At 46.8% G+C, this 1,006,587-nt stretch overlaps 8 protein-coding genes, 3 long non-coding RNA genes, 1 other non-coding gene and 1 pseudogene across 115 annotated transcripts; 8 read left to right on the top strand and 5 right to left on the bottom strand.

The window, feature by feature from the left end:
• Positions 1-54,391: 54,391 nt before the first annotated feature.
• On the bottom strand, positions 54,392-643,605 carry SNX29 (sorting nexin 29). Of its 13 annotated transcripts, none has more exons than XM_005591284.5 (21): positions 642,896-643,605; positions 619,090-619,151; positions 615,369-615,421; positions 594,491-594,615; positions 576,151-576,331; positions 571,770-571,840; positions 569,632-569,880; positions 565,998-566,373; positions 556,882-557,000; positions 551,732-551,807; positions 548,074-548,156; positions 502,179-502,242; positions 498,413-498,541; positions 429,680-429,762; positions 350,931-351,037; positions 274,536-274,652; positions 231,668-231,723; positions 226,947-227,028; positions 151,900-152,040; positions 106,540-106,679; positions 54,392-60,491 (listed from the first exon to the last, which is right to left on the bottom strand). In XM_005591284.5, the coding sequence occupies exons 1-21, from the start codon at positions 643,443-643,445 to the stop codon at positions 60,362-60,364; spliced, it is 2,994 nt and encodes a 997-aa protein (XP_005591341.3). In that variant the 5' UTR covers positions 643,446-643,605; the 3' UTR covers positions 54,392-60,361. The 13 variants fall into 13 exon arrangements, 11 of the variants coding, with proteins under 11 accessions (XP_005591341.3, XP_045237372.3, XP_073883909.1 ...); XM_045381437.3 differs by having other exon boundaries at positions 551,738-551,807; XM_065537181.2 differs by lacking the exon at positions 54,392-60,491 and adding an exon at positions 104,310-104,862.
• Positions 334,089-334,215, top strand: LOC123570740 (small nucleolar RNA ACA64). The gene has a single exon (XR_006694987.1). It is a non-coding gene; the product is annotated as a small nucleolar RNA ACA64 (small nucleolar RNA).
• LOC135968954 (putative uncharacterized protein FLJ32790) lies at positions 529,222-539,022 on the top strand. The gene is given in 7 exon segments (XM_065537663.1): positions 529,222-529,225; positions 530,919-531,059; positions 534,967-535,014; positions 536,521-536,579; positions 536,918-537,096; positions 538,613-538,738; positions 538,740-539,022. Coding segments are annotated over 7 exon segments (840 nt in total).
• On the top strand, positions 643,064-720,449 carry LOC141409316 (uncharacterized). 38 transcript variants are annotated; one of them, XR_012429279.1, is made up of 10 exons: positions 643,064-643,599; positions 652,117-652,244; positions 655,363-655,815; positions 657,197-657,336; positions 659,750-659,824; positions 668,626-668,698; positions 671,611-671,712; positions 675,750-675,820; positions 678,852-678,941; positions 696,244-696,388. It is a non-coding gene; the product is annotated as an uncharacterized lncRNA (long non-coding RNA). The 38 variants fall into 38 exon arrangements; XR_012429300.1 differs by lacking the exon at positions 652,117-652,244; XR_012429294.1 differs by lacking the exon at positions 655,363-655,815 and having other exon boundaries at positions 675,750-675,815.
• TNFRSF17 (TNF receptor superfamily member 17) lies at positions 652,860-655,806 on the bottom strand. The gene is made up of 3 exons (XM_005591286.5): positions 655,465-655,806; positions 654,579-654,725; positions 652,860-653,358 (listed from the first exon to the last, which is right to left on the bottom strand). Exons 1-3 carry the CDS (start codon positions 655,589-655,591, stop codon positions 653,081-653,083), a joined length of 552 nt encoding a protein of 183 aa, XP_005591343.1. The 5' UTR covers positions 655,592-655,806; the 3' UTR covers positions 652,860-653,080.
• A 3,141-nt stretch (positions 720,450-723,590) lies between the features above and the next one.
• Positions 723,591-772,182, top strand: GSPT1 (G1 to S phase transition 1). Of its 4 annotated transcripts, none has more exons than XM_074027811.1 (15): positions 723,591-723,635; positions 742,004-742,045; positions 742,156-742,197; positions 743,248-743,472; positions 745,027-745,060; positions 747,387-747,464; positions 751,421-751,601; positions 752,229-752,383; positions 752,547-752,687; positions 754,562-754,655; positions 756,982-757,062; positions 762,464-762,637; positions 764,199-764,288; positions 764,445-764,613; positions 767,141-772,182. In XM_074027811.1, the coding sequence occupies exons 3-15, from the start codon at positions 742,176-742,178 to the stop codon at positions 767,191-767,193; spliced, it is 1,497 nt and encodes a 498-aa protein (XP_073883912.1). In that variant the 5' UTR covers positions 723,591-723,635; positions 742,004-742,045; positions 742,156-742,175; the 3' UTR covers positions 767,194-772,182. The 4 variants fall into 4 exon arrangements, with proteins under 4 accessions (XP_073883912.1, XP_045238500.1, XP_005591337.2 ...); XM_045382565.3 differs by having other exon boundaries at positions 743,245-743,472; XM_005591280.5 differs by lacking the exon at positions 723,591-723,635 and adding an exon at positions 723,727-724,317.
• LOC135968851 (cytochrome c oxidase subunit 6C-like) lies at positions 735,446-735,929 on the top strand (annotated as a pseudogene).
• On the bottom strand, positions 747,464-788,832 carry LOC135968852 (uncharacterized). Its single transcript, XR_012429307.1, has 2 exons — positions 788,744-788,832; positions 747,464-748,119 (listed from the first exon to the last, which is right to left on the bottom strand). It is a non-coding gene; the product is annotated as an uncharacterized lncRNA (long non-coding RNA).
• Positions 788,833-803,581, top strand: RSL1D1 (ribosomal L1 domain containing 1). Of its 2 annotated transcripts, XM_045382984.3 has the most exons (9): positions 788,937-789,071; positions 790,149-790,288; positions 793,478-793,616; positions 794,430-794,578; positions 794,669-794,770; positions 798,598-798,691; positions 798,814-798,939; positions 800,944-801,231; positions 802,811-803,581. In XM_045382984.3, exons 1-9 carry the CDS (start codon positions 788,967-788,969, stop codon positions 803,129-803,131), a joined length of 1,464 nt encoding a protein of 487 aa, XP_045238919.2. In that variant the 5' UTR covers positions 788,937-788,966; the 3' UTR covers positions 803,132-803,581. The 2 variants fall into 2 exon arrangements, with proteins under 2 accessions (XP_045238920.2, XP_045238919.2); XM_045382985.3 differs by lacking the exon at positions 790,149-790,288 and having other exon boundaries at positions 788,833-789,071.
• A 37,230-nt stretch (positions 803,582-840,811) lies between these two features.
• ZC3H7A (zinc finger CCCH-type containing 7A) lies at positions 840,812-888,066 on the top strand. Of its 11 annotated transcripts, none has more exons than XR_012429264.1 (23): positions 840,812-840,931; positions 856,350-856,451; positions 857,264-857,303; positions 859,346-859,543; positions 862,427-862,585; positions 862,806-862,886; positions 862,980-863,018; positions 864,340-864,373; positions 864,837-865,120; positions 868,341-868,545; positions 870,244-870,308; positions 870,843-871,029; positions 871,809-871,970; positions 873,677-873,873; positions 874,209-874,309; positions 875,612-875,793; positions 876,542-876,618; positions 877,262-877,395; positions 877,794-877,837; positions 880,761-880,869; positions 882,604-882,737; positions 885,824-885,987; positions 887,148-888,066. XR_012429264.1 is itself a non-coding variant. In XM_045381845.3 (23 exons), exons 2-23 carry the CDS (start codon positions 856,384-856,386, stop codon positions 887,335-887,337), a joined length of 2,916 nt encoding a protein of 971 aa, XP_045237780.2. In that variant the 5' UTR covers positions 840,812-840,931; positions 856,350-856,383; the 3' UTR covers positions 887,338-888,066. The 11 variants fall into 11 exon arrangements, 8 of the variants coding, with proteins under 8 accessions (XP_045237780.2, XP_005591335.2, XP_073883898.1 ...); XR_012429266.1 differs by having other exon boundaries at positions 857,264-857,320; XM_045381845.3 differs by having other exon boundaries at positions 877,794-877,899.
• Positions 888,067-895,717: 7,651 nt separating this feature from the next.
• TXNDC11 (thioredoxin domain containing 11) lies at positions 895,718-959,455 on the top strand. 27 transcript variants are annotated; one of them, XM_065537440.2, is made up of 13 exons: positions 895,740-896,118; positions 899,576-899,698; positions 902,312-902,528; positions 904,799-904,896; positions 908,395-908,524; positions 917,734-917,827; positions 938,745-938,857; positions 940,985-941,185; positions 947,113-947,905; positions 950,445-950,587; positions 950,924-951,033; positions 954,328-954,408; positions 958,697-959,455. In XM_065537440.2, the coding sequence occupies exons 1-13, from the start codon at positions 895,862-895,864 to the stop codon at positions 959,337-959,339; spliced, it is 3,003 nt and encodes a 1,000-aa protein (XP_065393512.1). In that variant the 5' UTR covers positions 895,740-895,861; the 3' UTR covers positions 959,340-959,455. The 27 variants fall into 27 exon arrangements, with proteins under 27 accessions (XP_065393517.1, XP_073883882.1, XP_073883883.1 ...); XM_074027775.1 differs by lacking the exon at positions 899,576-899,698 and adding an exon at positions 900,150-900,252 and having other exon boundaries at positions 895,807-896,118; XM_005591274.5 differs by lacking the exon at positions 899,576-899,698.
• LOC135968887 (uncharacterized) lies at positions 905,546-1,006,283 on the bottom strand. Its single transcript, XR_010583902.2, has 2 exons — positions 1,006,179-1,006,283; positions 905,546-905,709 (listed from the first exon to the last, which is right to left on the bottom strand). It is a non-coding gene; the product is annotated as an uncharacterized lncRNA (long non-coding RNA).
• Positions 959,382-970,006, bottom strand: SNN (stannin). 15 transcript variants are annotated; one of them, XM_074027802.1, is made up of 5 exons: positions 969,916-970,006; positions 964,806-964,919; positions 964,421-964,538; positions 964,199-964,303; positions 959,382-962,560 (listed from the first exon to the last, which is right to left on the bottom strand). In XM_074027802.1, the coding sequence occupies exons 2-5, from the start codon at positions 964,856-964,858 to the stop codon at positions 962,525-962,527; spliced, it is 312 nt and encodes a 103-aa protein (XP_073883903.1). In that variant the 5' UTR covers positions 964,859-964,919; positions 969,916-970,006; the 3' UTR covers positions 959,382-962,524. The 15 variants fall into 14 exon arrangements, with proteins under 15 accessions (XP_073883903.1, XP_073883906.1, XP_073883904.1 ...); XM_074027803.1 differs by having other exon boundaries at positions 964,421-964,453; XM_045381833.3 differs by lacking the exon at positions 964,199-964,303 and having other exon boundaries at positions 964,421-964,453; positions 964,806-964,991.
• Positions 1,006,284-1,006,587: the final 304 nt, after the last annotated feature.

The following is a 1,006,587-nucleotide window of genomic DNA, read 5'->3' as shown; positions in this document are numbered from 1 at the left end:
CACACCTTACAGGGTGTAACAGCAGGAGGTGGAGAACATTGGGTGCCGTCTTGGAGGCTGGTCCCACAGTGGGGGAGAAAGACAGTAATCAAACATCACACTAATGCACGTGTCATTGCAAACTGAGCTATGTGCTCTCAAAATACAGCCCATGGTCCTGTGAGAGCGAATAACAAGGGGTCCAACTTAGACATAGGTGGAAACCAGAGATGAAACTTTGACATTGCCTCTAAGGGATGAGTCAATAAGAGACGAAGAAAGGAAAAAGGGCATCCTAGGCCATTGGTTCACAACCTTGATTGCTCATTGGAGTCATCTGAGGAGATTTTAAAAATACTGTTGGCCGAGCATGGTGGCTGACACCTGTAATCCCAGCACTTTGAGAGGCTGAGGTAGGTGAATCACCTGAGGTCAGGAGTTTAAGACCAGCCTGGCCAAGATGGTGACACCCCGTCTCTACTAAAAATACAAAAACTAGTCGGGTGTGGTGGTGGACGCCTGTAATCCCAGCTACTCGGGAGGCTGAGGCAGGAGACTCACTCGAACCCAGGAGGTGGGGGTTGCGGTGAGCCGAGATCACGCCATTGCACTCTAGCCTGGGCAACAAGAGCGAAACTCTGTCTCAAAAAAGCAAAAAAATACTGTTGCCCAGACTGCCCCTCCAAAGACTCTGATCTAAATGGTCTGGGGTAACGCCTGGGCATTAGGATTTTTTCAAACTCCCAAGGCAATTCCAATGTGCAACCATGTTAGAGAACAATTGTTCTAGGATAGGGAACCACCTACACAAATGTCTGTTACCAGAGGGAGACTAACATGCTTGAGGAACTGAGGGCCAGGAGGGCTGGAGGGTGGAGAGTGCAGAAGAGGGATATAGAGTGGGGACAAGAGGTGGGCAGATGCTGGACCTGATGATGCACCTCAGAGGATGTGCTAGGGAGGCTGGGCTTGGAGGTACAAGGAGGGTAGAGGAGTGACATGATCCAATGGACATTTGCAAAAGATGCCTCTGGCTCAGGTTCATGAACAGATTGGAGGGGAGCCCAAGGGTGAGGGTGCCAGATCTGGAGTGACAGAACCTTGGTTCCAATGGTGACAGGCGATGAGGACTTGGACTAAGACAGTGACAGCAGGTGACAGCAATATGGTGGGCAGAGTCAAGAGTTCTATGTTGGCTGGGTGCAGTGGCTCATGCCTGTAATCCCACCACTTTGGGAGGCTGAGGTGGGCAGATTACAAGGTCAGGAGTTCGAGACCAGCCTGGCCAACATGGTGAAACCCCATCTCTACTAAAAACACAAAAATTATCTGGGAGTGGTGGTGGGCACCTGTAGTCCCCAGCTACTGGGGAGGCTAAGGCAGAAGAATTAGTTGAACCCGGGAGGCAGAGGTTGCAGTGAGCTAAGATCACGCCACTGCACTCCAGCCTGGGGGACAGAGCGAGACTCTGTCTCAAAAAAAAAATCCAATGTTACCAATTCTTATGATCCAATCAAAGCTTTTGATTTGACAAATGGGAAACTGAGGTCACAGAGATGACAGGGCTCATTCAAGATAATTCCATAATAGGATAAAGCGAAAGGAAAGAGAAACCAACTTGGCCCTAACAACCTGTGGTTTAAATGATAAACAAGACCAGAGGAGAAGAGAAAAGGAAATGAGGATGAGAGCAGCAGGCGAAGATGAAAGAAGACACATCTAACACACACACATACACACATGCTCACATGCTCACAAATGAGAAGACCAAAAGGTCACTGGCAAGTTGAAAAATGGATGGTGTAATTATAAAGCTGTCTGAAATGCCAGCCAGGGTCAGCCCTGTGACCCGTCCTTCCGTGCCTGGCAGGGACACTGGGGGAGGGCTGGGGAAAGCTGCCAACGTGCTTGACATTCAACTTCTATGGCGGGGGGTGGAGGAGTGTTCCACGCCATGCCTTGCCTCTGTTCTCCATGGCAGAATCTGTGACTTTCTCTCCAAGACAGCCCAAGCCTGTTGATAGCCTGTCCCAACTCTGTGGTCACATGGAGAAAGGTTATTTCCAGCACCCCACTTTTAGCCGCACATTAAACAGATGGGGTCCTTCCTTTTCTGTTGGTGATGATCCCCTGCCTCTAAAGAGGTGACTTTTTAGTGTCTTTCTTGAGAAAAGGAAATGGTGACTCACATCTCACCTGCCTGAAATAATTAGTTTCAGGCAAATGCATGTAGATATGGGTAAATACTTTAAAGTGAAGCCTTCTAATCAATAGTCTCTATGTTTATCAGGAAATGAGCAGATGGTGTGAGGTTTTCTAAAAAACACAGAGACCAGAAACAAATAATTCCATGACATCCTGGGTTAGACAGATCATTAATTGGGTACTAAATTCTACTGAAGGTTTAGGGAAGAATATATCATTCTGAAATGTTAGAGCTAGAAGAACCCTCTAAGAAAACGTAGTCTAGGGATGGCCAATAAATGGCACTCTCAGCATCACGTTCCCCCTCATACCCACACCAGACATTAATAATTCATCACAGTACTACTGACCTCTGAGTCCTCCTAAAGACAGTATTCCAGGCATGCATTATGAATCATGGTTATCACCCAAGATCTGCATTATCTTTATATAGTAAAATAAAATTTTAAAACTCAGTGCCTCAGTTACACTAGCCACCTTTCCAGTACTCAGTAGCCACATGTGGCTACTGGACAGCGCAGAATAGAACACTTCAATTATTGCAGAAAGTCCACCTGGACACCCCTAGAACCATATTTCCCAAATGGCAGTCATTTTTAATTTATATTTTTAATATATCATCTTCACACTTTTTGCCACATTGACTTGTTTTATTTGTTTATTTGTTTATTTATTTATTTATTTATTTATTTATTTATTATGAGACAGAGTATCGCTGTGTTGCCAGGCTGGAGTGCAGTTATGCAATCTCAGCTCACTACAACCTCCACCTCCCAGGTTCAAGCGATTCTCCTGCCTCAGCCTCTCAAGTAGCTGGGATTACAGGCACATGCCACCACACCCAGCCAATTTTTGTATTTTTAGTAGAGACGGGGTTTCACTGTGTTGGCCAGGATGATCTCTATCTCCTAACTTCATGATCTGCCTGCCTTGGCGTCCCGAAGTGCTGGATTACAGGCATGAGCCACTGCGCCCGGCCACACATTGACTCTTTTTTACAAAAAAATTATCTAATAAGGAAATGTTTAAAATTATCAATGGAAATGGAAAGCCAGTTTACTTTTTTTTTTTTTTTTTTTTTTTTGAGACCAAGTCTCACTTGTTTTATTTATTTATTTATTTATTTTGAGACAGAGTCTCACTCTGTTGCCAGGCTGGAGTGTAGTGATACAATCTTGGCTCACTACAACCTCTACCTCCTGGGTTCAAGTAATTCTCATGCCTCAGTTTCCTAAGAAGCTAGGATTACAGGTGTGTGCCACCACACCTGGCTAATTTTTGTATTTTTAGTAGAGATGGAGTTTCATCATGTTGCCCAGGCTGGTCTCGAACTCCTGACCTCAAGTGATCCACCCACCTGGGCCTCCCAAAGTGCTGGGATTACAGGCATGAGCCACCACACCCAGCTAAGCCTTTCTTATTGATTTCAAAGTACCATGAGTTGCACACTCTCATGATTAGCATGGATTGGAACAACCGTGAGAGGAAGAGGAGTTTGCTGAAGGTCACTAAACAGGAATGGTGAGAGGAAGGGGGATGGCACGTACACAGACACACACACACACACACACAAGCACACATGCTTGCAGAGGCATTGTAAACAGTGGTTATCAGTTGGGTTCAGGTCTAGGTTTCTCCAAGTTAGAAAATGTCTCTGAGCCTCAGTTGCTCCATCTGTAAATGGGGAAAGCGTGAAACAATCTTGAAGGATCCCCGAAAGTCAGATTTCTCAACCTCAGCAATGTCAACACTTTGGGCTAGATCATTCCTTGCTGTGGGGGCTGTCCCATGCACTGTAGGATGTTAGCAGCATCCTTGGCCTGTATTCACTGGATGCCAGTAGCACTACCCCTCCCCTGGCTGTAACAACCAAAAATGCTTCCAAACATCGCCCAGTGTCCACTGGGGGGCAAATTCACCCCTGGTGGAGAACCACTGCTGAAAGGATGAGAGATGATGTATGTAAAATAGCTCACAGTGCCTTCTACGTAGTAAGTGTTCAATTAATCGTCGCCATTGTTGTTGTTATTTGTATTCATATTTGCATTGGAGCGGGGTCTATCGTCCCCACTTTACAGGTTAGGAAACAAAGCCAGAGCCAGGCTTTGAGTAGAGTTTTGGGTGTTTCCAGCATCCACCTTCCCGCCACACTTCAGGCAGCCCTGCCTAAGCTCGCGTAATCTGGACTCCACTATATACCCCACATCAGCTCCGAAGGACCCAGATGGTCAGAACAGAGGTTTTTTGCATTCAAACTGGTTTTCTGTACTTCCAACCAGCCAGTGCATCAGACCAGGCTGATGCAGAGAGGCTCCCTGGAGCTCTCAAGAAATTTCTCAACAATGCCAGTGTTTGTCCTCCATCTTGAAGCTGAAGATGATGCCAAGAAAAGCACAGCTTCTGACCCACAGGAGATGACGTACTGAAGTCGTTTGGAAAATGTTTTAATGCCTTCAACTGCAATGAACTTATCTGACCTCTCAGTGCCTGTGAACAACATCCCTCTTTCGATGAGCTCATTGGGGGCCAGGATGGTGACTTCCACAGTCAGGGCAGGGCACCGGGGCTGCACTGTGAGGCTGCCTCTTCTCTGTTGATGTTGACTTCCAGAGCTCTATTTGCTCATCCCACAAAATCCACATTGCAACACCCGGTCATTTTCCCCCTCCACGCGCATCCCTTTTCACTTGGTTTTGGACCTATTGCTCTACACCGATGTTTTTGCCACAAGAAGCTCTTTGAGCAAAACAGCGTTAGTCTCTAAGTCAGGATGAGAAACACTATTCACTCCCTGCAGTCTTAGCAATTCACAGTGCACAATAGTTCACTAAAGGCCCTCAGATGTTCCACAGTAAGGTAATTCATCTGACTGGGTTTTTTTGTTTTGTTTTGTTTTGTCTTTTGGTTTTTGTTTTTGAGATGGGGTCTCATTCTGTTGCCCAGGCTAGAGTGCAGTGGCGTGATCACAGCTCACTGAAGCCTCAACATCCTGGGCTCAAGGATTCTCCTGCCTCAGCTTCCTAAGTAGCTGGGACTATAGGTGTGCGCTGCAACCCGCCTGGCTATTTTTTCATATTTCTTGTAGAGATGGGGTTTCACCATGTTGCCCAGGCTGGTCTCAAACTCCTGGGCTCAAGCAGTCCTCCCGTCTCAGTCTTCTAAAGGGCTGGGATTACAAGCATAAGCCACCACTCCCAGCCCCCATCTAACTGTTTTAAAAACAACTTTTCCTAAGTTGATTTCATCACAAACTCTTTTACACCGTGGTAGCAAAGACTGGCTAGCAGTTCACTCAGTCCACTTCCTTATTCCAGATACCCAGATAGACAGTCTGCCTTGCAGTTCCATCCAGCTACACGATGGAGTTCTAGCAAATGGGACAGGAGATGAAGTGACAGGCACCTCTTCCAGGCCTACCTCATACACACACCCCATACAATGCTTCACTCGCTTTCCCTGTCTGCCAGCGGAGTAGAGTGGACCCATGGGGATGAGGAAGTCAGAGCCACAGATGGAAAAAGCGTGAACCCTTGAAGCACTGTGTGGAAGGCTGCCTGTCACACACTTGCATGGAACTGTAATGTGTGCCATTGGTATGGTGGGATGTTTTATTACTGCAGCTGCCATTACTCATCCTGACTACTTGTGATGAACTGTTGGTTTCCCCCACCCAACTCATATATTAAAGCCCTAACCCCAATGTGGTTATGTTTGGAGATGGCGCCTCTAAGAAAGTAATTAAGGTTAATTGAGATCAAAAGGGTGGGGCCCTGATGTGACAGGATTTGTGTCCTTATAAGAAGAGACACCAGGTTGGGCTTGGTGGCTCACACCTGAAATCCAAGCACTTTGGGAGGCTGAGGTGGGCAGATGAAGAGGTCAGGAGTTTGAGACCAGCCTGGCTGACGTGGGGAAACCCCGTCTCTACTAAAAATACAAAAATTAGCCAGGCATGGTAGCAGGCGCCTGTAATCCCAAGCTACTGAGGAGGCTGAGGCAGGATGATTGCTTGAATCCAGGAGGCAGAGGCAGCAGTGAGCTGAGATCATGCCACTGCACTCCAGCCTGGGCAACAGAGTGGGACTTCATATCAAAGGAAAAAAAAAAAAAAGTGACACCAGGTTGGGCTTGGTGCCTCACACCTGAAATCCAAGTACTTTGGGAGGCCAAGGAAGGATGATCATTTGAGGCCAAAAGTTCTAGACCAGCCTAGGCAGCATAGCAAGGCCTCATCTCTAGCAAACAAAACAAAACAAAACAAAACAAAAAGTTAGTTAACTGGACATGGTGACATGCACCTGTAGTCCTAGCTACTCCGGAGCTTGAGGCAAGAGGATCACGTGAGCCCAGGAGGTTGAGGCTGCAATGAACTATGGTTGTATCACAATCTTGGGGCAACAGATCGCACCAATCTGCTGCTCCAGCCTGGGCAACAGAGCAATACCCTGTGTCTAAAAAGATTTTTAAAAAGCAGAGACCCCAGAGTGTTTGCTCGCTCTCTTTCTCTGCATGTGCACCAAGGAAAGACCAGGAGAGGCCATAGAAAGAAAGCAGCCATCTGCAAGCCAGGAAGAGATTAAGTGCCAGAAACTGAATTGGCCAGGACCTTGATCTTGGACTTCCAGCCTCCAGAACTGCAAGGAAAAAAAGTCTTTTGCATAAGCCACTTAGTCTACGATATCGTGTCATGGCAGTCAGAGCAACGAATGCACTACTACAACATGCGACACCAAAAAAAATCAGTGTGGTCAGTGTTTTCCAGCTCACACTTTAAGAATCTGTGCCTTACACAGTTTCCATCAAATTGAACATTCAGTGGTATTTGCATAGGCCCCGTAGGTAAATGTTCACAGAACCCCACACAGTGTCCAAAATGTAGCTGCACTATAGCTCCTTCGAGTAATGTACTATTTAAATGGGAATATTATTCAGCCTTTAAAAAGGACTTCCTACCATCTGTGGAATGGTACCTGGAGGACATTATGCCAAGTGAAATGAGCCAGACACAGAAACGAAAACACTGCGTGATCTCACGTATATGTGGAATTTTAGAAAGATAAATACATAGAAACAGAGAGTAAAACAGTGGTAGCCAGGGGTGGGAAAGTGGGGAGATGGTGGTCAAATAATGTAAAGCTGGAGTTATATGGGATGAATAGGTGTATATTCGTATGGTAATTTTTTTTTTTTTTTTTGAGATGAAGTTTCACTCTTGTTGCCCAGGCAGAAGTGCAATGGCACAATCTCGGCTCACTGCAACCTCCACCTCCCCGGTTCAAGCGATTCTCCTGCCTCAGCCTCCCGAGTTGCTGGGATTACAGGCATGCACCACCACACCCAGCCAATTTTGTGTTTTCTTAGTAGAGACGGGGTTTCACCACGTTGGTCAGGCTGGTCTTGAACTCCTGACCTCAGGTGATCCACCCTCCTGGGCCTCTGAAAGTGCTGGGATTACAGGTGTGAGCCACCACGTCCGGCCATTTTTTGCTTTTTTGAGATGAAGTCTCACTCTGTTGCCCAGGCTGAAGTGCCGCGGCATGATCTCGGCTCACTGCAGCTTCCACCTGCTGGATTCAAGCGATTCTTCTGCCTCAGCCTCCTGAGTAGCTGGGACTACAGGCACCCGTCAGCACACCTGGATAATAATAATAATAGTTATCATTATTATTGTTATTTTTAGTAGAAATGAGGTTTCACCATGTTGGCCAGGCTGTTCTCGAACTCCTGACCTCAAGTGATCCACCCGCCTTGGCCTCCCAAAATGCTGGAATCGCAAGCATGAGCCACCACGCCTGGTCTGATACAGTATTATAATGATAGTCCTCATGTTGTATATTACACCTCAAACAAACAAACAAAAGAAATAGAAATTTATTTTCTCACAGTTCTGGAGGCCAAAAATGTGAACTCAAGGTATGGGAAGGGTTTGGAAGGGTTCGTTTCTTCTAGGGGCACTGAGGGAGAATCTGTTCCATGCCTCTCTCCCAGCTGTTGGTGGTTGAAGCAATCTTTGGCGTTCCTCGGCTTATAAACTACCACTCCAGTCACTGCCTCCCTCTGCACATGAATTCACATGGCTTTCTCCCCCATGTCTGTGTATCTTAAATTTCCCACTGTTTGCTCTTATAAGGACACTAGATATTGGATTTACGACCCACTCAGATAATCCAGGATGCTTCCATCTTGAGATCCTTAACTTAATTGCATCTGCAAAGACTCTATTTCCAAATAAGAGTCCATTCCCACGTATCTGAGGTCAGGACGTGGACATATCTTTTTAGGGAACACTCTTTAGTGAATACACGAGAAATAGCAGCTCCATTCCCTCAGGGACATATTGGATAATTGTACTTTTATGTGAAAAGGCATTGAGAAGTGGCCAGGGTCATTTTAATTTTTTCTCTCTCATCTTCTTATTTTTCAAGGTAACATTTGTTGACCTAAATAAGACATTCTACATCACTGAAGTGTGTTGGAAATTACAGATTTAATGAAGAAAAGGCAAGCGTTTGGGGAAAAGCTTCAATTTCATTTTCTTCCAGAAGTCTTTTTCTGGACACCCCTTTTGCACCGTTTATTGAAATGTATTGTTTTTCTATACGTTCCCAGGGTGGACATAGCCACCCAGACCCTCCTGTTTGACAATTAGCTGCTCCACCAATGAGCAGGCTACTTGACTTTCTAGCCATAGCTGATTGGTCCAGAAGTAGATACATGGTCCAGCCTGGGCCAATCAGATTGTCTTTCCTTGGAGGAGTCCTGTTGCTATCTGGGCTGGTCTCCTCCATGGAGATGGTATGTATCTGAGTCAAGGATGGTCATTTTCTGCCCTGTGCTCTGAAAACAGATTGACGATGAAGAAAGAGGCAGATGCACAAATGGAGGCAATGATGAGAGAAGGAAGACAGGACTGGCTTAGATGCAGAAAATACTAACTTTGTCCTACTTCCTATTTTTTCTGGGGGAGGGCTAGCTACACTGTCTGCACTTTGATGACAGGCATTACATGAGGCCCCTGGATCCCTATGTCAAATTTCCTTTGTTTAAAAAAATTGCTTAAAGTAGCCTTGAAAGAGTGTGTTAACTGTCATCAGAGAACCCCAGAGAATTCTCTTCTCTGTTAGCCAATTAACTTCCTTTACCTTCCAGTCCACTGCTCCACTTTTCTCTGGACCTTAATTTCCTCATCTATAAAATACGAATAATAATAGCTACCTCAGAGGATTGTAATAAATAAGATAATAAATCTGGGAGAGTTTTTTTCCAGGATCGTTTTTTAAAAACTATTAATTTTATATATTACCCTTTTTCTGTTAGACGGTGCATTACTTAACAGCAAAAACCATGTCATTATTTTTTTCTTTTTTAGAGACAGGTCTTGCTCTGTCATCTAGGCTGGAGTGCAGTGGTGCAAACATATCTTACTGAAGCCTCGAACTCCTGGGCTCAAGTGAGCCTCCTGCCTCAGCCTTCTGAGTAGCTGGGACCACAGGCATGTGCCACCACACCTGCCTAATTTTAAAAAAAAATTTTTTTTTTTGTAGAGACAAGGGTCTCATGATGTTGCCCATGCTGGTCTCAAACTCCTGGGCTCAAGGGATTCCCCCACCTTGGCCTCCCAAAGTGCTAGGATTGCAGGCAGAAGCCACCTCGCCCCGCCCAGCCCTTTAAAAATTTTTTTTGGCCAGGTGTGGTGTCTCACACCTGTAATCTCAGCACTTTGGGAGGCTGAGGCAGGAGGATAACTTGAGGTCAGGAGTTCAAAACCAGCCTGGCCAACATGGTAAAACCTAATATTTTCTTTCATTTTGTCTCTACAAAAAAATACAAAAATTAGCCGGGCGTGGTGGCAAACACCTGTAATTCCAGCTACTCAGGAGGCTGAGTGACGAGAATTGCTTGAACTCCGGGGGGTGGAGGCTGCAATGAGCAGAGATCATGCCATTGCACTCTAGCCTGGGCAACAGAGCAAGACTTTGTCTCAATATATAATAAATAAATAATTTTTTAAATCTCCAGGTCCTAGCAAGGGATTTGACACCTACTAGTGTGCTTGATAAAGGTTCGTTAATGAAATAAATAATTGATATTTGATGAACTCTTCCTACAATGACCTTATTTAATTCTTACAGTCACTGGAGAGATAGATATTATTAACTCCATCTTACTAACGAGGAAACAAGGGCTCAGAAAATCTGGGTACAGTTCTCAAGGTTGCAGAGTAAGTAGTTGAAGCAGGGTTTTTATTATTATTATTATTTTTTTTTTTTTTTTAATTTGAGATGGAGTCTCAGTGTATTGTTCACGCTGGAGTGCAATGGCATGATCTTGGCTCACTGCAACCTCCGCCTCCCAGGTTCAAGCGATTCTTCTGCGTCAGTTCCTGAGTAGCTGGGATTACAGGCACCCGCCACCACGCCAGGCTAGTTTTTGTATTTTTTAGTAGAGATGGGGTTTCGCCATGTTGGCCAGGCTGGTCTCAAACTCCTAAGCTCAGGTGATCCGCCCGCCTAAGCCTCCCAAAGTGCTGGGATTACAGGCGTGAGCTACCGCGCCTGGCCTGAAGCAGGTCTCCAAGGTGCCTCTGCCCTCTGAGCCTACACTCATGACCATCACATTAGACGGCGCACAGGTGGGCTTCAAGGCTGGGGAGCCACTCCACGAACCTGGGAGGAGGCATTTACAGCACAGAAAGGGCAGGTGGGCTGCCCGGAAGCTGGAGGCTGAACACTCTGCCGCCCTTTGTCATAGGAAGAAGCCTAGTGAGCTGGGAGCTGATCTGGGAACGTGCGGTCTGAACTCCAGCTGCTCAGGCTGCAGGGCGGAGGCTCCGCATTCCCCACGCTCAGCACGCTAGCCTCCACCTGCGGCGGGGCCGGTGACAGGTGCCTTCCGAGAACCAGCAGACACTTCTGTGCTCACCCACTTTAATTAGGTGAAGGTGTCAAGACCCGATAGGATCACTTAGAAATACCGTGCCGGGCCTGTGCTCCACCCACATACGCTCCAAATCACTGCCTTCCGGCTGAAGCTACTGTTTCATTAGCATTTCTTTTTTGGTAGTTTTTAAAAAGTTTTTAAAAATCCTCGCACCCCAACCTCCTGAATAGCCTCACGATTAGATAATACAACCACATGGTAAAATTTTCAAACAGCACAAGAAGATACATTATAAAAATCAGCTGGGCATAGTAGCGCAAGCCGGCAATCCCAGCAGTTTGAAAGGCCGCGGAGGGAGGATCCCTTGAGCCTCGGAATTCAACACTAGCCCAGAGAAACATATAGAAACCTCGTGTCTATAAAAAATAAAAAATTAGCCGGGCAAGGTGGTGCACGCCTATAGTCCCAGCTACTTAGGAGGCTGAAGTGGGAGACTCACTTGAGCCTCAAAGTTGGAGGCTGCAATAAGTCATGATAGTGCCACTGCACTGCAGTGACAGAGCAAGACCCTGTCTCGAAAATAAATACAGAAGTAAATAAACAATCTTGCTGTAATCACCACGCCCAGCTTGGGTGACAGAGTGAGACTGTGTCTCAAACAAAAAAAAAGAAAAGAAAAAAGAATTTTTTTTTGGCATTGACATGGTACTATCATCTAATCTACGGATCAATTTTCCCAAGAATATATCTTATATCAAAATTTTAAGATTTTTTGTTGTTGTTGTTTCAGGATTCCATCCAGGATTATCCATTGCATTTAGTAGTCATGTCCCTTTAATCTCCTTTCACCTAGAATGTTCCTCAGCCTTTCATGACATTGACGGTTTTGAAGAGTACAAGCCGATTATTAGGTACATGTCCCTCGATGCTGTTTGCCTAGGGTGTTCTCGTTATTCAATTCAGGTTTTGCATCTTTGGCAAAATGATCACAGGCTGATTTCGTGTTTGCCTTCACATGCCAGGTGAAGCCCATTATGTTGGTTTGCGTTGCTCTGATGTTGTTAACTTTGATTACTCAATTAACAATCTTGCCAGCTTTCTGCAATGTAAAGTTGGTACTCTTTTCTTGGTAATCGACAAGTAATATGCAGGGAGATATTTTGAGATCATGTAAATATCCTGTTTCTCATTAAACTTCCATCCTTCAATTTTTGCTTCCATGAATGATTCTCCACTGGAAAAAAAGGTATTCTTAGGATGCTTGCAAAGTGTTATTGCATTCTTGAGAAGATTAAAAGCAAGCATGTGTCAAAGGACCTTTGACCTACTGGCTTTATTTCAAGGCGGTTATCTCCAGGAAACAATATGAGATGTGAGATTTAGATATAAAGAATTTCATTGCAACAGTGCTTATAAGAGCAAAACTTGGAAATAACCTAAGTTAAGCAATACAGTAAATTGATATCAAGAAATGTGAAGCAACGTTTAAAACAATGTTTTTGAAGAGATTTCCACCACATAATGCTTAGTAATTTGGTAAGTAATGGTAAGATATTAAACCACATTTGGCTAAATACAATATGAGATGCTGGATTGGAATGGTGGAACAGAAAAAGGACATCAGTGGAAAAGCTGATGAGATTCAAATAAAGCCCTTAGTTCGGTTAATAGTAATGTGCCAATATTAATTTATTGGGTTTTATTTAATAAATGTACCATAGGCATGTAAGATATTAATATTCGGGTGACTGAGACATAAAGGAGAATGGTCTCTACTATCTTTGCAAGTTTTCTGTAAACTTAGAATTATTCAAAAATAAAAATGTCATTATTTCCAACACCTAGAAGTGTTGGAAATGTTCATTATCTTTTTTTTTTTTTTTTTGAGGCGGAGTCTCGCTCTCACTCTGTCTACCAGGCTGGAGTGCATTGGTGCAATCTTGGCTCACTGCAACCTCTGCCTCGCAGGTTCAAGCGATTCTTCTACCTCAGCTTCCCAAGTAGCTGGGATTACAGGCACCTGCCACCACACCTGGCTAATTTGTTTACTTTTAGTAGAGATGGGGTTTCACCATGTTGGCCAGGCTGATCTCAAACTCCTGAGCTCAAGTGATTTGCGTGCCTCAGCCTCCCAAAGTACTGGGATTACAGGTGTGAGCCATTGTACCCAGCCATATTCATTATCTTGATTGTCATGGGTGTATACAAGTGTGAAAACATATTTTATTATACAGATGAAATATGTGCTGTTTAATTATGTCAATTATCCTTTTTAAGTCATTATACCTTAATAGGTCTTTTTTTAAAAAAGGAGAAAACTGCTGTATTTGGTAAGCTCCTAATTATGCTAAAGTATATGCATAGGAAATAGAAACTGGATGAAAAAATATCAAAGTGTTAATGGATGCTAGTGTCTGTGGCTAGTAGGATGTCAGGTGATTCTAATTCTTATTTTATTTTATTATTTATTTTTGTAGAGATAGAGTTTCTCGCTGCCAGTTAGGCTGGAGTGCAGTGGTACAATAATAGCTCACTATAGCCTTGAAGTCCTGGGCTCAAGTCATCCTGCTGTCCCAGCCTCCAGAGTAGCTGAGACTACAGGTGCATGTCACTACACCTGGCTAATTTTTTTTACATTTTATTTTTTGTAGAGATGGTGTTTTGCTATGTTGCCCAGGTCGGTCTCAAACTCCTGGTCTCAAGTGATCCTCTCACGTCAGCCTAATAAATTGGGATTACGGTCGTGAGCCAGCACACCTGGCCCCTATCATTCTTATTTTTATAATTGGCTGTAGTTTTCAAATTCCCCATAATGGGCATGGAAGACTTGAATACAGAGGGGAGCGGCTGTGTTCAAACGGCCTGATGAGGGATAATAAACCGTTTCTCTCCTGTACATGATGCGTCTGGCTTATGGTTGGAAGTGAGAACTGAGATCCTCCCTTGGTTTGTTAAGACAATGCGATAAAACACAAGGAAAGAAGAAAATCCCTCACAGCTGGGAGCTCTCTGATCTCCTGGTAATAAAGAGGTTGGAAGTAGACACACCAAGACCTGAATCCAGGAGGAGATGCTCTGTGTGTCGGGGTGGGAGGAGATGGTATTCGACGCTCCTGAAAACGCAGATTCCCAGGCCCCAGCAGCTGCAGCGCTGGCTCTGGGGTGGGGCCAGGAAGTGTCTCTTAAGCACCCTGGGCGAAGCCAACACAGGTGGTAGAGATCCAGGCTCTGCCCCGGGGCCCGAGTTTGCCACGGGCTTGCAGAAGGCTGGGGCAGGTATGGATTGTATTAACCAGCCCCTTATAAATCTTCCAGGCCCAAGCCTATCCGTACGTCTCTGAATTCACCACAGCCGGAGGAAGACATTCTCGGATGTCAGAAAGGTAAGTGGTCCTTTTTCTCCCTCTCCCTGCAGACCTCAGACAAGCCGTGTCCATTTCTTTAGTTAACGCAGCCCTGGAGAAGATTCCTGTCCTGCCACTCACTCTGGGGACTCAGTTGGACACTGAAGTTCAGGGAAGAGGAGTGAGGGGGTTGCTTGAGAAAAGCTTGGTGTGGCAGGAAGAGGTGGAGGTAGAAAGTCTGAGAGGACGAAGGCCAGCGGAATGCTGGATGGTCGTAGTCGCAGTGAGCACAGCAGGGCCAGAAGCCGCGATAAGGGCCGGAAGAAGCCCTTTTTTTTTTTTTTTTTTTTTTAGGACAGAGTCACACTGTCTCACCCAGGCTGGAGTGTAGTGGCGCTATCTCAGTATCCGCTGGCTGCAACCTCCGCCTCCCAGGTTCAAGCGGGTTTTCCTGTCTCAGCCTCCCGAGTAGCTGGGGTTACAGGGGCCTGCCGCCATGCCTGGCTAGTTTTTATGTTTTTAGTAGAGACAGGGTTTTGCCATGTTGACCAGGTTGATCTTGGGTGATCTACCTGCCTCGACTTCCCAAAATGCTGGGATGATAGGTCTGAGCTATCGCACCCAGCCTGAAAGAAGCCTTTTAAAAAGGGGGGCTACACATTTTGAGCACTGTCCGTGGAGACAGGGTGGGGGTGCAGAAAACAGCGACACCCCCTCTGTTCCTCCCCTTTGCAGGCAATGACTTAACTAGAAGGCGGTTTTAGAGACTGCTGCATCAGGGGAGTCCCCACCGCTTGCCAGGTCATCATCCCGGGAGAACCCAGAGTCTGTCCCGGTTCTGGCAGCGCCTGTTCCCCAACCGCCCCCGCCTCCCCCCCCCCCACCCCCCCCCCCCCCCCCCCGCTCTTCTCGCGCAGGCCGGCGCTGCTTTCTCCAGCCCAGTCTATAGGAAAACAGAGTGTGGCTTTGATGTAAAAACCTGTTTGGGAGTGGGGCTGGGCCCTGGCATGGGTAAGTCATCGCTGGAAGTAGAGGAGACGGGGCCCCGCTGTTCATGGGGATGGGGGGAGAGGGAGGGGGGGACACAATCAACTCTAGCTGAAATCACTGGTCGTCACGCAGCCCCTACCTCCCAGGCTCCAGCAATTCTCGCACCTTTACACACCCCGACTTCCCTACCAAGTACTTGGGACTGCAGGCACGCACCACCACACCCAGCTAATTTTTCTGCTTTTTAGTTAGAGACGGGGTTTTTCCATGTTGCCCAGGTTAGTCTGGAACTCCTGAGCTCAAGCGACCCGCCTGCCTGGGTCTCCGAAAGTGCTGGGATTACAGGCATGAGCACCACGCCAGCCAGCAGAGATCCTCCTGAGCCCTGAAGAGAAGTCATGTTCCTTGTCTGCTGAGAACCTTCCTAAGACACTCAGTTGTAACATCTGGGCCCTGAGCCTCTGAGTCATCTGCCAGCCCAACCCCCCACCCCTCCCCACCTTTCTTGCTGGTTCTCAAAGGCAGCAGGCATCCCAGCTTTGGGGACTGTGCCATTGTAGTTCCCTCTGAATGTCCTTGCTTGGATGTCCTTGTCACCTTTGCTTTGCCCTGCAAAGCAGGGCAAAAGGATCGTCAGTGCATAGTGGCTAATGGGGGAGAGACCTTTACTGGCTGATCTCCTAGTCACCATCCTATAGGCTTTTTTCTGAGTGTGTCTTTTGCTAGGATGTTTAAGTATTTAGGCCAGTGCTGGGCACATGGCAGAGTGTTTGACAAATGTTAACCTGCCATCATTACCTGCCAGATTTTAACTCTTTCCAATATTCTCCTTCCCCTGAAGACCAGATCAATCGGATCTCTGTTAAAATTTCTCACTGTGCTTTTTTTTTTTCCCCCTTTCTTTTGAATTACAGCTTTTTCAGGCAGGTGTGGTGGCTTATGCCGGTAATCTGAGCACCTAGGGAGCGCAAGGCAGGAGAATCACTTGAGCCCAAGAGTGTGAGACTAGCCTGGGCAACATAGTTGGACCGTGTCTCTACCCACTCCACCCTCCCCCAAAATAAAAATTAGGTGTGGTAGAGGCACACCCATGGTCCTAGGTATGTGGGAGGCTGAGGTGGTAGGATGGTTTGAGGCCGGGAGGTTGACGTTGCAGTGAGATACTACTGCACCACTGAACTCCAGCTTGGACCATAGAGGGAGACCTGTTACCAAAAAAAAGAGCTTTTAACTGTCTACAGTACCTCATAAGCTTATGTTTCACTGGCCTAATCAGAATATATTAGGCTATGCTGCAGTAAAACGGCAACATTCCAGTGAATTGACCCACCCAAGCCGCCTCTTGACTCTCAAAATCCACTGAGTATCTTGACTCTCAAAATCCACTGAGTACACAGACCTCCATGTGGTGACTCGGGATCCAGGCTGATTCTACCTGTGATGCCACCAGCTCAGTCTGTGGCCCCCAAGGAGGGGCCGAGAGTCATGCCTCAACCCGTAAGTGCTTCAACCTGGAGAAGACACCTGTCACTGCTGTTTGGGACTGAGCACATGATCACAGCTGATTACAAGGGGCCTGGGAAGTGGCAGGTGAGGGGGGCAGCACGTGGGAACTTAGTGATGGATGTTTCTACAGTCACCCACTGAGGACTTACCTTCTGGGAGTCAGAATTAACCCAAAAGGTTAAAATAACAGGCACTGTAGACATCAAACAAAATGAACTTTATTCTGAGCCAAGTTTGAGGACAATAGCCCAGGAACACAGACTTAGTGGAAACCGAGAAGCCTGGAGTAGGCAATGAAGAAAAGGTGATACTCTTACAGTTGTGATTGGAAAGGCGGGACAACGCAAAGCAGGGAGTAAGTTTCCAGGTCCTAGATAAGAGACAGTTGTGTTCTTGTTACTTTTTTTTTTTTTAAAGACTGTCACTTTGTTGCGCAGGCTGGAGTGCAGTGGTGCGATTTCGGTTCCCTGCAACCTCCACCTCCTGAGTTCAAGTGATGTTCCTGCCTCCACCTCCTGAGTAGCTGGGATTACAGGCACCTGCCAACGAACGCAGCTGATTTTTGTATTTTGGGTGTAGAGGGGGTGGTTTCACCGTGTTGGCCAGGCTGGTGTTGAACTCCTGACCTCACGTGAATCACCCACCTCGGCCTCCCACAAGTTCTGGGATTACAGGAATGAACCACTGTGCCGCCTGCTGGCTGCATTCTTGAGTTTCTGATAAGCCATTCCAAAAGAGGCAATCAGATACACATTTACCTCAGTGAGCAGAGGGATGACTTTGAATAGAATGGGAGGCAGGTTGGCCCTAAGGAGTTCCGAACTTGACTTTTACCTCTAGCTTAGTGATTTGGGGGCGCCAACATTTATTTTCCTTTCACAGTATTTCACAGTATATAGGGTAAAAAGTTAAGTACAAAGGCCTTTTAGAGTCTACAGAGGGAGGACTGAGTCTCTTGCCTTTGCACTTTATTTGGTAGGCACCTGCTGCACGGCAGTGAAATATCTGATTAACGCCAGCCTCACTGACCAGGGTTCAGTTTTCGTTCATAGGCTTAGTTCCTATTGTCTCTACGTCCAACCTACAGCCGTCTTGGGCTGCTTTTTAAGTAATCTTTCAGGTTTTTTTTTCTGACAGGTTCACATCTGTCTGATTTTTGTATCCCGGTTGCCTTAGCACACAGGAGGTGTCCAATAAATGGTGTTTGCCTGTAAGAATGAAGGAATAGGCCGGGAGTGGTGGCTCACACCTGTAATCCCAGCACTTTGGGAGGCCGAGGTGGGCAGATCACAAGGTCAAGAGTTCGAGACCAGCCTGGCCAATATGGTAAACCCCGTGTCTACTAAATACAAAAAATAGCCAGGCATGGTGGCAGGCACCTGCAGTCCCAGCTACTCGGAGGCTGAGGCAGGAGAATCACTTCAACCCGGGAGGTGGAGGTTTCAGTGAGTCGAGATCGCACCGCTGCACTCCAGCCTGCTGACAGAATGAGACTGCAGCTCAAAAAAAAAAAAGCCTCCAGCTTCAGGGTGTGGTTTAGTGCCTCAACTTTGCTGTTGACTTGTTTTATGGTTTTAGACTTGCCATGGTAATGTTGGTTATTGTTTTGTTCCTTGAAATGTAAATGATAGCACCTCAGCTATAGGCTTGTAAGAGACTTGCATGTGGAAATATAGGTGAATGCTTCATACACTGCTAGAGCAGTGTGAGGACCCAATGATCCCAACACAGTGGCTTCCAGAATGGCTCATCATGGGGCAAGTGCACGGTAATAAAAGGGCTCTTGGCTGGGCGCGGTGGCTCATGCCTGTAATCGCAGCGCTTTGGGAGGCTGAGGTGGGTGGATTACCTGAGGTCAGGAGTTTGAGACCAGCCTGGCCAACGTGGTGAAACCTTGTTTATACCAAAAATTAGCCAGGTGTGGTGGCAGGTGCCTGTAATCCTAGCTACTCAGGAGGCTGAGGCAGGAGAATTGCTTGAATCCAGGAGGCGGAGATTGCTATAAGCCAAGATCCTGCCACTGCACTCCAGCCTGGGCCAGAGTGAGACCGCATCTCAAAAACAAAACTGTTGCTTGACACATTGTGGACTCTGGTGGGACCACAGACCCTGGAGATAAGTACTGTGATCATCTGGGAAAAGATGGGGGCATGGGGTGAACCTTGCCTGGTGGGCTTCCCCCTGTATCCCCCATTTCCTGGGGAGGGAACAGTCCACCACCAAATCCCAGCCCCACAGCCTCCCAGCTGTTGGCCTTTGAGTGACTCACTTATCTGTAAAATGGTGATTACAGTTTTGACTTAATAAATAGCTGTAGAATTAAATGAGCATCTATGTAAGGCACCTAGCACAGTAGCTCATTACATAGAGAAGGGTAGGTTCCCATGTGGGGGTTTCCTTTGTGCCATCTTGGCCGAATGTCTGAAGAAGCAATGTCCCAGGCAGGGTCCCGCTGACCCCAATCAGCAAGGAGGGGTGGGAGTCACTGTTGATGACTGGGGGAGGGAGATTACATAATTAGGCCACAACCGTGAGGAAGTGGGGAGAGCATGGGGTTTGGTGCCCGTTAGCTCTGGTTGCAAGGACAAATTATGTCCTTGGCTCTTCACTTAATAATACTGAGGCCCTAATATGTCCTTTTCTAAGCTTCAGTTTCCCGAATAATTGGAAGGGGTACAGATGATAAAGGATGCAAAGCATTGAGGACACAGTCTACTTGATACAAGGAGTCTGTTGATTTCAGTATCATTTTTATACCCGTTATCTACAATTTACAGTGTGAGAACTCAAAAGGTGGCAATTGACTAAGGACTGGGCTGTGTGCCTCATGGCAAAGTTCCCAGAAAGAACAGGGAAGGACTAGAAGGCACCTGTGGATGAGGCCAGGAGGGGTGAGTCTGGAAATCCCCGGGGAATATTGATCAGCAGGCACTGTGATGTCAGGATTTGGGAAACTGGGGAAAGCTGTCTCCACCTGTAGCCGGGAGCTGGGTTGGGCAGGTGCACTTATTCTAGAACTGCAGCCTTCAGTATGGCAGCCACCAGCCACAGGTGGCTTTCATGCATTTGAAGAGTGGTCAAGGTGGGGTGTGGTGGCTCAAGCCTGTAATTCCAGCACTTTGGGAGGCTGAGCTGGGGGGATCACTTGAGCTCAGGAGTTTGAAACCAGTCTGGGCAACATGGCGAAACCCCATCTCCCAACAAAAATTAAAAAATCAGGTAAGCATGGTGGTGTATGCCTGTGGTCCCAGCTATTCCAAGAGGCGGAGGTGGGAGGATCATTTGAGTCTAGGAGGCGGATGCTGCAGTGAGCTGTGATCCCGCCACTACACTCCAGCCTGCGTGACAGGGTGAGACCCTGTCTTAAAAGTTGGTGCGACTGAGGAACTGAGGCTTGAATTAATTTTAACCACTCTTGAATACATCGTATAGACCTGTTACTCATTTCCTTATTGGGAAGCTTAAATATGTTTGAAACAACTTGACTATGTGAATGTTCTTTTCAATGGAAAATTTTACGAAACTTCCATTTGTAGTAAATTTTGCATCTGGATTGATACAGTAGCAGCGTAAGACACATGGCAAATTTCAAAGAATTAGTATCCCTCCAAAAAAGTGAATAGCTTGTAAATGTTTATAGTAACTCGAAATAGTACTTCTGATAGAGTATGTTAGATACAGTATTAAAATTGTACCTGTTTCTTTTTTGCAATGGGTTCTGGTAACCTTAAAAGTGGCATACGTAGTTTGTATCTATTTCCTTTGCACAGTACTCCTTGGAACGGTTCATCCTACTTTGTCAACATTAAGTATTTTATTTTTGATTTGGACCAGTTTGGTAGCCAAAAATAAATGGCCTGTCATTTAATTGCTCCTCGTGCAACCTGAGGTCAGACACGTTTTTTGGTCTATTGTTTTAATTCTGGAAATTGTGTGCCTACTGGATTATAGAATTTTTGGTCTTCTCTACCTTGGTTTGTGGAAAATCTTTATATTGCATATGTATTTTACATTTGTCTGTCTTTTGATTTTTGGCTTTTTTCATTTGATGTAAAGAAAAGGTTTTTATGCTTAAACAAAATATTTTCTCATATGTTCAGGAATCTTTTTTAATCCTTGCATTTTTACCACTTGGCTCATTTCATCTGGGCTTTTAGAATTTGGCGTAAAGTGAGTATCCAACTAATAGGAAATTTGGGAGGCAAAACAGCCTTCTGTTTTAAATGGGTTTTTAATTACTCAGTTTGTTCATCCTTTAGTCTTAGAAGCAATTTTAAAAATCAAGACAGTCTTCTGTTACCAGCAGCAAATCCATAAACATCTGCAGGAGATTTTTTTTTTGAGTCGGAGTAAAAGTCCAGCCTGCTGCCCACGCTGGAGTGCAGTGGTGTGATCTCAGCTCACTGCAACCTCCGTCTCCCCGGTTCAAGCGATTCTTCTGCCTCAGCAGTTGGGACTACAGGTGCATGCCACCATGACTGGCTAATTTTTTGTATTTTTAGTACAGACAGGGTTTCACCAGGTTGGCCAAGCTGGTCTCAAACTCCTGGCCTCAAGTGATCCACCCACCTATCAAAGTGCTGGGATTACAGGCTTGAGACACCGTACCTAGCCAGGAGAAAGAATTTGACCCAGGGGCATATGGTAGAAGGAGAGCCCAAGGGAAGTTTTAGAGCAGGAGTGAAAGTTTTTATTAAAAAGTTTTCGAGCAGGAATGAAAGGGAGGTAAAGTACACTTGGAAGGAGGCCAAGCAGGTGACTTCAGAGACCGAGGGCACGGGCTGAAATTTGACATGGGTTTGTATGTTGGCATGCTTCTACGGTCTTGGGTCTCTTCTTCCGGATTTTTCCCTTGGGATGGACTGTCTGCATGTAGAGGGCCTGCCAGCACTTGGGAGTGGAGCATGCGCTGAAGTGGAGTGTGCTTATTGAAGTTGTTACAAGCCCACTTTGAGGTGTTCTTCCCTTACCAATCGAGTGTTTAAAACTCCACTGTTCTGCCCCTCTGTGCATGCTTGAGCCCACTTGCCCAGCTCCTGAGATCTTACTGGGAATTTGCTGATCACCAGTTTAGGGTGCTTTTTTTTTTTTTTTTTTTTCTCTGAGATGAAGTCTTGCTCTGTTGCCCAGGCTGTAGTGCAGTGGCACAATGTCAGCTGCCCTCAACCTCTGCCTCCTGGGTTCAAGCGAGTCTCCTGCCTCAGCCTCCCAAGTAGTTGGGACTACAGGTGTGCACCACCATGCCCAGGTAATGTTTGTATTTTTGGCAGAGATGGGGTTTCACTATGTTGGCCAGTCTGTCTAGCTCCTGACATCGTGATCCACCCACCTCGGCCTCCCAAAGTGCTGGGATTACAAGCGTGAGCCACTGCGCTTGGCCTCAGGCATGTCTATCTGTTGTGAGGCTGTCTTGCCCTGGCACTGGCTATGACCTAGTCGTTAGGCCATTAACAACTGTCAGAACATCACCCGACAGTGGCCTGGCATTCCTGGTGGTGGTGCGGTGGGGGCTGCTTCTTCCTTGCTTGTGTCTGGCTAGCTACCCACTGTAATGTGACCACCTACCATGATTCCAGGACCTGGTCTCCTTTCTCTATTTTCTGAGGCTAATCTTGATGGGTTTCATATACACTTTTCCGGGCCCTTTCCTATACATGAACATCTATGCCTTCAGCAACTGTTAGGTATAAACTGTATCATGTACCTATCATTCAGCAACCTGGTTTTTTCACCACTTGTGTCTCGACTGTATCAGTATACCCAGACAAATTGCTTTTCTCTGAGTGGTATATTATGGTCCAAATATATGAAAGTTGACGCAACCATCCCATTAATTGGAGGTGATGTGGGTTGTTTACTGTTACTTCTTTCTTGAGCTACTGTACACAACTCAGGCCCCCCTGGCCAGGCCATCTTGTTGATGTTTGGGTAAATGCTTTTCAAGTGGAGATACTGATGGTGGCTCCATCCTGGGGCACACACATACTTTTTCATCAGAATTTTCTCCAAAATGGTTATAGCAGTTGGACCACAAGGGAGGTATGAGAACAGCTGATTAAGTTTTTGGTGATTTGATAGAAACAGTTCATTAACTTACAGCCCCCTGATGGCTGAGGTGGAACATCTTTTCATATGATCAGTGGGTATTTGTGTTTTCTGTGAATTGCTCATTGACACTCCCTTTCTTTTGGATTAGTATCCCATTTTCGTTTGAAATGGGGAGCCCTTGGGGGAAAGAAATACATTCTTTGTCTAAAATAAGTACATTGTAGATCAACAGTCCCCTAACTTTCTGGCGACAGGGACCAGTTGTGTGGAAGACAGTTTTTCCACAGATGGGGTTTGGTGGGAGATGATGGTTTGGGGATGATTCAGGCACCTTACATTTCTTGTGTACTTTTCCTTTTTTTTTTTTTTTTTTTTTCTTTTTGAGACGGAGTCTTGCTCTGTTGCCCAGCCTGGAGTGCAGTGGCGCGATCTCGGCTCACTGCAAGCTCCGCCACCTGAGTTAATGCCATTCTTCTGCCTCAGCCTTCCGGGTAGCTGGGACTACAGGTGCCCCCCACCAAGCCCAGCTAGTTTTTTGTATTTTTTTTTTAGTAGAGACGGGGTTTCACCGTGTTAGCCAGGATGGTCTCAATCTCCTGACCTCGTGATCCGCCTGTCTCGGCCTCCCAAAGCGCTGGGATTACAGGCTTGAGCCACCGCGCCCAGCCTCTTGTGTACTTTTTCTATAATTATTACATTACAATGAAATAACTACACAACTCACTATAATAATCAGTGGGAGCCTTGAGCTTGTTTTCCCAAAACTAGACGGCCCCATCTGGAGGTGATGGGAGACAGTGACAGATAATTCAGCATTAGCTAACGTTGTCACAAGGACACACAACCTAGATCCCTCGCATGGGCAGTTCACAATAGGGTGCATCCTCCTGTGAGAATGGAATGCTGCCACTGATCGGACAGGAGGCAGAGCTCAGTTGGTGTGATGTGAGCGATAGGGAGCAGCTGTAAATACAGATGCTTTGCTTGTTCCCCTGCTGCTCACCTTCTGCTGTGTCACCTGTTCCTAATAGGCCACGAACCTTTCTTGGTCTGTGGCCTGGGGTTTGGGGACCCTTGTCAATAACAATTTGTTGTAAGTTACAAGTATCTTCTGGGATGTTGGTTGTCTTACTTTGTTCATACTTTTGTTATACAGAACCTTGAAACTTTGCTGTGGTCAAGTTTATTGGTCATTTCTTCCATAGTTTTTGAAAAACTTCTTTGTAAACTTGTAAGTCTGTAATAGCGCAAAGTCCATAACTATTTCATTATATTAAAATAGCTTGAGGATTTCCTAAAGTTTACTTTTGTGTGTGATGAGTGTTCCAATGTACTGACTTTCTGGATATACAGGCAGTTGTCTTAAGACTATTGAAGAGTGTCTCTGCTCATGTGAAATACCCCCTTTAACATCTTTTAAACCTGTGTCTCTACCCGGGTTTACAATTTTTCATTGGTTTGTGTATTCCTGCCTTGGTTTCGTAGAGCTTTGTAATGTTTTCAGTGTCTAGTGGTTAAAGTTTTCCTTTTTCCTTCCCAAAATTGCCCTAGCTCTTCTGTATTTCGGAGTAAGTTTGTCAAATTCTACAAAGAATTGACATGGGACTAGGGTTGTGATGCATTAGATTCATAAAATTTGGGAAGAACTGACATCATTGAGTTTTTTTCATTCATGAGGATGGTATTATAAGTCTCTGGTCATTCAGTAAAGATTTACAGCTTTCTCTATATAGATCATTTTAAAGACTTAGCTTTGGGGCTATTGTTTTTCAAAAGCTTCCTATTATATCTTTGACTTGTTCATTTTTAGGTTGATACAGCATGGGGCTACACTGCTCAAAGTAAATTTGTCAGTTTATTTCCTGAGCATTTTCTAGCTTGGACAGTTACTATAAATAAGTACAATTTTGTATCTCCCTGCTACTTAAAATTCTTATCACATAAGCTACAACCTCAAGTGCAATTTTGAAAAGTAGCAATGGGGTAGGGTGCCGTGGTTGAGGCCTATAACCCCAGCACTTTGTAGGAGAGGATGGCTTGAGCCCAGGAGTTTGAGACCAGCCTTGTAGTCCCAGCTACTCAGGAGGCTGAGATAGGATCCCTCAAGCCTGGGGAGGAGGTCAAGGTAGGAGGATCCCTTGAGTTTGGGAGGTTGAGGCTGCAGTGAGTCATGATTGTGCCACTCCACTCCAGCCTGGGTAACAGAGGAGCTCCTATCTCCCCACCGTCCCCCACCCCCCAAAAAAAGGCAATGACAGCATGCATCTCTTTTTCTTTAAAAAAAAAAAAAAAAAAAAAAATTGGGGCCATCTTAAGGCTAATAATAGTTTCCATTAATCTGAGGGTTAATTCTCAGAGCAGTGTGATATTAGTATATCTATTCAAGCTTTAGGTTACATTTTAATATAAAGGGCTGAGTCAGTCAGTTTTCTCTTTATTGCCTTGTCTTATATCTTTTGAAAATATGAGAACAGTAGTTTGCTTTGGCATAAAATTGTTACGTCATGGCTTAATCCTTTAAATTTTATTCTATTCTGGATTTTTTTTTTTTTTTAAACTGCTGCCTTTTCTGGTTAACATTTTATTATCCTGGATATATGCAGGATTCGTCAGCCTTACAAGAACTTTGCCACGCTAGAGATCTCCTTTCCTTTCACCAGTTTTATCCTTTCTGATCCGTAAAATGAGTATTTTCAGCTCCAAATTTCTTCAGCTATATCCTTGTTAATTCTGTTTTAATTACTAGTGAAAGCTATTGCGGGATCTGGCCAGCAGCCCGCAATACAACGGGGCTCTCTTTAGTCCTGCCAGATAGGCAGGTCAAGAAATAATACACGCACACAAGATAGTGAAAGCTGGGTCCAGGGGGTCACTGCCTTCTGATCCCATGGTGCCAACAATGCACTGGATATGCCAGCATTAAGTTTAGTGAGACCGGGGTAGGTTAGTGAGGGATTTAGGGTCATTTGATTATGAGGTGAGATGGTCACATGGGGATGATTTCTTTAACATAACATCTGTATGCAGAAGTACAGTGTACAGAGAGAAGAATTTACGATGGTGTGTGCATCAGTAATTTCTAACAGCCTTAAAACAGGAACAGTCTTCCCATAACCTATGATAAGCAAGATATTAATCGGCAGTAACGGCTACAGCAAAGGGTGGTTACAAACAATTCATAGAAACAGGACGTGAAGTTAGACAACTGGTTAGACCAGAAATTCTCAGAAGGGAGTATGCCTTAACTCTAAAGAGGCCTAGGAGAGCTGTGGCAAGATGAGGTCATTTATAGCCGTATCTTATCCATATAGACAGGTGCCCCCCCATGAATCCATTTATAGGCTCTCCACGAGGGTCACTTTCCATTCCCAGAGCTATGAACATTTGATTTTCTGGGATAGGAATCTTGGTGATGAGAAACCTCCCTAACTGCACATCCATTCGTAGGCTCTCTGCAGGGGGAAGCACATCACGCGCTGTTGGCTCATTCTGGCAGTCCATCCTGGCATTGTCTTTACACAATCCTGCATGCAATTTTGTATTTACAATAATCGGGAGCATTTCATCTTTTATTCCATAGCAATAGTTTCAGGGCGTCTTCCTACAGAAAGCATTGGTTTCATGATTCACTCTTTCTTGTCCTTTGTATTCATTATTATCTTGCTGGTTCTTCTGCTTTCTGATGTTCTCTGGTCTTTGGCCCTTTCTTCTGCCTTTTGGGACAAATGGATCTTCTAACGTCATTTCTGTTCATTATCTCCAATGCGGAGTTACTCCCCGATCCCCATCTCCCCACTACCCCCCACCTTTTTTTTTTTTTTTTTTTTTTAAAAAAAAAAGAAGGATCTCGCCCTGTCTAGGCTGGAGTACGGTGATACAATCACAGCCTCGACCTCTACCTCCACCTCCTGGGTTCAATTAATCCTCCCAAGTATCTGGGGACTATTGGTGTATGCTACCACTCCTGGCTAATTTTTAAACTTCTGTAGAGACAGGGTCTTGATATATTGTCCAGGATGGTCTCAAACTCCTAAACTGGAGCAATCCTCCTGCCTTGGCCTCCCAAAGTGCTAGGATTTTAGGCATCAGCCACCAGGCCTGGCCTGACCCTCTCTTCATTGCAGTCACATCTTTTGTAAGAAGGTTTTCTTCTACTTTGGGGGATGGCTCTAGGCAAAAAACAAGATTTTTTAGTCTCTTCCAGTGATAAGAACTTCTTACAACTATATAATGGATTATATGTGCACATGACTCATGCTTTGATGTGCATCATTTGATTTGATTACCACAGTCATGCATTTAAAGAGATTAGTGTATCCTTTCAAAAAGGATACACTAAGAGGTGAAGTAAGGATGTTCTGGAGATACTCAATGTCATAACTTGTAAGAAATAGCAGAGAACCTGTGTTTTAACTCTCAGTGCGTGTATTGGCTGACCATTGAATCACCCGGGCGGCTTCCTAAATGCATTCTTGCCAGAGAACTACTCAGTAGATATGCCTACAGAAAGCACACACAGGTATCTGTGAAAGGCAGGGGCACCCAGGGGTCAAGAGCAAAGGCTCTAGACTCAGCACGTGGTGTACGTCTGCAAACCCTGAAAATTTGAGACAGGTCTCAGTTCATCTGGAAAGTTTATTTTGCCAAAGTTGAGGACACATACCCATGACACAGCCTCAGGAGGTCCTAGTGACATGTGCCCGAGGTGGTCAGAGCACAACTGGGTTGTATACAGGCTAGGGAGACACGAGATATCAACATGCAGGATGAACATCGGTTCACTCTGGAAAGGTGGGGCAGGTCTAGAAAAGCAAGGCAACCTGAAGCAAACGTGGGAAGACTCAATGCGGGAGGGGGCTTCCAGGTCCTGGGTAGATAAGAGACAAATGGTTACATTCTTTTGACTTTCTGATGAGCCTCTCCAAAGGAGGCAATAGAGTGTGCATTTATCTCAGTAAGCAGAGGGGGGTGACTTTGAATAGAATGGAAGGTAGGTTGGCCCTAAGCGGTTCCAAGCCTAACTTTTCCCGTCAGCTTAGATTTGGGGGCCCCAAGATAAATTTTCCTTTCACACATCGGAGATTTCCTACTGTGCAACTTGAGCCTTGGTTTCCACATCTGTAAAATGGATAATAGTACCCAGGGAGAGATAATTAGTAAGATAATCCATATAAATCATAATAACTAGTACACCATAGTGAAATTCTGGGTCTATAGCCATTACAGTTACTGCTGCTGTTCCAAAATCCTTTGGAACAGAAATAGGTCACATTTAGACCTTTGACCTCTTTGGCAGTCCTTTCCTTCCTCTCCATGGATTATCTCCCATTGGGTAATACTCATAGGTTTAAAAAGGTGGTTTTTGTTTTTTTTCTTTTTAGAGATGGGATCTTGCAGTGTTGTCCAGGCTGGTCTTGAACTCCTGGGCTCAAGAGATCTGGCCCACCTTGGCCTCCCAAAGTCCTGGGATTACAGGCATGAGCCACTGCGCCTGGCCAAGGTGTCTGTTTTTGTTTTTTGAGTGTAACTTATAATTTGTTAAAGACTTAAATTATGGTAATTCAGTTTATCAGCCTGAGTTCTAAGCCAATTTGGCTGACTATGAAAGGTGAGGTTATGTTCATGAGAGAACTGGGATTCACACATGAAGATTTTAGTATACATGGTTAAACACTCATTGTTACTGCAGAATGAACATTATTTCTCCATGATTTCCAGTTACAAACTGATAATGCATAACCTCGTCTAAAAACAGCCTATGTGCCCAAGGAGAGCAGGGATTCATGATTGCAGCTTTGGCCCTGAGCACCATGCTGCTGCTCTTTTTGGAGAGGGGATTCCAAACACAGTGGCTGTCAGAAAGCTGCTCATGGACCAAGATGTTATAAATCTCAGTGCCACAAAGAAATAGCACTTGAAAGTAAATTTAATTTTCTCAGCAAGGCAATTTTTACTTCTATAAAAGGGTACAATTCCTGGGTGGAGCAATGGTGAGGGCAGCCCTGAACAAAGGGAGGGGAAACGGTTTTTATTCGTGATGTGGGTACCACCTACTGCTGTGTCATTCCCCTATTGGCAAAGGTTGGACCGCACAGTCTAAGCTAATTTCGACTGGCTATTTTAAAGAGAGCAGGGATACAAGTCAGAGTGGTGGGGTGAGTAGCTTGGTGGGAAGGACAGTTACAGAACAGGTGACTCAGCATGAGTAAAGACAGCAGGTGACCAAGGGTGACTCAGGTTAAAGCAGGTGACCAGGGGAGCAGATGTGAACTACTGATTAGAACTGGTGGGAAAGTTGTTTACTGCAATTAGAGGACAGGGGATGAAGAAAACCATGAAAAACTTTAAAACGGAGAACAAAAATAAGACAGCTGAACATACTGATTCTTCGAAGAGAAACTTGGAGTTCACTATATTTAACAAAGAGGTGGAAGGCATGAAAAAATGAACAAGCATTCTGTCTTGGTCCCTGTCTGTCCCTCAGCCCTTGAGTTCAAAGGGCAGAGACATTCAAGTGTTCGTCGGGTTAATAAATGATATCTGCTGGTCTGCTGCCGTTCTCCCTGGGAGCATGGCCAAGGTCTGTATCCCTGATTCTTCCCCCTCTCTGGCTTTATCAGTGGTTTTCATCTAATTTGCAAAAATTTGCATAGAAATGACAGTCTCAAGGCTGAAAGAGACTTTAACCTCAAGTACCATGTAACCCACTGAATTTTTTGTTTTTTTTAGTGGGGGTGGGGGTTGAGGAGACAGGGAGAATGGGTAAGAAGCTTTTTGTGTCTGTGGTTATCAGAAGCATTGAAAGCAGAGCAACTCCATCCTGAGTGAGGACTAAGAAAATGAAAGTGGGTCTTGGCAGGCTGCATTCTGGACTGTTAGGTATTCCTGGCCTTTAGATGTTTGTTGTTTTAAGGGAACAGATTAATAACACCATTAAAAATTTTTGGTGCCACAAAAGAAATAGCACTTGAACATAAATTTGATATTCTCAGCAAGGCAATTTTACTTCTATAGAAGGGGGCAACTTGTGAGTGGAGCAATGGTGAGAGCACACCTGAACAACGGACGGGGTTCTTATTTCTGACGCAGGTAGCACCTACTGCTGTGTTATTCCCCTATTAGCTAGGGTTGGACCACACAGTCTAAGCTAGTTCCGACTGGCTATTTTAAAGAGCAGTGGTACGAGTCTGGTGGGGTGAGTAGTTTGGCAGGAAAGCCAGTTACAGAACAGGTGACTTCAGGACGGAGCAGGTGACCAGGGCAACAGATGTGAACTGCTGATTAGAACTGGCAGAAAAGGTTGTTTAGTCAAAGTAGGAACAAGGAGACCAGAATGAAGAAGTTAAACTTTAAATGGACAAATAACAGGAGAGCCAAACATACTGATACATTGGTTCTTTGGAGAGGATGTCAGAACTCATTGTACTTAACAATTTACAGCCTAAAATATTTGAAGAGGTATTATATCCTATAACACTTAGTAAAGAGACCCAGACTTGGGAGTGTTCTTTTATCCTGATATCTTGAACAGAAGCATTCCTAATTTTGCTTTAAAGATAATGATTCTTGCAACATATAGTAATTCAGAAAATTTATCACAAATCCTTACAGCAGAGCATGTCTCTCCCCATGATTTTTTTTTTTTTTTGTCTTGTAGTTTTGCTCTGTTGCCCAGGTTGGAGTGCAATGGTGCAATTGCTGCTCATTGCAACTGCTACTTCCTGGGTTCAAGCAATTCTCCTGCCTTAGCCTCCCAAGTTAACTGGGCTCACAGGCACACACCACCACCCCCCCTGGCTAATTTTTATATTTTTTAGCAGAGACTGTTTCACCATGTTGGCTAGGCTGGTCTCGAACTCCTGACCTCAAGTGATCCTCCCATCTCAGCCTCCCAAAGTGCTGGGATTACAGGTGTGAGCCGCCTCGCACCCGGCCCCTTACGATCTTTTTTATGCTGTATAAACTAGTATTATACCTAGGGTGGACGCATTCCCCCTCTTTTGGGAATGCCTTATTCTATGGATAACAGTACTTTCACTACTTCCTTAGTAAACTTTTGCTTTGCATTGTAGACTCGCCCTGAATTCTTTCATGAGATTCTAGAACCCTCTCTTAGGGTCTGGATTGGGACCTCTTGCCTGTAACATTGTTACCTCCCTTTCAACCAAAGCAGCCTCCCTTACCAGTTTATTCTGACTGCGTTTTGGTGTGGAGCCCCAAAACTAGTTGGTGTCTCTAGGTCCCCTAAAATCTAGGTAATATTTGGTGAATTTTTTAAAATCTCCCTTTTCATGGGTTTTTAGAAGTTGAAAGTACTCTCCAAGATTTTCCCAAATCCCAGGTGCTTCTAACATTATCGTTGTTAAAGGAACAGGTTCCTGATCCAGCCCTAAGAGGGTTCTTGGATCTTGCACAATAAAGAATTCAGAGTGAGTCTGGAATAAAGTGAAAGCAAGTTGATTAGGAAAGTCAAGGAATAAAGGAATACTCCATAGAGCAGCCCCGAGGGGTGCTAGTTGCCCGTTTTTATGGTTATTTCTTGATATGCTAAACAATGGGTGGATTATTCATGCCTCCCCTCTGTGCTTAAGCAATGGGTAGATTATTCATGCCTCTCCTCTTTAGACCACATAGAGCAACTCCCAGACGTTGCCATGGCATGTGTAAGCTGTCATGGACTGATGGGAGTGTAGCCATGAGGACGACCAGAGGTCACTCTTATCACCATCTTGGTTTTGGTGGGTTTTAGCCGGCTTCTTGACTGCAACCTGTTTTATCAGCAAAGACCTGTATCTTGTGCCGACATCCTACCTCATGCTGTGACGAAGAGTGTCTTAACGATCTGGGAATGCAGCACAGTAGTTTTAGCCTCATTTTACCCAGCTCCTATTCAAGGTGGAGTTGCTCTGGTTCAAACCCCTCTGACATCACCATGACAACATCTCTAATTTTCATGCTTGTGTGAAATTCTTACTTGGGCTGAAGTGGTCAGACAGTTGGGGCTACCTTGTGTCACCGTACTGTGCGGGGTGGAGGTTAATGCCTCTAGAAGACTGTCTATTGTGCCTTGAACATGCAACAGTGACTTTGCAGGGCCATCTCACTGGATAATATAACATGATACCATTACCCAAACAGGAGAATCGAGGTCAAGACTGGATCAGGCGCAGTGGAACATAGCGAAACAATAGGCTTTTGTATTAGAATCCTGGCTGTGTGATCTTCAGCAACTTTAACATCTCTGAGCCACTTCATTTATCTGGAGAATGGGGCTAAATCTTCCTCTTTGAGTTTTTTCTGAGGCTTACAGCCAATGAATGTAAGGCACCTGACACACAGTAAACAACTAAATCAAAGGTAAATACCATTATTCAGTCTTCAGCTTAGAATTTGTTCATTTTCGTACACCTCCCTCCCCCACTTTCTAAAGGACAGAAAAAGACAAACACCTCATTTTTTTTTTTTAAAGATCTAATATGCACCCCCATCCCCATGACTGGCTTTCGGTAGATTGATCATAGTGTGCAGAGGCCAGCAAACTTTGGCCCGCCTGTTTAGGAAATAAAGGTTAATTGGAACACAGCGTTGTGCACGCATCAGTTGAATAGTTGAAATGAGAATCTCATGGCCTGCGCCTACAGTATTTACTATTTGGCCTTTTACAGAAAGTCTGCTGTCCCCTGGCTTATAGTGGTTTTTTTCTTTTTTGCCTCCCCCAGAGCTAGGATTTGGGTTAGCCTCAGTTTGTCTAATCAGGTCTGGGGAAAGTGCATTCAGTTGATCAAATAAGCTAACAAGGGTTCGTTGCTATGGGGTCATGGTGTATTTGGAGATGGGGGTGTGTGTGGGTGTTCACAGAACCTTCACCCACAGCCCTGCTCCCAGGAAGCTTTCTGTCCACTTCTGTGGATAACCAAGGCATGTGTAGCTGGGCACAGTGGCTCACACCTATAATCCCTACACTTTGGGAGGCCGAGGCAAGAGTATCACTTGAGCTCAGGAGTTCAAAACCAGCCTGGGCAACATGGCAAAACCCTGTCTCCACTAAAAATACAAAAATGAACAGGGTATGATGGGGTGTGCCTGTAATCCCAACTAGGGAGGCTGAGGGAGGATTGCTTGAGCCCAGGAGGCAGAGGCTGGCGTGAGCTATGGTTGTGCCATTGCACTGCAGCCTGGGTAACAGCAAGACCCTGTCTCAAAAATAAAAACAAAAAAAGCCATGTGAGCCACAGGCCAGAACTTTAATCCAGACTAGTGTGTCAATTAGCTTTTAACCTTTTAATCTGTCTGGGCCTCAGTTTCCCCACCCATTAAATGGTCTGATAATAATAGGACCCACCCCTCCACCCCATACTGAATGAGTTATTTTTGTTCTAGAAATTCTTGATTTGAGCAGCATTTGGGGGATACATGATCTCTCACTTCCCAACTTTGCCTAGAAAATGTGTTTACCCCTAGAATGATGTGAGGGACCCCACTTCAGATCCATCTGTCCTGGTGCCAGCCTTCCTGCGTCAGTTCCTCCTCCCTCCCCAAACTGCGTGCTTTGGCCAACTCCTCATTGTCCCGTGACTGCCTCTGCCTGGAGAACTCCTCCCGCAGACCCCGGCGCTGACCAACTACAACGGGTGACCATGTTCTTAAGACCAAGAGCCCTTTTTTAGTTGGGAACTGTGGAAATGGCATCTGCCTGCTGAGGGTATCACCAAGGACACCTGGGCCCCTGCAGCCCAGACCTTGAGACGGTTGTACTTTAAACCAAATTGGGGTCACCGAGTCTACATCTGTCCTAGTCCCTCCCTTCCCCCAAAGCCTTGGAGCAGATGGTGGTCATCTTCCATTCCCCTCCAGCTCCCTCCTCATTAGCATGTGTCTTCCTCCGCCAGGGCCTCTCAGCAGATGGCAAATGACGACCCTGTTCCATGTTAAATGTTCCTCCAGGGACAGGAGGAACTTCTAAGGAGTGTCAGCAGTTTTTGGAGTCTGTTGATGGGAGAACGTGGTGGAAGGGATGTGCTACCCACATACCTTCTTCATCCTGCCCCTACCCTGAGTCTGAGGAGGGCAGCCACTGTGGGCATCCCGTTGAATCTGTCCATTGGTGCCTCTCCTCCATGGGAACCCTGGGCTGGGCTTCTAGCACCACCTGCGTGGATGTTGCAGAAGCCTCCCATTGGGGTTGCTTGCATCTGCTTTCATGCTCCAGTCAACCCCACAGCAGCAGCATGAACTTCATGGAAGGTGGCCTTGAGGAGGCCAAGCCCTGCTGCATCTGGTTGCTCCCGGTCCCTGGCACTGCTCACCATGTACCTCCCACCACCTGGAGGCAGCCAGGGCTGAGCAGCTCTCCCTGTGCCTTGTGTTACTGCCAAAGCCCCTCAGAGGTGTCTACCTCCTAATCTTTGGCACCTACGAGTGTTAACTTGTAGGATAAAAGGGATTTAGTTAGAAGCTGTGATTAAGGCATCTGAGATGGGGGAGGTTATTCTGAATTATCCAGGTCCATCCAATAGAATCACATAAGTTCTTTTTGGGTCTTGCTCTGTCATGAAAGCTGGAGTGCAGTGGTGTGAAGTTGGCTCACTGCAACTTCTGCCTCCCAGGTTCAAGCAATTCTCTTGCCTCAACGTCCTGAGTAGCTGGCATTATGGGTGTGCACCACCATGCTGGGCTAGTTTTTGCATTTTTACTAGAGATGGGGTTTTGCTATGTTGACCAGGCTGGTCTTGAGCTCCTGACCTCTGGTGATCTGGCCGCCTTGACTAATCCCGTAAGCTCTTAAAAGCAGAGAGCCTGTCTTGGCTGTGTTCAGAGAGATGCTACAAGGACCTGAGATGTGAAACTAAGCTGTGAGGACAGATTAGAGGTGAGAGGGGCTACTTTCATCTGGCTTTGGACATGAAAGAAAGGAGGCCACAGCCCAAGGAATGTTTTAAGCTGCTAACTCTGGTCACCTGTTACAGCAGCAATAGGCGTCTAACAGTGTTCTACCTAGGGATGGAGTCTTCGGAGAATAGGGCAACAGGGTGTATACATTTTCACTTTAGACAGGATCACATCAATCGCCCTCAGAAGTCTGATACGCGTCTCTGGATAAAATCAAGGTGTTGGCTGCATCCCTTTAGGAAGCTCTAGAGGAGACTGTTTCCTTTTTCCAGCTTCTGGAGGCCACCTGTGTTCCTTTGGCCTGTGGCCCCTTCCCTCTTCAGAGCATCTCTTGGCAGTGACCACCTCTGCCCTTCCCTTCTACATCTAATGGACCCCTGTGATGACACTGGGCACACTCAGCTAATCCAGGATAACCTTCCCATCACAGTCGGCTGGTTAGCAAGGTTGATCTCATCTGTATCCTTCATGCCCCCTTGCCATCGTCACAAGATCCTTAGGGTATTGCTTTGCCAGCTGGAAACCCCTGTGGCCAGTGGTGCCTTCTGCCTGAGCATTGTTTGCATCTGCTGGGCTCATTCTGCCCACCTAGCCCAGTAGGTTGCACTTGGCTCATGCCACTGGCCCAGATCCCCATACCTGCCAAGGGTGAGCCAGGCACAGAGCGGCGGTGGGCGTGTGGGTGAGCAAGTACAGGATCCCTTTACTGTGTATGGCCAGCTGTGCTGGGTGCTATAGCAGGGCAGGCAGCTCCGGGCGCTGGCACAGGTGCTAGCTCTGCAAGGCTGTGACTGGACCAGATGTACTACATGTGGCTTCTGCTTTGGGTACTTGTGTCTGAATGAGGGGCATGGGATGGCACCTGGAAGCTTGGAGATGTCAGGAACTGGTGAGCCCCAAAGAGGATATCACAGCCTCGGCATGGGGAGCCCCTAGATCTGGGCTCCCTGGAGGGCCACAGCTCTTCTCTCCTTCTCGTTGCCTGCAATGTGGCAAGTTGGTGTTGCAGCGGGGGCGTGTGTTTCAGCCCTGCTTGTGTTGCAAAGCTCTTTGAGGCCCACCATTTGGCGGGTCCCTAGTTCTTCTGCTTCCTGGAAGGATGAGGTACGTGGACAACTGGAGGGTAAGCAAGGTGGAGAAGAGCTTCATTGAGCGGCAGAACAGCTCTCAGGAGGCCCGCGGACGGTAGCTGCTTCCCAAAGCAGGTTGTCCTGATAAGTGTCCAGCGCTCAGTGGAGAGGAGACCTGAAGTGGGTAGTTTCCTCCCACAGCTGGTAGTCCCGACTGCTGTTAGTCTGGCTGAGTCTGGGGTTGTTGGACGCTCAGAAGGAAGGAAGTACGTGCTGACTGGTCCATGAGTGGGCCCAGTGAAAGCACTAAGTTCTTACTCCACCTAGGACAGCCAGCTTGGGCTTCAGGCCATCCCTGGCTTTGAAGGTGAGGTTTCACCAGGGACCTGCCCCTTTCTGTCCAGAAACGTGTCTGCCTCTTGCTATCAACATGCTGTTCTTGGCACCCAGGCTGTTTACGCCGAGGGGGTCTTGCAGGCCTATGTTGAGCTTCCCTCAGCCACCCCTGACCTCCTTCCCACACTTCCTGCCACCCGAAGTCTGGAGGGGGCCAAGGTAGTGGCGGGGGTGGTGGTGGTGTGTGTGCTGGTGTTTCGATGCCGCTCCAAGCACACGTACACCCAGGTGGGTTACAAAAGTGTCCAGGTTTGGCCACAACTTTGCTTTGAGATTGGAGTGGGCACCGGAAGTGGGGGGAGAGCGGGGAGTGGGAGCAGGCACTTTGGAGCCTGTGGGGGTGGGGAGGGGAGGCTTCTCAGGCCCTTCAGAGCACAGAGATGCCCAGGTCCAGAGCCACAGCTGGGTGGCTGCAACTATGCCAGGAGGGTGGGGCTCCTGCCTGTTCCTAGTTCTTGCTGGCTCTGGATTGCGCAACCTGGCCATGCCTCCCCTTTTGCAGCTGGCATCCCTGCAGTGGCGGCTCCAGATGGGCTGTTGCTGCCATCACTATGTCCCATGACAGGAGCCTGGGGAGGAGGAGATGGTCGCCTGCAGGGGGCCATTTTTCTGCCTACCACATGTATTAGGCTTTTACAGTTTTGCCAGCCTGGCATGCCTAAAATGAGAAATCACTGTGGTCTTAATTCAGATTCATCTGAGGTATGTTTTTGTATGAGGAACAGTATAGCGTCTTGAGGCTTAGAAGCGGTGATAAGCATTAACACACTCTTAAGTGTTACTGACGTTAGTATCTGCGGACTTTTCACCAAGGAGCGCTAGCTTGGGAGTTGGCTGCTCTGAGTGTGAGTCTGGGTTGCTCGCTCCTACTTGTGTGGTCTTGTTCTGGGTGTCACTTCCCACCTAACACGGTAGCTCTAAAATGTGTTAGTCACCTGTCCTTGTGAGTAATAGATGCTCGAAAAAATGACTCTTAATGAAAGCAGGGAAGATGAGCAGGATCAAGGTGGGATCTGCTATGTGAGGAGGAGGACAAAGGCTTTCAGAACTGTGTAGTCCTGAGTCTGAGAACCCAAGAAAACAAAGGCCCACTTGCATCTCCAGGCCTTCCCTTACCTTGACTATTTCCATTGCAATGGGATGAAGTTCCCCAGTTTCCAGACCCTGACTCTTCAAGCAATATTTATGTAATCTACACAGCAGCCAACCCTTAGCAAAGTGGATTCTTCATTCTTCAAACAGCATTGAGGTGTAAGAAGCTTTCTCACCATAGCTGAGCTCTGTGGGTGAGACCTTGTGATGCTTTTGGAGTGGAAGAAAGAGTTACAACTGCTTTTATTAACCCAACCTCAGTTGGAAATCCTGGACCTCTTTAAGGCTGCCATGTGCTGTTGAACAGGTCACACACAATTGCAGGATGTCCTTTGATGGAGCCAGTAGGAGTTGAAGCCTGACCTGTGCCCCACTCGCCAAACCTGTGAAATAAGTATAGGGCTACGTCTGCCTCGAGGAAGAAACCTTTCTTTCTCATTTGTGCAGAGGCAACTTAGGCGTTAACAGCAACTTTCTCCCTGGTGATATTCAACTGAAGCTCTCATGCATTTGGGGCAGTGAGAGGCGAGTTGTTCCAGATCTCCACCAGAAACCTAGAAATCAAGCTTGGGTTGTGTCTACACAAAGAAGGAGTTAACGCACCCTGGGTCTTATTTTTGGGCCCCATGTGGTAATGGACACACACTGATGGAATGTGCTGAAAAATGAAGGACTCCATTTGTCATTCATCTTTCCTAAGAGAAACAGAAAGCTTACATGTTGATGTCCTGGGACTCTAGGGTTCTCCTGCATTCCTTCCGCGACAGCCTGGAAAAGTTTCTTTGTGGACTGATTGGGAGGATGTGAGGGATACAGGAGATAGGCAAGGAAGACCTACTGTGACTGGGACGTTGCCAGAAATTAGTCCCACGGGCCAGGCCCGGTGGCTCATGCCTGTAATCCCAGCACTTCGGGAGGCCAATGCAGGTGGATTGTTTGAGGTCAGGAGTTTGAGACCAGCATGGCCAACATGGTGACGACCCCATCTCTACTAAAAGCACACAAAAAATTAGCTGGGTGTGGTTGGGGCATGCCTGTAATCCCAGGTACTTGGGAGGCTGAGGCAGGAGAATCACTTGAACCCAGAAGGTACAGGTTGCAGTGAGCTACGATCATATTACTGTACTCTCCAGCCTGGGTGACAGAGCAAGACTGTCTCAAAAAAAAAAAAAAAGTCTCATGGCCATTCTTCCAAGAGGCTGGGAACATAGTCTATATCCTGGGTGGTCACGTGTCCTGTTTGAAAACTACATGTTCTGTCCTTGTGGAAGGAAGAAGGAATGGATATTGGGGACTCCAGGGATGTCTACTACAGTGGCTTCCAGAAGTGCTCTGGCTACTGGGAAGGTTCTCACGATATGCATGCGGAATATTACGTACTTCCTCAGCCCAGCTGCACAGCCCAGCCCAATTCAGCAGTCTTCAATGGAAAGCTCTAGAAAGAGGTAGAAGAAATAGGACACGAAGCTGAAAGGATGGAAATGGCCCCAGGTGCCTTTTGTCCCATTCTCGTAGTCTGAGTCCCATGGCCCCTCCCTAGAGGAATGTGACTAGCGACTGCTGTGAAGATAATGACCGTCCTGGAACCAGACGTTTGGCTGCTGGACTTGAGTTCATTTTACCATTGTACTTACAGAACTGGTTGAGAAGAATCTTACAAAGTCCATCTAATGCCGAGATTGCTGCGATAGAGGGTCCTTGTGCCCCAGAGGACGCATAAGACATGTCGTTGGGTAGATGTATAAATCTAAAAGTCTACTTTTGAAAATCTCATATCAAAATTTTCCTTCGGGGTATGTGTTGTAATATAAATAGTATATTAGAATACATTTCATTACTGAACTGAAGAAATCTGTTAGGAGTTCATGCTCAAAATTTTTGCTGACAAGGGCATGTGACAAGAACATTTCAAAGCACTGCACCAAAGAGGTTACATCACAGCAGTCCCCTTCAAACGGAGTCCCCTTCTGGAGCTGCCATCTCCTATGCATCTGGACCAGCCCCCTTCCCTAAAACTCATGCATTGGAATCACAGCTGGGGGCGGTGGCTCAGCCTATAATCTCAGCCCTTTGGGAGGCCGAGGTGGCAGGATAGCTTGAGCCCAGGAGTTTGAGACCAGCCTGGACGATCTATAGTAAGACCTTATCTATACCATGGGGAAAAAAAAAAAAAATTAGCCAGGTGTGGTGGCATGTGCTTGTAATGAGTCCCAGCTACTTGGGAGGCTGAGGTGGGAGGATGGCTTAAGCCCAGGAGATTAAGGCTGCAGTGAATCGTGACTGTCACTGCACTCCAGCCTGGGTGACAGAGTTAGGACCCTGTCTCAAAAAAAAGGGGGGGGTACCTGTCATCCATGCTGAAGTTAACGTAGTACTGATTGTTTTTTAGTTCAAGGAGTCAAGGATTCACATTAGAAATGAACACATTTGTCTGGTCAAATCCCGTCATCTGGCACAAAGCAGCTTTGGAACTGTTGCAGGTTTTTCCATCTGAATATTGTCCTGTTCTGCTTCCTGAATGTGTGGGGTCTCTGCCTCCATGTTTTTATCCCATGCTTGTTTTATTGATTACAATGGTAAGCTGCCCTAAAGCTCAGACTTTTTGTTGAATAGCAACACGCTAGACCTTGAAGGCAAACTATTTACACATAAAAGGCCATTGAGAAGCCGGTCTTTCAAACGGTTGTCTATTGGTGCCTCTTCAACAGCAGTCTTACCTTTCAAGCTAATGTTCACAGCTGATAGAGAAGAGCGAAGTTGCTGACAGCGTCCAAAGACCTTGGTTATTATTTGCTCTCTGGTTGAGTCTGATATTCATCCATGCATCCACCCAACAAATGTTTGGGCACCTGCTGTTACACAGTCTGCCTTGCAAGAGGGCACATTCTAGTGAGTATGAGAGATGGGAACAAATTAATATGGGAAGTGTATGGTGGGTCTGACCATCATGGAGAAACAAAGGCAAGGATGCTGGGGTGGGCAGGGTGGGGGGGAAATGTACCACATCCAAAGGTCACTTAAGAACTTTAAATGAGCTGGGCATGGTGGCTCATGCTGTAACCCCAGCAGCTTGGGAGGCCAAGGTGAGCAGGTTGTCTGAGGTTGGGAGTTTGAGACGAGCTCTGGCAACATGGTGGAACCCTGTCTCTACTAAAATCACAAAAATGAGCCAGGCATGGTGGCGGGCACCTGTCATCCCAGCTACTCAGGAGGCTGAGGCAGGAGAATTGCTTGAACCCAGAAGACAGGTTGCAGTGAGCCAGGATTACACCACTGCCCTCCAGCCTGGGTGACAGGGTGAGGCTCCGTCTCAAAAACCAAACAGCCTTAAATGGGGTGAGTTAGCAAGGCCTCACTGGGCGAGTGACATTCCAGGAAAGACTTCAAACAGGTCAGTGAGGGAGCCGTGGTGACATGCAGGGTAGCTCTTTGATCCTCATCACCATGGGTGTTTCAAGCTGGATAATTCTCTGCCATGGGTGCCGCAGGATTTTTAAAGCAGCATTGTTGGCCTCTGCCCAGTGAATGTCAGCACCCCCACCGCCTGGTTGGATAAGTCCACCTCCAGGCATGACCACATGTCCACTGGGGAACTACATCGCCCTCCGAGCTGAGAACCACAGCTCTACGGGCAGAGGTTTTTAAGCAGTGGAGCAGCAAGTATGAAGTCCCTGAGGGAGGAGGGGAAGCAAAGAGAAGGGGGTGATGGAGTCACAGCAGCCGTGGAGAGCCGGGGTGTTATAAGGCATCGTGAATTATGCACATTTAAATATTCTTTAACCTGTGGTAAACTGTATTTTTTCAACTTTTCAGTTTTGGGGTACACATGCAGGATGCGCAGGTTTCCTACATGGGTAAACGTGCCATGGTGGTTTGCTGCACAGATCATCCCATCATCTAGGTATTAAGCCCAGCATCCATTAGTTGCTGCTTTTTTTTTTTTTTTTTTTCTGAGATAGTTTCACTGTCACCGAGGCTGGAGTGCAGTGGCATGATCTCGGCTCACTGCAACCTCTGCCTCCTGGGTTCAAGCAATTGTCCTGCCTCAGCCTCATGAGTAGTTGGGATTACAGGCACCTGTAACCACACCCACCTTATTTATGTATTTTTAATACAGACAGGGTTTCACCATGTTGCCCAGGCTGGTCTCAAACTCCCAATCTCGGGTGATCTGCCTGCCTTGGCCTCCCAGGGTGCTGGGATTCCAGGTGTGAGCCACTGCGCCTGGCCTGCATTACCTCTTCTTTCTGATGCTCTCCCTCCCCCACCCCCACCACAGGCCCCAAAGTAAGAGTTGTTCCTCCAGTGTGTCTATGTGTTCTCGTCGTTTAGTTTTCACTTATAAGGGAAGATAATGCGGTATTTGGTTCTCTGTTTCCATGTTAGTTTGCTGAGGATAAATGGCCCCAGCTCCATCCATGTCCCTGCAAAGGACATGATCTCGTTCCTTTTTATGACCGCATAGTATTGATGGTGTGTATGTACCATGTTTTCTTAGTCTGATTGATAGGCATTTTGCACATTTAAATATTCCTGTGGATATCTTGGATGTGTGAACTACTTTTGGAAGGTTAAACAGTGAGATTGCTGGATGGTAAGACAGGCATCTATTCAATCTTAGGAGATAGATCAGTCTTCCTAAGTATTTTTATCTATCTGATCTCCCACCAGGGGTGTATGAGAATTAGTTTCATTACATTAGGCCAAAACTTACTATTTCCTGCCTTTTTCATTTTAGGATTTCAATGAGTATGAAGTGCTGTTATAATTTGCATTTTCTTGATGACTAATGACTCAATGCTTTTTCACATCTTTGTTAGCCACTTTTTTTTTCCTTTTTTTTTTTTGAGATGGAGTCTCACTCTGTTGCTCAGGCTGGAGTGCAGTGGAACAATCTGAGCTCACTGCAGCCTCCGCCTCCCAAGCTCAAGTGATTGTCCTGCCTTAGCCTCCAATGTAGCTGGGACTGCAGGTGCCCACCACCACACACGGCTGATTTTTGTGCTTGACTTTAGTAGAGAAGGGGTTTCACTGTGTTGGCCAGGCTGGTCTTGAACTCCTGACTTCAAATGATCTACCTCCCTGGGCCTCTGAAAGTGCTGGGATTAAAGGCACGAGTTGTTACACCCGGCCTGTTAGCTATTTTTTAATGAAGTGTCTCTTTAGGTCTTTTGCTCACTTTTCTATCAGGTTGCCGTCCTCATTCCTTTGCAGGAGTTGTTTATTCCTGGATCTAAGTTGTTCTTGGGGTACGATATTGCAAATAAATTTCCCTGCCCTTGGGGCTTGAAGGTCATTGTATTAGCTTTCTGTTGCTGCATTAAGAATTACCACAAATGTAGCAGATTGAAACAGCCTACATGTATAGCTCACTTCTGTAGACTGAGTCTACCAGAGCATGGCTAGGTTCTCTGTTCAAGGTATAATAAAGCCGGACTGAATTCTCACCTGGAGGATGTGGAGAACAAACTTCGAAGCTCATTGTTTTGTTTTTTTTTTCTTTTTTGGAAGGAATCTCCCTTTGTTGCCCAGACTGGAGTACAGTGTCACAAGCTTGACTCATTGCAACCTCCACTTCACAGATTCAAGCGATTCTCCTGCCTCAGCCTCCTGAGTAGCTGAGATTAGAGATGTGCACCACTATACCTGGCAAATTTTTGTATTTTTAATAGAGATGGGGTTTCACCATCTTGGCCAGGCTGGTCTCAAACTTCTGGCCTCAAGTGATCTACTTTCCTTGGCCTCCCCAAGTGCTGGGATTACAGCCAAACTCATTCTTGTCACTGATAGGGTTCTGTGCCTTATAGCCATACGATCATGGTCCCTGTTGCCTTGTTGTCCATCAGTTGGGGCTGCCATTAGTGCCTTAAGGCTGCTCATGTTCCTTTCCACACAGCCCCCTCCATCTGCTAACCCAGCAATGGGACTTCAAATCTTTCCCATACTTTGACATTCTGGCCACTTCTATCTCTCCGCTCTTGATCCAGATTTAAAGGGCCTAGGCAATTAGGCTGCCCCCACCCCACATCATCTTTTGGATTAGCTCAAAGTCAACTGATTAGTAACCTTAATTACATCTGCAAAATCCCTTTTGCCTTCACATAAGATAGCATAATCACAGGAATCCCACTGGGTCCAGCTCACTCTAGAGCATCAGTAAAGCTGTCAATCCAGAAAAATGATACAGGATTCAATCATGCTAGGATAAGGATGTGAGCCCAGGAGATAAGTCTATGCCTTTCTCTGAAGATGATTTGGAAGGCTCCAAATTTAGAGAGGATATTGAGAAATACACAATTCTCATGTAAGAGTGGGGAAGGGAAAAAGTCATTCGTGCCCTTTGGCTCAGTGAATCTGCATTTTTTACATAAGGACAGATAAATGGGGCAGAGGAAAAATACAGGGAGTCTACATTTTTACATAAGATAACGGACAGAATGGGGCAGGGAACAATCAGATCCACATTTGTGCCTGGTGGGCCCTGGGTGACTGCAGTTCTAAAGATAAACTATCAATTTACATTGCCATGGTGACATTTTAACAGAAAGACCTTAGGGTTAAGGATCTTGGAGCTCACAATTTCTTCATGGGTAAAATACGGAAGAGGCTTGTAGCTCTTAATCTTGTTACCATCTTATTTAGGAATGAAAATGGGGAGGCAGGTTTGCGTGACACAGTTCCCAGCTTGAGTTTTCCCTTTGGCTGAATGAGTTTGGGGTCTCAAGATTGTCTATTTTTTTTTTTTTTGAGAGATGGGGTCTTGCTGTGTCACCCAGGCTGAAGTGCAATGGTGTAATCTTGGCTCACTACAACCTTCGCCTCCCAGGTTCAAGCAATTCTCCTGCCTCAGCTTCCCAAGTACCTATAAATACTGGCATGTGCCAACATGCCCAGCTAATTTTTGTATTTTTTTTTTTTTTTTTTTTTTTGTAGAGATGGGGTTTTACTGTATGTTGGCCAGGCTGATATTAAACTCCTGACTTCAGATGATCCTCTTTCCTCAGCCTCCCAAAGTGCTAGGATTATAGGCATGAGCCACCGCACCCCACCTTATGTTTAAGACAAGGTCCCACTCTGTCACACAGGCTGGAGTGCAGTGGCACAATCATAGCTCATTGCAGCATTAATCTCCTGGGCTAAAGCAGTCCTCTTGCTTCAGCCTCCCAGGTAACTACATAAGTGCAGGCCACCATGCCTGCTTAATGTAATTTTTAAAACCTTTTTGCAGAGAATGGGGTCTTGCTATATTGCTCAGGGTGGTATCAAACTCCAGGCCTCAAGTGGTCGTCCCATCTCAGACTCTCGAACTCTGGGATTACAGGCATGAGCTACCATGCCTGGCCGGATCTGGATGTATTTTGATAGGAATTGCTGACAAATCGGGTGTGTGAGGCGTGAAAGAAACGACTGAAAGCCAACTCTACAGTTTCTGGCTTACTGACTGCGGTTACTCAGGGACTCTGAGAGGGGAAGATTTGGAGGGTGGAACACGTTTGAGAGCAAAACCAGGAGCTCCCTTTTAGAAATACGAAATGTGAGAGGTTGATGAGATGCCAGGCAGCAGTGTCAAGCAAGCAATGAAAATATAGGTCTGTAGTTGTGGAGAACAGCAGGAATTACAGGTGTGAATTTGGGGGTCAATAGGATGTGGCCTCTAGTTAAAAGCAGGAGGCTGAAGCTGGGTGCAGTGGCTCATGCCTGTAATCCTAGCACTTTGGGAGGCCGAGGCAGGGGGATTGGTGGATTGCCTGAGCTCAGGAGTTGGAGACCAGCCTGGAGAACATGGTGTAAACCCTGTCTATACTAAAGATAAAAAATTAGGCATGGTGGTAGGCACCTATAATCCAAGTTTCTCAGGAGGCTGAGGATGGGACAATCATTTGAAGCCAGGAGGCAGAGGTTGCAGTGAGTCAAGATTGTACTCCAGCCTGGGTGACAGAGCAAGAATCCATCTAAAAAATTCAACGGTAAGAGGCTGAAGTGCCTAAAGAAGCAGAGAGAGAGGGGCCTGGTACTGAGCCCTGGGAGGCTGGGGAGATGAGGCTAAACCAGCAAGAGAAGGCTGGGCAGGAGTATTACAGGGTGGAAGGAAGCTGGGAGAGGGTGGTGTCCTGGAACCAGGCAAAGAAAGGTTCATGAGAAGGAGAGCATGAGTGGCCACGTCAGATGCTGGCCAAGTAACACAAGGACCAGAACTTAACCACTGGGCTTCACTCTGTTAGTCATTGGTGACCTTAACTTTACAAGAAGCAGTCTGGGTGCACTGGCCAGGCCAGCACAGGATCAGAGAGCATCTTAAGAGAGGCAGGTTGGGCATGGTGGCCCACACCTGTAATCCCAGCACTTTCGGAGGCTGGGGTGGGAGGATTGCCTGAGCTCAGGAGTTCGAGACCAGCGTGGCCAAGATGGTGAAACCTTGTCTCTGCTAAAATACACACCCATACAAAACGATTTGGGTGTGGTGGCCTGCACCCACAGCCCCAACTACTCCGTAGGCTGAGGCATGAGAATCGCTTGAACCCAGGAGGTGAAGGTTGTAGTGAGCTGAGATTGCATCACTGCACTGCAGTCTGGGCGACAGAGTGAGACTCGATCACCCCCTAGAGAAAAGAGGCAGGAGGGGAATGTGGAGGGTATGTGTGATAAAAACTGAGTTAGGATACTGTAGGTTATGCTGCCATAACACCCCCAAAAGGCACTGTCTTCACACAATAAATTGGCTCCTTGCTGGAGGTATCCATTCAATACAGGCCAGCCAGGGGCTTTGGGCATTGTGGCTCCCTTGGGAGGAGGCTGCTGGAGGGTCTCTCCACGTGAGCTTGGTGATCATCACCCACAGCAGAGAGAAGGGAAGGTAGATCCCACACCAGTCTTCTGAAGTCGCCCCTGGAATGGACACGGATCACTTCCTTTCAAATGTCATTGGCCAAACCAAGATGCGTGACTACTTCTAACCTCACAGGGTGCCTAGAAGAAGAGGACCAGGAGTATCAACAAAGGGCACTCGGGAATCATCCAAAAGGCATAACCTGTGCTTGAAGCCTTCTGCAGATGATTCACTCAAATATTTGAGGGTGAACTGCTCTGCCAGGAAGTTATTCTAGGGGTTGAGAGGACAGCAGAGAGTAAGGCAAAGTCCCCACTCCCACTTTGTTCTCTGGAACACAGCAGTGTGTTCAGTGCTGTTTCAGACAGAATGGCCAGGGAAAACCTCCCTGCGACTATGAGTTGAACAGGGTGAGGAGAATTCCATAGGCACAAGTGTTTGGGTCAGCCTCACCTTGAGCCTGGGACATGCTGGGCCCGGGGAGTTAGGAGATGGGCACGGTGGGCAGGAATCAGGGTCACTAACACCAGTGGGCTGCAGTGAGAGACTAATGTTTCAGTTCAAGCCCACGGGCAGCTGTGGATGAACTTTCAGTACGAGGGAATGACCTCTGATTCTATTTTACTCTTTTTTGAGATGGAGTCTTGCTGTTGCTCAGGCTGGTGTGCAGTGGCACCATCTTGGCTCACTGCAACCTCCTCCCACCATCTCCCAGGTTCTAGCAATTATTGTGTCCCAGCCTCCCAAGAAGCTGGGACTACAGTCATTGCCACGATACCTGGCTAGTTTATTTTTGGTAGAGACAGGGTTTCACCATGTTGGCCAGGCTGGTCTTGGAACTCATGACGTCAAGTGATCCACCTGCCTCAGCCTCCCAAAGTGCTGAGATGACAGGTGTGAGCCACTGCGCCCAACCTCTGATTTTATTTTACAAATATCACTGGCTGCAATGGAATAACTCCGTGATAAGAGAACGAATTATTGACACATACAGCACTGTGGATGAATTTCAAAAAGATGCTGAGTAAAAGAAGCCAGACGGGACTGTTTGCACACTTCAAGATGTGATTTACATGACATCCGGGAATAGGCCAACTCCTCTATGGTGACAGAAATCAGAAAGCGGCCGCCTGCTGAGTTCAGGGTGGGAATTAGCTGGAAAGAGGCGGAAGGGAACATTCTGGGTTGGAGGATGTATTTTGTGAGGAAGTCAAGCATGTGTTATGTATGTACATGTGACATACACATGTATACACCTGTTTAAAACACAGCTTATGGGGTGGGCACGTTGGCTCATGCCTGTAGTCCTAGCAGTTCAAGAGGCAGAGGTGGGAGGATTGTGTGAGCCCAGGAGCTCGAGACCAGCCTGGGCGACATGGCAAAACCCCGACTCCACTGAAAATACAAAAAATTAGTCTGGTGTGGTGATGCATGCCTGCAATCTTAGTTACTCAGGAGGCTGAGATAGGAGGATCGCTTGAGCCTGGAAGTTGACAGCACCACTGTACTCCAGCCTGGGCAACAGGAGTGATACCCTGTGTTAATACATACACACATACATAAACACACGTGTACACCTGTGTATATACATATAGCTTATGTGTTTACATCATATGGAGGCATACATGTGCATAAAAAATATTTGGTTTATTATGGAGGAAAAAGCGGGGGGGGCGGATAGGGCAGAGACCAGTGAAAGGCTTTCGGCGTGTCCCAGTAGGTGCTTATGGTGACCTAGGAGAGGGCATGGCAGCAGAGATGGAATGATGTAGATGGGCGTGGGTGGAGAGTGTGTTCCTTTTTTCTTCCTTGCAATAGAGTCTCATTGTGTCTCCCAGGCTGGAGTGCAGTGGCGCAATCTCAGCTCACTGCAACCTCTACCTCCCAGGTTCAAGCAATTCTGTCACCTCTGCTTCCCGAGTAGCTGAGATTACTGGCGTCCACCACCCCGCCTAGCTAATTCTTGTGTTTTTAGTAGAGATGGGGTTTCTCCATGTTGGCCAGGCTGGTTTCAAACTGCTGACCTCAGGTGATCCGCCTGTCTCGGCCTCCCAAAGTGCTGGGATTACAGGTGTGCGCCAGTGCGCCCGGCCAAGTTAGTTTCTTTCTAGGGCTGTTGTGATGTGTGACCATGAACTTGGTGGCTTTGTAGAAGTTCGTTCCCCAGCAATTCCGGAGGCGAGACGGCTGGAATCGCAGTGTTGGCGGGCCCCTCCTTTGTCTGAATGGCCCTTCTTTGGCTTCCTGTGGTTTCTGCCACTCCTGGGCATTTCTCAGTGCAAGGCTGTGTGACTCCAGGCTCTGTCTCCTCTTTACTGAACCTTTTCTTGGTCATCTCTATTTCTGTTTTCTCCCTTCTTAGAAGGGCTCCGGGCGTGAGATGGAGGATCCACTCTAATTTAGTATAACTTGAGCTTGATGTAACTAATTACATCTGCAAAGACCCTATTTTCAAATAAGGTCACATTCTGAGGTTCTGGGAGGACCTGGGTCTTATGGGGACATTCATCAACACATGACAGGTATTGAATGTGGAGCAGATGGGACTCGTTGATGTGCCTGGTATCGTGGGAAGTGGGTGAAGGCAGAAGACTCGGGTATAAGTCGGGTGTGAGCTTGAAATGCTGGGTGGAGGTGCCTGTTGTACCATCATGAGAGACTGAAGGGACAGGCTGGGGGAGGCCTCAGGGTTTGTGCTTGGGCCATGTAACATCTGAGATACCTACGAGATACCTCCATGGGAGAGTCACGAGTGTATGGACAGTGTTGAAAGCAGCAGATAATACTGGGAAAGGGTATAGACAGAAAGAGAAGGGGTCAAACACCCAGCCTTGAGCCCCTTAACCTTGAGAGGTTTCCAAATGGAGGGAGAGACTGAGGGGGTACAGCAGCTTTGGTGATTCTTCAAACACCTATTGCGGGGGGGAAGGGGGACGGGGGACCAAGTTGCTTCAGTAGCAACAGTCAAAGAAAAACAGATTAGGCCGGGTGTGGTGGCTCACGCCTGTAATCCCAGCACTTTGGGAGGCTGAGGTAGGTGGATCACCTGAGGTCAGGAGTTCAGGACCAGACTGGCCAACACGGCAAAACCGCGTCTTTACTAAAAACACAAAAATTAGCTAGGCATGGTGGCACGTGCCTGTAATCGGGAGGCTGAAGCACAAGAATCACTTGAACTGGGGAGGCGGAGGTTGCAGTGAGCTGAGATCACACCACTGCACTCCAGCATGGGTGACAGAGAGACTCAGTTTCAAAAAAAAAAGCAAATTAAGACATTGCAGTTGCACTGTAGAGAAATCAAAATTTTCCATGTGTTCATGTATGTTGAAGCAACCTCGTCAAATTCACCTAACTCATTTCATGCAGAACAGGGAAACACTTCCGGTTTTCAAAGAATGAAAAAGCTGTAATGGCTACTCAGGGACCGACGCAGGAGAATTGCTTGAACCCGGGAGGTGGAGGTTGCTGTGAGCCGAGATCGCTATAGTGCACTCCAGCCTGGGTGACAAGAGTGAGTGAGGCTCCGTCTGCAAAAAAAAAAAAAAAAAAAAAAAAGTCATAATATTTCATCCTCAGAACATCTCGAGCCTTGGGTGGAGTGGGATGTTGCTTGTGCTCTTCCTTGTCAGGGTTAAGTAACCGCAGGGAGGGACATTTAGGGAAAGCCCCTCTCCAGAGGACACAGGGAGTCCCCTGGCACAGGATACAGGGCGTCCTAGATTGCTGCTGCTATGAACCCTTGTCCTTGAAGGCAGTCAGTGGGATCCTTCTTAGGGATGAGGGCGAGCTGAGGTCTCATTATCCAAGGAAGCTTGCTTTTTTTTTTTTTTTTTTTTTTTGAGAGTCTTGCTCTGTCACACAGGCTGCAGTGCAGTGGCGTGATCATGGTTCACTGCAGCCTCAACCTCTCAGGGCTCAGGTAATCTTCCTAACTCAGCCTTGCAAGTAGCTGAGACTACAGGTATGTGCCACCACACCCAGCTATTTACTTATTTTGTAGAGATAAAGAGTCTTACTCTGTTGTCCAGGCTGGTCTGGAACTCCTGGGGTGAAGCGATCCTCCAGCCTTGGCCTCCTGAAGTGCTGGAATTACAGATGTGAGCCACTGCACCCTATCCCGCGGAGGCTTTTGAGGTCCAGATAAACCCCCATCCCCTGGTTTCAGTCGTGGTTCAGGGTTCGTAGCCACCTGAGCTGGGTTTGTCTACACATGGCACAGGCTTGGAAGGACCAACATCTCACGCCAATCCACAGAGTAGCTGCTCCGGTGCCAGACATGGGGCACATGCAGCCATTACTGAGACGCAGGTCAGAGCCTAGGGCCCAGTTGATGTCTTCACAGCCAGCCTTTCAGGGAAATCTTGTGGATGGTAGTGGGATAATTACGCCTTTTCACCAGGAGAGAGGGAGAGGAGCCAACAACGCAAGTGATCGTTAATTAGTTCATTCGCTGAATTATTCATTCACTTAAAACTAAGTGTCTATTGTGTTCCGGCAGTGGTGAATAAAATCAATGTGGTCCCCTCCTCTCCAGCCCTCTGGGTGATGCTGGGGTGTGCTCAAGTGTGCAGCCTGCTTAGGAACTCAGCTGGGTGGGTTTTTAGTGTCACTCCGGGGAGACCAGGAGCTGAGCAAGCAGACTGGCCAGGCTGAAGGCACGGTGCTGCTGCCACCCAGACATCCCCCCCCCCACCCCCGCCGGAGTTGGAGGAGGGTGGTGGAGGAACCCAGGGTTGTCAGCCTCTGCTGACTGGGCTTCACCACACTCAGTGCCTCTGTTACCCACGGTAATGATGCAGATGTTCCCGAGGCAGAAGGTGGCCTCCCTGAGCTGCAGGTCACACTCATGTCCTGGGGTGACAGTGTGGCAGGTCACTGCAGGGGGCCTGTCAAATTCCAGAGCCTGTGCAAACAGGACTCACCTTGCTGTTTCCCAGAACTCCTGGTTCCATAAAGAGCAAGAACACAGAGTGACAACGCTGTCACTTAGGAGAAAGTGAGGGTGGGAAATGCAGCACGCAGATTAGGCGGGCAGGCGGCTCATGGAGAAGTAAGGACGTCTGTGACTTAACAACATGGAATTAGAAGAAACCAGGTTTCTCCTTGGAAAAGGCTTTTTGTTTTTTGTTTTGTTAGAGATGGGGTCTTAATATGTTGTCTAGGCTGGTCTCTAACTCCTGAGCTCAAGTGATCCAACCCGCCGTGACCTCCAAAAGTGCTGGGATTGCAAGTGTGAGCCACGGCACCCAGCCAATACTACTTGTTTTGTTTTGAGACATTCTTGCTCTGTTGCCCAGGCTGGAGTGCAGTGGTGCAATCTCTGTTCACTGCAAGCTCTGCCTCCCGGGTTTACACCATTCTCCTGCCTCAGCCTCCCGAGTAGCTGGGACTACAGGTGCCCCCCACCATGCCCGGCCGATTTTTTTCTATTTTTAGTAGAGACGGGGTTTCATCATGTTAGCCAGGAGGGTCTCGATCTCCTGACTTCGTGATCTGCCCGCCTTCGCCTCCCAAAGTGTTGGGATTACAGGCGTGAGCCACTGTGCCCAACCCTGGCCAATACTTATTAAAGCATTGTCTGCCATGGGTCAGGTCACCTGAAGCAGAGCACGGCAGGGCAGAGCAGGCATCCTCCAGAGGGTTGTAATCAAGTGAGTGACCCAAACCAATGTTAAAGGTCACGGTGGGTGCTGCGTGGAGAGGAGCCTGAATGGCAGTGTGATGGCACCGGGGGGGTGACTGGGGAGGACAGTGCGGCACTCACATTGTGACAGGCAATGGCAGCTCTCAGCATGGTGGTGGTGAGGGGTGGAGGGTGCTGGAAGCCGTCAGATCCACATCTGTTTCAGGGGTGGAGCCGAGGGCAGTAGTGCACCTTACTTGTCTTGCTCACTGCTGTGTGCCTGGCAACTGGTATATACAGTAGGTGCCTGTTTCTTATGGGAGTGAATAAGTAGGAACCTGGTCAATTAGATGGGAGTTACGGGACGGGAAGAGGCAAGGACTGGTGGCCTCCACAGCTAAGATGGAGCCTCTACTTCCTCAGCTAGGGAAAGTCACGGGTAGGAGCAGTTTTAGGGCAGAAAACAAAGAGATGCCTTTTAGTTTGGTTTGAGATGGTCGTGAAGTGTTGCCGATGGAGTGTTGGTTAGACAGTGGGACATGAGGCTGACATAGCTTTGGGAGATGGTCCACAGAGCTCTGCTGCCCAATATAGGAGACACCAGTCATACAGGATACAGAGCACTTGAGATGCAGCTCGTCCAAGCTGAGCTGTGCAGTGCATAAAATAACACACCGGTTTGGTAGACTTGGTACCCCAAATGCAAAACACATCAACACGTTTCAAAAGATGGTATGCTGAAATGACAATGTCTTGGATGTAGTGGGTTAAATGAAATTATACTATTATAAGTTTCACCTGCATTTTAAAAGTATTTTTAATGGGGTTACTAGAATTTGTTTTTGTGAAACATGAACTCTGTCATCCAGGCCAGAATGCAGTGCTATGATCACTGCTCACTGCAGATTTGAACTCCTGGGCTCAGGTGATCTACCTGCCCTGGCCTGCTGAGGAGCTGGGAAGACAGGCACACACTACCATGTATAGCTAATTTAAAAAAAAACAAAAAACTTTGTTGAGACAGGGTTTTGCTATGCTGCCCAGGCTTGTCTTGAATGCCTGGCCTCAAGCTGTCTTTGTTTCAGCCTCCCAAAGTGCTGGGATTACGGGCTTGAGCCACTGTACCCAGCTGCAAATTTTAAATGGCACACATGGCTGACATGGCATTTCTGTTGGACAGCGCTGGTGGCGGTGGCATTGGGGGGTCACTTAGGATGGTGCAGGACAGGAGCAGCAACCTGAAGACTATGCCCTGAGCTCCCTCTGCATTCCCCTAAGTGCGGCTTCCTGACTTAATGTCCAGAGGAATGCACCTGTGGGGTGCCTGGCATGGTACTCATGTTACCCCCCTACCCCCCAGACAAAAATGGTTACATGCCGCCTCCATCTGTGTCAGCCCACAGCAGCCTTGGCCACCTGGGCTTTGAGAGCCACCTCTAACAGTGCCCTTCATGCGGCCCTGGTGGGAGCTGACCCTACGCCTGGATTGTCATCCCAGGAGCCTTTCTTTTCTCAGTTACCATAACTGGGTTAAAAATGTTGACTACCTTGTTGTAGGGTCTGAGTGTTTGAGCCAGTGTGAATTATTTGGGAGGTGCGGGGGCAGAGCAGAGTTTCTTCTCATTCTCTAGATCTCAGCTTAAAAGTCACTTTAGCCAGGCAGGTGCGGTGGCTGACACTTGTAATCCCAGTATTTTGGGAGGCTGAGGTCAGGAGTTCGAGACAAGCCTGACTGTCATGGAGAAACCCCATTTTGACTAAAAATACAAGAAAATTAGCCAGGTTTGGTGGTGCATGCCTGTAATCCCAGCTACTCGGGAGGCTGGAGCTGGAGAACTGCTTGAAACCCGCGAGGTGGAGGTTATGGTGAGCCGAGACCGCGCCATTGCACTCCAGCCTGGGCAATAAGAGTAAAACTGTCCCAAAAAACAAAAAAAACCCACTTGAGCCAAGAGGACCTCTTGGCCTTGGCCCCATGGCTCTCCACTGGCTCCCCTTCGCCCCAGGGGACCTCTGGCCATGTCTGGACATCTGTCTGTTACAACTCAAGGGGTGTCCCTGGCATCTAGCAGGTGGAAGCATCCTACGATGCATGGGACAGCCCCCCACAACAGAGAATCATCCAGTCCCCAATGTCAGCAGTGCCTAGGTTTTTTAACGTAGATTCTTGGTTGGGACCAAGGATCTCTGATCCCTGTCAGTCTTTTGCAATATTTACTGTGGTCTGAAATTATCCAGATGGTTGACTTCTTTAACAAAATGTGATCTGCCTGCCTTCATGTCCACTGTGACTCCCACAGTGCACCTTACCTGTCTTGCTTACTGCTGTATGCCCAGCACCTGGTATATACTAGGTACCTAATAATGCTCTGTTTCTTATAGGAGCGAATACATAAGTACCTGTAATGAGTGTTTTTTTTTCTGTATGAAATTTTAATGCTACATTGCCAGTTTATCCAGCTCTGCCTAATATAATTAAAACTTCACCTCAATCTCCGGTTGTTGAAAAAGAATTGAGACAGACTGTTCACTGAAGTACCTAATTTATAAAATGTCACCATTTTTATTTTGTCATTGTAAAGAGGTTTATCTCAACCAGGCTGTAACAAAATTTCCACAGCTTATTCCAAAAGAAAATTTTAATACAAGAGATCTTAAAAAATTAAACACATTTGTTTAAAAATCCTATTATGTGAACCTTAACATAAGAGGGTACTTAAGATAATACTACAGGTTTCAGGGCGTTTCTGCAGACTTTTAGACCTTACGTAGACACAGACTATCATAGACTCTAGATACACAGTCCTCTTACCCCTAAGACGGCTTACTGGGACCCGATTATGGGCCACCCCCCAGTGGGGTTACCATCGCTCCTCCACTCAAAAGACTCGCTTCTCTAAGAAGTCGGTGTCAGATGAGTAAGTGTTCTACCTGACGGCTAAGCCAGGGATGACATTCTTCTTACGATGAATCCTGGATAATAAAAACTCTAATTAGCTCTACCCCCGTTCCCTTCACTCCAGGAAATTCATGGTCTCTGGGGTCACTTATTGAGCGATTAGTTGCTCTGGGTGCAAATGTACGATCCACCATTGTGTGTGCTGCTGTCCTCGGTTCCGATTTTTGCAAGGACATCCTCTTTCCTACACTGACCATGAACGAGTGGTGGTTCCCCTTGCCGTTCATGGAGACCGGCGGCAGAGCTGAGCAGATTCGAGGGGAAGTGGGGGGCCTGGGTGAGTGGTTTTCCGGTTAGGATGGGAAAACATTTATGCACCAGTAAGAACTAAATCCCTGGGCCTTAAACCACCAGTGAATCTAGAATCTTCTGCCAGCAGGGCTGCTAGCTCAACCATCTTCTGAGGAAACCAGATTTCTTTTTCACTTCTCTATAGAAACTAGCTATAAGGAAGGATGTGCAACTTGGTTGCTGGGATTTAGAAACAAGTGTGTGCTCCATGACAGAATTCAGTTACCCAAATCAGGCCCATAAGATGGCAATGGTTCATGGCTAGAGTGAGGAATACCAGAGACGCGACTGATCCAGGGTGCATTTCAACAGCTGTGGGATGAACCGCGGGATCTGGTGTGCCTCGAGCCAGGAGACCCTGGATGCTACACCCTCATTCCTATTGACCCAGGAGCTGAAGCTTGATTTTAGAAACATAATCAACATTGTGTATTACAAAAACATGAAGATGAACTCTTTTGGCACAGAAATGTGAGAGAAAATATACAGTGCTACAACTGTGCAAAATTAGCACAGAAGCCAATCTGAAAACAGCAAATATTTAACGGTAGCTTTAATGAATTAATGCACAATATTTTGAAAAATGTTACCTTTGACCTTGCTCATAGCAGATGCCTGCCTTCCAGAAACACTCCATGTCTGCCGTGATTCTGAGCGAAACAGCAAGACAGAGTCAAGACAATCGCTGCCTTTGGGGTTGAAACCCAGGCACGAGGCTGCCCTTTGCGGGATTTCCGGAAGACTTCTAGACCTTACGTACATACAGACTATCATAGACTGTAGATATGCGGTCCTCTTACTCCTAAGATGGCTCCCAAATGGGGTTACCATTGGAGGCCGACTGGCGGCCTAGCCAGTGTGATGTATAGCGGGGAAGGAATGAGGTGTGGGGTCTTGCTCAGGTCCCAGGAGCTGAAAACCCAGCCCGCCCTTTGCCATCAGTTCTGTGCCAAGGTCAGAAGATGCTTCTGGAGTGCAGGGCCTCCCCAGCATGGGCGCTGCAGCTCACATAGGAGCTTGGCGGAGGAACGAAGTATGGATTCTGGGGGTGGCTTGGAGAGAGGAGGGGAAGAGAGAACACAGCTGGGCCTCCCTGTGAGGGGCCAGATGGAGTTGCAGCCCCATGGGGGCTTGAGCAAGTGGGGTGGGAAGGCCGAGGCCCAGAACCCCATGACTTGATCCTCAGGGTGGGCACACTGTCCCATGCAGAACCAAGAGAGGCAGCCACGTCTCACCTGGGCCACAAAGCCCTGGCTCAGGGTGTTAGGAAATAAGGCGCCTCCGGAAGGCAGAGCTGCAGCGCATCAATGAGGCAGGCTGGTGGGCTTCCCTCCCGTTTCCAACCCTGGGTTGTGATCACTGGCCCCAGTGCCTGTTTGTTGCATCAGCTACAGCCATGCTATCAATCTGCCTGGTGTAAATGACTTTTGGGCGACTCTGGTTTTAAAGCACAGTTACCTGCCATGGTTCTAAATAATTAAATGCTTATCAAAGAATTCACCTTAATAAGCTCCAAGGTATAAAGCAGGGCCAAGGGCTGTGATAGACCCAGTCCACATCCCTCCTCTTCCTCGATCTTGCAAGATGGCACCCTCCCTTACTCCACTGGATGATCCCTTTTGCAGCCAGCAGGTCCCTAGATGCAACTGGTGACTGGATGTGAGGATGGCTGCCGCCACCACGGCCTGTAAGAACTTCCGTCAAAGTGTCTTCCTCCACCAGGGCGTGCCAGTAGAGAAATGCTGGGGGCTTTGAACCCCAGCTCCACACTCTACAATGGCTTGCCAGCAACGTGAGTGGAGTATACTGCTAAGTGCGAATCAGAGAAGCTGGAATTTCAGAGTGATTCCAGGAAGAGTGGCGGAGAAGGTTCTGTCTCAGGTCAGGAGTGCAGGGCTGGGCTAGGTTTCTAGCAGCCTTTAACCTCCCTTTCTGCAAGCATTTGTTCTCTTTCAAGGAGGGAACCCAGTGATGCTCTGTTTGAGTCAGAACAGGCCATGGAGAGGAGGATTCGGCGAAGAGTCTTCCTCCCAGCAGAGGTGGTCCCAGAAATCCCTTGAGAGACAGGCAGGCCCCCTGGCTCCTCTCGGAATGCAGGAGGGGACTTCCTTTCTCAGGTGTTGACTTTGGAAACCCCCGAGTAATCTTCCTGGATGAAGGAGACAGACGTGAGTTGCGAGGGTTCCTTTCCGCAGGGGTGTCTTTGCCACTGATGGGCCATGGGCTGAGTCAGCCCTTGGAATTGAATCCTCGCTGAGAGGCAGGTGACGACACATTTAAAGGGCATGGAATTTGGGCACCAGGTTCCAGCCACAATCCTGCTAGCCCTGGGTGTTGCCACACCCCGTTTCTCCAGGAACAGGGAACCCTGCCCGTTGTCTCTGTTGCCTGAAGTTTATCCCACCACATTAGAGAGCAGGACAGGGGTCTTTTGAGCAGCAGGATGAACCCAATCATTGCAGAACATTTTACGGGATTCCAAAGGGAAGGGCTTCGAGGAGCTGCTACCATGCACCAGTCACTAGCATTTCTGAGCAAAAATGAGGGGAGATGGTCTGGATCTGGGAGATGACTCTAGGGTCAGTGCATGATCATGGGAGAGGCACCAGGAACAGGCAGGTGGGATGGTCCTCACGTGGCTCCCAGGAACATGCTCTCCACATTTGGGAGAGGAGAGCAGGTTTTCTGTGAATAATGAAGCTTTATAAAAGGGGGAGGCGGAGTTTCTGCCACCTATTCAATATCAGCTGAGAGCATACTTGTTTCTCATGGGTTAGTATCTGTCAGCTCTGGAGGACTGACTTTGCATTGTTTTTTGACATGTGCAGAATGTCCAAGGTGCTTCCTGGTGGGGTATCTGAAGAAGAGGGCAAGACCTGATTCACATGCTGTGTTTCGGGGGCAGGTGTCAGAAAAGGTGCGGGTCATAAGCCTGGGCCCAGGAGGATGGCGGAGATGGGAGGTTCTTTCTGTATCCAGCAGAGAACAGGGAGATAACCTCCAGGGCAAGTTCCCTGGCTTAGGGAGGCCCTCCTGAGACCGTGTCTGAGCTGGCGGCAAACACCTAGTTCAAAATGACAGATGTGGCATAAACCCAACCAGAGGGGCCATGACAGACGGCAGCTTGAGCCAGATGGCACCTTGAGCTTTTAGACAGTCCCTGCCTCAGTCTGTGAGGGCACTCTACTCAGACTCGCCAGCCACGTGGGCTGGTGTGCACTCCAGCCCTGGAATTTCCAATAAAGTATGTGTATTGGCCAGGCGTGGTAGCTGACGCCTGTAATCCCAGCAGTTTGGGAGGCCCAGGTGGATCACGAGGTCAGGAGATCCAGACCATCCTGGCAAACACGGTGACACCCCGTCTCTACTAAAAACACAAAAAAATTAGCCAGGTGAGGTGGTGGACGCCTATAGTCCCAGCTTCTCAGGAGGCAGAGGCAGGAGAATGGCATGGACCCGGGAGGCGACGGAGGTTGCAGTGAGCAGACATCGCACCCACTGCACTCCAGCCTGGGCAACAAAAACGAGACTCCGTCTCAAAAAAAAAAAAAAAATGTGTATTGCGGCAACGTTGGCAGGTGGGTGGGAGACAGGCCAGGTTGCCTTTCCGGGATGTCTCAGGTCCTCCAGACTTGCAAACTGACTGCAGGGTCCCCACTTCCGTGCACACTCCGGCTCACTGAGTCTCACCAGGGCATGGCTTACCTGGCCCAAGGTCCCCTAAGAAGTCAGGTAGGTCTCGGTTTCTCTGGGGGGCTGTGTGTGAGTGATCTCAGCCTTAAAGGCCATGAACAATCTTCTCCTTACTACGAGGGGAACGCACAGCATAAACCTTCCAGATGATTCTCCAGAGATTTCCTCGAGCCAGGAAATGCTCCATGCTCAGCTAGGCCGTACACATTTTAAGCCACTGAATTGAAGCAGTTCCAGGACAAGCCCATGCCTTGCCATCTAACTCGCCTTTCACCTGCTTCTGTCCTCAGGTTCCACTGCGTCTCTGCCTCAGCTTAAGGCGGAACGCACTGACTTATTGCATAGTGCATTTCACGACCACCTTCTTGGTTATTTTACCCCAGAAATCCAAACTGCCTCAATGGTGCTGAGCCTGTGAGGACAGCCCTCGTCCTGCGAGGGGCTCTGATGTGAGCTCACTGGAGGAGGAGACCCAGGGGCCACCCAGTTACTGGTCCCCATCCTCTGCTCCACCTGCCCAGGCTCCCTATACTCTGAGAGCCATCCTGGCATGTAAGGAACAAGAGGACTCCATCTTAGGGGAGGCAGAGTTCTGTTCCCACGGACAATGGTAGCTGGGCAGACGGGGGATGGAAAATGTCTTTAGGGGAGAGAAACATCTGTTCAGTGTCCATGCTGTGTCCAAGTTCACAGACATGGAGCCTGGTTTGAAAACCATGGAACCTTCTGCAGTGGTTTCCTGAGCCAAGTCTCTCATGACTGTGAGGCCAAGGCCACTTTGGACAAGCTGTATGACGCAAGGTTACCAAGCTGCTGCTGATGACTGGGTCAGATGTCCAAGTCCCCTTTCCAAGCCTGGTGAGGGCGTTACTGGCCTTAGGATCCCGAGGGCACACTGGTCCTTCCTGAAGCCAGCCATAGGGGGAGGTAGGAGAAGTTCTCCGAACTCAAATATCACTAATGGCTCCTTGCCAAGGCCACAGGAACATCCCTTGGGAAAAGTGAGCTGTGACACGGCTGGGTGTCTAATGACCATTGGTGGAGAATGCAGTGAATAGAACCAGATCCCCTCCCCCTTGCCAATCCCAGGCATCCCTAGCTTGGGCCAGGCAATAACCTGAAACAGCAAAAAGAGTCTAACAGTCATTCTAGGCCCCGTGTAGGAAAGAGTGGAGAGGCTGGCTCCACAGATACCTTCCTGCACAGGGGATAAGCTGTGCATCTCACCCAGCGGGCACCAAGCCTGACCTGGTGCCCAACCTCCTACCAGCCCTGAACTGCTGGGAGGTGAACGAACAGCCCCCGCAGCCCAGGGCAGACCCCAGGAGCAGAAGGACCGTGTGTTGCAGTCTGTGCAGCGAGGCACCACCTTGCTCTCTGGGGTCAGGGACCATGTGGCTCCAAGACTGACCAGTTTAATCAGGGTGTCGTTTAACTGGTGGGGATCGTGTGCTCTCAGGGTCACCGGGTGGACGTGGTCGTCACGCCGAGGTGAGGGGCCAGCGGCAGTGGCTGGGGTGGAGGCAGCTGGCGCGACGCGTAGGGCCTGTGGCTGGGGTTCCGTCGAGGTCAGAGGTCGCCGCTCTGAGGCTCCACGTTGCGCGTCTCCCGGGGCTGACCTCGGGACAGTTTGGGGAAGCGGGAAGCCGCTTTGGGCCGGCTGTTCTTGTTCCCAGGCTGTCCGGGCGGGGCGATGTCGCTGGAAGAGCAGAGAATCAGGTTAAGTCTGGGGGTTCAGACGCAAATGACCACGGGCCGGGAAGGGAGCCAGGTGTGTGGGCAGCGGGAGGGACGTGGCTGGGGACCGTGGGCCGGCTCATTGGAGCAGCCTCTGACTGGTAAGTGCTACCTGGAGAAACAAGAAACCCGTATTGTCACATACACTTTCTTTTAAAAGCACTCTGAGGCTACAACCAAGCTTGGCTGTGAGGCAGAGCTAGCTCATGGTACCACTGTTCCGGCTGCATTTTAAGGCTATGAAAGAATGTTCTAGGCATAGCTTTCTTCCCCCCGTTTTCCTTCATTTTCCAGCACAGATACAGTTCCGAGTCCAAGGCGACTTTGGAGAACACTGTAAAGTCATAAAAGATGTGTAGCAAAACACAGCAGAGGGACTTCCTGTGGAATTGATCCTAAGACAATAATCAGGCCCTAGGCCCTGGTCTAGTTATAAGGTCGTTGGGCATGGTACTGTGTTTAAGAGCCAGAAACAGCGGAAGATTCCACCAAGAGGGGTACACCGATCCTGGTTCTGAAGCAACACACAGCAGCACAGCATGTGTGGGTCCCAGGGCACGGGTCTGGTTTGGGAGGCCCTCAGCACACTTTTGAGGGGACAGGGTAGAGGCCGGGAGGCTGCACCCTGAGAGTGGAGGGGGCTCAGCAGGAAGTCCCGTGTTGCAGTTGCATTTTTAAACTATATTTTCTTGGGAGAGAGTCTCGACTCTGTTGCCCGGGTTAGAGTGCAATGGTGCAGGCATAACTCACTGCAGCCTTGACCTTCTGGGCTCAAGCGATCCTCCCACCTCAGCTGCCTGAGCAGCTGGGACTGTAGGTACTAGCCGCCATGCCTGGCTAATTTTTTAAGCTTTTTGTAGAGATGGGGTCTTGCTCTGTTGCTCGGGCTGGTCTCAAGTGATCCTCATGCTCAACCTCTCAAAGTGCTGGGATTACAGGTGTGAGCCACTGTGCCTGGCCGATCCTTAACCACACTTGTAAAGTCCCCTTTGCTAGCTAAGGGGACACGTAAAATCGGGGGCTGGGAATGTTCTGTCGACCGTAGGCTATTTGAATAGGAAGTAAACATCAACAGGACACAGCAGTTGATAAGAGTGATTTCTAAGTGTTAAGATTACAGATGTTAAAAAACAGATATAAGAAAAATTGTCTACAATAAATATCTCACTGGGACAAATTGCTTTAAAACAAGACAAAAACCTCGTAGGATCAGTGTTCACTCCTGCATCCTGAGCACCTCTGTGCTGTCGTAGCTTTCTGGACGTGAGCCCTCTGGCTCCTACGAGGGAAGATAGGACCCTGTCCACAGCTAGCTCTGCCCTATTTATGGCTCGGAGGACAAGAGCCACCTAGCGAGTGTCAGATCAGGATCATCCACCCCCAGGTGTCTCCAAGCTCAGTTTCACATACCACATGAGTTAAGGGGAGACTTCTGTTCATACAGAAATCCGAAATCCGTTCCCCCAGAGGGTCCCTGCAGGGTTCCCTGAAATAGCCCAATGTGTCTTCATTGCATCTCAGGAGTGATTCTCTTTACGATGATCTGGTTTGCATTGCACCATTCCAGGGACATAGCCACTGTGCGAGTGAAATGCCTCCTGTTTCAAGTTTGACACCCTGATAAGCTAACAAAATGAAGACCCCTTTTAATGATTGCCTTCTCATCCTGTAACTCAAGTTGGGCTTCGCCTTCAGTGCATGGATGAAAAAAACATTTGACCTTGAACAAAGCTGGAGATGCTCTGAATCATCTCTGAGCCCGTCCAGCCTGGTGTGTGCCGCCCGTTCCTCCTTTAGGTGGGCGTCTGGCTGCAGCCCCAAAGCAAACATGCCCCTCTTACTTCAAAGGCTGACCCGCCTTACCAGAAGCCTCTTTATCCATGGACCCTGCTGAGAGGACGCTTTGAAGATGCTGGAAGGAGGTCTTTGCTCACAGTGTACTCACAGTGTAGGGGGACCGATTCTTAGATACAGGAAGGCTTGGATGTCAATGTGAGTTTAAAGCGATGCCCTCACAATCCCCTCCTGTCACGCTGTTCAGATCCAGGGTCCGACCAGCCACTCCTTAGCCTGCACCTACGGCCATCAGCACAGCCAGGACGAACCTGGCCTGCAATGACCAGAGCCTGGGGAGAAGCCCTGGAAGTAATGGGCTCAGAGTGGTTGGGAGAGGCCAGTGCCTTGCCGGTTGTGAGAGAAGAGGTACCAGTTGGTGGGGCAAGGGTGCTTTTATAACGAACCGTACCTGCCATGCAGGGGTGGAGAGAGGGTGGGGCTCTGAGGCAGATGCCTTTGTTCAGTCCTGTTGTGGATGGTGCTGTCTGAGCCTTGGTTTCCTTGTCATTTGGTGATGCCTACCGTGAGCACATCCGAGTGCTGTGGTGGGGATTCGAGGGCTACCTGATGCCACCAACTAGCTGTGTTTGGGTAGGCAAATGCCTGCTGTCTGAGTCTTGGACAGAATAAAGGTGGGGTGGTTTTAAGCATCATGGGGATCCAGTGCCTAGAGTGACAATGACTAGGCAGCACTGAACATTCAAACACACATGGGCTGTGCCACCAGACACCATGCTGGGCACGAAGGGGTGCAGAAGTTGCTTTGGGCTTGGAGAGCCAGTCTCACTGAAAATGGTGAGGGCAGACCCTGGATAGATCGCTGTGGTAGAAGCATGGGGCGGGGGGAATGCCCCAGTGAGGGGGAACCAGGGTGGTTCGGAGCAGGGCACAGAGGGCTTCCTGGAGGAGGTAGAGGTGTGGAGGGTGAGGAGGAGTCAGCTGAGGATCACTGTCGGAAGGGGCCTCTAGCTGTGAAGATGAGCACAGGTGAAGTGGCGGGCCTGTGAGGAGGGGTAGACTTGTAACCTGGCAGACCTGGCCCAGCTGCTTCCTCTGCCTGGAAGGCAGGGTTAGCTCAGGGCATGCACTTGACGTGTCATGGGGCTGTGTTTGTCCTGATGTCCATACCTGGCAGCTGGGGACTCCCAGTGAGTGTTGGCTGCTGTGGTTGACAGTGGGCTCGTGTGACATGCGGACGGTACAATCCTCCAGGCCCTGTGGAACAGAGCCATGTCTTGGGACACAGGCTTGGTGGGTGGTGAGACGGGTGGACCCAGGTGGGCTGGAGGCAGGGCTGCTATGATGGCTCCTGAGACCCCCGGGTGAGGCTTCATTTGGGACAAGTTGAACGGATGATACCTGCAGAAATCTGCCTGGAACAGGGGCTTCAGTGAGCATGTGACGGACAGAAAACCCAGACTGCTGAGCACAGTGGGCTTGAGCGGAGAGTGCTGGCGGCAGCTGGCATATGAGGCTGAACCTCTTGCAACTGCTATCTTTGTAGGTCGAGAATAGCCTAATACTGATAATGCTGTCTGGCTGAACAGCAGGATCTGAAGGTGTGGGGTAGGTGCGACTAGGAGTGTATAAACAGGGGAAGGAAGCAGGATGATGTGGATAGAAGAGACAGGGCCAACAGCGAGAAGGGAAGGAGACCCCACATTCCCCCACTGGGTCCCTCCCCTACAGGGGAGATATGAGGCCAGTGCCATGCTCACTCCAGGACTGGCATCCAAAAGTAGAGATAGGGGCTGTAGTCAGACGGTTTCCAGGGAAGCTGAAAGGCCTTGCATTTACAATGGCAGCCTTAAAGAAGATCCATTGATTTTTTCCCCCCTTTAAAACCAAGGCTCCCTCCAGCTCCTGTTGCACATGCCTCCTCCCGACAGCATCCTCAGAGTGAAATTCTCATCCCTCATACCCCTTGTTAGCTGCCGACTTTTACCTACTGTACCACTAAGATTTCCAGAATGACAGCACCATTTCTTACCCGGCTCCACTGACAGAAGCCAGCCACCAAGAAGCAGACTGTCTCTTGTCTGGCATGACTGCATTTTTATAACAAAGTGGGCTTGCAGCTCCGGGGCCTAAGCGAGAGACAAATGCATGGACAAGTGATGTTCCGTTCCTGCTCCCCAGCAGGGACTCTGTTAATGCTGGGGCTAGATCTGTTTCAGTTTTGCAAACAAGAAAAAGGGAGTCTGGATGGCAATCCCTAAGAATGAATTGCCAAAGGCCTTAAATCCATATTCAGAGTCAGAAAACTTGGGTTCCTTTTGTTAGACACTATAGACCTTAGAGAAAGATCCATAACCTCTGCAAGACACAGCTTTCTGATGTGTGAAGTGAGGATAATAGTGCCAATCATACATCATTCAATGCATATGTATGCGGTTGGCAATAATTAGATATGGCTCTTTTGACATGCTGAAATAAGAGCATCAGTAAAGTCTGGCCAGCAAATTCATGGGAACTTCTACTGGTAAAAGCATCTAATACAGCAAAGGAACTGGGTATAGACTTTTTTTTTTTTCTCTTCTAGAGATGGGGGTCTCCCTGTGGGGCCCAGGATGGTCTCAAACTCCTGGGTTCAAGCAATCCTCTCATCTCAGCCTCCCAAGTGCTTGGGATTACAGGCGTGAGCCACCATACCCAGCCAAGGAGGCGTTTACAATCTCCCAAAATACAGCATACTTCCCAAACCCTCCTGTTCCCAGTGCAACCCCTCAACTCCCTGCCCTGGGGGAAGGGGCCTGGAGTGAGCAGACGGAACCTTCTCTGAACTGCCCATCCTCGTCTTTCTGGAACAAGATCAATGTCTAGGCATTGCAGGTCTTTTGCTGCCTGGTCCCGACACAGCAGAGGCCTTAGAGGGCTATGTAGATGGGGAGAGATGGGTATTCAGCAGGGATATTTACGGACAGCCTGAAGAAATAAAAGGCAGTGAGCAAATGGGTGGGGGTTCCAGTCTTGAGACAGCTCGGCAAATGAGGGTGGGGAAATCGTGGCCGTTCTGTAAAGAATGAGAGTGCCATCTCTGGCATTCTTCATGTTCCTCTTAGCTGGGACCAGAGCCCATCAGGGGCTCTGGAGAATTCAAGAGAAAAGACTCAGTTTCTACCTTCCAGGGGCCAGGACAGCCTGTGAGATGTGACAGACAAGGAGGCCTAACGAAGCCACCACCCGAGGGTGCAGACCCCTCAGCCAGTGGTGTTAGATGACTCAACATCTTTCAGACTTGGGGAGCAGTCTCCCCATTTTTTTGTTTTTGAGACGGAGTCTCACGCTGTTGCCCAGGCTGGAGTACAGTGGCAAAATTTCAGCTCACTGCAAGCTGCACCTCCCGGCTTCATGCCATTCTCCTGCCTCAGCCTCCCGAGTAGCTGGGACTACAGGCGCCCGCCACCATGCCCAGCTAATTTTTGTATTTTTAGTAGAGACGGGGTTTCACTGTGTTTGCCAGGATGGTCTCGATCTCCTGACCTCGTGATCTGCCTGTCTCAGCCTCCCAGAGTTCCCCCCATATATTGGCCCTATTCCTTGAGCCAGTTATGTTATTCACCCTATTAGGTTGCTAAATTTACTCACGAAGGACATACTACAAGGAACAAAATCCAGTCACCATCTATTTTCACCATTGTGGGTGAAATATCAATGTGGTGATAAAGGACTCAGGATAGCGGCCACTCCTCTACAGTGACTTTCTCCAGTCCACAAAGTGGACTTTCTGAGCCATGGATCCAGATCCCGACGCTCCTCTGGTACCTGGAGGGCGGGAATCGGGAGGCCACTTTGAGGGTGTGAGCCTCAGAATCCCAGCATCTTGATTGTGGGAAGTGACATCCCTGAGCCCAGAGTCACTCCACCTGGAGCTGGGATGAGGACAGGCCCCGCCCTTTCTCAGGCTCTGTTGTTACTGTCTTCTGTGCATCTCCTATATGACATTCAGTACCTTTATTTTTCGGTGACCTTGGCCTTTGCAACAATCTTCATGAACACGGTTTTAAAGGCACATTGAAGAATTTGAGAAGCTTTTCTTATGTACCAGCCCTCATTCCTTTGCTGCCCCTCGTATTGGGTGAATGTTTGCTGCTTACTATGCTGGTTTTTGCAATATGGACAAATCTCAAGTGCATTGTCAAATTCCCAGAGCTGCCCCACATCTGAGTCCATTCATAGGCCGCTCTGGAAAAGGCAAAGCTAGGAGCGACAGAGAACAGATTGGGGTTGCCAGGGATTAACTATAGAATAACGCTAGGGGATTTGGGGGGTAAAGGAGCTGTTCCATACCATGATGGTGGTGGTTACAGGACTCCATGTCTTTGTCAAAACTCAGCGAACTACGCCATAAAAACGAGAAATGGCACCATGATAGGCTTCAATCTCAAACTTGACTCCAAGAGGGCAGTATCTGTAAATCTAGACTTTTCCAGGGTGAAAGAGCCCGTCAGGGAAGACCCTGATAGCCTGAAGCTCTCGGGCCAGCGGCCTTTGTCCCTGTCTCTGGGTAGAAAGCAGGGGCCCTGGGGACAAAGTCCGAGATGATTCCCGGCCGTGTCATTCACCAGCAGGGGTACTTGGGCTGGTCAGGATGCTCTTCTTTAGGACTCAGATTCCTCACCTGTGAAGGGGGATCAAAGTCAAACTATCAAGCTGCGTGCACTTTAAATGTATGAACTGTATCGTGTGTTATCTGTATGTTGAACTGTGTTAAAAAATGGTGCAACCATACATGAAGGGGGAAATCACAGGATCTGCCTTGCAGGTTCTTAGGACAAAGCCGAGGATCTCGTTCGATGCTGGGATGGAGCGCGGGTCGTGGAGGTGCTGCTTGGTGAATGACCTCACCCTTCACTGCTGAACTTGGCTTTGGCCGCCTCCGGCAGGGTTCACTCCTCTGCGAACCCTGTGTTCAGCTCAGACCTCGATCTTATTTCTCAGACCTGGTATTGCCAGAGCCATTTTGGGATCACACAGGGAGGGAATGGACTTAGAAATGCAGTTCAAACTACTGAGCAGAAAACACAGGAAGGAAATGGCACAGAGGATTCATCCCCAAATCCACGAGGGGCTGGGCCCTCCTGGGTTGCAGGGTGTCCACTGCCACCAAACTGGGAAACTGGGGACATCACTTCCCCAGGGCTGCACCTTGCCCTGAGCTCATCTGGGAGGCAACTGGAGAAAATGGAGAAAGAACTCCTGGGATACCACGGTCACTCAGGAAACAGCCCATGCGTCCCCATGGCACTGCTGCCTCCCCTCCCAGGAGACGGATGTAAGCTGCGGTAATGAGCCCCCTGGCAGGCCACGCGTATTCCTGACACACGTGCTTGGTATTCGTTTCAGAAACTCCATCTCCATCCTCCCCACTGCTGACATCTACAGCAGCACCGGGGGAGTGGGGGTGAAGGGGGTCTGTGAGGGCACCCGCCGAGGGCCCCAGGGGTGGGTGTTCTTTTTAATAAGCCTCGGGGGTGCACTGCATGGTGCCCTGTCACCAGCATATGCGGCTGAAATTGATCCTCAACTGCTCATCAGTGAAAACGGCTGCAAGGAGAGACTAGCTTCTCATTTCGCTTCACCTGTGATCTGAGTTTAGGCGAGCTGGTCAATATTTCATTTACTAGGAGCTGCCTTCATAGGAAGGAGGGCCCAGTGTCTGCAACCCAGCTAGGACCAAGCTGTGTGTGCAGCAGGGATGTGGCCAACATCCTCCATGACCCAGCTCCCTGATAAGTCTGTGCGTGTACCAGTTTGAAAACCCAGTTCTGCCTCTGGGACGTGGAAACATGGAGAATGTGCTCCCTGCATCTTACTTAGGCCCTTGGATCTGTGGAGTGGGAGGCAGTGGCACTGCCCTGCCTTCTGTACCGTGTGGCCTATGTGGGTCCCGCTGGGTGGTGTCAGAGCATACCAGGCTGAACAGCCTTTGAGTTCGTTCCTGGGCAACACCTGGGCCTCAGGACTGCATGATGGGTGCCCCATGAAATCCAATTCCATTGTGAACTATGCTGACATCCATCAAGGCTTTTACCTCCTGCCTCTTGGTTTGAAATGGGTCTCCAAGACTTCCACCATCCACACAACCAACCCAGAAATGGCTCTGGCAGTACCAAGGGTTCCTTGAAGGCAGGTCTGGGTCTGGTTCTCTTTGGATCCCAACACCATAAGGCACTTGATTTAATTATTTTGAATAATTAAATCTTGAGCTAAAGTAATAACAGATTCTTATATCATCCTTAAGCTGGCCACGTGAAGGGGGTGCTGTAATTACCATCCTAATCTTGTGGGGGTGGAAAATAAAGCAGGGAGGGTAAATCGTATGGCTAATGAGGAGCAGAGGCTGGTATTGATCTCGAATGTGCGGTCTGACCCCAGAGTCCATGACTAGATGCAAATGCATCCAAGCTCAGTCCCCAAGATGCTACAGTTAGGTGGGGGCAGAAGTGGGTATGTGACAAGGCAGCTGTAGCTCACTGCTTTCAGAGGTACAGATGGACAGACCCTCGCGAGTTGCACTGAGCAAGGTTTCAACCATAGATAGAAATAGTCTGGAAGGTGGAGGCCAGGACAGGCGTGCCCAGAAAAGCAGGGAGGTACATGTGACTCCCAGGGAAGAACCCAAAAGACTCGAGGCAGGGGACAGGGATGCCTGCAGGACAGACACTGTGACTTTTGGGAACTAAACTCAAAATACTGAGGGCACAACCTGTTCCCAGATGAATGTAAATCCCCCATCCGACATTATTTTTTCGTGATGTTTTGAGAGTGCTTTCAATAACGCTGTGACACTGCTGCTAGGTTCCTGATATTTTTAAGCCTCAGGCTTTTCTTTTGCAAACTCTGGCTGTGTAGCTGCTCTTCTACAAGCATAAGTTAAATGGTGAAAGGGAAAGCAGTAAGAATCTAGAGAATCCTCTCATTTATACAGACTCATTGCTTGAAAACAAAAAACAGCTTGTCAACCCACACTTTGTGAATAACCACTGTTAGGACAGTAGTATACAGTTTTCTAGTCATCTTTCTATGTGTGTTTGTCATAGTACGTCTTCCAAAATGAAAGTAAAGTTGCTCTGAAATTTGGTATTGCTTTAAATCAAAGCATTCTGGCCTTGGATAAGCCAGAGACGATGGTGGAAATGGCATGGAAGATAGTAAAGACGAAGGTGCTGTGTAACTCGCGGAGTGACTGCTGGGAGGCTGGGTGTCACTATTTCATCTATTTCTTGCTGTCCTCACCATGGGAGATGGGAAGTTCAAGAAGTTACTGCCCCAGGCCCACATTAGAGAAGCAGAATGTGGCTTACATTTAGGTACAGGGCCATGCCCAAGGTCACGTGGCAGCACTCCCCAACCTTTTTGGCACCAGGGACCAGTTTGGTATAATTTTTCCATAGGCTCGGGGGGTGCGGATGGTTTTGAGATTAAGTACGTTACATTTGTACATTTTATTTCTATTACTACATTGCAATAAATAATGAAATAATTATACAACTCACCATAATGTAGAATCACTGGGAGCCCTGAGCTTGTTTTCCTGCAACTAGACAGTCCCTTCTGCGGGCGATGGGAGATGTTGAGAGATCAGGTATTAGATTCTCATAAGGAGCACGCAGCCTAGATCCCTCGTATGTGCAGTTTACAGTAGGCTTTGCACTCCTATGAATATCAAATGCCACTGCTGATCTGTCAGGAGGCGGAGCTCAGGCAGTGATGTGAGCGATGGGGAGTGGCTGTAAATACAGACGAAGCTCTGCTCACCTGCTGTGTAGCTCAGTTCCTAACAGGCTACAGATTGGGTACTGCTCCAGGGGTTGGGGACCCAAACCCGATCCGACCACTTCTTATCCTGGGCTAAGGAGCAGAGGACAGAGCGGTAGGCCTCGAGGTTTCTAGGAAGACGTTGCAGTGATGACCTGTGAATTTACTTTCTTAAAAGGAGTCTTTCTCTCTCTCTCCCCCAATATCTCTGTAAAGTCTCTTAATTCCTCTATTATCTGAAAAATGGGGCTGATATCAACCACCTATGAGATTAAACAGGACAAGGCATTTAGGGTGCGAAGCAAACTCGGGCACATTCTGCAAATGGGCTGCCTATGGCCCTGTTGCGGACCTGTCCCTAAGGAGCCCCATCAGGTGGATAAACGAGATGTACAACTTGTGAATATCACCCAAGGGGCCTGAGAAGTGTTGGGGACAAAGCTGATTCCGAGACAGGGAGCCTTGTGGTGAGGCAGGTACAGCACCCCCGTAGAAACGGAATGGGGGTGGATTCGGATCTCAGGCACAAGGACCAGTAGTAGGATGGGGGGATGGAGAACGGTTTTCTTTTGATATTGGGGCCTGGACTGTGGGAGCAGCTGGGGCAGACGGACAGGTGTATGGATCCACCATGGACGGGGTACTGAGAGGCATGGCACTGCGGGCTGCATGCATCCCCGGGTAAACAGTGCCCATTAAAAACTAGAGATCCAGTGTGTGTAACTTTCAAGGACAGCTTAAGTTCATTGAGCAGTCTACCAATGCTCTTTAGACGTCAGCTTTCACCATTTCAAGGCTAAAAGATCACTCTGGGTAAAATCCTGATCATGACCAATGGCTGTGATGCTGACGGCCTCTTTGTTGGTAGCCCCTGGTCACCTTAAGTGGGTACCTCAGGTTTCAGAGCTGGCTTGGGCTGACATTTCAGAAGGCCTCATAAATCATCTACTAGGGTAGGCTAAAGAGGCTGCGTGATGGTTCTGCTGGGTTAAACCGCCTCACTTTCCAAGGATGGAAAGGATTCTCCCTGAATCCTGCTGCTGTTCTAATTCTCAGTCGCCCCTGTCCCCACTTTCCATGGGATGCTCAGAGCATATCATGTCTCTGTTGTAACCCCAGTCACTTCCCTCGCAGTGATCTCCGCACCACAGCACCCAGCCCAACCAACCCTGGCCAAAAACTGAAACAGAAGACCCACAGGAAGACGGTGGTGAATGAAAAACGCAGCCTGCCTGCCCCGCCGACTTGAGAGTCCTCCAGTTCCCGTAAGATCATGATGGAGCTGAAAAATATGTCACTGACATCACAATGCACCACACTACTCCTGAGGTGAAGCTGGGGTCAAGCCTACTGCACTGCCAATCATGGAAAAGATTTTTTGGGCCGAGTGCGGTGGCTCACTTGAGGTCAGGAGTTTGAGATCAGACTGGCCAACATGGTGAAACCGTGTCTCTACTGAAAATGCAAAAATTCATTGGGTGCGGTGGCATGTTCTTGGAATCCCAGCTACTTGGGAGGCTGAGGAAGGAAAATCGCTTGAACTCAAGAGGTTTCAGTAAGCCGAGACCATGCCACTGCATCCCAGCCTGGGTGACAGAGCAAGATTCCACCTCAAAAAATTTAAACAATTTAAAGAGACACAACCTCACCAGTAGGGATATAAAGAAATATTTTTTACACTGCTGTATAATGTGTGTTATGAAAGTCAAGAAATTTTAAGAAAACTTTTTATAAAGTTCAAAAGTTATAAGCAAAGGCTAATTATTAAAGGAAAATATCTTATAAATTCAGTATAGCCTAGGGGTCCCACATGTGTAAAGTCCCCTAGTGCACGTGACGTCCTGAGCTTTCACCTCCCCCTAATACTCACCCACAACCACTTACAGTCCTACGGGCTCCACTCATGGGCAGGGCCCTAGGCAGGTGGCTCACTTTTCATCTCTTACCCTTGGTAGATACACGAATCCCGCTGTGTTGCAGGTGCCCATGGTATCCAGTATGCTCATGTATTGCATAGGTTTGTGTACATACGCACACTGAGCTTCACACACCACCGCAATCACCTAATGACCCCTCTCAGAATGTATCCCCATCACTAGGCGACGCGTGATTATTTTGCACTGTACACCCTGTGCTGGGCCCCAGCGGACCAAACCAAACTGGACTCACTCAAGCCCAATGCCACCTAGTTAATCTACAATGCTATGGAAGCAGGAAGGCCCCCACGCAGGCAATTGCAGTCTACCTGAGACAGCATAAGAAGGAAGCCCCTCTGTTTAACTCTTACCAAAAAAAGCAACCTGAGGTAGGTAACCTGATGTTAACCAATCCATCATTTGTCCCCACCTCACAAAACGTGTTCTGCCATTGACCAGTGGGAGCTCTCATCCTATTTTGTACAATGGAGGCTGCCTCAATTTGTGAATCACAAAAGCCAGTTGACTCTATATCTAAATTTACTGTAATTCTGTCTTTTGACACCATTCCCTGCGAAGGCATCAACGTACACCCACCCTCTGCTGCTCCTGACATAAGGACTGAAGAGCCCCGCTCCTGGGGAAGGCTCACCCCTCCATCGGGCTGTTCCCCAATAGCTTCCTCCAGGACTTTGCAACTCCACAACTCTCCTGTGGCCCCACCTGCAACGATGCCCTCTCTCCCTCGGCCTCCCAGCCCCTCTGGCCGGTATTGAGCTCTCCATCCCCCATCCCAGAAGAACTTAAAAGACTGCTGGGTAGCAATTGACTTCTTCCTCTCATCTCAACCCCACTACTCCACTTTTAAAGCTCTCAGGAAGGTCACCAGCGCCTACTGTGTTGAAGTCAACTGGCGGGCTGGGCACAGTGGCTCACACCTGTAATGCCAGCACTTTGGGAGGCCGAGGCAGGCGGATCACTTGAGGTCAGGAGTTTGAGACCAGTCTGGTCAACATGGTGAAACCCCATCTCTACTAAAAATACAAAAAATATCCGGGCGTGGTGGCAGGCACCTGTAATCCCAGCTACTCGGGAGGCTGAGGTAGCAGAGTTGTTTGAACCTCGGAGGCAGTTGCAGTGAGCCAAGATCACGCCACTACTCCAGCCTGGGTGACGAGCAAAACTCTCTCAAAAAACAACGGTGGCTTGTTCTAGTTACAAGTCCTCAACCATTCAGCATCTCCACCCTCTTCTGAGGTTCCTTCCATCTGTCTGAGGACTGCTTTGCCACTAAATCGTGGAGGGTCCTGGGTCTCTTCCGCCTGCACTCCCCACATGTGCTCTCGTCCATTCGGATGGCTCTCCATAGATCCAAATGGCAAAGCTTCCCAAATTCACTGTTGGCCCTGACTTCCCTCTGGAGCCCATGTATCTACCTTGAACATGGCCAAAATGGAAACTGTGGCCAGGTGCAGTGACTCATGCCTCTAATCTCAGCACTTTGGGAGGTAGAGGCAGCTGGACAGCTTGAGCTCGGAGGAGTCTGAGGCCACCCTGGGCCACATAGTGAGACCCCATGGCTACAAAAAAAAAAAGCCAGATGTGGTGGCGTGTGCCTGTAGTCCAGCTACTCAGGAGGCAGAGGTGGGAGGACTGCTTGAGCCTGAGAGGCAGAGGCTGTAGTGAGCCGAGATCACACCACTACACTCCAGGCTAGGTGACAGATTGAGACCCTATCTCAAAAGGAAATTCTGGTTTTTTCCCCCATTAAACTTCTGTTCCTCCTCTGGACTTCCATATTTTAGTAAATGGGGTAACTGCCAACTCCACTGCTCAAACCAGAACTCTGGGAAGCATCTTAATTTTTCCTTTTCTTGACATTCCATACCAAACCCAACACCCAATGGCCTGTGGCTTCTGCCTCCAGACACGTGTCCACTGCTACTTCTGTCTCTGCTGTGTCTCCTAAACCCAGACACCTTCCCTTCTCGCCTCGACCCTTCCTCAGACCAAACCCTTCCATGGCTACCCACTGCATTCAGAATCAAATGCAAGTGTTTCTGCCACGGCTGTAATTCCATCGTCACTTCCTCCAGCGACGCGGGGACTGCCCGTCATGCCCTAACTCCTCATACTTTTGGCCTTTGCCCAAAAGTCCCCTCTAGTCACCCACCACTGCATCGGTCCCTCGGAGTTTCTTCACAGCACCTGTCGCCGTCTGAAGCGTCATCTCCCCCGCTATATCCCCAGCGCCTAGAATTACATCCGGTGCACTCAACCAGGTGAGTGAAGTCAAAGTGGTCTGTCCTGGTCTAGCTCTACAGCAGACCACTGCCCGCTGGCCCCACGGCACCTTGGACTTGCCAGCTTAGGGAGGTGGGGTGTGATGCCACGACACCAACCTCGCAGTCAGCCCTGGGTTGGATTTCAGAATTCGGCAACATCTGGGACGTGTCATGGTGGCAAAGCTATTTAACTTCTCCAACCATCACCTTGAGAAAATAGTAATAACCCATACTCGTCTCTCTCATTGAAAGCAGAGATTGTTACTTTTATAAGACTTTTAACAACAAAAGCGCCCTCTAAGCCTCCCTCAGCACGATGCAAGATGGCGTGAGTCCAGAGGACAAGTGAGCAAAAAAAAAAAAAAAGACATTTGAAAATTGATAGCCAGGCAGGTGGCGTTACAAGTCAGTGTGATGTAAACATACCTGATACCACATGCAAAAACACGTAAGGGTCGAGACCGAGACTCCCTGTCATGAAAGACAGCCTGGGAGATGGCAGCTAGGGAAATGCCCTGCGGGCATCAGGGGCTCCCACAGAGCAACCCGAGGGGCCGGCAGTCCAGCAGACACGCAGGGAAAGGTAGTGAGTGCCTCGTGGAAGAAAGGCTGACCAACGTGTTTCTCAGTAATTCCAGTGACATCTGCTGCAACCCTTCCACGCGCCAAGCAGCACCGGGACTACAAGAGGGACTGAGCGGACAGCGCCCCTACTCTCTGGGAAGTCATACCCTGGGCTTGGGCACCCTCATCTCTCTCCATTTCTCCCTGTACCCAGCAGCTGCCTCCAATCCAGTCTCCACACCATACCTGAGTAACGCCACCGACGCCAGACCATGTCGCTCCTGCACCAAGTCTGTCTCGCAGAATAAGCCGAGATACTCTACGAGATCCTCCCTGAGCAGCAATTTCACCTTTCCGCCTCCTTCACTCCTCCCCATGACTCCAACCAGCCTCAAGGCTCCTCGGTGGCACCAGGTCCCTGCAAGACTGAGGCACACTCCTGCCTCCCTCTGCAAGAAAGAACGGCGCTCCCGCCGGCTGACCTGTCAGCACCTCCGTCACTTTCTCCGGAGGCCGTGCTTGCTGCCCTCCCCAGCTCCCCTCCTCTGCGCCGCCTCCCCTGTATGGCATGCTGATGTATCTTTGTTCTCTTCCCTGAGCACCCTGGCACCTACAGAGAGTGAGTGGCACAGAGCAGGTGCTCAATACAAATTTCTGGAATGAATGATTGCATTCTACAGGAGGAGAGGACACGTTCGAATACATTTATCATTATGACTCATCAGGAAAATGCAAACTGAAAAAGATTCAAAGATGGCTGTCACCAGGCATGGGCGGGGATGCTGAGAAATGGCACACCTGTGGTTAGCAGAGGCACACACTGGTGAAACCGGGGAAAACCGAGGCAGGTGTGTGCTGAGTGAGCTCCTCTGACTCGGGAGCTGCACGTCTTGGTGTCTGCTTTAAGAAACTGTTGAGCAAGTTCACAAAGACATGGGCGAGGATGTTCAGTGCAACGTCCTTCTGAGGAGGAAGCTTGGAAACCACCCCATGCCCGTGTGCAGGACCCACGGACCCGCGAGGTCAGGTGTGCAGAAGCAGCAGCACACGCTGCCGTTACAGAGGACGATGCACACCCGTGCACAGGGGCACGGGAACACCTTCAAGACACAGGTAAGGGAAAAGCTACAAAACAAGAGACATCTGGTCCCATTTTAGTTAAAACGGAAACCTCACATGAAGCAAGCACCCGTGTCTACACAGACGCGCCAGCAGGCACAGACAAGGATGCAGCCAAGGGAGATGTTCATGTTTTGCTCCATCTATGCTCATCATTCAAATGGTTTAAGCCAGAACTTATTCACACATTGCTCATTTAATTAAAAACAGTCAAGAACAAAGCATCCCGGCCGGGCATAGTGGCTCAGACCTGTAATCCCAGTGCTTTGGGAGGCCAAGGTAAGAGGATCACTTGAGGTCAGCAGTTAGAGACCAGCCTGGGCAACATGATAAAACCCAGTCTCTACTAAAAATACAAAAATTAGCCAGATGTGGTGGTGTATGCCTGTAGTCCCAGCTACTTGGGAGGCTGAGGCAGGAGAATCGCTTGAACCTGGAAGGCAGAGGTTGCATTGAGCTGAGATCGTGCCACTGCACTCCAGCCTGGGCAAAAGAGTTGAGACTCCATTTCCAATCCCAGCACTTTGGGAGGCCGAGGCAGGCAGATCACAAAGTCGAGAGCAGCCTGGTCAACATGGTGTAAACCCTGTCTGTACTAGAAAAAAATAAAAAACAAAAATTAGCTGGGCATGGTGGCACGTGCCTGTAATCCCAGCTACTCAGTAGGCTGAGGCAGAAGAATCACTTGAACCCAGGAGGCGGAGGTTGCATTGAGCCAAGATTGCGTCATTGCACTCCAGCCTGGGCAACAAAAGTGAGACTCCATCTTGGCGGGGTAGGGGGGAAGAACAAAGCATCTTGAGAAAGAGCCCACAGCTCCTGCTTAGCCCCCTGGAGTGCTCTGCTAGGCCCCTCCTGTGGCACTGTGATGGCAGATGTGCACCTGCCCTGCCTGGTCTAAGCAGCTGGGACTGGTCTCAGCTGGTCTACACCACGCTCAGCAGGTTGGAGTGTGTCAGATCCGGTTTTTGGCAACCAGAACTACTTACAATACATTCAACTTGTGAGCACGTCTGGCAAGCTCTGAGCAGACGAGCTTCCTTCTCTGCCTGCCTCGTCAGGGCATTTCCCAGGGCTAGGCAACCACTCATTTTCCCCTTCCACTGTGTGCCTGACGGGTGGCCCTAGGCGGCAGCGGCCTTGTACGATCTCCCTCTGTATTCCCGAGTCCCCATCTGCTAGCATGGTCACTGGAAATAACTGCAGCTGTATACTGACTTAAGGATCCAAACATCCCAGGAAGACCCCCGAGCTGTGAGCCAGATGCCCAAGGCCTCCCCAGCCTTCAAGCCCCAGGCCAAGCCTGAACTACATGGAGGTGAGCGTTGCTTTGCAGTTACTGTCTCTAATTAATGTCCACAGCCTCTTAAAGCTGACCGAATCCCACTCCTGACTTCAGGCCCTCAGACAGTGCCTGCTACACTCAATACAATCCATGCTCCTGATGATGTGGCAGATGAGGCCAGGCACAATCAACTCTGCCGCCCTTGCCTCTCTCCTGCCCCCGTGTCCACATCTCCCCAGGCCCTGCCATATGCCACCTGCCACGCCCTCTCCTCTCTGGCAGGTCAGGGCCTCACACTGCTGGTTGTTCCCTCCTCCAGGACAACTCAAATCCCAGAGCGGAGACAAATTCACATCTGAGCTCAGAAGTGACTTCACTGGAGATACCGTGTCTCTTATCAGTCCCCCACTCGAAATCTTCCCCCTGACCCTTGTAAATGCCCTTCATGGCCTTGTCTCCCACTGCAGTCCTTCCATCTGTTTGGTGTTTCATTTTTGCTTTTTCAGTCACCCCCATGAGAATGTAAACTCCATGAGGGCAGCAACTTGGCTGGCCTGTGTGCCAGTACTGGGGACATCATTGAGGAATGAAGGCCAATTTGGCAGGCTATTTTTGAGCACCATTCCTGAGGCCCGATGGTAGATGATGAGATGGACCGAGGTATTTCACTCCAGCTCTCGAGCCAGAAGAACCGACCGTGTCCTCACCACTGCTCCACGCCGGGCACCGTCCTTGCTGTCTTACAAGTATTGGCTTATTAAACCCTCACAGAAGCCAGGAGGGAGGTTCCGTTATCATCTCTTCTAGATGAGGAAACTGAGGCACAAAAGCTAACTGGCCCGGGCTTAGAAGCCCCGTAGGAGGCAGAGTAGGGGTGTGGAAGCAGGTGTCTAACTTTATGGCCCTCCCCTGCCTCATCTGCCATTTGTTTCCCTTTCTGCAGAATTTGCAGATTAAGCTGTACTGGAATGCAGCCTCACTCAGGCATTTCCATATCAGCCACGTTTGCACCCACTGAGATAGTACAGCTGAGTGGCTGAGACAGAGATTCAGTGCCCCAAAATCCTTCCCATCTGAGCCCGGACTTGCCACCTTTTTTAGAGATGGGGACCAGCAGGAGCTGCTGTCACATGGCACTGTGCTGGGCACAGCCTGGCTGAGGGATCTCACTGCATCCTCACAGCAGCTCTGTGTGGTTGAGTATAGCAGTCTCCACCTTACAGATGAGCAGACGGAGGCTCAGAAACATCATCTGCCCGGTCCTGTCTCCCTAGTAGCTACGCAGCAGAACTGAGACGGGGACACAGAAGTTTGACGCCCATGTGCTTCCGAAGCGGGCCCCCAGTTACGTGTACGAGGCAGCCAGGAAGTGATTATTTGTCAGCTGCTCCCTTCCAGAAGCTGGCTCACCACCTGAAAGGACGGTGGCACTTTTATCCTACCACACAGAAACGGAAACCAAAGCTCAGAGGAAACACTGGCTGAGTTGATGCCTCAGACTCAGATCTGATTCTAACGCCAGAATGTGTTCCAGCCTTTTGAAAGCAGGGCTTCTTAACTTTGGATGCACCTCAGAATTACCCGGGGAACTTTAAAAAAAATACTGATGCTCAGGGCCAAAGATTAATGTTGCATTAACCAGGCAGGGCCTGGCCTCTAGTTTTAAAAGCATGCCGGGAGATCTAACGTGCAAGCTGTGGTTGAGACCCCAACTTGAAAGCAATCGTACCATTAGGGAAGTTCTGCAAATGGAAAGACTAGCCCCCAAAAGAGTGATGCCACGTATCTCTGAGGTTACAGGTGGCTTTTTGGTGGGTTGAGAAACTGGTTAAACATTCAACGGTGTCTGAACCTCCCGGAGAAGTGAATTTTAGACTGTCCTCAGAACAGGGCAGATCTGAGCGCACTCTGTTCCGAAGGCTCACTGCAGGGAAGTCTGCACGATGGTGCCGAGGGTTTTCTGAGATTCTCCGGGCAGCTATGGACCGCTGTTTCATCATTTCAGACCAGATTTCATCCAAGGAAAGAGGATCAATGAAGATGAAAACTCCCCACTTCCTTCACCTGGATGGCACCTTGCTTAGGAGCCCATCACTTGGCCAGAGAATATTTATCACTTGACCAGAGAATATTTAGATCGAGAACACCTTTCCGCTGTGCCCTAAGCCATTCTACGTTTATGATTCAACTAAAAATTTATTTCCACTTAAACCAGCAATGCTGAGCTTCCCCTCCTCTCACAGGTTTCCTCCCAGAGTCTATCATGAAAATACCTCTCAAAAATCATCCGTAAAAAGGTAAATAAGGCAAAACACATTCTTTGCTCCATCTTCCTTATCTCAGTTCTTCAGCCTCAACATACTTTTTGAACTATTTTATTTCATCACCTTTTCTGAATAGGCAACACAGAAAGGAGGGCAGAATGAGGGGCTGAGTGCATGAAAAAGTGACTCTCCCCACCTTGGTCCTCCAGTAAGCCAGGGTTATATTTTAATGTATCTTCCTAGAGGTATCCATTACATATAGAAGCATGTATGTATGCACAGGTGTGAGCATATATATCCTATTTGCCTTTTTTTTTTTTTTTTTTTGGAGACTGAGTCTCACTCTCTCTCCCAGGCTGGAATGCAGTGACGCAATCTCAGCTCACTGCCACCTCCACCTCCAGGGTTCAAGTGATTCTCCTGCCTCAGCCTCCTGAGTAGCTGGGACTACAGGCATGCACCACCATGCCTGGATGATTTTTGTATTTTTGGTAGAGACAGGATTTCACCATGTTGGCCAGGCTGGTCTCAAACTCCTGACTTCAGGTGATCCATCCACTTAGGCCTCCCAAAGTGCTGGGATTACAGGCATGAGCCACTATGCCCAGCCCATATTTGCTATTTCTAAAAATAGAAAGGGATTATGTGTGGTACTCTTCTATGCTTTTTTCTCTTAGTGATTATGTCATGGAGATTTTTTCCATGTGGTATGAGGTGTACATCAGCCTCAGTATTCTAGCCCATAGGTTGGCAAACTTCCTATAAAGGGTGAGACTGTAAACACATTAGGCTCGGAGCCATTCCATCTTAGTTACAACTCTTCAACTTTGCCCTTATAGCAAGAAAGAAGCTATAGATGAAGTGTGAATGAATGGGCATGTTCCAATAAAGCTTTATTTACAAAAACAGGTAGAGGGTAGGATTTGGCCTGTGGGCTGTCATTTTCTGACCTCTGTTCTAGTCTGAACCATCTTTGGCTGTTTCACTACAGTCATATGGCCACACGGGGCCAAGAAGGCAAGGCCTGCTGGCACAGGGGACAGAAACCACGATGGGCCTTGGCTGCAAATGGAAATCACCTGTTCATTACCAACAGATCTCAAAGTAAATGCTGGAACAGACTTTGTATGGCGACTCTCCTGGCCCCGAGCAGCATCTGGGACATCAAGATGCCAGCTGCCTCAAGCTGGTTTTGGCAGCTATGCTTTCTTTCCAGAGATGGTGTAGAGGGTGAGGGCTCTGGAGTGGAAAAAGGCCTTAGGGCTGGGGTCCTAGGTTGGAAGCCCACTCCATCGCTTACTGGCTGTGTGAGATAGAGGATGAAAAATGACACGGGCATCTTTGTGTGTGTGTATTAAGATCTCCCTGTCGCCCAGGCTGGAGTACAGTGGTGCAGTGGTGTGATCTCGGTTCACTGCAACCTCCACCTCCCAGATTCAAGAGATCCTCCTGTCTCAGCCTCCCGAGTAGCTGGGACTACAGGTGCACACACCACCCCTGGCTAATTTTTGTATTTTTGGTAGAGACGGGGTTTCGCTGTGTTGGCCAGGCTGGTTTCCAACTCCTGACCCCAAGTGATCTGCCACCTCAGCCTCCCAAAGGGCTACGACTATAGGCATGAGACACCATGGCCAGCAGACACAAGCATCTTGAGGGGGCCCGGCCCATGCAGACACTCCATGAACAGCAAATGTGATCACGATGTTAATTGCTAAATCAAAGGTCAAAACTCTACCCCAGGATTTTCCAGCTGCTGTGTCCCCAAGAAATGACACCGTGGAACATAAAGCCGAACGCTACGATGTCTGTCCAGCTGCAAGAGTGGCCTCACCTTCTAAGATATTCCACAAGCTTTTTATGCTGCCTGCAAAGAACGCAAAACACGGGAGAGCAGGGACCTCGCTTGTCCTGCTGCTTGAGGGTTCCCCGAGCGCCGGGCCATAGCAGGTGCTGGAAAATACCTACAGCCCAAGTGAATGCCCGTAGGTCCAGGGTCCATACTAAGGGCCCTGGCTGCAGAGCTGGTGAGCTGAGAGCTAGACAGAGCTGGGCCTGCTGGGGGAAAACACCAGCCCAGCTCTGACCCAGAGCTGTGGGGGATGGGGGATGAACACAGAAAACACCGTGGAGCCTGGGACCTGCCCCTCCTACAGCAGCACAAAGCCCTGTGGTGCTCTGGGCTTTAAACTTCAGTTCCTGCTGAGTTGAGACCAAATGAGGTCCCTGAGGAGCCTCTTCCTCTGTGAGGCTTGCACAGAGGACCCCGGCCTGGAGTGGGACTTATGGGGAAGCCACCATCATGGAAAGGCCCCAGACAGAGGGAATTCCCAGAAGGTTCCACCCTCAAGGCATCTGGTTCAGACAAGACAACCATGACCACGCATCCTGAAAGCCCAGTGCTGTCCTAGAGACACAGATGCTACAGGGATGTGGCACAGTCTGGGGGGCCAAGGGTAGGTTACAAAGAAGGAGACCTTGGAAGGTGTGGGACTCCCTTCCACGTGGGTGCAGAGCCTGCACTGTCATCCCCATGGAGGCAACAAGCTGGGAGAGCAGGGCTCCAGGGACAGCAGCCTCCACCCTTCCCAGTCAGGTGGAAGGAAAGGTGACCTGACACCATGGCAAGATCCACTGTGACTGTGGGAGTCCCTGTGGGATGAGGAAGGGAGCGAGGGAGCGAGTGTATGTGGCCAGGATTAAGAATGAATAGGGATAGAGAACTCCTGCTGGACCCGATAAATGGACCTCAGTGTCCCTTAGCAACATATTTTTATGTCATGCCTGGCCCTGCCCATGCCAGGGGCGGTGCCTGCCTTCCTGTAAGCATGGGCAGTGCAAAAGTCCGGGATGCTGCCTTCACTCCAGACTGCTGGGCCACGCGGCTTCCCCCCAGCTCCCAACAGACTGTGAGCACCTCGGGGCAGGCCGAGGTTGAGGAGTCCCTGAACCCCTAGCACAGCCCCTGTGGAGCTCTAGAAATGCTACTGAAGGAAGTGGCTCATTTTGCTGGAAGCCCAGTTTGGAACTCGGGGCTCAGTAAGGCTGTCCCTGCAGCACATCCTTGTGCCCATCCTGCTTGGCCAGGCAAATGTGAGCAGCTGTAGCTTCACAGCAGGAGGCTTAGGCAGTGATGGGTGCCATGCTACACAGATCTCAGACATGAATTCGGGGGCCAGGTTTCATTACAAGAGATGGTGCCCAGGGCGGGAATTCTACCTCTGTCCCATGGGACAGCTTGGTGGTGCTGAGGCTGGCTCCGTTGGGGTGTATTTAACCCTCCTTGTGAGGTAAGGGGATGCTGTTAACCCCATCTCGGGACTCTGTTCTTTCAGTTCCTCACTCGTCTTTCTCTCACATCCTCATTCAAACCAGCAGCATGTACTGGTAGCTCTGCTTTGAGAATACCCCTCCCAGGCTGCCCGAGGCACCATCCCCTCTCCCCAGGGTGACTACATGGTCCCCTAACTGCCTGTTCCATCAGCCACAACAGAGCTCTACCCTCTGCTGGCTCCACATGGCAGCCAGAGTCCCCTTGGCTGCAAGGCCTCTGTGCCCAGGCTGCCCTGCCCTGGCTGCTTTGCTGTTTCTCCAGGGGGCCAAGTCCTTACAACCTCAGGACCTTTGCACCTGCTGTGTCCACTGCCTGGCTCACTGCCTGAGGTCTCCACTTCATGTCAGACTATCCTTCTGGTCTTCCTGGACCATAAACGGCACATCCCCAGCAGGTTTCTTTTCTTCCACAATGACTGTGATGTCCTTTCCTGTCTTCTCACTGGGAATCGCCACCCGACATACACATCTGCTTGGCTAGTCAATGCCTGTGTCCCCCATAAGGGCAGATGCTTTGTCTTGTCTGCTGTTGAACTATCAGGATCTGAAATGGTGCACAGTAAGTACTAATTGCAGGGATGGGTGGATGGAGGGGCAGGGAATTTACCTCCTCTTCATCCCTGCTTTCATCCTCCCTGGGCTGTACTGCCAGCCCAGCCCTGGGAAAACCAAACCAGCCTGATCTTACCTGTGACTGTTTAATCTTCATCCCTTTATTTTCATGTATTTTGAAAGCAATCCTAATCACTTGTTTTTAAAATTTCCTTTAATAAACGTTCTTGCAAGGAAGGTAGCTGCTTAAATGTCTCTGTAATTTTCTCATCATGTTTTCTTAGTTTTCTAGTCAAAATAACAGCTTTAATCACAGCAGTTCTAGATGGATTCAGAAATGAAGATTTTTCCCTCTTCTTGGTAATTGTTTAGAATTATCAGTAAATCAATCTGGCATTTATGCTCTACCCGTATTATCCTTCTTGGGTTGGTGATATGGTTTGGCTGTGTCCCCACCCAAATCTCATCTTCAATTCCCACGTGCCGTGGAAGGGACCCAGCGGGAGATAATTGAATCACAGGGGCAGGTCTTTCCTGTGCTGCTCTTGTGACAGTGAGTAAGTCTCATGAGATGCAATGGTTTCATAAGGGAGAGTTTGCCGGCACAAGCTCTCTCTTTGCCTGGTGCCATCCATGTAAGATATGACTTGCTCCTCCTTGTTTTCCACCATGATTGTGAGGCCTCCCCAGCCATGTGGAACTGTGAGTCCATTAAACCTTTCTTTCTTCTGTAAACTGCACAGTCTCCGGTATGTCTTTTTTTTTTTTTTTTTCTTTTTTTTTCGAGACAGAGTCTCGCTTAGTCGCCCAGGCTGGAGTGCAATGGCGCGATCTCGGCTCACTGCAAGCTCCGCCTCCCGGGTTCACGCCATTCTCCTGCCTCAGCCTCCCGTCCGGTATGTCTTTATCAGCAGTTTGAAAATGTACTAATACAGTTGTACCAAGGATGGAAAAGAGAGGTCAAGTTTTCCTCTACAGCAATGAGCACCTACTATATGCCTGGTTACTTTACATTCCCTGCATCAGCCCCCATTACGACGTTACCAGATGGAGGTTATTAGCTCTATTTTGTGGATGAGGAAATACAGGGTGTACAGGGGAGAATACATTGTATTCTCACAAAGTCACACAGCTAAGTGACAGACTGGGGACTCAAACCCAGGACTCCTTCACTCCCGTCATGTGAACTCAAGTGTGTTTTGTTTTGTTTTGTTTGCATCCACGCATTCAAACTATAGTCCCCACTGAAGCACACATCCTGCCCTTAGTTGTCAGAATAATACATAAATATTAATAGCCCCAAACACCTGGAATGCTCCGGGTACCCCACCCCAATGCCCATAGCTTAGGCTCTCCTTTCTCAAGGAGAGGTGGTCACTCCCCCAGGGGTCTGCAGAGTCACAGCAGGCAGGCCCCTGTGCCGGCTGAGTTGTTGGGGGCTGAGCGAGGCAGCAGGAGACCAGGCCCAGCATCTGCAGGGCCGGGCAGGCTCAGCTGAGGGTCATCTCTGCCCTACCCGCTGCAGCCCCCCCGAGTGGGCTCTGGGTGGAGGCTCGAAGGGCCCCTGTGTGCTCAGTGGTGAAAGGTGCTGTTTAAAGGCTGCCTCTCCATCTCAGATTAAAATCTGAAGGCTTCATGGTGACCTCGTCTCCTACCACCCACCTGGCACCAGTCACTCCCCTTAATCTGCAGTCTAGAGGCTGGGAAGGGCCATAGTCGAGACTCAGAGAACAGAAGGAAACAGCCAGACCCTTGCTTTCTGTATGTCTGGGTTCCAGAGGAAATGGGTTCCTCTGTCTATTCAAACGTTTCTCTGTAAGTCCTCTGCTGGCAAAGGCCCTGGTCACTCACTCCGACAGGACACACGGTCTCACCATGGCTGCAGGAGGAGGGTCACCAGCATCCTATCTGTCCACAAGCCCTGGAAGGAATAGTCCTGGGGGTGGGGACAGGCAGGAGCCGGCTGGGACTGTGCACCTGTTGTGTGACAATGGGTTGTTGCCATCTGTATGCACTGGAAGCATGTGACACCCTTGCTCTGTGGGGGGGGCAGGTCTTCCAAATGTAAAGAGGGCCACGTGGCAAACCAATTTCTCAATAGTACTCTTTGGAGTTGCTTGAGAGCAGAGGCCCTCTCCCTGTCATTGCCTGCCCCACCCCTTCCTTTTTTGTACTGATCATTTTTGCTCCTCTGAGGGCTGGCAGAGTGTCTGTACTTCATAGCTGTGCTAAGGAAATGGGGCCTCATAGAGATGGCTACCGCAGCCCAGGGCTGAGGGCTGGCACAGTGCATTTCGTGGCTGTGCTAGGGGTGTAGGGCCTCATAGAGCTGGCTACTGAAGCCCGGGTCTGCTGCTTCCTAGCTGTGCCACCTTGGACAAGTTACTCAACCTCTCTGAGCCTCAGTTTCCTCATCTGGAAATACAGTGAACAAGGGATGATGATGATAACATCTAATGATTATTGATTACTGGCCCATTGACCACAGGGCCATGGCCAGGATTGCTTTCAAAATACATGAAAATAAAGGGGTTAAGATTAAACAGTCACAGGTAAGATCAGGCTGGTTTGGTTTTCCCAGGGCTGGGCTGGGAGTACAACCCGAAGCGCTAGGAGGATGAGAGCAGGGATGAAGAGGAGGTAAATTCCCTGCCCCTCCATCCACCCATCCCTCCAATTAGTACTTACTGTGCACCATTTCAGATCCTGATAGTTCAACAGCAGATAAGACAAAACACACTTGAGTTCACATGACAGGAGTGAAACAGTCCTGGGTTTGAGTCCCCAGTCTGTCACTTAGCTGTGTGACTTTGGACAACGTATTCTTCCCTCTGCACCCTGTATTTCCTCATCCACAAAACAGAGCTAACAACCTCCACCTGGCCTGCATGTGGGCATTTCCCCAAGGAGTTCTTGCTGAGTAAGTCGGCATGAAGCAGTGGTCAAGTGCTTGGGTTCTAGAATCCTGGCTCTGCAGTTTACCAGCCATGGGACCCAGAGCAAGTCCCTTCACCTCCCTGGGTCGAAGTTTCCCCTCCTATTGAAGGGATGGTGGAGGGAGAGAATTCGAGTGACAGCTCTCTCAAAGGCTTCGTGAGAAGTAAATAGAACCTGGCATGAATCTGCTGATCACAAGGCCTGATGTGGAGTCAGGAATGACAACTCATTAAGAAATGCCTGCGGAACAATGAATCCCTCAGTGGAACATTCCGGAGAATATTCCTAGGCCACACAATTACCCACAGAAAAATGCCATCTAGACCCCCCCTAACCCCAATCACAAAATCAGCCTCTTCAGAATAAGACAGTGTAGAGAAAGAAACTTCCAAGTCTTCGCAGCTGACAGATACTTAACGTTTGAGCAGACATGCCCCATGACGCCTTCCACTCCCCAGCATCACTTCTCCTTTCCAACAGTACTGACTTTTGGTGCCTCGTGACTTCGGGGTCCACCTTCCCTGACCCTACCTGAGCATCAGGAGACAACTTTCCCATGTGGCCTGGAGGCCATTCTCAGAGTCTAAGGTCCTGAGTTGCAATCTGGGTGTGGTGAGGAACCGGCTGCCGTGGTTCTGGGCCCTTGGCTGATGTGCACAACACCCCTTCCCATCCACTGTGCTCTTAGGAATGATGCCAGTGAAGATGGTAGGATTACGGACTTCTTTACTATAACAGCCTTTCGCAACCAAATCTGCTGAAAGACCTTTGCCCCTGCAAATGTGATTCCTATGGCTTTGCAATGTGATGAGTCAACGGGGTCTAGAGTCCGGGGCCTTTGCATGTAACTAATGGCGTGACCTCTGCTAAGACCATTTCTCCCAGCAGATGGGCTCCTCGCTTAGAACAAGAGGGTGCTGGATTCCACCTTCAGCAATCCAGGATAAAGGAATACACAAGCTCTTGTAGTGTGGTAACAAGATGTTCCATCACTGGCTTCTCTTCCAAATATGAAGGTGTCCCTGTCTCATGGGCTGGGAGAAATCTCTAGAGCACCAGACACATCTTGGAAAATAAACTTGGAAAATCTCCCCCAATCAAACCCACTGCAACGCCAAAATTCATTAATTCCCGTGGTTAATATTTTCCAATACGACCGCCTTGTCGAATGCAGGCTGGAAGCGCGTCTGGAGACAGATGGCACCAGCTGCGGAGTGCTGGGGCACTGCCCACTCCATTGGGGAGGATGAACTGGGACGCGCCACAGAAGCGTGATCTCATGGCTCAGTGGGCGTGGAAGGCTGGGCCAAAGGTGTCACAAGCTTCTTACACAACGACTCGCCAGCACAGGTGGCTGTGGCTTTACTGACAGCTGTACACCAGACCCCGCAGCATGAACATATGTTTGCCCACCCACCTTCTCTCCTTTCGGGGAATCGTGCCCCCTCCTTCTGGAACGATTATATTCAGTCCATGAGCTTAGGTGGGCTGAATGCCCTGCCCCTCTGCCCCAGATTTGGCTAATCAAGGTGCTCCACTCCCCGGGCCACAGGCATGGACCCAGATGTGCTGATGACCCAAGGCTGCACCAGTCAGAATCTCTCTAGAATTTCTCCGGCAGCTCTCAGGAGCAACAGGATGAATGAGATTTTTCCTAGGACTTTTACAGGAGCTGGAGAGAACACTCATGTTTCAGGGCCTGGATCTAAACCATCCATAAGGTACGCAGCTGCCAGGATCCATCTTTCCACCACACAGAACAGGCTTGAGCGTGAAACCAGCAGGGTCCTGGTGACAGTACTGGAGCCTCTGGATCCAGCCACTCCTGAAGCTAGCCCTGTCCCTGGACTTCATAGTTACATGAGTAGTAAGTACTCCTTTTCTGCTTCAAGCTAATTTGAAGTGGGGCTCTACAGTTTTGCTAAGCAGAGTCCCTACTGACACACACCATGTTTCTGAGACCTCTGCAGAATCAGGCATGTAGCATTTCTGAGTATCTCTGATGGGTCCACACACCTTACTGGATGCTTTTACTTCCCTTACCTATTTAACTAATACTTTGTTTAAAAAAAAAAGAGAAAGAAAAAGAAAACAGGCAGCGATAGTCCAGGGCTTATCTGCACAGGATTGAACAGTAAAAGAGACTGGGACCCACACCAGCCTGGCCCCAAAGTCCACAGTCCCAACACTCTGCCTTCAAACAGAAATTTAAGTGTTAGACCCACACTGGGTGCGGCGGCTCACACCTGCAATCCCAGCACTTTGGGAGGCCGAGGCAGGTGGATCATTTGAGGTCAGGAGTTCGAGATCAGCCTGGTCAACATGGCGAAACCCCGGCTCTCCTAAAAAGATAAAAATTAGCTGGGCGTGGTGACAGGCCCCTGTAATCCCAGCTACTCAGGAGGCTGAGGGAGGAAAATTGCTTGAACCCGGGAGGCGGAGATTGCAGTGAGCTGAGATTGTGCCACTGTACTCCAGCCTGGGTGACAGAGCAAGAGACTGTCTCAAAAAAAAAAAAAAAAAAAAAAAAAAGTTAGACCCAAGTTCTAACAGCAGCTCTAAAACTTCCTAGCTGTGTGATCTTGGGCAAGGTCCTCCATTTCTCCATGCCTCAATTTCCTCATCTATAAAATGGAAATAACAATGGATCCTACCCCTCTTAGAGCTTCAGATTCCATGAGACCCTGCATGGAAAAGGCTTAGCGCAGGGCCTGACAACCAGCAGAAGCCCAGGCAGTGTGGGCTGAATTGGAAATGGTGGCTCAATTTAGGGATCCGTTGGGAAAAGACAATATGGCAGGATTTGGACTAACCGGCAACTAGGAATATCTTTGCCAAACTAATTAAAAAAAAAGAAAACAGAGCGGTGCCACAAACCTGAGCCCTTCTGGACTCATGAGACAAGCCAAGTCTCTGAAGTGCATCCAGCATCCTCCTGTGTGGGCCCAGGATGTACCGCAGGCAAAAAATCAGCGGAAAACAGCTGTTGCTTCATCATGATAAACATTTATCCAGCATCGACTGGTTTCCAGGCATGTGCTACAAAGCTGGGAGAAGAGGGGAAGAGGCGAGGTTCCTGCCCTCGGCACCTTTCCATCCCAGGGGGTGGGAAATGCAGGCCAGCACCAGGCACTGGCTGCCACAGTAGGGGAAAGACAGGAGGTGACAGGAATCCAGAACCCACTCCCCACCCAGGGTAGTGGTAAACGGGTGCGGAACGGCTGCGTAAGGAGCTGGCTGAAGGAAGATGCGGTGGAGCCCGATAGAGATGTGGCCCAGGGTGGGACCTCAGGGTCGAGGTCCGGAGTGGAGAGCGATTAGGCAGCCTGACAAGGGAGGCTGATGAACAACTACACGCTGGAATGGTTATGACCTGGGACTCGGATCACAGAGGTCTGGGTCTGAGATCCTGGCTCCATCACGCACTAAGTCTGGGTCCTTTGAGACGCTGATGACCCTACCTGAGCCTCAGTTTCTTTATCTGTACAGTGGGCCTGCATATGGTAACTGCCCTCACAGGGAATTCTGTGAAGATTAAAGAAGGTAATTCTGGCACTCAGAAGTGCTCCATCAGGGCTGACCATCCCCACAGTTAGCTGTATTCCCCTGCTCCTGTCATTCTCTCCCTGACGCGATACGATACATGGTTCCATAGTCCTTCTTTCCATGCACCCATATTCCATAATACTTCAGGACAGACAATGCTGAGGAAGGGGTTCCAGGTCTGGGTATGATGTAGTAAGGTCACCTCCCCCTGTGTCTCCCACCAAGTCAGCTTTCAAACCTGCAGCAGATGCACGAGGCAGCTAGTCAATGACTCAGGAAAGTGAACAGCAGCAGGCAGACTGCGGAGACGACCAGCTGTTGCTGTCCCATCAAACCTGCAGTGAGTTCACCATTTTTCCCCTCTAGCATCCTCCAGCCTAAACTGCAGACTGCTTGACCCCAAAAGTTGGGCAGGGGATGAACAGACAGGGCTCTCAGAGAAGCCCTCCAGCTCTGGCTCCAGGAGTGGAAAAGGGGACTCCTATGCTCAGAAAGGATGGAGGGGATCTCGTTTTTCTTTTTTTCTTTTCGCCCCTTCTCTCATGCCTCAGCCTGCAGCGGTCCTCAAGCACCTGACACTCTCGGGGAGGGGGCAGTAAGATCAGTGGTTCCTCAAGGATGCCCAGGTCTTCATCCCTGGAGCCTGTTCGTATGTCAGCTTCTATGACAAGAGGGACTGGCTGCTGTGGTTACATTCAGCCTTTTGACATGGGGAGATGATCCTGGACTCTTCAGGTGCACCCCGTGGAATCTCAGGGTCCCAGAGTAGTTGCTGGGAAGCAAGGAAGCGGCCATGGCATGGGCAGCTTCCAGGAAGCCGGGAAAGGGATTCTGCCCCACGGCCTCTGGAAGGCACCAGCCCCGCCGACACCTTGACTGCAGCCCAGTAAGACGGATCTTGGACTTCCGGCCTCTACAGTGGCTGGAGAATAAATCTGTGCAATTGTTAGCCACGAAGTTTGTGCTAATTTGTTATGGCAACAATAGGAAATTAACACAGGGGAAAACTTTCCTCTTTAATCAGAAGAGCTGTGGTCCCAAGAGAGTGGGGCCAACCCACAGTGCCTCTCTTTTGTCCTGTCCTCCTCCACTCGACCTTGGGTGGGGGGCGGTGGAGGGTTGGGAAGCGCTTAGCCATGGGAAGTAGGTTAACCTTGACCCAATCCTTGCACCTTAGACAAAAGTCCGCTCAAAATGAATCACAGATCTAAATGTAAAGCTATAAAACTTTTAAAGGAAAACCTAGGAGAAAATCTTTATGACCTGGGTTTAGGCTACCAGTTGATAGACATGACACCAAAAGTATGATCTCGGACACACACACAAAAAAATGAATTTCATCAAAATTAAGAAGTTGTCTCATGCAAAAGACACCGTTAAGACTGAAAACTGAAAAGACAAGCTGAAGACTAGAAGAAAATATGTACAAGTCACGTGTTCGACAAAGGTCTTGTATCCAACATATACAAAGAACTTCCAAAACTCAACCTTTGTAAAACCACAAACAGCCTAGTTTCTAAGAATAGGCAAAATACTTGAACACACACTTACTTCCCCAAAGAGGATGTGTGAAAGAAAAATATGCACGTGAAAAGATGCTCAACATCATCAGTCATTAGTGAAATGCAAATTAAGACCACGATGAGATATTCTGCATCCTTGTGAACAGCCACAGTAAAAAGTCATGACAGTATCAAATGCTGCCCAGGGTGCAGAGGAACTGGGCCTCTCGTACACTATGGGAATGCACAGTTTTTTACATTTAGCATAGGACCCAGTCATTCACTGTTAGGTATTTGCAGTAGAGAAATGAAAACTTTTGTTCACACAAAAAGCTGCACTTGAATGTTTCCACCAGCTCTATTCAAAATTGCCAACAACTGGAGACAACGCAAGTATCCTTTATGAACAGATGAAAAACCATGGTATATCCATTTAACCAAACACTGCTCAGTAATAAAAACAAACTGCTGACTCACCCAACAACTTGACAATTCTCAGACATGCTAAGTGAAAGACGCCAGCCTCAAGAGGTTGCTTACCGTATGATTCCATTTATATGACATTCCTGAAGGGACAAAACTAGAGGGGTAGGGACAAGGGCTTAGGGTTGGGGAAGGGTGCGGCTACAAAGGAAATGAGGGAAAAGCATGAAGAAGCTTTTTGGGGCGATGGAACTGGTCTATATCTTGATGGTGATGGTGGTTACTCAAATCTATACATGTGTTTAAATTCACAGACCTGAACAAGAACAACAAAAGTCAATTGCACTGTATGTTAATTTAAATTTCTTTTTGTGAAAGTCAAGGCAAGCAGGGCTCTGATCAATCTATTAAACTTCGCTCTATCCCAGAATACACAGAGTGATGTCTTTCTGGGCCCCATTGTGGATTCATGGAGGGTTTGGGCTCGATTTACCAGTCTGTGTTCCATCTTCTCCCTCCTTATAATATCACTTGCCTTAGCATTTCACAGCAGTGCTACACACCCAGAGACACCCTTTCTCCTGCCTAGAATAGGTCATTAATCTGTGCGAGTGCACAAATGGCTCCATCATCTACCCTTCTCTGTGCCCCTCCTTTGCCACGAGGCTTTGCAGTGCCCTCCCACTCTGACTCTGGTTTCTACCTTGTGACCCCCCTTGGCAATGGGACATCAGCCGATGTGACATGCTCAGAGCTTGGATGGTACCTGTATGGGTGGGCTTGCCCTGTCTGTGCTCCCTGCTGTACGTACCCAGGCTGGCCTGCTTGTCCTGGGAGGAGGATGAAAGATCTGTGGATCTTTCTGTTTCACAGCCCAGTTTTTCCATTCTTCCTAGTCAAGGCCATCCTGCATCCACAGCCACCTACTGATTCCCAGACACAGAAGCCAGCTCAGCCAAGACCAGCTAAGCCTCCTAGCCCATCACCTGATGCATAAGCAATATGTTATTATCACATACCAACTTGAAAGTATCATAGATGTTTGTTACACAGCATCAACATGGCAGGAGATAACTGATAACCAAATCAAGTAACCATTTTCAGTTATCACTCCCAGACATCATTTTAAAAGTGCAAGGGGAGGCCGGGCGCAGTGGCTCATGCCTGTAATCCCAGCACATTGGTAGGTCAAGGCAGGAGGATCACCTGAGGTCAGGAGTTCGGGACCAGCCTAGCCAATATGGTGAAACCCTGTGTCTACTAAAAATATAAAAATTAGCCAGGTGTGGTGGTGCAAGCCTGTAATCCCAGCTACTGGGGAGGCTGAAGCAGGAGAATTGCTTGAACCCGGGAAGCGGCGGTTGCAGTGAGCAAAGATCGCGCCACTGCCCTCCAGCCTGGGCAACAGACTGAGACTCCGTCTCAAAAATAAATAAATAAAACTAAAAAGTGCAAGGGGAAATGCAGAAAGCTATGAGTTTGCTTGACCTACTGAGAAGAAACCTCTCACCAAGATCAATTATACTTCAGCAGGATAGGACGATTTTGGTCTATAAATGGCAGACAATTTCCTTTTTCTTTTCTTTTTTTTTTTTTTTTTTTAAATGGAGTTTTGCTGCATTGCCCAGGCTGGAGGGCAGTGGCGTGATCTCCGCTCACTGCAACCTCCGCCTCCCAGGTTCCAGCGATTCTCCTGTCTTAGCCTCCCAAGTAGCTGGGACTACAGGCACGTGCCACCACACCTGTCTAATTTTTTTTTTTTCTATTTTTAGTAGAGATAGGGTTTCACCGTGTTAGCCAGGATAGTCTCAGTCCTGACCTCGTGATCCGCCCACCTCGGCCTCCCAAAGTGCTGGGATTACAGGCATGAGCCACCACGGCCGGCCACACAATTTTTGTATGCTGTGGACACACCTCTCTGATATAGGAGATATTTTATTACTTTTTTGTTTGTTTGCTTAAACAAACCCCACATAGGATGGAGGTCATTGTGCCAAAAATACCTAATCTGCTTCCCTTTTGCCGAAGTGAAGTTTCAGATGCTCCAATGTTTAAAAATAAAAGACATGAAGTAGGGCAAGCAATTGTAATAATGTCTAAGCTGCCAACTCAAATCATTTTGGGACTGAAGTGAGAGTTTGAACAAAGAAGTAAAACCACAGTCAAAATTGCTTCCCTTTGAGAAACTCCAAGTAGGTAATATTTCCTTTAAATCCTCTCAACGAGCCTGTGAGATCTCTGCCACTATCCCCATTTTATAGAGGGGGATGCTGAGGCAGAGGTCAGGTTCACAAGGCTGCTATGTAGTTGAGCTGGAATTGGAGCCCAGGTCTGTTTGGCTCAAAGTCTTGCTCTTTCTGTCACGTACCAAGCTGCTGCTGAACTCCTGTAAGAAATTACCAACAGCGCTTTGGCTTAGCCACTATACTGAAATCTGACCACGTACCATGCTAACCAGTTTACTGAGGTGAAAAGAAGGTCCATTATTTTAGGTGTGCCCGGCACCTTGCAGTGTGGTCTTTGGGCTCAGCAATTTCGGGCCTGGCCAGAGGGATGGCATCTTTATGCTAACAAGATCCCAGAGTCCCAGCCTCCGAGATCGACTTGACCAACACCTGGGAGGAAAGGGAGTGACCGTGGGTGGAGATACATGGATAAATCTACATTGTCTCCTAAATATGCTCAGTGAATGCGCCTGCTGTGTGCTCCCCCGGCCCCCAGGCCCTGATCAACTCTTTTTTTTTTTTTGAGATGGAGTCTCACTCTGTCGCCCAGGCTGGAGTGCCGTGGTGCGATCTTGGCTCACTGCAACCTCCACCTCCCAGGCTCAAGCGATTCTCTTATGTCAGCCTCCTGAGTAGCTGGGATTACAGGTGTGCGCCACCATGCCCGGCTAATTTTTGTAGTTTTAGTAGAGATGGGGTTTTATCATGTTGGCCAGGCTGGTCTGAAACTCCTGGCCACCTGATCTGCCTGCCTTGGCCTCCCAAAGTGCTGGGATTACAGGCGTGAGACACCGTGCCCAGCCCCCTGACACCTCTTAATACCAGCTCTGCCCTGGATCTAAGGAACCCAGAAATTAGCTGTGTACACTCCTGCTAGCAATGAAAGCGACCCCTGCTGCAGCCACAGCTAAACTAGTTAGTGTGTACTCTGTGCTAGGTATGAGTTCTTCAACTTTCCGGGATAGGGGCTATAATTAGTCCCATTTTACAGATGGAAAAATAGAAGCATGAAGTCCCTAAAGGTTCTAATCCAAGATCACTGATAAAGTAAATGGCATGGCCTCGCATCAAACCCAAGCCTGCACAACGGCCGCCCTCCTTCTCACTGATAAGGCCATGCTGCTTGTACCTTTGATGTGAAAGTAATAAACAAGCCTCGTCCCCAACCTGGACAGTACGGCTTGTTTCCTGTTGCATTAGTAATTTCTCAACCTGCCTTCCCAGAACAAGCGAGTGAGAAAAACATCCTCAACTCTGTCACAGCAAGTTCTCATGTATAAAAAAGAAAAATAAACACACGAAATCCTGTTCTTACTCAGCAAGCCGTAACCTGCTTTATCTTCTGAGTGACGCCTGCTAAGCCAGCAGATTGTGCGCTCACAGGCGAGTGCCAGGGCCAAAGCTGAGCTTTGTTCACCCTTCTCTCTGGTCCAGGCAAAACATCCTGGGTGTGTGACATGAATGAAGACAAGGGGCTTGGCTCATGGGCAAACAGGTTAGGAACGGGATGGCTCCAAGTGGATGTCCAACAGGTATCAAAGACCCCTTTTCTCAGCTGGGATCAAAGCTCTCAGAAGTTCCTTAATCCTCCCCAGCCCCATTTTCTAGCGCTTTCTACAATTAACCTCAAAGAAGGGGAGATGGGTAGGACCTTGGACAGCACCAATAGGCCTCCCATGGCCAATCTAAGCACCAAGAGGCCACAGCGGTGGCAGGGCTTATACAGTGGCTACGGCCTCTATACTCTGAGGACCTCCAGGGGAGACACGCAGTGGTGGAAGATGAGTGTGACCAAGCCTGACTTCATTTCCTAGGGGCATAGAGGACCCACAGTTAAAATGCAGGACCTGCAAATCCCCAGCCCTGAAGATATTCAGGAGTGCTCTTTAAGTGCTTCATTTTGGTGTGACGGTGACAAAGGGTAGAGGCTTGCCGATCGTGCACACCCAGCTCACACTCCCCACGCCGCCATATCCCAGCTGTGAGACGATGGCTTGGCCACGTCACTCTGTGAGGCTCCGTTTCCTCATCTGGAAAAAAGGGACAGTAACACCAACCTCAAAGAAAGGATGTGTGAACTTAATAAATGAAAAGCTGGCTGTGCATAGTGGCTCATGCCTGTAATCCCAGCAATTTGGGAGGCCGAGGTGGGTAAATCACTTGAGGCCAGGAGTTCGAGACCAGCCCGGCCAACACAATCAAACCCCATCTCTACTAAAAAAAAAAAAAAAAAACCCCAAAAATTAGCTGGGCATGGTGGCACATGCCTGTTATCCCAGCTACTTGGGAGGCTGAAGCACGAAAGTCGCTTGAGCCTGGGAGGCAGAGGTTGCAGTGAGCTGAGATCACACCACTGCAGTCCAGCCTGGGTGACAGAGTGAGACTGTCTCAAAAAATAAAGAAATGAAAAGCTCCTGGCCTAATACCTGGATCCTGACAGGTGCTAAACACACATTGGTTTCTCCTCCCTCTCTCTTTTTCTTGACTGTGGAGTCCCAGTGCTTTCTAGCTGGTTTTACAAGACCCAACGAGTGAGCTTCTCAGGCCAGGTCTGGGTTTCTCAACCTTGGCACTACTGACGTTCGGGTCAGATAACTCTGCTGTGCAGGGAGGAGGCTGTCCTGTGAGGTGTAGGATGCTCAGCACATCCCTCGCCTCTACCCACTAGATTCTGGTGGCACTGTCCCCCATGACTGGGACAACCAAAACTGTCTGCATTCATTCCCAGCTGTCCCTGGAATTGGGGAGTAAGGCAAAATTGCCCTTAGTTAAAAACCAGAGGGGTACAGGCATAAGGAAACCCACTGGGGTTTAGTAGGGCAGGGGGCAGTGAGTGACAGGGGAGTGGCAACCCAAGAAAAGCAGAATCAAAGGTCCTCTGACAGCCCCTCTGCAGGGAACTCCTTCAGGTGAATTTTACCCATGAACAGAATTTGGTGGAAGGCGACTATGACCAAGCCTGGCTTCATTTCCTAGGGGCACAGAGGACCCACAGTTAAAATGCAGGACCTGCAAATCTCCAGCCCTGAAGATATTCAGGAGTGCTCTTTAAGTGCACTTATTTGAATTTAACAGGTGAGAACACCAGACTTCCTTTTCAACCCTAATAACCTGTGACCGATTTCCCTAAACTGACACAACTGCCCTCCAGAGACCCACTTTTCTTGGTGAGCTGCTAAAAGCAAAACAAAAAAAAAAAAACCCAAAACAAAAACCAAACCCTCCATAATCACTGGCTGTGTTCTTTCTACAGGTAACCAAGTGCAGCCGCTGGCTACACAGAAAGGACAAGAAGCCAAAGGAGCTGCCATAGAGAAGCTGTGAGAAGCGCGGGACACCTCGCCGAAGAGCAAGACATTTGGCTGGGCACAGAGGCCCTCTTTGGGAACACGTCTTCCACATGGAGGAAGGGAGCAGGTGTGCCAGCGGTGCTTGGGCACTGAGCGGACATCTCTAGCCCGAGGATTATTCCAATGGACCCTTTTTTCATGGAGTCCAAACTCTTTTGAGGACCTCAGTCAGAACCGCAGGGGCCGCGTTGCCCCGAGGCCTGGTGTTGGAGCTGTCCTGGTCAGCACCTCGTCATAGTGATCCCCTGGGGTCAAGTGGGATCCCCTGCTGCCCTCATCCTGCACTCTTCACATGTTAAACAGCTTTATGCACCGAAGTCCCCTTTTGCCCTGGAAGGCTTTTGAGGTACAGTGGACCCCATGAGGCCCACAGATGTTTTAAGCAAACAAAGGAATTTCCAACCAACTTAAACATCAGACTTTATATCAAGATGTGCATTTCTGCCACCTCTTAAAAAGGTTAAGGACTTTTATCCAGCTAGCTGCAGTTCTATATAACAGCAATCAGCCAGGTAAGCAGTGGCCAATCCCTTTAGATGGGGTCTATGAGCTGCACTCCACACCACTCCCTGCTGACAACTTAATGGCTTAATTCACTTACATGACCCACCCAGACCTACAGGCACCTGAGTTTGCCACGACATCCCAGTCGACAGAGGTAAATTTGGGGTGCCTGTAGATACTGGAAGATCACAGAACCAAGGCACCAATTTGGGGTGTCAGTCCAGGTAGCAGGGTGTCTCCTCCCTCCAAATAATACATCTAGTTGATAATAATGAGGCTGAGAAAGTAAGAAATGAGGACAAAAGGCTGCAATGGCTGATGGGCTGCTCTCTGATGAGACAGGTCTGTCCAGGAGCCTCATTGCTGGGGATTGGGAGGGGGGTGCAACATTAGTGTGTCACCTCCTGTGGTGTGCAAATACGTATCAACACATCAGAAAAGGGGCCAAAGATTCCATGAGCCCAAACAGCCTCTTAGCATCTAAGCTATGCCAGGACCCACAGGGCCACAGGTACCAGCCCACAAACGGTGACCGGGGCTGACTTTCCAGGCAGCTGCTGCGGATTCTGCAAAGTGCTCCACATGAGAATAAGCTGCCCTTTGGGCAAAACAGCAGCAAAGTGTCCTCTCTGGCCTCAGATGGCCGCCGGTTCCAGAATCCAGTTTGTTCAGAGAGTCCCTGCCTGGCAAAGGTGGCCACGTTTCTAAGCAGAGCTGTTGAGTTGAACGTATCCCTCCCAGAGGTGTGATGTGGGCCGTGGCTTGCAAAGGCACCACCGTTTCCCCTTGCTGCCCTTGATAACTTGTTGGTGGCACTCTCCCATAGACGAGGGGCACAGGGATGCCACCACAGCCGCGCTGCGCCACCTGCTCCCTGGGTCCGCAGCCAACTTGGCAGCAGAGGAGGACAGCCTGCTATTTATTCTTAACACTCTGGGGCTAGATTTTGATTCTGCAGCCCTCTTATGCAGGCTTCTCTGGGAGACACTGATTCCCCTCACTAGGCTGACCAGGCTTTCTTCGGCTTTCGCACCTCCTCCCGCCTCTGCCCCGTGGGCTCCAGTCTCCTGCCCTGTCCCTAGCTTCCGTCCGAGGCCAGTACCTCTTCCTGCCCTCTCTTTCCCTGGGCACCTGACCCCGACCTTGTAACCTCTGCAATCCCCCATATGTCAAACAATTCTATGTTTAGGGAAATCGCAGCCCAAGAGTGTTTCCAAATTCTTGAGAGAGACTGGGATTTGAGATGGTGAAGTCAGAATTCCTGCAACTTCTTAGGAATTCTCCAAATTATAAGTTATTCTTAAACTATTACTAACATCCTTCCCACTACTTACTCATTATCCTAGAAATCTAAAACTGTTCGCTTAATAATATTGAGTTTAGTAGGATTTGTAAAACACGATAGCTTAGAATGAATCTCCAAACGCTGGGAAACACAAGTGAACGCTGTTGGGTGCTGCTGGGAGAATCACGCAACATGGGCACCTCCTAGCAGGGCTCATGGCGCTACAGAGTCTGGTGTCCAGAATGCCAATTTAAGGACTTACTGTGCTTCCAAAACTTGTAACTTCTTGGAATGCCACTCACAGAAAGTATACAATTCACATAAACATATTAGTATTTATTTGCAAGAATGATTCACTGTTTGCAGTAGACAGAGCCAGGAACACACAGTTGGAACATGGCGTCAGTACAAGGCAATCCTGACTAATGAGATCGTGACCATGTCTCTCCCATGTGTTCCTGTCCTGGTACCCGCAAACGCCGCCTCAGACCTGCAGCTCCGTGTGTTGATACCTCCTGCTCCTGCCTCGGCTCTGTGGCTGTGGATTCCTCCAAACTGTGATTGCTACACCTTAATTTTCAGTAGGACAATTATAACACACTTCTCCAATCTCTTGACTGGTTTTTCTTGTGATGTGAGATGGGAGAAGACTTACATTTCCGGAGGCATGCCTGGGAGGAGCTGCCTCCTGAAGCCAGCTCAGAGGCGGCCATCCTAGGAGACGTTTACTCTGCTCTCGCCTGGCTCCGGGCCTGCCTTCAGGATGCACGTAGACCAGTTTCCGACCCCAATGCTTCCTTTACGTCTCATCTGCTCCTAAGTGGGTTTCCCCTCCTTGTCCCCTTGACCTCTCTGCACCCAGATGTTCAGCCTCAAAAACTCGGCATCTGCTGCTGCTCTCCTTCCATTGCTCCAGCGGGAGGCCTAGTCACCTACTCAAGTCTCACCGTCCTCATCCCAGAGGGTGGCAATGCTCCTGCTGCCCTCTTGCCATGAGGACCATGGGGCAGATGCTGCTGCACACCTAAGACGTGGGGCCCCATGTCCCCTCTTGGTAGGGCCTTCCAAACCCACGTCCCCCTTTCCTATTGGCCATCTGGGTCAGGCCCTCCCCGCCTTCTGTCTGCAACATGATGAGGGCACCCTAGCCCATCTCCCAATCCATCCACTATACCCAGTCCTGGCGTGCTCTTTGGAAAGCACAGCCCTGAGCTCACACACCTGCAAGGGCTCCAGCCCCCAGAGACCAAGACCTCCATCCCAGGTCCCAGTGTGCCCTGACCATAGGGCCAAGTGCCCTGTTCTGCAGCTATAGGGGATGACTTGGGGTTCCCTGCCCCTTGCAAATGTTCTGCACCCCTGGAAAGAGTGGCTTCCCCTTCGATCCAGATCAAACCCTGCATATCAAATTGGTATAAGAGGGTGGACTTTAGTGATGTCGGGAAAAGTTTAAAATGTACATACCCTCTAAGCCAGAATGGCTTCTACACATCAAGCCTGTAGCTCTACCTGCCAAAATGTGTATGCATTGAGATGTTCCAGACTACAGTCTGAGGGAGAAAAATCTGGAAACCTCTTAACTGTTCAAGTAGAGCAATGGTGAAATAAATTAGGAAACAGCCATTACAGTGGATACTCATCAGCTTTCAGAAGGACTGAGCCAGTTTTATTAAATTAAGAAAAGCGGCCAGGCACGGTGGTTCACGCCTGTAATCCCAGCACTTCGGGAGGCCAAGGCGGGTGGATCACCTGACGTCAGAAGTTTGAGACAAGCCTGGCCAACATGGAGAAACCCCGTCTCTACTAAAAATAAAAAAATTAGCTGGGCGTGGGAGCGGGTGCTTGTAATTCTAGCGACTCGGGAGGCTGAGGCAGGGGAATCGCTTGAACCTGGAAGGCGGAAATTGCAGTGAGCCGAGATTGCACCACTGCACTCTAGCCTGGGCGACAAGAGTGAAACTGTTTCAAAAAAAAAAAAGAAAAAAGAAAAAAAAAATAGAAAGGCAAATTTCAGAACAGTTGAGTTTCTATTTGACTTACCTAAGTATTGATGATTTCTGCAAAGTTACACAAGAGACTTGACAGTGAGTGCGAGGGCAGGTGTGCACACGGGTGGGTGCTGTTTACTTCCTCATCTTCTTTCTGTGGTGTTTTAGGGTTTTTCCACACTAGAAGTTCATCACTTGCCCTAAAATATCTGCCCCCCATAATCTCTTTCCCCGAGGCTCCCTTTCTGTTGGTAGAAACAGTTACACACATACGGTGCTTACTATGTGTGATGCGCTGTTCTAAAAGCTTCTAAGAGACCACTTTCCTCCTTAGTAGAAGAGCCAAAGACTACCAGCGACTCCAAAATCAACACCACACTCTCCATGTGGCTACCAGGGGTCTCAACACACCTGCCTTAGAGGGCCAGGTGGCTGATGTAAGTCAGCAGAGCAGGCCAAGGGGGAAAGCAAGACGCAGTAGTTGGAACGATGCCGAACTGTGACATGCTCACCCAAGGAAAGTGAAGTGTGTGGACATTTTATTGAACACACACCTAACCAGCAGGCCCGCGGGTTTGAGATCTCTTGCACAGCATCGCCACTCCTTCCTGGCAACTGGGCAATGCTGAGGACTTTGGAGTCTGGAAGGTTCTGGTCAGTCCACAAAGCAAGAGAAGTCAAAAGTTGCTACTTCTTGTTAGCAGTGACTTGCAAAGCAGCTTAGGTTCAAGTGACCCCCGCAGTGCACAGGTCAGGGCGTGGCATCGCTGAGCTAAACGTAATCTGCTCACTGGGAGAACAAGGCAGCTCACATTTCAGCAAAACATGGATATATTTCACAATCCTAAGAGAGAATGCAGCAGCAAATGGGGGCGGGGGCAGGGGAAACCCAAACTGGGTTTTCTGCTGAAAATCCAGTTGGGAATTTCTGCTGTGACCTACATTACTCTGCCGCTTTCCAGCCCCCCAACTTTCTCTCTCCTCAAGGAGGAGCAGCAGAACATAACGTATTTCCCAAAGTTAAATTACTCTGCAGAGAACCATCTTAATAATGTGCTAAATGACAGCACAGCAAATCACTGAAGCTGTCACCGATTTGCAGTCCAGTTTCCCTGAGCAACTTCTCGGAGTCTGAGCCTCCCTCCACGAACGAACGGCACCTCACATCTCCCTGGGTATCTCCGCCATCTGCAAAGTGTCACGTCTCTCAGTAAGCACCCTTTCCCCAAATGTCAGACGACGAACACAGCACGGGGTTTCCAAAAGATGTGGGCGTTGGGAGGCTGGCACTCACTCATCTGTTCCTTGTGTTGGGGAGTAGACTCTGGTCCCCCTCTGGGCCACACTGATATACAGAGTTCAAAATAGAAAAGAAATGCCCCACTTCCCACCGGCCTACTTTCCAATTCAGAGCTGGCATTAACAAGGGAGGCAACGGGAGGCAGAGGGACTGGGAGGAAAAACTCAACCTCCCCATTCTTCAACTCAGATTTGTGCAGATGGCAGATTACTTAGAAGTCATGATGCCTCTTATGGAACACAGTGAAATATGGACTCGTAAAATGGAATTAAAAAATGGAAGAGTGTGTGTGAAAGCAGGTCCCATCTAATACTGGACTGAAACTTTTAAGTAGTTTTTGTGAGGAAAAACACAAGCAATTTCTACCCACTGGCTTTTATCTTTCCTGCCCACCTTCTGAGCTCCCAGACTGGAATGGGACGACCATTCCTGAAGCCGATCAGTGGCCCTGTTCATAGAACACACAGGGGCACAGTGTGCAAACCAAAAGCATCATGAGTAACGTGGAGTGTCCGCAGATTCAAATGGAGGGGCCTTGGGAGCAGTGGGGAAGAGCCAGGACTGCAAACTCCAGAGCCGTCATGCCGGTAAGTGGTCCACCCAAATATATGACATAACCAGGCAAACGGCAGGGCAGGGGAGGCTGGCTCAGTGCCCGGGAGACAACAGGAGTTGGGGGTTCAGTGGACACGGGGCACCCACGTGTGGGAGAGTGGGCGAATGGGGCTGTGACCAATTCTTCTGATTTTTCAAGAGAAGCTAGGCTGGGCATGGTGGCTCACACCTGTAATTGCAGCACTTTGGGAGGCTGAGGTGGGTGGATCACCTGAGGTCAGGAGTTCGAGACCAGCCTGGCCAACATGGCAAAACCCCATCTCTACTTAAAAAAATATATACAAAAATTAGCTGAGCATGGTGGCACGTGCCTGTAATCCCAGTTACTTAGAGGCTGAGGCAGGAGAATCGCCTGAACCCAGGAGGTGGAGGTTGCAGTGAGCCAAGATTATACCACTGCACTCCAGCCTGGGCAACAGAGTGAGAACTTGTCTCAAAAAAAAAGATGCTTGACATCTGGATTTTTTTTATCTGACACCTAATTTTTTGATGTTGACAAGTACTTGAATTAAGAAAAATAAATAACAAAACAAAACCCCACTATACTGGCTAAATAAAATAAGTTGGAGAATCAGGCTCAGTCCGCAGGCTGCAGGCTTCCCACCTACATCCCAAAAACATGGGCTATGGTGCCAAACACCCTAGGATCCCATTGTGCTGGGTGGGGACCCCGGGACCAGCCAGGTCACCCCTTTGAGCCTCACTTTCCTCATCACTATGAAATAGATTTCACTGGCTCTCCAGAAGACGAGATGAGATGGGTGCTGTGAAACGCGAGGCTGGCATCCACAGGAAGATGGGGGGCCCTCTCTTTAGCGAACAATCCAGTTACGTTCAGTAACTCAAATGGACTTTCCAGATCCTAAATCAACATTTGAAAGAACCAAGGAAAAAAATCCGTCAAGATGTATAAGAATCATAATGCTTTGGGGTTTATTTCCTTAGCCAGGAGATTTTTGTTTTGTTTTTTTTAACCAGGAATCTCTCAGGCTCGGCTTTCCAGCTGAGACAGCAGCCTCGCTGCTTTCTGTGGGCAGCACATGGAGAAAGGACACGATCACGTGGAGATTCGTCAGCACGGGCAAGGCTTGGCTGTGCCTCATCCATCATTGCCCCAAAATGAAACAATCCGTACATTCCGACCTGTAATCCCATCCTCCTCAAAAAAGAAGAAGAAGAAGGGAGCAGTGTGATTTGGAACAGTGAGGAACGCCAAAGAGCTTTTATTAAAAGAGCTGTTTAATTTCAACTGGGGTCTAGACCAACATGTAGTGAAAATTCCAGCATCGACACTGTGTCTTTTGCCACAGTCTCCCACTGAAATTCTTGTTCTGTAAAGTCCATACATTGAACCTTGTGTTCTGTGAGGTTTCTCTCTCAGCGCTGACTGATGGCAACCAGCGTGGCTGAGATTCACATCACGCCGAGAGGCTCGCATACACGTGCTGTTTTTACAATTCAGCACACGAATGTTTGGGAAACACTGGACCGGAGAGGCCTGGGCTGTGGAGCCCTGTGGGGGGTGGGGGACACTGGCTTGCAGATGGGGCAGTGTCTCCTGCTCACACTGTCAACATCAGGAGCATCTTAGGAGCAACTTGCTAACTCCGTTTTCACCGGGGAATTCAGCCGATGTGCAGTGACTCCGAGACACACCCCAGGCTGCCTGTAAGCGGATGCCTCTAAGAGAATGAGAACTCCTCACGTGAACTATCGCGGCCATTTCCAAATACTGAGATCAAGGCCCTGGCATCACAAATAAAAGGAGAAAAGGAAAATAAAGCGTTCTAGATACTGTCGTCTATTCAGGATAAAAAGGCACCTCTTATCAAAGGCAGCACGACACTATGATGTCTTCTCACAAAAACCCTGGAACAATGAGAAAATCTAAGCAACCATCTTGGAGACAATTTCAAAGGGCCTAGGCAGGGAAGACAGGCAGCTGCTCATGTCTACCTGGATGGTACTGCCGGGCACACCCCACAGACAGAAGCACAGCCCACAGAAGCCGGCTCCCAAAGGTGCACCCCACGGAGAGGAGCAGAAATCCACCCTCTGTTTTGAACCCAGCATCACCATCAGAACAACTGTTAAAGAGCTACTGTGACAGGAAACTCTTATTGTACCCCAGCAAATCATACAGATCACACCGAGCCAGAACAGTGCTTCTCCAATGAGTCCCGATCCCACAGGTCTTCTCTACGGACTTTCACGTTTCATGTTTCTATTACGATAAGATTTTAGAAATAATAGAATTACATTCTGTAGCATCTGAAGACTATAAAAACCAAGTTGGGCTTGATGATCTTGGTTCCCCTAATTCCAAGGATGTAAACGTCAGAGGTCCCAGGTTATGACAACAGAGTGGACTAATCAGTGGTAAGGCAGTGACATCAAAAGGACGGCCCGATGTTTCCTGGCAATGGGACCAGAGCAAAGGGGTGGATGAGGTCAGCATGCCTGGCATGTGGCAGGTGAAAAGAAGTCACTGCATGACATTTAGAGCCAAGATTAGCTTTCTTGAAAACAGTAGCATCCATTGGGTTAATTGACAATTTTGAAGTGTAACGATTTTTTTTTTTTTTTTGAGACGGAGTCTTGCTCTGTCCCCAGGCTGGAGTGCAGTGGCGCAATCTCAGCTCACCGCAACCTCTGCCTCCTGGGTTCAACCGATTGTCCTGCTTCAGCCTCCCAAGTAGCTGGGACTACAGGTGCCCGCCACCATGCCCAGCTAATTTTTGCATGCCCGGCTACTTTTTGTATTTTTAGTAGATATGGGATTTCACCATGTTGGCTAGGCTGGTCTCGAACTCCCGACCTCATTGATCCACCCACCTCGGCCTCCCAAAGTGCTGGGATTACAGGTGTGGGCCACCATGCCCAGCCTGAAACATAATGATTTTCTAAGTGCATAATATGTAAACTTTTTTTTTTTTTTTTACTTTTTCAAGAGAAGGTATTTAAATAATATTAATGTTCATTTTTAAGTAATACTCATATAAAAATAATTTAAGTTAATATGGTACGAGTCTGGGAGAACTTTTCCTTGGGTTCATCACCCAAGCTTCAGAAACACTGACACAATTTGTTTCAGTTTTGGAGCACCCAGTGGGCTGTGTAGAAAATGAATCTTTCCTTGATTGAAATGTGTCAAAGTATAAAATCACAGAGCCCTGAGTTTATTTGTGAGCCTGAAGTCAACAATGCTCATTTGCAGGCCTGCTCTCTTCCTATCCTTTAGAAGCTCCAAAGCACTGAGGCCCGGCCTCCATCGCGGCACCTGGAACAGGCCCTGGAGGTCGCCTGGGTCCCGTGGCGACCAGGGCATCACGGAGAGCCACTTTCCTCCCCAACCTTTATAAAACAACCAAGAACGAAGTGCTGGCAGGGCTGGCGGCGCGTGCCTGTGGGAGCAGTACTTACACAAAGAAGGGCATCAGCTGGATGAGGGTCTCCTTCTTGGGGCTGGCGGCGAACTCGGGGACCATCTGGATGACTTTGTTCATGACGCTGCGCAGGTAATTCTGGAGCTGCTTTCTTCGTTCCTCCACAAACTTGGCATCCTGAGGAAACACAAAACATCTTCGCTCAGATATGTGTTCCTCACCTGGTCAGAAACGACCCCATAGAACAGGCGATCACCCATCAGCGCCATCCCGGCAGCCAACACTGATTGAGCAACCGCCTTGTGTGACTGGTCCCTAAGCCCTTACACGTATCATCACATGGAATAACAAGAAAGATGCCCACGATATTATTATTAAGTGGAGGAAAAGCAGGTCCAAGACCTACATCTGGTGTGTTCCTATTCAAATGGGACGGTTATTTATGGGGCACCAAAACGTGCCGAATGTGGTGCTGGGGTCAGGGGTAGGACAATGAACGCGCTGCTGTGGCCTTCATGGAGTTCACGGGCCAGCGAGGGAGACACAAATCAATCCAGCGACCACACAGGTCAGCGGGTAATTATCAGTCACACCAAATGCCACTCCAGAGCACGGGCTTAATGTTGCCTTCAGAGGAGTTTCTCGAAATACAAATCAACCACCACTGATTAAGAAAGAGATTTTATTAATAAACAATTTCTGTGTTCTCTTGAAAAACTAGGATGCGTGGGACACAATGCCGAGGTGGGCGGATCACCTGACGTTGGGAGTTCGAGACCAGCCTAACTAACAAAGAGAAACCCCGTCTCTACTAAAAATACAAAATTAGCCGGGCATAGTGGCACATGCCTGTAATCGCAGCTACTCGGGAGGCTGAGGTAGGAGAACAGCTTGAACCCACGAGGCAGAGGTTGTGGTGAGCCAAGATGGCGCCATTGCACTCCAGCCTGGGTAACAAGAGCGAAACTCCATCTCACACACACACACACACACACACACACACACACACACACAAACCTAGGATGTATGGTAGCATGGCCCCACCCATAGGTCCATACCAGCCTGGGCTGTGCAGCGTGGCCCCAGAAGGCAGGCACAGGTTCCCAGGTCTGAGCAGTTTCCACCACTCAGGGATCAGGGACTCTGTGCTCCAGAACCCCCTCACTCATCGTGCAGCCCCCACCACCCCCGTGTCTGCTTGGTGTTTGTGGGCAGGGCCAGCTTGCTTGGTGTGCAACCCCAGCTGTCGCAGAGGGTCCACACTGGTGAGCTGCTGCCCACCTTGACATTCTCATTAATTTGGAACCAGGGGCTCCACACTGTCACGTTGGCCTGGGCCTCACACATTCCATAGCCAGTCCTGCTTTGTGCATCTTTGTTAATAGCCCCTGGCTTGTAACAAAAACATCCTGGGCAGTGAGCGTCAGGGCCGGGAAAGGCTTTCTCTGAGACAATCATGCTCCTTCTGGACTGAAGACCAAGCAAGGTGAAGAAACAAAGAGCTGAGAGAAGGCAGTGGAGGAACGGGGTCTTTCCAACCTCACAGAACACAAGGAGGAATGTTTTATGACGATTGCGTGAAACAGATCAGGAAACTGCAGTCTGCAGTGGGCCTTGGTACCTCACCCAGGAGGCCCATAGATCGGATGTGGCACTCGTCTCTTCTCTCCCTGTGCAGGCACAGAGCTGGCCCAAGGCAGGGGCTCAGTCACAATCTGTCAGCACCTCGAAAAACTGCCTAGCATCACGTGCCCTGGACCCCGGTGAAGAGTTCCCACAGGCCAGGTGTGGCGGCTCATGCCTATAATCCCAGCACCTTAGGAGGTTGAGGCAAGAGGATCACTTGAGCCCAGGAGTTTAAGACCAGCCTGGGTAACATAACAAGGCCCAATCTCTACAAAACATTGGAAAAAGTAGCCGGGCGTGGTGGTGTGCACCTGTAGTCCCAGCTACGTGGGTGGCTGCAGCAGGAGGATTGCTTAAGTCCTAGAGGTAGGGTGTACAGTGAGCTATGATCACACTACTGCACTCCAACCTGGGAGACAGTTAGACCCTGACTGTATTAGTCCATTCTCACACTGCTATAAAGAACTACCTACTGGGTAATTTATAAAGAAAAGAGGTTTAACTGGCTCATGGTTTCGCAGGCTGTACAGGAAACATGGTGGGGGAGGCCTCAGAAACTTACAACCATGGTGGAAGGCAAAGGGGACGCAGGCACGTCTTACGCGGCTGGAGCAGGAGGAAGAGAGGGAAGGGGGAGGTGCCACATACTTTTAAACAACCAGATCTCATGAGAACTCACTGTCATGAGAACAACAAGGAGGAAATCCACCCCCATGATCCAATCACCTCCCACCCAGCCCCACCTCCAACACTGCGGATTACAATTTGACAGGAGATCTGGGCAGGAACACAAATCCAAACCATATCACTGACTCTAAAAATCAAATCAGAATAAAAAGAAGAGAAGGGTCCCTACAAAGCCCTGCCAAGGCCCCGAGCATGGCAAGAAGAGTCTTTCTTAAGCGGCGCCTCTGAGCCAGGGTTGGCAGATTTAGCAAATGAGAATACACGGCACCCAGTGAAATTTGAACTTCAAATAAATAATGAGTAATTTTTCCGCAAAAAGTATGTTCTATGCAAGGAAACCTTTCCATGCACTATTTGCGATACACTTATACCACAAAATTATTGGTTTATGTGAACTTCCAATTTCACTAGGCATCCTTATATTTTCTCTGGCAAGCCTCTTGTGAGCACCAGGTGGGAGATGGAACCGTGGAGCATCTATGCCAGCAGGGGTCCCTCAGGGCCACTCCAAAGTCACAACAAAGTCTTCTCGTCCAAAGCCACCTCTGATGAGCGGCCTCAGTGGGGGACCTTTCTCCAGAGGGGTGGCAGCTCTCAAACACTGCTGAGAGCCACTCCAGTGTCACCATCAGTCCAGCTGGTGGCTACAATCTCACAGCCTGGCAGGAGGTGGGCTATGTACGAATGAGAGAAGACATTTAGACAACGTTGTCCCAGGATCCTACAACCCAAGCTGGGGCCTCTGCTCACCCAGTCTGAATGCTGGTTCTGCTCCTTGGAAGGCAAGTTTCAACCCACCATTAAACAATGAGATGCTTTTCCTTGGAAGGTGGTTAACATGCCAGGTTAGCGCCCAATGGAGCTCATGAAGCCTAGTTTTTCATCTGCACAAGAAACCCTCGAGGCAGCTTGGGAGACTCTACCACAGGAAGACAAGAAATGAGCTCATCAGCCCTGAAAGAACTTGTGAAGGTTTTTCTTTTTCTTTTTGGAAGGGAAATGCTCAAAACACTAAAGCAATGAGGAGCGATCAGAGATGGTCCTTCCTGCTGTATGTGGGGTGCTGCTACAGAGCCCAAGGAAGGTGACCCTCCCACCCCCAAAATGAAGGTTAGAGAATTCCATCCATGAGTCTGATCTGCCTCTCTCACCCGGGTCTCAGAGGCCCCTGGAGGAATCCCAAGTCCCTTCCAAGTGCTCACCCCTCACAATAGCCTCTCCCTGGAAACCTAAGCCAGGTTCTGCTCTAAGAACATCCAATATGGCAGCAACTGGAATTTTTTGAAAATCTGATTTATTTCAATAATTTTTGGGGGTACAGGTGATTTCTGGTTACATGAATGAGTTTTTTTGTTTTGTTTTTGTTTTTGTTTGAGACTGTGTCTCACTCTGTCGCCCAGGGTGGAGGGCAGTGGCATAGTCTCGGCTCACTGCATCCTGTGCCTCCCAGGTTCAAGCAATCCTCCTACCTCAGCCTCCCAAGTAGCTGGGATTACAGGCACACACATAGTCATGCCTGGCTAATTTTTGCATTTTTAGTAGTGACGACTGGTCTCGAACTCCTGACTTCAAGTGATCCGCCCACCTCAGCCTCCCAAAGTACTGGGATTACAGGCATAAGCTACTGCACCCGGCCTTGAACGAGTTCTTTAGTGGTGAATTCTGAAACTCTAGCGCCCCCTTCACCTGAGCAGTGTGCATTGTACTCAAATATGAGGTCATTTATCCCTCACCCCTTTCCCTACCTCCCCCACGCCTGAGTCCCCAAAGTCCACTATATCACTCTGTATGTATTTGCATGCCCGTAGCTTAGCTCCACTTATAAGTGAGAACACACGGGATTCGGTTTTCCATTCCTGAGTTACTTCACTTAGAATCATGGCCTTTGGCCCCATCCAAGTTGCTGCAAAAGACATGATTTCGTTCCTTTTTATGGCTGACAGTATTCCACGGTGTACATACACCACATTTTATTTATCCACTGACGTCTGTGACATCTTCACTCACACTCCGTTCTCAGAACTTCCCCTGCCCTGTGCCGCTACAGCACATCCAAGGCTGGTCACTGAATTTCAGAAAGGTGAGGCACTTGCACAAAGGGTCAAGACTAGCAGGTGGCTGAGCAGGCCCTTCCATCAGGCAGCCTCCCCCAGTACAGAAGACAACTTTCAGCCTTCCAAAGAAAAACCCATGGGTTCCTCTACACCAGGCTTCCCCAAAGCGAGGTTCACTTCTTTGAGATTCTACTTCTAGGCTGGCTTTAGCAGAAGCCGTTTGCCCTGTGAAAAGGAGGAAGCCTGACACCCGGGTGCAACGGCAGGCAGGGCTGCCTGACTCATTCTCCACCCCGGGCACTTTTCCCTCAGGTCTCACTCTGACCCTAGAGGTGCAGACACCTTGGCCTGAATTGCAGCACAGGACTCGGCAGAAGGTGACCTGAGAGGTGTGGAAGATCCAAGAATAATTCATGGAAGGCTATATTCTCGCCTGTGACTGTGTTTTGTTTTCTTACATTTATATTGTGAATGGTTTTTTTTTTTTTTTTTTTGCGGGGGGGACAGGGTCTCGCTCTGTCACCCAGACTGGAGTGCAGTGGTGCAATCCCTGGTTCAAGAGATTCTCCTGCCTCAGCCTCCCAAGTAGCTGGGACTACAGGTACGCTTCACCATACCTGGCTAATTTTTGTATTTTTAATAGAGACAGGTTTCGCCATGTCAGCCAGGCTGGTCTCGAACTCCTGACCTCAGGTGATCCACCTGCCTCGGCCTCCCAAAGTGCTGGGATTACAGGTGTAAGCCATCATGCCTCACTGAAAAAATTTAAATAAGGCAAAAAGCAGTGCAAATTTTAATGAATCCCCACAATACTTTGTCTGAAAAGTCTTAACTCTTTTCCGTATTTATGTCATCATTTTTATGTTCTCGCTAAGGTGTTTTAAGATAAATTATAGTCATGACATTTTACTCCTAAATACTTTGGTGTGTATTTCTGAAAAATTAACAACATTTTCCCATTTAAACGCAATGGCATAATCACCTCTAACAAAATTAATGATGACTCGTTGGTGCTATCTAAGACCTAGCCCGTGTTTACACGTGTCAGTTTTCACAAGTGCCTGCTGCTTCTGGAATTTTAACAGAGGAGTTACAGGGCACCTCTTTATCTATCCATTCTTTAAGAGGTTGAATGCAACACTGTTCAGACTGCATTTCCCCTGGGATCACCTGGGTTCTGACCTTTTGGGGGACATGGTGCCACCATTTTCACCACAAGCTGCTCACGGAGGTCCACAGACTAAATGTGACCCACAGGTATGTTTTGTATGGCCTGAGTAACGCTTTGAAACATTAAAACTAGGAGATTTCTGCATAAAACCCAGATTTCTGGCTTCCCTTTAAATAATGAGCAGCCCTGCCAGTGGGTACGGGCTAAGCCAGGAGTGCCTAATTAGCGGACCACACAGCACTGTCACTCTGCCCAGCCTGGTCCCCTGCCTGGTGGCCTCTGTGATCCAGTGCATTTGCAAGCCCTGGTTTATACCCCTTGCACAGGCAGTATGACCAGCCAAGGCCCTAGAAATGCATCCCAGAGGCTATACTGCATCTACTTCACATCATAAGTGACATTCCCTGGGACTGTCAGAGACCTGCGGTACCATTTACTGGCTCGGTGGGAATGCGTGGAAATCCCTTGGAATCTGTTTCTCATCTGCAGGATAGCGATGGGGTACGCCTACCCCACTGGTAATAACCCAGGCTCAGCACCTGGTAGCCGACATGGCCCATCAGGCCAGGTGCTGATGATCCACGGATGTTTAGCTGGGATCCTTTTCCTCCAGGAGTTGAAATGTGCAGGAGGGGGTGGGGACAGGCTGGGGCAAGTGCTGCAGTGGAACCCACTGGTGCTCAGGGAAGCTCGCAAGGAGGAGTGTCTATGTTTGCAGGAGGGCTGGAGGGACCGCTTCACTCGGGGGAAGCAGCCTTGGAAGCCGGTGCTTTAGCTCCTGGAGGAAAGACATGTGGCCATCAGGTGGTCAAGGTGGTGCCCTGGGGGTGGGGGAAGGGCACGCCAAGTGGAAAGAATAGCAAACGCAAAGAAGAAACGCCCAGGCAGAAGGAGCTTGGCTTGCTGGAACAGGAGGCAGCCCGCGTGGCTGGGTGTAGGAGCTCCAGAGCTGTAAGACTGCAGTGTCAGCAGTAAGACGGTGCAGAGCCATGGAGACCAGGCAACAAAGCCAGCGGGAGGTGGGAAGCAGGAGGTCAATGATCTGATAAACACTGAGAGGGAATGCTTGGGGACAGTAGGCTGTAGGCAGCTTAGGCAGAGAGAGCTCTCAAAACTCCATCACGACCCTTTGCTATTGGAATTCTTCAATGGCTCCCATGCACTTCGTCCATCTCCCAGGACACATGACTAAACTCCCAGCATGGCTTATGGGAACCTTGCCATGTGGCCCCAGCATGCCTTGCCAACCTCTCTTCATGTCACCTTCTCCCCAACGCCTCCCACGCCGACCCTCACCAACACCGTAATATGTTAGCAGCCCAGAGTTTCTTCTCATGTCCAGCATACAATCTCCTGATGTCTCCCATCTCTGTCTGGGATGTCCCCCTGGCCCAGAAGGCCTTGCCATTTTGGTCTTTGCTCCTGTGCCACCACCTCTGAGAGAACTCTTGGGACATGCCAGTGGAGGGGGCCCAGGCTCTCTCTGATCCAGTCCTCGTTCTCCCTTCTTCAAAGCACTCGGTGCTTCCTGGGATAGTCTCATTCCTTCACTGTGGGCCTCTTGCTCGCTCCTCCACCTCCCTTGCTAGACGGTAATTCCACCAAGGCAGGGACCTTATCTGTCCGGTTCATCCCTTTATCTCTGGAGCCTAACACAGTTCCTGGAGATCCCAAGAGGCTCCATACACATTTGTTGAAAGAACAAATACCTGTTGGGGATAAAATCAGGGAAGGCCAGGCAGGCCACAGGAAGAATGGCCTGGAGGGTGTTGCCAAAGTCCAGAGAGAGAGAACAAAGACGCCTGGTGGTGGAGTAGACAGACTGGTCTGGAAGGCAGCTCCCTGGTTCCAAAGAGAGCCGAACACCAGGGAGCAAGTGAGTGAAGGCGGGGAACTAGGCCTTCAGAGGCCCCCTCTGTCACATGGACCTCCCAGGAGGAGATGGGACATCCGGGAAGGGGCCCTGACCCCCTGAGGAGTGTCCAGCTCTTAAAGGGCCATGAGAGATCTGTGAGTTTTCTGGTTGGGCTCCTGGGGCCGCAGCCAAAATTCAGATGAGAAGCCACAGGACTGGAGGCAAGCCCAGCGCACGGAACCTGCCAGACTCCTCTGGGGGCTGCCTAATGAGTCCTCGCCGCCCTTGGCCCTGCTGTCACTCTGCGGCATTCCTATCGTAACACCATCGTCAATGATGCCTGAGAGCTATTCATACACGGCACTGGGAGTTGGGCCTCGCTTTCAAAAAGAACACTCAAGACGATTTTCATAGGAGTATTTTTCTTCCCTCCAAAAAAGGTTAATTTTATTTTGAGCTTCAAGAAGATAAAGATATCATCAAATGAAGAATAGCTATTTTTAAAACGATGGAATGCTGTGAACAAGACGACGAGGCTCCTGGAACCAATGCTCAGGCCCCGCCCCCTGTATTTCCCCGAATTTTGTTTCCTGGCTCGTTTCTGACAAGTGTGTCTTTGCAATGCGTGTCCCGCTCCCCAGCAGGCCCTTCCTCGGGAGCCGCACCTCATGTGAGCTATGGGACAGACAGAGGTGATTCTGCATTTCCAAAGTTCTTTTTCTTTTTATCAAGGAACATCAAGGTATTTTGTAAAATAAAAAGGTCTGGTCTATCGGGAGTAGCAGGCAGCTCAGCTCCCTTAAGAGATACCTGCTTTGGAGTCAGCTGATCTTGTAACTTGTCACTGGCTAGAGAATTCTAGAATATCGATGAGACTACCAAGGACCCCAGCAACAAGGCCTCCTGGCTATGAGATTCCATCCTGCACTTTTTTTTTTTTTTTTTTTTTCTGAGACAGGGTATCTCTCTGTTGCCAAGACTGAAGTGCAGTAGTACAATCATGGCTCACTGCAGCCCTGACCTCTAGAGCTCCAGCAATTCTCCTGCCTCAGCCTCTAGAGTACCTGGGGCTACAGGTGTACACCACCATGTCTGGCTAATTTTTAAAGTTTTTGTAGAGATGGGGTCTCGCTATATTGTCCAGGCTGGTCTTGAACTCTTGGGCTTAAGCAATCCTCCCTCCTCAGCCTCCTAGAGTGCTGGGATCACAGGTGTGAGCCACCACGCCTGGTCTCGCACCCATTCTGATGAGCCTGGCTCACCAACCACATTTCTTCTTTCTGGGCACAAAGACCGGGCTTCCCAGCATGCCTTGCAATTAGACGAGAGCCATAGGCTGACTTCTGGTTAATGTAAGGTAATGGGAGTTGGGGCAGGCCACGTCCAGGCCTAGCCGAAAAAAGGAAATTCCCTGCGATTCTCTCCTCCCCCGCTTCCCCTTCCCCTTCCTCTGGGAGTGTGTAGCCCACACGTGGAGAAAGGAGGGGCCGCCTGATCTACAGTGGACCGTGACATGAATGAGAAGTTAACTCGTGGTGTGCCATCGAGTTACAGATTTACGCCCATGCTGGTTACTGGCACCCGCATTAACTGTGCTAGCTTTTGCATGGCTAACTCAGTGACTCTCTGCTGCATGCCTGTGTGTGTCCAAGGTACTGTGCCTTGAAGGAACGTACTGGCAAATAGATGTGGCCCCTGCCCTCCGGAGCTTAGATCCAGTAGAGCCAACAAGCAGATACGTGAACACATCATAAAGAGAGCTGGGACAGAGATGGACTTGGCTTGGGTGGCTAGGACAGGAAGGCACCTGGGAGGAGGTGGCTTCGGAGACGAGACCTGAAGATTCAAAGGAAGCAATGCAGGAAGCAGAGAGGCCAGCAAGGATGCAGCCAGCCAGGCAGGACACGCTGGCAGCCGGGGAGGCAAGGAGAAGTGAATGGGTTTGAGTTCTATTTCAGAGCTCACTGATCTATTTCAGGAGTGACTTGCTGATGTGTTGCAATAATTCATTTGCTCATTTAGCTATCCAGTCACATATATTCATGTGTTGATTCATTCAGCATGCATTCTTTGGGGGTCTACTGTGAGCCAGACACTTCCAATAAAAAGACCAATGAGACCTGTGGATCCTGCCTTCATGGAACTTGCAGTCAGTTGGAAAAGACATCCAAAGTGATCATTACAAAACAGTGTGACAAAGCGACGACACACGCCTGATGAAGGGCTACACAAGGTAGCCCTTCTCTTCTCCCGTGGGGGAGAATGGTGTGAGGTGCCTGATCTGAATGGGGGTCAGGGAGCCCTCCCAAAGGGCTGTGGGACATAATAATGACTGCCGTCATTATTAGTAGCAGCAGCAGGAGGAGCTGTTACTAGCAACATTTTTCGAGTGCTTTCTCTGCCAGGCACTGGGCTAGGCACATCTATGCTTACACATCATTTCATTTATCCTCAGCAACCCATTGAGAGATGGCTTTCTTTTCTTTTCTTCTTTTTTTTTTTTTTTTTTTTTTTTGTAGTTTTACTCTGTTGCCCAGGCTGGAGTGCAGTGGCACAATCTCGGCTCACTGCAACCTCCGCCTCCCCAGTTCAAGTGATTCTCCTGCCTTAGCCTCCTGAGTAGGAGGGATTACAGGCGCATGCCACCACCCCCAGCTAATCTTTCTATTTTTACTAGAGACAGGGTTTCACCATGTTGGCCAGGCTGGTCTCGAACTCCTGGCCTCAAGTGATCCGCCCGTCTTGGCCTCCCAAAGTGCTGGAATGACAGATGTGAGCCACCGCGCCCGGCCAAGAGAGGGGCTTTTTCATGTTCCCATTTCAGAAGAAGGAAGCTGACACTCAGAGGCGCCCAGGTCCACAACTCCTTGAGTGGGTGGGTGGAGACAAGAATTGGCCCCAAGAGGCCTGATTCCAGAGCCAGTGCCCTTATATCCACTCTGCTCTAAGACAGTGGGAGAGAAAGGTGGCTCCAGGGCAGGGAGGAGCCTGAAGATGCCAAAGACAGTAGCTTAGAGGGACCACAAGATTCAGAAGCAGAGGGGCCTGGGGTACGGGGAGCTGAGGCAGCCCTGGGAAGCCACATGAGAGAATCTGGACTCTATCCAAGGAGTGACAAGCATTTTAAGCCAGAGTAAGAATCAGCTATTCCTGAGACTGAAAACAGCTCTGAGGCTTCAATTTTTAAAAACCACTCTGTTTTATCCCCGGAGCATTGAAAATCTGCCTTTCTTCCTTCAAGCATTAGCCAGCTGGGAGGAGTGGAGCTCATCTAAACCAAAGACCCAATTCTGCTACCCTGGGATGCAGGGAGCGAGCCGCAATCCACGGCAAATCCATGCCAACCTGTGAACTCTGCTTTATAACGGGGGGCGCCTGGGCTCCCAGCACCCAGGCCCGAGCAGTTGTTTCTGGGGAGTCCATTGCGCAGTTGCTAACTGGGAAGCTGACGAGGGAAAATCCTGTTATTGCCACTTTAAAAACTCTCGACAGAGACATCTGAGAGAAACAAATAGTCGGGCATGGTGACCCTCACAGCAGTGGCTTCCCAAACATCACGGAGCTCCTTTTATCAGCTGCTGACTGGGTGCTCTTAGTAAAGCTTCACGAAGTGGCCTCCCCTGATTAACTTGGGGAAAATAATACAATTACAGATTTTGAAAAGAAAACTGTTCTAATGTTTACAATGGGACTTGGCCCCAAATATTCATGAGGAAGGTCCTGAGGGTCCTATCTGGGCCAACCAGCGAGGTAGGGGCCTGGCTGAGGGGCTGGAACACGTCCTGCAGCTTGTTCACCAGGCCTTTTTCTAGGTGATCACTGCCTGGAATGTACCAGGCATGGACGGAAGAGGGGAGGGATGAGGTCATTATCTGAAGGCGTTTTGCAAGGGCAGGGAAGGGAAGGAGACAGCAGAGGAAGGCAGGGCAGGGAAGAAGAGAGGGGAGGAGGGAAGAGAAGTGAGTAGGGGGGAGGGAAGGGGAGGGGAGAGCAGGGCAGGGCAGAGGAAGGCTGAGGAGAAGAGAGCAGAGCAGCTCAGGGCAGGGCAGGCAGGGGAAGGGAGAGAAAGGGAGAGGAAGGCAGGGCAGGAGGGCTAGGGCGGGAGCACTGGGAAGGGGAGGGAGCACTGGGAAGGGGAGGGAGCACTGGCGAGGGGAGGGAAGAGGAGGGGAGAAAACAAAGCAGGCTAGGAGAAAGGCAGGCACAGTAGGGCAGGGCAAGGGAGAGGGAAGAAAGGTATGGGAGGGAGGGGAGAGGAGATCAGAGGAAGTGAGGATGAGGGAGGGCAGGGTCAGAGAGGAGAGGAGAGAACTGAGGAAGGGGCACGCAGGGCGGGATGCATGTCAAAGGCACCCTTGGTGGGACTCCCCTCCCATAAGCCTCTGCAGACACACTGCCTTGGAGGCCAGGGACACTGCTCCTCTGTGGGGACGAGGGAAGCGAGGCCCTATCGACTCTTTCACCCCAGCAGCTCTGCGCTGCCACCATGTCCCAAGCAAGTGCTTTTGTGACGGACTGCGAAGGAGGGAGGAGGGGAGGAAACAGGCCTCGCCCTGCAGAGGCCATCGCGCCTTCGCTCTCCGGACATTGATTGAGTCCATGGGATCAGATTCGGTCCTCCACCTAAGCAGACATCTCTTTGACTACCCTTCTGTGCGAGGCCCTGTGAGTAGAGGTGAACAGCACCTAGTTGTCCCCAAAGTCGTGAACGGTCTATGGTTCATGCACATACTCCAGCCTCCGTCAGGCACCCGTGGTAGAGAGAATCCATCAACCACCTTCATGTCCATGGGATGCCCACCTCCCTCCAGTACTGCTTGATGAGAAGGGGCTAGCCAAGGGAAGAAGTAATGGCAAACTCCGGAATGACCCCATGGGAGGCGGAAGGATCATTTGAGCCTGGGAGGTCAAGGCTGCAGTGAGCTGAGATCACATCACTGCACTCCAGCCTGGGCAACAGAGAGACCCCGTCTCAAAAACAAAAACCATCTGTCTATATATATATATTCCCTGGGCCTTCCATGATGGACGTAAACAGTGATGGGGAGATTCAAGCTCCCCGCACAGCACGCGAGGGCCCTCACCATCCAGCTCCCACCTGCCTCTCCAGCTGCACCCTCTCACCTGGCACAGCTCTACTCCCCGGGCACTCTCACACCAGTAAGGAGATGCTCACACCCCAAACTTAATCTTAGGGTCCAACGTAAATACCTGCCTACATCCCCTGGGATGTAGCTGGTTGCTGCCTCCTCATCTGTTGAAACATCCCTGACTCTTCCCCATCTGCTGCAAGGCCCTCCAGGGTCCTCCTCATGACTGTATCTATCTTCAGTGCCCAGCACAAGGCGAACACCCCTCAGTGACTGTTTACAGCTACTGTGAACCGAGTCGCTTCTATGCGGCCCAACCATTTCCTCTGCCCTTCCCAACACCGTCCAGTGGTTTCTTGGCCCACCTACAACAAACTCCCAAGTTCTTAAGTCCCACAGGAGGCTGTGGGAGAGCCCGAGGCTTTGAGCTCAGCCCCATCGCTTTCGAGATCTTACTCTAAAGTTGCAGGGGAGGGGGCATGACAGATCATAGCCCCAATCCTGGGGCAGCTCAAGAGGGGAATACCCATGAAAGAGCTCGGAGACTGCACCACGGCATTCACATGGTATCATTAAACTGTGCTAAATGTTAGAACAGAAAATAAAACCTGGTCCTGCATCTACAATGAGGATGTGCCCAAATCAAAACTTAACTGCAAGCACAGGAAGGAAAGCATGTCTCTATTTCAGAAAAGGAACAAGGGCTCCACATGGAGCTGAAGGCCCAGTTACACTCTTGTCACACGTGCTTCTCTTAACAATAATAGGCCCATTATCACCAGCTTCCTACATGCCAAGTGCGATGTGAAGTGTTTGCTTCCATTGTCTCAGCATACCCCTGCAACAGCTTTGGGAAAGAGTAATATCCCCATTTGGCAAATGAATAAACTGAGGCTCCAAGAGATCCAGTGGCTTCTCCAAGGTGACCCAGCTGAATTCAGAGCCACGTCTGCCTGAGTTCTGCACCTGAGCTCAGGAGTATGAGGCTGTCCTGCCTCTTAAGACCCATGCATTCATGACCACAGGAGACCTGCGGCTTTGCTAAAAACAGAAATTAAAAAATGACCTAGTCCTGCAGTTCACATAGGGTGAACCAAAATACCAAAGTTCTAAAAACTTACCTCCTGGCCCAGTGAGAAATACTTGTGGTTGGATGAAAACTCATCTTTATGTCTCAACAGAACCCCAGCCTTGAACCCAGGAGGCAGAGGTTGCATTGAGCCAAAATGGCACCACTGCATTCCATCCTGGGTGACAGAGTGAGACTGTCGGGGAGTGCTTTTGCTCAAGAAGGGCTGGATATGGCAGCCTGTCTCCCGACAGGCAGGAGCCCACCTGCGATGACTCTTCTACCCTCCATGGTGCTTGGCACAGGCTGGGCCCTCGGCAGGACACAACAAATGATTCCCATGGCAGGAAAGCTATGGGCTCTGTTGCAGCTAAAGCCTATTTTTTTCTTTGATTTTGACTTTGCAGCCAAGGCAGACTGCAGGCTGGACAGCTGGAGGATGGGGGAGGAGAGGAGGAAAAAGGCTAGTTCATGCTTGCTTTTTTTTTTTTTTTTTTTTGACAGAGTCTCACTCTGCCGCCCAGGCTGGAGTACAGTGGTGCCATCTCGGCTGACCGCAACCTCTGCCTCCCGGTTTCCAGTGATTCTCCTGCCTCAGCCTCCCAAGTAGCTGGGACTAAAGGCCAGCGCCATAATGCCTACCTAATTTTTGTCTTTTTAGTAGAGACGGGGTTTCACCATGTTGGTCAGGCTGGTCTCGAACTCCTGACCTCAAGTGATCCACCCATCTCAGCCTCCCAAAGTGCTGGTTTTGTAGGCCTGAGTCACCGTGGCCAGCCTCTTCCTTATGCAGTTTGGCCTCATCTGTTGAGACACCCCTGACTCTCACCCATCCGCTGCGAGGCCCTCCAGGGTCCACCTCATCCCTGTATCCATCTTCAGCACAAGGCACACAACCCTCAGTAAAACTACCATATTTTGGAGCAATCTATCAATATTTGGTCAAATTAGACACAGTAGAATACATAACCCTGTAATTCCACCTGGAGGATCTCTCCCAGAGGAATCCTTGTCCTGGGCCGTATGGGCTGCATCAAAGGAGACGCTGCCAATGCACACTCCAAAAATGGAATCAACAGTCCCAGAGGCAGAGTGCAGGTATGCACAGCCACATGGCTGCAGCTGCAATCTGGCACCGGGCGAACCAAGCCAAAGAATGAGGACCGAAGCACAATGCCACGGAAGGAAATGAAAAATACATGCAATGACCCAACATATTCTGGAAGGAAACAAATTTACAGATACACGCTGAGGCTACTGGAGTAGCTGCCTGTGGCAGGGAGAACAGGGACAAGAGGGGATAAATACAGGGCTCTAGAGTGACCAGTGAGGACAGCATGCCAGGAGCTAGGAACAGCATTCACTCATGTGGCAGAATGGAGGGGTGGATCTATTTATTCATTCGTTCATGGATTTTGAGAGGCAAGCTCTCACTATGGTGCTCAGATTGTCTCAAACTCCTGGGCTCAAGCAATCCTCCCACCTTGGCCTCCCAAAGCGCTGGGATTACAGGTGTAAGCCACTACACTTGGTTTCACTCACATTTTGGTATCTGAGGTCCAAAGAGAAAAAACAAAAAGGAAAGATATTTTCTTGTTCATACCTGTTTACTGCCAGGACCCCCCCCCCCCGCCTACCTCCAAGGGACCCAAAGATAGGATATGGGGTTCCAACATGTTCTGCCCTGAAAGAGCTCCCAAGGCCAATAATTCCAGAAGCGAAGACTGAGCTGTGGAATTCCACCCAGCAATTCCCAGTGCTCTCAGATACTCTACATTTCAGTCTTCCTGGGGATCCGCTCCCCGTGCCTCCCCAACCCTCTAAGCAATTGCCTGGGTGGTGTGGGCCCTGGACATCTGAGGGGCTGGCTGGGCTGAGAGATGGCATGCCTGGTGCCCTTCCCTTGCCATCACCGAGTGAATGCCCTCCCCATGCCCTGAATCCCTTCACACTCAATTCCAAGTGTGATGGTCACCCAGGGTCTGGGTTAGAGATTCTCAGAGACTTTAATGGAAGCGGTGGTGGCATTAGGTGGGACCATCTCTAACTGCCTTAATTGTAGCTTCTACAACTAGCATAAATTCTTCACTGCAGAGGCCACAGGCTGAAATGGCTGTGGGCAGAGAGACCATAATGGAGACAAAATGTTAGCACCAGCCAACGTGTGTTGGATGCCAGGAACTGAGTAGACGGACTTATGGACACTATCTCCAACCCGAACAACATTTCACAGATGAGGCTCAAAGGAGGTAAGTATCATGGCCAGGACCCCACAGTGAAGGGACTCCAGGGCCATGTTCTTTCCACTCCGCTTGGCCATTGTATGTCCCCAAGAAAGCTCCTTCAGGGTAGGACATGGCTAGGGAGGAACAAGTACCCTTCGAAGCCAGCCAGGAGAGAGAAGGTGGCGTGGCATTTGCACCCCTCCCTGGAGCTGATGGAGATAAAAGAAACCAGGAGTGAATCAGACACCCCAAAGACAATCCCATACTGCAATGGCCAGGCTGAAGGTATAAACTGCAGGAACAGAGGGTGCCAGGAACGCTGGTGAAGCGGGAGGGACGCTCTGGCGGACCACAGCCCTTTGAGAGCAGGAGCTCGCAGGGCCAGCTCTGTCTGCTTTTTAAGGGAAGCTGCAAATCTGGATCATTAGGCGAGATCTCTCCCTTCTCAGATCAGCTGGCAGCTAATTCAAATGCCTGAATATCACGGTACAGATCAAACAAAATATATCTGCAGGCCATCCAGAAGCAACAGAAAAAAGAAATCAATAGGCCATCAAAAACAGTCTGCAAGCTTGTTGCCGCCCCACTGCTACAGTTCATCGAGCTGTGCTACTGAGAGGTGACAGCGGTCCATGCTTCTGAAGGCCAAGCACCTATCTACAGAAACAATCCAGACATGCTGGGAAGGGTGGGGCCCAGCTCGCCCTCCGGAGCAGGGCCGGGGATGTGTGACGGTGAGGCTTCTCTGGACTCCTCCCTGTGACTGCAACGGCTACAGACAGAACAGCCACCCGCCACAGCCCACCAGGCGCCATTCAAAATACGGCATCTTCAAAAACACTCTTCCCAAGAAGGTAGCGGTACCTCCAGTTTACAGGTAAGAACACTGAAACTCACAGAGATGAATTAGCTTGCCCATGGCCATGTTAACTAGCACCAGAGCTGGGATTTGAACCCAGGTTCACACGGCTTCCAGGCCCAGCTACTCAGCTGTCCCATTTGCCCCTTTGTTGACACAGGAGAGATTTGCAAAAGCTCCACTCAATTAAAAGCCCTTGACTTGGCCTTGACCATGTGCCTGGTGCCATGCTGGGAACTGGAGAAAGGAGACAGCAGGGCACAGAAGCGCCACCTGTCAGGGCCTTTGAGTTTAATGCAAACCAAATGGATAAGGGGAGGGAGGGAAAGGAAAGGGGTTATTTTAATGTCCTACGTCAGAGCATTACATACCCTAGACAAAGGTTCTGGAGTTTTCTCATAAGAAGGAAAGTAAAAAATAAATCAGGGCCGAAAAAGGAATCATTCCAGCTGCAGTCAAGACATGTCCCAAGTCAGGTTCTTAGCTTAGTATCTGGCCCTTTGCAGAAAAAGGTTGTTAACTCTTACCCCAGGGGATGGTGAAGGCTCAGTATGGAAAGATCTGGGATCTACACACAAGCCACTCATCAACCACAAGCATCTAAACAATAACATCAACAAGAAACAGAGTCCGGCATTGCAATCTGTTACAGCAGCTAGCTCAATTCCAACAAGTATGGAAAACAGAACTGGGGAGGACGCAATTCTGCATTAGCCATTGACTGTCCAGATCTGGGACCACAGGGCTAGCACACAAATACCAGCAATGCCAGACAGGAGTCAAGCTTCTCCTTCTCTGACTATAAATAGCAGCTCGCATCTACTGAGGGCTTGCTCAATGCCAGGCACGGTGCAAAGTGCTTTGATGTGATGGGAAAGAACCTAGGCCGGGAGTCAGACCCTCTATATTTCAATCCTGACTCTGCCACTTACCAGGTCTACGGCCTCAGAAAGCATTTCAGTCTTATCGCCTCTGAAAGAGGGATGATGACAATAGTTGCAGTGCCTAACACAAAGTAAGCACTTAGCTCACCTTAGCTATCATCATCTTCGTCAGGCCATTTAATTCTCACAATAACCTACAGGTTCCGTACAATCATTTTCCCCACCAGCAGGTAAGCATACAAGACATGGTCTTTGCTCTGCAGTTCAGAGCTCTGTCAGACAAACGAATGCAAAAATGACTGATGATCAGAAAACAGATACACACTGTTACGGACAAGCCTCAGGAAAGAGATTTGAAGGATGAGAATGTTTCAGCTGGATTTGGTGGGTAGGTTGGGAGCAAAGTGTGGTTAGAATAACCTTTCCAGGCTGGGCAGACAGATTCCACCTCCTCAGCTGTCTTCTTCACCACCATTCCCTGACCATAGTTGACGTTCTTAAGCCTGACTTAAGCCCTTGATATGCTGCCTTTGCTGAACACGATTCTAAGAAATCACCTCTAGATAAAATGCTGGAAACCTCAGTGATTTCTTTCATCTTTCATTTCTTTCCTTTTGGGCAATCAAATAGCCAAAAGCCTTTTCAAGTCTGATTCTATTCCCTCCGTATCACGTGAGGTGCCTTTAATGAAGCTTAGGTGGTCAGAATTTATAATAGATAACTTTTCTTCTTCTAACTCTTGCCTGTCCAGCACACATCCCCTTCACGGCCCTGTTAGGAGCACTAGAATAATCCTTTCAAACATCTCCCACTTCTCATTTCCAGACGAAGTAGTTGGGGACAGACTACTCCTCCCTCCAGTTGCAGGGGCAGGCACAGGATTCAACCCAGCTTTTTTTTTAGGGTGTTCTGTCTCCCTGGACATAGTGATTGGCTCAAGAATGGACACACTGACCAGGCGCCGGTGGCTCACGCCTGTAATCCCAGACTTTGGGAGGCTGAGGCAGGTGGATCACCTGAGGTTAGAAGTTCGAGACCAGCCTGGTCAACATGGTGTAACTCCGTCTCTACTAAAAATACAAAAACTAGCCAGGTGTGGTGGCACACATGTGCAGTCCCAGCTACTCAGAAGGCCAAGGCATGAGAATCACCTGAGCCTGGGAGGCGGAGGTTGCAGTAAGCCGAGATCATACCACTGCACTCCAGCCTGGGTGACAGAGTGAGACTCTGTCTCAAACAAACAAACAAAAATTGAAACTTGCACTCTGAAAAACTACAAAATATGATCAAAAGAAATTAAAGAAGGCCTAAATAGAAAAAATTCCATGGTCATGGATGGGAAGACTTAATATTATGAAGATGGTGATACTCCTCAAATTGATTGGCAGATTCAACATCATTCCTTATCAAAACCCCAGTTGCCTTTTTTTTTTTCCAGAATCAATAAGCTGATCCAAAAATTCATATGAAAACTAAGGAATCCACAGAAGCCAAACTAATGTTGAAAAAGAACAAAGCTGGAGGACTCATACTTTTCAATTCCAAAAGCTACTACCTGTACAAAGCCACAGTCATCAAGGAACCATGTGAAATGATTACTATGCTAATTGCTTCACTAGAGTAACCATTTTCCTATCTCTATATATCCTATAGCATCATGTTGCAAACCTTGAATATACAAAATAGGATTTTTTTTTTAAAAAGGAACTGGCATAAAGATGTTTAGATCAATGAAAAAGAACTGACACTGTAGAATTGTGAGAAACTCTCACATTTATAGTCAATGGATTTTCCACGAGGATGCCAAGAAAATTCAATGTGGAAACAATAGTCTTTTTTCAAACAGGCCCTCACCAGACACCGAAATGCTAGCACCTTGATCTTGGACTTCCTAGCCTCCAAAAGAATGAGTTTCTTTTATTTAAAAACCACCCAGTTTGTGGTATTTTGTCACAGCAGCCTGAACAGACTGAGATACCACCTGACCTGGCGATTCCACTCCTAGATGGAATGAAATAAAGAAGATAAACATTTGTCCACCCGAAAACATTGAGTGGGAGTCTCTCTTTGTTTTTTCCTTTATATTTTTTTGTAGAGACAGAGTCTCACTATGTTGCCCAGGCTGGTCTTAAATTCCTGAGCTCAAGTGATCATCCTACCTTGGCCTCCCAAGGTCGCAGGAGTATGAGCCACTGTGGCTGGCCTAGGATTCTTCACAAAAGCCAAAAAATGGAAATAACTCTAATTGGTCTACCAACTGATGAATGAATAGGCAAAATATGGCATAGCCACACAATGAAATATTTGATGAGAAAAAGGAATGAAGTACAGCGTTCCTACTCATCCACAGGATACATTCCAAGACCCCTAGGGGATGTCTGAAACTGCAGATAGCACCAAACCTTATATATGTTATGTTTTCTCCTATACATACATACTTATGACAAAGTTTAACTTCTAAATAAGGCACTGTAAGAGATTAACAACAATAATCAAACAGAAGAGTTATATACTACAATAAAAGTAATGTGAATGTGGTCTCTCAAAATATCTGACTGTACTGTACTGTGGGTAACTGAAACTGCAGAAGGTAAAACCTTGGATGAGGGGGGTTACTGCACCGATACACGCCATGACACAGACAAACCTTGGGAACACGATCCTTCTGTGACTCACAAAAGACTTCATAGTGCATGATTCCACTGATATAACATTTCCAGAACAGGCAATCCTAGAGATACGGAAAGCAAGTGAGAGGTTGCCTAGGGCTGGGGGCTGGGGAGAAATGGGGAGAGGCTGTGTATGGATACAGAGTTTCTTTCTGGGTGATGAAAACATTCTAAAATTGCTCCTAGTGATAACTGCACGATTCTGGAAATATAGTAAAAGCCACTGAATTTGAGACTTTAAAGGGGTGAATTACCTGGTACATGAATTATATCTTTTAAAAAAGGAATGAAATTCTGTTATATGCTACAACAGGACTGAACCTTGAAAATACTATACTAAGAAGCCACTCGGGAAAGACTACGTATTATACTATTCCATTGATAGGAAATGTTCAGAATAGGCAGATCCACAGATGCAGAAAACAGATGAGTGGTTGCTAGGGGTTGAGGTCCGGGGTTTGGCAGGAGAGGATGTGGTGACTGCCAAGTGGTACAGGGTTTCTTCTGGCGGTGATAAAAATATTCTAAAACTTGGGGTGATGGTTGCACAACTCTGAATATACCAAGAGCCACTGAATTGTGCATTTTAAATGGTTAAATTGTATGGTATGTGAATTATATCTCAATAAAGCTGTTTAAAATAAAAAAGAATGGACACATGACTCAGACAAACAGAACAAATGGAATCTAATCCTAGGACTTTTCTGGGACTATTAGAAAGGAGAAGCTCTCTTTCTCAGCGAGTACTGCCAGGAGAAGTCTGGGCCTGCCAGAGGTTCTAGCTTGAAGAAAGCCTCTCTGACAATGAATCTTACACAGAAAAAAAAGCAGAGAGAAGGAAGGAGGGAAAGAATGAAGAGGAGGCCCCGTTCTGCTGAGATCGCTCCAGCCCTGTAGCCAGCTTTACCTGAAGCTGCACCATCTCTGGCTCTTTTCAATCACAGAAATCAAATTCCTCTCATGCCTTTGCTAGTCTAGAAGGAGTTTTCCTCAGCTTCTCACTGAAATGTTGACACTTCCTGGGCATCTCCCACTTATTGTTCTGGTCACAGACCTTCCTTCCCTGGGCTTCCCATTCTGGAGCCCCATCCTGCCCCTCAACACCCTGACTTCTCAGTGCATGGGCTTATCTGCAAAGCATCTTCCCACCACTCAGCAGCAGCCTCCCCTCAACCGCTTCCCCCACCTAGACTGCACCTGGAGCAGCTGCTTAAAAATAAACACGAGCGATGTTATTCTCTCCACAGTCTTCCCACCCTATTAATTATTTATCCAGCACCTGCTTCAAAAAAAGGAACTTAGCAGGGAAGGAACAGGAGGAGGAACTGAAAGGAGTGAGGCAGCTCAGAGCAGCAGTGGTGGGTGGCAGCACCCAGCAGGGTAGGGGCAGGGGGGTGTACAGTTGAGGCAACCCTGGGGGTGGGGGTGGTGGATGGGAGGGTCCTCTCTGTGGCAGTGGTGGAGCCCACTAGCTGTTTGTCAGAATGATGTTTTTAAGTTGACAAAATAAGACACACAGGATTAGGGAAAAAAGGCAGAAAAGCACATACTCTTAAACACAGGTATCAGAACTGTGATGCAGCAATGTGAGTGCTTCTTTGCAGATGCATTCAATAACAAGATCTACTGGCAGCTCTAATTGCTCCTGTAATTCTCAAGTAGTGACCCTTAACCATGAGCTTTAACGATGGCTGCAAACACGGCAGCAACTGCAATGTGATACGAAAATACATGTGATTGCTTTCTATTGGGGACAAAGAAGGAGGCACCATTACTGCTATTAGAATTTGTCATCTAAGTTCACATTTAAAGTCCATGCTTCACGTAGAGGGTAGTGAGAATAAAAGTGTAAATCTTTTCCACTGATCACTTGAATTTCTTCCTCAGACCCCAGGACAAGAATTCATGGGCTAGAAGATCGGGCTGAGCCCCACAGCGGGCCAGTCTGAACCTCAGTGAAGACACACTGAGGCACAGTAATGTGACAGGCTGGTCTACACTGGCGTCAAGATTCAAACCCAAGTACTCTGACCCCAGAACCCACGCCCTCCTCCACCGCCCCTCACTACCACTGTCCCAAGGGAAGTAAATGCCCAAAGGAGACCTCATCAGACCCTATTTTGAGTTGCAGCCTCGGTTCCAAGCCTCGCACATCTGGACAGACCATGTTGCTTGCCCGGCTCAGAGGCGGTCCTGAGCCTGGACACTAAGCAGGTCCTGTGTTCTCACCAAGAACTAAAACCTTTCTATTGCAGTGGCAGGAAAAGCTGCAGGAGTCAGACAGAGAAGGCCTTGACTCTGTATCTAGTGTTGGGCTGGTGCAGGCCTGCACGTCCCCTGGTACCCACTCTGCCTGTTGCTTCTTAGCTGAACTGGATCACAGCCTCCACATCTCAGTGTGAAGGTCCCTAACTGACCCTGGGACTAACTCATGTTATTTGCTTAATAAGTAAACAAACAAACCCGTAAAATTCTCTGCTAGGCTGAAAATTCCATGAGGGCAGGAACCATGTAGATCTTTTACCATTGCCTTTCTTTTTTTTTTTTTTTTGAGACAGTGTCTCGCTCTGTCGCCCAGGCTGGAGTAGTACAGTGATAGATCTCGGCCCACTGGAACCGCCACCTCTTGAGTTCAAGCGATTCTCCTGCCTCAGCCTCCCAAGTAGCTGGGACTACAGGCATGTGTCACCATGCTCAGCTAAATTTTGTATTTTAGTAGAGATGAGGTTTCATCATGTTGGCCAGGCTGGTCTTGAACTCCTGACCTCAGGTGATCCACCCGCCTCAGCCTCCCAAAGTGCTGGGATTACAGGTGTGAGGCACCGCGCCTGGCCTACCACTGTCTTAAACATAATTTGTTTGTTTTTAAAGAGACAGGGTTTCACTCTGTCACCCAGGCTGGAGTGTAGTGGTGCGACCCTAGCTCACTGAAGCCTTGAACTCCTGATCTCAAGCAATCCTCCTGCCTCAGCCTTCTAAGTAGCTGAACTTACAGGGGCACACCACCTGTAGCCAGGCATGGTGGTACATGCCTGTGGTCCCAGCGACTCAGGAGGCTGAGTTGGGAGAATCACCTGAGCACAGGGAGGTCAAGGCTGCAATTTTTGTATTTTTAATGTTTTTGTAGGGTTGGGGTGTCACTCTGTTGCCCAGGCTGGTTTTGAACTCTTAGCCTCTACCAATCCTCTTGTCTTGACCTCCCAAAGTGCTGGGGTTATAATTGAACAATCTGAATGAAGAGCCCACAAGAAGAGGTGGAAGCGGTGAGAGGCTTGAGACTTGCCTGCAGCTGGGAGCTTCCTGTTTCATCCTGAGAGAGCAACACAGCATATAGCCACACCCCGACAGGCCAACAGAACACACAGTCACTCTGCCCACAACAGGCGTAGCTCAAAGCCTGACAAGCAGACAAGTGAGCAACAGTTGCCCTCCACCGAGGGGGCCAAGGTGAGGCGGGGAGGAAGGAGACAGAAAAGGGTCTCATTGGAAGGGTCCAGTCTTCCAATAGCAACCACAACAATGACACAGGACGGTGCTTCTCAAACTTGCTTGTTTATGCAACCCACCTGGGGGCCTGTTAATGTGCAGATTCTCATTCAGCAGGTCTGCGATGAGGCCTGAAATCTGCACATCCAATAAGCTCTTGGATGAGTCTGAGGTCACTGGTAAACAGATCACATTTTAAGTTGTAAGATATTGAGAAAGAATAGACACGCGATAAAATTTTAGAATCATTCTTTGAGGTCTTATTTGATACTGTTCAACTCAAGCCACATTTTGGCTGGAAAGTCTGGCATCAACGCATGAAAATGTTCACCACTGTGTTCTTTGCTCATCCACATGACGGCATGAGGTTGACAGCAAAAGGAGCCAGTGAAGGTTACAGAAAAGTGGACTCCTGTCAGAAGTCCCAGCCCTGGCTTTCCGAGCACCTACGTACCTCACCGTGTACCTGGGGCCAGTTATTCCCTCCTCCTGGGTGATCCTCAGCCACTGGTCTGCAGGCAAGCTCCATCAGCATTATCTAAGGACCTTTCACAAATGCAGGGCCAGGAGCAGTGGCTCATGACTATAATGCTAGCACTTTGGTAGACTGAGGCACGAGGTTTGATTGAGTCCAGGAGTTCAAGACCAGCCTGTATAACACAGCCAGGTCTTGTCTCTGCATAAATTAAAAAACAAAAAATTAGCTGGGTGTAGTGGCATGTGCCTGTAGTCCCAGCTGCTCAGGAGGCTGAGGCAGGGGGATCCCTTAAGCCCAGGAGTTTGAGGCTGCAGTGTGCTATGATCATGCCACTGTACTCCAACCTGGGTGACAGAGCAAGATCCTATCTCTAAAAAGTTTAAAATTAAAATAAATGCAGGCTGGGCACAATGGCTCATACCTGTAATCCTAGCACTGTGCAAGACCGAGGCAGGTAGATCCCTTGAGCCCAGGAGTTTGAGACCAGCCTGGGCAACATAGCAAAGCCCTGTCTCTACAAAAAAAAAAAAAAAAAAAAAAAAAAAAATAGCCAGGCATGGTGGTGCACGCCTGTGGTCCCAGCTACTCAGGAGGCTGAGTCGGGAGAATCGCCTGAGCACAGGGAGGTCAAGGCTGCAAGAGAGCTGTGATTGTGCCACCGAACTCCAGCCTGGGTGAGAGTGAGATCCCATCTCTAAATAAATAAAGAAGTAAATAGATGCAGATTGTGGGGCTTCACTGTAGAGATTCTAATTCACCAGGTCTGGGGTGTGGTCTGATCATGTGAATATGCTTAAACCCCAGTGATTCAGATCACACCCAGAGTGGGAAACCATCAGGCAAATGACAGCTGCGGTGGACCTGTCCTTGGTGCTGACCAGTGGAGAGCTATGTGGCCTAAATACGGACTAAAGGAGGATCCCCTAGAGGCCGTCATTTTACCACTTGACTTGCGAATCTGGAAAAGATGCAGCTATGTCTTGCCCTGCTTGGGTGCTGGCATTACTGGAACCTCCGTCAGTCACCTGGAACTTAGCAGTGAAGCCTAACCCACCACAAAATGAACAACAATGATGTTCAATTACTTCCAGAATCAGTGCATTGGGGGCATCTGCGAGAGTCTCCAAAACAACGTAAAAGACGATGTATAGCTCTCCAGACCTGCCTGGTCATCAACGGTATTGCTGAGGGAAATGCCCCAGAGAGCGAACCCATCTTTTATTGGTTGTTCCAGTTTGAAGAATGCCTGTATAGAACTCTAACTTGTGCCTTCTGCCATGATTCCCCACTGCAGGAGGAGGGAACGAGTGGAGGGCATAAGGGGAAGGGATGAATGGTGGAAACGAGATTTAAGCAGAATGCCAAGTCTGCCTGGGTGGCTCATTTTTCCAGCCCCCTAAAAAGATTTCTGCAGCTGTCCAAAAGGAGCTATGGCTCCATTACCCAGCATGCAAAGCCCCTTCTGCTATCAAGTAGCAGATCAAACCTAGATGATAGTTCACTCCCAGCTTCTGAAAAACCTACCACCTCTCTACTTACAGCCTCATCTTTCAAGCAGAACTGAGTAATTTTACTTTAGTTGGCAACAGTGGCCAAAACATTTTTTAATTTGCAAATTGAAGAAATTCTACGCTGTTTGGTTTATAAGTTAAAGCCTCCTATGACCTGACTTAGAGACAGCTGCAGAGTTGAATCTCTTTTGTGCTATTCAGAGATGACTAGAGACTACCTACGTGTTTGTTTATGTGTGCATTATCTGTTCTCCTTCCCACTCAAAAATTGTAAGCCTATGCAAACAGGGCCCTTAACTGTTTAATTCCCCCACTGTATTTTCAGTGGCTGGCACATAGTAGGTGCTCATGAAAGATGTGTAGAATGGATGAATAAATGGTGTCCCCTTGATATGCACGCAGCCCTCTCTGTATTAACTAGCCCAGTGTCTCCTGCTACTGGTCATCCCCTACACTGCTTCCCAAGCAAGCATTTTTTTTTTAAATACAAAACCGTTTTAAAAACCATGCCACTTTTTTTGCTTTCCGAATAAAAGTCCAAACTCCTTAGCTAAGCATACAAGGTAACTGGCCCTGCCTGGCTGTTCTGCCTCACCTGCTAACGGGCAGATGCTCTGCCACGTGTACCTGCTGCTAGTGGGACATGCTGACTTCTCAGTAGGCCTCATGGGGCTAGACGAAGTTGCGCTGTTCCATAAACTTGGCTCTCAGAAGTGCTGTTTCCTCTGCCTGAAATTCATCCATCTCATTCAACAGCTGAATGCTGCTTCTCCCTCAAGACTCAAATCTGGTGGCACCTCAGTTTTCATGCTTCCCCAGTCTCTCTTTCCCTTCTCCCCACAGGCTGTCTCCTCTTGATATTTTGCCTGCTCACTACCCATTTCCTTTTATCCTGGTAACAGTGCTACAGCCTTTCCTTAGGGAATCAACCTTCTTGTCTGAGAGTGGACAGAAATTATCTACCCCTCCATCCAGGGCTGAACCAATGACCTGGCCAATCACGGTCACTGTGATTCGTCCTGGGACAGGCAGGAGACTCAAGCTAGGCCACTGAGCATCAGTGCTGAGACGGAAACTACTGGGAAAGCAATTTGCTCTTTCTGCCTGAGGCGCCTAGCGGATACAATGGAAGCCTCAGGCAGCCGATCATCTTTGTCATCAGAAAGGTGGCTGCCTAAGAAGTAAGCCAACTGAGAAAAAGCAGGCAGAGAGAAAAATAGGCACAGAGACAACGGGCAAGACTCAGTTTATTTCTCGTGTCAGCAAATACACGAGAAGGAGACTGGTCAAGATACAGATGTCTGATGATGCTGAGCTCCCGACTCCAGCCACTCCTGGAGCTTAGCATTCCTAAGCCTCTCGTTACACAAGCCAATACATGATCTTGTTGGATTAAAAATAGTTTGACTTTGGTATTGCCACTTGCCGTAGAAAGCATCCTCGATGATATACTCTCCCGTGTGCTCCCACATCCTAATTTAACCTCCCCCATAGCACTGACTTGGGGGGCCCTATGAGAACTCCCTGAGGGCAGGAAATGTGTCTTATTTGTCTCCAAGGTCACAAGACTTGGTGTATCATAGATATTCAATAAAGATTTGTGAAATAAAAAATGAAGGAATGTTTATATAGAAATTAATGGAGCTTTTCATTTACTGTTTTACTTTAGGGCCTTTCTGCCAAGAACTCTTAGACGCCTCGGGATCTTGGTTGCAGCCAGGTGGCTGTCCTCCCCAGAGCCCTTACTGTTCAGTCCTCTGAAGTCATCGGTCCTGGAGAAAACAGGAAGGGCAGGTCCAGGCTGCTGAGAAAGCGCCCATTAGCGTGCTACCTGCTCACCTGGGCTTCACTCAAGGGCACACTCATCTCCGGACCCCTTCCCAACACTGGTGAGGGGCAGGAGCATCTGGACATCAAGAATCGAGCGCATGCCTGAACCTGTCTGCTCCTCATACTTCTGCAGCTTTGCTCATGCTGTCCCCTCCCTCGAATGCTCTTCCCTTGTCTACTTAATTATTCAAAGCTCAGAGGAAAAAAAATCACCCGCTCCAAGAAGTCTTCCCCGAACCCTGCAGGGAACCAAATTCAAAAGCCGTCAGAAGGCCAAGGCGGGCAGATCACTTGAGGTCAGGAGTTCGAGACCGGCCTGGCCAACATGGTGAAACCCCGTCTCTACTAAAAATATAAAAATTAGCCAGGCATGGTGGCAGGTGCCTGTAATCCCAGCTACTTGGGAGGCTGAGGCAGGAGAATTGCTTGAACCTGGGAGGCAGAGTTGCAGTGAGCTGAGATCGCACCACTGCACTCTAGCCTGGGAAACAAAGCAAGACTAGGCTAGACAAAAAAAAAAAAAAAAAGCCATTAGGGCCACAGAAGTGAGAGAAGCAGGGCAGGCTGGTGACCTAGGACCATGCGCTCCAGTGAAGGGCCCAGCCTCCATTCAGTGCCTGACAATGGTTGCAACGAGGAAGTGTGAGATAAAGAGGAAGACCAGCCTCGCTTGCTGGGGAGGCCGTGTACCCTGAGCTGCAGGCATGGGTTTATCATACTTCTCATCACCACCACCGTGAAACACAAACCCTGACTTGGGCGGAATGTGACCTGTGGGCTGCCAGCTGACTACCCTGTGCTTCAACTTTGTCCAAGGCACGATTTTAGGGCCCTCTCACTGCATAGTATAGTCACCTACAAATGCGTGTGACCTTTCTGCGAGTCCCCATCTCTGCCAAGTCAGGCTCCAAGTCTCCATGTCTACTGATTCCTCTCTCAGTCCTCAATAGCTCTGCACTCACCGAAACCTGCAGACATTTCTTTTTTTTTTTTTTTCAGACAGAGTCTCATCCTGTCACCCGGGCTGGAGTGCAGTGGTGTGATCTCGGCTCACTAAAACCTTCGTCTCCAGAGTTCATGAGATTCTCCTGCCTCAGCCTCCCGAGTAGCTGGGATTATAGGCATCTGCCACCACATCTGACTAATGTTTGTATTTTTAGTAGAGACTGGTGTTTCACCATGTTGGCCAGGCCAGTCTTGAACTCCTGACCTCAGGTGATCCACCTGCCTTGGTCTCCCAAAGTGCTGGGATTCCAGGCGTGCGCCACCACGCCCAACACAGCTGCAGACATCCTGCCTCTCACATTCCCCTCTCATGAGACTCCCGGCCACACTGACCCCATCCAGCTGTCCTCTAGGGGTCAGTGACATCTCCAAAAATACAAACTGGATTTTGTCACTACCTGCTTAAACTCCTTCAATGGCTCCCCGGCCAGCACACAAACACATCTAACATGTTTAAGCAAATAACTATGTTCATAAAATGTGCTAATACTATAAAAGGAAAAAATAGGAGCAAAAAGAAAGCATGTAATAGAGGGAACTAACTTATTTTGGGTAGCTGGGAAACAGTTCTTCAAGGACACAGAATTCCAGATGAGGCCAAGTGCGATGGCTCACACCTGTAATCCCAGCACTTGGGGAAGTCAAGGGGGGCGGATCACTTGAGGTCAGGAGTTTGAGACCTGGACAACACGGTGAAACCCCATCTCTACTAAAAATACATAAACTAGCTGGATGTGGTGGTGCACGTCTATAATCCCAACTACTTGGGAGGCTGAGGCAGGAGGATTGCTTGAACCTGGGAGGTGGAAGGTGCAGTGAACTGAGGCTGTGCCACTGCACTCCAGGCCTGGGCAATAGAGCGAGACTCCAAAAAAAAAAAAAAAAAAAGAATTCCAGTTGAGACCTGCCAGAGGAATGTGGCCACAGGAAGGGTTGAGGGATGGAGTATCCTAAAGGAACTGTATGTGCAAAGGTCCTGAGGCAAGAAAGAGCTTGAAGGTTTGAGGGGTCACATGAGGTGAGGCGGGGATGCTAACTCCTTGGCCCCAGGGATGCTGAGGGGATTAAATGAGAATGTGCAGGCAGTCCTTGGCACCCTGCCTGGCATGCAGTTAGCACTCAATGAATAGCCACTATTCTTATTAAGATGGTGCCACTGATGTGAAGCAGGGCTTGTTTATTTCCTGCTGATAGGAAAAAGGCGGCCCAGTTCACCAGGGAGAGCTAAGAGCCAGCATCAAAGGCTCCTTTGTGACACAAAACAGTTCCCATTTTCACCGGCTTATGAGGATCAGGCACTTAACTCAAAAAAGCTTCAAAACTCATTACCAAAAGGAACTTCACTTTTCCCTTAGAAGGCAAAAGAGCTGAAAAATTAAATGATGAGAAAGTTCCAAGGGGGTGGTTAAGCTGAATGTGGTTGTGAGCCGGCAAGTGAGACTGGGCCCTGTACTGCCAGGACACTCAAAGCTTGCTGCGCCCCGATTTGGAGAGAGGAGCTTTGGAGCGGGTTTACTCTGGATCCACGTGAAAGAGTGTAATCTGCGGCCCAATGTTCCTTCATGCCAATACCCACAAATCCAGCCTCCACTGATGCAAGCAGCCATGCCTGTCTCTCAGTGAGCAGAGCCTAATGGGGAACTGCTCCCCCAGAAAACAAGTCCAGTGAGGAAGGAGACACTTAAACGAGTGTGTGCACCAAAGCTCTGGGGGCTGCAAAGGGAATAGGGGCCAGGCACGCAGGAGGCACAGGGAGGATGGAGAGATCGTGGGTTCTAGGGCAAATGGAGCCAGAGTTGCTACTCCAATGAGGTGACACCAAGAGTTCGTTGTTGTTGAGACAGGAACTCACTATCTTGCCCAGGCTGGTCTGGAACTCCGGGAATCAAGGGATCTTCCCACTTCAGCCTCGCATAGCACTGGGGGCTCTATCTTTGTAAAGACAAAGGATGGCATCCAGAAAACATAAAGGGATCCTAGAAACCAACAAAATACCCCAGAAGAAAAATAGCCAAAGGACACACAAAGGCAAGAAAGGGAAGAGGAAATCCAAATGACTGAAAATCACAAGCATTTCATCAGCCTTATCGGTAACTGGGAAAATGTGAATCAAAAACAAAACGAGGGCTGGGTGCGGTGGCTCACGCCTGTAACCCCAGCACTTTTGGAGGCCAAGGCAGGTGGATCATCTGAGGTCAGGAGTTTGTAACCAGCCTGGCCAACATGGTAAAACCCCATCTCTATTAAAAATACAAAAATTAGTTAGGCATGGTAGCATGCGCCTATAGTCCCAGCTACTTGGGAGGCTGAGGCGGAAGAATCGCTTGAACCCAGGAAGCGGAGGTTGCAGTGAGCCGAGGTGGTGCCACTACACTCCAGCCTGGGCAAGAGTGAGACCCTGTCTCAAAACAACAACAACAACAACAAAATGAGATACCATTTTGTACCCATTGTGTTGGCGAAATATAAACAAATTTTAAGTTGAACAAAGCCAAGTGTTGTTGCGAATGTGAGACAACGGGAATTCTCATCCATGATTGAAAGTGAACCACTGGTGCTACCATCTTGGAGAACAATGTGGCAAGAGCTAGGCAAGCTGATGACAAGCATACCTTACAAGCCAGCAACCCCATTCATGGGCAGACAACCTAGAGAAACCGAGTCTCAAACCTGTGTACCAAGACATGTGTACAAGGATGCTAATGCAACAATGCCTGAATAGGGAAAAATTGCAAACAACCTAAATGTCCATCAAAGACAGAGTACGTAAATGCAACACTGAGTAGTCATACCATAGACTATCAATAAGTGTAGCAGTTAACGAATTAGAATGCCCTGAGCCTAAATGAATAAATCTCAAAATATGTGATACTGGCGAAGAACGGTAGTTGTGAAAGGCTACCTAAAGAATAATATCAGGCTGGGCGCAGTGGCTCACACCTGTAATCCCAGCACTTTGGGAGGCCGAGGCAGGCGGATCACGAGGTTAGGAGATCGAGACCACGGTGAAACCCCATCTCTACTAAAAATACAAAAAAATTAGCCGGTCGCAGTGGCGGGCACCTGTAGTCCCAGCTACTCGGGAGGCTGAGGCAGGAGAATGGCGTGAACCCGGGAGGCGGAGGTTGCAGTGAGCCGAGATCGTGCCACTGCACTCCAGCCTGGACGACAAAGCAAGACTCCAGTTCAAAAAAAAAAAAAAAAAAAAGAAAGAAAGAAAGAAAGAATAATATCATTGATGTGAAGCAGTAAAAAGAAAACCCTCTCATAATCATATGTAATATAAGGACACAGAACGATTCTGCAGAGTGGTTCCCTTCTGGGACAAATGGTGCAACAAGGGTTTCGCTGTATTTATAGTGTTTAATTTCTGAATGTTAACATTTATTAATCTGGATGGTGACATGTGTGTTCATTACGTTTTCCTGTGTATTCCAGGACACATCTGAAACATTCCATAACAATTTTTTAGGAGCTTGGAAGCAAATATGATAAAATGTGGACAGCTGTTAAGTTTGTGTGGTGGGAATACAGGTGCCTGGTATCCTATCTATTGTATTATTTTTCCCTTTGTTTAAAAAATCATCACCATACGGCCGCTTTGGGACACTGTTTGGCAGTATCCACTACAGTGCAGTATAAACATACCCTGTGACCAGCAAGTCCATTCCTAAGGATCTTATCCCACAGAAATCAGGACTCAGAGCCAGCAGAAGACATATGGAAGAACTGCTAATCGCAGCACTATTTGTAACTGAGCCAGACCAGAAGCCACTGAACTATCCACTGACAGTAAAAGATAAATAAATTGTGGTGTAGTCATACAATGGAATATTACAGAGCAATGAAAATGAACCAACAACTGCTACTTGCAACAACATGGATGAAGCTCACAGGTGTGACGCTGAGAGAAAGAAGCCAGACACAAAGGAGTACACACAGGCAAAAGCACACTATGGTATCAGAAAGCAGCACAGTGGCCCTTTAAGAAGAGGCGGCTCTGGAGCTCTCATAATGGTCTATTTCTTGGTCTATTGCTGTTTGCCTAGGTGTGTTCATTTTGTGAAAATCCATCAAACTGTACCTTAAAATTGGAGGTATGCTATACCACAACTTAAAAAACAGCCAAAAAAGGCCTGGCATGGTGGCTCATGCCTGTAATCCCAGCACTGTGGGAGGCTGAGGTGGGCAGATCACTTGAGGCCAGGAGTTTGAGACCAGCCTGGCCAACGTGGCAAAACCCCATCTCTACTAAAAATACAGAAATTAGCCAAGCCTGGTGGTGCATGCCTATAGTCGCAGCTACTCAGGAGGCTGAGGCACAAGAATTGTTTGAACCCGGGAGGTGGAGGTTGTGGTGAGCCAAGATCGCACCACTGCATTCGAGCCTGGGTGACAGAGTGAGATGCTATCTCAAAAAACAAAAAAAGCCAAAACCCACAACACACCACAAGAAGAAGCAGAGAAGTGAAGAGGGGAGGAGGAAGAGAGAATGAAAGAAAGAAAAAGCGAGCATGCCTATGTGTGAGTTGTCACCAATCACAAAGGAAAGGAAATCAAATGAGTGCGTCCTCCCTGTAGACCTGGTTTTTACGCTGACATTTGAGGGCTAAGGACACACTACACCATGGGTAACAGCTGACTGGCATGACCTTGTTCACTCTCCACCAGAGCCCATGCTGTCAGAGTGCTCACCACCATGTGACAGCTGAGTGTCACAGAGGCTGAGGACTTGCCCAGGGTCACACAGCCAGTGTAGGCGGGGGCAGGATCTAGATCCACAGTCCAAACTCTTTCCCTCTGTATGGCCTGGTTTCTGAAGATGCAAGTGGCCCCTGACACTGTGGAGAAGGATGAGAGAAAGGGAGAGGCTTCCTCCAGCCTGGGGTTGTGAATTCCAAAAAGGTGGCTTCAGGAAATAACCAATTGGTGGCAACTTGAGAGGCTGAAATTTTTTTTTTTTTCCCCAGCGTGCTAGAGATGAACCAAGATTGCAATACACAGTTCTCAATTTGTTTTCTCCTTTGTGTTTTGCTGCTGTTTGAAGTTCTCAGATATTAATGAGAATACTGAAGGGAAAGGTAGCAATTAATCTCCAACTATTCAAAAGGGTAAAAGCCAAGAAATACTTCTAAGTTGTGATTTTAATCAGTTGTCTGAAAATGTGAGGAACAAAAGCAGATAGAATATGGGTTAAGTCTTTTCAGAAGGCTTTTAGAGCTGGAAGGAGAGATTCAATAATGATATACAGCCCCAGAAATATTTTGGCCAATGTTTAATGCCCAGCAGAGTCAAGCTGTCTTATAATTCACTCAATCACAAAGCCAGTCGGTTCTACCTAGAAATAGGGTCCTTGAACTCAGCCTGAAATGAGTGAAGTGGGGCAAGCTGGCCAATTCTAGTGGGTTCACTGGGAACACCAGACCCCAGAAGTGTCAAACAAATCTTCTGTGACACCAGGAACAACTAATGCAGAGTCTCCATGGAAACTCCTGCAAATATCAGCTGGTCAACGTCCAGCGGGCAGGTGAGAGGGCGCCATATGGCAACTGAGCATCTATGAACGACCATGAATGACAGTGTCCTGGAAGTGAAGGGACACAGGACGAGGGAGAAAGGAAATTAATGACCCGACAAAGCCGGGGCTATACAATGACTTCCACACAGCTTCAGTTCATTATTCAACAAACGGGTTCAACTCAGTACTCGGCGCTGTGACAGATCCTAAGAAGATGAAGACTCAAGTAAGACCAGGCTCTGCCCTCTAATTCTATGATGTAATGGGTGCGGGGATGGGGGGGGCGGGGGGACTACAGGAAGGAAGAACTGTAAATCTGGCAACCGTGATAAGATAGAGTAAGAGAAATGAACCCAGGGGACGGGCGGCTCGTGTCTTTGAAGTCAGGTAAGACTTCCTGGTGGAGGTATGAAGGCCACAGTGGAGGGTGGGACCAGCAAGTTCTACGACTTGAGTCCACCAAGAGGAGTCTCTTGAATTCTGCTTCTTCATGTGTTATACCTAGAAAATATGCAGGATGGGAACAGAACAGCAAATATGCTTTCAGTGGCTGGTTCTGGATTTTTTGTTTATAAATGACCTTGATTTTTTTTTAACTGGATTTTAATTTGATATTATAGAAAAGTCCTCCCAAGAAACCCCACTAATTAAACATATATATACCTATGCAAAGGCCTCCACAGACACATTCCGAGTCTGAAGCTCACCAAGGTCTCTCCCCTGAGATGCCTTTTCTGGCAAGATGACGTTAGTGGTTGCTCTCCTGGAAAATATCTTAAGAGGCTTTTACTGTATTAAAGAGAAACACAAATGTGTGATGTATAATGAGCCCAATTTCTCTCTTCTTCTTGATTAATACATTAAGTACTAGGAATATTTACATGGTGGTTGGCAGGGTGTCAAATGAGACACAGGCTTGAGTTGATGGCTTCATTCACTCGGAGCTGCTTTTTGCTCCCAAATTTCTCTGTGGGGCCCTAGCAGTTGCAGGGGATGGTGTGTGAGCTCCCTGCATCTCTGCTGCGAGCAGGTGGGGGAGTCACATCGTCTTCTCAATTGTCTTCACGTGATGAACTTTCTCGCTGAAACCTGTAGTAGGTGACTCTCTGTATCACCAGCTCCTAGATTTGGGTACAGACACGTGGGACTTACTTCTCCACGGAGGCCCCGGTGGTGCGGCCCTCTGCATCTGAAGAGTTCAGCTCAATTCCTGGCTCTGGCACTTACAAGCTATGGGAGTTCGGGCAGGATGCTTATTGCCCCTAATCCCCAGTTTCCTCATCTACAAAACACTTTATATGGAGCCCGATAAGAACTGCATGATGAGAAAATGAATACAAAGCTCCCAGTGTGCCTGGCAAGCCAGCCTATGGTGGCTGGTGTTAGTTTACATGGAGACGCCGGGTTTGAGGTTTCTGGCGGGACCGTCCATGTCAGGCTCACCCACTGCACAGGTTCGGTGTCCTGGCATTGCCGGGGATAAGAACGCACTTGTGTGTCTGCTCGCTCCACTTTGCTACCAGCCCAATGACCCTGACCTAACAAACCTGAAAACAGATCTTACCCTGGGCCAGACACTGTTCTGAGCACTTTACAGATGTAACTGCTTTCAATCCTCATAAAAACAATGCTAGAAGTGGCATGAGTATTCCTGGTATATGAAAGGGGAAACAGGCACAGAGAGGGCAAATAACGTGCCCGAGGCACATCAGTATACATGGAGCACAGTCTTAAGGATCCTTTTCTTTGTTTGTTTGACTCTCAGTGCTTATTACAGCCTCTTACTTATAGAGTTGGTAAAGTCCCACTGAAAGAATAAATGCATAAATGCATGAACGAGTAACTGTCTCCCCACAAGTTTAGGATTAACAGGGAAGTTCTTCCAAGCCTGTGGATGAACTATGAGGGCAGCACTCCCAATGGCCCCTAAGCAAGGGTGGAGCGGTGGGTGTGGGTGGAGAGAGAGGCCATCAGAGCCCCTCCTCACCTGCCCCCTGCTCTCCACAGCACTGAGGTTGACGAGTTCACTTAGGGAGTTAATGTGAATGTCCATCAAATAGGCAACGGCTGACTGATTCTGCCTGTACCGCCTCCAGGATCCTCTGCAGCCGACCTTCCTGTGGGATAGGCTGTGCTCACAGAGGCTGAAGGCAGAAGACCTGCCTGGGCCCAGATAGCAGCCTTGACGCTGCCAAGCAAGATGGTCCAGGCAGGTCACTTCACATCCCTGTGCCTCTGCTGCCCCATTTGTCAAGTGGGCTGACAGCAAGAATTCTCTACCCAGGGCAAGGAAGCAGGAAGAAGAGGTGTACAGGAGGCAGGATGAGGCCCATCCTCTCCCAAAGTGTCTATGCCTCAATCCCCAGAACCTGTGAATATGCCACTGTACAGGGGCCATTGCAGAGGAGGTAAAATTAAGGGCTCTGAGACAGGGAGATTACCCTGGATAAGCTGGGTGGGCCCAGTCTAATCACATTACTGAAAAGTGTAGAACCTTTCCCTGCTGTGGTCAGGGGAAGATCTGACAACAGAAGAATGGTGGGAGAGAGGCAACATGGAAGACAGAGGAAGGGGCCACGAGCCAAGAAATGCAGGCAGCTTCTAAGCTGGAAAAGGCCAGGATAATATTCTCCTCTGGAGTCTCTAGAAAGAAATGCAGCCTCGCTGACACCTTGATTTTAACCTGGTGAGGCTCGTTTGGAACATCTGACCTCCTGAACTGTACGAAAATAAATGTGTGTTGTTGTAAGCTACAGGAAACTGATCCGGGATGTACAGAAAGGACACCTGGCATTGATTCTGCTGGCCCACCTGTTCCTTCTCCTAGATTTCTGACTGGGAGCCCTGTGGCCCCTCAAGCATTTCACCTCCCGCAGGAAGACTTCTCTGCTTCTCTCTCCTCTGTCTGAAAATTGCACCAGGTTCCCTGCAGCTCACATAGCTCCTCTCTGATGACTCATTTACTTGTCATCCTCCCTACAAGACGGGCAGCTTCTTAAGGACAGAGACCAAACCTTAATCCGCCTTCGTTGCCCCTACACCCAGCACAACAGCCCTGCACTTGATACACATTTGCCTCTGGTTCCTGTATGAGGTCCACTCGCTCCCATCTCTGCGCCCACCCTGCCGTCTCCAGGGCTGCGTTTCCAATGGCACCTCCCAAGAAGCTGCAAAGGGTCTTCCCGTGGCTCAGCGAGTACTAGTTGGTTCCTCTACCACACACGGTGTATGTGTTTTTAATGAGGATTTTAATGCATAATTTCTCCAACAAGCTGAATTATCTGTGGCTCCAGGGAAAGTGATTTGCCTTGCCTTAATGCCAAATGAACTTTCAGAGACGGAATCTATTAGCCTAAGAAGGAATGACAGTCTCTCCATTCTCATTTGCTCCCTGAGCCATAATGCAGACTTTAGTAACATCATCAAGAACGAGTCCTTTACCTAAGCCTCATGCTGCTAAAGCCCATTTGGACAGGGAGCTCGCCGGTCAACTTCCTTGGACCATTAGAGAGCCACCTTTCCTGTCTCCAAAAGCCTGCTTGGCCTCACGCCCACTCTGCAAAAAATATTCAGCCAAAAGCAGGGTGAGAACAACCTCCCGAGTCACCTTGAAAGTTTATGTACTCGCTTTTGGAATTGAGATTTTTTGAACGTCTGCCAACACCCAGCAAAGCGAAGAAGAAAATAAAAGGGAAACTCTTCCAATGAATTTCTGTTTGTTTGTTCATTAATTTAGACCGCGAGTGTCTTGGTATGTCAGGTGCTATTCCAGGAGCTGGGGGACAGAGCAGTGAACAGAAACAGATTCCAGCCCTGGTTCATGAGCTTCCATGCTGGTGCAGAGAGGCAGATAATACGGAAGTGCACAAAGAAGTCATTTCCATTAATGATACACACTGCGAAGAAAATTAAAGCAGAGGAAAGGGCCACAGAGTGACTAAGGGCGGCAGAGGGAGGAGTGTCAGGAAAGGCCTGTGTCCAAGGAGGGCAAATCTGAACTGAGATCTGGTGAATGGGAGGAGGCGTCCATGCAGAAATCTGGGAACGGCCATTCCAGGTACAGGGTGTGAAAGGTGCAAAGGCCCTGAGGTGAGAACAGTGTAGATGTCTTAGGACACCACTGTGGCTGAGTGGAGAGGGCGGGGGCAGGGCATGAGATGAGGTAGGAGAGGGAGATGAGGGAGCTAGCAGGGGACACCTAAGGCCACAATAACGAGTCCCCATTATAAGTACCAGGGGTGTCACTGGAGGGTCTTAATCTACAGTTGACACAATCCGATTTATGTTGTACAAATCTAACTCTGGCTGCAGTGTGGAAAATAGGCTACAGGGAGGCAAAAGAGAAAAAGACACAGCCACTGCAGGTGTCCACACTGCGGTGACAGTGGCTTGGAGTTAGAATAATCTTAACAGGAGCCAGGGGCAGTGGTTCATGTCTGTAATGCCAGCACTTTGAGAGGCTGAGATGGAAGGATGGCTGGAGCCAGGGAGTTTGAGGCTGCAGTAAGCCATGATCGCACCACTACATTCCAGCCTGGGTGACAGAGACAGACCCTCTCTCAAGGAAAAAAGAGAGAGAGAGAAAGACAGAATGACTTAAGCAGGGATGCAGGAAGCAGGTGAACTGTGACTCTTTTGAAAGTGGAGCCCATGGGACGGGCATGTTAGTTTTGGATGGGTGAAGTTGTGCTCTTGCTCTCTCAGTCCCGCTGAATAATGTCATTCAGCAGAAATGTCACTCCAGCTTGCGTCATTAGAGCTGGTCATTAACATCTGGAGTGGACTCCTTTGCTCCCTGGCATTAGGCACAGCCAAGGAACTTGCTCTGGCCAATGAAATACAAGTAGAATTGCCATGTATCACTTCTGGGCAGCAACTTTAGAAGCCACTGCCTGACTTGCCCCTACTCCTTGTTCCTGTTGCCACATGCATGCAGATGGAGCCTCCAGCAGCCTGGAACCCAGCATTGTGAAGAGCAGAGCCCTGGGCCAACCCGCGATGGCAGAGAACATGAGCCAAAGATACACCCTTGTTGGCTTAAGTCACCAAGATCTTGGAATTGTTACCTTGGCCTAACCAAGCCCCACCCCAGTGATACATTAAACTTAATGGGCCAGGTGCAGTGGCTCACACCTGTAATACAGCACTTCGGGAGGCCGAGGCGGGTGGATCACCTGAGGTCATGAGTCCAAGACCAGCCTGACCAACATGGTGAAACCTCCTCTCTACCTAAAATACAAAAATTAGCCAGGTGTGGTGGCGCACACCTGTAATCCCAGCTACTCGGGAGGCTGAGGCAGGAGAATCGCATGGACCCAGGAGGTGGAGGTTGCAGTGAGCTGAGATCACACCACTGCACTCCAGCCTGGGTGACAGAGCAACACTCCGTCACAAAAAAAAAAAAAAAAAAAGTTAATGGCCAGGCATGGTGGCTCACACTTGTAATCTCAGCATTTTGGGAGGTCAAGGTGGGCGGATCACCTGAGGTCATGAGTCCAAGACCAGCCTGGCCAACATGGTGAAATGCCGTCTTCACAAAAACACATAAAAATTAGCCAGGCATGATGGCAGGTGCCTGTAATCCCAGCTACTCAGGAAGCTGAACCCGGGAGGCGGAGGTTGAAGTGAGTTAAGATCATGCAACTGCACTCTAGCCTGGGTGACAGAGCAAGACTCCATCTCCAAAAAAAAAAAAAGTTAATGAATAACTTCAATATATGTCTATTGTGGCTTGACTCAGCTATGAAAGAATAAACTTCATCGAATGGTGAACTGATATTCAGACCAACTATTTCAACATGATTTGAACTTGATATGGTACATGAAGGCATGGATACCTCCAGGGAGAGCTCTGGGTATCCTGTGAATATACAATTACACACATGCATGGCATATTAAGGCAACAGATTCTTTGGTAAAGAAAAATGCTGGGTCCACATACTATACAACATGCTAATCTTGTCAATTAAAAAAGATTCAAATTGGGATTAAGATGACTTTCAATTATAAAACTGTCAGACAATCACCAATGATGGCATTGTATGGGAAATATACAGAAATTCAGGCTACAAGGATACTCATCTGACAAATGAGAAAGGCTAAACTATGTTTGCTATTTCTTTGAATAACGTCTAGGTCTATGGCTGGATGTGGTGGCTCACGCCTGTAATCCTAGCACTTTGGGAGGCCGAGGATGGCAGATCATGAGGTCAGGAGATCGAGACCATCCTGGCTAACATGGTGAAACCCTGTCTCTACTAAAAAAAAAACAAAAAAGTAGCTGGGCATAGTGGCAGGCGCCTGTGGTCCCAGCTACTCGGGAGGCTGATGCAGGAGAATGGCGTAAATCCGGGAGGTGGAGCTTGCAGTAAGCCGAGATCGTGCCACTGCACTCCAGCCTGGGCGACAGAACGAGACTCCGTCAAAACAAAAACAAAAACAAAAACAAAAAAAACTTGTAATTTAAAAAAAAAATGTCTACGTCTGTGGATTCTGCAGTGAGTCATTTAATGGGTTTAAGGCTTAAGAGTAACAAGGCATGCAAAATTCAACCAACCCTGGTCGGGTGCGATGGCTTATGCCTGCAATGCCAGCACTTTGGGTGGCTGAGGTGGGAGGATCTCTTGAGCCCAGGAATTTGAGACCAGCTTGGCCAACATGGTGAAACCCTGTCCCTGCAAAAAATTGAAATATTAGGCAGGCGTGGTGGTATGTGCCTGTGGTCCCAGCTACTTGGGAGGCTGAAGCAAGGAGGGTCACTGGAACCCAGGAGTTTGAGGCTGCAGTGAGCTACAATTGCATCACAGAACTCTAGCCTGGGTGACAGAGCAAGACCCTGCGAAAGAAAAGAAAAGAAAAGAAAAGAGAAGAGAAGAGAAGAGAAGAGAAGAGAAGAGAAGAGAAGAGAAGAGAAGAGAAGAGAAGAGAAGAGAAGAGAAGAGAAGGAAAGGAAGAAAGGAAGAAAGGAAGAAAGGAAGAAAGAAAGAAAGAAAGAAAGAAAGAAAGAAGGAAAGAAGGAAAGAAGGAAAGAAGGAAGGAAAGAAGGAAAGAAAGAAAGAAAAGGGAGGGAGGGAGGGAGGGAGGAAGGAAGGAAGCAATGAAGGAAGGAAGGAAGGAAGGAAGGAAGGAAGGAAGGAAATGAAATTCTATCAACCCGAAGACGTCTTGTCTAGAGGTGTGCCATAATTCCAAGTAGACAAGTGAGTTATCCCTGAAGTAACCCAATCAAAGAAAAGATTCTGACATGGCGAGTTTTTCTGGGTCAATTTAGAATCAACACACTCCAGAGATTTTGCCCTTGGGATATTAAAGCAGGTGTCCTGAGTTATTAGGCCCAGTGGGACTAGTATAAGCTGGGCCTTGAAATAAATTCACCAATGGCCTCTGTTGGGTGTCGAAGGTTCTGCATCTTGACTCAATCCTCCTTTGGAAATGGGAAGAATCACTCAGATCTGTCCTGAGCAGCAGCTAAGGTGGATTTAAGGGAAGTGTGTATGTCTTAGCCAAATGCAGAGAAAAAGAAAAAAGGAATCAAAGACAATCACAGGGCCAGGTATGGCCCCTCCTGTTACTCACACCTGTAATCCCAGCACTTTGGGAGGCCAAGGCAGGTGGATCACTTGAGATCAGGAGTTTAAGACCAGCCTGGCCAACATGGCAAAACCCTGTCTTTACTAAAAATACAAAAATTAGCCAAGTGTGGTGGTGGGCACCTGTAGTCCCAGCTACTCAGGAGGCTGAGGCAGGAGAATCACTTGAACCCAGGAGACAGAGGTTGCTGTGAACTGAAATTGTGCCACTGCACTCCAGCCTGGGCAACAGAGCAAGATCCGGTATATATATATGTATGTATAAAAGACAATCATAGTTCAACCAGCTTATTAAAAACGAATTAAAAGTTAAAAGCAGCACAGGCTAGAAATGGAGCTGTGGCCCCAAGACTGCTCATGACCTGAGCGGTCAGATCCACCACCACCACGGGGAGCAGGACCATAAATCCGGTTAAGAGCCAGCTGGTGCACTCGTACCCGCTGGTCATTATTGGGCCAGGCCCACTAAGATGGTGTCTTTTATTCCCAAGCTTGTTTATGTGCAAACACGGTTATGTTGAGGGGAGAAAAGCACATTGCTCGGTGGACAGAGGCTTCACAGGAGAAAGGTCCACCGCTGTAAGGAGTCAGCCCTGGGATTAGCAGGGGCAGATCGTCTCTCCAGCCTGGGGATGAGGGTGGACAGCATGAAGCAGACCCAGTTCCCTGCTCCAGAAGCGGAGGTTGCGGTGAGTCGAGATCGCATCACTGCACTCCAGCCTGGGAACAGAGTGAGACCTTGCCTCCAAAAAACCAACCAAACAACAACAACACAGTTCCCAGCTCCTGCACAGAAGAGACCCACGACATCTTCATGCTCTCTTTCTACACGACCCAACTCCAGAAAAACCCTCCCACTCCTCAGGGCTCAGCCTCATCTCGCTAAACTCGAATCCAGTGTTTTCAGGACTGGTGAGATTTGCTTTGTCTTAAGTTTTGTGTAACTGGGGGGCTTGAGAAGGAAGGAGGTGGGAAAGGAGTCAAGGCTGCAGGGAAAGCATGGAGCAATGTCTAACATGTGGTGGGTGCAATAATGGCTCCCACAGACGTCCACACTCAAATCCCCAGAACCTGTCATGACCAAAGGGACTCAGCAGATGTGATTAAGTAAAGGATCTTGAAATAAAGGGGGATTATTTTGGATGATCTGGGTGAGCCCAATGTGATCAAAGGGGAATTCTAAGAGGAAGAGGGTCAGAACCAGAGAAAAATGTGACTGTGATGACGGAAGCAGAGGGCTGAGTGATGTCTTTGAAAACAGAAGGCCACAAGGCAAAAATGAGGGTGGCCTTGAGAAGCTGAAAAAGCAAGGAAGGAGTGAACTCTCTCCTGGGGCTCCGGAAGGAAGAGGCCTGGTTGATGCCGTGATTTTAGCTCAGTGATGCTCATTTTGGACATCTGACCTCTGGAATTGTAAGACAATAAATTTGTTCTAGGTCCCTACATTTGTGGTGATTTGTGACAGCAGCAAGAGGAAACTAACATAGCAAGTGTTGACTCAACATTGGTGATAGGTTCTTGGAAACTAAGACTTTAAGCTAAATACAGTACTTTATGCCCTAGGAACCGAAGTCTTGTTTGTATCAATTTGTCCATGCTAAAGTTCATTTCATAACACAATACGTCATATTGCTTAAAGCTGCAGTTCCCATGCACCCCTGGATAATGTTAAGTCAGGATTTACCCCTGGACAATGTTAAGTCAGGACAGTGTAAAACCACAACCTAAGACTTTTCCTCATCCAAATCCCCTCATTTCCACCTTGTGCTACAATGGCGTTCCCTTAGCACAAGACGCACGCAGGTTCTGCGAAGAAGCTGTCACGGAACGGCCACTCCAGGTTCGTGTTTCTTGCACATAAGAATGTCTTATAATTTGATAATACGCTGGTTAGCAGCATGTTGTTTTATGACATTTTAGGACATTCCGAATGAGTCCCAAGGTTTGTATGAGCCTACGGATCATTAGATTAAATCAATATATAATTTTCTCCTCTTTTCAAAAGAATTCTTATACTCCTTGCTACGAACAAGTATAGAGTTTCTGTCTGCCATGTGTAGCGGTTCAGCTCTACTTTTCCTCAACAGAAAAATGAAGGACAAATATATTCTGGGCCTGGGATAAACTTGCTTTGTAATTGTTTACGTTCAAATCGAGCAGACCTTGGCGTGGTCAGGTTTCAATCTGTTTTATACGTAGAAATCTACACACATGTAAACGTAACGGTCGGGAACAGATTGCCCTATGAAATTCCCAAGCGCCAGGAGTGGGTTATGGAAACTCTTGCTCTGTGTTTCTGTGATAAAGGTCAAGAAAATCCTAGCACGGTACCTCCTGAAGACAGAAACTAGGGATTCGCCCCATATGGCATCTGCCACATGGCTTTGTCAAAAGATAGAAGGGCAGTCCTCATACTTCCTCATGAACAGCATCACCTAGAGGGCTTGTTCAACCCAGACTGCAGGCTCTCAGCCCCAGAGCTTGTGAATCAGCAAGTCTAGGGTGAGCCCAAGAACGTGCATTTCTAACCAGCTCCCAGGGGCTGCTGCTGCTGCTGCTGCTGGCTGGGGCCACACTTTGAGAACAACCATGGCAGAGAGATAGATCATGCTCAATACAACGCCCGATGTCTTACACGTCCTGAGAAAGGTCATCGCTCTACCTCCCAACCAGATGGTCCCTGCCAAACTGTTGAACACATACCGAAATTGATGATGTGCCTCTGTCTCCTTCTTGACTCTAAGCCAAAGGTTCTCCAGTTTGGCCGCAGAGTGCAATCTATTAGACAACTATTCAATAGACAACTATTCAACCCCTCTACGCCCAGGCCTCACTTCAGATAAATCAGAATGGGGATGGAAGTGGGCCACAGGCAGTCCTCAGTGGTTTTCAAAGCTCCCCAGGGGATCCAAAGTGCAGCCATGACAGAGAACCGCTTCCCTAAGCAAACATGAGGAGTGACATCATGATGCCTCCTGGCTGAAGCTGACCATTTGACAGGGCTCCAAGCCAGGTCTAGACACGGGTCTGTCTTCTCCAGGGCTGGACCCAGCCCTTTGCACAATGACACACAATTGGTGCCCAATTAATGACTGCTGAGTAAATAATACTAATCAACCAACGAGCCTGCAGAGGGCTAGCACCTCCTTCCTCAAGAGTACCGGGATGAACACACAGAGGCAAACTGGGTCATCTTAAATCATTAGCCTTCACAACGCAAATAAACATACAACAACAACAACAACAACAACAAACTCCTCCGAGAAAGTTCGACTCCACAGTCACAGGTTGAAGTGAACATCATGACCACGATGGATGAAAACTAGAAAAGCATTTTTCGGTCCAGAACAGGGGCTGGCAAACTAACCTACAGGCCAAATCCAGCTGCTATCTATTCTTAAAAATAAAATGCTATTGGCATTCAGCCATGCTCATTTGTGTCTGCACTGTCTATGGGGGCTTACACAGGACCTCTGCAGAGGTGAGTATTTGCCTCTGAAATAGTATAGTCCCCAAAGCCAAACATATTTACTTTCTGGCCCTTTAAAGAAAATGTTTTCCAACTTCTTGCCCTAGAGAAATGAGAGGACATACACACACACACGACGTAATGATGACCGTCTTTAGGTGGTGGAATTATGAGTGGCTATTTCTTTTCTCTATTTTTTTCTTATATCCGCCAACTTTTCTTTAAGGAGCATGTGATTTTAAGTAACGGACTAAAGAAGAAGAATAAATAATCCATTTTAACGCAGGCAGTGACAAGTGAGCTTCCCGGCGTGGGACGGTACCTTGTTTCCGATGGCCTTTTTGGGTGGGAAGTTGTAGGCCCTCACTTGAGGGTACTTGTTTTGTAACTTGTGGTGCAAACTCCTGAACTCTGTATACCGGCGATAGATGTTCCATTCATCGTCTTTTATCCGGATGTAGACCTGTCAAGAAAGAGACAGAAAACGTAAATTCCTTTTAAAACCCTTATTATAAAGGAGTAGGATTTCGGCAATGCTTTCCCCAAGAAAACCAGTTGCAGCAGGAGTCACATCTGTGTTACACACCACTGGATGCCCAGTTCCTGGCATAGAGCAGGGACTCATTGGTGCCGGCTGAACAGATGGCCACAGGAAAGAATGACTAAATCAGGCAAGTTATGGGAACAACATACTGTATGCTATTTTCCCAATATCAACAGAGATCCACAGCCCAATTAATAGCAGAGATACATTTTCATGTTTCTGTCATGTGTGTATTGCAGCACTAACAGCTTGCCGGTGAGAGGCTAGTCAACCTTTCTGGCCACTTGTTTCCTCATCTGTAAAACAGAGCTGAAAGCAGCACCTCACTCCAAAGGTGGTTTGTAGAGCAATGCGCTGGTGCCTGGGACCACTCCGACCACCACAAAGACGAGGTGGAATTCAGTTTCAGAAAGAAGGGAGGGGGCCAGAGCTGAAATCTGCCCCACTACACAGAAGGCCATGTCCTGATGGGATAAGCATAACCGGGACATAGAATTTCTTCATTTTAATAAAGTTATGACTCCTTAGAGAATACTCTGGGGACACAAAATGTGAGGGCTGTTTCATCAGCTTTTTGCAGGCCTTAGCACCTTCCAGGGGCAAGTAGCGACTTCATCACAAGGAAAAATAGAGAAGGAGGAGAGACATCAATCCACTTTTTAAAATTACATGAGTTAAGAACAGCCCAGAGAGAAAAGTCCCCAAGGATAAAGGGCTATTGTAATTTATACTCCATGAATGTCAATACACATCTTTAAAACCTGTATGACCATGAACAGAGGCATCTCTAACGTGAGTGATAAATTCTGTTCCTACGTGAAGCCACCCATCAACTCCGAACACAGACATTATGTGTTCGAACTCTGGTATGGCGACCATAGAATGTCTCACATTATTCTCTGAACAGGAGGAAGGACTAGAGACTCAAATCACACCCAACGTTTCAATTAACGAATGGATAGATGTTTCTGATGGAGTGAGATGGAGAAACAGAATGCCTGTCAAGTTTACAGAAGTCCCGGGGTCTCTGATGACCTTAAGGAGCACTAATGTCATCCCATTATTGTCGACATCACATCACCAAACCTACAATCAGATCAGTTACTCAAGGCTTCTTCAACAAACAAGAAATATTCATCTCTAATTTGTTCAAGGTAATGTTTGAGGGGTCTTTGTATGAGCAGCTGAATGTAGTTCTCATCCTATATATCTTTTTTTTTTTTTTTTTTAAATGAGACAGTGTCTCACTCTGTTGCCCAGGCTGCAGTGCAGTGGCATGATCTCAGCAACCTCTGCTGTTAGTGCTGCAATACACACATGACAGAAACATGAAAATGCATCTCTGCTATTAACTGGGCTGCGGATCTCTGTTGATATTGGGGAAAATTGCATACAGCATGTTGTTCCCATAACTTGCCTGATTTAGTCATTGTTTCCTGTAGCCATCTGTTCAGGTTCAAGCAATTCTCCTGCCTCAGCCTCCCGAGTAGCTGGGATTACAGGTGCCCACCACCACACCTGGCTAATTTTTTGTATTTTTAGTAGAGACGAGGTTTCGCCACGTTGGTCAGGCTGGTTCTTAACTCCTGGCCTCAGATGATCTGCCTGCCTTGGCCTCCCAAAATGCTGGGATTATAGGCGTGACCCATCATGCCTGGCTGTCACCTTATATATCTTGAATGGCCCATACCTGCTTCTGATATATTCTTATAAAAGTCCAAACATCCCTTGGAGAGTGGCAAGTTCAATCACTTCTCTGGTCATCATACGTAATACTAATTTTCTAGATCAGGGTGGGCAAACTATGGCCCATGGGCCCAATGCAGCCACATTCATTTGTTTTGGCTGCTTTTGCAATACAGACAGTCCCTCACTTAGGATGGCAATTGTCTTGCAATTTTTCCAGTTTATAATGGTAAAAAGCAATAAGCATTCAGTAGAAACCACACTTCAAATTTTGACCTTTTTCTAGGCTAGTGATGTGCAGTATATTTTACATGAGTTGTTCAACACTTTATTATAAAGTAGGCTTTGTGTTAGATGATTGTGCCTAACTATAGGTGAATCTAAGTGTTCTAAGCGGCTGAAGGTGGACTAGCTACGTTGTTCACTACGTGAAGCGTATTAAATGCATTTTCAACTTACGATATTTTCAACTTACAATGCGCTTATCCGGACATAACTCCATCATAAGTCAAGGAGCTTCTGTACAGCAGAGTTAAGAAGCTGAAACAGACCATGCAGCCTGCAAGGCTAAAAGTATTTTTTCTGGCCCTTTACAGAAAAAGTTTGATAACCCCCAATCTAAACAATCAAGAACTCATTATTGTTATTTTTCCACCAACACATCCAAGATCTGGTGTGGCGAGGGGCAGTCCTTTCCAAATCTTACCAGCCACTGGGTGGGTTACATTAACAACCTGAGTGAGGCCCAGGAATCCCCAAAGCAACCAAAGCTTCTCCAGTGATTGACAAGTGGGCAATTTCAGGAACCCCAATGTAATGCACAAACTCACCCGTCAGACAAGTCATGCAACCTTTCTGGTCATTCATTTCCTCGTCTACAAAATGGAGCTGAGAACAGAATCTCCCACCCAAAATGAAATGGAAAGAATTCAGGTATACAAGCAGTGCAGCTATGCCCGGGATCACTCGGGCCCCCCTACAGACAGGGAGGAACTGGACTTGGGTTAGGAATGAGTAAAGATCTGGACTTGCAATTGTCAGCTCAACTGAACAAAAGGTCACATCCAGATGGGACAAGCACACGTGGGCGTACACCTTCTTTATTGCAACCAAGTAGAGAAAACACGAGCACTGCTTCACCAGCCTTTTACAGGCCCTAGCATCTTCCAAGGATATACAGCAACTGTAATACATCACAAGAGAAACTAGAGATGTGAGAGAAAGATCAATGCAATTTAAAAAATTACTGAGTTAAGAACAGCCTACAGGGTAAAGCCTCCAATGATGAATGGCCATTGTAATTTGCATCAGTGAATGTCAATACGCGTCTTTAAAACCTCTTTAACGTAATAATAAAAACAAGTCTCTCTCCTGTGAGTGATAAATTCTGACTCTACATTTTTCATAAAGGACATGCAAAAGCCCACTGGTTTTGCTCCCTGGAGGCCTGAGTCTCCCCCTTCTTCTCCAACTGCTCTCTCTCCGCCTTCCACATGGGCACCTCCTCTCCTGCCCACACCCTGCCTCTTCCTGGAACACACATGCGCACTCCCATGCCTGCACGTTTCATGTTTAGGCCAATGACTCCAAAATCTGTATCTCTAGTCTGGACCTCTGATACAAACTCCAGACCAGGTCGTGCTATCCCCTAGGTACCTAAAACTCATCAGGCCTAAATCTGCACCCAGGATCCGCCCACCTATTATGTGTTGAGTCCTATCCCAAGCACTTCACACAACTCACTGCCCAGCCTTTGTTATGTTAACCTGCAAGGCCGATGGTAGGAACACTCCCTTTTCAGATGAAGTAATGGGCTCAGAGAGGTCAGATCACTTGCCCAGGGTAGATGGGGAGATAAGGAATTTGAACCCTGCCCTCTGCCTCTAACACTTTCTATCACAGTGTTACTGGCCAGGGGTTCTGATCCAGACCCCAGAAGAAGGTTCTTGGATCTCAAGCAAGAAATAATTTAGGGCAAGACTGTAAAGTGAAAGTAAGTTGATTAGGAAAGTAAAGGAATAAAGAACCACTACTCCATAGACAGAGCAGCCCTGAGAGCTGCTGGTTACCCATTTTTATGGTTATTTCTTGATTATATGCTAAACAAGAAATGGATTATTCATGCCTCCCCTTTTTAGACCATATAGGGTAATTTCCTGCTGTTGCCATGGCATTGGTAAACTGTCATGGTACTGGTGGGAGTGTAGCAGTGAGGATGACCAGAAGTCACTCTCGTCGCCATCTTGGTTTTAGTGGGTTTTGGCCAGCTTCTTTACTGCAACCTGTTTAATCAGCAAGATCTTTATGACCTGTATTTTGTGCCAACTGCACATCTCATCCTGTGACTTAGAATGCCCAGCCATATGAAGATGAAGCCCAGTAGGTCTCAGCCTCATCTTATCCATCCCCTATTCAAGATGGAGCTGCTCTGGTTCAAGCATCTCTGACAACAGCAGTCTGCAGCAGTCACCCAGAATCCTGAAGGCACCAGGAACCCCAGGCCAGCAATGTGGGTAGCTGGAACCAGGAGCCCTTGCCTTGTTCTCCTGAAGCCCAGGCACCTCTTAGCAGACCCCGTGTTCTTGAAAAGGCCTCCTTGCTATCAGACGTTCCAGTCTCACCTCATTTATGCCTCTCCCTTTGGATCTAATCGAATCCAGTCTAATGCCATTAAAATTACCCGAAATTACACCAATGGCTGATCCACAACAACAATGCTCCAAACATCCAAAGTTAGGAAACCTGCTCTGCAAATTAACTTGTCCTTAAATTATATATACTTAACCAAATCACGGACTTATTTCACTAAGGATTTCAAAGGGCTTAGGCCCCAAATTGTTAAAAGTTTTTTGTTTTGTTTGTTATTTTAGAAGCCTCTCCCCTCCAAATTAAGTTTGATCAGCCCCAATTCCTTCCGCTTGAGCCGTAAAGATAATAATTCCTCGGAGGGATGAAAAGAGTTGACCTCTTCTGACACAACCAAGTTCCCTTTTAAAACAAGCAATAAAAAACCACTTTATGTCTGATCTCCTCGACTCAGCAAAAGATTAAATCGGAGGGTAATATCTGTAATCGGGCATCGGGGCAAACCCTCTCTTGTTCATTTTAGGAGGAAGTTCAAATCTGAAGATTTCTTTTCCACTGAGAAGAATTACCCTCACAATGTCTGGAATAACAGTGGAGGTAAAGGGAGGTTAAGAGGAGAAAAAAAATGCAAAAACTTCAGTCCATCAATGAACAGAATCCAGAACAAGCTCGAGCACAGATAAGGTCTCAAGGAAACGCTTTCTTTTTAGAAGATGAAGAGCGTCTACCAGAGTGTTCTTATGAGACTTTCCTGTGCCCTGTTCTAATCAATAGTGCTCTCCTGCAGTGCTAGGCACTATCCCCTAGATTTCTTCCTTTTTTTTTTTTTTTTTTTGAGATGGAGACTCATTCCGTCGCCCAGGATTAAGTGCAGTGGCGTGATCTTGGTTCACTGCAACCATCCATCGCCTCCCGGGTTCAAGTGATTCTCCTGCCTCAGCCTCCTGAGTAGCTGGGATTACAGGCGCCCACCACCACGCCCAGCTAATTTTTGTATTTTTGTAGAGACGGGGTTTCACCATGTTGGCCAGGCTGGTCTTGAACTCCTGACCTCAGGTGATCCACCCACCTCGGCCTCCCAAAGTGCTGGGATGACAGGCGTGAGCCACCGCACCCAGCCTTCCCCCTGTTTTTGAACTTGACCTAAATGGAATCAGTGTATGCTCCTCTGGGTCTAGTTTCTCTCACTCAGTACTGTGGACGTGAGATGCAGCTGTGTTGCTGTGTATGGCCCTCAAGTTCCTTTGCACTACTGCACAGTATTCCACTGCATGAATATTTCCCTGTTTGTATCTACCTGTTCTGCTGGGGTGGACATCGAGGTTGTTTCCAGCCGCGACTTTGATGAATAAAGCAACTATGACTATTCACATGTGTGGCTTTTGCACTTGTGTCTTTTGGGGTCATAGACTTCAGTGTGAAAAGTGAAATCATAAAGCGAGGAGGAGAAAACATGGCAGAATGTCTTCGTGACCTTGGGCGGGAGAAAGGATTCTTGTGCAGGGCACAAAGGAGCCTTCTGGGCGCTGGAAACATCCAGGATCTGTATCTGGGCAGTGGTTATGAATGTCTATACTAAAGTAAAATTAATTGAACTATAAACTTAAGATTTATACACCTGATCATATTTACGTTAATCCTGAATTTAAAAGCAAAAACACAACAAAGCCCTGCCTTCACTGTCCTCGGGAGAGTGAGCTTTCACCCTAACTCGTGGGGTGGGGAGGTCTAAGCCAGGCCGTAGATGGGGCAGGAGGCAGTGCCAAGGCTCTGTGGGTGCACCTCCAGGGGGACCTCACACATCGTCATATGTCAGCATCAGGAGGGAGCCCAGACAGTGGACTCTGGCCTGAGAGAGAAATGGGTTTGAATTCCAGCTCCACCCCTTGCCAGACAAGGGATCCTGGATAAGTTAATTTACCTCTTCGAGTCTCCATTTGGATAAATGAAGATAGTGCTAGAGGCTAAATCTTTGGGAGAGGAGGAGAACTGGGCAATTGTATTCGAGACAACATTTTGTACACATACTAAAACATCTAACAACGAAGCAGTCGACGTTCCAGGGTAAAATTTATCTCAGACACACACACACACGCACAAACATGCACTCCCATAGTGGGGTGGAAAAGAAGAAGTGGGGAGGGAGTCAGGCAGACAGAGAGAAAGAATGAAGATGTAAAAGCTTGCTTTAAGTGGTTGAAGCCCTCAATCTGGTTTGAGGGTGTGCCAAGCATAGGAATGGGCATCTTTAGCCCAAAGCATGTCAGATCTCAGGTGCTCCTGCAAGAGGCAGAATGGCAGCGTGAAAGGGCACAGCTGTGTAGGGTGGGAGGCCTGGGTTCACATCCTCACAATTCCCTTTTCAGCTGCTGTGACCCTGGGGATGACATCCCACCTTGAGACTCATCTTCTTCATCTGTTAGACAGGCCAGTGCAATGTCACTGGGTGGTTGTGAGGTATCGTGCCTCGCCCATGCCTGGCAGGCAATAAGCAATGGCAGCTGTTAATATTGTAACCCTTATCACCTTCATCATTGGCTGCCTTTGTGTACATGAACTTCCCTATTACAGAATTAGGGCTAATTATAGGATGTGCAATCATGAAATTAAAGCAGGTAATTACCATGCCTAATTAATTGTCAAATGCTAGGCAGGCGGGGAAACACAAACATAAAGCACGCTCTGTAGATTGGGCAGCTAAGCATCCCCTCTGCTTCCAGAAAACTCAACAGTAACAGCAGAGTTCAGGAAATGACCTTTTTGAGTGGGTTTCTGAGTGCTAAAACAAAACCCGGGAGGCGTCCCCCGCGCTTCTGACTCAGAACGAGCTCAGTGCACCTCTCTGCTGGCTGCAGGCCGGCCTGGGCATTTATCCAGCCCCTGCCACACAAGCCCTCAGGTTCCCGGGCAAGAGTGCTGTTTTAGGAGGAGGACCTTGTAGGAGATACTTGATGGATGTTGTAAACCCCTGCAAGGATCAGACCCCACAGAGAAACCCGCTGACATGAAGGCGGCGAGAACTCAGAAATAAAACAGTCACTGACACACAGCGAATGTGGAACCAACACGTCCGGCTTCCTGCAGCATCGACCAAATGCCTCCCTCTCCATTTCAAACTTCACGTAACTCCTTAACAATCCAAAGTCCTGCACCTCAAAACTAAATACTTTTTTCTGCATGTTGTAATATTCAAGAGTGAAAACTAGTATTAACTGCAACTTTCTTGGACATACGGAAAAAGTTGTACCATTTCACAACACCTGTCATGTGCCAGACATGTTACGCACAATGTTCACAAAAGCCCTGCGATTTATTTCTTTTTATTTTTTTTTTTTTGACATGGAGTTTTGCTCTTCTTGCCCAAGATGGAGTGCGATGGTGCGATCTCAGCTCACTGCAACCTCCGCCTCCCGGGTTCAAGTGATTCTCAGCCTGCCTCAGCCTCCTAGGTAGCTGGGATTACAGGCACAAGCCACCATACCTGGCTAATTTTGTATTTTTAGTAGAGATGGGGTTTCACCATGTTGGCCAGGCTGGTCTTGAACTCCTGACCTCAGGTGGTCCACCTGCCTTGGCCTCCAAAAGTGCTGGGATTACAGGCGTGAGCCACCCTGCACCGGGCTAGCCCTGCAACTTTGTATGCCTTAAAACAGACGTGGAGCAACTAAGAAATGCGCTCTCTATCCCCTAGGGAGTGAGCAGCGGAACTAGCACTGGGCCTTCAGTAATATGCTGCCCCCAAAGCCCATACCACATCTTCTCCATCTCAGAGAAAAACAAGTGCTATCAACTCTCTAAAACCCCGATCCCCTTTATGCAGATTGTTGAATGCAGAGAGAGTCAGACGACATGAGGATAACAACGATTTTTCAAAAAATGGTTTCAGGTTCCCAATTCATTTTGCTTCCTTAATAGCCAGGGAATGAAATGATTTGTGTTTTGGTTCAAGGCCTGTGTTAATGTATCCTAAAAAACTTTCCTTTTAATGAAATGGCTTCATGTGTTATTAACTATAAGTGTCCTCACTGCTAGAACAAAATCCCTGAATTACTGTATGGCCGTGCCGATAGAGGGATATTATTGCAGCCAAATGCCGAGAATAAGATGAATAACTCAGCCCAAGAAAAATGACTTCTCAGTTCACTGTGTTATGTAAATGAGACAGACGAGTGCAAGAGGAAATGCATTATTTACTAAGAATTGCCAGCACCATTCCACAGACCTTTGAAAGAAGGATGTAGCGTAAAGGTTTGGATGTGGCAGAGACCCAGCCAGTCTCTGCTTTACCTGGAACCAGTACAGTAATTGTAGCTGAAGAGCAGCCTCTGTGACTCGGAGAGAACTGAGGTGCACACATTATGTTCACTCCATTTCAGCCCATGCTCTACTGTCTCTGGACATTTGACTCAATGCTTCTGAAAGTGGCATGGCCGGAACTGCCCAAAGACCAGCTTTCCAAGCCCCCGACACTGCCTGCGCTGTTTATTAGTTTTGAGACATGATGAGAACTGGGCGCTAGGTTGAGGGTGTGTACTCCTCCTTCAAGACCCTCCTCAAACAGGTCTCTTGTCGCAATCCCCACTGTCCCCCAGGCAGAACCTCCGCAGTCACCACCAGGTAGCCTGTTGTATACCAAGCTCAGGGCTGGGCCCTGGGGCTATCATGGAGAACAAAACCAGGCAGGATCCCCACCTCCCAGGGCTCAGTCCTCGGGGACCTCAGCCGACAGGATGCCAATAATCACCCACAGGAATACAGGCTTTCAAAGGGAGATGAGGGCTGCGGGAGGGGGCCTGGTTCTGCCAGCGGCACCACGCCTGGGAGTGGGGCTGGGTTCGCTGAGCTTTGATGTTTGATCTGGAACCAAAATATTGAGTCAGAGGTTGGGCACGGTGGCTCACACCTGTAATCCCAGCACCTGTAATCCCAGGCTGAGGTGGGCAGATCACTTAAGGTCAGGAGTTCGAGACCAGTCTGGGCAACATGGTGAAACCCCGTCTCTACTAATAGTACAAAAATTAGCGGGGCATGGTGGCGGGCGCCTATAATCCCAGACACTCAGGAGGCTGAAGCATGAGAATCGCCTGAAACTGGGAGGTAGAGGTTACAGTGAGCTGAGATCACACCACTGCACTCCAGCCTGGGTGACGGAGTAAAACTCCATCTAAAAAAAAAAGAAAACAAAGGAGTCAGAATAGACAGTCCTGGAAGGGAAGCAGCTGTCGGGCAAAGGGCAGGGCAGAGGGGATATGTGGCAGAGGCTTGTGTAACAGGAGACAAGTGAAAGGAGGCTGGGGCAGCTGGAACAGGGAGAACGAGGGACCTAAGAGGATGCCAGAGGTGTCCAGGGCCCGGTCCGGGACGCTAGAGGATGATGAAGTGGGTGGAGCCACAGAGCCGGAGCCATAGCTGTTCCCTCTGTCTGGAATGCCCTGTCCCTGGAGAGACTCGATGCCTATCCCCACACTCCATGAGGCTTCTGGCTCAACTATCACGGCTGACCCCAGCACGGACCACCATGCGGCATGCTAGGTAGACCTGTTAGTTGTCTTTCTCCTCCAACCAGAGGATGAGCTCCATGAGGACACGAATCTCGTCAATTTTATCCAAAGGAAGTACAAAAGAAACACTCAGTATATATTCCCAGGACTAAATTTGTAAGAAGGACAGAATGAATGCATGAATGAAGGAAGGAATGGACAGGTCAGAGCGGATGCAGGCAGTGTATTTGCCTGTCCATGAGAGCACTGCCAGGGAGCGTCTGACAGGTTCTGTCCCTCTCAATCCCACAAAAGCAGGATGTCACCTGTGTGTCTGTGCGTGCGCCTCATAGATACATGTCAAATACACGGACCGGGGGCTGCTCAGAGCATGCGACTGTCATCTACAGTTCTTACGGATTTGGAAGAGGAAAATGAGAGCATGGATCTTTGCCCTAGTGAGCCACAGTCATTTATACACAAATGGGTTTTCTTTCACTCACTTTTAGATTACTGGACAGAGAACATAGATGTATGTCTCTAAGAGAAAAGGAAATATTTTTAGCACTACTGGCCATGGACCATGGTTGGCCCATTCATTTTTACTTGCCATAAGCCCTGATGGAGAGGAATTTGCCACTCTCCCTTACTGAGTCTGAGTCACCGGACTAGCACAGAGCTAGTTATTAGTGAAACAAGGACTGAAGCCCAGGTCTGCCTGACTTCATGGCCCACATCTTTGCATCACTGGCCACTGCCTTTTCCTTCACACCTAGGAAAGCTAGGGGAAAAGGTGGGCACTCTTGTTCCCATAACTCACTGAATTTCTGGTTCAGGTGCCCACCCGTTGACTCTAAAACAAAGTCTATGAGTAGATATGCCATGGACTGGACCATTTCCAACAAAGGAAGATGCAAACGGCCTCTGTTAGAGGACTCATGGAACAGTCTCCACTTTATGTCACCCTGCTAAGTTAATGGACTTGCCAATCCCCTCGGAACCCACCGAGGACCTCAGAGCCCAGGCAGCCAACTGCTATGGCCTCTTTCAGTCCCAACTGCTGCCAACACCAGTCCCTGCCAGAAAACTAAGGAGGAGACAACTTAAGCATGAAACTATCCATGCTTTGGTTCATGGCTGTTGGGCTAGCGCTCCAGGTAAATCATGGTGAGGCAGAAAGCTGACCTTTTCAAGGGAGTGGTGGACACGAGCAAGGCAGGAAGGCCCCTCTCAAAGATGCTCTGAAGACAGGGACTCCAGGAGGGGGTTGCCACATCTGAAGGCAGCTTCATCTGGTAGTAGCCATTAAAAGTTGTCCCCGCTGCCATATCTCTCTCCCATGATCCTTATGCTGCTGTATATACAGTTTTTTAAAAAGTTCTAGCCTGATGTTATTATAAATGGGACTTTTTTCAGATGGTTCATTGTTAGTGTATATAAACACACCAGATTCTGTATGTTGACTTTGCATCCGACAACTTTACTGGATTTACTTATTAGTTCTGGCAGTTGTGGGTTTGTTTTGTTTTGCTTTGGTGATCTCTTTAAGGTTTTCTATATGACATGATATCATCTGCACATAGAGATAATTTAACTTCTGCTTTTCCAATTTGGATGCCTTTTATTTCTCTTTCTTGTCTAATTGCTCTGAATGGGGCTTCCAGTACTATATTGAACAGAAGTGGCAGGAGTAGACATCGTTGTCTTGTTCGTCATCCTAGAGCAAACGCTTTCAGCTTTTTACTGTTAAGTATGATGTTAGCTGTAGGCCTGTCACATACGGTATTCTTATGCTGAGGTACATCCTTCTAACCTCATTTGTTGGGGGGTTATCATGAAAGGATGTTGAATTTTGTCAAATAAAATACTTAGGAATAAACTTAACTAAGGAAGTGAAAGATCTATATGCTTAAAAGTATCAGACATTGATGAAATAAACTGAAAAAAAAAAAACCTGCAAATAAATGGAACGATATCCCAAGTTTATGGACTAGAAGAAATAATATTGTTAAAATGTCAATACTATGTAATGTAATCTCCATCAAAATTCCAATGACAGTTCACATAAATAGAAAAACAACCTTAAAACTCATATGGAAACACAAAAGACCTTGAATAGCTAAAGCAATACTGAGAAAGAACAAAGCTGGAGGTACCACAGTCCCTGATTGCAAACTATATTACAAAACAACAGTAATCGTTTGGTACTGTCATTAAAAACAGACACATAGACCATCAGAACAGAACAAAGCACAGAAATAAATCCACACATATATGGTCAACTAACCTGTGACATAGCCACCAAGAAAACACAATGGGGAAAAGACTGTCTCTTCAACAACTGGTGTTGGGCAAAATGAATATCTGCCTTCAAAATAATGAAATTAAACTCTTGTCTTACACCATATAAAAATTATCATGAAATAGATTAAAGACTTAAGTGTAAGATCTGTTAAACTCCTAGAAGAAAATATAGGGAATGAGCTTTTAGACTCTGGTCTTGGCAGTGATTTTTTTGAATCTGTTGCCAAAGCACAGGCAAAGTAAGCAAAACAAAATAAGCTGGTCTACATCAAACTAAAGAGTTTCTGTGCAGCAAAGGAAACAACACAATGAGAAGAACCTATAAAGTAGAAAGTATTTGCAAACCACATATCTGATAAGGAGTTAATATCCAAAATATATACAGAAATCCCAAATAATCTGATTTTAAGATGGGCAAAGGACCTGAATAGATATTTTTCCAAAGAAGACATACATAGCCTACAGGTAGATGAAATGGTGTTCACCACTCATCGGAAAAGTGCAAATCAGAACCACAATGAGATATCACTGCACACCTGTTAAGATGGCCCTTCTCCAAAAGACGAGAAACAAGTGTTGGTGAGGGTATGGAGAAAAGGAAACTCTTGTACACTATTGGTGGCAATGTAAATCATGGCAAATAGTATGAAGGCTCCTCAAACAAATAAAAATAGCACTACCATACAGAATCCAGCAATCCTACTTCTGGATATATATCTAAAGTAAGGCAGGGTGTGATGGCTGAGGCCTATAATCCCAACTCTTTGGGAGGCTGAGGCGGGAGGATCCCTTGAGGCCAGGAGTTCAAGACCGACCTGGGCAACACAGTGAGACTCCGTCTTTACAAAAAATGTTTAAAAATTAGCCAGGTGTGGTGGTGCATGCCTGTAAGTCCCAGCTACTCAGGAGGCTAGGGTGGGAGGATTGCTTGAGCCCAGGAGGTGGAAGCTGCAGTGAGCTGTGATTGCATCACTCCAGCCAGGGTGTGAGAGCTGAGACCCTGTCTCAAATTAATTAATTGAAAAATAAAATGAAACTTTAAAATAAAAAATGAAATTAAATAAGTACCTTCAAGAGCTATCTGGACCCCCATACTTACTGCAGCATTATTCACAAGATATGGAAACAAACTAGGTGTCTGTCAACAGATGAATGGATAAAGAAAATGTGGTGTATGTGTATCTCTACATACACACACACATAAATATATTACATATGGAATATATGTGGTACACACACACATATATGCAGTGGAAAAATATTCAGCCATAAAAAAAGAAGGGAATTCTGCCATTTGTGACAACATGGATAAACCTGGAGGGGATTGTATTAAACCAGATAAGCCAGACACAGAAAGACAAATATTGCCTGACTTCCCTTACAGGCAGATGTGTGAGTGAAGTTCTATGGATAAACTCATAGAAGCACAGAATAGACGGGGGTTGCCAGGGGCTAGGGGGATGGATAGGGGAGATGGGTGATGCTGGTCAAAGGGTACATCTTATAACTTTCTTTTAGAAGACGAGTAAGTTCAGCAGATCTGATGACACCATGGGGATTCTGGCTAACAATACTATGGTACTGTTTACTTGAAATCTGATGAGAAAGCGGACTTTAAGTATCATCATCACACACACACACACACACGCTCTCTTGGGGAGGTAGTGGATATGTTAATCTGATTGTGGCAGTCATTATACAACGTATACGTACATCAAATCATCATGCCTTGAATATATACAATTTTTATTTGTCAACATTTAAAAATTTAAAAACAATTTAGCTCTGCATCCCCACCCAAATCTCATCCTGAATCGTAGCTCCCATAATTCCCACATGTTGTGGGAGGGGCCCAGTGGGAGATAATTGAATCACGGGGGCATGTCTTTCCCGTCCTATTCTCTTGTTAGTGAACAAGTCTCATGAGATCTGATGTCTTTATAAGGTGGAGTTTCCCTGTACAAGCTTTCTTTCCTTCCACCATCCATGTAAGATGTGACTTGCTCCTCCCTGCCTTCTGCCATGACTGTGAGGCCACCTCAGCCATGTGGAACGGAGTCCAATTAAAGCTCTTTCTTTTGTAAATTGCCCAGTCTCGGGTATGTCTCTATCAGCAGCATGAAAATGGACTAATACAGAGGTGATATGCAATGAAAAAGTTCTAGCCTGGCCTCAGTTGTGTTGTGTGGATATAAGGCACAGGCCCAGCTGTCACATCTGGGTTTGAGTAGCAATGCAGAGAAACTGCCTCCGCCCCCAACCCAAGTCAGAGCGACAATGACCGCTGGTGGGCAGCGGTGCCCAGGATCCCGGCGTCCTAACAAGTGGCGTCTTCAGCATGTGCAGCAGCAGCAGGGGCCACAGAGAAAATCACAAGGGTCAAGTCCCTGAGTCCACGTGAGGCGGCTCCTGGGAAACTCAGAAATAGCTGGAGCCACGGCGATGGGAGCTAATTTCCGGCAATCAAGCTGCTGGGGGCTCCAGCGATCATAGCAAGGGGATGTAAAAGGAAGTATGACTTCATCCTGCAGTCACATGTCGCAGTCTGGATATTTGAGTCATGCACATGATCCCCCCTTAGCCATGTGCATTGCTAAACTGGCTGCTCCATTTGCAGCACTGATATTCTGCAAAGAGCTTTCTATTTCCCTGGGAAGGTAGAACAGGCTTCTGCTTCTCTCTTCATAGATATAAATACCTGCCAAGTCTTCCTGGGATGGGGGGAGGCAGCAAGGAACAGAAGCTGGAACCCTGTTTATTCTGAAATCATGGACTTGAAATACTGCTTATGATATATTGATAAGTATGATTCTAGTCACGTGTGTGTATGTGTATAATTAAATCCCCAGAAATAAGACTGGGATACAAATTAAAACATTAACAGTGGCTGCTATTTCCGAATGGTGATAGATTTTTATTTTTCTTTATCTTTTTTCAAGATTTCAAAATTTTTTTCTTCTACTGAACAGACTTTGATAGCAGAAAAATTAAATTACTTATTTTTCAAGTAAGTGGGACTTCCGGTTGACACTGTGAAGACAACGCACTTCCAACCCTCCATCTTCTCCCCAAATGCAATCGGATAGAGGCTAAACTGCAGAGGTACTTGAAAAGGCATGGTCACCTCCGAAAATGAAAGGCACATCTCTGTCGTTCAGGAACAAAGAGGCAATGTACAAGAGCGAAGGGGGAAAGTGAAGCTGACCATGGAAGCAGGGTCCAGCGCAGGCTGCAGGGCCAGGGCTGAGAGCTCGCTGGGGACTAGACCCACGGCAAGAGATGGAGCCCAGCACCCAGAGCAAAGCCACAGCTGAGGCCCAGAGTGTTCAGGGTGTTTGAGATACTGATCTCCACATTGGCCTGAATATCTTCTCATATATAAGAGAGAGAGAATGTGTGTGCGCACATATATATTATTTTTTTTTTTTTTGACACCGAGTCTCACTCTGTCACCCAGGCTGGAGTGTAGTGGTGCAGTCTCGGCTCACTGCAACCTCCGCCTCCCAGGTTCAAGTGATTCTCCTGCCTCAGCCTCCAGAGTAGCTGGGATTACAGGCATCCGCCACTACGCCTGGCTAATTTTGTATTTTTAGTAGAGACGGGGTTTCACCATGTTAGCCACGCTGGTCTTGAACTTCTGACCTCAAGTGATCTGCTCGCCTCAGCCTCCCAAAGTGCTGGGATTACAGGTGTGAGCCACGACACCCGGCCAGCCTGAATATTTTCTATCATAAAAAATTTAAAGGAAAACTCCTCTTGGAAGATGTGATGCTTCAAATTGTTTTCCAATCCCAAGCAGAATTGCTGTGACAGATGGGAGGTTACTTTTCACCCTGCAGCCTCAGCACCAGAGCCTTTGAAAAAGCTTCTGATAGAGGAGACAAGTTTTAAGAACAGAGTAAGTTTCCATTTGTCTTGGAGAGAAGGAGAGAAGGGCTGCGGTGACAACTTGCTCTGACTGCAAAATTCCATGCGGGCAGGAGGCCAAACGTGCCTCTACCCCTCATCATAGTAATAGAAGCAGCAAAACCACCTCTGGAAATTCCTTCCAAGTCAGCCCAGCTGCACATTCACAGGTATCCAATCTCTTTAAGTTCACCCAACGTTTATTGAGCACCTACTAGTCACCAGACTTGCGGTGGCTCCAAGGAGAGATGCTGGGCTGAGTCAATAGTTCAGAGCAATGATTACGGGCACAATAAGATTAAGACTGCCTGGGACAGAATTTTGATTTCATATTCTCATTAGTGGTATGACCTTAAGTAATTTGCTAAACCTCTCCATACATGCTTCAATTTCCTAAAGTAAAATGTGGGCAATTACCACATCTACCTTCTAGGACTGTGTTTGAAAATCAACTACTTTGCTTAACACATAAATATTTAACAAAAGTTGGCTATTATTAGCAAAAGTAACGTGCCTGTTCTAAAGAAGTTCACACATTTGGCTGGGTGCGGTGGCTCACGCCTGTAATCTCAGCGCTTTGGAAGGCTGAGCTCAGGCGTTTGAGACCGGCCTGGCCAACATGGCAAAATTCTGTCTCTACTAGAAGTACAAAAATTAGCCGGGCACAGTGGCATGTGCCTGTAGTCCCAGCTACTTAGGAGGCTGAGGCTGGAGAACTGCTAGAACCTGGGAGGCAGAGAGGTTGCATTGAGCTGAGATCGCACCACTGCACTCCAGCCTTGGCAACAGAGTTAGACTCTGTCTCAAAAAAAAAAAAAGAGTTCACACATTTGTGAGGCAGCCAGCCAGCCAAAAAGTTATAGTCCAGTGGAATAAGTGTTATGGCAGAGAGACGCACAGGAGGCCAGAAGATAAGGAGAGGTGAAACAGAATGCAGTTTCCTGGAGGAGGTGATGTCTTGAAGGATGAAGAGGAGCTGGCAGGGGGAGGAGGAGGTAACAAGAGGGAAGTCCAGACTAAAAATATAGAAGGAGTTTCCTGCTTTGGTTTCACTAAGACCTTTCCAAATAAAATGTTCTTGACAATAAGAAATCAGTGAGAATATAATGGCCTTAAAAATGATCTTGGCATTTGAACAAGCAATACCCTCAACTCTGAAAATACTAAAGAAATCACGATGCCCAAAAGACAGTTTTACAGTTTCCCTCCCTAAAGGAAAGTTTCAGCCGCACTAGGCCTGTTCGGCTGCATCTGGCTGCGAGACGCGGTTGGGTGATGAAGTCTCATTCAGCCAAACAGCTCTTGTGTGAAGGAATGGGCTGGGGAGGCCGTGATTCAGCTAGAATGGCCGTTAGCATGGCACCGTCTGATGTGAGCATGAACGGCCCTCTCCCTCCTGCCACGGCTAACTGTGCTTTACAGAAATCAGGAGCTTCTCTGGCTGCATGGAAGCTGAGCCACGCTTCATCTCGCCGTGCTTCTGTTCCACATGCTCCCACCCACACCGGGAGCCGGGCCCTTCTCTCCTGGAGAGGAACTCTGTGAGCCAGGCCGACGGTGTCGCTGGTCTTTCTGTCTTCTTAAGTCACAGACTCTTCGATTACCAGGAAGAAAAGCCAGTTCACTATGGCTTTGGGGAAATGGGGTGTTACTGGAAGGGTACGAGGGTATCTCAAAAAACCAAGAGCCGGAAAGGCTGCTGGGCCTCCTGAGGGGCAGGACCAGCGACCAGAAAGCCACCCGAGTCCAAGGCTAGCTGCGAGGCCACACTGCTCTGCTCCTCTGCACGCCCAAGGGATCCTGCCTCCTTTCTGCAGGGTTGCTTTCTCCACCTCCTGAGCTCAGGGTCTAGACACGACGCTCCCTCAACCCAGCACCATGTGCAAGCAGACTGACCCAGGCTCTGGGGCATAATCCCGCACGGTCCAGGAAGAAGCCTCCGTGCGAACAGCGCTCGTCTTTCACTGCCTGCCATCCACTTCCTCTTCTTCAGTTCTCCTTTAGGGACCCACTCTCCACCCGGCCTGTCTCTGGGCTCCCTGTCGGTCCCGCTCTAGCTCTGAGCCTAGAGTAGGCATGAGATCAAGGCTGGGAGAATCAAAGTCCTGCATGTACCACCGTGAGGGTGTTCCGCCCCATCCAGGCCGATCAGGCGCCTGTATGACAGGGAGAGAGCTGAGGATTTTCATAGCCGTGTTTCTTGGCCTGTGAGGATCTAAGCTCAGAGCTGCTGGTGAGCCCTACAAGAGAGGAACTACCAGAGAACACACTACAGAGGGAGGCAGAACCTAAGGGGGAAACAGTGGGGAGAAGGATGGGGGAGCGGGGGAAGTGGAAAGGGGGAGGAGGGAGGAGTAAAATGGGGGAAGGAAGAGAGAGTGAAATGGTGGGAGGAGGGGGGAGAGAAACGGGGAGAAGGAGGTGGGGGAAGAAGACAGCAGGAGGGGGTGGAGGAGGAGGGAGGGAGAAAGGGAGGGGGAAGGAGAATAGCTGAGACCCTGGATCAAGCAGATGTGATCATGAACGGCCCTCTCCCTCCTGCCATGGCTAACGGTGCTTTACAGAAATCAGGAGCTTCTCTGGCTGCATGGAAGCTGAGCCACGCTTCAGCTTCCATGGTGACCTGCTAATGGTCGTCCTTATATTTTACTTATACAAGGCAAAACATTGTTTTGTTTTAGCCAGTTCAAGGTAAGATTTTGCCACTTGTAATGAAAAGACCTAAGACCAACGGGAATCTGATTGGGCCACTATCTGGTAGTTTTCTCCTGCGTGGGTGCTCACTCTGGGCCAATGAGCTGTGGCCGGAGCCTGCCTCTGTGCACGTGTGCAGTGTACACAGAAGGAGAAGGGGAGTGGATTGTGACACACTCCAAAGGCTACCTCCTCCTTGGTGCCCACAGCACTGCCCTTTCTGGGTTTAACTGGCCCTCTAACTTATCTACACAATTCAAAGCTCCCTCCTGTATCCTTCGCTGTGACTGGGAATTGTTGGCTAGGACAACCTTGCAGCCAACACCAAGTACAAATACTTCCTTTCTCCCTCTACACACAGGACCAGTGGTAACTTACTAACAACAAAAAGTGCATAATAAATACAAAACCTTGAAATGAGTACTAATCGGCTGGGTGCGGTGGCTCAAGCCTGTAATCCCAGCACTTTGGGAGGCCGAGACGGGCGGATCACGAGGTCAGCAGATCGAGACCATCCTGGCTAACACGGTGAAACCCCATCTCTACTAAAAAATACAAAAAACTAGCCGGGCGAGGTGGCGGGCGCCTGTAGTCCCAGCTACTCGGGAGGCTGAGGCAGGAGAATGGCGTAAACCCGGGAGGCGGAGCTTGCAGTGAGCTGAGATCCGGCCACTGCACTCCAGCCTGGGCGACAGAGCGAGACTCTGTCTCAAAAAAAAAAAAAAAAAAAAAAAAAATTGAGTATTGATCTTTAATCAAAGAGCTGCAACTTCTCAGGCAGCCGCAGAAGCGAGACCACTTAGTGTCTGGGTAGGGCTTGCGTTTGATGCTTCTTCCTCCTCTGCAACCAGGCAAGGTTTCTGTCTGGCTTTCTCCAGAAGACTCTGCCTCCCTGTCCCGGTGATATGGAGACCTGTCCCCCACCGAAATGCATTTAAGAGGCTTTAAATAATGCCAAGCAGATGGTGGTCAGCTCGGGGCAGATATGCTACAAAATGCCAACGAAAGGTCCCTCTGGGCTCACAGATGGAACATCCCACTTCCCAGTGGGCCTGAGGCTTCTCCATGTGCAGTGCAGAGCCCAAGGTGAAGCTGCTGAGGCTCTTCATCCATCTACAGATGCACAGGCTTTTTCGCACAGCTGCAAGACTGTGCTTATGGTCTTTAATCTTCCTCTGTGAAAAGCATCCAATTTAGGAATTTTTGCAGTAATCATTTCAGAGTAATGAAAAACAAACAGAACAATAGAACATTTCAGATGTGATAGGCGCACTCTTTGCACCTCTCTCTAATGTATGTTTAAAGAGACGTATTAGTCATCGCGAGGAACCCTCTTTTGTCTCCCCACGCAATCAAACTGCACCCGCATGCAGACCACAAACATCGTAATACAGTTAATTTACCCAATGTACTCATTTCTCTCTCATAACAATGCCTGTAAGACAGCACTCAATTTTGTTTTAAAATTTCCTCACATACAAGATGGGGCTGGGATGAACATTTTTCCATCTTGCTGGCTTGCAAAGCACCATGGTAGAGGCTAATGTGTGCCATTTTGCCTCGTCCAAGTCTTTTTATGGTGGGTGAATGAGGTGTGAACAGGGACTTACCCAAAGGCCCAGAGTGAGTGGTGTAGACGTGATTTGAACCTCTGTTTTTTCCAGTACCTAATCTGTGTTCTTCCTCCAGACCACCCTGTCCTTAAGCAGTAGAAAAAGAGCTCAGGCTGTAGACAAGGCATTGAGGCATTGTGAGGGCCATTCTTGAGACCTGCCATATCTCTGCAAAACACAGGCAGATGCCTCCTAATCACTAAGAGTGGGGAGGCCCCACTCCAGAGAACAGGTTAAGCGCAGGCTGCGGGAACTGCTGCCTCGATTAACCCTTGACTCCACCACCTGCCAGCTGGGTGACCCTGGCCAGCCCACCTAACCTTTCTGAGCCTCAGTTTTAGCATCTATAGAGCGGGGATACTATTAGCACCCATCTAAGAGGGTTGTGATGTAATGCATGCGTAATGCATGACCGGTGTCTATTGTACTGTTATTAGCAATTCTGGAAAGGGGTTGAACTCTTCTTAAATGCTACATGAACACACAACCTGACTTGACCTTCCCGGAATGTATTGCTACTCAGTACGGAGAAGAAAAGGGAAAAGGGGTCTGGTCTGATATCACAGCTTACTGCCCACTAAAAGAGGGTGGAATTATGGCAAAGGAGGCCTCAAGTGTCACAATCAACTCGGTCCATGCAATTCAAACACTGCTTTGGTCCTGAGATGCACAGTGTTCTCTCTGGCGGCCATCGGCAAGACAAGATGCTAATGTCCCGGGCCTTCTAGGAGTTCAGAGGGTGCTCCTGAACAGCTCCCATCAACCCAGATATGTCTCTATGAAGGCCAGGAGCTCAGAACCTTTCCACCTTTGGAAAAGCTCGTAATCCTGATGCATTCTCTCCCTGAAAGGAGGCAATTTCACACATCCTCCCAGGCACACATGCACATACCCCACCAGATACACATACATACACACGCTACCAGGTGCACACACTGTCAAGTACTCACACACATATCCCTTCAGACACACATACACACACCCCAGCAGATGCACACACACTAACAGGCGCACACATTACCAAGTACTCATACACTATCCCACCAGGTATACATCACTTCCACCAGATGCGCACACACACACGTGCACACATGCCACCCAGCATACACCCTTACCCCACCCCAAAACTATCCTCTACCATCATTCTCTCTCTGCTTCTTCACAGCGTTTGGCATAATGAGCAATTATCTTGCCTAGTTTTTTTCCAGTATCGTGCTGTATTTATTGATGCTGTAGGTTGACACTGTCTGTTTACAAGATGAATCATTTGAAATGGCAGGCAACCACAGCTGCTGACCTCAATCTATGATACATATTGAGCCTTTATTTATTGATGGCTCTCTGTCCTCTCTCCACTAGAATGTAAGCTCTGCACATTTTAAAAATTTATTCTTTTAATTGACAAATAGTAATTATCTTGGGGGTACATGGCCACAGTCTTATTCACTGTGCCCCAGTATCCAGACCAGTGCCTGGAAATAATGGATATTCAATACTACGAATGAATGAATGAATGAACAAATGAACAGATGAATAAATGAACATCACCTGAACATGTACTTGCAATTGTACCTTTACAAGTGTCCATCTTTACTATGCAATGAATTCTTTGAGGGCAAGAACCAAGATAGAAACCGCTAGAAGTCCCCAGTTCCTAGAGATGCTCAGTGGGTGCTAGATGGGTGGGTAGGTAGACGGATGGATAAATGGAAGGAAGAGAAGGAAACAAGAAGGCAGGCAAGAAAGAAGGAAGGAGGGAGGGCTTACCCTCCATACCAGGCCACCTACATCGCTATCTCTAATGCACATCTATCCTTGCTGATAAGCGTCTGGCAGTGGGCAAAGGATGGATGCGTTCGACAGTCAAGACCAAGGTCTGCGTATGCAAATCTCTGTGTGTGACACTGTGACACCTCCTCCGGTCTCCTACACAAATGAAGACTTTGCAAAGCCTACTGGATGAAGTTGCCCGACACTCAGAGCAGTGAAAACTGGAAAGCCAGAAAAGTCTCACCTAAGACAGAGGAAGAAACAGGTAGGACCCGGGATCCACAACTCAGGGAGGGAAGAGACAAGGAACACTGGCTAATGAGGAGAGAAAGAGGACTTCCTCCGCCAGGGCTCTGGGAGCCGGAGCGGTAGCAGGTGGCCACCGCCACCTAGAGGTCAGTTATAGCCACCGCGGGTGCTGGCCAAGCCGGTATGCAGGGCTTACCTGGTGTGTGCCTGACCAGGAATGCTGGAGGTTCTCAAAAAAAAGTCCTTGGTGGGGTAGACCCAGGGTCTGGAAGTCCCAGCCAAGAGGACCACAAGGTGTGGGGGCTTTAGAAATCCCAGGCGTAGACCAAGGTCTGACTTCCCACCCAAATCAGACTCGGTGAGGTTCTGCCAAGGAGAAGGGCATCTTGGAGCTGGCTAATAGACTCAGGTCTTCTAGAAGGAGGAGGAAACCCTTGTCAGGAGGGACAAAATCAGCTATCTTGCATCCGACTCCTTTTCCACACCACAGCCAGAGCAATGGTTCCCAAGTGTAAATTAAAGTCCTCCAATGGGCCAGGCGTGGTGGCTGATGCCTGTAATTCCAGCGCTTTGGGAGGCCGAGGCAGGTGGATCACTTAAGGTCAGGAGTTCGAGACCAGCTTGGCCAAATGGTGAAACCCTGTCTCTACTAAAAACACAAAAGAAGTAGCCAGGCATGGTGGTGCACGCCTATAGTCCCAGCTACTTGGGAGGCTAAGGCAGAAGTGCCTGAACCTGGGAGGCAGAGGTTGCAGTGAGTCAAGATTGCACCACTGCACTCCAGCCTGGGTGACAGGGTGAGACTCCATCTCAAAAAATAAAAATAAAAAAAAAAATAAATAAATAAATAAACAAATAAATTCCTCCAATGATGTGCCACTGCACTCAAGCTCAAGTCTAAATTCCTGGATGTGGCTTGCAGGGCCCTCACTTCTCTCTTCGGGTTATTTTCTATGTTTGCTCTTAAACTGAGCAACAAGTCACATTCCCCAGCAGCACCTGTGGCCCATGGAAACTCGTAACTAGCTGTTGACTACATGAGCTGAACTCCAAAGTCCCTAAACGCCATGTGCTATGTCACCTCTAGAGTTCTGGGCAGCAGTTCTCTCAGCCTCTATCAAAGAGCTCTTTGCATCAGTTAGGAATTGCATTTGGCTCCAAAATAGCAGAGGTCTAATCACTTGGGGCTCATTTTCTGATGGACACGCAGTGTGCAGGGAGGTAGTCCAGGATTGGGATGGCTGCCCCCTCAGTCATCAGGGACTGAGGTCGTCCATCTTTCTGCTCTGCTATCTTGGCTGCAGAGTTGCCATCCCCTAGGTTACCACATGGCCCAAGGTGGCTGCTGGAGTTCCAGCTATCATTTCTCAGTTCTAGGCAACAGGAAGGAGAAAGGCAAGGCATGTACCACCCAGATGAGATGTAAGCAGCCTTTCTGGGAAGCCACAACCAATACATCTACCTATATCTTAGTGGCCAGATCTTAGTTACATGGCCATATGTAGCTGCAAGGGAAGCTGAGAAATTTACTATTTTCTATGTGGGCATAATGCCCAGGGCTCTGTTACTAAGACATAAGGAAAAAAACCTCACAGCTATTTTCAGCAAGCAACTAGCAGTGTCTGCCACACTCCTATACATCCAATTATCACATCTTGATGGAAGGCCAGGGGACAAAAAAAATCCAAAGATACCTTCCCTGCAATCTAAATGCCTACAGTCTTACTGAGGACTCAAACAAATATAGCTGAAAATATAAATGACAATATCAAGCAGAATTAAATGAACCACAAGTCCCTCTGCAGTCTTTGAAGGGTAAATTTTATGCAAAAAGCAAGACAAGGAACAATTACTGAGGGCCAGCAAGGTGGCTCATGCCTGTAATCCCAGCAATTTGGGAGGCGGAGGCACAAGGACTGCTTGAGACCAGGAGTTCAAGACCAGCCTGGGCAACACAGTGAGACCTCATTTCTACAAAAGAAATTACTAAGCCCTTACTTCATGCTGGACTCTATGCCAGCTGCTTTCTATGTTTTCATTTCTCTTAGTTTTCACAACAACCTTGCGAAGTAGGCATTAGCATCTGCATTTTGCATAAGAGGAAATAAACTGGAGTTATATGACATGCCCAGGGTCACACCGCCAGTAATGATTTCCAGCAAGGATGGCAAATTGCCAAGTCTAGAGCTACCTGCCTACTCTAGTGTACAGTGGTGGCTGCCTGGGAAAGATGGTGGTCATGTGGAGGATGATTCTGAGAAGGCACCTGAGCTCACTGAGAATGTCTGTGATTGATTAGCCAGGTCTGCCATGGACAGGCGAATGGGGCAAAGTGGCACGAGAGCCATATATGTAACATTCCTGCTTCAGAGGCATACGGCAGTTGGTTCATCTGTGGAAATGCCACACTGGCACTCTGGTGTCTACGCCTGGGAGAACGAAGGGTGGGAGGGGAGGCACATGCTGCCACCAGGCGAGACAGCCCCAGGTCTTGCTGCTGGGGATTCTTTTTGCATCTAGGGCCCCCGTGCCTTGAGAAAGTGGGTGCTTAGCAACTAGCCAAGATGAAGGCCACCTCCAAGCTCTAAATTATTCCTCTTACTAACAGCCTCAGAAGTAACAAAAGAAATGACAGCTGCAGTCAGAACAAGGAGCAATTTTATTTTAAAACCCAACTTTAAAAGGACAGACCTGTGATCTCATGTCGGAGCAGAGGTGACAGTTCCTGTCCCACAGCACCATGCCTGCCAACACCTTCACTACCTGGCTCCTCTCCTCACACCCACGGGCCCATGTGACCTCACACTCGGAGGGGTCTGGCAGTCACAGATACAAGCAACCTCCTCCCCACACCAGTCCCCAGGGCTGGTGACCTCCCCTCACATCCACCAAAGAAGGAGAGAAAACGATTGGGGGCAACTTCCAGACTCAGCTCACATGCCCTCCCCATCCACAAAGCCATCCCTCACCCCTCACCCCGTCCTGCCTCCAGGCTGTATGAGGCAACTCTCCTCTGAGCGCCTTTGGTCTCTAAGCGTACTGTACTCAGCGATGGGCATCTGCCTCTGGTCTCTGACTTTCTGCATTTAGCACAGTCCCTGGCACAGAGCACCTACCATTTGACAGCTACCCGCTATTGAGAACACAGTCAGCTCCAGATATCACAGTCTTCTCTACATGAGGTTTTCTCAGTCACAGCACTACTGATGCTTGGGGCCAGGTAAGTCTTTCTTGTATGGGAGCTGTCCTGCGCATTGTGAGACATTCCACTGCATCCCTGGCCTCCACCCATGAGATGCCAGTAGCAGCCACCCCAGTTGTGACAATCAAAAATGCTTTCAGGCATTGCCAAATGTCCCCTGAGGGATAAAACAAAACCACCTCTGGTCGAGAATCACTGAAGGGCATTACCTCAGAGTTGCCCAGGGCCACTCAGCCAGAACTTGCACTGAGCACCCTACAGCTGTTCTATCTCACTTAAGCCTCATGATAATCCCTTGGGGTGGGTCCAGTGATCCTATCGCACGGATGACAGGACTGAGCTTTGGTGAGGCTCAATAATTTGCCCAAAGCTCAACAGCTGGGCACGGGCCCTTTCTAGAACTGAATCCAGAAGAACCACATGACTCAAGCTGCTTGTCCAGGCCAGAGACATCACTCCCTTATTTTAAGAAAGAAAGAATTGGAGGTACCCAGTAAGGCCAGTTTGGTTGGAAACCATCTGTTTGTTTGTTCATTTACTTATTTATTTTTGAGATGAAGTCTCACTTTGTCACCCAGGCTAGAGTGCAGTGGTATGATCTCGACTCACTGCAACCTCCGCCTTACACATTCAAGTGATTCTGCTACCTCAGCCTCCCAAGTAGCTGGGACAATAGGTGTGAGTCACCTTGCCCGGATAATTTTTTGTATTTTAGTAGAGACGGGGTTTCACCGTGTTAGCCAGGATAGTCTTGATCTCGTGACCTCATGATCCACCTGCCTCAGCCTCCCAAAGTGCTGGGATTATAGGTGTGAGCCATCACGCCCAACCCCATCCATTTCTTGAATGCAACCAGTGCATGGCAGCCTTTCCTATTTCTGTTAATGCTAAAAGGCTGCTACACGGAATCTCTTTTGTTGGTAAATAAAACAGAGCAGGTCACAGGTCATCCCACACACTGGGCAGTCACGGGATCATTAAACGGTTGGCAACAGGAGGAGGCTCCTACTCGGCAATCAGCCTCAAGTACTCCCAGCTCCAGGGACTCCTTTCTCTCCCCTACCAAGAATACTGCCATCCAAAGAGATGAAATGTAAACTTGGTAGAGCTGGCAGGGAAGAAGCTAATTTTCTATTACAGAGCATCTCCATTTTCGCACAGAGCCCTGAAATTGTGTTTATGAACCTAATGTGTACTTTAGAGGAATGTGGTTGGCAGTAATGAGCACATAACTCTCAGGAGTTTGGAGGCCACCGAGTAGCAGATTGTTGAATCAATAAAAATAGCAGTAAGTCAGTAAGTACCTCTGCAGCTCTTCTGTTCAAGGACAAAAGTGGCTACTTTGGGGGCAGCAGATGTACCTTCTCCCTTGCTTGTAGAAGGTGCATATTCTGTGCAAAGCCATGGTCAGAAGCCTTGTTATTCCCCAGCACTGGGTCCCCGACTCAACTGCTTGGCGGAGTTCATCTCGGTTTGCTTACTGGGTAAGCAGGGGGATGGTGTACCAAGTCCAAGCACTTCTACCTCCTCATGTGTTCTGGGTTTTCTCCACTCCTGCCCTCGGTCCTTCATCAGCTGTACTTGCCAGGACCTCCAAATGGTCCCTGATTGACCCTAGGTTCCCCAGTGCCACCACAATGACTGGCCTAAAGCTCTAATCATACCATTCACTCCTCCACTTAAAATTCTCTGGGTCAATGCCCAAGGTCCTCAGCAAGCAAAGCCCACCTGACTAGCTCATGCTTTGGGCCACCTGGTTCTGACTGCATCCTCTTTGGTAACTGTGGCCTGACCACTCTCCGGGAAGCCTCTGTCTTCCCTTCTCTCACACCATGGGCACTGGACAGAGCCTATGACTCAGGCTTCAGCCAATCAGAGCACCTCATTCCCTTGGCCACAGCAAGTGGTTCAGGAACCGGCACATCATCGCCTATGATTGGGTGAAGCTTTTCCAATTAATGGGATACAGAGCTGTACCCTTTTCTCACTGACTTGAAGTCAAGTTGATCCCATTTGGAGCTTCCCAGTTGACTCCTGCCCATGAGAAGAGAGGCTGTCGAGAAGAGAGGCTGTTGGAGAATGTGCCCAAAAAAAAGCTAGAACAGCCCCACCACTCAGAGAACCCTCCCTTCCCTGCACCCTGCCCCTCTCAACATACAACCGAGTGTCTCCATATATCATGGGAATTGTATTAGTCTGTTCTTACTGCTAATAAAGACATACTGAGACTGGGTAATTTATAAAGAAAAAGAGGTTTAATGGACTCACAGTTCCACATGGTTGGGGAGGCCTCAGAATCATGACGGAAGACAGAGGAAGAGCAAAGGCACATCTTACATGGTGGCAGGCAAGAGAGAACGAGAACCGAGCAAAAGGGGTTTTCCCTTATAAAACCATCAGGTCTCCTGAGACTTACTCACTACCATATCAACAGTATGGGGGAAACCGCCCCCCATGATTCAATTATCTACCACCAGGTCCCTCCCACAACATGTGGGAATTATGGGAGCTATAATCAAAGATGAGATTTGGGTGGGGACACAGCCAAACCATATCAGAAATCATGTAAAAACACTGTCAAATGTACAGCCGTTGTCTGCCCCTGTCACCACCATCTGTGACCAAACATAGGGATTTCAGCAATGGAATTTAGGGAAGTTCACTGGAGTTGCAGAGAAGAGAAGGGATAGTGGTCAGCAGGAAACCCACAGGGTTTGAAGTGAGACGGGACTGGATGCAACCTGTGTTACCTCAGACAAATAGCTTCTGAAGTGATTGTGACTTCTGAATGCAGAAAACAGAGTAGGGAGATGCAGAGCTCGGGGGGGGGGGGGGGGGGCGGTGCTGCATTCGAGCCCCTTATCAACTCATGCCTGCAGCCAGGTTACCCCAAGACTACTGATTTACAGGGAGCAACAAATTTCCTTTTTGGGTAAGGCAGTTTGGTTTGGGTTTTCTGCCACTTGTGAGTTAAGATGCCAAATACAAACATCATTACCTGCTTTGCACTGCATAATCCACCTAAACCAGCTCACACATATGCCAGGATCCCTGTCCTTGACATGCCTATTCTCATGCCTGTTCCCTCTGCTTATCCCCACTGTGCCTTCTTTGCCTGGCTAAGTCCTACTCATCCTGGAGGGCTTGCCTCCAGCGTCTTCACCCTGCAACATCCTTCTCTGGTCTCTTCTCCTTTCCTCAATTATACTCAACTTCTGTGTTCCCCCAATGCCCTAGACCAAGGTCTATTGCTGTCCCTCCTCCCTGTCCCCTGCTGCTGTGTGCCTGCCTTCCCTATCCACCCCAACTAGACTGAGCACCACCCAAGGGTAAGGAGCTATGTCTCATCTCTCTATCCCCAGTTTTGGGCATCATACCCAGCAGAAATTAGGTTGTGCAATACATGCATGTTGAAACTAAACTGAGGCTTGTTCCCGATGGCAAACCTTCCCTGCAGCCAGCATCTCTTCCCCTAGCTTGGATAGACAATCACTGGGAGTCAACCTGGTACCTATGGGTACAGCCTAGTGAATGCAAAAACCAAAGCAAATCACTACCGTCTAAAAGGCAAAGAGAGATGCTTAATTAGAGGAAAATGGGTAGAGCTGGATGCAAGGAGGTTTGATGCACCAGACCAGGACAGCGTGTTGTCTTGGAGAAAGACTGACAGACATGACTATGAACCAGACACTTCAGGGAAAGTCTCAGCTGTGTCTCTCAGCACTGGGCAGTCATTCCCATAATTAGCAGGGTGGAGTGGACTGATGTCTGGATGAATGAGATGAGGGCTTGAGATAAAGTTGGACTTTTCCAGCCAACAATGAGGGCAAGAGGATTTTCTGGGAAAAAAAAAAATTATCTGCTCTTTTCCCATCAACTTCTCAGAACCTTTAGTATGTCACCAGATGTTGGGTGGTACATAAGCAGGAGGTGTCACCACAGAATAACTGCAGTCAAACAGGATCACTGACTTGATGGTCTAAAAAAAAAAAAAAAAAAAAAAGAGTTCCCAATTGCCTTGAACGATTTAGTAATCTGCACTTTATGAAAAAGATGTTCACCAGCAACTGAAGACATGGAAATATATCATGGAAATCATGTAAAAACATGATCCGATACTCAGCTGGTGTCTGACACTGTCACCACCATCCTTGACCAAAGACAGGGATTTGAGGAATGGGATTCAGGGAAGTTCACTGCAGGTGCAAGGAGGAGAGGGAAAGGTGGTCAGCTGGAAACCCACAGGCTTTGAAGACAGACAGACCTGGATGTGAGTCTTGGTTTTGTCACTTATAAGCTACGTGTCCTTGGTCACCTTGCTTAAACCCTCTGAGCTTCAATGCTCATCTATAAATGGGGGATAATAATGTCATTCTTGCTGTTGCCCTGGTGGGGCCACTGCGAGACACAGGCCTTGTACATCCACAACCAGCACAATCCCAGGAACGCCATCATCGTCATCACTCCCGAGCCCCAATCCTAGGCCTTCCTGGAGCTAGATGTGAATGATCTCAGCTACCATCAGCTGATTTGGGGAGGTTTTTATCCCATTGGATAAAAGCCCTTCCCTAGTGTCTTCCTGACAACCGTGCCAGCAACAGAGACACTCAGATGTGTGTTGAGAGGGGCAGGGCACAGGGAAGAGAGGGCTCTCTGAGTGGTGGGGCTGTTCCTGCTTTTGTGTGGGCAAATGAAGCACTCTCGCCAAGTCACAAACACAATCTCAGGAGAGAGCTTTGAAAATAATGCATGAGCTGCCAATCTTGTCTGTTAACCTGCATCTCAATTCCAGCTAGGGAATTTTCAAAAGGCATCCAATTAGTCCCCTTGGCCAACTGGCTTCCACAATTCAGGTCTCACAGCAAGGGAATATTGATTTTGCTGTAAGCCCTAGGAGAGCAGGCTGCTGGTCTACACCACCTTCTTCCCATTTATGAAATCTTGGCTCTGCCCGGGTGGTTTCTCTGGACTTTTGTCACTACAGATTAAAAATGAGGTTTCGAAAAGGTGAAAATTGATCCAGAAAGTACTGATTGAGAGTCTTTGGGGGTATCCAGGATTAGGCTGGGCACCAGCAAAGTTTTTAGAATTGATTTTTAGAATTCCACTAACAACAAAAATCCGCCATGTATACTTCCGTTCATTTGCAGAAAAAGGCAAGGGAGAAAGGTGCTCAAAGTTCATGCTAAGCCGATGGGACTTCTTTAATTACCTGAATGCTTTAAGAATCACAGTTTTTATTTAAGAAGTGGTGCTGGTCTGTAGCATTTATTTTCCTTTTTTTTTTTTTTTTTTTTTTTTTTTTTGAGACGGAGTCTCCCTCTGTTGCCCAGGCTGGAGTGCAGCGTGGCACCATCTCGGCTCACTGAAACCTCCACCCACCAAATTCAAATGATTCTGCTGCCTCAGCCTCCAAGTAGCTGGGACTACAGGTATGTGCCACCATAACCTGCTAATTTTTTAATATTACAGTAGAGACAGGGTTTCACCATGTTGGTCAGGCTGGTCCTGAACACCTGACCTCAAATGTTCCCCACCTTCACCTCCCAAAGTTCTGGGATTACAGGTGTGAGTCACCATACCCGGCCCCTATTTTACATACTTCAATCCTGTCCTTAGAAAATAAAGAACGTAAGGCAGCTCTTTGGGATCCAGTTAACAAAACAGGTTAACAACAGCCACTTCACACTGAGAGCTTAATACATACCAGGACCGATTCCAAGTGTTTCCTATAGGTTAACGCATTTAATCCTCATCCATGTTAAGTGCTGAGTATACCTAATAAGGCACAGAGGAAAGTCAACAGGAGAGCCACTGCCATGAAACTTTACAAGGAATCCCCTCCACAGGGCCAACTCTTTCCAACCAGAACATCGATACTAACTCTTATTCCGAGCAATGTTCTTGATAAGCTCCTCTGCCTCCTCTCTGTTCACTGAGCACACGGCGGGTCCCTCTTGGAGTGCTAGATCAATCCTCAATTACCCATTCAATCAGTGGCAGTTACTACACTAAATAGTCCAGCAGATGATAAAGAACAATTACTGACTGTGCTGAGCTTTTAAGATTCTACGCAGAGACTCTGAAAAGAATTTCCTTGTCTCAAAAACAAATGAGGCCAGGTACGGTGGCTCACGCCCGTAATCCCAGCACTTTGGGAGGCCGAGGCGGGTGGATCGCTTGAGGTCAGGAGTTCGAGACCAGCCTGGCCAACATGGTGAAACCTTGTCTCTACTAAAAATACAAAAATTAGCCGGGCATGGTGGTGCACACCTCTAGTCCCAGCTACTCAGGAGGCACAGGCTGAAGAACCCAAGAAGTGGAGGCTGCAGTGAGCCGAGATTGCACTGCTGCACTCCAGCCTGGGTAACAGAGCAAGGCCTTGTCTCAAAAAAAAAAAAAAAAAAAAAAAAAAAAAAAAGAATGAGAAGCTACTATTTCAACTGCATGTCCAGGAGCTGCATGGGAGCAGGTGTGCAGCAGCAAAGTGTGGACTCAGGAACTCCACCTCCTGGGTTTGAATGCACTCCCTTCTCACATACACATTTACCAGCTGAGTGTCCTTGGGTAAGCAGCTTAGCCTCTCCAGTGCTCAATTTCCTTATCTGTAGAATGGGGGTAGCAGCAGTAGTTTCTTCCTAGGGTTGTCCCGAGGCTTGAATTTGTTAATATCCATGAAGCACTCAATCCAGGGCCTGGCATACAGGAGGCGCCATGTTGAGCGTCAGCCATTTTTATTGTTGATACCTACTTGTGAGGTTGGAGAGGAAGCTGATGGGCTGCAGAAAGAGAAGTTCTGAACCCACTGTACACTGAAGCTATTTTTTTTTGCAGGTGAAAAACCTTAGCTTTGGTTGACCTGGGAAGAACTCTATCTTGGTTTACTATATCATGTCTGTTTCATTCTTTCATTCATTCAGCCAGCCAGTCATCTATCACTTCATAGGTATTGAGCACCTGCTATGTGCCTGTGTTGTGAGCAAGGTGGGCATCTGGGATGACACAGCCCTACCCTCAGGGAGCCCCAGCCTCCTGGGGAGATGCACACAGGAGAGTTGCTCAGTGTACAGCATGAACAGCGTCGAATGGAGGACGGCTCAGCATACAGGAGCCCTGAAGCGGGGACATCTCGATAAGGGCTCAGCAGATGTCTTCTGTAGCCAGCCAGATGATAAATGTTTTAGGCTTTGTGGATCATACGGGCTCTGTCCTAAAGACTCATCTGTGTCTTTGTTGTATAAAAGCAGCCACAGACATCATATAAATAAATGGACATGGCTGCATTCCAATAAAATTTTATTAAAAAAAAAAAACTGTCAGCTGGGTGCAGTGGCTCAGTCCTACAATCCCAGCACTTTGAGAGGCCGAGGTGGGCAGATCACTTCAGGTCAGGAGTTCGAGACCAGCCTGGCCAACATGGTGAAACCCCATCTCTACTAAAAATACCAAAATTAGCCGGGCGTGGTGGCGGATATCTATAGTCCAGCTACTTGGGACGCTGAGGCAGGAGAACCCCTTGAACTTGGGAGGCAGAGGTTGCAGTGAGCTGAGGTCATGCCACTGCACTCGAGCCTGGATGACAGAGTGAGATTCCGTCTCAAAAAAATAAAATAAAATAAAATAAAAAAACTGTCAAGGGGACAATGTGGCCCACAAGCCATAGCTTGCTGACCCCTGATCTAGAGGAAGGGGTTCTGGAGATGTGATGGATATGACCTGTAGGGTGGGGTGGGGCCTATAAGGAAGACACAGAGGGAAGGGCCTGCAGCCTGGGGAGTGAGGCTTGGAGGCCATGCAGAAAAACACTCTCCCTCATTCAAAACGTCCAGGAAGATGACTCAGGTACCTGTGCCAGAAACACGCCACAAATGCTTACTCTGGTATGGAACAAGAATTCCTCCCAGACCCACTTGATCCAGCTCAGGCAAAAAAGAAAAGTCAACACCTACAATGTACCAGTATCTGGGGCCAGTACTTGAGTATCTGTGTTTATTCCTATGCTGCAGTTGAGGCTGCAGGCTCAGGGAACCACCACAGGCTGGACGCAGCCACCTGCATCTCCCTCAGTATCCAGTGCTATAAGGGATGCAGTGGGAACAAACAGCAGCACAGCGGCAAATAGCTTTGACTGAGAGCTTACTGCATGCTAGGTGCTATACTGAGTGCTTACGACATGGTAGGTGCTATACTGAGTGCTTACTATGTGCTAGGGTGCTATGCTGAGTGCTTACTACATGCTAGGTGCTATGCAAGTTTCGAACGCTCACATTCCCCAGTGAAGAAGGTACTCACTCATCCCATACCCTTTTTGCAAGTGAAGATACTGAGGCTCAGACTAACTTACCTGACCAAAGTCACATATGACAGCATCTGGCAGAGTTTGGACTGGCTTTAAAAGCTGTGCTTGACCGGGAGTGGTGGCTCACGCCTGTAATTCCAGCACTTTGGGAGGCCAAGACAGGTAGATTACCTGAGGTCGGGAGTTTGAGACCAGCCTGGTCAACATAGTGAAGCCCTGTCTCTACTAAAAACACAAAAATTAGCCAGGCGTGGTGGTCCATGTCTGTAGTCCCAGCTAATTGGGAGGCTGAGGCAGGAGAATCGCTTGAGGGGGAGGCAGAGATTATAGTGAGCCAAGATAGTACCAATGCACTCCAGTGTGGGCGACAGAGCAAGACCCTGTCAAAAAAAGAAAAAAAAAAGCCATGCTCTTCCTAGAAAGATTTAGAGCTGATGTTCTGGGGTGCAGTGAGGATTGTGTGTTTTTCCAGAAGAAAAGGTAAAACATGTGGCTGGCACCCATTGTGGTTTGATTTATCAGAGTATCTGCGGGAAGACTCTGCTGCCCTGGCCAGGGGTTGGTAGACTAATCAGGGAGGAACAGCGTGGCCCCCTCTGGCAGCACACAGGTGACCCCGCTCTGATGTCTCAGCACAGCAATGCCATGTCCCCAGCAGGATCTACTGAGCAGCTTCCATAGGGAAGAGCATGACAGAGAAAGCCCACGCAGGCCCTAGGCCCGGCAGGATTTAGGCAGATGCTCCATCTTCCTCCGACACACTGTTCCCTCCAGACGCATTCCTCTCAAACTGGGCTGGCCACCTGGCCTGCTGGCTGTTTTCATATGGCCCACAGACTAAGAATGGTTTTCACATTTTTAAATAGCTGGAAAAAAATCAAAAGGAAAGTAGTATTCTTTAGCATGGGCAAAGTACATGAAATTCAAAGTTCAGTGTCAAACAAGAAAAAAAAGGTTTCTTTGAACACAGCCAAGTATGGTGGCTAACACCTAAAATCCCAGCACTTGGGAGGCCGAGATGGGAGGATGGCTTGAGCCCGGGTGTTGGAGACCAGCCTGGGCAACATAGGGAGACCTGGTCTCTGCAAATAATAAAGAAAAAATTAGCCAGTTGTGGTGGCAAGTGCCTGTAGTCCCAGCTACTCGAGATGCTGAGGTGGGAGGATCACTTGAGTCCAGGTGGTAGCAGTTACAGTGAGCCATGATTGTGCCACTGCACTCCAGCCCAGGTCTGGGTGACAACCTGAGACCCTATCTCAAAAAAAAACAAAACAAAACACAAAAAAAACCAGTCACATCCATTCATTACATATAGCCTATGGTTGCTTTGGCTCTGTAAGAACAGAGTTGCATCTGAGATGGAGACTGCACGGCCTACAAAGACATAAAATATTTACTATCTAGCCCTTTAAAACAAACACTTGTAATCCCTTGCCCTAAAGATTGCATAAAAGATGAAGGGAAGAAGAGAGAAAAGAAGAAATGCGGTTAGAAGAGTGGAAAGACATTTCCTGATTCCAAGACATCCTAATAAGCCAGAGTAATCAAGACTGTGTGACACTGTCAGAAGGACAAGCATAGAGATGCATGGGACAGAGTCAAGAGTCCAGAAACAAACCCATTCATCTATGGTCAACTTATTTTTGGCAAGAGTGCCAAGATCATTCAGTGGGGAAAGAACTGTTTTTTCTAACAAATTGTGCTGGCACAACTGGGTATCCACAATAAAATGAAGCTGGATCGTTACCTCATACCATACATAAAAATTAAGTCAAGGCCAGGCGTGGTGGCTCACGCCTGTTATCCCAGCACTTTGGGAGGCCAAGGCGGGCAGATCACCTGAGGTCAGGAGTTCAAGACCAGCCTGGCCAACAAGGTGAAGCCCCATCTCTACAAAAATTAGCTAGGCATAATGGCAGGTGCCTTTAACTCCAGCTACTTGGGAGGCTGAGGCAGAAGAATAGCTTGAATCCAGGAGACGGAGGTTGCAGTGAGCCGAGATCGCGCCACTGCACTCCAGCCTGGGTGACAGAGTGAGTCTCTATCTCAAAAAAAAAAAAAAGTCAAAATGGATCAAAGAACTAAATGTAAGAGCTGAAACTATAAAACTCTCAGAAGAAAACACAGGGCTAAATCTGTGTGCCATCAAGTAGGCAAAGGATTCTTAGACATGATACCAGGAGCACAAGCAACAAAAGAAAAAACAGATAAATTGGACTTTATTGACATTAAAAACGTCTGTGCCTCAAAAGACACTATCAAAATGGAAGGACAACCACAAAACAGGAGAAGATACATTCAAATCCTGTGTGTAATAAGGGACTTGTATGTGGAATCTATAAAGAACTCTTACAACTCGAAAATTAAAAAACCTATGAGTTTTAAATAAAGGAATTGAACAGGTATTTCTCCAAAGAAGGTACACAAATAGCTAATAAGCACATGAAAAGATGCTCAATGTCATTAGCCATTAGAGAAATGCAACACAAGATACACTTTCAAAGCACAAGGATGGCTATAATCAAGAAAACTGACATGTGACCTGGCAATTCTGTTCTTGGGTAAATGCCCAAGAGAACTGAAAACAAATGTTTTCATACAGAGACTAATATAGGAAAGTTCAGAGCAACATAATTTGCAATAGCCAAAAACAGGAAACAACCCAAATGGCCATCGGTAGATGAATGGATAAGAAAAATATGGTCTATCCAAACAATGAAATATTATTCAGCCATAAGAAAGACTGAAGTAGGCCGGGCGCAGTGGTTCACATCTGTAATCCCAGCACTTGGGGAGGCCGAGGCGGGTGGATCCTGAGGTCAGGAGATGGAGACCATCCTGGGTAATGCAGTGAAACCCCCTCTCTACTAAAAATACAAAAAAAATTTAGCCGGGTGTGGTGGCGGGTGCCTGTAGTCCCAGCTACTCGGGAGGCTGAGGCAGGAGAATGGCATGGACCCAGGAGGTGGAGCTTGCAGTGAGCCAAGATAGCGCCACTGCAGTCCAGCCTGGGCGAAAGAGCAAGACACTGTCTCAAAAAGAAAAAAAAAAAAGGAATGAAGTAGTGATGCATGCTGCCACACAGAAGAAACCTGAGGATATTGTGCTAAGCGAAAGAAGCCAAGCATAGAAGGCCACATATTGTATGATGTCTACAATTCTAAGTCACAAAAGGCAGATCTAGAGAAAACTCTGCAGAGAAAAAGATAAATCATTCTATTACAAAGACTCATGCTTGCACACATTCACTGCAGTACTATTCACAACAGCAAAGACATGGAATCCACCTCAATGCCCATCGATGATAACACTGGATAAAGAAAATGCGATACATTTACACCATGGAATACTATGCAGCCAAAAACAGAATGAGATCATGTCCTTTGCAGGGACATGGATGGGACTGGAGGTCATTATCCTTAGCAAACTAACACAGAAACACAAAAGCAAGTAGTGCATGTTATCACTTATAAGTGGGAGCTAAAGGATGAGAACACATGGACACAGAGGGAAACACCACACACTGGGGCCTTCTGGTGGGTGGAGGGTGGGAGGAGGGTGGGAGGAGGGAGAGGATCAGGAAAAATAACTAACAAGTATGAGGCTTAATACCTGAGTGAAGAAATAACATTTACAACGAATCCCTATGGCACAAGTTCACCTACGTAACAAACCTGCACTTGTACTCCTGAACTTCAAATAAAAGTTAAATAAGAAAAGAAAAGAAAGTAGATTACTGGCTGCCAAGGGCTAGAAGGGGAAGGGGTGTGGGGGTGATGGAGAGTGCCTGCTAACAGCCACAGAGTTTCTCTAGGGAGATGAAAACCTTCTGGAATTAGAGAGTGGTGATGGTTGCGTAATCTTGTGAATATACTAAAAAGTGACTGAATCGTACACTTTGAAAAGGTGAGTTTTAAGGTGTGTGAATACCTCTTCTCTTTTGTTTTTAAGGACCAGGAGAGAGAGAGAAGGCTGAAGCTCAAGTCAAGGGGAGGGAGGATGTGACAGGTGCTGACTCCTGCTCTGGCCCGTGTTACAACTTATGCCCTTTGCGAGCACAGCTTCTTTCAGTCTCAAGTCAATCCAGTGGGGTGGGTGAAATTCCCATTTTATACATGAGACTCTAAGAGGCGAGGCTGGCCCAAGGCCACGCAATTCCAGGAGGCAGGGTTGGGCTGGATCCCCACGTCCCCTGTACCCACACACCAGCTGTACGGTTCGGCCGGCCAGCTGAACCCACCAGATACTCACGGAGAGCCAGGAAAATACAACTTGGCATACCCTGTACCAAGCATGTTAGTGCTCTTCCCCCACTGCAGGGGTGAAGGTGTACTACTGCCCTAGCAGAAAAGGGGGAAACTGAGGCTCAGAGAGGCAAAGTAGGTGGACCAAGGTCACATGGCTAGTACGTGGCTGATATGGTTTAGCTGTGATCCCCACCGAAATCTCATCTTGAATTGTAGCTCCCATAATTCCCTCATGTTGTGGGAGGGACCCAGATAACTGAGTCACGGGGGCAGTTTCCCCTGTACTGTTCTTGTGGTAGTGAGCAAGTATCACAAGATCTGATGGTTTTATCAGGGGAAATCCCTTCCTCTTGGCTCTCATTCTTCTCGTCTGCCACCACGTGAGACATGCCTTTCACCTTCCACCATGATTGTGAGGTCTCCCCAGCCACATGGAACTGTGAGTCCATTAAACCTCTTTCTTTTGTAAATTGCCTGGTCCCTGGTATGTCTTTATCACCAGCTTGGCTAAATCAGAAGCCAAGCCCCGAGTCCACCGGCAAATCAGGACCTGCTACTCCCCAGTGGCCTCTGTGGTGACTTCCAGTGGCTCTTAAGTGTCACTGTCACCAGGTCACGGCAGACATGCAGCTGCTGGCCCACCACCTGTCTCTCAGCTCTCTTCCCATCCCACAGAGGCTGCGTCCCATTGCAAGGCTGGCAAATGACACTTTCTCAGGTGCCCCTGCAACTAGGGCAAGAACAGGTGGAGGGCCTTTGGGAAAGACTGGCCTCACTGATGAGGGGGGCTGGGGAAGAGAAGCCTTGCTTCTCCCCTGCTCTGACCCCTGCCTTGGAAGCCCAGGCTGCCATGTGCAACCACGATGGAAGACAATGGTCTACATGACAGGTGGACGATCCCGTCCGGTGCCTTCCTCTCTACCCTCCCCTTATATCACTCTCCCCCTTCCCTGCTGTGTTTCCCTCTCTGCTACCAGGTAGATTTCCTTCCAGTTCCTCCAACAGGCCTGGCTCCTGCCCATCCCAGACCCTCAGCCCAGACCTTCCCTGAGTCTAGAACATTCCTTCCACCCCTACACCTGGTTAGCTCCAATTGAGTCATCAGATCTCAGTTCACGTGTGACCTCTTCTGATTTTAATGTGCTCAACAGCCCCTGGGCTTTCTGACTGTTCATTCATGATTGTGATCACTTCCTTGAACGACAAGCTCTTACCTCTGGGCTGAAGTTCTGAAAGTCTGTGAGTCGGGCTGTCCTTGCCACCACAGACCAGGCAGCCTCACTGCCTCTACCTGGCACCCGGCAAGGCGCAGCCTCACTGCTGGTCTGTGTTAAAAGAATGCCCAAATCTAGGCTGCTACCTTTTGCTGCTTGACAGAGGTTGAGATCAAACGATCACTAAAAAGACATGGTCTGCCAGAGTAAAGGGGTCCCGGGTTGGAGTGAGGGGGTTAATGAAGAAGGGGAGAGGTGAACTGGGAGGTAAGGAGGAAAGGAGAAGGACGACAGTAGAAAGAAAATAAAGGGAGCGGGAGAGCGCTGAACCCAGCCGAGCTCTGAAATTAGGTGAAAGTTTCCCAAGGAGGGCTGATGAATTGGCTGGAAACCGGGTGGGGCTGGGACGCCTGCAGTGAACCGCCTGCCTGCCTCGCAGGACTGGTGGCTGCCTGCAAGTCCCACCTGATGCATCAAGCAGGTCAGAATAAAGACAGCCCCGAGATGCCCCCCCACTCGTGCCCCCTGACCTCGCCACTCCTGCCCAAGCTAGGCCAAGAGGTGAATCTCCGAGGCTGCTTAGAAAGGTCAACAGGAAACTCTCCATAAGCCAGCAGCCCCCGGCCAAGAGTGAGCGTGTGCCCCCAAGTCCAAGGTTCTGCATCTGTGCCACACAGGGGTGGGGAGCCCATGCCAGGCAGGGCTGGGCCTGGCAGTGCAGATGGACTGCTGGGGCCCCGGAATGTGGGCAGCTGCAGCAAGCCCAGCATGAACATGCCAGGCAGTGGCCCTGGGATGGGGGAAGGGCGTGCCCCAGAGTGGTTCGGAAGGCCAGCCTTGCTTCACTGAGGGTGCAGCAGAAAAAGACATTAAGTGCTAGTAGCCACCATGCATTGTTGAGATTTCGCCTGAAGGAAGAAGGGGAAGATGGTGGAGATAAATCTGGGTGCTCGTGTGCTCCTGACCCCTCCCAGGGGCTTTGGGTCCTGGGGCTATGAAGGAGGAGGGGACAGCTATGAGTGGTGAAGGAACCAGGGTCAAGAGGGGAAAGGAATGAGACCAGCTAACCAGCAATTCGGGCAGACAGAGATGTTGTCTACCTGCCAGCTCCATTCTGTCCCTCGATCTATTTCATATGTATGGCCTGAGACTCAGTTCAGATGTCGCCTGTCCTCCACAAAGGCCACCATCTCCCATGCCTGGCACAACCAACCCTCCTCTCACACCACTCCCAACCCACTGCCTCACAGCGGTCTGAACACCTGAGTCTCTCCCCTATGGAGAGGCCATGCGGTGTGCAGGGACTCGGGCCCATCCACTGCATCCTGAGCATAGAGCACAGTGGGTGACACCTTGCCTTGCCGGGACTCAGGTTAAAGAGAGTGAGTGAGTGAGTGAGTGAGTGAGTGAGTGAGTGAGTGAAAAGAAACAGACTAAGAAAGGAAGAAAAGCAAAGCAAGAGAGAAAGAATGAAAAATAGGAGGAGAAGCAAAGAGAAAGAAACATACCGCATTCATTTGGGCTACGCTGAAAAATTACAGGATTTCACTAACAGTTATAAGTCCCCATGATGCTTTATGGACACGCTGTTGGCTTCTCTGTCTCTCTTTCTAAGCTGGAACACAAACTGTCTTTCAGAATCTCAGGTTTGCTCCTTTCCTTTCATATATTCAGAGATGTCAGGCCTGGACCGGGACATTGGAAATACCCTAGCGACCCCTCAAGTTCAAAGACAAGGGAAGAGGCCGGGCGCAGTGGCTCACACCTGTAATCCCAGCACTTTGGGTGGCTGAGGCAGGCAGAACACTTGAGGCCAGGAGTTCGAGACCAGCCTAGCCAATATGGCAACACCCCATTCCTACTAAAATACAAACATTAGCTGGGCAGGCACCTGTAATCCCAGCTACTTGGGAAGCTGAGGCGGGAGAATCGTTTAAACCCAGGAGGTGGAGGTTGCAGTGAACCACCGTACTCCAGCCTGGGCCACAGGGCAAGACTGTCTCAAAAGGATACAGCCAAAGTCCCCCAGTCAGAAAGTGCCTTAAGATGAAGGCCCTCATGGCAGGCCAGGGGCTAGGACCCTGCAGAGTCCTTCCAGGCACCGGGGGAGCTCAGAGAGGCCCCTCAGCCCTCCTGAATCCCAAGCCAGGCCACGCCTGAGCAGTCAGGGGTACGAATGCCTGAGCAACAAAGGCGATTTCCTGAAATGGCATCTGGCAGGGAGGAAAGCAGCCAGGTGCTTGCGCGCCACTCCACCAGGCAGCAGCACACCTTACACACGGAAATGTCACGCATCGCGCTGACGCCAAGCTGTTGCCGTCTTCTTGTACTAAAAACGGTGCTGTGTTCCTGTCTTCGTTCCATCCCCTCTCCGAATAGAAATGTCTGTGAGGTCCTAAAGCCACGACCTCTTGTGGAGAGCCAGCACCTGACGCCTGGGCCCAGGGAGGAAGCGTGGCCCTCACCTGTGCCAGTGCTGCTCCGGGGGCTGCAGCAGAGCATAGCAGGGGTCTCGGGCATCGCCAGGAAAAGAGCTTTAATCCCCTTTGGAAATCAACCCTCAGCGACTTCTGCATCACCAACATAAAACTCCTGGGGTGTGCAGGGCCCCAACTGAGTGCCACTGACACCCGCCCCCCCACCATTTGATCCTAGCAGCTGCCCCAGGAGCAACGCAGACCCAAAACCCAACCCCAAGGCCCAGACCCTGGGCCTACAGGATGTGACGTGCGGCACGTGTGTGGTGTCGCTGCTCCTACACATAGCGTGCTGTTCCCTGGCTCTGCTTCCTGCCGTTCCCTCTCTCAGGATGCCCTGTCCAGCTGGGACTACGCCCATCATTTCAACCTGCCTAAGGCCCAGAGGCCAGGGGAACCGACAAGATGTGTCCTCGCCATGGAGTAGCTGGTTCTGCCGCAAGGAGCTCCAGGGTCATGGGTGACAACATTCCAGCCGGGGCCTTCCAGGAGCAAAGCAAGAGAAACCTGCAAGGCTGAGGACCCAGACTGTGCTGCTGGATGCAGCCGCTGGGAAGAACTGTTTTCATCAGGGAGGAAATACATACCTAAACTGGTGTTTTCTAAACGGCGTCCTCTGGTGTTCTCTACACTGTGTCCTGAAACAGCTGTGTCCCAAGAGATGTCTAGGACTCAAAAAAATGGAAGTAGCCAAAGCCACGCTCAGGACCCCTCAAGCAGGGCAGGTTCTCAGAGCCTCAAGCAGGGCAGGTTCTCAGAGCCTTGCATCCGCCTTCCTGTGGCCTGAGTCTCCAAGACGGTGCCCTAAAAAGGAGCTGCTCCCTTCAACCAAATTACCTGACCGTCTCCTCGCTGGTCATCAGTTTAATAAATGGGATCTTTTTCTGATCTAGAGAACACTTCAGAATTTTAACAAACAGTTGTAAGGCAGAAGTACGTCCCTGCAAAATGCCTTTATTCTCAGTACTGGCTAAGACCAGATAGTTCCTATCAGCCGATGCTTGCACTGATTTCTTGGGATAGGAGAAATAGAGGGAAACAGGAGGAGACAGAGGAAGACAGACGGAGAGGGAGAGGGCAGCGCGGTGCACACATTCTCTGCAATTGAAGAACAGCTGCAAAGGGCAAAGTGATGTGATCCCCCCAACCCTCTCCTGGGCCTGAGGATGGGCAGACTGGCCCAAAGTCAAGCTCCTGGTATATGACCTGGCCACAGAGCACAGCTTCTTCCCCATGAAGAGATGACCAGCCCTACCCCCATCCCATAACCAACAGGACTGACACCAAAGACACCAAGTGCCAGCTCCCTTTTCTCTGGGGCCCCAGAAGGCTGAATTTATACTTTGTAACAGACGTTACAGAGTGGCAGCATGCGGGGACTTCCCACCACGATGCGAGATGTCAGGCCTGGCACCCGCCCTGTTCTAGCCTTTCCTTACAGGTTAACGTCAATGTGTTCGTGGGACTGGAGCAAAGGCCTGTCTGCCCTGTGCTGTCCTGGATGAGGTCAGCAGGGCCTTTGGTGTCAGATGCAGGAAGTCAAGAAAGCCCCCCGCCGTCGTGCAGAGGCGTTGGAGGGTCCCTAGCACTCGGAGGAACTGTCTGCGTGGGTCATGGGAAGGCCCTACTTTGCGGGTTGCAGGGTACACAAGGTGCAGCTGTTTCAGTACACAGTTTAGAAACCAGTGGTTTAGATACATATTACCCCCTTGACTAGCACTTCCCGGCATATCACTCTGGCTCTGAGACAGGACACACAAAAAATGAATGAACGTCGGCTCCCTCTCCCTGATCCCACTTCTGCTTCCACCCCACCAAACACCCTGCTTTGCAGTTCTCAGGGTACCGGGCTGTCCCCAGGGCCCAGGTTTCTGATCCTAGAACTCACAGATCAGCTACTTTCTATTTCAGGCAAACAGAGAAACAAAAACAGCCACTGAGAGCTTACTATGTTGTCAACACTCTGGTCAATAATTAGTATTATCTTACCGATTTGTTCCTGTTATAATATGATCCCCATTTCATAGAGAAGGCAACTGAGACTCGGAAAGGTCAAACAAGTTGCCTGAGGCCATGCAGGAGAAGTATGTTTCAATCCACCGTCCAGACTCTCCACCCCAGTATGTCAAATGGCATGAAATAAACACCACCCAGTAAACTTGCCCATCAGCCTTGATGTAGGGCTGGGCAAGAGAACAAGCATGGGAGGTTTTAAGAAGGATGCCCCATGTGAGGACCTCAAAACAGGGGGCAGGGGACAGATACTCTGGCCAGCAGGTGGAGCAGAGGAGACTGACCCTTGAGCAGCGGCACCAGCATCAGGAATGAAAACAGCTATGAACTGGAATGGGTCCAGAGAAAGCTGAACAGGGCCTCTCATCAATAGGTTTTTGGGGTTTTGTTTTGTTTTGAGACAGGGTCTCACTTTGTCACCTAGGCTGGAGTGGAGTGGCACAACCTCAGCTCACTGCAACCTCTGTCCCCCGGGTTCAAGCGATTCTTGTGCCTCAGCCTCCCAAGTACCTGGGATTACAGGCGTGCACCACCACGCCTGGCTAAGTTTGTTTTTTTCTTTCTTTTCTTTTTTTTTTTTTTTTTTGAGATGCAGTCTTGCTCTGTTGCCCAGGCTGGAGTGCAGTGGCACGACCTTGGCTCACTGCAACCTCCACCTCCTGGGTTCAAGCGATTCTTCTACCTCAGTCTCCCAAGTAGCTGGGACTACAGACATATGCCACCACACCAGGCTAATTTTTGTATTTTTAGTAGAGACGGGGTTTTACCATATTGGCCAGGCTGGTCTCAAACTCCTGCCCTCAGGTGGTCCATCCACCTCAGCCTCCTAAACTGCTGGGCTTACAGGCATGAGCCATCAAGCCCGGCCAGTTGATACAGTTCTTATGATCCTGTGAGCCGAGTTTCTAAAGGGGGTGTTCCAATCAGTGGACATTAAGGCAGAGGAAGAAGGCTCGTTAGGTCGACATTATCTCCCCTCAAGACATTTCTTTTCTCTGTTTTCAAGGTGACAAACGCTGCCCAGAACTGTGGCTAACCAGGATGTAGACAAACGTAATGACTCGTGGCGGGAGGGGACCTCCATAGGGTTGGAAAGCAATGGGACACACACAACTTTTCAGAAGCATGGGGTTGGTTTTGTTTCCCTGGGGCTCCTTCCACTCAGGAACCCGCTCCCCATTCCGCATATTCCTGGTGGCTCTGCCACAGGACCCACCTCTACCCATACCCTCACCCCTATGCCATGGCCCAGGCCCGGCTCGTCACAATATCCCTTGTACCAGGTCCGGTCCACCAAAGCCCTTCCCTGAGACCAATGCACAGTCAACACATGGGGAGAAGGCTTTCTGCCCCTGGCAGTTGCATAGTGGGGAGCCCTGCTCCCCGGCTGCAAGACCCAGCCTCTCACCCCCACTCTTCATTCTGTGAGCTGCCATGGAATTCTAGCAGAGTGAGCTCCTCTCCTCTCCTCAACCTTTTTTTCCTCCCAAATAAACTAGCCAAGCTCCTGTCACTGGCAAGTGAAGGCATGGACCTAGACAGCCCTGTACTTAGACGTCACAGTAAAGGCAGGGTCTGGCCCTGGGCCTACAGGAGGTGACGCGTAGCACATGTGCACTGTCGCTGCTCCTACGCATAGCGTGCTGTTCCCTGGCTCTGCTTCCTGCCGTCCCCTCTCTCAGGATGCCCTGCCCAGCCTTCTCTGCCTGATCCTCCTGCCACCAGCCCAGGCCACCTTTTCTCCAGAAGGTGTGTCTTCCTGAGCACTCCCCCGTGCCAGCCTGGGCTAAGTGTGCAAATCCTGGACTTCTACAGTCCTAGTGTGTGCCCCTTATTCATCACAAATATTTACAGTGACAGCATTGACCCCAAAAATGCATCGGTTTCCTCCACCACACCAAAAGGTTTCTCAAGGACCAGGGTCAAGTCTTAGAATACAAGATATACAAACAGCCGTGACTAACGGTAACTGGCAAATCTGTAAATGGGGAGGACTGATCTGCTCAGTCTGGGCTGCCAATAAACCCAAGGACTATTCCTGCCCCAATCAAGGAAGAAGGGCCTTCCCAGTAACTTAAAGTAAAGCAGCCTCTACCCCTGTGTCCTGGTCCCCTCCACCATCACCAGGTCTCATTTCCTTCCCAGCACTCATTGCTGAATAAAAGTAAAGTGCTATTTGCTGAACTGTTTATTAAGCCTGCACGCCTTGGGAGCAGCCACCTTATCTCTTTGGCCTCATGAGTATATCCCCAGGGCATAGAAGACAGCCTGCACGGAAGGTGCCCCATAAGTCTTTGTTGGTAGGTTCACCGGTGGGGTGGGAAGGAAGGAAGGAAGGAAGGAAGGGAGGGAGGAAGGGAGGGAGGGAGGGAGAGAGGGAGGGAGGGAGGAAGGAAGGGAGGGAGGGAGGAAGGGAGGGAGGGAGGGAGGGAGGGAGGGAGGGAGGGAAGGAGAGAGGGAGGGAGGGAGGGAGGGAAGGAAGGGAAGGAAGGAAGGAAGAAGGGAGAGAGGGAGGGAAGGAAGGAAGGAAGGAAGGAAGGGAGGGAGGGAGGGAGGGAGGGAGGGAAGGGAAGGAAGGAAGGAAGAAGGGAGTGAGGGAGGGAGGGAAGGAAGGAAGGCAGGGAGGGAGGGAGGGAGGGAAGGGAAGGAAGGAAGGAAGAAGGGAGGGAGGGAGGGAAGGAAGGAAGGAAGGAAGGAAGGAAGGAAGGAAGGGAGGGAGGGAGGGAGGGAGGGAGGGAGGAAGGGAATGAATGAACAAGACCTCAGAAAGCAGCTTGTGAGCTAAAGCTATGCCACGAGCAAGAGATGACCTCAGAGCACCAGCTGTGGGTTTAGGTTAACAGTTCAGAAGATGTCGTGACCAAGAGCAACACCCCTAAATTCTTGACACTCTGAAGCAGAAGTTTTTTACACGATCGTTTCCTGACTTCATTCAACTCAGAGAGAAAACTCACACTTTACATAACACAGATGGACCCATTTTCTGACACTTTTTGCAAAAGGTCAACTTTTTTTTAAATTTTTTTAAGGGAATGAGTTTATTTCACCTTTTGATGTGTTCCATCAGAGCTAACTTTTTTCATTAGAACACAGAGCGGGAGAGCATCATTCGTAAACTGTGGATCAATAAATTCCATGGTAAAAAAAAAAAAATAGAAGAAGAAAAAGCTCCAGCGCCTAAACGAAAAAGCAAAAGACATCACAATATAATAAATCTAATACTCTCCTCCTCACAAATCCCTGGGGCTCAGTTAATTGGAGCGATGTTCTCAGGATCTGCACTGATTCAACCCTCACAGCAGGGGGCCATTTCTCCTACCCACCCCTCATTTCACCCTTTGCCCAGACATCTCATCTTGGGGCCTGGGAGCTCACAGGACCCCCACCCCACTCACTCCCAACTCCCATTTAAGAGTGCCTCAGGCTGGGCGCCATGGCTCATGCCTATAATGCTAGCACTTTGGGAGGCCAGGATGGGTGGATCACCTGAGGCCAGGAGTTCGAGACCAGCCTGGCCAAAATGGCAAAACCCCATCTCTACTGAAAGTGCAAAAATAGCTGGGTGTGGGTGGCAGGTGCCTGTAATCCCACCTACTTGGGAGGCTGAGGCAGGAGAATCATTTGAACCCGGGAGGCAGAGGCTGCAGTGAGTCGACATCGCACCACTGCACTCCAGCCTGGGCGTGACAGACCGAGACTCCATCTCCAAAAAATATAAAAAAATAAAAAAAGACTGCATCAAGCATCACCCCCTCCTGGAAGCTTCTGTGACTATCACCACTTACACGTGAAGTAAGGTGTTTCTCCTTATTCTCCCACCACAGCTTCTCTACAGCCCACTGCCAGCACAGATAAGAACAATGAGGACGACAAAAGTAATAGTAACAGTCACAACAATAACGGCTGTCACATATTCAGTATGAGCTATATTACTGGGACTATATAAGTGCTTTACAAGTAATATCATTTTATTAATTTCATCTGATCCTAATAACTACTTTATGAGCTTTGATGCACTATACTCATTTTACAAATGAATGAACTGATGTTAAGAATGTTAACTTGCCCAAGGCTATAGATCTCTGAAGGCAGAGCTGAGATGCAAACTCAGGAATGACTGATTCCAAAGCAGGTGTGCCTGATCCCAAGGTCACTGCCCCTCAGGCCTGTTCTTGGAGCAGACAGCACAGCAACTGATGTAAGAGTCCCCCTCAAGGCCGGGAACCTCACAGTCATTATCCTTCACTTCACAACTACCCTGCAAGTTGGGTGGCATTGCCCCAGTGTGCAAAGAAAATAAAACAGCGGTTCCCAACCATTTTGGCACCAGGGACCGGTTTCGTGGAAGACTATTTTTCCAAGGACTGGGGCTGGGGGGGGAAACTGATGGTTTGGGGATGAAACTGTTTCCCCTCAGATCGTTGGACATTAGATTCTCATAAGGAGCATGCAACCTAGATCCCTTGTATGCGAAGTTCACAATGGGGTTTGTGCTCTATGAGAATCTGATGCTACTGCTGATCTGACAGGAGGCGGAGCTCAGGCAGTACTGCTCGCTGGCCCGCCGCTCACCTCCTGCTGTGTGGCCCTGTTCCTAACAGGCAACAGCCTGGTATCAGCTGGGGACCCCTGAATAAAGCACAGCAGTTCAGTAAGCTGCCTGTGGTCAGAGAGCAAGAAAACAACAGTCAAGATTGCAATTTGTATCCATCTACTAAGGAAGTCTATGCCCTTTCTAAGACAGCACACTGCTACCGGCTCCTCTCACCACAAACCTATTCAGGAAAAGAATCCGACATACAAAACAAGCCTGAAGAGCAACATGGCTCCCTACAACTGTTTGACAAGGAGAAATTAGAAAAAAACTTAAATGCTGAGCAAAAGGAACAATCAGAGAAATGATACGACCGCGTGATGGTGTCACCGGACACCGTGCACCGCAAGAGATGGTTCTGGTGTAAAGTGCGGAGTAACAGGAGAAAAATCTCACGTTAAATTAAAAAGCAGACGCAGGGCCAGGTACAGTGGCTCACATCTGTAATCCCAAGGCTTTGGGCAGCTTGAGCCCAAGCGTTTGAGGCTTCAGTGAGCTATGATCTTGCCATTGCGCTCCAGCCTGGGAGACAGAACTAGACACTATCTCTTAAAGAAAAAAAAAAAAAAAAGAAGCAGAACACAGACGTTTACATGTGACACGATTCCAACTAAAGAAAAAAATGGGCCAGGCACGGTGGCTCACGCCTGTAATCCCAGCACTCTGGGAGGCCGAGGGGGGAAGATCACGAGGTCAGGAGATCAAGACCATCCTGGCTAACACGGTGAAACCCCCATCTCTACTAAAAATACAAAAAATTAGCCAGGCATGGTGGGGGGCGCCTGTAGTCCCAGCTACTCGGGAGGCTGAGGCGGGAGAATGGTGTGAATCTGGGAGGCAGAGCTTGCAGTGAGCCAAGATTGTGCCACTGCACTCCAGCCTGGGTGACAGAGCAAGATTCCGTCTCAAAAAAAAAAAAAAAAAAGCACAGAGGAAAAGCTAGAAGGAGATATTAACTGCAATCGTATCTATGTGTTTGGATTAACTACAAGGAGATATTAACTGCAATTGTGTCTGTGTGGTGGGACTAACTAGAAGGAGATATTAACTGCAGTCATATCTGTGTGTTGTTACTAACTAGAAGGACATATTACTTGCAATCACATCTAAGTGGTGGGACTAACTAGGAGGAGATATTAACTGCAATCATATCTATGTGTTGGGATTAACTACGAGATATTAATTACCATCGTATCTGTGTGGTGAGACTAACTAGAAGGAAATATTAATTGCAATCATATATTATGTGTTGGGATTAACTAGAAGGAGATAATAATTGCCATCATATCTACGTATTGGGATTAACTAGAAGGAGATATTAATTGCAGTCGTACCTATGTGAGTCCTTTGTTTTCCTTCTAACTTTATTTTCTGAGTTTTCTATAATGAAGATGTACTACTTTTAGCATTTTTTAAAGTTTTGTTTTCTTTCTTTTTTTTTTTTTTTTTTTTAAGAAACTGGCTATTACCAGAGAAGACTGGTCTGACCTTACTTTAATCTTTGGAATGGACACCACTCTGAATTCTGATTAAGGATAATTCAAGCCATTCCAATGTCCAAATTGTCTCTGTTGATTTTTTTTTTTAAGGAGAATAATTACACTTTATACTAAACTTATTTGCAGTCCAAATGCAGCTTAAAGCCCTGTTTTGATTACTTGTTTAGGGAAAGAGTAACATTAGAAAATGCCTAAGAATCACATTTGCATGATGGGTGATGAGGCAGGGAATTACGGTTGGGGGAAAAAAATAAAATAAAATAAAACCCTGAATATTCAATAGCGTGTATTGAATCTAAGGCCTACTCTTACATTCACGTTCATATCCAACAAATTTTCTTTCTCTGCTTCATGCAATTTCCTGTGTCTTTAAAGGCAAAAGGCATATTTGGCAAATGAAGGCGCTGCAGGAAGCTGTGCTTCGGGTAATTGCTAAATTGGAGTTTAAGTGCTTTATCTGATCTTATTCAGCAACTGCTCTGGGAACTTGCCCTCAGAAGATTTCTCCTTTCTCCCACCAAGTCAGCTGGCATCTTCCCAGTCATGGGGTCATTTTCAACAAGACACACCAGGGCTCTGTGTCCACAGAAGCCAGCACAGAGAATCCTGATGTTCAAGGTCAGCAAGACATCAAGGATGACCTGTACCCTCTCCCCACTGTGACTTCCTCTTGGGGTTCAGCCTGTCCTGGCACAGGCATTGTCCCTGCCATTTATTAACCATCAAGCATGGCCAATGCTTTGGGTCACTATCGTTTGATTAAACACCAACAACCGAATACAGAATTACAAAGTCAAGAGCAATTCCTATACCTAAAGTTTTTTTTTTTTTTTTTTTTTTAAATCAGTTCCCCAATTACTATTTGTCAAAAGGAAATACCTGGCTTCAGGGTAAAGTGAGAAAATACAGACAAATAAAAAAAAAAGAAAAACAAAACACACAAAATCTCACTACCCAGAGAAAGTCACAGTTGGCTCCTAGCAGAGGTGGCAAACTCGTAATTCGCGCAGGTGAAAACATCTAATTGGTTCCCAACATTTAAAAATAACAGGTTTTAACATTGAAATCCAGATTTTCATCACAAAAAACAACAGCAACGACAGACAAACCTGGAAGATGAGGGAACACAGAGTCCGAAATGCCGCACGGTGACCGAGGGCTGGCACCGAGAAGTCATCCTGAGTCATTTCCCAGCTGGGCTCTGCAGACCCCAACGTGTGCTACATCTGGCCTAGATCTTTCCATTTCTTTTCCTATGCTAATACATACATTTTAATTATAATTTTTTTAAATGAGCCTGAACTATCCATTCTCGTTTGTTACCTGCTTCTCCCTCCCCCCATTCTGGCACATATAACAGCTTTCCAAACTGACATATTAGATCTATATCACCAGCCAGGCATGGTGGCTCACACCTGTAATCCCAGCACTCAGGAAGCTGAGGCAGGTGGATCACTTGAGGCCACAAGTTCAAGACCAGCCTGGCCAACATGGCAAAACCCCATCTCTACTAAAAACACAAAAATTAGCTAGGCATGGTAGCATGCACCTGTAATCCCAGCTACACACGTAGCCGAGGCACGAGAATTGCTTGAACCCGGGAGGCGGAGGCTGCAGTGAGCCAAGACTGCACCATTGCACTCCATCCTGGGCAACAGAGTGAGACTCTGTTTCACAAAAATAAGTAATTTTTAAAAACTGAGATACAATTCACATACCATAAAATTCACCTTTAAAAGAATTTTAAAATTAATCTACATCACCATTTTTAATGGCTACGTAACACATATCTATCCTTCCTGGGTTTTTCTATAATGAGTATTACTTGTAGAGGCACATTACATTTCTATTCTGCCCAATGTTCCCATCGTCCTCCTGCAGGGCTCCTCCCTGAGAGAGGATTATACCTTCCAGCTCATTATCATCAGGCCTGACCATGTGTTTTGAGGGAGTGATGTGTGTCGCTTCTGAGCAGAAGCTTTCAGGATCGGAGCAAGGCCTGCCATTGTCTCTTATCCCCATGTCAGGAGAGCTGCACGCCCCGGCGAAGGGCTGTTGATTCTTCCTGGATCCTGGCATGGAGACAGCGTGAGCACAGCCACAGCTAACCCACGATGGCGGTGTGGCATGAGTGGGAAACAGACGAATAATAAACTTACTGTTGTAAGCTGCCAAGGCTTGCGGACTGCTTGTCACAACAGTATAATTTAGCCCAAGCTACCTGATATACCAAAGCATTAAAATAGTAATGTATTTTTTTTTAAATAAGATAACTAAAAAGCTTTTTTTTTTTTCCCAATAAGCCTTTAGTACTCCTATAAAATAATTTTAAAAGGTCTCCAGCCAATGCCCAAGGCCTGCCCCTGAAGGTCTTGGCAGGCTGTGGCTGGTTGATGGTTCTGTCTGCCTGCAAGAGAGTCCAGGTGAGCCCTCCAGGAAACACACCAAGTTTTGTGGCTATGACAGAGATGGTTATTTGTGTCAACAGTGCCCAAGGGTAGAAGAAAGCAGCATGAAACAAACATGTAGCTCTCAGCACAAGATGCTTACGATAGGAGAGGAAATCAGAAATGACTTCCTGGCTGGTGAAGAACAGACCCTGGCCACCGAATCATCTGTGCAGACTCCAGGACACACGCTCTCTGAGGAGAACCGGCCCAGGCTGCCCTGGGATTTAAACCAGGCACGTCTGCCCGTCTTGTTGGGTTTTTTTCTCCTTGTCTCTATCTGCCTCTTTCTCTACTTCCCACCCTGCCTCCATTTTCTATTCCCTCTCCTTTTTGTTTTTCCTTTTTTGTGACTCTGGTCAGTTGAGAGGTGTGGACTTCACCAAACTGAATCAGTGTGCAGTGGAATTACTTGCGCAGCCAGGGCTCCTGAGCCTCCTTCTAAGATCTGTGCTCTCATGACTAAGTGATAAATACATGGGGATCATCCAGAAACCAGAGGCCTCAGGGGCACTCTGATCTTACGGCATCTGTTGAGCTAACGACCATCCACAGTTTCCATTTGCTTAACCTCCATGGAACCCGCCACACCCACATTGCCATCCTGGTTTCTTAGCATGTGCGGGGTGATCCAGTGTTCGGCTCTCTCCTGACCCCTCACTTTCACCCTGTGCCCTGAAAATCTGAGTGACCCACATCAGCCACGCTGCACCATACCCCCAGAGGACAACCACAACGGGTACCTCCAAGAGCACGCATTGGTCTCACCCGCTTTTGCATTTAGATTAATACAATCACCTGAGTGTGTTTTGGTTGTATCTGTTTGTACCTAGTTTCTTTCAGTCAACATTGTTTATGAGATCCAGCCATACTGTTGCCTGTAGTTACAGATCTTTAATCTCCTTGCAGCCCAAGGTTCCAATGTGTAAATGTATCCCAATTTATTTATCCATTTGTCTGTGGACGGGCATGTCATGGTTATCTTGCATTTACTAATGTGGTTGATTAGTATTAATTTTCTCCTCACTATAGACTGTAATTCCATGATGACAAGAAGCTAGTCTTCTCTCTCATTACTGTAATCTAATCCTTAACACAGTGCCTGATCCATAATAAATGAGGGAGGGAAGGGATAGAGAGGGGAGAGAGGGAGAAGAAGACACTGTTACAGGTATCCCCCAGATAGGACTCCACTCGGAACAACAAGGTCTATTTCAACAATCAAAGTAAATAATAGCCTGATTCCTGCTTGCCTTATTACCTACTTCTCTCCCTGCATATTTCACATTTAATTAAGCCCCTAGGCTCTTAAACTATTTCTGCCTCTTACAGTTAATAAACATATTTAGATGTTATTAGTAATAATTTGCAGGTATCAGCAGTCTCCAGCTCTCTCAAAGCAGACTGCTTACCAAGGCTCTAGTTTCCCAAGGAAGGGCTCTGAGACAGAATATTATCATCTCCACGTTATCAGCACATTCAAGAGATAAAACCTCCCTATTCAATTATCTCTTCAAATTTCCGTATAAAGTATGCAGTGGAAGAGAAAAGAAACAGCAAAATCAAAACTCTTATGCAAGACAAAGAACAGAAACTGACCACGGGGCCTCCTGGTCAAAGGCTCCCGCCTTGGGCAATGGCCACACCCTAGACGGACCCCACACTCTGCTCTGGAAGGGCTCTCATTTTACCTGTGATGGAGGCTGGCAAGAGAAAGTCGCTGCACTGCTACCTGGGAAGATAAATTGGCTTCTGAAATCTGAAAAGTACAAAGTCATCCTCTTAAAACTAAATCTTTCTGATCATGCCTCTGAGGCTCTAACATGGACATGTGCAAAGCTAAGGCTGCCAGTAACCCTGATTCCCTCCAGCCAACCAGCTCAGAATATGCTTAGAACTTCACTTCATGCACCTCACACTCTATGATGAGAAACCAGGACTATCCGTGACACCAGGCCCCTTGTCCACCTCAACAGCATCACCTTTTGGCCACATGCCCTGACGTGTACTCTTCTTACAAAAACTTGTAGGCTGGGCGTGGTGGCTCACACCTGTAATCCCAACATTTTGGGAAGCAGAGGCGGGTGGATCACTTCAGGTCAGGAATTCAAGACCAGCCCGGTCAACATAGCGAAACCCCATCTCTATTAAAAATACAAAAACTTAGCCAGGCTTGGAGGTGCGGGCCAGTAACCCCAGCTATTCGGGAGGCTGTGGCAGGAGAATCATTTGAACCTGGGAGAAGGAGGTTGCAGTGAGCAGAGATGGTGCCACTGCACTCCAGGCTGGGCAACAGAGCCAGACTCCATCTCAAGGGGAAGAAGGAAAAAAAAGCATGTCTCAAATGCACTTGGCACCTGTTACCCCATTTGGGTAACATTTGGACACAGTTATCTGCCTGTCCCTCTGTGCTCGTAGGGCTTGATGGAGCCCCAAAGCCCTGAGCTGGAGGGAGGCTCTGAGCTGAGTGACGCCGGCTGCAGCTTCCTCATCTGGAGGTGATGCCGCTGCTCATGCCCGATGTTCATCCCGAGGTTGACAGAAGGCAGAGGGTAGAGACAGTCTGCGAGCCATCAGGCAGCTGTTCAGTCATCAGCTCTTATGATCTATGTTTACGTGATGAATGTTTTCCTAGGGCCTGTGGCATGGGAATAATAACTATTTCTGTGTTTAAAAAAAACAACCCCGTGCATTGGCAACTAAATGCTTCTTTTAACTTTAGCGAGCCGAGGGTCCATCTTCGGAACTTGCATTGTGCCTGTAGCATGAAGGCTTGGTATCACCTTGTATTCACCTGAACTGCTGCATGAAACCATGAGGCTGGGTTTTTCTGTGTGTGTTTGTTTCTTCCTGAGCTGGGCTTTGAGAAGTGAGTCTTATAAGGAAGTAGATAGGGTGGGGTTGTTGCTTTAAGCTTCAGATGTTTCTTTCCTACCTGTTCCAGATACAGAAATGCATTTCCAGTCCAACCTTTAAAGCCTATCTCTCTACACCACCAGCAGCCTCATCCCGAGAGACTGTGAATCCCAGCTCCATGCCAGGCTTCACGAGAGTGAAATTGTCAGACTGCTCTGTCGGGGGCTGGAGGAAGCAGCTGAGCTGGCGGCCCTGTGGAGGCCGCTTCTCAGGGGCTGGGAGAGAGAGGTGTGTGAAAAAGTGTGTAGTTTGCTGGTTGGGTTCTCAGGAAGTCCCTGAGGATGGTATTAGGACCTTGAGAGCACAGGACAGTGGACATGGGATGAGGAATCTCAACTCTGCTACTAGACTGACTTGGCCCACACAACAGGAGGCAGGTGTTGGGGCAGGGAGCCCAGGGAAGACGTGGAGGGAAGCAAAGTTCAAGCACCTCACTTGCCAGAAGAAGCCAAAAGGGAAACGAGTGGCTTTTTGCAGCAGGGGATTTGGAAGAAGTTACTTGCTGGACTGTCAAAGTAACAGAGTTATGTTACCAAGTCTGCCCCTACCCCGCCTAATTTTGCATTAATTAAAAAGAGCAGAGGAAACAGACACACAAGGGCTGTGGTAACAATAAGCATGGCTATTTGCTGCGCCTTTCATATCACAACTCTGATCCTCTCCGCCACCTTATAAGGGGAGGTATTTTCATCTGTTTGCAGACGGGTAACCTGAGGCCCAACAGGTGCAATAACCTTCCCAAGGTCACACAGCCACTGAATGGCAGAGGAAGCTGCAAACCTAGGTCTAGACAGCCTGCTAGCTGTATGTTTTTAAGGAGAAAAATGCTGCCTCTTTCTTAAATGAGTTTCCCTAAGAAAGGAGAGAGAAGGTGAAATACTGATGGTGACAATGTTTGATGAAGGTGAGGATGATATGGATGATAGGTGATGATGCTATGGATGGCTGACGATGGTGATAGATGGCTGATGATGGTGATGGATGGATGACGATTGTGATGGGTGGATGATGGTGGTGATGGATGATGATGGTGATAGATGGTTGATGATGGTGATGGACGGTTGATGATGGTGATGGACGGTTGATGGTGGTGATGGATGGTTGATGATGGTGATGGATGGTTGATGATGGTGATGGATGGATGATGATTGTGATGGGTGGTTGATGATGGTGATGGATGATGATGATGGTGATGGATGGTTGATGATGGTAATGGATGGTTGATGATGGTGACGGATGATGGTGATGGATGGTTGATGATGGTGATGGATGGTTGATGATGGTGATGATAACTGGTAATGATGGTGATGATGATGATGATGGTGATGATTCTGATTAAGGAGGAAGGAGGAGGGGAACTAATGATGACAATGGTGATCATGGTTGATGACAGCAGTGGCAGCAGCTATAATGTTTCCTAAGCACTTCCCATGTGTTAGACATTGTGTCAAGTTCTCTCCATTCTTTACCTCCTTAAATCTAACAACACTGTGATAGGAAAATTCTAGTTACAGCTGCAGTTACAGAGTAAGAGGTCAGTGTTTTCCTTGAATATTCTATATGTGTTAAGGAAAATCAAATCAAGAAAGATCTAGGAATCTTTCCACTGTTTACAACACAGCTGGCTTTTAGTATTCATGGTCAACGGCCTGGCAGAGCCTGGGGAACTAAAGCCCCATTTGGTCTCCAAACCTCCTTCGAGACCTTGGTTTTTACTCTCTCCCTGGCTAAATCTTTGTCTGGACTTGTTAAAGGGCAGAGCAGCCTACTTTGAATTTCCACTTCCTTGGCTCTTAGGAGTAGCCTCCATCACTTTTGGCTTCTAGCTCTTAGCATGAAGAATAAAGCAGTGGCTGCTGGCTTGGCTTCTCAGTCTGTGTTTTCAATACCTTAGGTTTTGAAAGATTGTGGATCAGGGTGCAAAGCCCAGCTCTATTATTTCTCAACTATGACCTTAGGCAAGGCACTTAACCTTCCTGTGCCATAGTTTCCTTATCTGTAAAATGCAGCTACTGACCACCTCATGTCTCAGGCTGGCATGAGGATTAAGTGAGGTATCGTAGAAAAAGTACCCCGCATAGTACCTGGTACACAGGACTTGACAGACATTGTCTCATCTGTGTTCCCATCTTGCTGTCAAACTGCAGAGGAGACAAGGAGGTGGTGCTCTCAGCAGTGCTGGCGGCTCCCTCCTTCCCTTGCTCATCACTTTCCCCAGGGCAGGCATGGGGCCTCGTGGGTGAGACTATCAGTGTTCACCCTGAAGCATGAGCTTGGTGACTCATGCATCCATCATTTCCCTGAGGCTGCCTCTTCATCTCATCTCACCTTGACTGAACACTCAGTAGGGGCCAGTCCTACTAAGGCCCCTACTTTACCTCTTTCATAGAGGCTTTACCTCTATCATCTCGTTTAATCCCTACATCAAGTCTGTGAGGTCAGTGCTATGATTATCTCCTTGTATGGAGACAGAAACTGACATGCAGAGATGTTAAGAAACTTCACAGCACAGAGAGGTGTGAAGTCGGGTTTCGGTCAACTCAACGCCATGCTCCATCTTAAGAATTCACGTCAACCACCTGCCAACACCAGGGTGTGCCTCACTGCTGAGGTGTGATTCCTACAGCAGACCCACTGGCTTCCCACCCTCACCGCCCAGGCCTCTGGAGGAGAAGATGAAACACCCTGATTTTACTGATTCTGAGACAGGCATTATCTTCACATCTGACATCTCTGAAATCAGGATGGGTCTAACAGTTGATGGTGTCTTTGACTATGTGAAATAGTGGACAGTAATGGGCTATCAACTCATTCATTTCTTTATTCATTTCAGTTGTCTGTTCATCCGTAAGTATTAATATGAAACTTCACAAGAAGGCAGTTTTGCCTCCCAGGGGACATTTGGCAATGCTTGGAGACATCTTAGGTTGTCACAACTAGGGAGTGGGTGTGGGTGCTCTGGGTAGAGGCCAGGAGGCTGTTCAACATCCCGTAATGCACAGGGGACCCCTTGTAACACAGAGTGACCTGGCCCAAAATGTCAGCTGTGCTGCAGTTGAAAAACCCTGGTGTGGAGATGCACATATTTCACCAAATTGGCCTTAAGCTGAGCCTGAGCTGTGGGCAGCCTGCAGGCTTTAGTGGACGTGTGCTGATTTTGACCAGTTTAACACCATCTCCCTTCTGCTAGTCAGAGCACCCTCATTTTCCTTCAGGGAAAACATCTTTCTCCCACTGACCTATGGCTTTAGAAATAGGTACATGCCACCCACCCAGTATCACACCTACCCAGGCACTGGAGTCAGCAGACACGTGGTATGGCCTGGACCATTGAGAGTCAAAGAGAGTCAGTTCGAGGACTGTTGTCAGCCTCAGAAGAAATAGGGGCCTTTCCCCTGGGGACAGCATGGACATTTCCAAGATGATGTCAGCCTGGAGCTACCACCTGCCAACCCCCCCACCACAGCCTGGCTGTGAACCCAGCCAACACAGAGCAACACAAATTGACAGAAAGATGGGGGGCTGAGTCTGATGATTAAGCCCCTAAAATTCAAGCTCTGCCCTTGGTCTTTTCCATCAGGCAAGTCAATAAATGTCATCTGCTTCCTGTCAATCTGAGCTAGGTTTCCTCTCCTGAAACCAAGAGCATGCAGGTGACGATGCGGAACGAGTGTCTTGGTGAGAACGATGAGGTGGTCAGCTAGTCTCCCACACTATCCCCATTTGAGGAGCCCTGCCCTAAATAGGAGCAGGAATCACATTACAGGGGCAGGCCGGGTCCTGCTGAGGAGATGGCCGCATCCAGAGGATGCTGTCACGGAACTATCTGGGCATGAGCAGATTCAATCCCTACCACCAGCCCTCGGACCAAGATGCAGCTCCTCACATAAACCTGCCTACAAAGAAATAAGCACAAGGACTGGCAGAAACATCGGAAGTAAACAATGCTTACACTGTTTACTATAGACCAGGGTTTCTCAATGGTGGCGCCGTAGAAATTTTGGGATAGGTCATTCTCTGTTGTGGAGGGATGTCCTGTGCGCTGCAGGATGTTGAGCAGCACCCCGGCCCTGCCCACTAGATGCCAGTAGCCCCTTCTTTCCACCGAGTCTAGCAAGGGAGGCATCAGACAGGTTTAGGCAGATTTGTAACTACTGCTCCTGGCAAGGAGAGAAAGCTTCATGGAGAAGGGGACTTCTGAGCTGACTGTGCAGGAGACTCCAAGACAGGAACTGACACCAGGCATGTGAAGAAAACTTGGAAACATGGCCAGGAGCGATGGCTCATGCCTGTAATCCCAGCACTTTGGGAGGCCAGGGTGGGTGGATCACCTGAGGTCAGGAGGTCGAGACCAGCCTGGCCAATACGGCAAAACCCATCTCTACTAAAAATACAAAAATTAGCCAGGCATGGTGGTACGCGCCTGTAATCCCAGCTACTCAGGAGGCTGAGGCAGGAGAATCACTTGAATCCGACAGGTGGAGGTTGCAGTGAGCCGAGATCGTACCACCACACTCCAGCATGGGCAACAGAGTGAGACTCCATCCCAAAAACAAACAAACAAACAAAAAAAAAAACGAAGGGAAGGGGAGGGGAGGGGAGGGGAGGAGAGGGGAGGGGAGGGGAGGGGAGGGGAGGGGAAACCCAGAGGGACAGAAACTGGTGCCGATGACCACACCATGCCCAGAAACCCTAAGACCACAGTCAGACTGAACAGGTCCCTTTCCCCTTCTCACCCACTCCACTAGAAAAACAGCTTTCTAGCAAAAAATAAATACAATTCTCACTGTCAACCTGAATGTCCTACATCTGATGTGTGTTGTGTCTCCGGACTGGTTTCTCTCCTGATCAGGTTAATGTGGAGGAAGGACGCTGGCATGCGGTTTTGCAGCCATTGATGAAAAGTGGTATTTAGAGTTACGGCTGTCTTAACTATGAAATATCACCAGCCAATTAACATCACTTTTAATTTAAATCTGTACTACAACAATAATTGGTCATTAAAAGTTCCGGGTGAATACTATCAGGAGTGACTCGTAGTCACGCCAGGGACGCACTTTCCCGGCATGCGGGAATCCTCCAATGTAAAACAAATCCCACATGCATTTGCATGTGGTTCCGGCTCCCAGAGAAAAACGTGCCCTGCCGCTTTATCTGTTCCCTTCCCCTTCCCAGGAGCTCAGAAACTCAACGCTGCGGTCCAAGACAGACAGTGCGGAATACCAAGAAGCCATCCAATTACCGCAGGTAGAGAAAGTTCGCTCGCGGTCGGCCTACTGTGCTTCACTTCCCAGGGCTCAAGAAAAACAGGGAGAGGCAGGGAATTATGGATTTCGTCTCCACATCAAGGACTAAGGAGGGACAAAGAGAAAAAAGGAAAGGGGGAGGGAAAGGGTAAGGAGGGTGAGGAGACAAGAAGTGGGAGGAAGGAAAGAGAAGAGAGGAAACAGAACAGGAGAGAGGCAATAAGAGGAGGAAGAGAAGGGGGAAATGACAGGGAAAAGGAACGATGAGGAGGAGGGAAACAGAATGAGAAGGAGAAGGAAAGAGGAAGAGGAAAGAGGAAGAGGAAAGAGGGAAACAGAAAGAGAAAAGTTAAAGACCAGGGGAGAGATGGAGTGTGTGCAAAGCGGGGAGCAAAGAGAAGGAAGGAAAGGAGAACCGCCCATCCCCTCTGACCTGCTAGCTCCCTCCCTGACGTGCCAGACGAATGTCCTCATTGCCCCTGGCCCTCACAGACAGATGCGGGGAGACCAGGTGAGCTAGACAGCCCGAAACAAGGACAGACACGTGGACAGAGACAGCGTCCATGGAAGCTCACTTCTGGAATCAGGACCCTCTAGACACTGAACACAGGAAGCCCAGTGTGCCAAGACGTACACACAGCCTGGGCTACACGTAAGAAACACAAAGCATTTTCACTGCAGACTAGCCTGAGGGAAATGCAAGTTTCATAAACAGTAAGATACGGAGGGATTATGGAATAGAATGCAAACCGCCCCTGACTGTCTAACATGGAATGGCAGGCGCCCAAGAAGTACTGTGCCTGAGGTGGCTGGCATCCCGGCAGCGCCTGGGAGGCCCTTCCCCTTACTCGAGTGTATCTCACTGAGATCAGTGCCTGGCGTGCAGCAGGGGGTCCATAAATGTCTAGTTTTATTTTACTTCTAATTGGCACATAATAATTATACACAGTTGTGGGGTTGATATGTTTGTCCCCTCCAAATCATGTTGCAATGTGACTCCTGATGCTGGAGGTGAGCCTAGTGGGAGGTGTCGGGGGCATGAAGCAGACGCCTCATGAATGGCTTGGTGCCCTGCCCATGGGAATGAGTGTCTTCTTGTTCTGTTAGTTCATGTGAGAGCTGGTGGTTGGGGTAGAGTAACACCTCCTCCTCTCTTGCTCCTTCTCTTGCCATGTGACACGCCTGCTACCCCTGCACCTTCCGTCATGACTAAAAGCCTCCAAGGCCTCCCCAGAAGCCGAGCCAATGCTTCTTGTACAGCCTGCAGAACTGGGAGCCAAAGATACCTCTTCTCTTCATCAATTACCCAGCGCCAGGTGTTCCTTCACAGCCATGCAAAATAAACTAACTCAGGGGCAGGATGTGGTGTTTTGCTACATGTATCCATTTTGTAATGATCACATCAAGGTAATGAGCAGATCCATCACCTCAAATACTTCTCCTTTCTTTGTGGTGGACACATTCAGAATCCTCTCTTCTAGCTATTTTGAAATATTGTTATCCATAGTCATTGTTAACCCTGCTGTGCAAGAGATCACCAGAGCTTCTTCCTCCTGTCTAACTGTGACTCTGCAATGCCAGTGAGTGACTGGGCTGTGCCCCCAGCCAAGCCCCTGGGCTTTACTTGCTCTGTGCCAAGTGGACTTGAGGGGCAGTTTAAGAAAAGCTGAGAGGGACTCAGCGTTTAAGGAGGGCCCATGAGCAGTCTCTGGGGTCAGAAACTGAACAGAGCACAGCCTGCCCAGTTCTGGGTTCCTTACCTCCCACGGGCTGATGCAAAGGGGCTGCGGCTGTCTTTTTCAAACCAGAGGACAAGCCAGGCGGCCATCCTCAGAGCCTGTTTAACTCAGGCAGATGCATGTGTCCGAGAGTACGGCCCTGGCCACATTCAGAAGAGGGCCCCCGTTCCACCAATGCTCCCAGGATGAGCTGCACAGGGAAGACGTCCCGTCATTTCCTCCTGACAAGATGATCTCCCCAGGGGAGATGGGGTTTAAGAGATGTCCCTTTCCAACACCCCTAAAAATGAATCTAACTGCTTTGGGTGTAGGAGAGAGTGGGCATTCCCAGCCTGGGTTGGGGAGCACAGGGAGTGTGGTGTGGCACTGCAGGGCAGGTGCCATCTGTTCCCATGGAGACCCGCTGGGAAGGACAGTCCACCTACCTGTCAGCCCTGACCAAGTCCACTCACCAGGCCTCACTTCCTCCCCTGGATGCAGGAGGTAACATCCTAGGCCAGCCCCGATCATCAGGTGGGATGGAAGGTCTGACAGAGGCAGACGCTGGGCCTGGTATAGTGCAGGACCCCCAGACATCAATACCAACCCACCTGCGAGAAGACCTTCATGGGTGGATTAACTCATCTTAGAAAGTTTTTTAAGTTTATACTCTGTGTTCAGGCAGGAGATGAGGGCAAACGGACAACCTGTCCTTGCTGTGTAATTACAAGGCCTCATCCAAACACATTAGAGATGCTGTGTGTGAGTATGAAACTCAACGGTGCCAAAGGGAGCTGCTGAGTGCATCCTGATAGAGACTCCGAGGCAGCCCTGACTAGTGGGCAGCAAGGCCATCTCAGCCATTACTGGGGTCCTGCCCCCCCCCTGGCCTTCGGGACAGTGTGGTGCTTGTGCGGTGCCCTACACCTTGCAGAAGGGAGCTCCAACCTGCAGACAGTGGTCCACTCACCGCCAGCTTGCGGCTCCTGGTTTTCTGCTCCCAGGGCACACAAGCAAGCTGGAATTTTTGCCCAGACTTGGAGCCTCGCCTCCCTGGGAGGTCTCTCTTGTTCTGGGGCCTGTCATGGAGCCCTTATCCCCTACCTGTCTCCTCAAAGGAGTCTCTTTAAAAGACAAGAGGCCAGGTGCAGTGGCTCACGTCTGTAATTCCAGCACTTTGGGAGGCTGAGGCAGGTGGATCATTTGAGGTCAGGAGTTCGAGACCAGCCTGGCCAATATGGTGAAACCCCACCTCTACTACAAATACAAAAATTAGCCGGGCATGGTGGCGGGCACATGTAATCCCAGTTACTCAGGAGGCTCGGGTGGGAGAATCGCTTGAACCCGGAGGTGGAGGTTGCAATAAGCCAAGAGAGTGCCACTCCACTCCAGCCTGGGAGACAGAGAGAGACACTGCCTTTAAATACATACATACATACATATATACGAACGAACAAATAAACAAACAAAACCATCCCAAGCTTTTGAAAAACAACAGCTAGGCAGTAAAATGTCTTCGCAGGACTTCTACTTTTACCAGAAATCTCCCTTCAGGTGAGGGAGCAGAAAAGACCAGCTGGCTACACCCAGGGATCCTGGAAGAGGAAAGCGACCGGGAGAATCACAGGTCAACATCTTAGCAAGTTCCTCTTCTTCAGGTTTTTGTTTCTGAAACAATGGAGGTGAAGATGGGATATGGAGGCCACACTGACAAGGTGCCAGTTAAGCCATGGTTAATATGACCCGGTGAAAACAGGATGATTTCCAAACACTACTCTTACATCTCTACTCGTACTTTTAGAGTTGAGGTCTTGCCGTCACCCAAGCTGGAGTGCAGCGGCGTGATCATAGCTCACTGCAGTCTCAATCTCCTGGGCTCAAGCACTTCTCTTACCTCAGTCTGCTGAAGAGCTGTGTTTACACATGCAGGCCACCACACCTGGCTCAAACACCCCCTTACTTTTTAACACAGTCAGCACTCCCTATCAGTGGGTTCTGCATCCACAGATTCAACAGACAACAGATTACAAATACTCAAAAAAGTGCATCTCTACTGAATACGTACAGACTTTTGATCTTGTCATATTCCCTAAGCAATACCATATAACAACTATGTACATGGTATTTGCATTGTACTAGATATTGTAAGTAATCTAGAGATGATCCAGTGTCTACAGGAGGACGCACTTAGGTTATATGCAAACACTATGCCGTTTTATATCAGGGACTTGAGCATCCTCATATTTGGGTATCCATGAGGGGTCCTGGAACCAATCCCCCACATATAGCAAGGGATGACTGTATGGTAATTTATATCCCGCCTCATTTAGAACAATGGACAGCACCATTTAGGAGCGGTAAGTGAGTAAGGCCACTCTCAGCAAGGCGGCTCTGAAAGCAATAGGCTGATGCAGGAAGTGTGGGGCAGGGCACCTGGCGTGAGGACCGTCCAGTGCCTGTGTATGCTCAGCGTGCTGCCTGCCTCCAAGACGACTCAAAGGGAGACAGGATGAACAAGCTGTCTCCTCTGCACAGCAGGGCACCACTGAACACTCGCACTGCTTCCGAGGTGCCATTGTCTCGAGGGCCCTGTCACTTCCCACAGAGCCGCCACTCCATGTTCACACCTCAGCTTCCTTCTCCTCGGCATCCTTCCTGCTGTCTCCACCACCTCACCTGGCTCCCTTGTCTGCACCTTCAGGCCTCCTCTGAGAGATCACTGCACCCTGGCTGCCATTCAGTAAGTCAGAACCCTTTTATCCACTCCCACATCCACCCTGTACGCCCCCCTGCCGCCGCCACCTGCCTTTTCCCCAGAACTTTCATTTCCAAGGACATGCTGCGGTAGTCTGCTGCAGTTAGGGGGTCCTACCACCACGTCAGCAAGAGTGACCTGGCTATGCCCTTCACTGTTGTTATCTCCCCCTTTGAGACATTCCCCACACTTGTAATGATTACTTCACATTCCCCTTCTCCATTAGAACTTAGCTAATGAGATGAACCTTGCCCAGGCCCAACGCTCCCTTCCCAACAAAAAACAAAGAATCAGTGACAACTGTGGCCACAGAACGGAAACAAAAAAAAACCAAAGCTGCCAGTCTCCAAGACGAGCAAACGTGACAGCATGCTCCACCTCCCCAGCCCTTGCCTTATAAACACGCCGGGCAGCTCTCCAGAGGGGTCACTTCTGGGCACAGAAGGAGTCAGGAAAGGGAGAGAGAGCCAGGTAGCCCTGAGACACAGCAGAGTGTTGAGTGGCCAGAAAGCGGCCCCCGGTCCTCCACTTTGCTACTGAGGGTTTGATCTACTGCAAAACACTTGTTTTGATTTTCTCATATAAAAAGTAAATATAAACACTCAGACAGTACACCTGCCAAGAGGGTATGCCCACCTCTACCTATAGACTATTAACAAAACCCATGTCTTTAGCTTTCCAAGTAAAAAACTATAATCCTGAATGTACCTTTCAAAACACACACACACACACACAGACACGTGTGCACACACACAGGTGAGCTCTAAGTTTTCTTCAAAGCCTAATACGCAAAGACTTTATGCATATGAGGCTGCAAAGGTCTCCACCTTAACAGACTTCTCGCATTCCCAGGGACCCACCAATTCCACACTCTGGTCTTTGCAGTGCTCTCTCCCACGTGAGAGTATCACCAATATCAGTTGTCCATGGCAGCTGTGACAATGAGTGACGGGTCAGTGAGAGAGTGGCAGAATTCCTTGCAGGAAACATGTTATGGAAACAGGTTCATTTCACTGACACAAATTCGTGAAGCGCGTGCCTTGGTGGTTGGGTGAGGAGCAACATGGAGCAGACAGAGGCACAAGGCAGGATCTTGCGCACGACCCAGAGGGAGTTATTCAACCCAGAGTTCCAGCTGCTTCATCTATAAGATGAGGATCATGAAAACAGTGCCTACCCCATAGGTTGCTGAAAGAATTAAGCAGCAATGTGCATTAAAACAGCCTGCAGCAGAGGCTGGGTGGCTGCCTACCCAACGGCCGGCTCTCCCACCCCTCCGCAAAGCCTCATGTAGCCACCCTTGAACTTGGGTTGCTTTCGTGGAGGTCCTGTCTCCCCACCAGGTGCCAGATACCTTAGGAAAATGCTATCTTGCTCTTTGCAGCCCTTTTAAAGCCCTTGGTGAAGCAGATGCTCCATACAGTTTTTTTTGAACACAGGGACATGCCCAGAGACATTCGATTCAACAAGGGGAAAATCTTTCTACGTTTCCTTCCAAGTTTAATTGCTTATCACAAGTCAAGTGGTTATTAGATCACAAAGGTAATATTCACACAGTAGCTATGGGCCAAGCATTTCATATGTCATCACACATGGTCACATACGTGCTGTAAGGTGAGTGGTGTCCCGTCCCTCCTCCTTGTTCCTTTCTCTGCAGAGTGAGGCTACCTTTACCCCACACTAGTTTAGCAAGCCTGCATTCTTGCTAAGCTAGTGAGGCTGGTGAAGGTCAGCTCAATGTCAAGTTCGGCTCCCACTGGTTCTGCAGGTTTGGCACACGCTGGGCATATAGCAGACCCTTGATCAACAGCTTTGGGATGAATAAAGGCTTTATACTGGAAGGGAAATTTTTAAAATTCGTCCTATTTGGAAAGATAAAAGCAGAGAGAGGACAGCAGTGACACATATGTCCAGCAGGAAGGAGAGAGCATTTTGCCTTTTGCATTCTGTTTTCACCTACATCAGGCTTTCCTGGGAGCCCTAAGCATTCCAGGAATGGCCAGGGGTTCATGTGCTGTGATCCTCAGAATGCCAGGGTGGAAAGTTCTCGAGAGACAGCAAGAACAAGGGCAAGTGCTCCCTGGTCTGGCTTGACCTGCAACACAGGAGCCCACACTGGCTGGGATGAAACTCACAAATCAAACAGACAACGGCTGCCTCAGTCCACAGCCGGCTCTCCTGCCTACCTGGCATACAACAGGTGTGACAGGAAGGACCAGGTGTAAGCAAGAGAGAAATGCTTCAGCCTTAGAACGGGTCCTTGTCTCCCCTAAATTTGGAATGGTATCTGCGAAGGCGGAGGCTTCTTAGAGCCCACACCACTGCAGCTGCAGTTCCCATTTCTGTACTCGGCCCAACCATTTCATCTTTCTCTACTCAATGAATTCTTCCCTCTCTGCACAGCTACACAGGAAGCGAGCATAAAGACAGAGCTGTGGGTAAAAGAAAACTAGAGGGCCCAGGGGGTAAGCTATCTTAAGAGAACACTGATGAAAAGGAAGAGCTGAGAAACGCAAAGCCTGAAGTCCAAAAGCATCACCATCCTCCAAACCACCTGAAGCTCATGCAGCCCGCCAAGACGCTGTGATCTATTATTAATAGAAAAATAACACACTTTCCCTGCATTACATATATAAATATGCTTAGCTGGATTAAACCTTTAAAAGTCCCCAGAGGCCAGGCACAGTGGCTTGCACCTATAATCCCAGCACTTTGGGAGGCCCAAGAGGGAAGAACACTTGAGGCCAGGAGTTACAGAACAGCCTGGGCAGCATAGTGAGATCCTGTCTCTTCAAAAATATGGGCATTGTGGTACATGCCTATACTTCCAGATACTCAGGAGGCTGAGGCAGGAGGACTGCTTGAGCCTGGAAGTTCAAGGCTAAAGTGAGCCATGACTGTGCCACTGCACTCCAACCTGGGTGACAAAGCGAGACCCGTCTCCAACAAAGTAGTAATAATAACCGCTCAGGCTACGTGATTTTGTTCTGCAGGATAGGGGATGGGAAGAGTTTAAATACTGAACAAGTTTTCCTGGGATACCGTCATTCCCCAGGCCAAGACAACACCCTGTGGCCTCTAGGAAACAGAACTTATTCTAGAAGAAAAAAAAACGCGGCCGGGCACGGTGGCTCACGCCTGTAATCCCAGCGCTTTGGGAGGCCGAGGCGGGTGGATCACGAAGTCAGGAGATAGAGACCATCCTAGCTAACATGGTGAAACCCCGTCTCTACTAAAAATACAAAAAATTAGCCGGACATGGTGGTGGGCGCCTGTAGTCCCAGCTACTCGGGAGGCTGAGGCAGGAGAATCGCTTGAATCCAGGAGGCGGAGCTTGCAGTGAGCGGAGATAGCGCCCCTGCACTCCAGCCTGGGCGACAGAGTGAGACTTCCTCTCCCAAAAAAAAAAAAAAAAAAAGCTTTGCTGAAACAAAGCAACTCTCTTTACAAAGGAGATCTAATTGGTTCTGTTGTGCAAATGAAATACTGTACAACAGCCAGCGTTTGTGGTAGCTAGACGCAAAGGCTGAAATTTATCCCACATGGAAGACCGATTCCAAACACACTGAAGGTACTTTTCAAAGGGAAAGACCTAAGATCCCAGGTAAGTACACTGATGTATGACTTCATACCAATCTGGTGGCTTTAACAGTTGAAGAAAACAAGTAGGTGAACTTTTTTAAGACCTAACATACCTTTAGAGACACTTGAGTGGGCTATTCAGACACTGAATCTCAAACCTGTTTGGAAGTCAGGGTATTTGGGGAATAAGACCAAACATCTGCAAAGGTATAAACGAGAAATTAACTAACAACAAATTTAACTCTATCATATGGAAGTGCCAGAAAAATCAAACCAAAATGTGTGTTGAGAGAGAGAGAGAAAGAGAAAAACCCAGCAGAACAAGGTACTGGGTTGAGTTTAATTTTGTTTTCCATTTTATTTGACACTCCTTAATCATTTTTTCTCTGGCTAGTGCCTGCCAGCAGCCACGCATCAGCAGAGCATAATGTGTAAGAAGCACTCACGCATGAAAAACTTAAAATCAGGAACTCTTCAAATATTACTTTGTCCTGAAAAGTAATCAAATGCTGCCATTTCTTATTTTTAGTGGCAGAACACACCTCAGCTCCCTCTCAGGACATAGGAACACTAAACTTTTTCAATAATTTGCATTCAACCTTGACAATGCACAGCACTTCTTGCTAGAATCCTCTGTGCCAAATATAATTCCAGATTTTTCCACAATACAAGTAGTGGGGGCTCTGTGACTGCACACAGCAGGGGAATTACCTTAGTTTCTTTGGCATGTAGGAGGACATTTTATTTTCTTTGACACGAAGCTTTGCTCTTGTCGCCCAGGCTGGAGTGCAATGGCATGATCTCGGCTCACTGCAACCTCTGCCTCCCAGGTTCAAGAGATTCTCCTGCCTCAGTCTCTCGAGTGGCTAGGATTATAATGTGTGCCACCAAGTCCGGCTAATTTTGTATTTTTAGTAGAGACAGGGTTTCACCATGTTGGCCAGGCTGGTCTTGAACTCCTGACCTCAGGTGATCCACCCGCCTTGGCTTCCCAAAGTGCTGGGATTACAGGAGTGAGTCACCGTGCCCGGCCAGAGGATATTTTCAAGCAGCCACCCCAAGGCAGGTTCTGGGACCCTGACATTGCTCAAACGAGATGTCCTGAGATACTGGACGGCCAGACAAGTCACTGTGAACGAGCACCCGCTCTGACAACTTTCCAAAGCAAACCATCTCAGCATGGCTCTTGGATAGGGAAGGCTTTCTGGGTAATGTGTGCACCACAGTGGACCCAGAGAGGTCCTGTGGAAAAGTCCTGGCTTGGCTGCAGGCCTGCCCTTAGCACACCATCTCAGGGGTGCAGGTGGCTGTCCATGCAGGTGAGATCTTAGTTGAGCTGGGCCCCACCTTTTGGAATGAGGGTGACTCTCCCAGCTGCTTCTAGTTTTGTTTTTTTTTGTTTTGTTTTGTTTTGTTTGAGAAGGGTCCTGCTCTGTCACCCAGGCCACAGTGGCAGTGGCATTATAATAGCTCAGTGCAATCTCAAAATCCTGGGCTCAGGCAATCCTCCTGCCTCAGCCTCCCCAATAGCTGGGACTATAGGTATGCACCACCATGCCCGGTTAATTTTTACATTTCTTTCTTTCTTTCTTTCTTTCTTTATTTTTGAGACAGAGTCTCGCTTAGTCGCCCAGGCTGGAGTGCAATGGCGCGATCTCGGCTCACTGCAAGCTCCGCCTCCCGGGTTCACGCCATTCTCCTGCCTCAGCCTCCCGAGTAGCTGGGACTACAGGCGCCCGCCGCCTCGCCCGGCTAATTTTTTGCATTTTTAGTAGAGACGGGGTTTCACCGTGTTAGCCAGGATGGTCTCGATCTCCTGACCTCGTGATCCGCCCGCCTCGGCCTCCCAAAGTGCTGGGATTACAGGCGTGAGCCACCGCGCTCGGCCAATTTTTACATTTCTTTTGGCGAGACAGGGTCTCACTGTGTTGTGTAGGCTGAAATACAGGGGCTATTCACAGATGCGATCACAGCTCACTGCAGGCTCAAACTCCTGGGTTCAAGCAATTTTCCTACCTCAGCCTCTGGAGTTGCTGGGACTACAGGCACATGCCATCATGTGCAGCTGCTTTTAGGATTTTTAAAGAGCTTGATTCAGTAACATAGAATCTCTACAGACTGGGACCTTGTCAGAGACTGCTTTGGGGGCTAAAAACATGTCAGTAAATGAGATGCTTCCCTGTATCTTTGATTCTTCACCTATAAAATGGGGTAAGAGTTTCTTACCCCACAGAGTGGCTACAAGGGTTGAATGAGCTATTACACAACACACAAACCAGTGAGAGGTGGCTACTAGTTATTATACTGGTTTTTGTTAATCACAGTCTATCTGTTCCTTTATGTCGGTGTTACCCAAATATCAATCATTCACAGAGCATCATGCTAAACCTTGCACTGTTTTCACGATTGTTTGTTTAGTAGCTTTCTTTAAGCTGACTCATTTCCTTTCTACCTAAAATAATTTTAAAGGGGGACTGTACATCACCATGGTAAATGGAAAAATAGAATTCTGTGTCATAACTAGAAGGCAAATGTAAAAATGAATACAAAGAAAACAAATCTAATTAACCTCAAGTCTGTCGCCCGCCAAAGGCATTGACCCCAGCCTTGCTGCTTTTCCTAAGAAGAAAGATCAGAGGCACATGAGAGGTAAGAAAGTGACACAGAGACTTTCTCCTCCAAGGAGCTGGAAGCCATGAAGAGCTGAAAAGGGGAGGCCCTTCTCCCTGCATGATGTGCCCTTTCATGGCCAGTGTGGTCCTTCTAAATCCTGACTTGGCACAAAGACACCATCTTGCCGTCCCATACGCTGGGAGGGCTTGTTCCAAGGCAGCCGCCCTGCAGACCTCTGTGTACGGGATAAATGTTCCAGATCTGTGCTGTCCAGAACAGAAGCCACCAGCCATGTGTGGCTGCTCAGCATGTGAAATGTGGTGCAACTGACCAGTCAAATCTTTCGTTTTCTTTCTTTCTTTTTCTTTTTCTTTTAGACGGTCTCGCTCTGTCTCCCAGGCTGGAGTGCAGTGGCACGATCTCAGCTCACTGCAACCTCCGCCTCCCAGGTTCAAGCGATTGTCCTGCCTCAGCCTCCCAAGTAGCTGGGATTACAGGTACCCACCACCACACCTAGCTAATTTTTGTATTTTTAGTAGAGACGGGGTTTCACCATGTTGGCCAGGATGGTCTCGAACTCCTGACCTCGTGATCTGCCCTCCTTGACCTCCCAAAGTGCTGGCATTACAGGCGTGGCCATTTTAATTAATATAAATCTCATTTTAATTAATATAAATCTCAAGAGCCACACACGGCTAGGAGCTCTGGTACGGAGAGTGTAGCTCCAGTACCGGGGGGCAGAGCTCTACTGAGAAAGCTCTATGTCTTGGCTCTCCAGTCAAATTTATGCTCACTTTGGGGTTATGTCCTTGTTTTCGTTCAAGGGAAATCTTCCAAAACTAGACAGTGGCTGTCACGGGAATGTAGTTGGCAATTGTCTCCTCTATCCTTTTTTATTGTTTAATCTCAAACCTTGTGTGGAAATTTCTTTTAGAGCTTCTTTTGAAGAATTAACATTTTATGATCATTAGCAACAGAATTATCCAAATAACCACATTTCTCTCTCACACTGGCTGCCAGGAAGCCCACGGGAAGTTCATAAATCAATGAGCGCAACAGTGTAGAATCTCATGATACGTATATACACTTTCTGCTTTTTCCTTTTAAACTCTTAGTTTACATTTTCACTGATCCTGATGTGTGTTTTTTTTTTTACCTCTATCATTCTTTTTTAGATGTTTCTCTAGAAATTATCTCATATCTTTTTGAGGCAGAGTCTCATTCTTGTCACCCAGGTTGGAATGCGGTGGCGCAATCTTGGCTCACTACAACCTCTGCCTCCTGGGTTCAAGCGATTCTCCTGTCTCAGCCTCCCAAGTAGCTGGGATTACAGATGCCACCACCACGCTCGGCTAATTTTTGTATTTTTATTAGAGATGGGGTTTCACTAAGTTGGATAGGCTGGTCTCAAACTCCTGACCTCAGGTGATCTGCCCGCCTCAGCCTCCCAAACTGCTGGGATTACAGGCATGAGCCACCATGCACGGCCAGCATACTTTTTTAATTCTAAAATAAGTACTCTTCAACAGTACCAGTCTTTTAAATGAGTCACCTTTTATGCAATATCATTTATATAAAGTAAAAACATGGCAATAAAAGCTTTCTAAAATGCTTCCAAACAGATGCTCTGATTTTGCTCTGCAGGCACCAATCAGAAGCATCATTTGCTAAAAAGAGAAAAATAATTGCATGGAAGAGACGCCACTTCACACACCCCAGCACCAGGGAAGGCTACAGAAGGCCAGAGGCGTGGAATGAAGTTGCTCCCAGTGATGCGGAGCGGCCAGGCCTGGCACTGGCTGGAAGCAGGGCTGCGCCCATGAGAGCTTCACACAGCGAAGGACGGGGAGAGAGTGGCTTCACTGTCACGGTGGCCATTGCGGAAACCATCTCCCAGGCAACGGCATATTTGCTGAGGTCCCTCTCATTTCATAGCTGACTTTCAGGAGCTAAAAATTGCCAAGTTGCTTCATGGGGTGAGAGGAGGGAAAAGTCAGAACTGAAAGGTCAAGGAAACCTCTCAAGTGATAACATGCTTTAATTTTGTTCTAAAATAAAGCCATCTGCTGCACTGTTTTCATCCTCCAGGCTGCACCTTCCAGCTCTCGGATGACCACAAAGCAGAACTTGAAGCGTCAAATAAGACAGTTGGGTTTGGGGGGGATAAAAGGAGAAAGAGAGAGAAGAGGATTTTTGAAAATCTATAATATCTAATTCTCTCTTTAAACCGGAGCTGAGAACAACATAAACACTCAAGATTCTCCTACGACTGTTGCCCAGCTGAACGTGTCAACTAAAACAACCTTCTCATGCCAAAGTCTAGCTCATCTGTCCCTAAGAGTTCCAGTAAGATGTGCATACTATGTTTAGACCCGAGACCAAGCCCAGCGGTCATCTGGGAAGGGAGAAATGAATAGAGCGTTTACTGCACGCCAGGTATTTCTAATCTCCAAACAGTTTTACAAGATAGATTACTGTCTCCATTTTACAGCTGAAGAAACTAAGACTCATCTAAGGTCATAGTGTTAAACCAGGGATTCTGCTTTCAAGTTCAGCGTCCTTTCTTCAACACCCCACTCTTTGGGGAAAAAAATACCTTAATAGCCAAGAAAATTTCTTCAATAAGTCAATTACTCACTAAGAAAAATGGCTACAAAATCCAAGGCTTTGCAGAGAGCTCATGGGGAATAAAACAAAACCTAAAGACAATTATTTTAGCACAAGCAGACAGGAGAAGCAGGAAGCAGCTGGGGCTCAGTACCGAGAACAAAGCAGTCCCAGAACAAGGATGCACAAAAGCCTGGAAATCAGAGTTCATGGTAAGAGAGAGGAAGAGAAGGAAGACAGACATGCAGATGAGATGTGGGCAGGGCTAAAAGAAGCTTCAGAAAATCAGAGAGGAGATGGAGAACCGGAGTCCCCTTGATTGGGTAAAATCACCTCCTCAACAGACACACATCTCGCTGCCCCAGACACTCAATGCCCACCTGGGTGCGGCTATCGCTAACCCCAAGAAAGCAGAGGTGACGTTCACAGGTCCTGCTTGTCAAGCGTCGGTTGCCCCTTCTTTTGGAAAGAATTCTCTGGCTCTCATTTGGGGAATCTCCTCTCCCCACTCTCAGACATGTGGTCAGGTGAGGTAAACGTCCAGCCTGGGGCCAGTGGTGGTCACACGAACCAACCCAGGCCAGTCACAGAGTCCATCACCCAACCTCAAGGTGTAGGAAGAGGCTCAAGATCCAGGACAGACCAGTGAGACCCGCCCATCCAGACGGGCTGAGAACCTGGCGCTGCTGGGGTCATCCTGTCAACCCACAGACAGCTGGCCTGAGAGGGTCACCAAGCAGCAGATACAGGAGACGGCAGCAGATTCCTGGTGGCAGGTCCAGCCATGCCCAAGGCCCGACCTACCACTGGACTTTTCAGATGCAATACAAGCCAACACATCTCCGTTTGTGCTCATGCAGTCCGAGCTGAGATTCCACAGCAGCCACAATACGAGCCTGACTGGCATGAAGAGACCCACTGTATCCTCCTGCCCACAGAAAGCCACAGACTTCTTACATAAGGCCTCCGGGCAGTTACGATGTGGGTGTATGGAGGGCCATGGCTTCCTAATCATACTGTCCCACCACCAAGAGGCAAAGCACCACAGCATGACAAATGGGCGTCTTTCCACCCGGCTGTGATGTCCACCTGAAAACCAGGCACTCACCTGATACACGTGGAATGCATTTGCTGCCTTGCCCCGGAGAAACACGGAGGGGATCCAGACATTGATCAGCGCCCGGTTTGATCTATAACCAAAAGAGAGAGAGACCAACATTGGACATTTTAACTTACAAAACAATAACAAATACAAAAGAGGCAAGGAGACAATTTTCTCCTCTACGAGGTATTATGCACAAGCAATTTATGACAACTTAACATCACACCTGATGGCAAGATAAAGGACAAGTTTAAGTCTTATCACTGAGCCTGTGACTCTCCCTCTCCATATATACACATATATACACACACACACACACACACACACACCCCTCCCCCGTACTCTGGAATGAGAAAGATCTCCCTTCAGTTCTTACGGAGTGATCTGGCCCATAATGTATCTGAACCTCAGTCTCCACATCTGAAAATGAAGATAATAACCGGAAGCCCCAAGGACGCGATCACAGGAGGTCACACAGCAATGCTCAGCGTTTCTGGAGTAACCAGCAGTCACGCTGCCTCCTTACTGAGCTGACTTTAGACCCTGAGCCCATTTTAAGATCAGACTCCACAAATGAGCTCAGGAGACCAACACTCATGGCAACAAGGGTGACAGCTGTTTAGGATGGGAGGAAGGAGGAACGAGAGAAAATGACAAGTTAGAAAACCAGGCTGATGGGTACAAATACCTCTCTTTCAACTTTTCCAAAAACACTGTGTATATAGGTCCAGTACACCGAGGTTTAAAGTCAAATGCAAAATAATTTACTGAGTACCTGCCATGAACGGTTCCATACTTTTACCTATAGTAAAATCATTTATTTCTCACCTCACATGGGCTATTTGTAAGAGATACTTTGGTTTTGTGATTGTTTTGTCTTATGTGATGACTTTAAACTTAACTTGTAAGTCACTATCACATTTGTACCTGGCTGGATCCAAATTACACAGAGCTAATAAGCTGACTGTCCCTGAAACTTCAAGATCAATTGTAGTAATTATCAAAACGGCACTGCACCATTCTGGAAGGGCTGTAAGGTCCCAGCCTTCGCCTCTAATTAGAGCTGTTCCAGGGCTAAATGCTTTCTCCTGAGCTCTCCTTCTCTGTAAAGAGCAGCTCATAAAAACTCGCCAGCCTTCTGGGTTTGGAACACAATTTGAGACACCGGTGATGGAAGATTCCACGACTCAATGTTCTCACAACCTCTAGAGTAAAGACCATTTCATTTTCACAATGAAAATAACCCTTCAGGTAATGGGTCTCTCCTGAAACAGCATTTCTTCTCATCTCTGAGCTGAGAAGCCGACCTCCTTTGAGGGGTAAATTAAACCCCACTGACCACTTCCCCAGGGCTCAATGCAATTCGAACCTTGCAATTCTGAGCCATCAAAACTGGTTTGTGTATCTAATCACTTTCCTCCTGGAAAGGTCCCTGAAATTGTACTAGTGCCTAGAACATTCTCCTTTCATTTCTGTGTCAGGCTACAAAGGCAGAAATATAACTAGTACTCTGGTTTTTATTAACTTTTCTGGATTGGTGAGGACTGGACGACCTCCCAGGGTTAGAGCGAGGATACCCCAGTCTGGGTTAGATGGTTCTCTCTTTCAGTGCATTGACCACACTGTATCAGAATTGATTGTTTACGTGACCATCTCCCTCCTAGGTGTTAGTTCATTTGTTCATGCTTTTGTTCCTTCACTCATTCATTAAACAAGTATTTATTGAGAAGCTACTCTGGATACTGGAGATAGAGCAATAAAAAATGCAGACATAGCCCTTTCTTCATGGAGCATTCAGTTTTAACATGGGAGACAGACAAATCTCCATAAAATTTACTCTGTTGTGGGCTGGGTACAGGGGCTCACACCTGTAATCACAGCACTTTGGGAGGCTGAGGTAGGCAGATCATCTGAGGTCAAGAGTTCGAGACTAGACTGGTCAAGATGGTGAAACCCTATCTCTACTAAAAATACAAAAATTAGCTGGGCATGGTGGCACGTGCCTATAGTCCCAGCTACTTGTGAGGCTGAGGCAGGAGAATCACTTGAACCTGGAGGCAGAGGTTGCAGCGAGCCGAGATCACACAACTGCACTCCAGCCTGGGCAACAGAGTGAAACTCCATCTCAAAAAAAAAAAAAAATTTTTTTTTTTTAACTCTTTTGTGGTCAAGGAAGATACTTCGGATAATTTCAATTTTAAAAAATTTATTGAGACTGGTTTTGTGGCCTAACATATGGTCTTTCCTGGAAAGTTATGTGCACTTGAGAAGAATGTGCATTCCGCTATTTGGGGAATGTTCTATATAAGCCTGTTATATCTAATTGGTTTCTCATGTTGTTCAAATCCTCTATCCCCTTACTGATCTCCTATCTAGTTATCCTATCCATTACTAAAAGTGGGGTACTGAGTTCAACTCTTATTGTAGAGCTCTTTGTTTCTCCTTTAATTTCTGTTGATTTTTTTACATCATATGTTCTGAAGCTTTGTTGTCAGGTGTAGATATGCCAACAGCTGTTACAGATAAATTATTTATTATTATTGTAAGTGCCATCAAGGAACACTGGATCTAAGGAGAGTGACTTCCAGGGCCTGCTTTGATGTGGGACACCAGAGAAGGCTTCTTTGCAGAAGCAATGTTTGGGCCAGGCTTTAAGGGATAGTTAGACTTAGCCAAGTTGGGGAAGGGAGGTTGAGGATGAGAAATGGTGCTTCAGGCAGGAGAATGAACATTTGTGAAGAGCACTAAGTCTACACCAGCACTGCCTGGGTTTGAATCCCAGCTCAATTTCATCATCTGTGAGGTGATACCCATCTCTGAAGGTTGTTGTACGGACTGAGTGGGTTAGAACAGTGTCCAGCCCAGAGGCGATGCTGTGTACAAGTGGTTTAAGCGGGTAAAATAATAACCCTAAAGGGAGAAGACCAAGTGGGTTAGAGGAGTGGACCTGCCAGATTGGCTGATGCAGGGAGAGGAGTGGCAAAGGCCGGGGACGAAGCCAGAGATGAGTGAGGGCCTTCCTCGCAAGCTCCACGAAGGATTTCGGTCTCTATGATGAGAGGGGAATGGTGCCATTGCTCCCTCTGGATTTAGTGTAGATGAGTAAACTGGTTGGGGGAGGTTCCAAATCTCTGGGGAGAGACAACGTTGCCTGGATCAGGCAGAGACCACTTGAGGGCAGGGACCATGGTTAATTGATCCCCTCTATCAGGGACCTGCCTGGACACCTGCCTGCAGCAGGACCTGGGTGAATTCTTGCTTTAATAATGAGTGCTTCCAGCCTCGTGTCTGGGACTCCCCTCTGTGGCTCTCTCCTGTCTTCCCAGTTTCTTCCCACCGCTGCCCTCCACTGGACTGCCATTCCAGGAGCCTCTTCATGCTGTGCTCCCCCTGCCCACAAGCCCATGGCAGGCAAATTCACCTTTGATTTTCATTCGTCACCTCTCACCCAACCTCAGCCTCTCCACCCTATCAGCCTAACGGCCACCTCCACCCCCGAGCTCAGCAGATGCCCCATCACAAGTAGCCCTGTGATGCCCTCATGCCTTTCATAACCTCACTCTTACTGCCACCACAAGCCCTGCAAGGTTCGCATCAGGACCTTCACCTCACAGATTAGGAAAAGTGAGGCCCAGTGAGGTCAAATGGCTGGACTGATGCCTGAGATTTCAATGCAGGCCAGCCTGGTTCTGAAGAAATGCTCTTTCCAAGGCCCAGCCCTGCCTGCTCGAGAAGAGGCTTTTCTTCCCAAGGGGTGCTGAACCTTAAACTCACCAGAGCTGAATGAGAGAGGAGAGAACTTATCCCATTTCCTTTACCAGCCTAAAGGATCTATTTGTCCAAAGCCTAAGAAATCCTGAACAAAAATCAGCTGGGTGCAGTGGCTCCTGCCTGTAATCCCAGCACTTTGAGAGGCTGAGGTGGGTGGATCACCTGAGGTCAGGAGTTTGAGATGAGGCTGGTCAACAGGGTGAAACCCCATCTCTAGTAAAAAATACAAAAATTAGCCAGGTGTGGTGGTGTGTGCCTATAATCCCAGCTACTTGGAAGGCTGAGGCAGCAGAATCACTTGAACCTGGTGGGCAGAGGGTGCAATGAGCTGAGATCGTGCCACTGCACTCCAGCCTGGGCGACAGAGAGAGATTACATCTCAAAAAAAAAAATAGTCTGATGACCAACTAACCTCTCCCTAAGGGTGCTCAGTGGAGGTACCAAATTGAATCTAATCCAATCAAAAATCCAACCAAGGCACTGACTACTGTTGTTTCCAATAACCCAAGGGCCACACAGATAATACAACGAGTGAAGTCGGTCACTTCCAGGCAACAGCAAAGAGCGGGGACTGTGGTCAATTGGACAGCACATGCCCTGTGCAAAGGGGATAGCTTTTACTCAGCTCCAGCAGACTGTGGCCTCATAGGGACAAACGTCTAATTTTTAAAGAAAATAAAGGAATTTTGTATTTTTATGTGATAGCCTCCAGCTTCTAAAGGTCAGCCAGGAAAAAAAAAAAAAAGTTTTTAAATACCCAAGGGGGAGATAAAACACATCTGAGGGCCAGACTGAGGCTGCAGGAGAACGACTCCTACTAGCTCTACAAGAACCACATCAACCTGGTGTGGGTCTGAACAGTAATTTCTGTTTCCCTCTGTGGTCTTCTGGGACAGAAGCCAACAACAGAGTCCAGTTTCCAAAGGATCCCTTGTGAGCACAGGCTATGGACTTACATTTCAAAATCCGACAAACTCTGGTCTTCGGACGTTTGACTCAAATCTCCAGGCACCTACCATCAGGAGAAGGGGGAGAGGGGAGAGAAAATGCACAATGGTTACCACGGTTTGCATAATCACAGACTAATTCTGCCTCTCAGAGATCCCTGAGTATTTCCTGTTCAGAATGAAGTGTAAAAGCAGTCACTGGAAAACAGTAAGAGACTGCGTGGAGGGATGGTTGGAGAGGATGTTGCAGCAATAAAAATATGCCACCATGAGAGATCTCAATTATCTTTAGGGACTAGGATAATCCTATTGAGATAATCACAGGCATGTAAGAGCATGTAATTTTGGAGCGGTAAAGGCCTAATTAGGATCTGAGATGCAAGTTATCTGAGGTGCAATGCAAAAAACATCCATTGTCACCATGATGAACATCGCACACACAGACACACCCAGTAGGTAAACACAGAAGGCCAAAGTCACCCCCACAACGGCTCCATCCTTTCCCCTCGTAATGTATGAGCAATCTGAGGCAGCAGAATACGGCTTCTCCTTCTGACTCAGAAGGGCCATATGATGACTAGAGGAGAGAAACTAAACTGTGTGGCATGGTGGAGCCCACCAGCAGTACCGCTTAGGGGTCCTTACAACACACTGTGGAGGTGGGGGTGAGGGCAGGCAGGCATTCACAGGTACACGTGACCCCCAGTAAGCCACCCACCCTCAGCAACCCCTCAGATAGGAAACTGATTCTCACAGCTGTCACAATAATTGCAATTATTATGTAAAGCAGACAGCAAAATGCCCGGTAGTGGTAGACGTTCAATAAATGTTGATATTTTTCTCATACCCAGGGAATGAGCTTCTTTTTTTGATCTGCTAGAAATTAAACTGGCTAGAATTTTAAGAAGGAGGATCAAGACTAAGAGAAACCAAGTGGAACAGAGAAGGGTGAGGGGTAGTGAAGGGAAAAAAGAGGACACTGACTTCACGCCTTTCACCTCTCGGGGTTCCCACACTACCCGCAATCCCCAGCAAGCTTCACAGTGAACTTGAGGACAGGTACTATTCTCCCCACTTTACAGATGAGGAAACCGAGGCTCAGGGAGGCTGTAAAACTTGCCCAAGGTCACACATTTAGGAAATGGATCTGTCCAACTTCAAAGCTTTTCTGCTATAAACCCTCAGCAAACAGGAAAAGTCAGCTAAAAGGTGAAAAAAGAAAGTAACATTGAAGTAGTCTTGAAGGCTTCAAGAAGAAATGAAGAAACTGAAGGTTAGGACACATTAGAAGGCTCTCCTTCAGTCAGCAGTGGAGGCTGGGTGAAGTGGCTCATGCCTGTAACTCCAACACTTTGGGAGGCCGAGGTGGGCAGATCGCTTGAGCCCAGGAGTTCAAAACGAGCCTGGGCAACACAGCAAGACCGTGTCTCTCCTAAAAATAATGGAAAAATACATTAGCCAGGCATGGTGGCACAAGCCTGTAGTCCCACCTACTCCAGAGGCTGAGGTGGGAGCATCACTTGAGTCCTGCAGTTCAAGGCTGCAGTGACCTATGATCATACCACTGCACCCTAACCTGGGTGACAGAGCATGACCCTGTTTCAAAAAAAAAAATTAAGAGAATTTGTATTTTCTATTTTGAACTTTTCCGTACCTTCTACAATGAAGACATATTAACTGCATAATCATAAGCAGATATATATTAATTTAAGTGCATATCACATTATTAAGTAATCATATAACCTTTCCACCTCATCCCACTCCATGCGTGTCACTCAAATCCAGAAAGCAAGGTGGCAGAGACAGTGCCTTCCAAACAGTTATGCATCAGGGACGGAAAAGGGCAAAGAAAGGGTTCTAAAGCCATGTCACCTTCTAGACAACACCCATTCTCCCCTTTTACATCCATGTGGAGCCCAGTAGAAATGGCCAGGACACCAGGCGCAGTGGCTCAAGCCTGTAATTCCAGCACTTTGGGAGGCCGAGACGGGCAGATCACGAGGTCAGATCGAGACCATCCTGGCTAACACGGTGAAACCCCGTCTCTACTAAAAAAAAAAATACAAAAAACTAGCCAGGCGAGGTGGCAGGAGCCTGTAGTCCAGCTACTTGGGAGGCTGAGGCAGGAGAATGGTGTAAACTGGGGAGGCGGAGCTTGCAGTGAGCTGAGATCCGGCCACTGCACTCCAGCCTGGGCGACAGAGTGAGACTCCGTCTCAGAAAAAAAAAAAAAAAAAAATGGCCAGGACGCCAGCAGGTCACTCCTCTTCTCTGGGTTTCCCTCTCAGCACTGAGGCTGGGAAAGGCTCTTCTGGACATGCTATGGGGATCAAGTGAGCAGGCTGGAGGGGGACTCACAGGCCATCAGGACACCAGCTCCACTGCTACACACAATCGCCACCGCCTTTAAATGCAGCCTCATTTCCAAATGGAAGTGAACAGAGTTTGCACCCATGAAACTCAATCACAAGAGCGTCTTGCTGTATCTACCCCACAGAGCACAGGCAGAAGGCAACCAAAAGGACCAAGGTTAAACACAAGGCAGATTTTTTATGGACAGACATTAATCTACAATTATAGAAAACAAAGGGCTTCTTCAAAAATGACAAATTCTGGAACAAGGTATCTTTTGTGTAGGTAAAAGTTTCCCTTCAGGGGTGGTGATTTTCAGGGAACATTTTGAAGAGTGGATATGTGTACCCAGGAGTTGTTCAATCCTTCTGACTTAGAGGCTTTTCTTCTAATTACGTGGCATTATTGGGATCAGTAAACCAGGAGATTTTGTGTGCCTACATGAGTACCAGGGAGGCTGCTTGGAAAAAGAATTTGGGAACTTTCTAACCTCCATGGAACATAACTTGATAACAAGGCCAGGCACTGTAGCAAATGCATGATAATAATTAAAGGCCGAGCTTACTCAACATCAAATTTTGTCTTTTCTCACTGTTTTTCAAGACTGCAGCCAGATATTAGCTAGTCTTGACAGCAGCCCTTTAGAGAGCTGATTTTATTTTATATTCTGGCAATAAAGAGTGTGGAGAAGAGATTATTTTGTAAGAAAAATCAACTTTCTACTGATACTGGCCACAAACATCCCCTGTGACCTCCTGAAGTCTGGGGAATCTTGGAGAACACATCCCTGGGATGCAGGCTTCTCTTTAGTTTACCCTCGATAGGGGGCATAAAGCAGCCATCAGCAACATGGCTATCTCCATTCGCCTCTCCCTGACCCTGCAGAGAAGGCAGCTCACCCTGTGCCTGTGGTCTGGGCACTCACACGGCAGTCTTCAGGTGCAAGGAAAGGCAGATCCTGTTACTAGAGCAACAGAGCAGCCAGGATTCCTGAATCACGCCGGAGCAAACACCCTTGGTGCTGTACACACAAGGATGTGAAATGGTAGATGAGACCAACGGGGAATCCACTTCTGGGCTGCATCAGCAAAGAAGTTTCCATCATCTCCCCTGACTCAGGATTTCCTGGGTTGTTGGGGGAGGTGGGGAGCAGGTACAGGCCAGGACAACAGCTTTCTCCCTAGTCATGAAACTCTGACCCCAGTGCCATGTGGAACTCTGACACAGGTCCACCCTGCCACTTTGACTGGCCAGTCCTCAAACCTGGGAAGACACTAGAGGTTCCGCCAAAAAGAATGAAAAGTATCCATTATGTGCTGAATAAATATTTATTTAAATAAAAAGGAAAGACAGAAGAGGGAGAGAAAAAGAAAATCAGCCAATTTGCCAGAGCCATAGAAAAAAAATTACACCTCCTCCCATTAGCACAATAAGGGTCCGGGTAAGGGGGCACTGAAGATGAACAGGGAACCCTTTCATCGTTGCAGCTGCCCTCACTTCTAGTCCTGAGGGGTGTGCAAGAATGACACCGCCACCACCAGTATCATCAAAGGCTGCCCACTCCACAAAGCTCTTCCACAGTGGGTGGGGAGAGGTGTGCTCCCGATTTCATGGGCAAGGACAAGAGAGATCACTGTAAATAAACACAGAGGAAGTAAAGATGTCAGGAGCCCAAACCAAATCTCAGTCTACTCAGCAGCCTCTCAGTGACTTCAGGTGCTCAGGCTTTCTCCAGGTGGAGAAGCCATACGAGGTATTCTGATCAATAATCCCATCTGAGGTCCCGGTGGGCTGCCAGCACCAACTGCCAGACAAATGAGAGCGCTATCTTGGATGTCCAACTCAGTCAAGCCCTGGTCGACACCACATGATGCAGAAGAACCACCCAGCTGAGCTGAGTCAGCCCACAGAATCATGAGAGATTAAAAAATAGCCATTTTTTTAAAGCCATCAAGTTTTGGGGTAGTTTCACATACAGCAATATATACTCCATAAAAGTAACTTGCCCAAGGTCATTTGGCTAGTAAGTAGAATAGGTGGAGTTCAAATGCAGGTGGTCTGGCTCCAGAGCCTACACTTCTAACTGCTAAGCTATACTGCCTCCCACTACAAAGTCTCCGTTCTTCACATCTTGCCTCTGGGATGCCCAGAAAATGAAGTAACCCTATTCATACTCAAGAGCCTTAGCTGGTAAACGGACCTCTGATGGGTGAAGAAAGTCTGAAAGGGCTCAATAGCTCCAAAGCAGACATATACGATGTACAACTGGGTCTAAAACCTTGAGCCTCCTTAAAGCTTGGGGGTTTTCTGATTTTATTTTGCTGTTGCTGCTGCAGGATGACTTAGGAGGCTTTGTCCCTAGGAAGTCCCAGGTCCTTTTCCATCTCTGGGTACACAGGTCAGCCTCCAGACTCTGGGCCAAGTACCTAAGCTCTTAGGAACAGATGGAAATGCAGACGTTTTGCGTTCTAATCCTGGGTTTCCTCTGATGGTTTGAGAAGTCACTTGGCTTCCGTAAACCTTGATTTCTTCCTTATCTACCTCATGACAACCAGCCTCTGATTGCCCTATTCAAAAAAATCAGCAAAGGCAAGGGGAGTGGCCAGCATGTGTTGAACAATTATATGTGCCAAGGACTTCACGGTCTCACAGTAAATCCTCAAACAATCTGTGAAGCAAGTATTATTGTAAGCTACAGCTCCCTTCTCCTCTTCCTCAGCCTCTCTGTAAGGTTAGCTCTTCTCACCTGAGACTCAGCCAAAATATGAATTCCTAGGAGGCACCTTCCCAGACCACCAGAACTAAACAGTGTCTCCAATGCAACCCTCTACGTTTCACATTCCTCAGCCTGTAATGACTCCACGCTGGTTATCTGCAGATTGGAACTCTCCTTGTGAGCTCAGAGAGCTCTATATGTGCTTACCACACTCACCTGTTCACCATGACACACTGCAGCCTGGTCAAGAACCCAGCACATGTAGACACTGAATTAACACACTGAATGAATGAATGAATGAATGAATGAATGAATGAAAAAACGAAGCATAAGATACACTATGTTTCCACCCTGAGATGCCAACAGATTTTTAGACTGCTTTGTAGCAAATTCAAAATCTTGATGCATGGGAAGGATAAGATAGTTTGCAGACAAAAGAAAGAATCAAAGAAAGAGAATCTTATTTTCTTCCTTCTAATTACCAGGTTCTCAGATTCACTGCTCCAAAGAAAAGCAACAAGGAAGATGCTATGGAGCTAGCAAATCTTTGTTCCAATCATGAAGAGACAGCCATAATTTGTTTTCCAGAGTCGCTTTCTCACTCATTCCTGTTTTCAAATAGCCTGCCCTTATGCAATTAGCTCTCCCTTTTTACTGCCAAAAAAAATGACAACTTTTCCATTCCACCAATGAGCTTGCTTTCTCATCTCATCTTTTAATAAGGAACATAATGGGAAATGGCACAGCTCTGTCTCTCAGCTTGGTTGGTCAAGCCAAGCAACAGGCTCAGGCCTGATGATATGATCATAAAGTCGGCCTGAGCTATCCATGCCCTTCATGACAAAGCCAGCCCAGTTCTGGAGCACTTTCAGGGTTCTCTGTTAGTTTTTTCATTTGATTTACAAACATACAACTAGAGGTATCATATCTCGGTGGTTTTTGTTTTGTTGTTTTTGTTCTCTGTTCTCTGTGGTTTTTAAAAACACGAGGTCAAGGACTCTTTACTAGGAGTAAAAACTTGGCAAATAAGAGCTTTAAAGAGTTTTTATTTTATCCTCTGGGCAGCCCTGAAACCTCACACAAACATAGACTATCACACTTCTGTGAATTAGTTTTTGACATATTTGTTTTTCCCAAAAGATAATGGGGGTGTCGAGGACAATATTCTCAGAGTCCAAGGTGGTAGGCAGGCACATCTGACTGCTCAGTGAATGTTCCCATTGGATGGATAGACAGGCAGAGGTAAAAATGGACAGATGGATGAATGAATGGCTGGAGTAGGGAAGGGGTTGGAGGCAAAGGGCATGGGGAAATAATTGAACTTACTAATTCACTAAGAATGGACATCTACTTTCTTTCCAAGAAATAAAGAGTGATGGACAACATAAGCACAGAGATAAGGATACAAAGACATTTGTTGCAACATCACTTAGGGTAATAAAAGCCTGGAAACAAGGAATGAAATGGTGATATAAAATACAGCACAGTCACAGCCAGGCTGTGCAGTTACGAAAAGAACAGCAGTCATCCCCTCTAAGGAGGAGAAGATCTCTAAGATATAATGTCAAATTACAAAAGCTAGACACAAAACAATGTGTCAGGTGAACTACTATCCTCATGAAGAAGTAGCGTGTCGGGAGACACACGTGTCTATACGCAGGAACCATTTCTATAAAAACACTTAAGAACCTGCTAGCCATGGATGCCTTTGAGGGATGGCACTGAGAAGCAAGTGTCAGAGGAGAGAGGAGGATTTATTCCTATCTGTAAAACTTTAGACCTTATAAATTTTTACCACGTACATGACTTGTTAACCTTTCAAAAAATCAACATAACAATCACGCAATTTTAAATCAAAAGAAAGAAACTATCATGTCTGTGGTGGAAAGAAAATCAGAACAGTGAATGCCTCGGGGAGAGTGGAGTGGAGAACACCAGGAAATGGCATGAAGGGCCATTCTGGGGTGATGGCAAAGTTCTACGTGCATACTGAAGTATTTTGGAAGAAACATGTACCGATAGCAGCAATTTACTATGAAATGCATCCCAAAAAAGATAAAATGGACAGATGAATGAATGAATGGCTGGATGGATGCATGCATAGATGGATGGATAAAAAAACGATGATAAAGTACAGCAAACTGTTAATGGTAGACTCTAAGTGGTAGGTATACAGGTGTTCACTGTAAAATTCTTTCATATAATTGCTTTTAAAATTTCAAGCAAAACGCTGGAAAGTTTTTGTTCCACCATGCTGGAACAATGACTGAATTATCTTTCTACTCTCTGTACAGAAAATGATGTAACAGTACTGTCTTCTAAACAGGCTATCAGAGTATGCAGTTTAAAAATGTAGGAGAAAACGGATCAGAGAAATGTGCCTGATGGTTGATTAATTAAACTATGATATTTGTCTGGATTCTGTGGTATTTGTGGTATGTATCAGCTGTTTACCAACGATAATTTGTAAGGCTGGGCATGGTGGCTCATGCTTATAATCCCAGTAACTCAGGAGGCCAAGGCAGGAGGATTGCTTGAGCCCAGGAGACTAAGGCCAGTCTGGGCAACACAGGGAGACCCCATCTCTACAGAATATTTAAAAAGCAGCTGGACATGGTGGCATGCTCCTATAGTCCCAACTACTCATGAGGCTGAAGTGGAAGGATCGCCCGATCCCGGGAGGGAGAAGCTGCAGTGAGGCGTGACTGCGGCACTGCACCCCAGCCAGAGTGACAGAGTGAGACCCCATCTCTAAACAACAAATAAAGATAATCTGTTGTGATTTACTTCCTCATTCTAAATAAGTGTTTTCTTGTTGTTTTTTTTTTTACTTTAAAGACTGAACAAGACTTAGGTCTGCCGGGCCTGAGCTCTGACTCAGTTGTGTGGCCGAGAATAAACCACTCCTCTTCTCTGGGCCTTACTTCCCTCCTGGAAAATGGGGACAATAGAAGCTTCCCTGGGTGGGGCTGTTGGGAAGCTCCAATAGGATCCTGCAAGAACCGCCCCAGCCCAGTTCCTGGCGGAGAAACATTCTGGGCTCTGTGGAAACCCCACTGAGGGCACGGCGGTTTGGGTGTCGAGCAGCCCTCGCCCGGAGTGAGGGGCTGACTGCTCCATTCCACAAATGCACACTAGTTATGCCTATGTTTATTCCACAGATTTGCACTACATTCCACTCAGTAGTGAGACTCTTTGCAGGTGCCAGGGGGAGAGGAAGCCCCGGGGCTTGCGAAGCATACAATCCACCAGGAGAGACAGCCTCCACACAGCAGTCAGCACAATTCATTAGACAGTTAAGGCTGTGAAAAGTCCATGGAGGACAGGGATGGATGAGGCATTTGGGAGGAGCCTGAAGCATGAGGGAGATGAGAATGGCTTTGGTCTGTGCTCCAACGGGGGAAACCTCTGAGGGATTTAAGCAAGAGAGAGTCTGGTCCAGCTGGTCCAGCTCACACTTCAGTCAGTCACTCTGGCTGCAGAGCAGAGATGGGAGACAAGAGGTGAACTGCCAGGAGGCTGCGCGCACGTGCATACACACACACAGACACACACACACACACACACACACACACACCCCTGAACTGCACACAAGGGGTAACGTGCCAAACTCTCTGCCATCCCCTTTATATCAACAGACTTTTAAGAATCACCTATAAGAAAAGCACAGATCAACAACTGCCTAGAATCCCTCCAGGCTGAAGCTACCAATATAGAACTATTCTTAACTTTTGAGTTTTCAACCAGTTGGTGAAACACTCAGACTTACCGCATGAGTGGAGAGTATTCAGCTAACCCAAACTTGTTCCCACTTCAGATGAGGGGAACGGTCTGAAGAGTAAATGAGCAGCCTTACAGTGGCTGGGGCCCTGGGCTGCAGGCTTCTCCTGCTTTGCCCCACATCTGTGGTGTTTTTAGCCTCTCCTCCCAGGTCCCAGGGTTTCTAGGAGATGTTTCAAGGCTCAGTGGCCAGAGCCCTTCCTGTGCTCTCCCTATTGACCCATGCCCCCTACTGAGTTGCGAAGGATGAGTTGCTCTTAAAGGGTTACACAAACATGATTTTTTTTAAGTTCAGCAAACATGGAACAAATATTCTTGTATTAGTCTGTGCTCACACTGCTGATAAAGGTAATTATAAAAGAAAGAGTTTAACAGACTCACAGTTCCACATGGCTGGGGAGGCCGCACAATCATGGCAGAAAGAAAGAGCAAGTCACATCTTACATGGTGGCAGGCAGGGGAAGAACAAGAGCCAAGAGAAAGGGGAAACTCCTTATAAAACCCTCAGATCTCATGAGACTTAATCACTACCACGAGAACAGTACGGGAGAAACCGCCCCTGTGATTCCATTATCTCCCACCAGGTCCCTCCCACAACACGTGGGAACTATGGGGGCTACAATTCAAGATGAGATGTGGGTGGGGACACACCCAAATCATATCAGTTCTCATGCACTATTTCATCCTTAACTCCTATTGAACAGCCAGGGAAACTGAGGCACAGATCAACCAGATGATGCCAAAGAAAGGCAGCTGTGCAAAACCGAGAATCTGAACTGGCTCGTGCTACTGTTACAGTAACATGGGGAGTGGATGTAGGATTTCCGAAGACACACTACAATCCCAAGGAAAACTGTGATGTAAAAATTGGCCTGGGACCACCGAGCAGCATTTAACAGCACTGAGAGATATCAAGGATGTTTAAGCAGCAGGTCTGAGGAGCTCATCCTTACAGGCAGCAGCAGATTTAGATACACCTGGGTTGATCTGCTAGTGATGCCAGCCTGTAAGAACAACCAAAGGTACCTGCCTTTCCTGTTACCTTAAATGTCCTCTTGCAAAAAGAATATCCCTTACCAGCACTACATGCAAGTGTGTTACACAGAGAACCCTCCGGGGCAAGGACTCGTTCATTTCTGCATTTCTGGCACCTAAACCCAGTACCTCTCCAAACTCTACATCAGGGATCGGCAAACTATGGCTCCTGGGCCAAATCCAGCCTGTTTTTGTAAACAGAGTTTTATGGGAACACAGTCACACTCAACAGCCGGTTATGCATCATCTATGACCACTTTCAGGCTGCATCAGCAAAGCGGAGTCATGGCGAGAGAGACAGCATGACCCGCAGAGTCATGTACTATCTAGGCATTTACGGAAAATGTTTGCCAATTCCTAACTGATAGCTGGAAAGACGTAGAAAAATCATTTGTAATTTCAGGGAAATCTCATTTGTCTAGGTAGGGAGGAATAAATCTTTGATCTCCACAGCTTTATAAAATGTCAGGGACTTGAGAATCAAACAAGGCCCCTGGCTCCGATAGAGAAGGAATGTCAAGACGTTAAGGAGTCAGACATTTATTTGCACCCACTCATGTCATTCTTTGAGTAACCTGTTTCCCATATTCTACAGAGGCTCAGAGAGGCTAAGTGATGTGCCCACAGACACAGCAAGAATTCAAAGCCAACTGTGGCTCAATCCCAATTTGTGCTCCTTCTATAACACCTGCTGTCTCCCCTAGAAGAAACATGGGTGCAGAAAAAGAATCCAGGCTCACCTCCTCTGAAAGAAGGGAGCCCTAAAGCTCGGCACCTGCAAAAGGTGGTGCCTCGAAAGGAAAGTGAAGATGCTCTGGCAATCCCAGCATGTGTATGACTGGGTCATTTGCTGTTAACCACACACGTGGACTGTATTTTTAACATTATAAGCACAATGATGATATCTGTGGATGAAAAGGCTCTGTGTTTGCTGCTAATTTGCAGATAAAAGCAAAACAACTCTGGAATATTTCCTCCAGGGTTCTTCCTTAGAGTTTAATTTCCACCAGTCACAAGAAAGAATGCCACATCCCGGAGGCTGCTTTAGGCATGGAGGCATGAAGATAGGGGAAGAATGTTCTCATAAAGCTCTTCACTGATTAGTTTTGGCTACCAAGGTCTCCCGGAGAAGACACAGGGTCTTAACGTCAGATGGCTTAAGGTCAAGTAGACTCGGGCCTCAACACTTATTAACAGAAAATCTTGAACCTCAGTTTCCTCATCTGTAAAAGAGGGCCAGTACTCACCCACTTGCAACGTCCTATTTGTAAAACACCTGGCATCCTGCCGGGTCCACAATAATAAACACTCAATAAAACAGCCTTTCTCACCCTCCCTCCCCAGCCCCTCCCTTTCACATCCCTGCACTAAAAAGATAACAAATGGCAAGGGGAGTGTAGCCAGCTTTGACCTGAACCATCGTCCCCTCAGCTCAGCTTGGATGGGAACCTGTTCTCCACTTCTGAGACGCCAGCATTTCTCCTCATCGCTCTCCCAAGGCTCGAGTGCTATTCCAAGTAGACCGGTGCTGCAGCCCTGGGAAGAATGGGGCACCAGAGCAAGCTGCAGCCTTCTCTCTCGGCCTCTCCTAGGCCATTCGGTTGTGTGATGAGGAACAAAGAGAACTGCTGCAGCCAGCTTCCCTCCCAGTCAGTGCCGAGGCAGCAGGAATGGAATCGCTAACTCGGTTTTAATGGATCAGTAATGGGAATCTAGGTGTGGCTCTCTTTTTTTAATGAGACTGAGTCTCGCTCTGTCGCCCAGGCTGGAGTGCAGTGGCACAATCTCGACTCACGGCAGCCTCTGCATCCCGGGTTCAAGTGATTCTCCTGCCTTGGCCTCCAGAGTAGCTGGGATGACAGGCGTATGCCACCATGCCCAGCTAATTTTTGTATTTTTAGTACAGACAGGGGTTCACTATGTTGGCCAGGCTGGTCTCGAACTCCTGGCTTCAAGTGATCCGCTCACCTCGGCCTGCCAAAGTGCTGGCATTACAGGCATGAGCCACCACACCCGACCTAGGTGTGGCTCTCTCTTATTTGCTCTTTCCTGTCTTCTGGAAAAGAAGGCTTTTTTGTTTAATTTTTCACCCTTCAACCCTTTTCTGATTAACATGGAGCAGGCATAGTCGCTGCCACCTGTTTGGGAAAGATCCATCTCGCATTTGAAAAGCATCTATGGGTTTTCCATTCCCTGCAGTCTCAAGGTTTATTTATTTTTTTTTTTAAAGCAGATTCCTTCTCTTGAATGGCATCTTACCAAGAACCCTGTGCTACTGGCAAGAGTGTCACACTTGCTCTCTGGGACAGTGATCTGGTGGTCGGTGGACGGAGAGCAGGTGGGCAGAGCAGTGAAGGGCGTGCAGGCAGAATCAGCCACCCAGCTCACATTGGGAACTGCCTCCTCCTAGCTGTGAGCAGGGCAAGTGGCTCCACCTCTCCGCCCTTCGGCTTCCTCCTCCGTGGAATGAATATGGTAATTCCACCTCCCTCAGAGGTTTGCTCTAAGGACTCAATGAGATAATTTGCATAAAGTACTAAGAAGAGTGCCTGAATCACCGGAGCGCTCAGCAAGTGTGACCTTGGCTATCATTATCTGGAAGCCGCACCAGCACACAAGGAGCCAGGAAGAGTCCTTAGCTGGCTTAAGGGCTGATGAGAATGACCTTGGTCTTGGATCTCGGAGTTCAGAAATAGACCTGGATCAGGAGGTACTGGCTCAGAGAGCCTGAGGGTGAGGCAGGAAGATGTTTTGGTGCCCTGGAGACTCCCTGTGCAGCCAGTCCAAGAACAGAACTCCGCAGTGACGGGGACACCTGGCCAGCTGAGGCTGCCCCTGCCTGGGGACAAGGCCATGCACATTAAGCTGGGTTCGCAGACATCATCATCTGCTGTCAGGAGACGTGATGTGTCCCTCAGTCCTCATCCCCACCTTTGTTCTGGAGCTGGTGAGGCCGGAGCTCAGGAGGCTGCGCATCCCATTGGTCCTGGAGAACGCTGTCCATCTTGCTGCCCCATTTCCCAACAAAAAATTCCTTCTGTATCCGTTATGTGGGAAAATCCTACAGAGTTACTTGAAAAAGGAAGCCAAGTGGCATCTTGTCAGGTCTTTCTGTCACTCTATGCCTATTATTGTGAGTTGTCGACACAGCTAAGTGGCCTAGAACACACAGGCTTTTCCTTCGTTTGCATGTTTATTTGGGAAGTTTTGGGTACAGCTGATGGACACAGGGTGGGAGGTAACTACAGCCCCCTCAAACCACTCATTAGCTCCTGCAAATGTCACCTGGCAGAAAGCAGAGACTGTGGGGACACAGGCTGGGTGAGGGCCTGGAGTGCTGGCCTCCTCCTTCCTTCACTTCTCGCCTGCCTTGAGCCCTAGAGCCCTGCGGGACACAATGTGAATCCCACCGCCCCATGTGAGAAACTCCAACTCTTTAAGGATGACAATCAAGGTCCTCTAGGAACAACTTGACTCGGGATTCACTTCCTGCTGCAGGCAACATCCCTTCCGGGTTCTTTCCTTCCACAAGTCCCCAGATGTGGGTCTGCCAAGGTTTATTCTTTCAAAGCCTACAAAGCTTAGGTGTCCCCCAATAAGCAAATACTTTAGAACTGATAATCCCTTCTCCCCTGTGTCCCCACAGAACTTTTTTTTTTTCTTTTTTGAGACAGAGTTTCGCTCTTGTTGCCCAGGCTGGAGTTCAGTGGCGTGATCTCGGGCTCACTGCAACCTCTGCCTCCCAGGTTCAAGCAATTCTCCTGCCTCAGCTTCCCAAGTAGCTGGTACTATAGGCGTGCGCCGCCATGCCCCGCTACTTTTGTATTTTTAGTAGAGTTGGGGTTTCATCACGTTGGTCAGGCTGGTCTTCAACTCCTGACCTCAGGTGATCCACCTGCCTTGGCCTCCCAAAGTGCTGGAATTATGGGCATGAGCCACTGTGCCTGGCCTCCACAGCACTTTTTATATGTGTCCATTACACCACTGCCTACATTGCATGGAGATCATGGGTTTAATTCCTACTACCCCAGAAGTCTGTGGGTCACGGAGACTTTCTAAGAAAGTTACATAAACCCCAACAGGCAACCAAAGCAAAAATGGACAAATGGGATCACATCAAGTTCAAAAGCTTCTGCACAGCAAAGAAAACAATGAGCAAAGTGAAGAAACAACCCACAGAATGGGAGAAAATATCTGCAAACTACACATCTGGCAAGGAATTAATAAACAGACTGTACAAGGAACTCAAGCAACTCAACAGGAAAAAATCTAATAATCCAATTAAAAACTAGGCAAAAGATCTGAATAGACATGTCTCAAAAGAAGACATAAAAATGCAAACAGGTATATGAAAAGGTGCTCCAATCACTGATTACAGAAATGCAAAACAAAACTACAATGAGATATCGTGTCACCCCAGTTCAAATGGTTTGAATCCAAAAGACAGGCAATAATAAATGCTGGCGAGGATGTGGAAAAAAGGGAACCCTTGTACACTGTTGATGGGAAGGTAAATTCGTACAACCACTATGGAGGAAAGTTTGGAGGTTTCTCAGAAAACTAAAAATAGAGCTACCATATCATCCAGCAATCCCACTGCTGTGTATATACCCAAAAGAAAGAAAATCAGTATATTGAAGAGAGATCCACACTCCCGTGTTTACTGCAGCACTATTCGCAACAACCAAGATTTGGAAGCAACCTAAATGTCCACCAACAGATGAATGGGTAGAGAAAATGTGGTACATATACAAAATGGAGTACTATTCAGCCATTAACAAAAAATGAGCCTGTCATTTAGCAACAACGTGGATGGAACTGGAGGCCATTATGTTAAGTGAAATATGACAGGCACCGAAAGACAAACATCTCATGTTCTCACTTATTTGTGGGAGCTAAAAATGAAAACATTTGAACTCACGTAGACAGAAAGTAGAATGATAGTTACCAGAGCCTGGGAAGGGCAGTGGAGGGAGGAGGGGGGGAGGATGGTATGGCTAATGGGTACAAAAAATAGCAACAATGAATGAGATATGGTATTTGATACCAAAAAAAAAAAAAAAAGGAAAAGAAAGTTGGCATATCTTTTTTTTTTAAATGTTACTAAGAAAGTTACTCATTAGGCCGGGGCATGGTGGTTCACACCTATAATCCTAGCACTTTGGGAGGCTGACATGGGTAGATCACCTGAGGCCAGGAATTTGAGACCAGCCTGGCCAACATGGTGAAACCCCGTCTCTACTAAAAATACAAAACTTAGCCGGGCGTGGTGGTGGGCACCTGTAATCCCAGCTACTCGGGAGGCTGAGGCAGGAGAACAGCTTGAACCTGGGAGGCGGAGGTTGCAGTGAGCCAAGATCGCACCACTGCACTCCAGCCTGGGGGACAGAGCGAGACTCCATATCAAAAAAAAAAAAAAAAAAGAAAGTTACTCATCAGCTATGCTATTAACCTGAACTGTCACGTATGTAATGAAGTGTTTAAGATGCTTTTTCAAATGATGTTCTTATAATGCTGTGTCTTATCTCAGAATACACAAGACCTATCCCAGTGCTTGGCAACAGGACAATAATCCACGTATGTAAAGATGTCATGTATCTTTCTTTTTTTGTTTGTTTGTTTTTTATTTTTTGTTTTGTTTTTTTTTTTTTTTGAGATGGAGTCTCGCTCTGTCGCCCAGGCTGGAGTGCAGTGGCGCGATCTCGGCTCACTGCAAGCTCCGCCTCCTGGGTTTACGCCATTCTCTTGCCTCAGCCTCCTGAGTAGCTGGGACTACAGGCGCCCGCCACCGCGCCCGGCTAATTTTTTGTATTTTTAGTAGAGACGGGGTTTCACCGTGGTCTCGATCTCCTGACCTTGTGATCCGCCCGCCTCGGCCTCCCAAAGTGCTGGGATTACAGGCGTGAGCCACCGCGCCCGGCCAAGATGTCATGTATCTTTCTACCCCAATAGAAAGGTCTGGAAGGATAAGCTCCAAGCTCATCACGATGGTGACCCTCGGGTGATGCAAATGGAGGTGACAGTGGTGGCCAAAGAGATGTTTAACTTAATGTCTAAAGGTTTATACTGAGAATGTATTCATGTATTACTTGTATCTTCTAAACACATTTTTTAAATAATAGCAGCTGTGGTAAGTTGAATGGCGTCCTCCAAAAAGACACGTCCACATCCTAAGCCTCAGAACCTATAAATGTAACTTGTCAATGTGGAAAAAAGGGTCTTTGCAGATGTAATTCAGACTCTTGAGATGAGAACATTCTGGATTATCCAGGTGGGCCCTAAATCCCATGGCAGGTGTCCTTATAAGAGAGATACAGAGAGGCACCAGGGAGAAGCCAGGTGAAGACAGAGGCGGAGATCGGTGTGACACGGTCATAAACCAAGGGATGCCTGGAGCCATCCAAGGCTAGAAGAGACAGGGAAAGATCTTCCCTTAGAGCCTCCAGGGGGAACACAGCCCTGCCACTGCTGGCACCATGATTGCAGATTCTGGCCTCCAGAACTGCAAGCAAATAAACGTATGTTGTTTTAAGCCAGCACGTTTATGGTAATTGGTTACAGCAGCCCTAAGAAACTAACACTGGCAGCTAATGTCGGGTAATTGCATGCCCAGCACCAGGCCCCAGGTTAAGCATTTTTTTAAACATCATCCTCCCAAGGAATAGATATCATGATCATCCTCATTTTACTGATGGGTAAATAGACTCAGAGAGTTGACTTAACTTGCTGAAGGGCACAGAGTTCTAAGTGGCACAGTGAGGACTGGAAGCAGGCAGCGTGGGCTCCAGAGTCCACACACTAGGTTGAAACTCAACTCGCAAGACCATGGCTGTGGGGTCAGACGGAGTGAGGCTCACACCATGACTCTGCTATCTTAGAAAAGCACCTGACCTCTCTGACCTTCACTTTTCTCAGTTAGAAAGCAGGAAAATATTACTTCCCCGCATTCTGAGTTTGGTGTCGTCTATCTCAGGGCCTCACGGTGCTCAGCAAATACCTCCTGAGTGAATGAGAGGCAGAGGTCAGGGAGGGCTGCTGTCTCCCTTGATGTGGAACCCGAGTGTTATTCATTGGCACGGGTGGTCATTTCAGATGGCTGGGTTTTGGAAGCTGCTTGAAGACATATTCCTCATGATGAACGTGATGACTTTAGGTACAAATCATTTTCTAAATTCATTTGCACAGCCATATCCACTACTCTACAAGCTCTTAGAAATGCCGGATGGCTGGGTGGGGTGGGTAGATGGATGATAGGCGCAGGGGTGAATGGGAAGATGCATGATGGGTGGGTGGGTGAGTGGATGGATAATGGGTGAGTGGATGGATGATGGATGAGTGGATGGATGGATGACCGGTGGGTGGATGATGGGTGAGTTGGTGGCTGGGTGGATAGATGGATGGAAGATGGGTGGGGTGGGTGGCTGGGTGGATAGGTGGATGGATGATGGGTGGGGTGGGTGGCTGGGTGGATAGGTGGATGGATGATGGGTGTATGGATGGATGATGAGTGGGTGGGTGGATGATGGGTGGGTGGGTGGCTGGGTGGATAGGTGGATGGATGATGGGTGGATGGATGGATGATGGGTGGGTGGATAGCTGGATGGATGATGGGTGGGTGTATGGATGATGGGTGGGTGGATGGATGGGCGGATGGATGGATGATGGGTGGGTGAATAAGTGGATGGATGATGGGTGGGTGGATGGATGGTGGGTGGGTGGATGGATGATGGGTGGGTGGGTGGATGGATGATGGGTGGGTGGGTGGGTGGATGGATGGGTGGGTGGGTGGCTGGGTGGACAGGTGGATGGATGATGGGTGTATGGATGGATGATGGGTAGGGTGGGTGGCTGGGTAGATAGGTGGATGGATGATGGGTGGGTGGATCAATGATGGGTGGGTGGGTAGATGGATGATGGGTGGATGGATGATGAGTGGGTTGGTGGCTGATGGGTGGGTAGGTGGCTGGATGGATAGGTGGATGATGGGTGGGTGGGTGGGTGGATGGATGGGTGGGTGGGTGGCTGGGTGGACAGGTGGATGGATGATGGGTGTATGGATGGATGATGGGTAGGGTGGGTGGCTGGGTAGATAGGTGGATGGATGATGGGTGGGTGGATCAATGATGGGTGGGTGGGTAGATGGATGATGGGTGGATGGATGATGAGTGGGTTGGTGGCTGATGGGTGGGTAGGTGGCTGGATGGATAGGTGGATGATGGGTGGGTGAATGGTGGGTGGGTGGGTGGGTGGATGATGAGTGGGTGGGTGGATAGGTGGATGGATGATGGGTGAATAAGTGGATGGATGATGGGTCAGTGGGTGGGTGGATGGATGATGGGTGGATAGGTGGATGGATGATAGGCAGGTGGATGGATGATGGGTGGATGGATGATGGGTGGGTGAATGGACGATGAGTGGGTGGGTGGATGATGGGTGGGTAGGTGGCTGGGTGGATGGGTGGATAGGTGGATGGACGATGGGTGGTTGGATGAATGATGGCTGGATGAATGATGGGTAGGTAGGTGGCTGGGTGGATAGGTGAATGATGGCTGGGTGGATGAATGGTGGGTGGGTGGATGAATGGTGGGTGGGTGGGTGGGTGGATGAGTGGGTGGACAGGAGGATGGGTGGGTGAATGAATGGTGGGTGGGTGGCTGGGTGGATGACGGGTGGATGGATGACGGAGGATGGGTGGTAGGTGGGAGGATGGATGGTGGGTGGGTGAATGGGTAGGTGGGTGGATGGATGGATGGTGGGTGGGTGGATGGATGGTGGGTGGTAGGTGGTAGGTGGATAGGTGGATGGATGAGGGGTGGGTGGATGGGTGGATGAATGGTAGGTGGGTGGGTAGATGATGGGTGTGTGGATAGGTGGAGGGATGACAGGTGAAGGGATGGGTGGGTGGGTTGGGGGGAATGAATGGATGGATGATAGGTGGGTGGTTGGGTGGTGGGGGGGTAGATGAGAACAGTTTGGACATGTAAGTGGCCTTCCTCAACCTCAGATTCTCTAAGCCAGTACCCTCCTGATCCACTTATATTTCTGAACCCCTGGAACCAAGACCAAGGTCATTCTGATCAGCCCTTAGGCCAGCTAAGGACTCCTCCTGTGGTCTCATGTGCTGATGCAGCTTCCAGATAATTCCATTCTGCAAGGTTAAGAGATTAGGGTATTGGTAGCAGAAAGTAAGAGGGAATTCTTAGGAGTTCTGTCTTCAAACACCAAGAGGTCATATAGCAGAATCTGCCTCCTGGACAACTTGCTCTGTGACATTCAATATTGAAGCTAGCAGTAATTCCAAAAATGTACCTTCCAGAAATATTCATATGTAAAAGTTAACACATGCCCCCAGATACACACACCAGAGCCTCCCATCATCAGCTAAACAACAGTCTCATCACTGCTGGGCAGGCCCCACTCACCGGGATCGATGACTTAGGAAGCCAATCACCAAAACCCTCAATTAGAGCCCTGACCTGTTCCTCACAGAGATCAAACCCAGGCAGCAGCCCTGCCAGAGAGAAATCAGCCTCATTTCTCATCTTTTCTGTCAATAAGCAATAAATAACAAAGTTCTACTAATTGAAAATGCCAGGCATAGTGCAATTAACATCCCTTTTATAATCACCTCACTTTATTACTGCTTCCCCAATACCCTTTTGAAACTGATGACTCTTCGAGAAGATGTTTTTGGAACAGAGTCAATGCAGCAACAGGGCACCGTCCTGGACCCACGGCCTGCCCTACTTTTTTTTTTTTTTTTTTTTTTTGAGAGGGAGTCTCGTGCTGTTGCCCAGGCTGGAGTGCAGTGGCGGGATCTCAGCTCACTGCAAGCTCCGCCTCCCGGGTTTGCGCCATTCTCCTGCCTCAGCCTCCCGAGTAGCTGGGACTATAGGCGCCCGCCACCTCGCCCGGCTATTTTTTTGTATTTTTTTAGTAGAGACGGGGTTTCACTGTGTTAGCCAGGATGGTCTCGATCTCCTGACCTCGTGATCCACCCGTCTCGGCCTCCCAAAGTGCTGGGATTACAGGCTTGAGCCACCGCGCCCGGCCGGCCTGCCCTACTTCTAATAAGCTGAGTGGCAGCAGCCAAGTCTTTTCCCTGCTCTGAGCTTCAATTTCTTCCCTAAAGAAAGGAAAACGGCTGAGAGTAGTGGCTCATGCCTGTAATCCCAACACTTTAGGAGTCCGAGGCGGGTAGAGTGCTTGAGCCCAGGAGTTAAAGATCAACCTGGGCAACAAAGGGAGCCCCCATCTCTACAAAAAAAATTTTTTTAATTAGCCAGGCATGGTCACAGCTATTTGGGAGTCTGAGGTGGGAGGATAATTTTACTCCAGGAAGGTGAGGCTGTAGTGACTCACCACTGCACCCCTGCTTGAGAAACAAAGACCTTGTCTTAAAAACAAATAAGTTCATTATCTATTTTTTAAGAAAAGGAAGAAAAGAAGGGGCAGGAAAAGGAGGGGGACTATGGCTGTCTGCTGCCCCACATCCACTCTCCTGTTGGGAAACCATCCTTCCAAGAGATGTGATCCAAAGGTGAGCACTAACTGATTTCGGCCAATCAGTGTATCTTGTCCTTCTGGCCGTAGTGACTGGTTCAGGATGGGTCAATTACTCTCACATGGTTCAGAGTGAATCCGGGGGTTTCTGCTGGCAACCCTGGGCAGAGACTTGCTCTTTCTCTTGAGTCTAAACAGCCTAAGAACACTGCAGCTACTGCTGTTTCCTTGAGGGGACTGGGCTGGGGGAGTGAAAGGGAGCAGTGAGAACAGAATCAGGCAGAAATGGACCAGGTTTCCATGATATCCCAGGCCTCTGGGTCACCGTGAAGCTGACACTTGCTACTATGGTTGGCATGCCTGTCCCCTCCAAACCTCATGTTGAAATTCGTTCAATGTTAGAAGCGGGGCCTCATGAGCGGTATTTGGGTGCTGGGGACGAAGCCCTCTCGGCTCAATGCAACCTCCACCTCTCAGTTTCAAGTGATTCTCCTGCCTTAGCCTCACGAGTAGCTGAGACTACAAGCACACACCACCGCACCTGGCTAATTTTTGTATTTGTAGTAGAGACAAGGTTCACCATGTTGGCCAGGCTGGTCTCGAACTCCTGACCTCAAGTGGTCCGCCCACCTTGGCCTCCCCAAGTGCTGGGATTATAGGCTTGAGCCACCGCGCCCGGCCTCTATTAGTTTCTGCAAGAGCTGGTTGTTTAAAAGAGCCTGGCACCTCCCCACTCTCTTGCTTCCATTCTCACTGATGTGATCTCTGCACACAGCAACTCCCCTCCGCCTTCTGCCACGAGTGGAAACACCCTCACCAGATGCAGATACCCAATCTTGAACTTTGCAGTCATCAAAATCGTAAGCCAAATAAACCTTTTCCTCATAAATTACCCAGCACCAGGAATTCCTTTGTAGCAACACAAAATGCACTGAGGCACTCACCTACCTCTGGACTTTTTTAGTATCTAACATAATGAATTCCTTGCTTCGCAGAGGCCAGTTTGTACTGCGTTTTCTGTTTCTTCCATTGAAATCATCCTAACTAATACAAAAACCATGATCCCAAAGGTCTCATCCAGCTCCAGCATTTCTTTCATTTGTAAGATTTCCTAACCATGCCAAGGCCTGAAAAGGAAAACCCAAATGAAAACCCTCAATCCCTGTTGCCAAGGACAGACTGTGGGCTGTTCAAGACAACAGACCATGGCAGTCTTCTCTTTGATCCCGAGTTCAAAGCACAGTACCTACAACTCGGGACAGTGAAAAACTCAACACACATGGGCTAAATGAGTGGCTGAGTAAGACCAAGGTTTTGTAAACTGCAGGCCCGAGATAAGCTTTAGTTCTCTAATCAGCATCATTCCCATCACCCCCGTAACCACCATCAGCACCACTATCTGCTGAGTGCTTACTAGGTACCAGGCGCGCACAGCTCTGCATCTACGACCTGTCTGAAGCCTCATAACCCGCCAGTCGAGTGATCAGGACCACTCACAAGTAACTATGCTCTGTCTTTCCAGGAGCCTGGAAGACTGCCCCTCCCCACCCACTTACAGTTAGATGTATCTGTGGAACTTGCTTTACCACTGAAATAAGAGAAATGTTACATGTAATTTCTGGGTGGAAGCTTTCAGAGTCCGAGTGTGCTTGGCCAATGTCGCCTGCCTCTCTGCTACAACCTGGGTCTGTGGGTGAGGATGGTGACAACACAGAGGAGTGGCCCAGCCAACTTCACGAAGGACAAGTGACGTGAAAGAGACAGAAATCTATGTGTTTTCTGTTCATGACATTATGGGATTGTCATTGCAGTGTAACTCAACCTACATTGACTAATATACTACACCCTGGTTAACAGATGTGAAAACTGAGGCTCGGAGACATAAAGCTCCTTGCCTGAAACCACATAGTTACTGCAGCAGAAAGGCTTGTATAGGCCTGGAGAACACAGAAAGTCTGGCCATTGGTCCCCAGGTCCTTGATCCCGATCTTCACTCCGGCTGACTTGGGGCTTTCAATGGAAGCCTTGCCCACATTCTCCTGGTTAGAAAACTCCAGATCCAGAAAAACCTCCGGACCTCAGAAACCAACAGCCAAGACGGAGTAAAATTCACAGAAACCAAGTTCCCCAAACCAACCCTCAAGACATGAAATTACAGACATGTAAGAAAATATACAATGTAGGATAGAATGGGGCAAACAGACAGAATAAAGAGAAGGGAAATAAAGTACATTGTTGAAGAAAAGGCCAGAGTGAGTCAGTCTGCTGAAACTCCTGCCACAGAATTTCCTTCCTTCCTTCCTTCCTTCCTTCCTTCCTTCCTTCCTTCCTTCCTTCCTTCCTTCCTTCCTTCCTTCCTTCCTTCCTTCCTTCCTTCCTTCCTTCCTTCCCTCCCTCCCTCCCTCCCTCCCTCCCTCTCTTCCTTCCTTCCTTTCTTCTCTCTTTTTTTCTTTTTTTTTTTTTTTGACACAGAATCTTGCTTTGTTGCCCAGGCTGGAGTGCGGGGGTGCAATCTCAGCTCACTGCAACCTCCACCTCCCAGGTTCAAGCAGTTCTCCCTGCCTCAGCCTCCGGAGTAGCTGGGATTATAGGTGCTGGCCACCACGCCCAGCTAATTTTTGTATTTTTAGTAGAGATGGGGTTTCACCTTGTTGGCCAGGCTGGTCTCGAACTCCTGACCTCAAATGATCCACCTGCCTTGGCCTCCCAAAGTGCTGAGATTACAGGTATGAGCCACCATGCCTGGCCCCTACCATAGATTTTCAATACAACCAATCATTCCTATATAATCAATTGTAGGGAAACAGTAATTTTGGCTGAGATGATTTGTGACCAAAGTGGAGTGCAAAAACGGTTATAAGGCTCACTTTGTCCATAAAATAACTAGTGATTGCTCGGCTTCACCTGGCATTCAGCCTGTGAGAACTCGCTCCGGGGGGCCAGTAAAGATGCCAGGCATGTGGTGTGGGGGTTGTCTTCAGTGATATTCCTGTGGTGTGCAGCCTTCTAAAACAGACCCCAGTGGCTCTATTTCCTGGTCTTCACCTCCTGGGCAATCCCCTGAGTGTGGCTTGGCCCCAGTGACTTGCCTCTGCCCTAATGAACAGATTATAGTAGAATATTGTAGAAGTCATGGAATGCCACTTTTTTTGTTGTTGTTTTGTTTTTTTTGAGACAGGGTCTCACTCTGTCGCCCAAACTGGAGTACAGTGGCGCGATCTCAGCTCACTGCAACCTCTGCCTCCCGGGCTCAAGCGATTCTCCTGCCTCAGTCTCCCAAGTAGCTGGGATCACAGGTATGTGTTACTACCGCCTGGCTAATTTTTGTGTTTTTAGTAGAGAAGGGGTTTCACCATGTTGGCCAGGCTGGTCTCCAACTCCTGAGCTCAAATGCCCTGCACCTCAGCCTCCCAAAATGCTAGAATTACAGGCGTGAGCCACCGCTCCCGGCCAGAATGCTACTTCTGAAGCTTAGACTACAAAACATCCTGACTGCCATTTAGTTGGACTCTCTCTTTTGCTTTCTTTGGCCACGGTGAAGAGATCTGGGTAGGCAAGAAACCTGGGGTGGCCTCCAGCCAACAGCCTGACAGGAACTGAGGCCCTCAGTCCAAGAGCCCTTAAGAAACCGAATCCCGCCAACAACCACACGGGTTAGCTTGGACGCGGATCCTTCCCTAGGGGAGCCCTGAGGTGTCTGCAGTCGCCGGCTGAGGCTGCGGTTTGCAGCCTGAGAGAGACCCTGGAGAGAGAACCAGCTGAGTGGCACCGGGACTCCAGGCCCACATAAACTGTGAGATGGTAAATGTTGTCACTGTCAAATGTCGTTTTTCCTCTCAGTGTTGGGACAATTTGTTATGCGGAGAAAGACACAATCGCTAAATAGTGAGTTTCATTTAGCTATTTCTGGTGCTCGCACTTAATGAATCATTGGCATAATGCCAAATCATTCCCAATGAGTCTATGGGGGTCAAAATAATGGGGGCTAAAACTGCAATCCATAGATAAAATCTAGAGGAGGGTTCCCCAAACCCTGGTGCATCACAAAGCACCACCAGGATTCTTGCCACACTCGCCCCAACTTGCACTGTTGCTGAATAATTTTGCCTTTTCAATCCTCTCATTTTTTTTTTTTTTTCAAAGACAGGGTCTCACTATGTTGCCTAGGCTGGTCTCGAGCTCCTGGGCTCAAGTGATCCTCCTGAGCAGCTGGATTACACCATTTATCTTTTTTCACTTTTAACATTTACTTAAAAAGGCAAGTATATATCACTCTAGCAAATAGAAAGCCAGTATCACTAGAAGGCAACTGGATCTGATGAAAGCCAACTGTGATTAAATCCTAAGTGTTAGTGGTTCTCAACCCCAGGAGCATCGGAATCATGCAAAACAATGAGGGGTGCCCAGGTACAATCAAAGAGATTCTCCTGCAGTCGATCAGGGGTTGAGCCTTGGCATGAAGGTGTCTGGACGTTCTGAGCGGAGTCTACTGCAGCCGCGTCTGAGAGCTTGGAACTTCCCAGTGGCCAATGGCAACATGACCCAGAGGCCTAAACTCACTTTGTCAGGGTCTCCAGGAGTTAAAGCCGGACTAGCACCAAACTGAGACCACACCAGCATGGCCGAAAGGAAAACAAAAGGGAAACACCTTCCCTAGCAGCCCATATCATTCAGCACCTGACCCTGAGCCATCTAACATCACTCTACTATCACCAGGGCTACACGCCTCGCACTCTACAGACAGACCCGAGAGCTTGACAGATGCATCTCTTCGGACAATCCTCTGTGGAAGTGACTGACCAAAATAAAGAGATTCTGAGCGACAGACATTTGTAGGTTACAGAATCTGGTGAGGGACTGGATTCAGTCATCGTAGCTCAGCTCACATGGTGTCTCCTCCACCAGGCTGCAGACTGTGAGTCCGGGGGACAGTGACCAAGGCCTGCTCTCTACATCGCTGGTGCCTAGGTCAGTCCCTGGCATACGGAAGACACTATTAGCATCCAATGAATAAACAGATGAAGTGTCATCCAAACTGGATCTTCGGGAATGGGCTAGACACAGCCCACCATCCAGGGGAAGAAGTGGTATTCCAGAGGGGACCCAGAGGAGCAGGGACAAGCCTCTGCCAGCCAGCCCTTGCTCCTCCACCAATAGCTTCTCCAATTAAGCCCTGGCTTATTACAACACAGCCACTGCTAAAGGCACCCGTTCTCTTTGTGACTGATGGATAATTTCATACCCAAATTGGAAACCATTTAAATTGAGACATCAGGAAAATCAGAGGCGGGCAACATATGATACCTCTTTATATTTGACAGCAAGTAAAAAATGAAAACAGCAGTGTTGACCATCTTGAGACAAATAAACCCACAGTCCCTTGGTGGTTTGTGGGGCAGGCACAGAGTCCTTCATTTCAGTCAAATTCCCTCACGTGTGTTCTGGGCATCTGTAGTCAGGATGCTAAGGTGAGAAGTGGGAACTGAGGTTCACGCATTCGGCAAATGCTTTATACCCTGTATTCAGGTGCTGGGGACACAGTCATACATAAAATGGACAAACAAGAGAGCAAATAAACAACTCTATGCCAAGCAGTGTTAGTATTATGAAGAAAAATAGAGCAGCAGAATGCTATTTTAACCAAGTTTATGATATAAGCTGATATTTTACTCCCTACTTTGGATGATTTAGAGGCATTTACTGTTTAATGTAAACCTCATACAACTCTCTTTGGTGGGCATTCCTAGTCCCACTTCAAGATGAGGATATGGGCCAGGCATAGCAGCTCACACTTGTAATCCCAGCACTATGGGAGGCCGAGGCAGGAGGATCACTTGAGCCCAGGAGTTTGAGACCAGCCTGGGCAATATAGTGAAACCCCATCACTACAAAAATTTAAGAGTTAGCCAAGTGTAGTGGTGCATGCCTGTAATCCCAGCTACTCAGGAGGCTGAGGTTGGAGAACTGCTTGAGCCCACAAGTTGGAGGCTGCAGTGAGCTATGACTGCACCACTGCACTCCAGTCTGGGCAACAGAGCGAGACTGTCTCTTAAAAAAATTAAAAATACAAAGTGTAAAGAAATAAAGGGGAGGACATGAAGACTCTAAAAAGAGACTTATTAGCTCCATCTCCTACTAGTCCTGGGGACATGGAGACTTGGGGATGTTACCTATCTTATCTGTGCCTTAGTCTCCTCATCTCTAAAATCGAGACACGAGAACCCACATCACTGCTTGCTACTACATATAGAGCTCATGGAATACGATTTGGTACGTAATAAGTGCCGGTATACCTGTCTGCAGGTAAGAGTGTAAATGATACTCCCATTTATAAGAACTTCATTGTCTCATGGAGAAGCCAAAGGATACATACATGAAACTAGCAATAATATTTTGAACAAATCACGTTAATTCACACCACCATTTCCGCTGCCTAACAGGCCCATCTTCCTGATCAACTTCAACTCATCCTTAAAAACTCAAGTTAAACGTCTCCTCTTTAAAACCTTCCAAGACATACCCCAGCAGGTAATTAACCCCACCATTGTGCTATCATTATACTTGATACCTACATAATTCTATTTCTTACTCATTGCTCATTCTTTCATTCAACTACTGTGCATCAACAGCCTGCCATCTGCCACGCCCTCATCAACCTCCACGGCAAGGATGTTTAGTATGTCTGTGTCTTCCACTGGATGACAAACTTCTTGGGAGACAAATTGACTGGGTGTAGCTCAACAGAACTAATTAACTAATGAATAAACAAAGAACAACATAAGATTAGATAAAACGAGCGGTCCAGAGGGAAAAAGGATTACAGGAATTTAAAGAACAACGGAAACATACCTATCAAAACGCAGTATTGACAGGGCCACTAGGAGCTTTGTCAAAGAATGAACGAGACCTTGAAGGATGGGGAAGATTTGGAAGAGTGTGAAAAAGGAGGAAGTCGACATATATTCATGATTGAAGAATGCAAAGTCACAAAACAATCGGAACAGTATAAATGATCCGTTTTGTGTTAACAATAGATGTGTGTTGTGCATGTGTGTGTGTGTATATATATGCCTGCCTATATGCAAATGCATAAAAAATACCTGGAAGGGTATATACCAAATGCTTCATAGCAGGATCGCTAGGAGGGAACACTTGTCTTTTGTACTCTATATAGTTTTGCATTATTTATATTCTTTCAGAAATGTATTTTTATATTATTTATGTAACTTAGAAAAAATGTTAAAGCATGTCTTCCAAAAGACAAATGGTGAAAAGGCAGAGCGACGGAAGTAGAAGGAACAGGAAGAGCCAATGCTGAGGGACAGGACTCGGTGGAGAAACAGCAGACGGCAAGACATGAGGGCGAAGGCGAAAGTCAGGTCCTGCTTCACCATCTGCCATATTATTTTTAAAGCAAAGCTAAAAAATATCTGCGTTGCACTGCAGCACTGGGGGCAAGAGTTGGCTCTGAGCTTTGCTCTAACAGGACAGGGTGGCGATTCCCACAGGAGGCCCACACACTCAGGCTGGCATAGGCAGTGACACCCTGGACGGGAGAAATGAAAGGAAACCACTTTCCCAGAGCAGAAATAAAAATCTGGCTGGGTGCAGTGGCTCACGCCAGTAATCCCAGCACTTTGGGTGGCTGAGGCAGGACTGCTTGAGCCCAGAAGCTCGAGATCAGTATGGGCAACATAGAAAGACCCTGTCTCTACAAAAAAATTTTAAAAACAACAAAATTAGCCAGGCATGGTGGTATGCACCTATAGTGCCAGCTTCTCTAGAGGCTGAAGTGCAAGGATGGCTGAGCCCAGGAGTTTGAGGCTCAAGGGAGCTATGATTGCACCACTGCACTCCAGCCTGGGTGACAGAGAAAGACCCTGTCTCTATTTAGGAAAGAGGAAAGGAAGGAAAGAGGGAAGGAAGGAACGGAGGGAGGGAGGGAGAAGGGAAGAGAGAGGGAGGGAGGGAGGGAGGGAGGGAGGGAGGAAGGGAGGAAGGAAGGAAGGAAGGAAGGAAGGAAGGAAGGAAGGAAGGAAGGAAGGAAGGAAGGAAGGAAGGAAGGGTCAGTCTAGAGAAGCTTGAAGTTCTTCCAACTTTATCAAAAGCCTTGGCTGATCCCCAGTGTCTGGCTGGCAATATCAGTTGCATCCCAAACCACAGTCACTGCTTTGGGGTGGACGAGGCCCTCCGTTTTCGAATATCTGGGAGAACACCATTTGAACTCTGATGAACAAAATCACCTTCCTCAGAAATCAGGACCGCAGCTCTGCAGACCTCATGGGCAAGAAAGGCGCATCCCAGGAACACTGGGGTGTAGGTAATACTCACATGGTGCCCACCCCTCAAAAAGAGGTCATTTCCAGAAGAACAAGTCAAGGGGAGCCAATAGCTTGGCTTTTTTCAACTAAATCAGGGATTCCTTTACCAAAACGTATCTATTCCCATCCAATCACATAACGTGCTGGTCGCTCAGAAAAAGAGAAAGCAATGAATCTAGGTACAATCTGCTCTGGTTCCCACAGACCAGCTGGCCAGGGAATCAAACTCCATGAAACACACAGCAAAACAGCATTGACTTTTACTAGGAGATTATATAAATTCATTTTAGGGAGATGGGGAAGTCTCCTAGAACATGCCAGGAGATACCCTTGGTGCTGCTTACTGCCTGACCCAAAGTGTCTATGTGAATGATGGCCCGGGAGACAAGGAAGCAGAGACGTGCCTTCATTTATTTGTTTTGAGACGGAGTTTCACTGTCACCCAGGCTGAAGTACAATGGCGCAATCTCCACTCACTGCAACCTCCACCTCCCAGGTTCAAGCAATTATCCTGCCTCACCCTCCCAAGTAACTGGGATTACAGGCACCTGCCATCAAACCTGGCTCATTTTTGTATTCTTAGTAGAGATGGGTTTTTACCATGTTGGCGCCAGGCTGATCTCGAACTCCTGACCTCAGGTGATCCGCTCTCATTGGCCTCCCAAAGTGCTGGGATTACAAGTGTGAGCCACCACACGCAGCCACCTTGTTGTTGTTGTTGTTTTTTGTTTTCTTCTCTTTTCTTTTTGAGATGGAGTCTTGCTCTGTCTCTCAGGCTGGAGTGCAATGGCACCATCTTGGCTCACTGCAGCCTCCACCTCCCAGGTTCAAGTGATTCTCCTGCTTCAGCCTCCCAAGTAACTGGGATTAAAGCCACATGCTACCATGCCCAGTTAATTTTTTATATTTTCAGTAGAGGCGGGGTTTCACCATGTTGACCAGGCTGCTCACAAACTCCTGACCTCAGGTGATCTGCCCACCTCAGCCTCCCAAAGTGCTGGGATTACAGGTATGTCTATTACAGGCTTACAGATACGTGAGCCACTGTGCCTGGCCTCAAAGAAAGATTTTTTAAAATAAGAAGAAATCTTTCAAAAAATATAAAGAACATCAGATCCAACTTGTGCAGAAGGTATGACTAACCAGAAGTGAACTCTTAATGAAGGTAAAGAAATATATTAAATTAAGGAATAAGTATATTTAGTTAGAAGGTTCATACAACTATTAATATAATCATGTGGTTATTATGTATCCCTGGAAATACTGTGTGTGTTAATTTAGCAGAAATTGAATAAATTAAATTAGTATCTAAATGGATGTGTCATGGCCAGTGAGATTTACAAGGTGGCATTGAGACAGAATGGAAAGCACTGGGAGGACCCACATTTTTAGGATGACAAAAATGAAATGGTCAAGGACAGTGTCATCATCTGACCATGTAGAGGAGAGGACCTGGCCTAGACCAGCTTCTAGAGGAGTCCCATGTGGTTGCCCCAGGCACAGGAACCCCTTTTCCATGCTCATGACATCATATTAAGATATGAACATGTGGCTGGGCACGGTGGCTCACGCCTGTAATCCCAGCACTTTGGGAGGCCAAAGTGGGTGGATCACTTGAGGCCACGAGTTCAAGACCAGCCTGGCCAACCTGGCAAAACCCCACCTCTACTAAAAATACAAAAATTAGCTGGACGTGGTGGTGCACGCCTGTAATCCCAGCTACTCAGGAGGCTGAGGCAGGAGAATTGCTTGAACCTGGGAGGCAGAGATTGTAGTGAGCTGAGATTGTGCCACTGCACTCCAGTCTGAGTGACAGAGCGAGACTCCGTCTCAAAAAAAAAACAACAACAAAAAACGAACATGCTAATAACATGCATACCAGGAAGGAGCAAAGAACCGCGGTCTTGAGATTCCTCCCTGTGGGAGAGGTGAGTGGAGTCTGGGGCAGTTTCCATAAGAGACAAAGAATGAGATCAGAGGAAGCTTACTTGTATTCAATAAGAGCAGGCCTTCTTGCACCAATAACGAATGTGGGTCATGAGCTCAGGATTTTGATGAATCCAAATCTGAGCACCTGGTTCAGATGAAATTCAAAGAACAGAGAGACCATTTCAAGAAGGACTGGGTGGTAATTAAAATGAGAACAGGGGGCATGTGAGCCCCAGGAGCATCCTGGTGGTCACTGCCCATCACTTCTCCTGCAGGTGAGGCTGTGAGGGGCAAACTCAAACCACGCGTTCACAAACATATGCTGGAGAAGAGAAGAGAGGACAGGTGCGGCAGAGGGGTCAAAAGCTGCCTTCCGATCCCGGCTTCTACTCCTTCAGGATCCACAGCAGGCAAGACCTCAGCATTCTCCAAGCAGGACCTCTGTCTCCATGCCAAACCCCCATGAAGTGAAGCCAGAGAGACACAAGTCACACGAAATATACTCTGGGCTTTGACCTTTTCAAAGGCAGAGACTGTATTTTCCATATCCACTACATCTCCGTAGTCTGCCTCACACTGGGTAAAGCAGCCACACAAAACACAAGTGACTGACAGGCAACGTAATCCAGTGTGGAAAATGCCTCCCTCCACTCACAGCTGAAGTCGTTACATAGTACCAAGTTTCTAAATCTTGATCATTTTGCACCTTGACAATGCTTTCTGTTTGAATCAACACAGGACCAACTTTAAAGTTAAGCTTGCATATACTGCATCTGCCCACAGACACGAAACTCTGATCTTCAGGGAAGTGTAAAGTTCCACACCTGGATGCCTTGGATAACCAGACTCTATCCACTCAAACCCTAGAGTCCAGACCGTCACGGGTCCCCAGGGAAAACTGACGACCCATGGTGATGAGCAAGCCAGGTAAAGGATGAGAGTTTCACACAGAAGCATCAGAAAAGAAAGATCTGTGAGTTTAATACTTCCAACTCCCCCCAGGTGCAAGAGGTACCTGCATGAACAGCAAGGAGCATGTGATCACTTGGGGTATTTGGCCATGGGAAGGAAAACACAGCTAGGCCCAAAGACAGGCTTTTCTTCTCTGGATCTGAGAGGTTTAAAGTGGGTTCCACAAGCATTTTTCCAAATGATTTTGTGTCAAAGACTAATATTTCTGAGTTAAGCCTCTATGTGAGATATATTTTTAGTAGCCCCTCTTAAATGGCACTTTTAAAAATAATCTCCTTCAAGACGGCAGACGATTAAAACAGGGATGTCCAACCGCTGAGTTAAAAAGCCTCTTATAATTTGGAACACGAAGTTTAACGTTGCCGCGGGGCAGCAGACAATTTGGTACTTGATCATTAGCTATGCGGCAAGCGCCACCCGGCAGAAAAATAGATTTCTTATTAAGCTTCCATACTTAAATAGCATCAGCCCTCAAATGAGATCACTCCCTCCGAAGGTTTTAAAGATACCAAGAAAGTCCCAGGGAGCATTTTATTTTAAAGTGAAACTTATTACAAAACTTGGGATGGGGTTTTTCCATCTATCTCATCCCTGGATGTGAAATTACTCATCTTTCTCTCCCATCAGCTCAGTCATCTCAGAGGAAACAAGGTGCCCCAGGAAACACAGACGGCTCACAGCGAGGACCCACATGGGGTGTTATCGAGCAGGACGGGAAGGCAGCTTTCTCGATAATCGAACGTGCTAGTGAACAGAGCATTGCCAGAGATCCTCCAGGTGCACACTCAGATGTATACGTCATGTGCTCCCTGAGTGACTACGTGTTCCAGGCTCTGAGGGTAGGAAAATGAGGACAACGGTATCTGTCTCAGGGAAGCTCCTGGTCCACAGGGGAAAATGGAAAAGTCAACACCAAGTGGTACTGCAGAGTGGCAAGCGCCACAGCACAAAATGCTCCAGAAACACTCATCAGGGGCCAGCCATACGGTGGAAGGCAGGCAATGGCCCACTCCACAGGGACCCTCACAAAACACACAAGGCTTGGATGATGAAGGGGAGATGGAAAGGCTTTGTAGTTTTTCAGGCAATTGCAATGAATAGCAATTATCATGGCAAAATACAGCAATGTAAATGTTTATTAAACTGGAGACAATGGGAGAGCAGAAGGGAAGGGAGAGGGAGAGAGTTGCAAACACAGAGAAAGATAGATCAGGCGGGGGGAGAGACAGAGGAAATGAGAGAGAGAGAGAGAAAGAGAGAGAGAGAGAGAGACAAATACAAAGAAGCAGAGAGAGAAACAAAAGGAGAGAAAGGGAGTGAGAGAAAGGCAGACACAAAAGAACAACAAAAAGAGAAGCACACAGAGACCAAAGAAGAAACAAAGATACAAAAACAGGAGGAGAAACGGAGAGAGTGGGAGAAAATGCAGAAGGTAAGAGACAGCCCAGGTGGCAGAGACCCAAAGTGCCCGGGAAGGGCAGGGCTGTTCAGATCAAACCCTGACCAGGCTGGTGAGTGGGTGGGAGGCCAGCTGGACCTGGGACTCAACACAGGCAGGCCCACTGCACCCCACAGCCACACTATGCCACCTCCTCTCCTCCAGGCCCTGCAGACTCCATGCCAGGGCAGGCTCATGAGATAAGGCAGGCTCTGATGAGCTCCCCGCTAGCTAGTACATCAATAAAAAACATGACACTCAATGGCGCTACCTTTCCCAAATGCACTCTTCGGAAAACAGTTCCATGACCATCTTCTAAGAGAAGATGTTCCTCAGGGAAATAATTCTGCGAAATAATGACTGCAATAGTGTTCCTTGGGGAAATAATTTTGGGAAATGCTACTATACCTAGCCCATCCCTTTTGGAGAGTCATGGAGCACCCTGGTGTGTGACCCTTGAGGGAAATCCCACAGTGTAGAAGACCATCAAACTATCTTTAATCCAACATTTTTCAGGCTTATTGCATCACAGAACCCCAGTTCCTTTTTAAAAAATACATGAAGCAACTATGCAAACCCCCCATTCAATCACTGTTCTGCTTTCGGGAAACTCTGCCTTCTCTAGATTACAAGTTTCCAAAGAGCTTTTTTTTTTTTTTTTTTTTTTTTTTTGAGGTGGAGTCTTGCTCTGTCACCCAGGCTGGAGCGTGTAGCAGCGTGATCTCGGCTCAATGCAACCTCTACTGTCCGGGTTCAAGGGTGATTCTCCTGACTCAGCCTCCCGAGTAGCTGTGAGTACAGGCACATACCACCATGCATGGCTAATTTTTGTATTTTTAGTAGAGACGGAGTTTCACCATGTTGGCTAGGCCAGTCTCGAACTCCTGACCTCAAGTGATCCACCTGCCTCGGCCTCCCACAGTGCTGGGATTACAGGTGTGAGACACCGTGCCCGGCCTCTGAAGAGCCTTTCTGACATAAACACCATGTCATGAGTATGCTAAACACACACATACACACACACACACGTAACTCCTGATGCATGAAGTGAGAAGAAGAGGTAAGAAAGGGAGAGATTCACTTTGCAGATCAAGAATGGGCATGTTTGAGAGCTTCACCACAGAAGCATCTGACTGTTTAAATCCATCCAGAGTGCTGTGCCTGGAGCACAACAGACACCAAATTTTGCTTGAAATTGGAAAACATAATAAAAAAGAGTAAGCAGTGTGGTGGTATGGAACAACAGAGTCCTGGGTTTACATTCAGGTGCTGCCAAGAAGCTGTGTGCCTTTGGGTGAGTCACACAACCTCTCTGTACCTCATTTGCTCAGCTGAAAAATGAGCCTAACCAGAAAATTATAAGGACTGTCTAGAAGGTGCAAGGAAAAAAAATGCACAACAAACACACAGCAAATCTCTACCAAAGGGTGGTACAGACAAGGGAGGGGACGAGTGAGAGAGTGGGTGTCGGGGGAAGGAGCCGACAGCATGGATGCTTGGAGTCAGGGCAGTGGTTCCACAGGCAGTAAGTCATACCAAGCCAGACCATCTTTTCTGCTTAAGTGGAGATGATCAGAAACGGGACTAGGGGCAGAGAAACAGAGCCTTGCCAAAGAGGCTGAAAAAAAGAGGAATCCAATGTCCATTATATAAAGTGAGCTCGTGTTTGCATCCGCCATGGGAACAAATTGCATTTAATGAGTGGCTTCACCTTTAGCTTTCGCCACGCTGTGCCTTTAATTGACCTCTACAACTTGCAGTCTTACAAGGTTCTATTTCCCTGTCTCCATTTATTATTCAGACTAGGAGCTGTTCTCCCAGACTGTAATCAAATCCTGCTAAAAGGTAAAAATCTCCAGCATTCATTCACATCTTATACCAAAGGGGAAAAACATAATAAGAGTCCTAAAAATACTCACAGTAAAAAAAAAAAAGAGAGAGACAAATTCAGTCCTTAATCCCAAACTCCTTTTCCTTAAAAATAAGTGTCTTAGCTTAAAAGGATACACAGGCCAAGTTTGGTGGCTCACGCCTGTAATCCCAGCAGTTTGGGAGGCCAAAGCAGGAGAAACACTTGATGCCAGGTGTTCAATACCAGCCCGCACAATGTAGTGAGATCCTGCCTCTAAAAAAAATAAAATAAAATAAAATAATTAGCCAGGCTTGGTGGCACACACCTGTAGTCCTAGCTACTCCAGAGACTGAGGCAGGAGGACTGCTTGAGTCCAGGAGTTTGAGGTTACAGTGAGCTATGATGGTGCCACTGCACTCCAGCCTGGGCAAGAGAGCAAGACCCTGTCTCTAAAAAAAAGTAAAGTATATATAGTGATACAAGTTAAGCACTCCTAATCCTAAAATCTGAAATCCAAAATGTTCCAATGAGCATTTGAGCATCCTGTTGGCACCCAAAGAATTTTAGATTTTGGAGCACCTCAGATTTCAGACTTTTGGATTAGGGATGCTCAACCTACAAGTGTAATGCAAATATTCCAAAATGCAAAGAAATCTGAAACACTTGTGGTCCCAAACATTTCAGAAGAGAGCTACTCAACCTGTGTCAGAAAAAGATACCACTGAAAGGACACTAACCCTGCTCGTCTCTGTTTTCTGAATTCTCATTTGGTCTATGCGCTCAGCCTCTCTGTATGAAAACGAACTCATCATGTAGCAAACATTTACTGAGCACCTACTACATGCTGGGCATGGTGCTAGGCACGGGGGATCGGAGTCGGAAATGGGTCATGAGGGCCAGCACAGAGAGCACTGTTTCACTGGCAGAACCTCACAGAACCTCGCGCTACGGTCAGCAACATGTTTATTCCCAGCAGACAGAAGAGGAGATTTGGGTTTCCACCTAAAGCAGACAGTCCTGACCCTGAGTCACTCGAACACCCTGGGGTCTGGGAGGAAGCCATTATAATGCAGTGTGGTCAGGGATCCAGGCCCCATGGAAAGGAAGAGAGAAGTGGCTGAGATTCCCATAACACATGTCTCTCACAGTGAAGAGCCAGAAAAAAAAAAAAAGCAAAAGACAACTCCAGGAGGAAAACTGAGCTGGAAACGGCCTTCTTCCTTCTGCCCTGGCTGTCTGACTCTGGGGAGATAACCAAAGCAGGCCTGAGGCAATAATGGGGTATCCCCTGGGGACCCCGGTCCAAACGGCGAGCTCTTCTGACAGTCTTCAGGCCCTTAATGACCGTTTTACTTGCTCCTCGCTTCTGGCCATCACAGCCTGCCGGAGGAAAGGATCTGATGCCATGAGAACTGCCTCTGTGTAAATGACTGTCTCTGTCCTGGAGGGCATCAGACTTAGGCAGAAGGAGCATAGCACAGAGGAGAGGTGGGCTGGCATGGCCTAGTGGCCTAGTGGTGACATTCATTCATTCACTCATTCACTCAATGAGTCGACCCACATTTACTGAACACCTACCGCGTGAATCACTGAAACCCAAAGGGAGCAGAAAGAAACAAAAACTTGCCCTTGTGGACGCAGGAGAGATAACACTGATCAGTGATAAATCAATGTAACATTACATTAAGACAGCAAGGGAGAGACACATGTCGGCATCATAGTCGACATGGAAAATCTGACCTTGTCAGGGCGTCAGGGAGGGTTCCTGAGGAAGCGTGGAGCTGATATGCAGCTCTGGCACTGAGCAGTGTTCCAGGCGAGGGAACGCCAGGAGCGAAGGCCCTGAGTGGGAGGCAGCACAGGGCAGGAGGTCCAGCACCCTGGGGGAGCATGAGGAGACACTGGTGGGGCGGGGTGGGGCGGGGATGCAGCGACCAAAATCCTTCTGCAACTCAGTTGTCAAACTCATAAAAGAGGAAAATACTTCGTTTGTATGCCCAACACGTTGTTGGAACTACATCGTGATCTCCGAAAGGATTATGGGCCTCAAAAGCGATATTCCTGCAGCAGGTGGAGGAGGCTGGGAGGAGGTGGTCATCCTTTCCAAAGCCCCGAGAGTCCTGCAGGGCAAGATCTCCGGGTTTTCACCCAGTCTAACTGAGCTCTGTGGACTGCCAGCCAGCCTTCCAGTCTAAAGGCAGGATTTCATCTACAATGAGGATTTCCACCCAGGATGCTAGCCCAACGTTACTGTAAAAACAAAAAAGGGAAACCATGCAACATCCAACAGGGGCCTGGGGAAATCCATTATGGTTTTCCCCAGGGAACAAGACACAGTTCTTAAAATGAACGACAGTTCTACTTGTGACGTAAAATTAAAAGATCTTTAAAGCATACTGTTAAATGAGGAAAGTAGGACACAGAAGAATGCATTCAGCAGGCTACTCATTATTAACATGTATAGGCACGTGAAAACAGCATGCTGAGGCGTCACTCATATCTGCAAAGAGAAACCCAAGACTGCTAACAGTTACTGCTTCTGGGTAGGAAAATCAGGGGCTCAGAGACAGGAAGAGATTTATTTTACCCTTTTTACTACTTAACTTTTTAGCATGGGGATGCCAAGGTCTGTCATGAATCCAAAAATTTTGATACTTTCCAAGTGTTAAAAGCAAAAATATTACCATTAGTATATCCTATTGTACAATATGAAAAAAAGTTTAAGAAAAAAATAAATTAAAAAAAAAAACAAAATTTAATTTTTTAAGTCAGATCCAGAACTGCCACTTCTCAGTGTGGGATGTTGGGAGAGTTACATCGTTTCTGAGTCTCAGCTTTGTCTTCTGCAAAATGGGCATCAAAATAGTAATTACTCTGAGGCCACGTGAGGATTAAATGAATTACTAACATTCAAGAGGGAAGCCAAATTTTTGGCTGATAACAATTAATAAATATTAGCTATTAATACCAGCAGTTATTCATTTGTACTGGTTAATTGGGCATCTTTATTATTCACAATGAGAATGATACACTGATGTTGCTCTCCAAAAATTTATCTGCAGTGACAACAGTCACCTACCATTTACTACCTGACACTCACAGGGTCAAACTGAACCTGTCCTAAGAAACGGGACCACTGTCTGGTTCCTGGTTGCCCACTGAGCCCCTCTTGCAAGGCTAGCCTTGGAGTAGGCTGGGACCCTTGGTGTTGGGCGGGGACAAGGGAGAGGCTGGCCCACCTTCAAGACCTACCCCACTCACACGGGGAGACAGGTCAGGGCCAGGCCTCCATCCCCACACCCCATTGTCCTTTCTCAGAGGAGGCAGATTAGATGTTGCCAAGTCTCTAATGTGCAACACAGGTGGCAGGGCCACTGCAGGGATGCTGGAACCTTGGCTGGGGGAAATGGGTAACACAAGGGGCTCCCTCTCCCATACCTGTTCCTGCAATTCTCTAGAGCTGGTATAGCTTGAAGAAAATGGGCTTTGAAATTAAACCTGAGTCTGAATCCAGGCTCTATTACATACACACTCACAGAATTACTGGAGCCTTCTCTGAACCTCAGTAAACCTGCAAAATGGAGATGATATTACCTCCCTGAAAGGGTTCTTAGTATACAACAGGTCCTTCCTAAGTATGTTTCCCCTTAAGGAAACTCCTAACTATCTAATTAAAGAAATCCACAAAAACATGTACAAAGTCTTGGAGTGTCAGAAATTAGGGAAGCAAACTCAGTCAGGGACTGCACTATTAGGCTTTCAATATGGTGGGGGGTGGGGGATGGGGATTACATTTGCACACTGGCCCCACTGAAACAGATGGGGTCCAGTGTGAACTGGCTCCTCAAATAGTGCTTTCCTACACCAACATTTATGAGCCTCCTGATGGAAACACACACCACCACCTGTGACACCACTGTGGCAAAAAAACCAAACCTGAAGCTCGTCAAGCCTCCAGAGTGAATGACCAATTTAAAGGAAAGGTAAGGGACAGAGGAATATGACAAACATCACCATAGGATTACAATTAGCAAAATCCTACCTGGGAAAACCTACAGTTCAAGGATGCAAGTATCTTCCACAATAACGACAAAAAAGACAAGGGAAAAAAAAGAGACATAGCAATGGAATCCACAAATTAAAAGAGCCTGAAGAGGGGCACCAACCAACTGCACTATATGAACTTTATCAGGATCCTGATCAACACAAAGACATGGAAAACTCTTTTGAGCTAACTGGAGAATATTGAACACTGACTGGGTATTTCATAATATCATGAAATTACTGTTAAAAATAGGCGTGAGGCCAGGTGCAGTGGCTCACACCTGTGATCCCAGCACTTTGGGAGGCAAAGGTGTGCAGATCACTTGAGGTCAGGAGTTCGAGACCAGCCTGACCAAAATGGTGAAACCCTATCTCTAATAAAAATACAAAAATTAGCCAGGCGTGATGGCGGGCACCTGTAATCCCAGCTACTCGGGAGGCTAAGGCATGAGAATTGCTTGAACCTGGGAGGCAGAGGTTGCATTGAGCTGAGGTCGCACCACTGCACTCCAGCCTGGGCAACAGAGCACGATTCAGTCTCAAAAAAATAAATAAAATAAAAAAAGGTGTGATGATGGTATTGTGAATATATTTTAGCAGTAAATATTGGGTATTTATGAATGAAAGTGTAAGATGGCTTGGATATACATCCAAATAATCTGAGTTGAGAAGTAATGAGCAGAGTATGAGCAAAGCGAGAATGACCTTGAGTTGATTATTACTGAGGCTGAGTGACAGGGACATGGGTTTTTGTTACATAATTCCCTGTGCTTTTACATATGTTTTAAATTTTCTACTTTTATTTAAAGTGAAAGATTAAGTCATAGGCTAGAAGGGGATATGTAAAATACATGTAACTGCAAAGGAGATACAAAAACAGTGAGAAAGCAAGAAAGTCAAATACTGTGCAGTAGAAAAATGGACAAAGGCTGTGAGAAGTCAGATGTGCAACCCAGAATGGGGAACAGGCAAATGAAAAGATGGGCAACCTCATCTGTGGTCAGGGAAACACAAGTTAAAGCCATCTCATGCAAAAAGGCATTGGTAGGTACGAGTGGGAAAACACAAACCGTCTTCCTTCTGCTGTCACTCCACAACCATCAACAAAGACGACTTCTTGGGACGAAATGTGTGGGGGTTTCTCCCTACCACCAAACAATCAGTTCTGCAGCGGATACCAGCTGGGCATCCTCTGATTCAATTCTGACACATCTACCCAGAGGTAGCATCGGATCCCACAGGGTGAGGCTCAGTCCCACAAGACCGCTCCTCACTTCTGATGTCAACCACAAGCCCCAGGTTGTTTGACTTGTGTTTCTGACTCACTAGCGATAAAATGCGGATCTCACCATCCCCTTCTTGGGTTCCATTAATTTGCTAGAGCAGCTCACAGAACTCAGAGAAACACAGTTTCTGGTTTATTATAAAGGATATTACGAAGCATACAGTGAAGACATGCATAGGCCAAGGTATGGGAAGCGGTGTGGAGCTTCCATGCTCTCCCCGTGTATCAACCTCCAGGAACCTCCACCTGTTTAGCTACCTGGAAGCTCCCTGAATCTCGTCTTCCTGGGCCTTTTATGGAGACATCACTGGATAATCAAGATTAGCGATGTGATTGGATAAAAAGGGTAGGGTCTAAGACTAACAGACTGAGTGGGGAGACCCTGCAGCGCCTGTCTGTCCAGATCCTTCCTGGCTTCTCTGTGCAGTACTCTTTCCTCCCGGGGGTGGCGCTGGACCCCTTCTGAAATCGGGGTCTTGCGACCTACAAACAGACAATGTGGGTCAAGTTCTTTACGGAAAGCAGGGGAAGAGTAGAGTCCTGCCTTGGGTAGGAAAAGGAAGAGGTGAAAAGAGGGCAGGAGAAGGTCAGAGAGATTCTGTCTTCTGAGGCCTAAAGTGCCTCCAACCTTACAACAAGGGCGGTGGGAGTTATGGGCCAGAACAGCAGATGAAAACACAAATATATAAAATATCACAGCAGGGATGTAACAGTGTCAGCAGGAACTTTTGCACACAAACAGAGGGATAATAAATAGGTTCTTTTACTTTATAAAATGGTGAATCTCAGTAAAGGTTAAGATGCCATACACTAAAACTCTGCAATTTCATACTTAGGTACTGACCTTAAAGAAAGGTTTGTGTAATGGACCCAGGAAGTGATAACAGATGGCTGCTAATATCACAAAAAGGTAGCAAACATATGCATCTCCCGACAGAAAGCACCGCCCAACAACAGAGTCATATCATCAGCAAAATTAAACCTGAATCCAAGCCTGTAATGGAAGGAAATACAGGAAATGAAGCAGCATATCGAATCGCACGACAGAGATACCAGCAGCAAAACTGAGGTGGTGTAAACCTCTGTAAGGCAAATCCAGTGTCTTCAGTAAACAAATTACGAGAGAGAAGGGGAGAGAGAGAGATGAGAGAAGACTCTGCTGAAGAAAAGAAACCTAAGACAGTAGTGGATTCATAGGCAAACAAAGTAGAATGGTCGCCAAGGGCTGGGGGAGTCGGGAGCAGGGACTGAGTGTTTAACGGGGAGTTTCAGTCGGGGAAGATGGAACAGTTCTGGAGAGGGGTGGTAGCGATGGCCTCACACTGTGTGAACATACTTAATGCCACTCAACTGTACACTTAATGATGGTGAAAATGGTAAAAGTTATGTTAGGTATATTTTACCCTAATTCTTAAAATTTAAAGGAAAAGCAACATAGACACATATTAACTAATCACAATGCATGGATCTCACGTGGATCCTGAATCAAAAAAGCTATTCAAAGGTATGAGGCAATTGGAAATTTGAACACTGACTGTGATGACATAAAGGGATTACTGGTAATGGGGATGATAAGGATATTGTATTTATTTTTTTCGTATTTTTAGAGATAAACACAAAGATGTCTGTACATGAAATAATACCCAGAATTTGATTGAAATGATATAGAAGGAGGAAACGGACATAGATAACCTGAAACACAATTGGCCATGACGGATAACTGTCCACCCTGACAAAGGAGATACAAGTGTGCATGACACAGCCTGCCTAAATGTGGGCATTTTACATAATAAAGAAGTTGTAAAATGAGGAAGCTATTATATGTCTGCACAAAAGGACAAGTGTTAGATGCTCACAGCGTTGTGGTTCGTAATAGCAAAATAGTGGAGACATCCTAAATGTTTACAAAGACACAACTGAACCAAAAATATTGTGGTATTTCATTCAACAGAGAACTACAGAGCCAAGCAAGCAAGTGATCTAGATCAGCGGATCTCAACCAGGGGTGATTCTACCAGGTTCTGAAATCCGGAGGACATTTGACGATATCTGGAGACATCTGTGGTTGTCAAAACCTGGCGAGGTGAAGCCACTGGCCTCTAATAGGTGGAACCCAGGGATGCTGCTAAACATCCCATAATGCTCAGAACAACCCCCACAATAAAGAATTACATGATCCAAAATATCAGCAGTGCTGTGGTTGAAAAGCCTTGTACCTGATGTATGTGGATTACTCCTCAAACCACAATATTGAATTAAAAACAAATAAGCAAAGACAAGTGGCAAACAGATACATACAAAAGTAATGTCATGGAGGTAAAAGTTAAGAACACAAAACCAAGAGTGTTTACTGCTCATGGAAATTTATCCATGCAGGAAAGTATGGAAACATGGGTGGGGGAACTATATGCCAATTTTAACTATAGATGACTAGAAAGAGAAGCATGAAATGTTGCTTCAACAGAACTTGTAACATTTTACTTATTCTACCCCATCCCCATAAAAAATAAATAACAAATGTGGCAGAGGTGAATGTGGGCAAATCTGGCCGGTGGATACATGGTTGCTTGCTCTGTTAGTCTCTATGCTTTTCTCCCGGGCTGTGGGCAGCAGAAGCTGGACGGACACAAAGGGTTGGGGGAACACTCACCGGTCCCCGGAGATCGATGAGCTCCTGCCTCATCTGGGACACGAGGGCTTCCTTGGCCACCAGGGCCCTGTGCAGGCGCTCGTTGAACTCAATCAGCTCACCATGCATCTCTGCCACCTGGAACACAAGCACCGAAAGGTGGGACTTAGAGGCGGACATTCCCCAGGGACCGATCCCGCCTTCTCTGGACTCTCCTTCCTGACACCTGTCAGCGAAACATCCGTAGGCTGTTGGGGCTGGAGTCAATGACACCGCTTACCTGTGAACCATGCAATCCACCTGTAAGCTCAATGTGTTTTGACCTGCTTCACACTGACGCTTCAGAGTCAACAGTGTGAAGTTATGGTCCAAATAAGATAGTATCAGATCATGTTTGGACCTTGGGCTTTTGTTTCTCTTTTTTTTTTCTTTTTCTTTTAAGTAAGGTCTTGCTCTGTCACCCAGGCTGGAGTACAGTGACACGATCTCAGCTCACTGCAACCTCTGCCTCCCAGGTTCATGCAGTTCTCCTGCCTCAGCATCCCAAGAGCTGGGATTACAGGCATGTACCACCACGCCCTGTATTTTTAGTAGAGACGGGGTTTCACCATGTTGGCCAGGCTGGTCTTGAACTCCTGACCTCAAGTGATCCACCCACCTCAGCCTCCCAAAGTGCTGGGATTACAGGCGTGAGCCACCGCACCCAGCCTGATTCTTAATAAATGAATGCTGTTCTATCTAGCAAAGGCTTTCTTCCGCAGCTGACTTATACTTGTCAAGAATTTTGCTAACGGCACGAGAATAACTGACCATTTGGTTTATCAGGTCCTTGGCTCAGAAAATCAAGAAAACAGAACCAGAGCTTTATCAAGGATAGTGACAACAATGGTGACAGATGAAATCACAGCAGTGCAGCTACCCTGAAGTCACTGTTTGTTCCCTGTCAGGCTAAATCCTCCCAGAGCGCTCTTTGCAGCTTCATCACACTGTCTCTCTGAGGTGGATGTTATTATTCCCACCTTACAAAAAAGAAACGGTGTCTCAGGAATATAGTGAGCTCGCCCAAGGCCAAACATCTAACAAGAAACTGACGCCGGAGCCCTGGCTATACACTGCGGTCCTACCAATCCACTCTGCCCACAAGCAACCCATCTGGGCCTGCTGTGAGCTGCTAAATTTTTCCAAATTGAGTTATTCGATATTCTCAGCTGATCCCCAATAAATAAAACTGGAGGTGGCTATAGACAGTCTATAGTTAAGGTACAGACTATTCAACTATAATTTACTTAAGCATTTTAGAGAAATGTGAGACGTAATCCTGCTATACTCTCCAAGAACCCTGAAGGAATAATCTTGCAAGCATGTTTTAAGAGAAATCCCCAGAATGCCAGGTCAGGCAGATCCTTACCTAGGCCCTTAGCTCCCTGCCCTTCCCAGGAGATCACCCCTCCAATGCCCCAGGCCTCACCTATGCACTAACTACACTGTATGCAGTATAAAAACAATACCAGGCCATTTGCAACAAGTACTTTACATGAGCTATACAAGACACTGTCAGAATAAAGGAGGGACACAGGGAAAAGCTTTGTGAAAAAACAGGGGTCACTAATGTGTGTCTTATCTCAGGAGGAATAAAAGGGAGCCCTCCTTTTTTTTTGTTGTTGTTGTATGAAGGGTAAGTCACAGAAGAAAATCCACCAAGATATGAATGATAGCCAAAGGGGCATGTGGGGTATGTTTCCTTCTCATTCTTTCTACTTTTCCTTATTTGAGCTCCCATTCATCAGTGAGAGAAGCCACGTAGACCCTTTATAAAGAATTAAAATTCTTCATCTGAAATACAAGGGAGCCATTGTGCAATCAACATGAAATATATCAGGCTTCCATTAACTTGCTCTGTGAGTTCCCCTCCAAAGGTACCCCCTTCTGTCCCTGAGGTACAGAGGCTTTCAAACCAGTGTGAAATAGTAAGTGAAAATAACACAAAAGATACTGCAAGAACCATGCAATTAACAAAGGCAGAATAAGTCACTGAACCTTTCTGACAGATTTTTTCTTTGTACAGATGTAAAATTAATATTCCTTTGTTGCCTTATTCCTTTTGGATAAGAAAAGCTTGAGTCGATCGTCTTTTGGCCTTTAACAAACAAATACAGTATTGCTGATAATACCTGTGTGCCCCACACACACAGAAATCATATAAACCCTCCATGAGCTTCCTCCGGGCTGTGAATCCATTCACCACGCAGCAAGCTGGAAATCCACAGCTGCTGATATTACTGCTAAATACCTGCCAATGTGCCCCCACAAAACGTGAGCCTTAAATAAATGCCACTGCCATTTTCAAAGCAAAGCAGGGTTTTATGTTTTGTTTCTGTTTTGTTTTGCAGTGGGAGCCAGAGTGTTACTGCAATTTTCCATAAATGCAGAAAACATCGAAACGTCCCAGCTCCAAGTGGTGTTTACCATAAGCTGTCAAAACCCTGGTTCTCTTTTGCAGCCAGAAGAGCAGAACTTGACCACATCAGGCAAATCTTTCATTTCACTGGGGAATGAAAAGGAAAAATCCGATGCAATTTAAGAGACAAAAGTTGATAAAAATAATTTCCAGAAACCATTAAAACTACAGTGTTCATTGTTACTAAGCTAAGCTCTGAAACTCTGAGTTTTTATATTACATATCCCTACCTGCAGCCATTGGTATAAACAGCTTTCATCTTACGTAAACCATACTGAGCTTACTGTTCCTCAAATAACTATTTCCAAACTCCAGTATAACTAGAAATAAATTCAGGACTCAGAAAGAGCCTCAGAAGAGAGAATGTGAAATCACAAATAGTTCCTGTTATCACAAAAATAAAAGTAGGTTGCACAACCACTGCCTCTTGAAATTTTTATTAGGCTCTGAGGGCACTTATGGGTTCTCATCTGACCTTCTTATTTTTCAACAGCCACAGAAAATAGGACAGAGAGAGAACAGGTGCCCTCCAATCCATTCTCCTCCAAGCAGGCACAATGATCTCCCCAAAGTAACATCTAATATTGTCATCTGCTATTTAATACTTTCATTGCTTCTACAGCTCTAAGAGTAAAATCCAAACTCCTTCAAGATGCAGCCCCAGCCTTTCTCTCCAATCCCCTTTCTCCGTCTGTGGGTCTCACTAACTCACTCAGCCCTCACAGGCCTTCTCTGCTCCATAAATCTGCTGAGTTCTAGGAGGTCACCCTGCAGACAAGGAAGAGAAAGGTATGACCAGTGGAGGAAACTACAGGTGCAAATGCTGGCACCAGAGGCTGGCAGGGAGGAGGCGGAGAGAGGTGGTGCAGGCATCAGGCCTTGGTGCAAGATGGGCCCGGGCTAGATCAGTTACTGACTGTGTGTGTGTTCTGGTGTGAGCCTGTGGCTGTGCGTCTGTGAAATGGGCATTAAAATCCACACCCATTTTACCAGGCCACTGTAAGGATGGCAGGAGATGCCACACTTAGCAGGCTTGGCAGCACATCTGGGGCAGGATAAGTTCCCAGTAGATGAGAGCTGGTTTTATGTCATGGGTGATCATGACAGGAGACATGCAGGAAGTGGCAGACAAGCAGTTCTCCAGGGGCCAGGTGGAGAAAGACCATGACGTGCCACACCGAGGAGCTAGAAATGCTGTGGGGAGCACTCAGTGTGCCCTGAAGCAAGAGCACCACAGAGCTGCTAACCATCTTCCAGGCACGGTGCTGGGATCTTAGGGAGGAGGAAGGAGAGCCACACAGTTTACATCCTTTGACATTTGGTAAATTATGAAAGAGTGACTCGGAAAGAAGACAGTGTATCAGGGAAGGCCCACCCCTCCAAGAGTTAACATTCAGGAATCACTTTTCTAATGAGCCTTGGCACATGCCAGGCAGCCTCCCAAGCCATATCCAATGCCTGTATCCCCACCAGGCACTTGTGTCCTGACATCACCAGTTTGAGAGTCTGATGTGCTTCCTTCTACCCTTAGTTGTATTTCATGAAAATTAATCAATCTGCAGGTAGCTAAGGAGGAGATGCCATTTGACAACACTATCACAGTGACAAATCAAAAGCAAATGCCAGGTGGAGATACACTGACCAGGGCTGACACAGCCCCAAACCCAGCCCAGCACGGGACAGAGGACCAGGAATGAAGCCTTCATTCTCCAAGAGGCCCAAGGACACCATCTGGCCAGTAGAAGTTGTGGTTCTGAACTTGTGCTTGGAAGGTGCACAACTTATCAGTTAATGAGATGCAAAGACTTTGCGTCACCATCTGGGTTTCATCTTTTGGGCTGGAGAGAAGGTAGAAGATTCAAGAAGTTTAGGTAACTTGCCTATTTGGCAATGTATATCAAATTTTTTAAATCACTCACCTTTGATTTGACAAATCATGGCTGGGCAGAAATCTTGCCTCTCTACTTGCAAGTGAGCTCAAAATACAAGCTTAGCTCCAAATGGCTAGGATCCACCTAAATGCCCATCAAAGGGGACTGGTTAAGTATCTCAGGATTCCACTACTCCCCTGCCCGCTGTTCCCTTGGCAGACAGCACTAATCAATCACTGCGCCCGTTCCTCAAGAAGATACATAGGCAGTCATAACTGATCAATCAGTGTGTTGACCAGCAAGATGATGCCTATTTGGTAACCCTGGTCTAAACGATGGGGGAAAGCATCACCAAGAAGGTGACATTTGAGTTGGGCTTTGGAAAATGATGCCTTCGGGGCTTTAGGAGATGGAGCAATTCCTTCCAGCTGGAGTATCAGGAAACATGATCTCCAGTAACAATGTTGCTGTGAGAAAACTTTTAAGTCTGTGAAAATACTGGGAATTATCATAATTACCTGCCAAATCATGAAAGGATTATAAGTTTTTCAAAAAGGCCTCTGGCATTTCATTTCATATCGGAACGTTCCCTCCATCTAATCACATTCAAGTAAATCATGCTTCACCCTCCTCCGGCTAACAAATTAGATGCTTCTTGATTAATTCGATCAAGACACTCCCCAAATTTCAATAGCAACTGAGGCTCTTTGGGTCACATACTCAAAACTCTCCAAGATTATTCACTTCGATGCCTTAGAATCTGTAAGTTTTATAAAACAACCCGTTTTCCGGCCCTGTTTACTCTGGTTGTGGGGAGGGGCCTGAAGCCTGTTTCTGTGATGATGGCATTGCACCTGTCTAGTTAAAAAGTGAACCTAGACAGCGTCCACTTTGCATTCACATGCTCCAGAGCACCAACTAAGTGTTAGGCCTTTTACAGGCATTAGGTGCACCAGCTCATATAATTCCTGCAACCCCCTGCAGGGCAGGCATGCTTTCCTTACCAATGAGGCGCAGAGAGGTTGGCTCGTAAGCCTCAAATATCAGGGCAAGGAAATGACAGAGTGGGGATTGGAACCCACACCTTAATGGCCCTACTATCTGTGCTCTTTGCACTCCATCTTGGATATGGTAGGAAGCTAATCTCTTTGGTGGTTAAGAACAATTGGTTTGTACCACAGAGTAGAGGGAAGTGACATGGTTTGGACCCGTGGCTCCCAATCCAAGCTGATCACTGGTCACTGGAAGGGCTTCTGAAAAATGCAGGTTTCTAGGTCTTGGCCCCTGAAATTCTGATTCAGTAGACTGAGGGGAAGGACCTCAAAGAATACTTTTTAAAGCCCGTGTTGACTGTAATGATCAGTCAGAACTGACAGCCACTGGTAAACACAAAGGGAGCATTTCACAGACTCAGCTTTGAACGGCAGTTGGGCCATTCCCTACTTATAGAAAACTGTTTCCCTGTTCCTCATTTGTAAAATGGGGATGTCGCAGAAGCTCCTCCACTTGTCAGCTCTCCACCTCTGAACTCTCGCTGATGCGAACAAAGCTACAAGCCAGAAGAAAACGGCATGAACCCCGCCTGCCCACAGCAGGATGGGGGCGGTACAGTCATCCCTCGCTATCTGTGGGGGATTGGTCCCAGGACTCCACACGGATACCAAAATCCACGGACGCTTACGTCCCTTCTATAAAATGGTGTAGTATCTACAATAGAACCTACACACCTCCCTCCTCCTGTATACTCTAGATCTTCTCCAAATTACTTACAGTCCCTGATATGATGTAAGTGCTATGTAAACAATTGTTATACCGTATTGTTTAGGGAATAAAGACAAGGAAAAAAGTCTGTACACGTTCAGTACAGATGCATTCTCCCCGCCTGGCATTTTTACTCCTCCACTGGTTGAATCACAGATGCAGAGTCGCAGATACAGAGGGCCAATTGTAACTGTCACATGCAGCGTTGCTACCTCAGTAATGACATGGCAAGTGCCACACACACACAGCAAGTGAGTCTACGACAGGGACATGCACAGGGTGGCCCACAGACTGGTGTGGATGTGCCACCTGTTTTCTACCAGTATGAGACCAGAGGAGGAAAGGAACTGGAAGCAAGCGTTTAGAAATGTTTCAAGCAATTTCATATTGCTGTCAACACAGGAGCTTCAGGGCTTTTCTAGATTGTTTTTTGGTAATTTATAAAAATATCAGTCTGCAATGAATTAAAAGCTTTTTTAAAAAGAAAATTGGTTCTTATAGTTTGAGAAGCATTGACCTCTAAGTGCTGTGTTTGAAGCAATCTCTTGCATTAATAATTATGAAAAACAAGGATAAAAAATAATGAAAAAAAGCCAAACTACAGCCATGTTTGGATAAAATTCAAGAGAGCTGAAAAGAAAAATGGGATAAAACCAATGCTAACAACACCCGTCATTCTTTTAGCTGCATATACAAGTTAAGTATCCCTTATCCAAAATGCGTGGGACCAGAAGTATTTTGGATTTTGAAATTTTTGGACTTTGGAGTATTTCATTATACTTACAGGTTAAGCATCCCAAATCTGAAATGTGAAATCCAAAATGCTCCAATGAGCATTTCCTTTGAGCATTATGTCAGCGCTCAAAACATTTCAAATTCCGGAACATCTTGAATTTATAGTTTTTGGATTTGGGATGCTCAACCTCTACATTGTCTTATAGTATCCATTCAGCCTTGAAAACTAAGAAAACTAGAAATTTTAATTGAAATAATGGGTGTCCTGACCAACATGGAGAAACCCCATCTCTACTAAAAATACAAAAAATTAGCTAGGCATGATGGCACATGCCTGTAATCCCAGCTACTCAGAAGGCTGAGGCAGAAGAGTCGCTTGAACCTGGGAGGCGGAGGTGGCGGTGAGCCGAGATCGCACCACTGCACTCCAGCCTGGGCAAGAAGAACGAAACTCTATTTCAAAAAAAAAAAGAAAGAAAGAAAGAAAGAAAGAAAAAGAAAAGAAATAATAGGTGTCCAGATCTAGCACCAGACACAGAGTCACAGGAAATCCTCACACAATTCCAGTAGCCATTGACCTCTTTGACCTTGGCACTATGGGTCCAGGCAGTGACAGTGAGATCTGAATCCCAGTTATTAGGGCTCCAAAGCCCATGCTCTTCTTATCACATGGCCTTTCAGGCCACAAATAAATAACCCAGGAAGAGAAACACTGCGCCCGTTTGAGAGTGGAGGAAACGTGGGCTTGGTGGGGCAAGTGGCCTGTCTAAAGCCATACAGTTCCTTTTATTCCCTAACAGAGCCACGACTACACACCAAGCTTCCTGCTTTTAATTCAGCACTCTCTGCTCCTCTACTGGGAGGCCACAAGACTTTTAAACAAGCTGAGCAACGGGGAAGTGTTCTGTAAAATGAGGGTGCTGTCTTCCCGGAGGGGCGATGGTGACAGTGGCGGGGGGCGGGGAGGGCAGACTCAGGGGCACTCCCTGCGCACCAGGAATGTTCCATGTCCTCTCCAAGCAGTACTCACCTGAACCCTACAACTCCTCTGGGAGGTAAGTTGTGTTACTGTCCCTAATTTTGTAGCTAAGAAAACTGAGGCACAGAAAGGGTGTGCAACTTGCCCAAGGCCACACAGGAAGTATGCAGCAGAAGCGGGATTTGGATTCCCAAGCCTGTGTTCTTGGCCACACTCCTCTCTCCTCCCTCTCAGCATACGCCACCACTGTGATGCTGAGCTGGCATCTCAAGGTATCAGTGAAAAGCAGAGGACCTGGAAGGGTGCTGAGCCACGGACGGAGGGCTGGGGGCATCTCGAAGGTAAGGGACACTGTCACGCACACACGTACATACACACAGAGCCGGGGAAAGGAGCCGTCAACCCCATAGCGAATGACTGCCATTAGCAGGCAGAGGGGAAAAACCACGTAGGCTCTGGCTGCTCCCACATCCCCCTCAGGGGGACCTAGCAGTAAGGGAAGGGGCACCGAGAGTAAGAACCTCGGCCAATCCAACGCCAAAGGAGACTCCCAGAGAAGAGTCTAGGAGCTCCCCAGCAGCTAGGGTAAGCCTTCTCCAAGATGGTTTTTGCTTCAGGTGAAGGCAACACAGAGAATTGCTTCAAACGAAAATCCCAATGTGAAGACAATCCAGGCGACTGGCAGACATGACTTCCAGATGTTCCATGTCAAGGAGAAAAAACAAGGCCCCTGGAGGTCAAATCCAGGGGCCTTGTCTACTCACTGCTGGGTGACCTTGTATAAAGAATCACACGTCTCAGGCTGGGCGCGGTGGCTCAAGCCTGTAATCCCAGCACTTTGGGAGGCCGAAGCAGGCAGATCACAAGGTCAGGAAATCAAGACCATCCTGGCCAACATGGTGAAACACCGTCTGTACTAAAAAAATACAAAAAAATGAGCTGGGCGTGGTGGCGCAGGCCTGTTGTTCCAGCTACTCGGGAAGCTGAGGCAGGAGAATCGTTTGAACCTGGGAGGCGGAGGTTGGAGTGAGCCGAGATCATGCCACTGCACTCCAGCCTGGCAACATAGCAAGATTCTGTCTCAAGAAAAAAAAAGAATTACACGTCTTTGATTCCTGGTATCCTATTTTTTAAATTTTGTTTTCCAGAGACGGAGTCTTATTCTGTGGCCCAGGCTGGAGTGCAGTGGTACAATCACGGCTCACTGCAGCCTCAACCTCCTGGGTTCAAGCGATCCTCCTGTCTCAGCCTCCTGAGTAGCTGGGACTACAGGCATGTGACACCATGCTCGGCTAATTTTTTTTTTCTTTTGTAAAGACAGGATATGGCTATGTCTCTCAGGCTGGTTTTGAACTCCTGGACACAAGCGAGCCTCCTGCCTCTGCCTCCCAAAGGGCTATGATTACAGGCATGACCCACTGCACCTAGCTCTAATTCCTGGTATCTTATTTGTCAAACGAGGATACTGTCACCTATTGTACAAGTTTGTCATGAGGTACAAAGGGATGAAAGAGTTCGGGCAGTCACCAGTACCTGCTATGATGAGGACACGATGTAACAGAATGAGCACCTGTTATGGGTCTGACAGCGCTCTGTGTTTTACACATTAGCACACATTACAAGCCTGGGAGGTGGAGATTTACTCCCACTTTATAGATGAGGAAAACTGAGGCTCAGAAGGGTGATTTGAATGTCCCAAGTCATGCAGTCTGGAAGGGAAGGAGGTGGTCAGTCTGGCTCCAGAGCTCATGGTCCTGCGTCTACCATCTTTGGAGTCTCTCTTGTTTCTTTCTTCATTCCAATCCACCTTTTGCTTCAGTTCAGGTGTGTGGAGGGCTGGCCCCAGGAAGTTATTTGGGCTCGCCCTGATGAGCCAGGTGCTCTGGAATCTTGGGACTCATCCTCCTCAATGCCACACCATAAAGCTACCATGCAATAGATTCAGCTGAGACCTGTGGGGCAGATCATCCTGAAGTGCCACCGGGCCAGTGCTGTGCGGGCTCTGTCTGCAGAGCCACTAAGTAGAGGCTTGTAAGTAACCCTGGTGATAACTTCACATTTCAAACGCTCCCTTGATTGCCTCTGCAACAAGCCCCTCTGCCCTCAGAACACTGAGATGGGGAGAGGTAATTCTTACACACATCAGGATGGGATTACACTTTAAAGAGGGAAAACACCTATCACTAACAACAGATCAATTAGTAAGGGGACGCCTCTGAAAAGCAGAGGTTTAGGTAACTGTCATAGCTCGGCCACAGAGCTGCCGGGTCTCAGTCCCCAATGTTGGTCATCACTTCTCCCGACACGTGGCCTTTTGGAGAATACACAGGCAAGCCAGGGAGGGAGGCTTCACAAAGCAGCAGCAGCTGCTACCAGCCTGGAGACACTGATGCTCTCCTGCCCCACACCAACAGCCCTCCAAAAGCCAAGGCAGAATCCACAGAAATGACCATGTTACAATAGCAGCCGTCACCTTCCTGGTGGCTGTTTGAGACAAATGAGCAACGACAGGGGAAAGAAAGCAGAAACAAAACCCTGAGCCCCAGCCCTCTGCTGAAAGGTGTGTTCCTCTGAGAACAAGCAAGAGGCACTGATGCAGCTGTGAGGGTCTTTAAGCGGGTTCTCTGATTCACACCTGTCCTGTGAGAGCAGTATGGAAGGGGGTGGGGCAGAGCCAGGCCGTTTGGGATTAAAACCCACCATTCCTTACTTCCTAGATGTGGCTTTGGGCAATGTACCTTCACCTCTCTGGGCCTCAGTTTCTCATCCATAAAATTACATTAACAACAACGCAAAATTCACAGGGCTTTTGTGAGGTTTAAATAATAAAAGAAAGAAGTGCTTAACTCAGGGTTTGGCATATATCAAGTACTCCATAAATGTTAATTACCATGATTATCCATCAAAGAGGCACCAGCAGAAGCGTCCAGTGCCACTGGTCCTGTAGAATCTACATCCTTCATGTCTCCAAGGTCTGTCCCCGCTCCTCCATCCTTGTTGCCAAACCTAGGTTCAGAAGCCCCCTCCCACCTAGACAAACACCACCGCCTCCCTGCTGCCCCCGCCACCAGCTGATGCTCAAATGATCTTTCTAAAGGATCACACCCCTTTACTGCTTAAAACCCTTCAATAACAATTACAAACTAGACTGCATGATGTCTGCAATTTGCTTCAAAATAATACTGGGAATGGCGGGGGTGGGGGAGTGGGATTGGCTTGGGTTGGTGGCTGCTGAAGTTGACGGGAGTATGTGCTGGGCACACAGAGGTGCATTCTACTGTTCTGTCCACATTCACATTTGTCTACAATCCAAACTTTAAAAAAAAGTTCTTCAATAGCTTTCCACTGATTTTCTTGGCATGGCATAAAAGCAACTGGTGGGAGAGGAGGTGGGAGGAGAGGGGAGAAAACATTTCAAGAGAAGGACCCATATGGATGGAATGAGAATACGGCTGCACCCCCACCTTCCCACCATGCACACATCCTAAAATTCTATCCACCCTTCACAACGTCACTCAAATCTCAGTTGATCTCCTTGCCCAATGCCTTCAATCCATTCATCCACCTCTTCCATAGGTCATCCTCCGGTATGAGTGGCAACAATAGTTACTGTTTTCTGAGCACTTACTACATGTCAAGTACATCATGTTTGACATAAAGGCTCTTTCGTGCAATAAAAGGGAGCGCCCTGACCGGCCACAGCCCCATGAGACCTGAGTTCAGGGAGTGGAGCACAGCTAGATACAGCTCCCACGGGTCCCCCCAGAGCCATAAGCTGTTGTGCAGCGTACAACCAGCACAACTGCACACAGAAGCCTTAGACATCATACTAGGTGCTGGTGTTGTTCCTATTTTATATGGGAGGAAACTGAGGCCCACAGGGACTAGAACACTTGCCCATGGTCTCATGGAGATGGCTGCAGTAGCTAACGTCCAGACCCATGTTCTATGTGTTACATGAGGCTCCCCCAGAAGAAGGTGTAGCATGCACTTCTGCAGATGGTAATGCTTCCTGGGCAGTTCACAGCTCTAGCACAGGGCACAGGATCTTACCCAACTCCACGTGTGTTACCCGGGATCACTGCCAAAGCCACTGACAACAGCAGACACTTGCAGGGCTTATTTCTGCTGCATCGATTACGGGAGGGTCAACGGAAAAGGGGGAAGAGGCTTCTTTCTGTAAACATAGCATATGAGGTGGTTTACCTGGTGCCACACAATGGGTATAATTATAGTTCCATCACAAGCACAAAACACAGAGCTCAGCTAGGCCTGTGAAAATGGGGCCAGAATTACTTTAAAAGGCTCTGCTGGCCTCTCCTTTCAAAAGCACGGTGGTTACAGGCTGGCTCGCAGAGGGCGGCTATTGATTTCCCAGGACCTGGGAGTTAGAAGGCAGCGCAGCGTTGGCCTCCTCTCCTCCCCAGTGCAGAAGGCCTTCTCCAGCCCACCAGGCAGGCAGCCCAGGAGGAGAAAGAGGAAGAGGAGGATACAGTGAGGCCACTGTCATCAAGAGCAAACATTTACTGAGCATGTATTGGACGCCAGACCCAATAATAAGCCCTATCCTTGTGTTAACTTATCCATACGAGACCCGTCCATGGCTCCTCAAGAAACTTATCGTCGATATCTGAAAATTCTCAGATTCATTCGTTCATTCATTCCACGAACATCTATTGAGCATCTACCACATCTATCATTTGCCAAGCCCTGTTTTAAACACTATGGATACAGCAGCAAACAAGAGAGACTCTTGCCCTGGTGGTTTCTATATTCTAGCTAGTGGTTCCACCTACAGATTGAGGAAACAGAGGCTCACGGAGGTTCAGTCCCAGGCAAAGCTAACACTAAAGGCCATGGGATTGGAACCAGAGTCCTTTCTTACACCACCATGCTGGACAATCTCTCTCTGCTCTGCGGTTATTTTATAAACCCTCTCCCTTTGTGAGGTCGTATTAGTTCTGTTGTCATGCTACTGATAAAGACATACCCAAGACTGGGTAATTTATAAAGAAAAAGAAGTTTAATGGACTCACAGTTCCACCTGACTGGGGAGGCCTCACAATCTGGCAGAAGGTGAAAGGCACGTCTTATATGGTGGCAGACAAGAGAGGGAATGAGAGCCAAGAGAAAGAGGAAACCTCTCATAAAACCATCAGATCTCATGAGACTCACTACCACAAGAACAGTAGAGGGGAACCACCTCCATGATTCAGTTATCTCCCACCGGGCCCCTCCCACAACATGTGGGAATGATGGGAGCTACAATTCAAGATGAGATTTGGGTGGGGACCTAGCCAAGCCATATCAGAGGTCAAATGCACCTCCCTGCACAGGCCTAGAAGCACCAATTCATTTGCTTATTCAGTCATTCATTCATGTTTCTTCATTCATTCAACAAACATTTACTGACCAACTGTGTACCAGGTACTGAACTGAGCTCTGGGCATCAGTGTGGCAAGGACCCTGCCCCTGTGCTCACAGAGCTCCCTATCTCCTGGGGATCTAGGTGGCCAATAGTTCTCAGACAAAGTGGCCAGTGGCACAGCAGGAAGACTGAGGTCCCTGGAAACATGAAGGGGAGGCAGCTACCTGCCCTGGGGCCTGTGATACTAAGCTGAGGCTGGAGGCAGGCAGAGGTCAGCCGGCAGGAGAACAGGTTAACATCCAAGCCCCGTCATGCATCTGCTCCCATTTCCTCGGCTATAAAGTGGAGCTCCATCATGTTGAGCAGGATTTTAAACGTGGTGAAGATGTGACTTCAGAGCAGCCAGCCCGGCACAGGGCCTGGGGCAGCTTCTTCTTATCCCCGAGAATTGGCTGCTGGACCCAGGAAGTTACTTAGTACCATGAGGCTAACACTAGCACACCAATTCAGAAACTTTTCTGGAAAATATTTCACCCTGAAGTGCTGCTTTTCCATTTATTTTGCAAGGTGCTGGAAAGCACAGGCTTTCACATAAAGATGTAAATTCTGAAATTGTGTGGCTCTTTGTCGTGTTCTAACGTCTTGAGAAAGCAGTGGAGGCTGGTGTGTGTTTTTAATCATATTCCTTTCGAAGTCACACACAGAGACCTCCTGAATACTTCAACCATGGGCTCAATAAATTCTGTCCAAGTTTCAAGAGAAAGTAAATGAAAGAACATTAAATTTTATGAGCATCAAAATGTTGTTTTCCTTTGAGAGTCTCTTTCTCATACCCAACAGCACTCCCGTAAAGTGCCAAGAGCCTCGTTCAGGTAACGGCTGGCTTGCTCCGCCCAGGAAGACGTACGCAGCTATTCATTCCTGCCAAGTAGTAATTCGTGAACACCGACACCTGGACAGAGGGAAGACTGTGCTCAAATGTGAATGAACAGTGTGGGGTAGTGGTCTGGGGAATGATCTTGGAGCTGGATGGCCAGGATTCTGTCCCAGTCTGCCAGTAACTTGCTGGGTGACCTTGGGTAAGTCATTCAACCTCTCTGGGCCCCAGTTTCTACATCTGAAAAATGGTGGCCATAGGAGCTCTTACATGACAGCGTTGTTATGAGGACTAAATGAGCCAATACACAACTCAAGCTTCGTAAAAGACACGAGGTTCTGATTCTTACAGCTTTGATTGACACACAGAACTGGGCACATCCCTACTACTTCCTTAAGCCCCACGGACATTACAATGGAAAGATGAGATGGTATAGTTTAAAACAACAACATGGAATGTAAAGGGCTTGAATCTGGGACCACACTTCACTGGCTGTGTCCTATGAACAGGGGCAGCCATTGTTTCTATACAGCTCTGAACACCCCTAAGCCTCATGGTTTCACCAGCAACATGGAGACTGTAACCTCTTCTCTCCAAGGGACACTGAAGATACGACTGAGATCTTGCATGTTAAAATGCCAAGCATACACTCTTGCCCTCAGCAGGCATGCAGCAGACATCTGTGACTTTTCTTTCCTTGCAGAGGGTAACAGGCAGTAAAACTTTTTCTCTGGGTGACTCATATCCCCATGACATACTCAGTGAAGATAATTGCAAAAGTATCACAGTGCTTCCCTGCCTGGGCCACCCCCAACAGACTGGCTCATCAAATGCGATCTTCTTCTGTTTTCTATTCAGCAGTCAGCATTACAAGACCACATCTACCTCCCAGAATCTGGGAGAGGTAAAACAGTTCACGTTCTCAGCAGCACCTATGAAGCTGGGGTCTCAAGCCTAAATTTCTTTACTTCCTGGCACAAAGCACTGTGCTGGAAATGACCTGGCGGCTATGGAGTCACCAGCCCAGAGCTTCTCTAATCCCTACAACGGGAATGTCATGGAGACAACAAGCGGGTCCTTGTGGCGGAGATACTGGTGCTCACCATGCACCCTACCTGCTCCCCAAACTTCCCAGCCCCCTCTGCACAACAGGGCACAAGCTTTTGACTCAGAGCCACTGAGCTCCAGGTGGAAGTGACAAATGTGCTGGTGTGCAACCCTGCACCATCCCTCCCCTGCCACACTAAGTGAGATAGTCATGATGTGGCTACAAGATGGGAGCCTCTGTCCACCTAGATTTCTGAGTCACTGTGTAGAGCAGAACGGTCCCACTGTTGCCCTTGGGCAACCTATGTTGGACATATATGAACAGGAAATAAGCTTTTTATTTTGTTAAAGACCGAGACTGACGATCATTTGTTACTGTGGCAGAACCAACCCTATTCTGACACGTGTCAACGTGACGACCCTATATCTTTCCAGCTCTCTCACAACGGGCCTGAAAGTCTGAGGAAAGGCACAGAGACCAAAGATATTCGTTAAAGGCAGCTTTGCAACAGCCATAGGAAGTAGGTATCATGATATCCTTTTTCCCGAGAAGAAACTGGACTCAGACACATTAAATCATTTGTTCAAGGTCATACAGATCACAAGTGGTGAAGTCAGAATTTGAACCCAGGTCTATCCATCACAAGGCTTGTATTCTGTCTACTATATGGGCCCAGGAAGTACTTTCTAATGAATTTGTCTGTGAAAGCACCAAATACAATTCGAATCTCTCCTTGGGCTCCAATCATAATAGTAACCACAGGTTGGATGCATTCCACAGGCCAGACATTCTTCTGGGTCCTTTATCAATATTCCTGCACTGTAATCATCATGTCCCTTCAAGGCATTAGGCCCATTCTACAGGTAAGGAAACAGGGGCTTAGAAGAGACTGTAGGATGAGTTCTCATAACCTGATGGTGAAGTAAATAAAGGAAAGATGCTAATGGTGACAGACAAAGGATATGGGTCCCTTTAGTGGATGGAAGGCAAAGACTCCACATAAACGGCTATAAAGTGGGACACCAAGGAACACTCTCCACTGGAGGATCTCAGGCCTTCAAGAACCCACAAAGATGCTTCAACGCGCAAGATACCACATGTTCAGGGTGACCTAATCAGACTCTTAGAGATGTTTGCTGTGAGGGTTGTGAAAGAGAGATGGAGGAGATCATCCCTTCTGGTCCCTCCCAACTGTTCTCGCAGTCCTAGCCTCTTGTCTACCTGGCCACCAGGTGCAAGTTACTGGTAATAACCTCACACTGACCCCAAGTGGTCACTCTGCTCCAGATGACTCACAGACCAGCGTTTCCAGAACTCCAAAGACAAATCTGTTTTATGCAAAACCATGCTCTTCCCATTCTGCCTCCCACATCCATCCATTCATCCATCCATCCCTCCATCCATCTACCTTTACTATTACATGCCAAGCACTGTCTAGACACTGGGGATACAACAGGGAACAAACAGATAAAAGCTCCTTCCTCCTTTGAGCTTACATCCTTGAGCCCAAGGTTAGGAATGACCATTGACTGAGGGACATTGTCTTTATGCCCCATTACAGAGAAGAGGACTTCAAACAAAATGTCAGGCTTCATTCGAAATTCTCCTTCCTTTGCAGAGTCTGATTCTACATCTGAGAAATTAACCGGGATTTCTAGAGCTAGATTCCATTCTAGTTAGTTTCTCCAGGGAAGAAGAGGAGGATGATGGAGAAGAAGAAGATGATGATGATGATGGTGATGAAGACGAAGATGAAAAAGAAAACAATTTTTGGCTAAGAATCTAAATGTGATCATTACATCCTGGATTTAAATCGAAAAAGTGATCTTCTCCAATTCCTCATTTGATGCTAAAAGACCCTTTTTCAGTGGCCCTCATGGTGAATCTCTCTCTTTTTCTCTCTGTCCAAGACGAATCCCCCCTTTTTCAGCTAATGGAATCCTGCTTTTTCTTAAGAAACCACATCTCTTCCCAGTGGTCTGGGGAAGCTGACCAAAGGCCCCCATTGACTGGTGGGCATATGCCCTGACCCTGCAATCAGTGTATTTCATCCTGTGGCCACAGTGACTGGTTCAGGGATGGCAGAAGACTCAAGTCAGGCCGATAAGAGTCAATGCCAAGAATCTTGTTAGAGCTACTGGGAGAAAAACTCTCTCTTCATGACCAGAATTGCTAAGCTCATAGGACATAAGCCTGGAGCTGCTAGGATCCATCACATATAGAGGGAGCCTTCCTAAGAATGAAGACCACAGAAAAGAAAACAGAGAGCAACAGCAGGAAGAGAACATCCACATTCGCTCATCTGACCTCTGGATGCAACCCTGCCAAAGGTTACACCAATTCCTGGATGTCCTGTTTTCATCCATCAAAAAGTTTCATTTTTTATTAAGCCCAGTTTGATTTTTCTGTCATTTGGATTAGAATCCTGACTCACAAAGCCACCAAGTAACTGCCCAGTTTCTGCTTGAACACCTCCACTCACAAGAAGCTCACTACCTCTCCTTTTTTTTTTTTTTTTTTTTTTTTTGAGACAGAGTCTCACTGTGTTGCCCAGGCTGGAGTGCCATGGCATGATCTCAGGTTACCACAACCTCTGCCTCCCAGGTTCAAGAGATTCTCCTGCCTCAGCCACATAAGTAGCTGGGATTACAGGCATGCGCCACCAAGCCTGGCTAATTTTTTTTTTGTATTTTTAGTAGACACGGGGTTTCGCCATGTTGGCCAGGCTGGTCTCGAACTCCTGACCTCAGGTGATCCACCTGCCTCAGTCTCTCAAAATGCTGAGATTACAGGTGTGAGCCACCATGCCCAGCCACCACTCATCATGAAACAGTGACGATAGTGCATGTCTCTTTCCACTGAATTCAAAGTTGTCTGTGTGTAGTCCTAGGATAGTCCATGACAGTCACAGGTAGAACAAGTTCAACCTCTCCCTCCATTTGACACTCCTTATCTGGGGGACTCTTAAGCTGTAGGGCAGCATCATGCATCCTCTATCTGGAAACAATGTTATGCTTTTGGGCCATATGTTGTTAAACATGTTTCTTTCGACATCTTTCCATCAATATTCCACAAGTGCCTCCCACGTGGAAGGTGGGCCTGGGGGTGGGGATGGGGTAGGGGGCTGCACAGACAGATTCCATAGAGTCTCATCTCCCAGGCCCCTGCCATCCAGGAAGGCAACAGGTCAAGGATGATGTCCCTTATCAAGCCAGCCATTTCTGATTTGCCCACAGGGATATGGTATGGGCTGTGGGTTCTGGGAGACATGGCGTGAATGCTACTGTGTGACTTCACACAAATTACACGGCCTTTCTGAGACTCAGTTTTCTCATCTGCAAGTGGAAATTTTAATGATACAGGTTTCCTGAAGCTGTGAGGAGAATGTGACACCCCCGTGGGGTCCTGTGCACAACACCTGATGCGCAATGAGAACCTAAGAGGGGATGAGCTTCTTTGTTCCTGGGAATACCTCCCAGTGGGCAGGCAGCCAAGGAAGGCAGTTCCTCTGCTGGCCCGGTCCCCGAGGAGCTTCCTTATTTACCCCCAGGGTTCTGAACATCCCCAGGGTTCTGAACAGAGTGTACTTCCCTTCCTCGCTCAACCCCAGGGCTCATGAGTTACCTCCACACTGCTTAAGAAAGTCCACTGGACTCCAACACTTTCCTTTTCAAAGAAAACAAAAGCCGTGCCTTCGGCATACTGCAGAGGCAATGTCTGGCCTAAACAATTGAACAGCCTCCCACCTCCCTAATGACTCAGCCCCAGAGAACACTGATGACACATTAGATAGAAATCTACTTCTGCTAAGAAAATAAGTCAAACACCGATTCCAGGATGCACTGAATAGCTCCAAATGCAGATGCTTCATCGGCTCCTCTGGCAGCCACTGTGAAGAGAACCTGGATTCAGCTCAAGGACTGCAGCACTTTCAAGGTGAAGCGGCCGTGAGAGGGCCATGGAAGTGTCACGACCGTTCCTCGGCCACAGAAACTTCCACTTGCAACCTGTTTGCTTCTTTGGAGCTTTTATACCCAGGTCCTAAAGAGGACTATCCCAGACTTGAGATGATGAGGGAAGATGTGACAGTGGCAGCAAAATCAAAATCTCAGGGTTTCTCCACGAAGTCACTGTTCTCATTTGGCTAGGGAAACCACCCCATCACCATCACTGAACGATAATCCTTCCCTTCGTCAATAAAATCTGGGGCAAATGGGTTACATATTTGCAAGTATTCTTCTTCAAAGTGAGATTTGTGACCAGGCGCAGTGGCTCACACCTGTAATCCTAGCACTTTGGCAGGCCGAGGTGAGCAGATTGCTTGAACCCAGGAGTTCAGGACCAGCCTGGATGACATGGGGAAACCTCGTTTCTACAGAAAATATAAAAATTAGCCGGGCATGATGGTACGTGCCTGTAGTCTCAGCTACTGGGGAAGCTGAGGTGGGAGGATCACTTGAGCCCAGGATGTCAACACTGCAGTGACCTGAGATCACACCACTGCACTCCAGCCTGGGGGACAAAGCAAGACCCTGTCTCAAACAAAAACAACAACAAAACACCCATCACATGGCGTACCTTAAATCCACATAATTTCCAGTTACCATTTATACCTCAATAAAGCTGAGAAAAGTAAGAAAAAAAATTAAAAGATCTACCTCCAGCAATCCTGGAGTCAGTGTGACATGAAAGGAACTTCTGGAGGGAAAACAAACCTACTTTTGCCTCCCAGCCCCATCACCTGCCAGCTGGGTGACCTTCAGAAGGTGACATGCTTTATGCAAACTCACTTTCTTGTCTGTAAAGGAGTTTACCACTACCTGCTGCCCACGATGGTTCAGACCAAACTGAGAAAACATCTCCCAGGCCTGGCCAGCTCTGGTGCCCAATGATGCCCAGTCTCTCTGCCTTCCAAGGCTTTTGTGGTGTCTGTTTTTTGCTTGTTTGTTTTTGAGACAGGGTCTTGTCTTGTTGCCCAAGCTGGAGTGCAGTGGCACCATCATAGCTCATTGCAGCCACAACTTCCTGGGCTCAAGTGATCTTCCCATATCAGCCTTCTGAGTAGCTGGGATTACAGGCATGCACCACCACACACAGCTAATTTTGGTATTTTTATTATAGACGGGGTTTCACCATGTTGGCCAGGCTGGTCTCCAACTCCTGGACTCAAGCGATCCTCCTGCTTTGGCCTCCCAAAGGGCTGGGATTACAAGCATGAGCCACTGTACTCAGCCAACAGAGTTCTCTCATACCTTGATTTTCCACCTCTAAAATGGAAGGACAGGTGACTTGTCACTTGCCAACCCTTCAGAATACACAATGAAGTGCAAATGTCACCACTCTGAATGCAAACCCTGAGTAAAGAGAAAACACAGTACTCCAATTTCTTTTCTCTGAGGGGATAAAATTTCAAGGTATGGGCATGACAACAACGCAGACCATCCAGCGAAACGTGCCAACATGTCCAGGCCAATCTGAACAACACAGTGGCAGACACAGGGCAGTGGGGACAGAGTTCCATGTCACCTGCTCCAAGATTTGCTGTTAAATTCTTGCCAAGAACTGCTCTGCCATCAAATTTACTTATGACTCCTGTGTCAACGCAGGATGCTGAGCAGAGTCTGTTCTGAATACCTTAGCTTTAACTGTGTTACAGTGAGCTCCGAACCAAAACTTTCTCCTACAAGCTGGAAGACCCACAATATTAAGTCATGCCGACCTCCTGTTAGCTACTCTGAGAATCACCACTGTCTCTGGGTCTAATTTATTTAAAATGTAAATATTGTATTTCTCTATGTCCCAAAATACCAATGGGTTCTTCTTGTTTGATTTAGTAAGGGTTTCATAAAGACACCAAGTGCTGGGCTGTTGTCACAAACACAGACCCAGACAGACTGTCTTCCTGGATATGCTTTGACCCACAGGAAGCAGGAGAGGGTAGCAGTGGAGGTAGGGTCCAACTGCCTGGGTTCAAATCCTGATCCTGCCAGCAACGAGTCACATGAGCTTGAGCATGTGGTGATCCTGGCTGGGCCTTGGCGTCTTCATTAGTAAATGGGAGGGAGAACTATGGTACCCATTTTACTGAGTTATTGTGAAAAATTCACTGAAATAATCTGGGGAAAGCACTTAACACACTGTCTAGCACACAAGGAAATGCAAAGAGCATTGACTGCTCTCATCATGACCACCAGCTTCCCCCAAACCCCCAACCCTGATACGGTCTCGCTCTGTCACCCAGTCTGGAGTGCAGTAGCACCATCATAGCTCATCGCAGCCTCAAATACCTAGGCTCAAGAGATCCTCCCACCTCAGCCTCCTGAGTAGCTACGAATACAGGCACGTGCAACCAAGCCCAGCTAGTTTTCTTAATGTTTTGTAGTGATGAGCAGCGGGGAATCTCCCTATGTTGCCCAGGCTGGTCTTGAACTCTTGACCTGAAGAGATCCTTCCATCTTAGTCTCTCAAAGTGCTGGGATTACAGGTGTAAGCCATTTCATCTGGCCTCATAATCATCATTAAACATCATTGACTTGAGCTTTTTTTGCTTGATGAAATGAATTCTTATACTCCCAGCAGCAAGAGGTTCACTTCGGGTAAAATTAAAGAATCTTTTCCAAGTCTGGATGACTCCTCTCTCTACCTCCCTCCTGTCCTGGAGTCCAAGGTCCTCAAAGATCTGTAACTCAGACATCTAAGACAATAGCGAGACGATGACCCGCCTTCCTGGAGACTGTACCTGGGACACCCTCTGGGAAGTGCTGCTCAGCGTCCTGCTCACCTCTCCCCTGCTGCAGTTGATGCCATTTCCCACAGGAACAGTAGTGAAGTGACAGTCAACCTCCCCTCGCATGCATCTTGGCAGGGTTTGTTTTCTGACGCATATTTGCTGATGGAAGGCTCGATGGATGACAGGCCCAAAGGTTTGTGTATGACATCACATTTGAAAGACTGTTGCCTTTTTTAAAAAGGCTCTGGGGCTGATAACTTAAACCAGAAGGGGCTGACACAAATGCCTACAGGGACCAGGCAGGTAAAATAAGCTAGAGAAGCAGGCCAGGTGGGGACGGGATGACAAGGTGACGACTGCCCTCTTGAAAACAGGGCCACCAATACTGAGCCCCAAGTAAACACACCCACCGCTGTGGGAGCTTTCCATTTACTCAAGGGAAATTGGAAATAGTGAACTTTATGGGAAATGGCCTGATGGTTCAGCGATGTCAATAAATTCAATACACTTTGGGGGGCCGAGGCAGGCGGATCACGAGGTCAGGAGATCGAGACTATCCTGGCTAACACGGTGAAACCCCGTCTCTACTAAAAATATAAAAAATTAGCCAGGCGTGGTGGCGGGCACCTGTAGTCCCAGCTACTTAGGAGGCTGAGACAGGAGAATTGCGTGAACCCAGGAGGCGGAGCTTGCAGTGAGCCAATATCACACCACTGCACTCCAGCCTGGGTGACAAAGCGAGACTCCGTCTCAAAAAAATAAATACATAAAATAAATAAATTCGATAAATTCAATCCTAAAAACTGCATTAGCCAAATCAAACAGATCTATGGGCTATATGTGGCCCAGGGTGCCAGATTCCTATCTTTGATTTAAAGAGTCCCATAATGATTTCATCTTCGGGAGGAAGGATACTTTGTCATCAGAATAGCATCCCTATATCCCTGTTTTATGCATCAAGATTAAGTGAGATCATTCATGCAAAGCGCTTTGCACAGTGCTGAACACAAAAGAACATTCAAATGCACCCGGGGATGATTTTTTCCTCAAGGTGGGACTCACCTACGCAGGAAAACAGAGCTTCACAAAAGCAAAGCCCCAGACCTCGAAGACTCTAATGTTTCTCTATCAAAGGACCCACCAACAAACAGTTGCTGTGAAAGTTGCCCCAAGCTAAGCAAGTTCCTTGGTGGTGTGCTTTGTTTTAAAACATCCCATCCCAAAGATCTCCAAACTGCTTAGGTTTTTAAATCAACATTTGTCATTTTACTGCACTTGTCTTCACTCAAAACCTCAAAGACGTAAAGTGGATGGCTTCAGAGGTGACAGTGTCTTTGAAGTGATTCCCTACGTCTAGTTGAAAGGGATGAGCCATGTTTTCTCTTCCCTACAAGGCCATCTAGAAATTAAACATCCCAGATATTTAACAAACAGACCCACCAGCCACAGAGGGAGACAACGAACATCCCCGTGAGGTTGCATTCATAGCAGTGAGATGGCAAAGATAAACACAGGGCACAGAAACGCGGGATGCATCCGTCAGGCAGCCGCACCTGTCATTCTCCATTCGGGTCTCTAAGAACAGCCGGAATGGACTTGGCTAAACATGCCCTTTCCTACCTCAGTCATCCTACAGGGTAGGACCCTCCTTCCTGCCCAGCCCCCAGGACATACGCTCTGTGAGAGAGACAGATAATGGCTGAAGTAATAAGACTTCTCACCTGCTTGGGAAGAAATTCTTATCAGGAACCATGAAAAGATCAGAGAATCTGGACTGGGAGCCCTGGGGAAGAGGAAATCACACCCTCTCGATCACAGCCACAAGCCCAGCACCTGGACAGCACCAGGCTCATCACAGGTGCTTGATACACGTTGTTGAATACACCGAATTCAATACACCCATACTGATCATTGATCAAACGTAATTGATCAAATTACTTAATATCTGAGCTTCAGGTTTCTTCTCTCTCAAACAGGGAAAACTCCACGAACATCCTAAGAGCTGTAAAAATTAACTGATTGTGGCCAGGCGTGGTGGCTCACGCGTGTAATCCCAACACTTTGGGAGGGCGAGGCAGGTGGATCACGAGGTCAGGAGTTCAAGACCAGCCTGACCAATGTGGTGAAACCCCATCTCTACTAAAAATACAAAAATTAGCCAGGCGAGGCAGCACACACCTGTAGTCCCAGCTACTTGGGTGGTTGAGGCACGAGAATCGTTTGAACCTGGTACGCGGAGGTTGCAGTGAGCCAAGACAATGCCACTGCACTCCAGCCTGGGCAACAGAACAAGACTCTGTCTCAAAAAAAAAAAAAAAAAAAAAATTAACTGATTGCCTACAAAACGTAGTACCCAGCGTCCCATGAATGAAGAAAACTACACTGCTAAATATCCAGTGTGCTAAATACTCCATTCCCTCCTTTCTTTCCTCCCTTGTTCCATTTCCTCCCCTCTGAAATATCGCCATCAGGGCATCTGTACACACTCACCGCAAGAGCAGGCGTGGCCATGAGGGTCTCAAAGTGGGCCCAGGAGAGGAGGGAGCTTGGAGGTGAGGCTTGAAGGACCAGGGCACATGGAGTGAGGAAGAAGGAGGGCAACGGCAGCCAAGACGAAATGAAAGAGGAGCAGACAGGACTGTGAGGACTGACGAGGAGACCAGAGGCCAGAAGAATCAAGACTGGGAACAGGGAAGCACAAGAGATCAGGCTGGGAGGATAAGAGAAAGACAGAGGTGCCCAACCCTGGTGGCGGCCAGGGGCTGGGATGCAGGTGGACCTGGAAGGTGGGCCTAAGGATGAAGTTCTTGAGCGTCAGAAGCACCCACCCATAGACCTCGGGGGAGCCCACAACCATCCCACCCAGCACTGGGTCTTTCTCAAGCTTTGTGATCACAGCCTTCAATATGGCGAGGATGGGGAAGGACAGAGTCACCACTTTAACAGGCAAAAGGCACACACAGAGCGTAACACATTTTTAAAATGCCACCAATAAAACAGCTTTAACAAGACTTTCCTAACAGGCACGACTAGCAAATGAGCAACCCAGCTAGATGCCAATGCTAATTTGCTCAGAATCTACGGAAAATGATAGAGTTTCATGCAGGGGAAAGCCAGATGCAACCATTTGGCAACGAGCTGAAGACACGCACACGTGCATGCATATGCCCGTGCGCGCACACACACACAAAAGGATGCACGTGCACACACCACAAGCACACCTGGCTCTGAGTCAGGTGAAAGTTCATTTTCCCTGACCATCAATTTTCTTCCAGGATGAGGATAATAGTAAAGTTAATAACAGCATCAATAACAGCAGAAGTAATGCTCACACTGTAAATTATTTAATTCTTCTTTTTTTTTTCTTTTTTCTTTGAGACAGAGTTTCGCTCTGTCTCCCAGGCTCCAGTGCAGTGGTGTGATCTCGGCTCACTGCAGGCTCCACCTACTAGTTTCAAGCAATCCTCCTCCAACAGCCTCCCAAGTAGCTGGGACTACAGGCGTGTGCCAGCACTTGCCTGCTAAGGTTCCTGGGGCATTCACTGTGCTTGGCCAAATTGTTTAATTCTTAAAACAATATTCTGGCCAGGCGTGGTGGCTCACGCTTATAATCCCAGCACTTTGGGAGGCTGAGGTGGGCAGATCACCTGAGGTCAGGAGTTCAAGACCAGCCTGGCCAACATGGTGAAACAACATCTCTACTAAAAATACAAAAGTTAGCCAGATGTGGTGGCAGGCGCCTGTAGTTCCAGCTACTTCGGAGACTGAGGCAGGAGATTCACTTGAACCCAGGAGGTAGAGGCTGCAGTGAGCCAAGATCACTGCCACTACACTCCAGCCTGGGCAACAGAGTGACACTTCATCTCAAAAACAAAAACAAAACAAAACAAAACAAAACAATCCTGGAACAGGTATTCTGTTGTTCCCATTTCACAGGTGGGGAAACTGAGGCTCAGAGACATTAAGGAATATGCCCACAATGACACACTGTCTGATACAACAGCTCATGCTCTCAGCACCTACATGTAAGCTATGCCGCTTCAAACGCTTTTTGGAACAAGACCGGGTATAAATAAATAAAAATTAAATCAAATTTTAGACAGCTTCTGTATCCTTTTCTGGTACCAAGCTAGGCCCGAGAAATGCATGACCAAGGGACCCACTTGGAGCATGTAGAGAAGGTTCTGTCCTGTAATCTCATGATCTCTGTGTAGGAGTTTCTGGGAATGAAACCGGGCAGCCAAGTCCAGCAGCCTAGAAAGCTGGGCTCACGCAGCTGAGGCCAAAGGTCTCTCTGGAGAAGGGCCAGTCAGGCCTGCCAAGCTCACACCAGCAGAGGATTCAAGGTAGGAGCCTGGGGAGTGCAGCCACAGCCCCCTTCCAAACACAGATGCAGGCTCTGAAGCAAGGAACTGCAGTTGGCTTCACAGGTCCAAAGAAGATGAGAAACTGAATTGCTCCTGGTCTGTGGATGACAGCCAAGAAAGCCTTCCGCAGCCTACAAGCCGGTGGGCTAACATGCCTGGAGTGGCCAACCATGTTCTGTGTCAGGGCTCTGCCCCAGGAGCCTTCAGAGGCAGGTACAGAGAAGACCAGCTTTTCCATCTGAACGTGAAGCTGCCCCCAAACTTCTCCACCAGCCAGACCCACACTGGGCTGCTGAGCGACCAAATAGGATCCAGGCCTAGAAATATCTGAAGTGATTTTCTGGGAGCAAGGATGCCACCCTCAGCCCTGAAACCTGCCACCAGCGCCGCCAGGACTCGCGCGCTGGTTAAGAACCAGGACTCTGGGGTCCGGCTGCCTGGCTGCGCTGCCTGCGGAGATGTCACCTCAGGCTACTATTTCAACCCGCTGGGACTCAGTTTCCATATTCTGTCAAAAGGTGACGATGGTGAGCACCTGTCGTTCAGAGCTGGCCGGAGGATTAAACGGTTCACGCACGGAAAGCCTGGATCACAGATGCTTTGCGTGAGTGTTGACTATCATTACTTAGGACCATCAAGCCCATTTCAGGCTGGAATGCCATGGCGGGATCTCAGCTTACTGCAACCTCTGCCTCCTGGGTTCAAGTGACTCTCCTGCCTCAGCCTCCTGAGTAGCTGGGATTACAGGCACCCGCCACCATGCCCGGCCATTTTCTCTATTTTTAGTGGAACCGGGGTTTCACCATGTTGGTCAGGCTGGTCTCGAGGTGAGGAAACAGGCACAGAGAGATTAAGTCTTTTACTCAAGGCCACAAGGGGGCCACCATGTCCTCAGCACATCTCCATCCCAGGCACCAGGCCAACTGTTTCATGTCACTGATCCTAAGCCTCCCGCAATAACAACAAAAGTGACTCATACTTAAGCTGTAAATTATTTAATTCTCAAAACAACATTCTGCAATGGGTCTTCGTTATCCCCATTTCACAGATGGGGAAAATGAGGTTCAGAGATGTTGAGGAGTGTGCCCATCAGGACAGTGTCTCAGATGCAACAGCCCAAGCTCCTGCCCCTATGTGTAAGATACGCCACTCAAATGCTTTCTGGAACAAGACAGGGTACAAATAACTGCTAACGCATCTTAGTCCCTTCAGAAAAAAAGAGCCCTTGTCAAAGAGGAAGAGTGATCTTTGTACTATTCAACAAACAGGTCTGAAAAATACAAGTCAAGTCATTCAACAGAAGCAGAAAAGAGAAGGGCCACTTGGCATGTGTGCCAACACCTCAATCCCACCTGAGTGATCTAAGGCAGAAGACTCGTTGCCAGTGGACTGTGAGCCAATGCATAGCAGATAAACATGCTTCGCAGCTGGCATGCATAGACCCGAAGGTAATATACACTCCTGTTCATTGCATGGGGCTGTGCAAGGTACAAACCACTCTCCAATCATTTATGCCACTAAAAATACAATCATAAAAACCATTAAGAGGAGGGCTAGTTCCCAGCGAGGAACCAAATTATCTTTACCAAACAACATTGTTCGATCTTGGAGTTTATGTGCCAGGCACCATGTAAGTGGCTGGGATGACAAAACCCAGTAAGCCAGCACTCTGCGTGTGGAGAGTTCAACTGGACACAGCTGCTAGTAGCAACCCAGCATCCATCCCAGGTCTTTGCCTACAGTTGCTAAGGGACTGAGATGGAAGCCAAGACTGCTGGGGTATTTTTCACTTTTATTATTTCTATATATATATTTTTTGAGACAAGATCTCACCATGTTGCTCAGGCTGGAGTGCAGCAGCATAATCATAGCTAACTGCAGTCTTGAACCCCTGGGCTCAAGAGATCCTCCTGCCTCAGCCTCCTGAGTAACTAGGACCACAGGTATGCACCACCATGCCCAGCTCAATTTTGTTTTTTATTTTTTGTAGACTGGGTCTCCCGATGTTGCCTAAGCTGGTCGTGAACTCCTGCCCTCAGGCCATCCTCCTGCCTCAGCCTCCCAAAGTGTTGGGATTACAGGTGTGAGCCATCATGCCTGGCCAGGGGGTTATTTTGTCACATAGATGAGAAGCCCACTGAGAACAAAGCCGATAGGAAACCGAGTCCAGGGAATCAGGGAGACAGTGTCCTGACATCACATCGCTTCAGCTCCCACATCCAGCCATACCTTCAGCCAGCGTTCTCAGAATTGTCTGTTACATGAGCCAATCAATTCCATCTTTGCCGAAATCATTTAAAGAAGCATTTCTGGCAATAAGGAAAAAATACATAGGAAGAGATACATAGATGAAATACTCAGGAAGAGATACATAGATGAAAAAAAGACTTAGCAGACTGTGATAGAAACGTGTTCAAATGTAGAGGGCATCCAAGTGAAAGGATGAACAATTCTTTTCCAAGAAAGGTTTGAATGCGGTAAGACAGTGGAGGTGACCGAGAAGTTCAGAGAACCAAGGCCTCTGGGGACAGAGAACGAGGAATCTGTGCACACAGGAATCACTCACGTTCCAGAAGTCGTCCTCCCCACGGCCTCTCCCTGGCTAAGAGTCAAGTGCTTTGGGGCGGAGGTCACAGCCTATGCTTCTGAGAGTTGTTAACACTGTGAAAAATATTGTCACTGGGGATATGAGGCAGCCAAGGGCTTTCTGTTTGGCTTGTAGAAGAATTTTCTTTACTTCTAAGATACACGAAACCACAAATGCATGACTTTTCAAGTTAGTTGCTATAATAAATAATCTATAGCTGAAAGGTCAAGAGATATCAACAAGCTAGAAACATCTCTGGTTAAGCGTAATACAAAGAGTAGTGGTAAAATAATAAAAGCAACAACTAGGATAAAAGAACAACTAGTGTTTACCGAGGTCTACTCTGCGGGAGGCACTGTGCCAAATGTGCCATATGCAGATTCTCGAGCAATCTTCCCAGGACTATAAGGGAGAGGTACGTGCAGCTCCATTTTACAAATGGGCAGCCTGAGGCGCTGGAAAGTGGTGACCTTCCCACAACAGTCTGACTTTGTGACACTGCTCGTACCACCAGGTGACAGTGTCTGAATACGGTCTCTGGGCGGGGTTCAACTCCACAAGGAGATTATGCGGAAATCCACAGGATGGTGCCATGAGCAGGATGGTGGCAGGAAGGGCCCTGTCTACCTGGCACTCAGTAGAACGATGCTCAGACCTAATCCCAAATGGCCACCTCATGGGAGTGACCTCAACAGGTGACCCAATTTAGGACCCTTCCTGCCTGTCCTTCCTCCAAGCATCAACAGCCTCATTTCCGATTTCCTTTCTCCCTCTCTCTCTCTCTCTCTCTCTCTCTCTCTCTCTCTCTCTCTCTCTCTCTCTGGCTGTTTCCATGTGCCAAGCAACTCCATCTGTTGTAGGCTGAACTGTGTTACCCCATAATTCACACATTCAAATCCAAACCCCCAGGACTTGAGAATGTGACTGTACCTGCAGACAGAGGCTTTAAGGAGGTAACTAAGGTTAGATGAGGTCATTTAGGTGGGCCCTAATCCAACATGACTGCTGTCCTTCTAAGAAGAGGAGATTAAGACGGAGTCATGCACAGGAGAAAGACCACAGGGGAAGACGGCCGTCTATGAATCAAGGAGAGAGGCCTCAGAAGAAAACAACCCTGCCGACGCCTTGATCTCAGCCTTGCAGCCTCCAGAAGGTGAGAAGACACATTTCTGTGATGACACCCAACCCATGGTACTCTGTTAGGGCAGCTCTAGCTAATTAACACACCATCCAATCTCCTCAAATTACAGGACGCCCATCCTGCTACAAAAGCTGACGTCAGTCAGAAGCTTAAAAAGACCCCATCACTGGAAAGGAAGTTTTGTGAGGGCTGTGATTTCACTGATACTGACCAAGACAGTAACACGGCTGACACAGAAGACATCATATTGAGTCAGGGGGACTGTTTTATTGACTTACAGGGGGAAGACAGAGGTTGTCCAACAGGATATAAAGGGACCCACAGATGGGTCATGTGGTTCCTGTAGGATGACCCCTCCGATTCTCACAGAGCAACCCAGCATCCCATCAGCCCCACCGGTCAGTCCCACCATCATCAGCCCCGCCCCTAAAGCCTTCAGTGTTTCTCTCCACCTGCAGCCACTGCCCCCATTCCTAATCCAGTCTTTCCCAAATGCCTCAGGCTTTGGCCCACAGGAATAAAAAGCACCACGTTCCAACCAAATGGGGCTGCCCCCACTGCCCACAAGTCTCAGCGGCCCATGCCCCACCAAACTGCCCCAGCCTCAGTGCCGCCTGCACCACAGTACCACGAGGCTCGGTGCTAGTATAATATCCACTGTCCTCCAAGAAAACAACAGCACAGAGAAACTTGTCCAGGGTTAGACACTTGGGAGTGACTTAAATTCAAACCTTGGCCACCAGATTCCAGACTCCACACAGGGGCCAGTAAACTACAGCCCAGGGCCAGAGCCAGCCCCAGTGCCCGTTTTTGCACATAAAGTTTTCTTGGAACAAAGCCCCACCCATTCATTTATGTATCATCTATGACTGTTTGTGAGACACAGTGGCAGAGCTGAGCAGATGCGACAGAGACCACAGGGCCATCAGGCGGGACATGTTTCTGATTCAGCCCTTTACAGAAAGTTTGCCAACTTGCCCTATACTCATGCCTCCATGCCATGCCCACCTGGTTCAACCCTTCCAGGGCTCCTCCCAACCTGACTGCCCCTCACACCTGGACAGAAAAAAAAAAAAAAAAGACAAAAAAATTACATATTTATTTAGCTGGGGCTCACGCCCGATAATACCAGCACTTTGCGGGGGCCGAGGCGGGCAGATCACCTGAGACGTCAGGACTTCAAGAGCAGCCTGGCCAACATGGCAAAACCTCGTCTCTACTAAAAAATATACAAAAATTATCAGGGCGTGGTGGCACGTGCATGTAAGTCCCAGCCTCTCCGGAGGCTGAGGCACGAGAATCACTTGAACCTGGGAGGCAGAGGTTGCAGTGAGCTGAGATCGTAAAACTGCACTCCAGCCTGGGCACCAGAGTGAGTGAGTGAGATAGATAGATAGATAGATAGATAGATAGATAGATAGATCGACAGACAGACAGATTTTTTTTTTTAAGAGACAGGGTCTCACTCTGTCGCCCAGGGTGGAATGTACTGGTGTGATTATAGCTCACTGCAATCTCGACCACCTGGGCTCAAGCAATCTTCCTGCCTCAGTCTCCTGCATAGTTGAAACCACGGGTACATGCCCCCACACCCAACTAATAGCTTTAAAAAAATTTTTTAGAGACAGGAGCTTGCTATGTTGTCCAGGCTGGTCTTGAACTCCTGACCTTAAGCAATTCTCCTGCTTTGGACCCTCAAAACATTGGGATCACAGGCATAAGCCACTGTGCCTGGCCAAAAATTATATTTAAATATAATCCCACTGATAAAGAACAAATCTACTTCTCTGTGTATTCTTTTGTTCTCAGAAATTGCCAAGATGTCAACCTCACACAAGATAATAAATAAGAAGAACCAGCAAAGTGCTTCGAAATATTTAATTAATGTGTTTTATCTGCTTCACTACCTGAGAACAATGGGCCACAGGTTGGAAGAGCAAGTCTAAACTTCAGCAATGAGTTCTTGCTTTTATAAAATGCTTGTCACAACCTTAATATTACTTAAATGTAGTTTTTTCCCATTATTATTAATTAGGTTTTCCCTAACAGTCGGGATCACAATTAACCTTCAAATAGGAGCTGCCAGAATGCATTTAAATAATTTTCGCGAAGCAAACCTCTTCCAAATCACCTCGCATTGGCTTTTCAATCCTTCCTCTTAGGCAGTTTCCTCGTCAAATTAAAATCTGTTATGATACCATGCAAATAAATGTCTGTGACATTTCAACAATGCTGCCCGTTCTTAAAAATGCCTTTGAGAGAGGGCAAACTGGAAGGGCTATAGTCAAAATGCAGACATTTCAGATTTCTATTCTTTCTTGCCATTAGGGAGCGGCCTGCAGAAGTGCGGAGACGGGATACATTGCTAGTGAAGGGCAAAATTTTGCAAAGGAAAGTCAGTTAAAAACCGAGGGCGGTTATGTGTTTTCTGTCTTTCACAAGGCTGTTGGTTTGCAAGATTGCTGTAATATACCCATCACTGTGGAGAATTATATAAAGGGCCAGTGGGAGAAAAAACCCTCCTGAATAAAGTCACCCAGAGCTTGTGTCCCGGTTGAAATGTTGTTTTTATTGCCGCTGTTCTAATTTCCCTGGGTATCTTTCATTACCTGGTGGAGTTTAGGGGCTTCAGAAGTGTATGTTCAGGTAGCCTGGGAGGTTTTGCTTTCAGCAACCTCCCAGATAGATGGATTGTTGGACCAGGAGGCCCATTTGTCAGCTCTGAGCTGTGTTCATGGCACTGTTTATCATCAAAGGGACTAGGAGATGGGCTAGGGGCCGAGAATAGAGCTTTAAAGTCAACAACATGGGGAGCAGGAGAGGAGAAGGGGATCAATTCACAAACAGGCTTAGGCCAGAGGTTGCAAACAGGTTTTGTTCACCTGGTATAATTTTTTAAAAGAAAACATTGACAGGCACAGTGGTTCAGGCCTAGAATCTCAACACTTGGGGAGGCTGAGCGGGAGGATCGCTGAGTCTCAAACCAGGAGTTTGAGACCAGCCTGGGCAACACGGCCTGACTCCATCTCTACAAAAAGAAAGAAAGAAAAAAAAAAAAGCCAGATGCCAGGACTGAAATGCCAAGACCATTTCCACAGGGCGCGAATCAGCTGGAGAGGAGACAGGTCATCCTGTTCGGACACTCCTGTCTTCCTCCCCGTCCTCCTGGGACTTCATGCCTCATTATACCCCCGGCATGGAACTTGCTGGCATCTGAGTTGCCTTTGCAGCACCAAGAGACCAGCGGTGATGGGCTGCTCAGTTTTCTGAGGCTCCAAGGATGCTCTCCTCAATGTAAACTCATGGGACTCCCCCAAAGCCCACGGAATGACCCCCAGAAATGCCTAGAACAGGGCCCAGTCTCATGTGAAAGTTTATAATCACATGAGGAAACAAACCCCAGTACACTGTGATGGTCCAATCCGGGTCTCTGCAGACTGGTTGGATCTCAGCCCCATGGATAAACTGAGGAAGTATGTCAGATTCTTCTCTGGGATCGGTTTGCTCAAAAACCACTTACACTCAATCTCTATATTTTCAAACTGAAAATATTCCTTAAAAAGTCTGGAACAGTTTAAACAACAACTCAAACCAGTAATAATAAAAGTTACTACTTAACAACTGCATGTCATATGTGAAGACATTTGAAAATACTGCTCCATCTAGTCCCAACACCCCTGGGAGGTAGGTCCACATCACAGATGAAGAAGGCGAGGCACAGGGAAGGGATAAAAACGGCACTCAAACTCCAGTCCACCTGGCTTCAGTGCCCACACTCTTAATCACCCTACCAGTGTCTCCCCAAGCATGGAACTCGGAACCCAAGATGGTTTTGTGTGGTGCCCGCATATGACTGTGAACAACGCTGAATTCCAGACAAAGCTCTTCCCTTTCTCATGCCTTCTCAGTCTTTCAGGGCGGGGTTCATCTGCCTTTGCGCACCAACCTTTGCTCACCGTTTGGTTTTTTTTTAAACCTCTAAGCAGGCAACAGTGGCTGACTAGAAACTAAACACTGTTTTGTATTCACCATGGTACTTTTGAAGTTATTTTTCTATTGATGCCAAATGATGCTGGCTTTCTTTACAAATGAGTTTACTTTAGGTAAAAAGTGAGAGAAAATTTAAAGAAAATATTCAATCAGTAGTGGTGGGCAGACAGTACAGCTCATGACTGCAGAAAAGGAATGACTCAACTTTAAGTAATGACATTAAAATGCCACAGCACCGGAATGACTCCAGTTTCAGTGACCGCATCCTGACAGTGGTCCCCAGTGACTCCAGTGCCCACATCCTGACAGTGGTCCCCAGTGACTCCAGTGACCGCATCCTGACAGTGGTCCCCAGTGACTCCAGTGACCGCATCCTGACAGTGGTCCCCAGTGACTCCAGTGACCGCATCCTGACAGTGGTCCCCAGTGACTCCAGTGACCGCATCCTGACAGTGGTCCCCAGCGACCACGTCCTGGCGTTGTTCCCCCAGTAACTCCAGTGACTGCATCCTGACAGTGGTCCCCAGGGGCCCCATTCTGACAGTAGTCCCTGTGACTGCATCCTGACGGTGGTCTCCACTGACCGAGTCCTGACAGTGGTCCTCAGAGACTGCATCCCGATGATGGTCCCCAGCGACCGCGTCCTAATGGTGGTCTCCAGCGCAGGGTGCTTGAGATGATCCCCAAGTTACCCAAAGGAGTGTTAGAACTCCAACACAGATTAGTTTTTATTCATCATCTTTAATAAGTTCCTGATTTTTGTTTTGTATATTATAAAGAATCTAGGTATACTACAAACAAGTGTATATTGCGGTGAACCACAATTCTTTGTAACAACTGGATATGTGATCAAAGAAGTTTTTCAAACCCAGGTCTAGACTCTGTACTTTACATGGGACAGAATCCCAAGAGATGTGTCATGAACACTGAGGTGCTGGAGTGGCCCCCTCCCTGCCCTCTCTTACGATAGCCCCTGATTTCCACCAGAGACCCCATGCAGTTCTGGGCAAGCTGACTCCTTACCCCGCTCCAGTGTGGAACACAAGATATAGGTTAGGCCACTCGGAGTTCTCCCCACTCCCATCACCATCGTGACTGGCCTTATGGGTTCTACCCTAGGTCCCCTGCTGAGGACGCAGGGACAAGCACTTGTTCTCACCCTGTGGGTAGGGAGAAGCCTGGCACTGTTGGAGCCATTTTTGCTCCAGTAAAGGGAACCAGGTAGGATTGTGTCACACAGACACAGCACCGGGTCCCCGACGACCGCCTGAACCTCCTCTGGAGCCCCTCCTTACCTGGACTTCACCACCACATGAACCACTATAGGTGCTTTGATGTTTGAGTCAGCCAGAATCGGGCCCTAACTAACACAAATCCCAAAGTTCATCCACGCTGGGCCACCTCCCTGGCACAGCTGTGATATCCCCGGCTCTCTCTCCTCCTTACCCCAAGTAAGTCCCATGAGGACCTGTGCTCTTTGACTGGGTGGCAGCATGTGTTTGTCTTCCGACAACTATATCTGTGACTCTCACACCTGCCATTCGTTTGAGCCCAAGTTTCTTCTCCCTGGGGCCTTCATAAGACCTGAGTATCCGCAGGCTGGCTGGAGGCCCACTTACTCACTCACTCCGGCATGCACGTTCAGCCCAGCTCTCAGTGCCCTCTCGGAGCTCATCCCCTGATTTCTCAACCACCTGCACAGCTCCAAAAACAAAGCACTCCTCCCCCAGCTCTCTCACAGGCTCTGCAACCATGTTCCATGGAAGAAAGAAATAGCTATGACAGATGACATCATATGCCCTTGACACACGTCACCTGTCCTCGCTCCCAGGCCTGGCCTGGGAATCGCTGCGATTCCAGAGGTGGAAGTGTGAGGGCTAAATTCTGAAAGGCCGAGATGTTTCTCTCCAGCTGGGCCGGCCTGGGTTTGGGAAGTCCTTCCTCCAGGACACAGTGAACCAACTCCAATGGCGTGTCCTTGTTCTGATGGGGAGGGTGGGGCCGCTGGAGAAGACAAGGTGGCTTTGGTCCCTGGGTGGGGAACTAAGGGGGACTACGAGGTCTGAGCAGGGGTGGTAACTGTGGGAGGCATGAGCTCGGGATGTGGTGGGAACAGAGTAGTGTGGCAGGTGACAGAAGGGATGCTCTGGAAGTCGTGTGGGAAGCTGAGACCTAGAGGCGGCGGCGGAGGGAAAGGGATTGCGGTGAGGACCTCCTGGAGGAGGCCAGACGAGGAGGGTGAGGATTTTCTTCAACAGGTTTCGCTCAGGCCTTACCGCCCCGGTCCTGATGCGCACTATGGACAGGGAAGGAAACACCAACGTGCTGCTTTTTTCTGCTCTTGTTTATCAACATGTAAACGCTGCCGTATCCTTTTAAGCACACAAATGTGGGATCTAAGGTGACCTCAGGTCCCAGATTTGCTTAAACTCCCAATTGCCTTTTTATCTAAAGAACTGGAACACAATTCTGATTAGATCACGACTCTTGAGTTTGGAAGAGAGTCATTGTCATTTTGTCACAATGCATGGGGATGCTGTTCTCTTACTGGCCTCATTTATTTAAACTGAGTTCCCTGAAATTGGTCTATTCTGGAGTGATCTTAGTTTCCCCAGCACATGACACAGTGCCTGGAACACGGTGGGCAATTCAGAACATTCTAGAAGGGATGAGTGAGGGATCACTCACATCCACACACACACACACACACACACACACACACACACACACACACGGTTAATCTTAAGTATTTTCCAGTGAGGTCACCAAAAAAGCAGTGGTAACGTCACGGTTCCCGGCCTCTGACTTCTGGTTCCCACCGCCTGGGGCTGAAGATGGTGGCTAAGGGCTTCCTGTCTTCACATTCATTCAGGACAAATATAGATAAATCCCTGCTACATGCCAGCCCCCACGCTGGGCACACAGGCATTGTGGCAGGAAGACAGGCATGGTTCTGGCCCTCGGTGACTCTCCTGCAGTTCTTTCCAAGCCCCTTTCGACTGCAGGGCTGGTGCACAGGCTGTGCCCTCTGCCTACTATGCTCCTGCCCAAGTCTCCAGCTGCCTGGCCCCTTCTCATCCTGAAAGGACACCTGCACAGAGGGAGACCTCCCCCTGGGAAGTCAGCATCCGGCCCTTCACTCTCTCTCTCAAGCGCACTATGTCTTAGCACAGTAGTAATTAGTTTGTTCATTTCTCTCTTTAGGACCCACCTGTGTCTGCCCCACTGGAAGGTGACCGCAGAGAGGTGGCAGCTCTCCAGGAGCAGGGAGACCCGTGACAAGATGCAGCCACGCCCAGCCAGGAGCTGTCAGGCAAGGCCTCCGGGAACCCGCATTTCCACAACCTACTCTGGTTTCTTCCCATGTGGGAGGTTGAAGAAACCTGCCACCAAGGAACTAATTATGGCTGAGCCCAAGCAGTTCTTGCCTTCCAGGAAATTTCCAAGACAAAGGGTGTGCACCCCTCCCCCTTCCTGCTTTGATGTCTCCATAGTTAACAAAGCTGCAGTGATACTGACCGCCCAGGGCTGTGGTGTGGATCTGGGCTGAGCCGCTCTGGTCACGCAGAGCCCAGAGCACACTACAGAGAGCTATGGCGGAGATCATCTTCTCTTCTCCTGGCAGGTTAGTTTCCTGGTCTGTGAAACGGGCCCTCCTCATTGCTACCTCACTTCCTGCGGGATGACTTAATGCAACGTCACAGATGAACAGTCTGGCTCACAGCCAACAGACACTCAACAAATGGCAGCTGGAAACACTGTATTTTTATATGGGAGTGTCTCTGAAGAGGTGGGATAGGAGTCCTAATTTTTTCTTAAGACAGGGTCTGGCTCTGCCACCTAGGCTGGGGCGATCATAGCTCATCATAGCCTCAGTATCCTGGGCTCATGCAATCCTCTCACCTCAGCCTCCCCAGAAGCTGGAACTACAGCTATGCACTACCATGCCCGACTAAGTCTTTACTTTTGTAGAGATGGTCTATGTTGCTTGGGCTGGTCTCAAACTTCTGGCTTCAAATGATCCTCCCACAGTGCTCAGATTGTGGCCGGCCAGATCTCACTAACACAGCAGGCCTCTGTAACAATTGTTTCGGCACTGACTGAGTGGTGAAGTTAAATATTAAAAGCTGAGAGCTAGTGCCCTTATACAAAGGCTGGAATGTAACAAAAGCCCACCCCTAGCTGTGCCCAGGCCTTTCCTGGGCCTTGAAGCATGCCAAGATAATGAAGGATTAAACAAGTGTTATTGGGGGTGTGAAGAAACTCCCCAGGCCTCCACAGACAAGTTTACTGGGGGTCTGAAGGGACTCCCCAAACCTCCATGATTTAGCAGGAGACAAGATAAGGGCAATCACGTCCACACCTGGACCCATTTAGATGAAGTACATTTACTGAAGCTCCAGAGGAAGGTCTTCAGGACTCAGACCTTAGTTATAGACTAGAAAAGGCTAATCACTTAGGTCTTTAGACGAATGCACACTGACACATGGACAGATAGCTTAGGAGGTATGCAAGCACTGGGAAACTTTGTAATTTTGAGTTGGTCTGTGGATAACTTCCAGGCCTTCTCCCACTACCAGGTTACAGAAATAAAAATTTTCTTCTCTCCCAGTTCATCTGCATCGTGTTATTGGGCCATGAGAATAAGCAGCACAACCCTTGGTTTGGTTTGGGAACAGGATTACATGCATAAGCCACTGCATCCAGCCGGGATCCCTAAACTTTTAAACAGCCCTGACTACTGTCCTGGTTTTACCTGTGGGTTGCTCACTCTTCCCCACCAACAGAGGATGGGAATGAAGCTGCTGGGTTCTGCCCTTCCAAGTCATGCCTCCCACCATGTGGAGTGTGTATCCAAGTCATGTTCCCGACTCTGACCGGAGGCAGAAAGCCAACACTCTACCTGCTGGTTTCCATCCAGTGAACGATGCATCAGCGAGGACGCAAAATATCCAGAGAAAATTTTGAGTCACGCCGCCAAACGGGCCTCTGGGCAGAAAAAGCAGCCTGATCGAGGCCACTGCTGCTTATGGTTCAACAAAGGCCTGCCAGTTGCAAAATCTAGCAAGAACATGCAGGCTCCCAGGTGTTCGTGAGCTCGGAGGATGTGAACTTCAGTCCTGGCTCTGCTGCCCTCTCTAGAAGCAGCTCACTCTCTTGCAGCTGTTGGGGCTCATATGTGAAACGGGCCAAGGATGTCTCAGTCACAGCACTGCTGAGAGCCAAGAACACCAAGAGCCAGCATGGGGCCGAACACAAGGTCGGTTCTCCATTGGCAGTGTGATGGTGGCATGATGACCACTGCCTCATCCAAGGCTGTTATTACCACTCCCATCCAAACTAACTGTGGTTCCCCCAGGCCGGTAGAAGTGGCAGGTGCTGATACGTTTCAGCTCTCAGTCGGGTCCTGGCCTGAATGCCTTATGTGCATTACCTCATTTCAACCTCCCAGCACAGGGAGAGGTGTGTCATTAGCATCACCATTTTGCAGATGAAGAGACTGAGGCTTAGAGAGGTTAGGGAACCTATCCAGGCTCACCCAGTTAATAATGTTCATTTAATTCATTTTACACTAATTTCACAGTTTGTATCTGCTGGCCAGTAGGCACATGATGGTGCATAAGATACACTTAGTCCCTGTGAAGCTGATGTCAGGTGTTAATTAAATGCACAATGAATTGCTCACAGGTTGAGGAAGTGAGAGTGTTAGGTGGCAGGACACAGAAATTTAAGCCATGTTATTTGTTCTTTGTGGCTTTACAAGCAGCAAGTTCCTATCCTTGAGGGAAGGGAAGCCATTGTGGTTCTAAAGACACAGGAAAGGCCACCAGGTTCTCAAGTCACCCTAGGACATGGGGCCCAGCTGCCCAAACTCCCAGCATCTCTCGATGAGTCACTGAGCCCCACTGTAAGGACAGCTTCTTTGTGAGGGCTTCACGGAAGAGCCAAGACAGAGAGGGACACAGAGACGCCAGGAGGGAGACGAGGGGAGCCACCTGTTCAGACTGAGTCCCGCGCATCTGGGGCCGGCGAAGTTCCCTGTGCCCAAGTGTGGCCCCGGAGGGAGTGACAGCCAGCAGCAGAGCCTTCAAAGGCCCGTGCATGGGCACTGGAGCAGCTGCCCCACGGATTGTTAACGTGAAGACAGCCTGCCACTCCCTTCTCCCAGGTCCTGCGCACCTGCAGAATAGGAAGGTGGAAAGAGAAAACGTCTGGGAGAAACATCGTCTGTAACTGAATTTCCTCTCACCTGGGCAGGTAGGAGGAAAACCGGAAAATAACAATTCAAGTTCCATACCACTTAATAAAGGAATCATTGAATGTGAGGTTTCTAGCCCCATGATGGGCTCCTGTCCTAGCCACCACTGTATGATCGATTTTGAATCCAATAACCAGAATGAGACTTTGAAAACCTGTCTCTACTCAACCCCCTCCAATAGCTTCCCACAAGGCCTCAGAAGATCTCACTTTCCACCCCCTTCGAGGATCACTGGGCATCAACCTGGAGCTCCTCGTTCCATCCCTGGGAAGGCTGCAGAAAAGAGCCAGGAGGGAAGGGGATGCCGAGAAGTCAGGAGCAGAAAGGAGGGATGGGAGCGAAGGAAGTGTGCCTGCCCTAATCAAGTCCAAGCGAGCTGGACATTAAGATGTGGAAGGGGGCGCGGGGAGCATAACAAGGACCTATAGAGGGCACAGAAGGAGTAGGAGGGAGGCCCCTGAGGTGAGAGAAAGCAAGATCCTGATTTGGGTAAGAAGAGGGCTTTTATTTTGAAATGGAGTTTCACTCGGTCTCCCAGGCTGGAGTGAGTGGCAAGATCTGGGTTCACTGCAACCTCTGCCTCCCCAGGTCAAGCGATTCTCCTGCCTCAGCCTCCCGAGTAGCAGGATTACAGGTGCCCACAACCACGCCCAGCTAATTTTTGTATTTTCAGTAGAGACAGGGTTTCCCCATGTTGGCCAGGATGATCTTGATCTCTTGACCTCATGATCCACCCACCTCGGCCTCCCAGAAGAGGCCTTTTGAATCTGATGCGAGTTTAGACACAAGTCAGCCCTGTCCCTGGGGAACCTATCCCAACTTCTTCCAGCCCCACTTGCTACAGCCAGTCCCTCCAATCTGCCAAGCTCTCCTGCTTCTGGCCTTGACCTTTGCTGTCTCTCTGCCTGGGATGCTCCCCTCCTAGATCTTTGTACTTCAAGCAACATCTCCTCTCCCCAACCAGCAGTCACCCAATCACATCACCCCATGTCTTCTTCAGAGCACTTCGCTGTATCCGAGAACAGCCTGGCTATGCAGTTGTGTATCTGTGGACTGCCTATCTCACTCACTAGAAAGGATCTTCCACAGAAGCAGAGGCCTGATGCAGCTCACCCCATTACATCTCCAGCCCCTGACCCAGAAGAGAGACCTCCTGATTTACTAACAATATGGACAGTCCTTTAGAGTAGGGGGTGACAAACTCTCTACCATGAGTCAAATCCGGCCCACCATCCATTTTTGTAAATAAGGTTTATTGGAACTGTATTAGTCTATCAGGGCTGTGGTAACAAAATACCACAGATGGTTGTTCAAACAACAGAAATCTACTTCCCACAGTTGTAGAGGCGCAAAGTCCAAGATCAAGGTGCCGGCAGGGTTGGTTTCTCCTGAGGCCGCTCCACGGCTTACAGATGACCATCTTTTTTGCTGCGTCTTTACATGGTCTCATCTCTGCACGCACACAAGCCCCATCCTAATAACGTTTCATCTTAATTACCTCTGTAATGGCCCTACCTCCACAGACAGTCACATTGGGGGTTAGGGATTCAATATGTAATGATGGGGGCAACACAATTCCGTCCCTGTAACAAATGAGCATTGCTGTGTTCTGTTTACATATCATCTCTGGCTGCTTTCCTAGAATGACAGCCAAGTTGAGTGCTGGAAGCAGAGGCGTTAGATCCACAAGGTGTGAAGAATTTACTCTCTGGCCACCCTTTATGGAAGGAAAATAGTCATCCCTGGTCTGGAGCAAGGCCCCTGCTGTTTGACATATCACAACAACAGTCATTTTCCACATTACTCTCAACTGGAAGGCCCCACTGTGAAGCCCACTCCAATGCACCTGGCTACTCTTATTCTGCGTCACAGTCACCAGCGGTTCTATCATTCCCCTGAGACAAAGGGAGTCAGCCAGGCCTCCCACGATTCCAGAGGATGAAACCAGAGACTACAAAGTACAAGCCCACGAAGTCATAATTAAGATATACGCAGAAAATTAGGGAACAGAATTGCCTGTCAAATGCCAGCCCCAGAGCAATTTCGTGGAACTTGTGGTTTGCTAATACCACATCCATTAATAATGCAGAAACCACTCAAGGATTATTGAGAAGACGAGACTCTGGTGCCACAGGCCTCCTGGTAGGAGACAAAATGACATCGTGTGTGTCATCTTTTAGCCACGAAGATCTATCAAGGGCAAGGAAGTGATGGCTTTTTTTCTTCCTGCTGCTTGTTTCTTTCTGCTTAACCACAGTTTCAATCAGAACCAATTCAATTTAAGACTGCAACGGCTAACCCATCCCCCAACATGCTTTTTGATTTTGTGTTACAGAACCCACCAAGTTGTAGAATCAAAGAACCTCAGTTGCAAAAGCTCACAGGAAAGACGGTGCTGAGGAAACAGCTTTAAGTTTTTAAGATAAAGACTTAATTGGTGTTTCTTGCATATCAGGATCCATTCCAGCCTGTTCATAAACATTAACTCATTCAGTCCTCACGACAAACCACTATTAAGACCTTCGTGTTACAGATGAGGAAAATGAGACGCAGAAAGACCAGGTAACTCGGCTGAGGCCACACGGCTAGGAAGTCACGGAGCCGAGAGTCCAACCCGGGCTGTCTGGCTCCAGAGTCCACTCGCAACCACCACTCTGCGCTGCTGCTTTCAGGTGTAAACTGTGTGCATACGTTACATCTGCAGACCGTTCATCCAACAGGTATTTCTACAATTAACAAGCTGGGTACAGGGGCTCATGCCTGTAATGCCAGTACTTCGGGAGGCCAAGGCAGGAGAATCGTTTGAGACCAGGAGTTTGGGACCAGCCTGGGCAACACAGAAAGACCCCAACTGTACAAAGGTTAAAAAAACCAAATAGCCAGGCAAGGTGGTGGCATGTGCCTGTGATCTCCCAGCTACGCAGGAGGCTGAGGTGGGAGGATCACCTGAGCCCGAGACTTGGAGGCTGCCGTGAGCCGTGATTGCACCACTGTGCTCCAGGCTGAGAAACAGAGTGAGACCTTGACTCTATAAATAACAAAAAAAACATAAGCGAAAAAATGATTAGCTTAGAAACCAAAGACCTGGACTTGAGTCTTGGCCCTCCTAGGCCCTCCACTTAACAGCCAGATGGTTGTTTTTGAGGCTCAGTCTCATTTGCAGTAAAGCAAGGATCATAAATACCCTCTCTATGTTATAGGAAGCCATTGTCATAGGATTCAGCTGAAGTGGCTCCAATTTACTGATCTCTGTCACATACAGAATCACTGACTCAACCGATACCAGTGGGGCAATTAAGACTCCACACCTGGCACTGGGTGAGGTGTGGGGGATGCAACAATGAGCAGAATGGGCCCCTCGAGGGGCCCTGAGTCAGTTGCTATAATACACGTGAAACAAACGCTGACAAGAAGAACCACAGAATTCAGAGCTGGGACGATGCTGCAAGGGATGGATAGAATTCCACAAGAGGGCTGACGGAGACCGCCCAGTTCATACTGGCAGGTCATGAAAGGTGCTTCTCACCTGGCAGGAACTTATCAAGCCATGGTGGCAGGGACTTTCCCGGAAGAGAGAAGGTCAGGTATAAAGGCCCTGGGGTCAGCCTGTGGTTAGGCACCACCATTTTACCCCTTCTGTAACTCAGGGCGTAGGCATAATTATCCTTACTTCAGACGCATCAACCAAGCTTCTCAGAGGTTTAAAAAATGCAGGCCAGGCGCAGTGGCTCAAGTCTGTAATCCCGGCAATTTGGGAGGCCAAGGCAGGTGAATCACCTGAGGTCAGGAGTTCAAGACCAGCCTGGCCAACATGGCAAAACCCTGTCTCTACTAAAAATACAAAAATTAGCCAGGCATGGTGGTGGGCACCTATAGTCCCAGCTACTCAGGAGACTGAGGCAGGAGAATCACTTGACCCCAGGAGGCAGAGGACGTAGTGAGCTGACATCGCACCACTCACTTCAGCCTCAGCAACGGAGTGATATTCCATTGAAAAAACAAAAAAACAAAAAAACAAAACAAAACAAAAAGTCTCCCCAGGGTCCGAAACTCCTTTATGACAATGCCAGGACCTGAAAAGCCAGATCCCCCTGACTTGGAAGGCCATCCCATCTCCAGCAAGCCTCACCATCTTCTGTGAAAGGGCTTTTAAAGAAGTCTAAGGATGAGGTCTAACTGGTTGTCTTAGAACGCTCACAGAAATGTCTGAGTGTGAACTTAGTAAAACTCCTTCTATCTCCATTACCTAAGAGTAAATAATATATCAAGAGTATCAGTTTTTCCCTTACCATGGAAGTTATTTGGCCGATAAATTCCAAGGACCACTTGGAAGCTCTCCCCCTCTGTCCTAAAACCAAGCAGAAACATCTGACACTCAGCAAAGAAGGTTCTTGAGGAGGGGGAGATGAAGTACAAGATCTGAAGCTCCAAAGAAATACGAGACCCCCTGGCCTCCCGTGCCCTCACGCCTCACCTCTGCTTTGGCTCCTGGAGCTTATTTCCTGGTAAAACCTGCCCCGATGGGACACTTCATTTTCATCTACATTTACAAGGAAAAGCTCTTCCTGCAGACGAACAGGGTTTTCTCAAAAACGACCCTCACTCTCACCAATGGCCCAGAGTTAGGGGAAAGTCTCTACAGTCCAGTGGCCAGCTTTTCAACTCAACCTCCGCTACGCGTCTATTATGCCCAGGCTCTGGCTGAGCGCTGGAAATTCAGAGATGAGCAAGCCCTGACTGAACGACAGTGCGGCAAGTGCTGTGCTAGATGGACGTGCAGGGGGCTGGGACGGGGACATTCATTCATTCATCAAATACGGACGGATCAAGCACTGCAACTGCTAAATAGCCCCCAATATCCTTTTTGCCTTGAGTTATAAAACCCACCAAGTTGTAGCTGGACACAGGGCTGCAAGACAAAGACTGCATTTCCCAGCTTCCCTTGCAGCTCAGAGCAGCCATCTGAGTAGCTAAACTCTGTCCAGCAGGATGTGGAAATTAGTGATGTGAGCAACTTCTGGATCACACACCCTTCCCGCAGGCCAGTGTAGCAACAAAACAGAAGAAACCTGGGTCCCGGTTCCTCGTGGAAAACAGCTGCCTACCCACCCCACACCTTCCACATCACACTTTCAGGCAAAGAGAGAAATAACCCTATCTTGTTTAACCCAATGATAAGCTATGCTGAGTTAAACCAACACTCTCATTAAAACAAGCCCCAGTTGTGTGGCTGCCATCCTGCTCCAGGTGCCAGAGATACAGCAGAGATGGACAGAGATGACCGAGGTCTCTGCCTCAGGCACCTCACATTTGAATTGGTGACAGACAACATACAAAGAAACAAGTAACTCAGACTGTGTTTTTCCGAAGGAGATAAGCGGGGTGAAGGGTTGGAGATGAATTTAGGCATAGCCAGCCATGCTGTCTCAAGGAAGGGAAAGCTCAGACCTAAGGGTGAAGGGGCCAACGGCCTTGGGAAGAGCATTTCAGACCAAGGGAGCTGCAAGCTCACACGCCCTGCATCTCCTGGAGGAAATGGGAGGTGGCCAGCATGGTGCAGTCCAGCAAGCAGAGGAAGCCAGGAGCCAGGAAAGGAGGACAGAGGAGGGTGTGAGCCCTGCCTGGGAGGTCCCTGTGGGCTACCCAGAGAAAATAACACCCGGACAGGGGCGAAAATAATGTCATGGGGTGAGAGGGTGTGTTTGGAGCAAGGGCTTCAATTCCTGTTCCCTTTGTAATGGAAACTGGTGGGAGAGACCTCTACCCATTCCAGCAAGCTCTGGGAGGAGAGACACTGGAAGGTTAGAAAGGAGTTTCTTTACCTAGGGTAGGGGGCGGGGCTTCAGAAAACCACTCCCTGAAGTTCCCAACAGGGTTTCAAGGGAAGAACTTCATTTTTTAGCAATGCAGCTCTGCCGTATAGAGTTGACTAGGAAGGACCGGCCCTCGCATGTAACGTTCTTTTTACAAGAAGCCTTATTCACTGTCTTTTTATTACAATTTATAACTAGGTTATGGTCCTCCCAGGGAAGCCCCATCTCATCACTTACCTCCTTCCCTTCTTCCACAGCTGTTACTGAGGAAAGAACAAGGCTCTCCTGTGGGGAATGTGCTACTTCTTCAGTTATTTTGCCCTGAATTGATGGGTTTGGAGACTGTCTTTCCTGCTGCGGGGCACTGCTCCTATGTGCCAGGATGCCCTGGGCAGCTCCCATCTTGCCTTCTTTTTTTTTTTTTTTTAAGCTTTACTGAGGTTTAACCAACAAACAGCAGAGTGCACATATTTAAAGCATACCATTTGACAAGTTTTGACATATGTTTACATTTATGAAACCCCCATCACAAGACACAGGACATATCCATCATCCCCAAAGGTTTCTTCAGACTCCTGGTAACACCACCCTCCCATCCCGTCGCCAGACAGCCAGTGATCTGCTTTCTGTCCCTATAGATTAGCTTGCATTTTCCAGAGTTTTCTATAAATGGAATCATACAGCATATGCTCTTTATGGTCTTTTTTTTTTTCACTGGCACAATTATTTTGAGATTCATCCATGCTGTTACCTGTGCCAATGGTTCATTCCTCCTTGACACAATTTGTGTATCTTTTCACCGCCAATGGCCATTTGGCCTTTTCTAGTTGTAGGCTAACACAAAGTTGCTCTGAACATTTGTGCACAAGTCCTTGTGTGAATGTGTATTTCCTTTTCTCTCAGATAAAACCCTAGGAGGGGAATGAGAACCTTGCCTCTGAAGGTGGAGTATTATCTCATTGTTACCTGCCTTTTTTGGGGTGAAGTATTAAGAGTAGCATTTCAGTGAGTCTCTCCTGATGCAGTGCATATATGATCTCTGACATAAGAACTTTAGCTGGTGCAGCAGTAAACACTGTATGTCAACTATGCGATGTGTATGTACGTGCATGCATGTGTGCGCATGTGTGTGTGCACGTGTATGTGTGTGTGTGCATGTGTGTTCCATGTGTGTGCGTGCATGTGTGTGCATGTGTGTATGTGTGCAGGTGTGTGTGCACATGCATGTGTGCAAGCGTGCGTGCACATGTGTGTTTATCTTGGTGATCCTGCTTCTGATTGAACTCTGCTGCATATTTAGCTCAATAAGTATCAAGACAAAATACAAACTCGCACCAAGCTGGAACTTCAGCTGCAGAGTTGAGGGGATACGCATAGACTTCAGGCCAAGGGTAAGGGATGGTCAAAGGCACCGCATGACACCTATGCAGGTGCCTTCAACTCCACTGTCCTGTCTAAGGGAAACCCTTCCAATTCCTCCAAACCACTCAATACCTGCAGCCAGATACTAACTGGCAGGAGCGATTTAATGGTGTTGAACACATTCACTTCAAGTAACGAGTGAGAACCCGCCTCCCTCTGAGAATCACTGTGAGCACTCGTTCATTCACCATATGCCCAGGAAAGACCTGCTACGTGACAAGTGCCACAGTGGGCTCTGGGACACCATGGTGAACGAGTCAGTCTCTGCCCTCAAGGAGTGGACGAGCTAATGCAGAAGCCAGACAGGACACAAATAAATGTCTCTGCTGGGTGCTACCAAGAAAAACGAGACAATGAGGGGCCGAGAGAGCGACAGATGGAAGGGGACAGGTTACTTGCGGGGGGATCAGGGAAGAAGGGCTTCCAGGGGGATAAATAACTGAGCAGAGACCATGCACTGCCTTCAGTGAGCCCTCACAGGCTTTAGGCTACCGTTGCACTGGGAGGCTAGAGCTTAGATAGCCCCTATCTGTGCATCTCCCCAACTTGAGCACCAAAAAGGCAGAATGAGGGATGGGGCTCAGTGGCTAACACAGTTCTGTCCACACCAAAGGCTGTTTGTCCTGAATGCAACTCAAACAGACCCTGATTACAGAGGAAGCCCACCTCTTCGCTCCCCTCTCTTGCTGCACACAGAAATCACAGCAGGGTTGTAGAACACCCAAGTAACTCCCAAACACACGTGCTGGGTAATCTTAGAGCAGTTTCTGTTGATGCTAATGGCCCAGAGAGACAACCTTTCCATCGCCTCTCTCAAAGTGAAGCTTCCTTTGGAACAGTCTCTGCCAAACCGTTAGCCCCAGCCCATCGTGACCTGCATTTCCCCGACTCATTCTCTCCTTCCTACATGCGACAGGCTTAACAGTCTTCTAGCGCTTTTCTATGTAACGCAAGCTTACATAATCACGCTTGCGTCCACTGGGACTTGCTGGCATTCTTGTTTCTTTTGCTCATTAGATAAATAAATCCTTACACGTTGTCAGGACTCTCCAGCTGAGAAATTGATGGACTCGTCTTTAATTTGTACCCATCTAGAAATACCATTTATGTGTAAATAGTAGTAGAAAATATTACACAGGCGTTGCAACAGTCTGCCTTATACCTTAGAAGTCGAGGATATTTTCTGTCTTGTTTCCTGTTTATCCCTGGCACTCGGAGCCGTGACTAGCACACGGCAGGCACTCAGGAGGTATTTGCACAACAAGTCGACAAATATGAAGGAGGGATGACGATGGCACCCACCTGGCATGAGTGATTTGAGGATTAATGACAGTATCTGTAGAGGGCCCCGGGAGTGCCAGTCCACAGCAACAATCCAGCACGTGGCTGCTATTAAAAGGTTGATCCCTGCAGAAGGGATAACATGCCACCCAGAGCCTGGATGAAATCCGTAAATACCCCAAGTCCCATGGGGGAAACGTTCACATTACTGAACAATCCGAATGATACACAGTAGAGGCTGTGAGTCCCAGAAGCCACCATGAGCAGGTGATTCCGTGGAATGCCACTTGGTGGAGACAGATGAGCAGTAGGCATGTATGTGCCTGCCTGCCAGGTGTCAGCACCAGCAGCGAGGTGCCATCTCTGCTGCTGGTTGGGAAAAAACCCTCAGAGCAGGGACCATGCATCACCTTGAGCAGTGAGCCCTTGCAGGCTGTAGGCTTTTGTTGCATTGGGAGGCTAGAGTTTAGGTTGCCCCTGTCTGTGCATCTCTCCCATTTGAGCACCATGAGGGCTGGACTCAGTGGCTAACACAATGCTCTGTCCACACCAAAGGTTGTTCGTCCTAAACACAACTCAAACAGACCATGATTGCAGCGGAAGCCCGCCTCTTCTCTCCCATCTCTTGGTGGGCCAGGAGTTCAGAAGGTCAATGTCAGTGGGGAAGTGAAGGTCAACATGAGAGGATCTCAGGGTAGCAGCACTTTGCTGACTGATGGGGGTGTGTTTTGCCATTTTAACGACCAACACAGCTACGTTGGTGCCTACCAGCCAAGGATGAGCCTGGCAAAAGGCATCTGGGCCTTGACCACTGTGCAGACAGGCAGGCCTCAAGACAGATTCTCCAAGCCATTCCAGGCTCCGGCAGATCCAACACCACTCATGACCCTACGTGGCCTCTACCTTCTACCACTGACAACTTCTCCCCTCTTCTTCGCCTAGGCGCTCAACAGGCAGATGTTTGACACCTATTAAGCTTCCCAACTCTGTGCCAGACATGGAATAAAGTGGGGGAAAAAAACGTACCCAGACCAGCCCTGCATGAAGGCATCCACACCCCATTCAACATTCACAAATGTGAGAATTCACGTGCCTGGCACTGTCCTCATGATGTTAGTGACATCACCTCATTTAATGACAGGAACTGCATTCCTCGTTTGATACTGGAGGACACAGTTCTTTCTGTGGCCTTAACAACCTGACTCGCCATCTATTCCACACCCTCCCTCGGCTAGGCATCTTCATGTAAAACCATTCATCCTCGTGACCATATGCAGTTGGCATCACCATGCCATGTGAGCGAGGGGAAAATGTAGACCCAGAGCGGTTAAGAGTACACAGAATTTCAATGCAACTCTTTCTATATCAAAGTCATTACAGTTGACAGAGCACTATTCTGAAATCCACCGCTAAAATAAAATATCCTGTTCACAAACTGTTTCAGAGGGAAACGGAGGTTCAGAGGAAGGGGCCCTGATTCAGGGAACTCTTCTCCCTTGTAAGGCCCATACTGAGCATCTACTCCGGATCCCTCCAAAGGGCGACTCTGCTTCCCTCATACCCTTCCCCTGCGCGAGGGGTGCAGGCAGCCCTGAAGCTGTGTTCCTGCGATCACCGAAGCCCTCTCTTACGGTAAACCTTTGAAGAGCAGCCACTCTACCCACCTCCCCCAAAGACAAAGATTCTGCCCAAACTAGGGGCTGGCCACCAGTGAGTTACATAGGACAGCTCGGCTGACAAGGCTGCCGTTTGCACTCGGGTCCCTAGTAACTTTTCTGAAGAATTTCCAAAGTGCTGGGGAAGCAATATTGAATATTATCCCCAAAGGCCACGCCGCTGCAGCAGGAGCACTGTCATCAGCAGGGGCCTAACTCAGTGCAATCATCATTAAACTGGGAAGTTGCCTTCAATTTCCGCTGGAGGGAATGTAGTTACAAAGGCAGCGAAACACGCATTCAAAGGCATTTACATGCTCAGCCCCGGCCAGGAAAGGACAAAGATTTCAAAGGCTCTGTAATACGCTAATTCTCCAGCCAAAGCTTCTATTTCAACAAACAGTAAAAGGAATTAAATGTCTGTTTTAAATCGGAACAGGTTACAGTTCGTCGGTACTCCACCTTGACGTACAGAAATGGACAAGGGCTTTGACCAAATTCTAAGTGGAAACACGGTCTTTCCCTGTTCAAAGCCCAGAGAATTATAATTAAAAATTGTAACTAGGAATGGCACCATTCAGAAGTTTTCAGAGTCTGGGTGGGCAAGGCCCAGGTATCCAGCTGCAAAACTTGAGGAGGTGGCAAAAAGCTCAGTAATCGTAATAAATAATATTTCCATGCAATGCTTTGAAATACCAAAATTAATGCCAAAAAAAATAAATCTGTGGAGAACAAAATAGTAAAATTTTAAACCAGGCAGGAGGATAGGCTCAGGACCACTGATTTTTCCTCTGGCCTATGGCTCCACACTCTTGCTCCTTCTGAGATGGTCAAGTGTGCCCAGAAAAGTGAAGGGACCTGCCAGTGTCACAGACACTGGTAGCTCAAATGTCTAGGCCTTGAGGCCCTCAGCGCTGTGCTCTTGGGTCCCTGTCACCTTGGACAGGGACTACTGCCCTAGGCTTGCCCTGCTCCAGTCCTGACACCACTCTGCGGCCGGGAGGATCTTCGCAACACCCGAGTCTAACCTTGTCACATCTCTGCTAAGACTTGTCAGGTGGCCTCTCCTTTCTCACACTCATCAGCTATGAAACCATGTATGGACTGCTCATATGAGGGGCTCAAAAGACCTATATATACACAGACTGCATGCACAGACTTGAAATTCTAGTTCCCACAGATTTCAAATCATCAGAAAGCTGAAATAACCAGATTTTTATAGTGTCACACTATGATAATTGATGTTCCTAATTATGGCCTTGAGGCACGGCACGCTCTTTAACTGCCTTCTAAATTATCGAAGATCAAATTATGTTCAGTTGCATTTTAGCATTAAGTGTATTTTAATTATATTCTCATTCTTGGAAAATTAGTAACACGCACAGCTGAAATAGATGATCAAGGCAGCTTTGTGAATAAAACGTTCTGGATAAAGCCCAGCTTTCCAGAATGTTCTCACAAAATCATATTCTGCCATCATGCTAGGTAAATGAGAGTTTATAGTTCATATCCTCTCTTTTTTTAAAAAAAAAAAAAAGTCACTTACATAAACAAGTGAATTATGGAGTAATATTCTTAAGTGAGGAAATAAAATAGGAGGAGAAACAAGAAAATAAGTGAAGCTGACCAGGTGCAGTGGCTCACGCCTGTAATCCCAGCACTTTGGGAGGCCAAGGCAGGTGGATCACTTGAGGTCAGGAGTTCAACACCAGCCTGGCCAACTGGTGAAACCCCGTCTCTGCTAAAAGCTAGCCGGGCATGGTGGTGTGCGCCTGTAGTCCCAGCTACTCAGGAGACTAAGGCAGGAGAATCACTTGAACCTGGGAGGCAGAAGTTAAAGTGAGCCGAGATCTCTCCATTGCGCTCCAGCCTGGGAGACAGAGTGAGACTCTGTCTCAAACAACAACAAAAAAGCCAACAGTAAGATTAAAACCAAAACCACATGCCATAAGGTCTCCACTTTCGCTAAAGATGAGCTCACAGTTCCGCCAAGCTTGTTAGAAGTCAAGACCAAAAAAAAAAAAAAAAGAAAAAACAGTGACAGAATTCACAGCATCCAAAAGATCTGCTACTTGGTTAAGGGAATCATTCCTGCTACTTACGCCTGGGAAAAATTTGTCTCATGTACAAATCATTCCTATTACAGATGATATGCATAGGCAACAACTGCCTTACCAATGTGATAATAGAAAACACCATGACGATTTTCAACAGGCTGTATCCCCTAATGTCCCAGGGCCAGACATGCAAACCTCAAATGCCACTGAAAACGGGCAAGACAGGCTGAGCCAGGGGAACAGGAGGGAGAGTACAACTAAGTACTATGATAAACCGAAGGTGCACGTCATTCTCAAGGACTCAGCTGTGACTCCGCCCAGCCAACCGCTGCTATGTGGAAATAATCGGCCCAATGCTTCCAGAAAATCTAATTTTTTAAATTACAAAACATTTCAAGCATGGAAGAGAATAACTAACACATATCTACGTATAGGAAATGAGGAACCAACAAGACATATTACCTGTGTACCATCTTAAGGTACAGAACTTCTGGAACTTTTGAGAACCTCTCTCCAACGCTGGCCCTCTCCCATGATCACAACCCTAATTTTTATGGTTACCATGCCCTTGCCTTTCCGTATAGCTTCCCGTAAGTGTGAATTCTTAACCTACCTCCTGTTCCATTCTACATTTTTCTCACCTTCTTATGAATGTGTCTGGCTGTAACTCACTTTCTTCGAGCCACATAATTTTCATGAGATCCATCCGAACCGATGTGCACAGCTGAGGTTCATCCATTTTCGTAGCTCTGTTGATTTCTATGCTGTAACACACTTTGTGAAAATCTACTCTCCTATCGATGGATATCTAAGTTGTGTGGAATGCTTTGTCGTTGCGAGCGATGCTGTGAACACGGCTGTGTGTGTTTCTCCCGGTGCTCCTGGGCAAGTGTTTCACTAGGGTGGGGCTAAAATTCATCTGTATTTTAATACTAGTCAAAATAATTAAAAGTTTTTTAAAAAAAACAAAAGCAACTATGTGGACCAACTCCATACCTCTATCGGCTGCCAGCCTATAGCCTGCAACAGGCGGTCAGCTTCATGGTAAATCGCAAAAGAAGATTCTCTGAGCAGTAAAATGGTTCAGGCTGCATTTGTTTCTGCCTTTTATCTAGCTTGTTTCAAGAACAAAAGAGTCCCACGTTGACAGATCACATGACCTTTTGGCAGGTGTTTATAAACATCGTTTCTTGAAAATTATCTTTAAAACAAAACTGAATGGTGACGAGCTTGGGCTTGTCCTCACTAACACAAGCCCAGAGGTTTCTAAAGAGCTAAGATGGATCCTCTTAAACTAGAAGTGCTTTTAGAAAATACGTACTGGTGAGATTTCTTTTAAAATGCATTCTCCCTAACAATGTGGCCCCAAGGCACTCCACGGCTTTTTATAAAAGGTGTTATGTAGCCTGAAGTTTCCAGAGTGACAGAACAGGAGAAACTACTGTCTGAATGTTTGTGTTCCCTCAAAAGCACATTGAGATTCTAACGCCCAAGGTAATGTATTAGAAGAGCAGGACCTTTGGGAGGCGCTTAGGTCATGAGGGCAGAGCCCTCACAAATGGGATTTGTGCCCTTATAAAAAAGTCCCCAGAGAGACCCCTTGTCTGTCCGCAATGTGAGGACGTGGCAAGAACGTACCCTCTATGAACCCCAAAGTGGGCCCTCACCAGATCCCACAGCTGCCTGGACCTTGGCCTTCAGAACTGCGAGAAATACATTTCTGTTGTTTCTAAGCTTCTCGGTTTATGGTATTTTGTTAAAATAGCCTGAACACACTAAGACAGTAGATAACACAATCGATAACAATAAACAGAAAATTACCGCATCAGTGCAAACAACATAAAAGTGTGCCTGCTGTAACTGTAGAAAGTGATTTTTATTTTTTGGAAATAGTTTCACAAAGTTTGACGGAACGTGGCCGCGGCCATTTGCTTACATTCAGCTGTTTCCATACCACTTCGATGGCGTTGAAGAGTTATGACGTATGCCCCACCCACAAATCCCAACATGTCCACTCTCTGGCCCTTTACAAAAGAGGTTTTCCCATCTCTGTGTTACATCACTGGGTCACGCACATTCTAGATTCCAATACAGAAAGGACCATAGGCACTGGTTCATTTCCTGCATTGGGAATTGAGACAGAACCAGATTCTAAGTAAATTATCTTTCTTTTGTATACAATTGAAATTTAGCTTCAGGATCAATATTCTTTAAACATGGTACAAGGGAGGATGACCAGCAGCCGCAATGTTAGGTAAGGAGGAAAGTGATAGTGTGACTATCGAGTGTTATTCGGGATGATGCCTGTAAAAGAGCTTCGACTCTGAGAAGGACTAAAATCTTTCTTTCTCTGTCCATAGGGCAAGGTAAATCATGACTAGAGTCCTCTCAGATAAACACTAGACTGTTCATGCCGCAGTCTCTTAGTGCCTGTCTTATGCAGAGTCCATCCTCCGAGTCAGGATTCAAAGGGAAGCAAGGTAAGCTTGATCTCTACCTTCCTGGAAGTTACATTCTAGAGGGGAGATGGACCATAAAGAGCCAACACGATGTAAACTAGAAGACTGGGGATGTCAACTAGAAGACTGGGGATCCTGATATTTCAATCAAGAAAATAAAACTGGGCAATACGATGGATTAGCCAGATGGAAGGCACAGTCGGGTCAGACTGGACTGCCAGGGAAGGTCTCACTGACGCGGTGACACTGAATGGAGACCAGGAGGACAAGAAGCCAACCATCTGGAGATTTGGGGGAGAGGGAATACGGGAAACACATGGGCCTGGAGGGCGAAGTGACCCTGGCCCTTCCTAGAGGCAGGCTGACGGGGCTGGAGAGTAGAATGAAGAGTGTGCTGACAGGTGAGGCAGGAGATGTGGGTGCACACCAGAGTGTCTGCGGATTTGGAATCAGCTTCCAGAGTCCAGGAAGGAGTCGACACGTAGTACTCCCGGCAAGAGAAAATGGCAGGTTAGACTCGCGGTAGTAACGCAGATAGAAAGCAATGGCTGGCTTTATGAGATATTTTAGAAGGAACTATATAATTCATTGAGTGACTAGATGTAGACAGTGAAGGAAAGAGAGAAATCAAGGATGACTCAGGCTGTTTAACTTGATTAGCTAGCTGAATGGAACGTGGTGCCATTTAGGAAGATGGAGAAAACCGCAGACGAGCAAGTCAGGAGGAAAAACCGAGTTCTGCACTGGCCTCATTCGGTGTGAGACGCCTTTAAACCAGTGGTCCTCAAAGGAGGGTATTTTTGCTTCCAAGGGCAGAGTAGGGAATGTCGAGAGACATTTTTGGTTATCACAACTGGGATAGGGAGATGTCACCAGTAGGTAAGGCTAGTGGGGAGATGTCACTAAACACCCTGCAACGCACGGGACAGCCTCCCACAGCAAAGAGCTACGCAGTCCATGTCATCAAGACCGAGTTTGGGAAACCCTGCTTCAGACAATCCACGGAGATGTCATGAAGGCCGCTGGAGCAACGTGTGTCTGGAACTCAAAGAGAAGTCAGCATTACAAGCATACATCTGTTTTTTCTCAACAGCTTGTTTTTCTTGTGTTGCTATTCTCTCTCTCATTCTTTTTTTAGCTGCTCTGCTGGGGAAAAGCAGTTACATAGGAATTAAAAAGGGATTGAGGTTAACAGATCTAGTAAAAACTGTCAAAACTATTAAGTCGTTCATAAACACTAAGGTAAAACACAATGCCAAACAGTGGAAGATAAAAAGAGAGTAAAATACACAGAGTAAAATATACAGCTTCGAGAAGCCACCCCACCAAGCTGATCACTGATGATCGATGCTATCAGAGCACTGTCTCCAAGGCATCATGGGTACATGAAGGAAAACGTGATCAACTCTGCCTTGGTTGGAAAAAGTGGTGGAAGATGGGAGGCAAGAAAGGGTTCTTTTCATTCATGTTAGACAAATGCAAATTAAAACTACATGGAGATTACATTACTCAGCTACCAGATTAGCAAAACCTCATAAGCAATTGTATTTATCCCAGCCAGTTGCAGTGGCTCACACGTGTAACCTCAGCACTTTGGGAGGCCAAGGCAGGCAGATCACCTGAGGTCAGGAGTTCAAGACCAGCCTGGCCAACATGGTAAAGCCCTGCCTCTACTTAAAATACAAAACATTAGCCAGGTGTGGTAGCATGCACCTGTGGTCCCAGCTACTCAGGAGGCTGAGACACGAGAATCGCTTAAACCAGGGAGGTGGAGGTTTCAGTGAGCCAAGATGGCGCCACTGCACCCCAGCCTGGGTGACAGAGCAAGACTCCATCTCAAAAAAAAAAAAAAAAAAAAAGAAATTTTACTTATGCCATCAAGATATTTCTAGTGTAAGAAAAGGGATACAAATATTAAATCAAGGTAGGTAAGTAAAAGAAAAAAAAAATCCATAATTCAAAATTTGAATTAGAAATATCTATATGGATCATAATATATAGTCTACTAAAAAAGAAGGGATGGGGTAGGGGAAAGGGAGGGAAGAGGCAGGTAGGGAAGAAGAAAGGGAAAGATTTTCTAGCTCTGAACACTGAAAAGGCCTAGAAACGATAACCAACCCAGCAGCAACAAGCCCCACCAACTAGATGATGCTGTACAAACACCTTTTCCCGCCAGGCGCGGGGGCTCACCCTGTCATCCCAGCACTGTGGGAGGCCAAGATGGGAGGATCACGAGGTCAGGAGATCGAGACCATCCTGGCTAACCCGGTGAAACCCCGTCTCTACTAAAAAATACGAAAAATTAGCCGGGCAAGGTGGTGGGCGCCTGTAGTCCCAGCTACTCGGGAGGCTCAGGCGGGAGAATGGCGTGAACCCGGGAGGCGGAGCTTGCAGTGAGCCAAGATTGTGTCACTGCACTCCTGCCTGGACAACAGAGTGAGACTCCATCTCAAAGAAAAAAAAAAAAAATTAAATCCCTTTTCCCAGTCAAGAAGCCAGGAACCCCTGGAGGAACAGGTGTTTCCAAGTCTGGGGCATGAAGTACAAGAAGGGCCTAGAACACCTCGGCTTCCTTGCTTTGATGTCCAGTGTGATGGCAAAAACTACTCCTGAGGATTCAGGAATCAAACTAAACACCGTCCATGGGCAGAAGATAGGACAACTTGAATATCACAAAAAAAATTACTATGATGAACTGGAAAACATCAAATAGGTTTAAATACGTAAATTTGTAATGCTTTTTTTTTTTTTTTTTTTTTTTGAGACAGATTCTCGCTCTGTCACCCAGACTGAAGTGTAGTAGCATGATCTTGGCTCACTGCAAGCTCCACCTCCCAGGTTCCAGCGATTCTTCTGCCTCAGCCTTCATGCCTGTAGCTGGGACTACAGGCATGTGCCACCATACCTAGCTAACTTTTGTATTTTTAGTAGAGACTGGGTCTCGCCATATTGGCCAGGTTAGTCTTGAACTTCTGACCTCAAGTGGTTCACCCACCTCGATCTCTCAAAGTGCTGGGATTACAGGCGTGAGCCACCATGCCTGGCCCTATTTTTTTTTTTTTTTTTTTTTTTTAAAGACTCATTGGTCCTCTCTGGAGGAGAGAAAGGAACCAACTCATTATTATGTAAATAGATAAATAAAATAATCAAAGCCTTGGTTCCCCTGGCTTCCTCATTGCATTATGATGAGGTTAATGTAGCTAACAACAGGAAATATCGCCAGGCACATGGGAATCATGCCACATGTGAAAGCAACTGTGACTGTTGTCACTATACCCACATCGTCACCCCTGGGCCCTTGGGGACATCCACACCCAACCATCCTTGGCCGGTGAGAGGCAGCAAGGGTCCTCCCAGACATGGGAGGCAGCAGAGGATGCCTGGTCTATTCTAGAGAGAAAAGTAAGAGAATATTTTCCATCTCTTCTAATTGTCAGGAAAATCTAGAAACACACAACATGCATATATATTGCCCTTACCAAGGGCCAGAAATTCTTCTAAATGTTAGATGCATGTTAACTTATTCTTCACAGTAACACTAGGAGGTAGGAACTATTACCATTCTCATTTTACAGATGAGAAAACTGAGGCTCAGAGAGGTTAATAACTTTCTCATGATCATAGACTTGTTCATTGCAAGGAAAGGTATAATCTGCACAGGCTTGTTCAGGATTCTGCAAAGTATGAAACCTTGAAGAAGGTAATAAACATGCAGAAAACCACCCAGGGGACGAGGAGTCTAAGGAACTTATCTGTGTTATCATTATTGTCACTGTCATCATCATGTTACCAGTTATTCACTGAGCGTTCACTTTGAATTCATCATTCCACATCAATTATGCCATGACAGAAGTACTATTATTTCTTTTCTTTCTGAAACAGAGTCTCGCTCTGTAGCCCAGGCTGGAGTGCAGTGGCACAATCATGGTTCACTGCAACCTCCAATTCCTGGGTTCAAGCAATTCTCCTGCCTCAGCCTCCCAAGTAGCCAGGATCACACACGTGCACCATCACACCAAGCTATTTTTTTATATTTTTAGTAGAGACAGGCTTTTGCCATGTTGGCCAGGCGGGTCTTGAACTCCTGGTCTCAAGTGATCTGCCCACCTGGGCCTCCTAAAGCGCTGGGACTACAGACATGAGCCACTGCACCTGGCCCATAAGTGCTCTTATTATTCCACTTTCTGGAGGTGAAAAGTAAGGTTCAGCAAAGTTGGGAAGATTTCCACAGTTGTTCAGTGAAACACAGGTGGAGCCAGACTTGGAAGCCAGTCAACGATATTCCACAGCTCACATTTTCCCCCAGCTTTACTGAGGTACGATTGACAAATACAAATTGAATACATTCGAGATACACAAAGAGATGAGGTATGTGTACACTGTGTAATGACTAATGCAATCAAATGAACACATCCATCAACACCCACAGTTATCATTTTTTAACTCTGTGATCTTTATCACACAACAGGGGGTGCTGAGGACACCTCAGATTTCTCTTAGCAAGTTTCAAGTAGGAGAGGCCAGGATAAGGGAAGGAAGCCAGGGATGCAGAGGAGGACAGCAGTGAATACACACATCAAGGAAAAGAGCTTTGGCTTGGGGGAGGTCATTATTTCTGTGTAGAACAAAACAAAACCAATAAACAACAAAAAAAAATCATACAGACCATTTTTCCAGCCCAGATTTTGACACTGAGAAGTGGTACATCCTACTGGCATTGGTTGAAAATCACTCCCAGGCTTTGGCCATGGCTGCAGGCGAGATTCAATGCCCAGAGCCTCCAGGGCCTCAGCTCACCACACACTGCCCCGTGTGTGGCGGTGAAACCCAGGCCCCAACGGATGCTGTGGCCTCCACCCCAGTGCCGCTGCTGGTGCCGTCTGCCTTTGTCTCCAGCCTCCGACCCCTAACCCTGTCTTCCCTCCATAGCAGGGGAAAAAAAGTGGTATGTCCTAGAGGAGTGGTTCTCAACCAGCAGGGATTTTGACCCCAGAGACATGTGGCCACATCTGGAGACATTTGTGATTATCACAGTTGGGGGGAAGGGGGTGCCACCAGCATCCAGTGGGCAGCAGCCAGGCGTGCCATGAAACATCCTACTACACACAGGACGGCCCCCATGACAAAGGATTCTGTGGCCCAAAATGTCAATAGTGTTGGGGTTGAGAACCCTGGCATAGAGCAAGTCACCTGACCTCGCTGGGCCTCACTTTTGTCCTTTGTTAAGTGGTGATAGCCATGTTTACCCTTCATTACCCATGTTTACCCTTCATTAAAGTATTTATGAGCAGTAAATATATCTACTGTCTGCCCCATGACAGGCACTCAAAACAGCAGCTGACACTAATGGCATAATCATCCCTATCAGGATCACCACCATCATTAAGTAGGAGAAGTACCTGCATTAGGGATTGGCACAATGTGACCTGCTGGCCCCCTGCCTGTTTTGGTAAATAAAGTTTTATTGGCACTCAACCATGTTTACAGATTGTCTTGGGCTGTTTCACCGCTTCGATGGCAGGGGATCACATGGCCCACAACACCGAAAGATTTTACTATTTATCCCTTTATAGAAAAAAAGTCTGCTGGCCTAGGAATGATCAAGAAATGTGAAGTGCTATATGAAAAACAAATTGTTATAATTCTGATGTGTCAAAAAAAATTGTAGGAAATTTCTTTCTTCCCCCTACATATTTAAGGGCCATGGGCACAAAGTTACAGGTGCAGAGCATTCTAATTGCTGAAAGCCAATTTTATCCACTCGATTTTATCACTTTTCATCAAAATTGACCACCACTTTGCTTTAAAATACACGCCATCATAGCAGTTCAAACCTCTAACACCGGGAAGGCAGTCATTATGATACTTACAGAGAAACTGAGATCTGATATCTCGCTCTCCTCCCAAGCCAGAGCACAGGAAGGGGACAATTTTCCATTAATTTTAAAAGCTTTTTACCACCAAAGGAAGAAAATTTTTTCAGGAAGACAAAAAGATAATATTTTAGCATTTAAATCTAGTTTTCTTCACAAAGTGAAAATGATTTCTACATATTACATAGTAGGAATTGGGTTGTTACCATAGAACATATTTCATTTTGAGGAGAACTGAGTTTAAAAGATTCATTTTTGGAAACGTTAATCTCGGGCACCTGGAGATGAAAGCGCTGGTGCACAGAAGTTGGTCTTTGTCGAAAGGCAGTTTTCAAGTTTTTATAAGACTCATCTCCCTTCTCTACCTTAAAAATGGATTTAAAAAAAAAAAAAACTACTTAAAGGGAGTGGGGGGAAAAAAAGAACCCAATTTCAATATCCTTTGCTAAAGAAATAGTCTTTGCTCGAAACAGGGCAGAGAGTTGCCTGTGTGACCCAGAGAAATAAGTGAATTGAAACTTTTCTAAAGTACTTGTCACTGTAAAAGAGTTGCTGAGAGTTTGCCCTGGCAAAGCTGAGTTTTCGGTACTGAAAATGGAACCTGTGAGTCACTCCGAGGAAGCCCGAGGAAACAGGGTATATTCAGCTCTCTGCTCCACCGGTTCCAGAGGTAAAATGTACCTTCGTCAACGGAAGCTGCAGAAAAAGCAGGATACTGATGGGAAAAAATTAGCCACGAAGGAAGTTGTGAGAGTTGTTTTCTCAAAAACAAAACTAAGAAAGCGGTGGGCGACTTGGCAAGCAAAAGTTCTTGGACTGGTAGGAAGAGAAGGAATGTTCAGGGATTCTGGCAACTTCTCCTGGAAGGCTGGCTTCACTGTCCCATGGTGGGGTGTGTGCATATCCTTAAAGGGAACCAGTGACCCCACTGCCTGTCATCCTAGGAAAGTCAACCCTGGGACAAGTAGAAGTGGAGAAGCAAGGACATGGGAAGTGACATCGTTTGGCTGTGTCCCCACCAAAATCTCATCTTGACCTACAGCTCCCATAATTCCCATGTGTTGTGGGAGGAACCCATGGGGATAATTGACTCATTGGGGCAGTTTACCCCATAATGTTCTCATGGTAGAGAATAAGTTTCACAAGATCTGATGGTTTTATAGGGGGAAACCCCTTTCACTTGGTTCTCATTCTGTCTTTGCCTGACGCCATGTAAGACGTGCCTTTCACCTTCGGCCATGATTGTGAGGCCTCCCCAGTCATGTGAAACTGTGAATCCATTAAGCCTTTTTTTTTTTTTTTTTTAAATAAATTACCCAGTCTTGGATATGTCTTTATCAGCAGCATGAAAACAGGCTAATACAGGAAGGGGTAGTCATCTCTTCCCTGGGGCTCCAGCTGCGTTAGGCCTGGACACAAAGGCCCAGAGAGGTCCAGGGCAGTTCTAGCCCTCAGCCAAGCGACAGTCAGCCAGTAGGGAGGCAGGGAGCCAGGCTGGGGACATAGACAGGTCTGGGCTGTGACTGAAATGACCTGAACCTACCCAGAGACGAACTGTGTTCCCCACCGAGCATAGACAAAGGGCAGGGAGGCGGGACCAGCTAGCAGGCGGCAGCTGTGAGATGGTGGCAGCCGTGAGATGGCGGCAGCATGAGCCCACAGCAGCCCAGAATGCTGCAGACAGACAGCGGAAGGAGGCAGGTGACTGTGGAATTCCCAGGCCTGGGAGTAGAAGGGGTGAGTCTTTAGAAACCAAGAAGACTCATTCTCCCTGAGTAAGCATGCCAGGCCATTCTCAATCCATCGGAGGAGGGAGGAATGGGAGATTTCCAGCGACCCTGTGCATGACAGCGTTGAGGGCTGTTCCACTGAGAGTGACAATGTCTGTCCCCAAAACAGGTAAATGAGACAAGAGGGTTCCCCACCACAGCAGGCACCCCACCTGAGAGATGAGGGGTGACGGGCGGCCATGTATACAATTCCCTGCTTGATCTATAAATGCTACACATTGGAAATGATGACTCCCAGACCACAGATGCAGACATCTGAGGCTCACAGAGGTCAGGTGACAGGGCCCAGGCATGCGCCTAGAGCCAGGATTTCGATTTCGATTCTCACATTCTGACCAAGAGTGGGGACAGATCGTCATCTCCTGGTGTTTGGATTCAAAGTTCTCCCCAGAGAGTGGCTGTGAGCTTCAGGTCTGGAATCTGAGCACCTACGTGACCCTGACCATCAGTAAGCTCACCACACTTCAGTTTCCTCCTCTGTAGAGTGGGGAAGAGAGTAATAACACCACAAAGAGTGGTTATAAGGATCACATGAGATCAATAAAGTGCTTAGGAATATGTCTGGCACTGTGTAAGCACTGAATGAATGCAAGCTTGCCAGCCTGATAAGGATTTTAACAATCACGGAGAAAGATATCTGCAGCTTTCCAAAAGAACAGAATGGCTCAAAATTAATTGATAAAAAGGATTCTTTGTACTTTATTTTTTTAATCCATTCAAATATGCCCCCAAAGTGGATTAAATAAAAACGTTCAATATGTTCTTTCTACCAAGCTATTGGATCAAATCACCCTATTAGCTGAGCTAAATAATTCATTTAGTTAATTCGCACTGTAATGAATCAGGAGAAGCTACAAAACCTCAAAGTCGTTCCAAGTCCAATTTCAAGTCTCTTTCAGGCTTTAGAAAAGTCTTCAACCAGAAGACAGTCATAAAATGTGTCAGGAAACAGAAACGATGAGCTTAACCTCTACCTCGGGCCGACTAATCTTCAGAAACGAACACACTGTCTGAACAGCAGGAAAGCAGTCACCGCTGTTATCAGAACTGGGTCCAAATGTCAGCTCTGCCACTTGCTGACTATGCGACTTGGGATATTCTACTCAACCCTTCTGAGCCTCAGTATCCACCACCGCCTACCTTGCAGGGCTGTCGTGAATATTAAATGACATGATGCATATAATGGGGCCAGGCATGCATATAATGGGGTTACAGGCTCACACCTGTAACCCCAGCACTTTGGGAGGCCAAGGTGGGAGGATCATTTGAGGCCAGGAGTTCAAGATCGGCCTGGTCAACATAGCAAGACCCCATTTCTTTGAAAATATATGTATAATAATAAAAAGATGTATATGATGCCCCCGTCCAGTGTTTGACACATAGTATGTGCTTATTAAATGGTGTCAATTATATTAATTTGGATTTAAATAATTTGTCTATTCATTATTCATTCATTAATAAGAGTGAACTACACTAGTGAAAATTTCTATTTATTCTACATAAGAAAGTTGCTTAGCTGGACGTTAGCAACAATTCTTACATAAGTGTTTAAACAAGGTTAGTAAAACCTCTGATCCTTACAAGCTTAACTAACACTAGAGCCACTGTGCCTTGTATCAGCCTCGCAGGGGAAGAGAACAAGGAGGGGACAGAAGATTTTAGATCCTTCAAATAAAACACACAAGAATATCACACTATTAGAAGCAAAGTCCTAAGTCTCCCTATTACATATGGGGAGATGTTTCTAAAATGACAGGGCACCTGGAGGCAACGCTTTTTACAAGATGTCTTCCAAGCCAAACTGCTACAAGTCATTCACGCTGAAAGTCCTCTGGCAGTGCCCCTGACAATCAACTAGTAGAGCACCTTTAAGAAACAAAAGCCTCTCTGCACCACCGACCTGACAAAACGCTACCTTCAGGAACGGGTCTGAAATGACTGGCTGGGACTTAGGAGGAAATTCCTATCCAAAGGCCAAGAGCGGCCATGGGAGGAAGGTGCAGCTCTCCACATGCACCTATGATAGGGAGAATCAAGACAGAGAAAAGGGAGAACTTTCCAATCCTACCACTTTCAGAAAAAGAAACATTAATTGTAGCATCTGAAACCTAAAAGACTCTCTAGTAGGAATGACAAACAGTGCTAAAAAAGGAACTACGGAGGCGTCTTGCCTCTGTCTCACTCTACGGTCTATCAGTCAGTTGCCACCTGACACGCCCAGGTGGCCAAACCTTCGCACCTGCTGTTCCTGCCATCTGGACTGCCCTTCCCCACCCTGTCTCGCTGGCAAAGTCCTATTCTACCTGCAAAGCCCAGCTTCGAAACGAACATTTCTGCGCTATCTTCTCCAATACACACCAAACCACAACCCCTCGACCAGCAGATCTGACAGCACCAATTTCCATCTTCTTTTGATTCACTGATTCACTGCTTGCTGCTAAAAATTACTGTTTTATGGCACTAACTCGGCTAGTAGGCTGTGAGCCCCCCAAGGCGAGGGAGAGGGCTGATTCTTCAATCTATCCACTGATCTGGCCCTCACTCACTCATCCATTCATTCACGCACTGAGCACTGAAGTGAACGTTGGTTTTCTGCCACCACGGCATCTGCTTCCCCTAACAACAGTCCCAGTTTTCATCTGGGATCCATCCCTCTCCCCAACCTCCCTTCTCCATGTCTCAATGGAGCTCTTCCCTGTCTTAGCACCAGCCAGATCCTGTGATCAGCTGAAAAGAGAGAATGGAACCTAAGTTGACTCTACAGAGTAAATGTAAGCTTTTTGACAGGAATGGAGACAGACTCTTGCTTTTTCCTATAAATGTGAACCTGGAAGAAAAACTGTGTGCCCAGGGGTGATCACAGTCATGTGTGACCCTGAGGAGGAAAACCCATTGATAGGGTTTGCCTGTGTCCCCACCCAAATCTCACCTTGAACTGTAGCTCCCACAATTCCCACGTGTCGTGGGAGGGACCCAGTGGGAGGTAACGGAATGATGGGGGCAGGTCTTTCCCGTGCTGTCCTCAAGACAGTGAATAAGTCTCATGAGATCTGATGGTTTTATAAGGGGGAGTTCCCCTGCACAAGCTCTCTCTCTTTGCCTGCCACCATCCATGTTAGACACAACTTGCTCTTCCTTGCCTTCTGCCATGATTGTGAGGTCTCCCCAGCCATGTGGAATTGTGAATCCATTACACCTCTTTTTCTTCCCGGGCTCAGGTATGTCTTTATCAGCACCATGACAATGGACTAATACACCTACCAAAAATGATGTCAACCCAGAAAGGGAAGAGGAAAGCACAGTAAAGAGAGAGAAACAGGAGCCTGGTAACACAGCTTAAGTATCAACCATTTGCCACAGCTGAAGCCAGACTTTTCCTTGGGCCAAGGGATTCCCTTCCTCGACATTACCACGACAGGCTCGACTCAGTGGTAATAACAAGCTGAACAGACACCGGTCAATTCTTGCTCTTACAAAGCCTGTGGTGGATCCGGCAACACAACAGAGCAACTCTCCTCCAAGCAGTGACTCAGGAATCCAGGCTAGTGTCATTTTCTAGCTATGCATCATGGAACACACGGCTTCCAGAATCACCATAGCAGGGGAGCAAGAACCAAGAAAACTCATCCCCACTCTCCTATGCCTCAGTCTAGGATAACACTCATCACCTCTACTTTCAACCCATTGGCCAAAACTAGTCACACAGTCCCAAGCTACCCATAAAGGAGACTAGGAAATGCATCTGTCCTGTGTGTATACAAAAAGAAAAATGAGACAGACCTTGATAAATAACACAGTCTTTGTCAAGGACAGCCTGAGCCAAGCTTTTTTATTCTGCAACCAAAAAAACTATTTATTCAACGATACAAGCATCAACCAGGTACCAGAGGTCATGAAGGATGAACACAGATAAGTGGGGCACATTCACGACACCGTACTAGCAGGATTAGGAGAGGTGACACAAAGGATGTGCAGGACACCCGGGGCAAACTGAACCCAGTCTTCAGGAGTGCAGTGGGGTGATTCGAGAAGGCTTCCAGGGTGAGATTTGAAAGCTCAGAAGTCAGCCAGGGAAAATGGACAGGAGAGGGTTCATGAAAAAAGAACAGGGTTCCAGGTGGGACCTTATATCTGCCTGTGTAAAGGTCTGCAGTGAGAACACGTGCATTTGAGAAAGGAAAACATGCTCAGAGCAGGAAGGTAAGAGCATAGCAAAAAGGCTTACTTTAACATGTGTACATGTTACTTTTACAGGAACCTAAGGGCGAAAGTGAGCCAATGGCAAGTTTTAAGCAGAAAAAGAAATGGACCAAGCAGACTGGGTCCGGAGTAGTTTGTCATTGTCCATTTACATGCATTAAATGCCACAAGTCCCTCCCTCCTCCCTGTCTCAGCATTTTTCACTCTCCCCGCACCCCTAGTTTCTCCAGCTCCACACTGCCAGTGATGAGCCCTTGATATTGCCAGCAGGCTGAGCTCATGCAGCATTCAGGACAGCCCTGTCCCTTCATCGGGTGTATTCTGAACTCTGAGCCCAACCTTGACAGGACTACATCTCTTTTACTCGCTTCCATCAAGGCCATAGGACTCCTTCTGGCTTCCTGAAGCCACTTCCCGCCTCAAAGAGGAAGGCAAATATAAAACAGGCCCAAAATAGTGTGGGTCTGAAAAGCTGAAAACCAGCCACTATAATTACAAGTATTTTTATCTATCGTCCAAAAAAGGAGTATTGGATCATTTTCCAAGTGTTTCTCTAAGGAAGTTCATCTGTTCATTCGCAAGTACTCCAGACTTCCAGATCAGAGGCACAACCGGAAATGAGGCTTCAGCAGAAATGGAAGCGAAACGGAACACACGGGGTGGAGACACAGCAAAGATCAGGGCCCGGCGCTGCCACCGGAGAGGGTGGTGACCTCGCCATGAAATGGGAAACAAGGTGTCCAAGGTTCTATGAGAGAAATCAAAAGATCGGCAAAGATAGACACTACAAAGCTGGAGGCGCAAGCATGCCTGCACAGAGGCACGGCTGTGACCTGCACCTGAACACGCCCCAGGCAAATGCAAACAGGTAACTGAGAGGCCAAGGGAGAAGAGGGAAGAAGGAAGAGCCATTGAGAAGAAGACAGTGCCAATAGCGGACCCTTCTCCTCCCGATACACAGGCAGATAGCCCCAGCACACAGGAACAGATGGGGACATCCAGTGGGCACAAGGGGCATCAGAAGGGGCCTGCCATCCAAGGCAGCACGCACGGCTGTTTACCCAGTAAGTGCTCACATCAGAAACCGTGTCACCAGCTAGAATCTGTTTCCATTCTCCCTCCTCATCTCTTCCATCGTTCCCTAGTTCTTGACAAGCTAATAGCCAGCATGTTTGTCACTGAGTTCATTTTCCTGGCTCTGCTTAGAACTCAAAGTTAGAGCTAGCAGGCAAGGCAGGCCGGATTCCTGTTTCTAGTCAGGTACAGAGAAGGCCACAGAGGGCGATGGGAAGAGTACCAACTCTGGGGTCAGTCAGGGGGTCAAATCTTGCTTCTACCCATGCTACCCCGTGACCTCGGGCAGGTGACTTAGCCCTTCCAAGTCTTGGCTTCCTCATCTGTAGGTATGTAGAGAACAACGAATCAGACAGTCCATGTAATGCAATTAACACAGTGCCTAAAAATAGAGTAGCCCCTCAATTTGCCCTCACTGCTATTACCTTCATTATCTTTTTCTGTTTGTTTGTTTTGGAGACGTCTCGCTCTGTCACCTAGGCTGGAGTACAGTGGCGCCATCATAGTGATGCAGGACTGATGAGCTCCCCAAGAAGGGCTTAGCCTGCAAGGGTTCTTGGTTGTGCCCGGGAAAGTATTCAAGGGCAAGCTGGAGATAGAAGAAAACAGCTTTATTGAAGCAGTGGTGTCACAGCTCCAGTGGAGTGACAGCTCCGGGACTGCTCCTGCAGAGCAGGGTGACCCGTAGACAGAAGGCGGCAGCTCAGGGCAGTTATGCAGTCACATTTGTACCTACTTTTAATTATGTGTAGATTAAGGGGTCGTTTATGCAGAAATTTCTAGAAAGGAAGTATTAACTTTTGGGTCACTGCCATGGAAAGGGGCGGTAACTCCTGGATGTTGCCATGACGATGATAAACTGACATGGTACCCACGGGCATGTCTGATGGAAAGCTGCTTCCACCCAGCCCTGTTTTAGCTAGCAGTCAGTTTGGTCCAGTGTCTGAGTCCCACCTCTGGAGTCAAGTCCCACCTCCTCCTTCAATAGCTCACTGCAGCCTTGACCTTCTGGGCTCAAGAAATCTTCCTGCCTCAACCTCCTGAGTGGTTGGGACCACAGGCACGCTGCTGTGCCCGGCTAGTTAAAAAAAAACATTGTTTTGTAAGTACAGGGTCTCACTACATTGCCCAGGCTGTAACATCAATATCTATAGCTGCTTTTCATAAAATGTCATGAAAAACCCAACAGGCCACCGAGTACCACACACGTAATAGACCCTCATAAAGCACTGGTGGGAGAAATTCTCCAGGATCAACAACCCAGGTTCTTCAACTAATAGATGACAGGTAAGGAAGAAAGGGAGAGGTAGGGAGACACAGGTGACAGAACACACAGATTAAAAGAGACTCAAGAGATCTGTCACCAATCGTGAGGTAGGGACCTTACTAGGATCCTGACTCAAACATCTGTTTAAACTGCAAATGTGAACACTCACCAGATATTTGATAATACCAAAGAATTACCGCCAACTTTTGGTGTGATAATGATCCTACAGAGTTTTTTCTGTTTTAAAAAGAGAGCCCTTATAGTTTACTACCAATATATTCCTAACTACTTAGGGGCGAAATCAACGTTGTGTTTCAGATTTCCTTCCAAACACTACGTGATGCTGGGGAAACAGGAGGGTAAGTGGATGAAACAAGACTGGCCAAGAGTTGATAACTATTGAAGTAGGGTGATGAGTATATGGAAGTTCTTTCTGCTCTTTCGCCTATTCTTTACCAGTAAAACATATATGCTATTTTAAAAAAAACAGAGACACCTGTGTGAGATACAGCCCGCCTCCTCCTCCTGGAGAGACCTTCGTTAGGGAAGGAGTCCATTTGTAAAGGAGACCACACTGGAGGCTGGAAATCCATGCGCTGGTGAAGCCCGCAGCCTGGGTCACACCTCCTCATCCTCAAATCCCTCACTTTCCCAGGGCCTGTGCAGCTGTGCTGCTGACCTGACTGTGTGTGTTGTTAACTGAAGTCAAGGCAGACAGCCAAGCAAAGGGCACATCCAAGAGGCAGAAAAGCTCCAAGCTTAGCCATCCTGCGTAAATGAGATGCTCCAGTTCCTTGTTCAGGAAGCTGGGGATGAGAAAGAGTGAGCCAGGGGCCCCCTGAAAGACCTTCTTAAAGAAGCTCCTCTCCCTGACACTCCAACCTGAGAATCACTGGGACTAGCATGACCCTTCTTTAACAGGCTTTTTAAAGTGTGACTATGGTATTGCAGTAATGTGGGGCTTTTAAAAGAGCTCTTATCTTTTAAAGATAGATTCTGAAATAGGAATGCAATAATATGGAATCTGGAATTTTCTTCAAAATACCATGAGAGGCTGAGGTTTGAGGGGTGGGACAAGATACAGATGAAGCAAGATTGGCCAGGAGTTACTAACAGCTACAGCCAGGTGATGGATACATAGAAGCTCATTACACTCATTTATATCTGTGTATATTTCAACTTTTACGTAATAAAAAGATTTGAAGAACTCCTTGGAAGTTTAGCCCTGTTAGTCATTCACACTTTAGTGGGAATTACACCTATCCTGCTAGAAACTATAACTTCTTACCCTTTTTCACTGATACACAGGAGGCACTTAAACACTCAGTTTTGCTTGGTAATCAAACTATATGAGGTAAGAGCCTGGTCTCAATCCACTCAGTTTCATGTGATTTAAAACAAAACAAAACAAAACAAAACAAAACAGAACAGGCATGGTGGCTCACACCTGTAATCCCAGCACTTTGGGAGGCTGAGGTGGGCAGATCACTTGAGGTCAGGAGTTTGAGACCAGCCTGGCCAATTTGGTGAAACCCTGTCTCTACTAAAAATACAAAAATTAGCTGAGCATGGTAGCGCATGCCTGTAATCCCAGCTACTACGGAGCGGGAAGCAGGAGAATCGCTTGAACCAGGGAGGCAGAGGATGCAGTGAGCCGAGATTGTATACCACTGTACTCCAGCCTGGGCAACAGAGTGAGACTCCATTAAAAAAAAAAAAAAAAAAAAGAGTCACATCATATCTTTCATTTTGAGTATCAGTTTAATGTAGATCTCAGCTCAGAGTTTTTTATCCTGAGTCCTGATACAGAATCCAGTATTTTATTGAAAAGCCCATGCTGCTCTTATATAAAAATGACTCCTGGACACGTCAAAAGTGTTGGAACCCATTGGTGCCAATTTATGAGGCAAGCACTGGTGGTGTAACTGCTCCCAAGGTGCTGGCTGCTTCCGGAATGTTTACAGTTTATTAAAATGATGATCACATTCACAGTTATCTACAGCATGTGATTATGAGTTTATTTTTTACCAGCTTGATGTTTAAGCTTACTTTTCCATTAATAGCAACTCTGCCATTATAATGAGAACAAATGTTGCTAATACGCCATTATTTTACCCATGAGAAAAATTCAGGGATTAACTATACTCAGACAGTAAATGATAAGTGTCTTATAATTTTAAAAATCAATCAATAGCTAGCCGAGCCCTGTCATATGGAAGGAAGTAAAGTTCTGTTTGCAGAGGATGGACCGGCAATATTGAAGCAGAAGATACACAAGTGGGGCAAACAGCTAGAAAACGCTGCCAGCAAGCAAGACCTGGGAGAGCCTGAAGGCAGCATGAGGGAGCTAAGCCCTGGTCAACAGTGAGCGGAAGGAGAACTGAAGGGAAACGGCATCTACTGATTACATATGGATACAAAGCTTTATGTAAGTGAGGGCGCCGCTGGTAAGCAAAAGCAAAAGTCCTTATACAAAAATCCAGTATTTTATTGAAAACCCCATGCTGCTCTTATATAAAAATGACCCCTGGACACATCAAAAGTGTTGGAACCCATTGGTGCCAATTTATGAGGCAAGCACTGGCAGTGTAACTGCTCCCAAGGTCCTGTAAAAGCAAAAAACAAAACAAAACAAAACAAAACAAAAAAAGAAACAAACAACCAAAACACCAGATTCTAACCTAAACTAAAATAGAATTCACTGTAAACAGGCAGAAAAGTGGAAATCGGGCTCAGAAAAGTAACTGGGGCCAGGCACAGTGGCTCACACCTATAATCCATCCCATCACTGTGGGAGGCCGAGGCAGGTAGATCACCTGAGGTCAGGAGTTTGAGACCAGCCTGGCCAAGATGGTGAAAATCCATCTCTGTTATAAAAAAAAAAAAAAAAAAAATTAGCCGAGTGCGGTGGCACGCATCTATAATCTCAGCTACTTGGGAGGCTGAAGCAGGAGAATTGCTTGAACCTAAGAGGCAGAGGTCGCAGTGAGCTGAGATTGTGCCATTGCACTCCAGCCTGGGTGACAGAATGAGACTCTGTCTCAAGAGAAGAAAAAAAAAAAAAAGAAAAAGGAACTGAAACCAGAGCAATTCTGACAGGTTCAACACAGGAAATAACTAGAGTCTTATCAGACTCATTGCTAGTAGTCTATTGAATAAATGCCTATTGTTAATTGCTATTGAATACATGGCCTCCCAAGCATTGCTGCATTCTTATATACCTTCAGAGTTAAACCCCCATTGGCCTAGCTCAGGTCATGTGCCCGGCCCTGAACCAAACCCAGGGCAAAGCACTTGGATGTACTGTCCCACCCAGACAGCATGCTATGGTGGAGAGGAAGCCCTCCAAAGGAAGTCAGGACAGAGGGGAGAAGAGGAAGCACAGAGACACCTCCTGTATACTGCAGGCACTCAGCTGGGTTCTTTATGTGCCATTCCCAAAACAAACCCACTTGCAGCTATGACTGGCTGCATTTCACTAATGGAGAACGTGAGGCTTAGAGAGGTTAGGGGCTGTGCCCAGGAACATACGGCAGTAAGTGGCAAATCTGAACTCAGTCTGACACACGATACACGTGCTTTCCAAGTCACCAGGCTGCAGAAGGCAGCGACAGAGTGATGGAGGCCCAAAGTCCAAATGTCGCCAACATGTCACATTGTTGTGAAGGCAACAATAGAACATCTCTGAAGATGAGTCCAAACCAAAGGAAATGTACTTAAAAGAGGTAAAGAAGCAAGAGACTCAGAAGAGATCTATCTTGGATGTGTTCAATATATTTTATCTTCAAAACCTTGGTGAGAACAATTGTTTCTCTTCTGATGTCTTAGAATTTCAAGAAGGATGGGGAAGTTTACAGAAGAAATTCTGAGCATCACTAACAGTCTCTAAGAAGCAGGGAGGAATTATCTAAAGAAGCTGTGGTTAGGTGCCAACCTCTGCAGAGCTGCTGTCAAAGACACGGCTCCAGGTCTGTGGGTATAACCCCACCTCTGCACTTCAATCCTGTGTCCTGACTATCAGAACAGGCACGTCCGCCTCATCCACAAGAAGTCGCTCTGCAAGTGGCTCACGCCTGTAATCCCAGTACTTTGGGAGGCTGAGGTTGGTGGATCATGAGGTCAAGAGATTGAGACCATTCTGACCAACATGGTGAAACCCCCATCTCTACTAAAAATACAAAAATTAGCTGGGCGTGGTGACGCATGCCCGTAGTCCCAGCTACTCAGGAGGCTGAGGCAGGAGAATCGCTTGAACCCAGGAGGCAGAGGTTGCAGCGAGCTAAGATCACGCCTCTGCACTCCAGCCTGGCGACAGAGGGAGACTCTGTCTCCACAAAAAAAAAAAAAAAAAAAAAAAAAAGCTCCATCTAGGGTAGTGAATGCCATTTCAGGGATGTCTGTTTCAACCTCACAACTTCCTTGGCTCATCTCCTACAACCATCAACACTGCTGCTCCCAGGCTAGGAAAAGTCACAAAGGGAGGAGAAAGGAAGCTAAGGGCTGGACACTGAGAAGGCGCTCAATGGGTGTGCGTGAACTGTGTCGGCACCATCTATTACCCAGTGGCCTCCCTAGGCTCCAAGCTATGCTTCCTGCTAACACTGAGGGCCAGAGGAAAGTGTGCCTCCTCTACAAAACCCATGTGCTCTTATTAGCTATCTAAACTAATTTCTAATTAGCTATCTAACCTAATTTCCACCAGGATGCTCTGAGCTCTAGTTAAGACTTAACTGTGGGCCGGGTGCAGTGGCTCACACCTGTAATCCCAGCACTTTAGGAGGCCAAGGCAGATGGATCACCTGAAGTCAGGCGTTTGAGACCAGCCCATTTAAAGAGGGCTTTATGGCATTGACTTTAGGTCTTCACGCCTTCATGCCTGAACCTTGAGCCCTCCCGTTTGGTAGTTCCACACTCACCCTCTGACAGCTGGCCGGAACAGCCAGGCAGGTGAACCCTGCAGTAACTCCCCACATGACCCGATCCTCTCCACACATCCCAGCTGAGGTCAGCACAGCAGGGGATGAGACTTTCACACGGTCAAAGCCAAGCAGGTGACGACACAGCCAGGACACAGCCACAGTACCACCTTTCTCCCCTCCCCCACTCTGCTCCCGACCTGTCAGTCTCCTTTCAGTTCCTGCCAATGCTTCCTTGTATTCAGCCTCTGTTCTTGCTGTTGCTGATGCAGAAAGCAGGCATCTGATAAACACTGAAATAAATCATCCAACCACCCGGCCCACGAATGAACGAGTGGCACTTGGCTCACAGGGTCAAACACCCAATCACCGTCTTCTTGCACCCCCACCCCACCCCACCCCACCCTACACGCTGCCCAGCAGCCCCACAGGTAGAGAATCTCCATGGAGAGCGGTGCCTGGACCCAGCACTCAATGCCTTTGTGGACCCTACGAAGCAGGCGCCCTTGCTGAGCTGCACTGGTCTGACGGAGTCCTCACCATAGCACCCTTGTTCCCCAGAGGAACAGAACCTTTCACCCTGCACTTTCATTCTAAGAACCTTTCACCCTCTCTAAGCTCATCAGGCCTTCTTTCATTCAGTAAATCCAGACATCCCCATCCTAGGGAGAATTTAAAAATTCAAGGGTTATGCGGCATCTACCATTTGCCAATAAGTGGCTGTGGAATGTACAGAGCTGACAAAGACACGGTCCCGCCTTCCAGGGGCTCGGAGTCCACTGGGGGAAAGAAATACACAAGTCGTCCCAATCCTGAGATTGGGGCCCTGTTTCCCTCTCCACTTGGGCCTTCCAGGCATAGACTCGCGGCCCAGAACCCTGGCATTGCCACCAGCCAAGTCTGAGTCTCACGGCCCCACTGAGGGAGCTCCCAAGGAAGGGCACAGTGGTGAGCAGAGACCACACAGGAGTGCCCTGTCCCCAGGCCTCCCCAGCCTGGCTTTTGACTCATCCCCACCAGCCTGTGTGTTAAGGCCTCAGCTTGCCTTCCCTTGCGCTCACTTGAGTTAGAATGCAAGATGTTTCTAAAGTCACCTTCCTTCTTTAGAGTCAATTTAGAGACCAGACAAAACAGATGGTAACAATGGCAGCCTGAACCAGCAATGAACTTAGGGGGACCCCCTCCAAGGCCCTGGGCTTCTGAAACCCACCGAAGCTCACGCATGTCTCCACAAAAATGAGTGAGTGTTTTCCTGATTACCAAAATAAAACTCACTGTAGAAGATTTAGAAACAACCAAAAGTATGCTTGTATAGTTAACATGTGTATGTATGTATATACACACATTGCTTATAATACTACCACCAAGGGACCATTACAACATGTACACACAGCTCATCAAAAACATAGCTTCTCAACTTTACCATCGAATATGGTAATAATCGATGGTTTCTGAAAAACCTCTTTATCATATCCAAGAATTACCTTTATTCCTCATTTATGAAGAATATTGTTTATCAGGTATCAACAAAGTTATAAAATGATTTTTCATTACCTACCAAGATAAATATCTGGTTTTCCTCTTTGAGGCCACTAATGAGATGATTTACATGGATGAATTTCTAGCATGCAGCCATCCTTGCAATCCTAAATAAACCCTGTTTTACGTGCACTGTTCTTTTAATATGTGACTGAATTTGAGTAATGACTTTCTAGAATTTTTGTACATCTCATACACAGATGATTCTATTTGATAGTGTTCTTTTTTATGCTATCTTTGTCAGGATTTTTTTATATCATGGTAATGCATACCTGAACCAAGATAGAGACGTATAAAAACCCTCTCAGGAAATATAAATAGCAAAGGGCTCTTTGTGTATTACCTTGAAGAGTTTCCTAGAAATCACCATGAAAGCATCTAGGCTTACTGTCTTCTAAGGAAGCAGTTCTTCAGTTACTTGTACAACTTTATTCCAAAGTGTTTTGGTTTTTTGTTTTGTTTTTTCTTTTGAGGGCGAGGGGTTCCCTTTGACCAGTCTGCCTCATCTTCAATTAATTCTGATAAGGAATGTGTTTTCTGAAAAATAGTTCACCTCATCCATATTTTCACATTTAACAGCACAAAGGTGCATGCGATATTCTCTCCTGTTTTCATCTCCAAATGTTACAATTATTTCATTTTTAATGTTACATATATATTTTTCTCTTATTTCCTTATCATAAGTGCCAGAAATTTCCAATAATTAAGTGATATGTTTCAAAGGATCAGCTCATACTTCTCTTTATAAAGCACACTGACTTGGTCTTGTTTTGTTTTGTGGGGCTGAGGAGTTGTTTGGTTGTTTTGCTCACGTGTCTTTAGAACAGGCTGGGCTTATCCTGGAAAGTCTCCAAAGCAGCCAACATCAGAAACAAAGACGCAGACTCCACCGGCCTTACCTCGATGAGCTTTCTCTCATAGGAGCTTGCAAGTTCTTCAGCAATTTCTCCCGGCTTCTGTTCAGTTACTGTAACTTCTCCATCAACACTCCAAAGATTTGGCACAACTTTAGAGAAAGAGAGACATGTCATAAATATTTCAACAGTATCGAAAACTATTCTCCCAGTGAAAAAAGAAAAAATTCTTCTTTCTCAGATGACTTCAGATTGAAAATGCTCTCAAGAAAAAAAAAAACACACACACACACAAACACACTTACTAATTACTTCAACAATGGGACATTTTCACCTTAGTACAATAAAACGAGTGATAGGGCCTGCACGGTGGTGTGTGCCTGTAGTGTCAGCTGCTCAGGAGGCTGAGGGGAGAGGATTGCTTGAGCCCAGGAGGTCTAGGATGCCATGAGCTATGATTGTGCCAATGTCATCCAGCCTGGGTGACAGAATTAGACTTTGTCACTTTAAAAAAAAAAAAAAAGCGTTAAGCTGTATTTTTAAAATGCAAGAACTGTCATGAGATAGAAGCACAGGAGTCAAGGAATAATCTTGTCACTACTTTCCATTTCAGGAGAAAGCAGGCAATGTTTTGACAGATTTGGCAAGACATAAGAGCCTACATTTGTTCTTTTGTTTTTTTTGGGGGGGGGAGTGGAGGTTTTGTTTTGTTTCATTTGAGATGGGGTCTTGTCTGTCACCCAGGCTGGAGTACAGTGGCACAATCAATCATACAGCTCACTACAGCCTCGAACTCCTGGGCTCAAACAATCCTCCTGCCTCAGCCTCCTAAGTCACTGGGACTGCAGGCATACCCCTGCTGCAACAGGCTAATTCTTTTTTTTTTTTTCTTTTAGTTTTTGTAGAGACAAGTTCTCACTATGTTGACCAGGCTGGTCTTGAACTCCTGGCCTCAAGTGATCCTCCCTCCTCGGCTTCCCAAAGTGCTGAGATTACAGGGGTGAGCCACTGCATTCAGTCCACTTACATCTTTTATATTTGCTAAGTTTCCTTTTCTACAACAAAAAAGTGATCCAGTGAGGTAGTGCCTGCCCACAGCCAGCTGTGGAGCACTAATGGGGGTCAGAATAATGTGAAAAACCAAGGATCAGCATTTGTAAACCATACTTAGGATGACAGCAAGAAAACCTCTAGAAAAACTCGAAAACCAACACAGAACGTCAATGCAAAAGACATGTTAAAGAGACTGGCTCCCAGGTCAGAGCAAGCATGGGCACAGACGGCTCTGAGTAGTGTTTCCATGATTACGTATATGCCCATATACGCCCGCTCTGTAGCGAAGAGCAAATAAAGAAGAACTGGGAATGAACCAGATAGTTCCAAGAGAAGCAGGAAACAAGAACAGGGAAGACCTCCCACACCACGGGCAAAGAAAAAGATCCACAGCATGTTTAAGAACGCGGATTACCCTCAAGCCTCAAAACAAGCATCGACGACGCAGGATCAGTTTCCTGTGTGTTCAGGGACAAGAAACCCCTTGGATGCCCTATCAGCTGTATGGAGCGGGCAGTGAGGCTAAACAACGATCTGAGACTAGCCCCCCAGTGATAGGGGTAGCCTTCAGGGAGAAGGTGAAAGTCAGTAAGGCTGAGCAAAACCAGGAGTCAAAACTGAAGCAACTAAGCCAGGCGGCTAAGCTCCTCGGGCCGCACTGTTAGAGCCTGACGAAGGCTCAAGGTCATGAGTGACAGCAGGGAACATGCAGAAAGAAGCCCTGAGTCCTGGGCCACAAATGCACAGAGTGACCCGATCACAACAGATAACCCCGAATAGTTATGGAAAGAAAAACTGTGAAGAACTCCGTAAAGATGAGAGCCTGAATACAGTAATTTACACTCACATCCTCTCAAAATCCCATTAAACTGTCAATTGAGGCTGGGCTCGGTGGCTCACGCCTGTAATGCCAGCACTTTTGGGAGGCTAAGGCGAGTGGATCACTTGAGGTCAGGAGTTCAAAACCAGCCTGGCCAACATGGAGAAACCGTCTCTACTAAAACTACAAAAATCAGCTGGGCATGGTGGCACACTCCTGTATTCCTAGCTACTTGGGGGGGCTGAAGCAGGAGAATCAAATGAAACAGGGAGACAGAGACTGCAGCGAGCCGAGATCGTGCCACTGCACCCCAGCCTGGGCAACACAGCAAGACTCTGTCTCAAAAAAAAAAAAAAAAAAAAGGCAAATTAAAATGTTTCCTATGAGGCGATGATGAATATGGGAAGTACCCTGATTTGATCATTAAATTTCGTATACATGTATCATAATATCACACACTACCCCATACATACGTACAATTATTACGTGTCAAAAACAATAATAAAAGCAAAAAAAAAAAAAGGGTTTTTATAAAGGCATCGCTCAAAAAAAAAGAATTGGAGAGGAAACAACAAAATTACAGAAGCTGAGAATCAGGTAGATGACTGATAAGTTACTTGACAGGCCAGAGAAAATTTCATTCCTAAATAAACATGCGTGCCACCAAAATAATATCTGATGAGAATGGAATGATTCACAAAAGGCTAATGAATTGTTAGCACGAGACACCTCTGGAAGTGAGGGTGAACACAGGACTAGAAAGCGAAAGAAAGGTTTTAAAAGTCTGTTTAAGAAGCGATTAGCAGAATATACAGGTTTATTCTCTGGAGAAAACGCGGTAGGTCTGGACTGAGTTGAGGTTGGGGTATTCTATTTTTTTAGTGGAGAGAGAAAAGTAACACACACTCAACTTCTGAGCTTCTCCCATTCTTCTTCCCTCTCCCCAGCCCCACTCATTCCCAGAATAGCAGGCAGGCAGCATTTGCCTCTAAGCCAGGGAAGGGAAAGGTATTCTCCCAGGAATCTGAAAAAGCTTTGGAGACCAGGGGTAGTTCTCCAGTGGAATGCCACAGCCAGATCACCCCAAGAGGCCCAAAGTCAGTGTTCATGGAGCTTCGAATCAATTTCTAATCGCACTCCAACACCTCCGTAGACATCTAGAAATCACCTCCCATTTGAGAAAAGCACCTAAGAACTTTATGAAAGACTGAGATGAAAGATTGAGACAGGAATAAACAGAGAAAAGCAACTTGCAGGAAAGAGAGACTATTTAGGGAAAACACTTCAAAAGCAAACTGTTGGTAATATTTCCAGAGAGAGAGGAGGAGACAGTGTAGTCATGAAATAAGAATAGGGAGATATTTAAAAGAGGAGAAAAAGAAAAACACAAAGCACACAAAAGCCCTTTTACAGAGTGAACTATAACAGCAGAAACAGAACAGGGACTATAAGGGAAAGGGTAGCAAAATTTCCAGAAAATAAGAGGCAACGAATAACAAAATGGAATACAAGCGTGGGTGACATGGCGACGCCCCACCTCTGCAAAAACCACCAAAATTAGTGCGGTGTGGTGCCACGTGCCTGTAGTCCCAGGCACTTGGGAGGCTGAGGTGGGAGGCTTGCTTGAGCCTGGCAGGCAGAGGTTGCAGTGAACTGAGATGGTGTCACTGCACTCCATCCTGGGCCACAGAGCAAGACCCTGTCCCCCCCCCAAAAAAAAACAGGGGGGGGAAGAGAGAACTACAAGTCCAAATGAGAAGAGATCAAGAAAGGAGAAAAAGATAACACACAGAAGAGGAAAGCAAAGATATAATTCAGAGTCAACAGAAACGAGGGGCAGGATGGAAGAGTTCAATGAATGTCCAGCAAAATGGACAAAAGCAAGCCTCGCTCACAGACTTCAGAACACAGGAGACAGAGAAGACAGCCTACCAACTGCTGAAGTAGAGGAAGAATTTTTACAAACGATAAAAACTAGAAATGGCGTAGGATTTCTAAACAGCAACACGGAAAGCTAGAAAACAATGAAGAAACATCTTCAACATCCTGAAGAAAAATGATTTCGAGCCTTAAATTATATACCCAGGCAAGCCACGTGAGAGGCAGGATAAAGGCATTTTCAGACACGTGTCCTTGCAGAAACTTTACCTCGCACCTAAAGAAGAGAAGAAATCTAGGAATTGTAAAGATATAGGGGATCTGACACAAAAGTGAGCCAGAGAACTTTTCATAGTAACAAAAAAGCAGAAACAACCCAAATGACTATCACCTGGTAAGTCAACAAGATGTGGTCTAGGCATGCAGGGGAGTTCTATTCAGACATGAGAGGACTGAAGAGCCAACTCACGCTGCAACACGGATAGACCGTGAGAGCATTCAGCCAGGAGAAAGAAGCCAGATCCAAAAGGCTGCAGATTACCCAATCCCACGCACACAAAATGTCCATAGGTCTTGGCTGCCAGGGTCTGGGGGTAGGAGGGATGAAGACTGACTGCTATAGGGTATGAGGTTTCTTTGGGGCACAACAAAAATGTTCTGGAATTAGAGAGTGGTGATGGTTGCACAGTTTGTGAATATAAAAACCACTGAGGGTAGGGGGTGGTGGCTCACACCTGTAATCCCAGCACTTCGGGAGGTCCAGGTGGGTGCATCATCTGAGGTCAAGTGTTCGAGACCAGCTGGCCAACATGGTGAAACCCCATCTCTACTAAAAATACAAAAATTAGCCAGGCATGGTGGTATGCGCCTGTAACCCCAACTACTCAGGAGGCTGAGGCAGGAGAATTGCTTGAACTCGGGAGGCAGAGGTTGCAGTGAGCCAAGATCCCACCATTGCACTCCAGCCTGAGCAACAAGAGGAAAACTCCATCTTAAAAACAAACAAACACAAACAAACAAAAACCCAAAAAAAACCTCCACTGAAATTATGTACTCTCAAAGGGTGAGCTGTATGTCATGTGCATTATATCTCAAGAAAGTTGTTAAGAAAAAAACTGAGTGGAGAATGTGGGCCCACAAGCAGCAGAGTTCTGGCTCGAGTAGGCCAGAATGCACCAGGAGAGACTGCCTTGGGTGCAAGTGGGAGGCAGCTTGAAGTGCCTGAATGTACCAGGGGGATTTACACACTGAGGACGAACGTGCAGTTGAATTAAGTATTAACACCAGAGAAATCAAGAGATCGTGCAGGAAAAACGATCATGCATCTCACAGCTGTGGAGAGCATTTCCAGTTATAATAATGTAATCACTGAATACTGATCTAACCAAAATGAGGATACGACTGTGCCAGAGGATGTGGAGCCGTGTGTGCGTTTTCTGAAGGTGGAGCAGTCAAAGACAGTTACCCTTCCTCTTCCACAACGAGAAATAGGTGACTCCCACAATTGAAAAATAAAAACGTGGCAACAGGCATGTTGATCAGAGATACGGAGGCAACAACCCAAAGCATGAGTGGCAAAGTTTCAAAGAGGGGCTTCTGAAGGGTGGGAAGTGGCAGACGGTGACAGCCAGAGGCCTCCTGTCTTTTGTAATAAAGCTAAGAGAACCAATGACTTTATCTATGTGCCTGCAAAGTTTTGATTTAAAGACACAAACAAAATTATGTGTAAACTATGATTATATGTTAGTGATATGTAAACTATGTAATCAGAATTTGAGGGGAGCCTGCCCTTAGCCATGGGACTTAGAAAAGTCAGGTAAGGGAGCAGAGGAGCCCGTCGGCAGGGCAACCAGGAGACAGATGCCTTGGCAGGCACCGCACTTTGAAGCTGGCTACAGCTGCCCAGCAGAGCCTGGCGCTAATATATACCCAAGATGGCAGACTCACAGCCCTGCTCTGCCCCTGACTCCAAATGATCTCCTCATCTTGGCCAGGCCCAGCCTGCTGCCCTCTGCAAGGAAGTCCTGCTCATCATGATTCATTCAATCCGCTTCAAGTCCAATCAAGCCACTGGCCTCCTATCCCCAAGTCACCAGGCTCCTGTCCCCAAGGCACCAGCCCCTCTATGACTGTATTTAAGAAGAATCAGCAACCTTCAACACCGGGGTGGTAGAGATGCAGAAATAAGCTTTTTAACCTTGAAGCCTTGGGGAAAGACCCTGAACAGTCATGAATTTATAGAAGTTCTCTTAGCAACTAGCCAGGCAACCTTCCCTAGCAACTACCTGACCTCCTCGCTGCCCTGGTTCAGTTTTAGCAAGCATGCCAAAAACTTCAATTCCATGTATGAAATAATACAAAATTAAGCCTAACTATATCATACTTTCCTCATCAGTAGGCAGCTTCATATATAGACCCCAGGCAGTGTGCAGTGGCTCACGCCTGGAATCCCAGCACTTCAGGAGGCTAAGGCAGGCGGATCACTTGCGGATAGGAGTTTGAAACCAGCCCGGTCAACAGGGTGAAACCCTGGTCTCCACTAAAAATGCAAAAATTTTTAAAATTTTTTTAAATGCAAAAATTTCAAAAATTAGCCGGGCATGGTGGCACACGCCTGTAAACCCAGCCACTTGAGAGACTTAGGCAGGAGAACCCAGGAGGCGAAGGTTGCAGTGAGCCAAGATCACACCACTGCACTCCAGCTTGGGCAACAGAGTGGGATCTGTCTCAAAAAAAAAAAATAAAAACAAAAAAAAACAAAGATTGTCCCAACGCCCCCTTTCCCTTGGTATTCACATTCTTAAATAATCCCTACCCCTTGAGCATAGGCTGGACTTGTTGACTCACCTCTAATAAACAGACTATGGCAGAAGAGATGGGGTTTCACCTCTAAGATGAAGTTATGAAGCCTGCTGCTTCTGTGTGAGGTGGCCTTTCTTGTTCATTTATTCTTATGAGGTCCATAGGAGAACTCTCATTTATACATTTATACAAGAGAGCTCTCCTACGGAGAGAATCTCATGGCAAGGAACCGATGCACGCAGCCAACAGCCCCCATGAGCCACACGAGGGGCAGTGCGCCCTCCTCTAGTGGAGCCTTGGGACAACTGCAGCCTCCAACTGACACCTTGATACAGCCATAGAAGAGACCCTGAGCCAGGCATGTGGCTAAGCCACACCCAGGCTGTCTATCCCGCACAAACTGTGAGATAGTAAATGTTTGTTGTTTTAAGTCATCTAACTGTGGGGTAATTTGTTACACAATAGTTAACTAATGTAGAGTCTCTAACCATTCCATAGTTACTTCTTGAGAGGCCACTTTATTTATTTATTTTTTTTTTTTTAATTTATTTTTTTTTTTTATTTTGAGAGAGTCTCATTCTGTCACCCAGGCTGGAGTGCAATGGTGCGATCTCGGTTCACTGCAGCCTCCACCTCTCTGGTTCAAGTCATTCTCCTGCCTCAGTCTCCTGAGTAGCTGGGATTACAGGAGCGTGCCACTACACCCAGCTAATTTTTTGTATTTTTAGTAAAGATGGAGTTTCACCATGTTGGCCAGGCGGATATCGAACACCCAACCGCAGGTGATCTGCCCGCCTCGCCCTCCCAAAGTGCTGGGATTACAGACATGAGCCACCATGCCCAGCCAAGAGACCACTTTAAATTAGACTGAGTTAGACTGTGAAGTTACAGAGACGGTGATATCATTCCATGTAGATGACATGTACAAAAAAAAAAAAACTAGGAGGTAAATGTGCCATGTTGCTCGACAGCATAAGGATTAATATTTACAAAGTGAGGGAATTGACTGAACAGGTTAGACGTCTCCCACCTCTCACAAAGGTGAGTATGGGGGGTCAAGTCGTGAGAGGCCATTTATCCCATGAGGCTAAATTCATTCAAGCACATCAGATTTATTTTCAAGTTGAGAAGGTTCATTTGCCTTGGGAGTAAAACAACATCTGGGTATTAAGCAAGGCAGCACAATTAAAGTCTGAGTAATGTCAAGTCATTTGAGAGACAAAAATAACAGATGACAACACCATTCTACACTCTTCGCACATGCCCCCAATAAACCAATCAATTTGTAAAGAATCAATTGTGACCGAATTCTGAAAGTCAAATCTAAACAATAAATACAAACATTTGCAACCGATCAAACTATAACTTTTCTAAGTTGCATCTTCCCTGAGGGTGATCTATGAGTTTTAAAACTGAAAGAATGGGGCTGGACATGGTGGCTCACATCTGTAATCTCTGGGGCTTTGGGAGGCCAAGGTGGGTGGATCACTTGAGGTCAGGAGTTCGAGACCAGCCTGGCCAACATGGTGAAACCCCATCTCTACTTAAAATACAAAACTTAGCTGGGCGTGGTGGTGTGTGCTTGTAATCCCAGCTACTCCAGAGGCTGAAGCAGGAGAATCGCTTGAATCTGGGAGATGGAAACTGCAGTGACCCATGATTGCACCACTGCACTCCGGCCTGGGCAACAGAGTGAGACTCCATCTCAAAATAATGATAATAATAATGTAAAATAAAATGGAAAGAACGACAATTTAATACCCCAAGAGAAAAACATACTTATCTATTCATGTCGATGATAGTTCGCAGTGACTTAAAAACAGAAGGCTTCAAGACACTGGTTAGCAATGCAATCTGAAATGCATTAACAATTTCCGCCCATATTCTGAGTTACCTTGACAGTGTTCATAACTTTATATTTTGCCCTGGTCAAGGACTGCATGAAAAGTACATCCGCTGGAATCCAAGAAGACAGAAGCTTTCATCTATATGGCTGGATATTTCCATGTTCAATCAGAAACTTACTTTATGCTTAAAAAGCTCAAATAGAAAGATAGGTCAAAAAGCAAAAAGAAAGGCTGCATTTAATTTCCAATTTTCTAATTAAAATTTGAAAACTATATCCATATATAACGGGGTGTCACAGAAATCAAAATAATGATACTGCTTCAATTTATTTACATAGCACTGCAGATCACACAGTACTTTCACATCAGACTCTCACTGGAGCCTCCAAGCAGGATGCAGCCTGGCCATTTTAATCTCGTGCCAAATGTGAAGATGGTGATGCTATTAACTGGGATTTCCCATTGAGCCAATCAACCTAGTTAACATCTACCTTATTCATGGGAAAAATCCACTCTCTACTTACTTGCCTGTACTCTGAATAGTCAGCAACTTTCTCCTGTGTCTCCCTGATGGCATAATTATAAAAGTTCCACTCCAAATGGGAAAATAATGATTTGGCAAAAACAAGAAGCCTTCTCTCTCTACATTCAAATAGACATGGAGACTGGGTTTGGTAGAAGTATACAGACACTGATGTTCAATAAGAACTAATTTTCATGCTCCAGAAAAAGCTGTGGGTTAGTCAGTACCATCAGCAGGTCATCTAAACTTAGAGAACATTCATAACTTTTCATCTCATCGCAGCCGGCCGTATCTGTTTGGGGGTATCTGTGTTAAGTTGTCTAAAATAGGTGGAAACAGTGCTGGGCTTGCTAGCAGGCACCAGAGAACACACAGGGTTTTCTATCTAAATTAAGTGAAACTTCTGAGACCGTGGAGAGCGGCATGGCAAACAGCATGATGAGGTTACTGTTTTGCTTTCAATGTGAACAAGCTGAGCATGACCCAGATGCAAACAGCGTGAGATGCTGCTGGCGAAAATAAAGAATCATTTTAAATTCAGAGATGGTTTCCTAGGACATTCGAATGCACACAATGAGGTATGCCCAGGTCCCATAACAACAGGCAAGGTTCTGTGTCTAAGGAAATTTGGGACACTTTACAGTTCCAAAGGAGAAAGGATCCTTCCAAGTCAGATGCCAATGATGTCTACAAGACACCAGGTACCCACAGAGTTCCAACAAAGGAAATGGACTTCCTAACAGTAACATCCACCATCTTCAAGCGCTCACTGTGGCAAAGGGAGAAACACGGGCAACAAGACCCAGGAGCTCTGCAGTGAAACAGATCCTGGGAGTCAAAGTCTGGCTCCACCGCTTAGCAGGGATGACTTTGGGCAAGTCTTTCATTTAGTTCCTACACAACCAGCTACTGAAGGTTTATTACCTGCCAGGTACCAGGCACTAGAGATACAGGGATATATCAAGAGGGGGAAAGGTGAGTGCCCATAAGAAGCTGACGTTCCAGTGAGGAGACTCAGAAACCCAAGAAGTGACTATTTAATATGCCAGGCCAGGAGAAGGGCTAGAGGAAGTTAAAGCATGAGAAAATGACGGTGGAGAATGCTAGTTAAATAAGGTTTGAGGAAAGGCCTCTCTAGGGAGGCGCTGTCTGAGCAGAGACTGGGATAAGGCAGGGGAGTGAGCCCCACACAGCCCGAGAGAGAACGTTCCCGGGAACTGCAAATGCAAAGGGCCTGGGGTGGGCACCCATGTGTTCTACCAACAGTGAGGAAGCCCCGCGTGGCTAAAGGACAAACGAAGGAGGGAGACATTGGCAGGAAATGAGAACAGAGAGGGGACAGGAAGGGTTTGCAGGCTATGGTATTTTATTCCGAGCAAAACAAGCAGCCCCTGGAGGATTCAGAAGAAGTGGGATGATTGGTCTTTTTTAAGGATCACTCCACGGGGTATATGCCGTGCAGAGGCTGGGAGGTCGAACCCAGGAAGTGAACAGCTCAGATCTCCCTCCAAGAGATAACTTGCCATTCCACTGCAAGGAATGCAGTTACCCAACAGCCTCCAGCTACAGCACCTTCCAGTTGTGCTGCTCTTCCTGGACATTCCTGGTCAACAGCTCAGCATACATGGCTGCTCCCGCAGCGTGAGGGAGGTTCCAGTGCCCTGCCGTGGTCTCCGGCTCCAGCACAAACCCAAATCCACAGGCAGCCATAAAGGTGCTAAGGGGCTACTGCCTATAGGCCCCCAGGAGCACAGCACGGCCTGGACAATTTAACAGTCCCGCTTGAGGCTTCAAACACCACGGCATGAAATCTCTATTTCAGAGCTGAGAAAATGGAGGGCTGAGTTTTTAGAAAACCCTGTCAATGATGAAACCAGTGATGCAAACCCCAGCCTGCCTAATTTCAAAATCCCCCACTTGGGACAGACATCCAAGGCCATGTGTTAAACACCAAAGGGAGCCTACTCCCCTGCATGCCACACACACACACACACACACACACACACACACACACACACACACACACAGTGTCTGTCTCTGTCTCTCTCTCTCTCTCATACCCATGCTAACATTTTTGGTTGTCCACTCATGATTTAAGAAAACTATAAACTTTAACCTTTCCAAAAAGTTGAAACCGAATGCTTTAAAAACACATCATACAAACCTACTTCCCAGGTAATGGATTCTCCACTAAAAAGCAAGGGGCTCCAGTGATCTCCAAACCAAGAAAACACTACCCAAAAAGTACAGACTTGGCTCACTGTAATCCCAGCATTTTGGGAGGCTGAGGTGGGCGGATCACTTGAGGTCAGGAGTTCGAGACCAGCCTGGTCAACATGCTGAAACCCCATCTCTACTAAAAATACAAAACTTAGCTGGGCATGGTAACATGCACCTGTAATCCCAGCTACTCGGGAGGCTGAGGCAGGAGAATCGCTTGAACCCAGGAGGTGAAGGCTGCAGTGACCAGAGATCACACTAGTGTACTCCAGCCTGGGCGACAGAGTGAGACTCTATCTCAAAAAAAAAAAAAGTACAGACTTGACTGTATCCCTCAAGAACAAGACCAAGACCAAGACCAAGACCAAGAACCATGTTGTCTGAGTGGCATATTCTTTTTCTATAACAGATGGAGAATTGCAGATGATCAATAGTGTGGGCAGAGACACAAGCCATCCCTGGGTTCAAATCTTGGCTCTGTCACAGTGACACTGTAATTCATAATAGGAAATACATCTATTTGATTTTGCAACATTTGCTGACATACAGCTTCCAAAGTCCCTTGGAATCTCCCAAGTGACAGGTGGTGTTTTGCATGCTACCGAGATGACTGGTAGATGGGGGCCGCTGCATGGTCTCCAGAGAGGCTGGTTGGTCAGAAGCACAGGTGATAACACGGACTTGCAACTGGCATCTGAAGTAGGGGCAGTCCTGGGACTAAGAGCTTACCCTATGGGGTCCTGTCAGAACTGAATTGAACGGTAAGGAGCCCGGCTGGTGTTGGAGAACTGCCTGGCGTGGAGGAAACTCCCCCACACATGACAGTAGAAATGGTGTGTTAAGAGTGGTGTGAGTATAAAAGGAAAAGCAACTTGGGGCTCGGTGCAGTGGCTCACGCCAGCAATCCCAGTGCTTTGGGAGGCTGAGGCAGGAGGATCGCTTGAGCCAAGTAGCTCAAGACCAGCCTGGGCAACATGGTGAGACCCTGTTTCTATCTTAAAAAAAGAAAACCCCAATTTGTTTTTCCCTACAGTTGTCACTAACTAGCAGATCTTGGACTCATGACTTCCTTTCTCTGAACCTCAGTTTCCTCATTTGTAAAATGGGGATAACGGTAACTCTTGGAAGAATTAAACATGAGAAAAACAGAAATTACTTTCCATTCTCACATCAAGTGTCAAAGATATGAGAGTTTTCTTTATTTTTTGAGACAGGGTCTCTCACTGTCACCCTGACTGGAGTGCAGTGATACAATCATGGCTTACTTCAGTCTCGACATCCCCGGGCTCAGGTGATCCTCTACCTCAGCCTCCCAAGTAGCTGGGACTACAGGCCTGTGCCACCAAACCCAGCTAATTTTTGTACCTTTTTTTTTTTTTTGGTAGAGTTGAGGTTTCGCCATGTTTTCCACGCTGGTCTCAAACTCCTAGGCACAAGTGATCGCCCAACTTGGTCTCTCAAGGTGCTAGGATTATAGGCATGAGCCACTGTGCCTGGCCGATATGAGAATTTTTTAAAAAACAAATGCGAGAGTGAGAGCCTGCCCTCTTTTTAAAATCAGAACACCTCTCCATTAAGTTTCATGTCTCATGTGTCTTTCCTGAGAAATCTGCTCACCTGTTTCGAAGATGCATCTCTCTTCCAAGAGATCAGCTAAATATATAACGCATGCACGGGGACAGCTGGGAATGGCTGTTGCATAAACTCAAAGCTGTCATCACACCCTTCCCCAGCCACAGTCCCACCTGCTCACGTGACGGAGCCCAGGAGAGGCTCCGATGGAAACTTCAGAGTTGTGTTCCTCCCTCTAAGTGAAAAGTAGTTTGTGACAGTGAAAACCACTTCTTTGCTAGAATAAAACACGCGGACAGCTGTGCCAGACAGGGTGATTTCCTGCCCTCAACCGAGTGGTGCAGAAGTATTTGCTCGAAAGAACTCTGGGCCCTAACTGCACTCTACAGACTCAAAAAAGGAAGTGTCAGCTTGTCAGCAAAGGGCCAGGGTATCATGGATCACCCCAAATGTTGTTTTAAAACAGCTCATTCGAAAACAAAAAACAAAAACAAAAACAAAAAACAGTTCATTCCAAACAGCAGATGTATCTGGGTTCAAAAATTAAACTAGTAACAGAAATGCATGTAGTATGGTTCTATTTTGGTGAGAGTGGAAAGATATCATCCAGGTATGTACATGGTGGTCTGAGCACAAAGGACACACTCAGGCTGTTAACTGTTGTGCCCTGTGGTATGGAGGGCAATAGATAATAAGTGTTTTCATCCTAAACCTCTGAAGCATTTATTTATTTACTTTATTTTATTTTATTTTATTTTATTTTTTTTGAGACAGAGTCTCGCTCTGTCACCCAGGCTGCCGTGCAGTGGCATGATCTTGGCTCACTGTAACCTCTGCCTCCAAGGTTCAAGAGATTCTCCTCCCTCGGCCTCCCAAGTAGGTGAAACTACAGGCACTTGCCATCACGCCCGGCTAATTTCTGTATTTTCAGTAGAGACAGGGTTTCACCATGTTAGCCAGGCTCGTCTCAAACTCCTGACCACAGGTAACCCTCTGGCTTTAACCTCCCAAAGTGCTGGGATTACAAACGTGAGCCTCAGCACCCGGCCCTGTGAAGCATTTCTATTTGGTGCAATAAGCACATGTGACTTCTGTAATTCATTCTTAAAGCAGCAGAGTTATACATATAAGAGGCGGAAACTGCTTGTTTGTAAGGCCTGGGTTTATGGAACAAAGCCTTCCTCAGGAAATTACTGTGCAACCTGCCCTTAAGAAGAGAATCTTGGAATTTCAAAAGCCCATGCAGAGGATTTCACAGAACTGCCTCAATCCTCGGACTCTATGCCATACCACAGGCAGTTAGATATGGCGCAGCTAAAAAACGATGCATGTCAACAGAGTGAGGACATGACACTGCAAAAGGCACAAGGGCTGGAGCCACACAGACCTGGGTTCAAATCCCAGCTCAGTCACTTTCTGCAAAGGGCTCAGCTGCCCGGCACACAGTCTCCTGCCCAGAACGAAGAGAATAATCACACCTTTCTTGCAGGTTAACATTAGAGGAGACATCGAGGAAGGGCTGAATCAACCAGAAGGGTGCCTGGTCCAGAAAGCATGCTCCATGGATGGCAATGGTGGTGGAGGGCGCTGGAGTCATTAATAGAACATCAGATCATGACCTTGACCGTCTACCTCGATTAGAAGCTTCAAAAGGGCAAAAACTCCATCTAGTTTCTCAGAACCCATGAAACATCCACAGATTGAACTCTCATTCCTTCCTGACTGAATTACTGACCAATACCTCACTTAAGCCTTACTATAAAAACTTGGCAAAAAAAAATTTATTTATATATAAATAATAAATATATATATACACACACACACATATTATATTTACATATATATATATAAACGAAGAAAAAATGTGTCACTCTCACTAGGGATGCCATCCAACTAACAAGGTGCATTTAACATGGCTTTATAATGTTTTCTCTTTATTTCTTTAAAAAGTTATTTTCTCAAATTATATAAGTAATATATGTTCACTGCAGGGAAAATATATATCCATTTTTAAATGTGTATGGCCCTTGTACATATGCCAGACCCCTGCAAATCAAGGAATAGGGACAGGGTATAAATCCCAACAAGGCCAACAAGTTGTATGATAACCTGTTAGATTTCTAGAAAGCTCATTCTCTCTCATGGGGTCCATACAACTATTCAAGATGCTGGGGCTGGGCACAGTGGCTCACGCCTGCCATCCCAGCACTTTTGGAGGCCGAGGCAGGCGGACCACCTGAGGTCAGCAGTTTGACACCAGCCTGGCCAACATGGCAGAAACCTGTCTCTACTAAAAACATAAAAATTAGCTGGGCGTGATGGTGGCTGTAATCCTAGCTACTCAGGAGGAGGTCGAAGAATCGCTTGTACCCAGGAGGCAGAGGTTTCAGTGAGCCGAGACCGTGCCACTGCACTCCAGCTTAGGTGACAAGAGTGAGATCTTGTCTCAAAAATAAATAAATAAATAAATAAAGTTGGACAACTGTCCAAGAAGAGAGGACATGACAATAATGATAACAACACCAGTTAATATTTAACCGGAGGCTGACTAAGTGCCCAGCACCATGGCAAGCACTTCACACGCTCTGATCCAGTTCATCTGGCTTCCCATTCTGCACACGAAGGAGCTGAGTCTACTGCCTTCAAAAAATTAATACATAGAAACAGAAGGTAGTTTCATAGTTGCCAAGGGCTGCAGGGAGAGGGGAGTGACTGCAAATGGGAACAGGATCTCATCAAAATGTCCTGGAGTTGGATAGTGGTGATGGTTGCACAACTCTGAATACATGGAAAACCACTGAATTGTACACTTAGAACATGTGGACTGCATGGTTTGTGAATGCCATCTGTATTAAAACAATTCAGGCCGGGGGCGGTGGCTTAAGCCTGTAATCCCAGCACTTTGGGAGGCCAAGACGGGCGAATCACGAGGTCAGGAGATCGAGACCATCCTGGCTAACACGGTGAAACCCCGTCTCTACTAAAAAATACAAAAAACTAGCCGGGCGAGGTGGCGGCGCCTGTAGTCCCAGCTACTCGGGAGGCTGAGGCAGGAGAATGGCGTGAACCCGGGAGGCGGAGCTTGCAGTGAGCTGATATCTGGCCACTGCACTCCAGCCTGGACGACAGAGCCAGACTCCGTCTCAAAAAAAAAAAAAACAATTCAAATGCCTGAGTCCAGAGCACAGAAAGTGCAGGTCACCCTTCATCACCGCCCTGGCCTCCTCACCACTGTCACGGGTTTGTGTACTCTTACTGGTTTTGTTTTCTATCAGAGACAAATGGCACACCTTGCCATGTTGCTACCTCTTACTCCATGCCAGGTCTGCGCTCGCATCTCGCCAGTGCACACAGACCAGCCGTGTTGTCATCGCTGCATTTTAGGATCAAACCAACAATCTATTCCACCAGCCTTTTATTGATCCCAATTCTAATAACACCACCATCTATAGCCTCGTGCCTGTCTCTTTGTGCATGTGCTTAAGTATCTCTTTGGGATGGACTTCTAGAAATGAAACTGCTGGGTCAAAGGGGATGCAGTTCAAATTTTGATAGCTGACAAATTCCCGGGGAGTGTTCTGTGACCTTGAACGGCCACCTCATTTCCTAGAGCCTCAGTCTCCTCATTTATCAAACCAAGGGGAAGACTTTGAGTCAATTTTAGTTCTAACATTCACTTTTTAAACAAGATCCAGAGGATGAACGACAAACAGCAAAGCAGAGCTGGGGCACATGCACAGATCCGAGCTCAGCACTCACTCACTCCAGCCAGGGACGCGTGCAAAGACCCGAGCTCAGCAAACACTCGCTCCAGCCGGGTCCGCGTGCACAGACCCGAGCTCAGCAAACACTCGCTCCAGCCGGGGACGCGTCCACAGACCCGAGCTCGGCAAACACTCGCTCCAGCCGGGGGCATGTGCACAGACCCAAGCTCGGCAAACACTCGCTCCAGCCTGGGGCATGTGCACAGACCCGAGCTCGGCAAACACTCCAGATGAGGGCACTTGCACAGACCTGAGCTCAGCAAACACACTCCAGCCAGGGACGCGTCCACAGACCTGAGCTTGGCAAACACTCGCTCCAGCCGGGGGCGTGTGCACAGACCCGAGCTCAGCAAACACTCCAGCTGGGGGCACTTGCACAGACCTGAGCTCAGAGCAAACATCCACTCCAGCCAGGGACCTGGCTGAGAAAGCCCCGGAGAGCAAGCAGAAGGAGAAAGGCACCAGAAAGTGGAATGCGCGCCAAGAGACCAGGAGGACATGGATGCCCCCACCTCACATGAGAGAAAAGAGAAGCTCAGAAGGCGAAGACAAATCATCTGCAAGGGGCTGGGCTTTGTGGAGAGACTTCTGGACAACAACAGATAACACGGGCCAGTGCCTCAAGCTGCATGGGAACGAAGCCCAAAGCCAGGAATACAAAGCCCTCAAGGAGCACCAGGCACACAAAAGATGAAGGATGAGAAGGCAGATGTTAACAGGAGAGGTTAAAAAAAAAAAAAAAAAAAATCTCACACAATTCACGTTGGTAATCCAGAATCTATCCCTGTTCCGGGAACCTACAAGGAAAACAATGTCAAGGCTGGAACAAGGACGCCTGTAGCACCAGCAGAAGACGACTCATCATCCCTGAAACCCAAGGTCAAGGCAAAGTCTAATGTTTCAAGGGGATAAAAAAAGATACGTTTAAAAAAGAAATCACATTGAAAGCTCACTTCCTGTATGAATTCTGAAGAATGCCACAGGGTCAGGTCACAATGGAGAGAAAAAAGGGGTCACAGGGAAGAGCTCGAGAAGCCTCAATGTGGCAGCTGTCTCCTGCGGAGACAGAGGAGAAGAGTGGAGGACGCCGCACATCGGCAGCAGCAAAGACCTGAGCAGCTGAGTTCATGGGCCAGAGGCAGAGGACGCAGGGCATCACAGGTCGGCAGGGACTTTGATGTGGCGGTGACCCGAGCAGAGAGGTCCATTTTATCAGCATGGCTCAAAGGGGGACCCTGAACCACCCTCATCAAAGTCACATGGGGAGGGCTGGGAGAGAAGGGGAAAACTTGTCAGAATGCAGATTCGTGGGTCTCCGTTCCCAGAAATGAATTTGGTAGATCTGAGATGAGGGCCAGGAATCTGCATTTTCATAACTATCCAGGGTGATTTCGATGTACCTTACCGTTTGAAGACCAGCATTAGGCGATGAGAAAATGTCCTAAAGATAAGAAAAATCAGAAAATGGGAAAACAATCATATTCAAGGGCTCTCATCCATAAAGCCACACGTGACCCTGGGCTGGCTTCAATCCGCTCCTTGGTCCTCTGAGCCACAGCTCTCACAAAAGCTGCGGGGAGTCAGCTGGGGGGTGTGTGCTGGAGGAGGCAGAGAAACATTCTAGCATCCCCCTTACCCAGCAGAACTAGGGCTTGCTCAAGCTGGAGGCCGGGGCAGAGAGGAGGAGGACAGACTCTCAGCCAGCGGCCACACCAAGTCAGCAGAGCTAATGCTGCCTCCTCTCAAAGATGGGGCAGAACGAACAGCCAGGTGGCCCAGCTGTGACCATACTGTAGTTTGAACGATCCCCATGTACACCTGGAAGCTGAGTGCATTTTTTCCCCCCATGTGAGAAGACCTTGACATATTCGGAATGGTATAATAAATGACAAACTAGAGGCTATTTTGAAAGCCCACAGAGATTATGTACAGCCTAGACAACTTCGCAGATAATCTTAATTATGTCTAGGAACCCGAAGCAAGGAAGCTCTGGGTAAGTGGAGGGCAGGAGAGAGAGGAGGGGGAATCTGGGGAGGGAGGCATGGCACTCCCACCAGAGGGCTGAATCCAGCTCTGTCTGCGGATGGAACAACTCGTCTGTGGAGGATCTCTTTGTACCAGGCTATCATAGTGAGAGAGAATGAGATAAGACGTAAGTCCTCCTCTGACAGAGACTCAGGGAAATTTCCCAAGGGAGGCTGGAAGTCCTCCTCGGTGTCTTATTATATATTAGATAAAAAATAACAACGCTCTCCACACAGGGCACCTTTAACAGAGGAGACGTCTGATTCAGGAGCTACCTCCCAAACCCTTACAAGTCCCACGTTTCCTCTGAGCTACTGAGATGGAAAGGCGGCGAAATACCATTCACTCTCCAAGAAGGCTCTAGAATTCTGATGCCACCATTGTATTTGCTGCCCCAGTATATACATGGTGAGCGACTGCCATGGGTCAGGGCCCTCGAACCCGTGGGGAGTGGAACATGAGAGGCAGTTCCTGCTGAGCACTTACATCTGGCTTGTAGCAAATGAGCAGATAAGTAAGGAGAATTTCCAGGAGTAACAATTTCTATGCAAAACATAAACCGGAGAGGGTGCCTCAGGAGAGCTCCTGCAGACGTGGAGGCTAGGCCTCCGTGGGGAGACCTCAACCACACAGAGAACTGACTGACTCGAAGCTCCGTCGTGGGGCCATCATGGGGGAATGTTCTGGCAAAGGGAATGGCAAGTGCGATGACATGGGAACGCGGGACTTCCTCCAGGAACAGAAAGGCCACTGTGACTGACAGAAGGTACACACAGAGATGAGGTGACAGGTCAGAGCGGGATGGCGGGTGGCGACAAATGACATAGGGCTGGGGGCTGCGGGGGAAACTTCACATCTTATTCTCAGGATGAGGCAAAGTCAGTGGAGGCCTTTCATCAGCGGAGCCGGGAGCTGTGATCTGTTTGCTGATTGCTAAATCACTCTGGCTGCTGTGTGAAGAGTGGACTACACAGGAGACAGGATGGAAAGCAGGTGACCAGCTCCAGGCTCCAGTAGCATCCCAGGCAAGAGACTCTGGGGGCCTGACCCAGGCGGTAGCAGTGAGGACAGTCATAAATGGCCATTTATCTCCAGGGTGTATTTTGGAACTGGCAGGACTGGCTATGGATTGTAAATGAGAGACAAAGCCTGCGAAAAAACACAGGATGAATCCTAGATTTCTGGTTTGAGCAACCCAGTGGTGGCACTTATGAGTGGGGGCTGGGCACGGTGGCTCGCATCTGTAATCCTAGCACTTTGGGAGGCTAAGGTGGGAGGACTGCTTGAGATCAGGAATTTGAGACCAGCCTAGGCAATGCAGAGAGACCCTGATGCTACAAAAAAAAAAAAAAAAAAAAAAATTTAAATAACCCGGGCATGGTGGTGCATGCCTGTAGCCCCAGCTATTCAGGAGGCTGAGGGAGGAGGATCGCTTGATCCCAGGAGTTCAAGGCTGCAGTGAGCTATAGTTGTGCCACTGCACTCCAGGCTGAGTGGCAGAGAAAGACCCTGTCTCTCTTAAAAAGAGAGAGAGAGAGAGAGACAGAGAGAGAGAGATGCTTATGGTAGGCAGAATGGCCCCCAAAGATGCCCATGCCACAAAGATGCTGTGAATATGTTACCGCACATATCCAGAGAGACTTTGCAGATATAATGAGAGTTACAGATCTTGAGATACGAGAGTATACTGGATTACCTTTGTGAGTCCAATCTAATGATGTGAGCCCTTAAAAGCAGAGAATGCTCTCCAGCTGAAAACAGAAGAGAGGGATGGCAGAAGACAACCACAGAGGAGATACAGGAGAAGAGGAAGTCGGATTCTAAGAATGAAAAGGACTCGACATGCCATTGCTGGTTCTGGGTTCTGGGGGCCTCCAGAGCTCAGGGCAGCCCCCAGCTGAGAGCCAACCAGAAGCAGGAACCTTAGTCATTCAACTACTCAGAACTGGATTCTGTCAACAATGGAGTGTAAGGAAAGGAATTCTCCCCTAGAGTCTATGGAAACAAATACAATCCTGCCAGCACCTCATTCAGCCCATTGAAATCCATGGCAGACTTCTGACCTCCAAATCTGCAAGATAATTTGTTATCAGTCATTTGTTGCCACACCAAAAGAAAACTAATACAATGGGGAAGACCGGGGAGAAATTGAAGGTTTGGCGGGAAAAGCAGATGTTCTGCTTTAGCTATCATAAGTCCAAGTGGAGGAGGCCAGTAGACAAATGGTTGTGAGCATGTGGAACTAAGCAGAGCTGTCAGTGGCCATTCCTGCCTCTTCCACCATGATTCCCAGTAAAATAGAAGTTCCATATACCCAGGAACTCTATCTTGTTCCCCATTTTAAGTCAGACAGTAGCCTGGTACCTGGCACATAGCAGGTGCTTCATAAACAACTGCTGAGTGCTGACTCTCCCTCTTCAAAAAAAATGTTCAGGAGGCTGGGCGCAGTGGTTCACACCTGTAATCCCAGCACTTCGGGGGACCAAGGCAGGCAGATCACTTGAGGTCAGGAGTTCAAGACCAGCCTGGCTAACATGGTGAAACCTCGTCTCTGCTCAAATACAAAAACTAGTCGGACATGATGGTACGCGCCTGTAATTCCAGCTACTCAGGAAGCTGAGGCAGGAGAATCGCCTGAACCAGGGAGGCAGAGGTTGCAGTGAGCCAAGATCTGGGTGACAGAGTGAGACTTCATCACAAAAACAAAACAAAACAAAAACAAAACGCAGGAAACAATCAACAGAGTGAAGAGACAACTTACCAAATGGAAGAAGCTGTTTGCAAAATAGGTCTGACAAGGTGTTAATATCCAAAATATAAAAGGAACTCAAACAACTCAATAGCAAGAAAATATAACCTGATTAAAAAATGGACACAGGTTGCACATAGACATTTCTCAAGGAAGACATCCAAAGGGCCAGCAGGTGTATGACCAGCTGCTCAACATCACCAATCATCGGAGAAATGCAAATCAAAACCACAATGAGATAGCACCTCACACCTGTTAAGATGGCTGTTACAAAACAGAAGAAAGATAAATGTTGGCGAGGATGGGGAAAAGGGAAACCTTGTACACTGTGGGTAGGAATGTAAATTAGCACAGCCGTTATGGAAAACAGCAGGGAGGGTCCTCAAAAAACTAAAAATAGAGCTGCCATATGATCTAGCAATCCCACTACTGTGTATTTATCCAAAGGAAATGAAAGGAGTATGTCAGAGTTATTTATCTGTGCTCTCATGTTTATTGCAGCACTATTCACAATAGCCAAGATATAGAATCAACGTGTGTCCATCAACAGATGAATAAACAAAATGTGGCATATATACACAATGGAAAGCTACTCAGCCTTAAAAAAGAAGAAAATCCTGTCATTTGTGACAACATGGATAAACTTGGAGGACATTACGCTAAGTGAACTCAACCAGGCACACAAAGACAAAATACCACATGCTCTCACTCATACGGAATATTAAAAGTCAAGCATAGAAGCAGAGAGCAGAATGGTGATTACCAGAGGTTCGGGCCGGGGCAGAGGAGTGATGGGGGCATGCTGGTCAAAAAGTACAAAGCTTCATTTGGGCAGGATGAATGAGTTCTGGCGGGCTAGGGGATAGCGCGGTGGCTATAGTTAAGAATACTGGATTGTTGGCAAAACAAAGTGGCTCACACAAGCCTGGTCAATATGGCAAAATCCTGTCTCTACTAAAAAAAATTAGCCAGGCGTGGTGGTGGGTGCCTGTAATACCAGCTACTTGGGAGGCTGAGGCAGGAGAATCACTTGAATCCGGGAAGCAGAGGTGGCAGTGAGCCGAGATCGTACCATTGCACTCCAGCCTGGGCGTCGCACCAAGACTCAGTCTCAAAAAAATAAAAAAATACAGGATTGTTTCCTTGAAAATTGCTAAGAGATTATATCCTAAATGGTCTCATCACCAAAAAAAAAAAAAAAAAAAAAAAAAGGATGTGAGGTGATGAATATGTTTATTAACTTGATTTAATCATTTCACAACATATAAATCAAAACAACACATTGTACACCATAAAGATACACAGTTTTTGTCAATGATACTTCAATACAGTTGATGGAAAGAAACCATTCCTGCTCCACATCCCTGCCATTACTGCTGCATTTCCTTACTCCTGTCTGCAGCCAAACTCCTGGAAAGAGTTGTCTCCACTCCCCCACTCCAGCCCCTCTCCTATTCTCTCAGCAGCGCTCTGCACTCAGGCCCTCACCCCTGCAGTCCACTGGCTGCCACCAGATGACTCAGGGAACCAGCTGCACTTGCCTCATTTACCCCATCGGCAGCCACAACACAGCTGGGCTTTTCCCTCCTGCAAGCACACTCTCACACGGCTTCTAGGACCCCATGCTCTTAGTCTCCTCCCTGGTCAGTCCTTCTCCATCTTTATTTTTTATTTTTATTTTTATTTTTATTTTTTGGAGATGGAGTCTCACTTTGTCACCCAGGCTGGAGTGCAGTGGCACAATCTCAGCTCACTGCAACCTTTGCCTCCCGGGTTCAAGCAATTCTCCTGCCTCAGCCTCCTGAGTAGCTGGGATCACAGGCACGCGCCACCACGCCTGATTCACTTTTTGTATTTTTAGTGGAGACAGGGATGGCCAGGCTGGTCTCAAACTGCTGACCCCAAGTTATCTGCCTGCCTTGGCCTCCCAAAGGGCTGGATTACAGGTGTGAGCCACTGCGCCTGGCCTCCTTCTCCATCTCTTTTGCCGGTATCTCCTTTTTTCCACATCTTAACGTGGGAGGGTCGCAGAGCTCAGTCCTGGCCCACGTACACTCACTCTCTCGGAAATGTTATCCAGCTTTGGGGCTTTCAATACCCTCAATGTGTTCCATTCCGTACTGTGGGCCCCAGCATGATAACTGAACTCCTGAGACACACGTGCCTTCTGTCTCTCCGCAGAGGTTCCAATAGCTCACACTCAGCATGCCTGGACCCAGGCTCCTGCTCGGCCCCCACAGAGTCATCTCCATCGTGGTTAGCAGCCTCCCTCCACACCCTTCTGGCTGCTTGGGACAATGCCTTGGAAGCATCTAGGTCTTTGGGTCATTTTTGTGGGTCTAGTGGTTCTAGAGGCATGTTCAGGGGTTCACTCAGGAGCTGTTCCCTAACCCTCCTGCCCCTCAGCAGCATGTGCCAGGCAAGTGCTTGAGACGAGAGAAGCAGAAGTGGGAGACAGTCATTCAGGCCATTACCTGTAGATCTTGATGTTGATTGTCGTCTGTCTCACCCTAGCTAGAATCCATCTCCACATAGCAGGAATCTTTATCTGTTTTGTTCACTTTCAACCCGAGGGCCTAGTACAGGACCTGGCCCATGACAGGCACTGCTGTCACTCACACCTCACAGCCCATGTTCCTGGAAATCGTTCCAGCTCCAGCATCCACACAAGGCCAGGGACAGGCCACTTCTTATCATTCTCCCTTCCTCATCTGGTCCCAGCCACCACTGCCTCATGCCTGGGCTCCTATAACCACCCACCAGCTCTTCTCTGCCTCCACCCCTGCTCCCACACTCGTCTCCACAGAGCAAACTTCTAAAATCCTAACTCAGAGGCAGTCCCTCCTCTGCTCACAGTCCTCCAGTGGCCCCCTTCTCATTCCCACCTGTGGCCAGCCTCCCTGCCTACCAACCTCACCAGGCCCCAGGGGATGCGGCTGCCTAAAGCCTGTGTAACTTCTCCGCCTCCTCTCTGCCTTGCTACCTCCTTGCTGTTCCTTGGACGCACCAGGCACACTGCCACCACCCCCCTGCCTGTATTCACATGGCCAGTGCCCCCTCGGCAACTCTGTGCTCAGGCAGCGCCTTCTCAACAAAGTTCATCCTGACTCATTTAAAGTCATGATCTCCCCACACTCCTGAACCTGCCCTATTTTGACTTTTGTTCCATATCAATTATCAGTTTCTGACACACTACACATCCTTAGTTTATCCTATTTGTTGATTATCGTCTGTCTCCCCCTAACTAGAATCCAGCTCCACATAGCAGGAATCTTTATCTGTCTTGTTCACTTTCAACCCGAGGGCCTAGTACAGGACCTGGCCCATGACAGGCACTCAATAAACACAGCATTGAAAGGAGCTATGAATTAACGAAAGATCTACATCAAGGGAAATGCATGGTTACCAACAGGTAATGACCCGAATGACCGTCTCGCCACCTCTGCTGCTCTCATGTCAAGCACTTGCCTGGCACATGCTGCTGAGGGGCAGGAGGGTTAGGGAACAGCTCCTGAATGAACCCTTGAACATGCCTCTAGAACCGCTAGACCCACAAAAATGACCCAAAGACCTAAATACCAATAGCTTCTCTATCTGGGTCTGGAAATTTCCCAACACAAGAACCCTCCCCCACTCCTATCCCAGCTGCCAGTCCAGGTCATGGAAAAGATGGCTTGGGATGAAGGAGTGGAATTTGTTAAGCTGGTGCTAAAGTGGGTCTGATGAGCAATTAGACAGCTGGAAAAGCCAGCTGCTCCCTCGCTGTGGGCACCGTGCCGCTTGAAGAGGCAGCTGGCGGCCCACTAGAGGCTCCCCGTGGCTGGGTGCCCAGAGCCCCTCCAATGGCGGCTGCCTCTTAGTGGTGTGAGCCAGGGAGGTGGAGTGGACACCAGGCACCTCGGCACCACAACGGGACTGCCAGAACCAGGAGGAGGCAAGCTGCGATGACAGGAGGTCACCTGGTGCAGGCAGGAGTGAGAAAGGGCACTGATGGAACCAGGAAAAGCACACACGTTCACGAAGGCAAAGCCTAAATAATGTGATTATTATTGGGTGATGATGATGACTTCAGCAAGCACTTCCTATGAACTTAGTATGGCACACTGCCTCACTGAATTCCATCAGTACGAGGAAGCGGGTGTGTTCCCCTATCTTAGAGACAGGAAAACTGAATTCCTGAAAGGTCAAGAAGCCAGTTGCTAAAGAAGAGGGGCAGGGGCTCAGAGGGTCCAGAGAAGATGAGAGGTAGCCGTCAGGTGGGAGGCCAAACCAGACCTCTCTGGCAACTCCAGCTTTCCAGCTTTCAGCCAGGGGATTCAAATGCTTTTGGACAGGAGGATAGAGGAGGAAGATGAGAGAGTTTCATTTACATCTGTCACTTTGAAGCTGGTGGACGTAGCTTGTGGACTGTTTCCTTTGTCGCTCAATTCTGTTTGCAGAAACCCTTGTGGATTTGGGGAAAGCTGGTAAGGGCAGAAGAGATGATCTGTGGGAGTAAACTGGACTTGGGAGAAGACTGCGATTTTCTTGCAAGGAAATTAGTTATGGGATCCAGGCATGGTGGCTCATATCCGTAACCCACTATTCAGGAGGCCAGGGTGAGAAGACTGCTTGAGGCCAGGAGTTCGACGCCAGCCTGAGCAACATAGCGGGACCTCATCTCTAACAAAAAGTTTTTTAAAAAATGACTTGACATGGTGGCACACACCTATAGTTCTAGCTACTGGGGAGGCTGAGTAAAGACGACTGCCTGAGTCCAGAAGTTCAAGCCTGCAGTGAGCCGTGATCGTGCCACCACACTCCAGCCTGGGTGACAGAGCAAGACACTGTCTCTAAAGAAAAAAAAACTAAAACAAATAAAATTAGTTATGAATTCATGTTTTTTTGTTTTGTTTTTTGTTTTTTGTTTTTCTTGAGACAGAGTCTTGCTCTGTTGCCCAGGCTGGAGTGCAATGGCACGATCTCAGCTCACTGCAACTTCTGCCTCCCAGGTTCAAGTGATTCTCCTGCCTTGGTCTCCTGAGTAGCTGGGACTACAGGCACACGCCACCACGCCCGGCTAACTTTTGTATTTGTAGTAGAGACAGGGTTTCACCATGTTGGACAGGCTTGTTTCGAGCTCCTGACCTCAGGTGATCCGCCCACCTCGGCTCCTCAAAGTGTTGGGATTACAGGCATGAGCCACTGTGCCCAGTGTATGAATTCTTATATTGCTGGCTTGTGCATCATAAAGGTAAAATCATTAAAAATCCTCAATAATGGTCCACTGAGGGTCAATAATATTAATAACCATAATGGCGATGACATTTTTTAGCAGTTTTTTCCTGCTGTTCTAAGTCCTTGCCACACATTAGCTCATTTAAACCTGCGAAAAGCTCTTCTGAGGCAGGAGCTATTATCATGTCCACTTTACAGATGAGCCAAGTGAGGCACAGACTTTACAGGCACTTTGCTCAAGGACAGGAAGCCAGCAAGTGGCACAGCCAAGACTCCAACCCAGGCAGTTTGCCTTGAGCCTATGCTCCCAACAAAGCGGGATCTTGGTGATGTCCTGAGCAGCCTGGCCACATGGCCTGCAGCCCAGAGGGCAGGGCCCTGAAGGTGAAGAAGGGGCCATCGTGGAGCTCTGAGGAGCAGCCAGCAGCTATATATTTCGTCATCCTTCCCAGTACCTCACAGCCTGCAGGAGTAACTGCAGTACCTGGGTCAGGGATCTGTGCACCAGCCCAGGGGGACTTCAGGCGACTGGAGCTCTCCGAGAAGAGGCCAAGCCACCAGTCTGTCACTGGATGCGGAACAGGTTCTAGAAAACCCCTGTTTGTCTTTCTGCACTGAGCTCAGATGCCACCTCCTTCAGGAAGCGTGCCCTGAGCCACCCAGGACAGCTCTGCTCTCTGGACCTCACACATGGGGCAGTTACAACCCAGTGTTTCAACCACCTGGGCACCGATCTGCCTGCTTTTCACCTCTGGTACAAAAATGAGTGCTTAAAGAATGGAAACAAATAATAGCCTGCTCCCGAAAGACAACCCAAGGACGGCATCAAGCTCTGCATCGTGCTTCAAGCCAGCACCCAGTGGAGCAAGTAAGAGGTAAGTGGGTAAGACGCTAGCCTGACGGGCACATGAGCTCCGCAGAAAAAGCTCCCAACACCTTGATCCACAGCTGTGCTTCTGGCCAACTAACACCTACTTTAAAACCCTCTTCTCCCTGACAGGGCATTCCAACATGACGCCAAATGGCCCTCAGCCCGGCTCCCACCCCGTGGCTTCTCTCCTGGGGCTCTGACTTGTATCTCTTCCTCTGACACTCATTTCTACAGACTGAAAATTGCAAATGAACCACTATATATTTAGCTCCCCATGGGAACTGGGCAGGAGCTCTGCCACCTTCTGTGTGTTTCTAGGCTTTCAACCACCACGCTCGCTCTTGTCTCCGGGCCTTTGCACATGCTCCTCTACCTGCCTGCAACCCTTTGCCCACCAAAGTCTGTCTAACCCTTCAAGGCTGGTTTTATGTAAGTTCCTGCAGGAAGCCCTCCCTGCCTGTCCCCACCACAGCCTCGGTGATGGGCTCCTGCTCTGGGCTCCCCAGCACTGGAGCTCCCCAACATGGCAGAGCCCACGCTTTATTGAGATTGCTCCTTGACCTGTCAATCTGCCCTCCCCACCTCCTGCAAACTCCAGGAGGGGATTCTCCTGTATCCCAGAACCTAGCAGAGCGCTGGGACCCAGCAGGGGTTTAATATTAAATAAGAAAATGAACGGTGTGAAAGAGTAAGTAAAGGAATACATGAGTAACGGGGACCGGGACAGTTCAGCACATAGATGGGTTTTGGTCACCCAGTAGCATATACAGTTTTCTATGCACCAAGAAGTAGTCTAAGAACTTTTACATGTATTATGCACCTAATTCTCAATGATCTCTCTGTGAAATACCCTCCACCTCATTTTGCACACGAGAAAAACAGAGGCGCAGAAAAGCTCAGCAATCACCCTGCGGTCCTATCAATGGAAAGTGGTTAAGTGAAGATTCAGACCCAGCAGGCTGGTTTTACAATCTGTCCTTTCACCTACCTATGATACCGCCAGTGGTTAGACCAGTGGTCTGGCCTGACTCCCACCTCCTGGGATCCACACCCTTGAGCAGTCCCCTCCTGGAATGACTCTGGGCCTGGCCATGTGACTTACCCTGGCCAGTGGAGTATTTGCAAGTGTGAGCCTAGCAGAGGTTTGATAAGCCTTGCACGTGGGCTTGTCTTTCAGGATGCTTCCTCTTGGAACTCTGAGACCACCGTGGCATGAATAAGCCCAAGCCAGCCATGCGGGGATGCGATGTGAAGGAAAATGGCAGGACTCGGCCAGGAGCCACAGCCAAGGACCCAGACACCATGGCCTTCATTGAGTGGCCCAGGCCCTTCCAATCATTTGAGCCATGAGCTGAGGCCTCAGACATCATGGAGCACAGATGAGCTGTCCCCACCACAGCTGCCTGAATCATACACCTTGCCTGAACTCCTGACTCACCCAACTGTTAGCCAAAATCAGGGTTGTTTTAAGCTACTCATCTTGGGAATGGTTTGTTAAGCAAAAGTAGTTAAAGAAAACATCTCCTTACTATGAGAAACAGAATCGTGTAGATCCAGCACGGCACTTCCCAGGCTCACATGCAATCAGTAAACATTACTACAGCATGCTCCACACTAGTCACTGTTCTGGATACTAAGACTCAGAAGAGAATAGAAAAGTCCTTGCTCTTAAGGAGCTTAGATTCTACTGGGGGAGTCAGACAGACCAACAGATGAACGCATTTTTATATCATGTGCTGCTAAGAGCTACACAGAAAAAGCAGTGCCAGAAGTGCCATTCTAGATAAAATGACCTCCTGAAAAAGTGACATTTAAGCAGAAACCTGGCTGGGCGTGGTTGCTCAAGCCTGTAATCCCAGCACTTTGGGGTCAGAGGGAGGCGGATCACTTGAGACCAGGAGTTCAAGACCAGCCTGACCAACATGGAGAGACTCCCATCTCTACTAAAAACACAAAAACTAGCCAGGCATGGTGGTGCGTGCCTGTAATCCCCTGGGAGGCTGAGGCAGGAGAATCACTTGAACCCAGGAGGCAGAGGTTGCAGTGAGCTGAGATGGCACCACTGCACTCCAGTCTGGGTGATAGAGTGAGACTGTCTCAAAAGAGAAAAAAAAAAAAAAAAAAAAAGCAGAGACCTGGATGGAGAGAGGAAGAGAGCCATGTAAAGACTGGCAGGAAGAATGCCAGGAAACAGAGGAAGCAAGAACAAGGGACCTCCCAAGATGCAAGAAGATGAAGAACAAGGACTGGGCATGTCTGAGGGAGGAGGAAGAGGCCAGGGCCGGATCCTGTGGAAATGAGGGCCACGCTCAGGGCATGACTGTGTTCCAGTTAGGAAGGGAAGCCTTAAAGGCCAGAGGGCCCAACAGCGACATGAGCCATCTTCTATTTTCAAAGGACCACCTGGCTACAAAGAAGCTTCACGGGAGAGGGGCACCACCAGAGTGAAAGCAGGGAGGGCAGCAGGGAGGCTGCTGCGACAATCCCAGCATCTGATAACGGCGGGCCTGGGGAGGTGGGAGGGCTGCAGCAGAGGGGAAGAGAGGTCCGCCCTGCCCTTGTTCCATGGTAATCCTACACAGTGTGCGGTAAACACCACACGGTGCATGATCTTCCTTTCTCTGGGATCAAAGTTAGATTTATGTCATACTTGTATGACTGCAGGGTTGGACTAAGAAGCACGTGTGGTCATAGCTGGTTTACTTTTGAAAGACCCTCCAACAGCACCTCCTGAGAATGCCATGTAAGGAACCCAACCTTAAAATTTTAAAAAGTTAAAAACTAGTCTGGAGGCCACTGGAAAGTGGGACTTTTTAAACCTTAATTGAGGCTGAAAATAAACTAAACAACATTGAAATGCTCCACTGGGTCACGCCACTACGAAACACAGGCCCTGCTGAGCGCTTGGTAAACGGAACTTGCATCCAACAGCTCTCCAGGAAGAAACTCTGTGCCCATGTCAATGACAGGCCCCCGGTTTCTTTCTCACGACAAGTCACTGCTCATTGCAGTCACTCACTCATTTACTTCATCTGGAAGAGGAGCTGCTGTAAGTCGGAAGGTATTTATTTTTACCCATAGAATGCTTTTCAGGGAAAAACAGGAGAAAATAGACTGTGCAGGCCATAGGAAAATTAAGTAAAGGCAGAAAGGCTAGAGGAGGAATAGAGCCTGATAATAGAGTTTTGTTGAAAAATGCAAACCATAGATTCCTGGTCTTGCCCACTTTATCTCCCACACCTCTCCCATATCCTTTGAACTTATTTTAATTCCCATCATCTCCACCTGAAGAGCCAGCCTCCATCCCTTACTGACTGCTATAACGGCCAAATGGTCACCCCACAGCAGCCTCTGCCTTCCTGAATTCTCTCCCCATTGTATACGGAAGGTGATCAATTTAAAATGCAGGGCTGATACGGCCAGCCCTCTATTTAGGACTCTTCAAAGCTTTTTTATCTTTCTTAGGATAAAGATCAAATCCTTCCAGGGACCTATAAGGCCCTACTCCTCTCACTCTCTGAGTTCAAGCAACACAGGTCTCTTCTCAGCCTCCTGACTCCCTGTTTCCCCTTATGCCTCTGGCCTTCCCTATATCCAAGGCAAGGAGACAAACCTGCCGAGGGGAGGGGACACCTTCCTGTCCCACAGACCTGAGTTCCAACATGTCTTCCACAAGAAGCCATGCCCGACCCATTCCCAACATCCAGACCTCAGAAGACCCTCTGCAGCTGTTACTATTGCCAGCGACCGCCATGAGCCTGAGGTCATTGTTCTAAGACTACCACCAACTGACCCTTCTGTGCTGGTCACATATAAAGGCTGACCTTTGACTCGAGGACTCCACCATGAATGATCAGGGTTAGCACTGGATTTTTTTGTTTTTGATGTCCTTTTTTTTGGAGACAGAGTCTCGCTTGTCATCCAGTGACATGATCTCAGCTCACCACAACTTCCACCTCCCAGGTCCAAGCGATTCTCCTGCCTTAGCCTCCTGAGTAGCTGAGATTACAGGAGTGTGCCACTATACCCAGCTAATTTTTGTATTTTTAATAGAGATGGGGTTTCACCACATTGGCCAGGCTGCTCTCAAACTCCTGACCTGAAGTGATCTGCCTGCCCCGGCCTCCCAAAGTGCTGGGATTACAAGCGTGAGCCACCATGCCTGGCCGATGTTTCTTTCTTACATGCAGACATTGAGGATATTAGCACTGTTTTTAATCCAGAGACTAGTTCTAGCTGTGACCACCCAAAAAGGAGGAGAAAATTATGAGCTGTCTGCCTGCAGCGCTGGGTGTCAGCTGCACTCTCTTGCTTCCTGAGACCTTATTTCCATGTTAATATACATCAGCCTCAATTACAGACTCCAACGGAAGGATAACAACGTTGACATAGGTTGACACCCTCTTGGTCATCACCTGTGCTTTATGTGGAAAGTAATAACAGAGATAGAAACACAGCAGCCGCTATTTGTGGAGCGCTTCCCACATACCAGGTAGGGTGTTAACTTTTGTTGACTTATCCACTCTGTTTAAAAACCTACTCATTAAGCGTTGTTAATATCCCTATTTCACAGAAGATGATTCTGGGGCTTAAGGAAGTTACTATCCCACAGTCAAATGACTGATAGGTCCAAACACATAAAACCTGCAGCCCCAGTGCCTTCCAAACAACCCAGTTCCTGCAGCAGAAACTCTGTGTCTCAAGCACTTCATCTCTCCCTACCCTTGCTATCATCCACTAAACTGCCTGCCCCAGAGCTGCCAACACAAGTGTGTTTTTAGCCAAGGAAACAGATGCCACTCCTGCGGGAAAAATCCTTGTTTCAGAATTCATTGACCAAGGCCTGTGACTAGTTCCATAAACCAGGAGGAGAAGTGGCAGCAAGGGAGGCTAAATCACAACCACGGGTTTTTGTTTGGTCAAAAAGGAAGAAATAAATAAGTAAATAAAGTTAAACTACAATCACTCTATTTTTAAAGATATTTAAGAGACTTTCCCCCATAAATATAACTAGAAGAAGTCAGCATCTCCTACATTACAAAAAAAATGTAAGCAGTTGTCACTGTAATTCGAAACCCAAGCAGATGACATGAATCCAAACAAAGTAATGAGAGTAGCAGTCACCCTTACTGAGCGGTTTACACACCCTGTTACTGCATGTTAAATATACGTATCATGTACGTAACATCTCAACAACCTTGTGAGGGAGCTTCTCATCACATCATTTAACAGATGAAAATACTGAGACCAGGGGATGTTAAATAACTCAGCTGAGGTCACACAGCTCACAGGGAACAATGCCAGGATTCCACCTTAAGAACGACCAATTTCAGAGCATACCCTCTCAACCACTACTTAAGGAATTCAACCACAAAAATCTTGCCATTGTTCAATTTAAATATACCATTTACAAGTAATTTTTGTGGGTGGGGGGACATCAATGTTTTCTATCATTGTAAGAAAAATATGCCCTTTCAGACTTATTTTTAAGGCGATACTACCACCACTTAGGTAGATCCTACCTGAGGCTTCATCGAACAAATATTATAATTAGATCTGCTAATAAACTGCCACAACAAATCTGAAAGGAGAAATGTGACTGTTCTTTTGAGAACACAAAACTGTCATTTCAAATTAAGTAACAGTAACAAATGGTGAGACATGTGACTCTGTCAGCAAGGCACATCTGTGTTTGAGCATTAACCAGGGATCTTCCTTGTTAACCATCCACACCACTCCCTCCAGCTTAAAGATGCTGAAGTGTTTCTCAAACAATGGTAAACCATCCTTCATTTATATACCAGGGTTCTGATCAGTACTGAAAAGATGGTTTTGCTTTTCAGTACAGGAAGCACACAAGAAACCCTCCATTCTGCACAGGTGATTTGGATGATTTTTTTTTTTTCCTTTGAGATGGAGTCTCACTCTGTCACCTAGGCTAAAGTGCAGTGGCATGATTTCAGCTCACTGCAACCTCCACCTCCCAGGTTCAAGCAATTCTCCTGCCACAGACTCTGGAGCAGCTGGGATTACAGGCACGCACCACCACGCCTGGCTAATTTTTGTATTTTTAGTAGAGACAGTGTTTTTCCATGTTGGCCAGGCTGGTCTCAAACTCCTGACTGCAAGTGACCTGCCCACCTTAGCCTCCCAAAGTGCTGGGATTACAGACATGAACCATCACGCCTGGCCTGCATGATTATATCAAGGAAAAAAGCAGTCCTTTCTTCCATTCTCAGAATTCTAGACTCTACTTTGGCACCCTAAGTCAGGGGTCCCCAACCCCCAATGGCCTGTTAGGAAACAGGCCACACAGCACGAGGTGAGTGGCGGGTGACTGAGCATTACCGCCTGAGCTCCACCTCCTGTCAGATCAGAGGTGGCATTAGACTCTCAGAGGAGCATGAACCCTATTGTGAGCTGTGTATGCATGGGATCTAAGCTGAGTGCTCCTTATGAAAATCTAATGCCTGATGATCTGAGGTGGAACAGTTTTATCCTGAAACCGCCACCCCCACCACCAGTAGAGTAATTTTATTGGTGAGAACCTAACCTCTACCAGAGCCACAAAGCCATGACATTTGACATTGGTTCCAGACATGCTGAATGGACTTATGCAAAGACACAAAGTCGTAACGGTTATTATCCTACTTAATCCACGTGAGTCTCTGATGCAGGTGCACCAGGAGGTACTTCTGTCTGAGCAGAGAAGCAACCTGATCCTCTGACAGGGTGAATGAGCCCACCAAGCTCCCATGAGGGTAGAACCAGGCCTGCAATCCAGCCTCTGATGTCTTCTAGATGGACGGACCTGATACCCAACCATACAACTATTCAACCCAATTACAGGCCCCACAGATGTCTGGGCCAAAATAGGGTATCAGACTGGTTCATTAAAAAATTGTCTTCCACCAAGTTGGTCCCTGTTGCCCAAAAGGTTGGAGACTGCTGCCCTAAGAGATCAAGAATAACCAACAGGATCTACCAAAAGTTAGCTAACAATCTCACACCTTACTGAGTCCCTGAGCCTAATGTGCTCTTATTAAACATTAATACATTCTTCATAGAGGCATCAAATATTTACCAACTGCAGGAGACATCAGGTGTATAAGAGAGGAATGGCAGGGCGGCAGAATAAAAGTGGCACAGGTTCAGAGGTCAGACAGGAAACCTGTCCAGGCTAGGGGGTCAGACTTTGGTCACCTGGAGCACATGAAGCCCAACCCAGTATCTGGCATATGCCCTAGAATGGCATCAAATGCACATTTAGCTTATTCGCTGTCAACTACATGCATGAATCAGTGTGTGCACAAGAGATGCCAGGGCTGCACTGAAAGATACGGAAAGAGCGAGAAGACAAATCATGTCCCTGCTGTGTGCCACTCCCACAGTTCCATTCTTGCAGCCCACGGCCAGGACACGTGAAAGATGGACGTGTGAACTGCCACTCCCCAGGAGTCTCCACAACCAAGGGCTTCTCCAAAGAGGAGGCTCCTGCTGAACTGAGAGACGCGGTAGGGTTTGCAGGGTGGGGGAGTGTTGGGCATGATGACCCACACCTGTAATCCCGGCACTTTGGGAGGCTGAGGCAGAAGGATTGCTTGAGTCCAGCCTGGGCAACGTGGCAAAACCCTGTCACTACCAAAAATACAAAAAAAAAAAAAAAAAAAAAAAAAAACCTAGCAAGGCATGGTGGTGGGTACCTGTAGTACCAGCTACTTGGAGTGGGGCTGAGGTGGGAGGATTGCTTGAGCCTGGTAGGTTGAGGCTGCAGTGAGCTGTGATCACGTCATTATACTGCAGCCTGGGTGACACAGTGAGACCCTGCCTCAAAAAAACAAAAAACAAAGGGAAAAGAAAAGCCGGCCAAATGAGACACAGCTGAACTCCCGGGAGGAATGCTCTTCTCTGGGAAACTTAGCCGAATAATTCTTCTCCGGCCACTCACAGACAGAGATGGCTACTTTCCAGATAAGAGACAAATGGACTATGAACATCGAGACTCATAGGATTCAAGATGAGGACTGAATGTAATTCCTCTTCTTAAAAAAGAATATATATATATAAAAAATAATATATATATAATGTATATTATATATATTATATATATATTATGCTATATATATAATTAAATTTTCCTATGACAATCTAATGCGCATATATATATATATATATATATATATATCAGGGCACTGGTAGCTTCCTTCTCCTCCCAAGAAATCAAACAAGTAGGGTCCAAGGCTGTACTCCACCACTCACAAGCAATTATTATTAACATTTACTGTATATCAGAAACTCAGACCCCACACACCCAACTTCTAGGAAAGAGCACCCATTTTTTGCTTGGGAAGCCAATTCTCCCCAGCTCTCACACTCCACTGACTGTACCCCAGGGCTGACTCCAACCCAGCTTCAGGAGTGGCATGTGACTTGGGCCTGGCCACTCAAGAGCTGGGCAACCTCCCTGGCTAGCTATGGGTTCTTAGATGAGCATGCTGGAGTCAGCACAACTCCGGGAACCTGAGCACAGTCTCCTGACACAGAGGCAGGAGCCCCCTTTCCACCCTGAACATGAATTAGAAAGTTCTGGAACTGCTGCAATCATCCTCTAGCCATAAGAAGAGATAAAACTGTCTGATGATGGATCCATCATGGATGAAACTAGTGTTGAGACAAAGAGATGGGGAAATAAAGATAGGCCAGGGAGGCTGGGTGTGGTGGCTCACGCCTATAATCCCACAGTTTGGGAGGCCAAGACAGGCAGATTACTTGAGGTCAGGAGTTTGAGACTAGACTGGCCAACATGATGAAACCCTGTCTCTACTAACAATACAAAAATTAGCCAGGTGTGGTGGCAGGTGCCTGTAATTCCAGCTACTTAGGAGGCTGACAGGCAGGAGAATCACTTGAACCTGGGAGGTGGAGGTTGCAGTGAGCCGAGATCAGGGCACTGTACTCCAGGCCTGGGCAACAGAGAGAGACTCCATCTCAAAAAAAAAAAAAAAAAAAAAAAAAAAAAAAAGATAGACCAGGGAGACAAATACAGACCAACAGACCCACACAGAGACAGACTAGGTCCCGGTAACACCAAGTCCTTGATCATGCCATTGTCTGATCAAGACAAAACTTCTGTTAAATCAATCAATAAACCCCCTTTTAATGTAAAACAGTCATTTTCAGGGTTTCCTGCTTCAATTTTAAGCCAATTATCTTTTTTTGTTCACAACAATGAATTCTAAGAGACCACCAGGCCAATCCCAGATAAGAATTTTACTCAATACTCATTACTCCTCTTAAAAGTAACCCAGGCAGCTTATAAAATTATAAATTGGAATCCTAGTTAATTATTTTTCCACTGGAATCGAGGTTTAAAGCTTATCTAGAAAATAAGCAAATACAAATAGTTAATTTTTTCAAGAAAAGCAAGCAGGGACTTGTTCCAACAATCATGCATACTACAAATGGAAGAAATTTCACACAAAAAAAGTCAATGGATTTGATTAGGTAAAAATTAAAAACCACTATGGGTCAAAATAATTATGCAGAAAAAGTAAAAGAAAAAGATTTGCCACAAGAATGACAAAGATGGCCAGGCGCGGTGGCTAACGCCTGTAATCCCAGCACTTTGACAGGCCAAGGGAGGTGGATCACTTGAGGTCAACAGATCAAGACTAGCCTGGCCAACATAGTGAAAGACCGTCTTCATAGAAATACAGAAATTAGCCTGGTATGGTGGCAAAGGCCTGTAATCCCAGCTACTTGGAAGGCTGAGGTGGGAGGATCGCTTGAACCTGGGAGGCAGAGGCTGCAGTAAGCTGAGATTGCGCCACTGCACTCCAGTCTGGGTGACAGAGCGAGACTCCATCTCACAAAAAAAGGAAAAAAAAAGGAATGACAAACAAATGCTATTTTAAAAGAAGCACAGCCACATCAAAGAACATCTAAAAGAAACAAAAACTGACAGAAAAAAATCAACATCGTTACAGACTCAATACTAAAAAACTAACTGACGGCAAACAAAACAACAAATGGTCAATAGTCTCGGAAAAATTGAAACACGGTAGAAATACAAAATAAAACTCGCAGTCAAATTAGCAACTAAAATGACAACACCCTGTACCAAGGAAGGTAAGGCCTGTCAGGCACACCCGTACACAGCTGGAGTCAATATATGTTTTTCTGGGAAGCATGTTGACAGTCTTTGCCAAGAACCTTAAAGGACCTAGCAATTCTCTTCACAGGAGCTGACCCTAGAGAAATAATTAGAATCATACACTAAAATGTGGGTATAAAGATAGTCACCATGGCAGTAATAACAACAACAAACGACTTAAATGCCTACCCTGGGAAGTTATCAGACATCATGCGGCCGTTAAGGCTGCTCAGAGAAAATATTTAAAGACATAAAACTGCTCATGATATAAAACCAAGTGACATGAAAGAATGCAAAATGATATACCTAGAATGATCTAAATGTGTTTTACACAGACACTCTAAATACAAAGAAAAAAGACTGGGAAGAGGTACTTCGAATCTCTTCAATAACTGAGTGGCTATTTTTGGGTGATGAGATTACAAGTGATTTTTCTTTTTCTGTCCTGGCACTACTTTAAAAAATTCTAACGGACTTATATTTCGTTATAATCAGGATTTTTTTTTTTTTTTTTTTTTTTTTTGAGACAGCGTGTCAGTCTGCTGCTCAGGCTGGAGTGCAGTGGCATGACACTAGCTCACTGCAGCCCTGATCTCCTGGGTTCAAGCAATCCTCCTGCCTCAGCCTTCCAAGTAGCTGGGACCACATGTGCACCCCACCACCACAATTTTTTTTTTTTTTTTGGTAGAAACAGGGTCTCACTTCTTGCCTCAAGTGATTCTCCAGTTTTGGCCTCCCAACGTGCTGTGATTACAAGAGTGAGCCACCACGCTCTGCCAAACAATATTTTTTAGTTACATTTTTTAATAGAAGTAGCTTTGGTTTAAATAAGCCAACATTTCATGACACTTCCTGGGTACTGAGCCAGGTGCTTTGGGAGACAAAAGCAAATACTCCTGTCCTCAAGGAGTTCACGGTCCAGTGAGCTACATATGACCCAGCAAAGGGTGCTGACCACTGAAAAACTCTGCTGGTCAGCCAAATGTTCACTGGTCCTAGAGACGTGGGCTCCAGCTGGTCACTACACGCCATCTCTAATACAGGTCATGTATGGAATGCACTTCCTGGCAATGAACAATGAACACCATGAACATCAGCTACCTCCAGCACTACCTCTACAACCAGGGCAGATTGCCTAGCATCCATCCCCTCCTTCTCCCTTCATCACAGAAGCCCCATTTTATTCAGAAAGGCCATGTGCCAAGCTAAAAGACCACACCTCACATGCCCCTTCCATCAAAGCGGTGCCAATGTAAACTCAAGTTGTGAGATGAGACTCCCAAGAAAGCTCCTTAAAGGAAGGACAGTTGGTGGGGAAGAGTCCTTTTTGCCTTCCTGTTTTCTCCTGTTTCCTACTTACAACACAGACACGCTGGCTAGAGCTTCAACAGGCATCTTAGACCAACCTGAGGATAAAAGTCACAGCTAAGGACACTAGGACTGTGGCAGAGACACTGGCCAGCTCTGGACTGCCTAAGTGTGACCTTCTAGGAAAGATACATTGTTGATTTAAGCCACCAGGGCCATATATTTGTTACAGGCAGTCATGCACAATTCCAAACCCAAAGAACCAGTAACACTATTATTAGCATGGTGACGGCAGTAGTTCACGGGACTGCAAACTCCAAGGTTCCTCAGAAGTAGCTATTCAAGGCCAGACGTGGTGGCTCACGCATGTAATCCCAGCATTTTGGGAGGCCAAGGTGGGCGGATCACTTGAGGTCAGGAGTTTGAGACCAGCCTGGCCAACATGGTGAAACCCCATCTCTACAAAAATACAAAAAATTAGCCAGGCATGGTGGCATGTGGCTGTAATCCCAGCTACTCAGGAGGCTGATGCGGGAGAATCCCTTGAACTCAGGAGGCGGAGGCTGCAGTGAGCCGAGATCATGCCTGGGTGATCAAGCAATCCTCCCAGAGTGCACTCCAGCCTGGGTGACAGAGCGAGATACCATCTCAAAAAAAACAAAAACAAAAACAAAAACAAACAAACAAAAAAAACAGTGCCCATCCAAAAGGCTGTCATGGAATGGAGAGGCCGAGGCCTTCCTATCCCTTGATTTCCTTCCTTTTATAACTAAATTTCTGAGTATTTTTTTAAACAACTGTTACAATTGTAAATCTTATGTTTCCTATGTTTTACCAGGTTGATTTTTAAAAGGTCTGCCCACTGCCCCTCCGCAGAGGTTCATCTCCTTCTCTGGCTTGTAGGTCTCACCCTTATTCAACCTCAACCCCCACACCCAGTTACTTTCTCCTCAGCTGCTATGCATGTCACAAAAGCATGCCAGCGTGGTTGCTTCTGTGGCCCCTGCATCATGAAATCCGACCCCACCTCAGGCCCATTTATTTATTTATTTATTTATTTATTTAGAGATGGAGTTTTCACTCTTGTCGCCCAGGCTGGAGTGCAGTGGCATGATCTCAGCTCACTGCACCTCCATCTCCAGGGTTCAAGTGATTCTCCTGCCTCAGCCTCCCAAGTAGCTGGGATTACAAGTGCCCACCACCATACCCTGCTAATTTTAGTAGAGATAGGGGTTTCACAACATTGCCCAGTCTGGTCTCAAACTCCTGACCTCAGGTGATCCACCCACCTCGGACTCCCAAAGTGCTGGGATTACAGGCGCGAGCACCCGGCCAGGCCCCATCTAAATCCTATCCAGGGGCATGGCTGTCACAACAGAACAGCAACATGATGGTCAGAGAGATACAAAAAACGTGAAATGTCCTTAATTGCAAAGTCTGGGAGGCTTAGAGATAAGCACACAAAGCAGGGGAAACTGCCCACTCCCAGATCCCCAAGGCCTCCAGTGAACGCACTTTGTGATTCCCGCTGCGCATGACAGGAAGTACCACCGGACTTCAGAAACTCCCTTTTTCTGTCTCATGCTGGCCAGGCTGAGGAGTGGGGGATGGACAGGGCTACTCACCCTTCTGGCCTACCTCCCACCTGCCTGCTTGGAGACTGGGGCGCTACATCTGCCCGCCCCCAGGTACAACTGCTGCAAACAGCCAAGATGTTCCTGAGAAGTTACTGCGAGATTGAGGGTCAGTTTCCCAAGAGATTCCGTAAGAATGACCCAGCTAGCCGGAGGTCCATGCCTGCACCAACCCTCAGGTTCCAGGAAAGCCCTTGTGCTACCCGGCGCCTTTACTCCCCACCCCGCTTTCTCCATCCATTCATGCAGCACCAACTTGCTGACCCCCACCATGTGTCAAGCACAGTTCCCAGGGCTGGAAGAAAGTACGAAGCGTTTCCTCCAAGCAACTCAGAATCCACTAGGGGAGGATGGATGACCAAATGCTTGATCACCGAAGCATGTGACCAGTGCTCAGACTAATGTCAGCACAGGGCCAAGGGAGATGCGAAAGAGGAATGCCAGCACCTCAAAGTGTTCACCATGGTACCTGGCACACAGGGAGTCTACAATCAATGGTAGCCCGTGGCTGGTTCTCCAGCGCAGCAGGACAGATGGCGGTATTGACAGCCGCCAGCATGACAGGAGGAAGAACAGCATTCACCGGACCCAGAGAGTCTTTCCAGAGTCGGTGACACCTCAAACTAAGTCTTCAGGGATGAGGAAAGTCATGCAACAGAGAAGGTGTAGCAGGAAAAGGGCTTCTAGGCACCAACCATTGCAGTAAATAATAGCCTTGCGTAATCCCAAGTAGTTCAGCATTGCTGTGGTATCAAGTACAAGAAGAAGAACAGCGAGAAATGAAAGTACAAAAGTAAAGACGTCACCCTCAACAGAAGGGTCAAGACCACTGACTTCTCCCCTACCCCATGCCCTCCTCAGTCTCCCAACAGGTCTTCAAATGAAGGCTTTGAAAATAGATACTTGAAGACTAACAGTGACCGCATTCCCTTCTCCAGTTTGGTCTTTTGGTTCAACCAAATGACGTGTTAACTGTTGGGGCAACAGTGGATGGATATTTAATGAGATTTATGTCAGATTGATGTGGGAAAACAGATATACAATCAAAACCCATAGTTACATAGGGAAGTAAGTATGTAAAGCAGTGCTGGCTTTTCTATGCAACCAGGAACAGCACACATGAGACAGAGAGGGGAAGAAGGAAAGAGAGTTTTAAATAACATGTATTCCGTCCCCCACCCTAGCAGAAAGATGTCCTACGGAAACAGAAAATTGTACTTTTCCAATAATCCCTAAATTGCTATTTATTTCTGAACCTTTACCTGTTATCGTTCAGTTTCCTAAGGTTTCTATACACTGCCAAGAGAACTGTGATTTTTATGTCAGAATCTACACTCCAAGCACACACACACACACACACGCACACACGCACACAAAATTTACAACCCATGTTTTCATCCACCTTTTATTGTGTTTAAGTTTTCTGTTCAAAACACTGATGAAGTTTCCTTTCAATAAAGGAAACGTGGATGCAAGTGTTTTTTTACCCAGAGGTTTTTTCATTTCTTTCCTCTGTTATTTTGAGTCTTGCTACTGAATCGTAAAGCAAGAACCCTGAAAAATATCCCAATGTTAGGCAGGTGAAAATTTATCAATATAGGAAAGGAACTTGGGAAAATGGAAAGGCAGAAATAGTGACTTCCATAATAAAACCCCTGACAAACTCGAGCAGTAGTGCACAGAAAAAAATCTGTCTGCACTGCTCCCATCCGACATGCCAAAAACGTACCTCCAAATGTGAAAATGGATCATTGCAGCTTCCTAACCAAATTTCAAATTAAGTACTGCAGGCCCGGGGGACAGCCTCGCACGCAGCAAGCTGAAAACATGAGCACTGTGGGATGCCTGGTGCCAGCTGCTCTCTGACTTCTGCCAACTCTGGGGCACGTTGGTGAAGGGGAGCTCGACAGTTTGTGCATTTCTTCTCTAAACTTACTGAACACCGGGGACAATCAGAGAGAGAAAGGAAAGAAAGAGTGAGCAAGTGCGCCTGTTTCCAACTGACTGCAAAGGTCATCTGAAAAGGTCAACAGCTTAGAAGAAAAAGTTAAAGAAAAATGAAAAAAGAGACACAGAGGGACAGAATGAGGCCAGGACAGAGAGAGATTCCAAGAGAAACAGACCAAGCCAAAGACAGAGAGAGAATGGGAAAGGAGGAAGGAAGGAATGAGGGAGAGAAGTAGACATACACACACTCAGAGAAGAGAAGGAGGGGGGAAAGGAGGAGAGAGAAACACACAGGGAAAGAATGAGAGCCACGTAAGGTACGGAGCTGAGACCCAAACAGGAAGTCATCACCCCATCATCTATCCATTCAGCAGGTATTTTCTGAGCACCTACGATGCCAGGAGGCAGACGGACAGAGCCCTAAGCAATTTCAGGGCTGGGAACTGGGGGTCAGGACTGAGGTGGGGAAACACACAGTGCAGTGCTGAGTCCAGAGAGGGAATGAACAACTCTCCACCCAACAAGCCCCCAAACCTCTGGGCTGAAGCCAACAGCATCTCATCTCTGATATCCAATCATTTTGAAGCATAAAATTAACAGAAACATTGGTTTAAAAACAAACTTAGATATGATGCCAAAAGTACACATGACAAAAGAAAAAATAGATGAATACAATTTCATCAGAATTAAAAACATGTATGCTTCAAGGACACCATCAAGAAAATGAAAAGAAACTTACAGAATGGTAGAAAATGTATGTACATCACATATCTCTGATAAGGGTCTAGTATCCACAATACACAAAGAACTCACACAACTCAACAATAAAAAAGACAACTAAACAAATTAACTAATGGACAAAAGATTTGAAAAGACATCTTTTGAAGATCTACAAATGGACAGTAAGCCCATGAGAAGATACTCAACACCATCAACCATCAGGGAAATGCAAATCGAAACCACTGATTTGCAAACCTGAAGATACCACTTCACATCCACCTGATGGGTACAATAAAAAAAAGACAGACAATAACAAATGTTTGGTGAGAATACGGTAGAATAACTGGAACCTTCATTCACTTCTGGCGGGAAAGTATAGCCGCTTTGACCCAGCAATTCCACTCCTAGGTTGTACCCAAGAGAAATGAAAAACATGTCCACACAACTTGTACATGAATGTTCACTGCAACATTATGTACAATAGCCAAAAAGTGAAACCCAAATGTCCATCCACGAATGAAAGGGCAAACAAAATGTGGCATATCCTTGTAGTAAAATATGTTTTAGCCATAAAGGAGAATGCCATCCTGATACATGCCCCAATGTAGATAAACCTTGAAAACCTTATGCTAAGTGAAAGAAACCTATTACAAACCACACACTGTATCATTCCACTGATATGAAGGGTCCAGAACAGGCGCATCCACAGAGACAGGAAACAGAATGGTGCTTGCCAGGCCCTGGGGTGGAGGATGACTGCGCATGGAAAGGGGCTTGTGAGGGAGTGAAAATGTTCTAAAATGTTGTGAATGCACAACTCCATGAATATACTAAAAATCATTAAATCATACACTAAATAGGTGAATTGTATGGCATGTGAATTATATCTCAATAAAGTTGTTTGTGTGGTTTTCTCACCTTTCATTTTAGATTCGGGGGTACCAGTGCAGGTTTGTTACACGGGTATATTGCATAATGCTGAAGTTTGGGTACGAATGATCCCATCATCCAGGTAGTAAGCATAGTACCCAACTGGTAGTTTTTCAACCCTTGCTCCTCCATTCCTCCCCGCCTCTAGCAGCCCCCAGTGTCTATGTTAGCATCTTCATGTCCAGGAGTACCCAGTGTTTAGCTCCCACTTATAAGTCAGAACATGCAATATCTGGTTTTCTGTTGGGGCACTAATTTGCTTAGGATAATGGCCTCCAGCTGTATTCATATTGTGCAAAGGGCAAGAGTTCATTCTTTTTATGGCTGTATAGTATTCCATAGCGTATATGTACCACATTTTCTTTATCCAGTCTACCACATGTTTTTGCAGAGAGGAGGGAGGAAGGAGGAGAAGGAGGGAGCAGAGGAGGAGAAGGAAGAGGAAGAAGAGGAGGAGGAGGAGGAGGAGGAGGAAAGAAAAGACAAAGACAAAGATGAAGACGAAGAAGAAGGCATTTGCAGCAAACCAAGCTGCTCTTCGATCTCTCATCCAGAACTGTGGTAACTTGAATGTGAGGGTCAGGGTTTCAGTCTCCCAAGACTACAAGTTGCCAGGCTGGGGCTTGGGAGGACAAGTTCAGGGTGGACCACCTCCCCCAACCAGCCTCCCTGCCCCTCCAAGCCCATGATGGGTGGGCTGTCAACTCAGCAAAGAGGTGTCTCTACAGGATACTTTGAAGGACCAATCTGCGCTGACTTCTCTGTGTCATCTCCTTTCCAGCCCCTTCAGGGGACATTTTCTGCCCACAGTCACCCCCTAGGCTGCAGCCATCCTGGGTGACAGAGTGAGACTCTGTCTCAAAAAGAAAAGGAAAAGGGTCTTTGTTGGCTTTGGGGAGAATCACACTCTCATGAATATTCAGATTCCCCAATGTTTCCACTACTCCACCGTGAAGCCTACTGAAAGATTAAAAACCAAAATGCTTCCTTTGTTTACCAAAGGAAACATAAGCCATGATTCAAGCATTTACTTATTTGTTTGTGGCCGAGTCTCACTCTGTGGCCCAGCCTGGAGTGCAGTGGCGTGATCTCGGCTCAGTGCAACCTCCACCCTCCTGGGTTCAAGCGATTCTTGTGCCTCAGTCTCCAAAGGATTACAGGCGCACATCACCATGCCCAGCTAATTTTTGTATTTTTAGTAGAGACGGGTGTTTCACCATGTTGGTCAGGCTGGTCTCGAACTCCTGGACTCAAGTGATTTGCCCGCCTCAGCCTCCAAAGTTCTGGGATTACAAGTGTGAGCCACCTTCCCAGCCAACTCAAGCATTTAAACCACTACTAACATTTAAACCAAAGCATTTAAACCAAAACTACTAACATGGCATACAAATGCATCTTCCCCTTAATGGCCATCAGCCCTTTAAAGTATCCTCAAACAGACTTGAAGGTTTCATCCTCAAAATATGGGCTGTCCAAGCACCTAATTCACAACAACTGCTAAAAACCTAAACTGGGGCACACAACCAGAAGGGCAGGACAACTCATGACAATTCCCAGACATGAGAACTTATGAATCTGTTGAAACAAAGGGCCGGCATCTTTATTGATACTAAACCCTCACATAATCCAGAGGAAAAATCCTTGAAATATATAGGCCAAGGAAATGAGCTGATAATTCACCAAAAAGAAATTCAATTTATAAACACAGAAAAAAAGTATTCCATCTCCATTGCAACTCATGAATTACAAATATAACGAGCTAGGTTTTTGCCTACTGGAGTTCCAGTGGCAACAGCTATGAATGCCGGTGAGAGTGGCCAAGAGGGTCTGCTTGCTGGCAACACTTTCAAATGGCCACAATCCTGGGGAGCAATATCGAAATCCGAAACAGAAGTCAGAAAAACCTTAGCACTTCATTCAGCAATTCTGCTGATGAGACCACATCTTCCAAAACAACTGGAAACGGGGAAGTTCTGTATGCAAAAGGCATCCCCTGCAGCATTTTACAGTATGGTAAAAGTGTTTTGTTTTGTTTTTTAAGGCCCAACAATTGAAAATTGACTAAAGCTCAGGTCTATCCACTAGCTGGAATATCACACAGTTGTTACAAATTAGGGCAATCTAGTCCACATAATGATAGAAAAGGCTTTGTGATAGACGATTAAGTGGGGAAAAAAGCAACAAACAAAATTGTATGCACAGCTGGAGTTCAATTATGTTTTTAAGAAAGTGTCTACAGAGGGGGAAAATCTTTTAAACGAAGTTCTGTTTTCCTCATTTCCCCTAGTGAGCTGGGTGGGATGGGTAGGGTGGAAAGGGACTAAGTTTTAGAACCCAACCCAGGGACCTTTGCATCCTATTTAATCAACCTATGTCTGTTTCCTAATCAGACAGTTTAACCTTTAAATTACTTATTACTAGCAGGGCACATTGCTTTACGTGTGTAACCCCACCACTTTGGGAGGCCGAGGTGGATCACCTGAGGTCAGGAGTTCAGGACCAGCCTGGCCAACATGGTAAAATCCCATCTGTGATAAAAAATAGGGAAATTAGCCAGGCGTGGTGGTACATGCCCATAGATAGTCCCAGCTACTTGGGAGGCTGAGGCAGGAGAATCGCTTGAACCCAAGAGGTGTAAGTTGCAATGAGCCAAGATCATGGCACTGCACTCCAGCCTGGGTGACAGAGACAGACTCCATTTCAGTAAGTTAATAAATAAATAAATATGGCTTATTACAAGGGAAAAACATTTTTATTCTTAAGAGTCACTACTGCAACTCCAACTTGCAGCCCAAATAGTTTCTAGGTGATGGCAAAGTATTAACGTATGCACTTTGGATTTGGTTTCCCTATTTTCCCCCAACCTAACTCAAAGATAAGCATCTGGGGCATTCAAGGCCTACCATCTGCTCATTAGTTAAAAAACAAATGCTAAAATTTGTCCACTTGCAGCTTTGTTTGATCTGTCTCAAAATACATTGGCATTTCCCCTAATGTTGAACAGGCCCTTCCAGTATTTAGGCAAGATTGATGAACTCATTTGCAGAATGGTCCAGTTTCCACAAACAAGCTGCCACTAAAGCAAGAGGGTTCGTTTGGACTTTGCAATCCTGCTACTGTGTTTACCAAGGCATCTTTCCTCAGTACTACTGCAGGTCCAGCAGATGGGTTGCTAATGAAAAGAACGTGATTGTCTATTTGGAAAAATACAGGCTATTTATTGCAACTGATAAATCATGGCTTGACTCTTTGCCCAAACAGGAAGTGAGACAATGATGTTTCTCAAGTTTAAGATCAAGCTCCTGAGTCCAAGGACCAGCTTCAGAAGCCGTCTTTCAAGACGGTTTGCAGAAAGACTTGGATGACTAATGAAAGCTGTCTTTTATATTTTCTTTGTTTTTGTTTAAACACTCCTAGAACAGGAGTCTACAAACTACGGCCCTGAGGCTAAATCTGGGCTGACGCAAGTTTTTGTAAATAAAGTTTTATTGGCACACAGCCAAGCCCATTCATTTACACTATGTCTACGGCTGCTACAACAGCAGAGCTGAGCAGTTGTGACCGAGACCCATCCAGACAACAAAGCCAAAAATATTTACTATCCGGACTTTTACAGAAAAAGTTTGCTGAACTCTGTCCTAGAAAGAATGAAAGCAGTTCCTCTGAATCACCTCATAAGTCCAACCAGACCAGTATGAGACAGAGCTGAGCTACCTGAGTGATCGAGGTGCAAGCACAGTTGACCAGTACAGGTCGGACTACAGAGGTGACCTCAGCATCAGCTCAGTTCATTCCTTTTGACTTGGCTGAAGGCACTACCCCAAGAACAGCAACCCTCTACGCTACTTCAAATGTTAGGTAAATCCCTTTGACGGTAGATCTTTGAAGAATGCATGAAGTATCTTCCTTGATTTTTTTTTAAACATCACGTGACAGTCAAAAAGAAAAAACACCATTCTTCAAAAGGAATTGTAGAAGATGAAAAACAGTAGGAAGAAGGTCTATTTGGGGCCATCTGATGTGGTCCACTGGAGGTAAGTCACAAAACTATCTCTACATTGACAAAAACTCATGCTGGGTCCAACTGCCCATTCGACATCAGGGAGATGAAACCACTCTTTTTCTTGGCTTCACCGCACACATGACATGGAAAGTGGTTAGGTGTTCATTTAGATCCAGACCAAGCCTAAAATCCTAGGACTATCCTCACCACTTCCATCATTCATTCATGCACACATTCAAATCATATTTACTGAACACCTACTATGTTCAGTGCCAGGTGCTTTAGATATGGAGGCCAATAACACAAACAGGAATCCTGCCACCAGGGAGCTTACTGACTAGTGGAGAAACTGAAAACAAGTCAAACCACGAATAAACAAGACCTACTGCAAATTGTGACAAGTGCTCTGGAAAACACAGCTGGGATGCTGAAGGGGACGGGGTATGTCCTGGCAGAAAGGCCAGGGAATGGCTCTCTGAGGAGGTGGCAAATCCAAGGTCTGGGCGAAGGAATGAGGGCGAGCTAGCCCTGCAAGGCATTTGGGAGTGGGGGAGAAAAGTGCATTCTAGACACTTACTTAAGGAGAGTAGCAGGAGTCAGAAGACTCGGTGGAGGCTCCCTCGTGTGGTCACTGCGGGGAGGCAGCCTGCCCTGCATCTCCAGCTTTGCAAGGAAGTCCCTCTGGCTCTTGACTCGCCACGTGGCCTCAGGCAGATCAAGCCTCTGTGCCCCTAGCTTTTTCACGTGGACAGTGGGGAGACTCAAGAGACAGACTTAGGTCTGCCCAGCCCTGAGGTGGGAAAAGCACGGCATGTTCCGGGAACTGAAATGAGGTGATACAGGCAGAGAATAGCATAGGGTGGGGAGCGGCGCACCAGACAGGGTTGGAAAGATGGGCAGGGCCAAGTCAGGCAGGGTCTTGCAAATCATGGTAAGGCATCTGGGTTTCATTTTAATTGCAATGGGAAGTCACTGAAGGGTTTTAAGCAGGAAAATATCCAGAGCATATTTGTATTTTTAAAAGAAAAACTCTGAGTTGTGAAGAACAGGGAAGAGGGGCCAGAGCGGAGGTAGAGAGAGGATGCTGCTGCTGTCATGGACTGTGCTAGAGGCGAGGTAAAGCAGCTGAACCTGACCTTGAGTGCCTACTCGGACCCACTGGAAGTGGCCATCTATAACACTGTGCTGAGAAAGCGTCGGAAGTTTAGACAGGGATCACGGGGGGAAAGTATCCTGTTTGATTAATGATGCCTGCCATGGGTGTAGAAGGGAGAATAGCAGTATCGTGTCAATATCTGTCCTCCATCTCTCTATAGAGACTGAGAACATCTCAGTGCCTCTAACACTAATGTGTCTACAGCTCAGCTGGGGGCCCTGTCAAAGTGCAGACTCTGAGACTGTAAGGTCTGGGGTGGGGCCTGACATTCTGCTTTTCTTTTTTCTTTTCCTGACAGGGTCTCACTGTGTTGCCCAGTCTGGTCTTGAGCTCCTGGGCTGAAGTGATCCTCCTACCTCAGCCTCTGGAAGTGCTGAGATTATAGGCATGGGCCAGCCCAGCAAAATCCTGCCTCTCTAACATGCTCCCAGGTGACAAGGCCACTGTTGCTGGTCCAGAGGTTTTTTTTGTTTTTTTGTTTTCCCCAGATGGAGTCTCGCTCTGTTGCCCAGGCTGGAGTGCACTGGCTGGATCTGAGCTCACTGCAACCTCCGCCACCTGGGTTTAAGCAATTCTCCTGCCTCAGCCTCCCGAGTAGCTGGGATTACAAGCATGAGCCACCACGCCTGGCTACTTTTTGTATTTATAGTAGAGACTGGGTTTTGCCATGTTGGCTAGGCTGGTCTTGAACTCCTGACCTCAGGTGATCTGCCTGCCTCGGCCTGCCAAAGTGCTGGGATTACAGGAATGAGCCACCGCGCCCAGCCTCAGAGACCTCATTTTGAATAGCAAGAATCTAGAGAACTTATTTTCCCCCCATAGACTTGTATAAGATAAGATCCAGCTCCCAGGGCCTGACACAGAAAAAGGACACTCAGCAAATGTTGACAGAATTGAGTTGGTCATTTCTGTGTGTCTTTCAGCCTTCAACTGCTATGAAAAGGACTGTGAAGAATTCCAGGAAGTTAACCATAAAACATGAGCAACATCGCAAGTGTGTGTCATCCATCTTCCGTGGAGCTGCTCCACGTTGTCACTGAGGTACAGATCATTTGGGTGGGGGAAGGGGTTCAAGTGAAGAAGTTAGGAAAATGCGAAGGTGAGAAATGCACTTAACAGGGCTGATCCTAACCACAGGGTCATGATCGGAACATTCAGCTCTGTGGGATGACAAGGGAAGTACGATGGGGTGAAAGGAGGAGCTGGTGCTATGTCCTCAGAAAAGCAGCACCCCAACCCACCAGATCCCCAGATGCACTGCATTACAACAGCAATGCTGGCTTGTACAAAAGCACCAACAGGGAGTTTGCAGCCTCATCCTACACTTCACCACAGTTCTAGCCCATAATCCCAATTTATCTGAGCATTGGCCAAGTCCAAATTTCCCTTTCAAAGACAGATTCAAATCAGGTCTGAATTAAGGATGGTAGCCAGACCCTGCCGCCTGCAGATGGAATCAGCTAGCCAGCGGACGCGTTACATAAATCCCAACAAAACATGAAGGCTCGGTGGGGCATGGTGGCTCATGCCTGTAATCCCAGAACTTTGGGAGGCTAAGGTGGGCAGATCACCTGAGGTCAGGAGTTTGAGACCAGCCTGGCCAATACAGTGAAACCCCGTCTCTACTAAAAATACAAAAAAAAAAAAAAAAAAAAAAAAATTAGCTGGGTATGATGACACACACATGTAATCCTGGCTATTCGGGAGACTGAGGCAGGAGAAGTGTTTGAACCCAGGAGGCAGAGGTTGCAGTGAGCTGAGATGGCACCACTGTACTCTAGCCTGGGTGACAGAGCGAGACTCTGTCTCAAAAAAACAAACAAACCAACAAAAAAACCACCTAAGGCTCAGTCCATGCCCTTCGGCTTCCCTGGAAACCCAAGCCCTCTTTCTAGAATAAGCAGAGAACCTGGGGTTCCACACAGACCCCTTCAGCTCCACAAGCTGCCTCCTATCAACCATACAGTCTACAGATTCTCTTTCCCTCTCTCTCCTCCTTTTAAACTCACAGAATTACAAAAGCCTTAATTTTTAAACAGTTTACCTTAATAGTGCACATTCATTTTCAGGGGGTCATTAAAAAATCATGAGAACATTCTCCTGTTGCAGGGAGGTGATTCATGCTTTCTGCCAGCATCCACTTCATTTTTGGGCCTCTGCTGGTTACGACATCCCAAACTCCCAGACGATATTAATTCAATTTATTCTGCACCTTTCTAGTGGTTGCCTATTAACATTAAACACATACAGCACTTTTCAGATCTCCAGAATGTCGAACAAGACTGTTCTTCAGATAATGTAAGTGTGAAAAGATTAATCATCACTAGGATTAATTGTTAGGAAAGAGTGGAACAACAGAGAAGTCATTTGTATGCGAGGGCTTTAGTACCTTGTATGAATTTGCCCCTTGCTAGAATGCCGGAGGATGAGGGCTGGATGCTGGCTAGTTTCCCAGTGTAAAACACAGAACTCAATTGCTTCATCTGTCTAACTGGGGTTAGTTAAAAGGCAGGAGAGCCTCTTCATTAACTCTAGTGTATTATTGTGGAGTTAACTACATTGAGGGAGGCCAAGTCAATGTGGGCTGGATGCTAGAAAGTCAATACATTTTTTAACACATGAGGAAGAACAAGACTTGTCTGGGCTTTGCTGAGATCTGGTCAAATCCCTACATCAGCTCCTCAAATCTTCATGCAATGTGGGAAAGGCCTTTAACTTTCCAAGCTGCCTCTACCTTACAACTTGTACCTGGGCTGACCCGGATGCTGTATTAGTCTGTTTTCACACTGCTGATAAAGACATACCCAGCCCAATGGCTGGGGAGGCCTCACAATCATGGAGGAAGGAGGAGCAAATCATATCTTCCATGGATAGCAGCCATCAAAGACAGCTTGTGCAGGAAAACTCCCGTTTTTAAAGCCGTCAGATCTCATGACACTTATTCACTATCATGAGAACAGCATGGGAAAGACGCGCTCCCATGATTCAATTACCTCTCACCGGGTTCCTCCCATGACATGTGGGAACTGTGGGAGTTATAATTCAAGATGAGATTGGGGGGGGGACACAGCCAAACCGTATCAGATGCCTTCTGTAAAGTTTATGATACATCCAGAGCCAAGTAAAAGAGAGGTCTCTTAAAGGTAGATACATTAAGGCTTCACCTGTCTTTATCTCTGATCAAAAGATAATATAAAAGGCATTGATAATAGTATCATTGATACTGATATTAATCAATATTAATCAATACCAAAGACACTGTTTGTTAGAATAACAAACAGTTATTATTTCTAACAGTTTGTTAGAAAGATTTTTGACTGAAGTAAGAGGAAGTCAAGATCCACAGGCTGGTTTGCAAGGTTATCGACTATCCCACCCTTCCTGAAACAGAGCAGAACATCTATGAAGCCAAGAGTCTTCACCCTTTGAGGGGAGAATGCCCAGGTGTGGTTTTGAGCTGGCCCTATGTACAGCCACAGATCTGAATCCACAGTTCATGAGAACTGATCCTGCTCCTAGAACTCTGTCACGTTTGCCTGGGCTCATTCTCGACGTACTATAAACACATGCAAAAGGACACAGAGCTGGGACTCCATCAGGTTCGTCTTGGTGGACTATCTGGTTTTGTGCCTGCTTACTATCCAAACAAACAAACCCTTTGCCTAGGCAAAGATCCACTGGTAAAGATTCAACAATACTCCCTGCTTTTGCAAATGTAGGCTCTTTAGAATTCTTCAGTGAGCTCTGGCCATCTCACCTCCCTGTTTTGACCTGAAGAACTCAAGCTCAACCTTCAACCCTCTGACCAAATGTCACTTTCTCCAAGAACCCTTCCTTGATCTAGAACAAGGAGCTCCACGCAGTGCTCCAGCTGCACCTGGATGTTCTCAGCACCATGTTAGGAAACGCGTCCTGTCGTGTGGTCACTGCTCCATCCTCTCCAGGCTGGGAGCCCCAGGGAGAATGACCATGTCTAAGGTCTGCCTCACAGCATCCACTGGGGCCTGGCCCGTGGTAGGACCTCTATAAACAGGTGTCAGAGAAAGCAATAAGGAGAGGGAGGGAGAGAGAAAGAAGTAGGGAGGGAGGAAGAAGAGAAAAGGAAGAAGGAAAGAAGAAAGGAGAGGGAAGAATGCAGGGAGCAAGGGAGATGTAGAATTTGCCATGTCTACTCGACTCTTGAAGGCTAATGCCAGGTGCCCCAATAACCTACTACTCAAGGAGAGTACTATTTGACATGCTGAGAAAGAAACAAGAGGAAAAAGAGTCTCACCCAGCTCTCCAATACCAACTGCATGCTGGCTAGGGGAGGAAGGCAACCACACGCAAGGCCACTTTCCCGGGCAAGACGTAGAAGCCGTGGCTCTGGAGTGAGGACACCTGGGCACCCACCTGAGCTCTCGCCTCCGTTATCCACACGGCCTTCAATGAGCTGCTGAATCCCTCTGAGACTATGTTTCTTCACATGTTAAACAGGGGAACGATGAGATCGTATCATAAAGTACTGTGGTACGGATTCCATGAGCTGCTGGCCATGAAAGGCTTGCCAACAGCCTGGCAAAAAGTAAGCACTCAATAAATGGCAGCGACCATGATGACAGATGAAGAGGTCCCCTCTAGGTCTCATCACACGCAGAAGTGATGAGCCCACCCACAGGGCAAAGTAGCAGCACAGTGAACAGGTTTCAATTCAATCAAGTACACGTGGCTCTCACTTGAATTTTTTTCTTCTCTTGTCGCCCAGGCTGGAGTGCAATGGCGCCATCCTGGCTCACTGCAACCTCCATCTCCTGGGTTCAAGCGATTCTCCTGCCTCAGCCTCCCGAGTAGCTGGGACTACAGGTGCACACGCCCCCATGCGCAGCTAATTTTTGTATTTTTGGTAGAGATAGGGTTTTACCACGTTGGCCAGGCTGGCCTCAAACTCCTGACTTCAGGTGATCCACCCCACCTCAGCCTCCCAAAGTGCTGGGATTACAGGCGTGAGCCACCGTGCCTGACCTAAGTTTTGTATTTTTAGTAGAGACAGGGTTTTGCCATGTTGGCCACACTTGTCTCGAACTCCTGGCCTCAGGTAATCCTCCAGCCTCAGCCTCCCAAAGTTCTGGGATTACAGGTGTGAGCCACTATGCCCAGCCTAATACTAGTACAATCTTGATTTTACACATAATAAACTGAGGTCCAGGGAGGGTGTGTAACTTGCCCAGCATCACAGAGCTGCTGAGTGGTAGCACTGGGGTTCACCGTTACATGGTCTGACTCCAGAAACCCTACTCATAACCACAACTCACACTGAGGAAAGGCACTTCAGATTACTAGTGTCAAAAGGAGGCAAGAGCCAGAGTCCCAAATTTAGAATCCAAAGACCTAACTCAGTTTCCCACTCCGCCACTTGCCAGGTGCAGAGCCCGGCGCTGAGCCTCAGCTTAGCCACTTTTAAAGTGAGAATAATATCTACACCTGTGGCCTCAAAGGGCTGTCAAAGGATCCAAAAGAAAACAGCACTCTGCAGGCTGGGCGTGGCGGCTCACGCCTGTAATCCTAGCACTTTGGGAGGCTGAGGTGGGCGCATCACCTGAGGTCAGAAGTTTGAGACCAGACTGGCCAGCACAGCAAAACCTCATCTCTACTAAAAATACAAAATTAGCCAGGCATGCTGGTGGGTTCCTGTAGCCCCAGCTACTCAGGAGGCTCAGGCAGAAGAATCACTTGAACCCGGGAGGCAGAAGTTGCAGGCAGCCAAGATGGCGCCATTACACTCCAGCCCGAGTGACAGAGTGAGACTCCGTCTCAAAGAAAAAAGACAGCACTCTGCAAACCGTGAAGCTTCACCCAGATATGAAATAGCCAGCCCCACTCTTCTTCCTGACTGCACCAGAAGCCCAGCGGAAAGCTGCCCCAGTTGAAGGTCCCTTTGACTTAAACACACAAGCTGGTGGTCGTCTTGTATCAAGTGGTCTTTTTCCCTGATGAAAATAATGCGTGTCCACTGTGGAAGAGGTAACAAGGAAAGGAAAGGCTTAAAGGATGGGCTGACATCAACTTCAAGCCCGCTTGTTTGAGAATGTTTCAATGGGCAGATCAACCATTTCAACCAGTACACAACCCCCTCCAACCCACCCTCATCCCCGCACCCCTGTCAGCAATCAATGTAAATTTACCAGGCTTGTTTCTGTCTCCTAATTTGCTCGGGGACCTTGGGCAAGTGGCTTAAGCTCTCTGTGTTTCTGCATTTGCAGAATGAAGATGATAACGGCACCTACCTATGTAGGATTACGTGACGATTCAATGAGTCCATGTACAGGTCTTAAAACAGTGCCCCGCATGGAGTTAGCACTGCTTAAATTTTAGCCTTTATTCTTTATCATCCTCTCTACCTCACGTGGAAAGGTCCAGTTCAAAGGCAGCGAGAAAGGAGAGCTCCCTTGGTTGTCACTGCTGGTGAGTTGAAATGAGATGGCACGGTCAGTGACAGTGCCCTGGAATAACCAGCCCCTCTCTCGGGGGTTCCTTAGTGCCCCCGAGGAAGCATGGGATTACGCGGGCAAGAGGCAGTCGGGGCATTTTCAACACACACGCTGGAGAGCAGGCAGACAGGACCAAGACACGCGGGGCTCCGGGTGCCACGATTTTCCAGCAAATGTGATGAACGTTCAGTCCTTCCCTTCCCAATACTTCCCCACAAAGCCACCAAAGTTAAACCCAAGTTGCTGGTCACTATAAGCCATGAATATCCCATCTGGTCATCCTTTTTTTGTTTATTCATTTTTGAGACAGTCTTGCTCTGTCGCCCAGGCTGGAGTGCAGTGGCGCCATCTTGGCTCACTGCAACCTCCACCTCCCGGGTTCAAGTGATTCTCCTGCCTCAGCCTCCCAAGTAGCTTCAATTACAGATGGGTGCCACCATGCCCAGCTAATTTTGTATTTTTAGTAGAGATTGGGTTTTACCATGCTGGCCAGGCTGGTCTCAAACTCCTGACCTGAGGTAATCCACCCACCTCAGCCTCCCTAAGTGCTGGGATTACGGGCCTAAGCCACCACACCTGGCCCATCTGGTCATCCTTTGGACAGGAACAAGATGAGGGCCTGATTTCCCAAGCTCAATGACCTAGATAGTGACCCCCAGCTTTCTGCCCCCACCCTCCAATTTCTCCCCTCCCCACTCAGCCTGCTGCGTACCAGCGCCAAGTTTGCCATTCTTCAGAAGTACCAGAGATTACTACGTGTGCCTCGCAGAAAATGCTGAGTGGAATGAAGAAGGAAAAAAAAAAAAAAAAAAACTTCATCATACGATTCATATATGGGCAAGAACTACAAACAATTCAGGGCGCTAAAATTAATTTGCTCCCCTGCCAATGAAGAGAGGGTGAGCATCGAGGCAGACTGTAATAAAGACGTACTTAATGTGTACAGCACATATTTATTCATTTTTAGAAAATGTGCAGCGCTACAACCCCCCTTCTCCCATAAAACCTGACCATCCTACTCAGCTGCTATTCTTATCCCTTGCTCATTTGCGTAATTTTAACACTGCAGAATATAGCCAGCCCAAGAATATGTTTTTATAATTACACCCATCACAGGAACTGTCAGCATCTAATGAAGGATAATTTCAGCTATTATAAGAAGCTTAAAAGATCATTTTCATGAATAATTCGTAATATGAATCATTAAATTCAAACAATGTCAGAAATTAAAAAAAAAAAAAGAAAAGAAAAGAAAAATATTTTAGGTGCCTAAAAGTAACCATCCCTTTAAAGGCAGAATCCAGTTTCTGATGTGCACAGAAACAACACAATACACGGGGCAGGTCAGTACGAGAGGGGAAGAAACATGCAAATTGGCTCAGGTCACTTCAGTCTTTTGATTTTTCATCAGGTCCCCCTAGCCTGAGGATAAAATCCCAGCCTCATAGCAGGTCACGCAGAGTCCTCCTGCTTGATCCCTGCCTGTCTCTCTAGTTCATCTCTCACCTCTTCCTCCTGCCACTGTAGGTCCTATGCAGGCCCCTAACCTCCCAGGGCTTCTGTGCCTGTAAACATGTTGCTCTCCCTCCCTCCCTCCAGCAAAGAAAACCTGCCTGAAAATGAACCAAGCCTACACTGGAAGCAGAACCAACACACAAAGTGATGCATCTTCCTGCTAAACTGTTTGAGCACCTGGATCCAGCCACACCTGCACCCCAACCTTCTTAGTGCTGTGAAATAACACACATCCTTGTTACCTTCAACTCACAGCGTGATGGCGGTGGGGTGGGGGTTCCTCTTACTAAAATAAGGCTGCAGGCCTCAAGAGACTCTGGAGTAATAGCAGAATCAGTTTCCAAGGCTGGTCTGGACCAAAGCCCACAAAGCCAAACACTCAGTCAGGGACACAGAGACAGTTGAGGCCAGGATAGGTAGTGGTGGGGTGTGTGTGTGTGTGTGTGCGTGTGCATGCGTGTGTGCATGCATGTGTGCTGGGAGGCTGTGGAGTGAGGGGTATCAGGATCAATGTAGGAGAGACTGAGCCAGACCCAAGAGAGGACAAATCACCTATGAGGTGGCCTGGCCAAGAGGTGTGTCTATACTGCATGGTGGTAGAAAAGCCCCCAATCCACTCTTTTCAGTGAAACATGAAAACCAAAGGACAACTCCCATTTCCAAAGGAAACTGGTCTGGGTATCACTTTGCAATTAGAAAGACATTATGTGTTAAAATACGCAGGAATTTTCAATAAGAAAAAACGTGTTTATACATTCAATAAGGAAGACAAAAAGGGAAGAATGGCCTTCACAAACAGAAGAGAACATCAAACAAGTACATCATGGCATTCCAGAATATTACCAATGTCTACACAACAACAGCCTTCACACTACAGGTTGTATCTCATTAGCAAGGCAGTGAAAATAATCAGTAAGTCACAACTGACGTTTGTTAAAATAGAGTAGAACAGGATATAACACATGAGAACGTTCTGCACGTAATAAAGGTTAAGTATTGTTCCCAGAAGGTTGTGTCTCAATGACTATATACACATATGTGTATGCTTAAAAGAGTATTTCTTACTGTGGGCCACAGTCAAAAAGGACTGAAAACTACTTTTACAAAATATGTTAGATCAAAAAAAAAAAAAAATGAGGATGTAGATCAGAGATGACACCTGACGATATCACATGTTGTTTTCAAACCGAATGATGGACGCTGCACCCACACTTTGAATCAGCAACAGCACTTCTGTACCTCTTTCCTGCCAAAAGGCCCCAGGACATAAGGACACAGCTTACTACAATCTTCTTTGTAGTAGCAAAAACCTGGAAACAACCTAAATTCCATCTATGAGGAAATGATTTGAAAAATTATAGCATAGCCACACGATAAACTCTAATATGCAGATATTAATGATTTAGTTATACATCTGTTGATCAGGAGGAAAATTCCTGAGTGTTCAGTGATACACTCTTACCTGAAAAAGACAAGGTCGACCAGGGATCAGCACCCATTTTCTTCAACGGGCCAGATGGTAAATATTTTGGGGTTTGCAGGCCACAGGTCTCTGCAAGAACTATTCAACTCTTGTGTTGTAGCTCAAAAGCAGAGATGGAAATAATGAATGAATATGGCCATGATCCAATAAAACCTTATTTATAAAAGTGGCATACCCACGGGCCGTGGTTTCCCAACTCCTGATATAGACTGTAATTCCATTTTTGGAAAAGAAATAGAACAAATATACATTTGTTTGTGGAGTACAGATTTGTGTGATTACCTCTGGTGATCTAAAAAGGGTAGCATTGGGAGAGATAAACTTCTTTACATACTTCTGCGTTGCTAGACTTGTTATAAAGGGCATACATTTCTCATTTTTTAAATTCTTTTTTCTTTTTTTTTTTTTTGAGGCGGAGTCTCGCTCTGTTGCCCAGGCTGGAGTGCAGTGGCGTGATCTCGGCTTACTGTAAGCTCCGCCTCCTGGGTTCAGGCCATTCCCTGCCTCAGCCTCCCAAGTGGCTGAGACTACAGGCGCCTGCAACCATCCCCGGCTAATTTTTTGTATTTTTAGTAGAGACGGGTTTTCACCGTGTTAGCCAGGATGGTCTCGATCTCCTGACCTCGTGATCTGCCCGCCTTGGCCTCCTAAAGTGCTGGGATTACAGGCGTGAGCCACCACGCCCGGCCTCATTTTAAAAATTCTAATAAAGTATTAAATTATGTAAAAAACCAACGTATGAAGTACAAGCTCTGGTGTCTACTTTCACTGAAATCAATTCTCTGTAATATATCCCAACAATTTTTTTATCATTGGAAATAATAGAGCCTTCCATAATTCATATTTAATTGGATGTCAACTGTCATAATTGGAACTCTCCATCTAAAAATTGTCCCCAAAAGGTGAGAAAAGTGATAACAAGTCATGGGAAACCAAGAAAAAATTTATTCTCTCCCAGTGAGGACCAGAATTATACAGTAAGAGTAGTTTAAAACTTACACTCACAAGCCTGGATCCACTGTTCAGTAAGCTGGGCAGTTACCATCCACATTTTACAGGTGGAGGATGGGGCTGAGTTTATGCCATCCCCAAATGACATGACAATTGAGCATGAAGCCAAGATTTAGACCTAGGTCTGAATTCCAGTTGAATGAAATTCACTTGGCATTGATCAATAGCAGATAAATAGCACATATGCCCATGGTAAATCCAATCCTTCATGCTCCAAGAGCACCCTAGATTTACAGGGAAAATAAGCACGGGACTAAAAGCAGCTGGCCACCTTACTGCTGAAACATTAAGAGAAGGATCACCTCTGTTTCACCCAAACAGGGATGAGTCACTGCCTCACCTATGGATGGCAGACATACTACAGGTGGTAGATGCACTACTGTACTACCTGTCTACAGGTGTTAGACATACTACCACCTGTAGGTTTCAAAGTATCAAGTAGAGACCATATTTCACATGTCTCCACTGAACTGACACCATCACTGTATCTCTAGCAAAGCCAGAACCTCCTCCCAGATGGCTCATCAAAAGCACAGTAGCTGCTAACAAACAACTGTGGCAGAAACAGCAGGTGTTGGGGGCTGGGCATGGTGACTCACACCTATAATCCCAGAACTTTGGGAGGCCAAGGCAGGAGGATTGCTCAAGCCCAGGAGTTCAAGACCAGCATGGGCAACATCATGAGACCTTGTCTCTACAAAAAAAATACAAAAAATTATCCAGGCATGCTATACTCCCAGCTACTACAGAGGCTGAGATGGGAGAATCACCTGAGCCTGGGAAGTCAAGGCTGAGGTAAGCCATGATCACACCACTGCACTCCAGCCTGGGCAATGGAGTGAGAGCCTGTCTCAAAACAAAAACAAAAGAAACTCAGCAGGTGTCCCCTAATACCCATTCTTTTCTTCTTTAGCAAGAAAATCAGTAATTTTTACCAGGTGCTTGGCCACCTAGGTGGAAAACAAGGACACTATGTTTCCCAGCATCCCTTGCAGCTAGGGTGGCCTCATGAAAGGTCGTGAGCAAACTGCAGAAGAGAATATGAGTGAACTTGAAGACTCAGCACTAGAAATGATCCAAAATGAGATGTAGGGGTGGGTGAGGCGGGGAGGGCACATGGGCAGGCAATGTGGCGAATGTCACACTGCTAGCAAAGGACAGAGCTAGAACTTTCTGGGTCAACACCCACGGTCTAAGTCTTCATGCTATAAGGCTTCCCAGTACAGGCTGCATAATAAATGCTGTCTTGCCTTCCATAGGAAGACATGAAGGAGGAGACAAGACAGTGGCCAGCTTGCATGCCCATCAAACCCGACTTCTTGTCATCTTGGACACACGTGTGGCTGGCTGCTGACAGGTGCTTGATGTTATGTACACTCACATTGTACCATCATCTGATTTTTCCCGAACTCCCTACCAATGATTTATTGCTTTTTGTGCCATCAGATTTCTTCTGAGCCCATAAAAAGTCCATGGGTCAAGTAAAGGGTCAGGGGAGGGGTCACGAAGCCCTTCAGGCAGAGAATGCTTCTCCCAAGACTGTGGCCAAGTGCTGTACCTACCTGGAAAAATATATTCCAAAATACTAACAGTGCTGGAGGGTTTATAAATGCTATTTTATTTTCTCCTTTTTCTCTTGTGTCTATCTTCTTTAATTTTCTACAATGAATATAATTTGGGGTTTTTAATAAGGAGAAAGAAAACACAAATTGTTTTTCAACAACCTTATTGTTGAACAACAATGTAAGGCAAGCCATGATGACCTCCGCAGGCTGCTTCTGGCCCAGGGTGTCTGCCTGCTTGCTGTCTACTCCAAATCCTTCATTTTGCTCAGAAGGCAGCAAAGACCACTGAAGAAAGGCCCCGCAACTGTGCATGCACCACTCCTGATGGGCCAGCAGGAGGACCCCTGCACTCTGCTAATAGCACTATAATGAGGGCAGTCAGATGCAAATGAGGGCAACAGTAATTAAAGGTAGAGCCTTGCTTGGCTTAATTGGCTCCACCTGCAGGAAAGGGGGTGTTTTTGGAGGAATTCACTCCCCCAGTGAGATTACGAGGACAGAATCGGAAAGAGAGGGTAAGGGGGCGCTTGGAAAGCTGAGGAATTCTAGGCACAGCACGTACCTCAAATGCCTCCCAGCGACTCTGGTTAAGTACACCCAACTTGGGCATCACAGGACCCAAGGTCCACCTGCCTGCCTGTTCCGCCCCCTGGCTTGGCTGCCTGGCAGAAATCTTGAACTGGAAAGACCAGGCAGCCCCCTCTGGAGCCCAGGTTCCTGTGCCTACCCAGTCACCCGAGTCTATGAGCTCCAGGTGGGCAGATACCGAGTATTACTCACTTCTGTATCAGGACATCAGAGATCCAGGCCCTGCCACTCCCCAGCTGTGCACCTGGGGCAACGCGCTTGATGATAACAATCTAATACTTACATAGCGCGCATGGAGGGGACTTTAGCCCAGTCTGACCCCACTATACACACTCTGAATTTTTTTTTTTTTTTTAATGTAGAGATGGCGTGTCAAACTCCCGGCCTTAAGCAAACCTCCTCCTACCTCAGCTTCTCAAAGTGCTGGGATTACAGGTGTAAACCGCCATGCCCAGCCAGTCTCTGACCTTTCCAAGCTTCAGTTTTCCCGTGTAAATGGGGATAATAGCACCCACCTCAAAGGACAGGTGCCATGAAGCGGTTAGCACAGGGCCTAGCAGTGGTGCTTAATCCATGTTAGCTATTATTAGGCGCTCAGCAAACTCATTCATGCATTCATTCACTCATTCATTCATCAAATGTCTACAGGCACCAGGCACTGTTTTGGAAGCTAGGTGCACAACAGTATCAATATCAAGTCAGTCCCTACTCTCATGAGCTTATATCCTGGCTAATGTTTCTTGAATCTGTCACCAAAGAAATAAAGAGATTAAAATTTTAAAGTATAAAATAGGCAGCAATAGACCTGGGAGGGACCAACTAGGAAAAATGATGGCAGGGAAATCATGCAGGGCTTCCTGGAGCAGGGGTTTCTGGAGGTGAATGTGGTGTGCCAGGCATCAGGGAGACTGCAGAGCACACAGAAGGCACACCACAGAGAGCACAAGGAGGGAGTCTATTTCTACGGAAATGCAAAGAATGCAAGTGAATCCATACACCAGTGAATTGAGCCCAGACCAGGAGAGAGGCTCTCTCTCTGTACAGGGTGTCGATTCTTCCATTCAGCCCGAGAAAAAGAAAATATTCAGGCAAGCCACTCTCAACCAAGGTCCACGGCATCATTACCCACTCGAGCAAAACAAAATGACCAGTTTCCTTACAAAAGCTGCAATGAGAAACTTAGAGCAGTTTTCAAACTCAAAGTGGCTTTTCACAAAACAAGCCACCTGTCAGCTCGCAGGAGGGAGAGGAGTTGAAAACAAAAGCTGATTGACAAAGTACACCCATAAACACAATGCTGAGACAGCCCCAAAAAGTTAATAATGACAACAATAAATATATGTCTGGCCTCCGCCTCCGAGGAGGGAGCTGAGGCACTCCAACTGCTCCTGTTGTGTTTCTGGGTCTTTGTTTTCTACTAAACAATAAAAATGAAATGAACAACAATCATGAATCGATACTTGATATTTTGAGGCAATTCTGTTTGCAGTGATTTGGGAGGAGAAAGCCTCCTGCCAGGGAAGAAATCAGGTTGAACAAATAAAACGTTACCCCTTATGGAGGTCGCCAGAGAGACGAGGGCCACTCTTCTAGAACTTGGGACTGGATCCTCTTGCAGCTGTGACCCAAAATTTGATGTTGTTTTCCCTGGAGTGGGGTACACAGGGGTGGCTTGAGGGGACTTTAGCACCCTCCATCCCTGACTCCATCAGCCTCATCCCCCAAGGCCACCAGAAAAAGCAGGGACTCCTGGCTGCCTACCCAGTATTCGTCGTCGCTCCTTCCTTATCTGCCACATAAGCCCCACGTTTCCCAGCCCACCTTGCAATTTGGGGTGGCCACATAGCTGGGTACTGGGGCTGCCTGTTCAGGGTTTTATTTAAAGGTCGGGAAACTGGCTAATGACACAAATACTGTTTTGTCAGGATAATGGATTGCAAAGCTTTTGAAAAGGTTTGCTCTATAATTCTCATCTTAATTATTCATCCACTTGGAGAAACTAATTTACAGGTGTCTGCTAATGTGCTGTGACCTTCCACAGCCTGGACACTCTCCTAAATGCATTTCCAACCCACAACATCAACCACTGCCTGCCACTTTGCATGTGTCATCACTTTTAAACTGCAAATAATTCTATAAAGTCAATGTTGTTTTTAATTTTTTCTTTATTTCAATACCTTCACGGGTATAAACTGCTTTTGGTGACTTGAGTGAACTGTGTAGCGGCAAAGTCTGGGTTCTCAGTGCACCTGTCACTCAAACAATGTGTACACTGGTCCCAACAGGCAGTTTTTCATCCCTCGCCTCCCCTCCCCGTCAGAGTTTCTAATGTCCCTTATGTTTCTCTATATGCCCCTGTGTGCCCACAGCTTGGCTCCCACTTATAAGTTAGAGGATGTGCTATTTTTCTGTTCCTGAGTTACTTCACTTAGGATGATGGCCTTCAGTTCCATCCAAGTGGCTGCAAAAGACAGTACTCCACTCTTTATGGCTGAGTAGTCTTTTTTTTTTTTTTTTTTTTTTTTTTTGAGACAGAGTCTCACTCCGTTCATTGCCCAGGCTGGAGTGCAGTGGCACGATCTTGGCTCACTGCAGCCTTCACCTCCTGGATTCAAGCTATTCTCCTGCCTCAGCCTCCCAAGTAGCTGGGATTACAGGTGCATGCCACCATGCCCAGCTAATTTTTTGTATTTTTAGTATAGAGGGGGTTTCACTATATTGGCCAGGCTGGTCTTAAATTCCTGACCTCAGGTGATCCACCCGCCTCGGCTTCCGAAAGTGCTGGGATTACCGGCATGAGCCACAGCGCCCAGCCCTTTATGACTGAGTAGTATAGTATGGTGTATACTACCATGTTTTCTTTCTCCACTCAAGAAAGTATTTGCTAAGTACACATCCGACCAGGGGTTGATATCCAGAATCTACAAGGAACTCAAACACATCAGTCATGAAAAAAATGAATAATCTCATTAAAAACTAAGCAAACAAGAACAGACATTGTTTCAAAAGAAGATATACAAATGGCCCACAAACATATATAAAATATATGTTATCTTTACTCCTCAAATACAAATACTGAAGCTCCGAGATGGCAACTTATTCCAGGAGCGCAGGGCTGGTAAAAGACGGGGCTGGGATTGGACCCAGGTTCCTCCAACTGGAAATTCTGCGCCTGCCTTTCCCCCTCCAGTTCTAGGAACGCTTCCCCAGGCTCCTCCTCCAGGCAATGGCTTCTCTCTGCCACGGAGGAAGCAGCCTTCGCAGACAGAGAGCAGGTCCAGTCTACACACAGCCCTGCTCCTGAGAAGCCAATGGTTCTGCTTTCCACCAACCGTCATGTCCACTTCCGAGTCCCTCCCACGCTGACCCGACTCCCCATGTGACTCATGGTACACAATCAGATTTCAGTCTCCGGGGGGAAAAGGCGAACAGGGTGCATTTTTTCTCAGGACAAAGTACATGGTGGATGCTAGTCAGTCCAACAGAGGCTGCACCACATACACAGGCGTCTCTGGGCTAGCTCATCACACACCACCACCGAGCCCCAGGAGAGGCAACATACCCTAGCCGGAGAACAGGTCTGAGAGAATCAACTCCAGAAGCGCTGGGAAAAGCATGGATTTAACAGAAAGATCCGGGCAGGAATCTTGGCTCTGCTACTTTCTAGGTTAATTTCATGTGCCAATGTGGCTAGGTCACGGTACCCAGATATTTCATCCAACACCAGACTAAATGTCATTGCAAAAGTATTGTTTAAATGAGATTAACAGCTTAATCAGTAAAGCAGATTATCTTCCATCATGAGAGTGGGCCTCATCCAATCAGCTGAAGGCTTTCGGAAAAACAAACAAACAAAATGGAGGTTTCATAAGGAAGTATGAATTCTGCCCCAAGACAGCCTTTGGACTTGAGTTGCAACATCAGTTTTTCCCTGGGTCTCCAGCCTAGAGGCCCACCCTGCAGATTCTAGAGTTGACAGATGCCACCATCACATGGGTCAATTCCTTAAAATATCAATCAATCTCAATCTGTCTACACACACACACACAATTGGTCCACATTTCTGGAGAACCCTGACTAATACAGTGAGGTTCAGCACACCCACCTCTCAGAGCCTTGGTTTCTCACATCTGTAAAACACAGGCAACACCCCCATCCTCACAGAGCTGTTAGACGGAAAAAAGCTGCAGGGAAAGCTACCCTGGGGCCCAGCACATTACAGGTACCCAATGAACAGAGCTTCTGTTATGTGTCAACCAGGGATTTCTCTAGGTGGTTACAAGGCCTTGTGGAAAAAGGTTGAGCTGAATGAGAATATGTATTCGAAATTACCTGCTTGTTTATATGTTTAGTGTCCATCTCTCCCACTAAATCTGAGGGGTCTCCTTGGGCCTGAAGTATTCCCAGAACTGTGTCTGGTACTCAAAGAGTATTCAATCAATATTGGCTGAATGAATGAAATGGTGCTCTGACCTTGTACTTTGCACAAAGTAAACAACCTCACTTCCCAAACCCCCCGGGGGTTTTGGAGTCTGTGTAAAGAGGGAGGGAGGTGGTGGGAACAACAGCTTACGAAGCCCCACTCTGCACCAAAGGATGTGTTGGGAACTTTACAGCTAATTCCCTCAATTACTCCTCAGCACAGGGGTTGCAGGTGAAAACAGTGACCAAAAGGCAGTTACTTCAAGCAGGGAGGAGAGCAACTATGAGGTCCCCTGTTTATAAACTTAGTATCTGAAAAGGTAAAGGCCACTTGAGATTCTGCCCATAAAACAAATACAAAATAGACCGCGACAAAGTGAAACGAGAGAGGAGAGAGAGAGGAGGGGAGGAGACAGATAAGAGGAGGAGAAAGGGAGGGAAGGCGGGAGGGAACACGTGAGAGAGAATGGCCAGCAGGTGAGGACGCCTTGGCTACAATCTGAAGCAAGGATGCAGCTGGAAAAAAGAAGGCAAGCCCAGGGGGAGCAGAAAGATGGTGGAAGCTCGGCGGTGGAGCAGTCCAGAGGGAGAGGAGCTTCAGGCCTGGCTGGATTCCCTTTCTCTGTCTCTTGACTCTACCTTCCTCTGCATCAACTCCATGCTCAGGCAAGACTTCTCAGTCCCACAGAGAGTGATGGCGGACATCAGTGCTCCCAGCTCCTCGGGAAGCCGAGGCGGGAGGGATTGCTTGAGCCCAGGAGGTGGAGGTTGCAGTGAGCTATGATTCTACAGCTGCACTCCAGCCTGGGCAACACAGCAAGACCTTTTCCACTCATGGGAACGTCTGAGTCCCTTGAGTGGAAAAATGAGCCCCAGCCCCAGCCTCTCCGGTTCAAGTCCAGCAAGTAAAGGTGTGCGCCTCCTGCTCTAAGACCCCAGCAGCACTGTCACAGCAGTGACTGGCTCTGACCAAAATACACGCACACCCTGAACCAGTGTGCCCGGGAAGTAGCCAAGGTAGGGGGGGTGACAGGCCCACATAAACCACATGGATTGAGGGCTGGACAGAGGGTTTCCCAAAGAAAAAACAGGTTACCAGGAAAGGGGGAATGGATACTGACTAGACAAAAGGTATCCAATGCCACAAGCACACAGACAGAAACTGAACCAGGACTTCGACCCAAACGAATTCTTCTTCACAGCCCACGCTCTTTCCGCCAGCACCTGCCACCCTTCTCGGCCATGCACAGTCAGATGGGCAGGCTCTTACGTAGCGAGTCTTCAGTCTCGACAACAACAGAGGGCCAGCGTCCTAAAGTCATGCCACCTTGTTAAGGACAACACACAAACAAGGAATACCTGACTTAAGTGCAGAGCAGCAGGTAGGCAAGGTCCAACTCATGCTATTGACTGAGGAGCGCTGAACAGCAGACAGTTGGGGCCACTGCTGGTCCCACGTCTCCTAAGTGGTCCTGATGAGACTACAGAGGAGTCAGACACGAGGCCGGTGGCCCAGGAGCATCCCTTCAGCCACCTACAGGTCCCAGCTATGGAGCCGTTGAGCCCCACCAGGATCTGGTCCAAACAGAAATGAGGAGTCTCGAGCTGGAGAGTGAGAGGACAGCAGGTGGTCACTCAAACTCTTAAAACACTCAAAGCCAGGTGCGGTGGCTCATGCCTGTAATCTCAGCACTTTGGGAGGCCAAGGTGGGTGGATCACTTGAAGCCAGGAGTTTGAGACCAGCCTGGCCAACATGGCAAAACCCCGTCCCTACTAAAAATACAAAAATCAGCCAGGCATGGTGGCGCACGCCTGTAATCCCAGCTACTTGGGAGGTTAAGGTAGGAGAATCACTTGAACTCAGGAGGCAGAGGTTACAATGAGCTGAGATCACCCCACTGCACTCCAGCCTGGGTGACAGAGTGAGACCCCATCTTAAAAAAAAAAAGAAAAGAAAAGAATCAGAACATAACTCTGAAGCTTCACCACCAATGACCAGCAGCTGCTAACAGAGGAGATAAGAACAGCACAGTATGCGACCCCGCCCACCACAGCAACACCAGATTCCCTTGTTTCCAGACTTGGAATCCCACAGCTAAGTCCACAATCTGCCCATCATCTCTCCAGGCTCCAAACCGTCACAGAGTCAGGACATTATACTTTAACCCCCTGCAACCCGTGAGTTTCACAGGGAATACCTGCCTGTCTCATTTGTCAACAACCAACCAAATTTATCTAAAGCCCTATTTTTCCCATTAGTAAACCAAGATTTTCAGGAGAAGCCAAAAGCACCTTACGGAAAGGGGCAGCTACAACATGGTCTCTCCGTCGCAACTGGTGCCTCCAATGTAAATGATACCACAACATACCCGTGCAGAACAGACCTTCTAACAGCCCTCTAACAAAGCTAAGTACATTTCCAAAATGCAACCTAGTACCGCAAGGATCTCCATAAATGCAGAAATCAATGAGTAACAAGTGACTCAGTCTTTCTTTTTCTTTTTTTTTTTTTTGAGACAGGGTCTCACTCTACCGCCCAAGCTAGAGTGCAGGAGCATGATCATGGCTCAGGGCAGTCTCAACCTTCCAGGCTCAAACGATCCTCCCACCTCAGCCTCCCAAAGAGCTGGAACTACAGGCATGCACCAGCACACCTGGCTAATTTTTGTTTTAATTGTTTCTAGAGACGGGGTCTTGCTCTGTCATCCAAACTACAGTGCAGTGGCAGAATCATGGCTCACTGAAGGCGCTTGCCCAGGCTGATCTTGAACGCCTGGGCTCAAGCAATCATCATGATTCAGCCTCCCAAAGTGCTGGGGTTATAGGCGTGAGCCACCACACCCAGCCAAGTGACTCAGCATATCTGACACACATGTCGCTAGCACATTCTTGGACACCCTTCCTACCATAGACCCTCACAACCTATCAGGTATTCCTTCTGAGACTCCAATAGCACAAACCCCAAAATAAGCTCTTTCTGAAGAGCCACACAAATGAATGAGAAGATGGAGACCACATGCCTCTGAGTGCTCCAGCAGGGACAGCAGAGCTGGCCGGCCGGCCACAACTCAATGCTCCCCACTTCCACAGGGTAGATTTCTTGTGCAAAGCAGCTGCCCAGCCAGAGAGAAGAGTTCTGAGACCCCTCTGTACCCAGGTGGGGCTGTATGACTAGCCCTCACCCATGGAACGTGAGCAGAGCGGTGTGGTCACTTCTAGAGGAAAGGAGAATGAGAATCATCTCCCCGCTCTTAAGTGGTATGGAATGTTGCTTCCCGAGACTTGTTTCCCTTCTCAGGGAATGCTCTTTCCATCTACATCAACATCTCTGTGACTGAAATCACTCCCGATAGTCACTTGGATGGACCCCGGTAACAAGTTTTTATTAAGCACCTGTTGTGTACTTGATTAATAAAAAAAGAAAAAACCTGCAAGTTTCTAAGTCCCAGACCCTGCCCCCTATGTGGTCACATGGTCTAGCAGAGTAGACAGAGCACACACACAAGACGTGACCACAAAATAACCCATAGTAGCAAAAAGCAAATGCCAGACTCTGCTTACTGCTCGTAGCAAGCACCACAGGGGTTTAGGAAATTGAAAGATGCATGTAATTAGATTTCTTTCAGGTGAAAGGAGAAGAGCTGGATCTTACCATAAATGCAACGGCTGGCCTGAGCAAGCATAAGGGAAGCGGCGTTTCTAGGAGGGGAGACTGGATGAGCCAAGAGTGGGGTCGTAAAGTGGTTGTGATGGTGGCACATGAGACAAACATAACAGCAAAGCAGCTTCGTGATGAGCAGTGAGAGGGGGCACATGACGGTGGGACAGGAAGGGTCGGGAACGGAGATGAAATACAATTACCCACGGTGGATTCTTGTGGCAGCAGGGATTGGGGCACAGTAAAGGCACTGGGTTAACTCACACAGTGGTGGTGACCAGCTTCCATCGAGCGTCCCTGGTTTTTGTTTTTTATTTTATTTTTTAGACAGAGTTTCACTCTGTCACCCAGGCTGGAGTGAAGAGGTGTGATCTTGGCTCACTGCAACCTCCACCTCCCAGGTTCAAGCAATTCTCCTGCTTTAGCCTCCCAAGTAACTAGGATTACAGACACATGTCACCACACCCAGCTAATTTTTGCATTTTTAGTAGAGACAGGGTTTCACCATGTCAGTCAGGCTGGTCTTGAACTCCTGACCTCAGGTGATCCACCCATCTTGGCCTCCCATAATGCTGGGATTACAGGCATGAGCAACCACGCTTGGCCTAGCCTCCCTGGTCTTAACTCAATGGTGCCTAGTTGAAGAGACAAATTCTGAGGCTAAATCAGGATTCAAGAAGAAAAGTGCACCCTTGACTAATTTACTATATCAACCACTGGCCAAGAATCAGAGAGTGTCAGCACATTTGTAGCATATTTGCTTACTCTGAACTTCATTAATTGGAAAGGGATATCCTCCAAGGCAGTGGTTCCAAACACCGCACTCCAACCTGCACACTGGAATCATTTCGGAAGTTTAAAAAAAATCCTCATTCACACTACTAACTTTTGGATCTGGGTGGGTCCAAGCATCAGGATGTTTTTAAATTTCCCAGGTGACTCCATTAAAAGCCAATACTAGGAACCACTGCTCTATAGGGTGAAGAGATGGAAAGACGGGACAGTGAGAGAAGCTCCTCTCCTGCTGGGTCTGCTAGAAAGACTAAAGCTACAGCTGCTGGCAACCTCTTGCTAGTCCAAGGAGAACACCTGGCTGAGAAGGCGGCCAGCACACAGTGAGGGATGGGAGCACCCGTGTACTGACTCATGGGAGCTAACTGTGTGTGTCTCTTTCCAACTCTGCAAACAGTGACATCGTGTTGGCAGTCTGAAATCAGACATAGAAGGAGGATTTACAACACCATGGAAATCTGCAAACATTCTAAACCAGGGTTTTTTTTGTTTTTTTTTTTTTTCAGAGAGCTATTTGTTAGACGTTTACCAGCACATCACTCCGAACAATGAAAAAAAGTAACAGAGTTGAGAAACCGAATTAAGAAAGAAAAAACTTCTGATGATACTGTTTGAGCCCCTGGATCAAACCATCCCTTAAGGCAGATACTCCTGGACTTCTCTTTTATTCGCTTAAGACAGATTAAATCAGATTTTATGACTCTTGTCATCACAAGAGCTCTGAAAGATGCAACTAGGGCAGGGTCAAAGTCACATGCTAGCTGTGGTCACTAAAAGCAAAAACCACACGTGATCAGGAGAATCCAATTGGAGGCACAACTGAAAGATGCAGTTTCACAGGGGTGACGCACATTATTTGGGGGGCACTAAAAGGAAGGTCTATGAATTTGTCCACTACTAGGCTCTCCACAGCTGCAACGGATCTGAAATCAACTAAAGGCCATGAGATCCAACAGCAGCCAACAGCTCCTATTTTATTTGTATTCATTTATGTTACAAACACTTACAGAGCATGCATCATGGATCAAGCACTGTGCAGGCACTTTCAACAGAGCAGGGGAATAGACATGCCAAGATCCCTGCTCTTGTGGACTGTACGGTGCAAGGGGGAACACTGGGAAGAAATAAGCAAGAAAATCAATGACCAAGATACTTCGAGGGCCTGGTAAGTGCTATGTTGAAAAGACGGAGATGGAATGAGGGAGGCGGCACAAGGTAAGACAGGGCAGTCAAGAGGAGGTAGCATCTGAATGGAGACCTGCATGGCAAGGTGGAACCAGCCATACAGAGACCAGGGAAGAGCGTCCCTGCATAAGGGCAGCACGTGTAAACGGCCTAAGGCAGGAACCAGCCTGACATGTTTGAGGATTGGCCTAAAGGCCAGTGTGGCTGGGGTGGACACAGCAAGAGGGAGGATGGTGGGAGATGAGGCTGGAATTTAGCCAGATCACAAGCACTGAAGGCCATCGTCAAGAAGTCAGGACGGGAAAACCATAAGCGGTAAACAGCAGAGTGAAGGGATTTACAAGGTTCCATGTTTACTCCACTTGGGACACACACACACAGAGCCAGCTTTGGTGGACTGCTATTCCTTGCAACCGAAGAAGACTGCCTCAAACAAAGCCATCTTTGCCTCTGTGCACACTGGGAGTGGAAACAGCAGGCCATGCACGTAGAGATGCCCTGAAGCCTGCAATGGTTCAAGAAAAAAAGAATAAAAAGTTACCCTGCAAGCTCCCCTGAAACACTGTGGGCTCCAGGAATCATCTAGCCCACGACTCTCCATCTTCACTGAATCAGCCTTCTAAACTGCCCTGTCCCATTCTTTGGAAGGCCAGGGAAACTGACACCCCAGCCAGAGCACAAAGCACACGCGGGTGTGGAATCAGGGATCGCTGGGCTCACCCCAGGGAAACTGACACCCCAGTGAGAGCACGAAGCACACGTGAGTGTGGAGCAGGGATCGCCGGGCTCACCCCCGGAAAACTAACACCTTAGAGAACAAAGCACACGTGGGTGTGGAATCGGGGATCACTGGACTCACCCCGGGGAAACTGACACCCCAGCCAGAGCACAAAGCACACATGGGTGTGAGCAGGGATTGTTGAGCACACCACACAGCCGCAAAGACACGACACACCAGACAGGCTGATGACTTCCCATTTTTTTGCTTCTTTTGTTTCTGAGAACAAACTTTTTAAACTGCTCCCAAGCCTCCTCATCTGTCAGCTTCCTCCCACTCAGTCTCCTGCCCTTGCTGCTGATTATTTTGATGGCCACCAGCAATGGTCTATTCCTTCTCCCTCTCTCCCTGGGTTGACTGCAGATTAATTACATGGGGATGCTGAGGAGAGTTCGCAGCTTTAAAATCCATTGCTACGGAACAGGACTACGCTACGGTGGCCAGGAACAGTTATGACAGTGGAGTATCCAGTAAGAGGGGAGGTAGGAGGAAAAACCTTACAGTGCAGGAGCAGATACTGTACGTGGGAAGACAATTCCACAGAAATAATCGCCCTTTACAAGGACGAACAGGCCTGTATCCAGGAAAGAGGTAATAATTTGCCATAGAACACATGAGCTATAGAAAACTAGTCAAGCTTGACAACAGGAGCAGGGGAGGCTAGTGGAATGACTGTTCCTATCACCAAAAGGTCCAGGGTGGGACTGTCACAGCAGGCACAGCTGGATTCAGGGACCCTAAAGACAGGATCAGAGCTCGCTTTCTCTCTGCCTTTCAGCTCAGCTGCTCTTTCTGTGCGATAGCCTCATTCCCAAGCTCCACGTGGAGACAAGCGGACTACAGCGGCCCCAGTCTCCCAGCCCAACAGGAAAGCAAGAATTCTTGTTGATTGTGTATGAAAGCCCTGAGATCCAGCCAGAGGCGGCCAGGTAAGGTCAAGTGCCGTGCCGAGGATGAAACCAGTGACATCACAGGACTGACAGTGAGTGAGGACGCTGTCAAGTGAAAACTGGAGCAAGTGCAGAGGACACAGATGTTCACTACCCACACGTGGATGAGGAAGTCACGCAAGCATGTGACACGGACAGACCTGTGTCTCTCTGGAGTCGCGTGTGGCCAATCCTAGCAGGAGGATCTCTTCTTCAGTACACAGAGCAAGCTCTCATGTCAGACAGACGCTCCTGGGAAGAGTCCAGGAGAAGCCCACCGCCTAAGATGGTTCTGTTTTGCAGCAAACACCTCCACAAGAACTTCCCTGCTGTGGGAACATCAGAGCGACCAGCCTCCCAGCTGAACATGCAACCACTGACCACACCCGAAGAATGACACCACCGGCCCACCTGACAGCGGGGCCACGCCACGCAACTTCAGAGACGTCCCCTCCAATATCTAGAGGGGGCTGGTCACCGGGTCTGGCATCAGCAATCCCAGATGGATAAGCGCAAAAACGGGGCAAGGGCTTCCTTTGGCCAGAAAGGCAGACAATGCATGGGCAGGGGGTGGAAACGGTAGGTTTTCCCGACCCAGGTGTGGCTACAGATGAAAAGCTGGAGCTCTCCTCTGAGACACCAAGTTTGTCCAGCCAGGGAGTTATGACCAAAAAAATCCTAATCTTCAAAACATCAGCCTCCCACCACCATCTCCATAGGATGATGATGAAGTGAAGACGACGCCCATATCCATCAAAGACTAAATCAATAGCTCCGTTCAACTGTATTAGTCTCCCATTGCTGCTATAACAAATTACCACAAACCTAGTGGTGTAAGACAACACAGATTTATGATGTCAAGTTCAGGATGGCAGAAGGCCAACATGGGTTGTTTTTCCTTTTTTGCAACCTAGTAGTACAAGGCTCACCATAAATGCAGGAAAAAAAATGAGTAACAAGTTACTCTATTTCTTTTTTTTTCTTTTTTTTTTTTTTTTAAAGAGACAGGGTCAGGCCAGGCATAGTGGATCACACCTGTAATCCCAGCACTTTGGGAGGCTGAGGCAGGCGGATCACCTGAGGTCAGGAAGGCAAGACCAGCCTGGCCAACATGGCAAAACCTGGTCTCTACCAAAAATACAAAACTTAGCTGGGCATAGTGATATGTGCCTGTAGTCCCAGCTACTCCAGAGGCTAAGGCAGGAGAATCACTTGAACCTGAGAGACAGAGGTTGCAGCAAACTGAGATTGCGCCACTGCACTCCAGCCTGGGCGACAGAGCGAGACTCTGTCTCAAAACAAAAAAAAAGTGAAACGCCCCAATGGACTCTCTCCCCTTTGGACCCCAATGACTGAGAAGTAATTCTGAAAACCCACTGGCACCTCACAGGGGAGATTCCTGGGTCCAGATGTGGCAATCAGTGTTCTAGGTGAAACCCGAGTCTCCCATCAACCGCCAGTAATGAAAATGGTATTTTGATCACATTTGTCTGATTCCTGCATCTATTTCTTATGGAGAACTTGAGGGGAAAAGAGCCATGATTAATTACATGTTAAAACAAAGTTACGATTTGCTGACCACTTGTTATGTGTTAAGAACAGAACATATAAGCATCTCACGTAACAGCCGCCCTCGATCCCTCAACGCCAACTGACATCCGGCAGAACCGGCGCTCCTCAGGGCTCTCTGATAAACCATGAGCTGGAAAAGGAAAAAGCTCTCTTCCACCGAGTATGGGAACGAATTAATTAATGAATGTATGTATATGTGTTTAAAGGAAAAAGGCCGTGTGAAGAGCCAGAAGTTGACTCTCCAAGTGACAGCTTGACCAGGTCCAGAGACCTTTCCTGCTCCCAGTGCTGGGCACGTTTCCATCAGGCCCAACACCACTAAACACCTGAACCACCCAACTACTTCCTTCCTGACTTCCCAAGTACCAACAGGTGAGACTCCAGGTAAGTCAGCGACAGAGAGGACAGGCCTTCTGGTCTACCCAGCAGCTCCGTGTCTCACCAGTGTTGAGTCAGGTGTTCTGGTGTCCATCATTGTCTGTGTGCTTGCCTAATGTGAGCCTGCTCCTAACGAGCCAGTCTGTCTACACAACCCTAAAGTTGAAGTGATGCACCTGCTCTCCCCAGACCTCTCAGTGAGCTGCCAAGGGGTCTCTGCAGGCATGAAGCCAACTGGCAAACATCTTGTTTCAAATTTCAGCAATAAGCCCAAAATGAAAGCATGAGTTTTCAGAGGGATCTCCTGCTTTCATAAGTGAAACTTCCCTACACTGGCTCCCTGGGGAGGAGAAAGGGTGTCCAATGCCATTAACAACAGAACTGATCAAATGACCAGTAAGACTTACAATGAAGTGGAACTGCCAGGCGAGTTCCTGGTAGATATGGCAGCCCTTGCACCATGGTTCTAACGCTGGAGGAAGAGCACAAAGAATTTGCCCTAAGGTGAGAGACTCAAAAGAGCAAATAAAGGTATCAGCTTTTGGCAAATCTGACATTACCAAGGAAAAACAGCACTTGAGAGGCAAATAACCCAACCTCACTTCTGGACCACATTAGGGGGAAAAGAAAGAAAGAAAAAAAAAACTTTCCAATAGATAATGACGCCACCCAAATTCCAAATTCCAGTCCTTATTTTGCTGCTTAAATAATGATTTTCTTGGAGGGACTAGATCACTCCTCTTAAAAAAAAAAAAAAAAAAGAGGGTGGGAATCTGAAATTTGATATCTGTAAAATTAAAGGTTGTCAATGTCTATTCTAAAAGTTCATTTTAAGTTGTTTTGTTTAAACCCTGGAGGCATTTTCCGTAAGAATGTAGTAATGCAGGAGTAAGAGACTGCTGCTAGGTGGAGTCACCACATAATTCATGTAAGAGTTGTCGCAACTACATCCTGAAATGGCTCATATCCAGCTGTGGCTCAGGGCACTCAGGATCGGCCTGGGGAAATGGACCTTCAGCTGCTATGAAAAACCATTCTGCACACTGTAGGTTCCATATGCCCATTTGGGGAGAATCACGCTCAAAATTTTCCGACTTAGAAATGCACTGTGTAGTGCTGAGGTTTTCAAATCAAAAGCAAGCCCAGCGGTGCTTCTTTTTAACCTGACTTTAATAGTCTTGTTGTATTGAATCCAAGTTCTGTGTAAGTAATGTGTAGATTTCACAAAAGGTGGTGGTGCTGTCCACAGGTCACCTGCATTAGAGTCACATATCTAGAAGTGTAAATCTAGAGCCTCATCCTAAGTCCACTGGCATAACTCCCAGAGGCAGGGTCCTGGAAAGAGGTATATTTAATGGGCTCCCCAGGCAATTCCTCTGCACAGTAAAGTTAAAAGAATTTTATAATACAAAGAACCAGAGGTTTGGAGAAAAATGCCTGAGCTCGTTTCCACCACAGACACATGCACCAGCCCCTTAAGCTCTCCTAAGCCCCTAATAACAAACTTTAAAATAATGGAAAAATACCTGCTCATCACAAGGTTACTGAGTCAAATCAGAGTACATTTGAACTTGATTGGAAAGGGCAAAGGGCTAGACAAATACTATTCATTCAAAGCATGTAATGAATGTAGTGAATGACTAAAAAGCCAGTTGCTGGGGAAACAGAGATGAGATATAAAAACTTGGGAGACCAACATATAAATAATTCTGTATAATGAAATGAATTCAGGGCCATAATAGCAATATTTCTATGAGAAGGGCATGAGCCCACAGAGAAAGATAATTAATTCTGCACTGATAACCCCCAGAATGATCACAGTTACCTACCCAAATATGAACGAAGCAAGGCATGTTATCAAATAGTATCACCAATAAGCTGATCCTGATCAAATGGGAACCAAAAGAAATATACAAGCTTCAAAAACATTCACGTCTTCACGCAATTACTAAATAAGTCATAGCCAGATTCCAATCCTGTCTCCTATAAAAATAACAACCATTTATTATATACCGGGTACCATACTAGAAACTCTGCATTCATTGTTTTGGAAAATCCTCACAATGCTCTCAGGACACTGGTGTGATGTCCTGGTACATGTAGGAAAATAATTCCAAGCGGTCAGGCAGTCATGGGTGAGCATGAATTCAGTGCAGGTTTGGTTGACTCTGAAGACATGGACTGGGAGCAGTGGCTCACGCCTGTAATCCCAACACTTTGGGAGGCCGAGGGGGATGGATCACCTGAGGTCAGGAGTTCAAGACCAGCCTGGCCAACATAGTGAAACCCCATCTCTACTAAAAATACAAAAATTAGCTGGGTATGGTGGCAGTTGCCTGTAATCCCAGCTACTCAGGAGGCTGAGGCAGGAGAATCACTTGAACCCGGGAGGTGGAAGTTGCAGTGAGCCGAGATTGTGCCAGTGCACTCCATCGTGGGTGGCAGAGTGAGACTATGTCTCACACACACAAAAAAAGAGACATGTGAATGTGGGGAACACCCAGCATTCATTAAAACGTCCACATTCTAAGAGCTTGTCTTTAAGGAAATTTTGTTGTGGTCTTTTGGCTGAAGGCTGCAAGACACATCAACCAGAGTTAAAGATCCTTTCTTCAGGCTGCCCTGAGAAATAGTTTAGGAGATTTTAGAAGCAGCACATGGCCCCACCTCATTTGGTGAGATCTTCATGATTGTTCTTCTGTCTACTGGAATTTCTGATTAATAACAATAATAACAGCTAAAATTTATCCAGCATTTATTCTATGGTAGACATTATGCTAAGATGTCTACATGGATTGCCTCATGAGGCAGGTGCTATCAACCAACCTCATTGTAGAGATGAAAAAACTGAAGTGCAGTGAAATTAGGAAACTTAACCAGAGCTGGGATTGGAACCTGATCAGCCTAAGTCCACCACTCTGATTCTCTATCATCTTGGATTTCTGTGGCTTGCACCCGTGGCCTGCTGTGACTTCATCATATCACAAGGTTCACTGCCATGCAACTATCTCAAGACTCTGGACATAAAATTCTCTAAGTACACAAATCAATAAGACTTTTGCTAATAGTCTAGCAAGTGAGTCTTACAATATTAGTTATGCATGTTGCAGGGATATACATCAGGTTTTCCACCTGATTAATTTTCTAGAATCCTGAGCAGCACCATTATTCTAATCCATCCACACATGCACTCATCACATGTTGAGTGTTAATGAAAAAGCCCGGCCCCTCCCAACCCGGGCTCAGGCTCCCCCTCACCTTCAGCTGTTTGACCTTCTCTTTTCAGCATCTGGACAGCTCCTACATATTTCTTCAGCTGGACTTTGAGCACCTCGTTCTCTCTGCAAGTACAAGAATGTTAAAATATATATATTTAAAAAGTGACAATGTGGACCCACAGGAGGGGGCAGGGGTGGGTGGTGAATCTGTGCAAAGAAAAGCACAATTTGCATCTTATAAATGTTAATCTATTCTCATGGTTTCGAGATCATCATGAGAGAAGGCTGTGTTACCACAGGTATGTTTGCAGAATACCTTCAAGAACTGTTCTTTCATGAGACAGATAAGCACCAATTGGTTCCAGTGTCCACAAATCCAGAACACAGACACAGGCTGTGCTTAGGCTGTTTGAAGCTACCCATCTATCAGGTGCCTATTCAGTGCCAGGAACTCTAGTCTTCTCTCCATTTACAGAAGCATGTACTGACTAATGTGCATTCACTCTGGGGAATGTTCTTAATATTTTTATCAACTGTGACATGTATTAAACACTTATTATTTGTCAGGAGTCATGTCAAGTGTTTGTACAGAATCTCCTTGAATCCTTCCAAGGCACTAACACAACCCTCATTTTACAGCTAAGGAGGCTGAGGCATAAAGAGAAGCAGTTGGACCAAGTCCACACCCACCCCCATGTAAGATTACACTAAGAAACACAGAACCCAGGGTATGACAGGACCCCACCTGCTGAACTCACTCCCCAGGTACACTGGCTGACAACGGAACGTGAGGACCAAGGGGAAAAATCTGCCATTTGTTGAGTATTTAGACTTTACATACGTCTCTTTGAACCAAGCACGCATCCATTCATTCATCCATCCATCCGTCATTCAGGAGAAAGGTGCTTCATTCAGTAGAAAAATGCACAGTGGCCTGCAGTAATCTCCATATTTTACAGGAGAAGAGTTGGACAAATAAGGTTTCTGACCAAGGTCACCAGGAAAACTCACTAGTAAGATCTGAACCCAGGTTTCCCTGCCCCCAAGGCCCACAAGGACTCTTCACCATCTCCTTTGAGATTCAGACTTGGTGTCTGACCATCTCTACCAGAGGGAGCTGCCTCTTGCACATTTTCTATTTCTGCCCCCACCCCCTACGCCTCAGGCCTTGAGCCTAAGTGCCTTTAAATGTGCTAGAGTATTTTTTCTTTCCTTGCAATGAAAAGAGCTGAAGACTGGTTTTTTTTCTGTGATTATAAAAATAAAAAACGCTCATTGCAAAATAATCAGAATACATTTAAGAAGAAAAGCAAAAACATGCTAAGACCCCAACATCTTGAAATAAACTCCATTAACATTTTTATATCCATCCTATTATTTCTCTAGGTGCACACACACATCCTAAACAATTTTAGGGGGATGAAACCTCCTTCACAATGCTTTAATTTTTGTGTGAATGTTTGAAGGCTTTTTTCCCCTGTTTACTGTTCCACTCAACACTTCCCCATGGTAACCAATGGCAAAAACCTAGTATATACCTTTCAGGCCTTCCTCCATGCTCTGACAATCACTACCAACCCAATACACTCAGAGTCTCTATGACAGAATAGTATAAATGTTTCTGAGATTGGGACGTCTCATTTAATAATGCACCACAGTAAGCCTCTCACTCAGTCTATTTACGGATGGAAATACCACCCACTGCTATAGATACGCCAAACACTGACTTAGTTGAAAAACTTGAAACTGCTCATCCCTGGTGCCGAGTGTCTGTTTTCAATGCATCTGACTACATCCCAGCCCATGACAACAGCACTTTCTTTGTATTTTGCTTCTCTGTGCTGTATTGTGGCAGAAAAAAACATCAAGATCAAACTCAGACACTACCGTAGACTTAGGCATCACCTGAGAACTTGACGTTCGTCTCCGAAGCTCTGGAGAAAGAAAACCACAAGGGAGTCCCTTAGTTATCCCCTCATCCCAGACAAAGCCTGTCATGGATGCCTCCACAGGTATCTGTACTTTCTCCATCTGTGACATGAGTTGCAAATGTTTGAAACGAAATAACAAGTCCTTAAAATGTTTGTGGGAGAGAAAATCTTCCCTGATGGGGATTATACAGGATGTTTTTTGTTTTGTTTTGTTTTTGAGATGGAGTCTCACTCTGTCGCCCAGGCTGGATTGCAGTGGCATGATCTCGGCTCACTGCAACCTTAGCCTCCCGGGTTCAAGCAATTCTCCTGCCTCAGCCTCCCGAGTAGCTGGGACTACAGGCACACACCACCATGACCGGCTAATTTTTGTATTTTTAGTAGAAATGGGGTTTCACCATGTTGGCCAGACTGTTCTCAAACTCCTGACCTTAAGTGATCCACCCGCCGCAGCCTCCACAAGTGCTGGGATTACAGGTGTGAGCCACTGCACCCAGTCTGTAGAGCATGTATTCTAGGATTCCTATAGCCAGAATCTCATTGCTCAGCCCAGCCTATTCCTAATCTCCACATGTGAATTCAAGTCACATATCTTAAAGCCAGGGAAAGAAAGGCATTTATACACATTTCTAAACAATAGTTCATGGAAGAACATTTTCCAAGAGGCCCCATGACCAACAGAAGTCATATCAGTGCTTGGAGGTCAGGTCTCCTCTCTCATTTGCTGCCAGCTGTCAGGCCAATCCTCCGCTTCCCTGTTCATCTTCAGCTCTGGGGCCAGCACTAAAATGTTTCAGATAGCTGCTTTTCTTCTGGTCTGAAGAAATCTTTTAATACTGTGTTCAGATTCTATCTAAAATCACACCTGGCTGGGTGCGGTGGCTCACATCTGTAATTCCAGCACTCTGGGAGGCCGAGGCAGGGGGATCATCTGAGGCTAAGAGTTTGAGATCAGCCTGGTCAACATGGTGAAATCCTGTCTCTACTGAAAATACAAAAATTAACTGGGCGTGGTGGCAGGCGCCTATAGTCCCAGCTACTCAGGAAGCTGAGGCAGAAGAATCACTTGAACCTGGGAGGTGGAGGTTGCCATAAGCCGAGATCATGCCACTGCACTCCAGCCTTGCGACAGAGCAAGACTCCGTCTCAAAAAAAAAAAAAAGAAAAAAAGAAAAGAAAAAAAAGTGTTGCCAATGTGGAGTGTGGCAGAGTTGGACATCTGAGATGTTTGCACCTTCCTTGAAATTCCTCCTTGCTAGCTATGAAGTGAGAAGCAGCACAGCACCAAGACTCCCTTATAGGTAAAAGATGTGCCTCATTCCCAGAGATCCATACATGTATAGTGGGAAATATGCTTTTCAATCTGCAACATATGAGCACCTGCCTCTGAGTAGGGCACTTAATATTCGAGGTGTGGAAGACATGCTCACATTTTACCTACACAGTAACCCTACAAAACAGGTTATTATTGCTGCCATTTTTCCTTTTTTTTTTTTTTTTTCTTTTTTTTTGAGACGGAGTCTGGCTCTGTCGCCCAGGCTGGAGTGCAGTGGCGTGATCTCGGCTCACTGCAAGCTCCACCTCCCGGGTTCACACCATTCTCCTGCCTCAGCCTCCCGAGTAGCTGGGACTACAGGGGCCGCCACCACGCCTGGCTCATTTTTTGTATTTTTTAGTAGAGACGGGGTTTCACTGTGTTAGCCAGGATGGTCTTGATCTCCTGACCTCGTGATCCGCCCGTCTCGGCCTCCCAAAGTGCTGGGATTACAGGCTTGAGCCACCACGCCCGGCGCTGCCATTTTTCTTACTGCCTTCTGAAGACCAGGAGTGGTGGCTCATGCCACCCACCTGGGAAGGCCAAGGCAGGCCCATCACTTGAGCCCAGGACACTAGCCTGGGCAACATGGTGAAACCCCATCTCTACAAAAGATACAAAGATTAGCTGGGTGTGGTGGCATGCACCTGCAGTCCCATCTACTTGGGAGGCTGAGGTGGGAGGATCGTTTGAGCATGGGAGGCGAAGGTTGCAGTGAACAAAGACCTAGCCTGAGTGACAGAGTAAGACCTTGTCTCAAAAAAAAAAAAGGAGGAAAGAAACTGAGGCTCAACGAGGCTAATTGAACTATCCAAAAACTGACAACCAGCAAAGGCAGAGCCACAGTTCACTTCAGCCTCTCCATGTCTATGTCCCTCTCCTCTCTGCCACATACTTGGTGTCTAATTAGATCACCAGCAACACATCATGAGGTTGGTTTTACTGTGCCCATTTTGCAGATGGGAAATTTGAGGCCCAGAGGGTCTAACACACACTCCAACCTGGGATTTAAACCCATATCCTTTAACTTCAAAGTCTCCTATTACATCATAAACGTTTAGAGAATTAAGTGAACAGGGCAACATTGAAGACGTAAGGCCTGGAAAAACTCCATGAGAAAACATGTGCTCATCAGCACAGGTCTGCAGAATCTCTTGGGTGGCTGAGACTACTGTGCAGATGTGAACAGGATCCTCCTGACCAGCTAGCTTTGCTAAGAGAGGCTTAGGAACTTTCCTCGAGTTATGGAGCTCAAGCTTCTGCTGCCAACCCCTTTAGACATCTCATAAATGTAAGCAGTTAGTCACATGCGAGCTTTAGGAAATATGAATCAACAGCCCCAAGAACTGTAACCTTCTGACCCAGCAACTCCACTTCTAAGAAACTGCATTCAGAAAAGAAAGAAGTCTCAAAACCATACGCATGAGGATGCTTTGAATATAAAAGAAACTGGTTGCAAATTAATTGTCTGACAATGGAGGAGTGGGTGGAAAAGTTATGGTGCATGCTCCTATAATGGGATGCTATAGGATTGTCAAGGCTATGATAAATATGTATGTTTATCCCCAGGGATAAATATTATATATATATTTATATAGTCACACTGATATACCATTAACTGAATGCAACAGAGTATATTTACTCTAACCCCTTATATCTATTTAGATGGATATATTTGCACTGGAAATGTAGAGACCACAATGTTAACAGTGCTCATTTCTAGATGATAAAATTAATTGGAAATTTTTCTTTAATTTTTCAGCAATGCACTTTACTAGAGCACTTTTTAAAATGTATTAAGAGGTTAGAAATACTCACCCCCAGGCCAGGTGCAGTGGCTCACGCCTGTAATCCCAGCACTTTGGGAGACCGAGGTGGGTGGATCACCTGAGGTCGGGAGTTTGAGACCAGCCTGGCCAACATGGTGAAACCCCGTATCTACTAAAAATACAAAAATGAGCTGGGCCTGGTGGTGCACGCCTGTAATCCCAGCTGCTCGGGAAGCTGAGGCACAAGAATCACTTGAACCTGGACGGCGGAGGTTGCACTGAGCCAAGATCACACCACTGCACTCCAGCCTAGGAGACAAAGTGAGATTCCTTCTCAAAAAAAAAAACTACCAAATCCTACAGTAACATCACACCTAATAATGCTAATAATGAAAGGCTGAATATTTTCACCCAAAGACCAAGAATGAGTCAAGCAATTCTTCCCTCAGCACTCCTATTCAGCACAGTAGGGTCTAGCTGGTGAAATAAGGCCCTCCCCATCCAAAAAACATACAGGTTAGAAAGGAAGGACTAAACTTTCGCTCTTCACAAGTGACATGACCGTCTGCAAAGGAAATCCCAAGAACTGACAAAAATGGTCATAGAATAACCGAGTTTTTCAAGGTCACAGAACACAGGGTCAAATGTAAACATTAACTATATTTCTATACACTACCAATGAACAATCAGAAGGCAAATTACTTTTAAAAAGAATCATTTATAACAGCTCCAAAAGATGAAATACATTCATATAAATCTAACAAAATGTATCCAGGATCTGCGTGCTGAAAACTGCAAAATACTAACAAAATAATCAAAGAAGAGCTAAATACCTGGATATACCAGGTTCATGGCTTAGAAGACTCAAAAGAATTAAGATGTCAATTATCCCCACATTGATCTATAAATTTAATGAAAGGCCAATCAAAATCCCAGCAGGATTTTTTATAGATATAGACCAGCCAATAACATTCATATGGAAAGACAAAGAAACTAAAATAGCCAAAATCATTTTTGAAAAAGCAGCACAAAGCAGGAAGACTCACACTGCCCAATTTTAGAATTTCCTGTAAAGCTACAGCTCTCAAGCCAATGTCATATAGGCAAAATGACAGACACGCACCAACAAGACAGACCGAAGAATCACAGAATAAACCCATACGCACACAGTCAAGGAATGTGACGGAGGTAGGAAGGCGCTTCTGGGGAAAGGACAGTCTTTTCCACACATGATTTTGAATAACAAGACATTCAGACGCAAAAAAAAAAAAAACTTCAACCAATACTCACAACTTATACAAATATTAATTAAAATTGGACCACAAAGAAATGTAATTTAAAACTATGAAAGGTTTAGAAGAAAATGTCAGAGAAAATCATACCTAACCTGAGTTAGACAAGGAAGAGTTCTTAGATATAATACTAAGAGCATGATCCAGAGTAAAAAAAGAGTTTAACTGGATTTGCTTTGTGAAAGACTTTTATTTTTATTTATTTATTTATTTATTTATTTGAAGACAGAATTTCACTCCTGTTGCCCAGACTGGAGTGCAGTGGCACAATCTCGGCTCACTGCAACCTTCACCTTCTGGGTTCAAGTGATTCTCCTGCCTCAGCCTCTCAAGTAACTGGGATTACCAGCACCCACCACCAGGTCCAGCTAATTTTTTTATTTTCAATAGAGACGGGGTTTTGCCATGTTGATCAGGCTGGTCTCAAACTCCTGTAATGGAATGTACGTAACGGAATACTTACTCATCAATACAAAGGAATGCACTATTGACACATGCAACAACTTGAATGAAACTCCAAAAACATTATGCTAAATGTTTTGGGTACAGTGGCACATGCCTATAATCACAGCACTTAGGGCAGCGGAGGCAGGAGGATCACCTGAGCCTAGGAGTTTGAGATTAGCCTGGGCAATAGAGCAAGACCACATCTCTAGAAAAAAATTTTTTAGGGCGGGCACATTGGCTTATGCCTGTAATCCCAGCACTTTGGGAAGCCGAGGCAGCTGGATCACCTTAAGTTAGGAGCTCGAGAGCAGCCCGGCCAACATGGTGAAACCCCGCCTCCACTAAAAATACAAAAATTAGCTGGGCATGGTGGCAGGCGCCTGTAATCCCAGCTACTTGGGAGCTTAAGGCAGGAAAATCGCTTGAACCCGGGAGGCAGAGGTTGCAGTGAGCCGAGATCGTGCCATTGCACTCCAGCCTGGGTGAAAGTGAGACCTTGTCTCAATAAATAAATAAATAAATAAAATTAATTTAAAAATTAGCTGGACATGGTGGCATGTGTCTATAGTCCCAGCTTCTCCAGAGGCTGAGGCAGGAGGATCACTTGAGTACAGGAGTTGCAGGCTGCAGTGAGCTATGATCGCACCATTGCACTCCAGCCTGGGCAACAGAGCAAGACTGCAATTCACAAAAAAATAAATTAAAAAGGTGTTAAGCAGGGGAATGCAGACATGCTATGTGGAAAAGGCAAATGGAGTCAGGGGTGGAAACAGAAGAAGATGGAAGACAGGAGGCCATTACAGTCATCCAGGCAAGAAACAATGGTAGCCAGAACTGAGAGGACCCAAGTGGTAGCCGTGGAGATGGAGACAAGTATTCAAATATTCGCCTGTCCAATTCCAGAAAGCCTTGCCAACTCCCTCTCACTCCCAGCCCCAAACAGGCCTGCTGGCTACCCTGCAGATTTCTCTAAAAGCATGGGAACGAAAGCAAATCACTGAGTAGGTGGCAAGTACCTCTCAAACAGCTTCCAATGACTGCAATAATTAATGTTTGTAAGTCAAAGCAATTATGCCTGCCCCAATGTCAGAGTAAACAACCAGCAACCCCAGACAGCACTACTCAAAGGAAAATTACTCACAACAAAACTAACGAACCTGTTAAGTACATTTGGTAATTCTCAGGCATGAAAACACCACACTAAGATATACCTATGGGAATTATCCTCTCCCTAGATGCAAAAAAGCATGGCTCGAGGGGACCTCATGTCTACTGTCCAGCAGGTACTGAGTAGGCATCGACCATAACCACACCCAACTACAAGAAGAACGTGGCCCAGTGGCCAGGCTATCCAAGACCATGAGGACTACCCCAAAATAGGCACCAATAAAAGGCAGGAAGGGAGGCATAAACTGCCTGGCTTTGTGATGCTTACAGCCACTCCTAAATCTTCAAAGGTCAAGTTCACTGCAAAATAAAAGAGTCAATGTTGAAAAACCATTTTTCCCGAACTGTACATATTCCTGTTAGTCTCTTCTGACCCCAACTCCAACCCCGCCACCTTTCCTAAGGCATGAGAACTCCTTTAGCCTGTTGCTGCACTGAGCCTAACATGCATTCTTGCACTGCCCTTTACAGAACACGTTTGCCCTCCCACACTCGAGTAATTGTCACCATGAAAATGATGCTAGTTTTTGTCCAGCACTGAGTGGGGGAGGAGAGAAGGGTAGAGGGGTAAGCAAAGCTTTTTAGATGCCTGCAGACTGAGATACCTACAGAGGAGGTAAGTCATGTTCCTGGCAAGAGAAGCTGACGAGTGGCAGAGCTGGGATTCACACTCAGACAGTGCAACTCCAGAGTGAAAACCGGACCAGTCCTCTACACCAGGGGTCCTCCATCACTGTGGCTGTCAGAAACCGGGCCGCACAGCCAGAGGTGACTGAGCAGTGACCAAGGGTGAGCGAGCAGTGAGCAAGCATTACCACCTCAGCTCTCCCTCCTGTCAGATCAGCGGCAGCCTTACATTCTCATGGGAGCACGAACCCTACCGTAAACTGGGCATGCAAGATCTAGGTTGCACACTCCCTATGAAAATCTAATGTCTGATGATCTGAGGTGGAACCATTTTATTCAAAAACCATTCCACCACCCCGTCCCCATGAAAAAATTGTCTTCCATGAAACCAGTCCCTGGTACCAAAAAGGTTGGGGACCACTGCTCTACACCACTTTTGTGAAACAATCAATCCTAAGAGGGCTTTAGGAATAACCCAGTCACCCAGCACCTCTGACACTGAGGGGGTCAGGGCAAGAGGGAAAGCAAAAGATACCTTCCAGATTATCTTCCCCCAGCGTCATCTTGGAAAGGCGGCTCCCAGGTTCTACCCAGGCTGCTGCCCCGCTACCCAATACACCGGGCTCTCTAAGCTAGACCCGACTCCCTCCCCTCCTCTTGCAGTTGTCAGGGCTCCCAGAGTAGCTGAGACATTCACCTAATATAGCCCCCCACCTCCACTCTGGGATTTGGCCAATCATAGCTCTTCCCTGTTGCCCATACCAGCCGAGCTCTTTCTACCACGTTTGTCTTTGCTAAGGTTGATCTGATTCTCTATCTGCAACTCTCCCATCTGCCCCAGGTCCCTGGTAAACAGCTACAAATTTTGCAAGTGTCTCCTCAAAGGCCCTCTTCTCTCTGAAGTCCTTCCTGCCAACCCTGCCTCCACCACATGGAGCTTGTGACAGCTCCTTCCTCTGCCCCCAGCATATTCTAGACAAGCTTCTCTCTTAACAAGTTTCATACTTTATTTTTTATTTATTTATTTATTTTTTGAGACGGAGTCTCACTGTGTCACCCAGACTGGAGTGCAGTGGCGCGATCTCAGCTCACTGCAAACTCCACCTCCCCGGTTCACGCCATTCTCCTGCCTCAACCTCCCGAGTAGCTGGGACTACAGGCACCTGCCACCACGCCCGGCTAACTTATTTATTCATTCATTTATGTTGTATTGTTAGTAGAGATGGGGTTTCACCATGTTAGCCAGGATGGTCTTGATCTCCTGACCTCATGATCCACCCGCCTCGGCCTCCCAGTGCTGGGATTACAGGCGTGAGCCACCATGCATGGCCAAGTCTCACACTTTAATATCCCTGGCCTGTGCTCATCTTCCCCTATCTAGAGTATGAGATCGTTGAGGACAGTGGCCGTGCCTTATTTCTCTCTGCACCGTGAAATATTGCCCTCGTCCATAAGGAAATGGAGGCTCAGGGTGGTTAGTGACCTGCCAAGGTCAATCAGGAGTGGAAGTGGAATTGACATCGGGGCAACTCCAAAGCCTCTACCCGCCGGCGCTAGGCCAGGGTCCTTCCAGATGTGGTCAGAGGATAGACGATCTCTATAATGAAGGGAGCAGAGGAGCTTCTCCAGAAAGCAAATCTCCCCATAACCCTGCCTTTCCATTCCCAAGCAATTCAGCCCAAAGCTATTAGACATTAGTTAACTTACAAGGGGGTGGATCAATAATTAAATATATTACAGACAACTGGAGCCAGGTTTCTTGTTATTGGAGAAGAGAATAACAAATACATCAAGTAAGAAAGTGAGAAGTCAATGGTGATGTTGGACTGGGATTGAAGATATCAGTGCGAACTCACAGGCCCATTTCAAAAGGACACAGAAGCCAGCTCATAAGAGTTCCCACTGATAAATGGGATGGATGGGACAGATTCAGCTTATAATCCATTACTATCACTGTTTTGATGCTTGGATGCTCTGAGACAATCCAGGCATCAAAACAGTGATAGTAACGGATTATACGCTGAATAAAATAGAAACTGATGAATCCAAAATTAATTAATGGAAAATTTAATGCATAATAGGATATTTAGAGGTCAAAAATCTCCCCACAAAATATGTATTAATTGCAAAGCGGAAGCTCCACAGTGAAGGAGCATAACAGACATCATTTTAATCAGAGGATCAAAGTTAACATCAGGAATGGAAAAAACACAAATGAAAGCCATGCACCACCTGCCAGGATGCACTAAAGAGATGCATCGCCTCTGTAACATTCCTACAGATGCATAAACTCAATCTCATCAGAAGGAAACATCAAGCGAACCAAAGGCACGGATATTCTGCACAATAAACTGGCCTATCATCTTCAAGAATGTCAAGGTCATGAAAGTCAAGAAAAGAGACAACTGTTCTAGACCGAAGAGACATGAAAATTACATGCAATGTGTCACTGTGGACTCAATCATTTTGCAATGACTACTGGTTAAAGTTGAGCATAATGTAAAGATGAGACAGCAGAAATGTGTCGATGTTAATTTTCTAATTCTGATTGTTATATTGCTATTACAAAGGAGAATGTTTTGCTTGTGAAACACATTAATAGATTCAGGGGTGAAAAATTAAAAAGTAAAAAGCAGATTCCCAGGCCCCTCTCTGTAATCACCCTCTAGGGGTGAAGCCTGGAATCTGTATTTTGGCAAGCCTCCAGGACACTTCCGGGCCACTCTGTCACCTGGGAGCCACTCCCTGCCATATGCCCTCCTGCCATATCACATTCATAACAATTACTGCTCATAACCCTGTTCAGAAAACAGCAGTACCTCCCACGTACAAGAAGTCTGGGTAACTTTCCCTTTCCTTCCAGTTTTTTCTAATAAGACAGGGCAAGGGCTGCCAGGGGACTCAAATACCAGGATATCTGCATTCCTCCTTGGCTGTTCTCTGGATGAAGCAGTGTGGCATCTCATCTCTGCCAGCTGGAGGGGGTGGAGAATGGAGCTGTAAAAAGCTTGTCTGATTTTTAGTGCTCTCTCCCCCGTTACCATCATTGCACTATTTATTTTATAAACCCCATCTCATTAGCCACCTGGTAAATCCCACTCAGAATGGCACACTGGCCCCTGCATTGCACATCCAGAGCCAGAGAAACAGCCCAAACAAGCCGTCACTCAAGAAGGTAATTAATTACAGATGACACACACCCAAAATATCCTCAGTGCAATGGAAAAATCACAGGGTTCCAAACTTAATAGCCGGAATCATACTTGTCAGTCCCTCACTCAAAACTTACATAAGTTACTCCCCAGGCACAAAGAAGGCAGCTCACTTCAGCCCTTTGTGCCATGAAAAAATGTTTGCTTGGAGGTCAGACAGCCCTGATGGGAATGCTTGCTCTGCCTCTGTGTGACCGTGGGCAAGTCGCTTAACCTCTCTGAGCCCTAGTTCAGCATGTATAAAATGGGATGATGAAAGTACCTACCTTCAGAAACTACAGAGAGAATTAAAATAAGTACGTGTGTGTATAAATACGTGTAAAGTGTCTGGCATATGGTAAGTATTAAATAAATGTTAGCGCTTATTAATTCATTGTCATCATCATTACTCATAAATTGCAAACCAGGGCTCTAGTGTCATTATATTCCCAATCAAGGAGGCCTATTTTCTCCTAGGGAGTGAGGACTAGGGAAACACTTGGAATAATGCTCAAATTATCACCTGGACATATTTCCAGGTCAGGCATCAAATGACTGCGTCCTCTTCCCCAGCTCATCCCTAGCTAACTCCCAGGGCATGGTGGATTCAACCTCACCCCTTCAGAAAATAATTATCCGATTTCCCTCAGCTGCATCAGGTCCCTCGAGGGATGTGGCATTTCCCAAAATAACGGGAAGGTGAGGGAGCCTCTCACGGACTGAACTGGGCTTCCATGGAAGCCAGTGTGGAATACCCTGAGGTGCCGCCAGTGTGACCACTCACCTTTTGGAGGAGTGAATGCAGGAGTACCACTGCATGCAGAGGTAAGTAAACACAAGTCTGGCAACCCAAATAAACACCCTCAAAAAAAGGGGGCTGGAGGCGGAGAATAGGCAAGAGAAACTACTATGAAATAGAAAATTGTTTCCCGACAGGCCTCAAGAAGAATACGGAGCAGCAGATGGAGAGAACACAACTGGGAACCTATCCCGCATTTTTTTTTTTTTTTTTTAACAGAGTCTCGCTCTGTCACCTCGGCTGAAGTGCAATGGCGCGCTCTCGGCTCACAGCAACCTCCGCCTCCTGGGTTCAAACGATTCTCCTGCCTCAGCCTCCCAAGTAGCTGGGATTACACGCATGCACACCCGGCTAATTTTGTAGTTTTAGTAGAGACAGAGTTTCGCCACGTTGGCCAGCCTGAAACTCCTGGCCTCAGGCGATCTACCTGCCTTGGCCTCCCAAAGTGCTGGGATTCCAGGCATAAGCCACCGCGCCTGGCTGTATAACAGATCTTTCAGAGTCCCAGGCATAGAGGGGCAAGGCAGGTAACAGAAGATTGAAGCATGCCAGGGGACACACACAGGGGCACCTTGTGAGTGGTGGCGGCCACGGCAAAGTAAAGAATGTGTGCCCATTGTCCAGGACTCGAAACCAGGCAGATGGGAATATGGCCCTGTGTGGCCAGATCTTCCAACTCTTCAAGAGCAGCTGGAAGTCCGGATTCCTCTGGGACCCATCAGGTCTTGAACCAGTGATTGACTCATTTTTCAAACATCTCACGTGCCAAAGAAAACACAGCTGGGAGCCACCGTCGGCCCCAGCCACGGAGTGCTACATCGCTCTCGACTTTGACCTCTTGGCATTGAGTTTTGCCATCTGTGAGACCAGAAGTCTACTTGCTATAGTGTCTCTTTATTAGGCCAAAAGGAGGTGGATTAAAAGCCTTGAGTTCCTGTCAAAAACACATATTCTGAATCTAATCATGAGGAAACAGCTGACAGACCCAAATTGAGGGACGTTCTACCAAACAACTGGCCAGAAGAGGGACCCCCAAAAAAAGTCAAGGTCATGAAAGACAAAGAAGCTGTGGAGGGATTCCAGATTAAAGAGACAGGACCCTTCGGTACAATGCCTGATCCTGGACCAGATCCAAGCTCAGTCAGAGACTAGCCATGAAAGGTGGAATCGGCCCCATTGGTGAAATAGGAATACAGACTAAACATCACATCATAATACTGCACCGGTGTTTCATCTCTTGCGTTTTATCATCACACTGCAGTCATGTAAGAAGGAATCCTTGTTCTTAGCAAATTACCTACTTGAGTATTTAGGGGTAAATGGTCATGATGTTTGCAACTAATTCTTAAATGGATCAGGAAAAACGTTCGTATGGATACACACAGATATAAATACAGATAAATCTATCTCAAAGAGAGCAAAATATTAACAACTAGTCACTCTGCAGGAAGAGCACACATGGGAGTTCTTTTTTTGTTCCTGCAATTATTGAGCAAATCTCAGATTACTTCAAAATAAAGATTTTTTAAAAAGAAATTCCTCTAGAAATGAAAAGCTCCCAACAACAAATATACATACATATATATATATATATACACACACACACACACATGTATATGGATTTATAATAATGGCCCATGCAGTAAGGGTTAAAAGGGTTAACTGAATAGCTCATAACTGCTACTATAAAGCCAAGAAAATTTGTTTGGTCAATATAAATAGAGCATATTAAATATTAAATAGTATCTGGGAATAACAAACCCCATCTACTATTATTACTTTGATAAATACTGGGGTTTTGAGGGGTGCAGTTCACCTGTCTCCTCCATGACAATTCCAGCAGAGGCACTGACAGAACCTAGGAAACACTTTGAGTGACATTTGGGAACAAGGAGGTACAATCGCTATTATCTTGCAACTTGCATGTGACCTCAAAGGAGTCCCTGTCCTACAGTGCAGGGGCATGGCATCTGGGGACTGCAACGGCTGTGCAGTTGTTGTTCCCAATGACGGCTGGAGGGTGAGATGTCCTGCATCTGAATACCAAGCTGAAAACTCAATTTGGCTCTTGCACAAGTCACAATAGTCTCGTCAAATCTCGGCCTCTTGAGACTGCAGGCAGAAACACGGACTGCGAATGCAGCAAGGATAAAAACGTAACAACAGAATACAACGATGCAGGCCACGTAGCAGACAGAGAGAGAGAGAAAGGTGGTTGAAGGAGGGGGATCATCACCACGTACCCAACAGGAGAACCACACCCCACTGGCCTGGCTGGCTGAAACACATGTTTGCAGGACAAGCAGAAGGAAAACAGACAGGAAAGAGGGAAAGAAGGTGGTTTTTAAATTTGGTGCAAATAATTAAAAATCAGGACATTTCCCTTAAAGATCTAGGTTTCTCTTGAAAAAGCCAAGTGTCCGACCAAAGGTGCCTGGCCACCCTCAGAGCAACCGGGGCTGGTACTAAGGACCTGACGCCCCTTTAGACCAGCCAAGTACTCTCCAGTTCCCCCAAAGATCCCCCCCCACACACACTCCCTAGTCTCTCACATGTGGCTGATTTATTCACTTCCGTTATCTGCCTGGCCCCTGTAGGAATTCCAGTTTGAGACCCGCTACTGCATATGAACTCTGGGAGTCCTACAAATTCCACAGGCAGCTGTGGACTGGGAATTTCAAAGCAAGGTATAAAAATTAGGTAACCACAGGATTCTAAGTCCAGGTTCATACAAACAGCCTTTCCTGTGGCAGCTGATGGTTTGGCAACCACAGCAAAACTGCCACTGGCACCCTCAAACACACACTTGCCCTTGACACAAACCAGTCCCAAAGGATCTAGCCAAATAAACCACATTTCTGAGGAAACACAATGATTTTCCCCTTGACAGCTAATGCCTGCAAGAGTTGATACAGCAAAAGGAAAACAAGACTCCCTCAAGCTGTCTGACACTGCTGCTAGTCTACGCTTGAGTAAAACATGTTTCTGCTGTGTTCCATTCCAGCCCATGCCTTGGGGATGAATTATGGAAGAACTACAGAAGGCATTTCTAGGGACTGTCTGTTCTCTGGCCTCCAGGCTCCCAGCTCAAAACTCAAGAGAGCCAAGACAATGTACCTGGAAGCCTCTTAAGACGGCTTTTTACAGGTCAGTGCCCAAGCGTGAAAGGATTCTGTGGTTTCCAGGAAGCTAACAAGGCACAGGGAGTTTGAAGACCCTGAGGGAACTGGATGCCATTTGTTTACAAGGTAAATCGGAACTCTTGGAAATAAGGCTACTAGCAGGAGGCTCTAGGAGATCTGAACCTCTACTGATTTTGTTTGTAACAAGGCTGTTCCTCAGCCATGACCTCCTGAAAACCAACAACTCTGGGCCTGCCTAGTTTCTATAGCCCAACATTCAGCCCAGTGCCTGGCATGCAATTCAGCCTCAAGGACCGTGTGATGACATCCAAACTGAAGCTAACATACAAACCTTGTTTGGATCCTGATTTGGGAGGAAATGGCTATAAAAGACACTTTAGGAACAATTAGGGAACTGTGAATATGAACCGTATGTTAGATACTGTGGAAGTACTGTCCTTTTTCTCCAGCAGAATACTGTTACAGAAAAGGAGTTCCGATCCACACCCCAAGAGGGAGTTCTTGGATCTTATGCAAGAACGAACTTAGGGTGAGTTCGTAAAGTGAAAGCAAGTGTATTAAGAAAGTAGAGGAATAAAAGAATGGCTCCTCCATAGAGCAGCCCCGAGGGCTGCTGGTAGCCCATTGTCATGGTTATTTCTTGATAACATGCTAAACACAGGGTGAGTATCCCCTTTTAGACCATACAGGGTGACTTCTTGATGTTGTCATGACATTTGTAAACTGTCATGGCACTGGTGGACTGTCACATAGCAATGAGGATGACCAGAGGTGACTCTCATCGCCATCTTGGTTTTGGTGGGATTCAGCCAGTTTCTTTACTGCAAACTGTTCTATCAGCAAGGTCTTTATGACCTGTATCTTGTACCGACCTCCTATCTTATCCAGTGACTTAGAATGCCTTAACCATCTGGGAATGCAGTCGAGTAGTTTCAGCCTCATTCTATCCAGCCCCTATTCAAGATGGAGTTGCTCTGGTTCAAATGCCTCTGACATTACTATAGGGTAACGCAGGAGAATGTCCTTGTTCTTAGGAGAGAAGTCAGAAGAGTTCAGGGAAAAAGAATCATAATGTTTCAAACAACTTTCACATCACTTAGAAAAAGTATATTTACATACACACATACATATCTATACACAGTATGCATCTCAGTATGTTTGTGTTTATTCATTTCTTTACTTAGAAAAACAGTGAGAAATGTGCAAAAAAAGTTGGTAAATCTAGGTGGAGGGTAGGTATATCCAAGTTTATAGTACCAGGACTTTTCAGCAGGTTTGAAATTTTTCAAAATAAAAAGGAAATTTAAAAACAAACAAACAAAAAAAAAAAAAAAACAAGTATTTGGCTAGGTGCCATGGCTCATACCTGTAATCTCAGCACTTTGGAAGACTAAGGCAGGAGGATCGCTTGAGCCCAGGAGTTCAAGACCAGCCTGAGCAACATAGGGAGACTCCACCTCTAAAAACTAATTTAAAAATTAGCCCAGTGTGGTGGCACACGCCTGCACTCCCAGCTACTTGGGAGTCTGAGGCAGGAGGACTGCTTGGTCCTAGGAGGTTGTGGCTGCAGTAAGCTATGATCTACTGCACTCCAACCTGGCTGACCCTGTCTCTACCCCTACCCAGAAAAAAAGAAAAAAATAAATGTTTGATGAATAAATAAATCCACATGCAAGGCCCATAATGTCCTTTTTTTTTTTTTTTTTTTTTTTTTGAGACAGAGTCTCGCTCTGTCGCCCAGGCTAGAGTGCAATGGTGCAATCTCAGGTCACTGTAACTTCCGCCTCCCAGGTTCAAGCAAGTCTCCTGCCTCAGCCTTCTGAGTAGCTGGAATTACAGGTGCACACCACCACACCTGGCTAATTTTTTTTTGCATTTTTAGTAGAGATGGAGTTTCACCATGTTGATCAGGCTGGTCTCGAACTCCTGACCTCAAGTGATCCACCTGCCTCGGCCTCCCGAAGTGCTGGGATTACAGGTGTGAACCACTGCACCAGGCCTCACGATGACATTTCTATGTCCCATTGAGGGTAAACAGATGAAACTCAGGCTAGGGGTAACTGGTTGGGGGTGGTGTGGAGCTCCTGCCACCTCAGTACTATTCTGAGTGCTGAAGGAATCACTGTCTCAGCCCTCCCAAGAGCCAACTGCAGCATCCTAGCTGGGAAGCTCTGCTCTGAATGAGCAAGCCTTAGCAGCCATCAGAGTAATTACTTTTGTGAAGCAGAATGAGCTCTAATCCACTGTAATCAATTGGCCTATTACCAGCTGCCTGTTCACCTTCAATTTCACCCTTGCTGGCAGCTTCCTTCCTTTGTGCTTTGTCTGGTGGGATTATTATTAAAAGGGGATTTATTAGTATTATTTTAAATGCCTGTTTAGAAAGAGATTCTAGAAAGACGACAGTGACAGCAGCATAATTTTTTAATCTCTCAAAATCCCCATAAAAAAAACTAGGCCGGGTACAGTGGCGCACACCTGTTATCCCAGCACTTTGGGAGGCCAACACTTTGGGAGGCCAAAGCAGGCAGGTCACCTGAGGTCAGGAGTTCAAGACCAGTCTGATCAATATGGCAAAACCCCTTCTCCACTAAAAATACAAAAAAATTAGCCGGGCCTGGTGGCACATGCCTGTAGTCCTAGCTACTTAGGATGGTGAGGCAGGAGAATCGCTTGAACCCCAGAGACACAGCGTGCAGTCAGCCGAGAGCCCCCCGCAAATCACCAACAGGTGCTCCCTGGAAGGAAAGTGAAAGGAAAAGAAATCTTGGGGCCCCCAAATCATCAAGCTAAAGGGAAAAGTCAAGCTGGGAACTGCTTAGGGCCAACCTGCCTCCCATTCTATTCAAAGTCACCCCTCTATTCACTGAGCTGAACGCATATCTGATTGCCTTCTTTGGAGAGGCTAATCAGAAACTCAAAAGAATGCAACCATTTGTCTCTTACCTAGGAACCTGGAAGCCCCACTTCGAGCTGTCCCGCCTTCCAGACTGAACCAATGTTCATCTCACATATGTTGATTGATGTCTCGTGTCTCCCTAAAATGTATAAAACCCAACTGCGCTCTGACCACCTCGGACACGTGTCATTAGGTCCTCCTAAGGCTGTGTCATGGGCGCGAACCCCAACCTTAGCAAAATAAACTTTCTAAATTAACTGAGGCCTGTCTCAGATATTCCGGGTTCATAAAAGCATGGTGGGCCACACTGAGAAGTGCAGTAAAGCCAGGAGATTTTTCCTCTCCCCTAGCAGATGAGCGCAAGGAGATCCACAGTAACCCAGGCCCACCTCCACTGACCTCCCAAAGTGCTAGGATTACAGGAGTAAGCGACTGTGCCTGGCCCTCACATGCCAATAGTTTCATCTATTCTCAGCAATCATATTGTTGTAGTAGTGTTATTCGAAAACTTTATAGATATCTACACACAGGAATATATATATACTCACACATAGACACACAAACATAATTTTAAAATACCTCATCATTTCACGAAAATTTCCCAAACACAGTATTATACGGTTATTTATTTACACTCTTTTATATATTTAACCCACATACAAAGCATCTCAGGGATACATGGGATAATACACCTGGAATGATCCATAATAACTCATTTGCTTTCTGGCACAATATAGACATAATAGCCTCAGAAAAAATAACACACTATTACGATCAGAGCAGGAACTCCAGAGAAGCCCATGTGTCATCTAGTGAAATATGCTCCTTCCAAGTCACACCTGCACAACTGTACAGAGAATACACTACTCAAGTCAGAAAACTACACACACTGTCTGATACTCTGGATGCTGAAGACAGGCAATCACCACTAAGAGCATTGCCCATGCACGATAATGCAGAGGCCTGGGCCATACCCTGGAAGGTCCTGTTTTGACTCATCTCTGATCTCCTGAACAAAAAGTCAGAAGGCCTATCAAGCAAGTTTCCCAATTGTTGGGGGTTCCGTGTTTTTTCCAGGACCGTGATGGAACATTCAGGACATCTGGCCCCTTGTGTCCTGGGTTGACTCAACAGATGACGAAAGCCAGTCTGGTTTTGTGAAATCTGGGGACATCTGGGTGCCGTCCTGACTGAGGGTTGCATTCCATGGAACAGAGAGCAATACGTCTCTAGCATCACACTCCAATGAGCATGACTTAAACCTCCCACCTCTTCTGGCTGCTAACAGTTTACATGCCTCTCCCGGCACCGGTGCCCTTCCAACATAACAGCCACCCCCAGATCATAGCAAATGGAACAAGAGCAAGGGACCCCAGAGGAACCCATCAGCCCCTGCCCCGGGCCCTGCAACCACGAGATGCTCATCCTGCCAGGGTCCCTGTGCGTCTTGTCCCCTGGAGCCTGCAGCATCTGTAACCTCCAGCCTGGCATTTCCTACCCTGGCTCCCTCCCCCATGCTCAGTGACTACTGATCATATGAAAACTAAGATGACACAGAGCCTTCACCCACAACGCCCGACACAGTGAGGACAACGAGGTCTAAGACCAAGTAGACTATGGGTTATCACTAGCCAGCTAACCATCTCTGCACAATAGCTGGAGAAAAGCTAGACAAAAAACAGATGCCAAAAAACTATCACCTCTAGGCACACAGTATTCTCCCAACAAGAACCTAAGCTCCGTGAGGGCAGGGGAAATTTAATCTGATTGTCAGACTACTGTCTCCCCAGTGTTGAGACCAGCACCCTGCCCACAGCAGGCACTTGGCAAATACTGACTGATTGAAGGTAAGACAGTTACAGACAAAGCACCAGATACAGAATTCATTCACTCATTTTAAAAGACTGGAAAAAAATAATTGTATCCTGTTAATATAAAAAAACCACTGAACTGCATAGGTGGGTGGGTAAATTGTAAGAGATGTAAATCCCATCTGAATACAGCTGTTAAAAAATTAACAGTAATTAAGCATCTATTCTATACCAGGCATTGAGACAAGCACTGCAGCTGTGAGAGAATATGACAAGGTCTGCTTGTGAAGATGATAGGTGTAACTTTCATTAAGACCTACACAGATAAATACGCACACGTAGGGAGAAAGACCACAGGAGGGTCATGACAACCTAGTCACATCTCGATAATTAAAATGGAGCCATAAAAATCATGTAACTGGCATCACATACAAGAATGTTAATGATCCAGCCCAATTCCACTCTCCTCCTCCTACTCTACAGCTAAGTAAACTGAGGCTATGAGTAGGAAAGCAGCTAGACACACCCGACAGAAAAGTAAAACCGAGATAAAAATCACCCATAAGGCAGGAAGATTGCTAGAGGCCAGAAGCTGGAGGCTACAGTGAGCTATGATTGTGTCATTGCACTCCAGCCTGGGCAACAGAACAAGACCCTGTCTTAAAAAAAAACAAAAAAAAAAACGTTATCAGGGGACACACTGGCAAAGAGAAGACTGTGTAAGGACTAGTGGTAAAAGGCAGCCATCTACAAATCAAGGAGAGAGGCCTCAGGAGAAACCAACTCTGCCAACACCTCGATCTTAGACTCGCAGCTTCCAGAACTGTGAGAAAAACATTTCTGTGGTTTCAACTGCCCAGTTTGCGGCATTTTGTTATGGCAGCCCGGGCAGAATGATAGACATTAGTAATGTCTCTTCTCCCAGCTTTTGACAGGGGCAGGTTCAAATCTTGGCTCTGCTGCTTAGCAGCTCCAGTCTTTAGACAAGCTGATAACCCTTCTGTGCCCCAGTTTCCATTGATGTGAAATGGGAATAGTGAATGTTCCAGAAGCTATGTCTAGTCAGTCCTCAGTGTCTGTGGGTTTTATATCTGTAGATTCAACCAACTGTGGTTGAAAATATTCAGGAAGAACATACAAAATATCAGTACAAAAATAGAAAACAATACAAATAAAAATCCAAAATAGTATACCAATTATTTATATAGCATTTGCATTATATTAGGTATTATAAGTAATCTAGAGATGATTTAAAGTCTACCAGAGGATGTGTTTAGGCTATTTACAAATACTGTGCCATTTCATACAAGGGACTTGAGCACCCTTGGATTGTAGTATCCAAGGTGGGTCCTACCCCATGATACCAAAGGATGTGTCCGTGTGTTGTTTTAGTGTGAATTGTGAAAGATATTGGCTACATCTGAGTGTTGCTATCAAATGTTGATTCTCCTTTGTTCTCAGTGATTTAAATTTGACAACCTGGGGATACACATTTCACTAGGTTTATGACTGAGGCAGTGTGGTGTGGGGGAAAATTTGCAGGTCCTGGGGTTGGGCTGTTCAGGGTTTTTTTGGTTGCTGTTTTTTGTTTGTTTGGTTTTTTGGTTTTTTCTTCTTTTTGAGATGAAGTCTTGCTCTGTCGCCCAAGCTGGAGTGCAGTGGCACGATCTCGGCTCACTGGAAGCTCCACTTCCCGGGTTCACGACATTCTCCTGCCTCAGCCTCCCACGTAGCTGGGACTACAGGGGCCCGCCACCGCACCCGGCTAATTTTTGTTATTTTAAGTAGAGACAGGGTTTTATCTTGTTAGCCAGGATGGTCTCGATCTCCTGACCTCATGATCCGCCCACCTTGGCCTCCCAAAGTGCTGGAATTACAGATGTGAGCCACCGCGCCCAGCCTGTTTTTTGTTTTCTGAGATGGACTCTTGCTTTGTCATCCAGGCTGGAGTGCAGTGGCTCAATCACAGCTTACTGTAGCTTGCAGCTCCTGAGATCAAGCAATCCTCCTGCCTCAGCCTCCTGAATAGCAGGTACACACCACTACAATCGGCGAATCATTTTACTTTTTGTAGAGACACGCTCTCCCTGTGTTTTCTGGGCTACTCTCAAACTCCAAGAGATCCTCAAGTGATCCTCCTGCCTCAGCCTCCCAAAGTGCTGGGATTACGGGTGTGAGCTATTATACCACACTTGACCTCCCCTCTTCTTATAAGGGTGTTGGTCCTATCATATTACAGCCCCATATTTTCTTTTTTTTTTGAGATGGAGTCTTGCTGTGTCACCCAGGCTGGAGTGCAGGGTTACCATCTCGGCTCACTGCAACCTCTGCCTCCAAGGTTCAGGAGATGCTCATGCCTCTGCCTCTCAGGTAGCTGGGACTACAGGTATGTGCCACCATGCCTGGCTAATTTTGTTTGTTTGTTTTGTATTTTTTAGTAGAGACGGGGTTTCATTTATTTGGCCAGGCTGATCTCAAACTCCTGACCTCAAATGATCCACCTGCCATGGTTTCCCAAAGGCGTGAGCCACCATGCCCAGCCAGCCCCTCACTTATGACCTCACTTCACTTCAATTAAATCCTTAAAAGGCCTTTCTCCAAACACAATCACATTGGGAGTTAGAGCTTAATATATATATTTGGGGGGTAGGAGGAAATAATTCACTCCATGACAAACAGTGACCCACTTCTGGCCGGGGCCAAATTTGCCTGCTACAAATTTATAAATAGAGGAAGTTTATAAAAATGCAACCTAGTAATAGATCAGTAAAAATTTAGATAATCCCTGAACATAAACCCTAAAAACAGAATAATCCCCAAATAATTATTCCCAAGCCAATCTCCCTTTAGAAATCACATAAGCAGTAAATGAAATATAATTAGCATTGCTTGTGAGACTTCTCAGGAGAGGACACTAAGCTGTTTACTAACTCTCCTACCTCGGGGACAAGAGATTGGTTTTTTGTTTTTTTTGTTTTTGTTTTTTTAATAGTAACAATACTTCCCATTTATAAGACCATTTTCTTCCCCCTAAAAATCCAAAGAGCAAAAATGCCAAACATAAAATCTCCTTCAACATGCTGTTTATTACTAAGAGGAGGGGAGAGCTTAGCAACTTTCAAACAAGCCACGCGGCACAGATCCCACATCCAGGTCATTTGATAAACTTCTAATCTTTTTATTGTTCATCATTTATAAAGCACCAACAGCATTATCACGTGGAAAATAAACCTATTCCCTTGAACGAGCTTTGAGAATTCTTTTCCGCTGGCTCAAATGCTGCCTTGAAAGCTGGTGAACGCCACAAGAGGTTGGTTTGTCTGTCATTGTTAATTTCTCTTCCAGCCCGGCTTGGGTCAACAAAGGAGCTAATGCTGCTGCAGAGTTGTCCGAAATCCCGTGATAAATCTCCCTACCTCCCATCTGCCCGGAGTTCACACAGGCAGCAACAGATAGATTCTCTCGCCCTTTCCTTTGGGCAGAGGTCGAGGCTGAAAATCTCAAACGATGTATCTTGCCAAGATGGGACTGTTTTCCTCTTGCCCTGAGTTTCTGCAGTCAAAGAGGTCATCAGGCTAACTGTGTACCCACCACCTGCTCTCTTGATGAGTTTCACTCCACCAAACCTCCCACATCATCATTCCTGCAGCTCAGAAGCACAGGGGAGATACTCCAGCTACCTCCCAGGAGACACTGCTCTGTACCAGTAGTGCACCAGTGAAGCATCTTTCTGCCCTCTGGAGAGGGAGTTAACAGGAACTTGCGGTTCCCAATAATGATCTTGGGTTATTCAGACTTGCTTCTGTAGAACCACTAATAAGAAGCAGAGGGGGCCGGGGGCAGTGGCTCACGCCCGTAATCCCAACACTTTGGGAGGCCAAGGTTGGGGGGACCACTTAAGGTCAAGAGCTTGAGACCAGCCTGGCCAATATGGTAAAACCCCAACTCTACTAAAAATACAAAAATGAGCTGAGCGTGGTGGGGCATACTTGTAATCCCAGTTACTTAGGAGACTGAGGCAGGAAAATCACTTGAACCTGGGAGGCAGAGTGAGCTGAGATCGCACCCCTGCACTCCAGTCTGGGCAACAGAGCGAGACTGTGTCTCTAAATAAATAAATAAATAAATAAGAAGCAGAGGGGCAGCAGCACCCATCCAAAAGTCAAGGGGATCAAACTGCATTAAGTTATAAGCAAGGAAACATCTCTGCAGGCATCTCAGAGGTTGGAAAATGAAGCCTTCCCTTTTCCCAAACATTAGCATTGGCTCCAGAAGCAGAAGGTGTTTGGCTCCTGGTTGACAGATACAAGCTTCTCCTGGATGGGACGTAGAGGAAGCTATGTGACAGAATGGGAGAGAGTGAGAATTTGGAGCCAAAAGACACAGATTCAAGACCTCACTCAGCACTTGGGCACTGATGTCAGGGAGTAAAACCTAGAGTCCACAGGCAAATCCAGCCATCACCTGCTTTTGTAAATAAAGTTTTATTGAAACACAGGCATGCCGTTAGAGCATATAGTATCTGTGCCTGCTTGTGAAAGCTGATCACACAAACTGGGTCATTCTTGTCACACCCAACTAAAACAGAGTCAAACAGCCGGTAGGGAAAAGCACTCAAGGAATACAACATCACTCCAAGAACGTAACTCTCTGCAAGCCTGGCTGTTGGAACTGCCTGTTGGAACTGGAACCCACTTTTATCTAACAGCTACTGAAACTGGCTGCAATTCTAAGACTAGCTTTATCTACTGCAGTCACTCACCAATCCGAGGTTGTCGGCTCCACAGAACTTACCGGTGCCAATGAACTTTCTTGCAGAGCAATGTGTAACATTCCTGCTGTTTAGAAAACCTCCAACCCTCTCTCTGTTCTTTGGACCTACCAAAGACCACCTGATCTGTGTGTACACCCTGAATTCCAATTCTTGCTTCCCAAATGAAACGTTTTAAATGTAGATTCATCTCTATATTTCATTGGACTTCAACACTGCTTTCACACTACAATGGCGGAGTTGAGCAGCTGTGACAAAGACCATATGGCCCACAAAGCTGAAAATATTTCCCATCTTCACACAGAGCACTGACTGACCCCTGCCCTGTGTGCCACTTCACATCTATTACTTTACTTCTTCAAATCTCAGTGCCCATGTTACTTAAATCGAGAATGGCTTGATCATCTGTCCTTCCTATCTCGAGGGATGATAAAAGTCAAATTCATTTATCAGAATATCATGTGAATGACAATGACAATTCTTTGAGCCCTTACTATCTGCCAGGCAGTATTCTAAGCACCTTGCCTGATTTCATGTAATCCTTCAACATTGCTAAGAGGAAGAGAATATTATAAACCCATTTTATAGATGAGAACACTGAGATTCAGAGAGGTGAAGGATGGTGACCAAGATGACCCTCTGCCAGGTGGTAGAGCTGGGATCCCATCCAAGCTCTTCCTCCATTCAGCATCCCCTTCTCTTCCTGGCCCTGGGGGACACAGAGGTATTGGAGGTACCGCCCAGCAGAAGAGTGAAATGACAGATCTCAGCCCTGCACTGACACCTTGTCACCCTCTGGCCTGTCTCCACCTTTTCCCTCCAGTCTCGCCCCTCTCCTCCTCCCTTCTTTTTCTTCCCATCTTGAATTCCCAAGACGAGTTTGCCATCTTCCTTTTCAGAAACATACGTGGCCTACTTCTCAGTTGGTAAGCAAAGCCAAACAATGACAGCCACCAGGTACCGATTTGCATTTCATTCTTAGGCAACACTTCATGTTGTTAAGTCTGTAAGAACACTTCTAAAACAGAGAGTAACACTTCCAGAATAAAGACTCAAAGCTTTCGGTGTAATTTAGAAAAACACATGTGTAACGTAGAACACCACCACTAATAAGCAGCAGCGGGAACGTCTGCTGGGAATCTCAGAATTCTCACTGCATCCTCGCAAATGCCCTGTGAGGCCTGGGATTCCCTGGACACTGGAGCCCAGAGAGGTCAGGGAATTGCCTGACAGTGCACAGTCAGTAAGCAGCAGAACTGATTATCAAAACTAGGTCTTCTACCAGATCTAACAATTGGGCCATACCACCACTCCACGAGACATCAGAGGCTGAGTACATATAACGATCATTAGTGAAACAGGAATGCACCCAAATGCTGTACAATGCCCAAGCTAAGGCCTCCCTATCCTTTCGGTCAGGAGAAATCCATCTACTCTTCAGTTCCCTGTCCTGAAATCTGGGCTGCCTGTGGCTGTTGGCACTTGCCAAGGTTCCCCAGGGAGGGCAGCACTACCCCAGAAGAGGGCTACATCCCTGAACCAGCCTCTCCACTCAAAGGTAGAAACCCACCCACAGCCTCTGGAACATAGCTACGGCCAGAGCTGGGTGCTCAGCCGACCTCCTGCCCTCCCTCGAGCCCTCCCTCTGCACCACAGGCTCAAAATGTGAGAATCTTCTACTAAAAAAGTCCATGCTTTGGTATGACTTCAGAACCACACATTTGCTGCTATCTGACTCAGGATGATCACAAGATGGGAATAACTGCATGTTTTCTCCCTCCCTTAAAAAAAATTAAGCCTTTTCAGAAAGGTTTAGGGATGCAACAGCAGACCCCAGAGCTGAGTTCCATTTGGTGCTCTTAGTCATCACGTGAAGATGGTGTGGGCAGCTTTCTGAAACCTCCAATTAGCAGCAGGAATATACAGCTCTATAGGAACTTCTCAGCTCTCAAAGAGCCTGTGTCAACCAGGGAGGAGGGTGAAGCTGTCCCACAGGGTCCATCAGGAGCTAGAGAAGGAATCACAGACCACAAACAAGCACCTGGCCCAGTGAAAGGCCCCTCCAAGCTCTCCTCCAAGCTGCTATGTGATCTAAGATGTATAAAATCACACTGCGTCCCTAACACCCGAAACATGCTGGCCGGAGTTTTTCTCCTGGGCTCCAGGGCATCAGTAAAACCTACGGCTCTCTCTCCAGCCATCAGGGCCTCGGGAACATCTCGGAGGCACTGCAAACAGCACGCACGCACACACTCACACTCTCACACTCCTCACTCACACACTCCACACACACACTCACACTCTCACACTCCTCACTCACACACTCCACACACACACTCACACTCTCACACTCCTCACACTCCTCACACACTCCACACACACACTCACACTCTCACACTCCTCACACACTCCACACACACACTCACACTCACACTCCTCAGACACACACACGTGCTCTCACTCTCACATGCACTCTCACACACACACTCCTCACACTCCTCACACACATGCATTCACACACTCCTCACTCACACTCCACACACACACACACACACTCTCACACACACCACACGCACACGTGCTGTCACTCTCTCACACACTCTTCTCACACTCACATACACTCCTCACACATGCATTCACACACTCACACTCCTCACACACTCCACACACACAGCCTCCTCTCCCACAGAACCCCTTCTCTGGGACTGTGTCCACCACCTACTTAGCCACTTAAACCAGAATCCTGGCTGCCACCCTCCACAACTCCCTCCGGAACAATCCGTGAGAAGTCCCCGAAGCCTCCGACCGATGTCAGAGCATTCTCCTCCACCCCCAGAGCCCCAAGAACAGCCCATCTACCCTCCTCCTCCTGCCTGAGCTTTTCCTCCCTGTTCTGATATATGCATACCAGCAGGCAGGTATACCCATGCACACGCCTCCCTGACCAATGACCTCAGGGGTAAGTGGCCTCCCCCGTGTAACAGAGGAGACCTGGAGCTGGCTTTGCTCCATGGATCTGGATCCAGGGCTCCCAACTGCCACAAACGCTACACGGCCTCCCCAGTCGCCGGCTCACATACACACGTGTCACTGAGCTTCACTAAGGACCCCGCTCCCCGTCACCCACACACCATCACCCGCACTGCCGCTCTCACACCATCTGTTCTCCGTGGTTCCTCTGCCACAGGATCTGCCCCCACCATCTAGAGCTGGGCTTCTCAACTGGAGCAATTGTAACCCCCAGGAGACACTGGGCAACGTCTGGAGACTTTTTTAGTTGTCATAACGGGGAAGGGAGGGGCACTTCTGGCATCTAGAAATCAGAGGTGCACAGGACAGCCCCCACCACAAAGGATTATCCAGCCCAAACGTCAGTACGAAGAGTGAGACACCCGATCCAAAAGTTGAGCTTCTTGTCCACCTTCTTTACCGTTTCCTGCAGCACCAATATTTAATAAATGAATGTGGCCGGTGCGGTGGCTCACGCCTGTAATCCCAGTACTTTGGGAGGCCAAGGCAGGGGAATCACTTGAACCTAGGAGGCGGTTGTTGAACCCTGGGTGGTCCCCAGGCTGGAGTGCAGTGGTGCAATCTCTGCTTACTGCAATCTCCTCCTCTGGGGACCAAGCGATTCTCCTGCCTCAGCCTCCCAAGTAGCTGGGAATACAGGAGCACGCCACCATGCCCGGCTAATTTTTTGTATTTTTAGTACAGATAACGTTTCACCATGTTGGCCAGGCTGGTCTCGAACTACTGACCTCAGGTGATCCACCCACCTTGGCCTCCCAAAGTGCTAGGATTACAGGCATGAGCCACCACGCCTGGCCATGAATGCATTTTATGTTCACACAGTACATCCATGTTGCCCTGCCCAAAGACAAAGCCACTTCACCAAGGCAGTAGGCGGCAAAAGACCATCCCCAGCCCAGGCCCTCTAGCCAAGTCCCTGTCCATTGACAAGACCCACATGGCTTCGTGGGGTCATTTCTGAAGGAAGCCCGTGATCAGCTCCCACCCATGAGAGCTGCATTTCGGCTTGTTTCAGTGTCACAGCCTCATGGGGCCATGAACAAATCAGGCGGCATCACGTGCGCTTTGGGCCTCAGGGCGCCCTCCGGAGAACTGGGGCTCCCGGATAACCTCCCTGAGGCTTTGTCAGGCTTCTCCTTTTTCAAAGAACAACTGTGAGATACAATTCACATACCAAACAATTCGCCCAGTTCAAGCGTACAATTCAGGGGTTTCCAGCATAGTCACAGAGCTGTGCAGCTATCCCGACAATGTTATCGTAGAACATTTCATCACTTCCACAAGAAACCTCACACCCCTCAGCAGTGAGGCCAAGACCTGAGATCACCTCCAAAGCCATCTTTCAGGTGTGGCAGGAAACCCTTTCTGGTGAAAGCTCTCCCCAACATGTGCAGACAGAAGGGGACCACCACCCTCCTCACCCCACAACCCCAGGGCCAACATTCCGCCCTCTCTCCGGATGATCTGGGGCAAGAAGAAACCGGCATGCAAAGAACTCACTCCCTCAAATCACTCCTCTAAGAGCTTTTCTCCTCCTGAAGGAGCTCTCTAGAGGGCAATCTACTAGAATGTGCTGATAGAAATTTATGTAACGATCTAATAATAACTCAATACGTCATTGTTAAAAAGGTTCTAGCAGCGGCCGGGCGCAGTGGCTCAAGCCTGTATTCCCAGCACTCTGGGAGGCCGAGACGGGCGGATCACAAGGTCAGGAGATCAAGACCATCCTGGCAAATACGGTGAAACTCCGTCTCTACTAAAAAAATACAAAAAACTAGCCGGGCGAGGTGGCGGGCGCCTGTAGTCCCAGCTACTCGGGAGGCTGAGGCAGGAGAATGGCGTAAACCCGGGAGGCGGAGCTTGCAGTGAGCTGAGATCCGGCCACTGCACTCCAACCCGGGCGACAGAGCGAGACTCCATCTCAAAAAAAAAAAAAAAAAAAAAAAAAAAGGTTCTAGCAGCAAAGGTAACCAGAAATGTGGTTGAAGTGCTTCTGTGTGATGAGGGATAAAGCAAAGGGAAAAACCAGGAATGTACAGTAGGCTGGGCTCCAGAAACCGCGCCAATGCCCCTGCGCTATGGCCAAGGCACATTCCATGGTCACGAGGGCACCCATCAGCCTGTTCAGTTATGGGAAGAGGATGCTAACTGGGGCGAGGTGTGTAAGGAGGTGGGGACCTAGGAGCAGAGGAACCTAGAATAGAAGCAATAACATGGGGCTTAGATTCAAAGTTGGTTCGATTCTCTGAGCAACCATTCAGCTTGCCATGTGACCTGTGACAAGGGTTCCTTAAACTTCCAGTTTCCTCACATGGAAGGGGGAACCACCCTTTCCTCTAGATCGTGGTTGCTCACCTCTGGGCTTCTGCACATCCTCTCCTTCCCCCGAAGGCTCCTCCCTTCACCCTCATCTGCTCAAATGTCACTTCCACCAGCGAAACTGCCTGGATCCCCGCCCTCCAGCATAGACATGCAAGCATTCACTGCCTGTGTTTGCTGCTTTCTTGACAGCCTACACTTTTCCTTCAGAGCAATTCTCTGTTTGTACTAAAGTGAGTATATCATTACTGTCTGCCTCCTCACCAGAATATGCCACTTCATTACTGTCTCCCAGTGCCGGGACACTGTGGAAACCTGGTGATTTTGTCTTTCCTGGAGAGGCAGTGCAGTGTGCTGGCTGAGAGCTTGGGTTCCAGAACAGGGTGTCAGGTGAGCTCTTTTGGTAAAGGGTCAGGCCTGTGAGCCACGCAGTCTCCTTTGTAACTACTCACTCTGCTGCTGCCACATGCAAGCTGCCAAGGACCATTCCTAAACAAATGGGTTACGATAACGCTTTATTCACGAAACAAATGGTGGCCCTGCAGGTGACAGTTTGCCAATCCTGATGTAGAAGCACACTAAATTTGGATCCTGGTTCATTCACTCCCCAGCTTGTTACCTTCAACAAGTGATGACTTCCTTGTGCCTTGGTCCCTCATCTGCAAGAGGGCAGTGGTACTTCTACCTACCTCACTGGGAGGATTAAAAGAACCTCTGAAACACACTAAGCACTCAATAAATATGAGCTGCTGTCATCATAATCGTCATTACTTAATGGTGGCGATAAGGGAATCAATGATTGCACCTCCCAATCCTAGGCAATTAATGGTGGCTGCCATGACGATGATCACATTGATGATGGTGGTGGTGGTGGGTGGAGGAGTCAACCCTGACAAAAAGAATGGCAACCAGGTGAGCTCAGGGAAGGGACAAGAAATACCAAGAGCTCTACCTGGGCTCACAGAGGCTCTGTGACATCTGACACCTGGACAGTCTGGAGGGCCAGACAAGTGGCCCCCACAGCCACCTCTCTGCAACCTCATCTGCATCGGTGGCAGAGCTCAGACAAGGACCACTGGGTGACTCCAGCTCTGGACCAGACAACCAGCTGGTGCAGTCACAGGTCACTGGAACCAGCTTTCTCATGAGGGAGGCAAAGAAAAAAGTTTCCAAATGGGAACAATGGCCTCACCAGCTATGAGATGGCCAGGAAGGCAGTTTATTCGGTTCAGCCAGCAAAGCTAAGACTTCGTCATAGCGTGCCCCACAAAGTCAAAATTCCTTTGGACGCAGAAGAGACAGGCATTGAGCAAATGGGCCATGTGGAAGACAGTAACTGAGAGCCCCCGGTTTACCACCATCCTTAACCACCGGCTGATCCACGTAAGGAGAGCTCCATGGAGCAACCCAAAAGCAAGGATGGAGCATTTTCTTCTTCCTAGTAGGGCTTGCATTTTGCTTTGCAAAATAAGCACATAAATAGTCCAAACAAACCAATAGTTATTAAATTCACAATATTATGTTGGACACGAGATCCGCTGGAAGCACTGAATGAAAGTATATCATGGCTTCCGGTTTTCAACAGCCACACACACCCAACTCTAATGCCTGAAGCTGCTGGTGGCAATCATTAAACCAATGAATACAGGGCCTCTAAAGGAGGGTGGGTACACGGAATCTTTGGGTTTTCCAAGAGTGGTGTCTACATAACAATATGTATCCTTCTAGGTCCAGCCACCTGAGAAGTAGGTGGGGAAAGGCTCTGGTAAGGAAATGACCCAATACCATCAACTACTCCAAGTAAACTGAGTCCCACACTCCCCTGCACACTACAAGACTCAGCTGCCTATGACCCCAGCCTTCATGCTCGCCAGCAACTCCACGTGGAGAGCCCTTCCCTCGCCATGTTAACCTGGCTGACCCTCCTGTTTCAAGGCTCAGCCTTGCCTGACCTCAGCCCGTGGGTAGACTTCTTCCTCTGTGCTCCCAAACCACCCTCTGTTTAATTTGCTCCCAGCACTCACTGCTCTAAATGCCCATCATGGCCCCCTCATTTGTCTCTCCCATTTGCCTGGCTGCTCTTCAACGAGAGCCCTGCCCACTTATCTCTGTATCCCAAGTACTTTGCTCAGTGCCTGGCACACAGGAGATGCTCAATAAATGTTTGTTTCATCGATGAATTGATGTAACTACTTTGGCAAACCACCAAATCACATTTTTAACCAAGACTGCTGCTACTATTATTATTATGATAACGGCAATGACTACTATTATTAATACTACTACTATGAATAGGTGCCATGGATTAAATGCTTGCCATGCATTAAACAGCGTGATAAGTACTTTAAACTATTCTCTTGACAATCCCCTAAGGTAGCCCCATTAGACAGGGACAAACACGGCCTAGACAGGCGAGGCAGTAGACCCGAGGTCACATGGTTAGTGTGAAGCAGAGCTGGCTGACTCTCATCAGTCAGAAGGGAATCAAAGGCTGGCCGGGTGTGGTGGCTCACGCCAGAAATCCCAACACTTTGGGAGGCCAAGGCAGGTGGATCACTTGAGCCCAGGAGTTCGAGACAAACCTGGACAACATGGCAAAACACTGTTTCCACTAAACACACAAAAATTAGCCAGGCATAGTGGTGGTGTGCACCTGTAATCCCAGCTACTCGGGAGGCTGAGGCAGGAGACCTGCTTCAACCTGGGAGGCAGAGGTTGCAGTGGGCCGAGATCACACCACTGCACACCAGCCTGGGCGACAGAGCAAGACTCTGTCTCAAAAAATAAAATAAAAATAAGCAAAGTTTATATTTAATATTTGAATGGTAAAAAACAGACCTGTAAAAGTAGGCTTACAAAAAATGTTTAGCTGAGTACAGACTCAAACTAAAGGATTGACTATTTTGCCTACATATATTATTCTTTCTCTTTTCTTAGGCATAAGTGACTTGACCTGAGACAAAAAATGACAAGCAAGTTATCTTTTTATGCCACTAAATTGCTAAACAACTTGACAAGCTGTATATGCACTACATAATAACTAGAAAGCACACTGCAAAAGGAAAATGCTGTTTGCAGAATGCGTGTCACTCAAACTCCTCTCTTATTCAGGACAATTGTGCGGGAAACACATGAGCAACAGAGATTGCAAAGCAAAAACATGGGTTTACTCGATTTATATTCACTTGCATGTGAAACCATGTATTTCCCGCTTAATAAGATGCCAATGCATCTCCAAAAGTTCTGGTAAGTGGCCTTTATCTGTTCCTCAAAAGGCTGAACATGACAAACTCCTGATTCACTCACACGACAGCAAATGCAAATTCAAGAGCAGCCGTAGGAGAAGTGAGTCGAAAAGGCATGAACAAGGCCAGGCGCGGTGGCTCACACCTGTAACCCAAGCACTTTGTGAAGTCAAGGTGGGCAGATCACCTGAGGTCAGGAGTTCAAGACCAGTCTGACAAACATGGTAAAATCCCTTCTCTACTAAAAATACAAAAATTAGCTGGGCATGGTGGTGGGCACCTGTAATCCCAGCTACTCAGGAGGCTGAGGCAGGAAAGTTGCTTGAACCCAGGAGGCGGAGGTTGTGGTGAGCTGAGATCGCACCACTGCACTCCAGCCTGGGCGACAAGAGTCAAAAATGTTCATCTCAAAAAAAAAAAAAAAAAAAAATGAGTAAACATACTCATATGAATTCTGCTGCCCAAAGTAAGAAAATCCCATGATGAAATCCAAGCCAAATGCTCAGGCTGCCCATACAGCTTCCAAATGCCAGCCCCTTCCAAAGTGAGAAGTTTCAAGAAATATTATCAACCAAAAAAGTATGTATTTGTAAGCAGTATTCAGTCTTGTCAAGGTTGTAATGCTAGGCCGGGGGCAAAAATACAGCAGCTAAACTTCTCAAAACCACGAACCTACAGGATCAAAGATTCCCAAGCTCATCTTATAAATCCTTATCACATGGTAACTCGCTATTGCATGGGTTTTCTTAAATCAGCGTAACTAGTATTCTATTAACCAGAAATCTTGGTCAACTGGAAATTCTGTGTTCCAAACTCCACTCAGATGTCTTATTTCATACCTCATTCCCTCTCACATTCTGCTCTGTGCCCTTCTTAACATTTCTTTCATACTCCACACTCATCCCTACCCCAGGGCCTTTGCATATGCCCTTTCCTGTCTTCCCCCAGACATTGGGAGAGCTGGCTCCTCCTCATCCTTCCGGTCTTGGCTCCTTTGTGCCCCCACACACACACTGCACCACCAAAATGCTTTCCCCATCTAAGAAAGCAAACCCTCCCACCAAAAGATATTCCCCTCCCTAGGTCCTTTGCAGATTCACATCATCATCTGGTACTATCTTCTTGGAAGTTGTACCACCTGAGACCTCATTTTTCAATTACTTGTTATCATCTCAGTCCTCCCCACCCCACCCCATAGAATGTCCAAATCTGGACACACCCTCTCCTCACCCACACCTGCTCATCCTCTGCACCAGGGAACAGTACCACCATCCAGCAAGCCAGAAACAGAGCCTGCATCAGCTTATGGTCCATTCTCTCCAACAGAGACTGCAGGATGTGCCAAGACAGGGAACAGTCCCTGGCCCTGGCTGAACGAAGGGTTTGGTTTTACAAATACACATCCTCCCAAGACCCCGCCCTAGACCAAGACACCCATGTTGGGCAAGAAGCTTCTACAGAGGGAATCTTCTACAGGGGATTTCTAATCTCCTGTTGCCACCAGCCTCTCTGCACTGCTCTCAATGGCAACGCCTCTCTAACCATGTGAATTCATCAGTGCTGCATCCTCAGTGCTGCTCCATCGCCTAGAGGATAATGACCCACCGCCAGGCATGGTGTGCAGGACTCTGGTCTGGCCTCTGTCCACTCGAGCTCCTCTCCAGTCACCCTCAACACCCTGGGTAGCAGAGTCTAGTCCATCAAACACACCATGTCTTCCTCCCTGCCACCCCACCTCACCCACCTGCCAACCCCCTAATCAGCCTTCCAGATGTAGCTCCAGTGTTGCTCCCCAGGAAGGCCAGTCCTGCCTTTCTCAGCACAGTGAGCCAATCCACCCTGGGAACTCCCCAAAGGCCATTTCTATCTACCATCAGAAGCAACAACTGGCCAGGCACGGTGGCTCACGCCTGTAATCCCAACACTTTGGGAGGCCAAGGTGGGCAGATCACCTGAGGTCAGGAGTTTGAGACCAGCCTGGCCAACATGGTGAAACCCCATCTCAACTAAAAATACAAAAATTAGATGGGCATGGTGGTGCACACCTGTAGTCCCAGCTACTTGGGAAGCTGAGGCAAGAGAATCACTTAAACCCTGGAGGCGGAAGTTGCAGTAAGCCAAGAGCATACCACTGCACTCTAGCTTTGGCAACAGAGTGAGACAGTCTTAAAAAAAAAAAAAAAAAAAAGCAACAACTATGTTGTGTGACAAACACGTGATTGCTGGCCCTCCAGGGTAAAATAAGACAAAGTCTTATTTTACTGTTGCCGCTGCCCAGCACCATGACCTACATGGAACAGGCATTCCCAGGTTTGTATTCAGGAAACAGTTACTACACAACTCCTACAAGCCAGGCCCTGTTCAAAGCACCAGACCCAAAGTGAAGAGGACACACAAGACCCCACTGCCTTCAGGCTAGTTCAAGGTCATCAACTATGGCCCACAGGACAAATCCAGCCTGCTGTGTATTTTTTGTGGCTTCTTAAATAGCTTTATTGACTATAATGTGCCTACCACACATTTCTGCTCTGTTTCTGTGAATGAAGTTTTAGTGGAACACGGGCATGTCCATTCATTTATGTACTGTCTCTGGCGGCTTTCTTGCTGCAACGGCAGACTTCAGTAGCTGTGACAGAGACCACATGGCCTGCAAAGCCAAAAATATTTGCCCTCTGGCCCTCAACAGAAAATATTTACCAACTCCTCATCTACCTAGGAGGGTGTGGATGCCCTGGGCAAGCCCAGTCAGCCAACCAAATGTTGATCATTTCAGAGGGTCAAAGTGACATAAAGAAAATGACACATGGTACTAGGATGGATGATGAGAGGGTAAACAGACTAGGCCCCTTGGAGGCGCTGACATCTGTGCTGAGGCTGGACACCCTAAGAAGGAGCCAACCGTGCTGAGATCTGAGGGAAGAGTGTTCAAGAAGGGAGCCATCACATGCCAAGTCATCCAGTGGGAACAAGCCTGGCGTTTCAGTCACAGCTCAGCAGGAAGTACATGACACCATCAAAGGGGTTGATGGTGAGGATTAATAGACCATTTACAGAGGAGCAAGGTGAAAAAAAAACAACAGGGGAGGTGAGGGATTCGGGGGCTGACAATTGTGGAAAGACTGTATTGGTCCATTTTGCGTTGCTCAACAGGAATACCTGAGGCTGGATAATTTATACGGAAGGGAGGTTTATTTGGTTCACAGTTCTGCAGCCTGTGTAAGAAGCGCAGTGCCAGCACCTGCTTCTAGTGAGGCCTCAGAAAGCTTTCAGTCATGGCAGAAGGCATGGGGAGCCAGTGTGCCACATGGCAAGAGAAGCAAGGGCAGGGAGGGTGGAGGCACCAGTCTCTTTTTAAGCAACCAGCTCTGGTATGAACTAATAGAGCAAGAACTCACTCATCACCAAGGGGAGGGTGCTAAGCGATTCACGAGGGACCCACCTGTCCCCATGACCCAACACTTCCCATCAGATCCCACCTCCAACATTGGGAATCACATTTTAACATAAGATTTGCAGGGAACAAACATCCAAACTATATCAGATGCCCACCCTACGCTCCTTCAGGCCTGACGGGTAAGGCAGATGGTGGTTACTGGAGTCCAGCATCAAATGGGCAGTGATGCCACTGAAAGAAGGTGCAGTCTCCAGCAGAGAGGAAGACGAGAGAGTAACTGCCCCGGCCTCAAGTCCTTCCTGGCAGAGCTTCCCACTGACCAAATGGGCCAAAGCCAACCATAAGTCAGGGGTTGGAGAGCCTCGTGATGGAGTCCACCAAGCTGCGCCTCCTGGGCCAAGAGGACAGTGGAAAGGGAAAGGGCTGGAAAGAAAATCCAAGGGGAAAACACAGCCCGTCTGGTATCCCCTGTCTATCCAAAGGTCAGAAAGGTGGCCAACATGGCTTCAAGGGCCATGAATGAAGACAGTATTACCAACCTCAGAATATGACGAGGTATCAGACATTGGAACTCATTGCAGGACGTATCACGGGAGGTGCAAATGAAAGATGAAATCATCACTGTATCTCTGTCAAAAATGTACTCGGGTGTGGGTTTTGATCAGCTGTAGCATGTCAGCATGCCTGAGAAAAACCAGGAAAGCAAGAAGAGGATGATTTGCATATCTCGAAATCACACATACAGTCGCTACTCCCCGCACGAGGCCAGAAGTGAAAGCCGTCAAGATCCCAAAAAAGAAAGCTCCCATGGTTCAGACATTGATGCTATAATGCCATCAAGAAATGGGGGGGAACAGCACTAACACTTCTGCCATGAAGTTATGTCTTAAGTGCTCAATAGTAGCTGTTATTAATACTCAATTTTATTTTGTGCACAATCTCCATATACTTTTTTCTCATCTTCCGTAAGATATAATTCACCCTTTTAAAGTGCATGTCCAGTGGTTTTTAGCATATTTGCCAGACTGTATAACACCACCACTAATTCTATGAGGAGATCATTTTCATCACCCCAAAAAGAAACCCTATATCCATTAGCAGTCACTCCCAACCGCCCACGCCCCAACCATGGCCCTTGACAACCACTAATCTTGTTGCTGTCTCTAGAAATGTGCTTATCCCAGATGTTTCATAGGAATGGAATGATATAATAACACCAAGTTATTTTTAAATGATTAGTGCAGGACTATTTTTCTGGCTGTGACCTTCTAAAGTTGGTGAGCTAGTTGGCAGAGCACATAAGTCTTTCTGCTATGTAACCAAGGGGGTAGACTCAGAGGGCTGAAAGATTCTGAATCCAAACTAAAATGAAGATTCTTGATACTAAAAACCTAACATCTATTCCTACCACGCCTGCCGCCGCCCCTCAGCAACATGAATACAGTCAGAAAGTGGAGTGGAGGCAGTTCTTGGGGTCCAGCAGACCCAGCAATGGGGCAAACAATGGGCATCCAGCCCACCACCCAGGCCTCACCAGCATCATTTCCACACCTGGCAACGTCAGAGTCACGGTGCTGTTCCCTGCTGTGGCAAATCTTGTCATTACCACTTGGCCCTAAAAACATTTGTTTGAGACATTTGACTAGCCTGTACTTTTGGGAAGGGACTTACTTAGAGTTCCCAGAGACAAGAGAGGTGAAGAACAGATTTTCACTACAGAAAATTCGTGCCTATGATTGGAAGTGCTGCTTAGATGCACTGGGTTCTAAGATTTTGGGGCTATAAAGAGTGCAGTGACTGAAGTGGCTACCTGAATACACAGGATTCTAAGATTCTGGGGCTATAAAGAGTGCAGTGATTGATTAGTAATGTCTGCAAGAGCACAAGATAAGGGAGTAGCAGCAAAGGACCCTGTACTTCCTATCCCTGTCTTGAATGTGCACCAAGGCCACTGAGCCCACTACCCATGAGGTATGAGTTCTCCCAGTCCTACTGGGAATTTTTCTTTTTATATTTTTATTTCTAAATTTACTTATTTTTAATAGAGACAGGGTCTCCTTATGTTGCCCAGGCTGGTCTCAAACTTCTAGGCTCAAGTGATTCTCCTGCTTCAGCTCCCCAAAGTGTTGGGATTACAGATGTGAGCTACCGTGCCCAGCCCCAGAGGGGATTTCTATTCTCCTACTTGTGAAACACACAGCCAAGTCTCTATGCAGATGTGGCCCATGGAACCTACAGTCTCATAAAATCCTTTGCTGAAACCTCAGCAAATTCTTTAGGGAGAAACGCCTGGTCCAAGACATTCGAAGTTGAAGCCTAGAAACAAAACAGTGAGAGTTCTCAAAATCATCTTGCATCTGCTCAATCCTGGGATCGCTGGTTACTGGGAATTAGTTCTTGAGAAGCAGCCCAACATACAGTGTGCTGAGCCATCGTCTCTGAAAGAATGGAAGGGTGAGGAATGAAGCCAACTCCCTACAATGCTCCACCGGCCATGCCTGGAACTGGGGATTAGACAGAGGGATGAACTTGGCTGGGTATCGTCACACACTTGCAGGGGTGCCAGCCTTGCTAGGAGCCAAAGAAGCCCTTTGTTAGACTGGTGTCCTCAGCAGGGGGCACTTGGAACCTTCATTCCGGCTAATTGCTAAGATAATGCAGTTATGCACAAGACGTGCTTTCTACCAAAGCCTACACCACATTAATTCCAGAAGGGCTCATCTAAAACCAACAGGCAGGTGTTACAAATCTCCTTCTCTGCCCATTCTCCATGATTGGAGAAACGATTCCACGCCACAGGCAAAGAAGATCCTTGTTCTGAGTTGAGATCAAGTCAACAACAATTTACTGGGCACTAACTAGAGAAAGTGGGACAGAAGTCAATATTTAAACGGTCAAGCACTGAGCTAAGGGCTCCCCCATTTCACTCAATCCCCATGTCCCCATTTTACAAATAAGGAAACAGGCTCAAAGTTGCCTGAGGTCACACAGCAGGAAATGAGGGAGCAGGGGTCCACTCAGGCCACCGCAAGTCTCCGGTGCACGTTGCATGTTCTTTTCATCATGCCACGCTGTCCTCTTGGCCCACAGCCTGGGTGAGGCATCATATCAATGTTCAAGAAAAAGAACTAATGTGAGCTTGGCCTATGAGGCACTTATGCATAAGTGGACCACAAAAGACATGAGAATGTTCAAGCAGAACTACTGGGTGCCCACATCCGTGACAATTAAAACCGGCCGGGTGCAGTGGCTCACGCCTGTTATCCCAGCACTTTGGGAGGCCAAGGTGGGTGCATCACTTGCGGTCAGGAGTTCAAGACCAGCCTGGCCAACATGGTGAAACCTCGTCTCTACTAAAAATACAAAAATTAGCCAGGCATGGTGGTGCACATCTATAATCCCAGCTTCTCAGGAGGCTGAGGCAGGAGAATAGCTTGAACCCTGGAGGCGGAGACTGCAGTAAGCCCAGATTGTGCCACTGCACTCCAGGCTGGGTGACAGAGCAAGATCCTGTCTCAAAAAAAAAAAAAATTTTTTTTTTAATTTAAAGTGCTCTACCTGGGAGGTAAAGGCTGCAGTGGGCGGTGAAGCCACCACTGCAATCAAGCCTGGGCAACAGAGTGAGACACTGTCTCGTAAAAAAAAAAAAAAAAAAAAAAAAGGCAGCAGCAGCAACTTTAACTCATGCACGATCAGCTGGAGTTGGTTACTGTACCTAGCACCTGAGAACTTACACCAGATGCTGTGATGTAATGTGAATTATAATACAAATCTGGGATGCTGGAAAACACAGAGGATGAAGCACCAGAGGAAATCATGGCGCCTTCACACTGCAGCTGGCTCCTGATGCATGAACAGAAGCCAGCCCTCGGGCAGATGGGGATAAGCACATGCAAAGGCCCAGAGGCACAAAGGGCTTTCAGAGAATGGCCCTGCACGACGTCTCCACTTCATGGTGTAGGGAACAGGGCACCACTCAAGCCCTCCCAGCAAGGAATTTGGGGTTAGGGACAGGAATTCAGTTCCTAGATTCTTCACGTACGAGCTCACATGAACTTAACCAAGATAGGAAACCTCCAGTCTCTGCTTTTTCATCTGAAAAATGCAGAAAATCAAGCCTGCTTCATAGCCACGTTTCAAGGGTTCCATGGAATTATGTCAATGTAAAGGCTTAAGACCTTCTACACAGTGCCACACCGTGGCCTGGGGTCAAAAGATAATACGGCAGAGCTCTCTGGGGGAGCAGGACACCCAGGAAACAGTTGCTGTGAAACCTCCCACCCTGAGCAGCAAGAGCAGTTCCTTTAGGAGACATCAAGACCCCACGTCCCTTGCCCTTGGCTCACCTCTCACCCTCATGCTGTGGAGAACCAGTGTGTGCACATCACCTACTCACTCCCACCCCCATCACCATGAGGTCTCCCCTGTCCTGCCTCAGGACTTCCTCCAGAGCCAGAGAAGGGGACCAGCCCTGCTGGCAGCGCAGTGTGGAAGCAGGGCAGAGACAGTCAGCACCTTGAGGGGACAGCCATCAGCCTATGGGGGGATGTTGGTGGATGAACACCCCATCCTTCAGAGGCGACTGCGAGGCATGTTCTCTGCACTCCTCAGGGGACCCTCCGGCCGCCCACCTGCAGCCATCTCAAGACACCCCCTTTCCTGATTGCTGTTCCTTCCCTTCTCACCCTCCAGCTCCCTCACTGCAGGTTCCTAGGATCGGCTCTTAGAGAAGCACCTGAATCCAAGCCCCTGACTCAGGCTTTGCTCCCAGAAGAACTAGGACTAGAACAGGGGTCTCCCTTCCCAGCCACTCGGCAGGCCCACCCCACAGAAATGAAAATGCCCCCTGGTCCTTGGTCATGCATCTGCACATACCAGAGCTCCGGGGGAAGGGGACACGAGGAAACTCAGTGCCCAGAGGGACCATGCCCTGGGCTCCTGTGCTCCCATTCTCCTGAGGTTGGATATATAGGAAGCCCTGATAATCAATCCATTCATTTGGCCAAGTCGGCTGGACAGCCATTTGCTAAGGACCTAGAGAGGCCTGCCTTACGGATGACGCCATAGGGGTAGACAAACAAAACACCGCTCTCGGCACTTACAAAATCAGTTTAGAAGACAAACAGGGAAACCTTCCTGCACATCAGAGCCCCAGCGAACCCCTGCCCCATGTCCACCTTCACTGGGCTTCGTGGTGCTCTCTGGGGGCAGGAAGAGGCAGGGAGAGAAACCCAGGCAACCGGGTCCCCTTCTTAAGACTCCATGAGGGCTGGGCCAACAAGGCTCATGCCTATAATCCCAGTACTTTGGGAGGTCGAGGTGGGCGGACCACCTGAGGTCAGGATGAGACCATCCTGGCCAATATGGCGAAACACCGTCTCTACTAAAAATACAAAAATTAGCCGGGTATGGTGGTGCGTGCCTATAGTCCCAGCTACTCAGGAGATTGAGGCAGGAGAATCGCTTGAACCTGGGAGGCGGAGGTTGCAGTGAGCCAAGATCACGCCACTGCACTCCAGCCTGGGCGACAGAGCAAGACTCCATCTCAAAAATAAAATAAAATAGATTAGAAAGAAGCGAGAGAGTTAACCAAAAAGCTATCTGGAGGAAGAGGGTCTTAGAGAGAAACCTTACAGCCAAGGCTTCAAGGAGGTTTGGGGGGGGTGCGCCACGCACATTAAGGAACAGCAAAGAGACAAATATGCCCAGAACAGATGAACACAAGGAGGAGTCGGAGGAGCAGAGAGAGGTGATGGGAGCACCGCATCATGTCAAGTCCTTTTATACCATTCACCAGCTTTGGCTTTACTTCAAGGGAAGTGGGGAGCCACTGCAGGATCTTGAGCAGAGGAGGGATCTCATGAGGACAGGCCCAGCCATCTCTAGCATGGGCCCCTTCCTTGCAGCAGTGTCACTGGAACAGGACAGGCCCCAGGACTACACAATCACTTAGTGTACCCATGCTGGTTGTAGACTCTCCAGGAGGATGAACTGCAGGAGGTTCTGGGCCCTCCCTGCTCTCGCACTCCCAGCTGCATCTACCCCTTTCATTGTCCATCTCGGCAGGCCACCACCCCTTACTCAAACGCATGTCCAACTTCACAGTCTGCCCTCGAGAAGCAGCTAGCATAGAAAGGTGGCTTCTCTCTTAGTCCTCAGTTACAGTCGGTATGTCTGTGGCTCTTCTAACGGAAACATCATTGCCCTGAGAAAAGGGCCTGTAACTGAGGCAACAGGAGGAGTCCAGGGTCCTTTAACCAAGCCAAACCCCCTCCTCCACTGTTAACAACCATGTCCCTGGCTCACTCATCCCTGTGCTCTCAACAAGATAAACATTCTGTGGCTCTTCATATGAGCTGCTGCTCCCAGTGGCTTGCTAAATTGTGCCTGTGCTTCTGAATCCACCGACTTAACACAATATTTTTCTACCAATGTAATATACAGAATATATCTGAGCACACTCAGCCGCATAATTACATTGTTACAAACCTTCTAACCAAATACGTTTCCTCCTGGGACGGAGTTTTCTCTCCTCGTCTACACAGTGGCAACAAGCGCCAGAGTCCCCTGGGACACGGAAGAGGTGGTGGGGCATCACCCAATGGGGGCAGGACAAGCAAGAAGTTCAGAACGAGGCATCCCGCAGGGGCAGCCACTGGCAGAAGAGCATGGGGGGTGGAAGGCAGAGTGAGAAGCCAAGCCTTGTTCCCATGACATTCTTCACACCTAAATACTTGCTACCGTGGTCTCAATGTTTGTGTCCTCTCCCCACTGCCAAATTCATATGCTGAAATCCTACCCTACAAGATGATGATATTAGGAGCTGGGGCATTTGAAAGAGCTTATGGTTATGAGGGTAGAGTTCTTTATGAATGGGATTCGTGCCCTTATAAAAGAGGCCCCAGAGAGCTCCCCCACCCCTTCCACCATGTAAGGACACAGGGAGAAGGTGCCATCTATGAACCAGGAAACAGGCCCTCCCCAGATACCACATCTGCTGGCACCTTGATCTTTGACTTCCAGCCTCCACAACCATGAGATCTATTTGTTGTTTATAAGCCACCTAGTTTCTGGTACTGTTTTGTTATAGTAGCCCGGATGGACTAAGGCACCTGCCGGTCACCTGCTGTGGGTGAGACATGGACTTCAGGCCTGAGGATGAAGAGTTGGAGATGGGGGAAATGCCAAAACACCCTTTCTCATGGGATTCTGAGTCTAATAGGAGCAACAGACCCTAATCAGACACACACGTATGTAATTAGGAACCACAGTCAGTGCTGTGACAGGTAGAAAAGCCTGCCAGAATCTCCAAAAAAAAAAAAAAAACAGCCTGCTTCCACCTCAGGGGTGTCAGAGGGGACAGGTCAGCCAGTTCCCACTGTGGGGGTCTCAGAAGTGGGGACAGCCTGCCCTAGCAAAGCCCTCAAGCCTGGAGGAGCAGTTTTCACCTCTAAAAGTAGGTAAATATGTTTTTTCTCCTTCCGTGGGCAATTACAGAAAGACTACTGCCAAATTCTTCCCAAAATGCACTTCATTCCAGGGCTTTTAGAATTCCCTTAAGGAAGAAAGGGAAGAAAGAGGTGGGGCGGGGGGAGGAGGGAGGAGGAAAGAGAAGGAAGGTAAGGAGAGAGGGAAAACCCAAACATCTAATTATTTGTATGTCAAACTCCATAAAAATAAAAGAGGACTTTACATCTAATTGTTCTTAATGCTTTAATAGAACATTCCCCAATAAAATACCTCCCAGCAGTTTAACCTTCAAAGCCGGAGGAAACCGTCTCCATAATTCAAACTTGAAAAGGTAGAAGAACAGAACTGGAACACATCAGACAAATTGCCTTCTGTTTTTCTTCAATTGAAACCTCAACAATTTGTCTTCCTGTCATACCACCTTGCTACATAAAACTTTCTGGAAAAAGCTGCATTCAAAAGGCTCACCATAAAGATCAGGGAGACTGGCTGTGCACTGTGGCTCGCGCCTGTAATCTCAGCACTTTGGGAGGCTGAGACAGATGGATCACTTGAGGCCAAGAGTTCGAGACCAGCCTGGCCAACATGCTGAAACCCCATCTCTACCAAAAAACAAAAAATTAGCCAGGTGTGGTGGTGCACGCCTATAATCCCAGCTACTTGGGAGGCTGAGGCAGGAGAATCGCTTGAACCCAGTAAGCGGAGGCTGCAGTGAGCTGAAGTTGTACCACTGCACTCCAGCCTGGGCGACAGAGCCAGACTCTTTTTTTTTTTTTTTTTTTTACCCCTGAGACAAAGATTCAGGGGGAGCATGAGAGAAAGACAAAACATGGGGGGGTTCTCCCCAGGGGCCTCCAGACTGTACACAAGACCGGCCAAGAGATCCGGAGTGGGTACCAACATGGAAGGCTCTGAATTAGATGATATTTTGGAAAATGTTATGACCCTCCCTACAGCTAAAAATAAAGGATGTGCCATTCATTCATTCAGACAGGGTCTTGCTCTGTTGCCCAAGCTGGAGTGCAGTGGCACAATCACAGCTCACTGCAACCTCGAACTCCTGGGCTCAAGCGATCTTCCTGCTTTGGCCTCCCAAAGCACTGGGATTACAGGCATGAGCCACAGTGCCCAACTCTTTTTAAATGATTATTATCCTTGACTAAAAACAGCCAAGGCTGGGGCACAAAAGAGAGCTATAGTAATAGACATGACTACAGAGACACTCTGACAATCACCAAGTATAAAAACCACCCTAATGACCATGGAGGGTGGATGGCAGGGGACTTTCTAGCAGAGTCTGCATTCGAATTCCAGCCCTGCCACTGTGCATGGGGCCCTGAGCAAGGTGCTTAGCCTGTCACCCTCTTGTGAACTGAGAACACAAAAGGACCTTGCTCACTGGTCACCACAAGGATTAACTTAGATGATCTATGTGAGACAGAATTCTGGGTGTTCAGAAAACATCTGGAAAATGTAAAAACTTAGATGTCTATTAACGTTTTGTCAATAATGAATTAGTGGCATCTGTTCCAGGGACTGTGGTATACGTGCTGCGTTCATCTCTCAGCCCGACTGGTTGCTACTAGTACAGGTCAGTTTTTTTCTGCAGGAAAATGGAAAAAGCCTCAGAAACACCGTGTCTCTCACCAGTTTGAAGATGGTGGTTTGCCCCATTTGATGGGTGAATCTAGGGTTCAGAGAAGGAAAGCGACACGTTCCAGGTTACAGAGCTAAGACAGGGCACGGTTTCCAAAGACCCCAATGCAAAGCCCAGGGCAGTCTCCATGAAACCACACTGTCTGCTGCTCCCCACATGCCCATCCAATGCCAAACCTTGAAATGACCATCTGCAGGTGTCCCATCTTCCCAATCTGTAAACCAGTTACCTGGTCTGGATGTGGGAGGTAATAACTCCAACATGGGCTTGGTACCACCTCTTAACAGAAAAGTATCACAGAAACCAAAGATTCTACGACATGAATCTTTTCGTGTGTATTATTATGTGCATTTTTTTAAAGACAGGGTCTTGCTTTGTTGCCCAGGCTGGAGTGCAGTGGCACAGTCTCAGCTTACTGCAACCTTCACCTCCCCAGCCTAAGCAATTCTCCCACCTGAGCCTCCAGAGTAGCTGGGACTACAGGCGCATACCACCACACCTAGTTAAATTTCTTTGTATTTTTTGTAGACATGGGGTTTCACCACATTGCCCAGGCTGGTCTCAAACTCCTAAGCTCAAGCTATCTGCCTGCCTTGGCCTCAGGATCATCTGAGGTCAGGAGTTTCAGACTAGCCTGGCCAACATGGCGAAAATTCATCTCTACTAAAAATACAAAAAGTAGCCAGGCACAGTGATGGGCACCTGTAATCCCAGCTACACGGGAGGCTGTGGCAGGAGAATCGCTTGAACCCAGTAGGAGGAGGTTGCAGTGAGCCGAGATCACGCCGCTGCACTCCAGCCTGGGTGTCAGAATGAGGCTCCATCTCAAACACACACACACACACACACACACACACACACACACACACACACAAATACATGTAGAAGAGTAGGTTGTCTGAGAAAATGTAAAACTATAATGAGGAGGTGGAATGACTGAGGTGGAAGACCACCCTCTCTTCAGAGATACTGAGAAGAAACCTTCCTGCAAAGATCTGAAGACCTGTGCAGTACGAGTCCCGGGCAGAGGAAACAGCAAAGACGCTTACCAGGAAGCAGGCAGGCCCCGTCAGATCACGCAGAGCATGCAGGCCAGGAAAGGAGGGGGGATATTCTTTTTTCTGAGTACAATGGAGCATTGTATGCATAAGAATGGCATGAGTTGACTTAACACTTAGAAAGTTAAACCAGAACCCACTCAAACAAAGCCACTGTAAATGACCATCAAGGAACTTTGAACACAGAAATTAGATACTAAGAGACTGTTGCTAATTTTATTGTGTAATAGTGTTGCACGTGGGGTTTTTTTGTCTTACTGTAAGAGATTCATATATAAGCAAGTATTTATAGCTGATGTAACATCTAGGACTTGCTGTGAATTGTTAAGCAAAAAACAAAGCAGGGAGTATAACAGGCTCAGCAAAGCAAGAGTAGTAACAAGTGAGTTACTGCGAAGACTGGGGGGATGGGTACACAGGGGTTGTTATACTATTCCATCTATTTCTGTTCATGTTTGAAAAATTACATAATTTAAAATTTTTAAATAAAAAGCAGAAACAAACATATTAGCATTTTGAATCTGTGGCCATATAGCAGACAGGGGAAAGGTATCTTTGCTCGGTGAGGTCCTCTGAAAGCCAAGGTCACATCCCCATCAGCCATGAACTTGGGAGGAAAACACAGGTCCTATCCAGCCTCACACTCTCCTCCATCAGAGCACTTCTGTCTGTTAAACGACCGTATCTCTTGCCTGTCTGAGAAATTTCCAATTCAGATAAAAGAGCCAAAACAAATTAGCCCCAATCTGCACAAATGAACCCAAATCACAGGCTGTGACCCTGCTGGTGACCCTAAGACAACCTCCTCCTCAGGGGCTTGGGGCCTCCCAACACTGTGACCGTGGCAATTACAAAGGGACGCAGCTCACACACGCTATCTCAAGATGTGATCACTGGACAAAAATTAGCTCATAGGCTGCTGTTCCTGGTCACAATTACCTGCCACAGGGCTCAGGGTGTTAAAGCTGTGATGTGGACTCACTCTTCAAAAGATCTGCTCCTCAATGACTCAGGTTAACAAAGGCTGCACAGCCTCAGGGAAGACGCCAGTGCTGGTGAAGGCCTGGGTTAGCTCTGGCCTTGTACCTTGAGGAGCTAGGCAAATAATTCATTCACATCTTGGTTATCCATCCTTAACCCCCAGTAGCAAAATCTCCTGGGAAGATAAGACTCTAATCCAAGAACCAAACAACTGGAGTCATACTTACCACGGTTGATCTACCCAGTCTCTCTCTAGAATCATTCATCCTGCTTTAGATCTGACCATCATTATCTCTTGCCTGAATACCTCAAAGAACTTCCAGCCCCTCTGACACTGGCCTCCTCCTGTCTACTTCTCTACAATGCCCAGGAGGGGATTATTGCTCTGTCCCTCGAACAGATCTGATCAATTACTCCCCCTCCTTAAAGGCCTTCAATAGTTGCCCACTATCCACAGAACCAAGGCCAAACTCCTCGCTGGGACCTTGGGAATCTGCTCCCAGGCCACCCTTGCAGAAACCCCACCCTCAGTCATTCCCCAGATGTACTCTGGACTCCACGATTCCAGGATACAGCCACAGGGAGCAACCTGAAGCTTCTTTGACACAGCATCTTCCTTCATGCCTCTCGCCCTTGGCACAAACTGTTCTAACTGGAGGGTACTCTGTGAGCTTCTGGAAGGACGTCCCTGTGATCCGTGGGTCCTGAGCACCTACAAACCATACTTGACTGAGGCTGGTAAGTATCGTAGGATGATATAGAACTGCCTTCATTTATTAGCTTCCTGTGTCTCCGATATCAGCCCACACTTCTTTACCTGCATTATATCATTCAATCCTCACCAATACCCATGAGGTAGGTTCTATTAGTTTTCCCGTTTTCATGATTTTTAAACACGGAGGCTCATAGAGGTACAATAACTTGTCCAAAGTCACAATGCTAGCAAGTGGTTACTGCAGCTTTTAGAGTCAAGGTCTTTGTGAATCACAAGGTCATTTGTTAATCACTATAGGGACAATCTGATCTACTGACGACTATAGAACAGAGTATATACTCCCTCATCACCCAGGTAACAAAACAAGTGAATTTTCCTCAGGAGAGATTACTATGTACCAGGCACTAAACACAGACCACTACTTGTCTTCTGTTTTATTTACAGTGACAGTGTGCTCCACTAAAAAACAGAAATCAGATTTCTCAGCATCCCTAGCAGAGTAAGTTCAGGCCATTGAGAAGTAAGAGAAAGTGTCTGAGTGACTTGTGGTACCCTCTGTACAAGAAGTTGGCACGCACTTTCTTCCCTTCCCCTGCCTCACCCTTCCTGCTGCCAAGAACACAGATGTCATAGCTGGGGCCCCAGCAGTCACTTTAGACCATGAAATGCAATCACCTTGGAAACATAAGCCAAACACAGCAGAACACCACCACAGAAGTAATTGACAAATGCTCATTTGTTCATTCAACAAACACCCGCTGAGCTCTATTATGTGCCAGGCATTGTCCAGGCTCCTGGGAATAGATCTACCGGTGAACTAATGAGACAAAGGCAGGCCGGGTGTGGTGGCTCCCGGGTGTGGTGTGCTGTAATCCCAGCACTTTGGGAGGCCAAGGCGGGTGGATCACCTGAGGTCGGGAGTTCAAGACCAGCCTGACAAACATAGAGAAACCCTGTCTCTACTGAAAATACAAAAATATTAGCCAGGCGTGGCACTACATGCCTGTAATCCCAGCTACTCAGGAGGTTGAGGCAGGAGAATCACTTGAACCTGGGAGGTGGAGGTTGCAGTGAGCTGAGATTGTGCCATTGTACTCCAGCCTGGGCAACAAGAGCAAGATTCCACCTCAAAGAAATTAAAATAAAATAAAACAAGACAAAGGCTCCTGCCCTCATGAGACTTAAAACTTAAGACCAAAAGGCAATGATAAATCATGAATGTAAGAAGTGATGTATTAGAAAACAAGAAATGCTACGGAAATAAGAAAAAGTTAAGCAAAATAAGGGGGACTGATCATGCAGGGGAGGGAGAGATTGGACAAGAAAATCTGAGGGACAAATGAGTGAAAAACAAGAAAAACAAGATCTGCTAAGATGCAGCTAACGTCACTCCCTAACAAACTTGGGAAAGAGCCTCGCCAGATACAGAAAGAGAGGCAGAGACCATCTGTGAATTTAGTTCAGCCCTAACAGCTCCTTAGCTCACATTACCAGAAACAAGAGGGAATGTGCTCAAAGGCAAGCCTATTCCACGCTAGGCTGCCATTTTTAAGTGGCCTTTTCAGCACGGATAACAAAGCGCATTTTGTAGCTCGGTGGGTGGCATTCCAAGACCTCACCTCTCCACTTTAACCTGTGTGGCTCAGCTCTCAGGGAGCTCTCTTGGGTCTCAGAGAGCCTCCAAGTAAGAATGCATTTGAAGGAAAGGTTTTCTGCTTAAAATAAAACGTTTTCGTGATGGCTATTTGGTGGCTGGAGCTGAGCAGCAGCAGGTACGAGTCTCACACATCTTCGCTTTAGCTATGTTTGGCACCAGCACGAATTTGGCGAACTCTGGTTTGCTCAGTGAACCAATCAACTTTGCAAACTTCCACAGTCACTAGCCTTGACAGTTGTCTCTCTTTAAACCGCATCGCCGCTGCTGCCAAGAATATCTCCCCTCTGCCGAGCTTCCTGTTGCTCCCCTCCCAGGCTCCAAAATAACAAGTAGTTGCTTGGCAGTGATGTCACATTGCCACTGTCACCGCCTGCAGGGCATTCACATGCTGGCTATATTTAAGACCCAGGCTTCATGTTCAGTGACATGGAAATTGCCACCTTGTGAACCGTACCGGAAAGGCAAGATTTGAAAAATTACTTCTGCGAATCATCAGGCTGCAAATTCTGCCTCTCCGGAGGCAAAGAAGGAAAGTCAAGGGGGTTAAACTGAGTCATGGGCTCCAGCTCCTTAGATCGGCTACATCCAGCTGTTTCATTCCAACCATTTCTCGGAAGTAACTCAAACACCAGCATTACCTAGCGGCCACGCCTCTCTTCCCATTGTTCCCCTTTCCTGGGCTCTTTTGGTATCCCTCAAAACCATTCTGCTATTTTTCTTTCTCTCTAGATATCTGTACCTACTTCTCATTAGAAAAGACAAGAAATGAAGCATTAATGAACGGGAAAAGCATTTCCCTCCCCAATGAATAATTACTGTAACCTTTTCATAAGAGTTCTATCATATTTATGGATTTGGGGAATTTTTTTTATCTCTTCCTGCTTCTGTCCTTTGATGGGGGAAAGCAATGGGCTGGAGCGACATTTCAGACACAACCTTCTCCCTTTTCCCTTAACAGCTGCACGTTTTTCACATCTTGATGAACTGCCCAAGTCCGTGTTTGGTGCAGATTTTTCAGGGAACATCTGGCATCGGGCACTAATGACTCTGACGCTCAACCATTCAACGCGGGCACGCGCTTCAAAACGCAGATGTTCATGCAAATATACCTTGCTGCTTGCTCCTTAAAAAGTTGAGTTCGTCAACAAAACCTGAGTCTTTGATTGGATTCTAGAAGCATTAGAGAAAATAAACAAGCACATGGCTTTCTCCCTTGTACGTGTGATTGCTCTGAGATGTCACCAAGCTTCTGTTCCTCTCCCATTATGCTGCATCTACCATTTTCATAGTTTAAAAAACTATCTAGGAAACCTATACCGGTTACAAAATTCTGAAAGGCTCATGAAGAAATTTATATGGCTTTCCACTGTTGGTCATGTTTGAGAAGGTGCTTCCATTATTTTAAATTTCAACATTAATGCATTCGGCATTTCCATTCTCCTACCTCTGGGAGTCCCACATCATTACTCCCAGAAGAAAAACCAGCTGGGAAATCATTCATGCCAAGGATACCTTCACCTTCCACAGCCTCAGAAGCAGGAGCCAAGCAGTGATGAATGGTGGTAGAACTAACTCAAGTTCTGATGAGCAGGTCCTTCTGCCTCAGCCTGCAGCCAAGAACTTGGGCCATGAAAACATTCACATCTCTCGGCCGGGTGCAGTGGCTCACACCTGTAATCTCAGCACTTTGGGAGGCCAAGGCAGGTGGATCACTTGAGGTCAGGAGTTCGAGACCATCCCAGCCAACATGGCAAAACCCTGTCTCTATTAAAAATACAAAAATTTGCTGGGCGTGATGGTGTGTGCCTATAATCCCAGCTACTCGGGAGGCTGAGGCGGGAGAATAGCTTGAACCTGGAAGGTGGAGCTTGCAGTGAGCTGAGATTGTGCCACTGCACTCTAGCCTGAGCAAGAGGGCAAGATTCTATCTCAAAAAAAAAAAAAAAAAAAAAAAAAAAAAAAGCATATTTTGCCATGAGATCTCACTTCTGGAAATACACATTAAGGAAAGAAACTGACAGAGAAATACACACAGATGCTGAGATATTCACTGCAGCCTTCATCTATAATGTCAGACTAGAAGCAGCTGCAATGCAAACCGAGGTGCAAACCACCAAGTACCCTAAGGAATGCCACACAGCCGTTAAAAATCACAGCCGGGTCAGGCTCTCTCACACACTGCTGTGGAGTAAAAGAGAGGCCGCTTTCTTGGAAAGGATTTCAGTAATACAAGATCAAGAGCCTTCACAAACATGCTTGCCTTCTAACATGGGAATTTCACTTTTTGGAATCTAGCTGAAGGAAATGCTTTTTAAAAGGTGGAATAGGTTTATAAAAATACACGTTCATAGAAATACTAATCCTACAAGGGAAAAAAACGGTTAAGAAAAATGATGTCAGAAACAAGGACATATCCAAACACAACTCCACAAAGCTATCAAAAGTGATATCCATGTAATTGAATAACAAGAGACAATGTCTGTTGTTTATTGTATTATAATAAAAAAATTTTCAAAGCAGACCCTCAATTTATAGATTCAGAATGATCTGAATTATATAAAATACATATATGCATAAAAATAAGCTGGAATAAAATGCCCCACAAATAATAAATTCATTGATGGTAATTGTGTTTAGGTGATTTTCCTCTTCAAACTTTTCTGGTATTCCCGGACTTAAGAATTCTAACTTGCAAATTACTTTTATGTGCAGGGGGGGAAATACCCTAACCTAAGGGGAAAACCTTAAGGATGTGAACGTACATATTACATTTATGAGCAGGGAAAAAAATCTTGCATTTAAACATAGTTTGACATCTACATAGAAACAGAATAAAATAAACAGAATGTAAATAGCATGTATACAACAAACAGTGGAATAACTGTAAAAATGTACTTAAGTGGACTAAGAATGGAAATAATTATCACGCTAGGGTCATGGGATTTGGGACTCCTTTCCCCATTTTGAGTTGTTACTCTGCTTTCACAATTTAAAGGTAATTTTTTTTTTTTTAAGTAGGAAAATAAGAGTTCCCTAAAGAAATCTCAAGTATGGCAGAATTCCGTGGAAGAATCCCTCTTGTGGACATCTTAATCTGAAAGCATTCAGCTTCACATTGAGTGAGCAAAGCCAGTTGCAGAACAACAGGTGCATGTTGCAAGCTCACAGGCAGATCCTTAAAAACCCACAAAGCAGCCGGGCGCAGTGGCTCACGCTTGTAATCCCAGCACTTTGGGAGGCTGAGGTGGGCGGATCACTAGGTCAGGACATCGAGACCATCCTGGCTAACATGGTGAAACTCCGTCTCTACTAAAACTACAAAAACTTAGCCAGGTGTGGTGGCAGGCGCCTGTAGTCCCAGCTACTCGGAAGGCTGAGGCAGGAGAACAGTGTGAACCCGGGAAGCAGAGCTTGCAGTGAGCAGAGACTGCACCACTGCACTCCAGCTTAGGTGACAAAGCAAGACTCCATCTCAAAAAAATAAAGAAATACCCACAAAGCAAGCTCAGTCTGTTTTGTGCTGCTATAACCAAATACCTGAGGCTGGGTAATTTATAAGGAACAGAAATTTCTTTTCTCACAGTTCTGGAAGCTGGGAAGTTAAGATCAGGGGGCTGGCATCTGGCGAGGACCTCTGCTGCGTTATCAAGTGTCAGAAGGCAGAAAGGGAGAAAGGAGCCAAACTGGCCCTTTTATAACAGCACGAATCCCACCTCCCCTCCATGGGGGTGGAGCGCTCATGGTCTAATCACCTCTCAGGTCACCACCTTTTTATACTGTTGCTTGGTAATTAAGTTTCAACATGAGTTTTAGAGGGATGACCTTCAAATCGTAGCACAAACGTACATGTTGTTTATGGTTTACTTAAAAACAAAAACTAAAACAAAAATGACAAATGTTAGTAGTACTAATTGTTGCATTGGGTCATAGTATTCTTTATATTTTTCAAACCAGCCAAGCAACAAAAAATTAGCTCCCAGCTTGGTTCTGAGCTAAAAATCAGTCTTTCTAAGGCTTTCAATGAGCTTACCCGTTCAGATCATTGCTAGCATTCTAAGTCCTTGCTACTTAAAAAGTGTGGTCTAGGAACCAGCAGCATCAGCATCACCTGGGAGCTTATTAGACCTCCATGATAGCAGGCCCCACTCCAGACCTGCTCGATGAGAATTTAAAGACGAACCCGAGCCCCAGGTGCTTGGTGGGTACATTAAAGTTTGAGAAACTCTGCTCTAGGCCACCAGTTGTCAACCTTGGCTGCACACTGGAATTACGTGAGCATCTGGGCCTCAGCTCCAGAGATTCTGATTTAATTGGTCTGGAGGGCAGCCTGGACATAACCATTTTAAAAGCTCCCCAGGTGACTATGATGTTCAGCAAAGTTTAAGCAACAGATTTAGCTCTTCAACCCAGAGAATTCTTTATTAGGAAGTTAGTTACATCTGAGCAATGGCAGGGTAGATTAACTCCAGAAAATGACTTTTTGCAGACTTGAAATGGAGGCATAATTTACTTCCATGAAACCAACAGTAATCACCATGGCTGTCTTTTACTCAGTACTCACACAGGGTACTCAATGTGCTTAGCACTTGACATGCATTACCTCTTGGTCTTTCTAAGGGAGGGTGTATTACCACCGTGGTTTTCTAGATAGGGAGCATGAGGGGTAAAATGGCCATCTCAGATCACACATCTAGGAGTGGTGGAAGCCCCTGCATGACCCTAAGGACAAGCACTGCCTTAAATTGGGTAGCAGAGGTGCCTCACTTGTTTCACCCTTGCCCTAGCCCTGAGCAGCAGGACTCAAATCCACACCTGCCCCACAGGACACTTTCTGCTAAGAGTGGCCCCACGAAAATGGAACTTCTGGAGCTGTCAGCCTGAAGGTTAAAATCTTTGCTTGCGGCCAGGCGCAGTGGCTCACGCCTGCAATCCCAGCACTTTGGGAGGCTGAGGTGGACGGATCACCAGAGGTCGGGAGTTCGAGACCAGCCTAACAAACATGGAGAAACCCCGCCTCTACTAAAAATACAAAAATTAGCCGGGTGTGGTGGTGGCGTATGCCTGTAATCCCAGGTACTTGGGAGGTTGAGGCAGTAGAATCACTTGAACCTCGAGGTGGAGGTTGCAGTGAGCCGAGATCGTGCCACTGGACTCCAGCCTGGGCAACAAGAGCAAAATTCTGCCTCAAAAAAAAAAAAATCTTTGCTTGCATATCCTTCCCTTCAATTTCTAGCACCCACAGGACAGAATCAGCTGTATTGTGTTTCTCTCTGATTCACTAAGCTTCACACAGAACAGTAAATGTTTGATGAGTGAATCAACAAATAAACAATATCGGCCAGGAGCGTTGGCTCATGCCTGTAATCCCAGCACTTTGGGAGGCTGAGGCAGGTGGATCACCTGAGGTCAGGAGTTTGAGATCAACTTGCCAACATGCTGAAACCCCGTCTCTACTAAAAATACAAAAAAATTAACCGGTGTGGTGGTGGGTGCCTGTAATCCTAGCTACTTGGGAGGCTGAGACAGGAGAATTGCTTGAACCCGGGAGGCAAAGGTTGCTGTGAGCCATGAGTGCACCATTGCACTCCAGCCTGGGTGACAGCAGCGAGACCCTGAAAAAAAAAAAAAAAATCTTGGATAGGCTCCCAGTTGTGTGATCTGAGATTGCACCACTGCACTCCATCCTGGGCAACAAGAGCGAAACTCCATCTCAAAAACAAACAAACAAACAAAATCAATCGTTCATCTGTGACTAAACTGCATCAGTAGCATCAAACTGCAGGAAAACAGCTCCTCCTAAGCCATCTTCTCTCTTGACTGACATGTGTGTCTTGCACTCACCCCTGACCCGAACACCAGCCCCACCCACCCTATGCACTCAAGGCTCCCTAGCTGCTCCAGGGTACATCATGAGACCAGCCAGCTGCTGATAAGCATGTGCTTAACAATGATGAAGGGCACAACTCACTCAGCTCATGAGACTCAGCCAAGGGAAAGAGCCAGCAACCTTGGGGAAGCGAGTTCACACCCAAGGAGAAGCGAGAGACGGGAGAGCCAGAGTAGGTCACATACGCAGCAGGTGTAGACTGGAGTTCAGTGTAGACTGGAGCCAGTCTCTGGACAAGGACTCAAAAAGATCGGGGCAACCGAAAGGGACCTTGCACACAAAATTCCGATACATTTGTAAATGGTCTTGAAAAAGAGGACACTGGGGAAAGAGCTAAAAGAGAGATTCTCACTGGGGGCCATGGGGACAGTATGGGTCATCACAAGGATGATGGGTGCTACTGTCGGAGGCGTTTGAACCATAACAGCTCCATCTGGAATAGGAGCTGGTTAAAATGAGGCTCAGACACTGAGCGGCATTCCCAGGAAGTGAGGCATTCCTAGTCACAGATGAGATGGGAGGTCAGGAGGACTGCTATCATTAGATATGGGTCACAAAGACCCTGACGATAAAACAGGATGCCGTAAGAAAGGCGGCCAAAACCCAGCAAAACCAAGATGGTGATGAAAGTGACCTCTGGTCATCTTCACTGCTCACTGTGTGCTAATTAGAATGCATAAACATGCTAAGGACACTCCCACCAGCACCATGACAGTTTACAAATGCCACGGCAATGTTCATAAGTTACCCTGCATGGTCTAAAAGGAGGAGGAATCATCAGTTCCAGGAAATCCTGCCCCTTTCCTGGAAAACTCATTAATAATCTGCCTCTTGTTTAGCATATAATCAAGAAATAACCATAAGTACTCGAAGTCTGCCGGCCCACGCTGCTGCTCTGTCTATGCAGTAGCCATTCTTTTGCTTCTTTACTTTCTCTAATAAACCTGTTTTCACTTTAAGGGCTTGCCCTGAATCCTTTCTTGCACAAGATCCAACAACCCTCTCTTGGGATCTGGATCGGGACCCCTTTCTGTTGGCACTACCAGCATTTACAGCACGGAGCCGAGGATACTAACTGTCCTGAAAGGCCAGGGCAGTAGCACTCAACCAAGATCAGCCTACCTCCTGTAATACTTCAGTCGTCCTGTGGCCATTCATGTAGGTAGAAACCTTACTTATAATCTGGACCTAGAATGGAATGCCTTTCATATATACTGACCAGACCAGGTTTACTTTGTGGTTCACCCACTCTCTGCTCTTTTTCTGGACTCCTTCTAAAGAATGACTTCTGATCTTCTTACCTTCTTAAAATCAAAACTCATGCATGAGAAGGAGGTGCAAGCACTTGGCGTCAGCACGTTTTCTGGCAGAGTTGCGCCTGACCAATATGTACTGAAATCTATGTTGTATGATAAATTCCTTTCCTTTCATTTCTCTTCCATGTTACAGTAGAGTGTTATACTGATTTTTTTAATTACTTGTGTAGGTAGGTTATATTCGCCATAAATTTCATTTCGGAAGGGGGCATTACCAAATATTTTTATTTAAAACAGATATTGAGTCTGCTAAGATCAAGCCTAAATATGCCAAAGTAGCTGGACCAGGGGTTTGCTAATAAGGTCAGATTATATCAGACCAAAATATCTAGCCAAGGAAAAACACAATAGAGAACACAGCACAGAGACCTTTGCGCTACCGCTTAGAATGGCTGAGCCCAGATTTCACCTACCAAGACAGGGTGCACAAGACGGCTGGCACAAGAGTGACAGCACAGTAGTGTCACTCGGGAAAATCGACAGACTCCAAGTGTCACGAGCCCTCTGTGGAAGCAACCCACTATTGGGGACATCTGCAGGCTGCACCCACCACAAGCACCCCCAATCTGATGGCAGGAACATGCTGGTTTTCCTTTTGAGCAAACTCTCCTCCCCCTTGTTCCTGCTCCATGGAGTCCAGGTGAGTGAAAGCCAGCCACCCCCAGCTCCAGGGGGAATGGGACCCAGGCATGGGCAGCAAAAGTAACACAGCTGGCCCAGGAAATGACCTCTCCAGAGCTACTGGAAAAAAGTCTTCTCCTCCCACTGGTGGTGGTAAATCCACAGGATTTAGGCTGGGGCCCCTGGGTGCCCTCTTGTTACCGCAAGAGAAGACTGACCTAAGAATGAAGCCAAGACCGAGGGAAAGAGAGAGGAGACATGGAAAGTCATGCAGACTGCATGATATTCATGGTACCTCCCGAGAGCTTTGATCCAGCCCAGCAAAAAGCTAGCTCTTCTCCTACAGGTTTAAGTTTCATAAGCCAATCAACTGCACTTTTTCATAGACAGTTTAGGGTGGGTTTCTGTCACCTACTACTGACTCTAAGTGGTAAGATTCCTTTTCCTTTTTTTTTTAAGACGGTCTCTCTCTGCCTCCCAGGCTCTGTCTCCCAGGCTGGAGTACAGTGGTAGAATCTCAGCTCACTGCAGCCTTGATCTCCTGGGCTCAGGTGATTCTCCCACGTCAGTCTCCTGAGTAGCTGGTACCACAGGAGTGCACCACCACGCACAGCTAATTTTTGTAATTCTTGTGGAGACAGGGTCTCATCATGTTGCCCAGGCTGGTCTCCTGGGCTCAAGCTATCTGCCCACCTTGGCCCCCGCAAAGGACTGGGATTACAGGCATGGGCCACTGCACCTGGCCTCTATGTGGTAAGATTTCAACGAATGGCTGAGAGGTTTCCAGAAAGCCCTAATTCCCAGAAAATGACTAAAAAATACTGTCTTGGGGCAAACGACCATCCACAGGTCTAAAGCCGAGCCTAACTGGCTGCTTTGTGCCAAGAGAAGATGCCAACAGGAGGAAAACCATCAAGGTGCTGGAAGAACTGACATTTCTCAGTGACACTCGTACCGAGTGACACAATCACTGGCCCCACGGTCCCTTCAGTCCCTCATTTAGCCAATGACTGAGCAATGCCAGGCACTGTACTAGGTGCAAGGGCAGGTCACTGCGCTCATGGATCACACAGTCTAAAAGGGAAGACAGGCAGTGCATAGACGACAACCCGGACTGCAACTATCTGTAAAAATGCTATTCAGGAATACTGGCTCCCATGAAGTGTATCTCAGAGGGACCTGACTGGACTCATGATCAGACAGGAGATAGTGCACAAAGCCTTCCAGCTTTTTTTTTTTTTTAGAGTCTCGCTCCGTCGCCCACGCTGGAGTACAGTGGCCGATCTCAGCTTACTGCAACTCCACCTCCTGGGCCCAAGTGATTCTCTATTCTCCTGCCTCAGCCTCTGGAGTAGCTAGGATTACAGGTACACACCACCACACCCAGCTAATTTTTGTATTTTTGGTAGAGACAAGTTTTCACCAGGTTGTCCAGGCTGGCCTCGAACTCTTAACCTCAGTGATCCGCCTACCTCAGCCTCCCAACGTGTTGGGATTACAGGCATGAGCCACTGCGCCTGACCGACAAAGCCTTCTGTATTCATGTAGTCAGAAACAGAAAGCCCCACTCAAACTCTCTTGAACAGAAAAAGAGGTTTACTGACCTACATACCTAGAAAGTCAAGAGGCAGCTCTGGTGCCTCTTGCCAGCAGCCTAGCGATAACACTATGTTCACTACAGCAACTCTTCTTCTTATGAAAGAACCCCTCTCCTCCTCCCCTCCTCTCATCCATAAACACAGGCTTCCTAAATCACACAACAAAGCAACGGTTAATTTTTGAAAGACATGTAACAAAAACTGAGTCTTATTTCTTGTCTCTACTAAGCCTAAGAGCAAAGTTTCGTTTTATTTTACATCATGGATTTAAGATATTCCTTCAAAGCATGTTTCTTTTACCAAACAGAAAATAATAATGTGGGCTTCATAAAAGAGTGACAGGTTGGGCGTGGTGGCTCACGCCTGTAATCCCAGCACTTTAGAAGGCCAAGGCAGGCAGATTACTTGAGGTCAGGAGTTCCAGACCAGCCTGGACAACATGGTGAAACCCTATCTCTACTAAAAATACAAAAATGAGCTGGGCATGGTGGCACATGCCTGTAGTCCCGGTTACTCAGGAGGCTGAGGCAGGAGAATTGCTTGAACCTGGGAAGCAGAGGTTGCAGTGACCCAAGATTGCACCACTGCACTCCAGCCTGGGAGACAGAGCGAGACTCCATCTCAAAAAAAAAAAAAAAAAAAGAGTGACAAATTCTTTTTTTTTTTTTTTTCAGTCTCATGTACAATGCTGCCATCTTGGCCTGGGGACCTTATCTCAAGCAGTTTCCAAGACACCAGAAGTGCTAGCATATGGATGGCAAATTCTCGCCAGACTTGCCACCACATCCCCTTCCCATGTGCATGGCAGACATTGCTAATCAATAACAACACTCTTTCCTGTTGAGTCCTGACAGGACTCCAGTCCTTCTCAGCCAGAATCCCAGGCAGTGACTACCAGAGTTGGCAGCAGGATGAAGCCTACTGGCTTTTCCCGCTGGAGCAGGTGTTCTGAACTGGGGAGACAGCACTGAAAAGGCCCAGACCCTTGATTCCAAAGGCCATCCCTAGCCCAGGCTGGGCTCAAATTCAAGCCAGTATCCCCATAATTCAAGTCAGTATGCCTGACCTTCTCAACTCCCACCACTTGTCTCTTGTGATAAAAATATAATCAGTGCCTTTGGATGGACACTGGAGAAATATACTGTCCTTTTCCACAAAGGACATAATCTTCATATTTCTCCAATGATTTAAAGGCAAAGGACAGAGGAGGCTGAGCCTTAGGGTGGAGTGTGAGATTTAAAGCCTTCATAGAAAGCCAATAAAGGTCTCCTAGGGTGCGGGACAGCATGATCTGAACTGGGCTCCCAAGGCCATTCCAGGTTGTACAGTACAGTTCTCAATCTCACACGCACAACACTGTCACGGACGTTGTCACTGCTCAGCAGCCCAGCAGGGACAAATAAACAAAGGGACACACATTAGGCAGGCAGGGCTGGAAAAATACAGCAGGAGGAGCTGAAGGTCAAATGAAGACCAGGGGCCAAAGGCTCTAAGATACTCACTGCAGGGGAGGTTTGGACAAGGGAAGGGTCCAGGAGATTCTGCCCTCGCCTCGGCCTCCCCAGCCACCTACGGCCAAGGCGCCAGCCAAGAAGAAGAAATTAGGTGACGTTCACTGAGTGCTTACTGAGGGCCTAGAGCTGCGCTGAGTGCTTAGCAGCCTCAGCTCCTGTAATCGTCCCGACAATCCTAGGAGAAAATGCAAGAGACATGCTCTTGCTGCCCACTGCTTGCCTTGGGGACCTGGCAAGAGTGTCAATCATGGCCCTCCGCTCACTCTTCGCCGTAACATGCCCACTAAAAAATCTTTCCTAGGCCGGGCACAGTGGCTTACGCCTGTAATTCCAGCACTTTGGGAGGCTGAAGCAGGTGGATCATTTGAGGTCAGGAGTTCGAGACCAGCCTAGCCAACATGGTGAAACCTCTTCTCTACTAAAAATACAAAAATTAGCCAGGCATGGTGGTGGGCACCTGTATTCCCAGCTACTCAGGAGGCTGAGGCAGGAGAATTGCTTGAACCCTGGAGGTGGAGATCGCAGTGAGCTGAGATGGCACCACTGCACTAGAGCCTGGGCGACAGAGCAAGACTCTGTCTCAAAACAACAACAACAACAACAACAACAACAACAAACTTTCCTAAAGTGTTATATACAGACATTAGAGTCTCTTCCCTTTGGATCCTGGGCGAGGCTTAGTGCTACCAGACGCCACCTTTGCTCTGTGCAGAGGGCCTACCTAAGCATGACACCAGTGCACAGAGGGCGGGACCAAGGAAAGAGAGAGGGAGAATGCATTGGTGCCACTGCGGGACCTGGGTCCCACAGTGCTTGAAGAAAGTAACCTGTCCTTGGATTTCCCAGCTACTGCAAGAAAAAAGCTAATTTGGTGTGGGTTTCTGCCATCAAAAGCATGTTAGTGTCGGTGGGGAAACTGACAACTGAGAAGTTACCAAGTGGCAGAGCCAGGACCAGAGTCACTGTGCTGTGCTGTTTCCCTAGGTAAGGGTCGGACATGGCCCTCCAAAGCCAGCAGTGACCATGACACATCAACAGGGTGCTTTACGCCACTGCACAGGAGAAAGGAGGGAGAGTGCTCCATGCCACCCCAGCCCCCTTTAAGTTTCTAAATAGGTAAAGAACCAGAGAGGCTCAGAAGCATGAAGAGAACGGCCCAGCCATACAACTGACAACATGTTCATGTGAGCGCAGCAGAACTGCACAGAAGGAGGGAAAAGTCACAACAGGCGAGTGACCACAAGGCTGGCCCCAGTAAGACACAAGAAGCGAAGTCTACAGCGGCGCTCTGAGTCACGACAGGAGAGTAACCGCAAGGCCGGCCCCAGTGAGATACACGAAGGGAAGTCTGGAGCGGTGCTCTGAGCAGCAGTCCAAGGGGCTCCCCCCGAGGAATACTTTTTCCACCACCTTCGTGACTCTCAATCAACCAGAAGCCCCTTCCCAGACCTGGCAGGTTGGCTGTTGAGATGACATGTTTACTTAGGTGCAGAGAAAATACCCATGCTCCAATCTCTAATAACCAAACAAGAGGCCTCTTCAGTCAGGACTCTTATAACGGAGAAACACCACCACAAATGGCTCAAGGAATTAAAGCAATTTATTGGCTCATATACGTGAAGAGTTCAGAGGAAAGACAGCTTCAGGAAAGACTGGATCCAGGAGCTCAAATGAGACTATGAGGAACTGCTGATTTCTCCCTCCCTCCATTTCTCCACCACATGGTTCTCACGTGGGATTAGAATCTCCCCATAAAATAGCAAAGATAGCTGCCAATGACTCCTGGCTGGCACCATCCTCTCAAGGATGCTGTGACTGGCTCTTATCAGACCATCCTGGCCATATGCCCTCCTAAAAAGCCCTCATGGTGGCCAGTGCATGGAGCAACCTGACTGTCCGGGCCTGGGTGGGCTACCCTCCTCTGAAGCCCTGTGGGGGCAGGAGGCAGGGGTAGCCCCATTAAACCACATGGACAGAAAGGAAGGAGCAAGGGTCCACCAAGGAAAATTGGGGGGTGTGATGGTTAATTTTGCATATCCATGTGTCTGGGCCACCGGATGCCCAGACAGCTAGATCAACACAGTTTCTCAGTGTGCCTGTGATGGTGTTTCTGGAAGAGATTAGCATGTGAGTTTGTGCACTGAGTGAAACAGATGGCCCTCACCACTGTGGGCAAGCACCCCCCATTCCATGGAGGGCCTGAGTAGAAGAAAAGGAAAGTGAGTTCTCTCCCTGCCTGACTGCTTGAGCTGGGACATGGCTCTTCCCCTGCCCTCGGCACTCCTGGCTCTCAGGCCTTCAGACTCAGACTGGAACCTACGCCACAGGTTCTCTGGCTCTTGGGCCTTTGAACTACACCATGAGCTTTTCTAGGTCTCTAGCCTGCAGAGGGCAGCTTGTGGGACTTCTTGGCCCCCATAATTATATGAGCCAATGCCTTATAATAACCCCTTTCTAGAAACATATATGCATCCTATTGGTCTCTTTCTCTGGATGACCCTAATATTAATACAGGTAGTATCTGCCCCAGGAGGAAGCAGACGCCTGATGGGTGTAGCAGGCAGCCTTCAAGGTGGCCTCTAGTGACCCCTGCCTCTTGCTAGTCACACCACTGTGTGTTTCCCCCAACACTGAACCAAGGCTGACTGTGACTACAGAATAGAGCAGAAGCAATCCTGTGTCACCTCCAAGGCTTGGTTATTAAAAACACGGTGGCTTCCAGCTTGGGTGCGCCCTTTCCTGCTCCTGGGTTACTCACCCTGGGAAGTCAGCTACTGTATTGGGAGCAGCCTCACGGAGAGGCCCACGTGGCAAGGAGTTGAAGCCTCCTGCCAACAGCCACAGGATGACGCTTGCAAGTGGATCCCCCCATCCCCAGTCAAGCCTTCAGATGACAGCAACTCTGGCCAACAGCTTGACTGCAACATCATGAGAGACCCTGATGCCCTGGCTAAGCCATTCCCAGAGTCCTAATTCACAGAAATTGTGGGGGATCATAAATATTTGTTGTTCTAAGCAACCAAGTTTGAGGATAATTTGTTACACAGCGAGAGCTAATACTGCTATAATACAATGACAAGAAACAGAAAATAAGCCCTCACAATAATTCAAGAACCCATTTACTTGCTTCCTTCAAAGCCACTTTTCATCATATAAATGTGTGTCTTTTTTTAACATGTCTCATAGCTTGAGTTTTCTTAATTCAAAAGGAAACAAGGCAATCGATTATTTAGAGGAATGTGACTTACAGAGCCTTAATTGCAAATGATTATTATGCCTCTGCCTCAGGGACTTGCAGCTGCCCAGGGCCAAAAAGCACCAGGCTAGTTACATGACCTTGTTCTAGAAAATCCAGTAATTCCTAGCAAAAGGAATGTGTCATCAAATGCAGGATTTGCTTGGCGACATTCAGTTTTACAACCATGAACTCAGAGCCAGTGAAACACGCATATACACAAGCACATACTTAGCATTCGGATATTTCACTTTTCTGAGTAGGAGATAGACTAGCTCCTAATTCTTTCTGCACCGTTGCTGTTAAAATAGACCTTTTGATGAGATAAGGAGACATAATTATTATAGTCAAGAAAAATGAAAATAATAGTTAACATTTACTAAGTATTTATCAAGCACATTGAGCAATACATGGTCTCTCGTTTTATTTATTCAACAAAACTCTATGAGGTAAAGAGTTTCCTTATTACCATTTTAAAACTAAGGAAACAGGCCAAGCGCAGTGGCTCACGCCTGTAATGACAGCACTTCGTGAGGCCGAGGCGGGTAGATCACTTGAGCCCAGGAGTTTAAAACCAGTCTGGACAACATGGTAAAACCCCGTCCGTACAAAAAGAGAGAAAAATTAGCTGGATATGGTGGTGCCTGCCCACAGTCCCAGCTACTTGGAGGCTAAAATGGGAGAACTGTTTGAGCCCAGGAGGTGGAGGCTGCAGTGAATTGAGATCGCATCACTGCAGTCCAGCCTGGGTGACAGAGTGAGACACTGTCTTTAAAAAAAAAAAAAAAAAAACACTAAGGAAACAGAAACAGAGAAGTTAAATAACTCACCCAAGGTCACACAACTAGTAAGCGGGAGAGCCGTGGTCTGACCCCGTCAGTACAAGGCAAGCACCTGTACCATAAAGCCCTAGCTATACCCACGTGCACTGTGACCCCTGCACCTGAATACCCACGCACCTGAGGAAAGTGTAGTGCTGGTGACTGAGCCTCACCTTCCAGCCTGTGACACTCCACTGCCCCCTCCTGTGCCCCAGCAGCTACAGCCACCCACCCCCAGGTAACAACTGCCAACACTGACAGCTGCTTTTACTCTGGCCAGAAGCAAGAAGAAAGTTCTGACCATTGGCAGAGGTTAACTCTATCTGGAACATGTCAGCAACGGAATTTTTCAAAACTTACATATCCAGCTGATTGGTTTGCCTACTTCTAGTTTCTCCTTTTGAAATATTGGTCTGTTTTACAGATATTGGTTCCTTCTGCCTGCAGACTGCAAACTTTCAGACACCTTAAACTCTTAGCTACCCACTGCTTAAGTAGGGATTATAAAACTGCCCAGTTAGGAAATTGGTTTTATCTACCCCATTTATGGGATAAAATTTTCCCAACAATTGTCATGCACTAAAACACGCTTCCTGTGGAATACCCTTAGGATGCCTTGCTCGTGTCCACTGCCATATGCACCCTCACTTCTTTTCCTCCTCATTCAGCCCCTTCAGCCGGATGAGATCATCCTCTCCATCCCAGAGATGAGGAAGCACACACGTGCAGAAGTTGAGCCATTCACCCAGAAACACACAATTTGCAAGTAATGATGCAAAGACTCAAGACTACGCTAACTGCTAATACAAGCCATTAAATGACACGGAGGCTGGGCATGGTGGCTCACGCCTGTAATCCGAGCACTTTGGGAGGCTGAGGCAGGCGGATCACCTGAGGTCAGGAGCTCAAGACCAGCCTGGCCAACATGGTAAAACCCCATCTCTACTAAAAATACAAAATGTTAGCTGGGCATGGTGGCACATGCCTGTAATCCCAGTTACTTGGGAGGCTGAGGCTGGAGAGTCACCTGAACCCAGGAGGCAGAGGATGCAGTGAGCCGAGATCATGCCACTGCACTCTAGCCTGGGCACGACAGAGCAAGACTCCATCTCAAAAAAAAAAAAAAAAAAAAGACAGGACATATAATTCTGTATCTCTTTGCTCACTAAGAACCAGTCTCTAAAGGCTTCAGACTTTATTGTGAACATTAAATGCAATTATGCTGCAGAACTCTAGCATGGCCAGGCAAAAGGGCGGTCCAGGTGAGAAAATGCCAAACTAGGCACATTTACACTATTTATAACAGTCATTTAACTGTCTCTGATGCTCTTGAGCTATCATTTTAAAATGTGACGAAAGGGGAAAAGCTCAAAGAATGGAAATTCAACATAGGATCATAGTGCCAACATTCAATAAGACATACAAAACAATTACATTAGAGCCATTCGCAGCATCTAACAGCACAGAGAGGTAAATGCTGCTGCCATAAACTGACTTAACTCTGGGCTCCCTTGCACATCCACAAGACGTGTTTATCTCGTGGTCTTATTTTAAAATAGATTTACAGAACAATCAATAAACTGCTTATCTTACCTAAACTGAGAACAAACTGAAAACAATCTGAATGTGAAACTGACCATATTAAATTCATCATTCCAATCCAGAATGGACAATTTAATATGGCGTGTTAACTCAATCAAATACCACATCCAGGTACACAAAGGTGGTTAACATGAGGCCTATATGGAAACAACAAAAGCTGCTTTTGCACTCCTAAGCAGTGCTAGAAGGCAGACTAAACAATGACAGGCATAGATTATATGTATAGTAAAAAAAAAAAAAAATGTTAGTATATGAACAAATTCAGTAAAGATGCATGTAAACTGGGATTTGGGGCAGTTTACTTTGCAGCTTTCTTTAATAGTACATAAACAAAGTGACGGAAAAGGAAATAAAATGGCTTTTAAATAAAAGGTGGCTCAACCATACTCTTAATTAGAGAAATGGGAAAGAAAAATGTTCTGCTAGCACCATTTCCAGCCCTGGCATTATCAGAGACCCAGCAGTCGGATACCGTGGCTGTGAGCACAGCTGCAGCGCAGCAAGCCCTCTCCCATGCTGCTGCAGAACATGCGGCTCATGCCCGTGCCAGGCGAGTTGATGGTCCCTGTCCAACTTACAAATGCACTGCACTTTGACCCAGCAATTCCACTTCCAGGAATATTTCCAAAATATATACTCATACGGGAAGAAAACAACCAACGCCAAGGTTGTTGACTGTGGCATTATTAGTGGTAGCAAAAGACTGGAAACCATCTCAACGCCTGGCTGTTGGCAGGCTGCTTAAATGAATTCTGATGCAATCAGATGAGGAAATGTCAGGAGCTCTTAACAAGCAGAGGGCAGCCCCACGCGGGCCAATGAGAGCAATCTCTGAGACGTCAAGTGAATGCTGCATAGGACAGGCTACCATTTCACATTAAAGAAGAAAGGAAGGAGGAGAAGAGAATGAAAAGGAAAAAAGTATATGCGCACGTATCTGCTTGTGTGCACAGGGAACATCTCTGGAATCAGTAACGATGACCCCCTCTAAGGAACAAACTGGGTGGCTGGGATAAGAGAAGGGCGACTTGCACAGGTTCACCTTTTGTATTTTGAACCACATGCATACATACTATTTACTCAATGAAATAAAGTAAAACACATTTTTTGCTTTAGTCACTATCTTTTTTTTTTTTCTTTTAGAGACGGAGTCTTGCTCTGTCACCCAGGCTGGAATGGAGTGCAGTGGCATGATTTCAGCTCACTGCAAGCTCTGCCTCCCGGGTTCACGCCATTCTCCTGCCTCAGCCTCCCAAGAAGCTGGGACTACGGGCACATGCCACCATGCCTGGCTAATTTTTGTATTTTTAGTAGAAACGGGGTTTCACCATGTTAGCCAGGATGGTCTCGATCTCCTGACCTCATGATCCACCCACCCTGGCCTCCCAAAGTGCTGGGATTACAGACGTCAGCCACCGCGCCCGGCCCAGTAAGCTCAGGTTTAAATGAAGCCCCCGCGTGCTTACCTCTCCATCCCTCACCCTCTCCTACCTGGCCAGCGCCTGGACCTTCATGCCCTGTCGCTCCTCCTGTTCAGCCACCTTCCTTTTCAAGGTGTCCACCTCTTGCCGGAGCGCGGCTGAGTGCTCCATCTCACCATCGAGCAGGTTCCGCAGCGATCTGGGAAGAGAAGGCCCCATCTGTTCAGAAGCTGTCAACCCAGACCCCACTGAACCCAGGACACAGTTCCTAACGTAAGTCAAGTCCTAAGCCATGCATTTTCCACAAGGCTCTGCATAAACCATAATTCAAGTCTATCTCATGTGAACTGGAGATAGCAAACTCTGACAGCCTTGGAGTAAGAATTAAGGGACAGTCGTCTGTGGCCTGGGCTCCATGTCCCTGATTGCCTGCGAGCAGGCCAGCCTTCTGACAGCCTAAATCAAGGGAAAACAATGAGGTGAGCAAATTCCAGCCAAGTCCCTTTACAAATACCCCACTCAAAGGTGTAGCATGTTCCAATGAGACCATTTTGTCACAGCTACACCAGGTAAGAGATTTAACCAAGGAAAGGATGCCAGGAGAGGCCAAAACAATAATCCGAGGCATAAAAATAGAATATACACTCAGAATATCTGAGAAATGTCTAGTCTCATTTCCACCTGTGCCTACAAAACACATCGCGAACCTGTTCCATGGCCAACTTCAGGTGAAACAAGCACATATATGAAATGTCTTACATCACTAAAGCATCTGAGATAGCACAGATAGCTTTTTACATTCCCAAGTTTGTTAACCCTCCAACAAGGGGCTTGCAGCCAGCACAGGATTCACTTGTGTATCTGACATCCCTGGTCTTAAATAAAGGAGAGCACAGCAGGTCTTCTAGAAACCATCACCAGTGACCGCCTCGGAGACAGCCAACCATGGTGCTGCTGACCATTTACTTCACTCTACCTGGCTGTTTCTGGAAAACAATTACCAACCATGGTACATCTACATACTAAATCCAGAGGACACCTGCCATGTGACATCAGGATATGAGCAAAAACATGGCCGGGCGGGGTGGCTCACGCCTGTAATCTAGCACTTAGGGAGGCCAAGGTGGGTGGATCACTTGAGGTCAGGAGTGTTTGAGACCAGCCTGGCCAAAATGAAACCCCATCTCTACTAAAAATACAAAACTTAGTCAGGCGTGGTGAGACACACCTGTAATCCCAGCTACTCGGGAGGCTGAGGCAGGAGACTTGCTTGAACTCGGGAGGCAGAGGCTGCAGTGAGCCGAGATCACGCCACTGCACTCCAGCCTGGGCAACAGAACAAGACTCTGTCTCAAGGAAAAAAAAAAATGAATATAATCAAAAACAACTGACCCCCACCGCACTCTGTTCATTCACTGAAATCTCCAAGACTTGTGTTCCTTGAGAGCTTTGAGGAAATTACCCCCGTGGTGCCTGGGGGTCCCTGACAAAAACATGGTATAATTTTTCCTTTCTTTCTGGGAAGTACAAAAAAGTAACAGACAGCGGTTATTGTTCTTCACAAGGTAAGACAAAATCTATGGCTTCTTCCAGGATAATAGCCCCAGCTGGAGCAAGGAGGAAGAATCCCGCAATGGTGTGAGCCCTCTATTGAAAGTTTATTCTAGTTGGAAAACGGTGCGGTCTAAAGATTCCTTTTGAAGACATCCTCTTTTGTTTCAGAAATCATGCTTGTTTGCTTTTATATGTTTCCAGAAAGGACAAGAGAGAAGCTTGTCCAGCAGGACCAAAAATGAGGTTTAAAGGAGAATCATGACTGTGTGTAAAAGAGGGTGTGAATGCCAGGCACGGAGCCTCAAGCCTGTAATCCCAGCACGGTGGGAGGCCGAGACGGGCGGATCACGCGGTCAGGAGATCGAAACCATCCTGGCTAACCTGGTGAAACCCCGTCTCTACTAAAAAAAGATACAAAAAACTAGCCGTGCGACGTGGCAGGTGCCTGTAGTCCCAGCTACTCAGGAGGCTGAGGCAGGAGTATGGCGAAACCAAGGAGGCGGAGCTTGCAGTGAGCTGAGATTTGGCCACTGCACTCCAGCCTGGGCGGCAGAGCGAGACTCCATCTCAAAAAAAAAAAAAAAAAAGAGGGTGTGAGTAAGAGAGGATGACGTGAACGCACACGCCCCCTCTCCCCACGTCCCAGGGAGGCAGTTGAATCATGCTTGCTGAAGTTCAGGGGGTAACTGCAGGTAAGCCTTCTATGACCACCCCACAGTCAAGATAAGTCAGATGGGAGTCGGCAGCCAATGTCAGGTGGTATCTAGCATGGGTTTCAAAAGGGAAGAAAGATTAATGAAAAATTTCGCCCTCCCAAGAGTTTGCAACTGGGTTTTTGGCCAAGTCAAAAGACTCCGAATTTCATCTTGCCCTAAGTACCCCCGATTTGGGCAAACTTTAAGGTAAGTGTTCAGATGCCTGGAACATGGTAGGTAGACAGGTCTTTGATTAATGATGACTAAAGGCTGCCTAGAGGCCAGGCACAGCGGCTCACTCCTATAATCTCAGGACTTTGGGAGGACAAGGTGGGCAGATTACTGAAGCTCAGAAGTTCAAGACCAGCCTACGCAACATGTCAAAACTAAAATACCAAAATTAGCCAGGTGTGGTGGCATGCGCCCATAGTCTCAGCTATTCAGAAGGGTGACATTGGAGAATCACTTGAGCCCGGGAGGTGGAGGTTGCAGTGAGCAGAGATCACGCCACTGCATTCCAGCCTGGGTGACAGAGCCAGAACTGTCAAAAGGGAAAAAAAGACTGCCAAGGCTAAAGAGGTAATAACTAAAGGGTATAGGGCTTCTTTCAGGGGTGATGAAACGTTCTAAAATTGACTGTGTTGATGTTAACTCCTATCTGTGAATATAGTAAAAACTATTGAATTATATACTTTATTTCTTTATTTATTTTTTTGAGACGGAGTCTCGCTCTGTCACTCAGGTTGGAGTGCAATGGCACAATCTCGGCTCACTGCAACCTTCGCCTCCCAGGTTCAAGCAATTCTCCTGCCTCAGCCTTCTGAGTAGCTGGGATTACAAGTACGGGCCACCACACCCCGCTAATTTTTGTATTTTCAGTAGAGATGAGATTTCACCATGTTGATCAGGCTGGTCTTGAACTCCTGACCTTGTGATCCGCCTGCCTCAGCCATACACTTTAGATGAGTTAATTATAGTGCATGTGAATTAAATATCAATAAAGGCTGTTTTTTAAAAAAGAATTAATGGGCCGGGCGCGGTGGCTCAAGCCTGTAATCCCAGCACTTTGGGAGGCCGAGACGGGCGGATCACGAGGTCACGAGATCGAGACCATCCTGGCTAACACGGTGAAACCCCGTCTCTATTAAGAAATACAAAAAACTAGCCGGGCGAGGTGGCGGGCGCCTGTAGTCCCAGCTACTCGGGAGGCTGAGGCCGGAGAATGGCGTAAACCCGGGAGGCGGAGCTTGCAGTGAGCTGAGATCCGGCCACTGCACTCCAGCCTGGGTGACAGAGAGAGACTCCGTCTCAAAAAAAAAAAAAAAAAAAAAAAAAAAAAGAATTAATGACTGTTCTACCAAATTCTTAGCTTGTTCTATGAAGGTGCTGTTATCATAAGGTTCTCACTCCTTTCTAACACACCAGGCACAAGAGAGCTACCACAGTGGCACATCCCCGATGATAAGAAATTGCCAGTCACGATTTTTGCCAAGAAAGCAAAATGTCCCTCGTCTGTTATATTCTGTCTGCCCCAGAGGCATAACGTCAAAGAAAGAGGCTATTCCTCAAGCCTGAAAATCACGGTACCTGTTCTCCTCCTCCAGCTCATCCTTCCTGTTCATCATGGCCACAATAGCCTGGCGCAGCTCACCTAAGAGAGAAAACAAAGTCAAGATTAATTGGCAGGTCTCGCCTATTACAGCATGCCCTCACCTCTCTGGATTATATGCTATTAAGGATGACTTGTCTAGATAAGTTCCCTTTTCCCTTTCAAAAATAACTCCTATAACAGTCTAAGAGACTCAGCTGATCAGGGTCCTGGATTTCAGAGCACAGTCTCTGGAGTCAGGTCCCAGGTTCAAATCCTGCCTCTACAGTGGATTAACCTTGGGCAAGTTAGTGATCCCCTCTGAGCACCAACTCCCTTATCTATAAAATGAGATCTTAACAGTTACTATCTCCTAGAAGTGTTGTAAGAATTCAGTAAGACAATATATAAGTGAGATGCTTAGGAATGGTGCCCAGCACAGGATAGCATTTAGCAAGTATTACTGATCAGTATCATGACAGTCTTTGCAGAAATGCAACAGCGGAAGACAGGAAAATGGAGATAAGGTAGCCGTATGGCTCAACAAGCACAAGTGGGTTAAACATTTTCAAGAGTTAGGGGATTTATCGAGCTCCTGTCTGCCTCACCTTGGGAAATAAAGGATTTTTTAAATGGTTTACGCCCTAGAGCAGCAGACTAGATAGTAGAATTTTCTGAAGTGTGAAACAAGATCACCACGGGCAATGTGGGAAATCAACCCCAGACAGCAATGTGGCATTTGGAAGAGCAAGTATCTGGGTTCTGGGCCTTGCAGGCATGGGATAACGGGGTCCCCAATGCTGCTACTCAGACTTTGTAGCTGAAAATGTTATATTCCAGGCGGAAATTCTAGGAGGAAAAAACTGTTTCCCAGGAGGTTTCAGAGACAGCAATGCTTGCCTGGCAAGTACAGCCTCAAGTAGCCTTAAGAGATATAGGCCGGGCACGGGGGCTCATGCTCGTAGTCCCAACACTTTGGGAAGCCAAGGTAGGAGGATCATTTGAGCCCAGGAGTTCAGGACCAGCCTGGTCAACAGAGTGAGACCCCATCTCAAAAAAACAAAAACAAAAAGAGAGATCTCAGCCACAAGCCCCCCTTGCAGGAGCCCAAATCACTGCCCAAAAGCCACCTGTGAGAAACAGAGGATGATGGATGCTGACCCAATCCACTCTACCACCCTGGCCTCACCCTTCCCTGCCCTCCCCCGTCCTATACATGGTGCATCTCCAGCCTCTTGGATGAGACACCTGTGTTTTTATCAGCATCAAAATGACTGATATCACAAGCGCAGCCAAACCGTACTCTGGTAGTGGGAATCTTTTTAAAACGCCATCACAGAAAGACAAGCTGTGAGACTCTTCCGCCTTCCTCACGTGGCTATGACATAACGTTCAGGTTAATGGTGAAGAAGGAAAGGGACCGAGAGCTGGCATGCCCCCCAAAATGTTCTTTCAATGGGCTTGAACCTGAACGCACATTCACTTTTGCTGCCACTTCGGCTGTTCTGTGACTCTTTGGGGGCAGTAAAGCTGGTAGGTAACGTTGGGGTGATTTCCACAGATTGGGTAAATATTATACTTCGCCAAGCACGAGTGACACACACGAGCAGAGGAGCTCCCGAACATGTAATTTTCTCTCCTCTCCCCCGCGCCATGCAGCCCATGATTTGTTTAGTCTCTATCACTGTGATTTCCTTCCTCTTTGTGACCTGCCACAGCTCACATTTCGAGAGAAAACAGAGTAGCGCTTCTGCACTGTGGCCTCTGCAGAGCCTGGCCACGCTGGGGGGTCCCCTCTCCTATGGCTGAAAGACAAATGACCATCCATCTCAACATTGGTTCCTTGCTCGGCTTCAGAAGACAGAACCACAAAACCAGGCAAGAGCACAGGGGAATGTTAATTCAAACCATCAGAAACTGATCTGAGATAAAAAGCAGCGTTGAAAATGCTGTGGACAGGATGGATTCACCCACAAATGCAGCTGGGCAAGGAACCATTGGAAAAGCAAGACACCAGACTTCAATAAATCTCAGTTCCTGCAATGTTCTGAAATTAATTTCTGGTACAATAATGTTTAAATATTTGAAATGAAGCAATAAAAACTACATGAGTATCTGAACAAACATGTATGCCATCTCTCTTAACCTGAAACCGAAGACCAACTCAGTTAAGGAAATAATAATTTTGCTATAGTATCTGCACATCAAGGGCACATCTAACACACATGGAAAATTGGTCCATTGTTTGTAGAACTTTAAGCTCCTCAGGGCAGTAAATTGGCAGTGTAGAAAGAAAATCAGTTTTCTTTTTTTTCTTTTTTGAGACAGAGTCCTGCTCTGTCGCCAGGCTGGAGTGCAGTGGTGTAATCTCAGCTCACTGCAACCTCTGCCTCCAGGGTTCAAGTGATTTTTCTGCCTCAGTCTCCCAAGTAGCTGGGATTACAGGCGTCCACCACCACGCCTGGGTAATTTTTCTATTTTTAGTAGAGATAGTGTTTCACCATGTTGGCCAGGTTGGTCTCGAACTCCTGACCTCATGATTCACCTGCCTAGGCCTCCCAAAGTGCTGGGATTACAGGCGTGAGCCACCGTGCCCTGCCTTGAACACCAGTTTTCTAATTAGATCTACCTTTGAATCCCATGTCCCTCACACTTCAGTTCCAGGTCCCAGCAAATGGTATCATCCTTGCTTCTCAGCTCCTTCAGCTGGAAAATGTTGCTGGTATCACCAGCCTCATAGGATAGAGTAGGGGCCAGTAAAGCTTTCCCCGAACCACACCTGCCCATTTCGGGATTGTGTAAGTCTGCTTTGATGAGTTGTTTCGACAGAGACCGTGGGGCCCACACGGCCTGAAATATCCACTGTCCAGCCCTTTCCAGAAAACATTTGCCAGCCCATCTTAAGAGAACATCACAAGTTCTTCCCTCCATGCCCCACTCTCAGCCTTCTTCATTCAGGCTTGAAGGCAGCTCTGCAGCAGCTGTGACTGTGCCAATCAGGTGGGGCCACTGGCTGTACCCACACAGGACACTGCAGACGGAGAGAAACAGAACAGCAGGAGAGCCACTGCTGCTTCGGACTCCTTCTTTTTTTATGGCTGTATATTCCACTGCATAGATATATGTATATGTATATGTATATGTATATGTATATGTAGTGTATGTATATGATGTATATGTATGTGTATGATGTATATGTTGTATATGTATATTATATACATGTGTATGTGTATGATGTATATGTATATGATGTATATGTGTATGTATATGATGTATGTGTATATGATGTATGTGTATGTATATGCGTATGTATATGATGTATATGCATATGTATATGATGTATATGTATATGATGTATGTGTATGTAAGATGTATATGTTGTATATGTATATGATATACATGTATATGTGTATGATGTATATGTATATGATGTATATGTGTATGTATATGATGTATATGTATATGATGTATGTGTATGATGTATATGTATATATGTATATGATATACATGTGTATGTGTATGATGTATATGTATATATGTGTATGTATATGATGTATATGTATATGATGTATATGTATATGATGTATATGTGTATGTATATGATGTGTATGTATATGATGTATATGGGTATGTATATGATGTATATGTGTATTTATATGATGTGTACATATATGAAGTATATGTGTATATATAGGGGTATGGGAGAGATGGGTGATGTTGACCAAAGGCTACATCTTATAATTTTCTGTTAGAAGGTGAGTAAGCTCAGCGGATCTGATGACAGCATGGGGACTCTGGCTAACAATACTATGGTACTGTTTACTTGAAATCTGAAGAGAGAGCCGACTTTAAGTGTCTTCATCACACATATTAACACACAAAAAACATGTTCATTCGGGAGGTGGTGTATATGTTCATCTGATTGTGGCAGTCATTATGCAATGCAGAGATACATCAAATCATCATGTTGTATGCCCTGAACACGTACAATTTTTGTCATATAGTTAAAATTTAAAAAAAAAAATAGGCTGGGCATGGTGACTCACGCCTGTAATCCTTTGGGGACCGAGGCGGGCGGATCACTTGAGGTCAGAAGTTCGAGACCAGCCTGGCCAACATGGTGAAACCTTACCTCTACTAAAAATACAAAAATTAGCCGGGTATGATGGGACACACCTGTAATCCCAGCTACTCTGGAGGCTGAGGCAGGAGAATCACTTGAACCTGGGAGACAGAGATTGCAGTGAGCCAAGATTATGCCACTGCACTCCAGCCTGGGTGACAGAGTGAGACTCCGCCTAAAAAAAAAAAATTTTTTTTTTAATTTTAATGACAGAGATGATAGGCAATGAAAAAGTTACAGCCGGGTCTCAGTAGTGTTGTGTGGATATAAGGCTGTATCTATGCCAAGAGCTCAATCATTGCGTCCACCATGCACACACCCACATCTCTACTCAGGCCCTCTCCTGAGCTCCAGACCAGGCCCTCTTCTGAGCTCCAGACCAGTGTTCTCTCTGCCACTCCAGCCTCTGCCCATATCCTTGGTTAGACTCCAACCATACTGAACACTCTCTCCTTCTCTCGTGCCTCTGTGTCTTGGCGTAGGCTGTTTCCCAGGGTCCGGAAGGCCCGGCCCCCTCCCTGACTCCAGGTTGTCCTTCAAGCTTCCGCTTGGGGCGTGCCTTTTCTGAGCAGCCGGGGCTCTCTGGCTGTAGCAGTCGCGGGAGTCCACAGGCCTGCCCTGTCATACTCTTGCCCCTGCTCAGAGACTCAGCTCCCACAGGCCTCCCATCCCACCCACTCCACTTGCAATCAGTGAGACCAAGGGTGGCTACTGACTCAAACCGAGCCCATCATAGAGAGTCTTCCAGAAGTTCAGATGTGCCACAGCCTGACAAGAGACGCAAAAGAAGGTGGCAACAGACACCTGTGGCCCAAGAGCAAACAGTTGCAAGTCACTCCACAATGGTGAATGTGGAGACACACTGAAATAGTGATTTGCTGAAAGCTAAGTGCTCAAAAGACCAGTTTAATAAACCCACCCTGGCCGGGCACAGTGGCTCACACCTGTGATCCCAGCACTTTGGGAGGCTGAGGTGGGCGGATCACTTCAGGTCAGGAGATGGAGGCCATCCCAGCCAACATGGTGAAACTCCGTCTCTACTACAAACACAAAAATGAGTCAGGTGTGGTGGTGTGTGCCTGTAGTCCCAGCTACTCAGGAGGCTGAGGCAGGAGAATCACTTGAACCCAGGAGGTGGAGGTTGCAGGGAGGCAGAGGTTGCAGGGAGCCAAGATCGCGCCACTGCATTCCAGCCTGGCAACAGAGCGAGACTCCATCTCAAAAAATAAAAAATAAATAAATAAATAAACCCATCCTTAAATGAAATCCTAAACTGGGCCCAGGACCGTTGGTTGGAGGCTCCTCTATTGCCATGTACAGAGGTCTGGACAGAGACAAATGCAGATGCAGCAGCCACAGGCAGAGGGCCACCAAACGGGGGAGCCAGCAAAGCCCCTCAAGGCAAGCCCACTCAGCCACAGAGAAAGTGCTGAGTCTGGCAAAGCATCGGGTGTTCGAACCATCAAACATGATACTACGGAGCCCTGCAGCCTGGGGTGACTCAGTGAACTCCTCATTCCTGGCTTAGCCTCCTGCTGCACCACCATAGCCAAGGCGGCTATCCAAGGGCCGGCGGGAGAAGTGAGAGGCGACCTGCAGTGACCATGTGGCCACAGGGAATAAAGGAGTCATACACGAATGGCCACCTTGGCTTCTGCGCGACTCTCAGCTCCCAGGCCCTGGGGAACCCCTATGGGTTTCTGTGCCCTTGTGTTCGAAATCGGCGTGGGTTCTGTGTCCTCACAGCCAAACAATCCAAGTAGAGTTCAGTGATTCCCACTGCACTTCATATGCACCTCCACGAAAGCACACTGTCCACTGGGCTAGAGGCACCCATCTGCATCTCTGCCCACCAAAGCCCCACCCCCGAGCCTGTGGGTCCCTTGAGTACTGGGGCTCTAGTGCCCAGCACAGGACACACGTGAGACCTGGTGAATGATCAAAGGTAAGATGCGTAAGTGAATTAATAAACAAATGAATGACTGACAGTTGCCCACTGCTGAAATGACACCCTCAGCTCCAAGAACTCAGCATGGGATTAGCTGGGCAGAAATGTCAACCGCGTTAATCATAAGTTCGAGGCCTCGGCAGAGAACACTAACCACCAGGTTCACAGCTGTAATTTACTGCCCCAGTGACAGAGATTCAGGCTCCAGTTGAGCTTTTTCCATTACGCATCTCGGGAATGCAACAGGCATGGGGAGGAGGGGACACGGTCCCATATATCATTACCATGACCTCAAACAGGACGAGCCTACAAAACCATTCTCCTCCTTTCTCGGCAGTGACCACACGAATGCTCAATTTCAAAAAGAACAGTGGATCAGGGACCAGCCCCCAGTCCCCAGGGACCCAAACATAAACACAGACACAAAGCCAGATGACGCACAGGCCCATTCACACAAATCATTACGGGCCTCGGAGGCTGCTATATAAAGCACTGAAACAGTGACGCCAAGGGAGGGGCGAAAGGCGTCTCTTCTTCAGCCACTAAAGGCCCCCCGGGGGAAATTATCCTGGGACTAATTGATCTTCAACTGCCTTTTCAAAATTAAAAAGGGAAGAGACTGCTGACTGCGATGACTAGACAGGGTGACGTGTGGACGCATGTGTGCGCACACACACTTTCTCACATATATACATAGATCTGTGCAATAATTCCCTGGCTTTATATAGCATCTTTATCCAAAGACCTCAAAGAGCCTTTACAAACACTCCCCTGGGGCCCGTACTCAGCTATATTTAAACAGAGAGCTCATGAGGGCACATGTACAAATAAAGAATGTTCCTCTACGGGGATGGACTTAACCTACATCATCGTTTTTCAAACTTAACATCCTGCTTTTTATATCTTTGTCTGCCTACCCACTCCCTTTCCTTTTATCTCCAAAAGAAAGGATAAACTATATCGAGTTCCAAAACATAACTTTTAAAGTACTCAGGCCCGTTCTAACTTTTCGTTCTGTTTCTCTCTCCTGCCTCCCTCTACCCCTAGCCCACCCAGAGTTTCTATTCTTTTCAATTTGTTAAGATGAAAGAGGAAGAAATGTCCCAAGATCCCTTCCCAGGACTCAGATGGCCAGTGGTTACCATGCACCGCCTGTTTCGTGCACACCCAGCAATATGAGAGGCACCTGAAATACACAATCTCATGTAATTCTCACAAGGTTTCTGAGAAGCAAGCATGATTACACCTGCTGTCTGAATGAGGCAACAGAGGCCAGAAGAAGGGAAGTGACTTGCCTCAGGCCACACAGCCACGAAGTGGCCAGGCAAGTACCCACACCTGGTCCAGCTCGCTTGAAAGCCTGTTCCCCAAGCGGGCCGTGCCAGCCCCAGCCCGGCTCCTGGGAGGCAGCGCACAGCCTCAGGACTCACGACAGTACCCAGGGTGTGGCCTCTGGCACTTCTCCCGGTCTTTCTCTGTCCTCTTTTGGAAAATCAAAAGTGTGATTAAATTCTGGCCCTGCCCAGTTTTAGAACTATGGTTTCTACAGAATTACAATCTCAAAACAGAAAACACAAATGTGAGGCACTCATGGGAACGGGATGGAAAATGGAAGAAAGTCACAAGGCACAGAAGAACAACACCTTGGAAAATCTTGATAAGGTTCTAGATCTTTATTAACTTTTCCAGATTTGTAATTTTTTGGTTTTCTCTCTCTTGTTCATGTGCGCACTCTCAAACACAAACACACACACGGTGAGTGTTTGTAAAGATTTCTACTACGAATCCTTAAGGCAGGCATCCCAAAAGCAGATACAGACAAGGCCTCCAAGGAGCGAAGTCCTCACAAGGCACACTGGGACAAGAGTACCCCAGCTAAGGAGCAGTCCCCACTTCCAACCCACTGTCTACGCGAGGACATGGTTGCCACCAGTCCTGAGTTGTTGAGAGAAGCCAGGAGTCACATTTTTATACAGATATGATTTTTAAACACTGTAAACTGAGGCTCTTACCACACAAGTCCAAGAGATCACGCTATGGGTCACCATTGTGAGCCTCCTGTCCTAAAGTACGAGTTCTAAGCACCAAGCAGCTTGGAAATGTCAAGGTAATTAGCACACATTTGCACGGCCATTTTTACAAAGCATCATTCCACCCACATCAGTGAATTTCAGAAGTGTAGAGTGGGAAGGGGCCTGAGATGGGATCTAATAGAAGCAGACAGGGGACAGGGAATGGACACCTCAGAGGAACTCCCCCAGGAGCCTCGAAGTGACTAAATCAGAGACCAAAGAGAGTCCAAGCATCCCTGCCCTGCCCAGCCCCACTCACAGAAGGCTAGAAAACACAGCACTTAGGTATGAATTTATTAGAAGAAGTAACTCAGGTGAGGGTAGGGGATGTCTCTTTTAATTTTACACCTTTCCACATATATGTTCTCATTTCATATCAAGGTGTCAAAAGGTGGTCTCCAGGCTGGGCACAGTGGCTCACGCCTGTAATACCAGCACTTCAGGAGGCTGAGGTGGGCAGATCACGTCAGGTCAGGAATTCAAGACCAGCCTAGCCAACACAGTGAAATCCCATCTCTACTAAAAACATAAAAATCAGCCAGGCATGGTGGCAGGCGCCTGTAATCCCAGCTACTCGGGAGGCTGAAGCAGGGGTATTAGTTGAATCCAGGAGGCGGAGGTTGCAGTGAGCCTAGATCGTGCCACTGCACTCCAGCCTGGGTAACAGACCAAGACTCCATCTCAAAAAAAAAAAACAAAACGGTGGTCTCTATGTTTACTATCTAAAGTCTTCTTTTAAAAGGCATGATGAGCACTTTAGCTTTAAAGGAGTACTCACCAGAATTGAAAGCACAAAGTTGTAGAGGTTGCTTCCAGCAGTAGAAGCAATGGAACTGAGTGAAAGGCTTACTTGGCTAGTGAGAAGCGAGTGGGGAGCGGTGGCACAGCTGACGGTTTTGTTTTTTGTTTTTGTTTTTGAGACAGAGTCTCGCTCTGTCGCCCAGGCTGGAGTGCAGTGGTGTGATCTCCGCTCACTGCAACCTCCGCCTCCCGGGTTCAAGCGATTCTCCTGTCTCAGCCGCCCAAGTAGCTGGGACTACAGGAGCAGGCCACCACACTCGGCTTAGTTTTTTCGTATTTTTAGTGGACACAGGGTTTCGCTGTGTTAGCCAGGATAGTCTAAGCTGAAGGTTTTTTAAAAATCATGTATTGGTCGAGTGCAGTGGCTCACGCCTATAATCCCAGCACTTTGCGATGCCGAGGTGGGTAGACCATGAGGTCAGGAGATCGAGACCATCCTGGCTAACACAGTGAAACCCCATCTCTACTAAAAGATACAAAAAATTAGCCAGGCTTGGTGGCGGGCACCTGTAGTCCCAGCTACTCGGGAGGCTGAGGCAGGACAATGGCGTGAACTCGGGAGGCGGAGCTTGCAGTGAGCCGAGATCACGCTACTGCACTCCAGCCTGGGCGACAGAGTGAGACTCCGTCTCGAAAAAAAAAAAATCATGTATTGAGGTATGATTCATATAAAATTAACCATTTGAAAGTGAACATTTCAGTGGCCTTTAGTACTTTCAAAATGTTGTGCAACCATCACCACTATCCAGTTCTAGAACATTTCTATCACTCCAAAGTAAAACCTCTTACCCATTAAGCAATTTCTTCCCATTTCGTCCTCCTTCCTGGCAACCACTGATCCACATTGCGTCTCTATGAATTTACCTACTCCAGATGTTTCACATAAATGAAATCATCTCATATGTGGTCTTTTTTTAATACAGACTTTTTGTCTGGCTTCTTTGACTAAGCATATTTTCACGGTTCATGTTGAAGCATGTATCAGTGCCTCATTCCTTTTCTTTTTTTTTTTTTTTTTTTTTTTTTTTGAGACGGAGTCTCGCTCTGTCACCCAGGCTGGAGTGCAGCGGTGCCATCTCAGCTCACTACAACATCCGCCTCCCGGGTTCAAGCAATTCTCATGCCTCAGCCTCCCAAGTACCTGAGGCTACAGGTGTCCACCACCATGCCCGGGTAATTTTTGTATTTTTTAAGTAGAGCTGAGGTTTCAGCATTTTGGACAGGCTGGTCTTGAACTCCTGACCCTCAAGTGATCCACCCCACCTTGGGCTCCCAAAGTGTCAGGATTATAGGCGTGAGCCACGGCGCCTGGCCCCTCATTCCTTTTATAGCTGAATCATGTTCCACTGTAAGGATATGCCACAATTTGTTTATCCATTCTTCAGATGATGGACATTTACACTAAGCTGTTTCCACCTTTTGGAGATGGTGATCATATTGCCGTCAGCCCTTGTGCATAGGTACCTGACTGAGTCTCTACTTTCAGTTCTTTTGGATGTGTACCTAGGATTGGAATCACAGGCACATCCGGTAATTCTACTAATGTTTTAAGGATTCACCAAACTGTTTCCCACAATTAGAAGAGTGAATTTTTCAAAATCACTATATCTCACTTACAGAAGAGTTCAGAAATTACTATGGCGGATATCTTTGTCTCCATCCCCCGGCATGGTCAATTTGGATTATTTCACCACAGTGACTCCAAATATTGCTTAACACTAAAATCTTACTGATCCAGTTGAAAAAGCAGTTAGGGAGAGTGAGACGGGAATGGAAAGGACGACATCTGCTCCCCTGAGAAGAACACTCTTGCAGGGTGCAGTGGAGGGCTTATCCATGAATTACACATGAGGCTCACTCGCTTCTCCGTCAGTGGGCAGAGAGCTGCAAGCGAGGTACACACGTGTTTCACAAAGAAAGGCCTCAGGGAGAAACATACTGCAGAAACCCGCCAAAGGCCCAGGTGCAGGTGACGAGTGGAGTACAGGTGTTAATTAGATGGCTCCAGGTAAATATGAATCTGTGCATAGTGGAGCCTACCCATTCCTCATTGCAAAACACAAAAACAAGAGGTCTCCAGGAAGACATGGCACATTCTGCAAAGATATTCCCATGAGCTCTTGTGAATAACAGGCTGTCCTATGTGTCTTTACAGAGCGATTCCACTTAGTAGCCAGCACCACACACACACACAATCCAGGTGGAACAATCCAGGTGGAAGGCCTGGGCTATGCAACAGAGGCAGCAAAAACTCCCCTGAATTTCTCAGGGTCCATCCCACCGATGGGAACCTGCTGTGTCCCATCCCTGCCTGGGGTTTTACTGGCCTGGCTCTCAAAGCTGCATGGGTCTATAAACCTAGGAGACTGAGAAACCCACTTTCTTCCTTTGGTACTTGTGGAGGAGAATCTGGTCCCTACCACAGATAGGATGGGATTCCCAACCAAGAAGAAGACAACACCAGCAGCAGTGAAACCAGCGTGGGGCCGGAGGAAAAAGCAACAGAGGAGGAGGGACGGACTTCAGCTTCTGCCAGGGGCAATTTTTCATTCACTGCCAACCCTGAAGGCTAGGTCTGGGCCTGACTGTACTAAAGGAACCAGGGAGTTCCTTATTTCATGGAACTGGTGGTGTCATCCCCCATTTCACAGACCGAAAGACCGAGAGAAGTTAAGTGCTCCTGATAACAGCTGCTAGTAGGGCACCAGCCATGTGCCAGGCACAGGGTGAAACTGTGTGTCGATTATCTCACTCAACCTTCCAAATCACGCCACGAAGCAGGTGTTAGAATCAAACCCATTTTATAGATTAGGAAACGGAGATATAGGAAGTGATTTGCCCTAAATTACAAAGGAATTATGATGCATTCGAGACCACCCTGGCCAACATGGTGAAACCCCGTCTCTATTAAAAACACAAAAAAATTAGCCAGGCATGGTGGTGGGCACCTGTAATCCCAGATACTCGGGAGGCTGAGGCAGGACAATCGCTTGAACCCAGGAGGTGGAGGTTGCAGTGAGCTGAGATCACATCATTGCACTCCAGACTGGGCAACAGAGCAAGACTCTGTCTCAAGAAAAACAAAAATAAAATAAAACAAAGGAATGATGATACAGAACCGGTACTGAAACACGGGCCATCTGACACTGAAACCCATAACCACAGTGATACTCACTGTCTCCCGGGCACCCTAATGGAATCTCAGAATGAAGAGGCCAGGGCTCCATGTTGGTTCTGCACAAATCAACATTCTCAAGACTCTCATGTCATTTTAGAGACACAGCCTCAACAGGCTCAGGGCAAAGCCAGCTTGACCACAGATCACAAATGTGTGCTTCTCTGGACCTCTCTCCTCCTAAAAGAGCCCTTCAGGGGTAGACCTGAAAACCATCCAACCCTGGGATCCAGAGACGCCTACTTGCAGCTATACCTCTAGATGCTGGAGTTAGGGGAACGATATTATTCCCTTATTTTACTTAAGCTGGGTTGAGCTGGTTTCTGTCCCTTGCAACCAAATGAGTCACAGCTTATATGCTACTATGTGGAACCTACATTGAGCTGGCATGGGAGGCAATGTGGCCAGCAAGGTTGGAGACGCACAGGATGAGAAAAAATGACATTATAAGCAAAGACATGTGATGCCACAGCAAGTAACAGACAAGGACTGTGGGCCCAGCCTCTAACTGGCATGGCATTTCAAACCCACTTTGGGTCTCAGATGTTCCATCTACAAAATGCAGAGGTTACACAAGCTGATCTTCTAGAATCCTTCTAGCTCTCAGATGCTGTGATTCATCAGGGATACCAGATGAGCCCTACCAGTTTCTGGCTCCTGCAAGCAAATGTGGCACATTAGCTGTCCTCGTCATCTGCTCCTGTCCACTGGCCGCTCGCCGGCCAAATGCAACCAGCAGAGAGATGACCGTGACCTGTCTAAAGCCCTGAGTCTGCCACGGCCCCTGGGGCTGCGAGGCCAACATCTGTTGTCATTGGCCTCATGCACAGTGGAGTGGTGAGGTTAACTGATGGCAAGGAAGATTAATTGCATGTGAAATACTCATAAATAATGAGGACACGAAGCTGCACAGCTTCCTTCCCCTTCAGGCTGTGGTATCATATGTACAGGCAATTCTCAAACAGACTCTCACACATAATCTGCAATTAATTAGAAGCAGACAGCCACTGGGAGGGTGCAGGCCGCTCTCACACCCAGAATGGTTCTCACCAACTCTGAGCCATCCTACTCTGCACCTGACACTTCGAGAAACAACCGGAACATCCTTAGACAGAACATGCGCACCATGTAGTCAGGAGGGGTCAGGTTCCAGCCCCAGCTCGGCGACTTTACCAAGCCATGGATGTGTGGCTTGTCTGCTCTGAGGCTCAGTTTCCCCACCTCTGAACTGGGCATGACAGCACCTCCTGTCTACCTCCAAAATTATGGAGGTGATTCAATGGGGGAAAAGAGATTAGGCATCTGAGATCTTCTCAGATCTTCAGAGAAGCAGGCGACACGGGTCTGGGGGAGCAACCTCCACACACTCTCAAATCCCACCTCTCCCTACTCCCGTGGTTTTGCTTTACCCCAGCAGCCTCCTGAACATCTCTCGCTCTCACTCAGGCCTTCCTAAACCGTCTGAAATGACTCTCAGGCCTCCTACCAGCTGCTACCCACACCATTCAGTCTAGGTGACCTCTCCATCACACTCAACTAAACAAGCTCTGCTGGGTGGCTATGCCCAAAGCCATTCCCAGCCCATTCTCCTTGCTGCCTGCCATCTTGGAGGCTGGAAGCAGGTACCTGCTTTCCTTGCAGTGGGAAGGGGCCGGGAATCTGGCTGTGCTCCCTGAGATGTAAAGAGAAGTCTGCGAAGTGTACTAGTGGGCGGGGAGGGAAGGAGGAGCCTACCTCAAGTCTCTGACGTAAGAAGAAACTTGGCACATCTGAGAAATGGCTCAAAGGCCGGTGTGGCTGGCAAGTGACAAGCACAGGGCACGGAAGGCAAAGGGCAGCAGGGGTCCCATCAGGCAGGCTTTGAATGCCACAGCAAAAACATGGATTCTGCTCTAAAGTGCAGAATGAGGCCACAGCAGAATGCTGGGCAGGGAAGTGAGCTGCCTGGTGGGGGGTAGGAAGGTACAGGTGTGTGCATGCACCTGTCCAGATGAACCACCATTCTGCTGAGGTGCGGGGGCATGCAGCAGATCGCTTCAGTAGCCCTGTCTTTCTAGGAGTCCTTGTGAACATGCCATTGTATTAAGACCTTGGCCCCCTCAGAAAAACACTGCTTTCTGGACCACACCTGTGATCCCAGTACACTGGGAAGCCAAGGTGGGAGGATCACTTGAGCCTAGGAGTTTGAGGCAACATAGCTCACTACAGACCCTATCTTTACAAGAAATAAGAAATTAGCCAGGTGTGGTGGTGTGCACCTGTGATCTCAGCTACTCTGAGCCGAGAAGATCACTTGAGCCCAGGACTTTGAGGCTACAGTGAGCTATGACTGCACCACCGCACTCCAGCCTGGGCAACAGGGCAAGACTCTTTCTCAAAAAAAAAAAAAAAAATTAAAAAAGAAAAACACCATTTTTTGTTAATAATCAAGTTTGTTTCCTCAAGCCACCACAGTGTCTTAAAAGGGCTCAGGTCCACAGACTGTGAACAGAAAATTGGCTGATACAACCGCTGTAGTCCAGAGGTTGGCTTTAGATACCAAGGGCTTGTGTGAAGTGACACTGACCAGCCGCGAGCCAGGTGTTTTTAAAGGCCTGGGCGTTTGTCTGGCCCCAAGCCCAACCACTAAGCCTTCAGAAACCAAAGGGAGTCAAGCAGCCCAGCCACTCACACCTGCTCTTCCCCAGCAAAAGGCTGTCCCTTCCTCGTCGCTGGGCTCAGCAGGCCAAAAGGTGGCCCTAAAAGCTGGACTAAAAGCTTGCTTCTGGGTTCATCATAGTCTATGGTCTGAGTCATCTGTGCAAAACTCACTCATCTGGGGAAAAGGAAAAAGTCTGTTCCAAGTTCCACCTTCAGAGCTAGAAAATTAGTATTTAATCAGACTAAGGCGGGAACGCCATGCTGGGCTGCAGGAGACGTTAGACACACGGGAGGAATGGCTACCTCGCCCCCAGGACATAAAGGATGCTTCCACCTCTCTCCTGCCTCAAGAGCTTCAGGGAAAGGTATCCCCAAAGCAGCAAGAGAGTCATCTGAGAGCCATTTGCAGCTTTAGACACATGAGCTGCAGTTCTGAAACACCTCCCGCCAAGCTCAGCATCCAGTGACATGTCCAGCTTAGGGTCGGAGCCTCCATATTCACTTTGCCCTGTGCAGAGGACAGGGCAGTGAGATCACACTCATTTTAAAGATGAGGGCCAGGCACAGTGGCTCACACCTGTAATACCAGCACTCCGGGAGGCCAAGGCGGGTGGATCACGAGGTCAGGAGTTCAAGACCAGCCTGGCCAACATGGTGAAACTCTGTCTCCACTAAAAATACAAAAATTAGCTGGGCGTGGTGGTGCACACCTGTAATTCCAGCTACTTGGGAGGCTGAGGCAGGAGAATTCCTTGAGTCTGGCAGGCAGAGGTTGCAGTGAGCCAAGATTGCGCCACCGCACTCCAGCCTGGATGATAGAGCGGGACTCTATCTCGAGAGAAAAAAAAAAAAAAAGATGAGGGCAATGGAAGCTAAACAGGTTAACCCTTGAGCCTTCTTGCAGGAACCTTCCAGAGTCTGCACTGCTGGGCATCCCCCTGTTCACCATGTCCCTCCTCGCTCCAGATGACAGCAGCTTCACGGTGTATGCGTGAGGGTCCCAGATGTAGACAATTAGGGCTAGTGCTATAGTGAGGCCACCAACAGGGGGCTGCTGAGGTTTCAATGTGTGTCCCCTCCAAAACTTATGGTGAAATTTAAGCGTCAGTGGCAGTACTGAGATATGGGGCTTTTAAGAAGTGACTGTGTCATGAGGGCTTGGGAATCATGAGTGTGCTGAACCATTCATGGACTCATGGATGCATGAGTTAATGGAAGTATGGGGTATCATGGGAGTGGGCCCATTTTTGGAGTGGTGGCTTTTTAAGAAGAGGAAGAGAGACCTGAGCTCACACACTCAGTCCCCTCTCCATCTGCTGCTCTGCGCCAGTTCAGGACTCTGCAGAGAGTGCCCATCAGCAAGAAGGCCCTCACCAGATACAAACTCTCAACTCTAGACTTCTCAGCCTGCATAACTCTAAGAAATAAATTCCTTTTCTTTTTTCTTTTTTTTTTTGAGACACAGTCTCACTCTATTGCCCAGGCTGGAGTGCAACACCGCAATCTCGGCTCACTGCAACCTCTGCTCCCCAGGTTCAAGTGATTCTCCTGCCTTAGCCTACCAAGTAGCTGGGGTTACCGGCACCTGCCACAGCGCCCAGCTAATTTTTGTATTTTTAGTAGAGATGGGGTTTCATTACCTTGGCCAGGCTGGTCTTGAACTCCTGCCTTTGTGATCCACCCACCTCAGCTTTCCAAAGTGCTGGGATTACAGGCATGAGCCATTGTGCCCAGCCTCCTTTTCCTTATTAATTACCAACTTCAAGTACTCTGTCATAAGCAACAGAAAATGAACTAAGACAGGGACAGCTTGGTATGTATGGAGCAGAGGCTTCAGGGCTCAGCCTAGGTTCAAACCCTTGCTCCGGCCATCACCAGCATAACTCTACATCATGGACTGAACCTCCCTGATGGCCAGCTGTGGCATCGGGGCACAGGGACATGATCACTCAACTCACAGGGCTGTTGTGGGTATTAAGAGAGCTACAGGCTATGGAGGTTCCCGCATGCACAGTGCCCAGATATAGGAGTCACCCAGCAAGCTTGGATGCCTCTGACCCCTCTCCTAAAAGAGAAAACACAGCACCTCCAAGACTCAAAAGGTTCAAGTCTGGAGCCAGAACCAGCCTCCAGGTGCCATGACACCTTCTGGTGCACCTGCTGACTTGGTTCCCCCATGGTCAAGTCCAGCCCAGTTGTCTTTTTCTCATGGCAGCCACTCACCATCATGGAGTCACCCCATGGCCTGGCATGGAACTTCCATAAGGAGGGCATGAGGCCTGGAGTCCCAGCCTCAAGAGCCAGCTGGCATTCTCCCCCACCTCAGTCCTGGCCCTTCCTAACCTCCACCAGAGCTCGTCAAAGAATGCCAGGCAAGGCTAGTCAAAGTCAACTTTCTCTACCACTGGGAGGGCTTCTCCTACCCTAAAGATTGTCCAAGAAGAGCCTGGCCCATCTGCATCTCAGCTCGGGTGGCATAATTGTCCTCCTTGGAACAGCAAATAGCAATTGATGTCAAATGGAAAATCTCTATGGTTCAACATGGACCTTTCCCCTTCTTATTTTTCTAGCAACTCCTAATAAATTTCCAAGTTTCATTCCATTACCATCAATCAATCTTTGGCCTTAAAAAAAAAAATGTTCACAGCCTAATTCATTTCATAGCTTCAACAGTACCTAATTCTATTACTTAAAACATGATTGTTAATCAATCCCTGTGGGACACAGTTTCTTCATTCCTAATGAAGAATTCCTATGGACGGGTAACAGAACACCTGCTTCCGGGCCGGGGGAGGATGTTTGAGGCCCGGACAGGGCAGGCTGCCATCACATTCATGGTGCCCACCACCCACTTGTCACCTCAATTCTCTTCTATGCACTTAACCAGCAACTCCTTTTTTTTTTTTTTTTTTTTTTTTTTTTGGCTTTTGAGGCAGAGTCTCACTCTGTCGCCCAGGCTGGAATGAAGTGGCTCAATCTCGGTTCACTGCATCTCCCAGGTTCAAGAGATTTTCCTGCCTCAGTCACCATGCCTGGCTAATTTTTGTATTTTTCAGTACAGACAGGGTTTCACCATGTTGGCCAGGCTGGTCTTGAACTCCTGACCTCAGGTGATCCTCCTGTCTCAACCTCCCGCAGTGCTGGGATTACAAGCATGAGCCACCGCACCTGGCCTTAAATTCTTTCAAAGTAAAAAAGTTAAAAACAAAACAAAACCCCACAGTGCTGTGGTCAGTCAGATTGGCCAGTGCTGTCTTCCACCTGTAGCAGATGTCAGCTGTCCCCACACCCCTTTTCTTCTTCTATAGTAACTGAAGGGCCTTGGCTGGCCAGGTGACCACTCAGAATAAAGACATCTCCTGCCTGCACGTGCAGCCTTGCAGCTGTGGCCGTTTAACTAATTCCAGCCAAGGTGAGGTTAATAGGAAGTGATGTGGGGCCATGTACCATGGCTCGCACCTGGAATCTCAGCATTCTGGGAGGCCGAGACCCGCACCTGGAATCCCAGCACTCTGGGAGGCTCAGGGAGGATTGCTTTAGCCCAGGGGTTCAAGACCAGCCTAGGCAACACAGTGAGACCTCATCTCTATAAAAAAAAATTTCAAAATTAAGGCCGGGCGCGGTGGCTCACGCCTGTAATCCCAGCACTTTGGGAGGCCGAGACAGGCGGATCACAAGGTCAGGAGATCGAGACCATCCCGGCTAACACGGTGAAACCCCGTCTCTACTAAAAAAATTAAAAAATCAGTCGGGCATGGTGGCGGCGCCTGTGGTCCCAGCTCCTCGAGAGGCTGAGGCAGGAGAATGGCGGGAACCCGGGAGGCAGAGCTTGCAGTGAGCTGAGATCGGCCACTGCACTCCAGCCTGGGCGACAGAGCGAGACTCCGTCCGGAAAAAAAAAAAAAAAATTCAAAATTAGCTGGGCATGGTGACCTGCACCTGTAGTCCCAGCTACTTGGGAGGCTAAGGTGGGAAGATTGCTTGAGTCCAGGAGTACAAGGCTGCAGGGAGCTATAATCATGCCACTGCACTGCAGCCTGGGTAACAGAATGAGACCCTGTCTCCAAAAAAAAAAAAAAAAAAAAAGGAAGCAATACTGGAAATTGGGGGTATGCCCTTAAATAAAAGAGGCCAGGCACGATGGCTCACACCTGTACTCCCAGCACTTTCAGAGGCCAAGGCAGAAGGATCGCTTAAGCCCAGAAGTTACAGATCAGCCTCGGCAACATAGTGAGACCCTGTCTCCAAAAAAAAAAAAAAAATGAGCCAGGCATGGTGGCACATGCCTATAGTCCCAGCTACTCAGGAGGTGGAGGCAGGAGGATCAATTGAGCCTGGGAAGTGGATGCTGCCATAAGCTATCATCATTCCACTGTGCTCCAGCCTGGGTGACTCCAAGACCCTGTCTGAAAAAGAAAAGCAAGCAGCAGCAGAAAAGGAGGGGCCCATATCTCCGCTCTGGCAGAAATGTGCATGCGATGGACACATGGACAAGGGCAACACCTGAAATGTAATGGCACCACCAAGGAAGAGAGGACTGGGCCTCAAACTGTCAAGTGGGAAGAAATAAAATTCTACCTTGTCTAAACCAGTGTTGCTCGGGGTCTCTGTCACAGAAACCACACCACAGCCCCACTGACACACTACCGATGCAATTCCTGGCAAAGCAATTGACACATTAGGAAGGCAGCCTTTCAGTCCACTCCTCAGCCCAGGAGTGAGCAGATGAAACTCACAGAAGCCAAGTTTCTCGAGTCCCGGGTGAGAGCATTTCCCATCATTAAGCTGTGACAATCTTGCTTCAGCATCTCTCCCTCCTCCCTCGCGTTACTTAGATGGAGACGTTGGCTCTGTCCCTCCAGAGGAGCCACGGCTGAGGCTTATGAAGATGGATTAGTACAGACTCCTCCAGGAAGCAATCACTCCTCCCATGCTGGGCCAGCCAGGACGCCCACCGCTGAGCTCGCTGGTAAATATGGTTGCGGTCCCTGGCTCCCAACTTCTCCACTCATTCACCAAACTTAATATCTGCACAAAAAGAGCTTTGCAGAGCTCTTCTTTCCAAGCTAATCTCTGCACTCCAAGGCCTGTGGCTCATCTGTGCAGCAGGACCACACACCGCACTGCTGAGCCTAAAGGCTTCTGGGGTGGGAGGAGAGACGGGCTAGGAGTCCCCGGAAATACAGACAGCACTGTCTCTGTGTTGTGAGTTTTTCCATCACAAAATGCATCACCTGAGTCACCAGTGCTGCCTAGAAAAGAAGAAAATCACATATAGACTAATAAGGGTAACTCTTTAATGAAGATTTGTGGGTGCATCTTTTTTCTTTCCCAAAATGCACTTTAGAAATTAGATTCCTGGCCGGGCGTGGTGGCTCACGCCTGTAATCCCAGCACTTTGGGAGGCCAAAATGGGTGGATCACAAGGTCAGGAGATGGAGACCATACTGGCCAACATGGTGAAACCCCATCTCTACTAAAAATATTAAAAAAAAAAAAAAACAAAAAAAAAAAACTAGCTGGGTGTGGTGGCACGTGTCTGCAATCCCAGCTACTCAGGTGGCTGAAGCACAAGAATCGCTTGAACCCAGGAGGCGGAGGTTGCAGTGAGCGGAGATCACGCCACTGCACTCCAGCCTAGTGACAGCGTGAGACAAGGAAGGAAGGAAGGAAGGAAGGAGGGAGGGAGGGAGGGAGGGAGGGAGGGAGGGAAGGGAGGAAGGAAGGAGGGAGGGAGGCAGGGAGGGAGGGAGGGAGGGAAGGGAGGAAGGAAGGAGGGAGGGAGGCAGGGAGGGAAGGGAGGAAGGAAGGAGGGAGGGAAGGGAGGAAGGAATGAGGGAGGGAAGGGAGGAAGGAAGGAGGGAAGGAAATTAGACTCTTAGCACAGTCTGGCCTCATTTTGGGTTAACTGTGACCCTCACCATGAAGAAACAGCTCACGGTGTTGCCTCATGCTCTGAAGACTGAGGCTGACTTTACTGGAATTCCAAATTAAGCCTTAATCTCCTTCCTATGCGGATGAGCAGGGACCCAGCAGAAAGAAGCACTAATAAAACCCAAGCAGATCTGCATTTGGAGCCAATGCTTTGAATCACACCGCCATTCCCAGCAGACATTCAGGCCCAGCCCTAGAAGGCAAGTCTTTGGCATTCATTCCAGTTCCCTTTATTCAGTACAATTTGTCTTGTGGATCTTATCTCTGGAAAGCAAAGAAAGCTCTGCATGCAATGCACAACAATAAAGACATGGGTTGCCAACTATTTTTAACAAAGATTTGCACAGATAAACATAACAAGTTTCCAGTATTCACAGTGATGGGTGCACTCACTATTTAACGAACCTTCCAACTACACTTTATAAAGATAATGGCCCCAACCCAAAGCTAATCCTGGAATGATCCTGGAGATCTGGAGAACTTGAAGGTCAAAGAAAAAGTGGCAACAAGTTTTTTAGTTTTGGGGTTTTTTGTTTGTTTGTTTGTTGTTTTTGAGATGGAATCTCACTCTGTCACCCAGGCTGGAGTGCAGTGGTGCAATCTCGGCTCACTGCAATCTTCACCTCCTGGATTCAAGCAATTCTCCTGCCTCAGCCTCCTGTGTAGCTGGGATTACAGGTGTGTGCCACGACACCTGGCTAATTTGTGTATTTTTAGTGGAGATAGGGTTTCACCATGTTGGCCAGGCTGGTCTCGATCACCTGACCTCAGGTGATCTGCCCGCCTCGGCCTCCCCAAGTGCTGGGATTACAGGCATGATTCACCACACCTGGCCACAAGAAGTTTTTTTTAAAAGTACTGGCCTCAAAGAACCATAGCCTGGGTGATCTCTGCGCCTAATTTTCCTTGAGAAGATTCTCCTGGCAGCTCAGTACCCACAAGCATCCAACTATGCCTTAATTTTCAAACAAAGCACACAACTACCAGATGGTGTGGGGTCAAGTGGTAGCCACCATTTCAAGGAAACAAACTGATTTTTTCTGCTGCCTCATCTGGAATGAGGGCTTCCAATTCCAGGAAACTGAAGCAAATATAGGTCATTTTTGCAAGTGTAGTTCATCTTTTTTAGCAGTGAATTCTAGAAGGGTTCTAATCACACAATCAGGGCTCTAGAAATGAAGAATAAATTGATGATTACAATAACATCACAGAAGGATGATAAGGGAGACAAGGGAACATTAAGAAGACACGTTCCTTGTTTTTATCTTGTAAAGTTGTTTACGTTCCTTGTAGAGTCTGGATGGATAGATTGCAAAAATTCTCTCCCATTCTGTAGGTCACCTGTTCACTCTGATGATAGTTCATTTTGCTGTGCAGAAGCTCTTAGTTTAATTAGATCCCATTTGTCAATTTTGACTTTTGTTGCCACTGCTTTTGGTATTTTAGTCATGAAGTCTTTGCCCATGCCTATGTCCTGAATGGTATTACCTAGGTTTTATTCCAGAATGTTTATGGTTTTAGATCTTACGTTTAAGTCTTTAATCCATCTTCAGTTAATTTTTGTATAAGGTGTAAGGAAGGGGTCCAGTTTCAGTTTTCTGCATATGGCTAGCCAGTTTTCCTAACACTATTTATTCAATAGGGAATCCTTTCCGCATTGCTTGTTTTTGTCAGGTTTGTCAAAGATCAGATGGTTGTAGATGTGTAGCATTATTTCTGAGGCCTCTGTTCTGTTCCATTGGTCTATATATCTGTTCTGGTATCAGTACCATGCTATTTTGGTTACTATAGCCTCGCAGTATAGTTTGAAGTCAGATAACATGATGCTTCCAGTTTTGTTCTTTTTGCTTAGGATTCGCTTGGCTATATGGGCTCTTTTTTGGTTCCATATGAAATTTAAAGCAGTTTTTTCTAATTCTGTGAAGAAAGTGAATGGTAGCTTGATGGGAATAGCATTGAATCTATAAATTACTTTGGGCAGTATGGCCATTTTTACAGTATTGATTCTACCTACGCATGAGCATGGAATGTTTTTCCATTTGTTTGTGTCTTCTCTTATTTCTTTGAGCAGTGGTTTGTAGTTCCCCTTGAAAATGTCCTTCACATCCCTTGTAAGTTGTATTCCTAGGTATTTTATTCTATTTTATTGTGAATGGGAGGTTCACTCATAATTTGGCTCTCTATTATGGGTGTATAGGAATGTCTGTGATTTTTGCACATTGATTTTGTATCCAGAGACTTCGCTGAAGGTGCTTATCAGCTTAAGGAGATCTTTGGCTGAGACAATGGGGTTTTAAACATACAATCATGTCATCTGCAAACAGAGACAATTTGACTTCCACTCTTACTATCTGAATACCCTTTCTTTCTTTCTCTTGCCGGATTGCCCTGGCCAGAACTTCCAATACTATGCTGAATGGGAGTGTGAGAGAGGGCGTCCTTGTTGTGTGCCAGTTTTCAGAGGGAATGCTTCCAGCTTTTGACAAACAACCCTGTCAAAAAGTGGGCGAAGGATATGAATGGACACTTCTCAAAACTAGACATTTATGCAGCCAACAAACATATGAAAAAAAGCTGCCATTAAAGAAATGCAAATCAAAACCACAATGAGATACCATCTCACGCCAGTTAGAATGGCGAACATTAAAGAGTCAGGAAACAACAGGTGCTGGAGAGGATGTGGAGAAATAGGAACACTTTTACACTGTTGGTGAGAGTGTAAATTAGTTCAACCGTTGTGGAAGACAGTGTGGTGATTCCTCAGGGATCTAGAACCAGAAATACCATTTGACCCAGCAATCCCATTACTGGGTATATACCCAAAGGATTATAAGTCATCCTGCTATAAAGACACATGCACACGTATGTTTATTGCAGCACTGTTCACAATAGCAAAGACTTGGAACCAACCCAAATGCCCATCAATGATAGACTGGATAAAGAAAATGTGGCACATATACACCATGGAATACTATGCAACCATAAAAAAGAATGAGTTCATGTCCTTTGCAGGGACATGGATGAGGCTGGAAACCATCATTCTCAGCAAACTAACACAAGAACAGAAAACCAAACACTACATGTTCTCACTCGTAAGTGGGAGTTGAACAATGACAACACATGCAGGGGAGGCAAGGGGAACATCACACATCCAGGCCTGTCTGGGGGTAGGGAGCTAGGGGAGGGATAGCATTAGGAGAAATACCTAATGCAGATGATGGGTTGATGGGTGCAGCAAAAAAACATGGCACATGTATACTTATGTAACAAACCTGCACATTCTGCACATGTATCCCAGAACTTAAAGTATATTTTTTTAAAAAGAAAGACGGCACTTTCCTTTTTCATTATTACCAAGGGACAGCTGTGACTAAAACTACAGCTGCCAACATAAAATGATTAAAATTGGGGGTCAGGCCGGGCACAGTGATTCATGCCTGTAATCTCAGCACTCTGGGAGGCCAAGGCAGGCAGATCACTTGAGGTCAGGAGTTCAAGATCAGCCTGGCCAACATGGTGAAACCCCATCTCTAGTGAAAATACAAAAAGGAACCAGGCATGGTGGCGCATGCCCGTAATCCCAGCTACCCGGGAGGCTGAGGCAGGAAAATCACTTGAACCCGGGAGGCGGAGGTTGCAGTGAGCCAAGATCACACCACTGCACTCCAGCCTGGCCAACAGAGTGAGATGCTATCTCGAAAAAATTAAAAATAAAAATAAATAAATAAAATTGGGGGTCAACCATTCAGGAGGAGGAAGAACAGAACGAGAAAGATGCTAAAGGTTCTGCAAGGCAAAAAAATAAATAAATAAATAAAAGCGGGGGGGCCACAAAGGTACATTAGGCCACCCAGAAGAAAAAGAAAATAACGCAGAGCCCTGAGAAAGGAGAGAACAAAACAGGCTGCTCCCTTCAGCCCAGCAGGATGCTCAGGACACGCACCCACAACCCCTACCTATTCCAGCAGGAAACTGGCAATGTCTAAAACATGGCAATTCAAGAAACGGTGGTAGAAAGTGTCCCGCCGATGCAGTGACAGCTGAAAGACTGCAGGGGCGCTCTTCATCCTGGGAATTGAGAAGAGATGGGCCAACGACAGGTGTTTTCACCATGGGCAGGTATTGTACTGATCGTTTCAATGTGGAGAAACCCCAAAGGTCATTCTCCTAATCAGAAAGTCCCCTGCCCTCCCCCAGGTGGCCAGCATCTGCTGCCTACACTGCGACCCCCACCTGCCACCTGCCCTCCCTGCTGTCCCCCAGTCCACCCAGGGGCCAGATGACTTGTCTAAGGCACAGGCCTCCCTGCATCACTCACTATCCTCTGCTGTAATGCCCCCAGCAGCACCCCCACTCACTCAGGATGAAAGCTGAGGCCACCCCACCCGCCCCATCCCCAACTTCTCTGCCTCATCTCCTCCTACCCCAGCCACACCCAGCGCCCCCTGGACCCAGGGCCTCTGTCCTGGCCATTCCCTCCACCAAGCACACTCTTCCCTCCACACCCCCACGATCTCTTCCTCACTTCATTCAGGCCCCTACTCAAAAGCCACGTTGTCAGAAGGCCTCTGCAGACAGCCCTGTCTGGGCACAGCAGCCCCTCCAGCACGCACCGCCCCTCCTCTTGTCCAGCTTTACTTTACCGTAGAGGACAGAGCCCCACCTGACATGTCCCTTCTGCTTATGGACCTGTTCACCCGCTCACAAGGTGTGCTCAGGAGCTGCCCCGAGGGAGTGTCTACCTCTGACTGTTAGACTCAGGGACGAAGTTTATGTAAGTCCACCTGCCCGCAGGCTCAAGCTCTGTTTTCCAACCAGCTTTACTGATGACGAAGCTAGCCTCTTGATCTTCAAGTGTCTGTCTGTCTGGAGGAGGCCACGCCTAAGCTGTGTCTTAAAGGATGAATAAGCACGACCGAGGCAAAAGGGGAGGACAGGGGAGGGTGTCCCAGCAGAAGGAAGTGCATGAAACTGAATTGTGCGCGCATGAAACTGACAGTGTGTACAGACACCTGGAAGCAGCTTGGTGCTGCTGAAATGCAATGTAACGGCCAATCAAAGGGCACGCGGTGGCCACTTCAAGTGGGAGCTCCAGTATGCCCAACCCCCTATTCAACTGGGCAGCGATGTTCTTCCAGAAGGTAAACTCCAAAGGTTAGAGTCCTGGGCGGGGAGCAAGGTGGCTGACATGCGAGTGGAAGAGAAATCCTTTACGGTGTCCCATGTGTACCTTTTGAGTTTTGTTCCATGTAAATATACACTTATGCAAACAAAACTTTAAATACGAATTTTTAACATTAATATTTAAGGTATAGGGCAGGAGGGAGAAGAGGAGGAGGAAAAGGAGTTGAAGGAGGGGTCAGGGGAAGGGTTGGAACTGCTGGGCTGCAACCAAAATGTAAGCACCCCTGCCACGTACGGAGCATGTCCTCTGGGCCCAGTGTGTGCAGGCGCTGCACACGGCGAGTGTTATTCACCTCCCTGTGGAAATAAGGAAACAAACCAAGTAAAGGACAAGGTCAGGACGTGAGCCCTTCACATGGGACTGCAGGAGCCTGGGGTGCTCTCCTCCAGGGCGGTGCAGCTCCCCCAACTTTAATGAAGCAGCCCCGTCAGGCTACTCCTTCCCAATAAACTCACACCCCACTGCCTCCCCGCCACCCCCACCTTTCAACTTTACACACCGAGCTGTCCCAGCTCTGCCAGTGGCACAATTCAAACAAAGCTGACATTTCCAACAAGTCTGACCGCGTCTCATCCCCTGAGCAAGAGGCCCGTTTTGGATCAGCTCTAAATTGCATCAAACAGTTACATAAGCTGCTGCCTGGCCCAGCTGAGACAGCCGGCTAGAAACCTCCAGACCAAAAGTTGATCCCAGCTTAAAGTTCAGGGACAGCCCTTCCTGAAAGTCGGTAAACAAATTAAGAATCTGAGCTGTTAGGGAGGTCAGCAGGAATGCAGCAGACCTCAAATAAAATGGTCAAATGCTAAAAAGGACAAAAAAAAAAATGTGTGGCCCAAACCAAGAGCACAGAAATGATACTGGGACCTTGTGAGCTCACTGCAGCCTGGATCATTAACCACAGGCAAGAGAGCTTGGCGAGGCAGGGAACAAACAGCCAGATACGGGAAGTCAGCCTGAAATACAGCCCCCTCAAAATGCCCTGTGGCTTGGTGCAGGGTCTCCAGGTGAAGCTAAAACACATTCTTCCCAGGCTAAGAGCCTAGCTGTGCAGCCCAGCTCCATCAGCCACTGGCTGTGTGATGCCAGCTAAGCTTCCCTACTGCTAAGCACTCCCGTCTCCTCTGTGAAATGCGGATCACCGCAAGCTCTCACAGGATCGCAGACATGCGTGAGTTAATGGGTGACAAGGGCAGACTCAGTACTTGGCAGTACCATCATCATTGCTTCCTCAAGGGCTTCATAATGGTGACAACAGCCTCTCAAGCCCATCCAGACGTCCTGCAGTGCTTAGTGCAGAACCAGAGGTGCAGCCCAGGAGATCACCGTCAGCCACCTTTGCACACTGCAGGGAGGTCCCCTCCTGGCCCAGCATCCCCATCTCTCCAAGACCTCCTGACCGCCCCTGCACCCAGCCCTTAACCCTTCCCCCCTGTGGCCCTCTGCACCTCAGCCACCCTGTCCTTGCTACATTCATCCTGCTGTCATCGGTTCCTCCTTCCCCTCCTGGGAGCGAGGAATCCAGGGTCTATATGAGGGACCAGCACCCAGCACTGGTCTTTTTCCAGGTAAAGAGTTGGGAGCTGTATTGCATAACCTAAAACTTCCATTAGGAATTTCCCGCTTCACAGGAACTCATTCCCATGGGTGGATCGAGTGGGGATCGTTCAGTGCCACAGACAACAAAGAGGACGTCACTCCCACATGACCCCACTGCCTCCCGTTTTGCCCAATCCAATCATCGATCACTTCTTTATTTTATTACCATCGTTACCTCCACTAGAACGCTCTGTAGGCAGAGCCCATGTGAGAAGAGCTAACACCTACTGAGTGCTGACCACACTGTCAAAGCACTCTCTATGTATGAACTCATTTAGTCCTCACAACAGCCCATGGTGCTGGCACTCTTAGAATCCACATTTTAATGATGGGGAAATTTTAACGTGTGACACAGAACTTGTGCATGGCCAAGCTGGATCCCCACCTCTAGCTCCTCAGTACCTAGAACTGTGCCCAGCACATGAGAGATGCTTGGTAAATGTTTGGGGAATGAATAAACAGATGATAAAGAAGTGAGGCATGTCTAAATGTCATCAGGAACCTTCCAATTACTAAGACAGTAAGACAATCACTGAAGGGCTAGTACACAAAATTCGGTGGGAAGTTTCCCCTTTAAAGAAAGATGCCCAGCATGAGGGATCTGTGTTGGCCATGCCACCTAGGTTCACTCCTGGTGGTTAAGGGGCAGGGGGCTCAGACTGCAGCCAATTTAACGGTCACTGCCCCACCATCTCATCCTAAAATTTTATCATCGAGCCCTTAGCCGAGCAGGCGGCTGGCTGCGGGGCCTCGAATCTCTTTCTGATGTTACTACAGCACTCCTCAACTTCAATTCTGGAGCTGCCGAATGTTTGGAATTGTGTTGCTAGGCAACGAGCCAGAACGCCTCACTAGTATTGAGAGTCTCTTCCAATAATAGCCAACAGAAAAAGAAGGACCCACTCAACACAACCTATTGACAAGTGAGGATGTTTTTCTTGCCCTCTCTGCCCTGGCTCACGATCAAAAGCTATGACAAATCAAAAGGAAACAACTGGGCCGGCTGATCTGGGCCCACCTCACTCTACCACCTTTACTCCCCAGCCCCAAAAAAAGGGGCGAGAAGGCAACAATCGGGATTCAAAAGCTGAATACCCACAGCTAATCAATTACATCTCATGAAAAGCAATGACACAGGGGAAATGTTTTCTGATTAGCTGCAAATTCCCTTTTAGAACAGGACCACAAAGTGGCTGGCAGTGCATGACTGTGCTATACTGATGGTGAACAGAAAGCTGCATGCATGCTTGATGCTTTTCATCTAGAAAAGACCATTGCTCTCACGACCACCACCACCCACTACCTCACCACTGAAAGGGGTACAGCGCTGGACATCAAAAATTCAGATAACCATCACCCGCAGCTGCGGAAGGAAAGCGGCAGAGAAAAGACCAGGGCGCCCCCTGGTGGCTCCCACGTGGCTCTTCCTGAAATTGGCAGGAATAAAGCCTGAGCCGCTTTCTTGCAACCTCCAGCTCCCAAATAACCATATATTCAAACGAAGTTAACTCAAGAGTAGAAACTTGGTTGTTAAAAAGGAGGTGAAGGGAGACAAGGCTGTTGTAAACACCAACAAATATCAACTGAATGAATTTTCATTAAGCTCCAGTAAAGTAGTACCAGTGAGCTGGTACTTCCGCAGCAGTGACGGTACTTCCGCAGCTATGGAGTCAGAATCACGTATTCTGGTGCATTCCACAGGTGTGTATCCTTATGCATCTACAGCCTTCCTAAATCATCATCTTCACTTCAGGAGTGATGGCACAAAAAAGCTCCCAAACACACACACACATGCGCGCGCACACACACGCAAACAAATGCTCCCTGGATCTGTCCTTTTCTTTAGGTTCATTTTTTCCTAAGTTTCATTCCTTGACCCATGCAGGAGGCAAGAGGTTTAAAAATATTTTAAAAGTCTAAGGCAAAATACGGTTCCTGGAAAACAGCCCTGCTGCTTCCTTCTGTCTCAGGGTTTCTCAAGCGAGCAGTACTGCCATTTGGGACTGGATAATGCTCTGTTGGGAGGAGCTATCCTGTCCACTACAGGACGTTCAGTAGCATCCCTGGGGTCTACTTGCCAGATGCCAGAAGGACCCTCATCCCAGCTGTGACAACCAAATATGTCCCAGACATGGCTAAATGTCCCCAGGGGGTTGCAATTACCCCCCAGCTGAGAACCACCATCCTGTCTTCAGGCCTCACAGGAACAGTAGCCTGGTCTATGTCCTCTTAACCACAGGGAGGACTGAGGGGTAGATATCAGGTAAAGGGAACTTCAGGGCCTCTGCTGTAGGGATGGTTTCAGCAAGATGGAAAATCAGGTCAACCTATTTGCAGTTCAACAATAAGGCCCAGATGCTGTTTTCAGGAAGATGTGTCAGCAATGTACCCTTTGAGGGTGTTGATAATCACACCTACCAGCTATTCAGTCTTTAAGATGCCAGGTACTCTCTTGGATTTTTTTTTTCCAATTTTTCTTATCAAGGTATAATTTTTATAGCGTATAACACCCTTCGATAGCTCAAGTGGTAATTTACATAGTGTATCTTCTGAGTATTTTCCATCTGTCAGTTCATTTAATCCTCACAACTGTGTCAGAGGGGTACTATGATAGCCCCATTTTATAGACGAGAACGCTGAGGCACAGTTAGCTTAAATAACTTGCCCAAGTTCCCACTGCTAATACATGTAGGGATGTGCATAAGAACACAGTCAGTCTAGCTGGTTTAACATCAGCAAGCAGAACAACAAAAACAAAATTAATGATACCACCATTGCCAGTGTTGCCCCAAACACTATGTGCAATTACCACCTACTAACTACCAGAAGTGTTTCATGTTTCTTACTTTTTTCTAAAGCCTGGAACACTCTAAAGGAGAGTCGTGAAAGCAAAGGAACTTCTCCCCAGGAAAATCCACATATGTGCACAAACACACAAGCACGATTCTTGCACCCAATTGCAAGAGGCATCTGAAATCTCTAAAACTATCTATGAGCCTCCAGTGAGGTTCCCAGATACAACATATCCTAGGCTGTGTGCTAGACACTTCATATAACTCCCAGGAATCCATCAAGGAGATAATATTACCACCATTTCAAGGACTGGGAAAATGAGTTCAGAGGAATTAAAGCATTGGCCCGGGGTCACATAGATCTTTTTCTTTAAGACATGGTCTCACTCTGTCACCCAGGGTGTGCTGCAATCAAGGCTCACTGTAGCCTATAACTCCTGGGTTCAAGAGATCCTCCTGCCTCAACCTCCCAAGTAGCTGGGATTACAGGCACATGCCACCATGTCTAGCTGCTGCTTCTTCTTTCTTCTTCTTCTTCTTTCTTCTTCTTCTTCTTCTTTCTTCTTTCTTCTTTCTTCTTTCTTCTCCTTCTCCTTCTCCTTCTTCTTTTGTAAAGAGAGGGGTCTCACTATGTTGCCCAGGCTGATTTTGAACTCCTGGCCTTAAGCAATCCTCCTGCCTTGTCTTCCCAAAGTGCTAGGATTACAGCCACGAGCCACTGCGCATAGCCACACAGCTCTTGAATTTCAGTGCTGTGGTCTGCCTGACCCCTGTGCTTTCCTCCCCAAAACATTGCCTCTCAGCTGGCCATGATCACTGACATCAGGGCTGTACAAAACTAAAGGATGTACAAAGTGCAGAAAGGATTTACATATCTAATATTCTAGTGGCTCTGATGATATACAGTGACAATGTAAGGGCTGCTGGCCACTCAGAATTAAAACCTGAAGGTGACGTTTGCCTTTCACAAAGAAGGTTGTTGATTCACCTCTACAAACTCCATGAGAGAGCATCTTAGCAAAACAGTCCACAGGGGTCTGGGCACTCACACAAATACCATCCTGCCTCTTTCCAGCCCAGTCATGCTTCCCACGTCGGCCAACACCTGGCCTTGGGTATAAAAAGTTATGGGCCAAATGTCCAAGCCAGTGTGTTTACTGATATTTGCTTGCCTGGCCAAAAGTCATTCAGTCACCTGAACTGACACCACATCTGTAAAGGAGACAGTAGGCAACAGGGAAAGGAAGACACCTGTCTTTGGTATCAAAGAAACTAACAAGGTCAGGCAAGTCATTAGAAACTTCAGCCACGTGGCTCTTTAATCACTGCAAATAAGAATGTGGGTATCCTGGCTCCTTTCCCAGAACAGATGGGCAGCACCACAAAGAATCCTTGAGGGAAGCCTCCTCTACTTCACAACTTGGGAAACTGAGGCACAGAGAGGTCAAGCGACCTACTACTCTCAGAGCCAGGATTAAAACCAAGTGTTCTCACTCACTGAAAGCAAAGAGCATGTCATGCATCACTCCACTACAGCCAGCTGCCCTACCTGACGCAGCAGGAAAAAAGGGGAAACTCCACTCCCTTGAACAACTCATATTACCAGGCCTTTACTGCATCCCCAGATAGAGACGCAATGGTGATTACAACAGACTGGAACCCGCCCTCAGATATCACCAGGCCTTTACTGCATCCCCAGATAGAGATGCAATGGTGATTACAACAGACTGCAGCCCGCCCTCAGAGAACTCGGTTTCAATTCATTCCTGCAGAATGCTCTTTTTTTTTTTTTTTTTTTGAGACGGAGTCTCGCTGTGTCGCCCAGGCTGGAGTGCAGTGGCCGGATCTCAGCTCACTGCAAGCTCCGCCTCCCGGGTTTACGCCATTCTCCTGCCTCAGCCTCCGGAGTAGCTGGGACTACAGGCGCCCGCCACCTCGCCCGGCTAGTTTTTTTTTTTTTTGTATTTTTAGTAGAGACGGGGTTTCACGGTGTTAGCCAGGATGGTCTCGATCTCCTGACCTCGTGATCCGCCCGTCTCGGCCTCCCAAAGTGCTGGGATTACAGGCTTGAGCCACCGCGCCCGGCCTCAGAATGCTCTTTTAACTTTCCATGCTTGTTAGAACTAAAACAAATATTAGTTCCTTTGTTCCTTCGTTCCTTCCTTCCTTCTTTAAATGTTTCTTGAACAACTATTTGTCAGGCAGGATTTGGGGCACCAGGAAAATGGCAATAAACTAGCAGACAAAGTGTGTCTACTCAGGGAGCTTGTATCCCGGTGGAGGCTACAGGAAAGAAACTAAGGAGGGGAGAGAGGTTATAGCGGGCTCTGAAACCTGAAGTCAGCAGCCAGGGAAGTGCTGCACGTGGGGTGATGGGATGAAGTTACCTGTGCTGGGCTCTTCCAGATGGATGGCCAGGGAAGGAGGGCCTCTTGCAGGAGTGCCTCCGCCCACTGGGGCTGCGATAACAAAACGCCACGGACCCAGTGCACTGTGAACAAAAGGGACTGATTTCTCACAGTTCTGGCGCTGAAGTCCGAGATCAAGGCACCTACAGATTTGGGATCTGGTGAGGGCCCTCTTCCTGGTTCACTGATGGTGCCTTCCTGTCGTGTCATCATCACATGGCAGAAAGGGCAGACAAGGTCTCTGGGGTCCCTTTTTTTTTTTTTTTTTTTTTTTTTTTGGAGACAGGATCTTGCTCTGTTGCCCAGGCTGGAGGGCAGTGGCACAATCTTGGCTCACTGCAACCTCAACCTCCTGGGCTCACCTCAACCTTCCGAGTAGCTAGGACTACAGGCATGCACCAGCAAGTGTAATTTCTGTGTGCGTGTAGAGACAGGGTCTCTCTGTGCTACTCAGGCTGCTCTTGAGCTCTGGGATCAAGCAATCCTCCTGCCTCAGCCTCCCAAAGTGCTGGATTGCAGGCATGAGCCACCATACCTGACCTCTGGGGTCCCTTTTATAAGGGCGCTAATCCCACTCATGTGGGCTCCAGCTTCACGACCTAATCAACTCCCACAGGCCCACCTCCTAACACCATCACACTGGGGGGTTAGGATTCCAACCTAGGAATTTTAGGGGCACACAAACATTCAGTCCATAGCAAAGGGGACGTCCTAAGAGACCCGGGTGCTTTTCTCTGAAGGTGGGGCATTACACAAGCTTGTGGGTCTCCAGGAACGTCAAGGAGAGAGAGGGGGTATGTACCCTGCCTCCACCACGCACTAGTAGTATGACCTTCAGCAAGGCCTCTCAGTTTCTTCAACTACAGAACAAGTCTAGCACTCCTATTTTACACAGATGCTATGAAGACTAAGCATTAGTAAAGGTAAAGCCTGGTTTGTGGTATGAAAAATGAATAAGGAGGCATTTGTATTATTATTCTTTTCCAGGCGCCTTTTTTTTTTTTTTTCTGAGACGCAGTCTCACTCTGTCGCCCAGGCTGAGTGCAATGGCGTGATCTCAGCTCACTGCAACCTCCGCTTCCTGGGTTCAGGTGATTTTCCTGCCTCAGCCCCCCAAGTAGCTGGGATTACAGGTATGCACCACCACACCTGGCTAATTTTTGTATTTTTAGTAGAGACAGGGTTTCACCATGTTGGCCAGGCTGGTCTTGAACTCCTGGCTTCAGGTGATTGATCCGCCTGCTTCAGCCTCCCAAAGTGCTGGGATTACAGGTATGAGCCTCCATACCCAGCCTTCCAGGCACTCTTTGAAGGAAAATCTGGAATTGCCCCAGAAATAGGAATGAACTTACTGATGGATTTGATATGTGAAGACTGGCAGAGGCCATCCGGAGAGAAACCAGGATGAAAATGGGAGACCAGGCAGCGTTCTAGGACTCAAACCCTAAACCCCGGGACTAAGGTTTGGAGCCGGCACTCGAATCCTTGGGGAGCTACCAAATGGGCTTAAATATTGGTCTCCAAGGGAGTCTCCAGATGTGACATCAGAAAGAACTGGCCTCCCTGGAGCGATGCCACTACCTACCATCAATAACCGCGTGAGGCGGCACGGGACATTTACCCCCATTCCCTCCCACTCTCCTCAGCCTGGTTCTCCGCATTCCCAGGCAAAGGCCTAACCCTGAAGAACTACAGCCCCACCGCTCACCACTGTAAAAGCTTCCAGGTAGCTGAGAAGGCTCCAGTCACAAAGGATGCCCGGCTCCATACTCAAGTCTAACGCTTTCCTGAGCTAGTGTGTTTGGTCCTCAGAACACCCCTGAGACACCAGTGAGAATGTCCTCATTTCACAAATGAGGACACGGGACCCAGAGAGTCTTTAAGGAAAAAAGAAAGAGAAATCTAGTTCTAGGAAGTCCTGGAGCTGAGGCTGGGAGCCAGGACTCTGACCCCCGGCTCCAGAACTCCCTGCTGGGGCACGTCTGTCCTGCCGCACCCAGCACATGTCTAGGATTCACGGGTGTTAGGGCACCGTGCTTAAGGCAGTGACAGAACTGTCAGCAGCCTGAGAGTGTGGCCGCTAAGTCAACTCAGGACTCCATACCCCGAGGCACAGGGGAGCCCTCAGCATTGCCTGTGCAAGGGAGGGCCAAGGGAAGGAGCAGGGAAGGACGGAAGGAACGCACCGCTGAGTGTGCTCTGCATGGCAGGCAGGCTTCAGAGCCTGCTCTTTGCAAGAAGAAGTGAGTAAATCCTATTGCCACTGCTTCAAGTCCTCCACTGGCTTCCCAGTGCATGTGGGATAAAATCTACACAGGCCACCCTCTCCAGCATCCTCCAACTCACTCTCCCCCTCACTTCTGGCAGCACAATGCCAGCGGTACCACCTGCCACCAAAATGGGCCAAGCCCCCCATCCTGAGGCCTCAGCCCCGCTGTCATCTGAGAGAGCCCTTTCCCGAAACACGTCTTAAAACAGGGCACAGGCTTTGCCTTTCTAATCGTTGCTGCTTGTCTCCCCCACAGGTCTGGCAGCTTCCCAACGCAGGACCTTTACTTTTTGTTCATGAATATATATGCCAAGAGCAGCAGCGTGGTGATCATATTATACTTTGAGCACTGGGCAGAAATAGTTGTAGGTTTTTATCTATTTTGGTTTTTTTTTTTTTTTTTTGAGACGGTCTTGTACTGTCACCCAGGCTGCAGTGCAGGGGCATAATCATTACTCACTAAAGCCTCAACCTCCTAGGCTCGAGCAATCCTCCCATCTCAGCCTCCCGAGTAGCTGCGACTACAGGCAGATGCCAGGCGCCACCACCACACACATCAATTCTTTTTTTTTTTCTTTTTTTTTTTTTTTGAGACAAAGTCTCACTCTGCCTTCCAGGCTGTAATGCAGTGGTGTGATCTTGGCTCACCGCAGCCTCTGCTTCCCAGATTTAAGCGATTATCTACCTCAGTCCCCCAGTAGCTGGGACCACAGGTGCCCACCACTATGCCCAGCTAATTTTTGTTCTGTTACCAGAGATGGGGTTTTGCTATGTTGGCCAGGCTAGTCTCGAACTCCTGACCTCAACAGTAATCTGCCCGCCTCAGCCTCCCAAAGTGCTGGGATTATAGGCATGGGCCACCACACCTGGTCAAATTTTAGATTTTTTTATTTGTAGAGGAAGGGTCTTGCTGTGTTGCCCAGGCTGGTCTTGAACTCCTGGATTCAAGCGATCCTACTGCCTCAGCCTCCCAAAGTGCTGGGATTACAGGCGTACAGTGCCGTAAATTGTGCTTGAATGGAAAAAGGGATTTAGCAAACAGTAAAAGAAAGAACAGAAGAAAAGAGAATAGAAAGAAAGACATTTCTCTTTTCTTCTTCAAAAAGAAGAGCACTCCTGTCAACACTCAAAACGCCATTCCTCTGCCACTTTCACACCACATGACCACAATGTCCTTATGCTCCCTGAGTCAAGCCTTCCCATATAAATGAGGGCTGGGGAGGGACAGCTAAAATTCTTTCTAAGTATAAGAACAAGTGGGAACAGAGTCTATGTCTGTCAAACAGCACAAGTCAGCACCCATGTCCTAAAAGCACCCTGCAGAGCTTACAAAGGACACCTGGCAATGTGGCACCTCCCCCTGGCAACATGGAAACACCCACCCAACACCCGCCCCTGCTCTGACCCCACAGAGCTGGTCCTGCTGCAGCCTTCTGCAGGTGCCGGATCAGCTGACCAGATCTCTTCCTGCCTCTCCTTTCTCTCTCTAGCTTTCTGCCTGGCCCAAACAGTGACACTGTGAGGCCTGCTGCAGAGATTGAGCTGGTGCCCTGCAGCCTCAGACACCCACGGCAGGACCTGTGTGGAAAGCACCCATCCTTCCCAGTCATGCAGCCTAGAGACACAAGCAAAGCCAGAACGAGGCAGGGCAGTGCTCATACCCCCTAAAGGACCATGGCCCCCAGCACTGGGTCTGGCCATGAGAGGCCACTGCCCAACAGCTCTTCCTCCCAAAGCATATTGCAGAGGCGGTGGCAGATCCACCAGCAGGAATCAGGTTGCCAGGTTAGCCTACTGAAGACAAAACACTGCTGCTTCCCAGCCATGTCAACCAGGAAGAAGAAGGAAAGAGGATACAGCTGGATATGGAAGCTGCAGCCCCAGAAGTTTGTGTGTGTGACTCTGAGCACTGTATTTGGCCTCTGCCTCAATGACTTTCCCATCTGTACAATGGACCAGTAATGCCTGTACCTTCTGGGTTGCTGTAAAGCCCAGGATAACTTCAGAGAGGCATCTCACATAATGTCAGTCGCTTTACCATCTAATAAGTACTAATCATTATCATGACTGTTTAAGAGGCAGGTCTTGCTCTGTTGCCCAGGCTGGGGTGCAGTATCATGATCACTGCTCACTGCAGCCTCAAACTCCTGGGCTCAAGCAATCCTCCTGCCTCATTCTCCCAAGTAGCTGAGACCACAGACATGTGCCACCATGACCAGCTAAGTTTTATTTATTTAGTTATTTATTTTAAGATAGAGTCTCGCTCTGTTGGCCAGGCTGGAGTGCAGTGGCACGATCTCAGCTCACTGCAACCTCCACCTCCTGGGTTCAAGCGATTCTCCTGCCTCAGCCTCCCAAGTAGCTAGGACTACCGGCACCCACCACCATGCCCGGCTAATTGTTTTTTGTATTGTTAGTAGAGATGGGTTTCACCATGTTGGCCAGGCTGGTCTCAAACTCTTGACCTCAGGTGATCTACCCACCTCAGCCTCCCAAAGTGCTGGGATTATAGGCATGAGCCACCGGCACCCAGCCAATTTTTATTTTTTGTAGAGACAGGATCTTGCTACATTGCCCACGTTGGTCTCAAACTCCTGGGCTCAAGCAATCCTCCAGCGTCAGCTTCCCAAAGTGCTGAGATTACAGACATGAGCCACTATGCCTGGCCCCGTAATCATTACCACCAAGAACGCCTCTCATTCCACACCCATGAACCACATTTGTCTATCAGTCTTAAGTATTATGATAGTTACCCTGCTTGTTATTAAAGCCTGCCAATAGCAGAGCTGAAATATTGCAGCCAAAGGCAGAGACACATGCTATTTCAGAAAGACGCAACTGCTCTCTGCTCTGCGTCTGTGTCAGCCTCCATTACTCTGGTTCACAATGTTTCTCTCTTACCCCCATCTTCCATTTGTACCCTCCCGGTCCCCCAGATTGGGACCCATGGGACTATCTAATCCAAAATTTTGTTGAAACATTGTTGCCACAAATTAGGTTTTTTTCAAATGACAATAGTTAAATGAAACTAGTAAAAAGAAAAATTGTCTTCATTTTAAAATTTGGTGTTTGGCCAGGCATAGTAGCTCACGTTGTAACCCCAGCACTTTGAGAGGCTGAGGCGGGAGGATCATTTGAGCCCAGGAGTTCAAGACCAGCCTGGGCAACATAGCAAGACTCCCATCTCTACAAAATAAGCATTAAAACACAGCAGGGCAGGTGGCATGCACCGACAGTCCTAGCTACTTGGGAAGCTGACGCAGGAGGATCACTTAAGCCCAGTGAGCCAGGAATGCATCACTGCACTCCAGCTTGGGCAACAGATACCCTGCCTCCAAAAATAGTAATGATAAGCTTAAGGCTCTCAGACCTGGATGCCCACACATGACTAGTCCACTGCTGCTTGCCTGGCTGGGTGACAGTGGAACGTGTCCCCTTAGGTAATGTAGAATTGGCAAGAGTGTGGGCTTTGGAGTAAGAACACTTGGGTCTGTTGCCAGATTCACCACTGAGTATAGCCAGGCACCATGCTGGCATACAGTAGGTGTTCAGTAACTATCTGTTCTACTAGCCATGAGGTCTTAGGCAGGTACTTATCCTCCTAAGCCTCAATTTTCTTATACAAAGAGAGAGAATAATATAACCTACACCTCAGAAGGCTGCTGGGGATTCAACAAGAAAACATAAATAAAAATGCTTCAGCACAATACGTGGCATACAGTCGGTTCTGCCAGAATATACTGTGACTTTTACTAGTTTCTATTTTGATAGAAGATTATTATTCTAGTCAGAACTAGAAAAATAAACAGACACATTTTATTAGAGAAGTAGGGTGGGGGCCGGGCATGGTGGCTCACGCCTGTAACCCCACCACTTTGGGAGGCCGAGGCGGGAGGATCACCTGAAGTCAGGAGTTTGAGACCAGCCTGGCCAGCAAGGCAAAATCCCATCTCTACTAGAAATATAAAAATTAGCCAGGCGTGGTGGCGCGTGCCTGTAATCCCAGCTACTCAGGAGGCTGAGGCAGGAGAATCACTTGAACCTGGGAGGCAGAGGTTGCAGTGAGCCGAGATTACACCAGGGCATTCCAGCCTGGGTGACAGAGCGAGACTGTCCAAAAGGTAAGGGAAGAAGAGTGGAGAAGGAATATGGGGTCTCCAAAAGCAAATCAAATGCCACTCTCCTCGGACCTGCTGTGTTCTTAACAAGCCAATCGCATTCCAGAAGTTTGCTCTGAGGGTTTGTCAGGAACTGGTGGTAAAAGCTGACAGAAGAGGAGGCAGAGAAGGAAAGCCACTGGCCATGCGGGTGACTTCAGACAAAGGGAAAAAGCCCAGAGGGGACAGAAGACACTCACTGCCCTGGGGATTTCTTCCTTTCTTTTTTTTTTTTTTGTCCAGACAGGGTCTAGCCCTGTCACCCAGGCTGGAGTGCACTGGTGTAATCACAGCTCACTGTAGCTTTGACCTCCTGGGCTCAAACAATCCTCCTGCCTCAACCTCCCAACTAGCTGGGAATACAGGTAAGCATCACCACATCCAGGGTAATTTTTTTTTAATTTTTTTATAGAGACAGAGTCTCACTATGTTGGCCTGGCTAGTCTCAAATTCCTGCCTTCAAGTGATCAAGGCCCACCTCGGCCTCCCAAAGCGCTGGGATTACAGGCGTGCGCCACTGCACCCGGCCTATTTATTGATTCTTAACTCTGATCCTGATGCTGTTCTAAGCACATCACAGTCATCTTCATGGCCGCCCATGAGATGGGTGTTGATCCCGTCACTCTGTCTTGATAAGGACATGGGTACGGAGAGGGTTGGGGCCACTGGGCTGGAACCTGCGCCCAGGCAGCCGAGCTTCTGAGTGTGCCCTCCCGGCCCTGAGGGCACATGGCCTCCCTAGAGCAACAGGCACAGCTGCAACTCCAACCCCAGGTACAGCTCCGTGTGCCCAAAACAAGAACTGGGAACCTACCAGCAGAAATGCAAGGCGTCCCTGAGGCACAATTATGGGTGTTTTAGTTTGCTCCAAACTGTCTTTACTGCTTTGCTAAATAATTAACTTTTTCACTTTGGGAAGCCGAAGTGAGCGGATCACGAGGTCAGGAGTTCGAGACCAGCCTGGCCAACATGGTGAAACCCTGCCTCTACTAAAGTACAAAAATTAGCTGGGTGTGGTGGCGGGCGTCTGTAATCCCAGCTACTCAGGAGGCTGAGGCAGGAGAATAGCTTGAACCTGGGAGGCAGAGGTTTCAGTGACCCGAGATCGTGCCACTGCACTCCAGCCTAGGCGATAAGAGTGACACTCCATCTCAAAAAATAAATAAATAACGTTTTCATAACAGGCTTTTGTATTTTCTTAAGTACCAGAGGGCCTTGCAGAAGGAGAGCAATCATGTGGGTCTGGACACACCATCTTCTCTTTAGTAGTAAATAACCACAAGAATACAGTCCTTCTGAATGCCTCAGGACAAAACACCCTTTGCAATTTCAGAGACACCCGAGAGGGAAAGGTTGCTCGACAGAAGACTTCACAATTATCCCCAGGCACTGAGGATTAAATAACCTAGCTCTAGCTCAATTACAGTACAGAGGCAGCCACCTGCACGCATTATTACACGAAGCCAGGGAAGCCACTTGGGATGTGAGTGAAGCATTCGCTGCTTTGGGGGACAGAGCTGATGAGTTTCTTTGCCAAGCTCCTCTGGGGTTCGCAAGAGTCAAGTGACTGCTCTAGAGTAGAATCTCAGGTGCTTCACAGGCTGGGATGGGATGCTCAATCTGAACTGGGACGGCATTTGCGACACTCACTCCTGGGACAACTCATGCTATGGACTGAATTGCATCCCTTCCCAAATGGACACGTTGAAGCCCTAACTCCCAATCGGAGTTTATATGGAGACAAGGCCTTAATGAGGTAATTAAAGTTAATAAGGTCATAAGGGTGGGGCTCTGATCCCACAGGACCAGTGTCCTTATAAGATGAGAGAAGGGACACCAGGAAGTGCCTGCAGAGGAAAAGTCACATAAGGACAGAGAGAGAAGCTGGCCGTCTGCAAGCCAAGGAGAGAGGCCTCACCAGAAATCAACCCTGCTGGCACCTTGATCTTGGTCTTTCAGCCTCCAGAACTGTGAGAAAATAAGTTTTTCAGTTTTTTTTGTTGTTGTTGTTCTTTTTTATTTTGTGGGGGGAGGGTTTTGAGACAGAGTCTTGCTCTGTCGCCCAGGCTGAGTGTAGTGGTACAATCTCAGCTCACTGCAGCCTTTGCCTCCCAGATTCAAGTGATTCTCCTGCCTCCGCCTCCCGAGTAAGTGGGATTACAGGCACCCACCACCATGCCCTGCTAATTTTTGGTATTTGTAGTAGAGACGGGGTTTCACCATGCTGGCCAGGCTGGTTTTGAACTCCTGACCTCAAGTGATACCCCCCCCACCTCGGTCTCCCAAAGTGCTAGGATTACAGGCATGAGCCACCATGCCTGGCTGAGAAAATAAGTTCTTGTTGTTGAAGCCACCCTATCTGTGGCCCCTTGTTATGGTAGCCCAAGGAAACACCCCACACACCCAGATGGACCCACTCTTCTTACTCCTCTCGCACGTGACACAGGAGGTGATGGCAGGATGGGGGAGCGCAATTTAAAACCACCCTTTGCTCAAAATTTCTAAAATTCCTGATTCCTCATCTGTGCTGGATGACATCAAGGGTAGACAACAGCACTGTCCTTGAAGACTTCCTAAAGGTACAGGCACCGCAGAAAACCGAAGCCCCTTCCCCCAGCCACCCACACACAGTCCTAACCACAGACCACGTCTCTACCAAGTATCAAGGCTCAAATGCAGACATAGTGACATTTTTTTTCTTCAGAGATTCAAGGTGTAAGCTCTGGATATGTCCCAAACTTGCTCAAGATGCCAAATAAAAAAACAATTTAGTTTCTAAAAAATTGTCTGAGTCAAAACAAGAAAAACAATCTATGCCTCTGTCATTGGCCTAACTCGAGCGTGTTTAAGGGCATGTGTGTCACCAGTGAAAATGCACGGGCAAGGCCGGTGACTTCCTCAAAGACAGACAGCGGCTGAGGGAGACCCAGACACCATGCTCTACGTGGACCTGAGAAGCAGTTGACAAAGCAATTCGTGTTTATCTGAGATGCTAGGACCTCAGCCCCGGCTGCAGGAACTCTACAGAAACAGGATGTCAGACACCTGCCCGGGCACACAGGGATGCCTGCAGCCCTACTTACAAAGGCTCACTTTGAAGGTGAGCCTACACACCTTCAAAGGCTCACAGGTGTGATCTCAGGGGCTGCTGTCCTTAAAAAAGAAAATGCCCATAAATCAAAATGCAGTGTTCTTTTACAGTAGCTGTGCCTCACAGCCAGAGTAAAGTCTTGTCCGTCTACACCACGGTGCTGCCCACACAGACACAGAATCGTAGGTGCTGTGAAGGTGATGGGGCGTTAGATCCCAGCAAGTCACATAGGGTGGCTGCTTCTTCCATCTTCAGTTCTTTCCATTACTATCAGCTCAGTAACAGGATATCCTCAACACCTTTCTTTGTTTTTTTTTTTTTTTTTTTTTTGAGACGGAGTCTTACTCTGCCGCCCAGACTGAAGTGCAGTGGCCGGATCTCAGCTCACTGCCAGCTCCGCCTCCTGGGTTTACGCCATTCTCCTGCCTCAGCCTCCCAAGTAGCTGGGACTACAGGCGCCCGCCACGTCGCCCGGCTATTTTTTTTTTTTTTTTTTTTGTATTTTTAGTAGAGACGGGGTTTCACCGTGTTAGCCAGGATGATCTCGATCTCCTGACCTCGTGATCCGCCTGTCTCGGCCTCCCAAAGTGCTGGAATTACAGGCTTGAGCCACCGCGCCCGGCCAGCACCTTTCTAATGTGACTCGCTGACTCATCTTTTTCCTTTGGCTTATAAAAATATATTTCGACTGTGTTTTCACCACCAAAATGCATTATCTTGGCCTTTCTTTCTTGCCTTTGCATAGGACCAACGGAGAGACACTGGCTACTCTGACAACCCTAACGTGGACCCCAGGGATGTCACCAACAGCATGACCTTTGTGACCAAATCCAGCAATCAGAACTTCATCAAGGTTTTTACGCCTAAATTTTTTTTCCCCAAAATTTTTATTTTAGATTTTTTTTTTTTTTTTTTTTTGAGACAGAGTCTCGCTCTAGCACCCAAGCTGGAGTACAGTGGCGCCCTCTCGTCTCACTGCAACCTCTGCCTCCCGGGGTTCAAGCGATTCTCTTGCCTCAGCCTCCTGAGTAGCTGGGATTGCACGCGTCCACCACCATGCGCAGCTGCAGAACTTCATTGATTTCCTCAACCAAAGTCCAGCAGTCATCACTGGGTACAGAAGCTGTGATTTCTTGGTCTGTGGGGCCATAAAGCGCAGCCTGATGGCAGGATGTGGCTGTTCCATTTCAACCCCTACTTTTCCGGCACAATTCTCTTTTGCAGAAGCATTTCCAAAAGGCTGGGCGCAGGGGCTGCACCCAAATGGGCTTTCCCCGCACTGCTGATCACCCCACTTCTGGTCTTTCTGATGGTTACAGAGCTTCTCGGCAGTACAAAGACTGAGATGCTTGACATAGACCAGGGCCAAAAAGAAGCAGCACCCATCTCTCTTTTGAACAATGAGAGTGGGTCTCAATCAGAATCCAGGGCAGGCAACCATGCCAGGCACACTTAGTAATAATTTCCTTCCATTGTCTTCATTTTACAGTGATCTGCAATTTTGATTAACTCATAGTGACTCTCCATTTACAGTAGTGAGATAAAGTTTCCTTTTTCAAAAAATAAAGCCATTCAAGTTTGTTGAAGTGCATCATTAAAAATAAACTATAGTCCGGGCATGGTGGCTCACGCCTGTAATCCCAGCACTTTGGGAGAAGCAGGCAGATCATGAGGTTAGGAGTTCAAGACCAGCCAGGCTAACATGGCAAAACCCCGTCTCTACTAAAAATACAAAAATAGAAAGCCGTGGGCCTGTAATCCCAGCTACTCAGGAGGCTGAGGCAGGGGAATCACTTGAACCCAGGGGGTGGAGGTTGCAGTGAGCTGAGATCGTGCCATTGCACTCCAGCCTGGGCAACAAGAGCCAGACTCTGTCTCAAAAAAAAAAAAAAAAAAAGGAAACTACAGTAGGCCATGCACGATGGCTCACACCTGTCATCCCACCGCTTTGGGAGGCTGAGGCAGGTGGATCGCTTGAGCCTGGGAGTTCAAGACCAGCCTGGACAACATGGTGAGACCTCACCTCTACAAAAAAATAAATAAATAAAAATGAATAATAAAGTAAACTATAGGGTAAGTAACAGTACTGTGGTAAACAAAAGACTGACCAGTGAAAAGCAGCCAGCTACATACTCACCCACCTCGTGTCCCACAGACCGAGTGATCTATTAACACGTCCCACAGACCGAGTGATCTATTAACACCTGCTCAGCCGAGTTCAGGGCTGAGCAGCACCACAGTAAACCACACACGCTCATCATACAAAAAGTGCGGCCAGCCGTTCCTACGCAGCAGCCTCATGGTGTCTGCTCACTTCCTGCTTCACCCTTGAGTCAAAGAACGCTGGGTGCCTCCCAGACTCTTTCTTCCTTCCTTAGCAACAAAAACTAATTTCTTCTTTATCGAGAACAATTGCCCCCTCTGCAGCCACAGGGGGCCATGAGATGAATGCTGGCCCCAGGCACAAGTGGTATACTGTGAGCACCTTCCAGTGACGGTGGGGGGGCTTCACCGTTTTTGTACCAAGAGCCCATTCTGTAGTCTAGGAATAACCACGGGCTCCTTTTCAGGAAAATGTATTAAAATATATAACACATACCATATCACAAAGGAAACCAATTACATCAAAATAGAATGATCGTAATTGAAGAAAACACTACATTTCACTCAGAGCTAAATGAAAAACATTGTAATATTTTCCCTGTCCAAGCTCAGGCCCCTGAATCCTATATGTAGAAACAGACGAAGTCTCCCTTTTGCCCTCTCCTCTTTCCTGCCGCCTGGAATGAGAATGAAATGGCTGGAGCTAAACTGGCTATTTTGGCCTACGAGGCAAGACAGGAGGAGTCTCAGTCTCTGATGGCCGTGGAGCCACATGCCAGCTCCAGCCCGTCTACCTCTGGGTAGAGAGAAATTTCCATCACATCTCCTTGACCATGAGAACTTCAAGAAAAGTAGATCTGAATGGCTTCATATACAAAAAATAAACCAACTGTTGGTTTACATAACAGTGTCTGCTCACTTCCTACTTCATCCTTGAATCAGAAAATGCTGGGTGCCTCCCAAACTCCTTCTTCCTTCGTTAGCAACAAAAGCTAATTTTTTTTTTAATTGGGAACAAGCACCCCCTCTGCAGCCAGGGGAGGCCATGGGACAAATGCTGGCTCAAGACGCGAGTGAGGTACCAGGAGCACCTGTCGGTTTATAGAACAGTTGGTTGATTCTTTGTTACACGAAGCCATTCAAACCTAGCCTTCCTTGCTATATCTCTAAAAATTTTTCTAGGTAGTAAAATTGGAAACAGTTGAAGCCTGATCATTAGCAAAGTTTAATCATCTTGGAGAGACACATTCTTCTTCACTTACAAAATGAGTCCTCCAGAGTTACAAAGGAAATCCAGCTAGAATAGGTCCTCTGTAGCTAACTGCGTTACGGGAGGCAAACCGCGAAACGTGGAACCACAGAATTCTATGGCAATGCAGCTCCACCCCTAAGGCACGCCCGTGCGCACACGGCCAAGTGCCATGCATTAACCACAGTTCTGGAAATTCACAAGCACACACCACATCTCCAGTCTACAACCAGGGATGTACATACCTGACTTGAACCCACAGTCACAGGGCTATAAGCACAAAGGCACTGCCATGAGACATGGGCCAGGAGTCATCCCAGAGCTGGTGGAGGTGGCTGCAAAAGTACTTACTCATTGTCATGGACTCTGGCACTGAGGCAGAAGGTAACAGGCTGCTCAGAGGACTTCCGTGGCCTGGAGAGCTGGCTTCCACGCTAGGAAAAAGCAGGCAGGAGGAAGTTACACTCGGCCACTGAAAGTACACACCCTCACCACTCCAAAAGCTAGCAGAGGTCGGTTTACTCCGGTACCTCTACCAGAAGGGATAGAAGCAGTCATCGGAAATTAGTCAGGCCTTGTTATCTGCAGATTCCGTATTTGCAAATTCATCTACGCACTAAAGTTTATTTGTAACCCCAGAGTCAATACTCGAGGTGCTTTCACAGTCATTCATGAACATGTGCAGAGGCCAATAATTTCGGTCCCTAATATGCATGTTCTCAGCTGAAGTCGAACAGCTGGGACCTCAGATCTTACACCACAAACAAGCATCCTCTTTGCTGTCTATGTTTTCAGCATTTTTTTTTTTTCACTTTTCTTTCTTTTGTGCAATCTTGGCTCACTGTAACCTCCACCTCCTGGGTTCAACCGATTCTCGTGCCTCAGCCCCCCAAGTAGCTGGGATTACAGGCCTGCGCCACCACACCCGGCTAATTCTTGTATTTTTACCAGAAATGGGATTTTGCCATGTTGGTCAGACTGGTCGCAAACTCCCGACCTCAGGTGATCCACCTGCCTCAGCCTCCCAATGTGCTGGGATTACAGGTGTGATCCACCGTGCCCGGCCTTTTTTTTTTTTTCACTTGATTTTGTTGTTTAAAATGTCCCCAGGCACAGTGCTGAAGTGGTACTGCCGACAGCTCCTAAGCACAGGAACGCTGTGATGTGCCGTATGGAGATAGTTTTGTGAGTTAAAGATGCTTCATTCAGGCATGGCTTACAGTGCTGCTGGTTGTGAGTGCAATGTTAATGAATGAACTATATACATTAAACAAGGTGTCTTTAAACAGGAACAGACATAAAACCAGGTTATGTATTGATCAGTTGATAAAAATGCTGTGACCAGGCCAGGTGCAGTGCCTCTCACATGTGATCCCAATACGATGGGAGGCTGAGGGGGGTGGATCACCTGAGGTCAGGAGTTCAAGACCAGCCTGGCCAACATGGTGAAAACCCATCTCTACTAAAAATACAAAAATTAGCTGGGCGTGGTGGCGCAGGCCTGTAATCCCAGCTACTCAGGAGGCTGAGGCACAAGAATCACTTGAACCCGGGAAGCAGAGGTTGCAGTGAGCCGAGATCTTGCCACTGCACTGCAGCCCGGGCAACAGAGCAAGAGTCCATCTCAAAAACAAAATGTGTGACCAGAGGCTCAAAGCAACCTAACCATGTACTTCCCTTAGGAGCACTGGTTCAGTCTTCATGGCAACTTTATAGAACGTAACTACTGGGAACAATAAGAATCAACTGTATGTTTACAAATAATTTATCACGTGAAAAATAAAGCTTAGTATCTTCAGTGAGAACAGCCCAGTCATCACACGGTTAACAGAGATACACACACACACACATCCCCCATGACTAGAAGGAAAAGTACCAAAACATCAACAACATAATGGAGTTGAGGGTTAACAGTGATTTTCTTTTTTCATTTACTCCTGCATTTTCCAACTTTTTTTTTTTTTAAGACAGGGTCTCAATGGCTGGAGTGCAGTGGCGCGATCTCACCTCACTGAAGGCTTGAACTCCTGAGTTCGAGTGATCTTCCCACCTCAGTCTCCTAAGTAGCTGACACTACAGGCGTGCACCACCATATCTGGATAATTTTTGTTGTTGTTTATTTGGTAGAGACAGGGTCTCACTACCTTGCCCAGACAGGTGGTCTTGAACTCCTGGCCTCAAGTAATCCTCCCACCTTGGCCTCCCAAAGTGCTGAGATTACAGGCATGAGCCACCATGCCTAGCCACATTTTCTAACATCAATAGCAAAAATAGACTCCACGCCCTGCAAAGGCCTGGCAATACCAATTCCTTCTGACGCTGAACTAACTGGGACGAGCTTCCTACGAGCAGTGTCATTTTGAGACAGCAGAACCCTTGCCTGTTCCAGGTGAGACCACGGCGCCTAATATGGCTTACAGTAGTCAGGAAGTTCCACTCTAGAGCTAAGGTTGAAAATTAGGATGTAACAGAACCCTGGGACCCCAAATTACAACCATGAGGAGAGACAGAAGAAGAAAACGGTAAGAGCAGCAAGGATGGCAGTGGCGTAAGAAAGACTTTGGTGTCCATACTGGTTCTGCCACCAAGCATCCAGGGTCTCCCTCTGTCACCCAGGCTAGATAAAAATGTTATGACCAGGCTGGGCGCGGTGGCCCATGCCTGGAATCCCAGCGCTTTGAGAGGCCAAGGCAGGTGGATCACATGAGGCCAGGAGTTCAAGACCAGCCCGGTCAACATGGGGAAACCCCATCTCTCCTGAAAAATACAAAAATTAGCCGGGCATGGTAGTGGACATGTGTAATCCCAGGTACTTAGAGTCTGAGGCAGGAGAATCGCTTGAACCCAGGAGGCAGAGGTTGCAGTGAGCCGAGATCGTGCCACTGCACTCCAGCTTAGGCGACAGAGTGAGACTCTGTCTCAAAAAAAAAAAAAAAAAACCAGCCAGGTGCAGTGGCTCACGCCTGTAATCCCAGCACTTTGGGAGGCCAAGGCGGGTGGATCACGAGGTCAGGAGATCAAGACCATCCTGGCGAACATAGTGAAACCCCGTCTCTACTAAAAATACAAAAAATTAGCCGGGCGTGGTGGCGGGCGCCTGTAGTCCCCGCCACTCCGGAGGCTGAGGCAGGAGAATGGCACCAACCCAGGAGGCGGAGGTTGCAGTGAGCAGAGATCAAGCCACTGCACTCCAGCCTCGGCGACAGAATGAGACTCTGTCTCAAAAAGAAAAAAAAAAAAAAAAAAAAAACAGAAAAAAACATCAAACAACTTGGGACAACTCAATTTCCCCTTGAGATATTTTATTTGAAAAAAGAAAAAGAAAACCTATATAGTGCTTACTACCTGCCAGACAGCATACTGAGCACTTCACAAATGCTATGTAATATCTAAATGGCTTAAATATACAACACTAGGATTGTCAAATCTTGTTATCAAATATCAACAAATATTTAAATTAAGAAAATAACGAAAGAGGAGGCACCCAGATATGCCCCAAAAGGTGTTGACATTTGGCATCTACCATCTCTTATACAGTCTCTCTGAGGGAGTAATGACCTAAGACCTTTGGCAACTGCATCTTCTATGATGTAAAGACTAAATCTGCTCACGCCTATAATCCCAGCACTTTGGGAGGCCGAGGTGGGCAGATCACCTGAGGTCAGGAGTTCGACACCAGCCTGGCCAACACTGTGAAACCCCATCTCTACTAAAAATACAAAAAAATTAGCTGGGCATGGTGGTGTCTGCCTGTAACTCTACCTACTCAGGAGGCTGAGGCAAGAGAATGGCTTGAACTCGGGAGGCGGAGGTTGCAGTGAGCCAAGACTGAGCCACTGCACTCCAGCCTGGGCGACTCAAAAAAAAAGACTAAATCTAAACATAAAGTGAAGTAAGCCCTTGCCCCTTAATCCTAGCAGGTGCACTCCTATCTCTAAAAAAGAATAAAATGCACAGCCGTGAATAGGACGTTTCAATGCCAAAGGTAACTGGGTTTCTCAACATTAACCTGTACCGAAGTCCAGGATCCGGGAGAACGTGGTCCTCTGGTCCTGTCCCGTTCTCCAGGCTTCCGAGGGGGGCATCTGTGCAGAGAGAGCAATGACAGAAAGAGGTCACTTTTCTCATTCCGTGTTTTCCATAAGACAAAGACACAATGCAGACATTGGCTCATCTGCTACATCACTTGACTAAGAAATTTTTCTCCATCTTGCCTGCGTGCTGGATTTTAATCAGCTGTTTCCTGTTGTTCAGAGATCATCTCAGACTTGGCATCAGTCACTGTAGAAACAGAAAGCCCTGGCCGGGCGCGGTGGCTCACTCCTGGAATCCCAGCACTTTGGGAGGCCAAGGCGAGCAGATCGTGAGGTCAGAAGATCCAGACCATCCTGGCTAACATGGTGAAACCCCGTCTCTACTAAAAATACAAAAAATTAGCCAGGCGTGGTGGCAGGCGCCTGTAGTCCCAGCTACTCCGGAGGCTGAGGCAGGAGAATGGCGTGAATCCAGGAGGCAGAGCTTGCAGTGAGCCAAGGTCATGCCACTGCACTCCAGCCTGGGCGACAAAGTGAGACTCCCTCTCAAAAAAAAAATAAAGAAAGAAAGAAATAGAAAGTCCTATACTAGGCCGGGCATGGTGGCTCACTCTTGTAATCCCAGCACTTTGGGAGGTCGAAGCAGGTGGATCACCTGAGGTCAGGAGTTCGAGACCAGCCTGGCCAACATGGTGAAACCCCATCTCTACTAAAAATACAAAAATTAACCAGGCATGTTGGTGCATGCCTATAATCCCAGCTACTTGGAAGGCTGAGGCAAGAGAATCGCTTGAACCCGGGAGACAGAGGGTGCAGTGAGCCAAGATCGCGCCATTGCACTCCAGCCTGGGCAACAAAAGCGAAACTCCATTTAAAAAAAAAAAAAAAAAAAAAAAAAAAAAAAAAAAAAAAAGCCCTATGCTTCCCTTTAACCTGTGCCTTTTTTTTTTTTTTTTTTTTTTTTTTTTTTAAAGGGTCTCACTCTATCACCCAGGCTGGAGTGCAGTGGTGTGGTGTGATCACGGCTCACTGCACCTTCAACCTCCCAGGCTCAAGTGGTCCTCCTGCCTCAGCCTCTCAAGTACCTGGGACTACAGGTGTGTGGCACCATGCCCAGCTAATTTATTTTTTATTTTTTTGTAGAGATGGGGGTCCCACTATGTTGCCCAGGCTGGTCTCAAACTCCTGGGCTCGAGCAATCCTTCCACCTTGGCCTCCCAAAGTGCTTGGAATACAGATCTGAGCAACTGTGCCTGGCCTGTGTCATTTTCGACCTTGAGCCACCTAGAATTATGCATGAAGTCCGTATTCAGAACCAACGTCAGAAAACGGGTATAATGAATCAGCTTGCTAAGACAAAACTGCTCCTGCTTGTAGTGCCTTGAGTAAGACACTAGGGGGCAGCATGGTCTAACTGCTGACAATGTCTGCAGCTTTCTAAAAAGGCCACTTTTCCCTGCATTAAGTGCATTTAGGAAAGACATTCACAAGAAGTGGGGCCATAAGTAGTCTCTGGAACTAACAGGCTAGTGACTCAAAGGCACCAGTGTGTTCAAAGATGACAAAAGTCTACTAAGGTGAGGAGCCCTCCATGTGGGAAGTCTCCATTAAAAGACGAAGTGCCTCCAGAATGAGAGGGAATATCAGAATGTCGCTAAGGGAGGAAGATGTCCCTTAGAAGGGACAAGAGGCAGAAATGGAGCAAAAGGAATGGAGTCTCAGGAGAAATGCTGGCAGTGGCCACCTGGGCAGGCAGGCAGAATCTTGGCACCACTTGGCTCCACGCCTCCCATGGAAATGAGGCATCAGGACAGAAGTGACTTGATGCAACCTGGCGTTCCAATCAGGCTACCCATTCCCCTGGATCTGAGTCCAACATCCTGACACAGTCCTAGAATAGTGTTCCTTCCTATGCCACGTCTTGCCCCTGTGTGCAGCCCCCAGGCTGTCCCAGCTTGCAAGCCCCGACAGTATCGTTACTGCAGTGAAAGGAAATGCCGGCCGACGCCTGCACACATCATATCCACAGAGTGCAATAGGCAGCAACTGGAGCTCGGGTCCCATCAGCAGTGAGAAGATGGAGCTGAGTCTGCGAGCTGACTGCCCAGGGAATGCAATAGACATCAGCTGGAGCTCGGGTCCCATCAGCAGTGAGAAGATGGAGCTGAGTCTGCGAGCTGACTGCCCAGGGAATGCAATAGACATCAGCTGGAGCTCGGGTCCCATCAGCAGTGACAAGATAGAGCTGAGTCTGCGAGCTGACTGCCCAGGGAATGCAATAGACATCAGCTGGAGCTCGGGTCCCATCAGCAGTGAGAAGATGGAGCTGAGTCGGCGAGCTGACTGCCCAGGGAATGCAATAGACATCAGCTGGAGCTCGGGTCCCATCAGCAGTGAGAAGATAGAGCTGAGTCTACGAGCTGACTGCCGGGTGTGGGGCCACAGGAAATCTGCAAGGACTCTAGAGGCTGATGGGGCGTTACCTTCCCTGGAGACATCTGCCCAGAGGAGGAAGAAGAGCTCTGGGTTCTCTAACACCAAAGCCCAACATGCACGAAAAAGGTGACTCGGATGTCTGATGGTTCAGGAGGGCCCAGCTAAGCAGCAAAGGAGCTGCTGAAACAATCAGACCACCTACTGCAAGCACCTCACGGTCCCACAATAATTCAGGAACCCAACTACAAGGTCCCCTCCGTGGGGAACAGGACAGGGAGAACAGGAAATTGATTCATGAGACAGAGGCTGTGAACACACATTCAAAACTCCCCAGGGGTCCTAGACATACCCTGGGACCACCAGCTCTCTCCCAGCCCCTGCCCCTCCTCAGCTGACCTGCCTGCATCTACACTGCTGCTGAACAGGCATTGGCAAGGTCACCAACCCCCTAACCTTTGGCTATTTGGACCAAGGATGGTCTAGAAATGCAGGACTGCTGTGGCGTGGCCTGCAGACATGAGCTAGGCCTACGAGATTGTCACTTTTAGGGGACCTCAACTGAGACCCAGTGAGAAATTTCAGTTGGTGTGGAAGGTCATGTGACTGAGGCAATGCTGTGGGCCAAGGAGGGCGTGAGAATGAACAGGGAGCAAAGACGGACTAGAAAAGGCTGGGCACGGTGGCTCATGCCTGTAATCCCAACACTTTGGGAGGCCGAGGAGGGCGGATCACCTGAGGTCAGGAGTTTGAGATCAGCCTGGCCAATATGGTGAAACCCGATCTCTATTAAAAATATTTTAAAAAATTAGCTGGGCATGGTGGCGGGCGCCTGTAATCCCAGCTATTCTGGAAGCTGAGGCAGGAGAATCGCTTGAACACAGAAGGTGGAGGTTGCAGTGAGCTAAGATCACGCCACTGCACTCCAGCCTGGGTGACAGTGTGAGACTCCATCTCAAAAAAAAAAAAAAAAGACGGACTAGGAAAAGAGGAGATGGGCAGACCCCCATCAGGAAGTGGAAGGAGGCCACATGAGAAAGATGACGGCACCCCTACTAAATCAAGAAAGGCCCCTCCATGCCAACGCCCCAGCTCCCGGGCCACAGACAAGATGTCCAGGAAGCTCTCACCAGGGGCCTTGGCATGTGCCTGGCACCTTACCCAGATTAACTCAGGGCACCTTCACCGTGGATCTCAAAGGGAGCTGATATAATCACACCCCCAGTCTCACAGGACTGTGGTCAAGAGCAGATGAGTTCGTCAGGTCCAGCCACATCGCAGTGCAGGACGCCTTCAGCTTTGCAAATGCTGGCTCTCATTGTCACTGTCATCCCCGTTTTCCAGATGAGGACACAGCAACTGACAGACAGGAAGCATTCGGCCTCATTTAACAGCCAGGAATGCTGGCACTCGGAGCAGTAAAGCACTCGGGCTTACACAACTTTCTAGAGCTGGTACTGCATCCGACTGGCCCCGTCCTGCTGCCAGTGGCTGCCCCGCCCTGCCTCTGCGCTTGACTAGTTTGAGTAGGTTTCTCCTCCCTGCCAAGGGACAGGAAGAGTCTACACCCCAGTTCAGAATTTCAACAGCTTCCTGAGTGATTGGTGGGCTCCAGTCATAATTTCCTAAATCTGGGCCCAGACAAGGGACATTCACTTCCTAGGAAAATGAGGAGGCGCTTAAGTGGGTTGGGCCAAGCCTTCTCTGACCCAGCGGTGCTCTGAGGGCAGGGACAGCAACTGGGCACTTCTCTGAGCCAGATGCTGTGCCAGCTGCTTTACACTGCACCCCACGGGCCAGCTGGGATCAACCATGTCCTCCCCGCGACGTGCGCTGAAGCAAGCAATAACAAACCACATGGGCACGTGCTCAACCATGTGGAACGGTAGGAAAACGCTGACCCACACCAGAGACTTTTTATTTATTTACTTATTTACTTATTTATTTATTTATTTTGAGATGGAGTCTCACTCTGTCGCCCAGGGTGGAGGACGGTGCCATGATCTCGGCTCACTGCAACCTCCACCTCCCGGGTTCAGGCGATTCTCCTACCTCAGCCTCCTGAGTACCTTGGACTACAGACACACACCACCACACCCGGCTAATCTTTGTATTTTTAGTAGAGACAGGGCTTCACCATGTTGGCCAGGCTGGTCTCAAACTCCTGACCTCAGGGGATCTACCCACCTCGGCTTCACAAAGTGCTGGGATTACAGGCATGAGACATTGCACCCAGCCCAGAAACAGCTTTTAACCAAGCTACTTCCTGATCCCCAAGCACTTTTCTGCACAGGGTGGCAGGGCCTTTACAGACAGGGGTTCAGTTACCTTCTTGCATCTCCAAAGAGGTAAAATCATGGTCACTATTTGTGGTCAGTTTTTAAATGATGAAGTTCAACGAGCCACTGGTAAGGGAGAAAAACGGGCCTGAGGGCCCTGGTGACTTGCCAGCCGGTTCAGCCCAACAAGCACTCCACCGGAGCACCTCAGGATACCCAGGTTCAGGTAGAGAAGCCAAGCCCTCGCTCACTTCTGCATCTCAGTGAGCCCCACCTGGCCCTGAGCCCCATCCCCACCCCCCTCCTGTGCCTCCCAGCTCCCATTCCTACCTGTCCAGGGAACTCAGATACTCCCGCTGCTTCTCGAAGCCAAAGCTCTTACTGGAGGAAAGGAGTAATCGGGAGACACCCACCTGCCGGGCTGTAGGAGCCCACGCCGCTGACAGGGAAGAGGATGTCCGAGTCATTGTGCAGCACCTTCAGCGGAGCCCAGCTGTGCATCTGGGAGAGGCAGGTGTTCCCGTCCAGTGGCCTAAGGTGAAAGAACACAGCTGCAGGACAGGCCAAAGAGCCCAGAGGCCTCATGATTCACCAACAAGCATCCACATCACCCTCTTGAGAACTAACCAGGCCACGGCAGGGCTGAGAACAGAAAGAGGTATGGGCTGGGAGGAACATGGAGTCCAGATCCAGACCTCTTGCATTTGTTCTCTCAACCAGTGTTTATCGAGCACCTATTCTATGCCAGGCACTGTGATCCCTACTGGCGGCAAAAAAGCCAGTGAACAGTGTTGATCCTGCCCTCAGGGAGCTTGCAGTCTGCTGGGGAGCATGAACATGAATCAAATAATCCTGCAAGAAGCTGGAAATGGCAGCTCAGATCGTAGAGGAAGGTCATGGAAGGCTGCCTGGAAGAAGCTGGGCTTCAGGAGGGAGCTGGCCCAAGCTCTGTTCCTTCCCAAGAACAGGAACAGAGACTTGGGGGAGGGAACAGCACATGCATCATAGGCCATCTGCTCCAGGTTCTGAAATGACAGCAGTCACCTGAGCTGGGGCTAGTGCTACTCTGCCTCACTGCTTCTGAGCCCCTCATGGGTAAAAGGACAGAATCAGACCAGTCACGTCTGGGTCCCTTCCAAGAAAGGGGGTCGGCTCAACTATTAACCAGGCTCATATGATCTGTTATATTGTCACCTTACCCACAAAGTACAAAACTCTAATGCGTGCCATCTTTGTAACGCCAGGCTATGTGGTAGGGTTTGTTTGGGAGTAATGGCCCCTGCCTCTGAGCAATCAAGAAATGTTAATAAATACCTGGAGCTATTTTTGCAGTATAGTCGTCACCCAGTATCTGCATTCCATCTGTATCAACCGTTTCAAAAACCCCCTGCAAATCTGAGGATGCTCAAAGTCTCTTGTTTGTTTTTAGAGTCGCGGTCTTGCTCTGTTGCCCATGCTGGAGGACAGTGGCACAATCACAGTTCACTGCAACCTTGAGCTCCTGGGATTCAGCGGACCCTCCTGCCTCAGCCTCCCAAGGAGTTTGGACTACAGGCATGAGCCACCATACCCGACTAATTTTTTGTTTGGTTTGGTTTTTTGTGAAGACAGGGTTTCGCTATGTTGTCCAGGCTGGTCTCAAAATCCTAGCCTGAAGCGATCCTCCCACCTCAGCCTCCCCAAGTGCTTGGATGACAGGCATAAGCCACCTCGCCTAGCCTAAAGTCCCCGATGTAAAATGGTGTTGTATTTGCATAAGCACATCCCCCCACATATGTACTTTACATCATCACTAGATTGCTTACGATATCTAATAAAATCCAAATGCTATGTAAATAGTTGTTATACTGTATTTTTATCTGTATTATTTTTATTGGGTTTTTTTGGGTAATATTTTCGATCCACAGTTGGCTGAAACCATAGAGGCAGAACCCACGGATGCAGAGTCCATGGAGGCAGAGAGCCAGCTGCACTGTAAGCTTTTTTTTTTTTTTGAGACAGAGTCTCCCTCTGTCGCCCAGGCTGGAGTGCAGGGGCGCAATCTCAGCTCACTGCAAGCTCCGCCTCCTGGGTTCACGCCATTCTCCTGCCTCAGCCTCCCAAGTAGCTGGGACTACAGGCGCCCACCACCAAGCCCAGCTAATTTTTGTATTTTTAGTAGAGACAGGGTTTCACCGTGTTAGCCAGGATGGTCTCGATCTGACCTCATGATCCCTGCCTCTGCCTCCCAAAGTGCTGGGATTACAGGCGTGAGCCACCGCGCCCAGCCTGTAATATAAGGTTTAAACATCATTTTGTATCTCAGTAGATAAAGAAGACCAAAGCAGATCATAATCATATCTACTTAAGAAGGGAAGGAAAGGGGGAGGGAGGGGCAAACAAAGGGAAGGGAAGTAAAAGAAGAAAGTGTGTGGCTTGTCCAAGGCCATCAGCCCTAAGCAATAGAACCAAGGCTGTGGACTGGAGCCCAGGTCTTCCAAATTCAAGTGCACTGAGTCTCTCGTCTCCTGCCCACAAGTGACATTACTTATGTAGTTTGTCTTTATTTTAGAGTTACTCTAAAATCGACAAATATTGTAATAGACCACAGAGTACATATTTCAGGCTTTGTGACATACTCTTCTTTGTTGGTGTCTCTTAACAACTCTTTAAAAACGTAACAGCCGTTCACTGCTTGGGGGCGGATTTGGCCTGCAGGCATGGTTTGCCAGCTCCTATTTTAGAGGCTTGTCAGGTAGAAGTCTCCTTTCAGCCCTCTCTAGCTTTTGGCCAGACATCTGGCACAGAGAGAGAAGCGCAGGAGTAAATAATCCAGCAGAATTTTGCAAGACGGATCATTCAACCATGCCCGTAACACAATGAGGCTTTCAGACAGCAGGATGGGGGCAAAAGAAGAGCCACTCCCGCCGGTGTCCTGGCAGCACGCCCAACCTGGGCAGAGAACCAGGTGAACTTGGCTGTGCCTCTGGAATCTGTCAACGTGCCCTCCTGAGGCTCTGACCCGGCCACTGGTGACCACAGGGCAGGCACCCAGAGGTGGTCAGGGGCGCCCTTTCAGGAGAAGGCAGCAAAAGCAGTCAGACCTGTCTCGGCCACTCCACTGCTTCCGGGCAGGTGCGATGTTCTGCTGGTTTCTAAGATAATTCTCGACATTTCCCCGCAACATATCCAAGGACAAGGTGAAGCCGGGCCCCAAGAGGATGAGGTTCCAAACCCGAGAAGTGAGCCCCAAGGACCACCATCTCAAAATGAGTTACATTAAAGACTGCTGGTCAGGCCAGTGGCTCACACTTGTAATCCCGGTACTTTGGGAGGCCGAGGCAGAAGGATCACTTGAGCCCAGGAGTTCGAGCCCTGTCTTTACAAAAAATTTTAAAATTAGCCAGGTATGGTGTTGCACATCTGTAGACCAGCTACTGGAGCGGCTGAGGTGGGAGGATCCCTTGAGCCTGGGAGGTCGAGGGCTGCAGTGAGCTGAGATCATTCCACTGCCTCCATCCTGGGCCACAGAGCGAGACCCTGTCTCAAAACAAACAAACAAAAAACCAAAAAAACACTCTAGGTGCTGTGGCTAATGCCTATAATCCCAACACTTTGGGAGGCCAAGGTGGGTGGATCACCTGAGGTCAAGAGTTTGAGACTAGCCCGGCCAACATGGTGAAACCCCATCTCTACTAAAAATACAGAAAAATTAACCGGGTGTGGTGGTGGGCACCTCTAATCCCAGACACTTGGGAGGCTGAGGCAGGAGAATCGCTTGAACCCAGGAGGCAGGGATTGCAGTGAGCCGAGATTGTGCCACTGTACTCCAGCCTGAGTGACAGAGCGAGAATCCATCTCAAAAAAAAACAAAACAAACAAAAAAATATATATATATACATCTATATAATACACTGACTAGCTCATCTTCATAACACTAGATACCCTTAAACATCATTTGAGATGTCTGAGATTCCAAACGTCAAGATGTCAAGGCTTAAACTACAAAATCTTCTGCTGTTAACTGTCCCCCTGTGGCTGCACATTTAGGTCAACTCCAGTGTTCTGCTTCTCTGAATAAGGACTTTGGTATCTAGATGCAGCAACTTTTCCCTGAATCGAGGGTATGTTCTCTGGGTAGCTTCTTGCACTGGGACTGCTAAATCCAGTGGAATAAACATCCTTAAGTTCACGCCAATTTGTCAAACTGCTTTCCCCCAAGGCTATCAACTGCTCCCAGCTCAACTGCTTCCAGCTGTCTTTGAGGGCAGCCCCTGTACACCACCCCTGCAGCCTCATTCATCCCACAGACACCAAGTGGATGCCATGGGATGTGCCTGGAACTGAGGACCCACTGACAGCAAGACCTTTCCCTTCCACCAGGGCGCCAACCCAAGGTCTCCGCAAATACGATGGGCAAAATATGCGGCCTTGTTTCACTTTGCATTTGTTTAACTGCTAGTGAGATGCAGAATAGCGAGACGCCACATATGTTTGTAGTCCTTTCTGAATTATGTTTCCCCCTCCTTCCCTACCGGTATCAGAGAACACATATAAAGTGATTTTAGAAGCCCTGTCTGGGCCTGGCGCAGTGGCCCATGCCTAAAATCCCAACACTTTGGGAGGCCAACATGGGAGGATCACTTGAGGCCAGGAAGTCAAGACCAACCTGGGCAATGCCTTGAGACCCCATTTCTATAAAGAATTAGCTGCGCCTGGTGGCATGCACCTATAGTCCTAGCTACTCAGGAGGCTGAGGTAGGGAGATCACTTGACACTAGGAGTTCAACGCTGCAGTGAGCTGTGATCAGTCCACTGCACTCCAGCCTGGATGACAGAGCAAGACCTGTCTCAAAAAACAAAAAAAGACAAACAAAAAACAAAAACAAACAAACAAAAACGAAGAACAAAACGACAAACCCTGACTGTAATAAAAATACTATCCCTTTTAAAGAAAAATACAAAAAGCAAAGCTAGTACTTGAGATAAATACTGAGGCAGGAGAAACAAGACTTCTTCAGACATCAAAGAAGTGGTTTAACGACCGGTAAACCGAGGAGTAAGCCTAACTTTGACCAACAGAGGATCTTAAAGACCACAAGGCAGCAGACTCTGCCAGAGGCTTTGGCAATCCACAGTGAGCTTCTCCCGGTCTGGCCACATTCCCCTCGCACATCTGCTGTGCACCAGCCCCCTCGACCTTCCCTGTGAACACCAGCTTAGAATCAAAATCAAAGCATTACTCAGCAGGCCATCCCATCACTCCGCTGTGTCTTCCCCAGGCTGCTCTGTGGCAGGGTCAATCAAGATCCCTCTGAATGCCAGGGAGAGCTGTCCGGAGTCTGCAGGAGGCCCTCTGGCTTCGGAGGGCCCAGGCCAAGTGAAGGTCACCCTGCACTGTGTTGGGCATTTACACATCACAATGCTGGGGGCTGCCTTGGCTCACACACCAGCCTCACCCATGTGGCTACACTCAGTGGCATCAGCAAGCAGCATCTCCTCAAAGGCCCAGATTACAAAGTAAAGGCACGTGGCCAGGTGCGGAGGCTCATGCCGGCAATCCCAGCACTTTGGGAGGCTGAAGCAGGTGGATCACTTGAGCTCAGGAGTTCAATACCAGCCTGGCCAACATGGTGAAACCCCATCTCTACTAAAAATACAAAAATTAGCCGGGTGCAGTGGCGCACTCCTGTAGTCCCACCTACTCTGGAGGCTGAGGCAGGAGAATCGCTTGAACCCGGGAGGCGGAGGTTGCAGTGAACTAAGATCACGCCACTGCACTACAGCTGGGGCCATGAAGCAAGACTGTTCCAAAAAAAAAAGAATAAAGGCACTTGCGAGGGTTAATTGTATGTGCCAATTTGGCTGGGCCACAATATCCAGACATTTGGTCAAACATTATTCTAGATGTTTCTACAAGGGTATTTTTTGAATGAGATTAACATTTTAAATCAGTAGATTTTGGGTGAACCAGATTACGCTGCATAATGTGGGCGGGCTTCATGCAAGCAGTGCAAGGCCTCAATAGGAAAAAGATGGACCTTCCAGAAGAAGAAGAAATTCCACCAGCAGATTGCCTCTGGACCTGAACTGCAACTCTTCCCTGGGTCTCCAGTCCACACGCCTACCCTGTGGATTTTGGACTTCCCAGCCCCACAATCACATGAGCCAATTCCTTAAAATAAGTCGAGAGAAGACTGGGCACGGTGGCTCATGCCTATAATCCCAGCACTCTGGGAGGCCAAGGCAGGTGGATCACAAGGTCAGGAGTTTGAGTCTGGCCTGGACAACAGGACAAAACCCCATCTCTACTAAAAACACAAAAGTTAGCAGGGTGTGGTGGGTACCTGTAATCCCAGCTACTTGAGAGGCTGAGGCACAAGAATTACTTAAACCCCGCAGGCAGAGGTTGCAGTGAGCCGAGATCGTGCCACTGTACTCCAGCCTGGGTAACAAAGCAAGACTCCATCTCAAAAACAAAACAAAACAAACAAACAGACAGGAAACAGAGACACAGACAGACGGAAACAGAGATAGATAGAGACGGAGTTAGAGGTAGAGACAGAGGTAGAAATTGAGGCAAAAACAGAGCAGGACGGAGAAGGAACTATACACATCCACATACAGAATGCGCCCCGCTCAGTCCCGCCCCACTGGTTCTGCCTCTCTGGAGAGCCCTGAATAACACAGCAGGTCACACGACTTGGATGCCAGATATAAAAACACTCACACGCTATGAGCAAGAACAAGGGCTGCTGAAAAGCTGCCCTAACAAAGAGTTCAGTAGTAGGAAAAAATCTTGTGTGTGAAAATATTCATTTGAGATAGGCTGCAAACAAAAGATAGGCTGATAACAAAAAGCAAAAACAGAAACCATCAACCTAAATACCCAACAAAAGGGGAAACATTTCACAAGTCGTAACGTGTTGATCTGACTGAACGGCAACTGCATTAGCCAGGGTTCCGCGGAGAAATGGAGCCAAGGGGTGCGTGCATGGAGACAGAGACAGATACAGATACAGGTTTATATTGAGGAACTGGTCCACGCAACCACAGAGACCAGGAAGTCCCATGACCCACAGTCCACAAGCCGAAGACCCAGGAAAGCTGGTGGTGTGGCGAAGTCCAAGCCTGAAGCCTGAGAACCGGGAGAGCAGATGGTAGGAGTCCCTGGCCCAAGGCAGAAAACCCACGTCCCAGCGGAAGCTAGCAGGCGGAAAGGAAAGAATCCCTCCCTGCCTTCACTTGTTGTTCTGTTCGGGCCCTCAATGGATTGGATGGGGTCCCTCCACACTGGGGAGGGCTGTCTCCTTTACTGAGTCCACCAATTTAGACACTACCCTCACCCAGAAACATCCTCACCGACGCACCCAGAAGCAGAAGTAACGTTCAATCTGGGCACCCCACAGCCCAGTTAGGCTGACACACAAAATTAATCATCACATCAAAAATCAGTATTCATAATTATGTAGAAACATGAAAAACATTTGACAGAAGAGCCGGGTGCAGTGGCTCACACCTGTAATCCCAGCACTTTGGGAGGCCGAACCGGGCAGATCATGAGGTCAGGAGTTTGAGATCAGCCTGGCCGACTTGGTGAAACCCCGTCTCTACTAAAAATACAAAAATTAGCTGGGCGTAGTGGCGGGCACCTGTAATCCCAGCTACTTGGGAGGCTGAGGCAGGAGAATCACTTGAACCCTGGAAGCAGAGGTTGCAGTGACCCGAGACGGAGCCATTGTGCTCCAGCCTGGGTGACAGAGCAAGACCCATGTCAAAAAAAAAAAAAAAATTGACAGTATAAGCTTTGGATTACAGCATATCTGAATCCAAACCTCAGCTTCGCCAATGGTTTTGACAAATCTTGCCTCTCTATGGAATCCTGTTCTTCTGTCTGTAAAATGGGGGTGATATGCCCATGAACCTCACAGGGTTGCTAGAAGTCTTACAATACAGTGTACAAATCACCTGCAGCATCTGGCATATCTCAGATGATCAATAAGGTAACACTATTAATACAAGTATCCATGTGGATGAGGACTAGAGTAAAAATAAAAAGCAATAATAGGCACAGTCTCATCAGAAAAAAAAAAAAAAAACCCTAATATTAAAACAACATGAAAATGAAAATCTTAGGGCTAAAGGTATACTGCAGCCTAAACAATACCGTAAGATGTAGGCCAGACAGAAAGATACATTTCTGTATATTCATTTTACATCTTTTATGTTTTGTAGAGATGGGGTCTTGCTGTGTTGCCCAGGCTGCTCTCAAACTCTTGGCCTTAAGCAGTACTCCCACCTCAGCCTCCCAAAGTGCTGGGATTACAGGCGTGAATGACTGCACCTGGCGTCATTTTACACTTTAAGGAACTGGATTTTGCAGTAGTCATGATTAGTAGGGCACTGGGCTCTACAAAGCCTAAGAGGCAACTAGCTTATTTGGGGGTATTTTGGGTTTTTGTTTTTTTTTGAGAAGGACTTTCTCTCTTGTTGCTCAGGCTGGAGTGCAGTCGTGTCATCTTGGCTCCGCCTCCCATGTTCAAGCGATTCTCCTGCCTCAGCATCCTAAGTATCTGGAGTTACAGGTATGCACCATCATGCCAGGCTAATTTTGTATTTTTTTTAGTAGAGAAGGGGTTTCACCATGTTAGGCTGGTCTCGAACTCCTGACCTCAGGTGATCCACCCACTTTGGTGTCCCAGAGTGCTGGGATTACAGGTGTGAGCCACTGCGCCTGGCCAACTCCACGGTTAAGGGCAGCAGGTGCAGGCAAGTTACTGCTATTCACACCCCTACAGATAAACACAGAAGTAACCATAACACAACTATTCTCCTAACCCTGCCTTCGTCCTGAGCTTCCTGTGCTAGTGGCAAGTCAGATGCAAGGAAAATCCAGAGTAAAAGTAAAAAATAATAATAGGCACAGTCTCATCAGACTATGAAACCCTGTGAACCCTGGGAAGTGAAAATGACAGATGTATGTATAAAGCAAGAATTTCAAGGCACACATTCTGACCTTAACTTTGTATTAAGTGCCCTCAAATGTACTCCCTTCCCCTCTTTCAGTTCTCAGGGAAAGAGCAAATAACACTCCTTCCAAATAACACTCCTAAATCAACACCTGAAGAATGAATGATACCCTGGGCAAATATAAAACTTGCAGTTGTATTTTACCTCATACCATAGAAAGAGAAAACGGTGAACTTAACCTCCTCATTAAAAGCACAAGGGGAGGCTGGGCATGGTGGCTCACGCCTGTAAACCTAGCACTTTGGGAGGCCAAGGCAGGAGGATCACTTGAGGTCAAGAGTTTGAGACCAGCCTGGTCAATGTGGTGAAACCTCATCTCTACTAAAAACAGAAAAATTAGCTGGGTGTGGTGACAGGCGCCTGTAATCTCAGCTACTCGGAAGGCTGAGGCAGGAGAATAGCTTGAACCCGGGAGGTGCAGGCTGCAGTGAGCTGAGATCATGCCACAGCACTTCAGCCTGGGGGACGGTGAGACTCCATCTCACACACACACACACAAAGAAGTGTGATGGGAACTTACTTCTCAGGTGACTCTGCGTGGCCCCTGTGCTTCCTTCCTGATGAGTTTCCATACACGTCATCTTCGTTTTCATCCACATCTTCATCATCGATGCTTTTCACATCAAGCTTCTGGTACCCAAACTCCCCATTCAAAGACAGGGAATCAATTTTCCACGAGTTGCTGCTCTGACTTCCATTGGAATTTGGCCCAAAGGGGCTTTCAAAGGCTGATATGATATTTACAGAGGAGCGGTCGGAGTTGTCCTCCGAGCTCTCCCCTGCCCCAGGTGTCTTTTTAAAAATGTCCCCAGAGTTCTGCTCATCCTCCTCATCATCAAATGAGATAATGTTGGTCACTTTCTTTTTCTTCTTTCGCTCCTTTTTGCATTTGGCATCTGGCAAAAGAAAAAAATAAAAAGATATGATATAAGAAAAAGTAGGCAAGACAAAAGGATGATGGAACCAACTCACCTCCAGGTTATGGAAAATACTATTCTACTGAGAAATCCACTGTAACATTAATTCAGACTTTTTAAAATCCTCAATGAAAATCTGTGTACAGAAGATTGAGCAGAATGGATACAGCCCTCTACCTCTGATTTAAATAAACACACCACAGAGCCCACATTGAAACTGTTCCTTCTAAGCAGTCACTTTGATGCGAAGGATGCTACCATTACCAAAATGATCTTCAGTGCTTCTCTTTGGAAAATATTCTCATAGCCGTAGATGAGACCAGGAAAACCAGCTGGGGGGTATAGTCAAGAGTTGAACAGCCTCAAATTCCTGCCATTCCTGTGCAGTGCCCCTTTGCAATGGGGCTTTGTGGCTCCTCCCAGCCAGAGGTGATGTCTATTTCTGCACCCTCTTGAATCTGGCTGGCGTAGTGATTTTTTTTTCTTTTTTTTTTTTTTTTTGAATTGGAGCATCTCGCTCTATTGCCCAGGCTGGAGTACAATGGCGCAATCATAGCTCACTGTAACCTCCAATTCCTGGGATCAAACAATCCTCTGGCCTCAGCCTCCTGAGTAGCTGGGACTACAGGTGCATGCCACAACACCTAGCTAATTTTATTATTTTTTTAAAAGATGAGGTCTTGCTGTGCTGCCCAGGCTGGTCTCAAAACTTCTGGCCTCAAGCAATACTCCCACCTCAGCCTCCTAAATTGCTGGGATTATAGGCATGAGCCACCATGCCCTGCTTTTACCAAGAGAATGTGGCAGAAAGGGCCGGGCGCAGTGGCTCACGCCTGTAATCTCAGCACTTTGGAGGTGAAGGTGGGTGGATCACCTGAGGTCAGGAGTTCAAGACCAACCTGGCAAACATGGTGAAACTCCATCTCTACTAAAAACACACACACAAAAAAAAAAATCAGCTGGGTGTGGTGGCGGGTGCCTGTAATCCCAGCTACTTGGGAGGCTGACGCAGGAGAATGTCTTGAACATGGGAGGCAGAGGTTGCAGTGAGCTGAGATTGCGCCATTGCACTCCAGTCTGGGTGACAGAACAAGCCTCTGTTTCCAAAAAAAAAAACAAAGTGGCAGGAATCACACTGTGTGAGTTCTAGTAGCTAGGTGTTAACAGGTCTCACAGCTTTGCGTTTGCTCTCCTGGACAGAGGCCCTGACCCCATACATGAAGAAGCCAGCTCAGCCGACTGGAGGATGAGAGACCAGGAGCACAACCTGAGCCGCCCCAGCACTGACTCCAGACATGTGGATGGGGCCATCTTGGATCTTCCAGTCTAACCACCAGCTCCCATGAGTGAGCCCAAGGAATCCAGCGGAAGAGCCACCATGCCAACCCACCTAAAAAAGGAACGAACTGTGGTGGTTTTAAGTCGCTACATTTTTTAATCACTTGTTATATAGCAAATGCTAACTGAAAAAGAAATCAAGCCTGCCTTAGTGACCAGCACTCAGAGAAGATTCTTTGTGCCCCCATTTTAATCATCACACTTAGATGTAAGACGCTTTGAGGGAATTCCAAAAACCCAATCCGTCTAAACCAATGTGTGATGCGGTGAGGCCTCACTGGTATAGCACAACTCCGAGATTACCTCAAAAGCAGAGTTCCAAAAATGGGTGGGACTGCTACTCCTGTGGGTGTAGAAATTTCAGTGTCTTTGTTACATGAAGCCATCAACAGCCCTATCTCCTGCACTGTTCATGCAGGGTCTCTGCTGGAGAAGCACAGGGCAAGACAAACAAGGCCACTGTGTACCAAAGACACCATGGGATTCTGCACTTTCACCATCAGTAATTCCAAAGGGATGGCCCCAGTTACTGCCTTGTTTAAGAGATCTGAGGATACTGAGACTACGTACTTAAGCCCAAAATTTCCAATTTCAACCAGGCACAGTGGCTCACACCTGTAATCCCAGCACTTTGGGAGGCCAAGGCAGGAGGATCACTTGAGGCCGGGAGTTCAAGACCAGACTGGGCAACATAGCAAGACCCTGTCTCTCCATATATACACATACATACTACAACAAAACTTCCAATTTTGCTGTAGTAACATCTTAATGTCCCAAACAAATCAAAGGGTATTGAAAACTTCTCACCAAATTAATCTTAACTTAATCAACTTTCTTTTTTGATTCAATTTTTTAATTAAATTTTTTTAAAAACAGGCTGGGCACAGTGGCTCATACCTGTAATCCCAGCATTTTGAGAGGGCAAGGTGGGCAGATCACCTGAGATTAGGAGTTCAAGATCAGCCTGGCCAACATGGGAAACCCCATCTCTGCTAAAAATACAAAAAGAAGCCAGCCGGGCATGTTGGCACACGCCTGTAGTCCCATCTACTCAGGAGAATTGCTTGAATCCGGGAGGTGAAGGTTGCAGTGAGCTGAGATCATGCCCCTGCACTCCAACCTGGGCAAGAGAGTGAGACTCTGTCTCAAAAAAAAAAAAAAAAAAAAAAAAAAAAAAAGTTAAAAAATTGAGACAGGGTCTCACTACATTGCCCAGGCTGGTCTAGAACCCTTGAACTCAAGTGATCCTCCTGCCTCGGCCTCCCAAAGTGCTAGGATTACAGGCATGAGCCACCAAGCCCAGCCTGAACCAACTATCTTCTGCCTCCCCATGACTCCCTAGAGTCAAAGCTGACAACTCCTGTCCTTCCTGAGGCCTCTACTTAAAAGCCATCCCCAATCAGAGGCAAGCCCAACGGCAGACGTTCCCCATAGCAGCCTATGCTTGGCTTTCATCCCTTTTATCCTAAGGATCATAAATTATATATTTTGTCATGAACTACCCACCCACACCCATCCCAAAGGAGACTGCAGGCTACCTGCTGGCAATCTGTCTTTCCTATTCAGGTCACTGCCTAGCACGCAGAATACGATGAAGGAACAAATAAAGGAATGAATGAATGAAGATCAACGTCATCTGGCTCCCGGTGTCTCTCACACCCTCACTTGCCGTTTGCTATGGTTCAGCTGCTCATTTTTCCACCCGGCAATTCTCGCATCTAGATAAGGCCGTCAGAGCCCTTTCAGAGTGAATGAGAATGAGAAACAGAAACACAAATGGAAAACAAGTGTACTGGACTCTATTCCCCTTGGAATGACTTTCAGATGATGAGGTACGTCCACCCCATCAGCCACATTCTGCTTCCCTCTGCTCCGCCTCGAGCACCCGTTCCCACTCACCGGCACTGACATTCCTGGACACGACAGGCAAGGGGTCGGTCTCCTGTTCAGGTTTGATAAGGATGGAGACGGCAGAAGAGGCTGTGATCTCCCTGAACAGGCTGCTCACTCCTTGCGTGGACTCCTTCAGCAAGGAGGTCACATTCTGCGTTGACTCCTTTAAGAGGTCTGAAACGGTGGGAGCAAACTTACTCTGCCCGTTCAAATCCTTGTTGTCGATGTTAATCGCAAAGAGTATGGAGTTCAGACCTGCCCAAAAAAAGGGAGAAGTCTGGAGTGCTTGCTGATGGGCAGTCATACCACCACCAAGGGAAGACAGCTGCAGACCACAGAGTACGGAAGAGGAGACACACTGATCTTAAATAGGTATAAAAATACTTCCGACGCGGAGGTTGTAGGGAGCCGAGATCGTGCCACTGCACTCCAGCCTGGGTGACAGAGCAAGACCCTGTCTCAAAAAAAAAAAAAAAAAAACACCTCCCATGAAACTGGGGTCAGCAGACATCCATTATCATGGGAGTTGAGTCATGCCACATTCTCTCCCTAATAGCCAGGAAGATAAATACAAATAAGAAGTCAACCAGGAGGAGGTGAAGGCACAAGTTCTGGGATCAGACTGCCTGGGGGTCAACTCCAGCACTGTCACCTACTACCTACAAGACCTTGGTCCAGGCTGGGTACAGTGGCTCATCCCTGTAATCCCAGCACTTTGGGAGGCCAAGACAGGTGGATCACCTGAGGCCGGGAGTTCGAGACCAGCCTGACCAACACGGAGACACCTCATCTCCATTAAAAACATGAAATTAGCCGGGCGTGGTGGTACATGCCTATAATCCCAGCTACTGGGGAGGCTGCATAGGAGAATCACTTGAACCCAGGAGGCAGAGGTTGCAGCGAGCCAAGATCATGCCACTGCACTCCAACCTGGGCAACAAGAGTGAAACTCCGTCTCAGAAAAAAAAAAAAAACCTTGGTCCAGCAACTTATCATCTCCCTGTACTCCAGTCACCTTATCTGTAAGATGGGGACAATATTATCTCTCTCACAGGATTGTAAATATTAAAGGCAATCACTCACAAGACACTCAGCTCCATAAACCATCAAATGTGCACCGATAACATCATCATCATTACTGTGGACAGAAACTTACACTGGCATCTTATGGTCTACAAAGAAAACATGGTCAAATCCTTTTTCTCATCAATGGACAGGACTAACATAACCCCAAATATATAGTTTCAAGGAAAAACAAAAATGAGGCAACAAAGAACTTGGAAAGAGGAAGCAAGTTGCCCACTTCAGTCCAGCTGATTCCACCTTTCACTCTTTGAGTCAAAGGGCAAACAATGTAACAGTCCACCAGGGTCTCCACGATAACTGTCACGTGTGTGGCTCCCGATCTCACATGATTCTCTCACAGCCCCATGAAGGTGATTGCTGAGACAGCATGATTCCCATCTCACAGAGAGGAAAGAAAAGGTAGCAAAGCTTATAGCATCTGCCCCAGGTCACCAGTTAGCAAGGGGTAAAGCCAGGATTCAAAGGTAGGTCTCCCACCTCCAATTCCCCGCAAGGTATATTACATCTCCATAGCCCAACTAAAAACCTTCTCAAATCTTCGCTTTCTCTGCCAGGGTCTCACATTCTAGATGAATAGACCCAACACTCTGGTCGGGCATGGTGACTTACACCTGCAATCCCAACACTTTGGGAGGCCAAGGCGAGTGGATTACTTGAGCCCAGGAGTCCGAGACCAGCCTGGCCAACATAGTGAAATCCTGTCTCTATTAAAATACAAAAATTAGCTGGGCGTGGTGGCAGGCGCCTGTAATCCCAGCTTTTCGGGAGGTTGAGACAGGAAAATGACTTGAACCCAGGAGGCAGAGGTTGCAGGGAGCCGAGATGGCGCCACTGCACTCCAGCCTGGGCAACAGAGTGAGGCTCTATCTTTAAAAAAATAAAAATAAAACAACCAACATTCAGTGCTAGTAAAAGAAGGACAGCAGCAAGTGACTCATTAAGTTGTTGAGGGACACAGAAGAATCACAACATTCCATGGCATTGTGGATCTGCCCCAAGGCAGCCCCTCTGCTCGCAAATGTCACAAGGCACGGCGCCCTGGTCTGGGCCAGGCTTACCCGCTGCCATGGTTGGAAGCATGCTGGACCTCTCTTCATCCATCACAAAAGACCAGTCTTCATAAAAAGTGCTGCAGATTCAAAGAGAAGAGGAAATCGCTCTTAGCAGTGGTTCTCTGTGTCTATTAACCAAGAAATTTCATTAGACGGCTCCCTGGAAGATCTGCACCTGATCACCCCAGGAGAGATATGATTTGTCTGAGGTCTCTGCTGGTTTAAAGCTTCTGCTTACGAACAGAAGATCTAACACACACATCCTACAACTTCCTTGCTGGTCCCCCGAGACCCCCAGCTTCAGAGTACGAAAATAGACATTATACGTAAATGTATTTATAAAGCAGCAAAGTAGGAGGGAGCAGTCAGGTGGGTGACTTCCACTCAAGCAATGTCCCCAAGAGACAGACAGGAAATCCAAGCCAGCCAACAGGGCTCGCCTGATTTGCCTAATACAAGAAGAGACCATTTCAGACAGAAATTACAGAGCCTCTATGGCTTCATCAACCAGGGCATTTAATATAATGCCTGCCTTGGCCAGGCATGGTGGCTCATGCCTGTAATCCCAGCACTTTGGGAGGCTGGGGTGGGAAGATCACTTGAGGTCAAGAGTTCAAGACGAGCCTGGCCAACACAGTGAAACTCCATCTCTATTAAAAATATAAAAAATTAGCTGGGCATGGTGGCAGATGCTTGTAATCCCAGCTACTCAGGAGGCTGAAGCAGGAGAATCGCTTGAACCTGGAGGCTCAGTGAGCAGAGACTGCACCACTGTACTCCAGCTTGGGCGAAAGAGCGAGACTCCACCTCAAAATAATAATAATAATAATAATAATATAATGCCTGCCTAGGTTACAGACCTGAAAGCCCACATTATCCTTGGAAAAGGCCAGGAGGCTAAAAATACACCACAAATCTAGATGGCATTGGGATAAGGCCGTCAAGAAAGCCTACAGGGCCTGTCCAAGGTCATCTGGCCAATAAATGGTCCAGCCAGGGCTTAAAAGAAGTTCTCCCGAGTCCAGCTTCCAAGCTCTCTCTGACTTCCTGTCAAGCAATGACAACCAAAAATCCCCAATGCCATAACTTCCCCGCCAGGTCACTGAATTCTAAATTAATCGAGGCAAAGGTCAATTTCACTAAAGCAGTCAGGGATACACAACCTATAGTTGAGTGAGGGGTTGGAAAAATTAGCCACTGAAGTGACTGAATACAACTAACAGAAACTAACACTGGGTACACACAGACATAAAGATGGGGACTGCTAGAGAGAGTAGAGAGGGAGAAAAGCATAGACTGAAAAACTACCTACCAGGTACTATGTTCACTACCTGGGAGATGGGTTCAATCATGCCCGAAACCTCGGCATCACGCAATGTTCCCAGGTAACAAACCTGCACATGTAGCCCCTGAATCTAAAATAAAAATTGAGACTGGGAACGGTGGCTCATGCCTGTAATCCCGGCACTTGGGAGGCTGACGTGGTGGATCACTTGAGGCTAGGAGTTCGAGACCAGCCTGGCCAATACAGTAAAACCCCGTCTCTATTAAAAATGCAAAAATTAGCTGGGCGTGGTGGTGCACACCTGTAATCCCACCTACCGGGCAAGCTGAGGCAGGAGAAAAAGAGAAGAGGTGCATTTCCAATATACTTTTCCAGAAAATATTAGCAGACGTACAAACCACGTGCTCAAGCTGACATTCTGACTGTACCTGATTCCTAAAATCATGATCCTTTAAAAATCTGAGCCCGTTTTCGTGCATCTAAATGAATGTGTTTTCCCCACATCAGGTTGGGGAAGTGGCTGGTGATCCAGGTAAGGTCAACTGTGATTCTTACCTGCTGGACTCACTTCTTCTTGATGTTCACTTCAACTTTGAGACTGAGTATGTAACTCTGAACTACCCATAAATGATATGCTGGAAAGAGCTTCACAGAAATTCACTTCAAGAAATAGGAGTAGGCCACACACAGTAGCTCACGCCTGTAATCCCAGCACTTTGGGAGGCTGAGGCGGGAGGATCACGAGGTCAGGAGATCGAGACCATCCTGGCTAACACGGTGAAATCCGTCTCTACTAAAAATACAAAAAATTAGCCAGGTGTGGTGGCGTGCGCCTGTAGACCCAGCTACTCAGGAGGCTGAGGCAGGAGAATCGCTTGAACCCAGGAGGCGGAGGTTACAGTGAGCCAAGATCACGCCACTACACTCCAGCCTAGGCAAAAAAGCGAGACTCCATCTCAAAAAAAAAAAAAAAAAAGAAAAGAAAAGAAAAGAAAGGGCCGGGCGTGGTGGCTCAAGCCTGTAATCCCAGCACTTTGGGAGGCCGAGGCGGGTGGATCACGAGGTCAGGAGATCGAGACCATCCTGGCTAACACAATGAAACCCCGTCTCCACTAAAAATACAAAAAAAATTAGCCGGGCGTGGTGGTGGCGCCTGTAGTCCCAGCTACTCGGGAGGCTGAGGCAGGAGAATGACGGGAACCCGGGAGGCGGAGCTTGCAGTGAGCCGAGATCGCGCCACTGCACTCCAGCCTGGGTGACAGAGCGAGACTCCGCCTCAAAAAAAAAAAAAAAAAAAAAAAGAAAAGAAAAGAAAGAAAGAAACAGGAGTGTGTTTTCCTTAACTAAAGCTGGTTAATGCCCCAGAGGTCCAGATGTTCTCAGCCCCCTGGACTCTGACCCTGAGCAGTACACAAGTGTCACCAGTATCAGTCCTCCTGGCTCCCAAGTCCTCCCATTTTGGACCCATACAATTGAACAAAGAGCCACAGGCAACAGAGAACTTTAACGATATTTTCAAGAGCCCCAGTGCACAATACCAGAAGACCTGAGACATTACCAGTAGAGAGGTGACCACAGCAGTAGATAAAGCAGAAGAGGAGACCTGAACTAGGGAACACAGGTCAAGATATAAAATCACGGGAACACACCACACTGCTCACAAACTGCCCACTGATTGAATTCAGGGAAATTTCACTGTTGAAGATCCGGGCATTGCTGATGGGGAAGTTACTTAAGGAACCAGAAGAGGATTCATCAATGTCGCTCCATATCACTCAAGGACACAAAACAACATGTCTAGTCCACCATTCTCAGAGCAAAAGTAATGCCCACGCCCAGGCACGGTGGCTCAGGCCTGTAATCCCAGCACTTTGGGAGGCCTAGGTGGGCAGATTACCTGAGGTCAGGAGTTTGAGACCAGCCTGGTCAACATAATTAAACCCCGTACCTACTAAAAATACAAAAAATTAGCTAGGTGTTGTGGCACATGCTACTCAAGAGGCGCTGAGGCAGGAGAATCGCTTGAACTGGGAAGACAGAAGTTGCAGTGAGCCCAGATAGCATCAATGCACTCCAGCCTGGGCAACAGAGTGAAACTCCATCTCAAAAACAAACAAACAAAAAACAAACACAAAAAAATGACTTCCTTCTCCAAGTTAAAATTTCCATGTTTTTTTTCAGTTTGGGATTGAACGAATGCAAGAATCCCAAATTAAAATTCTATGCCTGGCATGGTAGCTCACACCTGTAATCTCAGCACTTTGGGAGGCTGAGGTGGGAAGATTACTTGAACCTAGGAGTTCAAGACCAGCCTGGGCAACACACTGAGACCCCATCACTACAAAAAAAATGTTTAAATTAGCCAGGCATGATGGCATTCGCTTATGGTCCTAGCTGCTCAGGAGGCTGAGGTGGGAGGATTGCTTGGGCCAGGGAGGTCCAGGCTGCAATGACCCGTGTTCATGCCACTGCACTCCAACTTGGGCAACAAAGCAAGACCCAGTCTTAAAAAAAAAAAAAAAAAAAAAAGGCCGGGCGCGGTGGCTCAAGCCTGTAATCCCAGCACTTTGGGAGGCTGAGACGGGCGGATCACGAGGTCAGGAGATCGAGACCATCCTGGCTAGCACGGTGAAACCCCGTCTCTACTAAAAATACAAAAAAAAAAACTAGCCGGGCAAGGTGGCGGGCGCCTGTAGTCCCAGCTACTCGGGAGGCTGAGGCAGGAGAATGGCGTGAACCCGGGAGGCGGAGCTTGCAGTGAGCTGAGATGCGGCCACTGCACTCCAGCCTGGGCGACAGAGTGAGACTCCGTCTCAAAAAAAAAAAAAAAAAAAAAAAATCCAGAAAGTGAAGAGCAAGCTATGTCCTAAGACAACAGCTCTCTCCACATTCAAGTGCCATGCCGAGCCCTTTACAGGCAGTCTCTCAGTGATTCTCCCCCAAGTTTCCCCACAGCTCAGCAGAACACTCCAGAGCTGTCAGAGGGAGGCCCACTTGCCCCAGATCGGGGAACTAGGATGAAAATCCAGGTGGTCTGACTCCAGACTCCAAGATCTTCACCCCTTGTTCCACCCCATCCCAGGTCCCGTCCCAGCCACGTACCTGAGCCTGCAGCGGTCGGCCAGGAGCATGTGCAGGTAGCGCTCTAGGGAGTGCTCGTTGAGGGCACAGCGCAGCCAGGCGCGGCCCCGGCCCACGTCGGAGGCGATGTGGCGCAGGGAGTAGAAGCGCTGCAGCTCGTGCTTGTTGAGGACCTCCTTCACGTAGTACCAGAACACGGGCTCTACGGAGAGAGGGCACAGGCACCTGGCACTCAGCCTGGGGTACTTAGCATTGGGAAAGGAACACACAAAGCCCCTAGGCGATGATGAAGATTGTAACAGAGTATCCCCTTAGGATGGAAAAGGTGGGGGATAACACCAAAGACATGGAATCAACCCAGATACCCACCAATAGTGGACTGTATAAACAAAATGTGATACATTTACACAACGGAATACTACGCAGCCTTGAAAAAGAACAAAATTGTGTCCTATGCAGCAACACGGATGACTGGAGGCCATTATCCTAAGCAAATTACACAGAAATAGAAAATGAAATACTGCATATTCTCACTTATAAATGGAAGCTAAACACTGGGTACACACAGACATAAAGAGAGCAAACAACAGATACTGGGGACTGCTAGAGAGAGTAGAGAGAGTAGAGAGGGAGGACAGCACGAAATGAAAAACTACCTACCAGGTACTATGTTCACTACCTGGGAGATGGGTTCAATCATGCCCTAAACCTTAGCATCACGCAATGTACCCAGGTAACAAACCTGCACATGTATCCCCTGAATCTAAAATAAAAATTGAGACTGGGAACGGTGGCTCACGCCTGTAATCCTGGCACTTGGGAGGCTGACGTGGTGGATCACTTGAGGTCAGGAGTTCGAGACCAGCCTGGCCAACACGGTAAAACCCCGTCTCTACTAAAAATGCAAAAATTAGCTGGGCGTGGTGGTGCACACCTGCAATCCCACCTACCGGGCAGGCTGAGGCAGGAGAATCACTTAAACCCAGGAGGCAGAGGTTGCAGTGAGCTGAGATTGCACCACTGCACTTCAGCCTGGTGACAGAGCAAGACTTAGCCTCCAAAACAATAATGAAATTTAAAAAAAGGTGGGAGATACAGAAGACTATATCAAAAATAAGAATGACTTTAAAACCTCTCATCCAGAAAAGACCAAAGTTGACATTTTCAAGAATTCTCAGTCTTTTTTACTGCATTTTTCTTTTTTATAATAAAATCAACATTTGCTGTAGGCTGAATTATAATCCTCAAAGATATTGACTTCCTAAGCTCCAGAATTCTCTGCATATTATGTTATACGGTAAAAGAGTCTTTGCAACTGTGTTAGGATCTGGAAATTGGGAGGTTATCTTGCATCACCCCTGTGAGGCTGATGTAATCACAACATCTTCATCAGAGGCAGGGACAGGCAGAGAGAAACTTGACGCAGAATAGGAGGACATGATGTGACCAGAGAAGCAAAGACTAGCATGGGGCAGCCACAGCCAAGGAAAGTGGGCAGCGAGCAGACTCTGGAAGGGCCAGGAACGGATTCGGCCCTGGAGCCTCCAGAAGCAAGCAGCCCTGCTGTCTGTCACATTGACTTTAGCCCAGTGAAGCTGATTTGGGACTTCTGGCCTCCGGAACGGTGGGAGAATAAATTATAGTGTTTAAAAGTCACCAACTGTGTATTAATTTGTTACAGCAGCCAGAAGAAAAGAACACATCAGGCCGGGCACGGTGGCTCACGCCTGTAATCCCAGCACTCCAGGAGGCCAATGCGAGCGGATCATCTGAGGTCAGGAGTTCCAGACCAGCCTGACCAACATGGTGAAACCCCATCTCTACTAAAAATACAATAATGAGCCAGGCCTGGTGGCAGGTGCCTGTAATCCCAGCTACACGGGAGGCTGAGGCAGGAGACTCACTTAAACCCAGGAGGCAGAGGTTGCAGTGAGCTGAGATCACACCACTGCACTCCAGCCTGGGCAACAGAGAAAGACTCCATCTCAAAAAAAAAAAAAAAACAAAAAAACAAAAAAAATAGGCTGGCACGGTAGCTCACTCCTGTAATCCCAGCACTTTGGGAGGCTGAGGCAGGCAGATCACAAGGTCAAGAGATTGAGAACATCCTGGCCAAAATGGTGAAATCCCGTCTCGACTAAAAATACAAAAATTAGCTGGGCATGGTGGCGCATGCCTGTAGTCCCAGCTACTCGGGAGGCTGAGGCAGCAGAATTGCTTGAACCCGGGAGGCGGAGGTTGCAGTGAGCCGCTATCATGCCACTACACTCCAGGTTGGTGACAGAGCGAGACTCTGTCTCAAAAAATAAATAAATAAAACCACATCATATTGTATGAGTGTATATGCATACATAGTTATATGTGTAATTTTATATCCTGATTCATTTATTTCTTGTCTAGATCATGAACATTTTCCTATTATAATTAAAAGTCTTTCAAAGATGATTTTTGGGCCGGGCGCAGTGGCTCACGCCTGTAATCCCAGCACTTTGGGAGGCCGAGGCGGGCGGATCACGAGGTCAGGAGATCGAGACCATCCTGGCTAACACAGTGAAACCCCGTCTCTACTAAAAATGCAAAAAATTAGCCGGGCGAGGCGGCGGGCGCCTGTAGTCCCAGCTACTCGGGAGGCTGAGGCAGGAGAATGGCGTGAACCTGGGAGGCGGAGCTTGCAGTGAGCCGAGATCGCGCCATTGCACTCCAGCCTGGGCGACTAAGCGAGACTCTGTCTCAAAAAAAAAAAAAAAAAAAGATGATTTTTGATGGTTTTCCAGTAAAACACAACTATTTCCCTACTACTAAGGGCATGGCACATGGCCAACTTTCCTTCTGTGCAGTAAAGAACACCCTATACATAAATAATTGTCCTCATTTCTAGTTCCTTAGGAAAGATTTCCACATGTCAAATGACTCAGTCTGAGGATAGGAACAGATTGAAGGCTTTATGGGAAACTCAAGACAGTTTATTTTTACCCATAAGACAGTCATTCCTACAACTACTTGTATCTCCTCACATCCCACCACTTTTTATCCACGTGTACACAGATTTTTAAATTTTTTTATATACATTTTAAATTAATTATTATTTGTTTATTTTTGAGACAAGGCCTCCCCCTCTGTCACCCAGGCTGGAGTTCACTGCAGCCTCAATGTCCTGGCCTCAAGTGATCCTCCTGTCTCGGCCTCCCGAGTAGCTGAGACACAGGCATGCACCCCCATGCCCAGCTAATTTTTTAATTTTTTATTTATTTGTAGAGACGATGTTCTGCTATGTTGTGCAGTCTGGTATCAAACTCCTGGCTTCAAGTGATCCTCTTGCCTAAGATTCCCAAAATGCTAGGATTACAGTCGGGAGCCACCATGCCCAACCCCAGATTTTTTCATAGTTGTCATGCTAGTGTATACATAATTTTGTGATCAATTTTCTTCACTTAACATTGGCTCTTCAACACTTTTTCGGGCTGGCAATAATAATAACAGCAGCAACAGCAACTACTATTTACTGAGCAGTAACTAAGCACCAGCCATTGCAGTAAACACTTTACATCTGACATCATCACAACCAAGGCCATCTCCATGTGAAAGACAAGGTCTGAAGCCAGGACAAGTAAAGCGACTCACCCAGCAACACAGTTAGTAAACAGTATGGCAGAAAGGGACCTCAGAGCTCACTGCAAACCCAAATCACGCTGCCTTGCAAAATGAGGGGACTTGGCCTTCTTTGAAATGGTCACGTTCACAACTGTTTAATACTCCAAGTGGGGGAAGCTGAGTCTTTGCAGTTAGACCCGGCTTCCAATCTAGGAGCTAAACAGGCTCACAGTCCCCTCTGAAACATCACAAAGGCTTTGAACCTGCCTTCCAGAAGTAGGCAAGTACACCCATCTCCAGAAACTGCATGGCAGGCTAGTTAAGTTCACTCTAATGTTTCAATTCAACTTCACTAGGATGCACTGCATTCTTTCTATGAGCTGTGAACCGAGGTAGGCTATGTGTCACCAGTTAGAGACAACAAGAACTCGTCCCTAAGGGACTTCCAGTCTAGCAGGCAGGACGAACAGAGAAAAAGTCCATTCAACCAAATGACCTTCCGCAAGTCACTCAACCATGCTAAGCCTGAAAATCCTCTCCCATAAAATCAACACAAAAGTACAGAATCACCCGAGGTTACTGGGGTAACTAGAAAGGGAAGGAAAGCACCAAGCACAGTGCCCAGTCCATGATGACCAATCAGCATTTGCTTAATAATTTTTTTTTTTTTTTTTTTGAGACGGAGTCTGGCTCTGTCACCCAAGCTGGAGTGCAGTGGCGCGATCTTGGCTCACTGCAAGCTCCACCTCCCGGGTTTACGCCATTCTCCTGCCTCAGCCTCCCGAGTAGCTGGGACTACAGGCGCCCGCCACCTCGCCCGGCTAGTTTTTTGTATTTTTTAGTAGAGACGGGGTTTCACCGTGTTAGGCAGGATGGTCTCGATCTCCTGACCTCGTGATCCGCCCGTCTCGGCCTCCCAAAGTGCTGGGATTACAGGCTTGAGCCACCGCACCCGGCCTTGCTTAATAATTAATTCCCTTCACAGCAGAGGGCATTTACGTGGGTTCTTCTGTGTTCGCAGCATCTAAATGTACACATCTGTATGCGTGAGCGTAAGTATGTGGGGATCAAGCCAATCGCTGGGATCATTTAGAATAATCTTCCCAGGAATAACAAAAACCAGCAAGAGGGCAGGTCCCTCAAGACTATCTTCTGTCTCAATCCCTGAATGTCAAACTAATCCACTTCCCAAGCTCATCAGATCAGTCTAATCCACACAACTGTACACAACTGCCTTCCTTCCACTCTCCGCCTCACTCAGAAACCAGGACAGGGAATCTGGTGACAACTCCCTCGGTCAGCTGGCCAACAAAGTGTTTCGAAATACCCCAGACCATTATCTGTACGTCCATCACATTTCCAATCAAGTGACTCTCACCTGCAGCCTGTCTTGAAAAACGCAGTCACCTCCCTCTGACCTTGAATCTACATGAATGCTTTAAAGTGTGTTTTCACCTTTCAATTCTGCAAATTGCTTACTGCTACAGAATCCTTTTAAAGCTTGTCAGGGTGATGCTGCTGATGATAAGAATTATCCCAGCAGGGTTCTGCTTCCACTGCCAGAATGAATGTGCTCTATTTAAAGTGCAGCTCACCTGCCAATTAGCGCCTGCCGTGTCCGTAATTTAATTTAGAGATATACGCTGATCTGCTTTGAAACATGGTGCTAAGTCAAAAAGCGGGCAAGGGCTTCTGGTTCTGCAAACACCTGAAAGCCAAACGCCAACAAAAACAAGTGCCAGGGAGGGGTGTTGAGAAGAGCTGCCCTGGGGCACCTGTTAAAAGAGGATGACTAACAGCACCAGGCTTTTGGGAAAGTTTCTATCAAGTCTTACCTATCACCGATGCCATCACCAATGCCAAGAATTCATACCTTAGAGACCACAAGGAAGACAAAAACCTTGTCCCAAATTCTAGTTCAGGCACTGTGTCACCTTGGGAAACTGTTTTTGTCCTCTACTTTCTTCATCTGTACAATGGGGAGAACAGTACCTACCTGTATGGATTGCTATGAGGGAAAAATGAGAAATAGGAATACATGTCAAGTGTATCCAATAATGCAGTGAATAAATGTTAGCCATAGCGATTAACATACCTGGCATATAATTGGTGCTCAGTGAAAACCAGCTATTAATATCACTACCACACTTGCACCAAACAGCATTCCTTTTCCTTGTTTGGAGTTTCTTTTTTTTTTTTTTTTTTTTTTTGAGGGGCGGGGTGGGGACAAGGTCTTGCTCTGTCGCCCAGGCTAGAGCACAGTGGCACGATCATAGTACACTGCAGTCTTGAACTCCTGGGCTCAAGCGATCCTCCCACCTCAGGCTCACAAGTAGCTGGGACTACAGGTGTACACCACTATACATGGCTTTTGTTTGTTTGTTTTTTTCTGTAGAGATGAAGGTCTCACTACATTATCAGGCTGGTCTTGAACTCCTGAAATCAAATGATCCTCCAGCATCAGACTCCGAAAGCACTGGGATTACAGGCATAAGCCACCAAGCCTGGTCCTTTTCTGGTCCTTTTCCCTTTCTTCTAGTAAGAGCACCCCTCTTTCGTATGGGAAACCCATTCCACTGGGATCCTTCCGCACTGCCCTAACCTCCCCCTACAGCAGGGGTGGACAGCTAACCCAGGGCAGGCAATTAACTGGCCAGAACCACGGCATATGCAACTTTCATTTTTTTTAATATTACATAAAAATATGAGTTATCTTGATTGATAAGTTTTTTGGTACCACCTTCAATTTTGTGGCCAAAGTGAGTGTCTCACTAACCTCACCCTAGTCTCAGCCCTGGACCACAGGGTTCTCTGGAGCCACCAGAAAAGACGCCTTGTCTCCTCCAGGAGCTGAGGTCAGCAAACTATGCCCCGGGGGTCAAATTTGGCCTCTGAACTGTTTTTGTAAGCACAGTGTTCCTGGAACGCAGCCACACCCATTTGCTCCCATATGGTCTGTGGCTGAGTTTCTGCTCCAGTGGCAGAGCTGAGTCACTGCTATGGAGACTGCATGGCTCACAAAACCTGTAATACGACCCGTAAGCAGGAAGTGTGCCGACCCCCTTCGAGAAGTAGGATCTCTCATCCCTGGAAACCTGTAGCTACCTGGGGCCATTTTCCACCCCACCATGTAGAGAGACCCCATCTGAAAAGACACCCAACCACAGAGAAGCTATGCCGGAGGGACGGCACATTTGAGAGAAGGCAGGGCCCCTGAATCCAGCTCAACTCTGAGATGATTTCTTACTTACTTGGGTCAATATATAAATGTCCTTCATCTGATTTTTCAAATCAGTCTAAAGGATTTTCTATCATTTGCAACCACAGGGAATAATGCAGTGAGACAGGACATGTTCTTCAGTCATCTGACAATCATCTATAGAAGACCGAAAACACGCCAGGAACGGAGCAACACCTGTGCTCCACAGCCATGGGGGGGCCAGGGGTGTCTCATCAATGTGACAACACTGCCCCAAAACAAACAAAGTATTGCTCAACAAAAAAATCAGAAAACCCAAGACCAGCCTGGGCAACATGGTAAGACCCCATCTCTACAAAAAGGAAACAGAAAACCCAACTACAAGGAGCCTAGTGTGGCGGCACACACCCGTAGTCCCAGCTACTTAGGAGGCTGAGGCAGGGGAATGGCTGGAGCCCAGGAGTTTGAGGCTGTAGTGAGCTATGACTGCACCACTGCACTCCAGCCTCGTTAACAGAGCAAGGCCCTGTCTCTAAAAACAAAACAAAATGAAAAAAACCCACACACAAAGAAAATCCAAGTCCATGGAGCTGGGTTGGTCTGGAAATAGGCCAGTGATACGAAGGCTATGTCAGGCTAGAATCTCCAACCTTTTGATCTCGCTGTCCCAGAGGACTGTCATAACTCTGGGCATCTCATTCACAATTGAGCAGGAAGAAAGGGAACGGGATGAAGCCAGCTCTATCGCCCCTTTTATCAGGAAAGAACAAGTAATCCCAGACAAATCACAAGGGAGCAGAGAAAGCAGAGAACAAAACTCAAAACTGGCTTAATCAAATCAGTCTAAAGGATTTTCACCGAGACAAAGGAGTACATATCATAGCCTCAAGCAAAATCTGGGTTCTATCAAAGCCAAAGAAGACAGAGGGATGAATCTGAGGGCAGAATCTAACAGAATCAGCCACACGTGATATCAGCCATGCCAGGAACAAAGGTAAACCAAGTTCGCTCATGTGCCAGTCTGAGAACTCAGTGAATACAGGTGCTCCCAAATCTGTCACATCCCAAACTGAACCAGCCTGACTACAAGGCAAAAATGGATTGGCAGAGCAGAGTGCCAACAACGGGCTGAGCTCTGTCACTTGGCCATCTTCCAACTAGCCACAAGACTGCCTTCCAGAACCAGAGCTCAGCATAATACACCTGTATCCTATGAGAGTTTACAGCGTAGCACCTCCTTTATTAAAGAGTCGGAAATAAATTAACCAGGCATGGTGGCGTGCACATGCAGTCCCGGCTACCTGAGAGGCTGAAGTGGGAGGATCGCTTGAGCCAGGAAGTTGAAGGCTGCAGAGAGCCATGATTGCACCACTGCACTCTAGTCTGGCAACAGAGAAAGACCCCGTCTCTTATTTAAAAAAAAAAAAAAAAGTGGGAAATTTCTAAGAAGGACTTCTAAAACTTGTGTCTCACTTCCTTTTAGGGGCATACCCCATCATGAGCTGAAGAGTCATTTACATTCTGAAAGGAGCAAAGCAAAGGACCCATGGAACTCAGGCTGGATAACTGTGATCTAAAAACTGACAACTCAGAAGCCAAACTGAGTCTCTTTTACTTTTTTTTTTTATTTTTGAGGCGGAGTCTCACTCTGTCGCCCAGGCTGGAGTGCCAGGGCATGGTCTCAGCTCACTGAAACCTCTGCCTCCTGGGTTCAAGCGATTCTCCTGCCTCAGCCTCCCAAGTAGCTGGAATTACAGGTGCCTACCACCATGCCCAGCTAATTTTTGTATTTTTAATGGAGACAGGGTTTCACCATGTTGGCCAGGCTGGTCTCGAAATCCAGGCCTCAAGTGATCCACTCACCTCGGCCTCCCAAAGTGCTGGAATTACAGGCCTGAGTCTTAATTTATGAAACAGCAGGATTAAACACCTTTGAAACAGGCAGAGGTCACATTCCGCCAAGAGGTATCAGTCCAGCTCCACTAGATCTTAACATGCTGGGACACATTCATACCCCTTAGTAAATAGCCACTGGCCCAGGTCCCTGCCACCCTGGGTGTCAAGGACCCACCCCCAAGGGACCCTGTGGACATCCCCATGCTACAGTGACCCAGGAGTTAACAAAGAGCCCAAGGGGTACAGCACCCTGGCTTCTGACTTCCTCCCTAAGGCCAGCTTCTTTCTGCCGGTTGTCAACCACTTTTTTCACCTTGAACGGAGCTCTGCATTTTCTCTGCACCTTTAGCAGACATCCTTCCAAGGCTTCCCTCACCAAAAGCAGCTGATTTGCACGTGCATGAACACAAAAGAAAATCACCAACAGGGAACCGAAAGCAGGGATGGGCGGGTGAGGAACTGGACTTCCCCTCACCATCAAAAGGATGCACCCAGGGCTCCCCTGGCACACGCAGCTTCCTCCAAAATTAATTTTTTTTTCATTTTTTCTAACTTTTTTTTTTTAATTATTATACTTTAAGTTCTAGGGTACATGTGCACAACGTGCAGGTTTGTTACATATGTATACATGTGCCATGTTGGTGTGCTTCACTCATTAACTCGTCATTTATATTAGGTATATCTGCTAATGCTATCCCTCCCCGCTCCCTCCTCCCCACAATAGGACCCGGTGTGTGATGTTCCCCTTCCTGTGTCCAAGTGATCTCATTGTTCAATTCCCACCTATGAGTGAGAACATGCGGTATTTGGTTTTTCCATTCTTGTGATAGTTTGCTACATCGCACTTATTCCAAAATTGACCACATAGTTGGAAGTAAAGCACTCCTCAGCAAATGTAAAAGAACAGAAATTATAACAAACTGTCTCTCAGACCACAGTGCAATCAAACTAGAACTCAGGACTAAGAAACTCAATCAAAACCGCTCAAATACATGGAAACTGAACAACCTGCTCCTGAATGACTACTGGGTACAGAACGAAAAGAAGGCAGAAATAAAGATGTTCTTTGAAACCAATGAGAACAAAGATACAACATACCAGAATCTCTGGGACACATTTAAAGCAGTGTGTAGAGGGAAATTTATAGCACTAAATGCCTACAAGAGAAAGCAGGAAAGATCTAAAATTGACACTCTAACATCACAATTAAAAGAACTAGAGAAGCAAGAGCAAACACATCCAAAATTAATGTTCTACAGAAATGCAATTGTTGCCCAAGGTGACCCAATGAAGCAAAATATAAATTCTGCTTTGAGTGCAATCAACCATTTTCAAAAATCCCCACTGAAGATCAAGGAAGTCAGTCTCTCTCATTTATAGTTGTGGGTATATTACTACCACCTGCTCCCACTGACTGAGGATGCATACAGACCACTGAGAGTAGTGGTTTGGCTTCCCAGGAAAATGAACAGGGTGTTCTGAAGTCAGGGTCCTCAAGTGGTTATTTTGAATGCAGTCCTTTGGTGGCCTCTACTATGCAAGTAGCCAAATACTGGAGTTCCAGACACTGGAGCTACAAGGATGAGCCTGTAATCGTAACACTTTGGGAGGTCAAGGCAGGCGGATCACCTGAAGTCACTAGTTCGAGACCAGCCTGGCCAATATGATGAAACCCCGTCCCTACTAAAAATATAAAACTTAGCCAGGCGTGGTGATGTGCGTCTGTAATCACAGCTACTAGGGAGACTGGGGCAGGAGAATCGCTTGAACTCAGGAGGCAGAGGCTGCAGTGAGCCAAGATAGTGCCACTGCACTCCAGCATGGGCAACAGAGCGAGACTTCATCTCAACAAAAAAAAAAAAAAAAAAAGAAAGAAAGAAAATGGGTAGTTCCATACATAGGTTTGAAGGAAGAAGAACTTAGGACTATAGGAGGGGCACAGTCCAGCTGAACCACGTAGGGAGCTCATGACTGGCTTTTTGAAAACAATTCTGAAACTTCAAGAGAGAAGAGAACAAAACCACATGAGATACCACTTCACACCCATTAGGATGGCAATTATGAAAACAGAAAAAAGGAGGCCAGGGATGGTGGCTCAGGCCTGTAATCCCAGCACTTTGGGAGGCCAAGGTGGGAGAATCACTTAGGACAAGGAGTTTGAGACCACCCTGGGCAAAACAGTAAGATTCTGTCCCTACAAAAAATAATAAAGTTACTATACATATATATATATGTATAGTGTGTGTGTATATATATAGATAGATAGATACGAAAAAAGGGGGTGGTAATTACTCTCTGGTTCTCTCCATGTATACAATTAAAGCTGTATAACTTTTCTCTAATTTAAAAAGCCAGCATTGGCTGGGTGCGGTGGCTCACGCCTATACTCCTAGCACTTTGGGAGGCCAAGGCGGGCAGATCATTTGAGGTCAGGAGTTCGAGACCAGCCTGGCCAACACAGTGAAACTCTGCCTCTACTAAAAATACAAAAATTAGCAAGTCACGGTGGCTCATGCCTGTAATCCCAGCTACTTGGGAAGCTGAGGCAGGAAAATCACTTGAACCCGGGAGGTGGAGGCTGCAATGAGCTGAGATCACACTGCTGCACTCCAGCCTGGGTGACAAAGTGAGACTCCATCTCAAAAAATAAATAAATAAAAATAAATAAAAAGCCAGCACTGGCAAGGCTGTGGAGTTGGCAAGGATGTGGAGAAAATGGACCTCTTGTGCATTGCTCGTGGGAATGCAACATGGTGTAGCCACTATGGAAAACTCTCTGATTGTTCCTAAAAAATATTAAACATAGAATTACAACATGATCCAGCATTGTCCTTCTGGGTATACTCCCCAAAGGAACTAAAAGTGGAAAAAACATGTATTTGCATCTTCATATTCATAGCAGTACCATTCACTATAGCCCATAAGTGGAAGACACCCAACTATCATGGGAATAAACAAAATACGGGTTCTACATACCCTCAAAAGTATTATTCAGCCTTTAAAAAGAAGAAAATTCTGGGCTGGGTGTGGTTGCTCACGCCAGTAATCCCAGCACTTTGGGAGGCCGAGGCGGGCAGATCACGAGGTCAAGGGTTCAAGAGCAGCCTGGCCAACACAGTGAAACCCCATCTCTATTAAAAATAAAAAAAAATTAGCCAGGCATGATGACGCACACCTGTAGTCCCAGCTACTCGGGAGGCTGAGTCAGCAGAATCACTTGACCCAGGAGGCAGAGGTTGTGGTGAGCTGAGATAGCGCTACTTACTGTACTCCAACAGCCTGGGCAACAGAGCAAGACTCCATCTTTTTTTTAAAAAAAAAAAAAAAGGAAATTCTGACACATATTACAACATGGACGATCTTTGAAGACGTTATGCTAAATAAAGCCAGACACAAAAGAACAAATGTTGCATGATCCCACTGATACAAGGAACCTAAAGTAGTAGAATGCACTGAGGCAGAAAGTAGAATGCTGGCTGCCAGAGGCGGGGGACTGGAGGGAGTGAGTGTTAGTGTTTAATGAATACAGTTTTGGTTTGTAAAAATGGAAAGGTTCTGAGATGAATGGTGGTAAAGATTATTGTATGACATGTGAATGTGCATTAAGTACTCTTATGCTGAACCGTACACTTCAAATGGCTGAAATAGTAAATTTCATTATGTATATTTTACCAATTTTTTTTGTTTTTTTGAGGTGGAGTCTCACTCTGTTGCTCAGGCTGGAGTGCAGTGGCACACTCTCTGCTCATTGGAAGCTCCACTTCCTGGGTTCATGCCATTCTCCTGCCTCAGCCTCCCAAGTAGCTGGGACTACAGGTGCCCGCCACCACACCCGGCTAATTTTTTGTATTTTTAGTTGAGACGGGGTTTCACCGTGTTAGCCAGGATGGTCTCGATCTCTCTCTTGACCTCGTGATCCACCTGCCTCGGCCTCCCAAAGTGCTATGATTACAGGCATGAGCCACCACACCCGGCCATATTTTTTTTTTTAAGAGAGAATAGAAGTTTGGCCGGTAGGAGTTTGGGTGAGAGCTGAGGAAGGAAAGTAGTGGAAGGGAAAGAACTGCCAGACGTGAAGAGTTTCAAGACAGTAGAAACCAGGAGAGTTGTTCAAAATACAGGACTGGGCCAGGCTCAGTGGCTAATGCCTGTAATCCCAACACTTTGGGAAGCTGAGGCGGGCAGGTCACATGAGGCCAGGAGTTTGAGACCAGCCTAGCCAACATGAGGAAACCCCATCTCTACTAAAAATACAAAAAGTAGGTGGCATGGTGGTACACACCTGTAGTCCCAGCTACACAGGAGGCCGAGGCACGAGAATCACTTGAACCCAGAAGGCAGAGGCTGCAATGAGCTGAGATCGCACCACTGCACTCTAGCCTGGGCGACAGAGCGAGATACCATCTCAAAAAAAAAAAAAAAAAAATACAGAACTGAATCATCTAAATTAGTGAGAGGCACCAAGCAAGGCACAGGCAGTGGTGCTGAAGGCCCTGCCCCACACAGGACCTGGCATTAGTGCTTTAGCTGCTGAATTGTGGAGAGGTCTCAAGAGTCCCAAGGCAGGGGCGTGGCAAGAGGGGAGCTTGTGGGACTCAGGCCATCATTTATTTGCAAACTGGATGAAAGAGTTGTGGTGTCTTACCTGCCACTGTCTGTCACCCCTGGCATACAGCACGGCATAAGAGGTAGAACAGAAACAGACACAGCCAGTAGGGAACAGAGCCCTAGAAGCCAGATCAAGCACTGGATACTTTGTCCCAACTCTACAAGAGACCCACGGAAGAGCTGTAAGTCAATGCAGTTACAGGGAGTAAGTGGGGGAGTGGGATGGTCACGAAAGAAGACCACTCCATGATGTGCAAATTGGGTCAGAGCTGATCAAGACTGAAGGCAGAAAAACACAAGTCGGGGAGAAAGAAGAGAACTCATTGAGGATGGAGGAACCGCAAGTGGCTCAGGGACCCATGTGAGAGACAGAAACAGTGCTCAGCGCAGGACTGGTTTGGGGGCAGAGGGCAGGGAGAAGGAGAAGGCTGGGAGGAAGCCCAAGAGCTGTCCAGGGGACCTGGGTAAAGGGCAGAGCCATTTACTAAGCAAGAAACACAGGAACACATATGGATGAAGATCAGAATTCAGTCTTGGAGACTGACAAGCCCATGCTGTACACCAAATAGAGACATTCAAGAGACAGAGTTTAAGGAAGTGCTCTGGGCTGCGGGCATGACTAAGAATAACAGGCACATACAGAGCAACTTCACCAAGGAATCCAAACAGTATGTGTAGAAACAAGAGCCAACAATGAATCCAAGGATGAATAATATTTGAGGGTACAGAAGTGATATGCCAAGAACAATCAGAAAAGAAGAAGAAAGCATGCCAAGAGGCTATAGCATCGCAGAAAGCAAGGGAAGGCAGTGTTTCAAAGTCAGAGGATCCTCAATGCCCAAGGCTGCTGAACAGACAGGGAAGATTAGACTTAAATTTTACAGGCAACTCAGCAACAGAAACTGTGTCTCTGGTATATTCTGAATGGCGCCAATCACCTTGTAATTGACTGCCAACCTATAACCTGATGCCGATATATCACTGATTAAAAGAACATCAAATTCCAGCTGGGCACAGTGGCTCACACCTGTAATCCCAGCACTTTGGAAGGCCAAGGCGGGCAGATCACTTGAGGTCAGGAGATTGAGGCCAACCTGGCCAACATGGTGAAACTCCGTCTCTACTAAAATTACAAAAATTAGCCAGGCGTGGTGGCAGGCACCTGTAATCCCAGCTACTCAGGAGGCTGAGGCTAAAGAATCACTTGCACCCGGGAGGCAGAGGTTGCAGTGAGCCGAGATCATGCCACTGCACTCCAGCCTGGGCAACACAGTGAGACTCCTTCTCCAAAAAAAAAAAAAAAACAAATTCCAACGTCATGCATCAAACGCCAATAATGGCAGTGGTTCTTTCTCCTTTCCCAAGTGGAATGGAAAATAATTCATTTTTCCATACTGTATTCTGTACTGGCTACTTGGGTTTCCAGTGGCTACAACGACAGCAAGCCAAGTCTGTGTAGAGCTCTGGGTCACTTTTAATTAATTTTTGCTTTGTTCCTCAAAAATTAATCACTTTCCCTGTAGTATGCTGGAGTGATCCTGGTATATGGTACCTCAGGAACCACGAAATACAGTACTGCACACGATGAATAAAGCCTTCCTTCCAACCAAGATGTATTTGTTTATTGAACATAATTTTATTGAAGAACTGTGTAGTGGCAGACACTATGCTAGGAGTCAAGAGAAAGCAAACAGACAGGGTATCCTGCCTTCACAAAGCATGCTACGTCGTGGGATATACAGAAAACTGAATATGGTGTGATGATGAGAGGGTAAAGTGGAATCTCCTGTCCTTTGTTCTGTAAGACAAAGGCAGGCAAATTTTTCTTTTCTTTCTTTTTTTTTTTTTTTTTTTTTAAGAGATGGAGCCTCGCTCTTTCTCCCAGATTGCATGATCTCAGCTCACTGCAACCTCAGCCTCCCAGGCTCAAACAATTCTCCTGCCTCAGCCTCCCAAGTAGCTGGGATTACAAGTGGGCACCACCACGCCCGGCTAATGAGCTAAGCTGGTTTGGTCTTTTCCCTGCTTCTCATTTGCAGGAGGCTGCTCAGCACATCCTCATCAGCAGAAAACAGCCAGAGACTGCCCTTTCATTCATCTCCCCACCATGCAGGTACAGCACTCACACCAAGACAGAGAGGGGCGGCCAGAACCAGAATGCTGGAGATGCCTTGCAAATGTGTTGGTGGTTCTTTGATTACCAGGGCCAAGCAACAGAAAGGTAAGAATTCTAGTCCTGGTGGCAACAAAAAGAGCCATTCTTTGTGGCCAAAACGTCAGCGCCTTAAGCAGGGATGAGATGGAGGAAGAGGTTCAAAGTTGAAAGGGTGGTGGGAGAGGAGGGTAAGTGGTTAAACATTTATTAGGTGTGAGGAACTAAAGCAGCTGCTTCAAATGAGGTTCTCACTGAATCCCCCTGACAAACCCTGAAGCTAGGGGAGACTATCAAGACTATCAGACTATCGCCTTTACAGGTGAAAAAAACGGAGGCTCAGAGAGAACTTTCCCGAGGCCATTCAGACTCACCCTTGCAGTCTGACTTCAAAGCCAAGGTTGCCTCTGCCTTACCCGGCAGCTGCCCTCGGTTGCATGGAAGTGGACCAAGAACCTCCCAGCTTACTCACACCAATTCCTCTAAGGTCATTCCTCCAAAGGCAGATAAGATATAAACAAGAAGTGTGAGGGCCCAGGAAGCCTGAGGGCAGGCGGCCCTGGAAAAAGCTAAATCCCTGCAAAGCTCCTCACCCAGCCTGTAACACCAAGTCACTCACACACAGGGACTCAGGGAGGCGTCGTCCCGGAGACGGGAAGCTGCGGAGACATAATCCAGGACACAGGTGGCGGCCAAAGTCATTGGCAGTGATTTCTACGAGGACTGAAGTAGTCCTTGATGCTGGCTTTTCTCAGACTGGATCCCTCCCTCCCTGGCTTTTGAAGGAGCACAGAAGCATGACAGAAAATTCAACAGGGACAGGAATCCCTCTTTTTTTTTTTTGAGACGAGTCTCACTCTGTCACCCAGGCTGGAGTGCAGTGGCGCGATCTCGGCTCACTGCAACCTCCGCCTCCCGGGTTCAAGCGATTCTAAATGTGAGCCACCGTGGCTGGCTCCAAGAGATCTTTTTTTAAAAAAAATTATTAAAATTATTTTATTGATACGTAATATTTGTACATATTTATAGGGTACCTGTGATATTCTGATACATGCCTAGAATGTGTAATGACTTTCAACAGATCTTTGCTTCTTTTTTTCTTTCTTTAGGCCGTCTCCTGGGGCTAGAGTAGGCTCAGAGAGGCTCCTAGATCTTTGCTTCATTTCTGAAAATGAGTAACTGGTGAAATAAACAAGAAACAAAGATCTAGGAGCCTGAGCTTATGCTAGCCCCGGGAGACTGCCCAAAGAAAGAAAAAAAAAAAAAAGCAAAGATCTGTTGAAAGTCATTACACATTCTAGGCATGTATCAAAATATCACAAGTACCAAGGCCGGGCACAGTGGCTCACACCTATAATCCCAGCACTTTGGGAGCCCAAGGTGAGCAGATCACAAGGTCAGGAGTTCGAGACCAGCCTGGCCAACATGGTGAAACCCTGTCTCTACTAAAAATACAAAAATTAGCGAGGCATGGTGGCGGGCACCTGTAATCCCAGCTGCTCGGGAGGCTGAGGCAGGAGAATCGCTTGAACCCCGGAGGCAGAGGTTGCAGTGAGCCAAGATGTTGCCATTGCACTCCAGCTTGGGCAACAAGAGCAAGACTCCGTCTCAAAAAAAAAAAAACCACAGGTACTTCATACAAATGTACAAATATTATGTACCAATAAAATAATCTTAATAATTAAAAAAAAAAAAAGAACTGTTGGAGCCAGGCACGGTGTCTCACATTTGTAATCCCAGCTAGTTGGCAGGCTGAGGTGAGAGGATCACTTGAGCCCAGGAGTTTGAGACCAGCCTGGTCAACAGAACAAGATCTCTGTCTCTATAAAAGTTTAAAAACCAGCCAGGCATGGTGGTGCAAGCCTGCAGTCCCAGCTATTTCAGAGGCTCAGACAAGGGGATCACTTGAGCCTAGGAGTTCCAGGCTTCAGTGAGCCATGATCACAGCACTGTACTTCAGCCTGGGTAACAGAGCAAGACCCCAACTCTAAAAAACTAAATAAATACATAGAAGGGCTGAGAAAAAAAAGGAAGGATGACACAGCAACATGAAGGAGAGGGAAAGACTAAGGATTCTGTTAGCAGAGAATTTCCACACACCGCCACCAAATGCAACAAGGTCGAACGTTTGGCTGTGAAAGGGGAACCAGCAAAAGACAACACATTTTACTCAGCAATGACACCGACATAGTGATAAGAAAGATTCCTGGATTCCCATCAGCAGCCGCGGCCAGGGCTGGAACTGAAAGCTCAGGGGAGCAGGAGACCACCGGACATTTGTTACATGACATGATCCACTTCCAGGTTCAGCTCCAAAGCAGATCACTGTGAACAGCTTCCTCATCTGTACAGTGGCAGTAATAACAGTCCTGCTACTCACAGGGCTCTCGAAGAACGGAATGAGTTAATTTACATCAAAGTGCAAGTCTTGCACAAAGTACTAAGCGTTAATAGTTATTATTTAGCATTATGCTTGTCATTCACATGGAAATGTTTTTCCAACATTAAATTGGAAGATAACAGAACCTCTGGGGTTTCTGTTGCTGGTGCTGACGACATTTAATTATGAAATGCCATGCTATCCTCAGGCATCAAATTAAAACAGATTATTAATTTCCCAGCAACCAGGACGCCACACTGGTGAAATAAACCAGTGTGCCGCAGGGCCCCAAACCCAGAGGAGACTGTACCATGTGGCTCTGAGAATTCTGCGCAAAAGATGATTTCATTTAAATTAAGATGCCAGACAACACCATTACGTTTTGACTACTATTAAGACATGGATTTCTGTGTGCACATACCACCCCACCAAGTCCTACTCGATGACTGCCCTGCCTACTATTAAAAAACAAATAAAAAGAAAAAGAACAGAAGGAAGACAAGCTCCTCCAAGCTATGGCCAGGCAGAGCGGTACCTGTTTCAGTTTTGCTGGCAAAGCCTGCTGCCTGCTTGATCGCTGCTGCCGTGAGTGCCAGTCCTCGACTCCTCTTCAAGCCATGCTGCAGGACAGCTTCAAACTGGGCACACAGACAGGTGACCCTGTGAGAGAACCAATGACTCATCAGTCCCCCCAGAAAAGGGAGTAGCAACTAGGGCAGCCCCAGCATCTCCAGGAAGTGAGTAAGCTGCCAGGTGTAAACCTCAACATGAAAGCAGACAGGAGACACCTGGATTTGCAGGCTGGGTAACTGACCTGCGCCACTCCACACACCTCCTGTATATGATGTTCATTTCACAGAGCTCAGGATGCCCAGCACAGTCTACCCATATGCATCAGACGGGCACAGTAACAATTCACAAGGAACATGGGAACAGGGACGGGTGCCAGCTGGCAGGGGTGCAGAGGGGGACAAGTTAAAACCCAATCAGTTCCGTGTGGGGAGCGGTTGGATGTTAATTGCATCCAATTCACAAGTTTTAACTCTAATTCATATTACATGTAGTTTAAGGAACAAGATTATGTTTTTGGAGACTGAATTCACCAGGCTGCCAAATTGGAAACATTGTGTAATTTCATGGCCTGTTACATGCTCTGAAAAAAATATATGAATTCTGAGTCTCATTCTTTATTCTGTTATATGAGATTACATGCTCTAAAAATAATAATAATATGAATTCTGATTCTTGTTCTTTATTCTGTTGTAAGAACATTGTGAACTCAGATCGTGAGTTGATGGAATTTTCAATTAAGTTACAATTACTGTGCATTTAATTGAATTTGTTTCTCAATAACCAGAGAAATAGGAGATTCAGGAACAAAGAGATGAGGTCACAGCAACTGCACTTGATCTTAGCAATCTTCTCAGGGCTCCTGAGCCTCTGCCCAAATGGGTCTGTGGACTTCTGAGCCCTTTCCATTCACTCATGCAACAAATGTTAAGAAATTCTGAATGTCTGCCATATGCCGGCACTGTTCTAGGCTCTGAGGAGATGATGGTGGGAGTGAGACAGGCAAGGTTTCTGCCTCACTCATGTGCATGTTTCTAGCAAAGGGAGATACACAAATAAGTTAACGAGACCATTTCAGTTAATCAGAACTTAGAAGAAAATAAGACAGGATGAGATGGCAGGTGGTGATGGGGCAAGGACAGTGTTAGAATCTGTGGGCTGAATGAAGGTAGCCTTGGAATTACAAGCTGGATATGACAAGGGCAGCAGGCTGGAAAGATAGGTGCTCCACCCATCCCAACACCCATGGTAACAATACTCCAGGTGTTTATCACTCTGTGCGTAGTAAAATATTTTCATACCCATTATTTTACTCTTCTCATCAACACTATATAGATGAGGCAGGTATTATTATCTCCATTTTACACTTGAAGAAGCTGAGGCTAAGGACATTTAAATGACCTCCTGAAAACTGCATAATAAGCAGCAACATCCGTACCTGAACCCCATCCTCGTAAGCTGATCTAATGTAGTTTCCTCCATCCCCCATATCACCAAGACGAACATCCTTTATTCTAAGATAAAAGTCCTCTAGCTCCCTTACTGAATCTTCACTCGTCATTCTGTCTACGCCATACAACCCTAACACAGCATCAGCAAATCCACAGCATTCATACCTTTCCATTGTATTCTGTACCCATGACAGACATCATAATCGATCCCAGCATTGTAGGCCACCACTAGCAGATGACCAAAGCTGGCCCTCCACAGAAGGAAGCCTATTAGGCATCACAAATCTGATACTGCCCCTCAATCACACTGCTTGGTTTTCACCTTCTATCTTATTTTTGCTGGATCCCTGGCACCGAGCTCAGTACCTGGTACACAGTGTGTGCCCCACAAATGTTTTTCCAGTGGGTAAGTAGTAGGTAAATGAATGATTAGCCTTGAACCAAAGATCCCAGAATACTCCCCCACATTGAAACAAGCCTCTTTGCTGGGCAGATAACACTCTTAATTATTATAGATGTGCATACGCTAGTCTCGGTACACACAGGCACTTTTTTTTTTTTTTTTAGATGAAGTTTTGTTCTTGTTGCCCAGGCTGGAGTATAATGGCACAATCTCAGCTCACTGCAACCTCCACCTCCCAGGTCCAAGCGATTCTCCTGCCTCAGCCTCCCATGTAGCTGGGATTACAGGTGCCCTCCATCACACCTGGCTAATGTTTGTATTTTAGTAGAGATGGGGTTTCGCCATGTTGGCCAGGCTGGTCTCCAACTCCTGATCTCAGGTGATCCACCCGCCTTGGCCTCCCAAAGTGCTGGGGTTACAGGTATGAACCACTGTGTCCAGCCTCATAGGCACATATTTTAAGGCTTCCTGAAAGCTGGGACATCCACCAAAACTCTCTAAATACCACAGAAACCAAAACCATGGCACAGAGCAACATTGACCCAGATCAGGCGTCTGTCTCAGAAAGAGAGAAAAAAACAAAAACAAAAACAAAAAAACTCTGGGGTGTGTTGAGAGTTCTCTGTAATTAACCAAAGCCTCTATCTTTAAAAGAATCTTCTGCAAATACAGCAATCAACTCAACAATTGCTATCCGTTTGCTTAGTTCCAATGCACAAGTCAGTAACTGCCCAGCCAGCTCTAGATAAAACTAGGGCCCTAAGAGGAATGGAATGCAGGTGAACTGCACAAACCCAGTCCCCAGGGTTTGGATTACATCATCAGTACTGTGTCACAGAGGCACACAGGTCACAACTAACCTAACACTGCGTGAATACCCAGGTGGATGCTAGTCCTATAATTAGATCATTATGATGCCTTCCTTGCCAAAGGCCGTTTTAGTTAACACCCTCCCCATATGCCCTTTCCACCTCCTGAGCACGTATCTACTGGTCATTCAAGACAGACTTTGGCTGGGCGTGATGGCTCACACTTATAATCCCAGCACTTTGGAAGGCCAAGACGGGGGTGGATCAACTGGGGTCAGGAGTTCGAGACCAACCTGGCCAACATGGTGAAACTCCATTTCTACTTAAAAAAAATACAAAAAAATGAGCTGGGTGTGGTGGCACATGCTTATAATCCCAGCTACTCTGGAGGCTGAGGCAGGAGAATCACATGAATCTAGGAGGCGGAGGCTGCAGTGAGCCGAGATCATGCCATTGTACTCTAGCCTGGGCAATAAGAGCGAAACTCAGTCTCAAAAGAAAAAAACAAGACTTAGCTCACGTATTCTCTCCTCCAGGAAGCCTTTCTGAATGTTTCCTCATTCTGAGTTTCTTTCTACTGCAGCACTCGCCACTCTTCTGTTAATGGTCTGATTTCCAGGGCTGCCTGCTCTTGCTAACTGTGAGCTTCCGTGCACTTAGCACCACGCCTGGTTGCTATAGAGAATGTGACCGACACGGTCTCTCCAGTCGGGGAACTCAAGATTATGAACATGATGTACATTTTGGTGGGAGATGCATCTCAGGAGATTTCGTGTAATTTGTCATTCAAATCCAGATCAGTTAAAACTAGGGAATCAAGTAGAACACACCTGTCTAAGCACAGGAATCCACTCTTTAGCTTCTGATGGGCACATCTTGGACGTACCAACTGATAACTATATCATACACTAGGTCACACTAAGGCTTTCCACTGCTTCCCATCTTATATGGGAAGCAGTAGATGATAATTCCCAAAAAATGAAAGGGGCACTAGCTTTAGTACAGTTCTTAATTTTCTTTTTCTTTTTTTTTTTTTTTTTTGAGGCAGGGTCTGGCTCTGTTGTTGCCCAGGCTGGAGTGTGGCAGTGTGATCATGGCTCACTGCAGCCTCAACCTCCCCCAAACAATCCTCCCACCTCAGCTGACCAAGTAACTGAGACTACAGGCATGCACTACCATGCGCAGCTCCCTTTTTTTTTTTTTTTTTAAAGACAGAGTCTCACTTTGTTGAGAAGGCTGGAGGTACCCAGAATACTCTCTGCTGCAGACACTCCGGCTTCACTGCAGACGTCAGCTGCCTCCTTGCCATTTTATCACACCAAACTTCCATTCCAAGGTAATGAACTAGGAATAGTATTTTCAATAAGCGGGTCACTTAACAACAGTGAATATTTTAATTTTTTAAAAAGCACCAGTCAGGTGGGGCGCAGTAGCTCACATCTATGATCCCAGCACTTTGGGAGGCCAAGGCAGGCAGACCACTTGAGGTCAGGAGTTCAAGACCAGCCTGGCCAACATGGTGAAATCTCATCTCTACTAAAAACACAAAAATTAGTTGGGCGTTACGGCGGGCACCTGTAATTCCAGCTACTGGGGAGGCTGAAGCAGGAGAATTCCTTGAACCCAGGGGGCATAGGTTGCAGTGTGAGCCGAGATCACACCACTGCACTCCACCTTGGGCAACAGAGAGAGACTCAGTCTCAAAAAAAAAAAAAAAAAAGGAATAAGGTACTGATCCATGCTACAACATGGAAGAACCTTGAAAATATTATGCTAGAGGAAGGAAGCCAGACCCAAAACACCACACATTGTAAATTCCATGAAACGTCTAAGAAGGGTAAATACAGACAGTCCTCAACATAACCATGGTTCAATTTATGATTTTTTGACTCTATGACAGGATTATCAGGACATAACTCCATCATAAGTCAAGGAACATTTGGATATAGAAACAGAAAGTCATTTAATTAGTGCTTCTCTAAGGCTGGGGTTGAAATTAGGGATTAAGTGTTAACTAGCACAAGGGAATTTGGGGGGATAATGGAAATGCTCTAAAACTGAATTGTCATGATGGTTGCACAACTCTATAAATGTATTAAAAAGCACAAAAATCAGCTGGGCACAGTGGATCACACCTGTAATCCCAACACTTTGGAAGGCTGAGGTGGGCGGATCACCTGAGGTCAGCAGTTCGAGACCAGCCTGGCCAACATGGTGAAACTCCCTCTCTATTAAAAATACAGAAATTAGCCAGGCGTGGTGGCAGGCCCCTGTAATCCCAGCTACTCCGGAGGCTGAGACTGGAGAATCGCTTGAACCCGGCATGCAGTGAGCCAAGATGGTGCCACTGTACTCCAGCCTGGGCAACAACAGCGAAACTCTGCCTCAAAGAAAAGAAAAAAAAGCACAAAAATCACTGAATTAAAAGAAAAAAAAATCACTGAATTGTATACTTACAATTTTAATGGCATATAAACTAGACCTCAATAAAGCTGTTTTAAAAAAAAAAAACTTCCTCCCCAGGTGCTCAGTAAAAGTGTGACAAAGTAGCAAAAGAGTTGTGAATGGAAAATGAAGTAACTTCCTTCTGCTGCATTTAAAACTGTCCACCAACATCAGCACAGCTGGACACTGCACCCGCTCAACCAGTTTTCTGTTAAGATTCAGCAAGCGTTTGTTTTCATTAGCTTTGTCTTATCTTTTTTTTTTTTTTTTTTTTGAGATGGAGCCTCACTCTGTTCCCCAGGCTGGAGTGCAGTGACGTGATCTCGGCTCACTGTAACCTCCGCCTCCCAGGTTCAAGATTCTCCTGCCTCAGCCTCTGGAGTAGCTAGGATTACAGGCACGTGCCACCATGCCTGGCCAATTTTTTTGTATTTTTAGTAGAGACAGGGTTTTACCATGTTGGCCAGGCTGATCTCGAACTCCTGACCTCAAGTGATTTGCCCACCTTGGCCTTCCAAAGTGCTAGGATTACAGAAGTGAGACACGAAGCACAGCCTGTCCTATATTTCAAGACTGCTTAATCTGCCACACTAATCTAGTAAAAGATTCCTAAGAATCCTATACTTCTGCATGGCAAATATTAGAACAACAGGATCAGCTATGAATGCTGAATTTTTATAAACTGCATCAAATTAACCTTGTGACAAAAGGACCTATTTACTTGATACTTTTTTTTTTTTGAGTCAGAGTCTCGCTATGTTGCCCAAGCTGAAGTGCAGTGGCACGATCTCGGCTCACTGACCTCTGTCTCCTGAGTTCAAGCAATTGTCCTGACCCAGCCTCCCAAGTAGCTGGGATTACAGGTGCGCGCCACCATGCCCAGCTAATTTTTTTTAATTTTTTTGTAGAGATCAGGTTTCATTGTGTTGGCCAGGCTGATCTCGAACTCCTGACTTGTGAGCCGCCAGCCTCAGCCTCCCAAAGTGCTGGGATTCCAGGTGTGAGCCACCGTGCCTGGCAATTCTTTTACTATGTTACAGCTTTACTGGAGCCTTTTTGAGAAAACCAAGTCCAGTCATGAAAAATTCCAATGTTAGCTGGAATGGAGTCTGCTGTACCAATGAAAATCATTCAGTCAACAGTATGAGCCGTATCTCAGATTGAAGACAGTAAGTACAAGGCCATTACATGACAATCATTTGAAATGGGCCATGAGGCCAGGTTCAGTGGCTCACACCTGTAATCTCAGCACTTTGGGAGGCCGAGACAGGAAGATCACCTGAGGTCAGAAGTTCCAGACCAGCCTGGCCAACATGGCAAAACCCCATTTCTACTAAAAATACAAAAATTAGCTGGGCATGGTGGCGAGCGCCTATAATCCCAGCTACTCAGGAGGCTGAGACAGGATAATCGCTTGAACCCAGGAGGCAGAGGTTGCAGTGAACTGAGATGGCACCACTGCACTCCAGGCTGGGCAACGGAGTGATACTCTGTCTCAAAAAAAAAAAAAAGAAAAGAAAAGAAAACAAAAAAGAAGAAGAAATGGGCCATGAGCTATATTTATGTTTAATTAACTTTTCAAAAAGATTTACATCCTTAATCCATGAATTTCAGTAGCAGAAATCAATCCTAGACTATAATCTACAAATCAGATAAAAATCTAAGAATAGGTGGGGCGCAGTGGCTTACACCTGCAATCCTAGCAATTTGGGAGGCCGAGGGGGGCAGATCACTTGAGGCCAGGAGTTTGAAACCAGCCTGGGCAACAAAGCAAAACCTTGTCTCTATCCTAATAAATAAATAAATAAATAAATAAATAAATAAATAAATAAATTTTTTAAAGAGTTAAGATTTCAGGCACAGTGGCCTGAAACCCTGTCTCTACAAAAAATAAAAAAATTAGCCCTGGGTGTGGCTGTGCATGCCTGTAGTCCCAGCTACTCAGGAAGCTGAGACAGGAGGGTTTCTTGAGCCCAGGAAGTGGAGGCTACGGTGAGCCAGGATCACACCAATGCACTTTAGCATGGGTGACAGAGCAAGACCTTGTCTTTAAAAAAAAAAAAAAGTTAGAAACTGCCTAAATATTTAACACTTGGGAAACTGGTTAGATAAACAATACCTATTTAGGTCTTAAAAATGTTTACCAAGAGCTTATACTGATAAGTCAATATCTTTATAACATAAGATGAAAAATAAGCAGGATAGGGAACTGTATGTTAAGTATGCTCTCAGTTGTGCTTAAAAAAAACAATACAGGTCAGGCGCAGTAGCTCACACCTGTAATCCCAGCACTTTGGGAGGCCAAGGCAGGCGGATCACCCGAGGTCAGGAGTTTGAGACCAGCCTGATTAAAATGGTGAAATCCCATTTCTACTAAAAATACAAAAAAAAAAGTCGGGTGTGGTGGCGCCCACCTGTAATCCCAGCCACTTGGGAGGCTGAGGCAGGAGAAACACTTGAACCCGGGAAGTGGAGATTGCAGTGAGCCAAGACTGCACCACTGCACTTCGGCCTGGGTGACAGAGCGACATTCTGTCCCCAAAAAGTAAATAAATAAAAAGAATTATTAGAACTGTAACTTGGAGGCCGGGTGTGGTGGCTCACGCCTGTAATGCCAGCACTTTGGGAGGCCGAGGCAGGCGGATCACGAGGTCAGGAGATCATCCTGGCTAACATGGTGAAACCCCGTCTCTACTAAAAATACAAAAAATTAGCCAGGTGTGGTGGTGGGTGCCTGTAGTCCCAGCTACTTGGGAGGCTGAGGCAGGAGAATGCTATGAACCCGGGAGGCGGAGCTTACAGTGAGCCAAGATCGCGTCACTGTACTTCAGCCTACGCAACAGAGCAAGGCTCCATCTCAAAAAAAAAAAAAAAAGCCGGGCATGGCGGCTCACACCTGTAATCCCAGCACTTTGGGAGGCTGCGGCGGGCGGATCACAAGGTCAGGAGATCGAGACCATCCTGGCCAACACAGTGAAACTCCATCTCTACTAAAATACAAAAATTAGCCGGGCATGATGGCATGTGCCTGTAATCCCAGCTACTCAGGAGGCTGAGGCAGGAGAATCGCTTGAACCAGGGAGTTGCAATGAGCTAAGATCACACCATGGCACTCCAGTCTGGCGACAGAGTGAGACACTGTCTCCAAAAGAACTATACCTTGGAAATGTTTCAACGCAGGAGTACCAAGAGAAAAAATAAAAATGCAGAGCATTATGTATGATTCCATTTTTGTAAAACAATGGCAATAAAGGCTATATATGTGTATATATATATACATGGCTATTTTATTTGTAAATAATTGTGTAAGCATGGGAAAATATAGAACAAATAATTCTTGGTCATTAACATAAGCAACCCAAAGGGAAGGAGAACATATAGGACAGAAAAAAAGGGACCCTCCCCCTCTCCCCAAATAAAATAGTTGATCAAAAAGTAAAAAAAAAATTCATGCTTGGCAACAGTGATAACTCACAAGGCAGCAGTTTTCAAGGTACCATAAGTGTGAAGGTTTGAGAATAGCAGAAAGGTATATACAAAGAATCAAATTAATCTTTGTACAGAGGAACCAGAAAATGGAAAAATAACCTATCTTTAAATGGTAAATCATAATTTCTGATGATTTTCTTTTTCTTTTCTTTTTTTTTTTTTTTTTTGAGATGGAGTTTCATTCTTGTCGCCCAGGCTGGAGTGTAATGGTGTGATCTCGGCTCACCACAACCTCTGCCTCCCGGATTCAAGCAATTCTTCTGCCTCAACCTCCCGGGTTCAAGGAATTCTTCTGCCTCAGCCTCCCAAGAAGCTAGGATTACAGGCATGCGCCACCACCCAGCTGATTTCATATTTTTAGTAGAGACAGGGTTTCTCCACGTCGGTCAGGTGGGTCTCGAACTCCCAACCTCAGGTGATCTGCACACCTCGGCCTTCCAAAGTGCTCGGATTACAAGCATGAGCCACTACGCCTGGCTCTGATAATTCTCAAATGTTACTAATATAAACAATAATTGTCCGCCCTGGCATAGACAGATCTCCAGCTCTTGGTCTAGATGCAAATGCTGCCTGGATGCTCTTGGCAGATGAGGAATGTCAAAATCAGGCACAGGTGCTGGCACTGAGAAGGAATCTGCTGAAGGAGCCGGTAAATCAAAAGGGAAAAAGGGAGTGGAGAAAAACAAGAGCCCCTGGATACAGACATGAATAAATGAGAAACGAAAAATCACATGAAGCCAATTGCCAACGGGATCTCCAAGTCTGGTCAAAGTCCACAGTGTGGGAGAACAAAAAATTCAAATCAAAAGCTTGCTTTAAAAAAATAAGAACTCAGTCAGGCACAGTGGCATGTACCTAGAGTCCCAGCTATTTGGGAGTTTGAGGAGGGAGGATCACTTGAGGCCAGGAGTTCAAAGCCAGCCTGGGCAATATAATGAGATCCATCTTTAAAAACATTTTCTTAATAAATAAAAATAAAATAAAGGCCAGGCACGGTGGCTCATGCCTGTAATCCTAGCACTTTGGGAGGTTGAAGCAGGTAGACTGCCTGAGCTCAGGAGTTCAAGACCAGCCTGGGCAACACGGTGAAACCCTGTCTCTACAAAAATACAAAACAAAAAAAATTAGCCGGATATGGCGGTGCGTACCTGTAATCCCAGCTACTCGGGAGGCTGAGACAGAGAATCCCTTCAACCTGGGAGGCAGAGGTTGCAGTGAGCCAAGATCATGCCGCTGCACTCCAGGCTGGGCAACAGAGCGGGACTCCATCTCAAAATTAAATACATAAATAATAAATAAAAATAAAAAATTTAAAAACCAATATATATTTATTTTCATTCCTGCTTTCTGGCCAGCAGTGCATGAGACCACCCTTTTCTCCTCTGTCTTGCTAAAAAAAAAATATATATATAGCTAATTGTATATTATATATAAATATAAATACATATAAATATATATAGCTAATTATATATTATATATAAATATAAATACATATAAAAATATATATATAGCTAATTGTATATTATATATAAATATAAATACATATAAAAAAATATATATATATATATATATATTTTTTTTTTTCCAGTAGAGACGGGATTTCACCACATTGACCAGGCGGTCTCGAACTCCTGGCCTCAAGCAATCTACCCCCCTCAGCCTCCCAAAGTGCTGGGATTGGAGGCATGAGCCACCGTGCCTGGCCACTAACAATAATCTTGACTGTTGTTTTGAGATTTTGTCAGTCTGGTGGGTGAAAAGTAGGCAGCTCACTGTTGCTTTAATTTGCATTTCCTTGACTACTAGTGAATTTCGGTGTCTTTTTTTTCCCTAATATATGTTTGTTGGCTATTTGGCTTTGCCGTTTTGAGCAAAGCTTCCATAGTAGAGCCATGGCATTATTTCTCAGCCTCCACATTCGGGTAATCACTGAATCTCATCAAGGCTCAGTCCTGAACCTCAATCCTTCTGTCTCTTCCCCAGTCCCCGCTTCACTCAGCCCTCCAACCCTGGATCTCCCAGACTCCGTCTCACCCCACCCACCTCCACCCACCCCAACCCATGCATCCTGGGCAGAAGCTATCTCCCTGAAATGCAAATCTGACTGTGTCATTTTCTTTCTTTCTTTTTTACCAACTGGCACCACACCATGCTATGGGTTCACAGTATATGACATGATTTTAGGGGAACACAGATAAACATTTATATGTGTCAGGAAAAAATATAACCAGACCCAGACCACAGTAGACAGTGCCTTAGAATTCCACTTCAAGCCAACCTCTGGCTCAGATGGAACACAGAAATGGCAAAAATGGTGAAAATGGTACATGATGGCCTAAGTTTAAGAAATAATGCCCTGACAGGCACGGTGGCTCACACCTGTAATCTCAGCACTTTGGGAGGCTGAGGCAGGCAGATCACAAGGTCAGGAGTTTGAGACCAGCCTGGCCAACATGGTGAAACCCCATCTCTACAAAAAATACAAAAATTAGCCAGGCATGGTGGCGGACGCCTCTCCGGAGGCGGAGGCAGGAGAATCGCTTGAACCTTGGAGGCGGAGGTTGCAGTGAGCCAAGATTGCGTCATTGTACTCTAGCCTGATCAACAAAAGCAAAACTCTGTCTCAAAAATAAAAAAAGAAATAATGCCCTAACTGATGGCATTCAAATACTTCCCTGCTGACTTCCCACCTGTCTCCCAAACCAAACAACACTCATCCACACACCCCACCATTGTGCCTCACATCCCTGCACCTTCACATCTGCTATTCCCCCTGCCTAAAATTCCTATCTCACCTATCTGACCACTAACAACCCTGGTGTCACCTCTATGACAACTAATATTCATTACAGGTCACCATAATTGTCCACAATTTACATGTCCAACTCCCAGATTCAATTTTGAATTTCTTGAAGACAGCAACCATCTCATCCAATTTGCATCGCCAATGCCAACATAGTGCTCTACAAATAAATACCCGTTGAATGAAGGAATTAATGAGGCAATCCTTCCAGCCTTCAGTTACTAGTAATTGTCAAAAAACACAGGTATGTCTAATCATTAGAAAAAAAGTGTATTGAGTTTATTACGTTCTTACTGGGTGTCCCAAGCAAATATTATTACAGCTAATCCTGACTATAACCCTAGGAAGTGAGTATCATTATTATCATCTGATTTTCCAGATGGTGCATGAAAGGCTTAAAGGAGCTAGGTCAGTCCAAAATTACACAGCTAGTAACTGGTGATTTGTGGCTGAAGTAGGCATGAAGGTAAGTATGTCTGACACCAAAGCTCACACCCCATGCTCACCACGTCTCCCCACTGTCAGGTTCATGACAATGATGATGATGGTGCTAACATATTGTTTACTATGGCCTAGGCAGTGCTCTCAACAACTATCAATATAAATAAGACAAATATTAATTAAAATTCAGATATAAAAATAGGCTCAGGGCCAGGCATAGTGACTCACACCTACAATCCTAGCACTTTGGGAGGCCAAGAAGGGTGGATCACCTGAGGTCGGGAGTTTGAGAGCAGCCTGGCCAACATGGTTAAACCCCGTCTCTACTAAAAATACAAAAATTAGCTGGGTGTGGTGACACAAGCCTAAAATCCCAGCTACTCGGAGGCTGAGGCACAAGAATCGCTGGAACCCAGGAGGTGGAGGTTGCAGTGAGCCGAGATCACACCACTGCACTCCAGCCTGTGTGACAGTGAGACCCTGTCTCAAAAAAAAAAAAAAAAATTCAGATATAAAAATGGGCTTAGATTTGTTAAACGTCCTAGAGGTTCCCCATTGCTAGAAATAATCTTTTTTCAAAAAAAAACCCCAAGCAATTCATTTAATCAAGCAGTAAAATAAAAGAGTATGCAATATGGACTGTCTAGTACAGAGTCTCAAAGTGGAAATAAAGTACTTGGGGTAAGGGAGGGGGAGAATCCAATTAATGAACCCCAGGATTTTTGACCAGGATGACAAAAATCGTAACATCCAGTCAACACCTCAAATTAGTTAGAGGCTGGTAAGAAACTTGTGACGCAGGGAACATAAAACTCACATGACAAACATTCAGAGACATTTAAAAGAGAAAAAAATACCTGAAAAAACCATTCCGTTTCGTAAGTCCTCTGGGGGATACACGTGACAGTTTTCAACTGCATTAAGAATAACATCAGGAGCAACAAAGGGCAGCTGGTTTTGGTTTTTAGCTTCCTGAAAAGTCCAAAACTGATTCTAATTCCTCGGCAGGTTAAAAAAAAAAAAAAAAAACACCAAAACAAATCATTCTTTCTCGCATGCTTTGAAGGGAGAAGAAATGCTCTCCTATGATTTCCTCTGACAGTCACCTGAAAGTTCACAAAAAAGAGCAATTTTTTTTTTTTTTTGAGACAGGGTCTCACTCACATCAACCAGGCTACAGTGCAGTGGTGGGTTGATGACTCACTGCAGCCTCGACCTCCTAGGCTTAAGTGATCCTCCCGCTTCAGCCTCCTGAGTAGCTGAGACCACAGGCCTGCACCACCATACCCGGCTAGCTAATTTTTTTTTTTTCTGTAGACAGGGGGTTTCGCCATGTTGCCCAGGCTGGTCTCAAACTCCTGGGCTCAAGTGATCCTCCCACCTTGGCCTCCCAAAGTGCTGAGATTACAGGTGCAGGCCACCGCACCTGGCCAAAATTAACCATTTCTAAATGCAGATCAATACCTGAAGCCGACTCACTGCCACCCATATGGCACAGAGATCCAGTGTGTGAGTGTGTGGTAAACGTCTACCAAGTGTCAAAATACCTTACATATCCTTATAATGAAAATCACAACAGCTAATAATTACTGGAAACTTACTACCTGCCAGGCAGTGTTCTAAGGGCTGTACATGAACTGACTCATAACAACCCTCTGAAGTGAATACCGTTATACTACCCATTTCAGAGTTGCGGAAATTGAGGTGCAAGAAAGAAACTTGCCCAAAATCGCAACACAATTCAGAACCGGCAAACCTAGGATTCAAACGCCAAGCTCCGAAGCCCACGCTGATTCCACTGCCTCCGTTACTGTTCCCGTTCAGAATTTAAAGGGAAAACTTCCAGATTACGTCCTCTGATTCCATATGCGACAAAGACGCCTTGGCGGAACAATCACGTGTGTAGTCTTTGAGGTAACTTATAGGGCCTACAAAGCTCCTGGGCCATTATTTCTAGAAGGGAAAATATTCCAAAGATATCTTAAAGCTGCTTCACAGGCCAGTCTGAGTGGAATAATTTCAATGAACCACAAGAATGAGTCTTTGTTCCTAGGTTAAAAAAAAGCGCTAGAAAACATTGCCAACAGAAAGTAAAGAGGAGAAGCACGCATTTCAGAGTCAGTGGCTGCCACCACTTCCTCCTGGGGAAGCTTCTCAGGACTCCATCTGAAGGAAAAAACAAGTCTCGCCTGCATTTCCCCTAATGTCAATACTGTTTTATGATCCATGTGAAGACGGCTGCATCTCACAGTGTCCGTCTCTCAAAAACAAATACACATACACACACACATATATAACATATATATACACATATATACATATATATTTCACACACATACACACACATACAGAAACATGCTCGTACACATCCACCTTGGATTTTGTATTTTGGCACAATAATACAGTGCACATTTAGGCTCCCAAATCCAGCAACGGTCTGCTCTGTCCTGCTAGCACTGTCTCTACTCGAAACATGATTCGTCCACCAACACCCTGACAGCTTTTTTTCGATGTAAGGATATGTGCTATTATTTACTTGTTTGTCTTGAATTTGACTCACTTTGTTCAGTTACATACACATGTTTAAAAATTATTTTAAAATTTAAAAAATGGAAAGCTGCATCACAGTTGTAAATGGAAAACTAGCATCATATGACATAAAAACAGTAGCCTTAAAAGTAAATGAAAAAAAAAAGTAAAAAAAAAAAAGTAAACTTGGCCGGGCGCGGTGGCTCAAGCCTGTAATCCCAGCACTTTGGGAGGCCGAGACAGGCGGATCACGAGGTCAGGAGATCGAGACCATCCTGGCTAACACAGTGAAACCCCGTCTCTACTAAAAAATACAAAAAACTAGCCGGGCGAGGTGGTGGGCGCCTGTAGTCCCAGCTACTCGGGAGGCTGAGGCAGGAGAATGGCGTAAACCCGGGAGGCGGAGCTTGCAGTGAGCCGAGATCCGGCCACTGCGCTCCAGCCTGGGCGACAGAGCAAGACTCTGTCTCAAAAAAAAATAAATAAATAAAAAAAAAAAAAAAAAAAAAAGGTAAACGTAGGCTGGGCACGGTGGCTCATGCCTGTAATCCCACCACTTTGGAAGGCTGAGGCAGGTGCATCACTTGAGGTCAGGAGTTTAAGACCAGCCTGACCAACATGGTGAAACCCCGTCTCTACTAAAAAATACAAAAATTAGCCAGGCCTGGAGGCGCGCACCTGTAATCCCAGCTACTAGGGAGGCTGAGGCAAGAGAATCACTTGAACCCGGGAGGTGGAGGTTGCAGTGAACGGAGACTGCACCACTGCACTCCAAACTGTGCAACGGAGCAAGGTTCCATCTCGAATTTAAAAAAAAAAAAAACCTAAATACAATTAAGTAATAAATTTTGACTCTCTGCCATGGCCAGAGGACAGCTCTGAGCCTGAAATCTGCACACTCTGTTTTAAAAAGGAGAGGCATTAGAAACATATTGTTTTTAACTATTTTGAACAAGCTGTCATTTTTGTAAGTCAAAAATGATCCAGGCCGGGTGCAGTGGCTTTGCCTGTAATCCCAGCACTTTGAGAGGCTGAGGCGGGCGGATCACCTGAGGTCGGGAGTTCAGGACCAGCCTGACCAACATGGAAAAATCCCGTCTCTACTAAAAATACAAAATTAGCCTGGCATGGTGGTGCACACCTGTAATCCCAGCTACCTGGGAGGCCGAGGCAAGAGAATCGCTTGATCCCAGGAGACGGAGGTTGTGGTGAGCCAAGATCACGTCACTGCACTCCAGCCTGGGCAACAAGAGCGAAACTCCATCTCAAAAAAAGAAAAAAATTTCCTTGAAAAAGTAGTGAAAAGCAGAACGGATGCAGTGGCTCACGCCTGTAATCCCAGCACTTTGGGAGGCCAAGGCGGGTGGATCACGAGGTCAGGAGATCAAGATTATCCTGGCTAACACGATGAAACCCCATCTCTACTAAAAATACAAAAAAATTAGCTGGCCATGGTGGCGGGCATCTGTAGTCCCAGCTACTCGGGAGGCTGAGGCAGGAGAATGGCGTGAACCAGGGAGGCAGAGCTTGCAGTGAGCCGAGATCACGCCACTGCACTCCAGTCTGGGTGACAGAGAGAGACTCCATCTCAAAGAAAAAAAAAGAAAGAAAAAGTAGTTAAAAGCTTTAAAAACAAAAGGAGAAAAAGGGCAGATGGCTGGATCAGAGAGCAGGGGAAAGCATGTGAGGCCTCCAGGCTGTGTTAAGGATGTGGGTCTTTCTCCCAAGAGCAAAGAGAAGGCAGCTGGGAGGTTTCAAGGGAGCATGAGGTGAGGGAATCTGCATTCTGCATTCGATGTGGTAGAAGCAGGAGAAGAACAAATGGGGAGAGCCCAGAGCTGCAGCGGCCATCCTGTGAGATGCTGGTAATGGGGACCGCAGGCCAGCAGAGGAGCTGGAGGGAAGTAAGTGGATTTGACCTCAACTCCAGGGTCGGGTCAGCTACCAGCGGTGAGGAAGGGAGGCAACTCATCTATCTTGTCAGTCCTCCTAAGTTATTTTTAAATGTTCGCTGACTTTCCCTCAAGATTCAACTTTCTTCTTTTTTTTTAATTATTTTTTTGAGACAGAGTCTCACTCTCTCACCCAGGCTGGATTGCAATGGTGCAATCTCGGCTCACTGCAACCTCTGCCTTCCGGGTTCAAGCGATTCTCCTGTCTCAGCCTCCCGAGTAGCTGGGATTACAGGCGGGCACCACCACGTCCGGCTAATTTTTTTAGTACAGACGGGGTTTTGCCATGTTGGCCAGGCTGGTCTTGAACTCCTGACCTGAAGGGATTCACCTGCCTCAGCCTCCCAAAAGGCTAGGATTATAGGCGTGAGCTGCCGCGTCCAGCCGAGATTCAACTTTCTCACAGAATAGGGACAATGATGTGGCCTTTCCAACATGAAGGTGGTGCCACCTTTACCCAAGTACATTTCCTAGGTAAGACCAGGTCTCTGATATTAAGAAGTAATCCGCCTGGGGTAGAGGAGAATAATTTTTTTTTAAACCCAGCCTCAAAAACAATTTAGTCACTAAATAGCACATAACAGAGAAAGAACAAATCATGGAACTCTAGCCCTTTCAAAATGTCTAACCTAGGCTATGGCATTTTGCCTCTCTGAATCAGTTTTCTCATCAGTGAAAAAGGGATAACCCAGGCACAGTATGGCTCATACCTGTAATCCCAACATTTTGGGAGGCCAAGGTGGGAGGATCACTTGAGTCCACGAGTTCAAGACCAGCCTGGGCAACATAGTGAGACCCCATCTCTACAAAAAATACAAAAAGTAGCCAAGTATGGTGGCTTGCATCTGTAGTCCCAGCTACTCAGGAGGCTGAGGTGGGAAGATCTTGAGCCTGGGAGGTTGAGGCTGCTATGAACCATGAACACACTACTGCACTCCAGGCTGAGTGACAGAGGAAGACCCTGCCTCAAAAAAAAAAAAAAAGAAAAAAAGAAAGGATAATACCTCTGCTCCTTCTGAGGACTAAGAATCAACATAAATAAAATGTAGCAAAGGCAGTCACAAACTATAACTATTATTATTACTTTTTTTTTTTTTTTTTTTTTGAGATGGAGTATCACTCTTGTTGCCCAGACTGGAGCAATTGCAGCTCACCGAAACCTCCACCTCCCAGGTTGAAGCACTTCTCGTGCCTCAGCCTCCCTGCCTAGCTGGGATTACAGGCATGTGCCAGCATGCCTGGCTAATTTTGTATTTTAAGTAGAGACAGGGTTTCTCCACGTTGGTCAGGCTGGTCTCAAACTCCTGACCTCAGGTGATCCTCCCGCCTTGGCCTCCCAAAGTGCTGAGATTACAGGCATGAGCCACCATGCCTGGCTATTATTATTATTTTTTTTAGAGACAGGGTCTCTGTCTATTGCCCAGGCTGGAATGCAATGGCACGATCATAGCTCACCGCAGCCTTGAACTCCTGGCCTCAAGCAATCCTCCTACCTCAGCCTCCCAAAGCAATGAGATTACAGACATGAGCCACAGTGCCTGGCCTATTATTAGTAATAGTAAGCAGCATACTCCTTTTAGCCACAAACGACAGTTATCACAGAAGGAATTAACTTTTTCAATTCTACTACAAAACATAACATTTTCTGTAACAAAGGTTATGGTAGCAAATTCTATTATATAGGTTCAGTATTCTTTATCCAAAATGCTTAGGATCAGAAATGTTTCGGATTTCAGGTTTTTCCAGACTGTGGAATATTTGCATTATATACTTACCAGTTAGGTGAGCCTAATCCAAAAATCCAAAATCCAACTGGCTTCCATTAGCATTTCCTTTGAGCATCATGTTGGTACTGAAAAAGTTTTAGATTTTGGAGCATTTTGAATTGTGGGTTTTTGGATGAGGGACACTCCACCTGTGTAAGAACACGTTAACCTAACATTCCAAGCAGGACTGCCTCTCTCAGGAAGCGGACAGCACGGTAATGAAGAAAAGTGGTCAAGAAGTCATGGATACTTAGACACACACACACCACACACACCCATACACACACATAAACACAGACAAACCAACCGGGTCAGGAAAGAGGAGTCTTTCCTAATTACCTCTGCATCCCAGGCCCTGGAACAGTGATTGCACTGGAAGCTTTGCTGTCCAGCAGAATCACCTGGAGATCCTGTTGAAATGCAAATTCTCAGCAAGCTCCTCGGCTTCAGTCATTCACACACACACTCATGCACATATACACATCCTGCTCCAATACAACTAGGACAGGACTTAGACACTGCATCATTAATCAATAAGCCTCCCAGGTGATTCTGATGCAAGCGGACCTTGGATCCCTGGCCAAGGCCAGGCCCCATAGTAGGCCCTCAGGAAGGACTAAATTGACCATTGAGTCTAATGATCTAATGCCACGAACATATACTGAGAATCTAATGTATGACAGGTACAAAGTGCTTGTGTAAAACACTGAGAAGTAAAATTTTTAAAAATAAATGGAGAAACACCCTTTCTGCCTTCCAATCTCACAAGCTTCGTGGTGGCACAGATATTTGAACACCTGACTACAGTACAATGTAATACACACACTCATCTGGCTAACAAATCTTTACTGAATGCTTCTAGGCACTAGAAAACATCTGTAAACAAGACAGCAAAACATACCTGCCTGCACAGAGCCGACATTATAGTGACAGGATAATAGGCAAAATTAAAAAGCCGAATGTATATATAGTTAGTTGGATGGTGATATGTGCAATGGAGAAAACATAAGCAGAGAAGGCAGAGATAATAGGGTGCATCACTTTAAATCTGTGCCAGTTTCGAATCATCCACATGGCTCTATTCCAGGAAGGTCTACATGCTTTGCTCATGGCTGTTAAAAGTTTACAGTAGGAAAGGACAGAAAAAGGAACGATGGATACGGGAGGGTGGGCTACGGTGAGAGTGTGGGGGACATGAACAGTTTCCAGGATGAGATGAACGTTGAGCAAGCAAGTTCCCTTCCCTTTCCTTCCCATGCAGGAATCTCCCTCCTGCCACCTCAGGGGCTGCAGAGCACAAATTAGCTCTGACTGAGCTCACAACGCATTTGCAGCAAGGACTGGATGCTTGTGAGTCTCCTACCTTTGCCAAGCCCTATGTGGCCTATGGGTCTCCTTCTAGCCAATGTTATCAGCTTATGCCATGATGTCAGCCTTTCCTGGGTCGTGAATGTCAATAGCCATTTTTAGGAAATTTTTTTTTTTTTTTTTTTGAGATAGAGTCTTGCTTTGTCACCCAGGCTAGAGTACAGTGGCACAATCTCGGCTCACTGCAACCTCTGCCTCCTGGGTTTAGGCAATTCTCCTGCCTCAGCCTCCCGAGTAGCTGGGATTATAGGCACCCGCCACCAAGCCCGGCTAATTTTTGGTATTTTTAGCAGCACAAATCAAGCCTCAAGGGGTTTCACCATCTTGGCCAGGCTGGTCTCGAACTCCTGACCTCGTGATCCACCTGCCTCGACCTCCCAAAGTGTTGGGATTACAGGCATGAGCCACTGCACCCAGCCAAATTTTATTTTTTGAGACAGACGCTCACCCTGTGTCACTCTGTCACCCAGGCTGGAGTGTAGTGGCGCGATCTCAGCTCACTGCAACCTCTACCTCCTAAATCCTTAATTTTCCCCAAAATTAGCCTGGGTTCAAGCGGTTGTCCTGCCTCAGCCTCCCAAGTCTCTGGGACTACAGGCGTGCACCACCACACTCAGCTAATTTTTGTATTTTTAGTAGAGACGAGATTTCACCATGTTGGCCAGCCTGGTCTCGAACTCCTGACCTCAAGTGATCCACCTGACTCGGCCTCGCAAAATGCTGGGATTATAGGCATGAGCCACCGCACCTGGCCCATTTTTAGGAATTATTTTTTATCATAAAAGGAACACATGATCACAATAAAAAACGCGAAAAATACCAGAAAGCAATATTCCCAGTATTCTTACCCCTACTGCTACCTTAGGCCACATTTCAGTGTGTTCTGGCCAGAGTTGCTATCTATCATAGCTAGGACCACTCCATATGCATAGAATTTCGGATCCTGCTCTTTTTACAACATATGCCTTTTTACTATCTATGTAATTTCTAAATTATTACCCATGCATTTTTCCATTGAAAACAAATTCCATATAAACATTACTCTTAATGGCTATATAACATTCCACCCTATTAACGCACTATATTTTATTAACCATTTCCCAATTACTGGGTATTTAGGCATCCAAGTTCTCATAATTATTAATTACCCTGAAAATAATTTTATATGGAAAGGTATCTCGAATAATTCCCTCCGAATAGATTCCTAGAAAGAGAATTATGGAAAACGTGGAGTGTGGGAGATGAGCAGTCACCGCACAGAGAGTCCACGGTTGACTCAAATTTCAGCGCTGCACCTCTTGGCTGCAGAGGCAGAGCACAGAAGCCGGCCGCCTTCTGCCGCCTTTTCAAGCTCGATGGTCAATGGTTTTAGAGGCGACATATTTACCTGCTGTCGGAATCCGAGGCGATCTCCTTTCTCCCTCCAAAGCGGATCTGGCACTGCACAGAAAAAGAAGCTGCTGAGATCAGCCGCTGGGATGCGACACTCAAAACGTCACACAACAGCCCACGTAGGGCTTAAGGGTCAGGGAGGGGACACAGGACCAGAAGCTCTGCACGTCAAGTGAGGACGTCCCTGTCCCCTGGGTATCAGCACAAGACTTAAGAAGGTGCACACCTCAGCCTTGAAGCTGCCACTTAAAGGAAACCCTTATCTCCCACTTGTACAAAAGCAAGCCTTGTGGGAAAACACTGCTAACAGAAAAACAAAAGCACACGGCCATCTGTGCATTATCCAGGCAGCTGCTCCTGCCTGTCGGCAGCTGACTGTCTACCACACAGAGCTCTTCGCAGGAGATAATTACAACTTCCACAAACCTGCGCTGAATGGGCCCCTTTGGACAAGCCCCAGAGTTGTCGTGACTGGCTATGACATTACAGCAGCACAAATCAAGCCTCATACCAGTCATTGGGTTGTATGGAATGACAATTTACTGAGGGTGGGTAAAAATGAAAGCAGGCTACTTCTTTTTTATTTTTTTTATTTTTTGAGACAGAGTTTCACTCTTGTTGCCCAGGCTGGAGTGTAATGGATCGATCTCAGCTCACGGCAACCTCTCCCTCCCGGGTTCAAGTGATTCTCCTGCCTCAGACTCCCAAGTAGCTGGGATACAGGCATGTGCCACTATGCCCGGCTAATTTTTGTATTTTTAGTAGAGATGGGGTTTCTCCATGTTGGTCAGGCTGGTCTTGAACTCCTGACCTCAGGTGATCGCCCACCTTGGCCTCCCAAAGTGCTGGGATTACAGGCGTGAGCCACGGTACCTGGCCCTGCAGGCTACTTTTTGAATTGGTAAAATTAAAATATAGATAACATAAACTTTGCCATTTTAACCATCTTTAGGTGTAAATTTCAATTCACAATGTTGAGCAACCATCACCATTATCCACTGTTCTAATTTTCTTAACAAAAAAAAAAAATGGGGTCTCGCTCTGTCACCAGGCTGAAGGGTAGTGGTGCCATCATAGCTCATGGTAACCTTGAATACCTGGGCTCAAGCAATTCTCCCACCTCAGCCTCCCAAGTAGCTGGGATTACAGGCACGTGCCACCAGGTCCAACTCATATTTTTTATTTTTTGTAGAGACAGGGTTCTCACTATGTTGCCCAGGCTGCCCTCATACTCCTGGCCTCAAGACATCCTCCTGCCCCAACTTCCCAAAGCACTGGGATTACAGGTGTAAGCCACCATGCCTGGCCTACTACTGTCTTTTTCTTTTGAAGGTATAGAATCTCTGCTATGGGTAGCTGGCTTGCAGGGTTCCTAAACTTATCATCAATACTACTACATTGTATGTGTGTGTGTGTGTGTGTGTGTGTGTGTGTGTGTGTATGTGTATATGTGTGTGTATATATATAATTTTAAATGATATATTTGTCAAAACACATGAAACTATACACTTAAAATGCTATGTTATATGTAAATTATACATCAATAAAATTTATTTTTGAAAGTCATGCAAAAAAGTCATATGCAACACTTTAACCCTCAAAATAACAACAACAATAATAATAATAATAATGATAATAACAGCAGGCTAGGCGCAGTGGCTCACATCTGCAATCCCAGCAGTTAGGGAGGCTGAGGTGGGCTGATCACCCGAGGTCAGGAGTTCGAGATCAGCCTGGCCAACATGGTGAAACCCCACCTCCACTAAAAACTACAAAAGTCAGCCAGGTGTGGTGGCATGCACCTGTAGTCCCAGCTACTCAGGAGTTTGAGGCAGGAGAATCACTTGAGCCCAGGAGACAGAAGTTGCAGTGAGCTGAAATTGCGCCACTGCACTCCAGCCCGGGCGACAGAGCTAGACTCCATCCAAAAAAAAAAAAAAGCAGCAGAAGCTCTGTGCATAAGCTCCACTTTATTTCTCTCTAACTGCTACCTTTAAAGTGGTTCATCTTGCCTCCTCATCTTATTATATTTTCCATTTCTGCAGCAAAGAAAGAGCAAGCTAACAACATGGGCTCCAGATGTTACCATGTTAACAGAGGACCAGGCTCTGTCCAGGCCCTTTACCTACTTTAACAAGCCAATTCCCTCAGAAGCCATACACAGATTAAGTGACCCAGTTACAGAAGAGCAGAGAGATGCTCAGGGAGGGTGCGTGAGCTGTCCCTGTACACAGAGAGCTGAAGAAGTAAAGCTGGCCTTTAATTCCAGCCACGTCGGAGCAGAAAGCCTGTGTCCCTCCTACCACACAACGCCTCAAGGCTTACATAGATACTGCATTCTCTGGGCTCACTTCAATACTCAACATACACCCCAGCCACATGTGGTGGCATGCACCTGTAGTCCCAGCCACTCAGAAGGCCAAGGTGGGAGGACTGCTTGAGCCCAGGAGTTTGAGGTTACAATGAACTATGATGGTACCACTGTGCTCCAGCCTAGACAACAGCAAGACCTTATCTCTAAAAAACAAACAAAAAAAAATTTCACACACAACCCTATTACAGTACTTACCTCCCTACAGTGTGATTACACACATAATTATAACTGTCAACTGCCCCTTCCAAAAAGTGAGCTCCTAGAATTCCCAGATTTGGATCCTAGCTCTGCCGCTTACTAACTATGACGCCTTGAGCAAGTTATTGGATCCCTCTGAGTTTCAGTCTCTTCAGCTGTAAAATGAAACCAACTGCAGGAACTATAATCTCACAGTGTTGTTGGAAGGATTAAATATAAAGTGCTTAGCAGAGAGCCTGGCACACAGTGGAGGTGTGATCAGTGACAGCTAACAGTAGCATGCATCTGGTACATGCAGCAAGCGGATTCCAGTCTCACATCCAAGCTTGCTTCCAAGCCCAGCCAGAGTCAAGCATCAGAAACAGCATCACATCAATCACAGCAAAGCCACCTGGAGTGTCCACACAGCTGGGGGCAGCAGCAGAGGACCCCAGGCGTGGCCTCCTTCCTCCTTGTCCTAGCCTTCTTGTGCTCAGGGGTCCTAACTCCAAACCACCACCTCTTCACCCCTCAGAGCTGCCCTCAAACACAACTGCTTGGAAATGAGACAATGGGACTTTGAAACCCACATCAATGCCTTTTTTTTTTTTTTTTTTTTTTGAGACAAAGTCTCATTCTGTTGCCCAGGGTGGAGTGCAGTGGGGCAATCTCGGCTCACTGCAACCTCCACCTCCTAGGTTCAATCAATTCTCCTGCCTCAGCCTCCCAAGTAGCTGGGATTACAGGTGCCTGCCACCACATCCAGCTAATTTTTGTATTTTTAGTAGAGACAGGGTTTCATCATGTTGGCCAGGTTAGTTTGGAACTCCTGACCTCAAGTGATGCGGTCACCTTGACCTCCCAAGGTGCTGGGATTACAGGCGTGAGCCACCGCACCCAGCTCAGTGCCTTTCTTGAAGGGACATCACTGAAGGATGGGGGTCCTCTAGAGGGCTTTCAAAATTCAAGACACAGGACTTCCTCCAACCCAACTCTGACTGTGTTCACTGCTCTATCATTTCCTGGGGAAAACGATTAGATCGCTTCACTGTTCCCAGGTATAAAGTGGGAGTCAGTCTGTGTATGTTATAGGGAAGAAATGACCTACATTAATTATCTGACACTATTACTCGACCAAAAAGGCAAATGTGTGCTTTCTGCTTACCTGTTTCACTGCATCCAGCAGTCGCTCCAGCAGAAATTGTCTTTTGTCATTGTTCTGTGATCCTAAAATGCAATGAGGCTTAATTAGTTCTCGTTGACACTCGGACACGGCTGTCCTCAACCAGACCAGTCCTTTACTACTGATCTTTAACCAAATCAATAGCACGACTAGGTACCAATAAACCGTATCATTACAATGAAGTTTGGCTATTGCCTGTTACTACATCAAAGGAAAACAGGTAAACTAATTTTCCCCAAATCTGAACAACATGTCTACAATGGTCTAAAGGTTTCTCAACCCTTGGCACTACTGACATTGTAGGATGTTTAGCAGCATCCCTGGCCTCTACACACTACGTGGCATTAGCACACACAAACCCCTGAGTCATACCAAAATGTTTCCATGTAATGCCAATGTCCCCTGGGAATCAAAACTGCCCCCAGTTGTCAACCAGCAGCCTGAAATAAAATACAAGTTTCCCAGTACAGTGGGAACTGCTCACTGGCTGTTCTCACTATCATCTCCAACATCCTTTTCCCACGCCGCCTTCAGCAATCCAAGCTGTAAAACCTGATTACTCCTCTTCTCAGCAGCTGAGGTTGAACTTAAGCGGTCTGGCCAATGAGAAGATAGCAGAAGTGTACTGGGAAAGTTCTGGGAAAGTCATTCCTTTCTGATAGAAAGAAGAGCTATGAAGGGCATCATTCTGTCTTCCATCCTTCATGCCTCAATCATAGACATGTTGGGTGGAGCCCGAGTAGCATTTTGCCACCATGAAGTCATGAGCCTGAGAGAAAGACCTAGAAAATCACAAAGACACCAGCCCTGATATCACTGAGTTGGTAAGCCAAGACTAGAAACTAGCTAACTCTCACAAAATAAATAACGATATTTGTCCACACCACGGCACATTGAGCTGTTACTTGCAGCCAAAAGCATTCCCAACTGACACATATGACATACAGTGAACTTCCATTTAAGAAGGTCTGGGGAAAGGGCACTTGAAAACACCAGGCGGACAGTTGTCAGAGCCACACCTGATCTCCACAAGAGGCCCAGTGACTCCAAGCAAGATACAAAGCCACGGACTAAGATGCACCAGTCACAGAGCACACTGACTTCAAAGGATACTGGAATTCAGGTTATAAGGACAGATGCTCCACACTGCAGGCGTTGAATTGCCATCAGGCTGCTTCTGTCCTGGGCAACTCTACGTAGGCTGCACCGGGGCGGAGCAGCAGGGCATTATCTCAGAGATGGTCAGTGATTCCTCCAGGTCAAGCCAGGGCCAGCTGGTTGATAACAACCACCACCATGTGCTGGGCGCATCCTACATGCCAGGAACCAAGCTGAGTACTATGCATGCAATATCTCCCTTCATCTTCACATCCAGCCTACAAGCCAGGATCCCAAACACAGATGGGAAAGCTGAAGCTGGGAGAAGTCAATTGACTGTGTGTGTTGATCCACCCAGGATTTATTTAACTTCTAGTGTGTGTGAGGCAATATTTTAAGAGCTGAGGACATACAAGTTAAATGGTGTAAAAGAGCCATCTTCTCATGGAGCTAAAAATCCTACTAGAAGGCTGGGCACAGTGGTTCACGCCTGTAATCCCAACGCTTTGGGAGGCCGAGGCAGGCAGATTGCTTGAGATCAGGAGTTTGAGACCAGGTTGGGCAACATGACGAAGCCCTGTATCTACCAAAAAACACAAAAAATTTAGCCGGGCATGGTGGCACACAGCTGTGGTCCCAGCTGTTCACGAGGCAGAGGTGGAAGGATCACTTGAACCCGGGAGGCAGAGGTTGCAGTGAGCTGAGATCGTGCCACTACACTCTGGCCTGGGTGACAGAGTGAGACCCTATCTCAAAAACAAACAAACAAAAAATAGTATAAAAATAAACTAATCAACGAAAAAGTGTTAGAGTCATACTAAGAAGAAAAAACAAAGACAGTGATGGGATAGGGAGGAAGCAAGAAGGCTGCTTTAGCCAAGGCAGCCCGAGGGCCTCTCTGCACAGGTGACATGTGAGCTGAGCCCTCTATAAAGAGAAGGAGGCCGGGCGCGGTGGCTCAAGCCTGTAATCCCAGCACTTTGGGAGGCCGAGACGGGCGGATCACTAGGTCAGGAGATCGAGACCATCCTGGCTAACACGGTGAAACCCCATCTCTACTAAAATACAAAAAAAATTAGCCGGGCGAGTTGGCGGGCGCCTGTAGTCCCAGCTACTCGGGAGGCTGAGGCAGGAGAATGGCGTGAACCCGGGAGGCGGAGCTTGCAGTGAGCTGAGATCCGGCCACTGCACTCCAGCCTGGGCAACAGAGCCAGACTCCATCTCAAAAAAAAAAAAAAGAGAAGGAGCAGCTATGGAAAGATAGGGCAGACCAGCGTTCCAGACACAGCAAGCAGCAAGGGGAGAGGCTCGGAGGTAGGACAAGCTTGGCTCTGGTCTTCCAGGACTAGAAGGAAGTTTGCTGTGGTTTGAGCAAAAAGCAAAAAAAAAAAAAAAAAACGGAAGGAAAGATCAAACAGGCAGGCAGAGACCAGTCACATAGGATCATGTGGGCCATGATAATGGGGTTAGACTCTGTTGAAATTTTAATACTAATTGGTTAAACAGTAATCCTGACTCAAGACCTCTAAAGCCTGTGTTAGGACCACGATACCAAGGATCCCGCCTTACCTCCAGGCCTAGTGATAAAACCAGTCAGCAGACACACAGTAAAACAACTGACTCTTCAAAAAAATACCATTAGTATTTTTTTCTGGCAGAGGTTTCGATCAAGAATAGCCTGGACACCATTCCCACCAGCCATGAGGCATCTCAAGGCATGGCTCAGGATGGCTATAGACCCATCTGGCCAAGGTCCTCTGACACCTCTTGACACCTGTCTCTATCAATCACACGCTCTTTGTTCCAGAATCCAGGGTTTGGATTCTGGTCTTCCCTCCCTAACACCAGAATAGAAAAGTCAGGCTTGCTTTCTTCCTTTTTCCAAGTATGAGACCCGACAGCTCTACCTGCCCTTGAGCAATATCAACTGGAAACTTGACAGGGTTCCCCGCACTGGAAATGCCTTTGTTATTTTTTTCTCATCGTAAAAGCAATTCATGTAGGGAAAAAAATAGAATAATAACAAATCGGGAAAAAATATACAAAGAAAACAAAAATCTCTTTCATCTCCCTACTGATAATTTTGTAATGCAGTTCTTCTCAAACTTTGATGTCCACAAAGATCTCCTGGAGATCTTGTTAAAAAGCAGCCATTTGTTTGCTGGCGTTTTTTCTGAGACAGGAACTCTATCACCCAGGCTGGAGTAAGTGGCACAATCACAGCTCTCTGCAGTCTCAACCTCCTGGGCTCAATCCACTCTCCTGTCTCAGCCCTCCGAGTAGCTGGGACTACAGGCATAGGGCACCACTCACAGATAATTTATTTATTTTTATTTTTTATAAAGATGGGGTCTCACGAGGTTGCCCAAGCAGCTCTTGAACTCCTGGGCTCAAGCGATCCTCCTGCCTCAGCCTCCCAAAGAGCTGGGATAATAGGCGTGAGCCACCGCGCCCAGCCCAAAAGGCAGATTCTGATTCAGGAGGCTGCAAATCGGGCCTAATTCTGTGTTTCTCTTTTTTTTTTCTGAGACAGTCTTGCTCCATTGCCCAGGCTGGAGTTCAGTGGCGCAATCTGGGCTCACTGCAACCTCCACCTCCCAGGTTCAAGCAATTCTCCTGCCTCAGCCTCCCGAATAGCTGGAATTACAGGCACACACCACCACGCCAAGCTAATTTTTGTATTTTTAGTAGAGACAGGGTTTCACCATGTTGGCCAGGCTGGTCTTGAACTCCTGACCTTGTGATCCACCCACCTCAGCCTCCCAACGTGCTGGGATTACAGGCATGAGCCACCGCGCCCGGCCAACTCTGTGTTTCTCATAAGCTCTCAGGTGAGCTAATACTGCTGACTCCCTTCACACTTGAATAACAAAGATTTAGCACCGGCCGGGCGCGGTGGCTCAAGCCTGTAATCCCAGCACTTTGGGAGGCCGAGACGGGCGGATCACGAGGTCAGGAGATCGAGACCATCCTGGCTAACACGGTGAAACCCCGTCTCTACTAAAAAATACAAAAACTAGCCGGGCGAGGTGGCGGACACCTGTAGTCCCAGCTACTCGGGAGGCTGAGGCAGGAGAATGGCGTGAACCCGGGAGGCGGAGCTTGCAGTGAGCTGAGATCCGGCCACTGCACTCCAGTCTGGGCGACACAGGGAGACTCTGTCTCAACAAAAAACAAAACAAAACAAAAAAAAGATTTAGCACCTACCCTTCCTGAAATGCACAATGATCCTCCAGGTCTCTTTTTTTTTTTTTTTTTTTTAAGAGTATTTTGCCCTACTGCTTGTTCTGGATGAGATGTCGCAGCCTCCTCTGCTTTACTCTGCAAAGCCTCTTTTCATGATGGGGTGAGGGGAAGAAAAGAAAAACCTGTTCTTTATATAAAAACTACCCGAGGTTGTGCAGGTCTCAACCCAGAGGCTCACACTTCCTGGCTGTGATCTCTCTCTGCAGGCAAGCAGCTCTCAACTGAGACAACCTTGACCTCAGAAGGGGCAGCTGTGGCCAACTTATCCCTGAATGAGCTTAAGAGAAAGGGGTCGGCCGGGAGCAATGGCTCAAATCTATAATCTCAGCAACTTTGGGAGGCCAAGGCGGACGGATCACATGAAGTCAGGAGTTTAAGACCAGCCTCACGAACATGGCAAAACCCCATCTCTACTAAAAATACAAAAACTAGCCAGGTGTGGTGGCAAGCACCTTTAGTCCCAGCTACTCAGAAGGCTGAGGCAGGAGAATCGCTTGAACCTGGGAGATGGAGGTTGCAGTGAGCCAAGATTGCACCAATGCACTCCAGCCTGGGCAACAGAGTGAGAGTGTCTCATAAATAAATAAATAAATAAATAAATAAATAAATAAATAAATAAATAAATAAAATAAGTAAAGAGAGAGAGAAGGGGCTTTACTAGGCTGCAGGGAGCACAGGTGGTCTGAGGACCGCTTATCAACTGAGAGGAACAGTGGAGCGCACTGAGCGGGAAGTCACAAGGCCTGAGCTCTCATCCTGCCTGGCCCGCTTGCTAGCCATGTGATAGGGACAGTCACTTCCCTTGTTTGGCCACTGGTTTCTGCATGAGATCATGCTCTCCTAGCTCTAGAGTCTATGGAAACTCTGCAGAGACAGGCAGGCAGAGCAATCGATGCTACCAGTCTCCTTCTTACCTTCTCCCTTTGAATCCAGTGGAGAATACAGCACCTCCGCCAGGGCCCACAAGAATCTGCCAGCTTCAAATGTTGACACCACTCAGAGAGAAGCAGGAAGAATGTGCCCACCTACTGAGTCCCAACCAGAGGCTAAGTCATTAAATGACCTATTAAATCCTTGACAAAGAAGGAAAAGTGGCTCCACTCAGTAGCGAGGACTGCGACTCAGGAAAATACCTTTACAGGACCAGACCCATGGGAAGTGGCTGAGGAGGGATTCACTTCCAAGTCCATGGGATCCTGGACCTGCCAGCTGCTAAGCCCTGCTCGCCCTCGACCTCCTTCACAACCTGCAGCAGTGGCCCACTGCAAATTCAGCAAACACTTCCAAATTCAGCAAGCACTTCCAAATTCTGCAAACACTTCGCCACACAGGAGCAATCAAATCCCATCTTCCTGCTTCCTCATCTCCAGGGGCAGCCCCCAGCCAGCAACCAGGTGAACAAGAATAGGCTTCTTTTTATTTTTCATTTAGATCATCATCAAAATGAAAACAGAAAATGGAAAGGCACCCGAGGGAATACCTCCAGGGATTCACAAACCTGTCTGAGAAATGCAGTCAGCTGACACCCCCTAACTCTACTCAGAAACCTCACGTGCATGGGAAAATCAGTCACCTACTTGGGTCTCTCTTTAATGTTTTCTTGTTGTTGTTGTTTGTTTGTAGGTGGAGTCTCACTCCTGTCGCCCAGGCTGGAGTGCAATGGCACCATCTCGGCTCACTGCAACCTCTGCCTCCCAGATTCAAGCAATTATCTGCCTCAGCCTCCCAAGTAGCTGGGATTACAGGCGCCTGCTACCACGCCCAGCTAATTTTTGTCTTTTTAGTAGAGACAGGGTTTCACCATGTTGGCCAGACTGCTCTCAAATGCCTGACCTCAGGTGATCCGACTGCCTTGGCCTTCCAAAGTGCTGGGATTACAGGCGTGAGTCACCACACCCGGCCTTTGTCTTCAATGTTTAGAACTCTCAGGATTTAATGTTTAATGTTTACAGTCCTTTGAGTCCTACATTAATTTTTACCACAAACCTCTAGCCTTCTGCCTGGGGTTGCCATTCAAGCTACAGTGACCTCCTGGAGAGAAAGAGCAGAAATTAAGAACAGGATAGCCCGGGTTAGAATCCTACTCTGCCAGCCATGTGATCATGAGCAAGTTACTTAACCCCCCTGCTTCAGGCTCACCAGAGAACCTACCTCTTTGGATGATGAAATGAGGGAAATTGTATTGTGCACCTAGAATAGTGCCTGGTATATACCGAGCATTTAATAAAATTAGCCATCATTATCATCATTGTTGGCAACCCTTACCCCAAGGTATCAAGACCTCTGGCTCCCAGAAGTCGTTTCAACGAGCTACCTTCTCTCCAAAGCCCAGGCAAAGCAATTCAATCCAGGCCCCTGTGTTTGCTGCCCTGGGAGATGAAAGGGTGAAAGAGGACCCCTGGCATGTGGAGAGGGGAAAACAAGCAGGATGCAACCAGGCATTCTGGCTATATTCCTTCTTTAACCTTCGCAACCCTGGAGCTCCAAGTAAACTGGTTCCCATTCCACAGAGGTCAAGCCCCTTAGTCAAGCCCACACACATATATATATATATATACACACACACACACACACACATATACACACACATATATATACACACACGCACATATATATATATATATATATTTTTTTTTATGAGATGGAGTCTTGCTTTTTTCGCCCCGGCTGGAGTACAGTGACTCCATCTCTTCTCATTGAGGCCTCCACCTCCCAGGTTCAAGCAATTCTCCTACCTCAGCCTCCTGAGTAGCTGGGATTACAGGTGTCCCCCACCACGCCTGGCTCATTTGTTTGTTTGTTTGTTTGTATTTTTAGTAGAGATGGGGTTTCGCCATGTTGGCAGGCTGGTCTCAAACTCCTGACCTCAAGTGATCCACCCACCCGGGCCTTCCAAAGTGCTGGGGTTACAGGCATGAGCCACCATGCCTGGCCCATGCAGATATTTAAATAGTGGTATTTTGCTGCCTCTCCATGCAGCACGGTGGAGGCAACGTCATGCTAGACATTTCCCTGGTGAGATCTTTGTAACACATTAAGCAGATACAAGCGAGAAAAGAAAAAGAGGGCAATGCTCTCTGAGTGCCCACTGTGTACAAGGAATTCTGCCCAAGGGCAGTCAAGCAGGTGCTGCATTGCAGGCTGAGCCCTGCTCTCCCTAACTCTCAAGCAAGTGCTCCTTCCACACACCACACTGACATCCTTCACTGAACAACTGGGAACCTTAGCCACGCTTGCAAAACTGGGAAGGACCAGAACAGGAAATCTATAGACAGAAGGCAGACAGGTGGTTGCCAGGGGCTGGGGCGGTAGGGGGATGGGGAGCTACTGCTTAATGGATATGGAGTTTCCTTTGGGTGATGAAAATGTTTTGAAACTAGACAAGAGTGCTGATTGCACAACAATGCAAATGTACTAAATACTAGTGAACTGCTTGCTTTAGAACAACAGTTAATTCTTTGTTTTGTGAATTTCACCTCAATTAAAAAAAAAAAAAAAAATTTAAGAAATGGAGTCTGGCTCTGTCACCCAGGCTGGAGTACAGTGGCATGATCATAGCTCACTGAGGCCTCCAACTCCTGGGCTCAATCAGTCCTCCCATCTCAGCCTCCCAAGTAGCTGGGACTACAGGCATGCACCACCACACTGGGTTAATTTTGTATGTTTTGTAAAGAGAGGGTCTCGCTACATTGCCCAGGCTGGTCTCAAACTCCTGGCCTCAAACGATCCTCCTGCCTCAGTCTCCCAATGTGCTGAGATTACAGGTATAAGCCACCACTCTTGGCCCAATATTTTTATGAAAAGGACTGCAACAGGTAGATGTTGGCTGAGAAAATGTTCCTATTCTAACGAACAACTACAGTAGGATTCTCCCAAGGGTTAGACAAAGCAACTACACGGAGAACCCAGTCCCCATATTGAATCACACAGTAGAAAAGCTACTCCCGGCTGGGTGAAGTGGCTCATGCTTGTAATCCCAGCACTTTGGGAGGTAGAGGCAGGTGGATGACTTGGGGCCAAGAGTGCGAAACCAGCCTGGCCAACATGGTGAAACCCCCATCTCTACTAAAAATACAAAAAAATTGGCCAGGTGCAGTGGCTCACGCCTGTTATCCCAGCATTTTGGGAGGCCTAGCCAGGCGGATCACCTGAGGTCAGGAGTTCGAGACCAGCCTGGCCAACATGGTTAAACCCCATCTCTACTAAAAATACAAAAATGAGCCAGGCATGATGACAGACGCCTATAATCCCAGCTACTTGGGAAGCTGAGGCAGGAGAATCACTTGAATCCAAGAGGCGGAGGTTGCAGAGAGCCAAGATTGCGCCATTGCACTCTAGCCTGGGCAACAAGAGCAAAACTCCATCTCAAAAATAATAATAATAATACAAAAAATTACCCAGGTATGGTGGCAGGCGCCTGTTATCCCAGCTACTCAGGAGGCTGAGGCTGGAGAATCACTTGAACCTGGGAGGTGGAGGTTGCAGTGAGCCGAGATCACACCACTGCAACAGAGTGAGACTCCATCTCAAAACAAAATAAAATGAAATTTTAAAAAATAAATAAATTTACATATATTTACATTTACATAGATTTATACTTTTATAAAATAAAATTAATAAATGTAATAGAAACCATGCCTCGCTTCCACGGGCCCCTCCTGCACCCCAATCTCCCCCTACCTGGCATGGCTCTTCCCTCATGAGATGGCAAGTCTCACGGCAAAGGCCTTCTGTGACAGCCACCCCTGCCTCAGTTGCTGTTCCTAGCTCTGGCCCTTTTGCTCTCATTTCCTTTACCCCGCACTGAATTTTCTATGCAGTGGCTAGAGCATCTGGAAACGCAGATGAATACACAATAAATGACTTACTAGTATTACAGGATACACACAATGATGTTATGTGATTCATCCAATGTGCCCTGCAAAACTGCAATGAACACGGCATTTCTCTAAGCCCTGCGTGTGCATCTGCGGTGGGCTGCCTCACATGATTTGTTTCTGATTTTCACTGAACCTGTACCTTTAGCATACCCTAGAATGGGGGTCAGCAAGCTTTTTCTGGAAAGAGTCCCGCCGTCAACATTTTAGGCTTTGTGGGCCAAAGGGTTGCTGTCACTACCCAACTCTGCCACTGCAGGGTGAAAAACAGCCATAGATAATGTATAACGAACAGGTCTTGGGCTGGATTTAACAGCCCACTGCCCTGGCAGAAATAATGAAGGATGGCAGGTTAAAAATTAAAACAATAGTATCTGTGTTTGTAGACCTTACAGCCACCGTGCAATTAGACGGTTAAACGTAAGAGTTCCCCAGCAGGCCGTAGACCAGGCCCACATCATAATCATGCTCCCATCTCCCCTCACCGTCTAACCAAGGCTCCATACAGAGTCTTGCAGAGAACAAGGACATTATCAACCTGTTGTCACTGCAGAATTCATCCTCAGTTACACTGGCAGGCATCTGGGATGCCTGGCGCTACCAGCCCAATGATGACTTTAACGTTGTTGCTATTGTCTAATTCCCATCCCACTCCCCAAAATCCACAACCACTCCAAATAAAGAAACTGAAAGAAAGCAGAAGCAAAGGAGGAGGGGGCAGAAAGGGCTGCCCAATATATGCCCGGGGCACGTACAAGACCAAGAGGGACCCCTGCAATAACCAAGGGGTAAGGTGGGGGATAGAAATGAGTGGGGTGGGCTGGCAAGGCACAGATCACAAGAGCAGAGCAGGTGCCCCTCTCGAGATGACAGCTGCTACCCAGTACTGGCAGACAGTACCTCACAGCAATACCAGTAATTGCCTCATCTCCTGGTTTTTTAAGAGAGGCTGAAAATCCAGATTTTTTGTGTCAGTTAGTTGGCCCCTAATTATACTCTTGTTAGAACAATGTTCCAGCCAACTCAGCATGAACCAAACACAACACATCTGGGGCCAGGTCTGCCGCCAATCCGCCATACTGAGACATACGTTTAACCCTCATATCTATCTGGAAGGTGGGGGCTGGCCACCCTGGTGTAACAGACAAAGGAACTGAGGCTACGAGACATTGATCATTTGCCCAAAGAACAGCTCAGAGGTGACAGACCCGACATTTTACCCCAAACCTTGTACCTTCCAACCTTCACAAAACCAGGCTCACTCCTTGAATGGCTCAATCTCGGCACAGAAAAGGGCTCCGTCATCAAAGTGCCACCAAAGAAAAAACTACCTCCCGATGGCTGACTCAAATGGTTCCCTTCTCAGAGAAATCTTCCTGCAGAGGGTCCCGCAAGGGGCACACTGCTGTCTCCCCACACAGCGCTCCCATGGCCCTGCAGTCCTGCCATAGTGCTGGTGTCATCCCTGTCGTGGAAGGGATTATGCATTGTGAGCTCTCCGGGATAGACGGGAGCCTCATGAACTCTCCCATCACAGAAGGAACTCAACAGCTGTTGAATCTAGATTCTGGTGCAGTTCACTTCTGTGGCTCCCCAAGTGGCTACTTTAAATAAAAAGGACCAGGACTGGCCAGGACACAGCAGCCGCCTCATTCCTGTCATGGGCAGAGCGAGGTGGTGGTTTCATCTGCTCTAGCCTTAGCACACGCACAGATAAAATGGACAATCGTTCTTCCCCAAAGTCAGGGCGCTGGTTCCAGTATTGTACGGTGAAGTGGCACAGCTGGCCCAGGACAAAAGGACAGACTATCTGCCACCACACAACAGAAAGAGACAGGCTTTGCATGTAGACAGATGGGCTCAGGCCATCCATGTGGGCTTATGGTGTCCAAGATCAATGACAAAATAAATGAGCAAAGAATGGGGACCATCAGTTTACTCTAGAGCAGGCCGGGCGTGATGGCTCCTGCCTGTAATCCCAGCACTTTGGGAGGCCGAGGCAGGCAGATCACTGGCGGTCAGGAGTTAAAGACCAGCCTGGCCAAAATGGTGAAACCCCATTTCCACTGAAAATACAAAAATTAGCCAGGCATGATGGTGCCCACCTGTAATCTCAGCTACTGGGAGGCTGAGGCAAGAGAATCACTTGAACCCAACGGGGTGGAGGTTGCCGAGATTGCACCACTGCACTCCAGCCTGGGCAACAGAGTGAGATTCCATCTCAAAAAAAAAAAAAAAAAATTTCTCTTGAGCAGGGATTGGCAAACATTTTCTGTAAAGAGCAATACAGTAAATATTTATATTTTAGGCTTTGCAGGCCATACACTCTCTGTCACAGTTACTCAGTTCTGCCATTGTAGCCTGAAAGAAACCACAGACAATAGTAAATGAATAGATATGGCTTTGTTCCAATAAAACTTTATTTGCAAAACAGGAGGCCAACCCAGTTCACCAGTTCTTGCTGTAGAAAAAAAAAAAAAAAAAAAAACCACTAACATGGCAATGTGCAAAAACTTTAAAGAGACAAGAGGCCAAGCATGGTGGCTCACACCTGTAATCTTGGAATTTTGGGAGGTAGAGGTAAGAGAATTGCTTGCGCCTAGGAGTTTGAGACCAGCCTGCGTAACACAGTGAAACACCGTCCCTACAAAAAGGTTTTTTTAACTGGCCGGGCGTTGTGGCTGACACCTGTAATCCCAGCACTTTGGGAGGCCAAGGCGGGCAGATCACAAGGTGAGAAGATCGAGACCATCCTGGCAAACACGGTGAAACCCCGTCTCTATTAAAAATACAAAAAAAAATTAGCTGGGCGTGGTGGCGGGTGCCTGTACTCCCAGCTACTCGAGAGGTTGAGGCAGGAGAATGGCGTGAACCCAGGAGGCGGCGCTTGCAGTGAGCAGAGATTGCACCACTGCACTGGGCAACAGAGCAAGACTCCGTCTAAAAAAAAAAAAAAGTTTTTTCTAAAAATTAGCTGTGTGTGGTGGCACACACCTGTAGTCCAAGCTATGAGGGAGACTGAGGCTGGAGGATCACTTGAGCCTATAGGTCAACGCTGCAGTAAGCACTGATCACACCATTGCACTCCAGCCTAAGCGACAGAGCAAGGTCCTATCTCAAAAAAGAAAGAAAGAATATCTTCCCTCCTGGTTGGAGAAATGCAAATTATATGCTTACTAATAACTACCACAAGGCCCCATTATATAACTACAAATTAACTAAGAAACTTTTTTTTTTTTTTTGAGATGGAGTCTCAGTCTCGCCCAGGCTGGAGTACAGTGGCATGATCTTGGCTCATTGCAACGTCTGCCTCCCGGGTTCAAGTGATTCTCCTGCCTCAGTCTCCTGCGTAGCTGGGATTACAGGCACCCACTACTACATCCACCTAATTTTTGTACTTTTAGTAGAGATGGGGTTTCACCATGTTGTTCAGGCTGGTCTCAAACTTCTGACCTCAGATGATCCACCCACCTCAGCCTCCCAAAGTGCTGGGATTACAGGCATGAGCTACCGTACCTAGCCTCCAAGAAACATTTAAGGTGAAATTCCCCAATGCCAGTAAACCTATGATAAATCAAGTACACACCACTGGTAACAATTTATGGGTGCAGGAAGTACTGAAAAGCGATGTGGCAATGCATATCAAAAGCTACAAAAAAAATCAAAATCCCTTTTGACACCTTGGAAATTAAGCTAAAAAGGAACAGGGGAAATGAGAAAAGATACAAATAACAATTTCACCTGGTCCTCTATGTTCCAGGTCCTGAGAAAGGCACTATACATTCATTACTTGCTTTAATTTCCATTTTCTGATAAGGGAATTAAGAGTAAGAGTCAGAGTCAGGCGTGGTGGCTCACGCCTGTAATCCCAGCACTTTGGGAGGCTGAGGCAAGCAGATCACAAGGCCAGGAGTTCAAGACCAGCCTGGCTAACATGGTGAAACTCCGTCTCTACTAATAATACAAAAACTAGCTGGGCGTGGTGGCACGCACCTGTAGTCCCAGCTACTGGGAAGGCTGAGGCGGGAGGATTACTTGAACCCGGGAGGCAGAGGTTGCAGCGATTAAGCCGCTGCACTCCAGCCTGGGTGACAGAGCGAGACTCTGTCTCAAAAAAAAAAAAAAAAGAGTAAGAGTCTGAGAAGTTCAAAATTCTGCCCGGGCTGGCACAGTGGCTCACGCTTATAACTCCAGCACTTTGGGACGCCAAGGAGGGAGGGCTGCTTGAGCTCAGGAGTTTGAGACCAGCCTAGGCAACATAGTGAGGCCTCGTCTCCACGAAAATTCAAAAACAAAAAAAAATTAGCTGGGCAGGGTGGCACACACCTGTAGTCCCAGCCTCTTGGGGAGCTGAGGAGGAAGGATCGCTTGAGCCCAGGAGGTTGAGGCTGCAGTGAGCTATGAGTGTACCACTGCACTCCAGCCTGGGTGACACAGTGAGACCCTGTCTGAAAAAAATAAGACAGAAAACAAAAACTGCCCAAGTTCTTCAACAGGGAGTTAAATCCAGAACTTGTCTGCATCCAAAGCTTTTCCACAATAACACAATGACTTCCTGAGCATCAAAGGACACGAAGATTTTTACTGTAGTGTCCTAGTATAGGGGTCAGTCAACTACAGCCCCCAAGCCAAATCCAGCTGCTGACTTTCTCTAAATAAAGTTTTATTGGAACATAGCCACGTCCTTTCATTTACCCATGGTCTGTGGCTGCCTTCATGCTACAACAGCAGAGATGAATACTTGAGGCTGAGACCAGATGGCCCACAAAGCAGAAAATATTTACTATCTGGCCCTTCACAGGAAACGCCTACCAAGAACACCACAAATGGAATTGACTGTCTTTTGCAGTGGGAGAGGGGTTAAATAGCTGCGGCACATCAATTTGGTGGAATGTTATGCTGCCTTTTCAAAGAATTTTGAAGATAAGGAACGTGGATAAGTGCTATCATCTAAGCAGAAACGCTCATTCAAACGTAGATACAATGCAATTATGCAAATACATATATAGTGTATGCTCTGAACAAAGGCAGAAGTGGAATACCTACAAATTTAAATATTAAATGTGCCAAGAATGTATATTTAAAGGTATATTTTGTTTTCACAATAGTCTTTAATGTCGTTTTGGGTTTTTGCTTTTTTTTTTTTTTTAAGTTGTAGGAGGAAAGAGCGATTCCAAGAAACACAGATGCAAGCAAAGAAAAATGAGATGGAGTGGGCAAGATTCCCTCCTCGGAGGAAGCAGGGTACTGCCTGGGTGGGCAGAGGAAACACTAGTGCCAGGTCTCTGAAGGGCTCCCAGACAGCAAAATGTCAGGGCAAGGAAAAGAGTCCTCACTGCCCTTGCAGGGTTCAAAGTGCTCAGCCCCCACCCAACCTGCTCCCCTACAGGCTCTCCCACCTCAGGAAAAGGCAATTCTGGTTAGACGCGGTGGCTCACGCCTGTCATCCCAGCACTCTGGGAGCCCGAGGCCGGTGAATCACCTGAGGTCAGGAGTTTGAGACCAGCCTGGCCAACATAGTGAAACCCCATCTCTACTAAAAATACAATAATGAGCCAGGCATGGTGGCGCTTGAGGCGAGAGAATCGCTTGAACGTGGGAGACAGAGGTTGCAGTGGGCAAAGATCACGCCACTACAGTCCAGCCTGGGTTACAGAGCGAGACTCCAACTCAAAAAAAAAAAATAATAAAAGATCAGGCAATTCCCACCCCTTTTAGCTGCTCAGGAAGAAAACCTAGGAGCCACCTGCCTCATGAAGCCTCTGTTGCCACATCATATTCCTAACCACCCCATCCAAAATTACAGCAGCCCTTCCCCTGAAGTTCATCCTCCATCCAGACAATTTAGTCGGATGGACTCCCAGCCACAGGCTCCAGACTAGACTTATGGTCCAGACCTGGCCAACCACCGTCACAGCGATGGGTCGCAGGATGACCACGTGGCCAGCCCGACTCTGGTGGGTCCGCCCCAGGACTCTGGCTAGAGCACTAGGGAAAGCAGCTCACTTTGTGCTCGGGTATTGCCGGGTTGGAGGACGAGGTCCAAGAGCTACTGGTGGCTCTCTCGCCTCCGTGGAGGAGCGGCTGCCTGTGGATGAAGCCCACAGAGAGGAAAGCCGAGTTGACAGCCAGACAGATAGTCCTGATAGTCCTTTACCACGTGGATCCAGCTAAGCTCAAAGCCAGCCCTATAAGACACCATACATTCCCACGTTGCTGAAATCAGTTTGATCAGCTTCTGTCACATTCCACTGAAAAGAGTCCTGGCTAACACACTCAGCACGATCCCAACAAAATCTGGTACATTCATTCCTTTTGCTTCAACAGACCCCAATGGTAACAACCTTTTGATAAGTGATAGAGGATATACCAAATTATCATCCAGTGTTTGCTGAATGTTGAACCCCAAATTTCTGGCCAACCTCTGCTTCCACCAGAGTCCTCATGCTTACTGGCAGCATTTGAATTTAGTGTAACCGCTTTGGAAAAATCAATCCAACTGAGTTTAATTATGTGCCAAAAAAAAAGGCATCAAAAGTGATAAACTCTTCGATGTCAATGCTACTTTTGGAAAATCACCCTAAAGACATAATCTAAAGGATGGAAAACTACCTTGAAAAAAAAAATGTTCACTGCATCATCACTTTGAAACAAAAAGAAAGAAGGAAAGCCAGGTATAGTGCATCACACCTGTAATCCTGGCACTTTGGGAGGCTGAAGCAGGAAGATCACTTGAGGTCCGGAGTTCAAGATCGGCCTGGGCAATATAGTGAGACCCTGTCTCTACACCAAATTAAAAAGTTAGACGGGTGTGGTGTTGTACCTTTAGTCCCAGATACTCAGGAGGCTGAGGTGGGAGGATCACTTGAGCCCAGGAGGTCAAGGCTGCTGTGAGCTATAATTGTACCACCACTGCACTCCAGCCTGGGCAACAGAGCAACATCCTGTCTCAAAAGAAAAAGAAAGGGAGGAAAGAGAAGAAGAAAGGGAGGAAGGGAAAGAGAGAGGGAGAGAGGGAGGAGAGGCTAGAGGGAGAGAGGAAGATAGGCTAAGTTTCCACAACTAAAATCGATAGTTAAAAGTTGTACGACATGCAAAGTGGTGGATGAAAGATGGACTGTACAGTCCATAAAAGTGATCAATAGGGAATCCATGGAGCAATGTGGTAAAGTTTTGTCCTGAAATGGTGAAAAGCAAGAAAGCAAGATGCAAAGTTGTATGATAATAAAAAAATTACTGCAGCCTGTATCAGTATTTCTCAATTTTTTTTTTTTTTTTTTTTTTTTTTTTTTGAGACAGGGTCTGAGGGTCTGGCTCTGTCACCCAGGCTGGAGTGCAATGGTACTTTCACGGCTCACTGTAGCCTCAACCTCCCAGGCTCAAATGATCCTCCCACATCAGCCTCCCGAGTGGCTAGGACCATGGGTATGCACCATTACACCCAGCTACTGTGTGTGTGTGTGTGTGTGTGTGTGTGTATGTGTGTGTGTACACAGACGGGGTCCCGCTATGTTGCCCAGGCTGGTCTCAAACTCCTGAGCTCAAGTGATCCTCCCAGCTTAGCCTCCCAAAGTGCTGGAATTACAGGTGTGAGCCACTGTGTCCTGCTCAATCTGTTTCATTCTTGCCCTCAAGGATACTTTTTAGACACTTTTTTGCTAATCATCCTCTCCATGAAAAAGTCATACCACAGATACAATGTACATATGTACTATATGCCTATCTGTGCTTTCTACATCCAAGTAAGTTTTTTTTCTCTCCTGAGAACCAGTGTTCAACCCCTTGGGGGTGATATCACCCCCACTGCAAATATATGGCCTATGTATAGACAAGACAGTGGCAGATGGAAGGTGCTTTATCTGGAACTAGGCTCACATTGCCACAAGTTAGAGAAATCTATAAAATCTTGGATTTTAGTTCCACATTTTAAGAGCTCTAAGCATTTGAGTTCCTATCAGTTACCTGGAGTCAAGCAACCAGGAAGCAGGAGAACCAACACCAGTAGGACCTAGTCCATCGCAGGTGGGGATCAACTGTTTGCTGATGGTGGAACATGTACTTCTTGCATTCCACCATCATAGATCAATCCAGTGCCTTCAAGAGGGGGGGAAATGTTGATAGCATCACTTTCTACTTTGAATGAAAACCACAAAGATTCTTTTTTCATTCATTCTTTCATTCATTTCAGCTGATTCCTTATTCTAAGTACAAGCCACTGCCAGAGAGGGCCCAGTCAGTGCCAAGGAGAAAACTGTGACCTTCAACATTCCAGAAAACTAAGAAAGAGCAGCCGGGCACAGTGGCTTACGACTATAATCTCAGCACTTCGGAAGGTTGAGACAGGATGGCTTAAGGCCAGGAGTACCAGATAAACCTGGGCAACGCGGTAAGACCCATCTCCACCAAAAAAAAAAAAAAAAAAAAAAAAAAAGTAGACCAGGTGCCGTGGCTCACGCCTGTAATCCTAGCACTTTGGGAGGCCAAGGCAGGTGGATAACCTGAGTTCAGAATTTTGAGACCAACCTGGGCTACATGGCAAAACCCATCTCTACTAAAAATATAAAAAATTAGCCAGGCGTGGTGGCGCACACCCGTAATCCCAGCTGCTCGGGAGGCTGAGGCACAAGAATCACTGGAGCCCAGGAGGCAGAGGTTGCAGTGAGCCAACATTACGGCACTGCACTCCAGCCTGGACAACACAGTGAGAATCTGTCTCAAAAAAGTATTTGTTAATTTAAAAAAAATTTTTTTAATACAAAGCTGCCAAAATATACATCAATATCAGGCAAGAAACAGCAGTAAATTACCCATTAAGCCCAAAATTCTGATATGTGACGAATCTTTGAGCTCATCTGTTACACAAATTATTTGATCTCTGTGGGCCTGGCTTTCCTCACCCTTCAAATGGAAATCTCAGTGTCTCCTTAAAAAACACTGATGTTAATGAGCATCTAGGAACTTAAGAATCAAGACTTACAGAAGACAAAACTTGAGTATAATAATGACTTTCTGGCTCTACAAGCTCTACTTTCCCAGTAACAGCAAACACGTATCTGAAAATCAGCATTCCTTATATAGTCTGAAGAAGTGGGCAATCAGGTATTCCCATCTACTGGGTTCTCTAAAGAAAAAGAAACAAATTGTGGCCACCATCCTACAGTAACCACCCCTACATGTCTGCAGACATCTTTCTTCCTGATAATTTTTTTAGTTCTACATACATATAAGAATCCATAAATATTGTCTTGTGTATGTTTTAATTTGGACCAAGGTATATATTTTAGGTATAATTCTACACTCTGCTTTTTTTTTTTTTTTTTTTTTTAATTGAGATGAGATCTCGCTATGTTACCCAGACTGGTCTCTAACTTCTGGACTCAAGCAATCCTCCCACCTGGGCCTCCCAAAGTGCTGAGATTACAGGCATGAGCAATCACGCCAGACCCACCCTGCTTTTCTTACAGAACATTAACATTGAGATACTGCCACGGTCATGTGTATGAATCTGTATCACTGCTTTTAACATTTCTGAGGCTTTCCATCAGTTGACCACAGCACACTAGGTTTACCTACTCCCCAATTAATGGTCATTTTAGTTGTTTCTGGCCTCATGATACCCATTTATCTTGTGTATATATTACCTAGGGCCCTTCCACTTCCCGGTTATTTGTACTTAATGTATTCGGCTTTGCACCCATCTAGCCTCTGACTCTACTCAAACATTTTCAACTCAAAAATACAGCAGACTCTAATTACCAATTTATAGCACACACAAGAGACTGAAAAACACTTTATGCCACACCAAAAGGATGCAATCAGCAGAGACCTGCAAAGGATCCTTGGGATAAATAACTGTTTCCTTCAACAACAACTGCAAGAGGAAAAAGGAGAGAGACTAAAGGGCAGCCTGTAGTTTAAAAAAAGACTCCCTGCTTCAAAAAACACCATCAAGAAAGTGAAAAGAGCCCAGGCACAGTGACTCAGGCCTGTAATCCCAGCACTTTGGGAGGCTGAGGTGGGCAGATCACTTGAGGTCAGGAGCTCGAGACCAGCTAGCCAACATGGTAAAACCCCATCAATACTAATAATACAAAAATTGGCCAGGCGCGGTGGCTCATGCCTGTAATCCCAACACTTTGGGAGGCCAAGGTAGGAGGATCACTTGAGGCCAGGAGTTCGAGACCAGCCCGGTCAACATGGCGAAACCCCATGTCTACTAAAACTACAAAAAAATTAGCTGGGTGTGGGGCAGTGCACCTGCAGTCCCAGCTACTCCAGAGGCTGAGACAGGAGAATCACTTGAACCCGGGAGGCAGAGGTTGCAGTGAGCCAAGATTGCTCACTACACTCCAGTACTCCAGCCTGGGTGATAGAGCAAGACTCCAAATCAAAAAAAAAAAAAAGAAAAGAAAAGAAAATGAAAATGAAAAGACAAACCATGGAGGGGGAGAAAAATTTTGTAAACAATAAACCTGATACGGGACTTGTATCTAGAAATTACAGAGGATTCTTACAGATCAGCAATAAAAAGACAGCCTAATGTTAAAATGGCCAAAGGATTTGAATAGACATTTCTCCAAGGAGAATACACAATTGGTCAATAAGCACAAGATAAGATGCTCAACATCACTAGTCACTAAGGAAATGCAAATCAAAACTACAAAGAAATATCACTTCACACCCACTAGAATGTCTATTATTAAAAAGACTATTGGGGAAGGTGTGGAGAAACAGAACCCTCATATGCTGCTGGTGAGAATTTAAAATGGTGCAGCCACTTTGAAAACCAGTCTGACACAGTTCTTCAAATGGTTAACCACAGTTACTATATGACCCTGCAATTCCACTCTTCCATACATGTCCAAGAGAAAGGAAGAGACTTGCCCCCGCAAACACTTGTGTATGAATGTTCATAGCAGCATTATTCAAAACAGCTAAAAAGTAGAAACAACTCAAATGCCCATTTTTGATGCATGAATAAACAAAATGTATGATACCCACATAAAGGAATATAATTTGGCCACAAAAAGGAATGAAGTACAGATATATGCTATAACATGGTTTAACCTCAGGAAAATTATACCAAGTGAAAAAAGCCAGATACGAGAGGGCACATATTGTATGATTTCATTTATATGAAATACCCACAACGGGCACATCCAGAGACAGAAAGTAGATGAGTGGTTCCCAGGGGCTGAGGGGAGGGGGAAAGATGAATGACTGCTAATGGGTACAAAGTTTCTTTCTGAGGTAATTAAAATGTTGTGAAATTAACTATGGTGATATTTGCACGGTTCTGAAAATACCAAAAAATAAAAAATAAAAATAAAATAAAAAGGAGGTGAGGGAGAGACCTAAAAGATTTAAAAGACAAACCAATGTGCACTGTTTAAACCTTACTTAGATTCTGAGGTTTTAAAATACACTATATTAGAAAATGTTAAGGCCGGGGCGCGGTAGCTCATGCCTGTAATCCCAGCACTTTGCGGGTCTGAGGCAGGTGGATCACATGAAGCCAGGAGTTCGAGAGTGGATCACATGAAGCCAGGAGTTCGAGACCAGCCTGGCCAACAGGGCGAAACTCCATCTCTACTAAAAATACAAAAATCAGCCGGGCATGGTGGTGCACATCTGTAGTCCCAGCTACTCAGGAGCCTGAGGCAGGAGAATTGCTCAAACCCAGGAGATGAAGGTTGCAGTAAGCTAAGATCGTGCCACTGCACTCCAGCCTGGGTGACAGAGCATGACTCCGTCTCTAAAACATAAATAAAATAAAATAAATAAATAAATAAATAAAACATTATAAGTGAGGGACAGAAGAAAGAGGAAATATTTCCGTGCCACTTTATTTTATCATGTACCAGTTATCAACCCCAGAAGTGGGGAAACCCACTTTCAACTGCATTCTCAAGAAACAATTAAAATATATGGCTGGACTTCCCCTTACATCTTCACAGACCACTTTTTCTGCCTCAATTACAATGTTTCCAAACGAAGGTTTTCATCCTTAATGCTTTTTCCTAAAAAGTCATTTGTTGGTTTCCTTTTCTAATTTGTTTGGCTTTAGATATAATTTTTTTTTTTTTTTTTTTTTTTGGAGACTGAGTCCCACTCTGTTGCACAGGCTGGAGTGCAGTGACATGATCATGGCTCGCTGCAACCTCCACCTCCTGGGTTCAAGAGATTCTCATCCCTCAGCCTCCCGAGTAGCCGGGATTACAGGCACCTGCCATTATGCGCTGTTAATTTTTGTATTTTGAGTAGACACAAGGTTTCACCATGTTGGCCAGGCTGGTCTCGAACTCCTGACCTCAAGTGACCCGCCTGCATCTGCCTCCCAAAGTGCTGAGATTACAGGTGTGAGCCATCATGTCCAGCAGACGTAATGATTTTTTATTTTAAAATTTGCTGAGTTTTCTTTTTTTTTTTTTTTTTTTTTAGAGACAAAGTCTTGCTCTGTCGCCCAGGCTGGAGTGCAGTGGCTTGATCTTGGCTCACTGCAACCTCTGGCACCCGGGTTTAAGCGATTCTCCTGCCTCAGCCTCCGAAGTAGCTGGGATTACAGATGCACACCACCAGAGTTTTCATATTATTTCTCCTTGAAAGATAAACTGACCAATTTCTATTGGCTTATCAATTTCATTTTCTCTTGTGCTAAAAGTAGAATGAAAGGGGTCCAGAAATGTGAGCTTGTGGCAAAGACTCCTTGGTCACATTAAAAGGAAAAGATTTTCAGAGAGTGCCTAGTCCCAGCCCAAATGAGAGTTATGTCTCTCATAACTAGGCAAAAACAATCCCACTCCTACCCCACATGAGCCCTTATAGAAACAACAGCAGACAGCTCTGAGATTCGGACAGTGAACCTCGTGATACACACGGCACCAGTCACTTTACCTGATGAATGTTACTCAGTCATTACAAGTCTAGGAGACGGGTACTACTACGTATCCTCATTTTGCTGGGACTCCCAGAATGGTCAAGTAACTTACTCTTAAATCACACAGCTTTATATGGCAGGGCCAAGATTTGAACCCAGGAAGTCTGGCTTCAGGACCTGGACTTATACCAACCTACCTCACTTCCTGATGGAAGCCGGCTCATAACGTCTTTATTGTGGTATTACTAATATTCACAAATCAGAAACCATACTTAGGCTTAAAATCATTTGATTTGGCAACCAAAGGTGGATTATCTCCCAGGAAACTCCCCCTCATCAGCCCCCTCATTATTAGGACTGTCCATTTCACAAATCTTGCCTTTTAATAACAAACACAAAAGGCACATCACTTGTTTAAACAAACAACAAAAAAGATCCACAGAGATAACTTTAAAAGTTAACATTGAAGACAGCGGTATCCCTTGGCCTTGCTCCTCGCTCAACCTCCAGAAATGCCTGCGTGGAAGACAACGGCCAGGAGGGCTGGATGCAGGGATTCCTCAGAAACAATTCCACCGTGAGGGAGAAACAGGCACTAGGAGGATAGGCGGGGCTTCCTAAATAAATCCAGATCCCAGAGTGGCTGGACAGACAGTCAGGGGAGAGCTGAGAGGCTTCCCTGAGTCACTCCCATCTCCACATACAACACCCAGGAATGACTTAGCACCACAACACCAATAAGACTCCTCAGAGGAAAGGAGGGTAGAGTCAAGGGACTAAACTTCAGAAAACATTGAGGATGAGCTGTCCACACCCACCTCCCTCTCACTTCCAGCATCCCCACCAATACCAGCCCCTCGATGGTGAGAGGAAGAAGTTTGCACTGGGAAGAGCAAGGACGAAGTGACGGTCCCCAGATGGGCTGGGCACGGGACAAGAAGGGAAGGGCTGCAGGACAAGGCAAGAGAGATCTTAAAAGATAATGATGAGCCAGGATAAGACATGGAAAAGGATGGAATATGCAAGGATCATCGAAATGTAAAAGCCAGGACCCGACAGGGAAGCTGAGTGGGTAACTGGGAAGAACTGGTGATGGGAAGAGCAAAGCACTGGGAACACGGGTGGGAGGGATGAGAGGGATGGGGAAGACAAAGGGGTTGGAGAAGTGAGCTCCTCTGGGGACCAGGAGCTCCTGGGACACGGGGATAGTGGGGTCAGCAAACTAAGTGTCCAAAAAGACTCTGCCTGTATGGAAACCGCAGGGACTGGAGACCAGGGGCCTGGGTAGCGGGGATGACTGGGGATGGAGGCCCGGGAACTGCAGCTGGGACGCAGCAGGTCTAGGAGTCAGGAGAGACTGAGACCTGGGAGGTCTCAGAACTGGGGGTCTGGACACTAGGCAAAGGGTTCGCAGGACTGGGACGACTGGGGACAGCGGTTTAGGAGCTGGTTTTTATGGATGGACAAGAATCAGGAGACCAGGAGTGCCCGGCGACGGGAGATCAGAGACCCGCAGGTGAGCAGGTGCCAGGAGCCGGGAGTCCTGGGGACGAGGGGTCTGGAAAAGGGAGCGACTGGGCGGGGGTCTGCGAGGGAGTGGGGCGCGGGGACCCAGGGACCGGAGTGTGCAGCTGCAGCGGCGGGAGCCGGGGCGGCCAGGGCGGGTGACAGCGGCGGGGTCGCCACTCACCGCTCATGATGCCGCTCCCCGGGCCGGTGCCTGCGCCGCGCCGCCGCCGCTGCCGCCTCTGCGGCCGCCGAGCTCCAGACAGGCCGGGAGACAGGAGCCCCGCCCCAGCCGCCCCGCCCCGGAAGCAGAGCCTGACCGCTGACAAGGCCCCGCCCGCCGACCCGGAACGTAAACACCGGCGCAGGTCCAGGTTGCGGGACCTGGTGTGAAGAGCGGTGCAGAGGCGACGCGGGCTGGGGACTCTGGGTGGACCCGAGACCCCGCGAGGAGGTGTCACTGTCCCCAAGTCCCCAAGACGCCTCCCCTGCCCTCCTGAGGTTCCCACTCCTGTCGGGGCAACAGATAGAGAAGAAAGCCACGAGTGGTGGGCGACTTTGTCCCAGAGAGGGATACGAGCAGGAAAGGAAATAAAAAGAGAGTAACGGGACAAAGCGTGATCACAGGCAGATGGGCAATCCCGGAGGGCCTCTCTAAGGAGACGACTTTTGAGCTCAGACCTGGGTGATGAGACGAAACCAGCCTGGGAAGATCCCCAGGGACAGCGTTCCATAAGGAGGTGCAATTGCCAGGCCCCTGCCTGGAGGAGTTGACCAGAGCGAGGGGATGAGTGAGAAAACAGGCCTGGTGCGGTGGCTCACGCCTGTAATCCCAACACTTTGGCAGGCCGAGGCGGGAGGATCACCTGAGTCCAGGAGTTCGAGAGGGTGAGTGAGAAAAGGGTGGTGAGAGGGAGGAAATTGAAGAGGTGGAGGGAGGGCCTTGCAGGCCAGAGGAAGGAGTTTGGGGTTTTCTGCCTAACTCTAGGAAGGTCGGGGAATAGGAGGCTATTGCAAAAATGCAAGCAGAGACCGAGCGCTGTGGCTCACATCGGTAATCTCAGAAGTTGGGAGGGCCGAGGCGGGCGGATCGCTTGAGGCCAGGAGTTCGAGAGCAGCCTGGGCAACATAGCGAGACGCCGTTCTCTACAAAAAAAAGAAAAAAGAAAAAAAAAGGATTCAAACAGAGGAGTGACACGATCTGAATTAGGTTTTAAGATATGGCCCCGGCCGGGCGTGGTGTCTGACGCCTGTAATCCCAGCACTTTGGGAGGCCGAGGCGGGCGGATCACAAGGTCAGGAGATCGAGACCATCCTGGCTAACACGGTGATACCCCGTCTCTACTAAAAATACAAAAAATTGGCCGGGCGTGGTGGCGGGCGCTTGTGGTCCCAGCTACTCGAGAGGCTGAGGCAGGAGAATGGCGTGAACCCGGGAGGCGGAGCTTTCAGTGAGCGGAGATCGCCCCACTGAAAAACAAAAAAGAAAAAGATATGGCTCCTAGGCCGGACGCGGTGACTCATGCCTGTAATCCCAACACTTTGGGAGGCCAAAGTGGATGAATCTCCTGAGATCAGAAGTTCGAGACCAGCCTGGCCAACATAGTGAAATCCCATCTCTACTAAAAATATAAAAATTAGCCAGGCATGGTGGCATGCTCCTGTAGTCCCAGCTACTGGGGAGGCTGAAACAGAAGAATTGCTTGAACCCGGGAGGCAGAGGTTGCACTCAGCCGAGATCCTGCCACCACACTCTAGCCTGGGTAACAGAGAGAGACTCCCTCTCAAAAAAAAAAAAAAGAAAGAAGATATGGCTCTTCCTGGGATGAGAATGAATTATAATGGGGGCAGGGTGGAGAAAGAGCAGCTGGTTAAGGAGTTACTGCAGTTGTCCAGGCAAGACATGGTGCCTAGCTGCAATGGTGGCAGTGGAGATGGAAAAGATGATGGATTGAGTGTGAACACAAGTGTTAAACATTCACAAAAATTTTTTTTTTTTTTTTTTTTTTTTTTTTTTGAGAAAGAGTATTGCTATGTTGCCCTGGCTGGAATGCAGTGGTGCGATCTCGGCTCACTGCAAACTCCACCTCCCAGTTTCAGGTGATTCTCCTGCCTCAGCCTCCCAAGTAGCTGGGACTACAGGCGCCTGCCACCATGCTCAGCTAATTTTTTGTATTTTTTTAGTAGAGACGGGGTTTCAACGTGTTAGCCAGAATGGTCTCCATCTCCTGACATCGTGATCCTCCCACCTCGGCCTCCCAAAGTGCTGGGATTACAGGCATGAGCCACCCCACCTGGCACATTTTTATGAAGTCCAGGGTTTTGTCCCATTTTACAGATGGGGGAAAAGGGACTGAAGGAGTATTTTCCAAACTTGTTTTGCCCACACCCAGAGTGAAGAAATGTATTTTATATCACAACCCTGTACACATAAGCATACATTTAAGGAGATGTTTTAAAAAACAATTCTATAGGTAATATATTCTCCTCTACTTTCTATCTTTTTTTCTCTAATGCTGAAGGAGACTTACTCGATTGATCCATAATAAGTCTCGATTGATCCATAATGACACAATCTCGGCTCACTGCAACCTCCGCTTCCTAGGTTCTAACGATTCTCCTGCCTCAGCCACCCAAGTAGCTGGGATTACAGGTGTGGCACCACCATGCATGGTAACTTTTGTATTTTGTGTTTTTAGTAAAGATGGGGTTTCAACATGTTGGCCAGCCGTGAACTCCTGACCTCAGGTAATCAACCCTCCTCGGCCTCCCAAAGTGCTGGGATTGCAGGCATGAGTCACCAAGCCCAGTCTGCAGCATTTTCTATAATAATGGAAAAGTGGCGTTGGGGCTTAGAAACCAGTACCCGAAAATATGGCGTTTTGACATGCTGAACTGAAGAAGCATCATAGTCTCTCTGGCCTCGCCCATACACAGCAAATCTCCCAAAGCCAGGTTGAAGTTCCTTCATCTGCCTAAAACTTGGGACCCACCAAAAATAACAATTTTCCCCCTCCTTGTAAAACTAAGAATGTAACCACACCTGAACAAATCCTTTCGCAAGATAAAGACAGTCTCAGAATCATTCAAAGTCTTTTTTTTTTTTTTTTTTTTTTGAGACGGAGTCTCGCTCTGTCGCCCAGGCTGGAGTGCAGTACCGCGATCTCGGCTCACTGCAAGCTCCGCCTCCCGGGTTCACGCCATTCTCCAGCCTCAGCCTCCCGAGTAGCTGGGACTACAGGCACCCGCCACAGCACCCGGCTAATTTTTTGTATTTTTAGTAGAGACAGGGTTTCACTGTGTTAGCCAGGATGGTCTTGACTCCTGACCTCGTGATCCGCCTGCCTCGGCCTCCCAAAGTGCTGGGATTACAGGCGTGAGCCACCACGCCCGGCGAATCATTCAAATTCTAAAGAGAACTGTTTACAACATAATCTCCATTCCAGGATCCATTCCATCTCCAGTGATCCTTTATTGCCCCTCAACAAAATTCCTCTTCTCCCCAGTCCCATAACCTGTTTTGCTGGGGTTCTAAGCCCTCATTCTTTTTGTAACCTCATGATAGTTTCGCTGGGTGCAGTGGCTCACGCCTGTAATCCCAGCACTTTGAGAGACAGGCAGATCACCTGAGGTCAGGAGTTCCAGACCAGCCAGGCCAACGTAGTGAAACCCTGTCTCTGCTAAAAATAAAAAATTAGCCAGGCGTGGTGGTGGGCACCTGTAATCCCAGCTAACTCGGCAGGCTGAGGCAGGTGAATCGCTTGAACCTGGGAGGCAGAGGTTGCAGTGAGCCGAGATGGCACCACTGCACTCCAACCTGGGCAACAACAACGCAACTCTGTCTCAAAAAATAAAATAAATAATGTACAAGCTCTGAACTCTGTTGAGGGATAGGTATTTATTCTATTGTTCTCCCCCAGGGTACAGGTCAATAAAACTTGTCTACCTTTTCTCCAGTTAATCTGCCTTTTATGAGTTGATTTTTCAGCAACGTTCTTTTTTTTTTTTTTTGGAGACGGAGTCTGCTCTGTTGCCCAGGCTGGAGTGCAGTGGCGCGATCTCGGCTTCCTGCAAGCTCTGCCTCCGGGATTCACACCATTCTCCTGCCTCAGCCTGCCGAGTAGCAGGGACTACAGGCGCCCGCCACCATGCCCGGCTAATTTTTTTGTATTTTTAGTAGAAACAGGGTTTCACCATGTTAGCCAGGATGGTCTTGATCTCCTGACCTCATGATCCACCGCCTCAGCCTCCCAAAGTGCTAGGATTACAGGCGTGAGCCATCGCGCCCAGCCTTTCAGCAACTTTCAGAGGGCTAAGAGGAAGTTTTTCCCTTGGCCCCTACAGTGGAAAGAACCAAAGCTCAGCTATGGAAGGATAGCTAAGCAAATCATGTCTATAAGCCAAAAATAAAATTCTAAGCCCCCCAGGCATCTGAATGGAGCCCTCCTCTTGGCCAAGGGCATTCCAAAGGCGACCTGAAAAACTAGTTCAGACCATGATGGGAAATGGGAGGCAGACATGCCTCATGATAGACTCCTCCCTTTTAGAATTACTGATAGAATAGAGTCTTTTTTTTTTTTTTAGACTGAGTTTCACTCTTGTTGCCCAGCCTGGAGTGCAATGGCGCGATCTCGGCTCACTGCAACTTCCGCTTCCCAGGTTCAAGCAAGTCTCCTGCCTCAGCCTCCTGAGTATCTGGGATTACAGGCATGCCCCACCACGCCCGATTAATTTTATATTTTTAGTAGAGACAGGATTTCTCCATGTTGGCCAGACTGGTCTTGAACTCTTGACCTCAGGTGATCCACCCACCTTGGCCTCCCAAAGTGCTGGGATTACAGGCATCAGCCTCTGTGCCAGCTATTTTTTTTTTTTTTTTTTTTTTTTTTTTTGAGATCGAGTCTCGCTCTGTTGCCAACCTAGAATGCACTGGCGCGATCTCAGCTCACAGCAACCTCACAGCAACCTTCAAGCGATTCTCCTGCCTCAGCCTCCTGAGTAGCTGGGATTACAGGCGCCCGCCACCGCACCCAGCTAATTTTAGTAGAGATGGGGTTTCACCATGTTGGCCAGGATGGGCTCAATCTCTTAACCCGGTGATCCGCCCGCCTCAGCCTCCCAAAGTGCTGAGATTACAGGCATAAGCCACTACGCCTAGCTTTTTTTTTTTTTTAAAGATGCAGTCTCGCTGTGTTACCCAGGCTGGAGTGCAGTCGTGTGATCTCAGCTCGCTGCAACCTCTGCCTCCCGGGTTCAAGTGATTCTTGTGCCTCAGACTCCAAAGTAGCTGGAATTACAGGCACATGCCACCAAGCCCCAGCTAATTATTGTATTTTCAGTAGAGACGGGGTTTCCCCATATTGTTCAGGCTGGTTTCAAACTCTTGAGCTTATGATCCACCCGCCTCGGCCTCCCAAAGTGCTGGAATTATGGGTGTGAGCCAGGGTGCCCAGCCCAGAAGAGACTCTTTAAGTTTGGTAAGAAACATTTACAATCTGTTTTCTGAAGCCTGACACCTGGAGGCTTCATCTGCACGACAGAACCATGGTCTCCACAATCCCTTATGTTAACTCAGAAATCTTTTTTTTTTTTTTTTTTTTTTTTTGAAACAGTCTCGCACTGTCACCTGTGCTGTGGGGCTGTGGAGTGCAATAGCGTGATCTCAGCTCACTGCAACCTCTGTCTCGCAGGTTCAAGCGATTCTCCTGTCTCAGCCTCCCGAGTAGCTGAGATTACAGGTGCCTGCCACCACGCCTGGCTAATTTTTTGTATTTTTAGTAGAGACGGGGTTTCACTGTGTTGGCGATGCTGGTCTCGAACTCCTGGCCTCGTGATCCGCCCACCTCAGCCTCCCAAAGTGCTGGGATTACAGGCATGAGCCACCATGCCTGGCTGATTCTAAATCTTTAAACAATAACTTAACTCTTTCAACCAGTTGCCAATCAGAAAATCTTTGAATCTAGGCCAGGAGCACGGTAGCTCGCGCCTGTAATCCCAGCACTTTGCGAGGCTGAGGCAAGCGGATCACTTGAGGTCAGGAGTCCGAGACCAGCCTGGCCAACATGGCAAAACCCCAAAGACCAGCCCAAAAATTAGTTGGGCGTGGGGCCGCACAGTTGTAATCCCAGCTACTTGAGAGGCTGAGGCAGGAGGATTGCTTGAACCTGGGAGGCAGAGGTTGCAGTGAGCCAAGATTGCGCCACTGCACTCCAGTCGGGGTAACAGAGCAAGACTCTGTCTAAAAAAATAAAAAAGAAGGAAAATCTTTGAATCTACCTATGACTTGAACCACCCCCACCACCACCCCACTCCCCCATACCTGCTTCTAGTTGGCCTGCCTTTCTGGACCAAACCATTGTACATTTTATACATACTGATTGATGCTTTTTGTCTCCCTAAAATGTATAAAACCAAGCTGTGGCCCAACCACCCAGTGCATGTGTTCTCAGAATCTCCTCAGGGCTATGTCCTGGCCGTTGGTCACGCATATTTGGTTCAGAATAAATCTCTTCACATATTTTAGAGTTTGACCCTTTTCTTTAACATGACTGACCTAGCACACAATGATGTAGCAGGTGAAAATGCTGGTTTTAGGCCAGGCATAGTGGCTCATGTGTGATCCCAGCACTTTGGGAGGCCAAGGTGGGAGGATTGCTTGAGCCCAGGAGTTCAAGACCAGCCTTGGCAACATGGCCAAACTCCGTCTGTACTAAAAAAATAGAAAAAATTAGCCAAGTGTGATGGTATATGCCTGTAGTTCCAGCTACACAGGAGCCTGAGGTGGGAGGATCATCTGAGCCCCAGACGTCGAGGCTGCAGTGAGCCAAGATCATGCCACTGCACTCCAACCTGGGCATTGGAGTGAGACCCTATCTCAAAAAAAAAAAAAAAAAAAAATGAACAAGAAAACGCTGACTTTAGGTCGGGCACGGTGGCTCATGCCTGTAATCCCAGCACTTTGAGAGGCCGAGGCAGGTGGGTCATGAGGTCAGGAGTTGAAGACCACCCTGGCCAACAGAGTGAAACCCAATCTATACTAAAAATACAAAAATTAGCCGCGCGTGGTGACGGGCGCCTGTAATCCCAGCTACTTGGGAGGCTGAGGCAGGAGAATCATTTGAAACCGTAAGGTGGAGGTTGCAGTGAGCCAAGATCGCGCCACTGCACTCTAACCTGGGCAACAAGAGCAAAACTCTGTCTCAAAAGAGAGAAAAAAAAAATGCTGATTTTAAATAGCGGAAGGCCAGGTGCGATGGCCCACACCTATAGTTCTAGCACTTTGGGAGGCCGAAGTGGGTGGATCACCTGAGGTCAGGAGTCCGAGACCAGCCTGACCAATATGGTGAAACCCCATCTGTACTAAAAATACAAAAACTAGCCGGGCATGGTGGCATGCGAATGTAGTCCCAGCTGCTCAGGAGGCCGAGACAGGAGAATTGCTTGAACCCAGAAAGCAGAGGTTGCAGTGAGCTCAGATAGTGCCACTGCGTTCCAGCCTGGGCGACAGAATGAGACTTCATCTCAAAAATAAATAAAGACTGGAAATGTGAGACAAGACAGATTTTCACCATGTTGGTCAGGCTGGTCTCCAACTCCTGACCTCAGGTGATCTAACTGTCTCGGCCTCCCAAAGTGCTGGGATTACAGGCATGAGCCACCACACCCGGCCATACCCAGGAGTTTTTGTGTTCTTAAAATGAGTTAGTATAAGCCAGGTGTGGTGGCGGGCACCTGTAATCCCAGCTACTTGGGAGGCTGAGATAGGAGAATCTTGAACCCAGGAGGTGGAGGTTGCAGTGAGCCGAGATCACACCAGCGCAGTCCAGCCTGGGCAACAGAGCGAGACTCCATCTCAAAAAAATAAAATAAAATGAGTTAGTACAGGTAAAGCACTTACAACAGAGTTCAAGACCACCCTGGCCAACAGAGTGAAACCCCATCTATACTAAAAATACAAAAATATAGCCGGGCATGGTGGCAGGCACCTATAATCCCAGCCTGTAGAGTACACATTTAATTGTGTAATTATAGTAATGCCTGATGCTTTCATTAAGCTGGAAGCTCACAAGGCCAAAAACTACCTGTGCACTGCACACTGAATTTGTCTGGTTGATTCTAGGCTTCTCCTGTTTGCAGAAGTACATAGGATAAGTTAGCTTTCCGTTAACAATAAAGAGAAAAGGCCAGGCACAGTGGCTTGTGCCTGTAGTCCCAGCACTTTGAGAAAATCAGCGTTTTCTTATTCTTTTTTTTTTTTTTTTTCGAGATAGGGTCTCACTCCAATGCCCAGGCTGGAATGCAGTGGCATGATCTTGGCTCACTGCAGCCTCTACCTCTGGGGCTCAGGTGATCCTGCCGCCTCAGGCTCCTGTGTAGCTGGAACTACAGGCACATAAATAAGACTATATAAGGGTGAAATATGATTATTGTAGCACACTCACATTTTGGGCTGAAAACAGTATCTCGTGCACCGTTAACACAGTTTGCGATTACACATTTAGTTGTGTAATTATAGTAATGCCTGATGCTTTCATTAGGCTGGAAGCTCACAGGGCCAAGAACTACCTGTGCACTGCACACTGAATTTGTCTGGTTGCTTCTAGGCTTCTCCTGTTTGCAGAAGTACATAGGATAAGTTAGCTTTCCGTTAACAATAAAGAGAAAAGACCAAGCACAGTGGCTCACACCTGTAGTCCCAGCACTTTGAGTGGTCAAGACAGGTGGATCATGAGATCAGGAGTTCAAGACCAACCTGACCAAGATGGTGAAACCCCATCTCTACTAAAAATACAAAAATTAGCTAGGCATAGTGGCGGGCACCTGTAATCCCAGCTACTCAGGAGGCTGAGGCAGAGAATTGCTTGAACCCTGGAGGCAGAGGTTGCAGTGAGCTGAGATCACACCACTGCACTCCAGTCTCAGTGACAGAGCGAGACTCTGTCTCAAAAAATAAATAAATAAAATTTAAAAATAAATAGAAAAATCCGATCTTTCCTGAAATGAGTATATGGGAGAGAAGCGCCCTAGCCATGGAAGCATGTGACTGGGGCTGGCCGCGATGGCTCACGCCGGTAATCCCATTACTTTGGGAGGCCAAGGCAGGTGGATCACCTGAAGTCACGTGTTCAAGACCAGCCTGACCAACATGGTGAAACCCCATCTCTACTGAAAGTACAAAAATCAGCAGGGCATGTTGCCACGTGCCTGTAATCCCAGCTACTCGGGAGGCTGAGGCAGGAGAATCGCTTGAATGTGCAAGGTGGAGGTTGTAGTGAGCTGTGGTCGCACCACTGCACTCCAACCTGGGCAACAGAGCAGGACTCTGTCTCAAAAAAAAAAGAAAGGAAAGAAAGAAATTTGTTACTGAGATCTACAGAATGCTGTACTTTTTTTTTTTTTTTTCAGTAAGTCAAGCGTTTAGAGGACTCTAGTGAGAAGAATGTCATGTCAGCATGTTCAAGGTGATGAGCATCAGCTAGGATGATCGAGGTTGTTTGCAACAACCTCAGTGGAGAGTGGATAGTGTGGAGAAGGTATGTGTTAAATGCTACACAGATAACACCACTGGGGTCCTTAAGAAGCCCTAGTCTGGGCTGTAACAAGAACAGTCCTTTCAGAACGAGACTCCTGAATAAGTGGTATACAATTTTTAAGGACCACATATATTTGGGGCACTATGAAATCCAGCAGAAGATGAAACTGGAGGGTTTTTTTGTTTGTTTGTTTGTTTTGTTTTGTTTTGAGATGGAGTCTCGCTCTGTCGCCCAGGCTGGAGTGCAGGGGCGCTATCTCAGTTCATTGCAACCTCCACCTTCCAGGTTCAACCAATTCTCCTGCCTCAGCCTCCCGAGTAGCTGGGATTACAGGCACCTACCACCATGCCTAGCTAATTTTTGTATTTTTAGTAGAGACAGGGTTTCACCATGTTGGCCAGGCTGGTCTCGAATTCCTAATCTCAGGTAATCTGCCTGCCTCAGCCTTTCAAAGTGCTGGGATTACAGGCATGAGCCACCACACCTGGCCAAAACTGGAACTTTATTATCAATAGATTAGAATTCTCTCCCCCGTCCCACCTTTCTCTCCCACCCTCACCCCTCACACTGATATACATGCTTGTTTTTTAAAACTCACGTTAGTAAAAACTTAGATGTCAGGAAAAAAAAAGAGTTTAATCATGAAACCAGGGAAGTTTCTACCATTAAGCTCCCGACAGTAACCTAGAGAAATATATCTAACATAAAGAGTTTCCATGGTTAGACAAAAAGCTATATCAGCAACTGAAAAATATAGTCATCCTAAAGAGATCTGACACATCATCTATTCCAACAAAAGATTTTTAAAGTGGCACTGCAGGAGTTGAAATGGTTAATTACCTAGCAGAAATTGATTTCTCTATCTCCGTAACACTCAAAGCAGCTGACAGGCTATTGCAATAGTCATTCGTTTTCGTGGTGACGAGAATGGTTGCGCCTTCCTCCATGGCTGGGAGTGGAAAGCAATGGTCAGAATCAACCTTTGGTTTATTCTTGATGCAGTCTTCACAGGTGCATTCTTCCACCGTGTACTCCAGGCCTCTTGGAAGAACAATTTCATCACCAGTCCTGCCCTTTTCCAGGTCAATGTTAGCCATGCCCAGGAGACCTGATCCTGATTATGCAGAAACAGAAACATTAACCTAAACTTGACAGAGTGTGTGATCGTGAGAGTCTTACCAGTACACATCGGGACTCAAAGCAATGTGAGAGAGATTTTTTCATTTTTTAGATATGGGGTCTTACTATGTTGCCAGGCTACATTCAAATTCCTGGGCTCAAGCAATCCTCCCACGTTTGCCTCCAGAGTAGTTGGGACTACAGCTCCATGCCACCACACCCAGCTTGAAACAGATCTTTTCAGTAAAAAAGAATGAGTATGTGCTGGGCACGGTGGCTCACATCTGTAATCCCAGCACTTTGGGAAGCCGAGGAGGGCAGATCAGTTGTGTTCAGGAACTTGAGACCATCCTGGCCAACATGATGAAACCCTGTCTCTACCAAAAAGTACAAAAATTAGTTGGACGTGGTGGCACATGCCTATAGTCCCAGTTACTCAGGAGGCTGAGGTGGGAGAATCGTTTGAACCCAAGAGGCAGAGGCTGTAGTGAGTTGAGATCATGCCACTGCACTCCAGCATGGGCCACAGAGCGAGACTCCGTCTCTAAATAAATACATACATACATACATACATAAATGCATACAAAAATAGGGCAGTGGTTGTACATACTAGGGAATCCAATCACGAGCAAAGGTGCTGCAGAAGTATTTTTATCTTAAGAGGCACTTAAGTAGAACATTCATTTTTCTGGAACTAGTTCTCTATTGCTTAAAAAAGATAATTATTTTTTAGATGATTCCTCAAATAATTCAGGAGCAAGTGGTTATTCATTTCTAACATTTTTCAGTAGTAAAGTGTTCACCCAAGCAAACAACACATACTTGTATAATAACATGGCCTTAGATCTTGACAAATATGCTCTTCCTGACAGTAGCAGACCTGGCTAGGAGTTTCTGATAATGTGGCATTTAATTGATGTGCTAACTTCAGACAAAGAGACTGATGTTTCCCAAGAAAGCCTTAGTACTTTCAATAGAGTAATTAATAAGGGAAGAATCCTGGGGAAGGCTGACATTGTAGAAAGTCTGCCAAGGTGTCAAAATCAGAGTGAAGATGGCTCGCCTCTACCAAGCTCGTTTAATATAACTATGCTCTAACACATTCAAAAGGGCTGTAATGAAGTGAAATAGTCAATGCTAAAAAAAGAAAAGGAACTGAAACTCACAATAGCCATCCACTGGAAACAGATTTCAAAGATTCACCATCAAACCAACCTGTGTTTTTAAACTCATCCTTTAATGGTTCAGAGCTCATCTTCCTTAGCAAAAACGTTAGCACGAAAACTGCCAAAGAAATTATCAAGCTCAGTCCCAAACAGGTCCAGAGAATCGCATTCATTCCTTTCACTGAATTGGTCATACCTTTATGAAAAGAATGTCAGACAGATAATGAGCTGATAACATAATATTCACATCCTTTATTGTTGTTATTTATTTATTTATTTATTTTAAGATGAAGTCTTGCTCTATTGCCCAAGCTGGAGTGCAGTGGCGCGATCTCAGGTCACTGCAGCCTCCACCTCCTGAGTTCAAGCGATTCTCCTGCCTCAGCCTCCCGAGTAGCTGGAATTACAGACCTGCACCACCACGCCCAGCTAATTTTTGTATTTTTAGTAGAGACGGGGTTTCACCACGTTGGCCAGCCTGGTCTCAAACTCCCGACTTCAGGTGATCCACTCGCCTCAGCCTCCCAAAGTGCTGGGATTACAGGTGTGAGCCACCACACCCGGCTGTCATACTTGATTATTTTGCTAAAATAATCAATTATGGATTATTTTGATAGCAAAATAATCAAGTATGGATTTTTTCCATTCAATCACCTTAATTAATGAACATTGACTTTTAAATTCTAAATATCCTTAACTACAAGAGCTGATATTTTTTTTAAAATCTATGTTGCTAATAGTGCTGAATCATATCGAGTTGAGTTCCAAATAATTACGTTGTTTCTGTAAACGTTAAAATTATTGCCTTGCTTCCTTTCTCTTTTTGATTCAAGAAAACTCACCATCATGCCCATTATGTTGATTCTCTGAATAAGCAGTCCATAGAGACAGAAGAGTTCACACCAATGAATAATCGTTCAAGCGATATTACTTACTTGCATTGCAATAACGCTGACATGTTAGAGGAGGAGTACTAGAACATCGAAGTTGACAAGGTTTGCAATCATGCAACAAACTGTCAAAATATTCATTTTGGGAGCACTGCCGAGCCATCTGCAACATGATCACGAAAAGAAAACAAGGGAGCTACAGAAAAAACAGCCTGGAAGGACAAGTAATATCTCCACAAGAATTCCGGAGCAAATGCAGCAAGAGCAGCTAGAATGTCGAGAACTATGAACTTGGCCTGCTTCGTGGGTTCTTACGGGGCCGTCTGTTTCTTTGCGGCAGCTAAGGATTTGAATACCACATCTAATACAAGTTTCTAAGTTTGAGTCGTGGACGGGGTAAGAGACGGGGTGTAAATATCGGGGCAAATCACATCTGAAACAGAAACTGCTATTTATAGAAGAAATTTCTCAGCCAGGTGACAGTTGCAAGATGCAGACAAGCCCACGGCATCAAGCCGTGTTCAGTAACAGTTTCTGGAACATCTGTTAATGAGCTGTACTGTGTGAGAGGTGCCAGGGAGATAGACAAGACAAGGTCTGTGCTGTGCCCCTTAAGATCTTAACATTGAGGCCAGGCGCAGGGACTCACAACAGTAATCCCAGGACTTTGGGAGGCCAAGGCAAAATGATTACTTGAGCCTAGGAGCTCAAAACCAGCCTGGGCAACATGGCAAAACCCTGTCTTTACTAAAACATTTTAAAAATTAGTCAGGTGTTGGCTCAAGCCTGTAATCCCAGCACTTTGGGAGGCTGAGACGGGCGGATCACGAGGTCAGGAGACCAAGACCATCCTGGCTAACACGGTGAAACCCCATCTCTACTAAAAAATACAAAAAACTAGCCGGGCGAGGTGGCGGTCGCCTGTAGTCCCAACTACTCGGGAGGCTGAGGCAGGAGAATGGCGTGAACCCGGGAGGCGGAGCTTGCAGTGAGCTGAGATCCGGCCACTGCACTCCAGCCTGGGCGGCAGAGTGAGACTCTGTCTCAAAAATAAAAATAAAAATAAAAAAATAAATTAGTCAGGTGTGGGCTGGGCGCTGTGGCTCACTCTTGTAATCCCAGCACTTTGGGAGGCTGAGGTGGTTGGATCATTTGACATCAGGAGTTCCAGAACAGCCTGGCCAACATGGTGAAACCCCATCTCTACTAAAAATACAAAAATTAGCCACGCATGGTGGCAGGCACCTATAATCCCAGCTACTCAGGTGGCTGAGTCAGGGAGACGTGCTTGAACCCGGGAGGCGGAGGTTGCAGTGAGGATCTATCTTTTTTTGAGATAGAGTCTTTTTTTGAGACTCTTATCTCAAAAAAAAAAAAAACTCTACAGGAAGATCAGAGGTGATGCACTAAGGAAGACTCACAATGCCACTGACAGAAAAAGAGACATTTAGGGTAAGAGCTCGTGGAAAGAGGGCTGAAGGGAAGATAGGTTTGGGGTATTATAATAATAATGCAATAATCTATGTTCCATTGTTGAAAATTTACAAATACAGATGAGCAGATAAAAAACCATTTTAAAAATCCACACTCCAAGCATCCACAAGTAATCACTGCTAACACCTCGTATATCCCAGAAGTTGCAAACAGGCCTGCTGAAGTGATGTCTTGTTTCAATGATCCCTGAATTCTAGATAGATAGATTTATATAGTGCATTTTTCTGTTTACATAAATGGATTACTTGAATTTGCCTTTTTTTTTTTTTCTTTTTTTTTTTAGGCAGGGTCTCACTCTGTCGCCCAGGCTGAGTGCCGTGGCACGATCACAGCTCACTGCAGCCTCCACCTCCTGGGTTCAGGCGATCTTCCTACCCCAGCCTTCCAAGTAGCTGGGACTACAGACATGCGCCAGCATACCTGGTAAGTTTTGTATTTTTTGTAGAGATGGGTTTTTGCCATGTTGCCCAGGTTGCTCTCAAACACTTGGGGTCAAGTGATCCACCCACCTCGGCCTCCCAAAGTGCTGGGATTATAGGTGTGAGCCACTAAGCCCGCCTTGAATTTGCTTTTAACTATACTGAGTGAAATACCCATATAGAGACGTCCAGAGGTTTGTCAGAAATGCAGGACTTAATTAAAATTTGAGAGAATGACAAACTCCTAATTCAGTATAGTGATTATCTCTGGGGTGAGTGGTGGGGAAGAAGGGGAGCACAAAAGAGGCTCCACCTGTGTTTATTATATTTTCTTTATTAAGCTGAATGGTGGAAACATTGATATTTGTTGTTTTCCTTTTGTTGTATTTTTGTTATTCTTTACACTTTCTTAAGGCCCAAGGAGTGTGCCAAGGAAACCTGCCATTTCTACTTTATTCCATCCTCCAAGCGCCCCATCCTTTAAAAAAGTATTCCTTTTTTTTTTTTTTTTTTTTTTTTTAATGAGCTGAAATTTCATTCTTGTTGCCCAGGCTAGAGTGCAGTGGCACGATCTCGGCTCACTGCAACCTCCACCTCCCAGGTTCAAGTGATTCTCTTGCCTCAGCCTCCTGAGTAGCTGGGATTACAGGCATGTGCCCCCACGCCCAGCTAATTTTTCCATTTTTAGTAGAGACAGGGTTTCATCATGTTGGTCAGGCTGGTCTCAAACTCCTGACCTCAGGTGATCCACCCACCTTGGCCTCCCAAACTGCTGGGATTACAGGCATGAGCCCCCTTGCCTGGCTGATAATTTTTTTTTTTTTTTTTTTTTGAGACGGAGTCTCACTCTGTCGCCAGGCTGGGGTACACTGGATCTGCAACCCCTGCCTCCCTGGTTCAAGCGATTCTCCTGCCTCAGCCTCCCAAGTAGCTGGGATTACAGGCGCACACCACCACAGCCAGCTAACATTTGTATTTTTGGTAGAGACAGGGTTTCACCTTGTTGGCCAGGATGGTCTCGATCTCCTGACCTCGTGATGTACCCGCCTTGGCCTCCCAAAGTGCTGGAATTACAGGCATGAGCCATCATGCCTAGCCATTGATAATTCTTATTTTTAAAATTAATATTATTAAAAAATAAGTATTCAAACAGTACCAAAGATTTTTTAATGAAAAGTAAGTCTTTTCCTACCCTAGATTTCCTATCTCTTGCCAGAGGCAGTAATTACTATCAGTCTTCTTTCTCTCTTTTTTTTTTTTTTTTTTTTTTTTTTTTTTTTTTTTTTTTGAGATAGAGTCTCACTCCGCCACCCAGGCTGGAGTGCAGGGGCTCTATCTCGGCTTACTGCAAGCTCCGAATCCCAGGTTCACACCATTCTCCTGCCTCAGCCTCCAGAGGAGCTGGGACTATAGGCGCCCACCACCACGTCTGTCTAATTTTGTTTTTGTATTTTTAGTAGAGACAGGGTTTCACCATGTTAGCCAGGATGGTCTCGATCTCCTGACCTCGTGATCCGCCTGCCTCGGTCTCCCAAAGTGCTGGGATTACCGGCATGAGGCACCGCGCCCGGCCTTTTTTTTTTTTTTTAAGACAGGGTATTGCTCTGTTGCCCGGGCTGGAGTGCAGTGACACCATCAGGGTTCACTGCAGCCTCCACCTTCTGGGCTCAAGCCATCCTCCCACCTCAGCTGAGTAGCTAGAACTACGCACATGCTACCATGCCCAGCTAATTTTTGTATTTTTTTTGTAGAGATGAGATTTCATCATGTTGCCCATGTTTTGTAGAGATGAGATTTCATCATGTTGGTCTCGAACTCCTGAGCTCAAGTGATCCTCCTGCCTCAGCCTCCCAAAGTACTGAGATTACAGGTGTAAGCCACAGCGCCCAGTCAAGACTATCAGTCTTCTGCCTTTCCAAATAGAGCCTCTATTCAGACCCTACCTATTATATTTGTATCCACCCAGGAGGCAGCTAGAGCATATTATACAACTGTTCATACGTTGCTTTTTTTTTTTTTTTTTTTTTTTTTTTTGAGACAGAGTCTCCCTCTGTCACCCAGGCTGGAGTGCAGTGGCGAAATGTCGGCTCACTGCAACATCCACCTCCCGGGTTCAAGCCATTCTCTTGCCTCAGCCTCCCTAGTAGCTGGGATTACAAGTGCGTGCCTCCAGGCCTGGCTAGTTTTTGTATTTTTAGTAGAGATGGGGTTTCACTGTGTTGGCTAGGCTGGTCTCAAACTCCTGACCTCAAGTGATCCACCCACCTCAGCCTCCCAAAGTGCTGGGATTGCAGGTGTGAGCCACTGCGCCTGGCTGCTTTTTGTATTTTTAAAGTAGTACATAATAAATGCTAAAATCATGAAAATAAAATGCAGAAATTTAAACAATACTTTTTTTTTTTTTTTTTTTAATGCAGGACTTGAGCCTAGGAAAGATCTTGAACTTAGATACTGATCAAAACCTCACATTCCTCTGGGGTCCAGGCAGTGAGGTAAGTGGGTGAGGCTGCCTTGGCAGGACAGGGAGAAGCTGAAGCAGCTGGCCCAGGAGGCTCCACTCCCTCAGCCTCTGCCAGATAGCTGACCTTTGGAAGACAGGCAAAGGAGACAGGAGAAACGTGATTAGAGAAATAGGGAGAGAACAAAAATTATCTCCCAGGCCAGGTGCGGTGGCTCACGCCTGTAATCCCCGCACTTTGGGAGGCTGAGGCGGGCGGATCACCTGAGGTCAGTAGTTCGAGACCAGCCTGGCCAACGTGGTGAAACCCCATCTCTACTGAAAATACAAAAATTAGCCAGGTGTGGTGGTGTGCACCTGTAATCCCAGCTACTTGGGAGGCTGAGGCAGGAGGATCGTTTGATCCTGGGAAGCAGAGGTTGCAGTGAGCCAAGATTGCACCACTGCACTGCAGTCTGGACTACAGAGTGAGACCTGCCTCAAAAAAAAAAAAACTCCCAAGGCCGGGCGCGGTGGCTCAAGCCTGTAATCCCAGCACTTTGGGAGGCCGAGACGGGCGGATCACGAGGTCAGGAGATCGAGACCATCCTGGCTAACAAGGTGAAACCCCGTCTCTACTAAAAAATACAAAAAAATTAGCCGGGCGAGGTGGCGGGTGCCTGTAGTCCCAGCTATTCGGGAGGCTGAGGCAGGAGAATGGCCTGAACCCAGGAGGCAGAGCTTGCAGTGAGCTGAGATCCGGCCACTGCACTCCAGCCTGGGCAACAGAGCAAGACTCCATCTCAAAAAAAAAAAAAAAAAAAAAAACTCCCGTAACAGTCAAGCAAGGAGAGATTTTAGCCTGAGTTAGGGGGTAGAGTCAAATTCTACAGGAAGATCAGGGCGATGCACTAAAGAAGCAGGTCATTGGTGGCCTTTGAGTGTGTCCCTGATGCAAGCCAGATGGTAGATATTTAAGGAGTAGTGAGGAAGAGGAGGCAACCAATAGGAACCATGCCTGAGGCCAGGCGCCGTGGCTCACACCTGTAATCCCAGCACTTTGGGAGGCCAAAGCCGGCGGATAACCTGAGGTCAGGAATTCGAGACCAGCCTGGCCAACACGGTGAAACCCCGTCTCTACCAAAAATACAAAAAAATTAGCCGGGCATGGTGGTGCGTGCCTGTAATCCTAGCTACTTGGTAGCCTGAGGCAGGACAATTGCTTGAACCCGGGAGGCAGAGGTTGCAGTGAGCTGAGATGGTGCCACTGCACACTCCCGCCTGGGCGACAAAAAAAAAAAAAAAAAGGAGCCATACCTGGGAAGCGAGGAGAAGCCAGAGGAAGAAAGCTTTGATAACTCTTTGGAAAGAAAACACTATTGTGTCTGACAGATATACTTGCTCAGGTACTTAAAATCGCATGTACAGTGTAGTTCACTGCGGCATCATATCTATTCATAAGAGCCTAGAACAACCTAACTGTTTGTCACTGGGATCCTCACAATGGAAGACTATGGCCATCAAAAAGAATGAGACAGATGTGTTCTCATATGAAAGATAAATCGCTAAGTGAAAAACACGAAATACAGATTGGGCACCGTGGCTCTCACCTGTAATGCCAGCATTTTGGTAGCCCGAGGTAGAAGGATCACTTGAGCCCAGTAGTTAGAGACAGCCTGGGCAACACAGGGAGACTCTTTCTCTACAAATAATTTAAAAATTAGCTAGGTGTGGTAGTGCGCGCCTGTGGTCCCAGCTACTAGGGAGGCTGAGGCAGGAGGATCACCTGAGCCTAGGAGGTTGAGGCTGCAGTGAACCATGGTTGTGTGCTACTGCACTCCAACCTGGGCAACAGAGCAAGACTCTGTCTCAAATAAAATAAAATTTAAAAAAATAGGTAGCGTCTGAATAGATAGACATAAACAGAGGCTTTATTTGCAAACATAGAAAGAAGACTGATAGACTGTCTCTGGCAATAGACAAAATCTAAAGAAAGAAAAAGACTCACTTTTCATGGAAAAATCTTTGGTAGTGTTTGAATACTTTTTTTTAATAATATGATTTTTTTTTTTTTTTTTTTTGAGACAGGGTCTCCCTCTGTCACCCAGGTTGGAGTGTAGTTGTGTGATCACAGCTCACTGCGGCCTGAAATTCCTAGGCTCAGACAGTCCTCCCGCCTCAGCCTCCCATGTAGCTGGGACTACGGTAGTACACCACCATGCACAGCAATTTTTTTTCTTTTTAATTTTTTTTAGGGGCCGGGTCTTACTCTGTTGCCCAGGCAAGTCTTGAACTCCTGGCCTCAAGCGATTCTCCCACTTCAGCCTCCCAAAGTGCTGGGATTACATGCGTGAGCCACTGTGCCTGGCTAGGAGCATGATTTTGAAATAAGGATTTTTTTTTAAAGTTTTATGAGACTGGTGCTGATGTAATCACATCACCAAAAGAGTGCTGTGTTTGCCCTCGCATGACATGGAAAGAACAGAGAGGAATCCAGTACTCACGCCTGCCTCAAGCTTCACTTGTTACTCACAGCTCTAAGGAAGCAAAGTGGTGCTGGAAACTCTCAAAGTCATTAATAGCTTCTTCTGCCATGGCCTGAGCCCCAGCACCAAATGCTTGGCTGCCCATTCACAGAGGCAAGAGCCATACAGGGGCAACCTAAACCCCTCCATGAGCTCCCCCTGCAAAGCCCCACTTTGGCAAACAGACATTCCTGATTCTAGATCCACTGGTTGGTGACTCCTCTGGTCCCACTCCCAGATCTTCACCTCCCCAGATCCTGCAATATTTGTGCAAAGTCTCATTCCTTCCCTTATCCCGTAACACTCACTCATGGTGGCTCAGCTCCCCAAACCAACCCTGAGTGTTACCACCTCTTTAACCTTGATATTTTCAACCTACAGGCTTTCTTATTTTGCTTTGCTTTTGAGACAGGGTCTCACTCTTGTTAGTGAGATCAAAGCTCACTGCAGCCTCAACCTCCCCGGCCCAAGTGATCATCATCCCACTTCAGTCCCCTGAGTAGCTGGGACTATAGGCACATGCCACCTTGCCTGGCTAGGTTTTTTATTTAACTTTATTTTTTGCAGAGATGGGGACCTCGCTGTGTTGCCCAGGCTGGTCTCAAACTCCTGGACTCAAGCCATCCACCCCATTTGGCCTCCCAAAGTGCTAGGATTATAGGCATGAGCCACCATGCCTGGCCTACGAATTCTTTTCTTTTCTTTTTTTTTTTTTAACAGAGTCTCGCTGTGTCGTCCAGGTTAGACTGCAGTGGTGTGATCTGGGCTCACTGCAACCTCCGCCTCCCAGGTTCAAGCACGTCTCCTGCCTCAGCCTTCCTGAGTAGCTGGGATTACAGGCACCCACCACCACACCCAGTTTAATTTTGTGTTTTTAGTAGAGGTGAGCTTTCACCATGTTGGCCAGGCTGGTCTTGAACTCCTGACCTCAGGTGATCTGCCCACCACAGCCTCCCAAAGTGTTGGAATTACAGGAGTGAGCCACCGCACCCAGCCAGCATTTTCATTGTGTACTGGGTCCCACAAGTTAAGTAGTCAGTCCTGAGTGACTCAATAAAGACAATGTTAGAAAGTTCTCATCATAGGCTTTGGATTTGTGTCAGGTTATTTGGAGAGAGTTTGCAAAAACACGGCTTAACTGATGTTGGCAGGATATGCGGGGGATTCTGTAATTGGGGGATGTCTAAGTATCAGTAGAATTCTCCAGAGAAACAGAACCAATAGAAGATATAGAGCTAGAGACAGAGATTTACTTTAAGGAATTGCTTCATGCAATTGTAGGAGCTGGCAAGTCCAAACTCCGTAGGGCAGGCCAGCAGACTGAAAATCCAGATAACAGTGGATGTTGCAGTCCTGAGTTTGAAATCCACAGGGCAAACCAGGCAGGCCGGAAACTCAGAGAGGGTGTCTGTGTTTCAGTCTTGAGGCTGAATTCCTTTTCTTTTCAGGAAATGTTGGTCTTTGCTATTAAGGCCTTCACCTGATTGGATGAAGCCCACCCACATTATGGAGGGCAATGTCCTTTGTTCAAAGTCTACTGATTTAAGGGCCAGGCATGTTGACTCAGGTCTGTAATCCCAGCACTTTGGGACGCTGAGGCGGGCAGAGCACTTGAGGTCAGGAGTTTAAGACCAGCCTGGCCAACATGGTGAAACCCTGTCTCCACTAAAAAAAATACAGAAATTAGCTGGGTATGGTAGCACATGCCTGTAATCCCAGCTACTCAGGAGGTTGAGGCAGGGGAATCACTTGAACCCGGGTGGCAGAGGTTGTAGTGAGCCAAGATCACACCACTGCACTCCAGCCTGGGCAATAGAGTGAGACTCCATGTCTGGGGAAAAAAAAAAAAAAAAAAACACGCACAAAAAAAGGCCAGGTGCAGTGGCTCATGCCTGTAATCCCAGCACTTTGGAAGGCTGAGGTGGGCAGATCACGAGGTCAGGAGTTCAATATCAGCCTGACCAACATGGTGAAACCCCGTCTCTACTAAAAATACAAAAATTAGCCAGGCATAGTGGTGTGTGTAATCCCAGCTACTCAGGAGGCTGAGGCAGGAGAACTGCTTGAATCCGGGAGGTGGAGGTTGCAGTGAGCCGTGATTGCACTGCTGCACCCTAGCCTGAGTGAGAGAGTGAGAATCTGTCTCAAAAAAATAAAAATAAAAACAAAAAAGATGAGACTCTCCATGAGCACATAACTAGACAAGTCCATGTGAGGACACAGCAAGAAGCTGGCTGTCTATAGGACAGGAAGCGAGCCCTCACCAAGCACTACATTTGTCAGCATATTGATTTGGGACTTCCTAGTCTCCAGAACTGTGAGAAATAAATCTCTGTTCTTCAAGCCAACAGTCTATGGTATTTTGTTTTTATTTATTTTCTTTCTTTCTTTTTTTTCTTTTTTTTTTTTTTTTTGAGGTGGAGTCTTTCTCTGTCACCCAGGCCTAAACTGCAGTGGTGCAATCTCGGCTCACTGCAACCTCCACCTGCTGGGTTGAAGTGTTTCTCCTGCCTTAGCTTCCCAAGTAGCTGGGATTACAGGTGCACACCACACCCAACTCATTTTTGTATTTTTAATAGAAACGGGGTTTCATCACTTTGGCCAGGCTGCTCTTGAACTCCTGACCTCAAGTGATCTACCCGCCATGACCTCCCAAATTGCTAATTGCTGGGATTACAGACATAAGCCACTGCATCTGGACCTTTTTTTTTTTTTTTTTTTTTTTTTTGAGACAGAGTCTCGCTCTATTGCCCACCTGGAGTGCAGTGGCATGATCTCAGCTCACTGCAAGCTCCGCCTCCCGGGTTCATGCCATTCTCCTGCCTCAGCCTCCCGAGTAGCTGGGGCCTGCCACCATGCCCGGCTGGTTTGTGTATTTTTAGTAGAAATAGGGTTTCACTGTGTTAGCCAGGATGGTCTCAATATCCTAACCTTGTGATCTGCCTGCCTCAGCCTCCCAAAGTGCTGGGATTACAGGCTTGAGCCATCTTTTTTTCCTGATAGAGACAGGGTCTCCCTCTCCCAGGCTGGTCTCAAACTCCTGGGCTCAAGCAATCCTCCTACCTCAGCCTCTCAAAGTACTGGAATTACAGATGTGAGCTGCCACGCCCAGCCAGTATTTCATTATAGCAGCCCAAGTAGACTAAGACAGACATGTTTCGTGAATGAAAAATAAACCCCTGAGATGTGCGTGGTGGTTGTTACTGCAGCAAAACCTCATCTATCCTGACCGATAGAGTCCAAAGCTGTTGCATTAACTCTTCTACAATACTGTCTCTTTACTTGCACTAAAAACTTCATTTAAAAAATTTTTTTTTTTTTTTTTTTTTTTTGAGCTACAGTCTCACTCTGTCACCCAGGCTGAAATGCAGTCCTGCAATCTCAGCTCACTGCAACCTCCGCCTCCCGGCTTCAAGCAATTCTCCTGCCTCAGCCTCCCAAGTAGCTGGAACTACAGGCATGTGCCAACACACCTGGCTAATTTTTGTATTTTTAGTAGAGACAGGGTTTCACCATGTTGGCCAGGCTGGTCTCGAACTCCTGACCTCAGGCAATCTGCCCACCTTGGCCTCCCAAAGTGCTAGGATTACAGGCATGGCCACTACACCTGGCAAAAACTTCTTTATGATAACTGTATCTCTATATGAATGAGCAAACCCTTTCTAGTGCATGCAGTTCAAAATGAAAGAAGCCTGAAAAGAACACAAAACTAACAAGAACACAAATGAACATCAGGCAACAAGTTAGAAATACTGGCCCTCTGGCGTACCCATAAACTGCATACAGGTTAGTTTCTTCTTCAACGTGAAACAGCCTGAAGGAGGTGAGCCTTGCACTTAGGGGAGCTGGAGGAGATGAAACAGTTTGGAGCTGGGGTCTGAAAAGGAGGGAGCCCAGGAGCCCTGCTCAGCAAGTCCTGCAAAGGCAGAGTCCAGTGCAAAGACCTTCTTCCTCCCTCCCTCTCCCTCGGACTTAGATCTTTGCACGTTCCTCAGAAGCCTTATTTGCTTACCAACATGAAAAGGCTAATTTGACATGGGGCCAATTCTCGAGGCTCTCTGCTTGTTTTCCACAAAGATTCCCTTTGAAGATCAGCTCCTCTGAACTGCTCTCCCTCCACGCTATCAGAAGTGCCACATTCTGTCGGCTTTTTAGAATTTTTCAATGCGGCTTCACTCTGATTTCCAGGGTGCCTTGACTGTTGGCAACTGGAAGGCTCATGGTGAAGTTTAATTTTTCTTTTTTCCTTTTTTTGGGGGACGGAGTTTAGCTCTTGTCACTCAGGCTGGAGTGCAGTGGTGCAATCTCGGCTCACTGCAACCTCTGCCTCCTTGGTTCAAGCGATTCTCCAGCCTCAACCTCCCGAGTAGCTGGGATTACAGGAGCCCGCCACCACGCCCAGCTAATTTTTTGTATTTTTAGTAGAGACGGGGTTTCATCATGTTGGCTAGGCTTGTCTTGAAATCCTGACCTCTCATGTGACCCACCCACCTCGGCCTCCTAAAGTGCTGGGATTACAGGCGACACCCACCGCGCCCAGCCTAATTTTTAATTTTTTTGTAGAGATGAGGTCCCACTATGTTGCCCATGACTGGTCTCAAACTTCTGGGTTCATGAGATCCTCCCGTCCACGCTTCCCAAAGTCCTAGGATTACAGGCGTGAGCCACCACACTCAGCCTGACTTTATTATTATTATTTTTTATAGTAGTTCTAGATTCACATGCCCTCTATCATAAGAGGAGTGAGTATCAAGCACGCACACGCAGCTCAAAACACTTTGCCCAGCCACACCCCCACGGGAGACAGCAGTGACAAATCTTTAGCAATAAACGAAGTTTAACTAAGCTATGCTACATTAAGGGCTGGTTAATTTCGTGCCAGCCACCGTGGTCATACAATTAGCCCGAGTCAATAGGAATCGGCATAGAGGGTGTTTTAGATCTGATGCAATAAAGCTAAACTCCATCTAAACTGTAAAACCCTAGCTGATGTAAAATAAACTACGAAAGTGGCTTTAAAACTTCTGAACACACAATAGTCAAGGCCCAAAATGGGATTAGACGCCCCACTACAGAGATATCCCATATACCTCTTGCCTGTACACATGCACAGCATCCCTGATGATCAAAATCCCCCAGCAGTACAGTACATTTGTTGCAATCAACAAACCTACATTGCCAAATCATTGTCATCCAAGTCCATAGTCTACATTAGGGTTCACTCTTGGTGACGTGTATCCATCATCATAGAATCATACAGAGTAGTTTTACTGCCCTGAAACTCTTCTGCTTCCTTTCTCCTCATCCCTCCCCACCTAATCCCTGCAATGACTGATCTTTTTACTGTCTCCATAGTTTTGCCTTTTCCAGAATGTCATCTTTGAAATCATACAGTATGTCACCTTTTTATTTATTTATTTATTTTTTTGAGGCAGAGTCTCTCTCTGTCACCCAGGCTGAGTGTAGTGGCATAATCTCAGCTCACTGCAAGCTCCGCCTCCTGGGTTCACACCATTCTCCTGCCTCAGCCTCCCGAGTAGCTGGGATTACAGGTGTCTGCCACCACACCCGGCGAATTTTTTTTTTTTTTTTTTTTTTCCTAGTAGAGACGGGGTTTCACCGTGTTAGCCAGGATGGTCTCGATCTCCTGAGCTCGTGATCCGCCCTCCTCAGCCTCCCAAAGTGCTGGGATTACAGGCTTGAGCCACCGCGCCCAGCCGGATTTCTTTCATTTAGTAATATGCATTTAACTTTCTTCCATGTCTTTTCACACTTCGATAGCTTATTTCTTTTTAGCCCTGAGTAATATTCTGTCATCTAGATGTACCACAGTTTAGTTATCCATTCACCTACAAATGAACATCTTAGTTGCTTCCAAGTTTTGGAAATTATGAGTGAAACTGCTATAAACTTTAATTTCTGTTTCTTTTTTTTTTTTTTTTTGGAGACAGAATCTCACCTTGTCGCCCAGGCTGGAGTGCAGTGGCGCAATCTCGGCTCACTGCAAGCTCTGCCTCCCAGGCTCATGCCATTCTCCTGCCTCAGCCTCCTGAGTAGCTGGTACTACAGGCGCCCGCCACGACACCCAGCTAAATTTTTTTTGTATTTTTAGTAGAGATGGAGTTTCACCATGTTAGCCAGGATGGTCTCGATCTCCTGACCTCATGATCCACCCGCCTTGGCCTCCCAAAGTGCTGGGATTACAGGCATGAGCCAGTGCACCCAGCTCCTACTGACACCTTGATTTCAGCCTTCTGTCTTCCAGAGTTGGGAGATAATTAATTCTATGTTTGTTTGTTTGTTTGAAATGGGGTCTCACTCTATTGCCCAGGCTGGAGTGCAATGGCACAGTCACAGCTCAAGGAATCCTCCTGCCTCAGCTCCCTAAGCAGCTGGGACCACAGGTGTGTATTTATTTATTTATTTATAGAGGCAAGTCTCACTGTATTGCCTGGGCTGGACTCAAACTCCTGGGATCAAGTGATCCTCCTGCCTCAGCCTCCCAAGTAACTGAGACCACAGGTGCATGTCACCATAACTGGCTAATTTTTTTTTTAAGAGATAGGGTCTCACTGTGTTGTCCAGGGTCATCCTGAACTCTGGGGCTCAAGTAATTCTACCACCTCAGCCTCCCAAAATGCTGGGATTACAGGCATGAGCCACTGTGCCCAGTCTTTTTTTTTTTTTTTTTGACACCAAAGTTGTGGTCCTTTGTTACAGGGAAGGAAGGAAGGAAGGAAGGAGGCAGGGAGGGAGGGAGGGAGGGGAGCAGGGAGGGAGGGAGAGGGAGGGAGGAAGGAAGGAAGGAGAGAAAGGAGAGAAAGAGAAAGAAAGAAAGAGAGAAAGGAAAGAAAGAAAAAGAAAAAGAAAAGAAAGAAAGAAAAGAAAGAAAGAAAGAAAGAAAGAAAGAAAGAAAGAAAGAAAGAAAGAAAGAAAGAAAGAAAGAAAGAAAGAAAAAGAAAGAAAGAAAGAAAAGAAAGAAAGAAAGAAAGTTAATTTAACATATAGGCAAGGCTCAGTGGCTCATGCCTGTAACCCCAGCACTTTCGAAGGCCGAGGACAGGCTGTGTCAGCAAGGCCCTGCTCTCTCTCTAGCTTCTACCCAAGGATCCTAGCAAACAAATGCAGAAGGTGAGATTCAGTCTGGAACCCATCAGGTAGAGAGAAGGCAGCCCTGTGACCCAGCTGGGAAGAGTGCCCTAGGCAAAGAGGACTGCAACAGTGATACCCCTGAGGCAAGGAGGGACTCAGTTGAGCTGGAGGACCTGTAAGAGGCCCTGTGTGGCTGGAGCATATTGGAAGTGAGAATAGAGGGGCGAGCAGGTCACTGATCAGGCAGGGCCCTAAAGGATTAGGAGTCAGAGTTTTAGTCCCAGTGCACTGGGAGGCTCTGGTGCATTTGGAGAAAGGGAGTGTTGTGGTCCAATTACAGCACAGAAACTATTTCACTTAACTCTATGGTGACAAGGAACAGAGATTTGGTGCTAAACTGCAGGGGTGGGGGTGGAGGGGTGTGTGTGTGATGTATGCGTGTGTGTGGTGTGTGTGTGTGGTATGTGTGTGTGTGGTGTGTGTGTGGTGTGTGTGTGTGTGTGTTCTAACGACACTGTATTAGCCTAAATTCCCTGGGAAATGGAGCCTTAGACAAGGATGGAAGTGCTAATGCTTTATCTGGGAGACACAAACAGTGCAGGAACGATGAGAGAAAAGGAAAGTGAAGAAAGGGAGGATGGAAAGTGATATAAATAATGAGGGCTATGGGCAGAATTGGGTCCCCCCAAAATTCATAAGTTGAATTTGTTTCTTCCTTTTTTTTTTTTTTTTTTTTTTGAGACAGAGTCTTGCTCTGCCACCCAGGCTGGAGTGCAGTGGCGTGATCATAGCTCACTGCAGCCTTGACCTCTTGGGCTCAAGTGATCCTCCCACCTCAGCCTCCCGAGCAACTGGGACCATGGGCACACACCAGCACACCCAGCTAACGTTTTCTTTCCCTTTTTTTTTTTTTTTTTTTTTTTTGAGACAGTCTCACTCTGTTGTCCAGGCTAGAGTACAGTGGTGCGATCTCGGCTCACTGCAACCTCTGCCTCCCTGGTTCAAGCGATTCTCCTGTCTCAGCCTCCCAAGTAGCTGGGATTACAGTTGCATGCCACCACACCTGGCTAATTTTCGTGTTTTTAGTAAAGACAAGGTTTCGCCATGTTGGACAGACTAGTCTTGAACTCCTGACCTCAAGTGATCAGCCCATCTCGGCCAACTAAAGTGCTGGGATTACAGGCGTGAGCCACTGCACCCGGCCATCACTACCATTCTTATATTCTGAGTTAGAACAGAGCATCCCTTTCATTAGATGGCTGATGCTTTTCAGAAAAGAAATTGACCAGTATTCATGTTTGTATCAACGTCTGCTCCATCACCTAGCAAATGTTTTGCCTATGGGAGCCATCTGGTAGAGACTTGTTTTGTTTTGTTTTGTTTTTTGGTTTTGTTTTTTTTTTTTGAGACCAAGTCTCGCTCTGTCGCCCAAGCTGGAGTGCAGTGGCACGATCTCGGCTCACTGCAAGCTCCGCCTCCTGGGTTCACGGCATTCTCCTGTCTCGCCCTCCCGGGTAGCTGGGACTATAGGCACGTGCCACCACACCCGGCTGATTTTTTTTTTATTTTTAGTAGAGACGGGGTTTCACCATGTTAGCCAGGATGGTCTCGATCTCCTGACTTGTTAAGTAAGTCTATATCCTGTTGTAGGGTATTAGCCCAAAACACTCCCTACAGCAGGCATCCTAGCTTGTTTTTCTCCTGCCCTCTCCCTACCCCAAGAACCATGCACCCTGTTTCTAGTAGCACCCGTTTAGAACCCATCCCTGCCACATTCTCTGTCATTGAGATTCTGGTGGGGCCTTTAACCACCATTCCTCCTTCTCCCGTCACCTGCCTGGTTTCAGTGGCTGGTGCCCATAATACTGTAAAATATAACCGATTACCATCCCTTGGCCTCCAGTCTGTGGGTGCAGCTGTTAACTCCACCAGAGTCCCTGAACCACAATAAGCTTTTTGCTGAGACATTTGAGAAAGAACCTCTTGTTGCCTTTCCTACTGAATTTGAGAGGGTGGCTGCAACCATTTCATGACCCACTAGCCAGACTTGGTCTCAAAATTGAGCCATGAAACAGGAGGCTGGATCTGAGATGTAAAGAGGGAGAAACAAGCCGTGCCTGGAGTTATGTGAGCCAATACATTCCTTTTTTGCTTAAATCAGTTTGGTTTGTCTTTCTAGCGCTATTTATTTATTTATTTGTTTGTTTGTTTGTTTATTTGACAGGGTCTCGCTCTATTGTCCAGGCTGGAATACAGTGGTGCGATCTCAGCTCACTACAAACTCCCCCTCCCAGGTTCAAGTGATTCTCCTGCCTCGGCCTCCCAGGTACCTGGGACTGCAGGTGCACACCACCACACCCACCTAATTTTTGTGTTTTTCGTAGAGACAAGGTTTTGCCGTGTTGCCTAGGCGTGAGCCACCACGCCCGGCCTAATGCACACTTTCTTTCCCTGACTTGGGCTGTCATTTAGATACAAGTGCAACTGCACGACACAAAGAACTTTCCAACAGGCAGTAATCACCATGATTTGGGGTCCTGGAAAAGTCCCTTTATGATCATGCAGGCTTGGTCAGGTTCCTTTTTTTTTTTTTTTTTTGAGATGGAATTTTGCTCTTGTTGCCCAGGCTGAAGTGCAACGGCGCGATCTCGGCTCACCGCAAACTCCACCTTCCAGGATCAAGTAATTCTCCTGCCTCGGCCTCCAGAGTAGCTGGGATTACAGGCACCTGCCACCACGCCTGGCTAATTTTGTATTTTTAGTAGAGATGGGGTTTGTCCGTGTTGGTCAGGCTGGTCTCAAACTCCCGACCTCAGGTGATCTGCCCGCCTCGGCCTCCCAAAGTGCTGGGATTACAGGCGTGAACCGCCACGCTCGGCTTTTTTTTTTTTTTTTTTTGAGATGAAAAAGACTAAAGTACAGTGGTGGGATCACGGCTCGGTGTAGCCTCCACCTCCAGGGCTCAAGCAGTCGTCCCTCCTCAGCCTTCCAAGTAGCTGAGACTACAAGTATACATCACCATGCTCGGCTACATTTTTTTTTTTTCAGAGACGGGAGTCTCACTACGTTTCCCAGGCTGGTCTTGAACTCCTGGACTTAAGTGATCCTCCCGCCTAGGCCTCCCAAAGTACTGGGATTACAGGCATAAGCCACCATGCCTAGCCCAGTTTATTTTACTTTAATACCAGCTTTGAGATATCATTCACATACTGTAAAGATAACTCTTGGTTTTGTTTTTGGTTTTGAGACAGGTCTCATTCTGTTGCCCAGGCTAGAGGGCAGTGGCACAATCATAGTTCAGTGCCACCTCTACCTCCTGGGCTCAAGCAATACTCCCACCTCAACCTCCTGAGTAGCTGGGACCAATGGTGCACGCCACCACACCTGGTTAATATTTCAATTTTTTTGTAGAAATGGGGTCTTCCTTTGTTGCTGAGGCTGGTCTTGAACTCCTGGGCTCAAGGGACCCTCCCACCTCAGCCTCCCAAAGTATTGAGATTACAGGCATGAGCCACCACATCCAGCAAGATCACTCTCTTAATGTGTATGGCTGGGATCACTTGAGCCTAGGAGTTCGAGACCAGCCTAGGCAACATGGCAAAACCCTGTCTCTACCAAGAAACATACAAAAATTGTCCAAGCACACTGATACACGCCTGTAGTCCCAGCTACTCAGGGGAGGCTGAGGTGGAAGGATTGCTTAAGCCCAGGAGGCAGAGGCAGCAGTGAGCAAACGTGGGCAATTAGAGCCAGACCCTGTCTCAAAAATAAAAAATAGTAAAGAAATAAATAAAGTACATAATTAGGTGAATTTTAGCGTATTCATAGACTCATGCATCAATCATGGTTACCTAATTCCACAACATTTCCATTACCCCCAAAATTAACCTTGTCCCCACTAGCAGTCACTCTCCATTCCCCCTCCTCCAGTCCCTGACAACCACTAACCTACTTTCTTCCTCTGTGGATTTGCTTATTCTGGACATTTAATATAAATGGAATCATACAGTATCATACAGTAGGTTGTCTTTTGTGTCCGGCTTCTTTCACTTCATATAATGATTTCAAGGTTCATCCATGCTGTAGCATGAATCAGTACTTCAGTCCTTCCTACGGCCGAGTAATAGTCTGTTCTATGGATATACCAAATTTTGTTCATGTATTCATCAGTTCATGGGTATTTGGGTTATTTTCACTTAGCTATTATGAATAATGCTGCTATGAGCATTCATGTACATCTTTATGGGAACAGGTTTTCTATGTGTATACATATATTTTTTGTTGGTTTTGTTTTGTTTTTGAGATGGAGTCTCGCTCTGTTACCCAGGCTGTAATGCAGTGGCACAATCTCAGCTCACAGCAACCTCTACCTCCCAGATTTAAGCAATTCTTGTGCCTGAGCCTCCCATGTGCCTTAGCTGGGACTACAGGCACGTGCCACCACACCTGGCTAATTTTTGTATTTTTAGTAGAGACAGGATCTTACCATGTTGCCCAGGCTGGTCTCAAACTCCTGACCTCAAGTGATTTGCCTGTCTCAGCCTCCTAGAGTGCTGGGATTACAGGCGTGAGCCACCATGCCAGGCCTAGAACTCATTTTTTTAGAAGGATCCTAGCATACATCCATTCATGAGCTCAGAGCCTTCATGACTTAATCACCTCTTAAAAATCTCACCTCCCAACACTGTTGCACCAGGGATTCAGTTTCCAACACGTGAATTTTGGGGGACACATTCAAACCACAGCACTGCCTGAGGCCTCAATTCTACCCTCCCAGCCAATGGCGCTTTGGCCAAAAGCCTCTCTGTTTCTCCTACTAACTTTTAGGAGAATTTCTAATTTTAGTAAATGGTAATGACCAGCATGCTCACTTTGCTGAGAGCTCTCCTGGGCTGGCTAGAACGTCAAGGCCTCTTCGTATTTCCGTTTTCAGTCATTTATTCCCTTCCTTGCTGGACCTATTTTTAAAATTTACCAAATCAAACAAAAGCAGTTTCAGAAAAACAGCTGGCCACATCACAGTTTGGTTCAGTTCTACAGAAAGTCTGACTCTGTGAAAGCTCTTTAAAAAAGAAAGGGGCCAGGTGCAGTGGCTCACGCCTGTAATCCCAGCACTTTGGGAGCCTGACGCAGGTGGATCATGAGGTCAGGAGTTTGAGACCAGCCTGGCCAACACAGTGAAACCACTTCTCTACTAGAAATACAAAAAATTAGCTGTGTGTGGTGGAGGGCACGAGTAATCCCAGCTACTTGGGAGGCTGAGGCAGGAGAATCGCTTGAACCCGGGAGGTGGAGATTGCAGTGAGCCAAGATCGAACCACTGCCCTCCAGCCTGGGCGACAATGCGAGACTCTGTTTTAAAAAAAAAAAACAAACAGAAAGGTTCCCACTAATTTAGCCTTTCCAATCGATGAGAGCTGCCAACCTTATTAAGTAGTGAGAGCTTTGGTGAGAGCTCTGAGTCAATAGGATGGCAGTTACAATATTTAAACTCAAATTCTTTTCACATATGAGTTTTTTTTTTTTTTAGCAGCTAATAGATATTTCCTTTACCTTGCACTGGATTCCCCAAATCTGATATATGATAATAAAATTATGAATATATGAATAATTTGCACACATTAAATTTTGCAATTGCTCTGAAAAGTGTTACCATGCATTTTAAATATTTTTTTGAAATTTCCTGATTTCAAAAAATCAGTTTGGTTTGGGAAATCAGTTTGGAACTATGATTAAAATGAATTCCTTTATTTCTACGTTTAAGATTCTGTCGATGGTGCAGACGACATGATTTTAATGTAAATGTGAGCCTACTTTTAAGTCTTTTACTTAATGTGTTTTCATTGTGAATCTAATGATATGCAAACTCAAGCTTTCAAAATAGATGTCTCTTCCACTTTTTTTTTTTTTGAGACGGAGTCTCGCTCTGTCGCCCGGGCTGGAGTACAGTGGCCGGATCTCAGCTCACTGCAAGCTCCGCCTCCCGGGTTCACGCCATTCTCCTACCTCAGCCTCCCGAGTAGCTGGGACTACAGGCGCCCGCCACCTCGCCCGGCTAGTTTTTTGTATTTTTTTAGTAGAGACGGGGTTTCACCGTGTTAGCCAGGATGGTCTCGATCTCCCGACCTCGTGATCCGCCCGTCTCGGCCTCCCAAAGTGCTGGGATTACAGGCTTGAGCCACCGCGCCCGGCCTAACTCTGCTTTTTTCATTATTTTAATAGTTACTGGAAAAGTTCACTTTGGACATGTGATTTTTCTAACACTTATTGCCATCCTCACAGAGGATTCATTTTGTATAGCCTTGTGTCTAGCTTCAATACAAAACAAATGCTGACCTAAATAATGAAAGCTTCCATTCACAGGGCTCTTGGGAGATGCTGTGTGCTGTGCTGCGTGTTTTGCAACGAGCTGATCTTCTCATCAATCCGGTAAGGTAGGTGCAATTCTTATTATTACTCCCATTCCACAGATGAGTAGACTAAGGCTGAGGCTTAGAAGTTACAGCTCTTGCCCAAGGTCCAACAGCAAGAATAGGGCAATAGGGCCAGGCACAGTGGCTCACACCTGTAATCCCGGCATTTTGGGAGGCTGAGGTGGGAGAATCAGATGAGCCCAGGAGTTCAAGACCAGCCGGTCAATGTAGTGAGACCTCATCTCTACTAAAAAAAAAATTTTTTTAATTACCCAGGCGTGGTGTCACACACCTGTAGTCCCAGCCACTCAGGAGGCTGAGGCAGGCAGATTGCTTGAGCCTAAAAATTTGAGACAGCAGTGAGCTATGACCATGCCACTGCGCTCCAGCCTGGGTGACAGAGACCATGTCTAAAAAAAAAGAGTAGGGTGGCCGGGCGCGGTGGCTTAAGCCTGTAATCCCAGCACTTTGCGAGGCCGAGACAGGCAGATCGCGAGGTCAGGAGATTGAGACCATCCTGGCTAACACGGTGAAACCCCGTCTCTACTAAAAACTACAAAAAACTAGCCGGGCGAGGTGGTGGGCGCCCGTAGTCCCAGCTACTCTGGGAGATTGAGGCAGGAGAATGGCGTAAACCCGGGAGGCAGAGCTTGCAGTGAGCTGAGATCTGGCCACTGCACTCCAGCCTAGGCGTCAGAGCGAGACTCCGTCTCAAAAAAAAAAAAAAAAAAAAAGAGTAGGGCAACGGGTAAAAACTAAAGAGTTTAAAGTAGAAAAGTGAGATCAGATTTGTGTTAAAAAGAGGAGAAAAGGTAGATGAAAAGCTGTTATAATAATTCAGTGGGAGCAATGGACAGGATTTAGAGTGATGAACCCAAGACAAGCTAAAGTTGATTAAACGGTACAGTGCACTAGATGTAAAGGAAATGATTCACCCAAAAAAATTTAGGCAAGGCATGGTGGCTCATGCCTGTAATCCCGCACTTTGGTAAGCCAAGGAGGGCAGATCACTAGAGGTCAGGAGATGGAGACCAGCCTGGTCAACATGGTGAAACTCCGTCTCTACTAAAAATAGAAAAATTAGCTGGGTGTGGTGGCAGGCACCTGTAATCCCAGCTACTCAGGAGGCTGAGGCAGGAGAATCCCTTGAACCCAGAAGGCGGAGGTTTCAGTGAGCCGAGATTGCGCCACTGCACTCCAGCCTGGGAGACAGACTGAGACTCCATCTTAGAAAAAAAAAAAAAAAGCCCATTCTGCCTTTTTCGTGAGAAGAGACTGCCATGGAGACAGAGGGGAAGCTGCAGACAGTTAAGAGGTAAGGTAGGTGCAATTCTTATTATTACTCCCATTCCACAGATGAGTAGGCTAAGGCTGAGGCTGAGAAGTTACAGCTCTTGCCCAAGGTCCAACAGCAAGAATAGGGCAACGGGGCCAGGCGCGGTGGCTCACACCTATAATCCTGGCACTTTGGGATCGGATCAGATGGGGCGGGAGGATCAGATGAGCCCAGGAGGTCAAGACCAGCCTGGCCAACATAGTGAAACCCCGTTTCTACAAAAACTACAAAAGTTTGGCTGGGCGTGGTGGCTCACGAGGTCCCAGCCTTTGGGAGGCCAAGGCAGGTGGATCATGAGGTTAGGAGATGGAAACCATCCTGGCTAACATGGTGAAACCCTCTCTCAACTAAAAATACAAAACTTAGCCGGGCACTGTGGCACACACCTGTAGTCCCAGCTACTCGGGAGGCTGAGGGAGGACAATCACTTGAACCCAGAAGGTGGAGGTTGCAGTGAGCTGAGATCGCAGCACTGCACTCCAGCCTGGGCAACAGAGCGAGACTCCATCTCAAAAGAAGAAGAAGAAGAAGAAGGAGAAGGAGAAGGAGAAGGAGAAGGAGAAGGAGAAGGAGAAATTAATTAATCAAAAATAAAAACAATAGCCATCTTGGCAACAACTGGTGCTGCCTAAATGAGGAGGCAGGGCCAGCTGTGGAGCCCTCCAGCCTGGGCAACAGAGCGAGACTCCATCTCAAAAGAAGAAGAAGAAGAAGAGGAAGAGGAAGAGGAAGAAGAAGAAGAAGAAGAGGAAGAGGAAGAAGAAGAAGAAGAAGAAGAAGAAGAAGAAGAAGAAGAAGAAGAAGAAGAAGAAGGAAGAAGGAAGAAGAAGAAGAAGAAGAAGAAGAAGAAGAAGAAGAAGAAGAAGAAGAAGAAGAAGAAGAAGAAGAAGAAGAAGAAGAAGAAGAAAGAAGAAAGAAGAAGAAGAAGAAGAAATTAATTAAAAATAAAAACAATAGCCATCTTGGCAACAACTGGTGCTGCCTAAATGAGGAGGCAGGGCCAGCTAGCCCTCCTGGGGGCCTGGCCAGCAGGGTACCTGTCCTCCACCCCCTAGTGCCTGGTACCCCTGCGGTGAAGCCAGCTGAGCATGGAGACTGAGAGACTGCCAAGAGCAAGAGAGGTTTTCAGGAGGGGACCTGGAGAAGCCTGGTTCCAATGCCAGCATGAACATCCGGTTCTTAGTCAGTGTCCCTCCTGGGCATTCTGCAGGAAATCTTCTCTTCTCTTCTCTTCTCTTCTCTTCTCTTCTCTTCTCTTCTCTTCTCTTCTCTTCTATTCAGACAGAGTCTCACTCTGTCACCCAGGCTGGAGTGCAATGGTAAGATCTCAGCTCACTGCAACCTCTACCTCCTGGGTTCAAGCAATTCTCCTGCCTCAGCCTCCCAAGTAGCTGGGACTACAGGTGCCTGCCACCACGTCCGGCTAATTTTTGTATTTTTAATAGAGACAGGGTTTCACCACATTGGCCAGGCTGGTCTCAAACTCCTGACCTCAGGTGATCTGCCCGCCTCAGCCTCCCAAAGTACTGGGATTACAGGTGTGAGCCACTGCGCCCTGCAAGAGATCATTTCTCATCCAGACGGCTACTGAGAGCAGGACCCCAGAGAGTGTTCATTTTTGAGTGCAATGTGGGAACCAGGCCTTGAACCCACCCTGTGGGCTTTCCACTAAGAGCCCACAGAGCCGGGTTCAAGGCTTGGTTCTCCCACTTACAGGGCTTGAGCAATTCACTTTCCCTCCCTGAGTCTTGGTGACCTGTGCTGTGAAATAGAGACACCTACCACCTGCTGTCAGAGCCCATCAAGGTAAGAACACAAGAGGAAGGTGCCCATCAACATGGGTCCTCTTCATGGAAGAGGGGCAGAGGAAAGATTCATGCATGATTAATGACTGGCGGCAATTTCCTGCCTGCCTTTGAAATGAATCAAAAATAAGTGAAAAAGCATGGCTGAGGCAAAGCATTTGGGTCTGCAGGGACTCTGCAGTGGACCAGAGGAGGCCTGGGGCTGGCTGAGTCATCTAAGTGGGTGATCGGTTTTTTCCTGTTTTCAAAAAGAGAGCCAGGTTCCAGAGGGGATACGTGGAGTGGGATTAAACGTTTTCCTCCAAGCATCCTCCCAGTGGAAGCCTTCCCAAGCAGCATCATCGGGTAAATTTCCGTTGCCACTATCTGAAAGAACTGGGAGGAGGAATGGCAAATTTCTTTTTTCTTTTTTTTTCTTTCTTTCTTTTTTTTTTTTTTTTTTTGAGACAGAATCTCTCTCTGTCACCCAGGCTGGAGTCCAGTGGTACAGTCTTGGCTCACTGCAACATCCGCCTCTTGGGTTCAAGCAATTCTCCTGCCCCAGCCTCCCAAGTAGCTAACTGGGAATACAGAGGTGTGCCACCACACCTGGCTATTTTCTTTGTTTTTTTTTGGTATTTTTAGTAGAGACAGAATTTCACCATGTTGGCCAGGATGGTCTCGATCTCCTGACCTCGTGATCCGCCCGTCTCGGCCTCCCAAAGTGCTGGGATTACAGGCTTGAGCCACCGCGCCCGGCCAAGTTTGTTGTTTTTAAATAGCAAAAAGTTATTTTAAATATAATATCCAATACTCAATATGTATCGAGCCTTTTTTCTTTTTAAAACAAATTTTTATTTCTCAATTATACCTAAAAGAGTCTTTTTAAAGTTAATAGTCTTTTTTTTTTCTTTCTCCTTTTTTTTTTTTTAGGGACAGAGTCTTACCTTGTCACCTAGGCTGGAGTGCAGTGGTGCAATCATAACTCACTGTAACCTTAAACTCCTGGGTTCAAGTGATTCTTCTGCCTCAGCCTCCCCAGAAGCTGGGATTATAGGCATGCAACCATAACTGGCTAATTTGTTTTTTTTTCAGAGATGGGGTCTCGCTATGTTGCCCAGGCTGGTCTCGAACTTCTGGTCTCAAGTGATCCTTCCACCCCAGTCTTCCAAAGTGTTGGGATTACAGGCATTAGCCACCACACCTGGCCTAAAATTAATATTCTTTAATGAAGCAATTCCACTTTTAGGAATTTCGCATGAAAGAGATGCAAAGCAGATTACTAGAAAGAGCTGGGTGGTTTTTAATTGCAAAAAAATTGGAAATAACCAAAATGCCTATTAATAAAAGACTGCTTAAAAATTATAGTATGCCTGGGCCGGGCGCGGTGGCTGAAGCCTGTAATCCCAGCACTTTGGGAGGCCGAGACGGGCGGATCACGAGGTCAGGAGATCGAGACCATCCTGGCTGACACAGTGAAACCCCGTCTCTACTAAAAAATACAAAAAAAAACTAGCCGGGCGAGGTGGCGGGCGCCTGTAGTCCCAGCTACTCGGGAGGCTGAGGCAGGAGAATGGCATGAACCCGGGAGGCAGAGCTTGCAGTGAGCCAAGATCACGCCACTGCACTCCAGCCTGGGCGGCAGAGCGAGACTCTGTCTCAAAAAAAAAAAAAAAAAAATTATAGTATGCCTGATCAATAGAATGCTAAGCACTGTTTACAAAAGAAAGATGATATGAGGCTGGGTGTGGTGGCTTATGCCTGTAGTCCCAGGACTTTGGGAGGCCGAGATGGGCAAATCACTTGAGGTCAGGAGGTGGAGACTAGCCTGGCCAACTTGGTGAAACCCCGTCTCTACTAAAAATACAAAAACTAGCCGGGCATGTTAGCGTGCACCTGTAATCCCAGCTATTCCGGAGGCTGAGGCAGGAGAATTGCGCCACTGCATTCCAGCCCAGACCACAGAGCAAGAGACTCCGTCTCAAAAAAAAAAAAAAAATTAAAGTAAATAAATAAGTAAATAAAACAAAGGATGATATGAAAGCAAAAAATAAACTAAGAAAAATGTTTGCATCTCACACCAGGCGCGGTGGCTCACGCCTGTAATCCTAGCACTTTGAGACGCCGAGGCAGGTGAATCATGAGGTCAGGAGATCGAGACCGTCCTGGCTAACACGGTGAAACCCCGTCCCTACTAAAGATACAAAAAGTTAGCCAGGCATGGTGGCATGTGCCTGTAGTCTCAGCTACTCGGGAGGCTGAGGCAGGAGAATCGCTTGAACCCGGGAGGCGGAGGTTGCATTGAGCCGAGATTGCACTACTGCACTCCAGCCTGGGTGACGGAGCGAGACTCCATCTCAAAAAAAAAAGGAAGGAAGGAAGGCAGGCAGAGAGAGAGAGAGAGAGAGAAGAAAGAGAGAGGAAGGAAGGAAGGAAGGGAGGGAGGGAGGGAGGGAGGGAAGGAGGGAGGGAGGGTGGCCATAGTACCCTATTAAGTTTCAGGTGTAGGGGTTAGTCATCAAATATTATTAAGATGGGTCCTATTTCCATTTGAAATGTAAATATCATGTACATGACAATAGATTCTTTCGTATAGATTCAAGATCAAAACCTTGAAGATACCTGCTGAGATAGACTGTTGACTCCAGGGGTTTCTTGCTTTTTTTTTTTTTTTTTTTTTTTTTTTGAGATGAGTCTTGCTCTATCGTCCAGGCTGGAGTGCAGTGGCTTGATCTCGGCTTACTGCAAGCTCTGCCTCCCCGGTTCATGCCGTTCTCCTGCCTCAGCCTCCCGAGTACCTGGGACTACAGGCACCCACCACCACGCCCAGCTAATTTTTTTCTTTTTTTTTCTTTTTTTTTTTTTTTGAGACGGAGTCTCGCTCTGTCCCACTGGCTGGAGTGCAGTGGCACGATCTCGGCTCACTGCAAACTCCGCCTCCCGGGTTCCTGCCATTCTCCTGCCTCAGCCTCCCAAGTAGCTGAGACTACAGGTGCCCGCCACCACGCCCAGCTAATTTTTTGTATTTTTTTTAGTAGAGACGGGGTTTCACCATGGTCATGATCTCCTGACCTTGTGATCCGCCCGCCTCGGCCTCCCAAAGTGCTGGGATTACAGGTTTGAGCCACGCTAATTTTTTTCTTTGTATTTTTTAGTAGAGATGGGGTTTCACCCTGTTAGCCAGGACGGTCTTGATCTCCTGACCTCATTAGCCAGGATGGTCTTGATCTCCTGACCTAGTTAGCCAAGATGGTCTTGATCTCCTGACCTCATTAGCCAGCATGGTCTTGATCTCCTGACCTCCTCATCCGCCCACCTCGGCCTCCCAAAGTGCTGGGATTACAGGCATGAGATGCCCGACGGACTCCGGGGGTTTCGATCAATACCATAACAAATCTTTTGCCTTTGACATACTCTGAATTTTGTTGTTTGGGGGCTGGGTGTGTGTGCGTGCAGTGTCCATCTGTATCAGTGCCAGTGCCTGCTACTTCCCTGGTTCTGTGTTGAAGAGAAGGATGTATAAAGAATCATGAAACATTAGCCCTCACTTTGTTTTGAATTACAGACTAATGTGAGTGTTCTCAAAACTGAATTTTCTTCCTTAAAATTAAAGCATTTTTTTCTTTTGGATTTAATGAGGTATTGCTAACTGAAGCCAGTTTGACACAGTGAGAGAGATGTCAAATTGATTTGAAAGGTATGCAGTCTGATTTAAAACCAAACCCTGAATCCTTTTAAAAAACAATAAAACGTATTTTACATACAAAAAAAATCATGTATATATGTTAGTATATGGATAGGAAAAACTAGAAAGGAAGAGGGTTAGCCAAGCCATCCAATGTCTTGTTTCTCTGTATGTTCTCAGCTTAGATGCTGCTGAGAACATACAGAGAAATAAGAAGTTTCAGTGTAAATTCTACAAAGAAAGAGAACTTTTGTTTCGTTCTCTGTTATGTTCCCAGTGTCTGACACGTAATATCTACTTGGTAAATATTTATGGGGCGGAAGGAAGAAGGAAGGGACGGAGGATGAGAGGAAGGAGGGAGAATCGAAAAGAGTCCTGGCCCCTGAGTTGTTCACTGTTACTCACAGTCAGGCTTGGAAACCGATGGGTGGGCAGAGTGCAAAGAACATGGGGAGAAAAGGGCTCTGAGTTGGTAGGGACTTTGCATAAACTCTCTCTCGTCCTTATGTTAGCATCCTCCTTTCCACAGAAGAGAAGTCATTTGCAAAGTCATCAGGCATGAAGCCCATCTTGAAATTTAAGGCTTAGTGGGCATCGTGGCTCAGGCCTATAATCTCAGCATTTTTGGAGGCTGCAGCAAGAGGATTGCTTTGAGCCCAAGAGTTCGAGACCAGCCTGGACAACATAGTGATACCCTATCTCTTAGAAAAAAAAATTAATTAGGCTGGGCACAGTGGCTCATGCCTGTAATCCCAGCACCTTGGGAGTCTGAGGTGGGCAGATCACCTGAGGTCAAGAGTTCAAGACAAGCCCAGCCAACAGGACGAAACCCCATCACTACTACTAAAGATACAAAAATTAGCCAGGGGTAGTGGCGGGCGCCTGTAATCTCAGCTACTCAGTAGGTTGAGGCAGGAGAATCGCTTGAACCCAGGAGGTGGAGGTTGCAATGAGCCAAGATCGTGCCACTGCACTCCAGCCTGGGTGACAGAGAGAGACTCCATCTCAAAAAAAAAAATTAATTAAAAAACAAATTCAAGGCTTATGTGGTTGCAGAGAACACTCCTCTTTCAGGACAAATGAGAACGAGATATTCCTGTGAAGTCGGGGGCACAAGTATTGGCAATGAATGTACTGTATCTCCAAAGCAGATAGATCTTAGACAACCAGAAACTCTGGGAAAAGGACACACTCATCAACCTCTGGGGGAAACTGGCTTCAGGTAACTCAAAGGTGACACCCAATGTCGCTCTGGGGAACTACACAGAAATCCTAAACGATGTTAAAAAAGAGGGAGCAAGGCTGCCCTTTGCTTCCACTGCTGTCCAGCCAGCTCCATAAGGCTCTGAGAGTCTGGGCTGAATGAGGAGACTGGCCAGGGCTTGGCTAAGAGAACCTTTCACTCAAAAGTAAGCCCAAAGCAAGATGAGCTGCATTCTCGGGGCTGCTGTGTGTTTTCTCTGCCTGAATAAGCTGCTGCTGATGTATTTATCTGGGTTCTTTTCTGATTCCCGTGACTGCATTTGAATAGCAGAAATCCTGGCAAGAGGAGACGAAGATTTGGGCTAAAAACTTGACTGAGGCTAACATCTGAGGAGGACCCTGGAGTCACAGGAGCCTGGGTGGGAATCTGCTTTGCCACCTACCAGCTATGTAGCTCTGCTCACATGACTTCACCTTGCTAAGCCTCAGTTTCTTGCTTGTAAGTGGAGATGATGATACCTATTTTGCAAGGTTGCCGAGTTGATTGCATGACGTCACCAACGTGCACAGTAGTAAAAACGAAAAGGCTTAGCAAGTGTTGATGTCATTACTATTGTGGCTGACATTTACTGAGCCCTTACCAAAGCCTTTGACAATCACTGTCTTTTTTCCTTCCTTCCTTTCTGTCTCTTTTTCTTTTTTTGAGACAGGGTCTCACTCTGTTGCCCAGGCTGAAGTACAGTGGCCTGATCACAGCATCATGGCTCACAGCAGCCTTGACTTCCCGGGCTGAAGCAATCCTCCCATCTCAGCCCCCTCCCCCCTACAAGAAGCTGGGATTACAGGCATGCAGCAGGCACCACACTCAGCTGATTTTCAATTTTTTTGTAGACACAGTGTCTTGCTATGTTGCCCAGGCTGGTCTGCAAATCCTGGCCTCAAGCAATCCACCCACCTCAGCCTCCCAAAGTGCTACGATTACCGACATGAGCCACCACACCCAACAAATCACTGCCTTTTTCAATGCTCACAACAAACCTCTAAAGTAGTTAATATTTCTTTTCTTTTTGAGACAGAGTTTCGCTCTTGTCGCCCAGAGTGCCGTGGCGCGATTTTGGCGCACTGTAACCTCCGCCTCCCGGGTTCACACAATTCTCATGTCTCGGCCTCCTGAGTAGCTGGGATTACAGGCACCCGCCACCACACCCGGCTAATTTTGTATGTTTAGTAGAGACAGGATTTCACCATGTTGCCCAGGCTGGTCTCAAACTCCCGACCTCAGGCGATCCACCCGCCTCAGCCTCCCAAAGTACTGGGATTACAGGTGTGAGCCACCGCACCTGGCAACTCTTCTTTTTTTCTTTTCTTTTTTTTTTTTTTTAAGAAACTCTCACTCTGTCACCCAGGCTGGAGTCCAGTGGCGCAATCTCAGCTCACTGTAACTTCCGCCTTCCAGGTTCAAGTGATTCTCTTGTCTCAGCCTCCCAGCATAGCTGGGACTACAGGCATGTGCCACCACGCCTGGCTAATTTTTGTATTTTTGGTGGAGTTGGGGTTTTGCTGTGTTGACCAGGCTGGTCTGGAACTCCTGGCCTCAAGCAATCCGCCTGCCTTGACCTCCCAAAGTGCTGGGATTATAGGTGTGAGCCAGTGCACCTGGCCTAAAGTAGCTAATATTTCCATCTGCATTGTGTAGGTGGGTAAAACCGAGGTCCAGAGAGAATGATGAAGATCGCATATTAATGAGTAGCTAAGCTGGGATTCAAATCCAGTCCATCTGACTTCAGAATGCCCACTGTGAAGCATTACTGCATAGTGGCTCTGTTCATCCCTGAGATGTCTGAGGAAAACAAACCTAGAGAGTGGCTCCAGTATATTATTGTTGAGGAGATCATTCAAAATTAAATATACTTGGCTAGGTGTGGTGTCATGTGCCTGTAATGCCAGCTACTCAGGAGGCTGAGGCAGGAGGACTGCTTGACCCCTGGAGTTCCGGCCCACCCCAGACAATATAACAAGACACCCCTCTCTAAAAATCATAATAGTTTTTATTTTATTTTTTTTTTTTGAGACGGAGTCTCACTCTGTCGCCCAGGCTGGAGTGCAGTGGTGCGATCTCGGCTCACTGCAAGCTCCGCCTCCTGGGTTTACGCCATTCTCCTGCCTCAGCCTCCTGAGTAGCTGGGACTACAGGCGCCCGCCACCGCGCCCGGCTAATTTTTTGTATTTTTAGTAGAGACGGGGTTTCACCGTGGTCTCGATCTCCTGACCTTGTGATCCGCCCCCCTCGGCCTTCCAAAGTGCTGGGATTACAGGCGTGAGCCACCGCGCCCGGCCCATAATAGTTTTTTAAAAGATTAAATGTACCTGATTTTTAAATGGGCCAAGAGTCTGAAAAGACATTTCTCTAAGGAAGAGGTACAAATAGCCAGGAAGCACACTCAAAAATGCCCAGTTTCTGTTTGTTTGTTTGTTTGAGATGGAGTTTCATTCTTGTCACCCAGGCTGGAGTGCAATGGCGAGATCTCGGCTCACCACAACCTCCGTCTCCCAGGTTCAAGTGATCCTCCCGCCTCAGCCTCCTGAGTAGCTGAGATTTCAGGCATGCACACCATGCCCGGCTAATTTTGTATTTTTAGTAGATACGGGGTTTCTCCGTGTTGGTCAGGCTGGTCTCAAACTCCTGACCTCAGGCGATCCGCCTGCCTCAGCCTCCCAAAGTGCTGGGATTACAGGCATGAGCCGCTGTACCCGGCATTTTTTTAATTTTTAAATAAAAGATGCTCAAGCTGGGTGCCGTGGCTCACACCTGTAATCCCAGCACTTTGGGAGGCTGAGGCAGGTGGATCACCTGAGGTTGGGAGTTTGAGACCAGCCTGGCCAACATGATGAAACCCCGTCTCTAGTAAAAATACAGAAATTAGTCAGATATGGTGGTACGCACCTGTAATCCCAGCTACTCAGGAGACTGAGGCAGGAGAATCACTTGAACCTGGGAGGTAGAGGTTGCAGTGAGCCAAGATCACGCCACTGTACTCCAGCCTGGGCAGCAGAGTGAGACTCCATGTCAAAAAAAAAAAAAAAAGGAAAAGAGTGGGTATAAATGTGACTGCAAAACTGCCTGAGTGGCTACTCCCTGCTTACAGGGTAGCCTGATTCTGCAGGAACAGTTACAGAGCTGTAACACCTAAGGAGTTGTAACACCACTGCTTTTTTTTTTTTTTTTTTTTTTTTGAGACGGAGTCTCGCTCTGTCACCCAGGCTGGAGTGCAGTGGCCGGATCTCAGCTCACTGCAAGCTCCGCCTCCCGGGTTCACGCCATTCTCCTGCCTCAGCCTCCCGAGTAGCTGGGACTATAGGCGCCTGCCACCTCGCCCGGCTAAGTTTTTGTATTTTTAGTAGAGACGGGGTTTCACTGTGTTACCCAGGATGGTCTCGATCTCCTGACCTCGTGATCCGCCCGTCTCGGCCTCCCAAAGTGCTGGGATTACAGGCTTGAGCCACCGCGCCCGGCCAACACCACTACTTTAATAAAGCTGTTTTATTTTACCTCCGCTTGCCCTTCAGTTCTTTCCTGGGCAAAGCCAAGAACCCTCATGGGCTAAGCCCCACTTTGGGGCTCACTTGCCCTGCATCAGTGGTAAATTTCATTTGGCCTCTGGAGAGAATGTTGTTAGTGTTAAGCACGGTTTAAGGTCTAACAGATGAATGGATAGTAAAGGGGCAGGGAGGAGAAAGGGGAAGGCGTATCCCTTGCCTCCAGCCTTCCAGAGTCCAGGAGAAATTGTAGTAGGAAGAGGGCAGGACTGTTTCTAACTGCAACCAAGTACAGGAACTCAACCAGATTACATACTGTTCAGATTGCTCGGCGAAAGCATGAACTTTGCAGATCTCTCAACAAGGTAGTAAAACACCACTGCAAACAGCAACAAAGACAGGCTGCAAGCAACTAATTGAGGTATCCAGAAGAGAGACTTGATACCACCACATCAAAATAGGCTCTGCCAAGCCCACAGCCCCCAGGCAACAGACTCTGGGTCTAGACATGACTAGAATGAGTCCTCAGCCTCCAACTGGTCTGTCCTGGACCTGTGGGAATAGCAGAGTTCTGTGAGACTTCCATTATGATGTGAGTTTCAGTAAGGATTACTTAGTGCGTGAGAGCTGTGTGACAAATACAGCGGCCTCAAAATTTACTTGTCTATTTTGTCCTTTCTGTAAAAACAGCTTTGTTGAGATGTAATTTACATGCTATAAAATTCACCCTTTAAAGTGAACAATTCCATGGTTTTTAGTATATCCAGAGTTGCAGCATCTCACCACAATCAATTTTAGAATATTTTCATCATTCCCCAAAGAAATCCTATACTGGCCAGGTGCAGTGACTCACACCTGTAATCCCAGCAGTTTGAGAGTCTGAGGTGGGAGGATTACTAGGGCCCAGGAGTTTGAGACCAGCCTGGGCAACATAGCAAGACTTGCATCTCTACAAAAGTAAAAAAAAAAAATTGTCCAGGTGTGATGGTGCATACCTGTAGTCCCAGCTACTTGGGAAGTTGAGGCAAGAGGATTGGTTGAGGCCAGGAGTCTGAGGGAGGCTACATTGAGCTATGGTTTCACCACTGCACTCCAGTCTCCACTCCGGTGAAAGAGTGAGCCCTTGCAAGAAAGAAAAGAAAAAAAAGAGAGGGAAGGGGAGGAAAGAGAAGGGGAGGAGAGGGAAGGGGAGGGGAGGTGGAGGGGGAGAGAGGAGGCCAAACACAGTGGCTCACTCCTGTAATCCCAACACTTTGGGAGAATGAGGTGGGCAGATCACGAGATCAGGAGTTTGAGACCAGCCTGGCCAACCTGGTGAAACCCCATATCTACAAAAAATAGAAAAATTAGCTGGGCATGGTGGTGCACGCCTATAGTCCCAGCTACTCAGGAGGCTGAGGCAGGAGAATCGCTTCAACCTGGGAGGCAGAGGTTGCAGTGAGCTGAGATTGTGCCACTGCACTCTAGTCTGGGCAACAAGAGCAAGACTCCATCTCAAAAAAAAAAAAAAGAAAAAAAAAAAACAGACCAGGCATGGTGGCTCATGCCTGTAATCCCAGCACTTTGGGAGGCCGAGGCAGGCGGATCACGAGGTCAGGAGACCATCCTGGCTAACATGGTGAAACACCGTCTCTACTAAAAAATACAAAAAAATTAACCGGGTGTGGCGGCAGGCACCTGTAGTCCCAGCTACTAAGGAGGCTGAGGCAGGAGAATGGCATGAACCCAGGAGGCGAAGCTTGCAGTGAGCAGAGATTGTGCCACTGCACTCCAGCCTGGGCAACAGAGCAAGAGTGTCTAAAAAAAAAAAAGTCACTCCCCATGTCCTTCCATTCACTTCCCAGCCCCCAGGAACCAGGAATCCATTTTTGTCTCTGGATTTGCCTGTTCTGTACATTTCCTATAAATGGAATCATATACTTTGTCATCTTCTGTGTCTATCTTCCTTTTGCTCAGCATAATGTTTTCAGGGTCTATCCATATTGTAGCATGCACTTCATTTCTTTTTTTTTTTTTTTTTTTTTTTAGACTGTCTCGTTCTGTCATCCAGGCTGGAGTTCAGGGGAATGATCTCAGTTCACTGCAACCTCTGCCTCCCGAGTTCAAGTGATTCTCCTGCCTCGGCCTCTCGAGTAGCTGGGACACAGGCACCTGCCACCACGCCCAGCTAATTTTTGTACATTTTTAGTACAGATGGGGTTTCACCATGTTGACTAGGCTGGTCTCGAACTCCTGTCCTCAAGCAGTCCTCCCAAAGTGCTAGGATTACAGGTGTGAGCCACCGCGCCCACTTCATTCCTTTATATGGCCAAATACTATTTCATTGTATGGGTAGACTACATTTTCTTTATCCATTCATTAGTTGAGGGACATTTGGGATGTCTGCACTGTTTGGCTATAACAGAGAGTAATGACAGTACCAACATTAATACAGCTATGGGCATTTGTGCACGAGTTTTTGAGTGCACAGGCGTTTTTAGTGCTCTTGGGTATTTACCTAGGAGCGGAATTGCTGGGTCATATGGTTAACTTTTTGTTTCCCAGGCTGGAGTGCAGTGGCGTGATCTCAGTTCACTGTAACCTCTAGCTCCTGGGTTCAGGCAGTTCTCCTGCCTCAGCCTCCCGAGTAGCTGGGATTACAGGCATCCACCACCATGTCCAGCTAATTTTTGTATTCTTAGTAGAGATGGAGTTGGAGACGGGGTTTCATCAGGTTGGCCAGGCTGGTGATCTGCTTGCCTCAGCCTTCCAAATTGCTAGGATTACAGGCATGAGCCACGGTGCCCAGCTACACCCTTTTTTTCTTTTTCTTTTTCTTTTTCTTTCTTTCTTTTTTTTTTTTTTTTTTTTTTTTTTTTGGAAACAGAGTTTCACTCTTGTTGCCCAAGCTAGAGTGCAGTGGTGTGATCTCAGTTCGCTGCAACCTCTACCTCCCAGTTCAAGCGATTCTCTTGCCTCAGTCTCCCGAGTACCTGGGGTTACAGGCGCGCACCACCCAGCTAATTTTTTGTATTTTTAGAAGTGGGGTTTCACCATGTTGGCCAGGCTGGTCTTGAACTCCTAACTTCAGGTGATCCACCCACCTCGGTCTCCCAAAGTGCTGGGATTACAGGTGTGAGCCACCGTGCCTGGCCATATACCCACTTTTAATAACATGCAGGTTAAAGGTGGGCGCGGTGGCTCACGCCTGTAATCCCAGCACTTTGGGAGGCCTAGGCAGACGGATTCACAAAGTCAGTAGATCAAGACCATCCTGGCCAACACGGTGAAATCCTGTCTCTACTAAAAAATACAAAAAATTAGGAGGGCGTGGTGGCACGCGCCTGTAATCCCAGCTACTCAGGAGGCTGAGGCAGGGGAATCACTTGAACCCAGGAGGCAGAGGTTGCAGCGAGCCGAGTTCGTGCCACTGAACTCCAGCCTGATGACAGAGCAAGACTCCATCTCAAATAATTAATTAATTAATAATATGCCGATTAAGTAGTGGTTTATGCAGAATTTCTAGGGAAGGGGTGGTAACTTTTGGGTCCTCAGGGCATTGCCAGGAAATGGGCAGTAAGTCCTGGAGTGTTGCCATGGCGATGGTAAACTGACATGGCACACTGGTGGGCATGTCTGATGGAAAGCTGCCTAGTCCTCACCTGGGTCCGGTGTCTGAGCCCCACCCCTGGAGTTGAGTCCCACCTCCTACCTCAGTAAAGCATCAGTCAAAGCAGAAAGCGAGGGCCTCTGCTGATCTGGTGGGAGAGTCCGTCTCACCTTTCCCCAGAGCTCCCTCCTTCCTGTGTGGGGATGAGGTAGGGAAGCTGTTATACACCTCCAGGGTACAACATCCACATGACAGTTCCTGGGGGCGGCGTTCACAGTGGGCAGGGCCCAGCCTACAAGGCAATAAGCTGTAGGTCTGTGGAGGGGAGATACTGGGAGAGACAAAAGGATCCCACATTCATCCTCATCTATATCAACTCAATCTATTATCTCTCTCTCCCACAGCAGCCCTGACCGTGCTGCCTGTGTTTCTGTTGACTGCGTAAATATTTTGTCTTACCAACAGAATGATGACATTTGAAGACAGGAAATAGAACTTATTTTTCTGGCTATCTCCCAGATAAATTGTTATAAACCAAAACTGTGGACACATGGAATGTTAGGCAGAATAATGGCTCCTAAAAATATGCACTTCCTGATCCCCAGAACCTGCGAATATGTGACCTTATGTGGCAAAAGGGATGTTGCAGATGAGTTTGGAGATTCAGCTAAAGATATTGAGGCCGCATGTCATGGCTCAAGCCTGTAATCCCAGCACTTTGACAGACTGAGGCAGGAGGATTGCTTGAGGCCAGGAATTTGAGACCACCCTGGGCAATATAGCAAGAGCCCGTATCTACAAACAATTTAAAAATTAGCCAGGCATGGTGGTATGTGCCTGTAGTTCCAGCTGCTTGGGAGACAGGCAGAAGGATGGCTTGAGCACAGAAGTTGGAGGTTGCAGGGAGCTATGACTGCACCACTGCATTCCAGCCTGGATGACAGAATGAGACCCTATCTCAAAAAGAGAGAGAGAGAGATTTTGAGATGAGAAGATCATGGGTTATTCAGATGTGTCCAGTGAAATAAGCCCATTCAAATGGCTTCTTAAGAGTGGGGAAGGGCTGGGCATGGTGGTTCACACCTGCAATCCCAGCACTTTGGGAGGCAGAGGCAGGTGGATCACCTGAGGTCAGGAGTTCGAGACTAGCCTGGCCAACATAGTGAAACCCTGTCTCTACTAAAAATACAAAAATTAGCCGGGCGTGGTGGCAGGTGCCTGTAATTCCAGCTACTCAGGAGGCTGAAGCAGGAGAATCACTTGAACCTGGGAGGCGGAGCTGCAGTGAACTGAGATCGAGTCATTGCACTCCAGCCTGGGGGACAAGAGTGATACTTTGTCTCAAAAAAAAAAAGAAAAGAAAAGAGTGGAGAAGTAGTCTCAGAGTCATAGAAGTAAATGTGACAATGGGAACCAAAGTCAAAGTGATGTGGGGCCATGAGCCAAGGAATATACAAAAATTAGCCAGGTGTGGTGGCAGGCGCCGGTAGTCCCAGCTACTCAGGAGGCTGAGGCAGGAGAATGGCATGAACCTGAGGGGCGGAATTTGCAGTGAGCCGAGATGGCACCACTGCACTCCAGCCTGGGCGACAGAGTAAGACTCCATCTCAAAAAAAAAAAAAAAAATTAGCTAGGCATGAGGACATTCACCCACAGTCCTAGCTACTCAGCCTGGGCTTGGTGCCTCACACCTGTAATCCCAGCACTTAGGGAGGCCAAGGCAGGTGGATCACTTGAGACCAGGAGTTCAAGATCAGCCTGGGCAACAGGATGAAACCTCGTCTCTACTAAAAGTACAAAAATTAGCCGGACATGGTGATGTGCACCTGTAATCTCAGCTATTCGGGAGGCTGAGGCAGGAGAATCGCTTGAACCCAGGAGGTGGAAAAAAAAAAAGAAGCAGCAGCTGGGCAAGGGGGCTCATGCCTATAATCCCAGCACTTTGGGAGGCCGAGGTGGGTGGATCACTTGAGGTCAGGAGTTTGAGACCAGACTGACCAACATGATGAAACCCAACCTCTACTAAAGTACAAAAAATTAGCTGGGTGTGGTGGTGCACGCCTGTATTCCCAGCTACTCGGGAGGCTGAGGCATGAGAATCTCTTGAATACAGGAGGCGGAGGTTGCAGTGAGCTCAGTTCTACAAAAAATTTTAAAAATTAGCTAGGCATGGCCGGGTGCGGTGGCTCACGCCACAGCAGTGGCATGAACCCCGAAGTACTCGATGTAGGGGGACCCACACCTGCACTGCTTGAGCAGCTTATAATTTCTCAGCCCTGCACTTTATAACGACAGCAGCGTCCAAGTCCGTCTCTTATCATCAAGAAGGGAAGTGCGAAGTGGGAGCAGTCAGTCCTCAAAGCCTTCCTTCCTGTCTCCGGGGTGTGTACGTTGCCAGTTTCAGGACAAATTGAGGAAATAGAGACACTGAAGCCAGTTTGTTCAGAAGCGAATCATAGGCGGTTGAAAGCCCAGCTCAGTTCTGAAATTATGTTCTTGATATTTACATGAAATTATGCTGAGAGTAGATGAGAAGTTTTATTTTAATTTGGCAAAACGAAAAGTTGACTTTGTTCTTCACCCAAAATTTTGGAAAATGTCCTGATCTGTGACATTCTAATTTCTGTTGAGACGCTGGTGCACTTGTGACTCAGAGAAGCCCATGGGCTAGGGGAGGAAGGGAATGGACCATGCAAACCTGTTCACAGCGTTACACAGAGAGAAAGACATGCCGAGCCTCTCCTCATTGTTTTCATTATGCAGCATGTCAACATCTCAAAAAGTAAAGACAGTAGCATCTACTATCACTGAGCTTCAAAAATTATCAACCAAGGAGAGCCAAGCTTAACTTACCTTTACTCCTGTCTACTTCCCCTTGGATTTTTTTTTTTTTTTTTTTTTTTTTTTTTTTTTTTGAGACAGAGTCTTGTTCTGTCGTCCAGGCTGGAGTGCAGTGGCAAGATCTTGGCTCACTGCAAACTTCGCCTCCCAGGTTCAAGCAATTCTCCTGCCTCAGCTTCCCAAGTAGCTGGGACTACAGGCGCCTGCCACCACATCCGGCTAATTTTTATATTTTTAGTAGAGAAGAGGTTTCGCCACGTTGGCCAGGCTGCTCTCAAACTCCTGACCTCAGGTGATCCACCCACCTTGGGCTCCCAAAGTGCTGGGATTACAGGCGTGAGCCACCGCGCCCAGCAAGTTTCCATTTTAAACACCCACAGTCTCTGTATTTCCTATGAATTGGTAGTTGGATCTATAGGCTTGTTTGTATTTATGTTCAATCTTTTTGTCAAAAAATATTTCAAAAATAGTGTTGAGCATGCTTTCCTCACAGACACACAATGACCGATTGTCTCTTTGTGGTGTTGGCAGCCATTGGTGCTTGATGACAAGATTCACAGTTCATTAGGAGTGCTTCTTTGTTTCTATTTGGTGAGGTGACCAGGTGACCAACCCTTCCCAGTTCACCTGGAACTTCCCCAGTTTTAGCACCTTCGGTCCCATGTCCCAGAAAACCACTCAGTCCCAGGAGAGCTGGTCACCCTGCAGGAAAGCCATGTTTTAGGCAGTGACTCTTCCCACCCCTACTCTGCCTCCCTTCGCCATAGTGGGCAGAGAAGTAGGAGACAGGATGTGGATAACGGGCTGGAGAATGCAGGGGGAGGGGTCTGTATCAAGTGGCCAGTCTTGGGTGTAAACGACACCTTAGTGGTTGTCCACCTAGTGTCCACTTCCACCTTCTTGCAATCCTCTGATTTTTGATTAGGTAATGGTCCCTACCCACAGCCCACATGCTTCACGGGCACTCGTGATAGCCCCAGCTCCCATGACCAGCTGCTCCCGTCTAGAACCCAGACGAAGCCAGTCAGTGCAAGCCAGTCCCCGTGCCACACCTTGGGCCAATAAATCACAAGAGGTAATTTGTCAGAGGCATTTTGGAAAACGTTTCCTTATTCTTCTTTTTAAAACTTTTATTTCCTTTTTTTCATCCAGAATTTCTGATGAAGATCACTCTTTAAAATATGTATATGTGTATGTATATATGTATACACACACACACACACACACACACACACACCATTCAACCATTGGCTAGGCATGGTGGCTCACACCTTCCAGCACTTTGGAAGACTGAGGCAGGAGGATATCCTGAGCTCAAGAGTTCGAGACCTACCCAAGCATCATAGTGAGACCCCATCAGAACAAAAAGATTTGTTTAATTAAAATATATACATAATTGAATTTTATTTTATATGTTATGTATATGTCTATATATACACCATATATATAATTCATATAGTTGAATTTTAGGCTGGTCGAGGTGGCTCACACCTGTAATCCCAGCACTTTGGGAGACTGAGGCAGGTGGATCACACCTCAGGTCAGGAGTTCGAGACCAGCCTGGCCAACACGATGAAACCCCATCTCTACTAAAAATACAAAAATTAGCTGGGTGTGGTGGCAAGCACCAGTAATCCCAACTACTCAGCAGGTAAGTTTATGTTACTTTGTGTAAACATATGCTTTCATTCCTCTCAGTCAGAAATACCTAGGAATAAAATTGCCGGATGAATTTATGTTTACATTTTTATTAAACTTTCTAACTACTTTCCAAAGTGGCAGGCCTCATTTTACTTTCCTACCAGCAACGTGGGAGTGTCTCTGTTTCTCCATATCCTCACCACTTATTATTCTGTTTTTGAGTATTAGTCATCCTAGTGGATATGAAGTGGTATCTCATTATGCATTTTTTTTTTTTAAAGACAGGGTCTCACTCTGTTGCCCAGGTTGGAGTGAAGTAGCGTGATCTCAGCTCACTGCAACCTCTGCCTCCCGGGTTCAAGCAATTCTCCCTGCCTCAGACTCCCGAGTAGCTGGGATTGCAGGAGCCCACCACAACGCCCAGCTAATTTTTTTTTTTTTTTGAGGCAGTCTTGCTCTGTTGCCCAGGCTGGAGTGCAGTGGCACGATCTTGGCTCACTGCAACCTCTGCTTCCCGGGCTCAAGCATTTCTCCTGCTTCAACCTCCTGAGTAGCTGGGATTACAGGTGTGTGCCACCACACCTGACTAATGTTTTTGTATTTTTAGTAGAGGTGGGGTTTCACCATGTTGGTCAGACTGGTCTTGAGCTCCTGACTTCGTGATCCGCCGGCCTCAGCCTCCCAAAGTTCTGGGATTAGTTGTGAGCCACCGCGCCTGGCCCTATTTAGCATCTTTTCATGAAACATTTCCTCACTCTCAAGAGCAAGGGATGAAGAAACAGCTTCTTCTAAAGTGATATGGGGTTTGGGATCTTCCCACCATCCTAGGATGGAGCTGACTCAGAGGAGGGCAGAGCTCAGAAAACTGAACAGAAACACGGTCAGACTCCTGATGAAACAGCACATGAACTTCATCCAACGTCTGGACTCTTCTTCAGTTACAGGTGCCAATAAATCCTCTGTATTGCCTAAACCAACTTGAGCTGGATTTTTTGTTACTTGCATTTCACTGAGCATCATGGAGTGACGCAATCTTCCTTATTAATTGTGGGGCAAAGACTGAGCATCTGAGAATCAACTTTGCATGCTTGCTGTGGTGAAGACAAATAACTCAGTTTGAATAGGACAAAGAACTTGATACAAGGAGGCAACTACGGCAGAGAAATCAAGGAATAAGAAAAGAGGATGATGGCTGGGTGCAGTGGCTCATGCCTGTAATCCCAGCACTTTGGGAGGCCAAGGTGGGAGAATCATTTGAGTCCAGGAGTTGGAAGTTGCTGTGAACTATGATCATGCTCCTGCACTCTAGCCTGGGCCACAGAACAATACCCCTTCTCTACAAACATAAAAGAGACCGGTGTGGTGGCTCATACCTGTCATCCCAGCACTTTGGGAGACCAAGGCGGGTGGATCACCTGAAGTCAGGTGTTCAAGAACAGCCTGACCAACATGGTGAAACCCCTGTCTCTACTAAAAATACAAAATTAGCTGGGCGTGGTGTCTCATGCCATAATCCCAGCTACTTGGGAGGCTGAGACAGGAGAATCGCTTGAACTCGGGAGGCAGAGGTTGCAGTGAGCTGAGATCCATTGCACTCTGGCCTGGGCAACAAGAGCAAGACTCCCTCTCAAAAAAAATGAAAAACAAAACCAAAACGAAAAACAGAGAGCGAGAGAGAGGATGGTACAGAAAAGGGAATGAGCTAAAATTGGGATTTTCAAGACAAGAACACTAACCTGAACAACAATGCAGAGTATTATTTAAGCTACAGCTAAGAAATTTGTAATATGAATAGTTCCTTTGTAGAAAGAACAGGAAATTGATATCAGAATGAATCCCATTGTATAGAATCTGTAATGTGTTGTGTGCCTTTTTATTAACATTGTAGAGTTCTCCTTCCTTTGGATGGCTTCGGTCACTCTCCATTTACCCTTTCCTCATTTTAAAAAAGTCCAAATGTAATCCCTGCACTTTGGGAGGCCGAGGCGGGCGGATCACGAGGTCAGTAGATCGAGACCATCCTGGCTAACACGGTGAAACCCCGTCTCTACTAAAATACAAAAAATTAGCCGGGCGCGGTGGCGGGCGCCTGTAGTCCCAGCTACTCCGGAGGCTGAGGCAGGAGAATGGCGCAAACCCGGGAGGCGGAGCTTGCAGTGAGCCGAGATGGTGCCACTGCACTCCAGCCTGGGCGACAGAGTGAAGACTCCGCCTCAAAAAAAAAAAAAAAAAAAAAAAGTCCAAATGGCCCAAATATTGGTGGAGAGATACAATAAGGTATATTCCTTTAACAGCAAAATAAGCATTCCTTTGAAGGAGGGAGTTTTCTTTGTTGGTAAAGATGACCAAGATAAATGCTTAGGCTAGAAAATGAGCCTCCTCTTCTGTCTTAGGGTCTATGGGACAAAAAGCTTCAAAGGAGGGAGAACCGGAAGAATAGAAACAAAGCTTCAAAGGAGGGGGAACCAGAAGAATAGAAAGAGAAATCGGGCCCCCAGGGGGAACCCTAAAAGGAGATGAGGGCAAGGTGAGAGGAGAAAAAGAGATAAGAAGCCGGTACCTCTGGGCTTAGTGGCTCCCACCTGTAATCCCAACACTTCAGGAGGCTGAGGTAGGGGGATTGTTTGAGTTGCTTGAGGCCAGGAGGTCGAGACCAACCTGGCTAACAGAGCAGGACTTTGTCTCTATAAAAAATTTATTAGCCAGGCATGGGCCTGGCACGGTGACTCATGCCTGTAATCCCAGCACTTTGGGAGGCAGAGGTGGGCAGATCATGAGGTCAGGAGATTGAGACCATCCTGGCTAACACGGTGAAACCCCGTCTCTACTAAAAATACAAAAATTAGCCGGGCATGGTGGTACGTGCCTGTAGTCCCAGATAGTCAGGAGGCTGAGGCAGGAGAATCGCTCAAACTCAGGAGGCGGAGGTTGCAGTGAGCCAAGATCGAGCCACTGTACTCCAGACTGGGTGACAGAGCGAGACTCCATCTCAAAAAAAAAAAAAAAATTAGCCAGGCATGGTGGCATGTGCCTCTAGTCCCAGCTACTCTGGTGAGCAAGATGGATCGCGTGAGCTGAGGGGTTTGAAGCTGCAGGGAACTGTGATTGCACTCCAGCACTCTAGCCTGAGCGACAGAGCAAGACCCTGTCTCCAAAAACAACAACAACAACAACAAAAAGGAGCCAGTAAGATGATGGAAAGTTGTGTACTCTGTGATGTGACTTGACTCCACAATTTCCCCTAACATCTTCTCTTGGTTGGTTGTTGCAGAAGCTATAGAAGAAGCTGAATTCATACTGGGTTTGCCATGGTATGAGAAAGAGACAGACCATTACAAACCACAGCCCGAGAGGCAGGGGAGGCCAGGAAAATATAAACCTCCTGGGAAGAAGCAGAGATCAAGGAGAGGACGTTGGATTTCCACAGGCCATGAGGTGTAGGATGGAAGGTGTTTCTTAGACAATTTTATATTTCATATAGATCTATTGCAACCATTACAATCAATGACTGGGGAAATAGATAAATTCCTAGAAATTGGGACAAAAAAGGAACAGTGCTACAATAAACTGATACGTGTTAAAGAAATTGAAGAATAACCAAGACCTCCCTCTCCCAAAAAAGGCTAGGCCCAGATGGTTTTACAAGTGTATTCTTTTTTTTCTTTTTTTTCTTTTTGAGCTGGAGTTTTGCTCTGATCGCCCAGGCTGGAGTGCAGTGGCTCGATCTTGGCTCGCAACCTCCGCCTCCTGGGTTCAAGTGATTCTCCTGCCTCGGCCTCCCGAGTAGCTGGGATTACAGGCACCCGCCACCACACCCAGCTAATTTCTGTATTTTTGGTAGAGATGGGGTTTCACTATGTTGGCCAGGCTGGTCTCAAGCTCCTGACCTCAGGTGATCTGCCTACCTCGGCCTCCCAAAGTGTTGGGATTACAGGCGTGAGCCACCACACCTGGCCTCAAGTGGATTCTAAAGCTATGTAGATCCAAGCACAGTGGCTCACGCCTGTAATCCCAGCTACTCAGGAAGCTGAAGTGAGAGGATGGCTTAAGCCCAGGAGTTTCAAGGCTGAGGTGAATTTCAGGGCGGCAGTGAGCTATTATGGCACCACTGCACTCCAGCCTGAGCAACAGAGGAAGACCCTAAATCTCAAAAAAAAAAAAAAAAAAAGTAAAGCAGTCCAGATGTTTGATGGTTAATGTTAGGAGTCAACTTGAATGGATCGAAGGATGCCTATGTAGCTGGTAAATAATTGCTTCTGGTTGGCCGGGCGCGGTGGCTCAAGCCTGTAATCCCAGCACTTTCGGAGGTCAAGGGGGGCGGATCACGAGGTCAGGAGATCAAGATCATCCTGGCTAACACGGTGAAAACCTATCTCTACCAAAAATACAAAAAATTAGCCAGGTGTGGTGGCAGGCACCTGTAGTCCCAGCTACTTGGGAAGCTGAGGCGGGAGAATGGCGTGAACCTGGGAGGCGGAGCATGCAGTGAGCCAATATCGTGCCACTGAACTCCAGCCTGGGTGACAGAGCGAGACTCCGTCTAAAAAATAATAATAATAATTGCTTCTGGGTGTGTCTATGAGGGTGTTGCCAAAGGAGACTGACATTTGACTCAGTGGACTAGGAGAGGAAGACCCACCCTCAATATGGGTGGGCACCGTCTGATATGCTGTGATCATGGCTAGAACAAAGCAGGCAGAGGAAGCTGGGTTAAACTGGCTTGCTGAGTCTTCTGGTCCTGCTCCCATGCTGCATGCTTCCTCCCATTCCTTCTGCCCTTGGACGTCAGACTCCAGGTTCTTTCGCCTTTGGACTCCCAGACATATACCAGTGGTTTGCCAGGGACTCTTGGGCCTTTAGCCACAGACCAAAGGCTGCACTGTTGGCTTTCCTGCTTTTGATGCTTTTGGCCTCTGATTGAGCCCCTAGTGGCTTCTTTCTTCCCCAGCTTGCAGATGGCCTATCATGGGACTTCGCCTTGTGATCATGTGAGCCTATTGTCCCTAATAAACTCCCTTCATATACACAAGTATCCTATACGTTCTGTCCCTCTGGAGAACCCTGACTAACACAAGATGACATGAGTGTAATCTTGACTCCAAAACCAGATAAGATAAATACAATTATAGATGCATTTCATTTCCAAATGTAGAGGCTAAAATTGTAAATAAAATGTTGGCTAACTGAATCCAAATGGATAAGAAAATAGTGTATCATTATGTTAGTTGCCTAAGGCTGATCTATTAAAGTTCCACAAACTGAGTGGCTTAAAACAATGGAAATTTATTTATCATCTCAGGGTTGCAAAGGTTAGACGTCTGAAATCAAGATGCCAGCACGGCCATGATCCCTCTGAAATCTACTGGGGAGAATCCTTCCTTGCCTCTTCCTAGCTACTCGTGGTTTACTGGAAATCCTTGGCATTCTTCATTTTGCAGCTGCCACATTTCAATCTCTGACTCCCTTGTTCAATGCTGTTTTTCCCTTGTGAATATCTGTCTTCACATGGTGTTTTCCCCTTCTCATAAGGACACCAGCCACATTGGATTATGGCCCACCCGAATTACCTCATCTTCACTACATCTTCAAAGACTATTTCCAAATAGGGTTACATTCATGGGCACCTAGGTGTAGGCCTTCAACACATCTTTTTGGGGGACACAATTAAAACCATAACAATCGTGATCAAGTAGGGCTTATCTCAGAAATGCAAGGATGGCTCAACATAATAAAATTTATCACCAGGCACAACAGCTCCTGCCTGTAATCCCAAGACTTTGGGAGGCCAAGGCAGGTGGATTGCTTGAGCTCAGAAGTTTGAGATCAGCCTGGGCCACATGGTGAAACACCATCTCTACTAAAATACAAAAATTGGGCCAGGCGCAGTGGCTCATGCCTATAATCCTAGCACTTTGGGAGGCCAAGGTGGGCGGATCATGAAGTCAGTAGTTCAAGACCAGCCTGATCAACATGGTAAAACCCTGTCTCCACTAAAAATGCAAAAATTAGCCATGTGTGGTGGTGTGCATCTGTAATCTCAGCTACTCAGGAGGCTGAGGCAGGAGAATCACTTGAACCTGGGAGGCGGAGGTTGCAGTGAGTAGAGATTGCACCACTGCACTCCAGCTTGGACGAGAGAGTGAGACTCTGTCTCCAAACAAACAAACAAAAAAATACAAAACTTAGCTGGGTATGGTGATGTGTGCCTGTGGTCCCAAGTCTTAGCTACTCAGGAGGCCAAGGTGGGAGAATCGGTCGAACCCAGGAGGCAGAGGTAGCAGTGAGCTGAGATTGTACCACTGCACTCCAGCCAGGTGACACAGCAAGACTCTATCTAAAAAAAACAAAATCTATCATTGTAATTCACCACCCTCATAGAGGTATATCATATGGCATAGCTAAAAGAGGTATACCATATGACAATCACAATTCATGCAAAGACAGCATTTGATATCATTAAATCGAGAACATTATCTCACATCGGCAAAATAACAAAGTAGTGCCCCTTCTAGAACTATCTCATGGGGCATTTTCATTCAACGAACACTTACTGAGTGGCTAGCATGTACTAGGCACTGTGATAAATGCTATTGCTATGTGGTACCCTTTAACCTTCATCATAGCCTTATGAATAGGTTCTGTTATGATCCCCATTTTAGAGACGCACACCATAAAGTGTGCTTCTCTACTGGGAGCCACATGGCCCTGAAGCTGGTATCCTCCTTTCTGCAAACAAGAGCCATAGCTCTGCCATGGGCACAATGAGTGTGCTGATCCATGTTGAAGGCTCCTGGAGGGCAGCGTTCCCTTTCAATGTGCAAAGATACACAGGTCAGCAGAAACCAGGCCTGGAAGTCTGCAAGGAAGAAGATTGACAGGCTTTGGCCGTCATCGATGTCCTCTCTCTCATGAGAATTCTCATTCCAGGCAGAACCTCAACTTTCTTATTTAGAGCTCTCATTTCCGCAACAGGAGGGGGAGCTCTGGTGATGTATTCATCTGACAAAAGACTCAGCCGGAGCCGGAAAAGCTGCCTGAGACCTGGCAAACTGTTGGGGAGAATTGAAACTGGTGACCCCTGGCCGGGCACGGTGGCTCATGCCTGTAATCCTGGCACTTTGGGAGGCCGAGGCGGGTACATCACTTGAGGTCAGGAGTTCAAGACCAGCCTGGCCAACATGGTGAAACCCCGTCTCCACTAAAAATGCAAAAATTAGCCGGATGTGGTGGCAGGCGCCTGAAATCTCAGCTACTTGGGAGGCTGAAGTAGGATAATTGCTTGAACCTGGGAGGCAGAGGTTGCAGTGAGCCCAAATCATACCACTGCACTCCAGCATGGGCAACAGAGCCAGACTCTGTCTCAAAAAAAGAAAGAAAGAAAGGAAAGAAAGAAAGAAACTGCTGACCCCAACTGCTCTAGAAGCCAGGAAGCCACCTACACACTGTAGACGGAAGCCCAATAACCTCTGGGTCGCACTCTTAGAAACATCTATTCCTGCCAGACATGGTGTTTCACACCTGTAATCCCAGCACTTTGGGAGGCTGAGGCCAGAGAATTGCTTGAGCCCGGGAGTTCGAGACCAGCCTGGGTAACATGGTGAAACCCCATCTCTACTAAAAATACAAAAATTAGCTGGGTGTGGTGGTGCACACCTGTAGTCCCAGCTACTCGGGAGGCTGAGGCAGGAGAATCGCTTGAACCCCAGAGCGGAGGTTGCAGTGAGCAGAAATCATACCATTGCATTTCAGCCTGGGTGAAAGAACGAGAATCTGTCTCAAAAAAATTAAATAAGTAAAATGAAATAACAACAGTGCAAAGATTTGTCCAGGAACTGTCAGAAACTACCAGGCAAATTATCATTCTCCAAATTTATGTTTCATCAGAAACTGAATTATGGAAACACTAAGTTGGTTGTACACAAACAAAAAAATTAAAAAAAAAAATTTCAAATGAATACTGTTCGTCTGGTTTGCTAATTGGAAATCAGCCAGTCTCTCTGCCAGGCAATTATAAACAGACTTTAATCGCCTGGCTGGAAATGAAAGGCCATCCCCACTCTCAGTCTGATATTGCTGCTGCTATTAGCTTAGTAACATTAGCAATGTTTAGTCACAGTCACGAAGGTTAGCACTCACTAGCCTGACTTATCTGACAAAAGTAATTCAAACCCCAAAGAAACAGGATGTAATTTATAGGGGGTAAAGGCATAAAATGTGTTTCTTCTTCTTTTTTTTTTTTTTTTTGAGGCAGAGTCCCGCTCTGTCGCCCAGGCTGGAGTGCAGTGGCTGGATCTCGGCTCACTGCAAGCTCCGCCTTCCAGGTTTACGCCATCCTCCTGCCTCAGCCTCCCGAGTAGCTGGGACTACAGGCGCCCGCCACCTCGCCCGGCTAGTTTTTTGTATTTTTTAGTAGAGACGGGGTTTCACTGTGTTAGCCAGGATGGTCTCTATCTCCTGACCTTGTGATCCGCCCGTCTCGGCCTCCCAAAGTGCTGGGATTACAGGCTTGAGCCACCGCGCCCGGCCATAAAATGTGTTTCTAAGCACTAAAATAATACTATCCCTCTTAGAACTCAAGCAGCAATATAAGCAGTATCCCCACTCCAAGGGACATTCAGCAATGTGAATGGAAAGGCTCTGAAAAATAGATATTCTGGGCTCAGTGGCTCATGCCTGTAATATTAGCGCTTGGGGAGGCTAAGACAGGAGGATCCCTTGAGCCCAGGAGTTGGAGGCCAGACTAGCCTGGGCAACATAGAGAGACCCTATCTCTACAAAAAAACCCACAAAAATTAGCCAGACATGCTGGTGCACACTTACAGTCCCAGCTACTCAAGAAGCTGACGTTGGAGGATCACCTGAACCCAGGAGGTCAAGGCTGCAGTGAGCCATGATTGCTCCAGTGTACTCCAGCCTGGGTGAGAAAGCAAGACCCTGTCTGAAAAAAAAAAAACTTTGGGAGGCCGAGGCAGGTGGATCACGAGGTCGGGATATGGAGACCATCCTGGCTAACACAGTGAGACCCCGTCTCTACTAAAAATACAAAAAATTAGCCGGGTGTTGTGGCATGTGCCTGTAGTGCCTGTAGTCCCAGCTATTCAGGAGGCTGAGGCAGGAGAATCGCTTGAACCCAGGAGGCAGAGGTTGCAGTGAGCCAAGATTGTGCCACTGCACTCCAGCCTGGGCGACAGAGTGAGATCCATCTCAAACAAACAAACAAAAAAAACAAAAACAACAACAACAAAATACATACATACACACACACACACACACACACAGACACACACATACTTTGATTCAGAAGTCAGAAGTTCACATCCAGAAATTTCTTTTACAGAATTAAGGAGGTCTTCAAAGATTTGGTTACAAGAATGTTCATCATCATGTTATCAAGTCGAACTTCAAAACAATGCAGTACCATGTAGTCATGTGTAAAAATGGCACAAAACCAGATGGGCCCAGTAGCTCATGCCTGTAATCCCAGCACTTTGGGAGGCCGAGGCGGATGGATCACGAGGTTAGGAGATTGAGACCATCTTGGCTAACACGGTGAAACCTTGTCTCTACTAAAAATACAAAAAATTAGCAGGGTGTGATGGCACGTGCCTATAGTCCCAGCTACTTGGGAGGCTGAGGCAGGAGAATGGCATGAACCCGGGAGGTGGAGCTTGCAATGAGCCAATATCGCTCCACTGCACTCCAGCCTGAGCCATAGAGTGAGACTCTGTCTCAAAAAAAAAAAAAAAAGACACAAAACCAGATCCTCTGACATATCAAGAAATCTGGGAGGAAGAAGGTGCAATTTGTTTATTGATTGACTAATTGGAGACAAAGTCTTGCTCTGTTGCCCAGGCTGGAGTGCAGTGGCACAATCTCAGCTCACTGCAATCTCTGCCTCCCCAGGTTCAAACAATTCTCATGCCTTAGACTCCCAAGTAGTGGGATTACAGACACTTGCCATCATGCCCAGCTAATTTTTGTATTTTTAGTAGAGATAGGGTTTTGCCATCTTGGCCAGGAAGTTCTTGAACTGCTGACCTCAAGAGATCTGCCTGACTCAGCCTCCCAGTGTGCTGAGATTACAGGCATGAATCACCATACCAGGCCGAGGGTGGAATCCAGAATCAGAACTTCAATAGATATTCCCAAGGATATATTAAACGCCCAAAAGCCCATGAAAAGATGCACAAAATCACTAATCATTAGGGAAATGCAAACAAAACCACAATGAGATACCACTTTACACCCATTAGGGTGGCTATTACTTAAAAAATAAACAGGGACTAGGCACGGTGGCTCATGCTTGTAATCCCATCACATTGGGAGGCCGAGGTGGGTGGATCACCTGAGGTCAGGAGTTCAAGACCAGCCTGGCCAACATGGTGAAACCCCATCTCTACTAAAAATACAAAAATTAGCCGGGTGTGGTGATATGCGCCTGCAGTCCCAGCTCCTCAGGAGGCTGACGCAGGAGAATCGCTTGAACCCAGGAGGTGGAGGCTGCAGTGAGCTGAGATCGCACTATTGCGCTCCAGCCTGGGCAACAGAGTGAGACTCCATCTCGAAAAACAAAACAAAACAAACAGGACTGGGTGTGATGGCACACACCTGTAATCCCAGCTACTTGGGAGGCTGAGGCATGAGAACGGCTTGAACCCAGGAGGCGGAGGTTGCAGTGAGCTAAGATTGAGCCACTGCGCTCCAGCCCAGGTGACAGAGCAAGACCGTCACATGCACACACAAAAATTATTTTATTGTGCGTATATATACATAATATATATACATAAGTACTATATTTTGTTTATCTATTCATCTATCAATGGACATTTCGGTTGTTTCTACATTTTGGCTATTGCGAACAAACATTTGGCTATTGGTATTAACATTAGTATAGAAATGGCCGGGCGCGGTGGCTCACGCCTGTAATCCCAGCACTTTGGGAGGCCGAGGCGGGCGGATCACAAGGTCAGGAGATCGAGACCACGGTGAAACCCCGTCTCTACTAAAAATACAAAAAATTAGCCGGGCGCGGTTGTGGGCGCCTGTAGTCCCAGCTACTCGGGAGGCTGAGGCAGGAGAATGGCGTGAACCCGGGAGGCGGAGCTTGCAGTGAGCCGAGATCGCGCCACTGCACTCCAGCCTGGGCGACAGAGCGAGACTCCGTCTCAAAAAAAAAAAAAAAAAAACAAAAACACATTAGTATAGAAATATCTGTTCCAGGGGCCGGGCGCGGTGGCTCAAGCCTGTAATCCCAGCACTTTGGGAGGCCGAGACGGGCGGATCATGAGGTCAGGATTTCGAGACTAGCCTGGCTAACACGGTAAAACCCCGTCTCTACTAAAAAAATACAGAAAACTAGCCAGGCGAGGTGGCGGCGCCTGTAGTCCCAGCTACTCGGGAGGCTGAGGCAGGAGAATGGCGTGAATGCGGGAGGCGGAGCTTGCACTCCAGCCCGGGAGAGCGAGACTCCGTCTCAAAAAAAAAAAAGAAAAGAAAAGAAAAAGAAATATCTGTTCCAGTCCCTGTTTTCAATTCTTTTGTGCACATACCGGGAAGTGAAATTGCTGACTCATATACTAATTCTCAGTTTAATTTTGTTGAAGAATTGCGATACCATTGTCCACAGTGGCTGCATTGTTTTATATTCCCACCCTAGTGCACAAAGATTCCAATAATTTCTCCAAATCATCACCAACACTTGCCATTTTCTGTTTTCCTTTTTTTTTTTTTTTTTTTTTTTTGAGACGGAGTCTCGCTCTGCTGCCCAGGCTGGAGTGCAGTGGCCGGATCTCAGCTCACTGCAAGCTCCGCCTCCCGGGTTCACGCCATTCTCCTGCCTCAGGCTCCCAAGTAGCTGGGACTACAGGTGCCCGCCACCTCGCCCGGTTATTTTTTTGTATTTTTTTTAGTAGAGACGGGGTTTCACTGTGTTAGCCAGGATGGTCTTGATCTCCTGACCTCGTGATCCGCCCGTCTCGGCCTCCCAGAGTGCTGGGATTACAGGCTTGAGCTACCGCGCCCGGCCGATTGTTTTCATTTTTTTAAAATAGAGACGGTGTCTCACTTTGTTTCTCAGGCTGATCTCAAACTCCTAGCCTCAGGCAATCCTCCAGCCTCAGCCTCCCAAAGTGCTGGGATTACAGGTGTGAGCCATCACGCCCAGCCCTGTTTGGTTTGTTTTGGTAGGCTCAGAAAAAAATATAGCAAAACCCTAGCATGGCATGGGATCAAATAAAGATGGTCGAGTGAATCAAATACATCAAAATTTCAGCCTCATCCCAGAGCTGAATAATAATAGCATTAATTGAGGTTATTGCCACAGAGAATGATGTGATTCATCGAAGTATTCATAAGGTGATTATACTGTAATTGTGAGCTGCACTTAAGATTTACACATATTAGGCCAAGTGCGGTGGCTCACGCCTGTAATCCCAGCACTTTGGGAGGCCGAGGCGGGCGGATCACAAGGTCAGGAGATCGAGACCATCCTAGCTAACACAGTGAAACCCCGTCTCTACTAAAAATACAAAAAATGAGCCAGGCGAGGTGGTGGGCGCCTGTAGTCCCAGCTACTTGGGAGGCTGAGGCAGGAGAACGGCGTGAACCCGAGAGGCAGGGCTTGCAGTGAGCCGAGATCGCGCCACTGCACTCCAGCCTGGGTGACAGAGCGAGACTCCATCTCAAAAAAAAAAAAAAAAAAAAAGAACCCATGCACTGAGTGGAAGGAGGAGAGGGCACAGATGTCCTTCCAGTCAGCCTGTCTTAGTACAGGGCCTTCACATTACCTATGCTCAGCATGATTTCAGTGTTTTTTGTTTGTTTGTTTGTTTTTTAAGATAGAGTCTCACTGTGTCACCCAGGCTGGAGTGCATTGGTGTGATTTCAGCTCAGTGAAGCATCCACCTCCCAGGTTCAAGCAATTCTCTTGCTTCAACCGCCTGAGTAGCTGGGACTACAGGGACGTATCACCATACCTGGCTAATTTTTTTTGTATTTTTAGTAGAGATGGTCTACTGCCCTTGGTGGGCAGGCTGGTCTCAAACTCCTGGCCTCAACTGATCCACCCACCCCAGCCTCCCAAAGTGCTGAGGTTACAGGTATGAGTTACTGTACCCTGCTTATTTATTTATTTTTGAAACAGAGTCTCACTATGTTGCCCGGACTGGAGTGCAGTGGTGCCATCAGAACTCACTGCAGCCTCAAACTCCTGGCTTCAAGGGATGTTCCTGTCTCAGCCTTCCAAGTAGCTGGGACTACAAGCACACACCACCTCATTGGCTATTGTATCTTTTTATTTATTATTTATTTATTTATTGAGACGGAGTTTCACTCTTGTTGCCCAGGCTGGAGTGCAATGACGTGATCTTGGCTCCCCACAACCTCTGCCTCCAGGATTCAAGCGATTCTCCTGCCTCAGCTTCCCAAGTAGCTAGGATTACAGGCATGCACCACCATGACTGGCTAATTTATTTTTTTTATTATTTTTAGTGGAGACACGGTTTCTCCATGTTGGTCAGGCTGGTCTTGAACTCCCGACCTCAGGTGATCCACCTGCCTCAGCCTTCCAAAGTGCTGGGACTACAGGCATGAGCCACCACACCCGGCTGGCTATTATATCTTTAACACATCTCCAAGGTTTTCTAATCTCCATTTTGAAGAGAGAGGGCCTCAGCAGGTAATAGTATCTGGCCTAAATGTATTTTGTTTGTTTTGTATATGTTTTGTTTTGTTTTTGTTCCTTTTTTTTTTTTTTTTAACACGGAGTCTCACTCTGTTACTCAGGCTGCAGCTCCATGGCGTGATCTTGGCTCACTGCAACCTCCATCTCCCAGGTTCAAGCGATTCTCCTGCCTCAGCCTTCCAAGTAGCTGGGATTAGAGGCGTGCGCCACCATGCCCAGCTAATTTTTGTATTTTTAGTAGAGACGGGATTTTGCCATGTTGGCCAGGCTGGTCTCAAACTCCTGACCTCAGGTGATCCACCCACATCGGCCTCCCAAAGTGCTGGGATTACAGGCATAAGCCACCGTGCCTGGCCTTATTATATCTTTAACACCTCTCCAGGGCTTTCTCATCTCCATTTTGAACAAAGAGAGGGTCTCAGCAGGTAATAGTATCTGGCCAATGTTACAATATTTTGTTTCTTTTGTATATGTTTTCGAAATAACTTTCTTTTCACTGTAACAGACACTTGTTTCCCATTTATTGTAGAAATAAAGTTTCCTTTTAAAGTGCATTTATTCAATTACAAAAGGGTATCAGTTTGAAGAAAAAGCATTAAGTAAATAACAGCACAGATGATAAGTGCTGATGGCAAAAATGTGAAGACAGGCCAGGCGGGGTGGCTCATGCCTGTAATCCCAGCACTTTGGGAGGCCGAGGCAGGTGGATCACCTGAGGTCAGGAGCTTGAGACCAGCCTGACCAATATAGGGAAACTCCGTCTCTACTAAAAATACAAAAATTAGCTGGACGTGGCGGCAGGTGCCTGTAATCCCAGCTACTCGGGAGGTTGAGGGATGAGAATTGCTTGAACCCAGGCAGCGGAGATTGCAGTGAGCTGAGATCACACCATTGCACTCCAGCCTGGGCGACACAGTGAGACCCCGCCTTAAAAAAAAAAAAAAAAGAATACTGAATGAAGCTTTGAATTTCAGCTCTGCCATGCGACTTCTCTGTGATCCTGAGCCAGTTCTTTTGCTGTCTTGGACCTAGTTACCTCCTGAGGGGATAATCCCAAGCCCACAGAGTCGTTCCAGGGGATGCAAAGAGGTGTGTAAACAAAACCCCCGGCACAGCATCTGACGCGGAAAAACAGCCCACTGAATGGATGCTATTGATGTGACTCCTGCTCCACTTACCTGCGGACTAAATTCTGGGGCCTTAACTGCCCAGCGGGTTCACCTTGCCCCCTGCCTAGACAGAGCCAATTTATCAGGAGACAGGGAAATTGCAATGGAGAAAGTGTAACTCATGCAGAGCCGGCTGTGCGGAAGACAGGGGAATCGATTGAACCCGGGAGGTGGAGGTTGCAGATCTCGCCACTGCACTCTAGTCTGGGCAACAGAGGGGGAGACTCCGTCACAAGAAAAATAAATAAATAAATAAATATAAAATAAGTAAATGCAATGCTACATGTATAGCTAAAACCATGCCCTTATTCCATTTCTTTTTTTCCCTCATCTACAGAAATCGCTTTCTTCAAGTTGGCCAGCAGCCTCTCTGTGCCTTTTGTAATACTTTTCCTGCTTGTATATGTTCCCATAACAACATATTGTTTTTTAAGTGTGTCTTTAAAAGTTTTTCACAGGCTGGGCACGGTGGCTCACACCTGTAATCCCAGCACTTTGGGAGGCCGAGGTGGGCGGATCATGCGGTCAGGAGTTCGAGACCAGCCTGATAAATGTGGTGAAACCCCATCTCTACTAAAAATACAAAAATTAGCTGGGTTTGGTGGCAGACGCCTATAATCCCCAGCTACTCAGGAGGCTGAGGCAGGAGAATCACTTGAACCCAGGAGGCAGAGGTTGCAGTGAGCCGAGATCATGCCACTGTACTCCAGCCTGGGTGACAGAGTGAGACTCTGTCTCAAAAAAAAGAAAAGTTCATCCTGGCTAACACGGTGAAACCCCGTCTCTACTAAGAAATACAAAAAATAGCCGGGCGAGGTGGCAGCGCCTGTAGTCCCAGCTACTCGGGAGGCTGAGGCCGGAGAATGGCGTGAACCCGGGAGGCGGAGCTTGCAGTGAGCTGAGATCCGGCCACTGCACTCCAGCCTGGGCTACAGAGCGAGACTCCGTCTCAAAAAAAAAAAAAAAAAAAAGAAAAAGAAAAGTTTTTCACAAATGGCATCATATTGTACATATTCTACAACTTTCCCGTCTGCCTCAAACATTAAGTATTTAAGCTGTGTCCCCGCTGACACATTTGATTTGGTTTTCTCTTTCTTTCTTTCTTTCTTTCTTTCTTGCTTGCTTGCTTGCTTGCTTGCTTGCTTGCTTTCTCTTTCTCTCTTTCTTTTTCTTTTCATTTTTTTTTTTTTTTTTTTTGAGACAGAGTTTCAGTCTGTCGCCCAGGCTGGAGCGCAGTGGCATGGTCATGGCTCACTGCAGCCTCCACATCCCCAGCTCAAGCAAGCCTCCCACTTCAGCCTCCTGAGTAGGTGGGACTACAGGTGCTGCGTCACCACACCCAGCTGATTTTTGTATTTTTTGTAGAGATGGGGTTTTGCCATGTTGCCCAGGCTGGTATCGAACTCCTGGGCTCAAGCAATCCAAGCGCCTCAGCCTCTCGGAGTGCTGGGATTACAGGCATGAGCCACCACACCCAGCAGGATTTGGTTCATTCGTGATCATTGCTGAATAGTATTCCATCATGTTTAGTTATTTCTTCTCCTACTGATAGACATTTATAGGTGTTTCTAATTTGGGCTACTTCAAGCAGTGCTGTAATGAATAGCTTTAAACCCATCTCTTGGTGCTCACCAGGGAGTTTCTCTAGCTCAGTATTTCCCGATCCTTTTCATGTCCGGCTCACACAAGAAATAGTAATAGAGTATTTGTAAGCAGGAGGCTGCTCACGGCAGAGGCCACACGCCCAAAGGCTGGAGCTACTTAGGTCCTGTGGGCACTGAGGGGATCAGTTTCTCAGCACCTGTCATTCACTTGGCCACTCACAGGTTGGGAAGTTCAAATCAAGGGAATGTACTTGACAATGAAATTGTATTGCTGGCTTGTGGGATAGGCACATCTCCACATCAGTATTGCAGGTTGCAAAATGCTTTCCCAAGATGTCATAGCAATTTGCACACCTACCAGTGGTATATACATGTCCCTATTTCCTCACTTCCTTACCAACACTTGATGTTAACCTGACTTTTTTTTTTTTTTAAACAGGGTCTCATTCTGTTGCCTAGGCTAGAGTGCCATGGCATAATTATGGCTCACTCACTGCAGCCTCAACTTCCTGGGCTCAAGCAATACTCCCACCTCAGCCTCCTGAGTAGCGGTACAGGCATGCACCACCATACCTGGTTAACTTTTAAAATTTTAATAGAGATGGGGGTCTTGCTATGTTTTCCAGGCTGATCTTGAACTCCTGGACTCACGCAGTACTGCCCTCTCAACCTCCCAAAGTGCTGGGATTATAGGCGTGAGCCACCTCACCTGGCCTTTTTGCCTGTTGCAGAGATAAACCCAAATCACTGAGATTGAGATTGCAGTAAAGAAAGAGGTCAATTAACACAAGGCTCGCCACGTGGAGGGACTAGAGCTATTACTCAAACCAGTCTTCCAGATAACTCAGAGGAGATGCTTTTCCTGCTTGATATGTTCCCATAACAACATATTCTTTTTTCAGTCTGAGTCTTTAAAAGTTTTTCACAAGTGGTGTCATATTGTACATATTCTACAAATTTCCTCTCTGCCCCCAACATTAGATTTGTAAGATCTGTTCCTGCTGATACATTTGTACTTGGTTCTTTCTTTTTTTCTTTTTCTTTTCTTTTCTTTTCTTTTTTTTTTTTTTTTGAGACAGGGTTTCACTCTGTCACCCAGGCTGCAGCACAGTGGCATGGTCATGGCTCACTGCAGCCTCCACATCCCCAGCTCAAGCAAGCCTCCCACCTCAGCCTCCTGAGTAGGTGGGACTACAGGCGCTGCGTCACCACACCCAGCTGATTTTTGTATTTTTTGTAGAGATGGGGTTTTGCCATATTGCCCAGGCTGGTCCCAAACTCCTGGGATCAAGGGAGAAACTGGGATTGTATGGGTAATTTGGTGAGCAGTGAGCTAGGAAATGGGTGCTGGTGATTGACTGGGGATGAAATCACAGGGGTGTGGGAAGTGGTTCCTATGTGCTGAATCTGCCCTTTGGTGAGGACCATAGGACTGGCTGAGTTAGAATTCATGGGTCTGATGGGGTGAGTTGGTTGCCAGGATACAATAGTCTGAAAAACATCTCAAAGACCAACTGTGGGTTCTATAATAGCAGTGTTATCTACAGGAGTAATTGGAGAAGTCACAAATCTTGTGACTTCTGGTCATATGACTTCTGAGCAGTAAGGGATTATAGAAACTTTGCCTACATTTTAGCAGAATTCGCTCCCTTCCCACAACGTAAATCCTTTCATTAGTTTACAAAGGTGGTCCCTGAGCAAAGAGGGGGTTTATTTTAGGGAGGGACTATTATCATCCTTGCTTCAAAGTTAAGCAATAAGGCGGAGGTTGCAGTGAGCCTGGATTGGGCCACTGCGCTCTAGCCTGGGCAACAGAGCAAGACTCCATCTCAAAAAAAAAAAAAAAGTTAAACAATAAGCTAAATTTCCTCCATGGTTAGCTTGATCTACACCTAGGAACGAGCAAAGACAGCCAGCCTGTGAGTCTAGAAGCAAGGTGGAGGCAGCCATGCCAGGCTTCTCTCACTCTCTTAATCTTTGCAAAGGCAGTTTCAAAGCAAATCCCATAATACATGATTAGAGGCAGGAAAACAAACAAACCCCATTACAGAAGGTGTAAGAGAATAGATGATTGTTAATTGATCCATGAGGCAAGAATAATTATAGTGAAATGAACTGAGGATAGGGACAGTCTTTAATACGGCTTGAAAACTGCATATTGGGCTTCTGTAGAAACATACACTGTGAATGTCTAATCTGCTTTCCTGATCTCCAATACGAGTCATGTACTCAATAAAGATAGTATGAAGGGTCAGGCACCGTGGCTCATGCCTGTAATCCCAACACTTTGGGAGGCCGAGGAGGGTGGATCACGAGGTCAGGAGTTCGAGGCCAGCCTGGCCAACATGGTGAAACTCCCATCTCTACTAAAAACACAAAAATTAGCTGGGTGTGGGGGCATGCTTCTGTAGTCTCAGCTACTTGGGAGGCTGCGGCAGGAGAATAATTTGAACCCGGGAGGCAGAGGTTGCAGTGAGCTGAGATCACGCCACTGCACTCCAGCCTGGCAACAGAGCAAGACTTTATCTCAAAAAAAAAAAAAAGATCCTATCGGTAAGGGGCCAGTCACATTTGGGGAAGTCAAAAGTCAGGAAGTGAAGGTAGGACCCCAGCACCATGAATGGTGTTGTGTTGATTATGCTAACATCAATTCCCAGGAAATTGCTTCAGGATCAGGAAAATGTTCGTTGACCTTCAGTAGACTCAGAACGAATTGAAGTAAAATGAATGAATAAATTGGTGTGTGCTTTGCTACCAAAGAGAGGTGCATTGTCCAATGTCTGTCTTTTCCCTGTGTGCTAAGGAACCTAGAACTAAATATTATGATCAGTTGCTCTTTAATCAAGAGATCTTGGCCAGGTGTGATGGCTCACACCTGTAATCCCAGCGCTTTGAGAGGCCAAGGCAGGAGAATCACTTGAAGCCAGGAGTTCAAGACCAGCCTGGGCAACATAGTGAGACCCCCCCCATCTCTAAAAAAATCAAACAAAAAAAATTGGCCTGGAATGGTGGCACACACCTGTAATCCCAGCTATTCAGGAGGCTGAGGAGAGAGGATTGCTTGATCCCAGGAGTGAGAAACTGCAGTGAGCTAAGATTGCACCACTGCACTCCAGCATGGGCAACAGAGTGAGAGAGAACCCGTCTCTCTAAAAAAAGAAAAGAAAAGAAAAGGGAATTTCAATTCTAGGAGAAAAAGAGAAAAGAAAAGAAAAGAAAAGAAGGTCTGGTGGCTCACGTTTGTAATCCCAGCACTCTGGGAGGCCAAGGTGGGCGGATCACTTGAGGTCAAGAGATCGAGACCATCCTGGCCAGCACGGTGAAACCTTGTCTCTGCTAAAATACAAAAAATTAGCCGGGCCTGGTGGCAGAAGCCTGTAGCCCCAGCTACTCGGGAGGCTGAGCCAGGGGAATTGCTTGAGCTGGGGAGGCAGAGGTTGCAGTGAGCCAAGAGCCGAGATCAGGCCACTGCCCTCCAGCCTGGCAACACAGCAAGACTCCATATCAAATTAATTAATTAATTAATGATAAAATAAAACAAAAAGAATCTTGATACCCTTTCCCTCTTCTTCTTCTCTCTTTATGTGTTGGTTTCTGACTTTTCTCTTGTTTCTTAATTTTGGACATTACTGCCCCTATGGTTTTATTCCAACAAGCTTCAAATCCTCTTTGAAAGTTGATATGGATTTGAATCAGTGAGATTTTAAAATCAGATCTTTATCTATCTATTTATTCATTCATGCATTCATTCATTTTATTTTTTTAAATAAAACAACCCCTGTGTCAGGGCTGACTTTCTATAGATCGCAGCGAGGGAGCTGCTCTGCTAGGTACGAAACTCCGACCCAGAAGCAGGTAGTCTACGAAGGGTTTAGCGCCGGGCTCCCCCACGAACGTGCGTTGCGTGACGTGCGAGGGGGCGACCGCCTTTCTGGCCACACCCCGTTGTCCAGGACAAAGGGCTCTCCCTATGGACCCGTCCCGGAGCAAAAGAAAGCCCCACGTGGGGCTAGCGGCCCACCGACGGGGACCACGGGGGACCGGCTATCCGAGGCCAGCCGAGGTCCTCTCCCAGGAAATCAGAGGTTTATTTTTAATCCAGCTGATGAGAAGAAAACTTATGCGTTAAAACTTTAGAAGGTATTCTTTGCAGGAGCTGGCTTGTACAGTTTCCGATTGAGTTCCCTGTGCAAGAAACCCCAGTGATGCTATGATTTTGCATAAGTGAGGATGAAAGCGCGCGCCATAGCTTCGCTGTCTGATAGAACTAGCTTCAAGTTATTCAACCTCTGTGAACTTTTGTTTTCTCATCTTGATAATATGGAGATAACACATGCAGCCCTTCAGGGCTGTTGTGATGTTAAAGGTAAATAAATTTTTTTTTTTTAAAGTTTTGTCTGGGCATGGTGGCTCATGCCTGTAATCCCAACACTTTAGGAGAGCAAGGGAGGAGGATAGCTTGAGGCCAGGAGTTTGAGACCAGCCTGGCCAATACAGCAAGACTCCATCTCTAATAAATATATATATATATATATATATATATATGTGTGTGTGTGTGTGTGTATATATATATATACACACTTTTTTTTTTTTTTTTTTAATGAAACAAAGTTTCGCTCTTGTTGCCCAGGCTGGAGTGTAATGGCGTGATCTTGGCTCACCACAACCTTGGCCTCCCGGATTCAAGTGATTCTCCTGCCTCAGCCTCCCAAGTACCTGAGATTACAGGCAGATGCCACTATGCCCGGCTAATTTTGTATTTTTAGTAAAGACGGAGTTTATTCATGTTGGTGAGGCTGATCTTGAATTCCCAACCTCAGGTGATCCGCCTGCCTCGGCCTCCCAAAGTGCTGGGATTACAGGCGTGAGCCACTGCAACTAGCCTATTTTTCTTTTACTTTTATTTTTTAATATTTTTCGAGACAAGGTGCTGCTCTGTTGCCCAGGCTGGAGAGGACTGTCTGATCATAGCTAACCGCAGCCTCAAACTCCTGGGCTCAAGTGATCCTCCTGCCTCAGCCTCCCAAGTAGCTGGGACTATAGATGGCTGCCACTGTGCCCAGGTTTTTTTTGTTTGTTTGTTTTTTGTTTTGAGATAGGTCTCCCTCTGTCACCAAGACTATGCAGTGGCACGGTCATGGCTCACTGCAGCCTATGTCTTCCGGACTCAAACTATCCTGCCACGTCAGCCTCCCAGGTAGCTGGGACTACAGGAATGCACCACCACACAGATAATTTTTAAATTTTTTGTAGACACAGGATCTTGACTTTGTTGCCCAGGCTGGTCTTTACCTCCTGGCTTCAAGCCATCCTCCCACCTCAGCCTCCCAAAGTGCTGGGACTATAGGTGTGAGCTACTGCTCTTGGCCAAAGGTAAACACATTTTAAAGTAACATTAAAGGTAATATCCACATCATCCAGCAGTTCCATTCTTTTTTTTTTTTTTTTTTTAGTGAAACCTTGTTTCTACTAAAATATGAAATTAAGCTGGGCACTGTGGTGTCATGGCTCATGCTTGTAATCCCAGCACTTTGGGAGGCCAAGGCGGACAGATCTTCTGAGCTCAGGATTCGAGACCGCCCTCAGCAACCTGGTGAAATCCTGTCTCTACTAAAATACAAAAAATTAGCTGGGCGTGGTGGCAGGCTCCTGTAGTCCCAGCTACTCGGGAGGCTGAGGCACGAGAATCACTTGAGCCCCGGAGGCAGAGGTTGCAGTGAGCCAAGATCATGCTACTGCACTCCAGCTTGGGCTACAGAGTGAGACTCCATCTCAAAAACAAATAAATAAATAAACTATAAATATCAAATTAGCCAGGTGTGGTAGCACATGCCTGTAATCCCAGCTACTTGAGGGGCTGAGGCAGGCAAATCGGTTGAGCCCAGGAGGCAGAGGTTGCAGTGAACCAAGATCATGCCATTGCACTCCAGGCTGGGCAACAAGAGTGAAACTCCATCTCAAAAAAAAAAAAAAGAAAAAAAGAAAAAAGAACAAAAACAAAACAAAACAAAAAAAATGCCAAGCAATATGTCAATATCTCAAGTTATTCAACGTCTCTGAACTTTGTTTTCTTCCCTTGACAATGGAAAATGACAATGAACCCTGGTCTCTGCAGAATAAATCAACTTTTCATCTGAGTCAAACGTTGATGATCAGGCTTCCCCCATGCTCTTATGAGTCTTCTACATGCACAAAGTGGATGTACTGGGACAATCATTACAGCAAGACAGCTATTTCCAACGTAAATCAACAAGCCTGTTCAACCTGGGGACAGCCGCTGTTCAGATACCTTTCAAGGGCCTAGCTCTGCCAGTACAGGGAGGAGACCTGCACTATGCTGGCGTAGGAAATTGGCAGCTCCTAGAGTGATCCTGGTAGCTTCATTCTACCAGCGGGGGACAAGTCCATTTACAGGGAAACCCAGGGGGTGTAAATGAGTGTTAATGCCTCCTGGGTTTTAGTGACAGAAGGCACCGTGATTTTATTGACTAAGATCTCTTCCTCCAGATGGATGGACTCAGAAAATGAGACCTGCAAAGTGACGTAAAAGATTGACTCACAGAAGCGTCTCTGATTCCTGGGGAAACCAGGATAACTGGTTTTTGTAGCTGTTCATTGAAAAGGCAATTAACCCACAGGAGCTGACAAGGAAGCCAGTTCTGGCACATGAACTGGTCAATTGACTGTCCTTTAAGACAGAGCTCTGGGGCTCAGTGTCATTTTGATCATGTTGGCATTACCAAGTTTTAACAATAGCATCATCATTATTATCATCATCTGCTATCCATTCAGCCTTTCCTTATTTATTTATTGTTTATTTTGAGGCGGAGTCTCACCCTGTCACCCAGGCTGGAGTGTAATGACACAGTCTCGGCTCACTGCAACCTCTGCCTCCCGGGTTCAAGTGATTCTCCTGTATCACCCTCCTGAGTAGCTGGCATTACAAGCACGCGCCACCACGCCCGGCTAATTTTTTATATCTTTAGTAGAGACGGGGTTTCCCCATGTTGGCCACGCTGGTCTCAAACTCCTGACCTCATGATTCATCCGCCTCAGCCTCCCAAAGTGCTGGGATTACAGGCGTGAGCCACCGCCCCCAGCCTTTCCTTGTCTTTTTTTAAAATTTATTTTTGTAGAGATGCAGTCTTTCACTATGTTGCCCAGGCTGGTTTCAAACTCCTGGACTCAAACCATCCACCTGCGTTAAACTCTCAAGTAGCTGGGATTACAGGTGCAAGCTACCATGCCCGGCTTCCTTACCTTTTTTTTTTTTTTTTAATCTCACACATGACAAAGATTCTTTGTTTGGCCAAACTTTAGTCAGGCTTCTGAATCTTCTGCAAAGCCCATCTGTGCACTTCCTTATTAAATCCAGTTTTAGCAAAGAACCCTGCTAAGTCAGTTTAGCAAGAACCCCCCACCGTTGATATCTGATCATCTTCCATAGCTGATCAGGTTCCTCATCCTCCACCATCCTCTAGGTAATATTTGGTCACCCTGACCTGCCTTCAGCAAGAATCCTGTTAGGTGGGCTTAGCCAGAATCCCCCTTACCCCGATGTTTCCTCTTAATTGTTTCCATTCATTGCCCCCCTCCCTGCTTCTTGGATATAAGTTCCCACTTGCCCACGCTGTAAAGGCAATGTATGGCTGGCTGTGGTGGTTCACTCCTGTAATCCTAACCCTTTGGGAGGCTGAGGCAGGAGGATCATTTCAGCCCAGGTGTTTAAGACCAGCCTGGGCAACATAGTGAGACTCACCCCCTACAAAAAAAATGTAAAAAGTAAGTGGCTTGAACCTGTGGTCCCAGCTACTCCAGGGGCTGAGGTGGGAGGATCGCTTGAGCCCAGAAGGTCGGGGTTGTAGTGAGCTGTGATCATGTACTGCTCTCCAGCCGAGGCAACAGGGCAAGACTTTGTTTCAAAAAAAAAGGCCGGGTGTGGTGGCTCATGCCTGTCATCGCAGCACTTTGGGAGGCAGAGGTGGGTGGATCACTTGAAGTCAGGAGTTCGAGACCAGCCTGGCCAACATGGTGAAACCCTCCTCTCTACTAAAAATACAAAAATTAGCTGGGCGTGGTGGCAGATGCCTGTAGTCCCAGCTACTCGGGAGGCTGAGGCAGGAGAATCGCTTGAACCTGGGAGGTGGAGATTGCAGGGAGCCAAGATCGTGCCACTGCACTCCAGCCTGGGCAACAGAGTGAGAGAGAGTGAGACTCTGTCACAAAAAAAAAAAAAAAAAAAAAAAGATAAAGATAATTTTTTTCTGGGGAGAAAAGGAAGAGGCAACATGTGGTTGCCTTTTTTGAAGAGGCAGAATTGGACTAGGTTGGTGGTCAAGGAGGCAACAAACACGCATATTAAATTTGTTTTATTTCTGGACCAGGTGCAGTGGCTCACACCTGTAATCCCAGCATTTTGGGATGCCGAGCCAGGTGGATCACCTGAGGTCAGGAGTTCGAGAGCAGCCTGGCCAACATTGTGAAACCCCGTCTCTACTAAAAAAAAAAAAAATACAGGCCGGGTGCAGTGTCTCACGCCTGTAATCTAACACTTTGGGAGGCTGAAGAGGGCGAATCACAAGGTCAAGAAATGAAGACCATCCTGGTCAACATGGTGAAACCCCGTCTCTACTAAAAATACAAAACTTAGCTGGGTGTGGTGGTGCACACCTGTAGTCCCAGCTACTCGGGAGGCTGAGGGGAGAGAATCGCTTGAACCTGGGAGGCAGAGGTTGCAGTGAGCTGAGATCACGCCACTGCACTCTAGCCTGGGCGACAGAGCGAGACTCTGTCTCAAGAAAAATTATAAATAAACAAATAAATAAATAAATAAAATTAGCCCTACGTCTCAACAGTCTTAAATGAGTATCAAAGGACAGTATCAGCCAGTTAAATCGATCAAGCACCTTTTATATACGGGGCATTATTCTAGGCAGTGGAAATGTAAAGAAGATTAAGGTAAGACCCTGCCCTCAAGTTGCTCAGTCTTAGCACAACTAACAAGAAGGATTTTTCCCTTTTCTGCTGGAGGTCTGTCTGGCAGGTGAAAGCTTTGGAAATCCAATGGAGTAGATTTTTTCCTGAATAACCATAATTATCCTGTTCAGAGACAAGGAAATTAATGACATCAACTGCTTTTCTAAGCAGCAGTCTAAACAGTTTCTGCCTTTGTCCCTAGAAAAAGAACCAGGCAGAAGGAAACTCCGCTAATTCAATTAGATGTGAAGAACTAACCTGTGAGAAAGGGACCATTCAGTGCTGTAGGGGTGCTACAAAGAGGAGAGCAGTATTCAAAGACAAAATGCTTGGAGAAGGATGTGTAGTTCATTATTTGAGCCCGCTGATTGTGTTGACATTTTCTTAGGAGTGGGTGGATGGGGAATGAAAATCTGGAAAGAGAAGGCATTTCATTTTGAACACCTTGTATTTTTTCTTGTGAATATAAGGCGAACATCTTTTATTCAATAGCAATACAGGTCTCGCATAAATGAAGTTCTAATTTTTATAACAGTTGTTAAGTTCTCTGTAAATCTGACAGTTACTTAACACCAACTTTAAAATGGACATTGTTAAGTATGACTCAGTTAGGTCTTCGGATATAATAATGTGCTATAACCAAAACTTCCTATTAAGCAGAGGCAAACTCTGCCGGGCGCGGTGGCTCACACCGGTAATCCCAGCACTTTGGGAGGCTGAGGAGGGTGGATCACGTTTTTTTTTTTTTGTTTGTTTGTTTGTTTTTGAGACAGACTCTCACTCTGTTGCCCAGGCTGGAGTGTAGTGGCACAATGTTGGCTCACTGCAACCTCCACCTCCCAGGTTCAGGCGATTTTCCTGCCTCAGCTTACCGAGCAGCTGGGATTACAGGCATGTGCCACCATGCCCAGCTAATTTTTGTATTTTTAGTAGAGACGGGGTTTCACCATGTTGGCCAGGCTGGTCACGGACTCCTCACCTCACGTGATCCATCTGCCTCGGCCTCCCAAAGTGCTGGGATTATGGGCATGAGCTACTGCACCTGGTCGGTATGTGTTTTTTCAATCCATAAAGCTTGGTAGTTTAAAATTAAATTCAAACTACTGTAGCCTAGGACTCTTTTGAAAAATACTTGAGAGCATCGTTTGTGACCTATCTCATTAGGCTGAGTTCTCTCTTATCTTTACAATACAGACGTTTAAAATTAAAATACAGATCTAGATCGAGATTTTGTAATTTTTTTTTTGTTGTTGTTGTTGAGACAGGGTCTCGCTCTGTCGCCCAGCCTGGAGTGCAGTGGCCGGATCTCAGCTCACTGCAAGCTCCGCCTCCCGGGTTCACGCCATTCTCCTGCCTCAGCCTCCCAAGTAGCTGGGACTACAGGCGCCCGCCACCTCGCCCGGCTAGTTTTTTGTATTTTTTTAGTAGACACGGGGTTTCACTGTGTTAGCCAGGATGGTCTAGATCTCCTGACCTCGTGATCTGCCCGTCTCGGCCTCCCAAAGTGCTGGGATTACAGGCTTGAGCCACCGCGCCCGGCCAGTTTTTTTTGTTTGTTTGTTTTTTTTTTTTTTTTTTAAACAACCTAAGGTTGTTCAGAAACATCTATTCTATGTATGTACTTCCTTTACTCTGTAATTTCTAGGCAGATTAGTTGCACCCTGTCTAGACTCTTTTCAGAAAAATACTAACAATATGTTTTTCTCTGTCTTGGGCTCCACATGGGTGAATTACAGGAAAACTTAACAGGTACTCAGAGCAACATTTTTCCTACTTCATGAAGAGCCTAAATGCGAACTCTAAGTATTTCTCTTTTGCTTTTGCTCTTTTCCCAGGTTTACCTAATTGCAATCTGTAAGTGTAAGATGCAGTCAATGAAAACTACCATAGGAATTCTTGAGCAAATCAGACCATTCAAGAGGAAAGCACTTCACCTAATGGTGCATAAGGAAGCTGGACTCACCAAATAACCCTGTTAGTTAGGTACAGCCGGATACACCATGGAATATGGCAATCCTCTGTTTAATTTGCAAACCCTTTGGCAGGGAGGAGGAAAGGATGGAAAAATTTGGGTGAAGGCTTTATATGACTAGTCAAACAAACAGTGAGTCATTGAAAGTTTCCAGTTAACGATCCCTTCTGCCTGGGCAGAGCCTGGGCCCCAGCGATTTATGAGCCACACTGCAGTTTTAAGCTGGAACATCTCACAGTTTTATTGTCTCTTCCACCAAATGATTACATAAAATGAAATCAGCTTTGAAATCGGCACCGGCTTTGAAATGTAGGGCAAAATCTGGCTGGGGGTAGGGAGAAAGAAGGTGGAGAGAGAACAAGGTAGGGAGACTGTGAGGCAGAGGACGCAGGAAAGGTGGTGAAAAGAGAGTACAGGAATTTTCGGGAGCTGAGTGTATTTTTCTTCCCCACGTTATAGATGCTGTCCGTATTCCCGCACCCTGTCTCCCACAGGCCAGAGTGGACCCCTCCTATGGGCTAAAAGACTCTCGGTCTTCGGCCCAGCCCACAGCTGCACCAACCAGAGCCTGCCCCTGCCCCCCACCCGGTGACAGGTGGGGCAGTCGAGCAGCCACAAGACCTCCCCCTCCTCGCGTTGCCTGCCGGGATCCGGAGCGGCTTCCGGTTGCGCCCAGTCCCTGAACTCCGACTCCCGTCGGCCCCCGGGAAAACCGCAGCGAGGTCGCGCGGGCGCTGCCGGAACTTGTAGTTCCGCCTCCCGCCGTGCTAAATAGCCGGAAACGGGGGCGGCCAGAACAGAGAACTACCGAGGCGAAGGTACGGGTAGCGGTGAGGGGTCAATCCGCGCCGGGCGTGGGGTTGGCGGTGAGGCAGTCGGAGGTGGTTAGGTGGGAGGAGATCCGCTCGCAGACACGAGGAGGAGGGTTGAGCCGCCGCCGCCGTCGCCTCTGTCGTCGTCGCGAGTGTGGAGTCGGGACTGGAGCTGCTGCCGCGGCGACGCCGGGGATCTTTGTCGCTAACTCCCGGCCCTTCTGCCCCGCCGCCTTCCCTCGGTCAGCGCGGCCCACTCCTCCCCGGCCGGGCGCCCCTGCCTCCATTTCCCGCTCTCTGTCCACCACACACACGGCCCCCCCGATCATGGATCCGGGCAGTGGCGGCGGTGGCGGTGGCGGCGGCGGCGGCGGCGGCGGGAGCAGCAGCGGCAGCAGCAGCAGCGACTCGGCGCCCGACTGCTGGGACCAGGCGGACATGGAAGCCCCCGGGCCGGGCCCGTGTGGCGGCGGCGGCGGCTCCCTGGCGGCGGCGGCCGAGGCCCAGCGGGAGAACCTCAGCGCGGCCTTCAGCCGGCAACTCAACGTCAACGCCAAGCCCTTCGTGCCCAACGTCCACGCCGCCGAGTTCGTGCCGTCCTTCCTGCGGGGCCCGGCAGCGCCGCCACCCCCAGCTGGCGGCGCCGCCACCAACCACGGAGCTGGCAGCGGCGCGGGAGGCCCTGCGGGTAAAGGCCCGGGACGCGGGGCAGCCCCGGGGACGCGGGAGGAAGCCAGGCAGGGCGCCGGAGCCCACATGGCGTAGGGGTGCGGCCCGGGGGCGCGCGGCCCTGGAGCCCGGCCGGCACGTGGGGCGCTGACAGTGGCGCCGTCCGCCTAGGTGGTGCACCCCGAGCCCGGGAGCCGGCCTGCGCGGGGCGGCCCGCGGCGGTGGCCGGGCGGGGAGCGGACAGCGGGTAGCGCGCCCAAAGACCCGGACCCGAGTGCCGCCCTTCCGCGCCCCTACCCTGCTCTGGAGTCCGCAGTTACCCGCTTGAGATGTGAACCGTATGGGACAGAGTGTGGGGGCCCCGGCGGATCACCGCCACGAGGCGCAGATGGAGCCAGGAATCAGTCGGGTGGGCGTTTAGAGATCGGAGGAGTGGGGGAAGACAAATGCCCGAGTTTTCATTTCACCTTAGATCCAGCTGAGAGAGCGTCTCCTGCTGCAGTTCCTACTGTTGAAACTGTAATTACGTTTTAAATTATCCATGGCCCTGAACCGTCCTGAAGGGATCCCAAGATGCATTGCAGCCTTGTGATCGGGCAGAAACTTGGCTATCAATACCAAGATCTGTTTTACCTTTAGCATTGTGTAGGCTTCTAAAGTTTACAAAGTGCCGCAAAGTTAGGATTCCTCACTTAATGTGTGATAGGAGACTATATTGATTTGGCTTTTTAAAGTGAGGCTTACACTTTTCTCCTTTGTCAGCGACACGTTTAGAGAATTTTCATTGCTGTAAAATCGTTGACCTTATTCAGATAGCTTGGAATAACTCACTGTGTTCGTGTGTCAGTAATTCAGTCTACTTCTTCAGACACTTGAGCATTTGTTATAATTTAATAGTTGTCACGTGTCTTTCTGACTGTAGCTAGTAGACATACATTCTGTGATTTCGAATTAACTTTGGTTTTTAAACATCTTCCAGTACTTAGGGGTTGCTTAAGTGGTAGGTAGCCTGCTTGCAGGTGCTGACGTTGTAGGAATATCAAATGAGTGAACTTAAGTATTCTTACAATGGTGCTTATTTTGTGGTAGGTAGCATGCTTTCAGGTACTGATTTTGTAGGAATGTCAAATGACTGAACTTAAGTATTCTCTTCCTAATGGTGCTTATTTTAGGAACTGTCAGTGTTTCCTTAAAGAGAAAATGAAAAAGGAAGGAAAAGGCTGAACGTCCTTTCATCATTTAGCCAGGACATTGATGGGCTGGGTCATGACTTCCAGCGCATTTTAAGTGAGAACATATTGTTGATTTCTCTCTTTAAAGTTCTGTATTGTGTTATGAGAAATACATTTATGTTTTTCATATAAAAAAATAAAGTTCTGTATTGTGGTTCTTAGATAAGTGGACATTATAAAAGTGCTCTAGGAGTTTGGTTTCTACGGAGACTTGTCACCGTTTGCTCTTTTGTGGTAAAAGGATAGCGTTTGGAGAAACGCTCTGATGACGTATGTACGTCAACACGGTTGATTTGGTGGTTTTATTGACAATGGCATTTCTTTTGTTTGTGTGGATGGTTGATGTTTTCTTTTGAGGAGATTTGAGGAGATCGAGCACGTCCAGGATGGTATGTCCGTAGACGATGTTTTCCTTTTGAATAAGGAAGCTTAGCTTGTGATTCTTGACTTGATATATCAAGCCATTTTGACTGCCTAACCTAGTTCACTTCTCAGCTCCTAAAAGTACCCATTCCCTACCTTACTTTGCAGATTTTGTTTATCCAGCCATTTTCTTTTTTGGCTCTTCCTCCATTCTGTGGAGCCACCAGCACCACTCTGACTAGACTCAGGACTCTGACTAGACTCAGGATTCCATTTACAGCCTGTCCAGCCAGTCATCCGGGGTTAAATAACCATCCTTGGTCTAAAATAGTCACTGTTGGTGCCTGTTGGTGACTAGGTATTACCTTTTATGCAGGCTTTCTCTCTTCCTGATACTTGCTAATTTGTAGTTAGACCTAATTTTTTCTCTTTAACAATGCTAGAAGTTGGAGATGTGAAAACCTGTAGGGAAGTAGCTGTCAGTAAGAAAATCCCTACATCATGGTCAGCTTTCTTGTTTTTAATCAGAAAACTATTTTGGTGTTACTGAGTTAACCAACTGCTTCTACCAAGATGCCAGTTAATGTTTTTAAAAAATTATCCTACGTAAGATATCTATTTGGAAAAGAACTGATTTTCTAAATTGAGGTCCAGAGTTATATTGAGACTGTTGGATTGCATGTTCCAGTCCATAAAAAGCCAGCATCGGATAACAATCAGTGCTTGTAAAAAGCAGGGGGAAAATTAGGAAATAACACCTGGATTGAAATTTACAAAAGGGGAACCAAAAAGTTTACAAGGTTTTTTTGATAGTGAGGAAGTGGACTATAGGGGTAGCAGCACATTTTGTTCTTTAGTTAAGCCATAGCTGAAATTTGTGGTGGGTGTGTTTTTAAACTGCTTGCCAGGAAAGCTGTTGAAGGAGCCTCGAGAGTCAGACCTTGGGATTCAGTGTTGACCTTGGATATCTTTGAAAACTAAAGAATACAGGTTCCTAAGAAATAATTAAGTGGAACCCATGTAAGTGTAATTAAGTGTAATTCATTTAAGCGCAGTTCTCTAGAGCCAAGTAAATTGGCCAAGAGATTCTCCTTAAAAATTGAGGTCCCCAAATGAATGACAATGTAGAAGGCAAGGTTTAATGTGTATTAGAACAAGCATTTTCTCTGATAGGATGTATTTAAGTTGTAATTTGCACCTAGTTTTTTTTATTCTTAGGTAAGAAACTGGTTTAGTGATTTTTAGGGTTATTTGGACTTTCTAGAACAGCCAGAGCTTCTAAAGTAATGATGTGTTCTTTGCATCATCCCACCTTTAATGCCTCTTAAAACTCAATGCCATTAAGAAATAGCATGGAATAAAACTAGCAGCCCTCAGTACTTACTCAGAGGAGGCACTGTCTCCAAAACTTAGCAGATTGTATTGTGGAACTTGAATTTTAAAGAGAAACATTCTGTTTTGTAGCGTTCAGTATTTGCTGAATGCCTTATTTATTGGAGGAGGCCTTTTTTTTTTTTTTTTTTTTTTGAGACGGAGTCTCGCTCTGCGGCCCAGGCTGGAGTGCAGTGGCCAGATCTCAGCTCACTGCAAGCTCCGCCTCCCGGGTTCACGCCATTCTCCTGCCTCAGCCTCCCAAGTAGCTGGGACCACAGGCGCCCGCCACCTCGCCCGGCTAGTTTTTTGTATTTTTTAGTAGAGACGGGGTTTCACCGTGTCAGCCAGGATGGTCTCGATCTCCTGACCTCGTGATCCGCCCGTCTCGGCCTCCCAAAGTGCTGGGATTACAGGCTTGAGCCACCGCGCCCGGCCTTTTTTTTTTTTTTTTTGAGACGGAGTCTCCCTCTGTTGCCCCGGCTGGTGTGCAATGGCATGATCTCGGCTCACTACAACCTCCTCCTCCCCCCAGGTTCAAGCGATTCTCCTGCCTCAGCCTCCCAAGTAGCTGGGATCACAGGCACCTGCCATCATGCCCAGCTATTTTTCTTTTCTGTGTGTGTTTTTGTAGAGATGAGATTTCACCATATTGGCTAGGTTGGTCTTGAACTCCTGACTTCAGGTGATCTGCCCACCTTGGCCTCCCAAAATGCTGGGATTACAGGTGTGAGACACTGCGCCCAGCTTTTTTTTTTTTTTTTTGATTGAGATTTAACTTACACACTGTAAAATTCACCCTTTTCAACTGTACAAGCTGGGCGCATTGGCTCACACCTATAAACCCAACACTCTGGGAGTCTGAGGTGAGAGGGTTGCCTGAGGTCTCTGTAAAACATAGTGAGACTGAGACCCTGTGTCCACAAACAATAAAATACAACAGGGCGCAGTGGCTCATGCCTGTAATCCCAGCACTTTTGGGAGGCCGAGGTGGATGGATCACCTGAGGTCAGGAGTTCGAGACCAGCCTGGCCAACATGGCAAAACCCATCTCTACTAAAAATATAAAAATTAGCCAGGCGTGGTTGTGCACGCCCATAGTCCCAGCTACTTGGGAGGCTGAGGCAGGAGAATCACTTGAACCTGGGAGGCGGAGGTTGCAGTGAGCTAAGATCACACCACTGCACTCCAGCCTGGGTGACAATGAGACTCCATCTCAAAAAAAAAAAAAAAAAAAAAAAAAAAAAAGCTGAGTGTGGTGGCATAAGCCTGTAGTCCCAGCTACTTGGGAGGCTGAGGTGGGAGGATCTCTTGAGCCCAGGAGTTGGAGGCTGCAGTGAGCTATGATGGCACCACTGCACTCAGCCTGGGTGACCAAATGAGACACTGTCCAAAAAGAAAAGTCAAGTGTACAGTTCAGTGGCTTTTAGTATATTTGTAAGGTTATGCAACCATCACCACTTGGCAGATACTTTTTAGAATATTCTCAGTTTTAAGCTGGAACATCTCAGAAGTGACCGCTTCAGGGCCACCAGAGTAGAGAGGATCCCAAATCAAAGTAATGGTTGTTTAATCCAGAAAGGCCCTTATACTTTATTATGTTAAATTCTGTCTGTTGAGGTAGATGATAGCGAAAATTCTATATTTGAGAACCCGTTTTTGAGACTGAAGTGCCTGCATGAACTGTGCTCATATAAAGGCGTTTTTAGGCTTCAACGGGACAGCAGGTGGGGTAGAGTAGAGGCCCCACAGTATCCCTGGAGTATCACAGTAGTATTACACAGCCTTTCTTTACTTCTCCTGCCATGGCTGACCTTTTTGTCTGTTTCATGGTTTTACATGTATGAATGGCTTGAAAGTGAGGATTTAGGGAACAAGCAAAGGCATCATCTAGGGATATGCTGTGCCAAGTTGTGCAGTTGTTTAAACTGTTAGAAATTTTGACTGGAATAAACCCTCTTTGAAGCAGGTTTTACGTAGTGCTGTTAGTACATATCTCATTGCATTCTTCTGTTCTTTATTTTTTACCTTTTCTGAAGTTGTAGTGCGTGAAAAGACAGCAATTTCAGTTTGGACAAGTTAAGGAGGTAATGTAGAGGACAGACTTTAAGCCTTGATTTGCTTGCTTTGGTTTGCTGGGGAAGAAATGTCTGAAAGTTTTCACATAATACTTTCTGGTTGGAGAGAAAGAAATGAAAAAGATTTGATAACCTTCTGGGTTGAGTTAGCAGTATTAGAATGGAATTTTTTCCAGAAATGCGAATTTCTGGTTTTGCTCGGATATGTGTACTGGCAACTAATTAACAAACATTTACCAGTCCACTGAATGTAAGGTGCTGTGCTAGGCACTTGAAATAACACCAAGATGAATCAGTTGTGGTCCTGAAGGAATCTATAAAGGGATCAGATGCCCAGTGTACTCTAGTGGAAGTCACAGCGTGGTAAGCGAGCCCTGCAGAGAGTGTAGAGAGGGCTTTCAAAGCTGAGAACAGCAATCCCTTATGTAAAACATTGCAGTCTTGTCACTCTAATAAAACTAAAGATTTATTATCTACTCACTGTTCTTTCTGAATGCCTTGTGTGTATTTTTTTTTCTGGCCTCCTGGACCAGAGTTGTAGCCAAAGCCTGAACACCAAGGTTGTGTGTATTTTAAAAAACTTTTTACTTACTATTTTTAGAGACAGGATCTTACTTTGCCACCCAAGCTAGAGTACAGTGGTGTGATCATAGCCCATTGTTACTTCAAATCCCTGGGCTCAAGTGTTCCTTCTGCCTCAGCCTCCTGAGTAGCTAGGACTATAGGCACCCACCACAACGCCTGGCTAAGATTTTGTTTTTGTTTTTTGCGATGGAGTCTCGCTCTGTCACAGGCTGGAGTGCAGTGGCCGTAATTCGGTTCACCGTAACCTTCGCCTCCCAGGTTCAAGCGATTCTCCTGCCTCAGCTTCCCAAGTAGCTGAGATTACAGGTGCCTGCCACCACGCCCAGCTAATTTTTGTATTTTTAGTAGAGGCGGGGGTTTCACCATGTTGCCCAGGCTGGTCTCGAACTCCTGACCCCAGGTGATCCACCCGTCTCAGCCTCCCAAAGTGCTGGGATTACAGGCGAGAGCCACTGTGCCTGGCCAGGTTTCATATTTTTAAGTTTTTCGAGAGTGCTGAAGGTAGAGCACTAGTTATCTTTTTACAGTACTTGTCTATTTCGCATTAAACAGCAGTGAGTTCAGTTACTATGAGTCTGGCTAGTGTATCTATTGGGGCATGTTTAGAATTTCATCATTCTACCCTTAGTTTTAAAATATCTTCGGGAGGCAGGAATTTGGCTACTAGTTGAAGGGTTTGAGGTCCTCAGAACAATCAAGAAAATTGACAGTTTTTAGCTGTTGATTTGTTTCAAGGCTTATAATTTTCTGCCTTGTTTTCAGTAGAGCCGAGGATGTAGATTTATATGGCTCCTTTGTAAATGGCTTTGTTTTAAGGAAACCTAGTTGTTACAGTACTGCATGTTGAACCAGTTTCCCGTCATAATTCTACTTTCAAAGGGAGAAGAACACATTAAGGCTTTCTTGAGCACCTGACCTAACATTGGTGACACTCACTTCCAAACCACATTCCCATTAGGTAATTGTCACTTCACTTGAAAAAAAAAACAACTCATTCTGCAGAAAGTCACTGGGTAATTTCCTGGTTGAGTATTTCTGTGGAATTCCAGTATGTTACCATACTACTTGTCCATTGCCTTTGGGTGGTTCATTTTGGTAGCAGAAAAATGTTTCTGTTATTTTTTGTTTTTGACACGGAGTCTCCCTCTGTTGCCCCAGCTGGAGTGTAGTGATTGCGGCTCACCGCAGCCTCCACCTCCCAGGTTCAAGCGATTCTCCTGCCCTAGTCTCCCGAGTAGCTGGGATTACAGGCGCGAACCACCATGCCCTGCTAATTTTTGTATTTTTAGTAGAGACAGGGATTCGCCATGTTGGCGAGGCTGGTCTTGAACTACTGACCTCATGTGAGCCACCCACCTTGGCCTCCCAAAGTGCTGGGATTACAGGCATGAGACACCGCACCCTGCTCTTTCTGTAATTTTGTACTTTTTTTGAGGCTCTCTGAAATGGTTTTGGTTTGTGTATTTTAAATGTTATTTAAATGGTTTTTTTGTTTTGTTTTTTTGTTTTTGAGATGAATCTCTCTCTGTCGCCCAGGCTGGAGTGCACTGGCGTGATCTTGGCTCACCCCAACCTCTGCCTGCCTGGTTCAAGTGATTCTCCTGCCTCAGCCTCCCAAGTAGCTGGGATTACACACGTGCACCACCACGCCTGGCTAATTTTTGTATTTTTAGTAGAGATAGGGCTTTGCCATGCTGACCAGGCTAGTCTCGAACTCCTGACCTCAAGTGGTCCACCCGCCTCAGCCTCCCAAAGTGCTGGGATTACATGTGTGAGCCACCTTGCCTGGCTTCAAATTGTTTTTGAAGTAGTCAGGATGTAGCTGTAAGACTATCCTTCAGGGTTGTTTGAAAAACAGAATAGAATTTTAGTTACTCTATGCAAAGTCTAATCAGGTTGATAATGTGGTATCCCTTTAGTGTCTGAATAAGGAGGTTCTTAGAATGTTAGTGCTGGATATAACCCTAGCACTTGTACAATCTCCTCATTTTCGGATAAAGGAACTGGAGCCTTAGAAATGCTAAGTAGATGCCTAAGGTCACTCACAGAGTTAATGACCCTGTTGAGTCTAGAATGCAGATTTGCCACCTGCTAGTTTAGTGATCTGCCACATCATGCTCTTTAATAACGGGGGAGGGGAGGGGGCGGGCGGGGTCGGGGGCAGGGGCGGGGAAGGGCATGCTTAGAGCTGATTACTACAACTGGCATGTGTTTTCTGAGAGTGGCCTTGGCATTTGCCTCATGTTTCATTCTTAAAGGTTTTTGAAATTATTTTGGGGCTTTGAAATGCTTGCTCTAATAAATTTATTGAGCAGTTACCACCACTGCTTAATATCCCCTTCTCAGTTATTTAGTCTTCACGACATTCTCTTGAGGTTTAGGTACTGTTGACCCATTTTACAGATGAGAAAATAAGGGCTCAGTAAAGCTAAATAACTTAGGTCACATCCATGAGAGGAGCGAGGCTTAGAATCTAGGTCATTTCAAAGTTTGTTCTAGTAGTGACTGCTAGTGCTTTCCCTGTGATTTTGTATTAAAGTAGACTGAGACTTTCCAGAAACTGGGCCCGTGAGCTTGGACTGTGGCATTTCTCCGTGTTCTGTCTCAGTGGTAGCAGAATGATATTTGTCATAAGTAGGCAATGCTCTGATTTAAAGCAATATTTTGAAATTACTTCTTTTTACATTTTAGCAAATGTTGATGTAAAATACTTTAAAACAGCTCTGTTCACCACTGTCTGTACCACTGTGCCTTTTTATTTTTAGACTGTTTGGTAATTAAGGCAAAACCATCCACATTTTTTATATGTTCTGCAGACTTTTCTTTCTGGTGTTTGCTTTTACTGTTTTTCAGTATTGTCTATGGGGAAAAAAAATACCTCAGCTTGCAAATTTTTGTTCAGAGATGGGGTCATTCTTTGCTGTCAGAGGGATTTTCGTGAAAAAATTTCAAGAAACATTGTCTCATGTGATCTTACCAGATAAGTGCCAATTATTAAGACTTGCTGGCTGCTGGATTTATCATCTCAGCCTTATTTTCTTCCTGAGATAAATGAATCTTGCTTTTTTATCGTTACTACCCTGGCATAATGCAATGGAAATGTAATACGAACCACATAGTTAATTTAAAATTTTCTTTTTTTAATTTTGTTTTTTGAGACAGGGTCTCATGTTGCCCAGGCTGGAGTGCAGTGGCACAGTCAGAGCTCACTGCGGCCTCAACCTCCTGGGTTTAAGGGATCCTCCTGCCTCAGCCTCCCAAATAGCTGGGACTACAACTATATGCCTCCACGCTTGGCTAATTTTTACATTTTTTTTTTGTAGAGACAAAGCCTCACTGTGTTGCCCCAGCTGGTCTTGAACTCTTGGCCTCAAGCAGTCCTCTTAGCTTGGCCTCCCAAAGTGCTGGGCTTATAGGCGAGAACCACCACACCTGGCCCAACACCTCCTAAGTGTAGTGCTTCCCTAACCCCTTCTTAGAAAGTTGGCACATTTACAATTGTTTTCAACTCTCTTGAACCCTAATGGAAATGCAGTGAATGTACAGATGGAGGCTAAGGATCCTGGTCAGAAAAGGAAAGTGAGGCCAGGCGCGGTGGCTCATGCTTGAACCCAGGAGGTGGAGGTTGCAGTGAGCCGAGATTGTGCCACTGCACTCCAGCCTGGGCGACAGAGCGAGACTCCATCTCAAAAAGAAGAAAAAAGAAAAGTGAAAAAGTGAACTGATGTGACTGGAAGGAACCAGTGTGAAAGTCAAAGAAAAACACGCTAATTCAGTAAAAATTGACTGTGTATTTATTCTATACAATACATCATGCCAACTTGTTGAGATTACCAAAGTAGAAAAAAGTCTCCATGTTTCAGAAATCCATCCACCTACAGTTAATTCTGGAAGTCTATAATCTAGGGAACAAGAGCTAAGATACATGTGTACCTATTATGTATGTATTTATTTATTTATTTTTGAGACAGAGTCTTGTTCTGTCACTCAGGCTGGAGTGCATTGACTGAATGATCTCAACTCACTGCAACCTCCGCCTCCCCGGTTCAAGCCATTCTCCCACCACAGCCTCCTGAGTAGCTGGGGTTACAGGTGTGTGCCACCAGACCCGGCTAATTTTTTAGTAGAGACGGGGTTTCACCATGTTGGCCAGGCTGGTCTCAAATTCCTGACCTCAAGTGATCCACCTGCCTTGGCCTCCCAAAGTGCTGGGATTACAGGTACAGGTGTGAGCCACTGCACCCAGTCCCCGCGTGTGCCTCTAATTTAAAGAGGTGTCGTGTCTGAGAGGAGTGATCGTTAGCCCTTCAGGCTGGGGGATGGACAGGGAATGGGATAGAAATGGGGGATTAGGTAGGCAAGTGTGTACTACAATTTAGGAGAATCCTTGAGCTAGAACTGTGTGTCCAAAGTGTGATGGAGAACCACATGTGGCTATTTAAATTTATTAAAATTAAATTTAAAATTCAGTTCCTCAGTCGTAATAGCCATGTTTCCAGTGCTTAATAACCACATGTCGCTGGTGACTATCATGTCACAGCACAGATGTAAAACATTTCCATCACTACAGAAACTTGGACAGATTTTTGTCACACATATTTCTCACTTTCATGCAATGTGAGACACTTCTGTGACAGCTCTGAAATTGTATTTTTCTTTAATTAACACCCCATTTAGCTAACAAAACTACAATTTTACTTAGGATGACTGTGTTTTGTTGTTACTGTTTGATACAGGGTCTTGCTGTGTCGCCCAGGCTGGAGTGCACTGGTGTGATCACTGCTCACTGCAGCCTCCACCTCCCAGGTTCAAGTGATTCTCCTGCCTGGGACTATAGGCTTGTGCCACTATACCCAGTTAATTTTTAAATTTTTTGTAAGGATGAAGTCTCCTTGTGTTTCACAGGCTGGTCTCAAACTCCTGGCCTCAAGTGATCCTCCTGCCTTGCCTCCCAGAGTGTTGGTTTTACAGGCATGAGCCACTACACCCGGCCTAAAGATTAGTTTTGTGTCTAAAGCAGTATGAATTTAAATTGCTGATTTATGAAATATATGCATCAGGCACTTTTCAAGAATTAGGCAGACATTTGTGTTTGAAACATGTAACTTGAATCAAAACGTAGCTTTTTTTTTACCTGCCATGATGTCTGTGGCCTTGACTGACGTGTGCTGTGTGGATGTGCTGGCCAAGTAGGATTCTCCATGTTCAAGTCCTTAGATCCATGATCAAAGCTTTAAAAATAATTGTATACCCTTTTTAAAAATTGAAGCAAAATCCACATAACATAAAACTGGCTGGGTGCGGTAGCTCACGCCTGTAATCCCAGCACTTTAGGAGGCCTAGGTGGGCAGATCACAAGGTCAGGAGATTGAGACCGTCCTGGCCAACATAGTGAAACCCCATCTCTACTAAAATAAAAAAATTACCCAGGCGTGGTGGCGCGCGCCTGTTGTCCCAGCTATTCAGGAGGCTGAGGCAGGGGAATCACTTGAACCCGGGAAGCGGAAGTTGCCGTGAGTCGAGATTGCAGCACTGCACTCCAGCCTGGCGACAGAGCAAGACTCCGTCTCAAAATAAATAAAATAAAATAACATGAGTCAGGAAGGACGTTGGTGTTGAGGTTGGCGCACATATCAAGGACAGTAACTACCATGGTTCCCGAAGTGTTGCCAAAACCTCAGATGCATGGCCTTTTGGCCAAGCGTCTGCAATTTCATATGTTTGGAGCGTTCATGGTATCCCTGGGGGTTGCAGCTTTGTGTAAGTTTGGTGTGGCTGAACCAAGAAAGAAGGCGTATGCAGATTTCTACAGAAATGATGAGATTTTGAGGAGATGAGGAAGGCTGGTATCTGTCAGAGTGTAAAGTAATCTTGGAATATAAAGAATTTCTTCAGATAGGTTTACTTAGAAGTTTGTCACTGACTCGTGTTCCTGAACACATGAATATGTGGGCTAAGAAATAGTTCCTCTTGATAAACAATTAACAAATAAATAAATAAAACTAACCATTTTAAAGTGAACAATTCAGTGACATTTAGTACATTCACACTGTGTTGTACAACCAGCATTTCTAGCTAGTTCTAAAGCATTTTCTTTTTTTGGGGGGGAGACAGGGTCTCACCCCGTCGTCCAGGTTGGAGAGCAGTGGTGCCATCTTGGTTCACTGCAACCTCGCTCCACCTCCCGGGTTCAAGTGATCTTCCCACCTCAGCATCCCAAGTAGCTGGCACTACAGACATGTGCCACCACGCCCAGCTAATTTTTATTTTTATTTTTTTTTGAGACAGTCTCACTGTTATGCCCAGGCTGAAGTGCAGTGGTGTGATCTCAGCTCACTGCAGCCTCCGCCTTCCAGGTTCAAGATTCCCAGATTCTCCCGGCTCAGCCTCCTGAGTAGCTGGGATTATAGGCACCTGTCACCACCCCAGCTAATTTTTGTATTTTTAGTAGAGACGGGGTTTCATGGTGTTGGCCAGGCTGGTCTCAAACTCCCAACCTCAGGTGCTCTGCTTGCCTCAGCCTCCCAACGTGCTGGGATTACAGTCATGAGCCACCGCGCCTGGCCTGATAACTGGATCTTAAAATTGATAGTTAAAATTTGATCATGGTGAAACAACACAAACACCACATATTCTATGATTCCATTGATATGAAATATTCAGAAGAGGTAAATGCACAGAGACAGAAAACAGACTTACTGGTGGCTGCCAGAAGCTAGGAGAGAGTGTGGGCAGTAACTGCTAAATGAATATGGGTTTCCTTTTGGGTTATTAAAGTATTTTGGAAGCTGGGCGCAGTGGCTCACACCTGTAATCCTAGCACTTTGGGAGGCTGAGGTGGGTGGATTGCTTGAGCTCAGGAGTTGGAGACCAGTGTGGGGAACCTATCGAAACCCCATCTCTATAAAAAATTTAAGGCCAGGTTCGGTGGCTCATGACTGTAATCCCAGGACTTTGGGAGGCTGAAGTGGGCAGATCACATGAGGTCAGGAGTTTGAGACCAGCCTGGCCAACATAGTGAAACCCTGTCTCTACTAAAACTACAAAAATTAGCTGGGTATGGTGGCACACGCCTGTAGTCTCAGCTACTCGGGACTTCAAGCTGGAGAATCGCTTGAACCTGGGAAGTGGAGGTTGCAATGAGCTGAGACCACGATATTGCACTCCAGCCTGGGCGACAGAGCAAGACTCCATCTCTAAAAGAAAAAAACAAGATCCAGTTTATCATCTGTATCACAGGCAGTACTGGTGTTCTGCTGTCTTCTGGTAAAATCTTTTCACTTCATGTTTTAAAATTTGTGGTAAGGTACCAAGTATCACAGCCAATTCATTAATTTTCCTTTATTATAAATTATACTATTAGTTTTGCTTCTTTTTTTTTTTTTTTTTTTTTTTTTTTTTTTTAAAAACGGAGTTTCACTCACGTTGCCCAGGCTGGAGTGCAATGGTGCAATCTCAGCTCACAGCAACCTCCGCCTTCCAAGTTCAAGTGATTCTCCTGCCTCAGCCTCCCAAGTAGCTGGGATTACAGGCATGAGACATCATGCCTGACAAATTTTTGTATTTTTAGTAGAGTCGGGGTTTCCTCATTGGTCAGGCTGGTCTCAAACTCCTGACCTCAGGTGATCCGCCCACCTCGGCCTCCCAAAGTGCTGGCATTACAGGTGTGAGCCACTATGCCCAGCCTAATTTTTCCTCTTTTTTTTGAGACAGGGTCTCATTCATTTTTTTTTTTTTTTTTTTGAGACGGAGTCTCGCTCTGTCGCCCAGGCTGGAGTGCAGTGGCCAGATCTCAGCTCACTGCAAGCTCCGCCTCCCGGGTTTACGCCATTCTCCTGCCTCAGCCTCCTGAGTAGCTGGGACTACAGGCGCCCGCCACCTCGCCCGGCTAGTTTTTTGTATTTTTTAGTAGAGACGGGGTTTCACCGTGTTAGCCAGAATGATCTCGATCTCCTGACCTCGTGATCCGCCTGTCTCGGCCTCCCAACAAAGTGCTGGGATTACAGGCTTGAGCCACTGCGCCTGGCCGAGACAGGGTCTCATTCTTTCACCCAGGCTAGAGTGCAGTGGTGCAATCTTGGCTCACTGCGACCTCTGCTACCCGGGCTCAAGCAATTCTCTTGCCTCAGCTTCCTAAGTAGCTGGGACTACAAGCATGAACCACCATGTCCAGCCTAATTTTTATACATATATATTTTTTGCAGAGATGGGGTTTTGCCATGTTGCCCAGGCTGGTCTCAAACTTAGTTTTTCCTTTTAATTTGGGGCATGGCAGTTGCACTCAGTGGTAAACTCTGAAAAGCTTTTCCACTTACAAAAATTGTTCCATTTTTAAATAGTTAATAAGGGTGTGTTTCTAAACATAGAGATAACGTTGGAAAATTTGAAACTCTAATTTCATTCCTTGAGAGGGTTCTAACTTCTTTTACTAGCAGCTGTGAACCATGCAGGATGTGAGAAATTACACCCTAATCATCTATTTCCTAGCCATGAACAGTTCAACCTGGGAAGATTCTAAGCCCAGGCTCATTAGTAGCCAGTAAAATCTGGATGTTGTATGCATCATGAATAAGACCAGAGAAGAATGAAGAAGTAAGGGTTTACTGTGGATGAATGAAGACAGGGTAGAAATATATCGGTTTTATTTTTATTTTTTAAGACAGGGTGTCACTGTCCCGCCCAGGCTGGAGTGCAGTGGTGCAATCACTACTCATTGCAACCTTGACCTCCCGGGCTCAGCCCCCCGAGCAGCTGGGACTCTGGGCGTGTGCCACCACTCCTGACAGATTTTTTTTTTTTTTTTTTGGTACAGATGGGGTTTTGCCATGTTGCCCAGGCTGGTCTCAAACTCTTGCCATCCTCCCACCTTGGACTCCCAGAGGTTTGGGACTACAGGTGTGAGCCACCATGCCCAACCCATTTGCAATTGACAATCCATTGTAAGTTGAGGAGCCATCTGTATTGTAAATCTAATAGCTGGTGCCAGGAACTACGTGGTCAGGTGTAAGTTTTGTTTTGAAAAGCTGTTACAGTTAGTGATACGCTTGAGAGTGGTGAGGAAGCCCACCATACCAGTCATTTTCCTGCTTTAACATACAGTACATCATAACTGTATGTCCACCAGAGCTTACTTTACTTGAATACTGATTTTCAACAGGGGCTATCTGAGGAAGGGGAAGATGGCACTTGCATAACTTGGAAATGCCTGCAGTTGATTCTGATGTGCCTGTATGTTAGATGGTAGTGATTACAGGATCTGTTTCCTAGGGCTTTTGGTGGGGATGAGCTAGCAGTCGGCACATAGGACTCAATAAAAATTAGTTAAAGCAAATTGCTACCACCACCACCCACCCCCTACACAATATGGATTCGTGAGTACTTTTTATCCTTGTCTGGCCCATAATAGATACTCAGTACACACACACACACACACACGCATTTTTATTAGTTTTTCTTTTTTTTTTTTGAGATGGAGTTTCACTCTTGTTGCCCAGGCTGGAGTACAGTGACGTGATCTTGGCTCACTGCAACCTCCACCTCCCGGGATCAAGTGATCCTCCTGCCTCGGCCTCCCGAGTAGCTGGGATTACAGGTGTGCGCCACACTCGGCTAATTTTTTTGTATTTTTAGTAGAGACAGGGTTTTGCCATGTTGGCCAGGCTGGTCTTGAACTCCCGAACTCAAATGATCCCCCCGCCTTGGCCTCCCAAAGTGTTGGGATTACAGGTGTGAGCCACTGTGTCTGACTGATACTCAATACATATTGATAGGATTGAGTTGGAGTAGTTACATAGCAGATGGAGACTGACATTTGTTGAATATGCCAGGAGTTCTTTAACTGACACTAAACAAATTATTCTCCCATTTCCTCCCATAAACCCCTCAACAGTCCTCTCAGGTAGATGGTATATCATTCCCACAATTTCAATGGAATAAATGCATTCACAGCTTGTCATAAGCCAGGAGTTAAGCCTAGGAGTCAGCTTAGTTCCAGGCTTTGAGAGTACCCCATGCTGTCACCTCCTTCTTAGGGTGGCCTGTGAACTTGATTCTCTCAGTACTGCCTGGCTTTCTCTGAAAATTGAGTAATTTTTCCTTACCTTACCCTTAAACTTTTCTTCAAAATGGAAAAGCAAAAAAAGGTTAAATCTGTATTGTGTTTGAAGTACAGTTTCGGTCTCCTTCCAAACCAGGTTCAAATGGGTTTCCCCCCCGTTTGTTAATGTCCTGCTCATCCCACAGCTTGGGGTCATCTGAGACCTTGTACTCTCCCTTTCTCCCACCTCCTGTCAGGTGTAGCCCGCCTGCCCTTCCAGTTGTATTGCTTGGTTGTCCCCATGGCATGCTTTTTTTTTTTTTTTTTTTTTTTTTTTTTGAGACGGAGTCTCGCTCTGTCGCCCAGGCTGGAGTGCAGTGGCCGCATCTCAGCTCACTGCAAGCTCCGCCTCCCGGGTCTACGCCATTCTCCTGCCTCAGCCTCCCGAGTAGCTGGGACTACAGGCGCCCGCCACCTCACCCGGCTAGTTTTTTTTGTATTTTTTAGTAGAGACGGGGTTTCACCGTATTAGCCAGGCTGGTCTCGATCTCCTGACCTTGTGATCCGCCCGTCTCGGCCTCCCAAAGTGCTGGGATTACAGGCTTGAGCCACCGCACCCGGCCAGCATGCTTTCTTGTAGTGGTGATGTGGGTCTTCCTGCTTGTGGGGGGGTCTTGCCCACTGTAGTTCATGTAGTTTAAGCTGCAAGAAACAGATCTTCCTAAGTGACAGTCTGAGCCTGTCACTTAAAAAAATAAAAAAGAAAAACAATTTGGTTGTCCTTTACCTATCAGGGACAGGAAATTACTTTACTCAACATTTGATGCTATTGAAGGTTGGGCCCAAAACACTCTCTCTTGACTCTTACAGATATTGATCCTTTCCGGGTAATGATTTTACAGGTTACAAATTCATTATTTTTTCATACTTGCTGTGCATGATTCGTATGATTTAATTCTTTGGTGTCTTTTTCTATGGTAGAGATTGTTTAGAGCAGGGGCACATTCATATTGGAGTATAATTTAGGTTTGTCTGTATCTGACAAACTAAAATCCAAAAGGCAGACTTAGATATTTGGTTATTAGTATGTATTTCTTCCACATCTCTTCCAGTAATGTCATAAATAAATTTGCAGTGTGGCAACTGGAAACTGGATTGTTGCTTGGTCTTAGAGTTCTAGTGTAGGAAAAAACTGGCATCACTGGAATCACCTTTTCTGCAGATGTTTTTTAAATGGCTTATATGTATTTCAGGACTTTATACAAATGTCATTTATCTTACAGGTATCTAATTTATTCAGGAATTTTGATGAGTATGGAATATTAAAATGGGCTAATCACAGGCCGGGCGCGGTGGCTCAAACCTGTAATCCCAGCGCTTTGGGAGGCCGAGGTGGGCGGATCACCTGAGGTCAGTAGTTCAAGACCAGCCTGACCAACATGGCAAAACCTCGTCTCTACTAAAAATACAAAATTAGCCAGGCGTGGTGGCATGTGCCTGTAATCCCAGCTATTCAGGAGACTGAGGCAGGAGAATCGCTTGAACCAGGGAGGTGGAGGCTGTGGTAAGCCGAGATGGTGCCATTCATTGCACTCTAGCCTGGACAACAAGAGTGAAACTGAGTCTCAAAAAAAAAAAAAAAAGCTAATCACAGCTTTCTTGGGCTAGCTTACCAAGAGAGAATCATGGGAAGTAGATGTGTATTTGTTGAGCACATCTGATCAGTGCTGAGCTGCAGATTACTTTGACAGTATCTGTGAAGAAAAAGTTTATAAAGCAAATCAAAAGAATAAGCATGTTTTTATGAATACATTGAAACTACTGAAAATGTTTCAAAATTAGCTGTAATTAGTAGAATTTTGAAAAGTAGGTTAAGCAGAGACTTCTAATTTGAAGGCCTGAGTTAGCTGCCATTGATCTGGGGTTATTGACTGAGGCTTGTGTCGTGTTATTGAACTTCTGTTTTTACTACATATTAAAAGATAAGTGAAATGGATGGATAAGTATCAATTTTTAACAGAACTTATTTCTGTTAAACAGCACCTGTGGAATCCTCTCAAGAGGAACAGTCATTGTGTGAAGGTAATTATGCTCTCTTTGAAAGTCTACTTGAGAAAACATTAGGTTGTCTATGCTGTATAAAGCTAGATACTGTTTTGTAAATATATATTATATTTCAATCTCTTGTCTAGGTTCAAATTCAGCTGTTAGCATGGAACTTTCAGAACCTATTGGTAAGAAAATTTCTGACCATATTAATACAGTAATATGAAACTCTTTCACTCTCAAGATTTAAGTTGCAAATGTGTTATGATTATTGTAATGCCTACATTTAAGTCACATTGAGTCTTTGCTGTTAGTATTTAGAAAGTAGAACAAACTAGGCATTAACACTGTCTTGATAAACTTAGTGATTGCAAATAAAATTGAGTGGAGGAATGGTAAAGTCAATTTAAATACCTGTACGTGTTCTGTTTTCTTTTTTTGAGATGGAGTCTCGCTCTGTCGCCCAAGCTGGAGTGCAGTGGTGTGATCTCGGCTCACTGCAACCTCCGCCTCCCGGCTTCAAATGATTCTCCGGCCTCAGCTTCCTGAGTAGCTGGGATTACAAGCGCGTGCCACGACGCCTGGCAATTTTTTTGTTTTTAGTAGAGATGGGGTTTCACCATCTTGGTCAGGCTGGTCTGGAACTCCTGACCTCGTGATCCGCCCACCTCGGCCTCCCAAAGTGCTGGGATTACAGGTGTGAGCCACCATGCCAGGCCACATGTTCTGTTTTTTTGGTGAAACATGTTCTTCCTTTTTATAACTTAATTCTTAAGGGTTTCATGTTCCCAGGGTGATTAAAGTTGATGCCAAAGTTTTATTACTTTAAGAGGAAAAAGAAAATATTTCCTAAATCCTTTCATACTTTTCATGTGTCACAATTTTAAACTTTACTTTTTTTCTTACTATCAGGGTGTCTCAACACTGGAATAACTAGGCTGTTGGGAATGTTAGGACTCTTGTTTACATTTTGTTTGTCCTCATGAAAATGAAGCTTTGCTAAAATAGCAATCTCAGCCTGTGAGTCAGTGCCCTCTGATCTGATACCAGCAGTGAGTCTGCCTTGAAAGCTGTCACCCATTTCTGTTACAAAAGAGGTTTTCCTGCTTATGTATCACTAGGCATTAGGAAATGGAACTACATATGCAAAGTCCCATTTGTTTTAAAGCTTGTGTATTTTAAAGTATAGATTATAAATCTTTTTCAGAATACTAAGTTAAAATGTCTTCCTTCAGTAGAAAATGGAGAGACAGAAATGTCTCCAGAAGAATCATGGGAGCACAAAGAAGAAATAAGTGAAGCAGAGCCAGGGGTTGGTTCCTTGGGAGATGGAAGGCCGCCAGAGGAAAGTGCCCATGAAATGATGGAGGAGGAAGAGGAGATCCCAAAACCTAAGTCTGTGGTTGCACCACCAGGTGCTCCTAAGAAAGAGCATGTAAATGTAGTATTCATTGGGCATGTAGGTAAGCTGCTGTCATAGCAATTAAAGTTACTGGATACATGAAACATAGAACATCCTTTTTAGCTACTTGGAGATGTTTAGTGAAACTGAAGCAAATTAATTGAAAATGTCTTGATTTTTAACTTGCTAGATTTTTTTTAGCTGGCAAAAAAATGCAAGTACTTTTCTTGAAGTTTAGGCAAATGAATAATTCTGTAATAGCATAGATGCTGGAAGAAAAACCTCAGTATATTGTATGTAACATATAATTAGTCTATTGACCATTGATGGTGGTTCAGCATAGATAATATCAATATCTTAGAAAATGTGCCCTTTTTAAATGAACCTCAGTTAACTTTGTTAATTTTAATGTGATTGACCTTACCAGATATCTTAATTTTGTGTGAAGCAGGAAATCAATAATTTGGAGTAACTTCTGGATGCTTGCCAGGTTGCTGGTTTAGCAAAAAACACAAGAACAAATTTATTTAATTTATTCAGATATTATCTGATTATATGACCTATCCCCAGAATTGTGAGAAAAAAATACAGAATTATATGTCTTTCATTTCTACTGTCTCTGCCTTCCCCCCGAATATGAAACACCATACTCCTTCTTTTAGTAGCAAGAACTCTTTTGAAAGTGTAAAGGAGCGACTGAGCACTGTGGCTTACGCCTGTAATCCCAGCACTTTGGGAGACCAAGGTGGGTGGATCATGAGGTCAGGAGTTCAAGACCAGCCTGGCCAACATGGTGAAACCCTGTCTCTACTAAAAATACAAAAATTAGCCAGGTATGGCGACATGAGCCTATAATCCCATCTACTCTGGAGGCTGAGGCAGGAGAATTGCTTGAACCCAGGAGGTGAAGGTTGCAGTGAACCAAGATAGCGCCACTGCATTCCAACTCTGGGCAACGGAGCAAGATTCTGTCTCGGAGGGAAAAAAAAAAAGTGTAAAGGAGCACATACCTTACTTGCTATAAGTGAAAGCGCCTAAATGTAGTTCACAGTTCTTCAGCTGCTTTTGCTCTCTGAAACTCCTAGGGAATTTATAGTCAGTTGCTGCTTTGCCTTCGGAGTAATCTGTTAAAAAATTCTTTCCTTTATCAGTAAAGTATTTCTAAATGTTTCTTTTTTTTTTTTCTTTTTCTTTTTTTTTTCTGAGACGGAGTTTCGCTCTTGTCGCCCAGGCTGGAGTGCAATGGTATGATCTCGGCTCACTGCAACCTCTGTTTCCCAAGTTCACACGATTTTTCTGCCTCAGCTTCCCAAGTCGCTGGGATTACAGGTGGCCGCCACCATGCCTAGCTAATTTTTGTATTTTTAGTAGAAATGAGGTTTCACCATGTTGGCCAGGCTGGTCTTGAACTCCTGACCTCAGGTGATCTGCCCTCACTGCCACCGAGCCCAGCCTTGAGCCTCATTTTCAAAAGGAGAAGGGTAATGAACTAGGATTTATGCCACAAATTCATATGGAAGATTTAATTATGTATGTTAAGGGGCACTGTTGCTTGCATATGTAGCCATTGGTTTTTGGTTTTAACCTATGGTTTGCATGTTGATGTTACTTTTAGATGCTGGCAAGTCAACCATTGGAGGACAAATAATGTAAGTCTGTATCTTTTGTTAAATAACAGAGTTAAATTGATTGAATGAATTTTAGACATTGTAAACTTTCATACAGTCACACAAAGGAGATAAAATGGGTCCCCCCAAGAAAAATTAAAAATAAAATTACTGAGACGTAATACTGATGTTAGGAAGTGATTTTTGGCCTGGTGTGGTGGAACACACCTCTAATCCCAGCATTTTGAGAGGCTAAGGTGGGAGGATCACTTGACTTGAGGTCTAGAGTTTGAAACCAGCCTGGGCCAGCCTGGGCAAGACAGTGAGACTCTGTCTCTACTTTAATTTTTTTAAAAAAGTAGTAGTTTTTGTAATGTGCCTATTGCTATTGTTAAATGTGTTTCTGAAAGCTTTTTACATTTTTTAAAAATAAAAAATGAACATAAAACTCTAGATTATGGGAAATCTTAGTCTGCTTTGCATATAACATACATGGGAATAATGAAAACCAGCTCTTGAATCTGGTGAATGGGAGAATTGTTTTTTCCTCATTCATTAGCTCCTTAAATGTATATGGATTTAATAGACAGGTAGACTAGCTAAAATGCTAAGATAATTTTTTGATCGTATGATAGGAATTTCCTAGGTATGAAATGACTGGCTGGCTTTAGTAATGCATTTTAGTATTGACAAATCTTGATAACTAAAAAGTCCTAAATTTTTAATTGCTCCTCTAAATTAGACCCATTGCTATAAAAAATAAAAATAAAACTATATTTATTTTAAGAGACAGGGTCTTGCTGTGTTGCCCGGGCTGGAGCGTAGTGGCTATTTATAGGGGGGATCATAGCACACTGTAGCTTCAAACTCCTGTGCTCAACTGATCCTCCTACCTCAGCCTCTCAAGTAGCTGGGACTACATGCTTGCACCACCATGCCCACCTTATATTTACTTTAAAAAACAAACAAAAACCTTCTATATTCTGAAATAATTTTAGATTTACGGAATGATTGCAAAAACAGTACAGAAAGTTCCCTTCATTCATCCTGCCCTGATGTTAACATCTTATAACCATAGTCATTCATCAGAACTTCCTTATTACTGGTGAAATTAGTCATAATTACTTGGTTAAGGTGTCATCTGTCAAGATTGTCCACTATAAGGTTAGTTTTTCCTTTTCTATTTTTTTTTTTTTTTTTTTTTTGAGACTGAGTCTCACTGTATCGCCCAGGCTGGAGTGCAGTGGCGCGATCTTGGCTCATTGCAACCTCTGCCTCCAGGGTTCAAGCAATTCTCCTGCCTTAGTCTCCCAAGTGGCTGGGATTATAGGCATGCACCACCACGTCTGGCTAATTATTTTGTATTTTTAGTAGAGATGAGGTTTCACTATGTTGATCAGGCTGGTCTCGAACTCTTGACCTTGTGATCCACCTGCTTTGGCCTCCCAAAGTGCTGGGATTATGGGCATGAACCACCACACCAGGCCACTTTGTCTGATAATTTGAGACTGTAAATATCCTTTTTCACTTACACTTTCCATAATTTTAGCATCCACCAGTGGTACCTTTAACTATTTTCTAGCCAGGCATGGTGGCTCTCACACCTGTAATCCCAGCACTTTGGGAGGCCGAGGTGGGCAGATCACTTGAGGTCAGGAGTTCGAGACCAGCCTGACCAACATGGTGAAACCCAGTCTCTACTGAAAATACAAAAACTTAGCCTGGCATGGTGGCACATGCCTGTAATCCCAGCTGCTTGAGAGACTGAGACAGGAGAATCACTTGGACCCAGGAGGAAGAGGTTGCAGTGAGCTGAGACCACGCCGCTGCACTCTACCCTGGGCGACACAGCGAGACCCTGTCTCAAAAAAAAAAAAAAAAATATGGCCAGGCGCAGTGACTCACGCCTGTAATCCCAGCACTTTGGGAGGCCGAGGCGGGTGGATCACCTGAGGTGAGGAGTTTGAGACCAGCCTGGTCAACATAGTGAAACCCTGTCTCTACTACAAGTACAAAAATTAGCCGGGCATGGTGGTGGATGCCTGTAATCCCAGCTACTCGGGAGGCTCAGGCAGGAGAATCACTTGAACCCGGGAGACAGAGGTTGCAGTGAGCCGAGATTGTGCCATTGCACTCCAGCTGGATGACAAGAGCGAAACTCCGTCTCAAAAAAAAAAAATATATATATATATATATTTTTTTAATAGATATTTTTAATACATATATTTTGAGATGGACACACACACACACACACATAAAATAACTATTTTCTGGAGTTGAAATTCCCCTCGACGATTTTCACATTTTCCTAATTCCACTGAGTAATTCGTGAATAATTGTTTACTTTTTTTTCTTTAAATGTTTTCAGGTATTTGACTGGAATGGTTGACAAAAGGACACTTGAAAAGTATGAAAGAGAAGCTAAAGAGAAAAACAGAGAAACTTGGTATAGTAAACTTTAATGACATTATAAATTACTTTTAAGGAAACGATGGCCACTTAGTGCTTTTGGAGCCTGTTAAAATATAAATTGTTGAAGTCTAAAATGGTATCGCAACAAAGGAAATTTCCCCTCTCCTCATAATACACAGAAGATGAGTTCCTAATGACTTAATAACTAACACAGAGAAATTTGGAAACAATCCATATATTTGGTGATAGACTTGTTGAAAATATTATAAACCATCCATTTAATTGGGTCATTCTGCAACCACTGAAAATTTACATTTACATAATTTATAGTAACTATGAATAGAACTTGCATTGTGGTGGCAGTTGGGGGGAAGCAGGAAACATCCTTGTGCTTAAGATATGACCATTATAGGCCGGGCGCGGTGGCTCAAGCCTGTAATCCCAGCACTTTGGGAGGCCGAGACGGGCGGATCACGAGGTCAGGAGATCGAGACCATCCTGGCTAACACAGAGAAACCCCGTCTCTACTAAAAAATACAAAAACATAGCCGGGCGAGGTGGCGGGCGCCTGTAGTCCCAGCTACTCGGGAGGCTGAGGCAGGAGATGGCGTAAACCCGGGAGGCGGAGCTTGCGGTGAGCTGAGATTCGGCCATTGCACTCCAGCCTGGGCGACAGCGCGAGACTCCATCTCAAAAAAAAAAAAAAAAAAAAAAAAGATATGACCATTATGTAAATAAATGCTGGAAATAAAATGGAATGGAATTATTGACTGGTTGCCTTTGAATGGTGAGACAGTCAACTTTTTTCTGTTTTCTAACCTTACTACTTTTATTTTTAAAAAGTTAGCAAGCCTTATCTCAATGGGATATTGGTGGTCATTTAAGAAAAAATAAAATTATATTCCTCTATAATAAGTGGGAAAAATGCTAGTCAGTGTTATAAAAAATTGAGGACATGCTATGAAGTACAGATGATGAGGTAAGCTAAATTAATGCTTACTGTTATGGATGGTTTGAATTTATATAAATTTTTACTTGGCAGTGTAATATTGAAGCAATTTTTAGCAAGTAGCCATCGCTCCCACATGGTGCGTTAGTGGCTTTCACTTTTCAAAAATATCTGAGGACAGTTATTTTTTATTTTATTAAAAAGTTTTAGGCCTGGCACAGTGGTTTACGCCTGTAATCCCAGCACTTTGGGACACCGAGGCGGACGGATCACGAGGTCAGGAGATCGAGACCATCGTGGCTAACACGGTGAAACCCCTTCTCTGCTAAAAATCCAAAAAATTAGCTGGGCGAGGTGGCAGGCACCTGTAGTCCTAGCCACTAGGGAGGCTGAGGCAAGAGAATGGCATGAACCTGGGAGGCGGAGCTTGCAGTGAGCCGAGATCGCGCCACTGCACTCCAGCCTGGGCAACAGAGTAAGACTCCCTGTCAAAAAAAAACAAAAAAACAAAAAAACAATTTTTATTGGGCCAGGTGTGGTGACTCACGCCTGTAATCTCAGCACTTTGGGAGGCAAGGCAGGCAGATCACCTGAGGTCAGGAGTTCGAGACCACCCTGGCCAACATGGTGAAACCTTGTCTCTACTAAAACTACAAAAATGGCTGGGTGCAGTGGCTCATGCCTGTAATCCCAGCTCTTTGGGAGGCCGAGGCAGGCGGATCACCTGAGGTCAGGAGTTCGAGACCAGCCTGACCAACATGGAGAAACCCTGTCTCTACTAAAAATACAAAATCAGCTGGGCGTGGTGGCACATGCCTCTAATCCCATCTACTAGGGAGGCTGAGGCAGGAGAATCACTTGAACCCGGGAGGCGGAGGTTGCAGTGAACCGAGATCGGGCTGTTGCACTCCAGGCTGGGCAACAAGAGTGAAACTCCATCTCCAAAAAAAACAAAACGACAAAAATTAGGAAGGTGTGGTGGTGGGCACCTGTAATCCCAGCTACTTGGGAGCCTGAGGCAGGAGAATAGCTGAAACCTGGGAAGCAGAGGTTGCAGTGAGCCGAGGTGGTGCCACTGCACTCCATCCTGGGCCAGAGTGAGACTCCGTCTCAAAAAAAAAAAAAAAAGGGGGCCAGGCATGGCCTGGGCTCTGTCGCCCAGGCTAGAGTGTAGTGGCTCCATCTCCGCTCACTGCAAGCTTTGCCTCCCGAGTTCACACCATTCTCCTGCCTCAGCCTCCCGAGTAGCTCAGACTACAGGTGCCCGCCACCACGCCCGGCTAATTTTTTGTATTTTTAGTAGAGTCGGGGTTTCACTGTGTTAGCTAGGATGGTCTTGATCTCCTGACCTTGTGATCCGCCCGCCGTAGCCTCTCAGAGTGCTGAGATTATAGGCGTGAGTCACCGTGCCCATCCAAAAAAGTTGTATTACCCTTTGACTCTCAAGACACCCATTACTTGTGTTGTATTTTGTGCCATGTGAGTATAAAAATGAAGTAATAAGGGAGCTCATTATCACTTAACACACAGTGATACTGGCATTTGTACTTAGTTTTTCTCTGTATGTTGTCAACTTGCCATAAAATAATGTTCTAGACTGTATAATTGACTGTGTTTATATAAAACCTCCAAGGTTTTGAATCAAAATAATACATTTTTTCAGTTTTCTTTTTTTTTGGAGACAGAGTCTCCCTGTGTCACCAGGCTGGAGTGCAGTGGTGCAATCTCAGCTCACTGCAATGTCCGCCTCCTGGGTTCAAGCGATTCTCCTGCCTCAGCCTACCCAGTAGCTGGGACTACAGGCACGCACCACCATGCCCAGCTAATTTTTGTATTTTTAGTAGAGACGGGGTCTCACCATGTTGGCCAGAATGGTCTCGATCTCTTGACCTCAGGTAATCCGCCTGCCTCGGCCTCCCAAAGTGCTGGGATTATAGGCGTGAGCCACTGTGCCCAACCCCCCCTTTTTTTGAGACAGAGTCTCGCTCTGTTGCCCAGCCTGAAGTGCAGTGGCACAATCTCGGCTCACTGCAACCTCTACTTCCCAACTTCAAGCGATTCTCCTGTTTCAGCTTCTGAAATAGCTGTGACTATAGGTATGCACTACTATGCCCAATTTTTGTATTTTTAGTAGAGATGAGGTTTTGTTGTATTGGCCAGGCTGGTCTCAAACTCCTGACCTCAGGTCATCTGCCAGCCTCGCCCTCCCAAAGTGTGGGGATTAAAGGCATGAGCCACCGCACCCAGCCCTATTCTTTCAATTTCTTCGTTTACTTTTTTTTCTTTTAATTTGAGACGGAGCCTCTCCCTGTTGCCCAGGCTGGAGTGCAGTGGCAGATCTTGGCTTACTGCAAGCTCCTGAGTTCAAGCGATTCTCCTGCCTCAGCCTCCTAAGTAGGTGGGATTACAGGTGGGCGCCTCCACACCCTGCTAATTTTTGTATTTTCAGTAGAGATGTGGCGTCACCATGTTGGTCAGGCTGGTCTCAAACCCCTGACCTCATGATCCACCGCCTTGGCCTCCAGAAGTGCTAGGATTACAGGTGTGAGCCACCGTGCCCGGCTCAGTTTTTGTTTGTTTGTTTGTTTGTTTGTTTGTTTTTGAGACGGAGTCTCGCTCTGCCGCCCAGGCTGGTGTGCAATGGCCGGATCTCAGCTCACTGCAAGCTCCGCCTCCCGGGTTCACGCCATTCTCCTGCCTCAGCCTCCCGATTAGTTGGGACTACAGGCGCCCGCCACCGCGCCCGGCTAGTTTTTTGTATTTTTTAGTAGAGACGGGGTTTCACCGTGTTAGCCAGGATGGTCTCGATCTCCTGACCTCGTGATCCACCCGTCTCAGCCTCCCAAAGTGCTGGGATTACAGGCTTGAGCCACCGCGCCCGGCCCCGGCTCAGTTTTAATTTCACCAGTCTTGTTCATGATTTAGTTGTTGTGTGATGGACATAAAGCTGGATGTTGTCAATTATATCTTTAATGGTGAAGAATATCCTGAAAACTCTGATGTTCTTAGGAATATTATTCTTTTTTAAAAAATTATTTCAGGTACTTGTCTTGGGCCTTAGACACAAATCAGGAAGAACGAGACAAGGGTAAAACAGTAGAAGTGGGTCGTGCCTATTTTGAAACCGAAAAGAAGCATTTCACAATTCTAGATGCCCCTGGCCACAAGAGTTTTGTCCCAAATATGATTGGTGGTGCCTCTCAAGCTGATCTGGCCGTGCTGGTAAGAAGACATTTCCAGTCCGTCTAATTTGTTAGTAGCCCCACTTATGTCTTTAAATTTGAATTTATCTTCTAAAAGCTCAAATTCAGGTTGTAGTGAAATATAATGATGTACACGGTCAGTTTTCATCATACTAATCTCTTCAAGAAATCTTCAAAATTTGATTTACTTCTGAAAATATATGTTACCTTTTCTCTCCTGTTGCTGTTACCTATTACCATGTCAGATCTTAGTCTCTATTAAATGCCAAGTCCGCCATTAGGCACCATGGGTAAAAGATGAATAGGAAACCATCTGTTTCATATGGTCTTCAGTCGTTTTGCAATCTTCACAAAATACTGGTAGTAGATCCCTTTTTTTATTTTTATTTTTTGTAGTTACAAGGTCTAGAAAGTAAATGTTGGAATTTTAAAATATGCAGGTATACTAGATTTTGGGAATGTGGAGGATTGGAAGCATTTAGACATTGTTTGATTTGTGACATTCAAAAGCAAGTACGTCATAACTCATTTGCTTCTATTTTCTTGCAAGAAAAACCTTGTGATATAACTGAAAGGAAAGATGTTTTACTGCCATAAGGGTATGCCTGAAGGCGTAGGAGTAAACTGTTTCCTTTCTTGGAATTAGGTAATCTCAGCCAGGAAAGGAGAGTTTGAAACTGGATTTGAAAAAGGAGGACAGACAAGAGAACATGCAATGTTGGCAAAGACAGCAGGTGTAAAACACCTAATTGTGCTAATTAATAAGATGGATGATCCAACAGTAAATTGGAGCAATGAGAGGTGAGCGTAGATGTCTGGTTTTATGTTAGTGGGACTAAGGATGGTTTTGTTATTGTACGCCTTTTTCTCTAGGGTTTTTCTAAACCTTAATCTGTTTACTTAGGAAACTAGAGTTCTTGGTTTACATTGTAATTGAGTTATTTTGGTTATATTATAATTGTAGATATGAAGAATGTAAAGAGAAACTAGTGCCATTTTTGAAAAAAGTTGGCTTCAATCCCAAAAAGGACATTCACTTTATGCCCTGCTCAGGACTTACTGGAGCAAATCTCAAAGAGCAGTCGGATTTCTGTCCTTGGTACATGTAAGTAACTGTTTTTTCCTTTTTTTAAAAAGGAAAAGGATGTTACTACTTAAATTACTTATAAAGACATACGCTGAGTAACATGTTAACATACGCTATTGAGCATACATCTTTATAAGTAGTTTAAGAGAATATTAACTGTAACCTTGGTTTTTTTTTTTTTTTTTTTTTTTTTTTTTTGAGACGGAGTCTCGCTCTGTCGCCCAGGCTGGAGTGCAGTTGCCGGATCTCAGCTCACTGCAAGCTCCGCCTCCCAGGTTCATGCCATTCTCCTGCCTCAGCCTCCGGAGTAGCTGGGACTACAGGCGCTTGCCACCTCGCCCGGCTAGTTTTTCGTATTTTTTAGTAGAGACGGGGTTTCACCGTGTTAGCCAGGATGGTCTCGATCTTCTGACCTTGTGATCCGCCCGTCTCGGCCTCCCAAAGTGCTGGGATTACAGGCTTGAGCCACCGCGCCCGGCTACCTTGGTTTTAAAAATACTTAGATCTTTGCCCATTTTTAAACTGGGTTGTCATTTTGTTGCTGAGTCCTAAGAGTTCTTTTTAATACTGGCCACCAGTCCCTTATCATCTGCAATCTGATTATAGCAAGTATTTTCTCCCACTTTATGAGTTGCCTTTTTTCACTTCTCGATGGTGTCCTTTGAAGCACAAAAGGTTTTATTTTTGAAGCTTTTTACATTTAGGTGTGTATTTTATTTTATTTTATTTTATTTTTAATTTTTTTTTTTTATTATTTTTTTTTGAGACGGAGTCTTGCTCTGTCACCCAAGGCTGGAGTGCAGTGGCCGGATCTCAGCTCACTGCAAGCTCCGCCTCCCGGGTTTACGCCATTCTCCTGCCTCAGCCTCCCGAGTAGCTGGGACTACAGGCGCCCGCCACCTCGCCCGGCTATTTTTTTGTATTTTTTAGTAGAGACGGGGTTTCACCGTGTTAGCCGGGATCGTCTCTCGATCTCCTGACCTCGTGATCCGCCCGTCTTGGCCTCCCAAAGTGCTGGGATTACAGGCTTGAGCCACCGCGCCCGGCCTGTGTATTTTATTTTGAGTTAACTTTTGTGTAAGATGTAAGGTCTATGTCTAGTTTCATTTTGTTTTTGTATATTAATTGTTTACACACAATTTGTTGAAAAGACTATTCTTTTTCCATTGAATTGAATTGGCTCCCTCATTGAAAATCAAATGACCATAAATACGAGTTTATTCTTGGACTCTGTGTTTCTGTTTTTTTTGTTGTTGTTTATTTGGTTTTTTTTGAAACAGGCTTTCACTCTGTTGCCCAGGCTGGAGTGCAGTGGCATGATCTCAGCTCACTGCAACTTCTACCTCCCAGCTCAAGAGATCCTCCCACCTCAGCCTCCCAAGTCGTAGGGACTATAAGCGCATGCCACCGCACCTGGCTGATTTTTGTATTTTTAGTAGAGATGGGGAGTCACCATGTTGCCCAGGCTGGTCTTGGACTCCTGGGCTCAAGAGATGCACCTGCTTTTCGGCCTCCCAAAGTGCTGGAATTATAGGCATGAGCCACTGCACCCAGCCAGTACTGTATGTTTATGGAATCTTGGTTTCAAAACTGGAAAAGTCAATAAAAACTAAGTAATATAGTCAATTACATATAGGTTATTTGCTATAAAATACTTTTCTAAATTTTAATAAGTTTATGAGGAAGCCTTATACTGAGCAGTTTTGTAATATTTTTCGTTTTCTGTGGAATAAGTGAGATGAAATGGATAATAAATTGGTTGAATGGGAAAAATACATGAGTAGAATGAAAATATTGTTATAACCTGTTTAAAGTTATAGTCATGTAACTTAACATTTTGATATTTATGTTGACTTTCTTTTCTTTAATGGATATTGTTGTTATGTTCTCAGTGGATTACCGTTTATTCCATATCTGGATAATTTGCCAAACTTCAATAGATCAGTTGATGGACCAATCAGGCTGCCAATTGTGGATAAGTACAAGGTACCCAAAATGTTAAAGAAATTGGGTTTCTTGGGAGGTGAAATCATTGTTGTGCATTTTGTTTCTAATTATGAAAACTTTTTTTCTTTTTTTTCTTTTTGAGACAGAGTCTCACACTCTGTTCTCCAGGCTAGAGTGCAGTGGTGCAGTCTGGGCTCACTGCAAGCTTGCAGGTCACGCCTTGCAGGTTCACGCCATTGCCCTGCCTCAGCCTCCTGAGTAGCTAGGACTACAGGTACCCGCCACCATGCCTAACTAATTTTTTTGTATTGTTAGTAGAGACAGGGTTTCACCGTGTTAGCTAGGATGGTCTCGATCTCCTGACCTTGTGATCCATTCACCTTGGCCTCCCAAAGTGCGGGGATTACAGGTGTGAGTTACTGCACCTGGCCTTCTTTTTTTTTTTTTTTTTTTGAGATGGAGTCTCGTTCTGTCACCCAGGCTAGAGTGCAGCGGTGTGATCTCAGCTCACTGCAATCTCTGTCTTCCAGGTTCAGGAGATTCTCCAGCCTCAGCCTCCTAAGTCGCTGGGACTACAGACATGTGCTACTGCATCCGGCTAATTGTTTTTTGTATTTTTATTTATTTATTTTATTTTATTTTTTTTTTTTTTGAGACGGAGTCTCGCTATGTCGCCCAGGGTGGAGTGCAGTGGCCGGATCTCAGCTCACTGCAAGCTCCGCCTCCCGGGTTTTTACGCCATTCTCCTGCCTCAGCCTCCCGAGTAGCCGGGACTACAGGCGCCCACCACCTCGCCCGGCTAGTTTTTTGTATTTTTTAGTAGAGACGGGGTTTCACCGTGTTAGCCAGGATGGTCTCGAACTCCTGACCTCGTGATTCGCCCGTCTCGGCCTCCCAAAGTGCTGGGATTACAGGCTTGAGCCACCGCGCCCGGCCTGTATTTTTAGTAGAGATGGGGTTTCACAGTGTTGGCCAGGCTGGTCTCGAACTCCTAAGCTCAGGTGATCTGCCTGCCTTGGCCTCCCAAAGTGCTGGGATTACAGGCATGAGCCACCATGCCTCGTCCAGAAACTTTATTAACAACATAACATTGATGTCTTTTTCTTACTGGCTTTATTTTAGTGGTATAGACAGACCATAATTTATTCAACAAGTTTAGTTTATTTTAGCTGTTTCCAGATGAGCCAGGGATCATATCTCAGTGATAAACTCATAGATGTAACTGCTGGGCTCAAAGGATTTTCTCATTAAAGTTGATGCATATTGATAAATAGCATCGCAAAAATACTGTGCTAACTTCTGTTACCACTGGCAGCATGAGTGTTCGTTTTACCACAGCCTCACCAGCACTGGATGTTCATCTTAAAATAAACTTCCTTGTTTTTAACTGGATTTCCAACTTGAATTTTTTTTAAGTTTTGCGGTATCAATATATGTAATGTTTTCTCCTCCTCAAATACATCATTCTTTAATTAGCTCCATTCTAAATTTCTTTAACAAATACTGTTTTTTCCAATTTTATATATGAGGAAACAGGCCTAGAGATCAGGAGAACCTGAATTGGTACAATCAGTTCAGATCTTCCAACATGAATTTCTGTGTTGTTTTTTGCACCTTTTTTTTTTTCTTTTTTCTTTTTTTAGATGGAGTCTCGCTCTTTCGCCAGGCTGGTGTGCAGTGGCATGATCTCAGCTCACTGCAACCTCTGCCTCCTAGGTTTAAGCGATTCTCATGCCTCAGCCTTCCGAGTAGCTGGGATTATAGGCATGCACCATCACACCCAGCTAATTTTTGTATTTTTAGTAGAAATGGGGTTTCACCGTGTTAGCCAGGATGGGCTCGATTTCCTGACCTTGTGAGCCACCGACCCCAGCCTGTTTTTTGAGACAGAGTCTTGCTCTGTTTCAAGCTAGAGTTGAGTGGTTCAGTCTTGGTTCATGGCAACCTCTGCCTCCCGAGTAGCTGGGATTACAGGCATTCCACCATGCCTGGCTAATTTTTGTATTTTTAGTAGAGATGGGGTTTCGCCATATTGGCCAGGCTGGTCTCGAACTCCTGACCTCAGGTGGTCCACCCCCCTCTGCCTCCCAAAGTGTTGAGATTATAGGCATGAGCCACCGTACCCACCCTGCACCATATTTTCTTTTTAAATCATAGGCATCCTGCATTATTAATATGATCACACAAATGCTTATGACAAATTATTATAGAGTATTTGTTACTGAGTTTAAGATGAACCTAAGCCTTCTACTTAAGCAAATGATTTTCCTTTATGAATAAGCAGTGTAGAATTTCACTTTGGGCTATTGAGCTGTTATACAGCACCAGTAAGTCTGAAACTGGATTTTATTTTACATTTCATCAGGATATGGGCACTGTGGTCCTGGGAAAGCTGGAATCAGGATCTATTTGTAAAGGCCAGCAGCTTGTGATGATGCCAAACAAGGTAAGAATCGGTTATGCTGTTTCCCATCTATTTATTGATTTTTTTTTTTTTTTTTTAGATAGGGTCTTGTTCTGTCACTGAGGCAGCAGTGCAATGGCACAGACATAGCTTATTGCAGCCTCAAACTTTCAAGTAATCCTGCCACCTGAGCCTCCCAAGTAGCTGGGACTATAGGCATGTACCACTCTGCCTGGCTAATTTTTTTTTTTTTTTTTTTTAAATAAAAATTGAGATGGGGTCTCACTATGTTGACTAGACTAGTCTCTAACTCCTGGCCTCAAACAATCCTCCCATTTTGGCCTCCCAAAGTACTAGGATTACAGGCGTGAGCCACCATACCTGACCTCCTTTGTGTTATTTTTGACTGTTCAATTGCTGATGTTTGCAGATAACCTGAAGCAGGGCTTCTCTAACAGCTCCAAAGATGTTGCTTATGCTGGACCACATACTTGAGTCATCAGTACCTTCAGATGGGGATTGTGCTAGATTTCAGTGAGAATTTATTTACCATGCTAACTCCAGGCAGAGTAAATTAGAAAAAGAATCCATTATCAAGTGTAATATTTAGACATAATTGGCACCTTACAAATTGTATTATCTCGCTTCTTGATGCCTTGTGCATAGGAGATTAGAATATATAGTATCTTCTAAAATGTTTCTATTTTAAAGCCTGCTTTTTCCTATTATCTTTGCAACTTGAAGGCTGACATCTGAATGAAAATAATTATCAGGTTGAGTTCTTAGTTAGTTGTTGTTGTTGTTTTGAGACGGAGTCTAGCCCCATCGCCCAGGCTGGAGTGCAGTGGTGCATTCTCGACTTACTGCAACCTCTGCCACCTGGGTAGCTGGGATTACAGGCATGCATCACTATATCCGGCTAACGTTTGTAGTTTTAGTAGAGACAGGGTTTCACCATGTTGGCCAGGATGGTCTAGATCTCCTGACCTCATGATCTGCCCGCCTGGGCCTCCCAAAGTGCTGGGATTACAGGCGTGAGCCACCACACCCAGCCCTTACTGAGTTTTGTCTGTAGAGTTGTCACAAAAATTATGGAGATGAGCCAGGCCGGGTGACTAACACCTAGCACTTTGGGAGTTTGAGGTGGACAGATAGCTTGAGCCCAGGAATTGGAGACCACACTGGGCAACGTAGGGAGACTCTGTCTCTTTGAAAAATAAAATTAGCCACTTGTGGTGATACATGCCTGTGGTCCCAGCTCTTTGGGAGGTTGAGGCAGGAGGATTGCTTAAGCCCAGGAAGTCAAGGCTGCTATGATTTATGATGTCTGATCATACCACTGCACTCCAGGCTGGGCAACGGAGCAAGACCTTTTCTCGAAAAAAAAAAAAAGCTATGGAGGTGTAAGGCAGCTTGGTGGTTGCAAGGGGCTAAAGGAGGGAAAGTAGGGAGTGACTGCTTAATGGGTATAGGATTTCCTTTTTGGGACAATAAAGTTTTAGAATTAGTGGTATTGATTGTACAACATGGTGAATACACTAGATGGCACTGAATTGCAAACTAAATGGTTTAAAAGTTAAATGTTACTATTTATATTTTACCAGAATAGAAAAAAGTATGATTCTCTAAACATAAGTGAAGTTAGTACCCAGACATATTTGCAAGTGAGGGGCCTTAGTAGCTAGTATAGAGAAAGTGGCTGTTCTCTGTGGAAGCCGTCACTTGATACTAATCACTAGGCAGGTATAGAATGTCCTAGAGTTGAGCAAGTCTCAAAAACTCACTTCAGTTTAGTCCTCCTGAATCTCAGTGGAACAGAGCTAGAATAGTTTAAAAGACATAGAGGCGGCTGGCACAGTGGGCCACGCATGTAATGCCAGCACTTTGGGAGGCTGAGGTGGGTGGATCACGAGGTCAGGAGTTCGAGACCAGCTTGGCCAACATAGTGAAACCCCGTCTCTACTAAAAATACAAAAAATTAGCCAAGTGTGTCAGCGGGTGCCTGTAATCCTAGCTATCCAGGAGGCTGAGACAGGAGAATCGCTTGAACCCCGGAGGTGGAGGTTACAGCGAGCCAAGATCACACCACTGCACACCAGCACGGGCAGCAGTGCGAGACTCCGTCTCAAATATCAAATAAAAAAGTGGCAAGACTTTTACAATAAAAAATTCATGGGGTTGGCAACCTATGGAATGAGAGAAAACATTTGCCAATCATATATCTAAATATGGGGTTAATACTAGAATATATGAAGAACTCCTACAAGTCAACAAAAAAACTAAACAACCCAATTCAAAAATGGGCAAAGGACTGCAATAGACATTTTTCCAAAGATGATGTACAAACAGCCAAAACGTACATGAAAAGATGCTTAGCACCACTAACCATTAGGGAAATAGAAATCAAATCCACAGGGCTGGACATGGTGGCTTACGCCTATCATCCCTGCACTTTGGGAGAAGCTGAGGCAGGAGGATCACTTGAATTTTGAGACCAGGCCAGGTCTCTATGTGTAAGATTCCATCTCAGTTAAAAACTTTTTTTGGAAAACAAAGTAACATGTGTTGGCAGGGATGTGGAGAATTTGGAACCCTTGTGCACTGTTGGTAATGTAAAATTGTGCCAAGTGCTGTGAAAAAATATAGCAGTTCCTCAAAAAATCAAACATAGATTTCCCACGTAATCCAGCAATACCATTTCTGAGTATATACTCAAAAGAGTTGAAAGCAGAGTCTCAGATATCTGTATAAACATGTTCATAGATGCATTATTCACATTAGCCAGAAGTTGGAAGCAGCCCTGGTGTCCCTAAAGGATGAATGGATAAAGCAAGCGTGTTACATATATGTAATAGAATATTGTACAGCCTTCAAAAGGAAGTTCTGACATAGGCCACAACATGAATGAACCTTGAGGACATTATGCTATGTGAAATAAACCAGTCACAAAAAGACAAATACCGTATGATTCTACTTAAATGAGGTACCTCGAATAGTCACATCTGTCAACTGAAAGTAGGATGGTGGTTGCCAGTGTTTGGGGGAATGGGGAGTTTCAGTTTTGCAAGATAAGATTTTAGAGTTCTGAATATTGGTTGTACAATATTTTAATGTATTTAATACTATTGAAATGTACACCTAAAATCGTTATGATGGTAAATTTTGTTACATGTATTTTAACCACAGTAATTAATGGGTTAAATTAAAAATTGGGTTTTTACTTTGATATTTTATGAAACTGTTCTGAAATACAGATAGTGGTTTTTTTGTTTGTTATTTTTTTTATTTTTATTTTTTTGAGACGGAGTCTCACTCTGTATGCCAGGCTGGAGTGTAGTGGCACGATCTCAGCTCACTGCAACCTCCACCTCCCGGGTCCCAGTTCAAGCAATGCTCCTGCCTCAGCCTCCTGAGTAGCTGGGATTACAGGAACGTGCCAACATGCCTAGCTCATTTTTGTATTTTTAGTAGAGACGGGGTTTCACCATGTTGGCCAGGCTGGTCTTGAACTTATGACCTCGTGGTCCACCTGCCTTGGCCTCCCAAAGTGCTGGGATTACAGGCGTGAGCCACTGCGCCCAGCCAATACAGATTGTTTTTTAGGTGAGTGACTTCTAAACTCTTGTTTCTTTCTTTCTTTTTTTTTTTTTTTGAGACGGAGTCTCCTACTGTGGCCCAGGCTGGAGTACACTGGCGCCATCTTGGCTTACTGCAACCTCCACCTCCAGGGTTCAAGCAGTTCTCTGCCTCGGCCTCCCGAGTAGCTGGGATTACAGGTGCCCGCCACCGCACCTGGCTAATTTTTGTATTTTTAGTAGAGACAGGATTTCACCATCTTGGCAAGGCTGGCCTTGAACTCCTGACATCATGGTCCACGTGCCTCAGCCCCCCAAAGTGCTGGGATTCCAGGTGTGAGCCACCACGCCTGGCACCCCCCGTCCTTTTTTTTTTCCCTGGAGATGGAGTTTTGCTCTTGTTGCCCAGGCTGGAGTACAGTGACACGATCTTGGCTCACTGCATCCTCTGCATCCTGGGTTCAAGTGATTCTCCTGCCCAGTCCTCCCGAGTAGCTGGGATTACAGGCACCTGCCACCATGCCCCGCTAATTGCTTTTTTTCTTTTGTATTTTTAGTAGAGACAGGGTTTCACCATGTTGGCCAGGCTGGTCTCAAACTCCTGACCTCAGGTGATCCACCCGCCTCAGCCTCCCAAAGTGCTGAGGCATGAGCCACTGCACCCGGCCTGCAGAGCATTGTTAAATGTAGTAAATGTCACTGATGGTAAATTTCATGTGTATCTCCTCTCACATCACTTGTTCTTTTGCTTCACCTTACTGCCACAGCCAGCATTGGAAGTACTGAGGAGCAATACTGGCATCAGAACTGGAGGCTTCCATAACTATTTTATTTTTACATTAAAAACTTTTTTTTTTTTTTAAAGACAGGGTCTCGCTGTGTCACTCAGGCTACAGTGCGGTGGTGTGATCGTAGCTCACTGCAGCCTTAAACTCCTGGGCTCAGGCAATCCTCATGCCTCAACCTTCCAAGTAGCTGGGCTAAAGGCATGTGGACTACCCAGCTCTATGGACTATTTTGTTAGAAACAAAGAGTTTAGGCTGGGCGCGGTGGCTCACGCCTGTAATCTGAGCACTTTGGGAGGCAAAGGTGGGTGGATCACCTGAGGTCAGGAGTTTGAGACCTGCCTGGCCAACATGGTGAAACCTCGTCACTACTAAAAATACAAAAAATTAGCCGGGAGAGGTGGCGGGTGCCTGTAATCGCAGCTACTTGGGAGGCTGAGGCAGGAGAATGGCTTGAACGCAGGAGGTGGAAGTTGCAGTGAGCCAAGATCACGCCACTGCACTCCAGCCTGGGCAACAAGAGCAAAAGTCCACCTCAAAAAAAAAAAACAACAGTCCTATGCAGCCATCATCACTATCTAATTCCAGAGCATGTGATCACACCAAAAGGAAATTACGTATTCATTAAATAGGTGATAGACTTTTAAAGCTTAGTTCAATAACTTTTAAGTAGTGCACAATTCCGATATTTGGAGATTGATAGGTAATGGAAGACAGGTTTATTAAATCCTTCATAGAATTCCATAATAATAAAAATTATATCCATGAAACTGAAATCCAAATATTGTGTTTTTGATTTTGAAAAAGTAAAAAAGGCAAATGCTAGTGTATACCGTGTTCTATTTGGAAATGATTAGAATGTGATATTTAAAAGGTGACACGTTAATACTTTAATTGGCAGTTACACTTCTAGGATATGATTTTCACCGATCATATCTAGGCTAAGATTTTATGTCCATACAGATATAATAAGTGTTTACAGTCAAATCTTGAAACTCTTTATTGAGCAGACATTCAGATCATTTTATGTCCCATAATGCAGTGAATGTGTCAGAAAACCTCCAATCTTGTTTTATTTTAAAGCACAACGTGGAAGTTCTTGGAATACTTTCCGATGATGTAGAAACGGATACTGTAGCCCCAGGTGAAAACCTCAAAATCAGACTGAAAGGAATTGAAGAAGAGGAGATTCTTCCTGGATTTATACTTTGTGATCCTAATAATCTTTGTCATTCTGGACGCACATTTGATGCCCAGGTAAACAAATTATTGTCGTTGTAATAGTGGGTTTTAATGTCTAAATGAAATTGGAATATCAGTGCCTTTTGTCCTGATTATTGGTGACATGCCAGTTAACCCCTCTTAGTGTATAGAAGGGGAATGGAAATATTATAAGCCACTTATATATCATAACCACAATAGGCACCTCATACAAGATCTTCAAGCTGGTACAAGTGCTTACTGGATAAGGAGTATTCTCTGTAAGTTCCTTTTTATGTTTGATCTCCTGATGATACATTTTAGAGTATCTAATATTTACTTTGACCGGAGCACTGTTACTGTGGAAGTCATGGTTTATGTGCTCATTCACAGCACATAGCTTTCCAGACAAGAAATCACACAAGTTTCCTTGTTATTAACAAGGTAACCTCCCTAGGAGAATGACAGAGTAAGTGACTGGTGTGGTTAACAGAATTTTTTAAAGTTCTGTTCTAAGGTATGACAACTAATCAAGTTAGATTTTGATGCCAGATGTAAAGTTGTTTACTTTACTGGACCTTGGATATTGAGAAATGGATAAAGCTGGATAAGTTTACATCTAGGTAGCTTCTGAGCGGTAAAGATTAGCTTAATTCCTTGGGGAATATGAAGAAAGGCTTCCCAAAGAAGAAAGTTGGCCTGCTGTCTTTTATTTTGTTTGGAGATGGAGTTTTGCTCTGTCACCCAGGCTGGAGTGCAGTGGCACGTTCTCGGCTCACTGCAACTTCCACCTCCGGGATTCAAGTGATTGTCCTGCCTCAGCCTCCTGAGTAGCTGGAATTATAGGCGCCCACCACCAGGCCTAGCTGATTGTTTTGTATATTTAGTAGAGACGGGGTTTCACCATGTTGTCCAGGCTGGTCTCAAACTCCTGGCCTCAAGTGTTCCCCCTGCCCACCACGCCTCGGCCTCCCAAAGTGCTGAGATTACAGGCGTGAGCCACTGTGCCCAGCCAGCCTGCTGTGTTTTGAAAGTTGACCAGGGACTCACCAAGAACATTAATAGAGGACAGGATATTGAAATTCATGCTTTGAGGTCAAGCAGCCTGACCCCATCCTGTGAACAAAATTAGTAAGACAAACCTATCACCTCTAATACAAAAATCACTTTTAGGCCGGGCACGGTGGCTCAAGCCTGTAATCCCAGCACTTTGGGAGGCCGAGACGGGCGGATCACGAGGTCAGGAGATGGAGACTATCCTGGCTAATACGGTGAAACCCCGTCTCTACTAAAAAATACAAAAAAACTAGCCGGGCAAGGTGGCGGGCGCCTGTAGTCCCAGCTACTCGGGAGGCTGAGGCAGGAGAATGGCGTAAACCCGGGAGGCGGAGCTTGTCAGTGAGCTGAGATCCGGCCACTGCACTTCAGCCTGGGCGACAGAGCCAGACTCCGTCTCAAAAAAAAAAACAAACAAAAACAAAACAAAAATCACTTTTAAGTTGGTGTCCTACTGAGATGGTAACACTAATTCTTGGGATTTATATGGCGCTTAAGAACACTGAATTCTTTTTTACCCTAAGGATAAAGATAAGAATGTGTGTGTGTGTTTGTTTGACAGATAGTGATTATAGAGCACAAATCCATCATCTGCCCAGGCTATAATGCGGTGCTGCATATTCATACCTGTATTGAGGAAGTCGAAATAACAGTGAGTTTAAGATAATTGGTTTATTTCGGTTTTAATACCATTTTATCTTCATAATTTCTAATCAGCAACAGTGATGTACTTTTATTTCTATACCTGTTCTTAAAGATTATTTCATTTGGCATTATTCTGATTTTCTCATACTCTTTTTTTGGTTAGGCCTTAATCTGCTTGGTAGACAAAAAATCAGGAGAAAAAAGTAAGACCCGACCCCGTTTTGTGAAACAAGATCAAGTATGCATTGCTCGCTTAAGGACAGCAGGAACCATCTGCCTGGAGACCTTTAAAGACTTCCCTCAGATGGGTCGTTTTACCTTAAGAGATGAGGGTAAGAGTTTTTAAACTGATGTCTAGTAGTATATCCAGGATACCTAGCTTTGGTCATCTTCATCATCTCAGTACAGTACACATTGCAGTGGGTTCACAGAAAACTTCGATTCACATTCTGTATTCATATGAATGTTTTATGAGATGAATGTATTGAACAGAATTGACCACGTGTTTTAGCAGTAATGCCAAATCTAGTAATGTTCTACGTAAAGAATCTTAATTTTGATGTTTTGTGAGTAGTGGATTTGGAGGGCTGTTTTGTTTACTAAGACATTTCTATGATGTAATCCTTTGTAATATGTCTGGAGATTAAAAGGGATATAGATAATGATTTTTTTACACCTAATTTTTCAGAGGTCTAATGTTTGTGAACTTTTGTGTGCATCCATTTCTGCCTACCTCTCGGTGATGCAGAACAACTAATATTACCATCTTGGGGTCATGAACTTCTTTGGCATAAAAACAAAATGATTGTTATGAAACGTTTCCTTATGGTCTGTTAATATTCCTTTTCCTTTCCTTTTTTTGAGATGGAGTCTTGCTCTGTCACCCAGGCTGGAGTACAGTGGCACAATCTTGGCACTGCAAGCTCCACCTCTCAGGTTCATGCCATTCTCCTGCCTCGCCTCCCGAGTAGCTGTGGCTACAGGCGCCGCCACCATGCCCGGCTACTTTTTTGTATTTTAAGTAGAGACAGGGTTTCATCGTGTTAGCCAGGATGGTCTTGATCTCCTGACCTCGTGATCCGCCCACCTTAGCCTCCCAAAGTGCTGGGATTACAGACGTGAGCCACCGAGCCTGTCCCGGCTGTTAATATTTCTAACTTAGATAACCATTTTAAGACTATAGAAGACTTTACATAAAACTTTATAGTTCCATTCAAATACAGAATAGTCATTTCACATGTTCATTCCGATTCCATTTAGCAAAAACTACTTTGTATCTACAAAGTCTCAGGAACTGTGCTAAGCCCTGCTGATGAATACAGTTCCTGAACCTTACATTGGACAAAATTGTATAAAGACAATGTTTATTTTACTTTAAAGGCCCAGAACTCTTCTGGTTGATAGTAAAACTGGTTATTGTGTTTATCTTATTAATATAACAAAATGATAGTTTTAGTTTACCACTCAGAACCTGATAAAATCAGGAAGACAGAAGAAAAGCAATTAATGTAGCAGGAATTCTTAACCCTAGAATTATTTTTCCCTAAAAGATAACTTGGGTTAAAAAAAAAAAAAAGATAACTTGGCTTTTAGGTTTTCCACAAGACCCAATGGGTTTTGTATTCCTTTCAGTCCACAGGAGTACTACCAGAAGGATGTGTTCACTGCATTGTAGTCAGTGGCGATTGCTGTGTCTTTTCAGTTACTTAAGGATAGGTTTTGGGATTTTTTTAGCAGCTTTATTGAGATACAATTTTCATAATATGAAACTGACCTGTTTTAAATATATAATTCAATGAATTTTAGTACGTTTCCAGAATTGTACAACTATTACCATATACTAATGTTAGAACATTTGGAACACCTAAAAAGAAACCTTATACTTGTTCATAATCACCCCTTATTCCCACCTCCACCCCTAGGCAACCACTTTTCAATTTGTCTTTTATAGACACTCCATAAATAGAATTATAAAGTATGTGGTCCTTTGTCTAGTTTATTTTACTTGGTATGATTTTGAAGTTCAACCATGTAACATGTTATTTATTCCTTTTTATTGCTGAATAGTATTCCATTTTGTGGATATTCCACAAATACAGATATTCCCCCCGCCCCCGCTTTTTTTTTAATCCAGAGGTTTTTGGCCCAGTGTGGTGCCTCACGCCTGTAATCCCAGCACTTTGGGAGGCCAAGGCAGGCAGATCACCTGAGGCCAAGAGTTCAAGACCAGCCTGGCCAACATGGTGAAACCCTTCCTCTACTAAAAATACAAAAATCAGCTGGGCATGGTGGCAGGCACCTATAATCAGCTACTCGGGAGGCCGAGGCAGGAGAATCGCTTGAACCTGGAAGGAGGAGGTTGCAGTCAGCCGAAGTCATGCCACTGCACTCCAGCCTGGGTGAACAGAGTAAGACTCTGTCTTTACTCAGTAGCTCATGCCTGTAATCTCAGCACTTTGGGATGCTGAGGCGGGTGGATCACCTGAGGTCAGGAGTTGGAGACCAGCCAGGCCAACGTGGTGAAACTCCATCTCTACTAAAAATACAAAAATTAGCTGGGTGTAGTGGCGGGCACCTGTAATCCCAGCTACTCGGGAGGATGAAGCAGGAGAATTGCTTGGTGGGGGGCGGGGGGAGATAGGTTTTTGATACAGGGAACCATCTCTTTACCAGCTCCCCCAAATAAGACCCACTTATTAAGACTACCTAAATAGAAGTATCATGGGTTTGGCAGTAAAGCTAGTTAATTAGTAACTTACATTGTAAAAAATATTTTTGTGATTTAAAATAATAAGTTTTAGTATCTTATATAGACTTGCTGTTAACTACTGAAAGATTTTTTAAAATTTTCATTTCTAGGTAAGACCATTGCAATTGGAAAAGTTCTGAAACTGGTTCCAGAGAAAGACTAAGCATTTTCTTGATGACCCTGCACAATACTGTGAGGAAAATTGACTGCAAAAGCCTACTTCACACCGCCTTCTCTTATTTTCTGCCCATAAACCTCTCCCCATATTTTGCAAAGAGGAAATTCACAGCAAAAGTCCACATTATGTCAGCTTTCTCATATTGAGAGCTCTGCTATGCCACTGTTGAATTTTTCCCAAGATTCCCATCCCTAGCCCCCTTTTCAAACTCTGCTTCCTTGGACAGATTTGGCAATAGCTTTGTAAGTGATGTGGACATAATTGCCTACAATAATGAAAACCTACAGGAATTTTTTTATTTTTCATTTTCCCCTTAGGCATATTTAGTATTTTTTCCCCAGGCAGATCATTCTGAGTGTGCGAGTGTGTGTGCACATGTTACAAAGGCAACTACCATGTTAATAAAATATTCAATTTGAAATCCTTTTCGGTATTTGAATTGCTTTTGAATAATGTTTTTTATCTGGATGTAACATTGTTGCATTAGCTTTTTAACTTTCCCAAGTAATTGAATACATTTTATTACTTGGACTTTTATAAACTCTTTCCCGACCCACTATAAATGAGGCATTCACAGTGTTCAAGTTTGTATTAAAGGAAAGGATTAGTTTGACCCCTTCTTTTGATTGTTAATGCATACATGCAGTTAAATCCCTTTATCCAAATGTGACACTGCTTTACTAGGTCTTTCAGTTATTTATTTATTTTTTTTCCAATTATATTGTAACATGATTTCTTAAACACAGTAAGTTGTTTTAAAATGAACAGCATACTGTAGTTTTTGTAAGTAAAGCGTAATGAAATTGTACCCCGAGAGAAAATTCCATTAACTCGTTAAATTAGTGGAATTTACAACAAATAAAGCATGTTTGAGACCTGGCAAAAATTCCTCTTTTAGTATTTATAAGAGCTGCATGCTTCTAGTATGAAAACCATATCAGTTGCAAGTGCCACTTCTACAAGTTACCCAGTTTACTCTTTTTACCAATAACTTTGAAGTTTGGATGATCCTTGCTGGTTAAAGCTAAATCTCAACCCAGCAACTAAATAAACATATTTCGAATCATCAGAATCTGCACAGACTAAAATTATCATCGATAAGTAGAATCAAGCACAGTGTAAGTTTTAATCTCAATTATTGAAATGCACTGACTTTTCTTAAGTGTAAAGCTGAAATTTGCTCACCATGTTTTTGATGAACCACAGTGCAGCACTATGGTGGTTTTAGATTGAATGACTTTGTGCTATAATTATCATGACTCTGAAATTTTTCATGAGAAAAATGAGGAATGGAGGCAATTTGTAGGTTTATCTGAAGCCCCCTTGATGTTGAGTGTTGCCATTTATCAAAGAGAGCCTCTTTTAGATTGTGATTTCTGTCTAAATAAGGTACTTTGTATATTTAATGACAAGTCCCTTCCCTGTAATTTTGCTCCTCAGAAAAGAAAAGCCTGGACAGACTGTATTTCCAGTCACAGAACATAAAACTTAATCTATTGGGTGTTCTGTTTTGAGACAGAGGCTTACTCTGTCACCTAGGCTGGAGTGCAGTGGCTCAATCTCGGCTCACTGCAGCCTCCACCTCCTGGATTCAACTTCCTGCCTCAGCCTCTTGAGTAGCTGGGATTACAGGAGCCCACCACCAGGCCCAGTTAATTTTTGTAGTTTTAGTAGAGACGAGGTTTCACCATATTGGCCAGGCTGCTCTCAAACTCCTGACCTCAAGTGATCCACTCGCTTCAGCCTCTCAAAAGTGCTAGGATTACAGGCGTGAGGCGCTGTGCTTGGCCTAGTGTTTTCTTAACTGTGAAATTCCCATTCATTTCATGAATGAGGCTACATCTTATGGACAGAGCAAAGTTATTGTTCTACAGATTCTTGAAACTATAATTATGGCTATTAAATTGCATGAAATTTAAATAAATTTTATTATGTCTGCAAATATCTGGGCTTTTATTTTTCTGGAAAATATAGGAGCTTTAATCAAAACATAATAGTTCTTTTTGTAATTCCATGTTAATAAAAACAAATACTAATAATTGCTTGAATTTTAATGAATATTTAAAAGTTCAAGAGCCACTGAAATCATTTCCAGAGATAAGAGTTCCCTTTCTAAATTGAACACATTTTTAAAAAATAAGTTATGTTTGCTACTAAAACATTTGCACTGTTAGAATATTATGTGCATGTTGCCAAGACTCTTAAGTAACTTGGATATCAACTGTGAAAGGCCTACCTCTAAAAAGTAACAGGTCATACAAATACAAATGTAACTGTAAAAATTCCACTGGATTCTTGCATATTTGCAAGATTAGATTATTCAAAAGAAATTTCAATGCTAAAATTAACCAGCAACATAAGTTCTATGGGCTTTGAAAACTGTTCTCATCTTTTTAAAGTTGATGCATTTTCAAATCCTGCTTACACGGGCTATTCATTTGGATAAGGAAGTTAAAATGTCTAAGGTGAACTTGGCATTATGTGGAGACGTTGGACCTTTATAGAGCAATACAAATTCCTGTGCTGTCATTCTGTCTTCTGCAAATGCAAACGTGTTTAGATGGTCGACAGTGCAAAAATAGGGTAGTTGGCTGCGTATTTAGGGTATCACCTAAGCATTTGTTCTCTATCTTTAACGTTGTTCTACTAGAATGATTTTTTTCTTGCATCTTTTCACATTAATGATGTTCTTTATATAACTTTCATGCTAGATTATTTAATTAGTTTTTTAAATTAATAAAGTGAATTTAAGAAATGTTGAAATAAACATCTAAGTAATTGCCATTTTAAACCCTTGTTTCTTACTGTGGGAGGGGGGAAATACAGCACTCATTTCTTGTTTTTACTTTGGAAAAGTAAGTGAAAATCTATGTAAAATCAAACCAAAAGAGTTGGACTGAGTGTGTATTGTCTTGAGATTAAGTGACAAATAGTAAAGTGTTACTGAATAATTAAGCCCATGTATTTTGTTTTGTTTTGTTTTGAGTTGAAAATCTTTGAAATATGTGATAACTGAATGTCAAAAGTTCCTAAACTCTTAACAGTGCAGGTTGTTCACTGTAACAAGAGGTAACTCACATTTGCTGGTTACATAAACTACAAGTACTGCTCTCACAATATGGGACTTTGAACTGTGATGTAGTTCAACAGTTGCCGGCATCCTCTCAGCTGATGTGCTGCGAATATTTTGGGTCAGACTTGCAGCCAGATGCAGTTTTGCAACCCAAGAAAAATGTTGAACCTATGGTCAAAAACTTTTCCCAAGATGAACTCTGGAAAAAAATCACCTAAACTCCCTTGGCGATCTTCAGGAACACTAGTAACGACTGTAATTACTCCGTGATCTTTGATGACTGTTATACATAACAGCACTCTAGCACCTTTCCTTACTGGCATGGACTTCCTCATGGACCGCTACTTCATGGATGATAGCTTAATTGCTTTGGGTAGGGATTTAAGGTAGTCAAGGGGAAAATATGCAGTTTTATTACAGCTCTTAGCATCAGGCAACTTTCAACTTTAAAACCCTTTGTGAAAAATCTGGTTATAGCACTATAGCTCTGATTTTAGGATGGTTTAAATGTTATATTCATTGTTGGCCTACCTTATCACAACAAACTGTGCCATTAATCCTCTCACAGACATACGTAAGGTAGAGAGAGCAACCAGTGGTTTTAGGGGACAATTATCTGTCTTCAGATAATAGGCTTTATTTCTTCCAGCTAACTTTTTCAGTGATTCTAGCAGATGCCATCCATCTATACACTCTTGATCTTGTTTCTTTCTTTAGAGATCTCGCCATGGCAGCAACTTGTTAAGTGTAATCACATAGCACAAAAGACTTAACTAGGTTTACATTTATAGCAGTCAGTTGTGGTTAGATTAGGTTTCATAGTAAATGGAATAGGAAGTGTTTTTATTTTCTAGTAGTAATAATGTGGATTCCATTTGACCCAGTTTACTGTCAGAATTCAGTTCAGGTAGATTTGGTTCAACTTTTGGTGGTTTTTGGCTCTAGGATATTCTTGACTTTAATATCCTAGAACTTACTGAGTCTTCCCTTCCCTTCAATAAATACACTTCTCACATACCTCTAATCCTATGCTTCCTTGAAACAATAATGCTAGCTGAGTTGTTTACTAAGGATTATTACAAGGGCCTGAAGGTGTGGGAGTGGAGATTAAAACCTTTATGTTCTCCAATATAAGGGAAAAGCAGATTGGCACTACGTCTGATTAGGCAGAAAACACCAGGATTCCTTAAGTGATCCTTGAAATGGTTATTGTTTTCTGCCTTGTCACATTTGCCACTGTGCCCTTTAAAACGATGTGGAAACCTCAGGTTTGTGGACAGCACAGGTGGAACGACATTTTGTGCTTCCTGAGGCTCCCCTCTACCAGGCACATTAGCTTAGTGCTTCAGATGTCAGCCCAAGTCCTTGCTACCTCCTTTTCCTGCTGCCTGGGGAAGAGTGTGTTGGAGCTGGAGCGCTTGCACTCTTCAGGTGACTATTTTCACCTCCATTTCTTCCACATGCGTTAGGTGAAACTGAGGTCTGAACCTCCTGCAAGGTCTACATTTTAAGGACTCACACATCGGGCTCTCAGAAATGTACACACCTGTTAGTTCTGTTTGTTCTAAAGGAAATGTGGGTATCTCAGGCCAGGACTTAGTGACCAAGTGACTAGTTTTCGCTAGACAGCAGGTTAATACCTAGATCTCTTTAAAAAAAAAAAAAAAAAAAAGGATTAAAGGGAGCTGATCAGGTTTGCGAGTTTTTTAGCCTAATTCCAAAGCATGGAAGAGTGCTCTAGGTAGGAAAGAAATTTTTTTCTTACGATTTGTAGCTACCTACTGTGCCTGACTTGGTGCCTGTGTGAGGATTAAGCCCTTAGTCTGCTCTTGCAATTATTCAAATGACAAGTTAAATTTGCTTTTGTAATAACAATAAAAGTTGTCATCTTCCCTTTTGAAGGATTTGTCGTTCGTAATTACCTGTGTTGTAACAAGCAAAAGCCATCCATGCCCTTTTCTGTACAATCCTTTTATTTTTGTATCAGCTATTGGAACCATCTACCAACAGGTTTGTTGGATGGATCTAATAAGCTCTGTCACATAAGGGATTCACAAACGTCATCTGCTTGCATATGGTATGCAAGTCTTTTGTATAATGTATACAACCACCTTAGGAAACAAAAAATAACCCTATAGGAAGTTAGAGATGCTGAATAATAACTAGATCACAGTATGTGGTTTTATGTGAATAGCAGAGTTGGGGGAAACGTCAATTGTCAGAACCTCTACATTGAGGATTTTTAATAAAGATCAAGAGACCAAACAGTGCTTGCCCATTTTATTCAATGTGCAAGGGCAAGAAGAAATTAATGATAAAGGTAATATATACAGTGGCTACTTGAATGACAGCAGTTCATTCCTGTGTACTCACTAAGGTCCTGTTTGAACTGTCTTTAGGTGAATCACTTTGAGGTTTTGGCAGTCAGCCTCTAGGTATCTGGCATTAAACCAATCATAGCTTAAAACTTGGGACCAAGCTTGCTATTAAAGTAGGGGTTCAGGCCAGGCATAGTGGCTCATGCCTGTAATCCCAGCACTTTGGGAGGCCGAGACGGGCAAATCACTTAAGAGGTCTGCAATTCCAGACCAGCCTGGCAAACGTGGTGAAAACCCATCTCTACTAAAAAATACAAAAATTAGCTGGGCGTGGAGGCATGCTCCTGTAATCCCAGCTACTTGGGAAGCCGAGGCAGGAGAATTGCTTGAACCCAGGAGGCGAAGGTTGCAGTGAGCCAAGATCGCGCCACGCACCCAGCCTGGCCAACAAGAGCAAGACTCCATCTCAAAAAAAAAAACACGAAAAATAGCCATTAATACCTTGGATGCTGTAAATCTGTAGTGAAAGATTGTGTATCTCAATCTAGAATAAAGACCAAATAACAGTAAAATAGAATTTTAAAGCTTACCAAACTTAAAAGTGTCTTAAAACACAAGTTTAGCCTCTTTGGCCATGTGAAAAAAAAATCCTGGAAAATTATTTAACTATTAGTGACAATTTTTAAGCCTTTATGGCCATTTTGATGTTGGATTAAGAACTGTAAAAGTCATGTAACATCCCTTTTTTGTTTACTTATATTTACTTTGTCCTCTTTAGAGTTAATTCAATGTGTTGGTCTTAAAAGTGAAATTTGCCACCTGGGTGTGGTAGCTCATGCCTGTAATCCCAACACTTTGGGAGCCTGAGGTGGGCAGATCATGAGGTAAAGAGATCGATACAATCCTGGCCAACATGGTGAAACCCTGTCTCTACTAAAAATACAAAAATTAGCCAAGCATGGTGGTGCACACCTGTAGTCCCAGCTACTGGGGAGACTGAGGCAGGAGAATCACTTGAACCCAGAAGGCAGAGGTTGCAGTGAGCCGAGATAGCGCCACTGCACTCCAGCCTGTTAACAGGGCGAGACTCTGTCTTAAAAAAAAAAAAAAAAAAAAAAAAAAGGGAAATTTGCTAGATGCAGTGACACATGCCTGTACTCCCAGCTACTCCTGAGTTGGGAAGATCACCTGAGCCCAGGAGTTCGAGGCTGCAGTGGGTTATGGTTACGCCTGTGAACTGCCACGCATTCTAGCCTGGGCAACATAATGAGATGCTGTTTTTTTTGTTTGTTTTGTTTTTAAGTGAAATTCTTGTTACTGTCAATCTTTCCTTCAAATTGCTTCTGAAGGCTTTGTGCACCCATATTACATGCAAGAAATATTTTCATATGTTTTCTGCTAGGAATAAGAGACTGCCTACAACAAGTAAAATTCTTCTAGCTGAGGAGTGTACTTTTTGAATTATTTGGAATATCATCCTTCTGTTAAAAATTATGCCAGGCCGGGCACAGTGGCTCACGCCTGTAATCCTGGCACTTTGGGAGGCCGAGGTGGGTGGATCACCTGAGGTCAGGAGTTCAAGACCAGCATGGCCAACATGGCGAAACCCTGTCTCTGCTAAAAATACTAAAATTAGCCAGGCACGGTAGTACAAGCCTCTAATCCCAGCTACTTGGGAGGCTGAGGAAGGAGAATCGTTTGAACCCGGGAGGTGGAGGTTGCAGTGAGCCGAGATGGCACCACTGCACTCCAGCCTGTGCAATGGGAGTGAGACTCCATCTCAAAAAAAAAAAAAACCGGCCAAAAATTTCCTCTATCTGCAGTGAGTCACATTTAATGTTAGCTGCACATTTTCTTAACATCCCATTGCCCACACGTGATTCCTAAACATTTGCCTTCTATGGAAATGATCATCATCAAACACAGTAATATTAGTTTACATGTTTAAAGCATTTTCACTAAAAGTTCTGTTCTCTGGTTTGAGCTTAGTCAAGAGTCAAGCTACTGGTAAAAATAATTAGGAGGGCATAATGGGAAAAAAAAATTTGTTTTGTACCTTGTAGTTATATTTAGGTTGAAATTTTTAATGAGGATTTCATTCCACTTAACTGGGCACAGTACTCCCAAACGACTTTGTATTTGCTTATCAACTACACAAGTTCTACATTTCCAAACAGAAGAAATAATTTGAACGTTTCCAGCATGGAGATAAACAGGCGATGGATATCCCAATTACCCTGATTTGATTGGTACACATTATATCAATGTATTATCACATGCACCTTGAAAATTTGTATCTCTATTATGAATCAATTTTTTAAAACTACAGAAGTTACTTAAAAGCAGTCGACAACACTATCTTCGTTAATTCCCTGGCAAATACATCAGGTTTTAGGATAAAAAACGAATCTTCAAGATTTAGATTCTTAGGAGTAATGATGATTTGTAAGGAAGTTCCAGAAGACAGATGTTATATGACAAAGAAGAGGATTTTTTTATTAAGGTAAAATTTGCATACAGTGAAAAGCACAGATCTTAATTTTACAATGAGTTTGTCAAGTGTATACAACTGTGTAAACACCCCATCAACATGCAGAACACATCACCTCAGAAAGCTCTCTTCTGCTACTTTCCAACCAAACCCCTCCTGCCGAGGCATTCCCTGTTTTGCCATTATGATAGTTTTGTCTGTTTTTGAACTCTACATAACTGGAATCACATAGCTTGAACTCAACTTTGTCATCTTTGGCACATTACGTTTCAGAGATTATGTTGTGTGTATCAGCAGCTCTCTTTTTTTTTTTGCTAATACTCCATTTTATGACTACTTTCTAATTCAAATGATCTATCCTTGAAGGGAGATTTGATTTTGCTTTCCAATTAGCATTCTTTGACAGGTTAGTTGCAAATGCAAATACCTTTCTTCTGAATTTCTCTAATGCAAGGAAGTAAAACCAGAGAGAAGTCTCACCTCTTCTTCATCTACTTTTATAAAACTCACCAAGGATAAACAGATAACGTAATGATCCTCATAGGTGGTGAAATAACATGAGCTCCCTTCTCATCTCCCTTTCCAATCCTAAAGAGGGTCTTCCCTGTATTGCCTGTGAGGCACCATTTCTTTCCTTTCCTTTTTGTTTTTGAGACACAGTCTTGCTCTGTCGCCCAGGCTGGAGTGCAGTGGCAGGATCTTGGCTCAGTGCAACCTCCACCTCCCAGGTTCAAACAATCAGTGTCCTGAGTAGCTGGGATGACAGGCACGTGCCACCACACCCGGCTGATTTTTAAACTTTTTTTTAGTAGAGACGGGGTTTTGCCATGTTGGCCAGGCTGGTCTCTAACTCCTGACCTCAGGTGATCCACCCTCCTCGGCTTCCCAAAGTGCCGGGATTACAGGCATGAGCCACTGTGCCTGGCCTGAGGCGCCATTTCTAAATGATGGGCCAATTCTAAAACTGGATTGTCCCTATGACTTTCATGTTGCTAGAGCTAACTTACAGAACTAACCTGGCTTGCACCTCTACTAAATAACTGTTTTTAAACTTCAGGGCTAAATCATTTTTTCTTTTTTTGGTAGATTTATTCAATTCTGTGTATAAATAACTTATTTTCTCTAAGTCCTTTTATAGATCCTTATTGATGACCTAGCATAATACTTTACAGTATAGTAGCTATTTAAAAGTTGCCTGCCAGGCACGCTGGCTCACCCCTGTAATCCCAGCACTTTGGGAGGCCAAGGCAGGCAGACTGCCTGAGGTTAGGAGTTCTAGACCAGCCTGGCCAGCATGGTGAAACCCTGTCTCTACTAAAAATACAAAAATTAGCCAGGCATCGTGGCACATACCTGTAATCCCAGCTACTCGGAGGCAGAGGTTGCAGTGAGCTGAGATCACGCCACTGCACTCCAGCCTGGGCAATAGAGGCTCCATCTCAAAAAAAAACAAAAAAAACAAAAAAACAAAAAAACTTTCCTAATTTGAATAAAGTAGCACTTTGAGTTGTTATAACATTTACCAGTTATGTACTGGGACTGGCTAGAAGAGCACAGTCCTGCAAGTTATCAGCTGGTATTGTCATTGATAAAAAGAGACTAATAGTATCCCTTTCAGCAAAAGGAGGAGAAGAGAACTAACCTTATGCTATTTAACCTATTTTTTTTTAATGTAGAAATTACTTCTAAGATTGGCCTTAATATTCCATTCCTTGGGGAATATAACTCTAAACACAGGCTGACTGGATTAAGAATCTGTTAATCATGTATTGAGTGGGGTTGGTGTGCACTATGATACCTAGCAGCAAAATGGTGTACTTGTGATACCCACATAGACTGTATGAGGACAAAGAGTTAAAAATAAACAGCAAACTTAAGTTAATAAAGTTAGGTTTTCTACAGAAAACCTCTTTACATTTCTTTCTCCGGTAATATTGTTCTCTTGTTTCTCTTCCCCAGCCCTCCGCCCCTTCGCCCCCAAATTAGAATCAAATATCAATTTCTTTACTGATTGGCTATTTCTTCCCTGTTTGAATGCAGGTAAGCTGCCTCCTGCCTTCTTTTGGCCCCTAAGATGCACAATTTCATTTTCCAATCCATTTAATAATGATTACATTATTTTCAGCAAAGGGAAGGGGAAGAGAACTAACCTTGTGCTATCATGCACAAGACGGACACTGTGAAGATAGATTCTACTGAATCCGAGGGAACCAGCTTTATTTAACAGATGAAGACATTGAGGCTTGGGAGATTAGCCACCTTGTCTAAGGCTAAACAACTAATAAATCATGGAGTTGGGATTCAGACTGATCTTTCTGACCCAAACACTATGTTCTTTGTACCTTCCTTAAAATGTCACATTCTACATTTGGGCAATATTGTTTCACCCTTGATTCCATTATGTTTAGGTTAATATTACTTAGCAGATTTCAGTACCAAGAATATGCTGAGTATTAAATTACCTTTAGATAATCCAGACATCACCAATTGACTATGTGGCATTTCTTTTGTTAGTCTGCCATTTGTAACAACTCTGAGTTAACAGTGCTATATAAAAATGGATGTCTAATAGTTTTCTAAGGTTACTAGTTGATTGTAACAATATTTATTTTGAACTAGAATATGAGTTCCATTATTAAGTGTGAAGTTCCTTGAACTTTATGTTTACCATTCAGCAACATATTCAAATGCTCTTTACAATTAGTTGATTTATAAAATCCTTCATAAAATTAACTACAAAAAAGAATTTCAAGAAGTTTGAAGAGACATATCTCAGTACCTTCCAAGAGAAACAACTTAATAGTATTCACGGTATCAGTGAGAACTGGGTACTCACTAATTGAAATTAATTACCTTGGTTTTTGTAGAAATGAGGTTTTGCTATGTCATTCAGACTAGCCTAGAACTCCTGGCCTCAAGCAATCCTCCCTCCTCAGCCTCCCAAAGTGCTGGGATTACAGGTGTGAGCCACCGTGCCTGGCCTATTTATTTATTTTTTTAGTTTTTTCACTCTGTCTTGTGGTGCTGACAATATGGTCTTTTATCAGTATGTATTCTTCTCAACTTCAATATTTAACAGTGTTAACACAGCTTCAGATACCTCCACTCCCTCATGGCTTCTGTAACTTGGCACCCTCTTGGTTTTCATTCTTTTTGTTTTTTTTGTTTGTTTTTTGAGACAGTCTCGCTCTGTCTCCCAGGCTGGAGTGGGAGTGCAGTGGCGCAATCTCAGCTCACTGCAACCTCCACCTCCTGGGTTCAAGCGATTCTCCTACCTCAGCCTCCTGAGTAGCTGGGACTACAGGTGCCCGCCACCATCCCCGGCTAACTTTTTGTATTTTTAGTAGAGATGGGGTTTCACTGTGTTAGCCAGGATGATATCAATCTCCTGACCTCGTGATCTGCCCCTCTCGGCCTCCCAAAGTGCTGGGATTACAGGCGTGAGCCACCACGCCCAGCCTTCTTTTTTTTTTTTTTTTTTTTTTTTTTTTAGACAAGGTCTTGCTCTGTTGTCTAGGCTGGAGTGCAGTGGCACAATCGTGGCTCACTGTAGCGTCAAGTCCCTGGGCTCAAGCAATCCTCCCATTTCAGCATCACAAGTAGCTGTGACACAGGCATATGCCACCATAACCATCTAATTTTTCTGTTTTTTGTAGAGACAGGATCTTACCATGTTGCCCAGGGCAGTCTTGAACTCCTGAGCTCAAGCAAGCTGGCTGCCTCAGCCTCCTAAATTGGTTTTGTTTTACATCTTCAACTATTTCTGTTTCCTCCTCATTTATTATTGAAGGTTTCTTTACAACTTTATTCTTCCTCTAGACTTTTTTTTGCAATCTCACCTATTTACAAAGCTTTAATCATCACCTCCACGAAAATGACTTCTAATTTCCTTCTTTTTAGTTCAGGAATATTCTCCCACATTCCAGATCCATTTAGATGTACCATTGGAACTTCAAACTCAAAATACAGTCATGGGTTGCTTAATGATGAGGATACATCCTGAGAAATGCGCCTTTGGGTGACTTTATAGTTGTGGGAGTATCAGTGTACTCACACCAACCTAAATGGTATGGCTTGCTACACGCCAACGCTATGTGATACAGCTTACTGCTCCTGGGCTACAAACCTGTACAGCATATTACTGTACTAAATACTGTAGGCAACTGTACCTAAAAGATACAGTAAAAAAAAACAGTATAAAACATTAAAAATGGCACACCTGTATAGGGCACTTATCGTGAATGGAGCTTGCAGGACTGGAAGTTGCTCTGGGTGAATGAGTGAATGAGAAGGCCTAGGACATTACTGTATACCACTGCAGACTTACAAACACTGTACTCTTAGGTAGACTAGATTTATTTTTCTTTCTTTTTTTTTTTCTGAGACAGGGGTCTCACTATGTTGTCCCGACTGAACTTGAACTCCCAGGCTCAAGCAATCCTCCTGCCTCAGCCTCCTGAGTAGTTAAGACAATAGGCACACACCACTGAGCCTGGCTTTAAAAAATTTTTCTTTCTTCAATAATAAATTAACCTTGGCTTACTGTAACATTTTTACTTTATAAACTTTTACATTTTTAAGTTTTTGACTCTTTTGTAGTAACACTTTGCTTAAAACACAAACACATTGTTCAGCTGCACAAAAATGTTTTTCTTTATATACTTATTCTGTAAGCTTTTCTCTATTTTTGAAATTTTTTATTTTTTTCCGTTTTTTTTTTTTTTTTTTACTGAGACGGAGTCTCGTTCTATCGCCCAGGCTGGAGTGCAGTGGCGCGATCTCGGCTCACTGCAACCTCCACCTCCCGGGTTCAAGTGATTCTCCTGCCTTAGCCTCCAAATAGCTGGGACTACAGGTGCGTGCCACCACACCTAGCAAATTTTTTTTTTTTTTTTTTTTTGTATTTTTAGTAGAGACGGGGTTTCACCATGTTAGCCAGGATGGTCTCAATCTCCTGACCTCGTGATCCGCCCACCTCAGCCTCCCAAAGTGCTGGGATTACGGGCGTGAGCCACCATGTCTGGCCTTTTTTTCGTTTTTAAAGTTTTGTTGTTTTTTAGACAGAGTCTTGCTCTGTCACCCAGGCTGGAGTGCGATGGGGCGATCTCGGCTTGCTGCAACCTCTGCCTCCTGGGTTCAAGCGATTCTCCTGCCTCAGCCTCCTCAGTGGCTGGGATTACAGGTACCCGCCACCACTCCCGGCTAAGTTTTGTAATTTTAGTAGAGATAGGGTTTCATCATGTTGGCCAGGCTGGTCTCAGAACTCCTGACCTTAGGTGATCTGCTCACCTCAGCCTCCCAAAGTGCTGGGATTACAGGTATGAGCCACCGCACCTGGCCCTTTTAAAACGTTTTTATTAAAAATGAAAGGCCGGGCGCATTGGCTCACGCCTGTAATCCCAGCACTTTGGGAGGCGGAGGTGGGCGGATCACAACGTAGGAGATTAAGACCATCCTGGCTAACACGGTGAAACCCTGTCTCTACTAAAAGTACAAAAAATTAGCCAGCCGTGGTGACGTGCTCCTGTAGTCCCAGCTACTCAGGAGGCTGAAGCAGGGGAATCGCTTGAACCTGGAAGGTGGAGGTTGTAGTGAGCCAAGATCGCGCTATTACCCTCCAGCCTGAGCCACAGAGCGAAACTCTGTCTCAAAAAAAAAAAAAAAAAAAAAAAAAAAGAAAACACAGGCTGGGCACAGTGGCTCACACCTGTAATCCCAGCACTTTGGAAGGTCGAGGTGGTAGGATCTCTTGAGCTCAGGAGTTTGAGACCAGCCTGGGCAACAGAATGCGACCTTGTCTCTACTAAAAAAAAAAAAAAAAAGAAAAGAAAGAAAGTTAAAATAAAATAAAAAGAAGACACGGCCGGGCGCGGTGGCTCACGCCTGTAATCCCAGCACTTTGGGAGGCCGAGGCGGGCAGATCACAAGGTCAGGAGATCGAGACCACGGTGAAACCCCGTCTCTACTAAAAATACAAAAAATTAGCCGGGCGCGGTGGCGGGCGCCTGTAGTCCCAGCTACTCAGGAGGCTGAGGCAGGAGAATGGCGTAAACCCAGGAGGCGGAGCTTGCAGTGAGCCGAGATCGCGCCACTGCACTCCAGCCTGGGCGACAGAGCGAGACTCCGTCTCAAAAAGCAAAAAACAAAACAAAACAAAAAAAAAAGAAGACACAAACAGACACCTAGGTCTATGACTACACAGAGTCAGGATCATGAATATCAACTGTCTTCCACTTCCACATCTTATCTGTCCCACTAGAAGGTGTTCAAGGACACTGACACCTGCAGTTGTCATCTCCTATGATAACTAACAATGCCTTCTCCTGAAATATCTCCTGAAGGACCTGTCTGAGGCTGTTTTACAGTTAACTTTTTTTTTTGTTTATAAGTAGAAGAGATATACTCTAAAATAACTATAAAAAGTACAGTATAGGCCAGGCGTGGTGGTTCACGCCTGTAATCCTAGCACTTTGGGAGGTCAAGGCAGGCAGATCACCTGAAGCAAGGAGTTCAAGACCAGCCTGGCCAACAAGGCAAAACTCTGTCTCTATTAAAAATACAAAAATTAGCACGGTAGGGTGGCGAACGCCTGTAATCCCAGCTACTCGGGAGGCTGAGGCAGGAGAATCGCCTGAACCCAGGAGGTGGAAGTTCCAGTGAGCTGATATCATGCCACTGCACTCCAGCTTGGGTGACAGAGTGAGACTCTGTCTCAAAAAAAAAAAAAAGTACAGTATAGCAGGGCATGGTGGCTCATCCCCGTAATCTCATGCCCAACACTTCAGGAGGCAGGAAGCAGGAGGACCACTTGAGCTCAGGAGTTCAAGAACAGCCTGGGCAATGTAGTAAGATCCCATCTATTTAAAAAAAAAAAAGCACAGTATAGTACACACATAAACCAGTAACATAGTTGCTTATTATTATCAAGTAATTCTGTACTGTACATAACTATATTTGCCATACTTGGGGGCAGTACAGTAGGCTTGTTTACACCAACATCACCACAAACATGTGAGGAATGCTCTGACATTATGATGGCTATTACATCACTAGGCGACAGGAATTTTTCAGCTCCATTATGATCTTACGTGACCATGTATGTAGGTCTGTTGTTGAAAGAAACATCATTATGTAGTACATGACTCTATTGAAAAGGAATCACATGTTTTCCCTCTAAATCTGCTGCTCCTCCTTTCTTCCCCAGTTCTATTAATACCACCTATTTGCCCAGTTTTTCAGGCTCTCAGAATTTGGAAGTAATCAAAACTTCTCTCCTTCTATCTCCAAGCTCAGGTCAAGCAGTATAGGTACCCTGTCCTCACTATCACCCTACCATCAGATCATGATACTTAAAAAACCACAATAGTTTCCCATGTTCATCTCCTTAAGCCCTGTTTCAGGCCATTCTAATGCATTGCTCATTCTAAAGAAATACTACTTATGTCATTTACAGTAAATAAATAAGGATAAATAGTGAAGATACTATTTATAGTTTTCCTACCATTAATTGGCTCTCTCCTACACTCTCAGAGCTTATCCTCAAACAGGGGAGAGGCAATTACAGTAGGAAAACCATAAATATTTTGGGGTAAGAGCACAGGATTATCTAAGCTACAATTCTCCAGAAGTAATCTGAAGCAGAAATTAGAAGGATGAGTTAATAAATGTGGGGATGGCATATGGAGGTACAAGGCGATAGTGTTCCAGGAAGAAGTGATAGTACGTTGGAAGGTATGAAGAAAAGTAGAAACTGCAGAGTTGAAACTAGGACTTAAAGATCGAAGGATTGAGTGGCAGGGTATGAAGTTAGGAAGATAAAAAGAAAGAGACCAGATGAAGAGTAACTACCGTGTTGAGAATTACCATGTGACTTACATTTTAAAATTTTTTACTTATTTATTTTTTTAGACAGGGTCTCACTCTGTCACCCAAGCTGGAGTACAGTAGCACAATCACAGCTAACTGCAGCTTTGAACTCCTAAGCTCAAGCAATCCTACCTTGACCTCCCAAAGTGCTAGGATTACAGGCATGAGTCACCATGCCCGGTCCATATGATTTACCTTTCAAACTGGAACACTATTTTCTTGGACAAATACTAAACTACATAGGACACCAGACAAGAGATGCAAACTGTGATACATACAAGACAAATTAAGGAATATACCTCATTCCAATGACAATAATCCAATGAAGGTGATTCAGCATAGTTTGATATGATTAGATTTGAATTTTAATAAGATCACGCCATCTGAAGGGTAGAAAATGGACTGTAAGATGCAAAATTGGGGCCGGGCGCGGTGGCTCAAGCCTGTAATCCCAGCATTTTGGGAGGCCGAGACGGGCGGATCACGAGGTCAGGAGATCAAGACCATCCTGGCTAATATGGTGAAACCCCGTCTCTACTAAAAATACAAAAAACTAGCCGGGCGAGGTGGTGGGCGCCTGTAGTCCCAGCTACTCGGGAGGCTGAGGCAGGAGAATGGCGTAAACCCGGGAGGCGGAGCTTGCAGTGAGCTGAGATCCGGCCACTGCACTCCAGCCTGGGCGACAAAGCGAGACTCCGTCTCAAAAAAAAAAAAAAGATGCAAAATTGGGCTGGAAGTGATGGCTCACACCTATAATCCTAACACTTTGGGAGGCCTAGGTGGGAGGATCACTTGAGTCCAGGAGTTCGAGACCAGCCTGGGTAACATAGGGAGAACCCCATCTCTACAAAAAAGTTAAAAAATCAGGCAGATGTGGTGGCACACCCCTGTAATTTCAGCTACTTGGGAGTCTGAGGTGGGACCATCACTTGAGTCCAGGAGGTTGAGGCTGCAATGAGCTGTGATCACCCCACCACACTCCAGCCTGCATGACAGAGCGAGACCTTGTCCCAAAACTAAAATAAATAAAAATAAAAGATGCGAAAGTGGAGGAGTAACTTAAGTAATCTAGGCAAAAACAAAAAACAAATACATGATAATGTCCTCTACCACCATGTGGCAGGAATTAAAAGAATTGGATATATGCAAGAGACATTTAAAAAGAATAAACAAGGGCCTGGTGCAGTGGTTCATGCCTGTAATCCCAGCACTTTGGAAGGCAAAGGCAGGAGAATCACTTGAGGTCAGGACTTCATGACCAGACTGGCCAACATGGTGAAATCTCGTCATTACTAAAACTACAAAACTTAGCCGGGCATGGTGGCACACACTTGTTTTTTTTTTTTTTTTTTTTGAGACGGAGTCTCACGCTGTTCCCCAGGCTGGAGTGCAGTGGCGCCATCTTGGCTCACTGCAAGCTCCGCCTCCCGGGTTCCCGCCATTCTCCTGCCTCAGCCTCCTGAGTAGCTGGGACTACAGGCGCCCGCCACCGCGCCCGGCTAATTTTTTGTATTTTTAGTAGAGACGGGGTTTCACTGTGGTCTCGATCTCCTGACCTTGTGATCCGCCCGCCTCGGCCTCCCAAAGTGCTGGGATTACAGGCTTGAGCCACCGCGCCCGGCCAAGTGGCACACACTTGTAATCCCACTTACTCGGGAGGCTGAGGCAGGAAGATCACTTGAATCCAAGAGGTGGAGGCTGCAGTGAGATGAGATTGCGCCACTGCACTCCAGCCTGGGCTACCGAGCAAGTCTCCGTCTCGAAAAAAAAGAATAAGCAAGACTTTGTTATTGACTATGTTTGGGGGATAAGAAGGAAAGAGTTAAGAATAACTCCCCTGTTTGGCTTGGTGGTACCAATGATGGACACAGAAAACACACAAGGGGCCGGGAGCGGTGGCTCACACCTGTAATCCCAGCACTTTGGGAACCCAAGGCAGGTGGGTCACTTGAGGTCAGGGGCTCGAGACTAGCCTGGCCAGCATGGAGAAACCCCATCTCTACTTAAAACACAAAAATTCGCCAGGCACCATGGCACATGCCCGTAATCCCAGCTACTCAGGAGGTTGAGGCACGAGAATCGCTTGAACCTGGGAGGGAGAGGTTACAGTGAGCCGAGACTGTGCCAGTGCACTCCAGCCTGAGTGACAGTGCAAGATTCCATCTCAAAACAAAAACAAACAAAAAAAACCACACACACACACAAGAGGAGCAGGTTTGAGAAGATGATGATTCATGATGGGACTTGCCGAGGATGAGGACCTAATAGGACTTTTAAGTGAAGACAGGTGAATGTGTCAATGAGTCCAAAGACAGGAAGTCTACTAATCTACACTAGTTATCTACTAATGGGTAACAAATTACCCCAATTTAGTGCCTCAAAAGAAAACACATTTATGATATCACAGTTCTTATGGGTCAGGAATCTGGGAGCAGCCTAGCCTGGCTCAGGGCCTCTTGAGTTTGCAGTCATCTCAAGGTTGGACCGAAGGAGGATCCACTTCCAAGCTCACTCGTGTGGCTGCCCAAGTGTCCTCACAACATGGCAGCTGGCTTCCCTTTCTCTAGGGCTGCCTTACAAGTAATGAGGGAGGAGTAAATGAGAGAGGGAAACAGGGTGAGAAAGAACATCAAAGATGAAACTACAGTGTTTTTTTTTTTTTTTTTTTCTTTGAGACTAAGTCTCGCGCTGTCACCCAGGCTGGAGTGCAGTGGCCGGATCTCAGCTCACTGCAAGCTCCGCCTCCCGGGTTCACGCCATTCTCCTGCCTCCACCTCCCGAGTAGCTGGGACTACAGGCGTCCGCCACCTCGGCCGGCTAGTTTTTTGTATTTTTTAGTAGAGACGGGGTTTCACCGTGTTAACCAGGATGGTCTCGATCTCCTGACCTCATGATCCGCCCGTCTCGGCCTCCCAAAGTGCTGGGATTACAGGCTTGAGCCACCGCACCCGGCCAAAACTACAGTCTTTTTATAACCTAATCTCAGAAGTGACATAGTATCACTTCTGCCATATTCTGTTTGACACAAGCAAGCCACTAAGTCCAGTCTACACTCAAGGGGAGGGAAACGAAGCCTCATTAACTGAAAGGACAGTTATCAAAGAATGAGTAGATAGGACACATCTTTAAAACCACAATATCACAACCACATTATTAACTTACCTAATGCATAAATCATCACTACCTTTTCTTCTCTACTGCCAGTTCAAAAACCTCTTATCTTTACAATTTCTCCAAAACGAGTATAAACCCTCAGCTTGATAATGAATTCATTCCTTTACCTACTTTCCAACCTGCATCTCCCATTCCTCCCCTCTGCACATTCCTGCTCTAGCTACATACTGCTTCCAAACACTTCCATACTCGTTCACCGGCATTCACACTGTTTCCTTGGCCTACAAGCATGGTTCTCAAACTTAAGTTCAGGTGAAAGAACATCTGACAGTCTCCATACTCTTAATACTACTACAAAACACGGATCCACAAAGCCCAGTGTAACAATTCATTACACTGTGCTAAAAGGAAACCACTCTTACACTAGATTCTAGAATACACAAAGGGAAGCAGGTGCCAATGATTTCAGAACATTTCTTCTATACGTTGATTAAACACAAGGCTATTATTAGAGATTAGCAGAATATCCTTTCATGGAAGGAACACCTCCTGAAAGCAACTGAGGGAAAGCCTCTTACTCTCATTCCTCCATCTCTTAAAACTTTACATGACTAGTTGTAAAAAGTCTGAAACCATCCTGAAGGCGCCTAAAAAAGTTCCTATATAAACTGTAGTGTTGCTGCATGGTGGGATGCCATAGAGCCGTTTAAAAAGATGAGGCAGAGCTTTGTGTACTGACTTGGAACAATCTCCAAGGTACGTTAAGAAGAAAAAGCAAGGTGTGGAACAATGGGTATACCAGGCTACTATATGTGTTTTTCTAATAAGTAAGTTTGGCCAGGTTCAGTGGTTCATGCATGCAACCCCAGCACTTTGGGAGGCTGAGGTGGGAGGATCCTTTGAAGCCAGGAGTTCGAGACCAGCCTGGGCAACATGGTGAGACTCCTCCCTGTCCTCATCTCTACAAAAAAAACTGTAAAAGATATCAGGACATGGTGACCAGAACCTTTAGTCCTACCTACTCGGGAAGCTGAAGCCGGAGGATCTCTTGAACCCAGGAGTTCCAAACTGCAGTTAAGCTATAGTCACGCCACTACACTCCAGCCTGAGTGACAGAGCCAGTCTCCGTTTCTTTAAAAAAAAAAAAAAAAAAAAATGGCCGGGCACAGTGGCTCACTCCTGTCATCCCAGCACTTTGGGAGGCCAAGGCGAGTAGATCACCTGAGGTCAGGAGTTCGAGACCAGCCTGGCCAACATGGACAAACGCCCTCTCTACTAAAAATACAAAATTAGCCAGGCGTGATGGCGCATGCCTGTAATCTTAGTTACTGGGGAGGGTGAGGCAGGAGAGAATAGCTTGAACCGGGAGGCGGAGGTTGCGGTGGGCTGAGATCTCGCCATTGCACTCCAGCCTAGGCAACAAGAGTGAAACTCCGTCTCGGGGAAAAAAAAAAAAAGGTAGCCGGGCGTGGTGGCGTGCGCCTATAGTTCCAGCTACTCGGGAGGCTGAGACAAGAGAACTGCTTGAACTGAAAATGGGGAGATTGCAGTGAGACGAGATCACTGCACTCCAGCCTGGGCGACAGAGCGAGACTGTTACACACACACACAAAAAAAAAAAAAAGGAAAAAAGAAATTAAACCCATCCAAAAAGAGAAAGGAGAAGTATCTCCTAAACATACCTAGAACATCTCTGGAAGGTTCCAGGAGGCACTGGTAAGGGTACCTCTGGGGAGGTGCGTGGAGTGGGAGGAAGACATTACAAAGCAAGCCTGTCCTACCCAAGGGCCGCGTGCGGCCCTGGAGGCCAGGTTTTGAATACAGCCCAACACAATTTCGTAAACTTTCTTAAAGCATTATGAGATTTTTTTAAAGATTTTTTTTAAGCTTATCAGCTATCGTTAGTGTTAATGTATTTTATATGTGGGCCCAGACAATTCTTCTTCCACTGTGGCTCATGGAAGCCAAAAGATTGGACTCCCCTGTTGTAAGATATTCGATTTGTCAGTTACCCAGCCTCCGCTCTTACTTGCTTCTTTGTTTAGCGACAAGGTCTCGCTCTACTGCCTATGCTGGAGTGCAGTGACGCGGATCAGAACTCACTGAGCCTCCAATTCCTGGGCTCAAGATCCTCCATCCTCCACCTCCCAAGTAGCTGGTACTACTGGCGCGCACCACCACGCCGGCTAATCTTTGTATTTTTTGGAGAGATGGGGTCTCGTATATTGCACGGGCTGGTCTCCAACTACTGGAATCCCTCGCCTCGGCCTCCCAAAGCGCTAGGATTCCAGGCGCCAGCCACGCGCACGGCCAGCCACGCTTTTTTGTACAGGATCTTACCTCTCGCCTCTCTGCGAGACCAGAAGCTAAGAGATTGGCTCAGACTCATCTTTCAGTCCCTCACGCTGCTTAACGACGCGCCGGGTGGCTCCCGTGCCTTATATTTCATGGACTCCTCACCAGCCTGGGGTTGGCATCGCCTAAAGTCAACCGGCAGGTGGGCAGTAGAGCCAGGATTCCGCTCTCTGCCCACGCCACGCGCGGCCTTCCCGGAGGCGGGGACCGTGGAGTGTGCGGGACCCCACTGAGCCTCCTGACGGGACTCCCGCCTCAAGGTGCTTTCTTGATTTCTATCGTGTAAGATTGAGGGGACACCCAAGCTACTACTCACACCTCATGGAAAGCGGGAGAAGAGCGGAAGAGCAGGTGCCTCCTCAAGGAACAGACTCTGACAGCAGCCACCGCCCTTAAGTGCAAAACCCTACGCTCGCCCGGAAATGACGCACAGAGGCTCGGTTCCCGCCCCCTCGCTTCCGGGTCCGGGCCTCGCTCGCGCGTGCGCAGCAGAAGCCAGCCGCGGGGTTTCACACCCGCGTCTTCACGAGGTGAAAACAAGATGGAGGACTCGGCCTCCGCGCCGCCGTCTTCTTCAGGCTCGACTGCAACCTCCGCCTCGACTCCAGGGGCCCCGACAGCACGGAAGCAGCTGGACAAAGAGCAGGTGAGTGGTTCCTGGGGAGGGTGGCTTGGAAGCGGGGTGGCGGTGACCTCGTGAGGCGTAGGGTGCCAGAACCTGAGTGCGTGCTCGGCGCACTTCTCCGAGGCTGTGGGACGGTCGCTTGCGGGCCGTGTGCCTCCCCCTTTAAACACTTGGGTGGGCGCCTGCTTCCCCCAGTCCTGCGGCCTGGCGCTCTTGAATTGGGTTGCAAGTGTACCGTGGAGCTAGACGAGATGACCTGGCGACCTGGCTTAGCTTCCCTATCGTTAGCCCTTGACCGAGTCGTTTAGTTTTGCAGGTCTGCTACCCGTTATTTAAAATGGGCCCTTCCACTCCCCGCTATCCAGGATCGGGAGAGGTAATGCGTGTAAAGCGCTTTGACCAGGGACCTGGCACGTGGTGAGAAGGTACTCAGTAGGCCGGGCGCGGTGGCTCATGCCTGTAATCCCAGCATTTTGGAAGGCCGAGGGGGGTGGATTACCTGAGATCAGGAGTTAGAGACCAGCCTGGCCGACATGGTGAAACCCCGTCTCTACTAAAAATACAAAAATTAGCTGGGGGGTGGTGGCGGGCGCGTGTATTGTCAGCTACTCGGGAGGCTGAGGCAGGAGAATTGCTGGAACCTGGGAGGCGGAGGTTTCAGTGAGCCGAGATCCTGCCATTTCATTCCAGCTTGGGCGACAAGAGCGAGACTGTGTCTCAAAAAAAAATAAAAACGAGAGTGCTCAGTAAATGCTAAATGGATGACACTTTGCGCTTTTCGTGGGATTACTGCTTTCATCGTTGAGGGTAGGAGAGGCACGTTTCCCTCTGGCCCCATCTCTTAAGTAGAAGAGGCGTCCTGCAGACAGTGCTGGAAGTGGATACTTAGGCGTGTTTGATGGATTCTTAGATTTTTCTGAATATAAATTGCAAGATCCTCATAGATACGGTTATGGAGGTTACCCCTTGAAATTGAAGTTGGAAGGGAAAAAATAGGTGTGAGAGGGGACAAATGCTAAATTAGATTGAGAACATTTCACTTATTTGTGTAAGTTATTGTGAGAACATTTCACTTATTTGTCAATCTTCACTTTGCAGGTTAGAAAGGCAGTGGATGCGCTCTTGACACATTGCAAGTCCAGGAAAAACAATTACGGGTTGCTTTTGAATGAGAGTGAAAATTTATTTTTAATGGTGGTATTATGGAAAATTCCAAGTAAAGAACTGAGGGTCAGATTGTAAGTTGTGATTTTCTACCTTTGCTGTTTTTATCTGCTTGTTCATTCTTTGTAACTCGAACAATTCCATCGTAGTTTCTAATGGAAACTTTGCAAACTTACAATAAAAATCTGACATGAAGTAAAACAATTACGTCTAAAAGAACCATAAAGGTTTGGCGTGGTGGCTCACACCGGTAATCCTGGTACTTTGGGAGGCCGAGGTGGGCGGATCACCTGAGATCAGGAGTTCAAGACCAGCCTGGCCAACATGGTAAAACCCCGTCTCTCCAAAAATACAAAAATTAGCTGTACATGATGGCGGGTGCCTGTAATCTCAGCTACTGAGAAGGCTGAGGCAGGAGAGTCGCTTGAACCTGGGAGGCGGAGGTCACAGCGAACAGAGATCTCTCCATCGCATTCCAGCCTAGGCGACAGAGCAAGAGTTATCTCAAAAAAATAAAAATAAAAGAACTGTAGGAATTCACATGTGCTAAAATTTTCTAGAAATTTCACCAGTTTTTGACTGGGTGCGGTGGCTCACGCCTGTAATCCCAGCACTTTGGGAGGCTGAAGCTGGCGGATCACAAGGTCAGGAGATCGAGACCATCCTGGCTAACACGGTGAAACCCCGTCTCTACTAAACACACGCACACACACACACACACACACATACACGCACACGAGATCGAGACCATCCTGGCTAACACGGTGAAACCCCGTCTCTACTAAACACACACACACACACACTATCCGGCCGTGGTGACGGGTGCCTGTAGTCCCAGCTACTCCGGGAGGCTGAGGCAGGAGAATGGTGTGAACCCAGGAAGAGGAGCTTGCAGTGAGCTGAGATCCGGCCACTGCACTCTAGTCTGGACGACAGAGCAAGACTCCGTCTCAAAAAAAAAAAAAAAAAATGACCAGTTTTCTTAGAGCTTGGTGAACAACTAACGTAATCAGGTCTGTTAAATCGAAAACCTGGTGTTTGAAAGAATAAAGGTGGAGTAAGTTAAACAGCTTCTTTTTTTTTTTTTTATTATTAGAAACCGTTATCTTTCCATGTTAAGCAAAAATTCTTTGGGGCTACAATTTATTCCTTTGTACAGAGACTACTAAAAACTCCAGTGAAGTCCTTTCTATGAAAAAATCCATGGTGATTATACAAAATGCTTCTTCAGAACATAGGTTGTAAGCATAAGAAATGAGTTAAACCCTCTTATTTTATTTTCTGTAAGATGTGGCATAATTGTGTTTGCTGGTCCCGCTTGTTTTATTCCATGTTTTTGGTTTCGATTCTTTTATCTCTTTTTTTTTTTTTTTTTTTTTTAAGAGACAGGGTCTTGTGCTGTTGCCTAACTGGAGTGCAGTAGTGAGATCTGTGTTCGCTGCAACGTCGACCTCCCTGACCTGACTCAAGTGATCCTCCCATCTCAGCCTCCCAAGTAGCTGGGACTATAGGTGTATGCCACCATGCCCAGCTAATTTTGAAATTTTTTGTAGAGATGAGGGAGATGAGGTTTCACTGTGTTGTCCAGGCTGATCTCAAACTCAAGCTCAAGCAGTTCTCCTTCTCAGTCTCCCAAAGTGTTGAGATTACAGGCTTTAGCCACGGTGCCCAGCCTGTTTCTTTTGTTTTGTTTTTGAGACGGAGTCTCGCTCTGTCGCCCAAGCTGGGGTGCAGTGGCCGGATCTCAGCTCACTGCAAGCTCCGCCTCCCAGGTTCACGCCATTCTCCTGCCTCAGCCTCCCGAATAGCTGGGACTACAAGCGCCCACCACCTCACCCGGCTAGTTTTTTGTATTTTTTAGTAGAGACAGGATTTCACTGTGTTAGCCAGGATGGTCTCAATCTCCTGACCTTGTGACCCACCCGTCTCGGCCTCCCAAAATGCTGGGATTACAGGCTTAGCCACCGTGCCTGGCCTGTTTCAATTCTTAAAAGTTATGTTGTGCTGGGCACGGTGGCTTGTCACTGTAATCCCAGCACTTTGGGAGGTAAGGTAGGTGGATCACTTGAGGCCCGGGAATTTGAGATCAGCCTGAACAACATGGCGAAACCCTATCTCTACTAAAAATACAAAAATTAGCCGGGCATGATGGTGGGCATCTGTAATCCCAGCTGCTTGGGAGGCTGAAGCACAAGAATCATTTGAACCCAGAAGGCAGAGGTTGCAGAGACTCCAGCCTGGGCAACAGTGAGACTCCCATCTTAAAAAAAAAAAAAAAAAAAAAAGTTGGCCGAGCTATAATCTCAGCAGTTTGGGAGGGTGAGGCAGGTGAATTGCATGAGCCCACAAATTCAAGACCAGCTTAGGCTATGCAGCGAAATCCTGTCTCTGCGAAAAATACAAAAGTTAGCTGGGGGCCCAACTGGTACGCGCCTGGAGTCTCAACTGTGCTGGAGGCTATCGTGAGCTGTGGTCACACCACTGCGCTCCAGCCTTGGCGACTGAGCAAAACCCTGTCTCAAAAAAAAAGAAAAGAAGAAAGAGTTATTCTGTTTATGGAGTTGAGTTTTAGAGAAGGTAAAATTCTGAACCAGGCCTGTCCTGATTAAGCTAGGTTATTATAGCACATTAGAGTACGTGTGCACATACAGCAACAGATATATCATAATAATTACATATGCAAGAATTTGGATGTCTTTGAGTATATTTTAATTCTTGCTATATCCCAAGTGTTAATTGATATTTGGGCCTGTGTGTACTTGTCATTTATTTGCCATTGAAAGTGAGTTTTGTTTTTTATTTTGGTTTTGGCTTTTTGAGACGGAGGTTGCCTCTTGTTACCCAGGCTGGAGTCCAGTGGTGCCATCTTGGCTCACTGCAACCTCCACCTCCCGGGTTCAAGCGATTTTCCTGCCTCAGACTCTCAAGTAGCTGGGATTACAGGCGCCCACCACTGCCCCTGGCTAATTTTTTACACTTTTAGTAGAAATGCAGTTTCACCATGTTGGCCGGCTGGTCTCGAGCTCCTGACCTCAGGTGATCCATATGCCTTGGCCTCCTAAAGTCCTGGGATTACAGGCTTGAGCCACTACTACTAGCCATAAAATATATTTTTAAATGTTGTTTGTGGTGCAATATTTGCTTAACTAGCATGACTAAAGGTTATTTAAATGACACTAAGTTTATTGTGTATTCTATGTGATACAAACATGCATAATGTGTGTAATAATGCTTTCCTCGGTTTCTTTTCACATATTTTGTAGGACCTTGCCTCATAGCATTCGATCAGATTCAGAAGATATCTGTTTATTTACAAAGGACGAACCCAATTCAACTCCTGAAAAGACAGAACAGTTTTATAGAAAGCTTTTAAACAAGCATGGAATTAAAACCATTTCTCAGGTAGGAAGCCTGGTTAATATTTTCAAGAGGATTTAATTCAGTCAAAATGATGTCACAAATACATTGCCATATTTCTTAGTATTTTTCTTCTACTTTTCTCTATTTAATTTAATTTGTGGTGGCGTGTATGTCAGTAGCTTTTGTATCTTGCAAATTATAAAAGAGGTGGCTCGTGTCATTCCTCTGTACTTCCACAGCATCTTGTTTTTCTCTGATTTGCTGTTTTGTAGTTGGTGTACTTATCTTTATTACCCACTGGATCTAAGGTATCAAAGTTTTTTTTTGTTTGGAGTCTCACTCTGTCGCCCAGGCTGGAATGCAGTGGCAGGACCTTGGCTGACTGCAACTCTACCTCCTGGGTTCAAGCTATTTTCCTGCCTCAGCCGCCCGAATAGCTGGAATTACAGGCACCCAGCATCATGCCTGGCTAATTTTTATATTTTTGTAGAGACGAGGTTTCAATATGTTGGCCAGGCTGGTCTTGAACTCCTGACCTCTGGTGATCCGGCCACCTCGGCCTCCCAAAGGGCTGGTGTTACAGGCATGAGCACATACAGCAATATATGTATAACAATATATATATGTTGCTGACCTGTATCTAAGTTTCTTTAGCTGGGGCCCTTTCTCATTTGTCTCAGTGTCTCCAGCATGTAGCATAGTGCCTGGCACGTTTTAGGCACTCATGTGTTCATTAAAGTATAAGAGGCATGGCTCTAGGACTTTTTTTAATCCAAATACAAATTGTTGCCTAAGTATTTCTTCCCTCGTTTAGATTCCTAACTTTTTGTTTTTATTCTTCTCTATACTTCCTAGATTATCTCCCTTCAAACTCTAAAGAAGGAATATAAATCCTATGAAGCCAAGCTCCGCCTTCTGAGCAGTTTTGACTTCTTCCTTACTGATGCCAGAATTAGGCGGCTCTTACCCTCACTCATTGGGAGACATTTCTATCAAAGAAAGAAGTAAGTTTCTTAGTAATGACGAGACTTTAGCAGCATGAAGTTTCTAGGTGTGTAAGCATTGTGTTCTGAATGCCTGTGTGTTTTTTATAGAGTTCCAGTATCTGTAAACCTTCTGTCCAAGAATTTATCAAGAGAGATCAATGACTGTGTAGGTGGAACGGTCTTAAACATTTCTAAAAGCGGTTCTTGCAGGTAGGTAAAAGGCATTCATATGTGCCTCCTTTAATCTTGTATTTGACAATGATTTTATATACTTTTTAAAAAGATTTTGTTAATGGCTCCAGATCTTTTTTAGAACTAAAATCTGTTCCTCAGAAGTGATCCATTCTCAGGTCAGGTGCAGTGGCTTATGCCTGTAATCCCAGTACTTTGGGAGGCCGAGGCAGGAGGATCGCTTGAGCCCAGGAGTTCAAGTCCAGCTTGGGCAACATAGTGAGACCCCCTCCCCCACTTACAGAAAAATCAAGAACATTAGCCAGGTGTAGTGCTGCATCCATGTGCTCCCAGCTACATGGGAGGCTGAGGCAGGAAGATCACTTGAGCCCACGAGGTCAAGACTGCAGTGAGTCATGTTCTTGTCACTGTCCTCCAGCCTAAATGACAGAGCAAGAGTGTCTTTTAATGAAAAAAGAAAAAAAAGTTCAGTTCTCTAGAACAATGTTGTCTGGTAGAACTTTCTACTGTGATGGAAATGGTCTGCATCTGTGCTGTCTCATACAGTAGGCACTACTTGTATGTAGCTATTGAGCACTTGAAATGTGGCTACTGTGTTAGGAACTGAATTTTAAATTTAAAATAGGCACATGTGGCTAGTGGCTGATGGTCACTGCATTGAACAGGGCAGCTCCAGATACTAAGGAAAGCAAAGAGAGTAAGATGAATGCTTGGAGAACATGACTAGTTCTGGGCTTTCAGCTTGTCCTCTATTTACCGTGCTACTGCACTCTGGTGCAATCACAGTTCACTGCAACCTCCAACTCCTTGGCTCAAGCAATCCTCCCACCTCAGCCTCCTCAGTAGCTGGGACTACAGGCACATGCCACCATACCTGGCTAATTTTTCAATGTTTTGTAGAGGCGGGGTCTCACTATGTTGCCCCGTCTGGACTTAAACCCTTGGACAAAACTAGTCCTCCGGTCCTGGCCTCCAAAAGTGTTGAGATTATAGACCATGCCTGGCCTCAGCTTGTCCTTTAAAAGCATCATATTACCCCTTAAAGTGAAGATCCACCTCATTCTTGGTTCAACTTCCTATTAAATGAATTCAGCATTTACCCTGTTCATCCACCTGTTTGGTGTCTGTGTTGTTGTATTGGTTTAACCTTACTCAGGACACTGAGCTAGGCGGAGCCCCCACACCTAGTCTACTAGAACAGATGTTTTAGGTCAGTGATTGCTTCCGACCTCTGGCTGAGCAGAGGATGTGGCTCAGGCTATTTTATTAGGCTGAGAAATGGGTTAAGTTTGTATTCTTGGCAGTGTACCAGCTTGGGGGGTAGGGCAGGTTTTAAATGTATTGAAAATACATTTTATGAAGTACTTCACCTTGCTGACTGCGGTGTGGAGATGGGTAGCTACCAGTAGGACAGAGCTGTAGGCCACTGCCCTTCCACCCAGAGATTCCCCAGGAGCCATGCATACTCAGTGGTCACACTCGGCAGAAAACACAGATTTCTTACCTCTGCTCACCAGGGAGGCCTGACCCCAGCAGAGTGTCTCCAGGTAGAGCAGAGCAGGGTGCGGATGGGCAGGACAGGTGGTCTCTGGCGTTGTCTTCTGCATGCCGCGGGGAAGCCCTTAATCAGGTGTAATGAAGTAGCTGAGAAGAGTTAGCCACGGGGCCTGGACCCCTGTCCTTTTGGTTAAAGGCGGATGATGTCAAAGCAGTGGCTCATGGAACTAGTTGGCCAGAAGTCAGGCCGTGTTTATGGGCCCCATCAGTACCTGGGAGGAGGAGATGGCACCAGGAAGGCAGGTAAAGGAGTCTCCTACCACTGGGGATCTTCCAAGGCAAAAGCATCAGCTTAAAGAAAGTTGCAGACAACTGAGAAAAAAAATCATTCTTTTATTTCCTCTCTTACCTTTCCCCAGCATAATAATTTATTTTCCTCTTCCACTTCTGTTCCTCTCTCTTCTTACCCCCTCACCATCTTTCTCTCTGGGATGCTCAGGTGTGCTTGCAGGCAGGTGGTAACAAGCACAGGGATTGGGCAGTACCCAGTCTTTGGCTGAAGAGAGAGGAGCAACAGCCTGTCTCATCCTCATTCCGCAGACACTGTGCCGACAGTGAGCCTGCCTTTTGGCCCCAGCGCTGACCCCTCCAGGTTTCTCACTGGGCTTCTGCCTGCACTCTCTTTCACCTGAAGGGATGATCTTGGTCATAGCTGAAAGACACTGTTCCACCAGGGACAAGAACTGTTTATTCTTGAACATGGCAGCTGGGTGGAGCAGTAGAACTATAGAGAGAGCAGGTGGCGCTCCTGGAGGTAGCTCCCCTTAGAACAGCTTGAAGGCAGACTCAGCGACATGGGTTTGTCTAAGATAAAGGTAGAACCTGCTCTGCCCCTGCCTCCCAATGCTCCTTAGCCTCACAGTCAGGTGCTACCAGGTCTTTAATCACCCCCTCAGCTGGGCATGGTGGCTCACGCCTGTAATCCCAGCACTTTGGGAGACTGAGGTGGGTGGATCACTGGAGGTCAGGTGTTCAAGACCAGCCTGGCCAACACGGTGAAACCCCATCCCTACTAAAATATACAAATTAGGCTGTGCGCAGTGGTTCAAGCCTGTAGTCCCAGCACTTTGGGAGGCCGAGGCAGGTGGATCACCTGAGGTCAGGAGTTTGAGACCAGCCTGACCAACATGGAGAAACTCCGTCTCTACTTAAAAAAGAAAAAAATACAAAAAATTAGCCGGGCGTGGTGGCACATGCCTGTAATCCCAGCTACTCGGGAGGCTAAGGCAGGAGAATCGCTTGAACCCAGGAGGTGGAGGTTGTGGTGAGCCAAGATCACACCATTGCACTCCAGCCTAGGCAACAAGAGCGAAACTCCATCTCAAAAAAAGAAAAAAAATTAGCTGTGCGTGGTGGTGTGCGCCTGTAATCTCAGCTACTAGGGAGACTGAGGCAGGAGGATTGCTTGAACCCAGGAGGCGAAGGTTGTAGTGGGCCGAGATCACGTCACTGCACTTCAGCCTGGGCGACACAGCAAGACTTCATCTCAAAAAAAAATCACCCCCTCATGATGTGACATTTTACTTTAGGTAGAAGGAATTTCTAGTACATGAAAGATGATAATCTTCCTTTAAAATACATTTAGGCCAGGCATGGTGGCTCATGCCTGTAATCCCAGCACTTTGGGAGGCCAAGGCAGGAGGATCACTTGAGCCCAGGAGTTTAAGACCAGCCTGGTGGATCACTTGAGCCCAGGAGTTCAAGACCAGCCTGGTGGATCACTTGAGCCCAGGAGTTCAAGACCAGCCTGGTGGATCACTTGAGCTCAGGAGTGAGAACCCATCTCTACAAAAAATACAAAAATCCACTGGGCTACCTGTAGTCCCAGCTACTCCAATTAAGTGCAGTACGTTGATTGTGCCACTGCACCTCAGCCTGGGCAACAAGAAAACACTGTCTCAAAAATGAAATAAAATATATTTAGAACCTAAAGATTTTAATGGGTTTTTGTTGTTGTTGTTTTTCAGACTGTTTTGCTCTGTTACCCAGGCTGGAGTGCAGTTGCCGGATCTGGGCTCACTGTAGCCTTGAGCTCCTGGGCTCAGGTGATTTTTCTGCCTTAGCATCCTGAGTAACTGGGATTACAGGCATGTACCACCATGCCCAGTTAATTTTTGTTAGTGTGGTAGAGACAGGATTTTGCCATGTTGCCCAGGCTTAATGTTTCTACCTTTTTAAAAGAAAAGAAAAAAAACTTGAGAATTATGTATTTATATTTCTCATATACCTGCCTGGTTTATTTTGAAAAATGGTTTTTTAAAATCTTGTCTAATACTTTTAAATTTCAGTGCTATACGTATCGGTCACATTGGAATGCAAATTGAGCACATCATTGAAAACATTGTTGCTGTCACCAAAGGGCTTTCAGAAAAATTGCCAGAGGTACAGTATTGCAGGAGCATCAATTGATTGTTCATTTAAAAGAAACAAAGTATATGTAGATGATTGTTCATTTAAAAGAAACAAAGTATATGTAGACGATGTTACTCTTTTCTTTGTTTCAGAAGTGGGAGAGCGTGAAACTCCTGTTTGTGAAAACTGATAAATCGGCTGCGCTTCCCATCTTTTCCTCGTTTGTCAGCAATTGGGATGAAGCCACCAAAAGATCTATGCTTAATAAGCGGAAAAAAGTTAGTAGAATTTTAAATACTTATAGAATGATTAATGAAGGGTGTAAACTCAGTCCCTAGGAGAGAGAAGTAGACCATCGTCCCTGCCTGACTTTCCAGTTGTCTTCTGGTTTTCTGGTGGTTATGCTTTTGTCACTTTACATGAAGTAGTTGATATTAGTATCAGTAATGCATGTTAAGATAGAAATATCTTGTATTTATTGATAAATTGGGTGTGTTTTTAACTTTTGTTAGATCCAGTGCTTGCTGATTTTGTTTAGAGAGACAGTGTCTCACTCTGTTCCCCGGGCTGGAGCACAGTGACGCAGTCAAGGCTTACTGAAGCCTTGACCTCCTGGGGTCAAACAATCCTGTGTCAGCCTTCCGAGTAGCTGGGACTACAGGCATGGTCCACCACGCCCAGCTAATTTTTAATTTTTTTTTTTTTTTTTGTACAGACATGGTCTCCCTGTTTCTCAGGCTGATCTTGAATTCTTGTGCTCAAGCAACCGGCCTGCCTTGGCCTCCCAAAATGCTGGGATTACAGGCAAGAGCTACTATGCCTGGCCTGGATTAACTGGTTTTTGAGGGGGCCTGAGTTAAGTTCTTACCACATATTTCCAGTCGTAGATAACATCACCATACGTCTAAATAAAGACCAAAACGCTTAAAACATTGAAATAAATGTGAGATATATATACATTTGAAACAGTAATAAAAGGGATTGACATAATTATTTACCCAGTTATTCCCATCCCGGGTTGTAGGTGGCTGGAGTTTAATCTTTTTTTTTTTTTTTTTTTTTTTTGAGACGGAGTCTCGCTGTGTCTCCCAGGCTGGAGTGCAGTGGCGTGATCTCGGCTCACTGCAAGCTCCGCCTCCCGGGTTCACGCCATTCTCCCGCCTCAGCCTCCCAAGTAGCTGAGACTACAGGCGCCCGCCACCACGCCCGGCTAGTTTTTTTTTTGTATTTTTAGTAGAGACGGGGTTTCACCATGTTAGCCAGGATAGTCTCGATCTCCTGACCTCGTGATCCACCCGCCTCGGCCTCCCAAAGTGCTGGGATTACAGGCTTGAGCCACCGCGCCCGGCCTGGAGTTTAATCTTGACAGCTCAGGGAAAAGAGTGACAGGCACGAGCCACCCCTAGAAAAGGCGCTGTTTGATCACAGTACAAACTCGTACACCTGCATTCATGGGGACTGGGCCTAGGGATGATTTCAACACACCAGTTCACCTGATGTGCACACACATGGGTATGGGAGATTATGCTCACAGATACCTCCTGGGCTTGGTTTGTAGGTTTTCAGTATTAATTGTACTCTAGCAAAAGAAGCTTTTGGAAGGAAAGAAAATTTAATTTTTGCTATTCGTTAGACTGATCTCCTAGTGTTCCTCTCTTTAGCCATGTTAAGTGTGTCCAATGAATTTTTAATTTTGTTTTTGAGACAGTTTTGCTCTGTCGCCCAGGCTGGAGTGTAGTGGCATGATCTCAGCTCACTACAACCCCTGCCTTCCAAGTTCAGATGATTCTCTGTGCCTCACCGTCCTGAGTAGTTGGGACTACAGGCACGCATCACCATGCCCAGCTAATTTTTGTGTTTTTAATAGAGATGGGGTTTCACCATGTTGACCAGGCTGATCTCGAAGTCCTGACCTCAAGTGATCCTCCTGCCTCAGCCTCCCTGAGTGCTGTGATTACAGGCATGAGCCACCACGCCCAGCTGAGGATTATTCTTTACACTCTCTAAACCATACTGTGTTTCACAAAAGTCTCTTAACTATATGCTTTAGATAGTCAGATTCTGAAATGCCAGTATATAATTTACTGCGTAAAATGCATGTTTGGCTGTGAGTCAAAAACTGCGGTTGAGGTTCCAGTGCTGGTTAAGGAGTTTGTTCTTTGTACAGATCAAGGTCCATTCAGGGGCTTATGGATAATCAAAACTGCAAGTGGTAAATCTATGCCGTTTGTTAACCAGCAGAACTGTTCCTGCTAAAGTGTTTGTATGGTGTTTTTTGGTAGGAGGCAAGGAGAAAACGAAGAGAGAGAAATTTTGAAAAACAAAAGGAGAGGAAAAAGAAGAGGCAAGCTAGGAAGTCTGCATCAGTTCTTAGTAAAGATGATGTGGCACCTGAAAGTGGTGCTACTACAGTGAAGAAACCTGAATCGAAGAAGGAACAGACCCCAGAGCATGGGAAGAAAAAACGTGGCAGAGGAAAAGCCCAAGTTAAAGCAACAGATGAATCCGAAGATGAAATTCCACAGCTGGTACCAATAGGAAAGACGACTCCAGCTAATGAAAATGTAGAGGTATTGTTTTAATATTTACTGTTCATAATGGATTGGTTTAGTGGCTACTGTGTCAGGCAGGTACTGTGCTGATGAAAAATACTAGAGTGAACCCAAAGAACAATGAAAGTGATTATCATATGATTTATTGTACTTTTTTTCTTTTCTTTTTTTTTTTTTTTTTGAGATGAAATCTTGTTATATTGCCCAGACTGGTCTTACACTTCTAGGGTCAAAACAGTCATCCCACCCCGGCCTGCCAAAGTGCTGAGATGACAAGTGTGAGTCACCACACCTAGCCCCAACCAGTTGGCTTTTTTTTTTTTTTTTTTTTTTTGCTTTGGTTTTTTTTGAGGATGGAGCCTCAATCTGTCACCCAGGCTGGAGTGCAGTGGTGTGATCTCAGCTCACTGCAACCTCTGCCTCCCTGGTTCAAGCAATTCTCCTTCCTCAGCCTGCCAAGTAGCTGGGATTATAGGCGTATACCACCACACCCAGCTAATTTTTGTGTTTTTAGTAGAGACGGGGTTTTGCACGTTGACTAGGCTTGTCTCGAACTCCTGGCCTCATGTGATCCGCCCGCCTCAGCCTCCCAGAGTGCTGGGATTACAGGCATGAACCACCGCACCCAGCCACCAGTTGGCTTTTACACAGAGAATTTGGGAACCCCTGCCCTACACCATGTGCCAGGGATGTGCAGCTACAGTTGGAGGACTCAGGATTTGCTCCCATGTGTGTCTGCTGTGCTCCTCATGGTGCTTCCAGGAGTCTCTCCCCTCAGTCGTAGGGAAAGGTGGTTTTCCTCTGACTGGACCAGGAAGACCTCTGGGTCTTCACAATTCTTTTTTTTTTTTTTTTTTTTTGAGACAAGGTCTCACTTTGTTGCCCAGGCTGGAGTGCAGTGGCATGATCTCGGCTCACAGCAGCCTCCACCTTTCAGGCCCAAGCAATTCTCATGCCTCAGCCTCTTGAGTAGCTGGGATTACAGATAAGTGCCACCATGCCCGGCTACTTTTTGTATTTTTAGTAGAGACGGGGTTTCACCATGTTGACCAGCCTGCTCTTGAACTCTTGGCCTGAAGTGATCCACCTGCCTCAGCCTCCCATAGTGCTGCGATTACAGACATGAGCCACTGCACCTATCCCTCATTCTTAATAGTGAAATACAGCTTATCTCTGTCATCATACTGAGGTGTACCTTTTGGGGGTTAACTAATAAAAACAGTACCTTGGCCATGTGCTGAAAAAGAGTAACTTGGCCGGGCACAGTGGCTCACGCCTGTAATATAGCACTTTAGGAGGCCAAGGCAAGTGGATCACCTTAGGTCAGGCGTTCGAGACCAACCTGGCCAACATAGTGAAACCCTGTTTCTACTAAAAATAAAAAAAATGAGCAGGGCGTGGTGGCACGTGCCTATAATCCCAGCTACTCGGGAGGTGGAGGTTGCAGTGAGCTGAGATGGTGCCATTGCACTCTAGCATGGGCAGCAAGAGCGAAACTCCGTCTCAAAAATAATAAAAATAAAAACAGTAACTCCTGGAGTTAGAGTGTCAGGTGTTGTGGCTTTTTCTGTATTAAACTTTCTTTTTTTTTTCCTAGATTCAAAAACATGCCACAGGAAAGAAGTCTCCAACAAAGAGTCCTAATCCCAGTACACCTCGTGGGAAGAAAAGAAAGGCCTTGCCAGCATCTGAGACCCCAAAAGCTGCAGAGACCCCAGGGAAAGGCCCAGGGAAGAAGCAAAAGATCAAAGAAGAGGCAGTGAAGGAAAAAAATCCTTCACTGGGGAAAAAAGATGTGAGACAGACTCCAAAAAAGCCAGGGGCCAGGTTCTTCACCACTCTTAGTAAATCTGTGAGAAAAGCTTCCCACACCCCCAAAAAATGGCCCAAAAAACCCAAAGTACCCCAGTCGGCCTAAAGTCAGTGATTCAGCCGGAAGGAAACTTCAGTGCTGCCTCCAGAGCTTCTTAGAAATACTCAGCTCTTGACCCTCTTTATAAGTAACCTTCTGCAAACGTCAGGCCTGGACTTCGATTTTTTAAAACCTCCATAAGTAGTCCAGGCACGGTGCCTCATGCCTGTAATCCTAGCACTTCAGGAGGTCGAGGCGGGTGGATCATAAGGTCAAGAGATTGAGACCATCCTGGCCAACATGGTGAAACTCCATCTCTACTAAAAATACAAAAATTAATTTGGCATGGTGGCGAGCGCCTGTAACCCCAGCTACTAGGGAGGCTGAGGCAGGAGAATTGCCTGATCCTGGGAGGCAGAGGTTGCAGTGAGCCGAGATTGAGCCACTGCACTCCAGCCTGATGACAGAACGAGACTCCATCTCAAAAATAAATAAAAATAATAAAACCTCCATAAATAATTTTGACACATGTTCCTGGGTATAATAATATATTTTTAAATTGTCCTTCTGTGTATTTGCTAATACAATAGAGGAAAAATAGAGTGCTTCTCTGTGGTGGTTCAGCACTTTGGGAAGCCAAGGTGGGAGGATTGCTTGAGCCCAGGAGTTTAGGACTATCCTGGGCAACTTGGTGAAACCCCATCTCTACAAAAGAAAAAAAAATAGTGTGGCATGGTGGTGTGCACCTGTGCTCTCAGGCTGAGGTGGAAGGATCAAGTGAGCACAAGAGGTCGAGGCTACAGTGAGCCACCATCACCCCACTGTGCTCCAGCCTGGGTGACTGTGAGATTCCGTCTCAGAAAAAAGTATAACGTTGCTTTGCTTCTGAGTAGACACACTGTTGGCTTTCCAAATCACGTGGGTCTGACTGGAGGTCTGGGATGTCACCCATCACATACATTTGTGGTCATCCCCAAAGTGGCCCAGTGAGGGCCTCACTGTATGAGAATACAGCTACAGAATTCAGGAGAAGCATGAGTTTCTTGGCTCTCATGCTGAGTTTGTTGGTCTAAGCTTAAGAGTCACTGGATTAGCATCCATATGGGAAGGGAAATTAACATGGAGTCATTTATACAGGCACTGAATTGAATCCTACCTACTGGAGGCAAGAACGTGATTTATCTTCCATAAGCCTTCCCCTCTTCCTCGTTATTCCTCAGTCCATATGGACTTGCTTATATATGACAACTCCAAGGAAACTTGGAAGAGTAGACTACTGAAGTTTCCACAATTGTCAAGTATATTCTGAGGCGGTAAAGTTTTTAGGTACTCGGCCTTTCACTGGTTGTGAATTGGTATGCATCTGTAGTAGTAAGCTACAGATTCACTGCAGTGCAGGAATGTGCTTGCATGCAAAAGAGTGAACTGCTTTCAGAGATGATGTGGGTGCCAGGTGCAGTGGCTCACATCTGTAACCCTGTTGGAGTGATCAGACCCAACACCAGGTCGTGAGGGTGACGAAGTCTGGCGGAGTCAAAGGATTGAGAAAAAATCTGAGAGAGAGAAAAGTGGGACCGGGGACCATCGCCATTGTGGAGGCTGCGAAGGCCCTGAGCACTGGGAGCCCATGCTGTTATTGGTAATCCAACAAAGAAACAGGTGGTGAGAATGTGGAGGTGGAAAGGGCGCGTTGCATTAAGCACATGATTTACAGATGTGATGGTTTAGCATTTGTTCTGCTACTTGAGATAATGGAGAGCAGGTTGTTTTAACTGAAGATACAATTGATCCTGGGAGAACAAGGAGCCAGCAAGTCTAGACACGTTCCAGAGCGACAAGCCCTGGATTCTATCCAAGCCACGAGGGATTTTATGCCCTGGGCTTAGATTATGGCGCATCAGGGTAGCCTTCCACCCTTTAGCACAGAGCTTGGTGTTCCAGAGGCCACAAGGGGTTTTAGACCCTGGACCCCGGACATGTTCCAAGGCTCTTACATTGTGTCAGACATGCAAGCCCTGCCTCAGCTTCTCCCAACACTCAGCTTTTCCCAACATAATCCCAGCACTTGGAAGGCTGGGTGGATTGCTTGAGCCTAGGAGTTTGAGACCATCCTGGGCAACATGGCAAAACCACATCTCTACCAAAAATAAGCTGGGTGTATTTGGCACATGCCTATGGTCCCAGCTACTTGGGAGGCTGAGGTGGGAGGACTGCTTGAATCTGGGAGGTAGAGGCTGCAGTGGGCCATGATCACGATCTTGTACTCCAGCCTGGGCAACAGAGACAATCCCTGGCCTGCCGCCCCCTCCCCTGGCCCAGTCTCAAAAAAAAAAAAAATTCTGGGCATGGTGGCTCACATCTGTAATCCCAACCATGGCTGGCAGATCACTTGAGGCCAGGAGATCTGAGATCAGCCTGGCTAACATGGTGAAACCCCATCTCTACTAAAAATACAAAAACTAGCCAGGCGTCGTGGGAGGCCTGGAATCCCAGCTACTTGGGAGGCTGAAGCAGGAGAATCACTTTAACCCAGGAGGTGGAGGTTGCAGTGAGCCGAGATCACACCACTGCATTCCAGCCTGGGTGGCAGAGCAAAACTGAGTAAAAAGAAAACAGATCTGTAGCTCTCCCTCAAGTTAGAGGAGTCTAGCCTGCTTTTGGTTTTTTGGAGGGGGTGGGGGGGGGCGGGTGCGGGCAGTGGGGGAGATGGTCTTACGGTTTCCCAGGCTGGAGTGCACTAGTGCCATCACAGTTCCAGCCTCAATCTCCTGGGCTCAAGGCCATCCTCCCACCTCAGCCTCCCAAGTAGCTCAGACTACAGGGGCATGCTATCACACCTGGCCAATTTTTACGTATGTTGTAGAGATGGGTTTTCCCTGTATTCCCGAGGCTGGCCTTGAACTCCTGTCCTCAAGTCCTCCTGCCTCAGCCTCCCGAAATGTTCAGATTACAGGCGTGAGGCGCCATGCCCAACCTGCTTTTGCATTTTAGTAACACGAATTGTAATGTTAACTTTTTAAATTATGAAACCCTCTAAAATATAAAATTATTTGTAACCCCACTGTCCTTTCAGGCTTCTATAAATGAATATACATTTAAAATGTGGGAGTTTAGCTTAATTGATTTGTTTTCCATAGAAACTAGGTTCTATGGTTAGATAGACTTGTTTCACTTAAAGATCTGATTTGTGTAGGACAAATCCACATACATAATCATGCCAGTCTGTTCTCTGCATGACATAATTTTCCAGCAATAGCTGTGTGGGTTTTGTAATCGTATCCTCTAGCCAGTTCAAGATTTTGCAACACTATGTGATTCTTTGCCCCGTAGTTCAGTCTTGTTGAATATGACACAGGTGTTTACCTTCCTGTTCTTGCATCTAGTTTCATTCTAATAATATTCTCTGTTGAAAAAGCGGGCTTCAATTTATTGAGCAAGATGCTGGTATTATCATCTAACATAAAGCTTATCTTATAATAAAGTGTTGACAAATGTAATGAATACTGTACTAAAAGTAAAAAACAATGATTGTGTGTGTATGGTTTCTACTGATTATGTATCACTCTTATACCATCATAAAGTTGAAAAATCATAAAGTTGAATCATCTTAAGATGGGTATGTTCTGTACTAGGTTTCCAAGGCTTCAGAAGTGTTGCATACACATTCCTAGCCAGCTGATAGTGCTAGGAGCTGATAGTAGTCTCCCCGGGGGCTAAGAGGAGGACCATAAATCTCTACTATGGTATATGATGCTCTTGTGTGCTCTTGTGGGCAAAGTATGAGGCTGATATTTCATTGTTGGCCCTGGGTTTCTGGAATCCATCCTCTTCACCAGGGAGATTTAATGAACGAAATGAGATCTGATGGGAGAAATTCTAGTGTAACATTTTTGTTCTGAAGGAAGTAATTGAGTTTTAGTTCATTTGTTTTTTCAGGAATCATAATAATTTAAATTTCACTTTACATGCCATGAATGTATTTAAGTCAATCCAACTGCTAAACATCACATTGTGGCTGGGCGCGGTGGCTCACGCCTGTAATCCCAGCACTTTGGGAGGCTGAAGTGGGCAGATCACCTGAGGTCGGGAGTTCGAAACCAGCCTGGCCAACATGGCAAAATCTCGTCTGTACTAAAAGTACAAAAATTAGCCGATGTGGTAGTGGGCATCTGTAATCCCAGCTACTCAAGAGGCTAAGGCAGGAGAATCGCTTGAACCCAGGAGGCAGAGGTTGCAGTGAGCCAAGATCACGCCACTGCGCCCCAGCCTGGGTGACAGAGTGAGAATCCATCAAAAAAAAAAAAAAAAAAAGGCTGGGTGCGGTGGCTGACGCCTGTAATCCCAGCACTTTGAGAGGCCAAGGCGGGGGAATCATGATGTCAGGAGACTGAGACCATCCTGGCTAATACGGTGAAACCCCGTCTCTACCAAAACTACAAAAAATTCGCTGGGCGCAGCAGCGTGCGCCTGTCGTCCCAGCTATTCGGGAGGCTGAGGCAGGAGAATGGCATGAACCCAGGAGGTGGAGCTTGCAGTGAGCCAAGATCATGCCGCTGCACTCCAGCCTGGGCGACAGAGCAAGACACCATCTCCAAAAAAAAAAAAAAAAAAAAAAAAAAAAAAAAAAAAAAAGGATCACATTGTATTTTGGTCTCCTTGAGAAATACTAAAATGAGGGTACCAAGAAATTGCTCTACTTTCTGTATATGGGTGTTTAAGAGCCAAGAAATCTTGCCATTTAGTTAAATATTTGAAAGTTCTGCACTACCTACATTTTTTTTCTGATATTGTCACGGTTTTCTTGCCTACAGATAGTATTAATATTGAAATACCAAGATTCCCAATTTGGACTTTATGAGCCATGAGAAACCTTCATCAGTCCTTGGATCCTGAGGAAATTAGTGCATCTGATCAAAGACTATGAATAAAATTTTGGTTGTGGGGATTATTTCAGTATAGTGGTCCTGGAGAGAAAAAATGGCAAATTATTTAGGTGGTTCTATTTAACCCCAGATTATAACATTGCAGTCCAATGCTTAAAATGTTTAGTATATGTTTATGTAACTCTGCTGGGTCCTTTTCTTTTTCTTTCTTTTTCTTTTCTTTTTTTTTTTTTTTTGAGACAGAGTCTCGCTCTGTCCCCCAGGCTGGAGTGCAGTGGCACGATCTCGGCTCACTGCAAGCTCCGTCTTCTGGGTTCAGGCCATTCTCCTGCCTCAGCCTCCCGAGTAGCTGGGACTATAGGCGCCCGCCACCGCACCCGGCTAATTTTTTGTATTTTTTTAGTAGAGACGGGGTTTCACCGTGGTCTCGATCTCCTGACCTTGTGATCCGCCCGCCTCGGCCTCCCAAAGTGCTGGGATTACAGGCGTGAGCCACCGCGCCCGGCCTTCTTTTTTTTTTTTTTTGAGATGGAGTCTTGCTCTTGTCACCCAGGCTGGAGTGCAATGGCGCGATCTCAGCTCACTGCAACCTCTGCCTCCCGGGTTCAAGTGATTCTCATACCTCAGCCTCCTGAGTAGCTGGGATTATAGGCGCATGACACCATGCCCGGCTAATTTTTGTATTTTTAGTAGAGATGGGGGCTTCACCATCTTGGCCAGTCTGGTCTTGAACTCCTGACCTCGTGATTCACCTGCTTCGGTGTCCCAAAGTGCTGGGATTATAGGCATGAGCCACCACACCTGGCCTCAATTTTTAAATAAAATTAAAATAAATTTTAAAAAAATTCCACACTTAAACACTTACAGATTTTACCTGTAAGACAGGTTCTCACTTTTTTGCCCAGGCTGGAGTGCAGTGGCACGATCATGGCTCAGTGCAGCCTTGACCTCCTAGGCTCAAGTGATCCTCCAACCTCAGCCTCCTGAGTAGCTGGGACTACAAGTGGGCACCACTATGACCAGCTAATTTAAAAAAGTATATATATATATAAGAGATGGAGTATCTCGGGGGCTGGGCATGATGCTCACACCTATAATTCCAGCACTTTGGGAGGCCAAGGTGGGTGGATCACCTAAGGTCAAGAGTTTGAGACCAGCCTGGCCAACATGGTGAAACCTCATCTCTACTAAAAATCAATACAAAATTAGCTGGGTGTGGTGGTGCACACTTGTAGTCCCAGGTACTTTGGGAGCCTGAGACAGGAAAATCACTTGAACCCAGGAGGTGAAGGTTGCAGTGAGCCGAGAAGGTGTCACTGCACTCCAGCCTGGGCGACAGAGGGAGACTCCATCTAAAAAAAAAAAAAAAAAAAATTGAGTATCTCATTATGTCGTCCACTTTGAACTCCTGGCCTCTAGTGATCCTCCCACCTCAGCCTGCTAAAGTGCTGGGATTATAGGCATGAGCTACTGTACCTGACCAGTGCTTATTTTTTATCTCCAAAATGGGATTTGTATCACAAAATATTTTAATGCCTTCTGCACCCTTTAGTCTGTAAATAAAACCTGTAAATAATAATACACAGTTCCACTTCCTAAACATAAGCTCAGTTAATATTTAATATCTTGATTTTTTTACAGTATTTTTTCCTATGCTTATTTTTCTCCCTTTGTTTCCTTCTGGTCTATATTTTCCAAGATTCCTGCAATGGTATGATTTTGTAGTGAACAAATGCCAGCCCTCCTTCAACTCATCCCTCTGAAATGTCTATTATTAAGAGCATGGTAAAAATATTTAAAGATCCCTGGTCGGGGTGGGTGGTGTTTCTGAAAAATGCACACTCCCGGTCCGACTGCAGACCTGCTTAACTGGAATTACTGTATACATGTGGAACTTAGGAATCTGTGTTTTGACCAAGAGGCCAGGTGATTCTTCTGCTCAGTTAGTGCTGGGAAACAGTGCTGTGAAGGATATAGTGGCTAGAAGTCGTCCTGCCTCACAGTAACATCGTTACCAAATTCTCAGCAGGTGAACCAAATGAAATGCTCAACTAAAAACCAACCAGGGTAAAACAGATCTTTTGTTTGTTGTTGTTGTTATTATTATTATTATTTTACGTGGGGGCTTTCAAGCGAACTGCTATATGGATTTACCCCCAGTCTCTCCTTGTGAGAAGTGAATTTCTTCAACGTTTATAGAACTGAGGGATTACATTATTGCCTGAATTAAGAAAACAATCTAACCTGATGTGTGAAGATTTCTGCTTGTGAGAATCCGTGTTTTTTCAATTATCCAATCAAGAGCCTAATTCGTATAAAAGAAACACAGCATCACGTTGCTCATCTTTTTATCTAAGACGGTTTGTGTTGACAGAGGGTGTCCAGCTGTTTGGGGAAACTATTCCTGACCTTATTTTGCTAAAAAGTTGCCTGCCGTAACAGGTGAGAGACGCTTATCATTTCTTTTATAAAACTTTTAGCTTGCTCTTTGTTAACTTGAAAGTCACTTAAAAGGCTGTCTTAAATATTAATGTTGTTGGGCTGCATTTTTTTTATATTAAGTTAACAATTTATATTTCTTCAGAGATCTAGTCTCTTGTTCATATCCATTGACTATTTTTCTGTCAGGCTGTTGGATTTCTCTTTTTTCTTTTCTTTTTTTTTTTTTTTTTTTTTTTTGAGACAGAGTCTCTGTTGCTCAGGCTGGAGTGCAGTGGCACAATCTCGGCTCACTGCCTCCTGAGTAGCTGGGATGACAGGCGCGTGCCACCATGCTCGGCTAATTTTTGTATTTTTAGTGGAGACAGGAATTCACCATGTTGGCCAGTCTGATTTTGAACTCTTAACCTCAAGTGATCTACCCGCCTTGGCCTCGCAAAGTGTTAGCATTACAGACATGAGCTACTGTGCTTGGCTTTGAAAAAATTTTTAGATTTTTAGTAGAGATGGGTCTCAACTATGTTGCCCAGGCTAATCTCAAACTCCTGACTTCAAGGGATCCTCCCACCTCAGTCTCCCAAAGTGCTGGGGTTATAGGTGTAAGCTCCTGTGCCTGGCCCTAAACTGGTTTTTGAAAAAGGTGGCAGATCAATACATCCCTGCAAAGCAGGGGGCGAAAAAACAAATATTTGCCATTTAATAACCTAGGCAGGAAAGATAAGCTAAAAAAAATCAAAGGGAATTATGCCCATTTCATATCAACATCTTATGTCTAGATAATGGGAACTCAAAAGTTCCCAAAACTGGATGAAGAGACAAAAACCTGAAAACTGGAAGAGAAAAGACAGTGAGATTTAACTTAATAATACTGTGGGCCAGGTGCGCTGGCTCACGCCTGTAGTCCTAGCACTTTGGAAGGCTTGATGTAGGTGGATCACTTGAGCTCAGACCAGCCTGGGTAACATGGCACACCCCATCTCTACTAAAAATACAAAAATTAGCTGGGCAAGGTGGCTTAGTCTCAGTCACTCTGGAGGTTGAGGAAGGAGGATTGCTTGAGCATGGGAGGTGGAGGTTGCAGTGAGCCGAGACCACGCCAATGCACTCCAGCCTGGGTAACAGAGCAAGATCCTGTCTCAAAAAATAAAATAATATCATGCATACAAGTCTTGAGTAGTTGCCGTTATAATTCAAAGCTTCCCAATTCATTTTGCAAAAGTAATATTTTTATTTTTATTTTTTATTTATTTTTTTTTTTTTTTTGAGACGGAGTCTCGCTCTGTCACCCAGGCTGGAGTGCAGTGGCCGGATCTCAGCTCACTGCAAGCTCCGCCTCCCGGGTTTACGCCATTCTCCGGCCTCAGCCTCCCGAGTAGCTGGGACTACAGGCGCCCGCCATCTCGCCTGGCTAGTTTTTTGTATTTCTTAATAGAGACGGGGTTTCACCGTGTTAGCCAGGATGGTCTCGATCTCCTGACCTCGTGATCCGCCCGTCTCGGCCTCCCAAAGTGCTGGGATTACAGGCTTGAGCCACCGCGCCCGGCCAGCAAAAGTAATATTTTTAGTACTCAAACCTAGTAGTTTTCTTCTCCAGAAAAACTGCTCTCACCTGGTCTTAAGATAAATGTACGCCATGTACTGCTTAACCAGGTTAATAACAGCTTAGGAGAGCTTATCTGAAGAATGTAAGGATGGCTAAACATTAGGGAATCAGAAACAAATTTGTTAGTAAACTAAAGAACACAGCATACTTAGCCACAAATGCTCAGAAAATTCAGCTACAAAACTTACCAGCAATTTAGGGTTAAAACATCATATGAGGCCGGGTGCGGTGGCTCAAGCCTGTAATCCCAGCACTTTGGGAGGCCGAGACGGGCGGATCATGAGGTCAGGAGATCGAGACCATCCTGGCTAACCCGGTGAAACTCCGTCTCTACTAAAAAATACAAAAAACTAGCCGGGCGAGGTGGCGGGCGCCTGTAGTCCCAGCTACTCGGGAGGCTGAGGCAGGAGAATGGCGTGAACCCAGGAAGCGGAGCTTGCAATGAGCTGAGATCCGGCCACTGCACTCCAGCCTGGGCGACAAAGTGAGACTCCGTCTCAAAAAAAAAAAAAAAAAAAAAAAAACATCATATGAAATGGCAAATTAATAAAATGGTTCCATTAAAGGTGAATTCAAGCCTAAAAGGCCAAAACCACTAGTATTTGTCATTGTTTTCACTAGTGTTTTTTTTTGTGTTCCTACATACCGTAAAATTTTGTGATGAACTCTGTTCCACCTAGTATTTAACCTGACACCTAAAATGTTTAGTGTATACAGTTGCAAAGACATCATTGAAAACACCTGGGCCAGGTGTGGTGGCTCACACCTGTAATCCCAGCAGTTCAGGAGGCCGAGGCAGGAGGATTGCCTGATCCCAGAAGTTTGACACCAGCTTGGGTGACAAGATGAAACCCCCTCTCTACAAAAACACACACAAAAATAAGCCAGGAGTGGTGGCAGGCACTGTAGTCCCAGCTAATTGGGAGGCTGAGATGGGAGGATCGCTTGAGCCTGGGAGGCAGTGGTTGCAGTGAGCTGAGATTGCGCCACTGCACTCCAGCCTGGGGGACAGAGCAAGACCCTGTCTCAAAAACAAAACAAAAAACCGGTTGGGCGCGGTGGCTTACGCCTTTAATCACAGCACTTTGGGAGGCCGAGGCGGGCATATCACGAGGTCAAGAGATTGAGATCATCTGGCCAACATGGTGAAACCATGTCTCTACTAAAAATACAAAAATTACCCAGATGTGGTGGCACATGCCTGTCATCCCAGCTACTCGGGAGGTTGAGGCAGGAGAATCACTTGAACCCAGGAGGTAGAGATTGCAGTGTGCTGAGATCACAGCACTGCACCCCATCCTGGTGACAGAGCGAGACTGTCTCAAAAAAAAAAAAAAAAAAAAGCAAGGTTTACCATTTTTTCCTCTTCGAATTTCTTTTTCCATTCCAGTTGTCCCCATGATTTTATATGAATGTAGTAGTAGTATTTTATTTTATTTTATTTTTTTGAGGTGGAGTTTTACTCTTGTTGCCCAAGCTGGAGTGCAGTGGCGTGATCTCAGCTCACTGTAACCTCTGCCTCCGGGGTTCAAGCGATTCTCCTGCCTCAGCCTCCTGGGATTACAGGCATGCATCACATGCCCGGCTACTTTTTTGTATTTTTAGTAGAAATGGGGTTTTACTATGTTGGCCAGGATGGTCTCGAACTCTTGACCGCAGGTGATCCACCCACCTCAGCCTCCCAAAGTGCTGGGATTACAGGCGTGAGCCACCCTGCCCAGCCATTAATGTATTATCTTTATGCTTAGCTTTCATTCAGTATTCATTTACTGCTTGAAAAACCTCAGACTTCATATTTTGTTGGGCGGAGTTGCTCTTACCACTTAACTCTTCAGGAAAGATCACTGAATGGTAGATGTTCTCAGGTTTTCACTCAGCAAATGACTTCTGCTGGTGTGTTAAGAAAAGCCATTGATTTGGAAGCTGGCTATTAATCCGATTAATTAGAAGCCAAACCTTTTTCGCAGGGGTGCTGATGTGTTGATAAAATGCGACACAACCATTTCTCAGTGAAAATCCCAACTGGGACTTGAGTTAGGTTGGTGGCTATGGAGTTCTGCGATCCACATTTGATGCTCTCTAATAAACAGTAACCTCAAGTGAACTCCTGTCCCCAAGGCAAGAGCAACCACAGCTGCGGGGAGCGTTTGGCAATCACTGTCCCCGCCCAGGCTTCTCCCTTGATAAACTTTGTACCTACTGAGTCCTCCTGCTGGTGAAAAAGAAAATACGTTCCCTTTGAGTGACTGTCCCGTCTCCTTCAAGTCCATGTTCTTAATCTTTGACCTTGAGTTTCATTACTTGTCACTTGTTTTTGTTTGCTTCTTCTGGATTTTTTTTTTTTTTTTTTTTTTTTGAGACAGAGTCTTGCCATGTTGTCCAGGCTGGAGTGCAGTGGTGTGATCTCGGCTCACTGCAACCTCTGCCTCCCGGGTTCAAGAGACTGTCCTGCCTCAAGCCTTCTCAGTAGCTGGAACTACAGGTGTGGGCCATCCATACCTGGCTAATTTTTGTGGGTTTTTTGTTGTTGTTGTTGTTTGTTTTTTGAGACAGAGTCTCACTCTCTCACCCAGGCTAGAGTGCAATGGTGTGATCTCCGCTCGCTGTAACCTTCGCTTCCTGGGTTCAAGCAATTCTCCTGCGTTGGCTTCCTGAGTAGCTGGGATTACAGGTGTGTGCCACCATACCCAGCTAATTTTCATTTTTTAAGTAGAGATGGGGTTTCACCATGTTGGCCAGGCTGGTCTTAAACTCCTGACCTCAAGTCATCTGCCCGCCTCAGCCTCCCAAAGGGCTGAGACGATGGACGTGAGCCAATGCACCTGGCTTAATTTTTGTATTTTTGGTAGAGAAGGGATTTCACCATGTTGGCCAAGCTGGTCTCAAACTCCTGACCTCAAGTGATTCTCCTGCCTCGGCCTCCCAAAGTGCGGGGGTTCCAAGCATGAGTCACTATGCCTGGCCTTGAATTTCATCACTTGTACCTAAAGTATAAAAACATAAAGTTACCTTCAAGTACTAATGGTGCTTCAGGAAGAAGTTAAGCCTACTTCAAGTACCCTTGGCCTTGTACTTCAGTTTCTTCTTCTTCTTCTGAGACGGAGTTTTGCTCTTGTTGCCCAGGCTGGAGTGCAATGGTGTAATCTTGGCTCACCCTACCGGGTTCAAGCAATTCTCCTACCTCAGCCTCCCAAGTAGCTGGGATTACAGCCAGCACGCCTGGCTAATTGTTGTATTTTTAGTGGAGATGGGGTTTCTCAATGTTGGTCAGGCTGATCTTGAACTCCCAGTCTCAGGTGATCCACCTGCCTCAGCCTTCCAAAGTGCTGGGATCACAGGCATGAGCCACTGCGCCCGGCTATTTTCTTCTTCTTCTTCTTTTTTTTTTTTTTGAGATGAAGTCTTGTTCTTGTCACCCAGGCTGGAGTTCAGCGGTGCAATCTTGGCTCACTGCAACCTCTGCCTCCCAGGTTCAAGTGATTCTCCTGCCTCAGCCTCCCAAGTAGCTGAGATTACAGGCACACGCCACCACGCCTTGCTAATTTTAGTATTTTTAGTAGAGATGGGGTTTCATCATGTTGGCCAGACTGGTCTCGAACCCCTGACCTCAGGCGATCTGCTCACCTTGGCCTCTCAAAGAGCTGGGATTACAGGCATGAGCCACTGTGCCCAGCCTTCTTTTTTTATAATTGAGATGAGGCCTTGCTGTCTCGCAGGTTGGAGTGCGGTGGCACAATCAAGGCTCACTGAAGCCTCAGCTCCCAGGGTATCTGGGACTACAGGCACGTGCCACCATGCGGGGCTCATTTTTTGTATTTTATTTTATTTATTTATTTTTGTAGAGACAGGGTTTTGCCACATTCCCCAGGCTGGTCTTGAACTCCTGGGCTCAAGCGATCTACCTGCCTCGGCCTCCCAAGCGCAAGGATTCATTTTTAGAAGTAGTCTTTCTGGATGTCTTGAGATAGCTTCATGAAATTTCACTTGTAAACCAGAAGTTTTAGAAGGTCTCAATTCCTGTAGAGGTTTATTTTGGCCAACGTTGAGAACATGCCCAGGAAAAAGAGACAGAAGCCACAAGAGGATCTGGAGCCAGCACTTTTTCCAAACAGGATTTAGAGGGCTTCAATATTTAAGGGGAAACAGTGGGCAGGAGGGGAAAGGTAGACAGAAAAAACAGGGAAGGATAGGGTCACATTGTTTTGAGGCTTTGGGCGCTCACTGAATCCACGTGCTGCATGTGAAAAGGAAGGAGAGGAAGAACAATCATGTATTTCTCGAACTCGAGCAATCTGTACTTGACCTGTAGATAAACATAAAAATCAAATATGCACAGGTCTCGGGGTGGGTGGGTGGGGCGGTTTAAAGTCTCCTCTTGTCTCTTCCCTATGAAGATAAGCTATTAATTTACATTGTTGGGTAAAAAAGTCCCCCTTGTGAGACATGTGGCCTTCTATCTTTTTTAGTCTTTTTTTTTCCCCCCGAGACAGAGTCCCGCTCTGTCGCCCAGGCTGGAGTGCAGTGGCATGGTCTCAGCTCCCTGCAAGCTCCACCTCCCAGGTTGATGCCATTCTCCTGCCTCAGCCTCCCAAGTATCTGGGACTACAGGCGCCCGCCACCAGGCCCGGCTAATTTGTATTTTTAGGAGAGACGGGGTTTCACCGTGTTAGCCAGGATGGTCTCGATCTCCTGACCTCATGATCCGCCTGCCTCAGCCTCCCAAAGTGCTGGAATTACAGGCATGAGCTACCGCACCCGGCTGGCCTTCTATCTTAAAGTTATCTGTTTAGGAACAAAAGGAAAGGCAGATTTTGTTTTGTTTGTGTGACTCGGTTTCCAAGCTTAACTTTTCCCCTGGGCATAGTGAGTTTGGGGTTGAGATTTTGTTTTCTTTTCACATTGTAAAGATGTATCTTCTTATTTCCTTTTTTTAAAAATTTGAGACAGGGTCTCATCCTGTCACTCAGGCTGGAGTACAGTGGCCTAATCATAGCTCGCTGTAGCCTCCATCTCCTGGGTTCAGGTGATTCTCCTGCTTCAGCTTCCCAAGTATATGGGACTACAGGCATGTACTACCAGAACTGGATAATTTTCTTCAAATTTTTAGTAGAGGCAGGGTCTCAGCTATGTTGCCCAAGCTGGTCTTGAACTTCTGAGCTGAAGCAGTCCTCCCAACTTGGCGTCCAAAAATGTTGGGATTACAGGTGTGAGCCACCGCACCCAGCCAAAAGATAGATTTTAAACCGTGAAGAACTCTGACCTCCTGAGAGTCTCCTCAGAGGGGAATTTGAGTGCCTCTTAGAAGCCAGCCCTTTAAATTACTTTCAGGATATTTCACAGGGTGAAGGGAGTTCTGATTGAAAATGCATAGTAGGCCCAGTGTGGTGGCTTATGCTTGTAAATCCAGCATTTGGGGAGGCCAAGGTGGGCATATCACTTGAATTCAGGAGTTTGAGACTAGCCTGGCCAATATGCTGAAACCCTGTCTCTACTACAAATACAAAAATTAGCCAGCTGTGGCAGTGGGCACCTGTAATCCCAGCTACTCAGGAGGCTGAGGCAGGAGAATCCCTTGAACCCAGGAGGTGGAGGTTGCAGTGAGCCTAGATCGTGCCACTACACTCCAGCCTGGGCAACAGAGTGAGACTCTGTCTCATTAAAAAAAAAAAAAAAAAAAAAGAAAGAAAAGAAAAAGGGCCGGGCGCCGTGGGTCCTACCTATAATCCCAGCACTTTGGGAGGCTGAGGCAGGCGGATCAGGAGGTCAAGAGACGGAGACCATTCTGGCCAACGTGGTGAAACCCTGTCTCTACTAAAAATACAACAATTAGCTGGGTGTGGTGGCACACACCTGTAATCCCAGCTACTAGGGAGTCTGAGGCAGGAGAATCACTTGAACCCGAGAGGCAGAGCTTGAAGTGAGCCAAGATCACGCCACTGCACTTGAGCCTGGCAACAGAGCGAGACTCTGTTTAAAAAAAACAAAAAAAAAACAAAAAAAAAAACAACAACAACAACAAAAAGGAAAATAGAAAAAGAATGCACAGTAGAGGCAATTCACAGAAAAAAAGAAAGGATTCTATTTACCCTTTTTATATTTGAGCTTTCATAGACTTTTTCTTCCCTTACCTACTGCAGCAAAAAATCACCATGTACCAACCTATCCAAACTTACCCATGGATGAGTCTATCTGGAAGACAGGAGTTTCGATGCTTGTCTTGTTCTGAATGTCTGCTTGTCACCTGCTTAGGGTTATCGACTGTGATTCTGGGACTCGTTGTTGTTCTACAGGACCCCTCTGACTCTGTGGTTTTCTCTACGGGATTAACAATGATAGCCATAGGTGCTTTTTTCATTGTCCTCACTGGAGTGACAGCCCTGTGTACTGTGACAGTCGACGAGAACTTGCAGAAAACCACGAGGTTAAGACTAGGAATGATACGAAAAAGTGGAAGTCTCCAAGGAACTACAGCGCCTTCCACGACTCACTCAGTCATCGCCAGCACCTCGCTGTAGCTGTACATGGAACCCTGGCCTCTTCGTCTTTGGAGCTAAGTCTCCTGAGCATTGTTTTTAAATAGAAATAAAACCTGGCTTTTAAAAAACTCTTGAAATCCCAGCAGTTTCAGAGGCCGAGGTGGGTGGATCACGAGGTCAGGAGTTCGAGACCAGCCTGGCCAACATGGTGAAACCCCATCTCTACTAAAAATAGAAAAATTAGCCAGGCGTGGTGGCAGCCGCCTGTAATTCCAGCTGCTCTGGAGGCTGAGGCAAGAGAATCGCTTGAACCTGGGAGGCGGAGGTTGCAGTGAGCTGAGATTGTGGCACTGCACTCCAGCCTGGGCAACAGGGTGAGGCTCTGTTTCAAAAAAAACTATTCTAATTTTATAATGTTTTTATTCTCTAAAGCGTAAAATTCCCTGTGCAGAAGGACCTTCAGGTCATAATGATGCCTCTCAAATTCATGCCATCTGGCCAGGCATGGTGTCACTCACATAATCCCAGCACTGTGGATCGCTTGAGCCCAGGAGTTTGAAACCAGTATGGGCAACATGGTGAAACCCTGTCTCTTAAAAAAAAAAAAAAAAATACAAAAATTAGCCTGGGCATGGTGGTGGATGTCTATAGTCCCAGGTACTTGGGAGGCTCAGGCAAGAGAATCGCTTGAGCCCAGAAGGCGGAGGTTGCAGTGAGCTGAGATTGTGCCACTGCATTCCAGCGTGGATGACAAAATGAGACTGTCTTCCCCTCCCACTCAACAAAACAATTCCATGTCGTTGCTGGGTATAATGGCTCACGCCTATAATCCCAGCTCTTTGGGAGGCCGAGGCGGATGGATCACCTGAGGGTAGGCGTTCGAGACCAGCCTGACCTATGTGGTGAAACCCCATCTCTACTAAAAATATAAAAATTAGCCAGGTGTGGTGGTGCATGCCTGTAATCCCAGCTACTTGGGAGGCTGAGACAGAATCACTTGAACCCGGGAGGTGGGAGTTGCAGTGAGCCAAGATCTTGCCATTGCAATCCAGGCTGGGGCACAGAGTAAGACTTGGTCTCAAAAAAAAAAAAAAAAAAAAGTCGGCCGGGTGTGGTGGCTCACACCGGTAATCCCAGCATTTTGGGAGGTTGAGATGGGTGGATCACTTGAGGTCAAGAGTTCAAGACCAGTCTGAGCAACATGGTGAAACCTCATCTCTACTGAAAATACAAAAACTAGTCGGGTGTGGTGGCACGCACCTGTAGTCTCAGCTACTCGGGAGGCTGAGGTGCAATAATTCTTGAACCTGGGATGCAGAGCTTGCTGTGAGCCGAGACTTCTGAAGCAGGTCTTGGAAAACCTTTCTTTCTCCTGCCATTTTTCTCCCCAAGGCAGGAATCTTCTCTCGCCTTCCTTCTTGGAGTTGGCTATAAAGAAGTTCTGTGGCCAGGCACAGTGGCTCATGCCTGTAATCTCAGCACTTTGGGAGGCTGAGGCAGGTGGATCACGAGGTCAAGACCATCCTGGCCAACGTGGTGAAACCCCATTTCTACTAAAAACACAAAAGTTAGCTAGGCATGGTGGCGTGTGCCTGTAGTCCCAGCTACTCGGGAGACTGAGGCAGGAGAATTGCTTGAACCCAGGAGGAGGAGGTTACAGTGAGCTGAGATCACGCCACTGCACTCTAGCCTGGCGACAAGAGTGAGACTCCATCTCCCAAAAAAAAAAAAAAAGTAAATTCAGTGACACAGCTTGTCTGACAGTAGGTGATAATACTCCCATTTCAGAATGGGCTCTACCCCATACCCTGGAAGGAGGAATGTTGTCTGACCTACTTTGATTGCGGGTCACAATACCCCCTGCTTCAGAGGAGATCCCGCCATGTGCCCTGGAAGAAGGGACCACAGAGAGCATGAAGAATTGGAGGCCTTGCTCTGTTTCTCCACTTCGTCTGTTAGATCATGGCCTTTGTGTCCAGTTGCATTTCTGTGTGGTTATTCATCATAACTATCCAGTGCCTAAGAGGACGGTTCAGGGAGTTTCCAGAGAGCTGAACATGGGGAGGTTCCTGGAGGGTGGCTCACCCAAGAAGGGCAGGGAAGTTCTGAGCCCCTTTCCCCACACCTCACCCTATGAGTCTCTTCATCTGTATCCTTGGTAACATCTTTTTTTTTATTTTTTATTTTTGAGACAGTCTCGCTCTGTCACCCAGGTTGGAGTGCAGTGGCGCAGTCTCGGCTCACTGCAACCTCTGCTTTCCATATTCAAGTGATTGTCCTGACTTAACCTCCCAAGTAGCCGGGATTCCTTTGCCATCACGCCTGGTTAATTTTTGTATTTTTTAATAGAGACAGAATTTCTCCATGTTAGCCAGGCTGGTCTCGAACTCCTGATCTCAAGTGATGTGCTCACCTCAGCCTCCCAAAGTGCTGGGATTACAGGTGCCTACCGCCATGCCCGGCTACTTTTTGGATTTTTAGTAGAGAAGGGTTTTCGTCATGTTGGCCAGGCTGGTCTTGAACTCCTGACCTCAAGTGATCCACATGCCTTGGCCTCCCAAAGTGTGAAATCTCAGCTTACTGCAGGTTCCGCCTCTTGGGTTCAAGGGATTCTCCTGCCTCAGCCTCCTGAGTAGCTGGGATTGCAGGCGTGAGCCACCACACCCGACTAATGTTTGGATTTTTAGTAGAGACAAGGTTTTGCCTTGTTGGCCAGGCTGGTCTCAAACTCCTGACCTCAAGTAATCTGCCTGCCTTTGCCTCCCAAAGTGCTGGGATTACAGGCATGAGCCATCATCCCTTGCCCGGTAACATCCTTTATAATAAACCAGTAAATGTGTTTCCCTGGATTCTGTAAGCTGCATTAGCAAATTAAATGAACCCAAAGAGAGGGTTGTGGGAAGCCCAAGTTGAAACAAGTCAGCGGTTCTGGAGGCTCAGATTTGTGACTGGTGGGAAGGAAAAGGGCTGTTTCGTGGGAATGAGCCCTCAGTCTGTGGGGCCTGATGCTATATCAAGGTAGACACTGTCAGAATTGAGACTGGGCATGGTGCCTCATGCCTGTAATCCCAGCATGTTGGGAGGCCAAGGCAGGTAGATTGCTTAAGTTCAGGAGTTTGAGACTAACCTGGTGAACATGGCAAAAGTCTGTCTCTATAAAAAATACAAAAACAGGCCCGGTGCGGTGGCTCACACCTGCAATCTAGCACTTTAGGAGGCCGAGATGGGTGGATCACCTGAGGTCAGGAGTTTGAGACCAGCCTGGCCAATATGGTGAAACCCTGTCTCTACTAAAAATACAGAAATTATCCAAGCATGGCGGTGTGTCCCTGTAGTCCCGGCTACTCGGGAGGCAGAGGCAAGAGAATCGCTTGAACCCGGGAGGCAGAGGCTGCAGTGAGCCTAGACCGCGTCATTGCACTCTAGTCTGAGTGACAGAGCAAGACTGTGTCTCAGGAAAAAAAGCCAGGCACGATGGCACTTGCCTGTGGTCCAGCTACTTGGAAAGCTGAGGTGGGAGGATTGATTGAGCCTCAGAGGTTGAGATTGTGCTACTCCACTCCAGCCTGGGCAACAGAGCTAGAGCTTGTTTAAAAGGGGGAAAAAAAATGCCGGGTGCAGTCGCTCATGCCTGTAATCCCAGAACTTTCGGAGGCCAAGGAGAGTGGATCACCTGAGGTCAGGAGTTCAAGACCAGCCTGGACAACATGGTGAAATTAAAAAAATACAAAATACAAAAATTACCCAGGCATGGTGGCAGGCACCTGTATTCCCAGCTATTCAGGAGGCTAAGGCAGGAGAATCACTTGAACCCGGGAAGCGGAAGTTGCAGTGAGCCAAGATTGCACCACTGCACTCCAGCCTGGGCGACAGAGACTATGTCAAAAAAAATTGGAGGACGCCCAGCAGATGTCTGATGTAGAATTGATTGATTGCTTGGTGTGTGGGGAGAAATCCCCACACCTTTGGTCACAGAAGTCGTCTGTGTTCATTGCTGTCGTGGTTAGAGCAGAGAAAAAACTATCGGTGTTTTTTCCCTCGGTGACCATGCTATCCAAAGTCATCTACAGATTCATTTCACTCCCTATCAAAATACCAATGACATTTTCACAGAGACAGAAAAAAAATCCTAAAATTCATGTGGAACCAATATGAGTCCACATATCCAAAGCAATCCTGAGCAAAAGAAGAAAGGTAGGCCAGGCGCGGTGGCTCACACCTGTGATCACAGCACTTTGGGAGCCTGAGGTGGGTGGATGACCTGAGGTCAGGAGTTCAAGACCAGCCTGACCAACAGGGTGAAACCCTCTTTCTACCAAACATACAAAAAATTAGCCGAGCGTGATGGCGGACACCTGTAATCCCAGCTACTAGGGAGGCTGAGGCAGGAGAATCGCTTGAACCCAGGAGGCAGAGGTTACGGTGAGCAGAGATCGCGCCATTGCGCTCCAGCCTGGGCAACAAGAGTGAAACTCTGTCTCACACACACACAAAAAGCTAGAGGTCATATGTGGTCTCTCCCACTGGTAATCCCAGCATTTTGGGAGGCCAAGGCGGCTGGGTCACTTGAGGTCAGGAGTTCAAGACCTGCCTGGCCAACATGGCAAAAATCCCATCTCTACAAAAAAAAAAAAGTACAAGAAATTAGTTGGGGGCTGGGTGTGGTGGCTCACACTTGTAATCCCAGCACTTTGGGAGGCCAAGGCCGGTGGATTTCCTGAAGTCAGGGGTATGAGACCAGTCTGATCAACATGGCAAAACCCTGTCTCTACTAAAAATCCAAAAAAAAAAAAAAAAAAAAACACCATTAGGTTTGGTGTGCCTGTAGTCCCAGCTGCTCAGGAGGCTGAAGCAAGAGAACTGCTTGAACCTGGGAGGCAGAGACAGTAGTGAGCCATGATCATGCCACTGTACTCCAGACTCCAGCCTGGGTGACAGAGTGAGACCCTGTCTCAAAAAAAAAAAAAAAATGAGTGTTGCGTTGTGTGCCTGTAGTTCCAGCCACCTGGGATGCTGAGGTGGGAGGATCACTCGAGCCGTGAGCTGGGAGGTTGAGGCTGCAGTGAGCCAAGATGGCACCACTCCAGCCTGAAACAAGATTTGTTTCAACAAAACTAAGTTGTAGAATGCTGAGATTCATTTTACTTTATCATAAAACTAAGGTAAAATTTCTAGTTGGTCATTGAATTTAATATTATTTCACCACCAAAGAAAGAGATTCTCGTTGGCCTGATGCATTTTCCTTGATATGTCAAAGTGCTTTTGTCACAAAGGAGAGCAGGTGTAACTGTGAAAACTGCATTAGATCTATAGATTGTACCAATGTCCCTTTCTTGGTTTTGGTATTTAATAGTTAACACTGGGGGAGTCTGAGAAGGGTCTATGGAACTTCCCTATACATTTCTTGGGACCCTCTGATGAATCTATAATCATCTCAAAATGAAAAGTTAAACACATTTTAGTTTCATAAAATTATGTAAATGAAACAATACCCAATGTTGATTTTTCTAATTTTACATTTGAAAGGGAACCCAAAATGTGGTTGTAATGGTAAGAACTAGCCACAAGGTGTCACCAGTGGTCTATCATAGCCCTCTAAAACTCACAACCCACCCACCCTGTCTGCCACCCCAAAGAAAAAAATTGTTTTGGTGAAGAAAGGACGTGACTTTTTTTTTTGAGACAGTCTCACTGTGTTGCCCAGGCTGGAGTGCAGTGGCACGATCTCGGCTCACTGCAACCTCCGTCTCCCAGGTTCAAGTGATCCTCCGGCCTCAGCCCCCCAGTAGCTGGGATTACTGGCACATGCCACGATGCCCGGCTGATTTTTTTATTTTTAGCAGAGACGGGGTTTCACCATGTTGGCCAAGCTGGTCTCAAACTCCTGACCTCAGGTGATCCACCATTCTCGGCCTCCCAAAGTGCTGGGATTACAGGCATGAGGCACCACGACCGGCTGGATGTGGCTATTTTAAAACTGCCGTATTTAACTATTGCTGTTTTTCTGGTTGGAAGCACTGTAAAATCCCAATATTGTATTTTTTTTTTTTTTTTTTTTTTTTTTTTTTTGAGACAGAGTCTTGCTCTGTTGCCCATGCTGGAGCGCAGTGGCAAGATGCAAACTCTGCCCCCTGGGTTCAAGTGATTCTCCTGCCTCAGCCTCCCGAGTAGCTGGGATTACAGGTGTCTGCCACCACACCCGGCTAATTTTTGTATTTTTAGTAGAGACAGAGTTTCACCATGTTGGTCAGGCTGGTCTTGAACTCCTGTCCTCAAGCAGTCTATCCGCCTTGGCCTCCTAAAGAGATGGGATTACAAGCATGAGCCACCGTGCCCTGTTTATCTCATTCTTTTATAGGTGCAAATACAGAAACCGTAGGAAAAGGAATAGGGTTTTGTTGTTGTTTTTGAGACGGAGTCTCGTTCTGTCGCCCAGGCTGGAGTGCAGTGGTGTGATCTCAGCTCACTGCAAGCTCCGCCTCCCAGGTTCACGCCATTCTCCTGCCTCAGCCTCTCAAGTAGCTGGGACTACAGGCGCTTGCCACCATGCCCGGCTAATTTTTTGTATTTTTTTTAGTAGAGAAGTCGTTTTACTGCGTTAGCCAGGATGGTCTCAATCTCCTGACCTTGTGATCCAGCCAGTCTCGGCCTCCCAAAGTGCTGGGATTACAGGTGTGAGCCACCACAACCGGCCAGATTCTTTACTTTTTTGTTGTTGGTGTTAAAAATTTGATTCTTAACAAAGCTCAGCTGGGTGCAGTGGCTGATGCCTGTAATCCCAGCACTTTGGGAGGCTGAGGCGAATGGATGACCTGAGGTCAGGAGTTTGAGACCAGCCTGGCCAACATGGCAAAACCCCGTCTCTACTAAAAATGCAAAAATTGGCCAGGCTTGGTGGCAGCACCTGTAATTCCAGCTACTCAGAAGGCTGAGGCAGGAGAATTGCTTGAACCCAGGAGGCAGAGGTTGCAGTGAGCCATGGTCTGGCAATTCAGCCTAGGCAATAAAGTGAGACTCCATCTCAAAAAAAAAAAAAAAGAATTTATTTAATTGCCTTCATAAGGCAAATACTTTTCAGAGCTGCTGCTTTTTTACCCCCCTAAACTGTGATTTTAAAAACTGCATACCCAAAATTTACCACCATAACTGCCAGTTTGCAAACACATTTAACTTTGCTTAGCTTTAGCTTCTTTGAGGGAAGTTTTGTTTCCTGGCTGATGACATCTTTTTTGTTTTTTGAGACAGTCTCGCTCTGTGGCCCAGGCTGGAGCGCAGTGGCGCGATCTCAGCTCACTGCAACCTCAGCCTCCTGGGTTCAGCAATTCTTGCCTCAGCCTCCTGTGTAGCTGGGATTACAGACATAAGCCACTGCGCCCCGCTCCCCCCACACCCCCGATTACGTCTTACTGCATATTTTTCGTTCCTTGGCTCTGCATATTGTTTCCTGGCCTCTTCTCTGATCTTATCAGTGATCACTTGTCTTCTGCTTTAGTTTCTCCTCAGCTGATCAGATCTCTCACATCTTTATTTTTTTGAGACGGAGTCTCGCTCTGTCACCCAGACTGGAGTGCAGTGGCATGATCTCAGCTCACTGCAAGCTCCACCTCCCGGGTTCACGCCATTCTCCTGCCTCAGTGTCCTGAGTAGCTGGGACTACAGGCGCCCGCCACCACGCCTGGCTAGTTTTTTGTATTTTTAGTAGAGAGTAGAGACGGGGTTTCACCATGTTAGCCAGATGGTCTTGATCTCCTGACCTCGTGATCTCCGCCCACCTCGGCCTCCCAAAGTGCTGGGATTACAGGTGTGAGCCACCATGCCTGGCCTTACCCTGACATCTTAATCACGACATACATGTTATTCAACAAACACTTGCTTTTCATAACTAAATACAAGATGTCACATGCATTCTTTTTGACTTACATATCGTCCAAAAGCCTTCGTGCCACATAGAAATCTTTTTTTTTTTTTTGAGATGGGGTCTCACTCTGAAACCAGGCTCGAATGCAGTAGTGCGATCTCGGCTCACTGCAGCCTCTGCCTCTTGGGTTCAAGCGATTCTCCCACCTCAGCCTCCTGACTAGCTGGGACAAGAGAGGCAAGACACCATGCCCGGCTAATTTTTGAATTTTTAGTAGAGACGGGGTTTTACCATGTTGGCCAGGTTGGTCTCGAACTCCTGACCTCAGGTGATCTGCCCACCTCGGCCTCCCAAAGTGCTGGAATTACAGGCGTGAGCCACTGCACGCAGCCAACATTTGGAAATCTTTGAGGATTATCTTTCAATTCCCCTTAGTCTCTGTGTTGTAGAACAGCACCTATCAAGGAGCATTGTTCTTTTTTTTTTTTTTTTTTTGTCCAGAGTCTGGCTCTGTTGCCCAGGCTGGAATGCAGTGGCCAATCTCAGCTCACTGCAACCTCTGCCTCCTGGGTTCAAGCAATTCTCCTATTTCAGCCTCCTGAGTAGCTGAGGTTATAGGTGCATGCCACCACATCTGGGTAATTTTTGTATTTTTGGTAGAGATGGGGTTTCACCATGTTGGCCAAGCTAGTCTGGAATTTCTGGCCTCAAGTGATCTGCCCACTCCGGCCTCCCAAGGTGCTGGGATTACAGATGTGAGCCACCACACCCGGCCTTAACATAACTGTTTACAACAAAACTGTATAACCTGCCCTGCCTGGATGATTGATTCAGGATGGTCATGTTGAGGCAGGAGAATGGGGTCTGGAGGCAGGGAACCTAAAAACTTTCTAGAACTCGGCTGAGCGTGGTGGCTGTCACACCTGTAATCCCAGCACTTTGGGAGGCCGAGGTGGGTGGATCACCTGAGGTCAGGAGTTCAAGGCCACCCTGGCCAACATGGTGAAACTCCATCTCTATTAAAAATAGAAAAATTAGCTTGGTATGGTGGTGAGCACCTGTAATCCCAGCTACTTGGGAGGCTGAGGCAGGAAAATTGCTTGAACCTGGGAGGCAGAGGCTGCAGTGAGCCAAGAGCCTACCACTGCACTATAGCCTGGGCAACAAAGTGAGACTCTGTCTCAATAAACAAACAAACAAACTTCCTAGAATGAAATAAAAGGGAAAACCCCCCAATTAACTGTCCTTTTTTGTTTTTTGCTTTTTGTTCTAGATGGAGTTCAGTGGCCTGATCTCGGCTCACTGCAACTTCTGCCTCCTGGATTCAAGCGATTCTCCTGCCTCAGCCTCTTAAGTAGCTGGGATTACAGATGCCCGCTACCACATCAGCTAATTTTTGTATTTTTAGTAGAGATGAGGTAACTTCACTTCAGCTATGGCAGGAAACATCCTCTTCATTTGCATAGGGTGTATGCCAAGTAAATAGCTTTGTAGCTTCACTTATCCTCTTCATTTACATAATGTATACCCCAAATAACCAATGGGAAACCTCTGAAGGGTATTTAAACCCCAGAAAATTCTGTAACCAGTGTTCTTGAGTCACTTCCTCTAACTTGCTCCCTACTCTGTGCAGTGTTACTTTCGTTTCAATAAATCTGTGCTTTTCTTTCATTGCTTTGTGCGTGTCGTCCAATTCTTTGTTCAAATGTCAAGAACCTGGACACCCTCCACTGGTGACAGTGTGACACAGTTCTGGCCAATGAGTCAGGTCCAGGTTTTATGGAAATGTTTGTAAGAGCCAGGCTTTGTGTAAGTTGCTGAGAAAATACCACCTAAGCCTGGAACTGCTGGCAGTTACATTGCCCCAAGGGGTGGGTCTGCCTGAGAATGGAAAGCAGAACTGACAGAAGGAGAGTGCGTGCCTGAGTTTCTGATGATACTGACACGAACCTTACCTGGACAATTAAGTTCTGTGAGCTCATAAATTTCCTTTCTTCCCCTTAGCCTTTTTATTTTATTTTTTATTTTTTATTTATTTATTTTTTGAGAGGGAGTCTCGCTCTGTTGCCCAGGCTGGAGTGCAGTGGCGCGATCTCTGCTCACTGCAAGCTCCGCCTCCTGGGTTCACGCCATTCTCCTGCCTCAGCCTCCTGAGTAGCTGGGACTACAGGCGCCCGCCACCATGCCCGGCTAATTTTTTTGTATTTTTTAAAGTAGAGATGGAGTTTCACCGTGTTAGCCAGGATGGTCTCGATCTCCTGACCTTGTGATCCGCCTGCCTCGACCTCCCAAAGTGCTGGGATTACAGGTGTGAGCCACCGCATCCGGCCCCCTTAGCCTTTTTAAATTAGGGTTCACTACTTAACAGTCTCTTACAACTAACAAATTCTTTTTTTTGTTTGTTTTGAGACAGAGTCTTGCTCTGTTGCCCAGGCTGGAGTACAGTGGTACCATCTCAGCTCACTGCAACCTCTGCTTTCTGGGTTCGATTGATTCTCCTGCCTCAGCCTCCCTGGTAGCTGGGATTACAGGTGCCTGCCACCATGCTCAGCTAATTTTTTGTATTTTTAGTAGAGACAGTGTTTCACCATGTTGGGTGGGCTGGTCTCCAACTCCTGACCTCAGGTGACCCACTTGCCTTGGCCTCCCAAACTGCTGGGATTACAGGCGTGAGCCACCACGCCCAGACAAAAAATTCTTGACATATACACTCATAATTCCTTGAAAGAAAATACCAGTGAAGTGCTGAAAGGGAACTGGCACCCAAAGGGTATTTGAATCACTAAGACTTGGGCAAGATTTGAGTGGTTAGATTTGATCTATAATATTCTAGTTTGAATCTGGTTAGAGCAACTTTATTGCTAGATTTTGATACCCTCCAGCAAAAAAGTTGCCAAACTACTGTCATACATTTTGTGGATAAATTAGCATATTTTATTATCTTTTTTTGAGACAGTCTTGCTCTGTTGCCCAAGCTGGGATGCAGTGGCGTGATCTCGCCTCACTGCAACCTCCGCCTCCCGGGTTTAAGTGATTCTCCTGCCTCAGCCTCCTCAGTAGCTGGGATTACAGGCACACACCACCACACCTGGCTAATTTTTGTATTTTTAGTAGAGACGGGGTTTCACCATCTTGGTCAGGCTGGTCTTGAACTCCTGACCTCGTGATCCACCCGCCTCGGCCTCCCAAAGTGCTGGGATTACAGGCATGGGCCACGTGCCTGGTGCTAAGTACATTTTATAACAGCTTTGCAGAAGGGAAAGTGGCTTTGGATGTGTTCTTGGAAATATTTGTGTGGTTACTGAACTGAGGACTTACACATTTTTTTATGTTTATGGTTTCTGTGAATTTCCTAATATGCCTTGGCTCCCTGCCAAATGATATAAAAATCTGAGTAAAATGTATGATCCTTGAACATGTTTTTTTAAAAAAAAGCAGTTGCTGGCCGGGTGGGGTGGCTCATGCCGGTAATCCCAGCGCTTTGGGAGGCCGAGGCGGGTAGATCACGAGGTTGAGATCGAGACCATCCTGGCTAACACAGTGAAACCCCGTCTCTACTGAAAATACAAAAGATTAGCCGGGCAAGGTGGCGGGCGCCTGTAGTCCCAGCTACTCGGGAGGCTGAGGCAGGAGAATGGCGTGAACCCGGGAGGCGGAGCTTGTAGTGAGCCGAGATGGCGCTGCTGTACTCCAGCCTGGGCGACAGAGCAAGACTCCGCCTCAAAAAAAAAAAAAAAAAATAAATAAATAAATAAATTTTAAAAAGCAGTTGCATAATATTGTTGGTTAGTTGAATTAAAGGAGCTCGACAGCAGCTTCCTTTGAGGTGATTCTTATCTTCTAATCTGTGGTGTCGGTGGGGAGTGATCTTCTGATTTTAAGGTTTTAAGTAGTTTCTCACTTGCACATCCTGATATTTTCTTTTTTTTCTTTTTTTTTTTTTTTTTTGAGACGGAGTCTCACTCTGTCGCCCAGGCTGGAGTGCAGTGGCCGGATCTCAGCTCACTGCAAGCTCCGCCTCCCGGGTTCACGCCATTCTCCTGCCTCAGCCTCCCGAGTAGCTGGGACTACAGGCGCCCGCCACCTCGCCCGGCTAGTTTTTTGTATTTTTTAGTAGAGACGGGGTTTCACCGTGTTAGCCAGGATGGTCTCTATCTCCTGACCTCGTGATCCGCCCGTCTCGGCCTCCCAAAGTGCTGGGATTACAGGCTTGAGCCACTGCGCCCGGCCACATCCTGATATTTTCACATATTGAATGACAAAGGTCCTGGACCCTGTATCCCAGCATATCAGGTTCCCTTAATCTGTGTTTTTGCTCCTTTCTATTCTGTAATGCATTTCCCAAATCCACATCTTGGGGAATCGTCAAAGAGCATGTTTAATTTTTTTTTTATTTAATTTTTTTTTTTTTTTTTTGAGACACAGTTTTGCTCTTCTTGCCCGGGCTGAAGTACAAAGGCGTGATCTTGGCTCACTGTGACCTCTGCCTCCTGGGTTCAAGTGATTCTCCTGTCTCAGCCTCCCGAGTAGCTGGGATTACAGACATGTGTCACCACGCCTGGCTAATTTTGTATTTTCAGTAGAGACAGGTTTTCATCATTTTGGTCAGGCTGGTCTCGAACTCTTGACCTTAGGTGATACGCCCGCCTCAGCCTCCCAAAGTGTTGGGAGTACAGGCATGAGCCAACGCACCCGGCCTCACAGTGATTATTCAACAGAAATGTGATATTAAACTTTGCATGGTGCACATTAAGATTCTAGCACAGATTTCCAGGAGTACTGACAACACTCAATGCATGTGGTCAGAGTATCCTGGGGCAATTTGGCAAACATGGAGCACATTTTGAGTATTAAATGTTTCTTCTCTAAATGTTTTCCTAAATGTTTCTTTCATATTTTAAGTGCTAGAAATCGGAAGGTGCTTCTTTTCTCGTACAGGTCTGTAATATTTGCAAACAGGTCATTTTTGTTATCTGTTCTTATATGAGGTTGGTCCTGTGGTCAGCTCATTTCAGTAGGTAACATGGTGATAATGTCCCCTAGATGGTGGGTTTTATCTCCTAAGCTCCATTTTTAAGGCAGAGACTCTTGACCATTTTTCCACCTCAGTGCACCTGAGGGATTTGTGACCGGCCATCCTGCCCCTCAGGAACAGTTTTTTCCAAGGCAGTCACTCCCAGGGTGGACTGGGGAGCATGCTTCACAATCTCCTGGGGATGGGGTATGTGCATGTGCAAATATCCCTTCCCACCCCAAAGATTCCTGCTGGAAAGATTACTCCATCATGGTATAATAACTGCTATGCTGGGCACGGTGGCTCACACCTGTAATCCCAGCACTTCGGGAGGCTGAGGTAGGCAGATTGCTTAAGCCCAGGAGTTCGAGACCAGCCTAGGCAACATGGTAAAACCCCATCTCTACCAAAAAATACAAAAATTAGACAGGTGTGGTGGTGTGCATGCCTGTAGTCCCAGCTACTCAGAAGGCTGAGGTGGGAGGACTCCTTGAGCTCCGGGAGGCTGAGGTTACAGTGAGCTGTGATCTTGCCACTGAACTCTAGGTGATAAAAAAAAAAAGGATCTGCTGTTTATTGAACAGTCACTGTGCCAGGTGGTTTATATATGTTATTTAATCATCACTGTGCCAGGAGGATCGTTATCCGCATTTAAAGATGAACTCAAGGCTCTGAAAGATACTTGCTTAGGGCCCCCCAGATAGGTAAGGAGGACTTGCCTCCATGCTTCCCAGACTCCACAGCTTCCACAATTGTGCTACCTACTTGCAGCATCTTAAAGTTCACCTTGTATTTATTTGGGAAAGCTTAAATGAGTCAATATATTTATCACAATACAAAGTACTTTTTTCTTTCAGGGGGAACTTAAGTTGTGTGTGTGTGTGTATATATATATTCTTTTTTTTTTTTTTTGAGATGTAGTCTTGCTCTGTTGCTCAGGCTGGAGTGCAGTGGCACAATCTTGACTCACTGCAACCTCCGCCTTCTGGATTCAAGCATTTCTCCTGCCTCAGCCTCTAAGTAGCTGGGACTACAGGGATCCATCACCATGCCCAGCTAATTTTTTTATTTTTAGTAGAGATGGGGTTTCACCATGTTGGCCAGACTGGTCTTGAACACCTGACCTTAAGTGATCTGCCCACCTCGGCCTCCTAAATGGCTGGGATTATAGGCGTGAGACACTGCGCCCGGCCAGTGAATATATTTTTAAAAAGCACATATTGTTATGTGTGCACACCAGCTCCTGCTGAGAATCTCAGATAACTTTGGACAGAAAGCCGAACTACTACTGCTATTGCTGCTTAGATGTAGAAGCTGGTATTCAGAGACCTCATGGGCCAAGGAGAAGTAACTCCCAGTTTTTTGGATGGGTGCTAGGAGATGGGTTATTTTACTGAGACACTTGATTTGGTGCCTAGCTGAAAGGAAAACCAAGGCATCCTGAACTAATCCTATATACTGACTCCTAATACAGCTGAGAACAGGTACAACATGCAGAGGGGTGGAGGATTCAAGGCAAGCAAGAAGGCTGAAATTGCAAACTAATATACTTCAGAAAAGCCAAAAGCATAGGAAAGAACAGCCCTTGTTTGCTTTCTTTTTCTTTCTTTTTTTAATTAAAAAGGCTGTGGCATGAGCCTGTAGTCCCAGCTACTTGGGAGGCTGAGGTGGGAGGATTGCTTGAGCCCAGGAGATTGAGGCTGCAGTGAGCTGTGGTTGTGCCACTGCACTCCAGCCTGGGTAACAGAGAGAGGCCCTGTCTTTAAAAAAAAAAAAAAAAAGAAAAGAAAAAGAGAAGAAAAAAAGAAAAAAAGATCAGGTGTCCAGTCATAACTTTGTCTTCCATTTTTTTTGCCCCCTCCCCCCAAAAACATATATACACAAAAATGTATATTATATATATACACAAATATATTTGTGTGTGTATATATATGTATATACACACACAAATATATATACATACAAATATATATATATATATATATTTTTTTTTTGAGACAAAGTCTTGCTGTGTCACCCAGGCTGGAATACAGTGGGTAGATCTCAGCGCACTGCAACCTCTGCCTCCTGAGTTCCAACAATTCTCTCACCTCAGCCTCCTAAGTAGTTGGAATTACAGGTGCCCACTACCACGCCTGGCTAATTTTTGTATTTTTGGTAGAGATGGCGTTTCACCATGTTTCCCACGCTGGTCTCGAACCTCTGACCTCAAGTGATTCACCTGCCTCGGCCTCCCAAAGCGCTGGGATTACAGGTGTGAGCCACCCCGCCTAGCCCCATCTGTATTTTTTATGGCATTCACTACAGTATCTGGTGACTACATCATAACTCCCATTAATGAATCTAGAGGCCGGGCGCGGTGGCTCAAGCCTGTAATCCCAGCACTTTGGGAGGCCGAGACGGGCGGATCACGAGGTCAGGAGATCGAGACCATCCTGGCTAACACAGTGAAACCCCGTCTCTACTAAAAATACAAAAACTTAGCCGGGCGAGGTGGCGGGCGCCTGTAGTCCCAGCTACTCGGGAGGCTGAGGCAGGAGAATGGCGTGAACCCGGGAGGCGGAGCTTGTAGTGAGCTGAGATCCGGCCACTGCACTCCAGCCTGGGTGAGGGAGCGAGACTCCGTCTCAAAAAAAAAAAAAAAAATGAATCTAGAAGGGTTGTCCTAAGATCTATCTATATCTTTTTTTTTTTTTTTTTGAGATGGAGTCTTGCTCTGTCGCCTGGGCTGGAGTGTAGTGACGCGATCTGGGCTCACTGCAAGCTCCGCCTCCCGGGTTCAGGCCATTCTCCTGCCTCAGGCTCCCGAGTGGCTGGGACTACAGGCGCCCGCCACCTCACCCGGCTAGTTTTTTGTATTTTTTTTTAGTAGAAACAGGGTTTCACTGCGTTAGCCAGGATGGTCTCGATCTCCTGACCTCGTGATCCGCCCGTCTCGGCCTCCCAAAGTGCTGGGATTACAGGCTTGAGCCACTGCGCCCGGCCAGATCTATCTCTATCTTATTTAGTTTTTAAGACAGATGTTGCAAGTGGGTGGCCCATGGGCTCAATGCTGCCTACGGACATAGCTTATTTGTATTATATAGTGTTTCTTTTCTCTACTTAATTCGCTTTTCAAAATAGGGTGATTTGTTGTAATAAAATCCCAATTTCTAGCTAATCTTGAAATATGCCTGGAGTTTCTGGTAAAGCTGCATTTGTAGACCACATGGCAAGAACAGAGAGGGCTGGGAAGCAGTTGTTAACCTCAGCTAGAGTTGGCAGGGTGTTCATGAGTCTACCCAGTTCCGGTGACCCCTGGGCAGGCTCCTACTGGACCCCTACAGGAATGACTCTGCAACTCCTTTTGTATGACTTGGTTTTCCCACCATCTCCTTCAATTAATTGAAAAATTATTATTTGAGATAGAGTCTCACTCTGTTGCCCAGGCTGGAGTACAGTGGCACAACCTCAGCTCACTGCAACCTCTGCCTTCTGAGTTCAAGCGATTCTCCTGCCTCATCCTCCTGTGTAGCTGGGATTACAGGTGTGCGCCACCACGCCCGGCTAATTTTTGTGTTTTTAGTAGAGACGAGGTTTTGCCATGTTGGCCAGGCTGGTCTCAAACTCCTGACCTCAGGTGATCTGCCTACCTCAGCCTCCTAAAGTGCTGGGATTACAGGTGTGAGCCACCACGCCTGGCCACAATTAAATTTCCCAAAAACAAAACAAAACAGAAAAACCCCTACTCCTTGCAGAGCAGGGCTACCTCACAAGCAGTGTGCCCAGAATGGGCTGTCACCATCTCCTTTATGGTATCTTCATAGCATTCATTGATAACCACCCTACTTCTCAATCTGGCATCTATATCAGTGTCTTTAAGTACTGTTGCTTCTACATCTCCCCCTTCCCCCCACCTTTTTTGTTTGTAGAGATGTCTCCTCATGGCGCCCAAAGTAGTTTCGAACTTCTGCCTCGGTCTCCCAAAGTGCTGGGATGACAGGTGGAGCTGCTGTGCTCGGCTTCTGCCCACCACCGCTTTTTCTTTAAACATAATACCTAGCATCCTCTAACATACTCCATGATTTACTTACATTGTTTGTTGTCTGTTTCACTCTCTCCTGGAATGTAAACTGCATGAGGATAGTGATCTTTGTTCTGTACTGACACATCCCATGAATTTAGAATAGTATCTGGCACAGAGTAAGTGCTCTGTAAACATTTCTGGAGAGAATGAAGAGGTCACTCCTAGGTGGCTCCACAGACTCCTCTGCCTACCCTGGCCACCCCTGGAATCACTGATGCACAGAGCCTGTCTCCTCAACCTGACTGTAGGTTGGTTGATGGCAGGAATCCTGTCTTATCCAACTTTGTACTCTCAGGTGCCTTGCACAAGGCATGGGGCACATAACAGGTCCTTAGAGAGGGTACCTGTCAGTGCAATATCCAATGAAGAAACTGAAAATTTCTCTCACCAGAGTGGAAGCCTCAGGAATGACTCCATCTATTTTCCTTAGCACAATAGCGCCCGTGAGAGGCCGGGCGCGGTGGCTCAAGCCTGTAATCCCAGCACTTTGGGAGGCCGAGACGGGCGGATCATGAGGTCAGGAGATCGAGACCATCCTGGCTAACACAGTGAAACCCCGTCTCTACTAAAAATACAAGAAAATTAGCCGGGCGAGGTGGCGGGCGCCTGTAGTCCCAGCTACTCGGGAGGCTGAGGCAGGAGAATGGCGTGAACCCGGGGGAGCGGAGCTTGCAGTGAGCCGAGATCGCGCCACTGCACTCCAGCCTGGGGCACAGAGCAAGACTCCGCGTCAAAAAAAAAAAAAAAAAAAAAAAAAATTGCGCCCGTGCTACCGGGGGTGGGGGAACAGGGAGTGTCATCACCTCAACAAGGGCTGGAGATGGGGATCCCAGGAAGCAGGCCCACCCATACACAGATGTCCTTTACTTTGCTCTGTGATAGGCAGACTTACGGTTCCCCAAAGATGTCCACATGCTAACCCCAGTAACCTGTTACCTAGTAAAAGGGAGTCTGCTGTTGTGATTAAATTACAATCTCGAGATGAAGAGACCATCTTGGGTTATCCAGGTGGACCCAATGCAATCACAAGAGCTTTTTTTTCGAGATGGAGTCTCGGTCTGTCGCCCAGGCTGGAGTGCAGTGGCATGAGCGCCTCAGCCTTCCAAGTAGTTGGGATTACAGGCACGTGCCACAACGCCTGGCTAATTTTTGTATTTTTGGTACAGACATGGGTTCGCCATGTTGGCCAGGAAGGTCTTGAACTCCTGGCCTCAAGTGATCTGCCCACCTCGGCCTCCCAAAGTGCTGGGATTACAGGCGTGAGCCATCGCGTCAGGCTTTTTTCTTTTCTACGTGCACCACTGCATTAGGATATCTCTTACTCACGCTTCTAATCAGATCTTAGCCTCAGGCTTGCTTGAGAAATCCACTCCAGAATTTTTATTTTATTTTTTTGAGACAGAGTCTCGCTCTGTCGCCCAGGCTGGCGTGCAAAGGCATGATCTTGGCTCACTGCAACCTCCACCTCCCGGGTTCAAGCGATTCTCCTGCCTCAGCCTCCTGAGTGGCTAGGATTACAGGCGCGCATGCCCGACTAATTTTTGTATTTTTAGTAGAGACGGGGTTTCATCATGTTGGTCAGGCTGGTCTTGAACTCCTGACCTTGTGATCTGCCCGCCTAGGCTTCCCAAAGTGCTGGGATTACAGGCGTGAGCCACCGCGCCAGGCCCACTCCAGAAGTATTTAAGGGGTGCTACCTACTATCGAGAGGCTGAGAATATAGGACAAAAGAAACCAGTTGGGCCAGGTGTGGTGACTCATGCCTGCAATCCCAATACTTTGGGAGGCTGAGGCGGGTGGATCACCTGAGGTCAGGTAAGACCAGCCTGACCAACACGGAGAAACCCCGTCTATACTAAAAATACAAAAATCAGCCAGGTGTGGTGGCGCACACCTGTAATCTAAGCTATTTGGGAGGCTGAGGCAGGAGAATCGCTTGAACCCGGGAGGCGGAGGTTGCAGTGAGCCAAGGTTGCATCATTGCACTCCAGCCTGGGCAACAAGAGCAAAACTGTCTCAAAAAGCAAAAAAATAAAAAACAAACCAAAAAAAAGAAGCAGGGTCTCTGCTCTCCTGTAGGGTTGGAGGCAGACCACAAACACGCACCCAAATGCCTGAGACAGGAACAGCACTGGGTGGTCACAGGAGGATGGAAAAACCCAAACAACAGCTAAAACAGGAACTAGGCAAAGAAACCACAGGGTAACAGAAAACCCAAGGGAGAGAATATGGCCAAAACTCTGGTCAGGGTGACATGTCCATGCTTCTTCCAGCAAACCCAAATAAGGGAGAAAGGGGGCAGTAATTAAGGTGGAGGTCCCTGAAATCCCCTCCTTTTCCAGAATGCCTAATGATAATTCCATCCTGTAACTGAAAGAAACACCCATAAAATTAGAAACCCAAACTCCGTTGTGCGAGACTCATTCTCACTGGCATGCCTGCATTTCTCTCTTAAATGTGTATGTTCACTTCACAATAAAGCTTCTTGCAGCTGGGTACAGTGTCTCACATCTGTAATTCCAGCACTTTGGGAGGTCACGGTGGGAGGACTGCTTGAGCCCAGAAGTTTGGGACCAGCCTGGGCAACATGGCAAAACCCTGTCTCTACAAAAAAAAAAAAAAAAAAAAAAAAAAAATTAGTCAGTGTGGTGGTGTATGCCTGTAGTCCCAGCTACTCAGGAGGCTGAGGTGGGGGAATCACCTGAGCCTGGGAGATGAAGACTGCAGTGAGCCATGATTGCGCCTCTGTACTTCAGCCTGGGTGATGGAGATCCTGTCTCAAAAAACCAAAAATGACAAAAACCAAAAAACCCTTCTTGCCCTTTGCGTCATTCAACTCATTCTTGAATTCTTTCTCTCCATGGTGTCAAGAACCTGGAAACTGGCTGGGGCTGGGGTCTCATCAGTATCCAGAGATCTCCTGAGCCTTCTGGCAACAGGACTAGATGAGGTCATTTCAGATCATGATGATTGCTTGGAAAATAAGATAGGGGGCTGTGTTAGTGAGCAACTTTTAGATGGGCTGTCAGTGAAAGCCTCTCGAAGAAGATACTGTTGGAACTGAGGCCTGAATGATGAGCAGCCTCTGGTCACGAGAATAATCCACCCCTTTCTTTTTCTTATTTTGTTTTGAGATGGAGTCTCGCTGTGTCACCCAGGCTGGAGTACAGTGGTGCGATCTCGGCTCACTACAACCTCCGCCTCCCAGGTTCAAGCGATTCTCCTGCCTCAGCCTCCCCAGTAGCTGGGACTACAGGCACCTGCCACCATGCCTGGCTAATTTTTGTATTTTTAGTAGAGACACGGTTTCACCATGTTGGCCAGGCTGGTCTTGAACTTCTAACCTCGTGATCTCCCTGCCTCGGCCTCCCAAAGTGCTGGGATTACAGATGTGAGCCACTGCGCCCAGCGTAATCCACCCCTTTCTTAGAGGCGCTTCCCTAAAACCATAGCCCATCAGCTCTCCAATATTTGTTGCAGCACTTACCTGGTGTTACGGACTGAAACGCTCCCCGCTCCCCACATCCCCACCCCGCAGTCCATATGTTGAAGCTCTAACACTAACATGACTATTTGAATAGGGCCTTTTAGGCAGTCATTAGGGTTAAATGAAGTCAGAGGGTCCCTAATTTTTTTTTTTTTTTTTAAGACAGAATCTCTCTCTCCCCCAGGCTGGAGTGTAATGGCGCGATCTCAGCTCACTGCAACCTCCACCTCCAAAGTCCAAGCAATTCTTCTCACTCAGCCTCCTGAGTAGCTGGGATTACAGGTGCACATCGCCATGCCTGGCTAATTTTTTGTATTTTAGTAGAGAACGGCATTTCATTGTGTTGCCCAGGCTGGTCTCCAACTCCTGAGCTCAGGCAATTCATCTGCCTCGGCTTCCCAAAGTGCCAGAATAACAGGCGAGCCACCGCGCCTGGCCTAACATGACTGTTTGAATAGGGCCTTTTAGGCAGTCAATGGGGTTAAATGAAGTCATAGGGTGGGGCCCTAATATAGTAAAACTGTTGTTCCTGTAAGAAAAAGGTGGACACACCAGGGATTCCTGCTCAGAGAGAAAGGTCATATGAGGACACAGTGAGAAGGCAGCTGTTTGCAAGCCAGGGAGAGAGGCCTCACCAGAAACCAGCCCTTAGACTTGTAGCCTCTAAAATTGTGAGAAAATAAATTCCTGTTGTCTAAGCTGCCTGGTCTGGGGGTATTTTATCATGGCAGCCTGAACTAATACTCTGGTTTGTAAATCTACCTCACCCAGACCCCTGGAAGAGCTACTGTAGCTAGTGTCCCCACTTCCCCTCTTGTCCCTCCTACAGCCCAATCTCTGCACAGTAGCTGGAGAGAACTTTCTAAAATATAAATGAGATTTTGGAACTCCCAATTCAGACTCAATGACCCCCATCCACACAAAACTCCAAATTCCACAGGGCGGGCGCTCTGTGTCACAGATCTTTCTCCCCTCTGGCACACATCAGCCATGCAGGCCTTTCCTGTTATCCAGACACGGAGCTCCAGCTTCAAGGCTTTTGCATTCACCTCCCCTCTACCTGGGGGGCACACTTCCCCATGGCTGCACGGCTGTCACCTCCTCAGAGGCTTTCCCAAAACCTCCTGTCACACCCTCCTGCTTGAATTTCTTTGGTCTTCACCGTCCAAAATGGTCTTATTTGGGCGCTTGTCGGCCCAGATTTCCGCCCTCCATCCCATGGGGCAGGGACCCTGCCTCGCCCACTGCTGAGCTGAGCGTTTTACAAGAAGCCGTGCCCGCAGCGGGGCACCTGGCCGTAAAATGCATGTGGAAGAGGCGGCATTTGCGCTGGGCCCTGAAGGACAGGGATCCAGGCCTTCCAAGAGCCGGCAGATGGAACTGGAAGGAGGCTGTCTTTGGACCCCCGGCTGCCGCGGGGCTCCGCGCCTCCGTTCCTCATCGGTAGGGATGAGGACAATCACGGTTGTTCTGAGGATGCAGCGTTACTCTTCGCACAGCACGGCGCCCCGGATGAGGACTCGCCAAGCTACGCAGGCTCCAGGGTGGGCTTCCCGATGCCGACTCCAGCTCCTCTCCCCGCTGGACGCTGTTCTACCTCCTCGCGCTTCTGATCAGGCCGCGGCACCGGCGAGGCCCCAGAACACCCAGGTGCTGGTTAATCCGTCTTGAGTCCGAGCGCGTCCAGTGCGCAACGTGGCCTTCCCATTGGCTCCCCCGGTGGGCCGCGCTTCGACGCCGGGGCTCCGGATTGAACGGCGCGCCCAGGTCCCTGCCTCCAGTCAGACGTGGCGCCACCGCCCCCAGCCCGTAGCTCCGGCGCAGCCAATGGCGGCGTCTCTCGGGCGGCAAGTGCGGCCTCCCGCCGCCAGAGGGCGCCGCCGCGGGCGCAGCCGAGCCTCCGCAGCCGCCGCTAACCGAGGGAGAGCTGCGAGCGCGCACCCGGGCCTCGCCGCCGCCGCCACCGCCGCCACCGCCGCCCGCCTGCTGCCGCCCGCCTCCGCCTGCCTTCCGCCGCCGGCCGGCGCGTCGTCCTCACAGGTAGGGGTAGGGGGGCGCCGCTGGGGTGAAGGAAGCGCGCGCCCGCGCCCCCGCGCGCGCGCCGCCGCCTCGTGCCCGCGCGCGGCCGTTAACGGACGGCGGGCGGGCGGGGCGGGGGAGGGGCGGCGGGGTCCGGGGCCCGCGGACCCGAGAGGACCCTGAGAGGAGCGGGGCCGGGGCCCTGCGCGCAGAGGGCCGGGTGGGCGCGCCGTCCCCTTCCCCCACCGAGAATAACGTGACCCACTTCTGCCTGCCATTCCTCGGCACAATGTCTCTTTTGGTGATTTCACTAAAAAAACCTTTTTTTTTCGTTATTTCTGTCTGCTCTGGTGATCGCGGGGACCCCGAGTCAGCGTCTTGGGCTTGGGGGCGGGAAGGATGCCGGCGGCGAGCTTGGCGCATTAATTTGGGGGCTCATCCCTCTTTTTTTACCCCCTCTTCTTTTTTTATTTTTTCGCGCGGAGTGCAGCCCTGGGCCGGGCGGGGAGAGGCCGTGGGGTCCGCGGAGGCGGGGGCGCCGCCCGGGAGGACCGGGACCGGGACCTGTCAGTTCCCATTAGCGGGGCTTCCGGTCAGGCCTGGGCAGCGCAGGGGTGGGGCCGCCTGAGGCCCGGCCGGGGCCTCCGAGGTCGCGCCTGCGTGGGGACTGGGTGGATGTGCTCGGAGTTGGGTATTTTCCTGCCCCCACCTGTCTAGGGATAAAAAGGAGTTGCCCGTGTTCGGTATTGAACCACGGAGGACCTTGCCGTGCCCAGTACGGTGGCCACTGACCCCCGGCCGCTTGGGACGATGGAGCCCACGAAATGGGGCCAGTTTGAGTTGTGGTCCCAGCTGTGAAACGTACATCTGATTTTAAAGACTTAGGATGACAAAGAACGTAAAAAGGTTGTCATTGGTAATCTCTTACACTTAAATGCATGTTGAGATGGTCATGTTTGGGACAAATTGGATTAAGGAAAATCTATCATTAAAATTAATCTTGGCAGGATGCACTGGCTTATGCTTGTCATCCCAAAACTTGGGGAGGCTGAGGCAGGCAGATCGTTTGATTGCAGGAGTTCAAGACCAGCCTGCTCAACTTAGTGAGGCCCCTGTCTCTACAAAAAATACAAAAAATTAACCGGACGTGGTGGCGCACGCCTGTAGTCAGCTACTCGGGAGGCTAAGGTGGGAGAATCTGCTACTCGGGAGGCTTGGGTAGGAGCATCCCTTGAGCCCAGGAGATTGAGGCTTCGGTGAGCCGAGATTGTGCCAGTGCGCTCCAGCCTGGGTGACAGAGCGAGACACTGTCTCAAAACAAATAAAAAAACAAAAGTTAATCTCACTGCTTTTTCCCTTTTTTAGTGTGGCTGTTTGGATATTTAAAATGACATGTATGGGCCGGGTGGGGTGACTCACGTCTGTAATCCCAGTACTTTGGGAGGATGAGGTGGGTGCATCACCTGAGGTGAGGAATTCGAGACCAGCCTGGCCAACATGGTGAAACCCGTCTCTAGGAAAAATACAAAAATTAGCCAGGCGTGGTGGCAGGCGCCTGTAATCCCAGCTACTGGGGAGGCTGAGGCAGGAGAATCGCTTGAACCGGGAGACAGAGGTTGCAGTGAGCAGAGATTGCACCATTGCACTCCTCCCCGGGCAACAGATGAGACTCCCTCACCACATACATACATACATACATATATACATACATACAATGACATGTATGCCTCATTTTGTATATTTTGTATAGTGTTTTGACTGGACAGTGCTCAGCTAGGGCATCTGAAAGGGTGGTGGCCCTGAGAACACATGTCTATCTGCTTATCTTTCCTGCTTCTCTGATGGCATGTGGCCTCCTTCCCTTAAGGCTCTCAAAGAATACACTGCCTCTTCCTTCTCATCCTGAGCCAAACTATTGAACTGAATTGCACAATGGGGTCTTGTCCTAATCTGCAGAATAATTCAGGTTAATGGACAGTATTTTCCCTGTTAAAAAATTTTCCCTATCTGCTGTATGCTGGAGGCTACAAATAGTTATATGAGTTTTGGCTCAGAATGAGATCATGAGTTACTGAGGCTGAATATTATCAATATTTGTGTGTGTGTCTGCGTGCGTGTGTGTTTATTCTGCAAAGAGCCCATTGATTTTCTGCCATCCAAATGAAGTGGAGAATTCTTGCATTTCTTCATGTTACAGTGAATTTCGGGTTTTACACAGACCTACACCCTCTTCCTTTCCCATTCCCCAGGTTCTGTCAGTTTTTGCAAACAAGAATGGTGATTTGTCAGCTACATTGTTCCACAATTCTTAATTCTGACTGATTTTAAAACCTGCCAATTGGGGTGGATTAAATTGTCAATATAAGTGGAAAAGAATCAATTATAGAAACTCTCAATTCTAGGGATGGTGAGAGTGACTGTTGGAAAGTTTTGAGCATTTCAGTAAAGGAAGAAAGAAACAAAAGATGTCTGTATCCTGTTGCCACAGATACCCTAGAAAGTGCTTTCTAGAGACAGTATGATGTGAGCAAACTTTTGTCTTCTAGATAATGTCTTGAAGTGTTTTGTTTTGCCTTTTTTTTTTTTGTAGAAAATATTTTTCTCCAGAATCCTTATGAAAATTAAAGTGAGGTGTTGGCAAATCAAGAAGAAATTTTAGATAATTTTTAAGGAGGAAATACTAAAGTATTAATCCGGAAGTTTAAAAGTTACTGCTAGTGATAACATGTTTTAATTTACATGTACACAGAAGACATATTAAATGAGGTGATTTTCGTTTATGTAAAGCAACGCGGTTACTTTTTCACAAATAGAAAGTGGAAAGCTTTGTGTTTTCTGAAAAGGCCCGAATTTGGAGCAGGACATTAATCTGGCACAGTTGGTAAGAAGGTGTGTGTTGGGGTTAGGTGTCAGCACTTACTTGGTTGGGAAGACTTCCTTGGGCACATCGTGGTGGTATGAGTGTCCCCAGGCAAATAATTTATCATGAAGATTTTACATGAAATACTCCTGTTGAGTTCTTCCATACAGAGGTCATAGATAAGATGAGAAGTTCCTGGAAACCACCACTTAGCGGGGCTTGGGTGCAGAGGGAGGCTCTTGGGAGGCTCTTTGCAGGGGGGAGCCTCTTGACAGACATTGTATCTTACAGAATCTGAAATCTGACAGCAATTTCAAAGCGAATAGTTCCTGTCCGGGGAAGAGCTCCAGCCAAAATGTAACATTACCTTCCTGCTGTTTGGCATACCATCTCTCATAAATTTTCCTTTTCAGTAAAAGGGAGAAACTGTTTCATAAAGTATCCAGTAGGAGCTTCAACATCTTTAATGTCTTATCACCTGGGTTTGCAGCCTTCTGAGGCTTGCATTGTACCCCAGGTGCTTTTGTAAGTGTTGCAAGAGCCAGTTAATACACTGTTGCCAAACAAGGATGACAATAAGGATACTTCAACTACTTTGTAGTTACTGTTTTTAAAGCTATTAATATTACACAGAGAGGCTTCAGTCTGAGGATAGAATTAAATATGGACTATCATTTTTCCTCCCCCCAACTCCCTTTTTTTTGAGACAGGATCTTGCTCTGACACCCAGGCTGGAGTATAGTGGCATAGTCATAGTTTGCTGCGACCTCAAACTCCTGGCCTCAAGCAATCCTTCTACCTCAGTCTCCCAAGTAGCTGGCACTACAGGTCTACACCACCATGCCCATTTAATTTTTAAAAGTTTTTTTGTAGAGATGGGGTCTCCTGTGTTGCCCAGGCTGGTCTCAAACTCCTGTCCTGAAGTGATCCTCCCACCTCAGCCTCCCAAAGTGTTGGGATTACAGGCATGAGCCACTGCACCCAGCCTGTAATTTTTCACTTGAAATGTAGTGATACCTTTTTAGGCAAAAGTACAAATGCTGTGCTAGATGACCTCTGCACTGCATTCAGTGGGACACTTTGGTCCTGTGTTAGCATGTCTTGTAAGGCTGTTTTAATATTATTTGTATTTAAATACATTATGTTCTGGGTGGAGCATATCGCCTTGAAAGATTTTCCCTGGAGTGATGTCCTGACTCCTGGCCTACTGCATTCCTGTGAAAGCCCTCTGCTTCATCACTTTGTCTGAGTTGCGTTAAATGATGTCTGTTGAGCATATCTTTTTGTGTGCACGTGCACACACGCATGCGTGTGTTTCTTTAATTTCTCCTGAATGGCTTCAAAGTGCCCACCTGTTCATCAGAGCCATATTTGTCTTTCAGAGCCCAGCCCAGGGTCACCCTAGACAGGTGCTCACCCCCCTCCAGGCGTCATTGGCACATAATGTTCAGAAGAGCCAGGTGGATAGGCACTCAGGCTTGGAGCCAGGCTGTCTGCCTTTGAAATCGAGCTCTGCTACTTCCTAGCTGTAATCCTGGGTCAGTTGCGTCACTTATCTGTATTTCAGTTTCTTTATAGTACCTGTCACTTAAGGTTAGCAGGAGGATTAAATGACTTAATACGTATAAAGCATGTAGAACAGTGCCTGGCATCCAGTAAGAGGTACTATTTCTGTCTCAGTATGTTGCAGTCACATTTCCCTTACCTTGATGTCTTCTGTTAATGAGAGCTAGTGTCTAAAGTTACCATGTAAGGTCAAAAACTCATGGATGTGGATATATTTGTCTAGTTACCAACATTGTACTAGACTTTGTGATAATGAGTTTAACCTACTAGGCACTGAGTAAATAGTAAGGGAATTCTGAAGATCCAGGATACCTTGAGATCTTACATAACTTCAGGATTAGTAACAAATTTTAAATCAGCTGATCCCAGAGAGATGATATTCCAGTTTGTAAGAGTTCAGTTAATTTAATGAAATTCCTATTTAATTGAGTTTGTTGCTTTAAAATGAACTGTTCAAAGTGTCTCTCCTTGGGCCAGGCATGGGTCACACCTGTAATCCTAATACTTTGGGAGGCTAAGGTGGGTGGATTGCTTGAGCCCAGAAGTTTGAGACCAGCCTGGGCAATACAGTGAGACTCTGTCTCTACAAAAAATACAACAGTTATTCAGGTTTAGTGGCATGTACTTGTAGTCCCAGCTACTTGGGAGGCTGAGGTGGGAGGATTGAGCTCTGGAGGTCGAGGCTGCAGTGAGCTGTGATTGTGCCACTGCACTGCAACCTGGGCAACATAGGGAGACACTGTCTCAAAGACAAAACAAAAAACAAAGTGCCTTCTTCCCTGGAATTCTTTTTTATTTAGGAGGAGAGGGGATCAGTGAAACTTGTCATTGTATAACTTGAGGAGTTGCTTATGGTTTCAGGTTTTTTTCAATCGCTGTCTCCAGCCAGTTCCCACTGTATTAATTCACTTCCCACCTTGTTCCCCCAAAGGGTTGGAGGCCAAGCCCCACCATAGCCAGCTCTGTTTGCAGGCAGTCATTTCCTACCGGGCACCCTCCTTCTTCACACTTGCTTTTTTTTTTTTTTTTTGAAGCGAAGTCTTGCTGTGTCGCCCAGGCTGGAGTGCAGTGGGGCCCGATCTCAGCTCACTGCAAGCTCCGCCTCCCGGGTTCACGTCATTCTCCTGCCTCAGCCTCCCGAGTAGCTGGGACCACAGGTGCCTGCCACCACGCCTGGCTAATTTTTTGTAGTTTTAGTAGAGACGGGGTTTCACTGTGTTAGCCAGGATGGTCTCGATCTCTTGACTTCGTGATCTGCCCGCCTCAGCCTCCCAGAGTGCTGGGATTACAGGCTTGAGGCACCGCGCCTGGCCCACGCTTGCTTTTTGTGAACAATTTTACCAGCTTCTATCTCCTGGGTCTCTGAACTTTGTATGAGGCATTCTCTTTACACTGGGCCACTTACTTCATTCTTTCGTTCAAGTATTTGTTGAGCTGCACCCAGATGTTGTTCTTACAATGAAGGCTAAGAAGTATCAGGTACCTGCTGAAGTGAATAAGAGGGGTGAGACTGGGGTGAGGCAGCAGTTTAGGGTGGCAAGGGAAGGTCCCTAACAGTGTTATTTAAGCCCACTTCTGGATGGATGAAAAGGAGCCAGCCCTGTGGAGAGCTGGGAAGTGTATTTTGGGCAGAGGGAGCAACAAACACAGTGACTTAGAAGCATGGAGTGCCTGACTTGTTCTGGGAGCTCTTAAAAGGTCAGTATGACAGGAGCCTCATGTGTGAAACTGGGGGAGGGAGGAGCTGCATGGCTTGGGGAGGGGGATCTGCTAGGTCACCCTACGGAGGCAAGGCTTCATCCAGCGTCCCGAGCAACCGCTGAAGGGTCTTAAGCAGAGTGCAAGAATTAGGGTGTGTGTGTGTGTGTGTGTGTGTGTTTTAAAATTTATTTTAGAGACAGGGTCTCGCTCTGTACCCCAGGCTGGAGTGCAGTGGTGTGATTGTAGCTTGCTCAGCCTTGAACCCCTGGGCTTAAGCGATCTTCCTCCCTCAACCTCTGAGTAGCTGAGACTACATACAGGAAGGTGCCCCCAGTCTGGGCTGATGTTTATTTTTATTTTTTACTTATTTTACTTATTTATTTTTGAGGCAGAATGTCGCTCTGTGGCCCAGACTGGAGTGCAATGGCATTATCTTGGCTCACTGCACCCTCTGCCTCCTGGGTTCAAGGGATTCTCATGCCTCAGCCTCCGGAGTAGCTAGGATTACAGGCGCTTCCCACCGTGCCCAGCTAATTTTTGTATTTTTAGTAGAGACGGGGTTTCGCTGTGTTGGCCAGGCTCGTCTCGAACTCTTGACTTCAGGTGATCCACCTGCCTTGGCCTCCCAAAGTGTTGGGATTACAGGCGTGAGTCACCGTGCCCGGCCCCTACATCACTCTTTGTAGTAAAATGGTGGGGTAGATTTAAAAAATACTTCAAGATGAAACACGTACTAGAAGAAAATATGAGAGGAGTGAGTATTTTATAATCTCAGAGTGGGGAAAGTATTTCTGAGTATGTCAGAATCTAGGAGCCATAAAAGGAAATACTGATAAATTCAGCTACTTAAAAAAAAAAAAAATTTTAAAAAAGGCAGGGCACGGTGGCTCATGCCTGTAATCCCAGCACTTTGAGAGGCTGAGGTGGGAAGATCACCTGAGGTCAGGAGTTCAAGACCAGCCTGACCAACATGGAGAAACCCCGTCTCTACTAAAAATACAAAATTAGCTGGGCATTTTGGCGCATGCCTGTAATCGCAGCTACTTGGGAGGCTGAGGCAGAAGAATTGCTTGAACCTGGGAGGTGGAGGTTGCAATGAGCCGAGATCGTGCCATTGCACTCTAGCCTGGGCATTAAGAGTGAAACTCCATCTCAAAAAACAATAACAACAACAATGAAAAACCTTTGCTGTCAAAAATAACCAAAGTCAAAAGATTGACATCAAATTGGAAAAAACACCAACATCAAAAAGGACTATTTTCCTCAACATATAAAGAGCTTCCATAAATAAGTAAAGCTCAGCCTGGAAGAAAAATGAGCAGAGGATATGAGCAAACAATTCACAGACAAGGAAGTACAGATAATTCTTAAATCTGAAAGGACGCTCAGCCTTGATAATGAGAGATTAAAACAAACCAGCCTCATCACATTGCCACACTGTTTCTCACTTTTTTGGTTAACAAGGATTCACACATTTGATAATGCCTGAATGAAGCAGTGAACCAGGAATCCTGTGCATTGTTAGTGGGAGTATCGCTCGGTGTATTGTGGCAATAGCTGGCAAAATAAATACATATGCCCTTTATCCTTTAGAAATTCTTTTTTTTTTTTTTTTTCTGAGATGGAGTCTCGCTCTTAAGTTCAGGTGGAATGCAGTGGCACGATCTCTGCTCACTGTAGCCTCCACCTCCCAGGTTCCAGTGTTTCTCCTGCCTTAGCCTCTCGAGCAGCTGGGATTACAGGCGTGTGCCACCACACCTGGTTAATTTTTGTATTTTTAGTAGAGATGGGGTTTCACCATGTTGGCCAGGCTGGTCTGGAACTCCTGACCTCAAGTGATCTGCCTGCCTCGGCCTCCCAAAGTGCTGGGAGGCGTGAGCCACCATGGCCGGCCTATCCTATAAAAGTTCTTTAAAGGGTTACTTAGATGTGTATGAATGCCCCGTGCACATGGTGACCTTTAAAGATTGGAAACAACCAGAAGGTCCATCACCAGAGGACTGGTAAAATTGTGGTACAGGCATATCATAGAACGCTGAGTGTGTATTGAAAACACACTGATTAGATACTCCATGAAGACAGTGGGGTACAGAACTCGCTGGTAGCTCCAGTTTGAATAAAGAAGAACATATACACTGCTGGGCGTGGTGGCTCACGCCTGTAATCCCAGCACTTTGGGAGGCTGAGGCAGGCCGATCACCTGAGGTCAGGAGTTCAAGACCAGCTGGCTGACATGGTGAAACCCTGTCTCTACAGAAATAACAAAAATTAGCCAAGCATGGTAGTGTGTGCCTGTAATCCCAGCTACTTGGGAGGCTGAGGCAGAAGAATTGCTTGAACCCGGAAAGCAGAGGTTGCAGTGAGTTGAGATCGTGTCATTGCACTCCAGCCTGGGTGACAGAGTGAGAGTTCGTCTCAAAAAAAAACATATACACAGAATACTTTTAACTTTTTGTTTTGAAATAATTATAGACTCACAGGAAGTTGCAAAAGTAGTACATAGAGTCCCATGAACCCTTCACCCCTGCTTCCTTCAATGGTGACATATAACTGTAGCACACTGTCAGACAACCAGGAAGTTGACATTAGTATAATACTGTTAACCAAACTACAGGCCTCAGTGGGTTTTAACCAGCACTCGTGTGTGTGTGTGTGTGTGTGTGTGTGTGTGTATAGTATTACGCAGTTTTATCCCATGCATAAATTCATGTAACCACTCCCACAATCAAGATACAGAATCGTTCTATAGAATATCTTTGTCGGGCCAGGCACGGTGGCTCACGCCTGTAATCCCAGCGCTTTGGGAGGCCAAGGCAGGTAGATCACAAGGTCAGGAGTTTTGAGATCTGCTTGACCAACATGGTGAAACCCCATCTCTACTAAAAATACAAAAATTAGCTGGGTGTGGTGGCGCACACCTGTAATCCTGGCTACTCGGGAAGCTGAGGCAGGATAGTCGCTTGAACCCAGGAGGTGGAGGTAGTAGTGAGCCGAGATCACGCCACTACACTCCAGCCTGGGCGACAAAGCAAGACTCCATCTCAAAAAAAAAAAAAGAAAAAAAAAAGATATATATATATATATTTGTCGGGACTTTTCTGAGACTGGTAACAGTGGTTGGTGGCCCTCCAGGAGGGCAAATGGGTGGCTAAGTGATTGGGTGGGAAGGAGACATTCCTTTTCACTGTCATGTTAAAATGGACAGTTTGGGATGTCTGTGAGAAATTCAAATGGAACTGTCAAACAGACCGGAGGGTCTGCCTTGGGATGGATGTGAGTTGTCATGGGGCCCTCGATGAGGGCATTTGACATCTATCTGGTGGAGGGAGGCCCTGTATGGGAGAGTATGGCTCCGGGAGATCTCAAGAGTGGGTCCTCAGGGCTCTCAAAGTGAGAGATCTGTGGAGATGGAGCCTCAGCCTGCAGGAGACGAGTGGCGTGTGAGGTAGGGACAAACCTAGCCAGGGCTGAGGTGGAAGTTGAAGGGAGGGGCCCCAAGGAGGGAGTGCTGCTGAGGCTGAGTAAGAAAAGAGACTGTTGGTTTGACTTTGTAAAATTCTTTCTTTCTTTAAAATTGAGGCTAGATTTTAACAGGATCCAAAAATAAGATGGTATATTTTTAAACATCTTTTTTTCTATTTAAAAAAAGCAGTATGGGGCTGGACAAGGGGGCTCACACCTGTAATCCCTGTGCTTTTTTTTTTTTTCCTTTGGAGACAAAGTCTTGCTCTTGTCCCCCGGGCTGGAGTGCGATGGCATGATTTCAGCTCACCGCAACCGCTGCTTGCCAGGTTCAAACGATTCTCCTACCTCGGCCTTCCGAGTAGCTGGGATTACAGGCATGTGCCACCACGCCTGGCTAATTTTTGTATTTTTAGTAGAGACAGGGTTTCACCATGTTGGCAAGCCTAGTCTCAAACTCCTGACCTCAGGTGATCTGCCCACCTCGGCCTCCCAAAGTACTGGGGTTACAGGCATGAGCCACCCCACCTGGCCAATCCCTGTGCTTTTAATCCCTGTGGAATTAACACAATTAGCTGGGCATGGTGGCACACTTGTAGTCTCAGCTACTGAAGGGGCTGATGGGGGAGGATCGCTTGAGACCAGAAGTTCGAGGTTGCAATGAGCTGTGATCACACCACTGTACTCCAGCCTGGATGACAGTAAGACCTTGTCTCAAAAAAAAAAAAAAAAAAAAAAATCCAAAACACAAAGGGGTATGTGTGTGGGGCAGGTTATTTCACAGGTAGAGCTAATAAATGGTGAGGAAAAAAGAAATTACAGTAGTAGTTTGGGGAAGGGGCACGAGGGAATTTTCTCTAGAGTGACAGTTAATGGTCTGTATCTTTTCTTTTTTAAGAGACAAGATCTTGTTCTGTTGCCCAAGTTGAGGTGTAGTGGCGCGGTCGGCAGCTCGCTGCAGCCTCCAACTCCTGGGCTTAATCAGTCCTCTTGCCTTAGCCTCCTGAGTAGCTAGGACTACAGGCACATACCACCACACCTGGCTTATTTTCTTTTTTGTTTTTTTGTAGAGATGGGGTCTCTCCATCTTGCCCAGGCTGTTCTCATACTCCTGGGCTCAAATGATCCTCCTGCCTTGGCCTCCCAAAGTGCTGGTCTATATCCTGATAGGGCTTTGGGTCACATGAGTTTGTCAAAATTCACATTAAGATTTGTGTGTTTTATCTTGAAAAACAAAACTGTAAACAAATATTGATCTCTAGTTACTGAAGTGTGTGCTGAGATGTTTAGGTGTCTGCAGCTCACTTTGAAATTTGTTAAAACAGTAAGATGGACTGATGAATGAACAGAAGGATGAGCCGGTAGATAAAGATGGGCAGATGTGATCGCACAAAACATTAATTGTACATTTGGGCATACAGTATTGTAATTTTTTTTTTTTTAACTTTACTGTGTGTTTGAGAACTTTCAAAATAAAAGTTTTTGGGGAAACTTAAAAAACGACTGAAGATGAAATCTTCTGTCATGTTATATTTCAATATTCCTGATACTATGATCCTAGATCTTTAAACATATAAAGGGGTGTATTTTGTGCATTAAAAATGTCTGTATCCATTTTCCATTTCCTTTCAATCACTTACTTGTGGTGTCAGCTCTTTGCCACATGCCTTTTGTGTATAAGGTTGAGGTTCGAGGTTCTCTAACACTTTCTGGGGAAAATAGCTTTAAGGCTATAAACTTGGCAGATATCAGTACCCAGGAGTCCATTCTTAACCAGCAGATTAACTTTCTGAGTCAACCTCAAACCAGTTCCCCACCTTGGCTAGACAGAGGCTGAGAGAAAGGCACATCATTCACTGAACAGTATGGCCGTCGTCCTGGTTTCGGGCATCCTTTTCTTTGGTTCCCTCCTTCTGGCCTGACTGCTCTGGCACCCTGAAGACTACTCTGGGTTCCTCTGAGCTCTACCGTTCGAACTCTAATTAAATTGCCCTGTTTTAGCTAAAACAAACAAAAGCCCGGTGGTCCCTTAAGTCATCTTTCCAAGGAAGGGCTCAGAGGATACATAAACTTTAAAAAATTTGTTTTATTTTTGTACAGAGGTAATTCATTTACGTGGCTCCAAATAAAACAAAAGTTTTGAACATATACATTGAAAAGACCTGGCCCTACCCCTGTTCCAGCCCTGAGTCTTCCACTACTGCTGTAGTCTCCATGATTCCATCTGGAGCTATTTTATGTCCACACAAGCATATGTCAATATATATACCTACCTGCCACTTAAAAAAAAACAAAATGGCCAGGCACGGTGGCTCACACTTGTAATGCCAGCACTTTGGGAGGCCGAGGCGGGCGGATCACTCACGCGGTCAGGAGATCGAGACCATCCTGGCTAACACAGTGAAACCCCATCTCTACTAAAAATACAAAAAATTAGCTGGGCGTGGTGGCGGGCACCTGTAGTCCCAGCTACTTGGGAGGCTGAGGCAGGAGAATGGCGTGAAGCCACGAGGCGGAGGTTGCAGTGAACAGAGATCGTGCCATTGCACTCCAGCTTGCTTGACAGAGTGAGACTCCGTCTCAAAAAACAAAACAAAACAAAACAGATCGTATCATGGATACTTATATGCCTCATCTTTTTTTTTTTTTTTTCCCCTATAATTTCTTCAGGCATTTCGTTTTTGATAGACATTGGGTAAGTTTTTTAAAAAAATACTACTTTTGAGACAGGGTCTCACTTTCTCACCCAGGCAGGAGTGCAGTGGCCCAATCGTAGCTCATTACAGCCTTGACCTCCTGGGTTCAAGCCATCCTCCTGTCTCCATCTTCTGAGTAGCTGGGACTACAGGTACGCACCACAACACCCGTTTACTTTATTTTTATTTATTTATTCTTTTTTTTGAGACAGGGTCTCACTCTGTCACCCAGGCTGGAGTGCAGTGGCATGATTACAGCTCACTGCAACCTCGACCTCACAGGCTCCATCAGTCCTCCCACCTCAGCCTCCTGAGTAGCTAGGACTACAGGTGCATGCCACCATGCCTAGCTAATCTTTATATTTTTTGTTTATTTATTTATTTTGAGACAGAGTTTCACTCTTGTTGCCCAGGCTGGAGTGCCGTGGCACCATCTCAGCTCACCGCAACCTCCACCTCTCGAGTTCAAGCGATTCTCCTGCCCCAGCCTCCAGAGTAGCTGGGATTACAGGCATGCACCACCATACCTGGCTAATTTTGTATTTTTAGTAGGTTTCCGCATGTTGATCAGGCTGGTCTGGAACTCCTGACCTCAGGTGATCCACCCGCCTCAGTCTCCCAAAGTGCTGGGATTATAGGCATGAACCACCATGCCCCACGAACTTTTTTTGTTTTTTTGTTTTGTTTTGTTTTGTTTTGAGACGGAGAGTCACTCTTGTTGCCCAGTGGAGTGCAATGGTGCGATCTTGGCTCACTGCAACATCCGACTACCAGGTTCAAGCGATTCTCCTGCCTCAGCCTCCCAAATAACTGGGATTATAGGCACGCACCACCATGCCTGGCTAATTTTGTATTTTCAGTAGAGATGGGGTTTCTCCATGTTGGTCAGACTGGTCTCGAACTCCTGACCTCAGGTGATCCACCCACCTTGGCCTCTCAAAGTGCTGGATTACAGGTGTGAGCCACTGCTCCTGGCCTCTTTTAAAATTTTTTGTAGAGATGGGGGTCTCCCTGTGTTGCCCAGGTTGGTCTTGAACTCCTAGGCTCAAATGATCTTCCTGCCTTTGCCTCCCAAAGTGCTGGGATTACAGGTGTGAGCTACCATGAGTGGCCTGAGTTAGTTTTAAAAATCTTTTTCTTTTACAAATAGTGCTTCCTTAAATTATTTTGTACATATAAATTTTTAAAAAACATTTATACATTTAAAAAATATATATAAATTAAAAAAAAAACCAAAACACTTCTCATAAGGACATGGGTGGACATGTCCAAGTAGATAGAAGGGCAGAATAAGCTTCCATGTCCCCTCATCCAGCTGGAACCATTATCCGTATTTTTGGCATTCTTGTTTTATTTCCACCCAGCTACCTGCCTTTTGGCTAAACTGTTTTAAAAGCACATCCCAGAAATAGTGTCATTTTACTCTAGTGTCATGGATTTCTTAAACTTCTTATTTTGTAATGTTTCAAACACCTACAAAGTCCAGAGACTAGTACTGAAGAATCCCCTGCACTTCTCCCGTAGTTATCAGCGTTCTGCTGTTTCCTCCCCACCTCACACCCAGCGCCCCCCCCCCCCGCCTTTTTTTGTTGCTGGAGTATTTTAAAGCAAGTCCCCTATGTCATATCCTTTCCCATGTAAACACTTCAGTAAAGTACCAACTTTATAGGACAAAAATATTGAGAACTGACAGTGTTTCAAAGAAGAAAGGGATTAGCACCAGTTACCAGCATTTGGGACATTCCAACCCCCATCTCACCCTTATACTTAAAAAAAAAAATGAGATTTAAAAATAAAACTGCAAATGCCAAGCAATAATGAAACTAAAAAATTTCAGCAATGTGTTTGAAACATGAGTGGAATTTCCCTTCCTGTCACCTAGGTCCAAATACATGGTTTATGTGTAAGATGTTGTCTTAACTTGAGGTGTCAGTTGTTCTCAACTGGGGCTGATTGTGCTTTCCCCACCCTGACATTTGACAATATCTGGAGACATTTTTGGTTGTGAGTGGGGTTGGGGTGAGGGGTTACAGGCATAGTGGGTAGAGGCAGAAATACTGCCAACATCCTGCAATCACAAGACAAGTACTTAGCTAGGCCAGAATGCCACGCCTGAGAAACTCGTTTGGGCCACTGGGAGATGATGTTTTCTGTCAGATCTCTTCTCTGTGGCTCTCCTTGAACTTGGGGAACTGCTCAGTGAACATTGATTAGTGGAGGTGGGGCCCAAAAGAATGATATGTGTTGACATTTGCAAGTGTTATATTGAAGGTAACATTTTAACATCCAGAACATTCCAATAGAAGTAACTTTATGTATATCATTATTTTATCTGTTGTGTCAACAATAATCATTTTGGAAGTTTGTGGGACAAAATATGTGTAAGGTTTAAACTTGGCTTACAAGGAAGTCAGACTCCCTCGGAGGCAAGCGGATGTGAAACCCTTTTATTTCTGGAGAGCTTCCAGAAGCAAAACAAGGCTGGAACTGTTCTAGGGACAGCTTATGCGTGCGTGTAGACAGGGGAAAAACAAAACCTGAAGCCAAAGGAGGGAAGAGGAAAGGAAGGGGAGACATGACTTTTTCCTGGAGACTGCTCAGGAGGGGTATATGAAGTCTGCATAGCCATTCAGCCTTAAAGAACGTGAAAACTGGCTGGGCGCCGTGGCTCACACCTATAATCCCACACTTTGGGAGGCCGAGGTAGGTGGATCACTTGAGGTTAGGAGTTCGAGTCTAGCTTGACCAACAAGGTGAAATCCCGTCTCTCCTAAAAATACAGAAATTAACTAGGTGTGGTGGCAGGCGACTGTAGTCCCAGCCACTCAGGAGGCTGAGACAGGAGAATTGCTTGAACCCAGGAGGCGGAAGTTGCAGTGAGCCAAGATCACGCCACTACACTCCAGCCTGGGCAATGGAGTAAGAGTCCGTCTCAAAAAAAGAATGTGAAAACGGTGTGCTTATGGTGTGCCGGACCATAGGGGGCCCACAAAGGTGACTCCCGTAGGGTCCCTGCTGTCCAGGACCCTGGAGTCAAGTCAGAAATGGACGTGTCCATAGTTGATTGTGTGAGAAGGTCTGGATTTATGGGTGTTTTGATTGGAGTCCAGGGGCCCTGGTACCTTATGTGCTTTTTTGCCTTGTTTCTTTCCAGATTGCTCATTTAGAAAGTGGATGTGTGGGATAACATGTCCAGTGTGTCCGAGGAGAGAAGAAAAAGGCAGCAGAACATTAAGGAAGGACTGCAGTTCATACAGTAAGAGCTTCAAGAGTTCTTGTGTTCTTGCCGCGTCTTAATTCTTTGATGTGGATGTATGTTTTGTGGAGGGTAAGAACTCTTTAGTCATGTTTAATAGGTCCAGTTAATTTGGGTTAGAAACTCCATATTCTAGCAATATTTTTTTCTCTCGTCCATTTGAACATTCTTGCATTCGGAAGCAAGTCTTACTGTTGCTGGCTTTTAGGGCTATAATTGTTAGTCTCCCCTAAAATGTTAGACTGAGGAATTTGAATTTGTTCTAAGAAGAGTGCTGCTGAGTGGAAAGTGACTGAAAATGAACATCTGGCGGCACAGAGGGCTTCTGTGATCAGACGTGTCTGTTCAGAAGCTCAGTGTTTAATTGGACTTCTTGAAGCATGTCAATGATGAGACAGCTGTGGTTTGGATGGACACGTCCAGGCAGAAGGGCCTTTTTGTTCCTTCCTGGGAAGGAGACATTCTCTCTATACTGCAGTAAATTGGATCAAATATTGTTAGTGGTTCTGTACTATTTTTAACCTTTTTTTTGGCATTTGAAGAATTAGGGTTTTTAAAAATAGAAGTAGGTTTGAAAGTAAAGTGTTGTACTTAAAAAATACTAAGTAATAGTTTAGTTTTTTTTGGGTTTTATTTTTTGTTTTCGTAACTGTAGTCATCTGTGAATAATGGTAGTAAAGGAGGAGGAAGTCTTTAAAATATGCCTTGAACCAGTAGCAAGCTAATGGAACCACAGATTTAAGATGACTTCTGGCTGAACAAGTCCTGATAAGGAGCTTGATAATTACAATTAATTTGTTTCTTCTTCTTAGGTCGCCGCTGTCATATCCAGGAACACAGGAGCAATATGCGGTAATGACTCCGGGCAGGTCTGCTTGAAAGCTCTGCAACTGGCTTGTAAACTGTAATTTGTAGCAGGGGTTGGTAAATGATGGCCTTGTGGGCCCAATCTGGCCTGCTGTCCTTTTTTTAATTTTATTTCATTTTTTTTTTGCAAATAAAGCTTTATTGGAACACAGCCACACTCATTTGTTTATGTATTATCTGTGGCTGTTTTTGCAACATATGGTAGTTTTGACAGAGACCATATGGCCCATGGAGCCTAAAACATGTACTGTCTGGGCATTTGCAGAAGTTTGCCAATCCCTTCTATATAGGTGTTTTTTTTTTTTTTTTTTTTTTGCATACTTGCACAGTTGTCCTGTATTTTCTTTCATCTGTTAGTGTGGTTTTGAATTAATTTATCTTTTGAGCCCCTTGAAAATTATTTATCATGTCATTGAAAATAAGTGGGACAGAATTTATTGAGAAAGAGTGTGTGGAACATCTTTTTCTGTTAGGAGATGTTCTGACAGCAGCAAAGGGGAACTGGATACCAAGAGGGAAGAACTAGTGAGCTACTAGTTAGGAACAGGGAGAAAGCCCAGTTCATTGGGACTTTGACTGCAGACTCTTGTCTCTACTAACTGTTGGTTCACCTGTGTTTTTTATCCTCTGAGGGTTTTGAGGCTTCTAAATGTCACTTTCTTGCTGCCTCTCTCCCTCCTCCCCTTTTCTTCTCTCTTATTCCTTCCCTCTCTACAAACAGATTTAGAATAAAAAAGTATTACAGCCAGAAATAAACTGTAACAGTTGTTTCGTTTTGCACATGTGGAACTGGGGTTTAAAGATGCTAAGTGGCATGTCACGAGTTACACTGATTGTTAATAGTTGATCTGTCCCGTCTTTTAAATGATTTAATCAGCTTAGACAGGAATTCATAAAATGAGACAAAACAAGTTGAATATTTTTCTGATCTTGTGTTGAAAAAGGGCTTTTAAAATACGAAAATATGGCGAGGCGTGGTGGCTTATACCTGTAATCCCAGCACTTTCGGAGGCTGAAGAGGGTGGATCACTTGAGGCCAGGAGTTTGAGACTAGCCTGGGCAACATGGCAAAACCCCATCTCTGCTAAAGATACAAAAATTAGCCAAGTGTGGTGGCAGGTGCCTGTAATCCCAGCTACTCAGGAGGCTGAGACACCAAGAATCATTCGAACGCAGGAAGTGAAGTTACAGTGAGTTGAGATCGTGCCACTGCACTCCAGCCTGGGTGCCAGAGTGAGACTCAGAACTAAACTAAAGCATGATAGAAATAATGAAGGAAAATGACAAACTTTTGTACATGCTAAAAGAATATATGTACTTACTTGATAAGAAAAAAGTTTAACATCCCCCTCCCCCCAAATCAGTAAATGACATGAGCAATTTACAGAAAAAGAAATACAAGGGGTCCATAAAAATGTGGAATAGTTCAATTTCACTGGTAAAGACATGCAAATACAAAGAGGATACCATTAAAAAAAAAACATAAAAACACAAAATAATACCATTTTCCACCTAGAAATTGGTAGATTTTACATACATGTGCATGTGTAACCACACGTGTACACATGCACACACACTACCCAGGTGGGTGGATCATGAGGTCAGGAGTTCGAGACCAGCCTGACCAATATGGAGTGTAAAGAAAACCACTAGAACCATTTTTCATTGTGGCCTTTTTCGAAGGCAGTTTGGAAACACTGCTCAAAAGCCTTAAGCTATTCACTCTCTTTGACCTGGGGCTTCCACTTCGTTTCTCTAGTAGGAACAGAATTGGAGATGTGAACAAATATTTATAGGGTACTTTTGCTGTTTCTTAATGGTGAGAAATTGAATTTCCCCTTGAAAAAGCAAGCAAGATACAATACCTAGCTGAGATAGCAGTGACTCGGGCATCTCACAATTTCTTAGAGCAATGCTGCTGTTCTGTCACATTGTTTCCTGTGAAGTTTTAGGTATAAAAATTAAAAATTACTTATGCCTTATCTTGTTTGATGGAAGACTTCAAGTGGTAACTTTCTCTTTTTTAGGTATATTTGCATGCTCTTGTGAGAAATCTTTTTAATGAAGGAAATGACGTTTATCGGGAACGTGATTGGAACAACTCAATAAGCCAGTACACGGAAGCTTTGAATATAGCTGATTATGCAAAATCTGAAGAAATTTTAATCCCCAAAGACATAATTGAAAAACTATATATAAATCGTATTGCCTGCTATTCTAATATGGTGAGTTGTAATTTTTTTTCTTTTTTGAGACGGAGTCTCGCTCTGTCGCCCAGGCTGGAGTGCAGTGGCGCGATATCGGCTCACTGCAAGCTCCGCCTCCCAGGTTCACACCATTCTCCTGCCTCAGCCTCCTGAGTAGCTGGGACTACAGGCGCCCTTCACCGCGCCCGGCTAATTTTTTGTATTTTTAGTAGAGACGGGGTTTCACCGTGGTCTCGATCTCCTGACCTTGTGATCCGCTCGCCTCGGCCTCCCAAAGTGCTGGGATTACAGGCGTGAGCCACCGCGCCCGGCGGAGTTGTAATTTTTAAAGTGATGTTTCTAGAGTGAAAAGAATTTTTTCAATGACTTAGTACATTAATAAAAAGTCAATTTCTTTTTTTTTTTTTTTTTTTGAGACAGAGTCTCGCTCATTCACCCAGGCTGGAGTGCAGTGGTGTGATCTCGGCTCACTGCAACCTCCACCTCCTGGGTTCAAGCACTTCTCTGCCTCAGCCTCCTGAGTAGCTGGGATTATAAGTGCCCGCCACCATGCCCAGCTAATTTTTGTATTTTTATTAGAGACAGGGTTTCACCATGTTGGCCAGGCTGGTCTTGAACTCCTGACCTTGTGATCCACCCGCCTCGGCCTCCCAAAGTGTTGGGATTACAGGTGTGAGCCACTGCAACCGGCCCAATAAAAAGTCAGTTCCTTAAACTAAGTTTTTAAGAAAGTCGTATTACCTGCTTTTGGAGTGACGTGAGGCTTTTAAAAGTTAGCTTTGGATTGGCTGGGTGCGGTAGCTCACGCCTGTAATCCCAGCACTTTGGGAGGCCAAGGTGGGTAGATCATGAGGTCAGGAGTTCGAGACCAGCCTGGCCAATATGGTGAAACCCCGTCTCTACTAAAAATACGAAAATCAGCTGGGCACAGTGGCACGTGCCTGTAGTCCCAGCTACTCAGGAGGCTGAGGCAGGAGAATCACTTGAACCCGTGAGGTGGAGGTTGCAGTGAGCCGAGATTGCACCACTGCACTCCAGCCTGGGCGACAGAGCAAGACTTCATCTCAAAAAATAAAGTAAAATAAAAAAATAAAAATTAGTTTTGGACAAAAAGTTAGGGATTTAAGAAATAATTTGTTTCTTAGTTACTGGTCCTTGACAATTCCCATTTGCGTATGGCTTTTGAGGGTGTGTCTGTTTATAAAAAAGTCATCCTGGGAAGATACAGGTCTTCACAGGTCAATGTGTCTTTCAGGTATCCGTGTTCACATTTAACATCTTAGTCAAGATCCAGTAGATGTTATAAAACACTCTTTGTAAAAAAACACTCTTACGAGTGTTTTTTGTTCTTAGTCACGAAATAGTAATTAGTCTTCACAGGAATTCACACTAGCTTTTCACATTTTTAAGCTTAAAAAGCTTTTGAAGTGCTTTTTTTTTCTTTTCTTTTTTTTTCCTTTTAAAACTTTTTTTTTTTTTTTTTTTTTTGAGACAGACTTTCACTCTTGTTGCCCAGGCTGGAGTACAGTGGCACAATCTTGGCTCATGGTAACCTCCGCCTTCTGGGTTCAAGTGATTCTCCTGCCTCAGCCTCCCGAGTAGCTGAGATTACAGGCATGCACCACCACGCCCGGCTAATTTTGTATTTTTAGTAGAGACGGAGGTTCTCCATGTTGGTCAGGCTAGTCTCGAACTCCTGACCTCAGGTAATCTGCCTGTCTCAGCCTCCCACAAGTGCTGGGATTACAGGCATGAACCACCATGCCCAGACACCTTTTTAAAATTTTTGAGATGGAGTCTCACTCTGTTGCCCAGGCTGGAATACAGTGGCACAATCTTGGCTTACTCTATCCTCCACCTCCCGGGCTCAGGTAATTTTCCTGCTTCAGCCTCCCAAGTAGCTGGGATTACAGATGCCCACCACCTTGCCTGGCTAATTTTTGTATTTTTAGTAGAGATGGGGTTTCACCATGTTGGCTAGGCTGGTGTCGAACTCCTGACCTCAGGTGATCCACCCACTTCTGCCTCCCAGAGTGCTGAGACTATAGCCATGAGCCACTGTGCCCAGCCCAAAGTGCTTTTAATTTTCACTGTGGACATTCAGTAAAATATAACCCTGAATTTAAGAAAAATATCCAGCCGGGCACGGTGGCTCACGCCTGTAATCCCAGCACTCTGGGAGGCCGAGGTGGGTGGATCACGAGGTCAGGAGATCAAGACCATCCTGGCTAATACAGTGAAACCCTGTCTCTACTAAAAATACAAAAAATTAGCCGGGCATGGTGGTGGGCGCCTGTAGTCCCAGCTACTCGGGAGGCTGAGGCAGGAGAATGGTAGGAATCCGGGAGGCGGAGCTTGCAGTGAGCCGAGAGCCCGCCACTGCACTCCAGCCTGGGTGACAAAGTGAGACTCCATCTCAAAAAAAAAAAAAAAAGGACAAATATGTTGTCACCTAGCTCTTTGTTAAAGAGCATTCATTGTTTATTTTGTTTTTAGTAATATATTCCTCATCAGTTAGCTGTTTGGAGTTACGTTTCTCTTTGACATCTTAATGTGCTCCAGAAAAGGGTAACTACAGAGTTGAGAATAGAAGAGGGACACCTGGGGACATCAGTTAGGTCTGGAAAGCTTTATTTCTTGAAGATCTGGGGACTTTCTGGCCAAATATTAGCATTTGTCTGACCTGGATGGTGGGTATATGGGTATTCATGATATTCTTTTCTACTTCTGTGTATTTGAAATTTCATAAAATAATTTTAAAAATAAAAGTAATACTGCTAACTTGGAGTTTAGAGGGAGGGTGATAGGAAGGGGTATTAATTTGTTTACATTCCAGGAAGTCTTCAGTGCAAGAAATGAATTGTTTGATTGCTGACTTTATTCTTTGGTCTTACACCCCAGGGTTTCCATGATAAAGTTTTGGAGGACTGCAATATAGTACTCAGTTTTAATGCCAGTAACTGCAAAGCTCTGTATCGGAAATCTAAGGCTTTAAGTGATTTAGGAAGATACAAAAAGGCTTATGATGCTGTAGCAAAGTGCTCCTTAGCAGTGCCTCAGGTATGGAATTTATAGTTTATTTGTTTACATCATAACCATTTACATCATAATAAATGGCATTTAAAGAGTTATATTTTCCAGGCATCCATCAACCTGCTTCAGTTGGGTATAATTGCTAATGAAGCAGGTGTCTTGATGGGAAACTTCACTGTTTTGTCTATTCTTCTTGACAGTTAGGAAATATAACCCTTTGTGAATTATATATACTTATTTTTTTCAGGATGAGCATGTAATAAAACTAACTCAAGAACTAGCTCAGAAATTGGGATTTAAAATAAGAAAAGCATATGTCAGAGCTGAGGTAAGCCAGTGTTCTCTCCATAAGGTGTTTTCATTTTGTTTTATAACTTGGAGTCAGTTCTGTTTTTAAATTAGTGTCTTTATTTTATTTCAGCTCTCATTAAAATCAGTTCCTGGGGATGGGGCTACCAAGGTAAAGTTATTTTTTCTGTCAAAATTATAATTTGTTTTTTAAAGGGAAGGATGGGAGCAATTCTGCTTTTAGTATTTTTGGTGTGTGTTTATTTTGGGAACCTTTTTAATTCTTCAAACATGAAATTGGCCATAGCTTCCTGTCACTTCATTTATTTATTTTTTTGAGACAGAGTCTTGCTCTGTTGCCCAGGCTGGAGTGCAGTGTCCTGATCTTGGCTCACTGCAAGCTCCACCTCCTTGGGCTCAAGTGATCCTTCCACCTCAGCCTCCCGAGTAGCTGGGATCACAGGCACATACCACCATGCCTGGCAAATTTTTGTATTTTTTGTAGCGATGGGGTTTCACCATGTTGCCCAGGCTGGCCTCAAACTCCTGAGCTCAAGTATTCCTCCTGCCTTGGCCTCCCGAAATGCTGGGATTACAGGCGTGAGCCACCTCTTCTGGCCACTTGCAGTCACTTTACAAAAGAACATCTCCAACTCAAGTAATATATTTTAGCTGTAACCAGCATTTCCTGAATGCTCCAGTGGGGCATTTTATAGGATGTTAATAGATGTTAGGTTTCAGTGCGATAAGAGTGGTCCAGGGCCAAATACTAGTTTTGGGAGTCATTTGTGATAAAATTAACAAAGGTTTTTGTGGGTTTTTGTTTTTGTTTCTCTTTTGTTTTTAATTTTAAAGTAAGTCTTCTTGGGGCTATTAGGATGCTAATGGCTATTGTGAGTTGGACAGTGAATGGTGGCCAAATTAGTCCCTGGTATTTTGCTGAATAGCCTTTGAGAAATGCTGGTCCACAAGAAATAAGTGGCAGCACTGCTAGACCAGCACCTCATCTAACACCACGTATATACAGGTTTGTGTGTTCCATTCATTTCTTGGATCTTAATTGGGAGTTGAATTTCTGTGGAAACATGCATTGCTCTCAGGGTGAGTTTTTTTTTCTTTTTTTTCTTTTTTTTTCCGAGACACAGTCTTGCTCTGTCACCTAGGCTGGAGTGCAGTGGCGCTATCTCAGCTCACTGCAGCCTCCAACTCCCGGGTTCAAGCAGTTCTCCTGCCTCAGCCTCCTGAGTAGCTGGGATTACAGACACCCGCCACCACACCTGGCTAATTTTTGTAATTTTAGTAGAGACGGGGTTTCACCATGTTGGCCAGGCTGGTCTCAAACTCCTGATCTCGTGATCTGCCTGTGTGGGCCTCCCCAGGTGCTGGGATTCCAGGCGTGAGCCACTGTGCCCGGCTTAGGGTGAGTTTTACCAATTGTTTTATGCCTTAGAGTCCTGAAAATATTATGACCTCTTGTTTTGTTTAATTTCTAGGCTTTGAACCATTCTGTGGAAGATATTGAGCCAGGTATGTTTTCACATATCATCTTAACAATTTGAAGAGTGCCAGCTTTGTACCTGATGTCTTTGTGTGTGATGTATTGTTGTCAAATAATATTGCTGTGTGGTTATATTCATATTAATGTATTAATATTAAAGTGAGAATGATTTCCAACACTCCCTTTATGCCTTTGGATGTGCCAGTGAGTGACTGATAAGCGTTGGATGTTAGTAAGCAACCACTGACACCCCCGGTGGCCTTGCTGCTGTCTGACAGCTGTGCCCAAAAAGAGGTACAGGCATTTTGTGAAAGAAGGATAAGTTTTCACAAGTGACTGTATCTATTTGGGATTGCTTTAGTATACTGTCAGTTTTATTATTTTTATAATTGCCTTCATATTTTCATCTTCATATCTCTACTATTGGGGATTAATGCTATTATTATGTAAGTACAATGAAAGTGACTGAGTACATTTCCATCTGTGTTACAGATTTATTAACTCCAAGGCAAGAAGCAGTTCCTGTTGTCTCTTTACCCACACCCAGTTTCTCTCATGAAGTTGGAAGTGAGCTGGCCTCAGTTCCTGTTATGCCCTTAACTTCTATTCTGCCACTGCAAGTGGAAGAGAGCACTCTGCCATCTGCAGTGCTGGCAAATGGAGGAAAGATGCCCTTCACTATGCCGGAAGCTTTTCTAGATGATGGAGATATGGTCCTTGGAGATGAACTAGATGACCTCCTTGATTCTGCACCTGAAACTAATGAAACTGTTATGGTAAGTTTCAGTGTTACTCAAGTTTCTTCCGAAGACAGGGTTGACTTTTTAAAAATTGTAATATAACTTGATAGACTTTTTCAGTATTGCATATAGGCTGAATTTGGGGTTTGTTCTATGAAAGTTACTTTTATTCTTGTCTAATGGAACTGGTTAATTTGATCATTTTGAAGTAAAAGAAATAATGCTATCTAGTAATTAGCCAATTTTTTTCCAATTCATATTGGGATCACATATTATAGAAAGGGCAAATAAAACATTCTGATAAATAATAGGCATTTTGTATTTAAGAAAAAATGAATTATATAGATTAAGGACTTCTTATTCTTTTTATTTATTTATTTATTTTTTTGAGACGGAGTCTCGCTCTGTTGCCCAGGCTGGAGTGCAATGGTGCAATCTCGTCTCACTGCAAGCTCCACCTCCTGGGTTCACACCATTCTCCTGCCTCAGCTTCCTGAGTAGCTGGGACTACAGGCACCCGCCACCACGCCCGGCTAATTTTTTTGTATTTTTAGTAGAGATGGGGTTTCACCGTGTTAGCCAGAATGGTCTTGATCTCCTGACCTTGTGATCCACCCACCTCGGGCTCCCTAAGTGCTGGGATTACAGGTGTGAGCCACCGCGCCTGGCCTCAGGACTTCTTATTCTTAAAGAAAATACTCTAGCAACCACATATTTTAAAGCAGGGTTCAGCCAACTATAGCCCACAGGCTCAATCTGGCCTATTACCTGTTTTTGTGTGGCTTGCAAACTAAGAATATTTTTTATAATTCTTAAATGGTTGAGAGAAGAACAAAAAAAGAGAATAATATTTTGTGACGTGGAAATTATTTGAAACTAGCCTGGGTAACCATAGCAAGGCCACGTCTCTACAAAAAATTAAAAACAGCCTGGCATGGTGGTGCGTGCCTATGGTCCCACTGCTTGGAAGGCTGAGAGGAGAGGATCACTTGCACCCAGGATGTTTAGGCTGTAGTGAGCACTGATTGTGCCATCCACTCTAGCCTGGGCAACACAGTGAGACCCTGTCTCAGTCAGTCAATAAAATTACATGACATTCCAATTTCAGGGTCCATAAGTAAAGTTTTACTGTAACACATCAGTGACTACTCATTTTATGTGCTGTCTGTGGCTGCTTTTGCACTGCAACAGCATAGTTGAGTCCTTGCAAGAGGGACCATGTGGCCTACAGAGCCTAAAATACTTAGTATCCATCCCTGTATAGAAAGACTTTTTTGCTGGGTGCAGTGGTGCATGCCTGTAATCACAGCACTTTGGGAGGCTGAGGCGGGCAGATCACCAGGAGTTTGAGAACAGCCTGGCCAACATGGCAAAACTCTACCTCCACCAAAAATTATAGAAATTAGCTGGGCATGGTGGTGCACATCTGTAATCCCAGCTACTTGGGTGGTTGAGGCAAGAGAATCACTTGAGCCCGGGAGGTGGAGGTTGCAGTGAGCCAAGATCGCACCGCTGCACTCCACCCTGGGTGACAGAGCAAGACTCTCTCTCAAAAAAAAAAAAAAGACTTTTCTGATCCCTTCTATAAAGTATAATAATTTAGTAGCAGCAGTGGTAGGATGATAGTGATGAGAGGGAGACATTCCAAGCTGGTTTCCAGGGCTGGTGAAATAGATGGTGTCAGTGTGCAAAAGGCTGACAGAGCTGGGTTTGATTCTTACCAGCTCTGCGATACTGGGCAAGTTACTTCACCATAGTACATCATTTCCCTCATCTGTATGATGGTTATCACAGTAGGATGTATCTGAGAGAGCTGTTTTAAGAACCAAATAGATAGCCTATGATACCATAATGTAAAGTGCGTGGAAGCTGTCAGTGAGTTGCAGCTTTGATGGGGCCTGGGGAGGTTAGAGTTGTATGTTCTTGTCCAGTTGTAAGTTCACACCTTCAGAGAGGTTGTCCCAATCTTCATGGGCTTCTCCAGCTCCCGTCTCTGGATCACCTGTCCTCCTGCTGCACCACATATATCCCACAATTCCTCTTTAATGATGCAAATTTTTTTTTTTTTTTGAGATGGAGTCTCACTCTGTCGCTCAGGCTGGAGTGCAGTGGCGCGATCTTGGCTTACTGCAACCTCCACCTCCCAGGTTCAAGCAATTACCTGCCTCAGCCTTCCGAGCAGCTGAGATTACAGGCGGCCGCTACCACGCCTGGCTAATTTTTTGTGTATTTTTAGTAGAGATGGGGTTTCACTATCTTGGCCAGGTTGGTCTTGAACTCCTGACCTCGTGATCCACCCACCTCGGCCTCCCAAAGTGCTGGGATTACAGGTGTGAGCCATCATGCCCAACCTCATATGATGCAAATTCTTATGAGCCCTATAGTCAGGTAAGGGTAGGGAAGCATAGGGAAGTTTTGCAGATGAAACATGAATGTAACATTTGAATTAAAATGTTAGACATCTGGCCTGGTGCAGTGGCTCATGCTTGTAATCCCAGCACTTTGGGAGTCCAAGGTGGGTGAATCACTTGAGGTCGGGAGTTTGAGACCAGCCTGGCCAACATGGCGAAACCCTGTCTCTATTAAAAATACAAAAATGAGCCGGGCGTGGTGGCACATGCCTGTAATCCCAGCTAGCTACACAGGAGGCTGAGGCAGGAGAATCGCTTGAACTGGGAAGGCAGAGGTTGCAGTGAGCCGAGGTTGTGCCACTGTACTCCAGCCTGGGTGACAGAGTGAGCCTGTGTCTCAAAAAATAAAGTTAGATATCCCACCTTGATTGTTTTTAAAAATTGTTCTTGAAAAGAAGTTCTGTAGGTAAAATAGTTTTAAACGAATCTTGATTCTGATTTAAACTTTGTTTTTCTTGGAGATGGAGTCTTGCTCGGTTGCCCAGGCTGTAGTGCAGTTGTATGATCTTGGCTCACTGCAAGCTCCGCCTCCTGGGTTCAAACAATTCTCCTGCCTCAGCCTCCCAAGTAGCTGGGACTACAGGCACACGCTGCCATGCACAGCCAACTTTTTGTATTTTAGTAGAGATGGGGTTTCACCGTGTTGCCCAGGCTGGTCTCGAACTCCTGAGCTCAGGCAATCCTCCTGCCTTGGCCTCCCAAAGTGTTAGGATTACAGGTCACCGTGCCTGGCCTAAACATGATCTCCCAGTGTAATAATGCTTTTATTTGCTGGTGTTGAAAGTAGTTCAGTCAAACCCATGACAGCTTCATGAATTTTAATCACATCTTTTTTTCTTCCACAGCCGTCAGCTTTAGTCAGAGGACCCCTTCAGACTGCCAGTGTCTCTCCTAGCATGCCCTTTTCGGCATCTCTGTTAGGAACCTTACCCATTGGTGCGAGGTATGCTCCTCCACCCTCCTTCTCAGAATTTTATCCACCTTTGACTTCATCCTTAGAAGATTTTTGTTCTTCTTTAAATTCATTTTCAATGAGTGAATCCAAACGAGGTAAGAACCAAATGTAAATTGTAAATAATTGCAGTTAATTTTCTCAAAATGAAAATGTTTGTTTGGCCATTATTTAACTGACTCTAGGTAGCAGATACATGAATTATTTTCATTGTAGCTAAAAATAGAAAGACTAAGCCTTCAGTTTTGAATTTACCTTGACTTAGCTATGCCATTCTGGAGACCCAGGAGCAAAGGCATGAGAAGAGAAATGTGTGTGGCACTGGTGTTTCTGTAGGATAGTTTGTTAAGCTGGGAGTGTATTGTTTTGGGGGTGAAATGACTATTAGTGTATTCTCCCATAAAGGTGTATCTCATCTTAAAGGGTCTTAGAGACAGGCTATGCCATTAAATTCTGATCTAGGCAAACACTAATTTAAGATCAGTGTTTAGAATGATAGCAGTTAGATGTGTCTATTTTAGGTTTCATCTGTGGAGCTCAGCAAACCGTGGCTGCTGCTTTAACTTTCCAGGAGATTGCTGAGCTTGGGGTCTGACTCCTGTTTCTGTCATCCTAGGTTTAACATATATACAAACAATCACTAGAAAAATATTTTTTTGAAGGCATTGTTACATGGCTAAAACGGCAAAAATCTTACATAATTGACTTAAAGATTTGCAATGGAAGAAATTAAAATATATGGGAGACAGAAGGGCAGAGAGAAAATAATTGAGTGCTAGACTAAGAAAAAGAAAGCAGGCCAGGCGCGGTGGCTCACACCTGTAATCCCAGCACTTTGGGAGGCTGAGGCAGGAGGATCCCTTGAGCTCAGGAGTTTGAGACCAGCCTGAGGAGTTTGAGACCAGTCTGGGCAACATGGTGAAACCCTGTCTCTACAAAAAATATAAAAATTAGCTGGATGTGGTATGTGCCGGTGATCCCAGTTACTTGGGAGGTGGAGGTGGGAGGATTCCTCGAGCCCAGGAGGTTGAGGCTGCAGTGAGCCAAGATCACGCCCTTGCACTCTAGCATGGGTGACAGAATGCGACCCTGTCTCAAAAAAAAAACAAAAAACAAAGAGAAAGTAATTGAAAACCTTACTGATTTTTTTTTTTTTTTTTTAATGTTAGGTCAGTTCCTGCTTCATTTTTTTTGAGACAGTCTCACTCTGTTGCCCAGGCTGGAGTGCAGTGGTGAGATCTTGGCTCACTGCAACCTCTGCCTCTTGGGTTCAAGCGAGTCTCCTGCCTTAGCCTCCCGAGTAGCTGGGATTACAGGTGCCTGCCATCACACCTGGCAATTTTTTTTTGTATTTTCAGTAGAGAAGGGGTTTCACCATGTTGGCCAGGCTGGTCTCAAACTCCTGACCTCCTGTGATCTGCCCACTTCGGCCTCCCAAAGTGCTGGGATTGCCAGATGTGAGCCACTGCACCCAGCCCCATATTTTCAAAAGGTTCCCATTTTTGAATATAAAGGATTTTCTTGGTGTTTTTAGTAGTTGTAGTTGGTGGGCCCCGCCTTAGCTTATTTCTCTGAAAATAGGTTTTTATTTAAATTTGTTTGACTATGCCCTTGGTTTCTAGAGGAAAGCAAAGACTCTAGAGCCCTCTTTGGGTGTCAACACTGAGCAAGAAAATTTCTAGAAATTGGGATGGGAGAATAGCGTGGGAGGCCATAGCCAGTAAGCTACTAAGCCCTGATGTTCTTATTACATGATCAGAATGAAAAGGTCTGTTGAAGTTTTTTTATTATTTTAGATCTGTCCACCTCAACTTCTAGAGAGGGAACACCGCTTAACAACAGTAATTCTTCCCTTTTACTTGTAAGTGCCACTTCCTCTTTTGTAAATACATCGCTTGAATTGAAAATAGTTACTTAAGTAACTGAGTTATTTGAATGAACATGACAGTCTCCCTTAAATTTTGTGTGTGCTGTAGGAAATTGTGTTAAAGTAAGACTTCTGGAACATCTAGTAATAATGGCTTTGTGTTTAAGACTTGATCTGTCATAGCAAATTAATCAGTATTGCAGACAGTGTAAGAGGCTTTAGTACAGCATAAACAAATCAAGGAAATATAAGATCAGGGCATGTAAAGCGTGTGTACCTTTGCAGTAGAACTTACTATAATATGGAGGTTCAAAAAAGTGGGGGGGTGCCTAGAAACCAAAAGAGAGAAAAATGTAGAAAGAGACAGTTTTTAAGATAGAAGAGCATTAAGGATGGAGTAGTACTGACCTCAGTTTATGAAGATTATCTTATTTTTCAGATACATTCAGTTCCTTTCTTCAGTGATAATGCAATATTTGTTGGCTGTTTTTTTTTTTTTTTTTTTTTTTCTTCTTATTTTTCTTGCAGATGAATGGACCAGGTAGTTTGTTTGCCTCGGAGAATTTCCTGGGAATTTCAAGTCAGCCTAGAAATGACTTCGGAAACTTTTTTGGAAGTGCAGTTACCAAACCATCTTCATCAGTGACTCCAAGACATCCCCTCGAAGGAACCCATGAATTGAGACAAGCTTGCCAGATCTGTTTTGTAAAATCAGGTCAGGACCAAACGAACACGCAGAGAGTATTAAACTGCTTGTTCGTAACCTTGAAAGTTCTTAGGAATTTGTAAATACATGTGAACAACATCAGTTATTATGGTTCTTCAATCCCTATTTTGAATTCTTCCTAAACAAGTAGCAGTTACTGACTGAGTGCCTTTGGAGGGTAATAGGATAAATCTCTGCTTTTACTTGATGTAATTTTATTTATAGAATCATGTAGAATAGAATATTTACCTATTTTTGGAAGCTTATTAAAATTTTAATGAAACTCCTTATGTTCTCAGTATATGCTTAAGAAGTTGATTATTTTCAAATAGAGCAAGGACTAGAAAACAGCATTGTAAGACCAGAATACAATACCGTGTATATGAAAATTAAATACTTTGTTAGATTGTTTCATATCTTTACCTTAAATCAAGTGACATAAACACAGTTTATTCTGATTGGAGTCAACTTCATTTTCTTTCTTAGTTTAACAGTGTTCTTTACTTTTATAAGCCGTCAAAATTCCTCTCCAGATTATTTCCCTAAAGTTAAGTAAGGGTATTTTTTTTGGCAGGAGTGGAGTTGAATAGAACATTGTGTTGTCTGATAAAATATAAAAGGCAAAAATCTACCTTAGTAGCCTGCTTACATTTTAGGGTTGTGGAAGTGGGATTTCTGTGGGAATTTAATAATTGATGTTCATCTGTTCATGCCTGCTTGTAAATTTACCTGTAAAATGAAATGATTTTTTTTGTGCATATGAGCAATCCTCTTTACATCTTTTTCAGGCCCTAAGTTAATGGATTTCACTTACCATGCTAATATAGATCATAAGTGTAAGAAAGATATTTTAATCGGTAGGATAAAGAATGTTGAAGATAAATCATGGAAAAAAATACGTCCAAGACCAACAAAAACAAATTATGAAGGACCATATTATATATGTAAAGGTATATACTGTAATTAATTAGTATACATTACATAAGTGATGAACTACAGTCATGCATAGCTTAATGACAGGGATACATTCTGAGAAATGTATTTGTGTAAGGTTTACTTACACAAACCTCAACAGTGTAGCCGACAATGCACCTAGCCTATCCATGACATAGTCAATGGCTCCTAAACTACAGACTTGTACAGCATGTTACTGTACTGAATACTGAGGCTACTGTAACGCAACAGTATCTGTGTATCTAAACATAGAAAAGGTACAGAAAAAACAGTATTAATCTTATGGGACCACCATTATATATACAGTCTGTAGTTGACTGAAATGTCAGTATGTGGTATAGGACTGTGCTTGCTACATTTATTATAACATCTATTAATATATAATTTATTCCATTATGTTATTATAGTGGTATTGACTGTTATAAAAAATGTTTAGAGCTAATAGCAAGTTCCTTGGATTGAGATGTTAATATGTTTTATATTATTTTTACTGTTGTTTTTAGCTTTTTCTTTTTTGAGACAGTCTCACTCTGTCATCCAGGCTGGAGTGCAGTGGCGCAATATCGACTCACTGCAACCTCTGCCTTCTGGGTTCAAGCAATTCTCCTGCCTCAGCCTCCCGAGTAGCTGGGATTACAGGCATCCGCCGATACACCTGGCTAATTTTTGTATTTTTGGTAGAGACAGGGTTTCGCATTGTTGCCTAGGCTGGTTTCAAATTCCTGGCCTCAAGTTATCTGCCCACCTGGGCTTCCCAGAGTGTTAGGATCACAGGAGTCAGCCACTGTACTGGCCAAGGTTTTATTTTATTTATTTACTTCTTAATTTTTTGTGACAGAGTCTCGCTGTCTCCCAGGCTGGCGTGCACAGGCGCAATCTCGGCTCCCTGCAACCTCTGCTTCCCAGGTTCAAGCAATTTTCTCATGACTCAGCTACCGAATAGCTGGAATTACAGGCGTGTGCCACCCTGCCCCACTAATTTTTGTATTTTTTGGTAGAGATGGGTTTCATCATCATGTTGGTTAGGCTCGTTTTGAAGTCCTGGCCTCAAATGATCTGCCTGCCTCGGCCTACCAAAATGTTGGGATTACAAGTGTGAGCCACCATACCTGGCCTATGACCAGGTTTTAAATAGACGTCTGTCTCAAACCTTAAGTTCTCTCTAAACAGAATGAAAACACTGAGCTAAGGCTTTGAAAAGTGTTTAAGATGCTTTTGAGAGAACTTGGTATTTTCATGTTTGTCAAACAAGTTTGTGTGAGTGAGCTTAGACTGTCCCTAAGTGAATTTTTTTTTTTTTCAACTGAGGTGTATTCCATGAGAGTATCAAGGCTCTTCTCACAGTCTGTAATAAAAATAATTAAGGCTTGTGGTACTTCTCTTTTTTAGAGTTGATACCATCCATCCCCTGATAATAATATGCATATCATTGTTTGAGACTGTCCATGAATTGTTATGCAAGTTCAAATGATGCCCTAAATGTTACTTATATTCATTGGCTTTAAGGAAACAATTAACATCATTTTTTTTGTTTTGACACTGGGACTTGCTCTGTTGCCCAGGCTGGAGTGCAGTGGCAAGATCATTGCTCACCGCAGCCTTGAACTCCTGGGCTCAAGGGATCCACCTCAGCCTCCCAAGTAACTGGGAGTACAGGCCAATTGCCATGTTTTCATTGTCTTTCCATTCCCTGTTTTTCTAGATGTTGCTGCTGAGGAGGAATGTAGATATTCAGGCCACTGCACGTTTGCTTATTGCCAAGAGGAGATAGATGTGTGGACACTGGAGCGGAAAGGGGCATTCAGCCGCGAGGCTTTCTTTGGCGGCAATGGAAAGATTAACCTTACTGTGTTCAAACTTCTCCAGGAGCATCTTGGAGAATTTATATTCCTTTGTGAGGTGCGTTCTCCAAAACTTATTTTCTATTGTAAAGTTGAATTTGCAAGCCCAGTGGTATTGTCCTGCCATGTGATAAAACATTCAGTCAGTAAATGAATAAATATTCACTTATTTATATGATAAATAATATCTCATTTGTGAATAAAATATTCCTCTGGTCCTGCCATGTGATAAAACATTCATTCAGTAAATGATAGCTACTACTGTTACCAAAAAGAATATTAAAACTTCATATTGAGTATTAATTTTGTAATGATATTGAAACTAGGACAATATTCTGGGTACAAAATTTATATTTTCTATTTTTTTTGATAATCTTTCTCTCTCTATTCCAGAAATGTTTTGATCATAAGCCTAGAATGATAAGTAAAAGAAATAAAGATAATTCTACTGCTTGTTCTCACCCGGTTACAAAGCATGAGTTTGAAGACAATAAGTATGTTGATAGTTTCTAATTTCTGTAATGACAAAATAGATTCTTTTTCTAGATCTGAATAAAAACTAGTAGTAGTGTCTGTCCAGGCATTGCTCTTTCATCATTTGTTGTTGTTCTGAAGAACAATGACGAAATTTTAAAATGTCTTTTAGTAGATTTGGCTGGGAAGTGAATAATTAACTAAATATATTATGTAAAACAGAAAAGCATTATTGATGTATAGTTTCTCATGACATGGATTTAGTTTCTCATGACATGGATTTAGGTTTTTATGGCTTAAAATATAAGTCCCCCCCCCCAAATTAATTCAACAATTGCATGTAGTGATTTGGTTTTTTTGTTCATTTTTTCTGAGAAAGAGTCTTGCTCTGTCACCAAGGCTGAAGTGCAGTGGCATGATCTTGGCTCACAGCAAGTTCTGCCTCCCAGATTCAAGAGATTCTCCTGCCTCAGCCTCTCGAGTAGCTGGGATTATAGACACCCACCACCAGGCCTGGCTAATTTTTTGTATTTTTTTTTTTTTTTGAGACGAAATCTTGTTCTGTTTCCAAGGCTGGAGTGCAGTGGCGCGATCTCAGCTCACTGCAACCTCCGCCTCCCGGGTTCAAGCGATTCTCCTGCCTCAGCCTCTCCAGTAGCTGGGATTACAGGTGTGTGCCACCACACCCGGCAATTTTTGCATTTTTAGTAGAGACAGGGTTTTACCATGTTGGCCGGGCTGGTCTTAAACTCCTGACCTCAAGTTATCCACCCGTTTTGGCCTCCCAAAGTGCTGGGATTACAGGAGTGAGCCTTCACGCCTGGCCAATTTTTTGTATTTTTAGTAGTGACAGGGTTTCAACATGTTGGCCAGGCTGGTTTCGAACTCCTGACCTCAGGTGATCCACCCACGTTGGCCTCCCAAAGTGCTGGGATTACAGGTGTGAGCCACTGTGCCTGGCCCCACTGATTTTTTTTTTTTTTTCCTGATAAAAATTTAAAATGTAGGGCCGTGTGCGGTGGCTTACGCCTGTAATCCCAGCACTTGGGAGGCCGGGGCAAGCAGATCACAAGGTAAGAAGATCGAGACCATCCTGGCTAACACGGTGAAACCCCGTCTCTACTAAAAATACAAAAAATTAGCCGGGCATGGTGGCGGGCGCCTGTAGTCCCTGCCACTGCACTCCAGCCTGGGCGACAGAGCAAGACTCCGCCTCGAAAAAAAAAAAAATTTTTTTTAATGTATTGTCAGTGTAGAACTTATATATGTATTTGAAAAATCTGTGGCAGAACAATATTAAAATGTCACTGTTTTCATCTTAGGTGCCTTGTCCACATTTTGCGGGAGACAACAGTGAAATACTCCAAAATACGTTCTTTTCATGGTCAGTGTCAGCTTGATTTATGTCGACATGAGGTTCGGTATGGCTGTTTAAGGGAAGATGAGTGCTTTTATGCCCATAGTCTTGTGGAACTGAAAGTGTGGATAATGCAAAATGAAACAGGTAGGTTTGTGTGTGACTGAGAAGTATGTCTCCTCAAAAGCAGACAGGGTTTAATGAAACAGTAATTTGGGCCTGGCGTGGTGGCTCATGACTGTAATCCCACTACTTTGGGAGGCTGAGGCAGATGGATCACTTGAGGCCAGGAGTTCAAGACCAGCCTGACCAGTACTGTGAAATCCCCATCTCTACAAAAAATACAAAAATTAATCGGGCGTGGTGGCGGGCGCCTGTAATCCCAGCTACCTGGGAGGCTGAGGCATGAGAACTGCTTGAACCTGGGAGGCAGAGGTTGTAGTAGGCCAAGATCATGCCACTACACCCCAGCCTGGGTGGTAAAGTGAGACTGTCTCCAAAAAAGAAAAAAGAAAAAAAAAAAAAAAGGAATTTGGAAATTTGGAGACCTACCCTTCTCCATCAACCAGATGTGGTGACACTATTGATTTTGTCCTGAGCTTTAAACTTTTGATTTTTAGAGTTGCCTATTTTGAGTGTGTTCTCATGTCATTAATGACTGATACGAGTTGATACATGCAGTTGTTGGGAGGAAAGATTCCTCAGGAGGCACAAAGAGCTATATTTGTGTATATTCCATTTCCAAAAAGAGTAAGGTGGTCTTCATCCTTGCTGATGGATTAGGATGTATGAGAATAGTTTGGAAGCTGAAGGTTCTCCACGTCTAACTGCACCCAGATTGGTGGGCTGTTGCTCTTATAGATATAATTTAAAGTAAGGCTTGTACATTCCCCAGGTATCTCACATGATGCTATTGCTCAAGAATCTAAACGATATTGGCAGAATTTGGAAGCAAATGTACCTGGAGCGCAGGTATTTTTCTCTTGTGTACTTTCTGCATTTGGTGTCCTTTCTGGAATTGCCTAATAGATGTTGGTTGTTGGTGGATGCAGTTAACACTTACAGTCCAGTTACTTTCTTAATGTTCATTCAGGTGAGTCATTCTTATGAGAAAAAACAATTTGCATTTTAGTTGATTATAATAAAAAAAAATGATGCATCCCACAATGCCTGCCAAGAGTGGAGGACACTGTTTTCTTATTTAGTTTAATTGACAAAACACCTGGAGTTCTGGGCTTTATGGATTCTTGGAGTAAGGGGGGGGGTAGATTATTTTTATAGGTTAGCTTTCCACCTGGCATCTCTCGTTTTTCCATTGCTCTCCCCTCCACACCCCTGACCCAGATAAAACAATTCTAGTCATCAATTTCAAAGATGAGTTTCATAAATTAAAGTTTGGCATCTATAATCTACTTTTACGATATTCTCTTACATTTGGGGGAAGAATTGGAGATGTAGTTATCAGATATAATGGTCAAGTCATCACGTCAGATAAAAATGGGAAATTGTATATTGTTGTGAAAAAAATGCATGTTGATTTAGTATTTTGTCATCAGAAAACTGGTTTTCTGTAAAAAAAAAAAAAAAATTAAAATGAATCTTTTAATTGTTTAAGGTACTTGGTAATCAAATGATGCCTGGATTTCTTAATATGAAGATAAAGTTTGTGTGCGCCCAGTGTCTGAGAAACGGTCAAGTCATTGAACCAGACAAAAACAGAAAATATTGTAGTGCAAAAGCAAGGCATTCGTAAGTATTGTGTGTGGAAACAATTCCTATTTTGTAATTTTCTGTTTCGTAGGTATAAAATCATACACATAAGAAAAAAGTTTAAGGCTTTGAAGAGAGGAGAGAAAAATAGATAATTTATGGTAATTACAAACACAAGGGAAGAGATTTTTAGGACCTAGTAGATAAGAATTCAAAAGTAGTGTTTTTTTCCTGTATTTTATCAATTCTTTGTTTAGAGTTCATAGGGAATGTTTGTAAATGATAATAGGAAGTGAAAATATAGAATCATAAGGTATTTATAGAATCATTGAGAAAAAAATTCTCTGGTTCCTCAGGTACAAACTTTGTGCCTCTCCCTTTGTGTTATGTCTTTTGCTTGTGTGTCTTTGTTTTTTTCTGAACTCCATTTTTCTTAGGTGGACCAAAGACCGGCGTGCGATGAGAGTGATGTCTATTGAACGTAAGAAGTGGATGAACATCCGTCCTCTCCCCACAAAGAAACAAATGCCTTTACAGTTTGATGTACATACGTAATTTTTAAGCCACTTTTTTTTTAATTAGGCATTTCAAATCATTAGAAAATAGTAGTAATTCAGATTGAAACTCAAGCCCTTTAAATAGTATTCGTCAGTAATAATGCTATTTAAATGGTTCCTCTTTGGTTTTCCTTCCCCTTTAGTATATGTATGGTTCCATAGCAGTTTTCATATTGATTGGAATTTTATTAGTTATTTGGAAAAAGTAAATAGATAGTGGATCTGAGGAAGAGTTATGGGGACAATGTAACTTATTTTTTAGATGAATTACTTTGGGGAGGGAATGAGAGCAAATTTTACTTAATTGTGATTTCTTTGGTTTGATACGAGACCCAAGGTTTTCAGTATTATGAATGCTGTTGATGAGTTTGTTTTTATCATGCCTTGTCTCTCTCACTGCAGCAAGAGATACGTAGCTACAAGACACCTCACTTTATAGGACTTTCTAAAAGTAACCCAAAGGAAAATGTTCAATGTTAGAGGAACATATTCTTCAAAAACTAGAAAATACTAGACTAACTTAAAGTTAGGATAGTATTTCATTCACATATTTCATCTTGGTACACTGTAGCACCTTACCTGATCTTGAAGATGATTGTCCGAGCAAACCACTTGAGTTGTCCTGGACTTTCTTCTTCATGAGAGAGAGGGTCTGGAGAGCGTCCAGAGGCACTTCACATGTGCATTAGCAAACAGGGACACTTGGAGCATCCACAGGTAGTAAGCTCTCTACCCGGATTGAGGAAATATGGAGGGAACCTTTTCCCCATAGAAGCAGGGCAGATGGACTGTAGAGTCCTCTTGTAAATGAGGCCTCTCTCTGAACTGCAAGAAAGAGTTGAAGAAGAGGTAGATGCATTTTTCACCACCTACAGTACCTTGCAGTTTTGTAAAACTTACACGATTAACACAGCCAGTCTTTTTGAGGGGTTGGTGGGTTTGTGTTTTATCCAGAGTAGTTTTAGACTCAGATTTTATCAATGGGTTATGTAGGAGGGGGAAAGAAGTTTATTTGGAACCCTGATTTCTTGTGGTTTAAAGGATGATGGAGATAATATGTATATCAAGTACTTTGTTAAAATGAGTACAACTGAGAACAACCCTGGTTTCTGAGGCAGCAGCTTAGAGTGTTGGTTATTCTTTAATCTTGAACACGGTGTAGTACTGTGCAACATTACAGTAGCTTATTTCCTCTTTTTTTCCCCCTGCCATACTAGGTATTGCTAAGGGACCTTTTTTTCTTTTTCTTTCTTTCTTTTTTTTTTTTTTTGGTTGCATTTTTTCTTGCTCTGTCACCCAGGCTGGAGTGCAATGGTGCGATCTCCCCTCACCACAGCCTCCGCCTCCTGGGTTCAGGCCATTCTCCTGCCTCAGCCTCCCAAGTAGCTGGGATTACAGGCATGTGCCACCACGCTCAGCTAATTTTTGTATTTTTTTTTAGTAGAGATGAGGCTTCATCATGTTGGCCAGGCTGTTCTCGAACTCCTGACCTCAAGTGACCCACCTGCCTCGGCCTCCTACAGTGTTGGGATTACAGGCGTGAGTCACCGTGCCCGGCCTGGGACCTTTTTTCTTATAGAAGAAATTATACTGTGTGTGTGTATGTGTGTAGATAGTGTGGTGAGGCTTAAAGACAATGGGCTTCAAAGTCTGCCAGAAGGGCACCAGTCAAGTTATTCAGCCTCAGTTTACTCATGTGTAATTGGAAATAATTATGTGCAATGGTGTTATGTAAACACCTGGCATGGTGCCCAGCCTTCTCCTTTACCTGCTCTTCTTCCTGCTCCTTATCATTGAGCTTTGAAAGACTATGGTAAATGTTTCCCTAGTAATATAACTAAGTACTTACTGGGGTTTGATGGGAGAAAGAATATGACTGTTTTATCCAGTACTGACTTTATGCAGAACATTTTAAGGGTGGGGTCATTGACATTGGTCCAAGGGAGGAAATGTGCAGTGTTAAGGGGGGTGACCAAGTTTTAGCCAAAACTCTGAAAAATGTGACAGATGCTAAGCATTTAATGTCACGTAAGCTAAATAATACAGGGCCAGCTCCCGCTGAAGCTCAAACTAAGATAAGCTAATAATTAGTTGTACTAGGATTTATACCTCATACAGACAAGTAGGTTGATGGTATTCAAGAATGCGATCTCGGTGATGGAGGTTTTCTTGGTTCCTGGTTCGTGATTCTTAGGGAAGTCTGCGTTCTGCTCATCACGATCACTCTATTTTCCTACCAGTATCACTGTATTTACTTTGTTAAATAAAAATACAAATAACCTGAAGAGGTATTATTTGAAAGCTGTGTAACTCCATGGTATGGCTAGTGTGATAACTGTCTTCTGATAATGCATATATCGTGAATTATGGCCATGGTTAGCTTCCAGTACTGGTTATAAGTAAGTTAAATTTCTGAAATGTTTTGGCACTGTTCAGTACCCTTTGGAGTAGCCTGCAGTTTTTTTACTGCTTTCAAGTGCTTGATGTGGAGGAATCATTAGTGTTGGGCAGGGGAAACAGGAGCTGTCAGACTGAGAGGGCCAGGGATGCTCATTGTGGAGATTAAATGTTCTGAGTAAGTGAGTTTGTAGACATTTTCTTGTTAGAAAATGTTCTATGCTTTACTCTGTTTTGGACATTTTCTTTTGAAAAATTTTGAGATAGAAACTTTAATATCATCTCATATATTTAGGGCATATAGTTAATTTGAATAGAATCAAATTAATCTTTAGAACTTGATTACTAAGTATTAGCATGGATAATAATGCTTCTTTTGCTAAAATGTAAAAATTAGGCAGTTTTACTATGTGTATTTTGTCTTAATCATATTCCTATTTTTTTATACAGCTGTGCAACCATATTGCTTCTGGGAAAAAATGTCAATATGTTGGAAACTGTTCCTTTGCTCATAGTCCTGAGGAAAGAGAAGTTTGGACTTACATGAAGGAGAATGGGAGTAAGTTAATCTTTGAGCTGTGTCCTTGAGCTAGCTTGCCTGAAAGTTCCTTTCCTCTCTATAAATATGCCAGCTTCCTGTGAACGCAGAAAGCAGTTTGCATTCTAAACAGTTGCCCCGTTTCTTCAGTAGCTCTGTTGGTGGCGATGCCTGGAAAATGTGGGCACAGCCTCAGTGGGGTAGGATCTGGCATCTGATCTGTGTTTGGTTAGGTCAGATTTGGATATAAATATATAGGTCTGCATCCTTACGTGTAATAGATGTATTCCTAAAAAATGGCCCGGGGAAGTTCAGTACTCCCTTGACTGTTTCAGTCAGATCATCTGCTCATATTGGAAATAGTTTGCCCTCTGAATTAACCAGGTTAAAATTGGGGTTTCTTCAGGGAGGCATTAGTAATCAAACAGGCTCAGAATCAGAGGTCCAAGGGAAGAATGGTTATTCTGGTCAAATTCCAAGTTTATTGTGGGAGCCTTTGAGAGGAGCCGCAGACAGCCTTTCACTTTTGACCATAAAATGTTTTACTACAAGGGTCATTATTCTTTAATCTTAAGTAAACTGATGAAAGGTATACTGACTGTAGTCTCCGGATTATAAGAACCAACCAGATTTGACTGTTGCCTGCCATGTTTCAACCACATAGATTGTTAGTGGTATGTGGAGGGGATTCCCTCTAGCTGTCTTGCTAGGAGTGAGGCCATGCAGTCTGGCCTCACTGAAGATGCCCTTGCATACCAGGCTTTTGCAGTGACCCCTGCCACCACTGGTCTTAAGGAAGAAGAATTTCTAGTTTATCTCTAATCTTTGCCTGATGATACATTGTTAGAAACCATTAGGCAGATAACAAAGCCAAGTTTTGACCAGATCCTCATCACCAGAATTTTTAGCACAGTGGTTCTCAACTGGGAACAAATTTTGCCACTCCCCTTCCTTGGGGACATTTGGCAATGTCTGGAGACATTTTCATTGTCATGACTGGCAGAAGTTGCTCAGGCATCTAGTGGGTAGAGGCCAGGGTAGAGGCTCACCATCCTGTAACGCACAGGGCATGCCCCCAGCAAAGAATTCTCTAGCCAGAATGTCAACCGCATGGAGGTTGAGAAACCTCGGCTTTAGCACTTGGCAATAATGCAGAATACACCTGTTCTTACCATAGGAAGCAACTGGCAGCTGCTGTCCAGCACTTGGTCATGGTTGTCTTGTCAGTTACAGCCCAGCATGTCCACCCTCTGGGACTGTGGCTTGACTGATGGACTCCCATCAGGGTCAGGATCTTGGTCCAGTAGTAGTATGTTTCTCATCTTTCTCAGTAAGCAGTGAGGAGTGTATCAGCTCCAAGTCCCCCAAGCCACGTAAGTAGCCTTGTGTGGTTCTAGCTCTGACACTGAGTGTGAAATGCAGGGCGACAGGCAGTGGTGAGGCTTTGGTGACAATGCCGTTTATAATGGTTTCTGAGTTTTAAACATCCCCAAAGTGTCGTGCAAATGCAAGGAGGGGTTAATTAATCTTGAGAACTAATATTTGCCATCTAAGAGTCCTGAAAGTAGTTCTTATGCATGAGAGTTTACCTGCTGCTTGAACTGGGTGATCTCTCCATGTCTAATACAATAGTCTCCTTCAGCCCCTTCGAGTTTCTTTTGAAATGTATGCTGACTGATACAAAATGTGCGCACAGTTGTGTGTATTTAAATGGTGTTTAGTTGCTGCTGCTGAAAGTAATTCATTTTTCTTTAGTACAAGATATGGAGCAATTTTATGAACTATGGCTAAAGAGTCAAAAAAATGAAAAAAGTGAAGATGTAGCCAGTCAGTCAAACAAGGAAAATGGAAAACAAATTCACATGCCAACAGATTATGCTGAAGTTACAGTGAGTACCATGGGTCATTCCCCCCTTTGCTGAGCCATTGATGGAGCCTTTCTTTTCCATTTTTGTTTGTTTGTTTGTTTTGAGACAGAGTCTTGCTCTGTCGCCAGACTGGAGTGCAGTGGTGTGATTTTGGCTCACTGCAAACTCTGCTTCCCTGGTTCAAGCGATTCTACTGCCTCAGCCTCCCAAGTAGCTGGGATTACAGGCTCATACCACCACGCCCAGCAATTATTTTGTAAAAATACAAAATAATTTTTGTATTTTTAGTAGAGATGGGTTTCACCATGTTGGCCAGGATGGTCTCGATCTCCTGACCTGGTGATCTGCCTGCCTTAGCCTCCCAAAGTGCTGGGATTACAGGTGTGAGCCACCATGCCTAGCCTTTCTTTTCTTTCCCATCTTCTCCAAAACCTGGCTCCATCACTCACTGCCTGCCCTTCTCTGTCCTGTGTCTTCATCTTCTCTCTCTAGTGGTTTCCTGCCACTAGCTTAAGTCTCCTCATGTGAAAAAATCCTTTCTTCAATCCTTCTGACTTTGGAGCCAGAGAATTGTAAGTCCAAGTCCTGGTTTCTCTCCTTACTTGCCTGGCACCCTGGGCAGATTATTTATGTCTCCGAGTGGGGTTCTCCTGATGGATTAGTGAAGTATGAGGAGTCTGTGACTCTTCCCTAGTGGGAGGCCGCAGCAGGTGGCTCAGCGATGTGGGCTGTCTACCCCGCTGGACCTTACATTCCCCGCTTACCGCCTGCAGTCTGGCCTCTCTCTCTATGGTTCTTGGGGACATTAAGTTACCAGTGGTCTGTTAACTGTTTTGGTTTTCCTTTAAAATTTTCAAAAAAGTGAAGAGGATAATATAACAAATATCTGAGCCCACCATCACAAGTTAACTGATGTTAACAATTTGTTGTAATTACTACTGTAAAATAAAATGCTACAGATAAAGTTGGAACCCCATATGTTACCCTTCCCAGAGGAACAATCCAGTGTGTATTTTTCCAGGCCATGTTTACCTATGGATGACACATTTATTCTTTTTTTTTTTGAGATGGAGTCTCGCTGTCGCCCAGGCTGGAGTACAGTGGCACGGTCTTGGCTCACTGCAACCTCCGCCTCCCAGGTTCAAGCAATTCTCCTGCCTTAGCCTCCTGTGTAGCTGGGACTATAGGCGCCGGCCACCACGCATGGCTAATTTTTGTATTTTCAATAGAGATGGAGTTTCACCATGTTGGTCAGGCTGGTCTTGAACTCCCGACCTCAGGTGATCCGCCTGCCTCAGCCTCCCAAAGTGCTGGGATTACAGGCATGAGCCACCATGCCTGGCTGCATTTATTCTTAAATAATCTATAGTTCTGCTTGATGTGGTTTTAAAAGTTTACATAAGCATATGTGTTACTGCCCTTATTTCTTGTTTTTTGGCACCTCAGTCTCTCTGTTGATTCAGTCGGATCCAGTTTCACCGCCCATTACAGGGCTTGTGTGTGGCCTGGCCTTGCGCAGCATCTCTCTGCTTGTGACATGCCCTGTGAATGTCTACCTTTGTCACATTGATTTCCTTGCTACCTTTACTTAAGTGCTCCTTAGTGTTTATTTTATATATAGTATTTTTTTCTTCCTTCCTTTCTTTTTTTTTTTGAGACAGGGTCTGTCATCTAGGCTGGAGTACAGTGGCACGATTATGGCTCACTGCAGCCACTGCCTCCTGGGCTCAGGTGATCCTCCAACCTCAGCCTCCCGAGTAGCTAGAACTACAGGTGCTCACTGCCACGCCTGGCTAATTTTTGTATTTTTTGTAGAGATGGGGATTTTGCCATGTTGCCCACGCTAGTCTCAAACTCCTGTGCTCAAGCACTTCTCCTGCCTCGGCCTCCCAAAGTGCTGTGATTATAGGCGTGAGCCATTGTGCCCGGCTGCTCCTTGGTGTTTCTAGAGCAGGTCACCTTGACTTGCTAGATCATAAGGCTTACCTGGGGCCGGGCATGGTGGTTCATGCCTGTAATCCCAGCACTTTGGGAGACTGAGGTGGGTGGATCACCTAAGATTAGGAGTTCGAGACCAGCCTGGCCAACTTGGCGAAACCCCTTCTCCACTAAAAATGCAAACAATTAGTTGGGCATGGTGGCAGGTGCCTGTAATCCCAGCTACTTAGGAGGCTGAGGCAGGAGAATTGCTTAAACCTGGGAGATGGAGGTTGCAGTGAGCCAAGATCGCATCACTCCACTCCAGCCTAGGTGACAGAGTGAGACTCTGTCTCAAAAATAAACAAATAAATAAATAAGGCTTACCTGGGGTGTTTCATAATAAAGAGTCTTGGAACTGGGCGTGGTGGCTTGCACCTGTAATCCTAGCAACTCAGGAGGCTGAAGTGGGAGGATCACTTGAGCCCAGGAGTTTAAGACTACAGTGAGCTATGATCACACCACCTTACTGTAGCCTGGATGACAGCGAGACCATGTCTCTAAAAAAATAAAGTAATAAAAAGTCTTCATTTATACCCTACACTGAATGAGTTCAAATCTGGTTTTATCCAGTGTTGCAGATAATTATTGCCCAGGACATTTGGGAAATACTATCCAACACTTACAGTTTGCATCTGTTGTAACACTTAAATCCCACCATCACAGTTCCTTTTGCATAGGTCTGTTCCCCACAGGGGCAGTGTCTTTACATTCCTGATGCCATAGCAGAGGCTCCGTTCACGTACACTGAGTGGAGCTGCTGCTCGTCCTTTTGGAGTTGGCATGTCCTAGTCTTTCCCATCCTCTCTGCGTTTCCTCATGGTGTTAATTCTTCCCTGAATCCTTGTTTGCACCTGCCTCTTGTTCTCCCAGCAAACATCCTTGTTTGCACACCAGCTCCTATTGCCTCTTTACTGGCGATTTCCTGGACAGGTGGCAGCATTTGTCACCCTTCTTCTCTGTGTCCTGAGTGCTGGCTTGCATCCCCATGCTGCGGTCCTTTCCTTGTCCCTATTTCTAACCTGAGTTGTATGTCTTGCCTGGCTCTCCCACCAGCCTGGGCTCCCTGGAATTGAGTCTGGGTCTTAGATCAGGTGACTGATGGGACATGTGTCTTTGCTGCACATTAGGTGGACTTTCACTGCTGGATGTGTGGGAAAAACTGCAACAGTGAGAAGCAGTGGCAGGGCCACATCTCCTCCGAGAAGCACAAAGAGAAGGTTTTCCATACCGAGGACGACCAGTACTGCTGGCAGCACCGCTTCCCAACAGGCTATTTCAGTATTTGTGATAGGTATGTAGGTTTCTACAGTTTTCCATGTCAGAATTGCTGATCTCAAATTTTCACGGACATGTTAGTTGACACGGAATACCTGGGTGTTAAAGTTCTAATGTTGCTGTGCTCTGACAGACCCTGAAAAATTCTTGGGTTTTGGCTCAAAGTGTTTCATTGCTCATCAAACCATTCCTTTCACTCTTCTTAGATTATATGAAAAGATTTAATAGTCTTCCAATACTAATTTGAAATGTCTTAGGATAATTGAATAGAGAAGCATGTTCATTCCAATTTGCCCAAATGACCTTTGTGTTCACAGCTGTGATTCTCAAACCTTTTGCCACAACCTTTGCTCACAGTAAATGTTCATCAGATTTGAGATGGCTTTTACATTATATTTAAAATCTAGAACTTAGATCAAAGGAAGATGTCAGTATGTATCACTCCTTTGTTTAAGTTTTCTTAGAAAGTTTTTCAACGCGGCCGGGCATGGTGGCTCACGTCTGTAATCCCAGCACTTCGGGAGGCTGAGGTGGTTGGGTCACTTGAGGCCAGGAGTTTGAGACCATCCTGGCCAACATGGTGAAACCCTGTTTCTACTAAAACTGCAAAAATTAACTGGGCGTGGTGGCAGGTGCCTGTAATCTCAGCTACTCAGGAGGCTGAGGCAGGACAATCACTTGAACCCAGGAGGCGGAGGTTGTAGTCAGCTGAGGTTGCACCACTGTACTCCAGCCTGGGCAACAGAGTGAGACTCTGTCTCAAAAAAAAAAAAAAAAAAAAAAGTTTTTCAGTGAAAAACTAAGTAATTCTGAATTGCTCATTTTATTAAATCACTGTTAATATTTAATTCCCTAATTTAGATCCATGTGATCCTTAAAACTATTGAAGACATTTTTTTCCTTGATGCCACCTCTGATTTCTTTCTACTACATCAGGAACAACTATAGTCTTTTTTCTCCTGTCAGTCAGTACTTTTCATAGAGTACATTTAAATAAAGTACTGATTTTTCTATTGTAGATGTCATGGCTATAAAATAATTACCTTTCTAGGCTTGAGATTCCTAACTAAAAGTTGCATGCAAATCCTAAAGCTAGTGAAGTATACAGTTTCAAGAATCATGACACGATCTTTAGAAACAACTTGTGGACACTGAGCACCTGACTTGTCCTCACAGGTATATGAATGGCACCTGCCCAGAAGGAAACAGCTGTAAATTTGCACACGGGAACGCCGAACTTCATGAATGGGAAGAAAGAAGAGATGCCCTAAAGATGAAGCTCAACAAAGCACGAAAAGATCACTTAATTGGCCCAAATGATAATGACTTTGGAAAATATAGTTTTTTGTTTAAAGATTTAAACTAATATGCTGGCTTTTATGTATGATACCTAATCAGAGCATTGACCAGAAAAATTGAAAGTGTTCTAAGGCACATAGCAGAGGAGCTGCAGATTTTCTGCTTGTATTGGCGTATATCGTTCCTCCTGAGCAGCAACCCACAGTAGGTAGGAAAATGGGCTGTTTCACAGGCCTGGCCACGCTCTCACGGAACCATTGGCATCAGATGGTGAAGTGACTGCTACCCGGTTGCCATCTGTTGAACAGACTTTTGGATGAAGTGTGTTGGGGAAGAGGATAAGGTTATATCTAGAACAACTCTTTCAGTTGGTCCTTCATATAAGAATCATGACGGTAAGAGAATAAACACTTGTACTGGGGTCAGAATACATGATGGATGAAATTCTTTACATGTTTTAGCAGAATGAATTTGTTTAATATAATAAAGTTTGCTACTTATCTGTATGTAGGTTGCTAAAAAGGATTTTCTTAACTCAGATTTTAAGCCAAATAACCATTTAACACTAGTATTTGTTAAATGGGGTATTTTTCTGTATTTGTATGTTTCACTATAATAAGGGAATTAAGGATAATGTGCATTGAGAATATTTTGAAAAATAATTAATTGACTCAAATTTTATTTCTTGGTCTTTTGCTGTTAAATGATGATTTTGAAAGATTAAACTTGTACTGTTGGTATTGTGTTAGTGTATGGACCAATACTGCCTGTAATAAAGATTTTATATATAGATGCCTTTCATTTTTTTCCTGTGGTCCTTTCCCACAAAGAATTGTTGAAACTGGGTACAAAAATCAAGTTGATTTTTTCAAAAACATTTTCATTTAGGCAGTGACTGACAGAATGCAAATTGGGACATGAAAGCAGCTTTTGACTTTGCCCTCCTCTCCTCTGAATTTGGGCTGTGGGACTCTCACTGATCGATTCGTCTAGGTAGCTCTTCCTGGGGCTCCCGTGTTCCATTCAAATGAGCTACATGAGCAGGGAGAAAAATGGTCAGCTGGTAAGACTTGGGCTGTGGAATACCACCAAGATGGCTGTTTGGCATAACACTTTTGATAGGGCTCAGAGACTTTAAAGACAGGATCTACTGGGCTGTGATGTAGCAAGCCTTTAAACCCTTAAGCAAAGTCACTTCCTCATGGGAACGTTGAATGTGTGGGATGTGGGGAAATAGAAAAGGGTCTTTTTTCTGTGTGAGCCGACCAATGGAGAGGAGGGCATGGCTGCAAGGAGTTAGAGAAGTAGAGAGACATGGGATGCCATCTGTGACTTCAAAAATACTAGGAGAGTCTCTGGTTCCCTCCATGTGTCAGGGGGCAGTGGAGGCCAGTCACTGAACAAAAGGCATCAGGAATGCATCTTTTTTTAAATTTTATTTTATTATTATTTTTTATTTTTTAGACAGAGTCTGGCTCTGTCGCCTAGGCTGGAGTGCAGTGGCGTAATCTCAGCTCACTGCAAGCTCTGCCTCCCGGGTTCACGCCATTCTCCTGACTCAGCCTCCTGAGTAACTGGGACTACAGGCACCCGCCACCACGCCCGGCTAATTTTTTGTATTTTTAGCAGAGACAGGGTTTCACCACGTTAGCCAGGATGGTCTCGATCTCCTGACCTCGTGATCTACCCGGCTTAGCCTCCCAAAGTGCTGGGATTACAGGCATGAGCCACCGGGCCTGGACCGAAGTGGTTTTTTTTTTTTTTTTCAGACGGAGTCTAGCTCTGTTGCCCAAGCTGGAGCCGCAGTGGCGCGATCTCGGCTCACTGCAAGCTCCGCCTTTCGGGTTCACGCCATTCTCCTGCGATCTCGGCTCACTGCAAGCTCCGCCTCCCGGGTTCACGCCATTCTCCTGCTTCCTGAGTTCACGCCATTCCCCTGCCTCCCGAGTAGCTGGGACTACGTTGAGCCACGGCGCCTGGCCTCAGGATTGCATCTTAACTAAAAAATAATCGTGTGTTAGGGTGATGTTTTCTGTAGAATGAAATGGTGTGTTATTCTGCTGAGTTTCCCTAAGTCTGCTGATGGTTGTTACGTTTTTTTCCTTCCATGTACTTTCTCCGAAACTCCTTATGTCCTCTTTTTCCAGGGGGAATAGATAATAAAAAGTTGTCTCTGGGCCAGGCACAATGGCTCACACCTGTAATCCCAGCATTTTGGGAGGCCGATAAGGGAGGATCACTTGAGGTCAGGAGTTCAAGAATACCTTGGTCAATATGGTGAAACCCCGTCTCTACTAAAAATACAAAAAGTCGCCGGGTGTGGCGACGGGTGCCTGTAATCCCAGTTATTTGGGAGGCTGAGGCAGGAGAATCACTTGAACCTGGGAGGTGGAGGTTACTGAAATCAGACAGTATCTCACTCTGTAGCCCAGGCTGGAGTGCAGTGTCACAATCTCAGCTCACTGCAACCTTCACCTACCAGGCTCAAGCGATCCTCCCACCTCAGTCTTCTGAGTAGCCGGGATTACAGGCACACACCACCATGCCTGGCTAGAGATGGGGGCTTCATCAGGTAGGTCTCGAATTCCCGGTCTCAAGTTATTCCCCCACCTCAATTTCCCGAGTAGCCGGGATTACAAGCATACACCACCATGCCTGGCTAATTTTTGTATTTGTGGTAGAGATGGGGGCTTCACTAGATAGGTCTCGAATTCCTGGTCTCAAGTGATTCCCCCACCTCAGTCTCCCAAAGTTCTAGGATTACAGGTGTGAGTCACCGCACCCAGCCTGTTTAATGACTAAAAAGCCAGTTGCTTTACCCTTTGGAATCTAGGCTAAAAACAACCTTTGACGATCCTGAGTGTTGAGATTTTTTCCCCAAACTCCCCCTACATTTTCTGTGCTTCAGCTTTCCACCTTCTCAGCAATTCTCTAAGCGCTAAACCATCTTTTTGGTAAATTCCATTTCTGCTAACTCAGCCAGTTTCATGCTCTGGTTTGCAGCTAAGAACCCTGCCTGCCACACAGCCTTGGTCTCAGCATTAGGAAGTCAATGTTAATTACTCTGGTGAGATCACACCCCATCCTACAAGTGCGGGGTTTACTGCAGCAGCTTTGGAGAAGAATGTGGTGCACAGTGGGGGATAAAAAGAAAGGGGAAAAAAAGTGAACAAGCAAACTCCAATCCCATTTTATTAGTAGAGGAAAGTAATAACTAGTGTGTCAACTTAGGCATGTTATCTCATTTTTTTTTAATGTTTAAAAAATGATTGAGATACAATTCAGTTGACAAACCACCATTTGTAAGCATATGATTCAGTGGTGTTTAGCATATTCACAATGTTGTGCTATAACCACCACAATCAATTTTAGAGTATTTTCATTACCTAAATAAAACCCACATGCCTTAGCCATCACTCCCAGAATCTACACACTCGTCCTGCCTCTCAAGCTAACCTGCCTTCTGTCTCCAGGGATTCTCTTGTTCTAGACATTTCATATAAATGGAATCATATAATACGTGGCCTTTTACGACTGGCTTCTTTCTTTAGCATAATTCTCCAAGGCTCACCTGTGTCGTGGCATGTATCAGTACTTCATGACTTTTTTTTTTTTGAGATGGAGTTTCGCTCGTCACCCAGGCTGAAGTGCAATGGCGCAATCTTGGCTCACTGCAACCTCTATCTCCTGGGTTCAAGCAATTCTCCTGCCTCAGCCTCCTGAGTAGCTGGGATTACAGGCATACACCACCACACCCAGCTAATTTTTTTTGTATTTTTTGTAGAGATGGGGGTTTCATCATGTTGGTCAGGTTGGTCTTGAACTCCTGACCTCAGGTGATCCACCAGCCTCGGCCTCCCGAAGTGCTGGGATTACAGGCATGAGCCACTGTGTCCAGTGGTACGTCATTACTTTTTATAGCCACATAATACTCCACTATTTGGATGGACCACATTTTTTAAAAATCCATTTGTCGGTTGATGGACATTTGGGTTGTTTCTGCTTTTTGGCTATTGTGAATATCAACAGTGTTGTGCAAGAGTTGTGACCTCAGTTTTGTTTGGCTGTAGTGAGCTATCTCATCTGCCCTGAAGGTGTGGAGGCTGTAGGTGAATCTTTCCTACCCTCAGGGACCCCTTCTCTGCACAGTGCTCCCACTCTGTAACCAAGGCATCCTGGACAGGGGGGCCGCTGCCCAGAGGTGCCCACCCCTCTCCATCACTCACCCTTCCTGGAGCTTCCTATCCTGTGAGGACTGTTTGCATAGAGCCCCCAGCCTTTGTTTTGATTTAGCTCCAGGGACCTGCACCAATTGGGAAATTGAAGGAGGGCAGTTAGGGCAGGTTTCAAATACTCTTTTGGTTTTTTTCGAGACAGTCTTGCTCTGTCCCCAGGCTGGAGTGCAGTGGCACAACCTTAGCTCACTGTATCACCGTAGCCTCAACCTTCTGGGCGCAAGTGATCTCGTGCCTCAGCCCCCCGAGTAGCTAGGACTACCGGCATGCACCACCGTGCCCAGCTAATGTTTTTTGTATTTTATTTTTTGTAGAGTTGGCGTCTCACTATGTTGCCCAGGCTGATCTCCAGCTCCTGGGCTTAAGCAATCCTCTCACCTTGGCCTCCCAAAGTGCTGGGATTACAGGTGAGAACCACCGTGCCTGATGCCTCAGACACTTTAGTTGGCCTGGGGAGATGAGAATACGCACTGCTTTATTTGATGCAAGGGATGAATGCCCATTTCTAGAAAACCCATTCTGTGGTGATGATGCAAAGTCTCCAAGAACACAAACACCATTTTCCAGAGTACCCAGGCCAAGGACCTGCCCTTTTCTTCTGCATAATCTGCTGTCTTGTGTTGTTAGGCATTCCAAGTAAAGGCTTGGAAGCTTTCAAAATTAATAAGCACTGCCAACATGGTGAAACCCCATCTCTACTAAAAATACAAAAATTAGGCCGGGTGTGGTGGCTCATGTTTGTAATCCCAGCACTTTGGGAGGCTGAGGTGGGCAGATCACCTGAGGTCAGGAGTTTGAGACCAGCCTGACCAACATGGAGAAACCCCATCTCTACTAAAAATACAAAATTAGTGGTGGCATGTGCCTGTAGTCTCAGCTACTCGGGAGACTGAGGCAGGAGAATCTTTTGAACCTGGGAGGCAGAGGTTGCAGTGAGCTGAGGTTGCACCACTGCACTCCAGCCTGGGCGACACAGCGAGACTGTCTTGAAAAAAACAAAATCAAAATTAATAAGCATTAGTTCTCTCTGGCTGCAAGGAAGGATTAATATGGAGGAAATACATGGCCATGCGTCACAGGGACATGTTCTGAGAAACATATTGTTAGGGGATATCAGTGGTGTGTCAATATCCGTAGAGTACACGCACACAAACCTAGACAGTATAGCCTACTACATGCCTAGGCTATTGCTATATACTATATGCTCTAGGCTACAAACCAGTACAGCATGTTACTATACTAAATATCTTAGACAACTGTAACACAGTGGTATTTGTGTATCTAAATTTACCCAAACATAGAAAAGGTATAGTGGGCTGGGCCTGGTGGCACACGCCTTTAATCTCAGCACTTTGGGAGGCCAAGGCAGGCAGATCACTTGAGGTCAGGAGTTCACCAGCCTGGCCACCATGGCAAAACCCCATCACTACAAAACATACAAAAATTAGCCAGACATGGTGGCACACGCCTGTAATCCCAACTACTTGGGAGGCAGAGGCATGAGAATTGTTTGAACCCAGGAGGTGGAGGTTGTAGTTAAGCAAGATGGTGCCACTGCACTCCAGCCTGGTTGACAGAGCAAGACTCTGTCAAAGAAAAGAAAAAGTACAATAAAAACAGTATCATAATTTTCTGGGACCACTGTTACAGCACGTATATTCCTCTGCCCCATTCCCTCCTCAAACCCCCAGCAACTTGATCTTGGTATAAAAAGTAGCCAAGAGGCTGGGAGTGGTGGCTCATGCCTGTAATCCCAGCACTTTGGGAGGCCAAGGCGGGTGGATCACCTGAGGTCAGGAGTTTGAGACCAGTCTGGCCAACATGGTGAAACCCTGTCTCTACTAAAAATATAAAAATTACCCAGGCGTGGTGGTGGGTACCTATAATTCCAGCTACTCGGGACGCTGAGGCAGGAGAATTGCTTGAACCCAGGAGACGGAGGTTGAAGTAAGCCGACACGGTGCCACTGCACTCCAGCCTGGTCGATAGAGTGAGACTCCATCTCAGAAAAATAAATAAATTAATTAAAAAAAAAAAAGTGGCTAGGAAAAGCTCAGATACAAGTTGGTGTGGACAAGTTAGGGCTAACCTAACCTTTGAAAAGCAGTACAGCCTGACCCCAAAGGCCTAGTGTATTTTGAAACAAATTTATAATTGTTTCGGAAGAACGTTCTGGGCCAGCTACAGTGGCTCAGACTTGAGATCCCAGAACTCTGGGAGTCCAGAGCAGGAGGATCACTGGAGGCCAGGAGTTCAAGACCAGCCTGGGCAACACAGTGAGATCCCATCTCTACAAAAAATAAAAAAGAACGTTCTGCTGCCAGAGCAGCGCCCCAGTTGCTCAGAAAGTGAAGAGGAAAGGAGGCATTCTTTTATTAATCCAGGGTGGTTTCCGGCCAGTAAGACACTGCCTTGCATTTGCTCACAAAGGACTGTGGGTTTCGTGAGACAAACCACAGACAACAAAAGTACTTTGGACCTTACGAAGCCCTGTGCAAATGTCAGATGTCTTACGGAAGTGTAGGGTAAATTCTGTTCCAGCAACCTACAGTGAATGAGGACACTGGTGACTTTTGACCATATTTATTTTCTTTAGCAATAAATTGTGTAATTCTAATCTACACAAAGGAATCAACAGAAGTATAAATGGCAAATTAGAAGGTTAAAAAAACTCTCTATATTTTTTCTCTTAGCTTTTTAAAACAAGATTAACACTGTATGGTTGGGTTTGTAACATAGATAATAAGGGTAATAATAACAAAGAGGATGAGAGACAAGTTAAAAATAATTAAAGGAATTAATGTTATACTAGAAAATAGCTACTTTCTGCAAAATAAGGCAGTAAAGAAGGAACAAAAAGATGCGACAGGTGGGTGAAGTGGCTCATGCTTTTACATAATCCTAACGCTTTGAGAGGCCGAGGTGGGAGGATCGCTTGAGCCCAGGAGTTCAAGACCAGCCTAGGCAACATGGAGAGACCTTGTCTCTACAAAAAGTTAAAAAAAAAAAAAAAAAAAATAGCTGGGCGTAGCGGCACACATCTGTGTTGCCTACTACTTGGGAGTCTGAGGGGGGTGGATCACTTGAGCTGGGGTTGTCAAGCCTGCAGTGAGCTATGATTGCGCCATTGCACTCCAGCCTGGGTGACACCAGACCCTGTATCAAAAAACAACCAAAAAAAAAGGAGATACAGAAAACAGGTAGGAAAATGGTTGGTGTACATGAACTCCCAACATGTTGGGCCTGGGTGGTTGACACATTAAACGTCTGGCCAACCGAGCAAGACAGCCATTGATTGCCCCATTCTACATCCACAGAAGCAGAACCAGACAGGAAGTGATGAGATTTGCACCTGGGTCACATAGCCGACCTGTGGCAGCGGTGGCGTCTCAACTACTGGCTGTTTGCTGTGCCTTTTGTTTGTGGCATAACACCATATTGTCTTAATGCCCTCGAAAGTTTATTTGTCTAGTTTGTAGTTACTGACATTGGAAGACAAGTCTTTTTTTTTTTTTTTTTTTTGAGACAGAGTCTCTCTCTCTCTCTTGCCCAGGCGGGAGTGCAATGGCGCGATCTCCGCTCACTGCCAACCTCCGCCTCCCGGGTTCGAGCAATTCTCTGCCTCAGCAGCTGGGATTACAGGCGCCCGCCACCACGCCCGGCTAATAGTTTTGTATTTTTAGCAGAGATGAGGTTTCACCATGTAGGCCAGGCTGGTCTCGAACTCCTGGTCCCACATAATCTGCCCGCCTTGGCTTCCCAAAGTGCTGCGATTACAGGCTTGAGCCACTGCGCTCGGCCGTGTTTTTTTTTTTTTTTCCTTCAGTTAAGTGGGGATAAAAAACGGCACCTACGTGCTTCGGGGCCTGTAGTGAGAATGGACACGATTGCTGCTGTCGTTACGGCTCCTAAAACCCAGCGCGGCGAGACGAGACTACAGTGGTGTCAACGTTCCAAATGTCTCCCGCGGGCCTGATCCCAAAGCAGCAGTTTTTCCACGTCCCGCGACAGCGCCTGCGCAGACTCCGCGAGCCGGGTCGCGGCCGGCGAGACGAAGGCGGGGCTGCGGGCGGGGCAGGCTTCCGCGCATTTACGTAGTGTGTAGGGCGTGGCCCGTTGGGGGCGGGGATTTGGGCAGTGTCGGCGCCCGCGCGGACTCCGTGAGCGGTGGGAGGAGCCGTGTGCTCTGGGGTGTGAGCTGGGGCGGACCCTGAGGCGGCGGCGCGGCTGACGTGGAGTGTCCGGGTTAGCGGGAGCGGCGAGCTGCGGGATTGGGGAGCGACGGGCCGGGCCGGGCCTTCGGGCCCGAGGCGGCGGCGGCGGCGGCGGTATAAAGCCGGCGACGGGGAGCATGTAATGTCGGAATGCGGAGGCCGCGGCGGCGGCGGCAGCAGCAGCAGCGAGGACGCCGAGGACGAGGGAGGGGGTGGCGGCGGCCCCGCGGGCTCCGACTGCCTCAGCCCGAGCCCGGCCCCGGCCACAGCGTCCTCGGCGGGGCGACTCCGTCGCGGGCTGCGTGGCGCCTCCCTCATGGCGCGCCAGCGGCCCGAGCTGCTCTGCGGGGCCGTGGCGCTCGGCTGCGCGCTGCTCCTCGCCCTCAAGTTCACCTGCAGGTGAGGCGGCCCGGACCCCGGGGCCCCGGTGCGGCTCTCCCCCTGCTCTGCCGCCTGGAGCCTGCAGGGCCGGGTCGCAGCGGCCTCCGCCCGGCAAGTCGGGCCTGACCTTGCCCAGGACTGCTGGCCCCTCCTGGAGCCTGCAGCCACAGCCTCCCACCTTCCCCTTGCCCCGGCCCGCCCGCGGACAATATGGCGAGGCTTCCGGGTGCAGCCCCGCGCCCCGTCGTCCCGCTTTAGTGCCGAGGGAGGAGGGTCAGGGGTGCTTCTCACCTGTGGGAGTCTCTAGGGGTGGACCTGTCACTTCGGCCCAGGCTGTAGGACTCTCATTTCTCACCGATTTAATTCCCCTTAAGCTTCCGGTGTAAGTGATCCACAACCGTCTGAGAATTCCAGACCGCTTTTAGAATTCCCGCTCTCATTGATCAAACGATCATTATTATTTTGAGACGGAGTCACGCTCTGTCGCCCAGGCAGGAGTGCAGTGGTGCGATCTCGGCTCACTGCAACCTCCGCCTCCCGGGTTCAAGGGGTTCTCCTGCCTCAGCCTCTCCAGTAGCTCGGATCACAGGCTCGCGCCACCATGCCTGGCTAATTTTTGTATTTTTAGTAGAGACGGGGTTTCACCATGTTGGCCAGGCTGGTCTCGAACTCCTAACGTCACGTGATCCACCCGCCTTGGCCTCCCAAAATGCTGAGATTTACAGCCTAGAGCCCCGGCACCCGGCCTGATCTAACGATTATTTATCTGCACCTATTATGTGCCGGACACTTGTCCAGGCGAACTCTTTGCTCCCTTGAGTGGATGGGACAGTGAGCAAGTAAACATAATATAATTTTTTAAAGCTTCAGTGCTATGCAGGGCATAGAAACGATGGCGGTGAGGAAAGACTTCCTAAGGAAGTGACATTGAAGCTTATACAAAAAGGAGAAGGGACCAGCGCTGGGAAGATCTGGGGGGAGCGTGTCCAAGGTAGAGCGAACAGCAAATGTGGAGGTTCTGAGGCTGGGCAAGCTTGGTGTTTCCCTGGAATTGATAAAAAGACCTGACAGTAGGCTGGGGTGTAGGGAGTAGGTAAATGAAAGCTCATGTGTGTGTTTTCAGGAATGTACACACATACAAAATTAACTTTATATTTCAGGTGTACTTCTGGTCTCCCAAATCAACGGTGGGTCTTTTGGGATCCCAATTTGTGAGATCTGTATTGCTGCTATGATCATAATCTGTGATTTCACGTTGGAACATTTTTTAGTTTATTTAGCACGATATGCGGCTGGTTGTCAAAGAGGTGTCAAAAGATTGGGGATTTTAGTGGAAAGATAAATTATAGTAACTCTCAGCATTTTCCATGGGCCAGGTACTGTACTGTCAGCAGGGTTTCTCAGTCTTGGCACTGTTGATATTTTGGGTCAGATAGTTCTGTGTTGTGGGGGCTGCCCTGTGCACTGTAGGATGTTTAGCAGCATCCCCGGCCTCTATCCACTAGATACCAGTAGCACACCCCACAAGATGTAACAACCCCCAATGGCTTCAGACATTGTTAGATGTCCCCTGGGAGCAGAACTGCCTGCTTGGGAACCACTGTTTCCATGAATGCATTTATTCATTTAATACATAATTGAGAGCCTAGTATGGGTGTCATTTAAATCTCACAGAACCCATTAAAGTTCGAATATACTGTTATCTTTCCCAATGCACAGATGAAGGAGTCCAGCCTTGGTGATGTTTCAGAACCTGCCCCAAATCACACCCACATGTTAAGTGACTGAGCTGGAATTTGAATCATTTATTGTTAGGACCTAGATTCTTAACCTTGTACTTTATTATTGTCTCCCACAAGGACAATGTACAAAGTATTTTAGAAGGTAGAGTGTTGCGAGGTGATATTTAGGTTCAAATTAGGAAGAGAGGTTCCCCACTCCAGGGGTGTGGAGTTTATTTACATCGGTTTGTTAAAGTATGGAAATAATGGTTAATGTTTGTTCTGAGACAGCATGACTTAATTGATATGGAAGTCCTTTGAGATTCAGAAGGAAGAGAGTAAATCCAGTTACTAGAGTAGGCAAAATGAAATCCTTTCTTGCTTCAGGCAAGGAGCGTGAACCAGTAAATGGCTGCTGCTTCATCTTCTTTCTGTGTCACTGGCAAATTTGACCATCTTTGAATAGACTCAGATTAATTTTTTTAGGGTCATCTTTGAATGATGTGATGATACTATTTATTGATGTACAACTGGCTAACATTTCTACCTCCCTTATCCTCTTTCACTTTTAAGATCTTTTCTTTAATAAGGCTTAAGGGAGAATAGGATTTTTTTAAATCTCAGCTCACCGCAACCTTCACCTCCTGGGATCAAGTGATTCTCCTGCCTCAGCCTCCTGAATAGCTGGGATTACAGGTGCGCACCACCACACCCAGCTAATTTTTGTATTTTTAGTAGAGATGAGGTTTCACCATGTTGACCAGGCTAGTCTCGAACTCCTGACCTCAGATGATCCTCCTACCTCAGCCTGTCAAAGTGCTCGGATTACAGGCGTGAGCCACGGCTCCTGGCCTAGGAATTTTTTTTTTTTTTTAAATTTTTACGAACAGCTCCAGGCTTGAAATAAATGACTGCTCTCTTCAAGTCTGTGGCTCGGCTGAGTTCAAACCAGATAATATGGAAAAGGTTGATTTGAAGTTGAGCCACAGTGAATAATTGTGCATTTCTGGGCATCTAATCTTTACTTACCTCTGTCTCTTCATCCTGCTCACCTTTCTTTTACCTTGATTTAGAGGCAAAAAAAAATTGTGTGTAGATACATATATATGTATACATGTATTTATTTTGCTTTATTCCATTTTGTAATTTCAAAGCTGCCTCAAATGGTCTTTGCAAGGAAGTGATGTAAGGTATGAATTTCATATGAAAATTGGGGTTTCAACAGGCTTTTTTTTCTTTATGTTGCCCAGGCTGGAGTGCAGTGGCTATTCATAGGTGCAATTATGGCATGCTACAGCCTCAGACTGCAGGGCTCAAGTAATTCTCCTGCCTCAGCCTCCAGATTATAGTAGTAGCTGGGACTATAGGCACATGCCACTGGCTCAGCAACAACAGGCCGCCTTATTTGCAACCAACTCTTGAGTTTTTTGTACACGAGACATAACCCTCATCGCTGCAGGAAATCTTTGCTCTAGGTATGGTTTCTCTAAAACATGAAGCAGATTGATGAGTTAAATAGAAACTCACCAGTGTTTCTGATGGAGTTGAGGCCAGTGTTTCTTCTCCCTGGCTAATATTTGATTTTTGATTGGCCTTGTACTTTCTCTGGCCCATTTGGGAATGCTTCTGAATATGCAGAGCAAAATTATTGAGTTGCTCTTTATCCTTTCTTCTGCTGTCAGACCTACATTTTTCCTCAGATTGCATTATCTGATGCTTACATTGTGTTTTTTTTTTTTTTTTTTTCTTTTGAGATGGAGTTTTGCTCCTGTTTCCCAGTCTGGAGTGCAATGGAGTGATCTTGGCTTACGGCAACCTCTGCCTCCCGTGTTCAAGCGATTCTTCTGCCTCGGCCTCCCAAGTGGCTGGGATTACAGGTGTGCACCACCATGCCCGGCTAATTTTGTATTTTTAGTAGAAATGGGGTTTCACTGTGCTGGTCAGGCTGGTCTCAAACTCCTGACCTCATGTGATCCACCCGCCTCAGCCTCCCAAAGTGCTGGGATTACAGGCCTGAGCCACCACGCTTGGCCATATGCAGTTTGAATGGTAGAAAAATAATTTCTCCAAAGAGTAGAATTTTGGATCTCTTGAAAACATGTCCCTTTTTTTTTTTTTCCTGTAGTGCCTTCCTCACCTCTTACATGGCTATCTTCTTGTCATTCAGGTCTCAGAGCTTAAATTATAGCACCTCCCAAACCACCACGCCATCAGAGTAGCTGCCGTGTCCTTCTGTATATCACTTTGTTAAATTTTTCACATAGCAGCGAGCATGTTGTATATTTTTATTTTTTACACATTTGATGTTTTTTTGTCTTCCTCCCCTAGAAAGTGATCTCCTCGACAACACACAGTGCTAGCTGCTGCAGCCTCAGTGCTTATTCCCAAAGCATAGTCACAGCTGCTCAGTAAAGAATTTTTGAATAATTGTGTAAGTGATTGAGTTTTTCGGGTTATGAAGGCATTCTGCGTAGACTGAAAGCTCTCTGATTGAAAGTTAAAATATTTGAGTGAATAAATAGGTGACTTGCTCCGTTGAATACTTCTGCCTGTTCTGGAATTTCATATAAATGCAGTCATAGTGCATGTACTCTTTAGCACCTTTTTCACTCAGCATAATCATTTTGAGACTCATCCCAGTTATAACATATATGAGTAGGTTTTGTTTTTCGTTTTTATTGTGGAGTAACAATTAAGTAAACTGGGGTAAGAATATACCCCAGTTAACATTTTACCTCATGAGTCATGCCAGCTTTCTTATGCTTACTGTTTACATAGTTTTTCTTTTCTTATCCTTATGCCTTTATCCTACATCTTTATATTTAAACTATATCTTGTTTAGATAGTGCATAATTGGGTCTTGCTTTATCCTGTCTGGCAGTCTGTTCCTCCCAATTAGGTTGCTTCCTTTTTTTTTTTTTTTTTGAGAGGCGTAGTCTTGCTCTGTTGCCCAGGCTGAGTGCAGTGGTGTGATCTCAGTTTACTGCAACGTACACGATTCTCCTGCCTCAGCCTTCCAAGTAGCTGGGACTACAGGCCCCAGCCACCACGCCCAGCTAATTTTTTGTATTTTTTTAGTAGAGACCGGGCTTCACCGTGTTAGCTAGGATGGTCTCCATCTTCTGACCTCGTGATCTGCCCAGCTCGGCTTCCCAAAGTGCTATGATTACAGGCGTGAGCCACTGCACCTGGCCCCTCCTTTTACATGTAACGTAATTGTTGATGTAGTTGGGTTTAAGTGTACCTTTGTGCTCGTCGTTTTCCATTTGTACCTTCTGGCTTCTTTTCTTGTTCCTTCCTTTCTTTTTTTTTTTAGATGGAGTTTTGCTCTTGTCACCTAGGCTGGAGTGCAATGGTGCAATCTCGGCTCTCTGCAACCTCTGCCTCCTGAGTTCAAGCGATTACAGGCGCCTATCACCACATCCAGCTACTTTTTTATTTTGAGTAGAGATGGGGTTTCACCATGGCCAGGCTGGTCTTGAACCCCTGACCTCAGGAGATCTGCCTGCCTCAGCCTCCCAAAGTGCTGGGATTACAGGTGTGAGTCAACCGCGCCTGGCCTCCTTTACTTTCTTTGGGGTTAATCTAATCGTTTTTTAGGTTTCCATGTTTATATTCTCTATTTATCTCGTTTAGATAGTGCATAATTGGGTCTCCATTGTTTCTTAGCAAACCTGCTATAATCGTTTTATGGTATGTGAGTGCAGCTACATGGACAGCTCAGGGTGTTTACTAGGGCCCTTCTACTTGGTGGAATGCAGCCTGGGCCTAGACCTTTAGGTCTTGATGAGGAAAGTTACTTCTGACCTCTTGTTTGTCCAGTGTTATTTTCTTTTTCCTCCTGATCTCTTTCTTGTGGGAAACCCAAGTGTTCAAAAAGCCCATTTTCCAGTTAAATAGGCTGTTGCTTTGTTACTCATCTTCATTAGTCTTAGGATTATGATATATATCTGGAGGAATGTATATTATTGTTTAATTGTTACTGTTAGCTGAATGCCCTGGATAAGTACAAGCCAACTCCAGCTAATAAGCTTAATGTTTTCTCAAAGTTGAGTTCACTGTGAGCATCTCCCATGGAAATCATTAGTGGTAGTGTACATGCTCCCTCACTGTAATTCTGAGCTCGCATGCTGGTGGTTCTAAACCCTTGGAGATAAGTGGCTTCTTTGGAGAGCCAGGCTGCAGAAAAAGGAGGATGAAGTCTTTGAGGTGTGGGGGCAGGCATATGGATTATTCAAAGACATCCTCCTCTGCTCTCCACTGCCCTTCCAGCCTATACCTAGGGGACAGAATCTCAGAGAATTGTTTCCAACATATTATTCATGTCTTGCATTTGCTCAGCCAGATGTTGCCTTTCTAGGGCAGTGATTTTGGGACTCCATTTTCTTATTCAAAAGAGGATTTTTCTTTTAAGCTTCGTTCTATTTCCACAGAGCTATTTTTAGAAGAAGATAAACTAAGCAATCTTTTCTGTGTTTGCTCTTTTTTAGTCGAGCAAAAGATGTGATAATACCAGCAAAGCCACCTGTCAACTTTTTCTCCCCGAGGTCTCCAGTGCTTGACCTCTTCCAGGGACAGCTGGACTATGCAGAGTACATTCGCCAGGACTCAGAGGTGGTACTGCTGTTTTTCTATGCCCCTTGGTGTGGACAGTCCATCGCTGCCAGGGCAGAAATTCAGCAAGCAGCAAGTCGGCTTTCAGACCAGGTAATGCTCACATTCAGCTTAAGAATCAAATGACTTTCAGTCCTGTATGTAGGGCAGGATGTCTCCACAGAGACACCTTGCCCAATGGGCAGACTTTGCCAAGGTGAACTCTGGGAGTCCTTTCTAAGTTACAGAGCCTTGCATAAAGTAACAGAAAGGATTTCCAAATGTGGTGATTGTAGTCTGAGGCAAGTGTGGGAGCAGATTCTGAATCTCACAACACAGGCCAGTGCTCATCCTGGGGTGCCATACTGTTTGGTTTAAACATTAAAAAAGGTAGAGGGACTGAAAATCCTACTTCTTGCATATCCATTTGATACTTTTTAGTTAGGTTTATTTATTTATTTATATTATATTTTATTATTATTTTTTTTGAGACGGAGTGTCGCTCTGTCACTGGAGTGCAGTGGCGCGATCTCAGCTCACTGCAAGCTCTGCCTCCCGAGTTCATACCATTCTCCCGACTCAGCCTCCTGAGTAGCTGGGACTACAGGCGCCCGCCACCACACCCAGCTAATTTTTTGTATTTTTAGTAGAGACGGGGTTTCACTGTGTTAGCCAGGAGGTCTCCATCTCCTGACCTTGTGATCCACCCGCGTTGGCCTCCCAGAGTGCTGGGATTACAGGCTTAAGCTACCACGCTCGGCCGCTAGTTAGGTATTTCAGGTAAGAAAATTTATGTATGATATGACTACATTGTAACAAGGCCGACCTTTTTAATATTTGGACCAGAACTATATTCAACAGATAAGGAATGCCACCTTTGGGCTAGGTAAGAAAGATATATAGGCAAATAAGTCACCTGTTATGGCAGTGGTTTTCAGCCCAGTGGACCCCAGTTGCACTTTAGAAAATAAGTATTTTTTGATGTCCCCTTTTCTTCCTGAAAAAGAATTCATAGATGATAAATTTTTCCTATACATGTAATTTCAAAATAATCTAATGCACTGACTGGAACATAAAGTTGGGGGGGAAAAAGTAATTTGTAACTAAATTGTATATATTTTAGTATATAAGTGCACAGTCAGAACGGGTCCATATACCTTTATGTAGAACCGCTGTGAGTGGGATAGTTACAAATGTAGACTGATAAAGGTGATATGTTGGTGACTTACCTGCCATAGGGACAGTGCTCTTAGTAGTTGATTATCCTAAATGGTGAACAATCTTGGTAAAATCCTGAACCACACAAAGCCCTTTCTGCTCTCAGTTTACATAGAAGTTGCTTTCCTGAAAAATCCAGTGAACACAAAAAGCATGCTTTAGATTCACATGTAAAATGGAGCTAGGTTCTGGGCTTGGATAATAACAGTTTTTCCCCAACATCAGTGTTTGGCAGGCATTTTGAACTCCTTTGGAATGCTATGGATGATTCTTCTGTGTGCAAAGCAGGTTTGAGTGTAGCAGGACATCTACCAATGGCCCTGCCCTACATATGCACTGTAGCTTCCCCCAGTCATTGCAGCAAGCAAAAAGCATCCCACAGATTTCTGAGACTCTCCTGCTCAGAACCACTGATCTGAAGTAACGTGTGTAGGCAGCCGAGTTCCAGAAGTTCATTTGGAACTGTCAGTTGGTTTTTCTTAGAAACTGTGGAGCCTTCCAAATTTAGAGAACAAAGTTCATGTTGCCCATGTTGGGCACAAGAGGGAAATCTATTGTGTTTTGTTAATAAGTGTGAATTGGCTACCTTACTGTCAACCTAAGCAGTATGTCCTTCTGAGTGATGGCATTAGTATAATAATAATGATACTCTGGTGTGCCAGGCCCTGTGCTAATTCTCAACCACTTGCAAGCCGATGCTGTTAGCCCTGTTTTTCTGAAGCAGGACCGCAGGCGTAAGGGGTGAAGCAGTTTGTTTACGATCACATAGTGACAGGTGGTGGGGGTTATAGTGCAATCCAGCGACTGCTGCTGCTTTTTTTTAAAAAAGATTTCAGCTTCTTCCAAATTGAGAGCTTACTATTCCATGTACTCAGTAGGGAAAAAAGTGGGTTTATTTTTGGAAACACACAAAAATCTTTTGAACTGTACTGCATGGTAAGATTGGTAAACATGGTCCAAGTCCTGGCTGGACATCATAGATAAGAGTATGTCTTTCTTTTTCATTTTAGTGATAAATGATGACCTTTGAAAACTCAAAACAGTTTTTTTCGTACTTTCTGTTTCAGTGAGAGAGGAATAGTTCCATTTTTAATTTCATCTTTTAAATCTTGGTAACTTTTCAGTTGTTATTCACAGTCATTTGAAACCCTTTTTTGGCTCTGCAGGTGTTGTTTGTGGCAATTAACTGTTGGTGGAACCAGGGGAAATGCAGAAAACAGAAACACTTCTTTTATTTTCCTGTAATATATCTGTATCATCGGAGGTAAGAACTTGTTAAATAGCTTTCTCATTCCAGTTTGGTTTGCCAGTTTATAAATGAATTTTGCATTTTTTCTATATTAAAATATTAGATACTACAGAAAATTTAGATAATACAGATAAGCAAAAATAAAAGATCTGGATAATCCACCCTGCTTTTTAAAGCTAAACGTGGGATCAGGCAGTAATACTCTTTCCTAAACTGCTTTTCTCACTTTTTTGAGCATCTTTTCATGTCATTACACATTTTACAGCATTGTTTTTCAAAGTACCAATTACTCCAATGTATTTCAGGTATCGTAAGAGTGTTTTGTAATGTAAAAATCCACCAAGTGTCTTATCCTTTCACCTGGAGGCATAGCAGAGTCCAGAGTGTATCTTACCATCTTTTCTATTGGGAAGAAAATTACTACAGGTACACAGTCCCATGTCCACAATTCTGAAGTCACAAAGAGGGCTGAAAAATGGAAAGAGTTTTATTTTATCTTATTTAATTTTTTTTTTGAGACAGAGTTTAGCTTTTGTTGCCCAGGTTGGAGTGCAATGGTGCAATCTCGGCTCACTGCGGCCTCCGCCTCCAGGTTCAAGAAGTTTTCCTGCCTTAGCCTCCCGAGTAGCTGGGATTACAGGCGCCTGCCACCATGCCTGGCTCATTTTTGTTTTTTTGTTTTTTTTTTTTTTGAGACGGAGTCTCGCTCTGTCGCCCAGGCTGGAGTGCAGTGGCCGGATTTCAGCTCACTGCAAGCTCCGCCTCCCGGGTTCACGCCATTCTCCCGCCTCAGCCTCCCGAGTAACTGGGACTACAGGCGCCCGCCACCTCGCCCGGCTAGTTTTTTGTATTTTTAGTAGAGACGGGGTTTTACCATGTTGGCCAGGCTGGTCTCAACCTGGGCTGTACTAGAGTACAGCCCAGACCCTGCTGTGAATGATAAGTAATGTCTAAAAATCTGACTTGAAGGGTTTTGGAGATAGGAGATAAGACTTTGGACTTTGTTCAGGGTGATTGGCTTGAAGTTTGGTTTTGTTTTTTTTTTTTTGAGACGGAGTCTCGCTCTGTTTCCCAGCCTGGAGTGCAGTGGCCGAATATCAGCTCACTGCAAGCTCCACCTCCTGGGTTTACGCCATTCTCCTGCCTCAGCCTCCCGAGTAACTGGGACTACAGGCGCCTGCCACCTCGCCCGGCTATTTTTTTGTATTTTTTAGTAGAGACGGGGTTTCATCGTGTTAGCCAGGATGGTCTCGATCTCCTGACCTCGTGATCCTCCCGTCTCGGCCTCCCAAAGTGCTGGGATTACAGGCTTGAGCCACCGCGCCCGGCCGGCTTGAAGTTTGTTGAAGGTAAAATGGGTAAAGGAGATTTGATTAATAGAGAGCTTTGCTTTTTCCTTCTAAACTTCTTGGGCCATAATCACTGGGGATGTATAGCAGACATCAACAAACAATGATTTGTGGGTTCTCTGTCACATTCCATCCCATTTCTGTGTCTGTAACATAAGCTGTTGTCTGGCACACAGTATTGACTCCCAGGAACTATTAGATAGTATTTGGGCAAAAACACACTTTCTTACTCCATCTCTTCCCCCACGTTTTCCTCTGGATATTAGAAGTTTGTATTTTAATATTTGTAGTAACAAGCCAGTGTTTGCTTAGGGACCACTAAGATGATTTTCAGATTTCTTCCCCACTTTTTGGCCAGTAACTTAGAGGTTCTGCCTTTATGTGGAAGGTTCAAGTACAGGCTTTTTCGGATACAGGAATACTTTCTCAGAGTTACTCTTTTTGTTTTAAAGGTAAGTGTAAGGTGGTGTACTTAATTCTGTGCTCTGTAATGGGATGATGAGCTTGCCCTGCTGAAGTCCTTGCATTTCTTTTTGGCTTTGAAAAAGGGCATGGAAGCCTAGTAGGGGGGTATAGTCCTTTCAGGCTGCTCAGAGGTGGACTTAATGTGATGTGACGTTAAAATCAGAAGAGTTCCACGGAATCAAGTACAAATGTCATTTTGGGATATGTGGGTATACAGTATTGTCATATATGTATGTATATTTGTTTGCTTAGCTTTTGCAGAAAGATTGAAGGGACCTCCAAGGAACTTTAGAAATATGTCCAACGTTCTTATTTTACAGATGAGGAATTTGAGGTAGCATGCACCTTGAAATGCCTGCCTCCACACCCCTGTCTTTGCGTTGTTGGGTTTTATAAGTCACTAGGACCCTTGTAACATCACACCAGGAAAACTCAGCAAAGCCTCTTGGCCTGAGTAGTTGAGGTTTCCAGATTGGTAGCTCCTTTTTCTGGAATAAGTTAGATGCTTTTTTGATTTCTTCCTTTAAATTAAAAATTATTGGTGGTTGATGGGGTTGGTGGTGGTGGTAATTTTTAGACTGAACTAATTTGTAGTAAGTCTTGATTTGGTCGAATTCTTAACTGTCTCCCAGCTGTACATGTAGAGAATGCTGTTTTCACTTTTTTTCATGCTAATATTCCTTTGACATCATTCTGCAGCGCACATTGAAGAATTGTGTTTATCTCATCACTGTGTGTGTGTGTGTGTTTGTGTGTGTCTGTGTGTGTGTGTGTGTGTCTATGTGAATTTCTGTAACCATGTATTCTGGTATTATAATCACAACCTTTATAAAATTCTTAACTGGGCTCTATTGTTACTGTTAACAGTAAGCTTAATGTCAATTTCTGTTTAGAGAAAAGAATGATTATGCAGTTGTTGAATTTCACCATAATGCCCCACCCTTGCCACCTACCATCCAATTATATATGGGCAGTGTCTGTATTGTGTGAGATTGAAGAGAGGCACATGAGAATTCTGATTAGCTTAGAAGGATAACTGAATGGTGGTGGTATTACTTAGTGGCACTGAATCAAATTGTGTGTGTTCCCAGGCACAACTGGAGGGGAAAGGAAGACAGATCATTTGTACTGGTCACTGACTTCAGACCTTCACATAATTTGTTGTTGTTGTAATAAAGCTTCAAATAAGTTTCAGGTTCATTCAGTGATCCTTTGTCTGCCTATTTCTTTTTAGTAGGGCAAGGGCCAACTGTTCAACCTGTCCCTTACCTTACAGTGACTAGTAGAAGGAAAATCTGCCCGCCTACATTGAATTGTATAGTTAAATCCTGGAATCCCTTAGCATGAGGTCAATTTCCAGGGTTGTCTTTCTGTTTTGTTTTTAAAAGAAATATTGTGGGAATTAATTTTTTTTTAAGAGACAAGAATAAATGTTTTTTGTTTGGCAATTCAGTTTGCAGTTGAATTCAAGATCATAGAAGGATAGGGGCTGCTTCCGCCTCTCCTCACCTAAAATGCTTATTCTTAATTCTCTGGTCACCTCCTGAGCAAAGCAGGCTACTGATCTGTGACTTGGTTGGATCCCAAAGCAAGACATTTTCATTTTGTGGTGGTGATGATTTTAGTTCTACATTACAGGCTTAATGCATGGTGTATTATTTTTATTATTTTTATTTTTATTTTTATTTTTTGGTACTAGTTTTGGACCAATCGAATACAAAGGCCCCATGAGTGCTGTTTACATTGAGAAGTTTGTCCGCCGGGTGATGAAACCACTTCTCTACATCCCATCTCAATCAGAATTACTAGATTTTCTCTCAAACTACGAGGTACTTGTCTTTCATATCTCCTCCTCCATACTCAAGGCCTTTCACTGGGTTGTATTGGATTGTTTGTATTAAAGGGGTTTTAAAAAAAACCTCCTGAATTGCAGCAAGTCAAAGGTCATGTGATGCATCAGCCCCAGTTAAATGCTTTCTGAGATACTGACTGTAACGATGGTTTGTCCAAGAGAGTTTTAAGAGAATAGAGTACTAGCAAAATCTTTGTTTTTTTGTTAGGGAATTTTCAACAGATTTTCATCTTGCTTCACAATTAACTTAGAGTAGATGAGAATTAACTTACAATTTCTGTGCAGCTGCAAATTTTTAAGAATATTATTTGACACTTCTCATAGCATTGTACTATGAGATACCTGGTTTTTCTTGTTAGTTGTAGTTTGGTTTTTTTGAAAACTGGAAATATGTTTCCTTCCATGTTATGAAGTATGTAACTATTTCAAGGTCTTATTTACAGAAAGTTTTCTAACTTTACTAATGTAGCTTCTTTCCTGCTTCCCCATTGCCAACTTCAACCCTTGGTAAATTATTTTTATAGGTTTTTTTTTTTTTTTTTGAGACAGAGTCTTGCTCTGACACCCAGGCTGGAGTGTGATCTCAGCTCACTGCAGCCTCGCCTCCCGGGTTCAAGTGCTTCTTGTGCCTCAGCCACCCAAGTAGTTGGGATTACAGGCATGTGCCACCACGCCCAGCTAATTTTTGTATTTTTACTAAAGAGGGTTTTGCCATGTTGGCCAGGCTGGTCTTGAACTCTGGGCATCAAGTGATCCTCCCGTGTTGGCCTCCCAAAGTGTTGGGATTACAGATATGAGCCACCATGCCCAGTCCTATAGGATCTTTAATGCTGGTTAAGAATGACTTCTTATTGTGAGGCCAGTATTGGGATTATTAAAATATGTAACCTCAAAAATTGTAAAAGTAGTTCTGCAAAAAATTCACTGGAGCAAGTATAAAATCATACTTGAGTACAAGTAAAAAGATACTTAGGTACGACAAAATCAAGACCATAAATATCTGACAGAAATAAAAAACCATGTAAATCCAGACCTTCCCAACAGTTTAGAATTGTGGCTAGTTGAATTTTACTGTTCGCACTATTTATATTCTGTGTAGATTGGATACAAATTTTTTCACCAGAACATCAGTATAGCTTTTTTCAATCGTGTTAGAAACTCTACATATGTGTAAAATGTTAGCAGAGATTCCCCAAGCAGCAGTATGAATATCTAGTTATTCTGCTTATAGTTCTTAGCTATGCATCAGAATAAATATTCCTTAATTACATAGATAGCAGATGGATGTCTGTGCACCTCAGAGGCCTGCCTCTTGTTTTCCCTGGGCAGGCTGGTGGGTGAGGGCTATATTAAGAGACAGGGTACTGGGGCCTGATCCCTTTGGCACACTCACTGGGTCTATGACTTGGGGCGGGTTACTTACTTCCTGGGCATCAGGGCCCTGGGCCAGGGTATCCTTGAGATTCCTTCTAATAGTAAAGTTGTGATAAGTGGGTTTTGACATGGATCTGCAGTGGGTTACAGCCAGAGCGACTCGAGATGGCACAGCAAAATGGTGAAGAATCAGGAGTCAGACAGACCTGCTTTTAGCAGTACTCTATTTTATTTATTTATTTATTTATTTATTTATTTATTTATTTATTTTGAGATGGTCTCACTCTGTTACCCAGGCTGGAGTGCAGTGGCGTGATCTTGGCTCACTGCAACCTCCATCTCTTGGGTTCAAGTGATTCTTCTGCCTCAGTCTCCTAAGTAGCTGGGATTACAGGCATGCACCATCATACCTGGCTAATTTTTTGTATTTTTAGTAGAGATGGGGTTTCAATTTGTTGGCCAGGCTGGATTATTTTATTTTTTTGAGATAGGGTTTCACTCTGTCACCTAGGCTGGAGTGCGGTGGTGCCATCTTGGCTCAAGCGATCCTTCTGCTTCAGCCTCACAAAGTGCTGGGATTACAGGCATGAGCCACCGTGCCCAGCCCAGCAGTACTTTAAAAGACTATGCTCCAAGTATTGATTTGGAGTTCATGTTAGACTCACTAATCTGATTATATTACTGCTGATAATATTTAAAACATTACATTAAAGTTTTTTGGCAGCCCACTGAATTAGAGTGATGTACAGCAGTGATTAAGCTGGACTGCCTTTAAAATGGGAACCACAAGAGTGCTACCAAGATGGGGTCCCTCGATCACTTCTGTCAGCCTTTAAAATGACTTCCTCCCAAAAGCTGTGGCTTTTATCGGGTTAGGGTCATCTTTTGCTGGGCTTCTCACTGAGATGAGATTGTCTCATTAGCAAGAGATAGATAGTACTTGATTAATTGTGAAATAACTCACTAGTCAAGCCCAGCATGACACTTGTGAAACCATTTGTCTTGCAAAATATACCAAATAGCACAGCCTAGAAAATGTGTCAGTTTCACACACATTGCCTATAACATAGACACAGAATTCTCGATCCGGAAATGAAGCCACTGTCGTGGTTTTGACGGTTGAATGATTAGGAAAGTTAAGGAATTTTTGGAGTCCCTGGAGTAGAGCACAGTCAGCTTTTGAATATTCTGCTAAGTTTGGGTTTCTCAACCTTGGCACAGTTGACATTGGAGGTCAGATAATTCTGTGGTTTGGGGGACTGTCCTGTTCTTGGCAGGATATTTAGCAGTATCCCTGGCCTCCACCCACTGCATGTTGGTAGCACCCTTTTCTCCCCTCAGTTGTGACAACCAAAAATATCTGCAGACCTTGCCAAATACCCCTTAGGGGGCAAAATTCCCCCAGTTAAGAACTACTGCTCTGAATAATTGAGTTTTCCCAATTAAGGCCTTAAGGGGAAGAAAACACATCTTTTTTCATGTGGCTCTCAGAAGGCCTTAATTTAATAATTAAAAGTTTTTCTGCTTATAATGGTGACAGTAGAGAGAAGATGAAAGCTAAACAGTGCCTTGACTAGAGAATGCTGGAAAGTTATCGGGGGGGAATTATAGCTAGGGGTGAGTTAGATTGTCATCACTAGAGCTATCTCTGATACTCAACTTTTTACTCAAATTCCTTTTTTTTCCCCAAAAAACGAACAAAAAACCCTATACAGTTTAAATATGTGAAGGAGCTTGCTAATTTAAGGACATCTTACTAAGAAAGATACTTGTTTTGGTCAAGAGCCTTATCTCAGTTTATATTTTTTATCAATATGGATTTCAGTATCAAGTGTGTTTAAATTTAAGTATATCAAAATTGGGTCAAAATAATTAATGTTTTCATGGCACTTCTAAGGTTTGACATAATGAAGGATTGTGTTTTTTTGCTTGACTTAATGTCTGTTAGATGTGTTTGTAACATCTTGTAGGAGTGTGTGTGATAATTTTCTGCTTGTTTAAAAAAAAAATTTCTTGTGTAGGATCTGGATTTTAAGGAAGGAAAAAAAATATTGATTAGTTATAAATTTGTCTCTAATTCAGACATTTGTGAGCATTTTGGACCATTAGAAAATAATATAATTAGCATTCATTATTTGGGAAGCAACGATGTCCTGAAATAAATAATATTCTCTACTGACATAAACTTTTTTTTGAGAGTCTCGCTCTGTCTCCCAGTGTGGTGGCACAATCTCATCTCACTGCAACCTCCACTTCCTGGGTTCAAGCGTTTCTTGTGCCTCAGCCTCCTGAGTAGCTGGGATTACAGGCATGTGCCACCGCGCCCAGCTCTTTTTGTATTTTTAGTAGAGACGGGGTTTCACCATTTGACCAGGCTGGTCTTGAACTCCTAGCCTCAAGCGGTCCACCCACCTTAGCCTCCCAAAATGCTAGGATTGCAGGTGTAAGCCACTATGCCCGGCTGACATAAACTGTTGTTATATGTATATGGAACTCTATTCATATATGCTTATTCTATTGTTAGAAAAAGGAATGTTCTAATTGTATCTTTATTTATTTATTTTTTTAGAAATCCTATAGTTGAATTGTTTCAAAGGCCTATTCAGATGATTTGATACTGAATTACTTAGAGTGGAATTTTTTTTTTTTTTTTGAGATGGAGTCTCTCCCTTGCCCAGGCTGGAGTGTAGTGGCGTGATCTCGGCTCACTAGAACCTCCACCTCCCAGGTTCAAGCGATTCTCCTGCCTCAGCCTCCTGAGTAGCTGGGACTACAGGCATGTGCCGCCATGCCTGGCTAATTTTTTGTATTTTTAGTAGAGACGGAGTTTCATCGTGTTAGCTAGGATGGTCTCGATCTCCTGACCTCGTGATCCGCCTGCCTCGGCCTCCCAAAGTGCTGGGATTACAGACGTGAGTCACCACACCCGGCCAAAGAGTGGAAGTTTTTAACCAATGGAAAATATTTTATTTGGCTTAGATATCTCAAACCTACCAATATGAGATTGCTAATCATCAACCACGGTTTTATGTTTGTAAAATATGTGCCTCAGACCTGTAATCCCAGCACTTTGGGAGGCCAAGGTGGGAGGATTGCTTGAAAACAGGAATTCACGACCAGCCTGGGCAACAAAATAAGACCCTGTCTCTCTAACAAAATGTTAAAAATTAGCCAGACATGGTGGCACATGCCTGTAGTCCCAGCTACTTGGGAGGCTGAGGCTGGAGAATTGCTTGAGCCCCCAGGAGTTTGGGGTTACAATGAGCTATGATGGCACCACTGCACTCCAGCCTGGGTGACAGAGTGAGACCCCATCTCAAAACAAAACAAAGACAAGACTCTGAGCCCAGAAACAATTTCTAGGACAACAGTTTTGCCTTTAATTTACTTCAACATCGTAGAAAGACATGAAAGGGTAAATACTAAAAATTCTTAACTTTGTAAACCTTGAAATACTTTAGTTACTATTAGCAAAGAAGTAATGCATAAACTATGCATTGTCAAGTGCTCTTTAGTTTTCAAGTGCTTATTTCTAATGTTCCAAACAGCCGTGTGAGGTAGATGGAAATTGTAGATCCTTCGAACAGATTAAGAACCTAAGGTACAGGGAGGCTGTGATTTACCTACATGGAGACTGGATGATAGCCCAGCCTTGTGGCTCCCCAAATTCTTGTGTATCATGTTCCTTCCTCAAAGCAATATTTAAGGTTCCTGAATTGAAACTTCAGTATCTACCTAGGGCTTACAACTTCAAACATTTAACTATTTAATGTCATTTTTTGAAACTTTTTTCTTTCATGATAGAACATTTTAAAGATATTGGCTCCTTAATTTGGCTGTAGCTTTTTTTTTTTTAAATGAATACTTAAAAGAATAAATATGGATAAAGGATGATGCCATGGCTCTTAAGCAGCAGAGTTTTGCCCTTTCCTGTTATTAATTGGGTCATTCACATTTATTCTGCAGAACTGGGATTATTCTGTGTATGATAGTCACAATATTGAGGCAGGATAGGGTCTAGAATTTTCTATCCAGGTAAGCACTACAATATGTACCTTATAAATGATGAATGTAGCTAAAAAACTGAAATGAACTTGCCAGGAGATCCCATAAAGGGAGATTAAGAGCTCTATGTCATTTCCTTGCAAACCATGTTAAGAAATTCTACCGGGCCCCATGGCTCACGCCTGCAATCCCAGCGATTTGGGAGGCCGAGGCGAGCAGATCATGAGATCAGAGTTCACGACCAGCCTGGCCAACATGGTGAAACCCCGTCTCTACTAAAAATACAAAAAATTGGCCGGACATGGTGGCGGGCGCCTGTAATCCCAGTTACTTGGGAGACTGAGGCAGGAGAATTGCTTTAACCCGGGAGGCAGAGATTGCAGTGAGCCGAGATCGCGCCACTGCACTCCAGCCTTGGCGACAGAGACTCTGTCTCAAAAAAAGAAAAAAGAAATTCTGCTTACTTCAGTTACTCCAATTGTGGAATCCCTCTTCCTCGAATGTTCTTCCTGCCAATTTAAATACAGAGAGGAAAATGAAGTCGATTACTGTGAACAACGTATTCTAACAGAACCAGTGTCATTTTTATTTTTACTTTGTAGAGATGAGATCTTGCCATGTTGCCCAGTCTGGTCTTGAACTCCTGAGGTCAGGTGATCCTCCCATCTGAGCCCCCAAAAGTCCTGGGATTACAGACATAAGCCACCACACCTGGCCAGTGTCATTTTAACTTCAGTGGATATTAAGTTGATTGGAAAGGGAATAGGACTGAGCAATGGTAATTTAATTTTCAGTGACTAATTTTGTGGCTCCTCTCATTTCAGTATTGTTTGGACATCATTGTGTTTGGTATTGGTAGCTTCTACATCAATAGTGGTTGCTTTCTTATTTATTTATTTGGTTTTTTGAGACAGAGTCTCACTCTGTTCCACAGTCTGGAGTTCAGTGGTGTGATCTCTGCTCACTGCAACCTCCACCTCCCAGGTTCAAGCAATTCTCCTGCCTCAGCCTCCCAAGTAGCTGCAACTACAGGCACCCACTATCATGCTCGGCTAATTTTTGTATTTTTAGTAGAGCGGGGTTTCACCAGGCTGGCCAGGGTGGCCTCAAACTCCTGGCCTCAAGTGATCTGAAGGGATTACAGGCATGAGCCAGCGCTGCTGGCCTCTTTTTTAAAAATTTTTTAAAGCACTTGACAGATTCGTTTGACTTGTACCGTATAATTTACTCACCAAATGCTAACAGTATTATTATTTCAAACTCTTATCTTCTATCTGCAGGCAAAATATTTTAAGAATCTTTTTGTGAATTTCTGTATCCATTTAAGAACACTTATTTAGCATACATTCATTCATTTATTCCTAACAGCTTGGTAACAAAATTGTTTTAAATTTAAATGGGATGGGGAAAGGCTCAGGAATCTTTTAGGGGGAAGAAGAGAGTTAAGTAAAATGGCCAGATGACAGAAAACTTGAGCATTTTGACAGAATTGTAGAATGCTGGTACCCGACATTGTCATATTGTTTGTAAAATTCTACTCTGAATGTTGCGCACTGTTTCTCTTAGTTCATAGTTTTGTGTTTGTTTGTTTGAAACAGAGTCTTTCTCTGTTGCCCAGGCCAGAATGCAGTGGCACGATCTTGGCTCACTGCAACCTCCACCTCCCTGGTTCAAGCAACTCTCGTGCCTCAGCCTTTCGAGTAGCTGGATTACAGGCATGCACCACCACGCCTGGCTAATTTTTGTATTTTCAATAGAGATGGGGTTCCACCATGAGGGCCAGGCTGGTCTTGAACTGACCACAAGTGATCCTCCCGCCTCAGCCTCCCAAAGTGCTGGGATTACAGGTGTGAGCCTGGGCAACAGAGTGAGACTCTGTTTCTTTTTTTTTTTTCTTTTCTTTTTTTTTTTGAGATGGAGTCTTGCTCTGTCCCCCACCGGTCGGAGTGCAGGGGCATGATCTCAGCTCACTGCAACCTCCGCCCCCAGGGTTCAAGGGATTCTCTTGCCTCAGCTTCCTGAGTATTTGCGACTACAGGCACGTACCACCACACCTGGCTAATTTTTGTATTTTTTAATAGAGACGGGGTTTCGCCATGTTGACCAGGCTGGTCTCGAACTCCTGACCTCAAATGATCCTCCCGCCTGGGTCTCCCAAAGTGCTGGGATTACAAGTGTGAGCCACTGCACCCAGCCTAGATGTTAAGTTTCTATCAGAATGAAAACCAGTTGATTCATTTACAGTTGAATCTTAGAACAAGCAAGTGGTTTAGATTGGAAAGATAGTATATTCCACTACAGATCAGAAATTTCCTCTTTTTTTTTTTTGAGACAAAGTTTCACTCTTGCTGCCCAGGCTGGAGTGCAATGGTACGATCTCAGCTCACCGCCGCAACCTCCACCTCCCAGGTTCAAGAGATTTTCCTGCCTCAGCCTCCCTAGTAGCTGGGATTACAGGCATGTGCCACCACGCCCAGCTAATTTTGTATTTGTAATAGAGACAGGGTTTTTCCATGTTGGTCAGGCTGGTCTCGAACTCCCGACCTCAGGTGCTGCCTCGGCCTCCCAGAGTGCTGGGATTATGGGCATGAGCCACCGCGCCCGGCCAGAAGTTTCCTCTTTTATATAGCATACTGATTTTAAATTTTACCAACAGATTAAATTTCTACCCTAAGTTTTGGATGCAATTTTGTTTCAGTGATCAAGTTCGCTTCTGCAGTGACTTACTAATATAGAGTGTGGTGCCAAGTGCTTTGGGGCTTAAAAGGATTCTTTTCATTTGCCTAGTGCTTTATGGTTCATCAGGCTTGCTCTTTGCCTAACCCTGTGAAGAATTGTTCCTATTTCCACATCAGGCAACTGAGGGTTCATATTGAAGGGTTCTCCTGAGGCTGTTCTTTCAGCCACTAGATCTCAGTCTTGAGCTTAGGTCTTCTGACTCCAAGTCCAGCACTCTTTCCTCAGGGATCTCACAGTTTGACTTTTAAGGCAGATACGATTATTACAGAACAAAACCTGACTGAATGAGTGCCATAGGGCCTTCAAAGAAGGAAGAAGTGATTGTAAACAGGAAGGCAGAATGTATCTGGTAGGGGACAGTTAATTGGTTTGGCAGAATGAAGGAGAGTTCTACGCCAAGCTTAGAGGAATGGAATGAGCAGGTGGAAATGAGTATGTAGGGTGAAGGAGCCCAGAGGGCTGGAGGTAGGTCCTCTGCAGACCTGAGGGAAAGGAGAGTTGCCACTGTGGAATGCTGGGTTTTGAGGGGGGCGGTTCTATGGTTTGTTTCCCATTGAAGGGGCTTGATTACAGGTGAAGATTAACCCTGATTTCCAGCAAAGTGTGAAGGTATGTTTGGAGTCAATGAGAGAAAGCAATTCAAGAAGAAACTTAAGAAAGGTTAAAAGAAAATTATTGCCACTGCTTGTCTGGAGTTGTTAAAAGCGATTGAGGACATAACTTACTGATGAAGTTTTGAGTCTGGGAGAATTGTACTGTCAACAGGGTGTGGAAAGACCTACTCGTGGGGACAGAAGGAAGTTTCAGCTTTGAATGCCCCTGAATGACCACTGTGCAATCCTGTCAAAGCTGCTGCAACTCCATCCCTTACCCTGTTTGTTGTTTAAATGGAGGGGATGTTCAACCCCAACCTGAAATTTTTCTCATGTGCTTAGGCTTTTTGAAAAAAGGAAATGCAACAAGATGCATTAATTGTCAAATTATAATATGTCTTTCTTGCTTTAAAATATCCTCCATTACACTGTGGCTGACAGTGCCTCACTTACCTAATTCTGCTTTTTCCTGCAGCCTGGAGTACTCGGATACTTTGAGTTCAGCGGCTCACCCCAGCCTCCTGGTTATTTGACCTTCTTCACCTCAGCATTACATTCATTAAAGAAAGGTAAAAAATGATTCATATTAAGACATTGGTACTTCAGTAGAATTGATATTTACATCTTTTCCATGTATTATTATTAATATATATTCTACTTTGCTTGATTCCTTTTCTCAATGTATTTTTATTTATTTTATTTATTTTTAGATGGAGTCTTACTCTGTTGCCCAGGCTGCAGTGCAGTGGCATGATCTTGGCTCACTGGAATCTGTGTCCCGGGTTCAAGTGATTCTCCTGCCTCAGACTCCTGAGTAGCTGGAACTACAGGCACCTGCCACCATGCCTGGCTAATTTTTGTATTTTCAGTAGATTTGGGGTTTTACCATGTTGGCCAGGCTGGTCTCCGACTCCTGACCTCAGGTGATCCACCTGCCTTGGTTCCCAAAGTGCTGGGATTACAGACATGAGCCACTGCGCTTGGCCGTCACTGTATTTTTAATAATTACATTGTTTAATGTTCCATCATTAGCAAACAGGAAATACTGTTCTATTTCACATATAGTCTCTCAAATGTTTAGTTTTCTAATAATATAGCTTGAGGCTGGGCGCAGTGGCTCATGCTTGTAGTCCCAGCACTTTGGGAGGCTGAGGCAGGTGGATTGCTTGAGTCCTGGAGATTGAGACCAGCCTGGCCAACATGACAAAACCCCATCTCTCCAAAGAATACAAAAATTAGGCAGGTGTGGTGGTGCACACCTGTAATCCCAGCTACTCAGGAGGCTGAGGTGGGAGAATCGCTTCAACCCAGGAGGCAGAGGTTGCAGTGAGCCAAGATCGTGCCACTGTACTGCAACCTGGGGAACAGAGTAATATCCTGTCTCAAAAAAAATATATATATATATGTATATTTGTTTATTTATATTTATATTTCTATATGCTGGGTGCAGTGGCTCACACCTGTAATCCCAGCACTTTGGAAGGCCAAGGCGGGCGGATCACCTGAGGTCAGGGGTTCGAGAACAGCCTGGCCAACATGACAAAACCCTGTCTCTACTAAAAATACAAAAATTAGCTAGGCGTGGTGGCACACGCCTGTAGTCCCAGCTACTTAGGAGGCTGAGGCAGGAGAATCCCTTGAACCCGGGAGGCGGAGGTTGCAGTGAGCCGAGATCACACCATTGCACTCCAGCCTGAGTGACAGAGCAAGACTCTGTCTCAAAAAAAAAAAAAACCTAAAAACAAAACAAAACAAAAATATATATATAGAGAGAGAGAGAGCGAGAACTTCACGTTGTATCTGTAATTATATATTTTGTACTTTAAAATTTGTTATAATCTTTTTCTGTATGTATAGTTAAAGGTTTTTGTCAGCATTTTTAGTGGTTATTTTGTCTGTCAGTTAGATAGGTTGTAATTTAGCAATGCATTTCTTTTGAGAAGTATTTTTCCAGGTATAAAACTCATGTCACTTTATAGTGTGGGATACTGCCAGCTTCTCATGTCTGTATTTTTCTTTGGACTTAGTTGAATTGTATATTGTTTGGTGTCCTGGTTTTTAAGTGAAAGGTCATATTCTCCCAATTGTTTTATGTTGTTCTATGCTCTCTCTCAGTCCTAACTCTACAGCCTGTCAGTTCTGTGTCAGATCCATTCTCATCTGCTCGCTTGTCTCCATCCCCTTTGTTACCACTCTAGTCTGCGCCCCTTCACCCACACCTAGACCAGACCAGTGGACATGTAACTGGTATCCACTCACTCCTCCTTCCTCGGACTGTGGCCTTTGTACATGCTAGTCCTTCTTCCTGGAATGTGCCTCCACCCCTAGGTCCCGGTTCTCCACCTGTCAGGGCCCAGCTCAAATATCACTTCCACAATTAAATAACTGAAACCTCTACCCCAGTCTAACTTGGGTACCCTGTTGTTTCTTTTGTAGCACTTAACACAGATTGCATTTATATGTGTGGTTACAAGATGATTTATTTAATGTCTTTTTCCCTAGACTGTAAGATTTCTGAGGGTAGGGACCATGTTCCTCATGTTAGAGTTCTTTCTGTATAGCCTGGCATAAAGCAGGGGCTCAGTCAGTCTTTGCCAAGCAAGTGATCACATTAATGGCCCTATCATCTTCCCCCAGGAGATCAACCAAAAATATGTAATTATTCTTTTATTATTTTTATTTTTGGAATATTAAAACAGTATATATGATACAATTATATGACTGGCCATTTAAATATATACCTTGAAGGTTTTATTTAAAAGCACAGAGAATCTACTATATTCACATTGTCTGGGAGACATAGGGGGAGAAAATCAAGCTGTCATATAAGTATGTCTATCTAATTGAAAGACTTTGAGCTGCACAGTTTCAAGTGACTAAGAAGACTTAGCAAATAAAAGTTTGAACTTTGAAAACAAAATACTGCCAACTTAAATAAGCTTAAGAAGCATGCATTCAAAGATCTTCATGGAAAATTAAATAAAGCCCTTCACAGAAGAAGACAGACCTCAATGAAGATTATATAAAAGGGTAACCTAGAGTCAGTCACTAAAGTGATGGTAGCATTCAAGTTTGTAAGCTGAAGAGGCCATTTCAAGGTCGTAGAAGCATGTTTTGTTATTTGATTGGCTTATATTATGTGCTGCTATGCCATATTAGAAATACATTACTCATTTTAAATTATTTTTTCATTCAGAGGTTTCTAAAATGGTGCTCCTTTTAGGAATACCCTTCTAATACGAGACAGTAGCTTTTTTCTCCTTTTTTTAAGCAAAAGGAAGGGTAAATAGTGATAAATAAAATAAGATTGAAAGAGATAAATGGTTAAAAATTACTCAAAGGTACAAAATGAACCTCCTTGGTCAAATCACTAATTTTCACAAATTTATACCTGGCCGGGCACGGTGGCTCACGCCTGTAATCCCAGCACTTTGGGAGGCCGAGATGGGTGGATCACCTGAGGTCAGGAGTTCGAGACCAGCCTAATCAACATGGAGAAACCCTGTCTCTACTAAAAATACAAAATTAACCAGGCACGGTGGTACATGCCTGTAATCTCAGCTACTTGGGATGATGAGGCAGAAGAATCGCTTGAATCCAGGAGTTAGAGGTTGTGGTGAGCCAAGATCGTGCCATTGCACTCCAGCCTGGGCAACAAGAGCGAGACTCCGTCTCAAAAAAAAAAATTTTTTTTTGACAAATTTATATGCAAGTTGTTTTCATAATAAATGTGGTCTGATTTACCTTCTCTGCGTCTCTTCCCTATCCTGTGATTCTAGTTGGATCTTGTAAAATTCTGTTGCATATGGAAGTTTGCAGGAGCTGAGATGAATTCTGATTAATCCTTTTCACCCCATTTTTTTGTGGCTAGATTCACACATTTGGAAATGATTATTTTCTGTAATATGTGCACTATGAAGGATTCCCTAAAGTAAATCTTATCTTGGGCATCTGGGGTTTTTTTTCCCTTTCTTCTACCCTGAAGTCAAATGGTATTTTCCTTAACAGCAGATGTGCAGTAGGAGGTAGGAGAAACACACATGCACACTTAAAAAAAAAAAAGATACAGTTTCGAATTAAATTCTAGGTCAATGTCATGTTTAGATTGTGTATACAGATCAAGGCTGGAGAAACATTTGACACATGTAACATTTAGTTATAGAGAGCTGAACTGAAGAAGTGTTTAGACTGTTGTAGTAGAAAGCAGATACCTTGGTTCAGCAGGCCACAAGCATTTATACAATGCACATGCCTTTGCCCTGCCTTAATGATTTTTTTTTAATTGTCTTAGAAATAGCCAGGCCACTTGCAAGTTCTACATTTGTTTTTTGAAGCTAGCTGGTCATCAGTGCATAAATAATTTGTGAGTGTACCACGTCTGAAGCATCACAGGGCTGTAGGGTGTGCTGTGAGGAGAGCTTATTCCTGCCCCCCAGCATGCGAGGCTTGGGTTGTAAGATCAGATTCTGTGGTCCTTTACCCCCCACTTAACAAAACTTGTCTAACATTTGCTATTTTTACACAGTAAAAGAAAGGAAATTCACTTCCCACCTCAGCACTGTAACAGTAACTGCCTTCTCTTGTTTTAACTGTTTCCTTTTTTCTCCGAGGCTCGGCCTTAGTGCTCATCTGTCAGTTTACCTTGGCCCAGCTGTTAGGTGCTGTGGACAGGAACTCTTGCGCATATTTCTGTCCATTGTGTTAGCCTTTTTTTTTTTCTCTTTTCTTTTTTTGTTTTTTTTGAGTTGGAGTCTCTCTCTTTTGCCCAGGCTGGAGTGCAGTGGCGTGATCTCAGCTCACTGCAACCTCAGCTCAGGTTCAAGGGATTCTGATGCCTCAGCCTCCTAAGTAGCTAGGACTACAGGCACCCACCACCATCCCACCTAATTTTTGTATTTTTAGTTGAGACAGTTTTTTGCCATGTTGGCCAGGCTGATCTCAAACTCATGACCTCAAGTGATCCACCCACCTCGGCTTCCCAAAGTGCTGGGATTACAGGCATGAGCCACTGCGCCCAGCCTTCTGGTTAGTTTTCCTTTTTTCTTTTTTCCTGAAAATCTGATGACTATATCAGTTTATTTTCTTCTTTTTTAAATTTAAAAATTATTTAGCACTTTATGCTCCCTGGCTTTACTTTGGCTTAAAATATAGAGCACAGTTGATTTTTTTCCCCCTCTCATTTATAAAATGATGTTTCCTTTCTCTCTAACCTTGATGATTTCTGCTTTACTACAGAACATATTTTTCCATGCATTTGGGTCTATTTCTGTGATTTATTTTGGTCTATATACCTGTTTTTGTCTGAGTAAACTTAATCTAAGTTCTTGCTTTGTAAATTGCTATTACTTGGTCAAGTGTGGACTTCTTCTAGTTCTTGTGTTTTGTGGAATATTCTTTTATGTCCATCCTTGCCTTTGGCTGGAATTTTGTTGAAATTATGTTAAATATATAAATTGACTTGAAGATAATTGACATGTTCATAACATTTAGCTTTCCTTTTCTAGGTTCACAGCATGATTATTCATTCAAAACTTCCTTTTAATTTTTTATAGTAGGTTTTACATATCTCATTAATGTTTAATCGTTTCATGGTGCTAGATGATTAATTGTGAGCTGGCAATCTTTGTGTATGTTTGAAAAGCCTGGAGGAAATCAGCTCTCTTATACTTTTTTATTCTTCCAGGACTGCAAAGGCTGTTCCTCTTGGAACATTTTTACATTTGATCTTGGCAGAGAGACTACTTTATTGCCAAAAGAAAATTTGGTAGAGGGGTCATGTTCTGAAGTTGCTTGCTTCATTTTTAAAAATCTGATGATGATTTATTTGCTGTAAAAATGTGTTCTGGTAAAATGTTGTCATATTCTACTATAATTCAGTGGCTTTTTTAAAAGAGAAGATTTGCAGCAAATTCTGACCCTGTTTTTCATCCGATCTACAAAAGGGCTTGCAGTGCAGTTTAGGGAGAAAAACAGTGGGCTGGGAGCCAGGAGTGCCTGGTCCTTACCCTTTGTCTGCTCCTGGTGGGGTCTGTAAACTTGAAACAAAATATTTAACTTTTCTGTGTTTGAGTTTGTTTATCTGTAAATTTGGGGAGGATTAGAGGTAAGTATATAAATCTTTATTTTATAAGGTCAAATCGTGAAATACTTTGTGTGTGAGTAAAGTAATTAAGTAAAGAAATACTTTGTAAGTTAAATAATAGTCTTTATACCTTAATTAGAAACGAAGCCATCTGGCTGAAAGCACCTCAGATAAGTATTTTACCTGTTCTAGTAAAAACATCCACACAAGAAATGATGTCATTGACTGACCAGCAGGCACAGTCTCTCTCTTCCCCTTTCCTGTGCACCTCCTACCTGCTTCTGTTTGTAACACATGGTTTTCTCCCTGTCCAATGGACTGAATCTCTCTCCCACCAGAATAGGATCTGATTTGTTCAGATAATATTTACTGAGGGCCTTGATGGCAGAGTTTTGTTTTATTGCTCCTATAACTCCACACCCTGCCTGAGCATAGTTGTAGCTAAGAGGGTGAATGAATGACTGGTAAAGGACACGTGAGAAAGATTTTAGCTACGGGATTTTAAACATCACTTTGGATCCCCTCTCACCACTTTCTCCACTTCTTGTGCCCGGCCCTTCAGGCTCCATAGACCATAGTGTAGGAGTTTCCCTGCCTGGTTCTTTTTTTTTTTTTTTTTTTTTGCCAAGACAGGGTCTCACTTTGTTGCCCAGGCTGGAATGCAGTGGTGGTCTCTGTAACCTTGAACTCCTGGGCTCAAGCAATCCTTCTGCCTCAGCCTTCTGAGTAGCTAGAACTACAGGTATGCACCGCCACATCAGCAAGTTAAAACAATTTTTTTTTTTTTGGTAGAGATCAAATTGAATTCACATGGTACCTAAATGTCATCTGGGAAATGCACTAAATTTTTTTGTTTCGTTTTGTTTTTGAGACGCACGTTCTCTGCTCACTACAACCTCCGCCTCCCGGGTTCAAGCAATTCTCCTGCCTCAGCTTCCCGAGTAGCTGGGACTACAGGCACACGCTACTATGCCTGGCTAATTTTTTTGTATTTTAGTAGACATGGGGTTTCACTGTGTTGCCCAGGGTGGTCTCAAGCTCCTGAGCTCAGGCAATCCTCCCAAAGAGCTGGGATTACAGGCGTGAGCCCCTGCGCCCGGCCACACTAAACTGTTAACTAAAGATACTGTTTCCACTCCTTTCTTTCACCTTTGGGAATTCCTAAACTCAGTTGATGAGGAAATCTTGTAGCATTAGTTTTCTGAGGAACTCCCTCTGTGAAATAGTGTTTTAGAGGAAATGTATTAAATGGAGGAAGAAATTTGATTCCAGCGTAGTGTCCCTGTAGTCCACCAGGTGGCGTCTGATGCTGCTGAGATTTGCTTGTGGAACTGAGTCAGTACACATAAAAAGTGCCCTCCTCCAAGACCTTATGCATGAAGAAAGCTTTTCTGGAGCACTGTTCTGTCAGATTGTGAAATTTTATACAGCATCAAGAGATCTTGGTGGGGCGTGGTGGCTCACACCTGTAATCCTAGCACTTTGTGAGACTGAGGCAGGTGGATCCCTTGAGCTCAGGAGTTTGAGACCCGCCTTTCACAGTGTGGTGAAACCCCATCGCTACAAAAAATACAAAAAGTAGCCTGTAGTTGCAGGTACGTAGGGGCTGAGGTGGGAGGATCGCTTGAACCTAGGAGGTCAGGGCTGCAGTGAGCTGAGATCATGCCACTGCTTTCTGGCCCGGGTGACAAAAGTGAGACCCTGTCTCAAAAAAAAAAGAGAGAGAGAGAGAGAGATCTGAAGGCTGGAGTTTTCTTACTCTGTATGTGACATTTTAAAAGGCATTAGAAAAACAAGGGACTGACAAGCAAGCCTGGCTTGGAGATTGCTTTATTTTCTCAGGTTTTTGGGCCTAACTCTTGGGTCTTTGGACCAGACATTGAGTCTAACAGTTCTCAGCAAGTGGAATGGGTTCTAGGATCGTTTTGTTTTCTTGGGTAATTTCATTTGTTGTCACTATACCCACTCATGGGGGGAATCTTTTTCTAACTATCTGCCTGCATTGAGACCCTTCTGGGTACTGACTAAATCAGATTAGAATAAATATATTAAAAATTTCATACTTTGGGCCGGGCGCTGTGGCTCGTGCCTGTAATCCCAGCACTTTGGGAGGCCAAGGCGGGTGGATCACCTGAGGTCAGGAGTTTGAGACCAACCTGGCCAACATGGAGAAACCTGGTCTTTATTAAAAATAACAAAAATATCTGGGCATGGTGGCACATGCCTGTAATCCTAGCTGCTCGGGAGGCTGAGACAGGAGAATCGCTTGAACCTGGGAGGTGGAGGTTGTGGTGAGCTGAAGTCATGCCATTGCACTCCAGCCTGGGCAACAAGAGCAAAACTCTGTCAAAAAAACAAAAACAACAACAACAAAAAACCTGACTTTTTAAGTCAGTTGCCATTATTTTAGCAAAGGAATCCTTGTATATTTTATGGGAGATGCTTTTATTTCCGTTATGATTTCTTTTCTTTTCTTTTCTTTTTTTTTTTTGAGACAGAGTCTTGCTCTGTTGCCCAGGCTGGAGTGCCAATCATGGCTCACTGCAGCCTCAACCTCCCCAGGCTCAGGTGATCCTCCCACCTCAGCCCCCCAGGGAGCTGGGACTATAGGCATGCACCACCACGCCTGGCAATTTTTCCCCCCCCGAGACAGAGTTTCACTCTTGTTGCCCAGGCTAGAGTGCAATGGCACGATCTTGGCTTACTGCAACCTCCGCCTCCTGGGTTCAAGTGATTCTCCTGCCTCCCGAGTAGCTGGGATTTACAGGCATGTGCCATCACGCCCAACTAATTTTTTTTTTTTTTTTTTTTTTTTTTTTTAGTAGAAATGGGGTGTCTCCATGTTGGTCAGGCTGGTTTCGAACTCCTGACCTCAGGTGATCCGACCACCTCAGCCTCCCAAAGTGCTGGCATTACAGGCGGCGTCCACCCCGCCTGGCCAAATTTTTCTATTTTTTTGTAGAGACGTGGTTTCATCATGCTGCCCTGGCTGATCTTGAACTCCTGGGCTGAAGCAGTCCAGCCACCTCAGCCTCAAAAAGTGCTGTGGTTAAAGGCGTGAGCCACTGTGCCCTCCATGACTTATTTCTTAAGTCTTGTAAATAAGAACTAAGGCCAAAAAAGGTCCTTCCAGCACTTGAGGTTAGAATCAGAACTATGATTTCTTATTAAATAATTCAACAACCATTTGAGGATCTGGTGTGTGATATAGCTGTAATGATGAATGCACCTCATTTCCTGCCATCAGCAGGAGCCCCACCAGCCAGTGTGGCCAAGAAGTAGGGTTGCTCACAATGAGAATTTGGTGATGGGTCTGTGACAGCCTTCCTTACTCAGTGGAGATGGGAAGATGACTCAGTGGAGATGGGTGCTTGGGGGTGGGAGGGTCAGCCTGCAGGTAAGGGTGGAAGAAACCACATGCAGAGTGGAAGATTGATGGGGCTGGGGAAAGCAACAGGTGTGTTCACTTGTGCTTTGGCTTCAGGAAGCTCAGAGCCAAATTTCGTGTTCATTTAGAGAGATTTTGATTCCTCGATCCCAGGTATTTGAAAAATTGCACCTTAACTTTCTAATTATTTAGTGATATTTTCTACCCTTTTAAACTTGTCCTCTTTTAAAAGAGTATGGGTGTGGGTGTTGATCCTATTTCTCCAAGTTTGTTTTTTTCATATTTGGAAGTTGATAAGACTCCTAGATAAAGAACCAGAAGCATTACAATCTTAGAAAAGAATCTTAGGGATCACATAATAAAGTCAGAAACTTACAGTCACACAACTCCATGCAGACAGGCCCAGTTCTAGTCCTTGGCCACCTTTTATATACAGTTGAACCAGATAAGCTGATACTTGACTGAGCACTTCCATAGCCAGTCACTTTACCTGAATGACAGTCTTCACTGTCACCCTTTGAAGTAGGAACTGTTTATTATTCCAGTTTCACAGATGAAGAAACTGAAGCTTCGAGGAGGTTGTTAACTTGCTCAGGGTTAGTGTAGTAGGCAGGGCTCGTAAGGGCTCCTTAAAAAGCTCCACTTCTTTCTTACTAGAACCTGTGAATAGGTTAGATACATGGCAAGGAGGAATTAAGGTAGCAAAGAGAATTAGATTGCTCATCAGCTGGCCCTGAGGTTATCCTGTGTTACTGGGGTGGGCTCAGTGTAATCAGAATGATTCTTAAGAATGAAAACTGAAGGCAAAATAACAGAGTGTAATGTGAGACCGACAGTCCAGTTGTCACTGGCTTTGAAGAAGGAAAGGGCCACAAACCAAGGGATGTGGGTGACCTCTGGAGCTGGAAAAGTCAAGGAAATGGATTCTCTCCTAGAGCCTCCCAAAGGAACATGACTTGCTAACAGGCCAGGGTTGATTTTAGCCCAGTGAGACTCATATTGGACTTTTGACATCCAGAACTTTAAAATACATTTGTGTCTGCCGTTATTTTTTACAGCAGCAACAGGAAGCCGGTACCGTCACATGCCGGTAAATACAGGAGCTGAGATGAGAACCCTGGTGCAGAGCTCACTTACTCCACCCTTACTCTGTTTTCTCTGCAGCTGCTCTGCTTTACTGAGGTGCAGCAGGTGGTATGATACAGTGATTCCCTCTTGGCTTTGCCTGTGATACTGCTTTAAATGTCATGTGTTTCCCTGGCTAACATCTGCCTTCCTAATTTTTCAAGGCCTAGGGGAAGTTCTGTGGATTGATAACTCTTGACTACCTAGCATGACGTCCGGCACACAGGACGTCCTGTGATTCTCATTACCCCAGCTTCTTTCTTGGAGCTCCTGTTGCACTAATAGACAAATAGGCTGTGTCTTCTGCTTAGCAGCCTGTCTTGGTTTCTAGTTTTCCCTGGACTTTAGTGGTATCTTCCTAACAATAAGCATAGATAGGCAGGGGCCAATGAGTCCTGAAGTCGTTTTATTTTATTTAATGTTTATTTATTTATTCGACAGGGTCTCACTCTGTTGCCCAAGCTAGAGTGCAGTGGCACAGTCATGACTCATTACAGCTTCCAACTTCCCAGGCTCAGGTGATCTTCCTGCAGGCTCACGCCATCACACTCAGCTAATTTTTGTAGAGATGAGGTTTTGCTATGTTGCCTTGGCTGCTCTTGAATTCCTGGGCTCAAGCAGTCCACCCACCTTGGCCTTCCAAAGTGCTGGGATTACAGGCATGAGCCACTGCGCCTAGCCCTGTAGTCATTTTAATAGCAAGTATCCTGGTGTAATCATGGCCCAGCGGCCTTTTCTCACTGGCCTTCAGGTTTCAGGTTTCCCATCTGTAAAACAAGGGAGCTTTGCCCTAGTTATCTGTAAGGGACACATCATCTTGAAAAAGCAATGGCCCTTGGCCTATTTTTGTAGGCCTGGGAGCTAAGAATGTTTTTTACATTTTTAAAGCATTGTTTGAGGGGAAAAAGAGAACATGTGACAGACCTCATCTAGCTGACTCCTGTGTTAAACCTTAAGAACAGCCTGAAATGGGGTGGAGGAGGTTTCTCAGTGGATATATTTAGTTTGCAGAGTCCTTCCTTCCCGAGGGCTACCAAAAAATAAAAAAATTTTATTGAGGTGCATACAAGGGAAGTTTTTCAATTGATCATTTTGTTTTTTATTTTATTTTATTTTTTCTTTTGAGATGGAGTCTCGCTCTGTCACTGAGTCTAGAGTGCAGTGGTGTGATCATGGCTCACTGCAGTCTCCGCCTCCCAGGTTCAAGCGATTCTCCTGCCTCAGCCTCCCGAGTAGCTGGGATTACAGGCATGCGCTACCACGTCTGTCTAATGTTTTTACTTGCGGTAGAGTCGGGGTTTCACTGTGGTGGTGTGAGCCACTGTGCCCAGCCTGAATTGATAATTTTAATATGGTTCTTTAGACTTACTAAATGAGAACAGCTGATGTGAGGGTGTTTATTTTACTGTCAGGTTAAGTATATGTAACAATGCGTATTTAGTACTATAGTTTATTCCCTCCTAAAATCATGTATTTGGAACTGCATTTCTCTTTCCTTCCTGCCTAGCTCACACACAAAAAGAATCACAGCTGTCGGGCGCGGTGGCTCACTCCTGTAATCCCAGCACTTTGGGAGGCTGAAGCGGGCAGATCACAAGGTCAGGAGTTCGAGACCAGCCTGACCAATATAGTGAAACCTCATCTCTACTAAAAATACAAAAAATTAGCTGGGCGTGGTGGTGGACACCTGTAATTTCAGCTACTTGGGAGGCTGAAGCAGGAGAATTACTTGAACCTGGGAGGCAGAGGTTGCAGTGAGCTGAGATCACGCCATTGTACTCCAGCCTGGGGGACAGTACGAGACTCCATCTCAAAAAAAAAAAAAAAAAAAAAAAAGATAAAAAAAAAGAATTACAGCTTATAAGTTACGTGTTAGTTTAGTAATATCTTGGCAAACACCACAGTGTGTCTGTGATGTCCAAATGCCAGATTTTTTTTTTCTAGATAATTGCTTTGTGCTTTATATTAAGAATTTTGAAACTATGCACATTTCACTGTCTCATTTCTAGGGGGAAAATCCAAGTAATGATAGTTTATACATTGAAAACAAGCATTTCTGTAATGTTACATTTCTTCGAAGGTTTTTTCGTTTTAATGGACACTTTATTGGAAATGTATGACATCACTGTCTAGTAAATGGTTATGAAGAACTTGAAAAGTGAATCACTCTGTACAGATTAAAATTAGAGGGGTTATTTTAATCCATTTTAAAATAATCCTATTGTTCTCCTTATTCTGACTTTGGAAAGAAGAGTGGGAAAGTAGAAGTTAAAATTAACAGACTAAAATGAGAGTTGTTTCCCAACAGATGGAAGGTAGCATGATACAGGTTTGCCTTTTGGGATATCACTCTTTTCCAGTTTAAAGAAATGAGAAGAATTTCCCCATGGAGTAAGTGACTTCTTAGCCATGCTGATTAAATGCCATGTGACTTAATCCAGTGGTATTTTGTTTTGAAGTGTATGTTGGTTTGTTAGCAGTTACCGTTATGAGTATTTTTCTTGACCTGATAGTCCATTTTGTTCCATGATGCCTTAGAGGTGAGCTCACACAGAAGTCTCCATGATAGCAGATGACATTCCCTAATGTAAGGAATTCCACATTGTTCAGATCTGTAGTTTCTGTCTGTTCTTTCAGTGTATCCTTGGGTACTTTGTAGTACACCAAGTGCTATTTACTGTAGGCCTCTGAGAGAGAATTAACTTCAGAAGCTCGGGCTAGAGTCATAGGTCTAGAGCCCCACTTTTTCCTTTTTGAAGAAAAGGGGACACGTTCTTAAAGATAAGTATTATTTGCTGTTGGAGGGATTTTCATGAAAAAAATTCAAGAAACATTGTCTCATGTGATCTTACCAGATAAGTGCCAATTACTAAGACTTGCTGGCTGCTGGATTTATCATCTCAGCCTAATTTTCTTCCTGAGATACATGAATCTTGCTTTTTCATCATTACCACTCTGGCATAATCCAGTGGAAATACAATATGAACCATATAGCTAATTTAAAATTTTCTTTTTTTAATTTTGTTTTTTGAGACAGGGTCTCACATTGTTGTCCAGGCTGGAGTGCAGTGGTGCAATTATAACTCACTGCAGCCTCAACCTCCTGGGCTCAAGCAGTCCTCCTGCATCAGCCTCCTGAGTAGCTAGGACTATAGGCTTACATCATCACGCTCAGCTAATTTTTAAAAATTTTTTTAGAGCTAGGGTCTCACTCTCTTGCCCAGGCTGGTCTTGGACTTCTGGCCTCAAGTGATCCTCCTGCCTCAACCTCTCAAAACTGTTGAGATTATAGATGTGATCTACCATTCCCAGCCTAATTTAAAATTTTCTAGTAGCTTCACTAAAATTTAAAAAGAAATAGGTGAGTCTGGGTGCAGTGGCTCAGGTCTGTAATCCCAGCACTTTGGGAGGCTGAGGTAGGCAGATCACTTGAGGTCAGGAGTTCGAGACCAGCCTGGCCAACATGGTGAAACTCTGTCTCTACTAACAATACAGAAATTAGCTGGGCATGGTGGCGCACACCTGCAATCTCAGCTACTCAGGAGGCTGAGGCAGGAGAATCGCTTGAACCTGGGAGGCAGAGGTTGCAGTGAGCCAAGATCAGGCCACTTTACTCCAGGCTAGGTGACAAAATGACACTGTCCTTAAAAAAAAAAAAAAAAAGGTCGGGGGGGGCAAATCAAAGAAACAGGTGAAATTAATATTTAACCCAGTGTATCCAAATTATTTCAACATATAATCAGTATAAAAATGATGAATTTTTTTTTTCCACCTCCCACATTAAAGTGATTCTCCTGCCTCAGCCTCCCGAATAGCTAGGACTACAGGTGCCTGCCACTAAGCCTGGCTAATTTTGAGTAGAGGTGGGATTTCACCAGGTTGGCCAGGCTGGTCTCGAACTCCTGACCTCAGTTGATCCACCCACCTCGGCCTCCCAAAGTGCTGGGATTACAGGCGTGAGCTACCATGTCCAGCCCTAAACCGACATTTTAATATTTAAAATTAAATTTAAGTCATATGATACTAAACTAAAACACAGTTGTCCCTTGTTATAGATTGGGGATTAGTTCTAAGATCCCCAAATATACCAGAATTTGCATACTCGAGTCCCACAGTTGGCCCTTCAGAACCTGCATGTATGAAAAGTGGCTCTCCGGCCGGGCGCGGTGGCTCAAGCCTGTAATCCCAGCACTTTGGGAGGCCCAGACGGGCAGATCACGAGGTCAGGAGATCGAGACCATCCTGGCTAACACGGTGAAACCCCGTCTCTACTAAAAAATACAAAAAACTAGCCGAGCGCAGTGGCAGGCGCCTGTAGTCCCAGGTACTGGGGAGGCTGAGGCAGGAGAATGGCATGAACCCGGGAGGCGGAGCTTGCAGTGAGCTGAGATCCGGCCACTGCACTCCAGCCTGCGCGGCAGAGCGAGACTCCGTCTCAAAAAAAAAAAAAAAAAAAAAAAAAAAAAAAAAGAAAAGAAAAGTGGCTCTCCATATAGGTGGGTTTTAAGTTCTGCAAATATTGTATTTTGGATCTGTGTTTGATTTAAAAAAAATCTGCATGTAAGTGGACCCATGCGGTTCAAACCCATGTTGTTCAAGGGTCAGCTGTAGTTGTGTATTAAAACATTGTCCAAAACCAAAAAGCTATCCAAACTAGAGGAGAGTGAGCCAGATGAATGTGAGTGGAAACCAGATGGAGTTTCAGGTCTTTCAGGGCAACCTTGGTAGCTGCCATGAGGTGAATGGTGACAGCGATGCATGGGAGGCACAAGAAGGGCAGCCAACGCTATACCTGGGGAGGGTGTGGGAAGTAAGAGGGGAGCATTCTGTTAGGGGCAGAGAAGAATCCCACTCACAAGAGATAACCAGGAGTAAACCTGCCTGCCTGCCAAAAGTACTCAAGATTTGATGGATCAAAGCACAAGACCATTTCTACTCAAAACACAGCAAACAGTATTAGCATCAACATAATAGTGCTGGTTCCCCAGCCCATGCCCATGGGAGATGTGCTGTGATGGGTCTAGATGGTGCCTGTGTGCACGGCCTTGTAGCCGATGATCACGGGGCCCAGGGCTCAGTACCCTCTGTAGCAAGCAGCAAAGGAGCACCCTCCCTCCCTGAGAAGTTAGTGGTGCCAAGAGACATGCTGTGGTCACCTTGACCTTCTTAGCCACCTGCTTGAGCAGCTGTGGAAACTGCTTAGTAACTAATTCTTTTACCCAGATGTTTCTTCAAGATCTCATTACATCTTGCAGTGATCATTGACACCAGTTGTCACTGTGTGGTTAACACAGATCTTGAACTGGCCAATTACCAGGCTAATGGAGAATTTTTTTTTTTTTTTAATCGAATGGGATACTGCAGTTGTTAGAGCTTTTTGGGTAGAGGAGGGGAGAGTATGAGTCTTAGTTTATTTTTAATTGTCCAACAGATTCCAGGTTCTTAATTAAAATATTGAAAACACAAAAGAATTCATTTTATAAATGATTAAGACCTCTGTGGTAGAAAGCCCTGGAGCTCTGCTTATCAGAGAACACTCTGGATAAGGAGATGTGACATGCTGTTTTTTTGTGTCATCTTTACGCTATAAACTTCCTCTGCTAATCTAAGTATTCTTTGTTCACGTGAGACTGCAAATTTAAGCTGCTTCTTCCAGCAAGTTTTCCACCATATGCTAGAACTTAAATAGAAGTGTGATTTTTGTAAATTTCTCTATGTGTGAAAAATGCAGTTTTGAAATTGTAATATGTTTGAGCATGTTAGAATTTGTTCTGTGTGGGCAGACTGTCCATTCTTATTAATGCATTTAAACAGGTTTTTGAATGGCCCCTTTTAACTTTGGGGTCAGGCTGTCACTTCTTGTTCCTCTGCTCTAATAAATTGCGATGGTGACTTTGGCAGGCTATCAAATGAATTTCCTTACTGGCTGCTTTTCCTTCTCTTCTTTTAACTGTGACTGTCCGCCAAGATCAGTTGCCTCTGAGAGAGTGGTGGTTTGGTCCTGCTAATTCACATCCTCTCTTTGGTCTGTTTCTTCTGACAGCTTTGGGATCTGGACTTATATGCCATGCCCTTTAAACAAAGTTCTTAAAAATCTTTAACTAATTCTATACTTAGAGAAAAGATGCAAAAATAGAACAGGGAGTTCCATAATTACCTGCCTTTAGCCAGTTTCCCCCATTGTTAACATCTTACATAACCAATTGTTAGGTGGTTTTGTACAAAATAAGAAATTAATATTAGTGTTGGGCGTGGTGGCTCACACCTGTAATCCCAGCACTTTAGGAGGCTGAGGCCAGGTGGACCGCTTGAGGTCAGGAGTTCGAGACCATCCTGGCCAACATGGTGAAACCCTTATCTACTAAAAATACAGAAAAATTAGCCAGACGTGGGGGTGCATGGCTGTAATCCCAGCTACTCGGGAGGCTGAGGCAGGAGAATCACTTAAGGTTGCAGTGAGCCGAGATGCACCACTGCACTCCTGCCTGGGTGACAGAGCAAGAATCTGTCTCTCAAAAAAAAAAAAAAAAAAAAAAAAAGAAAGAAAAAGAAAAGAAAAAGAAATTAACATTGGTACAGTCCTATTCACTAAATTGCAGACCTCATTTGAATTGTCTGAGTGTTTCCACTAGTGCCTGTTTTTGTTTCAGGATCAGTCTGGGATCCCATATCGCAACGAGTTGGTTTTTTCTGTTTCCTTCAGCCTATGACAAATCCTCTGTCTTTCCTTGTCCTTTATAACCTTGACACTTCTGAAGATACTTCTCAGGCATTTTGTAGAAAATCACTCAATTTTGTCTGTTTTCTTGTTATTGGAATAGGTCATGTCTTTTGACAACAATACCATAGAAATAGGTCCTTCTCAGCACTTCTTATCAGGGGGTTCATAGGATGTCAGTGTGTCTCCTACTGGTCACATTAACTGTGATCATTTGGTTAAAGTAGTGTCTGCTGTGTTTCTCCACTGAAAAGTTACTATCTCTTCCTTTGTAATTAGTAAATAAATACCTTGGGGGAAGATCATTTGTTACTATGTAAATATATCCTCAAACTTTTGCTCAGGAATTTTAGCCGCCATCGGTGGATCTTGCCTGCAGCAATTACTCTGGTGTTCAAATGGTTATTTTCTGTTTCCTTCATTCATTTTTCATTATTAGTGGAATTCTCCCATAAAGAAGAGCTGACTGTTCTCATTAATATTATTATGGAGTCATGGGTATTTATCTTATTCTGTGTACTGTCATTGTTTATTTTGTTGCTCAAATTGTTCCAGCTTTGGCTACTAGGAGGGCTTCCGCTTGGCTCCTGGGTCCTTTGGACAAACCCCCATCCTTTTATGAGCACTTCTTAACTTCATTTATTTATTTTTTTGAGACGGAGTTTCACTCTTGTCGCCCAGGCTGGAGTGCAATGGCGAAATCTCGGCTCACTGCAACCTGCACCTTCTGGGTTCAAGCGGTTCTGCTGCCTCAGCCTCGCAGATAGCTGGAATTACAGGCGTGTGCCACCATGCCAGGGTAATTTTTGTATTTTTAGTAGAGATGGGGTTTCACTATGTTGGCCAGGCTGGTCTCGAGCTCGTGACCTCAGGTGATTCGCCCGCCTTGGCCTCTCAAAGTGCTGGGATTACAGGTGTGAGCCACCATGCCCGGCCCACTTCTTTACTTCTGATACAAGGTATTTCAGGCTTATCTTGTACTTTCTTCGCCCCAGCTCTGGAATCAACCTCTTCTCCAAGGGCCCTGGTTTCTTTTACTGGAGAATGGCATTTAGAAACCAAGATCTACATGCTAGGTATGCTCTTTGGTATCAGGATGTCATTACTTCTAGGTCTTCTCAGTAGATAGAACTAGGAAGTGTATTATATCCACACATATGCATATATCTGTATTTCTCTATCCATCCTCTCTCTCTCCCTGTGTGTGTGTGTGTGTATGTATCAAAAACCATAAGTTTATATTCATTCTCTCTGATTTCAATTTAACATTACAGAGTTTATTTTAGCCTTCTCTTATTAATATATAACTTCTTACTGCGACAGTGAGAGTCCTGGCTATAATTATCTATAATGTATTTACTACAAAGAAGTAAATAAGTTCGTAGTTTCAGAATTGCTAACTTATACCTCCTTAAGAAACACATTTACTACCAGATTTACAGCATTTATGTACAATTCTTTTTGCCTTTAGTTTTACAGCATCCAGTCAAGATACTGTTTTCCAGTTACTTAGGTTAGTTCTTTCTTCCTATCCCATTCACCATAGTCTTACCCGTTTGCAAATAGTTAGGGTTATTTGTACATGCTGTATTCCACTTTGGGTTTGCCACATCTTGCTTGGTTTTAACTAATAGTTTAATTTTGGAGTGTGTGAACGGTGTGTGATACATCACTGTGGCCCTAGGAGTCAGATACAAAAAGACCTACTCAGTGCCAGGCCTCCTCAGCCCTGCTTTCCCGTTCCCATTCCCCTTTTCCCCAGCCACCCCATAAGTAATCAATCTGTTTAATTTCTGGCTTATTTGTCCTGTATTTCTTTTGTTTTGTGCCATTTTAAACTCATCAGGTTTGTATGAAAAATTATTGACTCTGGCAGTAGGGACATATTCACTCCCACCTCATCCTTGTCAGCCACTCCTTACCTGAGGGAGAGAGAACCACACCACTGAAAGGTGGGGGTCGTGGGATAAAACTAGAAACTGTATGGGTTTAGCACCTCAATATTTTTATATCTTAGCTACCTGTATATAATTTGGTAACATTTGAAGTTTAACTGATTTTTTTTTAAAGTTTACTTATTTATTTATTTTGGAGACAGAGTCTCACTCTGTCGCCCAGGCTGGAGTGCAGTGGCACGATCTTGGGATCTTAGCTCACAGCAAACTCTGCCTCCTGGGTTCACATGATTCTCATGCCTCAGCCTCCCAAGTAGCTGGGATTACAGGTGCCCACCACAACACACCCAGCTAATTTTTATATTTTTAGTAGAGACAGGGTTTCACCTTGTTGGCCAGGCTGGTCTTAAACTTCTGAGCTCAGGCAGTCCACCCACCTCGGCCTCCCAAAGTGCTGGGATTAAGGGCATGAGCCACTGCACCTGGCCTAAAGTTTAACTGATGTTTTATTTAGCATGTGCTAATAAAGCAATAGGGGATAGGAAAGAATGTACCTTTTTCTGCAGTATCTTACTCACCCTCCTTTAACACTAAATACTTTATAATCACACAAATATTATACTCCATGAAAAAAAATGAAAGCTTCACACATAAGGATAAGGTCCCTGTTGATGTTTGTTCTCCAGCATCAGACCAGTTTTATTATCCTTTTAGATTCTTTGTACATTTCTAAACATATGTGCCCGTAGGAGGGGAAATATCTATATATATATATATATATAAAAAACTAATTTATAAGTGTGAGTTCTTTTTTCTTTTTTTTTTTTTTTTTTGGTTAACATCAAAGTTCTACTGTAACTTTTTCAGCTTCTGTTTCTGCTGTATAGTCCTGCCTCATTGTTTTTAACATTTGCAGAGTATTTCTTGGTGATGTCCTTGCGTGTGGCTCCAACACACATGTGGATGCTCAGCAGTGGAAATCCCAGCTGTGTCCATTCTTCTTCTAGTCAGTACAGCAGCTGCTCTCCTGAGTGGCTGTGCTGTTTTGCCATTTTCCACCAGCATCACATCAAATACTCATTTCTCTACTGTTCAATACCTGATGTTTCCTATGTCTTAAATTCTGGGCAATTTGAGGGTCAAAAATAGTCTTTTGTTTTAATTTGCTTTCTTTCGGGATAGTGATGTTGAGTTTATTTCCAGTAATTATTAGCCATGTATACACATTTCCTTTTCTGTGGTTTGCCCATTTTAACAATTTTTCTTTTCTTGTTGATGTGTATAAGACTTTATATATGCTAGATTTGTTCATTTAATAAATATTTTTTGATCTCTTAACTATACATCCCGGCACTTCTGTAGGTCCTGGGATACTAGCATGAAACAAAGTCTCTAATTTCACAGAAATTACCGTCAGTAGAGGAAATTGGGCCGAGCGTGGTGGCTCACACTTGTTATTCTGGCACTTTGGGAGGTAGAGGCGGGCAGATCACTTGCGGTCAGGAGTTCGAGACCAGCCTGGCCAACATGGTGAAACCCCGTCTCTACTAAAAATACAAAAATTAGCTGAGTATGGTGGTGCACGCCTGTAATTGCAGCTACTTGGGAGGCTGAGGCAGGAGAATTGCTTGAGCCCACGAGACAGTGGTTGCAGTGAGCCGAGATCGCACCACTACACTCCAACCTGGGCCACAGAGCGAGACTCCATCTCAAAAAAAAAAAGAGGACATTGGACCAAAGGAAATCTAAATAAATGAGTGAGATTATGCAAATGTTAATAAGTGCTATCAAAAATAGGGTAACGGTAAAGAGAGTACCTGAATGGGTCGGGAGCCCAGTTTCCCTTTGTAAACTCTGTCCCCTGTATATTAGGTGTTAGGTGGGGTGGTCAGGGAAGGCTTCTCGAGAAAGTAGGAGCTGAGATGAGTAATAAGAAGGAACCAGCCACAAGAAGTGTCCAGACAGAGAACATAGTGTGCCTCAGCCTGTGATCAGGGGGGACAAGTCAGACCATCATAGGTGGACACAGGGGACTCCTCAACACAAGTGATTGTCAGAGGCGTTAGAGACATCCTCTCAGGAGCAGGCTTGACATCTGAGAGGCTGAGGTCGGTTTCAGGGGGAGAGGTTCCTCTACTCCTCTTCCTTCCCTCTCTAGGCTAGGTTACCAGGAGGAGCTTTGCTCCTGGGGTTTGTGCTTCAAGACTTGATTGTTGGGTTTTGTGGTTGTTTTAAGGCACAGGCCTTTTCTTTAATAAAGGAAAATTTTCTGTTTCAGATTACCTAGGAACAGTACGATTTGGGGTTATCACAAATAAACATCTTGCGAAACTGGTATCCTTAGTACACTCTGGAAGTGTGTATTTACATAGACATTTCAACACATCACTTGTAAGTATTTTGAAATCACGTTTATATTAGCGCAGTGGTTCTTAACCTTGTTTAGGTCACGGATTCCTTTGAGAATTGGATAAAATCTATGGACACTCTCTAGAAAAGCACACATGATTTTATATATGAATGGAGAGTTCTTCCAGCCCCACCCTAGAGCCCAGGCCCCAGATTAAGAACCCATGCATTAGAGGGCTCTTGAAATTAATGTGCAGAAATTCTTTATTTGTATTCTTAGATTTTGGTACAGACTTGAAAGTTTTTCTTCCTGGATAAAATTACAGAGTTACTCTCTTGGAGAATTGTTACTCTGAGCCTGTGTTTTCAGAAGCTAGGCTTCCACTAAGTGATGTTCTCTGTTTATCTGTTTCTTTTATGATGAGTAGTAATGTGACGTGCTTTTCTCCTTAGCTGATGTAATGGGTTTTTGAAGTTCTTGTCAAGTCACAGTGAGAAGTTGATGGCTTCTCATCCCAGAGAGCCTCAGTTTTCCATTGTCGCCTTTGTTTCCCAATTTCATTTGCTTTCTGTGGAGCAGCCTGAACTCAGCTGCTTCTAAGCATTGACCTGTGTCCTGCTCAGTCCTGTGCTTCTACTCTATTGCTGCTTCCTCAGTCACATCACTGAGCTGACTTTCCTGAAGTAGTCTGTCTCTCTCGCATCATTGTCAGTAACTTACATGTCATATACAGATCAATTTCCCTGCACCCAGCGTACCCAGCCTTTAAAACCTCTGCCCCCCTTGGCACAATGTCTGAGTCTTGTGCCTTCGGAGGGACTGTTGGGCCCACTCCGGGGGTGCCCCCTTGCTTGCCAGTCGCCCTGGCTTCTGCATATCTTCGTAGCCCAGATGTTGTGCTTTACTTCTTGCAGTTTATATTCCAAAAGTCAAATGTATTTTTGTGTTTTCCAAATAGAAATGTTTGAGTGTAGTTTGAGTATGGTTTTTCAAACTCCCACTGTTCCACCTTGACAATCACTGCTGTAGTTGTTTCTCTGCTGCCCACCTACGCTCCTTGTGCCTCTGCCTAAGCTGCTTTGACATCATCTGCTTTTGCTATCTGTCATTTTCCTACATCCTTCATTTTTAGCATGTTACACAGCCTCCATATATTTATTTATAGTAAAGGGCACTGAGAAAGAAATTAAAAGTAGATGGGGAAAAAAAGGGAGGACTATGAGATGGAAAAATATATCAGGTTTACTGCTTCGATTTGGTAGTGTTTAAGGTTGGTTGGTTTGTGTAGCAGTAGAATTCCTTTTATCAAATGCAAGAATACTGGGATACCATTATTTTTAAAAACACAAGCAGCGGTTATCTTCGTTATGAGTCAATTTAAATCTTCGTTTTGAGGAGTTTTAAATATCTCATTTTGTAAAACCCTCTGAAGCACCCCTTTGGTAGTTCTGTTTGAAGCCAGTGATTTATATTGTTAGATTTTCAAAACTAATTTTATGTTCACATACATTGGTTGTTTATAGCAAAACAAAGCAAAAAATCTAAGTGTCTCTTTCGTTTATTTGTGCACATAAAATATGATCCGTGGCCTTGTGCAAGTTTAGGTCATTTTTGATTGATGAAGACATGTGTTGAGTTTCTGCTCTGTGCCTAGTGTTGGTCTAGTCCCAGAGGATACAAGTGAACAGCACAGACAGCCTGTGCCGCACAGAGGCTGCATTCTGCCCTTGGGGGGCAGCATTTGAAGGACCAAGGTCAAAATCGAAGTGATCCTTGACTCCATAATTTCTGTTCCCTTAAATATGTCTTGGTCCTTTTATAAATACCCAGTGACGTTTAATACCTGTCCTTGGACAGGGTGATAGAGATTGTTACCGCCACCAGCTGGCAGGGAGAATTATTTGTTGATAGGTGGGTCTGTCTCAAGACAGAAAGATGAATCACACAATATGGAAGTCACCTCCTGCAACCACTTTTGTTTTTTCAACCACTCGTGAGGAAATGCTGTCTCTGGAGAAGCAGGTGTTGGCTGCACAGCGGGGCCAGGCCCCACTCCGAGCCTGGGTTTTCTCACCTGCAGTGGTGGGGTTGGGACAGCACTGATGTGCCTTGAGCTTGCCCTACCTCACTGAGCTCTCCTTTTTCCTCTGTGCCTTTGTCCTTCACAGGTCTTCCCTAGGGAGGTCCTGAACTACACAGCTGAGAACATCTGTAAGTGGGCCTTAGAAAACCAGGAGACGCTCTTTCGGTGGCTACAGCCACACGGAGGCAAGAGTCTCTTGCTGAATAACGAGCTGAAGAAAGGACCAGCGCTGTTTCTGTTCATACCTTTTAATCCCCTGGCCGAAAGTCATCCTTTAATAGACGAGGTAAGAGCTGTGATGGAAAAGCACCTCATGAGGAGTCGGGAAGCCTCATCTACCTGGCCCCTCTCATCCCACACTCAGTCGTTTACTCTGGCAGCTATGGCTCTGAGCATTGCTCTTTGCCCCTCCATATGGGCAGGAGAGAGCCCGTGTCTAGGACAGGGATTGCCGCAGCCTCTGTGGCCATGTTTATTGACAGCTGTTAGTGTCTGGAGTGAGTGAGAAGAGGCAGGGAAGCCATACCGTGCCCCTCTAGAGAAGTACCAAATGCCCTCTTCTGATGTGACTGCTGTTGAGCCTCCTGTTTGGGAGGTGAAACAGGGAGTGGTAGGAACACAGGCCGAGCTTAGTGAGGCCTAGGAGGTGCCATTGTCTTGGGGTTTGGCCAGACTGCCAGCCCTGGCCATCCTCAGGACAGCAGAGGAGAGCAAGCAGCAGCAGTGATGTTGGGACACCTTGTTTCTCTGAACCTTCCTTGTCGTGCAGAAGCCAGAGTGGTTTTCAGAGGCAGCGCCATTGGAGCCTGCTCTTCCTGCCTGTCTTTGGCTTCATCTGGTGCGCCCTCTCTGGGTGTGAGTTTATTTTCTACACGGAGCATTTGGAGGCACTTAGAGACAGCAGGCATAGTATGCAGAGCCAGCCTGGGGTGGCAAAATGGCATTTACTGAGGGTTTTATTTTTTCTCTCCCTCAAGGATCCCTTAATTGGCCAAAACCAATTTCAGACAGCCCGCGTACCACTGGCCAGCTAAGCAGATGCTGCCTGTCCCTGAGGCCCTCAGTGCTGGCCTGGCCCCCTGCCTGGAGGGACAGGGAGGCAGGACTTCTCGCCCAGCTGGATCCCTCCCTTTGCTGTGCTGGAGTCTTTTTGTTCAAGTTAGGATTCCCCCGGGGAGTATTCTGAATGAATGCTGCTCTTTGGCTTAGAGGAAGAAAGAAGAAAGAAATGAAATAGCTTTGTTTCTTCCCCTCTAATTAGGGAGGACTCAAAGTAATAAAACTATTTCTTTAGAAAATTTTCACTACATGGATCTTTTGTGAACTGAGACACCATTTCAAATGACTAGGCCTTTACTGTATCTAATATTAATAGCCTTAAAGCTCATTGTAGGAAAGGAAGGTTTTCAATCAAGGTGGTGTGGCTGTGGTTGTGGATTTGGAGAGTTCTCTCCTGTCTGGTTTGGGTGTGTAGTGGTCCTGGCGGGGTTGTCTACCCAGAGGGTTGTGGCTGGATTTAGGCACCTGGTGGGAAGACTCTTTCTTTCTCGCCTGTTGTTTCTGAATGAGTGTCCCCTCCAGCAGTCCGCAAATCCTCTACCTACCAACAGGCCTCCTTTTCATCATGGTTTTGCCTGTGACTCCTTTCTTTGGGGCTCCCATTGTCTCTGTGTGGTAAGTGCATTCCCTTTAACCTCAGCATGTGGGTGAGATAACCGAACACCAGGCGGCATCTCACCGTATTATGAACTACTAGACAAGCAAAGTGCCTGTCCAGCACATTTCCCTTTTTGTTTCAGGTCAGTTTGGCAAATGTTTACTGAGCACTGCGATGGGAAGCTCCAGGGGAGAAAGGATGGATGCAACACCATCTTGTCCTGTGGTCTTAGAGGCTTGTCCAGTATAGGGAGTGAAAGCCTGCCTATAATTCACAGTAGAGGACAATCAGGCCCAGGGTCAGGAGGAACCGAAGGAGGGAGGGTGCCATCTCAGAAAGCGGGGTCCTGGACAGGGGAGGGGTTAGCAGAGGCTTTGGATGGGTGAAGTATTCTAGACAGTCTTGTAGGAGCAGCCAGGATCTTCATGGGTTGAGAAAAACTTATGGGAAGGAGGACCCTGAGCAGAGGCATGAGGGATGGGAGTTGCCACAGGTTTGGGTGTTAGGAAGGAGGCTGGAGTTTGTGGTCTGCAGGAAGGGCTAACTGGGGAGAGATCTTGAAAAAGCCTTTGGAGGAGAGGGCCTCGCAGAATTCTCTGAGGATTTCAAGATTAATCATAGTCATCCAAGTCTTTGTCTTCTCTTTTTTTTTTTTTTTTTTTTTTGAGTTAGGGTCTGCCTTTGTTGCCCAGGTTGGAGTACAGTGGCACGATCTCAGCTCACTGCCTCCTGGGCTCAAGTGATCCTCCCACCTCAGCCTCCCAAGTAGCTGGGACTACAGGTGCACGCCTCTACGCCTGGCTAATTTTTGTATTTTTTTGTAGAGATGGAGTTTTGCCATGTTACCCAGGCAGGTTTCCAAAGCCCTGGGCTCAAGTGATCGGCCTTCCTTGGCCTCCTAAAGTGTTGGGATTACAGGCATCAGCCACTGCCCTCGGCCCATACAAGTTTTTCTGGCAGCAGGGTTCCAGAAAACTGCGAAGCAGTAAGAACCTGAACTTGGGTGGTAGAGGTGGAGGATGGAAAGTAGGGTCTATGATCCGGGAAATTGTGACACAGTGACTAGAGGTGAAGAAGCCTTTGGGCATTCAGGTAAGGTGGGAAGGATGAACGCTGTACTTACGCAAGATGAGCTGTAAATTCATTAGCTTGTTGACCGTGAAAGAGTTAGGTGGCTTTATTTTTCCATTAGTACCTTAGGCCTTATATTGGGCAGAAAGTTGAGGATGCTTCCATTGTTGAGAAGAGAGAGGTCATCTTAGAGTGAGTGGAATAAAGTTGCGGGCATACCAAGCACCAACATTCTAGATAATTGTGCTGTGGTGCGTGTAGGATGCCAGTCAGGAGTGACCATATGGTGGCCGTACCAAGCCCATACTGGGTAGCTGCTTCTGCACACATGCATACCTGCATGCATACCCAGACACATGCCTGTGTGTACACACACACGCAAAAGCACAGATCCTGACACCGATGTAAGGCCACTGACACCCCGGTGTCTCTAGAGAGTTCTAGAGAAGTTATAAGACATTGCAGTGTGTATTACACAACTCGTTAATCAAAGGAAATGCTTACCTCAGCCAGCAAAGAGTCTTCGTGACTTGTTTTCTATTTTAAAAGCATTTATTTGAGGCATTCACATCGTCTGAATCTTGTAAGCGAAGGCGCGGTTAGCATGTTCAGACTCACAGATTTCCCTGATTAAAGAAAATAGAAGGAACCATCTACTCTGCGAACAGTTAAAGTTATTTGCCAAGATTTCCTTAATTATTCACATGAAATTAAATGATATCAAGTGATACACATAATGTGACATAACTTAAGTTGTGTTTTCAAAACTGCCTGTTATGTAAAAAGGATAGAAACATAAATACCCCTTCATAGGAGAAAAATGATAACGCCTAACTCTTTAGGAGCATTGCTGGCCAGGCACGGTGGCTCACGCCTGTAATCCCAGCACTTTGGAAGGCTGAGGCGGGCAGATCACATCACCTGATACCAGGAGTTCAAGACCAGCCTGGCCAGCATAGTGAACCCTCGTCTCTACTGAAAATACAAAAATTAGCCGGACATGGTGGTGTGCGCCTGTAGTCTCAGCTACTTGGGAGGCTGAGGCAGGAGACTCGCTTGAATCTGGGAGGCAGAGGTCGCAGTGAGTCAAGATCGTGCCACTGCCCTGTAGCGTGTGCAACAAGAGCAAAACTCCGTCTCAAAAAAAGCATTACTGGTCGGGTGTGGTGGCTCACGCTTATAATTCCAGCAGGATTACAAGCCCTGGGAGGCCGAGGCAGGTGGATCACCTGAGATGAGGAGTTCAAGACCAGCCTGGCCAACATGGTGAAATCCCGTCTCTCCTAAAAGTACAAAAAAATTAGCCAGGCGAAATAAAAATAGAAAGAATTAGCTGGGCGTGGCGATGCATGCCTGTAATCCCAGCTACTTGGGAGGCTAAGGCAGGAGAATTGCTTGAACCCAGAAGGCGGAGGTTGCAGTGAGCTGAGATCATGCCATTGCACTCCGGCTTGGGTGACAAGAGTGAAACTCCATCTCAAAAAAAGAAAAAAAAAGCATTGCTGTAGACCGAATACTTTCTTCAATTAAAAATATTCTTTATGTGGCTGCTTTGTTTATGAGATACTGAAGATAAAAGAAATGAAGAAAGACTTTTCAAGGAATTTTCTTCTCTACAATATAATTAATGATCTCCTACTTGGACTTCTGTAAAAGATTACAGTAAATCTTGAAGTCTTAGAGAGGTTTTGGGGGGAGTGGGTGGGAGTAGTTGTCTATTACTGCGTCTTTGAATATAAAGCAGTACCAGGATGGGGCCAGAGGGCATCTGGGCTCTTCATGGATTATATAGGCTTGACCTTGTTAGTGCTGCATGCTGTCAGAGCCTCATCCAAAAACCACTGAGATGTTTTTGTGCAGGGGAAATAAAATTTCAAGCACTGGCCTATCATCTAAAGTGACTTCTTTTCTTTACCCAGTAGTTTTCTGGTGGGTTATAAAGTGACTTTTTTTATGCCAAGAACTATTGGAACAATTTATTCTTCTGTACAAATATGTATGTTTTGAATTAACTACAAATATTACATGTTATAAAACATTTTTATTTTTATAAAACTTGTTTTTTTTAATTGGAAATTACACTCATTAAATTGTTTTACACACACACAGCGAAACAAAATCCTGAGTGACAGCACCCCGTAACTAACTGTGGTGAGATTTGATTCAAGTTGACACACTCTTCTGTTTTAGAGAGTAAATGCCTTTGGATTGTAACTTACTTGTCTTTCTCAGGAAACCAGAATGGGAGGTGGGTAATGAAATATTCTTTTTGGAAATGGAAGAACCTTAGAATAAAATGTAAATCCAAATTGCCAATACTGGCCTGACGGTAAAGTGGCAAATCTTACCAAGAAAGGGGATTGTGTGCATTACCCTGAGCTGCCACTCATTCATCAAGGGTTTACTGAGCATTTGTTATGTGCCTGGCCCTGTACTGGGCCCCGGGGATGGCAGGATAAATCCAATGTGGCTTCTGCCCGTGAGATTCCATAAGCTTGTGGGGAAGAGGTCTGTCTCAGCAGAAGCTTGTGAGACTATAGAAGGGGCCTCAGGGACATTGGAGGTGCAGAAACTAGCTCTTCCTGGAGTGAGAGTAGGGCTAGCTTCCCTGAAGCAGCTGCCCTGGTGCTGGGCCTTAGGAACAGATGGAGGAGGCGGTGTCCCCAGCCAGGCCTCTGTAACAGCATGGCATTGCGGGAGGGCCTGGTCTGTTCTGAAGAGGGTAGGGTGAGACTGGAAAGCCAAACGGGCCAGATTGTATGGAGGTTTTATCTCATGGGCAGCATATAATTTGGCCCAGGAGTGCCATGCCTGGGGTTGTATTTTTAAAAATACAGTAACCATCTCCCCCTGCACTCTCATCTACCCCCCTGCGGATTCTTGGTGATATGTTCCAAGACCCCCAATGAATGCCTGAAACCACAGATGATACTGAACCCTGTATACACTACACACAAATTTCATTTTTCTTCACAATTTCATGGGTAGAAGATTCGTTCTTACCGAAGATCTTAGCAACCTTACCGTTTGTTTTTTTTTTCTTATTGAGACTTTTGCCATTTCACTTAAAGGAAGCATTTTTGGCTTCTCTTTGGCATATCTGAATTGCCAGCATCACTACCCTTGCACTTTGGGACCTTTGTAATAAATAAAGGGTTACTTGAAGACAAGCACTGTGATACTGAGACAGTTGATCTGATAACTGAGTTGGCTACTAAGTAACAGGCTAGTAGCATCCACAGCACTGACACACTAGACAAAGGGATGGCTCGCAATTTTTGTAATGACAAAAATTTCATCACACTACTCAGAGCGACGTGTAGTTTAAAACTTATGACTTGTTTATTTCTGGAATTTTCCATTTAATATTTTTGAACCAGAGGTGACCATGGATAACTGAAATTGCAGAAAGTGAAACGTGGCTAAGGGGTTGCTAGTCCCTCAGTCATCCCCAGGCCCCTCACCAACTCTGCCCTGTATTTCAGATCACCGAAGTGGCCTTGGAGTACAACAACTGTCATGGGGACCAGGTGGTGGAGCGTCTCCTTCAGCACCTGCGGCGGGTGGACGCTCCAGTGCTGGAGTCCCTGGCCCTGGAAGCCCCGGCACAGCTGCCAGACCCGCCGCTGATCACAGCATCCCCCTGCTGCAACACTGTGGTGCTGCCCCAGTGGCACTCCTTCTCCAGGACCCACAACGTCTGTGAACTCTGTGTCAACCAGACTGCCGGGGGCGTGAAGCCGAGCTCGGTCAGCATGCCACAGTGCAGCTTTTTTGAAATGGCAGCAGCTCTGGATTCTTTCTACCTCAAGGAGCAGACCTTTTATCACGTGGCATCAGACAGCATAGAATGCAGCAATTTTTTAACTTCCTATAGCCCCTTCAGCTACTACACTGCATGTTGCAGGACCATAAGCAGGGGTGTGGCAGGCTTCATCGATTCTGAACAAGGTGTCTTTGAAGCCCCTACCGTTGCATTTTCTTCCCTTGAGAAGAAATGTGAGGTCGATGCCCCAAGCTCCATTCCTCACATTGAGGAGAACAGGTATCTCTTTCCAGGAGTGGACATGACTAGCACAAACTTCACAGGCCTGAGCTGCAGAACCAACAAGACTCTCAACATCTACCTTTTGGATTCCAATTTGTTTTGGTTATACGCAGAGAGGCTGGGTGCTCCGAGCTCCACTCAGGTGAAAGAATTTGCGGCAATTGTTGACGTGAAAGAAGAGTCTCACTACATCTTGGATCCAAAGCACGCGCTGATGAAGCTCACCCTAGGTACTGCAGGCAGTTTATTTCCCCAAGCATTGTACATTTTGCTTGACTTCATATTGGTACATTTTATTGATGGCTCTCATTACATTTAGTTGTGGGGTAATGTCAGCTTCGTAGCTCATTTTAAGTCTTTAGACCACCATCAGTTGTAATTTTCAAAGAAGGTAATTTTGTCTGTTAAGTGGAGCAGAAACTTCCTCACTCTAAATTTTGGATAAGTTTGTCATTTAGCCCATGGTGGGGGTAAGAGTCCCACTTTCTAAATTGGCGGTTTCTGTCACATGTCTAAGGTAGAACCAGCTGCAGGCAGTGGGGACTTGGGGAGTAGAACCGGCAGGGAGGTGGAGAGCCATTCCGGTAGGATGTCCTAGGGGCTGATGAAAGGGAGCCTTGACAGCAGCTTCGTTCTAAAGGAGCTTAAAGAGAAGCAGTGAAGAAGGAAGTAGAGCCGTCTTGCCTCCCTTTTTGTCTCACAGGCTTAAATGTCTAAGGATCAAGGCCACCAGACCTAATTTGTTCTGCTGCTGTTTCATAATGTACTGAGTAATATTGTTGGGACCTGGGGTACCTAGATGGTAACAAGTGTAAAGTGCAAATAAATAAGTGTCAGTTGCAAACCAGCAAACCCCACTTTTTGCGGAGTAAGACTCCATGATGAGAAAGCATCCAGGGCTTGCCCCCGGGGCTTGGCAGCAACACTGAGCTGACCCACACTGGCCTGTTCCCCAGGGCTTTGCTGACGCCCCTGACTACACACAATGAAGTGAGAATTCAAAAGCCACGTTAGTTCAGCCTCATTGGAAACCTGAGGGAGGGTCAGTGTATGCCGAATGGAGAAAGGAGGAATTTGGTAGGGAAGGAAACCTTTCATTTCAAGTTTTACAAAGTATGAAATCAACAGTAGACTCAGAGCTTCTACATATGAGTCCTTTTAGCCATGCTTTTTCAAATCCTGGTGAAGCTTGTTTCTTACATTAGACACATTTGTGAAAAGGCTTTATGTAAGTACTGATTTTTCTATATCAATTGTATATTATAAATCCAAGAATTATTCAGTGTTTAAAAGAACCTTGTGACCAGTCACTTTTTGGAGGGGATAATCTGTTGATATTACAGATTACTCCCAGTTCATGTTTTCTAAAGTCATTTTGATGTGTTGAGCTTTCTTAAAATGAAACAAGCATTTTTTTAAAAATGGGAAACAGACTCCAGAGAAACGGGGTCAGTGCTCCCACAAGCATGTATTTTTGAGGTAGTCTGTATTAGATTTTCCTGAATTCCGTTCAGTAATGCTCAAGTGTTTAATGACCTCATAATGTGTTCACTTTGAATTTAAGGGTAATTGAAAGAAGCCTTCTTTAGATTTCTTTCCATCTTCTGTATCTTCTCTGAAATGTTTAGCCTAGCTGTTCTTTGTCCTGTAGTTGGTGACAGAATTTTTAGGGAGCTTGTAAAAAACACCTACTGTGTGTCATTGTTGGTTTAGAGAGTTAATTCATAAGTCAGCTGTCTCTAGGGCAGTTTCAGAATTTAGGCTTTATTCAGAGTAGGAAATAATTCTTGGTTTCATGTTTCAAAAACATAGCCAGCTAAGTGTTATTCAGATGCTGATCGTGAATTCTCTTTCGTATTCACATGACATTCTTCACTTCCTCCTCCATTCTGCACACTGCATTGCCCCTTGCACCTCAAAATGGAGGGAGTTAGAAGAAAGAAAAAGAACTGAAACTTTAGCTAAGTGCAATAGTGTAAGCCTGTAGTCCCAGCTACTCTGGAGACTGAGGTAGGAGGATCACTTGAGCCCAGGAGTTCAAGGCTACAGTGAGCTGTGATTGCAGCACTGCACTCCAGCCTGGGTGACACAGTGAGACCCTGTCTGTTAAAAAAAAAAAAAAAAAAAGAAAGTGAAATTCAAATTACTGTTGTTTCAGATGAAGCAAAGGACTCTGAAGATGGCAGAATTTGTGGTAAAACTGTTGGTTCAAGCCAGGTTTTTTATTATCATGGGTTTTATGTATTTTTCCACTACATATAATTTTTTCTTAACCTTTAAAAAAAGAAACTTAACCTTAATAAAGGAAACAAAAAACTATAGCTCCTTGTCCTCAAACTAATGAACATTTAAACACATTCCACATTACTGTAGCTTGTGCAATTGCTACTTTTGTAGTTAAGCCTAAAGGTTTTAGTATTATAGGGTGAAATTTCTTGAAAAGATTGTGGCTTCTTGACGATTTATACAGTCTCACTTGGTGTCTATTTGTGGACCAGTCCTTTTAAAAAAAGAATGATCTATGAATATTAGAGCATCTAACACTGCATAATGTTTTGATATCTGCATTACTGTCTGCTGAGTTAATACTACCAGAGCTAAACCTGATGCCACCCGGGCAGCTTTGTTTGGGGTTTTGCTGATAGGTGAAATGTTAAAAATGTGAGCCTGTGAAGTCATTCGAGTTTTTAAAATGTGGAGTTTAAAAGTAGGCCAGCTATTCTTCTTGTATCTAGAGAAGAGTTGATCTCATTTTCTCTTTATTTTTAGAGTCTTTTATTCAAAACTTCAGCGTTCTCTATAGTCCCTTGAAAAGGCATCTCATTGGAAGTGACTCTGCCCAGTTCCCGTCTCAGCATTTAATCACTGAAGTGACAACTGATACCTTTTGGGAAGTAGTCCTTCAGAAACAGGTATGGAGTCATGAGAGGCAGAAGTTAAGCCATCTGTCCCTCTTAAAATAATTTCCAGACTGCAGTTGTTGGGGTGAGCAGCTGTTTTTGATGTACAGAAGAGTAACCACGTGATGGTCCGATTGTGGACCGTGAATGAATTACATGTGGTTTTTAAATTTCAAAAAAGTGCTTCAGAAAGCACAGAATTGGAAAGACCTAAAGATGAAAATTTTCACTGTAATATTTGCATAGGTAGCATTTATCGAGTGCTTGCTGGATTCTAAGCAATAAGGAAAGAAATGAAGAAGAGCCCATTTCCTGGTGCAAGTAACAGCTGTCTTCCCCTTCCCACAGGATGTTCTCCTGCTCTATTACGCTCCGTGGTGTGGCTTCTGTCCATCCCTCAATCACGTCTTCATCCAGCTAGCTCGGAACCTGCCCATGGACACATTCACTGTGGCAAGGTAAGCAGGCCTTTTCTGCAGTGCTTTGGGCTGTATGCCCATTTTCACTCTTCTTTGCAGCTTAGCCATATGGTGTGCTAGGGTCTGCCCATTTTCCATTAACCTTTGGTAGGACTTGGCTGGATTTAATTGTCAGGTTGAAGCCATGAGCAAAGCCTCATTGAAACCGGACTTTTCCTCATGAATTCAGAGTGTTCCTTCCATGATGTTGATGTTTAGCCCTGACTAGATTCGTAGGTGGCTGAGTGCAGTTCTGTGGGGAGAGCACTGACCTGGTTGCCAGGATGGCCCCTTGGAATTCCATGGGACAGTTGACCCAGGCAATGCCAGTGGGTCCTGGGATCCCAAGCAGATCTCTCCACTAGCCCTGGTTTACCTCATTTGTGAAATTAAAAGGAAAGGTAGGTAGATATCCACATTCTAGTATTGTGATTCCATGGGTACTGTATGTGGGCTTTTGAAAAAGTAAAATTTTTAAAAATATTTTTTGGAAAAAGAAGTCTCAAATACAGAGTTTTTAGATGGGGTAGTAAGCAGTTTTGGGTGGGGAAAACTGTTCAAATTTAACCCCCCGCCTCCCTCAAAACCCTACAGATAGATAAGAGTTAAATATGAAAAATCAAAACAAAAAATAGGATTTGCTGGTTCCTCTGAGTGATGGAAAGTTTCGAAAGTGGAAGCAGTTGGAAAAATAAAGAAAGAAAAATGGTCAGATTCCACTAGAAATACGTGCAGTGAAAGAAAACAGGGAAAGCAGACGAAAAGGGGGACCATTAAAAAATTTTGCAGTGTCTCTGTGTCACCTGTTACATGCACTGTGAGTAATAATCAGAGCCAGATCTGAGAAGTTACTATTCTGGGAGAGTTAGAGTTTTCGATATACATATTAACCTGACTGAGTCCTCGCGACGTTTAGTGAAGGCACTCTGGTTAAAAAAAGAAAATGCTATTTGTATTGAGGAGGAAACTGAGGCTTGGAAAGATTAGACAAGTTGCTCAGAGTTTCAACCTGCAAATGAGGGGCCAGGATTGAATCAGGCATTCATACACCAGCCTCCCCCGAAATTAAAATGGTTTAGGAAACGGCTGAGACAGATTCCATTGTGAACAAAGGACGTGAACAGGTTTTTCTTTTAAGAGGAGAGAGTAAGTAAACAAGTGGGGAAATTATAATCTAATAAATGTAAATTAAAACAGTAACAAAGTGTCATTTAACATATTAATCAGTGGTTTTAAGTGACAGAATCTTGTGTTGATAAAATAAAATGGAAACTGCAGTCAAATGTATCTAATGGAATGAGTACATTGCCATAACTCTTTTGGAAAGCATTTGGCAACATTTGCAAGAAATCAACAAAAACAGTTAACACATTTTTGACCCAGTTAATTTTACTTTGGAGAAGTAATGGAATAGGAATTCCAAAGAAGCATGAGCTCATCATTATAGCATTGTTTATATCCACCAGGAGATGAATGTTTAAGTAAATTATGGCTGGGCATTTAATGGAGTTTTTATCCTTTAACAATGCTTTTCATACACACAATTAATGGAAAAGAACAGAGTATGCAATATATGACAACTGTTCTTAAAAATATGTAAGCATATAGGCCAGGCACGGTGGCTCATGCCTCTAATCCCAGCATGTTGGGAGGCCGAGGTGGGCGGATCACATGAGGTCAGGAGTTTGAGACCAGCCTGGCCAACATAGTGAAACCCTGTCTCTACTAAAAATACAAAAATTAGCCAGGTGTGGCAGCACGTGCCTGTAGTCCCAGCTAGTCAGGAGGCTGAGGCAGGAGAATCACTTGAATCCACCAGGCGGAGGCTGCAGTGAGCCAAGATCACACCACTGCATTCCAGCCTGGGCGACAGAGCAAGACTCTGTCTCAGAAAAAATTTTAAAAAGTAAGCATATAGACCAAGCCTGCATAAGAAAGGAGGGCCTGATTAGCCCAGTGGAATTCTGAGTGGATTTTTACAATGTTTTAATTTTATAGTTTGTGCTTTCTTTGAAGTAAAAATCAGGGGAGAAAAAGCATTTAATTATGGAATATAGTGTTCTATACCACTTGTTTAGAAAGGAACACTAATGTTTTAGGTAGGCTGGCACAGGTGAGGCAGGAGTGCTGTTTTGTTAGTAAACTTTTGGTAAATGGTTTTCATTTGGTTATGCCTTTTGTTGTTTTTTTGAGACAGGGTCTCGCTCTGTTGCCTAGGCCGGAGTGCAGTGGTGCAATCACGGCTCACTGCAGCCCCAACCTCCCAGGTTCAGGTGATTCTTCCACCTTCCCAAGTAGCTGAACTGCAGGCATGTGCCAGGATACCCGGCCAATGTTTTGTAGAGACAGGGTTTCGCCATGTTGCCCAGGCTGGTGTCCAACTCCTGGGCTCAAACAATCCACCCACCTCGGCCCCCCAAAGTGCTGGGTTTACAGGCGTGAGCCACTGTGCCCAGCCTGGTTGTGCCATTTTTGAAAAAGGAAATTTCATCGTTTTGGACAAATACATGGCACTTACCCCACCCTCACTTCCCCCAGTTATGCTTTCTAAAAACTTCTTTCAAAGTAATGATTGAAAACATGTTCATCTTTTGTGTGCACTGTTCATGAATAGTAGCTGAGTAGCCCCTCCGCAAGGAGGATGCAGCCCCTTCCATCAAGGATGCTGTTGTGGCCCCATGTCTGCTTGGCCTGAGTGTGGGCGCCCAGCTGTGTGCCCAGCTCTGTGCCAGCTGCCTGGGGCAGGCCTCTAGAGCAGTTACAGTTAGCTCCCACAGTGATTGAGCACAGGCTGGGTGAGTTAGTACATATGTCACTTTCTGTGTTAGAAAATTAATGTCAAATCTGCTAAGAAAATAGGCTGTTTTTGGCCTCTATCCAGATTTACAACATAAAGAGGGTATAATTTTCCATCTTCGGGGAGGCTTGATGTATTTTGTTCAATTATTTCCTTTCTTTTCCCAGAGCTATTCAGGGATTAAAATACTTGGCTAGATCCTGTCAGGTGAGGAGTGAACGACTCCCTAGGTGTCAGTGTGGCATTTTCTGCAAGTTCATTTTTACTTTTAGGACATTGCATTGCCACTCAGTGGAAAGCATCCACATAGCGGAATGTTGCATGTCTTGGGAGTACCAGCGCCCAGCTCACACCTGGTAGTGTACTCATCGAGAAGGGGCTACCCCAATGTGGGGTGTAAAAAATGCACCAGGTTCTTGAAGTTATCTGAGAAGGTTCTTTCAAGTTGGCGTTTCTTGGGCTGATCTTCTGCTGTTTCTCTTCTTCCCCTTTGCCAGGATTGACGTGTCTCAGAATGACCTTCCTTGGGAATTTATGGTTGATCGTCTTCCTACTGTCTTGTTTTTTCCCTGCAACAGGTAATGCCGAATTTTTTTCACTAGTGGGCAGTTGGGATTCTTTTGTGGAGGTCTGAAATTGAAATGGGTTTAAGATGTAAATCATTCATTATGTTCAAAAAATGTTCCCTTGGGAACCAGGCGCAGTGGCTCACGCCTGTAATCCCAGCACTTTGGGAGGTTGAGGCAGGCAGATTGCTTGAGCTCAAGAAGTTGAGACCAGGCTGGCCAACATGGTGAAACCCGTCACTACAAAAAATACAAAAATTAGCCAGGCATGGTGACATATGCTTATAATCCCAGCTACTCTGAGGCTGAGGCACGAGAATCTCTTGAACCTGGGATGCAGAGGTTGCAGTGAGCCAAGATCACACCACTGCACTCCAGCCTGGGTGACAGAACAAGGCTCCGTCTCCAAAAAAAAAAAAAGTGTCCTTAGGGGCATAGAGTAAAAGGGTTGTAGTGTCAGGATGTTATGTGTGGTATGGATCTTTTAAAGGTGGTTCTTTTCACAGCCTATCTCTTACCAAGCTTGAATGTGGCTGTGAGAATTCTTAGCTTTTCATGGCCTATGTGAACAACATATGGAGGACGCAGAGACTGACAGGAAAAGGCCCCATGTTTGTGTGGGGTAAAACAGCAGAGAATCTGTGGAGCTCTGCCTGCCCCAAGCCTTCCACATGCTTGTCTCTCAGTTGGCCTCCCAGCAACTCCTCATCCCTCTCGTACAGAGGATAGGGTGGCTTTCTTACCCGTGGCACATCCTTGCCTCGGATTCCAGGAGCCCTGCAAAGGGGCTTTCTCTTATGCATGCAGACTGCTGTGAACGTCTGCCATGGGGTTGTCGCTTGATTTTTTCACGCTTGCCTAATCAGTATTCCAGGCACAGTTCTTAACAGCAACTACCCCGAAAGCCCCAGCAAGCAGGACATGAACAAGGGGGAGCGGACTTCCAGTTACTGAACGTAGATGCAGATGCTTTAGTGGAAAAAGAAATTAACTCTTGGTCCTTTAGAGCCTAATACACTGGATGTTTGCTCCCTTTTTATAGGTTCCCTTTGGTTTTTAGAAAGTTTAGTCCTTTTGGGGACCCACTCACATGGCTTTGACAATATCTTCTCCCCAGGGAAAGTGTCTGTAGCATCATTTAGGGAGTTCCCTGGCTCGCATGTATGACGTTTGCTGTTTTAATTTCCTGCCTCCCTTTTGCGATTCAGCTTGTCATGTTTCTCTAGGAGAGTGTTTCCTTCATATCTATTGAATCATTCCCTTGGTTTTTGCTTTGTATCTCAAAGAATTTTTGCTGGAATACTTCTGTGGTAGTAGGGTCTTGTCATGCACTGAAAACAGAATGTGACTCACCCTTTCTACTGCCGACTGAGTTGTGATGAGGCTTTTTCTTTCTAAGAAGTGTTTAAATTACCACATAGTCCAGGAATCATGGATATTAACACTAACAGTTTCATCTATGTGGGACAGGAGTTGAGCATGTAGTTTAATGACATATAATTTTTGAATTCCAAGCATAGTTTGAAAAAATATTAAAATCTTAGCACCCAGCACATGCCTTTTAATGAAGAAGTTCTCAGCAGCTGGCAGAAATGCATCTGTGTAGAGAGACATAGGCGGAACAGGTGGCAGGGCGGGGCATCATCTGGAGACCTGCGTCTGGGCTGAGTGACCTTCGTTCTTAGGCTGCCTGCTGTGGGAAATGTGCAGATGAGTGCATTTCTCCGGCCCCAGGCTGGGTACTTGCTGCAGCCCTCACCCTTGTCGTTTCTAAATCTCGAACATAAGAAGGCCGTCCACTTCTCTTTTAATGTAAGGAGGTTGGTAAACCAAAGCTTTATGGCTTTGGAATGGAATTTTTCTCATTTCCTAAAAAGAAATGGTAGAAGTAAAGTATGCTCATCATGAGCTGGTCCCAAGCGAGTGTTTGGTTTAGCCAGAAGGTAAATGGGCAAACAGCGTGAGCTGACAGCTTGCAAAAGAGGAAATGAAGAAGGCTGTTTGATAACATGTAATAAGACCTTTTTCACTGTCCACCTGCTTATGCTATTTTTAGTGAAAAGAACATGAAATTGTATATTTACTGTGATAAAATAGAAACTAATGCTGGGTGGAGATGTTCACAGAGGGGAAAGTGTTGAGGTGTTAACATTGATGACTTCAGAGGAGTGAGATTGCAAATTATTTGAAGGTGCTGCTTGTATGTTTTTACATCTCTTGCAAATTGTCTACAAAGAGCATGTCTTGATTTATAAAAACCATGAAGGAAAAAAATGCAAGAGCTATCCTTGGGAGGAAGAGGAAGGGGTGGGGCCTTGAGGGAGACATAGCCTTCCTGTGCAGAGGCGTCTCGGAGCCTCTTGCTCCACCAAGCAGGTGCTCCTCCAGCCAGCACTTGCATCAGACTCTGTGTGACATTTCAAAATATAGGTGCTCTGACCTAGCCCTGGGCCAGGTGATGAAGGGGAGATGGGTGCCCCTGTCCACCAAGAGACTCTGATGTGTCCCAGGGGAAGAATCACACTTTTTTAGAGGTGTACCCTGCCACTCCCTCAGGGTTAGAGGAGAGTTGCATAGACATGGGGACCTCTTCCCACCAAACTTTCACATGACTGCTTTCCTGGCAGTAGACTGTTGACATTCTGTGTCCCTCTACTTTCCCAAAGTGTGGCAGCATTTTAGCATGCCCATTAGGGACATTCATGGAGAGTGTACCAAGACTTCTTAGTTAGCAGAGAGCATGCTCACAAATGTCATGTCCTGTATATGCCTGGAGGTAGATATCCTGAGGGACCTTGGCAGCTTTTTCTGGGGAGTAATTTACCTTTACTCTGCCTTATAAGACCAGGCTTGTGCCGCAGAACGTGAGGGCAGGTCCAGCATCTGGTATTTTTCCATGGGCCCACTTGACAGGGCCACGATATGTTTTCAGTTGTTGTGGGGTTTTATTTTCTGTTTTTGAGACAAGGTCTGACTCTGTTGCCCAGGCTGGAGTGCAGTGGTGTAATTATGGCTCACTGCAGCCTTGAACTCCTGGGCTCAAGTGACCCCACCACCTCAGGCTCCCAAGTAGCTGGATCTACAGGCGTGTGCCACCTTGCCTGGCTGATTTTTTTCTTTTATTGTTTATACAGATGAGGCCTTACTATATTGTCCAGGCTGGTCTCAAACTCCTGGCCTCAAGTGATCCTCCCGCCTCAGCCTCCCAAAGCACTGGGATTACAGGCACACAGCACCACACCCAGCTTTGTCATTTGAATGGCTGGGATGCCCCACTTGAAGAAAGCTTGTATGTTAAGAAAACTAAGCTTTAAAGGAGGGGATGGTTGAATGCTTACCCCAAAATTATGAAACAATTTACGGCCAGGTGCAGTGGCCCTGGGCAGCCAGGCTCTGGAGTCCCTGCTGTTGACTTCCATTCTGTTAATACCTGAGGGAGACAAACCCGGCTGCTGCCAGCCCACCTCATACCTAAGTGCATAAAGCTGGTAGTTTTGATCGATTGCAGCAAGACTGTACAGGCACAGGTAAATAGATATGTGAGACAAACATCATCAGATGATTAAATGACAAGTTCTGAAGAGGAATTTTCTAGATCTCTAGATCAGGACCTGGAACAAAGCTGTACGAAAAACCCCTTCCTATGTCACCTTCCTTCCTTGTTCTGTGCTCTCAGGGCCGGGCAGCCTGAATTCATAGTCCCTTGGTTGGGCTGTTTGCCAGGTATCAGGTTGCCAGGTATAAGCCTGATGTACCCGCGGAGTGGGGGTACAGTCACCCCCAGTTGAGAACCCCTGCCTTAGATAATGTGTAATAAATGCTTGCTGAAGAAACAGACTGAGTATCTTTGAAGTTCTTCCTATTTCTCTGGGCACTGTCAGTAGGCACAAGAGGGACATAGGTGGGACAATCCTGCCTCCCCTGGACGCTCTTCCTGACACAGCCGCTGGGCATCTCCCAGCACACAGAGGCCCCATGCCCACACACTTCTGGGGCCCTGCATCACTGGCTTTAGGCCTGGGCCTAGGAGCTCTTGTCTTTCTTGGAAGGTGTGGGTGAAGCTGAGCTCTGGCTTCAGGAACAGATAAGCCATCTTAATTGCAGAACGAGCATATGGGACAGCCTCAGCTTTGTAGAGAATTTTTTGCCCAGGCAACATTTTCCTCACTTTCAGTAAGTAAAATCCATAGAATGTCTTTTCTTGGTGAGAAGTAGATGGCCTGGCCTCAGGTACAGTCTGCTTTTGGACTAATTGTGTTGGTATGACTCCCGTCTTTGCTTCCTTTCCCTTTCTCTCCAGAAAGGACCTAAGTGTGAAATACCCTGAAGACCTCCCCATCACCCTTCCAAACCTGTTGAAGTTCATTTTGCATCACTCAGACCCTGCTTCCAGCCCCCAGAACATGGCTAACTCTCCTACCAAGGAGTGTCTTCAGAGCGAGGCAGTCTTACAGCGGGGGCACATCTCCCACTTGGAGAGAGAGATCCAGAAACTGAGAGCAGAAATAAGCAGCCTCCAGCGAGCACAAGTGCAGGTAGAGTCCCAGCTCTCCAGCGCCCGCAGAGATGAGCACCGGCTGCGGCGGCAGCAGCGGGCCCTGGAGGAGCAGCACAGCCTGCTCCGCGCCCACAGTGAGCAGCTGCAGGCCCTCTACGAGCAGAAGACACGCGAGCTGCAGGAGCTGGCCCGCAAGCTACAGGAGCTGGCCGATGCCTCGGAAAACCTCCTCACCGAGAACACATGGCTCAAGATCCTGGTGGCGACCATGGAGAGGAAACTGGAAGGCAGGGATGGAGCTGAAAGCCTGGCGACCCGGAAAGAGGTCCGCCCCAAGCAGCCGGAGCCCTCAAGCACCCCCCAGCTCCCTGGCAGTTCCCCTCCACCTGCCAATGTCAGTGCCACACTGGTGTCTGAAAGGAATAACGAGAACAGGACAGACTAACTTTTTAAATGACGTGAAGAAATCAGAGGTGAAAATTGTACATTGGGAATATATTTATGCAAATTTTATTGAAATTTATTGTAAATAAAGATTTTCTCAGTGGTCTAGAAAATCAACTTGAATGTCATTCAGCATTTATTGAAGAGAGATGACATCCCTTCCACTTATTGCACAAACTTGGTAGCTTTGAAACAAAAACAGTAGCACAGTCCGTTTGAAGATTTGTCCAAAAAATTAGTCCATATTTTAGTGGCTCAGTGTCAAGAGTTCCCTCCCTGTCCCCCCACTGTTGCTTCTGCAGTGATACGAAGGATGAACGCTTAATTTCTTGATTAGTCAGAAAACTTGAATGCAACAGTTGGGCATTCAGAAATAATTCAAAGAGAGGTCATAACCTACTAAGCCATTTGAATGTGGCTCTGGTGTCTATGCTAAAAAAAAAAGCTATTGAAAAATAAGAACAGTGAGAGCTATGATGTGGTTCACTGGTTATACAGCCATTTTCATTTTCCTCCTGAAAACCCCCCCAGTGCCTCACTGAGCCCCTGACCTTCACCCAACACGGCTACCACGCTCAAATGGGCCTGATTCAAACTCCCAGGTACATCCCTGCCACCAGGGAGTGGGATCAGAAAACCTCCAGAAGTGAAACTGATGAGAAAGTGACATTTAATCACTTCAAAACTGAAACTTCACTGGCAAGGTCAAAACCATAGGCCAAGTCTGACAATTGAGCACTGGTCAGTTCCAGGGGTCAGGCTCGGAACCTGAAAATGCAGATCCTAGCTGCTCCTGTGTCCCTCGGATGTGGAGGAAAGAAAAACAGCCTAGGTGTATGTGCTGGCTGCGGTGAGAGTCGAGGTAGAAAGCCTGGAAGTTCTGAAACGTGAGGGGATGGATCACACACCCAGCCTTTTCTCACTCACCAAAGCAAACCTTTTCCCCCATCTTCCAGTCGGCACCTTGGGAACTTCTGTTCTCCCTCCTAGACCTAGTTTCAGTGGCCCCAACCACACGTCCTGCCCACCCAGCCTGCAGGGCTCCTGCTGACATCACGCCTGCCCCACCACCACCTCCTCTGAACTTGGCCACACCAGAGTAGCCAGAGGTGTTGCCTCTCCTGCTTCCTAAGGGCTCTCAAGAGCCCAACTGAGGTGTTTCATTACTACCTTCTGCTCAGATGGCCCAGCCAGCCGTCCCTCTTTCCACCCCAAGCTCCTACTTAAATGTTTAAACCCCCAATTTAGGTGTATGCTGCTTAAACAAAGTCCTCCCTACTTCTCCCGCCCTGGGGGTTCCAGAACATGGATTCATTCAACACGTATTTTAGAAGAGGCTTAGGTGAGGCCAGAGGAGGTGCCTTCAGTCTGAGCAGGAGGCCAGAGCTCTGAGCTCAGGCATTAAGGGCCAGTACTCTGTGGTTAAGCCCGGGCTGACCTTCCATCTATTACAGGGATGGCCGGCACGAGTCATGTTTGAATCATAAATAAAATTAGTATGTGCTTATGGTGGTGGGATTAAAAATCGAAGTGAGCTCCCTCACTGAAGTGTACACAAGGGAGGCCTTGAAGACAGGCTGTGGAGATGCTAGCTCACCCAAGAACCACCTGTGGGACAGACAAGTCCTGAACTTAAAGTTCACCTCTGCCCTGCCCCGGCTCCCTGCCGCAAGCACAGGCTGGCAGGAAGCAGTCTGGTGGCTCTTGTGGGAATGTGCACGCAAGAAATGTTCCCTGGGTCCTAAGTGCCTTCAGAGCTGGGTCAGGGGACTGGAGACCTGCTGAGGCAAGTGAAGTCAGGACCCCACAGGCAGGCAGTCATCAGAGAGGAAAGGAAGCCAAGTGGTGTAAAAAGGTAAGAGGAAAAAAAGAAAAAAGACAGAACCTCAACAGTCCCCTCCCCTCCAGTGCAGAAAATAGGAAATACCAATACAAAACATACAACCTTTTCTCTTTGCTGGGCCAGCTGGGTTTCAGACCAAAAGTAGCCACCACAGGTTCTACGAGGACCAGAGCAATTTCAGCGAAGCCTGCACTCGGGATGGGGGACTCGGCATGCTGAAGACCAAAGCGGCAAGAAACTGCTCTGCTACAAGGACGCTGGCAGCCTCTGGGACACGTGCCCTGACTCGCCCTTCACTGGCTCCCAGGCAGGTCCAGTAGCTTCCCGGCAGTAACTCCACTCAACAAAACTGCTATTTAACAAGTGAGTCTATCGGGAGAAAGAACAGAGGGGTGTGGGGGGTGTGGTTCTTCTTCCACCCATGACTAACCAAGCAGAGATCACCCAAGCACCCCAACTGGTCAGCCACGAGACCCCAAACTGGCATCTCATTTCCTTGATATACACACAGACGGACACACATGAGAGACCCTTGCCGAGTGCGGCGTGGGCCTTTACAAGCCTATGACCCTCCGGGGTCTTGACTCAGCTTGTCATTAGTACAGCCAGAATCAAACCAGTCCCGTGTGCGCTAGATGATATTTTTAAAAATCAGCAAAAGGGCTTAAGCACGTGCTTCCAGGGGCCTATTTACAGTTCACAGGTTTGTTAGTTCACGCATTACAGTAGTAGCTCCATCAAAAACAGGCTCAGCTAGACATTCAAGTAACAAAAGCGCTACAGGGCCATGAGACCCAGCAAGGTCAGGCCTGCCCAGTGCCTGCAATGGGCAGCCTCACCCGGAGGCCGAGGCGAAGCCCAGGACAGCCAGGTCCCCGGGCATCAGTGCATGCGATGACGAAGCCCGCAGAGGCCATGCCAGAAAGTGTCAGCCCTTCCTCTCAGACAGCAGCGCGTCCATGTGGTTTTGCCCCTCCCAGCGCCTCTCGGCCGGCTGCAAACAGGACCAGGAGCCTCGCATCCTGGCTCAGCCGTGGACTTCCGGGCCGTTGGGAGTCATCAGCTTGGCCTTTCTCTCCACGCACGGTCCCTTGGCCGAATACTGCACCAGCAGGAAGGGTTCCTTGGTCTCCCCATCCCCCACGATGCTCTCCTCGTCCTCTGACTGGCTGATGCGCTGCAGCCGCAGGTAGCACCAGCAGCCCAGGATCAAGGCCCCCAGGGCCGCGATGGCAATGAGGATGACGATGACTGTGACCACGCCCGTGGTGGGGCTGTGGTCCATAATAGACATGGTCAGTGCTGGGGGCTTCCTCGGATGGAAGCGCTTTGGGGGTGGCCACTCAGTGAGGCTGGAACTCAGGCTGGACACGGGAGTCCTGAAAGACAAAGCAGGTTGAACGAGCTGCGGTTGGCACTAACACGTGGTCTATTTTTAATTGTTCTCAGACCTGCCCATCCCACCCTCACCCTGCCAAAAAGCATATTGGCCGGTGTTCGAAGGTGTCTGCTTGCCCGTCCTCACCCAGCTCCTGCTCATGACCTTTGAAACCCCAAGAGTGCTGCTGTAGCGGGCAGGCGAGTCACCCTCGCTGGCTGCAGAGCACTGTGACAGTGGCAGCTGCAGCAAAGAATGCCAGAGGGCCAGGCACGGTTCAGGTTCTTCTGCTGAGGGTGTGCCTTTGGGAAGCCCGGCCCCCCACTCAGTGTTCATGACCACTCAGGGACTGGGGGGAGCCAGGCCTCCTAATGGCCAGAGATGGGGGTTTGAAAGCAGAGAAGTGGCCAGGCGCAGTGGCTCATGCCTGTAATTCCAGCACTTTAGGAGGCTGAGGCGGGCAGATCACTTGAGCCCAGGAGTTTAAGACCAGCCTGGCCAACATAGTGAAACCGCGTATCTACTAAAATACAAAAATTAGCTGGGCGTGGTGGCACGTGCCTGTAATCCCAGTTACTTGGGAGGCTGAGGCATGAGAATTGCTTGAAGCTGGGAGGCAGAGGTTGCAGTGAGCCGAGATCACGCCACTACACTCTAGCCCTCCAGCCTGGGCGACAAGAGCAAGAGTATCTCCAAAAAAAAAAACAAAAAAGAAATGACATCAGTCCCTCTCCCAAACAGGCATCGTATACGGAACAGGCAGGTCCTCTGGGGACACCTGTGAGAGGGTATAGTGGACAACAGCCTTTGTCACCAGACACTGCAGCTGGCCTGGGAAGACCCCTGGAACGCGGCACACCATCTGAGAAAGAAGCTGGGCGGCAGAGTCCCTTGTGTGGTTTGGACGGAGGCCAACCAAGCAAGCAACAGGGTAGAGTGTCCCGGGAGATGAAGACAGGCACTTGGGAGAGTTTCAGGGAGGCAGGGAGGGTGGGACAGAGGCTCCCTCCCTGATGGTGCTTAGCTTCTAGTGCGGGAGCCAGACTGCAACTGGTTAGTACCCCAAATGCCCGTCACTCGCAATGCAGGGTGCCATTGTCAGGAACACAGTGACCAGATGCCAAGATGCTAACTTGGGTGGGCAGGTGAGAGGCAGGGAGGTGGTGCTGATGGGGAAGAGTGTTCCTGGCAGGGAGCACAGTGAGGGCTAAGGCTCTGAAGGCGGAGAGGGTCCCCCCGCAAGTGCCAGGAGTCGGGGCACCAGCTGATTTGGGTGGGGGCGGGGACGAGCCCCCTCCCAGGCCAGGCCAAGCCTGTGCTCCGCATATTGAAGGAATGATGCCAGAAGTTGGAGGGCTGGGACCACCATCTCCACCTGGCCAAGCCACGGAGTTCACCCGGGGGTGGTCCTGCTGAGTGGCTGAGGACAGTGTGGCTGTGGAATGCACATAAGGTCTAAGAGTCCCCGGCTCCAGGCGCCCTGTCGGCCCTCTAGGTGACACCCAAGGCACAGCCAGTGAGACTGCTGAGGCCAGGGCTTTGCCTCTGCTGCCCCGCAGTGCTGATGCTGGCAGGTTCTCTGGCCCGCACTTTTCTTCCCTCTCCTGCCTCACTCGCCACAAACAGAGCAAACGCTTACTGTGCCCAGGGTCAGGGAGGATGAGGACAGGCCAGGGACGCGTTCCGCATAGGACTGGGCGTGCGGTCGGCACTCAGAATGAGACGTCTGGCTTCTTTTTGTTCCCTTTGGATAAGATTGACATCAGTGCAGGCAGACGGCACTGGAAGATTTTCCCTCCAAACAGGGTCAAACCTGCTGCGTCCTTGAGGAACAGCAGCCTTAAGGAGAAATGATTCTTACCCAACCAGGAGGTTCCCCAGAAGCGAGGTTTGCCTGAAGGTCAAAGGCAGTTAAGTCAATGCCCCCAGCATCTGTCCAGGGACCAGGAACTGGGAAACGGGCAGCTTCTGCAGAGGCCCTAGGCAGAGGAGGCGCCCTCCCTCCATTCCACTGCCTTCCCCCTGACTCCAGGAGCCAGGCTGCTGCAGGCACTAAGGATCTCCCTGTCTACCCTCAGGGGCCACTGCAGCCAGGACACCTTCCAAGTCCTCACAATGACCTGCAGGACCGAACACTACACATCCCCAGTATGCCCTGCTCACCAGCCACGCTGACCCCCCACGAACCCTCCCACCAGGCCCTGGCCCAGGCTGTTGCCCCTGCCCAGAATGTTCTGGCGGCTTACCCTTGTTCAGTGGTTCTCAACTGGGGGCCACTCTGCCCCCACCCTGGGGACATCTGGTCATGTCTGGCGCCAATTCTGGTTGTCACAACTGGGGGCAGGTGGCAATGCTGGCATCTAGTAGGGAGACCATGGATGCTGCTGGCACCTACAGTGCACAGGGCAGCCCCCACCACACAGATGGCCTGGCTGGAGAAAGAAACCCTGAACCGGTTAACATCAGCTCTGGCAGGGAAGCCTTCCCAACCCGGAAGTCCAGGTCGGGCTCCTTCCCTCCGGAGCAGTGGCCTTGGCGTGTAGCCCTGGCTTCTGGAGCATGGCCACCTGATTAGCGCCCACCTCCCCCTCTAGTGGACCATGAGCTCCCCGGTGGCCCTGCTCTGTCCCCTGCATGCACAGACCACCCTGGCCTCTCCCCTGCCACCGTCCAGTCCCACAACCCCACTTAGCTGTTCTCTCATGCCTCCAGACTGGACAGGGGACCCCTCTGACCCCACAGATAGCCTGCCCACCATGGCTGAGTAAGCCTGTCTACACTTGTCCCTACCAACCTCTGTGTTCTCTCCCTGCAGGGAGAACACCAACCTGCCCTGTGCCTCCCACCTCCCGCTTCCCTCTCCCCTGCACCTCTGGTCCACAGGGCCTGCTGGGGCACCTGCCCTCCCCTGGGCCTTCTGGACAGGAAGGCAAGTCAGTATCAATTCGGAAGGGGAAGTGTGTGTGTTTGGGGGTGGGGGTGGTTCAGGGACAGGAAGTAGAAAATCAAACAATGGCACCATGACCTGGGGTAGGCAGGGCAAAGCCAGGTGGGCAGGCCAGGAGGCACGTGAGTTCAGTGGCCCCAGGACTAATGAGGAAACTGAGGAACAGGCAGCCCCAGCTCAAAGGGATTCTCTAAGAGGAGGGGTGACCTCAAAACCCTGTCTGCCACCCTGACCCCAGGCCAGGAGGCATGGACAGGGCCAGATGTGGGGCTCTGCCCCCACCGTGAGCACAGAGCCTAGTGACCGAGCCACAGTCACACCTGGCCTGTGGTCCGGCCCTCCCAAGTGCATATCTGTTCCTTCATTCACTCAGCAAATGTTTCCTGAGAAACTATCTTTGCAAAAATGAGATGGCGTTATCCCCACTCAGAACCCTCCCCAGCACAAGAGAATCCAAGCTCCCTGCCTCCCTAGGCGTCCCCACACCCTCCGCTGTGAGCCCATGCTCCCAGCTCTGCCCTGACTGCCCCATGGCTGGCACCTTCCTATTCGGGACTTTCTCAGAAGGCGCCTGTTACAGGCTGCCCTCCCATACCACTGGCCCCAGACGCCCCTCCTCCCACGCCCCACCACTACAGCCTTGCCCTACTTCATTTGCTCTCCTTGCAAGCTGCCCTTCTCTAGGCTCAGGGCTGTCCTCTGGCTGCTGTGTCACTCCCTGCACTGGACTCCAAGGCTGTCCAAGGAGGGCACCGTCTGTCCCACCCACAGCTGTACCCTGCCCTGCACGGGTACACAGTAGGTGCTCAGTAAATGTCTGTTGCGTGTTCCCACCCTGCAGATAGTGATGAGTTAGAGGAGACCCTGTTCTCACAGGGATCATAGGTGGGGGGTCCCTGACACCCCGGCACTCCCAGGACCCTGAGGACAGGTCCCCATGTTCTGTCCCAACAGACTCAGAAAAGCCGCAGATTGAGTGGGAGAGGGCCGCAGGCCAAGTGTGGGGGTAGAGCGGTGAGTGCCAGTGGATTCTGGCAGGTCTTAGCCCATGGAGGGGAAGCTAGCTCCATGCTTGCTGGCAGGCAGGGAGGGAAGGGGGTGGCCAAGAAGCAGAGCCCAGGGAAACTCAAAGCACAGAGGGCAGCAGGTCTCCACAAGCCCTGTGCCTGGCTGGACCCCACCTGTCTGCTCTTCCTTTCTAGCCGCTCTGAGCAAAGCTGTGTCTTGCAAGCTGGGTAACCCCTCGCCCTGATCCAGTAAAGCCCACAGGATGCAGGGAACAGAGACGGGCCACAGCTTGGGTTGGGGGGATGCCCAGGCTGGCACATGGGAATCCTGGCCCACCCAGCAACCATCATTTCCACCAGCATCTGATCCAGCAAGGCTGCGGCCACCTCTGCTCACCCTAGCATCTCCATCTGGCAGGTGAGGAAACTGAGGTGCATGTAGGGAGGTGAAGCAAAAAGCCAGAAGGCAGGATGGGAGCCCAGAGGGGAGCCCGGCAGAGCCAAGGTGGCGTCTTCCAAGTGCAGAGGGGCCAGGGGCTAGGGGCCAGAGCACAGCCTGGGCCTTCGATCTCTGGGCAGGCTGGAGTGTCCCCTCTGCTTGGGATTTGAAGCCCAAGGCCATCTGGATCCCCCAAACACACATCCTCCTGCTCCATGTGCCTTCAGTCCTGCCATCCTCTGCCAAGGGGGTCTTGACTGTCAGATCCCACACACCCACCATAAAAGCAAGCTCCAAGGCCCAGGCTTTCCAGAACCCCCTGCCCCAGCACCCTCAAACAACCCCAACGGGGTTCAACTGCAGCACGGGACACGCTCTGTCTTCTGACAGAGCCCACATGCGTCCCATGGAATAATAACAGCAAGACAAGCCTGAGCCATGCCATGTGAGCGGGGGCCCGCACCGCCCTCAGCCACTCCCCACAGCCGCCCAAGCTTGCAGGTGTTACTGACACTGTCCTACCTGGTTTGCCAAGGCCCACAGAGATCAGTAACTGGGACCCAAGGAGCATGGGGGCAGAGCCGGGGTGAACCCCACTCCGTCAGAGCCATTCAAATGGACAGTCCCTGCCCCAGCTACCAGTGAGGGGAGGGGTATCCTCCTGTCCTGCTCTCCCTCCCAGGGCCCTGGCTTGTCTGAGCCTGATCCCACTCTAGAGGCCACTCCACTTGCTCTAGGCCCGGGGGGCCCACAGCCTGCAGCAGAGCAGGCTGAAGTCCCCTCCATCCTCCCAGCCCAGCACTCACTTTTGTGGCCTGCTTCCTCCCAGCCAAGCAAGCTGCTCCTCTTGGCCTCAGTTTCTCAATGTGCAAAGTGGGTACAAGTCCCTGACCTCATCTACCAGGTCATGGGGAGGATAAGAAGTGGTAAGAAAAGTGAAAACAAAAGGGCCACGAGGTCACCTAGGTTTGCATGTCACCAGCTACACCTTCCTGTGTGCTACAGGAGGGACAAAGGGAGAACACTGAGCCCGAGGGACCCCCAAGCCCACCGCCAGGACCAGGAGGGCACAGAGCGTGGCCTAGGCCCACAAACACCCCTTCCCCAGGGACACGCTGCCTCCTCCTAACTCAACTGGGCACATCACGAGCATTACCGGGCTCACCACCAGCAAAACACCCCCGCCTGGCAGCCGCCACCTCCTGAGGCTCCTTGAGAGATGCCAGGAGGGCTGCCCTGCTTACAGGGGCCAGCCATCCCCACGGAGCTTTCAACACTGCCCCCATAAAGCCACCTGCCAAGGGTGCCAACAAACTCTTCAGCGAACCCCAGTTCACAAACCAGAAACATTTCCTGCCCCAGGTTCTGACTGGGAAAACAGGGTTGTAGGGAGAAGAGGGCACTGCTGGACACAGCCAGGACAAGGTGGGACGTCTGCTCTGCCCTGGGCCCTGGGCAGCCAGTGGGACACAAGGACGCATCACAGAAGGCACCGGCCCCCCAGAAGCCAGGACGGAGAACAGCTGGATGCCAGTAGGACTGACACTGATGGGGCTGTGTCCAGCTCTCTGGCCAGTGTCATCTCATCCTCCACCCCGAACCATGACACCCCCATCCTCAGAAGAGGAAACTCGCTCCAGAACCCCCTAGGTTCCGCAGTGGCAAAAGAGGAAGCGGGAGCCGGCAGAGCTCTGATTCGGGACTGCCCCAAGGTCAGTCGGGGTCTTCCTCGGCCCAGGCCAGAGGCTCATGCCCCCACCCTGTGAATCACATTTTCACAGGCTGGCCCAGGGTTGGCCTGTTTGGCCAAACAACTTTGCTGGTAGATGCCGGAGAAAGTTGGTGGCAATTATATGTGCCAGACACTGAGATAAACAGCTCACACTGACGTCTCCTTTCTGCCTCAAGACAACAGGGCAGTTGAGCTATTACTGTTCCCTCTTGGCAGATACAGAAATCGGTGGCTCAGAGAAGTTCAGTCCATTGTCCAAGGTCACACAGCTCAAAAGTAGACGCGCAGGGATTCAAACCCAGGCAACCTGCATTCCAAATCCCGCATTTCGACCCTGACTCTAAAATGCCACCTTCTCCCCACCTCCTCTCCCGCATGCCTGAGGGGCCGGGGACAGGTGAACCCCAATGTTGTCCTCGCTGGGGCGGGCTGGGCGACCTGGGCTGGGTGCTGGGGACTTAGGGGTGACAGCGCCCCGGCGGCTCCCAAGTGCTGAGCGCGGGCGGCTAGGCAGGCGCGGTGCCAGGCGCGCTCCACGCACCCTCCCGTTCCGCCCAGCCCGGCGCCGCCGGCGTCTCCCCCACTCTACGGAGGAGCAAAGCGAGGCTCCAGGGAGGAGGGGGCTCGGCCCAGGGGGCGACAGCTGGACGGGGGACGGCAGCTGGGGAGGTAGCTCGAGTCGGCCCGACGGGGGCGGGGTGTGGGACGGGGACCACGGGACCCAAGCATGCCCACGCCGCGCAGCCAGTGCCCATGGAACAGGGCGCCCAACGCTGCGGCCCGGACTCAGTTTCCCTACCCGCGAGACGGGCGCCGGACGTCACCTGGACCCCTATCCCTAGGAGCCCTTCCCGGAGCTCCCAGAATTTTGAAGAACCCCGAAGTGCCGGGGGAAAGCGGGCGGGCGGGCGCGTAGCTGCGGACGGGCGGGGGCTGCACGGGCGGGGGCGAGCGGACCGCGATCCCCGCAAAGCGGCCTCCGCCCCCCGCCCCCTCCTTTGTCCCGATCTCGCCGCAGCGCCTCTGACAAAGAACCCGGGCCCGCGGGCGCGGCCCCTGGAACGGACCCTCCCCCGAGCCGCGCCCGCCGGGCCGCCCCTCCCCCGCCCGCAGACCCCGGCCCGTCCCCGCCGTCGCGCGCGCCCCTCCCCGTCCTGGCCGCCCCTTTCCCGCTCCCGGGTCCCCGCGCCCTCGCCCGGCCCGAGCGCGCGGCCTGCCCCGCCCGGCTTACCATGGCGCGGCCGCGGCCCGGCCCGATCGCCCCGCAGCAGCCCCGCGGGCCCGGCTCCGCCCGCCCGCCCGGTCCGGCAGCCGCGCACTCCGGACGCAGGAACCCCGCGCTGCGGCGGGCGGGGCCCGGCACCTCCCCGGCTGGGGGCGGAGCCTCCCAGAGAAGCCAATGGGAGCCCGCGCTGGGACGGCGGGGCGGGGCGGGCCGGGGCGGAGTCACGTGCGCTCGGGGCCGACGGACTGTGGGGCGGGGGCTGCGCGCAGCGGGCGGGGCGGGGCTGGGGGCGGGGCGGGGGCGGGGGGCGGGCTCGGCCCTGGAGAGCGCGGATTGGGCGCCCATGGGTACGGGGCCCCTCTACAGGCGCCCTTCCTCCGCCAGCCTCATCCTGACCCCCGCAGGCTGCCCTGGTCCCGCCCGCTTACAGCAGAGGAAACTGAGGCACGCCGCACCGAAGAGTGCTGCATACTCCCCGAGAGCTGAGAGTGGTGGGGAATCCGGGGCAGGGGAGAGGCGCGACCGCTGAGGTGAATGACCTTGCTTCCAGAGGAAGCTGGGAATTCGTTCGCGAATTCATTTATGTATCTATCATTCATCCGCCCAGTCAGTCGATGGCGGAACACCGACCACGTGCCTGCCACGCCAGTCGTCGTGGGAGCAGCCACGAGCTAGACAAGGTCCAGGCCCTGACGAAGCTCTCATTCCTCTGCGGAATGGGGCTGTGAGGCATTTGCACCCCTCGGCCATCTATAATCATGGTTATTTTTAGCATGATAACCCGGTGGTTTGGCCCCCACCAAATGCCTGCCTGGCCTGTATAAACAGCCCAACACATTTTATTAAGATGACTCCGGAAGAAAGAATCCTCCCATTTTACAGATGAGGAACCCGAGGCTCCAAAGAGCTGAAGTCCCACAGCCTGCTCCTGATGAAGAGGGGATTTGAGGCCAGGCCTGTCTGCCTGGGAAGACAGGGGCGCCAGTTACTGGAGTAATCTCCACTCATCCACCCCAAAAAGGCCATCAACGAGAGGACACCCCAGCCCTGGGACCCACAGAAGGGGTGAGGGTGGGTCCTTCAAGGCCTCTGTGTCCCAGGGGACTTGAGAAGACAGGAGGGGGTAAGGTCGAGGTGGGACCTCCTTCCGGGAGCGGGGGCCTTATTTGCTGGAAACTTCTTTCCCATTCTCAAGCAGAAGGCTCTGGAAGAGCATGGAGGGTTGGGCTCACGAGGCCAAGGTAGCCAGGCCCTCACTCCCTCCACTCAGCCTGGCTGGGTTTTCTTCCCTGCGCCCGGTGCACCAAGGCTTTTCCACCGCCAGGCCTTTGCCTGTGTGGTTCCCTGCAGCTGGAACTCTTCTACTTCATCTTCCCGATCTCAGCTTAAATGCCCCTTCCTCAGGAGGGCCCTCCCTGATCGCCTAGCCAAGAGGAGCTGCCTTGGGGTTTTTGGTTTTGCTTTTGAGACGGGGTCTTGGTCTGTCACTCAGGCTGGAGTGCAGTGGTGCAATTACAGCTCACTACAGCCTCCATCCAACTCCTTCCTGGGCTCAAGCCATCCTCCCACTCAGCCTATATCTATGAATGTGGGCGGATTTGACAAAGCAATTTTTTTTTCTTTTTTAGAGACAAGGTCTTGCTCTGTCGCCCAGACTGGAGTACAGTGGTGCACTCATAGCTAACTGTAACCTTGAACTCCTGGGCTCAAGTGATCCTCCTACCTCAGCCTCCCAGGTAGCTGAGACTACAGGCACATGCCACCATGCCCGGCTAGTTTTTTAATTATTTGTAGAGATGGGGGTCTCTCTTTGTTGCCTAAGCTGATCTCAAACTCCTGGGTGATCCTTCTGCCCCAGCCTCTCAAAATGCTGGGATTAGAGGCATGAGCCACCATACCCAGCCTGCCCCCTGTGAAACTGTATATTTTTGACAATGTGTGATGAACGTTTGGTCTTCTCTCCCAGTACTAGGTATATTGCAGTCACTGCTGTGTCTCCAGAACAGTGCCTGACACACAGTGTCTGCTGAATACATGGATGCTGAATGAATGAATGATCAGACTGCAGAACTCCAGGGCTGGTCCAGCGGCAGCCTAGCCAGGAAGCCAGGCCCAGGAGGTGAGCTGGGAGTCGTGCAGGAAGGTAGGACAGAAAGGCAGAGGAGAGCCCAGCTTCAGCCAGCTGCCCCACAGTCCAGCGCCAGGCGTCTCAGGACAGCTCCGCACCCATGTCTGCCCAGCTGCTGCCCCATCAGCTACACCTGAGAGCCCAGAGTGGAAGGAAATAGATTCTTCCCACAAAGCCAGTTCCAGCAGCTTCTGTGGTCCCTGCCTCAAGTTGGCAGAGACCTCATTAGTCTCTGCCAATGTACCCTGCCCCCACTGCTTTTTAAATCAATGTGTTTGGGAAAGAACAAATAAGTTAAAGCAAAGTATGAAGGCAGTGAGGACCTGGGAGGTGACCCAGGGCCAGGACTGGCAACATGATGACAGAGGAGGCAGGGACACTTAGAGGGGAAAGATTCTGGGGGGGAAATAGTGAGGGAGATTCAGCATGGCATAGAAGCTGAGAGTCAGATTGTCAGATTCCAGCCTTTCCTGCTGGGTGGTTTTGGAAAAACAGCCGAACATTTCTGTGCCTCAGTTTTTTCATCTGAAAAATGGAGATGAGGCCGGGTGCGGTGGCTCACACCTGTAATCTCAGCACTTTGGGGAATGCCAAGGCAGGGGGATGGCTTGAGCCCAGGAGTTTGAGAACAGCCCTGGAAATGTAGTGAGACCCTCATCTCTAAAAAAGAAAAGTTAGCTGGCCGTGGCTTTGTGTGCCTGTAGTCCCAGGTACTGGGGAGGCTGAAGTAGGAGGATTGCTTGAGCCTGGGAGGTTGAGGCTGCAGTAAGCTGTGATCACACCATTGCACTCCAGCTTGGGTGACAGAGTGAGCTGAGCCCGGTCTCAAAATAAAATAAATAAAGTAAAATAGAATAAAATATCCAGCTTCTGACCCAGTAGATCTAAGCCCGAAATCCTGCATTTTTCAAAAGTTCCGGAGTGGTAGTGATGATTCGGGAACGCACTTTGAGCAGCAATGGGGAAGTCACTTGCTGAAAGTCACAAAGTAGTGGGCTCCAAGCCTGCATTGGAGCCCATGAGATAGGGTACAGGATCCTGCACTTAACCACGACCCAAACTGCTTGCTGCAGTCCCACCTTTCTCTCCCCGACAAAGAGGAGGCAGGAAGTATCGCGCCCTTCCCCCAAGCCCATTTCCTCTACCTCCCTCTGTGGTGACATCTGGCCTCACATCCCGGGGGTTTCATCCTTATAGAATGGGATGGAGATTCTCAGATGCCCTTTAGCCAGGAAGATGATTAAGGACTTGGAATGAGCTCACCCCAGCTCCCTGGGCTTGCTGGGGTCCAGCTGGTGTGCCCTGTGCCAGCCTGGCCCTCTCCCCACTCCCCCATCCGCTATAAGGGCCGGGACAAGGAAGGATGTTGCTCGGGGGTGGAGAGACCTCAGCCTCAAGGGAGACTCTACAGCTGGGACTCCCTGCTCGGGTGGGCAGGCCTCTGCTCCTGGGGCATCTCTACAGGGGATCCAGGCCTGAGAACAAAATGAAAACTGCGTGGCCAGAGGGGATTTTTCATGAAGGGTGAGATGTGAACCACTGGTGAGGTCTGCAGGGTGAGGTTAGGTGGAAGGAAAAGAGGGCATCACCCAGCTCGGAAACCCGTAGCAGCTCCCATTCTAGGGGCAAGGCCTCCCTTGCTGCTAGTGTGGCCTGAGCATCTCTGTAAGGCTGGCTCAGCCCCTTTACGTCCTCGAAAGAGCACAGACCTCAGACTCAGAATCCCGGGCAGTTGGCACTCTGCAGCTAGAATTGAACAATGTGTGGGTTTCTGTGTGTGTATGTTTCAGTTACCTTCTGTGTATGATGTGGGTATTGTGTTTCTGTATATGGTAATGACATACTCATTGCTTTTTATTTCTTATTTTCTTTGGTTTTGAGGCAGGGTCTTGATTTTTTTTCACTCAGGCTGGAGTCCAGTGGCACAATCACTGCTTACTGCAGTCTTGACCTCCCCGGATCCTCCCACTTCAGCCTCTTGAGTAGCTAGGACCACAGGTGTGTGTGACCCCACTCAGCTTTTCGTTTTGTTTTGTTTTTGTTTGAGACAGGATCTCACTCTATCATCCAGACTGGAGTGCAGTGGCGTGATCTTGGCTCACTGCATCCTCTGCCATCCAGGCTCAAGCAATCCTACCGTCTCAGCCTCCCGAGTAGTTGGGACTACAGGTGTGCCTCCACACTGGGCTAATTTTATTATTATTATTTTCTTTTTCTTTCTTTCTTTTTTTTTTTTTTGAGATAGAGTCTTGCTCTTGTCGCCCAGGCTGGAGTGCAGTGGTGCAATCTTGGCTCACTGCAACCTCTGCCTCCCGGGTTCAAGCGATTCTCCTGCCTCAGCCTCCCAAGCAGCTGGGATTACAGATTCCCGCCACCACCGCTGGCTAATTTTTTTGGTATTTTTAGTAGAGACGGGGTTTCTCCATGTTGGTCACCCTGGTCTCGAACTCCTGACCTCAGTGATCCATCCTCTTTGGCCTCCCAAGGTGCTGGGATTACAGGCATGAGCCACCGCACCCAGCCTATTATTTTTTTCTGCAGAGATGGAATCTCTCTATGTTACCCAGGCTGGTTTCAAACTCCTGGGCTTAGCAATCTGCCCGCCTCAGCCTCCCAAAGTGCTGGGATTACAGGTATGAGCTACGGCGTCCAGCCCTCATTGCTATTTTTTTTTTTTTTGAGACAGAGTCTCACTTTGTTGCCCAGGCTGGAATGCAGTGGCGCGATCTTGGCTCACTACAACCTCCACCTCCTGGGTTCAATTGATTCTCCTACCTAAGCCTTTTAAGTAGCAGAGAATAGAGGTCCCTGCCACCATGTCCAGATACTTTTTATAATTTTAGTAGAGATGGGGTTTCGCCATGTTGGCCAGGCTGGTCTCGAACTCCTGACCCCAGGTGATCTGTCTGCCTCGGCCTCCCAAAGTGCTAAGATTACAGGTGTGAACCACTGCACCCTGCCCCCACTGCTTTTTAAATCAATGTGTTTGGGAAAGAACAAATGAGTTAAAGCAAAGTATGAAGGCAGTAACTGAAGAGATGGTGCGGGAGGTGGAAAAACGGGGACAGTGGCAGGGGAGTGACTGAAGTGAGATGAACCAGCTGAGTGATCACAGCCCGGGCACCTCAGGGTCCTCTTCCTGGTGGGCACAGCAGAGCCTCAGTCAGGAGATGCGGCCATCCCACAAGTCTCTACATCCCCTGGAAAAGTCCATCTGGGTTGTCGTGTCTGAGCGGGGCCTGGGCTGGTTCTGGCCTTCATCTCTGGGGTCTTTGGGGTCCATGTGATAAGGAGAGGACCGAGGGAGGGGAACAGCATGCCCCGCCCAGGGTGCTCCCTGCCCCCAGCCTGGCCTGTGATTCCTTCTGCTGTACCCTCCCCCAAACTCACTGAACAGTGGCGTCTGCTCATCATCTACCTACTGGATCATTCATTTATTCACTCATTCAGTTATTCATCCTTTCTGGCAATCTTTTTTTTTTTTTTTTTTTTTTTTGAGACAGGGTCTCACTGTGTCTCCCAGACTGGAGTGAAGTGGTGCGATCTTGGCTTATTACAACCTCCACCTCCTGGCAAGTGATCTTCCTGCCTCAGCCTCCCGAGTAACTAGGACCACAGGTGCATGCCACCACGCCTACGTAACTTTTGGATGTTTTTTGTAGAGACAGGGTTTTTCTATGTTGCCCACACTGGTCTTGACCTCCTAGGCTCAAGCAGTCCTCCCACCTCGGCCTCCCAAAGTGTGGGAATTACAGGCGTGAGCCACCGCACCCAGCCTTTTCTGTCGGTTTTAACTGAGCAACTACTATGTTCTAAGCACTGTGCTAGGTGCTGGGGAGATAGCCATGAGCCAGGCAGGCAAAACCCAGCCTTTGTGGGGTTTACATTCTCCCGAGGGAAGACAGATGATAAATGCAGAAACAGGTGTACATGTTATGGAGAAAAGGAAAGAGTAAGGTAAGAGGTGAGGGGGCCCTTGCAGGACAGAGGTAGGTGGGGCCTCTCTGAGAAGATGCCAGGCACCAGACAGATACAGCCTAGTGCTGGAACCAGAGAAGCTCACAGCTGTGGAGGTGGATGGACAATGAGCTGGCCCTGGGAAGGAAATTTTTTTTTTTTTTTTTGAGACTCACTCTGTCACCCAGGCTGGAGTGCAGTGGCACGATCTCGGCTCACTGCAACCTCCGCCTCCCGGGCTCAAGTGATTCTCCTGCCTCAGCCTCCCGAGTAGCTGGGATTACAGCTATGCTTCACCATGCCTGGCTAATTTTTGTATTTTAGTAGAGATGGGGTTTCACCATGTTGGGCAGGCTGGTCTCAAACTCCTGACCTCAGGTGATCCCCCTGCCTTGGCCTCCCAAAGTGCTGTGATTACAGGCATGAGCCACTGTGCCTGACTGGACTGGAATCTTTTTATTTTTATTTTTTTACATAACTTCTTTCTCTCTCTCTCTCTCACCATGGAACCATCATAGCTCACTGTGGCCTCCAACTCCTGGGCTCAAGTGATTCTCCCACCTCAGTCTCCCAAGTTGCTAGGAGTACAGGTGCATGCCACCATGCATGGTTAATTTTATTTTATTTTTGTAGAGATGGATCTCACTGTGTTGCCCAGGCTTGTCTTAACCCCTCCTGGACTCAAGTGATCCTCCCACCTCAGCCTCCCAGAGTGCTGGGATTATAGACATGAGCCACCATGCATGGCCCCCTATTTTCAAATAAGGTCACATTTACAGATATGGTATTTAGACTTTCTCTCTCTCTCTCTCTCTCTCTCTCTCTCTCTATATATATATATATACACACACACACACACACACACACATTATGTATTCATGTATAAGTACATAGATACAGGTATAGGCTGGGCACAGTGGCTCGCCTGTAATCCCAGCACTTTGGAGGGCTGAGGCGGGCGGATCACAAGGTCAGGAGTTCAAGACCAGCCTAGCCAACATGGCAAAACCCCATCTCTACTAAAACTACAGAAATTAGCCAGGTGTGGCGGCACATGCACGCCTGTAATCCCAGCTACTTGGGAGACTGACGCAGAAGAATCGCTTGAACCTGGGAGGCAGAGGTTGCAGTGAGCTGAGATCGCGCCACTGCACTGCAGCCTGGGCGACAGAGTGAGACTCCGTCTCAAAAAACAAAACAAAACAAAAACCAAAAACAAACTCACATGTATTTTACTCTCATGTCCTTCTCAATTCAGACCAGCCATGTTTCCAGCGCTTGGTCACCACACGCGGCTGGGGTTGCTGGGTTGGGCTGCGCAAGTTTAGGTGCTGGAGTCAGCAGCAAACACACCCCAAAACCCCTCGGCCCTGATGGAGCGTCCATTTTCCTGGAGGAGACAGACAATAAAGAAAGAGGAAAATGCACCGTATGCTGCATACATTCTGGGGAGAAGAGCGAAGGAGAGGAAGGGGTAGGTGTGGGGGTAGGGGGGTGCACAATCCATTTCCTCTATGCATCCTTCCAGAGATCTGCGCAAACACAGGCATATATAGAATACATATATATATATATATTCCCATTTTAAAAACACAGATGGCCATGTTCCATACATGCTGTTCTGTTCCTTCCATTTCTCACTTGAAAATATATCTTGAAACTTACTCCCCATCGGCACACATAGATTTCAGATTTTAACAAATAATTGGAAACATATAAAGACTCGGTACTGCTGAGCTAGAATAACAGAAGCTGGAGTTTACTCCAACATCTGATCTTCACCACAACCCTGTGATGTAGGGCCATTTCCAAAAAAAGGTTCAGGTTCACACACAGCATTTGTAAACAGGTGGATAATAAACATGACTAGCTTGAGGGCCTGGTGTGGTGGCTTATGCCTGTGATCTCAGCACTTTGGGAGGCCAAGGTGGGAGGAATGCTTGAGGCCAAGAGTTCGAGACCAGTCCGGGAAACACGGTGAGACCCCCGTCTCTACAAAAAAATTTAAAAATTAGCAGGGCATGGTCCCAGCTGCTTGGGAGGCTGAAGCAGGAGGATCACTTAAGCCTGGGAAGCTGAGGCTACAGTGAGCCATCGTTGTGCCGCTGGACTCCAGCCCGGGTGACAGAGTAAGACACCATGTCTCAAAAAAGTAAAAAATCAAAACTACTAGCTTGAAGGAAATGTCAAGCCCTGGAATTTGGCACTTCCAAATGGTAGGCGAGCTCTTGTTGACAGTTGATACTAAATAATTAGCATTTTATACTAAAATACTGACATAGGTCAGGTGTGTGGCTCACGCCTATAATCCCAGGACTTTGGGACTAAGGCAGGAGGATTCCTTGAGGTCAGGAGTTTGAGACTAGCCTGGGCAACATAGCGAGACCCCCGTCTCTACAAAAAAAATCAAAAAATTAGCTGGGCGTGGTTGAGCGCCTGTAGTCCCAGCTGTTCCGGAGGCTGAGGTGGGAGGATGACCTGAGCCTGGGAGATCAGGGCTGCAATGAGCTGAGACCGCAGCACTGCTCTCCAGCCGGGTGACAGAGCAAGACCCTGTCTCAACAACAGCAACAACAACAACAAAAAGCAAGGGAAAAGCAAGGGAGCTGATGTTGATGCTTCTGTGGTTTTCCTGAGCCCCGACGAGCCTGCCAGGCCCTGCAAGGCTCAGGGAGAGATCTGTGCTCTAGAACCAGACTGCCCCGCCTGGGACGAGCTCTCCAGGGAACATTTTTCTGGGCTCTGAGCCACACAGGCTCTGGGTTCAAGCCTGGCTCTGCCGCATCTGGCTCTGAGCTCAACTCCACTGCGCCTGTTTCTCCATCTGTAGCATGGGCTTGGTGCGTCGGCAGACTGAGCGCCTGCTTAGAACTCTGGCGGGGAGGAGCATGGGACAAAATGAGAACCCCTTCCAAGCAGAGCCAAGGCCTCCCCGGGAGGGCAATTCTTGACTCAGGAAGAATGGCCCGCCCTGCTCGGGGCACCCTGCCAAGCCCTGTCCCTTCTGCTCCGGCCCCTGAGGGAAGGGTTGGAGCCTGGTGAGCTGTCTCAGGCAGGCCCTGGCCTGTCCTGGTTGGGAGGCTGGGCAGGACCAGGACAGCAGCTCCAGGTCCCTGGTTCCCTCTGAGATCCGTGGGGCCACTGAGGCTCCCGCAGCATTTCCAACTGCCCTCGTGTCCTGTCTTCTTCCTCCTGCCTCCTCACTCCATGCCAGCCATGCGGTCCCCTGCTCCTTGTGTCTCCTTTGGGCTGCCAGCCTTTGCACAAGCTGCTCCCGAGGCCTGGGATTTCCTGCCCCCTCCTTGCAGACTCCTTCTCACCAGTCAAGAGTCTGCCTGGAAAAACCAGCCCCACAACCCCACTCTGTGTTCCCACAGCCCAGCCCAGATCTCACCTGTGGACCCCAACAGGCTCTGAGACCCCTGAGGGCTGGGAAAAAGTCTGCTAGTCTGTGCCAGCTCTGTAACCCAGGGACTGTGGATTCTTGGTGAAGGCTTTTATTTATTTATTTATCTTTTGCGACGAGGTCTCACCCTGTCACCCAAGCTGGAGTGCAGTGGTGCAATCATAGCTCACTGCAACCTCCACTTCCCGGATTCAAGCGATTCTCCTGCCTCAGCCTCCTGAGTAGCTGGGATTGCACTCTCATGCCACCACATCCAGCTAAGTTTTGTAGTTTTAGTAGAGACAGAGTTTCACCGTGTTGGCCCGGCTAGTCTCAAACTCAAGTGATCTGCCCGTCTCAGCCTCCTAGAGTGCTGGGGTTACAGGCGTGAGCCATCATGCCTGTTTGGTAAATACTTATTGAAAGGAAATGAATGAATGGATGTAGGCAGGCAGACAGGAAACAAACAAGGAAGGTGCCCCCTAGCCCCAAACTTTGTCTCTGAAGGCAAGGACCATATCTGTCTCTAACACAGGGTGATGCCTGTAATTGGCGCTCAATAAATGCAGGTTCATGTTTAGTAGGTGTGGGGAGTTGGTCCCTTTCCAGTGATGTCGCCTCCTACCCATCCTCTCTCTCTATTTTATTTTATTTTGAGACAGAGTCTCATTCTGACACCCAGGCTGGAGTGCAGTGGCGAGAACTCGGCTCACTGCAGCCTCTGCCTTCTGGGTTCAAGCGATTCTGTTGCCTCAGCCTCCCAAGTAGCTGGGATTACAGGTGCGGGCCACCAAGCCTGGCTAATTTTTGTGTTTTTAGTAGAGATGGGGTTTTACCGTGTTGGCCAGGCTGGTCTGGAACTCCTGACTTCAAATGACCTGCTCACCTGCACCTCCCAAAGTGCTGGGAGGTGTGAGCCACTGTGCCTGGCCCCTTTTTTATTTTTAATTGAGACGGGGTATTGCTATGTTGTCCAGGCTAGTCTCAAACTCTTGGACTCAAGCGATACCCCTGTCTCGGCCTCCCAGAGTGCTGGGATTAAGGGCATGAGCCACTGTGGCCAGTCCCACATTAAATTTGAAAGAGCTGGCTGAGATTGCTGTATAGAAAATAGTACAGCAAGGCCAGGAGAGCAGGGTGGAGGCCCCTGGAGTCCCTGAGTGAGCAAGGTTGATTCCTTGGACTGAGGCAGAGATGAACAGGTGCTGATAGATACAGGAGGATTGGTAGCAAAGAGCCAACAGAACGAGTGGTGGAGTCGCTGTGCAGAGGAGAGCAGGGGATCAGGCTGAGGCCAGCTGCAAGCGATCCCAGGAACAGGGTCGGAGGAGCCTCCAAGTCCTATCTAGTGGCCAGCAGTCAGTGAAGCCATGGGCAGAGCCATGGGCTTGGGGACACTGGAGGTGACAACATGAAAACATATTCCAGGAGCGAAGACCATTCTGCCGCCCGGAAACAGGCAGGAAATAGGCCCATGGAAGTCTTTAAGAGGAGAGGTTTGAGCCCCGCCCTGCCGTGGAGCTGTGGAGTGACCATCTTTGGGTCACTCAGAGCCTAGGTGCCCTCCCAAGGCCTCGTTGGGGACCTGGGACTCCTGGAGGATTCTTCCCAGGCAGCCCTAGCCCAGGCTCAGCCACTGGGGAAGCACAAGAAAAGGCCTACAGATGGAGCCATGCACAAGACAAGATTCCAAACCCCCTTCCCCACCGCGGTGGCTCACACCTGTAATCCCAGCACTTTGGGAGGCCAAGGCAGGCAGATTACTTGAGTTCAGGAGTTCGAGGCCAATATGGTGAAACCCCCATCTCTACTAAAAATTAGCCAGGTGTGGTGACAGGCGCTTGTAATCTGAGCTACTCCGGAGGCTGAGGCAGGAGAATTGCTTGAACCTGGGAGGCGGAGGTTGCAGCGAGCAGAGATGGTGCCTGCACTCCAGCCTGGACGACAGAGTGAGATTCCAGCCCCCACGGCACTGACCTTCTGGTGGGGGAGGCCGTCAGCATAGGAACGTGTAAGTTAATTAATACATTGTGTAATGTAGTTTCAGAGAGGCACAGCTGGTGTGCGGGGCTAGGACTTCAATAGCGAAGGGGCCAGGGTAGGACTCCCTGAGGACGTAGAGCCTAAAGTGCACCAAGAAGCCACTCATGGAAAGAGTATTTCTGGGGCCCAGAGCAAGAGGCTCACACCTGTAAACCCAGCACTTTAGGAGGCTGAGGCATGAGTATTGCTTGAGGCCAGGAGTTTGAGACCAGCCTGGGCAATATAGGGAGACCCCCCCCCCACACCCTATCCCTACAAAAAAAAAAAAAAGAAAAAAAAAAAAAAAAGAAAATACGAGCCAAGCATGACAGTGTGTGCCTGTAGTCCCAGCACATAGTCCCGGCACTACCAGTCCTTGGGAGGCTGAGGTGGGAGGATCTCTTGAGCCCAAGAGGTCAAGGCTACAGTGAGCTATAATTGCACCACTGCACTCCATCCTGGGCAACAGAGTGAAATCCCATCTCATTAAAAGGACAAAAAAAAAAAAAAAGGCCAGGTGTGGTGGCCCACGCTTGTATTCCCAGCACTTTGGGAGGCTGAGGTGAGCAGATCACCTGAGGTCAGGAGTTAGAGACCATCCTGGCCAACATAGTGAAACCCCGTCTCTACTAAAAATACAAAAATTAGCTAGGCGTGGTGGCTTGCACCTGTAGTCCCAGCTACTCGGGCGGCTGAGGCAGAAGAATCACTTGAACCTGGGAAGTGGAGGTTGTTGTGAGCTGAGATTGTGCCACTGTACTTCAACCTGGGTGACAGAGCAAGACTCCATCTCAAAAAAAATAAATAAATAAAAGAAAAAAAGAGAGAAAGAACATTCCTGGAGGAGGGAGGGCCAGTGCAAAGGCTTGAGGTGGAACATAGAGGGCTAGGGTGGCTGGGAGGGCGAGGAGATGGGGTTGGAAGATGTGGGCCAGGCCTGGAGGGTGAGTGACATTGGGGAGTGTGACCCTGGGTGGGGAGGCATGGAGGGTTTCAAGCAGGGGGTGGTGTGTTCACCTCCCCTCGCCCATCAGACTCTTCTCCCCGCAGCCTGGAAAACCCCTGACGGGCAGTTCCCTGTCTCTCGGGGTCTTTCCATGGTCTCTGCGTCTCCCAGCCGCAAGACAGGTACTCTCTGAGCTGGAATTTCCCCCAAGGGTGTGAGCAGGATCTGCGGCCAGTGTGAGATACGAATACTCATCTCCCTTAAGACCACGGACCTCCTACTCTGCTCCAGGCATGTACCACGTACCACGCGCCAGGTCTTGTGCTGGGGGCACCGCAGCCCTGGACCTCTCTGCCCCTCACACCGCAACTGTCGGAGGCAGGATTCACAGTCCATTTCACAGACCGGGAGACCCAGACTCAGAGTGACTCGCTCAGGACCACATGGCTCAGAAGGCGGGAGGCAGGATTTGAACCCAGCTCCATCTGACCCCAAAGGCCTGTGAGATCTCATTTGAGCCTCGCAGCAACTCTGTGAAAATTGGGGTTGTGGACTCACTTGCCCCTTTCCTACCTGCCCCCTTCGGTAAATGGCACCGTCAGCCACTGGCTGCTGAGCCAGACACCCCAGAGCCATTCTCAATTTTTTCTTTTCCTTTTTTTTTTTTTTTTTGAGGCAGAGTCTTGCTCTGTCATGAGGCTGGAGTATAGTGGCGCCATCTCAGCTCACTGCAACCTCTGCCTCCCAGGCTCAAGCGATTCTCCTGCCTGAGCCTCCCGAGTAGCTGGGACCACAGGTGCGCGCTACCATGCCCAGCTAACTTTTGTATTTTTAGTAGAGACGGGGTTTCACCACGTTGGCCAGGAAGGTCTTGATCTCTTGACATCGTGATCCACCTGCCTCGGCCTCCCAAAGTGCTGGGATTACAGGCATGAGCCACCGCGCCCGGCGTTTGTTTTTTTTGTTTGTTTTTTTTTTTGAGACGGAGTCTCACTTTGTTGCCCAGGCTGGAGTGCAGTGGTGAGATCTTAGCTGACTGAAACCTCCGCCTCCTGGGCTCCAGAGATCCGCCCACCTCAGCCTCCTGCCTCCTGAGTAGCTGGGGCTACAGGCGTGGCCACTACACCTGGCTATTTTTATATTATTAGTAGAGACGGGGTTTTACCATGTTGGCCAGGCTGGTCTCGAACTCCTGACCTCAACTGATCCACCCGACTTGGCCTCCCAAAGTGCTAGTATTACAGGTGTGAACCACAGTGCCCAGCCGACCCCAGAACCATTCTTGATTCCTCTCTTCTGCTGCCCTCTATTCCAGGGCAGTCAATGGTGTGCCAATCACTCAGTGGCCCTCGATGGGCCTTCCAGTGACTTTAAGACTGGCCATGTAGGCTGTAATCATTTTTCCCTCCCTTGAGACAGAAAAGAAGGAAATTAAACTGTGGCAGGTTATCATTGATCTAGAGAAAGCCACACTGAGGTCTGTGGGCACCTTTCTCTAAAGACATTCTTCACGTGGTTGCAGTAACTAAATGCACCTGGAAGCTGGGCCAGCTGGCAGCCCACGGGTGCCTTAAAGAATATTGTGGGGGCCGGGCGCGGTGGCTCAAGCCTGTAATGCCAGCACTTTGGGAGGCCGAGACAGGCGGATCACTAGGTCAGGAGATCGAGACCATCCTGGCTAACACGGTGAAACCCCGTCTCTACTAAAAATACAAAAAAAAAAAAACTAGCCGGGCGAGGTGGCGGGCGCCTGTAGTCCCAGCTACCCGGGAGGCTGATGCAGGAGAATGGCGTAAACCCGGGAGGCAGAGCTTGCAGTGAGCTGAGATCCGGCCACTGCACTCCAGCCCGGGCAACAGAGCCAGACTCCCTCTCAAAAAAAAAAAAAAAAAAAAAGAATATTGTGGGAACCGCCTGTTGGTCCCACCCCAGGGGAGCAGTGGGCAGATGGTGCCCCCATGGCCCATACTTTTGGCCATAAGAGAAATCATAAGAAGGCTGAGGGGGCTGCATGCAGTGGCTCACCCCTGTAATCCTAGCCCTTTGGGAGGCTAAGGCAGGAGGATATCTTGAGGTCAGGAGTTTGGAACCAGCCTGGGCAACATAGCCAGACCCTGTCTCTACCAAAAAATAATAAGAAAATTATCCAGCCATGGTGGTACCTTTAGTGCCAGCTCTTGGAGAGGCTGAGACTGGAGGATTGCTTTAGCCCAAGAGGTCGAGGCAAACAAAAACAGAGAGAGAGAGATCAGAATCACCACCTACCTACCCACATTGAAGCCATACGCTACTTTGGGTAATGTTCTAAAGCTGCAATGATGGGCCAGGCACGGTGGCTCTTGCCTGGGCGGCCAAGGCGGGAGGATTGCTTGAGCTCAGGAGTTCGAGACCAGCTTGAGCAACACAGTGAGACTTTGTCCCTACAAAAAATACAAAAAAACAAAACAAAACAAAAACCCCACAGAAATTAGCTGGGTGTGGTGGCGTATGCCTGTAGCCCCAGCTATGTGGGAGGCTGAGGCCAGAGGCTCACTTGAGCCAAGGAGATCGAGGTTGCAATGAGCTATCATCACTCCACTGCACTCCAGCCTGGGTGACAAAGGGAAACCTTGTCTCAAAAATAAAATAAAATCGGAGTTTACACAACTCCAGAGATACACTAAAAACCACTGCTGTGTACGCTTTACATGGGTGAATTCTATGTGAATTATAACTAAATAAATCTGTTATAAATAAGCAAGCCCCCCAGGTTCCCTGTATCTTCCCCCAGAAAGGGAGGGGGTCTGAATCTGTTCAGATGAACACAAAGTTTAAAAAAAATCGTAAAAACACTCCAATATTTCCTAATAGCAAGAATCAGAACTGACATTTGTTTAGTGCTTTTGACCTGCTGGGCCCTGTTCTAAGTTTCAAGTCCTGGAACCCTCACCACAACCCTGTGAGGCAGAGATTGTTATCCCTCCATTTAACAGATGGGGAAACTGAGGCACGCAGTGGGAACGTGAGTTGCCACAGGTCGCACTGCAGGGTTTGAACCAAGCAGGTTGGCTCTAAAACCTTCACTCTTGGCCTGGCCCGGTGGCTCATGCCTGTAATCCCAGCACTTTGGGAGGCTGAGGCAGGCGGATCACCTGAGGTCAGGAGTTCCAGACCAGCTTGGCCAACATGGTGAAACCCTGTCTCTACTAAAAATACAAAAATTAGGTGGGCGTGGTGGCAGGCGCCTGTAATCCTGGCTACTTGAGAGGCTGAGGTAGGAGAATCACTTGAACACAGGAAGTGAAGGTTGCAGTGAGCCAAGATCACACACTGCTGCATTCCATAAAAAAACAAAAAAACAATAATCAACAAGTAACACCACGCTGGGGTGGACCACCCCCGTATTCTCGCACCGGTGAGCTGCTGGCTGGCCCAGTTTCCAGACATACTCTATTTACTGTGATCATGGGAAGTGTATCTTATTTTATTTTTCTTTCTTTTCTTTTAGTGACAGAGTCTTACTCTGTTGCCCAGGCTGGAGTGCGGTGGTGAGATCACGGCTCACTGCAGCCTCAAACTCCTGGGCTCCAGTGATCCTCCTGCCTCAGCCTCCCAAGTAGATAGGACGATGGGTGTACACCGCCGCACACGGTTTGAGAACGATCTTTTCTTTTTGTTAATTTATTTTTTTAATTTTTATTTTTTGTAGAGACTATGTTGCCCAGGATGTTCTTGAACTTGGCCTCAAGAGATAATCCTGCCTCAGCCTCCCAAAGGATTGGGATTACAGGCATGAACCACTGTAATGAATATGTGATCCTCCCACATTGGCCTCCCACAGTGCTGGGATTACAGGCATGAGCCACTGAGCCTGGCCTGAAGTGTGTCTTTTGAGAAATGTATAACCTTCTCTGGACAACCTTTTTTCAGCTCTACCTCACCCACTTCCTCACCTGCCCCTTGCTGAATCATTCTATTTCAGGTCTCCAGCATTGTATCATTTGATATGACTCACCAATATTGTCTAAAAATGCCATCTCCTCTCCGTTGTTTCCTAAATATATTTTTATGGTTCATTGGGTCAAAGCAAGAGACAAAGTCCAAATGTCACATTTGGTTGCTACATCTCTTAGAGCCCCTTTGGTCTATGATGATTCCCTCCTTTGTATTTCCTGGCCTGTTAATTGTTAGAGAAAGTACGGAATCCTCACTCATAATCATTGATTTGCTGCCCCTGACATGGCCTCCAGCAGAAAGGCTTCCAGCCTGGGACTTGTGGTGAGCCTGAGGATCCCGCTTTATTGGGTAACTATCTTGAAAGAAACAAAATTAGGCCTGGTTAGAGAAGGGAGTCACACTGTTGTTGGTGGCAGCTAAATATACTCATTTGTCCATTTCGTCACAAGCCCTGTCAATTCCACTTTCAAAGTGTATCTGGAATCTGTCTGCATCTCTCTTGCAGGAAGCAGATTTGGGGAGGTGAGGAGGAGGCAGGAAGACTGGGGAGGTGGCTCCTTACAGTGTGGGCAAGAGCTGATGATGGCCTGGGGCTTCGGGGAGGAGGGAATAGGGACAGGTTCCAGGAATCTTCCGGAGGTAGAATTGTCAGGTGCTATGAGAGCTGAGTCCTTTCTCTCTGGGAGAAGCAGCCTTCTTACCCCTAGTTTATCGGCTCAGATGCCTCCTCCCAGCTCCCAGCTGCAGCTGTGGGGATGACACACACACAAAATGAGGGTGACTCACTTCTCAGCAAGGGCCACCAGCACACCACGCTCACCCTCCTGGGGAGCATGAGCCAACAAGAGGGAGGCAATGGGGAGCCACAAGGGCCCAGTACCAGAAGCAGCCGCTTCACAGGTGCATGAACTCGGCAGTTGGATACATCTCTGAGCCTCAGTTTCCCCATCTGGGAAGTGGGAATACTCAATCCCACCTGGCTGAGCATTTTCAGGAATTAAATGGTGATCCCTATTATTAAGGGGTGGCCTTGAGGAAGACAGCCTAGGTGGCCCCAGGCAGGTCAGGAGGAGGTGAGATGTCACTGGCAGGGAGGCTGGGTGTCATGGAAGCTTGGTCAGCAACTAATCAAGATAGAGGAGTGAGGCCGGGCGCGATGGCTCACGCCTGTAATCCCAGCACTTTGGGATGCTGAGGTGGGCGGATCACCAGAGGTCAGGAGTTCCAGACCAGCCTGGCCAGCATGGTGAAACCCAGTCTCCACTAAAAATACAAAAACTAGCTAGGTGTGGTGGCGGGCGCCTGTAATCCCAGCTACTTGGAAGGCTGAGGCAGGTGAATTCTTTGAACCCGGTGGAGGTTGCAGTGAGCCAAGATGGCACCACTGCACTCCAGCCTAGGCGACAGAGCCAGATTCCCTCTCGGGGGAAAAAAAAAAAGATATGGGGCCGAGCACATCCCAGCTGGTCTCTGATCCCATTGGTGTCAGCCTCTGAAAGCCTTGATTATAGGCACTGTGTGCTACCAAGTGGGTAAGATGGGAGCGGGGTTGGGGGAGGCGGGGGGGGGGGGGGCGGGGGAGGCGGGGGGGGGGGAGGGTGCTGTCCATGGTTCTGAACTCCACCCCTTTACCACCGCCCATTCCCCAGTTTCTGTCAAGTCTCTGGACCTTTCCTTTCTTTTCTTTTTCTTTTTCTTTTTGGAGACAGAGTCTCACACTGTTGCCCAGGATGGAGTAAAGTGGGGCCATCTTGACTTACTAAGGCCTCTGCTTTGCAGGTTCAAGCGATTCTAGTACCTCAGCCCCTCGAGTGCCTAGGACTACAGGCGTGCACCACCACATACCATATCTGGATAATCTTTATATTTTTAGTAGAGATGGGGTTTTGCCATGTTGCCCAGGCTGGTCTCAAACTCCTGAGCTCGTGCAATCCGCCCAACTCAGCCTCCCAAAGTGCTGGGATTATAGGCATGAAGCCACTGTGCCCAGCTTATTTTCCTTTTCTTTTAAATTTTTATTTGTAAATTTTTGTTTGAGACAGCGTCTTATTCTGTTGCCCAGGCTAGAGTGCAGTAGTGAGATCACAGGTCACTGCAGCCTCAGCTTCGTGGGCTCAAGCAATCCTCCCCGCATCAGCCTCCCAAATAGCTGGGACTACAGGTGTGCCCCACTACACCTGGCTAAGTCAGATTTTTTTTTTTTCATAGAGACAGGATTTTGCTATGTTACCCAGGCTGGTCACAAGCTCCTGTCCTCAAGTGATCCTCCTGCCTCGGCCTCCCAAAGCACTAGGATGGCCAGCATGAGCTACTATAGTTGGCCTCCTTTGTTTTCCTTTTCTACTTTAATGTGAAATCACCTACATTAGCTCAGAAAATGGTTAAGGCCTTGGACTCTAGGGTCAGACTTTCCTAATGTAAATACTGGCTCAGCCACCCACCGGCTTCATGGTCCTGGGCAGTTTTTTTACTAATCTCCCTGTGACTCTGTTTCCTCATGTATAAAAGAAGCATAATCACGTGCCCTCCTAGAAGGCACATTACGAGGATTAAATGAGGTTAAGCATAATGTTCCTAGGAGTGAGTTAATACTTGTAAAGGGCCAGGTGCAATGACTCATGCCTGTAATCCCAGGAGTTTGGGAGGCTGAGGTGGATGGATCACTTGAGGCCAGGAGTTCAAGACCAGCCTGGGCAACATGGTGAAACCCTATCTCTATGAAAAATACAAAAATTAGCTGGGTGTGGTGGCACACCTGTAATCCCAGCTACTCAGAGGTTGAGGTAGGAGAATTACTTGAACCTGGGGGGCAGAGGTTGCAGTGAGCCGAGATCATGCCACTGCACTCCAGCCTAGGAAACAGAATGAGACTGTATCTCAAAAAATAAAATAAATAAATAAATAAATAAAAACTTGTAAAGCACTCAGAATCATAGTCAGTACAGGAACGTCTTTGCATGATGTCCTTTACCTTTGATGGGACCTCAGTAGTCTCTGAGAGTTTGTTTTGTTTTCTTTCCTTTTCTTTTTTCTTCTTTCTTCCTTCCCTTCCTTCTCCTCCCCTCCCCTCCCTCCCTCCCTCCCTCCCTCCCTCCCTCCCTTCCTTCTTTCCTTCCTTCCCTCCTTCCGAGACTGAGTCTCGCTCGGTTGCCCAGGCTGGAGTGCAATGGCATGATCTCGGCTCACTGCAACCTCCGCTTCCTGGGGTTAAGTGATTCTCCTGCCTCAGCCTCCCAAGTAGCTGGGATTTCAGGCGTGCACCACCACACCCAGCTAATTTTGGTAATTTCAGTAGAGACGGGGTTTCACCATGTTGGTCAGGCTGGTCTTTAACTCCTGACCTTGTGATCCGCCCACCTCAGCCTCCCAAAGCGTTGGGATTATAGGCATGAGCCACTGTGCCTGGCCTTTTTTTTTTTTTTTTTTTTTTTTAGACAGAGTCTTGCTCTGTTACCCACGCTGGAGTGCAGTGGCATGATTTCAGCTCACTGCAACCTCTGTCTCCCAGGTTCAAGGGATTCTCTTGTCTCAGCCTCCTGAGTAGCTGAGACTACAGGTGCAAACCACCACGCTTAGCTAATTTTTGTACTTTTTAGTAGAGATGAGGTTTCACCAAATTGGCCAGGCTGGTCTCAGACTCCTAACATCAGGTGATCCGCCTACCTCGGCCTCCCAAAGTGCTGGAATTACAGGCGTGAGCCACCATGCCTGGCATATATCTCCTTTTTTCTAACATAGAAAATCTGGGTTTCTATCAGCATTAACACAATTTCCCTTTCTTTCCTTCCTTCCTTCCTTCCTTCCTTCCTTCCTTCCTTCCTTCCTTCCTTCCTTGTGTCTTTCTGTCTTTCTTTCTTTTCTCTTTCTTTCCTTCCTTTTGAGTCAAGATCTGGTTGTATCACCCAGGCTGGAGTGCAGTGGCATAAACTTGGCTCACTGCAACCTCTATCTCCTGGGCTCAAGCCATCGTTAGACCTCAGCCTCCTAAGTAGCTGGGACTACAGGCATGCACTACCAAACCTGGCTAGGTTTTGTATTTTTTTTTTTTAGAGACAAGGTTTCACCAGTTTGACAAGATCTCAGACTTGTGAGCTCAAACGATCCACCCGCCTTGGCCTCCCAAAGTTCTGAGATTACAGGTGTGAGCCACAGTGCTCCCCCAATTTCTTATTTTCTTTATCCTATATTACAAAGATAATCATTTCTTTTTTAAAATTTACAAAGAAAAGAGGTTTAAAACTTCAAGATTGGGACAAGGTGTGGTGGCTCATGCCTGTAACCCTGGCGCTGTGGGAGGCCGAGGCAGATGGATCATTTGAGGTCAGGAGTTCGAAACCAGCCTGGCCAGCATGGTGAAACCCCATCTCTATTAAAAATACAAAAAATTAGCTGAGTGTGGTGATGGGTGCCTGTAATCCCAGCTACCTGGGACGCTGAGGCAGGAGAATTGCTTGAACCCAGGAGGCAGAAGTTGCAGTGAGCCAAGATCGTGCCACTGCACTCCAGCCTGGGTGAGAGAACAAGACTCCATCTCAAAAAAGGGAAAAAAAGAGTAGTTCAAGATTCGGCAGCTGGATTTGGTGAGAGCCTTGGGCTGTGTCCACTCATGGTGGATGGCAAAGAGGGAGCAGGCATGTGCAGAGATCATGTGGTGAGAGAGGAAGCAAGAGATGGCAAACACCTGACAGCTTCAATGTCACAATGCTAATATAATCACTACCTGAAAGATAACTGAGTACAGGTGAGGATTTCATTGTGGTTCTCTTTTATGGTGGTTCTTTTGTTCTTAGGGTAAAACCCACTAGAGATATATAATATCTGATATAATACAATCAAAGTGCTTTTTTTTTTTTTTTTTTTTAGACAGAGTTTCGCTCTGTTACTCAGGCTGGAGTACAGTGGCACAGTCTCGGCTCACTGCAAGCTCTGCCTCCTGGGTTCAAGCAGTTCTCCTGCGTCAGCCTCCTGGGTAGCTAGGATTACATTTGTGTGCCACCACTCCCAGCTTAGTTTTATTATTAGTAGATAGAGACGGGGTTTCACCACGTTGGCCAGGCTGGTCTCGAACTCCTGGCCTCCCAAAGTGCTGGGATTATAGGCATGAGCCACTGTGCCTGGCTCAAAATGCTATTTTTGTTTTTTGAGACAGAGTCTCGCTCTGTCGCCCAGATTGGGGTGCAGTGGTGTGATTTCTGCTCACTGCAACCTCCACCTCCCAGATTCAAGCGATTCTTCTGCGTCAGCCTCCCGAGTAGCTGGGATTACAGGCACGTGCCACCACACCTGGCTAATTTTTGTATTTTTAGTAGAGACAGGGTTTCACCATATTGGCCAGGCTGGTCTCAAACTCATGACCTCATGATCTGCCCGCTTTGGCTTCCCAAAGTGCTGGGATTACATGCATGAGCCACCGTGCACAGCCTCAAAATGCTATTTTAAAGTCACTTCCTGGGAACTCAATGACAGAACACATGGACACATAGAGGAGAACACCACATGTGTGGTGTGGGGCCTTTTGGAGGGTGGAGGGTAGGAGGAGGGAGAGGATCAGGAAAAATAACTACTGGGTACTAGGCTTAATACTTGTGTGGTGAAATAATCTGTACAACAAACCCCCATGACACAGGTTCACCTATGTAACAAACCTGTACTTGTACCCCTGAACTTCAAGTAAAAGTTAAAAAAAAAAAGAAGAGGCTGGGTGCGGTGGCTCACACCTGCAATCCCAGCACTTTGGGAGGCCAAGGCGGGCAGATCACCTGAGGTCGGGAGTTCGAGACCAGCCTGGCCAACATGGTGAAACCCCGTCCCTACTAAAATTACAAAAAAATTTGCCAGGCGTGGCGATGCATGCCCGTGATCCCAGCTATGTCGGGAGGCTGAGGCATGAGAATTGCTTGAACCCAGCAGGCAGAGATTGCAGTGAGCCAAGATTGTGCCACTACACTCCAGCCTGGGCGACAGAGTGAGACTCTGTCTGGAAAAAAAAAAAGGGAAAAAAAGTCACTTCCAATAATGCTTCTTAGTGTGGTTGTGCCAAGTTGGCATATACTCCCGGTTTTTTACTTTTAATTTTTTTTATTTTAAGGGATTGGTCTTTTAGTCTTTGATTTTACTTTGTAATTTTGTAAAATATTTACATTTACCAAATAGAAACTCTGAAACACGACACACTCAGAGAAACTGGGCTTCCACCACCCCCATCACTGGTCTCCCTCCTCTTACCGCCTAAATGCCCATGTTGGCTTTATTATTTCATTGTTTTTCTTTGAAAATATGAACAGGCCAGGCACGGTGGCTCATGCCTGCAATCCCAGCACTTTGGGAGGCCGAGGCGGGCAGATAACAAGAACAGAAGCTCGAGACCATCCTGGCTAACTCAGTGAAACCCCGTCTCTACCAAAAATACAAAAAATTAGCCGGGCATGGTGGCGGGCGCCTGTAGTCCCAGCTACTCGGGAGGCTGAGGCAGGAGAATGCTGTGAACCTAGGAGGCAGAACTTACAGTGAGCTGAGATCATGCCACTACACTCCAGGTTGGGCGACAGAGTGAGACTCTGTCTCAAAAAAAAAAAAAAGAAAAGAAAATATGAACAAACATATACAAACCACAGGCATATTCAGAAGGTAGGTAGCATGCTTTGCATTCATAGTTCTGATCCTTGGATACTGTTATTTATTTATTTATTTATTTTATTTTAAATTTTTTTTGAGACAGAGTCTCACTCCGTCACCCAGGCTAGAGTGCAGTGGTGCAACCTCAGCTCACTGCAACCTCTGCCTCCAGGGTTCAAGTAATTCTCCTGCCTTAGCCTCCTGTGTAGCTGGAATTACAGGCACCTGCCACCATGCTCAGCTAATTTTTGTATTTTTAGTAGTGATGAGGTTTTGTCATGTTGGTCGGGCTGGTCTCAAAGTCCTGACCTCGGGTGATCCACCTGCTTCAGCCTCCCAAAGTTCTGGGATTACAGATGTGAGTCACCACACCTGACCAGTTATTTAATTTTTGCTTAACCATATATCCTGGAGACCACTGCTTTGTAGGATAAGGAAACTATTTTTTTTTTTTTTTTGAGACGGAGTCTCGCTGTGTTGCCCAGGCTTGAGTGCAATGGCGCGATCTTGGCTCACAGCAACCCCTGCCTCCTGGGTTTAAGCGATTCTCCTGCCTCAGCCTCTTGAGCAGCTGGGATTACAGGCATCCATGCCTGGCTAATTTTTGTATTTTTAGTAGAGACAGGGTTTTGCCATGATGGTCAGGCTGGTCTGGAACTCCTGACCTCAGGTGATCTATCTGCCTGCCTCAGCCTCCAATTTGTTAGGATTACAGGCGTGAGCCGCCATGCCTGGCCTTCTTTCTTTCTTTTCTTTTCTTTCTTTCTTTCTTTCTTTTTTTTTTTTTTTTTTGAGACGGAGTCTCACTCTGTCGCCCAGGCTGGAGTGCAGTGGCCGGATCTCAGCTCACTGCAAGCTCCGCCTCCCGGGTTCACGCCATTCTCCTGCCTCAGCCTCCCGAGTAGCTGGGACTACAGGCGCCCTCCGCCTCGCTCGGCTAATTTTTTGTATTTTTTAGTAGAGATGGGGTTTCACCATGTTAGCCAGGATGGTCTCCATCTCCTGACCTCGTGATCCTCCCGTCTCGGCCTCCCAAAGTGCTGGGATTACAGGCTTGAGCCACCGCGCCCGGCCTCTTTCTTTCTTTCTTTCTCTTTCCTTCTTTCTTTCTTTCTTTCTTTCTTTCTTTCTTTCTTTCTTTCTTTCTTTCTTTCTTTCTTTCTTTCTTTCTTTCTCTCTCTCTCTCTCTTTCTTTCTTTCTTTCTTTCTCTCTTTCTGTCTTTCTTCCTTTCTTCCTTTCTTTTTTGTGAGACAGAGTCTCACTGTCACTGTCGCCCAGGCCGGCATGCAATGGCACAATCTTGGCTCACTGCAAGCTCCGTCTCCCATGTTCAAAGGATTCTCCTGCCTCGGCCTCCTGAGTAGCTGGGACTACAGGTGTGTGCCACCACGTCTGGCTAATTTTTTGTATTTTTAGTAGAGATAGGGTTTCACTGTGTTAGCCAGGATGGTCTGGATCTCCTGACCTTGTAATCTGCCTGCCTCAGCCTCCCAAAGTGCTGGGATTACAAGTGTGAGCCACCACGCCCAGCCTCATTTCTTTATATTACTGCATAGTACTCTTTTGTGTGGCTGTGCCATAGATTATTCAACCAGTTCCTTCTTGGTGGATGTTTGAGTTTCTGGTGTTTTGCTGTCACTAGTAGTGCCGTAATAAAAAACCTCGTGTGTCTGTGATTTGGGGAATGGATTCCTAGTTGCCCTCAGGGGATTTTAAATCCTAACTATGATATATATTATGCAGGAGAGGTTCATGGTGCTCTGGGATTTCATAACAGGGGCTCTGCCCTATCAGGGTGGTCACTGAAGGCTGTTCTTGAAGAGGAGCTGGTGGTCACGCTGAGATCTGAAGGAAAAATAGGAGGTGATTAGATGAAGAGAGGAAGAAGCAGGCAGTAGCATCTGTGAAGGCTCTGCTGCCCAAGTGAGCCTGATACATTTGACAGAAAGCTGGTGAGGCTGCAGCTCAGGAAGTGAGGGAAGGGATGGAGGGGACCATATCTTTGCCTGGGTTGGGGTCAGTGGAGAGGAAAAGAAGTAGATGGCCAGGCACGGTGGCTCACGCCTGTAATCCCAGCACTTTGGGAGGCCGAGGGGGGTGGATCACCTGAGGTCAGGAGTTTGAGACCAACCTGATCAACATGGAGAAACCCCGTCTCTACTAAAAATACAAAATTAGCCAGGTGTGGTGGCACAGGCCTGTAATCCCAGCTACTCCGGAGGCTGAGGCAGGAGAATTGCTCTTGAACCCAGGAGGCGGAGTTTGCAGTGAGCTGATCATGCCATTGCACTCCAGCCTGGGCAACAAGAGCGAAACTCTGTCTCCAAAAAAAAAAAAAAAACGAAGGAGAAAAGAAGTAGATGAATTTAGGTGACCAGCACGAGGCAAAATGCACAGAACTTGGTGACTTTATTAGTTGGGATATTGGTTCAGATGCCATTTTGAAGATGTAAAATAACTGGTTTAAACATGAAAGGACTGTTTCTTTCTTTTCTTTTCTTTCTTTCTTTCTTTCTTTTTTTTTTTTTTTTTTTTTTTTTTTTTTGAGACAGGTTCTTGCTCTGTTGCCCAGGCTGGAGTGCAGCGGCACAATCACAGCTCACTGCAGCCTCAGTCTCCTGGGCTCAAATGATTCTCCTGCCTCAGCCTTCTGAGGAGCTGAGACTGCAGGCGCCCACCAGCACGCCTGGCTAATTTTTGTATTTTTTGTAGAGACGGGGTTTCACCATGTTGGCCAGGCTGGTCTCGAAATCCTGGCCTCAAGTGATCTGCCCTCCTAGGCCTCCCAAAGTGCTGGGATTACAGGCATGAGCCACCACACCTGGCCTCTGTTTCCCTTTAACATCAAGTCAGTCCTGGTGTAAGTAAGTGTCCCAGCTCTGGTTTGGCTCTTCCAAGGCATCAGGGACCCAGGCTCCTCCTACCTTATTGCTCCATTATCCCTAAACGATTGTCTTTGCTCTTATTGTCCAAATCAGATGATCACCCTCTCCTGCACTCCAACTACCAGGAAGGGGAAAGGAGAAGGGAAGGTAATGATGGAGGTAGACCTGCCCTTTCCCTTAAAGACACATCCAGGGAGCTGCGCAGGTCACTTTTTCGCACACCCTGTTGGCCAGAATTTAACCCCTTGGCCACACCTATATGCAAGGGAGGCTGGGAAATGTGGTCTTATTTCTGGCTGGCTATGCCCAGCTATGTATTGGAAGTCCTATTGCTTTGGAAGAAGGGGAGAGTGGATATTGGGGTGCAGAGTAGTCTGTGTTGTGCTCTGTGAGGGTTTGGGAAAGGTGGGGGGTGGGAGAGGGCAGTGATAAGGAGGATATCTTGCTCCCCAGCTTTGAGCCTATGTGGGTGGAGGTGTCATTTGCCCAGGCAGGGGGCATGGAAGGACTGTCTCTTTCTTTTTTCTTTGTCTTTTTTTTTTTTTTTTTTTTTTTGAGACAGAGTCTCCCTATATCGCCCAGGCTGGAGTGCAGTGCTGGGATCTTGGCTCACTGCAGCCTCCGCCTCCTAGGTTCAAGAGATTCTCCTGCCTCAGCCTCCAGAGCAGCTGGGATTACAGACATGGGCCACCATACCTGGCTAATTTTTTTGGTATTTTTAGTAGAGAAGGACTTTCACTATGTTGGCCAGGCTGGTCTCAAACTCCTGACCTCAGGTGCTCTGCCTGCTTCAGCCTCCCAAAGTGCAGGGGTTACAGGTATGATCCACCATGCCCAGCCAGGGCTGTCTCTTCCTAACCCTGCACCACAGGGTTTCACAGGAAATCTGGCCTTTGTGCATGATGAAGGGAGCAGAGTTCAGGATATTGGGGAAACTGAGGATGAGGGCTGCTCCAGTTTCAGCTGATTGGAAAGACAGGGTGAGCCCAAACTGTTCCTCGAGAAAACATAACTGCAAGACCAGCCCAAACTGGACCTACTCTGTTGATAACAGAAGGTCATGTTACCTGGCAGATACACCTGAGCCAACGCAGCAAGTCAGGTATCCCGGACATGCACAGTTGGAAAAGCTTTGGTGTCTATCAACACCCAGAACTAGTGATTCCTCCCCACAAAACCAAGAAGTCCAGGCCATGCCCAGAACTTGACCACCGGAACTGTTTCAGAAGCGAGGGGTCCATTGGCTAGGAAGATCTGGGGTTATGCTTTGCCTCAACAGGCTCAGCGCAGTGGCTCATGCCTGTAATCCCAGCACTTTGGGAGGACAAGGCGGATGAATCACTTGAGGCCAGGAGTTAGAGACCAGCCTGGCCAATGTGGTAAAACCCCGTCTCTACTAAAAATGCAAAAATTAACTGGCTGTGATGGCTCACACCTATAATTACAGCTACCTGGGAGGCTGAGGCAGGGGAATCACTTGAACCCTGGAGACGGAGGTTGCAGTGAGCCAAGATCATATCACTGCAGTCCATCCTGGGCGACAAAGCGAGATTCTGTCTCAAAAATAAATAGACAATAGAGAGACAGAGATAAAAATAAAATTCTGCCCTTGGCCTCTAGGGGGCCATGCTGGCCTGCTGAGAAGTCAGGGTGTTGTTAATCTCACTTGAGTGCTGTGCGGTTATTGGAATTTCTCTATCTGCTAGCTTGCTTCTGGCACGCACATCACCTGTGCATGGCCTGCTTTCTCCTGCTTATCGTGTTCCTCTGGAGGCTGTGGGCCCTTCTGCCCTCCACGCAGTCTGTCCATCTGTCTGTCTGTCCTTCCGTCAGTATTGTGCCCTTGTTCCAGCTCTCTTCACTCTCTGAAAGGGGCTCCTGGAAATGGGGTTCGGGCAGGAGGCTGTACATGCCAGTATGGGGCCTTTACCCTTCCCCCGCTCCCCTCCCCTCTCTTTTTCTTTCTTTCTCTGAGACAGGGTCCGCCTCTGTAGCCCAGGCTGAAGTGCAATGGCATAATCATGGCTCACAGCAGCCTCGACCTCCTGGGCTCAAGCGACCCTCCTGCCCCAGCCTCCCATGTGGCAGGTACTACAGGTATGCACCACCATGCCTGGCTAATTTTTTTAAAAATGGAGATGGGTTTCCTTATGTTTGCCAGGCTGGTCTTGAACTCCTGGGCTCAAGCGATCCTCCTGCCTCAACCTCCCCAAATGCTGAGATTACGGGAGTCAACCACTGCTCCCGGCCTGGTATCATGACTGTGCTCTGTGTCCTCCACACCCGGGACCTTGTTCCCGGCCACCCACAGCAAACCAGCTCTCTCCTCTCCCTGGGCTTGGCTTCCTTCCTTCCTGGCAGCGTCTTTGCCAGTGTGTGGGCTTGAAAACAGCCGAACATGAGGAGGGGTGGTGTAGATTGAGAGGGTCTCACTCGGACTTGAGGAGAAGACAAGCTGGGGCTGAGTTTGGAATGCATGCCTTGGTTACAGATGACGTCATTCTGCCGTTTAGCTGTGACTCAGCAGTTAGGATCAGATTTCCCATCCCGAGGGTTGTCCTTGTGACCTGCCAGATGGATGATCATCACCCCCATACCAGCATCGAGTGGGAAGACCTCGAGCCGGGGCCTGCACAAGGGTGGCTGCACCTCTGATGAAGGGGCAGTGATCTGCAGAGCCTTGGGCTGCCTCTCTGCTGCAGGGACTGCGGCAAATCGAAGAGGAAGCTTTCTGGAGCCCTGCATCACGTGCACTTCTTGGCACTTGTGAAATATTTCGTAATCCCAATCGCGTAGGTAACTCCAGCTCTGCCGCCCACTGTCCATGTGACCTCGGTTAAGTCACTTCATCTCCGAGCTTCAGTTTCCCAGGCTGCAGAACGAGTATCAGGGTGAGAACCCCTTCATTCGTTTGTCCATTCACTGACTTGCGCACTCAATCACGGCACCCACATGTGTTGAGCAGCTACTATGTGCTGGATGCTGTGCTCAGCCCTGTGGATCCAGCCATGAGTGCCTAATAAGGACCCAGCCCTGGCAGAGTGGACCTCCCTTTCTAGTGAGAGGACAGTCAACAAACAAGATTATCTACATCGACACATTGTTTGCCGGGTGCGGTGGCTCACGCCTATAATCTCAGTACTTTGGGAGGCTAAGGCGGGTGGATCGCTTGAGCTCAGGACTTCAAGACCAGCCTGGGCAACATGGTGAAACCACATCTTTGCAAAAAATACAAAAATTAACCAGGCATGGTGGCTCTCGCCTGTACTCCCAGCTACTTGGGCGGCTCAGAGGGGAGGATCTCTTGAGCCCAGGAGGCAGAGGCTCCGGCTAATTTTTGTGTTTTTAGTAGAGATGGGGTTTCACCATGTTGGCCAGGCAGGTCTTGAACTCCTGATCTCAAGTAATCCAGCCTCCTCTGCCTCCCAAAGTGCTGGGATTACAGGCATGAGCCACCACACGTGGCCTATAAAGATTATTGTAAAGATAATCTTTTTTGTTTGTCTAGACTTTGAATGTCCTTTTCTCTCTGTTTCATTCTTTTTTCTTTTTTAAATCTTTCTTCCAAAGTTTTGTTGTGAAAATGTCCAAATATAAAGAAAAATTGAAAGAACTGCATGGTGAATACCTATGTACACATCACCCAGATAATATTTTGTCCTATTTGTCCATCCATTCATCCATCCATGCATGCATCCCACCCACCCATCCATCCCTCACTCCTTCTAACCATCCATCCATCCATCTATCTACCCATGCATCCACCACTCACCCATTTATCCTTCGCTCCCTCTAATCATTCATCCATCTACCCATCTATCCACGCCCCATCTATCCCTCCCTCCCTCTAACCACCCATCCATCCATCAATTTATCCATCCAACCATCCCTCCCTCTAATCATCTATCCATCCATCCCTCCCTCTAACCATTTACCCATCCATCCTCCTCTCCCTCTAAACATTCATCCATCTACCCATTCATCCATTTACCCATCCATTTATTCATCCATCTATCCCTACCTCTGACCATCTATGCACCCATTCCTGTCTCCCTCTAACCATCCCTCTAAACTCTACCCATTTGTTTATTCATCCATCCATCCATCCATCCATCCATCCATCCATCCATCCATCCGCCCATCCATCCATCCATCCCTCTCTCTACCTAATCATTCACCGATCTATCCATCCATCACTCTACACATCTTACTTTTTGGATGTATTTCACAATAAGTTGTTGACGTGAGTACCCATTTCCTTGAACACTTTGTTATGATCTTTTTTTTTTTTTTTCTATTTTGAGATAGAGTCTTGCTCTGTCACCAGGCTGGAGTGCAGTGGCGCGATCTCGGCTCACTGCAACCTCCGCCTCCTGGGTTCAAGCCATTCTCCTGGCTCAGTCTCCCACCCCCACGCCCAGCTAATTTTTGTATTTTTAGTAGAGATGGGGTTTCACCATGTTGGCCAGGATGGTCTCCATCTCCTGACCTCGTGATCCGCTCACCTTGGCCTCCCAAAGTGCTGCGATTACAATGTGAGCCACCACGGCCAGCTTTGTTGTGCATTTAAATAACTAAAGTTGACTATCCAGAATATTTTTCCAATGCAAAAAAAAAAAAAAAAAAAATACATAGGTTACAAAGGTAGCCAGGTATGTATACCTAAAATGAGATTGTGGGATTAAAAATACCTGTGATTCCTGTTGGAATCTTGCTAATACTAACACGAGAATTGCTCCATTAGGAATTACAGTTAGAGGCCGGGCGTGGTGGCTCAAGCCTGTAATCCCAGCACTTGGGGAGGCCCAGGAGGGCGGATCACGAGGTCAGGAGTTTGAGACCAGCCCGGCCAATATGGTGAAACCCTGTCTCTACTAAAAACACAAAAATAGCCGGGCATGATGGCGGGCGCCTGTAATCCCAGCTACTCGGGAGGCTGAGGCAGGAGAATTGCTTGAACTTGGGAGACAGCGGTTGTACTAAGCCAGAGATTGCGCCATTGCACTCCAACCTGGGCGACAGAGTGAGACTCCGACTCAAAAAAAAAAAAAAGTAGGAATTACAGTTAGATGCTAAATTGTAATTGCAGGTTAGTGAAAATACAGAATGTATTTTTTTTTTTTGAGACAGAGTCTTGCCGTGTTGGCCAAGGCTGGAGTGCAGTGGCGCAATCTCGGCTCACTGCAACCTCCACCTCCCGGGTTCAAGTGATTGTCCTGCCTCAGCCTCCTGAGTAGCTGGAATTACAGACACGCATCACCATGCCCGGCTGATTTTTGTATTTTTAGTAGAGACTGGGTTTCATCATTTTGGTCAGGCTGGTCTTGAACTCCTGACCTCGTGATCTGCCTGCCTCTGCCTCCCAAAGTGCTGGGATTACAGGCGTGAGCCACCACACCCAGCCCCAATGTATTTTTTTCCTCTGAATTTGAGGACACCTACTCAGTTCTTATTTCATAAAACTCAAATAAATCATGCTGTTACCATGTTAAGGCAAAAGCACCATCATCAGTGGGAAATACTGAGCACTTGTTATGTGCATTATCTCATTTAATCATCACCCCAAACCCATGGGGAAGTGGACTATTACTGTTCCCATCTTACGGCTGAGAAAACTGAGGCCCAGAGGTGATGTGACGTACTCAGATTCCTGGCTGGCAGGTGACAGAGCTAGGCTAATCATATATATATATGATTATATATAGATCATATATAATATATAATCATATATGTGATTATAATATATTATATATGATTATATATTATATATGATTATATATTATATATGATTATAATATATGATTATATATTATAATATATATGATCATATACATTATTATATATATTTTGTTTTTGAGGAAGGGTCTCACTCTGTCACCCAGACTAGAGTGCAGCGGCACAATCATGGCTTACTGAAACCTCAAATTCCTGGGGTCAAGTGATGCTCCCACCTCAGCCTCTGGAGTAGCTGGGACTACAGGCACCACTAGCATGCCTGGCTAAGTTTTAAACTTTTTTGTAGAGACAGGAGCTCCTTATGTTGCCCAGGCTGGTCTTGAACCCCTGGGCTTAAGTGATCCTCCCACCTCAGCCTTGCAAAGCGCTGGGATTACAGGCGTGAGCCGCTGCGTGCGGCCTATGTTGTGAATAGCAGGCTTGTCCACGTGCTGAGTGCCCCTCCTGGTCAGGCACTGTGCTGAGTCTTTGGTGGATTGTTTCATTTGCTCCTCACGGCAGTTTTACGAGGCCATAGATGAGCCCTGGTCCCCAGCCGCCAGCAGGAGAAACAGACTTGGCTGATGTAAGAAGAAGAATTTACAGAAAGGGGACTGAGTAGCTCTGCCCCAGCGCTGAAGATGGGATAGAGAGTGAGCCGCCAAAGAATGCCCAGAACCGGACCTCTCTACTGGGGCTGCATTCCCAGGCTGCAGTCCTGGACCTATGGCAACACACTGGCCCCAAGAGGTGGGTGTTCCTGCCACCTACCGCGAGGCCCCTTCTCCACTTCTCTGTGCTGCTAGTGATACAGGAGATAGAAATTATTTAGGCAGACCAGGCGTGGTGGCCCACGCCTATAATCATAGCACGAGGTGGGTGAATCATCTGAGATCAGGAGTTCGAGACCAGCCCGGCCAACATGATGAAACCCCATCTCTACTAAAAATACAAAAATTAGCTGGGCTCACTTTTACAGATGAGCACACTGGTGGTGCATGCCTGTAATCCCAGCTACCCAGGAGGCTGAGGCAGGAGAATCACTGGAACCCGGAAGGTGGAGGCTGCAGTGAGCTGAGATTGTGCTACTGCACTCCAGTCTGGGCAACAAAGCTAGACTCCATCTCAAAAAAAAAAAAAAAAAAAAAAAGAAAAAATATGTATTTAGGCAGATAGTAAGGGCAACAGAGTCCTCGGTGGAATTTCCCTTTTAATAAAAAGTAGCCCCCAAATCATTTCTTTTCTAACAAAGAGCAGGCTGGAAAAACGAGCTGCAGACATAGTTAAGCAAGCTGGAAGCTTGCACAGGTGAGTGCTGGCAGCTGTGCCAATAGGGAAGGGCTACCTGAAGGCCAGGTACGTTCAAAACGGGGGCTCTATCTTCCCTTTTCTTCGTCACTGTGTGTACAGTAAAGGAACAGGCAACATTGGCGTTGGCCAGGTAGAGAGCTCATCTGCATAATAAAAGATTAGGGTGGGACAGCCAGCTTCTTCATGCACTATGCAAACTGCACACCTAGTCCTAACCAGTTCTTCATGTGCTATACAAATAGCACACCTGGTTCGACCAATCTTCGTGCCCTATGTAAATCAGACTCTGCCTTCTCAAGCTCATCTATAAAACCTTCTGCATTCCACTGCAGAAGCAGCAACCCATTTTCTCTGGGACTTGTGTCTGCGCAGAGAGCTTTCTTTCGCCTGTTAAACCGCTGCTCTTAACCTCACTCTGGTGCGTCCGCGTCCTAGTTTTCCATAGCTGTGAGACAACAAATCTCGCGTATTTACGTCAGACAACGATGCTGCTTCACTAGCACCCATTCCATCTGGAGCAGGCACACCTGATTGCCTCAGCCTGGCTCCAAGGAGGCTGGAGAATTGCAAGCCTTCTAAGGAGGGAAATTTCTCCATGCTTGGGATGGAGCTCAGAGCCTGGGTAACCCCACACAATGTTCATGCCCAATGCAGATGGCAGTTCTTCTCACCCCCTTTTACAGATGAGCAGACTGAGCCTTGGGGAGGAAAAAGAACCCAGCCTGTGATGGCCCGAGTGTCTTCCAAAGCCTCCAGCCACCTCCCCTGTAAATGCCCCGTGTCTTTGTGCTACCCAGAGCCCAAGTCTGGCCCCATGTGCCCGTGTGGGTGTGGAACCCTGCCGCCTGCGACACAGTTCTGGGAGGAGTCAAAAAGGTACTGGGAGCGTGGCTCAGACATGCTCCGTATGTCCCACAGAAGAAAGCTTTTAATCCACGTGGTCTGGGTTGAGGTGCTGATGACAAAAAGGGTCCCTCTGGGGACGCTGGCCCAGAGGAGGGGAGACAGGTGGGAGCTGTTGCAGTTTGGGCGTTTTTCTTCCCCTTGGTCAGAGAGACAGATATGGGGTCAGAGGCTACTGGAGCCCAGGATTCATTTCCTCCTTGAAGTGGGCACTTTGGGGGTATCTGCAGTCAGGCAGACAGAAACTGGCCTGTGTGTGAGCCTGTGTATTATAACCCGAGAGGTGACAAAGGAGCCTGTTGAGGGACATGGAAGTCGTCTTGTCCCCATGGCCACTCCCAGGTGTGTCCTGGACAAAGGTGAGCCAGGGTGGAGGGCGTAAGGGAGGGGAGAGGGAGAGGAAGCACGGGAACCATCATGAACCACTGCAGGGGTTGGCTCTGGCTGGAGGGCTGGTTGCAGACATCGCCCCAACGTTGCTTGGTATCTGCATGCGTGCATGAGTGTGTGTCTATGCAAGTGTTTGCGCAATCACTGTAGGTGCATCTGTCTTTAGGCTCTGAATATGCATTTGTGTATCTGTGTAACCACCTAATGGATTCATTTTGCCCACTGCCCAGATAGAGCCAATTTATCATGATGGGAATTTGCAAGGGAGAAAGAGTTTAATTCATACAGAGCTGGCTGAATGGGAGACTGGAGTTTTATTTTATTTTATTATTTTGAGATGGTGTCTCACTGTGACACCCAGGCTGGAGTGCAATGGCGTGATCTCAGCTCTCTGCAACCTCTGCTTCCCAGGTTCAAGCGATTCTCCTGCCTCAGCCACTCGAGTAGCTGTAGCTGGGATTATAGGCGCCCACCACCATGCCTGGCTAATTTTGGCATTTTTAGTAGAGATGGCATTTCATCATGTTGGCCAGGCTGGTCCTGAACTCCTGACCTCAAGTGATCCACCACTTTGGCCTCCCAAATTGCTGGGATTACAGGCATGAGCCACTGTGCCTGACTGAGACTGGAGTTTTATGACTCGAGTCAGTCTCCCTGAAAATTCAGAGGCTAGGGTTTTTCAAGGATGGTTTGGCTGGCCAGGGAATGGGTGCTACTGATTGGCAGGGGACGCAATCATAGGGTTGTGGAAAACGGTCCTCATGTACACTGAGTCCTCAGTGGATTGTCAGAAATGCAAAAACCTGAGAAGACGTTTCAAAAGGCTGACCTTAGATTCTACAATAGTGATGTTATCTGCAGGGGCAATAGGGAAAGTTACAAATCTTGTGGCCTCTGGAATAATGGCTGGTAATCATGTATGTCTACACCTTAGCATAATTTAGCTTTCTCTTGTTCCTTAGCTTCGTAACCTGGTGGCCTTTTGTTAGCTTCACAAAGGCGGTTGTGTTTGGAGGAAGGGAATCATTATCATTAAACTATGCACTAAAAATAAAAGTTATCACTTAAACTATCAACTAAATGTTGCCCAGAGTTAGTGTGGCCCAAGCCCAGGAATGATGAGGAGCAGTTTGGGGGTGAAAGGCAAGATGGGAGTCGGTTAGATCAGATCCCCTTCACTGTCACAATTTTCACACTGTTACAATTTTTGCAAAGATGGTCTCATCTGTGTGCATGTGCATATAAGTGCTTGTGTCTCTGCACGTAGGTACTGGGAGTGTGGCTCAGAAATGCTCCGTGTGTCCCACATGTCTGTGTGTCTATTTGTGTGAGTTGTTGAGGTTCCGCATGTCCCTCTGCATGTGTCTGTGTATCGCTAAGTGGCCTTACACATGTCTGTGTGTGTGGTGCCGCTAATCACAGCAAGCACATACGTGGCACTTCCTGTGTTCCAGGGTTTGGATGCTATCCATGCATCAACTCAGTTAATCCTCACAACAACCCTTTCAGGTGGGTCCTACTGTTACCAGAAACGGGTCCTGATCCAGACTCCAAGAGAGGGTTCCTGGGTCTCGTGCAAGAAAGAATTCAGGGCAAGTCCGTAAAGGGAAAGCAAGTTTATTAGGAAAGAAAAGGAATAAAGAATGGCCACTCCATAGACACAGAAGCCCCATGCAAGGGTTGCTGGTTGCCCATTTTTAAGGTTATTTCTTGACTATATGCTGAATGAGGGTTGGATTATTCATGCCTCCCCTTTTTAGACCATATAGGGGAACTTCCTGACGTTGCCATGGCATTTGTAAACTGTCATGGCACTGGTGGGAGTGTAGCAGTGAGGAAGACCAGAGCTCACCCTCGTCGCCATCTTGGTTTTGGTGGGATTTAGCCGGCTTCTTTACTGCAACCTGTTTTATCAGCAAAGTCTTTTTTTTTTTTTTTTGAGACAGAGTCTTGCTCTGTCGCCCAGGCTGGGGTGCAGTGGCCAGATCTCAGCTCACTGCAAGCTCCGCCTCCCGGGTTTAGACCATTCTCCTGCCTCAGCCTCCCGAGTAGCTGGGACTACAGGCGCCCGCCACCTCGCCCGGCTAGTTTTTTGTATTTTTTAGTAGAGACGGGGTTTCACCGTGTTAGCCAGGATGGTCTCGATCTCCTGACCTCGTGATCCACCCGTCTCGGCCTCCCAAAGTGCTGGGATTACAGGCTTGAGCCACCGCGCCCGGCCTAAAGTCTTTAGATCTGTATCTTGTGCTGACCTCCTATCTCATCCTGTGACTTAGAATGCCTAACAGTCTGGGAATGCAGCCCAGTAGGTTTCAGGGTCATTTTACCCAGCCCCTATTCAACATGGAGTTGCTCTGGTTCAAACCCCTCTGACATGACTATTTGCAAATGAGGTGAGGGAGGCACAGAGAGGTTGAGTAACTTTCCTGACAGGGTTGCAGAGCTGAGTTTGGAGCCCTGGCTGGCTTATTCCAAGGCAATACT

This window comes from Macaca fascicularis, chromosome 20 (genome assembly GCF_037993035.2).
Source record: "Macaca fascicularis isolate 582-1 chromosome 20, T2T-MFA8v1.1".
NCBI lineage: Eukaryota > Metazoa > Chordata > Mammalia > Primates > Cercopithecidae > Macaca > Macaca fascicularis.
This window is presented reverse-complemented; position numbering and strand designations above follow the sequence as displayed.

What these genes read in the sequence shown, in the direction of transcription:
- SNX29 (XM_005591284.5), bottom strand. Translation starts at nt 643,445, where the DNA reads ATGGAACGCTGTCCCTGGGGATCTTCCCAGGCTGGTTTCGTCTCATCA. An exon ending in GGGGAGCGGCATCATGAGCG is followed by an intron (nt 619,152 to 642,895) that starts GTGAGTGGCGAC and finishes ATTGCATTTTAG; the next exon opens with GATCACAGAACAATGACAAA. An exon ending in AAGGTCCAGGCGCTGGCCAG is followed by an intron (nt 429,763 to 498,412) that starts GTAGGAGAGGGT and finishes TTGTACTTGCAG; the next exon opens with AGAGAACGAGGTGCTCAAAG.
- TNFRSF17 (XM_005591286.5), bottom strand. Translation starts at nt 655,591, where the DNA reads ATGTTGCAGATGGCTCGGCAGTGCTCCCAAAATGAATATTTTGACAGT. An exon ending in TCAGCGTTATTGCAATGCAA is followed by an intron (nt 654,726 to 655,464) that starts GTAAGTAATATC and finishes CTTTTCATAAAG; the next exon opens with GTATGACCAATTCAGTGAAA. An exon ending in GGATGAGTTTAAAAACACAG is followed by an intron (nt 653,359 to 654,578) that starts GTTGGTTTGATG and finishes CTGCATAATCAG; the next exon opens with GATCAGGTCTCCTGGGCATG.
- GSPT1 (XM_005591279.5), top strand. Translation starts at nt 723,957, where the DNA reads ATGGATCCGGGCAGTGGCGGCGGTGGCGGTGGCGGCGGCGGCGGCGGC. An exon ending in AGTATTCATTGGGCATGTAG is followed by an intron (nt 743,473 to 745,026) that starts GTAAGCTGCTGT and finishes TGTTACTTTTAG; the next exon opens with ATGCTGGCAAGTCAACCATT. An exon ending in GACGCACATTTGATGCCCAG is followed by an intron (nt 762,638 to 764,198) that starts GTAAACAAATTA and finishes TTTGTTTGACAG; the next exon opens with ATAGTGATTATAGAGCACAA.
- RSL1D1 (XM_045382984.3), top strand. Translation starts at nt 788,967, where the DNA reads ATGGAGGACTCGGCCTCCGCGCCGCCGTCTTCTTCAGGCTCGACTGCA. An exon ending in AAAGAACTGAGGGTCAGATT is followed by an intron (nt 790,289 to 793,477) that starts GTAAGTTGTGAT and finishes CATATTTTGTAG; the next exon opens with GACCTTGCCTCATAGCATTC. An exon ending in TGCTTAATAAGCGGAAAAAA is followed by an intron (nt 798,940 to 800,943) that starts GTTAGTAGAATT and finishes GTTTTTTGGTAG; the next exon opens with GAGGCAAGGAGAAAACGAAG.
- ZC3H7A (XM_045381845.3), top strand. Translation starts at nt 856,384, where the DNA reads ATGTCCAGTGTGTCCGAGGAGAGAAGAAAAAGGCAGCAGAACATTAAG. An exon ending in CTGGGGATGGGGCTACCAAG is followed by an intron (nt 863,019 to 864,339) that starts GTAAAGTTATTT and finishes TTTAATTTCTAG; the next exon opens with GCTTTGAACCATTCTGTGGA. An exon ending in CAAATGTACCTGGAGCGCAG is followed by an intron (nt 876,619 to 877,261) that starts GTATTTTTCTCT and finishes TAATTGTTTAAG; the next exon opens with GTACTTGGTAATCAAATGAT.
- TXNDC11 (XM_065537440.2), top strand. Translation starts at nt 895,862, where the DNA reads ATGTCGGAATGCGGAGGCCGCGGCGGCGGCGGCAGCAGCAGCAGCGAG. An exon ending in GACATTTCAACACATCACTT is followed by an intron (nt 938,858 to 940,984) that starts GTAAGTATTTTG and finishes TGTCCTTCACAG; the next exon opens with GTCTTCCCTAGGGAGGTCCT. An exon ending in AAGTAGTCCTTCAGAAACAG is followed by an intron (nt 950,588 to 950,923) that starts GTATGGAGTCAT and finishes CCCTTCCCACAG; the next exon opens with GATGTTCTCCTGCTCTATTA.
- SNN (XM_045381833.3), bottom strand. Translation starts at nt 964,858, where the DNA reads ATGTCCCCAGGGTGGGGGCAGAGTGGCCCCCAGTTGAGAACCACTGAA. An exon ending in TTGAGAACCACTGAACAAGG is followed by an intron (nt 964,454 to 964,805) that starts GTAAGCCGCCAG and finishes TTTGACCTTCAG; the next exon opens with GCAAACCTCGCTTCTGGGGA. An exon ending in CTGGGGAACCTCCTGGTTGG is followed by an intron (nt 962,561 to 964,420) that starts GTAAGAATCATT and finishes TTTGTCTTTCAG; the next exon opens with GACTCCCGTGTCCAGCCTGA.